The 1,150,316-nt window shown below is 48.6% G+C and overlaps 3 protein-coding genes across 15 annotated transcripts in view; all 3 read right to left on the bottom strand.

The window, feature by feature from the left end:
- Positions 1-386,464: 386,464 nt before the first annotated feature.
- On the bottom strand, positions 386,465-878,257 carry tulp4a (TUB like protein 4a). Its single transcript, XM_041217482.1, has 14 exons — positions 877,400-878,257; positions 785,527-785,655; positions 775,172-775,333; positions 768,924-769,104; positions 757,354-757,488; positions 594,321-594,487; positions 533,293-533,517; positions 493,052-493,286; positions 478,291-478,435; positions 476,635-476,779; positions 476,089-476,182; positions 439,193-439,336; positions 408,154-410,633; positions 386,465-387,393 (listed from the first exon to the last, which is right to left on the bottom strand). The coding sequence occupies exons 1-14, from the start codon at positions 877,649-877,651 to the stop codon at positions 387,277-387,279; spliced, it is 4,611 nt and encodes a 1,536-aa protein (XP_041073416.1). The 5' UTR covers positions 877,652-878,257; the 3' UTR covers positions 386,465-387,276.
- A 101,513-nt stretch (positions 878,258-979,770) lies between these two features.
- On the bottom strand, positions 979,771-998,004 carry gtf2h5 (general transcription factor IIH, polypeptide 5). 6 transcript variants are annotated; one of them, XM_041182824.1, is made up of 6 exons: positions 997,862-998,004; positions 997,687-997,770; positions 996,587-996,665; positions 992,745-992,861; positions 989,960-990,078; positions 979,771-979,973 (listed from the first exon to the last, which is right to left on the bottom strand). In XM_041182824.1, exons 5-6 carry the CDS (start codon positions 989,995-989,997, stop codon positions 979,793-979,795), a joined length of 219 nt encoding a protein of 72 aa, XP_041038758.1. In that variant the 5' UTR covers positions 989,998-990,078; positions 992,745-992,861; positions 996,587-996,665; positions 997,687-997,770; positions 997,862-998,004; the 3' UTR covers positions 979,771-979,792. The 6 variants fall into 6 exon arrangements, with proteins under 6 accessions (XP_041038758.1, XP_041038754.1, XP_041038756.1 ...); XM_041182820.1 differs by lacking the exon at positions 989,960-990,078; XM_041182822.1 differs by lacking the exon at positions 996,587-996,665.
- Positions 998,005-1,002,371: 4,367 nt separating this feature from the next.
- The window catches only part of serac1 (serine active site containing 1), a 435,627-nt gene continuing 287,682 nt past the window's right edge, over positions 1,002,372-1,150,316 (bottom strand). For 4 of the 8 annotated variants that reach the window (XM_041182869.1, XM_041182872.1, XM_041182873.1 and 1 more), the window contains 10 exons: positions 1,123,317-1,123,430; positions 1,108,984-1,109,146; positions 1,108,544-1,108,694; positions 1,085,015-1,085,141; positions 1,084,379-1,084,479; positions 1,057,635-1,057,732; positions 1,046,630-1,046,812; positions 1,043,940-1,044,083; positions 1,021,033-1,021,165; positions 1,014,632-1,014,743 (listed from right to left, as the gene is read on the bottom strand). In XM_041182869.1, the coding sequence (XP_041038803.1) occupies positions 1,014,677-1,014,743; positions 1,021,033-1,021,165; positions 1,043,940-1,044,083; positions 1,046,630-1,046,812; positions 1,057,635-1,057,732; positions 1,084,379-1,084,479; positions 1,085,015-1,085,141; positions 1,108,544-1,108,694; positions 1,108,984-1,109,146; positions 1,123,317-1,123,430 (1,281 nt within the window). In that variant the 3' untranslated portion in view covers positions 1,014,632-1,014,676. Of the gene's footprint in view, positions 1,002,894-1,014,631; positions 1,014,744-1,020,270; positions 1,021,166-1,043,939; positions 1,044,084-1,045,720; positions 1,045,824-1,046,629; positions 1,046,813-1,057,634; positions 1,057,733-1,084,378; positions 1,084,480-1,085,014; positions 1,085,142-1,108,543; positions 1,108,695-1,108,983; positions 1,109,147-1,123,316; positions 1,123,431-1,129,306; positions 1,129,454-1,129,581; positions 1,129,885-1,150,316 lie in introns of those variants that run through there. The other 4 variants (XM_041182876.1, XM_041182871.1, XR_005942391.1 and 1 more) reach the window with 4 other exon arrangements.

Here is a 1,150,316-nt window from a genome sequence, read left to right as displayed (position 1 = left end):
GGAGCGAGAAGACAGTGCGAGAGGGAGCGATGAGACAGTGCGACAGGAAGCGAGAAGACAGTGAGACACGCAGCGAGGAGACAGTGCGAGAGGGAGTGAGGAGACGGTGCGAGAGGGAGTGAGGAGACAATGCGACAGGGAGGGAGGAGACAGTGTGACAGGGAGCGACGAGACAGTGCGACAGGGAGCGAGGAGACAGTGCGACAGGGAGCGAGGAGACAGTGCGAGAGGGTGCGAGGAGACAGTGCGAGAGGGAGCGAGAAGACTGTGCGACAGGGAGCAAGGAGACAGTGCGACATGGAGCGAGGAGACAGTGCGAGATGGTGCGAGGAGACAATGCGAGAGGGAGCGAGAAGACAGTGAGACAGGAAGCAAGGAGACAGTGCGACAGGAAACAAGGAGACAGTGCGACAGTAAGCGAGAAGACAGTGTGAGAGGGAACGAAGAGAAATTGCGAGAGGGAGTGAGGTGACAGTGAGACACACAGCGAGGAGACAGAGTGAGAGGGAGCGAGGAGACAGTATGACAGGCAGTGAGGAGACCGCATGCGAGGGAGGGTTTGACACAGCGCGAGGTGGAGACAGCAGACAGTGCGAGAGGGAGCGTGGAGACAATGAGACAGGGAGCGAGGAGACAGTGCGACAGCGAGCAAGGAGACATTGCGACAGGGAGCGAGAAGACAGTGCAAGAGGGAGCGAGGAGACATTGCGTCAGGGAGCCAAGAGACAGTATGACAGGTAGTGAAGAGACAGCATGGGAGGGAGGGAGGACACAGCGCGAGATGGAGACAGCAGACAGTGCAAGAGGGAGCGAGGAGACAGTGCGAGAGGGAGCGAGGTGAAAGTGCGAGATGGAGCGAGGAGACAGTGCGAGAGGGAACGAGGAGACAGTAGCAGAAAGAGCGAGGAGACAGTGTGAGACGCAGGAAGGAGACAGTGGGAGAGGGAGCGAGGAGACAGTCCGAGATTGTGCGAGGAGACAGTGCGACAGGGTGCGAGGAGACTGTGCGAGAGGGAGCGATGAGACAGTGCAACAGGGAGCGAGAAGACAGTGCGAGAGGGTGCAAGGAGACAGTGCGACAGGAAGCGAGGAGACAGTGAGACACGCAGTGAGGAGACAGTGCGAGAGGGAGCGAGGAGACAGTGCGACAGGGAGCAAGGAGACAGTGCGACAGGGAGCGAGGAGACAGTGCGAGAGGGTGCGAGGAGACAGTCCGAGAGGGAGCGAGAAGACAGTGCGACAGGGAGCTAGGAGACAGTGCGACAGGGAGCGAGGAGACAGTGCGACAGGAAGCGAGAAGACAGGGTGAGAGGGAACGAAGAGACATTGTGATGGGGAGTGAGGTGACAGTGAGACACACAGCGAGGAGACAGAGTGAGAGGGAGCGAGGAGACAGTGCGACAGGGAGCGAGGAGACAGTGCGAGAGGGAGCGAGGAGACAGTAGGAGAGAGAGCGAGGAGACAATGTGAGACGGAGGAAGGAGACAGTGCGAGAGGGAGCGAGGAGACATTGCGAGAGGGTACGAGGAGACAGTGCGAAAGGGTGCGAGGAGACTGTGTGAGAGCGAGCGAGGAGACTGTGCGACAGCGAGCAAGAAGACAGTGCGAGAGGGAGTGAGGAGACAGTGCGAGAGGGAGAAAGGAGACAGTGCGACAGGGAGCAAGGATTCAGTACGACAGGCAGTGAAGAGACGGCATGCGAGGGAGGGAGGACAAAGTGCGAGATGGAGACAGGAGAAAGTGAGAGACGGAGCGAGGAGACAGTGCGACAGGGAGCGAGGAGACAGTGCGACAGGGAGCGATGAGACAGTGCGACAGAGAGCGAGGAGACATTGTGACAGGGAGCGAGGAGACACTGTGACAGGCAGCGAGAAGACAGTTCGAGAGGCACCGATGAGACAGTGCGACACGGAACGAGCAGACAGTGCGACAGGGAGCGAGCAGACAGTATGACTGGCAGTGAAGAGACAGCATGCGAGGGAGTAATGACACAACGCGAGGTGGAGACAGCAGACAGTGCGAGAGGGAATGAGGAGACAATGCGACAGGGAGCGAGGAGACCATGCGACAGGGAGCGAGGAGACAGTGCGACAGGGAGCGAGGAGATAGTGCGAGATGGAGCGAGGAGATAGTGCGAGAAGGAGCGAGGAGACAGTGCGAGAGGGAACGAGGAGACAGTAGGAGAGAGAGCGAGGGGACAGTGCGACAGGGTGCGAGGAGACAGTGCGAGAGGGAGCGAGGAGACAGTGCGACAGGAAGCGAGAAGACAGTGAGACACGCAGTGAGGAGACAGTGCGAGAGGGAGTGAGGAGACAGTGCGAGAGGGAGTGAGGAGACAATGCGACAGGGAGGGAGGAGACAGTGCGACAGGGAGCGGGGAGACAGTGCGACAGGGAGCGAGGAGACAGTGCGACAGGGAGCGAGGAGACAGTGCGAGAGGGTGCGAGGAGACAGTGCGAGAGGGAGCGAGAAGACAGTGCGACAGGGAGCAAGGAGACAGTGCGACAGGGAGCGAGGAGATAGTGCGAGATGGAGCGAAGAGACAGTGCGAGAGGGAACGAGGAGACAGTAGGAGAGAAAGCGAGGGGACAGTGCGAGACGGAGCAAGGAGACAGTGGGAGAGGGAGCGAGGAGACAGTGCAACAGGGTGCGAGGAGACAGTGCAACAGGGTGCGAGGAGACTGTGCGAGAGGGAGCAAGGAGACAGTGCGACAGGGAGCGAGAAGACAGTGCGAGAGGGAGCGATGAGACAGTGCGACAGGAAGCGAGAAGACAGTGAGACACGCAGCGAGGAGACAGTGCGAGAGGGAGTGAGGAGACGGTGCGAGAGGGAGTGAGGAGACAATGCGACAGGGAGGGAGGAGACAGTGTGACAGGGAGCGACGAGACAGTGCGACAGGGAGCGAGGAGACAGTGCGACAGGGAGCGAGGAGACAGTGCGAGAGGGTGCGAGGAGACAGTGCGAGAGGGAGCGAGAAGACTGTGCGACAGGGAGCAAGGAGACAGTGCGACATGGAGCGAGGAGACAGTGCGAGATGGTGCGAGGAGACAATGCGAGAGGGAGCGAGAAGACAGTGAGACAGGAAGCAAGGAGACAGTGCGACAGGAAACAAGGAGACAGTGCGACAGTAAGCGAGAAGACAGTGTGAGAGGGAACGAAGAGAAATTGCGAGAGGGAGTGAGGTGACAGTGAGACACACAGCGAGGAGACAGAGTGAGAGGGAGCGAGGAGACAGTATGACAGGCAGTGAGGAGACCGCATGCGAGGGAGGGTTTGACACAGCGCGAGGTGGAGACAGCAGACAGTGCGAGAGGGAGCGTGGAGACAATGAGACAGGGAGCGAGGAGACAGTGCGACAGCGAGCAAGGAGACATTGCGACAGGGAGCGAGAAGACAGTGCAAGAGGGAGCGAGGAGACATTGCGTCAGGGAGCCAAGAGACAGTATGACAGGTAGTGAAGAGACAGCATGGGAGGGAGGGAGGACACAGCGCGAGATGGAGACAGCAGACAGTGCAAGAGGGAGCGAGGAGACAGTGCGAGAGGGAGCGAGGAGAAAGTGCGAGATGGAGCGAGGAGACAGTGCGAGAGGGAACGAGGAGACAGTAGCAGAAAGAGCGAGGAGACAGTGTGAGACGCAGGAAGGAGACAGTGGGAGAGGGAGCGAGGAGACAGTCCGAGATTGTGCGAGGAGACAGTGCGACAGGGTGCGAGGAGACTGTGCGAGAGGGAGCGATGAGACAGTGCAACAGGGAGCGAGAAGACAGTGCGAGAGGGTGCAAGGAGACAGTGCGACAGGAAGCGAGGAGACAGTGAGACACGCAGTGAGGAGACAGTGCGAGAGGGAGCGAGGAGACAGTGCGACAGGGAGCAAGGAGACAGTGCGACAGGGAGCGAGGAGACAGTGCGAGAGGGTGCGAGGAGACAGTCCGAGAGGGAGCGAGAAGACAGTGCGACAGGGAGCAAGGAGACAGTGCGACAGGGAGCGAGGAGACAGTGCGACAGGAAGCGAGAAGACAGGGTGAGAGGGAACGAAGAGACATTGTGATGGGGAGTGAGGTGACAGTGAGACACACAGCGAGGAGACAGAGTGAGAGGGAGCGAGGAGACAGTGCGACAGGGAGCGAGGAGACAGTGCGAGAGGGAGCGAGGAGACAGTAGGAGAGAGAGCGAGGAGACAATGTGAGACGGAGGAAGGAGACAGTGCGAGAGGGAGCGAGGAGACATTGCGAGAGGGTACGAGGAGACAGTGCGAAAGGGTGCGAGGAGACTGTGTGAGAGCGAGCGAGGAGACTGTGCGACAGCGAGCAAGAAGACAGTGCGAGAGGGAGTGAGGAGACAGTGCGAGAGGGAGAAAGGAGACAGTGCGACAGGGAGCAAGGATTCAGTACGACAGGCAGTGAAGAGACGGCATGCGAGGGAGGGAGGACAAAGTGCGAGATGGAGACAGGAGAAAGTGAGAGACGGAGCGAGGAGACAGTGCGACAGGGAGCGAGGAGACAGTGCGACAGGGAGCGATGAGACAGTGCGACAGAGAGCGAGGAGACATTGTGACAGGCAGCGAGGAGACACTGTGACAGGCAGCGAGAAGACAGTTCGAGAGGCACCGATGAGACAGTGCGACACGGAACGAGCAGACAGTGCGACAGGGAGCGAGCAGACAGTATGACTGGCAGTGAAGAGACAGCATGCGAGGGAGTAATGACACAACGCGAGGTGGAGACAGCAGACAGTGCGAGAGGGAATGAGGAGACAATGCGACAGGGAGCGAGGAGACCATGCGACAGGGAGCGAGGAGACAGTGCGACAGGGAGCGAGGAGACGCTGCGAGATGGAGCGAGGAGAGAGTGCGAGATGGAGCGAGGAGACAGTGCGAGAGGGAACGAGGAGACAGTAGGAGAGAGAGCGAGGGGACAGTGCGACAGGGTGCGAGGAGACAGTGCGAGAGGGAGCGAGGAGACAGTGCGACAGGAAGCGAGAAGACAGTGAGACACGCAGTGAGGAGACAGTGCGAGAGGGAGTGAGGAGACAGTGCGAGAGGGAGTGAGGAGACAATGCGACAGGGAGGGAGGAGACAGTGCGACAGGGAGCGGGGAGACAGTGCGACAGGGAGCGAGGAGACAGTGCGACAGGGAGCGAGGAGACAGTGCGAGAGGGTGCGAGGAGACAGTGCGAGAGGGAGCGAGAAGACAGTGCGACAGGGAGCAAGGAGACAGTGCGACAGGGAGCGAGGAGACAGTGCGACAGTAAGCGAGAAGACAGGGTGAGAGGGAACGAAGAGACATTGCGATGGGGAGTGAGGTGACAGTGTGACACACAGCGAGGAGACAGAGTGAGAGGGAGCGAGGAGACAGTGCGACACGGAGCGAGAAGACAGTGCGACAGGGAGCGAAGAGACAGAATGACAGGCCGTGAAGAGACAGCATGGGTGGGAGGGAGGACACAGCGCGAGATGGAGACAGCAGACAGTGCAAGAGGGAGTGAGGAGACAGTGTGACAGGTAGCGAGTAGACAGTGCGACAGTGAGCGAGGAGAAATTGCGAGATGGAGCGAGGAGACAGTGCGAGAGGGAGAGAGGAGACAGTAGGAGAGAGAGCGAGGAGACAATGTGAGACGGAGGAAGGAGACAGTGCGAGAGGGAGCGAGGAGACAATGCGACAGGGAGCGATGAGACAGTGCGACAGGGAGCGAGGGGACAGTGCGAGACGGAGCAAGGAGACAGTGGGAGAGGGAGCGAGGAGACAGTGCAACAGGGTGCGAGAAGACAGTGCAACAGGGTGCGAGGAGACTGTGCGAGAGGGAGCAAGGAGACAGTGCGACAGGGAGCGAGAAGACAGTGCGAGAGGGAGCGATGAGACAGTGCGACAGGAAGCGAGAAGACAATGAGACACGCAGCGAGGAGACAGTGCGAGAGAGAGTGAGGAGACAGTGCAAGAGGGAGTGAGGAGACAGTGTGACAGGTAGCGAGTAGACAGTGCGACAGTGAGCGAGGAGAAATTGCGAGATGGAGCGAGGAGACAGTGCGAGAGGGAGAGAGGAGACAGTAGGAGAGAGAGCGAGGAGACAATGTGAGACGGAGGAAGGAGACAGTGCGAGATGGAGCGAGGAGACAGTGCGAGAGGGAACGAGAAGACAGTAGGAGAGAGAGCGAGGGGACAGTGCGAGACGGAGCAAGGAGACAGTGGGAGAGGGAGCGAGGAGACAGTGCAACAGGGTGCGAGAAGACAGTGCAACAGGGTGCGAGGAGACTGTGCGAGAGGGAGCAAGGAGACAGTGCGACAGGGAGCGAGAAGACAGTGCGAGAGGGAGCGATGAGACAGTGCGACAGGAAGCGAGAAGACAATGAGACACGCAGCGAGGAGACAGTGCGAGAGAGAGTGAGGAGACAGTGCGAGAGGGAGTGAGGAGACAATGCGACAGGGAGGGAGGAGACAGTGCGACAGGGTGCGAGGAGACAGTGCGACAGGGTGCGAGGAGACAGTGCGACAGGGAGCGAGGAGACAGTGCGACAGGGAGCGAGGAGAAAGTGCGAGATGGACCGAGGAGACAGTGCGAGAGGGAACGAGGAGACAGTAGCAGAAAGAGCGAGGAGACAGTGTGAGACGCAGGAAGGAGACAGTACGAGAGGGTGCGAGGAGACAGTGCGAGAGGGAGCGAGAAGACAGTGCGACAGGGAGCAAGGAGACAGTGCGACAGGGAGTGAGGAGACAGTGCGAGAGGGTGCGAGGAGACAGTCCGAGAGGGAGCGAGAAGACAGTGCGACAGGGAGCGAGGAGACAGTGCGACAGGGAGCGAGGAGACAGTGCGACAGTAAGCGAGAAGACAGGGTGAGAGGGAACGAAGAGACATTGCGATGGGGAGTGAGGTGACAGTGAGACACACAGCGAGGAGACAGAGTGAGAGGGAGCGAGGAGACAGTGCGACAGGGAGCGAGAAGACAGTGCGAGAGGGAGCGAGGAGACAATGCGACAGGGAACGAGGAGACAGTGCGACAGGGAGCGAAGAGACAGAATGACAGGCCGTGAAGAGACAGCATGGGTGGGAGGGAGGACACAGCGCGAGATGGAGACAGCAGACAGTGCAAGAGGGAGTGAGGAGACAGTGTGACAGGTAGCGAGTAGACAGTGCGACAGTGAGCGAGGAGAAATTGCGAGATGGAGCGAGGAGACAGTGCGAGAGGGAGCGAGGAGACAGTAGGAGAGAGAGCGAGGAGACAATGTGAGACGGAGGAAGGAGACAGTGCGAGAGGGAGCGAGGAGACATTGCGAGAGGGTACGAGGAGACAGTGCGACAGGGTGTGAGGAGACAGTGTGAGAAGGAGTGAGGAGAATGTGCGAGAGGGAGCAAGTAGACAGTGCGAGAGGGAGTGAAGAGACAGTGCGAGAGGGAGCAAGGAGACAGTGCGACAGGGAGCAAGGATTCAGTACGACAGGCAGTGAAGAGACAGCATGCGAGGGAGGGAGGACAAAGTGCGAGATGGAGACAGGAGAAAGTGAGAGACGCAGCGAGGAGACAGTGCGACAGGGAGCGAGGAGACAGTGCGACAGGGAGCGAGGAGACAGTGCGACAGGGAGCGAGGAGACATTGTGACAGGGAGCGAGGAGACACTGTGACAGGCAGCGAGAAGACAGTTCGAGAGGCACCGATGAGACAGTGCGACACGGAACGAGCAGACAGTGCGACAGGGAGCGAGCAGACAGTATGACTGGCAGTGAAGAGACAGCATGCGAGGGAGTAATGACACAACGCGAGGTGGAGACAGCAGACAGTGCGAGAGGGAACGAGGAGACAATGCAACAGGGAGCGAGGAGACCATGCGACAGGGAGCGAGGAGACAGTGCGACAGGGAGCGAGGAGATAGTGCGAGATGGAGCGAGGAGACAGTGCGAGAGGGAACGAGGAGACAGTAGGAGAGAGAGCGAGGGGAGAGTGCGAGACGGAGCAAGGAGACAGTGCGAGAGGGAGCGAGGAGACAGTGCAACAGGGTGCGAGGAGACAGTGCGAGAGGGAGCGAGGAGACAGTGCGACAGGAAGCGAGAAGACAGTGAGACATGCAACGAGGAGACAGTGCGAGAGGGAGTGTGGAGACAGTGCGAGAGGGAGTGAGGAGACAATGCGACAGGGAGGGAGGAGACAGTGCGACAGGGAGCGAGGAGGCAGTGCGACAGGGAGCGAGGAGACAGTGCGACAGGGAGCGAGGAGACAGTGCGAGAGGGTGCGAGGAGACAGTGCGACAGGGAGCAAGGAGACAGTGCGACAGGGAGCGAGGAGACAGTGCGACAGTAAGCGAGAAGACAGGGTGAGAGGGAACGAAGAGACATTGCGACGGGGAGTGAGGTGACAGTGAGACACACAGCGAGGAGACAGAGTGAGAGGGAGCGAGGAGACAGTGCGACAGGGAGCGAGAAGACAGTGCGAGAGGGAGCGAGGAGACAATGCGACAGGGAACGAGGAGACAGTGCGAGAGGGAGCGACGAGACAGTAGGAGAGAGAGCGAGGAGACAATGTGAGACGGAGGAAGGAGACAGTGCGAGAGGGAGCGAGGAGACATTGCGAGAGGGTACGAGGAGACAGTGCGACAGGGTGCGAGGAGACTGTGAGAGGGAGCGAGGAGACTGTGCGACAGCGAGCAAGAAGACAGTGCGAGAGGGATTGAGGAGACAGTGCGAGAGGGAGCAAGGAGACAGTGCGACAGGGAGCAAGGATTCAGTACGACAGGCAGTGAAGAGACAGCATGCGAGGGAGGGAGGACAAAGTGCGAGATGGAGACAGGAGAAAGTGAGAGACGGAACGAGGAGACAGTGCGACAGGGAGCGAGGAGACAGTGCGACAGGGAGCGAGGAGACAGTGCGACAGGGAGCGAGGAGACATTGTGACAGGGAGCGAGGAGACACTGTGACAGGCAGCGAGAAGACAGTTCGATAGGCACCGATGAGACAGTGCGACACGGAACGAGCAGACAGTGCGACAGGGTGCGAACAGACAGTATGACTGGCAGTGAAGAGACAGCATGCGAGGGAGTAATGACACAACGCGAGATGGAGACAGCAGACATTGCGAGAGGGAACGAGGAGACAATGCGACAGGGAGCGAGGAGACAATGCGACAGGGAGCGAGGAGACAGTGCGACAGGGAGCGAGGAGATAGTGCGAGATGGAGTGAGGAGACAGTGCGAGAGGGAACGAGGAGTCAGTAGGAGAGAGAGCGAGGGGACAGTGCGAGACGGAGCAAGGAGACAGTGGGAGAGGGAGCGAGGAGACAGTGCAACAGGGTGCGAGAAGACAGTGCAACAGGGTGCGAGGAGACTGTGCGAGAGGGAGCGATGAGACAGTGCGACAGGAAGCGAGAAGACAATGAGACACGCAGCGAGGAGACAGTGCGAGAGGGAGTGAGGAGACAGTGAGAGAGGGAGTGAGGAGACAATGCGACAGGGAGGGAGGAGACAGTGCGACAGGGTGCGAGGAGACAGTGCGACAGGGAGCGAGGAGACAGTGCGACAGGGAGCGAGGAGACAGTGCGACAGGGAGCGAGGAGACATTGTGACAGGGAGCGAGGAGACACTGTGACAGGCAGCGAGAAGACAGTTCGATCGGCACCGATGAGACAGTGCGACACGGAACGAGCAGACAGTGCGACAGGGTGCGAGCAGACAGTATGACTGGCAGTGAAGAGACAGCATGCGAGGGAGTAATGACACAAAGCGAGATGGAGACAGCAGACATTGCGAGAGGGAACGAGGAGACAATGCGACAGGGAGCGAGGAGACAATGCGACAGGGAGCGAGGAGACAGTGCGACAGGGAGCGAGGAGACAATGCGACAGGGAGCGAGGAGACAGTGCGACAGGGAGCGAGGAGATAGTGCGAGATGGAGCGAAGAGACAGTGCGAGAGGGAACGAGGAGACAGTAGGAGAGAGAGCGAGGGGACAGTGCGAGACGGAGCAAGGAGACAGTGGGAGAGGGAGCGAGGAGACAGTGCAACAGGGTGCGAGGAGACAGTGCAACAGGGTGCGAGGAGACTGTGCGAGAGGGAGCAAGGAGACAGTGCGACAGGGAGCGAGAAGACAGTGCGAGAGGGAGCGATGAGACAGTGCGACAGGAAGCGAGAAGACAATGAGACACGCAGCGAGGAGACAGTGCGAGAGGGAGTGAGGAGACAGTGCGAGAGGGAGTGAGGAGACAATGCGACAGGGAGGGAGGAGACAGTGCGACAGGGTGCGAGGAGACAGTGCGACAGGGTGCGAGGAGACAGTGCGACAGGGAGCGAGGAGACAGTGCGACTGGGAGCGAGGAGACAGTGCGACAGGGAGCGAGGAGACAGTGCGAGAGGGTGCGAGGAGACAGTGCGAGAGGGAGCGAGAAGACAGTGCGACAGGGAGCAAGGAGACAGTGCGACAGGGAGCGAGGAGACAGTGCGAGATGGTGCGAGGAGACAATGCGAGAGGGAGCGAGAAGACAGTGCGACAGGAAGCAAGGAGACAGTGCGACAGGAAGCAAGGAGACAGTGCGACAGTAAGCGAGAAGACAGTGTGAGAGGGAACGAAGAGACATTGCGAGAGGGATTGAGGTGACAGTGAGACACACAGCGAGGAGACAGAGTGAGAGGGAGCGAGGAGACAGTATGACAGGCAGTGAGGAGACAGCATGCGAGGGAGCGTTTGACACAGCGCGAGGTGGAGACAGCAGACAGTGCGAGAGGGAGCGAGGAGACAATGCGACAGGGAGCGAGGAGACAGTGCGACAGCGAGCAAGGAGACATTGCGACAGGGAGCGAGAAGACAGTGCGAGAGGGAGCGAGGTGACAGTGCGTCAGGGAGCCAAGAGACAGTATGACAGGTAGTGAAGAGACAGCATGGGAGGGAGGGAGGACACAGCGCGAGATGGAGACAGCAGACAGTGCAAGAGGGAGCGAGGAGACAGTGCGAGAGGGAGCGAGGAGACAATGCGACATGGAGCGAGAAGACAGTGCGACAGGGAGCGAGGAGAAAGTGCGAGATGGAGCGAGGAGACAGTGCGAGAGGGAACGAGGAGACAGTAGCAGAAAGAGCGAGGAGACAGTGTGAGACGCAGGAAGGAGACAGTACGAGAGGGTGCGAGGAGACAGTGCGAGAGGGAGCGAGAAGACAGTGCGACAGGGTGCAAGGAGACAGTGCGACAGGGAGTGAGGAGACAGTGCGAGAGGGTGCGAGGAGACAGTCCGAGAGGGAGCGAGAAGACAGTGCGACAGTAAGCGAGAAGACAGGGTGAGAGGGAACGAAGAGACATTGCGATGGGGAGTGAGGTGACAGTGAGACACACAGCGAGGAGACAGAGTGAGAGGGAGCGAGGAGACAGTGCGACAGGGAGTGAGAAGACAGTGCGAGAGGGAGCGAGGAGACAATGCGACAGGGAACGAGGAGACAGTGCGACAGGGAGCGAAGAGACAGAATGACAGGCCGTGAAGAGACAGCATGGGTGGGAGGGAGGACACAGCGCGAGATGGAGACAGCAGACAGTGCAAGAGGGAGTGAGGAGACAGTGTGACAGGTAGCGAGTAGACAGTGCGACAGTGAGCGAGGAGAAATTGCGAGATGGAGCGAGGAGACAGTGCGAGAGGGAGCGAGGAGACAGTAGGAGAGAGAGCGAGGAGACAATGTGAGACGGAGGAAGGAGACAGTGCGAGAGGGAGCGAGGAGACATTGCGAGAGGGTACGAGGAGACAGTGCAACAGGGTGTGAGGAGAGTGTGTGAGAGGGAGCGAGGAGACTGTGCGACAGCGAGCAAGAAGACAGTGCGAGAGGGAGTGAGGAGACAGTGCGAGAGGGGGCAAGGAGACAGTGCGACAGGGAGCAAGGATTCAGTACGACAGGCAGTGAAGAGACAGCATGCGAGGGAGGGAGGACAAAGTGCGAGATGGAGACAGGAGAAAGTGAGAGACGGAGCGAGGAGACAGTGCGACAGGGAGCGAGGAGACATTGTGACAGGGAGCGAGGAGACACTGTGACAGGCAGCGAGAGGACAGTTCGAGAGGCACCGATGAGACAGTGCGACACGGAACGAGCAGACAGTGTGACAGGGAGCGAGCAGACAGTATGACTGGCAGTGAAGAGACAGCATGCGAGGGAGTAATGACACAACGCGAGGTGGAGACAGCAGACAGTGCGAGAGGGCACGAGAAGACAATGCAACAGGGAGCGAGGAGACCATGCGACAGGGAGCGAGGAGACAGTGCAACAGGGAGCGAGGAGATAGTGCGAGATGGAGCGAGGAGACAGTGCGAGAGGGAACGAGGAGACAGTAGGAGAGAGAGCGAGGGGACAGTGCGAGACGGAGCAAGGAGACAGTGCGAGAGGGAGCGAGGAGACAGTGCAACAGGGTGCGAGGAGACAGTGCGAGAGGGAGCGAGGAGACAGTGCGACAGGAAGCGAGAAGACAGTGAGACACGCAGCGAGGAGACAGTGCGAGAGGGAGTGTGGAGACAGTGCGAGAGGGAGTGAGGAGACAATGCGACAGGGAGGGTGGAGACAGTGCGACAGGGAGCGAGGAGGCAGTGCGACAGGGAGCGAGGAGACAGTGCGACAGGGAGCGAGGAGACAGTGCGAGAGGGTGCGAGGAGACAGTGCGAGAGGGAGCGAGAAGACAGGGTGAGAGGGAACGAAGAGACATTGCGACGGGGAGTGAGGTGACAGTGAGACACACAGCGAGGAGACAGAGTGAAAGGGAGCGAGGAGACAGTGCGACAGGGAGCGAGAAGACAGTGCGAGAGGGAGCGAGGAGACAATGCGACAGGGAACGAGGAGACAGTGCGAGAGGGAGCGAGGAGACAGTAGGAGAGAGAGCGAGGTGAGAATGTGAGACGGAGGAAGGAGACAGTGCGAGAGGGAGCGAGGAGACATTGCGAGAGGGTACGAGGAGACAGTGCGACAGGGTGCGAGGAGACTGTGTGAGAGGGAGCGAGGAGACATTGTGACAGGGAGCGAGGAGACACTGTGACAGGCAGCGAGAAGACAGTTCGATAGGCACCGATGAGACAGTGCTACACGGAACGAGCAGACAGTGCGACAGGGAGCGAGCAGACAGTATGACTGGCAGTGAAGAGACAGCATGCGAGGGAGTAATGACACAACGCGAGATGGAGACAGCAGACATTGCGAGAGGGAACGAGGAGACAATGCGACAGGGAGCGAGGAGACAATGCGACAGGGAGCGAGGAGACAGTGCGACAGGGAGCGAGGAGATAGTGCGAGATGGAGCGAGGAGACAGTGCGAGAGGGAACGAGGAGTCAGTAGGAGAGAGAGCGAGGGGACAGTGCGAGACGGAGCAAGGAGACAGTGGGAGAGAGAGCGAGGAGACAGTGCAACAGGGTGCGAGAAGACAGTGCAACAGGGTGCGAGGAGACTGTGCGAGAGGGAGCGATGAGACAGTGCGACAGGAAGCGAGAAGACAATGAGACACGCAGCGAGGAGACAGTGCGAGAGGGAGTGAGGAGACAGTGCGAGAGGGAGTGAGGAGACAATGCGACAGGGAGGGAGGAGACAGTGCGACAGGGTGCGAGGAGACAATGCGACAGGGAGCGAGGAGACAGTGCGACAGGGAGCGAGGAGACAGTGCGACAGGGAGCGAGGAGACAGTGCGAGAGGGTGCGAGGAGACAGTGCGAGAGGGAGCGAGAAGACAGTGCGACAGGGAGCAAGGAGACAGTGCGACAGGGAGCGAGGAGACAGTGCGAGATGGTGCGAGGAGACAATGCGAGAGGGAGCGAGAAGACAGTGCGACAGGAAGCAAGGAGACAGTGCGACAGGAAGCAAGGAGACAGTGCGACAGTAAGCGAGAAGACAGTGTGAGAGGGAACGAAGAGACATTGCGAGAGGGAGTGAGGTGACAGTGAGACACACAGCGAGGAGACAGAGTGAGAGGGAGCGAGGAGACAGTATGACAGGCAGTGAGGAGACAGCATGCGAGGGAGGGTTTGACACAGCGCGAGGTGGAGACAGCAGACAGTGCGAGAGGGAGCGAGGAGACAATGCGACAGGGAGCGAGGAGACAGTGCGACAGTGAGCAAGGAGACATTGCGACAGGGAGCGAGAAGACAGTGCGAGAGGGAGCGAGGAGACAGTGCGTCAGGGAGCCAAGAGACAGTATGACAGGTAGTGAAGAGACAGCATGGGAGGGAGGGAGGACACAGCGCGAGATGGAGACAGCAGACAGTGCAAGAGGGAGCGAGGAGACAGTGCGAGAGGGAGCGAGGAGACAATGCGACATGGAGCGAGAAGACAGTGCGACAGGGAGCGAGGAGAAAGTGCGAGATGGAGCGAGGAGACAGTGCGAGAGGGAACGAGGAGACAGTAGCAGAAAGAGCGAGGAGACAGTGTGAGACGCAGGAAGGAGACAGTACGAGAGGGAGCGAGGAGACAGTCCGAGATGGTGCGAGGAGACAGTGCGACAGGGTGCGAGGAGACAGTGCGAGAGGGTGCGAGGAGACAGTGCGACAGGAAGCGAGGAGACATTGAGACACGCAGTGAGGAGACAGTGCGAGAGGGAGCGAGGAAACAGAGCGAGAGCAAGGGAGGAGACAATGCAACAAGGAGCGAGGAGACAGGGCGACAGGGACCGAGGAAACAGTGCGAGAGGGAACGAGGAGACAGTGCGACAGGCAGCGAGGAGACAGTGCGACAGGGAGCGAGGAGACAGTGCGACAGGGAGCAAGGAGACAGTGCGACAGGGAGCGAGGAGAGAGTGCGAGAGGGTGCGAGGAGACAGTCCGAGAGGGAGCAAGAAGACAGTGCGACAGGGAGCAAGGAGACAGTGCGACAGGGAGCGAGGAGACAGTGCGACAGTAAGCGAGAAGACAGGGTGAGAGGGAACGAAGAGACATTGCGAGGGGGAGTGAGGTGACAGTGAGACACACAGCGAGGAGACAGAGTGAGAGGGAGCGAGGAGACAGTGCGACAGGGAGCGAGAAGACAGTGCGAGAGGGAGCGAGGAGAAATTGCGAGATGGAGCGAGAAGACAGTGCGAGAGGGAGCGAGGAGACAGTAGGAGAGAGAGCGAGGAGACAATGTGAGACGGAGGAAGGAGACAGTGCGAGAGGGAGCGAGGAGACATTGCGAGAGGGTACGAGGAGACAGTGTGACAGGGTGCGAGGAGACTGTGTGAGAGGGAGCGAGGAGACAGTGCAACAGGGAGCGAGAAGACAGTGCGAGAGGGTGCGAGGAGACAGTGCGACAGGAAGCGAGGAGACAGTGAGACACGGAGTGAGGAGACAGTGCGAGAGGGAGCGAGGACACAGAGCGATAGCAAGGGAGGAGACAATGGAACAAGGAGCGAGGAGACAGGGCGACAGGGACCGAGGAAACAGTGCGAGAGGGAACGAGGAGACAGTGCGACAGGCAGCGAGGAGACAGTGCGATAGGGAGCGAGGAGACAGTGCAACAGGGTGCGAGGAGACAGTGCAACAGGGTGCGCGGAGACTGTGCGAGAGGGAGCAAGGAGACAGTGCGACAGGGAGCGAGAAGACAGTGCGAGAGGGAGCGAGGTGACAGTGCGACAGGAAGCGAGAAGACAGTGAGACACGCAGCGAGGAGACAGTGCGAGAGGGTGTGAGGAGACAGTGCGAGAGGGAGTGAGGAGACAATGCGACAGGGAGTGAGGAGACAGTGCGACAGGGAGCGAGGAGACAGTGCGACAGGGAGCGAGGAGACAGTGCGACAGGGAGCAAGGAGACAGTGCGAGATGGTGCGAGGAGACAGTGCGAGAGGGAGCGAGAAGACAGTGCGACAGGAAGCAAGGAGACAGTGCGACAGGAAGCAAGGAGACAGTGCGACAGGAAGCGAGAAGACAGTGTGAGAGGGAACGAAGAGACATTGCGACAGGGAGTGAGGTTACAGTGAGACACACAGCGAGGAGAGAGAGCGAGAGGGAGCGAGGAGACAGTGCGAGATGGTGCGAGGAGACAGTGCGTGAGGGAGCGAGAAGACAGTGCGACAGGAAGCAAGGAGACAGTGCGACAGGAAGCAAGGAGACAGTGCGACAGGAAGCGAGAAGACAGTGTGAGAGGGAACGAAGAGACATTGCAACAGGGAGTGAGGTGACAGTGAGACACACAGCGAGGAGACAGAGCGAGAGGGAGCGAGGAGACAGTGCGACAGGGAGCGAGAAGTCAGTGCGAGAGGGTCCGATGAGACAGTGCGACAGGGAGCGAGCAGACAGTGCGACAGGGAGCGAGGAGACAATATGACAGGCAGTGAGGAGACAGCATGCGAGGGAGGGATGACACAGTGCGAGGTGAAGACAGCAGACAGTGCGAGAGGGAGCGAGGAGACAATGCGACAGGGAGCGAGAAGACAGTGCGAGAGGGAGCGATGAGACAGTGCGACAGGGAGCGAGGAGACAGTGCGTAGGGGAGCGAAGAGACAGTATGACAGGTAGTGAAGAGACAGCATCGCAGGGAGGGAGGACACAGCGCGAGATGGAGACAGCAGACAGTGCAAGAGGGAGCGAGGAGACAGTGCGAGACGGAGCGAGGAGAAAGTGCGAGATGGAGTGAGGAGACAGTGCGAGAGGGAGCGAGGAGACAATGCGACATGGAGCGAGAAGACAGTGCGACAGGGAGCGAGGAGAAAGTGCGAGATGGAGCGAGGAGACAGTGCGAGAGGGAACGAGGAGACAGTAGCAGAAAGAGCGAGGAGACAGTGTGAGACGCAGGAAGGAGACAGTACGAGAGGGAGCGAGGAGACAGTCCGAGATGGTGCGAGGAGACAGTGCGACAGGGTGCGAGGAGACAGTGCGAGAGGGTGCGAGGAGACAGTGCGACAGGAAGCGAGGAGACATTGAGACACGCAGTGAGGAGACAGTGCGAGAGGGAGCGAGGAAACAGAGCGAGAGCAAGGGAGGAGACAATGCAACAAGGAGCGAGGAGACAGGGCGACAGGGACCGAGGAAACAGTGCGAGAGGGAACGAGGAGACAGTGCGACAGGCAGCGAGGAGACAGTGCGACAGGGAGCGAGGAGACAGTGCGACAGGGAGCAAGGAGACAGTGCGACAGGGAGCGAGGAGAGAGTGCGAGAGGGTGCGAGGAGACAGTCCGAGAGGGAGCAAGAAGACAGTGCGACAGGGAGCAAGGAGACAGTGCGACAGGGAGCGAGGAGACAGTGCGACAGTAAGCGAGAAGACAGGGTGAGAGGGAACGAAGAGACATTGCGAGGGGGAGTGAGGTGACAGTGAGACACACAGCGAGGAGACAGAGTGAGAGGGAGCGAAGAGACAGTGCGACAGGGAGCGAGAAGACAGTGCGAGAGGGAGCGAGGAGAAATTGCGAGATGGAGCGAGGAGACAGTAGGAGAGAGAGCGAGGAGACAATGTGAGACGGAGGAAGGAGACAGTGCGAGAGGGAGCGATGAGACATTGCGAGAGGGTACGAGGAGACAGTGTGACAGGGTGCGAGGAGACTGTGTGAGAGGGAGCGAGGAGACAGTGCAACAGGGAGCGAGAAGACAGTGCGAGAGGGTGCGAGGAGACAGTGCGACAGGAAGCGAGGAGACAGTGAGACACGGAGTGAGGAGACAGTGCGAGAGGGAGCGAGGACACAGAGCGATAGCAAGGGAGGAGACAATGGAACAAGGAGCGAGGAGACAGGGCGACAGGGAGCGAGGACACAGTGCGAGAGGGAACGAGGAGACAGTGCGACAGGCAGCGAGGAGACAGTGCGATAGGGAGCGAGGAGACAGTGCAACAGGGTGCGAGGAGACAGTGCAACAGGGTGCGCGGAGACTGTGCGAGAGGGAGCAAGGAGACAGTGCGACAGGGAGCGAGAAGACAGTGCGAGAGGGAGCGAGGTGACAGTGCGACAGGAAGCGAGAAGACAGTGAGACACGCAGCGAGGAGACAGTGCGAGAGGGTGTGAGGAGACAGTGCGAGAGGGACTGAGGAGACAGTGTGAGAGGGAGTGAGGAGACAGTGCGACAGGGAGCGAGGAGAGAATGCGAGAGGGACTGAGTAAACATTGCGAGAGCGAACTAGGAGACAGTGCGAGATGAAGCGAGGAGACAGTGCGAGAGGGAGCGAGCAGAGAGTGCGACAGGAAGCAAGGAGACAGTGCGACAGGAAGCAAGGAGACAGTGCGACAGGAAGCGAGAAGACAGTGTGAGAGGGAACGAAGAGACATTGCGACAGGGAGTGAGGTTACAGTGAGACACACAGCGAGGAGAGAGAGCGAGAGGGAGCGAGGAGACAGTGCGAGATGGAGCGAGGAGACAGTGCGTGAGGGAGCGAGAAGACAGTGCGACAGGAAGCAAGGAGACAGTGCGACAGGAAGCAAGGAGACAGTGCGACAGGAAGCGAGAAGACAGTGTGAGAGGGAACGAAGAGACATTGCAACAGGGAGTGAGGTGACAGTGAGACACACAGCGAGGAGACAGAGCGAGAGGGAGCGAGGAGACAGTGCGACAGGGAGCGAGAAGTCAGTGCGAGAGGGTCCGATGAGACAGTGCGACAGGGAGCGAGCAGACAGTGCGACAGGGAGCGAGGAGACAATATGACAGGCAGTGAGGAGACAGCATGCGAGGGAGGGATGACACAGTGCGAGGTGGAGACAGCAGACAGTGCGAGAGGGAGCGAGGAGACAATGCGACCGGGAGCGAGGAGACAGTGCGACAGCGATCAAGGAGACATTGCGACAGGGAGCGAGAAGACAGTGCGAGAGGGAGCGATGAGACAGTGCGACAGGGAGCGAGGAGACAGTGCGTAAGGGAGCGAAGAGACAGTATGACAGGTAGTGAAGAGACAGCATCGCAGGGAGGGAGGACACAGCGCGAGATGGAGACAGCAGACAGTGCAAGAGGGAGCGAGGAGACAGTGCGAGACGGAGCGAGGAGAAAGTGCGAGATGGAGTGAGGAGACAGTGCGAGAGGGAACGAGGAGACAGTAGCAGAAAGAGCGAGGAGACAGTGTGAGACGCAGGAAGGAGACAGTACGAGAGGGAGTGAGGAGACAGTCCGAGATGGTGCGAGGAGACAGTGCGACAGGGTGCGAGGAGACAGTGCGAGAGGGTGCGAGGAGACAGTGCGACAGGAAGCGAGGAGACAGTGAGACACGCAGTGAGGAGACAGTGCGAGAGGGAGCGAGGAAACAGAGCGAGAGCAAGGGAGGAGACAATGCAACAAGGAGCGAGGAGACAGGGCGACAGGGACCGAGGAAACAGTGCGAGAGGGAACGAGGAGACAGTGCGACAGGCAGCGAGGAGACAGTGCGAGAGGGAGCGAGGAGACAGTGCGACAGGGAGCAAGGAGACAGTGCGACAGGGAGCGAGGAGACAGTGCGAGAGGGTGCGAGGAGACAGTCCGAGAGGGAGCGAGGAAACAGAGCGAGAGCAAGGGAGGAGACAATGCAACAAGGAGCGAGGAGACAGGGCGACAGGGACCGAGGAAACAGTGCGAGAGGGAACAAGGAGACAGTGCGACAGGCAGCGAGGAGACAGTGCGAGAGGGAGCGAGGAGACAGTGCGACAGGGAGCAAGGAGACAGTGCGACAGGGAGCGAGGAGACAGTGCGACAGTAAGCGAGAAGACAGGGTGAGAGGGAACGAAGAGACATTGCGACGGGGAGTGAGGTGACAGTGAGACACACAGCGAGGAGACAGAGTGAGAGGGAGCGAGGAGACAGTGCGACAGGGAGCGAGAAGACAGTGCGAGAGGGAGCGCGGAGAAATTGCGAGATGGAGCGAGAAGACAGTGCGAGAGGGAGCGAGGAGACAGTAGGAGAGAGAGCGAGGAGACAATGTGAGACGGAGGAAGGAGACAGTGCGAGAGGGAGCGAGGAGACATTGCGAGAGGGTACGAGGAGACAGTGTGACAGGGTGCGAGGAGACTGTGTGAGAGGGAGCGAGGAGACAGTCCGAGATGGTGCGAGGAGGCAGTGCGACAGGGTGCGAGGAGACTGTGAGAGAGGGAGCGAGGAGACAGTGCAACAGGGAGCGAGAAGACAGTGCGAGAGGGTCCGAGGAGACAGTGCGACAGGAAGCGAGGAGACAGTGAGACACGCAGTGAGGAGACAGTGCGAGAGGGAGCGAGGACACAGAGCGATAGCAAGGGAGGAGACAATGGAACAAGGAGCGAGGAGACAGGGCAACAGGGACCGAGGAAACAGTGCGAGAGGGAACGAGGAGACAGTGCGACAGGCAGCGAGGAGACAGTGCGATAGGGAGCGAGGAGACAGTGCGACAGGGAGCAAGGAGACAGTGCGAGAGGGAGCGAGGAGACAGTGCAACAGGGTGCGAGGAGACAGTGCAACAGGGTGCGCGGAGACTGTGCGAGAGGGAGCAAGCAGACAATGCGACAGGGAGCGAGAAGACAGTGCGAGAGGGAGCGAGGTGACAGTGCGACAGGCAGCGAGGAGACAGTGCGAGAGGGAGCGAGGAGACAGTGCGACAGGGAGCAAGGAGACAGTGCGAGAGGGAGCGAGGAGACAGTGCGACAGGGAGCAAGGAGACAGTGCGACAGGGAGCGAGGAGACAGTGCGAGAGGGTGCGAGGAGACAGTCCGAGAGGGAACGAGGAAACAGAGCGAGAGCAAGGGAGGAGACAATGCAACAAGGAGCGAGGAGACAGGGCGACAGGGACCGAGGAAACAGTGTGAGAGGGAACGAGGAGACAGTGCGACAGGCAGCGAGGAGACAGTGCGAGAGGGAGCGAGGAGACAGTGCGACAGGGAGCAAGGAGACAGTGCGACAGGGAGCGAGGAGACAGTGCGACAGTAAGCGAGAAGACAGGGTGAGAGGGAACGAAGAGACATTGTGACGGGGAGTGAGGTGACAGTGAGACACACAGCGAGGAGACAGAGTGAGAGGGAGCGAGGAGACAGTGCGACAGGGAGCGAGAAGACAGTGCGAGAGGGAGCGCGGAGAAATTGCGAGATGGAGCGAGAAGACAGTGCGAGAGGGAGCGAGGAGACAGTAGGAGAGAGAGCGAGGAGACAATGTGAGACGGAGGAAGGAGACAGTGCGAGAGGGAGCGAGGAGACATTGCGAGAGGGTACGAGGAGACAGTGTGACAGGGTGCGAGGAGACTGTGTGAGAGGGAGCGAGGAGACAGTCCGAGATGGTGCGAGGAGACAGTGCGACAGGGTGCGAGGAGACTGTGAGAGAGGGAGCGAGGAGACAGTGCAACAGGGAGCGAGAAGACAGTGCGAGAGGGTCCGAGGAGACAGTGCGACAGGAAGCGAGGAGACAGTGAGACACGCAGTGAGGAGACAGTGCGAGAGGGAGCGAGGACACAGTGCGATAGCAAGGGAGGAGACAATGGAACAAGGAGCGAGGAGACAGGGCAACAGGGACCGAGGAAACAGTGCGAGAGGGAACGAGGAGACAGTGCGACAGGCAGCGAGGAGACAGTGCGATAGGGAGCGAGGAGACAGTGCGACAGGGAGCAAGGAGACAGTGCGAGAGGGAGCGAGGAGACAGTGCAACAGGGTGCGAGGAGACAGTGCAACAGGGTGCGCGGAGACTGTGCGAGAGGGAGCAAGCAGACAGTGCGACAGGAAGCGAGAAGACAGTGAGACACGCAGCGAGGAGACAATGCGACAGGGAGTGAGGAGACAGTGCGTCAGGGAGCGAGGAGACAGTGCGACAGGGAGCGAGGAGACAGTGCGACAGGGAGCAAGGAGACAGCGCGAGATGGTGCGAGGAGACAGTGCGAGAGGGAGCGAGAAGACAGTGCGACAGGAAGCAAGGAGACAGTGCGACAGGAAGCAAGGAGACAGTGCGACAGGAAGCGAGAAGACAGTGTGAGAGGGAACGAAGAGACATTGCGACAGGGAGTGAGGTTACAGTGAGACACACAGCGAGGAGACAGAGCGAGATGGAGCGAGGAGACAGTGCGAGATGGTGCGAGGAGACAGTGCGAGAGGGAGCGAGAAGACAGTGCGACAGGAAGCAAGGAGACAATGCGACAGGAAGCAAGGAGACAGTGCGACAGGAAGCGAGAAGACAGTGTGAGAGGGAACGAAGAGACATTGCGACAGGGAGTGAGGTGACAGTGAGACACACAGCGAGGAGACAGAGCGAGAGGGAGCGAGGAGAGAGTGCGACAGGGAGCGAGAAGACAGTGCGAGAGGGAGCGAGGAGACAGTGCGACAGGGAGCGAGAAGTCAGTGCGAGAGTGTCCGATGAGACAGTGCGACAGGGAGTGAGCAGACAGTGCGACAGGGAGCGAGGAGACAGTATGACAGGCAGTGAGGAGACAGCATGCGAGGGAGGGATGACACAGCGCGAGGTGGAGACAGCAGACAGTGCGAGAGGGAGCGAGGAGACAATGCGACCGGGAGCGAGGAGACAGTGCGACAGCGAGCAAGGAGACATTGCGACAGGGAGCGAGAAGACAGTGCGAGAGGGAGCGATGAGACAGTGCGACAGGGAGCGAGGAGACACTGCGTAAGGTAGCGAAGAGACAGTATGACAGGTAGTGAAGAGACAGCATCGCAGGGAGGGAGGACACAGCGCGAGATGGAGACAGCAGACAGTGCAAGAGGGAGCGAGGAGACAGTGCGAGACGGAGCGAGGAGAAAGTGCGAGATGGAGTGAGGAGACAGTGCGAGAGGGAACGAGGAGACAGTAGCAGAAAGAGCGAGGAGACAGTGCGAGATGCAGGAAGGAGACAGTGCGAGAGGGAGCGAGGAGACAGTCCGAGATGGTGCGAGGAGACAGTGCGACAGGGTGCGAGGAGACTGTGCGAGAGGAAGCGAGGAGACAGTGCGACAGGGAGCGAGAAGACAGTGCGAGTGGGTGCGAGGAGACAGTGCGACAGGAAGCGAGGAGACAGTGAGACACGCAGTGAGGAGACAGAGCGAAAGGGAGCGAGGAGACAGTGCGAGAGGGAGCGAGGAGACAGTGCGACAGGGAGCGAGGAGACAGGGCGACAGGGAGCGAGGAAACAGTGCGAGTGGGAGCGAGAAGACAGTGCCACTTGGAGCGAGGAGACAGTGCGACAGGGAGCGAGGAGACAGTACGACAGGCAGTAAAGAGACAGCATACGAGGGAGGGTGGACACAGACGCGAGATGGAGACTGGAGACAGTTCGAGAGGGAGAAAGGAGACAGTGCGCCAGGGAGCGAGAAGACAGTGCGAGATGGAGCGAGGAGACAGAGGGAGAGGGAGCGAGGAGACAATGCGACAGGGAGCGAGGAGACAGTGCGACAGGGAGCGAGGAGACAGTGCGACAGGGAGCGAGGAGACAGTGCGAGAGGGAGCGAGAAGACAGTGCGACAGGGAGCAAGGAGACAGTGCGACAGGGAGCGAGGAGACAGTGCGACAGGAAGCGAGAAGTCAGGGTGAGAGGGAACGAAGAGACATTGCGACGGGGAGTGAGGTGACAGTGAGACTCACAGCGAGGAGACAGAGCGAGAGGGAGCGAGGAGACAGTGCGACAGGGAGCGAGAAGACAGTGCGAGAGGGAGCGATGAGACAATGCGACAGGGAGCGAGGAGACAATGCGACAGGGAGCGAGGAGACAGTGCGACAGGGAGCGAAGAGACTGTATGACAGGCAGTGAAGAGACAGCTTGGGAGGGAGGGAGGACACAGCGCGAGATGGAGACAGCAGACAGTGCAAGAGGGAGTGAGGAGACAGTGTGAGAAGTACCGAGCAGACATTGTGAGAGGGAGCGAGGAGACAGTGCGAGAGGGAGCGAGGAGACAATGTGACAGGGAGCGAGGAGACAGTGCGACAGTGAGCGAGGAGAAAGTGTGAAATGGAGTGAGGAGACAGTGCAAGAGGGAGCGAGGAGATAGTAGGAGAGAGAGCGAGGAGACAATGTGAGACGGAGGAAGGAGACATGCGAGAGGGAGCGAGGAGACAGTGCGAGAGGGTACGAGGAGACAGTGCGACAGAGTGCGAGGAGACTGTGTGAGAGGGAGCGAGGAGACAGTGCGACAGCAAGCGAGAAGACAGTGCGAGAGGGAGTGAGGAGACAGTGCGACAGGGAGCGAGGATTCAGTTCGACAGGCAGTGAAGAGACAGCATGCGAGGGAGGACGGACAAAGTGTGAGATGGAGACAGGAGAAAGTGAGAGACGGAGCGAGGAGACAGTGCGACAGGGAGTGAGAAGACAATGCGAGTGGGATCGAGGAGACAGTGCGACAGGGAGCGAGGAGACAGTGAGACACGCAGTGAGGAGACAGTGCGAGTGGGAGCGAGGACACACAGCGAGAGCAAGGGAGGAGACAATGCAACAAGGAGCGAGGAGACAGGGCGACAGGGAGCGAGGAAACAGTGCGAGAGGGAACAAGGAGACAGAGCGGCATGGAGCGAGCAGACAGTGCGACAGGGTGCGAGGAGGCGGTGTGACAGCGAGAGAGGAGACAGTGCGACAGGGAGCGAGGAGACAGTGCGACAGGGAGCGAGGAGACAGTGCGACAGGGAGCGAGGAGACAGTGCGACTGGGAGCGCGGAGACTGTGCGAGAGGGAGCGAGGAGACAGTGCGACAGGAAGCGAGAAGACAGTGAGACACGCAGCGAGGAGACAGTGCGAGAAGGAGTGAGGAGAGAGTGAGAGAGGGAGTGATGAGACAATGCGACAGGGGGCTAGGAGACAGTGCGACAGGGAGCGAGGAGACAGTGCGACAGCGAGCGAGGAGACAGTGCGACAGCGAGCGAGGAGACAGTGCGACAGCGAGCGAGGAGACAGTGCGAGAGGGAGCGAGAAGACAGTGCGACAGGGAGCAAGTAGACCGTGTGACACGGAGCTAGGAGACAGTGCGAGGTGGTGCGAGGAGACAGTGCGAGAGGGAGCAAGAAGACAGTGCGACAGGAAGCAAGGAGACAGTGCGACAGGAAGCAAGGAGACAGTGCGACAGTAAGCGAGAAGACAGTGTGAGAGGGAACAAAGAGACATTGCAACAGGGAGTGAGGTGACAGTGAGACACACAGCGAGGAGACAGAGCGAGAGGGAGCGAGGAGACAGTGCGACAGGGAGCGAGAAGACAGTGCGAGAGGGAGCGATGAGACAGTGCGACAGGGAGCGAGGAGACACTGCGTAAGGTAGCGAAGAGACAGTATGACAGGTAGTGAAGAGACAGCATCGCAGGGAGGGAGGACACAGCGCGAGATGGAGACAGCAGACAGTGCAAGAGGGAGCGAGGAGACAGTGCGAGATGGAGCGAGGAGAAAGTGCGAGATGGAGTGAGGAGACAGTGCGAGAGGGAACGAGGAGACAGTAGCAGAAAGAGCGAGGAGACAGTGCGAGACGCAGGAAGGAGACAGTGCGAGAGGGAGCGAGGAGACAGTCCGAGATGGTGCGAGGAGACAGTGCGACAGGGTGCGAGGAGACAGTGCGACAGGAAGCGAGGAGACAGTGAGACACGCAGTGAGGAGACAGAGCGAAAGGGAGCGAGGAGACAGTGCGAGAGGGAGCGAGGAGACAGTGCGACAGGGAGCGAGGAGACAGGGCGACAGGGAGCGAGGAAACAGTGCGAGCGGGAGCGAGAAGACAGTGCCACTATGAGCGAGGAGACAGTGCGACAGGGAGCGAGGAGACAGTACGACAGGCAGTAAAGAGACAGCATACGAGGGAGGGTGGACACAGACGCGAGATGGAGACTGGAGACAGTTCGAGTGGGAGAAAGGAGACAGTGGGCCAGGGAGCGAGAAGACAGTGCGAGATGGACCGAGGAGACAGAGGGAGAGGGAGCGAGGAGACAATGCGACAGGGAGCGAGGAGACAGTGCGACAGGGAGCGAGGAGACAGTGCGACAGGGAGCGAGGAGACAGTGCGAGAGGGAGCGAGAAGACAGTGCGACAGGGAGCAAGGAGACAGTGCGACAGGGAGCGAGGAGACAGTGCGACAGGAAGCGAGAAGTCAGGGTGAGAGGGAACGAAGAGACATTGCGACGGGGAGTGAGGTGACAGTGAGACTCACAGCGAGGAGACAGAGCGAGAGGGAGCGAGGAGACAATGCGACAGGGAGCGAGGAGACAATGCGACAGGGAGCGAGGAGACAGTGCGAGAGGGAGCGAGGAGACAGTGCGACAGGAAGCGAGAAGACATTGAGACACGCAGCGAGGAGACAGTGCGAGAGGGAGTGAGGAGACAGTGCGACAGGGAGCGAGAAGACAGTGCGAGTGGGTGCGAGGAGACAGTGCGACAGGAAGCGAGGAGACAGTGAGACACGCAGTGAGGAGACAGAGCGAAAGGGAGCGAGGAGACAGTGCGAGAGGGAGCGAGGAGACAGTGCGACAGGGAGCGAGGAGACAGGGCGACAGGGAGCGAGGAAACAGTGCGAGTGGGAGCGAGAAGACAGTGCCACTTGGAGCGAGGAGACAGTGCGACAGGGAGCGAGGAGACAGTACGACAGGCAGTAAAGAGACAGCATACGAGGGAGGGTGGACACAGACGCGAGATGGAGACTGGAGACAGTTCGAGAGGGAGAAAGGAGACAGTGCGCCAGGGAGCGAGAAGACAGTGCGAGATGGAGCGAGGAGACAGAGGGAGAGGGAGCGAGGAGACAATGCGACAGGGAGCGAGGAGACAGTGCGACAGGGAGCGAGGAGACAGTGCGACAGGGAGCGAGGAGACAGTGCGAGAGGGAGCGAGAAGACAGTGCGACAGGGAGCAAGGAGACAGTGCGACAGGGAGCGAGGAGACAGTGCGACAGGAAGCGAGAAGTCAGGGTGAGAGGGAACGAAGAGACATTGCGACGGGGAGTGAGGTGACAGTGAGACTCACAGCGAGGAGACAGAGCGAGAGGGAGCGAGGAGACAGTGCGACAGGGAGCGAGAAGACAGTGCGAGAGGGAGCGAGGAGACAATGCGACAGGGAGCGAGGAGACAATGCGACAGGGAGCGAGGAGACAGTGCGACAGGGAGCGAAGAGACTGTATGACAGGCAGTGAAGAGACAGCTTGGGAGGGAGGGAGGACACAGCGCGAGATGGAGACAGCAGACAGTGCAAGAGGGAGTGAGGAGACAGTGTGAGAAGTACCGAGCAGACATTGTGAGAGGGAGCGAGGAGACAGTGCGAGAGGGAGCGAGGAGACAATGTGACAGGGAGCGAGGAGACAGTGCGACAGTGAGCGAGGAGAAAGTGTGAAATGGAGTGAGGAGACAGTGCAAGAGGGAGCGAGGAGATAGTAGGAGAGAGAGCGAGGAGACAATGTGAGACGGAGGAAGGAGACAGTGCGAGAGGGAGCGAGGAGACAGTGCGAGAGGGTACGAGGAGACAGTGCGACAGAGTGCGAGGAGACTGTGTGAGAGGGAGCGAGGAGACAGTGCGACAGCGAGCGAGAAGACAGTGCGAGAGGGAGTGAGGAGACAGTGCGACAGGGAGCGAGGATTCAGTTCGACAGGCAGTGAAGAGACAGCATGCGAGGGAGGACGGACAAAGTGTGAGATGGAGACAGGAGAAAGTGAGAGACGGAGCGAGGAGACAGTGCGACAGGGAGTGAGAAGACAATGCGAGTGGGATCGAGGAGACAGTGCGACAGGGAGCGAGGAGACAGTGAGACACGCAGTGAGGAGACAGTGCGAGTGGGAGCGAGGACACACAGCGAGAGCAAGGGAGGAGACAATGCAACAAGGAGCGAGGAGACAGGGCGACAGGGAGCGAGGAAACAGTGCGAGAGGGAACAAGGAGACAGAGCGGCATGGAGCGAGCAGACAGTGCGACAGGGTGCGAGGAGGCGGTGTGACAGCGAGCGAGGAGACAGTGCGACAGGGAGCGAGGAGACAGTGCGACAGGGAGCGAGGAGACAGTGCGACAGGGAGCGAGGAGACAGTGCGACTGGGAGCGCGGAGACTGTGCGAGAGGGAGCGAGGAGACAGTGCGACAGGAAGCGAGAAGACAGTGAGACACGCAGCGAGGAGACAGTGCGAGAAGGAGTGAGGAGAGAGTGAGAGAGGGAGTGATGAGACAATGCGACAGGGGGCTAGGAGACAGTGCGACAGGGAGCGAGGAGACAGTGCGAGAGTGAGCGAGGAGACAGTGTGAGAGCTGGCGAGGAGACAGTGCGAGATGAAGCGAGGAGACAGTGCGAGAGGGAGCGAGCAGACAGTGCGACAGGGAGCAAGTAGACCGTGTGACACGGAGCTAGGAGACAGTGCGAGGTGGTGCGAGGAGACAGTGCGAGAGGGAGCAAGAAGACAGTGCGACAGGAAGCAAGGAGACAGTGCGACAGGAAGCAAGGAGACAGTGCGACAGTAAGCGAGAAGACAGTGTGAGAGGGAACAAAGAGACATTGCAACAGGGAGTGAGGTGACAGTGAGACACACAGCGAGGAGACAGAGCGAGAGGGAGCGAGGAGACAGTGCGACAGGGAGCGAGAAGACAGTGCGAGAGGGAGCGATGAGACAGTGTGAGAGGGAGCGAGTGGAGAGTGCGAGAGGGAGCGAGGAGACAGTGCGACAGGGAGCAAGGAGACAGTGCGAGAGGGAGCGAGGAGACAGTGCGACAGTAAGCGAGAAGACAGGGTGAGAGGGAACGAAGAGACATTGCGACGGGGAGTGAGGTGACAGTGAGACACACAGCGAGGAGACAGAGTGAGAGGGAGCGAGGAGACAGTGCGACAGGGAGCGAGAAGACAGTGCGAGAGGGAGCGCGGAGAAATTGCGAGATGGAGCGAGAAGACAGTGCGAGAGGGAGCGAGGAGACAGTAGGAGAGAGAGCGAGGAGACAATGTGAGACGGAGGAAGGAGACAGTGCGAGAGGGAGCGAGGAGACATTGCGAGAGGGTACGAGGAGACAGTGTGAGAGGGTGCGAGGAGACTGTGTGAGAGGGAGCGAGGAGACAGTCCGAGATGGTGCGAGGAGGCAGTGCGACAGGGTGCGAGGAGACTGTGAGAGAGGGAGCGAGGAGACAGTGCAACAGGGAGCGAGAAGACAGTGCGAGAGGGTCCGAGGAGACAGTGCGACAGGAAGCGAGGAGACAGTGAGACACGCAGTGAGGAGACAGTGCGAGAGGGAGCGAGGACACAGAGCGATAGCAAGGGAGGAGACAATGGAACAAGGAGCGAGGAGACAGGGCAACAGGGACCGAGGAAACAGTGCGAGAGGGAACGAGGAGACAGTGCGACAGGCAGCGAGGAGACAGTGCGATAGGGAGCGAGGAGACAGTGCGACAGGGAGCAAGGAGACAGTGCGAGAGGGAGCGAGGAGACAGTGCAACAGGGTGCGAGGAGACAGTGCAACAGGGTGCGCGGAGACTGTGCGAGAGGGAGCAAGCAGACAATGCGACAGGGAGCGAGAAGACAGTGCGAGAGGGAGCGAGGTGACAGTGCGACAGGCAGCGAGGAGACAGTGCGAGAGGGAGCGAGGAGACAGTGCGACAGGGAGCAAGGAGACAGTGCGAGAGGGAGCGAGGAGACAGTGCGACAGGGAGCAAGGAGACAGTGCGACAGGGAGCGAGGAGACAGTGCGAGAGGGTGCGAGGAGACAGTCCGAGAGGGAACGAGGAAACAGAGCGAGAGCAAGGGAGGAGACAATGCAACAAGGAGCGAGGAGACAGGGCGACAGGGACCGAGGAAACAGTGTGAGAGGGAACGAGGAGACAGTGCGACAGGCAGCGAGGAGACAGTGCGAGAGGGAGCGAGGAGACAGTGCGACAGGGAGCAAGGAGACAGTGCGACAGGGAGCGAGGAGACAGTGCGACAGTAAGCGAGAAGACAGGGTGAGAGGGAACGAAGAGACATTGTGACGGGGAGTGAGGTGACAGTGAGACACACAGCGAGGAGACAGAGTGAGAGGGAGCGAGGAGACAGTGCGACAGGGAGCGAGAAGACAGTGCGAGAGGGAGCGCGGAGAAATTGCGAGATGGAGCGAGAAGACAGTGCGAGAGGGAGCGAGGAGACAGTAGGAGAGAGAGCGAGGAGACAATGTGAGACGGAGGAAGGAGACAGTGCGAGAGGGAGCGAGGAGACATTGCGAGAGGGTACGAGGAGACAGTGTGACAGGGTGCGAGGAGACTGTGTGAGAGGGAGCGAGGAGACAGTCCGAGATGGTGCGAGGAGACAGTGCGACAGGGTGCGAGGAGACTGTGAGAGAGGGAGCGAGGAGACAGTGCAACAGGGAGCGAGAAGACAGTGCGAGAGGGTCCGAGGAGACAGTGCGACAGGAAGCGAGGAGACAGTGAGACACGCAGTGAGGAGACAGTGCGAGAGGGAGCGAGGACACAGTGCGATAGCAAGGGAGGAGACAATGGAACAAGGAGCGAGGAGACAGGGCAACAGGGACCGAGGAAACAGTGCGAGAGGGAACGAGGAGACAGTGCGACAGGCAGCGAGGAGACAGTGCGATAGGGAGCGAGGAGACAGTGCGACAGGGAGCAAGGAGACAGTGCGAGAGGGAGCGAGGAGACAGTGCAACAGGGTGCGAGGAGACAGTGCAACAGGGTGCGCGGAGACTGTGCGAGAGGGAGCAAGCAGACAGTGCGACAGGAAGCGAGAAGACAGTGAGACACGCAGCGAGGAGACAATGCGACAGGGAGTGAGGAGACAGTGCGTCAGGGAGCGAGGAGACAGTGCGACAGGGAGCGAGGAGACAGTGCGACAGGGAGCAAGGAGACAGCGCGAGATGGTGCGAGGAGACAGTGCGAGAGGGAGCGAGAAGACAGTGCGACAGGAAGCAAGGAGACAGTGCGACAGGAAGCAAGGAGACAGTGCGACAGGAAGCGAGAAGACAGTGTGAGAGGGAACGAAGAGACATTGCGACAGGGAGTGAGGTTACAGTGAGACACACAGCGAGGAGACAGAGCGAGATGGAGCGAGGAGACAGTGCGAGATGGTGCGAGGAGACAGTGCGAGAGGGAGCGAGAAGACAGTGCGACAGGAAGCAAGGAGACAATGCGACAGGAAGCAAGGAGACAGTGCGACAGGAAGCGAGAAGACAGTGTGAGAGGGAACGAAGAGACATTGCGACAGGGAGTGAGGTGACAGTGAGACACACAGCGAGGAGACAGAGCGAGAGGGAGCGAGGAGAGAGTGCGACAGGGAGCGAGAAGACAGTGCGAGAGGGAGCGAGGAGACAGTGCGACAGGGAGCGAGAAGTCAGTGCGAGAGTGTCCGATGAGACAGTGCGACAGGGAGTGAGCAGACAGTGCGACAGGGAGCGAGGAGACAGTATGACAGGCAGTGAGGAGACAGCATGCGAGGGAGGGATGACACAGCGCGAGGTGGAGACAGCAGACAGTGCGAGAGGGAGCGAGGAGACAATGCGACCGGGAGCGAGGAGACAGTGCGACAGCGAGCAAGGAGACATTGCGACAGGGAGCGAGAAGACAGTGCGAGAGGGAGCGATGAGACAGTGCGACAGGGAGCGAGGAGACACTGCGTAAGGTAGCGAAGAGACAGTATGACAGGTAGTGAAGAGACAGCATCGCAGGGAGGGAGGACACAGCGCGAGATGGAGACAGCAGACAGTGCAAGAGGGAGCGAGGAGACAGTGCGAGACGGAGCGAGGAGAAAGTGCGAGATGGAGTGAGGAGACAGTGCGAGAGGGAACGAGGAGACAGTAGCAGAAAGAGCGAGGAGACAGTGCGAGATGCAGGAAGGAGACAGTGCGAGAGGGAGCGAGGAGACAGTCCGAGATGGTGCGAGGAGACAGTGCGACAGGGTGCGAGGAGACTGTGCGAGAGGAAGCGAGGAGACAGTGCGACAGGGAGCGAGAAGACAGTGCGAGTGGGTGCGAGGAGACAGTGCGACAGGAAGCGAGGAGACAGTGAGACACGCAGTGAGGAGACAGAGCGAAAGGGAGCGAGGAGACAGTGCGAGAGGGAGCGAGGAGACAGTGCGACAGGGAGCGAGGAGACAGGGCGACAGGGAGCGAGGAAACAGTGCGAGTGGGAGCGAGAAGACAGTGCCACTTGGAGCGAGGAGACAGTGCGACAGGGAGCGAGGAGACAGTACGACAGGCAGTAAAGAGACAGCATACGAGGGAGGGTGGACACAGACGCGAGATGGAGACTGGAGACAGTTCGAGAGGGAGAAAGGAGACAGTGCGCCAGGGAGCGAGAAGACAGTGCGAGATGGAGCGAGGAGACAGAGGGAGAGGGAGCGAGGAGACAATGCGACAGGGAGCGAGGAGACAGTGCGACAGGGAGCGAGGAGACAGTGCGACAGGGAGCGAGGAGACAGTGCGAGAGGGAGCGAGAAGACAGTGCGACAGGGAGCAAGGAGACAGTGCGACAGGGAGCGAGGAGACAGTGCGACAGGAAGCGAGAAGTCAGGGTGAGAGGGAACGAAGAGACATTGCGACGGGGAGTGAGGTGACAGTGAGACTCACAGCGAGGAGACAGAGCGAGAGGGAGCGAGGAGACAGTGCGACAGGGAGCGAGAAGACAGTGCGAGAGGGAGCGATGAGACAATGCGACAGGGAGCGAGGAGACAATGCGACAGGGAGCGAGGAGACAGTGCGACAGGGAGCGAAGAGACTGTATGACAGGCAGTGAAGAGACAGCTTGGGAGGGAGGGAGGACACAGCGCGAGATGGAGACAGCAGACAGTGCAAGAGGGAGTGAGGAGACAGTGTGAGAAGTACCGAGCAGACATTGTGAGAGGGAGCGAGGAGACAGTGCGAGAGGGAGCGAGGAGACAATGTGACAGGGAGCGAGGAGACAGTGCGACAGTGAGCGAGGAGAAAGTGTGAAATGGAGTGAGGAGACAGTGCAAGAGGGAGCGAGGAGATAGTAGGAGAGAGAGCGAGGAGACAATGTGAGACGGAGGAAGGAGACATGCGAGAGGGAGCGAGGAGACAGTGCGAGAGGGTACGAGGAGACAGTGCGACAGAGTGCGAGGAGACTGTGTGAGAGGGAGCGAGGAGACAGTGCGACAGCAAGCGAGAAGACAGTGCGAGAGGGAGTGAGGAGACAGTGCGACAGGGAGCGAGGATTCAGTTCGACAGGCAGTGAAGAGACAGCATGCGAGGGAGGACGGACAAAGTGTGAGATGGAGACAGGAGAAAGTGAGAGACGGAGCGAGGAGACAGTGCGACAGGGAGTGAGAAGACAATGCGAGTGGGATCGAGGAGACAGTGCGACAGGGAGCGAGGAGACAGTGAGACACGCAGTGAGGAGACAGTGCGAGTGGGAGCGAGGACACACAGCGAGAGCAAGGGAGGAGACAATGCAACAAGGAGCGAGGAGACAGGGCGACAGGGAGCGAGGAAACAGTGCGAGAGGGAACAAGGAGACAGAGCGGCATGGAGCGAGCAGACAGTGCGACAGGGTGCGAGGAGGCGGTGTGACAGCGAGAGAGGAGACAGTGCGACAGGGAGCGAGGAGACAGTGCGACAGGGAGCGAGGAGACAGTGCGACAGGGAGCGAGGAGACAGTGCGACTGGGAGCGCGGAGACTGTGCGAGAGGGAGCGAGGAGACAGTGCGACAGGAAGCGAGAAGACAGTGAGACACGCAGCGAGGAGACAGTGCGAGAAGGAGTGAGGAGAGAGTGAGAGAGGGAGTGATGAGACAATGCGACAGGGGGCTAGGAGACAGTGCGACAGGGAGCGAGGAGACAGTGCGACAGCGAGCGAGGAGACAGTGCGACAGCGAGCGAGGAGACAGTGCGACAGCGAGCGAGGAGACAGTGCGAGAGGGAGCGAGAAGACAGTGCGACAGGGAGCAAGTAGACCGTGTGACACGGAGCTAGGAGACAGTGCGAGGTGGTGCGAGGAGACAGTGCGAGAGGGAGCAAGAAGACAGTGCGACAGGAAGCAAGGAGACAGTGCGACAGGAAGCAAGGAGACAGTGCGACAGTAAGCGAGAAGACAGTGTGAGAGGGAACAAAGAGACATTGCAACAGGGAGTGAGGTGACAGTGAGACACACAGCGAGGAGACAGAGCGAGAGGGAGCGAGGAGACAGTGCGACAGGGAGCGAGAAGACAGTGCGAGAGGGAGCGATGAGACAGTGCGACAGGGAGCGAGGAGACACTGCGTAAGGTAGCGAAGAGACAGTATGACAGGTAGTGAAGAGACAGCATCGCAGGGAGGGAGGACACAGCGCGAGATGGAGACAGCAGACAGTGCAAGAGGGAGCGAGGAGACAGTGCGAGATGGAGCGAGGAGAAAGTGCGAGATGGAGTGAGGAGACAGTGCGAGAGGGAACGAGGAGACAGTAGCAGAAAGAGCGAGGAGACAGTGCGAGACGCAGGAAGGAGACAGTGCGAGAGGGAGCGAGGAGACAGTCCGAGATGGTGCGAGGAGACAGTGCGACAGGGTGCGAGGAGACAGTGCGACAGGAAGCGAGGAGACAGTGAGACACGCAGTGAGGAGACAGAGCGAAAGGGAGCGAGGAGACAGTGCGAGAGGGAGCGAGGAGACAGTGCGACAGGGAGCGAGGAGACAGGGCGACAGGGAGCGAGGAAACAGTGCGAGCGGGAGCGAGAAGACAGTGCCACTATGAGCGAGGAGACAGTGCGACAGGGAGCGAGGAGACAGTACGACAGGCAGTAAAGAGACAGCATACGAGGGAGGGTGGACACAGACGCGAGATGGAGACTGGAGACAGTTCGAGTGGGAGAAAGGAGACAGTGGGCCAGGGAGCGAGAAGACAGTGCGAGATGGACCGAGGAGACAGAGGGAGAGGGAGCGAGGAGACAATGCGACAGGGAGCGAGGAGACAGTGCGACAGGGAGCGAGGAGACAGTGCGACAGGGAGCGAGGAGACAGTGCGAGAGGGAGCGAGAAGACAGTGCGACAGGGAGCAAGGAGACAGTGCGACAGGGAGCGAGGAGACAGTGCGACAGGAAGCGAGAAGTCAGGGTGAGAGGGAACGAAGAGACATTGCGACGGGGAGTGAGGTGACAGTGAGACTCACAGCGAGGAGACAGAGCGAGAGGGAGCGAGGAGACAATGCGACAGGGAGCGAGGAGACAATGCGACAGGGAGCGAGGAGACAGTGCGAGAGGGAGCGAGGAGACAGTGCGACAGGAAGCGAGAAGACATTGAGACACGCAGCGAGGAGACAGTGCGAGAGGGAGTGAGGAGACAGTGCGACAGGGAGCGAGAAGACAGTGCGAGTGGGTGCGAGGAGACAGTGCGACAGGAAGCGAGGAGACAGTGAGACACGCAGTGAGGAGACAGAGCGAAAGGGAGCGAGGAGACAGTGCGAGAGGGAGCGAGGAGACAGTGCGACAGGGAGCGAGGAGACAGGGCGACAGGGAGCGAGGAAACAGTGCGAGTGGGAGCGAGAAGACAGTGCCACTTGGAGCGAGGAGACAGTGCGACAGGGAGCGAGGAGACAGTACGACAGGCAGTAAAGAGACAGCATACGAGGGAGGGTGGACACAGACGCGAGATGGAGACTGGAGACAGTTCGAGAGGGAGAAAGGAGACAGTGCGCCAGGGAGCGAGAAGACAGTGCGAGATGGAGCGAGGAGACAGAGGGAGAGGGAGCGAGGAGACAATGCGACAGGGAGCGAGGAGACAGTGCGACAGGGAGCGAGGAGACAGTGCGACAGGGAGCGAGGAGACAGTGCGAGAGGGAGCGAGAAGACAGTGCGACAGGGAGCAAGGAGACAGTGCGACAGGGAGCGAGGAGACAGTGCGACAGGAAGCGAGAAGTCAGGGTGAGAGGGAACGAAGAGACATTGCGACGGGGAGTGAGGTGACAGTGAGACTCACAGCGAGGAGACAGAGCGAGAGGGAGCGAGGAGACAGTGCGACAGGGAGCGAGAAGACAGTGCGAGAGGGAGCGAGGAGACAATGCGACAGGGAGCGAGGAGACAATGCGACAGGGAGCGAGGAGACAGTGCGACAGGGAGCGAAGAGACTGTATGACAGGCAGTGAAGAGACAGCTTGGGAGGGAGGGAGGACACAGCGCGAGATGGAGACAGCAGACAGTGCAAGAGGGAGTGAGGAGACAGTGTGAGAAGTACCGAGCAGACATTGTGAGAGGGAGCGAGGAGACAGTGCGAGAGGGAGCGAGGAGACAATGTGACAGGGAGCGAGGAGACAGTGCGACAGTGAGCGAGGAGAAAGTGTGAAATGGAGTGAGGAGACAGTGCAAGAGGGAGCGAGGAGATAGTAGGAGAGAGAGCGAGGAGACAATGTGAGACGGAGGAAGGAGACAGTGCGAGAGGGAGCGAGGAGACAGTGCGAGAGGGTACGAGGAGACAGTGCGACAGAGTGCGAGGAGACTGTGTGAGAGGGAGCGAGGAGACAGTGCGACAGCGAGCGAGAAGACAGTGCGAGAGGGAGTGAGGAGACAGTGCGACAGGGAGCGAGGATTCAGTTCGACAGGCAGTGAAGAGACAGCATGCGAGGGAGGACGGACAAAGTGTGAGATGGAGACAGGAGAAAGTGAGAGACGGAGCGAGGAGACAGTGCGACAGGGAGTGAGAAGACAATGCGAGTGGGATCGAGGAGACAGTGCGACAGGGAGCGAGGAGACAGTGAGACACGCAGTGAGGAGACAGTGCGAGTGGGAGCGAGGACACACAGCGAGAGCAAGGGAGGAGACAATGCAACAAGGAGCGAGGAGACAGGGCGACAGGGATCGAGGAAACAGTGCGAGAGGGAACAAGGAGACAGAGCGGCATGGAGCGAGCAGACAGTGCGACAGGGTGCGAGGAGGCGGTGTGACAGCGAGAGAGGAGACAGTGCGACAGGGAGCGAGGAGACAGTGCGACAGGGAGCGAGGAGACAGTGCGACTGGGAGCGCGGAGACTGTGCGAGAGGGAGCGAGGAGACAGTGTGACAGGAAGCGAGAAGACAGTGAGACACGCAGCGAGGAGACAGTGCGAGAAGGAGTGAGGAGAGAGTGCGAGAGGGAGTGATGAGACAATGCGACAGGGAGCTAGGAGACAGTGCGACAGGGAGCGAGGAGACAGTGCGACAGCGAGCGAGGAGACAGTGCGACAGCGAGCGAGGAGACAGTGCGACAGCGAGCGAGGAGACAGTGCGACAGCGAGCGAGGAGACAGTGCGAGAGGGAGCGAGAAGACAGTGCGACAGGGAGCAAGTAGACCGTGTGACACGGAGCTAGGAGACAGTCCGAGGTGGTGCGAGGAGACAGTGCGAGAGGGAGCAAGAAGACAGTGCGACAGGAAGCAAGGAGACAGTGCGACAGGAAGCAAGGAGACAGTGCGACAGTAAGCGAGAAGACAGTGTGAGAGGGAACAAAGAGACATTGCAACAGGGAGTGAGGTGACAGTGAGACACACAGCGAGGAGACAGAGCGAGAGGGAGCGAGGAGACAGTGCGACAGGGAGCGAGAAGACAGTGCGAGAGGGAGCGATGAGACAGTGCGACAGGGAGCGAGGAGACACTGCGTAAGGTAGCGAAGAGACAGTATGACAGGTAGTGAAGAGACAGCATCGCAGGGAGGGAGGACACAGCGCGAGATGGAGACAGCAGACAGTGCAAGAGGGAGCGGGGAGACAGTGCGAGACGGAGCGAGGAGAAAGTGCGAGATGGAGTGAGGAGACAGTGCGAGAGGGAACGAGGAGACAGTAGCAGAAAGAGCGAGGAGACAGTGCGAGACGCAGGAAGGAGACAGTGCGAGAGGGAGCGAGGAGACAGTCCGAGATGGTGCGAGGAGACAGTGCGACAGGGTGCGAGGAGACAGTGCGACAGGAAGCGAGGAGACAGTGAGACACGCAGTGAGGAGACAGAGCGAAAGGGAGCGAGGAGACAGTGCGAGAGGGAGCGAGGAGACAGTGCGACAGGGAGCGAGGAGACAGGGCGACAGGGAGCGAGGAAACAGTGCGAGTGGGAGCGAGAAGACAGTGCCACTATGAGCGAGGAGACAGTGCGACAGGGAGCGAGGAGACAGTACGACAGGCAGTAAAGAGACAGCATACGAGGGAGGGTGGACACAGACGCGAGATGGAGACTGGAGACAGTTCGAGAGGGAGAAAGGAGACAGTGCGCCAGGGAGCGAGAAGACAGTGCGAGATGGAGCGAGGAGACAGAGGGAGAGGGAGCGAGGAGACAATGCGACAGGGAGCGAGGAGACAGTGCGACAGGGAGCGAGGAGACAGTGCGACAGGGAGCGAGGAGACAGTGTGAGAGGGAGCGAGAAGACAGTGCGACAGGGAGCAAGGAGACAGTGCGACAGGGAGCGAGGAGACAGTGCGACAGGAAGCGAGAAGTCAGGGTGAGAGGGAACGAAGAGACATTGCGACGGGGAGTGAGGTGACAGTGAGACTCACAGCGAGGAGACAGAGCGTGAGGGAGCGAGGAGACAATGCGACAGGGAGCGAGGAGACAATGCGACAGGGAGCGAGGAGACAGTGCGAGAGGGAGCGAGGAGACAGTGCGACAGGAAGCGAGAAGACAGTGAGACACGCAGCGAGGAGACAGTGCGAGAGGGAGTGAGGAGACAGTGCGACAGGGAGCGAGAAGACAGTGCGAGTGGGTGCGAGGAGACAGTGCGACAGGAAGCGAGGAGACAGTGAGACACGCAGTGAGGAGACAGAGCGAAAGGGAGCGAGGAGACAGTGCGAGAGGGAGCGAGGAGACAGTGCGACAGGGAGCGAGGAGACAGGGCGACAGGGAGCGAGGAAACAGTGCGAGTGGGAGCGAGAAGACAGTGCCACTTGGAGCGAGGAGACAGTGCGACAGGGAGCGAGGAGACAGTACGAGATGGTGCGAGGAGACAGTGCGCGAGGGAGCAAGAAGACAGTGCGACAGGAAGCAAGGAGACAGTGCGACAGGAAGCAAGGAGACAGTGCGACAGGAAGCAAGGAGACAGTGCGACAGTAAGCGAGAAGACAGTGTGAGAGGGAACAAAGAGACAGGGAGTGAGGTAACAGTGAGACACACAACGAGGAGACAGAGCGAGAGGGAGCGAGGAGACAGTGCGACACGGAGGGAGAAGACAGTGCGAGAGGGAGCGAGGAGACAATGCGACCGGGAGCGAGGAGACAGTGCGACAGCGAGCAAGGAGACATTGCGACAGGGAGCGAGAAGACAGTGCGAGAGGAAGCGATGAGACAGTGCGACAGGCAGCGAGGAGACAGTTCTTCAGGGAGCGAAGAGACAGTATGACAGGTAGTGAAGAGACAGCATCGCAGGGAGGGAGGACACAGCGCGAGATGGAGACAGCAGACAGTGCAAGAGGGAGCGAGGAGACAGTGCGAGAGGGAGCGAGGAGACAATACGACATGGAGCGAGAAGACAGCGCGACAGGGAGCGAGGAGAAAGTGCGAGATGGAGTGAGGAGACAGTGCGAGAGGGAACGAGGAGACAGTGCGACAGGGAGCGAGGAGAAAGGGCGACAGGGAGCGAGGAAACAGTGCGAGTGGGAGTGAGAAGACAGTGCCACTATGAGCGAGGAGACAGTGCGACAGGGAGCGAGGAGACAGTACGACAGGCAGTAAAGAGACAGCATACGAGGGAGGGTGGACACAGACGCGAGATGGAGACTGGAGACAGTTCGAGAGGGAGAAAGGAGACAGTGCGCCAGGGAGCGAGAAGACAGTGCGAGATGGAGCGAGGAGACAGAGGGAGAGGGAGCGAGGAGACAGCGCGACAGGGAGCGAGGAGACACTGTGAGAGGGAGCGAGGAGACAGTGCGACAGGGAGCGAGGAGACAGAGCGAGAGGGAGCGAGGAGACAATGCGACAGGGAGCGAGGAGACAATGCGACAGGGAGCGAGGAGACAGTGCGAGAGGGAGCGAGGAGACAGTGCGACAGGAAGCGAGAAGACAGTGAGACACGCAGCGAGGAGACAGTGCGAGAGGGAGTGAGGAGACAGTGCGAGAGGGAGTGAGGAGACAATGCGACAGGGAGCGAGGAGACAGTGCGACAGGGAGCGAGGAGACAGTGAGACAGGCAGCGAGGAGACAGTGCGAGAGGGAGTGAGGAGACTGTGCGAGAGGGAGTGAGGAGACAGTGCGACAGGGAGCGAGGAGACAGGGCGACAGGGAGCGAGGAGACAGTGCGACAGGTAGCGAGGAGACAGCGCGACAGGGAGCGAGGAGACAGTGCGACAGGGAGCGAGGAGACCGTGTGACACGGAGCTAGGAGACAGTGCGAGATGGTGCGAGGAGACAGTGCGCGAGGGAGCAAGGAGACAGTGCGACAGGAAGCAAGGAGACAGTGCGACAGGAAGCAAGGAGACAGTGCGACAGGAAGCAAGGAGACAGTGCGACAGTAAGCGAGAAGACAGTGTGAGAGGGAACAAAGAGACAGGGAGTGAGGTGACAGTGAGACACACAACGAGGAGACAGAGCGAGAGGGAGCGAGGAGACAGTGCGACACGGAGGGAGAAGACAGTGCGAGAGGGAGCGAGGAGACAATGCGACCGGGAGCGAGGAGACAGTGCGACAGCGAGCAAGGAGACATTGCGACAGGGAGCGAGAAGACAGTGCGAGAGGAAGCGATGAGACAGTGCGACAGGCAGCGAGGAGACAGTTCTTCAGGGAGCGAAGAGACAGTATGACAGGTAGTGAAGAGACAGCATCGCAGGGAGGGAGGACACAGCGCGAGATGGAGACAGCAGACAGTGCAAGAGGGAGCGAGGAGACAGTGCGAGAGGGAGCGAGGAGACAGTGCGAGAGGGAACGAGGAGACAGTAGCAGAAAGAGCGAGGAGACAGTGCGAGACGCAGGAAGGAGACAGTGCGACAGGGTGCGAGGAGACGGTGCGAGAGGGAGCGAGGAGACAGTGTGACAAGGAGCGAGAAGACAGTGTGAGAGGGTGCGAGGAGACAGTGCGACAGGAAGCGAGGAGACAGTGAGACACGCAGTGAGGAGACAGAGCGAAAGGGAGCGAGGAGACAGGGCGACAGGGAGCGAGGAAACAGTGCGAGTGGGAGCGAGAAGACAGTGCCACTTGGAGCGAGGAGACAGTACGACAGGCAGTAAAGAGACAGCATACGAGGGTGGGAGGACACAGCACGAGATGGAGACTGGAAACAGTTCGAGAGGGAGAAAGGAGACAGTGCGCCAGGGAGCGAGAAGACAGTGCGAGAGGGAGCGAGGAGACAGTGCGAGAGGGTGCGAGGAGACAGTGCGAGAGGGAGCGAGAAGACAGTGAGACAGGGAGCAAGGAGACAGTGCGACAGGGAGCGAGGAGACAGTGCGAGAGGGTGCGAGGAGACAGTGCGACAGGGAGCGAGAAGACAGTGCGACAGGGAGCAAGGAGACAGTGCGACAGGGAGCGAGGAGACAGTGCGAGAGGGTGCGAGGACAAGTGCGAGAGGGAGCGAGAAGACAGTGCGACAGGGAGCAAGGAGACAGTGCGACAGGGAGCGAGGAGACAGTGCGACAGGAAGCGAGAAGTCAGGGTAAGAGGGAACAAAGAGACATTGCGACGGGGAGTGAGGTGACAGTGAGACACACAGCGAGGAGACAGAGCGAGATGGAGCGAGGAGACAGTGCGACAGGGAGCGAGGAGACAGTGCGACAGGGAGCGAAGAGACTGTATGACAGGCAGTGAAGAGACAGCATGGGAGGGAGGGAGGACACAGCGCGAGAGGGAGACAGCAGACAGTGCAAGAGTGAGTGAGGAGACAGTGTGAGAGGTACCGAGCAGACATTATGAGAGGGAGCGAGGAGACAGTGCGAGAGGGAGCAAGGAGAAAGTGCGAGATGGAGTGAGGAGACAGTGCGAGAGGGAACGAGGAGACAGTAGCAGAAAGAGCGAGGAGACAGTGCGAGACGCAGGAAGGAGACAGTGCGAGAGGGAGCGAGGAGACAGTCCGAGATGGTGCGAGGAGACAGTGCGACAGGGTGCGAGGAGACTGTACGAGAGGGAGCGAGAAGACAGTGTGACTTGGAGCGAGGAGACAGTGCGACAGGGAGCGAGGAGACAGTACGACAGACAGTAAAGAGACAGCATACGAGGGAGGGAGGACACAGCGCGAGATGGAGCCTGGAGACAGTTCGAGAGGGAGAAAGGAGACAGTGCGCCAGGGAGCGAGAAGACAGTGGGAGAGGGAGCGAGGAGACAATGCGACAGGGAGTGAGGAGACAGTGCGACAGGGAGCGAGGAGACAGTGCGACAGGGAGCGAGGAGACAGTGCGACAGGGAGCGAGGAGACAGTGCGACAGGGAGCGAGGAGACAGTGCGAGAGGGTGCGAGGAGACAGTGCGAGAGGGAGCGAGAAGACAGTGCGACAGGGAGCAAGGAGACAGTGCGACAGGGAGCGAGGAGACAGTGCGACAGGAAGCGAGAAGTCAGGGTGAGAGGGAACGAAGAGACATTGCGACGGGGAGTGAGGTGACAGTGAGACACACAGCGAGGAGACAGAGCGAGACGGAGTGAGGAGACAGTACGACACGGAGCGAGAAGACAGTGCGAGAGGGAGCGAGGAGACAATGCGACAGGGAGCGAGGAGACAGTGCGACAGGGAGCGAAGAGACTGTATGACAGGCAGTGAAGAGACAGCATCGGTGGGAGGGAGGACACAGCGCGAGATGGAGACAGCAGACAGTGCAAGAGGGAGTGAGGAGGCAGTGTGAGAGGTACCGAGCAGACATTGTGAGAGGGAGCGAGGAGACAGTGCGAGATGGAGCGAGGAGACAGTGCGAGAGGGAGCGAGGAGACAATGCGACAGGGAGCGAGTAGACAGTGCGACAGTGAGCGAGGAGAAAGTGTGAAATGGAGCAAGGAGACAGTGCGAGAGGGTGCGAGGAGACAGTCTGAGAGAGCGAGGAGACAATTTGAGACGGAGGAAGGAGACAGTGCGAGAGGGAGCGAGGAGACTGTGTGAGAGGGAGCGAGGAGACAGTGCGACAGCGAGCGAGAAGACAGTGCGAGAGGGAATGAGGAGACAGTGCGACAGGGAGCGAGGATTCAGTACGACAGGCAGTGAAGAGACAGCATGCAAGGGAGGATGGACAAAGTGTGAGATGGAGACAGGAGAAAGTGAGAGACGGAGCGAGGAGACAGTGCGACAGGGAGTGAGAAGACAATACGAGTGGGATCGAGGAGACAGTGCAGCAGGGAGCGAGGAGACAGTGAGACACGCAGTGAGGAGACAGTGCGAGAGGGAGCGAGGACACAGAGCGAGAGCAAGGGAGGAGACAATGCAACAAGGAGCGAGGAGAGAGGGCGACAGGGAGCGAAGAAACATTGCGAGAGGGAACAAGGAGACAGAGCAGCATGGAGCAAGCAGACAGTGCGACAGGGTGCGAGGAGGCGGTGTGACAGTGAGGGAGGAGACAGTGCGACAGGGAGCGAGAAGACAGTGCGAGAGGGAGCGAGGAGACAGTGCGACAGGAAGCGAGAAGACAGTGAGACACGCAGCGAGGAGACAGTGCGAGAGGGAGTGAGGAGACAGTGCGAGAGGGAGTGAGGAGACAGTGCGACAGGGAGCGAGGAGACAGTGCGACAGGGAGCGAGGAGACAGTGCGAGAGGGAGCGAGGAGACAGTGCGAGAGGGAGCGAGAAGACAGTGCGACAGGGAGCAAGGAGACCGTCTGACACGGAGTTAGGAGACAGTGCGAGATGGTGCGAGGAGACAGTGCGAGAGGGAGCAAGAAGACAGTGCGACAGGAAGCAAGGAGACAGTGCGACAGGAAGCAAGGAGGCAGTGCGACAGGAAGCAAGGAGACAGTGCGACAGTAAGCGAGAAGACAGTGTGAGAGGGAACAAAGAGACATTGCAACAGGGAGTGAGGTGACAGTGAGACACAAAGCGAGGAGACAGAGCGAGAGGGAGCGAGGAGAAAGTGCGACAGGGAGCGAGAAGACAGTGCGAGAGGGAGCGAGGAGACAATGCGACAGGGAGCGAGAAGACAGTGTGACAGGGAGCGAGAAGTCAGTGCGAGAGGGACCGATGAGACAGTGCGACAGGGAGCGAGCAGACAGTGCGACAGGGAGCGAGGAGACAGTATGACAGGCAGAGAGGAGACAGCATGCGAGGGAGGGATGACACAGCGCGAGGTGGAGACAGCAGACAGTGCGAGAGGGAGCGAGGAGACAATGCGACAGGGAGCGAGGAGACAGTGCGACAGCGAGCAAGGAGACATTGCGACAGGGAGCGAGAAGACAGTGCAACAGGGAGCGAGGAGACAGTGCGACAGGGAGCGCGGAGACTGTGCGAGAGGGAGCAAGGAGACAGTGCGACAGGGAGCGAGAAGACAGTGAGACACGCAGCGAGGAGACAGTGTGAGAGGGAGTGAGGAGACAGTGCGACAGGAAGCGAGAAGTCAGGGTGAGAGGGAACGAAGAGACATTGCGACGGAGTGAGGTGACAGTGAGACACACAGCGAGGAGACAGAGCGAGAGGGAGCGAGGAGAAAGTGTGACAGGGAGCGAGAAGACATTGCGAGAGGGAGCGAGGAGACAATGCGACCGGGAGCGAGGAGACAGTGCGACAGGGAGCGAAGAGACTGTATGACAGGCAGTGAAGAGACAGCATGGGAGGGAGGGAGACACAGCGCGAGATGGAGACAGCAGACAGTGCAAGAGGGAGTGAGGAGACAGTGTGAGAGGAACCGAGCAGACATTGTGAGAGGGAGCGAGGAGACAGTGCAACAGGGAGCGAGGAGACAGTGCGACAGGGAGCGAGGAGACAGTGAGACAGGGAGCGAGGAGACAGTGAGACAGGGAGCGAGGAGACAGTGCGACAGGGAGCGAGGAGACAGTGCGACAGGGAGCGAGGAGACTGTACGAGAGGGAGCGAGAAGACAGTGTGACTTGGAGCGAGGAGACAGTGCGACAGGGAGCGAGGAGACAGTACGACAGGCAGTAAAGAGACAGCATACGAGGGAGGGAGGACACAGCGCGAGATGGAGCCTGGAGACAGTTCGAGAGGGAGAAAGGAGACAGTGCGCCAGGGAGCGAGAAGACAGTGGGAGAGGGAGCGAGGAGACAATGCGACAGGGAGCGAGGAGACAGTGCGACAGGGAGCGAGGAGACAGTGCGACAGGGAGCGAGGAGACAGTGCGACAGGGAGCGAGGAGACAGTGCGACAGGGAGCGAGGAGACAGTGCGAGAGGGTGCGAGGAGACAGTGCGACAGGGAGCAAGGAGACAGTGCGACAGGGAGCGAGGTGACAGTGCGACAGGAAGCGAGAAGTCAGGGTGAGAGGGAACGAAGAGACATTGCGACGGGGAGTGAGGTGACAGTGAGACACACAGCGAGGAGACAGAGCGAGACGGAGTGAGGAGACAGTACGACACGGAGCGAGAAGACAGTGCGAGAGGGAGCGAGGAGACAATGCGACAGGGAGCGAGGAGACAGTGCGACAGGGAGCGAAGAGACTGTATGACAGGCAGTGAAGAGACAGCATCGGTGGGAGGGAGGACACAGCGCGAGATGGAGACAGCAGACAGTGCAAGAGGGAGTGAGGAGGCAGTGTGAGAGGTACCGAGCAGACATTGTGAGAGGGAGTGAGGAGACAGTGCGAGAGGGAGCGAGGAGACAGTGCGAGAGGGAGCGAGGAGACAATGTGACAGGGAGCGAGTAGACAGTGCGACAGTGAGCGAGGAGAAAGTGTGAAATGGAGCAAGAAGACAGTGCGAGAGGGTGCGAGGAGACAGTCTGAGAGAGAGCGAGGAGACAATTTGAGACGGAGGAAGGAGACAGTGCGAGAGGGAGCGAGGAGACTGTGTGAGAGGGAGCGAGGAGACAGTGCGACAGCGAGCGAGAAGACAGTGCGAGAGGGAGTGAGGAGACAGTGCGACAGGGAGCGAGGATTCAGTACGACAGGCAGTGAAGAGACAGCATGCAAGGGAGGATGGACAAAGTGTGAGATGGAGACAGGAGAAAGTGAGAGACGGAGCGAGGAGACAGTGCGACAGGGAGTGAGAAGACAATACGAGTGGGATCGAGGAGACAGTGCAACAGGGAGCGAGGAGAGAGTGAGACACGCAGTGAGGAGACAGTGCGAGAGGGAGCGAGGACACAGAGCGAGAGCAAGGGAGGAGACAATGCAACAAGGAGCGAGGAGAGAGGGCGACAGGGAGCGAAGAAACATTGCGAGAGGGAACAAGGAGACAGATCAGCATGGAGCAAGCAGACAGTGCGACAGGGTGCGAGGAGGCGGTGTGGCAGTGAGGGAGGAGACAGTGCGACAGGGAGCGAGGAGACAGTGCGACAGGGAGCGAGGAGACAGTGCGACAGGGAGCGAGAAGACAGTGCGAGAGGGAGCGAGGAGACAGTGCGACAGGAAGCGAGAAGACAGTGAGACACGCAGCGAGGAGACAGTGCGAGAGGGAGTGAGGAGACAGTGCGAGAGGGAGTGAGGAGAGAGTGCGACAGGGAGCGAGGAGACAGTGCGACAGGGAGCGAGGAGACAGTGCGACAGGGAGCGAGGAGACAGTGCGAGAGTGAGCGAGAAGACAGTGCGACAGGGAGCAAGGAGACCGTCTGACACGGATTTAGGAGACAGTGCGAGATGGTGCGAGGAGACAGTGCGAGAGGGAGCAAGAAGACAGTGCGACAGGAAGCAAGGAGACAGTGCGACAGGAAGCAAGGAGGCAGTGCGACAGGAAGCAAGGAGACAGTGCGACAGTAAGCGAGAAGACAGTGTGAGAGGGAACAAAGAGACATTGCAACAGGGAGTGAGGTGACAGTGAGACACAAAGCGAGGAGACAGAGCGAGAGGGAGCGAGGAGACAGTGCGACAGGGAGCGAGAAGACAGTGCGAGAGGGAGCGAGGAGACAATGCGACAGGGAGCGAGAAGACAGTGTGACAGGGAGCGAGAAGTCAGTGCGAGAGGGACCGATGAGACAGTGCGACAGGGAGCGAGCAGACAGTGCGACAGGGAGCGAGGAGACAGTATGACAGGCAGAGAGGAGACAGCATGCGAGGGAGGGATGACACAGCGCGAGGTGGAGACAGCAGACAGTGCGAGAGGGAGCGAGGAGACAATGCGACAGGGAACGAGGAGACAGTGCGACAGCGAGCAAGGAGACATTGCGACAGGGAGCGAGAAGACAGTGCAACAGGGAGCGAGGAGACAGTGCGACAGGGAGCGCGGAGACTGTGCGAGAGGGAGCAAGGAGACAGTGCGACAGGGAGCGAGAAGACAGTGAGACACGCAGCGAGGAGACAGTGCGAGAGGGAGTGAGGAGACAGTGCGACAGGAAGCGAGAAGTCAGGGTGAGAGGGAATGAAGAGACATTGCGACGGAGTGAGGTGACAGTGAGACACACAGCGAGGAGACAGAGCGAGAGGGAGCGAGGAGACAGTGTGACAGGGAGCGAGAAGACATTGCGACAGGGAGCGAGGAGACAATGCGACAGGGAGCGAGGAGACAGTGCGACAGGGAGCGAAGAGACTTTATGACAGGCAGTGAAGAGACAGCATGGGAGGGAGGGAGGACACAGCGCGAGATGGAGACAGCAGACAGTGCAAGAGGGAGTGAGGAGACAGTGTGAGAGGAACCGAGCAGACATTGTGAGAGGGAGCGAGTAGACAGTGCGAGAGGGAGCGAGGAGACAGTGCAACAGGGAGCGAGGAGACAGTGAGACACGCAGTGAGGAGACAGTGCGAGAGGGAGCGAGGACACAGAGCGAGAGCAAGGGAGGAGACAATGCAACAAGGAGCGAGGAGACAGGGCGACAGGGAGCGAAGAAACATTTCGAGAGGGAACAAGGAGACAGAGCAGCATGGAGCGAGCAGACAGTGCGACAGGGTGGAGGAGGCGGTGTGACAGCGAGGGAGGAGACAGTGCGACAGGGAGCGAGGAGACAGTGCGACAGGGAGCGAGGAGACAGTGCGACAGGGAGCGCGGAGACTGTGCGAGAGGGAGCAAGGAGACAGTGCGACAGGGAGCGAGAAGACAGTGAGACACGCAGCGAGGAGACAGTGCGAGAGGGAGTGAGGAGACAGTGCGAGAGGGAGTGAGGAGACAGTGCGACAGGGAGCGAGGAGACAGTGCAACAGGGAGCGAGGAGACAGTGCAACAGGGAGCGAGGAGACAGTGCAAGAGGGAGCGAGGAGACAGTGCGACAGGGAGCGTGGAGACAGTGCGAGAGGGAGCGAGGAGACAGTGCGAGAATGAGCGAGGAGACATTGCGAGAGGGAGCGAGAAGACAGTGCGACAGGGAGCGAGAAGTCAGTGCGAGAGGGACCGATGAGACAGTGCGACAGGGAGCGAGCAGACAGTGCGACAGGGAGCGAGGAGACAATGCGACCGGGAGCGAGGAGACAGTGCGACAGCGAGCAAGGAGACATTGCGACAGGGAGCGAGAAGACAGTGCGAGAGGAAGCGATGAGACAGTGCGACAGGCAGCGAGGAGACAGTGCGTCAGGGAGCGAAGAGACAGTATGACAGGTAGTGAAGAGACAGCATTGCAGGGAGGGAGGACACAGCGCGAGATGGAGACAGCAGACAGTGCAAGAGGGAGCGAGGAGACAGTGAGAGAGGGAGCGAGGAGACAATACGACATGGAGCGAGAAGACAGCGCGACAGGGAGCGAGGAGAAAGTGCGAGATGGAGTGAGGAGACAGTGCGAGAGGGAACGAGGAGACAGTAGCAGAAAGGGCGAGGAGACAGTGCGAGTCGCAGGAAGGAGACAGTGCGAGAGGGAGCAAGGAGACAGTCCGAGATGGTGCGAGGAGACAGTGCGACAGGGTGCGAGAAGACTGTGCGAGAGGGAGCGAGGAGACAGTGCGACAGGGTGCGAGAAGACAGTGTGAGAGGGTGCGAGGAGACAGTGCGACAGGAAGCGAGGAGACAGTGAGACATGCAGTGAGGAGACAGAGCAAAAGGGAGCGAGGAGACAGTGCGAGAGGGAGCGAGGAGACAGTGCGACAGGGAGCGAGGAGACAGGGCGACAGGGAGCGAGGAAACAGTGCGAGTGGGAGCGAGAAGACAGTGCCACTTGGAGCGAGGAGACAGTGCGATTGGGAGCGAGGAGACAGTACGACAGGCAGTAAAGAGACAGCATCAGAGGGAGGGAGGACACAGCACGAGATGGAGACTGGAAACACTTCGAGAGGGAGAAAGGAGACAGTGCGCCAGGGAGCGAGAAGACAGTGCGAGAGGGAGCGAGGAGACAGTGCGAGAGGGTGCGAGGAGACAGTGCGAGAGGGAGCGAGAAGACAGTGAGACAGGGAGCAAGGAGACAGTGCGACAGGGAGCGAGGAGACAGTGCGAGAGGGTGCGAGGAGACAGTGCGAGAGGGAGCGAGAAGACAGTGCGACAGGGAGCAAGGAGACAGTGCGACAGGGAGCGAGGAGACAGTGCGAGAGGGTGCGAGGAGACAGTGCGAGAGGGAGCGAGAAGACAGTGCGACAGGGAGCAAGGAGACAGTGCGACAGGGAGCGAGGAGACAGTGCGACAGGAAGCGAGAAGTCAGGGTGAGAGGGAACAAAGAGACAGTGCGACAGGGAGCGAGGAGACAGTGCGACAGGGAGCGAGGAGACAGTGCGACAGGGAGCGAGAAGACAGTGCGACAGGGAGCGAGGAGACAATGCGACAGGGAGCGAGGAGACAATGCGACAGGGAGCGAGGAGACAGTGCGACAGGGAGCGAAGAGACAGTATGACAGGCAGTGAAGAGACAGCATGGGAGGGAGGGAGGACACAGCGCGAGATGGAGACAGCAGACAGTGCAAGAGGGAGTGAGGAGACAGTGTGAGAGGAACCGAGCAGACATTGTGAGAGGGAGCGAGGAGACAGTGCGAGAGGGAGCGAGGAGACAGTGCAACAGGGAGCGAGGAGACAGTGAGACACGCAGTGAGGAGACAGTGCGAGAGGGAGCGAGGACACAGAGCGAGAGCAAGGGAGGAGACAATGCAACAAGGAGCGAGGAGACAGGGCGACAGGGAGCGAAGAAACAGTGCGAGAGGGAACAAGGAGACAGAGCAGCATGGAGCGAGCAGACAGTGCGACAGGGTGCGAGGAGGCGGTGTGACCACGAGGGAGGAGACAGTGCGACAGGGAGCGAGGAGACAGTGCGACAGGGAGCGAGGAGACAGTGCGACAGGGAGCGAGGAGACAGTGCGACAGGGAGCGAGGAGACAGTGCGAGAGGGAGCGAGGAGACAGTGAGACACGCAGCGAGGAGACAGTGCGAGAGGGAGTGAGGAAACAGTGCGAGAGGGAGTGAGGAGAAATTGCGACAGGGAGCGAGGAGACAGTGCGACAGGGAGCGAGGAGACAGTGCGTCAGGGAGCGAAGAGACAGTATGACAGGTAGTGAAGAGACAGCATCGCAGGGAGGGAGGACACAGCGCGAGATGGAGACAGCAGACAGTGCAAGATGGAGCGAGGAGACAGTGCGAGAGGGAGCGAGGAGACAATACGACATGGAGCGAGAAGACAGCGCGACAGGGAGCGAGGAGAAAGTGCGAGATGGAGTGAGGAGACAGTGCGAGAGGGAACGAGGAGACAGTAGCAGAAAGAGCGAGGAGACAGTGCGAGACGCAGGAAGGAGACAGTGCGAGAGGGAGCGAGGAGACAATGCGACAGGGTACGAGGAGACAGTGCGAGAGGGATCAAGGAAACAGTACAACAGGGAGTAAAGAGACAGCATGCGAGGGAGGGAGGACACAGCACGAGATGGAGACAGGAGACAGTGCGAGAGGGAGCGAGGAGACAGTGCGAGAGGTAGCGAGAAGACAGTGCGAGAGGGAGCGAGGAGACAGTGCGACAGGGAGCGAGGAGACAGTGAGACACGCAGCGAGGAGACAGTGCGAGAGGGAGCGAGGACACAGAGCTAGAGCAAGGGAGGAGACAATGCGACAAGGAGCGAGGAGACAGGGCGACAGGGAGCGAGGAATCAGTGCGAGAGGGAACGAGGAGACAGAGCGACATAGAGCGAGCAGACAGTGCGACAGGGTGCGAGGAGGTGGTGTGACAGCGAGAGAGGAGACAGTACGACAGGGTGCGAGGAGACAGTGCGACAGGGAGCGAGGAGACATTGCAAAAGGGAGCGAGGAGACAGTGCGACAGCGAGAGAGGAGACAGGTTGACAGGGAGCGAGGAGACATTGCGACAGGCAGCGAGAAGACAGTTCGAGAGGGACCGATGAGACAGTGCGACAGGGAGCGAGCAGACTGTGCGACAGGGAGCGAGGAGACAGTATGACAGGCAGTGAAGGGACAGCAAGTGAGGGAGGGATGACTCAGCACGAGGTGGAGACAGCAGACAGTGCGAGAGGGAACGAGGAGACAGTGCGAGAGGTAGCGAGCAGACATTGTGAGAGGGAGCGAGGAGACAGTGCGAGAGGGAGCGAGGAGACAATGCGACAGGGAGCGATGGGAAAATGTGCGACAGCGAGCGAGGAGACAGTGCGACAGGGAGCGAGGAGACAGTGCGACAGGGAGCGAGGAGACAGTGCGACAGGGAGCGAGGAGACAGTGCGACAGGGAGCGAGGAGACAGTGCGACAGGGAGCGAGGAGAGGAGCGAGACAGTGCGACAGGGAGCGAGAAGACAGTGCAACAGGGAGCGAAGAGACAGTATGACAGGCAGTAAAGAGAGAGCATGGGAGGGAGGCAGGAAACAGCGCAAGATGGAGAAAGCAGACAGTGCAAGAGGGAGTGAGGAGACAGTGCAAGAGGTAGCGAGCAGACATTTTGAGAGGGAGCGAGGAGACAGTGCGAGAGGGAGCGAGGAGACTGTGCGACAGGGTGCGAGGAGACAGTGCGACAGGGTGCGAGGAGAGAGTGCGACAGGGTGCGAGGAGACTGTGCGAGCGGGAGCGAGAAGACAGTGCGAGAGGGAGCTAGGAGACAGTGCGACTGGGTGCAAGGAGATGGTGTGACAGGGAGCGAGGAGACAGTATGACAGGCAGTGAAGAGACAGCATGCGAGGGAGGGATGACACAGCGCGAGATGGAGACAGCAGACAGTGCGAGAGGGAACAAGGAGACAGTGCGACAGGGAGCGATGGGAAAATGTGCGACAGCGAGCGAGGAGACATTGCGACTGGGCGCGAGCAGACATTGTGAGAGGGAGCGAGGAGACAGTGCGAGAGGGAGCGAGGAGACAATGCGACAGGGAGCGATGGGAAAATGTGCGACAGCGAGCGAGGAGACATTGCGACTGGGAGCGAGAAGACAATGCGACAGGGAGCGAAGTGACAGTATGACAGGCAGTGAAGAGACAGCATGGGAGGGAGGGAGGACACAGCGCGAGATGGAGAAAGCAGACAGTGCAAGAGGGAGCGAGGAGACAGTGCAAGAGATAGCGAGCAGACATTGTGAGAGGGTGCGAGGGGACAGTGCGAGAGGGAGCAAGGAGACAGTCCGACAGGGTGCGAGGAGACTGAGCGAGAGGGAGCGAGGAGACAGTGCGACAGGGAGCGAGACGACAGTGCGAGAGGGAGCGAGGAGACAGTGCGAGTGGGAGCTAGGAGACAGTGCGACAGGGTGCGAGGAGATTTTGTGAGAGGGAGCGAGGAGACAGTGCGACAGCGAGCGAGAAGACAGTGCGAGAGGGAGTGAGGAGACAGTGCGAGAGGGAGCGAGGAGACAGTACGACAGGGAGGCGAGGAGACAGTACGACAGGCAGTGAAGAGACAGCATGCGAGGGAGGGAGGACAAAGCGCGAGATGGAGACTGGAGACAGATCGAGAGGGAGCGAGGCGACAGTGCGACAGGGAGCGAGAAGACAGTGCGACAGGGAGTGAGGAGACAGTGCGAGAGGTAGCGAGGATACATTGTGAGAGGGAGCGAGGAGATGGTGCGAGAGGGTGCGAGAAGACAGTGCGAGAGGGAGCGAGGAGACAAGGCGACAGCGCGCGAGGAGACAGGGCGATAGGGAGCTAGGAGAAAGTGCAATAGGGAGCGAGGAGAAAGTGCGACAGGGAGCGACGAGTCAGTGAAACAGGGAGCGAGGAGTCAGTGAGACACGCAGCGAGGAGACAGTGCGAGAGGGAGCGAGGACACAGAGCGAGAGCAAGGGAGGAGACAATGCGACAGGGAGCGAGGAGCCAGGGCGACAGGGAGCGAGGAATCCGTGCAAGAGGGAACGAGGAGACAGAGCGACAAGGAGCGAGCAGAAAGTGCGACAGGGTGCGAGGAGGCGGTGTGTCAGCGAGAGAGGAGACAGTGCGACAGCGAGAGAGGAGACAGTGTGACAGGGAGCGAGGAGACATTGCGACTGGCAGCGAGAAGACAGTTCGAGAGGGACCGATAAGACATTGCGACAGGGAGCGAGGAGACAGTATGACAGGCAGTGAAGAGACAGCATGCGAGGGAGGGATGACACAGCGCGAGGAGGAGACTGCAGACAGTGCGAGAGGGAACAAGGAGACAGTGCGAGAGGTAGCGAGCAGACATTGTGAGAGGGAGCGAGGAGACAGTGCGAGAGGGAGCGAGGAGACAATGCGACAGGGTGAGAGGAGACAGTGCGACAGGGAGCGAGGAGATAGTGCGAGATGGAGCGAGGAGACAGTGCGAGAGGGAGCGAGGAGACAGTGCAACAGGGAGCGAGGATACATTGTGAGAGGGAGCGAGGAGACATTGCGACAGGGAGCAAGGAGAGAGTGCGACAGGGAGCAAGGAGATAGTGCGACAGGGAGCGAGAAGACAGTGTGAGAGGGAACGAGGAGACATTGCGACAGGGAGCGAGGTGAAAGTGAGACACACAGCGAGGAGACAGTGCGAGAGGGAGCGAGGAGACAGTGCGAGAGGGAGTGAGGAGACAATGCGACAGGGTACGAGGAGACAGTGCGAGAGGGATCAAGGAAACAGTACAACAGGGAGTAAAGAGACAGCATGCGAGGGAGGGAGGACACAGCACGAGATGGAGACAGGAGACAGTGCGAGAGGGAGCGAGGAGACAGTGCGAGAGGTAGCGAGAAGACAGTGCGAGAGGGAGCGAGGAGACAGTGCGACAGGGAGCGAGGAGACAGTGAGACACGCAGCGAGGAGACAGTGCGAGAGGGAGCGAGGACACAGAGCTAGAGCAAGGGAGGAGACAATGCGACAAGGAGCGAGGAGACAGGGCGACAGGGAGCGAGGAATCAGTGCGAGAGGGAACGAGGAGACAGAGCGACATAGAGCGAGCAGACAGTGCGACAGGGTGCGAGGAGGTGGTGTGACAGCGAGAGAGGAGACAGTACGACAGGGTGCGAGGAGACAGTGCGACAGGGAGCGAGGAGACATTGCAAAAGGGAGCGAGGAGACAGTGCGACAGCGAGAGAGGAGACAGGTTGACAGGGAGCGAGGAGACATTGCGACAGGCAGCGAGAAGACAGTTCGAGAGGGACCGATGAGACAGTGCGACAGGGAGCGAGCAGACTGTGCGACAGGGAGCGAGGAGACAGTATGACAGGCAGTGAAGAGACAGCAAGTGAGGGAGGGATGACTCAGCACGAGGTGGAGACAGCAGACAGTGCGAGAGGGAACGAGGAGACAGTGTGAGAGGTAGCGAGCAGACATTGTGAGAGGGAGCGAGGAGACAGTGCGAGAGGGAGCGAGGAGACAATGCGACAGGGAGCGATGGGAAAATGTGCGACAGCGAGCGAGGAGACAGTGCGACAGGGAGCGAGGAGACAGTGCGACAGGGAGCGAGGAGACAGTGCGACAGGGAGCGAGGAGACAGTGCGACAGGGAGCGAGGAGACAGTGCGACAGGGAGCGAGGAGACAGTGCGACAGGGAGCGAGGAGACAGTGCGACAGGGAGCGAGGAGACAGTGCAACAGGGAGCGAAGAGACAGTATGACAGGCAGTAAAGAGAGAGCATGGGAGGGAGGCAGGAAACAGCGCAAGATGGAGAAAGCAGACAGTGCAAGAGGGAGTGAGGAGACAGTGCAAGAGGTAGCGAGCAGACATTTTGAGAGGGAGCGAGGAGACAGTGCGAGAGGGAGCGAGGAGACTGTGCGACAGGGTGCGAGGAGACAGTGCGACAGGGTGCGAGGAGAGAGTGCGACAGGGTGCGAGGAGACTGTGCGAGCGGGAGCGAGAAGACAGTGCGAGAGGGAGCTAGGAGACAGTGCGACTGGGTGCAAGGAGACGGTGTGACAGGGAGCGAGGAGACAGTATGACAGGCAGTGAAGAGACAGCATGCGAGGGAGGGATGACACAGCGCGAGATGGAGACAGCAGACAGTGCGAGAGGGAACAAGGAGACAGTGCGACAGGGAGCGATGGGAAAATGTGCGACAGCGAGCGAGGAGACATTGCGACTGGGCGCGAGCAGACATTGTGAGAGGGAGCGAGGAGACAGTGCGAGAGGGAGCGAGGAGACAATGCGACAGGGAGCGATGGGAAAATGTGCGACAGCGAGCGAGGAGACATTGCGACTGGGAGCGAGAAGACAATGCGACAGGGAGCGAAGTGACAGTATGACAGGCAGTGAAGAGACAGCATGGGAGGGAGGGAGGACACAGCGCGAGATGGAGAAAGCAGACAGTGCAAGAGGGAGCGAGGAGACAGTGCAAGAGATAGCGAGCAGACATTGTGAGAGGGTGCGAGGGGACAGTGCGAGAGGGAGCAAGGAGACAGTCCGACAGGGTGCGAGGAGACTGAGCGAGAGGGAGCGAGGAGACAGTGCGACAGGGAGCGAGACGACAGTGCGAGAGGGAGCGAGGAGACAGTGCGAGTGGGAGCTAGGAGACAGTGCGACAGGGTGCGAGGAGATTTTGTGAGAGGGAGCGAGGAGACAGTGCGACAGCGAGCGAGAAGACAGTGCGAGAGGGAGTGAGGAGACAGTGCGAGAGGGAGCGAGGAGACAGTACGACAGGGAGGCGAGGAGACAGTACGACAGGCAGTGAAGAGACAGCATGCGAGGGAGGGAGGACAAAGCGCGAGATGGAGACAGGAGACAGATCGAGAGGGAGCGAGGCGACAGTGCGACAGGGAGTGAGAAGACAGTGCGACAGGGAGTGAGGAGACAGTGCGAGAGGTAGCGAGGATACATTGTGAGAGGGAGTGAGGAGATGGTGCGAGAGGGTGCGAGAAGACAGTGCGAGAGGGAGCGAGGAGACAGTACAACAGGGAGCGAGGAGAAAGTGCGAGAGGTAGCGAGGATACATTGTGAGAGGGAGCGAGGAGACAGTGAGACAGGGAGCAAGGAGAGAGTATAACAGTGAGTGAAGAGACAGCATGCGAGGGAGGGATGACACAGCGCGAGGTGGAGACAGCAGACAGTGCGAGAGGGAGAGAGGAATTAGCGCGTGAGATAGCTAGGTGACAGTGTGAGAGGGACCGAGGATTCAGTGCGAGAGGGAATGAGGAGACAGAGCGAGAGGGTGTGAGTAGACAATGCCAGAAGGAGCGAGGAGACAGAGGAAGAGGGAGCGAGGAGACAATGCAAGAGGGAGAGAGGAGTCAGCGCGATAGGGAGCTAGGAGACTGTGCAATAGGGAACGAGGAGAAAGTGCGAGAGGGAGCAAGGAGACAATACGAGCGGGAGCGAGGAGACAGTGCGATAGGGAGAGAGGAATCAGTGCGAGAGGGAGCGAGGTGACAGTGCGAGAAGGAGTGAGGAGAGAGTGCAAGAGGGAGCTAGGAGACAGTCCAAGAGGGAGCGAGGAGACAGAGTGAGAGGGAGCGAGGAGACAGTGCAAGAGGGAGAGAGGAATCAGTGCGAGAGGGAATGAGGAGACAGAGCGAGTGAGAGCGAGGAGACAGTGCGAGAATGCTAGGAGCCAGTGCGAGAGGGAGCGAGGAGACAGTGCGAGAGGGAGAGAGGAATCAATGCGTGATGGACCGAGGAGACATTGCAAGAGGGTGCGAGTAGACAGAGCCAGTGGGAGCGAAGAGAACAGAGCGAGAGGAAGGGAGGAGACAGTGCGAGAGGGAGCAAGGTGTAAATGCGAGAGGGAACGAGTAGACAGTGGGAGACGGTGCAAGGTGACAGTGTTAGAGGGAGCGATGAGACATTGCAAGAGGGAGCGAGGAGAAAGTGCGAGAGGGAGGGAGGAGACAGTGCCAGAGGGAGAGAGGAATCAATGCGAGAGGGAGCTAGTACACAATGCGAGTGGGTGCAATTAGACAGTGCCAGAGGGAGCGAGGAGACAGATCTGGAGGGAGGGTGGAGACATTGCGACACGGAGAGAGGATTCAGTGCGAGCGGGAGCTATGAGACAGTCGAGAGGGTGCAATTAGACAGTGCCAGAGGGAGCGAGGAGAAAGAGCGAGAGGAAGCGAGTAGACAATGCCAGAGGGAGCGAGGAGACAGATCAAGAGGGAATGAGGAGAAAGTGCAAGAGGGAGAGAGGAATCAGCACGAGAGGTAGCTAGGTGACAGTGCGAGAGGGACCGAGGAGACACAGCGAGTGGGAATGAGGAGACAGAGCGAGAGGTTGCAAGTAGACAACGCCAAAGGGAGCGAGGAGACAGAGGAAAAGGGAGCGAGGAGACAGTGCGAGAAGGAGTGAGGAGAGAGTGCAAGAGGAAGCTAGGAGACAGTCCGAGAGAGTGCGAGTAGACAGTGCCAGAAGGAGCGAGGAGACAGAGTGAGAGGGAGCGAGGAGACAGTGCGAGAGGGAGTGACGAATCAGTGTGAGAGGGAGCTAGGAGACAGTGCAAGAAAGAGAGAGGAATCAATGCCAGAGGGAGAGAGGAGACAATGTGAGAGGGAGTGAGGAGAGAGGGCGAGATTGAGCTCTGAGACAGTGCGAAAGGGTGCGAGTAGACAGAGCCAGAGGAAGCTAGGTGACAGTATGAGAAGGAGCGAGGAGACAATGCCAGAGGGAGCGAGGAGACAGACTGAGAGGGAGCGAGGAGACAGTGCGAGAGGGAGAGACGAATCAGTGCGAGAGGGTGCAATTAGACAGTGCCACTGGGAGCGAGGAGACAGAGCGAGAGGGAGGGAGGAGACAGTGCGAGACGGAGAGAGGATTCAGTGCGAGCGGGAGCTATGAGACAGTCGAGAGGGAGCAATTATACAGTGCCAGAGGGTGCGAGGAGACAGAGTGAGAGGGAGAGACGAATCAGTGTGAGAGGGAGCTAGGAGACAGTGCGAGAGGGTGCAATTAGACAGTGCCACTGGGAGCGAGAAGACAGACCGAGAGGGAGGGAGGAGGCCGTGCGAGACGGAGAGAGGATTCAGTGCGAGCGGGAGCTATGAGACAGTCGAGAGGGTGCAATTATACAGTGCCAGAGGGTGCGAGGAGACAGAGCGAGAGGGTGCAAGTAGACAATGCCAGAGGGAGGGAGCAGACAGTGCGAGAGGGAGAGAGGAATCAATGCGAGAGGGAGCTAGTACACAGTTCGAGAGGTTGCAATTAGACAGAGCGAGAGGGAGCGAGGAGACAATGCCAGAGGGAGCGAGAAGACAGAGGAAGAGGGAGCGAGGAGACAGTGCGAGAGGGAGAGAGGAGTCAGCACGATAGGGAGCTAGGAGACTGTGCAATAGGGAACGAGGAGACTGTGCGAGAGGGAGAAAGGAGACAATACGAGCGTGAGCGAGGAGACAGTGCGATAGGGAGAGAGGAATCAGTGCGAGAGGGAGCGAGGTGACAGTGCGAGAAGGAGTGAGGAGAGAGTGCAAGAGGGAGCTAGGAGACAGTCCAAGAGGGAGCGAGGAGACAGAGTGAGAGGGAGAGAGGAGACAGTGCAAGAGGGAGAGAGGAATCAGTGCGAGAGGGAATGAGGAGACAGAGCGAGTGAGAGCGAGGAGACAGTGCGAGAATGCTAGGAGCCAGTGCGAGAGGGAGCGAGGAGACAGTGCGAGAGGGAGCGAGAAGACAGTGCGAGAGGTAGCAAGGATACATTGTGAGAGGGAGCGATGAGACAGTGCGAGATGGTGTGAGGAGAGAGTGCAAGAGGGAGCTAGAGACAGTCTGAGAGGGTGCGAGTAGACAGTGCCAGAGGGAGCGAGGAGACAGAGTAAGAGGGAGTGAGGAGACAGTGCAAGAGGGAGAGAGGAGAGAGTTTGAGTGGGAGCAAGGAGACAGTGTGAGAGGGTGCGAGTAGAAAATGCCAGAGGGAGCGAGGAGACAGTGCGAGAGGGAGAGAGGAAGCAGTCCGAGAGGGTGCGAGTAGACAGTGCCAGAGGGAGCGAGGAGACAGAGTAAGAGGGAGAGAGGAGACAGTGCGAGAGGGAGAGACAAATCAGTGCCAGAGGGAGCTAGGAGACAGTGCGAGAGGGAGGGAGGAGACAGTGCCAGAGGGAGAGAGAAAACAATGCGAGAGGGAGCTAGTACACATTGTGAGAGGGTGCAATTAGACATTGCCAGAGGGAGCGAGGAGACAGACTGAGAGCGAGCGAGGAGACATTGCGAAAGGGAGAGACGATTCAGTGCGCTCGGGAGCTATGAGACAGTCGAGAGGGTGCAATTAGACAGTGCCAGAGGGAGCGAGGAGAAAGAGCGAGAGGGTGCGAGTAGACAATGCCAGAGGGAGCGAGGAGACAGAGCAAGAGGGAGCAAGGAGACAGTGCGAGAGGGAGAGAGGAGAGAGTGCAAGAGGGAGCTAGGAGACAGTCCGAGAGACCGCCAGTAGACAGTGCCAGAAGGAGCGAGGAGACAGAGTGAGAGGGAGCAAGGAGACAGTGTGAGAGGGAGAGACGATTCAGTGTGAGAGGGAGCGAGGAGACAGTGCAAGAGGGTGCAATTAGTCAGTGCCAGAGGAAGAGAGGAGACAGTGCGAGAGGGTGGGAGGAGACAGTGCGAGAGGGAGAGAGGTATCAATGCCAGAGGGAGAGAGGAGACAGTGTGAGAGGGAGCGAGGAGAGAGTGCGAGATTGAGCTCTGAGACAGTGCGAAAAAGTGCGAGTAGACAGAGCAAGAGGGAGCGAGGTGACAGTATGAGAGGGAGCGAGGAGACAGTGCCAGAAGAAGCGAGGAGACAGAGCGAGAGGGAGGGTGGAGACAGTGCCAGACGGAGAGAGGCTTCACTGCGAGCGGGAGCTATGAGACAGTCGAGAGGGTGCAATTAGACAGTGCCAGAGGGTGCGAGGAGACAGAGCGAGAGGGTGCGAGTACACAATGCCAGAGGGAGGGAGGAGACAGTGCGAGAGGGAGAGAGGAATCAATGCAAGAGGGAGCTAGTACACAGTGCAAGAGGGTGCAATTAGACAGTGCCAGAGGGAGCGAGGAGACAGTGCGAGAGGGATGGAGGAGACAGTGCGAGAGGGAGAGAGGAATCAATGCCAGAGAAGAAGAGGAGACAGTGTGACAGGGAGAGAGGAGACAGTGCGAGAGGGAGCGGGGAGACAGAGTGAGAGCGAGCGAGGAGACAATGCGAGAGGGAGAGAGGAATCAGTGCGAGAGGGATTAAGGAGACAGAGAGAGAGGGAATGAGGAGACAGAGCGATAGGGAGCGAGGAGAGAGTTTGAGAGGGAGCAAGGAGACAGTGCGAGAGGGTGCGAGTAGACAGTGCCAGACGGAGCGAGGAGACAGTGCGAGAGGGAGTGAGGAGACAGTGCGAGAGCGTGAGAAAAATTAGTGCGAGAGGGAGGGAGGAGACAGTGCTAGAGGGAGAGAGGAATCAATGCCAGAGGGAGAGAGGAGACAGTGTGAGAGGGAGCGAGGAGAGAGTGCGAGATTGAGCTCTGAGACAGTGCGAAAGGGTGCAAGTAGACAGAGCCAGAGGGAGCGAGGTGACAGTATGAGAGGGAGCGAGGAGACAGTGCCAGAGGGTGCGAGGAGACAGAGTGAGAGGGAGCGAGGAGACAGTGCGAGAGGGAGAGACGAATCAGTGTGAGAGGGAGCTAGGACACAGTGCGAGAGGGTGATTGGAATCAGTGCGAGAGGGAGCGAGGAGACAGTGCGAGAAGGAGTGAGGAGAGAGTGCAAGCGGGAGCTAGGAGACAGTCCGAGAGGGTGCGAGTAGACAGTGCCAGAGGAAGCGAGGAGACAGAGTGAGAGCGAGCGAGTAGACAGTGCAAGAGGGAGAGACGAATCAGTGTGAGAAAGAGCTAGGAGACAGTGCAAGTGAGTGCAATTAGACAGTGCCAGAGGGAGTGAGGATACAGAGCGAGAGGGTGGGTGGAGACAGTGCGAGAAGGAGAGAGGATTCAGTGCGAGCGGGAGCTATGAGACAGTCGAGAAGGTGCAATTACAAGGTGCCAGAGGGTGCGAGGAGACAGTGCGATAGGGAGAGAGGAATCATTGCGAGAGGGAGCGAGGAGACAGTGCGAGAGGGAATGAGGAGAGAGTGCAAGAGGGAGCTAGAGACAGTCTGAGAGGGTGCGAGTAGACAGTGCCAGAGGGAGCGAGGAGACAGAGTGAGAGGGAGTGAGGAGACAGTGCAAGAGGGAGAGAGGAATCAGTGCGAGAGGGAATGAGGAGACAGAGTGAGAGGGAGCGAGGAGAGAGTGCAAGAGGGAGGATGGAAACAGTACGAGACGGAGAGAGGATTCAGTGCGAGCGGGAGCTATGAGACAGTCGAGAGGGTGCAATTAGACAGTGCCAGAGGGTGCGAGGAGACAGAGCGAGAGGGTGCGAGTAGACAATGCCAGAGGGAGGGAGGAGACAGTGCGAGAGGGAGAGAGGAATCAATGCGAGAGGGAACTAGTACACAGTGCGAGAAGGTTCAATTAGACAGTGCCAGAGGGAACGAGGAGACAGTGCGAGAGGGAGGGAGGAGACAGTGCGAGAGGGAGAGAGGAATCAATGCCAGAGGGAGAGTGGAGACAGTGTGAGAGGGAGTGAGGAGAGAGTGCGATATTGAGCTCTGAGACATTGCGAGAGGGAGAGGGGAGACAGAGTGAGACCGAGCGAAGAGACAGTGCGAGAGGCAGAGATGAATCACTGCGAGATGGAATAAGGAGACAGAGAGAGAGGGAATGAGGAGACAGAGCGAGAGGGAGCGAGGAGAGAGTTTGAGAGGGAGCAAGGAGACAGTGCGAGAGGGTGCTAGTAGACAGTGCCAGAGGGAGCGAGGAGAGAGTGCGAGAGGGAGCGAGGAGGCAGTGCGAGAGGGTGAGAGGAATCAGTGCGAGAGGGAGCGAGGAGACAGTGCGAGAAGGAGTCAGGAGATAGTGCAAGAGGGAGCTAGGAGATAGCCCGAGAGGGTGCGAGTAGACAGTGCCAGAGGAAGCGAGGAGACAGAGTGAGAAGGAGCGAGGAGACAGTGCGAGAGGGAGAGATGAATCAGTGTGAGAAGGAGCTAGGAGACAGTGCTAGAGAGTGCAATTAGACATTGCCAGTGGGAGTGAGGAGACAGTGCGAGAAGGAGAGAGGATTCAGTGTGAGCGGGAGCTATGAGACAGTCGAGAGGGTGCAATTACACAGTGCCAGAGGGTGCGAGGGGACAGATCAAGAGGGTGCGAGTAGACAATGCCAGAGGGGGCGAGGAGACAGAGCAAGATGGAGCGACGAGACAGTGCGAGAGGGAGCTTGGAGACAGTGAGAGAGGGTGCAATTAGGCAGTGCGAGAGGGAGCGAGGAGACAGTGCGAGAGAGTGAGAGGAATCATTGCGAGAGGGAGCTAGGAGACAGTGCGAGAAGGTCCAATTAAACAGTGCCAGAGGGAGCTAGGAGACAGTGCGAGAGGGAGGGAGGAGACAGTGCCAGAGGGAGAGAGAAAACAATGCGAGAGGGAGCTAGTACACAATGTGAGAGGGTGCAATTAGACAGTGCCAGAGGGAGCGAGGAGACAGAGTGAGAGCGAGCGAGGAGACAGTGCGAGAGGGAGAGACGATTCAGTGCGCTCGGGAGCTATGAGACAGTCGAGAGGGTGCAATTAGACAGTGCCAGAGGGAGCGAGGAGACAGAGCAAGAGGGAGCAAGGAGACAGTGCGAGAGGGAGAGAGGAATCAGCGCGAGAGGTAGTTAGGTGAAAGTGCAAGAGGGAATGAGGAGACAGAGCGAGAGGGTGCGAGTAGACAATGCCAAAGGGAGCGAGGAGACAGAGGAAGAGGGAGCGAGGAGGCAGTGCGAGAAGGAGTGAGGAGAGAGTGCAAGAGGGAGCTAGGAGACAGTCCGAGAGACCGCCAGTAGACAGTGCCAGAAGGAGCGAGGAGACAGAGTAAGAGGGAGCAAGGAGACAGTACGAGAGGGAGAGACGAATCAGTGTGAGAGGGGGCTAGGAGACAGTGCAAGAGTGTGCATTTAGTCAGTGCCAGAGGAAGAGAGGAGACAGTGCGAGAGGGAGGGAGGAGACAGTGTGAGAGGGAGAGAGGTATCAATGCCAGAGGGAGAGAGGAGACAGTGTGAGAGGGAGCGAGGAGAGAGTGCGAGATTGAGCTCTGAGACAGTGCGAAAGGGTGCGAGTAGACAGAGCCAGAGGGAGCGAGGTGACAGTATGAGAGGGAGCGAGGAGACAGTGCCAGAAGGAGCGAGGAGAAAGAGCGAGAGGGAGGGTGGAGACAGTGCGAGACGGAGAGAGGCTTCACTGCGAGCGGGAGCTATGAGACAGTCGAGAGGGTGCAATTAGACAGTGCCAGAGGGTGCGAGGAGACAGAGCGAGAGGTTGCGAGTAGACATTGCCAGAGGGAGGGAGGAGACAGTGCGAGAGGGAGAGAGGAATCAATGCGAGAGGGAGCTAGTACACAGTGCAAGAGGGTGCAATTAGACAGTGCCAGATGGAGCGAGGAGACAGTGCGAGAGGGAGGGAGGAGACAGTCCGAGAGGGAGAGAGGAATCAATGCCAGAGAGGAAGAGGAGACAGTGTGACAGGGAGAGAGGAGACAGTGCGAGAGGGAGCGGGGAGACAGAGTGAAAGCGAGCGAGGAGACAGTGCAAGAGGGAGAGAGGAATCAGTGCGAGAGGGATTAAGGAGACAGAGAGAGAGGGAATGAGGAGACAGAGCGATAGGGAGCGAGGAGAGAGTTTGAGAGGGAGCAAGGAGACAGTGCGAGAGGGTTCGAGTAGACAGTGCCAGAGGGAGCGAGGAGAGAGTGCGAGAGGGAGTGAGGAGACAGTGCGAGAGCGTGAGAAAAATCAGTGCGAGAGGGAGGGAGGAGACAGTGCTAGAGGGAGAGAGGAATCAATGCCAGAGGGAGAGAGGAGACAGTGTGAGAGGAAGCGAGGAGAGAGTGCGAGATTGAGCTCTGAGAAAGGGTGCGAGTAGACAGAGCCAGAGGGAGCGAGGTGACAGTATGAGAGGGAGCGAGGAGACAGTGCCAGAGGGTGCGAGGAGACAGAGTGAGAGGGAGCGAGGAGACAGTGCGAGAGGGAGAGACGAATCAGTGTGAGAGGGAGCGAGGAGACAGTGCGAGAGGGTGAGAGGAATCAGTGCGAGAGGGAACGAGGAGACAGTGCGAGAAGGAGTGAGGAGAGGGTGCAAGAGGGAGCTAGGAGACAGCCCGAGAAGGTGCGAGTAGACAGTGCCAGAGGAAGCGATGAGACAGAGTGAGAAGGAGCGAGGAGACAGTGCAAGAGGGAGAGACGAATCATTGTGAGAAGGAGCTAGGAGACAGTGCGAGAGAGTGCAATTAGACAGTGCCAGAGGGAGTGAGGAGACAGAGCGAAAGGGTGGGTGGAGACAGTGCGAGAAGGAGAGAGTATTCAGTGAGAGCGGGAGCTATGAGACAGTCGAGAGGGTGCAATTACACAGTGCCAGAGGGTGCGAGGAGACAGTGCGATAGGGAGAGAGGAATCAGTGCAAGAGGGAGCGAGGAGACAGTGCGAGATGGAGTGAGGAGAGAGTGCAAGAGGGAGCTAGAGACAGTCTGAGAGGGTGCGAGTAGACAGTGCCAGAGGGAGCGAGGAGACAGAGTGAGAGGGAGTGAGGAGACAGTGCAAGAGGGACAGAGGAATCAGTGCGAGAGGGAATGAGGAGACAGAGTGAGAGGGAGCGAGGAGAGAGTGCAAGAGGGAGGGTGGAAACAGTACGAGACGGAGAGAGGATTCAGTGCGAGCGGGAGCTATGAGACAGTTGAGAGGGTTCAATTAGACAGTGCCAGAGGGAACGAGGAGACAGTGCAAGAGGGAGGGAGGAGACAGTGCGAGAGGGAGAGAGGAATCAATGCGAGAGGGAGAGTGGAGACAGTGTGAGAGGGAGTGAGGAGAGAGTGCGATATTGAGCTCTGAGACATTGCGAGAGGGAGTGGGGAGACAGTGAGACCGAGCGAAGAGAAAGTGCGAGAGGCAGATAGGAATCAGTGTGAGATGGAATAAGGAGACAGAGAGAGAGGGAATGAGGAGACAGAGCGAGAGGGAGCGAGGAGAGAGTTTGAGAGGGAGCAAGGAGACAGTGCGAGAGTGTGCTAGTAGACAGTGCCAGAGGGAGCGAGGAGAGAGTGCGAGAGGGAGCAAGGAGACAGTGCGAGAGGGTGAGAGGAATCAGTGCGAGAGGGAGCGAGGAGACAATGTGAGAGAGTGCAATTAGACAGTGCCAGAAGGAATGAGGACACAGAGCGAGAGGGTGGGTGGAGACAGTGCGAGAAGGAGAGAGGATCCAGTACAAGCGGGAGCTATGAGACAGTCGAGAGGGTGCAATTACACAGGGCCAGAGGGTGCGAGGACACACTGCGATAGGGAGAGAGGAATCAGTGCAAGAGGGAGCGAGGAGACAGTGTGAGATGGAGTGAGGAGAGAGTGCAAGAGGGAGCTAGAGACAGTCTGAGAGGGTGCGAGTAGACAGTGCCAGAGGGAGCGAGGAGACAGAGTGAGAGGGAGCGAGGAGACAGTGCAAGAGGGAGAGAGGAATCAGTGCGAGAGGGAATGAGGAGACAGAGCGAGAGGGAGCGAGGAGACAGTTTGAGAGGGAGCAAGGAGACAGTGCGAGAGGGTGCGAGTAGACAATGCCAGAGGGAGCGAGGAGACAGAGCAAGAGGGAGCGATGTGACAGTGCGAGAGGGAGAGAGGAATCAGTGCGAGAGGGAGCGAGGAGACAGAGCAAGAGGGAGCGAGGAGACAGTGCGAGAGGGAGAGAGGAATCAGTCTGAGAGTGTGCGAGTAGACAGTGCCAGAGGGAGCGAGGAGACAGAGTGAGAGGGAGCGAGGAGTCAGTGCGAGAGGGAGAGACGAATCAGTGTGAGAGGGAGCTAGGAGTCAGTGCGAGAGGGTGCAATTAGACAGTGCCAGAGCGAGCTAGGAGACAGTTGAGAGGGAGGGAGGAGACAGTGCCAGAGGGAGAGAGGAATCAATGCGAGAGGGAGCTAGTACACTGAGCGAGAGGGTGCAATTAGACAGTGCCAGAGGGAGCGAGGAGACAGATCGAGAGGGAGGGTGGAGACATTGCGGCACGGAGAGAGGATTCAGTGCGAGCGGGCGCTATGAGACAGTCGAGAGGGTGCAATTAGACAGTGCCAGAGGGAGCGAGGAGAAAGGGTGAGAGGGTGCGAGTAGACAATGCCAGAGGGAGCGAGGAGTCAGAGCAAGAAGGAGCAAGGAGCCAGTGCGAGAGGGAGAGAGGAATCAGCGGGAGAGGTAGCTAGGTGACAGTGCGAAAGGGACCGAGGAGACAGAGCGAGAGGGAATGAGGAGACAGAGCGAGAGGGTGCGAGTAGACAATGCCAAAGGGAGCGAGGTGACAGAGGAAGAGGGAGCGAGGAGACAGTGGGAGAAGGAGTGAGGAGAGAGTGCAAGAGGGAGCTAGGAGACAGTCAGAGAGAGTGCGAGTAGACAGTGACAGAAGGAGCGAGGAGACAGTGCGAGAGGGAGAGACGAATCAGTGTGAGAGGGAGCTAGGAGAAAGTGCAAGAGGGTGCAATTAGACAGAGTCAGAGGAAGAGAGGAGACAGTGCGAGAGGGAGGGAGGAGACAGTGCGAGAGGGAGAGAGGAATCAATGCCAGAGGGAGAGAGGAGACAGTGTGAGAGGAAGCGAGGAGAGACGAGCGAGATTGAGCTCTGAGACAGTGCGAAAGGGTGCGAGTAGACAGAGCCAGTGGGAGCGAGGAGACAGTGTGAGAGGGAGAGACGAATCAGTGTGAGAGGGAGCTAGGAGACAGTGCGAGAGGGTGCAATTAGACAGTGCCAGAGGGAGGGAGGAGACAGAGTGAGAGGGTGGGTGGAGACAGTGCGAGACCGAGAGAGGATTCAGTGCGAGCGGGAGCTATGAGACAGTCGAGAGGGTGCAATTAGACAGTGCCAGAGGGTGCGAGGAGACAGAGCGAGAGGGTGCGAGTAGACAATGCCAGAGGGAGGGAGGAGACAGTGCGAGAGGGAGAGAGGAATCAATGCGAGAGGGAACTAGTACACAGTGCGAGAAGGTTCAATTAGACAGTGCCAGAGGGAACGAGGAGACAGTGCGAGAGGGAGGGAGGAGACAGTGCGAGAGGGAGAGAGGAATCAATGCCAGAGGGAGAGTGGAGACAGTGTGAGAGGGAGTGAGGAGAGAGTGCGATATTGAGCTCTGAGACATTGCGAGAGGGAGAGGGGAGACAGAGTGAGACCGAGCGAAGAGACAGTGCGAGAGGCAGAGATGAATCACTGCGAGATGGAATAAGGAGACAGAGAGAGAGGGAATGAGGAGACAGAGCGAGAGGGAGCGAGGAGAGAGTTTGAGAGGGAGCAAGGAGACAGTGCGAGAGGGTGCTAGTAGACAGTGCCAGAGGGAGCGAGGAGAGAGTGCGAGAGGGAGCGAGGAGGCAGTGCGAGAGGGTGAGAGGAATCAGTGCGAGAGGGAGCGAGGAGACAGTGCGAGAAGGAGTCAGGAGATAGTGCAAGAGGGAGCTAGGAGATAGCCCGAGAGGGTGCGAGTAGACAGTGCCAGAGGAAGCGAGGAGACAGAGTGAGAAGGAGCGAGGAGACAGTGCGAGAGGGAGAGATGAATCAGTGTGAGAAGGAGCTAGGAGACAGTGCTAGAGAGTGCAATTAGACATTGCCAGTGGGAGTGAGGAGACAGTGCGAGAAGGAGAGAGGATTCAGTGTGAGCGGGAGCTATGAGACAGTCGAGAGGGTGCAATTACACAGTGCCAGAGGGTGCGAGGGGACAGATCAAGAGGGTGCGAGTAGACAATGCCAGAGGGGGCGAGGAGACAGAGCAAGATGGAGCGACGAGACAGTGCGAGAGGGAGCTTGGAGACAGTGAGAGAGGGTGCAATTAGGCAGTGCGAGAGGGAGCGAGGAGACAGTGCGAGAGAGTGAGAGGAATCATTGCGAGAGGGAGCTAGGAGACAGTGCGAGAAGGTCCAATTAAACAGTGCCAGAGGGAGCTAGGAGACAGTGCGAGAGGGAGGGAGGAGACAGTGCCAGAGGGAGAGAGAAAACAATGCGAGAGGGAGCTAGTACACAATGTGAGAGGGTGCAATTAGACAGTGCCAGAGGGAGCGAGGAGACAGAGTGAGAGCGAGCGAGGAGACAGTGCGAGAGGGAGAGACGATTCAGTGCGCTCGGGAGCTATGAGACAGTCGAGAGGGTGCAATTAGACAGTGCCAGAGGGAGCGAGGAGACAGAGCAAGAGGGAGCAAGGAGACAGTGCGAGAGGGAGAGAGGAATCAGCGCGAGAGGTAGTTAGGTGAAAGTGCAAGAGGGAATGAGGAGACAGAGCGAGAGGGTGCGAGTAGACAATGCCAAAGGGAGCGAGGAGACAGAGGAAGAGGGAGCGAGGAGGCAGTGCGAGAAGGAGTGAGGAGAGAGTGCAAGAGGGAGCTAGGAGACAGTCCGAGAGACCGCCAGTAGACAGTGCCAGAAGGAGCGAGGAGAAAGAGTAAGAGGGAGCAAGGAGACAGTACGAGAGGGAGAGACGAATCAGTGTGAGAGGGGGCTAGGAGACAGTGCAAGAGTGTGCATTTAGTCAGTGCCAGAGGAAGAGAGGAGACAGTGCGAGAGGGAGGGAGGAGACAGTGTGAGAGGGAGAGAGGTATCAATGCCAGAGGGAGAGAGGAGACAGTGTGAGAGGGAGCGAGGAGAGAGTGCGAGATTGAGCTCTGAGACAGTGCGAAAGGGTGCGAGTAGACAGAGCCAGAGGGAGCGAGGTGACAGTATGAGAGGGAGCGAGGAGACAGTGCCAGAAGGAGCGAGGAGAAAGAGCGAGAGGGAGGGTGGAGACAGTGCGAGACGGAGAGAGGCTTCACTGCGAGCGGGAGCTATGAGACAGTCGAGAGGGTGCAATTAGACAGTGCCAGAGGGTGCGAGGAGACAGAGCGAGAGGTTGCGAGTAGACAATGCCAGAGGGAGGGAGGAGACAGTGCGAGAGGGAGAGAGGAATCAATGCGAGAGGGAGCTAGTACACAGTGCAAGAGGGTGCAATTAGACAGTGCCAGATGGAGCGAGGAGACAGTGCGAGAGGGAGGGAGGAGACAGTCCGAGAGGGAGAGAGGAATCAATGCCAGAGAGGAAGAGGAGACAGTGTGACAGGGAGAGAGGAGACAGTGCGAGAGGGAGCGGGGAGACAGAGTGAAAGCGAGCGAGGAGACAGTGCAAGAGGGAGAGAGGAATCAGTGCGAGAGGGATTAAGGAGACAGAGAGAGAGGGAATGAGGAGACAGAGCGATAGGGAGCGAGGAGAGAGTTTGAGAGGGAGCAAGGAGACAGTGCGAGAGGGTTCGAGTAGACAGTGCCAGAGGGAGCGAGGAGAGAGTGCGAGAGGGAGTGAGGAGACAGTGCGAGAGCGTGAGAAAAATCAGTGCGAGAGGGAGGGAGGAGACAGTGCTAGAGGGAGAGAGGAATCAATGCCAGAGGGAGAGAGGAGACAGTGTGAGAGGAAGCGAGGAGAGAGTGCGAGATTGAGCTCTGAGAAAGGGTGCGAGTAGACAGAGCCAGAGGGAGCGAGGTGACAGTATGAGAGGGAGCGAGGAGACAGTGCCAGAGGGTGCGAGGAGACAGAGTGAGAGGGAGCGAGGAGACAGTGCGAGAGGGAGAGACGAATCAGTGTGAGAGGGAGCGAGGAGACAGTGCGAGAGGGTGAGAGGAATCAGTGCGAGAGGGAACGAGGAGACAGTGCGAGAAGGAGTGAGGAGAGGGTGCAAGAGGGAGCTAGGAGACAGCCCGAGAAGGTGCGAGTAGACAGTGCCAGAGGAAGCGATGAGACAGAGTGAGAAGGAGCGAGGAGACAGTGCAAGAGGGAGAGACGAATCATTGTGAGAAGGAGCTAGGAGACAGTGCGAGAGAGTGCAATTAGACAGTGCCAGAGGGAGTGAGGAGACAGAGCGAAAGGGTGGGTGGAGACAGTGCGAGAAGGAGAGAGTATTCAGTGAGAGCGGGAGCTATGAGACAGTCGAGAGGGTGCAATTACACAGTGCCAGAGGGTGCGAGGAGACAGTGCGATAGGGAGAGAGGAATCAGTGCAAGAGGGAGCGAGGAGACAGTGCGAGATGGAGTGAGGAGAGAGTGCAAGAGGGAGCTAGAGACAGTCTGAGAGGGTGCGAGTAGACAGTGCCAGAGGGAGCGAGGAGACAGAGTGAGAGGGAGTGAGGAGACAGTGCAAGAGGGACAGAGGAATCAGTGCGAGAGGGAATGAGGAGACAGAGTGAGAGGGAGCGAGGAGAGAGTGCAAGAGGGAGGGTGGAAACAGTACGAGACGGAGAGAGGATTCAGTGCGAGCGGGAGCTATGAGACAGTTGAGAGGGTTCAATTAGACAGTGCCAGAGGGAACGAGGAGACAGTGCAAGAGGGAGGGAGGAGACAGTGCGAGAGGGAGAGAGGAATCAATGCCAGAGGGAGAGTGGAGACAGTGTGAGAGGGAGTGAGGAGAGAGTGCGATATTGAGCTCTGAGACATTGCGAGAGGGAGTGGGGAGACAGTGAGACCGAGCGAAGAGAAAGTGCGAGAGGCAGATAGGAATCAGTGTGAGATGGAATAAGGAGACAGAGAGAGAGGGAATGAGGAGACAGAGCGAGAGGGAGCGAGGAGAGAGTTTGAGAGGGAGCAAGGAGACAGTGCGAGAGTGTGCTAGTAGACAGTGCCAGAGGGAGCGAGGAGAGAGTGCGAGAGGGAGCAAGGAGACAGTGCGAGAGGGTGAGAGGAATCAGTGCGAGAGGGAGCGAGGAGACAATGTGAGCGAGTGCAATTAGACAGTGCCAGAAGGAATGAGGACACAGAGCGAGAGGGTGGGTGGAGACAGTGCGAGAAGGAGAGAGGATCCAGTACAAGCGGGAGCTATGAGACAGTCGAGAGGGTGCAATTACACAGGGCCAGAGGGTGCGAGGACACACTGCGATAGGGAGAGAGGAATCAGTGCAAGAGGGAGCGAGGAGACAGTGTGAGATGGAGTGAGGAGAGAGTGCAAGAGGGAGCTAGAGACAGTCTGAGAGGGTGCGAGTAGACAGTGCCAGAGGGAGCGAGGAGACAGAGTGAGAGGGAGCGAGGAGACAGTGCAAGAGGGAGAGAGGAATCAGTGCGAGAGGGAATGAGGAGACAGAGCGAGAGGGAGCGAGGAGAGAGTGCGAGAGGGAGCAAGGAGACAGTGCGAGAGGATTGGAGTAGACAGTGCCCGAGGGAGCGAGGAGACAGAGTGAGAGGGAGCGATGAGACAGTGCGAGAGGGAGAGAGGAATCAGTGCGAGAGGGATCTAGGAGACAGTGCGAGAGGGAGCGAGGAGACAGTGCGAGAGGGAGAGAGGAATCAGTCTGAGAGTGTGCGAGTAGACAGTGCCAGAGGGAGCGAGGAGACAGAGTGAGAGGGAGCGAGGAGTCAGTGCGAGAGGGAGAGACGAATCAGTGTGAGAGGGAGCTAGGAGTCAGTGCGAGAGGGTGCAATTAGACAGTGCCAGAGCGAGCTAGGAGACAGTTGAGAGGGAGGGAGGAGACAGTGCCAGAGGGAGAGAGGAATCAATGCGAGAGGGAGCTAGTACACTGAGCGAGAGGGTGCAATTAGACAGTGCCAGAGGGAGCGAGGAGACAGATCGAGAGGGAGGGTGGAGACATTGCGGCACGGAGAGAGGATTCAGTGCGAGCGGGAGCTATGAGACAGTCGAGAGGGTGCAATTAGACAGTGCCAGAGGGAGCGAGGAGAAAGGGTGAGAGGGTGCGAGTAGACAATGCCAGAGGGAGCGAGGAGTCAGAGCAAGAAGGAGCAAGGAGCCAGTGCGAGAGGGAGAGAGGAATCAGCGGGAGAGGTAGCTAGGTGACAGTGCGAAAGGGACCGAGGAGACAGAGCGAGAGGGAATGAGGAGACAGAGCGAGAGGGTGCGAGTAGACAATGCCAAAGGGAGCGAGGTGACAGAGGAAGAGGGAGCGAGGAGACAGTGGGAGAAGGAGTGAGGAGAGAGTGCAAGAGGGAGCTAGGAGACAGTCAGAGAGAGTGCGAGTAGACAGTGACAGAAGGAGCGAGGAGACAGTGCGAGAGGGAGAGACGAATCAGTGTGAGAGGGAGCTAGGAGAAAGTGCAAGAGGGTGCAATTAGACAGAGTCAGAGGAAGAGAGGAGACAGTGCGAGAGGGAGGGAGGAGACAGTGCGAGAGGGAGAGAGGAATCAATGCCAGAGGGAGAGAGGAGACAGTGTGAGAGGAAGCGAGGAGAGACGAGCGAGATTGAGCTCTGAGACAGTGCGAAAGGGTGCGAGTAGACAGAGCCAGTGGGAGCGAGGAGACAGTGTGAGAGGGAGAGACGAATCAGTGTGAGAGGGAGCTAGGAGACAGTGCGAGAGGGTGCAATTAGACAGTGCCAGAGGGAGGGAGGAGACAGAGTGAGAGGGTGGGTGGAGACAGTGCGAGACGGTGAGAGGATTCAGTGCAAGTGGGAGCTATGAGACAATCGAGGGGGTGCAATTAGGCAGTGCCAACGGGAGCGAGGAGACAGAGCGAGAGGGTGTGAGTAGACAATGCCAGAGGGAGGGAGGAGACAGTGCGAGAGGGAGAGAGGAATCAATGCGAGAGGGAGCTAGTACACAGTGCGAGAGGGTGCAATTAGACAGTGCCAGAGGGTGCGAGGAGACAGTGCGAGATGGAGGGAGGAGAGAGTGCGAGAGGGAGAGATTAATCAATGCCAGAGGGAGAGAGGAGAGAGTGTGAGAGGGATTGAGGAGAGAGTGCAAGATTGAGCTCTGAGACAATGCGAGAGGGAACGGGGAGACAGAGTGAGAGCGAGCGAGGAGACAGTGCGAGAGGGAGAGACAAATCAGTGCGAGAGGGAATAAGGAGACAGAGAGAGAGGGAATGAGGAGACAGAGCGAGAGGGAGCAAGGAGAGAGTTTGAGAGGGAGCAAGGAGACAGTGCGAGAGGGTGCGAGTAGACAGTGCCAGAGGGAGCGAGGAGAGAGTGCGAGAGGGAGCGAGGAGACAGCGCGAGAGAGTGAGAGGAATCAGTGCGAGAGGGAGCGAGGAGACAGTGCGAGAGGGTGAGAGGAATCAGTGCGAGAGGGAGCGAGGAGACAGTGCGAGAAGGAGTGAGGAGAGAGTGCAAGAGGGAGCTAGGAGACAGCCCCAGAGGGTGCGAGTAGACAGTGCCAGAGGGAGCGAGGAGACATTGCAAGAGGGAGAGACGAATCAGTGTGAGAAAGAGCTAGGAGACAGTGCGAGAGAGTGCAATTAGACAATGCCAGAGGGAGTGAGGAGACAGAGCGAGAGGGTGGGTGGAGACAGTGTGAGAAGGAGAGAGGATTCAGTGCGAGCAGGAGCTATGAGACAGTCGAGAGGGTGCAATTACACAGGGCCAGAGGGTGCGAGGAGACAGATCGAGAGGTTGCGAGTAGACAATGCCAGAGGGGGCGAGGAGACAGAGCAAGATGGAGCGACGAGAAAGTGCGAGAGGGAGCGAGGAGACAGTGCGAGAGGGTGCAATTAGACAGTGTGAGAGAGAGCAAGGAGACAGAGCGAAAGGGAGGGTGGAGACAGTGGGAGAGGGAGGGTGGAGACACTGCGAGACCGAGAGAGGATTCAGTGCGAGCGGGAGCTATGAGACAGTCGAGAGGGTGCAATTAGACAGTGCCAGAGGGTGCGAAAAGAAGAGCGAGAGGGTGCGAGGAGACAGAGTCAGAGGGAGCTAGGAGACAGTGCAAGAGGGTGCAATTAGACAGTGCCAGAGGGTGCGAGGAGACAGTGCGAGATGGAGGGAGGAGAGAGTGCGATACTGAGCTCTGAGACAGTGCGAGAGGGAGCGGGGAGACAGAGTGAGAGCGAGCGAGGAGACAGTGCGAGAGGCAGAGAGGAATCAGTGCGAGAGGGAATAAGGAGACAGAGAGAGAGGGAATGAGGAGACAGAGCGAGAGGGAGCGAGGAGAGACTTTGAGAGGGAGCAAGGAGAAAGTGCGAGAGGGTGCGAGTAGACAGTGCCAGAGGGAGCGAGGAGAGAGTGCGAGAGGGAGCGAGGAGACAGCGCGAGAGAGTGAGAGGAATCAGTGCGAGAGGGAGCTAGGAGACAGTGCGAGAGGGTGCAATTAGACAGTGCCAGAGAGAGCTAGGAGACAGTGCAAGAGGGAGGGAGGAGACAGTGCCAGAGGGAGAGAGAAAACAATTCGAGAGGGAGCTAGTACACAGTGTGAGAGGGTGCAATTAGACAGTGGCAGAGGGAGCGAAGAGACAGAGTGAGAGCGAGCGAGGAGACAGTAAGAGAGGGAGAGACGATTCAGTGCGATCGGGAGTTATGAGACAGTCGAGAGGGTGCAATTAGACAGTGCCAGAGGGAGCGAGGAGAAAGAGCGAGAGGGTGCGAGTAGACAATGCGAGAGGGAGAGAGGAGACAGAGCAAGAGGGAGCAAGGAGACAGTGCGTGACCGAGAGAGGAATCAGCGCGAGAGGTAGCTAGTTGACAGAGCGAGAGGGAGCGAGTAGACAATGCCAAAGGGAGCGAGGAGACAGAGGAACAGGGAGCGAGGACACAGTGCGAGAAGGAGTGAGGAGAGAGTGCAAGAGGGAGCTAGGAGACAGTCCGAGAGAGTGCGAGTAGACAGTGCCAGAAGGAGCGAGGAGACAGAGTGAGCGGGAGCAAGGAGACAGTGCAAGAGGGTGCAATTAGACAGTGCCAGAGGGAGAGAGGAGACAGTGCGAGAGGGAGGGAGGAGACAGTGCGAGAGGGAGAGAGGAATCAATGCCAGAGGGAGAGAGGAGACTGTGTGAGCGGGAGCGAGGAGAGAGTGCGAGATTGAGCTCTGAGACAGTGCTAAAGGGTGCGAGTAGACAGAGCAAGAGGGAGCGAGGAGACAGTCCCAGAGGGAGGGAGGACACAGTGCGAGAGGGAGAGAGGAAACAATGCAAGAGGTAGCTAGTACACAGTGCGAGAGGGTGCAATTAGACAGTGCAAGAGGGAGTGAGGAGACAGTGCGAGAGGGAGGAAGGAGACAGTGCGAGAGGGAGAGAGGCTTCACGGCGAGCGGGAGCTATGAGACAGTCGAGAGGGTGCAATTAGACAGTGCCAGAGGGTGCGAGGAGACAGAGCGAGAGGGTGCGAGTACACAATGCCAGAGGGAGGGAGGACACAGTGCGAGAGGGAGAGAGGAATCAATGCAAGAGGGAGCTATTACACAGTGCGAGAGGGTGCAATTAGACAGTGCAAGAGGGAGTGAGGAGACAGTGCGAGAGGGAGGGAGGAGACAGTGCGAGAGGGAGAGAGGTATCAATGCCAGAGGGAGAGAGGAGACAATGTGACAGGGAGAGAGGAGACAGTGCGAGAGGGAGCAGGGAGACAGAGTGAGAGGGAGAGAGGAATCAGCGCGAGAGGTAGCTAGTTGACAGTGCGAGAGGGAATGAGGAGACAGAGCGAGAGGGAGCGAGTAGACAATGCCAAAGGGAGCGAGGAGACAGAGGAACAGGGAGTGAGGACACAGTGCGAGAAGGAGTGAAGAGAGAGTGCAAGAGGGAGCTAGGAGACAGTCCGAGAGAGTGCGAGTAGACAGTGCCAGAAGGAGCGAGGAGACAGAGTGAGCGGGAGCAAGGAGACAGTGCAAGAGGGTGCAATTAGACAGTGCCAGAGGGAGAGAGGAGACAGTGCGAGAGGGAGGGTGGAGACACTGCGAGACCGAGAGAGGATTCAGTGCGAGCGGGAGCTATGAGACAGTCGAGAGGGTGCAATTAGACAGTGCCAGAGGGTGCGAAAAGAATAGCGAGAGGGTGCGAGGAGACAGAGTCAGAGGGAGCTAGGAGACAGTGCAAGAGGGTGCAATTAGACAGTGCCAGAGGGTGCGAGGAGACAGTGCGAGATGGAGGGAGGAGAGAGTGCGATACTGAGCTCTGAGACAGTGCGAGAGGGAGCGGGGAGACAGAGTGAGAGCGAGCGAGGAGACAGTGCGAGAGGCAGAGAGGAATCAGTGCGAGAGGGAATAAGGAGACAGAGAGAGAGAGAATGAGGAGACAGAGCGAGAGGGAGCGAGGAGAGACTTTGAGAGGGAGCAAGGAGAAAGTGCGAGAGGGTGCGAGTAGACAGTGCCAGAGGGAGCGAGGAGAGAGTGCGAGAGAGTGAGAGGAATCAGTGCGAGAGGGAGCTAGGAGACAGTGCGAGAGGGTGCAATTAGACAGTGCCAGAGAGAGCTAGGAGACAGTGCAAGAGGGAGGGAGGAGACAGTGCCAGAGGGAGAGAGAAAACAATTCGAGAGGGAGCTAGTACACAGTGTGAGAGGGTGCAATTAGACAGTGCCAGAGGGAGCGAAGAGACAGAGTGAGAGCGAGCGAGGAGACAGTGCGAGAGGGAGAGACGATTCAGTGCGATCGGGAGCTATGAGACAGTCGAGAGGGTGCAATTAGACAGTGCCAGAGGGAGCGAGGAGAAAGAGCGAGAGGGTGCGAGTAGACAATGCGAGAGGGAGAGAGGAGACAGAGCAAGAGGGAGCAAGGAGACAGTGCGAGAGGGAGAGAGGAATCAGCGCGAGAGGTAGCTAGTTGACAGAGCGAGAGGGAGCGAGTAGACAATGCCAAAGGGAGCGAGGAGACAGAGGAACAGGGAGCGAGGACACAGTGCGAGAAGGAGTGAGGAGAGAGTGCAAGAGGGAGCTAGGAGACAGTCCGAGAGAGTGCGAGTAGACAGTGCCAGAAGGAGCGAGGAGACAGAGTGAGCGGGAGCAAGGAGACAGTGCAAGAGGGTGCAATTAGACAGTGCCAGAGGGAGAGAGGAGACAGTGCGAGAGGGAGGGAGGAGACAGTGCGAGAGGGAGAGAGGAATCAATGCCAGAGGGAGAGAGGAGACTGTGTGAGCGGGAGCGAGGAGAGAGTGCGAGATTGAGCTCTGAGACAGTGCTAAAGGGTGCGAGTAGACAGAGCAAGAGGGAGCGAGGAGACAGTCCCAGAGGGAGGGAGGACACAGTGCGAGAGGGAGAGAGGAAACAATGCAAGAGGTAGCTAGTACACAGTGCGAGAGGGTGCAATTAGACAGTGCAAGAGGGAGTGAGGAGACAGTGCGAGAGGGAGGAAGGAGACAGTGCGAGAGGGAGAGAGGCTTCACGGCGAGCGGGAGCTATGAGACAGTCGAGAGGGTGCAATTAGACAGTGCCAGAGGGTGCGAGGAGACAGAGCGAGAGGGTGCGAGTACACAATGCCAGAGGGAGGGAGGACACAGTGCGAGAGGGAGAGAGGAATCAATGCAAGAGGGAGCTATTACACAGTGCGAGAGGGTGCAATTAGACAGTGCAAGAGGGAGTGAGGAGACAGTGCGAGAGGGAGGGAGGAGACAGTGCGAGAGGGAGAGAGGTATCAATGCCAGAGGGAGAGAGGAGACAATGTGACAGGGAGAGAGGAGACAGTGCGAGAGGGAGCAGGGAGACAGAGTGAGAGCGAGCGAGGAGACAATGCGAGAGGAAGAGAGGAATCAGTGCGAGAGGGATTAAGGAGACAGAGAGAGAGGGAATGAGGAGACAGAATGATAGGGAGCGAGGAGAGAGTTTGAGAGGGAGCAAGGAGACAGTGTGAGAGGGTGCGAGTAGACAGTGCCAGAGGGAGCGAGGAGAGAGTGCGAGAGGGAGTGAGGAGACAGAGCAAGAGGGAGAGAGGAATCAATGCCAGAGGGAGAGAGGAGACAGTGTGAGAGGGAGCGAGGAGAGAGTGCGAGATTGAGCTCTGAGACAGTGCGAAAGGGTGGAGTAGACAGAGCCAGAGGGAGCGAGGTGACAGTATGAGAGGGAGCGAGGAGACAGTGCCAGAGGGTGCGAGGAGACAGAGTCAGAGGGAGCAAGGAGACAGTGCGAGAGGGAGAGAGGAATCAATGCGAGAGGGAGCTAGTACACAGTGCGAGAGGGTGCAATTAGACAGTGCCAGATGGTGCGAGGAGACAGTGCGAGATGGAGGGAGGAGAGAGTGCGATACTGAGCTCTGAGACAGTGCGAGAGGGAGCGGGGAGACAGAGTGAGTGCGAGCGAGGAGACAGTGCGAGAGGCAGAGAGGAATCAGTGCGAGAGGGAATAAGGAGACAGAGAGAGAGGGAATGAGGAGACAGAGCGAGAGGGAGTGAGGAGAGACTTTGAGAGGGAGCAAGGAGAAAGTGCGAGAGGGTGCGAGTAGACAGTGCCAGAGGGAGCGAGGAGAGAGTGCGAGAGGGAGCGAGGAGACAGCGCGAGAGAGTGAGAGGAATCAGTGCGAGAGGGAGCTAGGAGACAGTGCGAGAGGGTGCAATTAGACAGTGCCAGAGGGAGCTAGGAGACAGTGCAAGAGGGAGGGAGGAGACAGTGCCAGAGGGAGAGAGAAAACAATTCGAGAGGGAGCTAGTACACAGTGTGAGAGGGTGCAATTAGACAGTGCCAGAGGGAGCGAAGAGACAGAGTGAGAGCGAGCGAGGAGACAGTGCGAGAGGGAGAGACGATTCAGTGTGATCGGGAGCTATGAGACAGTCGAGAGGGTGCAATTAGACAGTGCCAGAGGGAGCGAGGAGAAAGAGCGAGAGGGTGCGAGTAGACAATGCGAGAGGGAGAGAGGAGACAGAGCAAGAGGGAGCAAGGAGACAGTGCGAGAGGGAGAGAGGAATCAGCGCGAGAGGTAGCTAGGTGACAGTGCGAGAGGGAAAGAGGAGACAGAGCGAGAGGGAGCAAGTAGACAATGCCAAAGGGAGCGAGGAGACAGAGGAACAGGGAGCGAGGACACAGTGCGAGAAGGAGTGAGGAGAGAGTGCAAGAGGGAGCTAGGAGACAGTCCGAGAGAGTGCGAGTAGACAGTGCCAGAAGGAGCGAGGAGACAGAGTGAGCGGGAGCAAGGAGACAGTGCAAGAGGGTGCAATTAGACAGTGCCAGAGGGAGAGAGGAGACAGTGCGAGAGGGAGGGAGGAGACAGTGCAAGAGGGAGAGAGGAATCAATGCCAGAGGGAGAGAGGAGACTGTGTGAGCGGGAGCGAGGAGAGAGTGCGAGATTGAGCTCTGAGTCAGTGCTAAAGGGTGCGAGTAGACAGAGCAAGAGGGAGCGAGGAGACAGTCCCAGAGGGAGGGAGGACACAGTGCGAGAGGGAGAGAGGAAACAATGCAAGAGGGAGCTAGTACACAGTGCGAGAGGGTGCAATTAGACAGTGCAAGAGGGAGTGAGGAGACAGTGCGAGAGGGAGGAAGGAGACAGTGCGAGAGGGAGAGAGGCTTCACGGCGAGCGGGAGCTATGAGACAGTCGAGAGGGTGCAATTAGACAGTGCCAGAGGGTGCGAGGAGACAGAGCGAGAGGGTGCGAGTACACAATGCCAGAGGGGGCGAGGAGACAGAGCAAGATGGAGCGACGAGACTTTGCGAGAGGGAGCTAGGAGACAGTGAGAGAGGGTGCAATTAGACAGCACGAGAGAGAACGAGGAGACAGAGCGAGAGGGAGGGTGGAGACAGTGCGAGACCGAGAGAGGATTCAGTGCGAGCGGGATTTATGAGACAGTCGAGAGGGTGCAATTAGACAGTGCCAGCGGGTGTGACTAGACAGAGCGAGAGGGTGCGAGTAGACAATGTCAGAGGGAGGGAGTAGACAGTGCGAGAGGGAGAGAGGAATCAATGCGAGAGGGAACTAGTACACAGTGCGAGAGTGTGCAATTAGACAGTGCCAGAGGGAACGAGGATACAGTGCGAGAGGGAGGGAGGAGACAGTGCGAGAGGGAGAGAGGAATCAATGCCAGAAGGAGAGAGCAGACAGTGTGAGAGGGAGTGAGGAGAGATTTTGAGAGGGAGCAAGGAGACAGTGCGAGAGGGTGCGAGTAGACAGTGCCAGAGGGAGCGAGGAGAGAGTGCGAGAGGGAGCGAGGAGACAGTGCGAGAGGGTGAGAGGAATCAGTGCGAGTGGAAGCGAGGAGACAGTGCGAGAAGGAGTGAGGAGAGAGTGCAAGAGGGAGCTAGGAGACAGCCCCAGAGGGTGAGAGTTGACAGTGCCAGAGGAAGTGAGGAGACATTGTGAGAGGGAGCGAGGAGACAGTGCGAGAGGGAGAGACGAATCAGTGTGAGAAGAAGCTAGGAGACAGTGCGAGAGAGTGCAATTAGACAGTGCAAGAGGGAGAGAGGAGACAGACCAAGAGGGTGGGTGGAGACAGTGCGAGAAGGAGAGAGGATTCAGTGCGAGCGGGAGCTATGAGACAGTGCGAGAGGGTGCAATTAGACAGTGCCAGAGGGTGCGAGGAGACATATCGATAGGGTGCGAGTAGACAATGCCAGAGGGGGCGAGGAGACAGAGCAAGATGCAGCGACGAGACAGTGCGAGAGGGAGCGAGGAGACAGTGCTAGAGGGTGCAATTAGACAGTTCGAGAGATTACGAGGAGACAGAGCGAGAGGGAGGGGGTAGAAAGTGCGAGACGGAGAGAGGATTCAGTGCGAGAGGGAGCTAGGAGACAGTGCGAGAGGGTGCAATTAGACAGTGCCACAGGGAGCTAGTAGACAGTATGAGAGGGAGGGAGGAGAGAGAGGGAGAGCGAGCAAGGAGAGTGTGCGAGAGGGAGGGAGGAGACAGAGCGAGAGGGAGAGAGGAATCAATGCCAGAGGGAGAGAGGAGACAGTGTGAGAGGGAGCAAAGAGAGATTGCAAGATTGAGCGCTGAGACAGTGCGACAGGGTGCGAGTAGACAGAGCCAGAGGGAGCGAGGTGACAGTATGAGAGGGAGCGAGGAGACAGTGCCAGAAGGAGCGAGGAGACAGAGCAAGAGGGAGTGTGGAGGCAGTGCGAGATGGAGAGAGGATTCACTGCGAGCGGGAGCTATGAGACAGTCGAGAGGGTGCAATTAGACAGTGCCAGAGGGTGCGAGGAGACAGAGCGAGAGGGTGCGAATAGACAATGCCAGAGGGAGGGAGGACACAGTGCGAGAGGGAGAGAGGAATCAATGCGAGAGGGAGCTAGTACACAGAGCGAGAGGGTGCAATTAGACAGTGCCAGAGTGAGCGAGGAGACAGTGCGAGAGGGTGGGAGGAGACAGTGCGAGAGGGAGAGAGGAATCAATGCCAGAGGGAGAGAGGAGACAGTGTGACAGGGAGAGAGGAGACAGTGCGAGAGGGAGTGGGGAGACAGAGTGAGAGCGAGCGAGGAGACAGTGCGAGAGGGAGAGAGGAATCAGTGCAAGAGGGATTAAGGAGACAGAGAGAGAGGGAATGAGGAGACAGAGTGAGAGGGAGCGAGGAGAGAGTTTGAGAGGGAGCAAGGAGACAGTGCGAGAGGGTGCGAGTAGACAGTGCCAGAGGGAGCAAGGAGAGAGTGCGAGAGGGAGTGAGGAGACAGTGCCAGAGGGAGCGAGGAGAGAGTGCGAGAGGGAGCGAGGAGACAGCGCGAGAGTGTAAGAGGAATCAGTGCGAGAGGAAGCTAGGCGACAGTGCGAGAGGGTGCAATTAAACCGTGCCAGAGGGTGCGAGGAGACAGAGCGAGAGGGTGCGAGTACACAATGCCAGAGGGAGGGAGGACACAGTGCGAGAGGGAGAGAGGAATCAATGCAAGAGGGAGCTATTACACAGTGCGAGAGGGTGCAATTAGACAGTGCAAGAGGGAGTGAGGAGACAGTGCGAGAGGGAGGGAGGAGACAGTGCGAGAGGGAGAGAGGTATCAATGCCAGAGGGAGAGAGGAGACAATGTGACAGGGAGAGAGGAGACAGTGCGAGAGGGAGCAGGGAGACAGAGTGAGAGCGAGCGAGGAGACAATGCGAGAGGAAGAGAGGAATCAGTGCGAGAGGGATTAAGGAGACAGAGAGAGAGGGAATGAGGAGACAGAGTGATAGGGAGCGAGGAGAGAGTTTGAGAGGGAGCAAGGAGACAGTGTGAGAGGGTGCGAGTAGACAGTGCCAGAGGGAGCGAGGAGAGAGTGCGAGAGGGAGTGAGGAGACAGAGCAAGAGGGAGAGAGGAATCAATGCCAGAGGGAGAGAGGAGACAGTGTGAGAGGGAGTGAGGAGAGAGTGCGAGATTGAGCTCTGAGACATTGCGAAAGGGTGCCAGCAGACAGAGCCAGAGGGAGCGAGGTGACAGTATGAGAGGGAGCGAGGAGACAGTGCCAGAGGGTGCGAGGAGACAGAGTCAGAGGGAGCGAGGAGACAGTGCGAGAGGGAGAGACGAATCAGTGTGAGAGGGAGCTAGGAGACAGTGCAAGAGGGTGCAATTAGACAGTGCCAGAGGGAGCGAGGAGACAGAGCGAGAGGGTGCGAGTAGACAATGCCAGAGGGGGCGAGGAGACAGAGCAAGATGGAGCGACGAGACTTTGCGAGAGGGAGCTAGGAGACAGTGAGAGAGGGTGCAATTAGACAGCACGAGAGAGAGCGAGGAGACAGAGCGAGAGGGAGGGTGGAGACAGTGCGAGACCGAGAGAGGATTCAGTGCGAGCGGGAGCTATGAGACAGTCGAGAGGGTGCAATTAGACAGTGCCAGAGGGTGTGACTAGACAGAGCGAGAGGGTGCGAGTAGACAATGTCAGAGGGAGGGAGGAGACAGTGCGAGAGGGAGAGAGGAATCATTGCGAGAGGGAACTAGTACACAGTGCGAGAGGGTGCAATTAGACAGTGCCAGAGGGAACGAGGATACAGTGCGAGAGGGAGGGAGGAGACAGTGCGAGAGGGAGAGAGGAATCAATGCCAGAAGGAGAGAGCAGACAGTGTGAGAGGGAGTGAGGAGAGAGTTTGAGAGGGAGCAAGAAGACAGTGCGAGAGGGTGCAAGTAGACAGTGCCAGAGGGAGCGAGGAGAGAGTGCGAGAGGGAGCGTGGAGACAGTGCGAGAGGGTGAGAGGAATCAGTGCGAATGGGAGCGAGGAGACAGTGCGAGAAGGAGTGAGGAGAGAGTGCAAGAGGGAGCTAGGAGACAGCCCCAGAGGGTGAGAGTAGACAGTGCCAGAGGAAGCGAGGAGACATTGTGAGAGGGAGCGAGGAGACAGTGCGAGAGGGAGAGACGAATCAGTGTGAGAAGAAGCTAGGAGACAGTGAGAGAGAGTGCAATTAGACAGTGCAAGAGGGAGAGAGGAGACAGACCGAGAGGGTGGGTGGAGACAGTGCAAGGAGAGAGGATTCAGTGCGAGCGGGAGCTATGAGACAGTCGAGAGGGTGCAATTAGACAGTGCCAGAGGGTGCGAGGAGACATATCGATAGGGTGCGAGTAGACAATGCCAGAGGGGGCGAGGAGACAGAGCAAGATGCAGCGACGAGACAGTGCGAGATGGAGCGAGGAGACAGTGCTAGAGGGTGCAATTAGACAGTTCGAGAGATTACGAGGAGACAGAGCGAGAGGGAGGGGGGAGAAAGTGCGAGACGCAGAGAGGATTCAGTGCGAGAGGGAGCTAGGAGACAGTGCGAGAGGGTGCAATTAGACAGTGTGAGAGAGAGCAAGGAGACAGAGCGAGAGGGAGGGTGGAGACAGTGCGAGAGGGAGGGTGGAGACACTGCAAGACCGAGAGAGGATTCAGTGCGAGCGGGAGCTATGAGACAGTCGAGAGGGTGCAATTAGACAGTGCCAGAGGGTGCGAAAAGAAGAGCGAGAGGGTGCGAGTAGACAATGCCAGAGGGAGGGAGGAGACAGTGCGAGAGGGAGAGAGGAATCAATGCCAGAGGGAGCTAGTACACAGTGCGAGAGGGTGCAATTAGACAGTGCCAGAGGGAGCGAGGAGACCGTGCGAGAGGGAGTGAGGAAAGAGTGCGATACTGAGCTCTGAGACAGTGCGAGAGGGAGCGGGGAGACAGAGTGAGAGCGAGCGAGGAGACAGTGCGAGAGGCAGAGAGGAATCAGTGCGAGTGGGAATAAGGAGACAGAGAGAGAGGGAATGAGGAGACAGAGCGAGAGGGAGGGAGGAGAGACTTTGAGAGGGAGCAAGGAGAAAGTGCGAGAGGGTGCGAGTAGACAGTGCCAGAGGGAGCGAGGAGAGAGTGCGAGAGGGAGCGAGGAGACAGCGCGAGAGAGTGAGAGGAATCAGTGTGAGAGGGAGCTAGGAGACAGTGCGAGAGGGTGCAATTAGACAGTGCCAGAGGGAGCTAGGAGACAGTGCAAGAGGGAGGGAGGAGACAGTGCCAGAGGGAGAGAGAAAACAATTCGAGAGGGAGCTAGTACACAGTGTGAGAGGGTGCAATTAGACAGTGCCAGAGGGAGCGAAGAGACAGAGTGAGAGCGAGCGAGGAGACAGTGCGAGAGGGAGAGATGAATCAGTGTGAGAGGGAGCTAGGAGACAGTGCGAGAGGGTGCAATTAGACAGTGCTAGAGCGAGCTAGGAGACGGTTGAGAGGGAGGGAGGAGACAGTGCCAGAGGGAGAGAGGAATCAATGCGAGAGGGAGCTAGTACACAGTGCGAGAGGGTGCAATTAGACAGTGCCAGAGGGAGCGAGGAGACAGATCGAGAGGGAGGGTGGAGACATTGCGACACGGAGAGAGGATTCAGTGCGAGCGGGAGCTATGAGACAGTCGAGAGGGTGCAATTAGACAGTGCCAGAGGGAGCGAGGAGAAAGGGCGAGAGGGTGCGAGTAGACAATGCCAGAGGGAGCGAGGAGACAGAGCAAGAAGGAGCAAGGAGCCAGTGCGAGAGGGAGAGAGGAATCAGCGGGAGAGGTAGCTAGGTGACAGTGCGAAAGGGACCGAGGAGACAGAGCGAGAGGGAATGAGGAGACAGAGCGAGAGGGTGCGAGTAGACAATGCCAAAGGGAGCGAGGTGACAGAGGAAGAGGGAGCGAGGAGACAGTGGGAGAAGGAGTGAGGAGAGAGTGCAAGAGGGAGCTAGGAGACAGTCAGAGAGAGTGCGAGTAGACAGTGACAGAAGGAGCGAGGAGACAGAGTGACAGGGAGCGAGGAGACAGTGCGAGAGGGAGAGACGAATCAGTGTGAGAGGGAGCTAGGAGAAAGTGCAAGAGGGTGCAATTAGACAGAGTCAGAGGAAGAGAGGAGACAGTGCGAGAGGGAGGGAGGAGACAGTGCGAGAGGGAGAGAGGAATCAATGCCAGAGGGAGAGAGGAGACAGTGTGAGAGGAAGCGAGGAGAGACGAGCGAGATTGAGCTCTGAGACAGTGCGAAAGGGTGCGAGTAGACAGAGCCAGTGGGAGCGAGGAGACAGTGTGAGAGGGAGAGACGAATCAGTGTGAGAGGGAGCTAGGAGACAGTGCGAGAGGGTGCAATTAGACAGTGCCAGAGGGAGGGAGGAGACAGAGTGAGAGGGTGGGTGGAGACAGTGCGAGACGGTGAGAGGATTCAGTGCGAGTGGGAGCTATGAGACAGTCGAGGGGGTGCAATTAGGCAGTGCCAATGGGAGCGAGGAGACAGAGCGAGAGGGTGTGAGTAGACAATGCCAGAGGGAGGGAGGAGACAGTGCGAGAGGGAGAGAGGAATCAATGCGAGAGGGAGCTAGTACACAGTGCGAGAGGGTGCAATTAGACAGTGCCAGAGGGTGCGAGGAGACAGTGCGAGATGGAGGGAGGAGAGAGTGCGAGAGGGAGAGATTAATCAATGCCAGAGGGAGAGAGGAGAGAGTGTGAGAGGGATTGAGGAGAGAGTGCAAGATTGAGCTCTGAGACAATGCGAGAGGGAGCGGGGAGACAGAGTGAGAGCGAGCGAGGAGACAGTGCGAGAGGGAGAGACAAATCAGTGCGAGAGGGAATAAGGAGACAGAGAGAGAGGGAATGAGGAGACAGAGCGAGAGGGAGCGAGGAGAGAGTTTGAGAGGGAGCAAGGAGACAGTGCGAGAGGGTGCGAGTAGACAGTGCCAGAGGGAGCGATGTGAGAGTGCGAGAGGGAGCGAGGAGACTTTGCGAGAGGGTGAGAGGAATCAGTGCGAGAGGGAGCGAGGAGACAGTGCGAGAGGGTGAGAGGAATCAGTGCGAGAGGGAGCGAGGAGACAGTGCGAGAAGGAGTGAGGAGAGAGTGCAAGAGGGAGCTAGGAGACAGCCCCAGAGGGTGCGAGTAGACAGTGCCAGAGGAAGCGAGGAGACAGAGTGAGAGGGAGCGAGGAGACATTGCAAGAGGGAGAGACGAATCAGTGTGAGAAAGAGCTAGGAGACAGTGCGAGAGAGTGCAATTAGACAATGCCAGAGGGAGTGAGGAGACAGAGCGAGAGGGTGGGTGGAGACAGTGCGAGAAGGAGAGAGGATTCAGTGCGAGCAGGAGCTATGAGACAGTCGAGAGGGTGCAATTACACAGGGCCAGAGGGTGCGAGGAGACAGATCGAGAGGTTGCGAGTAGACAATGCCAGAGGGGGCGAGGAGACAGAGCAAGATGGAGCGACGAGAAAGTGCGAGAGGGAGCGAGGAGACAGTGCGAGAGGGAGCAATTAGACAGTGTGAGAGAGAGCAAGGAGAGAGAGTGAGAGGGAGGGTGGAGACAGTGCGAGAGGGAGGGTGGAGACACTGCGAGACCGAGAGAGGATTCAGTGCGAGCGGGAGCTATGAGACAGTCGAGAGGGTGCAATTAGACAGTGCCAGAGGGTGCGAAAAGAAGAACGAGAGGGTGCGAGTAGACAATGCCAGAGGGAGGGAGGAGACAGTGCGAGAGGGAGAGAGGAATCAATGTGAGAGGGAGCTAGTACACAGTGCGAGAGGGTGCAATTAGACAGTGCCAGAGGGAGCGAGGAGACCGTGCGAGAGGGAGTGAGGAGAGAGTGCGATACTGAGCTCTGAGACAGTGCGAGAGGGAGCGGGGAGACAGAGTGAGAGCGAGCGAGGAGACAGTGCGAGAGGCAGAGAGGAATCAGTGCGAGAGGGAATAAGGAGACAGAGAGAGAGGGAATGAGGAGACAGAGCGAGAGGGAGCGAGGAGAGACTTTGAGAGGGAGCAAGGAGAAAGTGCGAGAGGGTGCGAGTAGACAGTGCCAGAGGAAGCGAGGAGAGAGTGCGAGACGGATCAAGGAGACAGCGCGAGAGACTGAGAGGAATCAGTGCGAGAGGGAGTTAGGAGACAGTGCGAGAGGGTGAGAGGAATTAGTGCGAGTGGGAGCGAGGAGAAAGTGCGAGACGGAGTGAGGATTCAGTGCGAGAGGGAGCTAGGAGACAGTGCGAGAGGGTGCAATTAGACAGTGCCACAGGGAGCTAGTAGACAGTATGAGAGGGAGGGAGGAGAGAGAGGGAGAGCGAGCAAGGAGAGTGTGCGAGAGGGAGGGAGGAGACAGAGCGAGAGGGAGAGAGGAATCAATGCCAGAGGGAGAGAGGAGACAGTGTGAGAGGGAGCGAGGAGAGATGGCAAGATTGAGCGCTGAGACAGTGCGACAGGGTGCGAGTAGACAGAGCCAGAGGGAGCGAGGTGACAGTATGAGAGGGAGTGAGGAGACAGTGCCAGAAGGAGCGAGGAGACAGTGCCAGAAGGAGCGAGGAGACAGTGCGAGAGGGAGTGTGGAGGCAGTGCGAGATGGAGAGAGGATTCACTGCGAGCGGGAGCTATGAGACAGTCGAGAGGGTGCAATTAGACAGTGCCAGAGGCTGCGAGGAGACAGAGCGAGAGGGTGCGAATAGACAATGCCAGAGGGAGGGAGGACACAGTGCGAGAGGGAGAGAGGAATCAATGCGAGAGGGAGCTAGTACACAGAGCGAGAGGGTGCAATTAGACAGTGCCAGAGTGAGCGAGCAGACAGTGCGAGAGGGAGGGAGGAGAGAGTGCGATACTGAGCTCTGAGACAGTGCGAGAGGGAGCGGGGAGACAGAGTGAGAGCAAGCGAGGAGACAGTGCGAGAGGCAGAGAGGAATCAGTGTGAGAGGGAATAAGGAGACAGAGAGAGAGGGAATGAGGAGACAGAGCGAGAGGGAGCGAGGAGAGACTTTGAGAGGGAGCAAGGAGAAAGTGCGAGAGAGTGCGAGTAGACAGTGCCAGAGGGAGCGAGGAGAGATTGCGAGAGGGAGCGAGGAGACAGCGCGAGAGAGTGAGAGGAATCAGTGTGAGAGGGAGCTAGGAGACAGTGCGAGAGGGTGCAATTAGACAGTGCCAGAGGGAGCTAGGAGACAGTGCAAGAGGGAGGGAGGAGACAGTGCCAGAGGGCGAGAGAAAACAATTCGAGAGGGAGCTAGTACACAGTGTGAGAGGGTGCAATTACACAGTGCCAGAGGGAGCGAGGAGAGAGTGCGAGAGGGAGCGAGGAGACAGCGCGAGAGACTGAGAGGAATCAGTGCGAGAGTGAGCTAGGAGACAGTGCGAGAGGGTGAGAGGAATCAGTGCGAGTGGGAGCGAGGAGACAGTGCGAGAAGGAGTGAGGAGAGAGTGCAAGAGGGAGCTAGGAGACAGCCCCAGAGGGTGAGAGTAGACAGTGCCAGAGGAAGCGAGGAGACATTGTGAGAGGGAGCGAGGAGACAGTGCGAGAGGGAGAGACGAATCAGTGTGAGAAGAAGCTAGGAGACAGTGCGAGAGATTGCAATTAGACAGCGCAAGAGGGAGAGAGGAGACAGACCAAGAGGGTGGGTGGAGACAGTGCGAGAAGGAGAGAGGATTCAGTGCGAGAGGGAGCTATGAGACAGTCGAGAGGGTGCAATTAGACAGTGCCAGAGGGTGCGAGGAGACATATCGATAGGGTGCGAGTAGACAATGCCAGAGGGGGCGAGGAGACAGAGCAAGATGCAGCGACGAGACAGTGCGAGAGGGAGCGAGGAGACAGTGCTAGAGGGTGCAATTAGACAGTTCGAGAGATTACGAGGAGACAGAGCGAGAGGGAGGGGGGTGAAAGTGCGAGACGGAGAGAGGATTCAGTGCGAGAGGGAGCTAGGAGACAGTGCGAGAGGGTGCAATTAGACAGTGCCACAGGGAGCTAGTAGACAGTATGAGAGGGAGGGAGGAGAGAGAGGGAGAGCGAGCAAGGAGAGTGTGCGAGAGGGAGGGAGGAGACAGAGCGAGAGGGAGAGAGGAATCAATGCCAGAGGGAGAGAGGAGACAGTGTGAGAGGGAGCGAAGAGAGATTGCAAGATTGAGCGCTGAGACAGTGCGACAGGGTGCGAGTAGACAGAGCCAGAGGGAGCGAGGTGACAGTATGAGAGGGAGCGAGGAGACAGTGCCAGAAGGAGCGAGGAGACAGAGCGAGAGGGAGTGTGGAGGCAGTGCGAGATGGAGAGAGGATTCACTGCGAGCGGGAGCTATGAGACAGTCGAGAGAGTGCAATTAGACAGTGCCAGAGGGTGCGAGGAGAGAGTGCGAGAGGGAGCGAGGAGACAGAGCGAGAGGGTGCGAGTAGACAATGCCAGAGGGAGGGAGGACACAGTGCGAGAGGGAGAGAGGAATCAATGCGAGAGGGAGCTAGTACACAGAGCAAGAGGGTGCAATTAGAGAGTGCCAGAGTGAGCGAGGAGACAGTGCGAGAGGGAGGGAGGAGACAGTGCGAGAGGGAGAGAGGAATCAATGCCAGAGGGAGAGAGGAGACAGTGTGACAGGGAGAGAGGAGACAGTGCGAGAGGGAGTGGGGAGACAGAGTGAGAGCGAGCGAGGAGACAGTGCGAGAGGGAGAGAGGAATCAGTGCAAGAGGGTTTAAGGAGACAGAGAGAGAGGGAATGAGGAGACAGAGTGAGAGGGAGCGAGGAGAGAGTTTGAGAGGGAGCAAGGAGACAGTGTGAGAGGGTGCGAGTAGACAGTGCCAGAGGGAGCAAGGAGAGAGTGCGAGAGGGAGTGAGGAGACAGTGCCAGAGGGAGCGAGGAGAGAGTGCGAGAGGGAGTGAGGAGACAGCGCGAGAGAGTGAGAGGAATCAGTGCGAGAGGAAGCTAGGAGACAGTGCGAGAGGGTGCAATTAAACCGTGCCAGAGGGTGCGAGGAGACAGAGCGAGAGGCTGCGAGTACACAATGCCAGAGGGAGGGAGGACACAGTGCGAGAGGGAGAGAGGAATCAATGCAAGAGGGAGCTATTACACAGTGCGAGAGGGTGCAATTAGACAGTGCAAGAGGGAGTGAGGAGACAGTGCGAGAGGGAGAGAGGTATCAATGCCGGAGGGAGAGAGGAGACAATGTGACAGGGAGAGAGGAGACAGTGCGAGAGGGAGCAGGGAGACAGAGTGAGAGCGAGCGAGGAGACAATGCGAGAGGAAGAGAGGAATCAGTGCGAGAGGGATTAAGGAGACAGAGAGAGAGGGAATGAGGAGACAGAGTGATAGGGAGCGAGGATAGAGTTTGAGAGGGAGCAAGAAGACAGTGTGAGAGGGTGCGAGTAGACAGTGCCAGAGGGAGCGAGGAGAGAGTGCGAGAGGGAGTGAGGAGACAGAGCAAGAGGGAGAGAGGAATCAATGCCAGAGGGAGAGAGGAGACATGTAAGAGGGAGCGAGGAGAGAGTGCGAGATTGAGCTCTGAGACAGTGCGAAAGGGTGCGAGTAGACAGAGCCAGAGGGAGCGAGGTGACAGTATGAGAGGGAGCGAGGAGACAGTGCCAGAGGGTGCGAGGAGACAGAATCAGAGGGAGCGAGGAGACAGTGCGAGAGGGAGAGACGAATCAGTGTGAGAGGGAGCTAGGAGACAGTGCGAGAGGGTGCAATTAAACCGTGCCAGAGGGTGCGAGGAGACAGAGCGAGAGGGTGCGAGTACACAATGCCAGAGGGAGGGAGGACACAGTGCGAGAGGGAGAGAGGAATCAATGCAAGAGGGAGCTATTACACAGTGCGAGAGGGTGCAATTAGACAGTGCAAGAGGGAGTGAGGAGACAGTGCGAGAGGGAGGGAGGAGACAGTGCGAGAGGGAGAGAGGTATCAATGCCGGAGGGAGAGAGGAGACAATGTGACAGGGAGAGAGGAGACAGTGCGAGAGGGAGCAGGGAGACAGAGTGAGAGCGAGCGAGGAGATAATGCGAGAGGAAGAGAGGAATCAGTGCGAGAGGGATTAAGGAGGCAGAGAGAGAGGGAATGAGGAGACAGAGTGATAGGGAGCGAGGATAGAGTTTGAGAGGTAGCAAGAAGACAGTGTGAGAGGGTGCGAGTAGACAGTGCCAGAGGGAGCGAGGAGAGAGTGCGAGAGGGAGTGAGGAGACAGAGCAAGAGGGAGAGAGGAATCAATGCCAGAGGGAGAGAGGAGACATGTGAGAGGGAGCGAGGAGAGAGTGCGAGATTGAGCTCTGAGACAGTGCGAAAGGGTGCGAGTAGACAGAGCCAGAGGGAGCGAGGTGACAGTATGAGAGGGAGCGAGGAGACAGTGCCAGAGGGTGCGAGGAGACAGAATCAGAGGGAGCGAGGAGACAGTGCGAGAGGGAGAGACGAATCAGTGTGAGAGGGAGCTAGGAGACAGTGCAAGAGGGTGCAATTAGACATTGCCAGAGGGAGCGAGGAGACAGAGCGAGAGGGTGCGAGTAGACAATGACAGAGGGGGCGAGGAGACAGAGCAAGATGGAGCGACGAGACTTTGCGAGAGGGAGCTAGGAGACAGTGAGAGAGGATGCAATTAGACAGCACGAGAGAGAGCGAGGAGACAGAGCGAGAGGGAGGGTGGAGACAGTGCGAGACCGAGAGAGGATTCAGTGCGAGCGGGAGCTATGAGACAGTCGAGAGGGTGCAATTAGACAGTGCCAGAGGGTGTGACTAGACAGAGCGAGAGGGTGCTAGTAGACAATGTCAGAGGGAGGGAGGAGACAGTGCGAGAGGGAGAGAGGAATCATTGCGAGAGGGAACTAGTACACAGTGCGAGAGGGTGCAATTAGACAGTGCCAGAGGGAACGAGGATACAGTGCGAGAGGGAGGGAGGAGACAGTGCGAGAGGGAGAGAGGAATCAATGCCAGAAGGATAGAGCAGACAGTGTGAGAGGGAGTGAGGAGAGAGTTTGAGAGGGAGCAAGGAGACAGTGCGAGAGGGTGCGAGTAGACAGTGCCAGAGGGAGCAAGGAGAGAGTGCGAGAGGGAGTGAGGAGACAGTGCCAGAGGGAGCGAGGAGAGAGTGCGAGAGGGAGCGAGGAGACAGCGCGAGAGAGTGAGAGGAATCAGTGCGAGAGGAAGCTAGGAGACAGTGCGAGAGGGTGCAATTAAACCGTGCCAGAGGGTGCGAGGAGACAGAGCGAGAGGGTGCGAGTACACAATGCCAGAGGGAGGGAGGACACAGTGCGAGAGGGAGAGAGGAATCAATGCAAGAGGGAGCTATTACACAGTGCGAGAGGGTGCAATTAGACAGTGCAAGAGGGAGTGAGGAGACAGTGCGAGAGGGAGGGAGGAGACAGTGCGAGAGGGAGAGAGGTATCAATGCCGGAGGGAGAGAGGAGACAATGTGACAGGGAGAGAGGAGACAGTGCGAGAGGGAGCAGGGAGACAGAGTGAGAGCGAGCGAGGAGATAATGCGAGAGGAAGAGAGGAATCAGTGCGAGAGGGATTAAGGAGACAGAGAGAGAGGGAATGAGGAGACAGAGTGATAGGGAGCGAGGATAGAGTTTGAGAGGTAGCAAGAAGACAGTGTGAGAGGGTGCGAGTAGACAGTGCCAGAGGGAGCGAGGAGAGAGTGCGAGAGGGAGTGAGGAGACAGAGCAAGAGGGAGAGAGGAATCAATGCCAGAGGGAGAGAGGAGACATGTGAGAGGGAGCGAGGAGAGAGTGCGAGATTGAGCTCTGAGACAGTGCGAAAGGGTGCGAGTAGACAGAGCCAGAGGGAGCGAGGTGACAGTATGAGAGGGAGCGAGGAGACAGTGCCAGAGGGTGCGAGGAGACAGAGTCAGAGGGAGCGAGGAGACAGTGCGAGAGGGAGAGACGAATCAGTGTGAGAGGGAGCTAGGAGACAGTGCAAGAGGGTGCAATTAGACAGTGCCAGAGGGAGCGAGGAGACAGAGCGAGAGGGTGCAATTAGACAATGCCAGAGGGGGCGAGGAGACAGAGCAAGATGGAGCGATGAGACTTTGCGAGAGGGAGCTAGGAGACAGTGAGAGAGGGTGCAATTAGACAGCACGAGAGAGAGCGAGGAGACAGAGCGAGAGGGAGGGTGGAGACAGTGCGAGACCGAGAGAGGATTCAGTGCGAGCGGGAGCTATGAGACAGTCGAGAGGGTGCAATTAGACAGTGCCAGAGGGTGTGACTAGACAGAGCGAGAGGGTGCGAGTAGACAATGTCAGAGGGAGGGAGGAGACATTGCGAGAGGGAGAGAGGAATCATTGCGAGAGGAAACTAGTACACAGTGCGAGAGGGTGCAATTAGACAGTGCCAGAGGGAACGAGGATACAGTGCGAGAGGGAGGGAGGAGACAGTGCGAGAGGGAGAGAGGAATCAATGCCAGAAGGATAGAGCAGACAGTGTGAGAGGGAGTGAGGAGAGAGTTTGAGAGGGAGCAAGGAGACAGTGCGAGAGGGTGCGAGTAGACAGTGCCAGACGGAGCAAGGAGAGAGTGCGAGAGGGAGTGAGGAGACAGTGCCAGAGGGAGCGAGGAGAGAGTGCGAGAGGGAGCGAGGAGACAGCGCGAGAGAGTGAGAGGAATCAGTGCGAGAGGAAGCTAGGAGACAGTGCGAGAGGGTGCAATTAAACCGTGCCAGAGGGTGCGAGGAGACAGAGCGAGAGGGTGCGAGTACACAATGCCAGAGGGAGGGAGGACACAGTGCGAGAGGGAGAGAGGAATCAATGCAAGAGGGAGCTATTACACAGTGCGAGAGAGTGCAATTAGACAGTGCAAGAGGGAGTGAGGAGACAGTGCGAGAGGGAGGGAGGAGACAGTGCGAGAGGGAGAGAGGTATCAATGCCGGAGGGAGAGAGGAGACAATGTGACAGGGAGAGAGGAGACAGTGCGAGAGGGAGCAGGGAGACAGAGTGAGAGCGAGCGAGGAGATAATGCGAGAGGAAGAGAGGAATCAGTGCGAGAGGGATTAAGGAGACAGAGAGAGAGGGAATGGGGAGACAGAGTGATAGGGAGCGAGGATAGAGTTTGAGAGGTAGCAAGAAGACAGTGTGAGAGGGTGCGAGTAGACAGTGCCAGAGGGAGCGAGGAGAGAGTGCGAGAGGGAGTGAGGAGACAGAGCAAGAGGGAGAGAGGAATCAATGCCAGAGGGAGAGAGGAGACATGTGAGAGGGAGCGAGGAGAGAGTGCGAGATTGAGCTCTGAGACAGTGCGATAGGGTGCGAGTAGACAGAGCCAGAGGGAGCGAGGTGACAGTATGAGAGGGAGTGAGGAGACAGTGCCAGAGGGTGCGAGGAGACAGAGTCAGAGGGAGCGAGGAGACAGTGCGAGAGGGAGAGACGAATCAGTGTGAGAGGGAGCTAGGAGACAGTGCAAGAGGGTGCAATTAGACAGTGCCAGAGGGAGCGAGGAGACAGAGCGAGAGGGTGCGAGTAGACAATGCCAGAGGGGGCGAGGAGACAGAGCAAGATGGAGCGACGAGACTTTGCGAGAGGGAGCTAGGAGACAGTGAGAGAGGGTGCAATTAGACAGCACGAGAGAGAGCGAGGAGACAGAGCGAGAGGGAGGGTGGAGACAGTGCGAGACCGAGAGAGGATTCAGTGCGAGCGGGAGCTATGAGACAGTCGAGAGGGTGCAATTAGACAGTGCCAGAGGGTGTGACTAGACAGAGCGAGAGGGTGCGAGTAGACAATGTCAGAGGGAGGGAGGAGACAGTGCGAGAGGGAGAGAGGAATCATTGCGAGAGGGAACTAGTACACAGTGCGAGAGGGTGCAATTAGACAGTGCCAGAGGGAACGAGGATACAGTGCGAGAGGGAGGGAGGAGACAGTGCGAGAGGGAGAGAGGAATCAATGCCAGAAGGATAGAGCAGACAGTGTGAGAGGGAGTGAGGAGAGAGTTTGAGAGGGAGCAAGGAGACAGTGCGAGAGGGTGCGAGTAGACAGTGCCAGAGGGAGCAAGGAGAGAGTGCGAGAGGGAGTGAGGAGACAGTGCCAGAGGGAGCGAGGAGAGAGTGCGAGAGGGAGCGAGGAGACAGCGCGAGAGAGTGAGAGGAATCAGTGCGAGAGGAAGCTAGGAGACAGTGCGAGAGGGTGCAATTAAACCGTGCCAGAGGGTGCGAGGAGACAGAGCGAGAGGGTGCGAGTACACAATGCCAGAGGGAGGGAGGACACAGTGCGAGAGGGAGAGAGGAATCAATGCAAGAGGGAGCTATTACACAGTGCGAGAGGGTGCAATTAGACAGTGCAAGAGGGAGTGAGGAGACAGTGCGAGAGGGAGGGAGGAGACAGTGCGAGAGGGAGAGAGGTATCAATGCCGGAGGGAGAGAGGAGACAATGTGACAGGGAGAGAGGAGACAGTGCGAGAGGGAGAGAGGAATCATTGCGAGAGGGAACTAGTACACAGTGCGAGAGGGTGCAATTAGACAGTGCCAGAGGGAACGAGGATACAGTGCGAGAGGGAGGGAGGAGACAGTGCGAGAGGGAGAGAGGAATCAATGCCAGAAGGATAGAGCAGACAGTGTGAGAGGGAGTGAGGAGAGAGTTTGAGAGGGAGCAAGGAGACAGTGCGAGAGGGTGCGAGGAGAGAATGCGAGAGGGAGCGAGGAGACAGTGCGAGAGAGTGAGAGGAATCAGTGCGAGTGGGAGCGAGGAGACAGTGCGAGAAGGAGTGAGGAGAGAGTGCAAGAGGGAGCTAGGAGACAGCCCCAGAGGGTGAGAGTAGACAGTGCCAGAGGAAGCGAGGAGACATTGTGAGAGGGAGCGAGGAGACAGTGCGAGAGGGAGAGACGCATCAGTCTGAGAAGAAGCTAGGAGACAGTGAGAGAGTGTGCAATTAGACAGTGCAAGAGGGAGAGAGGAGACAGACCAAGATGGTGGGTGGAGACAGTGCGAGAAGGAGAGAGGATTCAGTGCGAGCGGGAGCTATGAGACAGTCGAGAGGGTGCAATTAGACAGTGCCTGAGGGTGCGAGGAGACATATCGATAGGGTGCGAGTAGACAATGCCAGAGGGGGCGAGGAGACAGAGCAAGATGCAGCGACGAGACAGTGCGAGATGGAGCGAGGAGACAGTGCTAGAGGGTGCAATTAGACAGTTCGAGAGATTACGAGGAGACAGAGCGAGAGGGAGGGGGGAGAAAGTGCGAGACGCAGAGAGGATTCAGTGCGAGAGGGAGCTAGGAGACAGTGCGAGAGGGTGCAATTAGACAGTGTGAGAGAGAGCAAGGAGACAGAGCGAGAGGGAGGGTGGAGACAGTGCGAGAGGGAGGGTGGAGACACTGCAAGACCGAGAGAGGATTCAGTGCGAGCGGGAGCTATGAGACAGTCGAGAGGGTGCAATTAGACAGTGCCAGAGGGTGCGAAAAGAAGAGCGAGAGGGTGCGAGTAGACAATGCCAGAGGGAGGGAGGAGACAGTGCGAGAGGGAGAGAGGAATCAATGCCAGAGGGAGCTAGTACACAGTGCGAGAGGGTGCAATTAGACAGTGCCAGAGGGAGCGAGGAGACCGTGCGAGAGGGAGTGAGGAAAGAGTGCGATACTGAGCTCTGAGACAGTGCGAGAGGGAGCGGGGAGACAGAGTGAGAGCGAGCGAGGAGACAGTGCGAGAGGCAGAGAGGAATCAGTGCGAGTGGGAATAAGGAGACAGAGAGAGAGGGAATGAGGAGACAGAGCGAGAGGGAGGGAGGAGAGACTTTGAGAGGGAGCAAGGAGAAAGTGCGAGAGGGTGCGAGTAGACAGTGCCAGAGGGAGCGAGGAGAGAGTGCGAGAGGGAGCGAGGAGACAGCGCGAGAGAGTGAGAGGAATCAGTGTGAGAGGGAGCTAGGAGACAGTGCGAGAGGGTGCAATTAGACAGTGCCAGAGGGAGCTAGGAGACAGTGCAAGAGGGAGGGAGGAGACAGTGCCAGAGGGAGAGAGAAAACAATTCGAGAGGGAGCTAGTACACAGTGTGAGAGGGTGCAATTAGACAGTGCCAGAGGGAGCGAAGAGACAGAGTGAGAGCGAGCGAGGAGACAGTGCGAGAGGGAGAGATGAATCAGTGTGAGAGGGAGCTAGGAGACAGTGCGAGAGGGTGCAATTAGACAGTGCTAGAGCGAGCTAGGAGACGGTTGAGAGGGAGGGAGGAGACAGTGCCAGAGGGAGAGAGGAATCAATGCGAGAGGGAGCTAGTACACAGTGCGAGAGGGTGCAATTAGACAGTGCCAGAGGGAGCGAGGAGACAGATCGAGAGGGAGGGTGGAGACATTGCGACACGGAGAGAGGATTCAGTGCGAGCGGGAGCTATGAGACAGTCGAGAGGGTGCAATTAGACAGTGCCAGAGGGAGCGAGGAGAAAGGGCGAGAGGGTGCGAGTAGACAATGCCAGAGGGAGCGAGGAGACAGAGCAAGAAGGAGCAAGGAGCCAGTGCGAGAGGGAGAGAGGAATCAGCGGGAGAGGTAGCTAGGTGACAGTGCGAAAGGGACCGAGGAGACAGAGCGAGAGGGAATGAGGAGACAGAGCGAGAGGGTGCGAGTAGACAATGCCAAAGGGAGCGAGGTGACAGAGGAAGAGGGAGCGAGGAGACAGTGGGAGAAGGAGTGAGGAGAGAGTGCAAGAGGGAGCTAGGAGACAGTCAGAGAGAGTGCGAGTAGACAGTGACAGAAGGAGCGAGGAGACAGAGTGACAGGGAGCGAGGAGACAGTGCGAGAGGGAGAGACGAATCAGTGTGAGAGGGAGCTAGGAGAAAGTGCAAGAGGGTGCAATTAGACAGAGTCAGAGGAAGAGAGGAGACAGTGCGAGAGGGAGGGAGGAGACAGTGCGAGAGGGAGAGAGGAATCAATGCCAGAGGGAGAGAGGAGACAGTGTGAGAGGAAGCGAGGAGAGACGAGCGAGATTGAGCTCTGAGACAGTGCGAAAGGGTGCGAGTAGACAGAGCCAGTGGGAGCGAGGAGACAGTGTGAGAGGGAGAGACGAATCAGTGTGAGAGGGAGCTAGGAGACAGTGCGAGAGGGTGCAATTAGACAGTGCCAGAGGGAGGGAGGAGACAGAGTGAGAGGGTGGGTGGAGACAGTGCGAGACGGTGAGAGGATTCAGTGCGAGTGGGAGCTATGAGACAGTCGAGGGGGTGCAATTAGGCAGTGCCAATGGGAGCGAGGAGACAGAGCGAGAGGGTGTGAGTAGACAATGCCAGAGGGAGGGAGGAGACAGTGCGAGAGGGAGAGAGGAATCAATGCGAGAGGGAGCTAGTACACAGTGCGAGAGGGTGCAATTAGACAGTGCCAGAGGGTGCGAGGAGACAGTGCGAGATGGAGGGAGGAGAGAGTGCGAGAGGGAGAGATTAATCAATGCCAGAGGGAGAGAGGAGAGAGTGTGAGAGGGATTGAGGAGAGAGTGCAAGATTGAGCTCTGAGACAATGCGAGAGGGAGCGGGGAGACAGAGTGAGAGCGAGCGAGGAGACAGTGCGAGAGGGAGAGACAAATCAGTGCGAGAGGGAATAAGGAGACAGAGAGAGAGGGAATGAGGAGACAGAGCGAGAGGGAGCGAGGAGAGAGTTTGAGAGGGAGCAAGGAGACAGTGCGAGAGGGTGCGAGTAGACAGTGCCAGAGGGAGCGATGTGAGAGTGCGAGAGGGAGCGAGGAGACTTTGCGAGAGGGTGAGAGGAATCAGTGCGAGAGGGAGCGAGGAGACAGTGCGAGAGGGTGAGAGGAATCAGTGCGAGAGGGAGCGAGGAGACAGTGCGAGAAGGAGTGAGGAGAGAGTGCAAGAGGGAGCTAGGAGACAGCCCCAGAGGGTGCGAGTAGACAGTGCCAGAGGAAGCGAGGAGACAGAGTGAGAGGGAGCGAGGAGACATTGCAAGAGGGAGAGACGAATCAGTGTGAGAAAGAGCTAGGAGACAGTGCGAGAGAGTGCAATTAGACAATGCCAGAGGGAGTGAGGAGACAGAGCGAGAGGGTGGGTGGAGACAGTGCGAGAAGGAGAGAGGATTCAGTGCGAGCAGGAGCTATGAGACAGTCGAGAGGGTGCAATTACACAGGGCCAGAGGGTGCGAGGAGACAGATCGAGAGGTTGCGAGTAGACAATGCCAGAGGGGGCGAGGAGACAGAGCAAGATGGAGCGACGAGAAAGTGCGAGAGGGAGCGAGGAGACAGTGCGAGAGGGAGCAATTAGACAGTGTGAGAGAGAGCAAGGAGAGAGAGTGAGAGGGAGGGTGGAGACAGTGCGAGAGGGAGGGTGGAGACACTGCGAGACCGAGAGAGGATTCAGTGCGAGCGGGAGCTATGAGACAGTCGAGAGGGTGCAATTAGACAGTGCCAGAGGGTGCGAAAAGAAGAACGAGAGGGTGCGAGTAGACAATGCCAGAGGGAGGGAGGAGACAGTGCGAGAGGGAGAGAGGAATCAATGTGAGAGGGAGCTAGTACACAGTGCGAGAGGGTGCAATTAGACAGTGCCAGAGGGAGCGAGGAGACCGTGCGAGAGGGAGTGAGGAGAGAGTGCGATACTGAGCTCTGAGACAGTGCGAGAGGGAGCGGGGAGACAGAGTGAGAGCGAGCGAGGAGACAGTGCGAGAGGCAGAGAGGAATCAGTGCGAGAGGGAATAAGGAGACAGAGAGAGAGGGAATGAGGAGACAGAGCGAGAGGGAGCGAGGAGAGACTTTGAGAGGGAGCAAGGAGAAAGTGCGAGAGGGTGCGAGTAGACAGTGCCAGAGGAAGCGAGGAGAGAGTGCGAGACGGATCAAGGAGACAGCGCGAGAGACTGAGAGGAATCAGTGCGAGAGGGAGTTAGGAGACAGTGCGAGAGGGTGAGAGGAATTAGTGCGAGTGGGAGCGAGGAGAAAGTGCGAGACGGAGTGAGGATTCAGTGCGAGAGGGAGCTAGGAGACAGTGCGAGAGGGTGCAATTAGACAGTGCCACAGGGAGCTAGTAGACAGTATGAGAGGGAGGGAGGAGAGAGAGGGAGAGCGAGCAAGGAGAGTGTGCGAGAGGGAGGGAGGAGACAGAGCGAGAGGGAGAGAGGAATCAATGCCAGAGGGAGAGAGGAGACAGTGTGAGAGGGAGCGAGGAGAGATGGCAAGATTGAGCGCTGAGACAGTGCGACAGGGTGCGAGTAGACAGAGCCAGAGGGAGCGAGGTGACAGTATGAGAGGGAGTGAGGAGACAGTGCCAGAAGGAGCGAGGAGACAGTGCCAGAAGGAGCGAGGAGACAGTGCGAGAGGGAGTGTGGAGGCAGTGCGAGATGGAGAGAGGATTCACTGCGAGCGGGAGCTATGAGACAGTCGAGAGGGTGCAATTAGACAGTGCCAGAGGCTGCGAGGAGACAGAGCGAGAGGGTGCGAATAGACAATGCCAGAGGGAGGGAGGACACAGTGCGAGAGGGAGAGAGGAATCAATGCGAGAGGGAGCTAGTACACAGAGCGAGAGGGTGCAATTAGACAGTGCCAGAGTGAGCGAGCAGACAGTGCGAGAGGGAGGGAGGAGAGAGTGCGATACTGAGCTCTGAGACAGTGCGAGAGGGAGCGGGGAGACAGAGTGAGAGCAAGCGAGGAGACAGTGCGAGAGGCAGAGAGGAATCAGTGTGAGAGGGAATAAGGAGACAGAGAGAGAGGGAATGAGGAGACAGAGCGAGAGGGAGCGAGGAGAGACTTTGAGAGGGAGCAAGGAGAAAGTGCGAGAGAGTGCGAGTAGACAGTGCCAGAGGGAGCGAGGAGAGATTGCGAGAGGGAGCGAGGAGACAGCGCGAGAGAGTGAGAGGAATCAGTGTGAGAGGGAGCTAGGAGACAGTGCGAGAGGGTGCAATTAGACAGTGCCAGAGGGAGCTAGGAGACAGTGCAAGAGGGAGGGAGGAGACAGTGCCAGAGGGCGAGAGAAAACAATTCGAGAGGGAGCTAGTACACAGTGTGAGAGGGTGCAATTAGACAGTGCCAGAGGGAGCGAGGAGAGAGTGCGAGAGGGAGCGAGGAGACAGCGCGAGAGACTGAGAGGAATCAGTGCGAGAGTGAGCTAGGAGACAGTGCGAGAGGGTGAGAGGAATCAGTGCGAGTGGGAGCGAGGAGACAGTGCGAGAAGGAGTGAGGAGAGAGTGCAAGAGGGAGCTAGGAGACAGCCCCAGAGGGTGAGAGTAGACAGTGCCAGAGGAAGCGAGGAGACATTGTGAGAGGGAGCGAGGAGACAGTGCGAGAGGGAGAGACGAATCAGTGTGAGAAGAAGCTAGGAGACAGTGCGAGAGATTGCAATTAGACAGCGCAAGAGGGAGAGAGGAGACAGACCAAGAGGGTGGGTGGAGACAGTGCGAGAAGGAGAGAGGATTCAGTGCGAGAGGGAGCTATGAGACAGTCGAGAGGGTGCAATTAGACAGTGCCAGAGGGTGCGAGGAGACATATCGATAGGGTGCGAGTAGACAATGCCAGAGGGGGCGAGGAGACAGAGCAAGATGCAGCGACGAGACAGTGCGAGAGGGAGCGAGGAGACAGTGCTAGAGGGTGCAATTAGACAGTTCGAGAGATTACGAGGAGACAGAGCGAGAGGGAGGGGGGTGAAAGTGCGAGACGGAGAGAGGATTCAGTGCGAGAGGGAGCTAGGAGACAGTGCGAGAGGGTGCAATTAGACAGTGCCACAGGGAGCTAGTAGACAGTATGAGAGGGAGGGAGGAGAGAGAGGGAGAGCGAGCAAGGAGAGTGTGCGAGAGGGAGGGAGGAGACAGAGCGAGAGGGAGAGAGGAATCAATGCCAGAGGGAGAGAGGAGACAGTGTGAGAGGGAGCGAAGAGAGATTGCAAGATTGAGCGCTGAGACAGTGCGACAGGGTGCGAGTAGACAGAGCCAGAGGGAGCGAGGTGACAGTATGAGAGGGAGCGAGGAGACAGTGCCAGAAGGAGCGAGGAGACAGAGCGAGAGGGAGTGTGGAGGCAGTGCGAGATGGAGAGAGGATTCACTGCGAGCGGGAGCTATGAGACAGTCGAGAGAGTGCAATTAGACAGTGCCAGAGGGTGCGAGGAGAGAGTGCGAGAGGGAGCGAGGAGACAGAGCGAGAGGGTGCGAGTAGACAATGCCAGAGGGAGGGAGGACACAGTGCGAGAGGGAGAGAGGAATCAATGCGAGAGGGAGCTAGTACACAGAGCAAGAGGGTGCAATTAGAGAGTGCCAGAGTGAGCGAGGAGACAGTGCGAGAGGGAGTGAGGAGACAGTGCGAGAGGGAGAGAGGAATCAGTGCCAGAGGGAGAGAGGAGACAGTGTGAGAGGGAGCGAGGAGACAGTGCGAGAGGGAGTGGGGAGACAGAGTGAGAGGGAGTGAGGAGACAGTGCGAGAATGAGTGAGGAATCAGTGCAAGAGGGTTTAAGGAGACAGAGAGAGAGGGAATGAGGAGACAGAGTGAGAGGGAGCGAGGAGAGAGTTTGAGAGGGAGCAAGGAGACAGTGTGAGAGGGTGCGAGTAGACAGTGCCAGAGGGAGCAAGGAGAGAGTGCGAGAGGGAGTGAGGAGACAGTGCCAGAGGGAGCGAGGAGAGAGTGCGAGAGGGAGTGAGGAGACAGCGCGAGAGAGTGAGAGGAATCAGTGCGAGAGGAAGCTAGGAGACAGTGCGAGAGGGTGCAATTAAACCGTGCCAGAGGGTGCGAGGAGACAGAGCGAGAGGGTGCGAGTACACAATGCCAGAGGGAGGGAGGACACAGTGCGAGAGGGAGAGAGGAATCAATGCAAGAGGGAGCTATTACACAGTGCGAGAGGGTGCAATTAGACAGTGCAAGAGGGAGTGAGGAGACAGTGCGAGAGGGAGAGAGGTATCAATGCCGGAGGGAGAGAGGAGACAATGTGACAGGGAGAGAGGAGACAGTGCGAGAGGGAGCAGGGAGACAGAGTGAGAGCGAGCGAGGAGACAATGCGAGAGGAAGAGAGGAATCAGTGCGAGAGGGATTAAGGAGACAGAGAGAGAGGGAATGAGGAGACAGAGTGATAGGGAGCGAGGATAGAGTTTGAGAGGGAGCAAGAAGACAGTGTGAGAGGGTGCGAGTAGACAGTGCCAGAGGGAGCGAGGAGAGAGTGCGAGAGGGAGTGAGGAGACAGAGCAAGAGGGAGAGAGGAATCAATGCCAGAGGGAGAGAGGAGACATGTAAGAGGGAGCGAGGAGAGAGTGCGAGATTGAGCTCTGAGACAGTGCGAAAGGGTGCGAGTAGACAGAGCCAGAGGGAGCGAGGTGACAGTATGAGAGGGAGCGAGGAGACAGTGCCAGAGGGTGCGAGGAGACAGAATCAGAGGGAGCGAGGAGACAGTGCGAGAGGGAGAGACGAATCAGTGTGAGAGGGAGCTAGGAGACAGTGCGAGAGGGTGCAATTAAACCGTGCCAGAGGGTGCGAGGAGACAGAGCGAGAGGGTGCGAGTACACAATGCCAGAGGGAGGGAGGACACAGTGCGAGAGGGAGAGAGGAATCAATGCAAGAGGGAGCTATTACACAGTGCGAGAGGGTGCAATTAGACAGTGCAAGAGGGAGTGAGGAGACAGTGCGAGAGGGAGGGAGGAGACAGTGCGAGAGGGAGAGAGGTATCAATGCCGGAGGGAGAGAGGAGACAATGTGACAGGGAGAGAGGAGACAGTGCGAGAGGGAGCAGGGAGACAGAGTGAGAGCGAGCGAGGAGATAATGCGAGAGGAAGAGAGGAATCAGTGCGAGAGGGATTAAGGAGGCAGAGAGAGAGGGAATGAGGAGACAGAGTGATAGGGAGCGAGGATAGAGTTTGAGAGGTAGCAAGAAGACAGTGTGAGAGGGTGCGAGTAGACAGTGCCAGAGGGAGCGAGGAGAGAGTGCGAGAGGGAGTGAGGAGACAGAGCAAGAGGGAGAGAGGAATCAATGCCAGAGGGAGAGAGGAGACATGTGAGAGGGAGCGAGGAGAGAGTGCGAGATTGAGCTCTGAGACAGTGCGAAAGGGTGCGAGTAGACAGAGCCAGAGGGAGCGAGGTGACAGTATGAGAGGGAGCGAGGAGACAGTGCCAGAGGGTGCGAGGAGACAGAATCAGAGGGAGCGAGGAGACAGTGCGAGAGGGAGAGACGAATCAGTGTGAGAGGGAGCTAGGAGACAGTGCAAGAGGGTGCAATTAGACATTGCCAGAGGGAGCGAGGAGACAGAGCGAGAGGGTGCGAGTAGACAATGACAGAGGGGGCGAGGAGACAGAGCAAGATGGAGCGACGAGACTTTGCGAGAGGGAGCTAGGAGACAGTGAGAGAGGATGCAATTAGACAGCACGAGAGAGAGCGAGGAGACAGAGCGAGAGGGAGGGTGGAGACAGTGCGAGACCGAGAGAGGATTCAGTGCGAGCGGGAGCTATGAGACAGTCGAGAGGGTGCAATTAGACAGTGCCAGAGGGTGTGACTAGACAGAGCGAGAGGGTGCTAGTAGACAATGTCAGAGGGAGGGAGGAGACAGTGCGAGAGGGAGAGAGGAATCATTGCGAGAGGGAACTAGTACACAGTGCGAGAGGGTGCAATTAGACAGTGCCAGAGGGAACGAGGATACAGTGCGAGAGGGAGGGAGGAGACAGTGCGAGAGGGAGAGAGGAATCAATGCCAGAAGGATAGAGCAGACAGTGTGAGAGGGAGTGAGGAGAGAGTTTGAGAGGGAGCAAGGAGACAGTGCGAGAGGGTGCGAGTAGACAGTGCCAGAGGGAGCAAGGAGAGAGTGCGAGAGGGAGTGAGGAGACAGTGCCAGAGGGAGCGAGGAGAGAGTGCGAGAGGGAGCGAGGAGACAGCGCGAGAGAGTGAGAGGAATCAGTGCGAGAGGAAGCTAGGAGACAGTGCGAGAGGGTGCAATTAAACCGTGCCAGAGGGTGCGAGGAGACAGAGCGAGAGGGTGCGAGTACACAATGCCAGAGGGAGGGAGGACACAGTGCGAGAGGGAGAGAGGAATCAATGCAAGAGGGAGCTATTACACAGTGCGAGAGGGTGCAATTAGACAGTGCAAGAGGGAGTGAGGAGACAGTGCGAGAGGGAGGGAGGAGACAGTGCGAGAGGGAGAGAGGTATCAATGCCGGAGGGAGAGAGGAGACAATGTGACAGGGAGAGAGGAGACAGTGCGAGAGGGAGCAGGGAGACAGAGTGAGAGCGAGCGAGGAGATAATGCGAGAGGAAGAGAGGAATCAGTGCGAGAGGGATTAAGGAGACAGAGAGAGAGGGAATGAGGAGACAGAGTGATAGGGAGCGAGGATAGAGTTTGAGAGGTAGCAAGAAGACAGTGTGAGAGGGTGCGAGTAGACAGTGCCAGAGGGAGCGAGGAGAGAGTGCGAGAGGGAGTGAGGAGACAGAGCAAGAGGGAGAGAGGAATCAATGCCAGAGGGAGAGAGGAGACATGTGAGAGGGAGCGAGGAGAGAGTGCGAGATTGAGCTCTGAGACAGTGCGAAAGGGTGCGAGTAGACAGAGCCAGAGGGAGCGAGGTGACAGTATGAGAGGGAGCGAGGAGACAGTGCCAGAGGGTGCGAGGAGACAGAGTCAGAGGGAGCGAGGAGACAGTGCGAGAGGGAGAGACGAATCAGTGTGAGAGGGAGCTAGGAGACAGTGCAAGAGGGTGCAATTAGACAGTGCCAGAGGGAGCGAGGAGACAGAGCGAGAGGGTGCAATTAGACAATGCCAGAGGGGGCGAGGAGACAGAGCAAGATGGAGCGATGAGACTTTGCGAGAGGGAGCTAGGAGACAGTGAGAGAGGGTGCAATTAGACAGCACGAGAGAGAGCGAGGAGACAGAGCGAGAGGGAGGGTGGAGACAGTGCGAGACCGAGAGAGGATTCAGTGCGAGCGGGAGCTATGAGACAGTCGAGAGGGTGCAATTAGACAGTGCCAGAGGGTGTGACTAGACAGAGCGAGAGGGTGCGAGTAGACAATGTCAGAGGGAGGGAGGAGACATTGCGAGAGGGAGAGAGGAATCATTGCGAGAGGAAACTAGTACACAGTGCGAGAGGGTGCAATTAGACAGTGCCAGAGGGAACGAGGATACAGTGCGAGAGGGAGGGAGGAGACAGTGCGAGAGGGAGAGAGGAATCAATGCCAGAAGGATAGAGCAGACAGTGTGAGAGGGAGTGAGGAGAGAGTTTGAGAGGGAGCAAGGAGACAGTGCGAGAGGGTGCGAGTAGACAGTGCCAGACGGAGCAAGGAGAGAGTGCGAGAGGGAGTGAGGAGACAGTGCCAGAGGGAGCGAGGAGAGAGTGCGAGAGGGAGCGAGGAGACAGCGCGAGAGAGTGAGAGGAATCAGTGCGAGAGGAAGCTAGGAGACAGTGCGAGAGGGTGCAATTAAACCGTGCCAGAGGGTGCGAGGAGACAGAGCGAGAGGGTGCGAGTACACAATGCCAGAGGGAGGGAGGACACAGTGCGAGAGGGAGAGAGGAATCAATGCAAGAGGGAGCTATTACACAGTGCGAGAGAGTGCAATTAGACAGTGCAAGAGGGAGTGAGGAGACAGTGCGAGAGGGAGGGAGGAGACAGTGCGAGAGGGAGAGAGGTATCAATGCCGGAGGGAGAGAGGAGACAATGTGACAGGGAGAGAGGAGACAGTGCGAGAGGGAGCAGGGAGACAGAGTGAGAGCGAGCGAGGAGATAATGCGAGAGGAAGAGAGGAATCAGTGCGAGAGGGATTAAGGAGACAGAGAGAGAGGGAATGGGGAGACAGAGTGATAGGGAGCGAGGATAGAGTTTGAGAGGTAGCAAGAAGACAGTGTGAGAGGGTGCGAGTAGACAGTGCCAGAGGGAGCGAGGAGAGAGTGCGAGAGGGAGTGAGGAGACAGAGCAAGAGGGAGAGAGGAATCAATGCCAGAGGGAGAGAGGAGACATGTGAGAGGGAGCGAGGAGAGAGTGCGAGATTGAGCTCTGAGACAGTGCGATAGGGTGCGAGTAGACAGAGCCAGAGGGAGCGAGGTGACAGTATGAGAGGGAGTGAGGAGACAGTGCCAGAGGGTGCGAGGAGACAGAGTCAGAGGGAGCGAGGAGACAGTGCGAGAGGGAGAGACGAATCAGTGTGAGAGGGAGCTAGGAGACAGTGCAAGAGGGTGCAATTAGACAGTGCCAGAGGGAGCGAGGAGACAGAGCGAGAGGGTGCGAGTAGACAATGCCAGAGGGGGCGAGGAGACAGAGCAAGATGGAGCGACGAGACTTTGCGAGAGGGAGCTAGGAGACAGTGAGAGAGGGTGCAATTAGACAGCACGAGAGAGAGCGAGGAGACAGAGCGAGAGGGAGGGTGGAGACAGTGCGAGACCGAGAGAGGATTCAGTGCGAGCGGGAGCTATGAGACAGTCGAGAGGGTGCAATTAGACAGTGCCAGAGGGTGTGACTAGACAGAGCGAGAGGGTGCGAGTAGACAATGTCAGAGGGAGGGAGGAGACAGTGCGAGAGGGAGAGAGGAATCATTGCGAGAGGGAACTAGTACACAGTGCGAGAGGGTGCAATTAGACAGTGCCAGAGGGAACGAGGATACAGTGCGAGAGGGAGGGAGGAGACAGTGCGAGAGGGAGAGAGGAATCAATGCCAGAAGGATAGAGCAGACAGTGTGAGAGGGAGTGAGGAGAGAGTTTGAGAGGGAGCAAGGAGACAGTGCGAGAGGGTGCGAGTAGACAGTGCCAGAGGGAGCAAGGAGAGAGTGCGAGAGGGAGTGAGGAGACAGTGCCAGAGGGAGCGAGGAGAGAGTGCGAGAGGGAGCGAGGAGACAGCGCGAGAGAGTGAGAGGAATCAGTGCGAGAGGAAGCTAGGAGACAGTGCGAGAGGGTGCAATTAAACCGTGCCAGAGGGTGCGAGGAGACAGAGCGAGAGGGTGCGAGTACACAATGCCAGAGGGAGGGAGGACACAGTGCGAGAGGGAGAGAGGAATCAATGCAAGAGGGAGCTATTACACAGTGCGAGAGGGTGCAATTAGACAGTGCAAGAGGGAGTGAGGAGACAGTGCGAGAGGGAGGGAGGAGACAGTGCGAGAGGGAGAGAGGTATCAATGCCGGAGGGAGAGAGGAGACAATGTGACAGGGAGAGAGGAGACAGTGCGAGAGGGAGAGAGGAATCATTGCGAGAGGGAACTAGTACACAGTGCGAGAGGGTGCAATTAGACAGTGCCAGAGGGAACGAGGATACAGTGCGAGAGGGAGGGAGGAGACAGTGCGAGAGGGAGAGAGGAATCAATGCCAGAAGGATAGAGCAGACAGTGTGAGAGGGAGTGAGGAGAGAGTTTGAGAGGGAGCAAGGAGACAGTGCGAGAGGGTGCGAGGAGAGAATGCGAGAGGGAGCGAGGAGACAGTGCGAGAGAGTGAGAGGAATCAGTGCGAGTGGGAGCGAGGAGACAGTGCGAGAAGGAGTGAGGAGAGAGTGCAAGAGGGAGCTAGGAGACAGCCCCAGAGGGTGAGAGTAGACAGTGCCAGAGGAAGCGAGGAGACATTGTGAGAGGGAGCGAGGAGACAGTGCGAGAGGGAGAGACGCATCAGTCTGAGAAGAAGCTAGGAGACAGTGAGAGAGTGTGCAATTAGACAGTGCAAGAGGGAGAGAGGAGACAGACCAAGATGGTGGGTGGAGACAGTGCGAGAAGGAGAGAGGATTCAGTGCGAGCGGGAGCTATGAGACAGTCGAGAGGGTGCAATTAGACAGTGCCTGAGGGTGCGAGGAGACATATCGATAGGGTGCGAGTAGACAATGCCAGAGGGGGCGAGGAGACAGAGCAAGATGCAGCGACGAGACAGTGCGAGAGGGAGCGAGGAGACAGTGCTAGAGGGTGCAATTAGACAGTTCGAGAGATTACGAGGAGAAAGAGCGAGAGGGAGGGGGGAGAAAGTGCGAGACGGAGAGAGGATTCAGTGCGAGAGGGAGCTAGGAGACAGTGCGAGAGGGTGCAATTAGACAGTGTGAGAGAGAGCAAGGAGACAGAGCGAGAGGGAGGGTGGAGACAGTGCGAGAGGGAGGGTGGAGACACGGCGAGACCGAGAGAGGATTCAGTGCGAGCGGGAGCTATGAGACAGTCGAGAGGGTGCAATTAGACAGTGCCAAAGGGTGCGAAAAGAAGAGCGAGAGGTTGCCAGTAGACAATGCCAGAGGGAGGGAGGAGACAGTGCGAGAGGGAGAGAGGAATCAATGCGAGAGGGAGCTAGTACACAGTGCGAGAGGGTGCAATTAGACAGTGCCAGAGGGAGCGAGGAGACCGTGCGAGAGGGAGTGAGGAGAGAGTGCGATACTGAGCTCTGAGACAGTGCGAGAGGGAGCGGGGAGACAGAGTGAGAGCGAGCGAGGAGACAGTGCGAGAGGCAGAGAGGAATCAGTGCGAGAGGGAATAAGGAGACAGAGAGGGAATGAGGAGACAGAGCGAGAGGGAGCGAGGAGAGACTTTGAGAGGGAGCAAGGAGAAAGTGCGAGACGGTGCGAGTAGACAGTGCCAGAGGGAGCGAGGAGAGAGTGCGAGAGGGAGCGAGGAGACAGCGCGAGAGAGTGAGAGGAATCAGTGCGAAAGGGAGCTAGGAGACAGTGCGAGAGGGTGCAATTAGACAGTGCCAGAGGTAGCTAGGAGACAGTGCAAGAGGGAGGGAGGAGACAGTGCCAGAGGGAGAGAGAAAACAATTCGAGAGGGAGCTAGTACACAGTGTGAGAGGGTGCAATTAGACAGTGCCAGATGGAGCGAAGAGACAGAGTGAGAGCGAGCGAGGAGACAGTGCGAGAGGGAGAGACGAATCAGTGTGAGAGGGAGCTAGGAGACAGTGCGAGAGGGTGCAATTAGACAGTGTTAGAGCGAGCTAGGAGACGGTTGAGAGGGAGGGAGGAAACAGTGCCAGAGGGTGAGAGGAATCAAGGCGAGAGGAAGCTAGTACACAGTGCGAGAGGGTGCAATTAGACAGTGCCAGAGGGAGCGAGGAGACAGATCGAGAGGGAGGGTGGAGACATTGCGAAACGGAGAGAGGATTCAGTGCGAGCAGGAGCTATGAGACAGTCGAGAGGGTGCAATTAGACAGTGCCAGAGGGAGCGAGGAGAAAGGGCGAGAGGGTGCGAGTAGACAATGCCAGAGGGAGCGAGGAGACAGAGCAAGAAGGAGCAAGGAGCCAGTGCGAGAGGAAGAGAGGAATCAGCGGGAGAGGTAGCTAGGTGACAGTGCGAAATTGACCGAGGAGACAGAGTGAGAGGGAATGAGGAGACAGAGCGAGAGGGTGCGAGTAGACAATGCCAAAGGGAGCGAGGTGACAGAGGAAGAGGGAGCGAGGAGACAGTGGGAGAAGGAGTGAGGAGAGAGTGCAAGAGGGAGCTAGGAGACAGTCAGAGAGAGTGCGAGTAGACAGTGACAGAAGGAGCGAGGAGACAGAGTGACAGGGAGCGAGGAGACAGTGCGAGAGGGAGAGACGAATCAGTGTGAGAGGGAGCTAGGAGAAAGTGCAAGAGGGTGCAATTAGACAGAGTCAGAGGAAGAGAGGAGACAGTGCGAGAGGGAGGGAGGAGACAGTGCGAGAGGGAGAGAGGAATCAATGCCAGAGGGAGAGAGGAGACAGTGTGAGAGGAAGCGAGGAGAGACGAGCGAGATTGAGCTCTGAGACAGTGCGAAAGGGTGCGAGTAGACAGAGCCAGTGGGAGCTAGGAGACAGTGCGAGAGGGTGCAATTAGACAGTGCCAGAGGGAGGGAGGAGACAGAGTGAGAGGGTGGGTGGAGACAGTGCGAGACGGTGAGAGGATTCAGTGCGAGTGGGAGCTATGAGACAGTCGAGGGGGTGCAATTAGACAGTGCCAACGGGACCGAGGAGACAGAGCGAGAGGGTGTGAGTAGACAATGCCAGAGGGAGGGAGGAGACAGTGCGAGAGGGAGAGAGGAATCAATGCGAGAGGGAGCTAGTACACAGTGCGAGAGGGTGCAATTAGACAGTGCCAGCGGGTGCGAGGAGACAGTGCGAGATGGAGGGAGGAGAGAGTGCGAGAGGGAGAGATTAATCAATGCCAGAGGGAGAGAGGAGAGAGTGTGAGAGGGATTGAGGAGAGAGTGCAAGATTGAGCTCTGAGACAATGCGAGAGGGAGCGGGGAGGCAGAGTGAGAGCGAGCGAGGAGACAGTGCGAGAGGGAGAGACAAATCAGTGCGAGAGGGAATAAGGAGACAGAGAGAGAGGGAATGAGGAGACAGAGCGAGAGGGAGCGAGGAGAGAGTTTGAGAGGGAGCAAGGAGACAGTGCGAGAGCGTGCGAGTAGACAGTGCCAGAGGGAGCGATGTGAGAGTGCGAGAGGGAGCGAGGAGACTTTGCGAGAGGGTGAGAGGAATCAGTGCGAGAGGGAGCGAGGAGACAGTGCGAGAGGGTGAGAGGAATCAGTGCGAGAGGGAGCGAGGAGACAGTGCGAGAAGGAGTGAGGAGAGAGTGCAAGAGGGAGCTAGGAGACAGCCCCAGAGGGTGCGAGTAGACAGTGCCAGAGGAAGCGAGGAGACAGAGTGAGAGGGAGCGAGGAGACATTGCAAGAGGGAGAGACGAATCAGTGTGAGAAAGAGCTAGGAGACAGTGCGAGAGAGTGCAATTAGACAATGCCAGAGGGAGTGAGGAGACAGAGCGAGAGGGTGGGTGGAGACAGTGCGAGAAGGAGAGAGGATTCAGTGCGAGCAGGAGCTATGAGACAGTCGAGAGGGTGCAATTACACAGGGCCAGAGGGTGCGAGGAGACAGATCGAGAGGTTGCGAGTAGACAATGCCAGAGGGGGCGAGGAGACAGAGCAAGATGGAGCGATGAGAAAGTGCGAGAGGGAGCGAGGAGACAGTGCGAGAGGGTGCAATTAGACAGTGTGAGAGAGAGCAAGGAGACAGAGCGAGAGGGAGGGTGGAGACAGTGCGAGAGGGAGGGTGGAGACACTGCGAGACCGAGAGAGGATTCAGTGCGAGCGGGAGCTATGAGACAGTCGAGAGGGTGCAATTAGACAGTGCCAGAGGGTGCGAAAAGAAGAGCGAGAGGGTGCGAGTAGACAATGCCAGAGGGAGGGAGGAGACAGTGCGAGAAGGAGTGAGGAGAGAGTGCAAGAGGGAGCTAGGAGACAGTCCGAAGAGAGTGCGAGCAGACAGTGCCAGAAGGAGCGAGGAGACAGAGTGAGCGGGAGCAAGGAGACAGTGCAAGAGGGTGCAATTAGACAGTGCCAGAGGGAGAGAGGAGACAGTGCGAGAGGGAGGGAGGAGACAGTGCGAGAGGGAGAGAGGAATCAATGCCAGAGGGAGAGAGGAGACTGTGTGAGCGGGAGCGAGGAGAGAGTGCGAGATTGAGCTCTGAGACAGTGCTAAAGGGTGCGAGTAGACAGAGCAAGAGGGAGCGAGGAGACAGTCCCAGAGGGAGGGAGGACACAGTGCCAGAGGGAGAGAGGAATCAATGCAAGAGGGAGCTAGTACACAGTGCGAGAGGGTGCAATTAGACAGTGCAAGAGGGAGTGAGGAGACAGTGCGAGAGGGAGGGAGGAGACAGTGCGAGAGGGAGAGGACTTCACGGCGAGCGGGAGCTATGAGACAGTCGAGAGGGTGCAATTAGACGGTGCCAGAGGGTGCGAGGAGACAGAGCGAGAGGGTGCGAGTACACAATGCCAGAGGGAGGGAGGACACAGTGCGAGAGGGAGAGAGGAATCAATGCAAGAGGGAGCTATTACACAGTGCGAGAGGGTGCAATTAGACAGTGCAAGAGGGAGTGAGGAGACAGTGCGAGAGGGAGAGAGGCATCAATGCCAGAGGGAGAGAGGAGACAATGTGACAGGGAGAGAGGAGACAGTGCGAGAGGGAGCAGGGAGACAGAGTGAGAGCGAGCAAGGAGACAATGCGAGAGGAAGAGAGGAATCAGTGCGAGAGGGATTAAGGAGACAGAGAGAGAGGGAATGAGGAGACAGAGTGATAGGGAGCGAGGAGAGAGTTTGAGAGGGAGCAAGAAGACAGTGTGAGAGGGTGCGAGTAGACAGTGCCAGAGGGAGCGAGGAGAGAGTGCGAGAGGGAGCGAGGAGACAGAGCAAGAGGGAGAGAGGAATCAATGCCAGAGGGAGAGAGGAGACAGTGTGAGAGGGAGCGAAGAGAGATTGCAAGATTGAGCGCTGAGACAGTGCGACAGGGTGCGAGTAGACAGAGCCAGAGGGAGCGAGGTGACAGTATGAGAGGGAGCGAGGAGACAGTGCCAGAAGGAGCGAGGAGACAGAGCGAGAGGGAGTGTGGAGGCAGTGCGAGATGGAGAGAGGATTCACTGCGAGCGGGAGCTATGAGACAGTCGAGAGGGTGCAATTAGACAGTGCCAGAGGGTGCAAGGAGACAGAGCGAGAGGGTGCGAGTAGACAATGCCAGAGGGAGGGAGGACACAGTGCGAGAGGGAGAGAGGAATCAATGCGAGAGGGAGCTAGTACACAGAGTGAGAGGGTGCAATTAGACAGTGCCAGAGTGAGCGAGGAGACAATGCGAGAGGGAGGGAGGAGACAGTGCGAGAGGGAGAGAGGAATCAATGCCAGAGGGAGAGAGGAGACAGTGTGACAGGGAGAGAGGAGACAGTGTGACAGGGAGAGAGGAGACAGTGCGAGAGGGAGTGGGGAGACAGAGTGAGAGCGAGCGAGGAGACAGTGCGAGAGGGAGAGAGGAATCATTGCAAGAGGGATTAAGGAGACAGAGAGAGAGGGAATGAGGAGACAGAGTGATAGGGAGCGAGGAGAGAGTTTGAGAGGGAGCAAGGAGAGAGTGCGAGAGGGAGTGAGGAGACAGTGCCAGAGGGAGCGAGGAGAGAGTGCGAGAGGGAGCGAGGAGACAGCGCGAGAGAGTGAGAGGAATCAGTGCGAGAGGAAGCTAGGAGACAGTGCGAGAGGGTGCAATTAAACCGTGCCAGAGGGTGCGAGGAGACAGAGCGAGAGGGTGCGAGTACACAATGCCAGAGGGAGGGAGGACACAGTGCGAGAGGGAGAGAGGAATCAATGCAAGAGGGAGCTATTACACAGTGCGAGAGGGTGCAATTAGACAGTGCAAGAGGGAGTGAGGAGACAGTGCGAGAGGGAGGGAGGAGACAGTGCGAGAGGGAGAGAGGTATCAATGCCGGAGGGAGAGAGGAGACAATGTGACAGGGAGAGAGGAGACAGTGCGAGAGGGAGCAGGGAGACAGAGTGAGAGCGAGCGAGGAGACAATGCGAGAGGAAGAGAGGAATCAGTGCGAGAGGGATTAAGGAGACAGAGAGAGAGGGAATGAGGAGACAGAGTGATAGGGAGCGAGGAGAGAGTTTGAGAGGGAGCAAGAAGACAGTGTGAGAGGGTGCGAGTAGACAGTGCCAGAGGGAGCGAGGAGAGAGTGCGAGAGGGAGTGAGGAGACAGAGCAAGAGGGAGAGAGGAATCAATGCCAGAGGGAGAGAGGAGACATGTGAGAGGGAGTGAGGAGAGAGTGCGAGATTGAGCTCTGAGACAGTGCGAAAGGGTGCGAGTAGACAGTGCCAGAGGGAGCGAGGTGACAGTATGAGAGGGTGCGAGGAGACAGAGTCAGAGGGAGCGAGGAGACAGTGCGAGAGGGAGAGACGAATCAGTGTGAGAGGGAGCTAGGAGACAGTGCAAGAGGGTGCAGTTAGACAGTGCCAGAGGGAGCGTGGAGACAGAGCGAGAGGGTGTGAGTAGACAATGCCAGAGGGGGCGAGGAGACAGAGCAAGATGGAGCGATGAGACTTTGCGAGAGGGAGCTAGGAGACAGTGAGAGAGGGTGCAATTAGACAGCACGAGAGAGAGCGAGGAGACAGAGCGAGAGGGAGGGTGGAGAAAGTGCGAGACCGAGAGAGGATTCAGTGCGAGCGGGAGCTATGAGACAGTCGATAGGGTGCAATTAGACAGTGCCAGAGGGTGTGACAAGACAGAGCGAGAGGGTGCGAGTAGACAATGTCAGAGGGAGGGAGGAGACAGTGCGAGAGGGAGAGAGGAATCATTGCGAGAGGGAACTAGTACACAGTGCGAGAGGGTGCAATTAGACAGTGCCAGAGGGAACGAGGATACAGTGCGAGAGGGAGGGAGGAGACAGTGCGAGAGGGAGAGAGGAATCAATGCCAGAAGGATAGAGCAGACAGTGTGAGAGGGAGTGAGGAGAGAGTTTGAGAGGGAGCAAGGCGACAGTGCGAGAGGGTGCGAGTAGACAGTGCCAGAGGGAGCGAGGAGAGAATGCGAGAGGGAGCGAGGAGACAGTGCGAGAGAGTGAGAGGAATCAGTGCGAGTGGGAGCGAGGAGACAGTGCGAGAAGGAGTGAGGAGAGAGTGCAAGAGGGAGCTAGGAGACAGCCCCAGAGGGTGAGAGTAGACAGTGCCAGAGGAAGCGAGGAGACACTGTGAGAGGGAGCGAGGAGACAGTGCGAGAGGGAGAGACGAATCAGTGTGAGAAGAAGCTAGGAGACAGTGAGAGAGAGTGCAATTAGACAGTGCAAGAGGGAGAGAGGAGACAGACCAAGAGGGTGGGTGGAGACAGTGCGAGAAGGAGAGAGGATTCAGTGCGAGCGGGAGCTATGAGATAGTCGAGAGGGTGCAATTAGACAGTGCCTGAGGGTGCGAGGAGACATATCGATAGGGTGCGAGTAGACAATGCCAGAGGGGGCGAGGAGACAGAGCAAGATGCAGCGACGAGACAGTGCGAGAGGGAGCGAGGAGACAGTGCTAGAGGGTGCAATTAGACAGTTCGAGAGATTACGAGGAGACAGAGCGAGAGGGAGGGGGGAGAAAGTGCGAGACGGAGAGAGGATTCAGTGCGAGAGGGAGCTAGGAGACAGTGCGAGAGGGTGCAATTAGACAGTGTGAGAGAGAGCAAGGAGACAGAGCGAGAGGGAGGGTGGAGACAGTCCGAGAGGGAGGGTGGAGACACTGCGAGACCGAGAGAGGATTCAGTGCGAGCGGGAGCTATGAGACAGTCGAGAGGGTGCAATTAGACAGTGCCAGAGGGTGCGAAAAGAAGAGCGAGAGGTTGTGAGTAGACAATGCCAGAGGGAGGGAGGAGACAGTGCGAGAGGGAGAGAGGAATCAATGCGAGAGGGAGCTAGTACACAGTGCGAGAGGGTGCAATTAGACAGTGCCAGAGGGAGCGAGGAGACCGTGCGAGAGGGAGTGAGGAGAGAGTGCGATACTGAGCTCTGAGACAGTGCGAGAGGGTGCGAGTAGACAGTGCCAGAGGGAGCGAGGAGAGAGTGCGAGAGGGAGCTAGGAGACAGCGCGAGAGAGTGAGAGGAATCAGTGCGAGAGGGAGCTAGGAGGCAGTGTGAGAGGGTGCAATTAGACAGTGCCAGAGGGAGCTAGGAGACAGTGCAAGAGGGAGGGAGGAGACAGTGCCAGAGGGAGAGAGAAAACAATTCGAGAGGGAGCTAGTACACAGTGTGAGAGGGTGCAATTAGACAGTGCCAGAGGGAGCGAAGAGACAGAGTGAGAGCGAGCGAGGAGACATTGCGAGAGGGAGAGACGAATCAGTGTGAGAGGGAGCTAGGAGACAGTGCGAGAGGGTGCAATTAGACAGTGCTAGAGCGAGCTAGGAGACGGTTGAGAGGGAGGGAGGAGACAGTGCCAGAGGGTGAGAGGAATCAATGCGAGAGGGAGCTAGTACACAGTGCGAGAGGGTGCAATTAGACAGTGCCAGAGGGAGTGAGGAGACAGATCGAGAGGGAGGGTGGAGACATTGCGACACGGAGAGAGGATTCAGTGCGAGCGGGAGCTATGAGACAGTCGAGAGGGTTCAATTAGACAGTGCCAGAGGGAGCGAGGAGAAAGGGCGAGAGGGTGCGAGTAGACAATGCCAGAGGGAGCGAGGAGACAGAGCAAGAAGGAGCAAGGAGCCAGTGCGAGAGGGAGAGAGGAATCAGCGGGAGAGGTAGCTAGGTGACAGTGCGAAAGGGACCGAGGAGACAGAGCGAGAGGGAATGAGGAGACAGAGCGAGAGGGTGCGAGTAGACAATGCCAAAGGGAGCGAGGTGACAGAGGAAGAGGGAGCGAGGAGACAGTGGGAGAAGGAGTGAGGAGAGAGTGCAAGAGGGAGCTAGGAGACAGTCAGAGAGAGTGCGAGTAGACAGTGACAGATGGAGCGAGGAGACAGAGTGACAGGGAGCGAGGAGACAGTGCGAGAGGGAGAGACGAATCAGTGTGAGAGGGAGCTAGGAGAAAGTGCAAGAGGGTGCAATTAGACAGAGTCAGAGGAAGAGAGGAGACAGTGCGAGAGGGAGGGAGGAGACAGTGCGAGAGGGAGAGAGGAATCAATGCCAGAGGGAGAGAGGAGACAGTGTGAGAGGAAGCGAGGAGAGACGAGCGAGATTGAGCTCTGAGACAGTGCGAAAGGGTGCGAGTAGACAGAGCCAGTGGGAGCGAGGAGACAGTGTGAGAGGGAGAGACGAATCAGTGTGAGAGGGAGCTAGGAGACAGTGCGAGAGGGTGCAATTAGACAGTGCCAGAGGGAGGGAGGAGACAGAGTGAGAGGGTGGGTGGAGACAGTGCGAGACGGTGAGAGGATTCAGTGCGAGTGGGAGCTATGAGACAGTCGAGGGGGTGCAATTAGGCAGTGCCAACGGGAGCGAGGAGACAGAGCGAGAGGGTGTGAGTAGACAATGCCAGAGGGAGGGAGGAGACAGTGCGAGAGGGAGAGAGGAATCAATGCGAGAGGGAGCTAGTACACAGTGCGAGAGGGTGCAATTAGACAGTGCCAGCGGGTGCGAGGAGACAGTGCGAGATGGAGGGAGGAGAGAGTGCGAGAGGGAGAGATTAATCAATGCCAGAGGGAGAGAGGAGAGAGTGTGAGAGGGATTGAGGAGAGAGTGCAAGATTGAGCTCTGAGACAATGCGAGAGGGAGCGGGGAGGCAGAGTGAGAGCGAGCGAGGAGACAGTGCGAGAGGGAGAGACAAATCAGTGCGAGAGGGAATAAGGAGACAGAGAGAGAGGGAATGAGGAGACAGAGCGAGAGGGAGCGAGGAGAGAGTTTGAGAGGGAGCAAGGAGACAGTGCGAGAGCGTGCGAGTAGACAGTGCCAGAGGGAGCGATGTGAGAGTGCGAGAGGGAGCGAGGAGACTTTGCGAGAGGGTGAGAGGAATCAGTGCGAGAGGGAGCGAGGAGACAGTGCGAGAGGGTGAGAGGAATCAGTGCGAGAGGGAGCGAGGAGACAGTGCGAGAAGGAGTGAGGAGAGAGTGCAAGAGGGAGCTAGGAGACAGCCCCAGAGGGTGCGAGTAGACAGTGCCAGAGGAAGCGAGGAGACAGAGTGAGAGGGAGCGAGGAGACATTGCAAGAGGGAGAGACGAATCAGTGTGAGAAAGAGCTAGGAGACAGTGCGAGAGAGTGCAATTAGACAATGCCAGAGGGAGTGAGGAGACAGAGCGAGAGGGTGGGTGGAGACAGTGCGAGAAGGAGAGAGGATTCAGTGCGAGCAGGAGCTATGAGACAGTCGAGAGGGTGCAATTACACAGGGCCAGAGGGTGCGAGGAGACAGATCGAGAGGTTGCGAGTAGACAATGCCAGAGGGGGCGAGGAGACAGAGCAAGATGGAGCGATGAGAAAGTGCGAGAGGGAGCGAGGAGACAGTGCGAGAGGGTGCAATTAGACAGTGTGAGAGAGAGCAAGGAGACAGAGCGAGAGGGAGGGTGGAGACAGTGCGAGAGGGAGGGTGGAGACACTGCGAGACCGAGAGAGGATTCAGTGCGAGCGGGAGCTATGAGACAGTCGAGAGGGTGCAATTAGACAGTGCCAGAGGGTGCGAAAAGAAGAGCGAGAGGGTGCGAGTAGACAATGCCAGAGGGAGGGAGGAGACAGTGCGAGAAGGAGTGAGGAGAGAGTGCAAGAGGGAGCTAGGAGACAGTCCGAAGAGAGTGCGAGCAGACAGTGCCAGAAGGAGCGAGGAGACAGAGTGAGCGGGAGCAAGGAGACAGTGCAAGAGGGTGCAATTAGACAGTGCCAGAGGGAGAGAGGAGACAGTGCGAGAGGGAGGGAGGAGACAGTGCGAGAGGGAGAGAGGAATCAATGCCAGAGGGAGAGAGGAGAATGTGTGAGCGGGAGCGAGGAGAGAGTGCGAGATTGAGCTCTGAGACAGTGCTAAAGGGTGCGAGTAGACAGAGCAAGAGGGAGCGAGGAGACAGTCCCAGAGGGAGGGAGGACACAGTGCCAGAGGGAGAGAGGAATCAATGCAAGAGGGAGCTAGTACACAGTGCGAGAGGGTGCAATTAGACAGTGCAAGAGGGAGTGAGGAGACAGTGCGAGAGGGAGGGAGGAGACAGTGCGAGAGGGAGTGGACTTCACGGCGAGCGGGAGCTATGAGACAGTCGAGAGGGTGCAATTAGACAGTGCCAGAGGGTGCGAGGAGACAGAGCGAGAGGGTGCGAGTACACAATGCCAGAGGGAGGGAGGACACAGTGCGAGAGGGAGAGAGGAATCAATGCAAGAGGGAGCTATTACACAGTGCGAGAGGGTGCAATTAGACAGTGCAAGAGGGAGTGAGGAGACAGTGCGAGAGGGAGAGAGGTATCAATGCCAGAGGGAGAGAGGAGACAATGTGACAGGGAGAGAGGAGACAGTGCGAGAGGGAGCAGGGAGACAGAGTGAGAGCGAGCAAGGAGACAATGCGAGAGGAAGAGAGGAATCAGTGCGAGAGGGATTAAGGAGACAGAGAGAGAGGGAATGAGGAGACAGAGTGATAGGGAGCGAGGAGAGAGTTTGAGAGGGAGCAAGAAGACAGTGTGAGAGGGTGCGAGTAGACAGTGCCAGAGGGAGCGAGGAGAGAGTGCGAGAGGGAGCGAGGAGACAGAGCAAGAGGGAGAGAGGAATCAATGCCAGAGGGAGAGAGGAGACAGTGTGAGAGGGAGCGAAGAGAGATTGCAAGATTGAGCGCTGAGACAGTGCACAGGGTGCGAGTAGACAGAGCCAGAGGGAGCGAGGTGACAGTATGAGAGGGAGCGAGGAGACAGTGCCAGAAGGAGCGAGGAGACAGAGCGAGAGGGAGTGTGGAGGCAGTGCGAGATGGAGAGAGGATTCAGTGCGAGAGGGAGAGAGGAATCAATGCGAGAGGGAGCTAGTACACAGAGTGAGAGGGTGCAATTAGACAGTGCCAGAGTGAGCGAGGAGACAGTGCGAGAGGGAGGGAGGAGACAGTGCGAGAGGGAGAGAGGAATCAATGCCAGAGGGAGAGAGGAGACAGTGTGACAGGGAGAGAGGAGACAGTGCGAGAGGGAGTGGGGAGACAGAGTGAGAGCGAGCGAGGAGACAGTGCGAGAGGGAGAGAGGAATCATTGCAAGAGGGATTAAGGAGACAGAGAGAGAGGGAATGAGGAGACAGAGTGATAGGGAGCGAGGAGAGAGTTTGAGAGGGAGCAAGGAGACAGTGTGAGAGGGTGCGAGTAGACAGTGCCAGAGGGAGCAAGGAGAGAGTGCGAGAGGGAGTGAGGAGACAGTGCCAGAGGGAGCGAGGAGAGAGTGCGAGAGGGAGCGAGGAGACAGCGCGAGAGAGTGAGAGGAATCAGTGCGAGAGGAAGCTAGGAGACAGTGCGAGAGGGTGCAATTAAACCGTGCCAGAGGGTGCGAGGAGACAGAGCGAGAGGGTGCGAGTACACAATGCCAGAGGGAGGGAGGACACAGTGCGAGAGGGAGAGAGGAATCAATGCAAGAGGGAGCTATTACACAGTGCGAGAGGGTGCAATTAGACAGTGCAAGAGGGAGTGAGGAGACAGTGCGAGAGGGAGGGAGGAGACAGTGCGAGAGGGAGAGAGGTATCAATGCCGGAGGGAGAGAGGAGACAATGTGACAGGGAGAGAGGAGACAGTGCGAGAGGGAGCAGGGAGACAGAGTGAGAGCGAGCGAGGAGACAATGCGAGAGGAAGAGAGGAATCAGTGCGAGAGGGATTAAGGAGACAGAGAGAGAGGGAATGAGGAGACAGAGTGATAGGGAGCGAGGAGAGAGTTTGAGAGGGAGCAAGAAGACAGTGTGAGAGGGTGCGAGTAGACAGTGCCAGAGGGAGCGAGGAGAGAGTGCGAGAGGGAGTGAGGAGACAGAGCAAGAGGGAGAGAGGAATCAATGCCAGAGGGAGAGAGGAGACATGTGAGAGGGAGTGAGGAGAGAGTGCGAGATTGAGCTCTGAGACAGTGCGAAAGGGTGCGAGTAGACAGAGCCAGAGGGAGCGAGGTGACAGAATGAGAGGGAGCGAGGAGACAGTGCCAGAGGGTGCGAGGAGACAGAGTCAGAGGGAGCGAGGAGACAGTGCGAGAGGGAGAGACGAATCAGTGTGAGAGGGAGCTAGGAGACAGTGCAAGAGGGTGCAGTTAGACAGTGCCAGAGGGAGCGTGGAGACAGAGCGAGAGGGTGCGAGTAGACAATGCCAGAGGGGGCGAGGAGACAGAGCAAGATGGAGCGATGAGACTTTGCGAGAGGGAGCTAGGAGACAGTGAGAGAGAGTGCAATTAGACAGCACGAGAGAGAGCGAGGAGACAGAGCGAGAGGGAGGGTGGAGAAAGTGCGAGACCGAGAGAGGATTCAGTGCGAGCGGGAGCTATGAGACAGTCGATAGGGTGCAATTAGACAGTGCCAGAGGGTGTGACAAGACAGAGCGAGAGGGTGCGAGTAGACAATGTCAGAGGGAGGGAGGAGACAGTGCGAGAGGGAGAGAGGAATCATTGCGAGAGGGAACTAGTACACAGTGCGAGAGGGTGCAATTAGACAGTGCCAGAGGGAACGAGGATACAGTGCGAGAGGGAGGGAGGAGACAGTGCGAGAGGGAGAGAGGAATCAATGCCAGAAGGATAGAGCAGACAGTGTGAGAGGGAGTGAGGAGAGAGTTTGAGAGGGAGCAAGGCGACAGTGCGAGAGGGTGCGAGTAGACAGTGCCAGAGGGAGCGAGGAGAGAATGCGAGAGGGAGCGAGGAGACAGTGCGAGAGAGTGAGAGGAATCAGTGCGAGTGGGAGCGAGGAGACAGTGCGAGAAGGAGTGAGGAGAGAGTGCAAGAGGGAGCTAGGAGACAGCCCCAGAGGGTGAGAGTAGACAGTGCCAGAGGAAGCGAGGAGACACTGTGAGAGGGAGCGAGGAGACAGTGCGAGAGGGTGAGAGGAATCAGTGCGAGAGGGAGCGAGGAGACAGTGCGAGAAGGAGTGAGGAGAGAGTGCAAGAGGGAGCTAGGAGACAGCCCCAGAGGGTGCGAGTAGACAGTGCCAGAGGAAGCGAGGAGACAGAGTGAGAGGGAGCGAGGAGACATTGCAAGAGGGAGAGACGAATCAGTGTGAGAAAGAGCTAGGAGACAGTGCGAGAGAGTGCAATTAGACAATGCCAGAGGGAGTGAGGAGACAGAGCGAGAGGGTGGGTGGAGACAGTGCGAGAAGGAGAGAGGATTCAGTGCGAGCAGGAGCTATGAGACAGTCGAGAGGGTGCAATTACACAGGGCCAGAGGGTGCGAGGAGACAGATCGAGAGGTTGCGAGTAGACAATGCCAGAGGGGGCGAGGAGACAGAGCAAGATGGAGCGATGAGAAAGTGCGAGAGGGAGCGAGGAGACAGTGCGAGAGGGTGCAATTAGACAGTGTGAGAGAGAGCAAGGAGACAGAGCGAGAGGGAGGGTGGAGACAGTGCGAGAGGGAGGGTGGAGACACTGCGAGACCGAGAGAGGATTCAGTGCGAGCGGGAGCTATGAGACAGTCGAGAGGGTGCAATTAGACAGTGCCAGAGGGTGCGAAAAGAAGAGCGAGAGGGTGCGAGTAGACAATGCCAGAGGGAGGGAGGAGACAGTGCGAGAAGGAGTGAGGAGAGAGTGCAAGAGGGAGCTAGGAGACAGTCCGAAGAGAGTGCGAGCAGACAGTGCCAGAAGGAGCGAGGAGACAGAGTGAGCGGGAGCAAGGAGACAGTGCAAGAGGGTGCAATTAGACAGTGCCAGAGGGAGAGAGGAGACAGTGCGAGAGGGAGGGAGGAGACAGTGCGAGAGGGAGAGAGGAATCAATGCCAGAGGGAGAGAGGAGACTGTGTGAGCGGGAGCGAGGAGAGAGTGCGAGATTGAGCTCTGAGACAGTGCTAAAGGGTGCGAGTAGACAGAGCAAGAGGGAGCGAGGAGACAGTCCCAGAGGGAGGGAGGACACAGTGCCAGAGGGAGAGAGGAATCAATGCAAGAGGGAGCTAGTACACAGTGCGAGAGGGTGCAATTAGACAGTGCAAGAGGGAGTGAGGAGACAGTGCGAGAGGGAGGGAGGAGACAGTGCGAGAGGGAGTGGACTTCACGGCGAGCGGGAGCTATGAGACAGTCGAGAGGGTGCAATTAGACGGTGCCAGAGGGTGCGAGGAGACAGAGCGAGAGGGTGCGAGTACACAATGCCAGAGGGAGGGAGGACACAGTGCGAGAGGGAGAGAGGAATCAATGCAAGAGGGAGCTATTACACAGTGCGAGAGGGTGCAATTAGACAGTGCAAGAGGGAGTGAGGAGACAGTGCGAGAGGGAGAGAGGTATCAATGCCAGAGGGAGAGAGGAGACAATGTGACAGGGAGAGAGGAGACAGTGCGAGAGGGAGCAGGGAGACAGAGTGAGAGCGAGCAAGGAGACAATGCGAGAGGAAGAGAGGAATCAGTGCGAGAGGGATTAAGGAGACAGAGAGAGAGGGAATGAGGAGACAGAGTGATAGGGAGCGAGGAGAGAGTTTGAGAGGGAGCAAGAAGACAGTGTGAGAGGGTGCGAGTAGACAGTGCCAGAGGGAGCGAGGAGAGAGTGCGAGAGGGAGCGAGGAGACAGAGCAAGAGGGAGAGAGGAATCAATGCCAGAGGGAGAGAGGAGACAGTGTGAGAGGGAGCGAAGAGAGATTGCAAGATTGAGCGCTGAGACAGTGCGACAGGGTGCGAGTAGACAGAGCCAGAGGGAGCGAGGTGACAGTATGAGAGGGAGCGAGGAGACAGTGCCAGAAGGAGCGAGGAGACAGAGCGAGAGGGAGTGTGGAGGCAGTGCGAGATGGAGAGAGGATTCACTGCGAGCGGGAGCTATGAGACAGTCGAGAGGGTGCAATTAGACAGTGCCAGAGGGTGCAAGGAGACAGAGCGAGAGGGTGCGAGTAGACAATGCCAGAGGGAGGGAGGACACAGTGCGAGAGGGAGAGAGGAATCAATGCGAGAGGGAGCTAGTACACAGAGTGAGAGGGTGCAATTAGACAGTGCCAGAGTGAGCGAGGAGACAGGGCGAGAGGGAGGGAGGAGACAGTGCGAGAGGGAGAGAGGAATCAATGCCAGAGGGAGAGAGGAGACAGTGTGACAGGGAGAGAGGAGACAGTGCGAGAGGGAGTGGGGAGACAGAGTGAGAGCGAGCGAGGAGACAGTGCGAGAGGGAGAGAGGAATCAGTGCAAGAGGGATTAAGGAGACAGAGAGAGAGGGAATGAGGAGACAGAGTGAGAGGGAGCGAGGAGAGAGTTTGAGAGGGAGCAAGGAGACAGTGCGAGAGGGTGCGAGTAGACAGTGCCAGAGGGAGCAAGGAGAGAGTGCGAGAGGGAGTGAGGAGACAGTGCCAGAGGGAGCGAGGAGAGAGTGCGAGAGGGAGCGAGGAGACAGCGCGAGAGAGTGAGAGGAATCAGTGCGAGAGGAAGCTAGGAGACAGTGCGAGAGGGTGCAATTAAACCGTGCCAGAGGGTGCGAGGAGACAGAGCGAGAGGGTGCGAGTACACAATGCCAGAGGGAGGGAGGACACAGTGCGAGAGGGAGAGAGGAATCAATGCAAGAGGGAGCTATTACACAGTGCGAGAGGGTGCAATTAGACAGTGCAAGAGGGAGTGAGGAGACAGTGCGAGAGGGAGGGAGGAGACAGTGCGATAGGGAGAGAGGTATCAATGCCGGAGGGAGAGAGGAGACAATGTGACAGGGAGAGAGGAGACAGTGCGAGAGGGAGCAGGGAGACAGAGTGAGAGCGAGCGAGGAGACAATGCGAGAGGAAGAGAGGAATCAGTGCGAGAGGGATTAAGGAGACAGAGAGAGAGGGAATGAGGAGACAGAGTGATAGGGAGCGAGGAGAGAGTTTGAGAGGGAGCAAGAAGACAGTGTGAGAGGGTGCGAGTAGACAGTGCCAGAGGGAGCGAGGAGAGAGTGCGAGAGGGAGTGAGGAGACAGAGCAAGAGGGAGAGAGGAATCAATGCCAGAGGGAGAGAGGAGACATGTGAGAGGGAGTGAGGAGAGAGTGCGAGATTGAGCTCTGAGACAGTGCGAAAGGGTGCGAGTAGACAGAGCCAGAGGGAGCGAGGTGACAGTATGAGAGGGTGCGAGGAGACAGAGTCAGAGGGAGCGAGGAGACAGTGCGAGAGGGAGAGACGAATCAGTGTGAGAGGGAGCTAGGAGACAGTGCAAGAGGGTGCAGTTAGACAGTGCCAGAGGGAGCGTGGAGACAGAGCGAGAGGGTGTGAGTAGACAATGCCAGAGGGGGCGAGGAGACAGAGCAAGATGGAGCGATGAGACTTTGCGAGAGGGAGCTAGGAGACAGTGAGAGAGGGTGCAATTAGACAGCACGAGAGAGAGCGAGGAGACAGAGCGAGAGGGAGGGTGGAGAAAGTGCGAGACCGAGAGAGGATTCAGTGCGAGCGGGAGCTATGAGACAGTCGATAGGGTGCAATTAGACAGTGCCAGAGGGTGTGACAAGACAGAGCGAGAGGGTGCGAGTAGACAATGTCAGAGGGAGGGAGGAGACAGTGCGAGAGGGAGAGAGGAATCATTGCGAGAGGGAACTAGTACACAGTGCGAGAGGGTGCAATTAGACAGTGCCAGAGGGAACGAGGATACAGTGCGAGAGGGAGGGAGGAGACAGTGCGAGAGGGAGAGAGGAATCAATGCCAGAAGGATAGAGCAGACAGTGTGAGAGGGAGTGAGGAGAGAGTTTGAGAGGGAGCAAGGCGACAGTGCGAGAGGGTGCGAGTAGACAGTGCCAGAGGGAGCGAGGAGAGAATGCGAGAGAGTGAGAGGAATCAGTGCGAGTGGGAGCGAGGAGACAGTGCGAGAAGGAGTGAGGAGAGAGTGCAAGAGGGAGCTAGGAGACAGCCCCAGAGGGTGAGAGTAGACAGTGCCAGAGGAAGCGAGGAGACACTGTGAGAGGGAGCGAGGAGACAGTGCGAGAGGGAGAGACGAATCAGTGTGAGAAGAAGCTAGGAGACAGTGAGAGAGAGTGCAATTAGACAGTGCAAGAGGGAGAGAGGAGACAGACCAAGAGGGTGGGTGGAGACAGTGCGAGAAGGAGAGAGGATTCAGTGCGAGCGGGAGCTATGAGATAGTCGAGAGGGTGCAATTAGACAGTGCCTGAGGGTGCGAGGAGACATATCGATAGGGTGCGAGTAGACAATGCCAGAGGGGGCGAGGAGACAGAGCAAGATGCAGCGACGAGACAGTGCGAGAGGGAGCGAGGAGACAGTGCTAGAGGGTGCAATTAGACAGTTCGAGAGATTACGAGGAGACAGAGCGAGAGGGAGGGGGGAGAAAGTGCGAGACGGAGAGAGGATTCAGTGCGAGAGGGAGCTAGGAGACAGTGCGAGAGGGTGCAATTAGACAGTGTGAGAGAGAGCAAGGAGACAGAGCGAGAGGGAGGGTGGAGACAGTCCGAGAGGGAGGGTGGAGACACTGCGAGACCGAGAGAGGATTCAGTGCGAGCGGGAGCTATGAGACAGTCGAGAGGGTGCAATTAGACAGTGCCAGAGGGTGCGAAAAGAAGAGCGAGAGGTTGTGAGTAGACAATGCCAGAGGGAGGGAGGAGACAGTGCGAGAGGGAGAGAGGAATCAATGCGAGAGGGAGCTAGTACACAGTGCGAGAGGGTGCAATTAGACAGTGCCAGAGGGAGCGAGGAGACCGTGCGAGAGGGAGTGAGGAGAGAGTGCGATACTGAGCTCTGAGACAGTGCGAGAGGGTGCGAGTAGACAGTGCCAGAGGGAGCGAGGAGAGAGTGCGAGAGGGAGCTAGGAGACAACGCGAGAGAGTGAGAGGAATCAGTGCGAGAGGGAGCTAGGAGACAGTGTGAGAGGGTGCAATTAGACAGTGCCAGAGGGAGCTAGGAGACAGTGCAAGAGGGAGGGAGGAGACAGTGCCAGAGGGAGAGAGAAAACAATTCGAGAGGGAGCTAGTACAAAGTGTGAGAGGGTGCAATTAGACAGTGCCAGAGGGAGCGAAGAGACAGAGTGAGAGCGAGCGAGGAGACATTGCGAGAGGGAGAGACGAATCAGTGTGAGAGGGAGCTAGGAGACAGTGCGAGAGGGTGCAATTAGACAGTGCTAGAGCGAGCTAGGAGACGGTTGAGAGGGAGGGAGGAGACAGTGCCAGAGGGTGAGAGGAATCAATGCGAGAGGGAGCTAGTACACAGTGCGAGAGGGTGCAATTAGACAGTGCCAGAGGGAGTGAGGAGACAGATCGAGAGGGAGGGTGGAGACATTGCGACACGGAGAGAGGATTCAGTGCGAGCGGGAGCTATGAGACAGTCGAGAGGGTTCAATTAGACAGTGCCAGAGGGAGCGAGGAGAAAGGGCGAGAGGGTGCGTGTAGACAATGCCAGAGGGAGCGAGGAGACAGAGCAAGAAGGAGCAAGGAGCCAGTGCGAGAGGGAGAGAGGAATCAGCGGGAGAGGTAGCTAGGTGACAGTGCGAAAGGGACCGAGGAGACAGAGCGAGAGGGAATGAGGAGACAGAGCGAGAGGGTGCGAGTAGACAATGCCAAAGGGAGCGAGGTGACAGAGGAAGAGGGAGCGAGGAGACAGTGGGAGAAGGAGTGAGGAGAGAGTGCAAGAGGGAGCTAGGAGACAGTCAGAGAGAGTGCGAGTAGACAGTGACAGAAGGAGCGAGGAGACAGAGTGACAGGGAGCGAGGAGACAGTGCGAGAGGGAGAGATGAATCAGTGTGAGAGGGAGCTAGGAGAAAGTGCAAGAGGGTGCAATTAGACAGAGTCAGAGGAAGAGAGGAGACAGTGCGAGAGGGAGGGAGGAGACAGTGCGAGAGGGAGAGAGGAATCAATGCCAGAGGGAGAGAGGAGACAGTGTGAGAGGAAGCGAGGAGAGACGAGCGAGATTGAGCTCTGAGACAGTGCGAAAGGGTGCGAGTAGACAGAGCCAGTGGGAGCGAGGAGACAGTGTGAGAGGGAGAGACGAATCAGTGTGAGAGGGAGCTAGGAGACAGTGCGAGAGGGTGCAATTAGACAGTGCCAGAGGGAGGGAGGAGACAGAGTGAGAGGGTGGGTGGAGACAGTGCGAGACGGTGAGAGGATTCAGTGCGAGTGGGAGCTATGAGACAGTCGAGGGGGTGCAATTAGGCAGTGCCAACGGGAGCGAGGAGACAGAGCGAGAGGGTGTGAGTAGACAATGCCAGAGGGAGGGAGGAGACAGTGCGAGAGGGAGAGAGGAATCAATGCGAGAGGGAGCTAGTACACAGTGCGAGAGGGTGCAATTAGACAGTGCCAGCGGGTGCGAGGAGACAGTGCGAGATGGAGGGAGGAGAGAGTGCGAGAGGGAGAGATTAATCAATGCCAGAGGGAGAGAGGAGAGAGTGTGAGAGGGATTGAGGAGAGAGTGCAAGATTGAGCTCTGAGACAATGCGAGAGGGAGCGGGGAGGCAGAGTGAGAGCGAGCGAGGAGACAGTGCGAGAGGGAGAGACAAATCAGTGCGAGAGGGAATAAGGAGACAGAGAGAGAGGGAATGAGGAGACAGAGAGAGAGGGAGCGAGGAGACAGTGCGAGAGCGTGCGAGTAGACAGTGCCAGAGGGAGCGATGTGAGAGTGCGAGAGGGAGCGAGGAGACTTTGCGAGAGGGTGAGAGGAATCAGTGCGAGAGGGAGCGAGGAGACAGTGCGAGAGGGTGAGAGGAATCAGTGCGAGAGGGAGCGAGGAGACAGTGCGAGAAGGAGTGAGGAGAGAGTGCAAGAGGGAGCTAGGAGACAGCCCCAGAGGGTGCGAGTAGACAGTGCCAGAGGAAGCGAGGAGACAGAGTGAGAGGGAGCGAGGAGACATTGCAAGAGGGAGAGACGAATCAGTGTGAGAAAGAGCTAGGAGACAGTGCGAGAGAGTGCAATTAGACAATGCCAGAGGGAGTGAGGAGACAGAGCGAGAGGGTGGGTGGAGACAGTGCGAGAAGGAGAGAGGATTCAGTGCGAGCAGGAGCTATGAGACAGTCGAGAGGGTGCAATTACACAGGGCCAGAGGGTGCGAGGAGACAGATCGAGAGGTTGCGAGTAGACAATGCCAGAGGGGGCGAGGAGACAGAGCAAGATGGAGCGATGAGAAAGTGCGAGAGGGAGCGAGGAGACAGTGCGAGAGGGTGCAATTAGACAGTGTGAGAGAGAGCAAGGAGACAGAGCGAGAGGGAGGGTGGAGACAGTGCGAGAGGGAGGGTGGAGACACTGCGAGACCGAGAGAGGATTCAGTGCGAGCGGGAGCTATGAGACAGTCGAGAGGGTGCAATTAGACAGTGCCAGAGGGTGCGAAAAGAAGAGCGAGAGGGTGCGAGTAGACAATGCCAGAGGGAGGGAGGAGACAGTGCGAGAAGGAGTGAGGAGAGAGTGCAAGAGGGAGCTAGGAGACAGTCCGAAGAGAGTGCGAGTAGACAGTGCCAGAAGGAGCGAGGAGACAGAGTGAGCGGGAGCAAGGAGACAGTGCAAGAGGGTGCAATTAGACAGTGCCAGAGGGAGAGCGGAGACAGTGCGAGAGGGAGGGAGGAGACAGAGGGAGAGAGGAATCAATGCCAGAGGGAGAGAGGAGAATGTGTGAGCGGGAGCGAGGAGAGAGTGCGAGATTGAGCTCTGAGACAGTGCTAAAGGGTGCGAGTAGACAGAGCAAGAGGGAGCGAGGAGACAGTCCCAGAGGGAGGGAGGACACAGTGCCAGAGGGAGAGAGGAATCAATGCAAGAGGGAGCTAGTACACAGTGCGAGAGGGTGCAATTAGACAGTGCAAGAGGGAGTGAGGAGACAGTGCGAGAGGGAGGGAGGAGACAGTGCGAGAGGGAGTGGACTTCACGGCGAGCGGGAGCTATGAGACAGTCGAGAGGGTGCAATTAGACAGTGCCAGAGGGTGCGAGGAGACAGAGCGAGAGGGTGCGAGTACGCAATGCCAGAGGGAGGGAGGACACAGTGCGAGAGGGAGAGAGGAATCAATGCAAGAGGGAGCTATTACACAGTGCGAGAGGGTGCAATTAGACAGTGCAAGAGGGAGTGAGGAGACAGTGCGAGAGGGAGAGAGGTATCAATGCCAGAGGGAGAGAGGAGACAATGTGACAGGGAGAGAGGAGACAGTGCGAGAGGGAGCAGGGAGACAGAGTGAGAGCGAGCAAGGAGACAATGCGAGAGGAAGAGAGGAATCAGTGCGAGAGGGATTAAGGAGACAGAGAGAGAGGGAATGAGGAGACAGAGTGATAGGGAGCGAGGAGAGAGTTTGAGAGGGAGCAAGAAGACAGTGTGAGAGGGTGCGAGTAGACAGTGCCAGAGGGAGCGAGGAGAGAGTGCGAGAGGGAGCGAGGAGACAGAGCAAGAGGGAGAGAGGAATCAATGCCAGAGGGAGAGAGGAGACAGTGTGAGAGGGAGCGAAGAGAGATTGCAAGATTGAGCGCTGAGACAGTGCGACAGGGTGCGAGTAGACAGAGCCAGAGGGAGCGAGGTGACAGTATGAGAGGGAGCGAGGAGACAGTGCCAGAAGGAGCGAGGCGACAGAGCGAGAGGGAGTGTGGAGGCAGTGCGAGATGGAGAGAGGATTCACTGCGAACGGGAGCTATGAGACAGTCGAGAGGGTGCAATTAGACAGTGCCAGAGGGTGCAAGGAGACAGAGCGAGAGGGTGCGAGTAGACAATGCCAGAGGGAGGGAGGACACAGTGCGAGAGGGAGAGAGGAATCAATGCGAGAGGGAGCTAGTACACAGAGTGAGAGGGTGCAATTAGACAGTGCCAGAGTGAGCGAGGAGACAGTGCGAGAGGGAGGGAGGAGACAGTGCGAGAGGGAGAGAGGAATCAATGCCAGAGGGAGAGAGGAGACAGTGTGACAGGGAGAGAGGAGACAGTGTGAGAGGAAGCGAGGAGAGACGAGCGAGATTGAGCTCTGAGACAGTGCGAAAGGGTGCGAGTAGACAGAGCCAGAGGGAGCGAGGTGACAGTATGAGAGGGAGCGAGGAGACAGTGCCAGAGGGTGCGAGGAGACAGAGTCAGAGGGAGCGAGGAGACAGTGCGAGAGGGAGAGACGAATCAGTGTGAGAGGGAGCTAGGAGACAGTGCAAGAGGGTGCAGTTAGACAGTGCCAGAGGGAGCGTGGAGACAGAGCGAGAGGGTGCGAGTAGACAATGCCAGAGGGGGCGAGGAGACAGAGCAAGATGGAGCGATGAGACTTTGCGAGAGGGAGCTAGGAGACAGTGAGAGAGGGTGCAATTAGACAGCACGAGAGAGAGCGAGGAGACAGAGCGAGAGGGAGGGTGGAGAAAGTGCGAGACCGAGAGAGGATTCAGTGCGAGCGGGAGCTATGAGACAGTCGATAGGGTGCAATTAGACAGTGCCAGAGGGTGTGACAAGACAGAGCGAGAGGGTGCGAGTAGACAATGTCAGAGGGAGGGAGGAGACAGTGCGAGAGGGAGAGAGGAATCATTGCGAGAGGGAACTTGTACACAGTGCGAGAGGGTGCAATTAGACAGTGCCAGAGGGAACGAGGATACAGTGCGAGAGGGAGGGAGGAGACAGTGCGAGAGGGAGAGAGGAATCAATGCCAGAAGGATAGAGCAGACAGTGTGAGAGGGAGTGAGGAGAGAGTTTGAGAGGGAGCAAGGCGACAGTGCGAGAGGGTGCGAGTAGACAGTGCCAGAGGGAGCGAGGAGAGAATGCGAGAGGGAGCGAGGAGACAGTGCGAGAGAGTGAGAGGAATCAGTGCGAGTGGGAGCGAGGAGACAGTGCGAGAAGGAGTGAGGAGAGAGTGCAAGAGGGAGCTAGGAGACAGCCCCAGAGGGTGAGAGTAGACAGTGCCAGAGGAAGCGAGGAGACACTGTGAGAGGGAGCGAGGAGACAGTGCGAGAGGGAGAGAGGAATCAAAGCCAGAGGCAGAGAGGAGACAGTGTGAGAGGGATTGAGGAGAGAGTGCGAGATTGAGCTCTGAGACAGTGCGAGAGGGAGCGGGGAGACAGAGTGAGAGCGAGCGAGGAGACAGTGCGAGAGGCAGAGAGGAATCAGTGCGAGAGGGAATAAGGAGACAGAGAGAGAGGGAATGAGGAGACAGAGCAAGAGGGAGCGAGGAGAGAGTTTGAGAGGGAGCGAGGAGACAGTGCGAGAGGGTGAGAGGAATCAGTGCGAGAGGGTGCGAGGAGACAGTGCGAGGAGGAGTGAGGAGAGAGTGCAAGAGGGAGCTAGGAGACAGCCCGAGAGGGTGCGAGTAGACAGTGCCAGAGGGAGCGAGGTGAGAGTGCGAGAGGGAGCGAGGAGACAGTGCGAGAGGGTGAGAGGAATCAGTGCGAGAGGGAGCTAGGAGGCAGTGCGAGAGGGTGCAATTAGACAGTGCCAGAGGGATCTAGAGACAGTGCGAGATGGAGGGAGGAGACAGTGCCAGAGGGAGCGAGGAGACAGAGTGAGACCGAGCGAGGTGACAGTGCCAGAGGGAGAGAGAAAACAATGCGAGAGGGAGCCAGTACACAGTGCGAGTGGGTGCAATTAGACAGTGCCAGAGGGAGCGAGGAGAGAGTTTGAGAGGGAGCAAGTAGACAGTGCAAAAGGGTGCGAGCAGACAGTGCCAGAGGGAGCGAGGAGAGAGTGCGAGAGGGAGTGAGGAGACATTGTGAGAGGGAGGGTGGAGACAGCGCGAGACGGTGAGAGGATTCAGTGCGAGCAGGAGCTATGAGACAGTTGAGAGGGTGCAATTTTACAGTGCCAAAGGGAGCTAGGAGACAGAGTGAGAGGGTGCGAGCAGACAATGCCAGAGGGAGGGAGGAGACAGTGCGAGAGGGAGGGAGGAATCAATGCCAGAGGCAGAGAGGAGACAGTGTGAGAGGGAGTGAGGAGAGAGTGCGAGATTGAGCTCTGAGACAGTGCGAGAGGGAGCAGGGAGACAGAGTGAGAGCGAGCGAGGAGACAGTGCGAGAGGCAGAGAGGAATCAGTGTGAGAGGGAATAAGGAGACAGAGAGAGAGGGAATGAGGAGACAGAGCAAGAGGGAGCGAGGAGAGAGTTTGAGACGGAGCAAGGAGACAGTGCGAGCGGGTGCGAGTAGACAGTGCCAGTGGGAGAGAGGTGAGAGTGCGAGAGGGAGCGAGGAGACAGTGCGAGAGGGAGAGTGGAATCAGTGCGAGAGGGAACGAGGAGACAGTGCGAGAGGGAGTGAGGAGAGAGTGCAAGAGGGAGCTAGGAGACAGCCCGAGAGGGTGCGAGTAGACTGTGCCAGAGGAAGCGAGGAGGCAGAGTGAGAGGGAGCGAGGAGACAGTGCGAGAGGGAGAGACGAATCAGTGTGAGAAGGAGCTAGGAGACAGTGCGAGTGAGTGCAATTAGACAGTGCCAGAGGGAGTGAAGAGACAGAGCGAGAGGGTGGGTGGAGACAGTGCGAGAAGGAGAGAGGATTCAGTGCGAGCGGGAGCTATGAGGCTGTCGAGAGGGTGCAATTACACAGGGCCAGAAGGAGCGAGGAGACAGATCCAGAGAGTGCGAGTAGACAATGCCAGAGGGGGCGAGGAGACAGAGCAAGATGGAGCGACGAGACAGTGCGAGCGGGAGCTATGAGACAGTCGAGAGGGTGCAATTAGACAGTGCCAGAGGATGCGAGGAGACAGAGCGAGAGGGTGCGAGTAGACAATGCCAGAGGGAGGGAAGACACAGTGCGAGAGGGAGAGAGGAATCAGTGCGAAAGGGAGCTAGTACACAGTGCGAGAGCGTGCAATTAGACAGTGCCAGAGGGAGCAAGGAGACAGTGAGAGAGGGAGGGAGGAGACAGTGCAAGAGGGAGAGAGGAATCAATGACAGAGGGAGAGAGGAGACAGTGTAAGAAGGAGTGAGGAGAGAGTGCGAGATTGAGCTCTGAGACATTGCGAGAGGGAGCGGGGAGACAGAGTGAGAGCAAGCGAAGAGACAGTGCGAGAGGCAGTGAGGAATCAGTGCGAGAGGGAATAAGGAGGCAGAGAGAGAGGGAGCGAGGAGAGACTTTGAGAGGGAGCAAGGAGATAGTGCGAGAGGGTGCGAGTAGACAGTGCCAGAGCGAGCGAGGAGAGAGTGCGAGAGGGAGAGAGGAGACAGTTCGAGAGGGTGAGAGAAAACAATGCGAGAGGGAGCTAGTACACAGTGCGAGAGGGTGCAATTAGACTTTTCCAGAGGGAGCGAGGAGACAGAGAGCGAGCGAGGAGACAGTGCCAGAGGGAGAGAGAAAACAATGCGAGAGGGAGCAAGTACACAGTGCGAGAGGGTGCAATTAGACAGTGCCAGAGGGAGCGAGGAGACAGAGTGAGAGCGAGCGAGGAGACAGTGCGAGAGGGTGAGATGATTCAGTGCGATCGGGAGCTATGAGACAGTCGAGAGGGTGCAATTAGACAGTGCCAGAGGGAGCGAGGAGAAAGAGCGTGAGGGAGCAAGGAGACAGTGCGAGAGGGAGAGAGGAATCAGCGCGAGAGGTGGCTAGGTGACAGTGCGAGAGGGAATGAGGAGACAGAGCGAGAGGGTGCAAGTAGAAAATGCCAAAGGGAGCGAGGAGACAGTGCGAGAAGGAGTGAGGAGAGAGTGCAAGAGGGAGCTAGGAGACAGTCCGAGAGAGTGCGAGTATACAGTGCCAGAAGGAGCGAGGAGACAGAGTGAGAGGGAGCAAGGAGACAGTGCGAGAGGGTGAGAAGAATCATTCTGAGAGGGAGCTAGGAGACAGTGCAAGAGTGTGCAATTAGACAGTGCCAGAGGAAGAGAGGAGACAGTGCGAGAGGGAGAGAGGAATCAATGCCACAGGGAGAGAGGTGACAGTGTGAGAGGGAGCGAGGAGACAGTATCAGAAGGAGCGAGGAGACAGAGCGAGAGGGAGGGTGGAGACAGTGTGAGACGGAGAGAGGATTCAGTGCGAGCGGGAGCTATGAGACAGTCGAGAGGGTGCAATTAGACAGTGCCAGAAGGAGCGAGGAGACAGTGCAAGAGGGTGCAAGTAGACAGTGCCAGAGGAAGAGAGGAGACAGTGCGAGAGGGAGAGAGGAATCAATGCCACAGGGAGAGAGGAGACAGTGTGAGAGGTAGCGAGGAGAGAGTGCGAGATTGAGCTCTGAGACAGTGCGAAATGGTGGGAGTAGACAGAGGCAGAGGGAGCTAGGTGACAGTATGAGAGGGAGCAAGGAGACAGTGCCAGAAGGAGCGAGGAGATAGAGCGAGAGGGTGCGAGTAGACAATGCCAAAGGGAGCGAGGAGACAGAGGAAGAGGGACCGAGGAGACAGTGCGAGAAGGAGTGAGGAGAGAGTGCAAGAGGGAGCTAGCAGACAGTCCGAGAGAGTGTGAGTATACAGTGCCAGAAGGAGCGAGGAGACAGAGTGAGAGGGAGCAAGGAGACAGTGCGAGAGGGTGAGAAGAATCATTCTGAGAGGGAGCTAGGAGACAGTGCAAGAGTGTGCAATTAGACAGTGCCAGAGGAAGAGAGGAGACAGTGCGAGAGGGAGAGAGGAATCAATGCCACAGGGAGAGAGGAGACAGTGTGAGAGGGAGCGAGGAGACAGTATCAGAAGGAGCGAGGAGACAGAGCGAGAGGGAGCTATGAGACAGTCGAGAGGGTGCAATTAGACAGAGCCAGAAGGAGCGAGGAGACAGTGCAAGAGGGTGCAAGTAGACAGTGCCAGAGGAAGAGAGGAGACAGTGCGAGAGGGAGAGAGGAATCAATGCCACAGGGAGAGAGGAGACAGTGTGAGAGGGAGCGAGGAGAGAGTGCGAGATTGAGCTCTGAGACAGTGCGAAATGGTAGGAGTAGACAGAGGCAGAGGGAGCGAGGTGACACTATGAGAGGGAGCAAGGAGACAGTGCCAGAAGGAGCGAGGAGACAGAGCGAGAGGGAGGGTGGAGACAGTGCGAGACGGAGAGAGCATTCAGTGCGAGCGGGAGCTATGAGACAGTCGAGAGGGTGCAATTAGACAGTGCCAGAGGGTGCGAGGAGACAGAGCGAGAGGGTGAGAGTAGACAATGCCAGAGGGAGGGAGGACACAGTGTGAGAGGGCGAGAGGAATCAGTGCGAGAGGGATTAAGGAGACAGAGAGAGAGGGAATGAGGAGACAGAGTGAGAGGGAGCAAGGAGAGAGTTTGAGAGGGAGCAAGGAGACAGTGCGAGAGGGTGCGAGTAGACAGTGACAGAGGGAGCGAGGAGAGAGTGCGAGAGGGATTTAGGAGACGGTGTGATAGGGTGAGAAAAATCAGTGCGAGCGGGAGGGTGGAGACAGTGCGAGAGGGAGAGAGGAATCAATGCCAGAGGGGAAGAGGAGACAGGTTGAGAGGGAGCGAGGAGAGAGTGCGAGATTGAGCTCTGAGACAGTGCGAAAGGGTGCGAGTAGACAGAGGCAGAGAGAGCGAGGTGTCAGTATGAGAGGGAGCGAGGAGACAGTGCCAGAGTGTGCGAGGAGACAGAGTGAGTGGGAGATAGGAGACAGTGCGAGAGGGTGCAATTAGACAGTGCCAGATGGAGCGAGGAGACAGAGTGAGAGGGAGGGTGGTGACAGTGCGAGATGGTGAGATGATTCAGTGCGAACGGGAGCTATGAGACAGTCGAGAGGGTGCAATTAGACAGTTTCAAAGGGAGTGAGGAGACAGAGCGAGAGGGTGCGAGTAGACAATGCCAGATGGAGGGAGGAGACAGTGCGAGAGGGAGAGAGGAAATCAATGCGAGAGGGAGCTAGTACACAGTGCGAGAGGGTGCAATTAGACAGTGCCAGAGGGAACGAGGAGACAGTGCGAGAGGGAGGTTGGAGACAGTGCGAGAGGGAGAGAGGTATCAATTCCAGAGGGAGAGAGGAGACAGTGTGAGAGGGAGTGAGGAGAGAGTGCGATATTGAGCTCGGAGACAGTGCGAGAGGGAAAGAGGCGACAGATTGAGAGCGGGCGAGGAGACAGTGCCAGAGGGAGTGAGGAATCAGTGCGAGAGGGAGTAAGGAGACAGAGAGAGAGGGAATGAGGAGACAGAGCAAGAGGGAGCGAGGAGAGGGTTTGAGAGGGAGCAAGGAGACAGTGCGAGAGGGTGCGACTAGACAGTGCCAGAGGGAGCGAGGAGAGAGTGCGAGAGGGAGCGAGGAGACAGTGCGAGAAGGAGTGAGGAGAGAGTGCAAGAGGGAGCTAGGAGACAGCACCAGAGGGTGCGAGTAGACAGTGCCAGAGGAAGCGAGGAGACAGAGTGAGAGGGAGCGAGGAGACAGAGTGAGAGGGAGCTAGGAGACAGTGCGAGAGGGTGCAATTAGACAGTGCCAGAGGGAGCGAGGAGACTGAGCGAGAGGGAGGGTGGTGACAGTGCGAGAAGGAGAGAGGATTCAGTGCGAGCGGGAGCTATGAGACAGTAGAGAGTGTGCAATTACACATTGCCAGAGGGTGCGAAGAGACAGATCAAGAGGGTGCGAGTAGACAATGCCAGAGGGGGCGAGGAGACAGAGCAAGATGGAGCGACGAGACAGTGCGAGAGGGAGCGAGGAGACAGTGCGAGAGGGTGCAATTAGACAGTGCAAGAGAGAGTGAGGAGACAGAGCGAGAGGGAGGGTGGAGACATTGCGAGACGAAGAGAGGATTCAGACAAAGCGGGAGCTATGAGACAGTCGAGAGGGTGCAAATAGACAGTGCCAGAGGGTGCGAGGAGACAGAGCGAGAGGGTGCGAGTAGACAATGCCAGAGGGAGGGAGGAGACAGTGGGAGAGGGTGAGAGGAATCAATGCGAGAGGGAGCTAGTACACAGTGCGAGAGGGTGCAATTAGACAATGCAAGAGGGAGCAAGGAGACAGAGCGAGAGGGAGTGTGGAAACAGTGCGAGACGGAGAGAGGATTCAGTGCGAGCGGGAGCTATGAGACAGTCGAGAGGGCGCAATTAGACAGTGCCAGAGGGTGCGAGGAGACAGAGCGAGAGGGTGCGAGTAGACAATGTCAGAGGGAGGGAGGACACAGTGCGAGAGGGAGAGAGGAATCAGTGCGAGAGGGATTAAGGAGACAGAGAGAGAGGGAATGAGGAGACAGAGCGAGAGGGAGCGAGGAGAGAGTTTGAGAGGGAGCAAGGAGACAGTGCGAGAGGGTGCGAGTAGACAGTGCCAGAGGGAGCGAGGAGAGAATGAGAGAGGGAGTGAGGAGATGGTGCGAGAGGGTGAGAAAAATCAGTGCGAGCGGGAGGGAGGAGACAGTGCGAGAGGGAGAGAGGAATCAATGCCAAAGGGGGAGAGGAGACAGGTTGAGAGGGAGCGAGGAGAGAGTGCGAGATTGAGCTCTGAGACAGTGCGAAAGGGTGCGAGTAGACAGAGCCAGAGGGAGCAAGGTGACAGTATGAGAGGGAGCGAGGAGACAGTGCCAGAGGGTGCGAGGAGACAGACTGAGAGGAAGCGAGGAGACAGAGTGAGAGGGTGCGAGTAGACAATGCCAGATGGAGGGAGGAGACAGTGCTAGAGGGAGAGAGGAATCAATGCGAGAGGGAGCTAGTACACAGTGCGAGAGGGTGCAATTAGACAGTGCCAGAGGGAGCGAGGAGACAGTGCGAGAGGGAGGGAGGAGACAGTGCGAGAGGGAGAGAGGTATCAATGCCAGAGGGGGAGAGGAGACAGTGCGAGAGGGAGCGGGGAGACAGAGTGAGAGCGAGCGAGGAGACAGTGCGAGAGGGAGAGATGAATCAGTGCGAGAGGGAATAAGGAGACAGAGAGAGAGGGAATGAGGAGACAGAGCAAGAGGGAGCGAGGAGAGAGATTGAGAGGGAGCAAGGAGACAGTGCGAGAGGGTGGGAGTAGACAGTGCCAGAGGGAGCGAGGAGAGAGTGCGAGAGGGAGCAATGAGACAGCGTGAGAGGGTGCGAGGAGACAGTGCCAGAAGGAGTGAGGAGAGAGTGCAAGAGGGAGCTAGGAGACAGCCCCAGAGGGTGCGAGTAGACAGTGCCAGAGGAAGCGAGGAGACAGAGAGAGAGGGAGCGAGGAGACAGTGTGAGAGGGAGAGACGAATCAGTGTGACAAGGAGCTAGGAGACTGTGCGGGAGAGTGCAACAAGACATTGCCAGAGGGAGTGAGGAGACAGAGCGAGAGGGTGGGTGGAGACAGTGCGATAAGGAGAGAGGATTCAGTGCGAGCGGGAGCTATGAGACAGTCGAGACGGTGCAATTACACAGTGCCAGAGGGTGCGAGGAGACAGATCAAGAGGGTGAAAGTAGACAATGCCAGAGGGGGCGAGGAGACAGAGCAAGATGGAGAGACGAGACCGTGCGAGAGGGAACGAGTAGACAGTGCGAGGGGGTGCAATTAGACAGTGCGAGAGAGAGCAAGGAGACAGGACGAGAGGGAGCGAGGAGACAGTGCCAGAGGGAGCTAGGAGACAGTGCGAGAGGGAGAGAGGAATCAATGCGAGAGGGAGCTAGTACACGGTGTGAGAGGGTGCAATTAGACAGTGCGAGAGAGAACGAGGAGACAGAGCGAGAGGGAGGGTTGAGACAGTACGAGACGTAGAGAGGATTCAGTGCGAGCGGCAGCTATGAGACAGTTGAGAGGGTGCAATTAGACAGTGCCAGAGGGTGCGAGGAGACAGAGCAAGAGGGTGCGAGTAGACAATGCCAGAGGGGGCGAAGAGACAGAGCAAGATGGAGCGACGAGAAGTGCAAGAGGGTGCGAGGAGACAGTGTGAGAGGGTGCAATTAGACAGTGCGAGAGAGAGCGAGGAGACAGAGCGAGAGGGAGGGTGGAGACAGTACTAGATGGAGAGAGGATTAATTGTGAGCGGGAGCTATGAGACAGTCGAGAGGGTGCAATTAGACAGTGCCAGAGGGTGCGAGGAGACAGATCGAGAGGGTGCGAGTAGACAATGCCAGAGGGAGGGAGGAGACAGTGCGAGAGGGTGCAATTACACAGTGCCAGAGGGAGCGAGGAGACAGTGCGAGAGAGAGGGAGGAGACAGTTCGAGAGGGAGAGAGGAATCAATGCCAGAGGGAGAGAGGAGACAGTGAGAGATGGAGTGAGGAGAGAGTGCGAGATTGAGCTCTGAGACATTGCGAGAGGGAGCAGGGAGACAAAGTGAGAGCGAGCGAAGAGACAGTGCGAGAGGCAGAGAGGAATCAGTGCGAGAGGGAGCAAGGAAACAGTGCGAGAGGGTGCGAGTAGACAATGCCAGAGGGAGGGAGGAGACAGTGCGAGAGGGAGAGAGGAATCAATGCGAGAGGGAGCTAGTACACAGTGCGAGAGGGTGCAATTACACAGTGCCAGAGGGAGCGAGGAGACAGTGCGAGAGAGAGGGAGAAGACAGTTCGAGAGGGAGAGAGGAATCAATGCCAGAGGGAGAGAGGAGACAGTGAGAGAGGGAGTGAGGAGAGAGTGCGAGATTGAGCTCTGAGACATTGCGAGAGGGAGCAGGGAGACAAAGTGAGAGTGAGCGAAGAGACAGTGCGAGAGGCAGAGAGGAATCAGTGCGAGAGGGAGCCAGGAAACAGTGCGAGAGGGTGCGAGTAGACAGTGCCAGAGGGAGGGAGGAGAGAGTGCGAAAGGGAGCGAGGAGACAGTGCGAGAGGGTGAGAGAAATCAGTGCGAGAGGGAGCTAAGAGACAGTGCGAGAGGGTGCAATTAGACAGTGCCAGAGGGTGCGAGGAGACAGAGCAAGAGGGTGCGAGTAGACAATGCCAGAGGGAGGGAGGAGACAGTGCGAGAGGGAGAGAGGAAGCAATGCGAGAGGGAGCTATTACACAGTGCGAGAGGGTGCAATTATACAGTGCCAGAGGGAGTGAGGAGACAGAGCGAGAGGGTGGGTGGAGACAGTGCGAGAAGGAGAGCGGATTCAGTGTGAGCGGAAGCTATGAGACATTCGAGAGGGTGCAATTACACAGTGCCAGAGGGTGCGAGGAGACAGATCGAGAGGGTGCGAGTAGACAATGCCAGAGGGGGCGAAGAGACAGAGCAAGATGGAGCGACGAGAAGTGCAAGAGGGTGCGAGGAGACAGTGTGAGAGGGTGCAATTAGACAGTGCGAGAGAGAGCGAGGAGACAGAGCGAGAGGGAGGGTGGAGACAGTACTAGATGGAGAGAGGATTAATTGTGAGCGGGAGCTATGAGACAGTCGAGAGGGTGCAATTAGACAGTGCCAGAGGGTGCGAGGAGACAGATCGAGAGGGTGCGAGTAGACAATGCCAGAGGGAGGGAGGAGACAGTGCGAGAGGGTGCAATTACACAGTGCCAGAGGGAGCGAGGAGACAGTGCGAGAGAGAGGGAGGAGACAGTTCGAGAGGGAGAGAGGAATCAATGCCAGAGGGAGAGAGGAGACAGTGAGAGATGGAGTGAGGAGAGAGTGCGAGATTGAGCTCTGAGACATTGCGAGAGGGAGCAGGGAGACAAAGTGAGAGCGAGCGAAGAGACAGTGCGAGAGGCAGAGAGGAATCAGTGCGAGAGGGAGCAAGGAAACAGTGCGAGAGGGTGCGAGTAGACAATGCCAGAGGGAGGGAGGAGACAGTGCGAGAGGGAGAGAGGAATCAATGCGAGAGGGAGCTAGTACACAGTGCGAGAGGGTGCAATTACACAGTGCCAGAGGGAGCGAGGAGACAGTGCGAGAGAGAGGGAGAAGACAGTTCGAGAGGGAGAGAGGAATCAATGCCAGAGGGAGAGAGGAGACAGTGAGAGAGGGAGTGAGGAGAGAGTGCGAGATTGAGCTCTGAGACATTGCGAGAGGGAGCAGGGAGACAAAGTGAGAGTGAGCGAAGAGACAGTGCGAGAGGCAGAGAGGAATCAGTGCGAGAGGGAGCCAGGAAACAGTGCGAGAGGGTGCGAGTAGACAGTGCCAGAGGGAGGGAGGAGAGAGTGCGAAAGGGAGCGAGGAGACAGTGCGAGAGGGTGAGAGAAATCAGTGCGAGAGGGAGCTAAGAGACAGTGCGAGAGGGTGCAATTAGACAGTGCCAGAGGGAGCTAGGAGACAGTGCGAGAGGGAGGGAGGAGACAATGCCAGAGGGAGAGAGAAAACAATGCGAGAGGGAGCTAGTACACAGTGCGAGAGGGTGCAATTAGACAGTGCCAGAGGGAGCGAGGAGAAAGAGCGAGAGGGGGTGTGGAGACAGTGTGAGATGGAGAGAGGATTCAGTGCGAGCGGGAGCTATGAGACAGTCGAGAGGGTGCAATTAGACAGTGCCAAAGGGAGCGAGGAGACAGTGTGAGAGGGTGCAATTAGACAGTGCCAATGGGAGCGAGGAGACAGAGCGAGTGGGAGGGTGGAGACAGTGCGAGATGGAGTAAGGATTCATGTGAGAGGGAGCGAGGTTACAATGCCAGAAGGAGCAAGGAGACAGAGCAAGAGGGAGCGAGGAGACAGTGCGAGAGGGACAGAGGAATCAGCGCGAGAGATAGCAAGGTGACATTGCGAGAGGGACCGAGGAGACAGTGCGAGAAGGAATGAGGTGACTGAGCGAGAGGGTGCGACTAGACAATGCCAGAGGGAGCGAGGAGACAGAGGAAGAGGGAGCGAGGAGACAGTGCGAGAGCAAGAGAGGAGTCAGCGCGAGAGTGAGCTAGGAGACTGTGCGATAGGGAACGAGGAGACAGTGCGAGAGGGAGCAAGGAGACAGTGCGAGAGGGAGTGAGGAGAGACTGCAAGAGGGAGCTAGGAGACAGTCCAAGAGGGTGCGAGGAGACAGTGCCAGAGGGAGCGAGGAGACAGAGTGAGAGGGAGCGAGGAGACAGAGTGAGAGGGAGCGAGGAGACAGAGTGAGAGGGAGCGAGGAGACAGTGCAAGAGGGAGAGAGAAATCAGTGCAAGAGGGAATGAGGAGACAGAGCGAGTGAGACCGAGGAGACAGTGCGAGAATGCTAGGAGCCAGTGTGAGAGGGAGCGAGGAGAAATGCAAGAGGGTGCGAGTAGACAGAGCCAGTGGGAGCGAAGAGACAGAGCGAGAGGGAGCGAAGAGACAGTGTGAGAGAGAGCAAGGAGACAGGACGAGAGGGAGCGATGAGACAGTGCAAGAGGGAGTGAGGAGACAGTGAGAGAGGGAGCAAGGAGAAAATGCGAGAGGGAACGAGTAGACAGTGTGAGACGGTGCAAGGTGACAGTGTTAGAGGGAGCGATGAGACATTGCAAGAGGGAGCGAGGAAACAGTGCGAGAGGGAGCGATGAGACAGAGAAAGTTGGTGCGAGGAGACAGTGTGAGAGGGAGTGAGGAGACAGTGCAACAGTGAGGGAGGAGACAGTGCAAGAGGGAGCGAGGAGACATATTGAGAGGGAGGGAGGAATCAGTACGAGGTGGAGCGAGGAGACAGTGCGAGAGGGAGAGACGAATCAATGTGAGAGGGAGCTAGGAGACAGTGTGAGAGGGTGCAATTAGACAGTGCCAGAGGGAGCTAGGAGACAGTGAGAGAGGGAGGGACGAGACAGTGCGAGAGGGAGAGAAGAATCAATGTGAGAGGGAGCTAGTACACAGTGCGAGAGGGTGCAATTAGACAGTGCCAGAGGGAGCGAGGAGACAGTGCGAGAGGGAGGGAGGAGTCAGTACGAGAGGGAGAGAGGAATCAATGCCAGAGGGAGAGAGGAGACAGTGTGAGAGGGAGCGAGGAGAGAGTGCGAGATTGAGCTCCGAGACAGTGCGAGAGGGTGCGGGTAGACAGAGCCAGAGGGAGCGAGGAGACAGAGTGAGAGGGAGCGAGGAATCAGTGTTAGAGGGAGAGAGGTGACAGTGCGAGAGGGTGCAATTAGACAGTGCCAGAGGGAGCTAAGAAACAGTGCAAGAGGGAGGGAGGAGACAGTGCGAGAGGGAGAGAGGATTCAATGCCAGAGGGAGCTAGTACACATTGCGAGAGGGTGCAATTAGACAGTGCCAGATAAGTGAGGAAACAGTGCGAGACGGAACGAGGAGACAGTGCGAGAGGGTGCAATTAGACAGTGCCAGAGGGAGCGAGGAGACAGAGCGACAGGGATGGTGGAGACAGTGCGAGACGGAGAGAGGATTCAGTGCGAGCGGGAGCTATGAGAAAGTCGAGAGGGTGCAATAAGACAGTGCCCGAGTTTGCGAAGATACAGAGCGAGAGGGTACGAGTAGACAATGCCAGAGGGAGCAAGGAGACAGAGCAAGATGGAGCGACGAGACAGTGTGAGAGGGTGCAATTAGACAGTGCCAGAGGGAGCGAGGAGACAGAGCAAGAGGGAGGGTGGAGACAGTGCGAGACGGAGAGAGGATTCAGTGCGAGCGGGAGCTATGAGACAGTCGAGAGAGTGCAATTAGACATTGCCAAAAGGAGCGAGGAGACAGTGTGAGAAGGTGCAATTAGACGGTGCCTGAGGGAGCGAGAAGACAGAGCGAGAGGGAGGGTGGAGAGAGTGCGAGAGGAAGGCTGGAGACAGTGAAAAACGGAGGGAGGATTCAGTGCGAGCGGGAACTATGAGAGTCGACAGAGTACAATTAGACAGTGCGAGAGGGAGGGAGGAGACAGAGCGAGAGGGTGCGAGTAAACAATGCCAGAGGGAGCGAGGAGACAGAGCAAGAGGGAGCGAGGAGACAGTGCGAGAGGGTGCAATTAGACAGTGCCAGAGGGAGCGAGGAGACAGAGCAAGAGGGAGGGTGGAGACAGTGCGAGACGGAGAGAGGATTCAGTGCGAGCGGGAGCTTTGAGACAGTCGAGAGAGTGCAATTAGACTTTGACAAAGGGAGCGAGGAGACAGTGTGAGAGGGTGCAATGAGACAGTGCCTGAGGGAGCGAGAAGACAGAACGAGAGGGAGGGTGGAGACAGTGCCAGAGGGAGAGTAGAATCAATGCCAGAGGGAGCCAGTACACAGTGAGAGAGGGTGCAATTAGAGAGTGCCAGAGGGAGCGAGGAGACAGAGCGACAGGGCTGGTGGAGACAGTGCGAGACGGAGAGAGGATTCAGTGCGAGAGGGAGCTATGAGAAAGTCGAGAGGGTGCAATTAGACAGTGCCCGAGTTTGCAAAGAGACAGAGCGAGAGGGTGCGAGTAGACAATGCCAGATGGAGGGAGGAGACAGTGCGAGAGGGAGAGAGGAAATCAATGCGAGAGGGAGCTAGTACACAGTGCGAGAGGGTGCAATTAGACAGTGCCAGAGGGAACGAGGAGACAGTGCGAGAGGGAGGTTGGAGACAGTGCGAGAGGGAGTGAGGAGAGAGTGCGATATTGAGCTCTGAGACAGTGCGAGAGGGAAAGGGGAGACAGAGTGAGAGCGAGCGAGGAGACAGTGCGAGAGGGAGAGAGGAATCAGTGCGAGAGGGAATAAGGAGACAGAGAGAGAGGGAATGAGGAGACAGAGCAAGAGGGAGCGAGGAGAGGGTTTGAGAGGGAGCAAGGAGACAGTGCGAGAGGGTGCGACTAGACAGTGCCAGAGGGAGCGAGGAGAGAGTGCGAGAGGGAGCGAGGAGACAGTGCGAGAAGGAGTGAGGAGAGAGTGCAAGAGGGAGCTAGGAGACAGCACCAGAGGGTGCGAGTAGACAGTGCCAGAGGAAGCGAGGAGACAGAGTGAGAGGGAGCGAGGAGACAGAGTGAGAGGGAGCTAGGAGACAGTGCGAGAGGGTGCAATTAGACAGTGCCAGAGGGAGCGAGGAGACTGAGCGAGAGGGAGGGTGGTGACAGTGCGAGAAGGAGAGAGGATTCAGTGCGAGCGGGAGCTATGAGACAGTAGAGAGTGTGCAATTACACATTGCCAGAGGGTGCGAAGAGACAGATCAAGAGGGTGCGAGTAGACAATGCCAGAGGGGGCGAGGAGACAGAGCAAGATGGAGCGACGAGACAGTGCGAGAGGGAGCGAGGAGACAGTGCGAGAGGGTGCAATTAGACAGTGCAAGAGAGAGTGAGGAGACAGAGCGAGAGGGAGGGTGGAGACATTGCGAGACGAAGAGAGGATTCAGACAAAGCGGGAGCTATGAGACAGTCGAGAGGGTGCAAATAGACAGTGCCAGAGGGTGCGAGGAGACAGAGCGAGAGGGTGCGAGTAGACAATGCCAGAGGGAGGGAGGAGACAGTGGGAGAGGGTGAGAGGAATCAATGCGAGAGGGAGCTAGTACACAGTGCGAGAGGGTGCAATTAGACAATGCAAGAGGGAGCAAGGAGACAGAGCGAGAGGGAGTGTGGAAACAGTGCGAGACGGAGAGAGGATTCAGTGCGAGCGGGAGCTATGAGACAGTCGAGAGGGCGCAATTAGACAGTGCCAGAGGGTGCGAGGAGACAGAGCGAGAGGGTGCGAGTAGACAATGTCAGAGGGAGGGAGGACACAGTGCGAGAAGGAGAGAGGAATCAGTGCGAGAGGGATGAAGGAGACAGAGAGAGAGGGAATGAGGAGACAGAGCGAGAGGGAGCGAGGAGAGAGTTTGAGAGGGAGCAAGGAGACAGTGCGAGAGGGTGCGAGTAGACAGTGCCAGAGGGAGCGAGGAGAGAATGAGAGAGGGAGTGAGGAGATGGTGCGAGAGGGTGAGAAAAATCAGTGCGAGCGGGAGGGAGGAGACAGTGCGAGAGGGAGAGAGGAATCAATGCCAAAGGGGGAGAGGAGACAGGTTGAGAGGGAGCGAGGAGAGAGTGCGAGATTGAGCTCTGAGACAGTGCGAAAGGGTGCGAGTAGACAGAGCCAGAGGGAGCAAGGTGACAGTATGAGAGGGAGCGAGGAGACAGTGCCAGAGGGTGCGAGGAGACAGACTGAGAGGTAGCGAGGAGACAGAGTGAGAGGGTGCGAGTAGACAATGCCAGATGGAGGGAGGAGACAGTGCTAGAGGGAGAGAGGAATCAATGCGAGAGGGAGCTAGTACACAGTGCGAGAGGGTGCAATTAGACAGTGCCAGAGGGAGCGAGGAGACAGTGCGAGAGGGAGGGAGGAGACAGTGCGAGAGGGAGAGAGGTATCAATGCCAGAGGGGGAGAGGAGACAGTGCGAGAGGGAGCGGGGAGACAGAGTGAGAGCGAGCGAGGAGACAGTGCGAGAGGGAGAGATGAATCAGTGCGAGAGGGAATAAGGAGACAGAGAGAGAGGGAATGAGGAGACAGAGCAAGAGGGAGCGAGGAGAGAGATTGAGAGGGAGCAAGGAGACAGTGCGAGAGGGTGGGAGTAGACAGTGCCAGAGGGAGCGAGGAGAGAGTGCGAGAGGGAGCAATGAGACAGCGTGAGAGGGTGCGAGGAGACAGTGCCAGAAGGAGTGAGGAGAGAGTGCAAGAGGGAGCTAGGAGACAGCCCCAGAGGGTGCGAGTAGACAGTGCCAGAGGAAGCGAGGAGACAAAGAGAGAGGGAGCGAGGAGACAGTGTGAGAGGGAGAGACGAAATGGTGTGACAAGGAGCTAAGAGACTGTGCGGGAGAGTGCAACAAGACATTGCCAGAGGGAGTGAGGAGACAGAGCGAGAGGGTGGGTGGAGACAGTGCGATAAGGAGAGAGGATTCAGTGCGAGCGGGAGCTATGAGACAGTCGAGACGGTGCAATTACACAGTGCCAGATGGTGCGAGGAGACAGATCAAGAGGGTGAAAGTAGACAATGCCAGAGGGGGCGAGGAGACAGAGCAAGATGGAGAGACGAGACCGTGCGAGAGGGAACGAGTAGACAGTGCGAGGGGGTGCAATTAGACAGTGCGAGAGAGAGCAAGAAGACAGGACGAGAGGGAGCGAGGAGACAGTGCCAGAGGGAGCTAGGAGACAGTGCGAGAGGGAGAGAGGAATCAATGCGAGAGGGAGCTAGTACACGGTGTGAGAGGGTGCAATTAGACAGTGCGAGAGAGAACGAGGAGACAGAGCGAGAGGGAGGGTTGAGACAGTACGAGACGTAGAGAGGATTCAGTGCGAGCGGCAGCTATGAGACAGTTGAGAGGGTGCAATTAGACAGTGCCAGAGGGTGCGAGGAGACAGAGCAAGAGGGTGCGAGTAGACAATGCCAGAGGGAGGGAGGAGACAGTGCGAGAGGGAGAGAGGAAGCAATGCGAGAGGGAGCTATTACACAGTGCGAGAGGGTGCAATTATACAGTGCCAGAGGGAGTGAGGAGACAGAGCGAGAGGGTGGGTGGAGACAGTGCGAGAAGGAGAGCGGATTCAGTGTGAGCGGAAGCTATGAGACATTCGAGAGGGTGCAATTACACAGTGCCAGAGGGTGCGAGGAGACAGATCGAGAGGGTGCGAGTAGACAATGCCAGAGGGGGCGAAGAGACAGAGCAAGATGGAGCGACGAGAAGTGCAAGAGGGTGCGAGGAGACAGTGTGAGAGGGTGCAATTAGACAGTGCGAGAGAGAGCGAGGAGACAGAGCGAGAGGGAGGGTGGAGACAGTACTAGATGGAGAGAGGATTAATTGTGAGCGGGAGCTATGAGACAGTCGAGAGGGTGCAATTAGACAGTGCCAGAGGGTGCGAGGAGACAGATCGAGAGGGTGCGAGTAGACAATGCCAGAGGGAGGGAGGAGACAGTGCGAGGGGGTGCAATTACACAGTGCCAGAGGGAGCGAGGAGACAGTGCGAGAGAGAGGGAGGAGACAGTTCGAGAGGGAGAGAGGAATCAATGCCAGAGGGAGAGAGGAGACAGTGAGAGATGGAGTGAGGAGAGAGTGCGAGATTGAGCTCTGAGACATTGCGAGAGGGAGCAGGGAGACAAAGTGAGAGCGAGCGAAGAGACAGTGTGAGAGGCAGAGAGGAATCAGTGCGAGAGGGAGCAAGGACACAGTGCGAGAGGGTGCGAGTAGACAATGCCAGAGGGAGGGAGGAGACAGTGCGAGAGGGAGAGAGGAATCAATGCGAGAGGGAGCTAGTACACAGTGCGAGAGGGTGCAATTACACAGTGCCAGAGGGAGCGAGGAGACAGTGCGAGAGGGTGCAATTAGACAGTGCAAGAGAGAGTGAGGAGACAGAGCGAGAGGGAGGGTGGAGACATTGCGAGACGAAGAGAGGATTCAGACAAAGCGGGAGCTATGAGACAGTCGAGAGGGTGCAAATAGACAGTGCCAGAGGGTGCGAGGAGACAGAGCGAGAGGGTGCGAGTAGACAATGCCAGAGGGAGGGAGGAGACAGTGGGAGAGGGTGAGAGGAATCAATGCGAGAGGGAGCTAGTACACAGTGCGAGAGGGTGCAATTAGACAATGCAAGAGGGAGCAAGGAGACAGAGCGAGAGGGAGTGTGGAAACAGTGCGAGACGGAGAGAGGATTCAGTGCGAGCGGGAGCTATGAGACAGTCGAGAGGGCGCAATTAGACAGTGCCAGAGGGTGCGAGGAGACAGAGCGAGAGGGTGCGAGTAGACAATGTCAGAGGGAGGGAGGACACAGTGCGAGAAGGAGAGAGGAATCAGTGCGAGAGGGATTAAGGAGACAGAGAGAGAGGGAATGAGGAGACAGAGCGAGAGGGAGCGAGGAGAGAGTTTGAGAGGGAGCAAGGAGACAGTGCGAGAGGGTGCGAGTAGACAGTGCCAGAGGGAGCGAGGAGAGAATGAGAGAGGGAGTGAGGAGATGGTGCGAGAGGGTGAGAAAAATCAGTGCGAGCGGGAGGGAGGAGACAGTGCGAGAGGGAGAGAGGAATCAATGCCAAAGGGGGAGAGGAGACAGGTTGAGAGGGAGCGAGGAGAGAGTGCGAGATTGAGCTCTGAGACAGTGCGAAAGGGTGCGAGTAGACAGAGCCAGAGGGAGCAAGGTGACAGTATGAGAGGGAGCGAGGAGACAGTGCCAGAGGGTGCGAGGAGACAGACTGAGAGGAAGCGAGGAGACAGAGTGAGAGGGTGCGAGTAGACAATGCCAGATGGAGGGAGGAGACAGTGCTAGAGGGAGAGAGGAATCAATGCGAGAGGGAGCTAGTACACAGTGCGAGAGGGTGCAATTAGACAGTGCCAGAGGGAGCGAGGAGACAGTGCGAGAGGGAGGGAGGAGACAGTGCGAGAGGGAGAGAGGTATCAATGCCAGAGGGGGAGAGGAGACAGTGCGAGAGGGAGCGGGGAGACAGAGTGAGAGCGAGCGAGGAGACAGTGCGAGAGGGAGAGATGAATCAGTGCGAGAGGGAATAAGGAGACAGAGAGAGAGGGAATGAGGAGACAGAGCAAGAGGGAGCGAGGAGAGAGATTGAGAGGGAGCAAGGAGACAGTGCGAGAGGGTGGGAGTAGACAGTGCCAGAGGGAGCGAGGAGAGAGTGCGAGAGGGAGCAATGAGACAGCGTGAGAGGGTGCGAGGAGACAGTGCCAGAAGGAGTGAGGAGAGAGTGCAAGAGGGAGCTAGGAGACAGCCCCAGAGGGTGCGAGTAGACAGTGCCAGAGGAAGCGAGGAGACAGAGAGAGAGGGAGCGAGGAGACAGTGTGAGAGGGAGAGACGAATCAGTGTGACAAGGAGCTAAGAGACTGTGCGGGAGAGTGCAACAAGACATTGCCAGAGGGAGTGAGGAGACAGAGCGAGAGGGTGGGTGGAGACAGTGCGATAAGGAGAGAGGATTCAGTGCGAGCGGGAGCTATGAGACAGTCGAGACGGTGCAATTACACAGTGCCAGATGGTGCGAGGAGACAGATCAAGAGGGTGAAAGTAGACAATGCCAGAGGGGGCGAGGAGACAGAGCAAGATGGAGAGACGAGACCGTGCGAGAGGGAACGAGTAGACAGTGCGAGGGGGTGCAATTAGACAGTGCGAGAGAGAGCAAGGAGACAGGACGAGAGGGAGCGAGGAGACAGTGCCAGAGGGAGCTAGGAGACAGTGCGAGAGGGTGAGAGGAATCAATGCGAGAGGGAGCTAGTACACGGTGTGAGAGGGTGCAATTAGACAGTGCGAGAGAGAACGAGGAGACAGAGCGAGAGGGAGGGTTGAGACAGTACGAGACGTAGAGAGGATTCAGTGCGAGCGGCAGCTATGAGACAGTTGAGAGGGTGCAATTAGACAGTGCCAGAGGGTGCGAGGAGACAGAGCAAGAGGGTGCGAGTAGACAATGCCAGAGGGAGGGAGGAGACAGTGCGAGAGGGAGAGAGGAAGCAATGCGAGAGGGAGCTATTACACAGTGCGAGAGGGTGCAATTATACAGTGCCAGAGGGAGTGAGGAGACAGAGCGAGAGGGTGGGTGGAGACAGTGCGAGAAGGAGAGCGGATTCAGTGTGAGCGGAAGCTATGAGACATTCGAGAGGGTGCAATTACACAGTGCCAGAGGGTGCGAGGAGACAGATCGAGAGGGTGCGAGTAGACAATGCCAGAGGGGGCGAAGAGACAGAGCAAGATGGAGCGACGAGAAGTGCAAGAGGGTGCGAGGAGACAGTGTGAGAGGGTGCAATTAGACAGTGCGAGAGAGAGCGAGGAGACAGAGCGAGAGGGAGGGTGGAGACAGTACTAGATGGAGAGAGGATTAATTGTGAGCGGGAGCTATGAGACAGTCGAGAGGGTGCAATTAGACAGTGCCAGAGGGTGCGAGGAGACAGATCGAGAGGGTGCGAGTAGACAATGCCAGAGGGAGGGAGGAGACAGTGCGAGAGGGTGCAATTACACAGTGCCAGAGGGAGCGAGGAGACAGTGCGAGAGAGAGGGAGGAGACAGTTCGAGAGGGAGAGAGGAATCAATGCCAGAGGGAGAGAGGAGACAGTGAGAGATGGAGTGAGGAGAGAGTGCGAGATTGAGCTCTGAGACATTGCGAGAGGGAGCAGGGAGACAAAGTGAGAGCGAGCGAAGAGACAGTGCGAGAGGCAGAGAGGAATCAGTGCGAGAGGGAGCAAGGAAACAGTGCGAGAGGGTGCGAGTAGACAATGCCAGAGGGAGGGAGGAGACAGTGCGAGAGGGAGAGAGGAATCAATGCGAGAGGGAGCTAGTACACAGTGCGAGAGGGTGCAATTACACAGTGCCAGAGGGAGCGAGGAGACAGTGCGAGAGAGAGGGAGAAGACAGTTCGAGAGGGAGAGAGGAATCAATGCCAGAGGGAGAGAGGAGACAGTGAGAGAGGGAGTGAGGAGAGAGTGCGAGATTGAGCTCTGAGACATTGCGAGAGGGAGCAGGGAGACAAAGTGAGAGTGAGCGAAGAGACAGTGCGAGAGGCAGAGAGGAATCAGTGCGAGAGGGAGCCAGGAAACAGTGCGAGAGGGTGCGAGTAGACAGTGCCAGAGGGAGGGAGGAGAGAGTGCGAAAGGGAGCGAGGAGACAGTGCGAGAGGGTGAGAGAAATCAGTGCGAGAGGGAGCTAAGAGACAGTGCGAGAGGGTGCAATTAGACAGTGCCAGAGGGAGCTAGGAGACAGTGCGAGAGGGAGGGAGGAGACAATGCCAGAGGGAGAGAGAAAACAATACGAGAGGGAGCTAGTACACAGTGCGAGAGGGTGCAATTAGACAGTGCCAGAGGGAGCGAGGAGAAAGAGCGAGAGGGGGTGTGGAGACAGTGTGAGATGGAGAGAGGATTCAGTGCGAGCGGGAGCTATGAGACAGTCGAGAGGGTGCAATTAGACAGTGCCAAAGGGAGCGAGGAGACAGTGTGAGAGGGTGCAATTAGACAGTGCCAATGGGAGCGAGGAGACAGAGCGAGTGGGAGGGTGGAGACAGTGCGAGATGGAGAAAGGATTCATGTGAGAGGGAGCGAGGTTACAATGCCAGAAGGAGCAAGGAGACAGAGCAAGAGGGAGCGAGGAGACAGTGCGAGAGGGAGAGAGGAATCAGCGCGAGAGATAGCAAGGTGACATTGCGAGAGGGACCGAGGAGACAGTGCGAGAAGGAATGAGGTGACTGAGCGAGAGGGTGCGACTAGACAATGCCAGAGGGAGCGAGGAGATAGAGGGAGAGGGAGCGAGGAGACAGCGCGAGAGGGAGAGAGGAGTCAGCGCGAGAGTGAGCTAGGAGACTGTGCGATAGGGAACGAGGAGACAGTGCGAGAGGGAGCAAGGAGACAGTGCGAGAGGGAGTGAGGAGACACTGCAAGAGGGAGCTAGGAGACAGTCCAAGAGGGTGCGAGGAGACAGTGCCCGAGGGAGCGAGGCGACAGAGTGAGAGGGAGCGAGGAGACAGAGTGAGAGGGAGCGAGGAGACAGTGCAAGAGGGAGAGAGAAATCAGTGCAAGAGGGAATGAGGAGACAGAGCGAGTGAGACCGAGGAGACAGTGCGAGAATGCTAGGAGCCAGTGTGAGAGGGAGCGAGGAGAAATGCAAGAGGGTGCGAGTAGACAGAGCCAGTGGGAGCGAAGAGACAGAGCGAGAGGGAGCGAAGAGACAGTGTGAGAGAGAGCAAGGAGACAGGACGAGAGGGAGCGATGAGACAGTGCAAGAGGGAGCGAGGAGACAGTGAGAGAGGGAGCAAGGAGAAAATGCGAGAGGGAACGAGTAGACAGTGTGAGACGGTGCAAGGTGACAGTGTTAGAGGGAGCGATGAGACATTGCAAGAGGGAGCGAGGAAACAGTGCGAGAGGGAGCGATGAGACAGAGAAAGTTGGTGCGAGGAGACAGTGTGAGAGGGAGTGAGGAGACAGTGCAACAGTGAGGGAGGAGACAGTGCAAGAGGGAGCGAGGAGACATATTGAGAGGGAGGGAGGAATCAGTACGAGGTGGAGCGAGGAGACAGTGCGAGAGGGAGAGACGAATCAATGTGAGAGGGAGCTAGGAGACAGTGTGAGAGGATGCAATTAGACAGTGCCAGAGGGAGCTAGGAGACAGTGAGAGAGGGAGGGACGAGACAGTGCGAGAGGGAGAGAAGAATCAATGTGAGAGGGAGCTAGTACACAGTGCGAGAGGGTGCAATTAGACAGTGCCAGAGGGAGCGAGGAGACAGTGCGAGAGGGAGGGAGGAGTCAGTACGAGAGGGAGAGAGGAATCAATGCCAGAGGGAGAGAGGAGACAGTGTGAGAGGGAGCGAGGAGAGAGTGCGAGATTGAGCTCCGAGACAGTGCGAGAGGGTGCGGGTAGACAGAGCCAGAGGGAGCGAGGAGACAGAGTGAGAGGGAGCGAGGAATCAGTGTTAGAGGGAGAGAGGTGACAGTGCGAGAGGGTGCAATTAGACAGTGCCAGAGGGAGCTAAGAAACAGTGCAAGAGGGAGGGAGGAGACAGTGCGAGAGGGAGAGAGGATTCAATGCCAGAGGGAGCTAGTACACATTGCGAGAGGGTGCAATTAGACAGTGCCAGATAAGTGAGGAAACAGTGCGAGACGGAACGAGGAGACAGTGCGAGAGGGTGCAATTAGACAGTGCCAGAGGGAGCGAGGAGACAGAGCGACAGGGATGGTGGAGACAGTGCGAGACGGAGAGAGGATTCAGTGCGAGCGGGAGCTATGAGAAAGTCGAGAGGGTGCAATAAGACAGTGCCCGAGTTTGCGAAGATACAGAGCGAGAGGGTACGAGTAGACAATGCCAGAGGGAGCAAGGAGACAGAGCAAGATGGAGCGACGAGACAGTGTGAGAGGGTGCAATTAGACAGTGCCAGAGGGAGCGAGGAGACAGAGCAAGAGGGAGGGTGGAGACAGTGCGAGACGGAGAGAGGATTCAGTGCGAGCGGGAGCTATGAGACAGTCGAGAGAGTGCAATTAGACATTGCCAAAAGGAGCGAGGAGACAGTGTGAGAGGGTGCAATTAGACGGTGCCTGAGGGAGCGAGAAGACAGAGCGAGAGGGAGGGTGGAGAGAGTGCGAGAGGAAGGATGGAGACAGTGAAAAACGGAGGGAGGATTCAGTGCGAGCGGGAACTATGAGAGTCGACAGAGTACAATTAGACAGTGCGAGAGGGAGGGAGGAGACAGAGCGAGAGGGTGCGAGTAAACAATGCCAGAGGGAGCGAGGAGACAGAGCAAGAGGGAGCGAGGAGACAGTGCGAGAGGGTGCAATTAGACAGTGCCAGAGGGAGCGAGGAGACAGAGCAAGAGGGAGGGTGGAGACAGTGCGAGACGGAGAGAGGATTCAGTGCGAGCGGGAGCTTTGAGACAGTCGAGAGAGTGCAATTAGACTTTGACAAAGGGAGCGAGGAGACAGTGTGAGAGGGTGCAATGAGACAGTGCCTGAGGGAGCGAGAAGACAGAATGAGAGGGAGGGTGGAGACAGTGCCAGAGGGAGAGTAGAATCAATGCCAGAGGGAGCCAGTACACAGTGAGAGAGGGTGCAATTAGAGAGTGCCAGAGGGAGCGAGGAGACAGAGCGACAGGGCTGGTGGAGACAGTGCGAGACGGAGAGAGGATTCAGTGCGAGAGGGAGCTATGAGAAAGTCGAGAGGGTGCAATTAGACAGTGCCCGAGTTTGCAAAGAGACAGAGCGAGAGGGTGCGAGTAGACAATGCCAGAGGTAGCGAAGAGACAGAGCAAGATGGAGCGACGATACAGTGCGAGATGGAGCGAGGAGACAGTGTGAGAGGGTGCAAATAGACAGTGCCAGAGGGAGCGAGGAGACAGAGCGAGAGGGTGCGAGTAGACCATGCCAGAGGGAGCGAGGAGACAGAGCAAGAGGGAGTAAGGAGACAGTGCAAAGGGAAGAGAGGAATCAGTGCTAGAGGGAATGAGGAGACAGAGCGAGTGAGAGCGAGGAGACAGTGCGAGAATGCTAGGAGCCAGTGTGAGATGGAGCGAGGAGACAGTGCGAGAGGGAGAGAGGAATCAATGCGTGATAGACCGAGGAGATATTGCAAGAGGGTGCGAGTAGACAGAGCCAGTGGGAGTGAAGAGACAGAGCGAGAGGGAGCGAGGAGACAGTGTGAGACAGAGCAAGGAGACAGGATGAGAGGGAGCGAGGAGACACTGCGAGAGGGAGCAAGGAGAAAATGCGAGATTGAACGAGTAGACATGGTGAGACGGTGCAAGGTGAGAGTGTTAGAGGGAGCGATGAGACATTGCAAGAGGGAGCGAGGAAACAGTGTGAGAGGGAGCGATGAGACAGAGAAAGGTGGTGTGAGGAGACAGTGTGAGAGGGAGCGAGGAGACAGCACGACAGTGAGGGAGTAGACAGTGCAAGAGGGAGCGAGGAGACAGTGCTAGAGGGAGAGACGAATCAGTGTGTGAGGGAGCTAGGAGACAGTGCGAGAGGGTGCAATTCGACAGTGCCAGAGGGAGCTATGAGACAGTGCGAGAGGGAGGGAGGAGACAGTGCGAGAGGGAGAAAGGAATCAATGCGAGAGGGATCTAGTACACAGTGCGAGAGGGTGCAATTAGACAGAGCCAGAGGGAGCGAGGAGACAGAGCAAGAGGGAGGGTGGAGACAGTGCGAGACGGAGAGAGGATTCAGTGCGAGCGGGAGCTTTGAGACAGTCGAGAGAGTGCAATTAGACATTGACAAATGGAGCGAGGAGACAGTGTGAGAGGGTGCAATTAGACAGTGCCTGAGGGAGCGAGAAGACAGAGCGAGAGGGAGGGTGGAGACAGTGCCAGAGGGAGAGAGGAATCAATGCAGATGGAGCCAGTACACAGTGAGAGAGGGTGCAATTAGAGAGTGCCAGAGGGAGCGAGGAGACAGAGCGAAAGGGCTGGTGGAGACAGTGCGAGACGGAGAGAGGATTCAGTGCGAGAGGGAGCTATGAGAAAGTCGAGAGGGTGCAATTAGACAGTGCCCGAGTTTGCAAAGAGACAGAGCGAGAGGGTGCGAGTAGACAATGCCAGAGGTAGCGAGGAGACAGAGCAAGATGGAGCGACGAGACAGTGCGAGAGGGAACGAGGAGAAAGTGCGAGAGGGTGCAAATAGAGAGTGCCAGAGGGAGCGAAGAGACAGAGCAAGAGGGCGCGAGGAGACAGTGCAAGCGGAAGAGAGGAATCATTGTGAGAGGGAATGAGGAGACAGAACGAGTGAGAGCGAGGAGACAGAGCGAGAATGCTAGGAGCAAGTGCCAGAGGGAGCGAGGAGACAGTGCGAGAGGGAGGGAGGGGACAGTGTGAGAGGGAGAGAGGAATCAATGCCAGTAGGAGCTAGTACACGGTGCGAGAGGGTGCAATTAGACAGTGCCAGAGGGATCGAGGAGACTTTGCGAGGGGGAGCGAGGAGATAGTGCAAGAGGGTGCAATTAGACAGTGCGAGAGGGAGCGAGGAGACAAAGCGACAGGGATGGGGGAGACAGTGAGAGACGGAGAGAGGATTCAGTGCGAGCGAGAGCTATGAGACAGTCGAGAGGGTGCAATTAGACAGTGCCCGAGTTTGCGAAGAGACAGAGCGAGAGGGTGCGAGTAGACAATGCCAGAGGGGACGAGGAGACAGAGCAAGATGGAGCGACGAGACAATGCGAGAGGGACTGAGGAGACAGTGCGAGAGGGTGCAATTAAACAGTGCGAGAGAGAGCGAGGAGACAGAGTGAGAGGGAGGGTGGAGACAGTGCGAGACGGAGAGAGGATTCAGTGCGAGCGGGAGCTATGAGACAGCCTAGAGTGTGCAATTAGACAGTGCCAGAGGGGCGAGGAGAAAGAGCAAGATGGACCGACGAGGGAGTGCGAGAGGGAGCGAGGAGACAGTGCGAGAGGGAGGGTGGAGACAGTGAGAAACGGAGAGGATTCAGTGCGAGCCAGAACGATGAGACAGTCGAGAGAGTACAATTAGACAGAGCAGGAGGGAGCGAGGAGACAGTGCGAGAGGGTGCAATTAGACAGTGCCAGAGGGAGCGAGGAGACAGAGCAAGAGGGAGCGAGGAGACAGTGCGAGAGGGTGAGAGGAGTCAGCGCGAGAGGAAACAAGGAGACAGTGCGAGAGGGAGCAAGGAGACAGTGTGAGAGGGAGCGAGGAGACAGTGCGATAGGGAGAGAGGAAGCAGTACGAGAGGGAGCGAGGAGACAGTGTGAGAGGGTGCAATTAGACAGTGCCAGAGGGAGCTAGGAGACAGTGCGAGAGGGAGGGAGGAGACAGTGCGAGAAGAAGAGAGGAATCAATGCGAGAGGGAGCTAGTACACAGTGCGAGAGGGTGCAATTAGACTGTGCCAGAGGGAGCGAGGAGACAGTGCCAAAGGGAGCGAGGAGACAGTACGAGAGGGAGAGAGGAATCAATGCCAGAGGGAGAGAGGAGACAGTGTGAGAGGGAGCGAGGAGAGAGTGCGAGACTGAGATCCGAGACAGTATGAGAGGGAGCGAGGAGACAATGCCAGAGGGAGTGAGGAGACAGAGTGAGAGGGAGCGAGGAGACAGTGCGAGAGGGTGCAATTAGACAGTGCCAGAGGGAGCTAAGAGACAGTGCGAGAGGGAGGGAAGAAAAAGTGCGAGAGGGAAAGAGGATTCAATGCCAGAGGGAGCTAGTACACAGTGTGAGAGGGTGCAATTAGACAGTGCCAGGGGGAGCGAGGAGACAGTGCGAGAATGCTAGGAGCCAGTGCGAGAGGGAGCGAGGAGACAGTGCGAGAGGGAGAGAGGAATCAATGCGTGATGGACCGAGGAGACATTGCAAGAGGGTGCGAGTAGACAGAGCCAGTGGGAGCGAAGAGACAGAGCTAGAGGGAGCGAGGAGACAGTGTGAGAGAGAGCAAGGAGACAGGACGAGAGGGAGCGATGAGACAGTGCAAGAGGGAACAAGGAGACACTGCGAGAGGGAGCATGGAGAAAATGCGAGAGGGAACGAGTAGACAGTGTGAGACGGTGCAAGGTGACAGTGTTAAAGGGAGCGATGAGACATTGCAAGAGGGAGCGAGGAGGTGCGAGGAGACAGTGTGAGAGGGAGTGAGGAGGCAGTGCGACAGTGAGGGAAGAAACAGTGCAAGAGGGAGCGAGGAGACATACAGAGAGGGAGGGAGGAATCAGTACGAGAGGGAGTGAGGAGACAGTGCGAGAGGGTGCAATTAGACATTGCCAGAGGGAGCTAGGAGACAGTGCGAGAGGGAGAGAGGAATCAAGGCGAGAGGACGCTAGTACACAGTGTGAGAGGGTGCAATTAGACAGTGCCAGAGGGAGCGAGGAAACAGTGCGAGAGGGAGGGAGGAGACAGTGCCAGAGGGAGAGAGGAATCATTGCCAGAGGGAGAGAGGAGACAGTGTGAGAGGGAGCGAGGAGAGAGTGCGAGATTGATCTCCGAGACAGTGCGAGAGTGTGCGAGTAGACAGAGCCAGAGGGAGCGAGGTGACAGTATGAGAGGGAGCGAGGAGACATTGCCAGAGGGAGCGAGGAGACAGAGTGAGAGGGAGCGAGGAGACATTGCGAAAGGGAGTGACGAATCAATGTTTGAGGGAGCGAGGAGTCAGTGCGAGAGGGTGCAATTAGACAGTGCCAGAGGGGGCAAAGAGACAGTGCGAGAGGGAGTGAGGAGACAGTGCGAGAGGGAGAGAGGAATCAATGCCAGAGGGAGCTAGTACACAGTGCAAGAGGGTGCAGTTAGACAGTGCCAGAGGGAGCGAGTAGACAGTGCGAGAGGGAGTGAAGAGAGAGTGCGAGAGGGTGCCATTAGACAGTGCCAGAGGGACCGAGGAGACAGAGCAAGAGGGTGCGAGTAGACAATGCCAGAGGGAGCGAGGAGACAGAGCAAGAGGGAGCGAGGAGACAGTGCAAGAGGGAGAGAGGAATCAGTGCGAGAGGGAATGAGGAGACAGAGCGAGTGAGAGCGAGGAGACAGTGCGAGAATGCTAGGAGCCAGTGCCAGAGGGAGCGAGGAGGCAGTGCGAGAGGGAGAGAGGAGACATTGCGAGAGGGTGAGATGAATCAGTGTGAGAGGGAGCGAGGAGAAAGAGTGAGAGGGTGCAATTAGACAGTGCCAGAGGGAGCAAAGAGACAGTGCGAGAGTGAGGGAGGAGACAGTGAGAGAGGGAGAGAGGAATCAATGCCAGAGGGAGCTAATTCACAGTGCGAGAGGGTGCAATTAGACAGTGCCAGAGGGAGCGAGGAGAAGTGCGAGAGGGTGCCATTAGACAGTGCCAGAGGGAGCGAGGAGACAGAGCGACAGGGATGGTGAAGACAGTGCGAGATGGTGAGAGGATTCAGTGCGAGCGGGAGCTATGAGAAAGACGAGAGGGTGCAATTAGACAGTGCCCGAGTTTGCGAAGAGACAGAGTGAGAGGGTGCGAGTAGAAAATGCCAGAGGGAGCGAGGAGACAGAGAAAGATGGAGCAATGAGACAGTGCAAGAGGGAGCGAGGAGACAGTGCGAGAGGGTGCAATTAGACAGTGCCAGAGTGTGCGAGGAGACAGAGCGAGCGGGTGCGAGTAGACAATGCCAGAGGGAGCGAGGAGACAGAGCAAGATGGAGCGACGAGACTGTGCGAGAGGGAGCGAGGAGACAGTGAGAAACGGAGAGAGGATTCAGTGCGAGCGGGAACTATGAGACAGTCGAGAGAGTGCAATTAGACAGTGCCAGAGGGAGAGAGGAGACGGAGCGAGAGGGTGCGAGTAGACAGTGTGAGAGAGAGCAAGGAGACAGGACGAGAGGGAGCGATGAGACAGTGCAAGAGGGAGCGAGGAGACACTGCGAGAGGGAGCAAGGAGACATATTGAGAGGGAGGGAGGAATCAGTACGAGAGGGAGCGAGGAGACAGTGCGAGAGCGAGAGACGAATCAGTGTGAGAGGGAGCTAGGAGACAGTGCGAGAGGGTGCAATTAGACAGAGCCAGAGGGAGCTAGGAGACAGTGCAAGAGGGAGGGAGGAGACAGTGCGAGAGGGAGAGAGGAATCAATGCGAGAGGGAGCTAGTACACAGTGCGAGAGGGTGCAATTAGACAGTGCCAGAGGGAGCGAGGACACAGTGCGAGAGGGAGGGAGGAGACAGTGCGAGAGAGAGAGAGGAATCAATGCCAGAGGGAGAGAGGAGACAGTGTGAGAGGGAGCGAGGAGAGAGTGCGAGATTGAACTCCGAGACTGTGAGAGAGGGTGCCAGTAGACAGAGCCAGAGGGAGCGAGGAGACAGTATGAGAGGGAGCGAGGAGACAGTGCCAGAGGGAGCGAGGAGACAGAGTGAGAGGGAGCGAGGAGACAGTGCGAGAGGGAGAGACGAATCAGTGTGAGAGGGAGCGAGGAGACAGTGCGAGAGGCTGCTATTAGACAGTGCCGGGGGAGCTAAGAGACAGTGCGAGAGGGAGGGAGGAGACAGTGCGAGAGGGAGAGAGGAATCGATGCCAGAGGGAGCTAGTACACAGTGCGAGCGGGTGCAATTAGACAGTGCCAGAGGGAGCGAGGAGACAGTGCAAGAGGGAGCAAGGAGACAGTGCGAGAGGGTGCAATTAGGCAGTGCCAGAGGGAGCGAGGAGGCAGAGCGACAGGGATGGTGGAGACAGTGCGAGACGGAGAGAGGATTCAGTGCGAGTGGGAGCTATGAGAAAGTCGAGAGGGTGCAATTAGACAGTGCCCGAGTTTGCGAAGAGACAGAGCAAGAGGGTGCGAGTAGACAATGCCAGAGGGAGCGAGGAGACAGAGCAAGATGGAGCGACGAGACAGTGCGAGAGGGAGCGAGGAGACAGTGCGAGAGGGTGCAATTAGACAGTGCGAGAGGGAGCGAGGAGACAGAGCGAGAGTGAGGATGGAGACAGTGCGAGACGGAGATTGGATTCAGTGTGAGCGGGAGCTATCAGACAGTCGAGTGTGTGCAATTAGACAGTGCCGGGGGAGCGAGGAGACAGAGAAAGAGGGAGAGTGGAGACAGTGCGAGACGGAGAGAGGATTCAGTGCGAGCGGGAGCTATGAGATAGTCGAGAGGGTGCAATTAGGCAGTGCCAAAGGGACCGAGGATACAGTGTGAGAAGGTGGAAGTAGACAGTGCCAAAGGGAGCGAGGAGACAGAGCGAGAGGGAGGGTGAAGACAGTGCGAGATGGAGAGAAGATTCATGCGAGAGGGAGTGAGGAGACAATGCCAGAGGGAGCAAGGAGACAGAGCAAGAGGGAGCGAGGAGACAGTGCCAGAGGGAGAGAGGAATCAGCGCGCGAGATAGCAAGGTGACAGTGCGAGAGGGACCGAGGAGACAGTGCGAGAGGGAATGAGGAGACAGAGCGAGAGGGTGCGAGTAGACAATGCCAGAGCGAGGAGACAGAGGAAGAGGGAGCGAGGAGACAGTGCGAAAGGGAGAGAGGAGTCAGCGCGAGAGTGAGCTAGGAGACTGTGCGATAGGGAATGAGGAGACAGTGCGAGAGGGAGCAAGCAGACAGTGCAAGAGGGAGCGAGGAGACAGTGTGATAGGGAGAGATGAATCAGAGCAAGAGGGAGCGAGGAGACAGTGCAAGAGGGAGAGAGGAATCAGTGCGAGAGGGAATGAGGAGACAGAGCGAGTGAGAGTGAGGAGACAGTGCGAGAATGCTAGGAGCCAGTGCCAGAGGGAGCGAGGAGACAGTGCGAGAGGGAGAGAGGAATCAATGCGTGATGGACCGAGGAGACATTGCAAGAGGGTGCGAGTAGACAGAGCCAGTGGGAGTGAAGAGACAGAGCGAGAGGGAGCGAGGAGACAGTTTGAGAGAGAGCAAGGAGACAGGACGAGAGGGAGCGATGAGACAGTGCAAGAGGGAGCGAGGAGACACTGCGAGAGGGAGCAAGGAGAAAATGCGAGAGGGAACGAGTAGACATGGTGAGACGGTGCAAGGTGACAGTGTTAGAGGGAGCGATGAGAAATTGCAAGAGGGAGCGAGGAAACAGTGCGAGAGGGAACGATGAGACAAAGAAAGGTGGTGCGAGGAGACAGTGTGAGAGGGAGTGAGGAGACAGTGTGACAGTGAGGGAGGAGACAGTGAAAGAGGGAGCGAGGAGACATATTGAGAGGGAGGGAGGAATCAGTACGAGAGGGAGTGAGGAGACAGTGCGAGAGCGAGAGACGAATCAGTGTGAGAGGGAGCTAGGAGACAGTGCGAGAGGGTGCAATTAGACAGAGCCAGAGGGAGCTAGGAGACAGTGCAAGAGGGAGGGAGGAGACAGTGCGAGAGGGAGAGAGGAATCAATGCGAGAGGGAGCTAGTACACAGTGCGAGAGGGTGCAATTAGACAGTGCCAGAGGGAGCAAGGAGACAGTGCGAGAGGGAGGGAGTAGACAGTGCGAGAGGGAGAGAGGAATCAATGCCAGAGGGAGAGAGGAGACAGTGTGAGAGGGAGCGAGGAGAGAGTGCGAGATTGAGCTCCGAGACAGTGCGAGAGGGTGCGAGTAGAAAGAGCCAGAGGGAGCGAGGTGACAGTATGAGAGGAAGCGAGGAGACAGTGCCAGAGGGAGCAGGGAGACAGAGTGAGAGGGAGCGAGGAGACAGTGCGAGAGGGAGAGACGAATCAGTGTGAGAGGGAGTGAGGAGACAGTGCGAGAGGCTGCTATTAGACAGTGCCAGGGGGAGCTAAGAGACAGTGCGAGAGGGAGGGAGGAGACAGTGCGAGAGGGAGAGAGGAATCAAAGCCAGAGGGAGCTAGTACACAGTGCGAGAGGGTGCAGTTAGACAGTGCCAGAGGGAGTGAGGAGACAGTGTGAGAGGGAGCGAGGAGACAGTGCGAGAGGGAGAGAGGAGACAGTGCGAGAGGGAGAGAGGAGACAGTGCGAGAGGGAGCGAGGAGACAGTGCGAGAGGGTGCAGTTAGACAGTGCCAGAGGGAGTGAGGAGACAGAGCGACAGGGATGGTGGTGACAGTGCGAGACGGAGAGAGGATTCAGTGCGAGCGGGAGCTATGAGACAGTCGAGAGGGTGCAATTAGACAGTGCCTGAGTGTGCGAAGAGACAGAGCGAGAGGGTGCGAGTAGACAATGCCAGAGGGAGCGAGGAGACAGGGTAAGTTGGAGCGACGAGAGAGTGCGAGAGGCAGCGAGGAGACAGTGCGAGATGGTGCAATTAGACAGTGTGAGAGAGAGCGAGGAGACAGAGCGAGAGGGAGGGTGGAGACAGTGCGAGACCGAGAGAGGATTCAGTGCGAGCGGGAGCTATGAGACATTCGAGAGTGTGCAATTAGACAGTGCCAGAAGGTGCGAGGTGACAGAGCGAGAGGGTGCGGGTAGACAATGCCAGAGGGAGCGAGGAGACATAGCAAGATGGAGCGACGAGACAGTGCGAGAGGGAGTGAGGAGACAGTGCGAGAGGGAGGGTGGAGACAGTGAGAAACGGAGAGAGGATTCAGTGCGAGCGGGAACTATGAGACAATCGAGAGAGTGCAATTAGACAGTGCCAGAGGGAACGAGGAGACAGAGCAAGATGGAGCGACGAGACTGTGCGAGAGGGAGCGAGGAGACAGTGAGAAACGGAGAGAGGATTCAGTGCGAGCGGGAACTATGAGACAGTCGAGAGAGTGCAATTAGACAGTGCCAGAGGGAGCGAGGAGAAAGAGCGAGAGGGTGCGAGTAGACAGTGTGAGAGAGGCAAGGAGACAGGACGAGAGGGAGCGATGAGGCAGTGCAAGAGGGAGCGAGGAGACAGTGCGACAGTGAGGGAGGAGACAGTGCAAGAGGGAGCGAGGAGACATATTGAGAGGGAGGGAGGAATCAGTACAAGAGGGAGCGAGGAGACGGTGCGAGAGCGAGAGACGAATCAGTGTGAGAGGGAGCTAGGAGACAGTGCGAGAGGGTGCAATTAGACAGTGCCAGAGGGAGCTAGGAGACAGAGCAAGAGGGAGGGAGGAGACAGTGCCAGAGGGAGAGAGGAATCAATGCGAGAGGGAGCGAGGAAACAGTGCGAGAGGGTGCAAGGAGACAGTGCCAGAGGGAGCGAGGAGACAGTGCGAGAGCGGGTGAGGAGACAGTGCGAGAGAGAGAGGAATCAATGCCAGAGGGAGAGAGGAGATAGTGTGAGAGGGAGCGAGGAGAGAGTGCGAGATTGAACTCCGAGACTGTGAGAGAGGGTGCCAGAAGACAGAGCCAGAGGGAGCCAGGAGACAGTATGAGAGGGTGTGAGGAGACAGTGCCAGAGGGAGCGAGGAGAAAGTGCGAGAGGGAGCGAGGAGACAGTGCGAGAGGGAGCGAGGAATCAGTGTGAGAGGGAGCGAGGAGACAGTGCGAGAGGCTGCTATTAGACAGTGCCAGGGGGAGCTAAGAGACAGTGCGAGAGGGAGGGAGGAGACAGTGCGAGAGGGAGAGAGGAATCAATGCCAGAGGGAGCTAGTACACAGTGCGAGCGGGTGCAATTAGACAGTGCCAGAGGGAGTGAGGAGACAGTGTGAGAGGGAGCGAGGAGACAGTGCGAGAGGGAGAGAGGAGACAGTGCGAGAGGGAGAGAGGAGACAGTGCGAGAGGGAGCGAGGAGACAGTGCGAGAGGGTGCAGTTAGACAGTGCCAGAGGGAGTGAGGAGACAGAGCGACAGGGATGGTGGTGACAGTGCGAGACGGAGAGAGGATTCAGTGCGAGCGGGAGCTATGAGACAGTCGAGAGGGTGCAATTAGACAGTGCCTGAGTGTGCGAAGAGACAGAGCGAGAGGGTGCGAGTAGACAATGCCAGAGGGAGCGAGGAGACAGGGTAAGTTGGAGCGACGAGAGAGTGCGAGAGGCAGCGAGGAGACAGTGCGAGATGGTGCAATTAGACAGTGTGAGAGAGAGCGAGGAGACAGTGCGAGAGGGAGGGTGGAGACAGTGCGAGACCGAGAGAGGATTCAGTGCGAGCGGGAGCTATGAGACATTCGAGAGTGTGCAATTAGACAGTGCCAGAAGGTGCGAGGTGACAGAGCGAGAGGGTGCGGGTAGACAATGCCAGAGGGAGCGAGGAGACATAGCAAGATGGAGCGACGAGACAGTGCGAGAGGGAGTGAGGAGACAGTGCGAGAGGGAGGGTGGAGACAGTGAGAAACGGAGAGAGGATTCAGTGCGAGCGGGAACTATGAGACAATCGAGAGAGTGCAATTAGACAGTGCCAGAGGGAACGAGGAGACAGAGCAAGATGGAGCGACGAGACTGTGCGAGAGGGAGCGAGGAGACAGTGAGAAACGGAGAGAGGATTCAGTGCGAGCGGGAACTATGAGACAGTCGAGAGAGTGCAATTAGACAGTGCCAGAGGGAGCGAGGAGACAGAGCGAGAGGGTGCGAGTAGACAGTGTGAGAGAGGCAAGGAGACAGGACGAGAGGGAGCGATGAGACAGTGCAAGAGGGAGCGAGGAGACAGTGCGACAGTGAGGGAGGAGACAGTGCAAGAGGGAGCGAGGAGACATATTGAGAGGGAGGGAGGAATCAGTACAAGAGGGAGCGAGGAGACGGTGCGAGAGCGAGAGACGAATCAGTGTGAGAGGGAGCTAGGAGACAGTGCGAGAGGGTGCAATTAGACAGTGCCAGAGGGAGCTAGGAGACAGTGCAAGAGGGAGGGAGGAGACAGTGCGAGAGGGAGAGAGGAATCAATGCGAGAGGGAGCTAGTACACAGTGCGAGAGGGTGCAATTAGACAGTGCCAGAGGGAGCGAGGACACAGTGCGAGAGGGAGGGAGGAGACAGTGCGAGAGAGAGAGGAATCAATGCCAGAGGGAGAGAGGAGATAGTGTGAGAGGGAGCGAGGAGAGAGTGCGAGATTGAACTCCGAGACTGTGAGAGAGGGTGCCAGAAGACAGAGCCAGAGGGAGCCAGGAGACAGTATGAGAGGGTGTGAGGAGACAGTGCCAGAGGGAGCGAGGAGAAAGAGTGAGAGGGAGCGAGGAGACAGTGCGAGAGGGAGAGACGAATCAGTGTGAGAGGGAGCGAGGAGACAGTGCGAGAGGCTGCTATTAGACAGTGCCAGGGGGAGCTAAGAGACAGTGCGAGAGGGAGGGAGGAGACAGTGCGAGAGGGAGAGAGGAATCAATGCCAGAGGGAGCTAGTACACAGTGCGAGCGGGTGCAATTAGACAGTGCCAGAGGGAGCGAGGAGACAGTGCAAGAGGGAGCAAGGAGACAGTGCGAGAGGGTGCAATTAGGCAGTGCCAGAGGGAGCGAGGAGGCAGAGCGACAGGGATGGTTGAGACAGGGCGAGACGGAGAGAGGATTCAGTGCGAGTTGGAGCTATGAGAAAGTCGAGAGGGTGCAATTAGACAGTGCCCGAGTTTGCGAAGAGACAGAGCAAGAGGGTGCGAGTAGACAATGCCAGAGGGAGCGAGGAGACAGAGCAAGATGGAGCGACGAGACAGTGCGAGAGGGAGCGAGGAGACAGTGCGAGAGGGTGCAATTAGACAGTGCGAGAGGGAGCGAGGAGACAGAGCGAGAGTGAGGATGGAGACAGTGCGAGACGGAGATTGGATTCAGTGCGAGCGGGAGCTATCAGACAGTCGAGTGTGTGCAATTAGACAGTGCCGGGGGAGCGAGGAGACAGAGAAAGAGGGAGAGTGGAGACAGTGCGAGACAGAGAGAGGATTCAGTGCGAGCGGGAGCTATGAGACAGTCGAGAGGGTGCAATTAGGCAGTGCCAAAGGGACCGAGGATACAGTGTGAGAAGGTGGAAGTAGACAGTGCCAAAGGGAGCGAGGAGACAGAGCGAGAGGGAGGGTGAAGACAGTGCGAGACGGAGAGAAGATTCATGCGAGAGGGAGTGAGGGGACAATGCCAGAGGGAGCAAGGAGACAGAGCAAGAGGGAGCGAGGAGACAGTGCCAGAGGGAGAGAGGAATCAGCACGAGAGATAGCTAGGTGACAGTGCGAGAGGGACCGAGGAGACAGTGCGAGAGGGAATGAGGAGACAGAGCAAGAGGGTGCGAGTAGACAATGCCAGAGGGAGCGAGGAGACAGAGGAAGAGGGAGCGAGGAGACAGTGCGAAAGGGAGAGAGGAGTCAGCGCGAGAGTGAGCTAGGAGACTGTGCGATAGGGAATGAGGAGACAGTGCGAGAGGGAGCAAGCAGACAGTGCAAGAGGGAGCGAGGAGACAGTGTGATAGGGAGAGATGAATCAGAGCAAGAGGGAGCGAGGAGACAGTGCAAGAGGGAGAGAGGAATCAGTGCGAGAGGGAATGAGGAGATAGAGCGAGTGAGAGTGAGGAGACAGTGCGAGAATGCTAGGAGCCAGTGCCAGAGGGAGCGAGGAGACAGTGCGAGAGGGAGAGAGGAATCAATGCGTGATGGACCGAGGAGACATTGCAAGAGGGTGCGAGTAGACAGAGCCAGTGGGAGCGAAGAGACAGAGCGAGAGGGAGCGAGGAGACAGTGTGAGAGAGAGCAAGGAGACAGGACGAGAGGGAGCGATGAGACAGTGCAAGAGGGAGCGAGGAGACACTGCGAGAGGGAGCAAGGAGAAAATGCGAGAGGGAACGAGTAGACATGGTGAGACGGTGCAAGGTGACAGTGTTAGAGGGAGCGATGAGAAATTGCAAGAGGGAGCGAGGAAACAGTGCGAGAGGGAACGATGAGACAAAGAAAGGTGGTGCGAGGAGACAGTGTGAGAGGGAGTGAGGAGACAGTGTGACAGTGAGGGAGGAGACAGTGTGACAGTGAGGGAGGAGACAGTGCAAGAGGGAGCGAGGAGACATATTGAGAGGGAGGGAGGAATCAGTACGAGAGGGAGTGAGGAGACAGTGCGAGAGCGAGAGACGAATCAGTGTGAGAGGGAGCGAGGAGACAGTGCGAAAGGGTGCAATTAGACAGAGCCAGAGGGAGCTAGGAGACAGTGCAAGAGGGAGGGAGGAGACAGTGCGAGAGGGAGAGAGGAATCAATGCGAGAGGGAGCTAGTACACAGTGCGAGAGGGTGCAATTAGACAGTGCCAGAGGGAGCAAGGAGACAGTGCGAGAGGGAGGGAGTAGACAGTGCGAGAGGGATGGAGTAGACAGTGCGAGAGGGAGAGAGGAATCAATGCCAGAGGGAGAGAGGAGACAGTGTGAGAGGGAGCGAGGAGAGAGTGCGAGATTGAGCTCCGAGACAGTGCGAGAGGGTGCAAGTAGACAGAGCCAGAGGGAGCGAGGTGACAGTATGAGAGGGAGCGAGGAGACATTGCCAGAGGGAGCGAGGAGACAGAGTGAGAGGAAGCGAGGAGACATTGTGAAAGGGAGTGACGAATCAATGTTTGAGGGAGCGAGGAGACAGTGCGAGAGGGTGCAATTAGACAGTGCCAGAGGGGGCAAAGAGACAGTGCGAGAGGGCGTGAGGAGGCAGTGCGAGAGGGAGAGAGGAATCAGTGCGAGAGGGATCTAGGAGACATTGCGAGAGGGAACAAGTAGACAGAGCAAGAGGGAGCGAATAGACAGTGCCAGAGGGAGCGAAGAGAGAGTGCGAGAGGGTGCCATTAGACAGTGCCAGAGGGACCGAGGAGACAGAGCAAGAGGGTGCGAGTAGACAATGCCAGAGGGAGCGAGGAGACAGAGCAAGAGGGAGCGAGGAGACAGTGCAAGAGGGAGAGAGGAATCAGTGCGAGAAGGAATGAGGAGACAGAGCGAGTGAGAGCGAGGAGACAGTGCGAGAATGCTAGGAGCCAGTGCCAGAGGGAGCGAGGAGGCAGTGCGAGAGGGAGAGAGGAGACATTGCGAGAGGGTGAGATGAATCAGTGTGAGAGGGAGCGAGGAGAAAGAGTGAGAGGGTGCAATTAGACAGTGCCAGAGGGAGCAAAGAGACAGTGCGAGAGTGAGGGAGGAGACAGTGAGAGAGGGAGAGAGGAATCAATGCCAGAGGGAGCTAATTCACAGTGCGAGAGGGTGCAATTAGACAGTGCCAGAGGGAGCGAGGAGAAGTGCGAGAGGGTGCCATTAGACAGTGCCAGAGGGAGCGAGGAGACAGAGCGACAGGGATGGTGAAGACAGTGCGAGATGGTGAGAGGATTCAGTGCGAGCGGGAGCTATGAGAAAGACGAGAGGGTGCAATTAGACAGTGCCCGAGTTTGCGAAGAGACAGAGCGAGAGGGTGCGAGTAGAAAATGCCAGAGGGAGCGAGGAGACAGAGAAAGATGGAGCAATGAGACAGTGCAAGAGGGAGCGAGGAGACAGTGCGAGAGGGTGCAATTAGACAGTGCCAGAGTGTGCGAGGAGACAGAGCGAGCGGGTGCGAGTAGACAATGCCAGAGGGAGCGAGGAGACAGAGCAAGATGGAGCGACGAGACTGTGCGAGAGGGAGCGAGGAGACAGTGAGAAACGGAGAGAGGATTCAGTGCGAGCGGGAACTATGAGACAGTCGAGAGAGTGCAATTAGACAGTGCCAGAGGGAGAGAGGAGACGGAGCGAGAGGGTGCGAGTAGACAGTGTGAGAGAGAGCAAGGAGACAGGACGAGAGGGAGCGATGAGACAGTGCAAGAGGGAGCGAGGAGACACTGCGAGAGGGAGCAAGGAGACATATTGAGAGGGAGGGAGGAATCAGTACGAGAGGGAGCGAGGAGACAGTGCGAGAGCGAGAGACGAATCAGTGTGAGAGGGAGCTAGGAGACAGTGCGAGAGGGTGCAATTAGACAGAGCCAGAGGGAGCTAGGAGACAGTGCAAGAGGGAGGGAGGAGACAGTGCGAGAGGGAGAGAGGAATCAATGCGAGAGGGAGCTAGTACACAGTGCGAGAGGGTGCAATTAGACAGTGCCAGAGGGAGCGAGGACACAGTGCGAGAGGGAGGGAGGAGACAGTGCGAGAGAGAGAGAGGAATCAATGCCAGAGGGAGAGAGGAGACAGTGTGAGAGGGAGCGAGGAGAGAGTGCGAGATTGAACTCCGAGACTGTGAGAGAGGGTGCCAGTAGACAGAGCCAGGGGGAGCGAGGAGACAGTATGAGAGGGAGCGAGGAGACAGTGCCAGAGGGAGCGAGGAGACAGAGTGAGAGGGAGCGAGGAGACAGTGCGAGAGGGAGAGACGAATCAGTGTGAGAGGGAGCGAGGAGACAGTGCGAGAGGCTGCTATTAGACAGTGCCGGGGGAGCTAAGAGACAGTGCGAGAGGGAGGGAGGAGACAGTGCGAGAGGGAGAGAGGAATCGATGCCAGAGGGAGCTAGTACACAGTGCGAGCGGGTGCAATTAGACAGTGCCAGAGGGAGCGAGGAGACAGTGCAAGAGGGAGCAAGGAGACAGTGCGAGAGGGTGCAATTAGGCAGTGCCAGAGGGAGCGAGGAGGCAGAGCGACAGGGATGGTGGAGACAGTGCGAGACGGAGAGAGGATTCAGTGCGAGTGGGAGCTATGAGAAAGTCGAGAGGGTGCAATTAGACAGTGCCCGAGTTTGCGAAGAGACAGAGCAAGAGGGTGCGAGTAGACAATGCCAGAGGGAGCGAGGAGACAGAGCAAGATGGAGCGACGAGACAGTGCGAGAGGGAGCGAGGAGACAGTGCGAGAGGGTGCAATTAGACAGTGCGAGAGGGAGCGAGGAGACAGAGCGAGAGTGAGGATGGAGACAGTGCGAGACGGAGATTGGATTCAGTGTGAGCGGGAGCTATCAGACAGTCGAGTGTGTGCAATTAGACAGTGCCGGGGGAGCGAGGAGACAGAGAAAGAGGGAGAGTGGAGACAGTGCGAGACGGAGAGAGGATTCAGTGCGAGCGGGAGCTATGAGATAGTCGAGAGGGTGCAATTAGGCAGTGCCAAAGGGACCGAGGATACAGTGTGAGAAGGTGGAAGTAGACAGTGCCAAAGGGAGCGAGGAGACAGAGCGAGAGGGAGGGTGAAGACAGTGCGAGATGGAGAGAAGATTCATGCGAGAGGGAGTGAGGAGACAATGCCAGAGGGAGCAAGGAGACAGAGCAAGAGGGAGCGAGGAGACAGTGCCAGAGGGAGAGAGGAATCAGCGCGCGAGATAGCAAGGTGACAGTGCGAGAGGGACCGAGGAGACAGTGCGAGAGGGAATGAGGAGACAGAGCGAGAGGGTGCGAGTAGACAATGCCAGAGCGAGGAGACAGAGGAAGAGGGAGCGAGGAGACAGTGCGAAAGGGAGAGAGGAGTCAGCGCGAGAGTGAGCTAGGAGACTGTGCGATAGGGAATGAGGAGACAGTGCGAGAGGGAGCAAGCAGACAGTGCAAGAGGGAGCGAGGAGACAGTGTGATAGGGAGAGATGAATCAGAGCAAGAGGGAGCGAGGAGACAGTGCAAGAGGGAGAGAGGAATCAGTGCGAGAGGGAATGAGGAGACAGAGCGAGTGAGAGTGAGGAGACAGTGCGAGAATGCTAGGAGCCAGTGCCAGAGGGAGCGAGGAGACAGTGCGAGAGGGAGAGAGGAATCAATGCGTGATGGACCGAGGAGACATTGCAAGAGGGTGCGAGTAGACAGAGCCAGTGGGAGTGAAGAGACAGAGCGAGAGGGAGCGAGGAGACAGTTTGAGAGAGAGCAAGGAGACAGGACGAGAGGGAGCGATGAGACAGTGCAAGAGGGAGCGAGGAGACACTGCGAGAGGGAGCAAGGAGAAAATGCGAGAGGGAACGAGTAGACATGGTGAGACGGTGCAAGGTGACAGTGTTAGAGGGAGCGATGAGAAATTGCAAGAGGGAGCGAGGAAACAGTGCGAGAGGGAACGATGAGACAAAGAAAGGTGGTGCGAGGAGACAGTGTGAGAGGGAGTGAGGAGACAGTGTGACAGTGAGGGAGGAGACAGTGAAAGAGGGAGCGAGGAGACATATTGAGAGGGAGGGAGGAATCAGTACGAGAGGGAGTGAGGAGACAGTGCGAGAGCGAGAGACGAATCAGTGTGAGAGGGAGCTAGGAGACAGTGCGAGAGGGTGCAATTAGACAGAGCCAGAGGGAGCTAGGAGACAGTGCAAGAGGGAGGGAGGAGACAGTGCGAGAGGGAGAGAGGAATCAATGCGAGAGGGAGCTAGTACACAGTGCGAGAGGGTGCAATTAGACAGTGCCAGAGGGAGCAAGGAGACAGTGCGAGAGGGAGGGAGTAGACAGTGCGAGAGGGAGAGAGGAATCAATGCCAGAGGGAGAGAGGAGACAGTGTGAGAGGGAGCGAGGAGAGAGTGCGAGATTGAGCTCCGAGACAGTGCGAGAGGGTGCGAGTAGAAAGAGCCAGAGGGAGCGAGGTGACAGTATGAGAGGGAGCGAGGAGACAGTGCCAGAGGGAGCAGGGAGACAGAGTGAGAGGGAGCGAGGAGACAGTGCGAGAGGGAGAGACGAATCAGTGTGAGAGGGAGTGAGGAGACAGTGCGAGAGGCTGCTATTAGACAGTGCCAGGGGGAGCTAAGAGACAGTGCGAGAGGGAGGGAGGAGACAGTGCGAGAGGGAGAGAGGAATCAAAGCCAGAGGGAGCTAGTACACAGTGCGAGAGGGTGCAGTTAGACAGTGCCAGAGGGAGTGAGGAGACAGTGTGAGAGGGAGCGAGGAGACAGTGCGAGAGGGAGAGAGGAGACAGTGCGAGAGGGAGCGAGGAGACAGTGCGAGAGGGTGCAGTTAGACAGTGCCAGAGGGAGTGAGGAGACAGAGCGACAGGGATGGTGGTGACAGTGCGAGACGGAGAGAGGATTCAGTGCGAGCGGGAGCTATGAGACAGTCGAGAGGGTGCAATTAGACAGTGCCTGAGTGTGCGAAGAGACAGAGCGAGAGGGTGCGAGTAGACAATGCCAGAGGGAGCGAGGAGACAGGGTAAGTTGGAGCGACGAGAGAGTGCGAGAGGCAGCGAGGAGACAGTGCGAGATGGTGCAATTAGACAGTGTGAGAGAGAGCGAGGAGACAGAGCGAGAGGGAGGGTGGAGACAGTGCGAGACCGAGAGAGGATTCAGTGCGAGCGGGAGCTATGAGACATTCGAGAGTGTGCAATTAGACAGTGCCAGAAGGTGCGAGGTGACAGAGCGAGAGGGTGCGGGTAGACAATGCCAGAGGGAGCGAGGAGACATAGCAAGATGGAGCGACGAGACAGTGCGAGAGGGAGTGAGGAGACAGTGCGAGAGGGAGGGTGGAGACAGTGAGAAACGGAGAGAGGATTCAGTGCGAGCGGGAACTATGAGACAATCGAGAGAGTGCAATTAGACAGTGCCAGAGGGAACGAGGAGACAGAGCAAGATGGAGCGACGAGACTGTGCGAGAGGGAGCGAGGAGACAGTGAGAAACGGAGAGAGGATTCAGTGCGAGCGGGAACTATGAGACAGTCGAGAGAGTGCAATTAGACAGTGCCAGAGGGAGCGAGGAGACAGAGCGAGAGGGTGCGAGTAGACAGTGTGAGAGAGGCAAGGAGACAGGACGAGAGGGAGCGATGAGACAGTGCAAGAGGGAGCGAGGAGACAGTGCGACAGTGAGGGAGGAGACAGTGCAAGAGGGAGCGAGGAGACATATTGAGAGGGAGGGAGGAATCAGTACAAGAGGGAGTGAGGAGACGGTGCGAGAGCGAGAGACGAATCAGTGTGAGAGGGAGCTAGGAGACAGTGCGAGAGGGTGCAATTAGACAGTGCCAGAGGGAGCTAGGAGACAGTGCAAGAGGGAGGGAGGAGACAGTGCGAGAGGGAGAGAGGAATCAATGCGAGAGGGAGCTAGTACACAGTGCGAGAGGGTGCAATTAGACAGTGCCAGAGGGAGCGAGGACACAGTGCGAGAGGGAGGGAGGAGACAGTGCGAGAGAGAGAGGAATCAATGCCAGAGGGAGAGAGGAGATAGTGTGAGAGGGAGCGAGGAGAGAGTGCGAGATTGAACTCCGAGACTGTGAGAGAGGGTGCCAGAAGACAGAGCCAGAGGGAGCGAGGAGACAGTATGAGAGGGTGTGAGGAGACAGTGCCAGAGGGAGCGAGGAGAAAGAGTGAGAGGGAGCGAGGAGACAGTGCGAGAGGGAGAGACGAATCAGTGTGAGAGGGAGCGAGGAGACAGTGCGAGAGGCTGCTATTAGACAGTGCCAGGGGGAGCTAAGAGACAGTGCGAGAGGGAGGGAGGAGACAGTGCGAGAGGGAGAGAGGAATCAATGCCAGAGGGAGCTAGTACACAGTGCGAGCAGGTGCAATTAGACAGTGCCAGAGAGAGCGAGGAGACAGTGCAAGAGGGAGCAAGGAGACAGTGCGAGAGGGTGCAATTAGGCAGTGCCAGAGGGAGCGAGGAGGCAGAGCGACAGGGATGGTTGAGACAGGGCGAGACGGAGAGAGGATTCAGTGCGAGTTGGAGCTATGAGAAAGTCGAGAGGGTGCAATTAGACAGTGCCCGAGTTTGCGAAGAGACAGAGCAAGAGGGTGCGAGTAGACAATGCCAGAGGGAGCGAGGAGACAGAGCAAGATGGAGCGACGAGACAGTGCGAGAGGGAGCGAGGAGACAGTGCGAGAGGGTGCAATTAGACAGTGCGAGAGGGAGCGAGGAGACAGAGCGAGAGTGAGGATGGAGACAGTGCGAGACGGAGATTGGATTCAGTGCGAGCGGGAGCTATCAGACAGTCGAGTGTGTGCAATTAGACAGTGCCGGGGGAGCGAGGAGACAGAGAAAGAGGGAGAGTGGAGACAGTGCGAGACAGAGAGAGGATTCAGTGCGAGCGGGAGCTATGAGACAGTCGAGAGGGTGCAATTAGGCAGTGCCAAAGGGACCGAGGATACAGTGTGAGAAGGTGGAAGTAGACAGTGCCAAAGGGAGCGAGGAGACAGAGCGAGAGGGAGGGTGAAGACAGTGCGAGACGGAGAGAAGATTCATGCGAGAGGGAGTGAGGGGACAATGCCAGAGGGAGCAAGGAGACAGAGCAAGAGGGAGCGAGGAGACAGTGCCAGAGGGAGAGAGGAATCAGCACGAGAGATAGCTAGGTGACAGTGCGAGAGGGACCGAGGAGACAGTGCGAGAGGGAATGAGGAGACAGAGCGAGAGGGTGCGAGTAGACAATGCCAGAGGGAGCGAGGAGACAGAGGAAGAGGGAGCGAGGAGACAGTGCGAAAGGGAGAGAGGAGTCAGCGCGAGAGTGAGCTAGGAGACTGTGCGATAGGGAATGAGGAGACAGTGCGAGAGGGAGCAAGCAGACAGTGCAAGAGGGAGCGAGGAGACAGTGTGATAGGGAGAGATGAATCAGAGCAAGAGGGAGCGAGGAGACAGTGCAAGAGGGAGAGAGGAATCAGTGCGAGAGGGAATGAGGAGATAGAGCGAGTGAGAGTGAGGAGACAGTGCGAGAATGCTAGGAGCCAGTGCCAGAGGGAGCGAGGAGACAGTGCGAGAGGGAGAGAGGAATCAATGCGTGATGGACCGAGGAGACATTGCAAGAGGGTGCGAGTAGACAGAGCCAGTGGGAGCGAAGAGACAGAGCGAGAGGGAGCGAGGAGACAGTGTGAGAGAGAGCAAGGAGACAGGACGAGAGGGAGCGATGAGACAGTGCTAGAGGGAGCGAGGAGACACTGCGAGAGGGAGCAAGGAGAAAATGCGAGAGGGAACGAGTAGACATGGTGAGACGGTGCAAGGTGACAGTGTTAGAGGGAGCGATGAGAAATTGCAAGAGGGAGCGAGGAAACAGTGCGAGAGGGAACGATGAGACAAAGAAAGGTGGTGCGAGGAGACAGTGTGAGAGGGAGTGAGGAGACAGTGTGACAGTGAGGGAGGAGACAGTGTGACAGTGAGGGAGGAGACAGTGCAAGAGGGAGCGAGGAGACATATTGAGAGGGAGGGAGGAATCAGTACGAGAGGGAGTGAGGAGACAGTGCGAGAGCGAGAGACGAATCAGTGTGAGAGGGAGCGAGGAGACAGTGCGAAAGGGTGCAATTAGACAGAGCCAGAGGGAGCTAGGAGACAGTGCGAGAGGGAGAGAGGAGACAGTGCGAGAGGGAGAGAGGAATCAATGCGAGAGGGAGCTAGTACACAGTGCGAGAGGGTGCAATTAGACAGTGCCAGAGGGAGCAAGGAGACAGTGCGAGAGGGAGGGAGTAGACAGTGCGAGAGGGATGGAGTAGACAGTGCGAGAGGGAGAGAGGAATCAATGCCAGAGGGAGAGAGGAGACAGTGTGAGAGGGAGCGAGGAGAGAGTGCGAGATTGAGCTCCGAGACAGTGCGAGAGGGTGCAAGTAGACAGAGCCAGAGGGAGCGAGGTGACAGTATGAGAGGGAGCGAGGAGACATTGCCAGAGGGAGCGAGGAGACAGAGTGAGAGGAAGCGAGGAGACATTGTGAAAGGGAGTGACGAATCAATGTTTGAGGGAGCGAGGAGACAGTGCGAGAGGGTGCAATTAGACAGTGCCAGAGGGGGCAAAGAGACAGTGCGAGAGGGAGTGAGGAGACAGTGCGAGAGGGAGAGAGGAATCAATGCCAGAGGGAGCTAGTACACAGTGCAAGAGGGTGCAGTTAGACAGTGCCAGAGGGAGCGAGTAGACAGTGCGAGAGGGAGCGAAGAGAGAGTGCGAGAGGGTGCCATTAGACAGTGCCAGAGGGACCGAGGAGACAGAAAAAGAGGGTGCGAGTAGACAATGCCAGAGGGAGCGAGGAGACAGAGCAAGAGGGAGCGAGGAGACAGTGCAAGAGGGAGAGAGGAATCAGTGCGAGAAGGAATGAGGAGACAGAGCGAGTGAGAGCGAGGAGACAGTGCGAGAATGCTAGGAGCCAGTGCCAGAGGGAGCGAGGAGGCAGTGCGAGAGGGAGAGAGGAGACATTGCGAGAGGGTGAGATGAATCAGTGTGAGAGGGAGCGAGGAGAAAGAGTGAGAGGGTGCAATTAGACAGTGCCAGAGGGAGCAAAGAGACAGTGCGAGAGTGAGGGAGGAGACAGTGAGAGAGGGAGAGAGGAATCAATGCCAGAGGGAGCTAATTCACAGTGCGAGAGGGTGCAATTAGACAGTGCCAGAGGGAGCGAGGAGAAGTGCGAGAGGGTGCCATTAGACAGTGCCAGAGGGAGCGAGGAGACAGAGCGACAGGGATGGTGAAGACAGTGCGAGATGGTGAGAGGATTCAGTGCGAGCGGGAGCTATGAGAAAGACGAGAGGGTGCAATTAGACAGTGCCCGAGTTTGCGAAGAGACAGAGCGAGAGGGTGCGAGTAGAAAATGCCAGAGGGAGCGAGGAGACAGAGAAAGATGGAGCAATGAGACAGTGCAAGAGGGAGCGAGGAGACAGTGCGAGAGGGTGCAATTAGACAGTGCCAGAGTGTGCGAGGAGACAGAGCGAGCGGGTGCGAGTAGACAATGCCAGAGGGAGCGAGGAGACAGAGCAAGATGGAGCGACGAGACTGTGCGAGAGGGAGCGAGGAGACAGTGAGAAACGGAGAGAGGATTCAGTGCGAGCGGGAACTATGAGACAGTCGAGAGAGTGCAATTAGACAGTGCCAGAGGGAGAGAGGAGACGGAGCGAGAGGGTGCGAGTAGACAGTGTGAGAGAGAGCAAGGAGACAGGACGAGAGGGAGCGATGAGACAGTGCAAGAGGGAGCGAGGAGACACTGCGAGAGGGAGCAAGGAGACATATTGAGAGGGAGGGAGGAATCAGTACGAGAGGGAGCGAGGAGACAGTGCGAGAGCGAGAGACGAATCAGTGTGAGAGGGAGCTAGGAGACAGTGCGAGAGGGTGCAATTAGACTTTGCCAGAGGGAGCTAGGAGACAGTGCAAGAGGGAGGGAGGAGACAGTGCGAGAGGGAGAGAGGAATCAATGCGAGAGGGAGCTAGTACACAGTGCGAGAGGGTGCAATTAGACAGTGCCAGAGGGAGCGAGGACACAGTGCGAGAGGGAGGGAGGAGACAGTGCGAGAGAGAGAGAGGAATCAATGCCAGAGGGAGAGAGGAGACAGTGTGAGAGGGAGCGAGGAGAGAGTGCGAGATTGAACTCCGAGACTGTGAGAGAGGGTGCCAGTAGACAGAGCCAGAGGGAGCGAGGAGACAGTATGAGAGGGAGCGAGGAGACAGTGCCAGAGGGAGCGAGGAGACAGAGTGAGAGGGAGCGAGGAGACAGTGCGAGAGGGAGAGACGAATCAGTGTGAGAGGGAGCGAGGAGACAGTGCGAGAGGCTGCTATTAGACAGTGCCAGGGGGAGCTAAGAGACAGTGCGAGAGGGAGGGAGGAGACAGTGCGAGAGGGAGAGAGGAATCGATGCCAGAGGGAGCTAGTACACAGTGCGAGCGGGTGCAATTAGACAGTGCCAGAGGGAGCGAGGAGACAGTGCAAGAGGGAGCAAGGAGACAGTGCGAGAGGGTGCAATTAGGCAGTGCCAGAGGGAGCGAGGAGGCAGAGCGACAGGGATGGTGGAGACAGTGCGAGACGGAGAGAGGATTCAGTGCGAGTGGGAGCTATGAGAAAGTCGAGAGGGTGCAATTAGACAGTGCCCGAGTTTGCGAAGAGACAGAGCAAGAGGGTGCGAGTAGACAATGCCAGAGGGAGCGAGGAGACAGAGCAAGATGGAGCGACGAGACAGTGCGAGAGGGAGCGAGGAGACAGTGCGAGAGGGTGCAATTAGACAGTGCGAGAGGGAGCGAGGAGACAGAGCGAGAGTGAGGATGGAGACAGTGCGAGACGGAGATTGGATTCAGTGTGAGCGGGAGCTATCAGACAGTCGAGTGTGTGCAATTAGACAGTGCCGGGGGAGCGAGGAGACAGAGAAAGAGGGAGAGTGGAGACAGTGCGAGACAGAGAGAGGATTCAGTGCGAGCGGGAGCTATGAGATAGTCGAGAGGGTGCAATTAGGCAGTGCCAAAGGGACCGAGGATACAGTGTGAGAAGGTGGAAGTAGACAGTGCCAAAGGGAGCGAGGAGACAGAGCGAGAGGGAGGGTGAAGACAGTGCGAGATGGAGAGAAGATTCATGCGAGAGGGAGTGAGGAGACAATGCCAGAGGGAGCAAGGAGACAGAGCAAGAGGGATAGAGGAGACAGTGCCAGAGGGAGAGAGGAATCAGCGCGCGAGATAGCAAGGTGACAGTGCGAGAGGGACCGAGGAGACAGTGCGAGAGGGAATGAGGAGACAGAGCGAGAGGGTGCGAGTAGACAATGCCAGAGCGAGGAGACAGAGGAAGAGGGAGCGAGGAGACAGTGCGAAAGGGAGAGAGGAGTCAGCGCGAGAGTGAGCTAGGAGACTGTGCGATAGGGAATGAGGAGACAGTGCGAGAGGGAGCAAGCAGACAGTGCAAGAGGGAGCGAGGAGACAGTGTGAGAGGGAGAGATGAATCAGAGCAAGAGGGAGCGAGGAGACAGTGCAAGAGGGAGAGAGGAATCAGTGCGAGAGGGAATGAGGAGACAGAGCGAGTGAGAGTGAGGAGACAGTGCGAGAATGCTAGGAGACAGTGCCAGAGGGAGCGAGGAGACAGTGCGAGAGGGAGAGAGGAATCAATGCGTGATGGACCGAGGAGACATTGCAAGAGGGTGCGAGTAGACAGAGCCAGTGGGAGTGAAGAGACAGAGCGAGAGGGAGCGAGGAGACAGTTTGAGAGAGAGCAAGGAGACAGGACGAGAGGGAGCGATGAGACAGTGCAAGAGGGAGCGAGGAGACACTGCGAGAGGGAGCAAGGAGAAAATGCGAGAGGGAACGAGTAGACATGGTGAGACGGTGCAAGGTGACAGTGTTAGAGGGAGCGATGAGAAATTGCAAGAGGGAGCGAGGAAACAGTGCGAGAGGGAACGATGAGACAAAGAAAGGTGGTGCGAGGAGACAGTGTGAGAGGGAGTGAGGAGACAGTGTGACAGTGAGGGAGGAGACAGTGAAAGAGGGAGCGAGGAGACATATTGAGAGGGAGGGAGGAATCAGTACGAGAGGGAGTGAGGAGACAGTGCGAGAGCGAGAGACGAATCAGTGTGAGAGGGAGCTAGGAGACAGTGCGAGAGGGTGCAATTAGACAGAGCCAGAGGGAGCTAGGAGACAGTGCAAGAGGGAGGGAGGAGACAGTGCGAGAGGGAGAGAGGAATCAATGCGAGAGGGAGCTAGTACACAGTGCGAGAGGGTGCAATTAGACAGTGCCAGAGGGAGCAAGGAGACAGTGCGAGAGGGAGGGAGTAGACAGTGCGAGAGGGAGAGAGGAATCAATGCCAGAGGGAGAGAGGAGACAGTGTGAGAGGGAGCGAGGAGAGAGTGCGAGATTGAGCTCCGAGACAGTGCGAGAGGGTGCGAGTAGAAAGAGCCAGAGGGAGCGAGGTGACAGTATGAGAGGGAGCGAGGAGACAGTGCCAGAGGGAGCAGGGAGACAGAGTGAGAGGGAGCGAGGAGACAGTGCGAGAGGGAGAGACGAATCAGTGTGAGAGGGAGTGAGGAGACAGTGCGAGAGGCTGCTATTAGACAGTGCCAGGGGGAGCTAAGAGACAGTGCGAGAGGGAGGGAGGAGACAGTGCGAGAGGGAGAGAGGAATCAAAGCCAGAGGGAGCTAGTACACAGTGCGAGAGGGTGCAGTTAGACAGTGCCAGAGGGAGTGAGGAGACAGTGTGAGAGGGAGCGAGGAGACAGTGCGAGAGGGTGCAGTTAGACAGTGCCAGAGGGAGTGAGGAGACAGAGCGACAGGGATGGTGGTGACAGTGCGAGACGGAGAGAGGATTCAGTGCGAGCGGGAGCTATGAGACAGTCGAGAGGGTGCAATTAGACAGTGCCTGAGTGTGCGAAGAGACAGAGCGAGAGGGTGCGAGTAGACAATGCCAGAGGGAGCGAGGAGACAGGGTAAGTTGGAGCGACGAGAGAGTGCGAGAGGCAGCGAGGAGACAGTGCGAGATGGTGCAATTAGACAGTGTGAGAGAGAGCGAGGAGACAGAGCGAGAGGGAGGGTGGAGACAGTGCGAGACCGAGAGAGGATTCAGTGCGAGCGGGAGCTATGAGACATTCGAGAGTGTGCAATTAGACAGTGCCAGAAGGTGCGAGGTGACAGAGCGAGAGGGTGCGGGTAGACAATGCCAGAGGGAGCGAGGAGACATAGCAAGATGGAGCGACGAGACAGTGCGAGAGGGAGTGAGGAGACAGTGCGAGAGGGAGGGTGGAGACAGTGAGAAACGGAGAGAGGATTCAGTGCGAGCGGGAACTATGAGACAATCGAGAGAGTGCAATTAGACAGTGCCAGAGGGAACGAGGAGACAGAGCAAGATGGAGCGACGAGACTGTGCGAGAGGGAGCGAGGAGACAGTGAGAAACGGAAAGAGGATTCAGTGCGAGCGGGAACTATGAGACAGTCGAGAGAGTGCAATTAGACAGTGCCAGAGGGAGCGAGGAGACAGAGCGAGAGGGTGCGAGTAGACAGTGTGAGAGAGAGCAAGGAGACAGGACGAGAGGGAGCGATGAGACAGTGCAAGAGGGAGCGAGGAGACAGTGCGACAGTGAGGGAGGAGACAGTGCAAGAGGGAGCGAGGAGACATATTGAGAGGGAGGGAGGAATCAGTACAAGAGGGAGCGAGGAGACAGTGCGAGAGCGAGAGACGAATCAGTGTGAGAGGGAGCTAGGAGACAGTGCGAGAGGGTGCAATTAGACAGTGCCAGAGGGAGCTAGGAGACAGTGCAAGAGGGAGGGAGGAGACAGTGCGAGAGGGAGAGAGGAATCAATGCGAGAGGGAGCTAGTACACAGTGCGAGAGGGTGCAATTAGACAGTGCCAGAGGGAGCGAGGACACAGTGCGAGAGGGAGGGAGGAGACAGTGCGAGAGAGAGAGAGGAATCAGTGCCAGAGGGAGAGAGGAGATAGTGTGAGAGGGAGCGAGGAGAGAGTGCGAGATTGAACTCCGAGACTGTGAGAGAGGGTGCCAGAAGACAGAGCCAGAGGGAGCCAGGAGACAGTATGAGAGGGTGTGAGGAGACAGTGCCAGAGGGAGCGAGGAGAAAGAGTGAGAGGGAGCGAGGAGACAGTGCGAGAGGGAGAGATGAATCAGTGTGAGAGGGAGCGAGGAGACAGTGCGAGAGGCTGCTATTAGACAGTGCCAGGGGGAGCTAAGAGACAGTGCGAGAGGGAGGGAGGAGACAGTGCGAGAGGGAGAGAGGAATCAATGCCAGAGGGAGCTAGTACACAGTGCGAGCGGGTGCAATTAGACAGTGCCAGAGGGAGCGAGGAGACAGTGCAAGAGGGAGCAAGGAGACAGTGCGAGAGGGTGCATTTAGGCAGTGCCAGAGGGAGCGAGGAGGCAGAGCGACAGGGATGGTTGAGACAGTGCGAGACGGAGAGAGGATTCAGTGCGAGTTGGAGCTATGAGAAAGTCGAGAGGGTGCAATTAGACAGTGCCCGAGTTTGCGAAGAGACAGAGCAAGAGGGTGCGAGTAGACAATGCCAGAGGGAGCGAGGAGACAGAGCAAGATGGAGCGACGAGACAGAGCGAGAGGGAGCGAGGAGACAGTGCAAGAGGGAGCGAGGAGACACTGCGAGAGGGAGCAAGGAGAAAATGCGAGAGGGAACGAGTAGACATGGTGAGACGGTGCAAGGTGACAGTGCGAGAGGGAACGATGAGACAAAGAAAGGTGGTGCGAGGAGACAGTGTGAGAGGGAGTGAGGAGACAGTGTGACAGTGAGGGAGGAGACAGTGCAAGAGGGAGCGAGGAGACATATTGAGAGGGAGGGAGGAATCAGTACGAGAGGGAGTGAGGAGACAGTGCGAGAGCGAGAGACGAATCAGTGTGAGAGGGAGCGAGGAGACAGTGCGAAAGGGTGCAATTAGACAGAGCCAGAGGGAGCTAGGAGACAGTGCGAGAGGGAGAGAGGAGACAGTGCGAGAGGGAGAAAGGAATCAATGCGAGAGGGAGCTAGTACACAGTGCGAGAGGGTGCAATTAGACAGTGCCAGAGGGAGCAAGGAGACAGTGCGAGAGGGAGGGAGTAGACAGTGCGAGAGGGATGGAGTAGACAGTGCGAGAGGGAGAGAGGAATCAATGCCAGAGGGAGAGAGGAGACAGTGTGAGAGGGAGCGAGGAGAGAGTGCGAGATTGAGCTCCGAGACAGTGCGAGAGGGTGCAAGTAGTCAGAGCCAGAGGGAGCGAGGTGACAGTATGAGAGGGAGCGAGGAGACATTGCCAGAGGGAGCGAGGAGACAGAGTGAGAGGGAGCGAGGAGACATTGCGAAAGGGAGTGACGAATCAATGTTTGAGGGAGCGAGGAGACAGTGCGAGAGGGTGCAATTAGACAGTGCCAGAGGGGGCAAAGAGACAGTGCGAGAGGGAGTGAGGAGACAGTGCGAGAGGGAGAGAGGAATCAATGCCAGAGGGAGCTAGTACACAGTGCAAGAGGGTGCAGTTAGACAGTGCCAGAGGGAGCGAGTAGACAGTGCGAGAGGGAGCGAAGAGAGAGTGCGAGAGGGTGCCATTAGACAGTGCCAGAGGGACCGAGGAGACAGAGCAAGAGGGTGCGAGTAGACAATGCCAGAGGGAGCGAAGAGACAGAGCAAGAGGGAGCGAGGAGACAGTGCAAGAGGGAGAGAGGAATCAGTGCGAGAAGGAATGAGGAGACAGAGCGAGTGAGAGCGAGGAGACAGTGCGAGAATGCTAGGAGCCAGTGCCAGAGGGAGCGAGGAGGCAGTGCGAGAGGGAGAGAGGAGACATTGTGAGAGGGTGAGATGAATCAGTGTGAGAGGGAGCGAGGAGAAAGAGTGAGAGGGTGCAATTAGACAGTGCCAGAGGGAGCAAAGAGACAGTGCGAGAGTGAGGGAGGAGACAGTGAGAGAGGGAGAGAGGAATCAATGCCAGAGGGAGCTAATTCACAGTGCGAGAGGGTGCAATTAGACAGTGCCAGAGGGAGCGAGGAGAAGTGCGAGAGGGTGCCATTAGCCAGTGCCAGAGGGAGCGAGGAGACAGAGTGACAGGGATGGTGAAGACAGTGCGAGATGGTGAGAGGATTCAGTGCGAGCGGGAGCTATGAGAAAGACGAGAGGGTGCAATTAGACAGTGCCCGAGTTTGCGAAGAGACAGAGCGAGAGGGTGCGAGTAGAAAATGCCAGAGGGAGCGAGGAGACAGAGAAAGATGGAGCAATGAGACAGTGCAAGAGGGAGCGAGGAGACAGTGCGAGAGGGTGCAATTAGACAGTGCCAGAGTGTGCGAGGAGACAGAGCGAGCGGGTGCGAGTAGACAATGCCAGAGGGAGCGAGGAGACAGAGCAAGATGGAGCGACGAGACTGTGCGAGAGGGAGCGAGGAGACAGTGAGAAACGGAGAGAGGATTCAGTGCGAGCGGGAACTATGAGACAGTCGAGAGAGTGCAATTAGACAGTGCCAGAGGGAGAGAGGAGACGGAGCGAGAGGGTGCGAGTAGACAGTGTGAGAGAGAGCAAGGAGACAGGACGAGAGGGAGCGATGAGACAGTGCAAGAGGGAGCGAGGAGACACTGCGAGAGGGAGCAAGGAGACATATTGAGAGGGAGGGAGGAATCAGTACGAGAGGGAGCGAGGAGACAGTGCGAGAGCGAGAGACGAATCAGTGTGAGAGGGAGCTAGGAGACAGTGCGAGAGGGTGCAATTAGACTTTGCCAGAGGGAGCTAGGAGACAGTGCAAGAGGGAGGGAGGAGACAGTGCGAGAGGGAGAGAGGAATCAATGCGAGAGGGAGCTAGTACACAGTGCGAGAGGGTGCAATTAGACAGTGCCAGAGGGAGCGAGGACACAGTGCGAGAGGGAGGGAGGAGACAGTGCGAGAGAGAGAGAGGAATCAATGCCAGAGGGAGAGAGGAGACAGTGTGAGAGGGAGCGAGGAGAGAGTGCGAGATTGAACTCCGAGACTGTGAGAGAGGGTGCCAGTAGACAGAGCCAGAGGGAGCGAGGAGACAGTATGAGAGGGAGCGAGGAGACAGTGCCAGAGGGAGCGAGGAGACAGAGTGAGAGGGAGCGAGGAGACAGTGCGAGAGGGAGAGACGAATCAGTGTGAGAGGGAGCGAGGAGACAGTGCGAGACGCTGCTATTAGACAGTGCCAGGGGGAGCTAAGAGACAGTGCGAGAGGGAGGGAGGAGACAGTGCGAGAGGGAGAGAGGAATCGATGCCAGAGGGAGCTAGTACACAGTGCGAGCGGGTGCAATTAGACAGTGCCAGAGGGAGCGAGGAGACAGTGCAAGAGGGAGCAAGGAGACAGTGCGAGAGGGTGCAATTAGGCAGTGCCAGAGGGAGCGAGGAGGCAGAGCGACAGGGATGGTGGAGACAGTGCGAGACGGAGAGAGGATTCAGTGCGAGTGGGAGCTATGAGAAAGTCGAGAGGGTGCAATTAGACAGTGCCCGAGTTTGCGAAGAGACAGAGCAAGAGGGTGCGAGTAGACAATGCCAGAGGGAGCGAGGAGACAGAGCAAGATGGAGCGACGAGACAGTGCGAGAGGGAGCGAGGAGACAGTGCGAGAGGGTGCAATTAGACAGTGCGAGAGGGAGCGAGGAGACAGAGCGAGAGTGAGGATGGAGACAGTGCGAGACGGAGATTGGATTCAGTGTGAGCGGGAGCTATCAGACAGTCGAGTGTGTGCAATTAGACAGTGCCGGGGGAGCGAGGAGACAGAGAAAGAGGGAGAGTGGAGACAGTGCGAGACGGAGAGAGGATTCAGTGCGAGCGGGAGCTATGAGATAGTCGAGAGGGTGCAATTAGGCAGTGCCAAAGGGACCGAGGATACAGTGTGAGAAGGTGGAAGTAGACAGTGCCAAAGGGAGCGAGGAGACAGAGCGAGAGGGAGGGTGAAGACAGTGCGAGATGGAGAGAAGATTCATGCGAGAGGGAGTGAGGAGACAATGCCAGAGGGAGCAAGGAGACAGAGCAAGAGGGAGCGAGGAGACAGTGCCAGAGGGAGAGAGGAATCAGCGCGCGAGATAGCAAGGTGACAGTGCGAGAGGGACCGAGGAGACAGTGCGAGAGGGAATGAGGAGACAGAGCGAGAGGGTGCGAGTAGACAATGCCAGAGGGAGCGAGGAGACAGAGGAAGAGGGAGCGAGGAGACAGTGCAAAAGGGAGAGAGGAGTCAGCGCGAGAGTGAGCTAGGAGACTGTGCGATAGGGAATGAGGAGACAGTGCGAGAGGGAGCAAGCAGACAGTGCAAGAGGGAGCGAGGAGACAGTGTGATAGGGAGAGATGAATCAGAGCAAGAGGGAGCGAGGAGACAGTGCAAGAGGGAGAGAGGAATCAGTGCGAGAGGGAATGAGGAGACAGAGCGAGTGAGAGTGAGGAGACAGTGCGAGAATGCTAGGAGCCAGTGCCAGAGGGAGCGAGGAGACAGTGCGAGAGGGAGAGAGGAATCAATGCGTGATGGACCGAGGAGACATTGCAAGAGGGTGCGAGTAGACAGAGCCAGTGGGAGTGAAGAGACAGAGCGAGAGGGAGCGAGGAGACAGTTTGAGAGAGAGCAAGGAGACAGGACGAGAGGGAGCGATGAGACAGTGCAAGAGGGAGCGAGGAGACACTGCGAGAGGGAGCAAGGAGAAAATGCGAGAGGGAACGAGTAGACATGGTGAGACGGTGCAAGGTGACAGTGTTAGAGGGAGCGATGAGAAATTGCAAGAGGGAGCGAGGAAACAGTGCGAGAGGGAACGATGAGACAAAGAAAGGTGGTGCGAGGAGACAGTGTGAGAGGGAGTGAGGAGACAGTGTGACAGTGAGGGAGGAGACAGTGAAAGAGGGAGCGAGGAGACATATTGAGAGGGAGGGAGGAATCAGTACGAGAGGGAGTGAGGAGACAGTGCGAGAGCGAGAGACGAATCAGTGTGAGAGGGAGCTAGGAGACAGTGCGAGAGGGTGCAATTAGACAGAGCCAGAGGGAGCTAGGAGACAGTGCAAGAGGGAGGGAGGAGACAGTGCGAGAGGGAGAGAGGAATCAATGCGAGAGGGAGCTAGTACACAGTGCGAGAGGGTGCAATTAGACAGTGCCAGAGTGAGCAAGGAGACAGTGCGAGAGGGAGGGAGTAGACAGTGCGAGAGGGAGAGAGGAATCAATGCCAGAGGGAGAGAGGAGACAGTGTGAGAGGGAGCGAGGAGAGAGTGCGAGATTGAGCTCCGAGACAGTGCGAGAGGGTGCGAGTAGAAAGAGCCAGAGGGAGCGAGGTGACAGTATGAGAGGGAGCGAGGAGACAGTGCCAGAGGGAGCAGGGAGACAGAGTGAGAGGGAGCGAGGAGACAGTGCGAGAGGGAGAGACGAATCAGTGTGAGAGGGAGTGAGGAGACAGTGCGAGAGGCTGCTATTAGACAGTGCCAGGGGGAGCTAAGAGACAGTGCGAGAGGGAGGGAGGAGACAGTGCGAGAGGGAGAGAGGAATCAAAGCCAGAGGGAGCTAGTACACAGTGCGAGAGGGTGCAGTTAGACAGTGCCAGAGGGAGTGAGGAGACAGTGCGAGAGGGTGCAATTAGACAGTGCGAGAGGGAGCGAGGAGACAGAGCGAGAGTGAGGATGGAGACAGTGCGAGACGGAGATTGGATTCAGTGTGAGCGGGAGCTATCAGACAGTCGAGTGTGTGCAATTAGACAGTGCCGGGGGAGCGAGGAGACAGAGAAAGAGGGAGAGTGGAGACAGTGCGAGACGGAGAGAGGATTCAGTGCGAGCGGGAGCTATGAGATAGTCGAGAGGGTGCAATTAGGCAGTGCCAAAGGGACCGAGGATACAGTGTGAGAAGGTGGAAGTAGACAGTGCCAAAGGGAGCGAGGAGACAGAGCGAGAGGGAGGGTGAAGACAGTGCGAGATGGAGAGAAGATTCATGCGAGAGGGAGTGAGGAGACAATGCCAGAGGGAGCAAGGAGACAGAGCAAGAGGGAGCGAGGAGACAGTGCCAGAGGGAGAGAGGAATCAGCGCGCGAGATAGCAAGGTGACAGTGCGAGAGGGACCGAGGAGACAGTGCGAGAGGGAATGAGGAGACAGAGTGAGAGGGTGCGAGTAGACAATGCCAGAGGGAGCGAGGAGACAGAGGAAGAGGGAGCGAGGAGACAGTGCAAAAGGGAGAGAGGAGTCAGCGCGAGAGTGAGCTAGGAGACTGTGCGATAGGGAATGAGGAGACAGTGCGAGAGGGAGCAAGCAGACAGTGCAAGAGGGAGCGAGGAGACAGTGTGATAGGGAGAGATGAATCAGAGCAAGAGGGAGCGAGGCGATAATGCCAGAGGGAGAGAGGAATCAGTGCGAGAGGGAGTGAGGGGACAGTGCGAGTGAGAGTGAGGAGACAGTGCGAGAATGCTAGGAGCCAGTGCCAGAGGGAGCGAGGAGACAGTGCGAGAGGGAGAGAGGAATCAATGCGTGATGGACCGAGGAGACATTGCAAGAGGGTGCGAGTAGACAGAGCCAGTGGGAGTGAAGAGACAGTGCGAGAGGGAGCGAGGAGACAGTTTGAGAGAGAGCAAGGAGACAGGACGAGAGGGAGCGATGAGACAGTGCAAGAGGGAGCGAGGAGACACTGCGAGAGGGAGCAAGGAGAAAATGCGAGAGGGAACGAGTAGACATGGTGAGACGGTGCAAGGTGACAGTGTTAGAGGGAGCGATGAGAAATTGCAAGAGGGAGCGAGGAAACAGTGCGAGAGGGAACGATGAGACAAAGAAAGGTGGTGCGAGGAGACAGTGTGAGAGGGAGTGAGGAGACAGTTTGAGAGCGGGCGAGGAGACAGTGACAGAGGTAGTGAGGAGACATATTGAGAGGGAGGGAGGAATCAGTACGAGAGGGAGTGAGGGGACAGTGCGAGAGCGAGAGACGAATCAGTGTGAGAGGGAGCTAGGAGACAGTGCGAGAGGGTGCAATTAGACAGAGCGAGAGGGAGCAATGAGAAAGTGCAAGAGGGAGTGAGGAGATAATGCCAGAGGGAGAGAGGATTCAATGCGAGAGGGAGCTAGTACACAGTGCGAGAGGGTGCAATTAGACAGTGCCAGAGGGAGCAAGGAGACAGTGCGAGAGGGAGGGAGTAGACAGTGCGAGAGGGAGAGAGGAATCAATGCCAGAGGGAGAGAGGAGACAGTGTGAGAGGGAGCGAGGAGAGAGTGCGAGATTGAGCTCCGAGACAGTGCGAGAGGGTGCGAGTAGAAAGAGCCAGAGGGAGCGAGGTGACAGTATGAGAGGGAGCGAGGAGACAGTGCCAGAGGGAGCAGGGAGACAGAGTGAGAGGGAGCGAGGAGACAGTGCGAGAGGGAGAGACGAATCAGTGTGAGAGGGAGTGAGGAGACAGTGCGAGAGGCTGCTATTAGACAGTGCCAGGGGGAGCTAAGAGACAGTGCGAGAGGGAGGGAGGAGACAGTGCGAGAGGGAGAGAGGAATCAAAGCCAGAGGGAGCTAGTACACAGTGCGAGAGGGTGCAGTTAGACAGTGCCAGAGGGAGTGAGGAGACAGTGTGAGAGGGAGCGAGGAGACAGTGCGAGAGGGTGCAGTTAGACAGTGCCAGAGGGAGTGAGGAGACAGAGCGACAGGGATGGTGGTGACAGTGCGAGACGGAGAGAGGATTCAGTGCGAGCGGGAGCTATGAGACAGTCGAGAGGGTGCAATTAGACAGTGCCTGAGTGTGCGAAGAGACAGAGCGAGAGGGTGCGAGTACACAATGCCAGAGGGAGCGAGGAGACAGGGTAAGTTGGAGCGACGAGAGAGTGCGAGAGGCAGCGAGGAGACAGTGCGAGATGGTGCAATTAGACAGTGTGAGAGAGAGCGAGGAGACAGAGCGAGAGGGAGGGTGGAGACAGTGCGAGACCGAGAGAGGATTCAGTGCGAGCGGGAGCTATGAGACATGAGAAAGTGTGCAATTAGACAGTGCCAGAAGGTGCGAGGTGACAGAGCGAGAGGGTGCGGGTAGACAATGCCAGAGGGAGCGAGGAGACATAGCAAGATGGAGCGACGAGACAGTGCGAGAGGGAGTGAGGAGACAGTGCGAGAGGGAGGGTGGAGACAGTGAGAAACGGAGAGAGGATTCAGTGCGAGCGGGAACTATGAGACAATCGAGAGAGTGCAATTAGACAGTGCCAGAGGGAACGAGGAGACAGAGCAAGATGGAGCGACGAGACTGTGCGAGAGGGAGCGAGGAGACAGTGAGAAACGGAGAGAGGATTCAGTGCGAGCGGGAACTATGAGACAGTCAAGAGAGTGCAATTAGACAGTGCCAGAGGGAGCGAGGAGACAGAGCGAGAGGGTGCGAGTAGACAGTGTGAGAGAGAGCAAGGAGACAGGACGAGAGGGAGCGATGAGACAGTGCAAGAGGGAGCGAGGAGACAGTGCGACAGTGAGGGAGGAGACAGTGCAAGAGGGAGCGAGGAGACATATTGAGAGGGAGGGAGGAATCAGTACAAGAGGGAGCGAGGAGACGGTGCGAGAGCGAGAGACGAATCAGTGTGAGAGGGAGCTAGGAGACAGTGCGAGAGGGTGCAATTAGACAGTGCCAGAGGGAGCTAGGAGACAGTGCAAGAGGGAGGGAGGAGACAGTGCGAGAGGGAGAGAGGAATCAATGCGAGAGGGAGCTAGTACACAGTGCGAGAGGGTGCAATTAGACAGTGCCAGAGGGAGCGAGGACACAGTGCGAGAGGGAGGGAGGAGACAGTGCGAGAGAGAGAGAGGAATCAATGCCAGAGGGAGAGAGGAGATAGTGTGAGAGGGAGCGAGGAGAGAGTGCGAGATTGAACTCCGAGACTGTGAGAGAGGGTGCCAGAAGACAGAGCCAGAGGGAGCCAGGAGACAGTATGAGAGGGTGTGAGGAGACAGTGCCAGAGGGAGCGAGGAGAAAGAGTGAGAGGGAGCGAGGAGACAGTGCGAGAGGGAGAGACGAATCAGTGTGAGAGGGAGCGAGGAGACAGTGCGAGAGGCTGCTATTAGACAGTGCCAGGGGGAGCTAAGAGACAGTGCGAGAGGGAGGGAGGAGACAGTGCGAGAGGGAGAGAGGAATCAATGCCAGAGGGAGCTAGTACACAGTGCGAGCGGGTGCAATTAGACAGTGCCAGAGGGAGCGAGGAGACAGTGCAAGAGGGAGCAAGGAGACAGTGCGAGAGGGTGCATTTAGGCAGTGCCAGAGGGAGCGAGGAGGCAGAGCGACAGGGATGGTTGAGACAGTGCGAGACGGAGAGAGGATTCAGTGCGAGTTGGAGCTATGAGAAAGTCGAGAGGGTGCAATTAGACAGTGCCCGAGTTTGCGAAGAGACAGAGCAAGAGGGTGCGAGTAGACAATGCCAGAGGGAGCGAGGAGACAGAGCAAGATGGAGCGACGAGACAGTGCGAGAGGGAGCGAGGAGACAGTGCAAGAGGGAGCGAGGAGACACTGCGAGAGGGAGCAAGGAGAAAATGCGAGAGGGAACGAGTAGACATGGTGAGACGGTGCAAGGTGACAGTGCGAGAGGGAACGATGAGACAAAGAAAGGTGGTGCGAGGAGACAGTGTGAGAGGGAGTGAGGAGACAGTGTGACAGTGAGGGAGGAGACAGTGCAAGAGGGAGCAAGGAGACATATTGAGAGGGAGGGAGGAATCAGTACGAGAGGGAGTGAGGAGACAGTGCGAGAGCGAGAGACGAATCAGTGTGAGAGGGAGCGAGGAGACAGTGCGAAAGGGTGCAATTAGACAGAGCCAGAGGGAGCTAGGAGACAGTGCGAGAGGGAGAGAGGAGACAGTGCGAGAGGGAGAAAGGAATCAATGCGAGAGGGAGCTAGTACACAGTGCGAGAGGGTGCAATTAGACAGTGCCAGAGGGAGCAAGGAGACAGTGCGAGAGGGAGGGAGTAGACAGTGCGAGAGGGATGGAGTAGACAGTGCGAGAGGGAGAGAGGAATCAATGCCAGAGGGAGAGAGGAGACAGTGTGAGAGGGAGCGAGGAGAGAGTGCGAGATTGAGCTCCGAGACAGTGCGAGAGGGTGCAAGTAGACAGAGCCAGAGGGAGCGAGGTGACAGTATGAGAGGGAGCGAGGAGACATTGCCAGAGGGAGCGAGGAGACAGAGTGAGAGGGAGCGAGGAGACATTGCGAAAGGGAGTGACGAATCAATGTTTGAGGGAGCGAGGAGACAGTGCGAGAGGGTGCAATTAGACAGTGCCAGAGGGGGCAAAGAGACAGTGCGAGAGGGAGTGAGGAGACAGTGCGAGAGGGAGAGAGGAATCAATGCCAGAGGGAGGGAAGTATGAGGAAGAATGAGGAAGTAGTACACAGTGCAAGAGGGTGCAGTTAGACAGTGCCAGAGGGAGCGAGTAGACAGTGCGAGAGGGAGCGAAGAGAGAGTGCGAGAGGGTGCCATTAGACAGTGCCAGAGGGACCGAGGAGACAGAGCAAGAGGGTGCGAGTAGACAATGCCAGAGGGAGCGAAGAGACAGAGCAAGAGGGAGCGAGGAGACAGTGCAAGAGGGAGAGAGGAATCAGTGCGAGAAGGAATGAGGAGACAGAGCGAGTGAGAGCGAGGAGACAGTGCGAGAATGCTAGGAGCCAGTGCCAGAGGGAGCGAGGAGGCAGTGCGAGAGGGAGAGAGGAGACATTGCGAGAGGGTGAGATGAATCAGTGTGAGAGGGAGCGAGGAGAAAGAGTGAGAGGGTGCAATTAGACAGTGCCAGAGGGAGCAAAGAGACAGTGCGAGAGTGAGGGAGGAGACAGTGAGAGAGGGAGAGAGGAATCAATGCCAGAGGGAGCTAATTCACAGTGCGAGAGGGTGCAATTAGACAGTGCCAGAGGGAGCGAGGAGAAGTGCGAGAGGGTGCCATTAGACAGTGCCAGAGGGAGCGAGGAGACAGAGCGACAGGGATGGTGAAGACAGTGCGAGATGGTGAGAGGATTCAGTGCGAGCGGGAGCTATGAGAAAGACGAGAGGGTGCAATTAGACAGTGCCCGAGTTTGCGAAGAGACAGAGCGAGAGGGTGCGAGTAGAAAATGCCAGAGGGAGCGAGGAGACAGAGAAAGATGGAGCAATGAGACAGTGCAAGAGGGAGCGAGGAGACAGTGCGAGAGGGTGCAATTAGACAGTGCCAGAGTGTGCGAGGAGACAGAGCGAGCGGGTGCGAGTAGACAATGCCAGAGGGAGCAAGGAGACAGAGCAAGATGGAGCGACGAGACTGTGCGAGAGGGAGCGAGGAGACAGTGAGAAACGGAGAGAGGATTCAGTGCGAGCGGGAACTATGAGATAGTCGAGAGAGTGCAATTAGACAGTGCCAGAGGGAGAGAGGAGACGGAGCGAGAGGGTGCGAGTAGACAGTGTGAGAGAGAGCAAGGAGACAGGACGAGAGGGAGCGATGAGACAGTGCAAGAGGGAGCGAGGAGACACTGCGAGAGGGAGCAAGGAGACATATTGAGAGGGAGGGAGGAATCAGTACGAGAGGGAGCGAGGAGACAGTGCGAGAGCGAGAGACGAATCAGTGTGAGAGGGAGCTAGGAGACAGTGCGAGAGGGTGCAATTAGACTTTGCCAGAGGGAGCTAGGAGACAGTGCAAGAGGGAGGGAGGAGACAGTGCGAGAGGGAGAGAGGAATCAATGCGAGAGGGAGCTAGTACACAGTGCGAGAGGGTGCAATTAGACAGTGCCAGAGGGAGCGAGGACACAGTGCGAGAGGGAGGGAGGAGACAGTGCGAGAGAGAGAGAGGAATCAATGCCAGAGGGAGAGAGGAGACAGTGTGAGAGGGAGCGAGGAGAGAGTGCGAGATTGAACTCCGAGACTGTGAGAGAGGGTGCCAGTAGACAGAGCCAGAGGGAGCGAGGAGACAGTATGAGAGGGAGCGAGGAGACAGAGTGAGAGGGAGCGAGGAGACAGTGCGAGAGGGAGAGACAAATCAGTGTGAGAGGGAGCGAGGAGACAGTGCGAGAGGCTGCTATTAGACAGTGCCAGGGGGAGCTAAGAGACAGTGCGAGAGGGAGGGAGGAGACAGTGCGAGAGGGAGAGAGGAATCGATGCCAGAGGGAGCTAGTACACAGTGCGAGCGGGTGCAATTAGACAGTGCCAGAGGGAGCGAGGAGACAGTGCAAGAGGGAGCAAGGAGACAGTGCGAGAGGGTGCAATTAGGCAGTGCCAGAGGGAGCGAGGAGGCAGAGCGACAGGGATGGTGGAGACAGTGCGAGACGGAGAGAGGATTCAGTGCGAGTGGGAGCTATGAGAAAGTCGAGAGGGTGCAATTAGACAGTGCCCGAGTTTGCGAAGAGACAGAGCAAGAGGGTGCGAGTAGACACTGCCAGAGGGAGCGAGGAGACAGAGCAAGATGGAGCGACGAGACAGTGCGAGAGGGAGCGAGGAGACAGTGCGAGAGGGTGCAATTAGACAGTGCGAGAGGGAGCGAGGAGACAGAGCGAGAGTGAGGATGGAGACAGTGCGAGACGGAGATTGGATTCAGTGAGAGCGGGAGCTATCAGACAGTCGAGTGTGTGCAATTAGACAGTGCCGGGGGAGCGAGGAGACAGAGAAAGAGGGAGAGTGGAGACAGTGCGAGACGGAGAGAGGATTCAGTGCGAGCGGGAGCTATGAGATAGTCGAGAGGGTGCAATTAGGCAGTGCCAAAGGGACCGAGGATACAGTGTGAGAAGGTGGAAGTAGACAGTGCCAAAGGGAGCGAGGAGACAGAGCGAGAGGGAGGGTGAAGACAGTGCGAGATGGAGAGAAGATTCATGCGAGAGGGAGTGAGGAGACAATGCCAGAGGGAGCAAGGAGACAGAGCAAGAGGGAGCGAGGAGACAGTGCCAGAGGGAGAGAGGAATCAGCGCGCGAGATAGCAAGGTGACAGTGCGAGAGGGACCGAGGAGACAGTGCAAGAGGGAATGAGGAGACAGAGCGAGAGGGTGCGAGTAGACAATGCCAGAGGGAGCGAGGAGACAGTGCAAGAGGGAGCGAGGAGACAGTGTGATAGGGAGAGATGAATCAGAGCAAGAGGGAGCGAGGAGACAGTGCAAGAGGGAGAGAGGAATCAGTGCGAGAGGGAATGAGGAGACAGAGCGAGTGAGAGTGAGGAGACAGTGCGAGAATGCTAGGAGCCAGTGCCAGAGGGAGCGAGGAGACAGTGCGAGAGGGAGAGAGGAATCAATGCGTGATGGACCGAGGAGACATTGCAAGAGGGTGCGAGTAGACAGAGCCAGTGGGAGTGAAGAGACAGAGCGAGAGGGAGCGAGGAGACAGTGTGAGAGAGAGCAAGGAGACAGGACGAGAGGGAGCGATGAGACAGTGCAAGAGGGAGCGAGGAGACACTGCGAGAGGGAGCAAGGAGAAAATGCGAGAGGGAACGAGTAGACATGGTGAGACGGTGCAAGGTGACAGTGTTAGAGGGAGCGATGAGAAATTGCAAGAGGGAGCGAGGAAACAGTGCGAGAGGGAACGATGAGACAAAGAAAGGTGGTGCGAGGAGACAGTGTGAGAGGGAGTGAGGAGACAGTGTGACAGTGAGGGAGGAGACAGTGAAAGAGGGAGCGAGGAGACATATTGAGAGGGAGGGAGGAATCAGTACGAGAGGGAGTGAGGAGACAGTGCGAGAGCGAGAGACGAATCAGTGTGAGAGGGAGCTAGGAGACAGTGCGAGAGGGTGCAATTAGACAGAGCCAGAGGGAGCTAGGAGACAGTGCAAGAGGGAGGGAGGAGACAGTGCGAGAGGGAGAGAGGAATCAATGCGAGAGGGAGCTAGGACACAGTGCGAGAGGGTGCAATTAGACAGTGCCAGAGGGAGCAAGGAGACAGTGCGAGAGGGAGGGAGTAGACAGTGCGAGAGGGAGAGAGGAATCAATGCCAGAGGGAGAGAGGAGACAGTGTGAGAGGGAGCGAGGAGAGAGTGCGAGATTGAGCTCCGAGACAGTGCGAGAGGGTGCGAGTAGAAAGAGCCAGAGGGAGCGAGGTGACAGTATGAGAGGGAGCGAGGAGACAGTGCCAGAGGGAGCAGGGAGACAGAGTGAGAGGGAGCGAGGAGACAGTGCGAGAGGGAGAGACGAATCAGTGTGAGAGGGAGCGAGGAGACAGTGCGAGAGGCTGCTATTAGACAGTGCCAGGGGGAGCTAAGAGACAGTGCGAGAGGGAGGGAGGAGACAGTGCGAGAGGGAGAGAGGAATCAAAGCCAGAGGGAGCTAGTACACAGTGCGAGAGGGTGCAGTTAGACAGTGCCAGAGGGAGTGAGGAGACAGTGTGAGAGGGAGCGAGGAGACAGTGCGAGAGGGTGCAGTTAGACAGTGCCAGAGGGAGTGAGGAGACAGAGCGACAGGGATGGTGGTGACAGTGCGAGACGGAGAGAGAATTCAGTGCGAGCGGGAGCTATGAGACAGTCGAGAGGGTGCAATTAGACAGTGCCTGAGTGTGCGAAGAGACAGAGCGAGAGGGTGCGAGTAGACAATGCCAGAGGGAGCGAGGAGACAGGGTAAGTTGGAGCGACGAGAGAGTGCGAGAGGCAGCGAGGAGACAGTGCGAGATGGTGCAATAAGACAGTGCGAGACCGAGAGAGGATTCAGTGCGAGCGGGAGCTATGAGACATTCGAGAGTGTGCAATTAGACAGTGCCAGAAGGTGCGAGGTGACAGAGCGAGAGGGTGCGGGTAGACAATGCCAGAGGGAGCGAGGAGACATAGCAAGATGGAGCGACGAGACAGTGCGAGAGGGAGTGAGGAGACAGTGCGAGAGGGAGGGTGGAGACAGTGAGAAACGGAGAGAGGATTCAGTGCGAGCGGGAACTATGAGACAATCGAGAGAGTGCAATTAGGCAGTGCCAGAGGGAGCGAGGAGACAGAGCAAGATGGAGCGACGAGACTGTGCGAGAGGGAGCGAGGAGACAGTGAGAAACGGAGAGAGGATTCAGTGCGAGCGGGAACTATGAGACAGTCGAGAGAGTGCAATTAGACAGTGCCAGAGGGAGCGAGGAGACAGAGCGAGAGGGTGCGAGTAGACAGTGTGAGAGAGAGCAAAGAGAGAGGATGAGAGGGAGCGATGAGACAGTGCAAGACGGAGCGAGGAGACAGTGCGACAGTGAGGGAGGAGACAGTGCAAGAGGGAGCGAGGAGACATATTGAGAGGGAGGGAGGAATCAGTACAAGAGGGAGCGAGGAGACGGTGCGAGAGGGTGCAATTAGACAGTGCCAGAGGGAGCTAGGAGACAGTGCAAGTGGGAGGGAGGAGACAGTGCGAGAGGGTGCAGTTAGACAGTGCCAGAGGGAGTGAGGAGACAGAGCGACAGGGATGGTGGTGACAGTGCGAGACGGAGAGAGGATTCAGTGCGAGCGGGAGCTATGAGACAGTCGAGAGGGTGCAATTAGACAGTGCCTGAGTGTGCGAAGAGACAGAGCGAGAGGGTGCGAGTAGACAATGCCAGAGGGAGCGAGGAGACAGGGTAAGTTGGAGCGACGAGAGAGTGCGAGAGGCAGCGAGGAGACAGTGCGAGATGGTGCAATTAGACAGAGTGAGAGAGAGCGAGGCGACAGAGCGAGAGGGAGGGTGGAGACAGTGCGAGACCGAGAGAGGATTCAGTGCGAGCGCGAGCTATGAGACATTCGAGAGTGTGCAATTAGACAGTGCCAGAAGGTGCGAGGTGACAGAGCGAGAGGGTGCGGGTAGACAATGCCAGAGGGAGCGAGGAGACATAGCAAGATGGAGCGACGAGACAGTGCGAGAGGGAGTGAGGAGACAGTGCGAGAGGGAGGGTGGAGACAGTGAGAAACGGAGAGAGGATTCAGTGCGAGCGGGAACTATGAGACAATCGAGAGAGTGCAATTAGACAGTGCCAGAGGGAACGAGGAGACAGAGCAAGATGGAGCGACGAGACTGTGCGAGAGGGAGCGAGGAGACAGTGAGAAACGGAGAGAGGATTCAGTGCGAGCGGGAACTATGAGACAGTCGAGAGTGTGCAATTAGACAGTGCCAGAGGGAGCGAGGAGACAGAGCGAGAGGGTGCGAGTAGACAGTGTGAGAGAGAGCAAGGAGACAGGACGAGAGGGAGCGATGAGACAGTGCAAGAGGGAGCGAGGAGACAGTGCGACAGTGAGGGAGGAGACAGTGCAAGAGGGAGCGAGGAGACATATTGAGAGGGAGGGAGGAATCAGTACAAGAGGGAGCGAGGAGACGGTGCGAGAGCGAGAGACGAATCAGTGTGAGAGGGAGCTAGGAGACAGTGCGAGAGGGTGCAATTAGACAGTGCCAGAGGGAGCTAGGAGACAGTGCAAGAGGGAGGGAGGAGACAGTGCGAGAGGGAGAGAGGAATCAATGCGAGAGGGAGCTAGTACACAGTGCGAGAGGGTGCAATTAGACAGTGCCAGAGGGAGCGAGGACACAGTGCGAGAGGGAGGGAGGAGACAGTGCGAGAGAGAGAGAGGAATCAATGCCAGAGGGAGAGAGGAGATAGTGTGAGAGGGAGCGAGGAGAGAGTGCGAGATTGAACTCCGAGACTGTGAGAGAGGGTGCCAGAAGACAGAGCCAGAGGGAGCCAGGAGACAGTATGAGAGGGTGTGAGGAGACAGTGCCAGAGGGAGCGAGGAGAAAGAGTGAGAGGGAGCGAGGAGACAGTGCGAGAGGGAGAGACGAATCAGTGTGAGAGGGAGCGAGGAGACAGTGCGAGAGGCTGCTATTAGACAGTGCCAGGGGGAGCTAAGAGACAGTGCGAGAGGGAGGGAGGAGACAGTGCGAGAGGGAGAGAGGAATCAATGCCAGAGGGAGCTAGTACACAGTGCGAGCGGGTGCAATTAGACAGTGCCAGAGGGAGCGAGGAGACAGTGCAAGAGGGAGCAAGGAGACAGTGCGAGAGGGTGCATTTAGGCAGTGCCAGAGGGAGCGAGGAGGCAGAGCGACAGGGATGGTTGAGACAGTGCGAGACGGAGAGAGGATTCAGTGCGAGTTGGAGCTATGAGAAAGTCGAGAGGGTGCAATTAGACAGTGCCCGAGTTTGCGAAGAGACAGAGCAAGAGGGTGCGAGTAGACAATGCCAGAGGGAGCGAGGAGACAGAGCAAGATGGAGCGACGAGACAGTGCGAGAGGGAGCGAGGAGACAGTGCAAGAGGGAGCGAGGAGACACTGCGAGAGGGAGCAAGGAGAAAATGCGAGAGGGAACGAGTAGACATGGTGAGACGGTGCAAGGTGACAGTGCGAGAGGGAACGATGAGACAAAGAAAGGTGGTGCGAGGAGACAGTGTGAGAGGGAGTGAGGAGACAGTGTGACAGTGAGGGAGGAGACAGTGCAAGAGGGAGCGAGGAGACATATTGAGAGGGAGGGAGGAATCAGTACGAGAGGGAGTGAGGAGACAGTGCGAGAGCGAGAGACGAATCAGTGTGAGAGGGAGCGAGGAGACAGTGCGAAAGGGTGCAATTAGACAGAGCCAGAGGGAGCTAGGAGACAGTGCGAGAGGGAGAGAGGAGACAGTGCGAGAGGGAGAAAGGAATCAATGCGAGAGGGAGCTAGTACACAGTGCGAGAGGGTGCAATTAGACAGTGCCAGAGGGAGCAAGGAGACAGTGCGAGAGGGAGGGAGTAGACAGTGCGAGAGGGATGGAGTAGACAGTGCGAGAGGGAGAGAGGAATCAATGCCAGAGGGAGAGAGGAGACAGTGTGAGAGGGAGCGAGGAGAGAGTGCGAGATTGAGCTCCGAGACAGTGCGAGAGGGTGCAAGTAGACAGAGCCAGAGGGAGCGAGGTGACAGTATGAGAGGGAGCGAGGAGACATTGCCAGAGGGAGCGAGGAGACAGAGTGAGAGGGAGCGAGGAGACATTGCGAAAGGGAGTGACGAATCAATGATTGAGGGAGCGAGGAGACAGTGCGAGAGGGTGCAATTAGACAGTGCCAGAGGGGGCAAAGAGACAGTGCGAGAGGGAGTGAGGAGACAGTGCGAGAGGGAGAGAGGAATCAATGCCAGAGGGAGCTAGTACACAGTGCAAGAGGGTGCAGTTAGACAGTGCCAGAGGGAGCGAGTAGACAGTGCGAGAGGGAGCGAAGAGAGAGTGCGAGAGGGTGCCATTAGACAGTGCCAGAGGGACCGAGGAGACAGAGCAAGAGGGTGCGAGTAGACAATGCCAGAGGGAGCGAAGAGACAGAGCAAGAGGGAGCGAGGAGACAGTGCAAGAGGGAGAGAGGAATCAGTGCGAGAAGGAATGAGGAGACAGAGCGAGTGAGAGCGAGGAGACAGTGCGAGAATGCTAGGAGCCAGTGCCAGAGGGAGCGAGGAGGCAGTGCGAGAGGGAGAGAGGAGACATTGCGAGAGGGTGAGATGAATCAGTGTGAGAGGGAGCGAGGAGAAAGAGTGAGAGGGTGCAATTAGACAGTGCCAGAGGGAGCAAAGAGACAGTGCGAGAGTGAGGGAGGAGACAGTGAGAGAGGGAGAGAGGAATCAATGCCAGAGGGAGCTAATTCACTGTGCGAGAGGGTGCAATTAGACAGTGCCAGAGGGAGCGAGGAGAAGTGCGAGAGGGTGCCATTAGACAGTGCCAGAGGGAGCGAGGAGACAGAGCGACAGGGATGGTGAAGACAGTGCGAGATGGTGAGAGGATTCAGTGCGAGCGGGAGCTATGAGAAAGACGAGAGGGTGCAATTAGACAGTGCCCGAGTTTGCGAAGAGACAGAGCGAGAGGGTGCGAGTAGAAAATGCCAGAGGGAGCGAGGAGACAGAGAAAGATGGAGCAATGAGACAGTGCAAGAGGGAGCGAGGAGACAGTGCGAGAGGGTGCAATTAGACAGTGCCAGAGTGTGCGAGGAGACAGAGCGAGCGGGTGCGAGTAGACAATGCCAGAGGGAGCGAGGAGACAGAGCAAGATGGAGCGACGAGACTGTGCGAGAGGGAGCGAGGAGACAGTGAGAAACGGAGAGAGGATTCAGTGCGAGCGGGAACTATGAGACAGTCGAGAGAGTGCAATTAGAAGGTGCCAGAGGGAGAGAGGAGACGGAGCGAGAGGGTGCGAGTAGACAGTGTGAGAGAGAGCAAGGAGACAGGACGAGAGGGAGCGATGAGACAGTGCAAGAGGGAGCGAGGAGACACTGCGAGAGGGAGCAAGGAGACATATTGAGAGGGAGGGAGGAATCAGTACGAGAGGGAGCGAGGAGACAGTGCGAGAGCGAGAGACGAATCAGTGTGAGAGGGAGCTAGGAGACAGTGCGAGAGGGTGCAATTAGACAGTGCCAGAGGGAGCTAGGAGACAGTGCAAGAGGGAGGGAGGAGACAGTGCGAGAGGGAGAGAGGAATCAATGCGAGAGGGAGCTAGTACACAGTGCGAGAGGGTGCAATTAGACAGTGCCAGAGGGAGCGAGGACACAGTGCGAGAGGGAGGGAGGAGACAGTGCGAGAGAGAGAGAGGAATCAATGCCAGAGGGAGAGAGGAGACAGTGTGAGAGGGAGCGAGGAGAGAGTGCGAGATTGAACTCCGAGACTGTGAGAGAGGGTGCCAGTAGACAGAGCCAGAGGGAGCGAGGAGACAGTATGAGAGGGAGCGAGGAGACAGTGCCAGAGGGAGCGAGGAGACAGAGTGAGAGGGAGCGAGGAGACAGTGCGAGATGGAGAGACGAATCAGTGTGAGAGGGAGCGAGGAGACAGTGCGAGAGGCTGCTATTAGACAGTGCCAGGGGGAGCTAAGAGACAGTGCGAGAGGGAGGGAGGAGACAGTGCGAGAGGGAGAGAGGAATCGATGCCAGAGGGAGCTAGTACACAGTGCGAGCGGGTGCAATTAGACAGTGCCAGAGGGAGCGAGGAGACAGTGCAAGAGGGAGCAAGGAGACAGTGCGAGAGGGTGCAATTAGGCAGTGCCAGAGGGAGCGAGGAGGCAGAGCGACAGGGATGGTGGAGACAGTGCGAGACGGAGAGAGGATTCAGTGCGAGTGGGAGCTATGAGAAAGTCGAGAGGGTGCAATTAGACAGTGCCCGAGTTTGCGAAGAGACAGAGCAAGAGGGTGCGAGTAGACAATGCCAGAGGGAGCGAGGAGACAGAGCAAGATGGAGCGACGAGACAGTGCGAGAGGGAGCGAGGAGACAGTGCGAGAGGGTGCAATTAGACAGTGCCAGAGGGAGCGAGGAGGCAGAGCGACAGGGATGGTGGAGACAGTGTGAGATGGAGAGAGGATTCAGTGCGAGTTGGAGCTATGAGAAAGTCGAGAGGGTGCAATTAGACAGTGCCCGAGTTTGCGAAGAGACAGAGCAAGAGGGTGCGAGTAGACAATGCCAGAGGGAGCGAGGAGACAGAGCAAGATGGAGCGACGAGACAGTGCGAGAGGGAGCGAGGAGACAGTGCGAGAGGGAGCGAGGAGACAGTGCGAGAGGGTGCAATTAGACAGTGCGAGAGGGAGCGAGGATACAGAGCGAGAGGGAGGATGGAGACAGTGCGAGACGGAGATTGGATTCAGTGCGAGCGGGAGCTATCAGACAGTCGAGTGTGTGCAATTAGACAGTGCCGGGGGAGCGAGGAGACAGAGAAAGAGGGAGAGTGGAGACAGTGCGAGACAGAGAGAGGATTCAGTGCGAGCGGGAGCTATGAGACAGTCGAGAGGGTGCAATTAGACAGTGCCAAAGGGACCGAGGATACAGTGTGAGAAGGTGGATGTAGACAGTGCCAAAGGGAGCGAGGAGACAGAGCGAGAGGGAGGGTGAAGACAGTGCGAGACGGAGAGAAGATTCATGCGAGAGGGAGTGAGGAGACAATGCCAGAGGGAGCAAGGAGACAGAGCAAGAGGGAGCGAGGAGACAGTGCCAGAGGGAGAGAGGAATCAGCGCGAGAGATAGCTAGGTGACAGTGCGAGAGGGACCGAGGAGACAGTGCGAGAGGGAATGAGGAGACAGAGCGAGAGGGTGCTAGTAGACAATGCCAGAGGGAGCGAGGAGACAGAGGAAGAGGGAACGAGGAGACAGTGCGAAAGGGAGAGAGGAGTCAGCGCGAGAGTGAGCTAGGAGACTGTGCGATAGGGAATGAGGAGACAGTGCGAGAGGGAGCAAGCAGACAGTGCAAGAGGGAGCGAGGAGACAGTGTGATAGGGAGAGATGAATCAGAGCAAGAGGGAGCGAGGAGACAGTGCAAGAGGGAGAGAGGAATCAGTGCGAGAGGGAATGAGGAGACAGAGCGAGTGAGAGTGAGGAGACAGTGCGAGAATGCTAGGAGCCAGTGCCAGAGGGAGCGAGGAGACAGTGCGAGAGGGAGAGAGGAATCAATGCGTGATGGACCGAGGAGACATTGCAAGAGGGTGCGAGTAGACAGAGCCAGTGGGAGTGAAGAGACAGAGCGAGAGGGAGCGAGGAGACAGTGTGAGAGAGAGCAAGGAGACAGGACGAGAGGGAGCGATGAGACAGTGCAAGAGGGAGCGAGGAGACACTGCGAGAGGGAGCAAGGAGAAAATGCGAGAGGGAACGAGTAGACATGGTGAGACGGTGCAAGGTGACAGTGTTAGAGGGAGCGATGAGAAATTGCAAGAGGGAGCGAGGAAACAGTGCGAGAGGGAACGATGAGACAAAGAAAGGTGGTGCGAGGAGACAGTGTGAGAGGGAGTGAGGAGACAGTGTGACAGTGAGGGAGGAGACAGTGAAAGAGGGAGCGAGGAGACATATTGAGAGGGAGGGAGGAATCAGTACGAGAGGGAGTGAGGAGACAGTGCGAGAGCGAGAGACGAATCAGTGTGAGAGGGCGCTAGGAGACAGTGCGAGAGGGTGCAATTAGACAGAGCCAGAGGGAGCTAGGAGACAGTGCAAGAGGGAGGGAGGAGACAGTGCGAGAGGGAGAGAGGAATCAATGCGAGAGGGAGCTAGTACACAGTGCGAGAGGGTGCAATTAGACAGTGCCAGAGGGAGCAAGGAGACAGTGCGAGAGGGAGGGAGTAGACAGTGCGAGAGGGAGAGAGGAATCAATGCCAGAGGGAGAGAGGAGACAGTGTGAGAGGGAGCGAGGAGAGAGTGCGAGATTGAGCTCCGAGACAGTGCGAGAGGGTGCGAGTAGAAAGAGCCAGAGGGAGCGAGGTGACAGTATGAGAGGGAGCGAGGAGACAGTGCCAGAGGGAGCAGGGAGACAGAGTGAGAGGGAGCGAGGAGACAGTGCGAGAGGGAGAGACGAATCAGTGTGAGAGGGAGCGAGGAGACAGTGCGAGAGGCTGCTATTAGACAGTGCCAGGGGGAGCTAAGAGACAGTGCGAGAGGGAGGGAGGAGACAGTGCGAGAGGGAGAGAGGAATCAAAGCCAGAGGGAGCTAGTACACAGTGCGAGAGGGTGCAGTTAGACAGTGCCAGAGGGAGTGAGGAGACAGTGTGAGAGGGAGCGAGGAGACAGTGCGAGACGGTGCAGTTAGACAGTGCCAGAGGGAGCGAGGAGACAGAGCGACAGGGATGGTGGTGACAGTGCGAGACGGAGAGAGGATTCAGTGCGAGCGGGAGCTATGAGACAGTCGAGAGGGTGCAATTAGACAGTGCCTGAGTGTGCGAAGAGACAGAGCGAGAGGGTGCGAGTAGACAATGCCAGAGGGAGCGAGGAGACAGAGCACGATGGAGCGACGAGACTGTGCGAGAGGCAGCGAGGAGACAGTGCGAGATGGTGCAATTAGACAGTGTGAGAGAGAGCGAGGAGACAGAGCGAGAGGGAGGGTGGAGACAGTGCGAGACCGAGAGAGGATTCAGTGCGAGCGGGAGCTATGAGACATTCGAGAGTGTGCAATTAGACAGTGCCAGAAGGTGCGAGGTGACAGAGCGAGAGGGTGCGGGTAGACAATGCCAGAGGGAGCGAGGAGACATAGCAAGATGGAGCGACGAGACAGTGCAAGAGGGAGTGAGGAGACAGTGCGAGAGGGAGGGTGGAGACAGTGAGAAACGGAGAGAGGATTCAGTGCGAGCGGGAACTATGAGACAATCGAGAGAGTGCAATTAGACAGTGCCAGAGGGAGCGAGGAGACAGAGCAAGATGGAGCGACGAGACTGTGCGAGAGGGAGCGAGGAGACAGTGAGAAACGGAGAGAGGATTCAGTGCGAGCGGGAACTATGAGACAGTCGAGAGAGTGCAATTAGACAGTGCCAGAGGGAGCGAGGAGACAGAGCGAGAGGGTGCGAAAAGACAGTGTGAGAGAGAGCAAGGAGACAGGACGAGAGGGAGCGATGAGACAGTGCAAGAGGGAGCTAGTACACAGTGCAAGAGGGTGCAGTTAGACAGTGCCAGAGGGAGCGAGTAGACAGTGCGAGAGGGAGCGAAGAGAGAGTGCGAGAGGGTGCCATTAGACAGTGCCAGAGGGACCGAGGAGACAGAGCAAGAGGGTGCGAGTAGACAATGCCAGAGGGAGCGAAGAGACAGAGCAAGAGGGAGCGAGGAGACAGTGCAAGAGGGAGAGAGGAATCAGTGCGAGAAGGAATGAGGAGACAGAGCGAGTGAGAGCGAGGAGACAGTGCGAGAATGCTAGGAGCCAGTGCCAGAGGGAGCGAGGAGGCAGTGCGAGAGGGAGAGAGGAGACATTGCGAGAGGGTGAGATGAATCAGTGTGAGAGGGAGCGAGGAGAAAGAGTGAGAGGGTGCAATTAGACAGTGCCAGAGGGAGCAAAGAGACAGTGCGAGAGTGAGGGAGGAGACAGTGAGAGAGGGAGAGAGGAATCAATGCCAGAGGGAGCTAATTCACAGTGCGAGAGGGTGCAATTAGACAGTGCCAGAGGGAGCGAGGAGAAGTGCGAGAGGGTGCCATTAGACAGTGCCAGAGGGAGCGAGGAGACAGAGCGACAGGGATGGTGAAGACAGTGCGAGATGGTGAGAGGATTCAGTGCGAGCGGGAGCTATGAGAAAGACGAGAGGGTGCAATTAGACAGTGCCCGAGTTTGCGAAGAGACAGAGCGAGAGGGTGCGAGTAGAAAATGCCAGAGGGAGCGAGGAGACAGAGAAAGATGGAGCAATGAGACAGTGCAAGAGGGAGCGAGGAGACAGTGCGAGAGGGTGCAATTAGACAGTGCCAGAGTGTGCGAGGAGACAGAGCGAGCGGGTGCGAGTAGACAATGCCAGAGGGAGCGAGGAGACAGAGCAAGATGGAGCGACGAGACTGTGCGAGAGGGAGCGAGGAGACAGTGAGAAACGGAGAGAGGATTCAGTGCGAGCGGGAACTATGAGACAGTCGAGAGAGTGCAATTAGAAGGTGCCAGAGGGAGAGAGGAGACGGAGCGAGAGGGTGCGAGTAGACAGTGTGAGAGAGAGCAAGGAGACAGGACGAGAGGGAGCGATGAGACAGTGCAAGAGGGAGCGAGGAGACACTGCGAGAGGGAGCAAGGAGACATATTGAGAGGGAGGGAGGAATCAGTACGAGAGGGAGCGAGGAGACAGTGCGAGAGCGAGAGACGAATCAGTGTGAGAGGGAGCTAGGAGACAGTGCGAGAGGGTGCAATTAGACAGTGCCAGAGGGAGCTAGGAGACAGTGCAAGAGGGAGGGAGGAGACAGTGCGAGAGGGAGAGAGGAATCAATGCGAGAGGGAGCTAGTACACAGTGCGAGAGGGTGCAATTAGACAGTGCCAGAGGGAGCGAGGACACAGTGCGAGAGGGAGGGAGGAGACAGTGCGAGAGAGAGAGAGGAATCAATGCCAGAGGGAGAGAGGAGACAGTGTGAGAGGGAGCGAGGAGAGAGTGCGAGATTGAACTCCGAGACTGTGAGAGAGGGTGCCAGTAGACAGAGCCAGAGGGAGCGAGGAGACAGTATGAGAGGGAGCGAGGAGACAGTGCCAGAGGGAGCGAGGAGACAGAGTGAGAGGGAGCGAGGAGACAGTGCGAGATGGAGAGACGAATCAGTGTGAGAGGGAGCGAGGAGACAGTGCGAGAGGCTGCTATTAGACAGTGCCAGGGGGAGCTAAGAGACAGTGCGAGAGGGAGGGAGGAGACAGTGCGAGAGGGAGAGAGGAATCGATGCCAGAGGGAGCTAGTACACAGTGCGAGCGGGTGCAATTAGACAGTGCCAGAGGGAGCGAGGAGACAGTGCAAGAGGGAGCAAGGAGACAGTGCGAGAGGGTGCAATTAGGCAGTGCCAGAGGGAGCGAGGAGGCTGAGCGACAGGGATGGTGGAGACAGTGCGAGACGGAGAGAGGATTCAGTGCGAGTGGGAGCTATGAGAAAGTCGAGAGGGTGCAATTAGACAGTGCCCGAGTTTGCGAAGAGACAGAGCAAGAGGGTGCGAGTAGACAATGCCAGAGGGAGCGAGGAGACAGAGCAAGATGGAGCGACGAGACAGTGCGAGAGGGAGCGAGGAGACAGTGCGAGAGGGTGCAATTAGACAGTGCCAGAGGGAGCGAGGAGGCAGAGCGACAGGGATGGTGGAGACAGTGTGAGATGGAGAGAGGATTCAGTGCGAGTTGGAGCTATGAGAAAGTCGAGAGGGTGCAATTAGACAGTGCCCGAGTTTGCGAAGAGACAGAGCAAGAGGGTGCGAGTAGACAATGCCAGAGGGAGCGAGGAGACAGAGCAAGATGGAGCGACGAGACAGTGCGAGAGGGAGCGAGGAGACAGTGCGAGAGGGAGCGAGGAGACAGTGCGAGAGGGAGCGAGGAGACAGTGCGAGAGGGTGCAATTAGACAGTGCGAGAGGGAGCGAGGATACAGAGCGAGAGGGAGGATGGAGACAGTGCGAGACGGAGATTGGATTCAGTGCGAGCGGGAGCTATCAGACAGTCGAGTGTGTGCAATTAGACAGTGCCGGGGGAGCGAGGAGACAGAGAAAGAGGGAGAGTGGAGACAGTGCGAGACAGAGAGAGGATTCAGTGCGAGCGGGAGCTATGAGACAGTCGAGAGGGTGCAATTAGACAGTGCCAAAGGGACCGAGGATACAGTGTGAGAAGGTGGAAGTAGACAGTGCCAAAGGGAGCGAGGAGACAGAGCGAGAGGGAGGGTGAAGACAGTGCGAGATGGAGAGAAGATTCATGCGAGAGGGAGTGAGGAGACAATGCCAGAGGGAGCAAGGAGACAGAGCAAGAGGGAGCGAGGAGACAGTGCCAGAGGGAGAGAGGAATCAGCGCGCGAGATAGCAAGGTGACAGTGCGAGAGGGACCGAGGAGACAGTGCGAGAGGGAATGAGGAGACAGAGCGAGAGGGTGCGAGTAGACAATGCCAGAGGGAGCGAGGAGACAGAGGAAGAGGGAACGAGGAGACAGTGCGAAAGGGAGAGAGGAGTCAGCGCGAGAGTGAGCTAGGAGACTGTGCGATAGGGAATGAGGAGACAGTGCAAGAGGGAGCAAGCAGACAGTGCAAAAGGGAGCGAGGAGACAGTGTGATAGGGAGAGATGAATCAGAGCAAGAGGGAGCGAGGAGACAGTGCAAGAGGGAGAGAGGAATCAGTGCGAGAGGGAATGAGGAGACAGAGCGAGTGAGAGTGAGGAGACAGTGCGAGAATGCTAGGAGCCAGTGCCAGAGGGAGCGAGGAGACAGTGCGAGAGGGAGAGAGGAATCAATGCGTGATGGACCGAGGAGACATTGCAAGAGGGTGCGAGTAGACAGAGCCAGTGGGAGTGAAGAGACAGAGCGAGAGGGAGCGAGGAGACAGTGTGAGAGAGAGCAAGGAGACAGGACGAGAGGGAGCGATGAGACAGTGCAAGAGGGAGCGAGGAGACACTGCGAGAGGGAGCAAGGAGAAAATGCGAGAGGGAACGAGTAGACATGGTGAGACGGTGCAAGGTGACAGTGTTAGAGGGAGCGATGAGAAATTGCAAGAGGGAGCGAGGAAACAGTGCGAGAGGGAACGATGAGACAAAGAAAGGTGGTGCGAGGAGACAGTGTGAGAGGGAGTGAGGAGACAGTGTGACAGTGAGGGAGGAGACAGTGAAAGAGGGAGCGAGGAGACATATTGAGAGGGAGGGAGGAATCAGTACGAGAGGGAGTGAGGAGACAGTGCGAGAGCGAGAGACGAATCAGTGTGAGAGGGAGCTAGGAGACAGTGCGAGAGGGTGCAATTAGACAGAGCCAGAGGGAGCTAGGAGACAGTGCAAGAGGGAGGGAGGAGACAGTGCGAGAGGGAGAGAGGAATCAATGCGAGAGGGAGCTAGTACACAGTGCGAGAGGGTGCAATTAGACAGTGCCAGAGGGAGCAAGGAGACAGTGCGAGAGGGAGGGAGTAGACAGTGCGAGAGGGAGAGAGGAATCAATGCCAGAGGGAGAGAGGAGACAGTGTGAGAGGGAGCGAGGAGAGAGTGCGAGATTGAGCTCCGAGACAGTGAGAGAGGGTGCGAGTAGAAAGAGCCAGAGGGAGCGAGGTGACAGTATGAGAGGGAGCGAGGAGACAGTGCGAGAGGGAGAGACGAATCAGTGTGAGAGGGAGCGAGGAGACAGTGCGAGAGGCTGCTATTAGACAGTGCCAGGGGGAGCTAAGAGACAGTGCGAGAGGGAGGGAGGAGACAGTGCGAGAGGGAGAGAGGAATCAAAGCCAGAGGGAGCTAGTACACAGTGCGAGAGGGTGCAGTTAGACAGTGCCAGAGGGAGTGAGGAGATAGTGTGAGAGGGAGCGAGGAGACATAGCAAGATGGAGCGACGAGACAGTGCGAGAGGGAGTGAGGAGACAGTGCGAGAGGGAGGGTGGAGACAGTGAGAAACGGAGAGAGGATTCAGTGCGAGCGGGAACTATGAGACAATCGAGTGAGTGCAATTAGACAGTGCCAGAGGGAGCGAGGAGACAGAGCAAGATGGAGCGACGAGACTGTGCGAGAGGGAGCGAGGAGACAGTGAGAAACGGAGAGAGGATTCAGTGCGAGCGGGAACTATGAGACAGTCGAGAGAGTGCAATTAGACAGTGCCAGAGGGAGCGAGGAGACAGAGCGAGAGGGTGCGATTAGACAGTGTGAGAGAGAGCAAGGAGACAGGACGAGAGGGAGCGATGAGACAGTGCAAGAGGGAGCGAGGAGACAGTGCGACAGTGAGGGAGGAGACAGTGCAAGAGGGAGCGAGGAGACATATTGAGAGGGAGGGAGGAATCAGTACAAGAGGGAGCGAGGAGACAGTGCGAGAGCGAGAGACGAATCAGTGTGAGAGGGAGCTAGGAGACAGTGCGAGAGGGTGCAATTAGACAGTGCCAGAGGGAGCTAGGAGACAGTGCAAGAGGGAGGGAGGAGACAGTGCGAGAGGGAGAGAGGAATCAATGCGAGAGGGAGCTAGTACACAGTGCGAGAGGGTGCAATTAGACAGTGCCAGAGGGAGCGAGGACACAGTGCGAGAGGGAGGGAGGAGACAGTGCGAGAGAGAGAGAGGAATCAATGCCAGAGGGAGAGAGGAGATAGTGTGAGAGGGAGCGAGGAGAGAGTGCGAGATTGAACTCCGAGACTGTGAGAGAGGGTGCCAGAAGACAGAGCCAGAGGGAGCCAGGAGACAGTATGAGAGGGTGTGAGGAGACAGTGCCAGAGGGAGCGAGGAGAAAGAGTGAGAGGGAGCGAGGAGACAGTGCGAGAGGGAGAGACGAATCAGTGTGAGAGGGAGCGAGGAGACAGTGCGAGAGGCTGCTATTAGACAGTGCCAGGGGGAGCTAAGAGACAGTGCGAGAGGGAGGGAGGAGACAGTGCGAGAGGGAGAGAGGAATCAATGCCAGAGGGAGCTAGTACACAGTGCGAGCGGGTGCAATTAGACAGTGCCAGAGGGAGCGAGGAGACAGTGCAAGAGGGAGCAAGGAGACAGTGCGAGAGGGTGCAATTAGGCAGTGCCAGAGGGAGCGAGGAGGCAGAGCGACAGGGATGGTGGAGACAGTGCGAGATGGAGAGAGGATTCAGTGCGAGTTGGAGCTATGAGAAAGTCGAGAGGGTGCAATTAGACAGTGCCCGAGTTTGCGAAGAGACAGAGCAAGAGGGTGCGAGTAGACAATGCCAGAGGGAGCGAGGAGACAGAGCAAGATGGAGCGACGAGTCAGTGCGAGAGGGAGCGAGGAGACAGTGCGAGAGGGTGCAATTAGACAGTGCGAGAGGGAGCGAGGAGACAGAGCGAGAGTGAGGATGGAGACAATGTGAGACGGAGATTGGATTCAGTGCGAGCGGGAGCTATCAGACAGTCAAGTGTGTGCAATTAGACAGTGCCGGGGGAGCGAGGAGACAGAGAAAGAGGGAGAGTGGAGACAGTGCGAGACGGAGAGAGGATTCAGTGCGAGCGGGAGCTATGAGATAGTCGAGAGGGTGCAATTAGGCAGTGCCAAAGGGACCGAGGATACAGTGTGAGAAGGTGGAAGTAGACAGTGCCAAAGGGAGCGAGGAGACAGAGCGAGAGGGAGGGTGAAGACAGTGCGAGACGGAGAGAAGATTCATGCGAGAGGGAGTGAGGAGACAATGCCAGAGGGAGCAAGGAGACAGAGCAAGAGGGAGCGAGGAGACAGTGCCAGAGGGAGAGAGGAATCAGCGCGCGAGATAGCAAGGTGACAGTGCGAGAGGGACCGAGGAGACAGTGCGAGAGGGAATGAGGAGACAGAGCGAGAGGGTGCGAGTAGACAATGCCAGAGGGAGCGAGGAGACAGAGGAAGAGGGAACGAGGAGACAGTGCGAAAGGGAGAGAGGAGTCAGCGCGAGAGTGAGCTAGGAGACTGTGCGATAGGGAATGAGGAGACAGTGCGAGAGGGAGCAAGCAGACAGTGCAAGAGGGAGCGAGGAGACAGTGTGATAGGGAGAGATGAATCAGAGCAAGAGGGAGCGAGGAGACAGTGCAAGAGGGAGAGAGGAATCAGTGCGAGAGGGAATGAGGAGACAGAGCGAGTGAGAGTGAGGAGACAGTGCGAGAATGCTAGGAGCCAGTGCCAGAGGGAGCGAGGAGACAGTGCGAGAGGGAGAGAGGAATCAATGCGTGATGGACCGAGGAGACATTGCAAGAGGGTGCGAGTAGACAGAGCCAGTGGGAGTGAAGAGACAGAGCGAGAGGGAGCGAGGAGACAGTGTGAGAGAGAGCAAGGAGACAGGACGAGAGGGAGCGATGAGACAGTGCAAGAGGGAGCGAGGAGACACTGCGAGAGGGAGCAAGGAGAAAATGCGAGAGGGAACGAGTAGACATGGTGAGACGGTGCAAGGTGACAGTGTTAGAGGGAGCGATGAGAAATTGCAAGAGGGAGCGAGGAAACAGTGCGAGAGGGAACGATGAGACAAAGAAAGGTGGTGCGAGGAGACAGTGTGAGAGGGAGTGAGGAGACAGTGTGACAGTGAGGGAGGAGACAGTGAAAGAGGGAGCGAGGAGACATATTGAGAGGGAGGGAGGAATCAGTACGAGAGGGAGTGAGGAGACAGTGCGAGAGCGAGAGACGAATCAGTGTGAGAGGGAGCTAGGAGACAGTGCGAGAGGGTGCAATTAGACAGAGCCAGAGGGAGCTAGGAGACAGTGCAAGAGGGAGGGAGGAGACAGTGCGAGAGGGAGAGAGGAATCAATGCGAGAGGGAGCTAGTACACAGTGCGAGAGGGTGCAATTAGACAGTGCCAGAGGGAGCAAGGAGACAGTGCGAGAGGGAGGGAGTAGACAGTGCGAGAGGGAGAGAGGAATCAATGCCAGAGGGAGAGAGGAGACAGTGTGAGAGGGAGCGAGGAGAGAGTGCGAGATTGAGCTCCGAGACAGTGAGAGAGGGTGCGAGTAGAAAGAGCCAGAGGGAGCGAGGTGACAGTATGAGAGGGAGCGAGGAGACAGTGCCAGAGGGAGCAGGGAGACAGAGTGAGAGGGAGCGAGGAGACAGTGCGAGAGGGAGAGACGAATCAGTGTGAGAGGGAGCGAGGAGACAGTGCGAGAGGCTGCTATTAGACAGTGCCAGGGGGAGCTAAGAGACAGTGCGAGAGGGAGGGAGGAGACAGTGCGAGAGGGAGAGAGGAATCAAAGCCAGAGGGAGCTAGTACACAGTGCGAGAGGGTGCAGTTAGACAGTGCCAGAGGGAGTGAGGAGACAGTGTGAGAGGGAGCGAGGAGACAGTGCGAGAGGGTGCAGTTAGACAGTGCCAGAGGGAGCGAGGAGACAGAGCGACAGGGATGGTGGTGACAGTGCGAGACGGAGAGAGGATTCAGTGCGAGCGGGAGCTATGAGACAGTCGAGAGGGTGCAATTAGACAGTGCCTGAGTGTGCGAAGAGACAGAGCGAGAGGGTGCGAGTACACAATGCCAGAGGGAGCGAGGAGACAGGGTAAGTTGGAGCGACGAGAGAGTGCGAGAGGCAGCGAGGAGACAGTGCGAGATGGTGCAATTAGACAGTGTGAGAGAGAGCGAGGAGACAGAGCGAGAGGGAGGGTGGAGACAGTGCGAGACCGAGAGAGGATTCAGTGCGAGCGGGAGCTATGAGACATTCGAGAGTGTGCAATTAGACAGTGCCAGAAGGTGCGAGGTGACAGAGCGAGAGGGTGCGGGTAGACAATGCCAGAGGGAGCGAGGAGACATAGCAAGATGGAGCGACGAGACAGTGCGAGAGGGAGTGAGGAGATAGTGCGAGAGGGAGGGTGGAGACAGTGAGAAACGGAGAGAGGATTCAGTGCGAACGGGAACTATGAGACAATCGAGAGAGTGCAATTAGACAGTGCCAGAGGGAGCGAGGAGACAGAGCAAGATGGAGCGACGAGACTGTGCGAGAGGGAGCGAGGAGACAGTGAGAAACGGAGAGAGGATTCAGTGCGAGCGGGAACTATGAGACAGTCGAGAGAGTGCAATTAGACAGTGCCAGAGGGAGCGAGGAGACAGAGCGAGAGGGTGCGAGTAGACAGTGTGAGAGAGAGCAAGGAGACAGGACGAGAGGGAGCGATGAGACAGTGCAAGAGGGAGCGAGGAGACAGTGCGACAGTGAGGGAGGAGACAGTGCAAGAGGGAGCGAGGAGACATATTGAGAGGGAGGAGGAATCAGTACAAGAGGGAGCGAGGAGACGGTGCGAGAGCGAGAGACGAATCTGTGTGAGAGGGAGCTAGGAGACAGTGCGAGAGGGTGCAATTAGACAGTGCCAGAGGGAGCTAGGAGACAGTGCAAGAGGGAGGGAGGAGACAGTGCGAGAGGGAGAGAGGAATCAATGCGAGAGGGAGCTAGTACACAGTGCGAGAGGGTGCAATTAGACAGTGCCAGAGGGAGCGAGGACACAGTGCGAGAGGGAGGGAGGAGACAGTGCGAGAGAGAGAGAGGAATCAATGCCAGAGGGAGAGAGGAGATAGTGTGAGAGGGAGCGAGGAGAGAGTGCGAGATTGAACTCCGAGACTGTGAGAGAGGGTGCCAGAAGACAGAGCCAGAGGGAGCCAGGAGACAGTATGAGAGGGTGTGAGGAGACAGTGCCAGAGGGAGCGAGGAGAAAGAGTGAGAGGGAGCGAGGAGACAGTGCGAGAGGGAGAGACGAATCAGTGTGAGAGGGAGCGAGGAGACAGTGCGAGAGGCTGCTATTAGACAGTGCCAGGGGGAGCTAAGAGACAGTGCGAGAGGGAGGGAGGAGACAGTGCGAGAGGGAGAGAGGAATCAATGCCAGAGGGAGCTAGTACACAGTGCGAGCGGGTGCAATTAGACAGTGCCAGAGGGAGCGAGGAGACAGTGCAAGAGGGAGCAAGGAGACAGTGCGAGAGGGTGCAATTAGGCAGTGCCAGAGGGAGCGAGGAGGCAGAGCGACAGGGATGGTGGAGACAGTGCGAGATGGAGAGAGGATTCAGTGCGAGTTGGAGCTATGAGAAAGTCGAGAGGGTGCAATTAGACAGTGCCCGAGTTTGCGAAGAGACAGAGCAAGAGGGTGCGAGTAGACAATGCCAGAGGGAGCGAGGAGACAGAGCAAGATGGAGCGACGAGACAGTGCGAGAGGGAGCGAGGAGACAGTGCGAGAGGGTGCAATTAGACAGTGCGAGAGGGAGCGAGGAGACAGAGCGAGAGTGAGGATGGAGACAGTGCGAGACGGAGATTGGATTCAGTGCGAGCGGGAGCTATCAGACAGTCGAGTGTGTGCAATTAGACAGTGCCAGAGGGTGCGAGGTGACAGAGCGAGAGGGTGCGAGTAGACAATGCCAGAGGGAGCGAGGAGACATAGCAAGATGGAGCGACGAGACAGTGCGAGAGGGAGCGAGGAGACAGTGCGAGAGGGAGGGTGGAGACAGTGAGAATCGGAGAGAGGATTCAGTGCGAGCGGGAACTATGAGACAGTCGAGAGAGTGCAATTAGACAGTGCCAGAGGGTGCGAGGAGACAGAGCGAGAGGGTGCGAGTAGACAATGCCAGAGGGAGCGAGGAGACAGAGCAATAGGGAGCGAGGAGACAATGCGAGAGGGTGCAATTAGACAGTGCCAGAGGGAGCGAGGAGACATAGCAAGAGGGAGGGTGGAGACAGTGCCAGACGGAGAGAGGATTCAGTGCGAGCGGGAGCTATGAGACAGTCGAGAGGGTGCAATTATACATTGCCAAAGGGAGCGAGGAGACAGTGTGAGAGGGTGCAATGAGACAGTGCCAGAGGGAGCGAGAAGACAGAGCGAGAGGGAGGGTGGAGACTTTGCGAGATGGAGAGAGGATTCATGCGAGAGGGAGCGAGGAGACAATGCCAGAGGGAGCAAGGAGACAGAGCAAGAGGGAGCGAGGAGACAGTGCGAGAGGGAGAGAGCAATCAGCGCGAGAGATAGCTATGTGACAGTGCGAGAGGGACCGAGGAGACAGTGCGAGAGGGAATGAGGAGACAGAGCGAGAGGCTGCGAGTAGACAATGCCAGAGGGAGCGAGGAGACAGAGGAAGAGGTAGCGAGGAGACACTGCGAGAGGGAGAGAGGAGTCAGCGCGAGAGGGAGCAAGGAGACAGTGCGAGAGGGAGCGAGGAGACAGAGCGAGTGAGAGCGAGGAGACAGTGTGAGAATGCTAGGAGCCAGTGCCAAAGGGAGCGAGGAGACAGTGCGAGAGGGAGAGAGGAATCAATGCGTGATGGACCGAGGAGACATTGCAAGAGGGTGCGAGTAGACAGAGCCAGTGGGTGCGAAGAGACAGAGCGAGACGGAGCGAGGAGACAGTTTGAGAGAGAGCAAGGAGACAGGACGAGAGGGAGCGATGACACAGTGCAAGAGGCAGCGAGGAGACACTGCGAGAGGGAGCAAGGAGAAAATGCGAGAAGGAACGAGTAGACAGTGTGAGACGGGGCAAGGTGACAGTGTTAGAGGGAGCGATGAGACATTGCAAGGGGGAGCGATGAGACAGAGAAAGGTGGTGCGAGGAGACAGTGTGAGAGGGAGTGAGGAGACAGTGCGACAGTGAGGGAGGAGACAGTGCAAGAGGGAACGAGGAGACATATTGAGAGGGAGGGAGGAATCAGTACGAGAGGGAGCGAGGAGACAGTGCGAGAGGGAGAGACGAATCAGTGGGAGAGGGAGCTAGGAGACAGTGCAAGAGGGTGCAATTGGGCAGTGCCAGAGGGAGCTAGGAGACAGTGCGAGAGGGAGGGAGGAGACAGTGCGAGAGGGAGAGAGGAATCAATGCCAGAGGGAGAGAGGAGACAGTGTGAGAGGGAGCGAGGAGAGAGTGTGAGATTGAGCTCCGAGACAGTGCGAGTGGGTGTGAGTAGACCGAGCCAGAGGGAGCGAGGTGACAGTGCCAGAGGGAGCGAGGAGACAGAGTTAGAGGGAGCGAGGAGACAGAGTTAGAGGGAGCGAGGAGACAGTGAGTGAGGGAGAGACGAATCAGTGTGAGAGGGAGAGAGGAGACAGTGCGAGAGGGTGCAATTAGACAGTGCCAGAGGGAGCTAAGAGACAGTGCGAGAGGGAGGGAGGAGACAGTGCGAGAGGGAGAGAGGAATCAATGCGAGAGGGAGCTAGTACACAGTGAGAGAAGGTGAAATTAGACAGTGCCAGAGGGAGCGAGGAGACAGTGCGAGAGGGAGAGACGAATCAATGCCAGAGGGAGAGAGGAGAAAGTGTGAGAGGGTTTGAGGAGAGAGTGTGAGATTGAGCTCTGAGACAGCGCGAGAGGGAGCGAGGAGACAATGCGAGAGGGAGAGCAGAATCAGTGCAAGAGGGAATGAGGAGACAGAGCGAGTGAGAGTGAGGAGACAGTGTGAGAATGCTAGGAGCCAGTGCCAAAGGGAGCGAGGAGACAGTGCGAGAGGGAGAGAGGAATCAATGCGTGATGGACCGAGGAGACATTGCAAGAGGGTGCGAGTAGACAGAGCCAGTGGGTGCGAAGAGACAGAGCGAGACGGAGCGAGGAGACAGTTTGAGAGAGAGCAAGGAGACAGGACGAGAGGGAGCGATGACACAGTGCAAGAGGCAGCGAGGAGACACTGCGAGAGGGAGCAAGGAGAAAATGCGAGAAGGAACGAGTAGACAGTGTGAGACGGGGCAAGGTGACAGTGTTAGAGGGAGCGATGAGATATTGCAAGGGGGAGCGATGAGACAGAGAAAGGTGGTGCGAGGAGACAGTGTGAGAGGGAGTGAGGAGACAGTGCGACAGTGAGGGAGGAGACAGTGCAAGAGGGAACGAGGAGACATATTGAGAGGGAGGGAGGAATCAGTACAAGAGGGAGCGAGGAGACAGTGCGAGAGGGAGAGACGAATCAGTGTGAGAGGTAGCTAGGAGACAGTGCAAGAGGGTGCAATTGGGCAGTGCCAGAGGGAGCTAGGAGACAGTGCGAGAGGGAGGGAGGAGACAGTGCGAGAGGGAGAGAGGAATCAATGCCAGAGGGAGAGAGGAGACAGTGTGAGAGGGAGCGAGGAGAGAGTGTGAGATTGAGCTCCGAGACAGTGCGAGAGGGTGTGAGTAGACCGAGCCAGAGGGAGCGAGGTGACAGTGCCAGAGGGAGCGAGGAGACAGAGTTAGAGGGAGCGAGGAGACAGTGAGTGAGGGAGAGACGAATCAGTGTGAGAGGGAGCGAGGAGACAGTGCGAGAGGGTGCAATTAGACAGTGCCAGAGGGAGCTAAGAGACAGTGCGAGAGGGAGGGAGGAGACAGTGCGAGAGGGAGAGAGGAATCAATGCGAGAGGGAGCTAGTACACAGTGAGAGAAGGTGAAATTAGACAGTGCCAGAGGGAGCGAGGAGACAGTGCGAGAGGGAGAGACGAATCAATGCCAGAGGGAGAGAGGAGAAAGTGTGAGAGGGTGTGAGGAGAGAGTGTGAGATTGAGCTCTGAGACAGCGCGAGAGGGAGCGAGGAGACAATGCGAGAGGGAGACCGGAATCAGTGCGAGAGGGAATGAGGAGACAGAGCGAGAGGGAATGAGGAGACAGAGCGAGAGGGAGCAAGGAGACAGTGCGAGAGGGAGAGAGGAGATAGAGCGAGTGGGAATGAAGAGGCATAGCGAGAGGGAGCGAGGAGACAGTACGAGAGGGAGAGAGGAGACAGTGCAAGAGGGAGAGAGGAATTGGTGCGAGAGGGAGCGAGGGGATAGTGTGACAGGGAATGAGGAGACAGTGCAATAGGGCGAGAGGAATCAGTGCGAGTGGGAGTCAGGAGACAATGCGAGAGGGAGCGAGGAGACAGTGCGAGATGGAGAGAGGAGATAGAGCTAGTGGGAATGAAGAGGCAGAGCGAGAGGGAGCGAGGAGATAGTACGAGAGGGAGAGAGGAATCAGTGCGAGAGGGAGTCAGGAGACAATGCGAGAGGGAGCAAGGAGACAGTGCGAGAGGGAGAGAGGAGATAGAGCGAGTGGGAATGAAGAGGCATAGCGAGAGGGAGCGAGGAGACAGTACGAGAGGGAGAGAGGAGACAGTGCAAGAGGGAGCTAGGAGATAGTGCGAGAGGGAGCGAGGAGACAATGCGAGAGGGAGTGAGGAGCGAGTGCAAGAGGGAGCTAGGAGACAGTGCGAGAGGGTGCGAGTAGACAGAGCCAGAGGGAGTGAGAAGACAGAGCGAGAGGCAGTGAGGAGATAGTGCGAGAGGGAGAGAGGAATCAGTGCTAGAGGGAGTCAGGAGACAATGCGAGAGGGAGCGAGGAGACAGTGCGAGAGGGAGAGAGGAGATAGAGCGAGTGGGAATGAAGAGGCAGAGCGAGAGGGAGCGAGGAGACAGTACGAGAGGGAGAGAGGAATCAGTGCGAGAGGGAGTCAGGAGACAATGCGAGAGGGAGCGAGGAGACAGTGCGAGAGGGAGAGAGGAGATAGAGCGAGTGGGAATGAAGAGGCAGAGCGAGAGGGAGCGAGGAGACAGTACGAGAGGGAGAGACGAATCAGTGCGAGAGGGAGCTAGGAGATAGTGCGAGAGGGAGCGAGGAGACAGTGCAACAGGGAATGAGGAGACAGTGCAACAGGGAATGAGGAGACAGTGCAACAGGGAATGAGGAGACAGTGCAATAGGGAGAGAGGAATCAGTGCGAGAGGGAGTGCGGAGACAATGCGAGAGGGAGTGAGGAGCGAGTGCAAGAGGGAGCTAGGAGACAGTGCGAGAGGGTGCGAGTAGACAGAGCCAGAGGGAGTGAGAAGACAGAGCGAGAGGCAGTGAGGAGATAGTGCAAGAGGGAGAGAGGAATCAGTGTGAGAGGGAGCTAGGAGATAGTGCGAGAGGGAGAGAGGAATCAGTGCGAGAGGGAGCTAGTAGACAGTGGGAGAGGGTGCAATTAGACATTGCCGGTGGGAGCGAGGAGACAGTGCGAGAGGGAGGGTGGAAACAGTGCGAGAGGGAGAGAGGAATCAATGCGAGAGGGAGAGAGGAGACAGAGCGAGAGGGATAGAGGATTCAGTGCGAGAGGGAGCTATGAGACAGTGCGAGAGGGAGCGAAGAGACGGTGCGAAAGGGAATGAGGAGACTGAGCGAGTGAGAGCGAGGAGACAGTGCGAGAGGGAGCGAGGAGACAGAGGTATTGGGAGCTAGGAGATAGTGGGAGAGGGAGCAAAGAGACAGTGCGACAGGGAATGAGGGGACAGTGCGATAGGGAGAGAGGAATCAGTGTGAGAGGGAGTGAGGAGACAATGCGAGAGGGAGTGAGGACAGAGTGCAAGAGGGAGCTAGGAGACTGTGCGAGAGGGTGCAATTAGACAGTGCCAGAGGGAGCGAGGAGACAGTGCTAGAGGGAGGGAGGAGACAGTGTGAGAGGGAGAGAGGAATCAGTGCGAGAGGGAGCGAGGAGACAGTGCGAGAGGGAGCGAAGAGACAGTGCGAGAGGGAGCGAGGAGACAGTGCGACAGGGAATAAGGGGACAGTGCGATAGGGAGAGAGGAATCAGTGCAAGAGGGAGTGAGGAGACAATGCGAGAGGGAGTGAGGAGACAGAGCGAGAGGGAGCGAGGAGATAGTGTGAGAGGGAGAGAGGAATCAGTGCTATTGGGAGCTAGGAGATAGTGGGAGAGGGAGCAAGGAGACAGTGCGACAGGGAATGAGGGGACAGTGCGATAGGGAGAGAGGAATCAGTGCGAGAGGGAGTGAGGACACAACGCGAGAGGAAGTGAGGACAGAGTGCAAGAGGGAGCTGGGAGACAGTGCGAGAGAGTGCAATTAGACAGTGCCAGAGGGAGCGAGGAAACAGTGCCAGAGGGAGGGAGGAGACAGAGTGACTGGGAACGAGGAGACAGAGCGAGAGGGAGCGAGGAGACAGCGTGAGAGGGAGAGAGGAATCAGTGCGAGAGGGAGCGAGGAGACAGTGCGAGAGGGAGCGAGGAGACAGAGCGAGCGGGAGCGGGGAGATAGTGTGAGAGGGAGAGAGGAATCAGTGCGAGAGGGAGATAGGAGACAGTGCGACAGGGAATGAGGGGACAGTGCGATAGGGAGAGAGGAATCAGTGCGAGATGGAGTGAGGAGTCAATGCGAGAGGGAGTGAGGAGACAGAGCGAGAGGGAGCGAGGAGATAGTGAGAGAGGGAGAGAGGAATCAGTGCTAGAGGGAGCTAGGAAATAGTGCGAGAGGGAGCAAGGAGACAGTGCGACAGGGAATGAGGGGACAGTGCGATAGGGAGAGAGGAATCAGTGTGAGAGGGAGTGAGGAGACAATGCGAGAGGGAGTGAGGAGACAGAGCAAGAGGGAGCGAGGTGACAGTGTGAGAGGGAGAGAGGAATCAGTGCGAGAGGGAGCGAAGAGACAGTGCGAAAGGGAATGAGGAGACAGTGCGAGAGGGAGCGAGGAGACAGTGCGAGAGGGAGCGAGGACACAGGGCGAGAGGGAGCGAGGAGATAGTGCGAGAGGGAGAGAGGAATCAGTGCTAGAGGGAGCTAGGAAATAGTGCGAGAGGGAGCAAGGACACAGTGCGACAGGGAATGAGGGGACAGTGCGATAGGGAGAGAGGAATCAGTGCGAGAGGGAGTCAGGAGACAATGCGAGAGGGAGTGAGGAGAGAGTGCAAGAGGGAGCTAGGAGACAGTGCGAGAGGGAGGGAGAAGACAGAGTGAGTGGGAACGAGGAGACGGAGCAAGAGGGAGCGAGGAGACAGTGTGAGAGGGAGCTAGTAGACAGTGTGAGAGGGTGCAATTAGACATTGCCAGTGGGAGCGAGGAGACAGTACGAGAGGGAGGATGTAAACAGTGCGAGAGGGAGTGAGGAGACAATGCGAGAGGGAGTGAGGAGACAGAGCGAGAGGGAGCGAGGACACAGAGCGAGAGGGAGCGAGGAGATAGTGCGAGAGGGAGAGAGGAATCAGTGCTAGAGGGAGCTAGGAAATAGTGCGAGAGGGAGCAAGGACACAGTGCGACAGGGAATGAGGGGACAGTGCGATAGGGAGAGAGGAATCAGTGCGAGAGGGATTTAGGAGACAATACGAGAGGGAGTGAGGAGAGAGTGCAAGAGGGAGCTAGGAGACATTGCGAGAGGCTGCGAGTAGACAGAGCCAGAGGGAGTGAGATGACAGACTGAGAGGGAGCAAGGAGATAGTGCGAGAGTGAGAGAGGAATCAGTGCGAGAGGGAGCTAGTAGACATTGCGAGAGGGTGCAATTAGACATTGCCGGTGGGAGCGAGGAGACAGTGAGATAGGGAGAGAGGAATCAGTGCGAGAGGGAGTGAGGAGTCAATGCGAGAGGGAGTGAGGAGACAGAGCGAGAGCGAGCGAGGAGATAGTGCGAGAGGGAGAGAGGAATCAGTGCTAGAGGGAGCTAGGAAATAGTGCGAGAGGGAGCAAGGAGACAGTGCGACAGAGAATGAGGGGACAGTGCGATAGGGAGAGAGGAATCAGTGCGAGAGGGAGTGAGGAGACAATGCGAGAGGGAGTGAGAAGACAGAGCAAGAGGGAGCGAGGAGACAGTGTGAGAGGGAGAAGGAATCAGTGCGAGAGGGAGCTATGAGACAGTGCGAGAGGGAGCCAAGAGACAGTGCGAGAGGGAGCGAGGAGACAGTGCGAGAGGGAGCGAGGAGACAGAGTGAGAGGGTGCGAGGAGACAGAGCGAGAGGGAGCGAGGAGATAGTGCGAGAGGGAGAGAGGAATCAGTGCTAGAGGGAGCTAGGAAATAGTGCGAGAGGGAGCAAGGAGACAGTGCGACAGGGAATGAGGGGACAGTGTGATAGGGAGAGAGGAATCAGTGCGAGAGGGAGTGAGGAGACAATGCAAGAGGCAGTGAGGAGAGAGTGCAAGAGGGAGCTAGGAGACAGTGCGAGAGGGAGGGAGGAGACAGAGTGAGTGGGAACGAGGAGACAGAGCAAGAGGGAGTGAGGAGACAGTGTGAGAGGGAGCTAGTAGACAGTGTGAGAGGGTGCAATTAGACATTGCCCGTGGGAGCGAGGAGACAGTGCGAGAGGGAGGGTGGAAACAGTGCGAGAGAGAGAGAGGAATCAATGCGAGAGGGAGAGAGGAGACAGAGCGAGAGGGATAGAGGATTCAGTGCGAGAGGGAGCTATGAGACAGTGCGAGAGGGAGCGAAGAGACAGTGCCAAAGGGAATGAGGAGACTGAGCGAGTGAGAGCGAGGAGACAGTGCGAGAGGGAGCGAGGAGACAGTGCGAGAGGGAGCGAGGAGACAGAGCGAGCGGGAGCGAGGAGATAGTGTGAGAGGGAGAGAGGAATCAGTGCGAGAGGGAGATAAGAGATAGTGCGAGAGGGAGCGAGGAGACAGTGCGACAGGGAATGAGGGGACAGTGCGAAAGGGAGAGAGGAATCAGTGCGAGAGGGATTTAGGAGACAATGCGAGAGGGAGTGAGGAGAGAGTGCAAGAGGGAGCTGGAGACATTGCGAGAGGCTGCAAGTAGACAGAGCCAGAGGGAGTGAGATGACAGAGCGAGAGGGAGCGAGGAGATAGTGCGAGAGTGAGAGAGGAATCAGTGCGAGAGGGAGCTAGTAGACAGTGCGAGAGGGTGCAATTAGACATTGCCAGTGGGAGCGAGGAGACAGTGCGAGAGGGAGGGTGGAAACAGTGCGAGAGGGGGAGAGGAATCAATGCGAGAGGGAGAGAGGAGACAGATCGAGAGGGATAGAGGATTCAGTGCGAGAGGGAGCTATGAGACAGTGCGAGAGGGAGCGAAGAGACGGTGCGAAAGGGAATGAGGAGACTGAGCGAGTGAGAGCAAGGAGACAGTGCGAGAAGGAGCGAGGAGACAGTGCGAGAGGGAGCGAGGAGACAGAGCGAGTGGGAGCGAGGAGGTAGTGCGAGGAGGGAGAGAGGAATCAGTGCGAGAGGGAGTGAGGACAGAGTGCAAGAGAGAGCTAGGAGACAGTGCGAGAGGGTTCAATTAGATAGTGCCAGTGGGAACGAGGAGACAGTGCTAGAGGGAGGGAGGAGACAGAGCGAGTGGGAACGAGAAGACTGAGCGAGAGGGAGCGAGGAGACAGTGTGAGAGGGAGAGAGGAGATAGAGCGAGTGGGAATGAGGAGACAGATCGAGAAGGAGCGAGGAGACAGTACGAGAGGGAGAGAGGAATCAGTGCGAGAGGGAGCTAGGAGATAGTGCCAGAGGGAGCGAGGAGACAGTGCTAGAGGGAGGGAGGAGACAGAGCGAGTGGGAGCGAGGAGACAGAGCGAGAGGGAGCAAGGAGACAGTGCGAGAGGGAGAGAGGAGAGAGAGCGAGTGGGAACGAAGAGACAGAGCGAGAGGGAGCGAGGAGACAGTACGAGAGGGAGAGAGGAATCAGTGCGAGAGGGAGCTAGGAGATAGTGCGAGAGGGAGCTAGGAGATAGTGCGAGAGGGAGCGAGGAGACAGTGCGACAGGGAATGAGGAGACAGTGCGATAGGGAGAGAGGAATCAGTGCGAGAGGGAGTGAGGAGACAATGCGAGAGGGAGTGAGGAGAGAGTGCAAGAGGGAGCTAGGAGACAGTGCGAGAGGGTGCGAGTAGACAGAGCCAGAGGGAGTGAGAAGACAGAGGGAGAGGGAGCGAGGAGATAGTGCGAGAGGGAGAGAGGAATGAGTGCGAGAGGGTGCTTGTAGAAAGTGCGAGAGGGTGCAATTAGACATTGCCAGAGGGAGCGAGGAGAGAGTGCGAGAGGGAGAATGGAGACAGTGTGAGAGGGAAAGAGGAATCAATGCGAGAGGGAGAGAGGAGACAGTGCGAGAGGGAGAGAGGATTCAGTGCGAGAGGGAACGAGGAGACAGTGCGAGAGGGAACGAGGAGACAGTGCGAAAGGGAATGAGGAGACAGAGCGAGCGGGAGCGAGGAGATAGTGCGAGGAGGGAGAGAGGAATCAGTGCGAGAGGGAGCTAGGAGATAGTGGGAGAGGGAGCAAGGAGACAGTGCGACAGGGAATGAGGGGACAGTGCGATAGGGAGAGAGGAATCAGTGCGAGAGGGAGTGAGGAGACAATGCGAGAGGGAGTGAGGACAGAGTGCAAGAGGGAGCTAGGAGACTGTGCGAGAGGGTGCAATTAGACAGTGCCAGAGGGAGCGAGGAGACAGTGCTAGAGGGAGGGAGGAGACAGAGTGAGTGGGAACGAGGAGACAGAGCAAGAGGGAGCAAGGAGACAGTGTGAGAGGGAGAGAGGAATCAGTGCGAGAGGGAGCGAGGAGACAGTGAGAGAGGGAGCGAGGAGACAGAGCGAGCGGGAGCGAGGAGATAGTGTGAGAGGGAGAGAGGAATCAGTGCGAGAGGGAGATAGGAGATAGTGCGAGAGGGAGCGAGGAGACAGTGCGACAGGGAATGAGGGGACAGTGCGATAGGGAGAGAGGAATCAGTGCGAGATGGAGTAAGGAGACAATGCGAGAGGGAGTGAGGAGAGAGTGCAAGAGGGAGCTAGGAGACAGTGCGAGAGGGAGGGAGGAGAGAGTGAGTGGGAACGAGGAGACAGAGCAAGAGGGAGCGAGGAGACAGTGTGAGAGGGAGCTAGTAGACAGTGTGAGAGGGTGCAATTAGACATTGCCCGTGGGAGCGAGGAGACAGTGCGAGAGGGAGGGTGGAAACAGTGCGAGAGAGAGAGAGGAATCAATGCGAGAGGGAGAGAGGAGACAGAACGAGAGGGATAGAGGATTCAGTGCGAGAGGGAGCTATGAGACAGTGCGAGAGGGAGCGAAGAGACACTGCGAAAGGGAATGAGGAGATTGAGCGAGAGGGAGCGAGGAGACAGTGCGAGAGGGAGCGAGGAGACAGTGCTAGAGGGAGCGAGGAGACAGAGCGAGCGGGAGCGAGGAGATAGTGTGAGAGGGAGAGAGGAATCAGTGCGAGAGGGAGATAGGAGATAGTGCGAGAGGGAGCGAGGAGACAGTGCGACAGGGAATGAGGGGACAGTGCGATAGGGAGAGAGGAATCAGTGCGAGAGGGAGTGAGGAGACAATGCGAGAGGGAGTGAGGAGACAGAGCGAGAGGGAGCGAGGAGATAGTGCGATAGGGAGAGAGGAATCAGTGCGAGAGGGAGTGAGGATACAATGCGAGAGGGAGTGAGGAGACAGAGCGAGAGGGAGCGAGGAGATAGTGCGAGAGGGAGAGTGGAATCAGTGCGAGAGGGAGCTAGTAGACAGTGCGAGAGGGTGCAATTAGACATTGCCGGTGGGAGCGAGGAGACAGTGCGAGAGGGAGGGTGGAAACAGTGCGAGAGGGAGAGAGGAATCAATGCGAGAGGGAGAGAGGAAACAGAGCGAGAGGGATAGAGGATTCAGTGTGAGAGGGAGCTATGAGACAGTGCGAGAGGGAGCGAAGAGACCGTGCGAAAGGGAATGAGGAGACTGAGCGAGTGAGAGCGAGGGGACAGTGCGAGAGGGAGCGAGGAGACAGTGCAAGAGGGAGTGAGGAGACAGAGCGAGCGGTAGCGAGGAGATAGTGTGAGAGGGAGAGAGGAATCAGTGCGAGAGGGAGATAGGAGATAGTGCGAGAGAGAGCGAGGAGACAATGCGACAGGGAATGAGGGGACAGTGCGATAGGGAGAGAGGAATCAGTGCGAGAGGGAGTGAGGAGACAATGCGAGAGGGAGTGAGGAGACAGAACGAGAGGGAGCGAGGAGATAGTGCGATAGGGAGAGGGGAATCAGTGCGAGAGGGCTTTAGGAAACAATGCGAGAGGGATTGAGGAGAGAGTGCAAGAGGGAGCTAGGAGACATTGCGAGAGGCTGCGAGTAGACAGAGCGACAGGGAATGAGGAGACAGTGCGATAGGGAGAGAGGAATCAGTGCGAGAGGGAGTGAGGACAGAGTGCAAGAGGGAGCTAGGAGACAGTGCGAGAGGGTTCAATTAGATAGTGCCAGTGGGAACGAGGAGACAGTGCTAGAGGGAGCGAGGAGACAGTGTGAGAGGGAGAGAGGAGATAGAGCGAGTGGGAATGAGGAGACAGATCGAGAGGGAGCGAGGAGACAGTACGAGAGGGAGAGAGGAATCAGTGCGAGAGGGAGCTAGGAGATAGTGCCAGAGGGAGCGAGGAGACAGTGCTAGAGGGAGGGAGGAGACAGAGCGAGTGGGAGCGAGGAGACAGAGCGAGAGGGAGCAAGGAGACAGTGCGAGAGGGAGAGAGGAGAGAGAGCGAGTGGGAACGAAGAGACAGAGCGAGAGGGAGCGAGGAGACAGTACGAGAGGGAGAGAGGAATCAGTGCGAGAGGGAGCTAGGAGATAGTGCGAGAGGGAGCGAGGAGACAGTGCGACAGGGAATGAGGAGACAGTGCGATAGGGAGAGAGGAATCAGTGCGAGAGGGAGTGAGGACAGAGTGCAAGAGGGAGCTAGGAGACAGTGCGAGAGGGTTCAATTAGATAGTGCCAGTGGGAACGAGGAGACAGTGCTAGAGGGAGGGAGGAGACAGAGCGAGTGGGAACGAGAAGACAGAGCGAGACGGAGCGAGGAGACAGTGTGAGAGGGAGAGAGGAGATAGAGCGAGTGGGAATGAGGAGACAGATCGAGAAGGAGCGAGGAGACAGTACGAGAGGGAGAGAGGAATCAGTGCGAGAGGGAGCTAGGAGATAGTGCCAGAGGGAGCGAGGAGACAGTGCTAGAGGGAGGGAGGAGACAGAGCGAGTGGGAGCGAGGAGACAGAGCGAGAGGGAGCAAGGAGACAGTGCGAGAGGGAGAGAGGAGAGAGAGCGAGTGGGAACGAAGAGACAGAGCGAGAGGGAGCGAGGAGATAGTGCGAGGAGGGAGTGAGGAATCAGTGCGAGAGAGAACGAGGAGATAGAGGGAGAGGGAGCGAGGAGACAGTGCGAGAGGGAGTGAGGAGACAGTGCGATAGGGAGAGAGGAGACATTGCGAGAGGGAGTGAGGAGACAATGCGAGAGGGAGTGAGGAGAGAGTGCAAGAGGGAGCTAGGAGACAGTGCGAGAGGGTGCGAGTAGACAGAGAAAGAGGGAGTGAGAAGACAGAGGGAGAGGGAGCGAGGAGATAGTGCGAGAGGGAGAGAGGAATGAGTGCGAGAGGGTGCTTGTAGAAAGTGCGAGAGGGTGCAATTAGACATTGCCAGAGGGAGCGAGGAGAGAGTGCGAGAGGGAGAATGGAGACAGTGCGAGAGGGAAAGAGGAATCAATGCGAGAGGGAGAGAGGAGACAGTGCGAGAGGGAGAGAGGATTCAGTGCGAGAGGGAACGAGGAGACAGTGCGAGAGGGAACGAGGAGACAGTGCGAAAGGGAATGAGGAGACAGAGCGAGCGGGAGCGAGGAGATAGTGCGAGGAGGGAGAGAGGAATCAGTGCGAGAGGGAGTGAGGAGACAATGCGAGAGGGAGTGAGGAGACAGAGCGAGAGGGAGCGAGGAGATAGTGCGATAGGGAGAGAGGAATCAGTGCGAGAGGGATTTAGGAGACAATGCGAGAGGGAGTGAGGAGAGAGTGCAAGAGGGAGCTGGAGACATTGCGAGAGGCTGCGAGTAGACAGAGCCAGAGGGAGTGAGATGACAGAGCGAGAGGGAGCGAGGAGATAGTGCGAGAGTGAGGGAGGAATCAGTGCGAGAGGGAGCTAGTAGACAGTGCGAGAGGGTGCAATTAGACATTGCCAGTGGGAGCGAGGAGACAGTGCGAGAGGGAGGGTGGAAACAGTGCGAGAGGGAGAGAGGAATCAATGCGAGAGGGAGAGAGGAGACAGATCGAGAGGGATAGAGGATTCAGTGCGAGAGGGAGCTATGAGACAGTGCGAGAGGGAGCGAAGAGACGGTGCGAAAGGGAATGAGGAGACTGAGCGAGTGAGAGCAAGGAGACAGTGCGAGAAGGAGCGAGGAGACAGTGCGAGAGGGAGCGAGGAGACAGAGCGAGTGGGAGCGAGGAGGTAGTGCGAGGAGGGAGAGAGGAATCAGTGCGAGAGGGAGCTAGGAGATAGTGCGAGAGGGAGCGAGGAGACAGTGCGACAGGGAATGAGGGGACAGTGCGATAGGGAGAGAGGAATCAGTGCGAGAGGGAGTGAGGAGACAATGCGAGAGGGAGTGAGGAGACAATGAGAGAGGGAGTGAGGAGACAGAGCGAGAGGGAGCTAGTAGACAGTGCGAGAGGGTGCAATTAGACATTGCCGGTGGGAGCGAGGAGACAGTGCGAGAGGGAGGGTGGAAAAAGTGCGAGAGGGAGAGAGGAGACAGAGCGAGAGGGATAGAGGATTCAGTGCGAGAGGGAGCTATGAGACAGTGCGAGAGGGAGCGAAGAGACAGTGCGAAAGGGAATGAGGAGACTGAGCGAGTGAGAGCGAGGAGCCAGTGCGAGAGGGAGCGAGGAGACAGTGCAAGAGGGAGTGAGGAGACAGAGCGAGCGGTAGCGAGGAGATAGTGTGAGAGGGAGAGAGGAATCAGTGCGAGAGGGAGATAGAGATAGTGGGAGAGGGAGCGAGGAGACAGTGCGACAGGGAATGAGGGGACAGTGCGATAGGGAGAGAGGAATCAGTGCGAGAGGGAGTGAGGAGACAATGCGAGAGGGAGTGAGGAGACAGAACGAGAGGGAGCGAGGAGATAGTGCGATAGGGAGAGGGGAATCAGTGCGAGAGGGCTTTAGGAGACAATGCGAGAGGGATTGAGGAGAGAGTGCAAGAGGGAGCTAGGAGACATTGCGAGAGGCTGCGAGTAGACAGAGCGACAGGGAATGAGGAGACAGTGCGATAGGGAGAGAGGAATCAGTGCGAGAGGGAGTGAGGACAGAGTGCAAGAGGGAGCTAGGAGACAGTGCGAGAGGGTTCAATTAGATAGTGCCAGTGGGAACGAGGAGACAGTGCTAGAGGGAGGGAGGAGACAGAGCGAGTGGGAACGAGAAGACTGAGCGAGAGGGAGCGAGGAGACAGTGTGAGAGGGAGAGAGGAGATAGAGCGAGTGGGAATGAGGAGACAGATCGAGAGGGAGCGAGGAGACAGTACGAGAGGGAGAGAGGAATCAGTGCGAGAGGGAGCTAGGAGATAGTGCCAGAGGGAGCGAGGAGATAGTGCTAGAGGGAGGGAGGAGACCGAGCGAGTGGGAGCGAGGAGACAGAGCGAGAGGGAGCAAGGAGACAGTGCGAGAGGGAGAGAGGAGAGAGAGCGAGTGGGAACGAAGAGACAGAGCGAGAGGGAGCGAGGAGACAGTACGAGAGGGAGAGAGGAATCAGTGCGAGAGGGAGCTAGGAGATAGTGCGAGAGGGAGCTAGGAGATAGTGCGAGAGGGAGCGAGGAGACAGTGCTAGAGGGAGCGAGGAGACAGAGCGAGCGGGAGCGAGGAGATAGTGTGAGAGGGAGAGAGGAATCAGTGCGAGAGGGAGATAGGAGATAGTGCGAGAGGGAGCGAGGAGACAGTGCGACAGGGAATGAGGGGACAGTGCGATAGGGAGAGAGGAATCAGTGCGAGATGGAGTAAGGAGACAATGCGAGAGGGAGTGAGGAGAGAGTGCAAGAGGGAGCTAGGAGACAGTGCGAGAGGGAGGGAGGAGAGAGTGAGTGGGAACGAGGAGACAGAGCAAGAGGGAGCGAGGAGACAGTGTGAGAGGGAGCTAGTAGACAGTGTGAGAGGGTGCAATTAGACATTGCCCGTGGGAGCGAGGAGACAGTGCGAGAGGGAGGGTGGAAACAGTGCGAGAGAGAGAGAGGAATCAATGCGAGAGGGAGAGAGGAGACAGAACGAGAGGGATAGAGGATTCAGTGCGAGAGGGAGCTATGAGACAGTGCGAGAGGGAGCGAAGAGACACTGCGAAAGGGAATGAGGAGACTGAGCGAGAGAGAGCGAGGAGACAGTGCGAGAGGGAGCGAGGAGACAGTGCTAGAGGGAGCGAGGAGACAGAGCGAGCGGGAGCGAGGAGATAGTGTGAGAGGGAGAGAGGAATCAGTGCGAGAGGGAGATAGGAGATAGTGCGAGAGGGAGCGAGGAGACAGTGCGACAGGGAATGAGGGGACAGTGCGATAGGGAGAGAGGAATCAGTGCGAGAGGGAGTGAGGAGACAATGCGAGAGGGAGTGAGGAGACAGAGCGAGAGGGAGCGAGGAGATAGTGCGATAGGGAGAGAGGAATCAGTGCGAGAGGGAGTGAGGATACAATGCGAGAGGGAGTGAGGAGAGAGTGCAAGAGGGAGCTAGGAGACAGTGCGAGAGGGTGCGAGTAGACAGAGCCAGAGGGAGTGAGAAGACAGAGGGAGAGGGAGCGAGGAGATAGTGCGAGAGGGAGAGAGGAATGAGTGCGAGAGGGTGCTTGTAGAAAGTGCGAGAGGGTGCAATTAGACATTGCCAGAGGGAGCGAGGAGACAGTGCGAGAGGGAGAATGGAGACAGTGCGAAAGGGAATGAGGAGACAGAGCGAGCGGGAGCGAGGAGATAATGCGAGAGGGAGCTATGAGACAGTGCGAGAGGGAGCGAGGAGACAAAGCGAGAGGGAGCGAGGAGACAGAGCGAGAGGGAGAATGGAGACAGTGCGAGAGGGAGAGAGGAATCAATGCGAGAGGGAGAGAGGAGACAGTGCGAGAGGGAGAGAGGATTCAGTGCGAGAGGGAACGAGGAGACAGTGCGAGAGGGAACGAGGAGACAGTGCGAGAGGGAACGAGGAGACAGTGCGAGAGGAAGCGTGGAGACAGTGCGAGAGGGAGAGAGGAATTAGTGCGAGAGGGAACGAGGAGACAGTGCGAGAGGGAGCGAGGTGACAGTGCAAGAGGGAGTAAGGAGACAGTGCGAGAGGGAGCGAGGAGACAGTGCGAGAGGGAGCGAGGAGACAGTGCGAGAGGGAGCGAGGAGACAGTGCGAGAGGGAGCTAGGAGACGGTACGAGAGGGAGCGAGGAGACAGTGCGAGAGGAAGCGAGGAGACAGTGCGAGAGGGAGCGAGGAGACAGTGCGAGAGGGAGCGAGGAGACGGTATGAGAGGGAGCGAGGAGACAGTGCGACAGGGAAAGTGACTTCAGCACTACTTATTTCTGTTGAGTCATTTCATTAATATGTCTATTTCGAACAACTCGAAATTTCCAGCATCTCCTCATTCACCCTCTCTTTCAGTGAATCTGGTAATCCAGATGTAATAAGTTCTCAGTTGACAGCAAGTAATCAAGTTCTGCAAATTTGCAGCTTCTCCCGCGTTCACAATAACTTCAATATTCCCATAAGCCAGCAATTTCTGCTAAAGTTGCCTCTCTGTATATACCAAACTGTCCATTTCTAGCATTTGATGAACAAGCAAATTCTCTATCGGCAGATATTTCTCATACCCCATATTCAAGAAATCTCTGATTTACATCAAAATGACTTCCACTTCTGCTGTGAATGTATCAGTTCCTCCATTACAAAAAAATTCTCTAGCTCTTTTATTTTCTACAGTTTATCTACATAAATACGACTATTACTAACAATCTGCACATTTCCAGATGCTCCTTATTCAGCAAAACCCTCCATTCCGCCATTTCTCCTTTATTTCAGGAAATCTGATTCTCTGTATCTGTCAAATTTTCAATTTCCCGCAATTTGTTAACTCTTACACATCTCCAGCTCCTTGCCATACACCGCAGCTTCTATTTCACCTTATATTTCAGTTACTGCAAAACAGACTATATTGTGTCTATCAAAATAGCAATTACAAGCATTGGATCAAATTTTTTCTATCTGAACATTTTTCTCATTGCCCATATTTATAAAGGCTCCCATTTCTTAGAAATACACTGTTTGCAGCTTCTGCACCTTCACTGGATGAATCTGTTTGTCCACTTCCTTCAATTTCTCGATCTGTGTTAGAGTCTAATGCCTATCAACTTTGATATCTCCACTTCTAATAATCTGCTCGTTTCCAATTCCACCTCATTCACTTTAAGGATCATTCTCTGATTTTTTGTCTTGAACAGCAAATCTGATTCTCCGTATCCATCAAATTCTCAATTTCCAGCAAGTTGTCAAATATTAAACATATTAAACTACTTGGTATTCACCGCAGCTTCAATTTCTGCAAAACCAGTTATCTGTATCTCTCAACATCTCAATTACGAACAATTGGTCAAAATCTAGCATTTTCTCTATCTGCAGATATATCTCATTGCCCATATTGAAGAAATCTTGTATATAGCAAACTGTCAATTTCGAGCAATTGATGAACAAGCACGGAGTCTATTGGCAGATATTTCTCATTCCCCATATTCAAGAAATCTCCGATTTACTTCAGAAATCCTGTTTACAGCTTCTGCTTCTGCTCTGAATGTATCAGTTCCTCCATTACTATCAAATTCTCTAGCTCTATTTATTTCTATTGGTTATCTATATAAATTTCGAACAATCCCCACATTTGCAGACACTCTTTTTTTCGATTCCTCCATTTTGTCCACTTTTTGAGCAAATCTAATTCTGTGTATCTATCAAGTGTTTAATTTCCAGCAATTTGTCAAATGTTTAAATTCTCCAGCTCCTTGGCATTCACTAAAGCTTCAATTTCAACTTATACTTCAATTTCTTCCCAAACGGCTCTTTGTATCTTTCAAAATATCAATTCCAAGCATTAGATCAAATTCTAGCATTTTCTCTATCTGAACAGTTTTCTCATTGCCCATATTTATCAGGTCTCTCATTTCCAAGAAATGCACTTGTTTGCAGATTCTGCAACTTCATTGGATCAATCAGTTTATCCATCTCCTTCAATTTCTCGATCTGTGCTAGATTCTATTGTCTATCAACATTGATACCTTGATGTCCAACAATCTGCTCATTTCCAAATCCATCTCATTAACCTTAAAGAAGATATGCTCAATTTTTGTCTTTAATAACAAATCTATTTCTCTGCATCAATCAAATTCATGTATCTGTTCAAGTTGAAACATTTCCTCCAGCTGCAGTTATTTCTCATTGCCCATATTTATACAATCTCCACTTTGCATTAATTTCTCTGTTTGTAGCTTTTGCTTTATCTCTGAATGTACAACTTTCTCCTTTTCTCTGCATTTCTCCCTTTCTACTGTTTTCTGCTGCCTGATTACGTTAATATGTCTATTTCTAACAATCTCTCCATTTCCAGCTGCTTTCATTCACCATTACCTTCATTTTCTCCATTTCTCTCTTAATCAGCAAATCTGGTTTTCTGTATCTATCAAATTCTCAATGTCGCGCAAATTGACACATTCTGCACATTTTAGGCTTCTCCACATTCACTGCAACTTCAATTTCCACTTATCTTTGTGTTTCTGCAATGCCAGTTATCTGATTTTATCAAAATGTAATTGATCCAATTCAAGCATGTTCTCTATCTGCAGATATTTCCCATTGCCCATATTTATAAAAGCTCTTATTTCCATGAAAGTCACTGTTTGCAACGTCTGCTCCTACGCTGAATGTATAACTTTTTCATTTTCTATTCATTTCTTCAGCTCTACTTATTTCTGTTGAGTCATTTCATTAATATGTCTATTTCTAACAACTCGACATTTCCAGCATCTGCTCATTCACCCTCTCTTTCAGTGAATCTGGTAATCCAGATGTAATAAGTTCTCAGTTGACAGCAAGTAATCAAGTTCTGCAAATTTGCAGCTTCTCCGGCATTCACAATAACTTCAATATTCCCATAAGCCAGCAATTTCAGCTAAAGTTGCCTCTCTGTATATACCAAACTGTCAATTCTAGCAATTGATGAACAAGCAAATTCTCTCTCGGCAGATATTTCTCATTCACCATATTCAAGAAATCTCCGATTTACTTCGGAAATCCTGTTTACAGCTTTTGCTTCTGTTCTGAATGTATCAGTTCCTCCATTACTATCAAATTCTCTAGCACTATTTATTTCTATTGGTTATCTATATAAATTTCGAACAATCCCCACATTTTCAGATACTCCTTATTCGATTCCTCCATTTTGTCCTCTTTTTGAGCAAATCTAATTCTGTGTATCTATCAAGTGTTTAATTTCCAGCAATATGTCAAATGTTTAAATTCTCCAGCTCCTTGGCATTCACTAAAGCTTCAATTTCAACTTATACTTCAATTTCTACCAAGCTTGCTCTTTGTATCTTTCAAAATATCAATTCCAAGCATTAGAGCAAATTCTAGCATTTTCTCTATCTGAACAGTTTTCTCATTGCCCATATTTATCAGGTCTCTCATTTCCAAGAAATGCACTTGTTTGCAGATTCTTCAACTTCATTGGATCAATCAGTTTATCCATCTCCTTCAATTTCTCGATCTGTGCTAGATTCTATTGTCTATCAACATTGATACCTTGATGTCCAACAATCTGCTCATTTCCAAATCCATCTCATTAACCTTAAAGAAGGTATGCTCAATTTTTGTCTTTTATAACAAATCTATTTCTCTGCATCAATCAAATTCATGTATCTGTTCAAGTTGAAACATTTCCTCCAGCTGCAGTTATTTCTCATTGCCCATATTTATACAATCTGCACTTTGTATTAATTTCTCTGTTTGTAGCTTTTGCTTTATCTCTGAATGTACAACTTTCTCCTTTTCTCTGCATTTCTCCCTTTCTACTGTTTTCTGCTGCCTGATTACGTTAATATGTCTATTTCTAACAATCTCTCCATTTCCAGCTGCTTTCATTCACCATTACCTTCATTTTCTCTATTTCTCTCTTAATCAGCAAATCTGGTTTTCTGTATCTATCAAATTCTCAATGTCGCGCAAATTGACACATTCTGCACCTTCAATTTCCACTTATTTTTGTGTTTCTGCAATGCCAGTTATCTGATTTTATCAAAATGTAATTGATCCAATTCAAGCATGTTCTCTATCTGCAGATATTTCCCATTGCCCATATTTATAAAAGCTCTTATTTCCATGAAAGTCACTGTTTGCAACGTCTGCTCCTACGCTGAATGTATAACTTTTTCATTTACTATTCATTTCTTCAGCTCTACTTATTTCTGTTGAGTCATTTCATTAATATGTCTATTTCTAACAACTCGACATTTCCAGCATCTGCTCATTCACCCTCTCTTTCAGTGAATCTGGTAATCCAGATGTAATAAGTTCTCAGTTGACAGCAAGTAATCAAGTTCTGCAAATTTGCAGCTTCTCCGGCATTCACAATAACTTCAATATTCCCATAAGCCAGCAATTTCAGCTAAAGTTGCCTCTCTGTATATACCAAACTGTCAATTCTAGCAATTGATGAACAAGCAAATTCTCTCTCGGCAGATATTTCTCATTCACCATATTCAAGAAATCTCCGATTTACTTCGGAAATCCTGTTTACAGCTTTTGCTTCTGTTCTGAATGTATCAGTTCCTCCATTACTATCAAATTCTCTAGCACTATTTATTTCTATTGGTTATCTATATAAATTTCGAACAATCCCCACATTTTCAGATACTCCTTATTCGATTCCTCCATTTTGTCCTCTTTTTGAGCAAATCTAATTCTGTGTATCTATCAAGTGTTTAATTTCCAGCAATATGTCAAATGTTTAAATTCTCCAGCTCCTTGGCATTCACTAAAGCTTCAATTTCAACTTATACTTCAATTTCTACCAAGCTTGCTCTTTGTATCTTTCAAAATATCAATTCCAAGCATTAGATCAAATTCTAGCATTTTCTCTATCTGAACAGTTTTCTCATTGCCCATATTATCAGGTCTCTCATTTCCAAGAAATGCACTTGTTTGCAGATTCTGCAACTTCATTGGATCAATCAGTTTATCCATCTCCTTCAATTTCTCGATCTGTGCTAGATTCTATTGTCTATCAACATTGATACCTTGATGTCCAACAATCTGCTCATTTCCAAATCCATCTCATTAACCTTAAAGAAGGTATGCTCAATTTTTGTCTTTAATAACAAATCTATTTCTCTGCATCAATCAAATTCATGTATCTGTTCAAGTTGAAACATTTCCTCCAGCTGCAGTTATTTCTCATTGCCCATATTTATACAATCTACACTTTGCATTAATTTTTCTGTTTGTAGCTTTTGCTTTATCTCTGAAAGTACGACTTTAACGATTTCTCTGCATTTCTCCATCTCTACTGTTTTCTGCTGCCTGATTACGTTAATATGTCTATTTCGAACAATCTCGACATTTCCAGCAGCTCCTCATTCACCATTACCTTCATTTTCTCCAATTCTCTCTTAATCAGCAAATCTGGTTTTCTCTATCTATCAAATTCTCAATTTGCACAAATTGACACATTCTGCACATTTTAGGCTTCTCCACATTCACTGCAACTTCAATCTCAACTTATCCTGGATAGCAATGCCAGCTATCTGATTCTATCAAAATGCCCATTGATCCAATTCAAGCATGTTCTCTATCTGCAGATATTTCCCATTGCCCATGTTTATAAAAGCTCCTATTTCCATGAAGTAACTGTTTGCAACGACTGCTCCTACGCTGAATGTATAACTTTTTCATTTTCTATTCACTTCGTCAGCTCTACTTATTTCTGTTGAGTCATTTCATTAATATGTCTATTTCTAACAACTCGACATTTCCAGCATCTGCTCATTCACCCTCTCTTTCAGTGAATCTGGTAATCCAGATGTAATAAGTTCTCAGTTGACAGCAAGTAATCAAGTTCTGCAAATTTGCAGCTTCTCCGGCATTCACAATAACTTCAATATTCCCATAAGCCAGCAATTTCAGCTAAAGTTGCCTCTCTGTATATACCAAACTGTCAATTCTAGCAATTGATGAACAAGCAAATTCTCTCTCGGCAGATATTTCTCATTCACCATATTCAAGAAATCTCCGATTTACTTCGGAAATCCTGTTTACAGCTTTTGCTTCTGTTCTGAATGTATCAGTTCCTCCATTACTATCAAATTCTCTAGCACTATTTATTTCTATTGGTTATCTATATAAATTTCGAACAATCCCCACATTTTCAGATACTCCTTATTCGATTCCTCCATTTTGTCCTCTTTTTGAGCAAATCTAATTCTGTGTATCTATCAAGTGTTTAATTTCCAGCAATTTGTCAAATGTTTAAATTCTCCAGCTCCTTGGCATTCACTAAAGCTTCAATTTCAACTTATACTTCAATTTCTACCAAGCCTGCTCTTTGCATCTTTCAAAATATCAATTCCAAGCATTAGATCAAATTCTAGCATTTTCTCTATCTGAACAGTTTTCTCATTGCCCATATTTATCAGGTCTCTCATTTCCAAGAAATGCACTTGTTTGCAGATTCTGCAACTTCATTGGATCAATCAGTTTATCCATCTCCTTCAATTTCTCGATCTGTGCTAGATTCTATTGTCTATCAACATTGATACCTTGATGTCCAACAATCTGCTCATTTCCAAATCCATCTCATTAACCTTAAAGAAGGTATGCTCAATTTTTGTCTTTAATAACAAATCTATTTCTCTGCATCAATCAAATTCATGTATCTGTTCAAGTTGAAACATTTCCTCCAGCTGCAGTTATTTCTCATTGCCCATATTTATACAATCTCCACTTTGCATTAATTTCTCTGTTTGTAGCTTTTGCTTTGTCTCTGAAAGTACAACTTTCTCGATTTCTCTGCATTTCTCCATCTCTACTGTTTTCTGCTGCCTGATTACGTTAATATATCTATTTCTATCAATCTCTACATTTCCAGCAGCTCCTCATTCACCATTACCTTCGTCTCTCCAATTGTCTCTTTATCAGCAAATCTGGTCTTCTGTATCTATCGAATTCTCAATGTTGCGCAAACTGACACATTCTGCACATTTTAGGCTTCTCCACATTCACTGCAACTTCAATTTCAACTTATCCTTGATAGCAATGCCGGCTATCTGATTCTATCAAAATGTCCATTGATCCAATTCAAGCATGTTCTCTATCTGCTGATAATTTCCCATTGCCCATGTTTATACAAGCTCCTATTTCCATGAAAGTCACTGTTTGCAATGAGTGCTCCTTCGCTGAATGTATAACTTTTTCATTTTCTAAGCATTTCTTCAGCTCTACTTATTTCTGTTGTGTCATCTCATTAATATGTCTATTTCTAACAACTCGACATTTCCAGCATCTGCTCATTCACCCTCTCTTTCAGTGAATCTGGTAATCCAGATGTAATAAGTTCTCAGTTGACAGCAAGTAATCAAGTTCTGCAAATTTGCAGCTTCTCCGGCATTCACAATAACTTCAATATTCCCATAAGCCAGCAATTTCAGCTAAAGTTGCCTCTCTGTATATACCAAACTGTCAATTCTAGCAATTGATGAACAAGCAAATTCTCTCTCGGCAGATATTTCTCATTCACCATATTCAAGAAATCTCCGATTTACTTCGGAAATCCTGTTTACAGCTTTTGCTTCTGTTCTGAATGTATCAGTTCCTCCATTACTATCAAATTCTCTAGCACTATTTATTTCTATTGGTTATCTATATAAATTTCGAACAATCCCCACATTTTCAGATACTCCTTATTCGATTCCTCCATTTTGTCCTCTTTTTGAGCAAATCTAATTCTGTGTATCTATCAAGTGTTTAATTTCCAGCAATTTGTCAAATGTTTAAATTCTCCAGCTCCTTGGCATTCACTAAAGCTTCAATTTCAACTTATACTTCAATTTCTACCAAGCTTGCTCTTTGTATCTTTCAAAATATCAATTCCAAGCATTAGATCAAATTCTAGCATTTTCTCTATCTGAACAGTTTTCTCATTGCCCATATTTATCAGGTCTCTCATTTCCAAGAAATGCACTTGTTTGCAGATTCTGCAACTTCATTGGATCAATCAGTTTATCCATCTCCTTCAATTTCTCGATCTGTGCTAGATTCTATTGTCTATCAACATTGATACCTTGATGTCCAACAATCTGCTCATTTCCAAATCCATCTCATTAACCTTAAAGAAGGTATGCTCAATTTTTGTCTTTAATAACAAATCTATTTCTCTGCATCAATCAAATTCATGTATCTGTTCAAGTTGAAACATTTCCTCCAGCTGCAGTTATTTCTCATTGCCCATATTTATACAATCTCACTTTGCATTAATTTCTCTGTTTGTAGCTTTTGCTTTATCTCTGAATGTACAACTTTCTCCTTTTCTCTGCATTTCTCCCTTTCTACTGTTTTCTGCTGCCTGATTACGTTAATATGTCTATTTCTAACAATCTCTCCATTTCCAGCTGCTTTCATTCACCATTACCTTCATTTTCTCTATTTCTCTCTTAATCAGCAAATCTGGTTTTCTGTATCTATCAAATTCTCAATGTCGCGCAAATTGACACATTCTGCACATTTTAGGCTTCTCCCCATTCACTGCAACTTCAATTTCCACTTCTCTTTGTGTTTCTGCAATGCCAGTTATCTGATTTTATCAAAATGTAATTGATCCAATTCAAGCATGTTCTCTATCTGCAGATATTTCCCATTGCCCATATTTATAAAAGCTCTTATTTCCATGAAAGTCACTGTTTGCAACGTCTGCTCCTACGCTGAATGTATAACTTTTTCATTTACTATTCATTTCTTCAGCTCTACTTATTTCTGTTGAGTCATTTCATTAATATGTCTATTTCTAACAACTCGACATTTCCAGCATCTGCTCATTCACCCTCTCTTTCAGTGAATCTGGTAATCCAGATGTAATAAGTTCTCAGTTGACAGCAAGTAATCAAGTTCTGCAAATTTGCAGCTTCTCCGGCATTCACAATAACTTCAATATTCCCATAAGCCAGCAATTTCAGCTAAAGTTGCCTCTCTGTATATACCAAACTGTCAATTCTAGCAATTGATGAACAAGCAAATTCTCTCTCGGCAGATATTTCTCATTCACCATATTCAAGAAATCTCCGATTTACTTCGGAAATCCTGTTTACAGCTTTTGCTTCTGTTCTGAATGTATCAGTTCCTCCATTACTATCAAATTCTCTAGCACTATTTATTTCTATTGGTTATCTATATAAATTTCGAACAATCCCCACATTTTCAGATACTCCTTATTCGATTCCTCCATTTTGTCCTCTTTTTGAGCAAATCTAATTCTGTGTATCTATCAAGTGTTTAATTTCCAGCAATATGTCAAATGTTTAAATTCTCCAGCTCCTTGGCATTCACTAAAGCTTCAATTTCAACTTATACTTCAATTTCTACCAAGCTTGCTCTTTGTATCTTTCAAAATATCAATTCCAAGCATTAGATCAAATTCTAGCATTTTCTCTATCTGAACAGTTTTCTCATTGCCCATATTTATCAGGTCTCTCATTTCCAAGAAATGCACTTGTTTGCAGATTCTGCAACTTCATTGGATCAATCAGTTTATCCATCTCCTTCAATTTCTCGATCTGTGCTAGATTCTATTGTCTATCAACATTGATACCTTGATGTCCAACAATCTGCTCATTTCCAAATCCATCTCATTAACCTTAAAGAAGGTATGCTCAATTTTTGTCTTTTATAACAAATCTATTTCTCTGCATCAATCAAATTCATGTATCTGTTCAAGTTGAAACATTTCCTCCAGCTGCAGTTATTTCTCATTGCCCATATTTATACAATCTCCACTTTGTATTAATTTCTCTGTTTGTAGCTTTTGCTTTATCTCTGAATGTACAACTTTCTCCTTTTCTCTGCATTTCTCCCTTTCTACTGTTTTCTGCTGCCTGATTACGTTAATATGTCTATTTCTAACAATCTCTCCATTTCCAGCTGCTTTCATTCACCATTACCTTCATTTTCTCCATTTCTCTCTTAATCAGCAAATCTGGTTTTCTGTATCTATCAAATTCTCAATGTCGCGCAAATTGACACATTCTGCACATTTTAGCCTTCAATTTCCACTTCTCTTTGTGTTTCTGCCATGCCAGTTATCTGATTTTATCAAAATGTAATTGATCCAATTCAAGCATGTTCTCTATCTGCAGATATTTCCCATTGCCCATATTTATAAAAGCTCTTATTTCCATGAAAGTCACTGTTTGCAACGTCTGCTCCTACGCTGAATGTATAACTTTTTCATTTACTATTCATTTCTTCAGCTCTACTTATTTCTGTTGAGTCATTTCATTAATATGTCTATTTCTAACAACTCGACATTTCCAGCATCTGCTCATTCACCCTCTCTTTCAGTGAATCTGGTAATCCAGATGTAATAAGTTCTCAGTTGACAGCAAGTAATCAAGTTCTGCAAATTTGCAGCTTCTCCGGCATTCACAATAACTTCAATATTCCCATAAGCCAGCAATTTCAGCTAAAGTTGCCTCTCTGTATATACCAAACTGTCAATTCTAGCAATTGATGAACAAGCAAATTCTCTCTCGGCAGATATTTCTCATTCACCATATTCAAGAAATCTCCGATTTACTTCGGAAATCCTGTTTACAGCTTTTGCTTCTGTTCTGAATGTATCAGTTCCTCCATTACTATCAAATTCTCTAGCACTATTTATTTCTATTGGTTATCTATATAAATTTCGAACAATCCCCACATTTTCAGATACTCCTTATTCGATTCCTCCATTTTGTCCTCTTTTTGAGCAAATCTAATTCTGTGTATCTATCAAGTGTTTAATTTCCAGCAATATGTCAAATGTTTAAATTCTCCAGCTCCTTGGCATTCACTAAAGCTTCAATTTCAACTTATACTTCAATTTCTACCAAGCCTGCTCTTTGCATCTTTCAAAATATCAATTCCAAGCATTAGATCAAATTCTAGCATTTTCTCTATCTGAACAGTTTTCTCATTGCCCATATTTATCAGGTCTCTCATTTCCAAGAAATGCACTTGTTTGCAGATTCTGCAACTTCATTGGATCAATCAGTTTATCCATCTCCTTCAATTTCTCGATCTGTGCTAGATTCTATTGTCTATCAACATTGATACCTTGATGTCCAACAATCTGCTCATTTCCAAATCCATCTCATTAACCTTAAAGAAGGTATGCTCAATTTTTGTCTTTAATAACAAATCTATTTCTCTGCATCAATCAAATTCATGTATCTGTTCAAGTTGAAACATTTCCTCCAGCTGCAGTTATTTCTCATTGCCCATATTTATACAATCTCCACTTTGCATTAATTTCTCTGTTTGTAGCTTTTGCTTTATCTCTGAATGTACAACTTTCTCCTTTTCTCTGCATTTCTCCATCTCTACTGTTTTCTGCTGCCTGATTACGTTAATATGTCTATTTCTAACAATCTCGACATTTCCAGCAGCTCCTCATTCACCATTACCTTCATTTCTCTATTTTGCTCTTTATCAGCAAATCTGGTTTTCTGTATCTATCGAATTCTCAATGTCGCGCAAATTGACACATTCTGCACATTTTAGGCTTCTCCACATTCACTGCAACTTCAATTTCAACTTATCCTTGATAGCAATGCCGGCTATCTGATTCTATCAAAATGTCCATTGATCCAATTCAAGCATGTTCTCTATCTGCAGATATTTCCCATTGCCCATATTTATAAAAGCTCCTATTTCCATGAAAGTCACTGTTTGCAATGACTGCTCCTTCGCTGAATGTATAACTTTTTCATTTGCTATGCATTTCTTCAGCTCTACTTATTACTGTTGAGTCATCTCATTAATATGTCTATTTCTAACAACTCGACATTTCCAGCCTCTCCTCATTCACCTCAGTCTTCAATTACCCTCTCTTTCAGTGAATCTGGTAATCCAGATGTAATAAGTTCTCAGTTGACAGCAAGTAATCAAGTTCTGCAAATTTGCAGCTTCTCCGGCATTCACAATAACTTCAATATTCCCATAAGCCAGCAATTTCAGCTAAAGTTGCCTCTCTGTATATACCAAACTGTCAATTCTAGCAATTGATGAACAAGCAAATTCTCTCTCGGCAGATATTTCTCATTCACCATATTCAAGAAATCTCCGATTTACTTCGGAAATCCTGTTTACAGCTTTTGCTTCTGTTCTGAATGTATCAGTTCCTCCATTACTATCAAATTCTCTAGCACTATTTATTTCTATTGGTTATCTATATAAATTTCGAACAATCCCCACATTTTCAGATACTCCTTATTCGATTCCTCCATTTTGTCCACTTTTTGAGCAAATCTAATTCTGTGTATCTATCAAGTGTTTAATTTCCAGCAATATGTCAAATGTTTAAATTCTCCAGCTCCTTGGCATTCACTAAAGCTTCAATTTCAACTTATACTTCAATTTCTACCAAGCCGGCTCTTTGCATCTTTCAAAATATCAATTCCAAGCATTAGATCAAATTCTAGCATTTTCTCTATCTGAACAGTTTTCTCATTGCCCATATTTATAAGGTCTCTCATTTCCAAGAAATGCACTTGTTTGCAGATTCTGCAACTTCATTGGATCAATCAGTTTATCCATCTCCTTCAATTTCTCGATCTGTGCTAGATTCTATTGTCTATCAACATTGATACCTTGATGTCCAACAATCTGCTCATTTCCAAATCCATCTCATTAACCTTAAAGAAGGTATGCTCAATTTTTGTCTTTAATAACAAATCTATTTCTCTGCATCAATCAAATTCATGTATCTGTTCAAGTTGAAACATTTCCTCCAGCTGCAGTTATTTCTCATTGCCCATATTTATACAATCTCCACTTTGCATTAATTTCTCTGTTTGTAGCTTTTGCTTTATCTCTGAATGTACAACTTTCTCGATTTCTCTGCATTTCTCCATCTCTACTGTTTTCTGCTGCCTGATTACGTTAATATGTCTATTTCTAACAATCTCTACATTTCCAGCTGCTCCTCATTCACCATTACCTTCATTTTCTCCATTTCTTTCGTTATCAGCAAATCTGGTTTTCTGTATCTATCAAATTCTCAATGTTGCGCAAATTGACACATTCTGCACATTTTAGGCTTCTCCACATTCACTGCAACTTCAATTTCAACTTATCCTTGATTCTGCAATGCCGGCAATCTCATTCTATCAAAATGTCCATTGATCCAATTCAAGCATGTTTTCTATCTGCAGATATTTCCCATTGCCCATATTTATAAAAGCTCTTTTTCCATGAAAGTCACTGTTTGCAACGTCTGCTCCTACGCTGAATGTATAACTTTTTCATTTTCTATTCATTTCTTCAGCTCTACTTATTTCTGTTGAGTCATTTCATTAATATGTCTATTTCTAACAACTCGACATTTCCAGCATCTGCTCATTCACCCTCTCTTTCAGTGAATCTGGTAATCCAGATGTAATAAGTTCTCAGTTGACAGCAAGTAATCAAGTTCTGCAAATTTGCAGCTTCTCCGGCATTCACAATAACTTCAATATTCCCATAAGCCAGCAATTTCAGCTAAAGTTGCCTCTCTGTATATACCAAACTGTCAATTCTAGCAATTGATGAACAAGCAAATTCTCTCTCGGCAGATATTTCTCATTCACCATATTCAAGAAATCTCCGATTTACTTCGGAAATCCTGTTTACAGCTTTTGCTTCTGTTCTGAATGTATCAGTTCCTCCATTACTATCAAATTCTCTAGCACTATTTATTTCTATTGGTTATCTATATAAATTTCGAACAATCCCCACATTTTCAGATACTCCCTATTCAATTCCTCCATTTTGTCCACTTTTTGAGCAAATCTAATTCTGTGTATCTATCAAGTGTTTATTTCCAGCAATATGTCAAATGTTTAAATTCTCCAGCTCCTTGGCATTCACTAAAGCTTCAATTTCAAATTGTACTTCAATTTCAACCTAGCCGGCTCTTTGCATCTTTCAAAATATCAATTCCAAGCATTAGATCAATTCTAGCATTTTCTCTATCTGAACAGTTTTTTCATTGCCCATATTTATCAGGTCTCTCATTTCCAAGAAATGCACTTGTTTGCAGATTCTGCAACTTCATTGGATCAATCAGTTTATCCATCTCCTTCAATTTCTCGATCTGTGCTACATTCTATTGTCTATCAACATTGATACCTTGATGTCCAACAATCTGCTCATTTCCAAATCCATCTCATTAACCTTAAAGAAGGTATGCTCAATTTTTGTCTTTAATAACAAATCTATTTCTCTGCATCAATCAAATTCATGTATCTGTTCAAGTTGTAACATTTCCTCCAGCTGCAGTTATTTCTCATTGCCCATATTTATATAATCTCCACTTTGCATTAATTTCTCTGCCTGATTACGTTAATATGTCTATTTCTAACAATCTCTCCATTTCCAGGCGCTTTCATTCACCATTACCTTCATTTTCTCCATTTCTCTCTTAATCAGCAAATCTGGTTTTCTGTAGTCTATCAAATTCTCAATGTCGCGCAAATTGACACATTCTGCACATTTTAGGCTTCTCCCCATTCACTGCAACTTCAATTTCCACTTCTCTTTGTGTTTCTGCCATGCCAGTTATCTGATTTTATCAAAATGTAATTGATCCAATTCAAGCATGTTCTCTATCTGCAGATATTTCCCATTGCCCATATTTATAAAAGCTCTTATTTCCATGAAAGTCACTGTTTGCAACGTCTGCTCCTACGCTGAATGTATAACTTTTTCATTTACTATTCATTTCTTCAGCTCTACTTATTTCTGTTGAGTCATTTCATTAATATGTCTATTTCTAACAACTCGACATTTCCAGCATCTGCTCATTCACCCTCTCTTTCAGTGAATCTGGTAATCCAGATGTAATAAGTTCTCAGTTGACAGCAAGTAATCAAGTTCTGCAAATTTGCAGCTTCTCCGGCATTCACAATAACTTCAATATTCCCATAAGCCAGCAATTTCAGCTAAAGTTGCCTCTCTGTATATACCAAACTGTCAATTCTAGCAATTGATGAACAAGCAAATTCTCTCTCGGCAGATATTTCTCATTCACCATATTCAAGAAATCTCCGATTTACTTCGGAAATCCTGTTTACAGCTTTTGCTTCTGTTCTGAATGTATCAGTTCCTCCATTACTATCAAATTCTCTAGCACTATTTATTTCTATTGGTTATCTATATAAATTTCGAACAATCCCCACATTTTCAGATACTCCTTATTCGATTCCTCCATTTTGTCCACTTTTTGAGCAAATCTAATTCTGTGTATCTATCAAGTGTTTAATTTCCAGCAATATGTCAAATGTTTAAATTCTCCAGCTCCTTGGCATTCACTAAAGCTTCAATTTCAACTTATACTTCAATTTCTACCAAGCTTGCTCTTTGTATCTTTCAAAATATCAATTCCAAGCATTAGATCAAATTCTAGCATTTTCTCTATCTCAACAGTTTTCTCATTGCCCATATTTATAACGTCTCTCATTTCCAAGAAATGCACTGTTTGCAGGTTCTGCAACTTCACTGGATCAATCAGTTTGTCCATCTCCTTCAATTTCTCGTTCTGTGCTAGACTCTATTATCTATCAACATTGATACCTCCATTTCTAACAATCTGCTCGTTTCCAAATCCATGTCATTAACCTTAAAGAAGATAAGCTCAATTTTTGTCTTTAAAAGCAAATCTCTTTCTCTGCATCAATTAAGTCCATGTATCTGTACAAGTTGAAACATTTCCTCCAGCTGCACTTATTTCTCATTGCCCAAATTTATACAATCTCCTCTTTGCATTAATTTCTCTGTTTGTAGCTTTTGCTTTATCTCTGAATGTGCAACTTTCTCGATTTCTCTGCATTTCTCCATCTCTGCTGTTTTCTGCTGCCTGATTACATTAATATTTCAATTCCTAACAATCTCCAGATTTCCAGCTGCTCCTCATTCACCATTACCTTCATTTTCTCCATTTCTTTCGTTATCAGCAAATCTGGTTTTCTGTATCTATCAAATTCTCAATGTCGCGCAAATTGACACATTCTGCACATTTTAGGCTTCTCCACATTCACTGCAACTTCAATTTCCACTTATACTTGTGTTTCTGCAATGCCAGTTATCTGATTTTTTCAAAACGTCCATTGATCCAATTCAAGCATGTTCTCTATCTGCAGATATTTCCCATTGCCCATATTTATAAAAGCTCCTATTTCCATGAAAGTCACTGTTTGCAACGTCTGCTCCTACGCTGAATGTATAACTTTTTCATTTTCTATTCATTTCTTCAGCTCTACTTATTTCTGTTGAGTCATTTCATTAATATGTCTATTTCTAACAACTCGACATTTCCAGCATCTGCTCATTCACCCTCTCTTTCAGTGAATCTGGTAATCCAGATGTAATAAGTTCTCAGTTGACAGCAAGTAATCAAGTTCTGCAAATTTGCAGCTTCTCCGGCATTCACAATAACTTCAATATTCCCATAAGCCAGCAATTTCTGCTAAAGTTGACTCTCTGTATATACCAAACTGTCAATATCTAGCAATTGATGAACAAGCAAATTCTCTATCGGCCAATTCTCTATTCTCTACCCCATATTCAATAAAGCTCCGATTTACATCAAAATCACTGTTTACAGCTTCCACTTCTGCTCTGAATGTATCAGTTCCTCCATTACTATCAAATTCTCTGGCTGTTTTATTTCTATTGTATACCAACATAAATACAACTATTACTAACAATCTGCACATTTCCAGCTGCTCCTTATTCAGCAAAATCCTCAATTCTTCCATTTTTCCTTTATTTCAGGAAATCTCATTCTCTGTATCTGTCAAATTTTCAAATTCTAGCAATGTCTTAACTTTTACACATCTCCAGCTCCTTGGAATACACCGCAGCTTCAATTTCACCTTATACTCCAGATATTGCAAAACAGGTTTTTTTGTGTCTATCAAAATAGCAATTACAAGCATTTGATCAAATTTTTTCTATCTGAACATTTTTCTCATTACCCATATTTATAATCTCTCCCATTTCTTAGAAATAAACTGTTTGCAACTTCTGCACCTTCACTGGATGAATCTGTTTGTCCATTTCCCTCAATTTCTCGATCTGTGTTAGATTCTATTGCCTATCAACATTGATATTTCCACTTCTAATAATCTGCTCGTTTCCAATTCCACCTCATTAACTTTAAATATCATTTTCTGAATTTCTGTCTTGAACAGCAAGTCTATTGCTCCGTATCATTCAAATTCTCAATTTCCAGCAAGTTGTCAAATTTTAAACAACAAATCAAACTACTTGGCATTCACTACAGCTTCAATTTCTGCAAAACTGGTTATCTGTATCTTTCAAAATCTCAATTACGAACAATTGGTCAAAATCTAGCATTTTCTCTATCTGCAGATATATCTCTTTGCCCATATTGAAGAAATCTTGTATATACCAAACTGTCAATTCTAGCAATTGATGAACAAGCAAATTCTCTCTCGGCAGATATTTCTCATTCACCATATTCAAGAAATCTCCGATTTACTTCGGAAATCCTGTTTACAGCTTTTGCTTCTGTTCTGAATGTATCAGTTCCTCCATTACTATCAAATTCTCTAGCACTATTTATTTCTATTGGTTATCTATATAAATTTCGAACAATCCCCACATTTTCAGATACTCCTTATTCGATTCCTCCATTTTGTCCTCTTTTTGAGCAAATCTAATTCTGTGTATCTATCAAGTGTTTAATTCCAGCAATATGTCAAATGTTTAAATTCTCCAGCTCCTTGGCATTCACTAAAGCTTCAATTTCAACTTATACTTCAATTTCTACCAAGCTTGCTCTTTGTATCTTTCAAAATATCAATTCCAAGCATTAGAGCAAATTCTAGCATTTTCTCTATCTGAACAGTTTTCTCATTGCCCATATTTATCAGGTCTCTCATTTCCAAGAAATGCACTTGTTTGCAGATTCTGCAACTTCATTGGATCAATCAGTTTGTCCATCTCCTTCAATTTCTCGTTCCGTGCTAGATTCTATTGTCTATCAACAATGATACCTCAATTTCCAACAATCTGCTCATTTCCAAATCCATCTCATTAACCTTAAAGAAGATATGCTCAATTTTTGTCTTTAATAACAAATCTATTTCTCTGCATCAATCAAATTCATGTATCTGTTCAAGTTGAAACATTTCCTCCAGCTGCAGTTATTTCTCATTGCCCATATTTATACAATCTCCACTTTGCATTAATTTCTCTGTTTGTAGCTTTTGCTTTATCTCTGAATGTACAACTTTCTCCTTTTCTCTGCATTTCTCCCTTTCTACTGTTTTCTGCTGCCTGATTACGTTAATATGTCTATTTCTAACAATCTCCATTTCCAGCAGCTCTTCATTCACCATTACCTTCATTTTCTCCATTTCTCTCTTAATCAGCAAATCTGGTTTTCTGTATCTATCAAATTCTCAATGTGCGCAAATTGACACATTCTGCACATTTTAGGCTTCTCCACATTCACTGCAACTTCAATTTCCACTTATCTTTGTGTTTCTGCAATGCCAGTTATCTGATTTTATCAAAATGTAATTGATCCAATTCAAGCATGTTCTCTATCTGCAGATATTTCCCATTGCCCATATTTATAAAAGCTCTTATTTCCATGAAAGTCACTGTTTGCAACGTCTGCTCCTACGCTGAATGTATAACTTTTTCATTTTCTATTCATTTCTTCAGCTCTACTTATTTCTGTTGAGTCATTTCATTAATATGTCTATTTCTAACAACTCGACATTTCCAGCATCTGCTCATTCACCCTCTCTTTCAGTGAATCTGGTAATCCAGATGTAATAAGTTCTCAGTTGACAGCAAGTAATCAAGTTCTGCAAATTTGCAGCTTCTCCGGCATTCACAATAACTTCAATATTCCCATAAGCCAGCAATTTCAGCTAAAGTTGCCTCTCTGTATATACCAAACTGTCCATTTCTAGCAATTGATGAACAAACAAATTCTCTATCAGCAAATTCTCTATTCTATACCCCATATTCAATAAAGCTCCGATTTACATCAAAATCACTGTTTACAGCTTCCGCTTCTGCTCTGAATGTATCAGTTCCTCCATTACTATCAAATTCTCTGGCTGTTTTATTTCTTTGTTTTCCAACATAAATTCGACTATTACTAACAATCTGCACATTTCCAGCTGTTCCTTATTCAGCAAAACCCTCAATTCTTCCATTTCTCCTTTATTTCAGGAAATCTCTTTCTCTGTATCTGTCAAATTTTCAGTTTCCAGCAATTTGTTAACTTTTGCACATCTCCAGCTCCTTGCCATACACCGCAGCTTGAATTTCACCTTATACTTCAGTTACTGCAAAACAGACTATATTGTGTCTATCAAAATAGCAATTACAAGCATTTGATCAAATTTTTTCTATCTGAAAATTTTTCTCATTGCCCATATTCATAAACTCTCCCATTTCTTAGAAATACACTGTTTGCAGCTTCTGCACCTTCACTGGATGAATCTGTCCACTTCCTTCAATTTCTCGATCTGTGTTAGATTCTATTGCCTATGAACATTGATATCTCCACTTCTAATAATCTGCTCGTTTCCAATTCGACCTCATTAACTTTAAAGTTCATTTTCTGAATTTTTGTCTTGAGCAGCAAATCTGATTCTCCGTATCCATCAAATTCGCAATTTCCAGCAAGTTGTCAATTTTTAAACATATCAAACTACTTGGCATTCACCGCAGCTTCAATTTCTGCAAAACTGGTTATTTGTATCTATCAAAATCTCAATTACGAACAATTGGTCAAAATCTAGCATTTTCTCTATCTGCAGATATATCTCATTGCCCATATTGAAGAAATCTTATATATCGCAAACTGTCAATTTCTAGCGATTGATGAACAAGTACGTTGTCTATTGTCAGGTATTTCTCATTCCGCATATTCAAGAAATCTCAGATTTACTTCAGAAATCCTCTTTACAGCTTCTGCTTCTGTTCTGAATGTATCAGTTCCTCCGTTACTATCAAAGTCTCTAGCTCTATTAATTTCTATTGGTTATCTACATAAATACGCCTATTTCGAACAATCTCCACACCTGCAGATACTCCTTATTCAGCTTATCCTTCGATTCCTCCATTTCCTCCACTTTTTGAGCAAATCTAATTCTGTGTATCTAGCAAGTGTTCAATTTCCAGCAATTTGTCAAATTTTAAAATTCTCCAGCTCCTTGGCATTCACTACACCTTCAATTTCACCTTATACTTCAATTTCTGCAAAACCGGCTCTTTGCATCTTTCAAAATATCATTTACAAGCATTTGATCAAATTCTAGCATTTTCTCTATCTGAACAGTTTTCTCATTGCCCATGTTTATAATGTCTCTCGTTTCCAAGAAATGCACTGCTGCATGTTCTGCAACTTCACTGGATCAATCAGTTTGTCCATCTCCTTCAATTTCTAATTCTATGCGACACAATATTGTCTATCAACATTGATACCTCCATTTCTAACAATCTGCTCGTTTCCAAATCCGTCTCATTAACCTTAAACAAGATATGCTCAATTTTTGTCTTTAATAACAAATCTCTTTCTCTGCATCAATCAAATTCATGTATCTGTTCAAGTTGAAACATTTCCTCCAGCTGCACTTATTTCTCATTGCCCATATTTATACAATCTCCACTTTGCATTAATTTCTCTGTAGCTTTTGCTTTATCTCTGAATGTACAACTTTCTCGATTTCTATGCATTTCTCCATTTCTACTGTTTTCTGCTGCCTGATATTTCTATTTCTAACAATCTCCATATTTCCATCTGCTTCCCATTCACCATTTCCTTCATTTTCTCCATTTCTCTTTGGGGTGGTTTTATGTCCTAGGGTCACATCTGGTAGGATCTACGGTCGATCAGCATATCTGGTTTTCTGTGTCTATCACATTCTCAATGTCATGCAAATTGACAAATTCTGCACATTTTAGGCTTCTCCACCTTCACTGCAACTTCATTTTCAACTTATCCTTGTGTTTCTGCATTACCGGCTATCTGTTTCTATCAAAATGTCCATTGATCCAATTCAAGCATGTTCTCTATCTGCAGATATTTCCCATTGCCCATATTTATATAAGTTCCTATTTCCATGAAAGTCATTGTTTGCAACATCTGCTCCTTTGGTGAAACATAACTTTCTCATTTTCTATTCATGTCTTCAGCTCTACTTGTTTCTGTTGAAACAAGGGTGAGAGGGGAGATTGAGATAAAGATAGCGACTGATTGTGCGAGAGAGGGAATGAGAGAGAGGGGCGATTGTGACAGAGGGGAGATAGTGTGAGAGGGACCAAAGGGAGATTGAGAGAGGGAGGGGAGATTGTGTGTGAGAGCAAGACAGGAGATTGTACGAGAGAGCGGGATTATTGACTGCATGAGAGAGAGGAGGGAATAAGAGAGAGGGGGATTAAGAGAGAGCAGGGAGATTATCTGAGAGTGAGAGGGGGATTTATGCAACAGTGAGAGAGAAAGGGGGAGAGATTGAGCATGAGAGATAGATGGGAGATCATGAGAGATAGGGGAGATGCAGCGTGAGGCAGATAGAGAGGGGAGATAAAGATAGAGAGGGCAGTTGTGCTCCAGTGAGAGAGTGGGAAGATATTGAGAGAGAGAGGGGAGATTGTGTGAGAGAGAGTGAGGGGGGGATTGAGAGAGAGAGTGGAGATTAACTATACGATAGAGAGGGAGGGGGTATTATGGGAGAATGGGAAAATTGTGTGACAGAGAAAAAAGCAAGAGAGGGAAAATTGAGTGAGAGAGAGAATGAGCGGAGTTTGAGAGAGAGAGGGAAAGAGGGGAGAATGCATGTGTGAGAGACAGAAGGGGATTAAGCTAGAGTGGGAAAGAGAGTGAGTGAGTGGAGATTGTAAAAGAGAGATATTGAAAAAGGGGAGATTGTGCAAGAGAGAGAGATAGAGAGAGATGATTGTGCAAGAGAGAGAGAAATTGGGGATTATGCAAGAGAGAGAGAGCAAGAGATGGAAGATTAAAGTAGAGAGAAAGTTTGTAGAATGTGTGAGAGAGGGAGAAAGAGGAAAGATTGTGTGAGAGGGAGAGAGAAAGAAGAAAGGGGTGATTGAACAAGAGAGAGAGGGGAGATTGAGAAAGAGAGGAGGAAAGAGTGGAGTGCGTGTGTGAGAGGGAGAGAGATTGAGTGAGAGGGGGAGTTTGCACAAGAGAGAGAGAGATGGGAGATTGAGATAGAGCAAAAAGAGGGGACAGTGTGTTCGAGAGCGAGGGAGAGATTGAGAGAGAGAGATAGAAGAGAGAATGTGTGAAAGAGAAGGAGAGAGTAGATGGTGTCAGAGATATAGAGAGGGGAAATTGTGCGAGAGGAAGATAGGAGATTGTACGCGGGAGAGAGTCGAGAGATTGAGGGAGAGAGGGGAAATTGTGCATGAGCAAGAGAGGAGAGATTGTGTGAGGGACAGAAAGAAGATTGTGGGAGTGAGAGAAAGAGATTGTGAGCAGGGAGATTGTGTGAGAGAGAGAGAGATAGGGGAGATTGAGCGAGAGAGGGAGAGATTGAGAGAAAGGTGAGATGAACCACACGGCAGAGAGAGAGGGGGTATTAAGAGAGAATGGGAAGATTGTGTAAGAGAGAGAGAAAAAAGCAAAGAGAGGGGAAGTTGAGTGAGAGGAAGGAGGATTGGAGTTTGAGAGATAGGGAAAGAGGTGAAATGTGTTTGAGTTGGGGATGGTGCGAGAGTGGGAAAGAGACAGAGTAGAGATAGTGCGAGAGAGAGATTGAGAGAGGGGAGAATGGGCAATAGGGAGAGAGAGTTAGAGAGAGGGGAGATTGTGTGAGAGAGAGAAAAAGAGGATACTATGCGAGAAAAAGAGAGAGAGAGATGAGAGCTTAAAGTAGAGGGGAATGTTTGTAGAATGTGTGTGAGGGTGAGGGGAGATTAGGCAAGAGAGAGAAAGAGAAAGAGAGCGGAGGGAGAGAAAGAGAAGGGTGATAGTGTGAGACAGAGGCAGTGAATGGGGTTTGGGAGAAAGAGATAGAGGGGCCATTGTGTGACAGAGAGAGATGAGATTGTGCGAGAGAAAGAGAGACCGTGGGTAGAATGTGAGAGAGAGTGAGAGATAGGGGAGTTGAGTGAGAGGGAGAGGGCAGATTGAGACAGAGGAGGAAAGAGGGGAGTGTGTGTGAAAGAGAGGAGAGATTGAGAGAGAGAGGGGAGATTGTGCGAGAGAGAGAGAGATGGGAGATTGAGATAGAGCAAAAAGAGGGGACAGTGTGCTCGAGAAGGAGAGGGAGAGATTGACAGAGAGTGGGAAAGAGGTGAGAATGTGTGAGAGAAAGGAGTGATTGAGTGAGGGAGAGCAAAGATTGAGAGAGGGAAAGAGGGGACAGTGTGTTTGAGAGAGAAGGGGAGGGGAGATTGTGCAAGATCGAGAGAGAGAGGGGAGATTGAAATAGAGAGATGGAGGAGGTAGTGTGTGACACAGAGAGGGGAGATTGTGAGATAGAAAGAAAGAGAGAGAGGAGATTGAGAGAGAGAGGGAAAGAGGGAGGGTAGAATGTGAGAGAAGGGGGGAGAGAGAGAGATGACATTACACGAGAGGGAGACGGGGATTTGAGCGAGAGATAAAGTGGAAACTGTGTTTGTGAGATAAAGAGAGGGGAGATTGGGTGAGATTGAGAGAGAGAGTGTGGAGTGCATGTGGGAGAGAGGGAGGGGGGCTTGTGCAAGAGAGAGGAAGTGAGGTCATGTGAGAGAGTGGGGAGATTGTGCGAGAGATCAAAGGGAGATTGTGCGAGAGAGGGAAGATTCAGGGAGAGAGGGGAGGTTAGGCGAGAGAGAGGGGTGATTGTTCATTGGGGAGAGAGAGAGGGGAGGTTGTGTGAGAGAAAGAGAGAGTGGGGGGATTGTGAGAAAGAGAGAGGTTGAGAGAGAGATAGAAAAAGAGGGCAGTGTGCCTGAGAGAGTGAGTACAAATTGTGTGATACAGAGAAGGGAGGGAGAGGGGGGATTGATTGAGAGAGATAGAGGGGAGAGTGTCAGTGAGAGAAGGGGGGGAGATTGCGAGAGAGAGGGAGATTGAGAGGGAGGGGAGATTGAGCGTGAGGCAGGGTGAGAGGGGAAATTGAGATAGAGATAGTGACAGAGAGGGGGTGATTGTGTGAGAGAAGGAATGAGAGAGAGGGGCGATTGAGACAGAGGGGAGATAGTGTGAGAGGGACTAAAGGGAGATTGAGAGAGGGAGGGGAGATTGTGTGTGTGAGAGAGAGAGATAGATGGGGAGATTGTGCGAAAGAGATAGGGAGAGAGATGGGAGCTTGAGGGAGAGAGAGAGTGGGGAGATTCAGAAATAGAGGGAAGATTGTATGAGAGAGAGAGTGTGGGAAGATTGAGAGAAAGGGGAGATTGTTTAAGGTTGAGAGAGATAGATGAGAGCATTTGAGAAAGAGAGGGAGGAGATATTGAGAGAGAGGGGAGGTTCTGCGAGGGACAGAGACAGAGAGAGGGAGACTGTGGAGAGAAAGAGAGAGAGTGGAGATTGTGTGAGAGATTCAGAGAGAGTGGAGATTGGGTGAAACAAAGAGAGAGAGAGATCGGAGATTGTGCGAGAGAGGGACAGACATGGGAGGTTATGCTAGAGCAAGGGGGAGAGAGGGTGTTGTGAGACAGAGAGAGAGGAGACTGTGCAAGAAAGAGGGGGAAGATTGTGCAAGAGAGAGAGGGAATATTGAGGGAGAAAGGGGAGGTTGTGTGAGGGAGCGACTGAGAGGGGTGATTGGGCGAGAGAGAGGGAGAGAGAGGGGGGAGTTTGTGCAAGAGATGGAAGATGGGAGATTGATAGAGAGAGGGGTGATTGAGCACAAGGGAGCATCGAGATTGAGAAAGAGAGTGGAGATTGTGTGAGACAGAGGGGGGTGATTATGCGAGAGAGAAAGTGAGGCATAGGAGATTGTGTGAGAGAGAGACAGAGAAAGGGAAGGCTGAGAGAGAGAAGGGAGATTGTGCGAGTGAGAGAGAATGCTGTGATTGTGCAAGAGAGAGGGAGTGGGAGAGTGGAGTTTGTGTGAAAGAGAGTGGAGTTTGACATGAGGGAGATTGAGAGGTAGAGGGGAAATTGAGCAGGTGAAAAAGAGATTGAGAGAGAGAAGGAAATTTGTGTGAGAGCGAGAGAGAAGTTGAGAGACAGAGTGGAGACTCTGCGAGAGAGAGACAGAGAGGGGGAGGTTTTGCGAGAGAGAGACAGAGTGTGAGAGAGAAGGGAGATGAGAGAGAGGGGAAATTGACTGCATGAGAGAGAGCAGGGGATTAAGAGAGAGGGGGATTAAGAGAGAGCAGGAAGATTGTGTGAGAGAGAGGGAAGTTTATGCAAGAGAACGAGAGAAAGAGAGGAAGAAGGGAGAGAGACGGGAGATGCAGCATGAGGCAGGTAGTGATGGGAGATTGAGACAGAGAGGGGAGGATGTGCTCCAGCAAGAGAGTGGGAAGATATTGAGAGAGAGCTGAGATTGTGTGAGAAAGAGCGACAGCGAGGGGGAGATTGTGCAAGAGTGAGATAGAGGTGAGATTGAGAGAGAGAGAGGAGAGATTAACAGCACAGCAGAGAGAGAGAGGGGGGATTATGAGAGAATGGGAAGATTGTGCGAGAGAGAGAAAAAAAGCAAGAGAGGGAAAACTGAGTGAGGGAGAGAAGGAGTGGAGTTTGAAAGAGAGAGGGAAAGAGGGGAGAATGTGTGTGTGAGAGAGATGGGGATTGTGCTAGAGTGGGAAATAGAGAGATTGAGTGTAGATAGATAGAGAGAGAGGAGTTTGTGCAAGAGAGAGATGGAAAGGGAGGACACTATGCAAGAGAGAGAAAGAATTGGAAGATTAAAGTAGAAAGAAAGCTTGTAGAATGTGTGACAGAGGGTGCTTTGTGGGAGAGGGAGAGGAAGGAGACTTTGCATGAAAAAGTGAGAGAGGGTAGAATGTGAGAGAGAGTGAGAGATAGGGGTGATTGAGCAAGAGAGAGGGGGGAAAGAGGGGAGTGTGAGTGTGAGAGGGAGGAGAGATTGAGAGAGAGAGGAGTTTGTGCAAGAGAGAGAGAGGGGAGATTGAGATAGAGCAAAAAGAGGGACAGTGTGTTTGAGAGAGAGGGAGAGATTGAGAGAGAGAGATAGAATGGAGAATGTGAGAGAGGGAGAGGTTAGATGGTGTAAGAGAGAGATAGAGAGGGGAAATTGTGCAAGAGAGATAGGAGATTGTGCATGGGAGAGAGAGATGAGAGATTGAGGGAGAAGGGGAGATTATGCGAGGGACAGAGAGGAGATTGTGAGAGTGAGAGAAAGAGAGTGCGAGCAGGGACATTGTGTGTGAGAGAGAGAGAGAGATAGGGAAATTGAGCGAGGGAGGGGGAGATTGAGCAAGAGAGGGGGGAGATTGAGAGAGAGGTGAGATTAACTGCATGGCAGAGAGAGAAGGGGTATTAAGAGAGAATGGGAAGAATGTGTGAGAGAGAGTGAAAAAAGCAAAGAGAGGGGAAATTGAGAGAGCGAGAGGAGGATTGGAGTTTGAGAGATAGGGGAAGAGGGGAGAATGTGTGAGTGAGAGAGATGGGGATTGTGCGAGAGTGGGAGAGAGCGTGATTGGAGATAGTGCAAGAGAGAGATTGAGAGAGGCGAGATTGTGCAAGAGAGAAGATACTATGCGAGAGAGAGAGATAAGAGCTTAGAGAAGGAAAGTTTGTAGAATGTGTGTGAGAGAGGGGAGATTAGGCAAGAGAGAGAGAGGGGAGAGAGAGAGGGGGTGATAGTGTGAGACAGAGGGAGTGAATGGGATATTGGAAGAGAGAGATAGAGGGGACATTGTGCGACCTGAGAGATGAGATTGTGTGAGAGAAAGAGAGGGTGGGTAGAATGTGAGAGAGTGAGGGATAGGGGAGTTCAGCGAGAGGGAGAGGGCAGACTGAGAGAGAGGAGGAAAGAGGGGTGTGTGTGTGAGAGAGAGGAGACATTGAGCAAGAGAGAGAGGAGAGATATTGCGAGAGAGAGAGAGAGAGGGGAGATTGAGATAGAGCAAAAAGAGGGGACATTGTGCTCGAGAAGGAGAGGGAGAGATTGAGAGAGAGTGGGAAAGAATGTGAGAAAGGAGTGATTGAGTGAGAGAACGGAGATTGAGAGAGGGAAAGAGGGGACAATTTGTTCAAGAGAGGAGAGGGGAGATTGTGTGAGATCGAGAGAGAGGGGGAGATTGAAAGAAAGAGATGGAGGAGGCAGTGTGTGTCAGAGAAAGGGGAGATTGTGAGATAGAGAGAAAGAGAGAGAGAGGAGATTGAGAGAGAGGGGGAAATAGGGAGGCTAAAATGTGAGAGAAAGGGGGAGAGAGAGAGGAGATTATGCAAGAGGGAGAGGTGGGATTTGAGCAAGAGAAAAAGGGGACAGTGTGTTCGTGAGAGAAAGAGAGTGGAGATAGTGTGAGAAAGTGAGAGAGGAGATTGAGAGAGGGATAACGTGAAGTGCATGTGTGAGAGAGGGAGGTGGCTTGTGCAAGAGAGAGAGAAAGTGAGGTCATGCGAGACAGAGGGGAGATTGTGCGAGAGATAGAAGAGAGATTGTGCGAGAGAGGTAAGATTCAGGGAGAGAGGGAAGGTTGTGTGAGAGAGAGTGAGTGAGGGGAGATTGAGAGAGAATGGTGATTTTGCGAGGTTGATAGAGATAGAGGGAATAATTTGTGAGAGAGAGAGGGAGGAGATATTGAGAGAGAGGGGAGGTTGTGAGAGAGAGAGACAGAGAGGGGGCGACTGTGTGAGAGAGAGAGAGTGGAGATTGTGTGAGAGATATAGAGAGAGCAGAGACTGTGCGAGAGGGAGATACATGGGAGGATATGCTAGACTGAGAGGGAGAGAGGATGTTGTGAGACAGAGAGAGAGGAGACTGTGTGAGAAAGAGGGGAAGAATGTGCTAGGGAGAGAGAGAGAGAGAGAGAGACAGGAGATTGCTCAAGACAAAAAGAGAGAGAAAGGGGAGTTTGAGAGAGAGAGGGAGATTTTGTGAGAGAGAGAATGAGAGAGGGGGCAATTGAGAAAGAGGGGAGATAGTGCGAGAGGGACTGAAGGGAGATTGAGAGAGGGAGGGCAGATTGTGTGTGAGAGCAAGACAGGAGATTGCTCAAGACAGAAAGAGAGAGAAAGGGGAGATAGAGAGAGAGAGAGATTGTGCGAGAGATACGGTAGATTGAGAGAGAAAGGGGAGGTTGTGTGAGGGAGCAACTGAAAGGGGAGATTGTGAGAGACAGAGAGGGAGCGTGGTGATTGTGCGAGAGAGAGGGAGAGGGAAAGGGGAGATTGTGCGAGAAATGAAAATGGGAGATTGACAGAGAGGGCAGATTGTGTGAGAGAGAGAGGGGTGATTATGCAAGAGAAAGAGTGAGGCATGGGAGATTGTGCACTGGGAGAGGGGAGTCTGAGAAAGAGCAGGGAGATTGTGCGAGTGAGAGCACTGTGATTGTGCGAGAGAGAAGGAGAAGGGAGAGTGGAGGTTGTGCGACAAAGTGGGGGAAATTTGAAAATGAGAGAGAGATGGGAGATTCAGAGGTAGAGGGGAAATTGAACATGTGAGAAGGAGACTAAGAGAGAGAGTGAAATTTGTGCTAGAGAGAGAAGGGAAGTTGAGAGACAGAGTGGAGACTGTGCGAGAGAGAGAGAAAGTGGGGGAGGTTTTGCAAAAGAAAGAAAGTGAGAAAGAGGGGAGATTGAGAGAGAGAGAGAGGAGATTGACCACATGGGAGAGAGAGAGAGAGAGGGAGAGACCAGGAAGATTGTGTGTGAGAGAGAGGGGAGATTATGCAAGAGGGAGAAGTAGAGAAAGAGGGGAGAGAGAGAGGGAGATTAAGCATGAGAGAGGTGGGAGATTGAGAGAGACAGGGGAGGTGCAGCATGAGGCAGGGAGAGAGGGGAGATTGAGACAGAGATGGGAGTTTGTGCTACAATGAGAGAGAGTGAAGATATTGATAGTGAGAGGGGAGATTGTGTGAGAAAGAGGGAGTGAGAGAGAGGCCAGGGTGAGAGAGAGAGAGGGAAGATTAACCACATGGCAGAGAGAGAGGGGGGATTATGAGAGAATGGGAAGATTGTGAGAGAGAGAGAAAAAAGCAAGAGAGGGAAAATTGAGTGAGAGAGAGGAGAGGAGTTTGAGAGAGAGGGAAAGAGAGTAGAATGTGTGTGTGAGAGAGAGAGATGGGGCTTGTGCTAGAGTGGGAAAGAGAGAGAGTGGAGATTGTGCGAGAGCTGTAGAGAGAGCAGAGATTGGGCGAAAGAGAGCGAGAGAGATAGGAGATTGTGCAAGAGAGGGAGAGACATGGGAAGTTTGTGAGGGAAATGGTAAAAGAGAGAGGGGAGACAGAGAGAGATAGGAGATTTTGCGAGACAGTGAGAGAGATGGGAGATTGAGAGAGAGGGGAAATTCTGTGAGAGAGAGGGAGGGGAGATTCAGAAAGAGGGAAGTTTGTTTAAGAGTGAGAGAGAGGGAGATTGTGTGAGAGAGTGGGAAAGATGAGAGCTTGAAAGAGAGAGATTGGGGAGATTCAGAAAGAGGGGGAAATTCATGTGAGAGCGAGAGTCGGGGAGATTGAAAGAGATGGCAGACTGAGCAAGGTTGAGAGAGATAGTGGGGAGAATTTGAGAGAGAGTGGAAGGAGATATTGAGAGAGAGAGGGGAGGTTGTGCGAGAGAGAGAGAGTGGAGATTGTGCGAGAAATGCAGAGAGAGTGGAGATTGGGTGAAACAGAGAGTGAGAGATTGGAGAATGTGTGAGAGAGGGAGAGACATTGGAGGTTATGCTAGAACATGAGGGAGAGAGGTTGTTGTGAGGCAGAGAGAGAGAGGAGACTGTGAGAAAGAGGGGGAGATTGTGTGATGGAGAGAGGGACAGGTGATTGCTCAAGACAGAAAATGAGAGAAAGGGGAGATTGAGAGAGAGAGAGAAAGGGGGAGATTGTCCGAGAGAGAGAGAGGAGAGATTGAGAAATGGGAGGTTGTGTCAGGGAGAGACTAAGGGTGATGATTATGTGAGAGAGGTAGGGAGGCATGGGAGATTGTGCGAGAGAGAGAGAGAGAGAGGGAAGCTGAGAGAGAGCAGGGAGATTGTGTGATTGAGAGAGAACACTGTGACTGTGTGAGAGAGAGGGAGGGAAGAGTGGAGGTTGTGTGAGAGAGAGAGGGGAGTTTGACCATAAGAGAGAGATGGGAGATTGAAAGGTAGAGGGGAAATTGAGCACATGAGAAAGAGATTGAAAGAGAGAGAGGGAAATTTGTGTGACAGTGAGAGGGGAAGTTGAGAAACAGAGTGGAGACTGTGCAAGAGAGAGACAGAGAGGGGAAGGTTTTGTGAGAGAGAGAGAGTGTGAGGGAGAGGGGAGATTGAGAGAGAGAGGAGAGATTGACTGCATGAGAGAGAGGGGGGGATTACGAGAGAGCAGAAAGATTGTGTGAGAGAGGGAGGGGAGTTTATGCAAGAGAGAGAAAGAGAGAAAGAGGGGAGAGAGAGCAGGGAGACTGAGCATGAGAGAGAGATGGGAGATTGAGAGAGACAGGGGAGGTGCAGCATGAGGCAGGTAGAGAGGGGAGATTGAGACAGAGAGGGGAGGTTGTGCTCCAGCAAGAGAGAGGGGAGATATTGAGAGGGGAGATTGTGTGAGAAAGAGCGACAGAGAGGGGGAGATTGTGCAAGAGAGGGGAGATTAATCACATGGCAGAGAGAGAGGGGGGATTATGAAAGAATGGGAAGATTGTGCAAGAGAGAAAAAAAGCAAGAGAGGGAAAATTGAGTGAGAGAAAGAAGGAGTGGAGTTTGGGAGAGAGAGGGAGGGAATAGATGGTGAGAGAGAGATAGAGAAGGGGAAATTCTGCGAGAGTGAGAGGGATGAGAGATTGAGGGAGAGAGGGGAGATTGTGCATGAGCAAGAGAGGGGAGATTTTGTGAGGGACAGATAGGAGATTGTGAGAGTGAGAGAAAGAGAATGCAAGCAGGGCGATTGAATGAGAGTGAGAGAGAAAGGGGAGATTGAGCAAGAGAGGGGGGTGGTTGAGAGAGAGGGGATATTAACTGCATGGCAGAGAGAGAATAAAGAGAGGTATAAAGAGAGAATGGGAAGATTTTTTGAGAGACAGACAAAAAAGCAAAGAGAGGGGAAATTGAGCGAGAGAGAGGAGGATTGGAGTTTGAGAGATGGGGAAAGGGGGGAGAATGTGTGTGAGTGAGAGAGATGAGGATTGTGTGAGAGTGGGAAAGAGAGAGTGTGATTGGAGATAGTACAAGACAGAGATTGAGAGGGGAGATTGGGCAAGAAAGAGAGGGAGATATAGAGAGGGGAGATTGTGCGAGAGAGAGATAGAAGGAGAGGATAGTATGCAAGAGAGAGAGATGAGAGCTTAAAGTAGAGAGGGAACGTTTGTAGAATGTGTGAGAGATAGAGGGGAGATTAAGCAAGAGAGAGAAAAAGAGAGAGAGGGGAGGGAGAGAGAGAGGGAGGGGTGATAGTGTGAGACAGAGGGAGTGAAAGGGGTATTGGTAGAGAGAGATAGAGGGGACATTGTGCGACAGAGAGAGATGAGATTGTGCGAGAGAAAGAGAGAGGATGGGTAGAATGTGAGAGAGAGTGAGAGATAGGGGTGGTTGAGCGATAGGGGAGATTGAGAGAGAGGAGGAAAGAGGGGGGTGTGTGTGAGAGAGAGGAGAGATTGAGTGAGAGAGGGGGAGATTGTGCGAGAGACAAAGAGATAGAGCAAAAAAAAGGAGACAGTGTGCTCGAGAAGGAGATGGGGAGATTGAGAGAGAGATATAAGGAAGAATGTGTGAGAAAGAGGGAGACAGTAGATGGTGAGAGAGAGAGAGATAGAGAGCGGAAATTGTGCGAGAGAGAAATAGGAGTTTGTGCACGTGAGAGAGAGATGGGAAATTGAGGGAGAGAGGGGTGATTCAGCGTGACAGAGTGGGTAGATTGCGAGAGTGAGGGGGGATTGTGCGAGAGGGAGAGAGAGGGATGATTTTGAGAAAGGGAGAGGAAAGATTGAGAGAGAGGGGGAAATTGATCACATGGGAGAGAGAGAGGGGGGGATTGAGAGAGGGAAGGTTGTGCGAGAGACAGAGAAAATGGGAGATAGAGGGGAAATAGAGAGAACAAGAGAAAGATTGGTGTTTGAAAGAGAGAAAGAGGGGAGAATGTGTGAGAGGGAGAGAGAAGGGGATTGTGCAAGAGAGGGAAACAGAGTGAGTGAGTGGAGATAATGCAAGAGAGAGATTGAGAGAGAAAGGGGAGATATGCAAAAGAGAGTGATATAGAGGGAGGCGATTGTGTGTGAGAGAGAGGAGATTATGCGAGAAAGAGAGAAAATGGGAGGTTAAAGTAAAGAGAGAAAGTTTGTAGAGTTTGTGAGAGAGGGAGGGGAGATTATGCAATAGAGAGATAGAGGGGAGAGTGTTTGAGAGAGAGCAAGGGGGGAGATTGCAAGAGAGAGAGGAGATTGTGTGAGGAGACAGAGAGTGAGTAGGTTGTGCATGAGAGATAGATGGGAGATTGATAGAGAGGGGAGATTCTGCGTGAGGCAGGGTGAGAGGGGAGTTTGAGACAGATATTGACAGAGAGGGGCAGATTGTGCCAGAGAGAGAATGAGAGAGGGGCAATTGAGAGAGAGGGGAGATAGTGTGAGAGGGACTGAAGGGAGATTGAGAGAAGGAGGGGAGATTGTGTGTGAGAGTGAGACAGGAGATTATATGAGAGAGAGAGGGGTGATTGAGAGAGAGGTGAGATTGAGAGAGGGAGGGGAGATTGAGAGAGGGAGGGGAGATTGTGTGAGAGAGACAGAAGATTATGTGAGAGAAAGAAAGATGGACAGGGGAGATTGTGTGAGAGAGGGAAAAAGAGAGAGGTGAGATTTTGCAAGAGAGTGAGAGAGATGGGAGATTGAGAGAGGGAGGAGAAATTTTGTGAGAGAGAGGGAGGGAAGATTTGGGAAGTGAGGGAAGTTTGTTTGAGAGGGAGAGAGAGAGAGGGAGATTGTCCAAGAGAGAGAGTGGGAGAGATGGAAGATTGAGAGAGAGAGGGGAAATTTTGTGAGAGGGAGGGAAGATTCAGAAAGAGATGGAGGTTGTGCAAGGGAGGGAGACAGATAGGGGGAAATTATGGAAAAAGGAGATAGTGAGAGAGATGGGAACTTGAGAGAGAGAGATTGGGGAGACTCAGAAAGAGAGAGAAGATTGTGTGAGAACGAAAAAGAGAGTGTGCAAGAGAGAGAAAGATGGAAAATTAATGTCAATAGAGAAAGTTTGTAGATTGTATGACAGAGGGAGAGAAAGGAGATTGTGCGGGAGAAAGAGAGAGGGTGGGTAGAATGTGAGAGAGAGTGAGAGATGGGGCGATTTAGCAAGAGAGAGGGGAGATTGGGAGAGAGGAGGAAAGAGGGGAATGTGTGTTTGAGAGGAGAGATTGAATGAGAGAGAGAGAGGAGTTTGTGCAAGCAAGAGAGATGAGAGATTGATTTAGAGCAAAAAGATGAGACAGTGTGTTCGAGAGAGGGAGATATTGAGATAGAGAGATAGAAGGGAGAATGTGTGTGAGAGGGAGAGAATAGATGTTGTGAGAGATAGAAATAGAGAGGGGAAATTGTGCAAGAGAGAGATAGGAGATTGTGCGAGGGAGAGAGGGGAGATTGTGTGAGGGAGAGAGAGGAAATTGTGAGAGTGAGAGAAAGAGATTGCGAGCAGGGAGATTTTGTGAGAGTCGGAAAGAGAGAGAGTGAGTGGAGATGGTGTGAGAGAGACATTGAGAGATGGGAGATTGGGCGAGAGAGAGATAGAGAGAGGGGAGATTGTGCGAGACAGAGAGTATGCAAGAGAAAGAGAGAGATGAGAGCTTAAGGTAGAGAGGGAAAGTTGTAGACTGTGTGAGAGAGAGAAGGGAGATTAGGCAAGAGAGAGAAAGAGAGATAGAGGGGAGGAAGAGACAGAGAGGGGTGATAGCATAAGACAGAGGGAGTGAAAGGGGTATTGGGAGAGAGAGATAGAGGGGAGCATGTGTCAGGGAGAGAGGGAGGAGATAATGTGTGAAAGAGAGAGAGATGAGATTGTGCAAGAGAAAGAGAGAGGGTGGGTAGAACATGAGAGAGAGTGAGAGATAGGAGCGATTGAGTGAGAGGGAGAGAGGAGATTGAGAGACAGGAGGAAAGAAGTGTGTGTGTGTGAGAGGAGAGATTGAGTGAGAAAGAGAGAGGGGAGATTGTGTGAGAGAGAGATAGGAGATTGTGCATGGGAGAGAGAGATGGGAAATTGAGGGAGAGAGGGGAGATTGTGTATGAGCGAGACGGGAGATTTTGCGAGGGACAGAGAGGAGAGTGTGAGAGTGACGGAAAGAGAGTGAGCAGGAAGAGTGAGTGGGGACGTTGTGTGAGAGACATTTGGGGAGATTGAGCGAGAGAGAGGAGAGATTGAGAGAGCATGGAAAAGAGGGGAGAATGTGAGAGAGAAAGGAGTGATTGAGTGAGGGAGAGCAGAGATTGAGAGAGAGAGGGAAAGAGGGGACAGTCTGTTTGAGAGAGAGGGAGAGGGGAGATTGTGTGAGATTGAGAAAGTGAGAGGAAATTGAGAGTGAGAAGGAAAGAGGGAGAGTAGAATGTGAGAGAAAGGGAGAGAGAGAGAGACAGAGGAGATTATGCGAGACAGAGAGAGGAGATTTGAGCAAGAGAAAAAGGGGACCGTGTGTTCAAGAGACAGTGAGGGGAGATTGTGTGAGAAAGAGAGAGAGAGGAGATTGAGAGAGAGATATTGTGGAGTGCATGTGAGAGAGTGAAAGAGAGGGAGGGGAGCTTGTGCAAGGGAAAGAGAGACGGTGAGGTCATGCGAGAGAGAGGGGGAATTATGCGAGGGAGAGAGAGAGAGGGGGAGATTGTGCGAGAGAGGCAAGATTCAGGGAGAGAGGGGAGATTGTGCGAGAAAGAGGGGTGATTGTGCAAGGGTGAGAGAGAGAGTGGAGGTTGTGCGACAGCAAGACAGATAGAGGGGAGATTGTGTATGTGTGAGAAAGAGAGAGAAAGACAGAGAGAGGAGACTGAGATAGAGATAGAAAAAGAGGGTAGTGTGCCCAAGAGAGAGAGTGGAGATTGTGGGAGATAGAGAGAGGCAGAGAGAGGAGATTGAGAGAAGCAGTTGGGGGTGGGGGGATGGTGGTGGAGCATGTGAGAGAAAGTTAGAGGGAAGATTGTGCAAGACATAGCGATGGGAGATTAAGAGAGAGAGGGGTGACTGAGCATGAGAGAGAGAGGGGACATTGAGAGAGGGAGGGGAGACTTTGTGAGAGAGAGAGAGGGAAGATTTTGCGAGAGAAAGAAGGGAGAGTGAGAGAGAGAGGGAGATTGTGCGAGAGAGAGAGAGGCAGAGTGGGGGAGATTGTGTGAGAGGGAGAGTGAAGCAGGGGAGATTGTGCAAGAGAGAGGTAGAGAGAGGGGAGACTGAGGGAGAGAAGGGAGATTGTGTGTGCAAGAGAGAGCGTGGTTATAGGGAAAGGTAGAGGGAGGGAGAGAGGGGAGATTACGTGAGAGAAATGAGTTTTAGCAAGATAAGACACTGTGTGAGAGAGATGGAGAAGGGGAGATTTTGCGAGAGATGGAGTGAGAGATTGACCGTTCGGGAGAGATCAAGGGGAATTGAAAGAGAGAGGGATGCGAGAGTGAGAGAAAAAGGGAGACAGAGGGGAAATTGAGAGAGAGAGAAAGATTCAATTTTGAAAGAGCGAGGGAAAGAGGCAAGAATGTGTGTGAGAGAGAGAGATAGGGATTGCGTGAGAGACGGAAAGAGAGAGAGTGAGTGGAGCAAGAGAGAGCTTCAGAGAGAGAGTGGAGATTGGAATAGAGGGGGGAGATTGTGCGAGAGAGAGAGAGAAAGGGAGGAGATTATGCGAGAGAGAGATGAGTGATTAAATAAGAGAGAGGAAGTTTGTAGAGTGTATGAGAGAGGGATGGGCGATTATGCAAGAGAAAGAAAGAGTGAGAAAGAGGGGAGGGAGAGAGAAGAGAGTGTGTGTGAGAGCAAGAGACAGAGAGTGAGGTGAGATTGAGAGAGAGAGGGGAGATCATATGAGAGAGAGAGGTGGGAACTTGAGAGAATGAGGGGAGATTGAGAGGGAGAGGGAGAAAGAGGGAGAGGGGAGATCGTGCGAGAGAGAGGGAGGGGGAGATTGAGCAATAGAGAGACATGGGAGAATGAGAGAGAGGGGAGATTGAGCACAAGAGAGAAAGTGAGAAAGGGGAGACTGTGCAAGAGAGAGAGTGAGGGGAGATTGTGTGAGAGAGGGCAGGTTGTGCATGAACAAGAGAGATAGAGAGGTGAGATTGCAAGAGAGATTGTGCCAGAGAGAGGGAGAGACAAAGGGTAGGTTGAGTGAGGGAGGGTAGATGATGTGAGAGAGTGAGAGGGAGGGGAGAGTGTGTGACAGAGAGTGTGAAGGGAGGTTGTGAAAAAGATAGATAGAGGGGAGAGTGTGCAAGAGAGCAAGTGTGAGGGGGCAGTTGAGAGAGTGGGGGGAGATTGTGTGAGAGCAAGGGAGAGAGTGAGGTGTGATTGAGAGAGAGGAGAAATTGTGCATGAGGGAGAGAGAGGGGTGGGGGATTGAGTGAGAGGGGAGATTGAGAGAAAGGGAGGGAGAGGGGGGAGATTCTGAGAGAGAGAGTAGGGGGAGATTGAGTGCTAGAGCAACAGAATGAGAGAGAGATGGGAGCTGGAGTGCAAGAGAGAAAGTGAGAGAGGTAATATTGTGCAATAGAGACAGGGAAGATGCTATGAGAAAGAAGGGAGATTGAGAGAGGGGAGATTGAGAGTTGGGAGATGTGTGAGAGTGAGAGAAGGGAGATTGAGAGAAAGTGGAGGTTGTGTGAGAGAGTGAGTGAGGGGGAAGATTGTGCTTGAAAGAGAGAGGTAGAGAGAGGGGATATTGTGTACGATAGAGGGAGGGGAGGAGGGGCTTTTGTGAGTTAGTGAGAGGGAGTGGAGAGTGTGCGAGAGAGTGAGTGGTAGAAAGGGGAGATTGAGAGAATGGGGAGAATGTGCGACAGAGTGAAAGAGAGTGGAGATTGAGATAGAGAGGGGAGAATGTGTGAGAATGAGGGAGAAGGGAAATTGAGAGGGACAGGGGAGTTTGTGCAGGGGGAGATTGGGCAAGTGCGAGAGAAAGAGGACAGGTTGTGTGGGAATATGAGAGTGAAAGAGGGGAGATTGCATGAGAGAGAGAATGAGAGTGGAAATTGAGAGTGTGGGGGAGATAGTTCAGGAGAGAGAGAGAAAGAGGGGAGGTTGTGTGAGAGAGAGAGAGAGAGAAAGTGGTAGCTGAGATTGTGCAACAGATAGAGATGGGAAATTGAGAGAGGGAGGGGTGATTGTGCGTGACAGAGAGAGAGGGAAGACTTTGCTAGAGAGAGAGTGAGATTGGGGAGATTGACTGCATGGGAGAAAGAGAGGGGAGATTGAGAGAGAGAGGAGATTGACTGCCTGGGAGACACCGAGAGTTGATGTAGAGAGAGCGGGAACATTGTGGGAGAGAGAGAAAAAGAGTGAGGAGAAATTGAGAGAGAGAGAGAGATTGGAGTTTGAGAGACAGAGGGAAAGAGGGGAGAGTGTGTGTGAGAGACAGATATGGGGAAGAGAGAGAGTGAGTGGAGATAGTGCAAGAGAGAGCTTCAGAGAGAGAGTGGAGATTGGAATAGAGAGAGAGGATATTGTGTGAGAAAGAGAGGAGATTGTATGAGAGAGAAAGATGGGAGATTAGAGAGAGACAGTTTGCAGCGTGTGTGAGATAGGGAGGGGAGCTTATGAAAGAGAGAGAAAGAGAAAGTAAGATGGGTGGGAGAGAGAGAGGGGAGACTGTGCGAGAGAGCAAGAGGGAGGGAGAGGAAGGATTGAGAGAGAGAGAGATAGAGGGGAGTGTGTGTGAGAGAGAAAGGGAGGGGAGATTTTGAGAGTGACGGTATTGTATGAGGAAGAGAGAGAGGGGGGAGATTGAGCACGAGGGAGTGAGGAGACTGAGAAAGAGAGGGGAGATTATGCAAGAGAGAGAGAGTGAGGTATGGGAGATTGTGTGAGAGAGAGACAGAGAGAGGGGAGGCTGAGAGAGAGCAGGGAGATTGTGCGAGTGAGAGAGAGGGCTGTGATTGTGCGAGAGTGAGGGAGAGGGAGAGTGGAGGTTGTGCGAGAGAGAAATGGGAGATTGAGAGGTAGAGGGGAAATTCAGCATGTGAGAAAGAGATTCAGAGAGAGAGGGAAGTTTGTGCGAGGGGGAGAGAGGGGAAGTTGAGAGACAGAGTGGAGACTGTGTGAGAGAGAGACAGAGAAGGGGAGGTTCTGTAGCAGATAGAGAGAGGGGAGAGTGAGAGAGAGAGGGGAGATTGACTGCATGGTAGAGAGGGGGGATTAAGAGAGAGGGGGGATTAAGAGAGAGCAGGAAGATTGTGTGAGAGAGAGAGGGGAGATCATGCAAGAGAGAAAAAGAGAGAAAGAGCGGAAAGAGAGAGAGAGGGGGGAGATTGAGCATGCGAGAGATATGGGAGATTGAGAGAGACAGGGGAGGTGCAGTGTGAGGCAGGGAGAGAGAGGAGATTGACACAGAGAGAGGAGGTTGTGCTATAGCGAGAGAGAGGGAAGATATTGAGAGAGAGGGGTAGATTGTGGGAGAAAGAGGACAGAGAGAGGGAGATTGTGTGTGTGAGACAGAGAGAGTGAGAGAGAGAGAGGGGAGATTGAGAGAGAGGGGAGATTGTGTGAGAGAGAAAAAAGCAAGAGAGGGAAAATTGAGTGAAGGAGAGAAGGAGTGGAGTTTGAGAGAGGGAGGGAAAGAGGGGAGAATGTGTGTGTGAGAGAGAGAAATGGGGATTGCGCTAGAGTGGGAAAGAGAGAGAGTGAGTGGAGATAGTACGAGAGAGAGATTGAAAGAGGAGAAATTGTGTGAGAGAGAGAGGAAGAGAGGAGACTGCGAGAGAGAGAAAGAGATGGAAGATTAAAGTAGAGAGAGAATGTTTGTAGAATGTGTAAGAGGGAAAGAGAGGGTGCATTGTGCGAGAGGGAAGAAAGGAGATTGTGTGAGCAAAAGAGAGAGGGAGTGTAGAATGTGAGAAAGAGTGAGAGAAAGGGGCGATTGAGCAAGAGAAAGAGAGGAGATTGAGAGAGAGGAGGAAAGAGGGGAGTGTGTGAGAGGGAGGAGAGATTGAATGAGAGAGATGGGAGATTGAGTTAGAGCAAAAAGAGGGGACAGTGTGTTCGAGAGAGAGGGAGAGATTGAGAGAGAGAGATAGAAGGGAGAATTTGTGAGAGAGAGGGAGGGAGTAGATGATGTGAGAGATAGAGTTAGAGAGGGGAAATTGTGCGAGAGAGAGATAGGAGATTTTGTGCGGGAGAGAGAGACGAGAGAGAGAGGGGAGATTGTGCGTGAGTGAGAGAGGGGAGATTGCACAAGGGACAGAGAGGAGATTGTGAGAGTGAGAGATTACGAGCAGGGAAATTGTGCGAGAGAGAGAGAGAGAGGGGAGATTAAGCGAAAGAGAGAAAGAGAGATAGAGAGATGGGAGATAGAGATAGAGCAAAAATAGGGGATAGTGTGCTCAAGAAGGAGAAGGAGAGATTGAGAGAGAGAGATAGAAGGGAGAATGTGTGAGAGAAATGTAGAGAGTAGATGGAGTGAGAGAGGGAGATAGGGAGGGGAAATTGTGCAAGAGAGAGATAGGAGATTGTGTGCAGGAGAGAGAGACAGGAAATTGAGAGAGAGAGGGGAGATTGTGTGAGAGACAGAGAGGAGATTGTGAGAGTGAGAGAAAGAGAGTGAGCAATTGAGAGATAGAGGGAAGACTGTGTGAGTGAGAGAGACAGAGGGGGGATTTTGTGAGAGAGACAGTGAGAGAGTGGGAAGATTGAGAGAGAAGGGTGATTGAGCATGAGAGAGGGGAGATTGAGAGAGGGAGGGGAGATTGTGTGCGAGAAAGAGAGTGGGAATGTTTTGCAAGAGAGAGGGTAGATTGAGAGAGAGAGGGAGATTGTGCAAGAGAGAGAGAGGCAGAGTGGGGGAGATTGTGCGAGACAGAGGGTGAGAGAAGGGGGAGATTGAGACAGGGGAGGTCATGCCAGAGGGAGGGGAGGGAGATTGAGAGATAGCATGGAGATTGTGCGAGAGAGAGAGGGGAGATTAGGCGAGAGAGAGAGAGAGTGAAGCAGGGGAGATTGCGCAAGAGAGAGTAAGAGAGGGGAGACTAAGAGAGAGAAGGGAGATTGTGTGAGAGAGACATAACGGTTATTGTACAAGAGAGAGGGGGCAGTCAGGAAATTATGCGAGAGAGAGGAGTTTGAGAAATAGGGGAGACTGCAAGAGAGAGACAGAGAGGGGGAGATTTTGCATGAGATGGAGTGAGAGATTGATGTATTGTAGTGGTCAAGGGGGAATTGAGAGGGAGAGGGATGATTGTGCTAGAGAGAAAAGAGAGAGGGAAAATTGAGAGAGAGAAAGATTCAAGTTTGAGAGAGTGAGGGAAAGAGGGAAGAAGGTGTGTGGGAGAGCGAGATAGGGATTGTGTGAGGGAGGGAAAGAGAGAGAGTGAGTGGAGATCGTGTAAGGAAGAGCTTCAGAGAGAGAGTGGAGATTGGGATAGAGGGAGAGGAGATTGTGCGAGAGTGAGAGAGAAAGAGAGGAGATTATGATTAAATAAGAGAGAAAGTTTGTAGAGTGTGTGAGAGAAGGAGAGAGAGAGAGAGAGAGGTGATTATGGAAGAGAGAGAAAGAGCAAGAAAGAGGGGAGGGAGAGAGAGAGGGGAGATTGTGCGAGAGAGAAAGAGAAGGGGGGAGATTGAGCACTAGAGAGACAGGGGAGAATGTGAGACAGAGGGGAGATTGAGCCCAAGAGAGAAAGTGAGAGAGGGGAGATTGTGCAAGAGAAAGAGAGAGGAGATTGTGCGAGAGAGGGCAGGTTGTGCATGAGCGAGAGAGATAGAGAGGTGAGATTGAGAGAGAAAGGGGGAGCGATTGTGCCGAGAGAGGGAGAGACAGAAGGTAGGTTGAGTGAGGGAGGGTAGATTATGTGAGAGAGTGAGAGGGTGGGGAGAGTGTGTGAAAGAGAGAATTAGAGAGATGGGAGATAGTGAGAGAGAGAGTGAAGGGAGGTTGTGAAAAAGAGGGGAGACTGTGTATAGAGCAAGTGAGAGGGAGCGATTGAGAGAGTGGAGGGAGTTGTGTGAGAGCGAGGGAGAGGGAAGATTTAGAGAGACAGAGGAGATTGTGCAAGAGAGAGAGGGAAGGTTGAGTGAGAGAGAGAGCCAGGAGATTGAGAGAGAGAGAGAGAAAGAGGGCAGAATGTGTGAGAGCAAGAGGGGAGACTGTGAGAAACAGAGATAGAGGGGAGATTGTGCGAGAGCAAGAAACAGGGATTGAGGCGAGATTGAGAGAGAGATAGAAGAAATTGTGTGAGAGAGGGGTGGGAGATGGAGAGAGAGGGGAGATTGAGAGGGGGAGAGATTGTGTGTGAGAGAGAGGGGGAATTGAGTGCTAGAGCAACAGGGGAGAATGTGACAGATGGGAGATTAAGCGCAAGAAAGAAAGTGAGAGAAATGATATTGTGCAAAAGGAAGGGGAGATTGAGAGAGAGGAGATTGAGAGAGGGGAGATTGTGCAGGAGAGTGAGAGAGGGGGAGATTGAGAGAGATAGAGGGGTGATTGTGGGAGAGGGAGAGAGAGGAAAAGTGGAGATTGTGCGAGGGATGAGATTGAGCTCAAGAGAAACAGGGGAGAATGAGAGTGAGAGGGGAGATTGAGCATGGGGGAGAAAGAGAGAGGGGAGTTTGTGCAAGGGAGAGGGAGGGAGAAAGGGGTGATTGTGCGAGATCGTGGGAGAGTTTGTGCGAGGGAGAGCGTAGATTTTCAGAAAGAGAGGGGAGATTGTGTGAGAGCAGGAAGGAGAGAGAGGGGAGATTGAAAGAGAGGGGGGATTGTGTCAGAGAGTGGGAGAGAGGGGAGATTGAGTAAGAGGGGGAAATTGTGCATGGGAGATGAAGAGAGGGGAGTTTGAGTGAGAGAATCACGGGGAGATTGTGTGAGAGGGAGAGGAGATTGAGAGACACAGGGAAAGATTGGAGTTTGAGAGAGAAAGAGAGGAAAATCTGAGAGGGAGAGATCGGAGATTGTGCGAGAGAGGGAGAGAGAGGGGAGATTGTGCGATAGAGATAAAGAGAGAGAGGGAGAGATTTTGCGAGAGACCGGGAGAAGAATGTGGGAGAGAGAGGGATAGAGAGAGGGGAGATTATATGAGAGAGAATAGAGAGAGACCAAATGAGGGGAAAGTGTGTGAGATAGAGGGGGGATTGTGCATGAGACAGAGAGAGGAGATTGTGTGAGAGAGGAGGTGGACCATTGAGAGAGAGAGAGAAAGAGGGGTGAATGTATGTGACAGAGAGAGGAGATTGAGAGAAGAAGGCAGATTCTGCCAGAGAGAGCAAGAGGGGAGATTGAGAGGTGGAGGGCAGCTTGTGCGAGATAGAGAGAGAGGGGGGAGTTTGAGAGAAGGAGGGAGATTGTGTGTGAGAGAGAGGGGGGAGTATGCGAGAGAGAGAGTGGAGAAAATGTGCAAGGAGAGAGAGAAAGCTGTGTGAGGGAAATGGAGAGGGCAGATCATGTGTGAGAGGGCAAATTGTGTGGAAAAGAGGGGGAGATTGTGCAGGAGAGTGAGAGAGGGGAAGATTGAGAGAGAGGGGGCGATACTGGGAGAGGGAGAGAGAGAGAAAGTGGAGATTGTATGAGGGATGAGATTGAGCGCGAGAGAGACAGGGGAGAATGAGAGTGAGAGCGGAGATGGAGTGCAAGGGAGAAGGAGAGAGGGGAGAGGTTGTGCGAGGATGAGAGAGAGGTGATTGTACAAAAGAGGGGAAGTGTGGAGATTGAAAGAGAGAGGGGTGATTTTGCAAGAGAGAGGGAGAAAGTGGGGAGATTGAGAGAGGGAGGGGAGATTGTGCGAGAGGGGAAGGGGAGATTGTTCAAGAGACAGAGAGGGCGAATTGAGTGAGAGATAGATGGTGTGAGAGAGAGAGGGGGAGATAGCGTGAGAGAGGGAGTGATAGAGAGCGGAGATTGAGAGCAAGGGGGAGATGGTGCAAGGGAGAGAGAGTGTGGAGTTTCAGAAAGAGAGGGGAGATTGTGCAAGAGGGAGAGAGGGAAGATTGTGTCAGAGAGGGAGAGGGAGAGAGAGGGGAGATTGAGTGAAAGGGGGGAGTTTGTGAGAGATAGAGGAGATTGAGAGACCTGGAAAGAGTGAAGGCTGAGAGAGAGAAAGAGGGAAAATCTGAGAGGGAGAGATGGCAGATTGTGCAATAGAGGGAATGAGAGAGAGGAGATTGTATGATAGAGATACAGAAAGAGAGGGGTAGTTTGTGCAAGAAAGGGAGAGGAGATTGTGGGAGAGAGAGATAGAGAGAGGGGAGATTATGTAAGAGAGAAGAGAGAGCAAAGAACTGCATGAGAACTTGAAAGACAGAGGAGGTTGTGCAAGAGAGGGAGAGGAAAGACTGAGAGAGAGAGAGAAAGAGGGGAGAATATATATGTGAGAGAGGGGGGTTAAGAGAGAAGGGGAGATTATGCGAGAGAGAGTGGGAAGATTGAGAGAGAGAAGGAATGTGAGAGGGGAGATTGAGAGAGAGAGAGAGAGAGAGAGAGAGAGAGAGGAGATTGAGAGACAGAGGCAGATTGTGTGAGACACAGATAGAGAGCGGAGTTTGAGAGAAGGAGGGAGATGTGTGAGAGAGACAGAAGAGAAATTATGCAAAAGAGAGAGAGGAAATTTTGTAAGAGAGAGGAGGCTGTGTGAGAGAAAGGGACAGGGGAGATTATGCATGAGAGGTGGGATTGTGTAGGAGAGAAAGAGAGAGAGAGGAGATATTCAAAAAGAGAGGGGCGATAATGCAAGAAAGAGAGTAAGAGAGGAGAGATTGAGCGAGACAAAGAGGGGGTAGCTTGTGCGAGAGAGGGGGTGAGATTGAGACAGAGGAGAGGTTTGTGCCAGAGAGAAAGACAGAGATAGGAGCTTGTGTGAGGAAGAGTGAGAGGAGAGATTGTGCAGGAGAGTGGGAGGGAGGGGAGATAGAGAGAGAGGTCAGATTTAGCTAGAGAAAGAGAGGAGAGAACTGATAGAGAGAGAGAAAGAGGGGAGAGCATGTGAGAGCAAGAGAGGGGAGAGTGGGAGACAGTGAGGTGACATCGTGCAAAAGTGGGAGAGAGAGAGGGGAAGATAGAGTGCAAGAAAGACAGGGGGCAATGAAAGTGAGAGGGGAGACTGAGAGAGAGAGGGGAGATTGAGAGATGGAGGCAGATTGTGTGTGAGAGAGAGAGGGAGGGCACAGTGTATGGAAGAGAGAGTTAGAGAGAGGGGAGACAGTGTGAGAAAGAAGTGAAGAGAGGTTATGAGTTAGAGAAGAGAGGGGAGAGTATGCAAGAGAGTGAGTGTGAGGGGGTGATTGAGAGAGAGGGGGAGATTGTGTGATAGAGAGATAGAGAGAGGGAAGATTGAGAGAGATGGGGAGATTGAGCGAGAGAGAGAAAGAGGGGAAAATCTGAGAGGGAGAGATGGGAAATTGTGTGAGAGAGAGAGAGAGAGAGAGGTGGGAGATTGTGAGAGAGGGGGAGAGAGAGAGAGGGAGGGAGAGGAGAGATTATGCGATGGAGAGAAGGGGAGATTGAGCTCCACGGAGACAGGGGACAATGAGAGAGAGAGGGGAGATTGAGGACAAGAGAGAAAGTGAGAGGGGGAGATTGTGGAGAGAGGGAAGGGAGATTGTGCGAGAGAGAAAGAAAGGGGAGATTGAGAAAGACAGAGTGCTAGACAGAAGGGAGATTGAGAGTGGGGAGATTGTGTGAGATGGAGAGAGTGAAGGGAGAATTAGACAGTGAGGAAAGATTGAGATGGAGAGGGCGATTGGGAGAGAGAGAGAGAAAGGGGAGGGTGAGAGAGGGGAGATTGACAGAGAGAGATAAAGAGGGGAGAATGTTTGAGATTGAGAGAGAGGAGATTCTGTGAGAGAGAAGGTGAAAGTGGAGATTATGCGAGAGAGAGGGAGGGGAGATTGAGAAAGAGAGGGCAGGCTGAGAGAGTGAGGGGAGAGTGAGTGAGAGAGTGACAGAGAGGAGAGAGTGAGAGAGAAAAAGAGGGGAGATGGAGAGAGAAAAAGAAAGGAGAGTGTGTGAGAGTGAGAGAGGATAGAATGTGTGAGATAGAGGGATCATTGTGTGAGAGGGAGAGAGATGGGTGGTTGTGAACGAGGGAGAGAGATTGGGAGTGGAGATTGTGTGGCAGGGAGAGAGGTGGAAGATTGGGAGGTAGGGGGAGATTGAGAGATGTGGGAAATTGAGAGAGAGAGAAAGAGGGGAGATAGTTCAAGAGAGAGAAAGAGGAGAGGTTGAGCAAGAGAGAGAGAGGGAGGGATGGGACATTGTGTGTGAGAGAGGGGGAAATTGTGCAGGAGGATTGAGTGAGAGTGGAGATTGTGAGAGAGAAAGAGGGGAGATTGGGAGAGTAAAAGAGGGGAGAGTGTATGAGAGTGAGAGAGGGTAAAGTGTGTAGAGAGAGGGGTCATTGTACAAGGGGGAGAGAGCGAGATGGTTGTGAAAGAGGGAGAGAGAGAGTGTGGAGATTGTGTGACAGGGAGGGAGAGAGTGGGGTGAGCTTGAGAGAGAGGTGGGTGATTGAGAGAGAGAGGGGAGATTGTGCGAGGCAGAGAGAGGGGAGATTGTGCCACAGCAAGAGACAAAGAGTGAGGTGAGACTGAGAGAGAGGGGAGATTGTGTGAGAGAGACAGAGAGGTGGGAGATTGAGTGAGAGAGGGGAGATTGTGTGAGGGAGAGAGAGAAAGAGTTGGGAGATTGAGAAAGTGAGGGGAGATTGAGAGAGAGTGAGAGAGGGAGAGGGGAGATTGTGTGAGAGAGAGAGAGAGACAGGGGAGGTTGAGAGAGAGAGAAGCCAGATTTAGCTAGAGGGGAGCTTATGTCAAAGTGTGAGAGGAGAGATTGCACGAGAGAGAGGGAGGGAGGGGAGATTGATAGAGGGAGAAAGGGCGAGAATGTGTGAGAGCAAGAGAGGGGAGAGTAGGAGAGAGAGAGGGGACATTGTGCAAGAGGAAGGGAGAGAGGCAGATGTGAAATGTGATGGAGAGGGAGAGTGGAGATTGTGCGAGAGGGAAAGAGATGGGGTGGAAGATTGAGCGCAAGAGAGACAGGGGACAATGAGAGTGAGAGGTGATTGATTGAGAGAGAAAAGGAGAGAGGGGAGATTGTGTGAAAGAGGGCAGATTGTGCATCAGCGAGAAAGATAGAGAGAGGGGAGATTGTGCCAGACAGAGGAAGGGAGAGAGATTAGTTTGAGTGAGAGAGGGTAGATTGTGCGAGGGAGGGGAGAGTGTGTGAAAGAGAGAGAGTTCAAGAGAGGCAAGATAGTGTGAGAGAGTGAAGCGACGTTGTGAGTTAGAGAGAGAGAGAGGGGAGAGTATGCAAGAGAGCGAGTGAGAGGGGGGAGATTGAGAGAGACGGGAGATTGTGCAAGAGTGAGCAGGAGGGGAGATTTAGAGAGACAGAGGAGATTGTGTGAGTGAGAAAGAGAAAGGAGGGATTGAGCGAGAGAAAGAGCCGGGAGATTGAGAGAGAGAGAAAGAAGGTAGTGTGTGTGAGAGCAAGAGAGGAGAGAATGTGTGAGAGGGAGAGAGAAGGGAGATTGTGTGAGGGGGAGAGAGAGGGGAGATTGTGCAAGAGCATGAGAGAGAGAGGCGAGATAGAGAGGGGGAGGGGGGATTGTGCGAGAGGGAGAGAGAGGGAGGGGGAGATTGTGCGAGGGAGAGGGGAAAAATTGATTGCTAGAGAGACAGTGGGAAAGAGAGAGGGGGAAGAGAGGGGCAAGAGAGAGAGGGGGAAGATTGAGATAGGGAGGGGAGATATTGAGAGATAGAAAGAGAGAGAGAATGTGGCTGAGGGAGAGAGGGGGATTGTGCAAGAGAGAGGGGAGATTGAGAGGGGATTGAGTGAGAGTGTGAGAGAGAGGGGAAATTGAGAGAGAGAAAGAGGGGAAATTGAGAGAGAAAAAAAGGGGAGTATGTGTGAGAGCAAGAGAGCATAGAGTGTGAGAGAGAGAGGGGTCATTGTGCAAGAAGGAGAGAGAGATGTAGTTGTGAAAGAGGGAGAGAGAGTGAGAGCAGAAACTATGCAACAGGGAGAGACAGAGAGGGAGGGGTTTGAGAGAGAGCAGGGAGATTGAGAGAGAGGGGAGATCGTGTGAGACAGAGAGAGGGAGGCAGGAGATTGAGAGAGGGGAGATTCTGCAAGATCAAGAGGCAGAGAGAGGTGGGAGATTGAGATAGTGAGGGGAGGTTGAGCAAGAGGGAGAGACAGAGGCAGAGAGAGGGAGAAGGGAGATTGTGTGAGAGAGAGAGGGAGATTGAGTGAAAGAGAGAAAGTGAGAGAGGGGAGATTGTGAAAGAAAGAGAGTGGGGGAGATTGAGTGCTAGAGAGACAGGGTAGAATGAGAGAGAGGGGCAATTGAGCACAAGAGGGAAAGTGAGAGAGGGGAGGTTATGTGTGAGAGAGAGGGGAGATTGTGTGAGAGATAGAGGAGAGATTGAGAGAGTGGGGAGATTGTGTGAGACAGAGAGAGGGGAGATTGAGCGAGAGATAGGGGAGGTTGTGTAAGAGAGAGGGAGAGATGGGGGATTGAGAGAGGGAAGATTGATAGGGAGGAGAGAGGAGGAGAGGGGAGATTGTGCGAGAGAGAGAGGGGGAGATTGAGTGCTAGAGCAACAGGTGAGAGTGAGAGAGTGAGGGGAGATTGAGCGCAAGAGAGAAAGTAAGAAAGGGGAGATTATGCAAGAGAGGGAGTGAGAGAGAGAGGGTGGATTGTGAGAGAGAAGATTGAGCGATAGAGAGAGAGGGTAGATTGTGCGAGAGAGAGTGCGAGAAAGAGGGGGGATTGAGAGAGGGGGGAATTGCGTGAGGGGGAGAGAGTGGGAGAGGGATGATTGAGAGAGTGAAGGGAGAATGTGTGAGAGTGAGCGAGAGGGGAAATTGAGAGGGACAGGGGAGTTTGTGCGGGGGGGAGATTGGGCGAGTGGGAGAGAAATAGAGAGATTGTGTGAGAAAATGAGAGTGACAGAGGGGAGAATCTGCGGGAGTGAGAGATAGAGAGAGAGGGTAGATTGCGTGAGAGTGAATAGGGAAATTGTGCGAGAGAGAGAGAGAGGGGACATTGAGAGAGAGGGGGAGATAGTTCAGGAGAGGGAGAGAAAGAGCGGATGCTATGTGAGAAAGAGAGAGAGAGGACATTGTGTGAGGCAGAGAGAGGAGATTGAGAGAAATAGGGAAGCTAATGCGAGAGAGAGAGAGACAGAGATTGGGTTTGGTGTGAGAGAGTGAGAGGGGAGATTGAGAGAGAAAGAGAGAGAGTGAAGGAGGGGAAATTATGCGAGAGAGCGAGAAGAGATAGAGAGAAGGAGGGGAGATTGTGTCAGATCGAGAGAGAGAGGGGAGATTGAGAGAAAGAAGAGAGATTGTGCCATTGAGGGAGAGAGACAGAGATGGGAGCTTGTGTGAGAGAGATAGAGAGAGGGAGAGGTGAGATTGTGCAAGAGAGAGGGAGGGAGCGGTGAATGAGAGAGAGAGAGGGCAGATTTAGTTAGAGGGAGAGAGGGGAGATTGAAAGAGAGAGAGAAAGAGGGAAAAGTGTGTGAGAGTGAAAAAGGGGAGAGTGGGAGGGAGAGAGGGGTGGGAAGAGGGGGTACTGAATTAGAGAGAGGTTTATGTGAGAGAGAGAGGAGATTGAGAGAGATAAAGAGGGGAGGTGAATAGAGAGAGAGAAAGAGGGGAAAATGTATGTTTGTGTGAGAGAGAGGGGGGAGTAAAAGAATGGGAGATTGTGTAAAAGAGTGAGAGAGAGGGGAGATTGTGTGTGTGAGAGAGAGAAGAGTTTGAGAGAGAGGGGAGATTGAGAGAAGGAGGGCAGATTGGTCGAGAGAGAGAAGATAGTGCACATGAGAGAGGAGAGAGAGAGAAGGGAAACTGAAAGAGTGGATATTGTGCGTCAGAGAGAGAAAGCAAAGGGAAATTGTGCGAGGGAGAGAGAGGCAGGTGTAGATTGTATTTGTGAGAGAGGGAAGATTGACGCTGAGAGAGAGAGAGAGGGAGGGAAAATTGTGTGAGAGACAGAGGAGGAGGGAGAGAGGGGGAGATTGAGAAAGAGACAGAAAGAAATGGAGTTTGACAGAGAGAGAAAAAGAGGGGAGAATGTGTGTGTGAGAGAGAGATGGGAGATTGTGGGAGAGAGGGAGTGAGGGAGAGAGTGGGAGATTGTGTGAGACAGAGAGGGAGACAGGAGATTGAGAGAGAGAGGGGAGATTGTGCAAGTCTGAGAGGCAGAGAGAGGTGGGAGATTGAGAGATTGAGGGGAGGTTGAGTGAGAGGAAGGGAGAGAGGCAGAGAGAGGGAGAGGGGAGATTGTGTGAGAGAGAGGGGAAATTGAGAGAGAGAGAGTGGAGGTTGTAAAAAAGTGAGGGGAGATTGAGAGCAGGGAGATTGAGAGCGGGGAAATTGAGTGAGAGAGGGAGAAGGGGATTTAGAGAGAGAGAGAGGTGAGATTGACAGAGAGAGAGAAATAGGGGAAAGTGTTTGAGATTGCGAGAGGGGACATTGTGTGAGAGGGAGAGAGGCGGTTGTGAAATAGGGAGAGAGAGAGGGAGAGTGGAGATTGTGCGAGAGAGAGAGAGTGGGGGGGACATTGAATGCAAGGGAGACAGGGGACAATGAGAGTGAGAGGAGTTATTGACCGCTAGAGAGAAAGAGAGAGATGGGAGATTGTGCAGGAGAGGGGAGATTCTGCATGACCGAGGGACATAGTGAGGTGTGATTGAGAAAGTTGGTGGAGATTGTGCCAGAGAGAGGGAGCGAGAGGGAATATTGTGCATGAAAGGGGAGATAGCGTGTGAGACAGTGAGGGGAGGCTGTGAGTTAGAGATGGAGAGAGGGGTGAGTGTGCAAGAGAGAGAGAAAGAGGAGAGATTTGGAGAGGGAGGGGGGTAGTTTGAAAGAATGAAGGCATATTGTGCAAGAGAGAGGGGAAATTGAGAGAAAGTGAGGGGGCGATAGAGATAAGTAGGGCAGATTGTGCAAGGGAGAGAGTGAATGGGATGTTGAGAGATGGAGGGGAGATTGAGAGAGAGAGGGGGTTTTTGAGAGAGGCAGAGAGAGAGGGGAGATTGTGCGAGGGAGAGTGAGGGGAATTGAGAGAGAGAATGGAGGTTGTGCAAGAGTGAGGGGAGATTGAGAGTGGGGAGCTTGAGTGAGAAAGGGAGAGAGGGATTGAGAGAGATAGGCGAGATTGACAGAGAGAAAGAGGGGAAAGTGTTTGAGATTGCAAGAGGTGAGATTGTGTGAGAGAGAGAGTGAGTGGCGAGATTGTGCAAGAGAGGGAGGGAGGGGATGAGAGAGAGCAGAGATTAAGGGAGACAGAGAGGGCAAATTAAGCGAGAGAGAGAGGGGAGATTGAAAGAGAGAAAGGGACAACATTGAGGGAAAGAGTGGAGAGTGGGTGAAAGTGAGAGAGGGTAGAGTATGAGAGGGAGAGGGGTCATTGTGCAAGATAGATATGAGGTTTTGTGACAGACAGAGAATGAGGGCAGATTGAGAGAGAAGTGATATTATGTGAGACAGAGAGAGGGGAGATTGAGAGAGAGATAGGGGAGATTGCACAAGAGAGGTAGGTGGGAGATTGAGTGCCATAGAGAAAGTGAGAGAGGGGAGATTGTGTGAGTGGGAGAGCGGAGGTTGAGACAGAGAGGGGAGATTGTGTGAGACAGAGAGAGAGGGGAGATTGAGTGAGAGATAGGGGAGGTTGTGCAAGAAAGAGAGTGAGGTGGGAGATTGAGAGAGAGGAGAGGGAAGAAGAGTGGAGATTGTGTGAGAGAGAGAGAGGGGGAGATTGAGTGCTAGAGCAGCAGGGGAGAATGAGAGAGAGAGTGAGAGAGGGGAGATTGAGTGCAAGAGAGAAAGTGAGAAAGGAAAGATTGTCTGAGAGAGAGAATGAGAGAGAGGGCAGATTGTGAGAGAGAAGATTGAGCGATAGAGTGTGAGGGTAGATTGTACAAGAGAGAGTTCGAGGGAGATGTGAGATTGTGAGATAAAGAGGGAGGGGGAGACAGAGAGAGGGGCGGATTTGCAAGAGAGAAATAAGGGAGATTGAGAGAGTGATGGGAGAGAGAGGGAGATTGTGCGAGAGAGATGGAGAGAGAGGGGTGATTCAGAAAGAGGGGGGAAATTGTGTGAAACCATCAGAGAGAGAGCAGAGATTGAGAGAGAGGAGAGAAGGAGAAGGGAGAGTGAGAGAGAGGGGGGGAGATTGAGTGCTAGAGCAACAGGGGAGAATGAGAGAAAGAGAGAGAGAGAGGGGAGATTGAGCGCAAGAGAGAAGGTGAGAAAAGGGAGATTGTGCGAGAGAGAGTGTGAGAAAGAGGGGCCATTGAGAGGGGGGGATTGCACGATAGGGAAAGAGAGGGAGAGGAATGATTGAAAGACTGAAGGGAGAATGTGCGAGAGAGAGGGTAGATTGTGTGAGGGAGAGAGACAAAGAGGGATAGATTGGGTGAGACAGTGGGAAAGAGAGAGAGTGGTGGTTGTGCCAGAGAGAGAGAGAGAGTGGAGATTGCGTGAGAGAAAGTGAGGGGGAAAGTTGTGCTTGAAAGAGAGAGGTAGAGAGAGGGGATATAGTGTGTGAGAGAAGGAAGGGTGGTTGTCCCTTAGTGAGAGGAAGAGGAGAAATTGTATGAGAGAGGGCAGATTTAGTTAGAGGGAGAGAAGGGAGATTGAAAGAGAGAGAGAAAGAGGGGAAAGTGTGTGAGAGTGAGAGAGGGGAGAGTGGGAGGGAGAGAGGGGCCATTGTGAGAGAGGGAGAGAGAGAGGCAGTTGTGAAATAGGGAGAGAGAGAGAAAGAGGGAGAGTGGAGATTGTGCAAGAGAGAGAGAAGGAGGGAGATTGATTGCAAGAGAGACAGGAGGCAATGAGAGTGAGAGGAGTTATTGACTGCTAGAGAGAAAGAGCGAGAGGGGAGATTGTGCAGGAGAGGGGAGATTCTGCATGAGCAAGAGACATAGAGAGGTGAGATTAAGAGACTGGGTGGACATTGTGCCAGAGAGAGAGAGCAAGAGGGAAGATTGTGCATGAAAGGGGAAATAGCATGAGAGAGAGTGAGGGGAGGCTGTGAGTTAGAGAGAGAGAGAGGGGTGAGTGTGCATGAGAGAGAGGAGAGATTTGGAGAGGGAGAGAGAGAGGGGGAGTTTGAGAGAAGGAGGGCAGATTATGCAAGAGAGAGAGGGGAGATTGAGAGAAAGTGAGGGGGCGATTGAGATAATTAGGGTAGATTGTGCAAGGGAGAGAGTGAAGGGGATGTTGAGAGAAGGAGGGAAGATTGAGTGTGAGAGGTGGGTTTTGCGAGAGGCAGAGAGAGTGGAGATTGTGTGAGAGAGGGAGGGAGATTGTTCAAGAAAGTGTGATAGGGAGAGGAGATTGTGTGAGAGAGGGGAGATAAAATGAGAGAGGGAAAGAGGTTAGTCTATTTCTGAGAGTGAGAGGAGATTATGCAAGAGAGAAGAGAGAAAGAGAGAATGGGGAGAGTATGCGAGAGAGAGGGGTGATTGTGTGAGAGACAGAGAGAGAGAGAGAGGAGTTTGAGGTGGAAAGAGGGGGTACTGAATGAGAGAGTGGGTTATGCAAGAGAGAGAGAGAGGAGATTGAGAGAGAGATAAAGAGGGGAGATGGATAGAGAGCGAGAAAGAGGGGAGAATATCTGTTTGTGTGAGAGAGAGTGGGGATTAAAAGAGTGGGAGATTGTGTGAAAGAGTGAGAGAGAGGGAGATTGTGTGTGAGAGAGAGAAGAGTTTGAGAGAGAGGGGAGATTGAGAGAAGGAGGGCAGATTGGCCGAGAGAGAGAAGATAGTGTACGAGAGAGGAGAGAGGGAAGGGAAGCAGAGAGAGTGGATATTGTGCATCAGAGAGAGAGAAAGTGATGGGAAATTGTGTGAGGGAGAGAGAGGCAGGGGTAGATTGTATGTGTGTGAGAGAGGGGAGATTGAGAGAGAGAGGGGAGATTGACCCCGAGAGAGAGAGAGGGAAGGAAGATTGTGCAAGAGACAGAGGAGGAGGGAGAGAGGGGGAGTTTGTGAAAGAGACAGAAAGGGTGGAGTTTGACAGAGAGAGAGAAAGAGGGGAAATGTGTGTGTGAGAGAGAGATGGGAGATTGTGTGAGAGATAGACTGAGAGGAAGAGGGGAGATTGTGTGAGACAGAGAGAGAAGGAGACAGGAGATTGAGAGAGAGGGGGGAGATTGTACAAGGCTGAGAGGCAGAGAGAGGTGGGAGATTGAGAGAGTGAGGGGAGGTTAAGAGAGAGGGAGGGAGAGAGGCAGAGAGAGGGAGAGGGGAGATTGTGTGTGTGAGAGAGAGAGGGGTAATTGAGAGAGAGTGTGGAGGTGTTCAAGAGTGAGGGGAGATTTAGAGCAGGGCGATTGAGAGCGGGGAAATTGAGTGAGAGAGGGAGAGGGGGATTTAGAGAGAGAAAGAGGGCAGATTGAGTAAGAGAGAGAGTGGGGGAGATAGAGAGAGAGAAAGAGACAACATTGAGGGAAAGAGGGGAGAGTGTGTGGGAGTGAGACAGGCTAGAGTGTGAGAGAGAGAGGGGTTATTTTGCAAGAGAGAGATGAGGTTTTGTGACAGAGAGATAGGGCAGATTGAGAGAGAAGGGAGATTATGTGAGACAGAGAGAGAGGGGAGATTGAGAGAGAGATAGGGGAGATTGTGCAAGAGAGAGAGAGGTGGGGGATTGAGAGAGAGGGGAGATTGAGAGAGAGGAGAGAGAAGGAGAGGGAAGATTGTGCGGGAGAGTGAGAGAGAGAGGCAGAGATTGAGTGCTGGAGCAACGGGGAGAATGAGAGAAAAAGGAGAGAGAGAGGGGAGATTGAGTGCAAGACAGAAAGTGAGAAAGGGGAGATTGTGCAAAAGAGAGAATGAGAGAGAAAGAGGGGGGATTGAGCGAGGGGGGATTGCATGATAGGGAAAGAGAGGGAGAGGAATGATTGAAAGACTGAAGGGAGAATGTGCAAGAGAGAGGGTAGATTGTGCGAGGGAGAGAGACAAAGAGGGGTAGATTATATGAGACGGTGGGAAAGGGGAGACTGAGAGAGAGTGGTGGCTGTGCCAGAGAGAGCGAGAGAGAGTGGAGATTGTGTGAGAGAAAGTGAGGGGGAAGGTTGTGCTTGAAAGAGAGAGGTAGGGAGAGGGGATAAAGTGTGCGAGAGAGGGAGGGGTCATTGTGAGTTTGTGAGAGGGAGAGGAGAGAGTGTGTGAGAGAGTGAGTGATAGAAAGGGGAGATTGAGAGAGTGGGCAGATTGTACGAGAGCATGAACGAGAGGGGAGATTGAGAGAGAGGGGAGAATGTGCAAGAGCGAGCGAGAGGGGAAATTGAGAGGGACAGGGGAGATTTGGTGAGTGGGAGAGAAATAGAGAGAGGAGAGATTGTGTCAGAGAATGAGAATGACAGAGGGGAGATTGTGCGAGAGCGAGAGATAGAGAGGGGAGATTGCATTAGAGTGAGAGGATAAACTGTGTGAGAGAGAGAGGGGACATTGAGAGAGAGGGGGGAGGTAGTTCAGGAGAGAGAAAGAAAGAGGGGAGGTTGTGCGAGAAAGAGAGAGAGAGGAGATTATGTGAGGGAGAGAGAGGGGTGAGATTGAGTGCTAGAGCAACAGGGGAGAATGAGAGAGAGAGAGAGAGAGAGGGAAGATTGAGCACAAGAGAGAAAGTGAGAAAGGAGTGATTGTCCGAGAGAGAGAGAGTGAGAGAGGGTGGATTGTGAGAGAGAAGATTGAGCAATAGAGTGTGAGGGTAGATGGTGTGAGAGAGAGTGCGAGGGAGAGGTGAGGTTGTGAGTGAAAGAGGAGGATTTGCTAGAAAGAGATAAGGGAGATTGAGAGAGTGATGGGAGAGAGAGGGAGATTGTGTGAGGGAGACAGGGGAGATTGTGCGAGAGAGATAGAGAGGGAGGGGAGATTCAGAAAGAGGGGGGAGATTGTGTGAGACCGTCAGAGAGAGAGTGGAGCTTGAGAGAGATGGGCAATACTGCCAGATTGAGAGAGAAAGAGAGCCGAGATTGAACGCTAGAGTCAGGGGACAATGAGTTTGAGAGGGGAGATTGAGCATGAGAGGGAAAGAGAGGTAGGGCAGATATTGTGAGGGAGAAAGTGAGACAGAGAAGGGGAGATTGAGCGCGAGAGAGTCAGGGGAGAATGAGTTTTAGATGGGAGATTGTGAGTGCAGTAGAGAAAGTGAGGGAGGGAAGATTGTGCAAGAGAGAAAGAGAGAGAGAGGGGAGATTGTGTGAGAGAGAAAAGAGAGGGAGATTGAGAGAGAAGGGAGGTTTTGTGTGTGAGAGAGAGAGGGGGGTGATTGAGAGAGAGGGGAGATTGTCCGAGAGGCGGAGAGGGCAGATTGAGGGAGGGAGAGAGAGAGGAGATTGTGCAAGAGAGAGAGGGAGATTGTGTGAGAGTGTGAGAGAGCGGGGAGATTGAGAGAGAGAGCGGAGGTTGTGCAAGAGCGGGGGGAGATTGAGAGCGGGGGGATTGAGAGTGGGAAATTTGAGCGAGAGAGGGAGAGGGGGATTGAGAGAGAGAGAGGTGAGATTGACAGCAGGAGAGAAATAGGAGATAGTGTTTGAGCTTGCAAGAGGGGAGATTGTGTGAGGGAGGGAGAGTGAGTGGGGAGATTGTGCAAGAGAGGGAAGGAGGGGGATTGAGAGAGAGAGAGGGGAGATTGAGTGAGAGAGAGAGAGAGGGAAGATAGAAAGAGAGAAAGAGGCAACAGTGAGGGAAAGAGGGGAGAGTGTGTGAGAGTGAGAGAGGGTAGAGTGTGAGAGAGAGAGGGGTCATTGTGCAAGAGAGAGAGAAGGTTTTGTGACAGAGAGAGATAGGGCAGATTGAGAGAGAAGGGAGATTGTGTGAGACAGAGAGGGAGGGGAGATTGAGAGAGAGATAGGGGAGATTGTGCAAGAGAGAGAGGTGGGAGATTGAGTGCTAGAGAGACAGGGTTGAATGAGAGAGTGGGGCGATTGAGCGCAAGTGAGAAAGTGAGAGAGGTGAGATTGTGTGTGAGAGAGAGGGCAGATTGTGTGTGAGAGAGGGGTGTTTGAGAGAGAGAGGGGAGATTGTTCGAGACAGAGAGGGAGGGTAGAGTGAGCGGGAGATAGGGGAGGTTGTGCAAGAGAGAGAGAGCTGGGAGATTGAGAGAGAGGGGGAGATTGAGAGAGAGAGGAGAGAGATGGGGAGATTGAGTGCTAGGGCAACAGGGGAGAATGAGAGAAAGGGAGAGAGAGAGGAGATTGAGAGAAGGAGGGGAGATTGTGAGAGAGAGAGGGAAGATTGAGAGAGAGAGGGGAGATTGTGCCACTGAGGGAGAGAGACAGATATGGGAGCTTGTGTGAGAGAGAGTGAGTGAGAGAAGAGATTGTGTGAGAGAGAGGGAGGGAGGGGTGATTGCAAGAGAGAGGGCAGATTTAGTTAGAGGGAGAGCGGGGACATTGTGTGAGAGGGAGAGAGAGTGGAGATTGTTTGAGAGAGAGGGGGGGGAAATTGATTGCAAGATAGACAGGGGACAATGAGAGTGAGAGGAGTTATTGACCACTAGAGAGAGAGAGATGGGAGATTGTGCAGGAAAGGGGAGATTCTGCATGACCGAGGGACATAGTGAGGTGTGATTGAGAAAGTTGGTGGAGATTGCACCAGAGAGAGAGAGCGAGAGGGAAGATTGTGCATGAAAGGGCAGATAGCATGAGAGAGTGAAGGGAGGCTGTGTGTTAGAGAGAGAGAGGGCTAAGTGTGTGAGAGAGAGAGAGGAGAGTTTGGAGAGGAAGAGAGAGGGGGGGAGTTTGAGAGAATAAGGGCAGATTGTACAAGAGAGAGAGGGGAGATTGAGAGAAAGTGAGGGGGCAATTGAGATAAGTAGGGCAGATTGTGCAAGGGAGAGAGTGAAGGGGATGTTGAGAGATGGAGGGGAGATTGAGAGAGAGAGGAGGTTGTCCGAGAGAGGGCAGGTTGTGCGAGCGAGTGCAATGGTGAATCTGCGATTGTGGGGGAGGGGGGGAATTGAGAGAGAGTGGAGTTTGTGCTACAGAGAGAAAGTCAGGAGTTTTAGAGAGAGAAGGGAGATTGTGCCAGGGTGAGAGACAGAGGGGAGACTGTGTGAGAGATGGAGGATTGTGCAAGAGAGAGAGAGGGAGATGGGAGTTTGTGTTGGGGAGAAAATCAAAGATGAGATTGCATGCACGAGAGAGAGAGGAGGTTTTGTGAAATAGAGAGTGGTGATTGAGAAACACAGGGAAAAAGTGTAGTTTGAGAGAGAGAGAGAGAGAAATAGGTGATAATGTGAGAGAGGGAGAGAGAGAGATGAGAGATTGTGCAAGAGAAGAAGAGAAAGGGGAGATTGTGCGAGAGAGATAAAGATACAGAGGGGAAGTTGCGTGAGAGGATATTGTGTGAGAGAGAGTGAGAGAAGAGGGAAAAAGTGAGAGATTGTGCAAGAGAGAGTCACGGGTCTGAGAGAGATAGGGGAGAGATTGTGCCAGAGAGTGAGATGAGATATTGAGAGAGAGAGAGAGGGTAGATTTTACCAGAGAGAGAGAGAGTGAGATAGGGGAAATTGAAAGAGAGGGGAAATTGAAAGAGAGGGGATATTGTGTGAGAGAGAGAAGGGAGTTTGTGTGAAAGGGAGAGTCAGATGGGAGATAGTACGTGAGAGAGAGAGGGAGGATAATTAGCGAGAGAGAGAGGAGGGGCTAAGAGAGATACAAAGAGGAGAGATTGTGAAGGAGAAAGCCAGAGGGGAGATTTTGCGAGAGAGGGAAAGAGTGAAGTTTGAGGGAGAAGTTTGTGCAATAGAGAGGGGAGGAAATTGTGTGTTAGAGATAGAGAGGGGGGATTTTGTGAGATAGGTGATTCAATTGGGAAGGGGAGATGTGTGAGAGGGAGAGAGGGGAGATTGTGTGAGCGAGAGAGATGGGGAGATTCTGAGAGAGTGAAAGAGCAGGCTGATTGAGAGAGAGGGGAGATTGTGCAGCAGAGGGAGAGTCATGAGTTTCAGAGAGAGAGGATAGATTGTGCAAGAGAGATGAGACATTGAAAGAGAGAGGGGAGATTGTGCGAGAGAGAGAGAGAGAGAGATGAGACATTGAGAGAGAGAGATGGGAGGTTTTCCAGAGAGAGTGAGTGAGGGAGGGGAGATTGACAGAGTGGGGGCATTGTGCAAGAATGAGCGAGAGGTGAGTTTCTGTGAAGGAGAGAGCCAGAGGGACAATTGCACCCGAGAGAGAGGTGGGAGATTTTGTGAGAGGGAGAAAGGGGAGTTTGAAAGACAATGGGAAAGAGTGGAGTTTCAGAGCATGAGGGAAGTTTGTGCGAGTCAGAGAGAGGAGGAGATTCTGTGTCAGTCAGAGAGGCAGGGAATTTAGTGAGAGAGCAGAGATTTTGTGAGGGAGTGCGAGAGAGGGGTAATTAAGATAGGGAAGGGGAGGTTGTGTGAGAGAGGGGAGGTTGTGCGAGCAAGGGCAATGTTGAATCTGCAATTTTGGGTGAGAGAGAGAGAGGGAGGGAAATTGGGAGAGAGTGGAGTTTGTGCTAGAGAGAGAGAGTCAGGAGTTTCAGAGGGAGAGGGGAGATTCTGCGAGAGGGAGAGAGACAGAGGGGAGACTGTGTGAGAGATGGAGGATTGTGTGAGCGAGAGAGAGGCAGATGGGAGTTTGTGTTGGGGAGAAAATCAAAGGCAAGATTGCACGTTCGAGAGAGAGAGGTTTTGTGAAAAAGACAGTGGTGATTGAGAAACACAAGGAAAAAGTGCAATTTGAGAGAGAGAGAAATGGGTGATAATGTGAGAGAGTGAGAGAGATGAGAAATTGTGCGAGTGAAAGAGAGAAAGGAGAGATTGTGTGAGAGAGGTAAAGATACAGAAGGGAAGTTGCACGAGAGGATATTGTGTGAGAGAGGAGTGAGAGTGTGAGAGATAGGAGATTGTGCAAGAGAGAGAGAGTCAAGGGTCTGAGAGAGATAGGGGAGAGATTGTGAGAGAGAGTGAATTGAGAAATTGAGAGAGAGAGAGGGGGGAGATTTTACCAGAGAGAGAGAGAATGAGATAGGGGAAATTGACAGAGAGGGGATATTTTGCGAGAGAGAGAAGGGAGTTTGTGTGAGAGGGAGAGTCAGAAGGGAGATTGCATGAGAGTATGAGGGAGGAGTTTTAGTGAGAGAGAGAGAGTGATTTTGTGAGAGAGGGAAAGAGTGGAGTTTGATAGAGAGGGAGAAGTTTGTGCAAGAGAAAGCGGAGGAAATTGTGCATTAGAGAGGGGGGATTTTGCGAGAGAGGAGATTCAGAGAGGGAAGGGGAGTTGTGTGTGTGAGAGAGAAGGGAGGTTGTGCGAGCGAGAGAGATGGGGAGATTGTGAGAGAGTGAAAGAGGGGGGAGAGAGAGAGAGGAGATGGTGCGTGAGAGAGAGAGTCGTGTATTTCAGAGAGGAGAGATTGCGCAAGATAGTGAGAGATGAGACATTGCGAGAATGAGGGAAGATTTCCAGAGAGCGAGAGACAGGAGGGGTGGGGGAAATTGAGAGAGAGTGGAGTTTGTGCTAGAGAGAGAGAGTCAGGAGTTTCAGAGAGAGGGGAGATTGTGCGAGAGAGAGAGAGACAGAGAACATATTGAGAGAGGGGAGGTTGTGCCAGAGACTGAGACAGAGGGGAGACTGTGTGAGAGATGGAGGATTGTGCGTGACAGAGAGAAGAAGATGGGAGTTTGTGTTGGGGAGTAAATCAAAGGCGAGATTGCACACGCAAGAGAGAGGAGGTTTTGTGAAAAAGACATTGGTGATTCAGAAACACAGGGTGTAGAAAGTATAGTTTGAGAGAGAGAGAAATAGGTGATAATGTGAGGGAGCGTGAGAGAGAGGGGAGGTTGTGCCAGCAAGTGCAATGTTGAATCTGCACTTTTGGGTGAGAGAGAGGGGGTGAGGGAAATTGGGAGAGAGTGGAGTTTGTGCTAGAGAGAGAGAGCGAGTCAGGAGTTTCAGAGAGAGAGGGGAGATTCTGCAAGAGAGAGAGAGAGGGGAGACTGTGCGAGAGATGGAGGATTGTGCAAGCGAGAGAGAGGCAGATGGGAGTTTGTGTTGGGGAGAAAATCAAAGGCGAGATTGCACGTTCGAGAGAGAGAGAAGGTTTTGTGAAAAAGACAGTGGTGATTGAGAAACACAAGGAAAAAGTGCAATTTGAGAGAGAGAGAAATAGGTGATAATGTGAGAGAGTGAGAGAGAGATGGGAGATTGTGCGAGAGAAGGAGAGAAAGGGGAGATTGTGTGAGAAACATAAAGATAAAGAAGGGAAGTTGCATGAGAGGATATTGTGCAAGAGGGAGTGAGAGAAGGGAGAATGTGAGAGATGGGAGATTGTGCAAGAGAGAGAGAGTCAGGGGTCTGAGAGAGATAGGGGAGAGATTGTGTGAGAGAGTGAGATGAGATATTGAGAGAGGGGAGATTCCACCCGAGGGATTGAGATTTGGGAAATTGACAGAGAGGGGATATTGTGCGAGAGAGAAAAGGGAGTTTGTGTGAGAGGGAGAGTCAAAAGGGAGATTGCAGGTGAGAGAGAGGGAGGAGTTTTAGTGACAGTGAGAGAGAGAGTGATTTTGCGAGAGAGGGAAAGAGTGGAGTTTGATAGAGAGGGAGAAGTTTGTGCAAGAGAGAGGGGAGGAAATTGTGCGTTAGCGAGAGAGAGGGGGGATTTTGCGAGAGAGGAAATTCAGAGAGGGAAGGGGAGTTGTGTGTGTGAGAGAGAAGGGAGGTTGTGCGAGCGAGAGAGATGGGGAGATTGTGAGAGAGTGAAAGTGGGGGAGATTGAGAGAGAGAGGAGATCGTGCAGAAGAGGGAGAGTCATGTGTTTCAGAGAGAAGGGAGAGATTGTGCAAGAGAGAGAGAGATGACACATTGCAAGAAAGAGGGAAGATTTCCAGAGAAAGAGGGGGGAGGAAATTGAGAGAGTGGAGTTTGTGCTAGAGAGATTGAGAAGTTTCAGAGAGAGAGGGGAGATTGTGTGAGAGAGAGAGACAGAGAACATATTGAAAGAGGGGATGTTGTGCCACAGAGAGAGACAGAGGAGAGACTGTGTGAGAGATGGAGGATTGTGCGAGAGAGACAGAGGGAGATGGGAGTTTGTGTTGGGGAGAAAATCAAAGGCGAGATTGCATGCACAAGAGAGAGAGGAGGTTCTGTGAAATAGACAGGGGTGATTGAGAAACACAGAGAAAAAGTGTAGTTTGAGAGAGAGAGAAATAGGTGATAATGTGAGAGAGGGAGAGAGAGAGATGGGAGGTTATGCAAATGAAGGAGAGAAACGGGAGATTGTGTGAGAGCGATAAAGATAAAGAGGGGAAGTTGCGCGAGAGGATATTGTGCGAGAGGGTGTGAGAGAGGACGGCGAGTGTGAGAGCTGGGAGATTGTGCAAGGGAGAGAGAGTGAGTCAGGGGTCTGCGAGAGATATGGGAGAGATTGTGTGAGAGAGTGAGATGAGGTATTGAGAGAGAGAGAGAGGGGAGATTTCACCAGAGAGAGAGAATGAGAAGTGGAAATTGACAGAGAGGGAGAAGGGAGTTTGTGTGAGAGGGAGAGTCAAAAGGGAGATTGCGTGTGAGAGAGAGGGAGGAGTTTTAGTGAGAGAGAGAGTGATTTTGCGAGAGAGGAAAAGAGTGGAGTTTGATAGAGAGGGAGAAGTTTGTGCAAGAGAGAGGGGAGGAAATTGTGGTTTAGTGAGAGAGAGGGGAATTTTGCAAGAGAGGGGGGATTTTGCGAGAGAGGAGATTCAGAGAGGGATGGGGAGTTGTGTGTGTGAGAGAGAAGGGAGAATGTGCGAACGAGAGAGATGGGGAGATTGTGAGAGGGTGAAAGAGGGGGGAGATTGAGAGAGAGAGAGGAGATTGTTCCGGAGAGAGAGAGTCGTGAGTTTCAGAGAGAGATGAGAGATTGTGCAAGAGAGAGCGATGAGACATTGCGAGAAAGAGGGAAGATTTCCAGAGAGAGAGAGAGAGTGAGGGAGGGGAAATTGACAGAGAGCGGGGATTGTGCGAGAGTGAGCGATAGGGGAGTTTGTGTGAAGGAGAAAGTCAGAGCGGAGATTGCACCTGAGAGAGAGGTCAGAGATTTTGTGAGAGGGAGAAAGAGGGGTTTGAAAGACAATGGGAAAGAGTGGAGTTTTACAGCATGAGGAAAGTTTGTGCGAGTCAGAGAGAGAGGAAATTCTGCGTCAGTCAGAGAGGTGGTGAATTTTGCTAGAGAAAGCAGAGATTTTGTGAGGGAGTGCAAGAGAGGAGTGATTGAGATAGGGAAGAGGTGATTGTGTGAGAGAGGGGAGGTTGTGCGAGCGAGGGCAATGGTGAATTTGCGATTGTGGGTGAGAGAGAGGGGGGTGATTGAGAGAGAGAGGAGATTGTGCGGAAGAGAGAGAGTTGTGAGTTTCAGAGACAGAGGAGAGATTGCACAAGAGAGAGAGAGATGAGACATACAGAGAAAGAGTGGAGGTTTTCCAGAGAGAGAGCGTGAAGGGGGGAAATTGACAGAGAGGGGGGATTGTGCAAGAGTGCGCGAGAGCGGCGTTTGTGTGAAGGAGAGTGTCAGAGGCGAGATTACACCCGAGAGAGAGGTGGGAGATTTTGTGAGAGGGAGAAAGGGGAGTTTGAAAGACAATGGGAAAGAGTGGAGTTTTAGAGCACGAGGGAAGCTTGTGCTAGTCAGAAAGGAGGAGATTCTGCATCAGTCAGAGAGGCAGGGAATTTTGCAAGAGAGCAGAGATTTTGTGAGGGAGTGCGAGAGAGGGGTGATTGAGATAGGAAAGGGGAGGTTGTGCAAGAGAGGGGAGGTTGTGCAAGCGAGGGCAAAGGTTAATCTCCGATTGTGGGTGGGAGGGGGGGGGCAAATTGAGAGAGTGTGGAGTTTGTGCTAGAGAGATTCAGGAGTTTCAGAGAGAGAGGGAAGATTGTGCGAGAGAGAGACAGAGAACATATTGAGAGATGGCAGGTTATGCCAGAGAGGGAGAGACTGAGGGGAGACTTTGTGAGAGATGGAGGATTGTGCGAGTGAGAGAGAGGGAGATGGAAGTTTGTGTTGGGGAAAAAAATCAAAGGCAAGATTGCACGCGCAAGAGAGAGGAGGTTTTGTGGAATAGACAGTGGTAATTGAGAAACACAGAAAATGTGTAGTTTGAGAGAGAGAGAGAAATGGGTGATAATGTGAGACAGTGAGAGAGATGGGAAATTGTGCGAGTGAAGGAGAGAAAGGGGAGGTTGTGTGAGAGAGGTAAGGATACAGAGGGGAAGTTGCGCAAGAGGATATTGTGCAAGAGGGAGTGAGAGAGGAGTGAGAGTGTGAGAGATGGGAGATTGTGCAAGAGAGAGAGAGTCAAGGGTCTGAGAGAGATAGGGAGAGATTGTGAGAGAGAGTGAATTGAGATATTGAGAGAGAGAGAGGGGAGATTTTACCAGAGAGAGAGAGAATGAGATAGGGGAAATTGACAGAGAGGGGATATTTTGCGAGAGAGAGAAGGGAGTTTGTGTGAGAGGGAGAGTCAGAAGGGAGATTGCATGAGAGAGTGAGGGAGGAGTTTTAGTGAGAGAGAGAGAGAGTGATTTTGTGAGAAAGGGAAAGAGTGGAGTTTGATAGAGAGGGAGAAATTTGTGCAAGAGAAAGCGGAGGAAATTGTGCGTTAGAGAAAGAGAGGAGGGATTTTGCGAGCGAGGAGATTCAGAGAGGGAAGGGGAGTTGTGTGTGTGAGAGAGAAGGGAGGTTGTGTGAGCGAGCGAGATGGGGAGATTGTGAGAGAGCGAAAGAGGGGGGAGAGAGAGAGAGGAGATGGTGCGTGAGAGAGAGAGTCGTGTATTTCAGAGAGAGAGGAGAGATTGTGCATGAGAGAGTGATGAGACATTGCGAGAGTGAGGGAAGATTTCCAGAGAGAGAGAGACAGGAGGGGTGGAGGAAATTGAGAGAGAGTGGAGTTTGTGCTAGAGAGAGAGAGTCAGGAGTTTCAGAGAGAGGGGAGATTGTGCGAGAGAGAGAGAGACAGAGAACATATTGAGAGAGGGGAGGTTGTGCCAGAGACCGAGACAGAGGGGAGACTGTGTGAGAGATGGAGGATTGTGCGAGACAGAGAGAAGAAGATGGGAGTTTGTGTTGGGGAGTAAATCAAAGGCGAGATTGCACACGCAAGAGGGAGGAGGTTTTGTGAAAAAGACATTGGTGATTCAGAAACACAGGGAAAAAGTGTAGTTTGAGAGAGAGAGAAATAGGTGATAATGCGAGGGAGAGTGAGAGAGATCGGAGATTGTGCGAGAGAAGGAGAGAAAGGGGAGATTGTGTGACAGAGATAAAGATATATAAAGGGGAAGTTGCATGAGAGGATATTGAGCGAGAGAGAGTGAGAAGGGGGAGAGTGTGAGAGATGGGAGATTGTGTGAGGGAGAGAGAGTCAGGTGTCTGAGAGAGATAGGGGAGTGATTGTGCTAAAGACTGAGATGAGATATTGAGAGAGAGAGAGCTGTGATTTTACCATAGCGAGAGAGTGAGAAGTGGAAATTCAAAGAGAGGGGATATTGTGCGAGAGAGAGAAGGGAGTTTGTGTGAGAGGGAGAGTCAGAGGGGAGATTGCACGTGAGAGAGAGAGAGGAGATTTAGCGAGTGACAGAGAGGAGAGGTTGAGAGAGAAATACAAAGAGGAGAGATTGTGAGAGAGAGAGCCAGAGGTGAGATTTTGCAAGAGAGAGAGAGAGAGAGAGAGAGGTGATTTTGCGAGAGAGGGAAAGAGTGGAGCTTGAAAGAGAGGGAGAAGTTTGGGCAAGAGAGAGGGGAGGAAACTGTGCGTTAGAGAGAGAGAGGGAGGATTATGCGACAGAGGAGATTCAGAGAGGGAAGGGGAGCTGTGTGTGAGAGAGAGAGTGGAGATTGTGGGAGCAAGAAAGATGGGGAGATTGTGAAAGAGTGAAAGAGGGGGTAGATTGAGAGAGAGAGGATATTGTGCGGGGGAGAGAGAGTCATGAGTTTCAGAGAGGGAGGAGAGATTGTGCAAGAGAGAGATGATGAGAAATTGAGAGAGAGATTGGAGGTTTTCCAGAGAGACTGAGTGAGGGGGGGGGGAACTGACAGAGAGGGGGTAAGAGTGAGAGTGAGTGAGAGGGGAGTTTGTGTGAAGGCGATTGCACCCGAGAGAGAGGTGGGAGATTTTGTGAGAGGGAGAAAGGGGAGTTTGAAAGCCAATGGGAAAGAGTGGAGTTTTAGAGCATGAGGGAAGTTTGTGCGAGTCAGAGAGGAGGAGATTCTGCATCAGTCAGTGAGGCAGAGAAGTTTGCGAGAGAAAGCAGAGATTTTGTGAGGGTGTGCGAGAGAGGTGTGATTGAGATAGGGAAGGGGAGGTTGTGCAAGAGAGGAGAGGTTGTGTGAGTGAGGGCAATGGTGAATCTGCGATTGTGGGTGAGAGAGAGGTGGGGGGGGTATTGAGAGAGAGTTGAGTTTGTGCTAGAGAGAGGCAGGAGTTTCGGAGCGAGAGGGGAGATTGTGAGAAAGAGAGAGACAGAGAACATATTGAGAGAGGGGAGGTGTTGCCAGAGATTGTGCGAGCGAGTGAAATGAGATGTTGAGATAGTGATTGGGGAGAGTTTACCAGAGAGAGAGAGTGAGATAGGGGAAATTGACAGAGAGGGGTTATTGTACGAGAGAGAGAAGCGAGTTTGTGTGAGAGGGGAGTCAGAGGGGAGATTGCACGTGAGAGAGGGAGGAGATTTAACGAGAGAGAGGAGAGGTTAAGAGAGAGATACAAAGAGGAGAGATAGTGATAGAGAGAGTCAGAGGTGAGATTTTGTGGAGAAAGAGAGATGATTTTGTGAGAGAGGGAAAGAGTGGAGTTTGATAGAAAGGGATCATTTGTGCTAGAGAGAGGGGAGGTAACTGTGCATTAGAGAGAGGGGGGACTTTTGGGAGAGGGGAGATTCAGACAGGGAAGTGGAGTTGTGTGTGAAAGAGAGAGGGTAATTGTGCGAGTGAGAGAAATGGGGAGATTGTGAGAGAGTGAAAGAGAGGGGAGATTGAGAGTGAGGGAAGTTTGTGCAGGAGAGAGAGAGTTGTGAGTTTCAGAGAGAGGAGAGTTTGTGCAACAGACAGAGAGATGAGTCATTTATCAGAGAGAGAGGGAAGATTTCCAGAGAGAGAGAGTGAGGTAGGGGAAATTGACAGAGAGGGGTAATTGTGCGAGAGTGAGCAAGAGTGGAGTTTGTGTGAAGGAGAGAGTCAGAGGGGCGATTGCACCTGAGAGAGAGGTGGCAGATTTTGTGAGAGGGAGAAAGGGCAGTTTGAAACACAATGGGAAAGAGTGGAGCTTGAGAGCATGAGGGAAGTTTGTGCAAGTCAGAGAGAGGAGGAGATTCTGCATCAGTCAATGAGGTGGGGAATTTTGCGATAAAGAGCATAGATTTTGGGAGGGAGTGCGAGAGAGGGGAGGTTGAGATAGGGCAGGGGAGGTTGTGTGAGAGAGGGGAGGTTGAGCGAGTGAGGAGAATGGTGAATCTGCGATTGTGGGTGAGAGGGAGGGAAATTGAGAGAGAGTGGAGTTGGTGCTAGAGAGAGAGAGAGTCAGGAGTTTAAGAGAGAGAAGAGAGATTGTGCCAGAGAGAGAGAGACAGAAGAGAGACTGTGTGAGAGATGGAGGATTGTGCAAGAGAGAGAGAGAGAGAGGTGATTTTGTGATAGAGGGAAAGAGTGGAGCTTGATAGAGAGGGAGAAGTTTGTGCAAGAGAAAGGGGTGGAAATTGTGCGTTAGAGAGAGATAGTGGGCATTTCGCAAGAGTGGAGATTCAGAGAGGGAAGGGGAGTTGTGTGAGAGAGAGTGGGGAGATTGTGCGAGTGAGAGAGATCGGGGGATTCTGAGAGAGTGAAAGAGGGGTTGATTGAGAGAGAGGGGAGATTGTGCAGGAGAGAGAGAGTCACAAGTTTCAAAGAGAGAGGAGAGTTGTGCAAGAGAGAGAGATGAGACATTGAGAGAGAGAGGGGAGGTTTTCCAGAGAGAGTGAGGGAGGGGAAATTGACAGAAATGGGGGGTTGTGCGAGAGTGAGAGAGAATTGAGTTTTTGTGAAGGAGAGAGTCAGAGGGGAGATTGCACCCGAGAGAGATGTGGGAGATTTTGTGAGAGGGAGAAAGGGTCGTTTGAAAGACAATGGGAAAGAGTGGAGTTTTAGAGCACGAGGGAAGTTTGTGCAAGTCAGCTAGAGGAGGTGATTCTGCGTCAGTCAGAGAGACGGGGAATTTTGCAAGAGAGAGCAGAGATTTTGTGAGGGAGTGTGAGAGAGAGGTTATTGAGATAGGGAAGGGGAGATTGTGTGAGCGCAGGCAATGGTGAATCTGTGATTGTGGGTTAGAGAGAGAGAGGGTGGAAATTGAGAGAAAGTCAGGAGTTTCAGAGAGAGAGGAGAGATTGTGTGTGAGAGAGAGACAGAGAACATATTGAGGGAGGGGAGGTTCTGCCAGAGAGAGAGAGAGGGGAGACTATGTGAGAGATGGAGGATTGTGCGAGAGAGAGAGAGGGAGATGGGAGTTTGTGTTGGGGAGAAAATCAAAGGTGAGATGGCACATGCGAGAGAGAGAGGAGGTTTTGTGAAAAGGACAGTGGTGATTGAGAAACACAAGGAAAAAGTGTAGTTTGAGAGAGAGAAAGAAATAAGTGATAATGTGAGGGAGGGAGAGAGAGATGGGAGATTGTGTGAGAGAAGGAGAGAAAGGGGAGATTGTGCGACAGAGATAAAGATACAGAGGGGAAGTTGCATGAGAGGATATTGCGCAAGGGAGAGTGAGAGAGGGGGGAGATTGTGAGAGATTGGAGATTGTGCGTGAGAGAGAGAGGGGAGAGATTTTGCTAGAGAGTGAGATGAGATATTGAGAGAGAGAGGGGAGATTTTACCAGAGAGAGAGAGAGAGTGAGATAGGGGAAATTGAAAGAGAGGGGATATTGTGCGAGAGAGAGAAGGAAGTTTGTGTGAGAGCGAGAGTCAGAGGGGAGATTGCACGTGAGAGAGTGGGAGGAGATTTAGCAAGGGAGAGAGAGAGGAGAGGTTAAGAGAGAGATACAAAGAGGAGAGGTTGTGATAGAGAGAGTCAGGGGGGAGATTTAGCGAGAGAGAGAGAGAGGTGATTTTGCAAGATAGGGAAAGAGTGGAGTTTGATAGAGAGGGAGAAATTTGTGCAAGAGAGAGGGGAGGAAATTGTGTGTTAGAGAGAGAGGGGGATTTTGCGAGAGAGGAGATTCAGAGAGGGAAGGGAAGCTGTGTGTGAGAGAGAGTGGAGAGATTTGCGAGCGAGAAATAGGGAGATTCTGAGAGAGTGAAATAGGGGGGAGATTGAGAGAGAGGGGAGATTGTGCTGGAGAGAGAGATTCATGAGTTTCAGAGAGAGAGGAGTGATTGTGCAGGAGAGAGAGATGAGACGTTGAGCGAGAGAGGAGAGATTGTGTGAGAGAGAGAGACAGAGAAGATATTGAGAGAGGGGAGGTTGTGCCAGAGAGAGAGACAGAGCAGAGGCTGTGTGAGTGAGGGGGGATTGTGCAAGAGAGAGTGGAGTTACTGTGGGAAAGAGAATCTGAGGCGAGAGAGAGAGGAGGTTATGTGAAAGAATCAGGGGAGATTGAGACACACAGTGATTAAGTGGAGATTGTGAGGGAGAGAGAGAGAAAGGGGGGACAATGTGATAGAAAGAGATTGGAGATTGTGAGAGAGAGGGGAGATTGTGTGAGAGGAATAAAGAGAGATGGAGGACAGATTGTGCGAGAGAGAGTGGGAGAGGGGAGATTCTAAGATTGGGGAGATTGTGCAGAGAGAGTGTGTGTAGGCTTCAGAGAGATAGATGGGAGATTTTTGAGAGGGATAGAGATGAGATATTGAGACAGAGGGGAGATTTTGCCAGAGAGTGTGATAGAGCAGAAATTGACAGAGAAGAGGAATTGTGTGAGAAAGAGAGAGGGGGGGGGGGAGTTTATCTGAGAGAGAGAGTCAGAGGGCAGATTGCATGCAAGAGAGAGATGAGATTTTGCTAGAGGGAGAGAGGGAGGGGAGGTTGAGAGAGGGAGGTTTGAGTGAGAGAGAAGTTTGTGCGAGAGAAAGAGGGGAGGAGATTGAACGAGAGAGAGGGGAGAATTTGTGAGAGAGAGCAAAAGAGGGGAGATTGAGAGAGTGAAGGTGAGGTTGTACAAGAGAGAGAGGGGAAATTAGGTGAACGAGATGAGGATATTGTGTGAGAGAGAGTGGGGCAGAGATTGAGAGAGGGGAGTTTCTGCCGGAGATGGAGAGAGATGAGATATTCAGGGAGAGAGGGGAGATTTTGCCAGAGAGAGAGTAAGAGAGGGGAAATTGATAGAGAGGGGTGATTGTGCGAGATTAAGCGAGAGAGGGGAGATTCAGAGAGGGAATGGGAGGTTATGTGAGAGAGAGATTGTACAAGTGAGAGAGATGGGGAGATTGTGAGAGAGTGAAAGAGGGGGGAGATTGAGAGAGAGGGGAGATTGTGCGGGAGACAGTGTCGCAAGATTCAGAGAGAGAGGGGAGATTGGGCGAGACAGAGAGAAAAGAGATATTGAGAGCAAGAGGGGAGATTTTGCCAGAGAGAGAGAGAGTGATAGAGGGGAAATTGACAGAGAGCGGAGATTGTGCGAGAGAGAGAGACAGAGAAGGTATTGAGAGAGTGAAGTTTGCGGCAGAGAGAGAGACAGAGGGAAGACTAAGTGTAAGAGGGAGGATTGTGCAAGAGAGAGAGGGAGAGGGGAGTTTGTGTGGGGGAGAGAGAATCAGAGGCGAGATTGCGCGTGAGAAAGAGAGATGAGATTTTGCGAGAGGGAGAGAGAGGGGAGGTTGAAATACAATGGGAAAGATTGGAGTTTGAGTGAGAGAGAAGTTTGTGAGAGAGAAAGAGGGGAGGAGATTGTGTGAGAAAGAGGAGAGAATTTGTGAGAGAGAGCAAGAGGGGGAGATTGAGAGAGGGAAGGTGATGTTGTGCGAGAGAGAGGGAGATTATGCAAGCAAGAGAGATGAGGATATTGTATGAGAGAGTTTGAGGGGGCTGAGATTGAGAGAGGGGGAGTTTGTGCGAGAGCTGGAGACCCGGGAGTTTCAAAGAGGGTGGGGAGATTGTGGAGAGAGAGAGAGAGGGGAGCAATTTCACCAGAGACAGAGAGAGAGGGGAGATTGACTGAGAGTAGGGATTGTGCGAGAGATTGAGGGAGGTGTTTGTGTCAGAGATAGAGTCAGAGAGATATTGCACATGAGAGGGAGAGAGGAGATTTTGTGAAAGAGAGAGAAGAGACACTGAGAGACAATGGGAAAAAGTTGAGTTTGAGAGTGAATTACAAAGAGGAGAGAATGTGATACATAGAATCAGAGGGGAGATGTTGCGAGACATAGAGTGAGAGGCAATTTTTGAGAGAGATAGAGAGAGTGGGGAGATTGAGAGACACAGGGAAAGAGTCGAGTTTGAGAGAGAGAAGTTTGTGTGAGAAAGAGAGAGAGGGGAGGAGATTGTGTGTTAGAGAGGGGAGATTTAGTGAGCAAATGGGAGATTTTGTGAGGGTGTGTGACAGAGGGGAGATTGAGAGAGGGAAGGGGAGGCTGTGCGAGAGAGAGAAAGGGGAGATTGTGCGAGCGCGAGAGAGGAGATTTTGTGAGAGAGGGAGTGCGTTGAGAGACAATGGCAGAGTTTACTTTGACAGAGAACTACAAAGAGGAGAGGATGTGACAGAGAGAGTCAGAAAGGAGATTATGCAAGAGAGAGGTGATTTTGTGAGAGAGAGAGGGGGAGATTTTGTGAGAAAATGTGAGAGGGGGGGAGATTGAGAGCAAGGGGAGATTATGTGGGAGAGAAAGTTGGAAGTTGCAGAGAGAGAGGGGAGATTGTGCGACAGACAGACAGATGTGATATTGAAAGAAAGAGAGAGGGGAGAATTTGCCAGAGAGAGAGAGGAGTTTGTATGAGAGACAGAGTCAGAGGGGAGATTGCAGAGAGAGATAGAGAGGAGATTTTGTGAGAGTGGGAGAGAGACAGTGGGAAAGAGTGCTGTTTGAGAGAGAGATACAAAGAGGAAAGAATGTGATAGAGTCAGAAGGGAGATTTTGCGAGAGAGGGAGAGAAGCGATTTTCCGAGAGAGAGAGGGGGGAAAGCGAGAGACACAGGGAAAGAGTGGAGTTTGAGAGAGCAAGAGAAGTTTGTTTGACTCCAAGAGAGGGGAGGAGATTGAGAGCGAGGGGAGATTGTGTGGGAGAGAGATAGTCGACGGTTTCATAGAGATAGAGGGGAGATTGTGCGAGAGAGAGAGAGAGGTGATTTTGTGAGAGAAGGAAAGTGTGGAGTTTGATAGAGAGGGAGAAGTTTGTGCAAGAGAGAGGGGAGGAAATTGTGCGTTGGGAAGAGGGAGGGGGTATTTTGTGCAAGAGCAGATTCAGATAGGGAAGAAGAGTTGTGTGTGTGTGTGAGAGAGAGGGGAGATTGTGCGAGCGAGAGAGATGGGGAGATTGTGAGAGAGTGAAAGAGGGGGGTGATTGAGAGAGAGGGAAGATTGTGCAGGAGAGAGAGAGTCACGAGTTTCAGAGAGAGGGGAGAGATTGTGCAAGAGAGAGAGATGAGACATTGAGAAAGAGACGGGAGATTGTGTGAAGGAGAGAGTCAGAGGGGAGATTGCACCTGAGAGAGAGGTGGGAGATTTTGTGAGAGGGAGAAAGGCGAGTTTGAAAGAAAATGGGAAAGAGTGGAGTTTTAGAGCACGAGGGAAGTTTGTGCGAGTCAGAGAGAGGAGGAGATTCTGCATCAGTCAGAGAGGCGGAGAATTTTGTGACAGAGAGCAGAGATTTTGGGAGGGAGTGCGAGAGAGGGATGATTGAGATAGGGAAGGGGAGGTTGTGCGAGAGAGGGGAGGTTGTGCGAGCGAGGGGAATGGTGAATCTGTGATTGTGGGTGAGAGAGAGAGAGGGGGGGAAATTGAGAGAGAGTGGAGTTTGTGCTAGAGAGAGGGTCAGGAGTTTCAGAGAGAGGGGAGATTGTCCGAGAGAGAGACACAGAGAACATATTGAGAGAGGGGGGTTGTGCCAGAGAGAGAGACAGAAGGGAGACTGTGTGAGAGATGGAGGATTGTGAGAGAGAGAGAGGGAGAGGGAAGTTTGCATGAGAGAGAGTCAAAGGGGACATTGCATGTGAGAGAGAGAACTGAGATTTTGTGATACAGAGAGAGCGAGGGGATGTTGAGAGACACAGGGAAAGAGTGGAGTTTGAGAGAGTGAGATAAGTTTGTGCAAGTCAGAGAGTGGGCAGGAGATTGTGCGTTAGAGAGAGGGGAATTTGTGTGAGAGAGTGAGAGAAGGGAGATGAGTGAGGGAAGGTGAGGTTGTGCAAGAGAGAGAGATGCGAGATTATGCAAGTGAGAGAGATGAGTGTATTGTGTGAGAGAGGGTGAGGGGGGAGATTGAGAGAGGGGAGTTTGTGTGAGAGAGAGAGAGTCAGGAGTTTCAGAGAGGGAGGGGAGGTTGTGTGAGACAGAGAGATGACATATTGAGAGAGAGAGGGGAGATTTACAGAAAGGGGAGATTTTGCCAGTGAAAAAGAGAGTTAGAGAGAGGAAATAGGCAGAGTTTGGGGATCGTGCGAGAAAGAGAGAGGAGTTTGTGTGAGAGAGGGAGGCAGAGAAGATATTGAGAGAGGGGAAGTTGTGCCATAGAGAGAGAGGGAGAGATGAGATATTGAGAGAGAGGGGTAATTTTGCCAGAGACAGAGAGCGAGAGAGGGGGGATTGACAGAGAGGAGGAATTGTGCGAGAGATAGAGGGGGGAGTTTGTGTGAGCGAGAGGCAGAGAGAGACAGCACATGAGAGAGAGGAGATTGTGTGAAAGAGAGAGAAGGGTCACTGAGAGACAGTGGGAAAGAGTGAAGTTTGAGAGAGATAAAAAGAGGAGAGAATGTGATACATAGAGTCAAAGGGGAGATATTGTGAGAGACAGAGAGAGGTGAGTTTATGAGAGAGTGGGGAGGTTGAGAGACACAGGGAAAGAGTGGAGTTTGAGAAAGTGAGAGAAGTTGGTGTGAGTCAGAGAGAGGGTAGGAGATTGTGCATTAGAGAGAGGGGAAAATTTCTGAGAGAGGTGGGAGATTGAGAGAGAGGGGAATTGGTGTGTGAGAGAGAGAGTCTGGAGTTTCAGAGAGAGGGGAGACTGTGTGAGAGATGGAGGATTGTGTGAGAGAGAGAGGGAGAAGGGAGTTTGTGTGGGTGAGAAAATCAGAGGCGAGATTGCGCGCGTGAGAGAGAGGAGGTTTTGTGAAAAAGACAGGTGAGATAGAGACACACAGGGAAAAATTGAAGTTTGAGAGAGGAAGAGGGGATAATGGGAGAGAGAGAGAGGGGGGAGATTGTGTGAGAGAGGGGATATTGTGCGATAAAAATAGAGAGTGGAAGTTGTGTGAGAGGATATTGTGCGAGGGAGTGAGAAAGGAGGGAGAGTGTGAGAGATGGGAGATTGTGCGAGAGAGAGAGTCAGGGGTCTAAGAGAGATATTGGGAGATTGAGAGAGGGGAGAATTTACCAGAGAGAGGGAGTGAGATAGGGGAAATTGACAGAGAGGGGAGATTGTGCGAGAGAGCGAGGGAGGAGATTTTGTGAGGTAGAGAGCAAGGGGAGGTTGAGAGACAATGGGAAAGAGTGCTGTTTGAGAGAGAGATACAAAGAGGAGAGAATGTGATATAATGAGTCAGAGGGGAGATTTTGCTAGAGAGAGAGAGGTGATTTTGGGAGAGAGGGAAAGAGTGGGGTTTGAGAGGTAGGGAGAAGTTTGTGCGAGAGAGAGGGGAGGAAATTGTGCGTTAGAGAGAGAGGGGGAGATTTTGTGAGAGAGAGGAGATTTAGAGAGGGAAGGGGTAGTTGTGTGACAGAGAGAGAGGGAGATTGTGCAATCAAGAGAGATAGAGAGATTGTGAGAGAATTAAAGAGGGGGGAGATTGAGAGAGAGGGGAGATTGTGCGGGAGAGAGAGTCATGAGTTTCAGAGAGAGGCCAGATTGTGCGAAAGATAGAGGGATAAGATATTGAGAGAGATGGGAGATTTTACCAGTGAGAGAGGGGAAATTGACAGAGAGGGGGGATTATGTGAGAGAGAGAAAGAGGGGAGATTCAGAGAGGGAAGGGGAGGTTGTGTGTGAGAGAGAGAGGGGAGATTGTGCGAGTGACAGAGATGGGGAGATGGGGAGATTATGAAAGAGTGCAAGGGGGGGAGATTGAGAGAGAGGAGAGATTGTGAGGGAGAGAGAGTCGTGAGTTTCAGACAGGAAGGGCAGATTGTGCGAGAGAGAGAGAGAAAAGATTTTGCCAGAGAAAGAGAGAGTGACAGAGGGGAAATTGACAGTGAAGGGGGATTGTGAGAGAAAGAGAGACAGAGGGGAGATTGCACCCGAGAGAGAGGGAGGAGATTTTGCCAGAGGGAAAGAGAGGAGGTTGACAGACACAGGGAAAGAGTTTTGAGAGCACGTGAGAATTTTGTACGAGTCAGAGAGCGGAGCAGATTCTGTGTCAGTGAGAGCTGCGGGGAATTTTGCGGAAGAGAGCAAAGATTTTGTGAGGGAGATCGAGAGAGGTTTTGTGAAAAAGACAGGTGAGATTGAGAAACACAAGGAAAAAGTGGAGTTTGAGAGGGAGAGAGAAAGAGGGGATAATGGGAGAGAGAGAGAGATGGGAGATTGTGTGAGAGAGGGAGAGAGGGGGATATTGTGTGAGGGAGATAAAGATAGAGAGGGGAAGTTGCACGAGAGGATATTGTGCAAGAGAGAGTGAGAACGAAGGGAGCGTGTGAGAGATGGGAGATTGTGCGAGAGAAAGAGAGTCATGGGTCTGAGAGAGATAGAAGGGAGATTGAGAGAAAGAGAGAGGGGAGATTTTACCAGAGAGGGAGGGAGTGAGATAGGGGAAATTGACAGGGAGGGGAGATTGTGCGAGAGAGAGAGGGGAGTTTGTGTGAGAAGGTGAGTCAGAGGGGAGATTGCACATGAGAGAGAGGGAGGAGATTTTGCGAGAGAGGGAGAGAGGGGAGGTTGAGAGACAATGAGAAAGAGTGCCATTTGAGAGAGAGATACAAAGAGGAGAGATTGTGATATAGAGAGTCAGAGGGGAGATTTTGCGAGAGAGAGGTGATTTGGGGAGAGAGGGAAAGAGTGGAGTTTGAGAGGGAGGGAGAAGTTTGTGCGAGAGAGGGGAGGAAATTGTGCGTTAGAGAGCAAGAGGGGGGATTTTGCGAGAGAGAGGAGTTTCAGCTTGTTTGAAAGAGAGAGGGATGAGAAATTGAGAGAGAGGGGAGATTTTGCCAGCAAGAGAGAGAGTGAGAGAGGGGAAATTGACAGAGAGGGGGGATTGTGCGAGAGAGTGGAGATTCAAAGAGGGAAGGGGAGATTGTGTGAGAGACAGAAAGGGGAGATTGTGCGAATGAGAGAGATGGGGAAATTGTGAGAGAGTGAAAGAGGGGGGAGATTGAGAGAGAGGGGAGATTGTGAGGGAGAGAGATAGTCATGAGTTTCAGAGAGGGAGGGCAAATTGTGCAAGAGAGAGAGAGAGAGGGGAGATTTTGCCAGAGAAAGAGAGAGTGATAGAGGGGAAATTGACAGAGAGGGGGGATTGTGAGACAGAGAGAGTGGGGAGTTTGTGTCAGAGAGTCAGAGAGGAGACTGCATCTGAGAGAGAGTGAGGAGATTTTGTGAGAGGGAGAAAGGGAAGGATGAGAGACACAGGGAAAGAGTGGAGTTTGAGAGCACATGAGACTTTGGTACAAATCAGAGAGCAGAGCAGATTCTGTGTCAGTGAGAGATGCAGGGAATTTTGCGAAAGAGAGCGAAGACTTTGTGAGGGAGAGTGAGAGAGTGGAGATTGAGGGAGGGAAGGGGAGGTTGTGCGAAAGAGGAAAGATTATGTGATCGAGGGCAATGTTGAATCTGCGATTGTGGGAAAGAGAGAGTGAGGGGGGAGATTGAGAGAAAGTGGAGTTTGTGCAAGAGAGTGAGAGTCAGGAGATTCAGACAGAGAGGGGAGGTTGTGCGATAGAGAGAGACAGAGGGGAGACTGTGTGAGAGAGGGTGGATTGTGTTAGAGGGAGAGTGGAGTTTGTGTGGGAGAGAGAATCAGAGGCAAGATTGCACGAGAGAGAGATTTTGTGAAAGACGCAAGGGAGATTGAGACACATAGGGAATAAGTGGAGTTAGAGAGAGAGAGAGAAAAAGGAAATAATGTGACAGACAGAGAGAGAGATGGGAGATTGTGCGAGAGAGGGAGAAAGAGGGGTGATTGTGCGGGAGAGATAAAGAAAGGGAATAGAGATTGCATGAGAGGATATTGTGCAAGGGATTAGTGAGAGAGATGGGAGTTTGTGAGAGATGGGAGATTGTGTGGAAGAGAGAGAGTCGGGTGTTTCAGAGAGAAAGAGGGGAGATTGTGCAAGAGAGAGAGGGAGGATATATTGAGAGAGAGGGGAGATTTGGCCAGTGAAAAAGAGAGTCAGAGAAGGGAAATAGGCAGAGTTTGGAGATGGTGCAACAAAGAGAGGGGAATTTGTATGAGAGAGAGAGAGACAGAGAAGATATTGAGAGATGGGGAGGTTGTGCCAGAGAGAGAGACAGAGGGGAGACTGTGTGAGAGGGAGAAGGGAGTTTGTGTGGGACAGAGAATCAGAGGCGAGATTGCGCATGACAGAGAGAGCAGATTTTGTGAATGAGACAGGAGAGATGGAGACACAAACAGAAAAAGTGGAGATTAAGAGAGAGAGAGAAAGGGGAGAATAATGTGAGAGAGAGAGATGGGAGATTGTGAGAGAGAGGGGAGATTGTGCGAGAGGGATAAAGAGAGATGGAGAGGAGTTTGTGCGAAAGAGAGGGAGAGATGGTGAAGATCATAGGATTGGGGAGATGGTATGAGAGAGGGAATGTAGGCTTCAGAGAGATAAAGGAGAGATTGTGCGAGAGGGAGAGAGATGAGATATTGAGAGAGATGGGAGATTTTGCCAGAGAGAGAGTGAGAGAGGGGAACTTGACAGAGAAGGGGAATTGTACAAGAAAGAGAGAGACATGGGAGTTTCTGTGAGTGAGAGAGTCAGAGGGGAGATTATATGTGAGAGGGAGAGATGTGATTTACAGAGAGGGGAGATTTTGCCAGTGAAAATGAGAGTCAGAAAGGGGAAAAAGGCAGAGTTTGGAGATCGTGCGAGTAAGAAAAGGGAGTTTGTGTGAGAGAGATTGACAGAGAAGATATTGTGAGGGGGGGGTTGTGTCAGAGAGAGAGAGAGAGAGATAGAGGGGAGACTGTGTGAGAGAGGGTGGATTGTGTTAGAGGGAGAGTGGAGTTTGCATGGGAGAGAGAATCAGAGGCAAGATTGCACGAGAGAGAGATTTTGTGAAATACACAGGGGAGATTGAGACACATAGGGAATAAATGGAGTTAGACAGAGGGAGAGCGAAAGGGAGAATGAAAGAGAGAGACAGATGGGAAATTGTCAGAGAGAGGGAGAGAGAAGGGAGATTGCATGAGAGAGATGAAGAGAGGGAGGGGAGATTGCGTGAGAGGAAATTGTGCGAGAGAGAGTGAGAGAGGCGGGAGAGGGAGAGAAGGGAGATTGTGTGTGTGAGAGAGAGAGAGTCGGGGGTTTCAGAGAGAAATTGGTAAGATTGTGCAAGAGAAAGAGAGAGGAGATATTCAGAGAGGGGGGAGAGTTTGCCAGTGAAAAAGAGAGTCGGAGAAGGGAAATAGGCAGAGTTTGGAGATCATGCAAGAAAGAGAGGGGAGTTTCTGTGTGAGAGAGAAAGACAGAGAAGACATTGAGAGAGGGATTTTTGTGCCAGAGAGAGAGACAGAGGGGAGACTATGTGAGAGAGGGAGGATTGTGTGAGAGGGAGAAGGGATTTTGTGTGGGACAGAGAATCAGAGGCAAGATTGCGCGCATGAGAGAGAGAGGCGGTTTTGTGAATGAGACAGGGGAGATTGAGACACAGACAGAAAAAGTGGAGATTAAGAGAGGGAGAGAAAGGGGAGAATAATGTGAGAGAGAGAGATGGGAGATTGTGCGATTGAGGGGTGATTGTGCAAGAGCGATAACGAGAGATGGAGGGGAAGTTGTGCGAAAGGGAGGGAAAGAGGATGGAGATCATAGGATTGGGGAGATGGTAGGAGAGAGAGAACATAGGCTTCAGAGACATAAAGGGGAGATTGTGCAAGAGGGAGAGAGATGAGATATTCAGAGAGATGGGAGATTTTGCTAGAGAGAGAGTGAGAGAGGGGAACTTGACAGAGAAAGGGAATAGTGCAAGAAAGAGAGAGACAGGGGAATTTTTGTGAGAGAGAGAGTCAGAGGGGAGATTGAATGTGAGAGAGAGATGCGATTTACAAAGAGGGGAGATTTTACCAGTGAAAAAGAGAGTCAGAAAGGGGAAAGAGGCAGAGTTTGGAGATCGTGCAAGTAAGAGAGGGGAGTTTGTGTGAGAGAGAGAGACAGAGAAGATATTGAGAGATGGGAGGTAGTGCGAGAGAGAGAGAGTCGGGGGTTTCAGGGAGAAAGAGGGGCGATTGTGCAAGAGAAAGAGAGAGGAGATATTCAGAGAGGGGGGAGATTTTGCCACTGAAAAAGAGAGTCAAGGAAGGGAAATAGGCAGAGTTTGTAGATTGTGCTAGAAAGAGAGGGGAGTTTCTCTGAGAGAGATACACAGGGAAGATGTTGAGGGAGGGGAGGTTGTGCCAGAGAGAGAGACAGACTGTGTGAGAGAGGGAGGATTATGCGAGATGGAGAAGAGAGTTTATGTGGGACAGAGAATCAGACATGAGATTGCGCGCACGAGAGAGAGGCGGTTTTGCGAATGAGACAGGGGAGATTGAGAGAGAGAGAGAAAGGGGGATAATGTGAGAGAGAGATGGGAGATTGTGAGAGAGAGGAGATTGTGCGAGAGGGATAAAGAGAGATGGAGGGGAGGTTGTGCAAAAGAGAGGGAGAGAGGGGAAGATCATAGGATTGGGGAGATGGTACGTGAGAGAGAGTGTAGGCTTCAGAGAGATAAAGGGGAGATTGTGCGAGAGGAAGAGAGATGAGATATTGAGAGAGATGGGAGATTTTGACAGAGAGAGTGAGAGAGGGGCAATTGACAGAGAAGGGGAATTGTGCATGAAAGAGAGAGAGGGGAGTTTGTGTGAGAGAGAGAGTCAGAGAGAAGATTGTACATGAGAGAGAGATATGAGATTTTGCGAGAGGGAGAAAGAGAGGAGAGTTTGAGAGGCACAGGTACAGAGTGGAGTTTGACAGAGTGAGATAAGTTTGTGTGAGCCAGAGAGAAGGGACGAGATTGTTTGTTAGAGAGAGGGGAGAATTTTTGAGAGAGAGAGAGAGAGGGGAGATTGAGAGAGAGAACGGGAGGATGTGCAAGAGAGTGAGGGGAGATTATGTGAGCAAGAGAGATGAGAATATTGTGCGATAGAGGGTGATGGGGGGAGATTGAGAGAGGGGTGTTTGTGCGAGAATGAGATGGTCGGGAGTTCCAGAGAGAGAGGGGGGAATTGTGCCAGACAGACAGATGAGATATTGATAGATAGAGAGGGGAGATTGACAGAGAGGGGGATTGTGCGAGAGATAGAGTGGGGAGCTTGTGTGAGAGAGTCAGAGAGGGATTGTAGGTGAGAGAGAGGAGATTTTGCAAAAGAAAGAGAAGGGACACTGAGAGACAATGGGATAGAGTGGAGTTTGAAAGAGAGATACAAAGATGAGAGAATGTGATACTTAGAGTCAGAGGGGAGATTTTGTGAGAGAGAGAGAGAGGTGAGTTTGTGAGCGAGAGAGAGGGGAGATTGTGAGACATGGGGAAAGAGTGGATTTTGAGTGAGCGAGAGAAGTTTGTGTGAGTCAGAGAGAGGTGAGATTGTGCGTTAGAGAGAGAGGCAGGGGATTCTGTGAGAGGGAGGGGAGATTTTGTGAGGGAGAGTGAGAGAGGGGAGGTTGAGAAAGGGAAGGGGTGGTTGTGCAGGAGAGAGATGGGGAATCTGCGATTGTGTGAGAACGAGAGAGGGGGAGATTGAGAGAGAGAGGAGATTGTGCGAGAGAGAGAGGAAGGAGTTTCAGAGAGAGAGGGGAGATTTTGTGAGGAAGAGAGAGAGAGAGGAGATATAGAGAGAGGGGAGGTTCTGCCAGAGAGAGAGAGGTGAAAAGATGACAGAGAGAGACAGAGATGGGAGATTGTGAGAAAGTGATGAAGAAAGGGAGGGGGGATTGCGAGAGTAGATATTGTGTGAGAGAGAGTGAGAGAAGTGGGAGAGTGTGAGAGATGGGAGATTGTGCGAGAGAGAGAGTCGGGGGTTTCAGAGGGAAAGGGGAGATTGTGCAAGAGAGAGAGAGATGAGATATTGAGAGGGGCAGATTTTGCCAGTGAAAAAGAGAGTCAGAGAAGGGAAGTAGGCAGCGTTTGGAGATCGTGCGAGAAAGAGAGGGGAGTTTGTATGAGAGAGAAAGACAGAGAAGATATTGAGAGAGGGGATTTTGTGCCAGAGGGAGAGACAGAGGGGAGACTGTGTGAGAGAGTGAGGATTGTGCGAGAGCGAGTCGGGAGTTTGTGTGGGACAGAGAATCAGAGGCGAGATTGCGCGCGACAGAGAGAGCAGATTTTGTGAATGAGATGGGAGAGATTGAGACACAGAAGGAAAAATTGGAGATTAAGAGAGAAAGAGAGGCGGGGATAATGTGAGAGAGAGAGATGGGAGATTGTGAGAGAGAGGGGAGATTGTGTGAGAGCAATAACGAGAGATGGAGGGGAGTTTGTGCGAAAGAGAGGGAGAGAGGGAAGATCATAAGATTGGGGAGATGGTATGAGAGAGAGAATGTAGGCTTCAGAGACATAAAGGGGAGATTGTGCGAGAGGGAGAGAGATGAGGGAGAGAAGGGACGAGATTGTCTGTTAGAGAGAGGGGAGAATTTTTGAGAGAGAGTGAGAGAGGGGAGATTGAGAGAGCGAACAGGAGGGTGTGCGAGAGAGAGAGGGGAGATTATGTGAGCGAGAGAGATGAGAATATTGTGCGCTAGAGGGTGATGGGGTGAGATTGAGAGAGGGGTGTTTGTGCCAGACAGACAGAAGAGATATTGATAGAGAGTGAGGGGAGATTGACAGAGAGGGGGATTGTGTGAGAGATAGAGTGGAGAGTTTGTGTGAGAGAGTCAGAGAGGGATTGTACGTGAGAGAGAGGAGATTTTGTGAAAGAGAGAGAAGGGACGCTGAAAGACATTGGATTGAGTGGAATTTGAGAGAGAGATACAAAGATGAGAGAATGTGATACATAGAGTCAGAGGGGAGATTTTGCGAGAGAGAGAGAGGTGAGTTTGTGAGCGAGAGAGAGGGGAGATTGTGAGACATGGGGAAAGAGTGGATTTTGAGTGAGCGAGAGAAGTTTGTGCGAGTCAGAGAGAGGTGAGGAGATTGTGCATTAGAGAGAGAGGCAGGGGATTCTGTGAGAGGGAGGGGTGATTTTGTGAGGGAGAGTGAGAGAGGGGAGGTTGAGAAAGGGAAGGGGTGGTTGTGCAGGAGAGAGATGGGGAATCTGCGATTGTGTGAGAGTGTGAGGGGGGAGATTGAGAGAGAGAAGAGTGTGTGAGAGAGAGAGAGGAAGGAGTTTCAGAGAGAGAGGGGAGATTTTGTGAGGAAGAGAGAGAGAGAGAGGAGATATAGAGAGAGGGGAGGTTCTGCCAGAGAGAGAGAGGTGAAAAGATGACAGAGAGAGACAGAGATGGGAGATTGTGAGAAAGTGATGAAGAAAGGGAGGGGGGATTGCGAGAGTAGATATTGTGTGAGAGAGTGAGAGAAGTGGGAGAGTGTGAGAGATGGGAGATTGTGCGAGAGAGAGAGTCGGGGGTTTCAGATGGAAAGGGGAGTTTGTGCAATAGAGAGAGAGATGAGATATTGAGAGGAGGAGATTTTGCCAGTGAAAAAGAGAGTCAGAGAAGGGAAGTAGGCAGCGTTTGGAGATCGTGCGAGAAAGAGAGGGGAGTTTGTATGAGAGAGAAAGACAGAGAAGATATTGAGAGAGGGGATTTTGTGCCAGAGGGAGAGACAGAGGGGAGACTGTGTGAGAGAGGGAGGATTGTGCGAGAGCGAGTCGGGAGTTTGTGTGGGACAGAGAATCAGAGGCGAGATTGCACGCGACAGAGAGAGCAGATTTTGTGAATGAGATGGGAGAGACTGAGACACAGAAGGAAAAAGTGGAGATTAAGAGAGAAAGAGAGGCGGGGATAATGTGAGAGAGAGAGATGGGAGATTGTGAGAGAGAGGGGAGATTGTGTGAGAGCAATAACGAGAGATGGAGGGGAGTTTGTGCGAAAGAGAGGGAGAGAGGGGAAGATCACAGGATTGGGGAGATGGTATGAGAGAGAGAATGTAGGCTTCAGAGACATAAAGGCGCGATTGTGCGAGAGGGAGAGTGCTGAGATATTGAGAGAGATGGGAGAGTTTGCCAGAGAGAGAGTGAGAGAGGAGAACTTCACAGAGATGGGGAATTCTGCAAGAAAGAGAAAGACAGGGGAGTTTTTGTGAGAGAGAGAGTCAGAAGGGAGATTGTATGTGAGAGGTAGAGATGTGATTGCCAGTGTAAAAGAGAGTCAGAAAGGGGAAATAGGCAGAGTTTGGAGATCGTGCGAGTAAGAGAAGGGAGTTTGTGTGAAAGAGATTGACAGAGAAGATATTGTGACAGGGGAGGTTGTGCCAGAGAGACAGATAGAGGGGAGACTATGTGAGAGAGGGGTGGTTCTGTTAGAGGGAGAGTGGAGGTTGCATGCGAGAGAGAATCAGAGGCAAGATTGCATGAGAGAGAGAGATTTTGTGAAAGTCACAGGGGAGATTGAGACACATAGAGAATAAGTCGAGTTAGAGAGAGAGAGAAAGGGGATAATATGAAAGAGAGAGGCAGATGGAAAATTGTCTGAGAGAGGGAGAGAGGGGGTAGATTGTGTGAGAGAGATAAAGAGAAAGAGGGGAGTTTGTGTGAGAGGATATTGTGCGAGAGAGAGTGAGAGAGGAGGGAGAGTGTGAGAGATGGGAGATTGTCTGTGAGAGAGAGAGAGTCGGGGGTTTCAGAGGGAAAGGGGAGATTGTGCAAGAGAGAGAGAGATGAGATATTGAGAGAAAGGGGAGATTTTGCCAGTGAGAAAGAGAGTCAGAGAGGGGAAATAGGCAGATCGCGTGAGAAAGAGAGGGGAATTTGTGTGAGAGAGAGAGACAGAGAAGATATTGAGTGACAGGAGGTTGTGCAAGAGAGAGAGAGAGTCGGGGGTTTCAGAGAGAAAGAGGGGAGATTGTGCAAGAGAAAGAGAGAGGAGATATTCAGAGAGGGGGGAGATTTTGCCAGCGAAAAAGAGAGTCAGAGAAGGGAAATAGGCAGAGTTTGGAGATCATGCAAGAAAGAGAGGGGAGTTTCTGTGTGAGAGAGACACAGAGAAGATATTGAGAGAGGGAAGGTTGTGCCAGAGAGAGAGAGACAGAGGGGAGACTGTGTGAGAGAGGGAGGATTGTGAGAGATGGAGAAGGGAGTTTGTGTGGGACAGAGAATCAGAGGCGAGATTGCGCGCATGAGAGAGAGGCGGTTTTGTGAATGAGACAGGGGAGATTAAGACACACATGGAAAAAGTGGAGATTGAGAGAGAGAGAGAGAAAGGGGGGATTAAGTGAGAGAGAGATGGGAGATTGTGAGAGAGAGGGGAGATCCTGCAAGAGGGATAAAGACAGATGGAGGGGAGGTTGTGCAAAAGAGAGGGAGAGAGGGAAAGATCATAGGATTGGGGAGATGGTACGAGAGAGAGTGTAGGCTTCAGAGAGATAAAGGGGAGATTGTGCGAGAGGGAGAGAGAGAGGCGGGAGAGGGAGAGAAGGGAGATTGTGTGTGTGAGAGAGAGAGAGTCGGGGGTTTCAGAGAGAAATTGGTAAGATTGTGCAAGAGAAAGAGAGAGGAGATATTCAGAGAGGGGGGAGAATTTGCCAGTGAAAAAGAGTCAGAGAAGGGAATTAGGCAGAGTTTGGAGATCATGCAAGAAAGAGAGGGGAGTTTGTGTGAGAGAGAAAGACAGAGAAGACATTGAGAGAGGGGATTTTCTGCCAGAGAGAGAGACAGAGGGGAGACTGTGTGAGAGAGGGAGGATTGTGTGAGAGGGAGAAGGGAGTTTGAGAAGGGACAGAGAATCAGAGGCAAGATTGCGCGCACGAGAGAGAGAGGCAGTTTTTTGAATGAGACAGGGGAGATTGAGACACACATGGAAAAAGTGGAGATTCAGAGAGAGAGAGAAAAGGGGGATAATGTGAGAGAGAGAGATGGGAGATTGTGCGATTGAGGGGTGATTGTGCAAGAGGGATAAAGAGAGATGGAGGGGACGTTGTGCGAAAGAGAGGGAGAGAGGGTGGAGATCATAGGGTTGGGGAAATGGTATGAGAGAGAGAACATAGGCTTCAGAGACATAAAGGGGAGATTGTGTGAGAGGGAGAGAGATGAGATATTCAGAGAGATGGGATATTTTGCTAGAGAGAGAGTGAGCGAAGGGAAATTGACAGAGAAGGGGAATTGTGCAAGAAAGAGAGAGGGGAGTTTGTGGGAGAGAGAGAGTCAGAGGGGAGATTGTATGTGAGAGAGAGAGATGAGATGAGATTTTGCGAGAGGGAGAAAGAGAGGAGAGTTTGAGAAGCACAGGTACAGAGTACAGTTTGTGAGAGTGAGAGAAGTTCGTGTGAGCCAGAGAGAAGGGACAAGCTTGTCTTTTAGAGAGAGGGGTGAATTTTTGAGAGGGAGCTAGAGAGGGGAGATTGAGAGAGAGAACAGGAGGGTGTGCGAGAGAGAGAGAGGGCAGATTATGCGAGCAAGAGAGATGAGAATATTATGCGATAGATGGTGATGGGGGGAGATTGAGAGAGGGTTGATTGTGCGAGAATGAGATAGCAGGGACTTTCATAGAGAAGGGGATTGTGCCAGACAGATGGGATATTGAGAGAGAGAGAGGGGAGATTGACAGAGAGGGGGATTGTGCAAGAGATAGAGTGGGGAGTTTGTGTGAGAGAGTCAGAGAGGGATTGCACGTGAGATAGAGGAGATTTTGTGAAGGAGAGAGAAGGAAAGCTGAGAGACAATGGGATAGAGTGGAGTTTGAGAGAGAGATACAAAGATGAGAGAATGTGATACATAGAGTCAGAAGGGAGATTTTGCGAGAGAGAGAGAGGGGAGTTTGTGAGCGAGAGAGACACAGATTTTGAGACACAGGGAAAGAGTGGAGTTTGAGAGAGCGAGAGAAGTTTGTGCGAGTCAGAGAGAGGTGAGGAGATTGTGCGTTAGAGAGAGAGGCAGGGGATTCCGTGAGAGAGAGGGGAGATTTTGTGAGGGAGAGTGAGAGAGGGGAGATTGAGAAAGGGAAGGGAAGGTTGTGCGGGAGAGAGATGGGGAATCTACAATTGTGCGCGAGAGAGAGAGAGAGGAAGGAGTTTCAGAGAGAGAGGGGGGAGATTTTGGGAGGAAGAGAGAGAGAAAGGAGATATTGAGAGAGGGGAGGTTCTGCCAGAGGGAGAGAGAGGTGATAATGTGACAGAGAGAGACAGAGATGGGAACGTGTGCGAGAGAGATAAAGAAAGGGAGGGGAGCTTGCGAGAGAGTATATTGTGTGAGAGAGAGTGAGAGAGGTGGGAGAGTGAGAGAGATGGGAGATTCTGCAAGAGACAGAGAGAATCGGGGTTTTCAGAGGGAAAGGGCAGATTATGCAAGAGAGAGAGAGGAGTTATTGAGAGGGGGAGATTTTGCCAGTGAAAAAGAGAGTCAGAGAAGGGAACTAGGCAGAGTTTAGAGATAGTGAGAGAAAGAGAGGGGAGTTTGTGTGAGAGACAAAGACAGAGAAGATATTGAGAGAGGGGATTTTGTGCCAGAGAGAGAGAGGCAGAGGGGAGACCGTGTGAGAGAGGGAGGATTGTGTGAGCGTGAGAAGGGAGCTTGTGTGGGACAGAGAATCAGAGGCGAGATTGTGCGCGAGAGAGAGAGCAGATTTTGTGAATGAGACGGGAGTGATTGAGACACACACTGAAAATGTGGAGATTCAGAGAGAGAGAGAAAAGGGGGATAATGTGAGAGGGTGAGTGTTGGGAGATTGTGAGAAAGAGGGTAATTGTGCGAAGGGGATAATGAGAGATGGATGGGAGGTTGTGCGAAAGAAAGGGAGAGAGGTGGAGATCATAGGATTGGGGAGATTGTGCGAGGGAGAAAGTGTGGGCTTCAGAGAGGTAAAGGGGAGATTGTGCGAGAGGGAGAGAGATGAGATATTGAGAGAGAGGGGAGATTTTACCAGAGAGTGAGAGAGGGGAAATTGACAGAGGAGGGGAATTGTGCAAGAAAGAGAGAGAGAGTGGAGTTTGTGTGAGAGAGAGATTCAGAGGGGAGATTGTACGCGAGAGAGAGAGATGAGATTTTGCAAGAGGGAGAAAGAAAGGGGAGGTTGGGAGGCACAGGAAAAGAGTGGCATTCGAGAGAGTGAAAGAAGTTTGTTCAAGTCAAAGGGAAGGGTTGAGTTTGTCCATTATAGAGGGTAGAATTTGTGAGAGAGGGGAGATTGTACGAGCAAGAGAGATGAGGATGTTCTGCGACAGAGGGTGAGGGGGGAAGATTGAGATGGGGTGTTTGTGCGAGGGAGAGAGAGTCGGGAGTTTCAGAGAGAGAAGATTGATTGTGTGAACCATAAATGAGATATTGAGAGAGAGAGATCTGATTTACAGAGAAGGGAAATTTTGCCAGTGAAAAAGAGAGTTAGAGAGGGGAAATAGGCAGAGTTTGGAGATTGTGTGAGAAAGAGAGGGGAGTTTGAGTGACAGAGAAAGAGAGAGAAGATATTGAGAGAGGGGTGGTTGTGCCAGAGAGAGAGAGACAGAGGGGAGACTGTGTGAGAGAGGGCGGATTGTGTTAGAGGGAGAGTGGAGCTTGTGTGGGAGAGAGAATCAGAGGCAAGATTGCACGAGAGAGATTTTGTGAAAGACACATGGGAGATTGAGATACATAGGGAATAAGTGGAGATAGAGAGAGAGAGAAAGGGGATAATATGACAGAGAGAGACAGAGATGGGAGATCGTGTGAGAGAAGGAGAGAGAGGGGAGATTGTGCGAGAGAGATAAAGAGATGGAGGGGAAATTGCATGAGAGGATATTTTGCAAGAGAGAGAGGAGTGAGAGTGGGAGAATGTGCGAGAGAGAGTTTCAGAGAGAAAGAGGGGAAATTGGGCAAGAGAGAGAGATGAGATATTGAGAGAGGTGGGACATTTTGCCAGAGAGAACGTGAGAGAGGGGAAATTGTCAGAGAAGGGGAATTATGCAAGAAAGAGAGAGACAGGGGAGTTTGTGTGAGACAGCAAGTCAGAGGGGAGATTGTATGCGAGAGAGAGAGATGTGATTTGCAGAGAGGGGAGGTTTTGCCAGTGAAAAAGAGAGTCAGAGAAGGGAAATAGGCACAGTTTGGAGATCAAGCAAATAAGAGAGGGGAGTTTGTGTGAGAGAGAGTACAGAGAAGATATTGTGAGAGGGGAGGTTTTGTCAGAGAGAGACAGAGGGGAGACTGTGTAAGAGAGGGTGGATTGTGTTAGAGGGAGAGTGGAGTTTGCGTGGGAGAGAGAATCTGATGCAAGATTGGAAGAGAGAGAGATTTTGTGAAAGACACAGGGGAGATTGAGACACATAGGGAATAAGTGGAGTTAGAGAAAGAGAGACAGATGGGAGATTGTTTGAGAGAGATAAAGAGAGGGAGGGAAGATTGCATGAGAGGATATTGTGTGATAGAGAGTGGGAGAGGAGGAAGAGGGTGAGAGAAGGGAGATTGTGTGTGAGAGAGAGAGAGTGGGGGGCTTCAGAGGGAAAGGGGAGATTGTGCAAGAGAGAGAGAGATGAGATATTGTGAGCGAGGGGAGATTTTGCCAGTGAGAAAGAGAGTCAGGGATGGGAAATAGGCAGATCGTGTGAGAAAAAGAGAGGAATTTGTGTAACAGGGAGACAGAGAAGATATTGAGAGATGGGCGGTTGTGCGAGTGAGAGAGAGTCGGGGGTTTCTGAGAGAAAGAGGGGAGATTGTGCAAGAGAGAGAGAGGAGATATTGAGACAGAGAGACAGACAGATGGGAGATTGTGTGAGAGAGATAAAGAGAGGGAGGGGAGATTGTGAGAGAGGATATTGTGCGAGAGAGAGTGAGAGAGGTGGGAGAGTGAGAGATGGGAGATTGTGTGAGAGAGAGAGTCAGGGGTTTCAGAGGGAAAGGGAAGATTGTGCAAGAGAGAGAGATGAGATATCGAGAGGGGGAGATTTTGCCAGTGAAAAAGAGAGCCAGAGAAGGGAACTAGGCAGAGTTTGGAGATAGTGCAAGAAAGAGAGGGGAGTTTGTGTGAGAGAGAAACACAGAGAAGATATTGAGAGAGGGGATTTTGTGCCAGAGAGAGAGACAGAGGGGAGACTGTGTGAGGGCGGGAGGATTGTGCGAGAGGGATAATGAGAGATGGAGGGGAGGTTGTGTGAAAGGGAGGGAGAGAGGGGGAGATCATAGGATTGGGGAGATTGTGAGAGAGGGTGTGGGCTTCAGAGCGATAAAGGGGAGATTGTGTGAGAGGGAGAGAGATGAGATATTGAGAGAGAGGGGAGATTTTACCAGACAGAGAGTGAGAGAGGGGAAATTGACAGGGAAGGGGAATTGTGCAAGAAAGAGAGAGAGAGGGGAGTTTGTGTGAGAGAGAGATTCAGAGGGGAGATTTTATGCAAGGGAGAGGGAGAGGGAGATTTTGCGAGAGGGAGAAAGAGAGGAGAGGTTGAGAGGCATAGGTACAGAGTGCAGTTTGAGAGAGTGAGAGAAGTTTGTGCGAGCCAGAGGGAAGGGACAAGATTGTCTGTTAGAGAGAGGGGAGAATTTTTGAAAGAGAGCGAGAGAGGGGAGATTGAGAGAGAGAACGGGAGGATGTGCGAGAGAGAGAGGGGAGATTATGCGAGCGAGAGAGATGAGAATATTGTGCGATAGACGGTGATGGGGGAGATTGAGAGAGGGGTGATTGTGCGAGAATGAGATAGTCGGGACTTTCAGAGAGAGGGGGGGATTGTGTGAGACAGACAGATGAGATATTGAGAGAGAGAGATGTGATTTACAGAGAGGGGAGATTTTGCCAGTGAAAAAGAGAGTTAGAGAGGGGAAATAGGCAGAGTTTGGAGATCATGTGAGAAAGAGAGGGGATTTTGAGTGAGAGAGAAAGAGAGAGAAGATATTACGAGAGGGGAGGTTGTGCCAGAGAGAGAGACAGAGTGGAGACTGTGTGAGAGAGGGTGGATTGTGTTAGAGGGAGAGTGGCATTTGTGTGGGAGAGAGAATCGAGACAAGATTGCACGAGATAGAGAGATTTTGTGAAAGACACATGGGAGATTGAGACACATAGGGAATAAGTGGAGATAGAGAGAGGGAGAGAAAGGGGTTAATATGGCAGAGAGAGACAGAGATGTGAGATCATGTGAGAGAGGGAGAGAGGGGGGAGATTGTGCAAGAGAGATAAAGAGAGGGAGGCGAGATTGCGTGAGAGGATATTGTGCATGAGAGAGAGAGGAGGGAGAGTGAGAGATGGGAGAATGTGCGATAGAGAGTCGGGGCTTTCAGAAAGAAAGAGGGGAAATTAGGCAAGAGAGAGAGAGATGAGATATTGAGAGAGAGGGGAGGCTTTGCCAGTGAAAAAGAGAGTCAGAGAAGGGAAATGGGCACAGTTTGGAGGCTGTGCGAGAAAGAGAGGGGAGTTTGTGTGAAAGAGAGAGACAGAGAAGATATTGAGAGAGTGGAGTTTGTGCCAGAGAGCGAGAGACAGAGGGGAGACTGTGTGAGAGAGGGCAGATTGGGCAAGATAGAGAGGGAAAGGGGAGTTTGTAAGGGACAGAGAATCAGAGGCAAGATTGTGTCTGAGAGAGAGAGGAGGTTTTGTGAATGAGACATGGGAGGTTGAATCACAAACGGAAAAAGTGGAGATTGAGAGATAGAGAAAGCGGGATAACATGAGAGATAGATGGGAGATTGTGTGAGAGGGATAAAGAGAGATGGAGGGGAGGTTGTGCGAAAGGGTGCGACAGAGGGTGGAGATCATAGGATTGGGGAGATTGTGCAAGAGAGAGAGTGTGGGCTTCAGAGAGATAGAGGGGAGATTGTGTGAGAGGGAGAGAGATGAGATATTGAGAGAGAGGGGAGATTTTGCCAGAGAGAGAGTGAGAGAGGGGAAATTGACAGAGACGGGGAATTGTGCAAGAAAGAGAAAAGTGGAGTTTGTGTGAGAGAGAGAGTCAGAGCGGAGATTGTACGTGAGAGAGAGATATGAGATTTTGTGAGAAGGAGAAAGAGAGGGGAGGTTGAGAGGCACAGGGAAAGAGTGGAGTTTGAGAGAGTGAGAGAAGTTTGTGCAAGTCAGAGAGAAGGGACAAGACTGTCTGTTAGAGGGGAGAATTTGTGAGAAAGAGCGAGAGAGGGGAGATTGAGAGAGGGAAGTGGAGGTTGTGCGAGAAAGAGAGAGGGGAGATTATGTGGGCGAGAGAGATGAAGATATTGTGCAATAGAGGGTGAGGGGGGAAGATTGAGACAGGGGTGTTTGTGCGAGAGAGAGAGTGGGGAATCTTGAGAGAGGTAGGGGTGATTGTGCGAGACAGAGAGATGAGATATTGAGAGAGAGAGGGTAGATTGACAGAGAGGGGGGATTGTGCAAGAGATAGAGGGGGGAGTTTGTGTGAGAGAGAATCCGAGAGAGTTTGCACGTGAGAGAGAGAGGAGATTTTGTGAAAGAGGGTGAAGGGACACTGAGAGACAATGGGACAAAGTGGAGTTTGAGAGAGAGATACAAAGAGGAGAGAATGTGATACATAGAGTCAGAGGGGAAATTTTGCAAGAAACAGTGAGGTGAGTTTGCGAGAGAGAAGAGAGAGTGAGAGACAAAAGGAAAGAGTGGAGTTTGAGAGAATGGGAGAAGTTTGTGCGAGTCAAACAGAGGGGAGGAGAATGTGCGTTAGAGAGAGAGACAGGGGATTTTGCAAGAGAGAGGGGAGATTTTGTGAGGGAGAGTGAGAGAGTGGACAGATTGAGAGTAGAGGAGAGTATGCGAAAGAGAGAGGAAGGAATTTCAAAGAGAGAGGGGAGATTTTGTGAGGGAGAGTGAGAGAGTGGGCAGATTGAGAGTAGAGGAGAGTATGCGAAAGAGAGAGGAAGGAATTTCAAAGAGAGAGGGGAGATTTTGTGAGGGAGAGAGAGAGGAGATATTGAGAGAGGGGAGGTTCTGCCAGAGAAAGAGAGAGGCAATAATGTGACAGAGAGAGACAGAGATGGGAGATTGTGCGAGAGAGGGAAAGAAAGGGGAGATTTTGCGAGAGTGATAAAGAGAGTGTGGGGAGATTGCGGAGGGAATATTGTGCGAGAGATAGTGAGAGATGAGGGAGATTTTGAGAGACGGGAGATTGTGCGAGACAGAGAGAGAGAGTCGGGGATTGCAGAAAGAGGGGAGATTGTGCAAGAGAGAAAGAGAGATGAGATATTGAGAGAAAGGGGAGATTTTGCCAGTGAAAAAGAGAGTCAGAGAAGGGAAATAGGCAGAATTTGGAGATTGTGTGAGAAAGAGAGGGGAGTTATTGTGAGAGAGAGAGAGACAGAGAAGATACTGAGAGAGGGGATGTTGTGCCAGAGAGACAGAGACAGAGGTTAGACTGTGTGAGAGAGAGAGGATTGTGCAAGAGGGAGAAGGGAGTTTGTGTGGGACAGAGAATCAGAGGTGAGATTGCATGCACAAGAGAGAGAGGTTTTGTGAATGAGACAGGGGAGATTGAGACACACAGGGAAAAAGTGGAGATTGAGAGAGAGAGAGAGAAAGGGGGATAATGTAAGAGAGAGAGAGATGGGAGATTGTGAGAGGGTAGATTGTGTGAGAGGGAGAGAGATGAGATATTGAGAGAGTGGGGAGATTTTGCCAGAGAGAGAGTGAGAGAAGGGAAATTGACAGAGAAGGGGAATTGTGCAAGCAAGAGAGAGAGTGGAGTTTGTGTGAGAGAGAGAGTGAGGAGAGATTAGATTTTGTGAGAGGGAGAACAAGAGGGGACATTGAGAGGCACAGGGAAAGAGTGGAGTTTGAACAAGTGAGAGAAGTTTGTATGAGTCTGAGAGAAGGGACGAGATTGTCCGTTAGAGAGAGGGGAGAATTTTTGAGAGAGTGCGAGAGAGGGGAGATTGAGAGAGGGAACGGGAGGTTGTGTGAGAGAGAGAGAGGGGAGATTATGCGAGTGAGAGAGATGAGAATATTGTGTGATTGAGGGTGAGGGGGGAGATTGAGAGAGGGGTGTTTGTGCGGGAATGAGATAGTCGGGAGTTTCAGAGAGGGAGGGGGGTTTGTGCGCGACAGACAGATGAGATATTGAGAGAGAGAGGGGAGATTGACAGAGAGGGGGGATTGTGTAAGAAATAGAGTTGGAAGTTTGTGTGGGAGGGAGAGTCAGAGGGAGATTGCATGTGAGAGAAAGGAGATTTTGTGGAAGCGAGAGAAGGGACACTGAGAGACAATGTGAAAGATTGGAGTTTGAGAGAGAGATACAAAGAGGAGAGAATGTGATAAATAGAGTCAGAGAGGAAATTTTGCAAGGGAGAGAGAGGCAAGTTTGCGAGAGAAAGAGCGAAAGGGCAGAGTGAGAGACACAGGGAAAGAGTGGAGTGCGAGACAGCGAGAGAAGTTTGTACGAGTCAGAGAGAGGGGAGGAGATAATGCGTTAGAGAGAGAGGCAGGGGATTTTGCGAGAGGGGAGATTTTGTGAGGTAGATCGAGAGTGGGCAGATTGAGAGAGGGAAGGGGAGGTTGTGCGGGAGAGAGATGGGGAATCTGCGATTGTGCAAGAGAGAGTGAGAGAGGGGGAGATTGAGAGCGAAAGGAGAGTGTGTGAGAGAGAGAGAGAGGAAGGAGTTTCAGAGAGAGATGGGAGATTTTGTGAGTGAGAGAGAGAGAGAGAGGAGATATTGAGAGAGGGGAGATTCTCCCAGAGAGAGATAGGGTGGAGACTGAGTCAGAGAGGGAGGATTGTGCCAGAGAGAGAGGTAAAGGGAAGCTTGTGTGAGAGAGAGAATCAGAGGCAAGATTGCACAAGAGAGAGGTTATTTTGTGAAAGAGGCAGGGGAGTTTGAGACACACAGAGAATAAGTGGAGCTAGAGAGAGAGAGAGAAAGGGAATAATGTGACAGAGATGGGAGACTGTGTGAGAGAGGGAGAGAGGGGCGAGATGGCACCCAAGAGAGCAAGAGAGGACATTTTGTGAGAGAGAGAGGGGACGTTGAGAGACAATGGGAAAGAGTGGAGTGTGAGAGAGATACAAAGAGGGGAGATTTTGAGGGAGAGAGTGAGGGTGGGAGATTCAGAGAGGGAAGGGGAGGTTGTGTAAGAGAGAGAAAGGGGACATTGTGCGAGCAAGAGAGATGGGGAGATTGTGAGAGATTGAAAGAGGGAGGAGTTTGAGAGAGAGGGGAGATTGTGCAGGAGAGAGAGAGTCAGGCATTTCAGAGACAGAGGGGAGATTGTGCGAGAGAGAAAGAGATGAGATATTGAGAGGGGGAGATTTTGCCAGAGAGAGTGAGAGGAGAAATTGACAGAGAGGGGGGATTGTGTGAGAGAGAGAGTGGAGTTTGTGTGAGAGAGGGAGTCAGAGAGGAGATTGCATACGAGAGAGAGAGAGGATATTTTGTGAGAGAGAGTGGAGACGTTGAGAGACAATGGGAAAGAGTGGAGTTTGAGAGAGAGATACAAAAAGGAGAGGATGTGATCAAGAGAGTCAGAAGGGAGAGAGGGGAGATTTTGTGGGAGAGATCGAGAGAGGGGAGATTGTGTGAGCGAGTGAGATAGGGAGATTGTGTGAGAGGGAGTGAGAGAGGGGGGTAGATTGAGAGAGAGGGAAGATTGTGTGGGAGAGAGAGTCGGTTTCAGAGAGAGGGGTGAGATTTTGCCAGAGAGAGTGAAGAGTGGAAATTGACAGAGAGGGGGGATTGTGCAAGAGAGAGAGGAGATTTTGAGAGTGGGGAGACAGAAAAGGTTGAGAAACAATGGGAAAGAGTGGAGTTTGAGGGAGAGATACACAGAGGAAAGAATGTGATAGAGGGAATCAGAGGGGAGATTTTGTGGGATGGATTGAGGCAATTTTGCGAGAGAGAGAATGGGGGGAGAGTGAGAGACACAAGGAAACTGGAGTTTGAGAGAGCAAGAGAACTTTATGCAAGTCAGAGAGAGGAGGAGATTGTGTGTTGGAGAGAGAGATGGAGGATGTTGCGATAGAGAGGGGAGATTTTGTGAGGGAGAGCGATAGAGGGAAGGGGAGGTCGTGCGAGAGAGAGAGGGGAGATTGTGCAAGCAAGAGAAATGGGGAATCTGCGATTGTGTGAGAGAGAGTGAGAGAGGGTGGAGATTGAGGGAGCAGGGATATTGTGTGAGAGAGAGAGAGTCAGGAGTTTCTGAGGGAGGGGAGATTTTGCGAGAGAGAGAGAGGAGATATTGAGAGAGGGGAGGTTGTGCCAGAGAGAAAGAGAGGGGAGACTAAGTGAAAGAGGGAGGAAGAGGGAAGTTTGTGTGAGAGAATCAGAGGGGAGATTGCATAAGAGAGAGAGAGAGATTTTGTGAAACAAATAGGGGAGATTGAGACACATGGAAAAAGTAGAGTTTGAGAGTGAGATAAAGAGGGGATAATGTGAGAGAGAGCGATGGGAGATTGTGTGAGAGAGGGAGAGAGAGGGGAGATTGTGCAAGAGAGAGAGAGATAGGGGAGATTGCGCAAGAGGATATTGTGCGAGAGAGAGTGAGAGAGGTGGGAGAGTGTGAGGGATGGGAGATTGTGCGAGAGAGAGAGAAGATTTTGCCAGAGAGAGAGAGAGTGAGAGAGGGTAAATTGACAAGAGGGGGGATTGTGTGAGAGAGTCAGAGGGGAGATTGCACGCAAGAGTGAGGGAGGAGATTTTGCAAGAGAGGGAGAGGGGAGATTGAGGGTCAGAGGGGAAGAGTGGAGTTTGAGGGAGCAAGAGAAGTTTGTGCGAGAAAGAGAGAGGGGAGGAGATTGTGCTTTAGAGAGAGAGACGGGGGATTTTGCGAGAGGGGGGAGATTTTGTGTGGAAGAGTGAGAGAGGGGAGATTGAGAGAGGAAAGGAGAGGCTGTGCGAGAGAGAGGGGTGTTTGTGCGAGCGAGAAAGATGGGGAATCTGTGATTGTGCGAGAGAGGAGATTTTGTGAAAGAGAGAGGGGAGTTTGAGACATACTGGAAATAAGTGGAGTTTGAAAGAGAGAGAGAAAGATGGGAGATTGTGCAAGAGAGGGCGAGAGGGGAGATTGAGTGGGAGGGATAAAGAAAGAGTTGGAGATTGCGCAAGAGAGCGAGAGGAGATTGTTCGAGAGAGAGTGAGAGAGGGGACAGATTATGAGTGGCGGGAGATTGTGCAAGAGAGAGTCGTGGATTCAAAAAGATAGAGGGGAGATTGTGCGAGAGAGAATCACAGAATCACAGTGCAGAAGAGGCCCTTCAGCCCAACTAGTCTGCACCGAGAGTGTGAGAAACACTGGACCTACCTACCTAATGCCATTTACCAGCACTTGGTCCATAGCCTTGAATGTTATGACGTGCCAAGTGCTCATCCAGGTACTTTTTAAAGGATCTGAGGCAACCTGCCTCTACCACCATCACAGGCAGTGCATTCCAGACTGTCACCACCCTCTGGTTAAAAAAGTTTTTCCTCACATGCGCCCTAAATCTCCTGCCCTTCACCTTGAACTTTTGCTCCCTTGTGACTGGCCCTTCAACTAAGGGGAACAGCTGCTCCCTATCCATGCCCCTCATAATCTTGTACACCTCGATCATATCGCCCCTCAGTCTTCTCTGCTCCAACGAAAACAACCCAAGTCTATCCAACCTCTCTTCATAACTTAAATGTTTCATCCCAAGCAACAGCCTGGTGAATCTCCTCTGCACCCCCTCCAGTGCAATCACATCCTTCCTATAATGTGGTGAGCAGAACTGCACACAGTACTCCAGCTGTGGCCTCACCAAGGTTCTATACAATTCCAACATGATCTTCCTGCTTTTGTAATTTATGCCTCGACTGATCAAGGCAAGTGTTCCATGTGCCTTTTCCACCACCCCACTAACATTCCCCTCCACCTTCAGAGATCTATGGACACACACACCAAGGTCCCTTTGTTCGTCAGAACTTCCTAGCGCCAAGCCGTTCATTGAATACTTCTTTGTCAAATTACTCCTTCCAAAGTGTATCACTTCACACTTTTCAGGGTTAAATTCCATCTGCCACTTATCTGCCCTTTTGACCATCCCGTCTATATTTAAAATGTCCTTAGCCACGGGTGAGGTGCCGGAGGATTGGAGGGTAGCTCATGTTGTTCCATTGTTTAAAAAAGGCTCCAAAAGTAAACCAGGTAATTATAGGCCAGTGAGCCTGATGTCATTAGTAGGTAAATTATTGGAAGGTGTTCTGAGAGATCGGATATATAATTATTTGCATGGCCAAGGGCTGATTAAGGATAGTCAGCATGGCTTTGTGCGTGGTAGGTCATGTTTAATGAACCTTGTAGAGTTTTTCTAGGAGGTTATCAAGAAAGTAGATGAAGGAAAGACTGTGGATGTTGTCTACATGGACTTTAGTAAGGCCTTTGACAAGGTCCCACATGGGAGGTTAGTTCAGAAGGTTCAGACACTTGGTATCCATGGAGAGGTTGTAATCTGGATTCAAAATTGGCTGTGTGGGAGAAGACAGAGAGTGGTAGTGGATGATTGCTTCTCAGACTGGAGGTCTGTGACTAGTGGTGTGCCTCAGGGATCTGTGCTGGGACCATTGTTGTTTGTTGTCTATATCAATGATTTGGATAATAATGTGGTGAATTGGATCAACAAGTTTGCTGATGACACTAAGATTGGAGGAGTTGTGGACATCGAGGAAGGCTTTCAAAGCTTGCAGACAGATCTGGACCAACTGGAAAAATGTAATGCAGAAAAGTGTGAGGTGTTACGTTTTGGAAGGTCAAACCAAGGTAGGACATACACAGTAAATGGTAGGGCACTGAGGAGTGTGGAGGAACAAAGGGATCTGGGAGTTCAGATACATAGTTTCCTGAAAGTGGCGTCACAGTTAGACAAGGTTGTAAAGAAAGCTTTTGGCATACTGGCCTTCATAAATCAAAGTATTGAGTATAGGCGTTGGGATGTTATGGTGAAGTTGTATAAGACATTGGTGAGGCCAACTTTGGAGTATTGTGTGCAGTTCTGGTCACCTAACTACAGGATGGTTATCAGTAAGATTGAGAGAGTGCTGAAAAGATTTACTAGGATGTTGCCGGGTCTTAAGGAGTTGAGTTACAGGGAAAGATTAAACAGGTTAGGACTTTATTCCTTGGAGCGTAGAAGAATGAGGGGAGATATGATAGAAGTTTACAAAATTATGAGGGGTATAGAGTAAAAGCGAGTAGGCTCTTCCCACTTAGATTAAGAGAAATAAACACGAGAGGACATGCTTTAGGATGAAAGAGGAAAGGTTTAGGGGGAACATTAGGGGGAACTTCTTCACTCAGAGTTGTGAGAGTGTGGAACGAGCTACCATCTGACGTGGTAAATGCGGGCTCACTCTTAGGTTTTGAGAATAAATTAGATAGATACATGGATGGGAGAGGACTGGAGGGTTATGGACTAGGTGCAGGTCAATGGGACTAGCGGAATAATATTTCGGCACAGACTAGAATGGCCGAATGGCCTGTTTTCTGTGCTGTAGTGTTTTATGGTTCTATATCTTCCTCTAGCCCAAGACACTCAACCTCACTGTTAACCACCCAGCCAATCTTTGTGTCATCCGCAAACTTACTAATCCTACCCCCCACATATGTTGTTTATATAAATGACAAATAATAGGGGACCCAGCACAGATCCCTGTGGTACGCCACTGGACACTGGCTTCCAGTCACTAAAGCATCCTTCTGTCATCACATTCTGCCTCCTACAACTAAGCCAATTTTGAATCCACCTTATCAAATTACCCTGGATCCCATGTGCTTTATAAGTCTCCCATTTTGGACCTTGTCAAAGGCTTTGCTGAAATCCATATAAACTACATCAACTGCACTACCCTCATCTACACATCTGGCCACTTCCTCAAAAAATTCAATCAAATTTGTTAGGCATGACCTCCCTCTGACAAAGCCATGCTGATCAAACCTTGCCACTCCAAGTGGAGATAGATAACCTCTATCAGAAATGTCTCCAATAGTTTCCCTACCATGAGATATGAGACTCACTGGCCTGTAATTCCCTGGCTTATCTCTACAACTCTTCTTAAATAGCGGAACCACATTAGCTGTTCTCCAGTCTTCTGGCACCTCCCCTGTGACCAGAGAGGAATTAAAAAGTTGGATCAGAGCCCCTGCAATCTCCTCCCTTGTCCCACTCAGCAGTCTGGCACACAAATCATCTGGACCTGAATATTTGTCCACTTTTAAGCCTGCCAACACCTCCAATACCTATATCAATTTGCTAAAGAACCTCGCAAGCTCTCTTCCCAAGTTCGATATCTTCATCCTCATTCTCTTGGGTAAAGACACGTGAAGTATTCATTCAACATTCTAGCGATGTCCTCTGGCTCCACCCATAGATTGCCCCTTTGGTCCCTTATGGGACCTACTCTTTCCCTGGTTATCCTCTTCCCATTGATATACTTATAGAATATCTTGGGATTTTCCCTACTTTTACCAGCCAGAGCTTTCTCATATCCCCTCTTTGCTCTCCTAATTGCTTTCTTAAGCTCCACCCTGAACTGTCTGTACTCCACTAATGCCTCTGCTGATTTGCTTCCCTTGTACCTGCTAAAAGCCTCTCTTTTCCTTCTCATCGTAACTTGAATATCTCTGGTCATCCATGGTTCTCTGGGCTTGACACTCCTTCCTATCACCCTAGAAAGAACATGTTGAGCCTGTACCCTCCCCATTTCCTTTTTGAACATCCCCACTGTTCCTCTGTATATTTCACTACAAGTAACTGTTCTCAGTCTACCTTAACCAGATCCTGCCTTATTTTAATAAAATCCACTCTCCCCAAATCCAAAACATTTTTTTGCAACTTTTCGATTTCTTTGTCCATAACAAACTTAAACTGTACTATATTGTGGTCGCTATCACTAAAATTCTCGCCCACAACCACTTCAGTCACCTCTCCAGCTTCATTCCCCAGAATTAGGTCCAGCAATGCACCATCCCTTGTTGGACCCTCTACATATTGACCTAAAAAAATTCTCCTCGACACATTTCAAGAAATCCATTCCATCCAAGTCCTTAACACTATTTCTATCCCAATTAATGTTGGGAAAGTTGAAATCACCTAATATTGTTATTGTTTGTACACATCTCCACAAACTGTGCACATAGTTGCTCCTCAATTTCCCACTGACCATCTGGGGGTCTATAATAAACACCTAATAATGTGGTTGCCCCTTTTTTATTCCTAAGCTCTATCCACAAAGCTTCATTCGATGCCCCCTCCAAGATATCATCTCTCCTTACTGCAGTGACGGACTCCTTAACTAATAATGCAACGCCTCCTCCTCTTTTACCCCCTCCCCTATCTCGCTTGAAGATTCTATATGCTGGAATGTTGAGCTGCCAATCCTGCCCTTGCCTCAACCATGTCTCAGTGATGGCTACTATATCACAATTCCACATGTCAATCCTCACCCTTAACTCAACCGTTTTACCTGTAATTCTCCTGGCATTAAAGTAGAGGCCATCCAGCCTTGCCTTTCACCCTTGAAGCTTATTGCAGCAGTACTCCCTCTGACTTGATTGTTTTAGTGTTATATGACATGTCCCTATTCTGCTAACATTTGTGCCCCCTCCCCCTGCCAAATTAGTTAAACTCCTCCCAACAGCACTAGCAAACCCACCCACAAGGATGTTAGTCCTGCTCTGGTTCAGATGTAGACTGTCCCACTTGTACAGGTCCCACCTTCCCCAGAAATGGTCCCAGTGATCCAGGAATCCAAAACCCTCCCTCCTGCACCAACTCTTAAGCCACATTTTCATCTACACTATTCTCCTATTTCTGAGCTAGCTAGCACGTGGCACTGGGTGTAATCCAGAGATTACAACCTGAGAGGTCTTGCTTTTTAATCTACTGCCTAACTCCCTGAATTATTGATGTAAGACCTCATCCCTCTTTCTACCTATATCATTGGTACCAACATGTACCATGACCTCTGCCTTATCACCCTCCCCCTTCAGGATGCTCTGCAGCCGTTCAGTGATATCCCGGACCCTGGCACCAGGGAGGCAACATACCATCCTGGAGTCATGTTGATGCCTATCTGTTCTCCTGACTATAGAATCCCCTATTACTATTGCTCTTCCTCCCTTCCTCCCCTTCTGTACAGACAGGCTGCTTGTGGTGCCAGAAGCTTGGCTCTGTCCGCACTGCCTGGAGGAATCAGCGCCCTCATCAGCCTCCAAAATGGAATACCGATTTGTGAGCGGGGACATTTCCAGTGCCCGGGACCAGCATGTGTGCAGGAAGTGTGCCCAGCTGCAGCTCCTGGAAGCTCGGGTTTCAGAGCTGGAAAGGCAGCTGGCGACACTCTGGAGCATCCACGAGTCTGAGAGCAGGGGACTCCTGAACTACCTGCCTGTTTCTCTTGGACTGCCTGGTGGTCACCCAGTCACTTCCTTCCTCAAGTCCCTTCAGCTACGGTGTGACCACCTCTCTAAACGTGCTATCCACGATGCTCTCAGACTCACAGATGCTCCAGAGTGTTGCCAGCTACCTTTCCAGCTCTGATACCCAAGCTTCCAGGAGCTGCAGCTGGACACACTTCCTGCACACATGCTGGTCCTGGGCACTGGAAATATCCTCGGCTTCCCACATGGAGCACACCACGGCTTTGCGTGCTCCTGCCATGACTTATTCCATTAAATTGAACCTTTCAGGTCAATTACTCTAGGGTCCTTCTTTCCTGATCCTCGTTACTCCAGAGTATACAAACTGTAAACCACAAAAACACTTTAAACTATAAGCGATTAAAGTAATAAATACCTTACCCACTACTTACCAGTGATTCCTTTCCCTTGCAGCTTCTACTGCTGCAGCACGATCTGAAGGTTTAAGAAGTTGGATAGCAAGGAAAAAATGCAAGAGCACCTCGTCCCCTATGCACCGAATTCCTGCTTTGCACCAAATTCCGAATACCCACTTTGGCAATGCCACACTCTGAATGTGCTCACTCTCCTGTTTGTGTGCAAGCAGAGAGAGGGAGATGAGTGATTGAGAGAGAGGGGAGATTGAGAGATAATGGGAAAGTGTGGAGTTTGACAGAGAGATACAAAGAGGAGAGAATGTGTTAGAGAGAGTCAGAGGGGACATTTTGCGAGAGAGAGAGAGAGAGGTGATTTTGCGAGAGAGAGAGAGGAGAGTGAGAGGTGTAGGGAAAGAGTGGAGTTTGAGAAAGTGAGAGAAGTTTGTACGAGAGAGAGAGAGATGGGAGATTATGCGAGATAGATACAGAGCGAGAGGGAGGTTGTGCAAGAGAGCGACAGGGGGAGATTGTGAGAGACTATAGATTGTGCGAAAGAGAGATGGTTGGGGGTTTCAGAGAGAAAGAAGGGGGACATTGTGCGAGAGAGATAGAGAGAGGGGGGAAATTGACAGAGAGGGGGGATTATCCGAGAGAGAAAGAAAGAGAGAGAGAGGAGTTTGTGGAGAGAGAGAGTCAGAGGGGAGATTGCACATGAGAGAAAGGAGATTTGGCGAGAGAGAGAATAGGGATGCTGAGAGATAATGGGAAAGAGTGGAGTTTGAGAGAGAGATACAAAGAGGAGAGAATGTGATAGAGAGAGTCAGAGGGGAGATTTTGCGAGAGAGAGAGGCGACCTTGCAAAAGAGAGAGAGTGGGGGAGGACATTTAGAGAAAAAGAAAAAGACTGGAGTTTGAGAGAGAGAAGTTTGTGCCAGAGAGAGAGGGGAGGAGATTGTGCGTTAGAAAGAGAGACAGGAGATTTTGTGAGAAAGGGGGGAGATTTTATGAGAGAGAGCGAGAAAGGGGAGATTGAGAGAGGGAAGGGGAGGTTGTGTGAGAGAGAGGGGAGATTGTGCAAGTGAGAGAGATGGGAAATCTGTGATTGTGCAAGAGAGAGTGAGATAGGGGGAGATTGAGAGAGAGGGGAGACTGCCTGCGAGAGAGAGAGGAGATTTTGTGAGAGAGAAAATGGGAAACAGTGGAGTTTGAGAGAAAGATACAAAGAGCAGAGAATGTGACAGAGAGAGTCAGAGGGGAGATTTTGCGTGAGAGAGAGGGGTGATTGAGAGAAAGAAGGAAAGTGTGGCATTTGAGAGAGAGAGAAGTTTGTGTGAGAGAGGGGAGGAGATTGTGCGTTAGAGAGAGAGGAGATTTTGCAAGAGAAAGGGGAGATTTTGTGAGACAGAGCGAGAGAGGGGAGATTGAGAGAGGGAAGGGGAGGTTGTGCGAGAGAGAGTGATGGGGAGATTGTGGAAGAGAGAGAGATTTGGGAGTTTCAGAGAGACGGGAGTTTGTGCGAGAGAGACATGAGATATTGAGAGAGGGGGGAGATTTTGCCAGAGAGAGTGAGAGAGGCGAAATTGACAGAAAGGGTGGATTGTGCGAGAAAGATTGAGAGGGAGGAGTTTGTGTGAGAGAGAGAGTCAGAAGGGAGATTGTATCCGAGAGAGAGTGGAGATTTTGTGAGAGGGTGAGAGAGACAATGGGAAAGTTTGGAGTTTGCGAGAGGGAGGAAAGTTTGTGCGTTAGATAGAGAGATGGGAGATTTTCAGAGAGAGAGGGGAGATTTTGTGAGAGCAAGAGAGGGGAGACTGAGAGAGGGAAGGGGAGGTTGTGTGAGAGAGAGAGAGGTGAAATTGTGCAAGCAAGAGAGAGTTGGAAGTTTCAGAAAGAGAGGGGAGATATTGAGAGAGGGGAGATTGTGCCAGAGAGACAGAGAGAGAGAGAGAGAGAGAGGGGAGATTGGGTGAGAGAAGGAGGATTGTGTGAGAGAGAGATAGGGAGGGGAGTATGTGTGAGAGAGAGTGTCAGAGGCAAGATTGCACATGCGACAGAGAGGAGATTTTGTGAGAGAGAGGGGAGATTGAGAGAGACAGGGAAAAAGTAGAGTTTGAGAGAGTGAAAGAGGGGATAATGTGATACAGAGAGAGAGGTGGGAGATTGTGCGAGAGAGGGAGAGAGAGGAGAGATTGCACGAGAGATAGAGAGAGAGAGAGAGAGGAGATTGTGCAAGACAGCGAGAGGAGATTGTGCGAGAGACAGAGAGTGTGGAGTTTCAGAAAGAGAGGGGCGATTGTGCGAGAGAGAGAGAGAGAGGAGATATTGAGGGAGAGGGGAGATTGTGCCAGACAGAGAGAGTGGAAATTGGCAGAAAGGGGGTATTGCGCATACAAGAGAGAGAGGAGATTTTGCGTGAGAGAGAATGTGGGGAGATTGAGAGACAATGTGGAAGAGTGGAATGTGAGAGAGAGATAGAAAGATGGGAGAATGTGAGAGTGAAAGAGAGAGATGGGAGATTGTGCGAGAGATGGAGAGAGAGAGAGAAGAAAATTTGCAAGAGAGAGGGGAGAGATAGAGCAAGAGATGGGAGATTGTGCAAGAGATAGAGAGGCAAGATTGTGTGTGAAAGACAGAGGGGAAGATTGTGTGAGAGAGAAAGGAGATTGTGCAAGAGAGAGAGAGAGAATGGAGATTGTGTGAGAGAGTAGATTGTGAAATAGAGAGAGACAGGAGAGATTGCGCAAGAGAGAGGCCGAGATGTGCGAGACCGAGAGAGAAGGAAAATTGTGCAAGAGAAGGGGAGATTGCTTAAGTGAGAGGGGAGATTGTGCAAGAGAGAGAATAGAGATTGTGTGAGAGAGAGAGAGAGGGAAAGAGATGGTAGATTGTGTGAGAGAAAGGGAGGAGGTTGTGCAAGAGAGAGAGGGTGTGAGAGGAAGATTGTGTGAAAGAGAGGGGACAGAGCAAGAGACAGAGAAGGCAGTGTGTGTGTGAGGGGGTGAGTGTGAGTGAGAGAGAGGGCAGTTTGTGTGTGTGGGAGAGAGGGGAGGGATTGTGTGAGAGATAAAGGGGAGAATGTGTGAGAGGGAGAGGGAGATTGTATGGGGGAGAAAGGGCTCTGTGTATGAGAGAGAAGAAAATGTGTGAGAGAGGGGAGGGTGTGTGAGAGAGAGAGGAGAGAGTGTGTGTGAGAGAGAGGGTTGTGCGTGTGACGGAGAGAGAGGAGAGAGAGGGGAGAGTATGTGTGTGAGAGAGAGAGGAGAATATATACACGAGAGGGAGCAGAAAGCAAACAGTGACTACAAGGCCGAAAGGGAGATGGAAAGATGGTGGATAACAGAGGCCGGGGACAGTCTGTGTGAGAGGCATGGAGATGGGTGAGAGAGACCGAGGGTTGCTTGTGAGGGAGAATGGTGACAGTGTGTGAGTAAGAGAGGGGAAGTGTCTGATTCTGTGAAAGGAAATTGGGTGAGGGAGGGGTGAGGGTGTGTTGTGAGAAAGAGAGCGAGAGGGGAGGGTGTGTGAGAGAGAGAGGAGAGAGTGTGTGTGAGAGAGAGAGTTGTCGTTTGAGGGAGAGAGAGATAGAGGGGAGTGTGTGACAGAGAGGAGAGAGAGTGTGAGAGAGGGAGAGGGGTAGTGTGCATGTGAGAGAGAGAGGAGAGAGAGGTGAGAGTATGTGTGTGAGAGAGAGAGGAGAATATATACACGAGAGGGAGCAGAAAGCAGACAGTGACTACAAGGCCGAAAGGGAGATGGGAAGATGGTGGATAACAGAGGCCGGGGACAGTCTGTGTGAGAGGCATGGAGATGGGTGAGAGAGACCAAGGGTTGCTTGTGAGGGAGAATGGCCACAGTGTGTGAGTAAGAGAGGGGAAGTGTCTGATTCTGTGAAAGGAAATTGGGTGAGGGAGGGATGAGGGTGTGTTGTTAGAGAGAGAGAGAGAGGGGAGGGTGTGTGAGAGAGAGGAGAGAGAGTGTGTGTGAGAGAGAGGGTTGTGTGTGTGAAGGAGAGAGAGATAGAGGGGAGTGTGTGACAGAGAGGAGAGAGAGTGTAAGAGAGGGAGAGGGGTAGTGTGCATGTGAGAGAGAGAGAGAGGAGAGAGAAGGGAGAGTATGCTTGTGAGAGAAAGAGGAGAATATATACAAGAGAGGGAGCAGGGAGCAACCAGTAACTACAAGGCCGAAAGGGAGATGGAAAGATGGTGGATGACAGAGGCCGGGGACATTCTGTGAGAGAGGCATGGAGATGGGTGAAAGAGACCGAGGGTTGCTTGTGAGGGAGAATGGCGACAGCTTGTGAGTAGGGGAGGGGAAGTGTCTGATTCTGTGAAAGGAAATTGGGTGAGGGAGGGGTGAGGGTGTGTTGTGAGAGAGAGAGGGGAGGAGTGTGTGAGAGGGGGGAAACAGTGTGTGCGAGACAGAGAGGTATGAGTGATTCAAAGAGAGAGGGTACTGCGTGTGCGAGAGGGAGAAGAATGTGTGAGATAGTGTACTAATTATAGTTTTGATAAATGTAGGATTTAAATGTAAATTTAAGAATAAGCCTGTTTATAAGATCACATGATCCATGTAAACCAATCAGTTTGTAGCATGGGAACCTCTTGGGGGGAGCTCTTCGTCAGTTATAGAGCTTGATGGAAGCATATCATTGCTGCTGCTACCTAATCAATAAAGTTCAATGTTTCCACCAAAAAAAGTTGCCTGGAAAAGCAACTCTATAACAAACTGGCGATAAGGGTAGACCAGATCGACCCTTACCCTGTCCCTCACCCAGCAATTGTGAGCATCTTATATAATTAAACACAGAAGAAAATATACTCTCCGGGTGCTGCACAGTTCAAACAGCAGAAACTGAAGTGCTATTGTTCAAGTTAAAAAGAAAGTACCCATTCCAAATGGCTGCGAAATCTCCAGGAGCACTCCGAACATTTTTTTAAAAAGGCAAAAATAAAAGAGAATCTATACTGAAATTGTAAAATAGTTGGCAGCCCCACAGGCTCAGTTGGTTCGAGAAACTGGCACACAAGTAAGAAAAAAAATGACTGCAGAGTTAAAAATAAAAAAATGCTTGCTGTAGAGTTGACAGCTTGCAAGTTTAAAAAATGGGCAATCAGAGCAGAAAGTAGTGCTGCAGCTTTAAATTTAAACAAAAACAGTCCCAATTGGACCATGAGGCCACTGGGTCACCCGAGGTCCAACATCAAAAGAACCTGCAGAGTTAAAAATAAGAGAAAAAACCCTGTAGAATCGCCTGGAAAAGGGAGAAGAAATTGATGTTGTTTTTCCCAAACAGGAACAAAGTTTTACAAAATTAGTAGAAAAGGCCCACGATCACACAGATCCCGCCAAAACTCAAAAAGTTCTGGAAACACAGCAGAGAAAAGCTGACAGCTGTAGAGACAGCCTAAGGGGAAAAAGGTGACTGTTCTTAAAGTGGCAATACAGTTAAAGTGGTAAATACAGGGAAAATGGCTATGGATGGAAAATTAGAAGAGACCCCAGAGAGAGGGCAGCTATGCAGAAGGCAACAAGAGATCCCAGAGGGAGAGCAAGTCCACCAAGGGCAATGGGAGAACCCAGAGGGAGGGCAACAAAAAATTAAACAGTTGAAAGAACAGCTGATTATCCCTCAAGAGCAAATGCAAAAGGAATGTGTAACCATTCAGCAACATGAAGAAATTAAAAATTGTCTTAAACAGTAGAATGGAAGCACAGCAGAGGAAACTTTATGAGGGCTCAGGGAAAGCCTTGGTCATCAGAGAGGGCTCAGAGGAAGCCTTGGCAATTGGAAAGGGCTCAGGGGAAGCCATGCTGTTCGGAGAGGGCTTGGGAGATGCCCTCCTGATTGAAGCGGACTCAGGGGAAGCCCTGTTGCTTGGAGGGGCTCGGGAGAAGCCCTGGTGATTGGGCAGAGCTCAGGGGAAGCCCTGATAATTGGAGAGGGCTCACAGGAAGCTGTGGGAGTTGTATTAGCTGGATACAGTCAGGAGGCAGGTGTTCAGAGAAACTCCAAGGCAGTGCCAGTTCAGTGAAGAACTGAAGAGTCAGCTGAATTAAACTAAAGAGGCACTGGTAGAAAAAGTTGTAGAATTTTCCAAGGTGTGAGCGGATAATGAAGTTATGGGTAGCTCAACTACCTAACTAAAACAAGTTGAGATTTCACCTGAGAGAAGTCTGGGCAACTGTGAACTCAAAATGAAGGACAGGACTAAACTCTGTGGTTGAAGGAAGAAAACAAGGAGGGAGGATGTCCTGAAAAGACAACAAAAAAATCAACAGGTGAATCATTGGAAGGGGTGAGCAGGATGTCTTTTATAAAGAGCAAGGTCAGTGTGTGGACTTCATTTCAAGCAAAGAAGGTGAGCATGCAGACTTCATTTCAAACAAAGAGCCAGGAGACTTCATTTAAAAAAAGCACGGAGAGCAGTTGATTGGTGAGTGTTTCTAGTCTTTAAAGTAAATGTAAGGTCTTTAGTTTGTGTTTAGGTCTCTAGTCTTTACTTTCTCTTTCTTAAAAATAGCTTGTTAAGTACGAGATTGATACTGGTGTAAAATATTAATTACAATAAAGCGTAAAGAGCAGGGATACTAAAGTAATTAATTAATAAATAAAATAAAATGCCATAGCAATGCTAGGATGGGTGATGTGTTGTTGCTGCTGCAGCATGTGGGCGCTGCTGGACACCAAAGTGATCCTGAGTGAACACATCTGTACTGATTGTTTCCAGCTCGAGGAACTTTGAATCCTGGTTAAGGAGCTGGAGTCCGAGCTGCAGACACTGTGTCACATTAACGAGGGAGAAAGTTAACTGGAGAATTTGCTCCAGGAGATGGTCACAACTCACAGATTAGGTAATTAGGTCTGTGATCAGGGAGAGGAAGGTGTGAATACTGGTGAGGCAGATATGGGGACCCAGGGGGTAGCATTCAAGGAGCCTCAGACCCTGCAATTGTCCAACAGTTATGAGGTTCTTGCAAGCTGTGTGGAAAAGAGCAGGAACTGCAGGGAGGAGGAACAAACTGACCACGGCACCATGGTACAGGCAGCCATTCAAATTGGGGAAGGAAATAGGAATGTAGTAGTGGTAGGGAACAGTATAATTTGGGGGATAGATACCGTTCTCTACAGTCATAAGTGTGAGTCCTAAAGGCTGTGTTGCCTGCCTGGTGACAGGGTTAGGAACATCTCCTCAGGGCTGGAGAGGAACTTGGATGGGAGGGGAAGGATCTAGTTGTCGTCATCCACGTTGGTACCAATAACTTTGATAGGACTACAAAGGAGGTCCTGCTGAAAGAATTTGAACAGTTGGGAGCTACATTTAAAAACAGAACCAAGGTAATAATCTCAGGATTATTATCTGAGGCATGGGAAAACTGGCATGGTAAATAAAGTCAAGGAACTAAATGCATGGCTCAAAGGTTGGTGTGGGACAAATGGGTTTCAGTTCATGGGGCACTGGCACCAGTATTGGGGTAAAAGGGAGCTGTTCCAGTGGGACGGGTTTCACTTGAACCATGTGGGACCAGTGTCCTGGAAAATCAAATAACTAGGGCTGTAGAGAAGGCTTTAAACTAAATAGAGGAGTGGAGAGTTCTGGAGAGGGTGTACATAGGCTTAGAAAGCAAAAGGATATGGCAGCATTGCAGCTATTTAGGTAATGATACCCAGAGCATGACAGGAAGGGACAGAGTGTACAAACATAAAAAGACAGCAGCAAATAGGTTCAAAGGGGGAAAATATGATAAAAAGGCAAAATTAATGGCTCTTAAATACACATAGTATTCAGGAAAAAGTAAATGAATTAATGGCACAAATAGTGGTTAATGGGTATGATCTTGTAGTGATTACAGAGATGTGGTTACAAGGAGACCAAAGCTGGGAAGTAAATATTCAGGGGTATGAGACTTTCCGAAAGGACAGGGAGGAAGGAAAGGGTGGTGGGGTAGCTTTGTTAGTATGAGATGGAATAAATACGATAGCAAGAAATGATCTTGGATCAGAAGATGTAGAATCCATATGGGTGGAGGTAAGAAATAACAAGGGGAAGAAGACACTGGTGCGAGTGGTTTATAGGATCCCTAAGAGTAGATATGCTGTGGGACAGAGAGTAAAGCAGAGACAATTAGGGCATGTCAAAAAGGCAGTAAATTAATCATGGGTGACTTTAATCTTCATGTAGATTGGGAAAATTAAATTGGCAGAGGTAGCCATGAGCAAGAATTCAAGAAGTGTATTTGGGACAGTTTCCTAGGACAATATGTTGTGGATCCAACCAGGGATCAGGCTATTTTGGATCTGGTAATGTATAATGAGGCAGGTTTAATAAAAGATCCCCTAGTGACCATAATATGGTGGAATTTAGCATTTAGTTTGAGAATGAGAAACTTAGGTCAGAAACAACTGTGCTAAACTTAAATATGGGTATTTGCAAAGAAATGAGGGCACAGTTGGCTGGAGTGGACTGGGAAAGGAGTTCAGCAGAAAAGACGGTGATGAACAATGGCAGACATTTAAGAAAATAGTTCATGACTCACAACAAAGATATATCCCCGTCTGGAAGAAGGATTGGAGCAAGGGCTACATCAGCCATGGTTAACCAAGAAAGTTAAGAATAGTATCAAAGTGAAAGAAAAAACTTACAATGTGGCAAAGATTAGTGGTAAGCCAGACGATTGGAAAAGTTTTAAAAACCAACAGAAGATGACCAAAAAAAATAAAGAGGGAGAAAATATACTTTGAGGGTAAACTATCAAGTAATATAAAAACAGACAGTAAGAGCTTCTTTAAATATATAAAAAGGGAGAGGCAAAGTCAATATAGGCCACTTAGAGAATGAGGCTGGGGAAATAATAACAGGAACCAGGAAATGGCAGAGGAGTTGAATAAATACTTTGTATCAGTCTTCACAGTAGAAGACACTAATAGCATACCAAAAATACTAAACAATCAAGGGGGCAAAAAGGGGGAAGGACCGAAATAAATACAATAACTATTACTAGAGAAAAAGTACTAAGGAAACTAATGGGGCTAAGGCCAATAAGTCAGCTGAACCTGATGGGTTGGTTGCACTGGTAGTAATCTTGCAAGAATTCTTAGATTCTGGAAAAGTCCCAGAGGATGGGAAAACTGCCCTCCGTTGGCTGTTAATTACCTGATTTTTGTCTCCCTTCCTTATTCAAAAAAGGCCGGTTAGCTTAACATCCATCATTGAGAAAATCACAGAATCACACAGTGCAGAAGAGGCCCTTCAGTCCATCGAGTCTGCACCAACACGTGAAAAACACCTGACTACCTAAATAATACCATTTACCAGCACTTGGCCCATAGCCTTGAATATTATGATATGCCAAGTGCTCATCCAAGTACTTTTTAAGGGATTTGAAGCAACCCGCCTCTACCACCCTCCCAGGCAGCGTATTCCACACCATCACCACCCTCTAGGTAAGAAGTTTTCCCTCACAACCCCCCTAAACCTCCTACCCCTCACCTTGAACTTGTGTCCCCTCGTGACTGACCCTTCAACTAAGGGAAACTTAGCGACAGGATTTACTACCATTTGGACGCAAATGGGCATATTAGTGAGAGGCAGCATGGTTTTGTGAAGGGAGATCGTGTCTCACTAACTTGATCGAGTTTTTCAAGGAAGTGACAAAGATGATCGACAATGGAAGGGCAGTGGATGATATCTACGTGGATTTCAGTAAGGCCTTTGACAAGGTTCCTCATGGCAGACTGGTACAGAAGGTAAAGTCGCACGGGATCAGAGGTGAGCTGGCAAGATGGATACAAAATTGGCTTGGTCATAGAAGACAGAGGGTAGCAGTGGAAAGGTGCTTTTCTGAATGGAGTGTGACTAGTGGTGTTCTGCAGGGTTCAGTGCTGGGACCTTTGCTATTTGTAGTATACGTAAATGATTTGGAGGAAAATGTAACTAGGCTAATTAGTAAGTTTGCAGACGACACTAAGGTTGGAAGAATTGCAGATAGTTAAGAGGATTGTCAAAGGATACAACAGGATATAGGTCAGTTGGAGACTTGGGCAGAGAAATGGCAGATGGAGTTTAATCTGGACAAATGCGAAGTAATGCATTTTGGAAGGTCTAATACAGGTAGGAATTATAAGGTAAAAGGCAGAACCCTTAAGTAAGGTAGTCAGGAAGGCATATGGCATGCTTGCCTTCATTGGCAGGGGTATTGAGTATAAAAGCTGGGAAGTCATGCTGCAGCTGTATAGAACTTTGATTAGGCCACACTTGGAATATTGCGTGCAATTCTGGTCACCATTTACCAGAAGGATATGGAGGCTTCAGGGAGGGTGCAGAGGAGGTTTACCAGGATGCTGCCTGGTCTGGAGGTTATTAGCTATGAGGAGAGCTTAGAGAAGCTCAGATTATTCTCACTAGAGCAACGGAGATTGAGGGGCAACTTGATAGAAGTTTACAAAATATGAGTGGCATGGACAGAGTAGATTGTCAGAAGCTTTTTCCCAGGGTGGAAGAGTCAATTACTATGGGACATAGATTTAAGGTGAGAGAGAAAACTTTAGAGGAGATGTGCGGGGGCAAGTTTTTTACGCAGAGGGTAGTGAGTGTCTGGAATTCAGAGGAGATGGTGGAAACAGGTATGAGAGTGGTGTTTAAGAGGCAGCTTGATAAATACATGAACAGGATGGGAAAGTGCAAAATGTTTTAGTTTGACAGGCAATATGATCGGCACAGGCTTGGAGGATGGAAGGGCCTGTTCCTGTGCTGTACTTTTCTTTGTTCTTGTTCTTTGAAATAGTTGCTGCCTATCCACCCTGTCCATGCCCCTCATTATACTGTATACCTCGATCAGGTCGTTCCTCAGTCTTCTCTGCTCCAACAAAAACAACCCAAGTCTATCCAACCTCTCTTCATAACTTAAATGTTTCATCCCAGGCAACATCCGGGTGAATCTCCTCTCCACCCCATCCAGTGCAATCACATCCTTCCTATAATGTGGTGACCAGAATTGCACACAGTACTCCAGCTGTGACCTCACTAAAGTTCTATACAACTCCAACATGACCTCCCTACTTTTGTGATCTATGCCTCGATTGATCAGGCAAGTGTCCCATATACCTTTGTCACCAGCCCACTAACATGCCCCTCCACATTCAGAGATCTATGGACACACACACCAAGGTCCCTTTGTTCCTCAGATCTTCCTAGTGTCATGCCTTGTCAAATTACTCCTTGCAAAGTGTATCACCCCACACTTTTCAGAGTTAAATTCCATCTGCCACTTATCTGCCCATTTGACCATCCCATCTATATCTTCCTGTAGCCCAAGACACTCAACCTCACTGTTAACCACCAGGCCAATCTTTGTGTCATCCGCAAACTTATTAATCCTACCCCCCACATAGTCATCTATGTTGTTTATATAAATGACAAATAATAGGGGACCCAGCACAGATCCCTGTGGTTGGACACTGGCTTCCAGTGTCATCACCCTCTGCCTCCTACAACTAAGCCAATTTTGAATCCACCTTATCAAATTACCCTGTATCCCATGTGTATTTGTCTTCTTATAAGTCTCCCATGTGGGACCTTGTCAAAGGCTTTGCTGAAATCCAACTAACTACATCAACTGCACTACCCTCATCTACACACCTGGTCACCACCTCAAAAAATTCAATCAAAGACAAAGCCATGCTGACTATCCCTGATCAAACCTTGCCTCTCCAAGTGGAGATAGATTCTCTCCTTCAGAATTTTCTCCAATAGTTTCCCTACCACTGACATGAGACTCACTGGTCTGTAGTTCCCGAGCTTACCTCTACAACCCTTCTTAAATTGCGGAACCACATTAGCTGTTCTCCAGTCCTCTGGCACCTCCCCCGTGGCCAGAGAGGAATTAAAGATTTGGGTCAGAGCCCCTGCGATCTCCTCCCTTGCCTCCCTCAGCAGTCTGGGACACAAATCATCCGGACCTGGAGATTTGTCCACTTTTAAGCCTGCCAACACTTCCAATACCTTGTCACTCCCTATTTCAATTTGCTCAAGAACCTCACAGTCTCTCTCCCCAAGTTCCATACCTTCATCCTCGTTCTCTTGGGTGAAGATGGATATGAAATATTCATTCAACACTCTACTAATGTCCTCTGGCTCCACCCATAGATTGGTCCCTTGATCCCTAATGGGCCCTACTCTTTCCCTGGTTATCCTCTTCCCATTGATATACTTACAGAATTTCTTGGGATTTTCCCTACTTATACCAGCCAAAATGTTAGAGTCTATTTTAAAGGGAGTAATAGCAGAGCATTTAGAAATGCATAATAAGACCAAGCAGAGTCAGCATGTCTCCATGAAGGGGAAATCATGCCTGAAAACTTTATTAGAATTCTTTGAGAAGGTAAAGGGGAACCAGTATATGTAATATATTTGGATTTACAAAATGCATTTGAAAAGGTACAGCACATAAGGCTACTTAATAGGATAAGGGCCCATGCTATTGGGGACAGTACATTAGCATGGATAGAGGCTTGGTTAACTAATCGAAGACAGAGAGTTGGGATATAGTACTGGATGGCAACCTGTAACTAGTGGAGTGCCAAGGGATCAGTGCTGGGGTCACAATTATTTACAATATACTTTAATGATTTTGATGAGGGAAATGAATGTGCTATCACCAAGTTTGCAGATGACACAAAAATAAGTGGGAAGGCAAGTGATGAGGATGACACCAAGAGTCTACAGAGGGATATAGACAGGCAAAAAACTTGGCAGATGGAATATAATGTGGGAAAATGTGAGGTTGCACTTTGGCAGGAAGAAGAGGGGCTGAATATTATTTAAATGGAGAAAGACTGAAAGCTGCAGCACAGAGGGATTTGGGGGTCCTCGTGCATGAATTTCAGAAAGCTAGCAAACACGTTCAGCAGATAATAGGGAAGGCAAGTGGAACATTGGCCTTTAATTCAAAGGGGATGGAGTATAAAAATAGAGAAGTCTTGTTGAAACAATACAAGGCACTAATTTGACCACACCTAGAATACTGACCAGTTTTGGTCCCCTTATAAAAGGAAAGGTATACTGGCATTGGAGGCAGTCTAGAGAAGGTTCCCTAGGTTGATCCTGGGTATGGAGGGATTTTCTTATGAGGAGAGATTAAGTAGGTTGGGCCTGTACTCATTGGAGATTATAGGAATGAAAGGTGACCTTATTGAAACATAAGATTCTTCGGGGGCTTGACAGAGTAGATGTTGAGAGGTTATTTCCCCCTTGTGGGAGAGTCAGAGACCAGAGGGAATAATCTCAGAGTGAGGGATCACCCATTTAGAACAGAGATGAGGAGGAATTCCTTCTCTCAGAGGGTTGTTAATCTGTGGAATTCTTTCCAACAGAGTTAAGTAGAGGCTGGGTCATTAATTTATTCAAGACTGGGATAGGCTAAATTTTAATCCATAGGGGGATCAAAGGTTATGGAGAAAAGGCAGGAAAGTGGAATTGAGGATTAGCAGATCAGCCATGATCTCATTGAATGGTGGAGCAAACTCGATAGGCCGATTGACCTATTTCTTTTCCTGCATCTTATGGTCTTATAAACTAAATTTGCTCATTTCCTATTTCACTACAGAACAACATCCATATTACCACAGGTACAACACCTGCAGACTTACTGATGAGGCATTGTCTTCAAACAAGACTAAGGCTGATACTTCCCTATTTGGGGAAAAGTCAAAAGAACCAAAAAGCGACTCATAGTTTGCTTTGTCGTGAGCAGGAATTTACTGTTGTTGAAGCAGTATATCTAAAGAATTTCAATGGAGGACCAAAATGGTTATCTGGTAAAGTAAGCTCTGTGAGTGGACCCTTGTCATACTACATAGAAGTGGAGGGCAAGCAAGTGGATCATTTAAGAGGAAGGGAGAAACTCCAGCAAAATGATGTTCCACTTGAAAATGTTGTTGAACCTGTGGTTCCTGTTGAAGTTCTTCAACCTAGAAGATATGACAGATGTCTCTGTCAGAGTGGATGACACTGAACTGCCTGTGTGTAATGAGGTATCTGCTGTTGCTGTGGTTCCAGATAATGTGGATCCTGTAAGAGATTCGAAAGTTGTGGAGCTACCACATTCCACCCGGTTCAGAAAACCACCTGAGAGACTCAAACTCGTGGCCAGTGACATGATCAAGGCCTGTGGAAAAAAGAACCAGAGTTGCATTTGAAGTCAAGTTACAAAAAAAAAATGAGCAAGTCAACAGATTTGCTTCTATCCTCTTCTGTCTGTACAATAATTAATGTACTTGTGGATGTCAAGAAATAATCTATAAAACCATGCATTTTCGAAGCTGCACAAGAACTTAGTAAGCAATGGCAGATGTATCACTCAAAGATCGATGATTTCATCGAAGAAACCTTCAAATAAATGATTTCCCTCCTGGTTTCAAAGTTTGTGTTCATACTGGAAGGTGTACAATACAAATTGTCAAGCTTTGATAAAGGAACCTTCTTCTCCTCAATCCTGTTGTCACTGCGAAAGCTGCTGCAAAGTACGTTGGAGTACTTTTACTCGGAATGGACCTAGCAGACACCTACATCACATTTGTATGGCAGAACCAGGACATACTTTGGGACAAGGTCAATGAGGAAATGTATACAGAAAATCTGTTTGATGTAAGAATCTACCCTTGCAAGGCATGTTTGAGGAAGAGCACAAGAAATATTTTCTTAAGAGGGATAAGTAGCATTTGGAGACCTGGTGTCCTGCATGGTGTTAAATGTTGACCTGGATTTCCATACTGACCCCTTCTGTTATATGTGGGGAGATGCTCTCCAGTGACCTGCTTCCAGAACTGAGACTGTGTTACCTGAGTTAATATTTTGGGTTTTGTAGTTTGTCATGGTGGCTCTCTGCAGAGAGTGAGCAGCCAGGAGCAAACTTGGGTGTAGCTCTCCTTATGAGACACCACAACAAACTGTACAGAAAAGTTAAAGAGGGAGGGATGTAGTAATTATGGTTTTGCTAAATGTAGGACTGCAGCGTTAAGAATAATCCTGCATTGTACGATCTGTGTAAACCAATCAGTTTGTAGCTCAAGGAGGGAGTTCTTCTTTAGTTACAGAGCTTGATGCAGGCATGTAGTTGCTGCTGCTACCTTGTAAATAAAGATCAATATTGCCACCAAGAAAAGTTGCCTGGTAAATCAACTCTATAACAGACAGAGGGATGGCAGAGGGTATGCTAGAGTGAGAGGGAGTAAGATGAGAGTGTGTGTGAGAGGGAGAGAGAGGAGACTGTTTGCGAGATGAGAGGGAGTGAGTGTGAGAGACGGAGTGAAACTGGAGAGTGTCTGCGAGACAGGGATGGGAGAGTGTGTGCGAGAGAGGTGAATGTGCATCTGTGTGTATGTAGGAGGGACAGTGTGTCTGTGTATATGAGAGAGGGGACAGCATGTATGTGTCTGTGTGAGGAAGGGTCATTGTGTGTGTGTGTGTGTGTGTGTGTGTGTTTGCTTGTGTGTGTATTAGAACCAGGGAGTGGAGAGAATGCGAGACAGGGACATGGGAGAGTGGGTGCAAGCGAGAAGGGGGGGGGGGGGTGTGTGAGAGAGAAGGCAGAGTGTATAAGACAGAGAGCAGAGTGTGTGTGAGAGAGGGGTGACAGTGTGTGTAAGAGACTGAAGGGGCAGAGTGTGTGAGGGATAGAGAGGGGAAAGTGCCTGTGTGAGTGAGATAGGGGAGTGTGTGTGAGAGTGTGTGTTTGAGATATTACAGAGTGTATGTGAGAAATGCAGGAGTGTATATGAATGAGAGAAGAGGCAATGTGGGAGAGAGAGAGAGGGTTGAGTGTGTGCGAAAGAGGGGAGAGCATGTGCATGAGAGAGGGAGGGGAGAGTTTGTGTGCAGGAGAGGGAGGGGAGAGCATATGTGCGAGAGATGGAGTGGAGGGTGTGTGCGACAGAGAGGGTAGACTGTGTCCCAGTGAGAGTGAGGGGGAAGTGTATGCACATGAGAGAGCGGAGAGAGAGCACAAGAGAGAAAGGGAGATGGGAAAGTGTGCCTGACAGGCGGAGAGAACAGTGTGTGCAAGAGGGGCATGGAGATGGGAGACTGTGTGAGAGAGAAGGGGGACGTGAGAGAGAGAAGAGAATTTGAAAGGGGAGAGTGAGAGAGAAAGGGGAGTGTGTGTGAGAGAGAGGGGAGGATGCGTATGTGAGAGAGGGGAGGGTGTATATGTGAGAGAGACATGGAGAGAGTTTGTGATAGAAATGGTTGAGTGTATGAGTGAGATAGGGGAGTGTGCGTGAGGCAGTGTGTTTCAGATAGTGGGGAGTGTATGTGAGAAAGGTAAGATTGTGTATGAATGATAGAAGAGGCAATGTGGGTGAGAGAGAGAGGAGTGAGTGTGTGTGAGAGGGAGGGGGGAGAGTATGTGCGAGAGAGATAGAGAGGGGCGAGTGTGTCTGAGAGAGATAACGAGGGAAGAGTAAGTGCAAGAGAGGAGAGAGCACATGAACAAGAGGAGGGGAGAGTATGTGCACAAGAGAGGCAGTGAAGAGTGTGCACGACAGAGAGAGGGGAGACTGTGTCCAAGGGAGAGTGAGGGGAGGGTGCTTGTGAGAGAGAGTGGACAGGGAGTGCGAGAGAGAAAGGGAGATGAGAGAGTGTGCCTGATAAGGGAGGGGAGAGTGTGTGTGAAAGAGGCATGGAGATGAGAGAGTGTATGAGAGAGAGAAAGGAAAGATTGTGAGAGTGGACAGTGAGAGGCAGTGTATGTGAGAGGGAGGAAAGAGTAAGAGAGAGAAGGGAAGTGTGTATGAGAGGGAGGGGAGAGCGTGCAAGAGAGAGGGGAGAATGTGTATGTAAGATAGAAAAGGGAGAGTGTACATGGGAGACATGGGATGGTGTGCGTGGGAGAGGGGACATTATGTATCTGACAGATGCATGGAGAGAGTTTGTGATAGAAAGGGCTGAATTTGTGTGAGAGAGAGGGAGAGTGTGTCGGAGAGAGAGAAAGGGAGAGAGTGTGTGACAGAGAGGAGAGAGTATGTGAGAGGCAGAGAGAGGTGGAGATTGTGTGTAACAGACAGAGGGAGAATATGTGTGTGAGACTGAGAGGGTAGAGTGTGTGGGGAGAGAGAGGGGTGTGTGTGTTCGAGAAAGAGTGGAGTGTGCAAGAGAGGGTAGAGTCTGTGTGAGAGGGAGGGAGGGACAAGAGTGTGAGAGAGAGGGGGGGAAAGTAAGTGAGACAGAAAGGTGAGATGGTGTATGAGAGAGATAGAGGGGAGAATGTGTGTGAGAGAAAGGAAGAGGAGAGTGCATGTGAGATGGAGGGGAGAGTGTGGGAGTGAGAGGGAGGGGAGTGTGTGTGAGAGTCAGAGGGGAGACTGTGTGATGGAGAGTGTGGACACTGTGTGATGAAGATAGAAGGGAAAATATGCATGCAGGTGAGAGGTGTGAGCAAGAGAAAGGTGAGATTGTGTGCGTGAGAGAGAGGAGGGGGTGTGTGCGACACAGATGGGGAGTGAGTGTAAGACCAATTGAGACTGAAGACTTCTGCAAGAGAGGGATAGGAGAGTTTGCGAGAGGGGAATTGAGACAGGGAGACTGTGTGCCAGACATGGAGAGAGATGAGAGTGTGCGTATGAGAGGGGGGTGTTTGGATCTATGTCTGTGTATTTGAGAGATGGACAGTGTGTGTGTGTCTATTTGAGAAAGGGGGCATTGTGTGTTTGTGTCAGTGCATGTATAAGAGAGGGAGAGGAGGGCAAGTATGTGTGTGTGAGAGAGTGGAGTGTGCATGAGAGGAATAGAGAGATGGGAGAGTGGGTGTGAATGAAGGGGGAATATGTGCAAGAGAGTGCAGAGATAGTGTATGTGGGGAACAGAGGGTCTGTGAGAGCAAGTAGAGTGTGAGTGAGAAAGAGGGGGGAGTGTGTCAGAGAGAGAGAGAGAGGGGTGTGTGAGAAAGGGTAAGTGCAAGAGAGGGGAGAGATAGTGCGTGAGGGGGGAATGTGTGTGTGAGAGAGGGAGGACTGTGCATGAAAAAGTGGGGAAAGTGTGCGTGAGAGGCGGGGAGTGTGTGTACGAGAGAGGGGGGAGAGTGTGTGCGAGGGGGGTAGAGTGTGTGTGAGAGAGAGGGGAGAGTGTGTGCAAGAGAGGGGGGGAGAGTGTGTGCAAGAGAGGGGGGGAGAGTATGTGCAAGATAGGGGGAGTATATGTGTGAGAGACTGTGCACGAGAGAGGGAAGATAGTGTGTGCGAGAAAGAGGAGGGAGTGTCTGTGTGTGAGCGAGATGGGACAATGTTTGAGAGAAAGTTTTGAGTGCTCACCTTCTGGGAGTGGAGGCAATGAGGTACACCTCTTCTCAGGCAGTGGATAAATACAGGGCAAGGCCTGGGGCCTTCAGACACCTTCTGGGAGCAGAGACAGCCGAACCTGTGAGGGATACCTCTACTCGGGCTGACTTTGACAAAATACATCCAGGAGTGGCATCACAGGAAAATTGTAACTTCACTGGGTGGTGAGAACTGGTTTTAGGTAGTGTGTTTAAATAGCTTGAAACTAGAAAAGCACATCATTTATAAAGAAGTAGCTACTTGGATTTCAGTAAGGAACACTAGCAATAGGGAAGTAAAGTTAAATCAAGTCAAAGTGAAATAAAGTAATAAAGTAAACCAAGTAAGATAAAGTTAGCTTAAGCGTAGGAAAGTTAAGTTATTAGTAATTTATTCTACTCATTCTAATTACTCTAAGTGTAATAAAGTAGTTACAGGCTGGCAGGTCAGCTCAGCCTGGTGGAGTGTACATCCTGTATCTGGGAAGTTGTGGATGCGCCATGTGTCCCTGACAAACACATCTGTAGGAAATGTCATCAGCTGCACAAGCTTGAGCTCCAGGTTTCGGAACTTGAGCAGCAGCTGGAGTCACTTGTGCATCCACGAGGCAGAGGTCTACGTGGTCACACTGCAGGTCAGAAGCATACAGCCAGAGAGGGAATGGGTGACCACCAAGCAGCCTAGGAGAGCCAAGCAGGTAGTGCAGGAGTCCCCTGAATCTATCCGGCTTACTAATCAGTTTTCCATTTTGGATGCTGATTAGGGCAATGCTTCCTCAGAGGAGCATAGCCGCCTGGGGCACTACAGCCGGCTCAGCTGTATCGGGGAGAGGAAGAAGAATGGAAGGTCAGTAATGATAGTGGATTCCATAGTCAGGGGATCAGACAGGTGTTTCTGTGGCAGTAAAGGTGACTCCAGGATGCTGAGTTGCCTCCCTGGTGCCAGGGTCAAGGATGTCTTGGAGCGGCTGCAGAGCATCCTATTTGAGGAGGGGGATCAGCCAGAAGACGTGGTCCACATTGGTACCAATGACATAGGTAGGAAGAGGGATGAGGTCCTGAAGGTAGATTTCAGGGAGTTAGGAATGAAATTAAAAAGTAGGACCTCAAAGGCAGTAATCTCAAAATGACTCCCAGTGCCACGTGCTAGTAAGCATAGGAATAGGAGGAAAGATCAATTAAATATGTGGCTGGAGAACTGGTGTAGAAGGGAGGGCATCAGATTTATGAGGCATTAGGATCAGTTCTGGGGCAAGTGGGACCTGTACAAGTTGTAACAGGACATTCAGGGAGATTTGCTAGTGCTGTTGGCGTGGCTTTAAACTAGCTCATCAGGGGGGTGGGAACCTGAGGGGTGCCCCAAATTGGAAGAAAGTAAAGTTGGTAACAGGAAGTAGTAGTGAGACTAGAAGGCAGAAGAAACAAAGCAGAGCATTGAGTATGCTTCAGATGCGAAATGATATAAAAAAAGACCAAGTTAGGGTCTCTCTACCAAAATGCATGCAGCATTTGCAATAAGGTAGACGATCTAAAGGCACAAACAGAGGTAAATGGGTATGATATAATTGCCATTACAGAAACATGGCTGCATGGTGACTAAGGCAGGGAACTAAATATTCAAGGATATTTGATGTTTAGGAAGGACAGGCAAAAACAAAAAGGAGGTGGAGTTGCACTGAAAATAGTGGATGGGATCAGTGCATTAGTAAAGGAGGATCTCAGATCAGAAGAACAATGTGTGGAATTTGTTTGGGTCGAGCTAAGAAATAGCAAAGGGCAGCAAACATTGGTCGGAGTTGTTTTTGGCCACCAAACGATAGTGGTAAAGTGGGGCATAGTATCAATCAGGAGGTGAGAGAAGCATGTAGTATGAGCAAAACAGTGATCATGGGTGACTTCAATCTGCATATCGACTGGGTAAACCAACTGAGCACTAATGCTGTGGAAGATGAGTTTCTGGAGCGTGTTCAGGATGGTTTACTAGAGCAGTATGTTGCGGAGCCGTCCAGAGGACAGGCTATTTTAAATCTAGTATTATGCAATTAAAAAGGGATAATTAATAATCTTGTTGTAAAAGAACCTTTAGGGGTGAGTGACCCAATATGATTGAATTTTACATTTTGTTTGAAAGTGAGATGGTTCACTCTGAACCAAGGGTATTAAGGTTGAATAAAGGAAATTATGAAAGCATGAGGGACAAATTGGCTGGGGTGGATTGGGAAAATACATGAAAAGGTATGACTGTACATCGGCAATGGATAGTCTTCAAAGAACTATTACATAGCTTACAGCATCTATACATTCCTTTAAGATGCAGCCTATACTAATTCATTAGTTAGAATCAACTTCTCAAAAGCTGTCATACCATACTGTTTTGATGGCATGTGGGCTCTCATTCACCCACCATGCCGTCGCCTTGCTGCTTCCTCATGCCATGCGCCATATTTAAAATGCAGCCATATGCACATCTCTTAGTGCTTCCAGTCCAAGGACTGCAGTACAGAAAACCTGCCCTGAAAGACCAAAAGACCGCAGCCCCTGATTTACTGGCAGGTCCCTGGAATGCCTTTTTGACGCAGTGGAGGCCTGTTGTGACTGTTCTGTTTTTGTTTCTGTTGTACTTTTTTATTCTGTTCTTCTTTATTGTGCTTTTCTTTTTTTAATTATCTTTGTTATATTTTTCTATCCTTTCGGCTGCCTGTTTCCTGTTGTCTCTGTATATTTTTTTTTTACCTTTTCTGTATATTATCCTCTTTTTGCTGTCTTCTAATTCTTTCTTTTTCTGTCTTTATTGTCTTTCTTTCTATTCTGTACTTTGTCTTTTTACTGCCTTTCCTTCTATTTTTTTGTTTTTTTTAATTTTACTACTGGTCTCTGCCTTTTTTTCTGTGTTTTATTCTGTGCTTTTTATCTCTCAATCTTCTGTTTTCTGTCTCTTTTGTTCTTTTAAAATAATTTTTCTGTCCTCTTTCTGTTTTTTTCTGTCTTTTTTCTGTATACCTTTTTCCTTTTCACTGTCTGTTTTTTAAGTTGGGTCTTTTTTCTCTCTTTTCTGCCTTCTCTTCTTTCTTCTGACTATTTCTGTATATTTTCTGTTTTTTCCATCTTTTTATCTGTATTTTTGGCTCATTCTTTTCATCTGTCTTTTTACTTTTTTTCTTCTTGTCTTGGTTTCGTCCTTTTATTTCTTCTTTTCAGTGTTCTTTTCAGTTTTTTAACCTTTCTTTTTACTGTGTCTTTTATGCTGAATGTTTTTCTGTCTGTGTTATTTTTCAGTTTTTATATCTGCATTAGGGTCTAATTTCTGTCTTTGTCTTTTTCCTCATTCTTTTGTGTCCTTTTAGTCCTTCTTTGTCTTATTTTGCTTTTATCTTGTCTTATTATATCCTTTTCCTGCCTTTTTTTCTGTCCTTTTCTTTCTTTTCCTTTATATATTACTTTTCCGTCTTTTTGATTGTCTTTTTCTGTCTTTTATTCCTTCTTTGTTTTTTTCCTGACTTATTGTAAATTTTTCCTTTTTCTTTTTTTTCGTATTGTTCCCTTCTTCTGTATTTTTCTCTTTTTTTGTATCATCATTTTTCCTGTCTTTCAGCTCTGTTGTCCTGTCGCTTCTGTTTATTATTTTATGTCACCATTTCCGTACATTATCCTCTTTTCACTGTCTTTTAATTCTTTCTTTCTCTCTTTTTATTGTCTTTCCTTCTATTCTGTTTTGCTGCCTTTTTCATGTCTTTTCTTTTTATGTTTTTTCTGTATTTTGCCTGCTTTTTCTTTCCATACTTCTTTTGTTCTGTTTCTTTCTAATTTTTTTGTCCTGTTTTCTCATCTTTATTATTTTTCTGTCTTTTTTCTGTTTTATTTTATTGCATTTTTCTGTCTTTTTTCTTCCCTTTTTGTATCGTTTTTAACTTTTTTCTGTTTTACTTTCTATCTTGCTTGTTTGATATATTTGCTTTTTTTTACTCTTGTATTTCTGTCTATGTCTATTTTTACTTTGTCTTTTTATTGTCATTTTTTTGTTTCTGGTGTCTTTTGTTCTTTTAAAATAATGTTTCTGCCCTCTTTCTGTTTTTTTCTGTCTTTTTTCTGTATACCTTTTTCCTTTTTGCTGTCTGTTTTTTAAGTTGGGTCTTTTTTCTCTCTTTTCTGCCTTCTCTTCTGTTTTTATTCACTATTATTTTGCTTTCTTATTTTCTGATTCATTTATGGGATGTGGGCGTCGCTCGCTAGGCCAGTAGCCCTAATTGCCCTCGAGAAGCTGGTGGCGAGCTGCCTCCTTGAATCAATGCAGCCCCTGTGGTGTAGGGAGGGAGTTCCAGGATTTTGACCCAGTGACAGTGAAGGGACTGCGATATACTTCCAAGTCAGGAGGGTGAGTGGAGGCGAACTTCCAGGTGGTGGTGTTCCCATGAATCTGGTGCCCTTGTCCTTCTAGATGATAGTAGTCGTGGGTTTGGAAGGTGCTACCTAAGGAACCTTGGTGAGTTACTGTGGTGCACCTTGTAAATGCTACATACTGCTGCCACTGGGCACTGGTATCGAGGAGCGATAGTTAGATTCTCTCTTGTTGGAGATGGTCATTGTCTGGCACTTGTGTGGCGCGAATGTTACTTACCACTTGTCAGTCCAAGCTTAGATATTGTCCAGGTCTTACTGCATTTGGACATGGGCTGCTTCAGTATCCGAGGAGTTGCGAATAGTGCTGAACATTGTACAGTCATCAGCGAACATCCCCACTTCTGACCTGATGATGGAAGGAAGATCATTGAAGAAGCAGCTGAACATACTTGGGCCTACGACACTACCATGAGGAACTCCTGCAGTGGTGTCCTGGAACTGAGATGATTGACTTCCAACAACAACAATCTTCCTTTGTGCTAGGTATGACTCCAAACAGCTAAGAATTTCCTCCCCGATTCACATTGACTCCAGTTCTGGTAGGGCTCCTTAATGCCACACTCAGTCAAATTCTGCCTTGATGTCAAGGGCAGTCACTCTCAGTCACACTCTGGAGTTCAGCTGTTTTGTCCATGTTTGAACCAAGGCTGTAATGAGGTCAGAAGCTGAGTGACTCTGGTGGAACCCAAACTGAGCATCAGTGAGGGTGTTATTGCTAAACAAGTGCCGTTTGATATCCATCACTTTACTGATGATTGAGAGGAGGCTGATGGGGTGGTAATTGACTGGGTTGGATTTGTCCTACTTTTTGTGTACAGGACATACCTGGGCAATTTTCCACATTGCTGGGTAGATGCCAGTGTTGTAGCTGTACTGGAACAGCTTGGCTAGGGGCACGGCAAGTTCTGGAGCACAAGTCTTCAGTACTATTGCCAGACTATTGTCCGGACCTTTACTATGCCTTCAGCTGTTTCTTGATATCACATGGAGTGAATCAAATTGGCTGAAGACTGGCGTCTGTGATGCTGGGGACTTTCAGAGGAGGCCAAGATGGATCATCCATTCTGCACTTCTGGCTGAAGATTTTTGCAAATGTTTCAGCCTTATCTTTTGTACTGATGTGCTGGGCTCCTCCATCATTGAGGATGGGGATATTTGTGGAGCCTCCTCCTCCAGTGAGTTGTTTTATTGTCCACCACCATTCATGAATGGATGTGGCAGGACTGCAGAGCTTCTATCTGATCCGTTTGTTGCGGGATCGCTTAGCTCTATCACTTGCTGCTTACGCTGTTTGGCATGCAAGTAGTCCTGTGTTGTAGCTTCACCAGGTTGAATCCTCATTTTTAGGTATGCCTGGTGCTGTTCCTAGCATGCCTTCCTGCGCTCCTTACTGAACCAGGGTTGATTTCCTGGCTTGGTGGTAATGGTACAGTAGGGGTTATGCCAGGCCTTGAGGTTACAGATTGTGGTTGAGTATAATTCTGCTGCTGCTGATGGCCCACAGTGCCTCATGGATGTCAAGTCTTGAGTTGTTAGATCTGCTTGAAATCTATCCCATTTAGCAAGGTGGTAGTGCCACACAACACGATGGAGAGCGTCCTCAATTTGACAACAGACTTATCTCCAAAAGAGCTGTGCAGTTGTCATTCATACTGATACTGTCATGGACAGCATCTTGCTTTTAATCATTCAAGGGATGTGGGCATCGCAGGCTAGGCCAGCCTTTCTTGCTTGTCTCTAATTGCCCTTGTTCAGAGGGCATTTGAGAGTCAACCACAGTGCTGTGGGTCTGGAGTCAGATGTGAGCCAGCCCAGGTAAGGACGGCAGATTTCCTTCCCTACAGGACATGAATGAACCAGATGAGTTTTTACAGTAATTGACAATGACTTCATGGTCCCCCATACTGAGATTAGTTTTTCAGTCAATTCTGGTTAATTGCTTGAATTCAAACAACACCAGTTTCCATGGTGAGATTTGAACTCTTGTCGCCAGAACATTAGCCTGGGCTTCTGGATTATTAGTTCAGTGATATTACCACCATATCTATTATTTTTCTGCCTGTTTTCCTGTTTTTTTTCTGATTTTTTCTTTCTTTCTTTTGTTGTGTCTTTTTTTGTCTCATTTGGCTGTCTTGTTTCAGTTTGTGTTTTGTGGTATTTTAATCCTCTTATTTTTCTGCCTTTTTTATTTCAGTTTTTGTCTTTTTTCTGTGTTAATTTTTGCTTTTGGCCTTTTGTCTGTCTTTTTGGTTCTTTTTCTGTCTTCTTTCTGTCTTTTTACTGTCTATTTTATATTATTCATCTATCTTTTTTCTATTTTTCTTTTACTGTCTTCTATTTCTGCAATATATTTCTGTCCTTTCACTGACTTTTTTGCCTTTATTTTAAATCATGATTTGTCTTTTCTGTTTTATTTTTCTGCCTTTTTTTCTTTTTTCTTCTGTCTTGTCTTCAGTCTCTTATTTGTTTATGTTTCTGCTTTTCTGTGCTTTTTTAAACTCTTCCTTTCACTGTCTTTTTGTCCTGGATTTTTTCTGCCTTTTTCTGCATTAAGACCATTAGACCATTGGCAGAATTTTACGCTGATCATATGGGCAGCACTGGACCTGTTCAGACATGAAATCACGCAAGAGAATGTTGGGTGAGCATCCCGATGTCATCCCGTATGTGCGTAATATTTTAGTCGCCGTGCACGCACGGGTGTTGGAGGCATGCCCTACCATGAATTAAGAGGCCATTAAAAAGGCAATTGATAACGCTGTTTCATTGCCCGTGCAATTTCACGCTCGCCACATGGGCTAAATGCAGGAGTGAGTCAGAAGAGAAGCACGGTGAGGAGAACGCTGAGGGCATGGAAGCAGACCTCTGTAACCTCCAGGGAGGCAGGGACACTAGGGATGCCTTGATCCAACCCTCCTTCAGCTAGGCTGCCAAATAACCATTCCTACCTCATGCCAGGGCTGCCAGCTCCATCCCAGATGTCTGAAATGACCTATTCCTTTGAACCCAAAGCCCATTCAGTGCACATCCAGCATTACATACTGGCATACCCGACAACAAATAAGTAATAAAGGGGAAGCATTACGACAAAAAAAATCTCAGGTCTGCTCCTATCACTGCTTGTTTGTCCCTACAACCACACCCCCCCTCCACTTCTCTCTCTCTCTCTCTGCCCCTCCCACACACCTTAAACCAGCTTATATTTCAACTCTTTCTTGGACTCGGACTCAAGTTCTGTCGAAGGGTCATGAGGACTCGAAACGTCAACTCTTTTCTTCTCTGCCAATGCTGCCAGACCTGCTGAGTTTTTCCAGGTAATTCTGTTTTTGTTATGGATACAAAATTGTCTGGAGGAAGGTTTGTAGTAGAGTTCCCCAGCAGTCAGGACTGGGACCCTTGCTTTTCCAGATATATTTTAATGATCTAGAACTTGGTTTGCAGGGGGCAATTTCAAAGTTTGCAGATGATATGAAGCTTGGAAGTGTTGCAAACTGCAAGGATGGTGGTGTGGAATTTCAAGAGGACATAGTTGGAGTGGGCAGATAGGTGGCAGATGAAGTTCAATGTGGAGAAGTGTGAAGTATGCATTTTGGTAGGAAGAACATGGACAGACAATATAAGAGGTGAAATTTTGAAGGGCGTGCAGGAGCAGAAGGACCTGGGTGCATATGTACAAAGATCATTAAAGGTGGTAGGACAGATGGAGAGAGTAGTTAATAAAGCATATAGTATCCTTAGCTTTATTAATAGGGGCATATAGTACAAGAGCAGGGAGGTTAAGTTGAATTTATTTGTTAAACCTCAACTGGAGTATTGTGTACAGTTCTAGCTGGACGCCACACAATAGGAAGGATGAGAACACATTGGAGAAAGTGCAGAAGAGGTGTACAAGAATGGTTCTAGGGATGAGAAACTTCAGCTTTGAGGATAGATTGGAGATTATTCTCCTTGGAGAGAAGTTGGCTAAGAGGAGATTTGATAGAGATATTCAAAATCATGAGGGAGCTGGACAGAGTAGATGGGGAGAAGCTGTTCCTGCTCATAAAAGGATCAAGAATGAGAGGGCACAGATTTGAAGTGATTTGCAAAAGAAGCAAATGTGACATGAGAAAAAACTTTTTCACACAACGAGTGGTTCAAGTCTGCAATACACTGCCTGGAAGCGTGGTGGAGGCAGGTTCAATCAAGACATTGAAGAGTGCATTAGATGATTATTTGAATAGAAAGAATGTACAGGGGTACAGGGAAAAGCCAGGGCAATGGCACTAGGTCATAATGCTCATTTGGAGAGCTGGTGCAGACATGAGGCCGAATGGCCTCCTTCTGTGTCGTTAAAATTCTGTGATTCTATGAAGCAAATAGTAAGGCAAAGACTCATAATTTTGTAGATGGGGAAAAAAAGTGATAGTTTTGCTGCCTGTAACAGGCAAACCATTAAGAGCCAGGTTTAGTGGGCCTTAACAAATTGAAAAGAAATTTACCATCCACCATGCCATATCATCTGGTTTTCATTGTCTTTTTTCTGTCTTTTTTCTCCCCTTTTTGCTTTTTTTATTCCTTTTTTTTTAAACTTTATTTTCTGTCTTTCTATTACTCTGTTCGTTTCCAGTCTTTTTTCTGTCTTTTAAGATTCATTTTCATTTCTTGTTTTGTTTCCTTTTTCTGTCCTTTTTCCTGTCTACTTTCTCCATTTTGAACTTTTTTTTCTGTTTATCTTTATTTCTGCCTTTGTTTATTATCATTTGTCGCTTTTTTCCCTCTCGTACTTATGTCCTTTCTCTGTCTTCTTATTCTACTGTTTTTCTGTCTTTTTTGTTCCAAAAAAGCTCCTCCTGCCATATTGAAGGATGAGCATACGCGACCTATGCTGTAATACTACCAGGAAGAATTATTAAACACCCTTCCTAGTATGCCCCCTAACAGCTCTCAGAGTAACTTCTAATCAAACAGTAAATATTTGGTCCAATAGTGCCATGTTAGCTTTCCCTATAATGCAAAAATTAATATTGTACTCCAGATGGTAAACCCTTGATTCATGGTCATTTGTGGAGAAAGATCGGACAGCACGTAAAAATTGTAGTCAACATTGTCACAGGGACATCTGCACAGTGAAAGTAATGCAGAAGCTGACAAAGCAGTGAAAGAAGCTGCAGTGTCAGGAGAGTTAGATACTGAAACTTCAAATGATGTAGCCACAATTACAGTAAATTATCCCATAGGAACTTTACAAAAACAGTATGATCATCAGAAGTAATAAATGAAGACTAACTGTTAATGCACAAGGCACTGGGAAAAGTGTGAGTTCACCCTGAGGTGGAACAAGAATTCTTATTCCACTCACATCCAATGGCCATTATTCAGTTGACATCACTTATCGGAAAAGTTCTGAAATAGCATGGTGGCCAGGCATGCGAGACGCAGTGAATCCATATGTTGCCTACCATGCCTTCAACAGTATCCTCCTGCTCATTGCAATAGAGCACTATTAAAGAGTGCACCACCCCCAGAAGGATTATGGATACATCCACAAATTGGTTTTATTGGTCCATTGCCAAAAACTCAAAACAATTATGAAAATGCACTAATTTTGAAAGATCAATTTACCACATGGATTGAAGCATTCCCTGCAGAAATAACACTGCACCCATGGCCGCAAAGCTTTTACTGAGTGAGGTTATCTGTAGATGGGGGACTACCGTTGCAGGTAGATTGTGACCAAGGTTCACATTTTACAGGAAATATTTTCACCAAAATGCAAGTGCTATTAGGAATCAAACATAATTTTCATGTTTGTCATTTTCCAGTCTTCTGGAGTAGTGGAAAGAGGGAACAGAACTTTAAAAATAATGCTAAAGAAGTTGTGCACTCAATGGGCTAATATGTGATGACCATGTCTCATGGCTACAAAGAGCAACACCGCATAGAACAACAGGGATTTCCCCTTATCAAGCAATGACAGGAAGGCTAATGAGAATTTAACATCAACAGCAAATCAGCATGTAGAAACAAATTTGAGAATTTCAAAAGAAAGAATGAAAAAATATTTTGATAAAAATGTAAGGTCTTATGAATAACAAATTGGAGATTTAGTTATGACACAACTACAGCAAGAAAGAAAATGCGTTTGATCCAAAATGGAAACGTCCATTCCCTATCATAGATAAGTTAAATCAAGCTTGGTATAGATTGAGAAAGGAAACAAAAATAAAGACAGAAAGTGGTACCATATTAACCAGCTTAAAACCATGAGAGTAAATACTACACTTATCTCACAGATCAGCGAAGAAGAGGAAAGATGTGAATCCTGACACTACTTTTTCGCCTGACCTTGGCAATCATTTATATTAAACAAGGTGGAACTCAAATATTTAAATAACCATTTGTAAATCAACCACTTGATCCCAGTTCAAAAGGTACCTACTTCAAATGAACAAAACCAACTGGTCATGATATAACAAGTTCCTAGTTTAGAAGACAAAAATACATTTATGAATATGGAGTACTCGTCGGAGACCCTTGAAATACACATACCAATGCAGTACAGTGTAAAGACATTGATCCCTTTCATTTTATGACATTATGTTAGCCTAGGTGGTGGAGCGAACGCCATGCGTGTCCACAGAGATGATATCAGTCTAGGTAGGAACATGTTTTACATAAGATCATGAGCCAATGAACATCAGAGTCAAGATAATTTAAAGGATCAACTAGATCACTATATTAGTGGATTTGGATACGATATCTTTCCAGGACCTGAATATCTGACAGATTTAATGAAAAGGGTTGAGACACCTAATCAACACTTTTATGTTCTACAGCAACAAAACAAGAAACTTAAAGAAGAAATACCTGCCATTGAGTTAAGAGACATTGGTGTAATTTTGGACAAACTATTGGGATCCATCATGGGATAAGACGATTTACATGTATTTGATGCAACCTTATTAATTGTTTTAAGCGCAGTAATTATAACCTTTCTCTTTACACTGATCAAGTTTAACAATTTGGAACAATGTCTATGTTATTACATGCAAAATGAAGGTAGAGGTTTGAAAGGGTGGTGAGGGATCAATGTATTGCTGATATTTCACCCACAATCCAGGGAATATAAGGAAGTTTAGATGATTTTTAGTAAAAGTCAATCATTCTCAGACTAAACTTACTGAATAAACTAACACGGCCAAAGGAAGCCATCTTAGAAGTAACATGTGATTCCTTGGCAGTAATTACTTTATATATTGTTATACTGACAGTGAATTAGGCAAGCCGCAAACAGATAATTTTATTGTAGTGAACCTCAATTTTGAAGGCATTCGAATGAATTAATAGTTATTTTAAAAAGCCTTGATTAGGCTCCACACCCTTTTAAAAGATGTCTTTTAAACATTTACATGACACTGCAACATTAAACTTTTGTACCCTGCAATGTGTAGAAACTTGTGCCAGTAATATCAAAATTGCAAGCAGTTCGTCTTTTAATAACAATCAAAGTTTTAACCCTGGATCATTAAGAGAACTAGCATTAGTTCATCTTTTATAGGTATATAACTTTAGCTATGTTACGTCTCTTTTTTAGTCTTTACATTTTTTAATTAAGATGAACTCACTAGAATTACTTTTGTAATTTTAACACAAACAAGACAGATCTGCACAATGGGAACAAGGGATAAGGACAGCTGAGAGACCTTGATGCATCAACTCATATGAATGGTTGGATCCCGGCGCAGAAACTAAGATTGAATCTGATAACAATTAATTAATTGTTTTATCTTTAAACTTACACAGGTTAATAGTATGCTCCTAAAGGGATTTTATCTTTGAAATAAAGTCTTAGCACAAACCTTCAGTTAAAATGTAGGCCCAAAATGACTACAAAAGAATATCCTTAAATCAGATGAGAAGGAAGCTTAGAAACCAAAGTTTTACAAACTATAAAGTCACAATTAAGTCAAATTAAATAATATATCAGCCAATCAACGGATCACAAGATCCCATGAAGGAGAGGAAGAGTCTTGAACCTTCTCGGAGGATTAAAAATCCCATCTTCACAGACACTGTCAGCTAGTTGTATTCCGACTGAAGGTAAGATGCTAGCCATATTCTGACTGAAGATACATATCCAAAAGAAGGAAGAAGATGCATGCTTTCATGGAACTGATCACCCATTGAAAATTGCAGCAGTCTTAGTTAAGATGAGTATATGGTTTAAATCTCTTTGAAACCTGAGAGTTAAAATGAATTACCGATGAACTGGGTTGATTTCAATTGGAATGCATCCAAAAATCCAGCTTGATGTTCCTTTGCCTTTTGCTTACTCTCCACCATCAGTTGATAGGCTGACACCAGAGGCCCGTCATCAGACTCAGACCCGGCAGATACCTCTTCCCCAGCACTCCTCCAAGTGCTGGGTGAGCTCGGCTGACCCTGCCTCCTCCTGTTGCGAAGACATGTCCATGTGGTGACCACCTTCCTACACTAGTGAGACCCTTCCTACACTAGAGCTAAAACCCTTTGAGGTGTGTGTCTCTGGTGTGTGTCTCTGGACTGGTGGAGGGTGCAGGAGTCTGCTGTGATGCTTCTATAGTTGCACTTTGCTCTTCTGTGATGTTCTCTCTCCTCTCTAGGCCTGGGCTTGAATTGGAGCAGTACAGGGCTTCTTGCGGCTCAGGTGACACCTGTAAGGGAGAGAGCGAGTGACAGCCTGAGCTACCTCCAACATGGAGGCACCCTTGGCCCTGAGGTTTCTATGACACGCATGGATCCTTACTGGTCGGAGGCCCAATTCCAGTCTCCCCATCTCCAATGGTCTGGTCCTGCTCCCCAAATTCTGTCACTTCCTTCAGGTGTGTCTTCTCCCACCCTCGCCGGTTATGGCTTAACTTCCCGTTCAAAGAGGACAGAGAAGTTGGAGTTGAGAGGAATTGTATTTAGCACCCATTTGTACATAGCTATTTTACATTTCTTTCTCCTGCTTCCAATCACAGAGGTAAACCAACTGAATCATGCAGTAAGTGAATGATGCAATGCAGGTTGTCCAGAAGGGCCATCACCCTCCAGAGTGGTGAACCCATCCACATACAACGAGATGGCTCAGAGAGGCAGGTCATTTGCAGACCTTGCTGGTGACTTCAATGTCTGAGCCTCCCTGTCGCCCCACCCACCATCCTCACCCTCCAAGACAACATGAGCCCTCTGCGTGGAAGGGTGAGGGAGGCACAGCGGCCTCTACACCTGTAGATTGGACGGACTGCATTGGGGCCATGAGGAATAAGCTTATGGCATTGCCAGAGGCCTATGTATTCATTGTGGTTAGTGTGAGCAGCCGAGAGTTCACTTACCCTAGCGGCGTGGATGAGGTCATACATCCTCTTCCAACATGGAGGACTTGATATCTGCTGGAGGCCCTGAGCACTGACGCTGACGGCAACCTGTTCCCATGCAGGGTTTGACTCCCTGCTCGGCCTCCTCCTCCCATCAGTTGGGTACAGGACATCGCTCCTGTCCTCCATCTGGTCGATGATGCCCAGGGATGAGTCGCTAAACTTTGGCACTGGAGGTCCCTGTCCCATTCTTGCCAACTCTATTGGCTTTGTTAGTAAGTTACTGTCCAGGCACCTTTTAAAAATAGCACCCAGAAAGGATGGTGGGGCACAAGCCATCCAGCCATGCAAAATGTCAAGAAATCCCTGATTCCATAATGAACGAGACCGGGATCACACGATACCCTGGCAGCCTGGAGAAATTTGGTTGCCCTGAGAAATTAATCACAATAGTTTGACAGTTCCATGAAGCCATTTCACATGCGTCTGGGTAATGGTGAGTCTTCTGGCTCAGTCACTGATGGAGTTAAAACAGAACTGCATGCTGGCACAACCTTCTTCAGCATGTTTTTCTCTACTATGCCCTCTGATGCTTTACATGTTGGTGGTCCTAGCATTGAGATCAGATATCACATGGATGGGAAACGGTTCGATCTGAGATGGCTTTGGGCAAAAATCAAGGTCTCCAAGGTCATACTTAGCATGTTCCTGTTTGCCGATGACTGTGCACTAGCTGCTGGTTCTGGATTGGACATTTTCTCCACTGCATGTGACAACTTAGGCCTTATGATCAGCACAAAGAAACCTGAAGTAATGTACAAATCTGTTCCAGGAAAGCCCTTTCTTCAGTCCAAAGTCCCAATCCGAGACCAGAACCTGACAGCAGTGGATCATTTCACTTATCTCAGCAGCTCACTCTCTCAAGATGTCTACATTAACAAAGCAAGTGTAGCCTTTGACAGCCTTCAAACATCAATCTAGGAGCGAGGAGGGGTAAATCTGCCTACCAAACCAAAAATCTGTAGATCAATAGTATGTTCTGCTCTGCATACAAGGCTGGGCAATCAGAACAAGAAACTCTACCACTTTCACTTCAGCTGCCTTCAGAAGCTTCAGAAGTAACAATAGCAGGAGAAAATGCAGACACTGAGATGCTCACCTGAGCTGGCATGCCATATTGAGACAGTTACAACTGAGTTGGAACAAAAACAGAAAATGCTGGAAAAATTCAGCAGGTCTGGCAGCATTTGTGGGAAGAGAAACAGAGCTAACATTTCAAGTCCGTATGACTCTTTTTCAGAACTAAAGAGAAGTAGAAACATGATGAGTTTTGTACCGTTTAAGAGGGGGTGAAACAAAATATAAGATCAGGGATAGGTGGGGGCTAAGGGGATTGACAGAGATGTCATGGACACAAGACAAAGGGAGTGTTAATAGTAGTGGTAAGGGCCAAAGAACCTGCTGATAGTGGCAGAATATGATAGTGACAGAACAAGGGTAGTGCTCTGTGAAAGCAAGTGACAGATGGTCCTGTTGTTGGCAGGGGGTGGGGGGTGGGGGGTGGGGGGGGGGGGGGGGGGGGGGGGGTGCGGTGGTGGTGGTGGGGGGCGGTGCCGCGGTGCCGCGGTGGGCAAGGTTTGGTGGTTTGGTGAAAAGGGATTTTAAAAAAATAAATAAATAAAAAATGAAAATGAATAAGGATAAAAATAAAAGTTAAAATTGAATATATTTTTTTTAAATTGGATTAAAAACAGGAGTAGAGATGGAGGAGTGAGCTGATGGTCTGAAGTGTTGAACTCAATGTTAAGTCCGGAAGGCTGTAAAGTGCCTAATTGGAAGATGAGGTGTTGTTCCTCCAATTTGCATTGTGCTTCACTGGAACACTGCAGCAGACCAAGGGCAGGCATGTGAGCTGAGAGCAGGATGGCGTGTTGAAATGGCAAGCGACAGGAAGGTTTAGGTCATGCTTGCGGACTGAAGATGTTCTGCAAAGTAGTGACTCAGTCTGCATTTAATCTCCCCAGTGGGAGGAGTCCATATTGGGAGCAGCAAATACATAGACCAAATTTAAGGAGGTGCAAATGAAGCACTGCTTCATCTGAAAGGAGTGCTTGGGGCCTTGGGCAGTGAAGAAGGAGGAAGTAAAGGGACAGGTGTTGTACCTTCTTCGATTACATGGGAAGGTACCGTGGGAAGGGGATGAGGAGTTTGGGATGATGAAGTGGACCAGGATGTCACGGAGGGAATGGTCTCTTTAGAATGCTGATGGGCTGGGGTGAGCGGAAGATGTGTTTGGTGGTGGCATCATGCTAGAGTTGGTGGAAATGGCGAAAGATGATCCTTTGAATGCGGAGGCTGGTGGGGTGAAAAGGGGGACCCAATCATGGTTCTGCGAGGGAGGGGAAGGGGTGGCATGTCAGAAGCACAGTTTTGGAAGTTGGTATCATTTGAACAGATGCGCCAGAGGCGCATTCCTGCTCAGGCCCCCTCCCACAACTCTTTTCTTAATACATCGATGACTGTATCGGTGCTGCTTCATGCTCTTGTCTGGACCCTTCGACCCCTCTCTTATCTTCACATGGTCCATCTCCAATACTTTCCTTCCCTTCCTTGACCTCTCTGTCTCCATTTCTGGTGATAGGCTTTCTACCAATGTTCATTATAAGCCCACTGGCTTCCACAGCTGCCTCTTCTATGACTTTTCACACCCTAACTCCTGTAAAGACTCTAACACATTCTCTCAATTCCTCCACCTATGTTACATCTGTTCGGATGATGCTACCTTCCAAAGCGGCGCATCTGACATGTCTCCCATTTTCCTTAACCGAGGGCTCCCCCCCAACTGTGGTTGTCATGGCCCTCAACCGTGCAAAGCCCATCTCCTGCACCTCTGCCCTCACCCCTTCCCCTCCCTCCCAGGACCAGGATAGTCCACTGGAGTCAGGGAGGGTCCCAGAGGACAGGAAAATCGCTAATGTAACCCCCCTGTTTAAGAAGGGAGTGAGGCAAAAGACGGGAAATTACAGGCCAATTAGCCTGACCTCGGTCGTTGGTAAGATTTTAGAGTCCATTATTAAGGATGAGATTTCAGAATACTTGGAAGTGCATGGTAAAATCGAGCAAAGTCAGCATGGTTTCATCAAGGGGAGGTCATGCCTGACAAATCTGTTAGAATTCTTTGAGGAGGTAACGAGTAGGTTAGATAAAGGAGAGCCAATGGATGTTACCTGCTTGGACTTCCAGAAGGCCTTTGACAAGGTGCTGTACAGGCTGCTGCTCTGTAAGATAAGAGCCCATGGTGTTAGAGGCAAGGTATTAGCATGGATAGAAGATTGGCAGTCTAGCAGGAGGCAGAGAGTGGGGGTCCTTCTCAGGATGGCGGCCGGTGACTAGTGGAGTTCCGCAGGGGTCAGTGTTGGGATCACAACTTTTCACTTTATACATTAATGATCTAGATGAAGGAACTGAGGGCATCCTGGCTAAGTTTGCAGATGATACAAAGATAGGTGGAGGGACAGGTAGTATTGAGGAGGTGGGGAGGCTGCATAAGGATTTGGACAGGTTAGGAGAATGGGCAAAGAAGTGGCAGATGAAATACAACGTGGGGAAGTGTGACGTCATGCACTTTGGTAGGAAGAATAGAGGCATAGACTATTTTCTAAATGGGGAGAGAATTCAGAAATCTGGAGTGCAAAGGGGTTTGGGAGTCCTGGTCCAGGATTCTCTTAAGGTGAACTTGCAGGTTGAGTCGGTAGTTAGGAAGGCAAATGCAATGCTGGCATTTATTTCAAGAGGACTAGAATATAAAAGCAGGGATGTGCTGCTGAGGCTTTACAAGGCTCTGGTCAGACCACATTTAGAATATTGTGAGCAATTTTGGGCCCCGTATCTCAGGAATGATGTACTGGCCCGGGAGAAGGTCCAGAGGAGGTTCACGAGAACGATCCCAGGAATGAAAGGCTTAATATATGAGGAACGTTTGAGGACTCTGGGTCTATATTTGATGGAGTTTAGAAGGATGAGGGGGGATCTGATTGAAACTTACAGAATACGGAAAGGCCTGAATAGAGTGGATGTGGGAAAGATGTTTCCATTAGTAGGAGAGACTAGGACGTGAGGGCACAGCCTCAGAGTAAAGGGAAGACCTTTTAGAAGAGATGAGGAAAAACTTCTTTAGCCAGAGAGTGGTGAATCTATGGATTTCATTGCCACAGAAGGCTGTGGAGGCCAGGTCATTGAGTGTATTTAAGACCGAGATAGATAGGTTCTTGATTGGTAAGGGGATCAAAGGTTACGGGGAGAAGGCGGGAGAATGGGGTGGAGAAACGTATCAGCCATGACTGAATGGCGGAGCAGACTCAATGGGCCGATTGGCCTAATTTCTGCTCCTATGTCTTATGGATAGGGTCCCTTTGTCCTCACTTTTCACTCCACCAGCCTCCACATTCAAAGGATCATCCTCTGCCGTTTTCTTCCAACTCCAGCCTGATGCCACTACCAAACACATATTCCCCTCACCCCCCTTTCAGCATTCCATAGGGACAGTTCCCTCCGTGACACTCTGGTCCATTCCTCCATCACCCCCAACTCCTCATCCCTTTCCCACAGCACCACTCCATGCTATTGCAACACCTGCCCCTTTACCTCTTCCCTCCTCACCATCTGAGGCCCCAAACACTCCTTTCAGGTGAAGCAGTGCTTCACTTGCACCTCCTTTAATTTGGTCTGCTGCATTTGCTGCTCCCAATGTGGTCTCCTCTACAGTGGGGAGACTAAATGCAGACTGGGTGACCACTTTGCAAAACATCTTCAATCAGTCTGCAAGGCCCTTCTTGTCACTTGCCATTTCAGCGCACCATCCTGCTCTCATGCCCACGTCTGTCCTTGGCCTGCTGCAATGTTCCAGTGAAGCCCAACATAAATTGGAGGAACAGCACCTCATCTTCTGATTAGGCACTTCACAGCCTCTGGAGTTAACATTGAGTTCAACAACTTCAGACCATAAACTCTCTCCTCCATTGCTACTGCTTTTTTAATCCAATTAAAAAAAATTTAATTTTACTCCTTATTTATTTTCATTTTTATTTATTTATTTTCATTGATTTATTTACTTTTTAAAAGCCTTTTTCCCCAACCTCCCACCCACAGTGTTCTTCCAAGTACAGATCTGTACTGCAATTAAGTGGACAGGGACTAGAAGGCATTGTGGCATTAAGTCATAAAAAGTTGTGGAATTTTGGTGCAGTGTTGGATTTTTCTTAAAATAAAATAAATATAAGATAATGGAGGTTGCTTTGCACTGGATATTGAGCTAGCATATCTACCAACTATCTTGGGTTTACTTTGAAAATAGGAGCAGCTCTCATTATTGCATGATGCAATATCTAATGCCACAACCATATTTAGCAATTACACATGTATCTAGAGCACAGCAACTTGCAAATGGCATTGGTTCTCAGATGTTAGCCAAACTCTGTGATTCAGCTTATATTAACAAGGGGATAGTGTGGGAAAATGGTATTGAGGTAGAAGATCAGCCATGGTTGAATAGCAGAGCAGGCTTGAGAGTCCAAATGGCCTACCCCTGCTCCTACATTCCAAGCCGTGGTTTGCCTGCCTCATTGGTTATTGTGGGTTAAGAAAACTAGTCCAAAGCAAAGTTGGGATATAAATGGGTATTATTTAACCAGGTTTAAAAAAGGCTGGTAGAAACACATAATTTATTCATCTGTTGGATCCTTACAGAGGGTCTTTTGAGAATATTATATGTGCACAGAAAAAAAGGTTATGAAATACATTTAGTCTTTACAAAACCAGTAAAGAAAAAAATTACATCCAAAGACTGCAAATTAGTAAGCAACAATCATTTAGTGTACATTGCTTACACAATTTAATTTTTTAAAGAAAAAATAAGGGCAGTTTATTGTATATGCTAATACAGTATTTTTAAAAACTGATACAAGGAAAGTCCACTTCAGGGGCAGGATTCTCTACAGGACATATTTCAAACATCTGCATTATAATATGGTTTAATGCATCATTTGTAGGGATTGAGCTTTATAACTTCTCAATAACTGGGCAACATTCCAACACGATTTCAGTATCAACACGAGTGCAGTTTTTATAATAAAGGTAAAATATTAGCACACTTTAAGTACCAGATCATTCTGTTTTTAATTTTAATTTCCATCATACACTTCTAATTATAAAGTTGTCTCTGGGGCAAACTGCATTGCGAAAGCTAACTCTCAAAAGCCTTTAAAATCAATGCCCAATAATGAACTGTAATTATCAAAAATATTGATATAAAAAAATCACAAATTAAGAAACCGATAGGATGCAAAAGTTAAAGATAAAAAAATTCTACACTTAACAATAAAGTGAAGAAAGACTGGGAAAACAGAAAGGAGAAAGAAAAACAAGTAGAAATGTTATGACCCATATAAATATTACAGTTAATCTGTACAATTCTAACAAACTACATAATCAGTAATAACCTGCTTCGGAATGCAAATGCATTCTGCATCTTTGAAGCACATAACCTTTCACCTTATAATAAACAAAGCATCAACAATAAAAAATCTAAAGAATACCCCAAAATCTCTAACAAACATTAGTTACATAAACATTTTTTTATAAATAAAATACTGAAACTGTGTATAAAACTACCAATATTATAATGTAAAAAAATCCCTTAACCACCTACTGTAAGCAAACTACAGTTTATATTTTTGACAATTTACACTTGAATGATAAAATAAAGTAGGTTTAAAAATATTGCAAACCTAAATAAAAGGAAACATGCAATTAATGCAGTGCACAGAAATCTGTGTAACAACATAGAAACCAACATTTCTTTAGTTAGGCCTTAACTTATTTAATACAATCAAAATTTTTAGAAAACTGGCTTCAAATGTATTTTTAAAAATTTTTATTTTGGACGTTCCTGAAATATTCATTTCAAATTTATAATGTTATTTTAAGATATGTCCAAAGAGAAGTACTCTTAAAACGTTTTTTACTTACATCAGAGTTTAATGCCAAGCAACTTCTAATAACAGTTTTAAAAATTAGATTAACAGGAGCAAAACAGGTTTTTTTTATTACAAAGAACAAAGGTTACACAGCTTGTAACTCACCTTCGCACATATGGCTGAGAAAAAGTAATCTTCTATAGCATATAGAAATCTTCTGGGCAATTTAACTGTTGTAAGCAACTAATGGAAAACATTACAAAATGATCTTCATATATCACCTGAAAGCAAACCCAGTAACTTCTATTTTACTCTTCAGTTGTTTTGATAGCTATAATAATTTATTTTAAAGCTCATGGCCTGGCCTTTTTATTCATATCCTCACTTGCCACAGCATACAGAGTTTAGCTTGAAGAGAGGGGCGCACTTTATTTAAACAGTGTAAGAATATGGATTATTTGACCTATAGCATCCAAATCACCATGTTATCCAAGAACACTGAGGTGCATGGTGTTTAAATGTGCGCTTGTTAAACTGTGGGGTAGATATAAAAGTCCAGCAGCCTGGAATTCAATTTTAGTGCATAATCAGAAATTGTTGTGTGACTCCTGAATTATGCGCCATCAGTTCAAACCACAGACACCCAATCATCCACCAATTAAGCCTATTCTTGCAAGCTATGTTTTCCAATTTCCTTAGGTTATAAAACATTTGATCTCCTGAACCTGAAAATGTTTAAATAATCATGTTAAAATTTCTCTTGTTCTACTTCTGGTTTCAATATATAAAACTTAGATGATCTTTGTACTAAACATTAAACCTCTGATTTTAGATATGCATGTAACCCTTATTTAAAAAGAATGCTTCATCAATTTGAGCTTTACCAATTTCACTAGATGAAATATAACTAATGAGCAGCAAATGTAAAATGCTTGTTAAATTAAATGAAAAATATTGCAAATGCTAGAAATCTGATGTGCAAGCAGCAAGTGCCAGAAATACTCAACATGTCTGGCAGTCTCTGTGGAGAGAGAAGCAGAGCTAACAGTTCAAATCAAATATGACTTCTGGAATTGGATAAGAGGCAGGACCGATTAAGTCACAAAGATGTCCCTGGAACGAAAAGCAAAGGGAGTGGTAGCGGTTGTTGTAAAGAAATTAAGCATTTGCCCAGAGAAGATTCTGAATAAGAGAATGTCAGAAAACCATGAGGCTGTGTTTATTTGTGCCGCAACGGGAGGGGAATCTTTTGGCAGTGTGTCTCAAGTGTCAGCTGCTGTGTTAAAACAGCAAATTGGTGTGACAGAGACAAATAATGCTGTGTAATCCAGGCTGGCCCTATACTGTGTAATCCAGGTAGGCCACAGTCCAGCCCATCAAAGGTTTCTGTCCAAACTGTCAACCACTGCGGTGATCCATTTAAAAAACGGAAAGGTTACATGCTGTTACCTTAAAATTTGAACTTCTCTGAGGATTCATGGATTTCTGCAACACTTATAACTTAAAGCGGAGAGTGGGCATGGGGGCTGAGTCTGTGCTGCTGCTGGGACGGGGTAAGTGATGGGGCAGGGATCGGGAACTGGGGGTGGAATTTTCCGTAAAATGGCTGCCACCATGAGGGGAGCGGGGAGAGGAGGGGAGTGGAGGAAGGGAGGGAGGGGGATAGGAGGGGAAAGGGGGGGAGTGGGGAGGGGCGGGGCAGGGGAAGGGGAGGGGAGAGGGGAGGAGAGGGCTGAGGGGGAGAGAGGGGGGAGGGGACAGGAGAGGGAGGGGAGGAGATGGGAGGGAGGGAGTAGAGTGAGGAGAGGGAGAAGAGCATGAAAGGGAGAAGAGCCGGAGGAGAGGGAAGGGGCAGGGGAAGGGGAGAAGGAGAGGGGAGGGGGAGAGGGATAGGTGGGGAGGGGCAGGAGAGAGGGAGAGTGGAGCGAGGGAGGAAAAGTGGGAAGAGCAGAGGAAGGGAAGAAGAGTGGAGGGAGGAGAGGAGAGTGGGTCGAGGGAGGGAGGGAGGCAGAGGAGGGACGTAGAAGGAGGGGGAGGGGAGAGGGAGGGGGAGGGAGCGTAGTAGGGGGAGGGAGAGGGGGAGAGGGAGGGAGAGCGGGGAGAGCGGAAGGAGAGCGGAGGGAGGGAGGAGAGCAGAGGGAGGGGAGAGCGGGAGAGAGGGAGGGGGAGATGGAGGGGAGGGTGAGGGAGGGGATGGAAGGGTGAAGGGGGATGGGGGTGAAAGAGGAAGGGGGAGGGGGAGAGGGAGGGGGAGAAGGAGGGGAGAGGGAGGGAAGGAGAGGAGGGGAGCAGGGAGGGGAGGAAGAGTTCGGGAGGGAGGGGAGGAGGAGATCGGGAGGGAGGGGAGGAGGAGATCCGGAGGGAGGGGGGAGAGAGCGGCAGGGAGTGAGGCAGTGGAATGGGGAGGGAGCAGAAAGGGAAGAGGGATAAGAGCGGAAAGAGGGAGTGAGGGAGGAGAGCGGGGAGAGGGACTAGGGGAGGGAGGGGGAGATGGAGAGGGAGGGGGAGAGGGATGGAGAGGGAGGGAGATGGAGAGGCAGGGAGAGGGAGAGGAGGAAAGAGGGAGTGGGAGAGGGAAGGGGAGACAGAGGGGGAGAGGGAGGGACAGGGGGTGAGGGAGAGGGATAAGGAGTGGGAGAGGGAGGGAGAGGGAGTAAGGGAGGGGGATAGGGAGTGAGATAGGGAAGGGGAGAGTGAGATAGGGAAGGGGAGAGTGAGAGAGGGAAGGGGAGAGTGGGGAAGGGGGAGAGGGATGGAGAGAGAGAGTGGAGGGAGGGAGAAGAGCGGAGAGGGAGTGGGGAGGGGGAGAGGGATGAGGGGGAGCGAGAGGCAGCGAGGGAGAGGGGAGGGAAGGAGGAAAGCAGGAAGATGGAGGGGAGAGGGGGAGGGTGAGTGTGAGGGAGGAGAGGGGGAGGGGAGGAGAGGGGGAGGGGAGGAGCAGAGTGGGAGGGAGGGGGAAGAAAGCAGGAGGGAGGGGGATGGGCAGGAAGGGGTAGAGGGAGGGAGGAGGGGGAGAGAGGGAGAGGGAGGGAGGGCCAGAGGGAGGGAGGAGAGGGAAGGAGGTAGGCAGGGAGGGAGAGGGGGCAGAAGGAGGAGAAGAGGGAGGTAAGGGGAGAGGGAGAGTGGAGGGAAGGAGGAGAGCAGAGAGGGGGAGCGTGAGAGGGGGAAGGGGGAGGGAGGTGGGAGAGAGGAAGGGGGGCGGAGAGAGGGAGGGGAGAGGGAGGGAGGAAAACAGAGAGGGGGAGGGTGAGGGGGAGGGAGGTGGGGGGGAGAGAGAAGGGGGAATGGAGAGAGGGAGGGGAGAGGGAGGGAGTGGGAGAGGGAGGGAGGGGGAGAGGGAAGGTTGGAGAGGGAGAGTGAGGGAGCAGAGGGAGGGAGGTGGCATGGGAGGGAGCGAGGGAGGGAGTGGGGAGAGCGGAGGAAGGGAGGAGAGCAGGGAGAGGGAAGGGAGGGGGGAAAGGGAGGGGAGGGTAAGGAAGGGTGGAGTGAGATGGGCGGGAGAGAGGAAAGGCGTAGGGGGGAGAGAGGGAGGGGAGAGGGGGAGGGGAGAGGCAAGGAGGGGAGCAGAGGGAGGGAGAGAGGAGGGGAGAAAGCAGGGAGATGGAGGGGGAGAGCAGGGAGAGGAGCAGATGGGTGGAGAGGAGGTGGAGAGAGGGAGAGTGGGGAAGGAGGAGAGCAGGGACAGGGAGTGGGGAGGGGTACGGTGAGGGAGGGGAGGGGAGAGGAGGGAGGGGGAGAGCGGCAGGGAGTGAGGGTGGGGAGGGAGCATAACGGGAAGAGGGATAAGAGCGGGAAGAGGGAGGGAGGGAGAGGGGAGGGAGGGAGGAGAGGGGGCAGAGGGAGGAGAGGGAGGGAGGGGAAGAGCGGAGGGAAGGAGGAGAGTGGTGAGGGGGTGGGACTGGGAGGGGGAGAGAGAGCAAGGGGGAGGTGGAAAGGGAGTGGAGGGAGGGAGGGAGGGGGAGAGGTAGGAGTAGAGACAGGAAGGTGGGGGAGCATGAGGGAGAGCGGGGGAGGGGAGGGTGGGAGATGGCGTGGGAGGGAACGAAGAAGGGAGGGGGCGGGAGAGGAGGGAGTGGGGAGAGTGGAGGGAGGGAGGAGAGCAGAAAGAGGGAGGGTACAGCGGGTGGGGAGAGTGGGTGGGGGAGGGGAGAGGGAGATGGGGGGGAGAGAGGAAAGGAGGTGGAGGACAGAGGGAGGGGAGGGGGGGACAGAGGGAGGGGATAGGCAGGGAGAGAGGGAGGGGAGGCAGGGAGAGAGGGCAGAGGGAGGGAGGGAGAGGAGCGGGGAGAGGGTGGGGGAAGGAGGGGAGTGGAGAGGGAGGGGGAAGTGGGGGAGGGAGGGAGGAGAGTGGGGAGAGGGACGGGGAGGGTGGGGGAGAGGGAGAGGATGGGGAAGGAGTGGGATTGGGAAGGGAAGAGGTAGGGAGGAGGAGATGGAGAGGGGGGAGGGAGGGGCAAAAGGAGAAAGGAAGGGAGGGGGAGAAGGTGGGAGGGAGGTAGGGAGGGGGAGATGGAGGGCGGAGGGAGGAGGAGAAGGAGAGCGGTGGGAGGGAGAAGAGCGGAGAGGGAGCAGGGAGGGTGGGGTGGGAGCGGGGGGAGAGGGTGTAGGGAGTGGAGCAGAGGGAGAGAGGGATGGGAGCAGGGTCAGGGAGAGAGGGAGTGAGGGGTGCGGGGAGAGGGAGGGAGGGGAGTGGGGAGAGGGATAGAGGGGAACGGGGAAAGGGAGGGAGGGGAGGGGGAGAGGGAGTGGAGTGAGGGGAGGGAGTGGAGTGGGGGAGGGAGGGAAGTAGGGAGAGAGAGGGAGGGGAACAGGGAGAGAGAGGGGAGCAGTGGGAGGGGGAGAGAAGGAATGAGGGAGAGAAGGAGGGAGTGGAGGGAGCGAAGAAGGGAGGGGAGGGAGCAAAGAAAGGAGGGGGCAGGAGAGAAGGAGGGAGGGGAAGGGAGAGAATAAGGGAGTGGAGGGTGAGGAGGGAGGGGAGGGAGAGAATGAAGGATGGGAGGGAGGGAGGAAGGGAGCGGAAGGCAGTGGAGGGAGAGAAGGGGGGAGGGAGAGAAGAAGGGAGGCGGAGGGAGAGAGGAGGGGAAGGGGAGGGAGTGATGGGAAGTACGGGAGGGTGGAGTAGAGGGGAGAGGGGGAGAGGATGAGGGGTCGGAGTGGAGGGGAGAGGGTAGGAGAGGACAGAGGAGGGGAGGAGGGGAGGGGAAGGGGGAAGGAGAGGGGAGAGGAGGTGCGTGGGGAGAGGAGAGGAGGGGAGAGGGAGTGGAGGAGATGGGAGGGAGTAGAGTGGGGAGGGGGAGTAGAGTGAGGAGAGGGAAAAGAGCAGGAGGAGAGGGAGACGAAATGAGGGAGGGGGAGAGGGAAGGAGGGAGTGGGAGGAGGTGGAGAGGGGAATAGGTAGGGAGGGGCAGGGGAGGGGGAGAGCAGAGGGAGGGAGGAAGAGCAGAGAGAGGAAGGAGAGCAGGGAGAGGGAAAGGGGAGAGGGAGGGTGAGAGGGAGGGAGAGAGGGAGGGAGCGAGGGAGAGTGGGGAAAGCGGAGGTAGGGAGGAGAGCAGGGAGAGGGGGAGAGAGGAGGAGAGGGGAGGGAAGGGTGGAGGGAGATGGGGAGAGAGGAAAGGGGAGGGGGAGAGGGGAGGGAAGCGTGGAGAGATATGGGTGAGAGAGGAAAGGGGAGGGTGGAAAGGGAAGGGGAGAGGAGAGGAGGGAGGGGAGGGGGGAGAGGAGTGGGGAGGAGGGGGAGAGGAAGGTGGGGAGGGGAGGAGGGGAGGGAAAGAGGGAGGGGAGAAGGGGAAGGGAAGGAGAGGGGAAAGGAGGTGGGAGTGGAGAGGAGAGGAGGGGGTGGGGAAGGGAGAGGGCGGGAGGGGAGAGGAGAGGGACAGGAGGAGATGGGATGGACGGAGAAGAGCAGGAGGAGAGGGAGAGAGGGAAGGGGTAGAGGGCAGAGGGGGGAAGAGGAGGTGGAGAGGGGGATAGGTGGGGAGGGGCAGGGGAGAGGGAGGGAGAGCGGAGGGAGGGAGGAGAGTGGGGAGAGGGAGGGGAGATGGAGAGGGAGGGTGGCAGGGTGAGGGGGAGGGAGGGAGGTGGGGGAGAGGGAGGGGCAGCAGGGGAGAGGGAGAGCGGGTAGAGCAGAGGGTGGGTGAGTGGGAGGTTGGGTGAGCGGGAGAGAGGTTGGGAGAACGGAGGGAGCAAGGGAGAGCGGGGAGATCGGAGGTGGGGGGAGAGCAGGGAGATGGAGGGGAGAGGGGGAGAGAGGGAGGCAGAGAAGGAGAGGAGGATGAGGGAGTGGAGGGGAGGGTGGAGCGAGATGGGGAGAGAGCAAAAGGGAGGGGGAGAGAGGGAGGGGGGGTGGAGGGGTAGAAGAAGGGGGTGGGGGAGAGAGGGAGGGGAGGGGGAGTGGGAGAGGGAGGGGGAGGGGAGAGGAACGGGGAGGGCGAGGGGAGAGGAGCGGGGAGGGGGGAGGGAGAGAAGGGGGAAGTGGAGTGGGGAGAGGAGGGAGGGGAGGAGGAAAGCGGGAGTGACGGGGAGAGGGAGGGGCAGCGGGGGAGAGGGAAAGCGGGGTGAGCGGTGGGTGGTAAAGCGGGAGGGAGAACAGGTGGGAAGGGGAGCAAGGGAGGTGGAGAGGGAGGGAGCGAGGGAGAGCTTGGGGAGCAGAGGGAGGGAGGAAAGCAGGGAGAGGGAGGGGAGAGGGGGAGGGAAGGGTGGAGGGAGATGGGGGGAGAGAGGAAGGGGAGGGGCAAGATAGGGAGGGGGAGGCAGGGAGAGAAGGGGATGGAGGGAGGCAGGGGAGCGGGATGAGGGAGAGGGGAGGTGGGAGAGCAGTGGAAGAGTAGGGGGAGAGCGGGGAGAGGGAGAGAGAGGTAGGGGAGAGGTAAGGGAGAGGGAGGGAGGGGGAGAAGGAGTGAAAGGGGCAGAGGAAGGCGGAGAGGAGAGGGAGGGAGAGGAGGGGGAGATGGAGGGAGTGGGAGGGAGAGGGAGTGGCAGGGAGATGGAGAGGAGGGACAAGGGAGGGAGGGGGAGAGGGTGGGGAAGGGAGTGGGATAGGGAAGAGGAGAGAGAGGGAGCAGGACAGGGAGGGTGGGGAGAAGGAGGGGCAGCGGGGGAGAGGGAGAGCGGGGAGAGCGGTGGGTGGGGGGACGGAAGGGAGTGGAGAGAGCGGAGGTAGGGAGGACAGGGAGAGGGTGGAGGGGAAAGGGAGGGGAGGGAAGGGTGGAGGGAGATGGGGGGGGCGGAGAGAGGAAAGGGGGAGGGGTGAATTAAGGAGGGGAGAGGCAGGGAGAGAGGGGTGATGGAGGGAGGGGGGAGCGGGCTGAGGGAGGGTGAGAGCGGTGAAAGAGCAGGGGCAGAGGGAGGGAGATGGAGAGAGATGGAGGGGGAGAGGGAGGGAGGGGGCAGAGGGAGCAAGAGGAGGTGTAGATAGAGGGAGTGGGAGGAAGGGAAGAGGGAAGGGGAGAGAGGGAGGGGAAGGTGTAGAACGGGGAGAGAGAGGGAGGAGAGTGGGCAGAGGGATGGGGGCGGGAGGGGGAGAGGGAGGAGCAAGGGAGGGAGGGAGGGGAAGAGCGTGAGGAAGGGAGTGGGATAGGGAAGGGGAGAGGGAGGGTGGGGAGAAGGGGAGAACGAGGGAGGGGGGAGCACGGAGGGAGGGAGGAGAGTGGCGTGAGAGTGGGGAGGGGGAGAGGGGAAGAGGGAGGGAGGGGGAGAGCGGAGGGAGGGAGGAGAGTGGCGTGAAAGCGGGAAGGGGGAAGGTTGAGAGGGGGGAGGTTGAGGGGGGAGAGTGAGGGAGGTGAGGGGGAGAGAGGAAGTGGCAGCAGGGGAGAGGAAGAGTGGGGAGACCGGAGGGTGGGGGAGCAGGAGGGAGGGTGGGGGAGCTGGAGGGGGGAGGGAGAGCAGGGAGAGGGAGGGAGCGAGAGAGAGCGAAGGGAGGGAGGAGAGCAGGGAGAGGGAGGGGGAGGGGGCGAGGGAAGGGTGGAGTGAGATGGGGAAAAGGGTGATGTTGGCAAGCTGGATGTCCATAGTGAAGAGGCAGTAAGGGCCGGGAGACAAAATTGTTGAAATGATATAGGGTGTCAGAAGAGCCATGCATAAAGGTGGGAAGAGGGCAAGGGGTGGAAAAATAGAGTCAAGCGAGGAAGAAATAAGTTATGGGGCAGGAATAGGCTGAAACGATGGGTCTACCAGATCAATCCTGTTTGTGGATTTTGGGAAGGAGGTAGAAGCAGGCTGTTTGGGTTGGGAGAGTCCAAGGTGGAGGGAATGTCCCAGAGGAGATGAAGTCAGTGACAGTCTTGGAAACAATGGTTTGATGTTCAGTGGTGGATGTGACTCTTCTGACACCCAACATTATTTCAACCATTTTGTTCCCTGACCTTGGCCTATGGACTATGGACGTCCAATCTCTCTACGCCTCCAACTCCCACGAGGATGGTCTGAGGGTTATCAACTTCTTGCTTGAACAGAGGCCCAATTTGTCCCACCCACCACCACCATCCTCTTCTGCCAGGCTGAACTTGTTCCATCATTGAACAATTTCACCTTTAACTTGTCTCACTTCCTCCAAATAAAAGGTGCTGCTATGGGTACCTCCATGGGTCCTAGTTATGCCTGTCTGTTTGTAGGGTATGTGGAACATTCTTTGTCCCAGTCCTACTCAGGCCCCCTCCTCCAACTCTTTTTCCAGTTCACTTATGACTGTATTGGTACCATTTCCTGCCCTCACCCAGAACTGGAAAACTTAAACAACTTTACTTTCAAGTCACTTCTTTCACCTTGACATAGTCCATCTCCAACACTTCCCTTCCATTCCTCAATATCTTTGTCTCCCATTCTGGGGATAGGCTGTATACTACAGTGGGCTCATAATACACACCCTGCCTCCTATGGGGACTCCATTCCATTGTGTTCCTCTGTCTCCATTGCATCTGTTCTAATGATGCAACCTTGCACAACAGCATTTCTGATTTGTCTTCCCTTTTGCTCAAATGAGGATATCCCCCCGTGTAGTAGACAGAACCTTCAATTATATCCAACCCATTTCCCGCACTTCTTTTCTCACCCCTTCACCTTGTCCTCACTTTCCACCCCACCAGCTTCCACATTCAAAGGATCATCCTCTGCCATTTCCGACATCTCCAGCATGATGACACCACCAAACATATCTACCCCTCCCCCCAACTTTCAGCATTCGAACGGACTGCTCCCTCTGCAACACCATGGTCAACTCTTCAAACAACCCCAATACCATCCCCCTTCCCATGGTACTGTTCCATGCAATCGCAGAAGGTATAACACCTGCCTTTTTACCTCCTCTCTTCTGATTGCTCAACACTCCTTCCAGGTGGAGCGGAGCGATTTACTTGTACACCATTCAATTTAGTATATTGTATATGCGGCTCACAATGTGATCTCTTCTACACTGGGGAGATCAAACACAGATTGGGTGACTGCTTTACAGAACACCTCCACTCAGTTCACAAGCATGACTGCAAGCTTTTGATTGTTTGTCATTTTAATTCACCACCTTGCTCTCTCCCGCTCACATTTCTGTCCTCGGCCTGCTACAATGTTCCCGTGAAGCTCAAGCACAGAACCTCATCTTCCCATTTACTTTACAGACTTCTGGACTCAACATTGAGTTCAACAATTTCAGACCATGAACTCAGTTTCCTATTTTGATTCTGTTTTCTTTTGCTCTGACGGGCTGAATCTTGTTCTTCAGGTTTTTGCTTTCAGACAGAGTTGTTCATTTTCTGCCATTCACACTCACTCTGGACAAATGTTTTGTTTCCTTATTACAAATTACAAAGGCAAAGGCTTTTTGTTCTTCATTGCACCATCTTTAAGGTAACAAATCTCCCATAGCTTAAATGAACATATCTAACTGGAAAAAACAGGATTGAAGAACCTGCCATGAACTCACTGTAACACAGGCTTGCTTATCATTATAGCAAATCTGTTCAAATGCTCTGTAGTTTTACAGAGAAGCAGGCCTGCAAAGCTTATCTTAAATTTTGATAAAAAATCTATTTTGCTAGAATCTTTAAAAAAAAAAGCTCTAATTTTCTTAGTTTGTGCAGTAATTATTCTGAATTTTGCTTTGTTGCGGCGCTTAATTTAAGCTTCACTATAACCTTAAGTATTTTTGTTTAAAAATATTTTCAATGAATTCAGGAAATTCCATATTTTCATGGGTAAAGACTTTCACAATTGCCCAGTTAAATAGAATAATAATGTAAAATTTCCTATCAATATAGAAAATTTATATATTGACACAAAGAAAAGCAGCAGTAAATGGAAAGAATATGTTTTATCTTAGGAAAGACTCTTTAAGAACTAGGAACATATTTTAGTGTCTGTGCCTTTTGGTGTAGGCTGAACGTCGAGATTTAAGCCAAAAATATAGCATCTCCACATTAAACTACAAACAGCAGATTTATATTCCTGTAATCCTGATATGAAAGGTTGTTAAAAAAAAAATATATATATATATATTTACATTTTTGCTGAACAATGAAGACGTGGATAACTTTGCAGTAAATATGAATTATAAAGTTTGGTAAGGAGGTATCTTCAATAAGTAGGCATTTTCAGACAGGAATAATCTCTTATAATAACTAATATTTCACCCTCCATGCCCCAGACCTTTTAACATTGGCCACTTGCATCCAGACTCAACTACTCTGATGAAAAAAGGGATCCATTTCAATATTTTTACAGTAAAGAAAAATTCAACAAAAAATATTGGAGTTACTAATCGGTATAAATGTCAAGTCCCTCTGCTTGTTACTCTACACTTCTAGAACTTACATTTATCACAGTAGAAACACTGATGGATAGAAAATAGTGGATACACATGCCCACAAGTAATAATCTCCATGGAATAAGCTGGAGCATAACGACATAACACTGCCTCTCAAATCACTCCATGCATCCATTACTTTTCATAATGCACAATGCTGGTGGGATAGTTTTGGTTATTGCTCCACTTTACTGCCAATGGAAAACCTGGCCTCTAAGATATAACAGCAACTTTGTCATTGATGTGTTATGAGGTTTTCGCTAAAAGATTGTGGAAGAATCACTGTAAGTTCATCAAGTCATAATCTGCATTCATTAGCAAAAAAATAGCAGTCATATATGTCAAATCATTCTCTCCACAGGCTAAAGCTACTGGATAGGCAAAAGAGGCTCCACTGCTAATACATGTAAGGATTATACCTGTACCAATAGCGAAGCTCCTTGTCAATAGTGCAACCTCATGAAATTATCTGTTACCTCTTGCTTATGTGAATCAACAGTCCCCAATTTGCTGTTATGATGCACCAACTTAGTTTATCTCTTTTATCTGACAATGGATAATGCCCCTCCTCTCAAGCAAAGGAACTTTAGCTCAGAGAGCAAACCATTTAAGTTCATTGGGTCTGTGAGATTAAGGGCTGTTGAAAGGAGAAGAGGTGGGGAAATGTAATGAGGATTCAATAATTAGATGGATTGCATCCGTGGTAAGCAGATCGAGAGCCCCACACAGTGTGTTGCCCATCTGGTTTCAAAGTAAGGGCCACCTTGAATTGGCTTGAAAGGGTATTGGAGAGAAAGAGAAAGGATCCAGTCATTGTAATCTATGTTAGAACCAACATCATAGGAAAGAGTCAAGAGGTTCTGTTTGATCAGCACCAAGAACTAAGTGTCAAAGAATAGAACCTCAAGGTTAATAATCTCTTGCCAATTGCCATTTGCAAATTGCAGTAGGGATAAATAGGTTAGGGAGGTGAACATGTGGTTGAAGGAGTGTTGGGGGAAAAAAGGGTTCCATTTTCATGAGACATGGCACCACTATTGCAGCAGGAAGGAGCTGGACCATTAGTACAGGCTTCACTTGAACTGGGCTGGGTCCAGGGTCATAGTGCAAAGGATAAATAGGTCACAAGGACATTAAACTAGTATATTATGGAGGGGAAGGGGGTGTGCATGGAGGTCTCAGGTGGAAAAGGTGGTAGTTCAAATATATAGAGAGAAATAAGAAATATGAAAATAAAATATTAATGCAAAAGGACAGGTTAGGGTGTGCATACAAATTCAAGGCGCGTAAAGAACAAATTGTGTGAATTGCAAATTCAACTTGGAGAGTATGACATGGTAGCCAGTACTAAGACATGGCTGCAAAGTATTCAGATTTGGGGACTAAATATAATAGGTTATAAATTTTACAGGAAAGATGGGGAAAATAGTAGAGGAGTAACCTTGGGGGAGGAGTAACCTCGGTGATTAAGGATGAAATTGCTTCAACAATAAAAGAGGATGTAATGAGAAGTATGCGGTAAGAAGACTTTATGGTTAGAATTAAGAAATGGAAAATGATTTAAGATTGTAGCTGGAGATGTGTGCCTCTTGGTAACAGTTGAGATGTGGTATTATGAATACATGCAGAGATTAGTGGAGCACAGTGGTTTTAATAGGAAATTTTAACTTTCACATAGATGGGGATAAGCAGAATAGCACATGTTAGAAAGTGCTTGAGTGTGTTTATGGAAGTTTTCTGCAACAACATGTCCTAGAACCAACAAGGGGGCATACCATATTGTATTGACTATTAAGCAATGAGTTAGATTTGATCATAATATAAGTTTAACATAGTTTTTGAAAGGGAGAACTACAAAACAGCGACTAGGATTCTAGATTTATGTAAGGCTGATTTCAATACAATAAGAGAAAGTAAACTGGGCAAATGTATTAATAGCAGAAGATCAGTAAGGGGTGTTCAAAAAATAAATTGAGATACTTAATCAGTTTACGCTTCTAAGCAACAAGAACTATACTTGCCAATAAAAAGCAGTAATGGACAACTAAAGAGGTTAAAAGACAACTTAAAACTAAAAGAAAAAATGAGCGAGAAACAAAGAACAGTAAAGGGTGGAAAACAGAGCTACAAAAAGGGAATATGAAAAGCAACTTCTGAGGGATATCAAAATCAACACAATTTTTTCTTTAGAATTATATTTGGAAACAGAGGGCGGTCAGGACCAAAGTGGGCCCCTTGAGAACTGATAACGGTGATTTTGTCAGGGAAAATAAGGAACTGGCAGACAGTGTTGACGGTAGAGGAAACGTGGACATTTCAAGAGTTAAAATTTTACACTGAGTGGGTGATGTGGGCGGAAGCGGAAGGCACGCCCGCTCCTACCCAGCCTCATAGCAATCGTGCGCCAACTGGCCAATTAACAGCTGACCAGTGGACTCAGACGAATGGAAGGCAGTGACAGGGGCTGGCGCATGTGTAGAAGCAGGGTTTAAAGGGATGCTGGTAGTGTTTCTAAGTAAAAGGGAGGGCCTGGAGCAGAAAGACAGAATGCAGTCCAGAGGCAGATATTGAAGTTCAGCAGCAGTCAGAGGGGGAAACCACAATCCCATCAGCTCCAGTGCTCCTGAAACACTCAAAAGCACTGGTCACTGAGGACTGATCGTTACACACCACAAGGGCTTCAGGAAAGACAACCAAATCATCCAATCATCAGCAATGGCAAAGGAATGCACATTGACGGCGTCACTGTTTAATGATGACTCCTTGTGTGTTCTCCTGAGGGCTGTCACTGAACAACGAGACGTTCATCTCCCCATCAGACCACGAAAGACTGGATGGAGGTGGCAGAGGAAGCCAATTGCCATGTGGTCAACCATAGAACATGGCTACAGTGCAGAAAAAGGGTGAAGGACCTTCTACATTCTGCAAGGGTGAGTGAAGTAGGTATAATGTGGTGTGCATAACAGTTTTTTGTCAGGAGTATGGATTTAATGGGTCCCTGTATGCCCATAATGCTAACTGGAGTCTTGCACTCTGCAAGGCTTTGTGGGCTGTCGTGTGATGACTAGGAAGGTTCCCTGCAAGGGGAATAATGTTATAATCTGCAGTACATAAGTACCAGAGATTGTGGGGTTGATCCATCCAGATATAGAACTCATCATGCTCACACTATCTTCCCAGGAAAAGAGTGTCCACAACGTCCGTGGAAGATTGAGGACAGGTGGAGAAGTGCCAAACTTGGCAGTGCTGTTGAAGATGGAGGAGGACATCCTGGATCAACAGGGAGCAGATTGGTTGGAAGAAGAGACATCAGAATTATTGCTGGGGGGGTGGTGTGTTTTCTAGGGACCTTCTCTAGCTGATGGCGGTGAAGGAGTGATGAGATGGGGAATGGGATGAGTATGTATGTTGAAATGGGCGTAGATAGTCACCTCTGTGACAAGCATAACATGTTGCATGTCTCTGTTGGAGACTTTATGGAGACTTTCTCCTCATTGCTCATTAATGCTCATGTATGTTATTCCTTCAGAAGGTTAGTCACGTGCCCCAATATATGTCATTCCCAAGGGACCGGTATTAAAAACTGAGGGAGAGGAGAGGTGCTGCATCCCATCCATAGTGCCAGCTCGGATACTAGCACCTCGGTGGGTCTACATGTGTCGGCTGGACTGCTAGCACCAACTGGGTGGAGCACTGCACAATCGCCAGACTGGCTGCCAGAGAATGTGGCAGTCCAAGCCTCTGACTCTCGGAGGACTGTGGGAAACAGGAAAATGCTGAGCCCCAGGCAGGTGATGAGACTCTGGAGTTGTCAGTGAAGCATCCGATGGTACAAGGGCTAGGGAGCAGAGATGTAAGGTTTTGGGCAAGAGATGCAGGGGGTTGTGAGGAAGAACCTTTTACACACCGAGTAGTAATGACCTGGAACTGGCTGCCTGGGTCACCACCTAGACAGCAACACCCACATCCTGTGAACGAACAAATAAAAAATGTGAAGACAATGAATAATTTCAAAAGTAAATTGGTTGGGCACCTGAAGAAAATAAATTTGACAGGCTATGAGGCTAGAGGTGAGAAATGAGACTGATTGGATTCCTCCAGACAGAACCGGCATAGATTTGGTGGGCCAGATAGCCTCCTTTTGTGTTGGCATGACTAGTGGGGAATCAAAAGCCAGAGGCCATGAATACAGGATAATCACTAATATATACCAATCAGGAATTCAGGAGAAACCTCTTTAATCAGAGAATACTGAGAATCTAGAATTCACTGCAACGTGAAGTTGTTCAGCAAATATCATAGATGCATTTAAGGGGAACCTAGATAAGCACATGAGGGAGAAAAATGGATATTGTTAATTGGGTCTGATAAAGTAAGGGAGACAAGGCTCATGTTGGTCTTAAACATTGACATTTGCTTGGCCAAGTGGCCTGTTTCTATGCTATAAAGTTCTATGTAATTCTACGAACTGTTGCCTCTGCATAAAAATTCCTATTGTTAATGGGAAATATAAAAGCAAATAATAAACAAGTTGAATAAGGATAATAAAATATTTGATTCTAAATTTCTATAAAAGCTAATTTTATTCTGTCTTCTCAAGCATGTGAATCCAACTCAAGATGTTGGCTGGAAGTTATTTTTCAAAATTAAATTTAAAGTTTTCATGACTTTGCAATGCAATAAACATTAACTATCTTCAAGTGTTTGCATAACCCCTGTGACAGCAAACACTACAGCTTGTAATGGTAAACAGCATTTTTCCCACTGCCTCATACTTGCACCACTGTCTAAACCAACAGACAAGCTATGCTACAAAAACATTTATTGAAAAATGTAGCACATTTCTGTAACAGTACAAGTTTAGGTGCATTCAGTCCCCAGCTTCACAAATAAACCGAAAGTTGGTGGTTCACTTAATATTTGGGAAGGCAATCCGCTATTAGGGATACATGTGCAATCAGCCTGTCATTAAAAATAAGAAAAATTTTGAAAGTAATAAAAGTTGCTAGCACTAAAATAGCTCAACAAAAACACAAAATGTTAATTTCAAAGCAATGACTATTAAAACACACTGTCTCAAAAACGATATTTTGAAGACTTGTAGTTTTAACTCAGAAGCTCCTTAAGTTGTTCTTTCCAGTGCTTAACAGTATTGACACAATCTAACTATCTACTAATACCATATCTAAAAGTCAACATTTCATTCTGGTTCCCAGGAATCCTTTGTATTATTCAAGTATTATTAGTGTTATTAAAAACCGCCGAGAAAGCAAGTTTCTGTAACAGTTGCAGGAAAAAAATCGCACCAATATAAGGCCATCTAGTTAACAGGTAAACTTATTCTACTGGGCTATTCAGACAAGCAAGGGGCAGCATGTAATCAGCTGCAAGAGTCTACAAAGCAGCAAGGTCTCTGAACTGTAATCCTCCTAGCATGCATCTAAGAAGTATGCTCTTCTCCTTTCCTGTTACTTCAAGACTAAATAGGTGAACTGTGATCCTCTAAAGTGAAAAGCAGCATTGTAGCTACCCAGATCAATTCAGTCACAGTGCACTCAATGTGCATTCCTGGCATCTTTAGACGCTGAGCTCCAGAAAGCACTTTGGTTCTTCCCATTCATTTCAGCCGCTGTGTAACATTTGCTAGTGCAACAGCAAAAGCTTGCACTGCAGAAAATGGATATTGAAAATCCAGGATGTATGCATTACCATCAATCCTTCCAAACTGCATCACCTGCAAAAGAAAACAAATTAAAGGGTATGAAAATAAGTACTTTTTTTTTATTTTAACAGAAATGGAGGTGAATGAGCCATATGTCTGTGATCCACTTCAAGTTCTGACATACTGTCTGTATCAAGAGTTTTCAAGGGCAATGCTTAGATACATAGTTTTGGAACATGCTATTGTTATTTTGGCTATCATTTAATTGGTCTGATTTTTAAAATTCATTAGCCTGCTCAACAAGAAGCTTTGATTACCTGTGACCCAATGTACAATGGCAACCCATGTGGTGTGCATCATTTCAAGATCAGGATTCATGTATTATTGAGAATTAGATGATAGTACTGATAGATTACCTGTCAATAATCTCTTTCATGAAAACTCCAGTAGGTTATTTGTTCCTGATTGTTTGGTTCCCTTAATCAAGAACTTGGTTTTTAGTCTCTACCAATAGTAATTTTTGCCTAGGTTAATTTGCTTCCATTTATTTTCCTTTCAGTGAGGAAATAAATGCTCTACGTTTAGAACTTCTCTGAGGCAGCAGTACCAAGATCTGAAAAGAGTTCTAGAAATTTGTATTGGGAAGTTCGTATTCTATTGCCTCAAGCATAATGTGAATGATTAAGACATAAGATTAACCATGAATGTTGATTTTCTTTTTTTATATATAAAAGCTGAATGTGTTTACATATTATTAATTTAAATATGTAACACTTAATCACCAGAATAATAGGTTGGCACAGCCCACTTTATTTCTAATAGTTCCAATGTAATGCCCCAGGCAGGGTACCTTTTAATTAAGTTAATTTAAAACACCTGGATTGTGCAGGAGGAGCTTCCATGCCCCTTTACAATATAAGCAGACAGATGGGATGAAAATAAAATTGAAACAATAATGTAATCCATTATCAGTGAACCATGCAGCCACAACCAACTAAATTAAAAACATTGGATTTTGGCACTACAACATGGAAGTGGCACTGTTGACAATACACTTTGAAATATACTTTATGATCTTCAGTTTAGCAGTGGGGTAACTATAGGCCAGTTAGCTTAACACCTGTCATTGGGAAAATGTTGGAGTCTGTTATAAAGGATGTAATAGCAGAGCATTTAGAAATACATAATATAATCAAGCAGACTCAGGATGGCTTCATGATGGGGAAATCATGCCTAACAAATTTATTAGAATTCTTTGAGGAGATAATAAGCAGGATAGATAAAGGGGAACCAGTAGATGTGATATATTTGGATTTCCAAAAGGTGTTCAATAAGGTACCACACATAAGGCTACTTAATAAGATAAGGGCCCATGGTGTTGGGGGTAGTATATTAGCATAGAGGATTGGCTAACTAAAAAAAGACAGATAGTTGGGATAAGGGGGGCATTTTCGGGATGGCAACCTGTAGCTAATGGAGTGCCACAGGTATCAGTGCTGGGGCCACAATTATTTACAACAAATATTAATAACTTCGATAAGGGAAGTGAATGTACTATCACCAATTTTGCGGTGACACGAAAATAGGTGGGAAGGCAAGTGGTGAGGATGACACAAGGAGTTTACAGAGGGATATAGACAAGTGAGTGGGCAAAAACTTGGCAGGTGAAATATAATGTGGGAAAATGTGAGGTTATGCACTTTGACAGGAAGAATAGAGGAGCTGAATATTATTTAAATGGAGAAAGACTGCAGAAGGCTGCAGCACAGAGGGATTCGGCAGTGCTTGTGCATGAATCCCAAAAAGCTAACATACAAATTCAATAGGTAGTAGGAAAGGCAAATGGAATGCTGGCCTTTATTTCAAACTATACAAGGCACTTGTTGGACCACACCTAGGATATTGTGAACAATTTTGGTCCCCTTATCGAAGGAAAGATGTACTGACATTGGAGGCAGTCCAGAGAAGGTTCACTAGGTTGATCCTGGGTATGGAGGGATTTTCTTATGAGGAGAGGTTAAATAGGTTGGACCTGTACTCATTGGAGTTTAGAAGAAGAGAGGCGACCTTATTGAAACATATAAGATTCTTAGGGGGCTTGACAGGGTAGATACTGAGAGGTTGTTTCCCCTTGTGGGACAGCCTAGGGCCAGAGGGCATAATCTCAGAGTAAGGGGACGCCCATTTTAAACAGAGATGAGGAGGAATTTATTCTCTCAGAGGGTGGTCAATCTGTAGATTTCTTTACCGTAGAGGACTGTAGAGGTCAGATAGTTATGTATATTCAATGCTGAGATAGACAGATTTTTAAGCAGTAAGGGAATCAAAGATTATGGGGACAAGGCAGGAAAGTGGAGTTGAGGATTAGCAGATCAGCCATGATCTCATTGAATGGCAGAGCAGACTGGATGGGCCGAATGGCCTACTTCTGCTCCTTTGTTTTATGGTCTTATGGGTAACTACTGTATTGGTTTCCCCCTGCAAAAATGACTTTAGGTCCTAAAATTATCAAGCTATTTTAAAATACTGCAAAATTGATCACATTTATTCTATTGTGAGGATTTAGATTTGACACAAATATGCAAATTGCAGAGAGGATATCCTAGATTGATCAAGGACAGAATCTATTTGGTTAGAGCTAAGAAACAATAGAAGCACTATTACATTACTGAGCGTATTCTATAGCCAACCAACCAGTGGGAAAGATATAGAGGAACAAATTTGCAAGGAATTATCAGAGAGGTTTAAGAATTATAGAGTAGCCAGGATGGGGGACTTTAATTATCCTAATATAGACCATGATAGTAATAGTGCAAAGGGCAGAAAGGGGTTAGCGTTTCTATAGTGTGTTAAGGAGAATTTTCTGCAGCAGTATGTTTTCAGTCCAACATGAAGGGAGGCTTACTCTATCTGATGCTGGGGAATGAGGTGGATCAAGTGAATCAACTATCAATAAGGGAACACTTAGAGGGCAGTGATCATGTTATCATAAGGCTTAGCTTGGCTATGGAACAATCCAGCACGAGAAAGCCAACTACAGTACAGTAAGAGTGGGTCTGAACCAGAAAAATTGGAATCTAAGGTTGGCAGGCAAAACTATAACTGAACAATTGTCTGCCTTTAAAGAAGAAATATTTCAGGCACAGTCAAGGTATATTCCCATAAAGGGAAAGGTAGGACAAACAAATCCAGAGCTCCCTGGATGAAAAAAGATATAGGCCTAGATCTTCCGGCCAGCAGCGTTAGACATGTTGCCACTGCCCACAGTTTTCTCCAACCCAACGATGCTACCCATTTTCAGCCATATCTTCCAATCCCAGCTGAAGCAGAAATGGGCGGTGCACCCTCTCCAGGATAAGTCCAGTGAGTGTAGGAGAATCAGAGGAAGGAGAGGATATGTCTCCTTTTTATGACAGTAACTGCCATATTTTTGAAGATTTTTAAAGATCTCAAATCTTTTAATAAATGAGTGGTTTTTTTTATTGATCATGGGATGTGGGTGTCGCTGGCTGGGCCAGTATTGATTGCCCACCCTAACTGCCCTTGAGAAGGTGGTGGTGAGCTGCCTTCTTGAACTGCTGCAGTCTCTGTGGTGTAGGTACACCCACAGTGCTGTTAGGGAGGGCATTCCAGGATTTTGGTCCAGCGACAGCGATATATTTCCAAGTTAGGATGGTGAGTGGCTTTGAGGGGAACTTCCAGGTGGTAGTGTTCCCATCTATCTGCTGCCCTAGTCCTTCTAGATAGTAGTGATCATGGATTTGGAAGGTGCTGTCTGGAAGGCTTGGTCCTGCAGTACATCTTGTAGATGGTACACATTCTTGCCAATGTGCTTTGGTGGTGGAGGGAGTGAATGTTTGTGGATGTGGTGCCAATCAAGCAGGCTGCTTTGCCCTGGATGGTGTCAAACTTTTTGAGTGTTGTTGAAGCTGCACTCGTCTAGGCAAATAGAGAGTTTCCACATCACACTGCTGACTTGTGCCTTTTAGATGGTAGACAGGCTTTGGGGAGTCAGGTGGTGAGTTAGTCGCCACAGGATTCCAACCTTCTGACCTGCTCTTGTAGCCACACTATTTATATGGCTAGTCAATTTCAGTTTTTGGATAATAGTAACCCCCAGATGTTCATAGTGGGGAATTCAGCGATGGTAATGCCATTGAGTGTCAAGGGGCAATGGTTAGATTCTCTCTTGTTGGAGATGGTCATTGCCTGGCACTTGCATGGTGCGTATGTTACTTGCCACCTGTCAGCCCAAGCCTTGATATCGTCCAAGTTTTGCTGCATTTGGGCATGGACTGTTCCAGTAACTGAGGAGTCACAAATGTTGTTGAACATAGCGCAATCTTAAGTGAACATCCCCACTTCTGATCTTATGATGGAAGGAAGGTCATTGATGCAGCAGCTGAAGTTGGTTGGTCAGTACCATGAGGAACTCCTGCAGTGATGTCCTGGAACTGAGATGATTGACCACCAACAACCATAATCATCTTCCTTTGTGCTAGGTATAACTCTAACCAGCAGAAAGTTTACCCCCACAATTCCCATTGACTCCAGTTTTACTAGGTAGCACACACTTGGTCAAATGCTACCTTGACGTCAAGGGCTTTCACCTCACCTCTGAAATTCAGCTTTTTTGTCGATGTTTGAATCAAGGCTGTAATGAGGTCAGGAGCTGAGTGACCCTGGCGGAATCCAAACTGAACATCAGTGAGCCGGTTATTGCTAAGCAAGTACCGCTTGATAGCATTTTACCTTCTATCACTTTACTGATGATCAAGAGTAGGCTGATGGGGCAGAAATTGGCAGGGTTGGATTTGTCCTGATTTTTAAGTGCAGGACATACCTGGGCTATTTTCCACATTGCCGGGTAGATGCTAGTGTAGATTAGTGGATGGGTTAGTGAAAGGGTAGCTGGGTGAGTTGGAGAAGTGGGTAGGTGGGTGAGGCGGGTAGTCAGGTTGGGTGGTAGTTAGGTGGTCAGAGGGGTAGTCAGGGTGTTGGGGGGTAGTCTGGAGATTGGGGGGGAGATAGTGGGGTGGTTGGGGGCTGGTCAGTTGTGTTACCCTGGCTAACCACTGAGTTAGACCAGATACTAAACTAACATTTCTTAGGTAAGTGTGCAGGTAAGTCCAGCAGATCTGGCCCAAGTCTCTGCCCTGAGGTCAGGGTTGGAGTCATTAGCAGTGGGTCCCAGGCAGCAAAGTCTAAACTTCCTGGGCAATTTCTGCATTTGTCTGTACGTCAGAACCTCTGCAGCATCTTGGCATACAACTCCCACCTCCGATGATCTGGAGACCAGAAGATTTAGGCCATAGGGATTAAGATGAAGAAGAAAAAGTGTGCTTATGACAGATGTCAGGTGGATAATACAACTGAGAAGCAGGCAGATGGTTCAGAGGAGAAGTGAAAAAGCAAATAAGAGAAGCAAAGAGACAGTATGAAAAGCAGCTAAAGTAAAAGGGAATCCAAAAATCCTCTATTGGCATTTAATGGTAAAAGGATGGTAAAAGGAGTGGGGTCGATTAGGGGCTAAAAAGGGGATTTACTCATAGAGGCAGTGATATGGCTGAGGGATTAAATGAATACTTTGCATCTGTCTTTAGCAAGGAAGATGCTGCTGCGCAAATCTTGGTGAAAAGGCTTTAAAATCGATAAAGAGGAGATATTAGATAGGCCATCTATACTTAAAGTTGATAAGGCACCAGGACTGGATGAGATACAACCAAAAATACTGAGGGAGTGAGAATGGAAGTTGCAGAGCCATTGGCCAGAATTTTCCAATGTTCCTTGGACTTAGACCAGGAGACTGGAGAATTACAAATGTTACACATTTTTTTTGAACAAGTGTGTAAATATAAGTCCAAAAATAATAGGCCAGTCAGTTTAATTTGGGTGATGGAGAAGCTTCTGGAAACTATAATTTGGGTCAAAATTAATAGTCACTTGGGCAAATGCGGGTTAATTAAGGAAAGATTAGTTTGTTAAGATTTGTTAAGGTTTCACTAACAATGTTTAACTAACTTGCGTTTTTTGATGAAGTAACAGAGTTGATGAAGGTCATGCTGTTGATATGATGTCCATGGACTTTCAGAAGGCATTTGATGAACCGCAGCACAACAGACTTGTGACTAAAGTTAGAGTTCATGGAATAAAAGGCTCAGTAGCAACATAGGTACAAAATTGCCTGAGTGACACGAAACAGAGAGTGGTGTTTAATGAAAAACAAAAACAGAATTACCTGGAAAAACCCAGCAGGTCTGGCAGCATCGACGGAGAAGAAAAGAGTTGACGCTTCGAGTCTTCATGACCCTTCGACAAAACTTGAGTTCGAGTCCAAGAAAGAGTTGAAATATAAGCTGGTTTAAGGTGTGTGTCTGTGTGTGTGTGTGTGTGTGTGTGGGGGGGGGGGGGGGTGGGGGGGTGGGAAGGGCGGGGAGAGAGAGAGAGAGAGAGAGAGAAGCGGAGGGGGTTGGTGTGGTTGTAGGGACAAACAAGCAGTGATACAAGCAGATCATCAAAAGATGTCACAAACAACAGAACAAAAGAACACATAGGTGTTAAAGTTGGTGATATTATTTAAACGAATGTGCTAATTAAGAATGGATGGTAGGGCACTCAAGGTATAGCTCTAGTGGGGGTGGGGAGAGCATAAAAGATTTAAAAATATTTAAAAATAATGGAAATAGGTGGGAAAAGAAAAATCTATATAATTTATTGGAAAAAAACAAAAGGAAGGGGGAAACAGAAAGGGGGTGGGGATGGAGCTCAAGACCTAAAGTTGTTGAATTCAATATTCAGTCCGGAAGTCTGTAAAGTGCCTAGTCGGAAGATGAGGTGTTGTTCCTCCAGTTTGCGTTGGGCTTCACTGGAACAATGCAGCAAGCCAAGGACAGACATGTGGGCAAGAGAGCAGGGTGGAGTGTTAAAATGGCAAGCGGCTGGGAGGTTTGGGTCATTCTTGCGGTCAGACCGCAGGTGTTCTGCAAAGCAGTCGCCCAGTTTACGTTTGGTCTTTCCAATGTAGAGGAGACCACATTGGGAGCAACGAATGCAGTAGACTAAGTTGGGGGAAATGCAAGTGAAATGCTGCTTCACTTGAAAGGAGTGTTTGGGCCCTTGGACGGTAAGGAGAGAGGAAGTGAAGGGGCAGGTGTTGCATCTTTTGCGTGGGCATGGGGTGGTGCCATAGGAGGGGGTTGAGGAGTAGGGGGTGATGGAGGAGTGGACCAGGGTGTCTCGGAGGGAGCGATCCCTACGGAATGCCGATAGGGGGGGTGAAGGGAAGATGTGTTTGGTGGTGGCATCATGCTGGAGTTGGCGGAAATGGTGGAAGATGATCCTTTGAATGCGGAGGCTGGTGGGGTGATAAGTGAGGACAAGGAGGACCCTATCATGTTTCTGGGAGGGAGGAGAAGGTGTGAGGGCGGATGCGCGGGAGATGGGCCAGACACGATTGAGGGCCCTGTCAATGACCGTGGGTGGAAAGCCTCGGTTAAGGAAGAAGGAGGACATGTCAGAGGAACTGTTTTTGAAGGTAGCATCATCGGAACAGATGCGACGGAGGCGAAGGAACTGAGAGAATGGGATGGAGTCCTTACAGGAAGCGGGGTGTGAGGAGCTGTAGTCGAGGTAGCTGTGGGAGTCGGTGGGTTTGTAATGGATATTGGTGGACAGTCAGAGATTGAGACAGAGATGTCAAGGAAGGGAAGGGAAGTGTCAGAGATGGACCACGTGAAAACGATGGAGGGGTGGAGATTGGAAGCAAAATTAATAAATTTTTCCAAGTCCCAACGAGAGCATGAAGCAGCACTGAAGTAATCATCGATGTACCAGAGAAAGAGTTGTAGAAGGGGGCTGGAGTAGAACCGGAACAAGGAATGTTCCACATACCCCATAAAGAGACAGGCATAGCTGGGGCCCATGCGGGTATTTGGAGGAAGTGAGAGGAGTTGAAGGAGAAATTGTTCAGTGTGAGAACAAGTTCAGACAGATGGAGGAGAGTAGTAGTGGATGGGGATTGTTCGGGCCTCTGTTCGAGGAAGAAGCTAAGGGCCCTCAGACCATCCTGGTGGGGGATGGAGGTGTAGAGGGATTGGACGTCCATGGTAAAGAGGAAGCGCTTGGGGCCAGGGAACTGGGAATTGTTGATGTGACGTAAGGTGTCAGAGGAATCACGGATGTAGGTGGGAAGGGACTGGACAAGGGGAGAGAGAAGGGAGTCAAGGTAACGAGAAATTAGTTCTGTGGGGCAGGAGCAAGCTGAGACGATCGGTCTACCGGGACAGTTCTGTTTGTGGATTTTGGGTAGGAGATAGAAGCGGGCCGTCCGAGGTTGGGCGACTATCAGATTGGAAGCTGTGGGAGGAAGATCCCCAGAGGAGATGAGGTCAGTGACAGTCCTGGAAACAATGGCTTGATGTTCAGTGTTGGGGTCATGGTCCAGGGAGAGGTAGGAGGAAGTGTCTGCGAGTTGACGCTCAGCCTCCGCGAGGTAGAGCTCAGTGCGCCAGACAACAACAGCAGCACCCTTGTCAGCAGGTTTGATGACAATGTCAGGGTTGGACCTGAGAGAATGGAGTGCAGTAAGTTCAGAGAGAGAGAGATTAGAATGGGTGAGAGGAGCAGAGAAATTGAGACGACTAATGTCGCGCCGACAGTTCTCAGTGAAAAGATCAAGAGAAGGTAAGAATCCAGAGGGAGGGGTCCAGGTGGAGGGAGAATATTGGAGATGGGTGAAAGGATCTGTTGAATGGGGAGAGGACTTCTGCCCAAAGAAGTGAGCCCGGAGACGAAGACGGCGGAAGAAGAGTTCAGCATCATGCCGAGCCCGAAATTCATTGAGGTGGGGGTGTAAGGGTATGAAACTAAGTCCTTTGCTGAGCACTGAACGTTCAGCATCGGAGAGGGGAAGGTCAGGGGGTATAGTGAATACACGGCTGGGGCTGGGATTGGAAGATGGGGTGGGGACGGAGGGACAGGCAAGGGTGGAGGGTCCTAGATGGGTGTTGGTGTCGATGAGTTGTTGGAGCTTGCGTTCCTTAGCACTTGAGAGAAAGAGAAAAAGTTTCTTGTTGAGGCGTCGGATGAGCCGAAGAATAAAATGAAACTGGGGGCACGCGCAGCTTTGAAAAAGGGTACGGCGGTACTGCTGGAGGGAGAGGTCGAGTGTGTTCATATGGCGGCGCATGGCACTGAGTGTGGATTTCAGAATGTGATGGGAACAGCAGTCCGAGAAACGTTTTATGTCCCGGAGATACCTATAATCCTGGGTGGGTTCAAAACATGAGGGGTGGAATTTCAGTTGAAATCCACGTGGGGTAAGTCGGAGACGGAGACAGTCACTGAGAAAGGAGATATGGCTGTGAAAGCGGGTTTTAGTAAACACCTTGTCAAACACCAGGAGGGAAATGGAAAGCAATGAAGGTGAGCAAGGCAAAAGAGAGGTACGGAAATCTTGTCGCAGAGAAGAACAGAACTTATTCAAGGAGGTAGGCATTTCTTGAAGAGCAGTGGCAGTCAGTTAAACACAGAGATAAAAACAAAAAAACTGCGGATGCTGGAAATCCAAAACAAAAACAGAATTACCTGGAAAAACTCAGCAGGTCTGGCAGCATCAGCGGAGAAGAAAAGAGTTGACATTTCGAGTCCTCATGACCCTTCGATAGAACTTGAGCTCGAGTCCAAGAAAAAGTTGAAATATAAGCTGGTTTAAGGTGTGTGTGGGGTGGTGGGGGGGGTAGAGAGAGAGAGAGAGAGAAGTTGAGGGGGTTGGTGTAGTTGTAGGGACAAACAAGCAGTGATATTTCAGACCTATTTCCATTATTTTTAAATATTTTTCAATCTTTTATGCTCTCCCCACCCCCACTAGAGCTATACCTTGAGTGCCCTACCATCAATTCTTAATTAGCACATTCGTTTAGATAATATCACAAACTTTAACACCTATGTGTTCTTTTGTTCTGTTGTTTGTGACATCTTTTGATGATCTGCTTCTATCACTGCTTGTTTGTCCCTACAACCACACCAACCCCCTCCACTTCTCTCTCTCTCTCTCTCCCCCCCACCACACACCTTAAACCAGCTTATATTTCAACTCTTTCTTGGACTCGAACTCAAGTTCTGTCGAAGGGTCATGAGGACTCGAAACGTCAACTCTTTTCTTCTCCGCCGATGCTGCCAGACCTGCTGAGTTTTTCCAGGTAATTCTGTTTTTGTTTTGGATTTCCAGCATCCGCAGTTTTTTTGTTTTTGTCATAGTGGTGTTTAATGGATGGTTTTCAGACTGGAGGGAGGTAGTGGAAAACCCCAGGGCTCAGTGTTAGAACCCTAGCCTTTCCTGACATACTAATAACCTAGACCTTGGTGTGCAGGGCATAATTTCAAAATCTGCGAACATAACAGAGCATGGAGGCATTGTGAATTTTGATGAAGATAGTGTAGACAGATTGGTGGAATGGACGAACAAGTGACAGATGTAATTTAATGCAGGGCAGTGAGAAGTGATTCATTTTGATAGGAAGAACATGGAGAGACAATATAAAATAAAGGGTACAATTCTAAAAGTGCGCAGGAGCAGAGGGACCTGGTGTATATGTGCATAATGCATTGAAGGTGCCAGGGCAGTTGAGAGAGCAGTTACTAAAGCATACAGCATCCTGGGGCTTTATTAATAAGGACATAAGAGTACAAAAGCAAGGAAGTTATGTTAAACCTGCATAGAACACTGATTTGGCCTCAACAGCAGTACTGCGTCCAGTTAAGGGCGCCACACTTTAGAAAGGATGTGAAGGCATGAGGGAGTGTAGAAAAGATTCACAAGAATGGTTCCTGGGATGAGGAACTTCAGTTATGGAGATAGATTGGGGAGTTGGGACTGTTGGAGAAGAGAAGGTTGAGAGGAGATTTAATTAAGGCTTTCAAAATCATGAGGGATCTGATCAGAGTAGATAGGGAAAAACTTTTGGTAGAAGGATCAGGGTCAAGAGGGCACAGATTTAAGGTAATTGGAAAACGAACAATGGTGACATGAGGGAAAACTTTTTCATGCAGCACTGCCTGACTGTGTGGTGGAGGCAGTTTCACTTGAGGCATTCAAGAGGGAATTGAATTGTTATCTGAGAAGGAAGAATATACAGGACTACAGGGAGGAGGCGAGTGGCAATAGGTGGATTGCTCCTTTGAAGAGCTGGCACAGATATGATGGGCTGAATGGCTTCCTGTGCTGAACCATTCTATGATCTTAAAAAGGTCAACTAGGGAAGACTTGCTATTGGATCTAGCAATGGTGAATGAAGTGGGGAGGTCTTGTGGTGCAGTGGTAGTGCACCCTACCTCTAAGCCAGGAGCTCCTAGTTCAAGCCTAACTTCAGGGCTTGATGGCCATGCAAGATACGTTCATAATGTGGCCAAACAGGTTGATTATCAGTCTGTAAATCCTTCCAATACGCCCAATGGCAGGCAGTAAGAGTAGGAGAGTTTCCTGGTCAGCCGTACTGCAGAAGGCAATGGCAAACCACTGCAGTACTTTGCCAAGCACAATCATAGACCAATCCAATGGAAGTGCATGGTCACCCATGCTCTCTGGGCATGGTGCCCAAAGGAAGAAGAGGAATGGTGAATGAACCAGAGCAAACAAGAGAAGTAAAAATATGGGAAAATCTAGGCAAGAGTGACTACAATATAATATACTTTAAGATGATAATAGAAAGGGGATAATAATGTTGAAAATCAGGTTAATGGATTGGAGAAAAGCTTATTTTGAGGAGCTGAGAATAGAACTTGCATGTAAAATATATTCCACTAAAAGGAATGAATAAACTAAACAATAGTGAGACTCCATCAATAAATATGAAAGGGAGATAGAAGAACAAATATGTAGGCAAATTTCTGCTTGTAAGAACAAGAGGGCAATAATAGTAGGAGACTTCAACTATCCTAATATCAACTGGGATTCAAACAATATAAGGGGCACTGAGGGAGAAAAATTCTTGCAGTGTGTCCAGGAAAACTTTTTCAACCAGTCTTGGGGAACGAAGAAGGGCAAGTGGGTAAAGTGACAGATGGCCTTCATTTCGGGGACAGTGATCACAATTCAGTCAGATTTAGCATTACCATGGAAAAGGACAGAGATAAGGTCGGAGTAAAAGTCTTGAACTGGGGGAAGGCAAATTTTGCAGAAGTGAGAAGGTACTTGACTGAGGTGGACTGGATAGCACTGCTGGAAGATAAAACATTGGAAAGCCAGTGGAAAGCACTAAAAAGCAAGATCCTAATTGTACAAAGTAGACATGTCCTCTACAAAAATAAGAGTGGTACTGTCAAATCTAGACCACCCTGGTTGTCTAGACGAATACAGGGGAAGATCAAACAGAAAAAGAAAGCATATGATAGGCACAATGAACTAATCACTGCAGATAGCCTAGACGAATAAAGGAAGTGCAGGGACAAAGTAAAAAAGGAAATAAGGAAATCAAAGAGACGGCATGAAAAAAGATTAGCAAGTAAAGTTAAAGATAACCCAAAGATGTTTTACCAATACATTTAATGCTAAAAGATTAGTTCAGGAAAAAGTGGGACCTATCAGAGATGAAGATGGAAACTTGTGTGTAGATGCAGAGGCTGTGGGAAGGGTTTCGAATGAATATTTTGATTCTGTGTTTACAAAGAAAAGGGAGAATATAGATATAGCAGTCCAGGAGGAACACTGTGAGATATTGGAGGGGATAGTCATTAAGAGAGAGTAAGTACTCGAAGGGTTGAAGTCCCTTGACAAGTTGATAAGTCGCCAGGGCCAGATGGATTGTTTCCGAGGCTGCTGAATGAAGTCAGGGAGGAGATAACAGATGCTCTGAGGATGATTTTCCAATCTTCACTAGATACAGGGGAGATACCGGAGGACTGGAGAAATGCAAATCTAGTTCCATTGTTTAAAAAGGGATCAAAGGAAATGCCAAACAATTATAAATCAGTTAGTCTTACATCGGTGATGGTCCAGGACAGCCCCAGAAGCTGAGAAGGTCAAGGAGTCAAGGAAATACCTGAAGACACCCTTCCTATTTGGAGATGAGTATGAGACAGTGCCGCACACATAACACTTGTCCAAAGATATGGTGGCTCCTATCTGCCACATATGCAAGAGGATCTGATGTTCATGGACCAGGAGGGCATCTCCTTAAAGTGCCCCTGAAGGTCACTGCCACACTCAATTTTTTAGCAAGCAGCTTGTTCTAGGGATCCACAGGGGACCAATGTGGCATCTCTTGGTCCTCAACACATAAATGTAAAAGGAGATGACAGATGCCCTCAAAAATAAGGCTGTTAGTTATATAAAGTTTACACTGGATGAAGCTAGCCATGCTGCTAGATTTCTGGGATTTCTATAGCGCACGGTGCAATCAATTGCACACGTGGCGTTTTAAGAGCTACCTGGCAGCAGGCCCTGATCTTAATTAACAGGAAAGTGATGACAGTTCATCTCAATAAGCAAGAAATATATTTACAAAGGTGCATGATATATACAATGAGTGAACACCCATGCCTCCATAGTGATCTCAGAATTTCTTAGTCTTTCTAACCCTACCACTAGGTCTAGGTGCATCCCTGACATCTGCAGCAGAGTTGCAGGCAGCCTGCTGACTGCTACACCCTGTTGCTTGAGATTAGTGGGTGTTCCCTGCAGCCCCAAGGCCTGGAGGGGCCCAGCCTGCTTTGGTCTCCTGCTGTGGGGCAGGTGTACCCTCCTTGGCCTGTGGAGATGGAGACAATGGGGTAATAGGGCAAGGGGGATTGAGATCGACTGCACACTCTTGGAGTCACCTGAGTAGATGGCCATGGGGTGTCCAGCTGATGGTCCTCCACCTTTGGGTGCCCACGGGCCCCTGCCTGATTTCTTGAGGAGAAGGGGCACCTGGAGGAAGATTGAGGTTCTCATCCTCCTCTCACCTAGCCATTGACAGATCTCACCTATGCCTAGAGCGGTGGTATGCAGGTCCGAGTGCAAATTCAGCCGAACCTGCTGGAGCAAGGTCTCCAAGGCGGTTGTCGCTGTTCCCACTGTGACCTCGAGGCACTTGGATGTCGGAGCCATGACGTCAGACAGAACACAGACGGCCTCCTCCATCCTTTGTTCTAGTCTGTTGACTGCCTCTCACAACTCTGATTGATGTTCCTCCACCTGTCTTTGCATCTCTAGCATGTTAGAGACAGTCATTTCCAGAGGATCATCATCTGACTCTAAGCGGATGCCTGTTCTCTAGCAGTCCTCCAAAAGGCAGAGACCTGGGCTATCACTGCCTCCAACTGCTGTGGAGAACTGTCTGTGAAGTATTCTCTAGAAAGTGACCCCGAGTCTAATCTCGATCCCTGACCTACTGAGGTGTGTGTCTCTCTGCTGGTGGAGTGTGCAGGTGAATGCAGTGGCGGTCTTCATCTGAAGCGTCCTCAGCATCCTCCTCTCAGGTGGCCTGGGGGCTGGGGCTTGTGGTTTGTCTGCAGCTCTGTCTGGGCCCGCTGGTGTCTGTAAGAAAGAGGAGATAGATTTAGTTCATGAGCAGGCAGAATAAAACATTCCATGTCACTCACTGTGAATGTCAGAATGTGATCAACTCATGGAGGGCTCATCCGTACTGGGTTGCTGGGAGAGGCTGATCTCGCCTTCACCACAGAGCGATCCCTGTCCTCCCCTGCCACCTTGGTGACATCCTCCTCAAATCAAGTGATCCTGGATATCGGCTATCCCTCCTCCAGCCTGGGAGCTCTCCCTCCTGTAGTGGGCAAGCTTGGCCTGCATGAAGACAAATGGATGGAATGTGATGAGAAGGGATGAAGCAGAGATTGGGAAGCATGCATGTGTGCTGTGTGTGCTCAGCTCTCCCGAGTAAGAATCTGTTTGTGTAGCATTTTGGATAAGATACTGGTGATGTTAATGTGTCTGCGAGACAATCAGTGCTGATGTCTCCCCTGCTAATATTGTGTGAGATCCCTGAGCAGTCTAACCCTTTGAGTACATTATGAGAGTGTGAGATTGGAGTGAGCAGACAGTTGACTTACCCTGGCGGAGTGGATGAGATCATTCATCCTCTTCCTGCATTGCAGGGCATTTCACTGGCGGTTGCCCATGGAGAAGACCCCCTCTGTGACTGCCTCCCAGGTCAGCGAGGTGAGGTTGCTGGACCTCCTGGATCCATCCCTTGGGCGTTGGCGAACACCTCAGCCAAGAGCCTCAAGGGAGTCATGGTTGAACTTCAGGGCAACCGTCTTCTTTGTCCTGGGGCCCTCTCAGGATCTAGCAATGACACAGCTGGGCTACACATAGTGAACGTGTGTATTCAACTGGCATTTAAGTATGGCGGAAGGACCTTCGAAACCATTAGGTGATGGCAGGGCGGAAGAATCAGTGCCCGCCATGTGGTTTGGAGAGCTGCTCAGCAGTGCATAACTAATGAGCTTCCAAACCCCACCACCCAGTGGGAAACACGCTGCTTATCCCGCCCGCCAGCACACTTAATCTCCGGGTGAAAAATTCCACGAGTCATGGTAAATGGATTGAATTTCAGACTGAAGGATGTAGATTTTGGTATTTCCCAAGGGTCAGTTCAAGGACCATTGTTATTTATGTATACATAAATGACTTGGATATTGGAATACAGCATAAAATTTCAAAATTCCCAATGATGCTAAACTTGCAGGTCTGCCAAACAGTGAGGATGATGCCAATCAACTGCAAAATGACATAGATTGGCTAGCAGCATGGGCAGACAGAACTTAAAGCATAGAGGTGATAAATTTTGGCAGAAGGGATAACGAAAGCCAATATATATCTAATGGCAGAGCTCTAAAGACGGTACAGGGTCAAGAGGACCTGGGCTTTCATGTGCATAGGTCTTTGAAGGCAGCAAAACACACTGACAGTTAACAAAGTCTCTGGAATCTTCAGCTTCATAAGTAGAGGTATTGAATACAAAAGCAGGCAAGTTATATTGAACGTTCATAAAGTTATGATTAGGACACAACTGCGGTACTGTGTCTAGTTCTAATCACCACATTTTGGGAAGGATGTGAGGGTGCTTTAGAAGGAACATAGGAGCAGGGATAGGCCATTTGGCCCTTTGAGCCTGCTCCACCATTCAATAAGATTATGGCTGATCTGGTTGTGCCCTTGGTTCCACTTTCCTCTCTGCCCCCCATAACCTTTGACTCCCCTGCTTATCAAAAATCTGTCTAACTCTGCATTAAATAAATTCAGAGACCCAGCCTCCACCACTTTCTGAGGAAGAGAATTCCACACACCAATGACCCTTTGGGAGAGAAAGTTTCTCATGTCTGTCTTAAAAGGGAGAGGTCTTATTTTTAAACTATGTCCCCTAGTTTTAGTCTCCCCCACAAGAAGAAACATCCTCATCCACCCTATCAAGAGCCCTCAGGATCTTATATGTTTCAATAAGATCATCTCTCATTCTTCTAAACACCAATGGGTATAGGTCTAACCTGTTCAACCTGTCTTCACAAAACAATCCCTTCATCCCAAGGATGAATCCAATCAACCTTCTCTGAACTACTTCTAAAGCAGGTACATCTTTTTTAAATAAGGAGACCAAAACTGTACACAGTACTCCAGATGTGATCTCACCAAGGCCCTGTACAGTTGTACTAAAACTTCCCTACTTTTATATTTCCTTCCTCTTGCAATAAACACCAACATTCTATTTGCCTTCCTAATTACTTGTTCTACCTGCATATTAACTTTATGTGATACATGTGCCAGGACACCTAGATCCCTCTGTATCACCAGGTTCTGCAATCTTTCTTCATTTAAATAGTACGCTGCTTTTCTATTCTTCCTGCCAAAGTGAACATGCTCACATTTGGCCAATTTTTTGTTCACTCACTTAACTTGTCTATATCCCTTTGCAGACTCACTCTCTCCTATTGACAACTTACTTTCCTACTTATTTTGGTGTCATTGGTAAATGTAGCTCCCATTCATTTACTCCCTTCATCCACCTCATTGATATAGATTGTGAATAATTGAGGACCCACAACTGATCCCTCTGGCACTCCGCTAGTTACAGTTTGCCAATCTGGAAAAAGACCCATTTATCCCTATTTTGCTTCTTGTAAGCCAACCAATCCTTTATCCATGCTAATATGTTACCTCTACACCATGTGCTCTTATCCTGCTTTGATGTGGTACTATAACAAATGCCTTTTGGAAATTCATTCACCACATCTACTGGTTCCCCTTTATCTACCTTGAATGTTACCTCATCAAAGAACTCTAACAGATTATTTAAAGATGATTTCCCTTTCACAAGGAGCAGAGCACATTTACCAGAATAGTTTCAGGGATGATGGAATTTAGGTTGAAGGGAGAAGCTGGAGTTGCTCTTGCTGGAGCAAAGGAAGTTGAGGGAAGATTTGAGATAGTTGTACAAGATTAAGACATATTTATATAAGGTAGACAAAGAAAAACTAGCTGATGGTACAAGGATACAGGTTTAAATGGTTCAGGGGTAGCTGACATTGACGGGGACGTATTCCCCACGGCTCTTTGGGTGATGGGGTGGGAAACCCCACCACCTGTTAAATTCTGCCCTTGATCCACTTGGCACACCTCATTCTCCAGCAGCAGGCCTGCAAATGCCTCCTTCTTAGTTGGACTGAGAATATACTTGAACACATTTCATAAATTTTTCCCCCTCCTTACCCTTTACTTCAACATTATCCCAATTGATATTTGGGCAATCAAAGTCTCCCAAGTAACATTACTCTATAGTTTGAACACGTTTCTCTGATTTCCCTGCAGATTTGCTCCTCTATTTCTCTCTCACTATTTGGAGGCTTATAGAATATCTCCAAAAGCACGATCATACTTCTCTACTCTAACAAATTCAATTCTGTCCTTGCTCCCCATGGACATTCTCTCTTTGTAACACCACAATGTTTTCTCTAATTAGTAGTGTTAACCTGATCTCCCATGTCCTTGAACTTGGATTGTCTGTTCACAATTTAGCTCTAATTATCCCAATCGATCTCCCTCAGCTCTCTTGCGCCTGGTCTCAGGCCTCCTCTGTTACTGCTCTATTTATCCCCCCTGGTATCGGTTAGGTCTCGCTCTTGGTCTCAGGCCTCCGCTTTAGCCTTGGCTTTTATACTGGTTTCCTGGATTCAATCCAATATTGGCTTAGAAATAGAGACAGGGTGGCAGATTTCCTTCCCTGAAGGACATTAATGAATCAGATGGGTTTTTATGACAATCTGTTAGTCTCATGATCATCATTACTGAGACTAGATTTTTATTCCAGATTCATTAATCAATTGAACATACATTCCCCTAGCTGCCATGGCAGTGCGTCCAGAGTTTTAATCCGAGCCTAGTCCAGTAACATTACCACTATGCTACTATCTCCACTGTCATACCAAGCACAACGGAAGATGGCTGTGGTTGTTGGAAGTCAATCATCTCAGCCACAAGATATTACTGCAGGATAGATCCAACCATCTTTTGCTGCTCATTAATGACCTTCCCTCCAATTTAAGGTCAGAAGTGGCTGTGTTCACTGATGACTGCAGTGTTCAGTACCATTCGCAACACCTGATTTCCTCAAGCAGTCCGCACCAGCACACGGCAAACCTTGTGATAGAATTTTACAGGCCCTCGCTGGCAACTTTGTAGGTGTTGGGGATGGGGGTTGGTGGGCCAGTAAAATTCCCTGGGTAGCCTTCCTGTTGCCCTTCAGCCCGCCCCCTGACCTGTCTGAAACTCTGGAAGGCTCTTTAGAAAGCACCTTCCAAATCCATGGCCTCCAGCATTTAGAATGTGCAGAAGGCACATGGGAACACCATCACCTGCAAGTTCCCCTCCAAGTCACACACCATTCTAGCTTGGAACTGTGTCACCTTTCCTTCACTGTTGCTGAGTCAGAATTCTGGAACTCCCTCACTAACAGCACTGTGGGTGTAGCTATACCACATGGACTGCAGTGGTTCAAGAAAGCAGCTCACCACCACAAAGGTCAATTAGTAATGGGTAATAAATGTTGGCCTAGCCAGCAATACTCAAATCCCATGAATGACAAAAAAAAAGAAAATTTACAAGGCCAGTAACATTACCCCTATGTTACCATTCCCTTATGGTATGAAGGAGGAGAGAGAAGGCGAATTGGGTGTGCCAAAATCCTCATCATCGATCCCTCCAGCCTCCTCAGTGATGCCCTGTACACGATTAACCTGCATCCATTCATTGGTATGCATGATGTGATTGTCATGGTTGGATAGGTACTGGGTTGTGCAAGACTTAAAACAGTGCTAAGCGTGTGAGGGTAAGGTAAAGCTTATGAACTGAAGTGTTGCATACTGATTGATAGAGATTGTTGATAGGTTTCTGCTGGGGTCTTGGGGGTAGTGAAGTCAGTGATGCAGTTGATATGCCATTTGAAGATGAAGTTACTTAGCTTGACAACTCGTGTCAGGTTGTTCAATGTTTTCCTGCACTGCATCCATGTTCTTGGAGCAACCTGTCAGGCATTGACCTCCACTGCCACTTATTTCCACTGTCTGCTGAGCATTTGTCTGAACTGCCTCCTGCCACCCTTCAGGTTGTCTCTTTATGCCTCCATGCCTTGCATCAAGACCTCCAGTGTACTTTCTGAAAACCTTGGTGCCTGCTCTCTATTGCAATATTCAGCCATTCCTGAAAGCACTTCTCAAAATACTTCCACTACATTTTACAGCCATCACGCAGTTTCACTTTGAGACATGCAGGCTGTCTTTAAGGAGCACTAGCCACTTACTTGCAATATCAGCACCCCCTCCCTGGCAATTGATATCTGCAGCCAGTGAAAAGCGAGGGTAATGCTGATTGAAAATAGCAACCTGCAAAGCAGCAGGTTGTTTGCATACCAATGAATAGACGCAGGTTAATCGCATACTGGGATCCCCATACACATTTTGGGGGGTTATACAAATTAAATTCCATTATTTATCCAGTTTAAAAAATGCAAGTGATACACTTCGTAATTTTCTAAACTTAGCTCTTTACAAGTGACTTTACTATTTTAGTTGACAGAAATTACCATAGAAGATGGAGGTTAAATAACAAACAGCATCCAAATATGATCAGCAGTTAAATGATTTGTAGAACCACATAGGCCCTTGACATCTATTTCATCCTTGCAACCCTTAAATGATTTCACCTGAGGTAAAGATTTATTTCTGAAAATGTCCATTTTAACTTGCCTACTGAAACTGGAGTGATTGAAAGAATATCTAGAAAAAAAACCAAAGGGTTGCAAATAGCATTAGAAAGCATTTTGGAATTTTCAATCTCTTACCCATCTAAAGGAGCTGCATAAATTTGTAACACTTATCTATAGTCAATTATTTTTAGAAGAAAGGATTCTATCTAAAAATTAAGAATTATGATTACCATCTTTTCATTTTAACTGTCTGTGTTTTTGCAAATGCCAAAAAATTGGAAGCTATTGAGTCTGGCTATGCATGAAAACACAATTGTTAAATACAGTTCATTTTGAAGCACCCTCACACTAAGGAATACATCTCCACGAGTATTCCTTACAGTAATAACTTTCAGTACCTTGTCCAAACCAGAACCCTCTTGTATGTTTCATGAGCTCCAAACCAGCACCCTCTTATGGGTATCATTAGCACAAGCCAGAACCCTCCCATGGATATTATGAGCACCAAACCAGCACACTCTCATGGTTCCATGAGCACTAATAATTTTAAAATAAAAGTCAACAAATTAATAGATTACAGTGAATGTTGATTGCGATGTGTTGCAACAATTGATTTTTTACACACTATTTTACATACCTGTCGCCCTTCCAACTCGATTTGGAAGTTTTTTGCTGACTCTTGTGTCACTCTTCCTCCAAAGTCCAACTGATATACTTGTGTTGCCTCATTCCAAAGTGGTTGCTTGTTAGCCATTACATACACAAAACCTTGATTTCCCAACTTCCCGTCCTCTTTTTCATTTGCTCTTCGACATTTCAGCTCATCAGTTTCATTTGTTGTCCTTAGATTCCTCTTAGTTTTCCAAACTTTTTTGCTGCTCTGGCTCTGATTCATCAATTCATCTCCACTAATGAATAACTCTGGCTCACTTTCTGAACTGTCTTGAAACTCACTTATTTTATTCAACTTTTTGGATTTTATCTGATCCTTTTGGCTTTTGATTTTTTTCTTTTCTCTTCCTAGTCTAGGGCTAGAAATGAGTGAATTGAAGTCTGTAAGTGCCTTTGCCTCTTTTTTTATTTTCCCTTCAGTTACTGCTTGCATATTTGCCTCCTCTGGTCTGCTGTCTAACCGTTTACGGCTTTTCTTGTCGTATTTATCAGTTCGCTGGGGCACAGGAGATTCTGTCAGAGAGAGAACCTCCCGGAAGTTGTTAGCTGTTTCCACAATGACCTCAGTTCCTGTGTGATCTTGCTGGTCTGCTGGAAACTGAGGCATTCCAGATTTCTCAACAAGTAAGTCTGGCTTTGAGCTTAAAGTTCCCTGTGAACTATGCATCGGAGAACAAGCACCATAGGCATTCCATTGGTGTAATGTAATCTGAGGAAGCTGTAAACTAGAAAATGTGTTGCTGGTTGGATACATTGGTGGTAATGGGCAACAGCCAATGTTAGCTGGATAACCAGATTGGATAACTACAGAAGGGTCTTGCTGTGGGTATGGTGGTGGGCCTATAGCTTCTGAAGAAGGAAATGAGGCCTGAAATGCTGCAATAGGAGATGCACTGTAACTTACTGGATATGGTAAAGTGAATCCAAAGTTTGATTGGAAAGTGACTGTTGGGCTGGTAGGAGATTTAATAGGAATGAATGGTAAGTGAGATATTTCCACATGTGATTGCTCCAGCAAGGGACTTGGTGGTTTATGGCTTCCTGTTGCAGAAATCTGAGTTGGCCGTTCTTGTGGGATCCAAATCTCCTCGCTTCCTGTTGGGTCCCACTGATATGGAGGTGGCCGCTTCATACTCATTTCACTAGTGAGTGCAATATGCCTAATGGACTTTTCAATTTGGCAATGCTGCAAAATGGTTTCATCCTCACTGAAAGCATTATTAACATATTCAGGTCTATCATGACAGCTGTCTGGAGGACTCAGGAGATTATAAGATGACTGAGAAGAGAGGGGTGATGTACTAGTTGAGTGGACAATTACAGTGCTATGCTGAGAACCAGTCCCAGTAGGTATTTCTGATCTAGTATTAATGTTACCATTGTTGCTTCCATTGCTGATGCACTGACTGCAGGTATAGAGAGCAGGAGATCTAAGAGAAGTTTGTTGGTACTGTGCAGACACAGAGCTGCTTTTTGATTTGTGACCATGTTGAATAACCCTATGAGAGTCTAACAGTTGAGACACCTTTGCTATGGCATCTTTGCTATCACTGCGCAATGGCACTTGTATAGTATTACTGTCAACACGTTGACTTCTATTAGTTGTATCAGGATAAGGTGGTGGATCCCCACTAGGAATAACACAGTGAGCAACACTTAGCCTATTCAGTGTACCATATACCTGTTGTATCTTCTTAGCATCTGCTGAAGGCAAGCGTAATGATGACTGTCCTGGGCCTGGGAGCGTACACATATTTTGATTGCTCAATATTCTCATGCGAGGCCTACACACTTCTTCAACATTTCCACTGCTATCAAATGTTGTGATTCTTTCATAACCTAGAGGGGTTTGAAGATGTCCAGTAGGAAAGAGAGAGAAATCTGTTTTTTTCAGACAAATATCCACTGGTGGAGCAGTGGCAGAGGTGGCTGCTGATACTGTTGTAGTTCCTGGATATGGAGGAGGTGGATGTGCATTTATTTTAGCTAACTGCATTTCAGGGGTTGTACAGAATGCCACCGTGTTGCCTTCAACCAACTGTGGCATTGTTCGCATCGGTTTGATTTTTTGACAGTGCTCAGGTTCTCGTTCGACATGCTCCACAGCAGGAATCTGCACCATCCCCGAGATCTGTGATGACGGCTGTTGTGAGACACCAGTCATTCGGCCTGTTTCCATGCTTCCAAACATTGTCTGTCCTGGATTAGAAAACCTATTGGAAATTGCATACTGGCTGGAACTGTCCAAAGTGCGCTCCACTGCTCCTGCAACAACTGTTTGATTAGTTAAAACATCAAGTTGCACATTCTGATTGGCTAGTAAAGACTGGACAAGTCCAATACTCTGAGTAGGGGACATTGCTTGAGCAGAACTATGGATTGGTGCAATAGGAATGTTAACAGTGCAAGAAGGGTTGTTTTCTGGAGCTCCAGAAGTTCCATTCACTATGGAGAGAAAGGGAAAAAAAGAAAAAAAAGTAAAAAAAATAGAAAATATTTGGCATACTCCCCCAAAACAACCACACAATAGCATTTTTATAACGACCTTCAATTGCATTGTACGCAACAGCCACTTTGTACAGTTTTGAGAAGAGGAAACTTTTTTGTTTACCTAGGTAACAGTGTCTACACTTTAAAATAAATTAACATGTGAAGAGGTGGTATAATGAGCAGTATTATACAGTGAAGCCCTGGTTTGATGCAATATTTAAACAGGGGAGAATTGAAAAAGGTAATTTAGAAGGTAAAGTGAGGCTATGAGAAAATTAGGAGGCAACATGACACTGAACCCTGAAACAATCTATAATCATATAAAATGCAAGCTCTAGCTCTGGAAATTTGTTAGGTCTATTAATGATCCAAAGGGAGATCTTCATGTAGAAGCAGAGGACATGGTTACACTACTAAATGAGTACGTTGCATTTATCTTCATAAAGGCAGTGGATGAAGGTTACACTAAAATAGCAGAGGAAAGTTATGGACAGGATCAGGGAAGGTGCACTAAAAAGATTAGCATTACTCAAAGTTAGTAAAGTCACCTGCTCCAGATGGAACACATTCTAGGTTCCTGAAAGAAGAAACGATAGAAAAAGCAGAGGCATCGGTCACAATCTTTCAATCCTCATTGGATACAGGAATAGTGTTGGAGAACTGGAGGCTTGTGAATGTCAAATCACTAGCTAAGAAAGGGAAGAGGTATAAACCAAGAAACTACAGCCATCCAGCCTCACATCGGTGGTGGGGAAGTTAGTGGAAACCATTCTCAAGGACAAAATAAACTTTTATTCATAAAGTCACGGGTTAATGGGAAATCATGACTGGCTAACTTGATTCAATTATTTGATGAGGCAACAGAGGTTGATCAAGTAGTGAAGTAGACGAATAAAAGGACTTTTGGAAGGCTTTAGGCAAAAGAGGCTTATTAAGAAGATACATGCTCATGGAATTAAGGGAAAAGTAGCAGTTTAGATAAGGCATTGGCTCAGTGACAGGAAGCACAGAGTGACAATAGATGGGTGTTTGACAGATAGTCAACAGACAGAACATTGAGTTCTGTAAGCATCAGTTTTGGGTCCACTACTCTTCAGTTTTTAGAAGTAGCTTATCTGAAAAGGAAGAAAATGCAGGGGTACAGGGAGAAGGCGGGAGAGTGGCACGAGGTAAACTGCTCCTCTGGAGAGCTGGTGCAGACATGATAGGCCGAATAACTTCCTTCTGTGTTGTGACAATTCAGTGATTCTGTGTCTTAGGCTTGGTAAGAGCTTAGTAGAGATGAGTTGTCGACTTCAGGACAACATAGACAGAATGATGAAATGGGTAAAGCAATAGCAGATGCAGTTCAATGAAGTGATGCACTTTGGGAAGACTAATATGGAAAGACAGTGTACTATAAATGTCATCATTTTGAAAAATGTAGATTTGCAAGGACCTTCCATACATGCAAGTCCTTAAAAGGCAGTGGGACAAGGAAATTAAGGGCTGAATTTTCATCAAGCCGGGATGATTCAGCAGCCTTTAAAAATGGCAGGCATGTCCTGATTCTGGAATTCCGGACCCCATTCTTGGACTGTCTGATTTTTGGGAATGCCTTTAAAGGGTGCAGGCTGGATCCTGTCTAAAGTTTGCATCTGGCACTCCTGATCTGGCCGGTTCAATTGCTGGGATAGGCATGTCCTACTCCTCTGTAGTTTTCATGGAGTCTGGCCAGGTTTTTAAAGAGTCGTGGTTCACAGCACCTCAGATGATTTGTGAACCCTAGTATGCATCAGGGAACTTTTTAAAAGTGAGTTCCAAAGGCCCTCCCCATGCCCCCATGCCAAGCTATGGCACTTTCATTGACTCACTATACACAGTATAGAACCAATGTATAGAACCCTATAGTGATAGTGTATAAAAAAGCTTTAAAGAAGTAATTCATTCATTCATTACTTTCTTCTATGTTAAAAAAAGTCATTTCACTATAAGGCAATTAAAGTGTCAATCATCCAGACCTTTAAAGTATCAAAAGCAGAAACCACAAAAAACCATTAAGTTTGTGTAAATAAATATTGTTAAATTGTCAGCAGAGATGAGAAAGCCAGAGCTGTCAATCAAGCAATGTTTTCTCTGGAGTTGTTTCAATAACAGTAATGGATATCTGGGCTGTCAGTCAATCTTCATTATGTAAGCTTGGCTGAGAACCCAGACATCCATTAGTCTTGTTGAGAGGCTGCATGTCCTCACCTGCAAGGGTCACCATAACTGGAGCAGCAGTTGCTGAGGCTGTGGCCAGCAGTGAGGCTGAGGCCACAGAAGATAATGATATGGTCCCTACCTAATCCATCTTCTCACATCCAACTTCTCCCTCATAATCTCAGGATGAGGGGAAGGCTGATTAGGACTGAGATGAGAAGGAATTTCTTCATTCAGAGGGTGGTGAATCTTTGGAATTTTCTACCCCACTGGGCTGTGGAAGGTCAATCATTGAGCATGTTCAAACATAAATCGATAGATTTCTGGAGACTAATGACATCAAGGGATATGGAGGTAGTGCAGGAAAAGTGGCATTGAGGTAGATATAGAAATGTGGCCTTGATCAGCCATGATTTAATTGAATAGCAAAGCAGACTCAACTGACTGAATGGCCTACTCCTATTTTTATGTTCTTCGCCCCACAATCTCTTCTCATATAAAAGATGCACCTGGTTTAAGCATATACCTTTTGCTTTTCCCCAACCACTCCTTACCCTTGTGTCTTTCTTCCTTCAGATCCCCAAGAACTGCCAACTGGTGCAGCAGCCTGAAGGTCAAGAAGTGCAAGAAACTGATGAGGAAGGAACACCACCATTCGATCACATACTCTCCAACAAGAAAGGAGGCACTGCTAGACCTGGTTCTTGGGAATGAGGTGGGCCAAGTAGATCAAGTGACAGTGGGGAACATTTAGGAGACAGCGATCATTGTATCATAAGGTTTAGGATGACAGTGGAAAAGGACAAAATCATGAGGAGTCTGGACAGAATAGATAGGGAGAAACTGTTCCTGCTTGTAAACAGATCAAGAACCAGAGGGCACAGTTTTAAAATGTTTTCCAAAAGGAGCAAGTGTCAGGTGAGAAAAAACTTTCACACAGCGAGTAGTTAGGGTTTGGAATGTGCTGCCTGGAAGTGTGGTGGAAGCAGGTTCAATTGAGTCATTCAAGAGGGCATTGGATGATTATTTAAAAAGAAACAATGTTCAGGGTTATGGGTAAAGGCAGGAGATTGACACTAAGTTAAAATGCTCAGAGAGCCAGTGCAGACACGATGGACCGAATAGCCGCCTTCTACATCGTAATAGTTCTGTGCTTCTGTAATTCTTAGACAGATACTGGTACCATGCATTCTTCAGAGAATAGAGAGATGATCTGCGCATCACTCATTACAACCAGGGAAAGGGTCATGCAGGTGCCAGTTCGCCAGAGGGTGAGGCTGTATAAGAGCTCTGTTACACATGACTCACATATGAACTTCAATGTGGTGGTACAGAAACAGGCTGATGGGTAAGCATAATAAAATGCTTGGTGCATTAGCTGACCTGCTATAAAGCCTGTGGTCTCCCCTCAGATCATGGAGAAGTCTGTCTCCAACTTGGCACAGAATTTTATGCAGTGCTTGGAGACTATCCTTTCCAACACAGTAATGGTGGCCAACTTCATGAGAACACTTGTGGATCTGGCTACGATACTACCCCTGATGGCTGATGTCTCAGCTTCCACTGCAATGTCTGACAATTGCAGTGGAAGTTCACACTGAACACGAAAACTCAGCTTGCTTCCAAGTAGGCTCAGATTACTGCCATAATGGTTGCAGTGCTCAAAGGAGCTTTCAGGATTCCACAGCAGTCCAACAATCTGTGCTCCAGCATATTATTCCTAATGCTGAGGCACCACCCTGGGGAAATAGCAGTGGCTCTGTGGAGCAGCTCAGGATGATAGCATTGGTGCTCCACCATTGCCCTTGCCGTTGCCTGCCAGCCAGCCACTGCAGGCTAATGCTGAGGTTGTGCAGTGTGAAGCTGGGCCTTCCAGACCTAAAGCAACTCAAGGGTATATTGCAAGGCCATCTACAATCTTCCCTAATGAAAGTCAACAGCCTTCCACCAGCCAGGCTTCAGTCACTGGAATAGCACTGCATAGGAGCACCAGGCCAGGAAATTTTTGTATGGAATAATAGTTATGTTGGATAAAGTTGGTATGGAATGGTTTTGTGGTGGCTTTTCTTTCAGCGTTGTGGTCAAAAGGCTGTTGGGGCTATTGTACAATTGGGATTTAGGGTTTTGTTTATGGAAACCGTAGTTGAATGAGGTGATCATGGACAGCCCTGTCAACATGATCATGGATGTGCCAGTCATCTACTCCTTTCCTCCTCCTCTTCCCTGCCCCTCTTGAGGTACTTGCCATATCCATGGTAGCAAGGGCCACCCTTATGATGGCCAGGTTGTGGAGAATACAGCAGAAAGCCATGAATCACGATACCTGCTCTGGTGAGTACTGAAGGGCTAATCTACAGCAGTTGAGCCATTGGTCCAATGTCCCAGTGGTCTTCTCCAAGATGTTTCTTATGGTACTTGGCTCTCATCCTATGCATGCTCACCAGAGTGTTGCAGAGTGCAGCTGCCCAGCTGTGATCATTTTGTCTGATGTGGTGACAAAAAGATTGAGGGTACAACGGACTGGCAGAAAATCATAAATGAAAGCATCATGACTGCTTCAAGGATAACAGAGATTCACTAACATGATATGCTCAATGCACAAGTGTACATTCAGCAAGTAGTAACTCGTGCACATCAGCATTGAGATGCAGCAGCTGCAGAGCCATGTGTGTAGAAAATGGTGCCCCGCACCATGGGGAAGCCCGCTATCGAGGCAAAGCCACACATATACACCTCCTGCATTTCAGTGGTCAGGGAGAACACAAAGAACACCCCTCTCCTGACATAAAAGGTGTCTGTCACTTTTCTGATGCAGTAATGAGTGGCAAACTAGTAGATGTCATATGTTTCAGCCTGGAAGGATCCAGTTGCTGATGAACTGAGGGTTAGAATCACCTTCAGCCACTGTCAACATCATCTTTGCCCTGCTCTGTGGCAGCTGTTCTGATTGCAAGATATGGCTAAGATCTGTGTCATGAAGGGATAGTCTATAATGTTATTGGAAATTATTTTTAAATTGGAATTGTAGTAGGGTCTGTGTCTATATTTGTGTGTGTGTGTGTGTTTGTGTGTGGGTGGCTCAATTGAATTAAAGCCAGCTAGTCTGGGTACTTTGATGTATAGTATAGTTTTGAGAAGTTAATTAGATAAACGTAAGGAAGTTAAAAAGTGCAATTTGCATTTGTTGAATAAACCATTCAAAAGAATGGGTAAAATTTTGCACCTAGCTGGATATGCCAAGCAATGTGTTTATATTACTAATAAAATTGGTGGAATGAAAGGATTATTGTTAGGAGAGGTAAAATTAAAAACCTAGTAATACAATGGAAAATTTAAATTCAAAGGGGAAGCTAGGTATAAACAGAAAGGAATTTGCGTGTGTAACAGAGGTATTTAAGATCTAACCAGCCTGAAAGCCTTCAACTGTGTCTGCAAAGAAACCAAACTGCAAGAAACCTCATTTTGAATTTGTAAGGTCAAATTTGCCTGGTCTATGGGTTACTGTTGCCTTGGCGAAGATTTACCTGGGAGTGATTAATTTGGAGATTTGTTTAAACATTATAATGATAGTAATTTGTAGACATGTGTATGTGTTTAATTTTTTGTTAAATGAATAAACATTTAATTTAGTTTTATCGAAAAAACTCTTTGGAGGCTCGGTGGTCATATTCCTGAATTCAAAGCTGCATCTCAAACATACTAATTGAAAATATAGGTTATGAAGTTGTTCAAGTTTCCCTCTGGGATTTGAACAACTCAATCTTTACCAACTGCTGTGTCATAACATTTGTGAAAAACTTCTTCATTAAACAAAGACAGTGCACATGCTGCTCCTAGGTGAGTGAGGTGGAGGTAAGAGATGTGGTTCTGAAGGACCTTATCTAACAACACCACCTTCTGAGAGCCCTCCTCCTTCCTCTATGAGCAGCTTGTTCTCTTCTTTGCTCATTTCTCTCTTATGAAGCTGCCAAGGGGAATTGTAAATACACCAACCATGACTGGGAGCAAGTGGTGTATTCAGGACCATTAAAGTCACAACCAAGGACATGCAGCACCACTTCCTCCTTCAAAGACTTCAATAAATTTAATCAACTCTTCAAAACATTAAGCATTTCTAAAAATCAAACAGAGCCAGTAACTAGAGATCACCAACTCAGTTACAAGTTGCTGATGACCCCTGTATATAGCGCTAGTTGAGGGTCTTTCCTGCTGCTGAATGCACGTTCAGATCTATGAAGTTAATTATGAGATTAAGAGAGAGCTTTAGCTAGAGTGATGAGGTTGCAAATGTTAGATCAGCATTATACATTGACTGATGTTACAATTCACCTACTCTACACACTCATAGGTCATGCTTCACATGCCTCCAGTATGCTTTCAGTAACGTGGCTCCCTTAGCGCCAAAGTTGCTGTGGAGCTCAATTTTGTAACCTATACTTATGGATCAATGGCAGCTCTGAAAAATTGATCACATCCGTGCTATGTCATACTTGTCATACTTGTCATACATCAGAGTCAGAGACATCACTCCACAGAAGGAGGCTATTTGGCCTATTGAGTCCATATGCTGGCTTTCTGTGGAGGAATTCTGTGAAGGTATCGAACTCAGGGAGAGAGGCTGCGAGGTTCTTAAGCAAAGTGATATAAGGAGTGACAAGGTATTGGAGGTTTTGGCAGGCTTAAAAGTGGACAAATCTCCAGGTCCGGATGATTTGTGTCCCAGTCTGCTGAGGGAGGCAAGGGAGAGATCACAGGGGCTCTGACCCAAATTTTTAATTCCTCTCTGATCATGGGGGAGGTGCCAAAGGACTGGAGAACAGCTAATGTGGTTCCGCTATTGAAGAAGGGTTGTAAAGAGAAGCCAGGAAACTACAGGCCAGTGAGTCTCACGTCAGTGGTAAGGAAACTATTGGAGAAAATTCTGAAGGAGCGAATCTATCTCTACTTGGAGAGGCAAGGTTTGACCAAGGATAGTCAGCATGGCTTTGTTCGGAGGAGGTCATGCCGAACAAATTTGATTGAATTTTTTGAGGAGGTGGCCAGGTGTGTAGATGAGAGTAGTGCAGTTGATGTAGTTTCTATGGATTTCAACAAAGCCTTTGACAAGGTCCCACATGGGAGACTTATAAAGAAGACAAATGCACATGGGATACAGGGCAATTTGATAAGGTGCATTCAAAATTGGCTTAATTGTAGGAGACAGAGGGTGATGACAGAAGGATGTTTCAGTGACTGGAAGCCAATGTCCAGTGGTGTACCACAGGGATCTGTGCTGGGTCCCCTATTATTTGTCATTTATAGAAATGATATAGATGACTATGTGGGGAGCAGGATTAGTAAGTTTGTGGATGACACAAAAATTGGCCTGGTGGTTAACAGTGAGGTTAAGTATCTTGGGAAGATATAGACAGGATGGGCAAATGGGCAGCTAAGTGGCAGATGGAATTTAACTCTGAAAAGTGTGAGGTGATACACTTTGGAAGAAGTAATTTGACAAGGAAGTATTCAATGAATGGCATCACACTAGGAAGTTCCGAGGAACAAAGGGACCTTGGTGTGTGTGTCAATAGATCTCTAAAGGCGGAGGGGCTTGTTAGTGGGGTGGTGAAAAAGGCATATGGAACACTATCAATCAAGGCATAGACTACAAATGTAGGGAGGTTATGTTGGAGTTGTAAAGAACCTTGGTGAGGCCACAGCTGGAGTACTGTGTACAGTTCTGGTCGCCACATTATGGGAAGGATGTGATTTCACTGGAGGGGATACAGAGGAGATTCACCAGGATGTTGCCTGGGATGAAACATTTAAGTTATGAAGAGAGGTTGGATAGACTTGGGTTGTTTTCATTGGAGCAGAGAAGACTGAGGGGTGACTTGATTGAGGTGTACAAGATTATGAGGAGCATGGACAGGATGGATAGGGAGCAAAACAAAAACAGAATTACCTGGAAAAACTCAGCAGGTCTGGCAGCATCGGCGGAGAAGAAAAGAGTTGACGTTTCGAGTCCTCATGACCCTTCGACAGAACTTGAGTTCGAGTCCAGGAAAGAGCTGAAATATAAGCTGGTTTAAGGTGTGTGTGTGGGGGGCGGAGAGATAGAGAGACAGAGAGGTGGAGGGGGTTGGTGTGGTTGTAGCGACAAACAAGCAGTGATAGAAGCAGAATATCAAAAGATGTCAACAACAATAGTACAATAGAACACATAGGTGTTAAAGATAAAGTTGGTGATATTATCTAAACGAATGTGCTAATTAAGAATGGATGGTAGGGCACTCAAGGTATAGCTCTAGTGGGTTTTTTTTTTTATTTTATATAATGGAAATAGGTGGGAAAAGGAAAATCTTTATAATTTATTGGGAAAAAAAAAAGAGAAGGGGGAAACAGAAAGGGGGTGAGGATGGGGGAGGGGACTCACGACCTAAAGTTGTTGAATTCAATATTCAGTCCGGAAGGCTGTAAAGTCCGCGGTCTGTCCGCAAGAATGACCCAAACCTCCCTGTCGCTTGCCATTTTAACACTCCACCCTGCTCTCTTGCCCACATATCTGTCCTTGGCTTGCTGCATTGTTCTAGTGAAGCCCAACGCAAACTGGAGGAACAACACCTCATCTTCCGACTAGGGACTTTACAGCCTTCCGGACTGAATATTGAATTCAACAACTTTAGGTCGTGAGTCCCCTCCCCCATCCTCACCCCCTTTCTGTTTCCCCCTTCTCTTTTTTTTTCCCAATAAATTATAAAGATTTTCCTTTTCCCACCTATTTCCATTATATAAAATAAAAAAAAAACCCACTAGAGCTATACCTTGAGTGCCCTACCATCCATTCTTAATTAGCACATTCGTTTAGATAATATCACCAACTTTATCTTTAACACCTATGTGTTCTATTGTACTATTGTTGTTGACATCTTTTGATATTCTGCTTCTATCACTGCTTGTTTGTCGCTACAACCACACCAACCCCCTCCACCTCTCTGTCTCTCTATCTCTCCGCCCCCCACACACACACCTTAAACCAGCTTATATTTCAGCTCTTTCCTGGACTCGAACTCAAGTTCTGTCGAAGGGTCATGAGGACTCGAAACGTCAACTCTTTTCTTCTCCGCCGATGCTGCCAGACCTGCTGAGTTTTTCCAGGTAATTCTGTTTTTGTTTTGGATTTCCAGCATCCGCAGTTTTTTTGTTTTTATCTCTTATTTATGGATAGGGAGCAGCTATTCCCCTTAGTTGAAGGGTCAGTCACGAGGGAACACAAGTTCAAGGTGAGGGGCAGGAGGTTTAGGGGGATGTGAGAAAAAACATTTTTATTCAGAGGGTGGTGCGGGTCTGGAATGCGCTGCCTGGGATGGTGGTGGTGGCGGGTTGCCTCACATCCTTTAAAAAGTACCTGGATGAGCACTTGGCACATCATAACATTCAAGGCTTTGGGCCAAGTGCTGGTAAATGGGATTAGGTAGGTAGGTCAGGTGTTTCTCACGTGTCGGTGCATCTTTGATGGGCCGAAGGGCATCTTCTGCACAGTGTGATTCTGTGAATTCACTCAGTCCCATTAACCTATTCTATCCCTGTAACCCTGCTTTATTTCCCCTAATGCGTCTATCCAATTTCTTTTTGAAATTGTTGATCATCTCTAATTCCATTACTCTTTAGGTAGGGAGCTCCAGTTCATTACCATTCACTGCATAAAAATCTTCTTCCTCACATGTATCTCTTACTCAAAATCTTAAATCCAAATCCTATAGGCCTGGTACCATCTGATAATTGAAACAGCTTTTCTTTGTCTACTTTAACTAAACCTGTCATAATCTGGTACATCTCTCAGATCACCCCTCAACTTCCTTTGCTCCCACCATAAAAACCCCAGTTTCTCCAATGTAGCTAAATTCCTTCATCCCTAGAAGTATTCTGGTAAATCTCATCTGCATACTCTCAAGGGCCCTCACATCCTTCCTAAAGTGTGATCACCAGAACTAGATGCAATACTCTAGTTGTGGCCTAACCTGAAGTTCAGCATAACTTCCCTGTTTTTGTACTCAATATCTCTATTTATGAAACTCAAGATCCTATATCTGTTGCTAACAACTCTCTCAATATGTCTTGCCAACTTCAAAAATCCATGCACATGAACTCCGACATCTCTTTATCCCTGTGCACTCATTTCAACTGCTATTAATTATATATGGTCTCTCTCTATCTCTTCTGCCAAAATGTATCATCTCTCACTTCTCTGTATTAAATTCCATCTCCCACATGTCTGCCCATTCTGCTAAACTCTGTCCTGTTGCAGTCAATTGTTTTTTTTTATTCATTTATGGGATGTGGGCATCACTGGCTAGGTCAGTATTTATTGACCATCCCTAATTGCCCTTGAGAAGGTGGTGGTGAGCTGCTGCCTTGAACTGCTGCTGTCCACTGTCGCCACATCTTCAAGTTTGGTGTCACTGACAAATTTTGAAATTTCACTCTGCATTCTAAGTCATTTATGTATATATCAAAAAAACAATGCTCCCAGCACTGTCCCTTAGGAAACACCACTGTCTATCATCCACCAGGCTGATAAACAACCATTTATCATGGCTCGCATTTTTCTGTTGTCATTTTTTTTTAATAGGCAAGCTGACACTGACCCCCCAATTCCATGAGGCTCAATTTTGTTAATCAGCATCTGGCCAACGATGTTTTTAAAACTCCATATAGACAATATCCACTGCACCCCCCTCATTTCATTAAAAAATTCAATTAGGTTAGTTAACCATGATCTGCCTATTACAAAATTGTGCTGGTTCTCTTTAATTAACTCAAACCTCTCTCCAACAATTGCTTGTTGATTTATTTTCTCTCATTATTGTTCATAAAACCTTACCTACCACTGATGTTACATCATTAGGAATATCTTGAACAAGAGTTTCATATTTGCTACTCTCCAGTGCTCTGGTACTTCCTCTGTAGCGATGGAGGTTTGAAAAATTATGACCAGATCTTACACCCCCAGCCCTCAAATTCCCTTAGAAACCTAGGATGCAAGCCATCCCAACCAGGATCTATCAATTTCCACCCCAACCATTACCTCTACCATGGCTGCTCCTATCGTTATTTTGTAAGCATACTCTTCCTGTTAAACACTGATACTAGGTACTCATTAAGTATTGTAGTCTTATCTGCACTTCTAAGCATATTCAACCTCCCTAATAAGCTCTACCCCACCTCTTACTGACTGCTTACTATTTAAAGACCTGTCAAAGATTTTTGGGTTCTTTTTTATGTTCATTGCCATTCTACTCTCATATTCTCCCTTTGCCAGCCTTATTTTCCTCTTTTGTTTCCCCGTTCAACTTATTGTACTTGGCCTGGTTCTCACTTGAATAATGTACTTGACATGATTTGCGTGCTCTCTTTTTAGTTTCAACAAATTCTTTATTTCCCTCATCATCCCAGGAACACTTGCTTTAGTTTCCCTGCTCTTTCCTATTGTTTGAATTTAACTGGCTTGTAGCTGAAACATCTCGTCCTTAAAGATCACTTTTTAAAAATTACCCGTTCATGGGGTGTGGGCATCGCTGGCTATGCCAGAATTTATTGCCCATTCCTAATTGCCCTTGAGAAGATAGTTTGGTGTGTTGCCTTCTTGAACTGCTGCAATCTATGCAGGTTATAGGAAACCTACAGTGCTGTTAGGAAGGGCGTTCCAGGATTTTGACCCAGCAAAAGTGAAGGAACGGCGATATAGTTCCAAGGCAGGATAGTGTGTGACTTGGGGGAAACTTGCAGGTGGTGGCATTCCCATGCATCTGCTGTCCTTGTCCTTCTAGCTGGTAGAGGCCGCAGGTTTAGAAGGTACTGTTGAAGGAGTCTTAATGCGTTGCTGTACTGTATCTTGCAGATGGTACACATTGATACCTCTGTGCGTTAGTGGTGGTGCAAGTGAATGTTGAAGGTGGTGGATGGGGGCTAATCAAGTAGGCTGCTTTGCCCTGGATGATGTTGAGTTTCTTGAGTGCTGTTGGAGCTGCAAGTCCAGGCAAGTGGATAGTATTCCATCACACTCCTGACTTGTGCCTTGTAGATGATGGACAAGCTTTGGGGAGTCAAGTGGTGAGTTACTCTCTGCAGAATTCCCAGTCTCTGACCTGCTCTTGTTGCCACAATATTTATATGGCTGGCCAAGGTCAGTTTCTGGTCAATGGTAATCCCCAGGATGATAGTGGGGGATTCAGCAATGATAATGCCACTGAATGTTAACGGGAGATGATTAGATTTGCTCTTGTTAGAGATGGTCAACACTTGGCACTTATGTAAAGTGAATGTTACTTGCCACTTAACAGCCCAAGCCGTGCTGAACATTGTGCAATCATTCGCGGACATCCTCACTTCTGGCCTTAGGATGGAGGGAAGGTCAATGATAAAAACAGTTGAAGATAGTTGGGTCTAGGCCATCACCTTGACGAACTCCAGTTATCCTAATTGATATTTGGGTAATTAAAGACCCCAATATCATCACTCAATCATTCTTGCACATGTCTGTGATTTCCCTGCAGATTTGCTCTTCTATTTAATTATTTGGAGAATAATCCCCAGTAAAATGATCATTCCCTGTTTGTTTCTCAAATCTGATCAAATTGATTCTACCTTTGCTCCCTCAAGGACAATCCTCTCTTTCCTATTCTACAATAGTACTGCCAAAAACAGAATTACCTGGAAAAACTCAGCAGGTCTGGCAGCATCGGCGGAGAAGAAAAGAGTTGACGTTTTGAGTCCTCATAACCCTTCAACAGAACTAGATGAATCCAAGGAGAGGGGTGAAATATAAGCTGGTTTAAGATGGGGGTGGTTTAAGCTTAGCACTCGAGTGCTGAGGAATGCAAGCTCCAACAACTCATCGACACCAACACCCATCTAGGACCCTCCACCCCTGCCTGTCCCTCCGTCCCCACCGCATCTTCCAATCCCAGCCCCAGCCATGTATTCACTATACCCACTGACCTTCCCCTCTCCGACGCTGAATGTTCAGTGCTTAGCAAAGGACTTAGTTTCATACCCTTACACCCTCATCTCAATGAATTTCGGGCTCGGCACGATGCTGAACTCTTCTTCCGCCGTGTTCGTCTCCGGGCTCACTTCTTTGGGCAGGAGTCCTCTCCCCGTTCAACGGATCCTTTTACCCACCTCCAATATTCTCCCTCCACCTGGACCCCTCCCTCTGGATTCTTACCTTCTCTTGATCTTTTCACTGAGAACTGTCGGCGTGACATTAGTCGTCTCAATTTCTCTGCTACTCTCACCCATTCTAATTTCTCTCTGAACTTACTGCACTCCGTTCTCTCAGGTCCAACCCTGACATTGTCATCAAACCTGCTGACAAGGGTGCTGCTGTTGTTGTCTGGCGCACTGACCTCTACCTCGCGGAGGCTGAGCGTCAACTCGCAGACACTTCCTCCTACTTCTCCCTGGACCATGACCCCACCACTGAACATCAAGCCATTGTTTCCAGGACTGTCACTGACCTCATCTCCTCTGGGGATCTTCCTCCCACAGCTTCCAACCTGATAGTCGCCCAACCTCGGACGGCCCGCTTCTACCTCCTACCCAAAATCCACAAACAGAACTGTCCCGGTAGACCGACCGTGTCAGCTTGCTCCTGCCCCATGGAACTCATTTCTTGTTATCTCCCTTCTCTCTCCCCTTGTCCAGTCCCTTCCCACCTACATCCGTGATTCCTCTGACACCTTACGTCACATCAACAATTTCCAGTTCCCTGGCCCCAAGCGCTTCCTCTTCACCATGGACGTCCAATCCCTCTACACCTCCATCCCCCACCAGGATGGTCTGAGGGCCCTTAGCTTTTTCCTCGAACAGAGGCCCGAACAATCCCCATCCACCACTACTCTCCTCCGTCTGTCTGAACTTGTTCTCACACTGAACAATTTCTCCTTCAACTCCTCTCACTTCCTCCAAATAAAAGGTGTGGCTATGGGTACCCGCATGGGTCCCAGCTATGCCTGTCTCTTTATGGGGTACGTGGAACATTCCTTGTTCCAGTCCTACTCCGGCCCCCTTCCACAACTCTTTCTCCGGTACATCGATGATTACTTCGGTGCTGCTTCATGCTCTCGTCGGGACTTGGAAAAATTTATTAATTTTGCTTCCAATCTCCACCCCTCCATCATTTTCACTTGGTCCATCTCTGACACTTCCCTTCCCTTCCTTGACTTCTCTGTCTCAATCTCTGGTGATAGACTGTCCACCAATATCCACTACAAGCGTACCGACTCCCACAGCTACCTTGACTACAGCTCCTCACACCCCGCTTCCTGTAAGGACTCCATCCCATTCTCTCAGTTCCTTCGCCTCCGTCGCATCTGTTCTGATGATGCTACCTTCAAAAACAGTTCCTCTGACATGTCCTCCTTCTTCCTTAACCGAGGTTTTCCACCCACGGTCGTTGACAGGGCCCTCAACCGTGTCCGGCCCATCTCCTGCGCATCCGCCCTCACGCCTTCTCCTCCCTCCCAGAAACATGATAGGGTCCCCCTTGTCCTCACTTATCACCCCACCAGCCTCCGCATTCAAAGGATCATCCTCCACCATTTCTGCCAACTCCAGCATGATGCCACCACCAAACACATCTTCCCTTCACCCCCCCGGCGGCATTCCGTAGGGATCGTTCCCTCTGGGACACCCTGGTCCACTCCTCCATCACCCCCTACTCCTCAACCCCCACCTATGGCACCTCCCCATGCCCACGCAAAAGATGTAACACCTGCCCCTTCACTTCCTCTCTCCTCACCATCCAAGGGCCCAAACACTCCTTTCAAGTGAAGCAGCATTTCACTTGCATTTCCCCCAACTTAGTCTACTGCATTCGTTGCTCCCAATGCGGTCTCCTCTACCTTGGAGAGACCAAACGTAAACTGGGCGACCGCGTTGCAGAACACCTGCGGTCTGTCCGCAAGAATGACCCAAACCTCCCTGTCGCTTGCCATTTTAACACTCCACCCTGCTCTCTTGCCCACATGTCTGTCCTTGGCTTGCTGCATTGTTCCAGTGAAGCCCAATGCAAACTGGAGGAACAACACCTCATCTTCCGACTAGGCACTTACAGCCTTCCGGACTGAATATTGAATTCAACAACTTTAGGTCTTGAGCTCCCTCCTTCATCCCCACCCCCTTTCTGTTTCTTCCCCCTTCCTTTGTTTTTTCCAATAATTTATATAAATTTTTCTTTTCCCACCTATTTTCATTATTTTTAAATCTTTTATGCTCCCCCCACCCCCACTAGAGCTATACCTTGAGTGCCCTACCATCCATTCTTAATTAGCACATTCGTTTAGATAATATAACCAACCTGAACACCTCTGTGTTCTTTTGTTCTTTTGTCTGACAGCTTTTGATTATCTGCTCCTATCACTGCTTGCTTGTCCCTACAACCACATCCCCCCCACTTCTCTCCCCCAACCCAACCCCAACCCCGCCGCCGCCGCCCCCCCCCCGCCCCCGCCTTTAGCTTAAACCAGCTCATATTTCACCCCTCTCCTTGGATTCACTTAGTTCTGTTGAAGGGTCATGAGGACTCGAAATGTCAACTCCTTTCTTCTCCGCCGATGCTGCCAGACCTGCTGAGTTTTTCTAGGTAATTCTGTTTTTGTTTTGGATTTCCAGCATCTGCAGTTTTAAGGACATTATGGACAATAGATTTACTTCGTTTGTCTCTGTGTTAAATTTCACCTACCACTTGTCTGACCCCTGAGGAACTCCACTATAAACCTTGCTCCAGTCCAAAAAACATCCTTTAACCTCTACTCTCTGTTTCCTATCACTTAGCCAATTTTGTGTCCATGATATTACTTTACCTTTTATTCCATGAGCTTTAACATTGTTCACAAATCTATTGTGCAGCACTTTATCACATGGCTTTTAGAAGTCCATGCATACCACATCAACAGCATCACCTTCATCAATTCTCTCTGTTACCTCATTAAAAAAATTCAAGCAGATTAGTTAAACACAATTTGCCCATAACAAATCTATGCTGGTTTTCTGTAATTAGTTCGTATTTGCCCAAGTGGCTATTAATTTAGTCTTGAATTATAGTTTCAAGAAGCTTCCCAACCACTGAGATTGAACAGATTGGCCTATAGTTGCTGGGCTTAGCTTTACACTATTGTTTAAAAAAAGGTATAACATTTGCAATTCCCCAGTCCTCTGACACTACTGAGTCTAAAGAAAGACACTACTGGAAAACTATGACGAGTGACTCTGCGATTTCCATTCTCAATTCCCTGATTATCCTTGGAAACATCTCATCCAGTCCTGATGCCTTACCAACTTTAAGTACAGACAGTCTAAACAGTGCCACCTCCTTATTAATGTTAAACCCTTCAATTGCCTGAATTACCTCCTTTTTCAGCATGACCTGGGCAGCATGTTCTTGCTTGATATAGACAGATGCAAAATAGTAATTGAATATCTCGGCCATACCTCTTGCCGGCATGCATAAATCCCCTTTTTCAACCCTAAGTGGCCCCACTCCTTTTACCACCCTTAAACTATGCTTATGCCTACAGAAGACATTGGATTCCCTTTTATGTTAGCTGTCATTCTCTTTTCATACTCTCTCTTTGTTTCTCTTATTTGCATTTTCAGTTCCCCTCTGAACCTATATTTAGCCTAGTTCTCAGTTGTATTATCTGTCAGAAGCACATTTTTCTTATTCATCTTAATCCCTATATATTTTGTCATCCAGAAGCTCTAGATTTGTTTGCCCTATCTTTCACGGATGCATTGCAGTGATGGCAGCTGCTGCGCAAGCTCCAAAACAAGAAGTTCGAGCTGTTGCAACTGACAACACTTTCTGCACATATGGTTATCCAGGAGATGGGGAGCATCTTGGGAGTTCCCATACAGCACATGATGTGCACCCTAGAGGTCAGAATAGCCCTGCATTCCTCAATTAGATGATGAACCTTGCTACTACTAATAAGCCTTACTACTACTGAGTATCTGCACATAAAAACATTGAAGTTTCAGTCATACAACTCAAAGTAAGGAAATGGCAGAGACTTTGAACATGTATTTTGTATTTGTCTTCATGATAGGAGACACAAAAAGCATCCCAAGAATAGTAGAAAATCAATGGGCAAAAAGGATGGAGGAACTTAAAACATGAAAGTAAAGATAGCAGTGACCACCTTGAGGAGTTGAAGACCCATCTCCACATTGAGGATACCATCCATTGTGCTGTAAAACCACTTTGCTATATGGGATAAACTGGAACAGATTTAGCAGCTGAAAACTAGGCACTCATGAGGTGCTGTGGGCCATCGGCAGTAACAGAATTGTATTCAATCATAATCTGTAACCTCTTGGCCTGGCATATCCCTCACTCTACCATTATAATCAGACCAGGTGATCAACATTGGTTCAACGTGCAGAGCAGGAGAACATGCCAGGAGGAGCACCAGGCAGACCTAAAAACGAGGTGCCAACCCAGTGAAGCTACCAGACAAGGCTAAGATAGGAACATAAGTTTTAAGATAAATAGGCCACTCAGCCCAGTGAACCTGTTCTACCATTCAATAACATCGTGGCTGATCTGATTTTGGCCTTAACTCTACTTTCGTGCCTGCACCCCAACACCCCCCAATAACCCTCGACTCGCTTGTCAATCAAAGGTCCATTTAACTCAGCCTTCAATATATTCAATGACCCAGCCTCCACTGCTCGAATAGAATTCCAAACACTAATGAACCTCTGAGAGAATCGTAGAATCATAGGAATGAGGCCATTTAGCCTATCGTGTCTATGAAAGTAACTCAGCTAGTCCCGCTCTACTGTGCGAAGAAATTACTCCTCATCTGTCTTAAATGGGAGACCCCTTATTTTGAAACTGTTCTAGATTCCCCATAAGGAATCTCTTCGCATCTACCCTGTCAAACCCCCTCAGAATCTTATATGCTTCAATAAGATAACTCTCATTCTTCTAACCTCCAATGAGTAAAGGCTCAACCTGCTCAACCTCTGCTCATAAGACATACCATTTATCCCATGAATCATCCAAGTGAACATCCTCTGAACTGCTTCCAATGCAAGTACATCCGTCCTTAAGTAAGATGACCAAGACTGTACACAGTGCTCCAGGTCTGGTTTCATCAATGTCCCAAACAGTTGTAGCAAGACTTCCTACTGTTATACTCCATTGCCCTTGCAATAAAGAACATTCCGTCTGCCTTCCTAATTACTTGCTGTGCCTACAATGCTGACTTCTTGTGATTCATGGACAAGGACACCTGGGTCCCTCTGTATCACAGCATTCTGCAGTATTTCTCCATTTAAATATTCTGCTTTTCTATTCTTCCTGCCAAAGTGGACAACCTCACATTTTCCCACATTATACTTCATCTGCCAATTTTTTGCCCACTCACTTAACCTATCTATATCCCTTTGCAGACTCTTTGTAACCTCCTCACAACTTGTCACTGGATTAGTACTCCAGTGACTGAGGTAATGCTGTGAGGGCACAGGTTCAAATCCCACAATGGCAGTTGGAGGAAGTTTTAAATAAAATTAATAAAATCTGAAATTGAAAGTTAATCTCAGCAATGGTGACCATGAAACTGTCTTCAACTGTCATAAAAATGCATCTGGTTCATCTTTAGAGAAGGAAATCTGCCATCCTTACTTGGTCTGAACTACATTTGACTCTAGATCCACAGTAATGTGGTTGACTCTTAATTGCCTCCTGACATAGCTTAGCAAGCCATTCAATTCAACGGCAATTAGGGATGGGCAACAAATGCTGGCCTCAGCAGCAACACTCACATCCTGTTAAGGAATATTTTAAAAATTACTTTTTCTCTGATGATAGTGATTGCTTTAAGTTCATCTATTTTGCTCTTGCATTTCCACTATTTTTCGGATGCTTTTAGTGTCTGCTACTGTGAAGACAGATATAAATGGTGAAATTTTCCCATCTTGCCTACGGTGGATTTCGTGGTGGGCGGGAGTGGAAAGTCTAGAGGGAGCCAAAGAATTGGAATCCTGCCAGCGTGAAAACAGTTTGCTTATTCTCCTGATGGCCGGTTAATGGCGGGTCAGGTATCCCGCTGACTTGTAATGTTGACGCCATTTGCATTCATTACCATCTCATGAATGCTCGTTAAACTTACTGGTAGCTGGAATCAATTGCCTTCCAATCTTGCGGCACACTAGCAGGGAACTACACTGGTCTGAATCACGTTGAAAAAGAGTGGCATGCAGCGGTCAGACCTCGCTTCCCTCACGACACTGAAGTGAGTGCAACATTCATTGCCTACCTGCCACAGCGCTGCTCTGGCCTCAGTGTGATCTTGGAACGCCACTCTGCTGGGGGTGTAGGGCTGGTCTGTGCCTGGTGGGTGCCTCCGTAGTCTAGACAGTGCAGGTGGTACTCAGGCAGTGATGAACATTCAGACAGAGACCAGCATTTCGACTGGTGGGCAGGTTGGGGGGGTGGCAGTGGGAAGGATAACAGACACATAGGGGCAGGAAGGCATTGCAAGGGGTTGGGATGAGAGAGGGAATACAGGGGGACAAAGGAGCAGAAAGGCATTGCAAGGGACTATGGCGGAAGGGGAGCGATGGAAGGCCGAGAGACAGGAAAGCTTGTCAAGGGGGTGGAGGAGGAGGGAGAACGATGACAGGCAGAGGGAAGACAGAGTAGGAAGCTGGAGCCTAACAAGGGAAACTGAAACACTGACAAACAAAGGGGTGGTTGGAATACCACACGTATGAATGGGAGTGGAGGCATGCAGATTCCAAAATAGGAAAGGGACGGTGTGTGTGTTAGTCTAGCACAAGAGGGATGGATCACACTGAGACTCATGCAGGGTGGTGATTGGCGGGGGTGGGTGGGGAAATGGTAGGAAGGGAGACAGTGTAGTGTTCAGTCATGAGGGTAATGGGGAACTCGTTGAAAGTCAAAGTCCTTGGTCTGAGGCCAGCATGTCAGAGTCAGAGAGTAGAGACAGTCCTGGGCTCTGCGGAGCTCACAGTTAAGAGTGAGACAGTAGAAACAACCCTGGGATGCAGCGGGCCATGCTACAGGGCAAGAGTTAAAAGCAAGGAGGGGCAAGAGTTAAAAGCTCAATTGGGACACAGCTTGGTGTGCAGGGCATTTTTACAGTCCCTGTCCTTTGGCTTGTCTGGCTCTGTACTGGTCTGCAGATGGGATGTTATGGTGGACATCAGCAGCCTATATTTAGGGAAAACCAAATAAAGGGGGGAGGTGTGGTATGTGTGAAGGTTTCTTGGGTGGGGAGGTGTCTCCTCTGTCAGTGACCATGCACAAAGCCTCCAGATGGTGAAGCCTGAGGTCTGCTTGGGGCATGGGCATGTCAACAGTGATGGGCTCAGGGGGGAGGGTAGGAATGTTGACTACAACAACAATGGGATCCAGTATTTCTAGGGAAGTCTGCAGAACAACAGGACAGAGCTGTACCTTCACATCGTGAGGCTCGAGGTAAATTTCTAGGATGTGGACAGAGAGAGAGGGAGTGTTGAAGCTGGTCCCAAAGTAACAGCGCATAGCCACCATTTTGCACTCTAGAACTAATGGCACAGTTTTAAATTAAAAGTAGAAGAAAATCTGCTTAGGTGGGTTCTGAGGAAGTCTGGGAAGAGCACACTGCTGGTGCCACCAGATTAAAATAGAGTCAGAGTTGAGAGAATGGAGGGAGACCTGCTTGTGAAGCTAGCTATTGGAACCCATGCATTTTGCCATGCTCTTACAGGGAAATATAGGAGTCACTGGCTTAATATCACAGTCGCTGCATTTCAACATTAACATAAAGGAAATGTGAAATTTGGGAATGCAGACAACCGCTAAGCAGGCACAGGTGCTACATGTATGGCATCCCATTAATGAAGACTTTCATGTAGTTTCCAGATTTGGCATTCACATGGTCCAAGGGGCATATAGTCACTAATCATGACCAACTTACTGCTAATTAGATAAAAGCAAAATACTGTGGAAATCTGAAATAAAAACAGAAAATGCTGGAAAAACTCAGCCGACCTGACAGCATCTATGAAGAGAGAAACAGAGTTAATGTTTCAAGTCCGTATGACCCTTCTTCTGAGATTTTCCAGCATTTTCTGTTTTTATTATTATTGTTGTTAATTATTATGCCAGATCTGAGGTTGGAGGACTGAACTAGGTCAGGTCACACATGTCATTCAAACCTTTTCCAACCTCTGTGGGATTCAAATGTTAAGTCTCAGGGATGGCATCTTGGTCACCTCGATATGTCTGTTAGCGCCTCAGATGAATCAGTGACAAGGCTAGTAGGGTGGAAGCAACCATAGACCATTACAGTTGCTTTTGGTTCAAGATTGTGAGCTTCACTATTTTCACCTGTTATTCTTTAATCTATTCAATCTAGCATTTCAGAGAGAAGGGCAAAACAGTTATGGATCCAGGGCTAAACGCTGACTTTTTGAGGGTTCTAATTGAATGGAGGAAGACAAGAAGGGACAGGCAATGCCGAGCACAGCTTCAGGAGGAAGCCCCACCTGAGGTCCAGGGTGCAAGGAAGCCACAGCAAGAGCATGAGACCCAGACCGCGGAGACAACCCGCTAGACCAAGGGTCCACCGAAGACTCCTATTTGTAGATGAGTGAGAGACAATGCCACGAATGTCTGCACTTGTCCTGAGTTCTGGTGGATCACATCTGCCATATTTTTCAGGAGGACCCAACGCCCTGTGGAGTTAGAAGCTATCCCTTGCCTGTGGCCTTGAATATCACCACCGCACTCAATTTCTTTGCCTGCAGATCATTCCAGGGATCCACAGGGGACCTGTGCGGCAACTCAGTCCGCCACACACAGATGCATCAAGGAGGATAAGATGCCCTCTACAGCAAGGAACTTCAATGTGTGAGGCTTACATTTGATGAAGATAGCCAGCCTGCGAGATTCAATGGGTTTGCAGCTATCTAAGGCTTCCCACGAGTGCAGGGTGCAATCGACTGCACCCAAGTGGCTTTAAAGCCTTCATGGCAGCACCCCCTAAATGCTTATCAACAGTAAAGGCTTTCATTCCATTAATGTTCAACTTATGTGCAATCATTGGAAGCACATAATGCACGTTTGTGCCAGGTAACCTAGGAGTTGCCATGACTCATACATCCTGAGTCACCCCGAGGTGCTTTGGATATTCAAAAGGCCTGTGCGTCTACAGGGACGGCTGAAACGCTGGCCCATGACACCTGTGTGTCAACCTCAGAGTGCTTCGGAGAACAGGTAAAATGCAGGTCACAGCTCTGCACAGTCCCTAACTGACCAGACCACTGGTGTTCTGAAGATGCACTTCCAATATGTGGACCGCTCAGGTGGGGCACTCCAAATAGGGTATCCCACATCATTGTGTGTTGTGCCCTTCACAACCTGGTGCCTCAAAGGGGTGCTCCCTTGCCAGCGGGGGAAATGGAGGAAGATGAGAGTTTCTTGGAAGTTAAGAGCAGGAGGTCCAGGAACCTGAAGAGGGTGAGCTTTCATAAGGTGATTCCATCATGGAAGCACGATGTGGAAGACGTGCCTGTGCCAATTTAAATGCTACCAGATTCCAGGAGGAGTAAAGTGAAGGCAATGGGCGACGGCCACATTTCTCCTGTCCCTTAATGCCATTCCATTGCATTGAAAGGGATGTCCAGTTAGTCACATCGACAGCAAGTTCAGCATTCAGACTTGCACCTTTCAGCTTCATGATCTCTAGGAAGGACAGCAGCATGCGCTTGCTCTAGGAAGTGAAAGTCAACATAGCAGCGAGAATGCTGCATTAACTTACTTGATGCAGTTGTTGCCACATTAATGAGGAACTGCAGCGGCCAGTGAGATGAGGACATAGTTGGGGATATCACCTTCCGTCCAGTTCTTGTCCTTTGGTACTACCACTCAAGAGTCGCTAATCCTTCATGGTCGCTGAGCTGCGCTCACACAATGGTGTGTCATGAGGAAAAAGTGTTACAAGCGCATTAAGCACACACTTCCGATAAAAGTTTTAACACAGCTCCATGAGATCACACAAGGGTGCAGAAACTATCTTCAGTGAGGTTGACATCACATGAATATGAATCTCACAAAGGGAGACTATGACTGAGCAGCAAAATGTCTAAACCTTGTAATAAGAGGATTCATATGTACATAAACACACTTGTTCAGTTCACCAAGCCATTTATACAAACATCAAATGCATTAACAAAAGTGCAATACTTTTAATGGTTGTACACCTGTGATCCAAAAGTGATTTCATTATTTTTTAATTTTCCTAACCCTACCACTATGCCTGGACAACATCTGCAGCAGAGGTGAGGGCAACCTGCTGACTGCTACGTCCTGATGTCTGTGATTACCTTGACAGGTGTCCTGTGGTGTCCCAAGGCCTGGAGGACCCTGGCCTGAAAAGGGTCTCCTGCTCAGGGGCAGAGGCACCCTCCTTGGCCTGAACAGCTGGAGTGGATGGGGTCACCGACAAAGGGGATTTTGAGTAGCTGTACACCCTTGGAGTGGCCTGAGTGGAGGCCCCGTGGGTGTCTGGCTGATGAACATCCTCCCTGTGGGTGCCTGAGGACTTTTCCCTGACTCCTTGAAGAGAAAGGGCATCTGGAGGAGGCTCAAGCTGCCTCGCATCGCGCCCCCCTTTGCCTAGACACTTTCACATCACCACCAGCGTGTGCGACCACAGATACCAGGGCCGATCACAAATCTGGCAAAACCTGCTGGACCAAGGTCCCCATAGTGGTTGCCATGGTGACCTCGATGCACTCGCATGTCGGAACAAAGACATCAGACAGAATGCTGACAGACTCCTCCATCCTTCGCCTCAGTCTGGTGAGTGACTACCACATCACATCACCACATCAAAGCCTGATGCTTTGCCATGTGTTGTTGCATCTCAAGCATTGTGTTGGTGGCTGCTTGCAGAGGCTCATCATCCGACTCAGACTCAGCAGATGGCTGGTCTCCAGCAGCCTTCCAAGAGCAGGAGACCTAGGCTGTCCCTGCCTCTGACTGCTGTGGTGATGTGTCAGTGGGGTGTTCTCTAATAGATGACCATGAGCCTAATCTAGAGCTATGAGCCACTGAGGTATGTGTCTCTGCGCTGGTGGAGGGTGCAAGTGAGTGCAGTGACAGTTCTTCCTTGGTGGCTTCCTCAGCTTCCTCATCCGAAGTGGTGTGGGCAGTGGCCCTCCTTGTGTGCCTAGGTCTGCTGGTGCCTATGAGAGAGAAGAGAGTTTTAGTTCTTGAGCAGGCAGATTACAAAATTCTACGTCACTCACTGTGAATGTCAGGTTCTGATGAACTCATGGAGGTGTCATTGATACTAGGTTCCTGGGACAAGCTGATCTCCCCTTCCCCACAGGAGTGATCCCTGTCCTCCCCAGCCAGCTCGGCGGCATCCTCCTTGAACTGGATGAAGGTTACGATGTTGGCTTTTGATCTGTTTTCGACCAGCTTGGACAAAAGAATGTGATGAGAAGAGATGGAGCAAAGATTAGGAACATGCACGCCCCCTGTGTATGGTAAGCCCTCCCCAGAAAGGGCTGAGGATGCTGTGTGAGCAGTACGACAGATGAGATGGTGGTGATGTGAAAGTTCCCATGAGACAGTGGTGATATGTGACCCGCTAATGGTTGGTTGAGATCCCCAAAGAGAGTAGCCTTTGAGTACATGATGCCATGATAAGAGTTCGATATTGGAGGGAGTTGAAGGATGACTCACCCTTGCAGAGCGGATAAGATAATTGATCCTCCTCTTGCACTGATGGCATTGCAGGTATGGTGGCCAGCCACACTGACCTCCTCTGCTATGGCCTCCCGGGCCAGAGAGGTGAGGTTGCTATGTTTCTTGGAGCTGTCCCTGGGATAAAGCACATCCCTATGCTGTCATACTCCTCTGATCAAGGCCTTGAGGGCATCAGTGGGATGTAGCCTTCTTCTGGTTGCCGGACATTTCTAAAGGTCTCCTGGAGATAGCTGGAGAGAGTGAAATGTTTATCGGGCGGTTGCCTGATGTGCTTGACTGCTCTTGCAATGGCCACCCAGGTTGGCAAGGTGAGGTCGGTGGGTTTCCTTGAGCCATCCCTGGGGTAGAGGACATTCCACACCATTGATGAGGGCCTCCGGGAAGTCATTGCTAAACCGCAGGGCAGCTTTCTTCTTTGCCGCAGCCATTTCCAAATTTCGTCTTCACAAAGCTGAGATGCAGACAGAGGGTGGCGTTTAAATATAGTGCCCGGACCTTCGACCCCATTAGATGACGGCGGGGTAGGCGAATCAGTTCCTGACTGGCCTCGTGACTCGGAGGGAAACTTGCCTATGCATAATTAACGAACTTCCATGTGCGCAATCAGGTGCGAATTTCCACCACGCGCCTAGCGAGAAACCAGCAGAACTCACCCACCTAGGGAATATGTGGAACCCACTTAGTCTTAAAAATGGAAAATTCTATCCATATTTCTCTAATTAATCTCCTAGACGAAGATCCTTTTTCACTTTTGTGCTGATCTCGTCCTTTGCTAGCAGAGGTACCTCACCTCCTTTTCTTTTCCTCCTGTCCTACTGAAATGTCAAATACACTAAACTACAGATCCCAGCCTCCATCAACTTGCAATCACATCTCTGCAATAGCTATCATATCATACTCATTTATTTCTATTTGTGCTTTCAATTTATCCATCTTGTTACAAAAACTGGACTAGCCATATAAATACTGTGGCTACAAGAGCTGGTCAGAGGCTAGGAATCCTGCGACGAGTAACTCACCTCCTGACTCCCTAAATCCGTACGCCATCTACAAGGCACAAGTCAGGAGTGTGCTGGAATACTCCCCACTTGCCTAGATGAGTGCAGCTCCAACAACAGCTTGACACCATCCAGGAAAAAGCAGCCTGTTTGATTGGCACCACATCCACAAACATTCACTCCCTCCACCAGTGACGCACAGTAGCAACAGTGTGTACCATGTACAAGATGCACTGAAGGGATTAGACAGCACCTTCCAAACCCACGACCACTACCATCTGTAAGGGCAAGGGCAGCAGGTGGATGGGAACACCACCACCGGGAAGTTCCCCTCCAAGTCACTCACCCTCCTGACTTGGAAATATATCGCTGTTCCTTCACTGTCACTGGATCAAAATCCTGGAACTTCCTTCCTAACGGCATTGTGGGTATACCTACACCACATGGACTGCAGTGGTTCAAGAAGGCAGCTCACCACCATCTTCTCAAGGGCAACTAGGGATGGGCAATAAACACTGGCCCAGTCAGCAAAGCCCACATTCCGTGAATGAATAAAAAAAACTGATCCCACAACCAAGATCAGATCAACGCTCTGCAATCCTGTCGCATCCAACCATGAATGGTGGTGGACAAGTAAACAACTAACAGGAGGAGGAGGCTCCACAAATATCCCCATTCTCAATGATGGGGGAGCCCAGCACATCAGTGCAAAAGACAAGGCTGAAGCATTTGCTACCATCTTCAGCCAGAAGTGCCAAGTGCATGATCCATCTTGGCCTCCTCCTGAGGTCCTCAGCATCACAGATACCAGTCCTCAGCCAATTTAATTCACTCAACGTGATATCAAGAAACAGTTGAAGGTGCCGGATACAGAAAATACAACATTCCAGCAATTGTACTCAAAACTTGTGCTCCAGAACTAGTTGCGCCCCTACCCAAGCTGCTTCATTACAGCCAAAACACTGGCATTTATCCGGCAATGTGGAAAACTGCCCAGGTACATCCTATCCATGAAAAGCAGGACAAATCCAACCAGGCCCCATCAGTCTACTCTTGATCATAGTAAAGTGATGGATAGTGTCGATGACAATTCTATCAAACGACACTTACTCAGCAATAACCTGCTCACTGAAGCTCATTTTGGGTTCTGCCAGGGCTACTCAGCTCCTGACCTCATTACAGCCTTGGTCCAAACATGGACAAAAGAGCTGAACTCAAGAGGTGAGGTGAGAATGGCTGCCCCTGATATCAATGCAGCATTTCACTGAATATGGCATCAAGGAGCCCTGGCTCCACTGGTTGGAGTCATACCTAGCACAGAGAAAGATGTTTGTGTTTGATAAGGTCAATCACCTCAGTCAGAGAACAACACTGCAAGGGTTCCTCGGGGTAGTGTCCTAGGCCTAACCATTTTCAACTGCTTCATCAATGACTTTCCCGCCATCATAAGGTCAGAAGTTGGGATGTTAGCTGAATACACAATGTTCAGCGCCATTCACGACTCCTCTGATACTGAAGCAGTCCATGCCCATATGCAGCAAGACCTGGAAACATTCAGGCTTGGGCTCATAAGTGGCAAGTAACACTTCCCCACACAAGTGCAAGGCAATGATCATTTCCAACAAGTTGAATCCAATCATTTCCCTTTCACCATTGCTTAATCCCCCACTATCAAAATCCTGGAGGTTACCATTGACCAGAAACTGAACTGACCAGCCATATAAATACTGTGCCTACAAGGCCAGGTCAGAGGCTGGGAATTCTGCTGCAAGTAACTCACCTCCTGACTCCCCAAAGCCTCTCCACCATCTATAAAGCTACAAATCAGGATTGCAGTGTATATAATCTACAAGTTGCACTGCAGCAACTCATCAAGGCTCCTTCAATAGCGCCTTCCAAACCTGCAACTCCTACCACTTATAAGGAGAAGGGCAGCAGGTGCATGGGAACATGATCACCTGCAAGTTGCTCTCCAGGCCATACACCATCCTGACTTGAAACTATATTGCCATTCCTTCACTGTTGCTGAGTCAAAATCATGGAACTCCTTTCCCACAAAACTGTGGGTGTACCTACGCTACATGGGCTGCAGCAGTTCAAGAAGGCGGCTCACCACCACTTTCTCAAGGGCAATTAGGGATGGGCAATAAATGCTGGCCTGGCCAGAGACATCCATATCCTGTGAAAGAATAAAAAAAAAATCATCCCAAAACCTAGTTGCATTTTGCTAAATTCTGACCCATTGCCATAATAAAGCTGGATGCTGCTAAAACAAAATATTGCCCTTGACTTGGAGAAAGTTTCAAGATGTGTCTATGTGTCAAGTGCTATTGGAATTATTTCTAGAAATTCTGCAAGAGTAATGAAAAAAAATTATCTAAGTCAGTATTCTGTATGGCGGGCAGAAGGACGTGTACAATTTCTTGTACTCTGTTCAACATTTAAGAAGCTCAACTCGAGATCACCAGTAGACATTTTGATCTGTGCAATCAAGGGATAAAATGGGTTGAGTTTCATCTTAGTTTAAGCATATTTATATGAATATAGATAAGGCTTACCTGCAAGATCGTCTTCATCTTCACTGAAAACACTGGGATTGAATATAGACATATTTATGTAGTCCATTGTTAACTTGCGTACTTCTGGTAGGTAAATAGTCATTTGTCTGGGCTGAAGATGGAGCAAGCTGGTTTTGTAGATTACTAAGAATGACAAGATGATTTTTGTTAATTACATGCACTTCTAAATACACTAAAACATAGAATAAATTACATTAAAGCTGAAAACAAATAGGAAAATATTCACCCCTTACCCGAAGCTACCAAAATCAATTCACCTCACTTGCTGCTTTGGTGACTTTTATGTTGGTGACTTTTATGTTGGTGAGTTTGCCTACCCAACAATAGAAATTCCACTTCAAAAGTGCTTGAGGGTATCTTAAGCATGAGAAAGGTGCCATATAAATAGAAATGCATCTCTCTTGTCTTTCCTGCTTTTAAATGGTTGCAAAAAAAAGGTAACAAACACGTGCCCATGAAGTAGAACCTTAATGTATACTTGAGCTATCTGTCAGGTCGTTAGGGTTAATTGCAGTAATTAGCTTCATTTTTTTCATTCATAAGGTAGATTAGCTCAGATAAAAGCAAAAAACTGCGGATGCTGGAAATCTAAAACAAAAATAAAAATACCTGGAAAAACTCAGCAGGTCTAGCAGCATCTGCGGAGAGGAACACAGTTAATGTTTCGAGTCCGTATGACTCTTCAACAGAACTAAGTAAAAACAGAAAAGAGGTGAAATATAAACTGGTTTAAGGGGGGAGGGTAGAGCTGGATAGAGGGCCAGTGATAGGTGGAGATAGCCAAAAGATGTCATGGACAAAAGGACAAAGAGGTGTTGAAGGTGGTGATAAGAAATGTGCTAATTAAGGGTAGAAAGCAGGACAAGCAAGGTACAGATTAGCTCAGTATTTTTTGTGGCAAATTGGCCCTGTTATGTCAAAATGCTCGGAGTAATGTATGGCGCAGAAGGAAGCCATTTGGCCATTATATCAACTGTACATGAAGCAGCTCTGTGAATCCCACCCGTGCCCCCCACCCCCTTAAGCCAGCATATATGTCACCTCTTTTCTATTTTTACTTAGTTCTGTTGAAGAGTCATACGGACTTGAAACGTTAACTGTGTTCCTCTCCGCAGATGCTGCCAGACCTGCTGAGTTTTTCCAGGTATTTTTATTTTAGCTGTGAATCCCACTCCTTTGCTCAATCCCTGTGGCTCTGCAAGTTTATTTCCTTCAAGAGTCCATACAATTTCCTTTTCAAGTCATTGATTGTTTCCACTTCCACCACCTTCGTGGGCAGCAAGTTAAAGCAACTGTTGCTGGGGGCATTGATCTATTGTGAAATTGGTCATGGGAGTTAAGAAGAATGAATGAGAGATGATTTTATAAGATCTTGAGGGGATTTGATAAGATGGATACCAGGAGGATGTTTCCTCTTGAGGGGGAGACAAGAATTAGGGGACATAGCTTAAGAACTCTCCATTTTAAGATTGAAATGAGGAGCATTTGTTTCTCTCAGAGGGTTGTTAGTCTGTGGAATTCTCTTCCCCAGAAAGCAGTGGAGGCTGGGTTATTAAATTTATTCAAGGCTGAGTGAGATAGATTTTTGATGGATGAGGGAGTAGGGGGTTATGAGGGTGGGGTGGGGGGGTGCAGGCTGCAAAGTAGAGTTGAGACCACAACCAGATCAGCCATGGAGCAGGCTTGAAGGGCCAAATGGCCTATTCCTGCTCCTAATTCTTATTTGCTGATGGCTAAGTGGTGGCAGATGTGGTTCAAACCAACTATAACCTTTAATTGCATTAAGTTACACAAGAAATGCAAAGCTGATTTGACAGCTGATACTTGCTTGCTCTCACTTCCTAGTTAAAATAGCACATTCTTCCTTGTCACCATGTAATAGCTGCAAGGATTGTTCACCTCGATTTAACGTATTAATTTTCTAGTGTATTTTTAATATTAAGAGATTTTGTAACACTCAATCATTGCTTGACTTATTTTTTCCTTAACCTGGATGTCATTAAATATATTCACGTGGAGCATTAATACATTGTTGCCTCAGTCCTACCATTAGTTGCCAAATAGACATTCATGTCTGATATAGATCTTTAAGGTTTTAAATTCAGAATTGTTAAAATAATTGACTTAAGCCAAAGGTCAATTCACAATTTTAACAGAATATAGCAAAAAACTAGGAAAGGCCTACCAGGTTTCCCATGAAAGGCCAATAGGTTTTCCATAGATTTAGGAGAAAGAATAATCTATAGGTGGTACTGAAGTAAACAGGGAATGAACTGGATCTTAATTGCCATTGAGGAACAAAAAGAAACACAGATTCGTACAATGACCAACATGCCAATTTGGTTATTCTCAAGTGGGTGATGCAGAGTGGCAGCAAAAAAATAATCTGCACATTTTGCTCATTCTTATGTATGAATATGCTTTGCATTGAAAGCAAATCTTTTGTATAATCGAAGACAGCAGCTCATCACTGAGTACAGTTAGTCACAGAGTATGAACTTGGGAATTTGGTGAGGAAGGGAGTACTGAGGAAAGCAAGGGAGGAGATTGTTGGGGTCTTGACAGAAATCTTTGTATCCTCACTGGCTACGGATGAGGTCCCAGAGGACTGGAGAATGGCCAATGTTGTTCCATTGTTTAAGAACGGTAGCAGGGATAATCCAGGAAATTACAGGCCGGTGAGCCTTACATCAGTGGCAGGGAAATTATTGCAGAAGATTCTTCGTGACAGGATTTACTACCATTTGGAAGTAAATGGGCGTATTAGTGAGAGGCAGCATGGTTTTGTGAAGGGGAGGTCGTGTCTCACTAACTTGATCGAGGTTTTCGAGGAAGTGACAAAGATGATCGACGATGGGAGGGCAGTGGATGTTATATACATGGATTTCAGTAAGGCCTTTGACAAGGTCCCTCATGGCAGACTGGTATAGAAGGTAAAGTCGCACGGGATCAGAGGTGAGCTGGCAAGACGGATACAGATTGGTCATAGAAGACAGAGGGTAGAAGTGGAAGGGTGCTTTTCTGAATGGAGAGCTGTGACTAGTGGTGTTCCACAGGGATTGGTGCTGGGACCTTTGCTGTTTGTAGCATACGTAAATGATTCGGAGGTAAATGTAACTGGACTAATTAGTAAGTTTGCAGACGACACTAAGGTTGGAGGAGTTTCAGATAGTGAAGAGGATTGTCAAAGGATACAATGGGATATGGATCGGTTGGAGACTTGGGCGGAGAAATGGCAGATGGAGTTTAATCCAGACAAATGCGAGGTAATGCATTTTGGAAGGTCTAATACAGGTAGGAATTATACAGTAAATGGCAGAACCCTTAAGTGCATCAACGGGCAGAGGGACCTGGGTGTACAGGTCCACAGGACCCTGATAAGGTGGATAACGTTGTCAGGAAGGCATATGGCAAGCTTGCCTTTATCGGTAGGGATACTGAGTATAAAAGCTGGGAAGTCAGGCTGCAGCTCTATAGAACCTTGGTTAGGCCACACTTGGAATATTGCATGCAATTCTGGTCGCCACATTACCAGAAGGAGGTGTTGGAGAGGATGGAGAGGAGGTTTACCAGGATGTTGCCTGGTCTGGAGGTTATTAGCTATGAGGAGAGGTTGGAGAAACTCGGATTGTTCTCACTAGAGTGACACAGATTGAGGGGCGACTTGATAGAAGTTTACAGAATTATGTGTGGCATGGACAGAGTAGATAGTCAGAAGCTTTTTCCCAGGGTGGAAGAGTCAATTACTAGGGGACATAGATTTAAGGTGAGAGGAGAAAACTTTAGAGGAGATGTGCGGGGCAAGTTTTTTATGCAAAGGGTAGTGAGTGTCTGGAATTTGCTGCCAGAGGAGGTGGTAGAAGCAGGTACGGTAGTGGTGTTTAAGAGGCAGCTAGACAAATACATGAGTAAGATGGGAATAGAGGGATACGGACCCCGGAAATGCAAAATGTTTTAGTTTGACAGGCAAAATGATTGGCGCAGGCTTGGAGGGTCGAAGGGCCTGTTCCTGTGCTGTACTTTTCTTTGTTCTTTGTTCTCTTTGGAACAGTGCATTGAGGGAGTGGGTAACAGTTAAGTGATTGGTTGGTAAGTATTTTACTCATTTATCTTCCAAAACTTGGTTATTTGTGATTGCAAGGTTTTATTTATATTAGTAAGGTTTACTAGGAGTAGCAAACCTCATTTGGGAGTAGTACGGTTCATTGATTATAAATTAAGAAAACAATAATAGATTAATTAAAACATAATAAAGATGGCAGCCAGATAATCTGCTGTGACTGCAAAATGTAGGGATTCCTGGACACCAGTGTGATGCAGGCCAAACATGTCTATAGTAATTGTCAGCGACTTAGTGAGCTTTGGCTTGGAGTCATTTAGCTAGAGGCTGAGCTGTAGACACTGCAATGCATCAGGGAAGGGGAAATTTACCTGGACACTTTGTTCCAGGAGGTGGTCACACCCCTTTGGTTAAGGTCTTCTGATCTGCTCAGTGGTCAGGGGCAGGAGGGTGTGACTGTGAGTGAGGCAGGTGAGGTGATCAAGAAGTTAGAAGTGAAGGAGCCTCAGCCATTGTAATTGTCCAATAGGTTTGAGGTTCTTACAACTTGGGGGGACGAAAACAGGGGCTACAGGGTAGATGGACAAGCTGACCATAGCACCATGGTAAATAGGAATGTACAGTAGGGACAGTATAGTCAGGGAGATTGCACAGTCCTCTGCAGTCGAGAGTGTGAGTCCATACAATTGTGTTACTTGCCCGGTGCCAGGATTCAGGACACCTGCTCGGGACTGGACAGAAACCTGCAGTGGGAGAGGATCCAGTTGTTGTGGCACTGGTACCAATGACATAGACAGGAATAGGAAAGAGATTCCTGCTTAGGGATTATGAGCAGTCAGGGGCTAAATTAAAAAAGCAGAACCTCAAAGCTAATAATCTCTGGATTATTAAAGGAGCCACAAGCAAATTAGCATAGGTTAATTAAGATTAGAGAGATGAATGCATGGTTCAAAATCTAGTGTGGGAGAAATGGGTTTCAATTCACGGAGCACTGGCACCGGTACTGGCAAAAACGGGAGCTATACTGTGAGGATGAACCGTGCTGGGATCAGTGTTCTGGCAAGTCATCTAACTAGGGCAGAAGAGAGGGCTTTAAACTAACCAGTGAGGAGAAAGAATCATGTGAGAGGAGATATAGTCAATCAAAGGGTAACAACGAGGTACTAAGGCAGGGTAGCGATTTGGGTAAAGATAACTAGAGGGTGGCAGGAAGTAAAGGCTTTGCATCTGAATGCTTGTACCATGCAAAACAAAATGGATTGTTGGCACAGATAGAAATAAATAATGTATGATCTGATAGCCAACACAGAGATATGTTTGTAGAGTGACCAAGGCTAAGACCTGAATATTGGTGGTTATTTGACATTTTGTAAAGAGAGGAAGGTAGAAAAAGGTGATGGTATAGGTCTGTTAGTTAAGCATATCATTAATATAGTAGCGGGAAATGACCTTAGCTTGAAAGAGCAAGGTGTAGAATCAGTTTGTGAGAGATAAGAAATAGAAAAGGTCACTTGTGGGAGTAACTTATAGGCCCCCCTAACAATACTTATATTCTAGGACAGGCTATACAGGAAGAAACAAACGGGGCATGTAAGAAAGGTGCCGCAATAATCATGGGTGACTTTAATCTACGTGTAGATTGAATGAATCAGATTGGCAAAGGTAGCCTGGAAAATGAGTTCATAGAGTGTATGTGAGATATTTTCTTAGAGCAATAGATTCTGGAGCTAACCAGGGAGCAGGCTATTTTAGAGCTGGTAATGTGCTATGAGTTAGGATTAATCAACAACCCCATAGTTAAAGAGCCTATCGATTACAGCGATCATAGCATGATAGAATTACATGTTCAGTTTGAAGGCATGAAATATAGGTCTAAGACTAATGTTTTAAACCCGAATAAAGGTAACAATAAGAATATGAAAGCTGAACTAGCTAAAGAGAACCAGGAAACTAGATTGAAAGGTAGGACAGTAGGAATGTAGAGGCAGACTTTTAAGGGGATATATAATACCTATCAGCAAAGATTTATCCGGGTAAGAAAGGAAGACTCTTTGTGAAGAATGCATTATCCATGGCTGAATAAAGAAATTAAGGATTGTATCAAATTGAAAGAAAAAGTGTACAAATCAAAGGTTAGTGGTAGGTCAGAAGATTGGTCAGATTTTAAGAACCAGCAAAGAATGACTAAAAAGAAATAAAGAGGGAGGAAGTTGAGTATGAGAAAAAGCTAGTTAGCAATATAAAAACATACTAAGAGTTTCTACAAGTATTTAAACAGGAAAAGAATAAATAAAGCTAGCGTTGGTCCCCTAGAGAGTGAGTGTGGGAAATTGATAATGGAAAACAAGAAAACCGAACAGGTATTTTGTGCCTGCCTTCACTGTGGAAGACTTCGAAAACTTCTCAAAGATACTAGAAAATCAAAAGTAAAACAGGAGGGAGGAACGTAAAACAATCACCAACACTAAGAAAAAGGTGCTGGGGAAACTATTAGATTTAAAGATGGCCTGCATCTTTGTTAAAAGAAGTGGTTGCAGAGATAGTAAATTCATTGGTTATAATCTTCCAAAATTCCTTAGATTCTGGAAGGGTCCCAGTGGATTGGAAAATAGCTAATGTAACATTCTTATTCAAGAAATGAAGGAGACAGAAAACAGGAAACGACAGACCAATTAGCCTAACATCTATCATAGGAAAATTGTTAGAATCCATTATTAAGAAGGTTATAGCAGGATACTTAGAAAATCATAATGTAATCAGGCAAGCCAATATGGCTTTCTGAAAGGGAAATAAGGATATAATTTAAAAAAGGAAATAATTTATTAGAGTTTTTTGAAGAAGTAACAAGTAAGGTAGATAAAGAGGAACCTGTGGATATGGTGTTCTTGGATTTTCAAAAGACATTTGATAAGGTGCCACATTAAAGATAAGAGAACATGGTGCAGGGGGTAACATATTAGCATGGTTAAAAGATTGGTTAGCTAACAGGCAGCAGAGAGTAGGAATAAATGGATCTTTTTCAGGTTGACAAACTAACTAGTCTCCACAGGGATCAATGCTGGGCCTCAACTACTAACAAGATTAATGATTTGGATGAAAGAGCCAAATGTATGGTAGATAAATTTGCTGATGACACAAAAATACCTAGGAAAGTAAGTTGTCAAGAGGAGGTAGAGAGTCTGCAAAGAGATATAATTAAGTGAGTGGGCAAAAATTTGGCAGATGGAGTATAATGTGGGACAATGTGAACTTTGGTAAGAAGAATGGAAAAGCAGTATGCTACTTAAATGGAGAAAGGTTGCAGAACTTGGTGCTGAAAAGGGATCTGGGTGTCCTGGTACATGAACCAGAAAAAGTTACTATACAGGTACAGCAAATGATTAGGAAGACAAATGGAATGTTGGTGTTTATTGCAGGGGGAATAGAATATAAAAGTAGGAAAGATTTACTACAGCAATACAGGGCATGGTGAGACCATATCTGGAATGCTGTGGACAGTTTTGGTTTCCTTATTTGAAAAAATATATAATTGTGTAAAAAACAGAACAGAGAATGTTCACTCAACTCATTCCTGGGAGTAGGAAATATCCCATTTGGAAGGTTGAACAGGTTGGGCCTATGCCATTAGAGTTTAGAAGAATGAGAAGTGATCTTATTGAAACATATAAGATCATGAGGGGACTTGACAGGGTAGATACAGGGAGGATGTTTCCACTTGTCGGGAAGCTTAGAACTAGGGGACGCAGTTTAAGATACCTTTTTAAGACTGAGATGATGAGGATTTTTTTCTCTCAGAGGGTCATTAGTATCTGGAATTCTCTCCCCCAGAGAGTAGTGGAGGCTGGGTCATTGAATTTATTCAAGGCTGAGTTGATGGACAAGGGAGTCAAGGGTTATCAGGGGCAGATAGAAAAGTGGAGTTGAGGCCATAACCAGATCAGTCATGGTCTTATTGAATGGCAGAGCATGACCTACTCCTGCTCCTATGTTCCTATATCCTTCCTTGATCCTCTACTATTAAAAGAGGAGCTTCATAAACCAGAAATTGAGAGCATATTCTTAATAACACCTCCCTCTACATTATTATTTTACCTTAACCTATCTCCATATTTCATGGAAAACTAAACAGGTCGAGGATGATGAGGAGCAAGGCCATAAAGGGATTTAAACATGAGGATGAAAATTTTAAGTTTGAGCCTTTGAGAGATGAAGACCCAATCTAGGTAGCTGAGGATAGGGCTGATGGACAAGCAGGATTTGATGTAGGACTGGATACAGGCAGCACAGTTGTGGATGAGCTGAAGTTTACAGAGGGTGGCAGATAGTAGGCCAGCCAGGGAGGCATTGAAAGCCTGCAAGAGGCAATGGTATAGTTGAGAATTTCAGCAGCAGACGCACTGAGATAGGGCTGAAGGAGTGCAGAACCTGAAAGAACTGAGATAAATATCAAGGATAAGTAATGAGGTAAGGATCTACGATAAAGAGCCTGAATAACTGAACTATTTTAAAAAAGCATGAGATTTCCAGTAGCATCCATTCAGTTGGAGTAAACATCTCAGATTTGGTGATGTCACAGGATGGCAGGTTGGTAATTGTTTGGTGAACAGTAAATTCTTTTGTTCTCTAAACTAGGGGAGTCGTGGAAACTAGAAACTTACAACGAATGCTTTATTAATCATTTAAATCAGCTAAATTAATTAGTTTAAAAATACTAAAAATAAACCATGTGAAAACTTTAATTAATTAAATGCATAAAACAAAGTTAGAAGATAAAAAATAGAACCAGATGAGTTTTTACAACAATCGACAATAGTTTTCATGGTCGTCATTAGACTTTTGATTCCAGATTTAATATTGAATTCAAATTCCACTATCTGCCATGGTGGGATTGGAACCCAGGTCCCCAGAGCATTATGCTGGGTCTCTGGAATACCAGTCCAGCGACAATACTACTGTGCCACCACCTCAAACTTGACCAAAGAAGGCCATTCACATATAGGGAGAGAAAATAAATATGGCAATGGTAGGGGTACAATAGTCAGGGGGGTTGATACTGTTCTCTGCAGCCACCATCCTGAGTTCCAAAGGCTTTGCTACCTGCCAGGATTAAAGACATCTCCTTGCAGCTGGAGGGGGAAGATCCAGTTGTCCATTGTCCACTAAGGAACCAAACCAGAAGTAGAATTGAGGTTTGAGGTTCAGGCTATTTTAGACAACATTGTGTAATGAGACAGGACTAATTAATAATCTTATAGTAAAGGATCCTCTGGGGAAGAGTGATCACAGTACGATGGAATCTCATGTTGAATCTGAGAGTATCATGCTTAAGTCTAAAATTAGCGTCTTTAACTCCAACAAAGCTAATTCAAGCGGTATCAGAATGAAAAAAAAAACAGAATTACCTGGAAAAACTCAGCAGGTCTGGCAGCATCGGCGGAGAAGAAAAGAGTTGACGTTTCGAGTCCTCATGACCCTTCGGCAGAACTTGAGTTCGAGTCCCAAGCTCAAATTCTGTCGAAGGGTCATGAGGACTCGAAACGTCAACTCTTTTCTTCTCCGCCGATGCTGCCAGACCTGCTGAGTTTTTCCAGGTAATTCTGTTTTTGTTTTGGATTTCCAGCATCCGCAGATTTTTTGTTTTTATCTCTGTTGGTATCAGAATGAGTTGGTTAAGGCAGATTGGTTTATTAGAAAACATGACATTTAAGGAATTAATCACAATTCTCAACAAATAAATTCCCTACTGGAATAAAAACACAACTGGTAAAGTGGAACCCAAGCTGAAGTTCACTAGAGAAGTATTAGATTCAAAGAAGAGGCTGACAATGGTGCCAAAAGGGTAGTCTGCTAGAGGTTTAGGAGAGTTTTAAAAGCCAGCAAAGGATGACGAAAAGATTGAAAGAGAAAATAGAATGAGTAAACTAGCAAGAAATATAAAAACAGATTGAACATGCAAAAAGGAAGAAATTGGCGAAAGTAAACTAAAATAATAAAAACAAAAAATGCTGGAGAAACTCAGCAGGTCTGGCAGCATCTGCAGAGACAGAAACAGAGTTAATGTTTTCAGTCCTTATTACTCTTCTTCAGAGCATTTTCTAAGAGGGAAACACTGGCGAAATTATAATAGAGAATTAGGAAATGGCAAAGGCATCAAGCAAATATTTTGGCTGTGAGTGGCGAGGTGACATATCATGTGGGAAACTCAGAAGTATGTTTAACGAGTCTGTCTGCAGTTTGTTAATGTAATCACATCAGTACCATTTTACTTCCAGATTTTCCGTCCAATCAGCAATATTGGGTGTGATGAGAACCTGTGTGACAGGATCTTAACTCCAGTATTTAAAGGACCAATGCAAAGATGCAAGTTGCAGGAGCTTGGAGTGGAAAGCAAGAGAAAGAACTATCATTATAGAATCAAGACGCTTAAAAGATTGCACCCTGCTTTAATGGACCTCCCTTGATTTACTGTTGGGCATGGTCATAGAGTCATTGAGATCTGCAGAACAGAAAAAGGCCCTTTGGCCCATCGAGTCTGCCGGTCAAACAAGTACCTAACTATTCTAACCCCATTTTCCAGCACTAGGCCCATAGCCTTGTATGCCATGGCATCACAAGTGCATATCTGAATACTTCTTAAATGTTATGAGGGTTTCTGCCTCTACCACTCTTTCAGGCAGCGAGTTCCAGATATCCACCACCCTCTGGGTGAAAGAATTCTTCCTCACATCCCCTCTAAACCTCCTGCCCCTTACCTTAAATCTCTGCCCCCCTGGTTATTGATCTCTCCACCAAGGGGAAAAGTTCCTTCCTGTCTACCCTATCTATGCCCCTCATAATTTTATACACCTCAATCTCCTCTGATCCAGGGAAAATAACCCCAGTCTATCCAATCTCTACTCATAACTAAAACTCTCCAGCCTAGGCAACGTCCTGATAAATCTCCTCTGCACTCTCTCTAGTGCAATCGTATCCTTCCTATAATGCGGATTCCAGGACTGCACGCAATACTCTAGCTGTGGCCTAAACAGCATTTTATACAGTTCCAGCATAACCTCCCTGCTCTTATATTCTATGCCTCAGCTAATAAAGGCAAACATTCCATATGCCTTCGTAACTATCTGTCCCGCTACCTTAAGAGACCGGTGGATATGCACACCAAGGTCCCTCTGATCCTCGGTACTTCCCAGGGTCCTACCATTCATCGTGTATCCCCGTGCCTTGTTTGTCCTGCCCCAGTGCATCACCTCCCCACACTTATCCGGATTAAATTCCATTTGCCACTGATCAGCCCATCTGACCAGCCTGTCTATATCCTCCTGTAATCTAAGGCTATCCTCCTCACTATTTACCACCCCACCAATTTTCGTGTCATCCATGAACTTACTGATCAACCCTCCTACATTCAAATCTAAATCGTTTATATATACCACAAACGGCAAGGGACCCAACACCGGTCCCTGTGGAACCCCACTGGACACAGGCATCCAGTCACAATGGTGTGGAGTTGGAAAAAGATTTTATTCTCAAGCAATTGGAGGAAGACATCAGCTGGTACCAAGAAGGCATGACTGGAGGTGGTATAGGAGGTTAGCAGCAAGACTGTAGCATTAGCTTGTGGATTCAGTGCAGGAAGTGCTTTAATGACCTAACCAGACAGGAAAAGTGAGTACAATTGCACATTCACCTACAATCTGCTGTGCACATCACCCAACCTCTCACTCTGCCATCTCAAGCTAATCCATGAGATCACTCTTCTCACACTTGGATGCTCAACCAACCTTCCCTTACTCTGCATTTCATTACATTCCAACCTATACATCCACCATTCCTAGCACCCTTATCTTACGCAATTTCATTCCCCTCATTCATAGGCACCCTCCCCAAATATGCTCCATTCATTGGCTTAATATATGCATTACACAATAGCATAGGGAAAGGCAGAGCTAAGATGGCCCTCTGTGTATTAATCAACATGCAAGTGGTGGTGCTGGAAAGGAGTAGTCTTGGCATGTCTGGCTGTTGGTGATAGGGGCCTTCAAGCTCCCTGGTGCTGCAGTTGAATATCAGCCATGCACAGTCATCTGGCACTCAGTCATGTTGATTTGATTTCAACAATGACCATTTTGATCATCTTCATAATGATGAATTGCTTGAGACACACATTCATGTGATTTATCTCTAACAGATCTGTTGAGACACCTGAAGTACATCTTTAGAATGCTGATGGGTTTGGTCAATGGCACACCTCGTAGTGATCTAGCATTGATTTTAGTGTTAAAAACAAAAAACTGCGGATGCTGGAAATCCAAAACAAAAACAGAATTACCTGGAAAAACTCAGCAGGTCTGGCAGCATCGGCGGAGAAGAAAAGAGTTGATGTTTCGAGTCGTCATGACCCTTCAACAGAACTAGGTGAATCCAAGGAAGGGGTGAAATATAAGCTGGTTTATGGTGTGTGTGTGTGTGTGTGTGTGGGGGGGTGGGGGGGGGGGGTGGTGGTTGGGTGGGGGGAGAGAAGTGGAGGGGGTTGTTGTGGTTGTAGGGACAAGCAAGCAGTGATAGGAGCAGATCATCAAAAGATGTCACAGACAAAAGAACAAAAGAACACATAGGTGTTGAAGTGCTAATTAAGAATGGATGGTAGGGCACTTAAAGTATAGCTCTAGTGGGGGTGGGGGGAGCATAAAAGATTTAAAAATATTTAAAAATAATGGAAATATGTGGGAAAAGAAAAATCTATATAATTTATTGGAAAAAACAAAGGAAGGGGGAAGAAACAGAAAGGGGGTGGGGATTAAGGAGGGAGCTCAAGACCTAAAGTTGTTGAATTCAATATTCAGTCTGGAAGACTGTAAAGTGCCTAGTCGGAAGATGAGGTGTTGTTCCTCCAGTTTGCGTTGGGCTTCACTGGAACAATGCAGCAAGCCAAGGACAGACATGTGGGCAAGAGAGCAGGGTGGAGTGTTAAAATGGCAAGCGACAGGGAGGTTTGGGTCATTCTTGCGGACAGACCGCAGGTGTTCTGCAAAGCGGTCGCCCAGTTTACGTTTGGTCTCTCCAATGTAGAGGAGACCACAATGGGAGCAACGAATACAGTAGACTAAGTTGGGGGAAATGCAAGTGAAATGCTGCTTCACTTGAAAGGAGTGTTTGGGCCCTTGGACGGTGAAGAGAGAGGAAATGAAGGGGCCGGTGTTACATCTTTTGCGTGGGCATAGGGTGGTGCCATAGGTGGGGGTTGAGGAGTAGGGGGTGATGGAGGAGTGGACCAGGGTGTCCCGGAGGGAACGATCCCTATGGAATGCCGACAGGGGGGGTGAAGGGAAGATGTGTTTGGTGGTGGCATCATGCTGGAGTTGACGGAAATGGCGGTGACCCCACCACTGAACATCAAGCCATTGTTTCCAGGACTGTCACTGACCTCATCTCCTCTGGGGATCTTCTTCCCACAGCTTCCAACCTGATAGTCGCCCAACCTCGGACGGCCCGCTTCTACCTCCTACCCAAAATCCACAAACAGAACTGTCCCGGTAGACCGATCGTGTCAGCTTGCTCCTGCCCCACAGAACTCATTTCTCGTTATCTTGACTCCCTTCTCTCTCCCCTTGTCCAGTCCCTTCCCACCTACATCCGTGATTCCTCTGACACCTTACGTCACATCAACAATTTCCAGTTCCCTGGCCCCAACCGCTTCCTCTTCACCATGGACGTCCAATCCCTCTACACCTCCATCCCCCACCAGGATGGTCTGAGGGCCCTTAGCTTTTTCCTCGAACAGAGGCCCGAACAATCCCCATCCACCACTACTCTCCTCCGTCTGGCTGAACTTGTTCTCACACTGAACAATTTCTCCTTCAACTCCTCTCACTTCCTCCAAATAAAAGGTGTGGCTATGGGTACCCGCATGGGTCCCAGCTATGTCTGTCTCCTTATGGGGTATGTGGAACATTCCTTGTTCCAGTCCTACTCCGGCCCCCTTCCACAACTCTCTCTGCGGTACATCAATGATTACTTCGGTGCTGCTTCATGCTCTCGTCAGGACTTGGAAAAACTTATTAATTTTGCTTCCAATCTCCACCCCTCCATCATTTTCATGGGGACCATCTCTGACACTTCCCTTCCCTTCCTTGACCTCTGTCTCAATCTCTGGTGATAGACTGTCCACCAATATCCATTACAAGCCTACCGACTCCCACAGCTACCTCGACTACAGCTCCTCACACCCCGCTTCCTGTAAGGACTCCATCCCATCCTCTCAGTTCCTTCGCCTCCGTCACATCTGTTCCAATGATGCTACCTTCAAAAACAGTTCCTCTGACATGTCCTCCTTCTTCCTTAACCGAGGTTTTCCACCCACGGTCGTTGACAGGGCCCTCAACCGTGTCCGGCCCATCTCCCGCACATCCACCCTCACGCCTTCTCCTCCCTCCCAGAAACATGATAGGGTCCCCCTTGTCCTCACTTATCACCCCACCAGCCTCCGCATTCAAAGGATCATCCTCCGCCATATCCGTCAACTCCAGCATGATGCCACCACCAAACACATCTTCCCTTCACCCCCCCCCCCCGTCGGCATTCCGTAGGGCTCGTTCCCTCCGGGACACCCTGGTCCACTCCTCCATCACCCCCTACTCCTCAACCCCCACCTATGGCACCACCCCATGCCCACGCAAAAGATGTAACACCTGCCCCTTCACTTCCTCTCTCCTCACCATCCAAGTGCCCAAACACTCCTTTCAAGCGAAGCAGTATTTCACTTGCATTTCCCCCAACTTAGTCTACTGTATTCGTTGTTCCCAATGTGGTCTCCTCTAATTTGGAGAGACCAAACGTAAACTGGGCGACCACTTTGCAGAACACCTGCGGTCTGTCCGCAAGAATGACCCAAACCTCCCTGTCGCTTGCCATTTTAACACTCCACCCTGCTCTCTTGCCCACATGTCTGTCCTTGGCTTGCTACATTGTTCCAGTGAAGCCCAACGCAAACTGGAGGAACAACACCTCATCTTCCGACTAGGCACTTTACAGTCTTCCAGACTGAATATTGAATTCAACAACTTTAGGTCTTGAACTCCCTCCTCCATCCCCACCACCTTTCTGTTTCTTCCCCCTTCCTTTTGTTTTTTCCAATAAATTATATAAATTTTTCTTTTCCCACCTATTTCCATTATTTTTAAATATTTTTAAACCTTTTATGCTCCCCCACCCCCACTAGAGCTATACCTTGAGTGCCCTACCACCCATTCTTAATTAGCACATTCGTTTAGATTTTATATCACCAACTTCAACACCTATGTGTTCTTTTGTTCTGTTGTCTGTGACATCTTTTGATGATCTGCTTCTATCACTGCTTGCTTGTCCCTACAACCACACCACCCCCCTCCACTTCTCTCCCCCCACCCAACCACCACCCCCCAACACCCCCCCCCCCCACCTTATATTTCACTCCTTCCTTGGATTCACCTAGTTCTGTTGAAGGGTCATGAGGACTCAAAACATCAACTCTTTTCTTATCCGCCAATGCTGCCTGACCTACTGAGTTTTTCCATTGATTTTAGTGTTCCTGGGTATCATTTCTCAGGATTTTGAGAGGTGTCATCAGTCCCATTTTAAGCGGGTATCCCTTGTCTCTGAACAGTCCCTCCATTCCCTTTGCCTTGTGTTCCATGACATCTTTGTCTTTTAATCACCCCTGCCCCCTATTCCCAACCTTGTATTTTGCTCACTTGCTCCTCCCTCCTTTTTCAACAGCATGACACCCATTACATTTTTACCTTCCTCAAATTCCGAAGAAGTTATATGGACTTGAAATGTTAACTCTGTTTCTCACATCATAAATGATTCAGGCCTGCTGAGTTTTACCAGTTTTTCCAACTTGTACTTCAGATTTCAAGCCAGAGTAATTTGCTTTTAATACCCATTAACTCTGCTTCTGTTGCACAGAAGTCAGGAAGATGATTCTGTTTGAATCATACCAAAGCATCCCACAGCACAAAAACTCATGGTAATTGTCTGGAAACCTTGCACGTACTTTCATAAAGATCTTTTTGTGGTTGCACTTCAGTAGCACAATTATGGAGTGAATGTTGAGTCCTGCTGAGATTGTCATGTATGTGTGGTCAACAACACTCTTCCCTCAACACTCTGGAAGCCAGCCAGAGGTGTAAATCCACTCATTCCAACTAAGGTTGCAAAAATCTAGCTCATAACGCACATGTTTTGGAATGTAACTTCTAGTTTTAGGAATTAAAGTTTTAATTTAGAAAATGGGGGCATCTGGTTGAGAAACTGAGGAAAACAACTCTGATGTAAATGCAACTCAAACAAACCTGGAGCTATTAAATTTAAACAGTAGCCTGTGTCTGTCCCCCAAGATCAGATTTGATAGTCAAAACTTGAATAATAGATGACTCATTTCTGGACTTCTTGGCAGAGCCACAGTGTCCATCATTATCTCCATAAAAGAAACTAAAAGCTAGCAATTCTGTGAAAAAGGATTGTAAAACTCCATTTGAGAAAGACATTATTCATATGGATTACAGAATCAATGAATTGTATTGAAGATAAAATAATTCTTTTACATTTCTGTTTGAAACATCCCAAAGCATGCCATTGTCATCATGGGGACAGGGTGCGGGGTTAGGTGCTTCTTTCATTTAATTTATATGCAAGTGTTTGCTGTGTATGAAGCAGTTCAGTTTGGGTTTTGTGAGGGAAAAGCAACTGGAAGATTTGCTCTACCTTGCAGCTAGTGGAAGAAATCTACTGTGGCCCTCACAGAGCCTTGTTGTAGAAAGCAGTCAGCTTGGAAAGAGCTATACAGAAGCCGTGGGAGCAGACTGGGAAAAACAGTCTAAATAGGCCCAAAGTCAGGACAAGGAGTCCAGAGTCCTGGGGTTTTTAAAGAAAATTAGAGGATCACTTAGGCAAAAGCTAATGGAAGGATCCCCATGTAATTGGCACCTCGAGGAATAGCTGGAATAGTAAGGAGAATTAAAGCAAATTCCAGAGGGCTGTGGCATCTCTTTTGGGTTGGTCTCAGGAAAAGTGAATGAATCTTCAAGATTTCATAAGATAGGGGAAGTCTTGGGGACAAAGTAAAAAGTAGACCAGAGTTTATAGCATAAATGTTTATAAGCTATGGTGTTAAGTTAGTGGTGCTTGCTTTGTTTAATTTCTCTTTATATGTGAAATAATGTTCGTTTTGGTTAAAAAAAAGTGAAATCTTGAGGCATAGTTCTGTAATGAATTGCTATGTGTTTGGTTTTCTTCTTTAAACGTTGATGCCCCTAATAGGATCGTAACACTGGCATCATCATGGGCAAACAAGCCAACAGTCTTATGAATTTGTGGACTGCCGACTGGGAGATCCTATAAATATTGCCAGTAGATACCCTTTGACATTGACAGTGGTTAAACATAGCCACCAGGTCCAGCTGGCAGCAAGTCTTCTTCCAACAGATTGCAGATGTCTGCCACTACTTGGAAGTGACAATCTGAATTTCCTGAGACAACACTGCTGTTCCAATAAGCCAATGAATCTGAAATTCTGCCTGCTGCAAACTGCAGCTCTCTGTTGCTGTCTCTCTCGCCTCCACAGCTACAGGCCTGTGACCAGCAGGTTACTGCTGTTGCTGGTCATCTGAGGACCAGTCTAAGGCAGCATATGTGATCTGATACATCTAACCTCCTATTTCTTATGTTCTTCTTGGTTAGTGTGGGGAGGTGGAGTTGAGGTAGATCATCAGCGATAATCATGCTAAATGGCAAAGCAGGCTCAAAGGGCCAAATGGACTACTCCAGTTCCTATTTCTTGCATTCTTAATTCAAGTGTTGACAAAACCTCTGAAGTGTAGATAATGAACACTCATCACTAGCAGATAAGAGTGCCATTTTTCCAAGATCTATTGATCTTCTCAAATGTCACTATGTTCTCACCTTGCTTTCATTGATGAAATTCAGGAATCCTGAGAAACCTGTAGATCACACAGGGTCAACACCATTCTAATTGAATGATGAACGAACATTAATTGCCAACCCATCCCTCTGGAGGGAAATACACAATTGCAGCTTAATGCAGTGGAGTGAAACCTAGAAATTAGCAGGTTCTGGAGCACTACCGATTTCATGGCTTTAAGCTCACATCCACTCTCAAATCCACAACCTCCCACTCGTTATAATTCCTCCTACTGTACCTGTTTTCACAGAAATTTTAATCGTAATTATTTGATAGTACAGAACTTGAGTATTACTGAAAAAAGAGAGATGCTGTTGAAGCTTTTTATCTCGCACATCTCAGGACAGTTCACAAGAATACTAATAGTTAAAGGTATAACAATTTATGCTGCATGAAAAAAGAGTGATGATTGGTTGGCAAGAGGACTCTGATTGGTAGAGGTGTTGTAATGGAAAATACACTAGAGAACAGTAAACTGCCAAGCTTTAGTTCAAATTCAAACCAGGCAGGCTGACTCTGATTGGTTACGGCAAATTCCAAGGGGAATGAACCAGAGAACGGCTGTCCCACAATCTTTTATTTAGTTGAAAAAGGTGCTATACGTGGACATGCTCCTTCTGTCTGCAAAGTACAGGGCAATGTATATGAAAAAATGTAGCTTTTGGCATGCGTAAGCGAGCCACACTGCAAACCCAACTGATAATCTTGAATTGGTTTTCAGTGTAATTCTTAGCACAATCAGGATTGTTTAGCAAGCGTTGTCCAATCACAGAATCGCATCGAACATTGGACATGTTATGAGTTTTGCAAACACAGGCTCGTTGGGTACAGTCAGTACTTTGCCTGTTGCAAACAGCTGAATGGACATGGCCTTTGATATAATCCACTTTCAGTCCTGAAAAGTGCCTAGTCCACCTCAGATTACCCAGAAAGTGTAAGGCGAGTCAAAAATCTGAGCAACAGGTGAAGAGATCCATCTTATGCTGTTACTCAATTGCACCATGGCAATGCCTTGACCAATCAGAATCGATTTGCTTGGTGTGAATTTGAAATGAAAGCGTGGGAGTTAAAAGTTAACTGTTCTCTTCAGCATTCCCCATGGCAATTCCTCTGCCAATCAGAGTCCACTTGCCAACCAATCAGTGCTCTCTTCTCATGCAGGATAGTTTCAAATTCAAACCAGGCAGTCAACTCTGATTGGTCATGGGATTGCCATGGGACAATTAACCAATGGTACTGACCATTATCTCAAAAATTTGAGCAACAGATGAAGCTAGCCATTGTACATTGTTACTATGCAGTAGCAACATGAGTGATATTCTCCACTAACTGTATGCGGCCATCAGGCCAAAAAGATGTTCGCCTAACACATAAATGAGTCATGTCATTTATTAATCTCAGTGTTTGTGTGATGCTGACTGGTGGATCATATCAAACAGCATGTCCCTTCAGTTGTTTGCAACAGGCAAAGTACTGACCGTACCCAACTAGCCCGTGCTTGCAAAACTCTAATAGTGTCTGCGATTAGATGTGATTCCATGATTGGACAACACTTGCTAAACCATCCTAATTGGGTTAACAACTACACTGAAAACCAATTTAAGATTATCCACCGGGCTTGCACACTGTGGCTCACTTATGCATGCTAAAAGCCACATATACAGGTGAGTTATTTTATATTATATTATACCACACTGTAGTAAACACTTAATATATAGTTTAAGGTATGTCAGTGCAGCTCAGCCATGTGGAATGTGCATCTTGCTGGATGTGGGAAGTTGTGCAAGCACAAAGTGCCCCAGGAAGTATCACCAGCTGCAGAAACTTGAGCTCCGGGTTGTGTAACTCAAGCGGCGGCTAGGGTCACTGCAGTGCATCTGCAAGGCTAAGGATTACATGGATAGCACGCGTAAAGAGATGGTCACACCGCAGCTAAGAAGTACACAGGCAGAGAGGGAATGGGTGACCACTAGAGTATCTAAGAGAAACAGGCAAGTAGTGCAGGAGTCCCTGAGGCTATCTCGTTCTCAAACTGCTTTTCCATTTTGAAAGCTGGTGAGTGAGATGGTTCCTCAGAGGAGTGCAGCAACATCCAAGTTTTCGTGGCATCATGGTGACTTAGCTGCACAGGAGGGGAGGAAGATTAGAGGTGCTATATGGTAGGGGATTCCATAGGTGGGTGAGCAGACAGGTGTTTCTCCAGCCGTAGATGTGACTCCAGGATGGTATGTTGCTTCCCTGGTGGCAGGGTCATGGGTGTCACAGAGCAGCTGCAGGACATTCTTTTGGGGGAGGGTGAACAGCCAGAGGTCATGGTCCACACTGGGACCAATGACATAGGTAGGAAAAGGGATGAGGTCCTGAAAGTAGATTATAGGGAGTTAGGAAGGGAATTAAACAGCAGGACCTCAAGAGAAGTAATGTCAGGATTACACCCAGTACCACGTGCTAGTGTGCATAAGGATTGGAAGATCGAGCAGTTCAACACATGGCTGGAGAAATGGAGTAGGAGGGAGGGCCTCAGGTTTCTGAGGCATTGGGAAGGATTCTGGGGCAGTTGGGACCAGTACAAGAATACTGGGTTACACCTTAGCAGGACTGGGGCTAATGTCCTCGTGGGGAAGTTTACTAGTGGAGGGTTTAAACTAGATTGGCAAGAGGATGGGAACCTGAAGGGAAATCCAGAGTGGAGAGGAGAAAAACTGGCAGTGGGAAGTATTAACTGATACATCAGAGAGTAGTATCAAGGTAAATAGAATATTTGGTGAGTTTGATAGAACTAGAGTCCGCAATAGTAAGTCATTAGATGGGGTCAGAGTAAGGGGGAAAGTAAAAGTGCCTAAATCAGTGTTCATGTATGTGAATGCACAGAGTGTGGTTAATAAGATTGGCGGACTACTGGCACAGGTTGACCAATGGAATTATGATATTATTGCTATAACAGAGATCTGGCTCAAAGGAGGGCAGGGCTGGGTGTTAAATATGCCTGGGTACAAGGTGTTTAAGAAAGACAGGAAAGGAAGAAAAAAGGGACATGGGGGTGGTTTCATGGTCATCTTCAGACTTTTAATACCAGATTTTTCATTGAATTCAAATTCCACTATCTGCCGTGGTGGGATTTGAGCCTGGGTCCCCAGAGCATTTCCCTGGGTCTCTGGATTACTAGTCCAGTGACAGAACCACTTTTCATTCAAGATTGTTGGTATGACATTGGCCGCCTTAATTTCTCTGCTGCTCTCATCCACTGCAACCTGTCTCCTTCTGAACACTCCATTCTCTCACGTCCAATCCTGACTTTGTTATCAAGCCTGCCATCAAGGGTAGTGCTGTTGCTGTCTGTTGTACTGACCTCTGCCTTGCAGAGGCTGAATACCAACTCTTAGACACTTTTTCCTACCTCCCCCTGGACCATGGCCCCACCACCGAATATCAAGCCATTGTTTCCAGGACTATCACTGAAGTCATTTCCTCTGGAAATCTTCCCTCCACGGCTTCCAACTTAATGGTCTCCAAACTCTGCGCAGCCCACTTCTACCTCCTTCCCAAATTACAAACAGGACTGTCCTGGCAAATCCATCGTATCAGCCTGTTCCTGCCCCATGGAACTCATTTCTTCCTATCTTGACTGTATTCTCTCTCCCCTTGTTCAGTCTCTTCCTACTACATTCGTGATTCCTCTGATGCCCTACGTCATATCAACAATTTCCAGTTTCCTGACCCTAATCGCCTCCTCTTCACTATGGACGTCCAATCCCACTACACCTCTGTCCCTCACCAGGATGGTCTGAGGGCTCTCTGGTTCTTCCTTGAACAGAGGCCTGAACAATCCCCATCCACCACCACTCTCCTCCGTCTGGCTGAACTAGTTCTCTCATTGAACAATTTCTCCTTTAACTTGTCTCACTTCTCCAAATAAAAGGTGTGGCTATGGATACCACATGGCCTGCATTTTTGTGGGGTATGTGAAACATTCCTTGTTCCAGTCCTATTCAGGTCCCCTCCCATAACTCTTTTCCGTTACCTTGATGACCGTATCGGTGCCACTTCATTCTCTCGTCTGGACCTGGAAAAATTTATTGATTTTGCTTCCAATTTCCACCCCTCTCTCACCTACACATTGCCCATCACCGACACTTCTCTTCCCCAACCCCTCTGTCTCAATTTCTGATGATAGACTGTCTGCCAGTATTCATTACAAGCCCACTGACTCCCACAGCTACCTTGACTACAGCTCCTCAAGCCTTGCTTCCTATAAGGACTCCAACCCATTCTCCCAGTTCCTCCGCTTCCATTGCATCTGTTCCAATGATGCAACCTTCCAAAACAGCGCTTCTAACGTGTCTTCTTTTTCCCTTAACTGAGGGTTCCCCCCCCACCTCCAATGTGGTTGTCAGGACCATGTCCATTCCATATCTCGCATCTCTGCCCTCACCCTTTCCCCTCCCTCCCAGAACAATGATAGGGTCCCCCTTGTCCACTGTTTTCATTCCACCCGTCCCTGCATTCATAGAATCATCCTCCGCCAATGTTACCAACTCCAGCATGATGCCACCTCCAAATACATCTTCCCCTTCAGCCCCCTTTCAACCTTCCGTAAAAACCATTCCCTCCATGACACCCTGGTCCATTCCTCCATCACCCCCAACTCCTCATCTCCTTGCCACAGCACCTTCCCATGCAATCGCAGAAGGTGCAACACCTGCCCCTTTACCTCCTCCCTCGTCACCGTCCAAGGCTCCAAAAACTCCTTTCAGGTGAAGCTTCACTTGCACCTCCTTCAATTTGGTCTACTGTATTCGCTGCTCTCAATGCGGTTTCCTCTACATTGGGGAGACTAAACGCAGACTGGGTAACTGCTTTGCGCAACACCTTTGCTTAGTCCACACGCATGACCCAGAACTTCTTGTAGCTTGCCATTTCAACGCGCCATCCTGCTCTCATGCCCACATGTCCGTCCTTGGCTTGCTGCAATATTCCAGTGAAGCCCAATGCAAACTGGAGGAACAGCACCTTATCTTGCGATTAGGCATTTTACAGCCTTCCGGACTTAACATTGAGTTCAAAAACTTCAGAGCATGAACTTCCTTCCTCCATCTTTACCCCTTTTTAAAACCAATTTAAAAAATGTTTACATTTGTTTTTATTTGTTTATTCTTTTTTATATTTTTAAATCCCTTTTATTTATCCATTTTCCCTAACACCCACCACCCTGACAGAGCACTGATCCTTCTGCTATAAACACATTGCTATCTTACCTTTATGTCACTATCAGCAACTTTTTTAGTCTTTAACACTACCCTTCCTTTGTCTTGTGTCCATATCTTGGTCAATCTATCCTGAGCTCCCTTCTATCCCTGTTCTTCTATTTTGCTTCACCTGCTCCACCCCCTCTTAAACAGCATAAAATCCATCACATTTCTACTTCCTTTCAGTTCTGAAGTCATACAGACGCGAAACGTTAACTTTGTTTCTCTCTCCACAGATGCTCCAGACCTGAGTTTTTCTAGCATTTTCTGTTTTTGTTTCAGATTTCCAGCATCCAAAGTATTTTGTTTTTATTTAGTGAAAAAAATTAAATACTTAATGCCCCAACCTTAGACAAAACACAACCACCTTTAATGACAAAAAGTACTTCCCTCTCCCACTATGCCAAATTATGACCAAATTCTCAACTTCACACTTCCCACTTTTTTAGGACTAATATTTTGGTATCTCATACTAACCACACTTATGAATAGCTTAAGTTCTTGCCTGCCTAGAGAGAGATAATTAAACAGTTAAATTGATCAGGCTGCTAGCAGTTACAGCTGTGAGGCTCAAAGCTGTCAATATTGAGAGAACTGACTTACTGATAAGAGTTATCTTGCCTGCTTGTTTGGAGCGATCACAGCACCTTAAAGCCATACTCAAAGCCGAACAGAAGTGACAGCATGAATCTCTCTCTGTGCTGATAAAGGATAGTACCTTTTGATTAGAATAGTTTTCTAACATATTGCCAACTGTGCTGACAGCACTCGGAGGAGTTGTGGCCTTTGAGGATTAGTCCATGCTGTCTTTACTGCCTTTTGTGAAGTATATTTACCATTCTTACTTAATAAATTCTACTTTGATTCAGCACACCTGATTGTCTCTCTCATTTGATTGTATCTTGTAGGTCAGTTCAGCGAGACCCATTAAATTGTGGATTTGGGATACAAACTAAAATTGACTAAAGCAGCCCCAAATATTAATCAGGTCCAAATTCTTACACACTTCCAAATTATCAGCTTATCACCTGTCCATGATTCGAGCTACTTATTAAATTCTCGATTTCCCACTCTGTTCACAATTCACTTAGGCTAGGATTTTCCGCTCCCGCCTGTGGCGGGCACTATGGTGGGCAAAAAGGGAAAATATTGTGCGAGCCAAAAAGTCAATTTCCTGTCTGCAGGAAAATAGGTAGCGATCGTCTTCTCTAGCCTTCAATGGCGGGTCGCATTTGAATAAATTAGAATGTCATGATTACTCATTACCAAGGCAGCTCACCGGAATCGCATCCCAATGCCAGATCAAAAGGACACGTTGGCATCTAATCAGACTGATGTGCATCACGACCAGATGTAAGTGACGTGCACCTGGCGAATGGCATTTCGCTCACAGCTTTGAGGCAAGTTCGCCTACCTTGCATTGCACTACGCTCGCACTTCTGCAGACTCCAAACCAGGCTTCAGCAAATTGACTTCAGGGGCTATCTCAGGCAAGGCTCTATATACCAGACGGGAAGGTGGGGATGGGTTCTAATGTGCTTCAGATTAAAGGTTTGACTAGGTGGGGAGAGACAAGACAAAGGCAAGGGAAGGAGCTGGAGGGAAAATGCTTGACTGTGGTGGGGAGAGAGGGAAAATTGGGGAAGGATGCACATGGACACATGACTGGGGTGGGTAGGGGGAAGAATGGTGACAATTGCACACAGACACATAACTGGGGGGCGGGATGCATGGGGAAGGAGAAGAGGAAAACCCTCAATGACAGAATGGCGAGAGAGCCTAGTAATAAATCTTCAGTTTAGACCATTGAGCTTGCAAAGAGTGTCCTTGTCTCAGTCCAGGGAGGGGGAGGGCATGTCAGTCCAGTGTCAGTCATGCCCAGCATAGTGAACTCAGGGAGTGGTCATCACCTTAAGCATGTCATCCGGGGGTTTCGGGCATAATACTGGGACGCAGATGGCATCTGCAGCCTACAGATCGGGAAAAAGTGGTTTGGGTCAGGCACTCGATAGCTTCATGGGGGCGGTCTCTGTATTTCACAGTACAAAAGGCCTCAAGATAGGGAGGGGTAAGGTCAACATGCGGCATAGGAACATCCACCTCTAATGATTTGGGGGTAACACATGGATATCAAACAATGGCAATGGGATCAAGGATTATAGGGGGAGAAACTTAAAGAGTTATTGGAGGGAGGGAAACCTGAACCTTATGCTCCTCCAGGAGGATGGGAGGGATTTGGGCAGTAACACAAGGCAGGTTGAAGCTGGTCTGGTCATAAAACCTGAGGACCACCATCTGAGAGCCACTATCTTGGTCTCCTCTGGAGGTCCCCAGCATCACAGATGCCAGTCTTCAGCCAATTCAATTCACTCCATGTGATATCAAGAAATGGCTGAAGGCACTGGATAGTGTAAAGGCAATGGGCCCTGAAAATATTCCAGCAATAGTGCCGAAGACTTGTGCTCCAGAACTTGCCACGCCCCTAGCCAAGCTGTTCCAGTACTGCTACAACACTGGCATCTACCCAGCTTTGTGGAAAATTGCCCAGGTATGTCCTGTGCACAAAAAGCAGGACAAGTCCAACCCAACCAATTACTGCCCCATCAATCTACTCTCAATCAACAGTAAAGTAATGGAAAGGGTCATCAACAGTGCTATCAAGCGGCACTTCCTTAGCAATAACCTGCTCACTCATGCACAGTTTGGGTTTCGCCAGCACCACTCAGTTCCTGATTTCATTACAGCCTTGGTTCAAGCATGGACAAAAGAGCTGAATTCCCAAGATGAGGTGAGAGTGACTGCACTTGACATCAAGGCCATATTTGATCTGAGTGTGGCGTCAAGGAGCCCTAGCAAAACTGGAGTCAATGGGGATCAAGCAGAAAATTCTCCGCTGGTTGGAGTCATACCTAGCACAAAGGAAGATGGTTGTGGTTGTTGGAAGTCAGTCATCTCAACTCCAGGATATCAGAGTGTCCTCAGCCCAACTATCTTCAGCTGCTTCATCAATGACCTTCTTTCCATCATAAGGTCAGAAGTGGGGATGTTCACTGATGATTGCACAATGTTCAGCACCATTTGCAACTCCTCAGATACTAAAGCAGTCCATGTCCAAGTGCAGCAAGTCCTATACAATATCCAGGCTTGGGCTGACAAATGGCAAGTAACATTCGCGTCACTCATTCCCGATGGTGGGGGAGTCCAGAAAGAGGGGTCACAGTCTGAGGATACGGGGTAGACCATTTAGGACTGAGATGAGGAGAAATTTCTTCACCCGGAGAGTGGTGAGCCTGTGGAATTCGCTACCACAGAAAGTAGTTGAAGCCAAAACATTGTATGTTTTCAAGAAGGAGTTAGATATAGCTTTTGGGGTGAAAGGGATCAAAGGATATGGGGAGAAAGTGGGAGCAGGCTATTGAGTTGGATGATCAGCCATGATCATAATGAATGGCAGAGCAGGCTCGAATGGCCAAATGGCCTACTCCAGCACCTAGTTTCTACGTTTCTATGTCTCACACAAATGCCAGGCAATGACCAACTCCAATAAGAGAAAATCTAACCATCGCCCCATGACTTTCAATGGCATTACCACCACTGAATATCCCACTATCAACATTCTGGGGGTTACCATTGACCAAAAACTGAATTGGGCTAGCCATTATAAATACTGTGGCTACAAGAGCAGGTCAGCTGCGAGGAATTCTGCAGCAAGTAACTCATCTCCTGGCTCCCCAGACCCAACTACAAGTCAGGAGTGTGATTGAATACTCCCCATGTGCCTGGGTGAGAGCAGCTCCCACAACACTCAAGAAGCTTGACATTACAAGCTACAGGTATGTCACAGTAGAAAATGAAACCAAGAAAGCACATTGATGGGGAGAGTTCTGAGGGCTTCTGGGAGGAGTGGTAAATTAAAGGGGCATCCATCGGAAATCTGTATTTCCAAATGAGGAGGAATGCACAGCTGAGCAATGTCAGGAGCATTTCAATAATTGTAGAGGCAATCTGGAGTCTTAAATCTTATGCAGCGTTAATTCCGATTAGTTCCAATCATCGATCTGCTTGCATTAACCCCTTGTCCCAATTGTGTTAACTCTCCAGTGTGAAGTGGGCACCTGGACAAACTGCGAATGCCCATTTGAAACATCACCTCCGAACCTTGCAGCTTGTAGGTTCAGAGATGGAAGCCCCCAGCCCCCATTAAAGTTATCTCAACACTGAACATTAGCCCTCAAGTGTTTTCTAAAGCAGGTACTCAGAGTGCACCAAATGAAGATCTAGTGCATGGAATAAATGCAGGACATCCGAGTGACTGGCCAGTATTTCTAGTTGTGGGGGCAGGGGATGAAGGACACTGTGATACTGCGTGAGTTCATTGCATTGCCCAGGATTGTAGTGATGAATACGTGCCTTGATTCTAACCAAGCCTTGAAACCACAGTGACTCAATAGTCAGTGGCAGAAAAAGCGCGTTTGGAGGCTGATACTCATTGATGTTTTCTTGCAATGATCCTACAGAGAGGAGAACTTGAGGAAGATGGAAGGTCCATTTAATGTTGCCTGCATCATCGCATGCAGGCAGGAGCAAAGGCACAGGAGAGTGCTGCAGCAGCGCCAGGATCACCAAAGAGAGGAGTTTCACCCTGATGAGCAAGGAGCAGCAGGGCCCTTTCCGGACCCAGAGTATGTGAGTCAAGGAAACACTCCATGTAGGCGCTTCTCAAGACCGAGCATGTACAGAAGACGCTTGTCTTTTCACCAGATGAGCGAGAATCACTGTCATCAACACCCCTGCACCTGCCACATTCTCCAGAAGTTGATGCCAATTGGCCTAGGACGACATCCATTGGCAGTGGCTGTCAAAGTGACCGCCGCTCTTAACTTCTACGTGGGTGGCTCATTCAAAGGCTCCACTGAGAACTTCTGTGGGATCTTTCAGGCATCCACTCAAGTGCATACAGGAGGTAATGGAAGCACTTTTTGCCATGGCCCACAATTACGTGCACTTTGCCAGACTTCTAGCCTGGCAGCCTTAGCACTGGGCTTTGATGCTATCTTGGGATTCCCACTGGTTCAGGGTGCCATTGGCTGAACTCATGTGGCTATAAGAGCTCCCTGGCAACAGGCAGTGCAATACATCAACAGGAAAGGGTTCCACTCGCTCAACGTACAGCTGGTCTGTGACCACTAGAAACGCATCATGCAGGTTTGTGCCAGATCTCCAGGAAGCTGCCAGGACTTCTTGAGTGCATCTTGAGTAAATTGCAGATCCTGGACATCTTCGAGGGACCAGAAGATCCAGGGTTAGCTCCTCAGTGACAAAGGCTACTTGCAAAGGATGTGGCTGATGATGCCCATGCGGCAGCCACAATTCCATCTGAGGGAAGGTACAACAATGTTCATTCCGCCACACAAGCATTGAACGAGCAAACCACTGGCATCTTGAAGATGCAATTCCGATGCTTCAACAGATCTGGCAGGTGCAAGCCAATGTATCACTTACCTTTTTAATGTGCAATCACTTTTTAACTAATGTAGACCGGTTGCGGTGTAATCCTGTGTGCTCATGGTGGTAACATCACGGTATAAGAAGGTCTCAGAAAGAGGACATTCAAAGAACTGCACTGGGGGCTCAAAAGGTAAAGCATGATGGTTAATTTAGTCAAGCGAAAGTCTTGCTAGGATCTTTGCAAGTTCTGTAAAATGACGAACTGCAGGAAGGCTCATACCAGGGAAGGTAACCAGACTGAAATTCGTTAAGGGGCAATAAATGTGCTGCCTTCTCCCAGGTCTGGTGATTGATAATGGTGTTGGAGATAACAAAGCAGAGTCAAGCTGGCTATGGTACCTCAAGTTTGACCTTCAAAAGGGGCCTAACCAGGGTACATCTGGAGAAAGCATGGAGATGTACAATGATGTAACTGAAAACCAATTAAGTGGACTGAAAGCAGGCTTTACCGTATATAGCACAGGGCCTTTACAAAGATAAGGTGTAAGGAAAGAGTCCACAGAACCAACAAGGCTTCAGTGTTTACAGCAATTTGGCCAGTTGCTCAGAAGATGTGCATGGACAATTCATCATCAGAATAACCACCGAGATGGACTCTGGCTCGCAGGGAAGCTAAGCAACTGCTATTATCCTGAGTAAGTACCATAGCTTAGTGGTTTAATAAAGGTGTATCACCTTTAGTGATATTTCAACCAAGTTGTTGTGTGCTGTTGATATCCAAGAAAAGAACCTCTAGACCAGGAGTAGGGTCTTACACAGGGCACTCCAGTACACTCCCCAGTGGGTCTCACAAATCACTGTGGCTTGCCGTGCCCTGCCTAACCTTGCTCTGCAAAGGAGGGGGAGGACTTGCCAGATGCCAAGATGGAGGATCTGCACATCTCCTCCAATGAGGAAGACATTGCGAGGGCTGAGCCTAATGAGGTCGATGATGCCAAGGCTGCATGCAAATAGGCCATAGCAAGAGCCAGATAATGCAAGCATGCACATGAGCCACCAGATTCCAGGAGGATGATGATGAGTAGCAATGATTATCCTCTCCGACAAGTGCCCTTCATGATAGGCTCCCATCACCATTAGCATTGCTAGACTTCAAATCACAACAATCCTCTTCAATTTTAGAGTGAGCAGTTACACATTGGGCTCACCATGCCCTCATTCTTTGAAGGATGAAGACGACTTGGAAGCATGTGTCCTTGCTGAGATGAGGTCCTAACTGCAGAGGGGCATTCCGGCAGCACACATCAGAAGGGGCTGTCTCTCCAGCATCCCAGTCACCATGGCAATCTACAAGAGGCGCAGGAGTTGCACTGCTGTCCTCAGCACATTCGTGCCAGTGTGCCTTACGTCTGACAAAGGAGATCCGTATCAAGATCATACTCAACGGGTCCACTGACCGTAGCGCATCACCATATGGATGTTGCATCACTGAGCTCGGTGAGTGTTTAGGTAGGGGAACACTAAGTACAATGTATGATCCCTTTTTTGACATTAGCCTTGTGGGCTACAAACCTTCGAGGGACGGGGCACCAGCACATTGAGGAGGGAAACTGCACAGATTTAGAGGTGAGCTTAGCAGATATACACTCGTAGAGTCCACATGAAAGGCAGACAGGGGTGCACACGAGAACTGAATATGGGCTTTTAGGTTGCAAAACCTCATGGATGACAAAGAGTACATGGAGTTCAAGGAAAGATTACCCTTCTCTATGCACATTTACATCTCTCCTTCTTCACTACATCTTCACGTTCCCACAATGCAGATCAGACGAGGGACTAGATGAGCCTCTGTCTTACACAGCCAATAATGAACATCACTTGAACCTACAAAAGATGTGAACAAGACGCCTTGCACGAGCACATTTTATATTGAGGGTGATGCATCACTGATGTTGGGAATGAACTGAGAAGGGAGACACGCTGATGAGATAGCTGCACGCAACAATGACTAGAGGCAATACGAAATCAATAATAAGTGGGAAGAGGGAACATGTTATGACATGTGACTGACCAAAACACAAATCAGCATACAGAGGTGGAATGGGTGCATTTCTATTTACAGTGGTGGAATGTATATACATGTGGTAACACCCATGCCACCCATTGTGCTCCTGGTATTCCTTGATCCTCCTAGTCCTACTGCTGCATCTTGGTGCATCCCCGGAGGTGGAGGCAGCCTGTGTCTGTGCTAATTTTGGCAAGTGTCCCCTGGTGGGCCGAGACTTGGAGGACCCCTGTCTGCTTTGGGTCTCTTGCAGCGGGGCAGGTGCACCTTCCTCAGCCAGTGGAGCTGGAGGTAATAGGGTCACAGGAAGGGAATAGTGGGATCAGCTAGACACTCCCAGGGTCACCTGGGCAGATGGCCCCAGGGTGCCCCGCAGCTGGTCCTCGAACTTATGGGTGCTCTAGGGCCCCTGATTGATTCCTTGAGAAAGGGCAGCTGGATTGAGATCAAGGTGCCTTGACCCCCCTCTCAAGTAGCCACTGATAGATTCCACCAACGCCTACAGCGGTGGAGTATAGCTCCTGGTGCAGCTCAGGGCCTAAGTCCTAGGCCAAGGTCTCCATGGCAGCCACCATCCTACCAGTGTTGACCTTGGTTTGCTGACATGTCAGTGTTATTTTCTCAGACTGAACACGGGTGGGATCCTCCATCGTACGATGCAATCTGTTGGATGCATCTGACAACCTTGCCTGATATTCCAGTGTCTGTCACTGCAGCTCCAACATCTGTATTAAGACCGAATCCACAGGCTCATCATTGCCTCCAGCAATCAGGGTGCCGGTGACTTCGGATATCCCTGCCTCCATCTGCTGTGGAGAAGAATCTGTGCTGAGCTCACCAGATTGTGACCCCGAGTCTGCTCCAGATCTAGGTTCCGCTGAGGTGTGTGTGTCTGCGCTGGTGAAGGGGGTGGGTGAGTGCTGTGTCAGGTCTTCCATTGTTGTTTCCTCAGGATCCTCATCCGAGGAGATGAGGGTGCTGGAGAGGAGGGACTGGCTGTCAGTGTCCCTGTGTTGTCTGGCGGAGGTGCCTATGAAAGAGATCTTTATTGCGTGGCAGCCAAGTAAAATACATCACATTGCACTAACAGTCTCCCTGTCTGAAGGATCAGTAGGTGCAGGGTCCTCACTTGGGTGTACGCCGCCGATCTCACCATCGCAACAGGAACAGTCTCAGTCCTCTCCGGCCAGGTGTACTGTTCGCTCCTCAAACTGTGTGAGAGTCCTGATCTTTGGCATGCCCCCACTGGTCCAGAACCTCTCCCTTTTATTATGAGTGAGCTTGGCTTGCATAAAGACAAATGGAGAGAGTGTGAGCAGGAAGCATGCCAAGGCAGAGGATAAGGATGCCTGCCATGTCTGTACTGAGTGGAGCCATGTATCGTATGAGGACACAAGCTGCACTGGATGTGAGCCCAGATGGAGATGTCAAGGTGTGTGAGCAGGAGAATGAGTGGTAATGTCCCTTGTGCTGGTAGTTTGTGAGTTCCCTGTGGAGTGTCATGCTGCAAAGCTCTGAGGAGCTTGTGAGAGTGATGAGAAGGTTGACTTACCTTGGCTGTACGGGTGACATCATTGACCAGTTTGCGGCATAGGATCCCTGATCTCCTCTGGGCAGAATGGCACTGATCACCACAGACACCTCCTCCCAGGCTGGGTTGGTGACCTTGGTAGACCTCCACCAGCCATCATTAGGGTAGAGAAGGGCACGGCGGTCCTCGATGTCCAGAAGGTGACTCAGCAACCTGTCACTAAACTTGGGGACTGCATGCTTCTTTGGTTTGGGGGCCATCTCTCGCCTGGAGCAGTCCTGGGCTGCAGACATTGAAAAAGCTGTGCGTGGGTGCACCTGGAGTGAGGTTCCAGTGTGGTCACAGTGGGGAGGGTGAATCAGAGGCCGCCTGCCGGTGATATGACGTGTTTCCTGCTGATGCATATATAATGAGGTGGGAAATGGACAATCGGGCGCGAAAACTTGCTATTGAGGCCGGCGGAAAAAACACCACTTTTCCTGCCTGCCACTACACTTAGTCCGTGGAGGGGAAAATTCCACCCTTAGTTAATGTAGAGGCACAGAATGGTTATAACACAGGAAGCTATTCAGCCTTTCATGTCCGTGCTGGCTCTCTGCAACAAGCAACTCAGCTAATCTCACTTCCTTGCCTTTTCCCTGCAGTCCTACAATTTTTTTCTCTTCAGCTGCTTATCCAATCCCTTTTTGAAAGCCTTGATTGTTTTTTTTTATTCTTCCACAGGACGTGGACATTGCTGGTAAAGCCAGCATTTTTATTGCCATCCCTAAATGTGCTTGAGAAGGCGGTAGTGAGCTGCCTTCTTCGACTGCTGCAGTCCAAGATTGTATCTGCCTCCGCCACACTCTCAGGGTATGCATTATAGATCCTAACCATTTGCTGCCTGGAAAAGTTTCTCCTTATGGCACCATTGGCTTTGTGAAAACTTAAGTCAACGTCCTTTGGATCATGAACCTTCCAATGGGAACAGTTTCTCCCTATCTATTCAGTCCAGACCCTTCATAATTTTGGATACTTCTATTAAATTTTCTCTTAACCTACTCTTCTCTAAGGAGAACAACTCCAGCTTTTCCAATCTACCCAGTTAACATGCTGCAGCCACTGAGGTAGCATTAAGCCAGGTGAATGCACTCACAAGACAGTTACTAAGGGGGTGCACAAGGGTGATAAGATCATTTTTCTATTATTGATATATTGCTGGCTAAAACTGTTGAGCGAAGACTTTTGCTGTTGGCTTTTATCAAGTGATGTAGGCCAAGGGCTTTGTTATGGGGAGTTTGAAATGGAAGTTCTGCAAGTAAGGTGGGACTGTGTTGGAGACAAGGGAGCTCCTTTGAACTGAGACAAAGCCTATGTGGTCCATCTCACTCTGTTAAATTATATGTGGTCTCATCTCTTCCTGTTCCTCACTAGATAGCCTCTAGACAATGGGAGGTAGTGACTGGGGCCCTTATTACTGCAAAGTTATGAAGATTATTTAAAGAACGTATGCATGAATTACAACAATTATTCATTCCTGTCTGCCGCAAAAATAAAACAGGAAAATTGGCTCAACCATGGCTTCCAAAAGAAACTGAGATGGCATTAGATCCAAAGAGGGGACATAAAATTGCCAGAAAAAGCAGCAAGCCTGTGGATTGGAAGCAGTTTAGAATTCAGCAAAAGTGAACAAAAAGATTGATCAAGAAAGGGAAAATAGAGTATGAGAGTAAACTTGCAGGGAACATAAAAACTGACTGCAAAAGCTTCTATAAATATATGAAGAGAAAAAGATTAGCGAAGACAAGTGTAGGTCCCTTACAGTCAGAAACAGGGGAATTATAATGGGGAACAAAGAAATGGCAGAAGAATTGACCACATATTTTGGTTCTGTCTTTGCGAAACAGGACACAAATAATTTCCCAGAAATGTTAGGGAACCAAGGGTCTAGTGAGAGGGAGGAATTGAAGAAAATCAATATTAGTAAAATAATAGTGCTAAAGAAATTAATGGGGTTAAAGGCTGAAAAATCCCTTCAGCCTGATAATCTATATCCGGGAGTACTAAAGGAAATGGTCCTGGAAATATTGGATGCATTGGTGGTCATCTTCCAAAATTCTATAGGCTCTGGAGCAGTTTCTACAGATTGAAGGGTGGCAAATGTAACCCCACTATTTAAAAAAGGAGGGAGAGAAAAAACAGAGAATTACAGACCAGTTAGCCTAATATCGGTAGTGGGGAAAATGCTGGAGTCTATTATAAAAGACGTGGTAACAGAAAACTTGGAAGGCATTAACGGGATTAAACAAAGTCAGCATGGGTTTATGAAAGGGAAATCATGCTTAACTAATCAGCTGGAGTTTTTTGAGGATGTAACTAATGGAATAGAAAAGGGAGAACCAGTGGATGTGGTGTATTTGGATTTCAAGAAGGCTTTTGATAAGGTCCCACATAAGAGGCTAGTGGGCAAAATTAAAGCACATGGGATTGGGGGTAATATACTGGCATGGATTGAGAATTGGTTGACAGACCAGAAACAGAGAGTGGGAATAAGCGGGTCTCTTTCTGGATGGCAGGCGGTGACTAGTGGTGTACTTCAGGGATCAGTGCTTGGGCCCCAGCTATTCACGATATATATAAATGACTTGAATGAGGGAACCAAATGCAACATTTCCAAGTTTGCTGACAACACAAAACTGGGTGGGGTTGTGGGTTGAGAGGAGGATGCAAGGAGGCTTCAGGGAGATTTAGACAAGTTGTGTGTGTGGGCAAACACATGACAGATGCAGCATAACGTGGATAACTGTGAAGTTATGTGCTTCAGTGTGAAAAACAGGAAGGCAGAGTATTATTTAAGTGGTGATATATTGGGAAATGTGGATGTACAAATGGATCTGGGTGTCCTTGTACACCAATCAATGAAAGTAAATAGACAGGTGCAGCAAGCAATTAGGAAGGCAAATGGTTTGTTGGTCTTCATTGCAAGAGGATTTGAGTTCAGAAGTAGGGATGTCTTACTGCAGTGATACAGGGCCTTGGTGAGACCACACTTGGTGTATTGCATGCAGTTTTGGTCTCCTTACCAAAGAAGGGATATACTTGCCATAGAGGGAGGGCAGTTCACTAGGTTGATACTGGGGATGGCAGGACTGTCATATGAGGAGAGATTGGTTTGACTGGGCCTGTATTCACTAGAGTTTAGAAGAATGAGGGGGGATCTGATTGAAACAGGGCTAGACAGGTTGGATGCAGGTAGGATGTTTCCCCTGGTTGGGAAGTCTAGAACCAGGGGCCACAGTCTCAGAATACAGGGCAGGCCATTTTTGACTAAGATGAGGAAAGATTTCTTCACTCAGAGGGTGGTCAACCTGTGGATTTCTCTCCTTCAGGAGGCTGTGAAGACTGGGTCACTGAGTATATTCAATAAAGAAATTGATAAATTTTTGAATATTAGGGGCATCAAGGGGTATGTAAAGAAAGTGGCAATATGGCGTTGAGATAGCCAAGCAGCCATCCTGTTGTAAGCTTTGGAGGGCTGAAGATGGTCAAATTTGCTGACTGTTGCAGGATAAAAGCATCTTGGGTGCTGTCAGAATAGCAGGCATTCACTAAGATGAACTTCTTGCTGTGGGTTGCACACCAACAGTACACGGAGTGGCAGCCATTCTTGCTTCCTGTTGATGTGGGGAGCCTGCAGAACCACATGTACACAGTCAATGGTGTTCTGCACAGTCTGGAAGCCCTTTCATTCTGGATTTCCCTCATGGCAGGGGGCAGGGTGGTGGAGAAAGGGGTTGGTGGGGTGGAGTGGTTTAGAGTGCCCATCGCCCCCCAGATACTTCTGAGGTCTGTGGATTGTGGCATGTTGTTAACATCACAAACTGCTGGCTGGAAGGAAACAGTTGCAAACTATGACAGAATGACTGTAATTTTCACAGCTGTGAGGGCAGCCCTCATTCTGATTTGAGGATCCACATTTTTGTGAAGGAGATGACCTAACTCAGTCACAATCTCCTTGGTAAAGCAAAGTCACCCGAGGCACATCCACCCGTCTCATCCCAACTTAAAATTGGTGCTCCCTTTTTGGGGTAAGGCTTTGTAAAGATAGCCCTCATGTTTCTCCCTCTTCACACAGGTTCCTGTCTCTACCTCTTGCCTGTTCTGCACATGTTGCAGAGCAATCAGTACTGCAACTGCTGCCCCCACACTTATTCAAGACAATGTATTCATGCAACAGCCCACTGATGTCTATAATGTCATAATTCTGCTCCTGTGACTTCTGCTGACACCTATATGCTCCATTCCAGTCACTTCCTCACAGGAAGGGAAATTGCCAGTGGCGCTTTAACTCTGCCGGTATGTCTGCACAGCATCTTTGAAGCAGCATTATGAGAATGAGTGTCATAGCCACTAGATCATAATTTTGTTTTTCTAAGGCATGCAATATAGAGTAATATATTATTCATACCATTAACAGATGGCCCATGGGCAATAAATGCTGGCCTAGCCAGTGATGCCCACATCCCATGAAAGAACAAAAAAAATTCCAAACCTGCTCTTAGACAGCATGTTAATGTTTGAATTCCTACCTGCACCCAAATTACTTGGTAGAAATGAAGCCAGTCCCACAATCTTGAATTTAGTCCCCCAGATGTTAGATGTGACCTGAGCAAGATAGTTGTGCTGAGAAAAAAGACAAGTACATTTCTTTCAAAACGCTGCTTTACTGTATCATGAACTGATTATCAAGCAGATGCAGAAAAAGGTGCTAATTTGAACTTGACATTAAGGTATATTATTGGGACAAGGTAGGAGCTTTACTTAGCTCACGCTTGTAGCTAATCTGGAATGATTACCATACTGGATTTAAAGAGGATAAATTTCACTCTCCAACACAAACAGCCATTATCTTAACACGCATCCCAAAATTTAAAACTAGACAAATCTTCAATATGTAGTTAATATTTTAAATGCAATTTGTTCTTTAAACCCTCATTTTTTTTTCTATTCTTCTGGACATGACATGAATAATTACTAAAAATAATACTTTAAAAGCCAATTTGCACAAAATACTTAACTTTAGTAAAGTAACAAGAACTCCAGTAAAAAATCAAACAAACCATCCAGCTTCATACCTGTGTGATATCTTCTAAAGGAAATTCTTTACGAGTTAAGCTTGGGGAACCAATAGAAGGTTTCCTAATTGGCAATCGTGGAGACTTTGATACCTCCTGGCTAGCCCTTGAAAGTTTGGGTGATTTTCTTGCATCGAGATTAATTCTGGTGAGAAATGAGCATGAATTAGCATGATGTTTGGGCAAATGTGACAATTCGCTTAAGTTACAATATCCATCACTTGCTAGGAATAATTTTAGCAGCTGTCCTGGTTGAAATGAAATAATTAATAATCACACTTGGGACATGGTTTGATGGTCAAATATTGAACAGGGCAAAGGCTTTTCAGATTGTCAGGAGGTGTATGAAATATTTTCCGAAACATTAGGTGCATTTTCTATTCATTTTTATGATGTAATCAATTTACCGAAAAGTGGCACTGAATTTCATTAGCTATAAAGGTACAATCTGCTGTGATAAAACAAGGATGGATATCCAACTGGGGCCAAGGACGCATAATGCTCCAAACTCTGGAGTACACAAAGCGTCTATACCTTTAGTTCTCTCCTAATTGTCATTCACATGCTGCCTCTTGGTGTCAGTACTTTGATATGCCTAGCTCTACCTCACCACAACCACTATCGATTCCTCCACTATCCTGATGTCAGCCTACATGTCTGACATCCATTCTGCACAAGCAGAAATTTCCTCCAACTAAATACTCAGAAGACTGTTTTCGATCAAAAATTCTGTTCCCTGGCCACTGGATCCACCCTTTTATTGGCCAGTGTCTGAGGCTGAACTAGACTGTCAGCAACCTTGGCATCCCATTTGACCAGGATAAACTGACAAATACATAACCTTGCCATCACTAAGATCACCCACCTTCACATTTGTAATCTGCTTGGCCTCAGATCATGCTGCTGAAACCATCATCCTTCATTACCTTGCCTTTCCAAGCTCATCCAAAATGAAGGTGCTCACACCCTAACTCACATTAAATTCCATTCACCCATTACCCTGCTCATTGACATAAACTGGCTGGCAATGCCTTGATTATAAAATTCTCATCCTTTAGTTTCAAATCCCTTCATGGCCTAGCCTCTCCCTGTATCTGTAACCTCCTCCAGTCCTACAAACCTCCATTCTCTCTGCTTGTCTCATGTGCTCCCCCAATTGTAATTTTCACCATTGCCAGCCATGCCTCCAGCTGCTGTAGTTCTGAAATTCCCTCCTAAATCTCCCTTTATTTCCACCCCTCTCTCCTCCTTTAAGATACTGCTTAAAACTGATCTCTGACTAACACTTTCGTTACCAATCCTATTATCTTCTTATGTGGTTTGGTGTTAAATTTTATGAGTGCTTCTGTCTTGGGACGTGTTTTTATATTAAAGGCACTATAGAACTGTACTTACACATATCCAAGTAGTAAATTCTGCAAATGGAGTTGAAATAGAAGCTCACCATGATCTTATTAAATGGCAGAGCAGGTTCAAAGGGCTGAATAGCCTACTCTTGCTCAAATTCCTTATGCTCTTAAAATTCTTCAGTTACCAGCAACAATAATGCCAATAAAGCATAAGCAAGTAGAAGGGTTTATGGGAAATTTTTTTGAACTTTTTTATTTTAAAAGAACTCATATCATCAAATTTGTTAGTCCTGATTAGTTTGTGTACCTGGGTAGTTTGGGGGATTTGCTAGCTCGAGAGATCTTTGGAGATTTCTTGCCAATCCAGTCATCACTTAGTTCTATATCGCTGGAGTCAGAACAGTTACAACTATCAATCACTGCTGACATCAAGTTGCTTCCATAGATTTCATCTAGTAAAAGCATACAAGAAAAGAAAATTAAAACCTGGCCCAAAAGCACATCCTATATACTTTTAAATAGCATGCTTTTGTAAGTATTAGTCATAGAAACTCTTGTCTTCCACGAATAATAGAATTCAAGCTATGAAATATAACTTGAGAAAATTAATCAATTAGAAGAGTTGGAAATTTAATTCAGAGATGCATACAATGTTCCAACGCACTTGACTGCACCATTTTGAGAATTAAAATGCACCAATTAAAAACTGCATTTCCCCCCCAATTTAAGAATACAGGAACTTTTCACATGAAGGAAAATAAAATATGGTCACAATCCTAGGTGTGGCCAGCTATCATGTCAAAGGACACATGCATGTCAAAAGCCACTTTCTTCATCTAGCTACTATTGGTGACAGGAGGTTTTCTTTAGAAAAAGCACACAACCTCCTGCTGGGGCTGCAACAAAAAAATCAAGATTGTCACTTCTGTTACATTAGCATAACACTCTGTCATCTAACTATGATTTGATTTGAAACAGGAGAAAAAGAAGCCAAGACCAAAAACAGATTGAATACAAAAAACAGGAGCCTAGAAATTACTGTTGTCAAATGAGTTTAAAGCATTTGTGAAAGATAGTTCCACTGTTATAAAACACATAAATACATTTTGTTTTATACATGTTTGTTTGCTTTTTTCAGAATCACAGAATCTTAACAGCACAGAAGGAGGCCATTCAGCCCATCATATGACTTAGTGCCACTGCTCTGCCTTTTTCCCATAACGTTGCACATTGTTTCTATTCAAATAATCATCTAATGCCCTCTTGAATGCCTCGATTGAATGTGCTAAGCCACACATTTAAAGGCACACCTCTAGACTATAGTTGTAGCCATTTTTTTATACTCATTCATGGGATGTGGGTGTCACTGGCTAGGCCAGCATTTATTGCCCATCCCTAATTGCCCTTGTTCAGAGGGCATTTAAAAGTCAACCAAATTGCTGTGGGTCTGGAGTGACATGTAGGCTAGACCAGGTAAGGACATTAGTGAACCAGATGGATTTTACAACAATCAGCAATGGTTTTGTGGTCATCATCAGTTTTTTAATTCCAGGTTTTTGTTTTGAATTCATCACCTACCTTGGTGAGATTCAAACCTGGGTCCCCAGAGCATTATCCTGGGTCTCAGGAATACTAGCCCAGTGACAATACCACTATGCTAACATCTCCCCATTCAAGTATGAATGTGAGTCTGTGGAAGTGTGAGTAAGTGAGTGAAAGTGAGGACCCTGAGACTGGGAGTGAGCTGAACACATGCATCCAGCTGTTGTCCTCCTCCTCCCTCCCCAAAAATCTATCCACAAAGCAGGCCAGGTGAGGCAGGCCACTATGCCACTGCCTCCCTGTACGTGTACGTGCAAACAAAGACTTATTTTGTCTGCATTGTTTCAGTAAAGAGCATTGCCTGGAATTGCACCAAATGAAAATGAAAACTCAGACAAGGAGATTGCAAACCCTTAACAAATCCCACCTGATTTTCCTAATTGTAATGACTGTAATGATCCCACCTGCTCTCTATCCTAGTGGCAATTCATGCTCAGAAAGTATAACTAAAAACCTACACAAGTTCAGACTGGCATATGGGGATTGTTAATTTTAGTATAATGAAGCACTTGTGATAAATAATAAATAATTAAGTATATTACAGCATTTCCTTAAATTAAATGGCCCAGATCTTCCAGCCTTTGGATAGTTGGAAACCAGATGTATCCCGAAGGATGTGTTACTGGACTTCTCGGAAGTCCCAACACAGGACTCCGTCGGAATTGACTGGGAAGTTTCAACTACTGATGGGCAACTGCCCACATCCGGAACCCTCCAAAACTGTCTACAACTCTGATTTAGAGTCAGAGACTTTGGAAGTTTCTGACTCTCTTACTTTGATTGTTACCCTGGAAATGTTGGACAAACAAAAAAAAAGAACAGGTCTAATTCCTGGGTAACTATACAACTGAGCCCCTTGACATCACACTGACCCCAGCCCCCCTAAACTTCCACCCTTGATCCTCTGACTCCCCAGACCACCTGACTCCCCTCCCACTCCCACCGACTCTCCGACTTTCCCTTCCGACCCTCTAACTCTCCCTCCGACCCTCCAACTTTCCCCCGACCCGCCAATTCCCATACCTGATCCGACTCCCCCGACTTGACCTGACCACCCTACCAACCCTGCCACCTACCACCTCACCCATCCTGCCACCAACCGTCTTGCCATCTGACTGTGATTGCCTCAGAAGGTTCGGCCCAATATATCTTATATGTTTACAAATGACAATATGAAAAAAAGCAATCTTTATATTTTGTCAAAATTGATGTCACACAATAATGCAAAGTAGAAGTCTGGTCAGGACACAGGAGCAGTAGTGGTGGAAAATGGGAAACAGTAAAGAATTTTGCAGTTATAATCCTATTTATTTAACACCAGAGTTTTATTGCATTTTGGCATCTACCACACAGAGGTTTGTGGGTTTATATAAACCAGCTGAGAACACCATCCACTGGTCAAAGATTGTATTGTTTGAAACTGACAATACAACTAACCAATTCATCTGATTAAAGGGCATTAATTCCATAGAATGGTTACAGCACAGGAGGAGGCCATGCCAGCTCTTTGCAAGAGCAATTTATCTAGTGCATTCCCTTGCCTTTTCCCCATAGCCCTCCTCAGAAAGAGATCTAATTCTATTTTGAAAGCCACAATGTAAACACCTCAAATCTCCCATCAACCTTTCCTTCCACTTGAAGTTGAACCAGTTTTTTATACAGGTTTATCATAATTTCCTCTCTTTTATGGTTTAAGCCCCTACATATAAAACCCAGGATCCTTGTATGCTTTAGTAATAGCTCTCTCAACCTGCCCTGCCAACTTAATTTGTGCATAAACCACAATGTCTCCCTCTGCTCCTGCACCCGCTTTAGAATTGTACCCTGTATTTTTTTTATTGCCTCACCTCCTTCCTTCTACCAAAATGAATCACTTCACACTTCTCTGCAATTTATCCACCCACACCACCAGCCTATGTCCCTTTGAAGTTTAATACAAGCCATCTCACAGTTCAAAGCACTTCCAAATTTTGTCATCTGTAACTTTTTTAATTGTGCCTGTACACCAAGGTGTACTTCTAAATGGGATGCAGGAGCAAATGGATCTGGGTGTATATGTTCATAAATCATTGAACATGAAAGGACAGGTTGAGAGAGGAGTTAATGAACGTTACAGATAGGAGAGATTGTCTATTTTTTCTCACCAACTATCTGTAAACAAAAAGCGTTTTGATTTTTTTTAAGGATGCTGTGGTGTGTCTTCCCAAACCCTTAGTTTCTTTCAATTCACTAATAACTCGCAGAAAACTCACATTATGATTAACTCACAAGATTAGTTTATTTCGGATTCAAAACCCAGGAGTTTAGAACTTCTCACTCCATTACAAACATACACAGTAAGGGGGAGGAAGGAAATAGAAAGAGGGAATTACAACTATGAATATTAACAGTACAAGCACCACAGAAATGAATATTAGTTCACATGAATTCCAAATTCCAATGAGGAGTTCTCTCATGTAGGAGCTCGAGTTTAGCTGGCTGAAGACTAGAAAGTTCTTTTTACAGTTCTGATACTGCAAGATGAAATTGGTGCATAGAAACTGGGTCAGTTCTGAAGGTGATGGTAGGAAATCTTCCAGCAGAGACAGGTTGCGAGGAGAAGTTTGTTGTTCAACTGGGAGTTTTTCTTCTTGGTGTTCCCCAGTTAGATGTTAAAGAGCAAACTGACTGTGAGGCCAAAGATGTAGTTATAACTGTCCAACTGTCCAAAAAGCCAGAGGCTTGGTCATGTGTCATGGCCAATTAATGGGTTAACAATCAATTTCTGTGCTTCTAGCCAGAATCCAATTTTCCTCCTTAGGTGAGAGATGAGGTGGCTATTAACATCTCTTCTGGTATAGTGCGTTTCAATCTCTCTCTTTTCTGATAGTTCAGGTTAGGGAGCCAGTTCATCTGCACTTTCTCTGCTTTTGGGTATGTACAATGAGGTGTGAGATTCCACAGGCTGAGGAACTCTTTGTTCTTGTAACTTCTCTTGGTAGCCTCCAGAACAAAGGGCCAATCCTATGGTCATGTGACTTGTTGCAGCCATTTGCTTTTGGTTCAGCAGAAAGTCCATTTTTTAAAAACGGTAAAAGAATAAGTTTTGGATTTCTTTTCATGTCACATTGACCTAACATAAAGCATACGGGATCCTGGATTTATCAATAGGGGCATAAAGTGCAAAATGCTAAAATTGTTTTAAACTCTGGTTCGGCCTTAACTGCAGTATTGTGCCCAGTTCTGGGCACCACATTTTAGGAAGGATGTGAAGGCAGAAAAGATTCACAAGAATGGATCAAGGGTGAGGAACTTCAGTTACATAGATAGATTGGAGAAGCTGGGACTGTTTTCCTTGGAGAAGAGAAGATTAAGGAGATTTGGTAGAGGTACTCAAAATCATAAAGGGTCTGAGTAGAGTAGAAAGGGAAAAACTGTTCCCATTGGCGGAAGGGTCCAAAATGAGGTGGCACAGCTTTAAGGTAATTGGCAAAAGAAGCAATGGCGACATGAGGAAAAACTTTTTCACACAGAGTGTGGTTAGGATTTAAATGCACTGCCTGAAAATGTGGTGGAAGCAGGTTCAACTGAGGTATTCAAGTGGGAATTGGATAATTATCTGAAAAGGAAGAATGCGCAGGGCTACGGGGAGAAGGCAATAAGCGGAATAGTTGAATTGCTCCTTCAGAGAGCCAGCATAGATACAACAGACCAAATGACCACCTTCTACGCTGTAACCATACTATGATTCTATGATTAATTTATATTATGCAAAGTGGGTGGGGGATAACACTGACCTCTGTGGAACCCCACTACAAGCCTTGCTTCAAGTTCCCTGAAAAAGAACTGATCACCGCTACTCTGTTTCCTGTTATTCAGCCAATTTTGTAACCATGTTACTACTGTCCCTTTTATTCTATGAGTTTAAACTTTGCTCACAAACCTGCTATGTGACACTTTATCAAATGCCTTTCGGAAGTCCACATCAACTGCATATCCTCATACACCTTCTGTGACCTCGTCAAAAATCTCAGGCAAGTTAAATAAACATAGTTTGCCTTTAACAAATCTGTGCTGGCTTTCCTTAATTACGTAATCTGTATATGTAACGTGTATTTGCCCCAGCGACTCTCAATTTTGTTCTGAATTATCGATTCTAAAAGTTCCCCACCGCCGAGGTTAAACAGACTGGCCTATAGTTGCTGGGCTTATCCTTACACCTTTTTTCAACAAGGGTGCAATATTTCCAATTCTTCAGTCCTCTGGTGCCACCCTTGTATCTAAACAGGATTTGAAAATTATGGTCAGTGCTTCTGCAATTTCCACTCTTACTTCCCTTAGTCTCCTTGGATGCATCTCACCCAGTTCCAGTGACTTATCAACTTCAAGTAGCCTATCTAACATCTTTTTTAATATATTTTTTTTTCATCAAGGGTCTCAATGACAAGCTCTTTCAGTAAACCTGGGCAGCATATTTTTGCTTGGCAAAGACAGATACAAATTCACTTAGTCTATGTTTTAGAAGAATTTTGGGATTCCCTTTTATGTTAGCTGCCAGTCTGTTCTCATAACCTCCCTTTGCTTCTCTTATTTGCTTTCCCTCTGAACCTTCTATATTGAGCCTGTTAGAAATTAGAAATATTTAGAAATTAGAATATACACACACATAAAATTAGCTTGAAATAGGTAAGGGAATGGGTTCATTTTAAAGTTCATTTTTACTGGAAATTGCTTAAGGTTTCACTATCATGGAAACCAGCTACGGATAATCATTATTCTTAGATAAGGTTGGCTAGTTTGAGGTCATAGTTGGTAGAGATAACAAGTAGTATGAAGTTGTGCCAGGCTTTAATTTAACTTTCCTTCATTAAGAAGCATGCTGAGGCATATAAATTCAGTGGTGGGTGGAGCATTAGGCTTGTCTGCAGTGCACAATAGTCTAGTTCACCAGCTTGATAAGGGGTAAGAACAGCTGCACAGAATGGTCATTGTGAATGCATGTTCACAGGCCTAATGGACAGGCCTAGTCATAAATAACTGATAACAAAATTAATAAAACATTTTGGAAGTTAGTATGTTGTCAGAGGTGGAATGAAGGCTAGGATAGGACTGACAGCTGAGAGATGGTAAGGAAAAGATGAGGTAAGAATATGGCCAGAACACATGCCAAGGTCCAAAAGAGTAATGGAATGGCAAATGATTTACACCAATAGGCAGGACAGTTAACCCAAAATTTCAACAAAAAACTCAACATCTCATGGGGTATTTTGCAAGAAAGTAAATCTTCAGAGGTTCAAAGGGCCTTGCAAATAATCAATCCATACATTTATTCTGAAAAAGGGTAGAAAGTATTAACAACTTTTGGGAGAGTTGTTTGCAGTAGGTAGAAGGCAAAGAATCTGAAGGAAGTCTCTGGTCAAACACTCCTGAGGGGTTCCAGAGGTCGAGAACTGCTTGAACACTGAGAAGAGAAGGGAACAGGCAAAGGGTTTTTTTTGCATGCCAGACGTCCTGCCCGATCCAGACCGATACTTGCTACTTCTCACGGTCATATGTTTTTTTCAGTTTAACTACTAATGTTATATCCCATCTTGAACTCACTAATACTCTCAAGCCCACCATACTGATTGAATGCATAGTGATAACTCTCAACTAACATTCTACATTTAATTCAAACTCTCCTTCAAAGAGTAAAATTCTCACAAATTGGCACCCCAGATGTGCAAACCAGTTGTTGTAAGACAATAAGGGTTGAAGGTGGACCCTAATCAATGCATGCTTGAAGCCGCCAGGCACTGTGATCATATTGGAATCCTTGTTTTATACAGCAGGAACATTTTGTCACTGAAATCAAAAATGAAATGACAGGTGTAGTGTTTTTTAAGGGAGAAGTCGTGAACAGGGAGAGGATAGGGGTCCCTGGGACCCAAGGGGTAATTGGATTCATACAGAGCGGCAGTGTAAGTTACTCTGAGGTCTGGAGTACATGCGAAAAACCTTAAACTGAAAGATGCCACTTAAGTACTCATTTAAGTACTCTTCTGTCTGAAACTGATCTCGAGCTTTTGAGAGGACAACATGTGTAGCTTAAAATATACTTACAGGATTGGCAAGACTGACAAGCCACAGTCTGTTTCCTTTAATGCTAAAAACAAGCTCTGGTAGATTAACTTTATGTCATGTAGAGATTAATGTTTATCTTGTTATTGGAAATTATTTTTTGAAATGGAGTTGAGTGGTGTCTGTCTATGTGTGTGTGTCTTAATTGAATTAAAGCCAGCTAATCTGGATGCTTTGATGTATAGAAAGAAGTAGGTTTGAAATGGTAATTAGCTAGACATGGGGAAGCTTAGAAACATAGGTGTCAAAGGGGCAATTTGCATTTTCAAATAAAGCATTCAAAAGAATGGGTGAAATCTTGCACCTAGCTGGGAGACACCAAGCAATGTGTTTATATTACTGATAAAATTAGTGGGATGAAAATGTTATTGTTAGATGTGATGTTAAAAGCTTAGGATACCATGGAAAATTTACGTTCAAAGGAGAAGCTAGGTATAAACAGGAAGGAGTTTGTGTGCGTAAGGCAGAGACATTTAAGGTCTGACCAGCCTGTATGCTCCAACTGTGTCTGCAGGGAACCCAATTGTAAGGAACCTCATTTTGAATTCATAAGGTCAAATGTGCTTTGCCTGGGGTCTTTTTAAATCTACGAGTTTTACTGTTGCCTTAACAGGGGTGTAACTGAGAGTCAAGTTAATTAGAGGATTTTTATATTTATTATAGCAGTAATTTTGTAGACATATGTATGTGCTTACAATTTTTCTTATATTAATAAATGTTTAATTTAGTTTTACAAAAACCTGTTGAGACTCAGTGGTCTTATTACTACTGAATTCAAAGCCTGCATCTTGAAACATACAAATTGTAAAAATGGATTATGACAGTTGTTTCAAGTTTCCCTCTGGGATTTGAACAACTCAGCCCAATTATAGCTGTGTCATAATACTCAATCATGATTCGCCTCACCACACAATATCAAATTTATTAAAACAACAGTTAAAAATTAAAAATGAATCTCTGAGCTCCTAGCTGGGAGAGTTATATGAGCAGCCCCCTCTAGTGCCACCTCCCTAACCAGAATCTATTTCACCAATGGAAACTAAGCAAATTAATATAATTACAACCACTACTACCAGCCCAATGGATAACAATTATCCCCCTTGTCCATAACTAGGAGCTTAACCCCAGCTAAGTGTAAGCCACTGTCTGCGGTGATGGGGTCCATAACTTAGGGTACAAGCCCAGCCAGTTTAGCAAGCGATTGGGGCACGTTCTGCTGCAGCCAAGCTGAATTAGAATCAATGGATCTTAAGTGCAAGCCAAGAACTTAAGTCCTTACTCCTCCACAGCATCTATGGCAAAGGTAAACCATGTCAGTCTGTTATCGCCTGGGGATGGAATCGATTTGCAGCTGTGGTGACCCAATAAAAAATTTGCATGCCAGTTCATAGGAACACAGGAGCAGGAATAGGCCATTTGGCCCTTCGAGCCTGCTCCACCATTAAATAAGACCATGGTTGATCTGGTTGTGGTCTTAGCTCCACTTTCCTGTCTGCCTGCTATAGCCCCTGTCTCTCTTGCCTAACAAAAATCAGTCTGACTCTGCCTTGAATAAATTCAAAGACCCAGCATCCAATACTTTCTGGGGAAGAGAATTCCACACAGCTACAACCCTTTGGGAGAAAAAGTTTCTCCTCATCTAAATCTTAAAAGGAAGACCTCTTATTTTTAAACTATATCCCCTAGTTTTAGTCCCCTCCACAAGAGGAAGCATCCTCCAGGTAACCACCCTATCAAGCACCTCAGGATCTTATGAGTGGAATTTTCCATGCCTGCTGGTGTCAGCTGTGTTAGGCGGCATGTCGAGAAGAATCGGTTTCAGGATGTCGTGAAACCAGTTTGCAATCGTTTGCTCTGCCCGCCAATGGTGGGCTGCGTTTTCTACATTGAGAACCAAATTGCAATACATCTGCATATCATTGAAAGCCCAGCCTGCTGTAACCATTGCGCTGGATCAACTGCCCACGTCAGCAGGAAAACACACCAGTGCAGAATACATCTTGACAAGTGTGATGTGTAGAGGTCAGGATTTATCATCAGGGCCTTGCTCACATTGTGGGACACCCAAGGAGCAGGTGATGCTGGGAGCCAACAGCAACAGGACCCTGGAGGAATGTCCATCACATGTTGGGTGGATACTGATGGACATGGCTCCGCCGTGAAGCCACTCATGGAAAGTGCAAGGTCACCCTTGAGAGTCTGCTTACAACGGATGATCATCAAGGGGGTGTAGAGAAAGGTCCAGCTGTGCTTGGGAGAGGAAGATGTGCTGATGCATGGGAGAGGAAGGTCTAAGACTGACTGGGAGAGGGTGGTGTGTGTCGGGGGGAGTTGGGTTGGGAGGAAGTGAACAAAGGTGTTGTGGGGGGGTGGGGGTGTCGAGGTTGGGGTAGGCGGGGGTAACAGGGGAAGATGGCAACTGGGGAGGAAGGTGAGAGGTATGGGGTTCGGATGAAGGGTTTGTCTTATGAGGAAAGGTTAAGCAGGTTGGGCCTCTTTGAAAGAATGAGAGGTGAACTTATTTAAACATATAAAACTCCAAGGGAGTTTGACAGGGTAGATGCTGAGAGGCTGTTTCCCCTCATAGGGGAATTAGAACTCAGGGGCATAGTTTCAAAATAAGGGATCTCTCATTTAAAACAGAAATTAGGAGGAATTTCTACTCTCAGAGTCAGTAATCTTTGGAATTCTCTACCCCAAAGAGCAGTGGAGGCTCAGTCACTGAACATGTTCAAGGCTGGGCAGGTCTTTGATATTCAAGAAAGTCAAGGATTATGTGGGCCATGCAGGAAAGTAGAATTAAGACCACAATCAGTTCATCCTTACTGAGTGGCAGAGCAGGCTTGAGGGGCCAAGTGGCCTATTCATGTTCCTATTTCTTATTGACTATCCTCCTAATTTGGTGTCATCAACAAATTTAGAAACTCTGTTTTTGATTTCAAAATCCAAATCGTTAAGTAAATTGTGAACAGTAAATGGTCGCAACGCCATTTTCCACTCTAAATAATTAATCTCTATTCTCACTCTTTGCTTTCTGTCTTGAAGCCAGCTAGCTAGGATCAACCCTTAAAATTCCCTCACTTACCAAATTCCCCTAGTTATATAAGCATCCTGTATATGGTGGGGACTGAAGACAATGACTTCGGTTTTCCCAATATTTTAATTGGATGAAACTTCTATTCACTCAGTACTGGATGTTGGACAAGCAGTCAAACCATTTAGATAATGGAGGAGTCAAGAGAGGTGGTCGTGAGATACAGCTGTGAGTTATCACCATATATGTGGAATCTGACACTGTTTTCAGATCATGTCCACAAGAAGCAGCATGCAGATGAGAATAGGAGGGGGGCAGGTTGTGGGAAGAGATGCCATTGTAGGTGATTCTCTGGCTATATAAGAATAGAAGCAGGTGAGTGCAGTCCCACCCAAACTGGACGATAGTGGAGAGGAGCTAGAGAAGAATGATTTGGTCAACCATATCAAAAGCTGCAGACAAGATAAGGAGAAATAGTTCACCATGGTCACAGTCACATAAGATGTTGTTTATAACTTTGACAAGAACCCTTTTGGTGCTAAGGCAGGATGGAAATCTGATTGGAGGATTCAAACAAGAGTTCCTGAAAAGATGGGCCTAGATTTGAGAGGTGGCAGCCCGTCCAAAGGCTTTGGAGTAGAAAGGGAGGTTCGAAATGGGACATTTGCAAGGGTTGATGAGTCAAGGGTTGGTCTTTTGAGAAGAGGGGTGAATAAGGAGGTGTACCAGAAGAGAGAGAATCATTAACCTTTCATGACCACAGGATGTCCTAGAGCACTTTATAGCCAATGAAGTGCTTTTGAAGTGTAGTCATTGTTGTAACGTAGGAAACAGTAGCTAGTCTGCACACACCAAACTCCAACAAACAGGAAAGTGATAATATCGAGATAACCTTTTTTTCTGTAATGTTGCTTGAGGGATACATATTGACCAGGACACCAGGATAACTCTCTTGCTCTTCTTCAAAATGGTATCATGGGATCTTTTAAAGACAAGGCAGAAGGGGCTTTGGTTTATCGTTTCACCCGAAAGACAGCGCAGCACTCCGAACAGCAGTGGAATGTCAGCCTAGATTGAGGGAGCAGGGGACGAATCTCAGGGATGAGATAAGGTCAGAGAGCGCATAACACGAGACAGGAGAGAAACTACAGAAAGATGTGAGTTGGAGGCATGGGAAGGTAGAACCCAGGAACGGTTTTGGCCCACTGGACTGGGGAAGGGAGGGAAGTGCTGAGATAGCTGAATAGATAGTCTCAACCTTAATGCTCTGGAAGTCCATGAGTTCCTGGCACTCACTGGAGTGACGAGCAGAGAGGGCAGAAGGGTTTAAGAAAAAAATTTGCAATAGGGAATAGAAGCTAAGTTCAAACAATGGAGCATAATTCAAGCCCCAGACACTTGAGAGGCCTGACAGGCAAGAATATTTCATGGTTAATTTATACATAATCTCTGTTTGGTTGTACATAGTATTGGAGAATCTCAGGATCAAATAAGGCCCCTGAAAGTCATTGTACAAATTGAGGAAATTGATTGGTTGGTTTGTCCTGTCTGACTTTCTTGTTTTTGGTTGGCAGCAAAAGCATTTCTCTCTTGCCTGGTAACAATCATATATTTGAGATAACAATGGTTACAAAGAACAAAGAAAAGTACAGCACGGGAACAGGCCCTTCGGCCCTCCAAGCCTGCACCGATCATATTGCCTGTCAACTAAAACATTTTGCACTTCCGGGGTCCGTATCCCTCTATTCCCATCCTATTCATGTATTTGTCAAACTGCCTCTTAAACACCACTATCGTACCTGCTTCCACCACCTCTTCTGGCAGCAAATTCCAGACACTCACTACCCTCAGCGTAAAAAACTTGCCCCACACATCTCCTTTATAGTTTCCTCCTTTCACCTTAAATCTATGTCCCCTAGTAATTGACTCTTCCACCCTGGGAAAAAGCTTCTATCTACTCTGTCCATGCCACTCGTAATTTTGTAAACTTCTCTCAAGTAGCCCCTCAATCTCCGTTGCTCTAGTGAGAACAATCCGAGTTTCTCCAACCTCTCCTCATAGCTAATAACCTCCAGACCAGGCAGCATCCTGGTAAACCTCCTCTGCACCTTCTCCAATGCCTCCATATCCTTCTGGTAATGTGGTGACCAGAATAGCACGCAATATTCCAAGTGTGGCCTAACTAACGTTCTATACAGCTGCAGCATGACTTCCCAGCTTTTATACTCAATATCCCTGCCAACGAAGGCAAGCATGCCATATGCCTTCCTGACTACCTTATCCACCTGCGTTGCCACTTTCAGTGACCTGTGGACCTGTACACCCAGATCCCTCTGCTCGTTGATGCACTTAAGTGTCCTGCCATTTACTGTATAATTCCTGCCTGTATTAAACCTTCCAAAATGCATTACCTCGCATTTGTCCAGATTAAACTCCATCTGCCATTTCTCCGCCCAAGTCTCCAACTGATCTATATCCCACTGTTGTATCCTTTGACAATCCTCTTCACTATCTGCAAATCCTCCAACCTTAGTGTCGTCTGCAAACTTACTAATTAGCCCAGTTACATTTTCCTCCAAATCATTTATGTATACTACAAACAGCAAAGGTCCCAGCACTGAGCCCTGCGGAACTCCACTAGTCACAGCTCTCCATTCAGAAAAGCACCCTTCTACTGCTACCCTCTGTCTTCTATGACCAAGCCAATTCTGTATCCATCCTGTCAGCTCACCTCTGATCCCGTGCGACTTCACCTTCTATACCAGTCTGCCATGAGGGACCTTGTCAAAGACCTTACTGAAATCCATGTATATAACATCCATTGCCCTTCCATCATCGATCATCTTTGTCATTTCCTCGAAAAACTTGATCATGTTAGTGAGACACGACCTCTCCTTCACAAAACCATGCTGCCTCTCACTAATACGCCCATTTGCTTCCAAATGGTAGTAAGTCCTGTCACGAAGAATCTTCTCCAATAATTTCCCTACCACTGACCATCACTGGCCTGTAATTTCCTGGATTATCCCTGCTACCGTTCTTAAACAATGGAACAACATTGGCCATTCTCCAGTCCTCTGGGACCTCACCTGTAGCCAGTGAGGATACAAAGATTTCTGTCAAGGCCCCAGCAATCTCCTCCCTTGCCTCCCTCACTACTCTGGGGTAGATCCCATCTGGCTCTGGGGACTTATCCACCTTCATATTCTTCAAGACGCCTAACACCACCTCTTTTTTGATCTCAACATGATTCAGGCTATCTACACACTCTTCCCTAGACAAATCGACCGCTACGTCCTTCTCTTTGGTGAATACTGATGAGAAGTACTCATTTAGTATCTCTCCCATTTCTTCTGGCTCAACACACAGATTCCCACCTCTGTCCCTGAGGGAGCTTACCCTTTCCCTGGCTACCCTCATGCTTCAATTAAATTTTATATGAGCTATATTTTGCAAATTTGTTGACAACCAGTTTTAAAACTCACATGAGCATTAAAACAGAAATCTGCTTCTGAATCATTGTTCATTCTCATTTGGTTTGCAGGTCCGGTTATAAATTTTGGATTCCAAGTGTATGCATTAAACAAAGAATAAATGTTTATTATAGCATGCAACTTATAATAACTTAATCAATAAAATAATTTCTGCTCTGAGCACCATATTATAATTAGTCATAGAGTCATTATGGCACAGAAGACCATTCAATCCATCAAGTCCATGCTTGCTCTTTATAGAACAATCCAATCCAGTCTGATTCCTATGCTCTGTCCCCATAGACCCACACATTTATTTCCCTTGCATGTCCATCTAATTTCCTTTTTGAAATCATTCATTGGCTTTCACCACTCACATAGGCAGCGAGTTCCGGATCACTACCGTTAAAAAAGTCTTTCCTCACATCCCCCCTACATCTCTTACCCATAACCTTAAATGTGTCCTCTTGTACTATAAGCTAAAGGGAACAGCTTTTCTTTGCCTTACCTAAACCTGTCATAATCTTGTAACCCTATATCAGAGCTCCTCTCAACCTCCTTTGCTCCAAGAAGAACAACTTCTCCAATCTAACCTTATCTAAAATCCCTCATCCCAAGAACCACTCTGGTAAATATCCTTCATAACCTCTCAAGGTTTCCTCATATCCTTCCTGTGGTGACCAGCACTGGACGCAATATTCTAGTTGTGGTCTAACCAGAGCTTTACAAAAGTCCCTGCTTTTGCACTTAATAGCTTGATTTATGAAGTCCAGGATCCCAAATTCTTTGCATGTGAAGCCTACTGTAGATAAATTATTCCATGCTAAATTTTCATGTTACAATTTTAAATCCATGCATACCTGCTTTACCATCAGTTTTGGGGTCCATTATGACAAATTCCGGTCGAAGCTTGCTTATTCGCCTTCCTTTTAAAATTGGCACTAGTCCACCCAAGTATTCCAGGTACAGGGTGTAGCATGGTCCCCCTACCTCTGGGTCATCTTCTGTACGCTTCATGGTGCAGTGCAGTCTTTCATTTCCTGCTGTCGGGTAACTGACAAAATCCCGCATATTATTTGGGTCTGGAATGGGAGGCTAAACAAAGATACAAGCAGTAATTACTTAAATAATCAACTTAATTAATAAACATCATATTTCTATGATAGAAATAAACTTTCCATACAACAAAGCCAAACAGAGCTGATGCATTTTCTTATTTGGTGTATGTCACTCCACATCTGAAACCCAATGCCAATATCCAATAGTTCCCATGCTGTATCTATTTGTAAAGCACACTTCCCTTCAATCTCATAGACTCATAGACGTCTACAGTACAGAAGGAGGCCATTCAGCCCATGGTCTGCACCAGTCGTGTCTCCATTGGTCAACAAAGATCTGACTACACTAATCCCATTTTCCAACGCTTGGCCCATAGCCTTGGAGGCTATGGCAATGTTAAGTGAATATATAAATACTTCTTAAATGTTACAAGAGTTTCTGACTCAACCACCCTTTCAATTAGTGAGTTCCAGACTGCCACCAACCTCTGGGTGAAAACATTTCTCCTCAACTCCCCTCTTAGCCTGCTACCTCTTACCTTAAATCTATGCCCCTTGGTTATTGACCCCTCTACAAATGGAAATGGTGCCTTCCTATCCACCCTATATATACCCCTCATAATCTTATACACCTCTATCAGGTGCCCTCTCAACCTTCGTTGCTCCAAGGAAAACAACCCCAGCCTATCCAATCTTTCCTCATACTCTGACCCTCCAACCTAGGCAGCATCCTGTTAAATCTCCTTTGCACCCTCTTCAATGCAATTGCATCCTTCCTATAATGCTTTCTCATGCAACCTCTTAGCTTTCCTAATTTCCTTTTTAAGTTAAAGGAAGGATGCAATTGAAAAGGGTGCAACGGAGATTTAACAGGATGCTGCCTAGGTTGGAGGGTCAGAGTATGAGGAAAGGTTGGATAGGCTGGGGTTGTTTTCCTTGCACGCAGTACTCCAGTTGTGGCCTAACCAGCATTTTATATAATTCCAGCATAACCTCCCTGCTCTTGTATTCTATGCCTCGGCTAATAAAGGCAAGTATCCCAAATACCTTAACCACTTTATCTACACACCCTTCAGGGATCTACAGATATGCACATCAAGGTCCCTTTGATCTTCAATACTTTCCAGGGTCCTACCATTCATAGTGTAATCCCTTGCCTCATTAGTCCTCCCCAAGTACATTACCTCACACTTTTCCGGGTTGAATTCCATTTGCCACTGCTCTGCCTAATTGACCAGTCCATTGATATCCTGCTGCAGTTTGCAGCCATCCTCCTCACTATTTACCACCCTAACAATTTTTGTGTCATCCACCCTGATGTCTATATCTGCATTGTTCTTTTCCATTGTGAAGACCGATGTAAAGTATTCTTTGCGGACTGTACCCACGTCTTCTGGGTCCACACACAGATTACCTCTATCGTCTCTAATTGGCCCTACTCTTTCCCGAGTTATTCTCTTGCTCTTTATATATTTAAAAAGCACCTTTGGGTTTCCCTTTATTCTACCCACCAATGCTTTCTCATGCAACCTCTTAGCTTTCCCAATTTCCTTTTTAAGTTCCCCCTGCACTTTTTATACTCCTCTAGGGACTCTGCCATACTGAGCCCTCGGTATCTGCCATAAGCTGCTCTTTTTTTCTTAATCCTAAGCTTTATGTCCCTTGACATCCAGGGTTCTCTAGACTTTGTCCCCCCCTTTGTCTTTACGGGAACATATTTGCCCTGTACTCTTGCTATTTCCTTCTTGAATGCCTCCCACTGCTCTGACACAGTTTTTTCTGCAAGTAGCTGCTCCCAGTCCACTTGGGCCAAATCATATCTCATCTTAGTAAAATTAGCCTTTCCCCAGTTTAGAACTTTTATTCCTGGCCCAACCTTATCCTTTTCCATAACTATCCTAAATCCTACTGAGTTACCTCCAAAATACTCCCCTACTGATACACCTTCCACCTGCCTGGGCTCATTTCCAAATATTAGGTCCAGAACTGGCCCCTCCCTTGTTGGGCTTTCTACGTCCTGGCTAAAAAAATTCTCCTGGATGCAACTTAAGAATTTTGCTCCCTCCCTTGCACACTAAAACTATCCCAGTTAACATCTGGGTAGTTAAAATTCCCTACTATTACTGCCCTATTATTCTTACACTTCTCTGAAATTTGATTACATATTTGATCCTCTATCTCTCCCTGACTGTTTGGGGCCTATAGTACATACCAAACAATGTGTTTGCACCTTTTGTGTTTTTTACTCTACCCATATGGCTTCATTTGATGATCCTTCCAAGATAGGCAAATGCAGTATAATGTGGATAAATGTGAGGTTATCCACTTTGGTAGCTAAAACAGGAAGGCAGATTATAATCTGAATGGCTATAAATTGAGAGAGGGGAATGTGCAATAAGACCTGGGTGTCCTCATACACCAATCGCTAAAGGTAAGCATGCAGGTGCAGCAGGTGGTAAAGAAGGCCTTCTAAAAGAAGTTGGCCTTCATAGCGAGAGGATTCGAGTACAGGAGCAGGGATGTCTTGCTGCAATTATACAGGGCCTTGGTGAGACCACACTTGGAATATTGTGTGCAGTTTTGGTCTCCTTATCTGAGGAAGGATGTTCTTGCTATAGAGGGAGTGCAGCAAAGGTTTACCATACTGATTCCTGGGATGGTGGGACTGGCATATGAGGAGAGAGTGAGTCGGTTAGGATTATATTCGCTGGGGTTCAGAAGAATGAGGGGGGATCTCATAGAAACCTTTAAAATTCTAACAGGACTATACAGGGTAGATGCAGGAAGGATGTTCCCGATGGTGGGGGAGTCCAGAACCAAGGGTCACAGTCTGAGGATATGGGGTAGACCATTTAGGACTGAGATGAGGAGAAATTTCTTCACCCAGAGAGTGGTGAGCCTGTGGAATTTGCTACCACAGAAAGTAGTTAAGGCAAAAACATCGTATGTTTTCAAGGAGTTAGGTATAGCTCTTGGGACAAAAGGGATCAAAGGATATGGGGAGAAAGCGGAAGCCGACTATTGATTTGGATGATCAGCCATGATCATAATGAATGATGGAGCAGGCTCGAAGGGCCGAATGGCCTACCCCTGCTCCTATTTTCTATGTTTCTATATATTCCCTCCTCATTGCTATAATTGATTCCTTGATCAATATTGCAACCCCCCTCTCTATCTCGTCTGAATACCCTATAACCAGGAATATTGAACTGTCAATCCTGCCCTTCTTTTAGCCAAGTCTGTGTCATAGCTATGATATCATACTCCCACGTGCCTATCTGTGCCCTCAGGTTTGTCTATCTTATTCCTCAGCCGCCTTGCATTAAAATATATTCCATTTAGCCTTGCTAAACTCATTTCTTTCTTATCTAGCCTATGTTTCATCTGCCTTCCAGACTCACTTACTAGCTTTTTAACATCTAATTCCATCTCAGCTTCTCTCCCCTCTGAACTACTTTTCAGGATCCCATCCTCCTGCTAATTTAGTTTAAATCCGCCCCAACAGCAGTGGCAAACCTCCGCGCGAGGATGTTGGTCCCATTCCTGTTCAGATGTAACCACCTCCCCCAGAAATGTCCCAATACCCCAGGAATCTAAAGCTCTCCCTCCTGCACCATCTCTCCAGCCACGCATTCATCTGCTCTACCCTTCTGTTCTGGTACTCACTACTTGCTACGTGGCACCAGGAATTATCCAAAGATTACTACCTTTTAAGTCCTGCTTTTCAATTTCCTACTTATCTCCCTAAAGTCTGCTTGCAGGACCTCATTTCTCTTTCTCCCTCTGTCGTTGTCCCAAAATGGACCACGACCTTTGGCTGTTCACCCTCCCCCTTTGGAAAGTCCTGCAGCCGTTCCATAACAGCCTTGACCCTGGCACCCAGGAGGCAATATACCATCCTGGAGTCACGTCAATGGCCGCAGAAGCGTCTGTCTTCTCCCCCCCACTATTGAATCACCTACCATTATTGCCCTTCCACATATCTTTCTCCTGCCCTGAGCAGCTGGACCACCCACAATGCCATGGCCTTTGCTCTGGTTGGCCTGCGCAGAGGAACCGCCACTCTCACCATTTTCCAAGGCCGAAAAGCAGTTTGCGAGGGAGATGCACTCGGGGGATTTCCTCACTACCTGCCTGGTTCCCTTCTTCTATCTGGCGGTCACCCATTGCCTATCTGCTTGCACTTCCTTAAGCTGGGATGACCACGTCCTGAAACGTGTTATCCATGAACCTCTCAGCCTCGTAAATGCATGTAGTGCCCCCAGCTGCCGCTCAAGCTCCAAAACCCGGAGTGCAAGTTGCTCCAGTTGGAGGCACTTCCTGCACACATGGTCATCCAGACTGCCAGGAGCGTCCAGGGTTTTCCACATAGCGCAGGATGTGCAAATCACAGGACTGAGCTCCCCAGACATTTCTTAGCTAAATAGAACAAAGACCCTTGCTTTTGTTTTACCCTTACTCCTACTTGAGTATAGACTAGGTTCTAAATCCTCTAGATAGACTAGATCCTCTAGATGCTGCTGACTGCCTATCCCAGGGTCCTCCTCTCGCACTCTCCTCTAGGAGAGTATTTCAATAATATGCTTAACCAGACCTAAGCACCTGAAGAACATTCTTTAAAAATTATTTTTAGTAGTTAACAAACATGCAAGTTTCAAAAGATATTCAGTTCTTATTTCAGTGAATTATACAAGAAAAACAGTAGACTGATCTAACTGAAGTTTTCAACATGTCTTACTATTTCAAATTATGAAGCCCGGCAAACATCATCCTTGTTTTGAGGGAGTGATGACAATGATTACAGCAATTGAAGGGTTTCAGAATGACATTAATTTTACTAAATTGTTGACAGATTTAAATGTAACTCCATGCCCACCAGGAAGTCAGTTAAGATTGCCAAAATGCATTTCATACAAAAAAGAGATAAGAAGATGAAATTCTTTCTTTCACCTTATCAAGCTAAGCTGCATTCAAAACCAGGTTCTGGTGGTGAAAGGACAGCTTAGTAATCATTCCAATTTCCCCTATATTCACTTCTGGTAGGGATCAGAGGAGAATAATCTCTTTAACTACTTGTTCTCATTTGAAGTGAGATTTCTAAGGCTATTTTTTGCATCATCTAGATTAGTGACTGGGTACCAGATGTGACTTATTCTGCACACCATTTGACATGTGGTACATAACACAAAAAATACCAACTTAACCAGCACTGTGATACAGGCTTCTTTCATTGTGCTACAATCAAATTGATATGTGGCTCATATAAGAGCAAACAAATTGGGACTTAGACAACAGACACCATCTTGTGTGCTCATGCCCTTTCTGTTTCATCTGCTTCAAACATAGCATTGTTATCTTAATTTATTGTAAATTTTGCCAGATTTAACGTAAAAATGGTCCAAGTATTTGGGAAAACATTCAAATCAGCCTTCAAATACTTGAATCAGGGTGCAATGGATCAAAATGCAAATTCCAGTTCCAAAAGCATTATTCACTTAGATCCAGTTTGAACATAGACAGCCTACAGCCACAAGAGATGTCAAAATAATTAGCCTTACAAATGCAGTAAATAAAAACTGAACACATCAGAAAATCAGAGATGCCCAAATCTTAACCATATACAAGTACAAAGGTGACAAGTCAGATTGCAGCAACAAACTCGACTGTTGTGTGTTGCTGGAAAGATCTTTGCCCAGATAGTGCTCAATCCCCTACAAAAACTTGCTAATGATGTTTGTATAGAAGCCAAAGTACCATTTAAGAGTGCAGGCTGGTTCAAGTCAAAAGCCCACCCTGTACTCCTAACGTGGCATGGCCCAGGCCTCCACAATTTTCATCAAGTCAGATCAGCTTTTCAAAGAGTCATGGTTCATCGCATCTCAGAGGTATAATGAACCAACCCCCTCAGCCCCTCAAATCTTCCATGCCAAGCTCTGTACCCCTCCATCCACCCACCCCCCATACCCTCTCATACCTTTGATGCCCAGCTATGCCTCTCCATCCACCACTCATGGCCCCTTATAGCCCCCATGCCAAGATATGGCAATTCCATGCCCATTCATAAGAACACAGGAAATAGGAGCAGCAGCAGGCCATCCAGAACCTCGAACCTGCTCCTACATTCAACTAGATCATGGCTGATCTTCTGTCTCAAAGCCATTTTCCTGCGCCATCCCCATATTCCTTGATATCTTTAATATCTAGAAATCTATCGATCTCTGTCTTGAACATACACAATGACTGAGCCTCCATGGCCTTCTGGGGTAGAGAATTCCTAAGATTCATCACCCTCTGAATGAATAAATTCCTCCTCATCTCAGTTCTAAATGGGCTACCTCTTATTCTGAAACTGTGTTCCCTCACCCAGTGAGGGGATACATCCTTCTTACATCTACCCCATCAAGACCTGTAAAAATTTTGTATGCACCCACGATAAACTTGTTACGATCCCAGCTGAGGTTAGCCCTGGACAAGCCTGATCCCAGAGTGGAACCCAGCTTGTTTGATCTTAACTTTTATTTGTTTGTTTAGATATTTGGAGTCACGTCAGCTGAACTTCTAACAAAAGAATAAAATATTAATTAAACAAAAGATGAACTACATTATAACACTTTACAGATATATACAGATTTGAAAGGATAACACAAGTTACAAACACTATCTTATACTTTAATGCTCACAGTAAGTACACAGTCTATGTACACCTATGGTCAGACATGCCATACTCTGAAACCAAGTGACAGATGTCACCTCGACCAGATGCTATGGATTCCCCCATCAACTCCCCCTAGTCTTGTCACATTATGAGCCAACCAGTCTCACTGAACTCTGTCTTTCACACATGGGTTTCCAATCTCCACTCTCCAAGACGTTGCCTTTGAATCTTCTCCCAAATCGACGCTCTCTTGAAGATGCCTTCTGCCAGGGTTCACCTCCAGGGTTTTAAACTCTCCTTCCAATGTTCCTCTCCCCGGGTCACAACATGCATTCAAGCTGTTTTCCATGCACTTTCTCACAGACTCAGCCATCAAAAATACCACTTCTTCACATGCCCATAGCAAACAGCTACAGACATTCAGTTGTCTCTTTGGGCCTTCTTGCCTCTTGCAAGCTGTCCTTGCTTTAAATCGGCTTTCTGTAGCTTTAGTTTCTTTAAATCTGAAGCTTGGAGCCTTTTTCTCTGTCCCTCACTTAACTTCATTAACAGGAACCTTTTCCAGTTGCTGTGCATCCTTTGACTAGAAGGTCTGCTTGGGACTTACCCTTGTTTCCATCTCACTCCTTTGGCTTTGGGACCTTATGGGAAATCTGCAGCTCCCACTGTCCAGTCTCTCTGGGGTCTTAGCTTCAAATTGAACTTAAAACTGCTATTTCTCTTCTTGTGTGGGTGTCTGTGGGAGGGACCTGCCTCTCTGGACCCCTGTTGCTAGGCAACATCCCAATTCTTCCACCTTTGTTTGTTTACCTTAACTGCAACAGTTGTAAAAAACCTCATTAGAAATGCTGGCACCTTTTTAAAGTAAAACTAAAACTCAATTTGACCTTTTCTTAACACACAAATCCAGAAATACAAATCAAACTTTAACATTAAAGCTAAAACTCATTCATAACGCTCAAAAATACCAATCTCTATTTCTTAACACACTCTGTATAGAAACATAGAAAATAGGAGCAGGAGTAGGTAATTCGGCACTCCAAGAATTCATTTGCCACAGCATTATTGCTAATTTTGTTTACCTAGTTGACATGTAGATTAAAGTCACCCATGTAGCACCCTTCTTACATGCATCTCTAATTTCCACCTCCTACCTTATCACTACTGTTTGGAGGCCTATATACAACTCCTACTAATATTTTCCGCCCCTTGTTACTTCTTAGCTCCACCCAGGCTGATTCTACATCTAGATTTCTGAGCCAATATCCTCTCTCACTGTCGCATTGATTTCATCCTTAACTAATAACGCCATGCCACCTCCTTTTTCTTTTTGGCTGTCTGTCCTAAATATTGAGTACCCTTGGATATTCAGTTCCCAGCCTTGGTAACCCTGCAGCCATGTCTCCATAATAGCAATTATATCATACCCATTCACATCAATGGCATTCTTAATTTGTCTACCTTATTGAGAATGCTCTGTGCATTCAGAAACCGTGCCTTTAGATTTGTCTTTTTAACATTTTTACACTTTTTTTTGTACTATGACCCTATTTGCTGCTTTGTTTCCTCTGCCTTTCACTTTCGGTTTCTACTTTTCTGTCTTTCATTCTCTCTCTTCTTGTCTCCCTGCTCAGATTCCCATTACCCTGTCATTCTAGTTTAAACCCTCCCCCACAGCATTAGCAAATGCCTCTGCGAGGATATTCATTTCGGTACTGGTGCGGTGCAACCTGTCCAGCTTGTACAGGTTCCATCTTCCCAACTGGTCCCAATGCCTTAGGAACCTAAATTCATCCCTCCTACACCACATCTCCAACAACGCGTTCATCTGGTCTGTTCTCCTATTCCTGATCTCAGTAGCACGTGGCACTGGGAGTAATCCTGAAATAACTACCTTTGAGATTCTACTTTTTAATTTATTTCCTAGCACTCTATATTCAGCTTTCAGGACTTGATCTCTCTTTATACCTATGCAGTTGGTACCAATATGAACCATGACCTCTGGATGTTCACCCTCCTCCTTCAGTTCAGTGACATCCTTGACCCTGGCACCAGGGAGGCAACATACCATCCTGGTGTCACATCTGCGGCTGCAGGAATGTCTATCTGTTCCCCTTACAATAGAACCTTTTATCACTATCGATCTCCTACTCTTTTGTCCTGTGCCTTTGTCCAGCTGAGCCACTTGTCGTGCCACAGATTTGGCACTTGCTGCATTCCCCTGGGAAACCATCTCCCCTGGGAAACCATCTCCCCCAGCAGTATTCAAAACAGAAAATCTGTTGGAGCAGGAGATGGACCCTGGGACCTAAAACACTGTCTGGTGATCAACCATTCCCTTTCTGCCTGTGCACTCTTTACCTATGGTGTGACTACCTCACTGTACACGCTATCCACAAAGATCTCATCCTTGTGGATGCTTCACAGTGACTCCAGCTGCAGCTGGAGACACTTCCTGCACACATGGTGCACTTCTGGACACTGGAAGCGTCCCTGACTTCCTATATTGCACATGAGGAGCATTCCACTTCGCCAAGCTGCCCTGCCAAGACTTACCTTTAAATTACTCATCTTTATTTTTACATCCTCTAGTTTAGAGGATATTAAGGACAGAAGAAATATTTACCAAGTCCAACTTACCAAGGCCACCACTCTTCTTACTGAAGAAACGTAGGAAATGAAAGGATCCCTCCTTCCCTCTTCAGCGAACTCTCTCTCTCACCAAACTCCAATTGAAGTGCTCTAATGCAGCCCAAAGCAGCACTCCAGTGCAGACAAAAGCAGCACTGTAGTGGCTTGCTTTTATGTTGTCTGAATCTAGCTTCTGAAAACTTGTTTAAGTCAGTTAACTAATTAACTAGCGGCAGCTACAAGCAGAGCCTGTATAAGCCCTGTTTTAAAGCTGGACTAAAACTCACCTTCTCCTAACCCAAAGATCAACTTTTAGTTAGTTGCTTAATTAAAGATTAGACTTTAGATAGAAATTCACTCTAAAAGTCCCTCTCTCACCAAACTTCAACTGAAACACTACAATGCAGCCCAATGCTGCACTCCAATACAGTATAGAAAAAAATGAATCCTATTGTGGCAGTAAGGTGTGTTTAGAAATTTTTTAAAAAAGTCATTCAGCTTGGCATTGAAACACCTGTGCCTCAGGGAAAACATTGCTTGACTGACAGTTCTGGCTCAGATATCTTCCGTCAATATCACAATGTTTATTTACACTGTATAAAGAGATTTCAAGTGCTTACAGTTTCTGCATTGATATTTGAAAGGGTCTGGATGATTGACACTTCTATTGGCTTGTAGTAAAAGCAATTTTTATGAATGAGTGTTTTTGAACTCTTCCCAGTGGCAGCGGGCCCAACTCCAGCACACACCTGCACACCACCCTCCCCAGAATGAAAATCCTGCCTTTGCAGGCACTTTCTCCCAAGGCGTGCATGCCAAGCCAGGAAATTTCCAACTCTCACTTCCTGCCTCTGGATGAAAATTCAGCATATGATCTTTACCCTGAGGCAACAGAATCACAGTATGGCTACTTGCTGTAGGAGGCCATTTGGTCCATTGTGCCTGTGCTGGCTCTCTGAAATTCACCTAGGGCCATTGCTGCCAGTAGCCCTGCATCTTCTTCCATTTTCTCTTGAATGGCTCAACTGAAACACTCTCAGGCAGTGCTTTCCAGATCCCAATGCGTCAAAAAAGTTTATCCTCATGTTGCCATTGCTTCTTTTGGCAAGTACCTTAAATCTGTGCCTTCCTTTTCCTGATCCTTCTACCAATAGGAATAATTTTCCCTATCTACTCTGTTCTGAACCCACATGCTTTTGAATAGCTGTGTTTGCCTCCACACCATAGTACTTGTGATGTCACTGCCGGTGATGCCTACATCAAAGAAAATTAAATTGAACTAATGTAAGTAGAGAGAACAGTAATACTTGCAACTTTGGTTAAAACATTATTTTAGTAAACTGATAATTCCTGGAATTGTCTGTAAGCAGAGTCTTTGGTTCATGTTGTTTACCTAATTTATAAATTAAAACAGCAAAATAACAGGTGAAATCTATATTTGTTCCATATTTGTCTAAAAGGCAAGGATTTTACATTGACTTTTGCAGTGGGACAGCGAATGAAGTGGCGAGTAGGACAGCGAGGGGGCAGCAAGGGGGGCAATGAATGATGCGGTCAGCTGGTCAGTGAGGGGGTGGTGAGCAGAGCAGCTAAGGGGCGGCAAGTGAGGTGACGAATGGTGCAGCAAGCAAAGGGCGAGGTGGCAGCAAGGGGGGCAGAGAGCAAAGTGGTGAGCAAAACAGCCAGCAAGGCAGCGAGTAGGGCAGCAAGTAGAGCAGCAAGTGAATTGGTGAGCGGGGTAGTGAGGGGTCAGCGAGCAAAATGACCAGCATGGCGATGAGCAAAGCAGCAAGAGGATGGCAAGTGGGACAACGAGCAAAGTAGCGAGTTGGTCAGTGAGGGGTCTGCAAGCAAAGCTGTGAGGGGGCGGCAAATGAAGCTGTGAGAAGGCGATGAGCGAAGAAGCAGCGAGCAGGACAGGGAACAAGTGGTTAGCATTCAATGGATGTGCAACAATTTCATCAGAGGCACCGCGCATGCGCCTACAGAAGGAGTACTAACTTCCTGTTCAAGGCGCATAGTGATGTTGACAGCAGCACTGACTTCCTGTTCCAGTACAATGCCAAGAGATACAGTGATTTTGAATACCTCTATCAAATCGCCTCTCAACTTGCACTTCTCCAAGAAAAGAAGCTATCACATCCTTCCTAAAGTGTGGCACCCAGAACTAGATGTAATACTCCAGTTGCAGCCAAACCAGTATTCTATAGAAGTTAAACATAGCTTCCTTGCTATTGTACTCTATGCCTCTATTAGTAAAGCCTAGGATGTTGTATGCTTTATCCACTGCTCTCTCAACCTGTTCTGCCAACTTCAATGATTTATGCACATACACCCAAGTCCCTGTTCTCTTGCACCCCTTTGGAATTGTACCCTTTGTTTTATATTGTCTCTTCAAGGAAAGCTTGGATTGGGAGCAGCCACAGAAGGGCTGGGAACAACACAGAAAACTCTTCCTTTCACAGTTCAGGGTGGGCACCATGTGCCTGTGGGAACCAGGCCTAAAGCCTTTATTTAACTCACCAGTTCGAATTGCATCCTTCACCTCCAGATGTTTCCAACAAACAGACCTCTCCTCACATGAGGTCAGTGAGAAAGGAGGAAATGGGGAATCTGGCGAATAGATTACCCCTGACTGACAATCTGCTTGGTCAATCACTGCTTTGGATCTGTCAGCACCATCTCCAAAGCAGCCAATCAACGGTGGCAATGGGCGGGGTCAGGCAAAAGGAGAAAAAAAACATATGCTGGAATATATATACCATGCATTGCACTGAAACGTCGATCAACTGTATTGCGGCGGGATTTTTAAAAGATACCTTTTTTTAACTTAGGAGTGTCAACAAGTCATTTTTCCCTCCCCAAGTCAAATCAAGTCAGAAGTTAAAAAAATGTGACTTGACTCCAAGTCACTTTATGGAAGTTTACACTCAGTAGTCTTAAGTGTGGTGGTGGGCACAAAAGACCAGCTGGAGTGGAGGGTTTCTGTGCCAGATCATCTACTTTTCACTCCATTTTTTATGCATGAACGTGAAGCACATCAAAAAACGTGGAGGGGTGGACTGGGATTTCTCCTTCGTGCTATTACTACATCGGCTCATCTTTCCAGGCATCATATTTAAACCACACCTGCATACACCTTCATTCTCTGCAACCCAGCAGTGGCCATGATGAGTGATGGCCCCGAAAAGAAAAAATCTGACTGCACCCAAGTTCAGTGACAATGCACTGGGGGCACTACTAGACGCAGTGGGGGAACACTGGGATATACTTTTCCCCTGGGAGATGGAGGACCATCAACTCCCACACTAGCTTGGCAGCAAGTTGCCAGGGTGGTCAGCACCAATGTTGTGCAGAAGAGGACCGCCATCCAGTGCAGGAAGAGGATGAATGATCCCACCAGGGTAAGTTAACCTTCTCCTCACTCTTAGGCATTCAAGACACATCACCAATGACTCTATCACACACAATTTGACATTCATCTCTTCTCACATCCTGTGCAGTTTGCGTCCTCAGCTCTTACACAGGTCTACTCAACACCCACAGAAGGCAGGCATTCTTATCATTTGAGTTGGCATCTGTAATGCTCACAGGATGCAGGACAAAATCACCCAAAACAAGAGGGAGAGATCCAGACTGGGAGGGATGTCTGAGTTCAGACCTCTCACTATACATGAAGAGCGGGCAGCAGAGCTGGCCAGCGAGGATCTGGACTGTGCCTGCACCAAGGATGAGATTGGCGTTTCCCAAGCCAGTGAGGACCCATTAGCAGCTTCTCGGACACCTGACAAAATTGTGAGTGCTTTGTAAAGTTGGTGACTGCAGCCGATCACTGATCATCTCATGTCTATTTAACAATCACCGACAACCAGCCCATCAGCCTCAGGTGAGGACCTTGCACGTCTAGGCATAGGTGGGGTCCATCAGTTGCTAGGCAAGAGTGGGAGGAGCTCAACCCCACTCCAGGTGTCCCTTCTCTTCAAGGAGTCAGGCTGGGGCCATCGGGCACCCATATGGAGGCAAAGCATCAGCTGCATGCCCTGGGGCCATCCACCCAGGTGACTCCAACAGTGTCCAGCCACTCCTAATCCTCTCTGCCTGTGACCTCATCACCTCCAGCTCCACATGCCGAGGAGGGTGGACCTGCCCCACAGCAGGAGACCCAAAGCAGGCTGAAGCCTCCAGGCCTTAGTCCTCCAGAGAACCTGCCAAGGTCATCATGGACAACAAGGCGTAGCAGTCAGCAGGCTTCCCCCATCGCTGCTGTGGATGTTGGGAATGCATCAAGACGTAGGTAGGACAAGAAAAATTAAGAAATGCTAGGAGCACCAAGGTAGCACATCTATATATGCTTTGCACAAATGTTAATAGATTTTCTTTCATTCAACTTTTCATCTACTGTATATCTCTTCTATCTGACGATGTGTTCCGTGGTCAGTCAAGTGTCACAGCTGCCACTTAGCACCCCTCATCCACCCCTCCCAGACTTTTAATCATCTGCTTCAGGTCTATGATGTCTCGGACCATCTCATCACAGTGTCTGACCGTTCTCTGTGCAGTATCAACATGAGTACAGCCTCTGGCTCTAAGAACTAGGTGGTTGGGCAAAGCATCTTTGCCAACTGCTTCAGAGGTTAATATAAAGTTGCCTCATGAGTTTAGAACCTGGGAGCCTGCTTTAGTCTCCTGATGCTTCTACAATGAAGAGTGCTCAATGTGAATCTTAGAGGATTGAATGTAGAGGTGCATTGGAGTGAATCTTGCATTGGCCTCCATGTAATTTCCATCGGCGTTCAGTGTGCTTTACATTTACATATGCACTAAAACTCAGGGCTCTTATGCACCCCTTGCGGCCTGCAGTGTTATCTCATGTCCACGTGTACATCTAAACATCACCCCAATATGAGACCCCATCTTCCCACCTCCATGATGCAGAGCTATGGACCTTGCTGACACACGTTGAACCTTGCAATTTCTGCCAGATGGTTAAACCAATGCGAGATAGGTATGTGTAAAGGCTCCAGATGCTGCACTTTGACATGGGAGGATGCTGTGCTGGGCCACAAGGTTTGGCTAACATCTCTTGGCATTAAACCTGTGTCAGCTCTCAGATGGTCAGTCAACATGGTTGTGTGTTAGTTACAATGCCTGGTGGGGCTGGTTTCCATGTGCATGTGTCAGACTGTTGGAATGAAAAAGTGGAGGCCTCAAATGGGATCACAGCAAAGCTCCAATACATCTCATGTATGCTCTTTATCAAGGATCAGAGTATTTAATGCCTAGATGGAGTGTCAGCTTCTTCGGCCCTACAGATGCTAAGGCTAGGCTGTGTGGAACTTGGGAGACTCCAAACGGAGGCATGTTCATGAATGCTTGACAGAGATCAGACTATGCTGCTGCTGAAATGTTCATGCTCCACTGATAGGTGAGTTGAAGTACAGGCTTGCATTCATTACTGAAAGTTATAAATGACTGAGTCTTGAAGATAGATCTCATGCTGGGGACTTGAGATAAGGCCTGGATGCCTGTCTTGCATGAACAATTGCATCTGTAGAGATGCTGTAGTGCAGATTCAGATTAGACCTCAGACATGAGACCCACTGAGTGATGATTGTCCTCCTTGAGGTGCCTTGCTACACTGCTGGTATACTGCCACAAGTGCACTGAGGATTACAGTTCTGCTCCTGCCTCCTGAAGGCTGCCACAGGCAGTAGAATCTTGGTGAGAAGCTTTAAGAGGCCACACCATCTCTGCTCACCAAACACGCTGTTCCAGTTATTATCCCATAACAGAAAGGCCACATGCTCCAGAGGCTGTCTTGCCTTCCAAGGATGAGGACATCTCAACTACTCATTCAGAGATTGATAAACTGCCTTGAGATGATGAGGATTGCAACAAATTTGTTAAGGTGGACCCAGCACGGAGGGCACTGGTGAAAGCAGCTCATATGAGCTGGTAATCACCCCGCTGGAACTTGGCGGTTATAAGCATGTCACGTGCACACCTGCCTCGTCTGGCCCATGGTATGGTTTCTTCCTCTAGAGCCTCCGTTTCTTCACCCTCATTGAGCTCAGACCTCTCGGCATTCTCATCATCAGAGGAGACATGCAGCTCCTCCAGCTCTCATTCTGCCAAGTCATCCTTTACTTTGGAGTGCAAGGTTGTGTAGAGCGCAGCAAACCACAATGATGCAGGAAACCCTCCAGACATCAAAAACGCATCTTCAAAATGCCAATCATCTGCTCAATTAATGAGCATGTTGCAGAATGAGCAGCATTGTACCGCTCCTCCAATGCACTTTCTGGCCATCAAACAGGCATCTTCAGTCATGTCTTTTGTGGGTAGCCTCTGTCACCAAGGAGCCAACCAAGGTGTTGAGGGCCCTCAAAGTGGCACCTGCAAGTTACTTAAGATGTACTAAAGAGCTTCATGGCTATCTCGCACATACCTGCATAATCTGCTTCTGGTGGTTGCAAACCAGCTGCACATTTAAGAATGGTAGCCTTTCTGGTTGACGAATTTAAGAGGCTGCTGCCAGGGAGCTCTTAAAGTCACGTGTGTGCAATTAATGGCACCTTGCACTTAGGGGAATCCAAAGATTGCTGCAAATCCCACTGCTCTGGCGGACTGGCTGGCTTCATCTAGGGAGAACGGGACGCAATTGTGCACTTGCTAAATAGGGTGTCAGTAACCTCTTGAATGCATTTGTGAGCAGATGCTTGAGAAATCCTGCAGAGGTCCCCACTGGAGCCCCAGAACGAGCCACTCAAGAGGAAGTTCAGAGCAGCGGTCACTTTGAGAGCCACTGGCAATAGGTGACCTCCCAGTTTCTGCACCATGAACTCCTCCCAAAGAATGTGGCAGATGTGAGCCACCACATCCCTTCACATGCGCAGGCATCTATGGCACTCTCTCTCGCTCATCTGGAGTCTTGAGAAGCGACTTCTGTATGCCCTTGGTTGTGCTCAATGGGTCTGTCAGCTTCTGTTTCAGGGTCTTGAAGGGGCCCTGCTGGTGCTTGTTCATTAGGGTGAGGCTTTTTCCTTTGGCCAGCCTGGCAGTGACTTTGTGGGCCCTTCTTCACCTCCTTCTTAGTTGCCTGATTGTCAGGATGAACTGCTCTATCCATGATGGACTCCTGCTCGACTCTACGAAAACACTGAACAGAAACATGAATGAACAAAAGCCTGCAACAGTCACCTTTCACTTGTGAAATAGGCAGTCATTGTGAAGCCCATGGGTTGCTTGCATTCCAGCCATTACATCCCCACACATTCCCTTGGAGTGCAAGTACTGCCTTATGGATAACTGGTAGGGCATCCACCACCACTCCCCCCAAAGGCCACAGGCATGACAGGGATTTCACACAGAGGCTTGGATCTGACTGAGTTCTGCCAGGCGACAGATGTCTCAGTCAGGACACTGTCAGACTGAATCCTTTGGATTACAGAGTAGCCCCAAATTGCTGTAATGTAATGAAAGTATTTGGCTGGGGGGTGGGGTGCTTCAGCCAGTTGCAGGGTTTAGAGGTCTTTGGGTCATTAGGCATATGCCTTTGGCCCCTTCTCCCCTTTCAGTTGAATCCCTCTGACACTCGAGATTTCCTACGAGAAGGACAAAGGGTTTTTGGAAGCCAAACCAAAAATGGCCCCATTCAGGAATAGTCTCACGCAAGAATGCAGAACATGAGTCAAGGCACCCTAAATTGGCATTTGACTGTTCCTAACATTTCTCAGCTGTGCCTTCCTCTCCATTTGGAAAGGCGGACATTAGTAGGGTATCCCTTCAATCGGCCCACAAGTGCAGTAGTCAACTCCTCCCACAAGCCCTTATAGCCCTCCCCTAACAATTATTTTCATAGCTTGTTTTTCAATTGTGTCACTGGATCAGCTTGAAAAATGGTGATGGCTTTTATGATGAGTCCAACTTCCAGTCCTCCCATGACCATTGAAGTCCCTCCCATTGTGCTGAAAGAGCATGTGCAGATTTCACTCCTTCAAATCAGTCCCCTTCCCCAACCTCTAATCCTTGATCCCAACATTATAATTGTTGACATGCCTGTTCTGCTCCACCAGCAACCCCCCCCCGCCGCCCCGAGCCATTTGATGTTGATGTCCTGATGCCCCATGTAGACCTGATCCTCTCCATTGTACTATGATTTACAGAGACATGAGGCCATCAAGTGTTCTCTCTACCCCTCCCCCCACCCCACACACACACACACACACACACACACACACACACACACACACACACAACTCCAAAATTATCTGCTCCCCATATACAGGCTGCAGATGCCTCCCCTGACTGTGAATGAACTATCTGTGGCCCAGTATCAAGCCACCAACGAACTGGTGTCTGTGAGGGACTGACCATGCTCTGCGGACCATGCTGGGCACGACTAGCACAGGACTAATAGGCCTTCCCCCTCCCTGGACTGGGACTGGGACCAGGACAGGTATGCCAAGCATAGCCCTCTAAATTGTGACGCAGATCCACAGGACTGTCTCTACTTTGTGCTCCCTACTACCTGTTACGCTATAACATAGGACTCTCTTTGCTTTCTGGCCCCAACTACCTGTTGCGCTATTGCCCAAGGGCTCTCTCTATTTTCTGGCCCCGACTAATTCCCTCTCCGCAGCCCCCTCCCCCAACCACCACCACCAGCCACCACCGGCCATGTGACTCTGTGCTCTCTTCCCCAATGTCATGAAGCCATTAATGTAAATATTATTGGAAAATATTTTTCATTTAAAATAGAGGTTTAGTCTGTGGGTGTGCTTTAATTGGAGTAATGCCAGCTAGTCTGGGTGCTTTGATGTGTAGTAGTTTTGAGATGTAAGAGAGGTAGAGTGCATTTGCATTTTTTGAATACAGCATTCAAGAAGGTGAGTGAAATCCCGCACCTAGCAAGCAGAGACCAAGCAATATGTTTATATTACTGATAAAATTGGTGCTATGAAAGGGGTTTTATTGTTAGAAGAGGTGGAGTTCAAAGAGGCTGGTGATACAATGAGAATTTACATTCAGTGAAATGTGCTGGATATAACCGATTGCAGTTTTCATGTATGCAGGGCAGAGGCAATGTAAGATCAAAGTAGCTGTAAGCCGACAATTTTCTCCACAGAACCAAAGTGAGATGAACCTCATTTTGAATTCATAAGGTGAAAATGCTTTGCCTGGTGCCTGGTTAAGTCAATGGATTGCTGGTTGCCTTAATGGAGATTAGTTTGGGAATTTGTTAAAAGTTATTATAGTAGTAATTTGAAGCCAACTGTATATATATTTTAACCTGTGTAAATTAATGAAATGCTTCATTTAGTTTAATATAAAACTTCTCAAGAACTGGTGGTCTGATTCCTGAATTCAGAGTTGCATCTCAAACCAACCACTTAAAAATATAGACAAAAACAAAAATAGCTGGAAAAACTCAGCAGATCTAGGTGGAGGCAAAGAAGAGATTGCCAAGGATGTCATAGACAAAAGGATAAAGGGGTGTTGATGCCAGTGATATTGGTTAAGGAATGTGCTAATGGTGACACTTAAAAATATAGGCGATGACAGTTGTTTTAAGTTGCCCTCTGGGATTTTTAAATAACTCAGCTTTATCAACTGCAGGGTCATAACAATTGGGGGCTCTTGCCAGGATAAAAGTATTTCTAATTTGGTTTGGAATTGGTGAATCTTAAGGTTAAGAGTACAAGAAGCACTTTGAATTCAGGAGTTGGTGAGGTATTTTAGAAGTGGTGTGACTGCAAGATGGCTTTGGCAATTGCTAAGACTTGTCTAGGAGTAGAAGAGATAACTTTGATTGGGTTGGAGAAAATAACCAAAAGTAAGTTAACAAAGTTGGCAGATAAGTTAAAATTGGGGTTACCTGAGGGTGTTAGGAAATCAGCCATAATTAAAAGTATAGCACAGCATCTACAATTGGAAGTGAAACCTGATTCCAGTGAGTCACAGCTGGAGATACTGAGACTTCAGTTGCAAATGAAAATGCTTGAATTAGAAGGAATAGACAGTGAAATGGCTTTTAAAAGGGAAGTAGAAATTGTGAAGATAGAGAAGGAGGAAAGAGAAAGAGAAAGAATTCCAACTCAAAATGTTAGCAGTTAAAAAACAGACGCCAGTAGGTGAGGAAAGATTTATCTTTTGTGTGGAACCCAGTGGGGAGATGTTTACATTTGTACTAGCTCTTCCAGTGTTTGAGGAAAAAGATATTGAAGCATTCTTTATTTCCTTTTAGAAGCTAGCTAAACAGGTAAAATGGCCACAGGGAAACTGGACGTTATTATTACAATCTAAGTTGCGAGGTAGGGCGTAAGAGGTATGGGCTTCACTAGCAGAAGAAATGTTGGTGAACTACGATGTGGTGAAGAAGCTAATTTTGAGCGCATATGAGTTGGTTCTTGAAGCATACAGGCAGAAATTTAGGAATACTGGAAAACAGCCTGGCAAACTAATATTGAATTTGAAGGAGTAATTTTGACCAATGGATACAGTGTTAAAAATAGAAACAATGTATGCAGCTAAGGAAGTAATTCTTTTGGAATGATTTAAAGATTCAATCCCTTTAGTAGTGAGAACTCACGTGGAGGAACAGGGGGTTGATTCTGTAAGGCAAACAGCAGAGATAGCTGATGATTATGAGTTAGTTCATAGAGCTAAACCTTCATCGCCCTTTCAAATTGGAAAAGGATAAAAAAAGTGGGTTGGTGAAAAGAAGGTAGGTAGTCAGGGAAGAGAAGGAGTAGCTGGAAGATCGCAGAAAGTTTTTTTCTCAGAATAAAAAGGGAGGTGCTGAAGGTAGAAGTGACATTTGAAAATTGAGGTGTTTTCATTCTAATAAAGTGGGGCACACAAAGTCAACGTGTTGGAGATTGCAGGAAAAATCTGTTGGCATTGTTGAAGTATAGAAAAGCTCTGGAAGTTAAAGTACTGTGGGTTCTGAGGTTCAGGCACAGGAGAAACCAGTGGTTTGTGTACAGGTGAAAGAGGGAGAATCAATGATAGGGGAAGAAGTGGGAATGTGTTCACAGTTTACTCAGAAGAATTCTGAGGAGCAGGTTGCAGAAATGTTTAAAGACTTTGTATGTGAAGGGAAAGTCTTTCCATATGTACAGGGTGGAGTAGGTAAAGATGTTAAAATTTTAAGAGGCACAGGGACTAGTCAATCCTTAATGTTGTGGGAGAGTGATATTTGTTGTTCAAAGGGGGTATTGCAGGAGAAGGTAACAATGTGTGGGGTTAATGGAGATGCTAAATCAATTCCATTATGGAAGGTAAATTTAAAAAGCAAATGTAAGAATGGTGAAGTTATAGTTGGAGTGTTGGAAAAGTTGCCCATTGCAGGGGTTCAATTTATTCTGGGTAATGGTGTAGCCGGATTGCAAATGTGGGTAATGCCTATGGTAATTGAGCAGCCTGTAGAAGTACTTTCAACAGAGGTATTAAAGAAGGAACATCCTGGATTATTTCTTGATTGTGTTGTAACGAAATCAAAGGCTCATAGGGAAGAACAAGACAAACGAGGTAAGCAAGCAGTTCAAAGGCAAGAAGAAGTTGTCAAAATCAAATTAGCTGGCACTGTATTTGAAAGCATTGTTCAAGAGGAAGGAATACAGGACAATTCAGCTGAAATGTTTAACTCAAAGAGGTTAATGGAATTGCAGGAAAATGATTTTCAATTAAAACAGTTACATCAGAAAGCTTATTCAGAAACAGAGGCAAAATGTATTCCAGCATGTTATTATCTTCGGGAAGGTATTTTGATGAGAAAGTGTTGGTTGGATCATGTCTCAGCAAATGAAAGCTGGAGGGAGATGCATCAGATTGTTATCCCATGAAATTCTGAGGATTGCTCATGAAATTCCAGGAAAACACAGGAAAAGATGCAGAGGTATTTTTTGTTGGCCAAGATTGCATAGGGATGTAGTCAAATTCTGTAGAACTTGTTATACATGTTAAATAACAGGAAAACCATAAGTAGTGATTAAGCCGGTACCTTTAATCCCAATACCAACACTTGAAGAACCTTTTACCAGGGTCATGATTGATTGTGTAGGACCCCTCCCTAAGACTAAAAGTGGAAATCAGTATTTATTGACAATAATGGATCTGTCCACCAGGTTTCCTGAAGCGATACCTTTAAGAAATATTACAACTAAGAAGATTGTAGAGGAGTTAATTAAATTTTGTTTACAACATATGGTTTATCTAAAGAACTACAATCAGATCAGGGGTCAAATTTCATGTCACAGCTGTTTAAAGAAGTAATGAACAGTTTGGGGATAAAACGGTTTAAGGCAACAGCTTATCCTCTGGAGTCACAAGGAGTTTTGGAAAGATGGCATCAAACTTTAAAAACTATGATAAGAGCATACTGTCTTGATCATGCACAGGATTGGGATACAGGGATTCCATTTTTGTTATTTGCTGTTAGAGATGCTCCTAAAGCATCAACTGATTTTAGCACTTTCAAACTAGTTTATGGTCATGAGGTAAGAGGGACCACAGGAATTAATTCATGAGAAATTGGTGGGTCAAAATTCAGAAATTATTCTCCTGGATTATGTATCAAATTTCTGGAAAAGGTTGAACAGAGCATGTGAGTTGGCTAGGGAACATTTAAAGATATCACAACAAGTGATAAAAGTGAAAGCAGATAAGAAAGCTAAAATTCACAGTTTTGTTTCTGAAGGGAAAGTGTTAGTTTTGCTACCAGTACTTGGTGATTCATTAAATGCAAGATTTAGTGGGCCTTACAGGATTGAAAAGAAATTGAGCAAAGAAAATTATTTAATAAATAATCCAGATAGAATAAAGAAACAGAGGGTATGTCATGTAAATAGGCTTAAAAAGTAATTTGACAGGGAAGAGGAACAAAAAGAGGTATTAGTAATGATGGATAATGAGAAAGAGATAGAAGTACAGGACTCTGAAATTGATTTGCCTCTAATCAAATTGGATAATGAGGGGGTGCTTAAAAATTTAAATGAAATATTGAGTTACCTTATAAGCAAGTGTCAAAGTGATTTGGAAAAGCTATTGCAGTCACACAGACTTAATTGTGGAAATAAGTTGAGAAAGACGCATTTAGCTTTACATGATGTATGTATAGAAATACCATCTTCAATAAAGCAACAACCTTTTAGATTAAATCTGGCCAAGTTATCACAAGTACAAAAAGAAATTGATTTCATGCTTTAGAATGATATCTTTGAGTCTCCTTGCAGTAACTGGAGTTTGCCTATTATACTGGTACCGAAACCGGATGGAACACAAAGACTGTGTGCGAACTATCGAAAGGTGAAAACGGTGACAAAAGCAGGTTCATATCCCATACCACAGTTGGAAGATTGCATTGAGAAAGTGGAATGATCAAAATTTATCACAAAGATTGACTTGCTAGAAGGTTTATGGCAGGTACCATTGTCAGAGAGAGCAAAAGAGCTTTTGTAATGCCAAGTGGACTATATCAGTTTAAAGTCATGCCATTTGGTATGAAGAATATACTACGACATTTCAAAGACTGACAAACAAAGTAGGTAAAAACAAAAACAAAAAACTGCGGATGCTGGAAATCCAAAACAAAAACAGAATTACCTGGAAAAACTCAGCAGGTCTGGCAGCATCGGCGGAGAAGAAAAAAGTTGACGTTTCGAGTTCTCATGACCCTTCAACAGAACTGAGTAAAGTTAGGAGAGGGGTGAAATATAAGTTGGTTTAAGGTGGGGGGGTGTGGTTGTAGGGACAAGCAAGCATGATAGGAGCAGATAATCAAAACATGTCACAGACAAAAGAACAAAGAGGTTTTGAAGGTGGTGATATTATCTAAACGAATGTGCTAATTAAGAATGGATGGCAGGACACACAAGGTATAGCTCTAGTGGGGGTGGGGTGGAATAAGACTAACAGGGCATAAGAGGTATAGATTTTAAAAACAATGGAAATAGGTGGGAAAAGAAAAATCTATATAAATTATTGGAAAAAACAAAAGGGAGGGGAAAGAAACGGAAAGGGGGTGGGGATGGAGGAGGGAGTTCAAGACCTAAAGTTGTTGAATTCAATATTCAGTAAAGTGCCTAGTCGGAAGATGAGGTGCTGTTTCTCCAGTTTGCGTTGAGCTTCACTGGAACAATGCAGCAAGCCAAGGACAGACATGTGGGCAAGAGAGTAGGGTGGAGTGTTAAAATGGCGAGCGACAGGGAGGTTTGGGTCATTCTTGCAGACAGACTGCAGGCGTTCTGCAAAGCGGTCGCCCAGTTTGCGTTTGGTCTCTCCAGTGTAGAGGAGACCGCACTGGGAGCAACAAATGCTGTAGACTAAGTTGGGGGAAATGCAAGTGAAATGCTTCTTCACTTGAAAGGAGTGATTGGGCCCTTGGACGATGAGGATAGAGGAAGTGAAGGGGCAGGTGTTGCATCTTTTGCGTATGCATGTGGAGTTGCCGTAGGTGGGGGTTGAGGAGTAGGGGGTGATGGAGGAGTGGACCAGGGTGTCCCGGAGGGAACGATCCCTAAAGAATGCCGCCGGGGGGGGGTGAAGGGAAGATATGTTTGGTGGTGGCATCATGATGGAGTTGGCGGAAATGGTGGAGGATGATCCTTTGAATGCGGAGGCTGGTGGGGTGATAAGTGAGGACAAGGGGGACCCTATCATGTTTCTGGGAGGGAGGAGAAGGCGTGAGGGCGGATGTGCGGGAGATGGGCCGGACATGGTTGAGGGCCCTGTCAATGACCGTGGGTGGAAAATCTCGGTTAAGGAAGAAGGAGGACATGTCAGAGGAACTGTTTTTGAAGGTAGCATCATCCGAACAGATGCGACGGAGGCGAAGGAACTGAGAGAATGGGATGGAGTCCTTACAGGAAGCAGGGTGTGAGGAGCTGTAGTCGAGGTAGCTGTAGGACTCGGTAGGCTTGTAATGGATATTGATGAACAGTCTGTCACCAGAAATTGAGACAGAAAGGTCAAGGAAGGGAAGTGAAGTGTCAGAGATGGACCATGTGAAAATGATGGAGGGGTGGAGATTAGAAGCAAAATTAATAAATTTTTACAGGTCCCGACAAAGTAGGTGTAGGTTTAAGCAATTGTGTGGTTTATATTGATGATCTAATCGTTTTCAGTCAGACCTGGGAGGAGCATTTGCAGCAACTGGAAGAATTATTCACTTGGCCACAAGAAGCTAATTTGGTGATGAACTTGGCTGAAAGTGAATTTGCAGAAGTGCAATTAAGTATCTAGGCCATACTATTGGACATGGTAATGTGGCTCTGAGCGATGCAAAAGTCAAGGCTATCGTGAATTTCCCAGTGCCTACAACAAAACAAGAAGTTTTGAGATTTCTGGGCATGAGTGGATTTACCAGAAATTTGTGCCAAATTTTAGCCGTGTGGTTGCTCCACTGACTGAACTATTAAAAAAGAACAAAAAATGTCAATAGCAGAAGTAATTCAATAGTTTGAAAACTATATTAACCACGACACCAGTTTTGGCAGTACCCAATTATGCCAAGCAATTCAAGTTGGCCATTGGCGCAAGTGATATAGGCATTGGGTCTGTATTGTTACAAGATGACGACACTGGAATTGAAAAACCGATAGGGTATTTTTCACAGAAGCTGAATGTACAACATACAAGATATTCAGTGATCAAAAAAGAGACTTTGAGTTTGGTGTAAGCATTGCAGCATTTTGAAATTTATGTTGCGAACAATTATCAGAAACAATTGAAGTTTTTGGACCAATTTTGAGACAAAAGTGCAAGGCTTTTCAGATAGAGTCTATTATTACAACCATTTAGTCAATGGATTATATATATTGCTGGAAGAGAAAATCTGTTAGCAGATGCGTTATCGAGAGTTAATGCATGCATCTGGTAATGTAATAGTGTAATAAGTATAGGAGATAGTGCAAGATGGGTTATTAAAATGAATCCGTCTTTTAGAATTATGGCAGTTCATTTTTCCATCGGGAGGGGGATGTCATGAAGCTATTAATGTATATAATATTATTGGAAAATATTTTTCTTTTAAAATAGAGGTTTAGTCTGTGGATGTGTCTTAATTGGATTAAAGCCAGCTAGTCTGGGTGCTTTGATGTGTACTACGTTTTGTAAGAGATGTAGAGTACGTTTGCATTTTTTGAATACAGCATTCACGAAGGAGAGTGAAATCTGGCACCTAGCTAGCACAGACGAAGCAATATTACTAATAAAATTGATAAAATGAAAGGGGTTTTATTGTTAGAAGAGGGGCTAGTGATACAGTTAGAATTTACATTCAATGAGATGTGCTGGATATAACCGATAGCAGTTTCCATGTGTGCAGGGTAGAGGCAATGTAAGATCAAAGTAGCTGTAAGCCGACAACTGTCTCCATAGGAACCAAAGTGAGAGGAACCTCATTTTGAATTTGTAAAGTGAAGATGCTTTGCCTGGTGTCTGGTTAAGTTTATAGGTTGCTGTTCACAGAATCACAGTGCAGAAGAGACCCTTCGGCCCATCGAGTCTGCACCGACACATGAGAAACACCTGACCTACCTACCTAATCCCATTTACCAGCACTTGGCCCATAGCCTTCAATGTTATGACGTGCCAAGTGCTCATCCAGGTACCTTTTAAATGATGTGAGGCAACCCGCCTCCACCACCCTCCCAGGCAGTGCATTCCAGACTGTGACCACCCTCTGGGTAAAAAAGTTTTTCCTCACATCCCCTTAAACCTCCTGCCCTCACCTTGAACGTATGCCCCCTTGTGACTGACCCTTCAACTAAGGGGAACAGCTGCACCCTATCCATCCTGTCCATGCCCCTCATAATCTTGTACACCTCGATCAAGTCACCCCTCAGTCTTCTCTGCTCCAATGAAAACAACCCAAGTCTATCCAACCTCTCTTCATAACTTAAATGTTTCATCCCACGCAACATCCTGGTGAATCTGCTCTGCAACCCCTCCAGTGCAACCACATCCTTCCTATAAAGCAGTGACCAGAACAGCACACAGTACTCCAGCTGTGGCCTCACCAAGGTTCTATACAACTCCAACATGACCTCCCTACTTTTGTAATCTATGCCTCGATTGATAAAGGCAAGTGTCCCATATGCCTTTTTCACCACCCCACTAACATGCCCCTCCGCCTTCAGAGATCTATGGACACACATGCCAAGGTCCCTTTGTTCCTCAGAACTCCCTAGTGCCATGCCGTTCATTGAATACTTGCTTGTCAAATTACTCCTTCCAAAGTGTATCACCTCACACTTTTCAGGGTTAAATTCCATCTGCCACTTATCTGCCCATTTGACCATCCCATCTATTATATCTTCCTGTAGCCCAAGACACTCAATCTCACTGTTAACCACCCGGCCAATCTCTGCATCATCTGCAAACTTACAAATCCTACCCCCCCCCACATATGATCTATGTTGTTTATATAAATGACAAATAATAGGGGACCGAGCACAGATCCCTGTGGTACACCACTGGATACTGGCTTCCAATCACTAAAGCATCCTTCTGTCATCACCCTCTGCCTCCTACAACTAAGCCAATTTTGAATCCACCTGATAAATTACCATATATCCCATGAGCATTTGCCTTCTTCATAAGTCTCCCATATGGGACCTTGTCAAAGGCTTTGCTGAAATCCATATAAACTGCCTTAATGGAGATTAGTTTGGGAATTCGTTAAAAGTTATGATAGTAGAAATTTGTAGCCATGTATATATATTTAACTTGTGTAAATTAATAAAATGTTTCATTTATTTTAATATAAAACCTTTCAAAAGCTGGTGGTCTGATTCCTGAATTCAGAGTTGCATCTCAAACATGCCACTTAAAAATATAAGTTATGACAGTTGTTTAAAGTTTCTGTCTGGGAGCTTTAAATAACTCAGCTTTACCAACTGCTGGGTCATAACACCCAGTCATTCCACCACCACACCCCCCCCCCCCACCGTCATGTGTCAAGTGCTCTCTTCTCAAATGGTTCCCCCCACAAGCAGTATGTCTCTGTGTACCCTTTCCCCTGGGTTCCATTCCCATTGAATGGCCCCACCCCATCAAACCTTTGCCTTCCAGACCCTTCCCTTGCCTATGTCTTGTCTCACCAACCCCCACCCCCAATCAATCCTTTGCTCTTCAACCACCACCCACGTCCCCTGCCTTCCCACTGCTCTTGCATGTGAAACGTTGGCTTTGACCCCCACCCTCGAGTTCCTGCTAATTTGGCCTGATCAGCCGTGGCACAGAGTCAGAGCAGCCATGCGCGCAATGCAGTGAAAGGTAGGCGAACACTGCGCATACATACCTCGAGGTGACGAGTGACATGGTGCTTCACGCCACTTATATGTGGTCATGAATCACCCCGGTCTAATAAGCCACCAGCGTGCTCATTTGATCTGGGGCCGCGATTCCAACAAGCTGGGTTTTTAATGAGTATTCATGAGATTCAAATGTCTTCAAATGCAGCTCCTGACTTGGCGCAGCGGAAAGTCGGGAGTGGAAAATTCATTTTTACGTCAACTGGAAATTGACTTTTGGGTACTCGCCAAATTTTTCCATCCTGCCTGCCACGATACCCGCCACTGCCGGGACCAGAAAATCCCACCCACTGACTCGAATCAACAATTCTTAGCAAAAATTGTCTACATTTTTTTAAATCTGGGCTCAATGGTCTCAAATGAAATGACTAATGAGGAGATATCAGCTTGTATATGCTGTAGCATTTGGAAAACTTCAGGCAAGAGCCTGGAAAAATCCCAAACTCATAACAGCCACACGGCTTAAGATTCTATAAAGCCTGAGTACTAAGCAGGACTGCTGAATGGTATTGTAACTTGCACAACATGTTAAAAGCAGGAACGCAGATTGAATTCATTTCATATGCATTGCCTGAGAAATACCCTTAGGAACCACTGACAACACAGAGTCCCCAACACAGAAATACTGCAGCTTTCTAACTCAAAATATCATGGTCATGTCATTAGAATAGATGATAATCATCAACACAAGATGCACTGTATAGTGTCAGTAGACCCATTGGGTGGCCAAAAATAAGATACAAAGATTCATGCAAGAGAGAAATCGTTTCATTCCGGATTGATATCAAACAATCTTTGGATTGGATTGGATTCAATCAGGATTGACTTCAAACAATCAAGCAGCACCTGGCGCCGAACCTAGAGCACAGAAATTTGAAGAACCAAGTCTTCAAATTGTCACAGGAACAAATATGCAGCCGTAGCTCCTGCATCACTAAATTACAACCTATGATGTCCCCACTGCAATCAGCAACCTCGTGTTGGACCGTACTCCCATTTAAAGACTTACATCAGACGAACAATAGACGCAAATCACTGGCAACAATGCAAAGTCAAAGAACTACACCATGATGATACACTATTATCCATGGAAGAAATTGCAACTTCTGATGATTTCTAACATTTGCACTGAAGTCAGATTTGCCAGAGTTCTTGTTTTAGAGTCTAAACAATGCTGTTACATAAAAGGAAGATTGTAATATTTGATGGTCCAACATTTTGAATTTAACTCAAGAAATGGCAATGGAAAGAACAGAATTACCAAGAGACGCATGGTATTTTGTAAGAAATAAATAGTTTTCCAGTTTTACATAAGTTCTTGGGGACCAAGATGAGGGAACCACCTCTTGAATTTGGACATTGGAGGGTTGGGGATGTAGGGAAGGGAGAGGAGAGGCAAATTCCAGTGTCTGAGGTTAAGTTGCAGGATGTCACAGAAAAGGATGGAAAACCACATGTCATCCCTCAGATCCACAAAGTATTAATAAATCTGATCTTAAAAATGATAGAATGAAGCAAATTGCTCACAAATTCAGTCAGTTTTTCAAGTTGACTGCTTTGCAAATTCCATGATGTATGTCCAGCCATCTAGATTGTGTGCCCCAGTGATATCTGGTAAGATGTGAATTGTTACTGTGATATAGAGAATACAATCTGAGCCCCAACAGAATATTGCTCTCTAAATAAGCTTGAACAGAGAAATTTGGTTGAAAGGTACCAAAGGACCAGTGCAAAATGAAAGTCAGCTGAAGATAGTTCTGCACTAAAACAAATAAAACAGTTACAAGACTGAAAACTTGTCGAATTTATTCTTTAGGCACTACCTGAAAGATGCACAAGATTCTCTCCTAACAGCTGGGAGGCTCTGCAGCACAGAGAATGTTTATATGGTCATTTGGAAAGGTAACATTATATTTGTTCCTGTGAAGGCTTCAACAATTTACAGGAAAATGGGTTCCTGAAAAGGACAGAATGAACTCACTCTTGAAATGAAGTAGTGATACTGGATGGGCTAACAATTGATAGACAGGGTATTAGAAGCACTGACTGTACTTACAGTAGATAAGTCACCAGGACCAGATGGAATACGTGTAAGGATGCTGGGGGAAGTAAGGTTAGGAATTGTGGAGGTCCTGGCCATAATCTTTCAATCCTCCCTACATACTGGAGGGGGGGGGTGGGGGGTGATGCCAAAGGACTGGAGAATTGCAAATGTTACACCCATTTTAAAAATCATGCATAAGGATAAATCAAGCAACTATAGGCCAATCACTTTAATCTCAGTGATGGGAAAGCTTTTAGGAATGGTAATTTAGAATGCAATTAACAGTCACTCAACAAGTGTGGATTAATTAATGATTGCCCGTATCTATTTGATAAAGGTAAATCATGATTAACTAAGTAAGTTATGTTTTATTTGTGGGATAAAAGGGTGAAACCTGGATCTAGCTTCACTTTAAAGAATGCTGCCTGCAAGTCTATGGGTTTGTTTGCATACCTGCATTCTCACGAGGTTTTTTGACTCTTGAAGGAGAAAAACTGGACTGTTGCCGAGCAACAGGGGCCCCGCAGACACAGAGAAACAGAAAACAGTTTGAGCTCAGTTGGTGGTAATGCTCTAAGGTGGAGGAAGCAGTTTAAGTCTCTCTAGCTAGGCATACGAACAGATTGCTGAGGAAAATAAGTCTAAGAATCTCAGATGAGTTGCTCTAAAGTTGAAGTAACAGTGAATGTCGAGTGAGTTCTGGATCTCAAGGGGGATACACCAAGTTTTCAGCAGTCTGCTGGGAGAAGGAACTGCAGGGAGCAGGTCCTAAAGGGAAAAGAGAAATGTCCCAAGAAGACCTTTAAGTTAAGTCAAATGACAAGGGCAGGAATCTGGAGCAAGATCCTGGAGGAAGTGAAAGCAAGGAGCAGAGGGAAAGGCTCTGATTTAAAGAGAAAAAGCTGCAGGGAGCAGACTCAAAGCAAAATAGGCTTGCAAGAAGCCAGGAGATCCAAGGAGACAGCCAAAGGTCGGTGACTCCTTATTATGGCCTGTGAAGCAGTGCTGTTTTGTTGGCACAGCTGAATACCTAAGAGTATGTGAAAGGCAAAGCTTGAATGCACTTGGCGACCCAGGGAAGAGAAACAGCAGAAGGAGAGGTTAAAACCCTGGGGGAGGTAGACCCTTGTGGAAGACGTCTGAGAGAAAGCTTCATTTGGCAGAAGATTCTAAAGCGAGTTCTTGGAGAGTGGAGACCCTCATGTGAAAGACAGAGGCCAGAATTTTACGTTCGTCTGTTGGGCGGGCCCAACCGACTCGGCAGCTGGCGAAACGGGCTGCGCCGCATTTTCTGCGGGTGGGCCAATTAAGGCACACACCGTGGCTTTGCGACTCCCGTGGAGAACGGGAAAATAGTCACAGGGGCGGGCGGCCTCAGACTGCCGGTTCCAATGGGCAGCCGGGAGCCTGTTTAAAGAGTGGCCAGGTAGCCTGCTTGAAGCAGTGCACAATGGCCACTCAGAAATCAAGAAATGTTGCATGGAGGGCAAAGGAGGAAGAGGTGGAGGAAGAGGGGGGCAGGCTGCAGGAGAAGCCAGATTTCCCCCCAGATTTTCGGATGCATGCCTTGCTGTCCTCCTGCAAGAGGTGAGAGACTGGCATCAGATTCTGTATCCTGAGGATGGAAGGAGTAGGGCCCCCATGTCACCAGCCAGGTGTGGGAGAATTGGGAGCAGGTAGGTGAGGCTGTAAGTGCCCATGATGACATCTGGCACACTGGCACACAGTGCAGAAAACGATTCAATGATTTGCTGCACTCAGGACGGGTGAGTACCATTTGACCCAGAAGGCAGCCTTAGCCTTTGACCCCCCAAACAAACCAAGTATTGCTGTCATTATTGCATAGGGCATCTGTCGCACGCTGGGTGGGCAAATGGGTACTGACAATGCTTACATCAGCCTTAGTAGTTGAGGAGAAGAAGGGATTTCCCTGCAGCATATGTTGGTTTCTGTGGTATTTGAGCAGTTTAGGGACAAGCTGCAGGGGAGGCCGGTAGACACATACTCAGAACTGCAACACGTCATTTTGATGGTAATGAGATGGTCCAGGGGGTGCCTCACGGTCTTTTGGGCAAGTCCCATCTGTTGGCAACGGCGCCGCACCTATTTGCTCCTCCTTGCCATGGGCGCTAGGACCCGTGTGCTATTCAAAGTGATGGACGCCGAATGTGTCCAAGGGGAGGGGGTTGGGACCAGCCGCACTATCTTCTGGGGTCTCATCACTAGTTGTGTGGACAGGAGCCACTAGAGGCCTCAGATGGGCCACTGTGGTTGGAGTACGGCGTGCACGTGGAGAGTACATGAGCGAGCTGCCCCAATAAATCCTCTTCTCTGTTTTGCAGGCAATAAGTAACTACAATGCCTAGGAGCGCCTGAGGACTGGAGGTGAGCGCACCCTCCGCCAGCGCCTCACATCCTTCGAGGAGCAGGCCATGAAGCTGGGCAGGAGGCCAGGGCGGCGAGGCTGGGGTCCAGCAGGCAGGTAGTTGAGGTCCACAGTCCCATCCACTCTGTCTGCCCACCATCTAAACCACTGATGGTTGCTGCAATCGTTAATGCTGCAACAATGCTCATTCACAGACTGAGACATTCTGACGTTTGAGTCATACAGGAAGAACCCTCGACCCCTTGAGGAATAGCATCTCCACCACCTTCCAAAGTTACCTTATCCCATTTGTGACCACTATCCCTACGCTCTAACATACCATTGGATCGCGGCTGCACAGCTAAAGACTTATTCCATTCTAGGGGGCTTGGGACCTCCTGCACCCTTTCAGCCAGTGCGCCCCACATTACTTTGTCCAAAAGATCCTCAGCACCTCAGCGGTGAACCTCATGGCACTCAACTTAGATGAATGCCACCACGTTACTCATTCCTGCGCCAAGGGGAAACGTTGCCTCCTGGCCACCGGGTCTATGCCCCTCCTTACGGAATGAAGGGCAATAATATGACTTCTCAATCTCCTGCATTCGGCAGAAAATGTCACAACTGTTTGAGATGTTTCCTCAGCCCTGCAACTATCCAGGCAACAATGCATCCACATCAGGTACCCCTGCACTCTCCCCACTTCTATGGTCCATGTGGCATTCATGAGGCCATCTGTCCAGCCTGTCTGCATGTGCGTTTAATGGTAGGGGCCCGTCTTGACTCATTTCCACTTCACCAATGTGCTTCTCCTTAGGGTCTTTGAGGGTGAGCGACTTATGAGGCTCCATCACAGGCTCCACGGGCCAGAGGACACCCGCCAAGGTCATCTAGGCCAATAGGACAGCGGAGTCAGCAGGCTGTCTCACAAGCCACTCCGAGCAATGGGGCGGCACCTGGACATAGCACCCGCAAATGTAAGCACATTCGGCACTCAACGGGTATGTCACTGGTGATTTTTTGTTGGCCTTAGAATAGGGACCCATTTTTATATCATTGTGAATTAATCATGTGTGCTTTAATTTTGGACACAATAAAGTCCACCTTTGTTACCATGGCTGAGGGTCTTTTCATTGTGGTGCTTTTTTCTTTTTCACATAATTATCATGAGAGCTTGAGTGGACATCGATGTTTCTGTACTAAGGCCTTATTTGCAGCTGATAAGGTGGAAGATGAAGCACCTAAGTGCCACGTGTGGAAGTTCCAGGCAATGCTGTTCCTGCTGACCCATGTGTGTGGAGCTAGCTGAAGGTTTTTTGGATTAAATTGTCCTGGGTGTCCCTGCCTCCTTGGTGTAAACGGGTGTCGTCGTTGTGCCCCTCATCATTGCCCTGTGCTTCCTCATCCTCTGAGGCACTGCTGGATTCATCATGTGCAGCCTCATCCAGGGCGTCAAGGTCTTCATCGTCAATTCCATCTCCCCTTTCCAGCGCAAGATTGTGCAGGGTGCAGCAGACTACCATGATCAGAGAGACGCAATCTGGGGGGTACTGGAGTGCGCCCCGTGAGCGGTCAAGGCAACAGAAGCGCATCTTGAGAAGACCGATGGCTCTCTCCACCACAGCCCTTGAAGTGCCCTGGCTCCTATTGAACTGCTGCTCAGCTTCTGTTCTTGGACGGCGTAGTGGCGTCATGAGCCACCTTGTCACCCAGCAGCCAACCATCCAGCCAAGCCGGAGCACTGAAGAGCCCCGGCACCTGGGAATGTCTGAGGAAGCAGGTGTCATGGGAGCTGCCTGGGAACCTTGCACAGACTTGTAGAAACAGCATCCTGTGATCACACACTATCTGCACGTTCATGGAGTGGAAGCCCTTCTTGTTGACGAAGGCACCGGGCTCACCTGCTGGCGCCCTGATGGCCACATGTGTGCAGTCTATTGCACCCTGGATGCAGGGGAAGTCAGCAATGGCTGCGAAGCCTCTGGTTTGCTGTGCCTGACTTGCCTGGTCGAGAGTAAGTGGACGAAGGTGGATACCCGTCTGAACAGAGCATCTGTAACCTGCTTGACACAAGTGTGGACAGCTGATTGGGAGAAACCGCAAAGATCACCCACCGAGCCCTGGAAGGAGCCAGAGGCATAGAAGTGGAGAACAAAAACAAAAATACCTGGAAAAACTCAGCAGGTCTGACAGCATCTGCGCAGAGGAACACAGTTAACGTTTCGAGTCCGTATGACTTTAGCATAGAAGTGGAGGGCAGCTGTGAGCTTCAGAGCTGCTGGCATGGGATGTCCTCCCAGTTAGGGGAGATCTCAGCACCAATCATCCAACAGATATAGTTGACTGTCTCCCTTGAGAGTCAGAGCCTCCTTCGGCACTGCACCTCAGTCATATTGAGGTAGCTGCTTCGCCGCCTGTATACCCTGGCAGCAGGATAGTGGCGTCATCTGTGGCCCCTGGCACCTTGGACAACATCTTGGCCTTGCGCCCCTTGTGCCTGCGCCTGGACACCCAAAGGTGGCTCCCCTGGAGGCTGATTGTTCAGTCCTGGCCTCCTCCTTATTCTATCCCTCCCTTCCTCCTCAGGAGAGCTAAATGGAGGCCTCCGGAAAGCTGCAAGTTCGAAAAAGAATGCTGTCTGCAGACTGGTTTCAAATTACACAAAAATCTCTTTGACATCGATGAGAACCAGTAACAATCACACAGGCAAGTTTTAAACACTTTCATCAATTATAACTTCATGTAAAACATGAACAACCCCTCTGAGTCAACATATCCTGACATTTTGTCAAAAGTTTTCTTAAATAATCTCCTACCCGCCTGCCGGTAGGCCCGTGCGCCGACCCGAAGTTCAAAATCCTGGACAATTGGCACGTTAAGGGCCTTAACGAGCCCTTCAATTAATGAGCCCGCCCACCAAAATATCGCGATGCCGCATGCTGACATCAGCGTGCAGTATTTTACGCGCTGATGTGCGGGCTACACCATTTCAGAGTGTGGTGTGTCTGACCACAGGCCGCCTATTGGTTTAAATGGACTGTGTACTTATAGTGAACATTAGAGTAAAAGATAGCTTTTGTAACTTGTGTTATCCTTATGAATCTGTATATATCTGTAAAGGTATAGTTGCAGGTGAAGGAGTATTGTGATATAGTTCATCTTTTCTTGCTAAATAAATGTTTTATTCTTTTGTTAAAAGTACATCAGCTGATTCCTGTAAATCTGTTCAGTAGCTGCCCTCCACATTTCTAAACAAAAATTAGGATCTATCAAGCTGGGTTCTACCCTGGGATCTGAGTTGTCCTTTAGTAACATTAGCTGGGGTCAAAACAGTGTACATGATCTTTCAAAAGGTGTAGTGCCACAAAATAGGCTACCAAAAAGCTTGAAGGTCATGGATTAAAAGGGACAGTGGCAGGATGGGTATGATGTTGGCTGAGTGACAGGAAAAAGGATAGTGGTTAACAGTTGTTTTCAGACTAGAGAAAGACATACAGTGGGGTTCCTCAAGGGCTGGCAATAGGACCATCGCTTTTCTTGATACATAATGATGATTAAGATGTGCAGAGCAGAATTTCAAAATGTACAGATGACACAGAACTAGGAAATATTGTGCACTGTGAGAAAGATAGCAAGAGACTTCAGCAGGCTGGTGGAATGGGTGGGGGGGGAGCACATGGCAGATGAAGTTTAATGGAGAGAAGTGTGAGCTCATGCATTTTGGTAGGAAGAACAAGGAGAGGCAATACAAAATAAAGGGTACAATTCTAAATAGAGTGCAGACACCTGTGGATATATGTGCAGAAACCATTGAAGGTAACTGGACAAGTTGAGAATGTGCATACAGGCTTTAAATAGAGGCAGGGAGTACAAAAATAAGGAAGTTATGACAAATCTGAATAAAACACTGGTTCTGCCTCAACTGGAGTGTTGTGCCCACTGGGCATCATACTTTAGGAAGGATGACTTTAGCGGAATGGTTCCAGGGATGAATTTTCTTTTTCAGTTACATGGAAAGATTGGAGAAGGTGGAGTTGTTCTCCTTAGAGAAGATTAAGAGGAGATTTGATAGAGGCATTCAAAATCATGAGGTGTCTAGACCGAGTAGACAGAAAGAAACTGCTCTCACTGCCAGATGGATCAAGAGCCAGATACACTGACTAAAGGTGATTGGGAAAAGAAGTAATGGTGATATAAAGAAGAATTATTTTACATAGCAAATGATTAGGATCTGGAATGCACTGCCTGAGAATGTGGTGGAGGCAGATTCCATCATAAGTAGCACAAAGTCTAGCTCAACAGAGCACTTAACTCATGGAATTTGATGTTTTAAAAAATTCTTTCACGGTATGTGGGCATCACTGGCGAGGCCAGCATTTTTACTGCCCATCCTTAATTGCCCTTGAGAAGGTGGTGGTGAGCTGCCTTCTTGAATCACTGCAGTTCACGTGGTGTAGATACCCCTAAAGTGCTGTTTGGGAGGGAATTTCAGGATTTTGACTCAGCAATTGTGAAGGAATAGCAATATAGTCCAAGGTAGGATGGTGTATGGCTATAATTCCAAGGCAGGATTGTGTGTGGCTTGGAGGGGAACTTGCAGATGGTGGTGCTCCCATGAACCTGCTGCCCTTGGCCTTCTAGGTGGTAGAGGTCACGGGATTGGAAGGTGCAGTCAAAGGAGCCTTATGAGTTGCTGCAGTGCATCTTGTAGATGGTATACACTGACACCAATGTACGTTAGTGGTGTAGGAAGTGGATATTGGAGGTGGTGGATGGGATGCCAATCAAGTGAACTCCTTTGCCCTGAAGTACTTCTTGAGTGTTGACGGCATTGCACTCATCCAGGCAAGTGAAAAGTATTCCATCACACCCCTGACTTGTGCCTTGAGATGGTGGACAGGAAGGAAGCGAGTTACTCTCCGCAAATTCCCAGCCTCTGACCTGCTCTTGTAGCCAGAGTATTTATATGGCTGTTTAAGTTCAGTTTCTGGTCAAAGGTAACCCCCAGCATGTTGATAGTGGGGGATTCGACAATGGCAATGTCACTGAATGTCAAAGGGAGATGGTTGTATTCTTTCTTTTTGGAGATGGCACTTATGTGGCATGAGTGTTATTACTTGCCACTTATCAACTCAAGCCTGAATGTTGTCCAGGTCTCAGTGCATATGGGCACAGACTGCTTCAGTATCTGAGGCATCGCGAATGGTGCTAAACATTGTGCAATCATCAATGAACATCCCCACTTCTGACCTTGTGATGGAAGGAAGGTCATTGATGAAACAGCTGAAGATGGTTGGGCCTAGATACTACCCTGAGGGACTCCTGCAGTGATAGCCTTGGACTGAGATGATTGACCTCCAACAATTACAACCATCTTCCTTTGTGCTAGGTATCACTCCAGCCAGTGGAGAGTTTTCCCCCTGATTCCCATTGACTCCAGTTTTGCTAGGGCTCCTTGATGCCCCATTTGATCAAACGTGGTCACTATCACCTCACCTCTTGAGTTCAGCTCTTTTGTCCATATCTGGACTAAGGCTGTAATGAGGTCAGAAGCTGGATGGCCCTTGCGGAACCCAAACTGAGCGTCACCCAGCAGGTTTTTTCTGAGTAAGTGCTGCTTGATAGCACTGTTAATGACTCCTTCCATCACTTTGCTGAGTGAGGGAATTCAGTTCAGCGAGGGAAGAGGTGCTGTTCTGATATTTTACAAAACGAGGAGTGGTCTGAGGAGGGAGCTGGAGCAAACAAGACCTGACAGCTGCAATCTAGAGGCACTAATTAGGTGAGTAGATACGCGATTGGTGAGTTTTAAGTTTTTTTTCTCTAAACTAGGACAGTAGATTAAATAGGACTAGAAAATACAAGTACTGTATCAAAGTTATAGCTTAACTAGTTAAACAACTTAATATAACTATTAATATCTGTTAAAAATACTTCATTTAAATAAATGAAGACTAATCCAAGATATGGCAGAGCAGGTTATATGTTTGCACTGCATAATGTGGGGGTTTGTGGGTGGCGAGATCAAACATATTTCCATCTTGAACTTCTCTAGCTCAAGAGTCATAGAGCTGGAGCATGAGTTTGAGAGACTCTGACACATAAGGGAAGGGAAGGAATTTCTGGACAGTCTTAAATAGTATATAGTCAATTCCCAGAGGAAAAAACAGATTCAGAAAAGGAAGGTGTTAGGGAGGGTATAGGAGAGGTTGAGGAGGAAGTCCCACAAACACTGGTCCAGTCCAGCAGTAAGATGTATGCTTTGCAGGTGGGACACCACAATATAGACCAAGGCACCATGGTTCAGAAGGCAGGAAGAGCAGAAAATAAATATGGTAGCAATGGGCAACTTGATAGTTAGGTGGATAGGTCTGCAGCCAACAACAATAATCTCAAAGAATGGCCTGTGTAAAAAGCAGGACCTCGAGGGCAATATTGCCTGAGCCACATGCACACTGGTACAACATCAGACAAGTCAGGAGAATTAACATTAAAGGGCTGATGTGAGAATGAGGGGTTCCTTTTCATGGAACATTGACACCAGTTTTGGGACAGGAAAGAACTGTACCGATAGAACAAGAAACACCTGAACAGGGCTGAAACTGGTGTTCTAGAGGAAAGAGGTAGCAAAGGCTTCACACTAGTAAGACACATCCACAAGAAACATAAGCTTCTAAGTGCAATCAAAATGGAAGGAAAGCATAGACTCAAATAAAGTAAGGGAGAACATCATTGGCAAGGGAATAAATAGTTATAGAATCGGAGTCTGAAAAGATGGTTAAACATAAAGTGAGAGAAAATCCTATTAAAAATGACTTAAAATGTCTGAACAGCAATATACACAATGTCTAATAAAATAGGAGAGTTGGAGGCAATCATGCATTAGGACAAACTAGACATAGTAGGATTACTGAGACATGGCTGTCAAATCAAGACTGGCAATTAAACTTTGCAGGGCATAACATATTTAGAAAAGATAGGAAAATAGAGGTGGTGGATTAACTGTACTTATTTGGAATAACACAATTGCAGTATAAAAAAAGGACGCAAGACAAAAACGGAATCCACACAGATAGAGATGAAAGATAATAAAGGATTAATCACACTAATAGGTGCTGTCAACAGATGAGTTAACAGTGGAAGGGAGATAGAAAAAGAAATATGCAGACAAATTAGGGAACATTAGGGACACTGGATGCATGTGGGGGCATAGGTTGACATGAGATGGCATGAACAGGGATGAGGCTAGAAGGCCTGATTCAACAAGAGAACAGAGGCAGGCCTTTTTACCAGCCTGCCTCGGCACTTGGCAGCCACTGATTTGCAACTGGGGAGTGCTGGATCTGATTCTATTCTGCACCCACCTCCCCCCTCAACGAGAAAAGCATCATTGGGAACACGTTTGCCCGAGACGGTTGTGCTGAACCAGTAAATTTCCCGACTTGAGCTATCCACCTCTAAGATGAAAATTCAGCCATTCTCAGAACCGAAGAACAGGTTTTTAACTGCTGAGGTTCCAACACCCTCAAAACAGGTAAGACAAAAATAAGCCTAGGTAATTTTATATTCCTTGCAATTATCCTGAACAGCAGATTTTGTCAGGATGACTTCCCACATTATAAAATAGCTCTGGATTAGATATGTAGAAACATAGAAAGATTTTCAGCACAGGTGGCGGCCATAATATTCATGCAAGACAAAAGTCTAATCGCACCTTCCAACTCTTGGTCTGAGTCAGAGGGAGGTAACTGAAAGCAACCACAATGTTAAATATTAACCATTAAGTAAGGAACCACAACCATTCAATTATTTGATGAGACATCAGTATTGAAAAATGCTGAGTTATGATCTGAGCAAACAAGGGGAAATTGAAATAATAACACTTGAAGGGTGTTCTTGCACTAATTGTATTTCAAGTGAACATGATACTGAGTATTAATCTTACGCCATGTGTTGCCCGAATTAACTTTTTAAAATATCTCGTTTGATCTCATAAAATTTTTGATGTTTTAAAGTAAAAATAGTAAATACCTTAATTGTTGATACAAATGCAGCAGTGAGGTATGAGCAAAGACGAGGTGGCAGTGTTAATTTACTGAAGTCTTTCTCATCACGCAGAGAAATAGCTATAGACTGTTGACATAATAATTGCAAGTTGGCAATCTTGTGCTCCACTCGAACAACATACAATGCAGGTCCAGAAGCAAGGAACAAACGTGAGTCACGGTGACCCCAGCAGATGGCTGTAATGGGACGCTGAGAAAAAAAAGGGTACAATGTTGCTGTTTTGCACAATTCAAGGCATTTAAATAACTTTATCTCGTCTTTTTCCATATGTAGGATACACAGCAAATGATAGACAAAATGTACAAGACTGGAGGCTGACTAAAGAGCATGGGCAGTTCTGTGGTTGGGCAACACTGAGTAGACTGACAAATTTTGGTAGCATGCTATGTGGGGGTAGGTGAAGAGAAGGTGCTGAAGTTTGCATCAAACTCTATTTTGCAAATTAAATATTGCCAATGCAGGTTTGTAAGTTAAGTTTCTGAAGTTTGTGATGTTTGAAATGTGGGTTTTCAGCTTTCGCAGCATTTGATATTTTGCAGTAAGGAGGGAAGATTTGGGACTATTATTATTAAGAAGGGGTTTCTGGTGTTTGTAGGAGAATCTGGGGTTCAGCAATACTCTAGAGGCAGAAAAGGGAGTCGTTGAATCTGAGTGAGAGAGAAATGAACCAGATTTTTCCCTGGTTTATGCCATTCCTGTAGTCAGGATAATGCCCCATGGCCTTCCCAACATTTTTTTTAGCAAGCCCAGGAATCCAACAAAAAAACCCGTTTTGATTTTGGTCTACTTCAGAAGGAGCTAGAATGATTTCCCACAGCTTTGACTACAAACTCCAAATGGATTTATAAAACACAGCCAGTTCTGATGAAATCAAAAATAAAAGCAAAAAACTGCGGATGCTGGAAATCCAAAACAAAAACAAAGATAAAAATACCTGGAAAAACTCAGCAGGTCTGACAGCATCTGCGGAGAGGAACACAGTTAACATTTCGAGTCCGTATGACTCTTCAACAGAACTAAATAAAAATAGAAGAGGGGTGAAATATAAGCTGGTTTAAGGGGCGGTGGGAGGGCCAGTGATAGGTGGACATTGCCAAAAGATGTCATAGGCAAAAGGACAAAGAGATGTTGACGGTGGTGATATTAGCTAAGAAATGTGCTAATAGGTGACATTAAGGGTAGAAAGCAGGACGACCAAGGTACAGATAGCCCTAGTGGGGGTGGGGTGGGGTGGGGGGAAGGGATCGAAATAGGCTAAAAGGTAGAGATAAAACAATGGATGGAAATACATTTAAAAATCATGGAAATAGGTGGAAAAATAAAAATCTATATAAATTATTGGAAAAAAGGGGGATCAGAAAGGGGGTGGGGATGGAGGAGAGAGTTCATTATCTAAAATTGTTGAACTCAATATTCAGTCCGGAATGTTGTAAAGTGCCTAGTTGGAAGATGAGGTGCTGTTCCTCCAGTTTACATTGAGCTTCACTGGAACATTGCAGCAGGCCAAGGACGGACATGTGGACATGAGAGCAGGGTGGAGTGTTGAAATGGCAAGGTCTGGGTCATGCTTGCAACAGACCGAAGGTCTGAAAGTTCATCGAACTTAAATGTTTACCCTAACTTTCTCATTGCATGGATCTGGCTTAACCTGCTGGATGCTTCCATCATTTTCTGTTTATATCCCTGAATATTAACTTTTACATGGAACTTTGTTGCTGGCCAGCTGCAGAGTTTCTCTATGGCTAATGCATTGCTCTGATGGCTTCAAAGTTCCCAACATGGCAGGTGAAGAAAACTGTTTCTTAAAAAAAAAATGACCAGTCTAACGGAAATGTCAAAATATGTCACCTAAACTCTGAATGAGCTTGTTAATCAAACATTTCAGAAAGGAGGAAGAGAGGAAACAGGGAACTACAGACCTGTAAGTTTGACATCAATAGTAGGGAAAAATGCTAGAATCTATTATAAAAGATGCGATAACTGGACACTTAGAAATTAATGGTAGGATTGGGCAGAGTCATCATGGATTTATGAAAGGGAATTATCTTTGACAAACCTGCCAAGAGTGTTTTGAGAATGTAACTGGCAGAATAGATAAGGGGAAACCAGTGGATGTGATGTATTTGGATTTTCAGAAGGCTTTCCAGATGGTCTCACACAGGAGATCAGTAAGCAAAATTACAACACATGAATTGGGAAGTAACATACAGTTCCTCATAATAAGTTTTTGTCCTGAAAGAACAAGTCCAAAGCAAGTCTTTTTCCACAAGTTGGCTTATTCATCACACAGCTCTTCAGTGGAACAGACTCCCTAGTACCTCCCACACCAGAGTGTTCCAGATGTATCTAATTATACTGTTTTAATTACTCTTTTATTACTGTTTTGATAAGAGAATCAATTCCCATCACCTGTTTTAACTAGTAATTGTCTTTAATAATGTAATTGCTATGCAAAGTAATTATTGATACATTGACAGATTCCCCTCTTCTTTTTAAATTCAAGCTTTTGAAAAATTAAAGAACATTATTTTCAAAACAAACAGAAGGAAATAAAGTCACGTTTTTTCACATTTATAGATCCCACATTTCCTTTTCCAAATATAAACAATTATAAAGCAAAAATATTTATGGGTTTCTTCATTTTGTCAAATTATAACATAAGATGCACCTCTTCCAATACATTTAGTATTTCTTGGAGCAGGCATTTCTTTTCGTAAAACAGTCTGATAGTTGGTGGCTTGTGTCAACATATCGTATCTTAGACAGCTCTCTTCTCTAACATTTCTTTTATGCTGGCCAGGTCTATCCTTAGCCTCTTTTCAGCAACACTTTTCATCGAATGAACATTATCCTAAAAAGATTGGTTGTCAACATAACATTCTATGGGCAAACTTTTCTTACATTGCCCCTTATATTTCTGTCAGTATATTAGATAAGTAAACCCCAATCTATCGCTTCTACTAATAGAAACATAGAAACTGGGAGCAGGAATAGGCCATTCGGCCCTTCGAGCCTGCTCCACCATTCATTATGATCATGGCTGATCATCCAACTCAATTGCCTGCTCCCGCTTTCTCCCCATACCCTTTGATCCCTTTCGCCCCAAGAGCTACATTTAACTCCTTCTTGAAAACATACAATGTTCTGGTCTCAACTACTTTCTGTGGTAATGAATTCCACAGGCTTACCGCTCTCTGGGTGAAGAAATTTCTCCTCATCTCAGTCCTAAATGGTCTACCCCATATTCTCAGACTGTGACCCCTGGTTCTGGACTCCCCCACCATCGGGAACATCCTTCCTGCATCTACCCTGTCTAGTCCTGTTAGAATTTTAAAGGCTTCTATGAGATCCCCCCTCATTCTTCTGAACTCCAGCGAAATAATCCTAATTGACTCAATCTCTCCTCATATGTTTGTCCCGCCATCCCAGGAATCAGTCGAGTAAACCTTCGCTGCACTCCCTCTATAGCAAGTACATCCTTCCTCAGATAAGGAGACCAAAACTGCACACAATATTCCAGGTGTGGTCTCACCAAGGCCCTGTACAATTGCAGCAAGACATCCCTGTTCCTGTACTCAAATCCTCTGGCCTTCTTTACCGCCTGCTGCACCTGCATGCTTACCTTCAGCGACTGGTGTATAAGGACACCCAGGTCTCATTGCACATACCCCTCTCTCAATTTATAGCCATTCAAATAATAATCTGCCTTCCTGTTTTTGCTACCAAAATGGATAACCTCACATTTATCCACATTATACTGCATCTGCCATGCATTTGCCCACTCACTCAGCTTGTCCAAATCACACTGAAGCATCTCTGCATCCTCCTCACAGCTCACCCTCCCACCCAGCTTTGTATCATCTGCAAATTTGGAGATACTGCACTTAATTCCCTCATCTAAATCATGAATATATATTGTGAATAACTGCGGTACCCCACTAGTCACTGCCTGCCATTCAGAAAAAGACCCATTTATTCCTACTCTTTGTTCCTGTCTGCCAACCAGTTTTCTATCCATCTCAATACACTACCCCCAATCCCATGCGCTTTAATTTTACACGCCAATCTCTTATGTGGGACTTCGTCGAAAGCCTTCTGAAAGTCCAAATAAACCACATCCACTGGCTCCCCCTCAATCAACTCTACTAGTTACATCCTCAAAAAATTCTAGTAGATTTGTCAAGCATGATTTTCCTTTTGCAAATCCATGCTGACTCTGTCCGATTCTGCCACTGTTTTCCACGTGCTCAGCTATTAAATCTTTTATAATGGACTCTACAATTTTCCCCACTACCGACGTCAGGCTGCCCAGTCTATAATTCCCTGTTTTCCCTCTGCCTCCCTTTTTAAATAGTGGGGTTAACTTAGTTTCCCTCCAATCAGTAGAAACTGTTCCAGAGTCTGTAGGATCTCAGAAGATGACCACCAATGCATCCACTATTTCTCGGGCCACATCCTTAAGTACTCTGGGATGTAGATTATCAGGCCTTGGGGATTTATCGGCTTTCAATCCCCTCAATTTCCTCAACACCATTTCCCTGCTAATACTGATTTCTTTCAGTTCCTCCCTCTCACTAACCCTGTGTTCCCCAACATTTTTGGTGTGTTATTTGTGTCCTCCTTCGTGAAGACAGAACCAAAGTATGTATTTAGTTGGTCAGCCATTTCTTTGGTCCCCATTATAAATTCCCCTGTTTCTGACTGTAAGGGACCTACTTTTGTCTTCACCAATCTTTTTCTCTTCACACACCTATAGAAACTTTCACAGTCAGTTTTTATGTTCCCTGCAAGCTTACTTTCATACTCTATTTTCCCCTTCTTAATCAATCCCTTGGTCGTCCTTTGCTGAATTCTAAACTGCTCCCAATCCTCAGGTCTGTTGTTTTTTCTGGCCAATTTGTATGCCTCTTCCTTGGATCTAATACTATTTCTAATTCCCCTTGTAAGCCATAGTTTAGCCAACTTTCCTGTTTTACTTTTGCGCCAGACAGGAATAAACAATTGTTGCAGTTAACCCATGCGCTCTTTGAATGTTTGCCATTGCCTATCCACCGTCATCCCTTTAAGTAATGTTTCCCAATCCATCATACCATTGTAGTTTCCTTTATTTAAGATTCAGGGCCCAAGTCTCAGAATCAACTACGTCATTCTCCATCTTGCCTGAATTTCAGCAGCTAAGGTGCTTGCTTTTAACTACCCTTTTTAATTTTCTTGGTCTCCCAAGCCAGCAGGCAATATTTATCATTCTTTTCTACCAAGAATATGATAAACCCTGCTGTGCAAGAATACCCATCTGGAAGATTAGCATGTGAAGCATCACTAAAAATCACCAACCTCATATCTTATAGTCCACCAAAGGCTGGAAACTTGAGTGTACATTCTTTCTGAATTTAATTTCTTTAATGTTTTGTTTGCTGTCAGAACTTGCCCAATCATAGTATGTTTCATCATAGTCCTCAACTCCAACACATCATAATGAGCATCAGGTCTAGTCTGAGTATACAGCCAGTTCAACCACCGATCAAACTTCTCAATTGTTCTGTTTCTTCCTTAGAAGCAGGATCCTCTTCTTGTGAGGATCTAACCTGATTTATAGGGATGCGATTAACATTTTCTAGATAAGATTGTTGATTCAGTGTCACTCCTGACATGCTCTGCTTAATGTTTAAACCTAATGTTTAAAGGCCCTTGAAGCCTAATTGCCAACCTGAATTCCTTCTTTATCTTCTCGATTACCCATTGCTCAAATTCTACAGAACCTCCCCACAGGAAATCAACAACATGCATGAGAAACAATCCTGCTAGTTTCTCCTTATGGTACCAGTAGGACATTGCAGGGTCTGCCTTTAACTGAGTGCAACCCATTTTCAACAGAAAATACCATACACTTGACACATCATTCAATCCATAAACACGCTTGTTCAATTTCCACAGATTTCCTTCTACGTTGCCAGCTTCTTTAGGCAGTTTCAAAAAACTTCTCTTTGAAACTTCTCCTGCAAAAATAAAGCCTTTATATCAATAGATTTGCACTCCCAGGAATATGATGCTAAAATATCTGAAGAATAAATCTTTAAACTCACTTCCCCTGTAATAGGCGAGTCCACCCTGACATCCTGATCCCAGGGTCTTTCTTGAAAACCTTGGGCTACTAATCTCACTTAACCTTGTACAGATCCACCTGTGAGATAGGGCCGGCTGTCCCCATCAGGTATTTCAGTATATACCCCAAATTCCTTCCAGCTTTCCAACTCTTTCTCTTTGGTTTCCTTTATCAGCTTACTTTCCAACATATCAACAGCTACTAAAACCTCTCAGTCATAAGGACTTCTACTTCTATTGACATTCCTAGCTTGTTCTATAGTCCTCTTTCTTGTCAAGCTACAACCTCTACTCACATTCCTTTCTCTTTCTGGACTACTACTATATGATCTTTCTCCCATGCAAGCAGAATCCTGTTCATCAGTTTGTGATTTTTTTTTCTGAGGTCATGACTATTTTCTGGTTCACTTTCAGAACTCATACTGTGCTTTCTGGGCTTCCACATCTTTGGTTTGCCAATCCATGGGTCTTATCTCCTGCCCTTCATCCTGCACATTTAGCCAGTGTTTATATTTGCCTTTCCTGCTCTCCCTATGACAGTGGCATCCCTCCACACACTAGCCCCTTCTGGCATGTATGTTATCTTTGTTCCTACTTTGGGTAGTTGCCCTTTTGGACAAATAGCTTTATCCTGTATCTCAGTGTTACTTTGCTCATTGTCAGTCGACCCTCTATCTGTCATAGTCTGCTCCTCATAGTTGCCCAGTGTGCATGTATGTGAAGTGCACGGTGCCTCTTCACTTTCTATGTCCAGTTCAGAACCTGTAAAGTGCCAATTGTCGGTGCCATTTAACCTCAAAGAATATACCCTAACAGTTTGATTGCTGCGTTGCACAATTACTACTTTTCCATCACTCCAGATCAACTTGCCAGATTCTTTCCACTCTTTCCAGCCTTTCCCATTTGTAATATATCATGTTTCCTTATCTAAGCTGTATTCCTGATGGCCTTATGTAATGTCATAGAGCTCAATGAATTTTCCCCGAAGCCTCAGCTTTAAGGGAAATCTTTCTGCCTGCATGCAAAGCATTCAGATGAGCAGAAAAAGTGGAGCTAATGCTAGTCCCTTCTAGAACAGGGGGAGCATCTGATAACACCGAAGGCAACTTCGGATTTCTTCCGTACACCAACTGGTACGGACCATACCCCCCAACCATTTGCAAAGAGTTCTTTGCATGCATGGCCCATGCCAGCGCCATTTGCAATTTGCAATCTGGTTAATTAGTCAATATTTGATGTACCACGTCATCTATCACCTCATGGTTTCTCTCACAAAGACAATTACTAAATGGGCTCTCAGCTGCAGTGCGCATAACTATGATGTTCAAATTTTCACACGTCTCAGAATTCCCCCTTGGCTAATTATCTGTCAGGAATTTTGTTGGTGTTCCTAATCCTGTTCCCACCCATTTCTCCATGACCTTATCGACAATAGTATGTTTGTCCTTACTTTGTATTACAGTGGGTAGGCTAAATCTGGTTGCCATATCCATGAAGGGTAGTCAAAAAAAATCCTATCCTTGTCCCAAACTTTTAATTCCATTGCCACTGTGTTGTTAAATTCACTGACTAGTGGCAAGCTCATAACAGGATGCAGTATTTAATACAAATTTTACACTGTACAGTGATTTGCTCAATAAAGTCATTGTATCAACCACTCCAGCAACTCGCAATAAAGTTTTCAGTTTCTGTGGCACCAGATGTGCAAAATGTCTATGTAACTTCCAAATGATCTTCTTTATGTCCACCAAGTTCTTATTCTCAGAAGTTAGCAAAACTTCATGAACTTCTTGATAAGAAATATCAGCCTTCCTTAGTGGTAGGCAGTAATGGCCTGACCAAGTAAAATATAGATCCGTATTTTTCCAAACATAACCGTTCTATCATTCTTCATGTCTAGCGTCATCTGAGCCTTTTTCATCGCAGATCACATTAACAATAGCGGTAACTCACTAGAAACCATATCAGTACCAATGAACAGGCTGATCCCTAATATCTTACAAGGGAGGACTACCCTTTTGGAGGATGTTAATGTGTTATCATCTCCAAACTTGAAACATGTAGAGCTTTCATTCTCCTTGACCTTGCGCCAGTCTGCCTCATGAAAAGCCAATCCATCCCACACACCGTAGACATGCAACCACTGTCCAGAACTGCACAGTTGAAGGAATTGACCACCAAGATACACATCACTAGATTTAAACTTTCAGTGACCAACACAATTCCATCATGGCAGCATCATCACTTTGAGCCTCAGAAGAATCCATCTTGTGATGGACTTCAAAAATATGATTTTTTCGATGTGGGCAATTCATTGTGTAATAAAACTGAGATTCATACCAATCAAGCATTCCCCTTGCATTTTTCAGGTTCAAACGCCTACGATCACGGTTCCAAACCTGCCTTTTGGTTCTACTCTCAAATTGACTTAAGTTACAACCATTTTCAGACTGCCTGTCAGAGCCCCAGTCCTTGTACTGGAATCTTTGTCCAATATTTGGTTGATCTTGAAACTTGGCCACCAGAGAATCTTCCAGCCTTTGTTTCATGGCATAGTTGTTCATATTTGCTAAGAAAGTGACTGAGAACAACGTTTTGCAACAAATATTTTTCAACTCCACTTTCCTGCCTTTTCCCCATAACCTTTGATTCCCTTACTGATCTTTCTCAGCCATGAATATACTTAATGACCCAGCCTCTACAGACTCTCCTACCGGGAAAACAACCTCTCAGCATCTACCCTGTCAAGCCCACTAAGAATCTTATATGTTTCAATACGGTCGCCTCTCATTCTTCTATACTCCAAAGAGTACAGGTCCAATCTACTCAATGCTATTCATTTTCAATTTTTCTCCATTTAAATAATATTCAGCTCTTCTTTTCTTCCTGCTGAAGTGCATAGCTTCGCATTTTCCAACATTATGTTCCAACTGCCAGAATCTGAGGATTCTTGGGAGATTACTACCAGTGCAACCACTATCTCTGCAGCTACTTCCTTTATATAGACAGGTTAAGTGAGTGGGCAAAAACTTGGCATGGAATATAATATGGGAAAATGTGAGGTTGTGCACTTTAGCAGGAAGAAAGGAAGAGCCGAATATTATTTAAGTAGAGAAAGACTGCTAGGAAGCTGCAGCGCAAAGGGATTTGGGGGTCCTCGTGCATGAATCCCAAAAAGCTAGCATACAAGTTCAACAGGTAATAGGGGAGACAAATGGAACATTGGCCTTTATTTCAAAGGGAATAGAGTATAAAAATAGGGAAGTCTTGCTAAAACTATAGAAGGCACTAGTTAGACCACGCCAAGAATACTGTGAATAGTTTTGGTCCCCTTATCTAAGGAAAGATGTGCTGGCATTGAAGGCAGTCCAGAGAAGGTTCACCAAGTTGATCCCAGGTATGGAGGGATTTTCTTATGAAGAGAGGTTCAGTAGGTTGGGCTTGTACTCGTTGGCTTATAGAAGAATGAGAGGCAACCGTGTTGAAACATATAAGATTCTTAAGGGGCTTGACGAGGTAGATGCTGAGAGGTTGTTTTCCCTTGTGGAAGAGTCTAGGACCAGAGGGCATAATCTCAGAGTAAGGGGTCACCCATTTAAGACAGAGATAAGGAGGAATTTCTTCTCTCAGAGGGTAGTTAATTTATGGAATTCTTTACCACAGAGGGCTGTAGAGGTTGGGGCATTAAGTATATTCAGAGCTGAGATAGACAGATTTTTAATCAGTAAGGGAATCAAAGGTTATGGGGAAAAGGCAGGAAGGTGGAGCTGAGGATTATTAGGTCAGCCATGGTCTCACTGAATGGCGGAGCACACTCAATGGGCCTAATGGCCTACTTCGCTTCTATATCTTATGGTCTTACCAAAGCTTAAAGATCATCCTCTGCTACCAAGTTACTCACGATAAGTGCTTGACATGGAAGGACAAGTCCAACACTAGTCTTTTTCCAGAAGCTGGTTTATTCATAAGACAGCTCTTCAATTTAACTGACTTCCTAGTTTCTCCCACACCAGAATGTTCCAGTTGTATCTATTTATACTGTTTTGATGGGAGAACCAATTCCCATCACCCGTTTTAACTAGCAATGTAATTACTGATGCATTGGCATATACCGGCAAGCTGTGACTAGCAGGGCATCGCAAGGATTAGTACTTGGGCCCCAGCTATTCACAATATATATCAATAATTTGGATTTGGGCCCAAGTGTAATATTTCCAAGTTTGCTGATAACACAAAATAGATGGAAATGTGAGCTGTAAGGCTTCAAGGGCATTTAGACAGGCTAAGTGAATGGATAAGAACATGGCAGATGGAACATAATGTGGAAAAACGTAAAGTTATCCACTTTGGTCGGAAAAACAGAAATGCAGTGTATTTCTTAAATGGTGAGAGATTTGGGAGTGTTGATGTCCCAGGGGACCAAGTGTCCATATTCTTAAGTCACTGAAAGCTAACATGCAGATGTAGCAGCAATTAGGAAGGCAAATGGTATGTTGAGCTTTATTGAAAGAGGATTTGAGTACAGGAGTAAAGAAATATTTCTGCAATTGTGTAGAGCCTTAGTGAGACCACATCTAGAATGTATAGTTTTGGTTTCCTTACCTAAGGAAGATATAATTGCCATAGAGTGATTGCAAGGTTCACCAGACTGATCCGTGGGATGATGGGATTGTCCTATAAGGAGAAATTGAGGGCTCTGGGCCTATGTCCTCTAGAGTTTAGAAGTATGAAAGGTGATCTCAATGAAGCATACAAAGTTCCTATGGGCTCAACAGGATAGATCCAAGAAGGACTTTTCCCCTGGCTGGGGTGTCTAGAACAAGGGGACACAGTCTCAGAATAAGAGGTAGGCCATTTAGGACTGATATAAGTCTTCACTCAGAGGGTGGTAGATTTTTGGGAATTCTCTACACCTGAGGGCTTTGAAGGCTCAGTCATTGAGTAAATTCAAGACAGGTTTGATCGATTTCGAGATATTACAGGGATATTTGGATAGCATGGGAAAATAATGTTGAGGTAGAAGATCAACAATGATCTAGTCGAATGGCGGAAAAAGCACAAGGGGTCGAATGGCCTACTCCTGCTCCTATTTCCTATGTTCCTAAGTATACAGGTAAAATTAAAAGAATATTTGCATTTCAAAAGATTGGCTTGGCTAACACAGCATATATATTGTGGAACTATTGTATCAAGACAAGATGCACCATTTTGTAAGAGAGCACCCAGTTTTAATTCCATATGTACAAGGGTATATTACGTTAAAAAAGGAATTAGGATGGGATGGATTTAGGTTTGTGATAATAAAAGCAACAAATCTAAATCCATCCCATTCTAAGCCCTTCATATTATATCTATTCTGCCTCCCTTTCACTTTGTCCAGTCCTTTTCACCCAACCAGGTGTAACATAACGGTTTAGTTACTGGGATAGTAGCACAGAAGACAGGACTAATGATCCAGTGAACCATAGAACACTACAGCACAGACAACAAGCCATTCGGCCCTTCTAGTCTGTGACAAAATATTATTCCGCTAGTCCCATTGACCTGCACCCAGTCCATATCCCTCCAGACCTCTCCCATCCATGTATCTATCCAATTTATTCTTAAAACTTAAGAGTGAGCCCGCATTTACCATGTCAGATGGTAGCTCGTTCCACACTCTCACCACTCTCTGAGTGAAGAAGTTCCCCCTAAACCTTTCCCCTTTCATCCTAAAGCGATGTCCTCTCGTGTTTCTTTCTCCTAATCTAAGTGGAAAGAGCCTACTCGCATTTACTCTATCTATACCCCTCATAATTTTGTAAACTTCTATCATATCTCCCCTCATTCTTCTACGCTCCAAGGAATAAAGTCCTAACCTGTTTAATCTTACCATGTAACCCAACTCCTTAAGACCAGGCAACATCCTAGTAAATCTTCTCGGCACTCTTTCAATCTTACTGATATCCTTCCTGTGGTTAGGCACACAATACTCCAAAGTTGGCCTCACCAATGTCTTATACAACCTCACCATAACATCCCAACTCCTATACTCAATACTTTGATTTATGAAGGCCAGTATGCCAAAAGCTTTCTTTATAACCTTGTCTACCTGTGACGCCACTTTCAGGGAACTACGTATCTGAACTCCCAGATCCCTTTGTTCCTCCGCACACCTCAGTGCCCTACCATTTACTGTGTATGTCCTACCTTGGTTTGACCTTCTAAGATGTAACACCTCACACTTTTCTGCATTAAACTCCATCTGCCATTTTCTGGCCCATTTTTCCAGTTGGTCCAGATCTCTCTGCAAGCTTTGAAAGCCTTCCTCACTGTCCACAATGCCTCCAATCTCAGTGTCATCAGCAAACTTGTTGATCCAATTCACCACATTATTATCCAAATCATTGATATAGACAACAAACAACAATGGTCCCAGCACAGATCCCTGAGGCACACCACTAGTCACAGACCTCCAGAGAAGCAATCATCCACTACCACTCTCTGTCTTCTCCCACACAGCCAATTTCGAATCCAGTTTACAACCTCTCCATGGATACCAAGTGTCTGAACCTTCTGAAGTAACCTCCCATGTGGGACCTTGTCAAAGGCCTTACTAAAGTCCATGTAGATAACATCCACAGCCTATCCTTCATCTACCTTCTTGGTAACCTCCTCAAAAAACTCTACAAGGTTCGTTAAACACGACCTACCACACACAAAGCCATGCTGACTATCCTTAATCAGCCCTTGGCTGTCCAAATAATTATATATCCGATCTCTCAGAACACCGTCCAATAATTTACCTACTGACAGTGACATGAGTTCAAATCCCATCATGGGAGCAGGGAACCTCAAATTCAATTAAGTGAATAAAATCTGGAATAAAAAGCTAACATCAGAATCACAGAGTGCAGAAGAGGCCCTTCGGCCCATCTAGTCTGCACTGACATGTGAGAAACACCAGATTTACCTATCGAATCTCATTTACCAGCACTTGGCCCATAGCCTTGAATGTTATGATGTGCCAAGTGCTCATCCAGGTACTTTGTAAATGATGTGAGGCAACCCACCTCCACCACCATCCCAGACAGCGCGTTCCAGGCCATCACCACCCTCTGGATAAAAAAGTTTTTCCTCACATCCGCCCTAAACCTTCTGCCTCTCACCTTGAACTTGTGTCCCCTCGTGACTGACCCTTCAACTAAGGGGAACAGCTGCTCCCTATCCACCCTGTCCATGCCCCTCATAATCTTGTGCACCTCAATCAGGTCGCCCCCTCAGTCTTCGCTGCTCCAACGAAAACAACCCAAGTCTATCCATAACTTAAATGTTTCATCCTAGGTAACATCCTGGTGAATCTCCTCTGCACCCCATCCAATACAATCACATCCTTCCTATAATGTGGCGACCAGAACTGCACACAGTACTCCACCAAGGTTCTATACAACTCCAACATGATCTCCCTACTTTTGTAATTTATGCCTTGATTGATAAAGGCAAGTGTTCCATGTGCATTTTTCACCACCCCACTAACATGCCCCTCCGCCTTCAGAGATCTATGGACACACACGCCAAGGTCCCTTTGTTCCTCAGAACTCCCTAATGCCATGCCGTTCATTGAATACTTCCTTGTCAAATTACTCCTTCCAAAGTGTATCACCTCACACTTTTCAAGGTTAAATTCCATCTGCCACTTATCTGCCCATTTGACCATCCCATCTATATCTTCCTGTAGCCCAAGACACTCAACCTCACTGTTAACCACCCGGCCAATCTTTGTGTCATCTGCAAACTTACTAATCCTACATAGTCATCTATGTTGTTTATATTAATGACGAATAATAGGGGACCCATACCAGATCCTGTGGTACACCACTGGACATGGGTTTCCAGTCAATAAAGTAGCCTTCTGTCTCCTGCAACGAAGCCAACTTTGAATCCACCTTATCAAATTACCCTGTATCCCATGTGCATTTGCCTTCTTTATAAGTCTCCCATGTGGGACCTTGTCAAAGGCTTTGCTGAAATCCAGATAAACTACATCAACTGCACCACCCTCATCTACACACCTGGTCACTTCCTCAAAAAATTCAATCAAATTTGTTAGGCATAACCTCCCTCTGACAAAGCCATGCTGACTATCCCTGATCAAACCTTGCCTGTCAGTAATGGTGACCATGAAACTACCGGATTGTCCGAGAAGCAAATCTGTCAGCCTTACCAGGTCAAGCTTATATGTGACTCCAGAATCATACCAATGTGGTAGACTTTTAACTGCTCTCTGAAATGATCTAGCAAGCCACTCAGTTATATCAAACTGTTACAAAAGCACCTAAGAAGAATAAAACCAGGCTACCAGACATCAACTTAGGCACAGCAAACGACAAAAGCCCGCTCTGCCCCAGTCATCTCTGCAAAGTCCTACACATGAACATCTGGAGCCTTGTACTAAAATTGACATTAGCTGCCCCACAGACCAGTCAAGCCAAAGCCTGACATAGTCATACTCTCAGATGTATATCTTTCAGACAAATCCTTGAACTCCTTTCCTAACAGCATTGTAGGTGTACTTACACAAGATAGAGTGCAGTGGTTCAAGAAAGCAGCTCACCTCCACTTTCTCAAGAAGAATTAGGGATGGGCAATAAATGCTAGCATTGCTAGTGATGCCCAATTACCATGAATGAATGAAAAACTACTCAGTCATTTCCTTTCTACAGAAAAGAGTTCCAGCCTGTTCAATCTTTCCTGATTTAACCAGTATAACCGCTCAATTCTAGTATCATTCCAGTAAAACTTTTTTGCACCTTCTCCAGTACTTCTGTATCTGTTGTTATAATACGGAGGCCAAAACAGTTCAGTTCACCAAGCGTGGTATACCCATGGTCCTATACAAGTCTAACATAATTTCTCTGCTTTTCAGTTCGGTGCCATGTGCTAGTGAGTATAGAAATAGGAGGTTAGTCCAGATGAATGCATGGCTGGAGAGATGATGCAGGAGGGGGGGCTTTAGATTTCTGAGACATTGGGACCATATCTGGGGGCAGTGGGACCTGTACAAGGTGGATGGGTTGCACCTGAACCGGAATGGGACCAACATCCTTGAGGGGAGGTTTGCTACTGCTGTGAACCCCAGTGCTTTGTTTGCTTTTCTTTTTAGTGTCGCTATGACCTATATTGCTGCTTAAATGATTTCTCTACATATACCTCCAGATCCCTCTGCTCCTTAATCCCATGTACACATTTTTCCTACCAAAATGTACTACTGCACACTTATATTGAAATTAATTTGCCAATTACATGCCCAATCTGCATTGTTATGCCTGCCTGAATTTTGTTGCAGATCTCCTCAGTATTAACTACAACCTCCAATTTGTTGTAGTTTGCAAATTTTTAAAACAGAACTTTTAATTCTTGAGTCCAAATCATTGATGTAATTCATGAACAACAGCACCAATCCCTGAGTAACAAAAGGTCCCCCCTTTTACCAGTCTAAATATCTTCCTTTAAATTTCAGCTTTGCAGCTAATTTGCTACCTTTTATGCTATTTAGCCCCTGACTCCACATGTTGGGCGGAATTTTCCCATCCAGCTCATGGCGGGTTTTATGGCGGGAAGAGACGGAAATTCAGAGTGAGGCTAAAAATCAAAAACCCCCCGGCAGGAAAACAGTTTTGAATTTTCCCCTTACCACTTTCATGGTGAGCGGATGGCGGTTTCCCGCTGATCCATGGCGGGAGCCCTATTTGCATATATTACCATGTCATGAATGGCTTCCTTCCTTGTCAAGGAGGGTGTCATCTGGGGGCTCAGGCAGGGCAGCAACTCAGACAGAGACACGCATTGCAGCTGGGGTGGGGTTGGGTGAAAAGAGTTGGGGGGATGGAAGAGACATGGGTGAAAATGGGCAAAGGAGAGGTTGGAGGGATGGGGGACAGAAACGATGACAGGCAGAGGGGAGATCGAGGAAGAGGAAGCTGGAAGCCAACATGAAAGACAGGAATGCATGACACAGTAGGGGGCGGAATGTATTGGAGGGGAAGCACGCAATTTCAGGAATACAAGAGGGAGTTGTGTTAGTTTGACAACAAGGCTTGCACAAGGTCTTGTCTGTCTTGGTACTGGGCTGCAGATGGGATGGTAGGCAATGCAGAGGGGGGTATGCGAAACTTTCCTGGGGGGATCTCCTCTGTACATGACCATGCACATAGCCATGAGATGGGGAGGGACAAGGTCCACAATGGGCATCAACATTTATGGGTTCAGGTGGGAGGGTTGCAGCATTGAGCACAATGACTATGGGATCCAGGATTATTGGGGGAGGCTGGAGAATGACAGGAGGCATCTCTACCCGCTCACCTTGGGATTCCAGGAAGATTGGAAGGACAGTAACAGTCACGGAATAAGGGTCAAAGCTGGTCTCAAAGTAAAATCTGAGCACCGCCATCTTGTCAAGTCAAAGCTATGGCGCAGTCAGAAATTAAAACTATTAAAGAATCTGGAGAGGTGGGGTCAGAGTCAGAGTGGGAAGAGCCCAGGGCTGCATTGGGGCCCCATTTCATGGGGCAGTCTCAACTTGCTTGCACGCAAAACATTGAAATGAATTCAGAAATTAGAGAAAATTGGAAGATTTCCTTGAGAAGGTTCCATTGGAGCCATTGCCATTTTTAGCACTTTAACAAGAAACTGCGAGTGTCATGGGCTTCACAACACAGTTACTCCATTTCAGCATTAACACACAGGAATGTGAAAAGTGGGAATGCAGGCAACCGTAAAGGAGCCACAGCTGCCGCATATATGCCAGATCATCAAGAAAGCCTCTAACCGTGCTTATCCCAATTGGCATGGATAACGGGTTAAAAGCCATGCAATCATAACTCATGTGCAAGTTAACTTTAATCAATATGCCAATTCTGAGATTGGAGGAGTGATTTTGGCAAGATGGCACATGTCATTAATGCGTCCAAACCTTTTCCGACATCTGTGAGATTGAGATGTTAAGTATTGAGGTTTGCATCTTGGTCACCTTGCTCTGTGAGTTTGCGCTTCATCTACAAGTCTGTATCAGCAAAAAGGCTAGTAGCGAAGATGCAGCTTGAGACCAAGACAGCGGCTTTATGCTTGCATGTGGGAACTTAATTTTTCCCCATTATTCATTAAGCTGTTACATCTGTCAGTCTACAGAGAGGAAGGTACAATAATGGAGCCTGGGCTCAGTGCTGCCTTCTTGAGGGTACTCATCGAACAAGAGAGAAGGATGAACTGACACCGCCGAACACGGCTTCGGGAGGAAGCCCACCTGAGGTCCAGAGTCCAGAGCCTGCAGATCATTGCGTGTGCAGCATCTCGCAGGCTGCCATACATATATGCATCAAGGAGGTGACAGATTCCCTCTACAAAAAGGCTCATCAATATGTGAGGTTCACATTGGATGAAGATAGACAGGCTGCTGGATTTAATGAGTTTTCAGCTATCTTAGTCTTCCCTGGAATTCAGGGTGCCACTGACTGCACACATGGGGCTATCGGGACTCTATGGCATCAGCGCCTGATACTCAACCACTCCATCAACATTCAACTGGTGCGATCATTGGAAGGACATAATGCACGTTTGTGCTAGGTACCCTGGGAGTTCCCATGGCTCATACATCCTGAGTCACTCCCAGGTGCCTCACATATTCAAAGAGTCTCAGCTTGGGGATAAGGGGTGGCCGCTCAATTGATAGCTCATGACACCCGTCGTCCTTAAGAGTGCCTCAGAGAAAAGGTCTAATGAAGTGCATAGCTCCGCATGATCCGTAATCGAGCAGACAATTGGCATCCTGAAGATACGCTCCTGATATTTGGACCGCTCAGGTTGAGCTCTACAGTACACTCCATGGAAGGGTCTCACACATTGTAGTGGTCTGTTGCACCCTTCACAAACTGGCGTTTTAAAGGAGGCATGCCTTGCCAGAGGGAGAAACGAACGAGGCTGAGAACTCCTTGGACGATGAAGGACAGGAGGATCAGGAACCTGTAGAGAGAGATGAGGGTCCGCGCTTCTATGTGACGAAGAAACATGACGTGGAAGTGCGCCCATGCCACTTTGATAGCCAGAAGATTCCAGGAAGAGTAAGGTGCTGGCAACGGGAGACGGCCACATTCCTCCTGTCCCTTAATGTCATTGCACTGAAAGGGGTTTACAACAAGTCACATTGACAGCAAATTCTGACTTGCACCTTCAACTCTCATGATTCACCAGGCCATGATCTCTGGAAAGGACAGCAGTGAACCCTGCATGCGTGTTCTTTGGAAAGTGTAAATTGACACAACAGCGTAGCCGCTGCGTCAAAGGACTTGGCGTTTGTCACCACCTTAATGAGAAACTGCAGCAGACACTGAGATGAGCGCAGGTCTGAAGATATCATCATGGCATAAGGTCGTCTTCTGGCACTACTGCTGAGGTGACACAACTACAGCTATCCCTTCAAGGCTGCTGAGCAGCTCTCACACAATGTTATCTCAAGCATTAAAGATTACCAATGCATTTAACACACACACCTGACAAAGATTCTGACACATCTCCCTGACATCACACAAGGTTCCGGTAACTACCTTCAGTGAGGCTGACATCACATGAATGTGAGGCTCATAAAGGGAGACGATGGCTGAGGGGGAGGATGGCTCACCCTCACAATAAGAGGGCACATATATGTATATGCACAATGCCTTCAAATGACCAAACCATTCTCATTGACATCAAATGTTTTTTTTACAAAAGTCCAAGATATATACCCGTGAGTCAGAAGTGATGTTAATATTTCTTAATTTTCCGAACCTTACCGTTATACCTGGGTGCAGCCCCAACATCCGCAGGAGAGAAGGAGAGACTGCTATGCCCTGTCTATGATGACCTTGGTGGACATCTTCTAGTGATCTGGAGGACCCCGGCCTGATAAGGATTTCCTGCTCAGGGGTAGAAGCACCCTCCACGGCCTAACCAGCTGGGGTTGACCGGGTCACAGGCAAAGGGGATTCAGAGTGGCCAGAGGCCTTTGGAGTGCCCTGTGTGGAGGCCCCAGGGTATCTGGCTGACACTTCTCCTCCCTCTGGGTGACTGAGGGCCTCTCCCAGACTCTTTTGACGAGAAGGGGGACCTGGAGGGAAGTCAAGATGCCCGAACTCCTCTCGCTTAGCCACTGATGAATCCCACCAATGCATAGTGTGCAGGTCCGAGCCCAAATCCTGCAAATCCTGCTGGACCAAGGTCTTCAAGGCGGTCGCCACCCTTCCCATGGTGACCTCGAGGCGCTCGCATGTCAGAGCCACGATATCAGACAGAATGCGGATGGACTCCTCCATCCTTCACTCTAGTCTTCTGAGTGACTCTCGCGTCTCTGCCTGATGTTTCGCCACCTGTCATTACATCTCCAGCAATGTGTCGGCGGCCACTCACAGGAACTCATCATCTGACTTGGGTGTCTGACCTCTAGCAGTCCTCCGAATTCCAGAGACCTGGGCTGTCACTGGCTCTGACTGCTGTGGAGACATGTCAGTGAGGCGTTCTCCAGAAGGTCATCCTGGGCTTAATATAGGACTATGACTCACCAAGGTGTCTGTCTCTGTGCTGGTGGAAGGTGCAGGTGAACTCAGTGACACAACTTCTTGGCTTTACTCCTCAGCATCCTCCTCTGAGGTGGGCTGGGGCTTATGTTAGCCCTCCTGGTGTAACTAGACCAGCTGGCGTCTCTAAGAGAAAACAGATTTATTCATAAGCAGGCAGAATACAAGATTGCATGTCGTCACTGTGAACGGAGATTTCATCTATACTAGGCTGCTAGGAGAAGTAATCTTGCCTTTCCCACAGGTGTGATTCATGTCCTCCCCAGCCAGCCCGGCTGCAATCTCGTCGAATCTGGTGAGCTTTGTGGTGCTAGACGTCCCTCCCCCCATCTGGAATCTCTCCCTCCTGTTGTGGGCAAGCTCGCCCTGCATGAAGACAAAGGTATGGAATGTGATGAGGTAGGATGGAGCAGAGGTTGGGAAGCATGTATGCCTCCTGTGTGTGGTGAGCCCTCCCCAGAAAGGGCTGAGGATGGAGTTTGTGCAGCCTGATATATGAGATAGTGGTCGTGTGAAAGTATCCGTGAAATAATGATATGTGTCCCCAACTAATATTGTGAGAGGTCACGGAGCAGTGTAGCCCTTTGAGTGCATGGTGCCATGATGAGAGTTTGATATTGGATGGAGCTGAAGATCAACTTACCCTGGCGGAGCAGATGAGGTCATTCGTCCTCCTCCTGCACTGGACTGCCTTGTAGGGGTGGTTGCCAGCCACACTGACCCACCCTGTTATCGCCTCCAAAGCCAGAGAGGCGAGGCCGGTGTGCTTCCTGGAGTCATCCCTTGGGTACAGCACGTCCTGATGTTCGCGCACATCGCTGATTAAAGCCTAGAGGAAGTCGTGGCTAAACCTGGGTGCAGCCTTTTTCTTGTGTGCAGCCATCTCGGTATATCTCCTGAAGACAGCTGGGCTGGAGAGAATGAAATGTGTGCTCAGGTGCCAATTAAATATGGCACCCAGGCTTCCGATGCCTTTTGGTAACAGCAGGGTGGCTGAATCTGTTCCCAACCAGTCATGTGATTCAGAAAGATACACGCCTATGCATAATGAATGAGCTTCTGAGCATGAAATTGGGCGCGATTTCCCACCTCTCCAATCTGCAGGAAACACACCACAGAACCCACCCGTCATGGCACTCGGTTTCAAAGCTGGAAAATTCCACCCGTTCTGTTTGATAAGTTACTACAAAGTAGACTCATGACTAAAGATCTTTTGGAAATACAATTATACTGTCTACTGCACTACTGTTATCAACCCTTTCTATCCCTTTTCCAAAGAATTTTTCTTTCGATTTCTCATGTCTCCAGTTGGCTGGCAACTCAGGCCCCCATGAGTGAACCCAAGGGAAAACAGTACCAGAAATCAATATGTAAAAGCAGCAGTGGGAGTTAAAGTGGGGGACAGGGAGTGCAGGCCTGAGGGAAACCAGTGCCAGAGCCCAACAGGTAAAGGTGGGAACCCTGAAAGAGTTCAGAGGTTAAGCAGCTGAGCAAAAGGGTTAACATGAAAAAAAAACTGCAAGTGATGTCAGCACAAGAGAAGGTGCACAGAAAAGGTGCTGATTGATGAGTAGCTGCTGATTTTTAAATAATTCTTATTTCTATTAAGTTTATTACTCTAAATAATAGACATGGCAGGACACCTCAGTTCCTCAGAATGTGCATTCTGTTTCATGTGGGAACTCCAGCACAATTCTTGTATTCTGGACAATGTGTACCAGAACTGTCATCAGTTGTAGCAGCTTGAGTTGCAGCTAGCATCATTGTGGTACATCCGTGAGGCTGAGAGCTACATGGATAGTGTGTTTCTGAATGTGGTCACCCTGCAAGAGTCGACATTGACATGATAGATCAAATGGCCTCCTTCTGTCTTTAATCATTCCATGATCCTAAGTATTTAATACAAGTGATGAAGCACGACCTTCCCTTTGGAAAATGTGCCATTCTATTTTCAGTTTCCAGATGTTTTTTATTACACCTTCAAATAAGAATTCCATTATCTTTCCTACTGCCAATTTTAAGCTAATTGGTATGTCTTTATTGAACCACGCAATATTACCAGTACAGCCAATTTCGTGGTGAGATTGGAGAAGCTGGGGTTGTTCTTCTTCGAACAGAGAAAGTAAAGGTGAGACCTAATTGAGGTACTCAAACACATAGAGAGCTCAGCATCACCCAGGATAATAGAGCACGCTTGATCAGCACATCATCCACTTACTTAAACACCTTCATCTCCTTCCATTACCCGCAGATAATGGCAAAAGTGTGTATCATTTGTAAGATGGCATAGAATGTTGATATTCCAATGTAATGTGCCACTAGGCCAGCAGGCCAGTGCTAAGCCTTTCGGCTGGCCTCCATTCGACATGGCATCCCCACCCCATCTCTTCCAGGTGAAGGACATCCTGGAGGACCGGAGATGGGTGTTCCTCCCTATCATATATGACTGTTCATGGAGACTTTGCTCTTTGACCAGGGTGATAGAGCCATGTGCAAGCAGCCTCCCTCTGTACTATTCCGCTTGTCTCTGCTACCCTCCATACTGCCTTAGGCAGCATAGAAAGACTAACCACTTGAGCCCTTGTCAGCCATGACCATTCATCTGGGAGAATGAAGACTTGGAGTCATGAATTGGCTGCCATCCACAGGCCATGCCCCTTGGAGGCATCTAGCTCAATCCCTCCCTTCATTCCTGCATCTGCAGCAGATGGCAAATGCCACAGAATGAATGGCAGCTTCCCACCTTGCTGGCATCTCAATGTTATGAGACCCATGAGTCAGGAACCTGCTTTGCCTCAATTATTATGTTGTCCCTTTAGTCAGCTACTTGTGCTGACCTTGAACTTCACTTGCCCAAAAAGATGCTCCTCTCACTTCCAGGGATCTCACTTACTGACTACGTGGTCAAGGTCAGATTTGAAAAATGGTGTGGGTCACATTCCAGACTCATTTCAACAGCTTCTACCCTACCCTTGTGACCCACCAATTAGCCCCATCACCTTTGATCCACCCAATATCACCATTCCTCTCCCCTCTGTCACCCTTGAAACTTGCCCCATTATCCTGAACCCTATTACAGTCCACCTCCGCATACCTTCAGTCCTCTCAGAGCCAACACCCGTTACTGTCCCTATGCCCTCCCTGACCCTGCCCTTCCCATTATCCAAGCTACCTGTCTAGACCTCCTCCATGACACACACCCCAACCCGCATGAGACCTTTACACCTACCAAACTTTCACCCTGGACCTGCCACTCTACTGAATCCCATTACCCCTTCTGACTGTGACTGTTCACCCCTATTACCAGTACCCCAGGTTCGACCTCCAGGACCCCATTGTCAAAACCACTGACCCCACCCTCTAAGACAATCTCTCCCCTCCCTTCCCCAGACACTCTACTCCCCCACCCCCTCTGCCTTCCCTGGACAAACCCTCCCCCTTTCCCGGCTTAGCCTCCCTCCCATGCCCAGCCTTGGCACAGCTTCTGATACTGGCATTCGCTACGAGTGAGCTTATGCGAGCTCCCCAAGGTGGCAAAATCAGAATCTACTGACCTCAAAGTCATGGAAGAGATGAAGTTTGCCAGGTGCACTTAAGAATGAATGTTCTAAGTTCTCACTGGCGGGAAACTTAATTTGGATGGCGAAATTAATTGCAGTAAGGTGGCCTTTTAATGAGCAAGCATAATAATAACTTTCAACATTGTTCATCGGGAAGCTCGACTGACCTTTAAACCACCTTAAAAGTCGGGAGAACAAAATTCTAAATTTATCTCGCTGTTAGGAAACAGATATTTTGCCTCCTACCAAATAAGTGCCATCGTCTGCCACAATTACCACTGCTGGCGAGACCGGAAGATTCTGCCCATAAACTCATATTGAAAGAGGGAGTAGTGTTTGTTAGGCTGAAATCCTTTCCTGGATACTTCTCATTGAGTCACAAAATATCACCAGCACACAATCTAAACCTCAGATTCTGGCAACTCTAAAAGGGGAGCTGACAGACAGAAGTCATTACTGAGACAGGACACAAAGTGATCACCATAGGTTTCTTGTCCTAGGTCTACCAGCTGTTCTCTACTTGGGTCTGATAGTTTATGATCATAAAAGGAACAGGACTGAGATGTTAAGGACTCTAACTCATCCTGTAGATTAAGTAAACTAATCAACAATGTTAGGTTTGTCTAGCTTTGCAGGTCAAGAATGAATTTAAGTTCAACTGGGGTTTTGTAAACCTGGATTGTGGAGCCACCAACACACTATGTGGGGCATAATACCATTGTTTCTTAAAATAACTTATCCTGAACAAACACATAAGAGCCTATACATATAATACCATTGTTGTGATGTCCGAATGCAAACTAGGAAAAATGTATTTCTAGTTTCTTTGCTTGAACATCAGATGTGTCAGAACCTTCCATTCTGGAGTCTAAGTTGAGTGGCGGGCACAGAGGTGGGAGTGATTTCCGTTGGAGGACGAGAGCTGGTCTCCCAGTTTCTCCACTCGCATTACATCTGTTTTGCTGATGCCACCTTCCAGACCGATGCTTCTGATATGCGTTTCTTTTTCCTCAATTGAGGATTCCCCTCCACTGTGGTTGACAGGGCCCTCAACTGTGTCCATCCCATTTACTGCATTTTTGCTCTCATCCTTGACCTTGCCCCCAAAACCACAATAGCATTCCTCTGGTCTTCACCTTCCACTCCACCAGCCTCCACATTCAACAGGATGAAATCTGCCATTTTTAAAAACTCCAGATGGTAGCATCACCTAATGCATCTTCCCCTCTCCTCTCCTTTCAACATTCTGAAGGAACAATTCTCTCTGTGGTATCCTGATCCACTCTCCGCGGCACTTTGAGCAACTCTTCTATCAACCCAAACACCCTTCCTCTGTAAAAGCAAAAGATGCAACACCTACCCTTTTTCCAGTCCCTTCCCACTCTTCAAGTCTGAGACAGGTGAAACAGTGATTTAAAATAAAAATAAAAATACCTGGAAAAACTCAGCAGGTCTGGCAGCATCTGCGGAGAGGAACACAGTTAACATTTCGAGTCCGTATGACTCTTCAACAGAACCAAGTAAAAATAGAAGAGAGGTGAAATATAAGCTGGTTTAAGGAGGGGTGGGACAAGTAGGAAACAGCGATTTATCTATACTTCTTTCAATATAGCATACTGTATTCCCTGTTCATTATGCAGTCTCTTTTACATTATATAGACCAAATGTAGATTGGGTTTTGGCCTTGTGGGACACGTCCATCCAGCCCACAAGCATGACCCTGAGCTTCTGGCCACCGGTCATTTTAACCATGGGAGTGTGGGGGCACAGGCTGCAACAAGGCCTGAGTGCTAACTTGAGAGTTTGGTGAAGAGAGAGGGAAGGAGCTGCTACTTCTCACATTTTTTTCAGAAGCTGGTGAGTGTTCAATGCTTAAATTAGGTGAGCAGATAGGTGATTATTTGTTGAGTTGTTTAGATTTCATCCCTCTAAACACAAGCAGTTGTTTAAACTGTCACTGGGAAGATACTACTTGATATAATTACAGATAACAGTTGAGTGATATTTCTAAACGAAACCTAATTAGTTAAATTAAACATAATAAAGATAGCAGGGCAGTTGATGTGTTGCAGCTGTAGCATGTAAGGACTGGTGGACACCAGTGTGATCCACAGTAGCCACGTCTGAACTAAGTGTCTGCAGCTTGAGGAACTTTAGCTCAGAGATGATGAGCTGGAGTCCAAGCTTCATACACTACAATGCTTCAGGGAGGGGGAAAGTTACCTGGACACTTTGTTCCAGGAGGTAGTCACACCCCTTAGGCTAGATACTTCAGATTTGGTAAGTCATCAGGGACAGTAGGGTGTAACTACGGTGGGGATTCAAAGAGAGCCTCAGCCCTTGCAATTATCCAACAGATTTGAGATTCTTGCAACTTGTGTGGATGAGAGAAAAGACTGCATGGAGGATGATCAAGCTAACTACAGCACCATGGTGCAGGGAGCCAGTCAAGTGGAGGGAGCAAAAATGATATAGACACTGTTCTGTACAGCCAAAAGTGAGAGTCCCAAAGGCTGTGTTGCTTTTCACTGACAGTGCAGGACTAAGAAAAATATTCTGTTAAGTATGAGCAGCTAGAGACTACATTAAAAAGCAGAACAACATAGGTAAAAAAATCTCTGGATTATTAGCTGAGCCATGAGCAAACTGAGGTGAGTAAATAAGATCAAAGTTGAATGCATGGCTCAAAGATTGGCATGGGAGAAATGGGTTTTCGATTCACGGGGCACTGCCACCAGTACTGGGGAAGGATGGAGCTGTGTCGTTAGGATAGTCTTCACCTGAACCACACTGGGACCAGCATACTGGTGAATTAACTGGGGCCATAGAGAGCTTTCAAGTAAATATTGGGGGGGAGGGGAGAAAGAGTTCTTGCAAGGGGAGATTTGGAAAGTTAAAGAAAAAGGACAAGACAACTTTTACTGAGGCAGTTCTTATGGAGGCTTTTGGCAAGGAGACTTGTGATTCACTGCCAGTTGTGGATCGAAGCCATCACTCTTTGGCATCGCAGCCACAGTATGGCGAGCCCCCAAGGCCGTCAATACTAAGACTGCATCACCATAGACTGAAGGAGCAAATTATGTGTCTGTCTAGAGAAAATGATCAACTATGTACTTTTGTGGAAGTTAGATATTCATCCACCCTGACATCAGCATGGATCTAGCTTGGTGTCATGGAGAATATAAATTTGTTCAAGCCCAACTTCGTGAAGCTTTCTCCATCCTGCTCGCCTGTGTGTAACTTTTAATGGAGTGAATAAGGTTTTCAACACGCTGCAAGAAGCTTCAGCCTTTATCAAGAACACAATTGTACCTTCTCTTAATAAGACTTCACCGAGGACAAAATGGTACTCAATGATTAATTAGGTAATTATGCATGTGTTGGATCCAGTACCCTTTGGTTTGTTGGGGCTAAAGGATCCACGTTGCACACTTGCTTCGGGGTGACGGAGTTGGAAGAGAGACGGAAAACATCAGGAGATTGTTGTTAGAATAAACACATGCTGTTTATTTACAAACTAAACTCAGTAGCTTGTGTGCTCAACTCATAACTTGTTTGCACTCTTCAGCTCTTCTGTGTCTAACTCGAGAGTCTCTCACAGAGATAGCTCGCACTATTCTGCTATTGGGTATTAAGATCATGTGATCTTACATTACAACACTTGTCTTAAAGGTATATTACATATCAGATTACTACATCCCTCCTCATTTAGTGAAAAATACATTTTAAAATTTTTTCAATGTATCAGGTTATTTACACAGGCCAATTATTTACAAAGTCAGTCTCTCTGGGGGCTTTCCTTATGCATGTGGAACGTCTCAGCTCTACAGCTTCTGAAGTTTGATTCGGTACCTCATTTATTGGAGTCTTCTGAACATCTGGTTCTTCAGTAGGTACCTGTAAATCTGTTTCTTCGACTCTTTCAGGTACAGTCAGCCCTTCAAACACATTTGTACTCGGTTGAGTTCTTTCAACAGGAGATGTTGATTCAGTCTCGAACACTTGTGGAGCCATTTCTGGGTATTTGGTTTCTCCTCTTATGTGATCCACATGTCTCCTAATTACTCAAACTTCGACTTTCACATGGTAGGAAAGAGGTCTGGTTACTGCACTTATCTCACTGAACAACCATGCTGGTCCTTCTCCAAACATTTTCATACATACTTTCTCTCCTATATTAAATGTTCTGTCGCGATTGTGACAATCATGATCCATTTTTTGACTTTGTTTTCTTCCTTCTATCTAACCCCACCCCCCAATCAGCCCCCCAGGTTTGGCATAATTAGGCTCAGTCTCGATCGGAGACGGCGCTTCATTAACAATTCCGCAGGTGTGACACCTGTTATCGAATGAGAGGTGTTTCTACAATGGAAAAGAAATTGTGCTAATTTAGTTGCTATCAAATCTCCAGTCAATTTCCTCATACCAGATTTGAACGTCTGAGCTGCTCTCTCGGTGAGTCCATTTGAAGAAGGGTGGAATGGAGATGTTTTCATATGAACAATACTGTTGAGGCTTGTAAATCGGTTAAGTTCAGCACTTGTGCATACTGTCCCATTATCTGATACTAGCACTTCAGGTAGTCCATTAATTACGAAACTTTAATAACAAAACGAATTCCTGAGGAACCTCATCTTTTACTACAAAGGTAAACGACTGAGTGCACCTGCATTTGCAATTTGACTTCTGGGCCTATAAACAAAAGTATACTCATATGCTGCCAATATCAACGCCCATCTTTGTGCTTTTGCTGATGCTATAGGGGGTATAATCTTGTCTTCCCCGAATAGTCCTAATAATGGCTTGTGGTCCGTTATGATAGTAAAATGACAACCCTGTACATATTGATGAAACTTCTTAACACTGAAAATAATTGCCAGGCCATCTTTTTCAATTTGAGATTACTTTTCTCAGCAGTACTGAGTGTTCTCGACACATATGCTTTAGGTCATTCTGATCCATCATCCATTCAGTGGGAAAGCACTGCTCCCATTCTATAAGGTGATGTATCAACTCTCTTCTTGGGTCAAAATGTACTGGAAGAGTAAATGATTGTAACAACTGTTTCATTTTTGTGAAAATTTCTTTGTGTGGTGTTTGCTGTGACCATCTCTGGTTTTTCTTGAGCAAGCAATACAATGGTGCCAGTTCTGTTGACAAATTAGGCAAGCGTTCATCATAATTGATCATCCCCGAGAATGGTTTCAGTTCGGATGTGTTCTTTGGCTCTGGGGCTTCATTAATGGCTTTCACTTTTTCTTCAACTGGACGTAGGCCTTGTGAATCTATCTAGTGACCTAGGTAACTCATAACTCTGTCTTCACTTTTCACTGTCTAACTCAAGACTCTCTCACAGAGGTTGCCTGCGCTACTCAGCTATTGGGTATAAAGATCATGTGATCTTACACTTGTCTTAAAAGTATATTACATATCAGATTACTATAGCGTGATGGTTCTGTTATACAATAAGATGTGTTGGATATACCAATCCCTTTGTATCTTACGTCCAAACTGCACAAATCACGGAAAGTTTTATATAAACCCTATGGGTGTTTATTTTTTACCTTTTACCACAAGTGCAATTGAATTCTTTGAGAGTTGAATCTCTCTTTATATTTTCCCTCTCTTATTGTGTACTGCATTACAAAACTGTTGCTTCAGGTAGCACATGCATGTTTAGCACATGCTGAGCTTTACAATACTTTTGTTTGGGATATTTGATTGTATATTGCTTTAATGTGGGTTGTCTTTCACACTGGTAAGATAGATGTGAACAGAACACTAGCTGTGAGGGGTAGCATTCATCTTGTTTGGGGAGGTGATGTAAGCTTTTCTTTCCTTCCGCCCCTTCTTTCTCCCTTTTCTTCTCTCTTTTTTCTCTATTTCTTGTTCTTTTCCAAATATTTATATATACTTGCCTTTTGGTCAATTTTTAACATTCTTTAGGTGGATAAGCTCTGGCTCAAAAATATTTAATCCTTTATTTGCAATGGTTAACCTATGGGGGCAAATGCTTTGAGACGCTTTTATTATTATAACGTCCACTAATATTATGGCCTCACAGGGTGGTTGCCCAATCTATTTTATCACCTGGAATGTGATAAAGTTAAAAGAAATAAAGTTCTCTTTCATTTACATCATTTGAAAGCAGGCATTACCTTCCTGCAGGAAACTCACTTAAGTACATCTCACCACTCTTGAATGAGGAAGATTTGTGTAATGCAGATGTTTCATTCTAATTTTAATAGTAAAGCAATCAGTGTGGCAATTTTGGTCCATAAAGGATTATCTCTTTGTTCACTCTCAGGTGAAAGCTGACCCTAATGGCTGCAATGTTATAGTATAAGTCAGACTTTTTAAATGTCCATCGATCCTAGCCAATGTATATACACCAAACTGGGACGATCACTGTTTCATTTCAAATTTTTCATTTTCCATACCTGATTTAGACTCATATCACTTACTTCTTGGAGGAGATTTTAACTGTGTCTTGCCCAAATTTAGATCACTCATCCACAAAATATGTTCCAATATCAAAATCAGCCTCAGCCATCAGTTCTTTTCTAGCTACACATGGATTGGTAGACTCATGACGTTTTCTATACCCAACAGCAAGACAATACTCCTTTTTCTCCTGTTCACCACATCTATTCACTAATTTTTCCTTGACAAGAGGCTGCTCACGTTAATTCAATGGTACTGGCCAACCTGTATCTCATCTTGATTCTCTTCTTCTGGCGGACCCGGATTTTACCAAATTCATTTCCTCGCAAATAGATACTTTTATAGAACTCAAACTACTCCAGATATTTCCTTTGCTACTGTCTAGGAGAGTATGAAGGTTTACCTATGTACACAAACGTCATATACGGCTCAACTTAACAAACACAGTACCTCAAAATTGTTCCCAGTTGATTGACCAAATTCTCTTAGTGGACCAACAGTATGCTGATGCACCTACCCCAGTATTATATAAACAGCGTCTGGCTCTACAGACTAAATTTGATCTTCTTTCCACTAAACAAACAGAAAAGCTTATACTTAGATCACGTGGCACATTTTATGAGCATGGTCAAAGAACCAGTAGGCTCCTGGCTCATCAGCTTTGCCAGTCTGCCTCCTCTCAACTTATAACTGAAACTACCACTCTAACAGGGTCAGCCACCACCAATCATCAGATGATCAATTCAAACTCTTTTATTCCATGCTTCATACCTGAGACTCCTTTTCAGATCCTGGTTTATTTCACAATGTTTTTGATAATATGGGCATCCCATCTCTAAAGCCTGACTCTATGAATGCATTAGAAGTACCCTTTCCCAAGATAAAATACTAAAGGCAATTAAATCCACGCAAAGTAATAAGGCACCAGAGCCTGATGGGTTTCCAATAGAATTTTATAAAAAAAATTTTCACAACTTTCTCCATCATTATTGTCTCTGTTTTTGGAATGCTCTTTCTCTAAAATGCTCCCTCCTACAAGGCATCTTTGTCTATTCTTTTAAAGAGGGATAAGGATCCTCTGCATTGCAGTTTATATCGGCCTATGTCCTTTTTAAATACGGATGTATAAAAAAGGATACTAGCTAAAGCCTTAGCCCAACATCTTGAACCTGTTCTTCCATCGATTATCTCTCCTGAGCAGGCAGGTCAGGCAATCTTTCTCTACTTTAAGATGTGTTTTCAATATTATTTATACACATGCAACTACTCCTCATAACTATGGATGCAGAAAAGGCTTTTGATAGCCCCATTCCACTCTAGCTTTTCTTCGCTTTTCAAAAATTTGGACTTGGACTCATTTTTATAAAATGGAAAAAACTATTGTATTCCTCACCAGTTACTTCAGTACGTACAAATAATATCCACTCTAAACTCCTTGACTTCTATCGAGGTACAAGAGAGTGCTGTCCCCTTTCCCCTCCTACTTTTCGTTACTGCTATTGAGCCCCTGGCAATTTCACTGCGGACCTTTGGAGATATGCAGGGTGTTATATGGGTTGGAGTCGAGCAGAAACTCTCCCTATATGCTGATGACCTGCTTCTTTACATTTCTGATCTGGCCTCATCTCTCCCAAATATTTGCTCTATTCTTGAGTAATTTGGTCATATTTCAGGTTTTAAAATTAATTTGCAAGAGAGTGTAATTTTTCCTATTAACTCGATTGCAAAGAGTTACCTTCTTTCTTCCCTCCACTTCTAAGTCTCAGTAAACAGTTTTAAATATTTAGGAATTTTAGTTACTGGATTCCTTGGTGATCTTTTTAAGCTCAACTCTGACCCTTTGTTGGAACGTACAAAGTAGGACTAAGCACATTGGTCTAGCTTACCCCTTTCATTGGTCATATAAATTTTGTAAAGATATATATTCTGCGAAATATTTCTATACTTGCTTCAGTGCATTCCATTGCTTATTCCCAAGCTTTTTTGTGTTGCAATTGATCAATTAATTTCTGCCTTTATTTGGAATAAGAAAACACTCAGAATTCATGAAGTTTTTCTACAAAGACCCAAGCATTCAGGTGGTTTGGCACTGCCAAATTTTCAGTTTTATTATTGGTCTGTTAGGGCTGAATTTTCTGTTCATCAGGTGGGCGGGGCTGACCCAATCGCGGGCAGGCACGGAGCCAAAGGCCACCTCGCCATTTTGCGCGGGTGGGCCAATTAAGGCCCGCCCAGCGCATTTCACCCTCCCACGGATAGCGGGATTTTTAAAATTGCGGCAGGCATGTACAGACTGCCAGTTCCAATGGGGAATCAGCTGTCTGTATAAAGAAAGGCCAGGCATCTTCCTTTAGGCTGATCACCATGGCCAGCTACAGCTGCAGGGGGTCTGCACAGCAGGCGCCGGAGGAGGGCAGACCAGAGGAGGGGGACAGGCTTTAGGGTAGGCCAAAGTGCCCCTCGCTTCTCTGATGCCTGCCTTGCTGCCCTTCTTGAGGAGGTGGCAGTACGGCGAGAGGTCCTGTTTCCCAAGGATGGGAGGAGAAGGGCCCCATGTCACAAAGCGGGCCCGGCAGGAGGTGGCGGAGGCGGTCGAACAGGGATCTAGTGCCACAAGCACTTCAATGATTTGTTGCATTCTGGAAGGGTGAGCACCATGTTAGCCTTGGCCATTTAACCCAGCAGGTGGCCTTAGCCTTTGAGGTCCCCCCACCCCCACGTCTTAGTATCGTTACTGCATTGGGCATTTGGCGCACACTGGGTGGGCAAACAGATAGTGACCATGCTTACATCAGCCTTAGCGGTTGATGAGAAGATGGGTTCTCCCCACAGCATTTGTTGGTGTTTGTCGCATTTGAGTAGTCTGGAGCAACTTGCAGAAGCAGCTAGCATATACTCAGAACTCCAACACATCTTATTGATGGTGACGAGATGGTGGAAGGGGAGCCTCAAGGTGTCGTGGCCAAGAGCCATCTGCTGGCCCCAGCGCCGTACCTTAGTTGTGCCTCCTTGCCATGGGCGCTAAGACCCATGTGTTATTTAAAGTGATGTACGCCGAATGTGTCCAAAGCGGCCGTTCGGGGAGGGGTTTGGGAGCAGCCATACTATCTTCTGGCGACTGATCACCAGTAGTGTGGACAGAAGCCGCTGGAGGCCTCAGATGGGCCACTGTGGTTGGGGTGCGGCGTGCACATGCAGAGTACATGAGCGATCAGCCCCAATAAATAGCGTTCTCTGTTCTGCAGGCGAAAACTGAACACAACACCCAAGAGCGTTTGCGGACTGGTGGTGGCCAGGCCATGCTGCACACACTGACCCACTTCGAAGAACAGGCCACAGAGCTAGAAAGAAGTCAAGCGGCCAGGTCGGCAGGTGTTAGTGAGGCTGGGGTGCAGCGGCCAGATATTTGAGGCCCACAGTCCCATCCACTCTGTCTTCCCACCATCCAAAGCACTGATGATTGCTGCAATCGTTAATGCAGCAACACTGCTCATTCACAGACTGATACAGTCAGACGTGTGGGTCATACACAAAGGTTCCTCGGCCCCTTGAGGATGCGCGTCTCCAGCACCTTCCAAAATCGCCTTATCCCACTTCTGACCACTATCCCCATGGCCTAACATGCCATGGCATCGCTGCTGCACATCCAAATACTCATTGCATCTTAGGAGGGTTTGTAACTCCACCACCCTTTCAGCCAGCGCGTCCCACATTACTCTGTCCAAAAGGTCCTCAGCACCTCACCTGTCAACCTCATGGCACTCAACTTAAATAAATGCCACCACATTAGTCATCCCTCTGTCAAGGGGAAATGTTGCCTTCTGTCCACCTGGTCTATGCCCCTTACAATGGTATGAAGGTCAATAATGTGACCAGTCAATCTCCTGTGCTCCACGGCAAATGTCACAAGTGTATGCAATGTTTCCTCACAACTCCAACCCTCCAGGCCAGTATGCATCCTGGTCAGGAACCTCTGCACTTTCTCCACTCCAATGCCATCCCTCCCATAAAGCGCAGGTCACAACTGAACACAGAAATGTAGCTGTGGCCTCGACAGCGTTTTCTGCACTTGCAACATGACCTCCCTTTTCCTACATTCTATTCCTCGGCTAATAAAGGTAAGTCTGGCTTTTACCTTGTTAAACACCTTATGTTCCTGTTCTGCTACCTTAACGAGTCTGCCCAGCAAGGTCCCTGTAATCATTGTTACTTTCCACAGTCCTACCATTTGTCCTGTAGTCCCGTACCTTGTTTGTCTTGCCCAAGTGCTTAACTGAACATTTATCCACATAACATTCCATGTGGCATTCCTTAGGCCATCTGACCAGCCTGTCTGTATGCGCGTGTAATGTTTCGGCCTCCTCTTGACTATTTACCATCCCATCAATGTTTGTCTCCTTAGGTTCTTGAAGATTGAACGCATTATGAGCCTGGGGGGGAAAGGGATGAATTGTGTTACTGACTGAACGCTGAATGATGCTCTGTCCTTGTTGTTAATTTTAGCATCACCACTGCATGGCCGCCAGGAGGACGTCCAGAGTCCCCTTTCCACTCCTGAGGGGTGTCAATTGGCACGAGCGTCACATCATTTCAGCAAGCCAGGCACCAGCGCAGCGACTATCACATCGGTGGGGAACATAACATCAGCTAGTGTCCTGGGGCACAGTGGAGGGGAGGACACTTCACAATCGCTGGAGAAGATGGCACGAAACGAGAGTACCGATGGTGCCAGCAGCCGGAGGACTGCAGGGGACCAGGCACATGCTGAGTCGGGCCGTGATGATGTGCCTCTGGAGATGTCCGCCATGCAGCAGCTGCAGGACAAGCCACTGGGTACACAGAAGCATCTGGCAGTGTTGCATGAGAGTGTGCTTCACTTGGTCTCTGTGGTGGAGGAATCCAGGCAGATTGTCAGTGATGGCATGAACCTCATGTCAGAGCATCAGGTTTCTTCCATTGAGAGACTGGCGACTCTCATGGAGAGGGGCTTCCAACAGATTGATCAGCATCTGATTGGGTTATGCTCAGATCTGCAAGCCCTCACAGCTCTAATGGCCACAGGTGGTAATTGGCAATGTGGGAGATGTTCTGGGCACCAAGTGTCCCAGCTCAGTGCCCATCCATCTGCGGTGAGCAGGGAAGTCCTAAGTGATCTCACTTTGGTGCAGCAGCTGCCTGTCGTCTATGGGAGCTCCTCTCAGGGCACTCTGGATGAGGGCAGCAGCTCCTCCGCACCTCTGCCAGTGACCATTGCATCCGTTGAGGCTGCGACAACTGGGGAGGTGCCAGTTCTGGAACTGGCCACTCCCTCCCAGGCAGGGCCATCACAGGCTCCACGGGCCAGAGGATGTCCGCCAAAGTGACTAAGGCCAACAGGACAACAGAGTCAGCAGGCTGTCTCACAAGCCACTCCGAGCGATGGGGCGGCACCAAGATGAGGCACCCGCAAACATAAGCATAAGGCATGTTAGGTACTCCATGGGTTTCTCACTGGTGCTTTTCTGTTGCCCCTAGATTAGGGAATTTATTTTTGCCAACGTCAGAGCAACATTTTGTTATATTTTTTGTGGCACCATCTGATGGATGGGAATAAAGTCCACATTTGTTACCATGGCTGAGGGTGTCACCTCTGTGCTGCAGTTGTCTGTTTCACAGACAAATCATGAGTGTTTGAATGGACATTGATGTTTATGTACTAAGCCCTTAGTTGCAGCTGATGAAAAGGAAGATGTAGCACTTAAGTGCTGCATATGGATGCGCCAGGCAATGGTGGTCCTGCAGATCCATTTGTGTGGAGCTAGCTGAAGGTTCGTTGGATTAAAGTGTCCCGGATGTCCCTGCCTCCTTGGTGTAGTTGTGGGTCGGCGTGCTGCCCCTCATCATTGCCCTGTGCTTGTTCATCCTCTGAGCCACTGCTGGATTCATTATGTGCAGCCTCATCCGCTGCGTCAATAGCTTCATCGTCAACTGTGTTCCCCCCTTCCAGCGCAAGATTGTGCAGAGCGCAGCATGCTACCACTATCACAGAGACGCGAACTGGGGGGTACTGGAGTGTGCCCCCTGAGCGGTCCAGGCATTGGTAACGCATCTTGAGAACACCGATGGCTCTCTCCAACACAGCCCTTGTGGAGCCGTGGTTCCTATTGTAGCACTCCTCAGCTTCTGTTCTTGGATAGCGGAGAGGCATCATGAGCCATCTTCTGAGGGGATAGCCCTCGTCACCCACCAGCCATCCATCCAGCCGAGTCGGAGCACTGAAGAGTCCCTGCACCTGGGAATGTCTGAGGATGTAGCCATCATGGAAGCTGCCTGGGTACCTTGCACAAACTTGCAGAATCTGCATCCTCTGACCACACACACTATCTGAACGTTCATGGAGTGGAACGCCTTCCTGTTGACAAAGGCACCGGGCTCACCTGCTGGCGCCTTGATGGCCACGTGTGCAGTCTATAGCACCCTGGACACAGGGAAAGCCAGCAATGGCCGTGAAGCCTCTGGCTTGCTGTGCCTGACTTGCCTGGTCGCAGCGGAAGTGGATGAAGGTCAATGCACATCTGAACAGAGTGTCTGTAACCTGCTTAACACAAGTGTGGACAGCTGATTGAGAGACACCACAAAGGTCATCCACCGAGGCCTGGAAGGAGCCAGATGCATAGAAGTGGAGGGCAACTGTGAGCTTCAGAGCTGCTGGCATGGGGTGTCCACCCACACAGTTAGGAGATATCTCAGGGCCAATCATCTGACAGATGTAGTTGTCTGTTTCCCCTGAGAGTCGGAGCCTCCTTTGGCACTGCACCTCAGTCATATTGAGGTAGTTGCTTCGCCGCCTGTATACCCTGGCAGCAGGATAGCGGGGTCTTCTGCGGCCCCTTCCACCTTGGACTACCTCTTGGCCCTGCGCCCCTTGTGCCTGCGCCTGGCCTCCAAAAGGTGGCTCCCCCGGAGGCTGATTGTCCACTCCTGGCCTCCTCCTTATTCTAGCCCTCCTTTCCTCCTCAGAGGAGCTGCCTCCAGTAGATATGTCAGAACCCAATACTCAGGCTAAATGGAGGCCTCCGGAAAGCTCGGCAGGCCCGATAAAGTTTCCTGACTGCAGAATGCTGAGCTGAAGCTTCAAAGTACAGAAAAAGCTGCTGGAAATTGATCTGAACTGCTGCCGATCACACAGGCAAGTTTATAACACTTGCTGCAATAAATACTTCACATAAAACATTGACAACCCCACCGAGCCCACATATCCCACCCGTGGATGAGTTTTGTTAAAAAGTCACTTACCTGCCTGCCCGTTGCGTTCGTGCAGGCGCCTCAAGATCAGCGTCGATTGCGAAGTTAAGGGCCTTAACAAGCCCTTTAATTAACAGCAGGCACTTCATCGCGTACCTGTCCAGCTAAATATCGTGATGCCACGTGGTGATGTAGGGACACTTGCCGGACAGTCACTTAAGATTTGGACCCAGATCAGAACACACTTTGGGCTGCAATCTCTCTCTTTATATAGCCCTATTAATGCAAACCATTTATTTCCGCTTTCATTAGGAGATTCTGCCTTTCAAGTCTGGCACGTGAGAGGCATCAAAACCCTTGCCAACTTATACATTCATAATATTTTTGCTTCTTTTGACTCACTCTCTCGGAAATATGATCTGCCCCACACACACTTCTTTAGCTACTTATAAATCAGGGATTTTGCCCTCCAAAAAAAATCGCCCAGTGTCCTTTATTGCCCCCTAAATTATGTTAGAATTAAATCCTTTTGTCAGGGGGTTCATTTCCAAATTGTATTCTCTAATTTTCTCACTACACAGCCTTTTGATTTCTATCTTAAAAACTCTTTGGGAGCAAGATTTTGACTCAAACTTATCAGAAGATAACTGGAAGTCTATTCTCTCTCGTGTACATTCATCATCTGTATGTGCAAGACTTCGGTTGCTACAATTTAAAATCTTACATCGTATCCATCTATCCAAGGTGAACCTATCTAAAATTTATCCAAATTTTGACTGAACCTGTGATAAATGCCATAATGCCCCAGCCCCTCTAATTCCTGTGTATTGGTCGTGTCCTAAATTGGCTTTGTTTTGGACAAAAATTTTAAGATCATACGCTCATATTTTCAGTAGCAACCACTGAACTGTCTCCTATTACAGCACCCTTTGGAATGGAACCAAATAACTGATCCTAATTAGGTTGCATGCATTATATTAGGTGAAACTATATCTGAGCTATGATTGTGGTTAATTTTCTTATCATCTTTTTTTGGGATTTGGGGGAGGGTCTTATTTTTCTTTCCTTTTTCTTCTTCCTCATACTTCTCTTTTCCTTTCTTTCTCTTCCAAATGTAAGTGTATTGAATTATTGCTGTATTGTAAGCTTTTTTGGTACGGTTACTCATTATGACTGTTAATTTCTTTTTAAAAAGAATTAATTAAAAAAATGGGGAAAAAAAAATTCTCTCTTGTTGGAGATGGTCATTGCTTGGCACTTGTGTGACGCGAATGTTACTTGCCACTTGTCAGCCCAAGCCTGGATATTGTCCAGATCTTGCTGCATTTGTACATGGACTGCTTCAGTATCTGAGGAGTGATTACAGAGACATGGTTGTAAAGTTATCACAGCTGGGACCTGAATAATCAAGGGTATTCGACATTTCGGAAGGACAGGAAGAATGGAAAAGGGTGGCTCTTAATAAAGGATGAGATCAGTACAGTGAGACATTTTATTGGTTTGGAGGAAATTAAGGATAGTATCAAATTTAAAGAAAAGACGTACAATGCTGCAGGGATTAGTGGTAGGCCAGAAGATGAGGGAAAATTTAGAAACCAGCAAAGGAAGTCTAAAAAATAATAAAGGGAAAAATTGGGGCATGAGAGAAAAATAGCAAGAAATATAAAAGCTAAAGTAAGCCTTAATCCCTTAGAGGATGTAACTGGGAAATTAATAAAGGGAAACAAGGAAATGACAGAAACTTTGAATTTGTATTTTGTATCTGTCTTCACAGTAGAAGACAGAGGAAGCATCCGAAGAACAGTAGAAAATCAAAAGGCAAAAGGGAGGGAGGAACTTAGAACAATCACCATCACTAGATAAAAAGTACTAGGGAAACTAGTGGGATTAAAGGCCCACAAGTTTCCTGGACCTGATGGCCTGTATCCAAGGGTCTTAAAGGAGTGGATGCATTGGTTGTAACTTTCCAAAAATTCAATGGATTCTGGAAAAGTCCCAGCAACTGGAAAAACACAAATGTAACATCACTATTTAAGAAAGGAGGGAGGTACAAGGCAGGAACTTCTAACATCTGCTATTGAGAAACTGCTAGAATCCATTATTAAGTAGGTAGTAGCAGGACATTTAGAAAATCATAATATGATCAGGCAGAATCAACAAGATTTTGTGAAATGGAAATGGTGTTTGACAACTGTATTAAGAGTTCTTTAAGGAGGTAACAAACAGAGTGGATAAAGAGGAACCAGTATTTGGATTTTCAAAAGGCATTTGACACAATGAGCCACATAAAAGATATACACAAGATATGAGCAGATGGTATTGAGGGTGATATATTAGCATGAATAGAGGGCAGGCTAACAAACTGGTAATAGAGAGTCAGCACAATTTGGTCATCTTCAGGTTGGCAAACTCTAACTATTGGAGTGCCACAGAAATCAGAGCTGGGGCCTTAACTATTTACCATTTACATTAATGACTTGGATGAAAGGACCGACTGTATTGTAGCCAAATTTGCTGATGATGTGAAGATAGGTAGGAAAGCAAATTGTGAGGAAGATACAAAGAATCTGCAAAAGGATATAGACAGGTTAAATGAGTGGGCAAAAATGGAGCATTCTGTGGGAAAATATAAGATTGTCCACTTCAGCAGAAGAATAAGAAAAGCAGTGTATTATTTAAATGGAGACTGCTAGAATGCTGTGGTATACAGGGACCTGGGTGTCCTTGTACATGAATTACAAAAAGTCAACATGCAGGTACATCAAATAATTAGGAAGGCAAATGGAATGTCGGCCTTTATTGCAAGGTGGGGGGGGGGGGGGGTTAATGTATAAAAGTAGGGGGTCTTAATACAATTATGCAGACCACACCTATTTAGAAATTTATAATATAATCAGACAGATTCAACATGGTTTTGTGACAGGGAATTGTGTATGATAAATTTATTAGAGTTCATTAAGGTTACAACAAGCAGGGTGGATAAAGGAGAACAAGTAAATATTTCCAAAGACTTTCGATAAGGTGCCGCATAAAAGGTTACAGTGCAAGGTAACAGCTCCTGGTGTTGGGGTGATATATTAGCATCGATAAGAGGATTGGTTAACTAACAGGAAACAGAGGTCAGGATAAATGGGTGATTTTCAAGTTGGCAAACTGTAACTAGTGGAGTGCTGTAGGGATCAATGCTGAGGCCTCAACTATTTATGAACTATATGAATGACTTAGATGAAGGGACAGACTGTATTGTAGCCAAATCTGTTGATACAAAGATAGTTAGGAAAACAAAGAGGATACAAAGAGGTTAAGTGAGTGGGCAAGAAATTGTCAGATGAGTACATAATGTGGGAAAATGTGAGGTTGTCCATATTGGCAGGAAGAATAGAAAAGCAGAATATTATTTGAATGGAGAGAGACTGCAGAATTCTGCACTATAGAGGGATCTGTGTGTCCTTGTACATGATTTACAAAAAATTAGCATGTAGGTGCAGCAAGTCAAAGTAGGGAAATTTTGCTACAGCTGGATGGGTGAAGCCATGAGGTGCATTGTTTTGGTCTCTTTATTTAAGGAGGGGTGTACTAGTATTAGAGGCAGTTCAGGGAAGATTCACTAGGTTGATTCCTGGGATGAAGGGGTTATTTTAAGAGGAAAGATTGAAATAATTGGATCTATACACTGGGATTTAGAAGAATTAGATATGATTTAATTGAAACATAAGGGGTGAGATTTTCTCACCCCAATGCCGGTGGGCATGATCATGGATGGGACAGGAAACTTGAGAGAGCCATTAAAAGTCCAAATCTTTCCATCCCGCCTGCACCAATGCCTGCTAGTGTTCTGGCCAGAAAATCCCACCCAAGATTCTGACTGGCATTAACAGGGTAGGTGCTGTGAGGATGTTTCTTCCTGTCGGGGAACCTAGAACTAGGGGGGCACAGATTCAAAATATGGGGGTTCCCAATTAAGACAGCGATAAGGAGGAATTTCTTTTCTCAAAGGATGGTTTGTTTTTGGAATTCTCTTACAAGGAGCAGTGGATGCTGGGTTATTAAAGGCTGAATTAGACAGATTTCTGATCGACAAGAGAGATTAATGGTTACGGGGACAGGCAGGAAAGTGTAGTTAAGGCCATAATCAGATCAGCCATGATCTTATCGAATGACAGGGCAGGCTTGATGGGTCGAATGATCTACTCCTGCTCCTATTTCTTATGATTTTATGATATAATTCTCCCTTCTAGTCTCACTTTGGCCTCTCTGTTCTAGCCCACCTATAATGTTTTAATGGAAGCTTGAGGAACAGCACCTAATGTTTCGATAAGGGACTTTACAACCTTCCAGAAAGAACATTAAGTTCATTATTTCAGATCAAAAGCAGTGCTTTCAGGTAGTTGATAATGCTGCTGGTATTGGCATTTACAGCTCCTCTAGGCCCACTTTTTGTTTCTTTACTTACCATTTCATTTTAGTTGCACAACTTTCTTTTTGTCATTTAATCTCTCCTGCATTCTACACTACCACAGGCCTTCCTTTCTGTTCTTTCCTCTCTTCCCTGCTGCTATTCTTGCTTAAATTCTGTTACATCGCTAACTTTTTCTAGTTCTGTTAAAAGGTCACTGATCTGAAACATTAACTCTGTTTGTTTCTCTACAGATGGTGCCTGATCTGCTGAGCATTTCCAGCATTTTCTGTATTTATTTCAATGGTGGTTAAACTTCATAAGTAAATAGATTCAAGTTCTTTCTTTTGTTCCTGTTGTTCTGATTGAACAATACCTCTGAACTGCAGTCTTATCCATCTGTGGTCCAACACACTAAACCAAATGCAGTTATTCCTTCCCCATGATCTTATCTCACCCAACTCTATATGCTTTCCCAAGAATATAACCTATTGTCTATGTATTCTTCACAGAGCGTTTTAAATTAATTCTAATTTTATTTATAATTTACTAGTTCCGAAGTTATAATACCTTTTTTCTCATCAGCTTAAAAGCACACAACCCAAATTACCCTTCTATCGTTCCTACAATTTTAACAATTATTTTTCTATTTCCTCTGCAGCTCTATTTTCTATTTACACTACAGTACATAGGTCATTCTTTGAACCCTCCAAAAGTCCTCCCAAAAATGGGAGTCAATTTATACGCCGTGTGGATGGGTGCTATTTTGAAATGTGAATAAAAACACCAGTAATTTATATTAAATTAACGTGGCAGGGTTTATTAAATGAATTATTTCTACAAAGATAAAATCTGTCAAATTCATTATTTTTGGCCTTTGATGCATTTATTCAGAGTCACTTTGGCTATGGCATCATCGTAAGGATCCTACTCTGGATCAGATGTTTCATAATAATCCCTCCACAACAAATCAGCTTCCTCTCCAACCAGTGAATTGGATATTCTGCATTTTTTGAACGATCTGATAACACTTTGTGCACTAACAGCATCCCCTGATTTGATGATGAAACCGCACAAAGCATCAAGTGAGACAGCACACATAAGTCCAGTCTTTGTGAAGGTTTTTGCTCTGTTCACCATCCATGTTCATTTGGCAGGAACATGATCCTTGAATGGCTTGCTGAGGCACACATCCAAAGGTTGAACTATGGATGGTAGAGCCCCTGCCCCCAGCTATAACTGCAATTTTGAGTGTTATTTCATCCGGTTATATTGGATGTCCCACGGTAATAAGCTGCATTCTTTACATATGCCTATTCTACAGATTATGGATCCACAACTTCACTCCATCCTCATCCATCCACCTATTGTCATGGACATGCACAAAATCTCCTGCAGGGAACTTGAATTTTAACATGGTTTTGTGTTTGAAAAGCCATAGGCTTTAATTTCATTCCGTTGGCCATGCAGGTTAAGACCACTGTGAATCATGTCTCCTCATGTCCTGTGGTTTTGACCAGAAATATTTTTGAACCTTTCTATTCCACAGTTCAGTTGCTGGGCATATGAAAATTCATGGGTGTTTCATCCATGTTGCCACTGTGGCAAAATGGATACTCCTGTTCTTATGTGGCCTGATCACGAATTGCTGGAAAATAGTAATTTTTGGAACTACTGCAACACAAAACGGCTGCACCAACTAGTTATTGCTCTCAATCTTTGCTGGACTCTTCTCGGTTGGTCCCGTTTAAGTGCATACATATGTATTGCATTTCTGGTGATGATGTAACCAATCTGACAATTTTCGAGGACCCATTCCGACTCATGCTTCTCAAGGGCAGGCCACTGGTTGGTCCATCTTCTCATGGCACATTTAGCCTTAGGATGGATTCCTTCTTCACAGAATTTTTACAGAGCAGAAGGAGGCTATTTGACCCATTGTATCAGCACTGGATTTCCGAATGCGCATTTCACTTAGTGCCATTTTCCTACCTTCATCCCATAGCCCTGCACTTTCTTCCTTTTCAGATAACAGTCTTAAATCCCTTTTGAATGCTTTGATTGAACCTGCCTCCGCCACACACTCTGGCAATGCATTCCAGATCTTAACCACATTCTTTTCTCATATCACGTTTGCTTCTTTTGCCAATTACCTTAAATCTGCACCCTCTTATTCTTGATCATTTCAGGAATGGGAACAGTTTCTCCATATCTACTCTGCCCAGACCCTTCAAAATTTTGAATACATCTTATCAGATCTCTTTTCCAAGGAAATCAGTCCTAACTTCTCCAATCTATCTTCATAACTCATCTCTGGAACCATTTTCATGAATCTTTTCTGCATTCTCTCCAATGCCTTCACATCCTTCCTCAGTGCAGCACTCAGAGCCAGACACAATACTCAAGCTGAAGCCGAACTAGTGTTCAATATAAGTTCGACATAACCTCTTGTACTTGATGCCCCTATTAATAAAGCCTAGGATACTGTATGCTTTATTAACTGCTCTCTCAACCTGTCCTGCCACCTTCAAAGACCAATGCCCAGGTCCTTCTGCTCCTGCATCCTCTTTAGAAATGTACCTTTTATTTTATATTGTGTCTCCATGTTCTTCCTACCAAAATGAATCACCTCACTATTTTTGAGTATTGTGTATAAAAGCTGGGAAGTCATGCTGCAGCTCTGTAGAACCTTGGTTAGGCCACACTTGGAATATTGCGTGCAATTCTGGTCGCCACATTACCAGAAGGATGTGGAGGCATTGGAGAAGGTGCAGAGGAGGTTTACCAGGATGCTGCCTGGTCTGAAGGTTATTAGCTATGAGGAGAGGTTGGAGAAACTCGGATTGTTCTCACTAGAGCGACGGAGATTGAGGGGCGACTTGAAAGAAGTTTACAGAATTATGAGTAGCATGGACAGAGTAGATAATCAGAAGCTTTTTCCCAGGGTGGAAGAGTCAATTACTAGGGGACATAGATTTAAGGTGAGAGGAGAAAACTTTAGAGGAGATGTGCAGGGCAAGTTTTTTACGCTGAGGGTAGTGAGTGTCTGGAATTCGCTGCCAGAGGAGGTGGTGAAAGCAGGTACGATAGTGGTGTTTAAGAGGCAGTTTGACAAATACATGAATAGGAGGGGAATAGAGAGATACGGACCCCGGAAGTGCAAAATGTTTTAGTTTCACAGGCAATATGATCTTGGAGGGCCGAAGGGCCTGTTCCTGTGCTGTACTTTTCTTTGTTCTTTGTTCTCACATTTCTTCACATTGAACTTCATCTGCCACCTGTCCGTCTATTCTACCAACTTGTCTATGTCCCTTTGAAGTTCTACACTATCCTCCTCAGTTTGCAATGCATCCAAGTTTCATATTATCTGCAAGTTTTGAAATTGTGCCCTATAAACTGAGGTCTAGGTCATTAACATGTATCAGGAAAAGCAAGGGTGCCGACACTGACCCCCTTACAAACCTTCCTCTAGTCCAAAAAATATTCTTTAACCACTACTCCGTTTCCTGTTTCTCAGCCAAATTTGTATCCTGCCCTTTTATTCCATGAGCTATAACTTTGCTCACCAGCCTGTGGTGCAGCACTGTATCAAATGCCTTTTAGTAATCCATGTACACTGTATTGCCCTCATTAACCATCCTTCTTCAAAACACTCCAGCAAGTTAATTAAACATGTTTTTTCATTAAGAAATCCATGTTGGCTTTCCTCAATTAATCCATATTTGCCCATGTGACTGTTTATTTTGTCCAGAATTTTGATTCTATAAGTTTCCCCACCATCAAATAAAACTGACTGGCATGTAGTTGCACGGCTTATCTTTACACCGTTTTTTGAACAAGTTGCAATTCTCCAGACCTCTAGCACCACTTCGGAGTCTAAGGAAGACCAAAAATTATGGCCAGTGGCTCTGCAATTTATACTCTTCACTTCCCTCAATAGCCTTGGGTGCATTTCATCCAGTCCCTGGTGCCTTATCAACTTCAAGTACAGATAGCCTATTCAATACCTCCTCCTTATCAATTGTAAACCCTTCTGGCGCCTGAAAGACCTCCTCTTTCACCATGGCCTACTGAGCATCTTCCCCCTTGGTAACAACAGATGCAAAGTATTCCTTTAGTACCTAAGCTATGCTCTCTGCCTCCAGGTCTAAATCCCTGTTTGGTTCCTAATTGGTCCTACTCCTCCGCTTACCGCCCTTTTACTAGTTATATGCCAATAGAAGACTTCGGGATTTCCTTTTATGTTGGCTGCCTGTCTCTTTTCATACTCTCTTTTCTTCTCTTATTTTCTTTCTCTTCTTCCATTCTCGCACCAGTTTTTCCACTGACACCAAATTCCCTCACTGTAGCATAGTTAGTTGACAAGTGACCAAATGTTCCGACTGTTAATTGGAAACCAGCTTCATACTTCATTCATTTCTCTTTGTTGTTCGCCATGTGCGGTTTGTTCTGTGCAGGTGCGACTTAAAGTCCCTTTGTAACACAACCCATATTGCCTCCAGTTGTAAGCTACTGGTAAGTAAAAAATGTTTTAGTGGGGCGAAAACTTGAGGCTGACTACTAAAGTGAGTACAGCACATCGTGGCATTGACTTATATGCCGAGTAAATGCAAAAACAATTTTTGGGGCTATAAAAATGGGGTTGTCTTAAATTGCCGGGACAATTTATATGGCATTATCAATGGTATAAAAATGCATGGTGTTGCAGTAACACCTGCAATATTTGTGCATTACTTGTCTGCCTCCCGCAATTTTTTTTATTGTTACCGATGTTAATTTGAAAAACTGACCTTAGCATCTGAGAGTTAGAACCATAGAAAAGTTACAGCACAGAAGGAGGCCATTCAGCCCATCTTGTCTATGCCAGCCCGAGGACACCCAGATGCCCTTTCTAATCCCGCCTTCCTGCATCCGACCCATAGCCCTGCAGCTTACAGCACTTTAGGCGCAGATCCACATACTTTTTAAAGAGTTTAAAGTTTCTGCCTCTGCCACCAACTTGGGCAGTGAATTCCAGACACCCACTACCCTCTGTGTAAAAAAGTTCTTCCTCATGTACCCCCTACACCTTCTGCCACTTATCTTGAATCTATGTCCCTTGGTTCTAGAATTCAAGGGAAACAATTTTATCCTGTCCACTCTATCTATTCCCCTCATAATTTTGTACACCTCAATCAAGTCACCTCTCAATCTTCTTTGTTCCAAGGAAAATAACCCCAACCTATCCAATCTCTCCTTGTAGCTACACTTTTCTAACCCTGGCAACATTCTTATAAACCTCCTCTGCACTCTCTCCAGAGCTATTCCGTCCTTCCTGTAATGTGGTGACCAGAACAGTTGTGGCCTCACCAGTGTTTTATACAATTCCAACATTTTATATTCTATACCTCTGCCAATGAAGGAGAGCATTCCACATGCCTTCTTAACAACATTGTCCCCTTCAGGGACCTGTGTACTTGTATGCCAAGATCTCTCACTTCATCTACCCCTCTTAGTATATTCCCATTTATTTTGTAATCCCTGTAACTGTTTGACCTCCTTAAATGTTTGACCTCACACTTCTCTATGTTAAAATCCATCTGCCACTTTACCACTCACTCCACCAACCCATCTATATCATTTTGGAGATTATGACTATCCACACACTATCCACTACTCAGCCAATCTTTGTGTCATCTGCAAATTTCCCAATCGTGCCCCCCCACGTTCATGTCCAAATCGTTAATAAATAACACAAACAGCAAGGGTCCCAACACCGAGCCCTATGAAACACTATTTGAGACAACTTTCCATTCACAAAGGCATCCATCGACCATTACCATTTGTTTCCTGTTACAAAGCCAACCTTTTGTCCAGTTTGCCACATTACCCTGAATCCCATGGGCTTTTACTTTCCTGACCAAGTTGCCATATGTGGGACCTTGTCAAATGCCTTGCTAAAATCAATGTACACAACATCCACTGCACTACCTTCATCAACCCTTCTTGTCACTTCCTCAAAGAATTCAATGAAATTTGTGAGGCAAGACCTTCCTTTAACAAATCCATGCTGACCATCCCTGACTACTCCATGCCTTTCCACATGACAGTTAATCCTATCTCTCAGGATTGATTCTACTCATTTGCTCATCACTGATGTAAGACTAACTGGCCTATAACTGTTTGGCATTTCCTTTGATCCCTTTTTAAACAATGGAACTACGTTTGCATTTCACCAGTCCTCCGGTACCTCCCCTGTATCTAGTGAAGATTGGAAAATCATCCTCAGAGCATCTGCTATCTCCTCCCTAAGTTCATTCAGCAGCCTCGGAAACAATCCATCTGGACCTGGTGACTTATCAACTTCAAGGATTTCAACCCTTCGAGTACTTCCTCTCTCTTTATGACTATCCCCTCCAATATCTCACAGTGTTCCTCCTGGACTATTATATCTACAACCTCCCTTTCCTTTGTAAACACAGACACAAAATATTCATTCAAAACCCTTCCCACAGCCTCTGCATCTACACACAAGTTTCCATCTTCATCTCTGATAGGTCCCACTTTTTCCTTAACTAACCTTTTAGCATTAATGTATTGGTAAAACATCTTTGGGTTATCTTTAACTTTGCTTGATAATCTTTTTTCATGCCCTCACTTTGTTTTCCTTATTTCCTTTTTTTATTTTGTCCCTGCACTTCTTATATTCGTCTAGGTTATCTGCAGTGCTTAGTTCTTTGCGCCTATTGTACGCTTTCTTTTTCTGTTTGATCTTCCCCTGTGTTCCTCTAGACAACCAGGGAGGTCTAGATTTGGCAGTACCACTCTTATTTTTGTAGGGGACATGTCTACCTCAGCCAAGTCCCTTCTCATTTCTGCAAAATTTGCCTTCCCCCAATTCAAGACTTTTAATCCGGCCTTATCTCTGTCCTTTTCCATGGTAATGCTAAATCTGACTGAATTGTGAAGACTGTCCGGATACGGTGGCCAACTGTCACTTCACCCACTTGCCCTTCTTCGTTCCCCAAGACTAGGTCTAGAATTGCATCTCCTCTCGTTGGGTTTGTCACTAATTGGTTGAAAAAAATTTCCTGGACACATTGCATGAATTTTTCCCCCTCAGTGCTCCTTATATTGTTTGAATCCCAGTTGATATTAGGATAGTTGAAGTCTCCTACTATTATTGCCCTCTTGTTCTTACAAGCAGAAATTTTCCTACATATTTGTTCTTCTATCTCCCTTTCACTATTTGGGGATCTGTAGTATACTCCCAGTAGTGTGACTGCCCCTTTTTTATTTCTAAGCTCAATCCATAAAGCCTCATTTGTTGACCCATTTAGTATATCATCCCTTCTCACAAGTGGAATTGATTCTTTAACCATTAGTGCTACCCACCCCCCCCCACTCCTTTTTTATCTCCTGCTCTATCGTGTCTGAAGACTCTATAGCCAGGGATATTTAGCTGCCAGTTTTGTCCCTCCTTTAGCCAGGTCTCCGTTATAGCAATGACATCCTGCTGCCATGTGTCTACCTGTGCCCTTAACTCATCTACCTTGTTATCTGTGAATATTTTACAATGTTCTTCCTAGAATTAAAAACACACTGAAAACTCTGCAAGATAAAAAGGGCACACATGGATTTGGTTCAGCAATGGGTCCTTCGTCATTTTGCCAAGACTAAATATGCAGTTACCTTTAACCTATTTATGGTTTTCAACCACATGTGGAAGAAGTTAAAGCCATACTGGATACAAACTTCTTGAGTTACTTATGCACTTAAGTATTCAAAAATGATCTACTTTTCTACTAATAAGTTGTCAAATATTTTGTGCCCTTGTGTCAACATAGAAACATAGAAAATAGGAGCATGAATGGGTCATTCGGCCCTTGGAGCCTGCTCCGCGATTCAATATGATCATGGCTGATTCTCTATCTCAACGCTGTACTCTTGTGCTCTCCCCATACCCAATGACAACTTCAGAGTCTAGAAATCTATCTATTTTCTTCTGAAATATATTCAGTGACTTGGCCTCCACAGTGGTAGAGGATTCCATAGGTTCACCATCCTCTGAGTGAAGAAGTTTCTCCTCATCTCAGTCCTAAACGGCCTTCCCCGTATCCTGAGACTGTGACCCCTTGTCCTATACCCCAATGCTGGAGGAAATATCATCCCTGCATCCTTGCCCACCCCTGTCAGAATTTTATATGTTTCAATGAGATCCCCTTTCATTCTTCTAAACTCCAGTCAATACAGGCCTAGTCGGCCCAATCTCTCCTTATATGACAATCCTGCCATCCCAGGAACCAATCTTGTCAACCTTTGCTGAATTCCCTCTATGGAAAATGTATCCTTTCTTAGGTAAGGAGGCTAAAACTGTGCACAATACCCCAGATGCGGTCTCATCAAGGCCGTGTGCAGCTGCAGTAAGACATCCTTGCTCCTGTACTCATTTCCTCTCGCAATGAAGGCCAACATACCATTTGTCTTTTTAACTGCTTGCTGCACCTGCATGCTTGCTTTCAGTGATTGGTGTACAAGGATGCCCAGGTCCCTTTGTACATCAACATTTCCTAATCTATCACCATTTAAATGATACTCTGCCATTCTGTTTTTCCTACCAAAGTGCATAACTTCACATTTATCAACGTTATATTGTATCTGTATTTGTCCACTCAACTTGTCTGAATCGCCCTGAAGCCTCTTAACAACCTCATCGTTCACATTCCCACCAAGTTTTGTGTAGTCAGCAAACTTGGAAATATTACATTTGGTTCTCTCATCCAAAATCATTGATATATATTATGAATAGCTGGGGCCCAAGCACTGATCCCTGAGGTCATCTAGTCATCACCTGCCACTCCGAAAAAGACCCATTTATTTACTCTCTGTTTGCTGTCTGCTAACCAATTCTCAATCCATGCCAATATATTACTCCAATCCCATGTGCTTTAATTTTACACACTAACCTCTTATGTAGTATTTTATCCAAAGCTTTCTGAAAATCCCAAATACACCACAACCACTAGTTCTCCCTCATCTATTCTGCTAGTTACATCCTTAAAGAACTCCAGTACATTTGACAAGCATGATTTCCCTTTCATAAATCCATGTTGACTTTGTCTAATCCTGTTGATATTTTCTAAGTATCCTATTATCACATCCTAGCTTCTAATCCATTTTGTGTACCTTGTTTGTAAGTAGCATTAAAATTCCTTCACTTCATCTGTTCTTTTTGCAGCCAGCATAATTTTTTTCCACATCCACTTATGTTAGAGTGCCAATGATTACAAGTAAAAGCCAGTTATCAAAATTTAAGCATTCATCTTTCTTCAGCAGTTAGATTTCTTATACTTCCATTTTTGAATTAACCATCACTAGCTACAGCAACTTGCATTAATATAGCACCTTTATGGCACAAAAATATCCGAAAGCACTTCAGAAGCATAATAAAAAATTAACACAAAGATTCACTTTGGATTCTAAGACAACCCAACAAATATCTTTAAATACCTTATAAAATAAAAAGTAATGTCTGCTTACAAAACTGTCTTTTCATGCCTCAAAAGACGTGGATGGAGTCAGTGTCAAGAACACAGAGCAGTGAATTCACATTTCTTTGCTTCACAAACATAAATATCCTGCTTTTGTCGATTTGACATTACAGGCAGCACAGAAAAAGATTCATGAGAATGGTTCTAAGGATTGAGGAACTTCAGTTAAATAGATAGATTGGAGGTGTTGGGATTATTTTCCTTGGAGGAGAGAAGGTTGAGAGGAGACATGATAGAGCTTTTCAAAACCATGAGGAGTCTGGACAGGTTAGTTAGGGAAAATCTGTTCCCACCGATGGAAGAATCGAAAACTAGAAGGCGCACATTTAAGGTAATTGGCAAAAGAAGCAATGGAGACATGAGAATTTTTTTCACGTTAAGCAATTAAGTTCTGGAATGCACTGCCTGAAAATGTGGTGCAGGCAGGTTCAGTTGAGGGAATTGGATTATCGTCTGAAAAGGAAGCGTGTGAAGGGTTACAGGGAGAAGGCAGGGGAATAACACTAGGTGCATGGAGAGGTGGTGCAGACACGGCAGGCCAAACGGCCTCCTTCTGTGATGTAACAATTCTGTGATTCTCTTGGATTTATTACTAACTACCTTGCATTTGTGATCTCTAATTTGGACGTTCCAACATGTAATAATATGCTCTTCATATCTACCCTGTCCAACCCATATATAACGTCAAAGGCCTCTATCAAGCCATCTCTAAGATCTCTCTTTTCCTAAGATAAAAGCCTCAAATTGTTCGATCTTTCCTGACATCAGTTATCTCTCAGTTCTGGTGCCATATTTGTAATTTTTTTTGCACTTTCTTCTCCAGTGCTTCTAAATCTGAGACACCAAAATGTTGCACTGTACTCTAAGTGTGGCCTAACCAGGCCCAAGACCAGCTTAACATAACTTAGCACTTTATTCACAAAGTGAAGTATTTTTGTTTAGCTGACTTGTGGTGCTGCTTTTAATGATTTTTCTACAGTATCCCCAAATCCCTTTGTTCTTCTACCCTATACATTGTTAACTTCTAAGGTGTAAGTGATGTTTCTATTTTTTCTACCAAAGTGCATCATCTTAGATTTATCTATGTTGAAGTTCATCTGTCATTTAACTGCCAGTCTATAAGTTTTCATGACGTTGCATTCTTCCCGAGTGTTAGCTATACCTCCAGTTCAGTATCATCTTCAAGTTCTTATACTGAGTTTCTTGTTCCCAAGTCCAAATTATTAGTAACAACAACTTAAATTATTAGGTGCCTTTATCAAATGTCCCATGCACTTCACAAAGTATCATAAAACAAATGACATGTCTTATGAGAAGATGTTAGGTCAGATGATCAAAAGCTTGGTCAAAGAAGTAGGTTTTAAGAAGAGTCTTAAAGGAGGAAACTGAGCTAAAGAGGGATAGGTAAGGATTCTAGAGCTTAGGAGTTAGAGATGAAGCAGTCTGATGGTTCAGCAACTGTGGGGGATCCAGGGTGGTGGTGGTTAGCTGGAGTTGGGTGTCATCAGGGTAAATGTGAAACTAATGACAGAACATTATGAGTAATTACAAGCACTGCTTTGTACCTCCCTCAGTGCAACTTTTATCCCTACTCTCCGATTTCAATATTTTTTGCCAATTTACTATCAATTCAGTAATTTTCCTGGCTACACGGGGGGTGGGGGAGGCGCTCCTCATATGGTGACAGAATACTAGCGCCAGAGGGATAAGTGGCCATTAATTGTTCACTTAAGGACCTCAATTGGAGGCAGGGCAGGAAGTCCAACCATGGGCCTTCCCGCCCAGGACTTAATTTTGGCACAGGCAGGAAGGCAGCTTGATGTTCACACACCACCCTCTTGCCTGATTAAGTGCCATCCCTGCGTCCAAAAACCAAAAGAGGGCATAAACTTCTGCCACACATGCAGTAGTTTTGTCATGTATACAGTCAGCCACACACACTCTAACAACTTATATTTATATATCACCTTGAACATAATAAAATGTTCCAGGAGCATTATAAAGCAAGGTATGACAAGACAATGTCTGACATCGAGCCACACTGGGCAATATTGGTTCAGATGACGAAAAGCTTAGTCATGGAGGTAGGTAAAGGCAACTCTAGGTAGCAGTGATCACAATATAATTGAATTTCACATCCTGTATGAATGGGAGAAGAGTGGGTCTAAATTTAGACTAAAATAAGGGCAACTCTGTGGGCATGAAAATTCAGTTAGCTAACTGGGATACTAGGCTAAGGGATAGATCAATAGAGGAGCAGCAGCAGACATTTAAAGGGATATTTCAGAATAAGTATATTTCTAATATAAAGTAAAATTCTAAAGGGAGGACCCGCCATCCATAACTAAACAAGTTAGGGAAAACATCAAACTTAAGGACAAAGCCTATAACTGCGCAAAGATGAGTGGCAGATCAGATGATTGGTAAGAATATAAAGAATGGCAGAGAATTAAGGTTAATCAGGAGAAATAAATTAGAGTACGAGAGGAAGATAGCTAGAAATGTAAAAACGGATCTTGCAATCTTCACTAGATACGGAAGAGGTACCGGAGGACTGGAGAAATGAAAATGTAGTTCCATTGTTTAAAAAGGGATCAAAGGAAATGCCAAACAATTATAGGCCAGTTAGTCCTACATCGGTGATGGGCAAATTAGTAGAATCAATCCTGAGAGATAGGAGTAACTGTCATGTGGAAAGGCATGGACTAGTCAGGGATGGTCAACATGGATTCTTTGAGGAAGTGACAAGAAGGGTTGATGAAGGTAGCGCAGTGGATGTTGTGTACAAGGCATTTGACAAGGTCCCACATGGCAGATTTGTCAGGAAAGTAAAAGCCCATGGGATTCAGGGTAACGTGGCAAACCGGACAAAAGGTTGGCTTTCTAACGGGAAACAAAGGGTAATGGTCGATGGATGCCCTTGTGAATGGAAAGTTGTCTCAAGTGGTGTTCCACAGGGCTCGGTGTTGGGACCCTTGCTGTTTGTGTTATTTATTAATGATTTGGATGTGAATGTGGGGGGCACAATTGGGAAATTTGCAGATTGGCCGAGTAGTGGATAGTGTAGAGATAGCCATAATCTCCAAAACGATATAGATGGGTTGATGGAGTGGGCAGTAAAGTGGCAGATGGATTTTAACATAGAGAAGTGTGAGGTCATACATTTAGGGAGGTCAAACAGTTACAGGGATTACAAAATAAATGGGAATATACTAAGAGGGGTAGATGAAGTGAGAGATCTTGGCGTACAAGTACATAGGTCCCTGAAGGCAGCAGTTCAAGTAGACAAGGTTGTAAAGAAGGCATATGGAATGCTCTCCTTCATTGGCAGAGGTATAGAATATAAAAGTAAGGATATAATGTTGGAATTGTATAAAACACTGGTGAGGCCACAATTGTGTGCAGTTCTGGTCACCACATTACAGAAAAGACATAATAGCTCTGGAGAAAGTGCAGAGGAGGTTTACAAGAATGTTGCCAGGGTTAGAAAAATGTAGCTACGAGGAGAGATTGGATAGGTTGGGATTATTTTCTTTAGAACAAAGAAGGTTGAGAGGTGACTTGGATTGAGGTGTACAAAATTATGAGGGGAATAGATAGAGTGGACAGGATAAAATTGCTTCCCTTGATGGAGAATTCTAGAACCAAGGGACATAGATTCAAGATAAGTGGCAGAAGGTGTAGGGGGTACATGAGGAAGAACTTTTTTATGCAGAGGGTAGTGGGTGTCTGGAATTAGCTGCCCAAGCTGGTGGCAGAGGCAGAAACTTTAAACTCTTTAAAAAGTACCTGGATCTGCACCTAAAGTGCTGTAAGATGCAGGGCTATGGGTTGAATGCAGGAAGGTGGGATTAGAAAAGGCACCTGGGTGTCCTCAGGCTGGCATGGACAAGATGGGCCGAATGGCCTCCTTCTGTGCTGTAAGTTTTCTATGGTTCTATGGATAGCAAGATTTTCTACAGGTATTTAAACAGGAAAAGAGTAGGTGAAGTGAGCGTTGGTCCTCCAGAGAGTGAGAATGGGCAGTTAATAGTAGATAATAAGGAAATGTTGGATAAAATTAACAATATTTTGCTTCTGTCTTCACTACAGAGGATGCAAAAAACTCAGATTCAAAGACATTTAGAGCACAGGAGGCCATTTGACCCATCGTGTCTACACTGGTCAACAAGGATCTGACAACGCTATTCCCGTTTTCCAGTGCTTCGCCCATAGCCCTGGAGGCTATGGCAACGTAAAGTGAATATCTAAATACTTCTTAAAAGTTACGAGAGTTTGTGACTCAACCACCCATTCAGACAGTGAGCTCCAGACTCCCACCACCTTATGGGTGAAAAAATTTATCCTCACCTCCTCTCTTATCCTTCTACCTCTTACCTTAAATCTATGACCCCTACTTATTGACCATCTACTAATGGAAAAAGTAACTTCCTATCCACCCTAGTTATGCCCCTCATAGATACACCTTTATCAGGTACCATCTCAACCTTTGCTGCTCCAAGGAAAACAGCCCAAGCCTATTCAATCTTTCCTCATAAATCAGACCCTCCAGCCCAGGCAGCAGCCTGGTAAATCTCCTCTGCACCCTCTCCAGTGCAATCACATCCTTCCTATAAGGTGATAACCAGAACTGCACACAGTACTCCAGTTGTGGCCTAACCAGCATTTTAGGTAGTTCCAGTGTAACTTCCCTGCTCTTGTATTCTCTGCCTCAGCTAATAAAGGCAAGAATACCATATGCCTTCTTAACCACCTTATCTACTTGCCCTGCTACCTTTAGGGATCTACGGATATGCACACCAAGGTCCCTCTGATCTTCAGTACTTTCCAGGGTGCTACCATTCATAGTGTAATCCTGTGCCTTGTTAGCCCTCCCCAAGTGCATTACCTCACACTTTTCCAGGTTGAATTCCATTTGCCACTGCTCTGCCCACCTGACCAGTCCATTGATATCCTCCTGTAGTTTAGGAGAATATCACAGCTGTACAACAGGAGGACACCTCGGAGGGCTCATGCAGCGAGGCAATATGGGTAGAGCTCCGGAATAGGAAGGGTACAGGCACAATGTTGGGGGTTTACTATAGGCCTCCCAATTGCCGGCGGGAGATTGAGGTACTGTTTTGTAGGCAGATTTCGGAAATATGTAAAAGCAATAGGATTAATGTGGTGGGTGATTTTAACTTTCCCTATATTGACTGGGAATCACTTAGTGCTAGGGGTTTGGATCCACAGGTCACTGAAAGTGGCAGCGCAGGTGGATAAGTTGGTCAGGAAGGCATATGGCATACTTGCCTTCGTCGGCAGGGGTATTGAGTATAAGAGCTGGGAAGTCATGCTGCAGCTGTATAGAACCTTGGTTAGGCCACACTTGGAATATTGCGTGCAATTCTGGTCGCCACATTACCAGAAGGATGTGGAGGCTTTGGAGAGGGTGCAGAGGAGGTTTACCAGGATGCTGCCTGGTCTGGAGATTATTAGCTATAAGGAGAGGTTGGAGAAGCTCGGATTGTTCTCACTAAAGCGACAGAGATTGAGGGGCAACTTGATAGAAGTTTACAAAATTATGAGTGGCATGGACAGAGTAGATGGTCAGAAGCTTTTTCCCAGGGTGGAAGAGTCAATTACTAGGGGACATAGATTTAAGGTGAGAGGAGAAAACTTTAGAGGAGATGTGCGGGGCAAGTTTTTTACGCAGAAGGTCGTGGGTGCCTGGAATTCGCTGCCAGAGGAAGTGGTGGAAGCAGGTACAAAGGTGGTGTTTAAGACGCAGCTTGACAAATACATGAATAAGATGGGAATAGAGGGATACGGACCCCAGAAGTGCAAAATGTTTTATTTTGACAGGCAATATGATCGGCGCAGGCTTGGAGGGCCAAAGGGCCTACTCCTGTGCTGTATTTTTCTTTGTTCTTTGTTCTTATGGCTATCGTCCTCACTATTTACCACACTAACAACATCTTGATCATACCCCCTACATTTAAGTCCAAATCACTAATGTACACCACAAACAGCAAGGGCCCCAGCACTGAGCCCTGCAGAACCCCACTGGAAACAGACTTCCAGTCACAGAAACATCCCTCTGCTTCCTGTCTCTCAGCCAATTTTGGATTCAACATGCCACTCTGCCTTGGATCCCATGGGCTCTTACTTTCTTGACCAGTCTGTCAAGAGGGACCTTAACAAAAGCCTTGCTAAAGTCCTTGCAGATCACATCAAATATCAAAAATCCTGGTTACCTCCTCAAAAAATTTGATCAAGTTTGTCAAACACGACCTTCCCTTAACAAATCCATGCTGACTATCCCTGATTAATCCGTATCTCTCCAAGTGCAGATATATTCTGTCCCTCAGAATTATTTCTAGTAACTTGCCCACCACCGACGTTAGACTGACTGACCTGAAATTTCCTGGTCTATCCCTTCCTCCCTTTTTTAATAATGGGACAATGTTAGCAGTCTTTCAGTCCTCTGGGACCTCACCTGTGGCTAAAGAGTGTTTGAAAATTACTGCCAGTGTCCCTGGTATATTCCCTTGCTTCCCTCAACAGCCTGGGATGCATCTCATTCAGTTCTGTGGATTAATCCACTTTTAAGGCCGCTAAGCCCGCTAGTACCTCTTTATGTTAATTTCCTCTAATATTTCACAGTCCTCCACCCTGATATCTATAACTGAGTTGTCCTTTTCCATTGTGAAGACCAACGTGAAATATCCATTGAGGACTGTACCCACATCTTCCAGGTAGACACACAGATTACCTCTATGGTCCCTAATTGGCCCTACTCTTTTCCTAGTTTTTCTCTTGCTCTTTATATATTTAAACAACCCCTTTAGGTTTTCCTTCATTCCACCCACCCACCATCTCATGCACTCTCTTAGCTTTCCTAATTTCCTTTTTAAGTTCCCCTCTGCACTTTTTATATTTCTCTAGGGACTCTGCCGTATTGAGCCATCAGTATCTGCCGTAAGCTTCTCTTTTTTTCTTAATCCTAACTTTTATGTCCCTTGACATCCAGGGTTCTCCATACCTGGTTCCCCTCCCACTCCTTTGTCTTTACGGGAACACATTTGCCCTGTACTCTCGCTATTTCTTCCTTGAATGCCTCCCACTGCTTTGACACAGTTTTATCTGCAAGTAGCTGCTCCCAGTCCACTTGGGCCAAATCATACCCCACCTTGGTAAAATTGGCCTTTCCCCCGTTTAGAACTTTTATTCCTGGCCCAACCTTATCCTTTTCCATAACTATCCTAAATCTAACAGAGTTATGGTTACTATCTCCAAAATGCTCCCCTACAGATATGCCTTCCACCTTCCCATGCTCATTTCCAAATATTAGGTCCAGAACTGCCCCCTCCCTTGTTGGACTTTCGAAGTAATGGCTAAAAAGGTTCTCCTGGATGCAGCTCAAGAATGTTGCTCCTTCCCTACATTGCACACTAAAACTAACCCAGTTAATATTTGGGTAGTTAAAGTCCCCTGTATTACTGCATTATTCTCACACTTCTCTGAAATTTGATTGCATATTTGATCCTCTATCTCTCCCTGAATGTTTGGGGCCTATAGTACAGTGTGTTTGCCCCTTCTGTGTTTTTTTACTTCTACCCATTTAGCTTCATTTGATGATCCTTCCAAGATATCATCCCTCCTCACTGCTATAATTGAATCCTTGATCAATAATGCGAAACCCCCTCCTCTCTTACCCACCTCTCTATCTCGTCTGAATACCCTATAACAAGGAATGTTGAGCTGTCAATCCTGCCCTTCTTTTAGCCAAGTCTTGGTCATAGCTATGATATCATACCTCCTTATGCCCTCAGTTATCCTATCTTATTCCTCAGGCTCCTTGCATTAAAAAATATTCCATTTAGCCTTGCACTTCTTTCTTATCTAGACTATGCTTCTTCTGCCTTCCAGACTTACTTACTAGCATTTTAACTTCTAATTCCATCTCAGCTTTTCTCCCCTCTGAGCCACTTTTCAGAGTCCCATCCCCCTGACAATTTAGTTTAAATCTGCCCCAACAGCTTTAGCAAACCTCCCCATGAGGATGTTGGTCCCGTTCCTGTTCAGATGCAACCCATCTGAACTATTATTGTAAAACATTCCAGTAATTGCTATAAATCAGTAAGTGGAGGGGAGAGAGGAGCTTGGTGAAATTACAATCACTAGGGAAGCGGTACTAAGCAAACTGATGGGTCCAGATAGATTTCATCCTAAGGTCTTAAAAGAGGTGGCTAATTGTTGTTGTTAATTGTTGTTGTTGCTAATTTTCCAAAATTCCTTAGATTCTGAAACCTTTTTGTTTGTTGGAAAGTAGCAAACATAACCCTTCTATACAAGAAGTGAGGGAGGCAGAAAACAGTAAACTGGAGGCCAGTTAGCTTGACTTCTTTCGTGGGGAAGGTGTTAGAGTTGATCATTAAAGAGGTTATAGCTGGGCACTTAGAAAAACACAAGATAATTGGGAAGAGCCAGCATGGCTTTGTGAAAGGGAAATCATGTTTAACCAATTTATTAGCGTTCTTTGAAGGAATAACATGTGCTGTGGATAAAGGGGAGCCTGTAGAAGTAATGTAGCTGGATTTCCAGAAGGCATTTGATAAGGTGCCACATCAAAGGTTATTGCAGAAAATAAAAGCTCATGGCGTAGAGAGTAACAGTTGATTGAGTGGGCAAAAATCTGGTAGATGAGGATAATAGAACCATAGAACATCACAGCACAGAAAAAAGGGCATTCAGCCCTTCTAGTCTGTGCCAATAATAATAATAATGTGGGAAAATGTGTTCACTTTGGTAGAAAGAATATAAGAGCAGAGAATTACTTTAATGGAGAACAGCAGTAGAATTCCAAGGTGCAAAGCGATCTAGGTGTCCTCGTGTATGGTTCAAAAGTTAGTATGAAGGTACAGCATTTAACCAAGGTGGCTAATGGAATGCTATTCATTATTACGAGAGGAATTGAACATAAATGTAAGGACGTTATACTTCTGTTATACAGGGCATTTGTGAGACTGCATCTCAAATACTGTGTGCAGTTTTGGTCTCCTTATTTAAGGAAGGATGTAAATGCATTAAAGGCGGTTCAGAGGAGGTTTACTAGATTGATACCTAGAATGAATCTTATGAAGATAGGTTGGACAGGCTGCGCTTGTTTCCACTGGAGTTTAGACGAGTGAGGGGTGGCTCGATTGGAGTGTATAAGATCCTGAATGGTCTTGACAAGGTGGACATGAAAAGGATGTTTCCTCTGTGGGTGAGACCAGAACTGGGGGCACTAGTTTAAAATTAGGGGTCGCTGGAGTTGAGAAGAACTTTTTCCTCAGAGGCTTGTGCGACTTTGGAACTCTTTGCCTCAGAAGGCAGTGGAAGTGGGTCACTGAATATTTTTAAGGTACAGGTAAATTGATTCCCTTGCCTAACAAGAATCTAAGGTTATCGGGGGTAGATGGGAATGTAGAACCTGAAACAGAAACAGATCATACTGAATGGTGGGGCAGGCTCAAGGGGGCAAACAGCCTACTTCTGCTTCCACTTTGTGTTCCTATGTTAAGGAGTGTCTTAAAGGAGGAAAGCAAGGTACAGGTGGAAGTATAGGGAGGATATTCCAGAGCTTAGGCCCTAAGCAACTGAAGGTACATCCACCAATGGTGGAGTGATTAAAATCGGGGATGCACAAATGGCCAGAAATACCGCGGATGTACCCAGCCACATATATGGCACATGTATGCATCCACTCCTACACACACATATACACACCCACACAAACGCAAACATACACACACAAACTTACAAGCCCACATTTCTATATATATGCAAAATATATATACACGTATTATACATACACATACACAATTACAAATACAGACTCAAATATATGCATACCAAAAGAGCAGTGAATTCATATTTCTTTGCTTCACAGAAGTAAATGCCCTGCTTTTGTCTATTTGATCACATTTTTTTAAATAACAAAACTATATGGAATTACATTACTCTTAACAGTTCAGATCATACTGGCTTTGATAAAAGTATATCTCCGCATGCAATATTTTTATTTTGAATCAATTTTCTGTGAAATTGACATAGAACTGTCATGATGGAGATGTTTTTTGAAGCAGTTTTATTAAAGTCAAAATTACTGACCCAACTTCTATACCTGGGTGGGACTTTCCAGTGTGTAAATATGTTCTCCATGATTATTATAGAATTTAACAGCGGTATTTTTCACTACAGGAAGACCTCCTGACTCGTAAGGTTGATTCTGCTTTCCCATGCCTGCTACTGCAAGTAAGTCCCCCTGGGTGCTCCACTGTACAACCGCATCTAGAATAATGAGGCAGACAAAAAAATAACTAGTTAACAGAGACGATACATCAGTAATCTTTTAAGTTTTCAAAAATAGACAATTCTCAAAAGAATTGTTTAAAGGTTAGGCTTCTTATTAATAATTTAGCTTCCTTTGTATTGAAAATAGAGCTGAAACCTAGGTGTGCATTATAAACTGGAGTAAGTTACACACACAAAGCATTCTGAAAGCAAACATTCAAGCAATTACATACAAAATTCACTAGTTATTTTGGAAACCAGTCCTCAAAGTAAGATCTAGTGTGTAAAAAATGTTTTGAGCTTCAAGAAAAATCTCTAATTGTTCGAGCAAGAAGAGCATGCAACAATGGTGTTCATGTATCCTTGCTTCTGGTTCATCCATGAATTCTTCCATTTTGTGAGGCTGTTGAAATACATGGTTAGCAGAGACCTGTAATCTTCATCAGGTTCCCACCTCCAGCTTAGACCCAGCAATACAGATGGTTGAGGGGGTTGGTTCCAAAAGAGACATCTCGGAAATCAGATCATGTGACAAGTGGGAGATGGGGAAAAAGAAGGGGGAAGAACCACTCCCAGCTACTTCATGCAATGATACATAATCACAACAGATATTCTACAACTACAAAGGAGTGCGTGAATCAATATGTTGTAGCACCAGTCAGAATATCTTGAACCCATTCAGCACTTCATATTGATGTGACTTAGTTATATCGGGCCAAATTTCCAGTCTCTGGATCGTCAGAGACTGGATGTATGACTGAAGATATACATTAGTACCTTGCAGAAGTCCTGACATACAGACCTTTGTGGGAATTACCCAGAATGTTTCAACTCCAATGGATAATTCCCCTGGGACTCTCTGCAGAAATCTCTGAATCTACTTCAGACAGTTTTGTGGTACTTACCTGAATAGTTACCCAGGAAATGTTAGACAGATTAAAACCTAGTCCATCACCTAGGTAACTACAAATCTGATCACCCACCTGACCATCCCCCCCCGACTACACCTCCAATACAAATACTCCCCCAACTTGACCCAACTACCCTGGCCACATGACTAACTCCTGATTTGAACCAACTACCCACCAACCAATTATCCCCGACCCATTTATCCCCCAACACATCTACCCAATCACCCACCTACTCTAACACACGTACCTGCTTATCCACCTCACCCAACTACTACCTCATCCACCCATTCATCTACTCATCTATTCACTATCATTCAAACTAGACATTTAAACTTATCATATGGCAGCTAGAGCCATAAAAAGGTGGCATGTCCTAGCCTGCCAACTCTACTCTGCTCCGGGTTACCCAAGGGATGCTGCACCACAGAAGATCCCAGAAAAAATGCACTGCAGAGGGATTTTCCAAACACAGCAGCAATCCAACTATCAATGCTACTGCTCGGAAAATCTGTGCCATCCTTTTTCACTCTTTAAATTAAGGCTTTAACTTGTTGCATGGCTGCATGTCTTCTGAGTTTGCAGTTTTAAATTTGTGGATCATCTTTAGGCCTTCTATGTCTATCAGAATTTTTGCCTTGCACAGTTTCCCATGGTGTCCAATCCTATTGTATTGGAAGCATTGCGCTGCACTTGCAGGATACCGATCTTGCCTGTTAGGGTGCTTTGCTCCACAGCGTTGGCATGTTCTGGTATTGCTTTTCCTGGCGAAGGATGTCTCCCATCTGTGTGGCATAACTAGCTGGACTGAAGGTTGGCCTCTGCACCATGTTTGATTCTCTCCTCTTAAAATTGTCCTATGCTGCTCATGGAATTCTGACTATTTTAACTATCTGGAATGCCTTTTCCAGGGTTAGATCTTCCTTTGCTTGCAGGTCTTCTGACTTTTTTCTCAGGTTTAAGAATCTTTTCCTCTGAAGTCCCCAATTTTGGATTGGTCTGGGACTTGGATGGTCCAAATTGATTTGGAAGAGTGGACTTGTGGTCTATGTTAAAAACTTTTAAAAGTGTATGTTCAGCTTTAAGGGCTTTTTGAATTTCAAGATAGCATCACCATTCACTCGGGGTACAAAGGGATTTCCGGCGCATGCCCGTTCCGCATAATGGCGATGGCGCTCTTTTTGAAAATAAAAAATTTAATAATGGTTGCCCATATTAGCTGTCTGCAGACCTCTTTTGTTCAGCATTTTACTTTTTAGACTGTTAGCTCCTGCTTGCGTTTTACTAAGCTGCGCAGTCACGACATTCCCAAAATATTTAATTAATTTATCTTGAATGAGCCCGGATGCCACACGTTCAGGCTCTCACTTGAGGATTGGGATTTAGCAACGGCTTTCTTTAAAATGGCACTTCTGACACCGAATTACTTTGAAGATGTTGCTGCAGCCTGGAATTTTAAAAGATTTACCTCACCCTTGCTAGGCCTGCTGAAGCTGTGCTTGGATTAGAAGATGGACTTCCAAAGGAAGTTCAATGAACTCTTACGCTGTTGTAGTCTTCCAGCTTCCAAGTCTTTCTTAAAAGCTTCTACGTGGTGATTTTTCCTCTGTGCCTGTGTTTCTGGAACTTCCTTACAGGTCAGAATGCTTTTTTGAATTTTTCCTCAGGCTTCCAGCATGTTGGTTTGTCTCTGCATTTTAGCAAGGATTTGGGTTTTTTCCAAGAGTTGCCACAATGTCATGGGTGTTGGTTACTGACCGGTATGTCTCAAAAAAGTCACCATAGTCTTCTGTAGGTTAACTGTAAGTCTTTAATAACTGTACATCTGTAAAAGCTCTAGTAAAGAGTACAAGCTAGGAGCTGCATCCATGCTTAGGGTTACACATGTCGCTGTACACTGACCCCTGAGCCTGGATGATGTACCTTCTTACATCACTTGTACCTTACAAGGTATGGCCTGTACTCAGTCCCACATTAACTCTATTTGTGCCAGACCCTTATACTACATAGCTTCTGCTCAGTCTCAGCACCAGGCCAAGTCTCTCGACATTTCCCAGGTGTAGTCCTACTGTAATTCTGCAAAACACTTGTCAGACTTCACCTCACTGACACATCTATGCAACCAATAAGGTTTAAGTTATCTAATTGTACTGTCCATAAGCTTAGTGATGAAAAGCCTAAATTTGTATGTAATATTGGAAAGTTAAAAAGTCTAAGTTGAAATCTCTAAGTGCCAAAATACTGTAATGTATTAAGAACATGTGGCTTTATACTTGGGGCACTTTTAGGCTCCAGTGAGTCTAACATTAGCAGCAAACAAAAGCCAAAACTGGGATACTGATTGGCCTGAAGGGTGGCCTGACAGCTAGAACTGTAAATAAAGGTTAGATTGCTATAGGGAAGCCAGAAGCTTCCCATTGGTCAAGAATTGCAAACATTTGGGTAGAAGTTATTAGTTGTGTTGACATGGGTGCACAACTTGGGCTAAATGTTGCAAAAGCAAAGAAGGTAATAGGACACTTGCCAGGGTCTGTGTATTAGTCTCTTCTTAATTATATTGCAAAGGTTTGTAAATGTCACCGTTAAGGTTAGGATAAACAGGCAATGGTTACGATTTGTTTTTGAGCATGAATAAATAGGGGATAAACAACATTCAGTTAAATTTATTAAGTTTCCTTTTTAAGTTTTGTTGTTGTTGTTACTGTTTCCCTTGAAGGAGTTTTCAATTAATTAATTAGTTTGTTAATTACTTTATTTTGTGGGTATTAAAAGAGCATATAAATAGGGGATAGCTGGGACACTGGATGGGATCAGGGAAGAGCTCTGAAACTGAACAAGTCAATAAACTCTCTTGATAAGGCAAACCTCTGTGTCCTGGATTCAGCTTCATCAATCGACTTGGATCCTATTAACAATAGTAGCAGAGGATGATGGCCTAAAGGTGAAGATTGGAAACTAAGACTTCTTTTGAGACAGAAGATTGTAATCAGAGTTACTTTGAAGAATGGCTAAAACCAAGTGTAGAGTATCATGATTTCCCACTATTGTTCTGTGAAGCTGAACCTTATGACCAATGGAAGAATGAAGTGGATTAATGGACACAGGTTGTGTACTTAGCAAAGAAAAAGTGGATATATGGACATAGTTTACATCCTTACCAAAGAAAAGGCAAGGTATAGCCTTGGCACTTTTGCTTCCCAACAGCAGCAGATCAGGTGCAAAGTATTTTCGGAGCTAGAGGCCCATCAATTGGACATTGAGGAACAATTGGGTAATCGCTTAAAATTTATGGACATAATTTATAAGAAAGAAAATCTATTAAATGCATACACGGTATAGTCAGCCTTCAATAAATTTAGAAAGATGACAGTTATTCCATAGAAAAATATATCATGGAATTGAACAGCATATAAGATTGCAGAGAGCCCATTTGGAGATTCCTAATTCAGTTAGGAATTCAGTTCTTCCTTTCAAACTGTTGCACTGTGCTAAAATATCAAACATGGATAGGATCCTGGTCTTAGCTGGGGTTAGATTTGCAGAAGGAGATATGCTTTTGGGACAGATGTCTGAAACTTTAAAAATTCCTGGGGAAACATTCATTTCCAGCCACTTTCATAGCACAAATGCACCCTTAGCAGTAACACAAAATATAGAGGATTCAATCCTTACGGCATTTCAAGACTGTTCAGATATGGGACACAAACGTTAATAAAAAAGAAAAATGACAAACAAAAGGTACGAGCTTAGAGAACCTTTTGGCAGCTTTAACAGATGAAAGGAATTGGGTAACTACAGCAGAAGAATGAACCCCAGGAGTAACCAAGGAATGGTCAAAAAGTGTTTCTGACGTGACTCGAAATATCATTATGCGATGAATTGTCCAAAACAGAAAACAGGGTTTTTGAAATGACACATGACACAGAAGGTTCAGAAGGGGAAGATGACAATACTGATCAGTTAGAGAGAATTGTCCTGGTCACAAGAACCCAGTACTGGGTGTTCTAGTTGCGGATTCATTCAATTGTGCTGTTAGACAGTAGGTGCACATCCACACTATGTGGAGTGGATTGGTTGACGTGTTAGTTGGATTCTCTAAATAGTAAAGGCTGAAATAAGGTTAAGAAATACAAAAATTTTACTTAATTCAGGTTTGGGGGCGACAACATGTTAAAGTCACTGAAAAGAATGGCAATTCTATGTAAAGTAGCTGGGGTAAGCCACTCTATTAAGTAAGCCATCCACAAACTTGGTAAAGCACAAAATGCTTTAAAAATGGGGATAAAGATTGTATCCATTGACATGCGTAGCATTAAATCTACGACGTGATGTGTTGCGACAAGTTGTTGCTACAAGTAGAAAGGTGAAAGGGAGGAAATTAGAAATTGGTGACCCATCTCACTGTTGAATGTGGACTATAAGATTCTGTCCAAGGTCATCGCCAATCGGGTCAGGTCTTCTCTGGAGCTGGTGATCCATCCTGACCAGACCTGCGCTGTACCCGGCAGGAAGATCTCTGACAGTCTCGTGCTACTCAGGGATACGATAGCCTACGTGCAGGACAGGGGTGTGGACACCTGCCTCATCAGCCTGGACCAGGAGAAGGCGTTGACAGAGTATCATACACCGACATGGTGGAAGTGCTCTCCAAAATGGGGTTTGGGGACGGAATCCGCAACTGGGTCAAACTGCTCTACACAAACATCTGTAATACAGTTTCAATCAATGGGTGGGAATCAGAAAGCTTTCCAATTAATTCTGGAGTCAAGCAGGGCTGCCCTCTCTCTCGTCCAGTGTGTGTGTTGCCTAGAACCTTTTGCTGAGTCCATCAGGAAAGATCCAGGCACAAGAGGAGTGACGATCCCAGACAGTGGAGGCACTCAGGTAAAAGCCTCTCTGTACATGGACGATATCGCTGTTTTCTGATCAATATCTGCGGCCAGTTTGAATTGGCCTTAAGCGCCAAGGTAAATCATGACAAAAGTGAGGCCATCTTCTTTGGGAACTGGGCTGACCAGCCCTTTGTACCCTTCACCATCAGGTCTGACGGCCTGAAGGTGCTGGGGATATGGTTTGGAGGGACTAGAGCATGCGTTAGAAACTGGAAGGAGTGGCTATGGTGAAAAGAAAACTGAGCATGTGGACACTCCCTCTCCACTGTGGGTAAGAACCTGGTCATCGGGTGTGAGGCACTCTCAGCATTGCTGTACATGGCGCAGGTCTGGCCTATTCCTCACTCTTGCACGATGGCGATCACCTGAGCCATCTTTCACTTTATCTGGAGGCCAAAAATGGATCATGTTTTCAGGGACACGGTGTACAAGCCTCTGGATGAAGGCCGAAAAAGTGTGCCCAACATCACCCTCATCCTGATGGCCATCTTTGTGTGTGACTGCATCAAGCTGTGCGTAGACTCATCGGTATGCAAACACTACGTGCTGAGGTTCTACCTGTCCCCGGTGTTGCGGAAGATGGGTCGAGCCACACTGCCACATAACTCTCCAAGTAGTTGGACCACTTGTCCCTCATGGAAAAATTTATGCAGAGAAACATCTTTGACTACAAGTCCATCCGGCAGTGGTGGGCAGGTAATGTCCTAGAGGCCCTGCAGGAAAAGGAGATGGTGGATCCTGTCGGATGGTTCCCCGAGCAGACTGTCAAAGTCATTTGGCAGAATGCCTCATCGCCAGAAGTTTCCAACAAGCACCAAGATGTAGCTTGGCCGGTTGTGGGAAAGGCCCTCCCCTACACTCCAGGAGTCACACCCCCTCCACACATTGCCCTCGAGATGGCTGAGATGGGGAAGAGACCGTTGTTCACCTCCTTGTGGAATGAACCTTTGCAAAGAATGTTTGGAGAGAGATGCAATGGTTTTTGTATCCCCTTAAGAAGATACCTCTAAGCAAAATGTAAAGAAGTGTTAATGGCATTGGAGGTTAGAGTTTAAAGACATTAAAGCAAACTGTTGTAAAACTACATTGACAGTTTGCCCATCCATCTTGCCATAGGTGAAAGATTCTACTAAAGAACGTAGGGGTAACGGATGATGAACATATAAACTTATAGAAGAGATCAGTGAGAAATGTGATATGTGTAAAAAATATAGGAGGACACCATCACAGCTGTAGCGAGTCTGGAGCAGGACAGTAAAGAGTGAGACTTCAGTGAGCAGAGCGGGGCTGTAAAGAGCGAGAATTCAGTGAGCAGAGCAGGGCTTAAATTTAATGAAATGGTCTTTTAATTAAAAACAAACAAAAAGTATGGCAAGGGAGCTCAGTCCCGTGTGTTGTATGTCCTGCAGCATATGGGAGTTCTTAGACATTCCTTGCAGTCGGGATGACCACATGTGCAGGAAGCTTCACCAGCTTGAGCAACGGGTTTTGGAGCTCGAGCGTAAGTTGGAGACACAGCTGTGCATCCGTGAACCTGAGGGTTATGTGGATTGCACATTTTTAGATGTGGTCACTCTGCAACTTAAGGAAATGCAGTCAGAGAAGAAATGGGTGACCACCAGTCAGAAGAAGGGAGGCAGGCAGGTAGTCAGGAAAACCCCAGAGTGCATCTCACTCAAGAACCGTTCCTCTGTGTTGGAAAGCGGTAAGGGCGAAGGTTCCTCTGGGGATTGCAACCAGAGCCAAGTTCACAGCACTGTGGATGGCTCAGCTGCACAAGGGGGGAGGAATAAGAGCGCAAGAGCAATAGTGGTAGGAGACTCAGTACTGAGGGGTGCAGACAGGCACTTCTGTGACCCTAGACGTGGCTCCAGAGTGGTGCGTTGCCTCCCTGGTTCAAGGATGTCACAGAACAGCTGCAGGGCATTCTAAAGGGGGAGGGCGAACAGTCAGAGGCTGTGGTTCACAATGGTACCAACGACATAGGTAGAAAGAGGGATGAGGTCCTGCGACAAGAGCTTACGGAGCTAGGTGGAAGATTAAAAAGCAGGACCTCAAAGGTTGTAATCTCTGGATTACTTCCGGTGCCTACAGTGAGTATAGGAATAGGAGGATAAGAGAGGATGAATGCATGGCTGAAGAGACGGTGCAGGAGGGAGGGCTTTAGCTTCCTGGATGACTGGGTCTGTTTCTGGCGAAGGTGGGGCCTGTACAAGTTGGATGGGGTGCACCTGAACCGGAACGACCAACATCTTCGCGGGGAGGTTTGCTGGTGTTGTTGGGTGGGGGTGGGGGGGGGCGCCGGGGTGTGTAGTTTAAACTAATTTGGCAGTGGGGTGGGATACAGAGTGGAGGTACAGTAGAGAGTGATGCACTGCCAAATATAGAAGAGAAACTAAGTTAGTTTGGAAGGCAGATCAAAAATATAGACCTGTTAAGGCATAAAGGAATAATTCAAGGCTGGATTGCATCTATTTTAAAGCAAGGAGTCTTACAAGTAAGGTAGATGAATTGAGGGCATTGATTAACACATGGGAATATGATATTATTGCTATCAGAGACAAAGTTGAGGGAAGGACAGGACTGGCAGCTCAATATTCCAGGGTGTAGAATCTTCAGGCACAACAGGGGAAAGGGTGTAAAAGAAGGTGGTATTGCACTATTGATCAAGGAGTCAATTACTGCAGTAAGGAGGCATTGCATCTTAGAGGTTCCTCAAATGAAGCCATATGGGTAGAACCTAAATACAAAAAGGAGGCAATCACTTTGCTGGAAGTGTACTATAGGCCTCCAAACAGTCAGGGAGAGATAGAGGAGCAGATATGTAGGGAAATCTCAGAGCAGCATAACAAAAGTAGGGGGATTTCATCTTCTCCAATATTAACTGGAATAGCCTTAGTATGAAAGGCTTAGAGAGGGCACAGTTCTTAAAGTGCATCCAGGAGAGCTTTTTGAGCCAGCACGTAGAAAGTCCTACAAGAGAATGGATGGTACTGGGCCTAATCTTAGGGAATAAAACCGGGCAAGTGGTAGACATGTCAGTGGGGGAGCATTTCGGGGATAGTGACCATAACTTTGTAAGATTTAAGGTAGTTATGGAAAAGACAAAGATGGACCGGAAAAAAAGGTCCTGAATTGGGGGAAGGCCAATTTCTATATGATATATCAGGATCCAGCCAAAGTGGACAAAGCAGCCAAAGCGGACAAAGCAGCCAAAGCGCTACTTGTGGGAAAGTCCACATCAGACCAGTGGGAGTCATTCAAAAAGGAAATAGTGAGAGTTCAGGGCCGACAAGTTCCCGTCAAGGTGAAAGAAAGGACAAACAAGTCCAAGGAACACTGGATGTCAAGGGATATAGAGGATTGGATAAGGGAAAAAAAAGGAGGCTTATTGCAGTTACAGAGGGCTGAAAACAGCGGAAGCCCTAGAGGAGTATAGAAAGTGTAAGAGGGGGTACTTAAAAAGGTAATTAGGAGAGCGAAGAGGGGGCATGAAGAAACACTGGTGGGCAGGATAAAGGAAAATCCCAAGGCATTTTATAAATATATTAGGGCAAGAGGATAACCAGGGAGAGTAGGGCCCATTAGGGACTAAAATGGCAATGTGTTTGGAGCTGGAGGATATAGGCGAGGCTTTGAATGATTGCTTTTCATTTGTGTTCACTATGGAGAAGGACAATGTAGGTGTAGAAATCAGGAAGGGGGACTGTGATATACTTAAATAAATTAGCATAGAAAGGGAGGAGGTATTAGCAGTTTTAGCGGGCTTAAAATTTGATAAATCCCCAGGCCCAGATCTCAGGCTGCTATGTGAGACAAGGGAGGAGATTGCAGGGGCTCTGACTCTAATTTTCAAATCCTCTGTGGCCACAAGAAAGGTGCCAGAGGACTGGAGGACAGCACATGTGGTACCATTATTCAAGGAGGGTAGTAGGGATAAACCAGGTAATTATAGGCCAGTGAGTCTAACATCAGTGGTAGGGAAACTATTAGAAAAAATTCTGAGGGACAGGATTAATCTCCGTTTGGAGAGACAGGGATTAATCAGGGATAGTCAGCATGGCTTTTTCAGGGGGAGATCATGTCTAACAAATTTGATTGAATTTTTCGAGGAGGTGACTAGTTGTGTAGATGGGGATAGTGCAGTTGATGTAGCCTACATGGACTTCAGTAAGGCTTCTGACAAGGTCCCGTATGGGAAGATGGTCAAGAAGGAAAGAGCCCATGGGATCTAAGACAATTTGGCAAATTGGATCCAAAATTGGCTTAATGGCAGGAGGCAGAGGGTGACGGTCGAGGGTTGTTTTTGTGATTGGAAGCCTGTGACGAGTGGTGTACCGTAGGAATCGTTGCTGGGACCCTTGCTGTTTGTCGTGTACATTAATGATTTAGACATGAATATAGGAGGTATGATTAGTAAGTTCACAGATGACACGAAAATTGGTGGTGTCATAAATAGTGAGGAAGAAAGTCTTAGATTACAGGACGAAATAGATGGGCTGATATGATGGGCAGAGCAGTGGCAAATGGAGTTTAAGCCTGAGAAGTGTGAGCTGATGCAGTTTGGGAGTATTAACATGGCAAGGGAATACACAATGAATGGTAGGACCCTAGGAAGTACAGAGAATCAGGGGGACCTTGGTGTACATGTCATTAGATCCCTGAAGACAGCAGCACAAGTGGATAAGGTGGTTAAGTATGGGATACTTGCCTTTATTAGCCGTGGCATAGACTATAGGAGCAGGGAGGTTATGTTGAAGCTAGTTAGGCCACAGCTGGAGTACTGTGTGCAATTCTGGTCACCGCACTATAGAAAGGATGTATTTGTACTGGAGAGAGTGCAGAAGAGACTCACAAGGATGTTGCTCGGGCTGGAGCGTTTCAGCTATGACGAGAGACTCAATAGGCTACGGTTGTTTTCCTTAGAGCAGAGAAGGCTGAGCAGGGGGTGGTGGGGGATAGAGGTTTACAAAATTATGAGGGGCATAGTTAGGGTAGATAGGATGAAACCTTTCCCCTTAGCGGAGGTGTCAATAACCAAGGGGTATAGATTTAAGGTAGAAGGGATTTGAGGAAAATGTTTTTCACCCACATGGTGGCTGGAATCTGGAACACACTGCCTGAGGGGGTGGCAGAGGCAAGAACCTTCACACCATTTAAGAAGTATTTAGATGAGCACTTTGAAATGCCATTGTATACAGGATACAATAGGCCGAAGGACCTGGTTCTGTTCTGTATAACTATGACTTAATGAAATTGTAGCAATGGACTTGAAAGAATGGGATAAGGGCAAAAACATTTTCTCTTATACTTCATAGACATAGCAACTAAATTCAGTTTATCAATAGTAGTACACAGTAAAGACCAAAAGGTAATTATGCATGAGATAATGGAAAATAGATAAGAACTGGACTGGGAGCACCAGCTAAATTCCTAACTGACAAATGGTGGGCGGCAGGAATTTGCCAATGACATATTTAAAAGAATGTGTGAAAATATGAACTTCGTGGTAAATAAGAGCGCAGCGGAAAGTCCCTTCAGTAATGGGGTTGTGAAAGAAATCACGAGTAATTGATGAGATGCTTCACAAAATCTTAGCTAACTAAATGAGTTTGTAAACTGACATCTGCCCTGGTGTGCGCGGTCCATGTAAAGAATTCAATACAAATGGTTGGGGGTTATAGTGCCTATAAATTGGTTTATGGAAGACATCAAAAAATACCTTCAGTGATTTAGGATCATTCCCCAGCCTTGGAAAGGACAGCAATTAATTCAATTTTCTTCTGAGCACTTGAATGTCCTGCATTTATCAAGGCTGTTTCACAGAAAACTCGGCGAGCCTTATATTACAAAAGTGAAGTGCAGAAAGTGTGGAAAGGCCAGGGTAAGGTTATCGGCAGTGATAGAAAAACAGTAATTTTACAACATGGCAATCAAACTGTTAGGGTACATTCCTCAAGTTAATTAGCAGTATTTACAGAATCTGAACAAGTAAAAGAAAGTGATGAAGCACCATGCACTTCACACAGGCATCCGTTGGACAATTACGAGGAGCAGATTATGGCAGATAAAGGGCTGACTTAATATGGACAAAGTGTTACTGAAGCACAGGATAAGATTATTTATCCAGAGAACAATTACCAAAAGTCGGCACAAGAGTAACATATATGCCAGAACGGGCTAGTGAGTACAGGGATGCCACTACTGTAGGCAGAGCAGGAAAAACCACTGGCAAATACAAATATTGGCTGAATGTGCAAGTTGAGGGACAAAAGGTAAGATCCATGTATTGGCAAAATGAGGTGAAGGCCAGAAAATGTGTTGATAGTTCTGAAAATGGACCTGGATGTGATCATGGCCCTAGAAAAAAATCATAGACTTGCGAAAAGTACTGTGATCATAGGTAGTGGTAGCCCAGAAAGAGATAGGAGGGTGAGTAGAAGTGATAGAACAAGGACCACAGAACAGGCTAGGAATGCAACGAGAAGTAGAAGTCCTTATAATTGACAAGCATTAATGGTTATTAACAAATTAGAAGATCAGTTGATAAAGGATGCCAAACAAAAAGAATTTGATGTATACACTGAAACACCAGACAAGGGACAGACAGCCTTATCATACAGGTGAATATTGCACAGAAAGGGAACTTACTAATGGCATGTATAAGGCTAAAGCCAGACTAGTGGCTCGGGTTTTGAAGAAAGACTTGGTGATCAAGATGTCAGAGTGAATTCGGACTCACCCTCACTCCCCTCCCCGCCCCGCCCCAACCCCAACCCCACCACCACCACCACCACCACTGCAGAAAAAGTGAGCTTGAAGATTTTCTTAGTTCTTTTAGCAACGTATTCCTGTGTGTTTATGGGTTGAATGATACATCAAGGGTGTGGTATTTCTCAGTTAGATCTGTCCTGCTGAAAACGGGTTGTATTCAGCTAAAAGCAGACCCAGTAATATTCTATTGGTATCAGAAGGAGAAACTAGCAGGCATCTTTATGATGCAGGTTAATGATTTTCTGTGGGGAGGTTTTGCAGAAATTGAGCAATGGGTGATAAATAAAATAAAGAAAGGGTTTAAGGTTATAAGTAAGGCTTCGGGGGCCTTTAAATATATGGGGTCAGACATTAAGCTGAATAAGTCGGGAGTGACCTTGACTTAACAACCTGTCTTAGAAAATGTCAATCACATCGCATTAAATCAGACCATGTCCTCACAAAGAGAGGATCTGGTGACCAGAGTAGAAGCAAATCAGTTAAGAACTTTGATTGTACAGCTGAACTGGTTATACACTCAGGCAAGACCTTACACCAGTTATGATGTATTGGAACTGAGTACGATGATGAAACATGCTATAGATGAGGAGGTTCTAAGAGCAAATAACAGTCAAGAAATTAAATTCAGAGAAATATGCACACAAGTTTAAAGTTTTGGGTGATTTAGAAGATATTAAGTTCGTCATTTTTAGCGATGTTTCACGTGCCAATCTTCCAGATGGATATTCTAGTAGAGTAGGGTGTATCATATTGTTACTGGGAACGAATAATAAATGGTGCCCATTGGCCTGGGAAACAAAGAAACCAAAAATGATAGTTAAAAGGACCTTAGCTGTTGAAACACTGCGCAAGTAGAAGCAACTGATATTGGGGCGTGCATATCTAATAATCTTAAGAAAATTTTACAGAATGGGAAAACAGAAAAAAGTTTGCCCGTAGAATGCTGTGTGTCAAGAAAAACATCTTGCCAATAAAAAGGAACTGTGGGAAAGGAGAGAGTGCTTGGTCCACTATATCATTAGATGTTTTGGAAAACCAATATTTTTTTTGATTGTGTTGTAGTATTTATGCATATTTTAAAAAGCTAAGTTTAACGGGGAAAATGGGATATGTTAATGGTTGGTTGTACTATGATGTGAGACACTGAAGATGAAGAAAAGTATAATTTATTTTCAATTAGTTATTTTTAAGAATTTTTCATGTGTTTTGAAAAGTTTTCATTTGAAGAGGAGAGAGAGGGTTGTGAGTAGGGGAGTTGCGAGAGACCATGTTGAGAGAGAGTGTGTGTGTTGAGAGAGAGAGCACGCATGCTGAAAGAGAGTGCGCTTTGAGAGGGAGAGAGGGAGAGCGTTGAGAGAGAGGGAGAGCGTTGAGAGAGAGTGTGTTGAAAGAGAGGGCGTTGAGAGATAGAGAGAGAGTGTGAGTTGATAGCTTTGAGAGTGAGAGTGTGCATTGAGAGAGAGTGCGTTGATAGAGAGAGCTGAAAGTGAAAGTGTGAGTTGAGAGAGCTAGCGCAGGCATTGAGAGGGGGAGAGCACGCGCATTGAGAGAGCTCACGCATTGAAAGTGTGCGTTGAGAAAGAGAGAGTGTGCATTGAGAGAGAGAAACAGAGTGTGTGTTGAAAAAGAGAGTGCGTTGAGAGAAAGAGAGAGAATGTGTTGAGAGAGAGTGTGCATTGAGAGGGACAGAGTGTGCATTGAGGGAGAGTGCGTTGAGAGAGAAGGCGTTGAGAGAGAGTGTGCATTGAGAGAGAGTGCTTTGAGAGTGTGCATTGAGTGTTGAGAGTGCGCGTGCATTGAGAGAGAACGCGCGTTGAGAGAGAGCGTGTGTTGAGAGAGAGCGCGCGTTGAGAGAGAGCGCGCGTTGAAAGAGCGCGCGCGTTGAGAGAGCGCGCGCGTTGAGAGAGAGAGCATGTGCATTGAGAGAGAGAGTGTGTGCACTGGAGAGAGAGAGTGCGCGTTGAGAGAGAGTGAGAGAATGCATTGAGAGAGGGTGCATTGAGCGATAGGGAGAAGGCGTTGAGAGCGAGAGAGTGTGCGTTAAGAGAGAGTGTATGTTGAGAGAGAAGGCATTGAGTGTGCGTTGAGAGAGAGTGTGCATTGAGAGATAGAGAGAGCATTGAGAGAGGGTGTGTGTTGATAGAGAGCTTTGAGAGTGAAACTGTGCATTGATAGAGAGCGCGTTGAGAGGGAGAGAGAGAGTGTGCGTTGATAGAGAGCATTGTGAGTGAGAATGTGTTAAGACAGAGTGCGCATGTTGAGAGAGTGTGCATTGAGAGAGCTAGCGCACGTGTTGAGAGAGGGAGAGCACATGCATTGAGAGAGAGTGTACGTTGAGAGAGAGTGTGCATTGAGAGACAGAGAGTATGCGTTGAGAGAGAGAATGTGTTGAGAGAGAGTGTGCATTGAGAGAGAGAGTGTGCGTTGAGAGAGAGTGCGTTGAGAGAGAGTAGGCGTTGAGAGAGAGTGGGCGTTGAGAGAGAGTGGGCGTTGAGAGAGAGTGGGCGTTGAGAGAGAGTGGGCGTTGAGAGAGAGCTCACATTGAGAGAGAGAGAGCATGTGTTGAGAGAGCACGTTGAGAGAGAGAGAGAGCACACACATTGAGAGAGAGAGAGACTATGCGTCGAGAGAGAGTATGCATTGAGTGAGAGAGAGAGATTGTGCATTGAGAGAGAGAGAGAGGGTGTGCACTGAGTGAGAGAGAGGGTGTGGTCTGAGAGAGAGAGAGAGAGAGTGTGCCTTGAGAAAGAGAGGGAGTGTGCGTTGAGAGACAGAGCGGTGAGAGTGTGCGTTGAGAGAGTGTGCCTTGAGAGAGTACATTGAGAGTGAGTGTGCATTGAGAGAAAGAGAGCACGGGCATTGAGAGAGAGTGTGCACTGAGAGAGAGAGCGTTCAAAAAGAGTGTGTGTTGAGAGAGAGACAGCGTGCACTTTGAGCACACATATTGAAAGAGAGAGCGCGCGTTGAGAGTGTGTGTGTTGATAGAGAGCGTTGAGAGTGAGAGTGTGCGTTGAGAGAGGGTGTGCATCGAGAGCTAGCGCGCGCATTGAGAGAGGGAGAGCACGCGCATTGAGAGAGTGTGCATCGAGAGAGAGAGAGAATGCATTGAGAGAGGGTGCATTGAGAGATAGAGAGAAGGCGATGAAAGCGAGAGAGTGTGCGTTAAGAGAAAGAGCGTATGTTGAGAGAGAAGGCGTTGAGAGAGTGTGCATTAAGAGAGACAGAGTGCTTTGAGAGAGAGTATGCATTGAGATAGAGAGCGCATTGAGAGTGGGTGTGTGTTGATAGAGAGCTTTGAGAGTGAAACTATGCCTTGAGAGCGCATTGAGAGGGAGAGAGTGTGCGTTGATAGAGAGCGTTGAGAGTGAGAATGTGAGTTAAGACAGAGTGCGTGTGTTGAGAGAGTGTGCGTTGAGACAGCTAGCTAGAGAGGGAGAGCACATGCATTGAGAGAGAGAGAGAGAGTGTGCATTGAGAGAGAGTGTGCACTGAGAGACGGAGAGTATGCTTTGAGAGAGAGTGTGCATTGAGAGAGAGAGAGGGTGCATTGAGAGAGAGAGAGGGGGTGCGTTGAGAAAGAGTGTGCGTTGAGAGAGAGTGTGCGTTGAGAGAGAGTGTGCGTTGAGAAAGAGTGTGCGTTGAGAAAGAGTGTGCGTTGAGAAAGAGTGTGCGTTGAGAAAGTGTGTGTTGAGAAAGTGTGTGTTGAGAAAGTGTGTGTTGAGAGTGCTTTGAGAGAGTGTTGAGAAAGGGAGCGCCGTTGAGAGAGAACGCGCATCAAGAGAGACCACGCATTGAGAGTGTGCGTTGAGAGACAACTCGTTGAGAGAGAGCACGTTGAGAGAGAGAGCACGCACATTGAGAGAGACTGCGTCGAGAGAGTGTGCATTGAGAGAGATTGTGCATTGAGAGAGACAGAGTCTGCATTGAGAGAGAGAGACAGAGTCTGCATTGAGAGAGAGAGACAGGGTTTGCATTGAGAGAGAGAGACAGAGTCTGCATTGAGAGAGAGAGAGAGACAGAGTCTGCATTGAGAGAGAGAGACAGGGTATGCGTTGAGAGAGAGAGTGTGTGGTTTGAGAGAGAGAGAGTGTGTGTGGTTTGAGAGAGAGAGAGTGTGCCTTGAGAAAGAGAGGGCGTGTGCGTTGAGAGAGAGAGAGATTGTACATTGAGAGGGACAGAGTCTGTGTTGAGAGAGACAGGGTGTGCGTTGAGAGAGAGAGTGTGGTTTGTGAGAGAGTGTGTGCCTTGAGAAAGAGAGGGAGTGTGTGTTGAGAGAGAGAGCGGTGAGAGTGTGCGTTGAGAGAGAGAGTGTGCATTGAGAGAGAGCGCGCTGAGAGAGAGTGTGCATTGATAGAGGGCGTTGAGAGTGAGAGTGTGCATTGATAGAGGGTGTGCATTGAGAGCTAGCGCGCGCGTTGAGAGAGGGAGAGCATGCGCATTGAGAGAGAGTGTGTGCATTGAGAGACAGAGTGTGCGTTGAGGGAGAGAGAGAGTGTACGTTGAGAGTGAGAGAATGCATTGAAAGGGGGTGCATTGAGAGAGAGAAGGCGTTGACAACGAGACAGTGTGCGATGAGAGACAGAGTGTATGTTGAGAGAGAAGGCATTGAGAGTGTGCGTTGAGAGAGACAGAGTGCGTTGAGACAGAATGTGCATTGAGAGATAGAGAGCGCGTTGAGAGAGGGTGTGTGTTAATAGAGAGCTTTGAGAGTGAAACTGTGCATTGAGAGAGAGCGCGTTGAGAGGGAGAGAGTGTGCGTTGATAGAGAGCATTGAGAGTGAAAATGTGCATTAAGACAGAGTGCGTGTGTTGAGAGAGAGTTCGTTGTGAGAGAGAGTGCGTTGTGAGAGAGTGTGCGTTGAGAGCGCGCGTTGAGAGAGAGTGCGTGTTGAGAGAGAGTGCGTGTTGAGAGTGTGCGTTGAGAGAGTGTGCGTTGAGAGAGTGTGCGTTGAGAGAGTGTGCGTTGAGAGAGTGTGCGTTGAGAGAGAGTGTGCGTTGAGAGAGTGTGCGTTGAGAGAGTGTGCGTTGAGAGAGAGTGTGCGTTGAGAGAGAGTGTGCGTTGAGAGAGAGTGTATGTTGAGAGTGCTTTGAGTGTTGAGAAAGGCAGCGCGCGTTGAGAGAGAACACGTGTCAAGAGAGAGCGCAATGAGAGAGAGAGAGCACGCACATTGACAGAGAAAGCCTGTGCGTCGAGAGAGAGTGTGCATTGAGTGAGAGAGACAGAGTCTGCGTTGAGAGAGAGAGACAGGGTGTGCGTTGAGAGAGTGTGTGGTTTGAGAGAGTGTGCCTTGAGAGAGTGCATTGAGAATGAGTGTGCGTTGAGAGAAAGAGAGCACATGCATTGAGAGAGAGAGCGTTCAAAAAGCGTGTGTGCTGAGAGAGCGACAGCACGCGCTTTGAGCACACATGTTGAAAGAGAGAGCGCGCATTGAGAGAGAGAGTGTGTGTTGATAGAGAGCTTTGAGAGTGAGAGTGTGCGGTGAGAGAGAGCGCGCTGAGAGGGAGAGAGTGTTCATTGATAGAGAGCGTTGAGAGTGAGAGTGTGCGTTGAGAGAGGGTGTGCATTGAGAGCTAGCATGCGCGTTGAGAGAGGGAGAGCATGCGCATTGAGAGAGAGAGCATGCATTGAGAGAGAGAGGTGTTGAAAGCGAGAGAGTGTGCGTTAAGAGAGAGAGTGTATGTTGAGAGAGTGTGCGTTAAGAGAGACAGACTGCATTGAGAGAGACTATACATTGAGAGATAGAGAGCACGTTGAGAGAGGGTGTGTGTTGATAGAGAGCTTTGAGAGTGAAACTGTGCATTGAGAAAGAGCGCATTGAGAGGGAGAGAGAGAGTGTGCGTTGATAGAGCGTTGAGAGTGAGAATGGGCGTTAAGACAGAGTGCGTGTGTTGAGAGAGTGTGCATTGAGAGAGTAGCACACGCGTTGAGAGAGGGAGAGCACATGCATTGAGAGAGAGTGTGCGTTGAGAGAGAGGGTGTGCATTGAGAGACAGAGAGTATGGGTTGAGAGAGAGTGTGCATTGAGAGAGAAAGAGAGAGAATGTGTTGAGAGAGAGTGTGCATTGAGAGAGAGAGAGACAGAGAGTGTGCGCTGAGAGAGTGCATTGAGAGAGAGTGTGTGTTGAGAGAGTGCGTTGAGAGAGAGAGAATGCGCTGAGAGAGAGAATGCGTTGAGAGAGTGTGCGTTGAGAGAGAGTAGGCATTGAGAGAGTGTGTGTTGAGAGTGCTTTGAGTGTTGAGAAAGGGAGTGTGCGTTAAGAGAGAACGCGCGTCGAGAGAGACCACGCTTTGAGAGAGAGCGTGCGGTGAGAGAGAGCGCGTTGAGAGAGAGAGAGAGCATGTTGAGAGAGAGTGTTGAGAGTGTGCATTGAGAGAGAGATTGTGCATTGAGAGAGAGAGAGACAGAGTCTGCGTTGAGAGAGAGAGACAGGGTATGCGTTGAGAGAGAGAGAGAGAGTGTGTGGTTTGAGAGAGTGTGCCTTGAGAAAGAGAGGGAGTGTGCGTTGAGAGAGAGAGATTGTGCATTGAGAGAGAGAGACAGGGTGTGCGTTGAGAGAGTGTGTGTGGTTTGAGAGAGAGAGTGTGCATTGAGAGAGCGCGGTGAGAGTGTGCGTTGAGAGAGAGTGTACATTGAAAGAGTGTGCCTTGAGAGAGTGCATTGAGAGAGAGTGCATTGAGAGAAAGAGAGCACATGCATTGAGAGAGAGTGTGCATTGAGAGAGAGAGCGTTCAAAAAGAGTGTGTGTTGAGAGACGGCGTGCACTTTGAGCACACATGTTGAAAGAGAGAACGCGCATTGAGAGAGAGTGTGTTGATAGAGAGCTTTGAGAGTGAGTGTGTGCGGTGAGAGAGAGCGCGCTGAGAGGGAGAGAGTGTGCACTGATAGAGAGCGTTGAGAGTGAGAGTGTGCGTTGAGAGAGGGTGTGCATTGAGAGCTAATGAGCGCGTTGAGAGAGGGAGAGCACGCGCATTGAGTGTGTATTGAGAGAGAGAGACGGAGTGTGCGTTGAGAGAAAGTGAGAGAATGCATTGAGAGAGAGTGCATTGAGAGATAGAGAGAAGGCATTGACAGCGAGACAGTGTGCGTTGAGAGAGAGAGTGTATGTTGAGAGAGAGTGTGCATTGAGAGGGAGCGCGTTGAGAGAGAGACGGTGTGCGTTCATAGAGGGCTTTGAGAGTGAAAGTGTGTGTTGAGACAGAGCGGGTTGAGAGGGAGAGAGAGAGAGAGAGAGAGAGTGTGCGTTGAGAGAGTGCGTTGAGACAGTGTTGAGAGAGAGACCGAGCGCGCATTGAGAGAAAGAACGCGTGTTGAGAGCGAGCGTGCGTTGAGGGAGAGAGCCCACGTTGAGAGAGACAGCGCGCGTTGAGAAAGAGAGCGCGCGTTGAGAAAGAGAGCGCGCGTTGAGAAAGAGAGCGCGCGTTGAGAAAGAGAGCGCGCGTTGAGAAAGAGAGCACGCGTTGAGAAAGAGAGCGCGCGTTGAGAGAGCGTGTTGAGAGAGAGCACACACATTGAGAGCGAGAGACTGTGCGTCGAGAGAGTGTGTGCACTGAGAGAGAGAGACAGAGTCTGCATTGAGAGAGAGACAGGGTGTGCATTGACAGAGAGAGTGAGTGTGTGGTTTTAGAGAGAGTGCGTGTTGATAGAGAGCGTTGAGAGTGAGAGTATGCATTGAAAGAGGGTGCGTTGAGACCTAGTGTGCGCATTGAGAGAGGGAGAGTGTGCATTGAGAGAGAGAGAGTGTGCATTGAGAGAGAGACAGGGTGTGCGTTGACAGAGAGAGTGAGTGTGTGGTTTTAGAGAGAGTGTGCCTTGAGAAAGAGAGGGAGTGTGCGTGGAGACAGAGCGGTGAGAGTGTGCATTGAGAGAGAGAGAATGTGCATTGAGAGAGAGAAAGAGAGCACATGCATTGAGAGTGTGCATTGAGAGAGAGCATTCAAAAAGAGTGTGTGTTGAGAGACAGTGCGCACTTTGAGCACACACATTGAGAGAGCGCGGGTTGAGTGAGAGTGTGCATTGAAAGAGGGTGCGTTGAGAGCTAGTGTGCGCATTGAGAGAGGGAGAGTACGCGCAATGAGAGAGAGTGTGCATTGAGAGAGAGACAGGGTGTGCGTTGACAGAGAGAGTGAGTGTGTGGTTTTAGAGAGAGAGTGTGCCTTGAGAAAGATAGGGAGCGTGTGTGGAGAGAGAGAGCGGTGAGAGTGTGCATTGAGAGAGAGAGAATGTGCATTGAGAGAGAGAGCATTCAAAAAGAGTGTGTGTTGAGAGAGTGCGCACTTTGAGCACCCACGTTGAAAGAGAGAGCGCGCGTTGAGAGAGAGTGTGTTGATAGAGAGCGTTGAGAGTGAGAGTGTGCATTGAAAGAGGGTGCGTTGAGAGCTAGTGTGTGCATTGAGAGAGGGAGAGTGTGCATTGAGAGAGAGAGAGACAGAGTGTGCGTTGAGGGAGAGAAAGAGTGTGCATTCAGAGAGAGAGTGAGAGAATGCATTGAGAGAGGGTGCATTGAGAGATAGAGAGAGAATGCATTGATAGCAAGAGAGTGTGCGATGAGAGAGAGTGTATGTTGAGAGAGAGAGGCGTTGAGAGAGAGACTGCATTGAGAGAGTGTGCATTGAGAGGGAGCGTGTTGAGAGAGGGTGTGTGTTGATAGAGAGCTTTGAGAGTGAAAGAGTGCGTGAGAGAGAACGCGTTGAGAGGGGGAGAAAGAGTGTGCGTTGATAGAGAGCGTTGAGAGTGAGAGTGTGCTTTGAGACAGAGAGCGCGTGCGCATTGAGAGAGTGTGCATTAGAGAGCTAGCGCACACGTGAGTTGAGAGCGCACTCGCATTGAGAGCGCGCGCGTTGAGAGAGAGCACGTTGAGAAAGATAGAACGCGCGCTGAGAAAGATAGAACGCGCGTTGAGAAAGATAGAACGCGCGTTGAGAAAGATAGAACGCGCGTTGAGCAAGATAGAACGCGCGTTGAGAAAGAACGCGCGTTGAGAGAGAGCGCGTGTTGAGTGTGAGATCGCGCGTTGAGAGAGGGAGCACGCATTGAGAGAGGGAGCGGCATTGAGAGAGGGAGCGGCGTTGAGAGAGATAGAGTGCGCGTCAAGAGAGATAGAGCACGCGTCGAGAGAGAGACCGTGCGTTGAGTGAAAAAGCATGCTCACTGAGAGAGGGAGCGCACACGTTGAGAGAGAGAGCGGGCACATTGAGAGAGAGACAGTGGGCGCATTGAGAGAGAGACAGCGGGCGCATTGAGAGAGAGAGCACGCATGTTGAGAGAGACTGTGCGTTGAGAGAGAGTGAGTGTGCATTGGGAGAGAGAGAGAGAGATTGTGCATTGAGAGAGAGGAACAGAGTGTGCACTGAGAGACAGGGTGTGTGTTGAGAGAGAGAGAGACAGGGTGTGCGTTGAAAGAGAGTGCATTGAGAGACAGTGTGCATTGAGCGAGAGAGAATGTGCGTCGAGAGAGAGCGCGCACATTGAGAGAGCACACGCGTGTTCAGAGAGAGAAAGAGCACGCGTGTTGAGAGGGCACGCGTGTTGAGAGAGGGTACGCGTTGAGAGAGTGCATGCATTGAGAGAGAGCGCGCGAGTGCGTTGAGAGAGAGAGGGAGTGTGCGTTGAGAGTGAGAGTTGGGAGAGAGGGTGTTGAGAGTGTGTGCGTTGAGAGAGAGTGAGCGGGCGCTTTGAGAGAGAGAGAGAGCATGTGTTGAGAGAGAGTGTGCATTGAGAGAGAGATGTGCATTGAGAGAAAGCACACACATTGAGAGAGAGAATGTGGGTTGAGGGAGTGAAAGACAGAGTGTGTGTTGAGAGACAGAGAGTGTGCGTTGAGAGAGAGCGAGCGTTGAGAGAGAATGTGCGTTGAGAGAGAGATGTGGGTGGAGACAGAGAATGTGGGTGGAGAGAGGGAGTGTGTGTTGAGAGAGCTGTGAGAGTGAGAGTGTGCGTTGAGAAAGAGAGTGTGTGCATTGAGAGAATGCATTGAGAGAGAAAGTGTGCATTGAGACAGAGAGACCGCGTGAACTGAGAGAGAAAGTGTGCGTTGAGAGAGCTAGCGCACACATTGAGAGAAAGAGAGCACGCGCATTGAGAGTGTGCGTTGAGAGGGAGAAGAGTGTGCATTGAGAGAGAGACAGAGAGTGTGCGTTGAGAGAGTGCTTTGAGAGAGAGTGTTGAGACGGAGCGCGTGCGCGTTGGGAGAGAGTGCGTTGAGAGAGAGAGAGACAGAGTGAGCACTGTGAGAGAGAGACAGGGTGTGCATTGAGAGAGAGAGAGAGAGAGACAGGGTGTGCGTTGAGATAGTGTGTGCGTTGAGAGAGTGTATTGAGAGAGAGAGTGTGTGCATTGAGAGAGAGAGACAGCGAGTGTGCCTTGAGGGAGAGAGTGTGCGTTGAGAGAGAGTGCGTTGAGATAGTATGCGTTGAGAGTGTGCATTGAGAGAAAGTGCACGTTGAGAGAGTGTACGCGCACATTGAGAGAGTGCATGCGCGCGCTGAGAGTGCATGCGCGCGTTGAGAGTGTGCGTGCGCGTTGAGAGTGCGTGCACGCACGTTGAGAGAGTGCGCGCACGTTGAGATAGAGAGAGCGCGTGTTGAGAGAGATAGAATGCGTGTTGAGAGAGAAAACGTGCGTTGAGAGAGATAGAACGCGTGTTGAGAGTGAGATCGCGCATTGAGAGAGGGAGCAAGCATTGAGAGAGGGAGCGCGCATTGAGAGAGGAAGCGGCGTTGAGAGAGGAAGCGCACGTTGAGAGAGGGAGCGCACGTTGAGAGAAAGCGCGTGTTGAGAGAGAGCGCGCGTTGAGAGAGATAGAGCGCGCGTTGAGAGAGATAGAGCACGTGCTGAGAGAGATAGAGCACGCGCTGAGAGAGATAGAGCACGCGCTGAGAGAGCGCAAATTGAGTGAGAAAGCGCGCGCATTGAGAGACAGGGAGCGCACACGTTGAGAGAGTGAGGGCACATTGAGAGAGCGCGCGCGCATGTTGAGAGAGACTGTGCGTTGAGAGAGAGTGAGTGTGCATGGGAGAGAGAGAGAGATTGTGCAATGAGAGGAACAGAGTGTACACTGAGAGAGACAGGGTGTGCGTTGAGAGAGAGAGACAGGGTGTGCAATGAGAGAGAGAAATTGTACGCGTTGAGAGAGAGTGCGTTGAGAGAGAGAGTGCGTTGAAAGACAGTGTGCGTTGAGAGAGGGCACATTTTGAGAGAGGGAGCGTGCATTGAGAGAGAGTGTGTGTGCGTTGAGAGAGCGCGTTGAGAGACAGTGTGCGTTGAGCAAGAGAGAATGTGCATCGAGAGAGAGCTCACGCGTTGAGAGCACGCACGTTGAGAGAGAGAGAGCGCGCGTGTTGAGAGAGGGCACGCGTTGAGAGAGCGCACGCGTTGAGAGAGAGAGGGAGTGTGCATTGAGAGAGAGGGAGTATGCATTGGGAAAGAGAGAGAGTGCGTGCGCATTGAGAGAGAGAGCCCGCGTTGAGAGAGAGAGCCCGCGTTGAGAGAGAGCACGTGCATTGAGAGAGACCACGCATGTTGAGAGAGAGCGCAGGCACATTGAGAGAGAGCGGGCACATTGAGAGAGAGAGCGGGAGCATTGAGAGAGAGCGCGCACATGTTGAGAGAGAGAGGGAGAGTGTGCGTTGAGAGAGGGAGTATGTATTGAGAAAGAGAGAGATTGTGCATTGAGAGAGAGAGAGACAGAGTGAGCACTGAGAGAGAGAGACAGGGTGTGCGTTGAGAGAGAGAGACAGGGTATGCGTTGAGAGAGAGAGACAGGGTGTGCGTTGAGAGAGAGAGACAGGGTGTGCGTTGAGAGAGTGTGTGCGTTGGGAGAGTGCGTTGAGAGAGAGGGAGTGTGTGCATTGAGAGAGAGAGAGACAGAGTGTGCCTTGAGGGAGAAAGTGTGCGTTGAGAAAGAGAGAGAATGCGTTGAGAGAATGTGCATTGAGAGAGTGCGTTGAGACAGTATGCGTTGAGAGTGTGCACTGAGAGAAAGTGCACGTTGAGAGAGTGCTTTGAGAGAGAGTGCTTTGAGAGCGCACGCGTGCTTTGAGAGAGCGCACTCGCGTTGAGAGAGCGCGCGCGCTTTGAGAGAGCGAACGTGCACGTGTTGGGAGAGAGTGCATGCGTGCGTTGAGAGTGCACGCGCACGTTGAGAGAGTGCGCACGTGTTGAGATAGAGAGAGCTCGTGTGGAGAGAGATAGAACGCGCGTTGAGAGAGATAGAACGCGCGTTGAGAGAGATAGAACGCGCGTTGAGAGAGATAGAACGCGTGTTGAGAGTGAGATCGCGCGTTGAGAGGGAGCGCGCATTGAGAGAGGAAGCGGCGTTGAGAGGGGAAGCGGCGTTGAGAGAGGGAGCGCACGTTGAGAGAGGGAGCGCACGTTGAGAGAGGGAGCGCGCATTGAGAGAGATAGAGCACGCGCTGAGAGAGAGAGCGCGCGTTGAGTGAGAAAGCGCGCATTGAGAGACAGCGGGCGCATTGAGAGACAGCGGGCACATTGAGAGAGAGCGCGCGCATGTTGAGAGAGACTGTGCGTTGAGAGAGACTGTGCGTTGAGAGAGACTGTGCATTGAGAGAGAGTGAGTATGCATGGGAGAGAGAGAGAGAGGGATTGTGCATTGAGAGGAACAGAGTGTACACAGAGAGACAGGGTGTGCGTTGAGAGAGAGAGACAGCGTGTGCATTGAGAAAGAGAAAGTTTATGCGTTGAGAGAGAGTGCGTTGAGAGAGAGAGTGCGTTGAAAGACAGTGTGCGTTGAGAGAGGGCACGCGTTGAGAGAGCGCGAGCGTGTTGAGAGAGAGCACGCGAGCGCGTTGAGAGGGAGTGTGCATTGAGAGTGAGAGTTGGGAGAGAGGGTGTTGAGAGTGAGTGTGTGCATTGAGAGAGAGTGAGCGGGCACAGAGAGAGAGAGCATGCATTGAGAGAGAGATGTGCGTTGAGAGAAAGAATGTGGGTTGAGGGAGTGAAAGAGAGAGTGTGTGTTGAGAGACAGAGAGTGTGCGTTGAGAGAGAGTGTGCGTTGAGAGAGAATGTGTGTTGAGAGAGAGATGTGGGTGGAGAGGGAGTGTGCGTTGAGAGAGCAGTGAGAGTGAGAGTGTGCGTTGAGAAAGAGAGAGTGTGCATTGAGGGAGAGGGAGTGTGCATTGAGGGAGAGCACGTGCATTGAGAGAGAGAGAATGCGCGTTGACAGAGTGAGTTGAGAGAGTGTGTGCGTGCAGAGAGAGTGTTGAAAGAGAGAGAGAGAGCGGGCACATTGAGAGAGAGTGCACATGTTGAGAGAGGAGGAGTGTGCATTGAGAGAGAGTGTGTGCGTTGAGTGAGTGCGTTGAGAGACAGTGTGTGTTGAGTGAGAGAGAATGTGCTTCGAGAGCTCACGCGTTGAGAGTGTGCACGTTGAGAGAGAGAGAGCACGCGTGTTGAGAGAGCGCACGCGTTGAGAGAAAGAGGGAGTGTGCGTTGAGAGAGAGAGAGAGTATGCATTGAGAGAGTGCGTTGAGAGACAGAGTGCGTTGAGCGAGAGAGAATGTGCGTCGAGAGAGAGCTCACGCATTGAGAGCGCGCACGTTGAGAGAGAGCACGTGCATTCAGAGAGAGAGCACGCGTGTTGAGAGGGCACACGTTGAGAGAGTGCACGCGTTGAGAGAGAGAGAGCGAGCGCGTTGAGAGAGAGAGGTAGTGTGTGTTGAAAGAGAGGGAGTATGCATTGAGAAAGAGAGAGATTGTGCATTGGGAGAGAGAGACAGAGTGAGCACTGAGAGAGAGAGAGACAGGGTGTGCGTTGAGAGAGAGACAGGGTGTGCGTTGAGAGAGAGAGACAGGGTGTGCGTTGAGAGAGTGTGTGCGTTGAGAGAGTGTGTGCGTTGAGAGAGTGTGTGTGTTGAGAGAGAGAGTGTGCATTGAGAGAGAGAGACAGAGTGTGCGTTGAGGGAGCGAGTGTGAGTTGAAAGAGAAAGAGAGAGATTGTGCATTGAGAGAGAGACAGAGTGTGCACTGAGAGAGAGAGAGACAGAGTGTGCGTTGAGAGAGAGACAGGGTGTGCGTTGAGAGAGTGCGTGCGTTGAGAGAGTGCGTTGAGAGAGAGAGTGTGCATTGAGAGAGAGAGACAGAGAGTGTGCGTTGAGGGAGCGAGTGTGCGTTGAAAGAGAAAGAGAGAGATTGTGCATTGAGAGAGAGACAGAGTGTGCGTTGAGAGAGAGAGACAGGGTGTGCGTTGAGAGAGAGAGAGAGAGAGAATGTGTTGAGAGACAGAGTGTGCGTTGAGAGAATGTGTTGAGAGAGCATGTGCGTTGAGAGCGTGCGCATTGAAAGAGAGAGGGCACGTGTTCAGAGAGGGAGCGTATGCGTTGAGAGAGAGCACACGTGTTGAGAGAGCGCACGCGTTGAGGGAGAGAAAGCACGCGCGTTGAGAGCAAATGCGTTGAGAGAGAGATGGAATGTGTGTTGACAGTGAGTGTGCGTTGAGAGAGACTGTGTGCATTGAGAGGGAGAGAGAGAGTGTGCGTTGGGAGAGAGAGCGTTGACAGTGAGTGTGTGCACTGAGAGAGAGAGAGTGTGTGCTTTGGTGTAGAGAGCTTGTGTTGAGAGTGTGCATTGAGAGAGAGACAGCGTGCGTTGAGAGAGCACACATTGAGAGACGGAGCGCGCAATGAGAGTGGGGGCGCGCGTTGAGAGAGGGGGCGCGCGTTGAGAGAGGGGGCGCGCGTTGAGAGAGGGGGCGCGCGTTGAGAGAGGGGGCGCGCGTTGAGAGAGGGGGCGCGCGTTGAGAGAGGGGGCGCGCGTTGAGAGAGGGGGCGCGCGTTGAGAGAGGGGGCGCGCGTTGAGAGAGGGGGCGCGCGTTGAGAGAGGGGGCGCGCGTTGAGAGAGAGAGAGGGAGTGTGCATTGGGGGAAGAGAGCGTTGAGAGTGAGTGTGTGTGTTGAGAGAAAGTGAGCGGCGCTTTGAGATAGAGAGCATGTGTTGAGAGAAAGTGTGTTGAGAGAGAGATGTGCGTTGAGAAAGAGCGGGTTGAGAGAGAATGTGCATTGAGAGAGAGTGTGTGTGTTCAGAGAGAGTGTGGGTGGAGAGAGGGAGTGTGGGTTGACAGAGAGAGAGTGTGTGCGTTGAGAGAGAGTGTGTGCGTTGAGAGAGAGTGTGTGCGTTGAGAGAGAGTGTGTGCGTTGAGAGAGAGTGTGTGCGTTGAGAGAGAGTGTGTGCGTTGAGAGAGAGTGTGTGCGTTGAGAGAGAGAGTGTGCGTTGAGAGAGAGAGTGTGCGTTGAGAGAGAGAGTGTGCATTGAGGGAGAGCGCATGCATTGAGAGTGCGCGTTGAGAAAGAGAGTGCATTGAGAGAGTGAGCATGGAGAGAGAGTGTTTGTTGAGAGAGTGTGTTGAGAGAGAGCACGCACGTTGAGAGTGCGATTTGAGAGAGAGAGGGAAAGCGTTGAAAGATTGTGTTGAGAGAGAGTGTGCATTGAGAGAGCTAGCACACACGTTGAGAGAAGGATAGCACGCGTATTGAGAGGAGAGTACGCACATTGAGAGAGCATGCGCACTGAGAGAGCATGCGCACTGAGAGAGAGAGCATGCGCACTGAGAGAGCACGCGCATAGCGAGAGAGCACGCGCACAGAGAGAAGCACGCGCACAGAGAGAGCATGCGCACAGAGAGAGCATGCGCACAGAGAGAGCATGCGCAGAGAGAGCACGCACATTGAGAGAGAGAGAGTGTGCATTGAGAGAGAAAGAGAGAGAATGCGTTGAGAGAGAGTGTGTGCATTGAGAGAGACAGAGTGTGCGTTGAGAGAGAAGGCGCGGAGAGTGTACGTTGAGGGAGAGGGTGCGCTGAGAAAGAGAGAAGGCGTTGAGAGAGAGTGTGCATTAAGAGAGAGTGTGCATTGAGAGTGTGCTTTGAGAGAGTGTTGAGAGAGAGAGTGCGCGCGTGTTGAGAGAGAGCGCGCACGCATTGAGAGAACATGCGCAGAGAGTGCACGTTGAAAGGAAACGCGCATTGAGAGAGAGAGCGCTCGTTAAGAGTGAGATCGTGCGTTGAGAGGGAGCACACGTTGAGAGAGAGCCCGTGTTGAGAGAGAGCGTGCGCACGTTGAGAGAGAGAGCGGGAACATTGAGAGAGAGAGCGCACATGTTGAGAGAGAGGGAGCGTGCATTGAGAGAGAGAGAGAGAGAGATTGTGCATTGAGAGAGACAGAGTGTGCACTGAGAGAGAGAGACAGGGTGTGTGTTGAGAGAGAGAGAGAGAGAGTGTGCGCGCTGAGAGAGAGTGCGTTGAGAGACTGTGCGCGTTGAGAGAGAGAGAGAATGCATTGAGAGAGACCGCACATGTTGAGAGCGCGTGAGCATTGAGAGTGCGTGCCAGCGTTGAGAAAGAGCGCGTGCCAGCGTTGAGAAAGAGCGCGTGCGAGCGTTGAGAAAGAGCGCGCGCGAGCGTTGAGAAAGAACGCGCGCGAGCGTTGAGAAAGAGCGCGCGCGAGCGTTGAGAAAGAGCGCGCGCGAGCGTTGACAAAGAGCGCGCGCGAGCGTTGACAAAGAGCGCGCGCGAGCGTTGACAAAGAGCGCGCGCGAGCGTTGACAAAGAGCGCGCGCGAGCGTTGACAAAGAGCGCGCGCGAGCGTTGACAAGAGCGCGCGCGAGCGTTGACAGAGCGCGCGCGAGCGTTGACAGAGCGCACGAGCATTGAGAGAGCGCACGAGCATTGAGAGAGCGCACGAGCATTGAGAGAGAGAGCGTGTTGAGAGAGCGCGCACGTTGAGAGTGAGGAAGTGTCCGTTGAGAGAGAGCGCGCACATTGAGAGGGAGAGACAAAGTGTGCATTAGGAGAGAGAGCGTTGAGAGTGAGTGCGTGCGTTGAGAGTGAGCGGCGCTTTGAGAGAGAGAGAGAGATGTGCTTTTGGAGTTTTTTGAGAGAATGTGCGTTGAGAGAGATTATGCGTTGAGAGAGAGTGTGCATCGACAGAGAGTGAGCATTGAGAGAGAATGTGCGTTGAGAGAGAGAGAGAGAGTGTGCGTTCAGAGAGAGAGTGTGGATGGAGAGAGGGAGTGTGTGTTGAGAGAGAGAGTACGGTGAGAGTGAGAATGTACATTGAGAGAGAGTGTGCATTGAGGGACAGCACGTGCGTTGAGTGCTCGTTGAGAGAGAGAAAATGCGCATTGAGAGAGTGCGTGGAGAGAGAGTGCGCGTGGAGAGAGTGGGTTTGATGAGAGAGTGTGTGTTGAGAGAGGGGGCACGTGTGCTGAAACAGAGTGTGCATTGAGAGACAGCATTCAGATAGAGTGTGTGTTGAGAGATAGCGCGCGCTTTGAGCACACACTTTGAAAGAGAGAGAGCACGTGTTGAGAGTGAGCGCGTTGAGAGAAAGAGTTTGTGTTAATAGAGAGCTTTGAGAGTGAGAGTGCGTTGAGAGAGAGCGCGTTGAGAGGGAGAGAGTGTGTGCATTGATAGAGAGGGAGAGCGTTGAGAGAGTATGTTGAGAGAGAGCATTGAGAGAGAGAGAGAAAGAGCGCACGTGTTGAGAGGGAGTGCGATGAGAGTGCGCATGTTGAGAGAGAGAGACTGTGCATTGAGAGAGGGAGTGTGCATTGGGAGAGAGAGACAGAGAGTGCGTTGAGAGAGTGTGCGTTGAGAGAGATTGTGCATTGAGAGTGTTGAGAGAGAGAGGGAGCGCACACGCGTTGAGAGAGCACGCGTGAGGGTTGAGAGAGCATGGGAGCGTTGAGAGAGCGCGGGAGCGTTGAGAGAGCGCGGGAGCGTTGAGAGAGCGCGGGAGCGTTGAGAGAGCGCGGGAGCGTTGAGAGAGCGCGGGAGCGTTGAGAGAGCGCGGGAGCATTGAGAGAGCGCGGGAGCATTGAGAGAGCGCGGGAGCATTGAGAGACAGTGCGCGAGTGTTGAGAGCGAGCGTTGAGAGAGTATATTGAGAGAGGCGCACGGTGAGAGAGAGAACGCACACATTGAGAGAGAGCGCGCGTGCGTTAAGAGAGACAGCGCGCACGTTGAGAGAAAGAGAGTGGGCACGTTGAGAGCGAGCGCGTTGAGAGAAAACGAACACGCGCGTTGAGAGAAAACGAACACGTGCGTTCAGAGACCGAGCGCACGTGTTCAGAGACCGAGCGCGGGCGTTGAGAGGGAGAGCGCGCGCGTTGAGAGAGGGCAAGCACGTTGCGATAGCGTTGAGAGAGAGCGTGCGAGCATTGAGACACAGCTCACGAGCTTTGAGAGAGAGAGTGTGGTTTGAGAGAGAGAGCGTGCATTGAGAGAGAGTGAGAAGGTGTTGAGAGAGGGAGTGTGCGTTGAGAGCGAATGCACGTTGAGAGTGAGATCGCGCATTGAGAGTGAGATCGCGCATTGAGAGTGAGATCGCGCGCTGAGGGAGCGCACATTGAGAGAGAGAGCGGGCGCATTGAGAGAGAGAACGGATACATTGAGAGTGCGTGTTGAGAGTGCTAGCGTACACATTGAGGGGGGGAGCACACGCGTTGAGAGAGGGAGACCACACATGTTGAAAGAGGGAGAGCACACGCATTGAGAGAGGGAGAGCACACGCGTTGAGAGAGGGAGAGCACACGCGTTGAGAGAGGGAGAGCACACGCGTTGAGAGAGGGAGAGCACACGCGATGAGAGAGGGAGAGCACGCGCGTTGAGAGAGGGAGAGCACGCGCGTTGAGACAGAGCACGCGCGTTGAGACAGAGAGCACGCGCGTTGAGACAGAGAGCACGCACGTTGAGACAGAGCATGTGCGTTGAGAGCACGTGCGTTGAGAGTGAGATCGTGCATTGAGAGAGAGAGTGCGTTGAGAGTGAGAGCGCACATTGAGAGTGAGCTCGCGCGTTGAGAGTGAGATCGCATGTTGAGAGGGAACGTGCATCGAGAGAGTGTGCGTCGAAAGAGAGCACACATTGAGAGAGAGCGAGCGCACATTGAGAGAGCGCGCACACGTTGAGAGAGAGAGCGGACATAAGAGAGAGAGCGGGCACATTGAGAGAAAGAGCGGGCACATTGAGACAGAGAGCGTGCATGTTGAGAGAGAGAAGGCGCACGTTGAGAGAGAGAAGGCGTTGAGAGGGAGTGTGCATTGGGAGAGACAGCGAGAAGGCGTTGACAGAGGGAGTCTACGTTGAAAGAGTGTGCGTTAAGAGAGATTGTGCGTTGAGAGAGTGTTGAGAGAGAGAGCACGCACGTGTTGAGAGAGAACATGCACATTGAGAGAGCACGCACGTTGAGGGAGAGAGAGTGTGGTTTGAGAGAGTGTGCGTTGAAAGAGAGAGAAGGCATTGAGAGAGGGAGTGTGCGTTGAGAGAGAGTGTGCGTTGAGAGACAGAGTGTCCATTGAGAGAGAGAGTGTGCTTTGAGAGTGAGATCGTGCGTTGAGAGGGAGCGCGCATTGAGAAAGAGCGCCCATTGAAAGAGCGTGCATTGAGGGAGAGAGTGCGTGTGTTGAGAGAGAGAGAGAGCGGGCATATTGAGAGAGAGAGAGCGGGCGCATTGAGAGAGAGTGCGCATGTTGAAGAGAGAGATTGCGACGAGAGAGAGGGAATATGCATTGAGAGAGAGAGATTGTGCATTGAGAGAGAGAAACAGAGTGTGCACTGAGAGAGAGAGAGGCAGGTTGTGCATTGAGAGAGGGAGAGAGTGCGTTGAGAGACAGAGTATGCATTGAGAGAGAATGCATTGAGAGAGGCAGCGCGCGAGCGTCGAGAGGCAGCACATGAGCATTGACAGGGAGAAAGTGAGTGTTGAGAAGGAGAGCGAGCGTTGAGAGAGCATTTTGAGAGTGCGCGCACGGTGAGTGAGAGAACGCGGGCGTTGTGAGAGAGACAGCGCGTGCGTTGAGATAGAGTGCATGCGCTTTGAGAGAAAGCGTGTGTGTTGAGAAAGAGAGCACGCGCATTGAGAGAGAGCGAGCGCACACGAGAGAGCATGCACGTTGAGAGAGAGTGTGCATTGAGATAGTGTGCATTGAGAGTCAGAGAGTGTGCGGTGAGAGACAGTGCGTAGAGAGAAAGCGTCCAGATTGTGTGCGTAGAGAGAAAGTGTCCAGAGTGTGTGCGTTGATAGAGAGTGTGCATTGAGAGAGAGCATGTGTTGAGAGTGCGTGCGCGTTGAGAGTGCAAGCGCGTGCGTTGACAGCAAGCGCGCACGTTGAGAGTGAGATCGCGCGTTGAGAGTGAGATCGCGCGTTGAGAGACAGTGCGCGTGTTGAGAGTGAGAACACGCGTTGAGAGTGAGATCGCGCGTTGAGAGTGAGATCGCGCGTTGAGAGTGAGATCGCGCGTTGAGAGTGAGATCGCGCGTTGAGAGAGAGAGCACGCGTTGAGAGAGAGAGCACGCGTTGAGAGAGAGAGCACGCGTTGAGAGTGAGAACGCGCATTGAGAGTTAGATCGCACGTTGAGAGTGAGATCGCACGTTGAGAGTGAGATCGCACGTTGAGTGAGATCGCACGTTGAGTGAGATCGCACGTTGAGTGAGATCGCACGTTGAGTGAGATCGCACGTTGAGAGGGAGGGCACGTTGAGAGAGCGCGCGCACATTGAGAGAGCGCGCACACGTTGAGAGGGACAGCGGACACATTGAGAGAGAGAGCAGGTACGTTGAGAGAGAGAGCGCGCATGTTGAGAGAGACTGTGCGTTGAGAGTGAAATCGCGCGTTGAGTGCGATCACACGTTGAAAGTGAGATTGCATGTTCAGAGGGAGCGCACATTGAGAGGGAGCGCACGTTGAGAGAGCGCATACATTGAGAGAGAGAGAGCGGGTGCATTGAGAGAGAGTGTGCGTTGAGAGAGCTAGCATACGAGTTTAGTGGGGAGCACGCGCATTGAGAGAGCAAGAGCACGTGCGTTGAGAGAGGGAGAGCACGTGCGTTGAGAGAGGGAGAGCACGCGCGTTGAGAGAGGGAGAGCACGTGCGTTGAGAGAGAGTGCACGTGCGTTGAGAGAGTGCACGCGCGTTGAGAGTGCACGCGCGTTGAGAGTGCACGCGCGTTGAGAAAGAATGCACGCGCGTTGAGAAAGAATGCACGTGTTGAGAGTGCACGCGCGTTGAGAGTGCACGCGCGTTGAGAGTGCACGCGCGTTGAGAGTGCACGCGCGTTGAGAGTGCACGCGCGTTGAGAGTGCACGCGCGTTGAGAGAGTGCATGCGCATTGAAAGTGCACGTGCGTTGAGTGCACGCGCATTGAGAGTGCACATGCGTTGAGAGTGCACGCGCGTTGAGACAGCGCGTGCGTTGAGAGACAGAGCACGCGCATTGAGAGAGAGCGAGCGCACACGTTGAGAGTGGGAGAACGCGCGTTGAGAGAGGGCGAGCACGTTGCGATAGTGTGTTGAGAGAGAGCGCGCAAGCGTTGAGAGACAGCGCATGAGTGTTGAGAGAGAGCAAATGTTGAGAGAGAGAGTGTGGTTTGAGAGAGAGAGAGGGCGTGCACTGAGAGGGAGAGTGAGAAGGTGTTGAGAGAGGGAGTGTGCATTGAGAGAGAGTGCGCATTGAGAGTGAGATCGCGCGTTGAGAGTTCGTGTGTTGAGAGTGAGATCGCGCGTTGAGTGTGAGATTGAGCATTGAAATGGAGCGCACATTGAGAGGGAGCACGCGTTGAGAGAGCGCACACATTGAGAGAGAGCGGGCACATTGAGAGAGAGAGCCGGTGCGTTGAGAGAGCTAGTGTATGCGTTGGGGGGGGAGCACGCGCGTTGAGAGAGGGCGAGCACGCGCGTTGAGAGAGGGAGAGCACGCGCGTTGAGAGAGGGAGAGCACGCGCGTTGAGAGAGGGAGAGCACGCGCGTTGAGAGAGGGAGAGCACGCGCGTTGAGAGAGGGAGAGCACGCGCGTTGAGAGGGAGAGCACGCGCGTTGAGAGGGAGAGCACGCGCGTTGAGAGAGGGCGAGCACGCGTGTTGAGAGAGGGCGAGCACGCGCGTTGAGAGGGAGAGCACGCGCGTTGAGAGGGAGAGCACGCGCGTTGAGAGAGGGAGAGCACGCGCGTTGAGAGGGAGATCATGCGCGTTGAGAGAGTGAGCACGTGCGTTGAGAGAGAGATCACGCGCGTTGAGAGAGAGCACGTGCATTGAGAGAGAGCACGCGCGTTGAGAGAGCACGCGCGTTGAGAGAGAGAGCATGCATGTTGAGAGAGAGTGTGCATGTTGAGATAGTGTGCGTTGAGAGACAGTGCATAGAGAGAAAGTGTCCAGAGTGTGTGCGTTGAGAGAGAGTGTGCATTGAGAGAGCATGTGTTGAGAGTGCGAGCGCGTTGAGAGTGCGAGCGCGTTGAGAGTGCGAGCGCGTTGAGAGCAAGCACGTGCGTTGAGAGCAAGCGCATGCGTTGAGAGTGAGCGTTCACATTGAGAGCGAGCGCGCGCGTTGAGAGCGAGATCGCGCGTTGAGAGACAGTGCGTGTGTTGAGAGTGAGATCGCTCGTTGAGAGTGAGATCGCGCGTTGAGAGTGAGATCGCGCATTGAGAGTGAGATTGCGCATTGAGAGTGAGAGCGCACGTTGAGAGAGAGAGCACGCGTTGAGAGAGAGAGCACGCGTTGAGAGTCAGATCGCATGTTCAGAGTCAGATCGCACGTTGAGAGGGAGCGCGCGTTAAGAGAGCACATATTGAGCGAGAGCACATGTTGAGAGAGAGAGAGTGCGCACATTGAGAGAGCTGGCAGACGTTGAGAGGTACAGCGGACACATTGAGAGAGAGAGCGGGCACATTGAGAGAGAGAGCACGCATGTTGAGAGAGCGTGCGTGCATGTTGAGAGAGAGAGCACGCATGTTGAGAGAGAGAGCATGCATGTTGAGAGAGACTGTGCGTTGAGAGTGAGAGCGCGCGTTGAGAGTGAAAGCGCGCGTTGAGAGTGAGAGCGCGCGTTGAGAGTGAGAGCGCGCGTTGAGAGTGAGAGCGCGCGTTGAGAGTGAGAGCGCGCGTTGAGAGTGAGAGCGCGCGTTGAGAGTGAGAGCGCGCGTTGAGAGTGAGAGCGCGCGTTGAGAGTGAGATCGCACGTTTTGCGAGGGAGCACGCGTTGAGAGAGAGCACACGTTGAGAGAGCTGGCACACGTTGAGAGGGACAGCGGACACATTGAGAGACAGAGTGGGCACTTTGAGAGAGACAGCACGCATGTTGAGAGAGCACGCATGTTGAGAGAGAGAGCACGCATGTTGAGAGAGAGAGCACGCATGTTGAGAGAGACTGCGTTGAGAGGGAGATCGCGCGTTGTGAGTGAGATCGCATGTTGAGAGGGAGCGCACATTGAGAGGGGGCGCACATTGAGAGAGCGCATCCATTGAGAGAGAGAGCGGGTGCATTGAGAGAGAGTGTGCATTGAGAGAGCTAGCATATGCGTTGAATGGGGAGCACGCGCATTGAGAGAGGGAGAGCACACGTGTTGAGAGACGGAGAGCACGCGTGTTGAGAGGGAGAGCACGCGCGTTGAGAGGGAGAGCACGCGCGTTGAGAGGGAGAGCACGCGCATTGAGAGAGGGAGAGCACGCACATTGAGACAGAGAGCACGCGCGTTGAGACAGAGAGCACGTGCATTGACACAGAGCACGCGCATTGAGAGCGAGATCGCGCATTGAGAGCGAGATCGCGTGTTGAGTGAGATTGTGCATTGAGAGAGTGCGTTGAGAGTGAGAACGCGCGTTGAGAGTGAGAACGCGCGTTGAGAGTGAGAACGCGCATTGAGAGTGAGAACGCGCATTGAGAGTGAGAATGCGCGTTGAAAGTGAGAACGCGCGTTGAAAGTGAGATCGCACGTTGAGGGGGAGCGTGCGTCGAGAGAGCGTGCATCAAGAGAGGGCACACGTTGAGAGAGAGAGGGCGCACATTGAGAGAGCGCGCGCACATTGAGAGAGCGGACATAGAGAGAGCGGGCACATTGAGAGAGAGAGCGGGCACATTGAGAGAAAGAGCGGGCACATTGAGAGAAAGAGCGGGCACATTGAGAGAAAGAGCGGGCACATTGAGAGAAAGAGCGGGCACATTGAGAGAAAGAGCGGGCACATTGAGACAGAGAGCGTGCATGTTGAGAGAGAGAGTGCGTTGAGAGACAGAGTGCGTTGAGAGGGAGTGTGCATTGGGAGACAGAGCGAGAAGGCGTTGAGAGAGGGAGTCTGCGTTGAGAGAGTGTTGAGAGAGAGAGCACGCGCGTTGAGGGAGAGACAGTGTGGTTTGAGAGAGTTTGCGTTGAGAGAGAGTGAGAAGGCATTGAGAGAGGGAGTGTGCGTTGAGAGGCAGAGTGTCGGTTGAGAGAGAGAGTGTGCTTTGAGAGTGAGATAGTGCGTTGAGAGGGAGCGCGCGTTGAGAAAGAGCGCCCGTTGAAAGAGCGTGCATTGAGGGAGAGACTGCGTGTGTTGAGAGAGAGAGAGAGAGAGCAGGCGCATTGAGAGAGAGTGTGCATGTTGAAGAGAGAGACTGCATCGAGAGAGAGGGAATATGCATTGAGAGAGAGAGATTGTGCATTGAGAGAGAGAAACAGAGTGTGCACTGAGAGAGAGAGAGGCAGGATGTGCATTGAGAGGGAGAGAGTGCGTTGAGAGACAGAGTATGCATTGAGAGAGAATGCATTGAGAGAGAGCACATGTTGAGAGCGCACACGAGCGTTGAGAGGCAGCGCGCGAGCGTCGAGAGGCAGCGCACGAGCGTCGAGAGGGAGAGAGCGAGCATGTTGAGAGTGCATGCACGGTGAGCGAGAGAACGCGCACGTTGAGAGAGAGCATGGGCGTTGCGAGAGAGACAGCGCGTGCGTTGAGAGTGCACGCGCGTTGAGAGAAAGAGAGCGGGCGCACACGTTGAGAGAGAGAGAACGCGCGTTGAGAGAGGGCAAGCACGTCGCGATAGAGTGTTGAGAGAGAGCGCGCAAGTGTTGAGAGACAGCGCATGAGTGTTGAGAGAGAGCGAACGTTGAGTGAGAGAGTGTGGTTTGAGAGAGAGAGAGAGCGTGCACTGAGAGGGAGAGTGAGAAGGTGTTGAGAGAGGGAGTGTGCATTGAGAGAGAGTGCGCGTTGAGAGTGAGATCGCGCGTTGAGAGTGAGTTCGTGTGTTGAGAGTGAGATCGTGCGTTGAGTGTGAGATTGCGCATTGAGAGAGCGCACACAATGAGAGAGAGATCGCACATTGAGAGAGAGAGCGGGCGCATTGAGAGAGCTAGTGTATGCGTTGAGGGGGGGAGCACGCGTGTTGAGAGGGCAAGCACGCGCGTTGAGAGAGGGAGAGCACGCGCCTTGAGAGAGGGAGAGCACGCGCCTTGAGAGAGGGAGAGCACGCGCCTTGAGAGAGGGAGAGCACGCGCCTTGAGAGAGGGAGAGCACGCGCCTTGAGAGAGGGAGAGCACGCGCCTTGAGAGAGGGAGAGCACGCGCCTTGAGAGAGGGAGAGCACGCGCCTTGAGAGAGGGAGAGCACGCGCCTTGAGAGAGGGAGAGCACGCGCCTTGAGAGAGGGAGAGCACGCGCCTTGAGAGAGGGAGAGCACGCGCCTTGAGAGAGGGAGAGCACGCGCCTTGAGAGAGGGAGAGCACGCGCCTTGAGAGAGGGAGAGCACGCGCCTTGAGAGAGGGAGAGCACGCGTGTTGAGAGACGGAGAGCACGCGCGTTGAGAGACGGAGAGCACGCGCGTTGAGAGAGGGAGAGCACGCGCGTTGGTAGACGGAGAGCACGCGCGTTGGGAGACGGAGAGCACGCGCGTTGGGAGACGGAGAGCACGCGCGTTGGGAGACGGAGAGCACGCGCGTTGGGAGACGGAGAGCACGCGCGTTGGGAGACGGAGAGCACGCGCGTTGAGAGAGGGAGATCACGCGCGTTGAGAGAGGGAGATCACGCACGTTGAGTGAGCACGCATGTTGAGACAGAGAGCACGCGCGTTGAGACAGAGAGCACGCGTGTTGAGAGAGAGCACGCACGTTGAGAGAGAGCACGCACGTTGAGAGAGAGCACGCACGTTGAGAGAGCACGCACGTTGAGAGAGAGAGCATGCACGTTGAGAGAGAGAGCATGCACGTTGAGAGAGAGAGTGTGCATTGAGATAGTGTGTATTGGGAGACAGAGTGTGCGTTGAGAGACAGTGCGTAGAGAGAAAGCGTCCAGATTGTGTGCGTAGAAAGTGTCCAGAGTGTGTGCGTTGAGAGAGAGTGTGCATTGAGAGAGAGCATGTGTTGAGAGAGAGCGTGTATTGAGAGTGCACGCGTTGAGAGTGTGTGCGCGTTGAGAGTGCGAGCGCGTTGAGAGCGAGATCGCGCGTTGAGAGCGAGATCGCGCGTTGAGAGCGAGATCGCGCGTTGAGAGCGAGAACGCGCGTTTAGAGTGAGAACGCGTGTTTAGAGTGAGAACGCACGTTGAGAGGGAGCGCGCGTTGAGAGAGCGGCGTTGAGAGAGAGCATACTTTGAGAGAGAGCGAGCGCGCACATTGAGAGAGCGCGCACACGTTGAGAGAAAGAGAGCGGGCATGTTGAGAGAGAGAGCGCACATGTTGAGAGAGAGAGCACACATGTTGAGAGAGAGAGAGCGCACATGTTGAGAGAGAGAGCGCACATGTTGAGAGAGAGAGCGCACATGTTGAGAGAGACTGCGCGTTGAGAGTGAGATCGCGCGTTGAGAGTGAGATCGCACATTGAAAGTGAGATCGCATGTTGAGAGGGAGCGCACATTGAGAGGGAGCGCGCGTTGAGAGAGCGCATACATTGAGAGAGAGAGCGGGTGCATTGAGAGAGAGTGTGCGTTGAGAGAGCTAGCATACGCGTTGAGTGGGGAGCACGCGCATTGAGAGAGGGAGAGCACGCATGTTTAGAGAGGGAGAGCTGGCGCGTTGAGAGACGGAGAGCAGGCACATTGAGAGACGGAGAGCAGGCGCTTTGAGAGACGGAGAGCAGGCGCTTTGAGAGACGGAGAGCAGGCGCGTTGAGAGAGAGTGCACGCGCGTTGAGAGCGAGATTGAGAGACGGAGAGCAGGCGCGTTGAGAGACGGAGAGCACGCGCGTTGAGAGAGAGTGCACGCGCGTTGAGAGAGAGTGCACGCGCGTTGAGAGAGAGTGCACGCGCGTTGAGAGAGAGTGCACGCGCGTTGAGAGTGTACGCGCGTTGAGAGAGAGTGCACGAGCATTGAGAGAGAGTGCACGAGCGTTGAGAGAGAGTGCACGCGCGTTGAGAGAGAGTGCACGCGCGTTGAGAGTGCACGCGCGTTGAGAGTGCACGCGCGTTGAGAGTGCACGCGCGTTGAGAGTGCACGCGCGTTGAGAGTGCACGCGCGTTGAGAGTGCACGCACGTTGAGAGTGCACGAGAGTTGAGAGAGGAGAGAGTACACGCGAGTTGAGAGTGCACACGAGTTGAGAGAGAGTGCACGCGAGTTGAAAGAGAGTGCACGTGCATTGAGAGAGCGTGCGCGCACGTTGAAAGAAAGAGAGCGGGCACGTTGAGAGAGAGAACGCACATTGAGAGAGGGCGAGCACGTTGCGATGGAGTGTTGAGAGAGAGCGCGCGAGCGTTGAGAGACAGCGCATGAGTGTTGAGAGAGAGCGAACGTTGAGAGAGAGTGTGGTTTGAGAGAGAGAGAGTGTGCACTGAGAGGGAGAGTGAGAAGGTGTTGAGAGAGGGAGTGTGCATTGAGAGTGCGCGTTGAGAGTGAGATCGCGCGTTGAGAGTAAGTTCATGTGTTGAGAGTGAGATCGCGCATTGAGTGTGAGTTTGCACGTTGAGAGGGAGATCACGCGCGTTGAGAGAGTGAGCACGTGCGTTGAGACAGAGAGCAAGTGCATTGAGAGAGAGAGCACGCGCGTTGAGAGAGATAGTGTGCATTGAGAGACAGAGAGTGTGCGTTGAGAGACAGTGCGTAGAGAGAAAGCGTCCAGATTGTGTGCATTGAGAGTGTGTAGAGAGAAAGTGTCCAGAGTGTGTGCGTTGAGAGACAGCATGTGTTGAGTGCGAGCGCGTTGAGAGAGCGCGCGCGTTGAGAGCAAGCACATGCGTTAAGAGCGAGCACGCACGTTGAGAGCGAGATCGCATGTTGAGAGACAGTGCGCGTGTTGAGAGTGAGAACACGCATTGAGAGTGAGATCGCGCGTTTAAAGGGAGATCGCGCGTTGAGAGGGAGATCGCGCGTTGAGAGTGAGATCGTGCATTGAGAGTGAGATCGCGCGTTGAGTGTGAGATCGCGCGTTGAGTGTGAGATCGCGCGTTGAGAGGGAGCGCACATTGAGAGGGAGCGCACATTGAGAGGGAGCGCACATTGAGAGGGAGCGCACATTGAGAGGGAGCGCACATTGAGAAAGCAAACACATTGAGAACGGGCACATTGAGTGAGAGCAGGTGCATTGAGAGAGAGTGTGCATTGAGAGAGCTAGCGTACGCGTTGAGGTGTGGAGCATGCGCTTTGAGAGAGGGAGAGCACGTGCGTTGAGAGAGGGAGAGCACGCGCGTTGAGACACGGAGAGCACGCGCGTTGAGACACGGAGAGCACGCGCGTTGAGACACGGAGAGCACGCGTGTTGAGACACGGAGAACACGCGCGTTGAGACACGGAGAGCACGCGCGTTGAGACAGAGAGCACGCGTGTTGAGATAGAGAGCACGTGCATTGAGAGAGCACGCGCGTTGAGAGAGCGTGCGCATTAAGAGAGCACGCGCTTTGAGAGAGAGGGCATGCACGTTGAGAGAGAGTGTGTGCCTTGACATAGTGTGCGTTGAGAGACAGTGCATAGAGAGAATGCGTCCAGAGTGTGTGCGTTGAGACTGTACAGTGAGAGAGAGCATGTGTTGAGAGAGCGCGAGCGTGTTGAGAGAGCACGCGCACTGAATTCGAGAACGCGCGTTGAGAGTAAGTGCACGTTGAGAGTGAGATCAAATGTTGAGAGAGAGCGCACATTGAGAGAGAGAGCGCACGTTGAGAGAGCGCACGTTGAGAGAGAGAGCGCACGTTGAGAGAGAGAGCGCACGTTGAGAGGGAGAGCGGGCACATTGAGAGAGAGAGCAGGCACATTGAGAGACCGCACGCACGTTGAGAGGGAGAGCGGACACATTGAGAGAGCGGACACATTGAGAGAGAGCAGGCACATTGAGAGAAAGAGCGAGCACATTGAGAGAAAGAGCGGGCACGTTGAGAGAAAAAGCAGGCACACAGAGAAAAAGCAGGCACATTGAGAGAGAGCGCGCATGTTGAGAGAGAGAGTGCGCATGTTGAGAGAGAGAGAGCACGCATGTTGAGAGAGAGAGAGCATGCATGTTGAGAGAGCACGCATGTTGAGAGAGAGAGCGCGCATGTTGAGACTGTGCATTGAGAGGGAGTGTGCATTGAGAGAGAGCAAGAAGGCGTTGAGAGAGGGAGTGTGCGTTGAGAGAGAGTGTGTGTTGAGAGAGATTGTGCGTTGAGAGAGATTGTGCGTTGAGAGAGATTGTGCGTTGAGAGAGATTGTGCGTTGAGAGAGATTGTGCGTTGAGAGAGATTGTGCGTTGACAGTGTTGAGAGAGAGCACGCAGGCTTTGAGAGCATGCATATTGAGAGAGCACGCGCGTTGAGGGAGAGTGTGGTTTGAGAGTGTGCATCGAGAGAGAGAGTGAGAAGGCGTTGAGAGAGGGAGTTTGCGTTGAGAGAGAGAGAGAGAGTGTGCTTTGAGAGTGAGATCGTGCGTTGAGAAGGTGCGCGCGTTGAGAGAGAGCGCCCGTTGAGAGAGCGCGCATTGTGGGAGAGAGTGCGTGTGCTGAGAGAGAGAGAGCGGGCACATTGAGGGAGAGAGCGGGTGCATTGAGAGAGAGAGTGCGCATGTTGAGAGAGACAGAGACTGCGTCGAGAGAGAGAGAATATGCATTGAGAGAGAGATTGTGCATTGAGAGAGAGAAACAGAGTGTGCATTGAGAGAGGGAGAGGCAGGATGTGCATTGAGAGAGGGAGAGAGTGTGTTGAGAGAGAATGCATTGAGAGAGAGCGCACATGTTGAGAGCGCACACGAGCATCAAGAGACAGCACGCACGAGCGTCGAGAGGGAGAGAGCGAGCATCGAGAGGGAGAGAGCGAGCGTTGAGAGAGCATTTTGAGTGCGCGCACGGTGAGCGAGAGAACGCGCACGTTGAGAGAGAGCACGCGCGTTGAAAGAGAGAGCACTCGCGTTGAGAGAGAGCACGCGCGTTGAGAGAGAGCACGCACGTTGAGAGAGAGCACGCGCGTTGAGAGAGCACGCGCGTTGAGAGAGCACGCGCGTTGAGAGAGAGCACGCGCATTGAGAAAGAGCACGCGCATTGAGAAAGAGCACGCACGTTGAGAAAGAGCACGCACGTTGAGAAAGAGCACGCACGTTGAGAGAGCACGCGCGTTGAGAGAGAGAGCACGCACGTTGAGAGAGAGAGCACGCACGTTGAGAGAGAGAGCATGCACGTTGAGAGAGTGTGCGTTGAGATAGTGTTCATTGAGAGACAGAGTGTGCGTTGAGAGTGTGTAGACAGAAAGCGTCCAGAGTGTGTGCGTTGAGAGTGTGCATTGAGAGCGAGCGCGTGCGTTGAGAGCGAGATCGCACGTTGAGAGAGCACACACGTTGAGAGAGAGCACACGTTGAGAGAGAGCACACGTTGAGAGAGAGCACACGCGTTGAGAGTGTGCGCGTTGAGATAGTGTGCATTGAGAGAGACAGAGTGTGTGCGTTGAGAGAGAGTGCGTAGAAAGCATCCAGATTGTGTGCATTGAGAGAGTGTGCATTGAGAGAGAGCATGCGTTGAGAAAGAGCACACGCGTTGAAAGCGAGCATGTGCGTTGAGAGCGAGCGCGTGCGTTGAGAGCGAGCGCGTGCGTTGAGAGCGAGCGCGTGCGTTGAGAGCGAGCGCGCGCGTTGAGAGCGAGATCGCGCGTTGAGCGAGATCGCGCGTTGAGAGCGAGATCGCGCATTGAGTGAGATCGCGCGTTGAGAGCGAGATCGCGCATTGAGAGCGAGATCGCGCATTGAGAGGGAGCGTGAGTTGAGAGAGAGCGCACGTTGAGAGAGAACGCGCACATTCAGAGAGCGCGCGCACGTTGAGAGAGAGAGCGAACACATTGAGAGCGCGGGCACATTGAGAGAGAGAGCGGGCACGTTGAGAGAGAGAGCGTGCACGTTGAGAGAGAGAGCGTGCACGTTGAGAGAGAGAGCGTGCACGTTGAGAGAGCGCGCATGTGGAGAGAGAGAGCGCGCATGTTGAGAGAAACTGTGCGTTGAGAGGGAGTGTGCATTGGGAGAGAGACAGAGAGCGTGCGTTGAGAGTTTGCATTGAGAGAGAGAGAGCAAGAAGGCATTGAGAGAGGGAGTGTGTGTTGAGAGAGAGAGTGTGCGTTGAAAGAGTGTTGAGAGAGAGAGCGCACACGCGTTGAGAGAGCATGCACATTGAGAGAGCACGCGCGTTGAGGGAGAGAGTGGTTTGAGAGTGTGCATTGAGAGTGTGCAAAGGCGTTGAGAGAGGGAATGTGCTTTGAGAGAGAGTGTGCGTTGAGAGACAGAGTGTCCGTTGAGAGAGTGTGCTTTGAGAGTGAAATCGGGCATTGAGAGTGAAATCGGGCATTGAGAGGGAGCGTACGTTGAGAGAGAGCGCCCATTGAGAGAGCGTGCATTGAGGGAGAGAGTGCGTGCGTGGAGAGAGAGAGCGGGCACATTGAGAGAGAGAGCGGGTGCATTGAGAGAGAGAGAGCGGGCACATTGAGAGAGAGAGAGAGCACGTTGAGAGAGAGAATGGGCACATTCAGAGAGCGCGCGCACGTTGAGAGAGAGAGCGGACACATTGAGAGAGCGGGCACATTGAGAGAAAGAGCGGGCACGTTGAGAAAGAGCGCGCACGTTGAGAGAGAGTACGCGCGCGTTGAGAGCGCACGCGTTGAGAGAGAGCACGCGCGTGGAGACAGAGAGCGCGTGCGTTGAGAGAGAGAGCATGCACATTGAGAGAGAGAGTGTGCGTTGAGATAGTGTGCATTGAGAGACAGAGTGTGCGTTGAGAGACAGTGCGTAGAGAGAAAGCGTCCAGATTGTGTGCGTTGAGAGTGAGTGCGTAGAGAGAAAGTGTCCAGAGTGTGGGCGTTGAGAGAGAGTGTGCATTGAGAGAGAGCATGTGTTGAGAGCGCGAGCGCGTTGAGCGAGCACGCGCGTTGAGATCGAGAACGCGCGTTGAGAGTGAAATCGCACGTTGAGTGAAATCGCACGTTGAGAGTGAGATCGCACGTTGAGAGTGAGATCGCACGTTGAGAGTGAGATCGCACGTAGAGAGTGAGATCGCACGTTGAGAGTGAGATCGCACGTTGAGAGAGCGCGCATTGAGAGTGAGAACGCGCGTTGAGAGTGAGAACGCGTTGAGAGGGAGCGCGCGTTGAGAGGGAGCGCGCGTTGAGAGGGAGCGCGCGTTGAGAGGGAGCGCGCGTTGAGAGGGAGCGCGCGTTGAGAGGGAGCGCACATTGAGAGAGCGTGCGTTGAGAGAGCGCGCGCACGTTGAGAGGAAGAGCGGGCACATTGAGAGAGAGAGCGGGCACATTGAAAGAGCGGGCACATTGAGAGCGCGCGCACGTTGAGAGGGAGAGTGGACACATTGAGAGAGAGAGCGGGCACACAGAGAAAGAGCAAGCACATTGAGAGAAAGATCGGGCATGTTGAGAGAGAGAGCGCGCATGTTGAGAGAGAGAGCGCGCATGTTGAGAGAGAGAGCGCGCATGTTGAGAGAGAGAGCGCGCATGTTGAGAGAGAGAGCGCGCATGTTGAGAGAGCGCGCATGTTGAGAGAACACGCATGTTGAGAGAGAGCACGCATGTTGAGAGAGAGCACGCATGTTGAGAGAGAGCACGCATATTGAGAGAGAGAGCGCGCATGTTGAGAGAGGAAGCACGGATGTTGAGAGAGAGAGAGCACGCATGTTGAGAGAGACTGCGTTGAGAGGGAGTGTGCATTGAGAGTGAGCGAGAAGGCATTGAGAGACGGAGTGTGCGTTGAGAGAGACTGTGCGTTGAGAGTGTTGAGAGAGCGCGCAGGCGTTGAGAGAGAGCATGCACATTGAGAGAGCATGCGCGTTGAGGGAGAGTGTGGTTTGAGAGAGTGTGCATCGAGAGAGTGAGAAGGCGTTGAGAGAGGGAGTGTGCATTGAGAGAGAGAGTGTCAGTTGAGAGAGTGTGCTTTGAGAGTGAGATTGTGCGTTGAGAGGGTGCACGCGTTGAGAGCGCCTGCTGAGAGAGCACGCACTGTGGGAGAGCGTGCATGTGTTGAGAGAGAGAGAGCGGGTACATTGAGGGAGAGAGTGGGCGCATTGAGAGAGTGCGCATGTTGAGAGAGAGACTGCGTCGAGAGAGGGAATATGCATTGAGAGAGAGATTGTGCATTGAGAGAGAGAAACAGAGTGTGCACTGAGAGAGAGAGAGGCAGGATATGCATTGAGAGAGGGAGAGAGTGCGTTGAGAGACAGAGTGTGCGTTGAGAGAGAATGTGTCAAGAGACAGCGTGCGAGCGTCGGGAGACAGCGCGCGAGCGTCGGGAGACAGCGCGCGAGCGTCGGGAGACAGCGCGCGAGCGTCGGGAGACAGCGCGCGAGCGTCGGGAGACAGCGCGCGAGCGTCGAGAGGGAGAGAGCAAGCGTCGAGAGAAAGAGCGGGCGTCAAGAGAAAGAGAGCGGGCGTCGAGAGAAAGAGAGCGGGCGCGTTGAGAGAGCGAGCGCGTGCGTTGAGAGCGAGCGCGTGCGTTGAGAGCGAGCGCGTGCGTGTGCGTTCTCAGAGAGCGAGTGCGCGCGTTGCCAGAGAGCGAGCACGCGCGTTGCCAGAGAGCGAGCGCGCGCGTTGCCAGAGAGCGAGCGCGCGCGTTGAGAGAACAAGCGGCACATTGAGAGCGAGCGCGCACGTTGAGAGAGCGAGCGCGCACGTTGAGAGAGAGCGCACACGTTGAGAGAGAGCGCACACGTTGAGAGAGAGCGCACACGTTGAGAGAGAGCGCACACGTTGAAAGAGGGCAAGCACGTTGCGATAGAGTGTTGAGAGTGTGGTTTGAGAGAGAGAGCAGGAATTGAGAGAGAGTGAGAAGGTGTTGAGAGAGGGAGTGTGCGTTGAGAGTGAGATCGCGCGTTGAGTGTGAGATCGCGCGTAGAGAGCGAGCGCGCGTTGAGAGAGCACACACATTGAGAGAGAGTGGGCACATTGAGTGAGAGAGCGGGTGCATTGAGAGAGAGAGTGCGTTGAGAGAGCTAGCATACGCGTTGAGGTGGGGAGCACGCGCGATGAGAGAGGGAGAGCACGTGCGTTGAAAGAGGGAGAGCACGCGCATTGAGACAGAGAGCACGCGCGTTGAGACAGAGAGCACGCGCGTTGAGAGAGAGAGAGCACACATTGAAAGAGAGAGCGCGCATTGACAGAGAGAGCACGCGCGTTGAGAGCGAGAGCACGCACGTTGAGAGTGTGTGTTGAGATAGTGTGCATTGAGAGACAGAGTGTGCGTTGAGAGACAGTGCGTAGAGAGAAAGCGTCCAGATTGTGTGCGTTGAGAGTGAGTGCGTAGAGAAAGCGTCCAGAGTGTGTGAGTTGAGAGTGTGCATTGAGAGAGAACATGTGTTGAGAGAGCGCGAGCGCATTGAGAGAGCATGCGCGTTGAGTTCGAGAACGCACGTTGAGAGTGAGATCGCGTGTTGAGAGTGAGATCGCACGTTGAGAGTGAGATCGCAAGTTGAGAGAGAGAGTGCGCATTGAGAGTGAGATCGTACGTTGAGAATGAAATCACACGTTGAGAGAGAGAGTGCGCGTTGAGAGTGAGAACGCGCGTTGAGAGTGAGATCGCACGTCGAGAGGGAACGCGCGTTGAGACGGAGCGCGCGTTGTGAGAGCGTGCGTTGAGAGAGAGCACACATTGAGAGAGCGCACGCACGTTGAGAGGGAGAGCAGACACATTGAGAGAGAGAGCGGGCACATTGAGAGAAAGAGCGGGCACATTGAGAGAGAGAGCGGGCACATTGAGAGAGAGAGCGCGCATGTTGAGAGAGAGCGTGCATGTTGAGAGAGAGAGAGTGCGCATGTTGAGAGAGGGAGCGCGCATGTTGAGAGAGGGAGCGCGCATGTTCGAGAGAGAGAACGCGCATGTTGAGAGAGACTGCATTGAGAGGGAGTGTGCATTGAGAGAGAGCGAGAAGGCGTTGAGAGAGGGAGTGTGCGTTGAGATTTGCGTTGAGAGAGATGGTGCGTTGAGAGAGTTGAGAGAGAGAGCGCGCAGGCGTTGAGAGAAAGCATGCACATTGAGAGAACACGCGCGTTGAGGGAGAGTGTGGTTTGAGAGAGTGTGCATCGAGAGAGTGAGAAGGCGTTGAGAGAGGGAGTGTGCATTGAGAGAGAGAGAGAGAGAGAGAGTGTCTGTTGAGAGAGTGTGCTTTGAGAGTGAGATCGTGCGTTGAGAGGGTGCGCGCGTTGAGAGAGATCGCCCATTGAGAGAACGCGCATTGTGGAAGAGAGTGCGTGTGCTGAGAGAGAGAGAGCGGGTACATTGAGGGAGAGAGCGGGCGCATTGAGAGAGAGAGTGCACATGTTGAGAGAGACTGCGTCGAGAGAGAGGGAATATGCATTGAGAGAGAGATTGTGCATTGTGAGAGAGAAACAGTGTGCACTGAGAGAGAGAGAGGCAGGATGTGCATTGAGAGAGGGAGAGAGAGTGTTGAGAGACAGAGCATGCGTTGAGAGAGAATGTGTTGAGAGATAGCACATATGTTGAGAGCGCACACGAGCGTCGAGGGACAGCACCCGGGCGTCGAGGAACAGCGCGCGAGCGTCGAGACAGCGCGTGAGCGTCGAGAGCGCGCGATCGTCGAGAGGGAGAGAGCGAGCGTCGAGAGGGAGAGAGCGAGCGTCGAGAGGGAGAGAGCAAGTGTCGAGACGGAGAGAGTGAGCGTTGAGAGAGCATTTTGAGAGTACGAGCATGGTGAGTGAGAGAACGCGTACGTTGAGAGAGCGCGTGCGTTGAGAGAGAGAGCGCGCGCGTTGAGAGCGTGCGCGTTGAGAGAGCGCGCGCGTTGAGAGAGAGCGTGCTCGTTGAGAGAGAGAGCACGCGTGTTGAGACAGAGAGCACGCACGTTGAGAGACAGCGCGCGCATTGAGAGAGCGCACACATTGACAGAGAGAGCGCGCGCTTTGAGAGAGAGCACGCGCGTGGAGACAGAGAGCGCGTGCGTTGAGAGAGAGAGCATGCACATTGAGAGAGTGTGCGTTGAGATAGTGTGCGTTGAGAGACAGTGCGTAGAGAGAAAGCATCCAGATTGTGTGCGTTGAGAGTGAATGCGTAGAGAGAAAGCATCCAGAGTGTGTGCGTTGAGAGAGAGTGTGCATTGAGAGAGAGCATGTGTTGAGAGAGCGCGAGCGCGTTGAGAGAGCACGCGCGTTGAGATCGAGAACGCGCGTTGAGAGTGAGATTGTGTGTTGAGAGTGAAATCGCACGTTGAGAGTGAGATCGCACGTTGAGAGAGAGAGCGCGCGTTGAGAGTGAGAACGCGTTGAGAGGGAGCGCGCGTTGAGAGAGCATTCGTTGAGAGAGCGCGCGCACGTTGAGAGGGGGAGCGGGCACTTTGAGAGAAAGAGCCGGCACATTGAGAGAAAGAGCCGGCACATTGAGAGCGCGCGCGCACGTTGAGAGGGAAAGCAGACACATTGACAGAGAGAGCGGGCACACAGAGAAGGAGCGGGCACGTTGAGAGAAAGAGCGGGCACGTTGAGAGAAAGAGCGGGCATGTTGAGAGAGAGAGCGGGCATGTTGAGAGAGAGCGCGCATGTTGAGAGAGAGCGCGCATGTTGAGAGAGAGCGCGCATGTTGAGAGAGAGAGCACGCATGTTGAGAGAGAGCGCGCATGTTGAAAGAGAGCGCGCATGTTGAGAGAGGGAGCGCGCATGTTGAGAGAGACTGTGCGTTGAGAGGGAGTGTGCATTGAGAGTGAGCGAGAAGGCATTGAGAGAGGGAGTGTGCGTTGAGAGAGATTGTGCGTTGAGAGTGTTGAGAGAGAGCGCGCAGGCGTTGAGAGAGAGGGCGCATTGAGAGAGAGAGAGCGCACGTTGAGAGAGAGAATGCGCACATTCAGAGAGCGCGCGCACGTTGAGAGAGAGAGCGGACACATTGAGAGAGCGGGCACATTGAGAGAAAGAGCGGGCACGTTGAGAAAGAGCGCGCGCGCGTTGAGAGAGAGAGCACGCACGTTGAGAGAGAGTACGCGCGCGTTGAGAGAGAGCGCACGCGTTGAGAGAGAGCACGCGCGTGGAGACAGAGAGCGCGTGCGTTGAGAGAGAGAGCATGCACATTGAGAGAGTGTGCGTTGAGGTAGTGTGCATTGAGAGACAGAGTGTGCGTTGAGAGACAGTGCGTAGAGAGAAAGCGTCCAGATTGTGTGCGTTGAGAGTGAGTGCGTACAGAGAAAGCGTCCAGAGTGTGTGCGTTGAGAGAGAGCATGTGTTGAGAGAGCGCGAGCGCGTTGAGCGAGCACGCGCGTTGAGAGTGAAATCGCACGTTGAGAGTGAAATTGCACGTTGAGAGTGAGATCGCACGTTGAGAGTGAGATCGCACGTTGAGAGTGAGATCGCACGTTGAGAGAGCGCGCGTTGAGAGTGAGAACGCGCGTTGAGAGTGAGAACGCGTTGAGAGGGAGCGCGCGTTGAGAGGGAGCGCACATTGAGAGAGCGTGCGTTGAGAGAGCGTGCGCACGTTGAGAGGAAGAGCGGGCACATTGAGAGAGAGAGCGGGCACATTGAGAGAAAGAGCGGGCACATTGAGAGAAAGAGCAGGCACATTGAGAGCGCGCGCACACGTTGAGAGGGAGAGTGGACACATTGAGAGAGAGAGCGGGCACACTGAGAGAAAGAGCAAGCACATTGAGAGAAAGAGCGGGCATGTTGAGAGAGACAGCGCATGTTGAGAGAGAGAGCGCGCATGTTGAGAGAGAGCACGCATGTTGAGAGAGAGCACGCATGTTGAGAGAGAGCGCGCATGTTGAGAGAGAGTGCGCATGTTGAGAGAGAGAGCACGCATATTGAGAGAGAGAGTGCGCATGTTGAGAGAGGAAGCACGGATGTTGAGAGAGAGAGAGCACGCATGTTGAGAGAGACTGTGCGTTGAGAGAGACTGTGCGTTGAGAGTGTTGAGAGAGCGCGCAGGCGTTGAGAGAGAGCATGCACATTGAGAGAGCATGCGCGTTGAGGGAGAGTGTGGTTTGAGAGAGTGTGCATCGAGAGAGTGAGAAGGCGTTGAGAGAGGGAGTGTGCATTGAGAGAGAGAGTGTCAGTTGAGAGAGTGTGCTTTGAGAGTGAGATTGTGCGTTGAGAGGGTGCACGCGTTGAGAGCGCCCGCTGAGAGAGCACGCACTGTGGGAGAGCGTGCATGTGTTGAGAGAGAGAGAGCGGGTACATTGAGGGAGAGAGTGGGCGCATTGAGAGAGTGCGCATGTTGAGAGAGAGAGAGAGACTGCGTCGAGAGAGGGAATATGCATTGAGAGAGAGATTGTGCATTGAGAGAGAGAAACAGAGTGTGCACTGAGAGAGAGAGAGGCAGGATATGCATTGAGAGAGGGAGAGAGTGCGTTGAGAGACAGAGTGTGCGTTGAGAGAGAATGTGTCAAGAGACAGCGCGCGAGCGTCGGGAGACAGCGCGCGAGCGTCGGGAGACAGCGCGCGAGCGTAGGGAGACAGCGCGCGAGCGTAGGGAGACAGCGCGCGAGCGTAGGGAGACAGCGCGCGAGCGTCGGGAGACAGCGTGCGAGCATCGGGAGACAGCGCGCGAGCGTCGAGAGGGAGAGAGCAAGCGTCGAGAGAAAGAGAGCGGGCGTCGAGAGAAAGAGAGCGGGCGTCGAGAGAAAGAGAGCGGGCGCGTTGAGAGAGCAGGCGCGTGCGTTGAGAGCGAGCGCGTGCGTTCTCAGAGAGCGAGTGCGCGCGTTGCAAGAGAGCGAGCGCGCGCGTTGCCAGAGAGCGAGCGCGCGCGTTGCCAGAGAGCGAGCGCGCGCGTTGCCAGAGAGCGAGCGCGCGCGTTGCCAGAGAGCGAGCGCGCGCGTTGCCAGAGAGCGAGCGCGCGCGTTGCCAGAGAGCGAGCGCGCGCGTTGAGAGAGAACAAGCGGCACGTTGAGAGAGCGAGCGCGCACGTTGAGAGAGCGAGCGCGCACGTTGAGAGAGAGCGCACACGTTGAGAGAGAGCGCACACGTTGAAAGAGGGCAAGCACGTTGCGATAGAGTGTTGAGAGTGTGGTTTGAGAGAGAGAGCAGGAATTGAGAGAGAGTGAGTAGGTGTTGAGAGAGGGAGTGTGCGTTGAGAGTGAGATCGCGGGTTGAGTGTGAGATCGCGCGTAGAGAGCGAGCGCGCGTTGAGAGAGCACACACATTGAGAGAGAGTGGGCACATTGAGTGAGAGAGCGGGTGCATTGAGAGAGAGAGTGCGTTGAGAGAGCTAGCATACGCGTTGAGGTGGGGAGCACGCGCGATGAGAGAGGGAGAGCACGTGCGTTGAAAGAGGGAGAGCACGCGCATTGAGACAGAGAGCACGCGCGTTGAGACAGAGAGCACGCGCGTTGAGAGAGAGAGAGCACACATTGAAAGAGAGAGCGCGCATTGACAGAGAGAGCACGCGCGTTGAGAGCGAGAGCACGCACGTTGAGAGTGTGTGTTGAGATAGTGTGCATTGAGAGACAGAGTGTGCGTTGAGAGACAGTGCATAGAGAGAAAGCGTCCAGATTGTGTGCGTTGAGAGTGAGTGCGTAGAGAAAGCGTCCAGAGTGTGTGAGTTGAGAGTGTGCATTGAGAGAGAACATGTGTTGAGAGAGCGCGAGCGCATTGAGAGAGCATGCGCGTTGAGTTCGAGAACGCACGTTGAGAGTGAGATCGCGTGTTGAGAGTGAGATCGCACGTTGAGAGTGAGATCGCAAGTTGAGAGAGAGAGTGCGCATTGAGAGTGAGATCGCACGTTGAGAATGAAATCACACGTTGAGAGAGAGAGTGCGCGTTGAGAGTGAGAACGCGCGTTGAGAGTGAGATCGCACGTCGAGAGGGAACGCGCGTTGAGACGGAGCGCGCGTTGTGAGAGCGTGCGTTGAGAGAGAGCACACATTGAGAGAGCGCACGCACGTTGAGAGGGAGAGCAGACACATTGAGAGAGAGAGCGGGCACATTGAGAGAGAGAGCGGGCACATTGAGAGAGAGAGCGCGCATGTTGAGAGTGAGAGAGTGCGCATGTTGAGAGAGGGAGCGCGCATGTTGAGAGAGAGAACGCGCATGTTGAGAGAGACTGCATTGAGAGGGAGTGTGCATTGAGAGAGAGCGAGAAGGCGTTGAGAGAGGGAGTGTGCGTTGAGATTTGCGTTGAGAGAGATGGTGCGTTGAGAGAGTTGAGAGAGAGAGCGCGCAGGCGTTGAGAGAGAGCATGCACATTGAGAGAACACGCGCGTTGAGGGAGAGTGTGGTTTGAGAGAGTGTGCATCGAGAGAGAGTGAGAAGGCGTTGAGGGAGGGAGTGTGCATTGAGAGAGAGAGAGAGAGTGTCTGTTGAGAGAGTGTGCTTTGAGAGTGAGATCGTGCGTTGAGAGGGTGCGCGCGTTGAGAGAGATCGCCCATTGAGAGAACGCGCATTGTGGGAGAGAGTGCGTGTGCTGAGAGAGAGAGAGCGGGTACATTGAGGGAGAGAGCGGGCGCATTGAGAGAGAGAGTGCACATGTTGAGAGAGAGACTGCGTCGAGAGAGAGGGAATATGCATTGAGAGAGAGATTGTGCATTGTGAGAGAGAAACAGTGTGCACTGAGAGAGAGAGAGGCAGGATGTGCATTGAGAGAGGGAGAGAGAGTGTTGAGAGACAGAGCATGCGTTGAGAGAGAATGTGTTGAGAGATAGCACATATGTTGAGAGCGCACACGAGCGTCGAGGGACAGCACCCGGGCGTCGAGGAACAGCGCGCGAGCGTCGAGACAGCGCGTGAGCGTCGAGAGCGCGCGATCGTCGAGAGGGAGAGAGCGAGCGTCGAGAGGGAGAGAGCGAGCGTCGAGAGGGAGAGAGCAAGTGTCGAGAGGGAGAGAGTGAGCGTTGAGAGAGCATTTTGAGAGTGCGAGCATGGTGAGTGAGAGAACGCGTACGTTGAGAGAGCGCGCGCGTTGAGAGAGAGAGCGCGCGCGTTAAGAGCGTGCGCGTTGAGAGAGCGCGCGCGTTGAGAGAGAGCGTGCTCGTTGAGAGAGAGAGCACGCGTGTTGAGACAGAGAGCACGCACGTTGAGAGACAGCGCGCGCGTTGAGAGAGAGCGCACACATTGACAGAGAGAGCGCGCGCTTTGAGAGAGAGCACGCGTGTGGAGACAGAGAGCGCGTGCGTTGAGAGAGAGAGCATGCACATTGAGAGAGTGTGCGTTGAGATAGTGTGCGTTGAGATAGTGTGCGTTGAGAGACAGAGTGTGCGTTGAGAGACAGTGCGTAGAGAGAAAGCATCCAGATTGTGTGCGTTGAGAGTGAGTGCGTAGAGAGAAAGCGTCCAGAGTGTGTGCGTTGAGAGAGAGTGTGCATTGAGAGAGAGCATGTGTTGAGAGAGCGCGAGCACGTTGAGAGAGCACGCGCGTTGAGATCGAGAACGCGCGTTGAGAGTGAGATTGTGTGTTGAGAGTGAAATCGCACGTTGAGAGTGAGATCGCACGCTGAGAGAGAGAGCGCGCGTTGAGAGTGAGAACGCGTTGAGAGGGAGCGCGCGTTGAGAGAGCATTCGTTAAGAGAGCGTGCGCACGTTGAGAGGGGGAGCGGGCACTTTGGGAGAGAGAGCTGGCACATTGAGAGAAAGAGCAGGCACATTGAGAGAAAGAGCCGGCACATTGAGAGCACGCGCGCACGTTGAGAGGGAAAGCAGACACATTGACAGAGAGAGCGGGCACACAGAGAAGGAGCGGGCACGTTGAGAGAAAGAGCGGGCACGTTGAGAGAAAGAGCGGGCATGTTGAGAGAGAGAGCGCGCATGTTGAGAGAGAGCGCGCATGTTGAGAGAGAGAGCGCGCATGTTGAGAGAGAGCGCGCATGTTGAGAGAGAGCGCGCATGTTGAGAGAGGGAGCGCGCATGTTGAGAGAGAGAGCGCGCATGTTGAGAGAGACTGTGCGTTGAGAGGGAGTGTGCATTGAGAGTGAGCGAGAAGGCGTTGAGAGAGGGAGTGTGCGTTGAGAGAGATTGTGCGTTGAGAGTGTTGAGAGAGAGCACGCAGGCGTTGAGAGAGAGGGCGCATTGAGAGAGAGAGAGCGCACGTTGAGAGAGAGAATGCGCACATTCAGAGAGCGCACGCACGTTGAGAGAGAGAGTGGACACATTGAGAGAGCGGGCACATTGAGAGAAAGAGCGGGCACATTGAGAAAGAGCGCGCGCACGTTGAGAGAGAGAGCACGCACGTTGAGAGAGAGTACGCGCGCATTGAGAGAGAGCGCACGCGTTGAGAGAGAGCACGCGCGTGGAGACAGAGAGCGTGTGCGTTGAGAGAGAGAGCATGCACATTGAGAGAGTGTGCGTTGAGATAGTGTGCATTGAGATAGTGTGCATTGAGAGACAGAGTGTGCGTTGAGAGACAGTGCGTAGAGAGAAAGCGTCCAGATTGTGTGCGTTGAGAGTGAGTGCGTACAGAGAAAGCGTCCAGAGTGTGTGCGTTGAGAGAGAGCATGTGTTGAGAGAGCGCGAGCGCGTTGAGCAAGCACGCGCGTTGAGATCGAGAACGCGCGTTGAGAGTGAAATCGCACGTTGAGAGTGAGATCGCACGTTGAGAGTGAGATCGCACGTTGAGAGTGAGATCGCACGTTGAGAGAGCGCGCATTGTGAGAACGCGCGTTGAGAGTGAGAACGCGTTGAGAGGGAGCGCGCGTTGAGAGGGAGCGCGCGTTGAGAGGGAGCGCGCGTTGAGAGGGAGCGCGCGTTGAGAGGGAGCGCGCGTTGAGAGGGAGCGCGCGTTGAGAGGGAGCGCACATTGAGAGAGCGTGCGTTGAGAGAGCGCGCGCACGTTGAGAGGAAGAGCGGGCACATTGAGAGAGAGAGCGGGCACATTGAGAGAAAGAGCGGGCACATTGAGAGAAAGAGCAGGCACATTGAGAGCGCGCGCGCACGTTGAGAGGGAGAGTGGACACATTGAGAGAGAGAGCGGGCACACAGAGAAAGAGCAAGCACATTGAGAGAAAGAGCGGGCATGTTGAGAGAGAGAGCGCGCATGTTGAGAGAGAGAGCGCGCATGTTGAGAGAGAGAGCGCGCATGTTGAGAGAGAGCACGCATGTTGAGAGAGAGCGCGCATGTTGAGAGAGAGCGCGCATGTTGAGAGAGCACGCATATTGAGAGAGAGAGCGCGCATGTTGAGAGAGGAAGCACGGATGTTGAGAGAGAGAGAGCATGCATGTTGAGAGAGACTGTGCGTTGAGAGGGAGTGTGCATTGAGAGTGAGTGAGATGGCGTTGAGAGAGGGAGTGTGCGTTGAGAGAGACTGTGCGTTGAGAGTGTTGAGAGAGCGCGCAGGCGTTGAGAGAGAGCATGCACATTGAGAGAGCATGCGCGTTGAGGGAGAGTGTGGTTTGAGAGAGTGTGCATCGAGAGAGTGAGAAGGCGTTGAGAGAGGGAGTGTGCATTGAGAGAGAGAGTGTCAGTTGAGAGAGTGTGCTTTGAGAGTGAGATTGTGCGTTGAGAGGGTGCACGCGTTGAGAGCGCCCGCTGAGAGAGCACGCACTGTGGGAGAGCGTGCATGTGTTGAGAGAGAGAGAGCGGGTACATTGAGGGAGAGAGTGGGCGCATTGAGAGTGCGCATGTTGAGAGAGAGAGAGACTGCGTCGAGAGAGGGAATATGCATTGAGAGATTGTGCATTGAGAGAGAGAAACAGAGTGTGCACTGAGAGAGAGAGAGGCAGGATATGCATTGAGAGAGGGAGAGAGTGCGTTGAGAGACAGAGTGTGCGTTGAGAGAGAATGTGTCAAGAGACAGCGCGCGAGCGTCGGGAGACAGCGCGCGAGCGTCGGGAGACAGCGCACGAGCGTCGGGAGACAGCGCACGAGCGTCGGGAGACAGCGCACGAGCGTCGGGAGACAGCGCATGAGCATCGGGAGACAGCGCGCAAGCGTCGAAAGGGAGAGAGCAAGCGTCGAGAGAAAGAGAGCGGGCGTCGAGAGAAAGAGAGCGGGCGCGTTGAGAGAGCGAGCGCGTGCGTTGAGAGCGAGCGCGTGCGTTGAGAGCGAGCGCGTGCGTTGAGAGCGAGCGCGTGCGTGTGCGTTCTCAGAGAGCGAGTGCGCGCGTTGTAAGAGAGCGAGCGCGCGCGTTGCCAGAGAGCGAGCGCGCGCGTTGCCAGAGAGCGAGCGCGCGCGTTGCCAGAGAGCGAGCGCGCGCGTTGCCAGAGAGCGAGCGCGCGCGTTGAGAGAGAACAAGCGGCACGTTGAGAGCGAGCGCGCACGTTGAGAGAGCGAGTGCGCACGTTGAGAGAGAGCGCACACGTTGAGAGAGAGCGCACACGTTGAGAGAGAGCGCACACGTTGAAAGAGGGCAAGCACGTTGCGATAGAGTGTTGAGAGTGTGGTTTGAGAGAGAGAGAGAGAGCAGGAATTGAGAGAGAGTGAGAAGGTGTTGAGAGAGGGAGTGTGCGTTGAGAGTGAGATCGCGCGTTGAGTGTGAGATCGCGCGTAGAGAGCGAGCGCGCGTTGAGAGAGCACACACATTGAGAGAGAGTGGGCACATTGAGTGAGAGAGCGGGTGCATTGAGAGAGAGAGTGCGTTGAGAGAACTAGCATACGCGTTGAGGTGGGGAGCACGCGCGATGAGAGAGGGAGAGCACGTGCGTTGAAAGAGGGAGAGCACGTGCGTTGAGACAGAGAGCACGCGCGTTGAGAGAGAGAGAGCACACATTGAAAGAGAGAGCGCGCATTGACAGAGAGAGCACGCGCGTTGAGAGCGAGAGCACGCACGTTGAGAGTGTGTGTTGAGATAGTGTGCGTTGAGAGACAGTGCGTAGAGAGAAAGCGTCCAGATTGTGTGCGTTGAGAGTGAGTGCGTAGAGAAAGCGTCCAGAGTGTGTGAGTTGAGAGTGTGCATTGAGAGAGAACATGTGTTGAGAGAGCGCGAGCGCATTGAGAGAGCATGCGCGTTGAGTTCGAGAACGCACGTTGAGAGTGAGATCGCGTGTTGAGTGAGATCGCACGTTGAGAGTGAGATCGCACGTTGAGAGTGAGATCGCAAGTTGAGAGAGAGAGTGCGCATTGAGAGTGAGATCGCACGTTGAGAATGAAATCACACGTTGAGAGAGAGAGTGCGCGTTGAGAGTGAGAACGCGCGTTGAGAGTGAGATCGCACGTCGAGAGGGAACGCGCATTGAGACGGAGTGCGCGTTGTGAGAGCGTGCGTTGAGAGAGAGTGCACATTGAGAGAGCGCACGCACGTTGAGAGGGAGAGCAGACACATTGAGAGAGAGAGCGGGCACATTGAGAGAAAGAGAGGGCACATTGAGAGAAAGAGCGGGCACATTGAGAGAAAGAGCGGGCACATTGAGAGAGACAGCGGGCACATTGAGAGAGAGAGCGGGCACATTGAGAGAGAGAGCGGGCACATTGAGAGAGAGAGCGCGCATGTTGAGAGAGAGCGTGCATGTTGAGAGAGAGAGTGCGCATGTTGAGAGAGGGAGCGCGCATGTTGAGAGAGAGCATGCACATTGAGAGAACACGCGCGTTGAGGGAGAGTGTGGTTTGAGAGAGTGTGCATCGAGAGAGAGTGAGAAGGCGTTGAGAGAGGGAGTGTGCATTGAGAGAGAGAGAGAGAGAGAGAGAGTGTCTGTTGAGAGTGTGCTTTGAGAGTGAGATCGTGCGTTGAGAGGGTGCGCGCGTTGAGAGAGAGCGCCCATTGAGAGAACGCGCATTGTGGGAGAGAGTGCGTGTGCTGAGAGAGAGAGCGGGTACATTGAGGGAGAGAGCGGGCGCATTGAGAGAGAGAGTGCACATGTTGAGAGAGAGAGAGACTGCATCGAGAGAGAGGGAATATGCATTGAGAGAGAGATTGTGCATTGTGAGAGAGAAACAGAGTGTGCACTGAGAGAGAGAGAGGCAGGATGTGCATTGAGAGAGGGAGAGAGAGTGTTGAGAGACAGAGCATGCGTTGAGAGAGAATGTGTTGAGAGATAGCACATATGTTGAGAGCGCACACGAGCGTCGAGGGACAACACCCGGGCGTCGAGGAACAGCGCGCGAGCGCCGAGAGGGAGAGAGCGAGCGTCGAGAGGGAGAGAGCAAGTGTCGAGAGGGAGAGAGTGAGCGTTGAGAGAGCATTTTGAGAGTGCGAGCATGGTGAGTGAGAGAACGCGTACGTTGAGAGAGCGCGCGCGTTGAGAGAGAGAGCGCGCGTTGAGAGAGCGTGCGCGTTGAGAGAGCGCGCGCGTTGAGAGAGAGCGTGCTCGTTGAGAGAGAGAGCACGCGTGTTGAGACAGAGAGCACGCACGTTGAGAGACAGCGCGCGCGTTGAGAGAGAACGCACACATTGAGAGAGAGAGCGCGCGCTTTGAGAGAGAGCACGCGCGTGGAGACAGAGAGCGCGTGCGTTGAGAGAGAGAGCATGCACATTGAGAGAGTGTGCGTTGAGATAGTGTGCGTTGAGAGACAGAATGTGCGTTGAGAGACAGTGCGTAGAGAGAAAGCATCCAGATTGTGTGCGTTGAGAGTGAGTGCGTAGAGAGAAAGCGTCCAGAGTGTGTGCGTTGAGAGAGAGTGTGCATTGAGAGAGAGCATGTGTTGAGAGAGCGCGAGCGCGTTGAGAGAGCACGCGCGTTGAGATCGAGAACGCGCGTTGAGAGTGAGATTGTGTGTTGAGAGTGAAATCGCACGTTGAGAGTGAGATCGCACGTTGAGAGAGAGAGCGCGCGTTGAGAGGGAGCGCGCGTTGAGAGAGCATTCGTTGAGAGAGCGCGCGCACGTTGAGAGGGGGAGCGGGCACTTTGAGAGAGAGAGCGGGCACATTGAGAGAAAGAGCAGGCACATTGAGAGAAAGAGCCGGCACATTGAGAGCGCGCGCGCACGTTGAGAGGGAAAGTAGACACATTGACAGAGAGAGCGGGCACACAGAGAAGGAGCGGGCACGTTGAGAGAAAGAGCGGGCACGTTGAGAGAAAGAGCAGGCACGTTGAGAGAAAGAGCGTGCATGTTGAGAGAGAGAGCGCGCATGTTGAGAGCGCGCATGTTGAGAGAGAGAGCGCACACGTTGAGAGAGAGCGCGCATGTTGAGAGAGGGAGCGCGCATGTTGAGAGAGAGCGCACATGTTGAGAGAAACTGTGCGTTGAGAGGGAGTGTGCATTGAGAGTGAGCGAGAAGGCGTTGAGAGAGGGAGTGTGCGTTGAGAGAGATTGTGCGTTGAGAGTGTTGAGAGAGAGCGCGCAGGCGTTGAGAGAGCATGCACATTGAAAGAGCACGTGCGTTGAAGGAGAGTGTGGTTTGAGAGAGTGTGCATCGAGAGAGAGAGTGAGAAGGCGTTGAGAGAGGGAGTGTGCATTGAGAGAGAGTGTCTGTTGAGAGAGTGTGCTTTGAGAGTGAGATCGTGCGTTGAGAGGGTGCACGCGTTCAGAGCGCCCGCTGAGAGAGTGCGCACTGTGGGAGAGAGTGCGTGTGTTGAGAGAGAGCAGGTACATTGAGGGAGAGAGTGGGCGCATTGAGAGAGAGAGTGCGTATGTTGAGAGAGAGACTGCGTCGAGAGAGGGAATATGCATTGAGAGAGAGATTGTGCATTGAGAGAGAGAAACAGAGTGTTCACTGAGAGAGAGAGAGGCAGGATGTGCATTGAGGGAGAGAGTGCGTTGAAAGACAGAGTGTGCGTTGAGAGAGAATGTGTTGAGAGAGAGCGCACATGTTGAGAGTGCGCGCAAGCGTCAAGAGACAGGGCGCGAGCGTCGAGACAGCGCGTGAGCGTCGAGTGACAGCGCGCGAGCGGCGAGACAGCGCACGAGCGTCGAAAGGGAGAGAGCGAGCGTTGAGAGAGCATTTTGAGAGTGCGCACATGGTAAGCGAGAGAACGCGCACATTGAGATAGAGCACACGCGTTGAGAGAGAGAAAGCGCGCGTGTTCAGAGAGAGTGCACACGTATTGAGAGATAGCACGCTGTTGAGAGAGAGACAGCACGCCCATTGAGAGAGCGGGCGTGTTGAGAGAAAGAAAGCAGGCGCGTTGAGAGAGCGAGCGCGTGCGTTGAGAGCGAGCACACTCGTTGCCAGAGAGCGAGCACGTGCGTTGACAGAGAACGAGCGCGCACGTTGAAAGAGGGCAAGCACATTGCGATAGAGTGTTGAGAGAGTGTGGTTTGAGAGAGAGAGGGCATGAATTGAGAGAGAGAGTGAGAAGGTGTTGAGGGAGTGTGCGTTGAGAGTGAGATCGCGCGTTGAGAGTGAGGTCGCGCGTTGAGAGTGAGGTCGCGCGTTGAGAGTGAGGTCGCGCGTTGAGAGTGAGGTCGCGCGTTGAGAGTGAGGTCGCGCGTTGAGAGTGAGGTCACGCGTTGAGTGTGAGGTCGCGCGTAGAGAGCGAGCGCGCGTTGAGAGAGCACACACATTGAGAGAGAGTGGGCACATTGAGTGAGAGAGCGGGTGCATTGAGAGAGAGAGTGCGCTGAGAGAGCTAGCGTACGCGTGGAGGTGGGGAGCACCCACGATGAGAGAGGGAGAGCACGTACGCTGAAAGAGGGAGAGCACGTGCGTTGAAAGAGGGAGAGCACGCGCGTTGAGACAGAGCACGCGCGTTGAGACAGAGAGCACGCGCGTTGAGACAGAGAGCACGCGCGTTGAGACAGAGAGCACGCGCGTTGAGAGAGAGCGCGTATTGAGAGAGCTCACACGTTGAGAGCGAGAGCACACGCACGTTGAGAGAGAGTGCGTTGAGATAGTGTGCATTGAGAGACAGAGTGTGCGTTGAGAGACAGTGCGTAGAGAGAAAGCGTCCAGATTGTGTGCGTTGATAGAGTGCGTAGAGAGAAAGCGTCCAGAGTGTGTGTTGAGTGTGCATTGAGAGAGAGCATGTGTTGAGAGAGCGCGAGCGCATTGAGAGAGCACGGGCGTTGAGTTCGAGAACGTGCGTTGAGAGGGAGATCGCACATTGAGAGTGAAATCGCACGTTGAGAGTGAGAACGCGTGTTGAGAGTGAGATCGCACGTCGAGAGGGAGCACGCGTTGAGAGGGAGCGCGCGTTGTGAGAGCGTGCGTTGAGAGAGAGCGCACATTGAGAGAGCGCACGCACGTTGAGAGGGAGAGCAGACACATTGAGAGAGAGAGCGGGCACATTGAGAGAGAGAGCGCGCATGTTGAGAGAGGGAGCGCGCATGTTGAGAGAGGGAGCGCGCATGTTGAGAGAGAGAGAGCGTGCATGTTGAGAGGGAGTGTGCATTGAGAGTGAGCGAGAAGGCGTTGAGAGAGGGAGCGTGTGTTGAGATTTGCGTTGAGAGAGATTGTGCGTTGAGAAAGTGTTGAGAGAGAGCGCGCAGGCGTTGAGAGAGAGCATGCACATTGAGAACACGCGCGTTGAGGGAGAGTGTGGTTTGAGAGAGTGTGCATCGAGAGAGTGAGAAGGTGTTGAGAGAGGGAGTGTGCATTGAGAGAGAGTGTCTGTTGAGAGAGTGTGCTTTGAGAGCGAGATCGTGCGTTGAGAGGGTGCGCGCGTTGAGAGAGAGCGCCCATTGAGAGAACGCGCATTGTGGGAGAGAGTGCGTGTGCTGAGAGAGAGAGAGCGGGTACATTGAGGGAGAGAGCAGGCGCATTGAGAGAGTGCGCATGCTGAGAGAGAGACTGCGTCGAGAGAGAGGGAATATGCTTGAGAGAGAGATTGTGCACTGAGAGAGAGAAACAGAGTGTGCACTGAGAGAGAGAGAGGCAGGATGTGCATTGAGAGAGGGAGAGAGAGCGTTGAGAGACAGAGTGTGCATTGAGAGAGAGCGCACATGTTGAGAGCGCACACGAGCGTCGAGGGAGAGCGCGGGGGCGTCGAGGGAGAGCGCGGGGGCGTCGAGGGACAGCGCCCGAGCGTCGAGACAGCGCGCGAGCGTCGAGAGGGAGAGAGCGAGCGTCGAGAGGGAGAGAGCGAGCGTCGAGAGGGAGAGAGCGAGCGTCGAGAGGGAGAGAGCGAGCGTTGAGAGAGCATTTTGAGAGTGCGAACATGGTGAGTGAGAGAACGCGCACGTTGAGAGAGAGCACGCGCGTTGAGAGAGAGCGTGCACGTTGAGAGAGAGAGCGCACGTTGAGAGAGAGAGCGCACGTTGAGAGAGAGAGCACGCGCATTGAGAGAGAGCGCGCGCGTTCAGAGAGTGCGTTGAGATAGTGCGCATTGAGAGACAGAGTGTGCGTTGAGACAGAGAGCACGCGCGTTGAGACAGAGAGCACGCGCGTTGAGACAGAGAGCACGTGCGTTGAGACAGAGAGCAAGCGCATTGAGACAGAGAGCGCGCATTGAAAGAGAGAGCGCGCATTGAGAGAGAGAGCACGCACGTTGAGAGTGTGCGTTGAGATAGTGTGCATTGAGAGACAGTGTGCGCATTGAGAGACAGAGTGTGCGTTGAGAGACAGTGCGTAGAGAGAAAGCGTCCAGATTGTGTGCGTTGATAGAGTGCGTAGAAAGCGTCCAGAGTGTGCGTTGAGAGTGTGCATTGAGAGAGAGCATGTGTTGAGAGATCGCGAGCGTTGAGAGTGAGATCGCGTGTTGAGAGTGAGATTGCACGTTGAGAGTGAGATCGCACGTTGAGAAAGAGTGCGCATTGAGAAACAGATCGCACGTTGAGAGAGAGAGTGCGCGTTGAGAGTGAGAACGCGCATTGAGAGTGAGATCGCACGTCGAGAGGGAGCGCGCATTGAGACGGAGCGCGCGTTGTGAGAGCGCGCGTTGAGAGAGAGTGCACATTGAGAGAGCGCACGCACGTTGAGAGGGAGAGCAGACACATTGAGAGAGAGAGCGGGCACATTGAGAGAAAGAGCGGGCACATTGAGAGACAGAGCGCGCATGTTGAGAGAGAGCGTGCATGTTGAGAGAGAGCGCGCATGTTGAGAGAGAGAGAGCGCGCATGTTGAGAGAGAGAGAGCGCGCATGTTGAGAGAGACTGTGCGTTGAGAGGGAGTGTGCATTGAGAGAGAGCGAGAAGGCGTTGAGAGAGGGAGTGTGCGTTGAGAGAGATTGTGCGTTGAGAAAGTGTTGAGAGAGAGCGCGCAGTCGTTGAGAGAGAGCATGCACATTGAGAGAACACGTGCGTTGAGGGAGAGTGTGGTTTGAGAGAGTGTGCATCGAGAGAGAGTGAGAAGGGGTTGAGAGAGGGAGTGTGCATTGAGAGAGAGAGAGTGTCTGTTGAGAGAGTGTGCTTTGAGAGCGAGATCGTGCATTGAGAGGGTGCGCGCGTTGAGAGAGCGCGCCCATTGAGAGAACGCGCATTGTGGGAGAGAGTGCATGTGCTGAGAGAGAGAGAGAGCGGGTACATTGAGGGAGAGAGCGGGCGCATTGAGAGAGAGAGTGCGCATGCTGAGAGAGAGACTGCGTCGAGAGAGAGGGAACATGCATTGAGAGAGAGATTGTGCATTGAGAGAGAGAAACAGAGTGTGCACTGAGAGAGAGAGAGGCAGGATGAGCATTGAGAGAGGGAGAGAGTGCGTTGAAAGACAGAGCGTGCGTTGAGAGAGAGCGCACGTTGAGAGCGCACACGAGCGTCAAGGGAGAGCGCGCAGGTGTCGAAGGAGAGCGCGCGGGCGTCGAGGGACAACGCCTGAGCATCGGGGGACAGCGCCCGAGCGTCGAGGGACAGCGCCCGAGCGTCGAGGGACAGCGCCCGAGCGTCGAGGGACAGCACGCGAGCGTCGAGGGACAGCACGCGAGCGTCGAGGGACAGCACGCGAGCGTCGAGGGACAGCACGCGAGCGTCGAGGGACAGCACGCGAGCGTCGGGACAGCACGCGAGCATCGAGAGGGAGAGCGCGAGCGTCGAGAGGGAGAGAGCGAGCGTCGAGAGGGAGAGAGCGAGCGTCGAGAGGGAGCATGCGCGTTGAGAGCGCGCGCGTTGAGAGCGTGCGCGTTGAGAGAGAGCGCACGCGTTGAGAGGGAGAACACGCGTTGAGAGGGAGAACGTGTGCGTTGAGAGGGAGAGCGCGCGTTGAGAGAGAGAGCGCGCGCATTCAGAGAGAGAGCGCGTGCGTTCAGAGAGAGTGCGTTGAGATAGTGTGCATTGAGAGACAGAGTGTGCGTTGAGACAGAGAGCACGCGCGTTGAGACAGAGAGCACGCGCGTTGAGACAGAGAGCACGCGCGTTGAGACAGAGAGCACGCGCGTTGAGACAGAGAGCACGCGCGTTGAGACAGAGAGCACGCGCGTTGAGACAGAGAGCATGCGCATTGAGAGAGAGAGCGCGCATTGAGAGAGAGCACGCACGTTGAGAGAGAGTGTGCGTTGAGATAGTGTGCATTGAGAGAGTGTGAGCATTGAGAGACAGAGTGTGCGTTGAGAGACAGTGCGTAGAGAGAAAGCGTCCAGATTGTGTGCGTTGATAGAATGCATAGAAAGCGTCCAGAGTGTGTGCGTTGAGAGTGTGCATTGCGAGAGAGCATGTGTTGAGAGAGCGCGAGCGCATTGAGAGAGCACGCGCGTTGAGAGTGAGATCGCGTGTTGAGAGTGAGATTGCACGTTGAGAGTGAGATCGCACGCTGAGAGTGTAATTGCACGTTGAGAGAGAGAGTGCGCGTTGAGAGTGAGAACGCGCGTTGAGAGTGAGATCGCACGTCGAGAGGGAGCGCGCGTTGAGAGGGAGCGTGCGTTGTGAGAGCGCACGTTGAGAGAGAGTGCACATTGAGAGAGCGCGCGCACGTTGAGAGGGAGAGCAGACACATTGAGAGAGAGAGAGCGGGCACATTGAGAGAAAGAGCGGGCACATTGAGAGAAAGAGCGGGCACATTGAGAGAGCGCGCATGTTGAGAGAGAGCGTGCATGTTGAGAGAGAGATTGCGCGCATGTTGAGAGAGGGAGCGCGCATGTTGAGAGAGAGAGAGCGCGCATGTTGAGAGAGACTGTGCGTTGAGAGGGTGTGTGCATTGAGAGAAAGCGAGAAGGCGTTGAGAGAGGGAGTGTGTGTTGAGATTTGCGTTGAGAGAGATTGTGCGTTGAGAGAGTGTTGAGAGAGAGCGCACAGGCGTTGAGAGAGAGCATGCACATTGAGAGAACACGTGCGTTGAGGGAGAGTGTGGTTTGAGAGAGTGTGCATCGAGAGAGAGTGAGAAGGCGTTGAGAGAGGGAGTGTGCATTGAGAGAGAGTGTCTGTTGAGAGAGTGTGCTTTGAGAGTGAGATCGTGCGTTGAGAGGGTGCGCGCGTTGAGAGAGAGCGCCCATTGAGAGAACACGCATTGTGGGAGAGAGTGCGTGTGTTGAGAGAGAGAGCGGGTACATTGAGGGAGAGAGCGGGCGCATTGAGAGAGAGAGTGTGCATGTTGAGGGAGAGAGAGACTGCGTCGAGAGAGAGGGAATATGCATTGAGAGAGATATTGTGCATTGAGAGAGAGAAACAGAGTGTGCACTGAGAGAGAGAGAGGCAGGATGTGCATTGAGAGAGGGAGAGAGTGCGTTGAGAGACAGAGCGTGCGTTGAGAGAGAGCACACATGTTGAGAGTGCACACGAGCGTCGAGAGACAGCGCGCGGGCGTCGAGGGACAGCGCGCGGGCGTCGAGGGACAGCGCGCGGGCGTCGGGGACAGCGCGCGGGCGTCGGGGACAGCAGCGGGCGTCGGGGACAGCGCGCGGGTGTCACGGGACAGCGCGCGGGCGTCGAGGGACAGCGCGCGAGCGTCGAGACAGCGCGCGAGCGTCGAGAGACGGCACGCGAGCGTCGAGAGACAGCACGCGAGCGTCGAGAGGGAGAGAGCGAGCGTTGAGAGAGCATTTTGAGAGTGCGAGCATGATGAGTGAGAGAACGCGCACGTTGAGAGAGAGCACACGCATTGAGAGAGAGAGCGCGCGCGTTGAGAGAGAGCGCGCGCGTTGAGAAAGAGAGCGCGCGTTGAGAAAGAGAGCGCGCGTTGAGAAAGAGAGCGCGCGTTGAGAAAGAGAGCGCGCGTTGAGAAAGAGAGCGCGCGTGTTGAGAAAAAGAGAGAGAGCGCGCGCGTTGAGAGAGTCAAGGGACAGCGCGCGAGCGTCGAGAGACAGCACGCGAGCGTCGAGAGGGAGAGAGCGAGCGTTGAGAGAGCATTTTGAGAGTGCGAGCATGATGAGTGAGAGAACGCGCACGTTGAGAGAGAGCACATGCATTGAGAGAGAGAGCGCGCGCGTTGAGAGAGAGCGCGCGCGTTGAGAAAGAGAGCGCGCGCGTTGAGAAAGAGAGCGCGCGCGTTGAGAAAGAGAGCGCGCGTTGAGAAAGAAAGCGCGCGTTGAGAAAGAGAGCGCGCGTGTTGAGAAAAAGAGAGAAAGCGCGCGCGTTGAGAGCGCGCGCGTTGAGAGAGTCAAGGGACAGCGCGCAAGCGTCGAGACAGCGCGCGAGCGTCGAGAGACAACGCGCGAGCGTCGAGAGACAGCACGTTGAGAGAGCACGCGCATTCAGAAAGTGCGCGCGTTCAGAGAGACAGCGCGCGTTCGGAGAGAGAGCGCGCGTTCAGAGAGAGAGCGCGCGTTCAGAGAGAGAGCGCGCGTTCAGAGAGAGAGCGCGCGTTCAGAGAGAGAGCGCGCGTTCAGAGAGAGAGCGTGCACGTTCAGAGAGAGTGTACGCGCGTTGAGATAGCACGCCATTGAGAGAATGCACGCGCAGAGAGAGTGCGCGCGTTGAGAGAGCGAGCGCGCGCGTTGAGAGCGAGCGAGCGCGCGCGTTGAGAGCGAGCGAGCGCACACGTTGAAAGAGGGTGAGCACGTTGCGATAGAGTGTTGAGAGAGTGTGGTTTGAGAGAGAGTGAGAAGGTGTTGAGAGAGGGAGTGTGCGTTGAGAGAGAGTGCAAGTTGAGAGAGCACACACATTGAGAGAGAGCGGGCACATTGAGTGAGAGAGCGGGTGCGTTGAGAGAGTGTGCGTTGACAGAGCTAGCGTACGCGTTCAGGTGGAGAGCACGCGCGTTGAGAGGGAGAGCATGCGGGTTGAGACATGGAGAGCACGCACGTTGAAAGAGGGAGAGCATGCGGGTTGAGACATGGAGAGCACGCACGTTGAAAGAGGGAGAGCACGCGCGTTGAGACAGAGAGCACGAGCGTTGAGACAGACAGCACGCGCGTTGAGACAGAGTGCACGCGCGTTGAGACAGAGAGCACGCGCGTTGAGACAGAGAGCACGCCCGTTGAGACAGAGAGCACGCCCGTTGAGACAGAGAGCACGCCCGTTGAGACAGAGAGCACGCGCCTTGAGACAGAGAGCACACGCCTTGAGACAGAGAGCACACGCCTTGAGACAGAGAGCACGCGCCTTGAGACAGAGAGCACGCACCTTGAGACAGAGAGCACGCGCATTGAGACAGAGAGCACGCACATTGAGAGCGGGCGCGATGAGAGAGCACGCGCGTTGAGAGAGAGAGCACGCACGTTGAGAGAGATAGCGCGTGCGTTGAGAGAGCGCGCGCATTGAGAGAGCGCGCGCGTTGAGAGAGAGCGCACGTGTTCACAGAGAGAGCGCACGCGTTCAGAGAGTGCATTGAGATAGTGTGCATTGAGAGACAGAGTGTGCGTTGAGACAGAGAGCACACTCGTTGAGACAAAGAGCACGCGCATTGAGACAGAGAGCATGCGCATTGAGCACGCGCATTGAAAGAGAGTGCGCATTGAGAGACCGCGCGCGTTGAGAGCGAGAGCACGCACGTTGAGAGTGTGCGTTGAGATAGTGTGCATTGAGAGACAGAGTGTGCGTTGAGACAGTGCGTAGAGAGAAAGCATCCAGATTGTGTGCGTTGATAGAGTGCGTAGAGAGAAAGCGTCCAGAGTGTGTGCGTTGAGAGTGTGTATTGAGAGAGAGCATGTGTTGAGAGAGCGCGAGCGCATTGAGAGAGCACGCACGTTGAGAGTGAGATTGCACGTTGAGAGAGAGAGTGCGTGTTGAGTGAGATCGCACGTTGAGAGTGAAATCGCACGTTGAGAGAGAGAGTGCGCGTTGTGAGTGAGAACCCGCGTTGAGAGTGAGATCGCACGTCGAGAGGGAGCGCGCATTGAAAGGGAGCACGCGTTGTGAGAGCGTGCGTTGAGAGAGAGTGCACATTGAGAGAGCGCACGCACGTTGAGAGGGAGAGCAGACACATTGAGAGAGAGAGCGGGCACATTGAGACAAAGAGCGGGCACATTGAGAAAGAGCGGGCACATTGAGAGAAAGAGCGGGCACATTGAGAGAGAGAGGGGCACATTGAGAGAGAGAGGGGCACATTGAGAGAGAGAGCGGGCACATTGAGAGAGAGAGCGGGCACATTGAGAGAGAGAGCGGGCACATTGAGAGAGAGAGCGGGCACATTGAGAGAGAGAGCGGGCACGTTGAGAGAGCGGGCATGTTGAGAAAGAGAGCGGGCATGTTGAGAGCGCGTGCATGTTGAGAGAGAGAGCGCGCATGTTGAGAGAGGGAGCGCGCATGTTGAGAGAGGGAGCGCGCATGTTGAGAGAGAGAGAGCGCGCATGTTGAGAGAGAGCGCGCATGTTGAGAGAGAGAGAGCGCGCATGTTGAGAGAGACTGTGCGTTGAGAGGGAGTGTGCATTGAGAGAGAGCGAGAAGGCGTGGAGAGAGGGAGTGCGCGTTGAGATTTGCGTTGAGAGATTGTGCGTTGAGTGTTGAGAGAGAGCGCGCAGGCGTTGAGAGAGAGCATGCACATTGAGAGAACACGTGCGTTGAGGGAGAGTGTGGTTTGAGAGAGTGTGCATCGAGAGAGAGTGAGAAGGGGTTGAGAGAGGGAGTGTGCATTGAGAGAGAGAGAGTGTCTGTTGAGAGAGTGTGCTTTGAGAGGGAGATCGTGCGTTGAGAGGGAGATCGTGCGTTGAGAGGGTGCACGCGTTGAGAGGGTGCGCACGTTGAGAGAGAGCGCCCATTGAGAGAACGCGCATTGTAGGTGAGAGTGCGTGTGTTGAGAGAGAGAGAGCGGGTACATTGAGGGAGAGAGCGGGCGCACTGAGAGAGAGAGTGCGCATGTTGGGAGAGAGAGAGACTGCGTCGAGAGAGAGGGAATATGCATTGAGAGAGAGATTGTGCATTGAGAGAGAGAAACAGAGTGTGCACTGAGAGAGAGAGAGGCAGGATGTGCATTGAGAGAGGGAGAGAGTGCGTTGAGAGACAGAGCGTGCATTGAGAGAGAGCACACATGTTGAGAGCGCACACGGGCGTCGAGGGACAGCGCGCGGGCGTCGAGGGACAGCGCGCGGGCGTCGAGGGACAGCGCGCGGGCGTCGAGGGACAGCGCGCGGGCGTCGAGGGACAGCGCGCGAGCGTCGAGACAGCGCGCGAGCATCGAGAGACAGCACGCGAGCGTCGAGAGGGAGAGAGCGAGCGTTGAGAGAGCATTTTGAGAGTGCGAGCATGATGAGTGAGATAACGCGCACGTTGAGAGAGAGCACGCGCATTGAGAGAGTGCACGCGCATTGAGAGAGAGCACGCGCGTTGAGAGAGAGTGCGCGTGTTGAGAAAGAGAGCGCGCGTTGAGAAAGAGAGCGCGCGCGTTGAGAGAGAGCGCGCGTTGAGAGAGAGCGCGCGTTGAGAGAGAGCGCGCGCGTTGAGAGAGCGCGCGTGTTGAGAGAGTCGAGGCATAGCGCGCGAGCGTCGAGACAGTGCACGAGCGTCGAGAGACAGCGCGCAAGCGTCGAGAGACAGCACGTTGAGAGAGCGCGCACGTTCAGAGAGAGTGCGCGGGTTCAGAGAGAGAGCGCGCGTCCGGAGAGAGAGCGCATGCGTTCTGAGAGAGAGCGCGCATTCAGAGAGAGAGCGCGCATTCAGAGAGAGAGCGCGCGTTAAGATAGCGTGCACGCGCGTTGAGATAGCACGCCGTTGAGAGAGACAGCATGCGCATTGACAGAGCGCGCGCGTTGAGAGCGAGCGCCCGCGTTGAGAGAGCGAGCGCGCGCGTTGAGAGCGAGCGAGCGCACACGTTGAAAGAGGGCGAGCACGTTGCGATAGAGTGTTGAGAGAGTGTGGTTTGAGAGAGAGAGAGTATGCATTGAGAGAGAGAGTGAGAAGGTGTTGAGAGAGGGAGTGTGCGTTGAGAGAGAGTGCAAGTTGAGAGAGCACACACATTGAGAGAGAGCACACACATTGAGAGAGAGTGGGCACATTGAGTGAGAGAGCGGGTGCATTGAGAGTGTGCGTTGAGAGAGCTAGCATACGCGTTCAGGTGGAGAGCACGCGCGTTGAGAGAGGGAGAGCATGCGGGTTGAGACATGGAGAGCACGCACGTTGAAAGAGGGAGAGCACACGCGTTGAGACAGAGAGCACGCGCCTTGAGACAGAGAGCACGCGCCTTGAGACAGAGAGCACGTGCCTTGAGACAGAGAGCACGCGCCTTGAGACAGAGAGCACGCGCCTTGAGACAGAGAGCACGCGCCTTGAGACAGAGAGCACGTGCATTGAGAGCAGGCACGTTGAGAGAGCACGCGCGTTGAGAGAGAGCACGCACGTTGAGAGAGAGTGTGCGTTGAGATAGTGTGCGTTAAGATAGTGTGCATTGAGATAGTGTGCATTGAGATAGTGTGCATTGAGAGACAGTGCGTAGAGAGTAAGCGTTCAGATTGTGTGCATTGAGAGTGCGTACAGAGAAAATGTCCAGAGTGTGCGCGTTGAGAGTGTGCATTGAGAGAGAGCATGTGTTGAGAGAGCGCAAGCGCATTGAGAGAGCACGCGCGTTGAGATCGAGAATGCATGTTGAGAGTGAGATGGCGCGTTGAGAGTGAGATCGCGCGTTGAGAGAGCGCGCATTGAGAGAGAGCGCGCGTTGAGAGTAAGATCGCACGTTGAGAGTAAGATCGCAAGTTGAGAGAGCGCGCGTTGAGAGTGAGATCGCACGTTGAGAGTGAGATCGCACGTTGAGAGTGAGATCGCACGTTGAGAGTGAGATCGCACATTGAGAGGGAGCGTGCGTTGAGAGGGAGCGTGCGTTGAGAGGGAGCGTGCGTTGAGAGAGAGCGCACATTGAGAGAGCGCACGCACGTTGAGAGGGAGAGCGGACACATTGAGAGAAAGAGCGGGCACATTGAGAGAAAGAGCAGGCACATTGAGAGAGCGTGCGCACGTTGAGAGGGAGTCCAGACACATTGAGAGAAAGAGCGGGCACATTGAGAGAAAGAGCGGGCACACAGAGAGAGAGCGCGCATGTTGAGAGAGAGCGCGCATGTTGAGAGAGAGCGCGCATGTTGAGAGAGAGCGCGCATGTTGAGAGAGAGCGCGCATGTTGAGAGAGGGAGAGCGCGCATGTTGAGAAAGACTGCATTGAGAGGGAGTGTGCATTGAGAGCGAGTGTGCATTGAGAGAGAGCGAGAAGGCGTTGAGAGAGGGAGTGTGCGTTGAGAGATTGTGCGTTGAGAGTATTGCGAGAGAGAGAGCGCGCAGGCATTGAGAGAATGCACATTGAGAGCACGCGCGTTGAGGGAGAGTGTGGTTTGAGAGAGTGTGCATCGAGAGAGTGAGAAGCTGTTGAGGGATTGGGCATTGACAGAGAGAGAGAGAGTGTCTGTTGAGAGAGTGTGCTTTGAGAGTGAGATCGTGTGTTGAGAGGGTGCGCGCGTTGAGAGACAGTGCCCTTGAGAGAGCGCGCATTGTGGGAGAGAGTGCGTGTGCTGAGAGAGAGAGAGCGGGTACATTAAGGGAGAGAGCGGGCGCATTGAGAGAGAGACTGCATTGAGAGAGGGGGAATATGCATTGAGAGAGAGAGAGAGGCAGGATGTGCATTGAGAGAGGGAGAGAGTGCATTGAGACAGAGTGTGTGTTGAGAGAGAATGCGTTGAGAGAGAGCGCACATGTTGAGAGCGCGCGCGAGCGTCGAGAGACAGCGCGCGAGCGTCGAGAGACCGCGCGAGCGTCGAGAGACAGCGCGCGAGCGTCGAGACAGCGAGCGAGCGTCGAGAGACAGCGCACGAGCGTCGAGAGACAGCGCACGAGCGTCGAGAGACAGCGCGCGAGCGTCGAGAGACAGCGCGCGAGCGTCGAGAGGGAGAGAGCGAGCGTCGCGAGGGAGAGAGCGAACGTCGCGAGGGAGAGAGCGAGCATTGAGAGCGCATTTTGAGTGTGCACACGGTGAGCGAGAGAACGCGCATGTTGAGAGAGAGAGCGCACGTTGAGAGAGAGTGTGCATTGAGAGAGAGTGTGCATTGAGAGACAGAGTGTCCGTTGAAAGAGAGAGTGTGCTTTGAGAGTGAGATCGTGCGTTGAGAGGGAGCGCGCGTTGAGAGAGTCGTGCATTGAGGGAGAGAGTGCGTGTGTTGAGAGAGAGAGAGAGTGGGCGCATTGAGAGAGAGAGAGAAAGAGCGGGCACATTGAGAGAGAGAGAGAGCGGGTGCATTGAGGGAGAGAGAGAGAGTGGGCGCATTGAGAGAGAGAGAGCGGGCGCATTGAGAGAGAGAGAGCGGGCGCATTGAGAGAGAGAGCGTGCGCATTGAGAGAGTGCGCATGTTGAGAGAGACTGCGTCGAGAGAGAGGGAATATGCATTGAGAGAGAGAGAGAGATTGTGCATTGAGAGGCAGGATGTGTATTGAGAGAGGGAGAGGCAGGAAGTGCGTTGAGAGACAGAGTGTGCGTTGAGAGAGAATGCGTTGAGAGAGCACAGACATGTTGAGAGCGCGCACAGGCGTCGAGTGAGCGCGCGGGCGTCGAGAGACAGCGCGCGAGCGTCGAGAGACAGCGCGCGAGCGTCGAGAGACAGCGCGCGAGCGTCGAGAGACAGCGCGCGAGCGTCGAGAGACAGCGCGCGAGCGTCGAGAGACAGCGCGCGAGCGTCGAGAGACAGCGCGCGAGCGTCGAGGAGAGAGCGAGCGTTGAGAGAGCATTTTGAGAGTGCGCGCACGGTGTGAGAGAACACACACGTTGAGAGAGAGCAAGCACTTTGAGAGAGAGCGCGCGTGTTGAGAGAGTGCACGCGCTTTGAGATAGCGCGTGCGTTGAGAGAGACAGCACGCGCGTTGAGAGACACAGCGGACGCGTTGAGAGAAAGAACGCGCACATTGAGACATCGAGCGAGCACGTTGAGAGAATGCGCATTGAGAGAGGGTGAGCATGTTGCGATAGTGTTGAGAGAGCGCGCGCGAGCATTGAGAGAGAGCGAATGTTGAGAGAGAGAGAGAGAGAGTGTGGTTTGAAAGAGAGTGAAAAAGTGTTGAGAGAGGGAGCGTGTGTTGAGAGAGGGAGTGTGCGTTGAGAGAGAGTGCGCATTGAGATCGAGAATGCGCGTTGAGATCGAAATCGCACGTTGAGATCGAAATCGCACGTTGAGATCGAAATCACACGTTGAGATCGAAATCACACGTTGAGATCGAAATCGCACGTTGAGAGGGAGCGCGCATTGAGAGAGAGTGCATTGAGAGAGAGCGCGCACATTGAGAGCGCGCGCGCACGTTGAGAGGGAGAGCGGACACATTGAAAGAAAGAGCGGGCACATTGAGAGAAAGAGCGGGCACATTGAGAGAAAGAGCGGGCACATTGAGAGAAAGAGCGAGCACATTGAGAGAAAGAGCGGGCACATTGAGAGAAAGAGCGGGCACATTGAGAGAAAGAGCGGGCACATTGAGAGAAAGAGCGCACATGTTGAGAGAGAGAGCGCTCATGTTGAGAGAGACTGTGCGTTGAGAGGGAGTGTGCGTTGAGAGCAAGAAGGCATTGAGAGGGAGTGTGCGTTGAGAGAGTGTGCATTGCGAGAGATTGTGCATTGAGAGAGATTGTGCGTTGAGAGATTGTGCGTTGAGAGAGTGTTGAGAGAGAGCGCGTGCGCAGGCGTTGAGAGAGAGCATGCACATTGAGGGAGCACGCGCGTTGAGAGTGTGGTTTGAGAGAGTGTGCATCAAGAGAGAGAGTGAGAAGGCGTTGAGAGAGGGAGTGTGCATTGAGAGAGAGTGTCTGTTGAGTGTGCTTTGAGAGTGAGATCATGCAGGGAGAGGATGCGCACATTGAGAGGGAGCGCCCGTTGAGAGAGTGCGCATTGTGGGAGAAAGTGCCTGTGTTGAGAGAGAGAGAGCGGGCACTTTGAGGGAGAGAGCAGGCGCATTGAGAGAGAGAGTGCGCATGTTGAGAGTGCGCGTGTTGAGAGAGAGACAGAGTGCGCATGTTGAGAGAGAGAGAGTGCGCATGTTGAGAGAGAGAGAGTGCGCATGTTGAGAGAGAGGGTGCACATGTTGAGAGAGAGAGAGTGCGCATGTTGAGAGAGAGAGAGTGCGCATATTGAGAGAGAGAGAGTGCGCATGTTGAAAGAGAGTGCGCATGTTGAGAGAAAGAGAGTGCGCATGTTGAGAGAGAGAGAGTGCGCATGTTGAGAGAGAGAGAGTGCGCATGTTGAGAGAGAGAGAGTGCGCATGTTGAGAGAGAGTGCGCATGTTGAGAGAGAGAGAGTGCGCATGTTGAGAGAGAGTGCGCATGTTGAGAGAGAGTGCGCATGTTGAGAGAGAGAGGGCGCATGTTGAGAGAGTGTGCATGTTGAGAGAGAGAGAGACTGCGTCGAGAGAGAGAGGGAATATGCATTGAGAGAGATTGTGCATTGAGAGACAGAAACAGAGTGTGCACTGAGAGAGAGAGGCAGGATGTGCATTGGGAGAGGGAGAGAGTGCGTTGAGATACAGAGTGTGCGCTGAGAGAGAATGCATTGAGAGCGCGCGAGCGTCGAGAGCGCGCGAGCATCGGGAGACAGCGCGCGAGCGTCGGGAGACCGCGCGAGCGTCAGGAGACAGCGCGCGAGCGTCAGGAGACAGCGCGCGAGCGTCGAGAGACAGCGCGCGAGCATTGAGAGAGCATTTTGAGAGTGTGCACACGGTGAGCGAGAGAACGCACATGTTGAGAGAGAGCACGCGCATGTTGAGAGAGTGCGCGTTGAGAGAGAGCGCACGTTGAGAGAGAGACAGCACGCACATTGAGAGAGCGAGCGCTTGAGAGAGCGAGCCAGTGGGCGCGTTGAGAGAGAGCGAGCGGGTGCGTTGAGAGAGAGCGAGCGGGCGCGTTGAGAGAGAGCGAACGGGTGCGTTGAGAGAGAGCGAACGGGTGCGTTGAGAGAGAGCGAGCGGGCGCGTTGAGAGAGAGCGAGCGGGCGCGTTGAGAGAGAGCGAGCGGGCGCGTTGAGAGAGAGCGAGCGGGCGCGTTGAGAGAGAGCGAGCGAGCGCGTTGAGAGAGAGCGAGCGGGCGCGTTCAGAGCGAGCGGGCGCGTTGAGAGAGAGCGAGCGGGCGCTTTGGGAGAGAGCGTGCGGGCGCTTTGGGAGTGAGCGTGCGGGCGCTTTGAGAGAGAGCGAGCGGCGCGTTGAGAGAGAGCGAGCACGCGCGTTGAGAGAGAATGAGCGCGCGCGTTGAGAGCGAACGCGCACGTTGAAAGAGGGCGAGCACGTTGCGATAGAGTGTTGAGAGAGTGTGGTTTGAGAGAGAGCATGCATTGGGAGAGAAAGTGAGAAGGTGTTGAGAGAGAGAGTGCGCGTTGAGATCGAGAACGTGCGTTGAGATCGAAATCGCACATTGAGAGGGAGCGTGCGTTGAGAGGGAGCGCGCGTTGAGAGAGCGTGCGTTGAGAGAGCGTGCGTTGAGAGAGCGTGCGTTGAGAGAGAGCAGGCACATTGAGAGAAAGAGCGGGCACATTGAGAGTGCACGCGCACGTTGAGAGGGAGAGCGGACATATTGAGAGAAAGAGCGGGCACGTTGAGAGAAAGAGCGGGCACATTGAGAGAAAGAGCGGGCACATTGAGAGAAAGAGCGGGCACATTGAGAGAAAGAGCGGGCACATTGAGAGTGCACGCGCACGTTGAGAGGGAGAGCGGACACATTGAGAGAGAGAGCGGACGCATTGAGAGAGAGCGCGGACGCATTGAGAGAAAGCGCGGGCACATTGAGAGAAAGAGCGGGCACATTGAGAGAGAGAGCGCGCACGTTGAGAGAGGCAGCGCGCATGTTGAGAGAGAGAGCGCGCATGTTGAGAGAGACTGTGCGTTGAGAGGGAGTGTGCATTGAGAGCAAGAAGGCGTTGAGAGAGGGAGTGTGCGTTGAGAGAGTGTGCATTGCGAGAGATTGTGCGTTGAGAGAGATTGTGCGTTGAGAGATTGTGCATTGAGAGATTGTGCGTTGAGAGATTGTGCGTTGAGAGAGTGTTGAGAGAGAGCGTGCGCACAGGCGTTGAGAGAGAGCATGCACATTGAGAGAGCACCCGCGTTGAGAGAGAGTGTGGTTTGAGTGTGCATCAAGAGAGAGAGTGAGAAGGCGTTGAGAGAGGGAGTGTGCGTTGAGAGAGAGTGTCTGTTGAGTGTGCTTTGAGAGTGAGATCGTGCGGTGAGAGGATGCGTGCATTGAGAAGGAGCGCCCGTTGAGAGAGCACGCATTGTGGGAGAGAGTGCGTGTGTTCAGAGAGAGAGAGCGGGCACACTGAGGGAGAGAGCAGGCGCATTGAGAGAGAGAGTGCGCATGTTGAGAGAGAGTGCACATGTTGAGAGAGAGAGTGCGCATGTTGAGAGAGAGAGAGTGCACATGTTGAGAGAGAGAGTGCGCATGTTGAGAGAGAGTGCGCATGTTGAGAGAGAGTGCGCATGTTAAGAGAGAGAGAGTGCGCATGTTGAGAGTGCGCATGTTGAGAGAGAGAGAGTGCGCATGTTGAGAGAGAGTGCGCATGTTGAGAGAGAGAGAGTGCGCATGTTGAGAGAGAGAGAGTGCGCATGTTGAGAGAGCGAAAGTGCGCATGTTGAGAGAGAGTGCGCATGTTGAGAGAGAGAGTTCGCATGTTGAGAGAGAGAGAGACTGCGTCGAGAGAGAGGGAATATGCATTGAGAGAGAGAGATTGTGCATTGAGAGACAGAAACAGAGTGTGCACTGAGAGAGAGAGGCAGGATGTGCACTGAGAGAGGCAGGATGTGCATTGAGAGAGGCAGGATGTGCATTGAGAGAGGGAGAGAGTGCGCTGAGAGACAGAGTGTGCGTTGAGAGAGAATGCATTGAGAGCACATGAGCGCCGAAAGAGAGCGCGCGAACGTCGGGAGACCGCGCGAGTGTCGGGAGACTGCGCGAGCGTCGGGAGACCGCGCGAGCGTTGAGAGACAGCGAGCGGGCTCGTTGAGAGACAGCGAGCGGGCGCTTTGAGAGAGAGCGAGCGGGCGCTTTGAGAGAGTGCGAGCGCGCGCGTTGAGAGACAGCGAGCGGGCTCGTTGAGAGACAGCGAGCGGGCTCGTTGAGAGACAGCGAGCGGGCTCGTTGAGAGACAGCGAGCGGGCTCGTTGAGAGACAGCGAGCGGGCTCGTTGAGAGACAGCGAGCGGGCGCTTTGAGAGAGAGCGAGCGGGCGCTTTGAGAGAGAGCGAGCGGGCGCTTTGAGAGAGTGCGAGCGCGCGCGTTGAGAGAGAGCGAGGGCGCGCGTTGAGAGAGAGCGCGCACGTTGAAAGAGGGCGAGCACGTTGCGATAGATTGTTGAGAGAGTGTGGTTTGAGAGAGAGCATGCATTGAGAGAGAAAGTGAGAAGGTGTTGAGAGAAAGAGTGCGCGTTGAGATCGAGAACGCGCGTTGAGATCGAAATTGCACATTGAGAGGGAGCGCACGTTGAGAGGGAGCGCGCGTTGAGAGAGCGTGCATTGAGAGAGCGTGCGTTGAGAGAGAGCGGGCACATTGAGAGAAAGAGCGGGCACATTGAGAGAAAGAGCGGGCACATTGAGAGAAAGAGCGGGCACATTGAGAGAAAGAGCGGGCACATTGAGAGTGCACGCGCACGTTGAGAGGGAGAGCGGACACATTGAGAGAAAGAGCGGGCACGTTGAGAGAAAGAGCGGGCACATTGAGAGAAAGAGCGGGCACATTGAGAGAAAGAGCGGGCACATTGAGAGAAAGAGCGGGCACATTGAGAGAAAGAGCGGGCACATTGAGAGAAAGAGCGGGCACATTGAGAGAAAGAGCGGGTACATTGAGAGAGAGAGTGCACATGTTGAGAGAGAGAGTGCGTTGAGAGGGAGCGTGCATTGAGAGAGAGCAAGAAGGCGTTGAGAGAGGGAATGGGCGTTGAGAGAGGGAATGTGCGTTGAGAGTGTGCGTTGCGAGAGATTGTACGTTGAGAGAGATTGTGCGTTGAGAGAGATTGTGCTTTGAGAGAGTGTTGAGAGAGAGAGCGCGCGCAGGCATTGAGAGAGAGCATGCACATTGAGAGAGCACGCGCGTTGAGAGAGTGTGGTTTGAGATAGTGTGCATCGAGAGAGTGAGAAGGCGTTGAGAGAGGGAGTGTGCGTTGAGAGTGTCTGTTGAGAGTGTGCTTTGAGAGTGAGATCGTGCGGTGAGAGGGTGCGCGCGTTGAGAGAAAGCGCCCGTTGAGAGATCGCGCATTGTGGGAGAGAGTGCGTGTGTTGAGAGAGCGGGCATATTGAGGGCGAGAGCAGGCGCATTGAGAGAGAGAGTGCGCATGTTGAGAGAGAGACTGCGTCGAGAGAGAGAGGGAATATGCATTGAGAGAGAGAGAGATTGTGCATGGAGAGAGAGAAACAGTGTGTGCACTGAGAGAGAGAGGCAGGATGTGCATTGAGACAGGGAGAGAGTGCGTTGAGAGACAGAGTGTGCATTGAAAGGGAATGCGTTGAGAGCGCGCGAGCGCCAAGATACAGCGCGCGAGCGTCGAGAGACAGCGCGCGAGCGTCGAGAGACAGCGCGCGAGCGTCGAGAGACAGCGCGCAAGCATTGAGAGAGCATTTTGAGAGTGTGCACACGGTGAGCGAGAGAACGCGCATGTTGAGAGAGAGCACGCGCATGAGAGAACGCGCGTTGAGAGAGAGCGTGCATTGAGAGAGAGCGCGCGTTGAGAGAGAGCACGCGCATTGAGAGATAGCATGCCGTTGAGAGAGACAGCACGCACATTGAGAGAGCGAGCGGGCGCGTTCAGAGAGAGCGAGCGGGCGCGTTGAGAGAGAGCGAGCGGGGGCGTTGAGAGAGAGCTAGCAGGCGCGTTGAGAGAGAGCTAGCAGGCGCGTTGAGAGAGAGCTAGCAGGCGCGTTGAGAGAGAGCTAGCGGGCGCATTGAGAGAGCGCGAGCGGGCGCGTTGAGAGAGAGCGAGCGGGCGCGTAGAGAGAGAGCGAGCGGGCGCGTTGAGCGAGAGCGAGCGGGCGCGTTGAGCGAGAGTGAGCGAGCGCGTTGAGCGAGAGCGAGCGAGCGCGTTGAGAGAGAGCGAGCGGGCGCGTTGAGAGATAGCGAGCGGGCGCGTTGAGAGTGTGAGCGAGCGGGCGCGTTGAGAGTGTGAGCGAGCGGGCGCGTCGAGAGTGCGGGCGAGCGGGCGCGTTGAGAGAGAGCGAGCGGGCGCGTTGAGAGAGAGCGAGCGGGCGCGTTGAGAGAGAGCGAGCGCGCGCGTTGAGAGAGAGCGAGCGCGCGCGTTGAGAGAGAGCGAGCGCGCGCGTTGAGAGAATGAGCGCGTGCGTTGAGCGACAGCGAGCGCACACGTTGAAAGAGAACGAGCACGCGCATTGAGGGAGATCGAGCGTGCACGTTGAAAGAGGGCGAGCACGTTGCAATAGAGTGTTGAGAGAGTGTGGTTTGAGAGACAGCATGCATTGAGAGAGAGAGTGAGAAGGTGTTGAGAGAGGGAGTGTGCGTTGAGATAGAATGCGCGTTGAGAGTGAGATCGCGCATTGAGAGTGAGATCGCGCATTGAGAGTGAGATTGCGCATTGAGAGTGAGATCGCGCATTGAGAGTGAGATCGCGCATTGAGAGTGAGATCGCGCATTGAGAGTGAGATTGTGCATTGAGAGTGAGATCGCGTGTTGTGTTAGATCGCGCGTTGAGGGGAGCGCGCGTTGAGAGAGCACACACGTTGAGGGAGAGAGCGGGTGCACTGAGAGAGAGTGTGCGTTGTGAGAGCTAGCATACGCATTGAGGGGGGGAGCACGCGCGTTGAAAGAGGGAGATCATGCGTGTTGAGAGTGAGAGCACGCACGTTGAGAGAGAGAGCACGCGTGTTGAGAGAGAGAGCAGGCGCTTTGAAAGAGAGCACGCGCTTTGGGAGAGAGAGCACGCGCGTTAAGAGAGAGAGCACGCACGTTGAGAGAGAGAGCACGCGCGTTGAGAGAGAGAGCACGCGCGTTGAGAGAGAAAGCACGCGCGTTGAGAGAGAAAGCACGCGCGTTGAGAGAGAGAGCACGTGCGTTGAGAGAGAGCACGTGCGTTGAGAGAGAGAGTGTGCGTTGAGACAGTGTTCATTGAGAGACAGCACGCGTTGAGAGAGAGTGCGCGGGTTGAAAGTGAACGCGTGCGTTGAGAGAGAGAACGCGCGTTGAGAGAGAGAACGTGCGTTGAGGGAGAGAACGCGCGTTGAGGGAGAGAACGCGCGTTGAGAGATAGAACGCGCGTTGAGAGAGAGAACACGCGTTGAGAGAACGCGCGTTGAGAGAAAGAACGTGCATTGAGAGAGCGTGAGCACGTTGCGATAGAGTGTTGAGAGCGCGAGCGAGCATTGAGAGAGAGCGAACGTTGAGAGAGAGTGAAAAAGTGTTGAGAGGGAGTGTGTGTTGAGAGAAAGTGCGCGTTGAGATCGGGAGCGTGCGTCGAGAAGGAGCATGCGTTGAGAGGGAGCCCGCGTTGAGAGAGCGTGTGTTAAGAGAGAGCGCGCACATTGAGAGAGTACGCGCATACTGAGCGGGAGAGCGGACACATTGAGAGAGAGAGCGGACACATTGAGAGAAAACGCAGGCGCATTGAGAGATAAGAGCGGGCACATTGAGAGAGAGGGCACATTGAGAGAGAGAGCGCGCATGTTGAGAGAGGGAGCGCGCATGTTGAGAGAGAGAGTGCGCATGTTGAGAGAGACTGTGCGTTGAGAGGGAGTGTGCATTGAGAGAGAGCAAGAAGGCGTTGAGAGAGGGAGTGTGCGTTGAGAGAGTGTGCGTTGAGAGAGATTGTGCGTTGAGAGAGATTGTGTGTTGAGAGAGTGTTGAGAGAGAGAGCGTGCGCAGGCGTTGAGAGAGAGCATGCACATTGAGAGAGCACGCGCGTTGAGAGAGAGTGTTGGTTGAGAAAGCGTGCATCGAGAGAGTGAGAAGGCGTTGAGAGAGGGTATGTGCATTGAGAGAGTGTCTGTTGAGAGTGTGCTTTGAGTGAGATCATGCGTTGAGAGGGTGCGCGCATTGAGAGAGAGCGCATTGTGGGAGAGACTGCGTGTATTGACAGAGAGAGCGGGCGCATTGAGAGAGAGAGTGCGCATGTTGAGAGAGAGAGAACCTGCGTCGAGAGAGAGAGGGAATATGCATTGAGAGAGAAACAGAGTGTGCACTGAGAGAGAGAGAGGCAGGATAAGCATTGAGAGAGGGAGAGAGTGCGTTGAGAGACAGAGTGTGCGTTGAGAGACAAAGCGTTGAGAGAGCTCACATGTTGAGAACGCGCGCGAGCGTCGGGAGACAGCACGCGAGCGTCGGGAGACAGCGCGTCGGGATGGAGAGAGCGAGCGTCGAGAGGGCGCGTTGAGAGAGAGCGAGCGGGCGCGTCGAGAGGGAGCGAGCGGGCGCGTCGAGAAGGAGCAAGCGGGCGCGTCGAGAAGGAGCGAGCGGGCGCGTCGAGAAGGAGCGAGCGGGCGCGTCGAGAGGGAGCGAGCGGGCGCGTCGAGAGGGAGCGAGCGGGCGCGTCGAGAGAGAGCGAGCGGGCGCGTCGAGAGAGAGCGAGCGGGCGCGTCGAGAGGGAACGAGCGGGCGCGTCGAGAGGGAACGAGCGGGCGCGTCAAGAGGGAGGGAGCGGGCGCGTCAAGAGGGAGCGAGCGAGCGTCGAGAGACAGCGCGCGAGCGTCGAGAGGCAGCGCGCGAGCGTCGAGAGGCAGCCCGCGAGCTTCGAGAGGCAGCGCGCGAGCGTCGAGGCAGCGCGCGAGCGTCGAGAGGCAGCCCGCGAGCTTCGAGAGGCAGCGCGCGAGCGTCGAGGCAGCGCGCGAGCGTCGAGAGGCAGCGCGCGAGCGTCGAGAGGCAGCGCGCGAGCGTCGAGAGGCAGCGCGCGAGCATTGAGAGAGCATTTTGAGAGTGTGCACATGGTGAGCGAGAGAACGCACATGTTGAGAGAGAGCACGCGCATGTTGAGAGAGAGCACGCGTTGAGAGAGAGAGCGCGTGTTGAGAGATAGCATGCCATTGAGAGACAGCACTCACATTGAGAGAGCGAGCGGGCGCGTCGAGAGAGAGCGAGCGGGCGCGTCGAGAGAGAGCGAGCGGGCGCGTCGAGAGAGAGCGAGCGGGCGCGTCGAGAGAGAGCGAGCGGGCGCGTCGAGAGAGAGCGAGCGGGCGCGTCGAGAGAGAGCGAGCGGGCGCGTCGAGAGAGAGCGAGCGGGCGCGTCGAGAGAGAGCGAGCGGGCGCGTCGAGAGAGAGCGAGCGGGCGCGTCGAGAGAGAGCGAGCGGGCGCGTCGAGAGAGAACGAGCGGGCGCGTCGAGAGAGAACGAGCGGGCGCGTCGAGAGGGAGCGAGCGGGCGCGTCGAGAGGGAGCGAGCGGGCGCGTCGAGAGGGAGCGAGCGGGCGCGTCGAGAGGGAGCGAGCGGGCGCGTCGAGAGGGAGAGAGCGGGCGCGTCAAGAGGGAGCGAGCGAGCGTCGAGAGACAGCGCGCGAGCGTCGAGAGGCAGCGCGCGAGCGTCGAGAGGCAGCCCGCGAGCGTCGAGAGGCAGCCCGCGAGCGTCGAGAGGCAGCGCGCGAGCGTCGAGGCAGCGCGCGAGCGTCGAGAGGCAGCGCGCGAGCGTCGAGAGACAGCGCGCGAGCGTCGAGAGGCAGCGCGCGAGCATTGAGAGAGCATTTTGAGAGTGTGCACATGGTGAGCGAGAGAACGCACATGTTGAGAGAGAGCACGCGCATGTTGAGAGAGAGCACGCGTTGAGAGAGAGAGCGCGCGTTGAGAGATAGCATGCCAGTGAGAGACAGCACTCACATTGAGAGAGCGAGCAGGCGCGTTGAGAGAGAGCGAGCGGGCGCGTTGAGAGAGAGCGAGCGGGCGCGTTGAGAGAGAGCGAGCGGGCGCGTTGAGAGAGAGCGAGCGGGCGCGTTGAGAGAGAGCGAGCGGGCGCGTTGAGAGAGAGCGAGCGGGCGCATTGAGAGCGAGCGGGCGCGTTGAGAGAGAGCGAGCGGGCGCGTTGAGAGAGAGCGAGCGCGCACGTTGAAAGAGGGCGAACACGTTGCGATAGAGTGTTGAGAGAGTGTGGTTTGAGAGAGCATGCATTGAGAGAGTGAGAATGTGTTGAGAAAGGGTGTGTGCGTTGAGAGTGCACGTTGAGAGTGAGATCGCGCGTTGAGAGTGAGATCGCGCATTGAGAGTGAGATCGCGCATTGAGAGTGAGATCGCGCATTGAGAGTGAGATCGCGCATTGAGAGTGAGATCGCGCATTGAGAGTGAGATCGCGTATTGTGTGAGATCGCGCGTTGAGAGGGAGCGCACATTGAGAGGGAGCGCGTGTTGAGACAGCGCACACGCTGAGGGAGAGAGCGGGTGCACTGAGAGAGAGTGTGCGTTGTGAGAGCTAGCATACGTGTTGAGGGGGGAGCACGCGCGTTGAGAGAGAGCACGCGCGTTGAGAGAGAGAGAGCACGCGCGTTGAGAGAGAGAGAGCACGGGCGTTGAGAGAGAGAGCACGGGCGTTGAGAGAGAACGCGCGTTGAGAGAGAACGCGCGTTGAGAGAGAACGCGCGTTGAGAGAGAACGCGCGTTGAGAGAGAACGCACGTTGAGTGTGAACGCGCGTTGAGAGTGAGCACGCACGTTGAGAGAGAACGCGCATTGAGAGAGCGCGAGCACGTTGCGATAGAGTGTTGAGAGAGCGCGCGCGAGCATTGAGAGAGAGCAAACATTGAGAGAGTGAAAAAGTGTTGAGAGGGAGTGTGTGTTGAGAGAGAGTGCGCGTTGAGATCGGAAGCGCGCGTTGAGAAGGAGCATGCGTTGAGTGGGAGCGTGAGTTGAGAGAGAGCGCGCACATTGAGAGAGCACGCGCACATTGAGCGGGAGAGCGGATACATTGAGAGAGAGAGCGCGCATGTTGAGAGAGGGAGCGCGCCTGTTGAGAGAGAGAGTGCGCATGTTGAGAGAGACTGTGCGTTGAGAGGGAGTGTGCATTGAGAGAGCAAGAAGGCATTGAGAGAGGGAGTGTGCGTTGAGAGAGTGTGCGTTGAGAGATTGTGCGTTGAGAGAGATTGTGTGTTGAGAAAGTGTTGAGAGAGAGAGCGCGCGCAGGCGTTGAGAGAGAGCATGCACATTGAGAGAGCACGCGCGTTGAGAGAGAGTGTTGGTTGAGAAAGTGTGCATCGAGAGAGTGAGAAGGCGTTGAGAGAGGGTATGTGCGTTGAGAGAGTATCTGTTGAGAGTGTGCTTTGAGTGAGATCATGCGTTGAGAGGGTGCGCGCATTGAGAGAGAGCGCATTGTGGGAGAGAGTGCGTGTATTGAGAGAGAGAGCGGGCGCATTGAGAGAGAAACAGAGTGTGCACTGAGAGAGAGAGAGGCAGGATGAGCATTGCGAGAGGGAGAGAGTGCGTTGAGAGAGAATGCGTTGAGTGAGCACACATGTTGAGAGCGCGCGCGAGCGTCGGGAGACAGCGCGCGAGCGTCGGGAGACAGCGCGCGAGCGTCGGGAGACAGCGCGTCGAGAGGGAGAGAGCGAGCGTCGAGCGGGCGCGTTGAGAGGGAGCGAGCGGGCGCGTCGAGAGGGAGCGAGCGGGCGCGTCGAGAGGGAGCGAGCGGGCGCGTCGAGAGGGAGCGAGCGGGCGCGTCGAGAGGGAGCGAGCGGGCGCGTCGAGAGGGAGCGAGCGGGCGCGTCGAGAGGGAGCGAGCGGGCGCGTCGAGAGGGAGCGAGCGGGCGCGTCGAGAGGGAGCGAGCGGGCGCGTCGAAAGACAGCGCGCGAGCGTCGAAGAACAGCGCGCGAGCGTCGAGAGAGCGCGCGAGCGTCGAGAGAGCGCGCGAGCGTCGAGAGACAGCGCGCGAGAGTCGAGAGACAGCACGCGAGCGTCGAGAGACAGCACGCGAGCGTCGAGAGACAGCGCGCGAGCGTCGAGAGACAGCGCGCGAGCGTCGAGAGAGCATTTCGAGAGTGTGCACACGGTGAGCGAGAGAACGCACATGTTGAGAGAGAGCACGCGCATGTTGAGAGAGAGTACGCGCATGTTGAGAGAGCACCGCATGTTGAGAGAGCGCGCGCGTTGAGAGAGCGCGCGTTGAGAGAGAGCGCGCGTTGAGAGAGAGCGCACGTTGAGAGAGAGCGCGCGTTGAGAGCGCGTTGAGAAAGAGCGCGTTGAGAGAGAGAGCGCGCGTTGAGAGACAGCATGCACATTGAGAGAGCGAGCGGGCGCGTTGAGAGAGAGCGAGCGGGCGCGTTGAGAGAGCGCGAGCGGGCGCGTTGAGAGAGAGCGAGCGGGCGCGTTGAGAGAGAGCGAGCGGGCGCGTTGAGAGAGAGCGAGCGGGCGCGTTGAGAGAGAGCGAGCGGGCGCGTTGAGAGAGAGCGAGCGGGCCCGTTGAGAGAGAGCGAGCGGGCCCGTTGAGAGAGAGCGAGCGGGCCCGTTGAGAGAGAGCGAGCGGGCGCGTTGAGAGAGAGCGAGCGGGCGCGTTGAGAGAGAGCGAGCGGGCGCGTTGAGAGAGAGCGAGCGGGCGCGTTGAGAGAGAGCGAGCGGGCGCGTTGAGAGAGAGCGAGCGCGCACGTTGAAAGAGGGCGAGCACGTTGCGATAGAGTGTTGAGACAGTGTGGTTTGAGAGAGCATGCATTGAGAGAGTGAGAATGTGTTGAGAAAGGGTGTGTGCGTTGAGAGTGCACGTTGAGAGTGAGATCGCGCGTTGAGAGTGAGATCGCGCATTGAGAGTGAGATCACGCATTGAGAGTGAGATCGCGCATTGAGAGTGAGATCGCGCATTGAGAATGAGATCGCGCATTGAGAATGAGATCGCGCATTGAGAGTGAGATCGCGTATTGTGTTAGATCGCGCGTTGAGAGGGAGCGCACATTGAGAGGGAGCGCGTGTTGAGACAGCGCACACGTTGAGGGAGAGAGCGGGTGCACTGAGAGAGAGTGTGCGTTGTGAGAGCTAGCATACGCGTTGGGGGGGGAGCACGCGCGTTGAGAGAGAGCACGCGCGTTGAGAGAGAGAGAGCACGCGCGTTGAGAGAGAGAGAGCACAGGCGTTGAGAGAGAGAGCACGGGCGTTGAGAGAGAGAGAGCACGGGCGTTGAGAGAGAACGCGCGTTGAGAGAGAACGCGCGTTGAGAGAGAACGCGCGTTGAGAGAGAACGCGCGTTGAGAGAGAACGCGCGTTGAGAGAGAACGCGCCTTGAGAGAGAACGCGCCTTGAGAGAGAACGCGCGTTGAGAGAGAACGCGCGTTGAGAGAGAACGCGCGTTGAGAGAGAGAACGCGCGTTGAGTGTGAACGCGCGTTGAGAATGAGCACGCACGTTGAGAGAGAACGCGCATTGAGAGAGCGTGAGCACGTTGTGATAGTGTTGAGAGAGCGCGCGCGAGCATTGAGAGAGAGCAAACGTTGAGAGAGAGAGTGAAAAAGTGTTGAGAGGGAGTGTGTGTTGAGAGAGAGTGCGCGTTGAGATCGGAAGCGCGCGTTGAGAAGGAGCATGCGTTGAGTGGGAGCGTGAGTTGAGAGAGAGCGCGCACATTGAGAGAGCACGCGCACATTGAGCGGGAGAGCGGATACATTGAGAGAGAGAGCGCGCATGTTGAGAGAGGGAGCACGCCTGTTGAGAGAGAGTGCGCATGTTGAGAGAGAGTGCGCATGTTGAGAGAGACTGTGCGTTGAGAGAGCAAGAAGGCATTGAGAGAGGGAGTGTGCGTTGAGAGATTGTGCGTTGAGAGAGATTGTGTGTTGAGAAAGTGTTGAGAGAGAGAGCGCGCGCAGGCGTTGAGAGAGAGCATGCACATTGAGAGAGCACGCGCGTTGAGAGAGAGTGTTGGTTGAGAAAGTGTGCATCGAGAGAGTGAGAAGGCGTTGAGAGAGGGTATGTGCGTTGAGAGAGTATCTGTTGAGAGTGTGCTTTGAGTGAGATCATGCGTTGAGAGGGTGCGCGCATTGAGAGAGAGCGCATTGTGGGAGAGAGTGCGTGTATTGAGAGAAAGAGCGGGCGCATTGAGAGAGAAACAGAGTGTGCACTGAGAGAGAGAGAGGCACAATGAGCATTGAGAGAGGGAGAGAGTGCGTTGAGAGAGAATGCGTTGAGAGAGCACACATGTTGAGAGCGCGCGCGAGCGTCGGGAGACAGCGCGCGAGCGTCGGGAGACAGCGCGCGAGCGTCGGGAGACAGCGCGTCGAGAGGGAGAGAGCGAGCGTCGAGCGGGCGCGTGAGAGGGATCGAGCGGGCGCGTCGAGAGGGATCGAGCGGGCGCGTCGAGAGGGAGCGAGCGGGCGCGTCGAGAGGGAGCGAGCGGGCGCGTCGAGAGGGAGCGAGCGGGCGCGTCGAGAGGGAGCGAGCGGGCGCGTCGAGAGGGAGCGAGCGGGCGCGTCGAGAGGGAGCGAGCGGGTGCGTCGAGAGACAGCGCGCGAGCGTCGTGAGACAGCGCGCGAGCGTCGAGAGACAGCGCGCGAGCGTCGAGAGACAGCGCGCGAGCGTCGAGAGACAGCGCGCGAGCGTCGAGAGGGAGACAGCGAGCACTGAGAGAGCATTTTGAGAGTGTGCACACGGTGAGTGAGAGAACGCACATGTTGAGAGAGAGCACGCGCATGTTGAGAGAGAGCACGCGCATGTTGAGAGAGAGCACCGCATGTTGAGAGAGAGCACCGCATGTTGAGAGAGAGCACCGCATGTTGAGAGAGAGCACCGCATGTTGAGAGAGCGCGCGCGTTGAGAGAGAGCGCGCGTTGAGAGAGAGCGCGCGTTGAGAGCGCGCGTTGAGAAAGAGCGCGTTGAGAAAGAGCGCGTTGAGAGAGAGAGCGCGCGTTGAGAGACAGCATGCACATTGAGAGAGCGAGCGGGCGCGTTGAGAGAGAGCGAGCAGGCGCGTTGAGAGAGAGCGAGCGGGCGCGTTGAGAGAGATCAAGCGGGCGCGTTGAGAGATCGAGCGGGCGCGTTGAGAGAGAGCGAGCGGGCGCGTTGAGAGCGAGAGCACGCACGTTGAGAGAGAGAGCACGCGTGTTGAGAGAGAGAGCAGGCGCTTTGAAAGAGAGCACGCGCTTTGGGAGAGAGAGCACGCGCGTTAAGAGAGCGAGCACGCGCGTTGAGAGAGAGAGCACGCGCGTTGAGAGAGAGAGCACGTGCGTTGAGAGAGAGCACGTGCGTTGAGAGAGTGTGCGTTGAGACAGTGTTCATTGAGAGACAGCACGCGTTGAGAGAGAGTGCGGGGGTTGAAAGTGAACGCGTGCATTGAGAGCGAGATCGCGCGTTGAGAGAGAGAACGCGCGTTGAGAGACAGAACGCGCGTTGAGAGAGAGAACGCGCGTTGATAGATAGAACGCGCGTTGAGAGAGAGAACACGTGTTGAGAGAACGCGCGTTGAGAGAGAGAACGTGCATTGAGAGAGCGTGAGCACGTTGCGATAGAGTGTTGAGAACGCGCGCGAGCATTGAGAGAGAGCGAACGTTGAGAGAGTGAAAAAGTGTTGAGAGGGAGTGTGTGTTGAGAGAGAGTGCGCGTTGAGATCGGGAGCGTGCGTCGAGAAGGAGTATGCGTTGAGAGGGAGCCCGCGTTGAGAGAGCGTGCGTTAAGAGAGAGCGCGCACAGTGAGAGAGCACACGCATATTGAGCGGGAGAGCGGACACATTGAGAGAGAGAGCGGACACATTGAGAGAAAGCGCAGGCGCATTGAGAGATAAGAGCGGGCACATTGAGAGAGAGGGCACATTGAGAGAGAGAGCGCGCATGTTGAGAGAGGGAGCGCGCATGTTGAGAGAGAGAGTGCGTATGTTGAGAGAGAGAGTGCGCATGTTGAGAGAGACTGTGCGTTGAGAGGGAGTGTGCATTGAGAGAGAGCAAGAAGGCGTTGAGAGAGGGAGTGTGCGTTGAGAGAGATTGTGCGTTGAGAGAGATTGCGTGTTGAGAGAGATTGTGTGTTGAGAGTGTTGAGAGAGCGCGCGCAGGCGTTGAGAGAGAGCATGCACATTGAGAGAGCACGCGCGTTGAGAGAGAGTGTTGGTTGAGAAAGCGTGCATCGAGAGAGTGAGAAGGCGTTGACAGAGGGTATGTGCATTGAGAGAGTGTCTGTTGAGAGTGTGCTTTGAGTGAGATCATGCGTTGAGAGGGTGCGCGCATTGAGAGAGAGCACATTGTGGGAGAGACTGCGTGTATTGACAGAGAGAGCGGGCGCATTGAGAGAGAGTGTGCGCATGTTGAGAGAGAGAGAACCTGCGTCGAGAGAGAGAGGGAATATGCATTGAGAGAGAAACAGAGTGTGCACTGAGAGAGAGAGAGGCAGGATAAGCATTGAGAGAGGGAGAGTGTGCATTGAGAGACAAAGCGTTGAGAGAGCTCACATGTTGAGAGCGCGCGCGAGCGTCGGGAGACAGCACGCGAGCGTCAGGAGACAGCGCGTCGAGAGGGAGAGAGCGAGCGTCGAGAGGGAGAGAGCGAGCGTCGAGAGGGCGCGTTGAGAGAGAGCGAGCGGGCGCGTCGAGGGAGCGAGCGGGCGCATCGAGAGGGAGCGAGCGGGCGCATCGAGAGGGAGCGAGCGGGCGCGTCGAGAAGGAGCGAGCGGGCGCGTCGGGAAGGAGCGAGCGGGCGCGTCGAGAGGGAGCGAGCGGGCGCGTCGAGAGGGAGCGAGCGGGCGCGTCAAGAGGGAGAGAGCGGGCGCGTCAAGAGGGAGAGAGCGGGCGCGTCAAGAGGGAGAGAGCGAGCGTCGAGAGACAGCGCGCGAGCGTCGAGAGGCAGCGCGCGAGCGTCGAGAGGCAGCGCGCGAGCGTCGAGAGGCAGCGCGCGAGCGTCGAGAGGCAGCGCGCGAGCGTCGAGAGGCAGCCCGCGAGCGTCGAGAGGCAGCGCGCGAGCGTCGAGAGGCAGCGCGCGAGCGTCGGGGCAGCACGCGAGCATTGAGAGAGCATTTTGAGAGTGTGCACATGGTGAGCGAGAGAACGCACATGTTGAGAGAGAGCACGCGCATGTTGAGAGAGAACGCGTTGAGAGAGAGAGCGCGCATTGAGAGATAGCATGCCATTGAGAGACAGCACTCACATTGAGAGAGCGAGCAGGCGCGTTGAGAGAGAGCGAGCAGGCGCGTTGAGAGAGAGCGAGCGGGCGCGTTGAGAGAGAGCGAGCACGTTGCGATAGAGCGTTGAGAGAGTGTGGTTTGAGAGACAGCATGCATTGAGAGAGAGAGTGAGAAGTTGTTGAGAGAGGGAGTGTACGTTGAGATAGAGCTGCTCGTTGAGAGTGAGATCGCGCATTGAGAGTGAGATCACGCATTGAGAGTGAGATCGCGCATTGAGAATGAGACCGCGCATTGAGAGTGAGACCGCGCATTGAGAGTGAGACCGCGCATTGAGAGTGAGACCGCGCATTGAGAGTGAGACCGCGCATTGAGAGTGAGATTGCGCATTGACAGTGAGATCGCGCATTGAGAGTGAGATCGCGCATTGAGAGTGAGATCGCGCATTGAGAGTGAGATCGCGCATTGAGAGTGAAATCGCGCACTGAGAGTGAGATCGCGTGTTGTGTTAGATCGCGCGTTGAGGGGGAGCGCACATTGAGAGGGAGCGCGCGTTGAGAGGGAGCGCGCGTTGAGAGGGAGCGCGCGTTGAGAGAGCGCACACGTTGAGGGAGAGAGCGGGTGCATTGAGAGAGAGTGTGCGTTGTGAGAGCTAGCATACGCATTGATGGGGGGAGCACGCGCGTTGAGAGAGGGAGATCATGCACGTTGAGAGAGAGAGAACGCGCGTTGAGAGAGAGAGCACGCGTGTTGAGAGAGAGAGCAGGCGCTTTGAAAGAGAGCACGCGCTTTGGGAGAGAGCACGCGGGTTGGGAGAGAGAGCACGCGCGTTGAGAGAGAGAGCACGCGCGTTGAGAGTGTGTTGAGACAGTGTTCATTGAGAGACAGAGAGTGTGCTTTGAGAAACAGTGCGTAGAGAGAAAGCATCCAGAGTGTGTGCGTTGAGAAAGAGTGCGTAGAGAGAGTGTCCAGAGTGTGTGCATTGAGAGTGTGCGCGTTGAGAGAGTGTGCATTGAGAGAGTGTGCATTGAGAGAGTGTGCATTGAGAGGGAGCACGCGTTGAGAGAGAGCGCGCGGGTTGAAAGTGAACACGTGCGTTGAGAGCGAGATCGCGCGTTGAGAACGAGATGGCGCGTTGAGAGCGAGATCGCGCGTTGAGAGAGAACGCGCGTTGCGAGAGAACGCGCGTTGAGAGAGAACGCGCGTTGAGAGAGAACGCGCGTTGAGAGAGAACGCGCGTTGAGAGAGAACGCGCGTTGAGAGAGAACGCGCGTTGAGAGAGAACGCGCGTTGAGAGAGAACGCGCGTTGAGAGAGAGAACGCGTTGAGAGAGAGAACGCGCATTGAGAGAGCGCGAACACGTTGCGATAGTGTTGAGAGAGCGCGTGCGAGCATTGAGAGAGAGCGAACGTTGAGAGAGAGAGAGTGAAAAAGTATTGAGAGGGAGTGTGTGTTGAGAGAGAGTGCGCGTTGAGATCGGGAGCGCGCATTGAGAAGGAGCATGCGTTGAGAGGGAGCGCGCGTTGAGAGAGCGTGCGTTGAGAGAGAGCGCTCACATTGAGAGAGCACGCGCACATTGAGCGGGAGAGCGGACACATTGAGAGAGACAGCGGACACATTGAGAGAGAGAGCGGACACATTGAGAGAAAGCGTGGGCGCATTGAGATAAGAACGCGAACATTGAGAGAGCACGTGCACATTGAGCGGGAGAGCGGACACATTGAGAGAAAGCGCGGGCGCATTGAGAGATAAGAGCGGGCACATTGAGAGAAAGAGCGGGCACATTGAGAGAAAGAGCGGGCACATTGAGAGAAAGAGCGGGCACATTGAGAGAAAGAGCGGGCACATTGAGGGAGAGAGCGCGCATGTTGAGAGAGGGAGCGCGCCTGTTGAGAGAGAGTGCGCATGTTGAGAGAGACTGTGCGTTGAGAGGGAGTGTGCATTGAGAGAGAGCAAGAAGGCGAGAGAGGGAGTGTGCGTTGCGAGAGTGTGCGTTGAGAGAGATTGTGCGTTGAGAGAGATTGTGTGTTGAGAGAGTGTTGAGAGAGAGAGCGTGCGCAGGCGTTGAGAGAGAGCATGCACATTGAGAGAGCACGCGCGTTGAGAGAGAGTGTTGGTTGAGAAAGTGTGCATCGAGAGAGTGAGAAGGCGTTGAGAGAGGGTATGTGCGTTGAGAGAGTGTCTGTTGAGAGTGTGCTTTAAGTGAGATCATGCGTTGAGAGGGTGCGCGCATTGAGAGAGAGCGCATTGTGGGAGAGACTGCGTGTATTGAGAGAGAGAGAGCGGGTGCATTGAGAGAGAGAGTGCGCATGTTGAGAGACTGCGTCGAGAGAGAGAGGGAATATGCATTGAGAGAGAAACAGAGTGTGCACTGAGAGAGAGAGGCAGGATGAGCATTGAGAGAGGGAGAGAGTGCGTTGAGAGACGGAGTGTGCGTTGAGAGAGAATGCGTTGAGAGAGCGTGCGAGCGTCGGGAGACCGCGCGAGCGTCGGGAGACAGCGCGTCGAGAGGGAGAGAGCGAGCGTCGAGAGGGCGTGTTGAAGGAGAGCGAGCGGGCGCGTTGAAGGAGAGCGAGCGGGAGCGTCGAGGGGGAGCGAGCGGGCGCGTCGAGAGGGAGCGAACGGGCGCGTCGAGAGGGAGCGAGCGGGCGCGTCGAGAGGGAGCGAGCGGGCGCGTCGAGAGGGAGCGAGCGGGCGCGTCGAGAGGGAGAGAGCGAGCGTCGAGAGGGAGAGAGCGAGCGTCGAGAGGGAGAGAGCGAGCGTCGAGAGGGAGAGAGCGAGCGTCGAGAGACAGCGCGCGAGCGTCGAGAGACAGCGCGCGAGCGTCGAGAGACAGCGCGCGAGCGTCGAGAGACAGCGCGCGAGCGTCGAGAGAGCGCGCGAGCGTCGAGAGACAGCGCGCGAGCGTCGAGAGACAGCGCGCGAGCGTCGAAAGACAGCGCGCGAGCGTCGAGTGGGAGAGAGCGAGCATTGAGAGAGCATTTTGAGAGTGTGCACACGGTGAGCGAGAGAACGCACATGTTGAGAGAGAGCACGCGAATGTTGAGAGAGAGCACGCGCATGTTGAGAGAGAGAGCGCGTTGAGAGAGGGAGCGCGTTGAGAGAGGGAGCGCATTGAGAGAGGGATCGCGTTGGGAGAGAGAGCACGTTGAGAGAGAGAGAGCGCGCGTTGAGAGAGAGAGAGCGCGCGTTGAGAGATAGCATGCCCATTGAGAGACAGCACGCACATTGAGAGCGAGCGGGCGCGTTGAGAGAGAGCGAGCGGGCGCGTTGAGAGAGAGCGAGCGGGCGCGTTGAGAGAGAGCGAGCGGGCGCGTTGAGAGAGAGCGAGCGGGCGCGTTGAGAGAGAGCGAGCGGGCGCGTTGAGAGAGAGCGAGCGGGCGCGTTGAGAGAGAGCGAGCGGGCGCGTTGAGAGAGCGAGCAGGCGCGTTGAGAGAGCGAGCAGGCGCGTTGAGAGAGAGCGAGCGGACGCGTTGAGAGAGAGCGAGCGGGCGCGTTGAGAGAGCGCGAGCTGGCGCATTGCGTGAGAACGAGCGGGCGCGATGAGAGAGTGCGAGCGGGCGCGTTGAGAGAGAGCGAGCGGGCGCGTTGAGAGAGCGAGCGGGCGCGTTGAGAGAGAGCGAGCGGGCGCGTTGAGAGAGAGCGAGCGGGCGCGTTGAGAGAGAGCGAGCGGGCGCGTTGAGAGAGAGCGAACGGGCGCGTTGAGAGAGAGCGAGCGGGCGCGTTGAGAGAGCGAGCGGGCGCGTTGAGAGAGAGCGAGCGGGCGCGTTGAAAGAGAGCGAGCGGGCGCATTGAGAGAGCGAGCGGGCACGTTGAGAGACAGCGAGCGGGCGCGTTGAGAGAGCGAGCGGGCACGTTGAGAGAGCGAGCGGGCGCGTTGAGAGAGAGCGGGCGCGCTGAGAGAGAGCAAGCGGGCGCGCTGAGAGAGAGCGAGCGGGCGCGCTGAGAGAGAGCGAGCGGGCGCGCTGAGAGAGAGCGAGCGGGCGCGTTGAGAGAGAGCGAGCGGGCGCGTTGAGAGAGAGCGAGCGGGCACGTTGATAGAGAGCGAGCGCGTGCGTTGAGAGAGAGCGAACGCGCACGTTGAAAGAGGGCGAGCACGTTGCGATAGAGTGTTGAGAGAGTGGTTTGAGAGAGAGCATACATTGAGAGAGAGAGTGAGAAGTTGTTGAGAAAGGGAGTGTGCGTTGAGAGAGAGTGCACGTTGAGAGTGAGATCGCGCGTTGAGAGTGAGATCGCGCATTGAGAGTGAGATCGCGCATTGAGAGTGAGATCGCGCATTGAGAGTGAGATCGCGCATTGAGAGTGAGATCACGCATTGAGAGTGAGATCGCGTATTGTGTTAGATCGCGCGTTGAGAGGGAGCGCACATTGAGAGGGAGCGCACATTGAGAGGGAGCGCACATTGAGAGGGAGCGCACATTGAGAGGGAGCGCGTGTTGAGAGTGCACACGTTGAGGGAGAGAGCGGGTGCATTGAGAGTGTGCGTTGTGAGAGCTAGCATACGCGTTGAGGGGGGGAGCACGCGCGTTGAAAGAGGGAGATCATGCGCATTGAGAGAGAGAGCACGCGCGTTGAGAGAGAGATAGCACACGCGTTGAGAGAGAACGCGCGTTGAGAGACAACGCGCGTTGAGAGAGAGAACGCGCGTTGAGAGTGAGCGCGCACGTTGAGAGAGAACGCGCATTGAGAGAGCGCGAGCACGTTGCGATAGAGTTGAGAGAGCGCGCGCGAGCATTGAGAGAACAAACGTTGAGAGAAAGTGAAAAAGTGTTGAGAGGGAGTGTGTGTTGAGAGAGAGTGCGCGTTGAGATCGGGAGCGTGCGTTGAGGAGGAGCATGCGTTGAGAGGGAGCGCGCGTTGAGAGAGCGTGCGTTGAGAGAGAGCGCGCACATTGAGAGAGCACGCGCACATTGAGCGGGAGAGCGGACACAGAGAGAGAGCGGACACATTGAGAGAAAGCGCGGGCGCATTGAGAGATAAGAGCGGGCACATTGAGAGAGAGCGCGCATGTTGAGAGAGGGAGCGCGCCTGTTGAGAGAGTGCGCATGTTGAGAGAGACTGTGCGTTGAGAGGGAGTGTGCATTGAGAGAGAGCAAGAAGGCGTTGAGAGAGGGAGTGTGCGTTGAGAGAGTGTGCGTTGAAAGATTGTGCGTTGAGAGAGATTGTGTGTTGAGAGAGTGTTGAGAGAGAGAGCGCGCAGGCGTTGAGAGAGAGCATGCACATTGAGAGAGCACGCGCGTTGAGAGAGTGTTGGTTGAGAAAGTGTGCATCGAGAGAGTGAGAAGGCATTGAGAGAGGGTATGTGCATTGAGAAAGTGTCTGTTGAGAGTGTGCTTTGAGTGAGATCATGCGTTGAGAGGGTGCGCGCATTGAGAGAGAGCGCATTGTGGGAGAGAGTGCGTGTATTGAGAGAGAGAGCGGGCGCACTGAGAGAGAGAGTGCGCATGTTGAGAGAGAGAGAGACTGCGTCGAGAGAGAGGGAATATGCCTTGAGAGAGAAACAGAGTACACTGAGAGAGAGAGAGGCAGGATGAGCATTGAGAGAGGGAGAGAGTGCGCTGAGAGACAGAGAGTGCGTTGAGAGAGAATGCGTTGAGAGAGCGCACGTGTTGAGAGCGTGCGCGAGCGTCGGGAGACAGCGCGCGAGCGTCAGGAGACAGCGCGCGAGCGTCAGGAGACAGCGCGCGAGCGTCAGGAGACAGCGCGCGAGCGTCAGGAGACAGCGCGCGAGCGTCAGAAGACAGCGCGCGAGCGTCAGGAGACAGCGCGTCGAGAGGGAGAGAGCGAGCGTCGAGAGGGAGAGAGCGAGCGTCGAGAGGGAGAGAGCGAGCGTCGAGAGGGAGAGAGCGAGCGTCGAGAGGGAGAGAACGAGCGTCGAGAGGGAGAGAACGAGCGTCGAGAGGGAGAGAACGAGCGTCGAGAGGGCGCGTTGAGAGAAAGCGAGCGGGCGCGTTGAGAGGGAGCGAGCGGGCGCGTCGAGAGGGAGCGAGCGGGCGCGTCGAGAGGGAGCGAGCGGGCGCGTCGAGAGGGAGCGAGCGGGCGCGTCGAGAGGGAGAGAGCGGGCGCGTCGAGAGGGAGAGAGCGAGCGTCGAGGGACAGCGCACGGGCGCGTTGAGAGAGAGCGAGCGGGCGTGCTGAGAGAGAGCGAGCGGGCGCGCTGAGAGAGAGCACGCGCATGTGGAGAGAGAGCACGCAAATGTTGAGAGAGAACGCGCGTTGAGAGAGCGCGTTGAGAGAGAGAGCACGTTGAGAGAGAGAGCGCGTTGAGAGAGAGCATGCCATTGAGAGAAAGCACGCACATTGAGAGAGCGAGCGGGCGCGTTGAGAGAGAGCGAGCGGGCGCGTTGAGAGAGAGCGAGCGGGCGCGTTGAGAGAGAGCGAGCGGGCGCGTTGAGAGAGAGCGAGCGGGCGCGTTGAGAGAGAGCGAGCGGGCGCGTTGAGAGAGAGCGAGCGGGCGCGTTGAGAGAGAGCGAGCGGGCGCGTTGAGAGAGAGCGAGCGGGCGCGTTGAGAGAGAGCGAGCGGGCGCGTTGAGAGAGAGCGAGCGGGCGCGTTGAGAGAGCGAGCGGGCGCGTTGAGAGAGAGCGAGCGGGCGCGTTGAGAGAGAGCGAGCGGGCGCGTTGAGAGAGAGCGAGCGGGCGCGTTGAGAGAGAGCGAGCGGGCGCGTTGAGAGAGAGCGAGCGGGCGCGTTGAGAGTGAGCGAGCGGGCGCGTTGAGAGTGAGCGAGCGGGCGCATTGAGAGAGCGAGCGGGCGCATTGAGAGAGCGAGCGGGCGCGCTGAGAGAGAGCGAGCGGGCGTGCTGTGAGAGAGCGAGCGGGCGCGCTGAGAGAGAGCGAGCGGGCGCGCTGAGAGAGAGCGAGCGGGCGCGTTGAGAGAGAGCAAGCGCGCACTTTGAAAGAGGGCGAGCACGTTGCGATAGTGTTGACAGAGTGTGGTTTGAGAGAGAGCATGCATTGAGAGAGTGAGAATGTGTTGAGAAAGGGAGTGTGCGTTGAGAGAATGCATGTTGAGAGTGAGATCGCGCGTTGAGAGTGAGATCGCGCATTGAGAGTGAGATCATGCATTGAGAGTGAGATCGCGCATTGAGAGTGAGATCGCGCATTGAGTGAGATCGCGCATTGAGAGTGAGATCGCGCATTGAGAGTGAGATCGCGTATTGTGTTAGATCGCGCGTTGAGAGGGAGCACACATTGAGAGGGAGCGCGTGTTGAGAGAGCGCACACGTTGAGGGAGAGAGCGGGTGCATTGAGAGTGTGCGTTGTGAGAGCTAGCATACGCGTTGGGGGGAGCACGCGCGTTGAGAGAGAGAGCATGCGCGTTGAGAGAACGTGCGTTGAGAGAGAACGTGCGTTGAGAGAGAACGCACGTTGAGAGAGAACACGCGTTGAAAGAGAACGCGCGTTGAGAGAGAGAACGCGTTGAGAGAGAGAACGCGTTGAGAGAGAGAACGCGTTGAGAGAGAGAACGCGTTGAGAGAGAGAACGCGCGTTGAGTGAGAACGTGCGTTGAGAGTGAGCGTGCACGTTGAGAGAGAACGCGCATTGAGAGAGCGCGAGCACGTTGCGATAGTGTTGAGAGAGCGCGCGCGAGCATTGAGAGAGAGCGAACGTTGAGAGAGAGAGAGTGAAAAAGTGTTGAGAGGGAGTGTGTGTTGAGAGAGAGTGCGTGTTGAGATCGGGAGCGCGCGTTGAGAAGGAGCATGCGTTGAGAGGGAGCGCGCGTTGAGAGAGCATGCGTTGAGAGAGAGCGCGCACATTGAGAGAGCACGCGCACATTGAGTGGGAGAGCGGACACATTGAGATAAGAACGGGCACATTGAGAGAATGAGCGGGCACATTGAGAGAGAGAGCGCGCATGTTGAGGGAGCGCGCATGTTGAGAGAGGGAGCGCACCTGTTGAGAGAGAGAGTGCACATGTTGAGAGAAACTGTGCGTTGAGAGGGAGTGTGCATTGAGAGAGAGCAAGAAGGCGTTGAGAGAGGGAGTGTGCGTTGAGAGAGTGTGCGTTGAGAGAGATTGTGCGTTGAGAGAGATTGTGTGTTGAGAGAGTGTTGAGAGAGAGAGCGCGCGCAGGCGGAGAGAGAGAGCATGCACATTGAGAGAGCACGCGCGTTGAGAGAGAGTGTTGGTTGAGAAAGTGTGCATCGAGAGAGTGAGAAGGCGTTGAGAGAGGGTATGTGCATTGCGAGAGTGTCTGTTGAGAGTGTGCTTTGAGTGAGATCATGCGTTGAGAGGGTGCGCGCATTGAGAGAGAGCGCATTGTGGAAGAGACTGCGTGTATTGAGAGACAGAGAGAGCGGGAGCATTGAGAGAGAGAGTGCGCATGTTGAGAGAGAGAGAGACTGCGTCGAGAGACAGAGGGAATATGCATTGAGAGAGAAACAGAGTGTGCACTGAGAGAGAGAGAGGCAGGATGAGCATTGAGAGAGGGAGAGAGTGCGTTGAGAGACAGAGTGCGCGTTGAGAGAGCGCACATGTTGAGAGCGCGCGCGTCAGGAGACAGCGCGCGAGCGTCGGGAGACAGCGCGCGAGCGTCGGGAGACAGCGCGCGAGCGTCGGGAGACTGCGCGCGAGGGTCAGGAGAGAGCGAGCGTCAAGAGGGAGAGAGCGAGCGTCAAGAGGACGTGTTGAAGGAGAGCGAGCGGGCGCGTCGAGAGGGAGCGAGCGGGCGCGTCGAGAGGGAGCGAGCGGGCGCGTCGAGAGGGAGCGAGCGGGCGCGTCGAGAGGGAGTGAGCGGGCGCGTCGAGAGGGAGCTAGCGGGCGCGTCGAGAGGGAGAGAGCGAGCGTCGAGAGGGAGAGAGCGAGCGTCGAGAGGGAGAGAGCGAGCGTCGAGAGACAGCGCGCGAGCGTCGAGTGGGAGAGAGCGAGCATTGAGAGAGCATTTTGAGAGTGCACACGGTGTGCGAGAGAACGCACATGTTGAGAGAGAGCACGCGCACGTTGAGAGAGAGCACGCGCACGTTGAGAGAGAGCACACGCACGTTGAGAGAGAGAGCGTGTTGAGAGAGAGCGCGTTGAGAGAGAGCGCGTTGAGAGAGAGCGCGCGGGCGCGTTGAGAGTGAGCGAGCGGGCGCGTTGAGAGTGAGCGAGCGGGCGCGTTGGGAGAGAGCGAGCGGGCGCGTTGAGAGCGAGCGGGCGCGCTGAGAGAGAGCGAGCGGGCGCGCTGAGAGCGAGCGGGCGCGCTGAGAGAGAGCGAGCGGGCGCGCTGAGAGAGCGAGCGTGCGCGCTGAGAGAGAGCGAGAGGGCACGTTGAAAGAGGGCGAGCACGTTGCGATAGTGTTGAGAGAGTGTGGTTTGAGAGAGAGCATGCATTGAGAGAGTGAGAAGTTGTTGAGAAAGGGAGTGTGCGTTGAGAGAGAGTGCACGTTGAGAGTGAGATCGCGCGTTGAGAGTGAGATCGCGCATTGAGAGTGAGATCGCGTATTGTGTTAGATCGCGCGTTGAGAAGGAGCGCACATTGAGAGGGAGCGCACATTGAGAGGGAGCGCGTGTTGAGAGAGCGCACACGTTGAGGGAGAGAGCGGGTGCATTGAGAGTGTGCGTTGTGAGAGCTAGCATACGCGTTGAGGGGGGGAGCACGCGCGTTGAGAGAGGGAGATCATGCGCGTTGAGAGAGAGCACGCGCATTGAGAGAGAGCACGCGCGTTGAGAGAGAGCACGCGCGTTGAGAGAGCACGCGCGTTGAGAGAACGCGCGTTGAGAGAGAACGCGCGTTGAGAGAGAACGCGCGTTGAGAGAGAACGCGCGTTGAGAGAGAACGCGCGTTGAGAGAGAACGCGCGTTGAGAGAGAACGCGCGTTGAGAGAGAACGCGCGTTGAGAGAGAACGCGCGTTGAGAGAGAGAACGCGCGTTGAGAGTGAGCGCGCACGTTGAGAGAGAGAACGCGCATTGTGAGAGCGCGAGCAAGTTGCGATGGAGTTGAGAGAGCGACCGCAAGCATTGAGAGAGCGAACGTTGAGAGAGAGAGAGTGAAAAAGTGTTGAGAGGGAGTCTGTGTTGAGAGAGAGTGCGCGTTGAGATCGGGAGCGTGCGTTGAGAAGGAGCATGCGTTGAGAGGGAGCGCGCGTTGAGAGAACGTGCGTTGAGAGAGCGCGCACATTGAGAGAGCGCGCACATTGAGAGAGCGCGCGCACATTGAGCGGGTGAGCGGACACATTGAGAGAGAGCGGACACATTGAGAGAAAGCGCGGGCGCATTGAGAGATAAGAGCGGGCGCATTGAGAGAAAGAGCAGGCACATTGAGAGAGAGCGCGCATGTTGAGAGAGGGAGCGCGCCTGTTGAGAGAGAGAGTGCGCATGTTGAGAGAGAGAGACTGCGTCGAGAGAGAGAGGGAATATGCATTGAGAGAGAAACAGAGTGCACTGAGAGAGAGAGAGGCAGGATGAGCATTGAGAGAGGGAGAGAGTGCGTTGAGAGACAGAGTGTGCGTTGACAGAGAATGCGTTGAGAGAGCGTACGTGTTGAGAGCGCGCGCGAGCGTCGGGAGAAAGCGAGCGAGCGTCGGGAGACAGCGAGCGAGCGTCGGGAGACAGCGAGCGAGCGTCGGGAGACAGCGAGCGAACGTCGGGAGACAGCGCGCGAGCGTCGGGAGACAGCGCGCGAGCGTCGGGAGACAGCGCGCGAGCGTCGGGAGACAGCGCGTTGAGAGGGAGAGAGCAAGCGTCGAGAGGGCGCGTTGAGAGAGAGCGAGCGGGCGCGTTGAGAGGAAGTGAGCGGGCGCGTCGAGAGGGAGCGAGCGTCGAGAGACAGCGCGCGAGCGTCGAGAGACAGCGCGCGAGCGTCGAGAGACAGCGCGCGAGCGTCGAGAGACAGCGCGCGAGCGTCGAGAGACAGCGCGCGAGCGTCGAGAGGGAGAGAGCGAGCAGTGAGAGAGCATTTTGAGAGTGTGCACACGGTGAGCGAGAGAACGCACATGTTGAGAGAGAGCACGCGCATGTTGAGAGAGCACGCGCATGTTGAGAGAGAGCACGCGCATGTTGAGAGAGCACGCGCATGTTGAGAGAGAGCACGCGCATGTTGAGAGAGAGCACGCGCATGTGGAGAGAGAGCACGCGCATGTGGAGAGAGAGCACGCGCATGTGGAGAGAGCACGCGCATGTGGAGAGAGAGCACGCGCATGTGGAGAGAGAGCACGCGCATGTGGAGAGAGAGCACGCGCATGTGGAGAGAGAGCACGCGCATGTGGAGAGAGAGCACGCAATGTGGAGAGAGAGCACGCGCATGTTGAGAGAGCGCGTTGAGAGAGAGAGCATGCCATTGAGAGACAGCACGCACATTGAGAGAGCGAGCGGGCGCGTTGAGAGAGAGCGAGCGGGCGCGTTGAGAGAGAGCGAGCGGGCGCGTTGAGAGAGAGCGAGCGGGCGCGTTGAGAGAGAGCGAGCGGGCGCGTTGAGAGAGAGCGAGCGGGCGCGTTGAGAGAGGGCGAGCGGGCGCGTTGAGAGAGGGCGAGCGGGCGCGTTGAGAGAGAGCGAGCGGGCGCGTTGAGAGAGAGCGAGCGGGCGCGTTGAGAGAGAGCGAGCGGGCGCGTTGAGAGAGAGCGAGCGGGCGCGTTGAGAGAGAGCGAGCGGGCGCGTTGAGAGAGCGAGCGGGCGCGTTGAGAGAGAGCGAGCGGGGCGCGTTGAGAGAGAGCGAGCGGGCGCGCTGAGAGCGAGCGGGCGCGCTGAGAGCGAGCGGGCGCGCTGAGAGCGAGCGGGCGCGCTGAGAGAGAGCGGGCGCGCTGAGAGAGAGCGGGCGCGCTGAGAGAGAGCGGGCGCGCTGAGAGAGAGCGGGCGCGCTGAGAGAGAGCGGGCGCGCTGAGAGAGAGCGGGCGCGCTGATAGAGAGCGAGCGGGCCGCTGATAGAGAGCGAGCGGGCGCGCTGAGAGAGAGCGAGCGCACGCGTTGAGAGAGAGCGCGCGCGTTGAGTGAGCACGCACGTTGAAAGGGGGCGGGCACGTTGCGTTAGTGTTGACAGAGTGTGGTTTGAGAGAGAGCATGCATTGAGAGAGAGAGTGAGAATGTGTTGAGAAAGGGAGTGTGCGTTGAGAGAGAGTGCACGTTGAGAGTGAGATCGCGCGTTGAGTGAGATCGAGCATTGAGTGAGATCGCGCAGAGAGTGAGATCGCGCAGAGAGTGAGATCGCGCATTGAGAGTGAGATCGCGCATTGAGAGTGAGATCGCGCATTGAGAGTGAGATCGCGCATTGAGAGTGAGATCGCGCGTTGAGAGGGAGCACATATTGAGAGGGAGCGCGTGTTGAGAGAGCGCACACGTTGAGGGAGAGAGCGGGTGCATTGAGAGTGTGCGTTGTGAGAGCTAGCATACGCGTTGGGGGGAGCACGCGCGTTGAGAGAGAGCATGAGCGTTGAGAGAGAACGCGCGTTGAGAGAGCGCGAGCACGTTGCGATAGAGAGAGCGAACCTTGAGAGAGAGAGAGTGAAAAACTGTTGAGAGGGAGTGTGTGTTGAGAGAGAGTGCGCGTTGAGATCGGAAGGTGCGTCGAGAAGGAGCATGCGTTGAGAGGGAGCGCGCGTTGAGAGAGCGTGCGTTGAGAGAGAGCGCGCACATTGAGAGAGCACGCGCACATTGAGCGGGAGAGCGGACACATTGAGAGAAAGCGCGGACGTATTGAGAGATAAGAGCGGGCACATTGAGAGAAAGAGCGGGCACATTGAGAGAGAGAGCGCGCATGTTGAGAGAGGGAGCGCGCCTGTTGAGAGAGAGCGCGCATGTTGAGAGAGACTGTGCGTTGAGAGGGAGTGTGCATTGAGAGAGAGCAAGAAGGCGTTGAGAGAGGGAGTGTGCGTTGAGAGAGTGTGCATTGAGAGATTGTGCGTTGAGAGAGATTGTGTGTTGAGAGAGTGTTGAGAGAAAGAGCGCGAGCAGGCGCTGAGAGAGAGCATGCACATTGAGAGAGCATGCGCGTTGAGAGAGAGTGTTGGTTGAGAAAGTGTGCATCGAGAGAGTGAGAAGGCATTGAGAGAGGGTATGTGCGTTGAGAGAGTGTCTGTTGAGAGTGTGCTTTGAGTGAGATCATGCGTTGAGAGGGTGCGCGCATTGAGAGAGAGCGCATTGTGGGAGAGAGTGCATGTATTGAGAGACAGAGAGAGCGGGCGCATTGAGAGAGAGAGAGCGCATGTTGAGAGAGAGTGAGACGGCGTCAAGAGAGAGAGGGAATATGCATTGAGCGAGAAACAGAGTGTGCACTGAGAGAGAGAGAGGCAGGATGAGCATTGAGAGAGGGAGAGAGTGCGTTGAGAGAGAGTGTGCGTTGACAGAGAATGCGTTGAGAGAGCGCACATGTTGAGAGCGCGCGCGAGCGTCGGGAGACAGTGCGCGAGCGTCGGGAGACAGCGCGCGAGCGTCGGGAGACAGCGCGCGTCGAGAGGGAGAGCGAGCGTCGAGAGGGCGCGTTGAGAGAGAGCGCGCGGGCGCGTCGAGAGGGAGCGAGCGGGCGCGTCGAGAGGGAGCGAGCGGGCGCGTCGAGAGGGAGCGAGCGGCGCGTCGAGAGGGAGCGAGCGGGCGCGTCGAGAGGGAGAGAGCGAGCGTCGAGAGACAGCGCACGAGCGTCGAGAGACAGCGCGCGAGCATCGAGAGGGAGAGAGCGAGCGTCGTGAGGGAGAGAGCGAGCATTGAGAGAGCATTTTGAGAGTGTGCACACGGTGAGCGAGAGAACGCACATGTTGAGAGAGAGCACGCGCATGTTGAGAGAGAGCACGCGTTGAGAGTGAGAGCGCGTTGAGAGAGAGAGCGCGTTGAGAGAGAGAGCGCGTTGAGAGAGAGAGCGCGCATTGAGAGAGAGCGCGCATTGAGAGAGAGCGCGCATTGAGAGAGAGCGCGTTGAGAGAGCGCGCATTGAGAGAGAGCGAGCGGGCGCGTTGAGAGAGAGCGAGCGGGCGCGTTGAGAGAGAGCGAGCGGGCGCGTTGAGAGAGAGCGAGCGGGCGCGCTGAGAGAGAGCGAGCGGGCGCGCTGAGAGAGAGCGAGCGGGCGCGCTGAGAGAGAGCGAGCGGGCGCGCTGAGAGAGAGCGAGCGGGCGCGCTGAGAGAGAGCGAGCGGGCGCGCTGAGAGAGAGCGAGCGGGCGCGCTGAGAGAGAGCGAGCGGGCGCGCTGAGAGAGAGCGAGCGGGCGCGCTGAGAGAGAGCGAGCGGGCGCGCTGAGAGAGAGCGAGCACGCACGTTGAGAGAGCGAGCGCGCGCGTTGAGAGAGCGAGCGCGCACGTTGAAAGAGGGCGAGCACGTTGCGATAGTGTTGGGAGAGTGTGGTTTGAGAGAGAGCATGCATTGAGAGAGAGAGCGAGAATGTGTTGAGAAAGGGAGTGTGCGTTGAGAGAGAGTGCACGTTGAGAGTGAGATCGCGCGTTGAGAGTGAGATCGCGCATTGAGTGAGATCGCGCATTGAGAGTGAGATTGCGCATTGAGAGTGAGATCGCACATTGAGAGTGAGATCGCGTATTGCGTTGAGGGGGAGCACACATTGAGAGGGAGCACGTGTTGAGAGAGCGCACACGTTGAGGGAGAGAGCGGGTGCATTGAGAGTGTGCGTTGTGAGAGCTAGCATACGCGTTGAGGGGGGGAGCACACACGTTGAGAGAGAGAGAGCATGCGCGTTGAGAGAGAACGCGCGTTGAGAGAGAACGCGCGTTGAGAGAGAACGCGCGTTGAGAGAGAGAACGCGTTGAGAGAGAGAACGCGTTGAGAGAGAGAACGCGTTGAGAGAGAGAACGCGCGTTGAGAGAGAGAACGCGCGTTGAGTGAGAACGCGCATTGAGAGTGAGCGTGCACGTTGAGAGAGAGAACGCGCATTGTGAGCACGAGCATGTTGCGATAGTGTTGAGAGAGCGCGCGCGAGCATTGAGAGAGAGCGAACGTTGAGAGAGAGAGTGAAAGAGTGTTGAGAGGGAGTGTGTGTTGAGAGAGAGTGCGTGTTGAGATCGGGAGCGCGCGTTGAGAAGGAGCATGCGTTGAGAGAGAGAGCGCACATTGAGAGAGCACGCGCACATTGAGCGGGAGAGCGGACACATTGAGATAAGAACGGGCACATTGAGAGAATGAGCGGGCACATTGAGAGAGAGAGCGCGCATGTTGAGAGAGGGAGCGCGCATGTTGAGAGAGGGAGCGCGCATGTTGAGAGAGGGAGCGCGCATGTTGAGAGAGGGAGCGCACCTGTTGAGAGAGGGAGCGCACCTTTTGAGGGAGAGAGTGCACATGTTGAGAGAGACTGTGCGTTGAGAGGGAGTGTGCATTGAGAGCAAGAAGGCGTTGAGAGAGGGAGTGTGCGTTGAGAGAGTGTGCGTTGAGAGAGATTGTGCGTTGAGAGAGATTGTGTTGAGAGAGTGTTGAGAGAGAGAGTGCGCGCAGGCGTTGAGAGAGAGCATGCACATTGAGAGAGCACGCGCGTTGAGAGAGAGTGTTGGTTGAGAAAGTGTGCATCGAGAGAGTGAGAAGGCATTGAGAGAGGGTATGTGCGTTGAGGGAGTGTCTGTTGAGAGTGTGCTTTGAGTGAGATCAAGCGTTGAGAGGGTGCGTGCATTGAGAGAGAGCGCATTGTGGGAGAGACTGCGTGTATTGAGAGAGAGAGAGTGGGCGCATTGAGAGAGAGAGTGCGCATGTTGAGAGAGAGAGAGAGACTGCGTCGAGAGAGAGAGGGAATATGCATTGAGAGAGAAACAGAGTGTGCACTGAGAAAGAGAGGCAGGATGAGCATTGAGAGAGGGAGAGAGTGCGTTGAGAGACAGTGTGCGTTGAGAGAGAATGCGTTGAGAGAGCGCACATGTTGAGAGCGCGAGCAAGCATCAGGAGAAAGCGCGCGAGCGTCGGGAGACAGCACGCGAGCGTCGAGAGACAGCGCGCGAGCGTCGAGAGACAGCGCGCGAGCGTCGAGAGACAGCGCGCGAGCGTCGAGAGAGCGCGCGAGCGTCGAGAGACAGCGCGCGAGCGTCGAGTGGGAGAGAACGAGCATTGAGAGAGCATTTTGAGAGTGCACACGGTGAGCGAGAGAACGCACATGTTGAGAGAGAGCACGCGCATGTTGAGAGAGAGCACGCGCACGTTGAGAGCACGCACACGTTGAGAGAGAACACGCACACGTTGAGAGAGAACACGCGCACGTTGAGAGAGAGCGCGCGTTGAGAGAGAGAGCGCGTTGAGAGAGAGAGCGCGTTGAGAGAGAGAGCGCGTTGAGAGAGAGCGCGCGCGTTGAGAGATAGCATGCCATTGAGAGACAGCACGCACATTGAGAGAGCGAGCGGGCGCGTTGAGAGAGAGCGAGCGGGCGCGTTGAGAGAGAGCGAGCGGGCGCGTTGAGAGAGCGAGCGGGCGCGTTGAGAGAGAGCGAGCGGGCGCGTTGAGAGAGAGCGAGCGGGCGCGTTGAGAGAGAGCGAGCGGGCGCGTCGAGAGAGCGAGCGGGCGCGTCGAGAGAGCGAGCGGGCGCGTCGAGAGAGCGAGCGGGCGCGTCGAGAGAGCGAGCGGGCGCGTCGAGAGAGCGAGCGGGCGCGTCGAGAGAGCGAGCGGGCGCGTCGAGAGAGCGAGCGGGCGCGTCGAGAGAGCGAGCGGGCGCGTCGAGAGAGCGAGCGGGCGCGTCGAGAGAGCGAGCGGGCGCGTCGAGAGAGAGCGAGCGGGCGCGTCGAGAGAGAGCGAGCGGGCGCGTCGAGAGAGAGCGAGCGGGCGCGTCGAGAGAGAGCGAGCGGGCGCGTCGAGAGAGAGCGAGCGGGCGCGTCGAGAGAGAGCGAGCGGGCGCGTCGAGAGAGAGCGAGCGGGCGCGTCGAGAGAGAGCGAGCGGGCGCGTCGAGAGAGAGCGAGCGGGCGCGTCGAGAGAGAGCGAGCGGGCGCGTCGAGAGAGAGCGAGCGGGCGCGTCGAGAGAGAGCGAGCGGGCGCGTCGAGAGAGAGCGAGCGGGCCCGCTGAGAGAGAGCGAGCGGGCGCGTTGAGAGAGAGCGAGCGGGCGCGCTGAGAGAGAGCGGGCGCGCTGAGAGAGAGCGAGCGGGCGCGCTGAGAGAGAGCGAGCGGGCGCGCTGAGAGAGAGCGAGCGGGCGCGCTGAGAGAGAGCGAGCGGGCGCGCTGAGAGAGAGCGAGCGCGCACGTTGAAAGAGGGTGAGCACGTTGCGATAGAGTGTTGAGAGAGTGTGGTTTGAGAGACAGCATGCATTGAGAGAGAGAGTGAGAAGTTGTTGAGAAAGGGAGTGTGCGTTGAGAGAGAGTGCACGTTGAGAGTGAGATCGCGCGTTGAGAGTGAGATCGCGCATTGAGAGTGAGATTGCGTATTGTGTTAGATCGCGCGTTGAGAGGGAGCACATATTGAGAGGGAGCGCGTGTTGAGAGAGCGCACACGTTGAGGGAGAGAGCGGGTGCATTGAGAGTGTGCGTTGTGAGAGCAAGCATACGCGTTGGGGGGGAGCACGCGCGTTGAAAGAGGGAGATAATGCGCATTGAGAGAGAGAGCACGCGCGTTGAGAGAGAGATAGCACGCGTTGAGAGAGAACGCGCGTTGAGAGAGAACGCGCGTTGAGAGAGAGAACGCGTGTTGAGAGTGAGCGCGCACGTCGAGAGAGAACGCGCATTGAGAGAGCGCGAGCACGTTGCGATAGAGTTGAGAGAGCGCGCGCGAGCACTGAGAGAGCGAACGTTGAGAGAGAGTGAAAAAGTGTTGAGAGGGAGTGCGTGTTGAGAGAGAGTGCGCGTTGAGATCGGGAGCGTGCGTTGAGAAGGAGCATGCGTTGAGAGGGAGCGCGCGTTGAGAGAGCGTGCGTTGAGAGAGAGCGCGCACATTGAGAGAGAGCGCGCACATTGAGAGAGCACGCGCACATTGAGCGGGAGAGCGGACACACTGAGAGAGAGCGGACTCATTGAGAGAAAGCGCGGGCACATTGAGATAAGAGCGGGCACATTGAGAGAGAGCGCGCATGTTGAGAGAGGGAGCGCGCCTGTTGAGAGAGAGAGTGCGCATGTTGAGAGAGACTGTGCGTTGAGAGGGAGTGTGCATTGAGAGAGAGCAAGAAGGCGTTGAGAGAGGGAGTGTGCGTTGAGAGAGTATGCGCTGAGAGATTGTGCGTTGAGAGAGATTGTGTGTTGAGAGAGTGTTGAGAGAGAGAGCGCGCAGGCGTTGAGAGAGAGCATGCACATTGAGAGAGCACGCGCATTGAGAGAGTGTTGGTTGAGAAAGTGTGCATCGAGAGAGTGAGAAGGCATTGAGAGAGGGTATGTGCATTGAGAGAGTGTCTGTTGAGAGTGTGCTTTGAGTGAGATCGTGCGTTGAGAGGGTGCGTGCATTGAGAGAGAGCGCATTGTGGGAGAGAGTGCGTGTATTGAGAGAGAGAGCGGGCGCATTGAGAGAGAGAGTGCGCATGTTGAGAGAGAGAGAGACTGCGTCGAGAGAGAGGGAATATGCCTTGAGAGAGAAACAGAGTGCACTGAGAGAGAGAGAGGCAGGACGAGCATTGAGAGAGAGAGAGAGTGCGCTGAGAGACAGAGAGTGCGTTGAGAGAGAATGCGTTGAGAGAGCGCGCGCGAGGGTCGGGAGACAGCGCGCGAGCGTCAGGAGACAGCGCGCGAGCGTCAGGAGACAGCGCGCGAGCGTCAGGAGACAGCGCGCGAGCGTCAGGAGACAGCGCGCGAGCGTCAGGAGACAGCGCGCGAGCGTCAGGAGACAGCGCGCGAGCGTCAGGAGACAGCGCGCGAGCGTCAGGAGACAGCGCGCGAGCGTCAGGAGGCAGCGCGCGAGCGTCAGGAGACAGCGCGCGAGCGTCAGGAGGCAGCGCGCGAGCGTCAGGAGACAGCGCGCGAGCGTCAGGAGACAGTGCGTCGAGAGGGAGAGAGCGAGCGTCGAGAGGGAGAGAGCGAGCGTCGAGAGGGAGAGAGCGAGCGTCGAGAGGGAGAGAACGAGCGTCGAGAGGGCAAGAGTGAGCGTTGAGAGGGAGAGAGCGAGCGTCGAGAGGGAGAGAGCGAGCGTCGAGAGGGAGAGAGCGAGCGTCGAGAGGGAGAGAGCGAGCGTCGAGAGGGAGAGAGCGAGCGTCGAGAGGGAGAGAGCGAGCGTCGAGAGGGCGCGTTGAGAGAGAGCGAGCGGGCGCGTCGAGAGGGAGCGAGCGGGCGCGTCGAGAGGGAGCGAGCGGGCGCGTCGAGAGGGAGCGAGCGGGCGCGTCGAGAGGGAGCGAGCGGGCGCGTCGAGAGGGAGCGAGCGGGCGCGTCGAGAGGGAGAGAGCGGGCGCGTCGAGAGGGAGAGAGCGAGCGTCGAGAGACAGCGCACAGGCGCGTTGAGAGAGAGCGAGCGGGCGTGCTGAGAGAGAGCACGCGCATGTGGAGAGCGAGCACGCGCATGTTGAGAAAGCGCGCGTTGAGAGAGCGCGTTGAGAGAGAGAGCACGTTGAGAGAGCGCGTTGAGAGAGAGAGCGCGTTGAGAGAGAGCATGCCATTGAGAGAGCGAGCGGGCGCGTTGAGAGAGAGCGAGCGGGCGCGCTGAGAGAGAGCGAGCGGGCGCGTTGAGAGAGAGCGAGCGGGCGCGTTGAGAGAGAGCGAGCGGGCGCGTTGAGAGAGAGCGAGCGGGCGCGTTGAGAGAGAGCGAGCGGGCGCGTTGAGAGAGAGCGAGCGGGCGCGTTGAGAGAGAGCGAGCGGGCGCGTTGAGAGAGAGCGAGCGGGCGCGTTGAGAGAGAGCGAGCGGGCGCGTTGAGAGAGAGCGAGCGGGCGCGTTGAGAGAGAGCGAGCGGGCGCGCTGAGAGAGAGCGAGCGGGCGCGCTGAGAGAGAGCGAGCGGGCGTGCTGAGAGAGAGCGAGCGGGCGCGCTGAGAGAGAGCGAGCGGGCGCGCTGAGAGAGAGCGAGCGGGCGCGTTTAGAGAGAGCGAGCGCGCACTTTGAAAGAGGGCGAGCACGTTGCGATAGTGTTGACAGAGTGTGGTTTGAGAGAGAGCATGCATTGAGAGAGAGTGAGAATGTGTTGAGAAAGGGAGTGTGCGTTGAGAGAGAGTGCATGTTGAGAGTGAGATCGCGCGTTGAGTGAGATTGCGCATTGAGAGTGAGATTGCGCATTGAGAGTGAGATCGCGTATTGTGTTAGATCGCGCGTTGAGAGGGAGCACACGTTGAGGGAGAGAGCGGGTGCATTGAGAGTGTGAGTTGTGAGAGCTAGCATACGCGTTGAGGGGGGGAGCACGCGTGTTGAGAGAGAACGTGCGTTGAGAGAGAACGCGCGTTGAGAGAGAACGCGCGTTGAGAGAGAACGCGCGTTGAGAGAGAACGCGCGTTGAGAGAGAACGCGCGTTGAGAGAGAGAACGCGCGTTGAGAGAGAGAACGCGTTGAGAGACAACGCGCGCGTTGAGAGTAAGCGTGCACGTTGAGAGAGAGAACGCGCATTGAGAGAGCGCAAGCATGTTGCGATAGTGTTGAGAGAGCGCGCGCGAGCATTGAGAGAAAGCGAACGTTGAGACAGAGAGTGAAAAAGTGTTGAGAGGGAGTGTGTGTTGAGAGAGAGTGCGTGTTGAGATCGGGAGCGCGCGTTGAGAAGGAGCATGCGTTGAGAGGGAGCACGCGTTGAGAGAGCATGCGTTGAGAGAGAGCACGCACATTGAAGAGCACGCGCACATTGAGCGGGAGAGCGGACACATTGAGATAAGAACGGGCACATTGAGAGAATGAGCGGGCACATTGAGAGAGAGAGCGCGCATGTTGAGGGAGCGCGCATGTTGAGAGAGGGAGCGAACCTGTTGAGAGAGAGAGTGCGCATGTTGAGAGAGACTGTGCGTTGAGAGGGAGTGTGCATTGAGAGAGAGCAAGAAGGCGTTGAGAGAGGGAGTGTGCGTTGAGAGAGTGTGCGTTGAGAGAGATTGTGCGTTGAGAGAGATTGTGTGTTGAGAGAGTGTTGAGAGAGAGAGCGCGCGCAGGCGTTGAGAGAGAGCATGCACATTGAGAGAGCACGCGCGTTGAGAGAGAGTGTTGGTTGAGAAAGTGTGCATCGAGAGAGTGAGAAAGCATTGAGAGAGGGTATGTGCGTTGAGAGAGTGTCTGTTGAGAGTGTGCTTTGAGTGAGATCATGCGTTGAGAGGGTGCGCGCATTGAGAGAGAGCGCATTGTGGGAGAGACTGCGTGTATTGAGAGAGAGACAGTGGGCGCATCGAGAGAGAGAGTGGGCATGTTGAGAGAGAGAGAGACTGCGTCGAGAGAGAGAGGGAATATGCATTGAGAGAGAAACAGAGTGTGCACTGATAGAGAGAGAGGCAGGATGAGCATTGAGAGAGGGAGAGAGTGCGTTGAGAGACAGAGTGTGCGTTGAGAGAGAATGCGTTGAGAGAGCGCACATGTTGAGAGCGCGCGCGAGCGTCGGGAGACAGCGCGCGAGCGTCGGGAGACAGCGCGCGAGCGTCGGGAGACAGCGCGCGAGCGTCGGGAGACAGCGCGCGAGCGTCGGGAAACCGCGCGAGCGTCGGGATACCGCGCGAGCGTCGGGAGACAATGCGTCGAGAGGGAGAGAGCGAGCGTCGAGAGGGAGAGAGCGAGCGTCGAGAGGGAGAGAGCGAGCGTCGAGAGGGAGAGAGCGAGCGTCGAGTGGGAGAGAGCGAGCATTGAGAGAGCATTTTGAGAGTGCACACGGTGAGCGAGAGAACGCACATGTTGAGAGAGAGCACGCGCATGTTGAGAGAGAGCGCGCGCACGTTGAGAGAGAGCGCGCGCACGTTGAGAGAGAGCGCGCGCACGTTGAGAGAGAGCGCGCGCACGTTGAGAGAGAGCGCCCGTTGAGAGAGAGAGCGCGTTGAGAGAGAGCGCGCGCGTTGAGAGATAGCATGCCATTGAGAGACAGCAAGCACATTGAGAGAGCGAGCGGGCGCGTTGAGAGAGAGCGAGCGGGCGCGTTGAGAGAGAGCGAGCGGGCGCGTTGAGAGAGAGCGAGCGGGCACGTTGAGAGAGAGCGAGCGGGCACGTTGAGAGAGAGCGAGCGGGCGCGTTGAGAGAGAGCGAGCGGGCGCGTTGAGAGAGAGCGAGCGGGCGCGTTGAGAGAGAGCGAGCGGGCGCGTTGAGAGAGAGCGAGCGGGCGCGTTGAGAGAGCGCGAGCGGGCGCGTTGAGAGAGAGCGAGCGGGCGCGTTGAGAGAGAGCGAGCGGGCGCGTTGAGAGAGAGCGAGCGGGCGCGTTGAGAGAGAGCGAGCGGGCCCGCTGAGAGAGAGCGAGCGGGCGCGCTGAGAGAGAGCGAGCGGGCGCGCTGAGAACGAGCGAGCGGGCGCGCTGAGAGAGAGCGAGCGGGCGCGTTGAGAGAGAGCGAGCGGGCGCGTTGAGAGAGAGCGAGCGGGCGCGTTGAGAGAGAGCGAGCGGGCGCGTTGAGAGAGAGCGAGCGGGCGCGTTGAGAGAGCGAGCGGGCGCGTTGAGAGAGAGCGAGCGGGCGCGCTGAGAGAGAGCGAGCGGGCGCGCTGAGAGAGAGCGAGCGGGCGCGCTGAGAGAGAGCGAGCGGGCGCGTTGAGAGAGAGCGAGCGCGCACGTTGAAAGAGGGTGAGCACGTTGCGATAGAGTGTTGAGTGTGGTTTGAGAGAGAGCATGCATTGAGAGAGAGAGTGAGAAGTTGTTGAGAAAGGGAGTGTGCGTTGAGAGAGAGTGCACGTTGAGAGTGAGATCGCGCGTTGAGAGTGAGATCGCGCATTGAGAGTGAGATTGCGTATTGTGTTAGATCGCGCGTTGAGAGGGAGCGCACATTGAGAGGGAGCGCACATTGAGAGGGAGCGCGTGTTGAGAGAGCGCACACGTTGAGGGAGAGAGCGGGTGCATTGAGAGTGTGCGTTGTGAGAGCTAGCATACGCGTTGGGGGGGAGCACGCGCGTTGAGAGAGGGAGATCATGCGCGTTGAGAGAGCACGCGCATTGAGAGAGAGCACGCGCGTTGAGAGAGAACGCGCGTTGAGAGAGAACGCGCGTTGAGAGTGAGCGCGCACGTTGAGAGAGAGAACGCGCATTGTGAGAGCGCGAGCAAGTTGCGATGGAGTTGAGAGAGCGACCGCAAGCATTGAGAGAGCGAACGTTGAGAGAGAGAGAGTGAAAAAGTGTTGAGAGGGAGTCTGTGTTGAGAGAGAGTGCGCGTTGAGATCGGGAGCGTGCGTTGAGAAGGAGCATGCGTTGAGAGGGAGCGCGCGTTGAGAGGGAGCGCGCGTTGAGAGAGCGTGCGTTGAGAGAGAGCGCGCACATTGAGAGAGCACGCGTACATTGAGCGGGTGAGCGGACACATTGAGAGAGAGCGGACACATTGAGAGAAAGCGCGGGCGCATTGAGAGATAAGAGCGGGCGCATTGAGAGAAAGAGCGGGCGCATTGAGAGAAAGAGCGGGCACATTGAGAGAGAGCGCGCATGTTGAGAGAGGGAGCGCACCTGTTGAGAGAGAGAGTGCGCATGTTGAGAGAGAGAGTGCGCATGTTGAGAGAGACTGTGCGTTGAGAGGGAGTGTGCATTAAGAGAGAGCAAGAAGGCGTTGAGAGAGGGAGTGTGCGTTGAGAGAGTGTGCGTTGAGAGATTGTGCGTTGAGAGATTGTGCGTTGAGAGAAATTGTGTTGAGAGTGTTGAGAGAGAGAGCGCGCGCAGGCGTTGAGAGAGAGCATGCACATTGAGAGAGCACGCGCGTTGAGAGAGTGTTGGTTGAGAAAGTGTGCATCGAGAGAGTGAGAAGGCATTGAGAGAGGGTATGTGCGTTGAGAGAGTGTCTGTTGAGAGTGTGCTTTGAGTGAGATCATGCGTTGAGAGGGTGCGCGCATTGAGAGAGAGCGCATTGTGGGAGAGAGTGCGTGTATTGAGAGAGAGAGAGAGGGCGCATTGAGAGAGAGAGTGCGCATGTTGAGAGAGAGAGAGACTGCGTCGAGAGAGAGAGGGAATATGCATTGAGAGAGAAACAGAGTGCACTGAGAGAGAGAGAGGCAGGATGAGCATTGAGAGAGGGAGAGAGTGCGTTGAGAGACAGAGTGTGCGTTGAGAGAGAATGCGTTGAGAGAGCGTACGTGTTGAGAGCACGCGCGAGCGTCGGGAGACAGCGCGCGAGCGTCGGGAGACAGCGCGCGAGCGTCGGGAGACAGCGCGCGAGCGTCGGGAGACAGCGCGCGAGCGTCGGGAGACAGCGCGCGAGCGTCGGGAGACAGCGCGCGAGCGTCGGGAGACAGCGCGCGAGCGTCGGGAGACAGCGCGCGAGCGTCGGGAGACAGCGCGCGAGCGTCAGGAGACAGCGCCTCGAGAGGGAGAGAGCAAGCGTCGAGAGGGCGCGTTGAGAGCGAGCGAGCGGGCGCGTTGAGAAGGAGCGAGCGTTGAGAGACAGCGCGCGAGCGTCAAGAGACAGCGCGCGAGCGTCGAGAGGGAGAGAGCAAGCATTGAGAGAGCATTTTGAGAGTGTGCACATGTTGAGAGAGAGCACGCGCATGTTGAGAGAGAGCACGCGCATGTTGAGAGAGCACGCGCATGTTGAGAGAGCACGCGCATGTTGAGAGAGAGCACGCGCATGTTGAGAGAGAGCACGCGCATGTTGAGAGAGAGCACGCGCATGTTGAGAGAGAGCACGCGCATGTGGAGAGAGAGCACGCGCATGTGGAGAGCGAGCACGCGCATGTGGAGAGAGAGCACGCGCATGTTGAGAGAGAGCGCGCATGTTGAGAGAGAGCGCGTTGAGAGAGAGAGCATGCCATTGAGAGACAGCACGCACATTGAGAGAGCGAGCGGGCGCGTTGAGAGAGCGCGAGCGGGCGCGCTGAGAGAGAGCGAGCGGGCGCGCTGAGAGAGAGCGAGCGGGCGCGCTGAGAGAGAGCGAGCGGGCGCGCTGAGAGAGAGCGAGCGGGCGCGCTGAGAGAGAGCGAGAGGGCGCGCTGAGAGAGAGCGAGCGGGCGCGCTGAGAGAGAGCGAGCGGGCGCGCTGAGAGAGCGAGCGGGCGCGCTGAGAGAGAGCGAGCGGGCGCGCTGAGAGAGAGCGAGCGGGCGCGCTGAGAGAGAGCGAGCGGGCGCGCTGAGAGAGAGCGAGCGGGCGCGCTGAGAGAGAGCGAGCGGGCGCGCTGAGAGAGAGCGAGCGCGCGCGCTGAGAGCGAGCGCGCGCGCTGAGAGCGAGCGCGCGCGCTGAGAGCGCGCGCGCGCGTTGAGAGAGAGCGAGCGCGCGCGTTGAGAGAGAGCGAGTGCGCGCGTTGAGAGAGAGCGAGCGCGCGCGTTGAGAGAGCGAGCGCGCACGTTGAAAGAGGGCGAGCACGTTGCGATAGTGTTGACAGAGTGTGGTTTGAGAGAGAGCAAGCATTGAGAGAGAGAGTGAGAATGTGTTGAGAAAGGGAGTGTGCGTTGAGAGAGAGTGCACGTTGAGAGTGAGATCGCGCATTGAGTGAGATCGCGCATTGAGAGTGAGATCGCGCATTGAGAGTGAGGTCGCGCATTGAGAGTGAGGTCGCGCATTGAGATTGAGATCGCGTATTGTGTTAGATCGCGCGTTGAGAGGGAGCACACATTGAGAGGGAGCGCGTGTTGAGAGAGCGCACACGTTGAGGGAGAGAGCGGGTGCATTGAGAGTGTGCGTTGTGAGAGCTAGCATACGCGTTGGGGGGAGCACGCGCGTTGAGAGAGAGAGAGCATGCGCGTTGAGAGAGAACGCGCGTTGAATGAGAACGCGCGTTGAGAGAGAACGCGTTGAGAGAGAGAACGCGCGTTGAGAGAGAACGCGCGTTGAGAGAGAACGCGCGTTGAGAGAGAGAACGCGCGTTGAGAGAGAGAACGCGCGTTGAGTGAGAATGCACGTTGAGAGTGAGCGCACACGTTGAGAGAGAACACGCATTGAGAGAGCGCGAGCACGTTGCGATAGAGAGAGCGAACGTTGAGAGAGAGAGAGAGAGAGTGAAAAAGTGTTGAGAGGGAGTGTGTGTTGAGAGAGAGTGCGCGTTGAGATCGGGAGGTGCATGGAGAAGGAGCATGCGTTGAGAGGGAGCGCGCGTTGAGAGAGCGTGCGTTGAGAGAGCGCGCGCACATTGAGAGAGCACGCACACATTGAGCGGGAGAGCGGACACATTGAGAGAAAGCGCGGACACATTGAGAGATAAGAGCGGGCACATTGAGAGAAAGAGCGGGCACATTGAGAGAGAGAGCGCGCACGTTGAGAGAGGGAGCGCGCATGTTGAGAGGGAGCGCGCCTGTTGATAGAGAGCACGCATGTTGAGAGAGACTGTGCGTTGAGAGGGAGTGTGCATTGAGAGAGAGCAAGAAGGCGTTGAGAGAGGGAGTGTGCGTTGAGAGAGTGTGCGTTGAGAGAGATTGTGCGTTGAGAGAGATTGTGCGTTGAGAGAGATTGTGCGTTGAGAGAGATTGTGCGTTGAGAGAGATTGTGTGTTGAGTGTTGAGAGAAAGAGCGCGCGCAGGCGTTGAGAGAGAGCATGCACATTGAGAGAGCACGCGCGTTGAGAGAGAGTGTTGGTTGAGAAAGTGTGCATCGTGAGAGTGAGAAGGCATTGAGAGAGGGTATGTGCGTTGAGAGAGTGTCTGTTGAGAGTGTGCTTTGAGTGAGATCATGCGTTGAGAGGGTGCGCGCATTGAGAGAGAGCGCATTGTGGGAGAGAGTGCATGTATTGAGAGAGAGAGAGCGGGCGCATTGAGAGAGAGAGCGCATGTTGAGAGAGAGTGAGACGGCGTCAAGAGAGAGAGGGAATATGCATTGAGAGAGAAACAGAGTGTGCACTGAGAGAGAGAGAGGCAGGATGAGCATTGAGAGAGGGAGAGAGTGCGTTGAGAGAAAGAGTGTGCGTTGACAGAGAATGCGTTGAGAGAGCGCACATGTTGAGAGCGCGTGCGAGCGTCAGGAGATAGCGCGCGAGCGTCGAGAGACAGCGCGCGTCGAGAGGGAGAGAGAGCGTCGAGAGGGCGCGTTGAGAGGGAGCGAGTGGGCGCGTCGAGAGGGAGCGAGCGGGCGCGTCGAGAGGGAGCGAGCGGGCGCGTCGAGATGGAGCGAGCGGGCGCGTCGAGATGGAGCGAGCGGGCGCGTCGAGAGGGAGCGAGCGAGCGCGTCGAGAGGGAGCGAGCGGGCGCGTCGAGAGGGAGCGAGCGGGCGCGTCGAGAGACAGCGCGCGAGCGTCGAGAGACAGCGCGCGAGCGTCGAGAGGGAGAGAGCGAGCATTGAGAGAGCATTTTGAGAGTGTGCACACGGTGAGCGAGAACGCACATGTTGAGAGAGAGCACGCGCATGTTGAGAGAGAGCACGCGCATGTTGACAGAGAGCACGCGTTGAGAGAGAGAGCGCGTTGAGAGAGAGAGCGCGTTGAGAGAGAGCGAGCGGGCGCGTTGAGAGAGAGCGAGCGGGCGCGTTGAGAGAGAGCGAGCGGGCGCGTTGAGAGAGAGCGAGCGGGCGCGTTGAGAGAGAGCGAGCGGGCGCGTTGAGAGAGAGCGAGCGGGCGCGCTGAGAGCGAGCGGGTGCGCTGAGAGAGAGCGAGCAGGCGCGCTGAGAGAGAGCAAGCGGGCGCGCTGAGTGAGAGCGAGCGGGCGCGCTGAGTGAGAGCTAGCGGGCGCGCTGAGAGAGAGCAAGCGGGCGCGCTGAGAGCGAGCGCGCGCGTTGAGAGAGCGAGCGCGCACGTTGAAAGAGGGCGAGCACGTTGCGATAGTGTTGAATGTGTTTTGAGAGAGAGCATGCATTGAGAGAGTGAGAATGTGTTGAGAAAGGGAGTGTGCGTTGAGAGAGTGCACGTTGAGAGTGAGATCGCGTGTTGAGTGTGAGATCGCGCATTGAGTGAGATCGCGCATTGAGAGTGAGATCGCGCATTGAGAGTGAGATCGCGTATTGTGTTAGATCGCGCGTTGAGAGGGAGCGCGTGTTGAGAGGGAGCGCGTGTTGAGAAAGCGCACACGTTGAGTGAGAGAACGGGTGCATTGAGAGTGTGCGTTGTGAGAGCTAGCATACGCGTTGAGGGGGGGAGCACGCGCGTTGAGAGAGAGAGAGCATGCGCGTTGAGAGAGAACGCGCGTTGAGAGAGAACGCGCGTTGAGAGAGAACGCGCGTTGAGAGAGAACGCGCGTTGAGAGAGAACGCGCGTTGAGAGAGAACGCACGTTGAGAGAGAACGCACGTTGAGAGAGAGAGCACGCGTTGAGTGAGAACGCGCGTTGAGTGAGCGCACACGTTGAGAGAGAGAACGCACATTGGGAGAGCGTGAGCACGTTGCGATAGAGTGTTGAGAGAGCGCGCGCGAGCATTGAGAGAGAGCGAACGTTGAGAGAGAGAGAGAGTGAAAAAGTGTTGAGAGGGAGTGTGTGTTGAGAGAGAGTGCGCGTTGAGATCGGGAGGTGCGTCGAGAAGGAGCATGCGTTGAGAGGGAGCGCGCGTTGAGAGAGCGCGCGCACATTGAGAGAGCACGCGCACATTGAGCGGGAGAGCGGACACATTGAGAGAAAGCGCGGACGCATTGAGAGATAAGAGCGGGCACATTGAGAGAAAGAGCGGGCACATTGAGAGAAAGAGCGGGCACATTGAGAGAGAGAGCGCGCCTGTTGAGAGAGGGAGCGCGCCTGTTGAGAGAGGGAGCGCGCCTGTTGAGAGAGGGCGTGCATGTTGAGAGAGAGTGTGCATGTTGAGAGAGACTGTGCGTTGAGAGGGAGTATGCATTGAGAGAGAGCAAGAAGGCGTTGAGAGAGGGAGTTTGCGTTGAGAGAGTGTGCATTGAGAGACTGTGCGTTGAGAGGGAGTGTGCATTGAGAGAGAGCAAGAAGGCGTTGAGAGAGGGAGTGTGCATTGAGAGAGAGCAAGAAGGCGTTGAGAGAGGGAGTGTGCGTTGAGAGAGTGTGCGTTGAGAGATTGTGCGTTGAGAGTGTTGAGAGAGCGCGCGAGCGTCGAGAGGCAGCGCGCGAGCGTCGAGGCAGCGCGCGAGCGTCGAGAGGCAGCGCGCGAGCGTCGAGAGGCAGCGCGCGAGCATTGAGAGAGCATTTTGAGAGTGTGCACATGGTGAGCGAGAGAACGCACATGTTGAGAGAGAGCACGCGCATGTTGAGAGAGAGCACGCGTTGAGAGAGAGCGCGCGTTGAGAGAGAGAGCGCGCGTTGAGAGAGAGAGCGCGCGTTGAGAGACAGCACTCACATTGAGAGAACGAGCGGGCGCGTTGAGAGAGAGCGAGCGGGCGCGTTGAGAGAGAGCGAGCGGGCGCGTTGAGAGAGAGCGAGCGGGCGCGTTGAGAGAGAGCGAGCGGGCGCGTTGAGAGAGAGCGAGCGGGCGCGTTGAGAGAGAGCGAGCGGGCGCGTTGAGAGAGAGCGAGCGGGCGCGTTGAGAGAGAGCGAGCGGGCGGGTTGAGAGAGAGCGAGCGGGCGCGTTGAGAGAGAGCGAGCGGGCGCGTTGAGAAAGAGCGAGCGGGCGCGTTGAGAGAGAGCGAGCGGGCGCGTTGAGAGAGAGCGAGTGGGTGCGTTGAGAGAGCGAGCGGGCGCGTTGAGAGAGAGCGAGCGGGCGCGTTGAGAGAGAGCGAGCGGGCGCGTTGAGAGAGAGCGAGCGGGCGCGTTGAGAGAGAGCGAGCGGGCGCGTTGAGAGAGAGCGAGCGGGCGCGCTGAGTGAGAGCGAGCGGGCGCGCTGAGTGAGAGCGAGCGGGCGCGTTGAGAGAGAGCGAGCGGGCGCGTTGAGAGAGAGCGAGCGGGCGCGTTGAGAGACAGCGAGCGGGCGCGTTGAGAGAGAGCGAGCGGGCGCGCTGAGTGAGAGCGAGCGGGCGCGCTGAGTGAGAGCGAGCGGGCGCGTTGAGAGAGAGTGAGCGGGCGCGTTGAGAGAGAGCGAGCGGGCACGTTGAGAGATTGCGAGCGCGCGCATTGAGAGAGAGCGAGCGCGCACGTTGAAAGAGGGCGAGCACGTTGCGATAGTGTTGAGAGTGTGTGGTTTGAGAGAGAGCATGCATTGAGAGAGAGAGTGAGAATGTGTTGAAAAAGGGAGTGTGCGTTGAGAGAGAGTGCACGTTGAGAGTGAGATTGCGCGTTGAGAGTGAGATCACGCATTGAGAGTGAGATCGCGCATTGAGAGTGAGATCGCGCATTGAGAGTGAGATTGCGTATTGTGTTAGATCGTGCGTTGAGAGGGAGCACACATTGAGAGGGAGCGCGTGTTGAAAGAGCGCACACGTTGAGGGAGAGAGCGGGTGCATTGAGAGTGTGCATTGTGAGAGCTAGCATACGCGTTGAGAGAGGGAGATCATGCGCATTGAGAGAGAGAGCACACGCGTTGAGAGAGAGAGAACACACACTTTGAAAGAGAGAGCACGCGCGTTGAGAGAGAGCACACGCGCTGAGAGAGTGTGCGTTGAGATAGTGTTCATTGAGAGACAGAGAGTGTGCTTTGACAGTGTGTAGAGAGAAAGCGTCCAGATTGTGTGCGTTGAGAGAGTGTGTAGAGAGAAAGCGTCCAGAGTGTGTGCGTTGAGTGTGTGCATGGAGAGAGAGCATATGTTGAGAGAGAGCGCGCGTTGAGAGCGAGCACGCACATTGAGAGCGAGATCCCGCGTTGAGAGCGAGATCCCGCGTTGAGAGCGAGATCCCGCCTTGAGTGAGATCGCGTGTTGAGTGAGATCGCGCGTTGAGAGACCACACACGTTGAGAGAGAGAGCACGCGCGTTGAGAGAGAGAGTGTGCGTTGAAATAATGTGCCATGAGAGAGACAGTGTGCGTTGAGAAAGAATGTGTAGAGAGAAAGCATCCGGAGTGTGTGCGTTGAGAAAGAGTGCGTAGAGAGAATGTGTCCAGAGTGTATGCGTGGAGAGTGTGCATTGAGAGCACGTGTTGAGAGAGCGCGCGCGGGTTGAAAGTGAACGCGTGCGTTGAGAGCGAGATCGCGCGTTGAGAGCGAGAACGCGCGTTGAGAGCGAGAACGCGCGTTGAGAGAGAACGCGCGTTGAGAGAGAACGCGCGTTGAGAGAGAACGCGCGTTGAGAGAGAACGCGCGTTGAGAGAGAGAACGCGCGTTGAGAGAACGCGCGTTGAGAGAGAGAACGCGCATTGACAGTGAGAACGCGCGTTGACAGTGATGTCACACGTTGAGAGGGAGCGCGCGCTCAGAGAGCGTGCATTGAGAGAGCGCACGTTGAGAGAGAGAGCAGACACATTGAGAGAGTGGGCACGTTGAGAGAGAAAGCGTGCATGTTAGAGAGAGCGCGCATGTTGAGAGAGCACACATGTTGAGAGAGAGAGCACACATGTTGAGAGACTGCGTTGAGAGGGAGTGTGCATTGGGAGAGAGACAGAGAGTGTGCGTTGAGAGAGAGTTGCATTGAGAGAGTGAGAGCGAGAAGGCATTGGAAGAGGGAGTGTGCGTTGAGATAGAGAGTGTGCCTTGAGAGAGATTGTGCGTTGAGAGAGTGTTGAGAGAGAGAGAGCGCACACGCGCTGAGAGAGAGCATGCACATTGAGAGAGCACGCGCGTTGAGGGAGAGGGTGGTTTGGGAGAGTGTGAATTGAGAGAGAGAGTGCGAAGGTGTTGAGAGAGGGAGTGCGCGTTGAGAGAGTGTGCGCGTTGAGAGACAGAGTGTCCGTTGAAAGAGAGTGTGCTTTGAGAGTGAGATCGTGCGTTGAGAGGGAGCGCCCGTTGAGAGAGCATGCATTGAGGGAGAGAGTGCGTGTGTTGAGAGAGAGAGAGAGCGGGCACATAGAGAGAGAGAGAGCGGGCACATAGAGAGAGAGAGAGCGGGCACATTGAGAGAGAGAGAGCGGGCACATTGAGAGAGAGAGAGCGGGCACATTGAGAGAGAGAGAGCGGGCACATTGAGAGAGAGAGAGAGAGCGGGCACATTGAGAGAGAGAGAGCGGGCACATTGAGAGAGAGAGAGCGGGCACATTGAGAGAGAGAGAGCGGGCACATTGAGAGAGAGAGAGCGAGTGCAATGAGAGAGAGAGCGGGCGCAATGAGAGAGAGAGAGAGCGGGCGCATTGAGAGAGAGAGTGGGTGCATTGAGAGAGAGAGAGCGGGTGCATTGAGAGAGAGAGCTAGCGCACTGAGAGAGAGAGTGCACATGTTGAGAGAGAGAGACTGCGTCGAGAGAGAGGAAATATGCATTGAGAGAGAGGGAATATGCATTGAGAGAGAGAGAGATTGTGCACTGAGAGAGAGGCAGGATGTGCATTGAGAGAGGGAGAGGCAGGAAGTGCACTGAGAGACAGAGTGCGCGTTGAGAGAGAATGCGTTGAGAGAGCGGAGACATGTTGAGGGCGTGCGCGAGCGTCGAGAAACAGCGCGCGAGCGTCGAGAGACTGCGCGAGCGTCGAGAGGGAGAGAGCGAGGGTCGAGAGGGAGAGAGCGAGGGTCGAGAAGGAGAGAGCGAGCGTTGAGAGCATTTTGAGAGTGCGCACACGGTGAGCAAGAGAACAGGCACGTTGAGAGAGAGTGCGCGCGCGTCGAGAGAGACAGCGGCGAGCGTCGAGAGAGACAGCGGCGAGAGTTGAGAGAGACAGCGGCGAGCGTCGAGAGAGACAGCGCGCGAGCGTCGAGAGAGACAGCGCGCGAGCGTCGAGAGACAGCGCGCGAGCGTCGAAAGAGACAGCGCGCGCGCGTCGAAAGACAACGCGCGCGTCGAGACAGCACGCGAGCGTCAAGAGAGACAGCGCGCGAGCGTCGAGAGACAGCGCGCGAGCATCGAGAGGGAGAGAGCGAGCGTTGAGAGAGCATTTTGAGAGTGCGCGCATGATGAGTGAGAGAACAGGCACGTTGAGAGAGTGCACGCGCGTTGAGAGAGACAGCGCGCGCGTTGAGAGAGAGAGCGCGCGCGGCGAGAGAGAGCGCGCGCGGCGAGAGAGAGCGCGCGCGGCGAGAGAGACAGCGCGCGCGGCGAGAGAGACAGCGCGCGCGGCGAGAGAGACAGCGCGCGCGGCGAGAGAGACAGCGCGCGCGGCGAGAGAGACAGCGCGCGCGGCGAGAGAGACAGCGCGCGCGGCGAGAGAGACAGCGCGCGCGGCGAGAGAGACAGCGCGCGCGGCGAGAGGGAGAGAGCGAGCGTTGAGAGAGCATTTTGAGAGTGCGCACATGGTGAGCGAGAGAACACGCATGTTGGGAGAGAGCATGCACTTTGAGAGAGAGAGCGCGCGAGTTGAGAGTGCACGCGCTTTGAGATAGCGTGTGCGTTGAGAGAGACAGTGCGCGCCTTGAGAGAGACAGTTGAGAAAAAGAGCGCGCGCGTTGAGACATCAACGCGTTGAGAGGGCAAGCACGTTGCGACAGTGTTGAGAGACCGCGCGCGAGCATTGAGAGAAAGCGAACGTTGAGAGAGAGTGTGGTTTGAGAGAGAGTGAAAAAGTGTTGAGAGAGGGAGAGCACACGCGTTGAGAGAGGGAGAGCACGCGCGTTGAGAGACGGAGCGCACGCGCGTTGAGAGACGGAGAGAGGCGCGTTGAGAGACGGAGAGCACGCGCGTTGAGAGAGGGAGAGCACGCGCGTTGAGAGACGGAGAGCACGCGCGTTGCGAGAGGGAGAGCACGCGCGTTGCGAGAGGGAGAGCACACGTGTTGCGAGGGAGAGCACGCGCGTTGAAAGAGGGAGAGCACGCGCGTTGAGAGAGGGAGAGCACGCGCGTTGAGAGAGGGAGAGCACGCGCGTTGAGAGAGGGAGAGCACGCGCATTGAGAGACGGAGAGCACGCGCGTTGAGAGACGGAGAGCACGCGCGTTGAGAGACGGAGAGCATGCGCGTTGAGAGACGGAGAGCACGCGCGTTGAGAGACGGAGAGCACGCGCGTTGAGAGAGGGACAGCACGCGCGTTGAGAGAGGGACAGCACGCGCATTGAGAGAGTGAGAGCACGCGCGTTGAGAGCACGCGCGTTTTGAGAGAGCACGCGCGTTGAGAGAGAACGCGTGTTGAGACAGAGAGCACGCGCATTGAGATAGAGAGCACGCGCATTGAGACAGAGAGCACGCGCATTGAGAGAGAACACGCGCATTGAGCCAGAGAGCACGCGCGTTGAGATAGAGAGCACGCGCGTTGAGATAGAGAGCACGCGCATTGAGAGAGAGAGCACGAGCGCTGAGAGAGCACATGCGTTGAGCACACGCGTTGAGAGAGAGTGTGCGTTGAGCTAGTGTGCGTAGAGAGAAAGCATCCAGAGTGTGTGCGTTGAGAAAGAGTGCGTAGAGACAAAGCGTCCAGAGTGTGTGTTGAGAGAGTGCACGCGCGTTGAGAGAGCGAGCCCGCGCGTTGAGACTGCGAGCGTGCGCGTTAAGAGCGAGCGCGCACATTGAGAGAGAGAGAACGCGCATTGAGAGAGGGCGAGCACGTTGCGATAGAGTGCTGAGAGAGAGCGCGCGAGCGTTGGGAGACAGGGCACGAGCGCTGAGAGAGAGCAAACGTTGAGAGAGAGATAAAAACAAAAAAACTGCGGATGCTGGAAATCCAAAACAAAAACAAAAACAGAATTACCTGGAAAAACTCAGCAGGTCTGGCAGCATCGGCGGAGAAGAAAAGAGTTGACGTTTCGAGTCCTCATGACCCTTCGACAGAACTTGAGTTCTGTTGTTGAGAGAGAGAGTGTGGTTTGAGAGAGAGAGAGAACGTGCATTGAGAGAGTGAGAAGGTGTTGAGAGAGGGAGTGTGCGTTGAGAGAGAGTGCGCGTTGAGAGTGAGTTCGTGTGTTCAGAGTGAGTTCATGTGTTCAGAGTAAGATCGCGCATTGAGAGTGAGATCGCGCGTTGAGAGTGAGATCGCGCGTTGAGAGTGAGATCGCGCGTTGAGAGTGAGATCGCGCGTTGAGAGTGAGATCGCGCGTTGAGAGTGAGATCGCACGGTGAGTGTGAGATCGCACGTTGAGAGGGAGCGCACGTTGAGAGGGAGCGCACGTTGAGAGGGAGCGCGCGTTGAGAGAGCGCACACATTGAGAGAGAGCGGGCACATTGAGAGAGAGCGGGCACATTGAGAGAGAGAGCAGGTGCATTGAGAGAGTGTGCTTTGAGAGAGCTAACGTACGCGTTGAGGGGGGCAGCACGCGCGTTGAGAGAGGGAGATCACGCGCGTTGAGAGAGAGAGCACGCGTGTTGACAGAGAGCACGCGCGTTGAGACAGAGAGCACGCGCGTTGAGACAGAGAGCACGCGCGTTGAGACAGAGAGCACGCGCGTTGAGACAGAGCACGCGCGTTGAGACAGAGAGCACGCGCGTTGAGACAGAGAGCACGCGCGTTGAGACAGAGAGCACGCGCGTTGAGGGGGAGAGCACGCGCGTTGAGGGGGAGAGCACGCGCGTTGAGGGGGAGAGCATGCGCATTGAGAGAGCACGCACGTTGAGAAAGTGTGTGTGTTAAGATAGTGTGCATTGAGACACAGAGTGTGCGTTGAGAGACAGTGCGTAGAGAGAAAGCGTCCAGAGGGTGTGCGTTGAGAGAGTGTGCATTGCGAGAGAGTATGTGTTGAGAGGGCACGCGCGTTGAGAGCGAGCGCGTGCGTTGAGAGCGCATGCGCTCTTTGAGAGCAAGATCGCACGTTGAGTGAGATCGTGCAATGAGAGTGAGATTGCCCGTTAAGAGAGGGAGCGCGCGTTGAGAGTGAGAACGCCCGTTGAGAGTGAGATCGCACGTTGAGAGGGAGCGCGCGATGAGAGAGCGTGCGTTGAGAGAGAGCACACATTGAGAGAGAGCGCGCACATTGAGAGCGCGCATGCATGTTGAGAGGGAGAGCGGGCACATTGAGAGAAAGTGCGGGCACGTTGAGAGAGCGCGCACGTTGAGAGAGCGCGCACGTTGAGAGAGCGCGCACCTTGAGAGAGCGCGCACGTTGAGAGAGCGCGCACGTTGAGAGCGCGCACGTTGAGAGAGCGCACGTTGAGAGAGCGCACGTTGAGAGAGAGCACACCATGAGAGAGCGCGCACCATGAGAGAGTGCGCACCATGAGATAGCGCGCACCATGAGAGAGCGCGCACCATGAGAGAGCGCGCACGTTGAGACAGAGAGAGCGCATGTTGAGACAGAGCACGCGCGTTGAGACAGAGCACGCGCGTTGAGACAGGGAGAGCACGCGCATTGAGACAGGGAGAGCACGCGCGTTGAGACAGGGAGAGCACGCGCGTTGAGACAGGGAGAGCACGCGCGTTGAGACAGGGAGAGCACACGCGTTGAGACAGGGAGAGCACGCGCGTTGAGACAGGGAGAGCACGCGCGTTGAGACAGGGAGAGCACGCGCGTTGAGAGAGAGAGAGTGTGCGTTCAGATAGTGTGCATTGAGATAGTGTGCATTGAGACACAGAGTCTGCGCGTTGACAGTGCGTAGAGAGAAAGCGTGCAGAGTGTGTGCGTTGAGAGAGAGTGCGCATTGCGAGAGAGTATGTGTTGAGAGAGCACGTGCGTTGAGAGCGAGCGCGCACGTTGAGAGAGAGAGAACGCGCATTGAGAGGGCGAGCACATTGCGATAGAGTGCTGAGAGAGAGAGCGTGCGAGCGTTGAGAGACGGCACGAGCATTGAAAGCAAACGTTGAGAGAGAGAGTGGTTTGAGAGAGAGAGAGAGAGAGAACGTGCATTGAGAGAGTGAGAAAGTGTTGAGAGAGGGAGTGTGCTTTGAGAGAGTGCGCGTTGAGAGTGAGTTCGTGTGTTCAGAGTGGGTTCGTGTGTTCAGAGTGAGATCGCGGATTGAGAGTGAGATCGCGCAGAGTGAGATCGCGCACTGAGTGTGAGATCACGCGTTGAGAGTGAGATCGCATGTTGAGAGGGAGCGCACATTGAGAGGGAGCACCCGTTGAGAGAGCGGGCACATTGAGAGAGAGTGGGCACGTTGAGAGAGAGTGGGCACATTGAGAGAGAGCGGGCACATTGAGAGAGAGCGGGCACATTGAGAGAGAGCGGGTGCGTTGAGAGAGAGTGTGCATTGAGAGAGCTAGCGTACGCATTGAGGGGGGCAGCACGCACGTTGAGAGAGGGACAGCACGCGCGTTGAGAGAGGGAGAGCACGCGCGTTGAGAGAGGGAGAGCACGCGCGTTGAGAGAGGGAGAGCACGCGCGTCGAGAGAGGGAGAGCACGCGCGTCGAGAGAGGGAGAGCACGCGCGTTGAGACAGAGAGCACGCGCGTTGAGACAGAGAGCACGCGCGTTGAGACAGAGAGCACGCGCGTTGAGACAGAGAGCACGCGCGTTGAGACAGAGAGCACGCGCATTGAGAGAGGGAGAGCACGCACGTTGAGAGGGGGAGAGCACGCGCGTTGAGAGGGGAGAGCACGCGCGTTGAGAGGGAGAGCACGTGCGTTGAGAGAGGGAGAGCACGTGCGTTGAGAGAGCACACGCGTTGAGAGAGGGAGAACACGCGCATTGAGAGAGCGAGTGCGCGCGTTGAGAGAGAGAGTGCGTTGAGATAGTGTGCATTGAGACACAGAGTGTGCGTGTTGAGAGAGAGCGCGCACATTGAGAGAGCGCGCGCACGTTGAGAGGGAGAGCGGACACGTTGAGAGGGAGAGCGGACACGTTGAGAGGGAGAGCGGACACGTTGAGAGAGCGGGCACGTTGAGAGAGCGCGCGCATTGAGAGCGAATGGGTGCATTGAGAGCGAGCACGTGCGTTGAAAGCGAGCACGCACGTTGAGAGCAAGCACGCACGTTGAGAGCTAGATCGCGCGTTGAGTGAGATCATGCGTTGAGAGTGAGATCGCGGCTTGAGAGTGAGATTGCACGGTGGGAGAGAGAGCGTGCGTTGAGAGCGAGATCGCACGTTGAGAGTGAGATCGCACATTGAGAGAGCGCGCACATTGAGAGAGCTGGCACATTGAGAGAGCGGGCACATTGAGAGAGCGGGCACATTGAGAGAGAGCGGGCACATTGAGAGAGAGCGGGCACATTGAGAGAGAGCGGGCACACAGAGACAGCAGGCACACTGAGAGAGAGCGGGCACACTGAGAGACAGCAGGCACACTGAGAGAGAGCAGGCACACAGAGAAAGAGCAGGCACGTTGAGAGAAAGAGCGGGCACGTTGAGATAAAGAGCGGGCACATTGAGAGAGCGCGCGCACGTTGAGAGGGAGAGCGGACACGTTGAGAGGGAGAGCGGACACGTTGAGAGGGAGAGCGGACACGTTGAGAGGGAGAGCGGACACGTTGAGAGAGCGGGCACGTTGAGAGAGCGCGCGCATTGAGAGCGAATGGGTGCATTGAGAGCGAGCACGTGCGTTGAAAGCGAGCACGCACGTTGAGAGCTAGATCGCACGTTGAGTGAGATCATGCGTTGAGAGTGAGATCGCGGCTTGAGAGTGAGATTGCACGGTGGGAGAGAGAGCGTGCGTTGAGAGCGAGATCGCACGTTGAGAATGAGATCGCACATTGAGAGAGCGCGCACATTGAGAGAGCGCGCACATTGAGAGAGCGGGCACATTGAGAGAGCGGGCACATTGAGAGAGCGGGCACATTGAGAGAGCGGGCACATTGAGAGAGCGGGCACATTGAGAGAGCGGGCACATTGAGAGAGAGCGGGCACATTGAGAGAGAGCGGGCACATTGAGAGCGGGCACATTGAGAGAGAGCGGGCACACAGAGACAGCGGGCACACTGAGAGAGCGGGCACACAGAGAGAGCAGGCACACTGAGAGAAAGAGCAGGCACGTTGAGAGAAAGAGCGGGCACGTTGAGAGAAAGAGCGGGCACGTTGAGATAAAGAGCGGGCACGTTAAGAGAGCACGCGCGTTGAGACAGAGAGCACGCGCGTTGAGAGAAAGAGCACGCGCGTTGAGAGAAAGAGCACGCGCGTTGAGAGAAAGAGCACGCGCGTTGAAAGAGCACGCACGTTGAGAGAAAGAGCACGCATTTTGAGAGAAAGAGCACGCATTTTGAGAGAAAGAGCACGCGCGTTGAGAGAGCACGCGCGTTGAGAGAGAGCACGCGCGTTGAGAGAGCACGCACGTTGAGAGAGAGCACGCACGTTGAGAGAGAGCACGCACGTTGAGAGAGAGTGTGTGCTGAGATAGTGTGCATTGAGAGACAGAGTGTGCATTCAGAGAGACTGCGTAGAAAGAAAGCGTCCAGAGTGTGTGCGTTGAGAGAGTGTGCATTGAGAGAGCATGTGTTGAGAGAGCGCGAGCGCGCTGAGAGAGCGCGAATTGAGAGCGAGCGCGTGCGTTGAGAGCGAGCGCGTGAGTTGAGAGCGAGCGCGTGCGTTGAGAGCGAGATCGCGCGTTGAGAGCGAGATCGCGCGTTGAGAGCGAGATCGCGCGTTGAGAGCGAAATCGCACGTTGAGAGCGAGATCGCACGTTGAGAGTGAAATAGCACGTTGAGGGGGAGTATGCGTTGAGAGAGAGAGAGAGAGTCTGTTGAGAGAAAGAGTGTGCTTTGAGAGTGAGATCGTGCGTTGAGATGGAACGCGCATTGAGAGAGAGCGCCCGGTGAGAGAGCGTGCATTGAAGGAGCGAGTGCGTGTGTTGAGAGAGAGAGAGTGGGCACATTGAGAGAGTGGGCGCATTGAGAGAGAGTGGGCGCATTGAGAGAGAGTGGGCGCATTGAGAGAAAGAGTGGGCGCATTGAGAGAAAGAGTGGGCGCATTGAGAGAGAGAGTGCGCATGTTGAGAGAGAAAGACTGCGTCGTGAGAGAGCGAATATGCATTGAGAGAGAGAGATTGTGCACTGAGAGGGGCAGGGTGTGCATTGAGAGGAGGAGAGAATGCGTTGAGAAACAGAGTGTGTGTTGAAGAGAATGCGTTGAGAGAGAGCACACATGTTGAGAGCGTACGCGAGCATTGAGAGACAGTGCAGGAGCGTCAAGAGGGAGAGCAAGAGAGCGAGTGTCGAGAGGGAGAGAGCGAGCGTCGAGAGGGAGAGAGCGAGCGTCGAGAGGGAGTGAGCGAGCGTCGAGAGGGAGAGAGCGAGCGTCGAGAGGGAGAGAGCGAGCATTGAGAGAGCATTTTGAGAGAGCGCGCACGTAGAGCAAGAGAATGCGCACGTTGAAAGAGAGCACGCGCGTTGAGAGACAGCACGCGCGTTGAGAGACAGCACGCGCGTTGAAAGACAGCACGCGCGTTGAGAGACAGCACGCGCGTTGAGAGACAGCACGCGCGTTGAGAGACAGCACGCGCGTTGAGAGAGCGCGAGAGCGCGCGTTGAGAGAGCGCGAGAGCGCGCGTTGAGAGAGAGCGAGAGCGCGCGTTGAGAGAGAGCGAGAGCGCGCGTTGAGAGAGAGCGAGAGCGCGCGTTGAGAGAGAGCGAGAGCGCGCGTTGAGAGAGAGCGAGAGCGCGCGTTGAGAGAGAGCGAGAGCGCGCGTTGAGAGCGAGAGCGCGCGTTGAGAGACAGCGAGAGCGCGCGTTGAGACAGCGAGAGCGCGCGTTGAGAGCGAGAGCGCGCGTTGAGAGAGCGAGAGCGCCGTTGAGAGAGCGAGAGCGCCGTTGAGAGAGCGAGAGCGCGCGTTGAGAGAGCGAGAGCGCGCGTTGAGAGAGAATGTGCTTTGAGAGAGAGGGAGTGTGCGCTGAGAGTGAGTGTGGGTGGAGAGAGGGATTGTGCGTTGAGAGAGAGCGCGGTGAGGGTGAGTGTGTGCATTGAGAGAGTGTGCATTGAGGGAGAGCGCATTGAGAGAGACTGCTCGTTGAGAGAGAATGCACGTTGAGAGAGAGTGCATTGAGAGTGTGTGTTGAGAGGGAGAGAGCACACACACTGAAAGAGAGTGCGCTTTGAGAGAGAGGGAGCGTTGAGTGCGTTGAGAGAGAGCACGCACGTTGAGAGAGAGAGCACGCGCGTTGAGAGAGACAGCACGCGCGTTTTGAGAGACAGCACGCGCGTTTTGAGAGACAGCACGCGCGTTTTGAGAGACAGCACGCGCGTTTTGAAAGACAGCACGCGCGTTTTGAGAGACAGCACGCGCGTTGAGAGAGAGAGAGTGTGCATTGAGAGAGCGTGCATTAAGAGAGACAGAGTGTGCGCGTTGAGAGAGAGTGCACTGAGAGAGGGAAGGCGTTCACAGAGTGTGCGATGAGAGAGCGAGCATGCGCGTTGAGAGATCGCGCCTTGAGAGTGAGATCGCATCTTGAGAGTGAGATCGCGCCTTGAGAGTGAGATCGCGCCTTGAGTGAGCGCGTGTTGAGAGTGAGATCGCGCATTGAGAGTGAGATCGCACATTGAGAGAGAGCGCAATTTGAGACAGAGAACACACACATTGAGAGAGAGCAGGCACATTGAGAGAGGGATGCATTGAGAGGGAGTGTGCATTGAGAGAGCTAGCGTACGCATTGAGGGGGGAGCATGCGCGTTGAGAGAGGAAGAGCACGTGTGTTGAGAGAGTGAGAGCACAGGCGTTGAAAAAGGGAGAGCATGCACGTTGAGAGAGGGTGAGCACGCGCGTTGAGAGAGGTAGCGCACGCGAGTTGAGAGAGGGATAGCACTCAAGTTGAGAAAGGGAGAGCACGCGCGTTGAGAAAGGGAGCGCACGCGAGTTGAGAGAGGGAGCGCACGCGAGTTGAGAGAGGGAGAGCACGCGCGTTGAGAAAGGGAGAGCATGCATGTTGAGAAAGGGAGAGCACGCGCGTTGAGAGAGAGCATGCACGCTGAGAGAGAGCACGCGCGTTGAGAGAGAGCACGCACGTTGAGAGAGAGCCCGCACGTTGAGAGCACGCACGTTGAGAGAGAGCACGCACGTTGAGAGAGAGCACGCACGTTGAGATAGTGTGCATTGAGAGTGACAGAGAGTGTGCGTTGAGAGAGTAGAGAGAAAGCGTCCAAAATGTGTGCGTTGAGAGAGTGTGTGCATTGAGAGCATGCGTTGAGAGAGCGCAAGCACATTGAGAGCGAGCGCGCACATTGAGAGCCAGATCACGCGTTGAGAGTGAGATCGCACATTGAGAGGGAGCTCAATTTGAGTGAAAGCGCAATCTTAGAGAGAGCGCGCTCACATTGAGAGAGAGCAGGCACATTGAGAGAGAGCAGGCACATTGAGAGAGGTGATGCATTGAGAGGGAATGTGTGTTGAGAGAGCTAGCGTATGCGTTGAGGGGGGGGAGCACACGCGTTCAGAGAGGAAGAGCACGCGTGTTGAGAAAGGGAGAGCACGCGCATTGAGAGAGGGAGAGCACGCGCATTGAGAGAGGGAAAGCACGTGCGTTGAGAGAGGGAGAGCACGCGCGTTGAGAGAGGGAGAGCACGCGCGTTGAGAGAGGGAGAGCACGCGCGTTGAGAGAGGGAGAGCACGCGCGTTGAGAGGGAGAGCACGCGCGTTGAGAGGGAGAGCACGCGCGTTGAGAGAGGGAGAGCATGCGCGTTGAGAAAGGGAGAGCACGTGCGTTGAGAAAGGGAGAGCACGCGTGTTGAGAAAGAGAGAACACGCGCATTGAGAGAGGGAGAGCACGCGCATTGAGAGAGGGAGAGCACGCGCGTTGAGAGGGAGAGCACGCGCGTTGAGAAAGGGAGAGCACGCGCGTCGAGAAAGGGAGAGCACGCGCGTCGAGAAAGGGAGAGCACGCGCGTCGAGAGAGGGAGAGCACGCGCGTTGAGAGAGGGAGAGCACGCGCGTTGAGAGAGGGAGAGCACGCGCGTTGAGAGAGGGAGAGCACGCGCGTTGAGAGGGAGAGCACGCGCGTTGAGAGGGAGAGCACGCGCGTTGAGAGAGGGAGAGCACGCGCGTTGAGAAAGGGAGAGCACGCGCGTTGAGAAAGGGAGAGCACGTGTGTTGAGAAAGAGAGAACACGCGCATTGAGAGAGGGAGAGCACGCGCATTGAGAGAGGGAGCACGCGCATTGAGAGAGGGAGCACGCGCATTGAGAGAGGGGGATGCATTGAGAGGGAGTGTGCATTGAGAGAGCTAGCATATGCATTGAGGGGGGAGCATGCGCGTTGAGAGAGGAAGAGCACACGTGTTGAGAGAGGGAGAGCACAGGCGTTGAGAAAGGGAGAGCACAGGCGTTGAGAAAGGGAGAGCACAGGCGTTGAGAGAGGGTGAGCACGCGCGTTGAGAGGGAGCGCACGCGAGTTGAGAGAGGGTAGCACGCGCGTTGAGAAAGGGAGAGCACGCGCGTTGAGAAAGGGAGAGCACGCGCGTTGAGAAAGGGAGCGCACGCGTGTTGAGAAAGGGAGCGCACGCGTGTTGAGAAAGGGAGCGCACGCGCGTTGAGAAAGGGAGCGCACGCGCGTTGAGAAAGGGAGAGCACGCGCGTTGAGAAAGGGAGAGCATGCATGTTGAGAAAGGGAGAGCACGCGCGTTGAGAAAGAGAGAGCACGCGCGTTGAGAAAGAGAGAGCACGCGCGTTGAGAGAGGGAGAGCACGCGCGTTAAGAGAGAGCACGTGTGTTCAGAAAGAGAGAGCACGCGCGTTGAGATAGTGTGCATTGAGAGTGACAGAGAGTGCTCGTTGAGAGAGTAGAGAGAAAGCGTCCAGTGTGTCCGTTGAGAGAGTGTGCATTGAGAGAGAGCATGTGTTGAGAGAGCGCAAGCGCATTGAGAGCGAGCGCGCACATTGAGAGCGAGATCGCGCGTTGAGAGTGAGAGCGCGCGTTGAGAGAGAGCGCGCGTTGAAAGAGAGAGCGCGCGTTGAAAGACAGCGCGCATTGAAAGAGAGCGCGCATTGAAAGAGAGCGCGCGTTGAGAGAGAGAACAGCGCTGAGAGAGAGCGTGTGTTGAGAGCGAGATCGCGCGTTGAGAGCGAGATCGCGCGTTGAGAGCGAGATCGCGCGTTGAGAGCAAGATCGCGCGTTGAGAGCGAGATCGCGCATTGAGGGGGAGTGTGCGTTGAGAGAGAGAGTGTCTGTTGAAAGGGTGTGCTTTGAGAGTGAGATCGTGCGTTGAGACTGAACGCGCGTTGAGAGAGAGCGCCCGTTGAGAGAGAGCGCCCGTTGAGAGAGCGCGCATTGAGGGAGAGAGTGCGTGTGTTGAGAGAGAGAGAGCGGGCACATTGAGAGAGAGAGTGGGCGCATTGAGAGAGAGAGTGGGCGCATTGAGAGAGAGAGTGGGCGCATTGAGAGTGGGCGCATTAAGAGAGAGAGTGCGCATGTTGAGAGAGAAAGACTGCGTCGTGAGAGAGCGAGTATGCATTGAGAGAGAGAGATTGTGCACTGAGAGGGGCAGGGTGTGCATTGAGAGAAGGACAGAATGCGTTGAGAAACAGAGTGTGTGTTGAAGAGAATGCGTTGAGAGAGAGCGCACATGTTGAGAGCATACGCGAGCATTGAGAGACAGTGCGGGAGCGTCAAGAGGGAGAGCGAGTGTCGAGAGCGAATGTCGAGAGGGAGAGAGGGAGTGTCGAGAGGGAGAGAGCGAGCGTCGAGAGGGAGAGAGCGAGCGTCGAGAGGGAGAGAGCGAACGTCGAGAGGGAGAGAGCGAGCGTCGATAGGGAGAGAGCGAGCGTCGAGAGGGAGAGAGCAAGCGTTGAGAGAGCATTTTGAGAGAGCACGCACCTAGAGCAAGAGAATGCGCACGTTGAAAGAGAGCACGCGCGTTGAGAGACAGCACGCGCGTTGAGAGACAGCACGCGCGTTGAGAGACAGCACGCGCGTTGAGAGACAGCACGCGCGTTGAGAGACAGCACGCGCGTTGAGAGACAGCACTCGCGTTGAGAGACAGCACGCGCGTTGAGAGAGCGCGAGAGCGCGCGTTGAGAGAGAGCGAGAGCGCGCGTTGAGAGAGAGCGAGAGCGCGCGTTGAGAGAGAGCGAGAGCGCGCGTTGAGAGAGCGAGAGCGCGCGTTGAGCGAGAGCGCGCGTTGAGAGAGAGTGTGTATTGACAGAGAGTGAGCGTTGAGAGAGAACGTGCATTGAGAGAGAGGGAGTGTGCGCTGAGAGTGAGTGTGGGTGGAGAGAGGGATTGTGCTTTGAGAGAGAGCGCGGTGAGAGTAAGTGTGTGTATTGAGAGAGTGTGCATTGAGGGAGAGCGCGTTGAGAGAGAGTGCTTGTTGAGAGAGAAGCGCGTTGAGAGAGAGAGCACGCGAGTTGAGAGAGAGAGCAAGCGAGTTGAGAGAGAGCACGCGCGTTTTGAGAGCACGCGCATTTTGAGAGAGAGCACGCGCATTTTGAGAGAGAGCACGCGCGTTGAGAGAGAGCACGCGCGTTGAGAGAGTGCATTGAGAGAGCGTGCATTACGAGAGAGAGACAGAGTGTGCACGTTGAGAGAGAGTGCACTGAGAGAGGGAAGTCGTTCACAGAGTGTGCGTTGAGAGAGAGCGCACGTGCATTGAGAGAGAGCACATGCGCGTTGAGAGATCGCGCCTTGAAAGTGAGATTGCGCGTTGAGTGAGATCGCGCGTTGAGAGTGAGATCGCGCGTTGAGAGTGAGATCGCGCGTTGAGAGTGAGATCGCGCGTTGAGAGTGAGATCGCGCGTTGAGAGTGAGATCGCGCGTTGAGAGAGAGCGCAATTTGAGAGAGAACACACATTGAGAGAGAGCAGGCACATTGAGAGAGGGGGATGCATTGAGAGGGAGTGTGCATTGAGAGAGCTAGCGTACGCGTTGAGAGAGGGTGAGCACGCGCGTTGAGAGGGAGCGCACGCGAGTTGAGAGAGGGATAGCACGCGCGTTGAGAAAGGGAGAGCACACGCGTTGAGAAAGGGAGTGCACGCGAGTTGAGAGAGGGAGAGCGCGCGCGTTGAGAAAGAGAGCACGCGCGTTGAGAAAGAGAGAGCACGCGCATTGAGAAAGAGAGAGCATGCGCGTTGAGAAAGAGAGAGCACGCGCGTTGAGAAAGAGAGAGCACGCGCGTTGAGAAAGAGAGAGCACGCGCGTTGAGAAAGAGAGAGCACGCGCGTTGAGAAAGAGAGAGCACGCGCGTTGAGATAGTGTGCATTGAGAGTGACAGAGAGTGTGCGTTGAGAGAGTAGAGAGAAAGCGTCCAAAGTGTGTGCGTTGAGACAGTGTGTGCATTGAGAGCATGCGTTGAGAGAGCGCAAGCACATTGAGAGCGAGCGCGCACATTGAGAGCGAGATCGCGCGTTGAGAGTGAGATCGCACATTGAGAGGGAGCTCAATTTGAGAGAAAGCGCAATTTTAGAGAGAACGCGCTCACATTGAGAGAGAGCAGGCACATTGAGAAAGAGCAGGCACACTGAGAGAGGTGATGCATTGAGAGGGAATGTGTGTTGAGAGAGCTAGCGTATGCGTTGAGGGGGGGAGCACACGCGTTGAGAGAGGAAGAGCACGCGTGTTGAGAAAGGGAGAGCACGCGCATTGAGAGAGGGAGAGCACGAGCGTTGAGAAAGGGAGAGCACGCGCATTGAGAGAGGGAGAGCACGCGCATTGAGAAAGGGAGAGCACGCGCATTGAGAAAGGGAGAGCACGCGCATTGAGAAAGGGAGAGCACGCGCATTGAGAAAGGGAGAGCACGCGCATTGAGAAAGGGAGAGCACGCGCATTGAGAAAGGGAGAGCACGCGCGTTGAGAAAGAGAGAGCACGTGTGCTGAGAAAGAGAGAGCACGCGCGTTGAGATAGTGTGCATTGAGACTGACAGAGTGCGCGTTGAGAGAGTAGAGAGAAAGCGTCCACAGTGTATCCGTTGAGAGAGAGCATGCGTTGAGAGAGCGCAAGCGCATTGAGAGCGAGCGCGCACATTGAGAGCGAGCGCGCACATAGAGAGCGAGCGCGCACATAGAGAGCGAGCGCGCACATAGAGAGCGAGCGCGCACATAGAGAGCGAGCGCGCACATAGAGAGCGAGCGCGCACATAGAGAGCGAGCGCGCACATAGAGAGCGAGCGCGCGCATTGAGAGCGAGAGCGCGCATTGAGAGCGAGATCGCGCGTTGAAAGTGAGAGCGCGCATTGAGAGAGAGCGCGCGTTGAGAGAGCACGCGTTGAGAGAGAGAGCGCGCATTGAGAGCGAGAGCGCGCATTGAGAGAGAGCGCGCGTTGAAAGAGAGAGCACGCGTTGAGAAAGAGAGCGCGCGTTGAGAGAGCGTGCGTTGAGAGAGAGCGCGCGTTGAGAGAGCGCGCGTTGAGAGAGAGAGCATGTTGAGAGAGAGAGCACGTTGAGAGAGAGAGCACGTTGAGAGAGAGCGCGTGTTGAGAGAGAGAGTGCGTGTTGAGAGAGAGAGCGTCGTTGAGAGAGAGCGGCGTTGAGAGAGAGAGCGGCGTTGAGAGAAAGCGCACGTTGAGAGAGAGAGCTCACACATTGAGAGAGCGCGGCACGTTGAGAGAGCGCGGGCACGTTGAGAGAGACAGCGGGCACATTGAGAGAGCAGGCACATTGAGAGAGAGAGCAGGCACATCGAGAGAGAGTGCGCGCATGTTGACAGAGTGTGCATTGAGAGGGAGTGTGCATTGGGAGAGAGAGACAGAGAGTATGCATTAAGAGAGTGTGCGTTGAGAGAGAGAGAGAGCGAGAAGGCATTGAGAGAGGGAGTGTGCGTTGACAGGGGGAGTGTGCATTGAGAGAGCGTGTGCGTTGAGTGTTGAGAGAGCGCGCATGCGTTGAGAGAGCGTGCGCATGCATTGAGAGAGCATGCACATTGAGAGAAGCGCGCGCGTTGAGGGAGAGAGAGTGTGGTTTGAAAGAATGTGCATTGAGAGAGTGAGAAGGCGTCGAGAGAGGGAGTGTGCGCTGAGAGAGAGTGTGTGTTGCGAGAGAGAGTGTCCGTTGAGAGTGTGCTTTGAGAGTGAGATCGTGCATTGAGAGGAAGCGAGCGTAGAGAGAGAGCGTGCGATGAGAGAGAGAGTGCGTGTGTTGAGAGAGAGCGGGTGCATTGAGAGAGAGAGTGTGCATGCTGAGAGAGAGAGACTGCGTCGAGAGAGGGAGTATGCATTGAGAGAGGGTGTGCATTGAGAGAGGGAGAGAGTGCATTGAGAGACAGAGTGTGCATTGAGAGAGAGAATGCATTGAGAGGGTGCATTGAGAGACAGAGAGAGAGAAGGCGTTGAGAGAGTGTGCGTTGAGAGAGAGTGTGCGTTGAGAGTGTGCATTGAGTGAGCGTGTGCGTTGAGAGAGAGAGTTCGCATTGAGTGAGAGTGTGCGTTGAGTGAGAGTGTGCGTTGAGTGAGAGTGTGCGTTGAGAGTGTGCATTAAGAGAGAGAGCGCGTTGAGTGTGTGTGTTGATAGAGAGCTTTCGGAGTGAGTGTGTGCGATGGGAGACAGAGTGTGTGCCTTGAGAGAGAGTGCATTGAGAGAGCTAGCGCACGCGTTAAGAGAGGGAGAGCACGCGCGTTGAGAGAGGGAGAGCATGCGCTTTGAGAGAGGGAGAGCGCGCATTGAGAAATAGAGCGTGCATTGAGATATAGAGCGCGCATTGAGAGAGAGACAGAGAGTGTGTGTTGAGAGAGTGTGCATTGAGTGTGCCCTGAGAGATTGTATTGAGAGTAAGAGTGTGCGTTGAGAGAGAGCGCGTTGAGAGGGAGAGAGAGAGTGCGTTGATAGAGAGCATCGAGAGTGAGAGTACATTGAAAGAGAAAGTGTGCGTTGAGAGAGGTTTTGCATTGAGAGCTAGCACGCGCATTGAGAGAGTGTGCACGTTGAGTGTGCATTGAGGGAGAGGGACAGAGTGTGTGCGTTGAGAGAGAGAGAATGCGTTGAGAGGAAGGGTGCATTGAGAGAGAGAAGGCGTTGAGAGAGTGTGCGTTGAGAGTGTGCATTGAGTGAGAGTGTGCGTTGAGAGTGTGCATTAAGACAGAGTGTGCGTTGAGAGAGAGTGTGCGTTGAGAGAGAGTGTGCGTTGAGAGAGAGTGTGCGTTGAGAGAGAGTGTGCGTTGAGAGTGTGCGTTGAGAGAGAGTGTGCGTTGAGAGTGTGCATTTAGAGAGAGAGCGCGTTGAGTGTGTTGATAGAGAGCTTTGAGAGTGTGTGTGTGCGTTGAGACAGAGAGAGCGCGCGCACCTTGAGAGAGAGAGTGCATTGAGAGAGGGAGAGCATGCGCATTGAGGGAGAGCACGCGCATTGAGAGAGGGAGAGCACGCGCATTGAGAGAGGGAGAGCACGCGCTTTGAGAGAGAGCACGCGCTTTGAGAGACAGCACTCGCTTTGAGAGAGAGCACGCGCTTTGAGAGAGCATGCGCTTTGAGATAGCACGCGCTTCAAGAGAGACAGAGTGTGCGTTGAGAGATAGAGTGTGCATTGAGAAAGAGACAGAGTGTGCGTTGTGAGAGAAAGAGAGAGAATGCGTTGAGACAGGGATTGTGCATTGAGAGAGAGAGAGGCAGAGTGTGCGTTGACAGACAGTGTGTTGAAAAAGAGAGAAGGCGTTCCCAGAGTGTGCACTGAGAGAGTATGCGTTGAGAGAGAGTGCTTGCACCACTGAGAGAGACAGCGTGCGAACGTTGAGAGAGATAACAAGCGTTGAGAGAGAGAGCTCGTGCTGAGAGTCAGATCGCGCGTTGAGAGAGGGCACGCGTTGAGAGAGAGAGCACGCTTTGAGAGAGAGAGCACGCTTTGAGAGAGCACGCTTTGAGAGAGAGAGCACGCTTTGAGAGAGAGAGCACGCTTTGAGAGCACATGTTGAAAGAGAGAGAGCACACGTTGAGAGAGAGCGCACACGTTGAGAGAGAGGGCACACGTTGAGAGAGAGGGCACATTGAGAGAGAGAGAGCGGGCACACAGAGAGAGAGCGGGCACACAGAGAGAGAGCGGGCACACAGAGAGAGAGCGGGCACACACAGAGAGCGGGCACACACAGAGAGCGGGCACACACAGAGAGCGGGCACACACAGAGAGCGGGCACACACAGAGAGCGGGCACACACAGAGAGCGGGCACACACAGAGAGCGGGCACACAGAGAGCGGGCACAGAGAGCGGGCACACAGAGAGCGGGCACACAGAGAGCGGGCACACAGAGAGCGGGCACACAGAGAGCGGGCACACAGAGAGCGGGCACACAGAGAGCGGGCACACACAGAGAGCGGGCACACACAGAGAGCGGGCACACACAGAGAGCGGGCACACACAGAGAGCGGGCACACACAGAGAGCGGGCACACACAGAGAGCGGGCACACACTGAGAGCAGGCACACACTGAGAGCGGGCACACACAGAGAGTGGGCACATTGAGAGAGCGGGCACATTGAGAGAGCGGGCACATTGAGAGAGAGCGGGCACATTGAGAGAGAGAGCGGGCACATTGAGAGAGAGACTGCGTTGAGAGAGAGGGAGTGTGCATTGGGAGAGAGAGACAGAGAGTGTGCGTTGAGAGAGAGCGAGAAGGCGTTGAGAGAGGGTGTGTGTGGAGAGAGTGAAGAGAGAGTGTGTTGAGAGAGTGATGAGACACGCTGAAAGAGAATGTGCTTTGAGAGACGGAGAGTGTTGAGAGTGTGTGCATTGAGAGGGAGAAAGAGGGCTTGTGTGTTGAGAGAGTGCCTTGAGAGAGAGCAAGCATGTTGAGAGGGAGGGAGGCAGTGTGCATTGAGAGAGAGCGCACACTTTGAGAGGGAGAGAGGGGGTGTGCGTTGCTACAGAGAGCATTGAGATTGAGTGTGTGCATTGTGAGAGTGAGCGGGCACTTTGAGAAGAGAGTGTGCTTTGGGAGAGAGAGCGTGTGTTGAGAGTGCGTTGAGAGAGAGTGTGCGTGGAGTGTGTGTGTTGAGAGAGAGAGAGCACGCTGAAAGAGAGTGCGCATTGAGAGAGGGAGAGCGTTGAGAGTGTGTTGAGAGCTAAAGCGCATTGAGAGAGGGAGAGAGAAAGAGCACGTGTGTAGAGAGAGAATGCGTTCAGAGAAAGAGTGTGCATTGGGAGAGCTGGCGCACACGTTGAGGGAGGGAGAGCACACGCATTGAGAGACAGCACACGTTGAGAGAGGGAATGTGCATTGAGAAAGGGACGGTGTGTTGAGAGAGAGCAGTGAGAGTGTACGTTGAGAGAGAATGACCATTGAGTGTGCCCTTAGAGATTGCATTGAGACTGAGAGTGTGCGTTGAGAGAGATCGCGTTGAGAGGGAGAGAGAGTGTGTGCGTTGATAGAGAGCATTGAGAGTGAGAGTACATTGAAAGAGAAAGTGTGCATTGAGAGAGGGTGTGCGTTGAGAACTAGCACGCGCATTGAGAGAGGGAGAACATGCGCATTGAGAGAATGTGCACGTTGAGAGTGTGCATTGAGAGAGAGGGACAGAGAGTGTGCATTGAGAGAGAATGCGCTGAAAGAGAGGGTGCATTGAGAGAGAGAAGGCGTTGAGAGAGAGTGTGCGTTGAGTGAGAGTGTGCATTGAGTGAGAGTGTGCATTGAGTGAGAGTGTGCGCTGAGAGAGTGTCCGTTGAGGGAGTGTGCGTTGAGAGTGTGCGTTGAGAGAGAGGGTGCGTTGAGAGAGAGTGTGCGTTGAGAGAGAGTGTGCGTTGAGAGAGAGTGTGCGTTGAGAGAGAGTGTGCGTTGAGAGAGTGTGCACTGAGTGTGCGTTGAGAGAGTGTGCGTTGAGAGAGTGTGCGTTGAGAGAGAGTGTGCGTTGAGAGAGAGTGTGCGTTGAGAGAGAGTGTGCGTTGAGAGAGAGTGTGCGTTGAGAGAGAGTGTGCGTTGAGAGAGAGTGTGCGTTGAGAGTGTGCGTTGAGAGACAGTGTGCGTTGAGAGACAGTGTGCGTTGAGAGACAGTGTGCGTTGAGAGAGAGTGTGCGTTGAGAGAGAGTGTGCGTTGAGAGAGAGTGTGCGTTGAGAGAGAGTGTGCGTTGAGAGTGCGTTGAGAGAGAGTGTGCATTGAGAGAAAGTGTGCGTTGAGAGTGCATTAAAAGAGAGCGTGTTGAGAGTGTGTGTTGATAGAGAGCTTTGAGAGTGTGTGCGCGCGTTGAGACAGAGAGCGCGCGCCTTGAGAGAGAGTGCATTGAGAGAGCTAGCGCACGCGTTGAGAGGGAGAGCACGTGCATTGAGAGATGGAGAGCGCGCATTGAGAGAGAGCACGCGCTTTGAGAGAGAGCACGCGCTTTGAGAGAGCACGCGCTTTGAGAGAGCACGCGCTTTGAGAGAGCACTCTGCTTTGAGAGAGCACACGCTTTGAGAGAGCACACGCTTTGAGAGAGAGCACGCGCTTTGAGATAGACAGAGTGCGTTGAGAAATAGAGTGTGCATTGAGAAATAGAGTGTGCATTGAGAGTCAGAGAGTGTGTGTTGAGAGAGAGAGAGAGAGAGAGAGAGTGTGCATTGAGAGAGTGTGCCCTGAGAGATTGCATTGAGAGTGAGAGTGTGCATTGAGAGAGATCGCGTTGAGAGGGAGAGAGAGAGTGTGCGTCGAGAGAGAGCATTGAGAGTGAGAGTACACTGAAAGAGAAAGTGTGCATTGAGAGAGGGTGTGCGTTGAGAGCTAGCACGCACATTGAGAGAGGGAGAGCATGCACATTGAGAGTGTGCATTGAGAGAGGACAGAGAGTGTGCGTCGACAGAGAGAGAATGCGTTGAGAGGGTGCGTTGAGAGAGAGTATACGTTGAGAGGGAGTGTGCGTTGAGTGAGAGGGAGTGTGCATTGGGAGAGAGAGACAGAGTGTGCGTTGAGAGAGAGAGCGAGAAGGCGTTGAGAGAGGGTCTGCATGGAGAGAGTGTTGAGAGAGAGTGTGTGTTGAGAGAGAGAGAGAGCAGGCACGCTGAAAGAGAATGTGCTTTGAAAGAGAGAGGGAGAGCGTTGAGAGTGTGTTGAGAGAGCGCTTTGAGAGAGAGGGAGAGAGAAAGAGCGCGTGTGTGTTGAGAGAGAGTGCGTTGAGATAGAGCGAGCACATTGAGAGAGAGGCGGTGTGCGGTGAGAGTGAGAGTGTGCGTTGAGAGAGAGCGCGTGTGTGTTGAGAGAGAGCGCGCGCTTTGAGAGGGAGAGAGGGGGTGTGCGTTGGTAGAGAGAGCATTGAGAGTGAGTGTGTGCGTTGTGAAAGTGAGCTCTGAGAGAGAGAGAGAGTGTGCTTTGGGAGAGAGCGTGTTTTGAGAGAGAGTGTACGTTGAGAGAATGTGCGTTGAGAGAGAGTGTGCGTTGAGAGAGAGAAAGACAGAATGTGTGTTGAGACAGAGAGAATGTGTATTGACAGAGAATAAGCATTGAGAGAGAATGTGCATTGAGAGAGAGGGACTGTGTGTTGAGAGAGAGAGATTGTGCGTTGAGAGAGAAAGATTGTGCGTTGAGAGAGAGCGCGGTGAGAGTGAGAGTGTGCGTTGAGAGAGTGCATTGAGGGAGAGCGCGTGCATTGAGTGTGCTCGTTGAGAGAGAATGCGTGTTGAGAGTGCGTTGAGAGAGAGTGTGCGTGCAGTGTGTATTCAGAGAAAGAGAGCACGCACGCTAAAAGAGTGCGCATTGAGAGAGAGAGAGAGGGAGAGCGTTGAGAGAGTGTGTTGAGAGCGAGAACGCATTGAGAGAGGGAGAAAGAGCGTGTATGTTGAGAGACAATGCATTCAGAGAGAGAGTGTGCGTTGGGAGAGCTGGCGCGCACACTGAGAGAGGGAGAGCACACGCATTGAGAGACAGCGCGTGTTGAGAGAGAGAGAATGTGCGTTGAGAAAGGGACTGTGCATTGAGAGAGAGCAGTGAGAGTGTGCGTTGAGAGAGAGTGTGCACTGAGAGTGTGTCCTGAGAGATTGCATTGAGAGTGAGAGTGTGCGTTGAGAGAGCGAGAGACTGTGCGTTGATAGAGAGCATTGAGAGTACGAGTACATTGAAAGAGAAAGTGTGCTTTGAGAGAGGGTGTGCATTGAGAGCTAGCACATGCATTGAGAGAGACATAGTGTGCGTTGAGAGTGTGCATTAAGAGAGAGAGCGCGTTGAGAGTGTGTGTTGATAGAGCGCGCGCCTTGAGAGAGAGTGCATTGAGAGAGCTAGTGCACGCGTTAAGAGAGGTAGAGCACGCGTATTGAGAGAGGGAGAGCACGCACATTGAGAGAGGGAGAGCACGCACATTGAGAGAGGGAGAGCACGCACTTTAAGAGAGAGCATGCGCTTTGAGACAGAGCACGCTCTTTGAGAGAGAGCACACGCTTTGAGAGAGACAGTGTGCATTGAGAGAGATGCAGAGAGTGTGTGTTGAGAGAGAGAGAGTGTGCATTGAGAGAGAGAGAGAGTGTGCATTGAGAGAGTGTGCCCTGAGAGATTGCATTGAGAGTGAGAGTGTGCGTTGAGAGCACGTTGAGAGCAAGAGAGTGTGCGTTGATAGAGAGCATTGAGAGTAAGAGTACATTGAAAGAGAGTGTGTGTTGAGAGAGGGTGTGCGTTGAGAGCTAGCACACGCATTGACAGAGGGAGAGCATGCGCATTGAGAGAGACAGAGTGTGCGTTGAGAGTGCATTAAAAGAGAGAGCGCGTTGAGTGTGTGTTGATAGATCGCGCGCCTTGAGAGAGAGTGCATTGAGAGAGCTAGTGCACGCATTGAGAGAGGGAGAGCACGCGCACTGAGAGAGTGAGAGCACGCACATTGAGAGAGAGCGTGCGCTTTGTGAGGGAGCACGCGCTTTGTGAGGGAGCACGCGCTTTGAGAGGGAGCACGCGCTTTGAGAGGGAGCACGCGCTTTGAGAGGGAGCACGCGCTTTGAGAGGGAGCACGCGCTTTGAGAGGGAGCACGCACTTTGAGAGAGACAGAGTGTGCGTTGAGAAATAGAGTGTGCATTGAGAGAAAGAGAGTGTGGGTTGAAAGAGAGAGAGAGAGAGAGTGTGCATTGAGAGTGTGCCCTGAGAGATTGTATTGAGAGTGAGTGTGCGTTGAGAGAGCGCGTTGAGAGGGAGAGACTGTGCATTGATACAGAGCATTGAGAGTGAGAGTACATGGAAAGAGAAAGTGTGCGTTGAGAGAGGCTGTGTGTTGAGAGCTAGCACGTGCATTGAGAGGGAGAGCATGCGCATTGAGTGAGTGTGCATGTTGAGAGTGTGCATTGAGAGAGAGGGACAGAGTGTGCGTTGAGAGAGAAAGAATGCGTTGAGAGAGAGGGTGCATTGAGAGAGAGAAGGCGTTGAGAGAGAGTGCGTTGAGTGAGAGTGTGCGTTGAGTGAGTGTGCGTTGAGAGAGTGTGCGTTGAGAGTGTGCGTTGAGAGAGAGTGTGCGTTGAGAGAGAGTGTGCATTTAGAGAGAGAGCGCGTTGAGAGATGTGTTGATAGAGAGCTTTGAGAGTGAGTGTGTGCGTTGAGACAGAGAGAGCGCACGCGCCTTGAAAGAAAAAGAGTGCATTGAGAGAGCTAGCGCACGCATTGAGAGAGGGAGAGCCCGCACATTAAGAGAGGGAGAGCATGTGCATTGAGAGAGAGCACGCGCATTGAGAGAGAGCACGCGCTTTGAGAGCACGCGCTTTGAGAGAGCACACGCTTTGAGAGAGAGCACGCGCTTTGAGAGAGCACGCGCTTTGAGAGAGCACGCGCTTTGAGAGAGCACGCGCTTTGAGAGAGCACGCGCTTTGAGAGAGCACGCGCTTTGAGAGAGCACGCGCTTTGAGAGAGCACGCGCTTTGAGAGAGAGCACGCGCTTTGAGAGAGAGCACGCGCTTTGAGAGAGAGCACGCGCTTTGAGAGAGAGCACGCGCTTTGAGAGAGAGCACGCGCTTTGAGAGAGAGCACGCGCTTTGAGAGAGAGCACGCGCTTTGAGAGAGACAGTGTGCGTTGAGAAATAGAGCGTGCCTTGAGAGAGAGACAGAGAGTGTGCGTTGTGAGAGAGAGAGAATGCGTTGAGAGAGGGATTGTGCATTGAGAGAGAGAGACAGCGCGCGAACGTTGAGAGATAATAAGCGTTTAGAGAGAGAGCTCGTGCTGAGAGTCAGATTGCGCATTGAGAGAGAGGGCGCGCGTTGAGAAAGAGAGCACGCTTTGAGAGAGAGAGAGCACACGTTGAGAGAGAGACCACGCTTGAGAGAGAGAGCATGTTGAGAGAGAGCAGGCACATTGAGAGAGAGAGCGGGCACATTGAGAGAGAGAGCGGGCACATTGAGAGAGAGAGCACGCATGTTGAGAGAGAGAGACTGTGCGTTGAGAGAGAGGGAGTGTGCATTGGGAGTGAGAGACAGAGAGTGTGCGTTGAGAGAGAGAGCGAGAAGGCGTTGAGAGAGGGTGTGTGTGGAGAGAGTGATGAGAGAGAGTGTGTGTTGAGAGAGAGAGATGAGGCACGCTGAAAGGGAATGTGCTTTGAGAGAGAGACGGAGAGCGTTGAGAGAGTGTGTTGAGAGAGGGCATTGAGAGGGAGAAAGAGCATGTGTGTGTTGAGAGAAAGTGCCTTGAGAGAGAGCAAGCACTTTGAGAGAGAGGGAGGCAGTGTGCATTGAGAGTGAGAGGGTGCGTTGAGAGAGAGCGCACACTTTGAGAGGGAGAGAGGGGGTGTGCGTTGGTACAGAGAGCATTGAGATTGAGTGTGTGCGTTGTGAGAGTGAGCGGGTGCTTTGAGAAGAGAGTGTGCTTTGGGAGAGAGAGCGTGTGTTGAGAGAGAGTGCGTTGAGAGAGAGTGTGCGTGGAGTGTGTGTGTTGAGAGAGAGAGAGCACGCACACTGAAAGAGAGTGCACGTTGAGAGAGGGAGAGCGTTGGGAAAGTGTGTTGAGAGCGAAATCGCATTGAGAGAGAGGGAGAGAGAAAGAGCGTGTGTGTAGAGAGAGAATGCGTTCAGAGAGAGTGTGCATTGGGAGAGCTGGCATGCACGTTGAGAGAGGGAGAGCACATGCATTGAGAGAGAGCACGCGTTGAGAGAGGGAATGTGCGTTGAGAAAGGGACTGTGCGTTGAGAGAGAGAGCAGTGAGAGTGTGCGTTGAGAGATAGTGACCATTGAGTGTGCCCTGAGAGATTGCATTGAGAGTGAGAGTGTGCGTTGAGAGAGATCACGTTGAGAGGGAGAGAGTGTGCGTTGATAGAGAGCATTGAGAGTGAGAGTACATTGAAAGAGAAAGTGTGCGTTGAGAGAGGGTGTGCGTTGAGAACTAGCACGCGCATTGAGAGAGGTAGAGCATGCGCATTGAGAGAATGTGCACGTTGAGAGTGTGCATTGAGAGAGGGACAGAGAGTGTGCATTGAGAGAGAGAATGCATTGAAAGAGAGGTGCATTGAAAGAGAGAGAGCGAAGGCGTTGAGAGAGAGTGTGCAATGAGAGAGAGTGTGCGTTGAGTGAGAGTGTGCGTTGAGTGAGAATGTGCGCTGAGAGAGTTTGCGTTGACTGAGACTGTGCGTTGAGTGAGAGTGTGCATTGAGAGAGACAGTGTGCATTGAGAGAGCGTGCGTTGAGAGAGAGATCGTTGAGAGAGAGATCGTGCGTTGAGAGTGTGCATTAAAAGAGAGAGCGTGTTGAGCATGTGTGTGTTGATAGAGAGCTTTGAGAGTGTGTGCGCACGTTGAGACAGAGAGAGCACGCGCCTTGAGAGAGCTAGCACACGTGCTGAGAGAGGGAGAGCACGCGCATTGAGAGATGGAGAGCACGCGCATTGAGAGAGCGAGAGCACGCGCATTGAGAGAGCGAGAGCACGCGCATTGAGAGAGCGAGAGCACGCGCATTGAGAGAGCGAGAGCACGCGCATTGAGAGAGCGAGAGCACGCGCATTGAGAGAGCGAGAGCACGCGCATTGAGAGAGCGAGAGCACGCGCATTGAGAGAGCGAGAGCACGCGCATTGAGAGAGCGAGAGCACGCGCATTGAGAGAGCGAGAGCACGCGTATTGAGAGAGCGAGAGCACGCGCATTGAGAGAGCGAGAGCACGCGCATTGAGAGAGCGAGAGCACGCGCATTGAGAGAGCGAGAGCACGCGCATTGAGAGAGCGAGAGCACGCGCATTGAGAGAGAGAGAGCACGCGCATTGAGAGAGAGAGAGCACGCGCTTTGAGAGAGAGCACGCGCTTTGAGAGAGAGCACGCGCTTTGAGAGCACGCGCTTTGAGAGAGAGCACGCGCTTTGAGATAGACAGTGTGCATTTAGAAACAGAGTGTGCATTGAGCGAGACAGAGAGTGTGTGTTGAGAGAGAGAGAGTCTGCATTGAGAGAGTGTGCCCTGAGATTGCATTGAGAGTGAGAGTGTGCATTGAGAGAGATCGCGTTGAGAGGGAGAGAGTGTGTGTTGATAGAGAGCATTGAGAGTGAGAGTACATTGAAAGAGAAAGTGTGCGTTGAGAGAGAGAGTGTGTGTTGAGAGAAAGAGCTTTGAGAGAGAGTGAGCAGGCGCTTTGAGAGCGAGAGTGTGCTTTGGGAGAGAGAGCGTGTTGAGAGAGTGTGCGTGCATTGAGAGGCAGAGAACGCGCATTGAGAGAGTGTGCATGTCGAGAGCGTGCATTGAGAGAGCGTGCGTTGAGAGAGAGCGTGTGTTGAGAGAGAGCACGCGAGCGTTGAGAGAGAGCGCGCGAGCGTTGAGAGAGAGCGCGCGAGCGTTGAGAGAGAGCGCGCGAGCGTTGAGAGAGAGCGCGCGAGCGTTGAGAGAGAGCGCGCGAGCGTTGAGAGAGAGCGCGCGAGCGTTGAGAGAGAGCGCGCGAGCGTTGAGAGAGAGCGCGCGAGCGTTGAGAACGCGCGAGCATTGAGAGAGCAGGCGAGCATTGGGAGCGTGCGAGCGTTGAGTGGGAGCGAGCGAGAATGTGCGTTGAAAGAGAGAATATGGTTTGAGAGAAAGCAAGAATGTGCGCTGAGATAGAAAGCGTTAAGAGAGAGAGTGTGCATTGAGAGAGAGTGTTGAGACAGAGAATGTACGTTGAGAGAGAGCATGCACACTTTGAGAGAGAGAGCATGCACACTTTGAGAGAGAGAGCATGCACACTTTGAGAGAGAGAGCATGCACACTTTGAGAGAGAGAGCATGCACACTTTGAGAGAGAGAGCATGCACACTTTGAGAGAGAGAGCGGGCGCGTCGAGAGAGAGAGCGGGCGCGTCGAGAGAGAGAGCGGGCGCGTCGAGAGAGAGAGCGGGCGCGTCGAGAGAGAGAGCGGGCGCGTCGAGAGAGAGAGCGGGCGCGTCGAGAGAGAGAGCGGGCGCGTCGAGAGAGAGAGCGGGCGCGTCGAGAGAGAGAGCGGGCGCGTCGAGAGAGAGAGCGGGCGCGTCGAGAGAGAGAGCGGGCGCGTCGAGAGAGAGAGCGGGCGCGTCGAGAGAGAGAGCGGGCGCGTCGAGAGAGAGCGCGGGCGCGTCGAGAGAGAGCGCGGGCGCGTCGAGAGAGAGCGCGGGCGCGTCGAGAGAGAGAGCGGGCGCGTCGAGAGAGAGAGCGGGCGCGTCGAGAGAGAGCGGGCGCGTCGAGAGAGAGAGCGGGCGCGTCGAGAGAGAGCGGGCGCGTCGAGAGAGAGCGGGCGCGTCGAGAGAGAGAGCGGGCGCGTCGAGAGAGAGTGCGGGCGCGTCGAGAGAGAGTGCGGGCGCGTCGAGAGAGAGAGCGGGCGCGTCGAGAGAGAGAGCGGGCGCGTCGAGAGAGAGCGGGCGCGTCGAGAGAGAGTGCGGGCGCGTCGAGAGAGAGTGCGGGCGCGTCGAGAGAGCGGGCGCGTCGAGAGAGAGCGGGCGCGTCGAGAGAGAGCGGGCGCGTCGAGAGAGAGAGCGGGCGCGTCGAGAGAGCGGTCGCGTCGAGAGAGAGCGGGCGCGTCGAGAGAGAGAGCGGGCGCGTCGAGAGAGAGCGGGCGAGTCGGGAGAGAGAGCGGGCGAGTCGGGAGAGAGAGTGCGCGTTGACAGACTGTGCGTTGAAAGAGAGAGAGTGTGCGTTGAAAGAGAAAGAGTGTGCGTTGAAAGAGAAAGAGTGTGCGTTGAAAGAGAAAGAGTGTGCGTTGAAAGAGAAAGAGTGTGCGTTGAAAGAGAGTGCGCGTTGAGAGAGTATGTGCGTTGAAAGAGTGTGTGCATTGAGAGTGTGTGCATTGAAAGAGAGAGTGTTTGCATTGAAAGAGAGAGTGTGTGCGTTGAAAGAGTGTGTGCGTTGAAAGAGAGTGTGTGCGTTGAAAGAGAGTGTGTGCGTTGAAAGAGAGAGTGTGTGCGTTGAAAGAGAGAGTGTGTGCGTTGAAAGAGAGTGTGTGCGTTGAAAGAGAGAGTGTGTGCGTTGAAAGAGAGAGTGTGTGCGTTGAAAGAGAGAGTGTGTGCGTTGAAAGAGAGAGTGTGTGCGTTGAAAGAGTGTGTGCGTTGAGAATGTGCATTGAGAGAGAGAATGTGCTTTGAGAAGAAGTGAGAATGTGCGCTGAGATAGAGAGCATTGAGAATGAGAGTGTGCACTGAGAGAGTGTATGTGCGTTGAGAATGAGAGTGTGCGTTGAGAGAGAGAGTGTGCTTTGAGAGTGTTGAGACAGAGTGTGCGTTAAGAGAGTGTTGAGAGAGAGAGTGTGGGTTGAGAGAGAGCACGCACACGAGAGAGTGGGCGCGTTGAGAGAGAGAGAGCGGGCACGTTGAGAGAATGGGTGCGTTGAGAAAGAATGAGCATGCTGAGAGAGTGGGCGTGTTGAGAGAGAGCACGCGCATGAAAGCGTGTGCGTTGAGAAAGAGTGTGCGTTGAGAGAGAGAGTGTGCATTGAAAGAGAGGGTGTGTGCGTTGAGAGAGAGTGTGCATTGAGAGCAAAAATGTGCGTTGAAAGAGAGAATGTGTCTGAGATAGAACGTTGAGAGTGAGAGTGTGCGTTGAGTGTGTGTGTGCGTTGAGAGACTGTGCATTGAGAAAGAGTGCGTTGACAGTGTGCGTTGAGACAGTGTGCGTTGTGAGAGCATGCGTTGAGAGAGAGATCGTGCGTTGAGAGTGTGCATTAAGAGAGAGCGTGTTGAGCGTGTGTGTGTTGATAGAGAGCTTTGAGAGTGTGTGCGCACGATGAGAGAGGGAGAGCACACGCACTGAGAGATGGAGAGCGCGCATTGAGAGAGCGAGAGCACGTGCTTTGAGAGAGCACGTGCTTTGAGAGAGCGAGCAAGCGCTTTGAGAGAGAGCACGCGCTTTGAGAGAGAGCACGCGCTTTGAGAGAGAGCACGCGCTTTGAGAGAGAGCACGCGCTTTGAGAGAGAGCACGCGCTTTGAGAGAGAGCACGCGCTTTGAGAGAGAGCACGCGCTTTGAGAGAGAGCACGCGCTTTGAGAGAGCACGCGCTTTGAGAGAGAGCACGCGCTTTGAGAGAGAGCACGCGCTTTGAGAGAGAGCACGCGCTTTGAGAGAGCACGCGCTTTAAGAGAGAGCACGCGCTTTGAGAGAGACAGAGTGTGTGTTGAGAAATAGAGTGTGCATTGAGAGAGAGACAGAGAGTGTGCGTTGTGAGAGAGAGAGAGAATGCGTCTGAGATAGAACGTTGAGAGTGAGAGTGTGCGTTGAGTGTGTGTGTGCGTTGGGAGACTGTGCGTTGAGAAAGAGTGCGTTGAGAGGGAGAGTGTGCGTTGAGACAGAGTGTGCATTAAGAGATAGAGGGCACGTTGAGAGAGAGGGCGCGTGCGTTGAGAGAGAGGGCGCGCACGTTGAGAGAGGGCGCGCGCGTTGAGAGAGAGGGCACGCACGTTGAGAGAGAGGGCACGCGCGTTGAGAGAGAGGGCACGCGCGTTGAGAGAGAGGGCACGCGCGTTGAGAGAGAGGGCACGCGCGTTGAGAGAGAGGGCACGCGCGTTGAGAGAGAGGGCACGCGCGTTGAGAGAGAGGGCGCGCGCGTTGAGAGAGAGGGCGCGCGCGTTGAGAGGGTTCGCACATTGAGAGGGTTCACACGTTGAGAGAGGGCGCACGCGTTGAGAGAGTACACACGCGTTGAGAAAGCACGTGCGTTGAGAGAGCGCCTGAGTTGAGAGACCATGCACGTTGAGAGAGCACACACATTGAGAGAGAGAATGAACGCGTTGAGAGAGAGGGCATTGAGAGAGAGAGCACGCGCGTTGAGAGAGCGCGCATTGCGAGAGAGCGAGCACATTGAGAAAGACAGAGGGAGTGTGCGTTAAGAGTGATAGTGCGCGTTGAGAGAGAGCGAGCAAGTTGAGAGAGAGGGAGGGAGTGTGCGTTGAGAGTGAGAGTGTGCGTTGAGAGAAAGCACGTGCGTTGAGAGGGAGTGTGCATTGAGAGAGTGAGCATTGAGAGTGAGAGTGTGCATTGAGAGAGAGTGAGCTTGGCGCTTTGAGAGAGAGAGGGTGCTTTGAGAGAGAGAGAGAGTGCGTTGAGAGCACACGCGTTGAGAGAGAGCGCGCGTTGAGAAAGTGTGCATTGTGGGTGAGTGTGCATTGAGAGAATGCGTGCGTGTTGAGAGCGTGCACGTGCGTTGACAGCACTTGCGTTGAGAGCGAGCACGCAAGTTGAGAGAGGAAGAGTGTGCGTTGAGAAAGAGAGTATGCATTGAGAGAGAGAGCGAGCGAGCATGTATGTTGAGAGAGAGAGAATATGCTTTGAGAGAAAGCGAGAATGTACGCAGAGATACAGAGCATTGAGAGCGAGAATATGCATTGAGAAAGTGTCTGTGCGTTAAGAGAGAGAGTGTGCGTTGAGAGAGAACAGGCATGCTGAGAGAGAGTGGGCGCATTGAGAGCGTGCGCATGTTAAGCGAGAAAGAGTGTGCGTTCAGAGAGTGTGCATTGAGAGAGCGCGTGCCTTGTGAGTGTGCAATGAGAGAGCCAGCGCACGCATTGAGAGAGAGAGCACGTGCATTGAGAGAGGGAGAGCATGCGCATTGAGAGGGAGAGCACGCGCATTGAGAGGGAGAGCACGCGCATTGAGAGGGAGAGCACGCGCATTGAGAGGGAGAGCACGCGCATTGAGAGGGAGAGCACGCGCATTGAGAGGGAGAGCACGCGCATTGAGAGGGAGAGCACGCGCATTGAGGGAGAGCACGCGCATTGCGAGAGAGAGCACGCGCATTGAGAGAGCCAGCACGCGCATTGAGAGAGAGAGCACGCGCATTGAGAGAGAGAGCACGCGCATTGAGAGAGAGCACGCGCATTGAGAGAGAGAGCACGCGCATTGAGAGAGCACACGCATTGAGAGAGAGCACACGCATAGAGAGAGCACACGCATTGAGAGTGTGCGTTGAGAGAGTGTGCATTGAGAGAGACAGTGTGCATTGAGAGTGCGTTGAGAGAGAGAAGGCGTTCTGAGAGTGTGCGTAGAGAGAGAGCGTGCATTGAGAGGGTGTTGAGAGAGCGCGCGGCGTTGAGAAAGAGCGCGCAAGTGTTGAGAGAGATAACATGCATTGAGAGAGATCGCGCGTTGAGAGTCCACATTGAGAGAGAGAGCTCGCGTTGAGAGTGAGATCACGCGTTGAGATGGAGAGCACATTCAAAGGGAGCACATGTTGAGAGAAAACGCGCACATTGAGAGAGAGAGCCGGCACATTGAGAGAGAGAGAGCGGGCACATTGAGAGAGAGAGAGCGGGCACATTGAGAGAGAGAGAGCGGGCACATTGAGAGAGAGAGAGCGGGCACATTGAGAGAGAGAGAGCGGGCACATTGAGAGAGAGAGAGCGGGCACATTGAGAGAGAGAGAGCGGGCACATTGAGAGAGAGAGAGAGCGGGCACATTGAGAGAGAGAGAGAGCGGGCACATTGAGAGAGAGAGAGAGAGCGGGCACATTGAGAGAGAGAGAGAGCGGGCACATTGAGAGAGAGAGAGAGCGGGCACATTGAGAGAGAGAGCGGGCACATTGAGAGAGAGAGCAGGCACATTGAGAGAGAGAGCAGGCACATTGAGAGAGAGAGCGGGCACATTGAGAGAGAGCGGGCACATTGAGAGAGAGCGGGCACATTGAGAGAGAGAGCGGGCACATTGAGAGAGAGAGCGGGCACATTGAGAGAGAGAGCGGGCACATTGAGAGAGAGAGCGGGCACATTGAGAGAGAGTGCGAGCATGTTGAGAGAGAGACTGTGCGTTGAGAGAGGAGTGTGCATTGGGAGTGAGAGACAGAGTGTGTGCGTTAAGAGAGCGAGAAGGCATTGAGAGAGGGAGTGTGCATTGAGAGTGTGCGTTGAGATAGAGAGAGTGTGCATTGAGAGAGTATGCTTTGGGAGCATTGGGAGACAGTGTTGAGAGAGAGCGCGCGCACGTTGAGAGCACGCGCATTGAGAGAGAGTGTGCGTTGAGAGAGTGTTGAGACAGAGAGTGTACGTTGAGAGAGAGCACGCACACTTTGAGAGAGAGCGGGCACGTCGAGAGAGAGGGCATGCTAAGAGAGAGAATGGGTGCATTGAGAGTGGGCGCATTGAGAGAGAGCGCGCGCATGTTGAGAGAGAAAGAGTGTGCGTTGACAGAGTGTGCGTTGACAGAGTGTGCGTTGACAGAGTGTGCGTTGACAGAGTGTGCGTTGACAGAGTGTGCGTTGACAGAGTGTGCGTGCGTTGAAAGAGAGAGTGTGCGTTGACAGAGTGTGCGTGCGTTGAAAGAGAGAGTGTGCACTGAAAGAGAGAGTGTGCACTGAAAGAGAGAGTGTGCACTGAGAGAGAGAGTGTGCACTGAGAGAGTGTGTGCGTTGAAAGAGAGAGTGTGTGCGTTGAAAGAGAGAGTGTGTGCGTTGAAAGAGAGAGTGTGTGCGTTGAAAGAGAGAGTGTGTGCGTTGAAAGAGAGAGTGTGTGCGTTGAAAGAGAGAGTGTGTGCGTTGAAAGAGAGAGTGTGTGCGTTGAAAGAGAGAGTGTGTGCGTTGAAAGAGAGAGTGTGTGCGTTGAAAGAGAGAGTGTGTGCGTTGAAAGAGAGAGTGTGTGCGTTGAAAGAGAGAGTGTGTGCGTTGAAAGAGAGAGTGTGTGCGTTGAAAGAGAGAGTGTGTGCATTGAAAGAGAGAGTGTGTGCGTTGAAAGAGAGAGTGTGTGCGTTGAAAGAGAGAGTGTGTGCGTTGAAAGAGAGAGTGTGTGCGTTGAAAGTGTGTGCGCGTTGAAAGAGAGTGTGTGTGCGTTGAAAGAGAGTGTGTGCGCGTTGAAAGAGAGTGTGTGCGCGTTGAAAGAGAGTGTGTGCGCGTTGAAAGAGTGTGTGCGTTGAAAGAGAGTGTGTGCGTTGAAAGAGATTGTGCGTTGAAAGAGAGTGTGCATTGAAAGAGAGTGTGTGCGTTGAGAGAGTGCGTGTGCGTTGAAAGAGAGTGTGTGTGCGTTGAGAGAGTGTGTGCGTTGAGAGAGTGTGTGCGTTGAAAGAGAGAGTGTGCGTTGAGTGTGCGTTGAGAGAGCAAAAATGTGCATTGAGAGAGAGAGAGAACGTGCTTTGAGAGAAAGCGAGAATGTGCACTGAGATAGAGAGCGTTGAGAGTGAGAGTGTGCATTGAGAGAATGTGCGTTGAGAGAGAGTGTTGAGACAGAGAGTGTGCGTTGAGAGCGCGCGCGCACAGGTTGAGAGAGTGGGCGCGTTGAGAGAGCGGGCACGTTGAGAGATAGCGCGCGCATGAAAGAGTGTGCGTTGAGAGAGAGAGTGTGCGTTGAGAGGGAGAGTGTGCGTTGAGAGGGAGAGTGTGCGTTGAGAGGGAGAGTGTGCGTTGAGAGGGAGAGTGTGCGTTGAGAGGGACAGTGTGCGTTGAGAGGGACAGTGTGCGTTGAGAGGGACAGTGTGCGTTGAGAGGGACAGTGTACCTTGAAAGAGAGAGAGTGTGCATTGAGTGTGTGCGTTGAGAGAGAGTGTGCATTGAGAAACAGTGTGCGTTGAGAGTGAGTGTGCGCGTTGAGAGTGAGAGTGTGCGTTGAGAGAGCGAAAATGTGCATTGAGAGAGCGCGAGAATGTGCGCTGTTATAGAGCATTGAGAGTGTGCGTTTAGTGTATGTGAGCATTGAATGTGTGTGCATTGAGAGAGAGAGAGTGTGCGTTGAGAGAGTGTGCATGGAGAGAGAGTGTGTTGAGAGTGTGCGTTGAAAGAGAGTGTGCGTTGAGAGTGTGCATTGAGAGAGCGAGAATATGCGCTGAGATAGAGAGTATTGAGAGAGAATGTGCATTGAGAGTGTGCGTTGAGAGAGAGAATGCGTTGAGAGAGTGTGTGTTGAGGGAGAGAATGAATTGAGAGACAGTGTGTGTTGAGAGAGGGAGAGAATGCATTGAGAGACAGTGTGCGTTGGGAGAGAGGGAGAGAGAGTGCAAGCGTGTTGAGAGAGAACGAGCGCGTGGAGAGAGAGCGCATGCGTTGAAAGAGTGTGTGGAGAGTGCACGTTGAGAGAGTGAGTGCGCATTGTGAGAAAGCGTTGAGAGTGCATTGAGAGAGCATTGAGAATGCGCGTTGAGAGAGCATTGAGAGTGCGCGTTGAGAGAGCATTGAGAGTGCGCGTTGAGAGAGCATTGAGAGTGCGCGTTGAGAGAGCATTGAGAGTGCGCGTTGAGAGAGCATTGAGAGTGCGCGTTGAGAGAGCATTGAGAGTGCGCGTTGAGAGAGCATTGAGAGTGCGCGTTGAGAGAGCATTGAGAGTAAGTGTGCGTTGAGAGAGAGCGTTGAGAGTGAATGTGCGTTGACAGAGAGCATTGAGTGTGAGAATATGCATTGAGAAAGAGCGTTGAGAGTGAGAGTGTGCGTTGAGAGAATGTTGAGAGTGAGAGAGCGTTGAGTGTGTGCATTGAGAGCATTAAGAGTGAGCAGTGAGAGTGACTGTGTACGTTGAGAGAGCAAACGCGCGTTGAAAGCTAGCAAGTGCACGCATTGAGAGAGCGAGCACCCGCATTGAGAGTGAACGTGCACGTTGAGAGAGCGAGCGTGCACGTTGAGAGAGCGAGCGTGCACGTTGAGAGAGCGAGCGTGCACGTTGAGAGAGAGCGAGCGTGCACGTTGAGAGAGAGCGAGCGTGCACGTTGAGAGAGAGCGAGCGTGCACGTTGAGAGAGAGCGAGCGCGCACGTTGAGAGAGAGCGAGTGCGCACGTTGAGAGAGTGCGAGCGCCTGCGTTGAGAGAGAGCAAGCACGCGCGTTGAGAGAGAGCAAGCACACGCGTTGAGAGTGAGAGTGTGTTGAGAGACAGCAAGCGGGCACTTTGAGAGAAAGAGGGTGCTTTGAGAGAAAGAGAGAGTGTGCGTTGAGAGAGTGTGTTGAGAGAGAATGTTGAGACAGAGCGTGTGTTGAGAGAGCGCGCACGCGTGCTGAGAGAGCGTTAAGAGAGCTTGCGCACAGAGAGCGCGCGCGCGTACGTTGAGAGCACGCACGTACGTTGGGAGAGCACGCACGTACGTTGAGAGAGCATGCATGTACGTTGAGAAAGCACGCGCATTGAGAGACAGCGCGCGCGTTGAGAGCATGGCATTGAGAGAGCCCGCGTTGAGAGACAACGCTTTGAGAGAGAGCTTTGAGAGACAGCGCACACGCACGCGTGCGTTTAATTAAATTAAATTCAAGGATGACTTCACATCAGAGTTTCAAACTAGGGAATGATTTGATAAGAGTTCACAGAATCACAGAATTACACAGCGTAGAATAGGCCCATCCGCCCATCAAGTCGCACCGACACGTGAGAAACACCTGAACTACCTACCTAATCCCGTTTACCAGCACTTGGCCCATAGCCTTGAATGTTATGACGTGCCAAGTACTCATCCAGGTACTTTTTAAAGGATGTGAGGCAACCCGCCTCCACCACCCTCCCAGGCAGCGTATTCCAGACTGCCACCACCCTCTGGGTAAAAAAGGTTTTCCTCACATCTCTCCTAAACCTCCTGCCCTTCACCTTGAACTTGTGTCCCCTCGTGACCGACCCTTCAACTAAGGGAAACAGCTGCTCCCTAACCACCTTGTCCTTGTCTCTCATAATCTTGTATACCTCGATCAGATCGTTCCTCAGTCTTCTCTGCTCCAACGAAAACAACCAAGTCTATCCAACCTCTCTTCATAACTTAAATGTTTCATCCCAGGCAACATCCTGGTGAATCTCCTCTGCACCCCCTCCAGTGCAATCACATCCTTCCTATAATGTGGCAGCCAGAACTCTCCAGCTATGGCCTCACCAAGGTTCTATATAACTCATAGAATTACACAATGATGGGTCAGAGAAGATGGAAACAGGCTTTTTCTGTGTTATACTTCAGAGGTTTATAAACAGGGGCACAAATGTAAGATGCATGTTTTTTAGGACTGCAAACAGGAAATAATTATTTTTACACTGACAGCTATAGTTGTAGAATGCACTATCCTGTTAGTGATTGAAGCAGAGACCATGTCAACATTTATAAGTAATGGGAAGTGATCGCAGAACTGATTACATCATTAACAGGAATCTGGTACAGGTGGGAATTCTATGCAGAGGGGAGTTGCCACTTTTTTATTATTTTTGATTCCTGTCAGTAGCTTGTGAGCATTTTTCTTTAACATTTAAGTTTATTTCTGTTGAGTTAGTTAATAGGTTAATAAAGAGGCAAGGCAGCGTACCTCAGTGCAGTGGAATGCAGTTCAAGGTCCATGTGGGAGCTCTGATGTGCAGGCAGAGCAGGTGATGTGCAGCAGCTGCAACAATTGAGAGCTGGTGGACACCACTGTGTTCCACAGCAACTACGTGTGCAGTGTGCTTGGCCTAAATAGCCAAGTGGTTATGGTACTGGGTTTGTAACCCCCAGATCAAGAGTTCAAATCTCACAATGGCAAACTATGAAACAATGTAACTTCATCTGAAACAGAGGGAAACGGGTTTGTACTCGAAAGAGTTACATGTGCAGTACAAGGAACTTCAACAGAGTTAATGAGCTGGAATACTGTGATGCACCAGGAGGAAGAAAGTTAGCTTGATTTCAGGAGGCTGTCAGACCCCTTAGGTTAGGTGCATCAGGCTTACATACATAAGAATCAGGATCAGGAGTAGGCCACTCGACCCCTTGAACCTGCTCTGCCATTCGCTAAGTTCATGACTGATCTGATTGTAAAACTCAACTCCACATTCCCACCCACCCCAATAACCTTTGAACACCTTGATTATCAAGAATCTATCTACCTCTGTCTTAAAAATATTCAAAGACTCTGCTTCCACCACCATACTTATGGTCCTCAGCGAAAGAATTTCTCGTCCTCTCTGATTTAAATGGGTAACCCCTAATTTTTAAACAGTGACCTCTACTTCTAGATTCTCCGCCAGGAAACATCCTTTCCACATCCGCTCTGTTAAGACCCCTCAGTATCCTATATGTTTCAATCAAGTCGCCTCTTCCTCTTCCAAACTCCAGGGAATACAAGCCTAATCTGTCCAACCTTTCCTCATAAGACAACCCTCCCACTCCAGGTATTAGTCTAGTAAACCTTCTCCAAACTGCTTCCAACGCATTTACATCCTTCCTTAAATAAGGAGACCAATACTGTAGACAGTGCTCCAGATGTGGTCTCACGAATGTCCTATATAACTGAAGAATAACCTCCCTACTTTTGTATTTAATTCTGCTCACAATAAACAATAGCATTGTTAGCTTTACTAATTACTTGCTCTAACTGCATATTAACCTTTGGTGATTCATGCACTAGGACACCCAGATCCCTCTACATCTCAGATCTCTGCAATCTCTCAGCATTTAGATAACATGCTTCTTTTCCACTTTTCCTGCCAAATTCACATTTCCCACATTATACTCCATTTGCCAGATCTTTGTCCACTCACCCCTTTGTAGTCTCCTTGTGTAACTTCGCAACTTACTTTCCTACTTACCTTTGTATCAAGTTTAGCAACCATACTTTCATCCAAGACATTTATATAAATAGTAAAAAGTTGAGACCCCAGCACTGACCCCTGTCACACACCACTCATTACATATTGCCAAACAGAAAATGACCCATTTATGGCCCAGGTATGTCCTGTACACAAAAAGCAGGACAAATCCAATCCAGCCAATTACCGCCCCATCAGTCTACTCTCGACCTTCAGTAAAGTGATGGAAGGGGTCATCAACAATGCCTTCAAGCGGCACTTGCTTAGCAATAAACTGCTCACTGACGTTCTGTTTGGGTTCCAGCAGGGTCACTCAGCTCCTGACCTCATTATAGCCTTGGTTCAACCATGGACAAAAGAGCTAAACTCTAGAGGTGAGGTGAGAGTAACTGCCCCTGAAGACAGCATCTGGCTGGGTGTGGCATCAAGGAGCCCTAGCAAAACTGGAGTCAATGGGAACCAGGGGGAAAAACTCTCTGCTGGTTGGAGTCATACCTATATTATGACCCAGCAGGTGGTAAAGTTGAGATATTTAGAAGTCCCAGAGGCAAACTTTAAACAACTGTCATAACCTATATTTTAAGTGGTACGTTTGAGATGCAGCTCTAAATTCAGAAATCAGACCATCAGTTCTTGGAATATTTTATTAAGTTACAACACATTAAACACATACACATGGCTACAAATTACAAATTAATTCCCAAATTAATCTCCATTAAGGAAACAGCACCCAGAGACTTAACCAGACACCAGGCAAAGCATTTTCATCTTACAAATTCAAAATGAGGTTCTTTTCACTTTGGTTCCTGTACAAACAATGGTAGGCTTATAGCTGCTTTGATGTTACTTGCCTCTAACCAGCAAACGCAAAACTGCTGTCTGTTATACCCAACATAGCTCAGCGAATGTAAATTCTCATTATATCACCAGCCTCTTTGATCTCCACCTTTTCTAACAATAAAACCCCTTTCATAGTACCAATGTTATTAGTAATATAAACATATTACTTGATCTCTGCTAGCTAGGTGCCAGAATTCACTCCCCTTCTTGAATGTTCTATGCAACAAAATGCAAATGCATTCTAACTCTCTTACATCTCAAAACTAGTTAGGAACATATGGTATTTATTGTAAAGTAGAGCAATAATGGGGTCTGTGTGTGTGGGACTTAATTGAATTGAAGGCAGATGGCCTGAAGGTTTTGATGTATGAAATGTTAAGTAGATAAACACAGCGGAAGTTTTAGAACGTAAGATGTAAAGGAAACATGTGCGTTTTTAAATAAACCAGACGAGCTTGAATTCAAAAGAGGGAGTAAAATGTTACATCTAGACAGGAGAAGTTAAGAAACAGTGTGTTTATTTTTTCCAAAGATTACTGGTAAAATTGGTACTATGATAGATTTTATTGTTAGAGAGGTAAAGTCTAAAGGCATAGTGAAACAATGGGAATTTGCATTCAAAGAGGAAAATATATCTAAAGAGGTGAAGGTTGTGTGTAAGGGCAGGCATTCTAAGATCTAACACAATGTGAAAAGCCTCCAGCAACTAAGCCTCAAGCCGTTGTCTATAAGGAAGTGAAGCAGAGAAAAACTCACTTTCAATTGAACTTTTCAGGGTATTGTGTGCTACTTTGCCTGGGTCTTTTAAAATCTATACATCTCACTGTTGACTTAATGGAGATGTAACAGGGGTTTAGATTAATTAGGGGATTTAGAAGTTATGATAGTAGTAATTTGTAGATCTATGGGGTATTTTAAATTGGGAGACTGTGACTAGTCGAGTGCCGCAAGGATCAGTGTTGGGGCCTCAGTTGTTTACAATCTATACTAATGACTTAGATGAAGAGACAGAGTAAAGTACCTAAGTTTGCTGACAATACAAAGTGAGGTGGAAAGGTAAGCTGTGGGGAAGAAACTGAGAGGCTGCAAAGAAAGAAAGACAGGTTGAAGTGAGTGAGCAACAAATGGCAGATGGAGTATAATATGGGCAAGTGTGAAGTTATTCGCTTTGGTCACAAGAATAGAAAAGCAAAATACTTTTCTAAAAGGTGTGAAACTTGTAAATGCTGATATTCAGAGAGACTTGGATGTATTCATACAAAAAACGCAGAATGCTGGCATGCATGTACAGTAAGCAAAAAGGAAGGCAAATGGCATGTTTGCCCTTATTGCAAGGGGTTTGGAGTACAGGAATAAAGTCTTGCTACAATTGTACAGGGCTTTGGTGAGACCACATCAGGAATACTGTGAACAGTTTTGGTTTCGATATTTAAACAAGGATATACTTGCATTGCAGGCAGTACAGCAAAGGTTCACTAAATTGGTCTCTGGGATGAGGGGGTTGCCCTGTGATGAGAGATTATGTAAATTGGGTTTATAGTCTCTGAAGTTTAGAAGAATGAGAGGCAATCTCATTGAAACACATAAGATTCTGAAGGGCCTTGACAGGGTAGATGCTGAGAGATCGTTTCTGCTGGTCAGGGAATCTAAACATAGAGGCACAATCCCAGGATAAGGGGACTGAGATGAGGAGGAATTACTTCACTCAAAGGGTTCTGAATCTTTGGAACACTCTGCCCCAGAGGATTCTAGATGCTCCACAGTTGAATACATTTAAGGGTGGGATAGACATTCTCTTAGGAAATAAACAGACATAGGAAGTGGGCGGGAGAGTGGAGTTGAAATCCAAGGTCAGCCATGATCATACTGAATGGCGGAGCAGGCCTGGCAGTACTTATGGTTTACTCCTGCTCCTTTTTCTTGTTTTCTTGTACTTGCACTCGGTAGGAACATCTTTTACACCACAGAGTCCGCACCACAGTCGTTCCAAAGATTTTCCCCACACCCTTTTTCTTTATTCATCACGCTGGTGTGATTTGGTCCTAACTTCAAATGATGTCTAAACTAGATTTAAGAAAGCACACTAGAATGGTTTGGAGAATTCACTTTGATCTTCTAGTCTCCCCTTAATCTCAGTTCGGAATATTGCCCCTTTCTGAAAACTCATTATGCCTATATATTATATATAGATTTGAAAGTCGGAAAGGGTAATATCTCATGAATGTACCTTTGAAGCCTATTTATTTGGTGAGGGAGAACAGTGCTGCATCATCTTAATTACAAAGGAATTAAATGAAATCTCTGTCATGTTATTGTGCAAGTGAAAAAAAGCTTAAATACTTTTTGATGAACATACTAAGCTACCATCTCACATTTTAAAAATATTGGAAACTGTATTTCTCACCTTTTAAACCTGAGTGGATAATAGTGGGTGATAAATCATCATAGTTGTTCATCATGCTAATATCCCCAGAAGTGAAGCTAACAGTCAGCAGCGGCTTGCTGTTCTGAATTGGTAAAGGGTATACTGGTGGGCCATCTGTAACAAAAATACACAGCCATAACTTACATTTTCAAGGCCTAGTTAAATGCAGATTAGTTTCTGAACGCAAGAGCCATTTTTGTAGCAATCACTCAAAATGCCAGTTGTTGAGACTATTTTATGTTAGTTGACCACCTTAATAGATTTAAATAGGAATTGGAATTTAAAACAAAGTACTTAGTTTAAAAATAACCACAAATATAGGTGCATAAAATTATTTTTGATCATTACGCTCTGTAAACAATGAAGAAATTAACTGAAAGGGGTCAGATACTGTTGATTGTAAACCGGGAAAATCTGTTAATGGTTAAAATTGCAGGTGAGCGGGGGATGCTCAAAAATAATTTAATGTGATATAAAATCAGTTTATACCCAATAAGAGGCCATAGTTCTACAAAATAAACTAAAAGATTACAAATATGCAAAAATCAGCATAGATCCTGGCAAATGGGAAAGAAACAGCAAAAAGTGACAAAGAGCTACAAAAAGAAAACATAATATCCCTTGCACTTTTCTTCTCAAGATCAACACAAAAAGATGTACAATTACATTAGGAAGAGTAGCCAGGAGTTAAGTGGGCCCTTTGAAAACTGATAATAGTGATGTTGTCAATGAAAATAAGCAAATGACAGACTTGCTGAATAATTACTTTGCATCAAATATTTACAGTGGAGAAAAAGGTCAGCATGTCAAAATTTCTAAAGGAACTAATACTAAAATTAATGAAAACAAAAGAGCAGTAATGAAAAAAAAATGGCTATCAACAGAGTAACAAATTTCCAGGAGCTTCCATTCCAGAGTTCTAAAGGAAATAGATTAAAACACTGCAGGTGCCATAACTATAATTTTCCGAACTTCTCTCAATTCAGGAAACATTTCTTTAGATTGGAAAATTGCTCTAATCACTCTAATGTTTAAGAAAGGCGAGGGGGACAAACCGAGGAATTATTGAGCAGCTAGCTTAATGCCTGTTACCAGGAAATTGCTAGAGTCTATAACTAAGGATAGAATGACTGAATACCTTGAAAGAAGCAGACAAAAAGAGAGCCAACATGGATTTGTAAAGGTAGATCATACCTGACAAAACTGATTGAATTTTTTGAAGAGATGACTAAAGGAGTGGACAGGGGGAAGTTATTTATTTGCACTCCCGAAGATATGTGATAAAGAGACTGGTAGCTGAAGTTACAGCTCACGAAATCGGAGGCAAATTATTGACCTGGTTAGAAAATTGGCTGAGTGGCAACAGAGGGTAGGGATAATGGGCAGTTGGCATAATTGGCATTGTGTGCCAAGCAGTGTCCTGTGTGGAACTGTGTTAGGGCCTCAAATATTCACTGCACGCATTAACAATTTAGATGATGGGCTAGAACACACACAAATACAATCAGCAAAACCAGCAAATGATAATCAATCCTTTTGTTGCGTGGAATAGGCCTCAAATTACACAGGGCTATGCCTTTGCTCAGTGGGCCAGACAAAACTTTCCGAAAAGCTAACCATACTTTGGTAAAAGACAAGGTGAATCTTTAATTTTATAGCTTAGGAAATGTGAGCAGGATATGTTAAATTTATACAAAATAGACCAACCACAGTACTGTGTGCAGTCCAGGTCTCCATAGTACAAAGTGGTGAAAAGAATTACAGGGATGTTACCAGAATTGAGGGGATGGAATCCTAAGGACAGATTGAGCAGGCCATGTCTCATTAAGACGACCTGAGCGGGTTCTAAAAGGGTAGATGCAGAGAAACAATTTCTGCTTATGGGTGAGTCCAAAGAGGGTATAAATACAAAATGGCCAATTATAGATTGATCAGTGTAACTGCCATTACAGATATGTATGCATGCAAGATGACAACAGCAAAACAAAAGAACAAGTTTAAATCTTCTAGCATAAACTCTCAATTTTGCAAGACAGCACAACTGTAGTTATTTGGCCTATTCGAATCAACTTTGAGCCTAAGTCTCAGAACATGAAGGAACAAGATACCCCAATTTGAGGCAAAGCAGAGGGATGACTAGGATTTAAAGTAGTCAGCTAGCCAGAGTTGCATTTAGCCATCTGAAATACATTCTGTTGGTTAACTTATTTCTTTAGACTATACAAACATAGGAAGCCGTTTAATATCGCCATCAATGTACCATCTAAATTATCATGACCATGCCCCTCAAGCAATAACTAACTGCCACATAACTGAAAATTCGTGCAGAGACTAAAGATTGAAGAAGTAACATTTCACGAAAAGCTGTTCACAGACAAATAAAATTTTGCCACACATGTTGAAATGACAACCGTAACAAAAGTCATGCTGTGTCACTTTTAAATGTCATTACAATGAAAATGATACATGCCTCTTTGGCTTACTTCAAAGAAAAGGTTTCCCAAGCACATTTCAATGAAGAAGGTGCCCCCTTTATTTTGGCTCCAAACACTAATTGTGCTTATTAGAATTCTTAGCATTATGACAAGACACCAAACCCTCAAAAAAAGTTGTCTTTTTCCAGATTTGCCACTGTTCATTATTTGACAAGACCTTTTACTCTTTTAGGATCAAAAATGTTTTCTATTCATTCTTGCATTGTAAGCTGGCAAGACCAGTATTTCAAAAATTGCCACTGAAAAGGTGGTGGTGAGCTGCTTTCTTATACTGCTGCAGTCTCTGGTATAGGTACACCTACAATGCTGTTAGGGGAGAGAGTTCCAGGATATTGACCCAGTAACAGTGAAGGAACAGCAATATAGTTCCAAGTTAGGATGATATGTGACTTGGAGGGGAACTTTCAGGTGTTGATATCCTCATTCCTCTGCTGCCCTTGTTCTTCTAGCTGGTCGAGATTCCAGATTTGCAAGATGCTGTCGAAGTTCCTGCTAATTGGTACACACGAGCAAGTTCCTGCAGTGCATCTTGTTGGTATGCACTGTTGTCACTGTGCATCAGTGATAGAGGAAATGATTGTTTAAGGTGGTGGATAGGGTGCAATCAAACGGGCTGCTTTGTTTTGGGTGGTATCGAGCATCTTGATATTAGTTGGCGCTGCACTCACTTGGCAAGTGGGAAGTATTCCATCACAATCCTGGCTTGTGCCTTCTAGATGGATGACAGGCTTTGGAGAGCCAGGAGGCGATTTACTCACGGCAGAATTCCAAGCCTCTAATCTGCACTTGTAGACACAGTATTTATATGGCTGATCCTGCTGTTACTAGTCAATGATGACCACCAGGATGTTGCTGGTGGGGGATTCAGTGCTGGTAATGCTATCAACTGCGGATGGGAACCTGAGAGGGAATTCAGAGAGGAGAAAAACAAAGCTGGTAATGGAAAGTGAAAAGTAATAGTACTGAAGACTTGTGCTTCAGAACTTGCCACACCCCTAGCCAAGCTGTTCCAGTACAGCTACAACACTGGCATCTACTCAGCCATGTGGAAAGTTGCCTGTACACAAAAAGCAAGTCAAATCCAATCCGGCCACTCTCTATCATCAGTAAAGGGATGGAAGGGGTCATAAACAGTGCCATCAAGCGGCACTTGCTTAGCAATAATCTGCTCACTGACGCTCAGTTTGGGTTCCGCCATGGTCACTCAGCTTCTGACCTCATTACAGCCTTGGTTCAAACATGGACAAAGGAGCTGAACTCCACAGGTGAGGTGAGAGTGACTGCACTTGATATCAAGGCAGCATTTGACCAAGTATGGCACCAAGAAAACCTAGCAAAGCTGGAGTCAATGGGAATCGGCGGAAAGCTCTTCACTGGTTGGAGTCATACCTAGGACAAAGGAAGATGGTTGCGCTTGTTGGAGGCAAATCATCTCAGTTGCAGGACATTACTGCAGGTGTTCCTCAGGGTAGCGTCCTAGGCCACTGCTTCATCAATGGCCTTCCTTCCATCATAAGGTCAGAAGTGGAAATGTTTGCTGATGGTTGCACAATGTTCAGCACCATTCACAACTCAGATACTGAAGCAGACCATGTCCAAACGTAGCAAGACCTAGGCAATTTCCAGGCTTGGGCTAACAAGTGGCAAGTAACATTCACGCTACACAAGTGCCAGACAATGATCATCTCCAACAAGAGAGAATCTAGCCATTGCCCCTTGACAATGGCATTACCATCGCTGAATCCCCCACTATCAACATCCTGAGGGTTACCATTGTCAAGAAACTAAATTGGAATAGCCACATCAATACTGTGGCTACAAGAGCAGGTCAGAGGCTAGGAATCCTGCGACAAGTGACTCATCTCCTGACTCCTCAAAGCCTGTCCACCACCTACAAGGCACAAGTCCCGAGTGTGATGGAATACTTGCCTGGATGAGTGCAGCTCCAACAGCACACAAGAAGCTTGATACCATCCAGGGCAAAGCAGCCTGCTTGACTGGCACCCTTACACAAACATTCACTCCCTCCACCACCGATGAACAGTGGCAGCAGTGTGTACCATCTACAAGATGTACTGCAAAAACTCACCAAGGCTCCTTAGGCAGCACCTTCCAAACCAACGACCGCTACCATCGAGAAGGGCAAGGGCAGCAGTTACACGGGAACACCACCAACTGGAAGTTCCCCTCCAAGCCACTCACTATCCTGACTTGGACAGAGATCACCGTTCCTTCACTGTCACTGGGTCAAAATCCTGGAACTCCCTCCCGAACAGCACTGTGGGTGTACCTACACCACATGGACTGCAGCAGTTCAAGAAGTCAGCTCACCACCATCTTCTCAAGGGCAATTAGGGATGGGCAATAAATGCTGGCCCAGCCAGTGATGCCCACATCCTATAAATGAATTTTTAAAAATGTAGAAGGCAGAAACAAATACCAGCATCAAATAGAGTCAAGCTATGGAATAATGTTAAAAAGGCAGAATTAAAAGCATCCTATCTAAATGCAATTCACATTGACAACAAGGTAGATCAATTGATGGCACAAATAGACAGGTATAATCTGATTGCCATTAAGGGGACATGACTACAGGGTGACCAATGCTGGGAACTAAATATTCAAGGGTATTCGACATTTAGGAATGATGGGCAAAAAGGAAAAGAAGGTGGAGTCACGCAGATAATAAGGGATGATATTGATATATTAGTGAGGTAGGACCTAAGGTCGGAAGAACAAGATGTAGAATCTATCTGGGTGGAGCTAAGAAACAGCAAGGGACAGCAAACATTGGTAAGGGTTGTTTATAGGCCATCAAACAGTAGTGGCTAGTCAGGACATGGTATAAATCAGGAAATTAAAGGTACATATAACACGTGCAATACAGTAATTATGGACGACTTCGATCTACATATAGATTGTGTAAATCTACTGAGTACTAATGCTGTGGAGAGCAAATTCCTCAAATGTGTACAAGATAGTTTACTCAAGCAGTATGTTGAGAAACTAACTCGAGAATAGGCTACTTTAGATTTACTATTATGCAACTAGAAAGGACGAACTAATAATCTTGTTGCAAGAGAACTTTTAAGGAAGAGTGACCTTAATATGAAAGAATTTTAGATTAGGTTTGAAAACAATGTAGTTCAATCCAAAACTAGGGTCTTAAATCTAAACAAAGGAAACTATGAAGGTGAGATGACCAAGTTGTCTGTGGTGGATTGCAACAAGGTTTGCAACGAATATACATTCCTTTAAGGCCCAAAACCCAAAAGGAAAAGTGAGTCAACCATGGCTAACAAAAGAAGTTAAAGATTGTATTAGATCAAAGGAGGAAGCTTTTAAAGTTGCCAAAAAGGGTAGTAAACCTGAGGATTGGGAGCATTTTAGAATTCAGCAAGGAGGATCAAGAAACTGATAAGGGAGAATAGAATTTGAATATTAACTAGCAAGAACATATAAACAGGCTGTAAATCTTCAAACAGTATGTAAAAAGGAAAAGATTAACAAAGGCAAATGTTACAGGCAGAGACAGGGGAATTTAAATGTCAGGGGGAGGTCATACCTAACAAATTTGATGAATTTTTTGAAGAGGTGACCAGGCATGTAGATGAGGGTAGTGCAGTTGATGTAGTTTATATGGATTTCACAAAGCCCTTGACAAGGTCCCACATGGGAGGCTTATAAAGAAGGCAAATGCACATGGGATACAGGGCAATTTGATAAGGTGGATTCAAAATTGGCTTAGTTGTAGGAGACAGAGGGTGATGACAGAAGGCTGCTTTAGTGACAGGAAGCTCATGTCCAGTGCTGGGTCCCCTATTATTTGTCATTTATATAAACAACATATATGACCATGTGAGGGGTAGGATTAGTAAGTTTGCGGATGACACAATGATTGGCCGGGTGGTTAACAGTAAGGTTGAGTGTCTTGGGCTACAGGACGATATAGACGGGATGGTCAAATGGGCAGATAAGTGGCAAATGGGATTTAACCCTAGAAAGTGTGAGGTGATACAAGGAAGTATTCAATGAAAGGCATGACACTAGGAAGTTCTGAGGAACAAAGGGACCTTGGCGTGTGGTGTCCTTAGATCTCTGAAGGCTATGGGGCATGTTAGTGGGGTGGTGAAAAAGGCATATGGGACAAATGCCTTTATCAATTGAGGCACAGATTACAAAAGTAGGGAGGTCATGTTGGAGTTGTATAGAACCTTGGTGAGGCCACAGCTGGAGTACTGTGTGCAATTCTGGTCATCACATTATAGGAAGGATGTGATTGCACTGGAGGGGGTGCAGAGGAGATTCACAAGGTTGTTGCCTGGGGTGAAACATTTAAGTTATGAAGAGAGGTTGGATCGACTTGGGTAGTTTCCGTTGGAGCAGAGAAGACTGAGGAACGACCTGATCGAGGTGTACAAGATTATGAGAGGCATGGACAGGGTGGATAGGAAGCAGCTGTTCCCCTTAGTTGAATGGTCGGTCACGAGGAGACACAAGTTCAAGGTGAGGGGCAAGAGGTTTAGGGGGGGATGTGAGGAAAAACTTTTTTACCCAGACAGTGGTGACGGTCTGGAATGCACTGCCTGGGAGGGAGGTGGAGGCAGGTTGCCTCGCATCCTTTAAAAAGTACCTGGATGAGTACTTGGCACGTCATAACATTCAAGGCTATGGGCCAAGTGCTGGTAAATGGGATTAGGTAGATCAGGCGTTTCTCATGTGCTGGTGCGACTCGATGGGCCGAAGCACCTCTTCTGCACTGAGAGATTCTGTGATTCTGGAACAGGGAAATGGCAGAGAAGCTAAGTAATTACTATATTGTCTGCCTTCATGGAGGAAGATACAAAAAATATTCTCAGAAATAATATGGAACCAAGGGACTAGTGGGAATGAGGAAGTGAAAGAAATTAATGTTTGTGAAAAAGTAGCACTGGATAAATTAATGGGACTGAAAGTTGATCAATCCCAGTGACCCAATGATGAACATCCCAGGGTGCTGAAGGAGGTTGGCTCTGGAGATAGTGGATGCATTGCTGGTCATCTTTCAAAATTCTATAGATTCTGGAATGGTGCCTGCAGTTTGGAAAGTTGCAGTTGTAACCCTGCTATTTAAGAAAGGAGGGAGAGAGAATCGGGAACTATAGACCAGGGTAATCCTCTTGGGACTTGGGTTCAAATCCCACCACTGCAGATGATTAAATTTGAATCCAATAAAAATCTGAAAATAAAAGTCTGATGACAGCCATGAAACTCTCATCATTTAAGAAATATTCTGAATCTCTGTTCCACTTACTGCTCAGTTATCCACACTTATTCCATCTACTACGTTCTTGTCCACTCATTAGGCATGTCCAAATCTCCTTGAAGCATTTTTGCATCATCCTCGGAACACACATTCCCATCTAGTTTAGTGTATTCCGCAAACTTAGAAATATTACATTTGGTTCCCATATCCAAATCATTGATATAGATTGTGAACAACTTGGCCCCAAATATTGATCGATATGGGGCCTTAATAGTCACAGCCTGCCAACCTGAGAATTACCTGTTTATTCTCTGTTTTCTATCCATTAACCAATCCTCAATCCATGCCAGTATATTACCCCCATCGCATGCACTCTAATTTTGTTTACTAACTCATGTAGATCCTTATTGAAAGCTTTCTGAAAATCCAAATACACCGCATCCACTGGATCCCCTTATCTATTCTGCTAGTAACATCTTCAAAAAACTCTTAACAAGTTTGTCAAACATGATTTCCTTCTCAACTCATGTCAACTCTGCCCAATCAGATCATTATTTTCTAAATGCCCAGTTATTGCATCCTTAATAATGGATTCCAGTATTTTCCCTACTGCTGTCATCAGGCTAATAGGTCTACATGGGAGGCGTTGATGTCCAAAGGAACCTGGGTGTCCTTGTTCATAAGTCACTGAAAGCTAACATGCAGGTGCAGCAAGCAACTTGGAAGGCAGGTGGTTGGCCTATATCATAAGAGGATTTGAGTATAGGAGTAAAGGTGTCTTGCTTCATTTGTATAGAAGCTTGGTTAGACTGCATCTGGAGTATTGTGCAGTTTGGTTCCCCAAGGAAGGATTTACTTGTCATAGAGGGAATGCAGCGGAGTTTCACCAGACTAATTCCTGGGATGGCGGGACTGTCTTATGAAGAGATATTGAGGAGGCTGGGCCTGTATTCTCTAGAGTTTAGAAGAATAAGAGGTGATCTTATTGAAACTTACAAAATTCTTAAGGAGCTAGATAGGTTAGATTCATAAAGGCTGTTTCCTCGGGGTTGGGTGGGTGGTGGCCTAGAACTAAGGGACATAGTCTCAGAATAAGGGGCAAGCCGCTTAGGACTGAGATGAGGAGGAATCTCTTCACTCAAGAGTAGTGAATCTTTTAAATGCTCTACCCCAGAAGGCTGTGGAAGCTCAGTCATTGAGAATGTTCAAGACTGAGATCCATAGATTTCTAGAGACTAATGACATCAAGTGATATGGGGATAGTGGTGTTGAGGTAGACGATCAGCTATGATCTAACTGAATGGCAGAGGAGGCGGTGGCAAAGTGGTATTCTCACTGGGCCAGTATTCCAGAGGCCCAGGGTAATCCTCTGGGGACCCGGGTTTGAATCCTACCACTGCAGATGATTAAATGTGAATCCAATAAAAATCTGAAATTAAAAGTCTTATGAAAACTATTGCCAATTGTCGTAAAAATCTGGTTCACTTATGTCCCTTTAGGGAAGAAAATCTGCTGACCTTGCATGTCTGGCCTACATCTGACTTCAGACCCACAGCAATGTGGTTGACACTTAAGCGCCCTCTGAAATGGCCTAGCAAGCCACTCAGTTCTAACAGCTCTGAACGAGGGCAATTAGGGATGGGCAATAAATGCTGGTCTATTCAGCGATGCCCACATCCCATGAACACTAAAAAAAGCAGGTTCAAGGAGCTGAATGGCCTACTCCTACTGAATGTCATGGGAAGATGATTAGATTCTCTCCTGTTAGAGATGGTCATTATCACTGTGTGTTATTAGCCTTTTATCAGCCGAAGCCTGAATGCTGTCCAGGTCTTGCTGCATGCAGGCACTGGCTGCTTCAATGTCTGAAGAATTGCGAAAGGTATAATTGGTGGCCAACTTCCCCACTTCTGACCTTGCGATGGAGCAGATGACAACAGTTGAGCCTCAGACACTATGCCTGAGTATCCCTTTAGGGAAGAAAATCTGCCGTCCTTACATGGTCTGGTCTACATGTGGTCTTAAACAACCACAATCATCTTCCTTTCTACTAGATAAGACTCCAACCATTTGAGAGTTATTCTGCTGATTCCCTCTGTCTTCAATTTTGCTAGGGCTTCGTGATGCTACATTCAGTCAAATGCTGCCTTGATGACCAGTGGCTATCACTCTCACATCATCTCTGGAATTCAGTTCTTTTGTCCATGTTTGGGCCAAGGCTATAATGAGGTCTGGAGTTGAACAGCCCTGGAAAAACCTCATTTCAGCACAGGCAAGCAGGCTGTTGCTGAATAAGTGATACTCGATAGCAATGTCGAACACACCTTCCATTACTTTGCTGAAGATTTGGATGGCTGGGGGGTGGTAATTAGCTGGCTTGGATTTATCCTGCTTTTTGTGGGCAGGGCAATTTTCTGCATTGTGGTAAATACCAGTGGTGTAGCTGTATTGGAGCTTGGCTAAGGGCACATCTAGTTTTGAAGCCCAAAACTTCAGTACTACAGCCTGGGTGCTGTCTGAGCCCATAGCCTTTGCTATATTCATTGCCTTCAGCCATTTCTTGATATTTCATGCAGTGAAATGAATTGCTTGAAGACTAGCATCTATGATGATGGGGGACTTCAAGAGAAGCCTGAGATGGGTCCACAGCACTTCTGGCTGAACATGATTGTAAATGCTTCAGACTTGTCTTTTGCAATGATGTGATGGGCACCTACATCATTGAGGATCTAGATATTTTTGGAGTCTCCTCCATTTAGTTGTTTAATTGTTCACCACCATTCATGACTGGATGTGGCAGGATGCAGAGTTTTGATCCGATCCATAAGCTGTGGGATCACTTAGCTCTATCTACTACATATTGCTGTTTAGCGAGTAGTTCCCTCTGCTGTAGCTTCACCAGGTTAACATCCCATTTTTAATTATGCCTGGTGCTGTTCCTGGCATACTCTCCTAAACTCCTTACTGAACTAGAGTTGGTCCTCTAGATAGGTGGTTAATATTAATGAGAGTGATATGTTGGACTATGGGGTTACACACTGTGGTTGAATATAATTCTGCTGTTGCTAATGGCCCAGTGTCTCATGGATGCCCAGTTTTGACTTGCCAGATCTATCCTGAGTCTATCCCATTTAACATGGTGGTAGTGGCACACAACACAATGGAGGTTGCCCTCAGAGTGAAGATGAGCCTTGATCTCACAAGGACTGTGCAGTGCTCACTCTTACCAATATTGTCTTGAATCTACAACAGGTAAATGATGAGAATGAAGTCAAGTAGGTGTTTCCCTCACTTTGGCTCTCTCACCACCTGCTGCAGTTCCAATCTGGCAGGTATGCCCTTCAGGACTTGGCCAGCTCAGTCAATAGGTGCTATGAGTCACTCTTGGTGATAGGTATTGAAGGTCACTTAGCAGAGTAGATTCTGTGCCCTTGCTACTCAGTGCTTCTTCCAAGTGGTGATAAACAAGGAGAAAAACTGATTTGTCAGCTGAGGGAGGGTGGAAGACAGTAATAGCAGGAGTTTTCCTTGCCCAGGTTTGACCAGATGCCATGAAACCTCATGGAGTCCGGAATGTACGCTGAGGAATCCCAGGACCACTCTCCCTTGACAGTATATCACTGTTCCTGCCAGTGCGACAGGATATACCCAGAGATGAAAATGGAGAAGGCTGGGACAAATACAGTGCAAATACTGGGCCAAAGCAATTACATACTTACAATGCTAGTACAATATTTAGTAACCACAAAGGTTTTATTTCTATAATTTCGCAATCAGAAGCATTATAACATAGATACATGAATAGATACCTTGTGGTGGTGAGTAATCATCAGAGTCTGTGTCACTCTCGCTACTGTCCTCCACAAGAAAACTAGGATAATTCCAAGACATTCCCAGGATACCATCAGATTCATGAAGTAATACATGAGCCAGCATACGTCCATGGCAGTCCATCACTATCACTTGTCCATCAGCTGTACCAAATAGCACCTACAAAAAGATACAAAAAATGGACAGCAAAATACCAAAGGGCCAGAGGGTTTTGTCGTCACAGTATAACAGAATTGTTACAGTGCAGGAGGTGGCCATTTGGCCCATCGTGTCTACAGTGGCTCTCCAAATGAGTACTATGACTCAGTGCCATTCTCCTGTCTTTTCTCCATAACCCTGTGCACTGTTTCTATTCAAATAATCATCCAATGCCCTCTTGAATGCCTCGACTGAACCTGCCTCCACCACACTTCCATGCAGTGCATTCCAGACCCGAACCACTCATTGTGTGAAAAAGATATTTCTCAATCATATTTGCTTCTTTTGCAAATCACTGTCTGATCTCACTGGCTCCACCCCAGAATATCCTGTGTTCTTTCCTGAAGCTATTAACTACAAATATCCTTCAGTTAAAATGACATTAAATAGATTTTAAAACAAAAATAATTGCCAACTTTGTGTCACAAATGAAATCCACTTGATCTTTGGTCATTTCTTTTCACAAATAACATTTAAAAAATTAAACTAATTGCCTGCTGCCAGCCACAAGTTTACTGCTACTCTCCTCTCTACTAAGCTTAATTTTTAAATCTCATACAATGAGAATCAGTAACTAAGTTAACTCATTTACACAGCGATGAGCATTCATTGTTCTATGCAAAAGAAATGTTGAAAATGAGGGAGAGAGGGAGAGAGAGATATATATAAGATATATATATATAGATATATACTGATATAGATATATATATAATATAGATATATCTCAATTATAAAGTCTCATTTTAATCTAGCTATACATCAGGGGCAGAATTTAGCCCTCAATGGGCGGGTGGGCACCACCAGCTCAGTGGTGGGCGGGCAGCCAAACTCTGCCACCAAAACAGGCACTGCCGCTATTTTGAGTGGGCGGGCCAATTAAGGCCCACCCAATGGGCTGTGCTTCCTTTGCAGGGGGGAGGGTGGAATTCTCCAACTGTCAAAGTGCGCTCTTTCACACGTGCGCACTGCTCCCTGAAACTAAGTGCTGTGTCAGGGAGATTGGTGACAGTTTAAAAAACCTCAGAATTAGAAAAATAAAAAATTATTAACATGTCCCCCTCAAGTGACAATGTCACACGAGATGGGACATGTTAATAAATATGACAAAGTTTATTAAAGATTTTTAAAATGGACATGAACCAGTGGATGAGGTTTCATGTTTCATGTTTTTTCTACTGCCCAGGGCTCTTAAGGTTGGACAGGCAGGGCCTTTAATTGGGTTAATTATCCTGGGTTAATTGGCCATGACAGGTCGGTGGGCGGACAGCTGATGTCGCTGTCCGCCTGCCTTCCTGAATATTTAAATGGGACGGGATGACATCAAGGGTTCCTCCCGACCTCATCCCACGTCATTTTCCCATCGTGGAGCGGGCCCCGCCCCCAAATCGGCGACGGGAAAATTCTGGCCCAGATATTGGATGCAATACATTCTCATTACTGGGGCTACAATCATGGTGGTGCAACAAGAGGGCATTTCAGGCTTCATAATAAACAAATTGTAAATGAAAGCCAAAATCTTTTCTCATCTTCAAACATCTAACATTTGATACAAACTCAGGTTTAGTTGCATTCGGCCATTCGCATTACTCAATCACAAAAACAAAGGGGCCTTAAAAGTAGAATTCATGATCTTCTATTTCAATACTTAACACTTCAAAATATATTAAAAAGGAACACTGCATCTACACCTATGTAAGCAATGTTTGCCATGTCATCACAGAGTGGGGTGTCCTCACAAACCTGTTACATTTGAAATTGCCTATGATATTTGTAAGTGGCACTATAACATGGCCTTCCAAGCTTTGTGCACATGAATAAATTTTTAGATAATATTTTGCCTGTCTTATTCCCCATAACTATGCAATTCCTCTGCAAAAAAACAAAAAAGCTCATAAATAATCTTTATCTGAAAGGTAGATCTGGGGTATCTGCCATCCTATCATGCATCCTCGATCTTAAAATGACAAGACAAAACAAACTGAATGTACTATTAAAGGGACATGTGTGACTTATAGACTGGAAAAGGTACAGAAGAGAAAGAACACAAGTGAAGGCCATATACATCTTCCACCTTGTAGGTAGATTCTTAATGCACTTGTTTTATGGGCAGGCAATTTTAGAGAAAATTGAAAGGCCACACGACTGGTCTGTGCAAACCAAATTACCTATGTTAATAATGTAAATTAGACCATTCACCAAGTTTTCCTAAATCAGGTGACATTTCATCCTCAGCTTGCAGCTAGCTCATGTAAAATGGGCATAAAACAGAGAAACAGGCCTAGTCACATCCAGTTTGCAGTAATTTGATTGAATACTATTTTTTTGACAGTGTGCATTTCTCTGCTTGTACATTTTTTCTGAGACCTTTATTTTGATAAGATATACTTTCTGAGTGCAGGTTGCTGGTAACCAAGTTGGGAGGATGGAAATTCCTTTGGATTATTTCCGTATCTTTGCATGAATTGGACGCCAATTCACAAATACTCAAAATCTTCAAGCACAAGGAGGAATGTTTGATTGTTCAACAACCTGGTGTTTATAGGTCAGGACACTCCTGCTTGGTTATGTCACACGAAACTGGCGTTTGGAATCTTTCCTTCATGGAATCCTAAATCATTTGGTGCAGGCTGATCTACAGACAATAATATTTCCTGTATTGGTGAAGCCTACTACTGCACCCCATACAATCCACAGTATTCTTCCAGGCCACTTCAAGGGAAATGACAGATAAGCCAGCCCATTCTTCATTTCTACATAAAGCAAGTGGTTGACACCAAGGGCTGGATTTTATGTGCCCCCAAAGAGCATGTTTTCAGTCAGCGGGGGGCACATAAAATAGTTCGGGTGGCTAGTCCATCACCTGCCTCCAAGCTGATCCCCATAATACGCTGGATGGGCGAAAGTCAAAATCAACAGCCCACCTGCCATATTTAAGTGAATAATTAAAGGTCAATTAGGCTTGCTAACTTGAATAATACACTGACCATGCCATAATACGGTTGGCGTGGACAGGCAGGCAGGAGTGGGCAGGCTGCTTTTAAGGCCTACATGAATAAAAGGCACCAAAGAAGGGGGTACCTCAAACAGAGGGAGTTGGGGGGGGGGGGGCAGCCTCTGTGCATTGAGGGCACACCCCCCGAGATGTCAACCCCCTCTTTCCTTCCGCACCACCGCCCTACAATACCAACCCCCCCACCCCACTCTCTGGGGTCTAGGATCCCTCCCGCATTAAAACCTCGGGACTTACCTTTCTGCAGCAGCCATGGTCTTCTTTGTCCTCTTTCCTGCAGTCTCAGCGCTCACCACTGAGTTCTGGCTCTGCTGGGATTGGTGGAGCTGCCACCAACCATTAACCAATTTAGCCTGGCTGCAGGGAGGGCTTCCTCGAAGCGTTTCAGTTTCAGGACGGCTTTTCTTCTGGCGCGACGAATCTGGAGTAGTCTTTTCCATAACACAGTTTTATTCACCAAACCACAGAGCACAGTCACAGACTCCCCTTTCCATCCTTCCTACAGCTGTGTACACCAGTTCTTATATATTTAAGAATAATTCCTTAATCTTTCCCCAGTTAGCAACGGCTGCTCTCACTTACAAACTAAAACATGCACTTCATGTAACGCGATTCCAACATTAACAGATTCCCTTCTTTAAAAAAAAGTGTATTTTAATTTTCGGACAAATAAAACTGATGATAGGGAAAAAAGTCACACATTTTCAAGACTCCGGTGTTAATTAATGGTGGAAATTGCATCCTTTCAATAGCAGGCAGAACCATCTTGGGAATCAGTCCACAGGGGAAACGCTTTCAAATGATTTCACTTGCCTGCAGATGTGCTGCTTTAAACATAAATCTGGAAACTTAATAATAGCACTGCAACCTGCCACTGTGTTCATGTCTCCTGTGAGCAGAGGAGCTGCAAGCACAGCAGGGGTCCCATTCGATTCCAATAAACTTCCATCCGACCATGAAATCACTGGCTATTTGGTCCCTCAATGGCCTTAACTGGAATCCCGCCACTGCTGGGCAGGATGCCATCCACACACCCAGCCCACCCTTGGGAAGAGTGGCCGGAGGCTAGACCTCATTGGAGAGCCCCACAGGACCCTCAGCCACATCCAAACCTGTCGCCAATGGGCTCCGAAAATTCCAAATATGATTTTATAAGTCCTGTAAGTAATTGCAAATATTATTACAGCCATATCTGAGGACTCAATTTTCTCCATAATGGGTAATATGTGCAATATTTTTTACTCAACAGCTACCTGATACATTGATTCAGTAATTTTGCTATATGGAAGCAAATGATAAATGGCTCTCATGGTTACATTATGGAAGGACCATAGTAATCATCAGAAATTGCATGCAGGGTTCCAGACCGTCCATGAGCAATGGGAGACCTACTGGTAACCATATATGCATACATGTAGATAAATACAAGAAAAGTACTTTTTTTAAAATCTGTTTTGCAGCTAGACTTTACAGTAGATAAAATCTAATTCTACTTATTTAGTATAAAGATAAGTATCAAAGTTCATGGTTGTATTTTTCACTTAATGAAACTAAAAATCTTGAAACCAAAATAACATTCAGTTGATAGGCCAACTATCTGAAAAGTTTATTCTGTTTCTCTCTTCACAGATGCTGCCTGACGATCAGTATATTTCCATCATTTTCAGGTTTTGTATTAAAATGGTTCCTAAGGCCCCCCCACCCCCACACCACTACATTTTCACCTTCAGATTTAACCAGACTTGAACAGACATTTCCAGTTTGCTTATATGTTTGGGCTACAAAGCTAAATAGATTCCTAAAATCTTTTCCAATGATTGGACTGAGTAATAAATGATGTTAAAGGAGGAAAAACTGGAGTTAATCAACCTGCAATTATACAGCATTTTTTTTGTATAAAACCTCCCAAGGCACTTCATGGAACGATTATCAGTCAAAAGTTTGATACCAAGCTACGGAACATGTTGGGACAGATAATCAAAAGCTTGGACAAAGCGATATGTTTTAAAGAGCACCTTAAAAGAGGAGGCGGGTTTAGGGAAAGCACTGCAGAACAAGAGTCTAGGCAAGTGAAGGCATGCCATCAATAGTGGAGTGGTTAAAATAGGGGGTACACGTGAAGCCACACTGAAGACCACTGAGATCTTGAAGGCTTGTCGGGCTGGAGGAGGTTCCAGAGGTATAGATGGGCAAGGCCACAGAGGGATTTGAAAACAAAAAGTGAAAATTTTACGAGTGTGGTGCTGCCAGACCTGAAGCTGATGTAGGTCGTTGAGCATGGGGGTGACGAGCAAACAGAACTCAATGCAAGTTGGGATAGAGGGATCAGAGTTTTAGAAAAGCTTAAGACTATGTAGAGTGGAAGATAGGAGACCAACTGAAAGAGAATTGGAATAGTCACATCTAGAGTTAATAAAGGTATGGTTGTGTATTTCAAAAGCAGTTGAGCTGAGATGAGATGGAGCGGAGTCAGACGGTATTACAGGTCAAAGTAGGTGACCTTGATGATGGAGTGGATATGTGGTCCAAAGCTTATTCGGTGTCAAATATGACACCAAAGTTGCAAACAGTCTGGTTCCACCTCGGGGAGAGGGGTTGAGTTGGAAACAGTTTGTGGCAGGTACTGAAAATGATGGTTTCAGTCTTCCCATTATTTAGCTGGAGGAAATTTTTGTTCATCCAGGACTGATGAGCAATGTGACAAGTCACAGACAGGTGGTAGGCTGGAGCTGGGGGTCGTCAGCATATATGTGGAACTCGATGGATGATGTCGCCAAGGAACAGCACATAGATGAGGGATGTACAGAAATTTCACATTTATACCATTTATTGACAAACCCATAGAACTCAGTAAAGCACTAAAATTAAGTGCAATTCTCACTATAATAATTTTCAGTTTTCCTTCTTTCAGAGAAAAACTGCTGAGAGCACTCCATCCAAGTAGTAGCTTATAATGATGTTGTTCGACTGAAACATTGCATTGCTTAGATAGCTAAAATTCAAGCACAGTACTGATACCTGTTGATCATCAGGTGTCCATATTCCACACGTAATCTGGCTGTCCAAATTAATCTCAGAAGACCAATGTCGCTGCCCACTGACAGATCCAACTAGCACAAAGCCATCTCGGTAAGAGATGAGTGCTTGAGTACCATCATGGCTCCAGGTAAAGTCACTCACCTGAAAAGCAGAATGAGGGGAAAAAAGTCGTTTGCTGGAATTAAACAATTCATGAATTTATTTTATTCCCTTTTTCCTGTTTATTTCTCCTTGTTGGGCTATAGATTTACTAGCAGACCCTCCTCTGCTTCACCTAATTGTCACAAGAGTCTTCGCAGCTGTGCCAGATTTTCTCAAACATATAATAATCATTTATAACAGAGGCTGCTGGATAGCAGCTAGGAACAAGGGCCCTGGTTAATACTCCCCTTCCTACTTTATGAGGCTAATTGCAGTGCTCCAACCACCACCCTGGTTAAAAACTGTTAACTCAGCACAACAAACATTTCAAAGGTAACCTAAATATTTTAATTGCAAAAATGAAAATAAATTTAACAAATCATTCAGTGAATCAGGAATTGCTAGTTCATGATTATCCTGTCAGTGTTCAACCTGACATACCCAACATTGTTTCACTGGCTGTCCTCCCCTTCTAGAGGCATCTAATAGGACTCTCAGCAGGAAACCAGTTATGATGGTAAACAAATCATCATTTGCATCAATTGGCACAAAGGCTTATGAGAACTTAAGTGCCTGGATACAAAAATTAAGAAAAATAGATAAATAATAATGGTTCCAGGAATGAGGGACTTCAGTTCTGTGGATAAACGGGGAAGGCTGAGGTTGTGCTCATTTGAGAAGGTTGAGAGGAGATTTGGTAGAGGTGTTCAAAATCATGAGGGGTATAAACAGAGTAGATGGAAATTGTTCTCTTTGACGGAAGGGTCGAGAACCAGAGAATACAGATTTAAAATGATTGGGAATAGGATCAAAGGTGGCACGATGAAAACTTTTTAGACAGAGAATGACTACAATCTGGAAAGCCTGCCTGAAAGAGTGGTAGACACATATTCGATTGTGGCTTGCAAAGGGAACTAGATAAACACTTGTAAGGAAACTGCAGGGCCACAGGGTTAGCGGCAAGGAGTGAGACTAGCTAAAATGCTCTTGCAGAGTGATGGCATTGGCTCAATGAGCCAAATGGTCTACGCTATAACAATTCCATGATTCTAAGAAAACCAAAACTACAATTAGCTTTACACATCACTGTGCCCTGCCATTGGTTATACTCACCTAGCAACAATGAACATAATGATCATTCTTCATATCGGACACTTTGCATGGAGGAAGTGGATAGCCAGACCCTTCATTTGAATGTAAGCCAGTTTCAGATTTTGTCTCATGCAAAGCATCTGGTCAAATGAAGGGCTTGGCTATTTGCTTCCAATTTACCGGATAATGCATCAGGATGCAAACCAGATACACTCCTGGCACCATAAAACTGTACAGTAGATGAGAAAACTGGCAGCTCAATTAACAAAATGTGAACAAGATGGCCCAGGACAACTGTCTTTCTATTTTCTTTTGTGGGGAGCAAATGTCCTGCGTTCACAGCTCCATTACATAGCTAAGAGAAAATTAATAGCAATGCTCCACACACACTGATACTGCACTCTAGAGTCTCAAAGCATTGTATCAGAATATTATCTACATCAGATGCATTTTGTCTATAAACCTTATATGTTCGTATTATTACATTGCCAGAATTCAGGTTCTTCTCTCTTTTTCCACAAACTTCTTCAATGCACTTGCATCAAAGATTCACATAAAGAGAGGCAGAAACAACTTGACATAATCAGCAAATTATTTTTCATCTATCCCCAAAACTATCAGTGTGTAATGATCAGTGTGTAAATAATTCTTCCAATCCTGAAACATTCATTACTTTTAACCTATATCCTCATATTCTATTGTTAATCACTTACCTTGGACTAGTTCTCATGTATTACCTTCCCAGTACTATATAAAATCTTAGATACCTTTCTTAATATGGTTCTACCTCCTTTTGAAATTGAAGAGCCCCTATATCTCCAGTCTTTAATGTAAATTCTAGGCATCAACTTCATGGCTTTCCCATCTCCAGGTTGTGAATTATTTCCTTTGTGCCTTGATAACAAAGCAGTCTGGCAAGAATACCTTACAGCTCTGGTGTTAATTCCTTTGATTTACCACTGATCCACTGATTTACCAATACATTCCATTCACTTTGTTGTCACTCTCTAAAGTGAGTTGGAAAGTTAAGTGCCTAATCTATCTTTTTTTTCTTTCGTTCATGGGCATCACTGGCTAGGCCAGCATTTATTGCCCATACCTAATTGCTCTTGTTCAGAGGGCATTTTTTTTAAAGAAGTCAACCACATTGCTGTGGGTCTGCAGTCACGTGTAGGTTTCCATTAGGGAAGGTTTCCTTCCCTAAAGGACATTAGTGAAACACATGGGTTTTTATGACAATTGATAATGGTATCATGGTCACCATCAGCCTTTTAATTCCAGATTTTTTTAACAATCAAATTCAAGTTCCACGATCTGCCGTGGTAAGATTTGAACATGCGTCCCCAGAGCATTACCCTGGGTCTTTGGATTACTAGTCCAGTGACAATACCACTATGCCACCACCTCCCCATCTAACACATTAGGTACCTTTCAATTACAAATTCAGCTTAAAAAGGCAACCAATTTTTCCTATCAATGTGCAGTATTTTACACGTGCATCTAATAAATTTTATTTAATTCGCTTCTTTACACTCCCCTCTTTGTAAGTCATTGGTTATTTTCTTCAACTCAGCAGCAAACTCCCCAATCCATTTTTACAATTTCTATGAATTTACCATTCTGCATTGACAGCTTGGATTCAGAAAGTCAGAAAAGGCCACAATAGTCTAGCAGTGGCCTAACCAGTGTATTATAAACGTTTAGCATAGCTTCCTTGCATTTACGCTCTATGCTCCTTTTCACAAAGCGAAGGATCCTGTTGGCTTTTTTTTTTAGAACAGTCTTATTGAATCACTCAGCTCCTGACCTCAATACAGCCTTGATTCAAACATGGACAAAAGAGCTGAACTCCCGAGGTGAGGTGAGAGTAACTGCCCTTGACATCAAAACAGCACTTGACCGAGTGTGGCATCAAGGAGCCCCAGCAAAACTGGAGTCAAAGGGAATCAGGGAGGAAACTCTCTGCTGGTTAGAGTCATACCTAGCACAAAGGTAGATGGTTGCAGTTGTTGGAGGTCAGTCATCTCAGCTCCAGGACAACACTGCAGGAGCTCCTCAGGGTAGTGCACTAGGGTCAACCATCTTCAGTTGCTTCATCAATGACCTTCCTTCCATCATAAGGTCAGAAGTGGGCATGTTCGCTGACGATTGCGCAATGCTCAGCACCATTCACGACTCCTCAGACACTGAAGCGGTCCATGTCCAAACGCAGCAAGACCTGGACAATATCCAGGCTTGGACTGACAAGTGGCAAGTAACAACCGCGCCAGACAAATGTCAGGCAATGACTATCTCCAACAAGAAAGAATCCAACCATCTTTGACCTTCAATGGCATTACCATCACTGAATACCCCACAATCAACATCCTGGGGGTTACCATTGATCAGAAACTTCAGTTTCTGAACTGGACTAGCCATATAAACTCACCTCCTGACTCCCCAAAGCCTGTCTACTATCTACAAGGCACAAGTCAGGAGTGTGATGGAATACTTCCCACTTGCCTGGATGAGTGCAGTTCCCACTTCACTGAAGAAGCTGGACACCGTCCAGGACAAAGCAGTCCGCTTGATTGGCACCACATCCACAAACATTCACTCCCTCCACCATCAACATACAGTAGCAGCAGTAGTACCATCTACAAGATGCACTGCAGGAACTCACCAAGGCTCCTTAAACAGCACCTTCCAAACACATGACCACTACAACCTAGAAGGACAAGATAGACGGGAACACCACCACCTGGAAGCTCCCTTCCAAGCCACTCACCATCCTGACTTGGAAATATATCGCCGTTCCTCCACTGTCACTGGGTCAAACTCCTGGAACTCCTTTCCTAACAGCATTGTGGGTGAACCTACACCACATGGACTGCAGCGGTTCAAGAAGGCAGCTCAACACCACCACCTTCTCAAGGGCAACTAGGGATAGGCAATAAATGCTGGCCCTGCCAGCAAAGCCCACATCCTGTGAATGAATTAAAAAAGAGGCCATTCAGCATGTGCTGACTCTAAGGTAGAGCTTCTTTCCCATGGCCCTATAATCTTTTTTCCTTTCCAAGTATTTATCCAATTCCCCTTTGAACATTAATATTGAATCTGCTTCCATCAATAGGTTGGGCCTGTACTCAATGGAGTTTAGAAGAATGAGTGGTGATCTTGCTGAAACATAAAAGATTCCGAGGGGGATTGACATGCTGCTAAGATGATGTTTCCAGTCATGGTGGAATCTAGAACGGGGGGCAGAGTTTCAGAATAAGGGGGACTCCCATTTAAGGTGGAGACAAAAGGAATTTCTTCTCTCAAAGGATCATTAATCTTTGGAATTCTCCAACCCTAAGAGCAGTGGAGGCTGGATCATTGAATGTACTTAAGGCAAATTTCTGATCTACAAGGGAGTCAAGGATTCTTATGAATCAGGCACTATTCTTCTATAACAAATCCGTGCTAGCTAACCCATATTAACGGATGCCTTGTTCTCTAAAAAATTTTTAATTTTGTCCTTGAAAATGGTCGTTAGTACTTTTCCCTTCAATTATGTTACATTGACTGGATACCAGGTTTATCCCTCTCTCCTTTTTGAACTGAGGTATAACATTTGCAATCCTCCAATGCTCTGGCGCCACTGTCATATCCAAGGAGAAATGAAAGACTGTGGTGAGAGCTTCTCTATCTCCATCCTAGCCTCCCTTAGCAACCCAAGATGTGTTTCATCTGGATCTCCCTCTCTCCTTGCTGCCATGCCCCAAGCCCCATGCCCCAACATGCCCTGGTCTGTTGACTAGGATCCATACTCAACAGTCATCAGCTGCAGCATTCCGCCACTGGCTTTTCCACCTGGCAGCCAGCAAAACCTGTCAAGCCAGCCAGTAGAAAACAGAATGAAAAAATTGCCATCTGATTTCATTTTAAAATAATTTATTGTACCTGCTTCTACCACTCTCGTAGGCAGCAAGTTCCAGGTTATTATCACTCACTGGTGTTTTATACAGTTCCAGCATAACCTCCCAGCTCTTAAATTCTATTCCTCAATTACGTTTTCTTGACCACCTCATCTACCTTACCTGCCACTTTCAGGGATCTGTGGGCATGCACTCCAAGGTCCCTTTGTTCCTCCACACTTCTCAGTATCCTACCATTTATTGTGTATTCCCTTGCCTTATCATTCCTCAAACGCATTATCTCATATTTCTCCAGACTGAACTCAACTTGCCATTTTTCTACCCACCTGATTAGTCCATTGATATCTTCCTGCAGTCTACTCCTTTCTTCTTCATTATTACCTTACAGGGTCATTTTTTTGCATCATCTGCATGCTTCTTAATCATATTCTCTGCATGCAAGTCCAAATTATTGATATATACCATAAAAAATAACAGACCTAGTCCTGAGCCCTGCAGAACTCCACTGGAAACAGCCTTCCAGTCACAATAACATCACTCTTTGCTTTCTGTGTCTGATCCGATTTGGGATCCATCTTGCTACTTTGCCTTGGCTCCCATGGGCTTTTACTTTTACAATTAGCTTGCCATGAGGGACCTCATCAAAAACATTCTAAAATCCATATGGACTACACCAAATGCATTACCCTCATCAACCTTCCTTGTTACTACCTCAAAAAGTAACTCACACTAGTCAGACAAGACCATTCCTTAACAAATCCATGCTAATTGCCTTTGATTAATTTTCTAAATGAAGATTCCTGTCCCTCAGAATTTTTCCAATAACTTTCCCACCACCAAGGTTAGGCTGACCAGCCTATAATTATTCAGCTTATCCCTTTCTCCAGTTTTAAACAAAGGTGCAAAATTGGCTGTCCTCCAGTCCTCTAGCACCACAGAGAGAATTGGAAAATGATCAGGGCCTCTGCTTTTTGTTTTCTTTCTTCTTTTAACATTGTGTTCAAGCCTGGGGATCTGATCCACGTTCAGATGTTCAACCTCTTAATACTTCTTCTCTTACCATGTTAATTTAATCTGACGTTTCACACTTCCCCTCCCTGATCGCAATGTCTGGCTGTCCCTCTCTTTTGTGAAAACACGCATTAAGAACCACAGCAATGTCATCCAGCTCCAACAACGCCCAAGAAGTTTAACAACTTCCAAGGCAAAACATCCCACTTAAACATTCACTCCCTCCAAGATCAACACACAGTGTGTAGCACATAAAAGATGCATCGCAGCATTCAGCAAACCTCCTTCAACAGTATCTTCCAAACCCAGGAACTTTACCACCTAGATTGACAAGGGCAGCAGATGCATGGGAACATCACCACCTGCAAGTTCCCCTCCAAGTTACACACCATCCTGACTTGGAACAATGTCGCTATTCCTTCACTGACACTGGGGCAAAATCCTGGCACTCCTTTCCTAACAGCATTATGGGTGTACCTACACCACATAGGCTGCAGCAGTTCAAGAATGCAGCTCACATGGGCAACTAAGGATGGGCAACAAATGCTGGCCTAGCCAGTGATGCCCAAATCCCCTGAAAGAATAAAGTAAAAAAAAAAACAGGTATTGCTGAAAAAAAGACATGTTGTCAAAATTTTTTGTCTTGCACTCATCAGGACAATTCACATGAATACCAAATGTAAAGGGAACAACAATTTATCCTGCATCAAAAGAAAGTGCTGATTGGTTGACAAGTGAACTCTGATTTGTAGAGGTGTTGCCATGGAGAATGTACCAGTTAACTGATGACTGACAGTTAACTGTCAAGCTTTGTTTAAATTCAAACCAGGCAGGTTGACTCTGATTGGGCTAGGTATTGCCTTGGGGGATGAACCAGAGAATGGCTGTTGCCTATTTTGTTTCGTTGAAAAAGGCGCAGTGTGTGGATATGTTCTTTCTGTCTGCAAAAGACAGGGCTCTGCGTATTAAGATATGTAGCTTCTTGAACATGTACGTGAGCCACACTATGAGCCACTATAGATAATCTAAATTGGTTGACAGTATAATTCTTACCACACTCAGGATTGTTTAGCAAATGTTGTCCAATCGCAGAATCCCATCTAATGCTGGGCACTATATTTTGCGTTTTTCAAGAATGGGCTGGTTGGGTGCAGTCAGTACCTTGCCTCTTGCGAACAGCTGAAGGGACATGCTGTTTGTTATGATCAGCCAGTGTTTGGGACATACAGCCTAGCATCACATCAGCACTGAAATTCATATGCTTCATTACTCATTTGTGTGATCGGCAGAACATCTTTTTGGCTTGACAGCAGCATCCTGCTTCAGGTCAACACAACTCATGCTGCTACTGCATAGTAGCAGCAACAGCTAGCTTCATCTGTTGTTCAAATTTTTGAGATACCTTACCCTTCCAGGGTAACCTGAGGTTGCCTGGGCACTTTTCAGGAAAGGAAGTGCCAGCCTTAGGCCCAGTCATAAGTTTGCATGATATGCAGCTAGCAATGATCAGATCAGGGTAGCCATTATCTCGCAGGATGGCTTTAATGTGCCTTATTTCATCATCAAGCTTGCATGATGAGCAAATGGCTCAGGCCTTGTTTATGAGGTTGCCAATAAAGCCAATCTTACAGCATGTGGAACTGTATAAATCCCAACATGTATATTTACGATTGAAGATAAGCTTCCAGTAGATGGTAGAACTTCTTTGTAAATTTCTCAACCAGCACCCCAAAAAACTTGACACAAAGGTTACCCTTATGAGCCCTAATAGTTCAAGCTCTTTATTTGGTTATCCTCTTACTCTTTATGCACTTATAAAAAATCTTTGGGTTTTGACTTTTACTTGTCAATATGTCCTTTTTTAATATGTCCTCTTTTTGCTTTCCTAATTTTCTTTTTAATGCACTTTACATACTCCTGTACGTTTCCCACTGAGCTCACCGTTTCTGTCATAAGCTTCCCTTTTTCTCTTTAACCTTTCCCTTAAGCCTTTTGACATCCAGCAGTTCTAGATTTGTCGGTTCTAGGTTTGTTAGTCGACCCTTTTTAAGGAACGTACTTGCTCTGAACCTTCATTAACTCTTTCCTGAATGTCTCCCACTGATCTGATTTACTGATCAGGGTCAAATTATTGATTTACCTTTAAGTAGCTGTTTCCAGTCTATTTTAGCTAAATCATCTCTCATCTTAGTAAAATTAGCATTTCACCCAATTGAGAACATTTATTCCTGATCTATTTTTGTCTTTTTCTATAACTACCCTAAATCGAGTTGAACTATTATCACTTCCTCTACCTGACTTCGATTCTTATTTTCCAAGCAGTTTGTGGCCTCCTTATTCTTCCTGTCAAAATGCACCACCTTACACTTACAATAAATTGAAATTTATTTGAAAATTGCACACCCATTCTGAAAGTTCATTTCTGAATATTAACTATACCACCATCCTGAAGTGCTGAAAACGTACTTTGACTCAATCATGGAATACCATTTCCCACCTTTTGCCAGTCTGAGTAGCTAGTTTTAAGTCCTACTTTGTTTTTTGTTTTGTAGCCATTTTGCTAGCCACTGAGTAACTAGTCCCCTAACTTCAGATGCTTTGACCTTAGTCAAGGCCAAGGCCAAACTTTGCAAAATAATTTAAAAATTCAAATCTATTGCATTTATATTGCCCTTGCCTACTGTTAGTTTTTTAAAGAATTCAATAAATTGACTGGAGAGAAGGGAAGCATTTAATAAAGGTATAAAACATTCTTTGTTAAATAATGTAGATGAGTATTATGGATTAAGGATGAATGTATATTAATAACTGGTTAAAAGGGAAAAACTATGTGAATAGACCTGATCAGCTAAAAAAAAACGCCTCATGGGATTTTTTAAGAGGTTGTAAATATACTTTTCAAAAACACCAAGGCAGCAGGACAAGAGGACAACGGTTCAACAGCTTTAAAGGTGAATTTAGAACAGATGATGGCACATTTCAAAAAGGGTGATTGATAATTTGAATAAGTTTTGAACAAGTTTTGAAGAGGAGCGGTTGAGGTTTGGGCAATGACTCACTAAGCAACAATTAAATGTTACAATGAGCAAGTTTGGAATTCTGGAACTGAGAGATCAAATGGGCAGAAGGGTCTACCAAACCTATTTTCTGACTACTAACTGCATGATTTCAATTAACTCAAATTGCTTAGCCACCCAAAATAACTGTGTTTTCAAAAGTGAAAAACTTGATATTTACCTGTTAGAGAACGAATATAACAAAGATGATTCAGGTTTTTTGAGGTACCAAATCAGATCAGAGATCAATAAAAAGGAATACGTCATTTTTCAGAAGAGGGCATCCACCCAATCAAATTATGAGCAGCGATTATGCAGGTTAGGTATGTTCTCAATGCAGGTTAGGTATGTTCTCACTGAAGGCTGAGGGGTGATGGGATTACTGCTTTTAAAACTCTAAACTCATAATCTAGATCATGACAAGCTGTTTCACCCAACCCATAACAGCAGAATGAGAAGATGGCCCTGTGTTTAAAGTGCATGTAAAGTGTCAGTAGTGAATTGCTGAACCACCAGATTGGATGGATTTCTTTCCAAAAATATTATTTTGGAAAACAGTAAATGAGTAATCTGAGACATGAAATATGGTACATATATATGTTTGAAACAAAAAATTGACTTTAGACATTTCCACCACTGGGGTTTCCCTTGAATCTTGGGTCTGTTCTAAACTAATTGAGAGCAATTGATTGCCTTTGTTGAGTCATGTAGTTACCAGATGGTGAATTAGGTGGATGTTGACATTTTTAAATCTAGCTATTTCTATGTTCCTATTTATAAATGGACAAAGTAACTTTTGTAGATGAATAATCATCAGATGATTTAAACAAAACAACCATTGGCCTCAAGGTTATGCGGAGGAATAACAGATGCAAGTCTGAAATGAATCTCTGCGCTACTTTGGCAAAGGCATTGACTGGTTCAAAATAAATGGATTAATACCACTAATGAAAAAGGAAGTTCAAATTAATACATTAAACATACATGCCTATTATTCCATTGCATAATTTAAAAATTATGAAACCAATCAACGGAATCTGAACCTTCTGAGAAAAGTTTGATGTTTTTCAAATGTAAATGTGATCAATTAAAAAAAACAATAGTTTCAAATTTTTCATTTGAAGAAAATGTTTACCTGTGCTCCACGATCATTGACTAGCTCAACTGACCACCTCCCTTCGTACTGAATCCACACAAAAATTCCTCCATCAGCATCGCATGTCGCAAGTTTCTGAAATGGTTCATTCCACCGCACAAGTACCACCTAAATATAATCAGCTAAAGTTTAGTACATGAATTAGAGTAATGGGGAAAACAATTAACTACGCTCGAGTTGCAAAATCAGAACCATAAAAGGTTAAAAAATACATTAAGGGATATGATTAAAGGAATTGAAATGCTGACATCTCAGCAATGTACTTTATTAAAAGTTATATCTCCATATCAAGATATCATATTTTGTAAACAGATGCAAAATAACAAAATAATTTAAATTTCTAAAACAAGTTCAGGAGAACTTCCTTGACGAGGAAGGAGGCAATGTTGGATTTGGTTCTCGGGGAATAAGGTAGGCCAAGTGGAGCAGAAACACTTGGGTAAGCTATATTATTGTCGCAGGAGGTTTTGATTAGCAATGGAAAAGAACACGGAACAATCTAAAGTAGAATTTGTAAACTGGAAGAAGGCCTACTTTGATGGGATGAAAAGGGATCTAGCAGGGTATAATGGAACCAAAGGTTGATAGGAAAAACTGTATTTGAACAATGGGTGATCTTTAAGGAGATATTTCAGGTACAGGCTAGGTGCATTCCTAGGTAAGGGAACCAAAGCCAGGGCTCCTTTAATGATGTGGGAGATTATAAAAATTAACAGGCACTTGGAGAGGTTTCAATTAATTGAGGAGAGCCAGCATGGATTTGTAAAAGGCAGATCATGTTTGAATAACTTAGCTGAATTTTTTGAAGCAACATGGAAGGTTGGTGAAGGGAATGCAATAAATGTGGTCTTTATGATTTTTAGAAAACATTTGAAAAAATACCACATTAAAGGCTGGCTAACAAAATTGAGAATCAAGGAATAGAAGGGTCAGTGTCAACTTGAAGAAAAAAATTAGCTTAAGGACAGAAAACAGTGAGTTTTGGTAAATAATTGTTTTACAGCAGGAGGATGATAGACACTGTCACTCCCCAAGGGTCAGTGCTGCTGCTTTTTAATTTATATAATGACTTGGATATTACAATACAAAAAGTCACAAAATTTCTTAAAGATACCAAACTTGGAGGCGTGGGAAACAGTGAGGATGATACTGATCAACTGCATAACAGGCTAGCAGAGAAGCGGCAAATGAAATTTAACACAGAGGGGTGTTAGATGATGCATTTTGGCAGAAGGGACGGGGAGAGGCAATATAGACTTAATGACACAGTTCTAGAATGTGCAGGGGCAGATGGACCAAGGAATCCATGTGCATAGATCTTTGGTTGCAGGACATACTGAGACAGTAGTTGGCAAAACATATAGGATCTTAGGCTTGATAGAGACATTAAGCACAAAAGCAGTGAAGTATTGCATCCTATTCTGATCGCCACACTTTAGGAAGGATGTGGAGGTCTTTGAGAGATGCAGACAATTACCATAATCGTCCTAGGATGAGGGATTTCAGCTACAATGTGCAAAAAAAGGTACAATTACATTGCTCAGTAGGGGCCACCAACTAGTGAGAAAGATGTCGAGCAGGCTTATCCAACCTTTTTGCATGGGGTCCACATTTCAATTTTTCTCACACTTGTGGGGGGCCGTTAGGCAAATTTTGGTAAGATAACGTTTGGCACATTAAGCATGAATTTCAAAAAAAAAGTCTGACATACGAAAAGAAACAAATTGCTAAGCAGAAAAAAAGCACAACAATGAATTGATTATTTCTCATCTTTTTTTAAAATTAAGACAACCATTTGAGTGTGAAAGGGTGTGTGTGTTCAGCTGACTCTCAGTCTCAGGGTCAATTACTCACCCTCACCACAGAGTGGGTGAAAGTACCTTTTGATGTGTGAGAGTAAGGGTAAATGAGAATGCTGGGTTTGGAAGTGAGCCAGGCACACACTCCCCTCCTTCTTGCCATCCCCCTTTCTTGCACCCATGCAAGCTCTCTCCCTCCTTCCCCCCTTCACCTGCCCTCACTTCCCCCTCCCACGTGCCCTCCCTCACCCACCCACCCTCACTTCCCCCTCTCACGTGCCTTCCCTCGCCCACCCACCCACCCTCAAACACCAAATCAGCTGCGGGGGCAAGGAAGGTATCATGAGTGGAAGAGAATCCTGAAGTGAGGCCTGAGGCCTAACAGCGCCCGAACGCGGGTGGCCACCCAGGAAAATGCTAAGAGTCGGCTAAACGAGGGGAGGAACTGGGAGAACTGGGGGAATAACTGGAGGAATCGTGGGGAACACAGGGAGGAATCGGGGAGAATGTGGGGAGGAAGCAGGGGAACACAGCCGGTGGTGCCAAAGCATTATAATCCAGGGGTGTGGGGGCAGTGGGGAAGCATGCCTAGTTGCCTCCAGAATTGCCAGTGTTCGCTGTTCCTCCAATCACAGCCTGTTCTCTTCCATGTTTGCTGCTGATAGGCTCAGTATCGAACCTATCAGCAGCAAATGCGGGATTGACGCATTGGAGGAGCAGTCCCATGCAGAAATCTTCAAACTCACTGACACATTCTACCGGCATTTTCAATAAACGCACCGAGGGCCATATGGAGGGGCTGCGGATTGGACAAACCTAATGTAGAAGAACAAATGGACCAGAAAATTACAGAGAGGTGCAAAAATTATAGAGTAGTTATAATGGGGGACTTTAATTATCTGAATATAGACAGGGATAGTAGTAGTGTAAAGGACAGAGAGGGGCAAGAGTTAATGGAGTGTGTTGAGGAGAATTTTCTACAGCAGTATGTTTCTAGTCCAAAGAGAAAGGAAGCAGTGCTAGAAGATCTAGTTCTTGGGATTGAGGTGGGCCAAGTGTATCAGGTGGCAACAGGTGAACATTTAGGTGTAGTCAGCATTGTATCATATGGTTTAGGTTGCCCATGATAAAGGACAAGAAACAATCCAGAGTACGAATAACTAACTGGGGAAAAGCCAACCTCAATAGGATAAGAGTGATATGGCCCCGATGAATTGGAATCAAAGGTTGGCAGGCAAAACTGCAACAGAAAATGGACTGCTTTTAAAGAGATGGTTTGGGCATAGTCAAGATATACTCCCGCAAAAGGGAAAGGTAGGGCAAACAAATCCAGAGTTCCCTGGATGGCAAAGAAATAGAGATTGAAAAGAAGAAGAAAAAGTGCACTTATGACAGATGCCAAGTGGATAATACAACAGAGAACCAGGCTGAATACTGAGGTTCAGAGGGTAATTGAAAAAGCAAATAAAAGAAGCAAAGAGGCTGTGTGAAAAGAGACTGGCTGCCATGAGGCTATGCCCCTTTATTTTTGAAAATATGATTTTTCAACTTTCAACTGACTGGTAATTTTGCAATTTGAAACGAAACAGAACAAACTACCTAAAAATGCAAGGCCACCTTCCAAACTGAAGTTGAAAAACAATCAAACCTTCAGAGACCCATCCAAACTCATCACTGTCTAAGGAAGACACATTTAAATGCAAAGCGCTGGATATTGAAACAATGGCTGTCACAGACAAACCCACCCAAAAAACCCCTGGAAATACACAGTGGGTGAAGGCCAGGCTGTAGCCACCGCAGAGAGACAGAAGAAAGGCTTTAGCAGAAGAGACAAGCTGAAAACTCTCTCTCCCTCTTTCTCTTCTAAAAAAAGTATATTCTCCGGTTCAGAAGACAACCTAACTAGAAATCTACCAGCGAACTGAGATTGTGTAATAATTGCAACATCTGCTGCATCTGACCGCATCCACAAAACCAACTAATCCAAATCAACTGCATTGTTTAAAAATCTACACCTCTGGGGCAATCAAAGCACAAATAACTATGTTATTTTCACTTTTTTTAAAATTGGACTCGAACCTTCCTCATTTCTGATATCTGTATGTATGTTTTTCTTTTCCTCAGGTTTAGTAGTTAATAAATTTGCTCTTTCTTAAACTCAATAAAACCTTATTTTGTTGGTTCCTTGTTGCTCACTGCATAAACAGTGAAATACATTTTGATTTGAAAAAGGCACATTATCGTGTAAAATAGTTCAGTTCTTTTTGACTGCCTCCCGACTGCCATAACCCAAGAGTTCCCTTCAAGTAATCTTGAATGCATTCATTGTTCATGGGACCAACTCAAAAAGTTAATTCAACTTCCTATTCCAGTTGTTCTTCCAAATATTAGATTCTTTGGGGGATTCTTCCATTAGCTTTGGCAATGCGACTTGCCACTTTTTCCTTTACTGACTTCACAACTGTGGATGCCTCAGCTCCTTGTTCAGTTTCTCAAGCTAACTCTGCTGACTGCTTTCTGCCACAAGGCTCTGTGAGGACCGCTGTAGATTTTTACCACCAGCCTCAGGCTAGAAGAAATCTTCCAGCTGTCTTTTCCCTCATGAAATACAAACTGAAATACAGCCCTATCCGCATTCCATGCGGTGAACAATGAAGATAGTATTTTCTATGTTTGAAATACAGGCGTAACAGGCTAACAACCCACCTAAGATCCTTGGATCTCAGTCTGGAGAGATGCTGTTTCAAAAAGAGAGGCGACAGGGGCGGGGGCCAGGAAGTGGCGAGGGCTGGGAGTGGCGGAGCCAGGAGTGATGGGGCCAGAGAGGCGGGAGGCATGGGGAAAGGATGTGTGAATAAATGGCCCTTTTTCAGAGGCAGGTCGTGACTAGTGGGGTACATCAAGGATCAGTGCTGGAGTCCCAGTTATTCACAATATATATCAATGTTTTGGATGAGGGAACCAAATGCAATATTTCCAAGTTTGCTGACGACACAAAAAGGTGGGAAGGTGAGTGTGAGTGGGATGTTAAGAGGCTTCAAAATGATTTAGACAAGTGGTGTGAGTGGGTGGAGACAGCGAACGAGAGAGGTGGATGGAAAGCAAGCAAGAGAGGCAAATGGAGGGAGAGCAAGCGAGAGAGGCGAATAGAGGGAGAGCGAGCGAGAGGGGCGGATGGAGGGGGAGCGAGCAAGAGGGGCGGATGGAGAAGGAGCGAGCAAGAGGGGCGGATGAAGGGGGAGCGAGCAAGAGGGGCGGATGGAGGGGGAGCGAGCAAGAGGGGCGGATGGAGGGGGAGCGAGCAAGAGGGGCGGATGGAGGGGGAGCGAGCAAGAAGGGCGGATGGAGGGGGAGCGAGCAAGAGGGGCGGATGGAGGGGGAGCGAGCAAGAGGGGCGGATGGAGGAGGAGCGAGCAAGAGGGGCGGATGGAGGGGGAGCGAGCAAGAGGGGCGGATGGAGGGGGAGCGAGCAAGAGGGGCGGATGGAGGGGGAGCGAGCAAGAGGGGCGGATGGAGGGGGAGCGAGCAAGAGGGGCGGATGGAGGGGGAGCGATCGAGGGAGGCGGACGGAGAGCAAGAGAGAGAGGGCCAGATGGAGAGCGAAAAAGAGAGGTCCAGATGAAGGGAGAGAGTGAGACGAATAGAGAGATCGAGAGAGGCAGATGGAGAGAGAGGTGGATAGTAGGAGAGAGAGAGGCGGATGGAGGGAGAGAGACAGAGAGAGAGAGAGAAAGGCGGACGGAGAGAGAGAGAGGCAGATGGAAAGCAAGAGAGGGAGAGGCTGATGTAGAGCAAGAGAGAGAGGGATGGCGAGAAAGAGGGATGGCAAGAAAGAGGGATGGCGAGAAAGAGGGATGGCGAGAAAGAGGGATGGCGAGAAAGAGGGATGGCGAGAAAGAGGGATGGCGAGAAAGAGGGATGGCGAGAAAGAGGGATGGCGAGAAAGAGGGATGGCGAGAAAGAGGGATGGCGAGAAAGAGATCGACATAGATGCCGAGAGAGAGATAGAGTTAGATGGCAAGAGAGAAAGAGAGCTGAATGGCGAGAGAGAGAGAGGGCGGAATGGCGAGAGAGGGCGGAATGGCGAGAGAGAGAGAGAGAGAGAGAGCGGAATTGCGAGAGAGAGAGAACGGAATGGCGAGAGAGAGCGGAATGGCGAGAGAAAGAGAGAGCGGAATGGCGAGAGAGAGAGAGAGAGCGGAATGGCGAGAGAGAGAGAGAGCGGTATGGCGAGAGAGAGAGAGCGGTATGGCGAGAGAGAGAGAGCGGTATGGCGAGAGAGAGAGAGCGGTATGGCGAGAGAGAGAGAGAACGGAATGGCAAGAGAGAGATAGCGGAATGGCGAGAGAGAGCGGAATGGCGAGAGAGAGAGAGAGAGCGAGAGGGACGGCGAGAGAGAGGGAGAGGGTCGGCGAGAGAGAGAAAGAAAGGGACGGCGAGAGCGAGAGGGACGGCGAGAGCGAGAGGGACGGCGAGAGCGAGAGGGACGGCGAGAGCGAGAGGGACGGCGAGAGAGAGGGAGGGGGTGACGGCTAGAGAGGGGGAGACGGCGAGCGAGGGGGACGGCGAGAGAGAGGGACGGCGAGAGAGAGGGACGGCGAGCGAGGAGGAGACGTCGGGGGCGGCGGGCGAGCGAGGAGGAGACGTCGGGGCGGCGGGCGAGCGAGGAGGAGACGGGGGCGGCGGGCGAGCGAGGAGGAGACGTCGGGGGCGGCGGGCGAGCGAGGAGGAGACGTCGGGCGAGCGAGGAGGAGACGTCGGGCGAGCGAGGAGGAGACGTCGGGCGAGCGAGGAGGAGACGTCGGGCGAGCGAGGAGGAGACGTCGGGCGAGCGAGGAGGAGACGTCGGGCGAGCGAGGAGGAGACGTCGGGCGAGCGAGGAGGAGACGTCGGGCGAGCGAGGAGGAGACGTCGGGCGAGCGAGGAGGAGACGTCGGGCGAGCGAGGAGGAGACGTCGGGGGCGGCGGGCGAGAGGAGGAGACGGGGCGGCGGGCGAGAGGAGGAGACGGGGCGGCGGGCGAGAGGAGGAGACGGGGCGGCGGGCGAGAGGAGGAGACGGGGCGGCGGGCGAGAGGAGGAGACGGGGCGGCGGGCGAGAGGAGGAGACGGGGCGGCGGGCGAGAGGAGGAGACGGGGCGGCGGGCGAGAGGAGGAGACGGGGCGGCGGGCGAGAGGAGGAGACGGGGCGGCGGGCGAGAGGAGGAGACGGGGCGGCGGGCGAGAGGAGGAGACGGGGCGGCGGGCGAGAGGAGGAGACGGGGCGGCGGGCGAGAGGAGGAGACGGGGCGGCGGGCGAGAGGAGGAGACGGGGCGGCGGGCGAGAGGAGGAGACGGGGCGGCGGGCGAGAGGAGGAGACGGGGCGGCGGGCGAGAGGAGGAGACGGGGCGGCGGGCGAGAGGAGGAGACGGGGCGGCGGGCGAGAGGAGGAGACGGGGCGGCGGGCGAGAGGAGGAGACGGGGCGGCGGGCGAGAGGAGGAGACGGGGCGGCGGGCGAGAGGAGGAGACGGGGCGGCGGGCGAGAGGAGGAGACGGGGCGGCGGGCGAGAGGAGGAGACGGGGCGGCGGGCGAGAGGAGGAGACGGGGCGGCGGGCGAGAGGAGGAGACGGGGCGGCGGGCGAGAGGAGGAGACGGGGCGGCGGGCGAGAGGAGGAGACGGGGCGGCGGGCGAGAGGAGGAGACGGGGCGGCGGGCGAGAGGAGGAGACGGGGCGGCGGGCGAGAGGAGGAGACGGGGCGGCGGGCGAGAGGAGTAGACGGGGCGGCGGGCGAGAGGAGGAGACGGGGCGGCGGGCGAGAGGAGGAGACGGGGCGGCGGGCGAGAGGAGGAGACGGGGCGGCGGGCGAGAGGAGGAGACGGGGCGGCGGGCGAGAGGAGGAGACGGGGCGGCGGGCGAGAGGAGGAGACGGGGCGGCGGGCGAGAGGAGGAGACGGGGCGGCGGGCGAGAGGAGGAGACGGGGCGGCGGGCGAGAGGAGGAGACGGGGCGGCGGGCAAGAGGAGGAGACGGGCGGAGGGAGAGGAGGAGACGGGCGGAGGGAGAGGAGGAAACGGGCGGAGGGAGAGGAGGAAACGGGCGGAGGGAGAGAACGAGACGGGCGGAGGGAGAGAACGAGACGGGCGGAGGGAGAGAACGAGACGGGCGGAGGGAGAGAACGAGACGGGCGGAGGGAGAGAACGAGACGGGCGGAGGGAGAGAACGAGACGGGCGGAGGGAGAGAACGAGACGGGCGGAGGGAGAGAACGAGACGGGCGGAGGGAGAGAACGAGACGGGCGGAGGGAGAGAACGAGACGGGCGGAGGGAGAGAACGAGACGGGCGGAGGGAGAGAACGAGACGGGCGGAGGGAGAGAACGAGACGGGCGGAGGGAGAGAACGAGACGGGCGGAGGGAGAGAACGAGACGGGCGGAGGGAGAGAACGAGACGGGCGGAGGGAGAGAACGAGACGGGCGGAGGGAGAGAACGAGACGGGCGGAGGGAGAGAACGAGACGGGCGGAGGGAGAGAACGAGACGGGCGGAGGGAGAGAACGAGACGGACGGAGGGAGAGAACGAGACGGACGGAGGGAGAGAACGAGACGGATGGAGAATGAGGCAGATGGAGGGAGAACGAGACGGACAGAGAGAGAAAGAGGCAGACGGACATAGAAAGACAGATGGAGAGAGTAAGAGACAGATGGAGCAAAAGGTTGACAGAAATATTATAAATGAAATAAATATTCTACATTATATAACATCTTGAGTGAGATTGCAGAGATCTTAAGCTTGCATTTACTGCCTCCTGTGTCACTAAGGTAAAAAGCTGCCAGGTCTGAAGGCACTGTTAAATTTTATAGAGTTCATTTGTCAAAATGCAGAACTTTAATTTCAGTTTTATAAAGTTGTAAAGGTTTTGCACAAAGTTAAAGCGTGAAAAACTCAGATACTTCAATTTTTGGTGTGGGGTCCTCAATTTGCGACTTGCCCTCACCAGCCCAGACACAAAATTTGTCATTCACCTTATCCGAATGACATTGGTGCTAGTTCCTGCACCTCCAATATTGCTTTCTCCTTCGCAATGCTGCCAGCGAGCTCTGCACACACAGGAGATGCAGGCAGTGATGCTACAGACTATGTGAAACATGCAGTCTGTTCTTTATTAAAGGCAAGGCTACTTAAAGGGAAGCTACACAAAACAATTGCTGCAGTGGAAATTCTTTCAATGGAATCATAACATCATAAGAAACAGAAGCAGGAAAGATCCAACTGCACCTCGTGCCTGCTCTGCCATGCAATAAGCTCATCACTGGTTTTAACTCCACTATGCTGCCAGACCCCATGAACGGTCAAGTTGGCCCTTGCACCTGGATGAACTCATTGGCCTGCTGTCTGATACGCTCTGTATCAGTTACTGTGGATTGTTCTGTTTCTTGGGACACAGTGAATGGCCCAATGAGTCTTATCAAGTCTCCCAATCTAACATTATGATACATCCACCATCTTGTTGCCCATTCACTTAACCTGTCAAATCTCTTTGCAGCCTCTCTGTGCCCTCCCTACAGTTACCTTTCCACTCAGGAAAGGCTAAGGATAGAAAGGTAAAGGATAGGACAGTATCGATGCAATGGCAGACATTTCACAGTATCACAGAATCACAGTATCTTTACAGCACAGAAGGCCCTTCAGCCCATCCAGTCTGCACTGGTTTGCTGAGAGAGCATTCTACCTAATCCCACTCCCCTGCCTTATCCCCATAACCTTGCACATTCTTTCTTTTCAGATTGCAATCCAATTCCCTTTTCAATATCTCGATCGAACCTTCTTCCACCACCCTTTCAGGGAGTTAATTCCATACACCAGCCACCATTCTCACATCACTTCCAGTCCTTTTGTTCATTATTTGAAACCTGTGCTCTCTTGTTCTTGATATTCTCTTGAATGGGAATAGTTTCTCACTACTTACCCTGTCCATACCCCTCAGGGTCTTGAATAACTCTATCAAGTCTCCTCTCAGCCTTCTTTTCTCAAAAAAATACAGACCCAACCTCTCCAACCTATCCTCATAGCTACAGTTGTTTATCCCTGGAATCATTCTTGTGAATCTCCTCTGTACTCTCACCAATGTCTTCACATCCTTCCTCAAGTATGGCACCCAGAACTGGACACAGTTCTCCAAATGAGGCCTAACAAGTGTCTTACACAAGCTTAACATGATCTCCTTACTATTGTACTTGATGCCTTTATTAATAAAACCTAGGACAACTTTATTAACTGCTCTCTCAACATGCCCTACCATCTTCAATGTCTTATGTACATAGACACCAAGGTCCCTCTGTTCTTGCACATCCTTTCGAGTTCTTCCCTCTATTTTATACTGCCTCTCCACATTCCTCCTGCCAAAATGAATCACCTCACACTTCCCTGCATTGAAATTCATCTGCCATTTGGCTGCCCAATCCACCAATATGTTTATGTACTTTTGAAGATCAAGACTATCCTCATCATAGTTGACAGTGCTTCGAATCTTCGTACCATCCGCAAATTTTGAAATCATGCCCTGCATGCCACAGTCTAGGTCTTTAATATGTATCAAGATGAGCAAGGGTCCCATATTGACCCCTGGGGAACTCCACTACAGAACTTCCTCCAATCTGGAAAACAACTATTTATCACAACTGTTTCCTGTCATGCAGCCAATTTCTTATCTAAGTGCCTACTTTCCCTTTTATTTCATGAGCTAGAGTTTTGCTCACAAGTCTACTGTGTGGAAATGTATCAAATGCCTTTTGAATATCCATATACAGCACATCAACAGCATTGTCCTTGTCAACCTTCTCTGTTACCGCCTCAAAATACTCCAGCAAGTTGGTGAAACATGATTTTCCCTTAATGAATCCAAGCTGGCTTTCCTTCATTATACCACACCTGTCTAAGTGGCTATTGATTTTATCCCAAACTATAGTTTCCAGAAGTTTCCCTACCACTGAAGTCAAAATGACTGGTCTGTAGTTGCCGGCATTATCCTTGCACCCCTTTCTGAACAAGAGTGCAATATTCGCTATTCTCCAGTCCTCCAGCACCATCCCTATGTTGAAGGAAGACTGGAAGATTATAACCAATGCCTCTGAAATTTCCACTCTCACCTCCCTCAGTATCCTCGGATGCATCTAATTCAGTCCTAAGAAGATATTTCATGAGACTCAGCAAAGATACATTCTCGTGAGAAAGAAAGACTCTATGAGATGGATGGACCATTCGTGGCTAACTAAGGCAGTTAAAGATGGTATCAAATTGAAAGAAAGAGCATTAAATTCTGTGAATATTAATGGTACACCAGAAGATTGGGCAGAATTTTGAAAACTGGCAGAGAACGACTAAAAAATTAGGAGGGAGAAATTAGAGTATGACAGAAAACCAGCTACAAATATAAAAACAGATAGTAAGAGTTTCAACAAGTACTTAGAAAGGAAAAGAGTAATTCAAGTGAGCATTGGTCCCCCGCAGAGTGAGTTTGAGGAATTAATAATTGGAAATAAGGAAATGTTGGAAGCTTTAAACAGGTATTTTATGTCTATCTTCACTGTAGAAGACACAACACCTCAGAAATAGTTGTAAATCAAGAGGTGAAAGGGAGTGAGGAACTACAATCACCAGGGAAAGTGTACTGAGAAAACTATTTTACAATTAATGGCTGACAAGTCCCAAGACCTGATAGGCTGCATTGGAGGGTCTTAAAAGCTGCTGAGATAGTAGATGCATTGGTTGTAATTTTCCAAACTTCCCTAGATTCTGGAAAGGTCCCATCAGATTGGAAACTACCAAATGTGCCTCCTCTATTCAAGAAAGGAGGAAGGCAAAAAGCAGGAAGCTACAGGACAGTTAGCCTCAAATCTAGCATAGAGAAAATGCTAGAGTCAATGAAGAGTTCATAGCAGTCTCCCTCCAATTCAGTAACATCCTGCTATTCTATTCTTCGAGCCAAAGAGAACAACCTCACATTTTCCCAGATTATATGGCACCTGTCAAATGTATGTTCTTTTTCTCAATTCTTTCACGAGACATGGACGTGGCCGGCTATGGACGTGGCCGGCTAGGCCAGCATTTTTATTGCCTGTCCCTAATTGCCCTCGAGAAGGTGGTGGTGAGCCGCCTTCTTCAACCGCTGCAGTCTTTACAATCTCGCAAAGTAATCAAGCAGAGTCAATGTGGTTTTGTGAAAGGGAAATTGTGTTTGACCATTTATTAAGAGTTCTTTGAGGGAGTAACAAACAACAGGAAACTACTGGATTTCCAAAAGAAATTTGATAAGGTGCCACATCAAAGGTTAACACACAAAACAAGAGCTCATGGTGTAAGGGGTAACATACTAGCATGGATAGAGGATTGGTTAGCTAACAGAAAGCAGAGTAGGGGTAAATTGGGCCAATTTGGTTCACAAGCTATAACCGACGGAGTGCCACAGGGATCAGTGCTGGGGCATCAACTATTTATAATCTATAACAATGACTTGGACAAAGGGACTGCATGTATGGTTGCTAAATTTGTGGAAGACATAAAGATAGATAGAAAATTAAATTGTGAAATGGATCTAAAGAGTCTGCAAACGGATATCAATTAGGTTAAATAAGTGGGCAAAAAATTGCCAGCTGGAGAATAAAATAGAAAATGCGAACTTGTCCACTTTGGCAGGAAGAATAGAAAAGCAGTATAATTATTTAAATTGAGAAAGCCTGCAGAACTCTGCGGTACAGAGGGATATGGCTGTCCTGGGACATGAATCACAAAAAATTATACACAGATGCAACAAGCTTTTTTTTAATCCATTCACGGGATATGGGCTTAAAAGGGTAAATTCTGAGCGGACTTTTACGCTGGTGTGGGACTCTAGAAGTAGAGATCATTATTTCAGAATAAGGCATTACCTATTTAAAAGGAAGATTTAAGAACATTTTTTTCTTTCAGGCTTGTTAGACTGTGGCATTCTCTTCCCCAGAAAGCAGAGGAGGTAGGGTCATTGAATATTTTTAAGGCTGCATTTGACAGACTTTTAATTGACAAGGGAGTCAAAGGTTATAGGGGACAGGCAAGAAACTAGAGTTGAGGCCGCAATCAGATCAGCCATGATCTTGTTAAATGGCAGAGCTGGTCTGAATGGCCTACTCCGGCTCCTCATTCGTATCTTCATTTGTTTGTCTTAACTGAACTGCTTCCAATGTAAGTACATCCCTCAAGTACAGAGACCAAACCTGTACACAGTACTCCAGGTGCAGTCTCATCAGCATCCTGTACCATTTTAAAGAGGTTTCCCTACTTGTACACTGTATCCATCTTGCAATAGAGGCTAGCATTTTACTTGTGTTCCTAATTACTTGTACCTGCATGTTTTGTGATTCATGTACAATGACACCCAAATTCCTCTGTACTGCACAATTCTGCAGGCTCCCTCCATTGAGGTAACATTCCACTATTCTATTCTTCACGCCAAAGTGAACAGCCTCACTTTTTCCCATATTATAAGTCACCTGCCAAATCTATGCCCACTCACTTAACATATCTACATCTATTTGGAGACTCATTGTGTGTTCCTCACAATTTGCCTTCTTGTTATCTTTGTACTATCAGCAAATTTGACACAATGCACTTAGTCCCTTTGTCCAAGTCATTAATATAGATCGTAAATAATTGAGGTCCTTGCACTGATCCCTGTGGCACTCCAAGAGTTACAGTTTGCCAAGCTGAAAATAGCCCATTTATCCTGATTCTGTCCCTTTTTTAAAAAAAATTCTTTCACGAGATGTGGTCGCTGGCTAGGCCAGCATTTTTGTTGTCTGACCCTAATTGCCCTTGAGAAGGTGATGAAGAGCCACCTTCTGGAACTGCTCTAGTCCATGTGGTACACCCGGAGTGATGTTTGGGAAGGAGATCTAGGATTTTGACCCTGCGACAGTGAAGGAACTGCGATATGGTTCCAAGTCAGGATGGTGTTTGGCTTGGAGGGGAGCTTGCAGTTGGTAGGGTTCCAATGCATCTGCTCCCCTTATCTCTCCAGGTAGTATGGGTCGCAGGTTTGGAAGGTGCTGTCGAAGGAGCATTGGTGAGTTGATGCAGTGCATCTTGTAGATGATGCACACAGCTGCCACTGTGCATTAGTGGTGCAGGAAGTGGATGTTGGAAATGTGGATGGCGTGCCAGTCAAATGGGCTGCTGTGTCCTGGATGGTGTTGAGATTCTTGAGTGTTGATGGTGCTGCACTCATCCAGGCAAGTGGAAGGTATTCCATCACACTCCTGACTCCTGCATTTCAGGTGGTGGACAGGTTCTGGGAAGTCAGGAGGTGAGTTGTAGCCACAGTATTTATATGCCTGGTCCAGTTCCGTTTCTGGTCAATGGTATCCCCCAGTATGTTGATAGTGGAGGATTCAGCGATGGTAATGTCATTGACTGTCAAGGGGAGATGGTTGGATTCTCTCTTATTACTTGCCACTTATCAGTCGAAGCCAAAATGTTGCCCAGGTCTTGTTGCTTATGGGTATGGACTGCTTCAGTATTTGAGGCACAAATGGTGCTGAACATAGTTCAAATATCAGCGAACATCCCCACTTCTGACTTTATGATGGGGGGGAAGGTCAGTGATGGAGCAGCTGAAGATGGTTAGGCCTGAGGGACTCCTGCAGTGATGCCCTGGAACTGAGATGACTGACCTCCAACAATCACAACCATCTTCCTTTGTGCTTGGTATGGCTAACTGCTGGAAAAATTCCCCTCTGATTCCCAATGACTCAATTTTTGCTAGGACTCCTTGATGCCACTATCAGTCAAATGTTGCCTTGACATCAAGGGCAGTCACTCTCACCTCACCTCTTGAGTTCAGCTCTTTTGTCCATGTTTGGACTAGGACTCTAATGAGGTCAGGAGCTCAGTGGCCTTGGTGGAACCCAAACTGAGCGTTAGCAAGCAGGCCATTTCTGAGTAAGTGCCACTTGATAGCACTGCCATCACTTTGCTAATGATCGAGAGTAGACTGATGTAAGACTGGCAGTGATTGGCCGGGTTGGATTTGTCCTGCTTTTTATGGATAGGATATTCCTGGGCAGTTTTCCGCATTCAGGATATCTAGTGTTGTAGCTGCACTTGAATAGCTTGGCTAAGGGCGTAGCTAGTTCTTGAGCACAAGTCTTCAGTACTTTTGCTGGAACATTGTCAGGACCCATAGTTTTTGCCGCCTCCAGTGCTTTCAGCTGTGTTTTGATATCACGTGGAGTGAATCAAGTTGGCAGAAGACTGGCATCTGTGATGCTGAGGACCTCAGGAGGAGGCCGAGATGGGCACCCACTCAGCACTTCTAGCTTAAGATTGTTGCAAGTGCTTCAGCCTCGTCTTTTGCAACAATGTACTGGGCTCCCCCACCATTGAGGATGGGGATATTTGTGGAGCCTCCGCCTCCAGTTAGTCAAACTAATCCTCCATTCATACTAATATTATCTCCAACATTATGAACTCTGAAATTGTGGAGTAACCTTTTATGCGGCACCTTATCGAATGCCTTTTGGAAATTCAAATAAGCTACATCTATTGATTCCCCTTTATCCACCCTGCTTGTTACATCTGCAAAGAACTCTAACAAATTTGTAAACACAATTTCTCTTTCATAAAACCACGATGACTCTGCTTGATGGTATTATGATTTTCCAAATGTCCTGCTATCACTTACTTAATAATGAATTCCAAATTTTAGGCTAACTGACCTATAGTTTCCTATTTTCTGTCTCCCTCCATTCTTGAACAGAGGTATTAAATTTGCAGTTGTCCAATCCTCTTGGACTGTTCCAGAATCTAGGAAATTTTGAAAGATTACAAACAATGCACCTGCTATGTCAGCAGCCACTGCCTCTAAGGCACTCAGATGCAGGCAATCACGTCCGGGGGACTTGTCAGCCTTTAGTCGCATTAGTTTTGCCAGTGCATTTTCTTTCCAGTGATAGTTTTAAGTTCCTCCATCCCTTTTGCCTCTTGATTTTCTACTAGATTTGGAAAGCCTTTTGTGTCTTCTACTCTGAAGGCAGGTACAAAACAGTTGTTCAAAGTCTCTGCCACTTCTTGTTTCCCAGTAATTCACCAGACTCATCTTCTAAGGGGCCAACATTCACTTTAGCTACTTATTTACTTTTTTACATAATTGTAAAAGCTCCTTTTTTTTTAATATTCCTCCTAGTTTACTCCAATTTCTCCCTCTATTATTCTTTCTGTTACCCTTTGCTGGTTTCTAAAAATTTCCAAATCTTCCAGCCTACCATTAATCTTGGCAGCATCATACACCTTTTCTTTCAATTTGATACCATCCTTAACTTCCTTAGTTAGGCATAGATGGTTCATCCTTCTCATAGAGCCTTTCTTTCTCAAGGAATGGACTACATTTTTGTTATGAGTTATGAAATATCATCCTGAATGTCTACCACTGCTTCTCTACCGTTTTAGCTTTTAACTTATTTCCCCATTCCATATTAGCTAATTTTCTTCATGCCCTTGTAATTGTCTAAACTAAAGATAATAGTTTCAGACCCAAATTGCTCAGTCTTAAACCAAAGGTGAAATTTTATCACGTTATGATCACTCCTTTACCATGAGATTATTAATTAATCATGTCTCATTACAGATTACCAGGTGTAAAACAGCCTGCTCTCTGGTTGGTTCCAGGAAGTACTGTTCTCAGGAACTGTCCCGAATGCACTACCTTTGCCAACTTTATTTGTCCAATTGATCTGAAGGTAAAAAAATCAAAAATTACTGCAACAAAAACAAAAAATTGTTGGAAAAACTCAGCAGGTCTGACAGCATCTGTGGAGAGAAAGACAGAGTTAACATTTCGAGTCCATACAACTCTTCTTCAGAACAAAAATGACTGCAATTCCCTTCTTATAAGCTCCCATTATTTCTTGATTTATACTCTGCCCTACAGTATAGCTAGAATAAACTATTCCCACCAGTGATTTCTTTCCTTTACTATTTCCCATCTCCACCCAAGCTGATTCTACATCTTGATTTCCCAAGCCAAAATCATTTCTCACTGATCTCATCGGTTATCAACAGAGCTAACCCACCTCCTTTTCCTTTCTTCCTATCCTTCGAAATATTAAATCACTTGACTATTCAGTTCCCAGCATTGGTCACATTGTAACCACATCTCTGTAATCGCTATCATTATCATACTTAATTCTATTTGTACTATCAATTTTGTTACGAATCAGTTTTGTTCAGAAAAAGAGCCTTTAATTCTGTCTTTTTACCGTGTTTCCCTATTCTGATTTTATTCGCTGGTGCGTTCTTATGTTTCTATGTTCTGACCTTTCCTATCACACTCTGGTTATCGTTACTCTTATCACTACTGTAAAGAACATATCTTTTTATTTCTGTTGCACTGTGGACTAAAATTGCAATGGTTACAGTTTGAAAGACATGTCTACTGGAACAGTGTGAGGGATATATTCAATGTTACTGTCCTGGAATAGAGTGTGCCAAGAAAGACAGGATGGTGCCGAGGAGGAGTCTGGTCTAATGGAGAACTGCCTGGCAACAACATTTTAATTGGTTCCTGACCAGGTGACCAGGGTTTGTGAGAAAGCAGTGCAGCAGAATAGCTCCTAGCCTGAAAGGAAAAACACCTACAACCTCTCTCTCCTGTGTATGTAAGATTCCAGTAATTCTACAATAGCAGCTAGCTAGCTTTTTCACCTCATATCTCTATAACCTGCTCTCTCTGTGAAAACCCCTGGCAAGAGGCAAGGTGGAAAATCACCATTAGAGACATTGAAAAGCAAGTGCTCAGCCAGTGAACTAAATACTGAAAGTGCCTTGTGTCATCAACAAAGGAATGAAAGGAATTTGGAAGACATCGGTCAAAATCAACCCATCAAATCCTGTACTCTGGAATTGGTGCTATGGAACTGTTCTAGCCCACCCTTAAAATCCATGTTCTTGTGTGTCTTATGTGTCTTGTATGTGTTTGTATAGGGATTTAAGAAGGGGTGGAGTTTAGGTTATAGAGTTAGAAGTTAGCAGTTCATACTTCTTTCTTTTGCCTACAGTTAAAGACAATTTGTTCAATAAACAGTTATTTACATAAGTTTATAAACCTGGTGCTCATATTCTATTAACATAAATTAAACAATTAGATGGGATGATCAAATTCTTTCACAGTTGTCATGGCTCGGGGAGCAGTGGGGCTTGATATTGCAGCGCACTATCCCCAGTGAGTTGTGACACTGCACTGTAAGATGTCCCTTTTTCTTTTTTCCAAATCTCCCCTCAAGTGAACCTACCCCACCACATTAGTTTAAAGCTAATTTCTCCCTCCCCAATCTTTGAGCCACACATTCAATTCTCTGATCTTATTTACTCTTTACCAATTTGCTTATGACTCAGGTAGTAATCCAGAGATCATCATCTTGTGCTTTTTAATTTATCCCCTAACTGCTCATACTCCCTGAACAGCAGCTCTTTCTTAATCCTACTCATATCATTGGCACCCACATGGACCATGACACCCGGACATTTCCCCTCCCACTTCAAGTTTCTCCCAGCTCCCAGGAGATGTCCTCAACCCTGGAGGTAAGCAGGCAACACGCCCTTTTGGACTGATGCTCTCGGCTGCAGAGAACAGTATCTATCCCGGAAACTATACTGCCCCCTATTACTATTATATTTCTTTTTACTCCCCCTACATTAATGGCTCCTGTGCCATGGAGCTGTAGTCAGTTTGCTTATCACCACTGTAGTCCCTGTTCTCATCCACACAAGTTGCAAGAGCGTCAAATCTGCTGGATAACAGCAAAGGCTGAGGCCCCTCCATTGCTACCTCTCTGGATCCCCATACCTGTCTCACTCGTAGTCACACTCTCCTGCCTCTGACCACAGATCAAATCTGAAGTACCTAGCCTAAGGGGTGTGACTGCCTCCTGGAACAAGTGTCCTTCCTAATTCTGCTCAAGTGTATAGTAGGAGGTTCATCTCGAGGGCTGAGGAGGAGGCTCCTCCTGATTGTATCTTCCGGTGTATGGATGAAGTATGGCCTTGGTTGGTCCCTGCCTCTCCAGGCAATGTTGCCCTCTCTTTCAAGGTCCCTGATCCACACCCTGTCACCTTTTTGTAACTGTAGCAGGTTCTTGGTGTGGTACCTTCAATTGTAGGTGGAGGCTTGCCACTGCCTGTAGGACTGTTCTCAGTCCTGAATGTTTTGGCAGTCCTTGGCTGTCAACTCTGGGATTAGTTTCTTTGGCAGCACTGGGAGTTAATTTAATGGTACAGACACTCCTTTCCACCTCACCATTCAATTACGGATAACTTGGGGATATTTCACCTGGTTGGGGAGTCCAGGACCAGGGGCCACAGTCTCAGGGTATGGGGCAGGTCATTTAGGACTAAGATAAGGAAATATTTCTTCAGTCAGAGGGTGGTGAACCAGTGGAATTCTGTACCACAGAAGGCTATGGAGGCCAGGTCACTGAGTATATTCAAGAAAGAAACTGATCTATTTTTGGATATTAGGGGCATCAAGGGGTATGGAGAGAAAGCAAGAATATGGCATTGAGATAGAGGATCAGCCATGATCATATTGAATGGCAGAGCAGGCTCAAAGGGCCGAATGGCCTACTCCTGCTCCTAGTTTCTACGTTTCTAGAGTTTTAACCCTCTGACCTGGTAGCAGTGCCACACAAAGTTTAATGGCCTCACACAGGTGGTCAACCTCAGTGGGTAGGGCATCTCCTACCCACCATACCATCAACCATGCTACTTGCATTACATCCCCATTGTTCTCCCAACAGCACTTCCTGGGATGCAGGACTTGTGTAACATTCAAAAGCTCCACTTCATTCTTATACACCCACCAATGCTGCCAGCCTCACACCCACCTCTCGCTGCTTCGACATACCTGCAATTATTCAGCTATGGTAGACACATTACCCAAATACAGTGCTACACCAACCACTGGCACACTGCCTTCTCTCTTACAGGGCAAGGTGACACACAACACAATGAGGCAGAGCAGAGTCAGCAGGGGAAAAGGAGACCTGCATCGCCTAAGCCCTACAAAGGAAATGGTGCTCAACATGGTGGGGTCAGCTGCGACAAGAGTTGATAGCATTCAATGTTCATGAGGACATTGGAGCTGATGACATCTTCATGCCTAATACCTCTTCTCAACTCTCAACCTTCCCAACCCCAATCCCAACTCTCATCCAGCTATCTGGCATGATGAGCAAGCTGCTGATAATGTGATCTTGGACATATTGTTTGCGCACTACACCCCCACCCCCAAATCCCCCACAGGTCTACTTTCCTCACAACAAGCTTCTCATTCTGCTACTTTCAGGCACTATTGTTCCCTGCCCAGCCACAGGAGGAGAACTACAACACAGCCACTTGATCTGACACTTGCAGCCACCGGCGTTACACTTACCTCGGAGGGTAGAATAGAGTTACGATTGCTCATGGTAAATCACTGGGCAGGAATCAGCTACAACCAGCCACGGTGAAAGCATGGTTTATTTGCCAGCTCACCGAAGGGTAAGATGGCAGACAAGCACTGCTTCAGGGGGCTCAAGTAATGATCTTGATTAGGCAGCATACAGGAGTGTAAATGACATGCACACCAAACTACTGGATGCATTGCTGACATGACAGTCACTGTCAATGAGCATAAAGGAGTGCAGTTCCAATTTGGAAGAGGGCATGGTGCAAAGTCTGTCCTCTCCACACCTCTGTTTATTCACCTATTGTGCTGCAGACCCAAAGGCACTGAAACTTTGTGCAGCCTTTGTGTACACAGTTCACTTACTCCTTTGCTATTTCAATGAGGATGCTGCAACACTGTGGCAGAACTCACCAAAATACCTCAAAAAAAAACCAGTAATTTTTGACATTTTCCAATAAAAAGTGTCCCAAAAATTTAACTTATAATGAAACTGAAAGGCCCATCCTATGATTTAATGCTCTGACTTTCAAAAGGATAGAACACAGGTATTGCCAGGAGCTGCACTAAATTTGGGCTCCTGGCATCACGCCAGTTCAGCTGTCATGATACTTATTTGGGTGCAAGCAGAGGATGCAGCTATATATGCCAATATCAATAGACACCAGTGCACCATAAAGCAGCCTACCTCCAGGGAAATATGATTCAATTTCTTACCCTAAATGTTTGGGCTCAGTTGTAAAATCATATAAAATATTTTCACTTGCTTATATTTTTGCTCTTTAAAACTTTTTAAAACAGTATTGCATATAAACATTTGTTATTTAAAATGTTTATGGTTTAAGACTTAAAAAATCTTTGAACACTGCATCAGATATTTAACTTTCTAAATGTTCTATTTTTTATTAACAATACTTTGTTTTACTTAGCTGTTCGTGGTATGTGGGTGCCACTAGCAAGGCCAGCATTTATTGCCCTTAAGATGATAACGGTGAGCCACCTCTGAACTGCTGCAGTACATGTGGTGTAGATACATCCACAGAACTGTTACGGAGGGTGTTCCAAGATTTAGGCCCAATGACCATGAAGAAACATGGTATACTTCCAAGTCAGGATAGTATGTGCTTTGCAGGTTGTGTAGTTTCCATATGCATGCTTCCCTTCTTTCAGGTGATAGAGGTTGTGGGTTTGGAAGGTGCTTTCGAAGCAGCTTTGACAAGTTGCTCCAGTGCATTTTGCAGATGGTACATATTGCTGCCATGGTGTGTCAGTGTTGGAGTGAATGAATGTTTAGGGCAGTGGATAGGGTGTCAATTAAGTAATCTGCTATGTCCTGCAGTTGAGCTTCTTGAGTTTTATTGGAGTTTCACAGATCCAGACAAGTGCAGAGATTTCCATCACACATCTGACTCGTGCCATAAATGTGGTGGAAAGTCAGGTGGTGAGTTGCTGGCTGCAGAATTTCTGACGTCTGACCCACTCTTATACCCACACTATTTATGTGGCTGGTCTAGAAATGTGGAGTGACAGATTTTGGAAGGTATAGGGAGTGGCAATATATACTTAATGGCACAGTTCTAAAGAATGTACACGGACATAGGGACCTAAGGGTTCATGTACTTACAGCATGGAGTGCTAGAATCATCTTTGAAGGTGGCAGAGCATCTTGAGAGACTAGTCAGCAAATCAAATGGGAGCTTGGGCTTCATAAATAAAGGTACTGATTACAAAAACAGGAAGTTAGGCCTTTAGAAAGTGCTGGTTAGGCTGCAATTAGAGTATCCAGTTCTGGTCACTGTGCTTTAGGAAGGAAGTGAACTTCATTGAGAAGAGTACAGAAGAAATTTACCAGAAAGGTCCCAGGGATGAGGGAATTTAGTTAGAAGATTAGATCGGAGTTGGGATTATTCTCTTTTCAGTGCAGGTGGTTGAGGGGAGGTTTGATAGAGTGTAGAAGATTATGGCAGGTTTAGATAAGGTAGACAAAGGAAAACTGATTAAAAAGGTACAGGGGGAACGCGAGAAAGATCTTCTTTATTTTACACAACAAGTGGTAATGTCTTGGAGCTTGCTGCCTACAAAAGGCGATGAAAGCAGAGACAACCAATGATTTCAAAAGGAAACTGGATAGGCACTTGAGGGAAATAAACTTGCAGGCCCAAGGGGATAAAGTGGGGAATGGCTTGCTCAAGCGTGAGCAGCGTAGGTTTGATGAGGCGAATGGCCTTCTTCCATGACGCTAATTAGATTCTGTTCAATGGTGAGCGCCCCAGGATGTTGATGATGGAGATTCTGATGTGGTAATGTCGTTGCATGTTTGGGCGGGGGGGGCATGGTTAGACACATTCTTGTTGGAGTTGGTCATTGCTTGGCACTTGTATGATATGAATGTTACTAGCCACTTATCAGTCTAGGCCTGAATGTTGTCCAGGTCCTGCTACAAGCAAGCAAGACTGTCTCATTATCTGAGGAGTTGTGAATGGAATTGAGAACAGTGCAATCATCAGTGAGGTCCCTACTTCTGAGCTTATGATCGAGGCAATGTCATTGATGAAGTAAGTGAAGATATTTAAGACTAGATCATGCCCCTGCAGCTATGATTTCGGGTCCAGATGATTGGCCTTCAACAACCTTTGCGCTAGCTATGACTTCAGTTAGTGAAGAGTATCGTCCTCAAACTCAATGACTTGAAGGGCTCATCAATGCCACATTTGGTCAAATGCTGCCCTGAATTCAAGGGTGCCACTCTAGAATTTAGCTCTGTTGTCCATGTTTGAACAAAGGCTACCTTGTGGTCCGGTGGAAAGTACTGCAGGCAGAACCCAAACTGAGCAGTTTATTGGCAAGTAAGCGCCGCTTGATGGCAACATCGATGGCAGCTTCCATTAGTTTGCTGATGATTGAGGATATACTGTTGGGTGATAAATGCAGAATTGAATCTGTCCTTTCATTTTGCAGACAGGACACACTTGGGCAGTTTCTCAGCTTGTTAGACAGATGCCAGTGCTGTTGCCATACTGGAAACGTTTGGCTAGAGGCGCAGCTAATTCAGGTGCATAAATATTCAAGTACTACAGCCGAGATGTTGTCAGAATCCATATCATTTGCTGGATCAGTGCACTCATCCTTATTTGAGTGAATTGAAGTAGCTGAAGACTGCTGTCTGTGACGCTAGACAGCGCAGGTGGAGGTTGGGATCAAGCATCTACTTGGTACTTCTTGCGGAAGATGGTTGCAAGTGCTTCAACTTTGTTTGCTGTTAATGACACAGGCACATTCCAGCTGACAGAATGTGGGGGAATACAATTCTGCTGAAGTTGATGAGCCACAGCACCTCATGGATGCCCCAGCTTTTAGCTGCCAGATCTGTTCTGAAATTCTCATTTAACATATGATAACACCATACAACACAATAGAGGGTGCCCTAAATGAGAAGAAGGATTTCATCTTGACCAGGACTGTGCGGTGGTCATTCATTCAATTACATAGGTTATACAGGACAGAAACACACTATTCAAATCAACCAGTGCCTGCTAGGATTAATGTTCCACTCAAGCCCCCTCTCTCATCTTTCCTCAACCAAATCTATCATAAACCTCTATTTCCTTCTCTCTCAAATGCTTGCCTGCCTCCCCGTAAATGCATCTATAGTATTCACCAACCACTCCCTGAGGTAGCAAGTTGTACACGGTGTTATGGCACAGCAAACGACAAATGCTGAGCGGTTCAAATCCCAGAGGGAAACTTGAAACAACTGCCACAACTATTGTACAATTTGTATTTATTGCGAGATGCATGCCTCAAATTCAGTAGCAACAGGACCACTATGTCTTATAGGTTTCTTACAAAACTAAATGAAACCTTTATTAAATTAAAAAATGATTTTAAGCACATACACAGGTTTACAAATTACTACTATAATAACTTCTAGCTCCCCGGATTAATCTAACTCCCAGTTACACCTCTGTTAAGGCAACAGTAAAAACACACAGACTTTAAAAGACCCAGGCAAAGTAACACAATATCCTGAACAGTTGAATTCAAAGAGTTTCCTTAACTTGTTACTTTTGACAGCAGCTTAGGCTCAGAGGCTGGAGGCTTTTCACACTTGATAGATCTTAGAATGCCTTCCTTTGCACACAATCTTCTCTCCTTTATACATATTTTCCCCTTTGAATGCAAATTCCCATTATCACACTATGTCTAATAATAAAAATCTATCAAAGTACCAATTTTACCAGTAATCTTTGGGAAAAATAAACACACAGTTTCTTAATTTCTCCTGGCTGGATGAAACCTTTCAACCCTTTTTTTGAATTCAAGCTACTCTGGTTTATTTAAAAATGCAAATTCTCCCTTTACACCTCACATTCTAAAATTTCCCCACATTTACCTACTTAACATTTCAAACCTAGCCACGCACGCACACATGCACACACACACACCAATATTACTCTACAATAAATTCCAATTAACATTATGAAAATTATATCTTCTTGACATTCCCTTCTTTATTAAAAAATGAATCGCCATCATTTAAAAAGACAGCTTCATTTTTTGAAGCCATCTTACATTCCCTCCTATACTTATGACATGATTACATTACCAGATGCATGCATGAACATAACATACATTAACATACATAAGTCCTTGGTATCAACATTCCAGTCCAATGTTCAGGTTTTAAAAGTCCAATTTTCCCTTTCAGCTTCAAACTCTTGACAATGCATCTGCAATCAGATTTTCGCATCCAGCCACATGTCAAATCTGCAGATTAAATGGTTGCAGTAACAAACTCCATCTGAATAGCCTTGCACTTCTGTCTCGAAATTTGTTCAGAAACTTTAAAGGATTGTGTTCTCTATAAACAGTTGGTTCTGGCGAATTGTTTGCAACGTAAATTTCAATATGCTGCAATGCTAACACCAGACCCAAAGTGTCCCTTTCAATCATTGAATGTCTTCTCTGATGTACATTCAGTTTCCATAAAAAATACCCTATTGGCTTTTCAATTTAAGTGTCACCTTCTTGTATATGTACAGCCTCAATACCTACATTGCTTGCGTCAATGGCCAACTTAAATTGCTTGGCACAATTGGATACTGCCAAATCTGGTGTTGTAGTTAATCCAGTTTTCAAACCAACAAATGCTTTCTGACACTCCTGTATCCATTGAAACTTCTTGTTCTTTTTTAATAGTTCAGTCAATGGAGCAACCACACTGCTACAACTTGGTACAAATTTCTGATAAAACACTCATGCCCAGAAATCTCAAAACATCTGGTTTTGTTGTAGGCACAGGGAAATCCATGCTAACCCTGACTTTCACATCTCTCGAAGCCACCTTACCATGGCCAATGGTATGGCCTAGATATGTAACTTGTGCTTTTGCAAATTTACTTCTGGCCAAGTTCATCACCAAATTAGCTTCTTGTAATCGAGTAAATAATTCTTCCAGATGTGTAAATGCTCCTCCCACATATAACTGAAAACGATTATGTCATCAATATAAACAGCACAATTGCTCAGGCCTGAAATTACTTTGTTCGTCAGTCTTTGAAATGCTGCAGGTGCATTTTTCATACCAAGTGGCGTGACTTTAAACTGATATAGTCCACCTGGCAGCACAAAAGCCGATATCTCCTTTGCTCTCTCCGATACCAATACTTGCATATATCCTTTTTAACAAGTCAATCTTTGTAATAATTTATGATTGTCCCACTTTCTCAACTGTGGAATAGGATAGGAATCACTTTTTGTCACCACATTCACGTTTCAATAGTCCACACACAGTTTGTGGTCCATCCAGTTTCGGTAGCAGCACAATAGGCGAACTCCAGTTATTGCAATTAGACTCAATGATATCATTTTGGCAGCCCAAGAGAAACAGGCAGGTAGTTCAGGAGTCCCCTGGGGTCCTGCTCACAAATCGGTATTCCATTTTGGAGGCTGATGAGGGCGCTGATTCCTCCAGGGAGTGCAGACAGAGCCAACCTTCTGGCACCACAGGCAGCCTGTCTGTACAGGAGGGGAGGAAGAGAAATAATAACGGGGGATTCTATAGTCAGGGGAACAGATAGGCACTACTGTGGCCGTCAACGTGACTCCAGCACAGTATGTTGCCTCCCTGGTGCCAGGGTCTGGGATGCCACTGAATGGCTGCAAGGCATCCTGAAGGGGGAGGGTGATAAGGCAGAGGTCATGGTATACATTGGTATCAATGACATAGGTAGAAAGAGGGATGAGGTCTTGCATCAACAATTCAGGAAATTAGGCAGTAGACCTCTCGGGTTGTAATCTCTGGATTACTCCCAGTGCTACATGCTAGCGAGCTCAGGAATAGGAGAATAGCACAGATGAATACGTGGCTTAAAAGTTGGTACAGGAGGGAGGGTTTTAGATTCCTGGATAACTGGGACCGTTTCTGGGGAAGGTGGGACCTGTATAAGTGGGACGGTCTACATCTGAGCCAAAGCGGATCTAGCATCCTTGCGGGCGGGTTTACTAGTGCTGTTGGGAGGAGTTTAAACTAATTCAGCAGGAGGGGGGGGACGCAGAATAGGGACACATCATAATACAGTAAAACAATCAATTCAGAGGGAGTACAGCTGCATTAAGTTTCGAGGGAGTAAGCCAAGGCTGCATGGCCTCTACTTTAATGCCAGGAGTATTACAGGTAAAACGGATGAGTTAAGCCTGAGAATTGACATGTGGAATTGTGATATAGTAGCCATCACAGAGACATGGTTGACGAAGGGGCAGAATTGGCAGTTCAACATTCCGGGACATTGAATCTTCAGGCGAGACAGGGGAGGCCGTAAAAGAGGAGGAGGCATTGCATTATTACTTAAGGAGTCAGTTACTGGAGCAAAGAGAGATGATATCTTGGAGGGTGCATCAAATGAAGCTGTGTGGGTAGAGCTTAGGAATAAAAAAGGGGCAGCCACATTGTTGGGAGTATATTATAGACCCCCAGATAGTCAGCAGGAAATTGAGCAGCATATACATGCACAATTTGCGGAGATGTGTAAAAACAATAACAATGTTAGGTGATTTCAACTTTCCCAACATTAATTAGGATAGACATAGTTAACAGCTAGGATGGAGTGGATTTCTTGAAATGTGTACAGGAGAACTTTTTACACCAATATGTGGAGGGTCCAACAAGGGACGGCGCAGTGCTGGACCTAATTCAGGAGAATGAAGCCAGACAGCTGGCTGAGGTGATGGTGGGGGAGCACTTTAGTGATAGCGACCACAACATGGTACAGTTTACTCTGGATTCTTACCTTCTCTTGATCTTTTCATTGAGAACTGTCGGCGCAACATTAGTCGTCTCAATTTCTCTGCTCTTCTCACCCATTCTAATCTCTCTCACGCTGAACTTACTGCACTCTGTTCTCTCCAACCCTGACATTGTCATCAAACCCGCTGACAAGGGTGGTGCTGTTGTTGTCTGGCGCACTGACCTCTACCTCGCGGAGGCTGAGCGTCAACTCGCAGACACTTCCTCCTACCTCTCTCTGGACCATGACCCCACCACTGAACATCAAGCCATTGTTTCCAGGACTGTCACTGACCTCATCTCCTCTGGGGATCTTCCTCCCACAGCTTCCAACCTGATAGTTGCCCAACCTCGGACGGCCCGCTTCTACCTCCTACCCAAAATCCACAAACAGATCTGTCCCAATAGACCGATCGTGTCAGCTTGCTCCTGCCCCACAGAACTCATTTCTCGTTAACTTGACTCCCTTCTCTCTCCCCTCGTCCAGTCCCTTCCCACCTACATCCATGATTCCTCTGACACCTTACACCACATCAACAATTTCCAGTTCTCTGGAACCAACCGCTTCCTCTTCACCATGGACGTCCAATCCCTCTACACCTCCATCCCCCACCAGGATGGTCTGAGGGCCCTTAGCTTCTTCCTCGAACAGAAGCCCAAACAATCCCCATCCACCATTACTCTCCTCCGTCTGGCTGAACTTGTTCTCACACTGAACAATTTCTCCTTCAACTCCTCCCACTTCCTCCAAATAAAAGGTGTGGCTATGGGTACCCGCATGGGCCCCAGCTATGCCTGTCTCTTTATGGGGTATGTGCAGCATTCCTTGTTCCAGTCCTACTCCGGCCCCCTTCCACAACTCTTTCTCCGGTACATCGATGATTACTTCGGTGCTGCTTCATGCTCTCGTCGGGATTTGGAAAAATTTATTAATTTTGCTTCCAATCTCCACCCCTCCATCATTTTCACACGGTCCATCTCTGACACTTCCCTTCCCTTCCTTGACCTCTCTGTCTCAATTTCTGGTGATAGACTGTCCACCAATATCCATTGCAAGACTACCGACTCCCACAGCTACCTTGACTACAGCTCCTCACACCCCGCTTCCTGTAAGGACTCCATCCCATTCTCTCAGTTCCTTCGCCTCCGTCGCATCTGTTCCGATGATGCTACCTTCAAAAACAGTTCCTCTGACATGTCCTCCTTCTTCCTTAACCAAGGTTTTCCACCCACGGTCGTTGACAGGGCCCTCAAACGTGTCCGGCCCATCTCCCACGCATCCGCCCTCACGCCTTCTCCTCCCTCCCAGAAACATGATAGGGTCCCCCTTGTCCTCACTTATCACCCCACCAGCCTCCGCATTCAAAGGATCATCCTCCGCCATTTCCGCCAACTCAAGCATGATGCCACCACCAAACACATCTTCCCTTCACCACCCCCCCCCCCCCGTCGGCATTCCGTAGGGATCGTTCCCTCCGCGACACCCTGGTCCTCTCCTCCATCACCCCCTACTCCTCAACCCCCACCTACGGCACCTCCCCAACTTAGTCTACTGTATTCGTTGCTCCCAATGCGGTTTCCTCTACATTGAAGAGACCAAACGTAAACTGGGCGACCGCTTTGCAGAACACCTGAGGTCTGTCCACAAGAATGACCCAAACCTCCCTGTCGCTTGCCATTTTAACACTCCACCCTGCTCTCTTGCCCACATGTCTGTCCTTGGCCTGCTGCATTGTTCCAGTGAAATCCAACGCAAACTGGAGGAACAGCACCTCATCTTCCGACTAGGCACTTTACAGCCTTCCGGACTGAATATTGAATTCAACAACTTTCGGTCTTAAGCTCCCTCCTCCATCCCCACCCCCTTTCTGTTTCTTCCCCCTTCCTTTTGTTTGTTTTTCCAATAATTTATAGAGATTTTTCTCTTCCCACCTATTTCCATTATTTTTAAATCTTTTATGCCCCCCACCCCCACTAGAGCTATACCTTGAGTACCCACCATCCATTCTTAATTAGCACATTCGTTTAGATAATATCACCAACTTCAACACCTGTGTTCTTTTGTTCCTTTGTCTGTGACATACTTTGATGATCTGCTCCTATCACTGCTTGCTTGTCCCTACAACAACACCCCCCCTTCCACTTCTCCGCCCTCCCCTCTCCCCCTTAAACCAGCTTATATTTTACCCCTCTCATTGTAAAGAAAAATCAGTTCTGTTGAAGGGTCATGAGGACTCGAAACATCAACTCTTTTCTTCTCCGCCGATGCTGCCAGACCTGCTGAGTTTTTCCAGGTAATTCTGTTTTTGTTATGGTACAGTTTAACTTCGATACGGACAAAGTAATAGGCAAGTTGCAAAAAAATGTTTTGGATTGGGGGAAGAGTGGATGTTAGTAAAATAAGGCAGGATCTGGCCAACGTAGACTGGGAACAGCTACTTGTAGGGAAATCTACAGAGAAGCAGTGGGGGTCATTCAAAAAGGAAATGGGGAGGGTACAGGCTCAACATGTTCCCTCTAGGATGATAGGAAGGAGTGTCCAGCCCAGAGAACCATGGATGACAAGAGATATTCAGGTTACGATGAGAAGGAAAAGAGAGGATTTTAGCAGGTACAAGGGAAGCAAATCAGCGGAGGGATTAGTGGAGTACTGAAAGTGCAGGGTGGAGCTTAAGAAAGCAAAGAGGGGGTATGAGAAAGCTCTGGCTGAAAGAAGTAGGGAAAATCCCAAGATATTCTATGAGTATATCAATGGGAAGAGGATAACCAGGGAAAGAGTAGGGACCAAGGGGGCAATCTATGGGTGGAGCCAGATGACATCGCTGGAGTGTTGAACGAATACTTCACATCCATCTTCACCCAAGAGAATGTAGATGAAGGTATCGAACTCTGGGAGAGACTGTGAGGTTCTTAAGCAAATTGACATAGGGAGTGACAAGGTTTTAGAGGTGTTGGCAGGCTTAAAGGTGGACTGATCTCCAGGTCCAGATATGTGTCCCAAATTGCTGAGGGAGGCAAGGGAGGAGATCGCAGGGGCTCTGACCCAAATCTTTAATTCCTCTCTGGCCACGGGGGAGGTGCCAGAGGACTGGAAAACATCTAATGCAATTCCGCTATTTAAGGGTTGTAGAGATAAGCCAGGGAACTACAGACCAGTGAGTCTCACGTCAGTGCTAAGGAAACTATTGGAGAAAATTCTGAAGGAGAGAATCTATCTCCACTTGGAGTGGTAAGGTTTGATCAGGGATAGTCAGCATGGCTTTTTCAGAGGGAGGTCATGCCGAACAAATTTGATTGCATTTTGTGAGGTGACCAGGTGTGTAAATGAGGGTAGTGCAGCTGATGTCGTTTATTTGGATTTCAGCTAAGCCCTTGACAAGGTCCCACATGGGAGACTTATAAAGAAGGCAAATGCACATGGGATACAGGGTAATTTGATAAGGTGGATTCAAAATTGGCTTAATTGCAGGAAACAGAGGGTGATGACAGAAGGATGCTCTCGTGACTGGAAGCCAGTGTCCAGTGGCATACCACAGGGATCTGTGCTGGGTCCACTATTATTTGCCATTTATATAAATGACATAGACGGATTAGTAAGTTTGCAGATGACACAAAGATTGGCCGGGTGGTGAGGTTGAGTGTCTTGGGCTACAGGAAGATATAGACGGGATGGTCAAATGGGCAGATAAGTGGCAGATGGAATTTGACCCTGAAAAGTTTGAGGTGATGCACTTTGGAAGGAGTAATTTGACAAGGAAGTATTCAACGAACGGCATGACACTAGGAAGTTCTGAGGAACAAAGGGACCTTGAAGTGTGTGTCCATAGATCTCTGAAGGCGGAGGGGCATGTTAGTGGGGTGGTGAAAAAGGCATATGGGACACTTGCCTTTATCAATCGAGGCATAGATTACAAAATTAGGGAGGTCATGTTGGAGTTGTATAGAACCTTGGTGAGGCCACAGCTGTAGTACTGTGTGCAGTTCTGGTCGCCACATTATAGGAAGGATGTGATTGCACTGGAGGGGGTGCAGAGGAGATTCACCAGGATGTTGTCTGGGATGAAACATTTAAGTTATGAAGAGAGGTTGGATAGACTTGGGTTGTTTTCGTTGGAGCGGAGAAGACTGAGGGGCAACCTGATCGAGGTGTACAAGATTATGAGGGGCATAGGCAGGGAGCAGCTCTTCCCCTTAGTTGCAGGGTCAGTCACAAGGGGACATAAGTTCAAGATGAGGGGCAGGAGGTTTGGGGTGGATGAGAGGAAGAACTTTTTTACCTAGAGGGTGGTGATGGTCTGGAATGCGCTGCCTGGGAGGATGGTGGGTGTGGGTTGCCTCACATCCTTTAAAAAGTTCCTGGATGAGCACTTGGCACATCATAACATTCAAGGCTATGGGCTAAGTGCTTGTATATGGGATTTGGTAGGTAGGTCAGGTGTTTCTCACGTGTCGGTGCAGACCCAGTGGGTCGAAGGGCCTCTTCTGCATTTTGTGATTCTGTGATGACACACCCTCTGCTTCTTTCTTCTATCTGGAGTATTTATTAAATAATTTACTTCATTCAGTTTCCTTTCAATCCTGTAAGGCCCACTAAACCTTGCCTTTAACGAGTCACCCAGTACTGGTTACAGAACTAGCACTTTCATCCAAGCAGCACAACTACAAGCTGTAGCTTTCCTATCTGCCTTCACTTTAATCACTTGCTGTGATATCTTTAAATGCTCCCTAGCCAACTCACATGCTCTGTCCAATCTCTCTCTGAAGCTTGCTACATAATCCAGCAGAGTAGTTTCTGAATTTTGACCCACCAATTTCTCATGAATCAAGTTCAGTGATCCCCTTACCTGATGACCATAAACTAGTTCAAAAGGACCAAAACCAGTCGATACTTTAGGAGCGTCCCCAATAGCAAATAACAGGAATGGAATTTCCCAATCCTGTGGATAATCCTGACTATAAGTCTTCATCATAGTTTTTATAGTTGGGTGTCATCTTTCCAAAGCCTCTTATGACTCAAGATGATAAGCTGTTTACTTCAATTGTTTTATCCCCAAACTGTTCATTATTTCTTTAAAAAGCTGTGACATGAAATTTGAACCCTGATCTGATAGTCAAAAATTTAGTTAGCTCTTCCACAATTTTCATTCTAATAATATTTCTCAAAGGTATTGCTTCAGGAAACCTTGTACATACATCCATTATTGTCAGTAAGTACTGATTTCTGCTTTTAGTCTTGGGGGGGGAGGGGGGGTCCTACACAATCAATCAATCATGACCCTAGTAAAAGGTTATTCACATGCTGAAATTGGAATTAAAGGTGCCGGCTCAATCAATGCTTGCTACTTGTGGTTTACCTATCACCTGACATGCACGGCATGTTCTACAGAATTTGACTACATCCCTACGCAATTCAGGCTAACAAAAATGTTTCTGTATTTTTGTCTGTGTCTTTCTAATTCCTTAATGTCCCCCCATTGGAATTTCATAAGCTTTCCTCAGAATCTCATTTTTATATCCAAATGACATTACAATATGATGCACCTCCCTCCAGCTTTCATCTGCTAAAACATGATAAGGTGTCCAGCTTCTCATTAAAACATTACCCTTAAGGTAATAACATTCTGGAATATATTTGCCTCTGTTTCTGAGTAAGCTGTCTGATATAACTGTCTTATTTGCGTATGTTTTTTTCTGTAACTCCGCTAACTGTCTTGAGTTTAACACTTCAGCTGCATTTTCTTCCAGTCTTTCCTCTTGAACAACCTTATGAAACACAGTGACAGCTAATTGGATTTCCACAACTTCTCCTTTGAGCTTCCTGTTCTTGTTTCAACCTATGAGCTTGTGATCTTATCACACAATCTGGAAACAATTCAGGATGCTCTCTCGGCAACACTTCTGTTGAAATCACTTCTACAGGCTGCTCAACTACCATAAACATTGCCACATCAGGGACCCAGCTATATCATTACCCAAAATAAATTGAACGTCTGCACCGGGCAGTTTTTCCACTACTCCAACAATCACCTCACCTGTTTTCCACTTACTCTTTAAATTCACCTTCCACAAGGGAATAGGTTTAGCATCTCCATGAACCCTACTTATTATCACCTGTGCCTGCAATACTCCCTCTGAACAACAAATGTCATTATCCCACAACATTAAGATTTGACTAGCCCCTATGTCTCTTAAAATTTTAACATCTTTACCTACTCCACCTTGTACACATGGAAAGACTTTCCCTTCACATTCAAAACCTTTAAACATTTCTGCAACCTGCTCCTCAGAATTCTCTTGGATAAATTGTGAACACACTCCCACTTCTTTACCTATCACTTATTCTTCCTGTTTTACCTGTACAAAAACTACTAGTTTTTCTTGTGTATGGACCTCTGAACCCACAGTACTTTTATTCCAGTGCTTTTCTGCACCTCTACAATTTCAACAGATTTTCCCTGTAATTTCCAACACACTGACTTAGTGTGCCCAACCTTATTACAATAAAACACCAATTTTTGGTGTCACCTCTACCCTCAGCACCTTTTTTTGTTGTGAGAAAAAACCTCTTGGGAATTTTCATCTCTTTCTCTTCCCTGAATACCCATCTTCCTTTCACATTCCCACTTTCTATGCTTCCCTAATTTAAAAGGGTGACAAAAATGGGTTTAGCTGAATGAACTAACTCAATCATCAGCTATCTCTGCTGCTTGTCTTACCACTTGAATCCTCTGTCCCTCCATGTGAGTTCTCACTACCGAAGGAATTGAATCTTTAAATTCTTCCAAAAGAATTACCTAAGAGCTGCATATGTTATCTCTATCTTTAAGGTCTGTGTATCCACCTGTCAAAATTACTTTGTTTTATTCTTTCAAACTCAATATAAGTTTGCCCAGGCTATTTTCTCATATTCCTAATTTTCTGCCTGTATGCCTCAGGAACCAACTCATATGCACTCAAAATAGCCCTTTTTACCACATCATAGTTCACAGACATTTCTTCTGACAATGAAACATAAACCTCATGTGCTCTGCCCACCAATCTGGATTGTAATAACAATGTCCAGTTTTTCTGTGGCCATTGCATCTGTTCAGCTATCTTCGCAAATGAAATAAAGAATGCTTCAGCATCCTTTTCTTCAAACTTTGGAAGAGCTTGTACAAATTTAAACATCTCCCCGCTGGGTTCTGATCTGGACATAAGTACTTCCGCACTTTCTGTTGTTTCTTTAACTGCCAGCAGTTTCAGCTGGAAGTCTCTCTCTCTCTCTTTTTTTCTCTTTCCTCCTATTCTAACCTCACCATTTCTAATCCCCTTTCCTGTTTTCTCTCTCTCTCTCTCTCTTGCCTTTCTGCCTGTTCCCTTTGGAATGCCCGTTCTCTTTTCTTTCTCTGCCCTTTCTTTTTCTGCTGCCTCTGGTTCCAATTCTTTTCATTTGCAACTGAATTTGAGCCAATTCCAATAAACCACCCTTTGGAGAACTCGGTCTCTCAAGTATTCCTTTCAATTTCAAATGCTGTACTATACCGCCAATTATGTATGATTTCCTTACCCCTGCAGATAACCCTAATTGTAACTTATCTGCCAATTCCATTAACTTAACTTTATGTACCTTATGTAAACCAGCCAAAGGTAAAACTTCAACTCCCAGACAAGTCTTAGCAACTGCCAAAGCCATATTGCAGTCTCACATCTTTAAAAAAACCTCACACCAACTCCTGAGTTCAAAGTGCTTCTCATACACGTAACCTTAAGATTCACCAACTCCAACCCAATCAAGGAATATCAAAGATAATCCCACAAAGAGCCCCCAACTCTGTTATGGCACAGCAGATGGTAAATGCTGAGCTGTTCAAATCACAGAGGGAAACTTGAAACAATTGCCACAGCTATTTCACAATTTGTATTTATTTTGAGATGCTTGCATTGAATTCAGTAGTAATAAGACCACCATATCTTATAGATTTCTTACAAAACTAAATTAAACCTTTATTAAATAGGAAAATGATTTTGAGCACAAAGATAGGTTTATAAATAAGACTATAACTTCTAGCTCCCCTGATTAATCTAACTCCCAGTTACACCTCTGTTAAAACGCAGACTTTAAAAGGCCCAGGCAAAGTAACACGATACCCTAAACAGTTGAATTGAAAGAGGGTTTTCTTAACTTCAGTTTCTTTAGACAGCAGCTTGGGCTCAGAGGCTGGAGGCTTTTCACACTTGATAGATCCTTAGAATGCCTTCCTTTGCATACATTCTTCTCTCCTTTATACACATTTTCCCCTTTGAATACAAATTCCCATTGTTACACTATGGCTAGAATTTTTCCGTCGGCGAGTTGAGGGTAGGGCCTGCTCGCCGACAAGAAAATGACATGGGATGACATCGGGCCAACGTCATCCCGCCTCATTTAAATATTCAGGAAAGCGGGCGGACAGCGAAATCAGCTGTCCGCCCGCCAACTTGTCAATGGCCAATCGAGGCCATTGGCAGGGGAGTTAACCCAATTAAAGGCTCTGTCCGTCCAACTGGTGGGATGAGGTTTCAAGCCTGTTTTTAAAAAGTTTAATAAAGGTTCTGTGCTTTTTATTAACATGTCCCATCTCGTGTGACATTGTCACATGAGGAGGGCATATTAATTTTTTTTTTCTATTTTTGAGGTTTATAAAGCTTTCACCGATCTCCCTGTGACAGCACTTAGTCTCAGGGAGATGTGTGCTCTTTCACACGCATGCGTAAAAGAGAGCACTTGGACAGTTGGGGAATGCCTCCCCCCCACAGGAAGCACATAGCGCTTCCCGTCAGGCAGCCAGCCCGCCCACTCAAAATGGCGGCAGGGCCCGCTTCAGTGGTGGCAAGCAGCTGGCTGCCCACCACCGAGCCAGTCGGGCTCGCCCACCCATCAAGGGCAAAATTCTGCCCTATGTCTTTGGACTTTGCCTCTCTAATAATAAAATCTATCAAAGTACCAATTTTACTTTGGGAAAAATAAACACACTGTTTCTTAGCTTCTCCTGGCTGGGTGAAACATTTCACCCACCCCCGCCCCCCCCCCCCCCCACCCCTTTTGAATTCAAGTTACTCTGGGTTTATTCAGAAATGCAAATGCTCCCTTTACACCTCACATTCTAGAACTTCCTGCATGTTTGCCTATTTAACATTTCAAACATAGCTTATCTTCTGATACATCAAAGCCAGCTGCCTTTAATTAAATTAAGTCACACATACATTGACACAGACCCCACTATTACCCTACTCTATAGTAAATTCCAAATAATATTATGAAAATTCTGTCTTCCTGACAGCTGTTACCACTCTTTGGGTCAGGAAGTGTCTTCCAAATTCCCTTTTGGATTTCTTAATGACTATTTTATATTGATGGCCTCTAGTTATGCTCTTCCCCTCAAGTGAAAACATTGTCTGGTATCTTCTGCCCTCCCACATGGTGAGTTTGGTGGGGAGGAGCATTTAATCAGGCAGGAGGGTGGTTGGTGGATATCTAGCTTCCTTCCCATTTCCACTTTCTGGGCCTTCCTTTCCCACCACCAACTGAAGTCCTTAAATGGCCAACTGATGCCCACTTAAGACCCTCATTCCACCATTGCTAGTATTAATCCAGCGGCAGGTGCAGGGCTCACCATGCAGGGAGCATGGCAACCCGTGTGGGGTTGTTTGTGGGGGGACCCACATTCAAAAGCATCTCGTGCCTAATCAAAGAACCTGGCCTCTGGAAGGAGAGGGGTTGCCGCTGAGAGCCACCCCCTGCCCTTGCTGCCGACCCAACCCTGCATAGGCCCCTCCTGTAGTGGTAGCCACTCACCTGTGGCCTGAGATCCAACACTAATCCTAAGCCTTGGGTGGGTGCCATACCAGCAGCAGCCACCATCTCCAGAGGAGCTGCCATTCAATAGAGCTACCAGCATCTGAGTAGCCAGCAGCTCTCGTCAGGCAGGACTTCCACCCCTGGGGTTTATGATCCCAAGGAAAGGCCCTTTGCTGACCTGTCAAATGCCTGAGTGACACATGATGTGGCAGGCCTCCTGAGAAATAGGCGACGTGAGGTTCCTGCAGGTTCTTCAGACTGCAACCCAGAACTCCATAAAATTCCAGCCATTCTCTCTGTGTGCATTCTTACCAAAACGCTTCATAATTTTAAAGAACTCTATTAGGTCACCTCTCAACTTTCTTTGTTCAAGAGAAAAGAGGCCCAACCTGTCAATCCTTTCCTGTTAAGTGTGCCAAGCATTTCTGGTACCATCCTTTTAAATCCTCTCTGCGTCTTCTCCAGTGCATCTATGTCCTTTTAATAATATGACAGCCAGAACTGCACACATACTCTATGTATAGTCTAACGAAGGTTCGATACAAGTCAAGTATAACTTCCCTACTTTTCATTTGTCTCTTCAACAGGTTTGTGTTTTTAGTCTTGCTAACTTGTGGCGTAGCTTTCCATGATTGATGTATTTGTATTCAGAGATCCTTGTTTTTCTACCCCTCTTGGATTTGCACCTTCCAAGTATTAACTGACCTCCGCATTCTTCCTATCAAAATATACTACCGCACATTTATCTATGTTGAACTTCATTTGCATTCCTACTGATATTGTCAAGGATAAACACATCTGCAACATGTAGGTTAGCAAGAATGAAGTTAAAAGTAGGTGCTTCGCTTATGTTGGGTCTTTTACCTCCTGCCACAAGCCTCGTCTTTTGAAGATACGTGTTTCAGGAGTTGGCCAGTTCTGTCAGTAGTGATGCCACCGAGCCACTCTGCGTGATAGCCACTGAAGTTGCTTCATCCAATGTTCACTCTGTGCCCTTATTACCCTCAGTGCTTCTTCCAAATAGCATTCAAGGTGGGGGATTTACTCATTCATTAGTTGAAAGAGGGCGGTAGGTGGGAATGTGGTTCACATTACCCATGTACCTTAATATCATGGGCTGTTTGTGGAATTTGCACATAAGGAGTTAGAACAGTTTTCAGTTTCACTGAACAAGGATGCTTTTTGAAGCAGGTCTAGCTAAAGGAAGCTCTATGTCTTTAGGGTCTGGGACATGTTGGTTTAATACTGTTTATGGTAATAAAGTGATTAAGTGGGCAATATAACCATGGTAACTGGATCATTGGGCGAGTTTGAGCTGAACATAATTGTATCTTCTTGGCTCCATGTTATATGATGTCAGACTGTGTATCTTTTAATATATTGCAATTTAGTGTAAGCATGCATGGAATATAGAGATCAAAAGGTAGAATTAGTTTAAGTGTTTTAAGTAAACCACTGTTTGCTATAATCATGCTGGAATGGTGAAGCTAGTACTGGAGTTCTTATAGCAAGTTGTGAACTTAGTAATATCATATGGTCATATATAGAATTGTATTGTATGCTTGGACTACGTAACATGAGTTTGTTAAACATAAAGATCTGATTCTTTGGTTGTTACAACTTGTGTCTGAGTTTAAAGTAACAAAAAATAATAGAAAAGGAAAGCAGTCACCAACAGTAATATGCAGCAGATTTCCTTCCCTACCCATCTTTCACCTGATGTGATAAGATTTCATGGATTTGGAGTCAATGTTCTAAAGCCCCTCCCTCCTGACTGTGCCCCCAATTCTGGTGGGTCTGTCCTGCCAGTAGGACATGATATACCTCGGGCTGGTGATGGAGGAGTGGCCATTGGCTGTAGGGTATGGCATTTGGTGAGTATGACATCATCAGATTGTTGCTTGTCTTATTGTGGGGAAATTTTAACACAAGTCCCCAGCTGATAGTGAGAAGGGGCAACTGGGCAGGGTATGCCTTTATGTCCAGTGGCTAGGTCAATAACAGATGGTCTGTTCAGCTTTATTCTTAAATCAACTTTATCACAGCAGTTTGATACAATTACGTGTATTTGTATCACGTTAAGAATCAAGGACATTGATGTAGGTCTGGAGTTACATTGGGCCAAACCAGGTAAGGACAGCAGATTTCCTCCCCTAGAAGATAAATGAATCAGACGGATTTTCACAACAATCCAGTAGTTTCAGTCACCGTTAATGAGAACTAGCTTTCTACTTCAGATTTAATTAATTGAATTTCAATGCCATAGTGGGATTTGAATGCATGTCTCCAAAGCCTCTAGATCACTGGTCCCGTAATATAAATACTATACTACCACTCCCACTGGTGTTTTGCAATAAAATGTCATATGAATTTGAAGAGATCAGTGTCCTACTTACAATTTGTGTGGTTGGGGGCCTCATGAAGAATAGCCCCGCCACAGGCCTTACAGCTCTGCATTCTTGTCTTTTTGTTCCAATTCCTGCAGTGCAGGGTCTTATACCCAAATGTCAAAGTCCACACCTTTAGTCATTGCAAAGCTATGCAGAGCACAACATATTACAACAATCCTCACTGCTTTCTCTTTGAAGAACACCAAAGAATGCCCAAATTCATGCAGGCTCCTGAAACCACTCCTCAGAACAGTGACAATTCTCAGATTGACCTGCCTGGTAGACATATGCACCTGTTGTAACTCCCCTAAACGTTAGTTTGTAGAGTGCGAAAGCGTGTCCAAAGCATTGCAGCAGAGGGTAAAGCCTTGTCGCCAATTATCTATCCTTGCGTCAGTCCCATCCTCAAGCTTGCCATTACTGAGCTACACACGATGAGAGCATTATGACAGCAGCCTGTGCACTACATCTAAAGGATATGCAAGCCGGGTACACTACCTGCACATTGAGAGACCGGAAACCCTTCCTGTACATGTAGCTATGTGGTTCTGAAGGGAAGCTTTTAGTGTCAATTGTGTTCATCACTCGAGCATTCTGGGAAAACCAACAATTCTACTAAAGTCAGGGTCATCCTCCTTTGCTCCACTGCTCACATTCCAAATTTAATGTATTGGCAAGCTCAGCGGAATAAGGTGTCCATCATCAGTCAAATATTGTCCCTCACTTCACCATGATTCATGTGGAACAGGACGTCGTGGCTGGCTAGAAGGATTGATATTCATAAAAGTTGAGGGCCTTGGTCATCTTTATTTACACCAAGAGGATTCTGCAGCATGCGGCCCAAAGTTTCCCAAGACACTTCAGAGCAAGTTGCACAGCTAGCCGATTGAATCCTTTATTAGTACTCAGACATCTTCTGGGATGTCAGTTGAAGCCTGCACACTCTCTGAGAAGGGTACCTGTCGAGGTGGTGCAGTTCTTTCTTGTGATGCTTTGTTCTCTGGGGTTCATGTCTGTGGTTCTCTCCCTTGTCTTCCTTCTCCTCCTGCAACATTACAAAAAATCAAGGATGCAGCTATAAAATGAGCCATCTTCGTTAATTTACAGAATCGGCTGTAAAATGCCTGCCTACAGCAGCAACAGATGACGATGGCATCAACCTTTTTCCAGGTCAGCATTTGCTTTGGGCGACCAAGGTGTCCATGCACCTGAAAATTTGAATGCAATGTTAAAAGCATGGGCAATTGGAGGAGATGCATATTTCAGAGTTGGGTTGTTGCCAATTTTGTGGACAGACTCATTCCAACACAGAGCTTGATGGAGTCATACAAAACATGGCAGGGATACTTGGGAGTCTGAATTTTTTCAGGATCACATGTGCTTAAAATTGTGGTCTTTTCAGCCATATACTTGGTTGTGGCAGAACAGCATGTTTTCCTGTGCTCAAAGGCCTAAATGTGCAAATCAAAGGGTTTAAGTTGCTGGAAAACAATTACTGGAACTTCAGGGAAACATCAATTGCACACAGTAACACCTGAAGCTGTGTGAAGCATTATCCAAATTGGTACAGTAAAACACAGAAGCTAGTGTGCACGAAGATCACAAACTGGCCCTGCTCAAAGAATTCAAGGTGGGTATGATGCAATTTTGGTGTACCCACCTCATTTCCCTAATTGTGATGCTGGGCCAAGCAGCAGCCCGGCCACTCCTCTAACCTCCAAGGCACCAGTGGCCTCTGTACAAGAAAAGACTCAGCAGCATTTTTTGCTAATCAGTGCTCCAGGCAGTTTGGTCCTCAAAGACTCACTGTCAACTAAAGGGTGCTGCATTCCTGAAATCATGCCTGGCAGTAAATTATTTCTGAACAGTTCAGGGATGACTCAACAGGCACTGATGGGGGTTCCCCAGTTCAGTCACACCACTCTGGAGTCTCTAGTCACCATAATGGAATCCAGAAGAGGGGAAATTATTTCTCTGGGGTGGAAGGAAGCCCTCAATGCACAGCCAAAGGAATAAATCAGAGCACGTCACCCAGGAGGGAAATGCCCATGATTTGGTTCCATGAACAATGTCAAAAAATACACTGACCTCAAGGTGAATGAATGCATTCTCACAGTACATCTCATTCCCACAACACTGATGCCCTCTCACTCAGTTCCATGCATCACACCCCATCACTCAAAGCCACCCCTCTTGGCACTCGACTTATGCCTAACATTATTCAGAACCTAAGAAATAGGAGTAGCAGTAGATGAGCTGTCCCCTTGAGTCAGCTTCATCATTAAGATCATGGCTCATAACACTTCATTTCCTTGTAGATTAAAAATCTGTCTAATTCAACTTTGAACATATTCAATCACTCAGGCGACTGCTATCTGTGGGACAGGCTTCCAAGGATTAACGGCCAGAGATGAAATTCCTCCTCATCCCCATAAATTAAATCATATGAATTAGGAGCAGGAGGAAGAGAGCACCCTCGAGCTTGCTATGCCATTTGATAAAGATCATGGCTGATCTGACTGTGGCCTCAACTCTACTTTGCTGCCTACCCCCAATATCAACTCCATTGTTAGTCAAAAATCTACCTATCCCTTGCTTAAAGATATTCAATGACCATGTCTCTACTGTTCTCTAAGGAAGACAGTTACACAGGCTCATGGACCACATGGAAAAATTCTCTCATCACCATCTTAAATGGGAGGCCCTTTATTTTTAAACTGTGTCCCCTCGTTCTAGTCTCTCCCACAAGGGGAATCATCTTTTCAACATCCATCCTGCCAGGTCCCCTCAGGACCTTTTACGTTTAAAAAAGATCACCTCTTATTCTTCTAAACTCCAGTGGATACAGGTCCAACCTGTCCAACCTTTCCTCATAAGATAAACTCCTCATCCCAGAGTTCAGTCAGCTAAACGTTCTCTGAACTACTTCTAATACAGGTAAGTCCTTTCTTAAATAAGGAGACCAAAACTGTACACAGTGCAACAGAAGCAAAAAAAGAAAATGCTTGAAAAACTCAGCAGGTTGAACAGCATCTGTGGAGAGAAAAAACAGAGTTAACGTTTCAAGTCCGTATGGCTCTTCTTCAGAGCTAGAGAAGTAGAAAGGGGATGAAATTTATACTGTTTAAAGGGGGTGGAGTAGGTGAAGCTGGGTAGAAGGCAAGCGACAGGCAGGGGCAAAGGGCAGATTGCCAAAGATGTCATGAACAAAAGAACAAATGCTAGTGGTACTGGCTAAAGGAGGTGCTGATGGTGGCATTAAGGTCAGAAAGCAGAATGTGATAATAGCAGGACAAGGATAAGCACTGTGGAAAGAACAACATGAACAAGTGACAGATGGTCCTTGTAGGGGTGGGGTGGAGGGAGGGGACGGTGGTGGGGAAAAAAAAGTCAAAAATAGGATAAAAAGTGGGGATAAAACAATGAATAAAAATGAAAATAAATAAATAAAAATAAGTGGATAAAAAAAATGAAAATGAATAATGAAAAAAGGGGTGAGGATAGAGGAGAGAGCTCATGGTCTGAAGTTGTTGAACTCAATGTTAAGTCCGGAAGGCTGTAAAGTGCCCAATCGAAAGATGAGGTGCTGTTCTCCTCCAGATTGCGTTGGGCTTCACTGGAACATCGCAGCAGGCCAAGGATGAACATGTGGGCATGAGAGCAGGGTGGTGTGTTGAAATGGCAAGCAACAGGAAGGTCTGGGTCATGCTTGCGGCAGTACACCAGATGTGGTCTCACCAATGCCCTGTGGAACTGGAGCAAAATATCCTTACTTTTATATTCCATTCCCCTTGTAATAAATGACTACATTCAATTTGTCTTCCTAATCACTTGCTGTACCTGCATACCAACTATTTGGAATTCATGCACCAGGACCCAGATCCCTCCGCACCACCAAGTTCTGCAATCTCTCTCCATTTAAATAATATGCTGCTTTTTATTCTTCCTGCCAAAGTGGACAAGTTCACACTTTCCCACATTATACTGCATCTGCTCATTTTTACCCAATCACTTGAGTCTGCAAAGAGATATAGATAGGTTATGTCCTCTTCAAAACATTCTTTCCTTTTTTGTTTGTGGCATCAGCAAACTTAGCAACCATGCATTCTGTCCCTTCATCCAAGTCATTGATACAGATTGTAAATAGTTGAGGCCCCAGCACTGATCCTTGTAGCGTTACAATTTGCCAACCTGAAAATGATCCATTTATGCCTAATCTCTGTTTCCTGTTAGCTAACCAATCCTCTATCCAAGTTCATGTGTCACCCCTGACATCATGAGCCCTTTCTTTGTAACAGCATTTATCAAGGTGCCATGTCAAAGGTTTTCTTCAAAAATAAGTACATTGCATCCGCAGGTTCACATTTATCCACGTTGCTTATTACTTCCTCAAAAGAACTCTAATAAATTAGTCAAACACAAAACCATGCTGATTCTGCCTGATAGCACTGACATTTTCTAAATAACCACCTTAATAATAGATTCTAGCATTTTCCTTGTGACAGGTGTTAAGCTAACTGGCTTGTGGTTTCCAGCTTTCTGTCACCCTTTGAATAGAGGAGCTATATTTGCCATTTTCCAATCTGATGGTACCTTACCAGAATCTTAGGAATTTTGGAAAATTAACACCAATGCATCCAGTCCAACCTGGGGACTTGTCAGCTTTGAGTTCAAATAACTTTCTCAATACACTTCAGTGATTATAATTGTTCCTTCCCTTTCACCGCTTGATTCATTTCTGGGATGTTATTTGTATCCTCCACTTAAGACAGATGCAAAGTATCTGTTCAACTCATCCACCATTTCCTTATTTCCCATTACTAATTACCCAGACTCGCCCTCCAGAGGATCAACACCTTGACTTACTCCTTTTGTTTTTAAATACCTATGGAAATTCTTACTTTTTAAAAATATTCTTAACTAGATTTCTCTCATGCTCTAATTTCTCGCTCATCATTCTTTGTCTTTTTTTTACACTCTATCCAATATTCTGACCTGCTACCATCGCTGGATTGAATGCCTTTTCTTTCAATTTGATACTGATATTATCTTTAACTTCCTTAGTTAGCCATGAATGGTACATCTTTTCCCAATGGAATGCATCTTTGTTGAGTGTTATGAAATAACTTAAATACCTGCCACTGCATCTCTACTGGCCTCTCTCTTAGCCTTATTTCCCAGTTCAATTTAGCCAGCTGTCTTCATACCCTCATAAGTGTCTTTATTTAAATTTAAAATGCTAGTCTTAGACACACTCTTCTCTCCCTCAAACGGAATACAAAATTCAATCACCGCTACCAGGCCACCTTCACTGAGGTTATTAATCCATCCTGCCTCATTGCACACAACCACAAATGTGGTGCTGCTCTAAGAAACTCAGTGTGCTCAGCATTTTTAGTGATGTGCTTCTGTTTTAATGAAGATCCAACAATATTTCATTCTTTTGTGAAAAATTTTCATTTTCTGGCAAAAAGTGGCAGTGAGTTAACCAATGTTTTGTGATGTACTACTGTTGTGACAAAGGTCAGCAGCTTTTGAGTCACTTGTGAAACGTTTGGATTTTCTGGCAATGCTTGCTTGAGTTCATCATTTTCTGGTGGTCTACTATTTTTTTTCTGAAGGCCCAACAACCTTCAAGTCATGTGAAAAGTTTTGATTTTCCAGTAAAAAGTACTTTTCTCAGTGAGTTAAGCATTTCTTTATCGTGTGTTAAATATTTCTATGAAGTTTCAACTTTCTGACAAAAAGTGCTTTTCCGACAGAGTTAAACAATTCTTGTGATGTCTGACTGCTTTTATGAAGGTCCAAGAATTTTTTGAGTCATTTGTGAAAACGTTTTGATTTTCTGGCAGAGAAGTGTTTTTCTCACTGAGCTAAACAATTTTCGTGATGGACTGCCATTTTAATAAAAGTCCAACAATATTGGAGTCCATTTTGGTGTTCATGAGTTCATAGTGCGAAACTGAGCAAAGGACTAAGGCAGTGCTTAAACAATTCTCCAATCTGACCCCATTTTACCTCACTACCATTTAGGGATGGGAAATAACAAGCAGCCTTGTCAACCATATCCAATGTACAAATATGTATTAAAACAACTCTTGAAAAATGAACATGATCCCAGGCGCCAGCAAAAACAAAACAGCAATAAAGGGGCATAACAACATTCGGTATATAATTACTTCAGACAGTATTATAGATCAACATCCATCATATAAAAATGAAAATGGGTTTTTTAAAGTACTTTGTAAAAATGTAATTATTTTATGCACTCACATAGGTTTCAGTCAAGCTCTCCATATTCCATGGTGTCTGAAGACTCAGCTGAGCCCTTCAAAGCACCACGCACACACACCCCTAATCCCAATCCCCACACTTACTAGTCCCTCCTTCCAAACCACCTCCCCGCTCAAGCCTGTCCCCTCCACACATACCCCTCCTGCACCCCACCCCATTCATTGCCTCCTCCCCAACAACTCATGGCCTCCTCTACCTTCTCTTCCCACTCCCACTGACTCATGGCCTCCTTCCTCACTCTGCCTGACCCCCTCACCTCAGGGCTCAGTGCTGGGACCCTTGCTGTTTGTGGTGTACATAAATGATTTGGACTTAAATGTAGGGGATATGGTCAAGAAATTTGCTGATGACACAAAAATTGGTAGGGTGGTAAATAGTGAGGAGGCTGGCCGTAAACTGCAGGAGGATATCAATGGACTGGTCAGGTGGGCAGAGCAGTAGCAAATGGAATTCAACGCAGGAAAGTGTGAGGTAATGAACATGGGTAGGGCTAACAAGGCAAGGGATTACACTATGAATGGTTGGACCCTGGAACGTACTGAAGATCAGAGGGACCTTAGTGTGCATATCTACAGATCCCCGAGGGTAGCAGGGCAGGTAGATAATGTGGTTAAGGCGGCATATGGGATACTTGCCTTTATTAGCCGAGGCATAGAATACAAGAGCAGGGAGGTTATGCTGGAACTGTATAAAATGCTGGTTAGGCCACAACTGGAGTACTGCATGCAGTTCAGGTCACCACATTATAGGTCCGATGCTGCCGGACCTGCTGAGTTTTTCCAGGTAATTCTGTTTTTGTTTTTGTTTTTGTTTTGGATTTCCAGCATCGGCAGTTTTTTTGTTTTTATTACATTATAGGAAGGATGTGATTGCACTGGGGAGGGTGCAGAGGAGATTTACCAGGATGCTGCCTGGGCTGGAGGGTCTGTGCTATGAGGAAAGATTGGATAGGCTGAGGTTGCTTTCCTTGAAGCAGCAAAGGTTGAGGGGGGAGCTGATAGAGGTGTATAAGATTATGAGAGGTATAGATAGGGCGGATAGGAAGGCACTTTTCCATTAGTAGAGGGGTCAATAACCAGGGGGCATAGACTTAAGTTAAGAGGTAGAAGGCTAAGAGGAGAGTTGAGGAGAAATTTCTTCACCCAGAGGGTGATGGGAGTCTGGAACTCTCTGCCTGAAAGGGTGGTTGGTTGAGACGAAAACTCACGTAACAGTTAAGTAGTATTTAGGTATTCACTTGCGTTGCTATAGTCTCCAGCGCTGGAAAAAGGGATTAATGTAGTCAGATAGAATCATAGAAAAGTTACAGCACAGAAGGAGGTCATTCGGCCCATCTTGTCCATGCCAGCCTGAGGATACCCAGGTGTACTTTCTAATCCCACCTTCCTGCACTCAGCCCATAACCCTGCAGCTTACAGAACTTTAGGTGCAGATCCAGGTACTTTTTAAACGAGTTTAAAGTTTCTGCCTCTATCACCAACTTGGGCAGCGAATTCCAGACACCCACTACCCTCTACGTAAAAAAGTTCTTCCTCATGTCCCCCCTACACCTTCTGCCACTTATCTTGAATCTATGTCCCCTGGTTCTAGAATTCTCCATCAAGGGAAACAATTTTAATCTGTCCACTCTATCTATTCCCCTCATAATTTTGTACACCTCAATCAAGTCACTTCTCAGCCTTCTTTGTTCTAAGGAAAATAATCTCAACTTATCCAATCACTCCTCATAGCTACAATCTTTGAGAGATCCCCCTGAACCCAGAGATCCCCTAGAACAGAGATACCCCTGAACAGAGAGATCCCACTGAACAGTGGGATGCCCCTGGACCCACAGATCCGTGAAGAGAGAGATCCCCCTGAACCGAGAGATACCCCTGAACGGAGACATCCCCAAGAACAGAGATCCCTACTGAAGCGAGAGATCCTCCTGAACAGAGAAATCCCCTTGAAGAGAGAAATCCCCTAGAACAAAAAGACCTCCCTAAACCCAGAGATCTGCCTGAACTGAGAGATTCCCCCTGAACCCAGAGATCCCCCTGAACCCAGAGATCCCCCTGAACCCAGAGATCCCCCTGGAACCCAGAGATCCCCCTGGAACCCAGAGATCCCCCTGGAACCCAGAGATCCCCCTGGAACCCAGAGATCCCCATGAACAGAGAGACCCCCTGAACCCAGACATCCCTCTCAGAGATCCTCCTGAACCCAGAGATCCCCTTGAACAGAGATCCCCCTAAACCGAGAGATCCCACCGAAGAGAGAGATCTCCTAGAACAGAGATAACCCCTAGATCAGAGATCCCTCTGTACAGAGAGATACCCTGAACCGAGAGATTCCCATGAAGAGAGAGATAACCCTGGTGTGGATGCGATGGGCCAAATGGCCTCCTTGTGTGCTGTAAATGTCAATGAATCTATGGCTCATGGCCCTCTCTTCCCACTCTGCCTGATCCCTGTCACTCACTCATGGCCCTCCCTTCCCCATTCTGCCTGATCCCCCTCACTCATGCCCTCCCTCCCCACGCAGGCCCCCACCACCCCCACTCATGCCCTTCCTTCTCACCCAGATGCACTCATTCATACTCTCTTCCTTCTCCACCTTTCCTAGACTAGGCTCCTCATCACTGCCACGTGTCTGGCGCCACTTGGATCCACACTGCCAAGGCTGCCAAATGATTCAGAGTCCACCTAGGACAAGGTGGAAGTGCATGAAGAAGCCAGGCCAACGGATTACCACAGCGCTCAAATACTAGCTGTTCAACATGATTTGCCAACAACCATGCCCTACAAATTCATCTATGCTGATGACATCTGTTGTGCTCCCCAAGCTCCATTCTTCTGCACTCTGTATCAAATCTTTAGCAAAAACAGAAAACATTACAAAGTTGATGGAATACTGCAGCACATGGCATCTCACATTAAATCCATCTAAAGCCATATCCAGTGTATTCTACCTCCAACCATGCTTGTGTCAAAAAGGAATTGCATATCTACTTGGATGGCCAAAGACTAAAGCACGATTCCAACCCAACATACTTGGGAGTGACTCTGGGTAGGAGTCTGCCCTTCTGGGAATGTTTGAAGCAGCAAAGGTCAAAGCCAGAAACAACCTACTAACCAAACTTGGTGGGTCTATATGCTGTTGCTACAATACTCTGGACATCAACACTTGCCCTATCATACACTGCAACAGAGTACTGTGCACTTGTCCAGCAAAGGTCATCACATTACACATCTTGTTGACACTCAACTGAACGCAACATTGCGCATCATAACTGGAACTCTCCGCTCAACATCCCTCCCCTGGCTTCCTGTCCTCGCAAACATCACATTGCCACATATTGCCAACTTAAAAACCTACAAGCTGGTTGAAACATCCTCACTTACCACTCCCTGATGACCCATTCAACCCACCTATTGCTCACCTTCCATCTCAGCGCCCTATTTGAGCACCATTCCTGAGCAGGATCTACAAGCAGACATCCTTTGGGTCAAGGAATAGGAAAAAGAGAAATCACCAATAAGTTCCTCGTGACAAACGTCATCTTTCAAATGGTAAGCTCTGAACTGCCATGACGACAGTGGTCCTTAAGTTCAAGATAGGCCAGGGTCCCTGTGCAGCCAACCTCCACCACAGGGGCCTCAGTACAAACCTCTTAGGCACTTGTGGAAAGACACAAGCAATGCTGCACATTACTGAGGAATGTCCCTGCTACAGGCTAAGTGGCTCAGTAAACTCAGCAAATGAGGCAGCTTTGCTTGGCTTCAGGGATTTACATTCGCTAAATAAATGAAGGTCTGAGCGAGCCACCTCCCCAAGGCATAGGATCTCTGGCTCCATGGGCGCAGATCCCAGTGCGCCAGAGAGCTCTGCCTCTTCCATTAATGGGTGTTTGGGTAGTGCTGGGGACCCGAGAAGACTGTCAGAGGAAGCACAAAGCAGAGACTGCTACTGAAGGCAGGAGACCACAGCTGGAATCTCCCACCGGGGCTAGAGCCTGAAGTTGAGCAGCGTGCTACGGTTAGGTCAGGGCCATGTGGCTCCATCGGTAACAAGGCCTTGGATTAGACAAGATCATCCATTCATCCTCCATCAACAGAAGTGACTCCTGCAGCAGAAGCAGCAGCAGGAAGATGACCCAGTGCAGGAAGGGGCTCTGCACGCTGCATATGGGAGCAGTGCTATTGGGGTCTGTTGCAATACCACTTTAAAGACGTATGCAAATGATGTACACCTGTCACCGCAGTGCCAGGATATAAAGCAGCATATGACCAACAGGCTGTTGCTGTTAGTATTGGTGGTGGTTGCTGTTGTGTGTGCTGGATCCCTAGAACACCTCTGCTGAGCTCTAACATGTATATACATCCTACTCTTCAAATAAATAGAACCTACTTAGTTTACCAATCCTGTATGACATTGGCGAGTTTGTATAAAGAAGCTAGAAATGCAATATGGTGGCAGAGCTGGGAGCTTGACAACCAGTGGAGGAGCCACAGACTCAATCTGGTGCGATATAGACGGCCTGAAGCAAAGACGGAGGCTGTATATGCACCGAAATTCTAGAAGGCAGAGCGCCTCTATAGACCGCGCTTTGCAGAACACCAAGCACCTGTTTTGTGGCAACTGGGGGAAATGATGGTTCAGGATCGCACTGTGCAGTTGGTTTTGAGTCAGGCAGAAAAGCTGCAGGGCCAATGAGGCATCCTTGGGTGACATTCCTGTGCAAAGGACTGTGCACTGGGAAGAGTGTGGCGAAAACCTGAACCAAAAATAACCTGAGCCAAACAAAGAGGGAATGGGAATTTTAAAAAAACAGAAGCTGCATTGCTGAATCTCTCCACAGAGTGGACAGGTTACAAATCCTCTATAAGTTGGGAACGTCTATAAAAGGCAAGGAACAACAGGAAGATAACCACTGAATTACCAGCATAAATTGGGAGGCTACAGATGGCCGATCCAAATTTAGGGTTTTAAAAACCCAAAGCATCCTTTTTTTCAACCAAAGGATGCTTTTTAGATTTATGCTTTCTGGATTTAACAATCACAGAACCAATTAAACAAGTGGTGAAAATAAAGATAGCCACTGGAAACGAGGGACTACATTGAGTCAACACTTTGTAATGCTGTGGATTATGCTGGACCATCAGCTTTGAGTAAGGGTGAATTTCAGGATACACCAATTGGAACTGATGCCCTACAGAAAACAGTCACAAGAATCAATTGATCAGTTCATCAGCAGGTGCCTTGATATGGGAGTCAGGAGTATGATGGAATACTCTTCAATTGCCTGGATGAGTGCAGCTCCAACAGCACCCAAGAGGCCTGACACCATTCAGGGTAAAGCAGCCAGCTTGATTGGCACCCCATCACAAACATTCACTTCCTGTACCACAAATGCACAGTGCAGTAGTGTGCAATTTTTCAGAAGCCAAGCTTGTCTGAACAGATAATGGAGCTAGTCACAACTTCACAACGCCCATTGAGCCTTTCAAAAAAGACTGAGAAAAAGATCACGATTTTGACACACTGGTAGAAGACAGTGAAAATTTGAAATCATTGCAGCCGGATGACTACAGCTGCAAGCATTGGGTGTGACCAACAGTATTGGGACAGTAGCCAAAATGGAGAAAGCAAGCAAGCCATGAGAAGTGCTGTCTACTGAATAACAGGTGAATTTAGAGTGACTGCCCTTGACATCAATGCAGCATTTAACTGAGGGTGGCATCAAAGTGCTCTAGCAGAACTGGAGTCAATGGGAATCAGGGGGAAAACTCTGCTGATTGGAATCATACCTAGCACAAAGGAAGATTTGGAGTCATACCTAGCACAAAGGAAGATGGTTGTGTTTTTGGAGGTCAATCATCTCAGTTCCAGGACATCACTGCAGGAGTTCCCCACGGTAGTGCCCTAGGCCCAGCCACTTTCAGCTTCTTTAATAATGCTCCTTCCATCATAAGGTCAGAAATGGGGATGTTCGTTGATGATTGTACAATGCTCAGCACCATTCGTGACTCCTCAGATACTGAAGCAATCCATATCCAAATGCAACAAGACCTGGACAATATCCAGACTTAGGCGGACAAATGGCAAGTAACATTTGCGCTACACAAATGCCAAGCAATGACCATCTCCAACAAGAGAGAATCTAACCATTGCCTCTTGACATTCAATGGCATTACCATCACGGAATCCCCCACTATCAACATCCTGGGGATTACCATTGACCAGAAAATGTACTGGACCAGCCACATAAACAGCAGGTCAGAGGCTAGGAATCCTGCGGTAAGTATCACACCTCCTGACTCCCCAAAGCCTGTCCACCTTGTACAAGGCACAAGTCAGGAGTATGATGGAATACTCTTCAATTGCCTGGATGAGTGCAGCTCCAACAGCACCCAAGAGGCCTGACACCATTCAGGGTAAAGCAGCCGGCTTGATTGGCACCCCATCACAAACATTCACTTCCTGTACCACCAATGCACAGTGCAGTACTGTGTACCATCTACAAGATGCAATGCAGGAACTCACCAAGGTTCCCTTGCACAGCACCTTCCAAAACCCCAACCACTACCATCTAGACGGACAAGAGCAGCAGACACATGGGAACACCACCACCTGGAAGTTCCCCTCCAAGCCACACACCATCCTGACTTGGAAATATATCACTGTACATTCACTGTCACTGGGTCACAATCCTGGAACTCCCTCGCTAAGAGCACTATGGGTGTACCTACACCACATGGATTGCAGCAATTCAAGAAGGCAGCTCACCACCACCTTCTCAAGGGCAATTAAGAGATAGGCAATAAATGTTGACTTCACCAGCGACGCCTACATCCCATGAATGAATACAAAAACCCACCATAAAGCTGTCCTGCGTTCCAAGACTTTGCAAGGCATGCAGTGCACGAGGGCATTAGGCTTGCCAACATAGGAAATCTGGATCTTGAGGTGCGACTAGAGGTTAGAATAGGATATAACCAAAGAAAAAGTGTGTGCAGCATATTGACAGCAACAGGGAGTATGCCAGACACCAACATAAATACAAGCACATACACAAGGTTAGCAGCAAGACAGATCAGGGTGAAAATTCATAGTGGAAAAATCTCCAACTAGAAAGTAAACAGGCTTTCTACATTGTGAATGTGACATGATGTGTGGACGAAGTCAAGAGTTAGAGGCTTTAGCTACGATCAGTATCATATGACCGAAAAAAAGTGGCAAACACACATTCACCGTCAAAGTCAACAAGGGGCGAGTGTGAACATCTTACCAGTGACATGGGCAGAATTTATATTTTTTCTTACTGCCCATGATCAGTGTTTTGTATGTGAGAGATGTGTGTTTTCTGACCGTCAGAGCGGTTGCCCAAGTTAAATACTTCTGGCACCAAGCTTTTAGTGAATTTAAAAATAAGGAAGTTTATTCATTATCTCACACTTGCCCCAGAGTAGATACTGAGAGATTCTCACTTGACTCATCTACACTACCACTCACAGGAAGATTAGATACAGACGGGGGGAACAAATGCAATTACAATTTATAATTTGTCAGTCTCTTTTGTGACAGGCTTGTAGTTTCATCTCTGAAGAAGGGTCATATGGATTCAAAACACTAACATTGTTTCACTCTCCACAGATGCTGCTAGCCCTGCTCAGTTTTCCCAACATTTTCTGTTTTTATTTCAGATTTCCAGGATCTGCAGTATTTTATTTTTATATTACTGTAGTTTCTTAGATGAGTTGATGCTTGGTTAAAAGTCTTGTAAAGCAGAGGATTTTCAGTAAGATGCAAAGTTTCTTGTTGTCAAATTTCCAGGTTGATTCTCAGGTGAAATTGAAACATGTTGGGAAGAGCCCTTCCCCTACTTTCAAGGGTTGGCTGTTTATTACTTGGCTGCTTGATTGACTTGCAGCTGGTTCGATGGCTGTCTGATGGATCTCTCTCTCAAAGCATCTTATTAATTTTTAAAGTAGGCCACAAAATGGCTTCTTCACCATGCGACTTCTACAACTTCAAAGTCTCTTTTTCAAAAAGCGGTGGTGTGCTGATTACACATCCTGAGTTGTCATTTGACGCTTTAAAATTCGTCCAGTCTAGTTTGGTTGAGAGATCATCATTATACAATGGAAGACCAATGGGAATCCATTTACATTCATCTAACACACGCTGAGGTTTCATGTTTCTTTTGTCCATGGTGAAACAGAAAGATGGTCTGACTTGAATGCTCTGGTTCGTTTGTTGACAGTTCATCCTTAGACAGAGATCTGTGAATTGTCCACAAGGCTGTGATTGCCCATATTTAATTAGGTATTTGCTAGAGACTCAGGACTCTCTGGAGCTCAGGAGCCAAAAGATCATAGATCACAGAAATTGCAGCAGCCATTTTTAACAGTCTGTTCCTGCTCAAAATTTTAAAGCATTCTCTGAAAGTTCATAATATACTGGGACAAGATATCTGACATGATCTCTTTGCCTTCACATTGTATGCTCCTAGTTCCAAAAGTAAGTAAGCCATGTACATCTTATCAACTTTCCCAGCTGACTAGTGGAACGTCACTAGGGTCAGTGCTGGGGCCTCAGCTAATTACCATCTATATTCATGACTTAGATGAATAGATAAAGAATAATGTATCTAGGTTTGTTGATGATACAAAACTAGGTAGAAATGGGAGCTGTGGGGAGGACACAGAGGCTGCAAAGAGATAAAGACAGGTTAAGTGAATGGGCAACAAGTGGCAAATGGAGTAAAATGAGGGGAAATGTGAAGTTATTCACTTTGATAAGAATAGAAAAGCAGAATATTTGTTAGAAAGTCTTAACTTATAAACGCTGAAGCTCAGAGAGAATTTTTTTTTTATTCCTTCACGGGATGTCGGCCTCGCTGGCTAAACCACCATTTATTGCCCATCCCCAATTGCCCTCGACAAGGTGCTGGGTAGCTGCCTTCTTGAACTGTTACAAGTCATGTCAGGTAGATACACCCTCAGTGCTGTTAGGAAGGGAGCTCCAGACCCAGCAACAGTGAAAGAGCTGCGATGTAGTACCAAGTCAATGTAGTGTGTGGCTTGGAGGGAAACTTGCAGATGGAGGTGTTCCCATGCATCTGCCACCATTATCTTTCGACGTGGTAGAGGTCATGGGCTTGGGAGGTGCTGCCAAAGGAGCCTTACATAAGAAATTAAGAAATAGGAGGAGTAGGTCATTTAGCCCTTCAAGCTTGCTCTGCCATTCAATGAGACTGTGGTTGATCAACTTCTGCACCACCATTTTCCTGCACTATCCCCATACCCTTGATGTTTTTAACATGATGGATTCATTTTGATCGCCAGGATACCCCTTTGGAGGGATAAGGAACCCTTTGAGATTGATAAAAGTAAACATGGTTATCCACTTTTTATGCACAAGCCCATTATAAATGTTAAAGCTACTAAGGAACTGTCAAAGAATTGTCAAAGCTGCCAAAGAATTGTCAAAGGATACTAGCTGAGAAGGCATAGAGAGTGTAAGGAAAAAGTGTTTTGAGTGGGGGTATTGGTTGACAAGAGATGACACTACGTTGACATAAGGTCTATAAAGAGCATTGAGGATGTGGGGGCATTGGGGTTTGAGGGGCCCTGGGGGTGCATAGGGCAACATGAGATGGTATAGGTTGACATGGAGCATGAGGATTTGTGGGGGAGGTGAGGGCTGCTCGGTTTTTAAATAACTTAAGCAAACTGCTGGGTCACAGAGGCAGGCCTCTCACCCAGCCAGACCTCTGCACCTGTCAGGTTCTGGGCTTTTTTGGGGGTGTGTTAAACCCGACTTCCAATCCAGCTTGCCGGGCCCACTCCACCTCCCTCCACTCCACCTCCCCCCCAACCCTATAATGAAAATTTGACCTGTAGGTGACCATTTTTAAAGGTTGGGCTCGCTAAACTGGGAATCTGACAACTCTGCACACCTGACCCAGGAGCAAAACTCTGGGCCTAAGTCAAGACTCAGGTAAAATGAATTTGAGTAGAATTGTGAAATATAAAGGTAAAAGATGGCTAAATGGGTAAGAGGAAATGCTAGTAAAGTGTGTTAAACTGCCTGAACATCAATGTGCAAAGTGTCCTTAATAATACAGGCAAACTGGAGACAATGTTATATTGCAAGGAAATAGACATAACAGGGATTACTGAGACATGGCTACTGAAAATTAGGGCTCGGAATTGAACATTGTTATGTACGTTATACTCTGCAATGTGCAAGTATCAAAAGGGAAAAGGGGGAGATTGAGTAGCCAGACTAATTATGGAAGAAAGCAAACAATCACAGTACGAAAAGGTGACAATGACATCAGCAAGTAGAAACAGAATCATATGGGGAGAGATAAAACAAAGGATCAGCCACTCTTATAGGGGTAATCTTCACCTAATAGTGGAAGAAAGGTAGAGGAAGAAATATACATTGGGAAATGAGTTTGTAGAACAGACCCATTGCAAGCAAGCCAAAAGTTGATTAGGCAAGGAAACAAGCCAAATCTGATACAAAAGGAACCAATTGGAAGCTGAGACAAATACATAGAGAGGCTGGAGCGATTTTTAAAACACAAGAAAAAAGCAGCAGCAAATTCCTTTCCCCTAACACTAGGAAAATGGCAGCTTTTGACGGTCAGGTGTGGGTAAAGCAACGGGGCTTAAAAGGCAAAACATTAGCATCCCTACGAACAGGACAACTGAGGGGTGGGGGGGGGTGGGCAAGAGAGAGAGAGGGAGAGGAGAGGGAGAGAGAGAGAGAGAGAGAGAGAAAAAGAGAGAGAGAGAGAGAGAGAGAGAGAGAGGGGAAGAGAGAGAGAAGAGGAAGAGAAGGAGAAGCTCAGGGCATGGGAGAAAGGAAGTGATGCTCCGGAAAGGGGACAGAGAGAGCGAGTAAGTAAAACACAAACTCAGGAAAGGAGTAAGGGAGAGGGAGGGAGAGAGAGAGAGAGAGAGAGAGAGAGGGAGAAAGAGAAGCTCAGGAAAGGGATAAGTGAGAGCAAGAGAGCTCATGAAAGGACAGAGGAGAGAGAATGCGCGAGAGAGAAAGAGAAACTCAGGAAAGGAGAGAGAGAAAGAGCGCACAAGAGCAAGAGCAAGAAAGAGAATCTGAGGAAAGGGGAGACAGCGAGAAAGAGCAGCTCAGGAAAAGGGGAGAGCCTGAGAGAGGGAGAGAGAGAGAGAAAAAGAGCTCAGGAAAGGAGAGAGAAAGCGAAAAAGCTCAGGAAAGGAGAGCACGAGAGAGAGCGAAAAAGCTCAGGAAAGGAGAGAGAGAGCAAAAAAACTCAGGAGAGAGAGCAAAAAAACTCAGGAGAGAGAGAGCAAAAAAACTCAGGAGAGAGAGAGCAAAAAAACTCAGGAGAGAGAGAGCAAAAAAACTCAGGAGAGAGAGAGCAAAAAAACTCAGGAGAGAGAGAGCAAAAAAACTCAGGAGAGAGAGAGTGAGCAAAAAAGCTCAGGAAAGGAGAGAGCAAGAGTGCGAAAGAGAGCGAAAAAGCTAAGGAAAGTAGAGCGAGAGCACTAGAGAGAGAGCAAAAAAGCTCGGGAAAGGAGAGAGAGCATGTGAGAGAGAACAAAAAAATTCAGGAAAGGAGAGACACCGCATGAGAGAGAGCAAAAAAGATAAGGAAAGGAGAGAGAGCAAAAAAGCTCGGGAAAGGAGAGAGAGCATGTGAGAGAGAACAAAAAAGCTCAGGAATAGAGAGAGAGGGCATGAGAGAGCGAAAAAGTTCAGGAAAGGAGAGACAGCGAAAAAGCTCAGGAAAGGAGAGAGAGCGCACATGAGAGAGAGAGCAAAAAAAAATCAGGAAAGGAGAGAGCAAGAGTGCAAAAGAGAGCGAATAAGAAACTCAGGAAAGGAGAGCAAGAGCATGAGAGAGAGCAAAAAAGCTCAGGAAAGGAGATAGAGAGCGGGAGAGAGAGCGAAAAAGCTCAGGAAAGGAGAGAGAGAGAGAGCATGGGAGAGAGTGAAAAAGAAGCTCAGGTAAAGAGAGACAGTGGGTGCGAAATAGAGCAAAAAAGCTCAGGAAAGGAGAGCGAAAGCTTCAAAAATTGGAAATGGTGTTAGAAGCTCAAAGGGAGAGAGAGAGACCAGGCAGCTGTAAGCCACGAGAGAAAACCCCTCTCCACAACTGATAATAGCCTACATCTCCAAGGCCCTTAAGTAGGCTAGATTCCCAAATTTGAAGACAGTGACATGGAAGCCTTTTTTGATACTTTTGTGAAAAAGTTGCAGGACAGATAAAATGGCCGGATGTGTGAACTTTTTCAAAGGCAGCTATCAGGGAGAGCTCAAGAGGTCTATGCCATGCTGACTCCTGAAGTGTCCAATAATTATGAACAGACCAAGGTCACCATCCGTAATACCTATGAGCTGGTCCCAGAGGCATATCGCCAGCAATTCTGGATGACCCATAAGAAACCTATATAGATCGACATTTAGTTTGAACAGCTGAAGCAAATCACAATCAACCAGTGGGTCCGGTCTTTGAAAATACAGTTCACTTATAAGGGGCTTGATATTGCTGGAGGAATTTAAAAATGCTTACCCTACAGCCTAAGGATGCACTTGGAGCAGCAGAGAATCCTCAAAACCAGGGATGCGGCCGTCACAGCAAACAGCTATGACCTCACCAAAAGGCCTAGAAACTCAGGCAGATCCTTTCCATACCATCCCGTGACTTTCAGAAAGATAAGCGGGGCAACATAGATAGGAAAGCCACTACCCACTCCCCCTCCACCCCATAGTGGAAATTCTAAATGAGGGTGTGAGAAGTCCTCAAGCCTGAAAAAAGAACACCTGGTAACCTGTTCTCATTGTAATAAATCAGGGCACTCCAGACCTGAAATGCAGTAAGGAACTGACATTGCCCATGTGTTTGACTTTCCAGTGTGATTGAGAATGACTTACAGACCTTTTCTTTGCAAGACCACTTGAAAAAAAATGAAATTGAATTCTTTTCCCCCATATAGTTGGGGGGCGGGGGGGCTGGAAGAGAGAGAGAGAGAGAGAGACTGTTGGGTCCCTAAAACATGAAAAGAAATCCCAAACATCCCAAACTTTATTCTTCTGCCCTTTTTTGCAAAATGGATTTTCTGCTAAGCCAAAGAAATTGGCTGCTACAAGTCACATGACCACAGGTTTAGCCCTTTGTTCTACAAGCTACTAACAGGAGTTACAAGAACAAGTCTCACACCTCATTGTACAGACCCCTGTAATCAGCAAAAGTAGAGCAAGTGCATGCGACCTGGTTTCCAAAACCTGAACTATCACAAAAGAGAGAAATTGAAACTCATTGTACTAAAAAGGATGCTAATAGATGCCTCATCTCTCTCTTAAGGGGGAATAATTCTGACTAGAAGCACAGAGCATGATTGTTAAGCTGCAATTAACCCATTAATGGGCCTTGTCTGGCCTTTTGGATAGCTTTAGCATTTCATCTTTGACCTCACAGGCAGTCTGCTGTTTAGCATCCAACCAGTGAACACCATCAACAACAACTCCAGGCTGAACAACAGCCTGCTCCTTGAAGCCTGTATCTGCTGGAAGATTTCCGACCATCGCCTGCAGAACTGACCCAGTCTCTGTCCACGAACTTCATCCTGCAATATCAGCACCAACTGTAAAGAGAACTCTACAACTCAGGTCTTCAGCCAGCTGCACTCAAGCTCCTATGTGAAGCAACTCTTCATTGTCTCTGGAATTCACATGAACTAATATTCATTTGAGTATCGCTGAAAAGGGACATGTCAAAGCTTTTTGTCTTGCACTGTAATGAGAAGAGAGTGCTGATTGGTTGGCGAGTGGACTGTGACTGGGAGAGATGTTGCCATGGAGAATGCACCAATTGGCGGTGACTGACAGTTAATTGCCAAGCATTGTTTGAAATTTAAACCAGGCAGCTTGACCAATTGGCCAAGGTATTGCCCTGAGGAATGAGTCTGCAAAAGGCTGTCACTCATTTTGTTTAGCTGAAACAGGCATGTACATGTTCTGTCTGCAAAGAACAGAGCCCTGGTATTAATATATGTAGCTTCCAGTACATGCAAATGCACCACACTGCAAGTCCGACTGACAAACTTAAATTGGTTGTCAGCGTAATTCTGAGCGCTTTGAGAATTATTTAACAAATGTTGTCCAATCATGGAATCACATCTAATGTTTTAAGTTTTGCAAGCATGGGCTGGTTGGGTAGTACGTACCTTGTCCATTGTGAACTGCAGCTATCTTTGGAACGTACAGCCTACATACCTAGCATCACACTGGCACTGGTATGGTATGTAGACACTGCTAAGGGAGGGTGCCACTCTCAAGCCAGAATGCAGTCCAAACCATGGCACCAATGGGCAGGGGTTTGCAAAGGATGGAACAGCAAAGCGTATAAATGCAGTCATTAAGGGAGTTCCATACTGGGATATAAAGGCATTTCTGGAACCATCACTGTTTCCTGCATGGTGTGTTGCCTTTCCAGGGTAATGGGAGAGGGTACAGAATATTTTGCAAAGGGAAGAGAGTGGCCAAGAAGTTGACAGAGGGCAGGTATTGAGGTCCTGCTTTCAGGAACTAGGGAGCAAGTTAAAAAGGAGGATCTCAGTGCCATGTGCTAGCGAGAGGGAGATTGAGAATCAATGCATGGCTTGAGGCATGGTGCAGGATGGAGAGCTTTAGATTATTGAGGCATTGGGACCATTCTGGGGCAGGAGACATCTATTCAAAAGGGGCAAATGTCCTCACATGGAGGTTCACCAGTGTAGGGAGGGTTAAAACTAAACTGGCAGCAGGATGTGCACCAACATATAGAAGAGGTAGAAAAAGTGTATGTTGGAGAGCACCGGAGAAGGAAGTGGTACCATATTAGATAGAAGCCCAAGAAGGACAAGGAATACATTCTAAACATGCAAAATGTGGTGAATGAGGTTGGTGAACCACAAGTGCAAATAGCCATATGTTGTAGCAACAATAATGGAAACATGGCTTAAAACAGCATGGTCTAAGTGCTTATTATTCAAGGATACAAAATCCTCAAAAAAGATAAGGGGAAAAGGGAGGTGGGTGGTAGTACTTATGAGGGAAGATACTGTAATATTAGAAAGAGAGGGTGTCCTTGAGGGTGCGAGGACTGAATCTGTTTTCCGTTCTGTCAAAAATTAGCTTTAACGCAATGACTGAATCTCAGCAGCTGATACAGATAACGCCAAAATGGAATTGCATCTTCCAGAGTCAGCCTTCCAACCATCAGAAGCTGCTCTCCAGGGCCAGATTTCAAATCACTGGCTATGTTTTACCCTGACTCACCAAGTTAAGAATAATTAACATTAATATAAAAGTAAAGAAGCAAGAAAGGTAAGATCACACTGCTGGGAATATTTTGTAGGCTTCTAATAGTGAGAGAAGTAGAGCAGCAAATCTGCAGGGAAGTCATAGATGTGTAGGAACTATAGAGGGGTGATATTGTGGGACTTTAATTATTGAATATTCATTGAATGTTAGAATAAAGGATAAAAAGCGGGAAGAATTTCTGAAATGCATTCAGGAGAACTTCCTTGACCAGTATGTTCCCTGTCCAATTAGGAAGGAAGCATTTTAAGGTTCTGGCGCTGGGGATGGAGTTGGACCAAGTGTCCGCAGGGGAACATCTGGGAAAGAATGATCATATAATTAGGCTCAGATTAGTGATGGAGAAGCACAATGAATATTCGAAAGTAGAACTTCTAAATTGGAAGAGGGCTAATCAATGGGATGGGGGGGCTTCTCATCAAGGTAAAACTGAACCAAAGAATGACAGGAAAAGCTGTAACTGAACAATGGGTGACCTTTAAATGTTACACATTGGGTAGTACAGATTGGGTAGTTATTTAAGCTCCTGGTGCACATGAACAAGAGCTGTCTGTGGACTGACTACTTGTATTACAGTCACAGTTGAACACATCACACTGCAAAACACCTTGTGAAGAAGTTTAAGAGCAGCATTCATTTATGAAGTCACTCCAAGTTGGTAAGTTACCTGTTAAAGCTACAATGCACAGTGAAAAAATCTTAAGTTTGTCAATGCTTACTACATTATAGTGCTTTCTGTCACTAAGTCTTCAATTGCCATGGGGCTGAGTGTCTCCCATCCTAGGCAGCTAAATTGCAGTTAGTGGCACTTTCAAAATCATCTCCTTTTAAAATCCAAGTTTTTGATGAATCAGATCGGGAACTTGGTGGTAAATTTCTATATGGTATGTATCGCTGTCAGATAATGGCATGTTATCAACAAAACGTTTACATTGACAAACACAATGGAAGTCAGCTTGAACATTCTCTACACCACAGCTCACAGATATAGATTAAATCATCTCTTTACTGCGCTCTTGATTTGTACAATCACATCAGTCTTCCTCTGAGGGTTTTGTTCCAACAGCTAAGCATAAAAAAAGTAACTTATTTCTCTCAGAAATAAATTAATGCTTTGTTCTTCTGCTTATTTCCAACGACCTTTTTTCTAATCTGAAATTCTGAGTCAAACAAAGTAAAGAAAGTTAGTGACTGGAATCAACATTTGCACTTTTTGCCAGCTGGGGTCTGATTTTAACACTGCATACATCAATGGGTTCGAGCAAGTTAAATCCAGCCTGTGCGAGATTTTTTGTTCTCAAGGCAAGTGCGGCAAGCCGAGAGATCTCCCAGCTCGCTTCACCCACTGCAGAAAAAAGTTCCCCACATGGCAGGATCTTCACTCCAGGGTGTGGAATCGAGTCAGGCCCACCAGCCCTGGATGCCACTTGGTGGCAGCCATAGTGTCTGGCAATACAGCTGGTTAAACGGCCCGCCTTGATTCTCTGTGACTTTGTCCCAGTTGATTTGTTAAATATTACCTTCACTCCCAATGCCAACTCATGCCAAACCATGCACCTTTCTAGCCTCTATGCCAACTTGGTGCCAACTCATGACCCCCACCCATGGCCCCTATGCCAACTCACCTAGTATCCACCATGGGTTGACCACAGGAGCCATGAGAAGATTAAATAAAATTAAGTTCTAAATACCTATCACATACATAACTATACAAAAAAACTTCTCCATTCATGAATTCAGTACATTTAAATCTAATCAAGCATTTAGTCCCTTATAAAAACAAACATTTGTTTTCATAACTACTGTGTGACTACAAGAGTAGATCAGAGGCTGGGAATTCTGTGGCAAATAATTCACCTCGTGACTCCTCAAAGCATGTTCACCATCAACAAACCACATGTCGGGAGTGTGATGGAACACCCTACACTTGCTTGAATGAGTGCAGCTCCAACAACACTGAAGAAGCTTCACACCATCCAGGACAAATCAGTCTGCTTGATTGGCATCCCAGCCACTACCTTAAATATCCACCTAAAAGGGCAAGGGCAGCACATGCGTGGGAACACCACCAGCTCTAGTTCCCTTCCAAGTGACACATTATCCTGACTTGAATAGTAATTAGGAATCCTGTGGTGGGTAATTCACCTCCTGACTCCTCAAAGCCTGTCCACCATCTACAAGGCACAAGTCAGCAGTGTGACAGAATATTCTCCACTTCCCTGGGTGAGTGTAGCTCCAAAAAACACTCAAGCAGCTTGGACCATCCAGGACAAAGCAGCCTACTTGATTGGCACTCCTTGCACAAACATTCACTTTCCCCACCACCGATGAACAGTGGCAGCAGTGTGGACCATCTACAAGATGCACTGAAGAAACTCACTGAGGCTCCTTAGCTAACACTTTCCAAACCCATGACTGCTATCATCTTGAAGGACAAGGGCAGCAGATACACACGAACACTACCACCTGGAAATTCCCCTCCAAGCCACTCACCATTCTGGCTTGGAAATATATCAACATTCCTTCACTTGTCACTGGGTCAAAATCCTGGTGTTCCCTCCCGAACAGTACTGTGGGTGTACCTACACGACAGGGACTGCAGTGGTTCAAGGCAGCAGCTCACCATCTTCTCAAGGGCAATTAGGAATGGGCAAATAAATGCTGGCCTGGTCAGCAACGCCCACTTCCCGTAAATGAATAAAAACTAGATATACGTTCCTTCACTGCTTTACTATACAATACTGGATCTAAGATAGTTTCTAGCATGTAGGGATAAAACTGGCACAAAAACATTCTACAAACTCAACTTCTATACCATTCTATGCCAATTTGATTGTCCCAGTCTATATGAAGATTAAAGTCCCCCACAATTATTACACTTCCTTTGTTACAGGCTCCAATTATATCTTGTTTAATGCTCTGGGGCCTTTAAACTATTCCCACTGTGTTTTCTGACTCTTGCTATTCCTAATTTCTACCCATAATGATTCAAATTCAAGACCTTCAGAGACCAGATCCTTTCCCACTAATACCCACATGTCATCCTTTATTATAAAGGGCTACACCACCTCATTCGCCATTCTGTCTGTCTTTATGAAACATCGTGCTTCTAGGAATTTCCTAACCTAGATCACCTTGAAACCATGTTTCTCTAATGGCCATTAGATCTAAATTATTTGCCTCTATTTTTGTCACTAGTTCATCTATCTTGTTGCAGATGCTTTGTGCATTCAGATAAAGAACCTTTAATTTCATGTTTTTTTAAACTTCTATTCCCTGCAATGACCTTATTCACAGATGTACAATTTTTGTTAAACACTCTGTTCCACTCCACTTGTCTTTACCCACATCACTATACAGTTCCAATACCCTGACCTTTCTTTTTAGATTTCTAAGTCTCCCTTCACCTGAGTCCCCACCCCACCCCTGTTACTTTAAGGCGCTAGATATACAAATGACCATGACACTGGCCCCAGCCTGGTTCAAGTGGAAACCATCCCAACAGAATTGCTCACTCTTCCCCAAGTACTGATGCCAGCGCCCCATGAATCAAAATCCCTTCTTCCCTCACCACTCTGAGCCACACATTTAATTCTCTGATCTGTTTTAACCCTATGCTAATTTGCACGTGGCTCAGGTGGCTTATCCAGACATGATTACCTTTGATGCTCCAGATTTTAATTTGGACCCTAACTCAACTTCGCTTAGGAGAACATCATTCCTTGTTCTGCCTAAGTCATTAGTTGCCACATGGACAACAACAACAGGATTCCTCCCCTCCCACTCCAAATTTCTCGCGAGCCACGAGAAGATGTCCTTAACCCTGGGACCAGGCAGGGAACACAACCTTCGGAGATCCCTGCTGCAGCTGCATAGAACCATATCTATCCCCTTGACCATAAAGTCTCCTACCTCTACCGCATTTCCCTTTGCTCCAGCCACTTAAATGGCAACCCTCACCATGGCACCATGGTCAATCCACTCACTCACCTTGCAGTCCTTCTCCTCAGCCACACTGGTAGCAAACACCTCGTACCTGTTGGACAAAGGCAGGGACTGAGGCTCCTCCGTCACTATATGCTGGGTCCCTGTACCTACATGACCTGCAGTCACACCCTCCTGTCCCTGACCATTGACCAACCCTATCCTAAGGGGTGTGAAAAGCTCCTGGAATAAAGTATCCAGGTAACTTTCCCCTCGCTGAACATCGCAGAGTCCACAGCTCAATGAATGAGCCAAAGTTCCTCAAGCCACAGACACTTACGGCAGACGTGTCTGCCCTTGATCACACTGGTGTCCAGGAGCTTTCACCTTCTGCAGTCACAGCAGATCACCTGCCATCTTTATTCTGATAGTTAATTAATTACTTTTCCTTAATTAAAGTATAATTAATAAACCTCACTACTCTCAATAACCTTTACTGCTGCTAGTAGACCTTACTATTACCAATAAAACGTTATTAATAAATTACACACTTTTGAAAGTTAGAGAAGCAAAATACTCAGCAGTCTGGGAAGAGCATCCTGCAGTCCACATCTTGGTGGAGCAGTCTGGGAAGAGCGTCCTGCAGTCAGTATCACGGTGAAGCAGTCTGGGAAGAGCGTCCTGCAGTCAGCATCGCGGTGGAGCAGTCTGGGAAGAGCGTCCTGCAGTCAGCATCGTGGTGGAGCAGTTTGGGAAGAGCGTCCTGCAGTCAGCATCGCAGTGGAACAGTCTGGGAAGAGCGTCCTGCAGTCAGCATCGCGGTGGAACAGTCTGGGAAGAGCGTCCTGCAGTCAGCATCACAGTGGAACAGTCTGAGAAGAGTGTCCTGCAGTCAGCATCGCAGTGGAACAGTCTGAGAAGAGTGTCCTGCAGTCAGCATCGCAGTGGAGCAGTCTGGGAAGAGCGTCCTGCAGTCAGCATCGCGGTGAAGCAGTCTGGGAAGAGCATCCTGCAGTCAGTTCTTGTTGAAAATAACAAGAGTGACGGCTATAACCAGTCGAGCCCCAAACCATGGGGTACGTAATACCATTAGGATGGCAGTGAAGGACAGTGAAGGAGGAACACCCATGGATCGTGCCTTCTTCATCAAGTGGATCCTGTTGAAGTTGTGTGGGTTTGAAGCTGCGGAGATCTACTGCCTGCAGGACTTCCCCAGCGCTGGATACGTCGACGTGACCTTCAGGAATGTTGCTGTCTGCATCAAGTTCCTGAAGGTGTTCGAGGAGGAGAGGCCAGCCACAGATAAAGATCCTGACGGTGGAGTCGCTCTTTGCTCTGCCGTTGCATCGGGACTGTGTTGTGACTGTGCATCTCTACAACCTCCACATCCCTGTCGCCGATGTGCCAGGTATGTCGACAAGGTTGGGAGCTGCACTGAGGTTAAAGACGCCTTCAGGATTTGGACAAGCAAACTCCAGGTCAAGGTTACGCGCAAGGCCGTTAGTAAGGGAGCCATCCTCCACCCTGCCCCCAGCCTCGCTATCAGGACAAGCCGTGGCTACCTTGTCTACGCTGGACAGCCCAAACTTTGTTGCTCATGCGGCGGCCAACTGCAGCGCTGTCCTCCGCAAGAACTGCAAGCAGGAAGGGCACCAGACAAAAGGATTGCAAACAGACCAAGTGCTGCAACTTGTGTGGCAGGGCAGGCCACCTCTACAAGACCTGCCCCAAACGCTGCCTCACTTATGCACAGGAAGCCAAAGCCTGTGAGGGGGAAGCAGATGAAAAACTTTGTGTCACTACTACCAAGGACACTTGCAACCCTCCAACCACCAAGGCCCCCATTGAGAACAATGAGACAAAGGAGGACATGGATAGACAAGGTGGAGGAAAGGATTGAGGTAGCAGACAATCAACTGCACTGCCCCCTGAACCTCCCACTCCTCAGGAGAGCAAATCAATGGAGGAGGAGGCAGCAGAAAATCATCAGGGGGAGTGGCAGCTAGTAAAGAGAGCCAAAAAGAAGGGGCTAAGAAGGGACCAAGCCACTTCCCAGACAAGAGGCATCTCCCATCCGATACGGATGACAATGGCAGCTGCTCTTCAGACGAAGAAGGGTGGCACCAACAGAAGCAACAAGTTCTAGGGAGTTGGAAGACAAGACACCTGAGCTCCAGAACATTGGATACAATGAGGAGAGCAGCACACCCCAACTTTGCCCACAACTCGAAGAGGCCAGCGCAGCCCAGCCCCAGGAATCTGGGAACAATGAAGCGCTCAGCGCACACCAGCTCCGGGAAGCCGGGAGCAGCAACGCCCCAGAGGGGGTGTGATCGGCGAGACTTCTCCAACAGAGAACAATTTAAAACTCGTTCCTTGCACGAACCCCCAATTGCCACCTGAGCGGAACATCTCCAATGGGGTGGTTCAGGACAGTTTCCTCAGTCCATCCAAAGTGAGACAATTTGTGAACACTATGGGTATGGAGAAGCAGACCAAAGGTCTGGAACTCTCAAAGACAGCAGGTTTGGTAAGCAACTAAATGCTTTAAAAATGGGTTTAAAGATTGTATCCATAAATGTGCATAGCATTAAATCTACTACCCAACCTTGGACTACGATGCCAAGGTCAAAGCTGACCTGCTGTTTCTGCAGGAGTGTGCAATACCAGACCTCAGCTCCTACAGGCAATGGTCATGGTGGTGGTCCCATGGACCATTGATCTGGTCGGGAGGAAACGACTCACGTTCCTCCGGCCTGGGTATTCCGCTGTGGGGAGGCAACTTCACCATCTCCGAGGTTAAGGAGGTGGTGGGAGGGCGCCTCCTCGTAACAGATGTAACGTACAAGAATGCTCCACTCCGGTTAATAAATGTGCGCGCCCCGGCACAAAGAGCGAGCAGCTGGCAACCAGCAGCTGGTTGGTCATTCTGGGCGGTGACTTCAACTGCATTATTGATGCAGCTGGACGATCCAGCAGGGTCAACAGCACATTGGACGCTACGTCCAGATCCCTGATGGAAACAGTAAAGGACGCCAAGCTGCACGGTGTCTTCAGCAACCCTGCAGATGGAGCACAGCATAGATACACCTGGTCACAGCCAGACCGGTCCATCCATTTCAGGATAGACTTCCTGTTTATATCCCGTACGTTCGCAGTCAGATCCACCGACGTCAAGCCAGTGTTCTTCTCTGACCACTGCCTGCTGCTGGCTGACTGTCAGTTAGAGGAAAACCAGAGGGTTGGCAGAGGGGCATGAAAGCTGAATGTGCAACTGCTGACCCCAGAGAACACTGAGGAGCTCAAAGAGGGATTACAAAGGTTGGAGAACCATGAAACCCCTCTTTGAGTCCCTGACACACTGGTGGGAAGCGATCAAGGAAAACATCAAGAGATTTTTCATCCTCAAAGGCATCCAAGAAAGTTAGAAAGGAACAGAGAGAAATGTCCCGACTCCAGAAAAACATGCAGAACCTGCTCCGGCTGCAGTCGATGAGGGTTGATGTCAAGGAGGAACTCCAAGAGCTGAAGAGCCAGCAAGCCATGCTTTTTGCCTCGGAGGCCTCCAAGGTCTTCCGTTCCAGAGTCTGCTCCGTGGAGCAGGATGAGACATGCTCACGTTTCTTCTTCCAAAAGGTACACAGAGAGAGCTCTGTGATCAGCAGCCTGAAGGAAGAAGACGGCTCAGTAAAGCCATCGCCATCTGACATTTTGAGGGTCAGCAAATCCTTTTATGCCAGATTGTATGGCGTGAAGCGCACAGACAGCACAGCCTCCAGTCCTTCCTGTCCTCTATCACAACAGGACACAGGAGAGCTTGGACAAACCGCTAACTCCTGACGAACTGACTAAGGCCCTTGAGTGCTTCAAGAAGAGTAAAACTCCCGGAAGCAACGGCTTGCCGGTTGAGTTGTGTTCGGCTCTATGGGACTGGATCGGGCCAGTCCTGCTAGAAATGTATGAGAGTATGCTTCTGGCCGGCGGCATGTCAGAATCCATGAGGAAAGGCATCATCACCCTCATCTACAAGCGGAAGGGGGAAAGGGAGGAAATTAGAAATTGGCAACCCATTTCACAGTTGAATGTGGACTATAAGATTCTGTCCAAGGTCATTGCCACTCGAGTCAAGTCCACTCTGGAATTGGTGATCCACCCTGATCAGACCTGCACTGTGCCCGGCAGGAAGATCTCTGACAGTCTTGCGCTATTCAGGGATACGATTACCTATGTGCAGGACAAGGGTGTGGACACCTGCCTCCTTAGCCTGGATCAGGAGAAGGCCTTTGAGAGAATATCGCACCCCTACATGGTAGATGTGCTCTCCAAAATGGGGTTTGGGGAGGGAACTCACAACTGGATCCAACTGCTCTACACTAACATCAGTAGAGCAGTTTCAATCAATGGGTGGGAATCAGAAAGCTTCCCAATTAAATCTGGCAGGGCTGCCCTCTCTCCCCTGTCCTGTTTGTGTGTTGCATAGAACCCTTTGCTGAGTCCATCAGGAAGGATCCGGGCATAAGAGGAGTGACGATCCCAGGCAGTGGAGGGACACAGGTCAAAGCCTCCCTTTGTACATGGACGATGTCGCCGTCTTCTGCTCGGATCCACTGTCGGTGCACAGACTGATCCACGTCTGCAACCAGTTCAAACTGGCCTCAGGATCCAAGGTAAATCGTGGGAAGAGCGAGGCCATGTTCTTTGAGAACTGGGCTGACCAATCCTTTGTCCCCTTCACCATCAGGGCTGACGGCCTGAAGGTGCTGGGGATATGGTTCAGAGGGACCGGGGCATGTGTTAGAAACTGGAAGGAGCAAGTGTCTATGGTGCAAAAATAACTGGGCATATGGCAGCGATACTCCCTCTCCATTGCGTGTAAGAACCTGGTCAGCAGGTGTGAGGCACTCTCGCTGTTGCCGTACGTGGCGCAGGTCTGGCCCATTCCAGACTCCTGCGCTATGGCAATTACCCAAGCTATCTTTCACTTTATCTGGAGGTTGAAAATGGATCGTGTCTACAGGGACGTGATGTACAAGCCTCTAGATAAGGGGGGGAGAAAATGTGACCAACATCGCCCTCATACTAATGGCCACCTTTGTGTGTGGCTGCATCAAACTGTGCATAGATCCTCTGTACACAAACACCAAATGTCACTGTGTGCTGAGGTTCTACCTGTCGTCAGTGTTGCGAAGGATGGGTCTGGCCATGCTGCTGTGGAATACTCCAAGTGGAAAGATTTATGCAGAGGAACACCTTTGACCACTAGTCCATCAGGAAGTGGTCAGCAGGTAACGTCTTAGAGGCCCTGCGGGAAAAGGAGAGGGTGGTTCCTGTGGGATGGTTCCCCGAGCAGACTGCCAAAGTCATTTGGCAGAATGCCTCATCACCAGAACTTTCCAACAAGCACCAAGATGTAGCTTGGCTGGTGGTGAGAAAGGCCCTCCCCATCAGATCCTTTCAACATGCCTGGGGTCTTACCCCCTCTGCACGTTGCCCTCGAGGTGGCTGTGGTGGGGACGAGACCGTTGTTCACCTCCTTGTGGATTGTGCCTTTGCAAAGAAGGTCTGGAGAGAGATGCAGTGGTTTCTGTCAAGGTTCATCCCAAACAGTTCTGTGACACAGGACTCTGTGCTCTACGGGCTGTTCCCAGGGTCACACACCGAGACAAACATCAACTGCAGCTGGAGGATCATCAACTCAGTGAAAGACGCTCTTTGGTCTGCCCGAAACTTGCTGGTCTTCCAGTGCAAAGAGTTGTCCCCGACCGAGTGTTGCAGACTGGCACATTCCGAAATCCAGGACTACATGCTGAGGGATGCACTAAAGCTTGGGGCGGCCGCTGCAAAGGTGCGATGGGGAAAGGTCACTATCTAAGACCTTTCTACCATAGTGCACTGAGGGGCTGGGAATTGTTTAGAGCCCCTCTTGCTGTACAGCTCACAATGTATGCATTGAATACTAATTGTATTATAATTGTATTGAAGCACCTCAGAGTGCAACATGATGTATGCTGATAACTCCAATACCAATGTCTGATTATCTGTAATGACCATATTGAAATGATTGTAATATTCATTGATTGTATTGAAGCACCTCGTGATCCATGTGTAAAAGTTGAATCTGATTGTACTTTTTGTGATGGCAATTTTGAAATGTTTTGTAATGTTCTTCCAGATGTTTTATAAATAAAGTATATTTTTCAAAAAAAAGTGACATCACAAGACAGCACGAGAGATCAGAACCAGCGCGAGTGCGGGCAGGCTTCAAAGAGTGACGTCAGCACAAAGGTGACAGCTGATTGGTGAGTAGTGGGGAAGTGTTCTTCTCCAGTTTAAAATAGATTAAGCTAAGGAAAGGTAAGGGTTCTAGTTTTTATTTAAAGTACATAAATAATTTAACTTTATTTAAACTGTATTTAACCTAAAGGGTTTTTTTCCCAACTAGAGGCATGGCAGGGCAGCTCAGTCCCGTGTTACATATTGCCTGCAACATGTGGGAAATCCTAAATGCTCCTTGCGCTCTGACCGACCATGTGTGCAGGAAGTGCCACCAGCTGCAGCTACTTGAGCTCTGAGTTTCAGTGCTTGAGTGGCAGCTGGAGGCACTGAGGTGCATCTGCGAGGCTGAGAGTTTCGTGGATAGCACGTTTTTAGACATGGTCACCACACAGCTTACGGAAGTGCAAACAGAGAGGGAATGGGTGACCATCAGTCAGAAGAAAGGTGTTAGGCAGGTAGTGAGGAAATCCCAAGAGTGCATCTCACTTGAGAAGCATTTTCTGTGTTGGAAAATGGTGAGAGTGACGGTTCTTCTGGGGAGTGCAGCCACGCTCATGGCACTGAGTGGCTTAGCTGCACGGGGCGGGGGGGGTGGAGTGCAGGGGAAGAGCAATAGCGGTAGGAAGTTCAATAGTAAGGGGAACAGGCAGGCGTTTCTGCAGCCGTAGACTTGACTCCAGGATGGTATGTTGCCTCCCCGGTGCCAGGGTCAAGGATGTCACTGAACTGCTGCAGGGCATTCTAAAAGGGGAGGGCAAACATATGGTACATATTGGTGCCAACGACATAGGCAGAAAGAGGAATGAGGTCCTGCAAGCAGAATCTAGGGAGCTAGGAAGCAGATTTAAAAACAGGACCTCAAAAAGTGGTAATTTCTGGATTACTTCCGGTGCCAAGCGCTAGTGAGTATAGAAATAGGAGGTCATTCCAGATGAATGCGTGGCTGGAGAGATGGTGCAGGAGGGAGGGCTTTAGATTTCTGGGACATTCGGACCGTTTCTGGGGGTGGTAGGACCTGTACAAGGCCGACAGGTTGCACCTGAACCGGAATGGGACCAACATCCTTGCAGGGAGGTTTGCGAGTGCTGTTGGGGAGGGTTTAATCGAACTTGGCAGGGGGATGGGATCCTGCACGGGGTGGGGGGGGTGGAGTGCAGGGGAAGAGCAATAGCGGTAGGATACTCAATTGTAAGGGGAACAGGCAGGCGTTTCTGCAGCCGTAGACTTGACTCCAGGATGGTATGTTGCCTCCCTGGTGCCAGGGTCAAGGATGTCACTGAACTGCTGCAGGGCATTCTAAAAGGGGAGAGCAAACATATGGTACATATTGGTGCCAACGACATAGGTAGAAAGAGGAATGAGGTCCTGCAAGCAGAATTTAGGGAGCTAGGAAGCAGATTTAAAAACAGGACCTCAAAAAGTGGTAATCTCTGGATTACTTCCGGTGCCAAGCGCTAGTGAGTATAGAAATAGGAGGTTAGTCCAGACGAATGCGTGGCTGGAGAGGTGGTGCAGGAGGGAGAGCTTTAGATTTCTGGGACATTCGGACCGTTTCTGGGGGTGGTAGGACCTGTACAAGTCCCAGAATGGGACCAACATCCTTGCGGGGAGGTTTGCGAGTGCTGTTGGGGAGGGTTTAATCGAACTTGGCAGGGGGATGGGATCCTGAGAGGACGTTCAGCAGAGGGACATGCACAGCCAAAATTAGAAGAGTGAGCAAGAGAGTCTGGAAGGCATCAGCATTTAGTTATGAGCAGAGATTGGATAGACTGGGGTTATTTTCCCTGGAGCAGAGGAGATTGAGGAGGGACATGATTGAGGGTTATAAAATTATGGGGGGCATAGATAGGGTAGACAGGAAGGAACTTTTCCCCTTGGTGGAGGGATCAATAACCAAGGGGCATAGATTTAAGGTAAGGGGCAGGATGTTTAGAGGGGATGTGAGGAAGAATTTTTTCAACCAGAGGATGGTGGGAATCTGGAACTCACTGCCTGAAAGGGTAATAAAAGCAGAAACCCTCATTTAAGTATTTGGATGTACACTTACGATGCCATGGGATACAAGGCTATGGGCCTAGTGCTGGAAAATGGGATTAGAATAGTTAGGTACTTGTTTGACTGATGCAGACTTGATGGGCCGAAGGGCCTTTTTTTGTGTTGTAGACCTCTATGACTTACCTGTTTCTCTGTGACCTTACACTTTGATCATTACTCTCTCCTATGCGCTGCTAACATCCCCACTCCTCTCGCACTCTCTTGCTGTTGATGGCCCCGCTGCTCTTCTCACACTCTCTCGCTATTACTGTCCCCTTCAGAGGACCATAAGGAAAGGTTTTCTGAACTTCAGTTGGGAAATCTCATCTGTACAGCTAATTTACCAAACGTACATGAATGAACATTAGAAATAGGAATATTGGGAACCAATATATTGGATCAGTACGGAGCGAGTACACTGACTATAACCATAACTGTATGTGGTTTGGAGCAGAGAAAGAAAAGACTCCAGTAATCTCAGAGGTGTTTGCAATTGCATAGTTTACATTGTGCTTTCAATTAAAAAGGTTTGTTTGTACAATCCTGCTAAACACAAAAATGGCCAGGTAGAACAGTTAATTCAGAAACACCTTGTTGTCTTAGCCACTAGTGAACATGAGTGTGGGCAAATGAAAGGAGAGGAGACCATTAACTGAAATTCTCACGCATTTGTTAAACAGAATCAGGTTCCTAAGGAAAGCTACCTCTTTATCCCTTTATTAGAGAAACAATCCAGCCTCTTATTAAACAGGGTGTTGTAAGGCAAGGCACGTTTACAACCAACTCACCTATCTGGCCCGTAAAGAAACCGGATAGTAATTGGAGGTTGATGATCTGTCATCAAAACTTCAATTCTGAAATTGAGGTTCTCCTGTTGTGCAAGTAGCACCCATTCTTCTGTCAAAAATCCCAACTGGTTCCAAATATTTTTCCACCACAGATATTTCCAATGGATTTTGGAGCACTTGTTAGGAAAGAGTATAAATTTGTTTTCACATTTGAGAAATCAAAGTTATACTTGGACTTGCTGGCCACAGGGATTCCATAATGTTTCAACAGTATTTCCAAAATGCAGCCATTTTGAAAGATTTTCTCAACCCAAATACCCTTTGCAAATATAAATGACATACTTTTAGCAACCGGGATGGTGAAGAAACATTTGTTTCAATTAGATAAACTGCTAATGATTTTGGCAGGTTTGAAAGTTAATCCACAAAAAGCTCAATCATTCAAAGAACAAGTGACCTATATGGGAGCTGTAATTTCCCCAGACGAAATCAGTCTTGGTCTCTCTCAAATTAGAGAGTATTCAGAGCCTGCTGTTCTTATATCTAGTTAGTTACTATAAAAATTTTATTTCGAATTTTGCTGAAATAGCAAAGCCACTGTACAAACTTGTAAAAGTCCCAGAGGATAGTACTCAGCCTAACTGGAAAGAATGCCACGCTGAAGTTGTGACAAACCTTAAAATGACAGTTATGCAAGCTGCTAGATTGATGCCTAATTCTGCTCAACCTTTCCACTTAGATGTCCCTTCTATAGAATTAAGTCTAACTGCTGTACTTTATGAGGTCCAGACGAGACGACTACAAACGTTTGCTTACATGTCATTCATCCCTCAAGGGGCGGAGTCAACATACTTTGCATACGATCATCATGTACTGGCTATGTTTTGGGCAGTAAAGCACTTTACATACAGGTTTGCAGCATGTCATTTTACACTCACCACACACAATACCAAATTTATTGATGAAGTTTGGAGATTCTTTAGTCTCAATGATTGAGTAAGTGGACGTTGGAGTTGTTGCACAGACATTGACATTACAACAAAAAAGACAAGTTTACTACCCACTTATTGGCTTATGAGAGAGATCCTCCTAAATGTCCACTTCCTCTAATTGACTTAGAATCATATCCAATCACAAAAGAACCAAAGGAGCTCTTGATGTGTGTGTGGATGGCTCCTACCACATTCAACGATCGCCACACACAAGCTAAGCCGTAACACTATTAAGATAAGTTATTAAAAGAGGATGTACTAAACACTCTTCCCAGTATGCAGGGATACTTACTCTCTTGACTGCCAGAGAAACTTCTAACCAAATGGTAAACATTTGGTCTGACAGTGCCTGTGCCAATGTCATGTTAGCTCTTCCCCTGCATCACAAAAATTCGTACTGCACCACAGAAGGCAAACCTTTAACTTACGGCCCCTGATAGAAAAAGATATGGTACCATTTAACACCACTTAACTATGTCTACAGGTTGTAGTCAATCCTATTACATTGGTAAGGTAGCTGTTCATAAACAAGGGCAGCCTCACAGTGAAAGTGATGCAAAAGTCGACAGCAGCCAAAGAAGCTGTAGCATCAGGGGAATTAGACACAGAACATCAGTACATTTATCTGAAAAAGCAGCAATTACAGTGAGTGATCCCACAGATTTTAGGAATTTTACAACGATAGTATGACATTTTTTGCCATAGTCACTGAATGGCATAAACAAGATAAACCACTCCCTCAACTGACTCCTTGGGCTGCAGAAATTATTTTGTCCCAAGTATTAAATGCAGAATAACTGTGAATGCACAAGTTGAAAGACAAAACCCTTAAATTGGAGTGTTTCCCTTGAGCTGGGACAAGAACTGTTGTATCTGTCCACTCACATCCAATAAGTGCTATCTGCTCAATAGTGGCCACTTACAAGAAAACTACTGAAACAAGGTGGTGGCCAGGCATACAAGATGCAGTAAATCTGTCACGTTGCCTGTCATGCCTCCAACAGAAGCCTCCTGCTTATTCCAACAGAGCTTTTTTAAAAACTGCACCACCCCCTGAAGGACCATGGGCACATTTACAAAGTGATTGCATTGATCTTTGCCAAACATCAAGGCAATTATGAGTATGCACTGGTTGTGATAGATCAGTTTACCAAATGGATTAAAGCCTTCCCCTGCAGAAATAACACTGCACTCATTACCTCACTCAATAAAAATTTAACAGCAATCTGTAGGTGGGGACTCCCACTGCAGGTAGACAGTGACCAAGGCTCACATTTTACAGGAGAAATTTTTACTCAAATAAAAAAGCAATTGGGAGTCATGCATTAATTACACATTCATCATCCACAGTCTTCTGGAGTGGTGGAAAGAATAGAACAGAACACAAAAAACAATGTTGAAAAAGTTGTGTACAAATCACCCAACTCAATGGGCTAATATATGTTATCACTGTTTCTCATGGCTTTAAGATTAACACATCATAGGACAGCAGGAATTCTCTATTAGACTCATGAAAACTCATTTCAGGGTGGTGTGTGTATTCCAAGAATTTCCAACATGTTCCCATGTGACCTTATCTGTTCTTTGCCTTGTCAACCAGATTTTGTTAGTGTAGAGAGATCGCTTCCAACGGTATTCACACACTAAACATACCCCGTGTCCTTCCTTTACGTCCCATGTTTCTTGTCATTTAACACTGACAGCCGGTCCTGTGACACAGGAACCTTGCAGTTCTAAATAGTTGAAGCAAATGATAGAACGAACATCCCTAGTAAACCAGTATGTAGCAAAGAATTTGGGGTTTCGAAAAACAGAGTCAAAAAGTATTCCAAAGCAAAGTTAAGACCTCATGATCACCATGTTGGAGATTCGGTTATGACACTCAACTACAGTGGAAAAGAAAACATGCTTGATCCCAAATGAAAAGAGCCATTTCCTATCATAGACAAGTTAAACCCAGATGTATTCCTGGCACAGATTGAAAAAGGAAGTTAAAAAAGATACAGACAGTAGTAGTACAATATTAATCAGTTAACAACTGTGAAAGAGTAAATACTGCACTTGTCTTACAGGCCAGCGAAGGAGGTGAAGATGTGGATCCTGACGCCACTATTCCAATTAACTCTGACATCATTTATAAGGAAAGGGATGGACATCACAAATCTTCAATACCATCTTCTGTCTCATCACCCTGGTCTCAGCTCAAAGGACATCCACTTCGATTGGACTGAACGTAATATTGCTTTTGGTTCACCAGACATGATGCCAGGCAATGCAAGAAAGATCGAATCTTGGGAGTTATACAGTTAAAATTAAGGGTGATTGGACGATTGATTGTCCCTTGAAGAGGGAGACAACAAACCTGGGAAGTAAAGGAAAGACACGGCGTATGTTTGGTGTGCGAATACCGTTGGAAGCAGTCTCCTTACACTAACACAATCTGGTTGACGAGGCAAAGAACAGATGAGGTCATACGGGAACAGGTCAGAAACCCTTGGAATACACACGCTGAAATGGTTTAGGGCAGGAACACTCAAATATAATGAAGAATTATATTAGCCTAGATGGTGGGGGGGCCATACCTTTCTGGTAATTACATGTGCATCAGGGGAGATGATCTCGATCCCAACATGTCTAATTTTAATTTAATTTAGAAGGTGATGCCAGAGGCAGCCTGTGAAATGGACCCCGAGTTTCCCAGGCTAACAGCACATGGGGATTACACGCCTATTGTCTGGTTGAGGCTTACTCAATGTGTTCACCAGATGATATCTATTATCCAGGAGGCCCACAAATGGTCTTACAACAATCTGCCCCAAAACGCACTTCAGGGAATTGGAGCAAAAACATTGCAACTCTGGAAATGAAGATAAAACTACTACCTCCAGTTAATAAATCAAGGAAAGCCACCAAGAAGATAGAGTGCACCAAACACAGACAGGGAGCAGGCAACAGTTTAAACGTCATTCTCACCCCACTGTACACCATGAGACAATACCATTATGACCGATACGGGAATTACCAACATGGTGCAAAAATAAGATCCCAGCCTTAAAAGACAAAATGTTACACCAGATCCTTAGGGAATTTTGGGAAAAAACAGGTACCAAAGCAGATGAAAAGGAAGTTACTTAGCTGTATAGATCACCAGGAAATAGCCCAGATCCTAAGCCTCGTAAGTACAAAGGGGCGTAATTAATGATGCAGCACCCTTATTCAACACAGGGACATCAGTTGTGAATGGCCTGGACCTGATCCCCAGACTAGATTATTCTATAATGGCTGTCTGAAATAGGTAAAAGGAGGTATTGTCCAAGATGAATAATAAAAAAATGGTTTGGATTGCGGGAGAGCAAATTTTAGTAAAATAAGGCTGGATCTGGCTAACGTAGACTGGGTACAGCTACTTGTGGGGAAATCTACAGAACAGCAGAGTTCACAAAGGAAATTGGGAGGGTACAACATGTTCCCTCTAGGGTGATAGGAAGGAGTAAAAAGGCCAGGGAACGATGGATGACCAAAGATATTCAGGATACAATGAGAAGGAAAAGAGAGGCTTTTAGCAAGTACAAGGGAAGCAAATCAGCGGAGGCATTAATGAAGTACAGAAAGTGCAGGGTGGAGCTTAAGAAAGCAATTCGGAGAGCAAAGAGGGGATATTAGAGTGCTCTGGCTGGTAAAAGTAGGGAAAATCCCAAGATATTCTATAAGAATATCAATGGGAAGAGGATAACCAGGGAAAGAGTAGGGCCCATTAGGGACCAAGGGGGCAATTTATGGGTGGAGCCAGAAGACATCAGTAGAGTGTTGAATGAATACTTCACATCCATCTTCACCCAAAAGAATGAGGATGAAGGTATGGAATTCTGGGAGATAGACTGTGAGGTTCTTGAGCAAATTGACATATGGAGTGACAAGGTATTAGAGGTGTTGGCAGGCTTAAAAGTGGACTAATTTCCAGGTCCAGATGATATATGTCCCAGACTGCTGAGGGAGGCAAGGGAGGAGATCGTAGGGGCTCTGACCCTAATTTTTAATACCTCTCTGGCCACGGGGGAAGTGCCAGAGGACTGGAGAACAGCTAATGTGGTTCCGCTATTTAAAAAGGGTTGTAGAGATAAGCCAGGGAACTACAGACCAGTGAGTTTCACATCAGTGGTAAGGAAACTTGTGGAGAAAATTCTGAAGGAGAGTATCTATGTCCACTTGGAGACGCAAGGTTTGATCAGGGATAGTCAGCATGGCTTTGTCAGAGGGAGGTCATGCCTAATAAGTTTGATGGAATTTTTTGAGGTGGTGACCAGGTGTATAGATGAAGGTAGTGCAGTTGATGTAGTTTATATGGATTTCAGCAAAGCCCTTGACAAGGTCCCACATGAGAGACTTATTAAAAAAGGCAAATGCACATGGGATACAGAGGTAATTTAATAAGGTGGATTCAAAATTGGCTTAGTTGTCTGAGACAGAGGGTGATGACATAAGGATGCTTTAGTGGCTGGAAGCCAGTGGCATACCACGGGGATCTATGCTGGGTCCCCTACTATTCGTCATTGATATAAATGACATAGATGACTATGTGGGAGGTAGGATTAGTAAGTTTGCAGATGACACAAAGATTGGCCGGGTGGTTAACAGTGAGGCTGAGTGTCTTGGGCTACAGGAAGATATAGATGGGATGGTCAAATGGGCAGATAAGTGGCAGATAACCCTGAAAAGTGAGAGATGATACACTCTGGAAGGAGTAATTTGACAAGGAAGTATTCAATGAGCGGCATGACACTAGGAAGTTCTGAGGAACAAAGGGACCTTGATGTGTATGTCCATAGATCTCTGAAAGCAGAGGTACATGTTAGTGGGGTTGTGAAAAATGCATATGGGACACTTGCCTTTATCAATCGAGGCATAGATTACAAAAGTAGGGAGGTCATGTTGGAGTTGTATAGAACCTTGGTGAGGCCACAGCTGGAGTACTGTGTGCAGTTCTGGTCGCCACATTATAGGAAGGATGTGATTGCACTGGAAGGGATGCAGAGGAGATTCACCAGGATGTTGTCTGGGTGAAACATTTAAGTTATGAAGAGAGGTTTGATAGACTTGGGTTGTTTTCGTTGTAACAGAGAAGACTGAGGGGCGACCCGATTGAGGTGTACAAGATTATGAGGCGCATGGACAGGGTGGATAGGGAGCAGCTGTTCCCCTTAGTTGAAGGGTCAGTCACAAGAGGACACAAGTTCAAAGTGAGGGGCAGGAGGTTTAGGGAGGTATGTGAGGAATAACCTTTTTACCCAGAGGGTGGTGACAGTCTGGAATGTGCTGCCTGGGAGGGTGGTGGAGGCAGGTTGCCTCACATCCTTTAAAAAGTACCTGGATGAGCACTTGGCAAGTCATAACATTCAAGGCTATGGGCCAAGTGCTGGTAAATGGGATTATGTAGATAGGCCAGGTGTTTCTCACGTGTCGGTGCAGACTCGATGGGCCGAAGGACCTCTTCTGCATTGTGAGATTCTGTGAGAAGGGCAGAGCTTACAGAGGATCAGATTATGACCATCCATTTGCAAGACATTAGACAATTCACATGCCCATCACATGAATAAGATCTTTAAAAAGAGAAGAATGCTTCAGAGGCTGCAAAGTGGTGTCTGTGCAACATATGGCTCTTGGGTATTAGAAAAAACTAGGGGGAACCTGCAGAGGATTGCAGGGAGTTATCCCTCGTAGATGACAAATGCTTACCTTGAGGCCATGTCCATTTATCAGCTAACGACTAACATTTGTAAAACTAGGGGCCTAGTACAGGTACACCCAGTAAAACAGGAACGCCATCTGGGAAACAATGGGACAAATATAATTGGACTGATACTAATAATAATGATACAAATATTAGTAAGTTTTTACGCCGCGTTAAAAGGCAATGAAAAGCCCAGCCGCCTTGTTTAGGGTCAAGAGAATTGGGCTAAGGAGTCAAGGGCACAGCACCAATACTATCAGTACCCAAAGTACCTAGTCCAGGTAGATGGAGTTATCTGGGTGGCCTGACTTGAAAGGTTGTACCCGAAGAGGCAATGCCTTTCATCTGCCCTTATGATGTTGCTGCACACACTACTGTAGGTTCATTTGGGATCAAGAGGGATCTAATAGCACCACGAGGGGCAGAATTCCCTGTACATTTGGCCTGCAGAGGGAAAGGTGAATATTGTTATCATTACCATACAATCAAGAATACAAATATGGAGATTTAACTGGCCTCATTTAATCAGGGACCTTTGGCCTCACCCAGCCTTACCACTCCAGGTGTATAACCACCAACAGTTGAACATCAGTGTTAGGGATGACTTAAGTGAACAATTTCATGAATATATGTTAGTAGATTTGGATATCATATCTCTCCAATGCATTAAGTTCATCAGATAGACATTCAGGCAAAGATTTGTCTCTTCCAATTGACACCTTTATATTCTGCAACAAAATGCATAAGTCAAAGAAGAAATATCTGCTGCTGGAGACAATAGACATTGGTGCAACTGTGGGCTGATTATTGAAATACCATCATGGATCAGGATAATATCACATATTAGCTGTAATTCAATTGATGTGAAGGAAATAAAGGCGTCACATAAGTGGTGAGAGATCAATATATTGCAGATATATTTCACCTTAAATCTGTTGGTGGGTTTGGATAGCGATTTTTAGTAGAAGATGACCATTTTTAGGCTATAAAATAAAACTTTTAACTTTAAGCTAACGAGGTCAGGGAAGCATTTTAACTCTTAGCTTTCTGCAGCCATTTCCTATTGTACGTTTTTGTTAACCGCTTTAACAAAGTCAATGGGTAGAAGTGAAATTATCTGCTTGAACTCATTGTACATTTGCCATGGTATACACTAATTTGCATAAAATAATGAATGTGACATGGAAAGTGACACTGTATCAAAAGGCTGGCAGTAAAGCCAGAGAAGGAAAGGAAGTCATGTTGATTTTGTATTTAGACATCAACCAGAAAGATGATTTAAAAAGTGAATTATAATTGAAGATTTAATCATTTTAAAAGACGGAGTTATCCTTAAAACTCCAAGTTGTTTTTAAATTCCATATTGCAGATTCTGTGAGAAAGAATGCAACATCAGGATAAAATGGTTAGCAGCAAATTCACCATGGCCTTTGTCAAACATTATTTGGAACTGAACAATGAATAGAAAACTTGTACAGAATCCAATAGGAGCTCTTGTGGCATGGCGGGTAGCAACCCTGCCTCTGAGCCAGAAGCTCCAGCTTCAAACCTCACTCCAGGACTTGATGGCCTAGGGAGGTTTGCGCATAATGCGGCGAAACAGGTTGACTATCAAATTGTAAATCCACCAATATACCAATGACAAGCTCTAGGAATGGAAAGAAATTGGAGCCTCTACCATCACTATCTATAGCTCCAGGCTACAACATGCAGGTAAAAAGGTGCAGGTTGCCACAGCAACTCTGGGGGACCGGATGGCTCAGTTGGCCAGACAGCCGTTGTGAATCAGACTGGTGCCAACAGCACAGGGTTCGATATCCATTCTGGTTGGTGTGGATTCAGCAACTGCCTCCTTCCTCTACCCTTGGGGAGATCACGGTGCTATGCCCAGAGGCACAACCCAGAGAACTCACTAAGGCAATGACAACAGAGCCAGATGGGAGTGGTAAAATGAACAGTTCCAATGTATCCTAGATCATTTGTGCAAAAGTTTAAAACCAATCGAATCAATTCAGTAATAAAATTGACCAATTATCAAGTTTTTACCAAACTCATTCGAGAATACCGTTAGGGTGTAAAAACCCTTAGCAAAGAAAGGCCCGTTGCTAGCCATGAACTAGATCTCCCCTGGGCAAGATTTTCATGGATTGTAGGGTTACACTTCTTCGGCCTGATCACCTGATCGAAGTCGTAAAAGTCCGTTTTGGACTGAAAAGTATATATTTTTCCTCTATATTGAATTATTTGTAACTAGAATTTTGTCTGGCTTGGAAAGGAAGTAATTAATTGATCAAAATATCAGGTTTGTGTTCTGGATATATTCAATTAAGAGGGCTTAACTGTAGTATCCCCTCCCCATATGTTTGGGCTTAAGTAATTCCATATTTTAACACTATGTCAATAAGTAATCATCGTTGAAATGAGCTTTTTTTTAAATTTTCCATGAGTCCTGTCTTATCTTGTAGGTTAGAAGTCTTGTTCAAACTTGAGGTAAAACAAATTAATGGCGATTGAATTAATTGCAATTGGGTTTAATTCCTACAAGATAGTCTTTGACTAATCTAAGTGAACTTCCAGTAACAGAGAGGTTGATGAAGGGAATCAGGGTGACTTTATCTACATGGATTTTAAGAGAGCACCTGTGACAGTACCACATAAAAAGGTCAACAAATTGTGACTCATGGAATAGAAATTTGAGTTTATAAAAATTTGGCTTAAAAACAGAAAACCATGATAGTAGAGTGGCTGATATGCCGGGCCAAGAGGTTGCAGGTTGTGGTTGAATACAATTTTGTTGCTGCTGATGGCCCATAGCGCCTCATGGATGCCCGGTTTTGAGCTACTAGATCAATTTGAAATCTATTCTATTTAGCACCCTGGTAGTGCACAGAACACGAGAGAGGGTATCCTCAATGAGAAGACAAGACTTCATCTCATCTCCACCCATGCCAATATTGTCATGGACAGGTGCATCTTGCAACAGGTAGTTTGGTGACGACAAGTAGGTTCTTCTCTCAGGTTGATTCCCTCACCACCTAAAGCAGACCTAACATAGCAGCTATGTCCTTTTGGACTCAGCCAGAAGTGGTGCTACTGAGCCACTCTTGGTGATGGGCATTGAAGTCCCCCCCATCCACAGTTGGGTTCTGTGCCCTTGCCACCCTCAGTACTTCTTTCAAGTGGTGTTCAACATGAAGGAGCACTGATTCATCAGCTGAAAGGAGTGGGAGGTGGGGTGGCAGTAGGTAGAAATCAACCTTTCCTTGTCGATATCTGGCCTGATGCCATGAAACTTCATGGGGTCCAGAGTCAATGATGAGGACTCCCAAAGCAACTTTCTGCCGACTGTATACCACGGTGCCACCACTTCTGGTGGGTCTGTCCTGCTGGTGGGACAGGACAAACCCAGGGATAGTGATTGGTGGTGTCTGGGACATAGTCATACGCATCAAATCATACTTTACAGACAATGTCAGGCTGTTGCTTATTAATCTGTGGGATAACTCTCCCAATTTTGTCACAAGCCCACAGAGGTTACCAAGGACGACTTTGCACGGTTGACAGGGCTGGGTATGCCATTGTCATTTGCTGGCTGGTTTGTCTGGTTTAATTTCAACTTTTCTATAGTGGCTTGGTACAACTGGGTGACTTGGTAGGCCATTTAAAAGTTAGCCATATTGCTGAGGGTCTTGAGTCACATGTAGGCCAGAGCAGGTAAGGACAGCACTATTCCTTCCCTAAATGACATTAGTGATAAATATAAATGACTTAGATACTGGAATACAAATTAAAATTTCAAAATTTCCCAAGAATACCAAACTTGGAGGTGTTGTGAATAGTCAGAATGATGCCAATCGACTGCAACAGGACACAGATACACTAGGAGAATGGGCAGACAAGCAGCAGATGGAATTTAATGCGAAAAATTAAGGGCATTTTGGCATAAGTGTTGGTATAGGCAATTTAGACTTAACGGCACAGATCTGAGGGGTTATACTGAGACTGTAATTAGTAAAGCATATGAAGTCCAAGGTCCCATAAATAGAGGTATGAGTACAAAAACAGGGAAGTTATGCTGAACCTTTATGAAGCTCTAGTTAGACCACAATTAGAATACTGCGTCTAGTTCTGGTCACCACACTTTAGGAAGGATGTTAGTGTCCTTGAGAAGGTACAGAGGAGATTTACCAGAATGGTTCCAGGGATGAGGGAATTTAGCTACAAGGTTAATTTCGAGAAATTGGGGCTGCTCTTCTTGGAGCAAAGGTGATTGAGGAGAAATTTGATAGAGATGTACATAATTATGATAGGTTTAGGTAAGAGAGACAAAGAAAAGCTGTTCCCGTTAGCAGATGGTACAAGGTACAAGAACTACGGGAACACAGTTTTAATGTTTTGGACAAGAGATGTGGGGTGATGTGAGGAAGACCTTTTCTACACAGAGTGGTAATAACCTGGAACTTGCTGCCTACGAGGACGGCGAGAGCAGAGATGATCAATGTTTTCAGAAAGAAAATGGGTGGGCACTTGAGGCAAACAAACTTGCAGAGCTATAGAGGTAGAGCAAGCGGATGGGTCTGGCTAGATTTCTCTACAGAAAAATCGGCATGGACTCAATGAGTCAAACTGTCTTCTTCTGTGCCTCTACAACTTTGTACAGAGGCATTTCCAACTGTGTAGAGGCGTTTCCTAATTTCATCTGCATATTCTCCCTCTAACTTTACTGTGTGATGTGACTGACTGTGCTGTTGACAGTGCTATCAAGCAGCACTTACTCGCAATAACCTGCTCAATGATACTCAGTTTGGGTGCTGCCAGGGGCACAGGGCTCCAGATCTTATTGTAGCCTTGCTTCAAACATGGACAAAGGAGCTGAATTTCAGAGGCAAAGTGAAAGTGACCGCCCGTGACGTCAAGGTAGCATTTCACCGGGTGTGGCATCAAGGAATCAAGCAAAATTGAAGTCAACAGAAATCAGGAGGAACACTCAACCAGTAAGTGTCATAAAAACAAAAAAACTGCGGATGCTGGAAATCCAAAACATAAACAGAATTACCTGGAAAAACTCAGCAGGTCTGGCAGCAACGGCGGAGAAGAAAAGAGTTGAGGTTTCGAGTCCTCATGACCCTTCAACAGTTCTGTTGAAGGGTCATGAGGACTCGAAACCTCAACTCTTTTCTTCTCCGCCGATGCTGCCAGACCTGCTGAGTTTTTCCAGGTAATTCTGTTTTTGTTTCAGTAAGTGTCATACCTAGCACAAAAATGGGCCCCAAGTATCTTCAGTCATTTAGCAGTTCCAGAGAAAGTGCAACACAGAGTTTTCTATAATGATAGCAAAAGTGAGAAAGCATAAGTTTTAGGGTAAGGTTATAGCAATTTGGGCTGCTGATTTTGAACCAAGATGGCTGAGGTGTACTGACAAAGGCATTTAAAATGATACAGGTAACAGACAAGGTAAAAATACTCTGGTAGATAAAATGAATACAGAAGATCGCTCAAGATAAATATATGAAGGTGGAAATTAGAAGAAACTTTCTCATGCAAAAAAATGAAATGGGGTATATTTGCCACAAGTGGTATTAATATTTTATTCATGTATTCATTATAATATTCATTGTACCAGAAAAATTAATGATTTAATGGTATGATTTAGCATAACAAGCACTGAAAGCAATGTAAAATGATATGAATATGAATTACTCATGCAAAAGTTTTTTGAACAGATTTGCTGTGGCTAAATTTATTATAATAAGAATAAACTATGCAGCATAGGGACATGAGTAGGCCATTCAGCCCCTCAAGCCTGTTCCATCATTCAATTGATCTGTAACTAATTCCTTTTATCCATTTTTGATTCATATTTTGATACTGTTACCTTACAAAAAATAATGATCCATCTTGAAAATGTTTATTGACTCATTTAGTGGGAGTTTCAGATTTTCATTATACATTGTATGAAAAATAGCTTCCTGATTTCACTTCTAAGAAGTTTATTTCTGATTTTAAGATTGTGCCAACCCTGCCTTCAATTCTCCACCTGAGGAAAATAGTTCTATCTATATTAACCCTATCAAATCCCTCTACCATTTTAAATACTTCAATTAGATCATCCCTCAACATTTAAATCTGAAGGATATACAAACCAAGCTTATGCAACCAGGCCCCATAAATTAATCATTTAAACACTAATACAATTCTGCTGAATCTGTATCATACTCCTTTCCAAGGCCAACATACAAACAAACATCGAGGTGCCTAAAATTGAACGCAATATGCCAGATGGAGCCTGATCAGAGTTCTGTACACACTGGAAGCATAACGTCACAGTTGTATTCCAAACTCAAGATATTGACCAATATTCGATGACCATTCTTATTACTTTTTGGACCTGGGAACAAGGATATCTAAATCCCTGCACAGCTACTAATCTCTTTCTCGAACCCCAAGTGAATGAGGTCACATTTCCCAACATTTAAATTTCATCTTCCGACTAGGCACTTTACAGCCTTCCGGACTGAATGTTGAGTTCAACAATTTTAGATCATGAACTCTCTCCTCCATCCCCACCCACTTTCCGATCCCTGCCTTTGTTTTCCAATAATTTATATAGATTTTTCTTTTCCCACCTATTTCCATTATTTTTAAATGTATTTCCATCCATTGTTTTATCTCTACCTTTTAGCCTATTTCAATTCCTTCACCCCACCCCACCCCTACTAGGGCTTTCTGTACCTTGCTTGTCCAGCTTTCTACCCTTAATTAGCACATTCCTTAGATAATATCACCACTTTCAACACCTCTCTGTGCTTTTGTCTATGACATCTTTTGGGTATCTCCACCTATCGCTGGCCCTCTATCCAGCTCTACTTGTCCCACCCCCCTTAAACCAGCTTATATTTCACTTCTCTTCTATTTTTACTTAGTTCTGTTGAAGACTGCGTCCCTCTCTACAGATGCTGCCAGACCTGCTGAGTTTTTCCAGGTATTTTTATTTTTGATTTAAATTTCATCTTCTGCAGTTTGTCTGTTCACTTAATCAGTCTCCTTATAACTTCTTACTCCCATCTTCACAATTTACTGTGCCTCCTAACTTAGTGGCATCTGAAAACTTGAGACCCTACTACAAATCAGTAGGGAACATTAACTGTCACCTCATGCACGTACTATGTGAAATATCAAAGAATATAAATTTGTGGTCATCTATTAGATGACCAACAGTGCAACAGCCACATCATAAAATCAAAACAACCCCCTTAACGTTCAGAAAGGTAAAATCAGAGCAACACATCACTGAAATGCTTTTAATTTCATACCAATGTTTTCCAAAACACAGTCTCTGCACACTACTTAGCAAGAGATCACTGATCATTATCACAATACAAATTGTCATTACTTATCAAATTTAAACCTTTTAATGAAAAAAAATAATGACCAGGGTTTTTCAGATGGCAGTTTACCTTCCCACCATCCGAGGAGACGGTGGCAAAACACTGCTTCCAATACTGGCTGCCCTGCAGCATTTCACGCTCCAACAAGTGTTAATTGGCTGGAGGGGGCACTACCGCCCCTCAGTCAGGAAGAAGTTCTGCCCCTCAGTCAGGAAGAAGTTCCGCCTTGGAGAACTGCCGGCCAAACTGATTTGCTGGCAGCTCTAGTCCTGGCAGTGCCAGAAGCTGCAATGGCCAGGACTGGGAATCCCCAGAGCCTAAGTCCCAGGTGTTGAGGACCAGTTAAGTTCTGGGAGTCTGATGGCAGGGAAGGTAGGCAAGGCTAGGGGGCTGGGCAGAGCGGGGGTGGGGGTGTTGATGGAGAGTCTGGACCTGGGGTGGTCAGAAAGGAGCCCCTGCAGGGGCCAAATCTTTTTTTTGGGGGGGAGGGGGCATTCAATGTTCAAAGGAGGTTGCTGGTGGAGGCAGATGCACCCAAGCAAGTGGCACTTTGCGGGCATCCCCCTGCCCCTGAACACCTCCCTGAAGCCTCGGTCTCGCCCAACCCAGCATAAAATTGCAGAGAGGTCACGGCCAGCACGAACCTGATGGGAAGGCCATTCAAAAAATTTTACAGCCACACGGACCTACAAACCTGCCAGTGGTGGGGGGACATAAAATTCTGCCCCATTTTTTTTCAAATGTATCACTAACTGTCAAAATCACAGCCATAAAAACATTTGCCTTCCAATCAAAATATAAATTTAATTTTACAAGTGGAGATTTCACTGCGCTATCCAGCCACAATTACAAGCAAGAAATGAGGTGCAGGCCTCTCTCATTTGAAATAGCAGGGGGATATTTAACGGTTACTTTAGAATGTGTATCGATTTCTTCCTAGGATGTTCATATGTTCATATGACCTTAATCAAAGTTGGCATTTTCATCAATAAGGATTTATCATGTTGACAAACATTAAAATATTGATGTAAACTTCAAGAAATTTATCTACTATATAGCAAATTCTTCCGGTCTGCAAATTTCCTCAACAATTACCTAACCTCAGATTCCTGACGTGTTGAGCCAAAGTTCAGAAAATGAGTAGGATAGCACTGACACTTTCAGACAAGGCTGACTGGACTATAGTCAGTAGAGGATCACATACAGCAAAATCTTGATGAATCCTAGTGGGGCCACCTCCAAATGTGAGTTAAGCTGGGCTTCGCAATAGCCAATGGGACCTTAATCCCCCTTGAACGTGTCTCTATGTAACTCAATATGCCTATAAACGTGGTCCATGTGAAAACCAACAGATTCAAATGCCAAATGAAAAGAGTAAGCAGTAAATGCATGAAAAAGTCTTTATTCAATTTGTTAACACCTTACAAAGACCTGACCTTGCAAAAGACTGGGGCTTTGCATTGAAAAAGGCCAGATCTCATCCAGGCAGTTTTGTTAGCCTTGTACCACATAGATAGTGTAGATTCGCGAAGCAACATGGTTTCTCAGACTTGCCCATCACAAGCAGCAGCAGCTTTTCGGTGCCATCCATGTTGGTGCAGGCTACAGAATTGACACTTTCCTTGCTCTGCCTTCCACCGTTAAATGTTTTATTTTTAAACATCAGAGGTCTGCCAAAAGACGGTAAAAGAGTCTGGTTTCATCCACGTTAAAAATGTCTCTTGGTGCATTCTCGTGAAAGACGTGGGTGAGATCATTTTGAAGCCAATCACCCATCATTACTGTCATAACCACATGGAAGACAATGCTATGCCTTGTCTTGAATCAGCCATCCATCACTGCAGTGAACTCCAGGTGGCCCAGTTTCTTTGTCAGGGTAACTCCCCTTTCCTGCAGGATTGGATCGGAGATGGTCATATCCTCTGCTCAGACTATGTTGAACCACATTAGCAGAGCTGCTCCAATGTTGGGATATGCAGCCATTCTCATCCACTTCCTCGCTGGAGAGAATACCTGTTTATCAAACTGTTCCAAGGTGGTCAACTGGTGTTTCATAATGGTGGACAAACTTGATGGCAGAATCTCCCACTTCTTTGCAACATCCACTTTACGCTTCATGCCATGGTTTTCCACTTGCTGTATCAACTTCACCTTCTCTCTGAGAGCACTTAACCTTCGCACAGTTTTAGCATGTCCTGTCACAGGAAGATCTATGTCAAACAATAGCTTGCTCAGCGGTCCATGATTTCACGCTCGTGTGGTCTAACTCTGCTCTGATTGTTTGGCGCAGTCATATGAAAAGCTTAGAAAAGTTCAGCTAATCCAGAGTAACAAGTGCAGAATTTCATCTCATCACAGGCATCATTCTATGGGATTTGCTATTCTGCTGGCAGGAATGATTGATCGCACAACCGGAATTGTCTGTCATCCGAGTTGGACTCATCACAATTTCACGGTTATTTGGTCATATTGCAGCTAATTTTTAAATATTGTGCCCATGGTAGACATCCTATGACTTCCCTATTTTCTGCCACACAGTTACATTAAACAGAAAAGTGAAAGACAACAACCCAATAGGCCAACGTGAAAATTGCTGCAGTTTGAGTTGTTGTATGACCAAACTCAAGATTGAAACAGGATTTTAAATTCACTTTGAACTATTTTAATGATATTTAATTAAATTACTCTTGAACCACTAAGACAGTCAATAATAGATAGTGCAATGTGACTAAAAAATGTTAAAGACACCACCAAATAGAAGATCACAGCCAAAGGTTCTCCTGTAGCTACTAATATATTAAAATAGTCCTTTGGGATATTTTTCCGTCAGAACAAAACTGGTCCCTCCGTAAATTTAGTCATTTCTTAGTATGGTCTGGGGCGGATATTTTGCAATAATGGTTGGAAACACACAGGAGTTCTGCTCCCCATGAGCATCAACCTTCTCATTTACATGATCATGTCCTCCAGAGGATCTTGTACCACTTACCTCCCAGAGACAGGCGAGGTGGAATCCGGCAAAAAACGGTTCTTTTTTGCCAAAGCCCTAATGCAAAGCGAAGTTACAGTACACATTAATCTTTAAGTGAATTCAAGTTGTGTTCCTGAAGATAAAAGAAAAAGAGCGTGCATCTAAAATGGGTAAAGGCACCTAAAAACACTCTAGCATTAGAAATAACAGACCAGCGGTCAGGATCGCACCCGCTCTTCCATCAACTGAGTCCATGTATGGTACTGCACCATGATGGCGGTTTAGAGAAGATCTGAAAGCGGCTGCCATTATTTTAACCAAATACTGGTTCAATAGCAGTCGCGCAACGAGCTGCGAATACAGTTCTTTAAAGTCTCACCTCGTTGTTGTGGCCTCGCAAGTTAAAGTTGATCCTCTGCGGGGTATTGCGCTCCTTCTTGCAGTGACTAGCAGTGAAAGTCACGCCGACCACCCCTCTGCCGTTGCCAGTCGCCAGCCAGCCTTCTTCGTAGCAGCGTCGCCGACAAACGGGCTTCTCCTTCTCACTCTTGGGCACACGGCCCTTCCAGGACATGCAGAGGATGTTGGAATCGCTGCACAGCACCGAGCCCTGCTCCACCGCTGCGAACATCCCGCTGGGGCCGCAGCTGTAAATCAAACACACGCCAAACGAGCGCGTTCCTAGGCGACCTCAAGTGACAGCATCGGAAGCCTGAGGCGGGGCGGGAAGGAGGCACTCCTACACTTTCGGCAACAGACACACTGACAGGGCCCGTGGGCGGGGGGTGAGGGTGAGAAAATTAGAAGTGGCCGAAGAGGAGGATGGGCGCGTGTTTTTCACGAACTGAACCTCCTGATCATAGGCCCCTTAAGGAACGCAGCGCAAGGCTTTGCGACACGGAGACCACCAGTCAGGTCTGCTGTCGCGCGCCTCAGCCGCAAGTACCACCGTTAGCCCGCACCACCCTCTTGGCTCGAGTTTCGGTTAAAAAGTGCGAGAGCCTTAGGAGACTGCGCGCGCCTCTGCTCGCCCTTATTGTATAAAAAGCCTGCTTTTGAGTGAGGAGGAACAGCGTCACCTGTTAGCACCATCAGTTTACTCCTTCGATCCCGCGCGGGCGGTATGAAGACGTGAAAACCCTACCAGCCCCCTCCCCACCCGGTCGCCGATACTTCACTAACAACTCGTTCTAGTTAACTCCCTCGCACACGTAGAATGCCGTTTAGCGTCATGCTGCACGGAGCATCTGGATGACGCTTCGTAGAGTTATACAGCACTGAAACAGGTCCTTCGGCCCATCTGGTCATCTGTTCTAATCCCATTTTCTAGCACTTGGCCCGTAGGCGTTTCAAGTGTTGCGTACGCGTTCCGTTGCAGCTACCTGCAGCATTTTTTGCAGTTATTTCGGGTGATTTGCTATGAAAAAACTGAGCGTGAGCAGGTGAAGATATTCAAATAAAAAATTTATTATCCACTGCAAGTTTAGCCGGTATTATTAGGCATTACGTAAAATTTAAAAAAGCAAAAATTGCTGGAAACACTCAGTAGGTCTGGCGGCATCAAAAATGTTTCTCTCCACTCATGCTGTCAGACTTGCTTAGACCTGAAGCGTTAATTGTGTTTCTCTTCTACACTGATGCTGTCAGAGCTTAGAATTTTCAGCATTTTCTGTTATTTCAGATTACCAACTTGCTTTTATATTATGATTTACTTAACGGTTCCAAATAAATCTGGTGCCAAGTTTTTGAAGTATGATTAGAATTTGCATATTAAATCAAAAATACTGAAGCCTTTAAATTGTTCAGATATTTAAAGAAGTACTACTCATTGTTAATTCAAACTGGTAAAGTGCTATGCTGCTGGGAATAACCACCAAACGGCAACATTACTCCATGAGGAAACCTGGAGAAGTAATATTATTCAAACATTGTATTGAAGAATATACATTCCATGTAATTCTTATTGTTCTGCCAAAGAAATATTGGTACTACATCAAAGCATCCATTTGTTACATCCAAAGTATACCAGACAAGGATGGGTTAGGATTATGATGTTGATTTCTGATGTTTGATGGTGATGAGAAGTCATTGAAAATTTTTGTGACACCAAAAGGTCCCCTAAGGTGTTATTCACAGTGAGTTGGAGACTGTAACGAAGTTGAGTGATAATGAAGCGAGCTTTATTTTGGAGTTCCAAATGATGGAACTCCTGCAGCCAGAAGGTGTGGACCTTTGACAAACAGGCAAATATTCTGCGAGGAAATTTCACACAAATAACATGTCATAGTACATGGTGACCTCCCACATAATGGTCTGAAAATTTGGAATACAGAAATAACTTCAGCCTTTAGGGTGGATATTAAATGAGGGCATTTGATTACCCTGTGGAATCAAGCATGCAGCAGTATAGATGGTACTGTCCTTGCTTCTAGAATCTGGAACCATCTACATGGACGCTCCTGGAACTCAGTAGAGGTATAGTTTTAATAGGTACACTAGCAATAGTCTTTTCCACTTTTCAGGTATGTGCAGCTCCCTTTTACTGTAACATAAAAACCAATTGGTAGGTATGGAAGTATTGGACTATAATATCTTTACTGTCCAATTCATGAGCAATTCCTCATTGCTCTGAGGACGCTCCTTCCACTTGGCCATTCACTAATAGCAGCACTGTGGTGCAAGGGGTGTTCTCCTTGGATTGCTCTTGAATCCAGGCTCTTCTAAGATATCTTGTATGATCCTCATGGAGATCAGCAAATCAAAAGAACTGAATTTGCCGAGCAACCCCAATGTACATTTTTTAACCTCTTGAGTGTGTGGACAATTTGAATAACAGGCAGTAGGTTTTTTGTGAGCTTAAACAAAGAAAGAGGATTGTTTATTTAAGCATTAGGCCCAAAATTGAACACTTACGGAACCCAATCACAGACAAACAAATCAAGGAAAGTGCTGTTGGAGGGATACAGTGCTTTACAAATTATTTAAAAAAGGAATAGTTTGCTGTTTTAGTGGACCCAAAATGGAACAGGCTCAGAAATCTTACGATGTTACAGCCTTGAGATCTTTCTCAGGCACAGATATTACTGTCTTTTCTGTGTTCCCTTTCTGCAGACAGCATTTCTTATTTAAATATTTCTTTTTGGAAAAAATATACTTTACTCATAAAATATCTGAAAGAACATTACAAAACATTTCTAAATGTCCATCACAAAAGGGGCAATCATATTCAACTTTTACACATGGATCACAAGGTGCTGCAATACAATCAATGAATATTACAGTCATTTCAATATGGTCATTACAGACAGTCAGACAGTGCAATGGTATTGGGGTTATCGACATACATCATGTTGCATTCTGAAGCACTTCAATATAATTATGATACATTTAGTATTCACTACATACATTAATTGTGAGTCATACAACCTGAGGGGTCTATACAATTCCAAGCCCCTCGGTGCGCAATGACAGAAAGGTCTTAGACAGCAACCTTTCCCCATTGCACCTTTGCGGCAGCTGCCCCAAGCTTTAGTGCGTCCCTCAGCACATACTCCTGGACCTTGGAATGTGCCAGTCTGCAACACTCAGTCGAGGACAACTCTTTGCACTGGAAGACCAACAAGTTTCGGGCAAACCAAAGAATGCCTTTCACTGAATTGATGATCCTCCAGCTGCAGTTGATGTTTGTCTCGGTGTGTGTCCCTGAGAACAGCCCGTAGAGCACAGAGTCCTGTGTCACAGTACTGCTCGGGAGGAACCTCAACAAAAACCATTGCATCTCACTCCAGATCTTCTTCGCAAAGGCACATTCCACAATGAGGTGAACAATGGTCTCTTCCTCATCACAGCCACCTTGAGGGCAATGTGCAGAGGGGGTGAGACCCCTGGCATGTAGGAAGGATCTGATGGGGAGGGCCTTTCTCACCACCAGCCAAGCTACATCTTGGTGTTTTTTGGAAAGTTCTGGCGATGAGGCATTCTGCCAAATGACTTTGGCAGTCTGCTTGGGGAAGCATCTGACAGGATCCACCATCTCCTTTTCCCGCAGAGCCTCTAGCATGTTACGTGCCAACCACTGCCTGATGGACTTGTGGTCAAAGGTGTTTCTCTGCATAAATTTTTCCACGAGGGACAGGTGGAATGGCATGATCCAACTGCTTGGAGTGTTCCATGGCAGCATGGTCAGACCCATCCTTCGCAACACTGGGGACAGGTAGAACCTCAGCACACAGTGACACTTGGTGTTTGTGTACCGAGGGTCCAAGCACAGCTTGATGCAGCCGCACACAAAGGTGGTCATCAGGATGAGGGCAATGTTGGGCCCTTTTTTCCCCCTTTATCTAGAGGCTTGCACATCGTGTCCCTGTGAACACTTTTCGAATCCCTTTTCGACCTCCAGATAAAGCGAAAGATGGCTCAGGTGATTGCCACCGCACAGGAGTGAGGAATGGGCCAGACCTGCGCCACGTACAGCAACAGCGAGAGTGCCTCACACCTGATGGCCAGGTTCTTACCCACAATGGAGAGGGAACGTCACTCCCACATGCCCAGTTTTTTTTCCACCATAGCCATTCACTCCTTCGAGTTTCCAACACATGCCCTGGTCCCTCAGAACCATATCCACAGCATCTTCAGGCCATCTGACATGATGGTGAAGGGGACAAAGGATCGGTCACCCCAGTTCCCAAAGAACATGGCCTCACTGTTGCCACGATTTAACTTGGCTCCCGAGGCCAGTTCAAACTGGTCGCAGACGTTGATCAGTCTGTGCACCGACAGCGGATCTGAGCAGAAGACAGTGACATCATCCATGTACAGGGAGGCTTTGACCTGAGTGCCTCCACTGCCTGGGATTGTCACTCCTCTCATTCCCAGATACTTCCTGATGGACTCAGCAAAGGGTTCTATGCAATAAACAAACAGGACAGGGGAGAGAGGGCAGCCCTGCCAGATTTAATTGGGAAGCTTTCTGATTCCCACCCATTGATTGAAACTGCTCTACTGATGTTAGTGTAGAGCAGTTGGATCTAGTTGTGAATTCGCTCCCCAAACCCCATTTTGGAGAGCACATCCACCATGTAAGTGTGTGATATTCTGTCAAAGGTCTTCTCCCGATCCAGGCTGATGAGGCAGGTGTCCACACCCCTGTCCTGCATATGGGCAATCGTATCCCTGAGTCGCGCAAGACTGTCAGAGATCTTCCTGCTGGGCACAGTGCAGGTCTGATCAGGGTGGATCACCAATTCCAGAGTGGACTTGACTTGATTGGCGATGACCTTGGACAGAATCTTATAGTCCACATTCAACAGTGAAATGAGTCGCCAATTTCTAATTTCCTCCCTTTCCCCCTTCCGCTTGTAGATGAGGGTGATGATGCCTTTTCTCATGGATTCTGACCTGTTGCCAGCCAGAAGCATACCCTCGTACACTTCTAGCAGGTCTAGGCTGATCCAGTCCCATAGAACCGAATACAACTCAGCCGGTAAGCTGTCGCTTCCGGGAGTCTTAATCTTCTTGAAGGACTCAAGGGCCTTAGTCAGTTCATCAGGAGTTAGTGGTTTGTCCAGACTCTCCCGTGTACTGTTGTCTAAGACCTCCGTGAAAGAAGACAGGAGCGACTGGCGCTGTCTGCGGGCTTCATGTCACACAATCTGGCATAAAAGGATTTGCTGATCCTCAAAATGTCAGACTGCAATGATTTTACTGAGCCATCTTCTTCCTTCAGGCTGCTTTTCACAGAGCTCTCCCTGTATACCTGTTGGAAGAAGAAACGTGAATACTTCTCACCCTGCACCATGGAGCGGAAGATGATCTTGGAGGCCTCCAAGACAAAGAGCGAGGCTTGCTGGCTCTTCACCTCTTGGAGTTCCTCCTTGACATCGATCCACATTGACACGAGGAATTGTGATGTAGTAGCCATCACTGAGACGTGGTTGAGGGAGGGGCAGGATTAGCAGCTCAGCATTCTAGGATATAGAATCTTCAGACGAGACAGGGGAGGGGGTAAAAGAGGAGGAGGCGTTGCATTATTAGTTAAGGAGTCAGCTACTGCAGTAAGGAGAGATGATATCTTGGAGGGGGCATCGAATGAAGCTTTGTGGGTAGAGCTTAGGAATAAAAAAGGGCAGCCACATTGTTAGGTGTTTACTAAAGTCCCCCAGATAGTCAGTGGGAAATTGAGGAGCAAATATGTGCACAATTTGCGGAGGTGTGTAAAATCAATAACAATAGGATAATTTTATTAGGTGATTTCAACTTTCCCAACATTAATTGGCATAGACATAGTGTTAAGGACTTGGATGGAGTGGATTTCTTGAAATGTGTGCAGGAGAACCTTTTAGGCAAATATGTAGAGGGTCCAACAAGGGACGGCGCAGTGCTGGATTTAATTCTGGGGAATGAAGACGGACAGGTGGCTGAGGTGGTGGTGGGGGGGCATTTTAGTGATAGCGAAACTATAGGGAAACTATTGGAGAAAATTGTGAAGGAGAGAATCTATCTCCACTTGGAGACGCAAGATTTGATCAGGGATAGTCAGCATGGATTTGTCAAAGAGAGGTCATGCCTAACAAATTTGATTGAATTTTTTGAGGAGGTGACCAGGTGTGTAGATGAGGGTAGTGTAGTTGATGTAGTTTATATGGATTTCAGCAAAGCCTTTGTCAAGGCCCCACATGGGAGACTTATAAAGAAGACAAAAGCACATGGGATCCAGGGTAATTTGATAAGGTGGATTCAAAATTGGCTTACTTATAGGAGCCAGGGTGAAAACAGAAAGCTGCTTTCGTGACTGGAAGCCCGTGTCCAGTGGCATACCACAGGGATCTGTACTGGGTCCCCTATTATTTGTCATTCATATAAATGACATAGACAACTATGTGGAGGGTGGGATTAGTAAGTTTGTGGATGACACAAAGATTAGCCGGGTGGTTAATAGTGAGGTTGAGTGACTTGAGCTACAGGAAGATATAGACGGGATGGTCAAATGGGCAGATAAGTGGCAGATTGAATTTAACCCTGAAAAGTGTGAGGTGATACACTTTGTAAGGAGTAATTTGACAAGGAAGTATTCAATGAATGGCATGACACTAGGAAGTTCTGAGGAACAAAGGAACGTTGGCGTGTGTGTCCATAGATCTCAGAAGGCGGAGGGGCATGTTAGGGGTGGTGAAAAAGGCATATGGGACATTTGCCTTTATAGATCAAGGCATAGATTACAAAAGTAGGGAGGTCATGTTGGAGTTGTATAGAACCTTGGTGAGGCTACAGCTGGAGTACTGTGTGCAGTTCTGGTCGCCACATTATAGGAAGCATGTGATTGCACTGGAGGGGGTGCAGAGGAGATTCACCAGGATGTTGCCTGGGATGAAACATTTAAGCTATGAAGAGAGGTTGGATAGACTTGAGTTATTTTTGTTGAAGCAGAGAGGACTGAGGGGCGACCTGATTGAGGTGTACAAGATTTTGGGGGGATAGGGAGCAGCTGTTCCCCTTCGTCAAAGGGTCAGTCAGAAGGGGACATAAGTTTAAGGTGAGGGCCAGGAGGTTTAGGGGGAATATGAGGAAAAACCTTTTTACCCAGAAGGTGGTGACAATCTGAAATGCGCTGCCTGGGAGGGTGGTGGAGGCGGGTTGCCTCACATCCTTTAAAAAGTACCTTGGCACATCATAACATTCAAGGCTATGGACCAAATGCTGGTAAATGGGATTAGGTAGATAGGTCAGGTGTTTCTCACGTGTCGGTGCAGACTTGATGGGCTGAAGGGCCTCCTCTGCACCATGTGATTCTGTGACTGCAGTGGAGCAGGTTCTGCATGTTTTTCTGGAGTCGAGACATTTCCCTCTGTTCCTTTCTAGCTTTCTGGATGCCTCTGAGGATGAAAAACCTCTTGATGTTTTCCTTGATCTCTTCCCACCAGTGTATCAGAGACTCAAAGAGGAGTTTCACAGTTCTCCAACCTTTGTAATCCCTATTGAGTTCCTCGATGTTCTCTGGGGTCAGCAGTTACATGTTCAACTTCCATGTCCCTCTGCCAACCGTCCAGTCTTCCTGTAAGTGACAGTCAGCCAGTAGGTCAGAGAAGAACACTGGCTTGACATCAGTGGATTTGACTGTGAACACATGGGACACAAACAGCAAGTCTATCCTGGAATGGATGGATCCGTCTGGCCACAACCAGGTGTATCTACGCTGTTCTCCATCTGCTGGGTTGCTGAAGACATCGTGCAGCTTAGCATTCTTTACTGTTTCCATCAGGGATCTGGATGTGGCGTCCAATCTGCTGTTGGCCTTGCCAGATCGTCCAGCTGCAGTTGAAGTCACCGCCCAGAATGACTGGCCAGGAGGTCGCCAGCAGGAGTGGGAGCTGCTGAAAGACCGTCAGCCACTCATTCTTTTGAGCCGGGGGATACACGTTAATTAACCAGAGTGGAGCATTCTTGTACATTACGTCTGCTACGAGGAGGCGCCCGCCCACCATCTCCTTAACTTCGGTGACAGTAAAGTTGCCTCCCCGCAGCAGAATACCCAAGCCGGAGGAACATGAGTCGTTTCCTCCCGACCAGATCGATGGCCATGGGACCATCACCGTGACCATTGCCCTCGCACACTCCTGCAGAAACAGCAGGTCAGCTTTGACCTTAGCAAAGTAATCCAAGGTCGCAACACATCACGCAGTAGATTTAATGCTATGCACGTTTATGGATACAATCTTTATCCCCATTTTTAAAGCATTTTGTTGCATACAAAACCTGTTGTCTTTGAAAGTTCCAGACTTTTGGTCTGCTCCTCCATACCCATAGTATTAACAAATTGTCTCACTTTGAATGGGCTGAGGAAACTGTCCTGAACCACCCCATTGGAGATGTTCCACTCAGGTGGCATCTGGGGGTTCGTGCAAAGAACGAGCTTTGAATTGTTCTCTGTTGGAGCTGTCCCTCCGATCCAGTCCCCCTTGGGGGCATTGCTGCTCCCGGCTTCCCGGAGCTGGGGTGCGCCGAGTGCTTCACTGCTCCCAGATTCCTGGGGCTGGGGTGTGCTGGCCTCTTCAAGTTGTGGGCAAAGTTGGGGTGCGCTGGTCTGTTTATTGTCTCCAATGTTCTGGAGCTCAGGTGTCTCGTCCTCCAACTCTCTAGAGCTTTGCCGCTTCTTCTGTTGGTGCCACCCTTGCCCTTCTTTGTCCAAAGAGCAGCAGCCCTCGTCATCCGTGTCAGATGGGTGACTCCTCTTGCCACTTGTCTGGGAAGTGGCTTGGTCCTTTCTTAGTCCCTTCTTCTTTTTGGCCCTTTTCACCAGCTGCCACTCCACCTGATGATTTTCTGCTGGTTCCTCCTCCATTGATTCACTGTGCTGAGGAGTGGGAGGTTCAGGGGGCAGTGCAGTTGTTTGGCTTTCCGCTGCCTCAATCTTTTCCTTCATCTTGTCTCTCTCAGTGTCCCCTTTTGCCCCATTGTGCTCGTTGGTGGCCTTGGTGGCTGGAGGGTTGCAAGTGTCCTTGGTAGTAGTGACAGTAAGCATTTCATCTGCTTCCTCCTCATTGGTTTTGGCCGCCTGTGCATAAGTGAGGCAGCATTTAGGGCAGGTCATGTTGCGGTGGCCTGCCTCGCCACACAGGTTGCAGCACTTAGTCTGTTTGCAGTCCTTTGTCTGGTGCCCTTCCTATTTGCAATTCTTGCAGAGGACAGCGCTGCAGTTGGCCGCCACATGACCAGACTTGCCGGCAAATATGGCTACTCCACCATGCAACTCCACACAACTGAAGTTTATTTGCCAAATCTGGTGGTGTTCTCCTTTGATGAGCCACATCCTGCTTTATTGTTTTTGGATTACTGTATTGATTGAAGACAAGCGATTTGATGGGCTAAAATAATTACTTTCTTTCTTTTCAAAAAGACTCACTCAATGTCTTCTGATGGTCTTTCAGGATATGTGTAATTTCCACCTTTTTTCTTTGTGAGATAGTGAGTCGGTTCTTCGAATACAAAGACTAGGCCATCATCTGACCCCTGGTGGCCATTTTGTTGTAGCATATTGTCAATTTTGAAAGAAAAAGTCAATTCAAAAGATTCCACATTGCATAAAGTTTATATTTTAATAGTTATGAATATTACATGCCATTACTGGACCAGAAACCTTTTTATGACTAACTTTAACAATCAAACCAAAATCAACATAAATTAAACATGAATTAATGGGCAAATCATGATTAATATAAATTATAAATTGCATGTTAAATAAATCATGTAATCCACTATAAAAAATGGCACCAATTTTATCTACAAAGCCATTCAAAGCTCAAAAGTAGAATTCCAACTGCTTTCTTTCACAGATTTAGCCATCGATTCTCATCAGACAGCAGCTCCCCTACAACCCAAGTTCTATATGTGCAGTCTTCAACAAAATGATGCATTTCTCCAGAATTTCCTCAGCTCTATTCGACAGCATGGATTCACCAGTATTACCTTTATCCGAACCTTCAGTGACAACCCTATAGGGCCAGTTCTGGTCAATAAGTCAATAAGTTAAAATAACTGAAGCAAAGATAGCAGACTTAATTTTTCCTTATCTTTGCTCCTGAATCCAGCTTTCATGTTCACTTTTTTCAAGTGCCCCACCAAGCTCTCCTCCAGAAAACCTCTTCACATGAGCCATTGGCCCTATTTTTTAAAAAAAATTATAACAATTATTGAAATATTAAAGTTCCAGATGTTTGTGTTGTAACAGTTTTTCATCATACCCCCCTCCTGTTGGAAAAAAAGCTTTACCATAGTGAAGTTTTCTTTATATTTTTTGCATATTCCACAATTATACATATCTTATTCACAAAATCATAAAGGCTTAACCAATAACAAATCCACAATTAGCAGAATCCAAACATCATAGAATTATTACAATTCAGAGCCTTTTTTCCCCGTACACACCATATTTAAGCTATGGACAGAGCATCAGCAATTACACTTCTTTTTTCCTGCAACATGCATCATTTCAGTGTAAATGGCTGTACCATCAAACTCCAATGAACAGCCTATGGTTCTTTGTTCTGAACTTTTCATGTTTACATGTGTGAAAGGTTTGTCATGCTTTCTCAATTTGTAACAGGAGTTTCTAAAACTTTGGCCATTGCAAACAACTTGCTAACAGCTTTCAAAATCCTCTTTTCAGCACTATCATTCTTCCCACTGCCTTCTTGGAGTTGGTGGAGGCAGGTCAAGAAATATTTTCAGAATTTTTGTGCAGTTTGTTGATGTTCCCTCAGTACTTCTGTACAAGTCATTTCAGCTGCTCACTCTCTTGAATGAAATGCATTATGTCTTCTTTAATTTTGTCCACAGCTCTGAAATACTGATGCTGATTTTTCTCTAATCCGTTTTTGGAGATTAACTTGCTTGGATTCTTGGAGTTCCAATTTTCCCGTAAATCAGAATTTGTTTTACTGCTGGTTGATTCACTTTCTTTCAGTTCTCCTACAAGATACTCCTTTTCATTTTGCATTATCTTTTGGTTTTTAAATATTGTAAGTCAGTTTTGGTTTCATGAACAGTGCTGCTGACCTTACTGTTGAAATTTGTGTGCTGCTGCTTGCATTGTTCCTCATTTAGCTAGTTTCAGGACTTTAGATTTCCTTCCCGGAAACCAAGTCATATTTAGTTTAGTTTTGTAAATGTGTAAATGTAGATGTGTAAATTTTTTCATCTTACGCTGTAAATGTTCCAATTATTGTTTGAGCTGAAGTTCAGACAATTTAAGTTTCCTAAGTTTCCTTTTCAGTTTTGTATTCCTGATGTTGCCTTTTAGATTCTTTTAATAAATTCTTGGACTTCTTCAGCTGGATACCATCATTTGTAATCATTTTCCTTGGTTCTATCATTTTCCCCTGCTATGACCTCCTTGGTCCAACATTTAGGACTGCTCCCGCTCATTCACTTTGTGGCTGGCTTCCAAAATCTGCAAAGAAGAGTGTGACGTCTGGGCCCCAGGACAGCATTCATGAGGGTCTGAAGGTCTTACAATTTTTCTGATCGGTTCATCTTGTCAAGAACAGCATTGCTGATTGATGGCAATTCATCTCACTTCCCTGTATGAGCTGCTGTGGACTAGAACCCAAGGAGAGCTTCCCAGCCTTATTGCTTCATGCCCTCTGGATTCAGAAATTCCCACTGCTCCACTTTGAAGCCAGGCTGGCATCAGGGATTTGAAACAAAAACAGAAAACCCTGGAAAATCTCAGCAGGTCTGACAGCATCTGTGGAGACAGAAACAGCGTTGATGTTTCGAGCCCATATGGCCCATCTTCAGGGCTACAGAGAAGTAGGAATGTGATGAAATTTATACTGTTTAAGAGGGTTGGAGCAGGTGAAGCTGGATAGAAGGCAAGCGATAGATGGGGGGCAAAGGAGAGATTGACAAAGATGTTTTTAGCATCCGCAGTATTTTGCTTTTGTCATCAGGGATTTCTTTGATGTTGGTCTCAGTGCTTTTACTTTCAGAAACAGATCCTGAACCATTCTGTTTAGGTTCCAACTCCTGAACCCCATTTTCTTCCACATCTGCATGCTTTTTAATGTCCAAGTCTTTATCCAGATTTGCATCGGGAACTGACCTATCTTTTTCAGGTTCAGGAGTATTTTCAGCTGTAAGTTCTTCATCATAAGCTGACCATTCCTTTTGACATTCCAGGAGACCCAGGTTTAATTCTGTCTCCTTTGTGTAAGCAGCTCATTTCTCTACCAGGTGCTGCTTTAAGAACTTCATTGAGTTTATTTTGATGGTCAGCTAAGCTTGATAATCCTTTTAATTTATGAATCATTTAGTTCATGAATTCTATTTATCTCCTCTTGTTCTTTATTGCATTGAGCTTGAACTTGCTAATTCAGCTTGAGCCACTACTGCTGCTTTCTGAAGCTCTAATTTGTATTCAAGAACAAGGGGCAGAACTTTATAGCCCTGTCGTGGTGGGGGTAGGGCCTTAAAATGCGGTGAGCTGTTCAAAAGTCCATTGACTTCGGCAGGACCATAACATCCTGCGGGCGTAAAATTCCACCCAAGTATTTTTTTCTTGCAGCTCTGCAGTTTTAACCCTGCTTTCTCAATTTCTTTCAAAACATGTTTCTTCCATTTTTCATCATTTCTTTTGAGTACTGTTGCTGTATACTTTGCCATATCTTGTTCATGCTCTCTCTTCCATTTCTTCTCCTCAATTTGTAAATTGGCTCTGTATTCAGGAAAGTTAGTTAATTCTTTCAATCAACAAACGTGCTTCTGTTAATACCATTTCCACCAGTTTAGCTACACTACCTTAATGTTTTTTCTACAGTTCTAGTTCAAGTTTAATTTATTTAAATTTAAGGAGGAGATAGACAGATTTTGTAATTAGTAACGGGTTGAAAGGTTATGGGGAGAGGGCAGAAAATTGGAATGGCGGGGCAGGCTTGAGGGGCTGAATTGCCTACACCTGCTCCTAGTTCTTATGTTCTTATATGTTAAGTTGTTTTAAGGCCTCTCTTCTGACATATCTTTAGTAAAAACATCAATCTTAGCAGCAGATTCATAAAGAGTAATTTGTTCCTTCAAGTCAGCCAGTTCTTCTTGTTAAGGCTTTGTTTCAGAGTTCAGTGGGCTTTCCCAAAATCACTGGAGATGACAATGCTTTACTCCAGTCATCATTTCCTAGCCAAAAACCCACACCTTCAATTAGCAAACTAGAAATAGCACCAACAGTAACAGGACCAGTGACTAAGTCACATTTTAAATCAACCTATACATGGGAACAGGTAAATAATTTCCATCAATTATCAGTGAATTAACACCTTAGAATCCAGTGAACTACCTGGAGGGAAATTCATGTTATCTGCCAACATCATTGACTGTGTTGCCCCTGTACCTCTAAGGATAACAATTGATTTTCCTTGTTCACCAGACAAACACCGGGATAGGTTACCCTCAAATAGAAAACTTCTATAGTTTGCTGCACTGATTCACTCCATCAGTAAATGTGGGGGAAAATACCTGCTAATCGTGATCTTTACCTGCTAGGACTATTATGACACAGCCAATGGTAAAGGCTGAGTTGTTCAAATCCCAGAGGCAAACTTGAAACAACTGTCATAAACAATTTTTGCAATTTGTATATTTCGAGATGCAGGTTTTGAATTCAGTAGTAACAAGACCACTGAGTCTCGGGAGGTTTTTTATAAAACTAAATTAAACATTTATTAATACAAGAAAAATTGTAAGCAAATACATACTTCTACAAAATTACTACTATAGCTACAAAACTCCCATAATTAATCTGACTCTCTTACACCCCTGTTAAAGCAACAGTAAAACTGATAGATTTAAAAGACCCCAGGCAAAGCACATTTGACCTTATGAATTCAAAATGAGGTTCCTTGCAGACACAAGTTGCAGGCGTACAGGCTGGTTAGATCTTAAATGCCTCTGCCTTACACGCACAAACACCTTTCTGTTTATACCTAGCTTTTCCTTTGAATGTAAATTTTCCATTCTATTACTAGATTTTTAATTTTACCTCTTCTAACAATAACACCCTTTGAATCCACCAATTTTATTAGTAAACTGAAAAAAAATCAACATATTGCTTGTCGTCTTCTAGCTAGGTGCAAGATTGTACTCCCACTTTTGAATGTTTTATTCAACAAATGCAAATTTACACTTAAACTTCTGTCCTTAGTGTTTACCCAATTAACATCTCAAACTATTATACATCAAAGCACCAGATTAGCTGGCTTTAATCCAATTAAGACACACACAGTCAAACACATAGACACAGATCCCACTAGAATTCCATCTTAAAAATAATTTCCAATAACATTATAGACATTAATATTTCTTCATGGCAAGTACAGTATTTTCTGGAGGGATACCACGTGACCATACAAATGCTACAGTCTTGTTTTTCCACTTCCAATACTCAGCCTACACATGTCCTTTTTAATGACAAAAATAGCACATTGGTCTCTTCAAACCAAACTTGCCCCCTGGACTTTCAACTTTACTTCCCCAAGGAGTGCTCATGTCTTCACCCCTGCCATCTTCTTCAACTGAGCCAGACTTCTCTTCATTACGTTAGCAAATAGAGATAGTTAAAGTAAGTTGTTTTGGCATTTGTAGGTGTTAGGAATGAGTTTTAGCTTTAAAGTTAAAGTTTGATTTGTATTCCTGTGTCTCTGTGTTAAGGAAGGTCAAATGGAGTTTTAGTTTCACTTTAAAAGGGTGCTTACATTTCTAATGAGGTTTTCTATGACTGTTGCAGCTAAGTTAAACAACTAGCAACAGGGGGGGCCAGAGAGGCAGGTCCCTCCCACAAACACATGCACGGAAGAAGAGAAACAGCAGTTTTGATTTGGAAGCTGTGGAGTTCAGTTGTTTTTTTTTAAAGTTGCTGCCAGGAGAGATTGGAGCAAAGGGGACAGATAGCCAGTCCCAAGCTAAGGACAACCCCAAAATCCCAGGGGTGTGGAAGAGGGGAAAGTACAAAGAAGAAAGGAAGGACAGAAACCTGGAAAAAGTCCTGTTAAGTTAAAAGTGAGGGGAAGAGAAAAAGGCTCCAAGCTTCAGATCTAAAGAGACAAAAGCTGCAGAGAGTAGATTTAAAGTGAGAACAATTTGCTAGAGGCAGGAAAGTCCAAAGAGATGGCTGAAGTTCTGTAACTCTTTGCTATGGGCATGTTAAACAGTGGTGTACTGTTGATGGCTGAGTTGGTGAGAGAGAGTGCATGGAAGACAGCTTGAATGCATGTGATGACCCAGGGAAGAGGAACATCGAACAGAGAGTTCAAAACTCTGGAGGTGAGCCCTTGCGGAAGGCATCTGAGAGAAAGCATTGGTTTGGGAGAAGATTCCAAAGCAAGTTCTTGGAGAGTGGAGACTGGAAATCCTCATGTGAAAGATGGAGTTCAGTGAAATTGGTTGGCTCATCGTGTGACAAGAGCCTGGGGGAGGGGGTGGTGGGGAGTGATCCATAGCAACTGGTTGGGGTGACATCAGTCACTTGGTTTCAGAGTGTGGTGTGTCTGAACACAGGTGTTTACATTGACTTCGTATTTACTGTGAACATTAAAGTATAAGATAGCTTTTATAACTTGTGTTACCCTCACAAATCTGTATATATCTGTAAAGGCAGTCTGATGAAGAGTCATACGGACTCGAAACATTAACTGTATTCCTCCCCGCAGATGCTGTCAGACCTGCTGAGTTTTTCCAGCTATTTTTGTTTTTGATTCTGTAAAGGTATAGTTGTGGGTGAAGGAGTATTGTAATATAGTTCATCTTGTCTTGTTGAATAACTGTATTTTTTTTGGTAAAAGTTCTTCGGCTGACTTCAGTGACTCTGTTCAGTAGCCACTCTCCATGTATCTAAACAAACAAATAAAAGTTAGGATCTATCAAGCTAGGTTCCACCCTGGGATCAGGCTTGTCCAGTGGTAACCTCAGCTGGGGATCGTAACAATGATCAAATCTCCCATCACTCCAATTTCCCGAGAGTGTCTGAATTGGAGCCTGCTCTTATGAGTCAATTCATAATCATCTGCCACATGCAGCTTTCTTTATTTCATGAACTTTATGTTCTTCCGGACCTTTTTCCCAAAGGAAGACTGTTTTTGAATTCTTCCATCAGAATCACTTCCTTAAGGCATTCAACCTCCCACAATCTATACCACATATCGAACATCATTTCCTTTTCCCAAGCAAATTCCACTGTTTCCTTTTCAAAGTTCTGTTTGTAAACCTCTCGCACCAACTCATAGGCATTAAGAACAGCAGTCTTTACCTTGTCATGGTCACCTGAGTGCTGTTCTGAAAGAAATGAGTCCAATTCCAAAGCTTTAGCTACAAAAACACTCTGTAGAAGCATAGTTCAATATTTAGGCCATTTCAGATTCATGGTGTTTTTCTCAAATGACACAAGTACATGTCTACTCCCTCCTCACTAAATCTAGATAACAAGCATACACTCTTCACCAAATCAAATCTATGATGAGTTTGCTTTAGATCAACCTCATTTTTCACCATCAATTCACATTCATGTACTCTGAACCTTTTTCTTTCCAATTCGCTTTCTTTTTCTTTATTCCTTTCCTCTCTTGTGAACTTTTCTCTTTCTAAATTTTCTCTTTTTCTTTCTCTTTTGAATTCAAACTGTTTCATGTCTTTTTCTGTTTCCCATTTCACCCTCTCTATTTCGTATTGTTTAATTTCCCTTTCATTCTCTAATTGAAGTCTAGCTAATTCTATTTCAGCATGAATAGCAGCATCCTTTTCTTACTCAAGCTTCAAGTGACAAGACAATTCTTCAACAATCCTGCTTTCCTTGCTCATGATTTTAAGCTGACCCCCTCTCCCACTTGCTCTGCTACAGCCTTCAAATTATCTTTTGTCAACTTTTCAACACAGTCAAACAAATGCATGCAAAAGTTACTACAAGTCATAAGTTTGGCCAGTGTCCTTCCAGTCAGAGAGTGTGGAGTGGATTGATATGCACAAAGTAGGAGGTGAATTGATTAGTCAAATGTTTTATCCTCCAACGTATTAGCTCTTAGACTGTCCTATATCACTCTGTTAAATCGTTCGATGCTACCATTAGATTGCGGGTGTATCACAATGTCAGATGGTGGTGAATTCATAGCTTGCTATGAACTCTGAACTGACTGGAAACAAAATGTAGACATTACCTGTTGTGAAAGACTCCAGCAAATACCATTTGTAAGTAACTTTTCCAGAATGTCAATGACCGAAGTGGAGGTTATGGAATTTGTTGTAGTAATTTCCAACCATTTGCTACATAGATCATGAACAACAAGCAAAAATACGTTGATTGCTAGGGGCTGTTTGCACTTCTTCAGTAGAGTCTGTATTCAGTTTCCAACAACGGGAGTGACGCATAAGTGATTGGACAGTAAGCGGCACACGAGACAGAAAATTATGCCTGAGTGTGACCTAGATAGAGTGTGGAGTTGGGAATTTGGTTCACGTGGGAATTTGGTGCACAGGGTAGCTTGGCTTGTGGCATGTAGGGAGTTGTAGACACTTCACCTGGCCTAGATGAGCACATGCGCAGGAGCTGCAGAAACTTGTGCTCTGAGTTTTGGAACTCAAGCAGTGGCTGGAGTTACTGGGGCACACCCATGATGCTGAGGACTGCTTGGAAAGCACATTTAAGGAGGTGGTCATGCCTCCAATTAGATGCATGCAGGCAGAGAGGGAACGGGTGTCCACCAGAAAGTCTAGGAGGACGAGGCAGGTAGTGCAGGAGTCCACTGATTCTATCTTGCTCATCAACCAGTTTTCCATTTTGGACACCAGTGATGGTTCCTCACAGGAGTACAGCAAGATCCAAATTCGGATCACCATGAGTGCATGGGCAAGCAGGAAGAAGAGTGGAAGAGGAATAGTGGTAATGGATTAGATAGTTAGGAGAACAGATAGGCATTTCTGCAGTAGACGTGACTCCAGGATGGTATGTTGTCTCCCTGGTGCCAAGGTCAAGGACATCACAGAGTGTCTGCAGGATATTCTTAAGGGGGACGATGGGCATTAGTATCGCTGAATCCCCCACTGTCAACATCTTGGGGGTTCACCATTGTCCAGGAACTGAACTGGACTGACCATATAAATACTGTGCCTACAAGAGCAGGTCAGAGGCTAGGAAGCCTGCAATAAATAACTCACCTACTGACTCCCCAAAGCCTGTCCACAATCTATAAGGTACAAGTCAGGAGTGTGATGGAATACATTCCACTTGCCTGGATGAGTACAGCTCCAACAACACTCAAGAAGCTTGACACCATCCAGGACAATGTAGCCCACTTGATTGGCAACCCATTTACAAACACTCACTCCCTCCACCACTGACACATAGTAGCAGCATCAAGTAGTGCCATTTAAAAGATGCACGTCAGAAACTCATTAAGGCTCCTTAGACAGTACCTTCCAAACAAACAACCTCTACCTTCTAGAAAGCCAAGGGGAACAGATAGATGGGAACACCACCACTTGAAAGTTCCCACTCCAAGCCACTTATCATCCTACTTGGAAATAAATCGCCGTTCCTTCACTGTCACTGGGTCAAAATCCTGGAACTCCCTCCCTACTAACACTGTGGATGTACCTACACCACAAGGACTGCAGCAGTTCAAGAAGGCAGCTCACCACCACCTTCTCAAGGGGAATTAGGAATGGGCAATAAATGCTGCCCAGCCAATGAAGCCCTTGAATGAATTTTTAAAAAGGTCATAATTCACATTGGTGCCAATGACATAGATAGAAAGAGGGATGAGGACCTGAAAGCAGATTTTAGGGAGATAGGTAATACATTAAAATGCAGGACCTCAGAGGTAGTAATCTCCAGATTACTATCAGTGTCACATGCTAGTCAGAATAGAAGTAGGAAGTTAGAGCTGATTAATGCATGCTGAAGAAATGGTGTAGGAGGGAGGGATTCAGATTCCTGGGGCATTAAGACCGGTTCTGAAGGAGGTGAGACCTGTACAAGTTGCTTGGCTTGTACCTCATTGGGGCTGGGACCAATATCCTTCCTGGGAGGTTTGCTAGTGTTGTTGGGGAGGTTTAAATGAGGTTTGGAAACCTGAGGATAGACTCAGATGGGGCAAAATCAGAAATGGTAATGAAAGGCAGAAAATCACTGAATGAGTCTGGAAGACAGAGGAAACAAAAGATAGAAAATAAAAAAGAGAGTTTGGTAGTGCTCAAGGGCAATGCAAGGAGTATAGCAAATAAAGCAGGTGAGCTGAGGGCACAGATAGAAACATGGCAGTATGATTTAGCTATTACAGAAACATGTCTTAAAGAGGGACAGGAATGGCAGCTCAACATTCCTGGTTACAAAGTTTTCAGGTGGTATAGAGAGGGAGATAAAAAGGGAGGGGGTGGCAATTTTGGTTAGAGAAGCAATTACAGCTGTGAGGAGGGATGATATGTTAGAAGAATCATCAATTGAGGTTATAAATCTGAGCCTAGGAAGAAAAAGGGGCACAAGTGCACTATAGACCGCCAATTAGTCCCAGGAGATAGAAGAATATATAGCAAAATCTCTGAGAAGTGCAAAAACAGTAGGGCAGTAATTGTAGGGGATTTTAACTACCCCAATTTATCTGGGTTAGTCTTAGTGTGAAAGGAATGGTGGGAATAGAATTCTTAAGGTGCATTCAGAAGACCTTTTTGTGGCCAGTATGTACCAAGTCCAACAAGAGAGGATGCAGTTCTGACTTAGTTTTAGGAAATGAAGCTGGGCAGGTGGAAGGAGTGACATTGGGAGAGCATTTTGATGGTACTGATCATAATTCACTTAGTTATTTTTATGGAAATAACATAATTATGAAAAAGGACAAAGATAAAACAGGAGTTCTAATTTGGGGAAAGGCCAGTTTTACTAAGCTGAGGAGTGATTTAGCAAAAGTGGACTGCAAACAGCTGTTGAAGTTAAATCAGTCCCAGAGCAGTGGGAGACATTCAAAGAGGAGATTCAAGGGGTTCAGAGTAAGTATGTTCCCACAAAGAGAAAGGGATGGCCAAATCTAGAGCACCCTGGATGTCAAGGCGCCAACGGGGTAAGATAAGATAGAAAAAGAAAATTTATGTCAGACACCGAGAACTCAATACTAAAGAAAGCCAAGAGGGGTATAGAAAGAGTAGGCATGAAAACATAAAGGAAATTATGAAAGTAAAGATAGAGCATGAAAGCTTATTGGCAAACAAAGTCAAGGAGAATCCAAAGATATTTCATCAATACATTAAGAGTAAGAGGATGGAGTAGGGGCCAGAGTGTTTATACTAGTAGGATTAATATTAAAATACTTCATTAATCTTAAAATAAGCATTGTCATTATGGGGTTTCCTTTCCTAGTCATGATGGGATACTTGACCAAAGGTGGCTCTGGGGATGCTGACTCAGCAGCTAGCAATAACAGCCTGTGTAAATATACTATTCACTGTTATAGAGAGGAAAGAGCTAAAGGCAACTGAAGTCCAGACAAGACAGTTGCGTCACCATGGAAACTAGCAGACTCAAGGCAGAATGTTGAGATAGCAGGAGACTTCAGCTTGGCCTGCATGATTCAGTTCACTGATCAGGTTGGGGAACTCGTCATGTTGTGGTATATGTGCTGGGGTAATATGATTAGTGATGAATGACTTTCGCGAAGCACTAGTGAAAATAAGATATTTTTCCCATCTATCTTCTGCCCTTGTCCTTCTAGACGGTAGTGGTTGTGAGTTTGGAAGGTACTGTCTAAGAAGCCTTAGTAAGTTTCTGAAGTACATCTTGTAGATGGTACACACTGCTGCTACTGTGCGTCAGTGGTGGAGGGAGTGAATGTTTGTGAATGGAGTGTCAATCAAGTGAGCTGCTTTGTCCTGGATGGTGTCAAGCTTCTTGAGTGTTGTTGGAGCTGCACTCATCAGGCAAGTGGAACGTATTCCATCACACTCCTGACTTGTGCCTTATAGATTGTGGGCAGGGTTTGGGGAGTAAGGAAGATAAGAACTATAAATATGTGCTGCAAACTTTGCATTATTGAGAAGTTCCTTGGGTGACCGAGATCTTCTCCCTTGCATATGCTTGAATAAAATCTTTGTTTGCTTGAATTTCTCAGACTTAAGAGGGGCTTACTTTTCCCACAACAAGGATAACTGAAGAAAGAGTAGGGTTCACAAAAGACCAAAAAGGTAACCTGTGTGTGGAGGTGAATGATGTGGATACGGTTCTGAATGAATACTTTTGTGTTTGACTTCACAAAGGAGGGGGCATTATAGTTAAGGAGAAGTATGAAGTATTGAATGTGATAAACATAGAGAGGGAGGAAGTATTAAGGGGATTAGTGTCCTTGAAAGTGGATAAATCACCATGGCCGGATGAAATGTACCCCAGGCTGTTAAAAGAAGCGCAGAGAAAGGAAATTGCATTGCGCCTGACCATAATTTTTCAATCCTCACTGGATACGGGTGTGGTGTTGGAGGTTTGTAGGTGTGCTAACATTGCACCTTTGTTTAAAAAGGGAGCAAGGAACAGGCCAGTCAGCCTCATTTTGGTAATGGGCAAATTATTGGAATCATTCCTAAGGTACAGAATAAACTGTCATTTAGAAAGGCATGGGTTATTCAAGCACAGTCAGCATGGGTTTGTTAAGGGAAGGTTGTGTCTGACTAATTTGATTGAATTTTTTGAGGAAGTAACAAGAAGGATTGATGAGGGTAGTGCAATTGATATGGTCTACATGGATTTTAGCAAGGCTTTTGACAAGACTGGTTTAAAAAATAAAAGCACATGGGATCCAGCGGAATGTTAAAAGCTGGATACAAAATTGGCTCGGTGGCAGGAAATAAAAGGTAATTGATGATGGATGTTTTTATGACTGAAAGGCTGTTTCCAGTGGCATTCCACAGGACACAGTACTAGGTCCCTTGCTTTTTGTGGTATATATTAATGATTTGGACATAAATGTCAGAGAATGATCAAAAGGTTTGCAGACAACACAAAAATTGGCTGTACGGTTGATTGTGAGGAGGATAGTTGTAGACTGCAGGAAGATATCAATGGATCGGTCAGGTGAGCAAAAAAGTGGCAAATGGAATTCAACCTAGAAAAGTGAGAGGTGATGCATTTGGGGATGTCAAACAAGGCAAAGGATTCCATCACCCCCAAAAACTCAACCCCTTCCCCCGGTACCTTCCCACCAATTGCATAAGGTACAACGCCTGCCCCTTTACCTCCTCCCTCCTCACCATCCTAGGGCCCAAACACTTCTTTCAGGTAAAGCAGCATTTCACTTGCACCTCCTTCAATTTTGTCTACTGTATTCACTGCTCCCAATGCAGTCTCCTCTACATTGAGGAGACCAAATGCAGACTGGGTGACCACTTTGCGTAACACCTTCAGTCTGTCTGTAAGCATGACCCAGACCTTCCTGTCACTTGCCATTTCAACACACCATCCTGCTGTCATGCCCACATGTCCGTCCTTGGCCTGCTGCAATGTTCCAGTGAAGCCCAATGCAAACTGGAGGAACAGCACCTGATTTTCCAATTAGCCTTCCAGGCTTAACTTTGAGTTCAACAACTTCAGACCATGAACTCTTTCCTCCAGCTTCACCCCTTTTTTAAATCCCTTTTCAAAAATTTATTTTAATTTTTTATTCACTTATTTTTATTCATTTATTTGTTGTTTTATCGCCTTTTTGCTCCCCTTTTCCTATCCGTTTTCCCCAACCACTCCCCCTTCCAACATCCCACCCCCAAAAGGGCCATCTGTTACTTGTTCCAAGTTTCCCCTCTGAAGTAAGTTCCCTACTAGTCAGAAATTAGACTGTTCAGATTCATGGCTGCATCTAAATAGCCTGTGTACCTGGCGAGCTTGACTTCCACAACTTCAAGGTAAGTAGACGCTGCTTTGGCCATGTTGTGGATTGCTCACAAATCTCAGTTTCTTTCACAGATTGCTGACTCCTGTTCTGCTATTCAAATATTCTGCCTTCTTACCTTTATGCCACTATCAGCATCTTCTTTAGCCCTTACCACTACCATTAGCATTCTCTTTGTCTTGTGTCCTTGACATCTTTGTCAATCTCTCCTTAGACCCCATCTATTGCTGACCTCTATCCAGCTTTACCTGCTTCACCCCTCTTAAACAGTATAAATTTCATAACAAAAACAGAATTACCTGGAAAAACTCAGCAGGTCTGGCAGCATCGGAGGAGAAGAAAAGAGTTGACGTTTCGAGTCCTCATGACCCTTCGACAGAACTAGGTGAATCCCAGGGAGGGTTGAAATATGAGCTGGTTTAAGGTTGGGGGAGGGGGGGGGGAGAGAAGTGGAGGGGGTGGTGTGGTTGTAGGCAAAAGCAGTGATAAAAGCAGCAAAGGACTTAGTTTCATAACCTTACGCCCTCACCTTAATGAATTTCGGGCTCGGCACGATGCTGAACTCTTCTTCCGCTGTCTTCGTCTCCGGGCTCATTTCTTTGGGCAGGAGTCCTCTCCCCGTTCAACGGATCCTTTCACCCACCTCCGATATTCTCCCTCCGCTTGGAACCCTCCCTCTGGATTCTTACCTTCTCTTGATCTTTTCATTGAGAACTGTCGGCGCGACATTAGTCGTCTCAATTTCTCTGCTCCTCTCACCCATTCTAATCTCTCTCACGCTGAACTTACTGCACTCCATTCTCTCGGGTCCAACCCTGACATCGTCATCAAACCCGTTGACAAGGGTGGTGCTGTTGTTGTCTGGCGCACTGACCTCTACCTCGCGGAGGCTGAGCGTCAACTCACAGACACTTTCTCCTACCTCTCCCTGGACCATGACCCCACCACTGAACATCAAGCCATTGTTTCCAGGACTGTCACTGACCTCATCTCCTCTGGGGATCTTCCTCCCACAGCTTCCAACCTGAGAGTCGCCCAACCTCGGACGGCCCGCTTCTACCTCCTACCCAAAATCCACAAACAGGACTGTCCCGGTAGACCAATCATGTCAGCCTGTTCCTGCCCCACGGAACTCATTTCTCGTTATCTTGACTCCCTTCTCTCTCCCCTTGTTCAGTCCCTTCCCACCTACGTCCATGATTCCTCTGACACCTTACGTCACATCAACAATTTCCAGTTCCCTGGCCCCAACCGCTTCCTCTTCACCATGGACGTCCAATCCCTCTACACCTCCATCCCCCACCAGGATGGTCTGAGGGCCCTTAGCTTCTTCCTCGAACAGAGGCCCGAACAATCCCCATCCACCACTACTCTCCTCTGTCTGGCTGAACTTGTTCTCACACTGAACAATTTCTCCTTCAACTCCTCTCACTTCCTCCAAATAAAAGGTGTGGCTATGGGTACCCGCATAGGCCCCAGCTATGCCTGTCTCTTTATGGGGTATGTGGAACATTCCTTGTTCTAGTCCTACTCCGGCCCCCTTCCACAACTCTTTCTCCGGTACATCGATGATTACTTCGGTGCTGCTTCGTGCTCTCGTCGGGACTTGGAAAAATTTATTAATTTTGCTTCCAATCTCCACCCCTCCATCATTTTCACGTGGTCCATCTCTGACACTTCCCTTCCCTTCCTTGACCTCGCTGTCTCAATCTCTGGTGATAGACTGTGCACCAATATCCATTACAAGCCTACCAACTCCCACAGCTACCTTGACTACAGCTCCTCACACCCCGCTTCCTGTAAGGACTCCATCCTATTCTCTCAGTTCCTTCGCCTCCGTCGCATCTGTTCCGATGATGCCACCTTCAAAAACAGTTCCTCTGACATGTCCTCCTTTTTCCTTAACCGAGGTTTTCCACCCACGGTCGTTGACAGGGCCCTCGACCGTGTCCGGCCCATCTCCCACGCATCCGCCCTCAGGCCTTCTCCTCCCTCCCAGAAACATGATAGGGTCCCCCTTGTCCTCACTTATCACCCCACCAGCCTCTGCATTCAAAGGATCATCCTCCGCCACTTCCACCAACTCCAGCATGATGCCACCACCAAACACATCTTCCCTTCACCCCCACTGTCGGCATTCCATAGGGATCGTTCCCTCCGGGACACCCTGGTCCACTCCTCCATCACCCCCTACTCCCCAACCCCCACCTATGGCACCACCCCATGCCCACGCAAAAGATGTAACACCTGCCCCTTCACTTCCTCTCTCCTCACCGTCCAAGGGCCCAAACACTCCTTTCAAATGAAGCAACATTTCACTTGCATTTCCCCCAACTTAGTCTACTGCATTCGTTGCTCCCAATGCGGTCTCCTCTACATTGGAGCGACCAAACGTAAACTGGGCGACTGCTTTGCAGAACACCTGCGGTCTGTCCGCAAGAGTGACCCAAACCTCCCTGTCGCTTGCCATTTCAACACTCCACCCTGCTCTCTTGCCCACATTTCTGTCCTTGGCTTGCTGCATTGTTCCAGTGAAGCCCAACGCAAACTGGAGGGACAACACCTCATCTTCCGACTAGGCACTTTACAGCCTTCCGGACTGAATATTGAATTCAACAACTTTAGGTCTTGACCTCCCTCCTCCATCCCCACCCCCCTTCTGTTTCTTCCCCCTTCCTTTTGTTTTTTTCCAATAAATTATATAGATTTTTCTTTTTCCCTCCTATTTCCATTATTTTTAAATATTTTTAAATCTTTTATGCTCCCCCCACCCCCAATAAAGCTATACCTTGAGTGCCCTACCATCCATTCTTAATTAGCACATTCGTTTAGATAATGTCACCAACTTCGACACCTATGTGTTCTTTTGTTCTGCCGTCTGTGACATCTTTTGATGATCTGCTTCTATCACTGCTTTTTCCTACAACCAGTATAAATTCTATTACATTTCTACTTCTCTTTAGTCCTAAAGAAGAGTCATACAGACTTGAAACGTTAATTCTGTATCTCTCTCCACAGACGCTGTCAGACCTGCAGAGTTTTTCCAGCATTTTCTGTTTTTAATTCAGATTTCCAGCATCTGCAGTATTTTGCTTTTATATGGGGTCTTAAGTTCCATAAATGGAGCATTGAGTACAAAAGCAGGAAAGTTATGCTGAACATTTATAAAGCTCTGGTTAGGCCTCAACAAGAATATTGCATCTAGTTCTGGTCACCATACTTTCGGAAAGATTGGCGGAATCTTCCAGTCCCACCAATAGCAAGAAGCTTGGTGGCAGGGGAACTTAATTTGGTGGGAGTCCAAAAATCAGTTTCCCGACGGTAGGACGAACTTTTGGAATTTGTTCTCAGGACTTTAAAGGCAGATTAAAGGCAGGTCAAGCTTCCCAACGAACAATGTCAGGAAGCCATTTTGCATGTCATGCATGCTCATTAGAAGGCCACCTCACCGAAATTAAGTTTCCCCTCTGAAGTGAGTTCCCCACTAGTCAAAATTAGACCATTTACATACATGGCTGAATCTAAGTGGCCTGAGTACCTGGCGAGCTTGACTTCTTCCACAACTTCGAGGTAAGTAGATGCTGCTTTGGCCATCTTGTGGATCACTCACAAATCTCAGCCTCTTGACTCAGATCAGGTGCTGTTAGGACAAGCTATGCAAAGGCTGGACATGGGGGGTGCAGGTGAAGGATGGAAAGGGGATATGGTGGGGGCGGGGGGTGGGTGCGGGCCTTGTAGCTGGAGGAAAGCTAAATAGTGTCTGAGGGAGGTTCTCGCTCATGGATCTCATCACCCTGATCAATGAGCAATGACCCCATGTGTAGTCATGTATGAATGGGAGGAACACCCATTTCTGGTCCTCCAGAATGTCCTTCATTTGGAAGGGGTGAGGATGCTATGTCTAAATGGAAGCCAGGCACAGGGCTTAGTAGTGGTTCTGAGACGGAGGCAAACATGTGAAGAATATGCTCACTGGATTTATTACTGCAGTTGGTTCACAGATCCACTGAGGCCTAGATGATGCAGGCTCCAAACAACCCTGAGTTTCAACTGGCTCTCATTCTGATGAGGAGGAGGAAGGCACATCGCAGGTTGGCACAGGGCCAGCAGGAGCAATGGCCTGAGTAGCAAGAGGAAGCAGGACCTCAAGAAGGTCAGGATGCTGGTGATTAGGGTCTACTGCAACAGCGAGCATTGACTGACCACGGGTATATCGCAGGCAATACAGCTATCTACAAAAAGCAATAGACAATGCTGGAGGCACCTCAGAATGTCCCAGAATCTGCTGGCTCACATCTGCAAACTTCTACATAACAACCTGCAGACTTAGAAGCAATCTCATGCTGATGGCATTAAAGGACACCGTCGCCTTAAACCTCTTTGCCAGTTGTTCCTTCCAGGGCTCTGCTGGGGACCTATAGGAATCTACCAGTCAGAGACAATCAAGTGCACCCGGGAGGTGACAAATGCCCTGTTCAGCAGAACACACTGATTTGTCTAATTCCACCTGGATCTCGAAAGCAATAATGAGTGACATCCATGGAGTGAGCAAGGGATACCCACACAGTGAGTGGGCAAAAGGTACGATGTCAGCGGGTGAAACCTGTGGGGTCAGCATCCGACACTAGCGTGGTCAGAGGGTGACACCCACAGGCTGAGCGGGTGATACTAGCAGGGTCAGGGATTGTCACACTCGGGGTCAGGCACCGACGCCCACAAGGACAGCGGGCAGCAACAGTGGGGTGAGTGTCTGACATCCGTGGCATTAATGGATGACACCGCAGGGTGAGCAGGAAACACCTACAGGGTCAGGGAGGAGACCGAGGGGTCAGCAGGGATGACACCTGTAGTGATAACGGGTGACACCCGCAAAGTCAGCTGGCGAAACCCATGGACTCAGCGGGAGACACCTGCAGTGTCAGTGAACAACAGCCACAGGGAGAGCAGGCGACATATGTGGGGTGGGTGGGTGACACTAGAGTTATGTGGGCAACACCCACGTGGTGAGCAGTTGACACTCGCGGGGTGAGTGGACAATATCCATGGGATCAGCGAGTGACACCTGCAGGGTGAGGTTCAACATCCATGGGGTTAGCGGGTGAAACCCACAGGGTGAGCAGGTGATACCTGTTTTGTCAGCGGACAATACCCACGGGGTCAGCAGACGAAACTCCTGAGGTGAGCAGGTGACACCTATTGTGTGAGAGGGCGACAACCGCAGGGTGAATGGATGATACTCACAAGCTGAGAAGGTGACACCCACTGTAAATGGGTGACAATCACAGGGTCAGTGGGCAATACCCATGGTGTCAATGCAGGGTGAGCAGGTGACACCTGCTGGATGAGCATGCGACACTTGCGGGGTCAACCAGAGACTCCTGCAGGGTCAGGTTGGGCATCCATGGGGTTGGCAGGTGACACCCACTGTCAACAGATGACACTCATGGAGCCAGCAAGTGGCATCAATGACATCAGGGGTTGCCATCCTCAGGGTTAGCAGGCAACACCCGTGGGGTCAGAGGGCAGCACCCATGGGGTCAGGGGACAACACCCACAGGGTCAGTGGGTGCCAACTGTTGGTTCGAGGCTGGCACCCACAGGGTTGGCAGGTAAAACCCATGGTGTCAGCAGGTGATACATTTGGAGTGATCGGGCGACATTCGAGGCATCAATGGGCAATACCCGGAGGGTAAGTGGATAACACCCATGGGATGAGCAGGTGACAACTGCAGCATGAGCGGGCGATGCTTATGAGGTGAGCAGGTGACACCCGTTGTTTGCGTGGGTACACCTATAGTGTCAGCGGGTGTTACCGGCCACTTGTGGCTTCAACAGTCGACACCTGAGTGGTGATGGGGCGTCATCCGTGGGGTCACCGGGTGGCAGCACGGTGTCAGCAGGCGGCACAAGTGGGGTCAGCAGACATCACTCGCAAGGTCAGCAGTGACATTCACAAGTGAGTGGGTGAAACCCGCGGGGTCAGTGAGCAACACTCGTGCTGTCAACGGACAACCCCCATGAGATGAGCGGGTGACACCCTGTGGTCAGTTGTAGGCACATGTGGGTGAGAGGGCGACGCCCTTGGGGCCAGTGGGTGACACCCATGTGGTCAGTGGTAGAATCCCACCGGCACAGGGTGCAATACCCGTGGGGTCAGCAGGTGACAACACGCGCTCAGGGTGCGATAACTGCAAGGTCAGTGGGTGACACTCATGGGGTCAAGCGGGGGCACACATGGCATGAGCAGGCAACAACCACCAGTTCAACGGGCAACACTCGCATTGTCAACATGCGACACCCAATGGGTGACACCTGAAGGGTGAGTGGCCAAAACACGTGGAGTCAGTAGAAGATGCATGCGGAGTCAGATGGCAGCATCCAAGGGGTGAGAGGGCGACACTCTCGTGGTCCAAGAGTCCATGAGCGATATCAGCAGTATTATTGGGTAATACCCTCAGTGCCAGCGGGCAACACCCGTGGGGGTCGGTGGATGACACCGGTGGTGTCAGAAGGCAGTCAGTCAGCAGTGGGGTAAGTGGTGCCTGTTGACTCTGCGGGTATCACCCGCTGACACTGCAAGTGTCGCTCACTGATCCCAAAGGTGTCTCCCACTGACCCCACGGTTGTCACCTGTCAACCACGCAGGTGTCTCCTGCTGACACTGCAGGTATCTCCTGCTGACCCCATGTGTGATGCTCGCTTTCCTTACTAGTGTTGCCTGCTAACCCTGCGGGTGTATCCCATTGACTCTGCAGGTTAAAGGCGGGCTGAGTTTCATGGCAAACAGTGTCAGGAAGCCTTTTTTGCATGCATATTTAACTGTTATGCGTGCTCATTTAAAGGCCAGATTGCCAGAATTAAATGCTCCCTCAAAATTTAATTCATTGCTAGCAAGAAATTCTTGTGTTCAGATCCCCACTATGTGGCGAGATAGACCTCTTCCTGGACTTTGGAGCGAGTAGCCACTGCTTTGTCCTCCTTAGGATCCGCTGTCAGCCTCTTGATTGAGATTGGGTGCCTGTATTTCAAGCTGCAAGGAGGCTGGGCAGGGTCAGCGGAGAAGGGTGGAGCGGTGGCTGGACATGGGAGGGAGGATCAATGGGGAAGTGTGGAGTGGAGGCTGGACAAAGGAGGCAGGGTCAGTGGGGAAGTGTGGGAGTGTGTCCAGAGAAGCAGGCCAGACTGTCTGGGGATGTTTAGGTTAGTAATTCAAGAAGGAAGCCAAACTGTCTAGGCTGTTTAGGAGGGTAATTCGAGAAGGAAGCCAGACAATCCAAGGCATATTAGGAGGGTAACTATGCCACACATTGATAACAATAGTGTCTAGGGCAACTGGGGGAGGTTGAAGGGTTACAGGAGGGAGAGGAATGACAAAATGCTGATTGTGTAGGATAATGGGGGGAGCTTGATTGGGAATAGGAGGAGGGTGGATGCTTGATACGCTGGCAAACCTCACATGCACCATGCTGAGGCTGTCAAAGTTATTGCTCAATTCTAAAACCTCCCAAGCATTCGATATGGGAGGGGTCTCCTTTCAGGTGGGAGGAGTTAATGCTTCATCTTTTGGGCCGAATGAATGGGCATCCTATTAATTATTAGTCCATTCCATGGAGAACGAGGCTCAGCTGAGTTCCCCTCTCAAGTTTCCAGTGCTCAATAAACCAGCATTGCTCCAAGATTAATGGATTGCATTCCAGTGAGAGCCCATCAAGGTCTGGAACTGCCATACATTGTGCGCTGATTGGCATCTGACGTGTCAGAGGCAGTAGTGAAAGGACAGTGGGAGGTGGAGGCCTCCAATGCTGGATCTGACTCCAAGCCTTCATTCTGCTGGTAAATGGTCATGGCCGACAAGAGTTTATGTGGTCTAAGATGCCAAGGCAATGGTCTCTCTATGGAGTCTCAATGATAATGGAAGCAACCTAAAAGGTGTCTGAGGGAGGATATTACACATGACTGTCATTACTCAAGTCAATGTGCAAAGTCTCCATGCGCATTCAGGTATGGAACTCATCTGCGGTCCTCCAGAACGTCCTTCACCATAAAGGACTGGGGATGGGTGGCCATGTCTAGCCAGGCATAGGGATTAGCATAGGTTTAAACAAAGGCTCAGCAATGGAGGCAAATCTACAAAGAATAAGCTGACTAGATGGGTCACTATAATTTGTTCACAGATTCACTCAGGCAAAGACGGTGCAGGCTGCAGGAAGCCTTGCCTTTCTACTGGCTCTAGTCCTTATAAGGAGGAACCAGTTCAGGTTAGCCCAGGACCAGGAGCAGCAATGGCCGGAGCAGCAAGAGGCAGTGGAGCCTCAATAATGTTAGGAGGCTAGCAACCAGGGGCCGGTGCAATGGCAAGCATTGGCTTGAACTTGGGTAAGTCACAGGTGGTGCAGCTACCTGCAAGTGAGCGAAAGGCAATGCCAGAGGTGCCTTAGGTTGTCCCAGAATGTTCTTGATCACATATGCCAGCTGCTCCATGGAGACCTGCATCCACAAAGACTTGGAGGCAATCCCATGCCGGTGGCATTAAAGGTTACCGGAGCTCTAAACCTTTTTGCTAGTGACTCCTTCCTGGGCTCCACCAGGGACCTGTTTGGTATTTCCCAGTCAGTGATGCACAAATTTATCCAGAAGATGCCAGATGCCCTCTTCAGGAGAGCACACCAATTTGTCAATTTCCACTTGGATCCTGAGAGCCATGCAGCCAGAGCGTTGGGTTTTGCAGCAATCACAGGATTCCTTTTCACATGGGCCATTTGATGCACTCATGTGGCATTGAGAGCTCCCTGGCATTAGCTAGTCACATTCATCAACAGGAAATGTTTTCATTCTTTGAACATACAGCTGATATGTGATCACACCAAACAAACCATATGGACATATGAATCACAGAATCTTTACAGTGCAGGAGGCTATTCAGCCCATTGAGTCTGCACTAGCTCGCTGAAAGAGCATTCTACCTAATCTCACTCCCCTGCCTTATCCCCAGAACCTTGCACATTCTTTCTTTTCAGATAGCAATCCAATTCCCTATTGGATGCCTCAATTGAACTTGCCTCCACCACCCTTTCAAAAAGTTTGTTCCGGACTCCAAACACCCTCTGAGTGAAAAAATGTTTCCTCACATCACTTCTACTCCTTTTGCCCATTATTTTGAATCTGTGCCCTTTAGTTCTTGATGTACTCTTGAGTGGGAACCGTTTCTCACCATTTACCCTGTCCATACCCCTCAGGATCTTAAATACCTCTGTCAGGTCTCCTCTCAGTCTTCTTTTCTCCAAGGAAAACAGACCCAACCTCTCCAGTCTATCCTCATAGCTACAGTTGTTTATCCCTGGAATCATTCTTGTGAATCTCCTCTGTACTCTCTCCAATGCCTTCACATCCTTCCTCACGTATGGCACCCAGAACTGGATGCAGTACTCCTGATAAGGTCTAACTAGTGCCTTATACAGGTTTAACATGATCTCTTTACTCTTGTACTCGATGCCGCTATTAATAAAACCTAGGATACCATATGCTTTATTAACTGCTTTCTCAACATGCCCTGCCACCTTCAATGACTTATGTACATATACACTGAGGTCCTTTTTTCCTGCACCTCCTTTAGAGTCTCTCCCTTTATTTTATATTGTCTCTCTACATTCTTCCTGCTAAAATAAATCACCTCACACTTCTCTGCATTGAACTTCATCTGCCACTTGTCTGCCCAATCCATCAATATGTCTATGTCCTTTTGAAGTTCAAGACTATCTTCATCCCAGATGATAATCCTTCCAATCTTTGTTTCATCCACAAATTTTGAAATCATGCCCTGCACACCACAGTCTAGGTCATTAATATATATCAAGAAGGGCAAGGGTCCCAACATTGACCCCTGGGGAACTCCACTACAGGTCTTCCTCCAAACTGAAAAACAACCATTTATCATAGAATCACAGAATTTTAACTGCACAGAAGGAGGCCATTCAGCCCATTGTGTCTGCACCGACTCTCCAAATGAACATTATGATCTAGTGCCATTGCCCTGTCTTTTCCTCATACCCCTGAAAATTGTTTCTAGTCAAATAATCATCAAATGCCCTCTTGAATGCCTCGATTGAACCTGCCTCGGCCACACTTCCAGGCAGTGCATTCCAGACCTGAACCACTCGTTACATGAAAAAGTTTCTTCTCACATTACATTTGCTTCTTTTGAAAATCACTTTAAATCTATGCCCTCTCGTTTTTGATCCTTTTATGAGTGGGAGCAGCTTCTCCATATTTACTCTGTCTAGCCCCTTCATGATTTTGAACATCTCTATCGAATCTCCTCTTAGCTTTCTTTTCTCCAAGGAGAATAATCCCAACCTCTCCAGTCTATCCATATAGCTGAAGTTTCTCATCCATGGAACCACTCTTGTAAACCTCTTCTGCACTTTCTCCAATATGTTCACATCCTTCCTATTGTATGGCACCCAGAACTGTACACAATACTCCAGCATGATTTCCCCTTTAGAAATCCATGCTGGCTCTCCCTTATCAACCCATATTTTTCTATGGGACGACTAATTCTATCCTGAAAAATTGTTTCCACAATCTTGCACACCACTGAAATTAAACTGACTGGTCTGTAATTGCTGGGCTTATCCTTACAACCTTTTTTGAACAAGGGAGTAATGTTTGCAATTCTCCAGTCCTCTGGCACCTCCCCTGAGGCTAGGGAAGACTGGAAGATTATGACCAATGCCCCTGCAATTTCTACTCTCACTTCCTTCAATATCCTTGGATGCATCTCACCTGGTCCTAGTGCCTTGTCAGCTTTAAGTAACGACAGTCTATTCACACTCCTTTTCAACTCCCGGCTCCTCTCACGACCTTTTCAAATCCTGGCTCCTCTCCCAACCTTTTCAACTCCCAGCTCCCCTCGCACTCCTTTTTGACTCACGGCTCCTCTCCCAGCTCCTTTCAGCTCCCGACACCCCTCGCGCTCCTTTTCAACCCCCTGCTCCTCTCCCAGCTCCTTTCCAACTCCCAGCTCCTCTCCCAGCTCCTTTTCAACTCACAATTCCTCTCCCAGCTCCTTTTCAACTCCTGGCTCCTCTCCCAGCTCCTTTCCAACTCCCAGCTCCTCTGCCAGCTCCTTTTCAACTCCTGGCTCCTCTCCCAGCTCCTTTTCAACTCCTGGCTCCTCTCCCAGTTCCTTTTCAACTCACAACTCCTCTCCCAGTTCCTTTTCAACTCCCAGCACCTCTCATGCTTCTTTTCAACTCTCTGTTTCCTGTCACTCAGCCAATTTCTTATCCCTGGTGCCTACCTTCACTTTTATTCCATGAGCTAGAATATTGCTCATAAATCTGTTGTGTGGCATTGTATCAAATGCCTTTTGAAAATCCATATACACCACATCAACAGTGTTGCCCTTATCAACCTTCTCTGTTACCTGCTCAAAAAACTGCAGCAAGTTAGTTAAAGATGGTTTTCCCTTAATGAATCCATGCTGGTTTTGCTTAATTATCCAGCAACTGTATAAGTGACTATTAATTTTGTCCCAAACTATAGTTTCCAGAAGTTTCTCTACCACTGGGGTCAAACTGACTGGTCTGTAGTTGCTGGCATTATCCTTGCACCCACTTTGAACAAGGGTGTAACATTCACAATTCTCCAGTCCTCCAGCACCACCCGTGTCTAAGGAAGACTGGAAGATTATCACTAGTGCCTCTGAAATTTCCACTCTTACCTCCCTCAGTATTCTCGGATGCATCTCATCTGGCCCTGGTACCTCATCAATTTTAAGTAAAGATAGCCCTTCTCAATTGTAAATTCCTCGAGTGACCAACCACCTTCTCTCTCACCTCAGCCTGGCTAGCATCCTCTTCCTTTGTAAAGACAGATGAAAAGTATTCATTTAATACCTCCGCTACTTCTCCTGCCTCCACAATCAAATTTATTTAATCCCTAATTGACCCTACCCATTCTATTACCACCCTTTCATTATGGAAGACCTTGGGATTCCCTTTTATGTTAAGCTGCTAGTCTCTTTTCATGCTCCTCTCTTGCTTTTCCGATCAGTTTTTTCACTTCCCCACTTGTCCTTCTATATTCAGCCTGATTCTCCATTATATTTTCTACCTGACATCTATCATGTGTACTTTTTCCTTTTCAGCTTCACCTCTATTTCTCTCATCAACCAGGGTGTCCCAGATTTACTTGTCCTACCTTTCCCCTTCATGGGAATATACCTTGAATCTTAGGGCAGAATGCCCCGCTGACCTGCCCTCCTGCCTGGCCTGGTCCCTAACAGCGTTCGCGGGAACTCTTCTGTGCACCATCATTGACAGCCTTTGGAAGGCTGCCTGCATTGTTTATAAATTGGCGAGCGGGTTGCCATTGGACCCGGCAGTCATTCGAGTCCTGCCGTCACCCGCCCCCTCCCACTGTTCTCGGGAGCCGCGATTCATGCTGGGTGAGCCTTGGTTGGCCTGCCCGCGTAAAATGGCAGTGTGGAGCCAATCGCAGATGGCAATCAGCTCCATGCCCATCCACGCCCATTCCCGCACATGCTGAAAATTCTCCTCTATGTGTTTATGAGACATTGAAAGGAAAGTGCTCAACTAGTGAACTAAATACTGAAAGTGCTGGAAGGTTACCTCATGTCATCAACAAGAACTGAAAGGAATTTGGAAAACTTCAATCAAAATCAACCCATTGAATCCTGTACTCCAGAATTGGTGCTATTGAACTGTTTTATCCCACCCTTAAATCCATGTTTTTGTGTGTCTTATGTGTCTTGTATATGTGTGTATAGGGATTTAAGAATGGGTAGAGTTTAGATTATAGATTAGAAATTAGCAGTTTATATTTATTTCTTTTGCCACTGGTTAATGACAGTTTGTTCAATAAACAGGTATTTACTTATTAAGTTTACAAACCTGGTGCTCATATTCTGTTAACCTAAATTAAACAGGTAGAATTGGGGCAATCTGGTGGTTTGGTCAAATTTTTCACATTTGTCATGGCTCGGGGGACAGGGGGGCTTGATATTACAGTGCACTATCCCCAGTGAGTCGTGACGAAGTTTGGGGGCTCGGGTCTAGGATATTTTGAAACAAAAGGCAACAACGATTTGGGTGTAGATTTAGTAAGTAGTAAAAGCTAAAAGGAAACACTAAGTTTGTACTGTCAAAAATAAGATGGCACTAGAAACTTTCCTGCAAGTAGAAGAGATATCCCTGACAATTTTACAAGGGATCCCAAAAGCCAGGTTAATTGAATTGGCAAGTAAATTAAAAGTAGTTAGAAAAGCAGAGATAATTGAAGAGATGGCACAGCATTTGAAACTGGGAGGAATACCTAAGAGACCAAGTCCTTCAAAGGTGGTTCATTGGAATGGGCTCAAATTCAGTTGCAAATAAAATAAATTGGAACTAGTGGCAGCAGAAAAGGAAAGATAAAGGACATTTCAAAGGGAGGTAGAAACAGCAAAGTTTGAAAAGGAGAAAGCAGAAAAAGAGAGTTCCAGCTTAAAATACTGACAGTTAAAAAGGAGACACCATTAAGTGAGGGAGGATTTATTTCCAGATCAGAAGCTAGTAAGATGGATACAGAATTGGCTTGGTCATAGAAGACAGAGGGTAGCAGTGGAACGGTGCTTTTCTGAATAGAGAGCTGTGACTAGTGGAGTTCCATAGGGATCAGTGCTGGGACCTTTGCTGTTTGTAGTATATGTAAATGATTTGGAGGAAAATGTAACTGAGCTAATTAGTAAGTTTGCAGACGACACCAAGGTTGGAGGAGTTGCAGATAGTGAAGAGGATTGTCGAAGGATACAATGGAATATAGATCGGTTGGAGACTTGGGCGAAGAAATGGCAGATGGAGTTTAATCCAGACAAATGCAAGGTAATGCATTTTGGAAGGTCTAATACAGGCAGGAATTATACAGTAAATGGCAGAACCCTTAAGTGCATTGACGGGCAGAGGGATCTGGATGTACAGGCCCACAGGTCACTGAAAGTGGCAACGCAGGTAGATAAGGTAGTCAGGAAGGCATATGGCATGCTTGCCTTCATTGGCAGGGGTATTGAATATAAAAGCTGGGAAGTCATGCTGCAGCTATATAGAACCTTGGTTAAGCCACACTTGGAATATTGCGTGCAATTCTCGTCACCACATTATCAGAAGGATATGGAGGCGTTGACGAGGGTGCAGAGGAGGTTTACCAGGATGCTGCCTGGTCTGAAGGTTATTAGCTATGAGGAGAGGTTGCAGAAACTCGGATTGATCTCACTAGAGCGACGGAGATTGAGGGGCGACTTGATAGAAGTTTACAAAATTACGAGTGGCACGGACAGAGTAGATAGTCAGAAGTTTTTCCCAGGGTGGAAGAGTCAATTACTAGGGCACATAGATTTAAGGTGAGAGGAGAGAACTATAGAGGAGATGTGTGGGGCAAGTTTTTTACGCAGAGGGTAGTGAGTGTCTGGAATTCGCTGCCAGAGGAGGTGGTGGAAGCAGGTACGATAGTGGTGTTTAAGAGGCAGCTTGACAAATACATGAGTAGGATGGGAATAGAGGAATATAGACCCTGGAAGTGCAAAATGTTTTAGTTGACGGGCAATATGATCAGCGCAGGCTTGGAGGGCCGAAGGACCTGATTCTGTGCTGTACTTTCTTTGTTCTTTGTTCTAGTAGGGAGATGTTTAAATTTGTACAAGCTCTTCCAAAATTTGAGGGAAGAGATGTTGGAGCATTCTTTATTTCATTTGAGAAGATAGCTAAACAGGTGAACTGGCTAAAGGAAAACTGGACACAGCTCATACAGACCAGATTGACAGGTAGAGCACAGGAAATTTATGCTTCACTGTCAGAGTAGGTTTCTAGGGATTATGATGTGGTGAAAAAGGCCATTTTGAGTGCACATGAGCTGGTCCCTGAGGCATACAGACAAAATGTTCAAAATTTAAGGAAACAGCCTCAGCAACTTACATTGAATTTGAAAAGATTAAGCAAAATAGTTTTGACAGGTGGATATCAGCATTAGGAGTTGAAACTACCTATGAAATTCTCAAAAAGACCATTCTCTTGGAAGAATTTAAAAACTCCCTACCTTCTGCAATAAGAACCTATATTGAGGACCAAAGGGTTGCAATTGCTAGACAGGCAGCAATAATGGCTGACGATTATGAGCTGATCCATAAAACTAAACCTTTTTTCCATCACCCCATAAATTTGAAAAGGATAGAAAGTGGGAGAGTGAAAGGAAGGACAAGTAGCCAGGGTAAAGAATGGATAGCTAGGAATACCTTGAGATCTCCTCCCCAGATCAAGAAGGAAGATGCTGAGGGTAGAGGTGAAACTCAAAGGCCTAAGTGTTTCATAAGAACATAAGAGTAGACCATTCGGCCCCTCATCCTGCTGTGCAATTAGATAAGATCATGGCTGATCTTCTTGTGTTTTGATTTCCACATTCCCATCTACCCCCGATAACCTTTGATTCCCTTGCCTAACAAGAAACTATCTACCTCTGCCTTAAAAATATTCAATGACCGCCCGCCTCCACCATCTCCTGAGGCAGAGAGTTCCAAAGTTGCAAAACCCTCTGAGAGAAAAAAATTCTCCTCATCTCTGTCCTAAAAGGGCGACCCCTAATTTTAGTGCCCCCTAGTTCTGGACTCTCCCACAACAGGAAACATCCTTTCAACGTCCACCTTGTCAAGGCTGTTCAGGATCTTGTATACTTCAAGCAAATCACTCCTCACTTTTCTAAACTCTAATGGAAACAAGCCCAGTCTGTCCAACCTTTCCTCATAAGACAACATCCATTCCAGCTATCAATCTAGTAAACCTCCTCTGAACCACCTCCAATGCATTTACATCCCTCCTTAAATAAGGAGAGCAAAACTGCACAGACTTCAAGGTGCGGTCTCACCAATGCCCTGTATAACTGAAGCATAACATCCTTACTTTCATGTTCAATTCCTCTCATAATAAAGGATAGCATTCCATTAGCCTTCTTAATTACTTGCTGTACCTGCACACAAATTTTTTTGTGACTCATATACTAGAACGCCTAGATCCCTCTGCATCTCAAATAATGCAGCCGCTCTGCATTTAAGTAATATTCTGCTTTTTTGTTCTTCCTGCCAAAGTGAACAACTTCATATTTTCCCACATTAAACTCCATTTGCCAGATCTTTGCCCACTCACTCAACCTATCCATATCCATCTGCAACCTCTTCACAACATTCTTTTTTCCTCTTCATAACGTACTTTCCTACCTATCTTTGTGTCATCTGCAAAGTTAGCTACCATTCTTCGCTCTCCTCATCCAAGTCATTGATATAAGTCATAAAAAGTTGAGGCCCCAGCACAGACCCCTGCAGGACCCCACTAGTCACATCCTGCCAATCAGACAAAGACCCATTTATGAATACTCTCTGCTTTCTGCCAGTCAGCCAATCCTCTATCCAGGCTAATATGCAAACTCCTACACCATGTGCTTTTATTTTCTGTAATAACCTTTGATGTGGCACCTTATCAAATGCCTTTTGGAAATCCAAGTACAGTATGTCTACAGGCTACCCTTTATCCACAGCTCATGCTACTCCTTCAAAAAACTCCAATAAATTGGTTAAACATGATTTTCCTTTCACAAAACCATGCTGACTCTTCCCAATTGCCTTGAGCTCTTCTAAGGGCCCAGCTATAACTTCCTTAATGATCGATTCTGGCAACTTCCCCACAACAGACTGGCTTATAGTTTTCTGCCTCCCTCCCTTCTTGAAGAGAGGGGTTATATTTGCTACTTTCCAGTCTGATGTAAGCTTTCTAGAATCTAGCAAATTTTGGAAAATTAATACCTGTGTATCAACTCCCTCATTGGCCATCTCTTTTAAGACCCTAGGATGTAGTCCATCAGGACCCGGAGACTTGCCAACCCGCAGCTCCATCAATTTGCTCAGTACCATTTCCCCAGTGATTTCAATTTCACCAACTTCCTTTCACCTCCTGATTTGCAGTTATTGCTGGAATGTTCTTTGTATCCTCTATAGTGAACACAGAAACAAAATATTTATTCATTTCTTCCACCTTTTCCTTATTTTCTATTAACTCCCTGCTGTCACTCTCTAGAGGACCAACACTCACTTAACTTACTCTTTTCCTTTTTAAATACCTGTAGAAACTCTTGCTATCCATTTTTACATTTCTAGCTAGCTTCCTCTCATACTCTAATTTCTTTCTCCTGGTTAACTTTTTAGTCATTCTTGGCGTTCTTTATATTGTGATCAATTATCTGTCCTGCCACTCATCTTTGCGGAGTTGTATGCTTTATCCTTAAGTTTGATGCTTTCCTTAACTTCTTTAGTTAACCATGGATGGTGGGTCCTCCCATTAGAATTTTTTTTTATAATAGGAATGTATTTATTCTGAATACTCTGAAATATCCCCTTAAATGGCTGCCACTGCTTCTCTATTGATCTATCCTCTAGCCTAGTATCCCAGTTCACTTCAGCTAGCTCAGCTTTCATTCTCACATAGTTGCCCTTAGACTCACTCTTCTCCCTTTCCAACTGGATGTAAAATTCAATCACATTGTGGTTGCTGCTACTTAGGGTGCCTTTACTCTGAGGTCATTAATTAATCCTGTCACATTACATAATGCCAAGTCTAATATAACCTGTTCTCTGGTTGGTTTCAGAACATGCTGCTCTAAGAAACAGTCTTGAAAGCATTTTAAGAACTCCTCATCCAAACTACTACTGACAATCTGATTTTTCTAGTTTATATGTGGATTAAAATCACCCATGATCATTGCCATCCCTTTATCACAAGCACACAATATTTTCTCTTAAATATTTTGTCCTACACTATGGCTACTGTTAGGGGGCCTGTAGACCACTCCCACTAATGACTTTTACACCCTGCTATTCCTCATCTCCACCCAAACCGATTCTACATCCTGATCTCCTGAACCAAGGTCATCTCTAAATATTGCATCAATGCCCTCTTCGATTAACAATGCTTCCCCTCCACCTTTACCTAGCTTCCTATTCTTCTTGAATGTCATGTACCCCTCAATATCCAGGACCCAATCTTTGGCATCCTGCAGCCACATCTCCATAATTGCTATCAGATCATATTTATTTACTTCAATGTGGGCCATCAATTAATTTACTTTGTTATGAATGTTACGCACATTCAGATAGAGAGCCTTCAGTTTTGTCTTTTTGCTACCTTTGTAACATCTAGCCTTGACTGTTGATGTATTCTTAGGTTTTTTACTCTGTCCCTTCCTGCCAATCTCTGACCCTCATTTCTCATATTAGTATTTTGCTCTCCTGTCTTGACTCTACACCTTGAATTGCTACCTCTACCCAATTTTGATCCTTCACCCACCTTGTTTAGTTTAAGGCCCTCTCTACTTCCCTAGTTATGCAATTTGCAAGGACACTCATCCCAGCACGGTTCAGGTGTAAACCATCCCAATGGTAGAGCCCCCACTTTCCCAGTACTGATGCCAATGCCCCACAAACCGGAACCCACTTTTCCCACACCAGTCTTTGAGCCATGCATTTATCTGTCTAATCTTATTTGCCCTATGCCAATTTGCACGTGGATCAGGTAACAATCCAGAGATTATTACTATTTGAGATTTTACTTCTTAATTTGGTACCTAACTCCTCATACTGACTTTGCAGAACCTCTTTCCCAGTTCTACCTATGTCATTGGTACCTACATGGACCATGACAACTGGATCTTCCCCCTCCCACTGCAAGTTCCTCTCCAGCCCTGAGCAGATGTCTCGATCCCTGGCACCGGGCAGGCAACATCGCTCTCTTTGTTGCAGAGAACAGTGTCAATCCCCCTCACTATACTATCCCCTACTACCACTACATTCCTTTTCACTACCCCCTTGCTTGAATGGCTTCCTGTACCACAGTGCCATGGCCAGTCAGCTCATTCGCCTTGCAGACCTCGCTTTCATCCACAGAAGTTGTGAGCACCTCAAACCTATTTGACAATTGCAAAGTCTGAAGCTCCTCCACTACTGTCTGCTCGGTCCCATTACCTGCCTCACTGATAGTCACATCCTCCTGTCCCTCACTGCTGCCCAAAACAGATGACCCTCTTCTAAGAGACTGTCTTTTGGAACAAAGTATCCAGGTATTTCTCCCCCTCCCTTATCTTGAGCAGTGTCTGCATTTCAGCTTCCAGATCAATAATCCTGATCTAGAATTCCTCAATCTGCTTACACTTCCTGAAGACATGTTTGTCATGGATCGCTGTGGCATCCAAAAGCACCCACATCCCACAGCTGCAACATAACACCTGTCCCGCTATTCTAACTTACGTTATTTAGATAATTTACTTTGATTACTTTCTTCCTATGTATGCTACAATTTACTGTGTCTATTGAATGCTAGTACCACTGACAACTAAAGGTTATATGCTTCTTAATTACAAAGGTATTTGTTTTAGATGTTTGTTTAAATAACTTTATTTTTATTGCTTTTTTATCTTCATTGTTTTATTTCAATTTTAAAGTTTTCAAATTTTGGTTTATTATTTTCAAGTTTTAGTTCTTTTTATTTCTAGATCTACCTGAACTCACCTGTCCTAAACTGGTTTCTCCACACTGTACCTTAGACTGAGCACTTACCAGCCAATCAACTTACTAGTTCCCGTTCCAGTGATTTCACAGTTGCTTTCTTCTTTTGCCCTGACTGCTGCCTCACAACAGCTGAAATGGCGCACTCCTCAGCCCCCGACTGTCTCAGCAGGTCCGCTCCAACTCCCAGAAAGGTAGGCCGCTCTGCAATCCCAGGTCTGTATTCATAGGCACTCCTCAGCTACTGACTGTCTCCAGCAGGTCCACTCCACTCCGATTCTCAGTAAGGTATACCGCTCTGTAATCCCCGGTCTGTATTTATAGGCGCTCCTCAGCTCATGACTATTTCTGTTATAACAAAGTGGGACACATTCATTCAGAATGCTGGGGTGGCGAGGGAAGCCCATAGGACTTCTTGGAATTTGTAAGAATGAGTCCAAAAAGGGAACTCAAAAAGAAAATGCCACGGATCAAACTGTAGCTTTAACTACTAATAAGGGTCTGGAGGTAAACACTGCTGTGAATGCAGGTGAAGTGAATAAGGTAGATGAGAGATATAAAGGGTTTTTGTCTAAAGGAAAGATAACCCCTTTTTCATCAAATAGCGCAGCTAAACCCATAACTATATTAAAGGACACAGGAGCTACTAAAAACTCTTTTGCTGGAGAATGACCTAGTTTTCCCTCTAGAGAGTTCACTAAAAGCTAAAGTATTGGTAAACGGGATAAGTGGAGAGTATATCGCTGTTCCATTGTACAAAGTGCAATTGGAGTGTGATTTGTTGTCTGGATCGGTTGTTGTAGGAGTGGTGTAGAAATTACCTGTGGATGGAGTTGATTTACTCCTGGGGAATGGTTTGGCAGGAGTGAAGGTTATAGCTTTGCCCATAATTACGGAAAGTCTGAGAGGGGCTAAAGAGATGGAGCAGTTACAAAAACAAATTCCTGGTATTTTTCCATCACATTTAGTGACCAGAGCAATGGCTAAACAAAGTCCATCACCAGAGATCAAAGTAATACCATGATCAGATGTTAGAGCAGCTGAAACTTTCTTTAAGGATGAGGATAATTCAAAGGAAGTGTTTGGCAGGTCTTCATTAATTGAGGCTCAGAAAGCAGATCCAGAGTTAAACAAGTTAGCACAGTCAGCTCACACTGAAGCTGAGGCTGAAGTAGTTCTGGAGTGCTATTACATTAAAGATGGAGTTCTGATGAGGAAGCAGAGACATCCTCACAGACCTGCGGATGAGGAATGGACAGTTGTTCATCAGATAGTGATACCACCCAAATATCGTAGGCAGGTATTGCGAGTAGCACGAGATCCCTATGGCAGGACATACAGAAAACCCAAGCATCGATAAACAGGCATTTTACCTGGCCAAGACGTAGTGCAACTTTGTAAAATGTGTCATACATATCAGGTAGTAGGTAAACCTCAACATGCAATCAAAACAGCACCTTTAATACCCATACCAGTTTTTGAACAACCATTCAGTCAGGTATTAATAGATTGTGTAGGACCATTACCCAAAACAAAAGCAGCACTTCAGTATATCCTTATAATCATGGATATAACAACCCGATTTCAAGAAGCTATTCCTTCATGGACAATTACAGCTAAGGTGGTAGCGGAAAAGTTAACTCAGCTTTTCACTCATTATGTCCTACCAAAAGAAATACAATCTGACTGAGGTTCTAACTCCATGTCTAAAATTTTCCAGGACATAATCAGCAATTTGGGTATCAAACAACTAAAATCTACTCCAACAAAAACAAAAAATGCTGGAAAAACTCAACAGGCCTGACAGCATCTGTGGAGAGAAAGACAGAGTTAACGTTTCAAGTCCATATGACTCTTCTTCAGAGCTAAAGGGAAGTAGAAATGTGGTGAAAGGGGGGTGGAACAGGTGAAGCTGGGTAGAAGGCCAGTGGTAGGTGGAGGCAAAGAAGGCTGCTTCTGCCTGTTTTCTTAACAAATTGGCGAGAGATACAGGTATTGTGCTGAAGTTAGGCACAAAACTCCTATAAAACCTACACATTCCCGAAAAATCTAAAATCTACTGCCTATCACCCACAGACACAGAGAGCTTTAGAGAGATACCATCAGACTCTCAAAACCATGATTAAGACATATTGTCATGAATACCCAAAGGATTGGGACAAAGGATTAGATTTCTTACTATTTGCTACCAGAGATTCTCCAAATTAATCTACTGGATTTAGTCCATTCGAATTGATCTATGGTCTTGAAATAAGAGGTCCATTAAAAATGATTAAGTAACAGTTCCTAAAGCAGAAAGATGAATCCTCTACGTTGGATTACTCAAGTCAGAGGGAATACAGCTGCAATAAGCTTCAAGGGAGTAAGGCAAGGCTGGATGGCCTCTACTTTAATGCCAGGAGTATTACAGGTAAAACGGATGAGTTAAGGGTGAGGATTGACATGTGGAATTGTGATATAGTAGCCATCACTGAGACGTGGTTGAGGGAAGGGCAGGATTGGCAGCTCAACGTTCCAGAATATAGAATCTTCATGCAAGACAGGGGAGGGGGTAAAAGAGGAGGAGGCGTTGCATTATTAGTTAAGGAGTCCGTTACTGCAGTAAGGAGAGATGATATCTTGGAGAAGGCATCAAATGAAGCTTTATGGGTAGAGCTTAGGAATAAAAAAGGGGCAACCACATTGTTAGGTATTTATTATAGATCCGCAGCTAGTCAGTGGGAAATTGAGGAGCAAATATGTACACAATTTGTGGAGGTATGTAAAAACAAGAACAACAGGGTAATTATATTAGGTGATTTCAACCTTCCCAACATTAATTGGGATTGACATAGTGTTAAGGGCTTGGATGGAGTGGATTTCTTGAAATGTGTACAGGAGAACTTTTTAGGTCAATATGTACAGGGTCCAACGGTGCATTGCTGGACCTAATTCTGGGGAATAAAGCTGGACAGGTGACTGAGGTGGTAGTGGGCGAGCATTTTAGTGATAGTGACCACAACATTGTACAGTTTAAGTTTGTTATGGACAAAGAAGTCAACAAGTTGCAAAAAAAATGGTTTGGATAAGGGGAGAGTGGATTTTAGTAAAATAAGGCAGGATCTGGCCAAGGTAGACTGGGAACAATTACTTGTGGGGAAATCTACAGAGGAACAGTAGAGGCTGTTCAGAAAGGAAATGGGGAGGGTACAGGCTCAACATGTTCCCTCTAGGATGATAGGAAGGAGTAACAACCCCAAAGAACTATGGATGACCAGAGATATTCAGGATACGATGAGAAGGAAAAGAGAGGCTTTTGGCAGGTACAAGGGAAGCAAATCAGCGAAGGCATTAGTAGAGTACAGAAAGGGCAGGGTGGAACTTAAGAAAGCAGTTCGGAAAGGAAAGAGGGGATATGAGAGAGCTCTGGCTGGTAAAAGTAGGGAAAATCCCAAGATATTCTATAAGTATATCAATGGGAAGAGGATAACCAAGGAAAGAGTAGGGCCCACAAGGGAGCAAAGGGGCAATCTATGGGTGGAGCCAGAGGACATCGGTAGAGTGTTGAATGAATACTTCACATCTGTCTTCACCCAAGAGAATGAGGATGAAGGTATGGAACTCAGGGAGAGAGACTGTGAGGTTCTTGAGCAAATTGATATCGGGAGTGACAAGGAGGTGTTGGCAGGCTTAAAAGTGGACAAATATCCAGGTCTGGATGATTTGTGTCCCAGACTGGTGAGGAAGGCAAGGGAGGAGATCGTAGGGGCTCTGACCCAAATTTTTAATTCCTCTCTGGCCATGGGGGAGGTGCCAGAGGACTGGAGAACAGCTAATGTGGTTCTGTTATTTCAGAAGGGTTGTAGAGATAAGCCAGGGAACTATAGACCAGTGAGTCTCACGTCAGTAGTAGGGAAACTTTTGGAGAAAATTCTGAAGGAGAAAATCTATCTCCACTTGGAGAGGCAAAGTTTGATCAGGGATAGTCAGCATGGCTTTGTCAGAGGGAGGTCATGTCTAACAAATTTGATGGAATTTTTTGAGGAGGTGACCAGGTGTGTAGATGAGGGTAGTGCAGTTGATGTAGTTTATATGGGTTTCAGCAAAGCCCTTGACAATGTCCCACATGGCAGACTTATAAAGAAGGCAAATGCACATAGGATACAGGATAATTTGATAACATGGATTCAAAATTGGCTTAAATGTAGGAGACAGAGGGTGATGACAGAAAGCTGCTCTAGTGACTGGAAGCCCGTGTTCAGTGGTGTACCACAGGGATCTGTGCTGGGTCCCCTATTATTCGTCATTGATATAAACGACATAGATGACTATGTGGGGGGGTTGGATTAGTAATTTTGTGGATGACACAAAGATTGGCCGGGTGGTTAACGGTGAGGTTGAGTGACTTGGGCTATAGGAAGATATAGGCAGGATGGTCAAATGGGCAGATAAGTGGCAGATGGAATTTAACCCTGAAAAGTGTGAAGTGATACACTTTGGAAGGAGTAGTTTGACAAGGAAGTATTCAATGAAGGGCATGACACTAGGAAGTTCTGAGGAACAAAGGCACCTTGGTGTGTGTGTCCATAGATCTCTGAAGGCGGAGGGGAACGTTAGTGGGGTGGTGAAAAAGGCATATGGGACACTTGCCTTTATCAATTGAGGCAGAGATTACAAAAGTAGGGAGGTCATGTTGGAGTTGTATAGAACCTTGGTGAGGCGACAGCTGGAGTACTGTGTGCAGTTCTGGTCGCCACATTATAGGAAGGATGTGATTGCACTGGAGGGGATGCAGAGAAGATTCACCAGGCTGTTGCCTGGGATTAAACGTTTAAGTTATGAGAGAGGTTGGATAGACTTGGGTTGTTTTCGTTGGAGCAGAAAAGGCTGATGCGGCGACCTGATCGAGGTGTACAAGATAATGAGGGGCATGGACAGGATGGATAGGGAGCAGCTGTTCCCCTTAGTTGAAGGGTCAATCACGAGGGGGCATAAGTTCAAGGTGAGTGGTAGGAGGCCTAGGGGGGATGTGAGGAAAAACATTTTTACCCAGAAGGTGGTGACGGTCTGGAATGCTCTGCCTGGGAGGGTGGTCGAGGCGGGTTGCTCACATCCTTTAAAAAGAACCTGGATAAGCACTTGGCAGGGCATAAGATTCAAGGCTATGGGCCAAGTGCTGGTAAATGGGATTAGGTAGGTAGGTCAGTTGTTTCTCATGTGTCGGTGCAGACTCAATGGGCCAAAGGGCCTCTTCTGCACTGTGTGATTTTGTGATTCTGTGATTTTGTGACTGTGGATTAAAATTACAACTACTGCAATTTGAAAGACATGTCTACTGGAACAGGACTTTTTTTTTATTTGTCCATCAGATGTGGGCATTGCTGGCTTGCAAACACTTACTGCCCATCCCAAATTGCCCTTGTTCAGATGGCATTTAAGAGTTAACCACATTGCTGTGGGTCTGGAGTCACATGTAGGCCAGACCAGGTAAGGACAGCAGATTTCCTTCCCTAAAGGGCATGAGTAAACCAGATGCATTTTACAACAATGGTTTCATGCATATGATTAGACTTTTAATTCCAGACTTTTTATTGAACTCAAATTCCACTATGTGCCGTGGTAGGATTTGAACCCAGGTCCCTAGAGCATTACCCTGGGTCTCTGGATTACTAGTCCAGTGACAATATCACTAAGCCATTGCCTCCCCAGAAAAAATGAGAGATATATACAATGGGTGGGTAATATAGAGTCCTACCCGCTGATGAAAATGGCGGGTTTTCATGCCATATCGTCCTGAACACACTTCATTATTTACTCACTCCTGTGAAACATGCCGTTTCCATGGTGAGCGGGCTCTCATTCGGCCACCCGCCATTGCCCCACTGTTGTATCACGCCTGCTGCTATCTTTAAAAGGCAGCCGCCAGCAAAGTGCTCATCGCCACCAGCTCACCATCGCTGCCAGGAGACATGGTCAGCAAAGGAAAAAAGACTTCAGCCCCTTGCTTCAACGACGGGTCCTTCAAGTGACTGCTGGATGCCCTTGTGGCCTGCCAGGATGTGGTCTACTCTGGCCACAGGATGGGCAGCAAAGTCACCAACCCAGCTTGGGAGGCGGTGGCAGCAGTGGTCAGCGCAAACGCCCTGCAGAGGAGGACAGCCACCCAGTGACGTAAAAGGATGAATGATCTCCTCCCTTCTGCCAGGGTAAGTCACTCTTTTCATCACTCCCAACTCACACACTCACAAACCCATCCACAGGTCCCTCACTCACTGCCAGAGCAAGGGACATCACCATTCACTCTTTCACACGCACCGTCATTGTCCTCATCCTGTCCATGGGACTACTCACCACCCACACTGGCCAGGCATACTTATCATCTGGCCCAGCAGGAGTTCTGATACACTCTCCCCATCTCTATCCATGCAGGACCAACTGGCAAACAGGAGGGAAAGGTGGAGGGATGCCAGCAATCAAAGTTCTGACAGAATTCGAAAACAGAGCCATCCAGCTGGCCAGCGATGACCAGGACCGGTCCTGTGCTGACGGTGAGGTCGGCGCTGTTCTATTAAGTGAGGATCCAGCAATGCAACATCCATCAGACAACCATGCCATGAGTGACGTGTCCTCTTTCACAGGCCACTGCCATGCACTAATTATCTTCCCTTGCTGACGCAGACACATCTGCTAAACAGCCGACAGAGTCCGTGACCCAGGGCCTCCAATCAAGCCCTGAAGAAATTCTGAAGATGAATCTGAAGGCACCTTCCCTGAAGACCCATCACAGTGCTCACCCACACACTCCAGCAGCACAGAGACACACGCTTCGGTGGGACCGAGCTTTAGAGTAGCCTTGGGGTCACAATCTGGTGAGCACATCGCACTTTCTGATCTACAGCAGGCAAAGGTAGGGACTTCCCAGGTCCCTGGCACTTGGAGTACTGCTGGAGGTCAGAATGTTGCTGAGTCCGAATCAGATGATGAGCCTCTGGACTCTGTCATGTTACAGTTGCTGGAGCTGCAAAGGCAAGCTAGGGAACATCAGGAAGGGATGTCCGCTGCACTCCTCAGATTGCAAGGCACGATGGAGTCCATCCATCTTCAGGCTGAGGTGATAGCGCTGGCATTGCAATGCACTGAGATTAACACTGGCAGGATGGTGGCTCTTTTGGAGACCTTGGTCCAGGACACTACTCCTGCACTGCTGCGCGGGCTTAACTCCATCACTGATGTCATAGTTGGCCTCCAATAGTGTGTATGTGAGAGGGGTGCTGGGCAACTCGATCACTCCAGCTGCCCCTTCCACTCATGGAGTCAGCCAGGGGTCCTTGGGCACCCATAGGGAGGAGGATCAGCAGGTGCACACCCTGGGCCATCCACCCAGGTGACCCTGGGAGTGACTGACCCATCTGAATCCCCTCTTCCTGTGACCTCCGCAGCTCCAGATTTACAGGCCGAGGAAGGTCCCACTGCCACACAGCAGGACCCTGAAAGCAGGCCGGGGCCCTCCAGGTCTCGGTGCTCCAGAGAATACCCACCAAAAGTTATCATAGACAGGGTGTCACAGTCAGCAGGCTGCCTCCACCTCTGCTGTGGATGTCTGGGGAGCACCACGACATTGCGGCAGGGTAGGGAAGTTAAGTAAAAATAGTTGCATAGCATGGCCATGGGTGTTGATCACTTGTAGATACTGTTCACTATTGTCACTAAACTCCTAAGAATGTCTCCCTGCCTATGGCTCCTTGTTCTAATGAGTAGTGGGGTTCTTGTTACTCAGATGTGAAACCTTTCTGCACAAGATAAAAGGCAGGTGTCTCAGTCCAGGGCCTATTCCTTGTGCTCTGTGCAACCTTCAGACCACAGTGATGGTCCAGCCTAACATTCCCTGCACCTCGGTGATGTTTGTCATTGCTGCCTGAATGTAGTGGGCAGGGCCACAGAGTTCTTTCATTGTGTGTCTTTAAGGTGATGCTGTGCACCAGCTCCTGAAGGGCTGAGGTGCTGAAGGCAGACACAGCATCAGATGCGTCTAAAGTTTCACGGCTGCATCTCTGACATGGCCCTGATCATGGAGCACAAGTGAGCTGCCCTCGGCCAGACAGGAGTCAGACATTCTCAGAGGCTATGTGAAGATCTATGGATTGTCCTCACTGTAGGTCAACATCATCCTCCTGCGATTGAATTACTATTAGAACCACCACTACACCTCCATGACAGCAGCATTCTCACAGAGGGTATTGATGCTGCCATAAGCCAGACTGGAGGCAAACGTTCACAACTGCGATGTGAGGATCTACGCGGATGCCTCACTGCATGTCGTCATCATCCTGCACAAATCTGGCAGCTGTGGAGGGCCTCCCGAGCATACCTGCCTCATCTAGCCAGTGCGAGAGCTGTCATCATCACCACCGAGGACCCCTTTACCCTCAAGCCCATCAACGTCCTTCTCATCAGAGGAGACATGCAGCTCCTCCAACTCCTCCTCAGCCAGCTCCTCTCCCTGTTACAACCTGGTGCGGCAAAGGGCGCAGCAGACAATGACGATGCATGGCACCCTCTGCGGACTGTATTGAAGGGCTCCACCAGACCGGTCCAGGCACCAGAACCACAGCTTCAGCATCCGGATGGTCTGCTCCATCAAGTTGCGAGCTGCAGAATAATGACGCTCATTATAGTGTCACTTTGCTGCAGTCTGAGGCTGACGCATGGGTGAGTAGCCCTCGTCCCCAAGGAGCCAACTCTGCTGCATCTGTGGACCCTGGAAGACTGCAGGGATCTGTGAGCGACTCAGAAGGTAGATATCGTGCAACTCCCTGGAAATCGTGCGCACACCTGCAGGATATATTTCTGGTGGTCTTATACCTGCTGCACGTTCAGTGAGTGGAAGCCGTTATGTTTGATGAAGTCCACCGAGGGAGGGGTTAAACTAGTATGGCGGGGGGGTGGGAACCAGAGCAATAGGTCAGCATGTGAAATAAATGACTGGGAACTTGTGAATATGGCCAGTAGGACTAAGAGGAAGAGCAGGCAGGGAGAAATTATTGAACACAGTGGGACTGGGGGTCTGAAATGCATTTGTTTCAATGCAAGAAGTATAACAGGCAAGGCAGATGAGTTTAGAGCTTGGATTAGTACTTGGGACTATGATGTTATTGCTATTACAGAGACTTGGTTGAAGGATGGACAGGATCGGCAGATAAACGTTCCAGGATTTAGATGTTTCAGGCAGGATAGAGAGGGATATAGAAGAAGTGGGGGAGTTGCACTGCTGGGTAAGGAGAATATCACAGCTGTACGACAGGAAGACATCTCGGAGGGCTCATGCAGTGAGGCAATATGGGTAGAGCTCCAGAATAGGAAGGGTGCAGTCACAATGTTGGGGGTTTACTCTAGGCCTCCCAATTGCCAGCAGAAGATTGAGGAACAGTTATGTAGGCAAATTTTGGAAAGATGTAAAAGCAATAGGGTGTTGTGGTGGGTGATTTTAACTTTCCCTATATTGACTGGGAGTCACGTAGTGCTAGGGGTTTGTAAGGTGCATCCAGGAGGGCTTCCTGAGACAATATGTAGATATTCCAACTAGGGAAGGGGCAATACTGGACCTGGTATTAGGGAATGAACCCGGCCAGGTGGTCGAAGTTTCCGTGGGGGAGCATTTCAGGAAAAGTGACCATAATTCAGTAAGTTTCAAGGTACCGGTGGATAAGAATAACAGGAGTCCTCAGGAGGGGTTAAGGTGCTTAATTGGGGGAAGGCTAATTATAACAATATTAGGCAGGAACTGAGGAATCTAAACTGGAGGCGAATGTTTGAGGGCAAATCAGTAACTGACATGTGGGGGGCTTTCAAACGTCAGTTGATAAGAATTCAGGACCGGCATGTCCCTGCTAGGATGAAGGATAAGTATGGCAAGTTTCAGGAACCTTGGATAACCAAGTATATTGTGAGATTAGTCAAAAAGTAAAGGGAAGCATTCGTAAGGGCTAGAAGGCTGGGTACAGATGAAGCCCGTGGAGAATAGAAAGTAGGAAGAAACTTGAGCAAGGAGTCAGGAGGGCTAAAAGGGGTCATGAAAAGTCATTGGCAACCAGGATTAAGGAAAATTTCAAGGCCTTTTATACATATGTAAAAAGCAAGAGGGTAGCCAGGGAAAGGGTAGGCCCACTCAGGGACAGAGGTGGGAATCTGTGCGTGGAGCCAGAATAAATGGGAGAGATACTAAATGAGTACTTCTCATCAGTATTCACCAAAGAGAAGGACTTAGCAGTCGATTTGTCTAGGGAAGAGTGTGTAGATAGCCTGGATCATGTTGAGATCAAAAAAGAGGTGTTAGGTTTCTTGAAGAATATTAAGGGGGATAAGACCCCAGGGCCAGATGGGATCTACTCCAGAGTACTGAGGGAGGCAAGGGAGGAGATTGCTGGGGCCTTGACAGAAATCTTTGTATCCTCACTGGCTACGGGTGAGGTCCCAGAGGTCTGGAGAATGGCCAATGTTGTTCCATTGTTTAAGAAGGGTAACAGGGATAATCCAGGAAATTACAGGCCAGTGAGCCTTATGTCAGTGATAGGGAAATTATTGGAGAAGATTCTTCGTGACAGGATTTACTACCATTTGGAAGCAAATGGATGTATAAGTAAGAGGCAGCATGGTTTTGAGAAGGGGAGGTCGTGTCTCATTAACTTGATCGACTTTTTCGAGCAAGTGACAAAGATGATCGATGATGGAAGGGCAGTGGATGTTATCTACACGGATTTCAGTAAGGCCTTTGAGAAGGTCCCTCATGGCAGACTGGTACAGAAGGTATAGTCGCAGGGGATCAGAGGTGAGCTGGCAAGATGGATACAGAATTGTCTTAGTCATAGAAGACAGAGGGAAGCAGTGGATGAGTGCTTTTCTGAATGGAGAGTTGTGACTAGTGGAGTTCCGCAGGGATCAGTGCTGGGACCTTTGCTGTTTGTAGTATATGTAAATGATTCAGAGGTAAATGTAACTGGACTAATTAGTAAGTTTTCAGATGACACTAAGGTTGGAGGAGTTGCAGATAGTGAAGAGGATTGTCAAAGGATACAACGGAATATAGATCGGTTGGAGACTTGGACGGAGAAATGGCAGATGGAGTTTAATCCGAACAAATGCGAGGTGATGCATTTTGGAAGGTCTAATACAGGTAGGAATTATACAGTAAATGGCAGAACCCTTAAATGCATCGACAGGCAGAGGGATCTGGGTATACAGGCCCACAGGTCACTGAAAGTGGCAACGCAGGTGGATAAGATAGTCAGGAAGGCATTTGGCATGCTTGCCTTCATTGGCAGGGGTATTGCATATAAAAGCTGGGAAGTCATGCTGCAGCTGTATAGAACCTTGGTTGGGCCACACTTGGAATATTGCATGCTATTCTGGTCTCCACATTACCAGAAGGATATGGAGACATTGGAGAGGGTGCAGAGGAGGTTTACCAGGATGCTGCTTGGTCTGGAGGTTATTAGCTATGAAGAGAGGTTGGAGAAACTCGGATTGTTCTCACTAGAGCGACGGAGATTGAGGGGCGACTTGATAGAAGTTTACAAAATTATGAGTGGCATGGACAGAGTAAATAGTCAGAAGCTTTTTCCCAGGGTGGAAGAGTCAATTACTAGGGGACATAGATTTAAGGTGATAGGAGAAAATTTTAGAGGAGATGTGCGGGGCAAGTTTTTTACTCAGAGGGTAGAGAGTGTCTAGAATTCGCTAACGGGGACGTGATGGAAGCAGGTATGATAGTGGTGTTTAAGAGGCAGCTTGACAAATACATGAATAGGATGGGAATAGAGGGATACGGACCCTGGAAGTGCAAAATGTTTTAGTTTGACAGGCAATATGATCGATGCAGGCTTGGAGGGCCGAAGGGCCTGTTCCTGTGCTGTACTCATCTTTTCTTTGTTCTTTGTAGCGATGGAGACCTGAGCACCAATCCCGAGATCAGGGCGAATCCAATGGCGAAATGCACAAATTTGCGTGCCATGGAGAAGATGGCACCCGTGACCTCATGGATGCATTTGTGGGTGGCGGATTGTGAAATCCCACAGAAGTCACCTGTGAAGCCCTGAAAGGATCTACTGGCATAGAAATTGAGCGCCACGGTCACTTTCACAGCTACTGGCAGTGGATACCCTCCATATCCTCGAGCACCAAGTACTGCAGTAAGTGGCAGATGTGAGCCAGAAGGTCCCTAGACATGCGCAGTTGTCTGCGACACTGGTTCTCAGCCATCTGCAGGAATGGCAGGTGGCATCTATAGACCCCGGGTGTCGCTAGGCACCGACCAGCCATGGCTCACTGTCACTCCTGGCAGCATGTGCGGGTGCCCCTGCTGCCTCTTCTTCATGAGGTTGCTGCTTCTGCTTTTGCACAGCCAGGAGCCTCAGTCGCTCTCTCCTCAGTCTTCTATGGTCTCTGTAGGCCATCAGGCATACAGCTAGGTCACCAGGATCCATGATCCTGATGTGTTCCTCCTGCAGTTTGAAAGAGAGAGACGTGGGTATCATGGCTGTACTTAGCACCTTTCCTAGCCCTGTGTGAATGCCCCTTAATGCTTCCCGGAGTGTCCTGGTCACTCCTCGGATGGCCAGAAATGAGTGCGCTGCGCGACTGCCCTGTCAACCTGCAACACGGACACTGGTCCAAACCGAGATGCTGAGTTTGCAAGGGGCTGTGAGCACCTCCAGCAGTGACTGCTACATGTTCAGTGTTGGCGAGGAGATTGGACAGCATATGCAGTCCAACTGCTCTGTGGTCCAATAAAGTGGTGGCGGACTTGAAGTCTGCGCAGGAGGATGGGAGGGGCGGCGCGGGGGTAAGGTATGGAGCATTTGGTGACCCTTTGGTGCCTCCCGGTTGCTTGCATGGGTGGGCAGGCTAGGAGTGCAACCCCAATCATATCACCATGGCTGCGCCTGATCTATCTCAGTAGCAGAGGGATGGTCTATTTATACAGGTGTCCATAATGCGTGGCCACTTCCCTCGCTTAACCTGCCACCCACCTCAATTGGTTGTGCGCTGGATGTAGCGCCAGGGCAGCACTTAACCCTCCCGCCCACCACCAACAACGGTCGCCCCCAAGGCAGGCCAGCACTTGAGCCCGGACACCCCCTGTCCTCAGCAGTCGCATCCGGGGCCAGGCATCAGTTGCCCCCTGTCCCCGGTGCCCCTGAGGCCTGCAAACAATAGATGAGCTATGGAAAACGCTGCTTTCCCAAAGTGAAGGCAGCCAAGTGCACGTAGTCTGCATGCTGTTGTGAAACACGCCTTGGCGTGCTTTCCAGCCGACGTGGGCGGATGATATGACAGGGTTCCAAGAGCTTGGCAGGATGGCCTTTTAATTATATGCTGATGTATTACGATTAGCTCCCCGCTGATTGATGGATGGAAACACGGCCTGCCGGTGGCAGGCTGAGTGGACAATCACGACGTGCCTTCACGCTGTTGTGAAGCAAGTCACACCAAATTTTCCACGCATATCACCTATCACACCCGCTGCTAGCGGGCTTGGAAAATTCTGCCCAATGCACTGTGTGATTCTGTGAATTTTACAGTCCTGGAACAGAATAGAGTCATAGAGTCATAGAGGTCAACAGCACAGAAAAAGGCTCTTCGGCTCATCAAGCCTGCGCCGGTCAAACAAGTACCTAACTATTCTAATCCCATTTTCCAGCACTAGGCCCATAGCCTTGTATGCCATGGCATCGCAAGTGCACATCCAAATACTTCTTAAATGTTATGAGGGTATCTGCCTCTACCACCCTTTCAGACAGTGAGTTCCAGATTCCCACCACCCTCTGGGTGAAAAAATTCTTCCTCACATCCCCTCTAAACCTCCTGCCCCCTTACCTTAAATCTATGCCCCCTGGTTATTGATCCCTTCACCAAGGGGCAAAGCTCCTTCCTATCTACCCTATCTATGCCCCTCATAATTTTATACATCTCAATCATATTCCCCCCTCAATCTCCTCTGCTCCAGGGAAAATAACCCCAGTCTATCCAATCTCTCCTCATAATTAAAACTCTCCAGCCCAGGCAACGTCCTGGTAAATCTCCTCTGCACTCTCTCTAGTGCAAGCACATCCTTCCTATAATGCGGATTCCAGAACTGCACGCAATACTCTAGCTGTGGCCTAACCAGCATTTTATACAGTTCCAGCATAACTTCCCTGCTCTTATATTCTATGCCTCGGTTAATAAAGGCAAGTATCCCATATGCCTTCTTAACCACCTTATCTACCTGTCCTGCTACCTTAAGGGACCGGTGGACATGCACACCAAGGTCGCTCTGATCCTCGGTACTTCCCAGGGTCCTACCATTCATTGTGTATTCCCGTGCCTTGTTTGTCCTGCCCAAGTACATCACCTCACCCTTATCCAGATTAAATTCTATTTGCCACTGATCAGCCCATCTGACCAGCCTGTCTAAATCCTCCTGTAATCTAAGGCTATCCTCCTCACTATTTACCACCCCACCAATTTTCATGTCTCTGCGAATTTACTGATCAACCCTCCAACATTCAAGCCTAAATCATTCATATATACCACAAACAGCAAGGGACACAACACTGATCCCTGTGGAACCCCACTGGACACAGGCATCCAGTCGCAAAAACACCCCTCGACCAACACCCTCTGCTTCCTGCCACTCAAATTGTCTTGGATTCCATGTGCTCTTACCTTCGTTATCAGTCTCCCGTGTGGGACCTTATCAAAAGCCTTGCTGAAGTCCAAGTAGACTACGTCAAATGCATTGCCCTCATCTACACACCTGGTCACCTGTTTTGAAAAATTCAATCAGATTGGTCAGACATGACCTCCCTTTAACAAAACCATGCTGATTGTCCTTGATTAATCCCTGCCTCTCCAAATGCAGATTAATTCTGTCCCTCAGAATTGCTTCCAATAGTTTCCCCAGCACTGAAGTTAAACTGACTGGCCTGTGGTTCCCTGGTTTATCCCTTCCTCCCTTCTAGAATAACGATATCTATGAATGTGCCATGAAAGACAGGATGGTGCCGCAACGGAGTCCTGGACCAAGGAAGCTGCCTGGCAACAAAGTTTTAATTCACTCCTGACCAGGTGATCAGATTTTTTGTGAGGGCAGTGCAGCAGAATAGCTCCTAGCATGAAATGAAAAAGACCCAAAACCTCTCTCTCCTGTGTGTGTAATATTCTAGTAATTCCACAATAATAACTAGCTGGCTTTTTCTCCTCATATCCCTATAACCTGTTCTCTCTCTCTGAAAACCCCTGTCAAGAGGCAAAGAGGAAAATCACTGATAGAGACATTGAGAGACAAGTGTTCAACCAGTGAACTAAATACTGAAAGCGCTGGAAGGTTACCTCATGTCATCAACAAGAACTGAAAGGAATTTGGAAGACATCAATTAAAATCAACCCATTGAATCCTGTACTCCAGAATTGGTGCTATTGAACTGTTTTATCCCACCCTTAAATCCATGTTTTTGTGTGTCATATGTGTCTTGTATCTGTGTGTAAAGGCATTTAAGAAGGGATAGAGTTTAGGTTATGAAGTTAGAAATTAGCAGTTCATATTTATTTCTTTTGCAACTGGTTAATGACAGTTTGTTCAATAAACTGTTATTTACTTATTGAGTTTACAAACTGGTGCTTGTATTCCGTTAACCTAAATTAAACAGTTGGGTAGAATTGGGGCAATCTGGTGGTTTGGTCAAACTTTTCACATTTGTTCTGGCTCAGGGAACAGTGGGGCTTGATATTACAGCGCACTATCCCCAGTGAGTCGTGACATTATGAGGAAGGGTTGGACAGGTCAGGCTTGTATACACTGGAATTTGGAAGAGTAAGAATGAGAGTAACTTGACTGACAGAGGTGATATGGAGAAAATGTTTCCTCTTGTGGGAGAATCTAGAACCAGGGGTCACAGTTTAAAAATAAGGGGTCGCTCATTTAAGACAGAGATGAGGAAAATTTTTTCTCTCAGAGGGTCAGAGTCTTTGGAACTCTCTTCCTCAAAAGGCAGTGGAAGCAGGGTGTATTTTTAAGGCAGAGCTAGATAGATCCTTGATTAACAAGGGGGTGGAATGTTAATGGGGCTGGGCAGGAGGTTACAATCAGATCAGCTGTGATTTTATTGAATGGCAGAGCAGGCTTGAAGGACCTGGTGGCCTACTCCTGCTCCTAGTTCATATGGGCTACTATAGTACTGATCGCCCCCAATGGAACCCCCAACTACCCCCCACCTCAACCCCTGGCCACCTGACTACCCTCCCAAACCCTCAACTACCCCTCCCAGCTTCCAACTAAGCCCACACTTCCCAACTACTCCCCAGATCTCCTGACTACCCACTCCACCCCTGACTACCTTCCCAACACCCCCAACTACCCCCACCACTGACTATCCTCCCGACCCTCCAGCTATCATCCCAAAACCCCCTGATTGCCCCCTCAGACCACATGACCCCCACTCCAGGCCACTTGACACCTCTCGACCAACCGCACCAACCCCAACCCATCCCACCCGCTTACCTTACACACTTCTCTCCTGTCAAAGTGTCTGGGACATTTAAAATTACCGCTTTATGGTAGCTAGTGCGTAAAAAGGGGGCATGGCTTGACTTCCCCCAACACTGCTGCCTTATGCTTGAAAGGACTCCAGAACTGGTATGCTGCACATTTCTCAGGAGGTCTGTGTCAGAAGTCTGAAGCTCCAGATTAGCATTAAGTAAAAAGGAGCGGAGTGGCAATCTGATGGAAGATTCCGGCCCAATAGAATTTAGTGTTTCTTCTATTATTGATACACTTACTGGGCTATAGTTCCTGATTTTTCTCTTCCTCTTTTCTTAAACATTTTGTTGTATTTCCTACCTTCCAATCCTTTGAAATTATTCTAAAATCTAAAGAATTCTGGAAGATCAAAACCAATACATCCACTATCTCTACAGCCATCTGTTCTAAAATTGATGCAACTCATCAAGTCCAAGGGATTAATCACCCCTTAGTCCAACTCATTATTTACTTACATCGATACCCTTAAGTTCCTCATTCTCACTAGACTCTTGGTTCACCATTGTTTCTGGAATATGTTTTGTCTTCTATTGTGAAGGCAGATAGAAAATATTTGTTTAATATCTCTGCTATTTCCTTATTCCCCTTTTAATTTCACCTGTCTCTACCTCAAATGGACCCATATTTACTTTCAGTAATCTCCTTCGACTTGCATATCTATAGAAATGTTTACAACCTGTTTTTATGTCTCTTGCTAGTCTACTCATATCCTCTTTCCTTATCAATGTCTTAGTCTTCCTTTGCTGAATTCAAAAATCCTCCAATCCTCAGGCTTACTGTTCTTTTTGGTAACACTATAAGCCTCTTCCTCTGATCTAAAGCTGTCTTTAACTCCTCTTGTTAGTCACAGTTGTACCAGTTTTTCTGTGGTATTTCTGTGCCTTCAGGGCCTCATCCCATCCCTGCTGTTATTTTACCCATGGCAGAGGAAGGACCAAGCCATGCAGGAAGCTCAGCAGCTTTAGGTTTGTGGCAGGTGTCAGTTCAGGGGGTAGGGGCTTCCTTTGCCTGAACCCATTGGAGTCACCACTCCAAAGGTCATCCTTCCCTTTAATCCTCCCCCAGCCTCTTGAACCCATTCCTCAACCCCCATCCCCCTTCACCCCACTTCACCAATAACCCCAAGCCCGGATTTAAATGGTGGGACTGCTTGTAGTTCCAGCTGTGGCTGGCGCTCCCACTGGCACTGGTGGGACTACAGCCATTTGATTGATTGGCAGCTCTCTAAGGTAGGACTTCCTCCCGAGATCGGGATGGAAGTCTTGCCTTACAGCAATTAACACTGCTCCTGGCATTAAATTGCTGTGGGGCAGCCATTGTGATCGTGGTCGGGCTCCTCTCCTGACTTTTTAGTCAGAGGGACGGGGACCGCATTGCCCCATTAAATCCAGCCCAATGGTTGTGTTTGAATGAAGAAACAAGTTGGACAATCAGATTGGTCTCCTTTCAGAGACAAATTAGGTAAAAATAGCAGTGGATTTAATGAAGCAATTGCCCAACAGCCTGGTGTTGGCAGGGAGCCTCAACTGCCTATATTTGTCATGTTTGTTATGCTATATGTTTTTAGCTGTAGAAACTCACTGGGTAAGGCAAATAGGTAATGTGAAAGTTTTTGTAGTGTTTAATCCATGCTGATCAAAGCTTTTGTTGTAGTATATCTTTAAGTGGGTGTGGTTATGTTTTCTGTATACACCACTAGAGGGGGAATGATGCAATGTTTAATGTGATTCAGACTTAGTCTCAGTTTATTCTGAAGAAGCTACCAACTCGTCTATATGTACAAGTTCTCCAACTGTGTAATACTGCTATCAACTTCTCAGATCCTTCACAAAGGAACCTATGGCCAGAATTTTCTGCTTGATGTGTCAGCGCGTAAAATGACGTGCGGTGACGTCGGGCGAGCGTCCCGACATCACCACGCGCCATGGTGATATATTGCTGGTTGGGCGCACGATGAAGTTCGACGCGCACCTGCCATTAATTAACGGGATAGCTAAGACCCTTAAGTCGTCAATCGACAGCAACTTTCAGCCACCCATGCAATCTTCGGGTCAGCGCACAGGCGCAACTGGCAGGTGGGTAACAGACTTTTTCTGCAGAGATTATCAAAAATTGCCATTGCCGACTATATTTCAAGTCGTCATAGCTGGGTATTGGGAAAAGTTTTCAATAAGCAATAATCGTGCCTCGGTTAAACCTCATCCACAGGCGGGATAAGTGGGGTTGTCAATCTGGTCTGTGAGTATTGCAGAATTAGATTAGGGCCTTATTATTTGTTTCTGCTTGAATAAAGTTTTGTTTTGACTTCTGATGGTGAAAATTAAAACCAGATGTGTTACTATGGCTGAGGGTGGCTCCTTTGTTCTGCATTTGTATGTTTTACATACATGTCATGAGTGTTTGAGTGGACATTGAAGTTTATGTCCAAAGCCCTTGGTTGCAGCTGATGACCTGGCAGATTTAGCACTTAGGTACCGTGTATGGAAGCGCCAGGCCTTACCTACAACAGTTGACCTGGGGGCATGGCGCCTCTCAAGCTCCAAGGCCTCCTGCTTGAAACGGCTTAACATCAGGAGCTGGGCCTGGCTGCCTCCAGTCCTCGAACGCTCACATGCATTGTGAGCATTCTTCTCCTGAAATACAGAGAAGACCATTCATTGCGGCAATTTGCACATGGACTCTGCACATGCATGCCGCATCCCTACCACAGTAGCCCATACCAGGCCTCCAGTGCCTCCTCTCCCCGCCTCTGCTGATCAGTCACACAAAGATAGTACACCTGCTCCCAACCCCCCCCCAACGGCCACCTTGGACACATTCTGCGTCCATCACTTTAGGAAACACACAGTCTTAGCTCCCATAGCAAGAAGGCGCAGCTAATTGCAGTGTCGAGGGCAGCAGATGGCTCTTGGCCACGGGACCTTGAGGCTCCCCTTCCACAATCTCATCACCATGAACAGGACATGTGTTTGAGTTCTGAGCATGCGCCTAGCTGCATCTCCTGCAGGTTGCCCCCAGACTAGTCATGTGCGACTAAAAGCAACACATGGCGCGGGGAGAACTCATTTCCTCATGAACCACTCAGGCTGATGTAAGCATCCAGCGTATGAGAAATGCCCAACATGATTCAATGCAGTCATGACAGTAAGACTTGGGTGGCGGGGGTGGGGGGGGGGGGGGGGTGGTGTTGTTGAGGTGGGGAGGCCTCAAAGGCTAAGGCTACCTGCTGGGTTAAATACCCAATGCCAACATGGTACTCACCCTTCCAGAACGCAACAAATCATTGAAGCGCTTACGGCACTGGATCCAGGTGCGCCGCACCATGTTACGGGAGCTCGCCACCTCCTCCCAGGCACATTTGGTAATGTGAGGGGTCCTCCTCCCAACACCTCCCACTGTGCTGCCACCTCCTCAAGGAGGGCAGCAAGGCAGTCATCAGAAAAGCAAGGGGCGCATTGGCCTACCCAGCAGCCTGCCCTGTTCCTGTGGCAGACTCTGCAGCCTGCCCTGCTCCTCTGCCCTTCCCTCCAGAGTGCCCTGTTCAGCCAACCCCCTGAGGTGTGACCTGGAAGTGGCCATTGTGAACAGCCTACAGGAGGCTGCCTGGCCTTCCTTTCAATAGACTGCCAGGTCTCCATTGGACCTGGCAGTCTGTGCATGCAGCCCGCACACTCCTGTTATTCACGGGAGACAGAAATGCGCTGGGCGGGCCTTAATTGGCGGCATGGTCCCGATCGCAGACGCCAATCGGGTCCGCGCCTGTCGTGGCTGCTCCTGCTCCGCCCGCCCAATAGGCAGAAAATTCTGCCCTATGTATTTTTGTGATCACCAATTTCTTATGCGTGGTTGGTGACTTGGGGTAGGGGGCAGTGCCCGCTCGCCAACACGTAAAACGACACGGGATGATTTCGGGCGGAATCCCCGACGTCATCCCACCTCATTTAAATTTTCAGGAAGGCGGGGGCACAGCGAAATCAGCTGCGGGCCCACCAACCTGTCAATGGCCGATTGAGGCCATTGACAGGATCAATTATACAATTAAAGGACCTGCACGTCCAAGCTTAGGGTTGGCGGGTAGGCTAGGAGCCCTGGCGGGGAATAGAAAAAACATGAAATCTCATCCACCGGCGGGATGAGGTTTCATGTAGGGTTTTAAAAAGTTTAATAAACTTATTATGTAAATTATGAACATGTCCCACCTCATGACCTTAATTGGTCCGCCGACGTAAAATGGTAGCGGGGTCCGCTTCTCCAGCGGGGATCAGCTCCCCGCCCACCGGAGATTGGGTCAGGCCCGCCTGCCCGACAGGCAGAAAATTCTGCCCTTGATGTTTATCTACTGTAAGCAAAAGGGGAAGAAAAACACAGGAGCTTTCCATTCTGTCTAGTGACTGGAAGTAGCTTTTGAGTGTTTTACAAACATTTTATCAAGGGATATTTCAACCCATCAGAATAACTGATAACTGTTACTTGGGACAGAATTTTTCAGACGGTGGGGTCTCCCAGTCTGCCACTCAAGGATTCGGCAGGGAACACATCTCCACCAATTATGGCAGCCCTGCAGCCATTCAACACTTCGAGGAGCATTAATTGGCTGAAGATGGGACTTCCGCCCTTCACTTGGACAGAAGACCCGCTTCAGAGAGCTGCCAACTAATTAGATTAGCCGGCAGCTCTATAGTCCCAGCAGCAGCAGTGTCAACATGACCAGAACTGGGGCTTCAAGCATTCCCCAGATTCTAATAGAGGAATCTTGTGCTCACCCCTGTGGCAAGTTTGGTGGCAGGGGGCATTTAATTAAGCAGGAGGGTGGGAAGTGGGGACCCTGCCACCTTTCAGCAACTACCCCAATTATGTCTGTGGTGGAAAGGCCCATTAACGGTCTTTCCGCCCTGTGCAAATTGAGGCCCTTAAGTGGGAAATTAATGCTCACCCAAGGGCCTAATCCCACCACTACTGGTATTAATCTACTGGTGAGTGGGAGCTCGACATGTGGTGTGCATGACAAGCAAACCCTGGCATGTTTGCTTGCCAGTGCCCTCATTCAAAGGCATTCAGTGCCTGATTGAGGGACCTGGCATCAGAAAGAGTGAGGTGATGCTAAGAGTCACACCCCTTCCCTTCCTGTTGACTCCTCTACACCCCATGTCCCACAACCCCTACCCCACAAATCTCCTCCAGCCATCACACACCTATTGCCTGAGTCCCTCCTCGAATTTGAGTCTAGATGGTTGTAGTGCTGGTGATGACGCTGCAGTTCAATAGAGCTGTTTGCCTTCAACTGGCTGGCAACTCTCAGTAGACAGGACTTCTACCCCTGGAGTCCTGATCTCGGGAAAGGCCCACAATTGGCTTGTCAATTGCCTGATTAGCGCAAGCTACCGGCTGGCCTACCCAGAAAGGGGCAATGTGGGGGTCTCTCTGGCTCTGTAGCCAATGGCCAGGCCCCCTACACTGGTACAAAACTCCATCCTAAGTGTCAGAATCAAGGACCAAGTAAGTTTTTTGTGTTCCTTCACGAGATGTGGGTTTCACTGACTGGGCCAGCATTTATTGCAGCATCCCTAGTTTCCCTTGAGAAGGGGGTGGTGAGCTGCCTTCTTGAACTGCTGTAGTCCATGTGGTGTGGGTACTGTTAGGAAGTGAGTTCCAGGATTTTGACCCAGCGACAGTGAAGGAACGACGATATATTTCCAAGTCAGAATGGTGAGTGACTTGGAGGGGAGCTTCCAGCTGGTGGTGTTCCCATCTATCTGCTGCTCTTGTCATTCTAGATGGTAGTGCTCATGGATTTGGAAGATGCTGTCGAAGGAACCTTGGTGAATTCCTGCAGTGCATCTTGTAGATGGTACACACTGCTGCTATCGTGCGTCGGCGGTGGAGGGAGTGAATTTTTGTGGATGCGGTGCCAATCAAGCAGGCTGCTTTGTCCTGGACAGTTCAAGCTTCTTGAGTGTTGTGGGAGCTACACTCATCCAGGCAAGTGGGGAGTATTCCATCAACTCCTGACTTGAGCCTTGTAGATGGTGGACAGGCTTTGGGGAGTGAGGAGGTGAGTTACTCATCACACAATTCCTAGCCTCTGAAATGCTCTTGTAGCCACAGTATTTATATGGCTAGCCCAGTTCAGTTTCTGGTCAATAGTAGCCCCCAGGATGTTGATAGTGGGAGATTCAGTGATAGTAATGCCATTGAACATCAAGGGGCGATGGTTGGATTCTCTCTTGTTGGAGATGGTCATTGCCTGACACTTTTGTGGCGCGAATGTTACTTGCCACTTGTCAGTCCAAGCCTGGATATTGTCCAGGTCTTGCTGCATTTGGACATGGACTATGTCAGGTGTCTCATGGCGTGGAAGGAAGGTTAGGTTAGGGAGAGGGGATGAAGGTCTTGATGGAAAGGCCAGGGAGGCAGGGAGCTCCTGGGGGTGGCGGGGGGGAGCAGATCTTTGGGAGTGCACCTGATATGGAAGGTGGGCCCTTGAGAGAGGCCTACGCCCAAGCAGTGTCCTTGCATCCTACCGCCAGCCTCAAAATTGAGGCCAAGTGGGAAGCGACCCTTAACTGGCCAATGGCCTCAAAAGGTGTGAGGGTAGGCCATAGGTCATGCTTGCCCTACATAAAATTGTGGGCAGGTCAGGGGCAGCAAGGAAGGTGGCAGGAAAGCCACCCAGGAAGGATTTGGTTCCCCACTCCCAGCTAAAATGTCAGTAGGGAATCGGCCCATGGGAAAATGGCTGTCCTGCTATTATTTAATGGCGAAATGGCCATGAATAGCCTGGAGGTGGGATTTCCATCCTTCAGGGACAGCAAATTCCACTTCAAGGAGCCAATCAGATGGATAGTAGCTTTGTAGTCCTAAAGGCACCAGGTGGGAGCGGGTCCACTTTTGGGACTACAGTCAGCCCCCAGTGGCCATTAATTGGCCACTTAAGGGCCTCAATTGGCCCAAGGATGGGCAGGCCACCAATGCCTCCACCACTCCCAGTAAAATTTCATACTGGTTGGTACGTAGTGGGAAGGCCACATGCAGGATTTTAAGAGCCCCTGCCTTCAAACCCACAGTAAATGTCTGCCCTTGGAGAAATCAGTTTTTTTGCCTGTGGGCATGATGCTCAAGAGTTGTGATAACTGGGCAAATGTTCAACATGAAAATCTTTAAGCTGTTGTCCTGTGGCGACGCTTACAGCAAGGTGCGAGTTTTATAACCATTAGATTATTAAGTGAAATTATCATACAAAAGACACTGATTTATTTAAATTCAGTGCAACCCTGGAAATTTAGAGCACTGGACAGGGTTGGAGGCCATAAGCATGGGATCTCAGAATAAACATATATTATGGAGATGTGTTCTGGCAGCATTAGAGTCAATTCTGGATTTGATATCATTGAGCACATTCCCCTCTCTCAATTTGTAGCCATTCAATCTGCTTTCCTGTTTTTGCTACCAAAGTGGATGACCTCACATTTATCCACATTATACTGCATCTGCCATGCATTTGCCCACTCACTCAGCTTGTCCAAATCATACTGAAGCATCTCTGCATCCTCCTCACAGCTCACCCTCCCACCCAGCTTTGTGTCATCTGCAAATTTGGAGATATTATATTTAGTTCCCTCATCTAAATCATTAATATATATTGTGAATAGCTGGGGTCCCAGCACCGATCCCTGAGTACCCCACTAGCCACTGCATGCCATTCGGAAAAAGAACCGTTTATTCCTACTCTTTGTTTCCTGTCTGCCAACCAAGTTTCTATCCATCTTAATAAACTACCCCCAATCCCATGCACTTTAATTTTATACGCTAATCTCTTATGTGGGACTTTGTCGAAAGCCTTCTGAAAGTCCAAATAAACTACATCCACTGGCTCCCCCTTATCAACTCTACTAGTTACATCCTTGAAAAATTCCAGTAGATTTGTGAAGCATGATTTCCCTTTCATAAATCCATGCTGACTCTGTCCGATTCTGCCACTGTTTTCCAAGTGCTCAGCTATTAAATCTTTTATAATGGACTCTAGAATTTTCGCACTACCAACGTCAGGCTGACTGGCCTATAATTCCCTGTCTTCTCTCCACCTCCCTTTTTAAATGTGGGGTTACATTAGCTACCCTCCAATCTGTAGGAACTGTTCCAGAGTCTATAGAATCTCAGAAGATGACCACAAATGCATCCACTATTTCTAGGGCCACTTCCTTAAGTACTCTGAGATGTAGATTATCAGGCCCTGGGGAGACCTGGTTGTCCTTGTAAGCATGCAGGTGCAGCAGGCGGTAAAGAAGGCAAATGGTGGCCAGAATTTTGCCCTTGATGGGCGGGCTGGCCCGACTGACTCAACGGCGGGCAGGCAGACAAATGCTATCGCCGAAACGGACCACGCCGCTATTTTCCGCAGGCCGGCTGACTAAGGCCCGCCCAGGGGGTTAGCAACTCCAGTGGAGAATGGGAAATTAGTCATGGAGGCGGGTGTGCTCAGACCGCCGGTTCCAATGGGGAACCGGCAGTCTGTATAAAGAGTGTCCAGGCAGCCTGATTGAGGCAGTGCACCATGGCCACTCGGGGAGAGAGAGAGAGACAACTGTCATTGGACAGGAGAATGAGCAGAAGGAGCGGGGCAGGCTGCAGTAGAGGCCAGCAGGGGTCAGTGTGCCCCTCGCTTCTCCGATGCATGCCTTGCTGTCCTACTCCATGAGGTGTCCAGCCGTCAGGATATATTGTATCCGGATGATGGGAGAAGGAGGGCACCCCCCAAGTCACCAGGCAGGTGTGGGAGGAGGTTGGTGATGCTGTAAGCGCCCATGATAATGTGCGGTGCACAAGCATGCAGTGCCGCAAGAGATTCAATGATTTGCTGCACTCTGGAGGGGTGAGAACCATGTCGGCCTTGGCCTTTTGACCCAGAAGGTAGCCTTAGCCTTTGAGCCCCCCCACCCCTCCCCCACCTCCCCTCCCCCATCTTGCTGTCATTACTGCATTGGGCATCTGGCACACGCTGGGTGGGCAAACGGGTACTGACCATGCTTACATCAGTCTTAGTGGTTGAGGAGAAGATGGGTTCTCCCTGCAGCATATGTTGGTGTTTGTCGCATTTGAGTAGTCTGGGGGCAACCTGCAGGGGAGGCAGCTAGACACATACTCAGAACTCCAACACACGTCTTATTGATGGTGATGAGATGGTGGAAGGGGAGCCATTTGCTGGCCTCGGAGCTGCACCTGGTTGCGCCTCCTTGCCATGGGCACTAAGACCTGTGTGCCATTCAAAGTGATGGACGCCGAATATGTCCAAGGTGGCCATTGGGGGAGGGGGTTGGGACCAGCTGTACTATCTTCTGAAAACTGATCACCAGTAGTGTGGACAGGAGCTGCTGGAGGCCTTAGATGGGCCACTGTGGTTGGGGTGCAGCATGCGCGTGCAGAGTACATGAGCGATCAGCCCCAATAAATTCTCTTTTCTGTTCTGCAGGCAAAAACTGAACACAATCAGAGGGAGCGCCAGAGGACTGTAGGTGGGCACGCCCTGCTCCAGCGCCTCACCAACCTTTGAGGAGCAGGCCATGGTGCTGGGGAGGAGGCAGGCAGCCAGGTCGGCAGGTGTTGGCAAGGCTGGGGTCCAGCGGGCAGGTATTTGATGTCCACAGTCCCATCCACTCTGTCTGCCCACTATCCAAAGCACTGATGCTGCTGCAATCAGTAATGCAGCAACACTGCTCATTCACAGACTGAGACAGTCAGACGTGTGGGTCATACACAAAGATCCCTCGTCCCCTTGAGGAATTGCGTCTCCAAAGTCACCTTATCCCATTTGTGACCACTATCCCCATGGTCTAACATGCCATGGCATCGCTGCTGCACAGCCAAAGACTTATTGCATCTTAGGGGGTTGGAACCTCCACCACCCTTTCAGCCAGTGCGCCCCACATTACTCTGTCCAAAAGGTCCTCAGCACCTCAGCTGTGAACCTCATGGCACTCAACTTAAATAAATGCCACTACTCATCCCTGCGCCAAGGGGAAATGTTGCCTTCTGCCCACCCAGTCTATGCCTAAAGGTATGAAAGTCAATAATGTGACCTGTCAAGCTCCTGTGATCCACGGCAAATGTCGCAAATGTTTGCGATGTTTCCTCAGCCCTGCATGCATGCACCCTGGTCAGGTACCTCTGCACTCTCCCCACTCCAATGGCACGTAACAAGCCATGTGGCATTCCTGAGGCCATCTGACCAGCCTGTCTGTATGTATGTCTAATGTTTGGGCCTCCTCTTGACTCTTTTCCACCCCACCAATGTTCATCTCCTTAGGGTCTTGAAGGGTGAGTGACTTATGAGGCTTGGGGGGGAAAGGGATGAAAGGTTTAACTGACTGTACGCTAACTGATGCACTCTCCTTGTTGTTAATTTCAGCATCACTACCAGATCGTGGTGCCCAAAGACACTGCAGCCCCCCCTCCACACCTGAGGCACAAGACGTGCAACTTGCGGCACATCATTTCAGCCAGCCAGGCACCAGCACAGACACAAACACCTTGGTGAGAAATTTACCATTGGCTAGTGTCCCAGGTCACAGTGGAGAGGGCACTTCACAATTGCTGGAGGAGATGGTAGGGGCAGAGAGTGCCAATGGTGCCAGCAACTGGAGGGCTGCAGGGGACCAGACACTTGCTGAGTCTGGTACTGATGACGTACCTCTGGAGTTATCACCAATGCAGCAGCTGCAGGACATGCGGTAGGAATGGCATTTGCATCTGGCAGGGTTGCTTGAGGGTTTGCTTCAGTTGGTCTCTGCGACGGAGGAGTCCAGGCAGAGTGCACGTGAAGGCATGAACCTCAGGGCAGAGCTTCACGCTTCCTCCACTAAGAGATTGACAACTCTCATGGAGAGTGGGTTCAATCGGATGGAGAATCTTCTGATTGGGTTACACTCTGACCTGCAAGCCCTCACAGCGGTAATGGCCGATGCGGTGCCCCTGCATCTGTGGTGAGCAGGGAGGTCGAATGGGACCTCACATCTGCACAGCAGCTCTCTGTTGTCGCTGCGAGCTCCTCTCAGGGGCCCCGGATGAGGGCAACAGCTCCTCTGCCCCACTGCCAGTGACTGTTGCATCCGTTGAGGCTGTGACAACTGGGGAGGTGCCAGTTCAGGAATTAGCCACTCCCTCACAGGCTCCACAGGCCAAAGGACGCCTACCAAGGTCATTGAGGCCAACAGGACAGCAGAGTCAGCAGGCTGTCTCACAAGACACTCTGAGCGATGGGGCGGCACCTGGATGTAACACCCGCAAACGTAAGCATAAGGCACATTAGGCACTCAACGGGTATGTCACTGGTGATTTTGTGTTGGCCTTAGAATAGGGAAAAATATACTTATGTTTGCAACAGAGACAATTCTGTTATATGTTGGACATAATAAAGTCCACTTTTCTGACCATGGCTGAGGGTGTTTCCTTTGTGCCGCATTTGTCTTTTTCACAGACATATCATGAGTGTTTGAGTGGACATTGATGTTTCTGTACTAAGCCGTTAGTTGCAGCTGATAAGGTGGAAGATGTAGCAGCTAACTGCCACATGTGGAAGTTCCAGGCAATGCTGCTCCTGCTGATCCATGTGTGTGGAGCTAGCTGAAGGTTCATTGGATTAAAGTGTGCTGGGTGTCCCTGCCTCCTTGCTGTAATAGCGGGTTGGCGTACTGCCCCTCATCATCATCCTGTGCTTCCTCATCCTCTGAGCCACTGCTGGATTCATCATGTGCAGCCTCATCCAGGGCGTCAAGGTCTTCATCGTCAACTGCATCCCCCCTTTCCAGTGCAAGATTGTGCAGGGCGCAGCAGACTACCACGATCAGAGAGAAGTGATCTGGGGGGTACTGGAGTGCACCCCCTGAGCGGCCAAGGCAACGGAAGCGCATCTTGAGAAGACCGATGGCTCTCTCCACCACAGCCCTTGTGGTGTCATGGCTCCTATTGTACCGCTGCTCAGCTTCTGTTCTTGGATGGTGGAGAGGCGTCATGAACCACCTTCGCAGACGATAGCCCTTGTCACCCAGCAGCCAACCATCCAGCCAAGCTGCAGCACTGAAGAGCCCTGGCACCTGGGAGTGTCTGAGGATGTAGGCATCATGGGAGCTGCCTGGGTACCTTGCACAGACTTGTAGAATCAGCATCCTATGATCACACACTATCTGCATGTTCATGGAGTGGAAGCCCTTCCTGTTGACAAAGGCACCAGGCTCACCTGCTGGCGCCTTGATGGCCATTGCCAAGGGTCTATTGCACCCTGGACGCGGGGGAAGCCAGCAATGGCCGTGAAGCCTCTGGCTCGCTGTGCCTGACTTGCCAGGTCACAGCGGAAGTGGATGAAGGTCAATGTATGCCTGAACAGAGCATCTGTAACCTGCTTGACACAGGTGTGGACAGATGATTGGGAGATACCGCAAAGATCACCCACCGACCCCTGGAAGGAGTCAGAGGCATAGAAGTGGAGGGCAGCTGTGAGCTTCAGAGCTGCTGGCATGGGATGTCCACCCACATTATCTCAGGAGATATCTCAGGGCCAATCATCTGACAGATATAGTTGACTGTCTCCCTTGAGAGTCGGAGCCTCCTTCGGCACTGCACCTCAGTCATATTGAGGTAGCTGCTTCGCCGCCTGTATACCCTGGCAGCAGAATAGTGGCATCTTCTGCGGCCCCTTCCGCCTTGGACAACCTCTTGGCCCTGCGTCCTTTGTGCCTGCGCCTGGCCTCCCAAAGGTGGCTCCCCTGGAGGCTGATTGTCCAGTCCTGGCCTCCTCCTTATGCTATCCCTCCCTTCCTCCTCAGAGGAGCTGCCTCCAGTGGAAATGTCAGAACCCATATCCCCAGCTAAATGGAGGCCTCCAGAAAGCTGCAGGTCCAAGAAAGATTATTGTCTGTAGACTGGTTTCAAAGTACACAAGAAGCTCTGGGAAATTGATGTGAACTGCTAATGATCAAACAGGCAACTTTAAAACACTTTCTGCAATTAAAACTTCGTGGAAAACATGAACAACCCCTCTGAGCCCACATATCCCGTCAGTGCATGAGTTTGATTAAAAAATCTCCTACCCGCCTGCCTGCTGGGCCCGTGCGCTGACCCGAAGTCCACACGGGCCCCTCAAAATCCTCAACAATTGGCAATTTAAGGACCTTAATGAGGCCTTTAATTAATGGCGGGCGCGCGTCACACTGCTGTGCGCGCCCACCAACCAAAATAGCGTGATGCCATGCACTGACATCAGGACGCTCACATGACATTTTAAGCGGTGACGTGCGGGCTCCACCACCTGCACATCAGCCAGAAAATTCTGCCCGGTATGTTGGCCTTCATAGCCAGTGGATTCGAGTACAGGAACAGGGATGTCTTGCTACAATTATACAGGGTCTTGGTGAGACCACACCTGGAACACTGTGTGCAGTTTTGGCCTCCTTATCTGAGGAAGGATGTTCTTGCTATAGAGAGAGTGCAGCGAAGGTTTACCCGATTGATTCCTGGGATGGTGGGACTGGCATATGAGGAGAGATTGAGTCGGTTAGGATTATATTTGCTGGAGTTCAGAAGAATCAGGGGGTATCTCATAGAAACCTATAAATTCTAACAGGGCTAGACAGGGTAGATGCAGGAAGGATGTTCCCGATGGTGGGGGAGTCCAGAACCAGGAGTCACAGTCTAAAGATATGGGATAGACCATTTAGGACTGAGATGAGGAGAAATTTCTTCACCCAGAGAGTGGTGAGCCTGTGGAATTTGCTACCACAGAAAGTAGTTGAGGCCAAAACATTGTATGTTTTCAAGAAGGAGTTAGATATAGCCCTTGGGGCAAAAGGGATCAAAGGATATGGAGAGAAAGCAGGAGCAGGCTATGGAGTTGGATGATCAGTCATGATCATAATGAATGGCAGAGCAGGCTCAAAGGGCCGAATGGCCTGCTCCTGCTCCTATTTTTTATGTTTCTATGTTTCTTTGAGCAACAGATCATAAAATCTGCAGGCGGAATCGTCCTAGATTTGCACAAAGTGTGGTAGCGGGTGGGTAAAATGATGTTTTACCCGCTGGCTGCAATGGCAGGTTTTCACGCCGTTTTGTTCCAAACCCACTGCAACTGCTGCAGGGAAGATGTCCACGAAAGACAAAAAGACTGCAGCCCCTCAGGTTTAGCGATGTCCTCTACTCCCTCTGGCCGCAGGGCAGCAGCGTGACCAACCAGGCTTGGGAGGCAGTGGCAGCAGTGGTCAGTGCCAATGCCCTTCAAAAGAGGGCTGCTACCCAGTGTCGCAAGAGGTCGAATGATCTCTGCCGTTCCACCAGGGTAAGTCACTCTTCTCATCACTATCAATTCTCACACTCACAAACCCATCCACACATCCACAGGGATCTCACTCACTGCCAGCTCAAGGGACATCAATGAATATTCACTCTCTCACACACACCGTCATTGCCCTCATCCTGTACATGGGACCACTCACCATCAACATATGCCAAGCATGCTTATCATCTGGCCTGGCAGGCATCTTACTTACACTTTCCCCATCTCTATTCATGCAAGACAAGCTGGCACACAACAACAACAGGGAGAGGTCGCAGACTGGTGGAGGAATGCCTGAAATCAAGGTCCTCGTGAACTTTGAAAACAGAGCTAACTACCTGGCCGGCGACAAACTGGCCGGTCCTGTGCTGACCATGAGGTCAGCAGTACTGTACCAAGTGAGGGTCCATTAGACAACCACGCTGTGAGTGATGTTTCACAGGCCACTGCCATGTGCTAATTATCTCCCCTTGGTTCTGCAGGCAGATCTGGGAAATAGCCTATGGAGTCCATGACCCAGGGCATTCAATCAAGCCCCAAAGAAACCTATGAAGGGGAATCTGGAGGCAACTTCTTTGAAGTCTCGCACCCACGCCTTCCACCAGCACAGACACATACCACAGTGGCGCCTAGCTTTGGACTAGCCTCAGGATCACAATCTGGTGAACACATCGCACTTTCTGATCCATAGCAGGCGGCGGCAGGGACTTCCCTGGTGTCTGGCACTCGGAGGTCTGCTGGAGGATGGAAATTTGCAGAATCCGAGTCAGATGATGAGCCTCTGGACTCAGTCATGTCACAGTTGCTGGAGCTGCAAAGGCAAGCTTGGGAACATCAGGTAGGGATGTCCACTGCACTTCTCAGATTGCAAGGCATGATGGAGGAATCCGTCCACTTTCACTCTAAGGTGATAGTGCCAGCATTGTAATGCACCGAAGTCAATACTGGTAGGATGGTGGCCGCCATGGAGACCTTGGTCCAGGATGTCGCTCCTGCACTGTTGTGTGGGCTCAACACCATCTCTGATGTCATTGTTGGCCTCCAACAGTGTGTATGCAAGAATTGTGCCAAGCAGATTGATCTCACTCCAGCTACCCCTTCTCCTCAAGGAGTCAGTCGGGGTCCATCGAGCACTCATAGGGAAGAGGATCAGCAGGTGCACACACCGGGGCCATCTATCCAGGTGACTCCTAGAGTGTCCGGCCCATCTCAATCCCCTCTTCCTGTGACCTCAGCATCTCCAGGTCCACAGGCCAAGGAGGGTGCTACTGCCACACAGCAGGATGATGAAAGTGGGCTGCGGCCCTCCAGGGCTCAGCCCTCCAGAGGACACCCGCCAAGGTCATCACAGACAAGACGTTGCAGTCAGCAGCCTGCCTCCATCTCCCCTGTGGATGTCCAGGGAGCACCAAGTCGTAACAGCAGGGTTAGAAAGTTAAGAATTAACTCTTTTGAGCCCAACCAATTAAACTAAAATAACAAAGTCAGGGACAAAGTAAAATGCAGCCCCTTAAAGGGAAACTGCAAAGACAAAGACAAAATTTAAAGGAAACTTACCAACATTAAACCAAAATGTGATTAAGAGGGTCAATAAAGCACCCCATCCCTGTGACGTCCACCAAGCACGGAAGGCCTCGACAGTGCCAGCAGACACCACGTGCTCCCTCTTCAGGGAAACCTGGCTGCGAATGTAGCCGTGGAAGAGGGACAGCGAGTCGGGTTGGGCGACCCCCTCGATTGCCCGCTGCCTGGACCTGTTAATGGCCAACTTGGCCAGGCCCAGGAGCAGGTTCACGAGGAGGTCCTCCTCCCTCCCAGCCTCCCTCCGCACTGGGTGCCCATAGATCAGGAGCATGGGACTGAAGTGCAAACAAAACATCAATATAAGATTACCTAAATAATTGAAAACAAGGTGCAGCCTACAACAATTAACATAGGCATGGTCCACTGACTCCACACGGCTGCAAAAGGCCCGATCCTGGTCACCCCAACAGCCACAGCCCTCCTCTCTGCCAGCCACTGAAAAGAATGGAGGGGTGGATTCCTGAGCAGCGGCTCTCTGATGATAGCTGCTATTCCTGACGGCAGAGAGATGCGTTGCGAGGCAACCATGTTCCAGACTTTTATCAGGTCCTGGTAAAAGACGGGCAATGCCTGCAAGGAGCCACAAAGCCCCCTCAGGTCTACAAACAGCAGCTGCACGTCATAATTCAGGCTATGTACCTGGTGGAAGAGATACGTAACTAGGGCACACCATCTTGGACGGAGCTTGACGTGAAGGTATCGCTGCAGGGACTGAAGGCGGAAAGTATTCTGGGAGTCCATGAACCGACACAACTTTGAGTTGTAGGGGACTGCTGTGTGCAACACCCTCCACTCCAGGTCCCCGATGGAAAGTGGGAGGACACCCCCGTAGAGGGCCCCCCCACTGGGGACATCCATCGCTGGACAGCAACAAGGTACGCCAGGGCATGTCTGAGCAGCGGGCGAGGGCAAGGAAGTGAAGGGTGAGCAGCAGACCATATAGAAAACCCCTCCATGCCGTGCTAAAAGACAAGGAGGGCATTTCTACGAGGTGACTCAGGTTTCTGGGCACTGGCTCCCCAGGGACGGTGCGGGGCTTGGGGCCAATGTGGAATTCCATCCGAACACGGGTACACTCAGACGGAAGACGACCGTGCACCTGTGCCACCTTGAGTCCCAGTATGATGTCCGGGCCGAGCACAATCGTCCTAAGGTCATGAATAGCATTGGCCGCGAGCCGGATGTCCACAGACATGCAAAGCGCCAACTCCTGTAGAAGCATCCAGCCTACTCCTCCGCCACCCAGCACGTCCCCGATCCTGGTCACCCCTGCGGCCACAGCCCTCCTCTCTGCCAGCCATTGAAAAGGATGGAGGGGTGGATTCCTGAGCAGCGGCTCTCTGATGATAGCTGCTACTCCTGACGGCAGAGAGATGCGTTGCGAGGCAACCATGTTCCAGACTTTTATCAGGTCCTGGTAAAAGACGGGCAATACCTGCAAGGAGCCACAAAGGCCCCTCAGGTCTACAAACAGCAGCTGCATGTCATAATTCAGGCTATGTACCTGGTGGAAGAGATACGTAACTAGGGCACACCATCTTGGATGGAGCTTGACATGAAGGTATCGCTGCAGGGACTGAAGGCGGAAAGTCACCACCTGGGTGCGTAGCACACCAGCACCTGACCGCCCTCCCTAAGCAGGAGACTCAGAACCTCAGCAGCGACCCAGTGCAGCCGTTTGTCCCAGAAGAAGTCGACGAGCGTTCTCTAGATTTTTGTAACAAAGTCAGGGGGAGGGGTCAAAGTGACCAGCCAGTACTACAATATGGCGGCAATCAGCTGGTTTATGACCAGAACTCGACCCCGGTAAGACAGCACTCAGAGCAGTACTTTCCAGCGCCACAGGCGAGTGGTGACTTTGGTCTCCAGCTCCTGCCAGTTTGCCGGCCAGGATTCCTCAGCAGGGCAGCGGTGGACCCCCAGGTAGAGGAGGCTGGTCCTGCTCCAGGTGAAAGGCCTGAGCTCCTCGGGTAGGGGATCCATCTGCCACTGATCAACCAGGAGTCCAGAACATTTACCCCAGTAGATCCTGGCAGAGGACACAGCAGAGCAGACCTCCTGGCACTCGCACATTCTCCGCAGGTCAGCCGGGTTGGTGAACATGAGGAGCACGTCATCAGCGTAAGCTGAGAGGACCACCCCGATGCCCGGCTCGCGCAGAACCAATCCCGACAACCTTCTCTGCAAGAGGTGCAGGAAAGGCTCCACGCAGATCGAATACAATTGGCTAGACAGGGGGCAGCCCTGACTCACCCCTCTCCCAAAGTGAAGGGGCGCCGTCAGGGACCCGTTAGCCTTCACTAGACACTCTGCAGCAGTGTACAGAAGTCAGATATGGGCGACAAAATGCATCCCGAACCCGAACGCTCACAGAGTCGCAAATAAATATTCGGGATCCACCCTGTTGGGCGCCTTCTCCTGGTCAAGAGACAGGAAAAGTGGGAAAAGTGGTTGGTCCTGGACCAGATCAATCAAAGATTGTACAGCCGGGTCAGGGTAGATCATGTGGTCCAGCACGGTGCCAAGGCGAGAAGACATGGCCCTGCAATCTGTGCTGAGGAGGGAGACTGGGCGCCAGTTTTTAAGAGGGCAGAGATCCCTCTTCTTAGGCAGCAGGGCAATAACCACCCTACGCCACAAAAGGGGCATCTCCCTGGTTGCAGTACTCTCCCCCAGGACCCCCAGGTAGTCGTTCCCCAGGACGTCCCAGAACTCCCTGAAGAACTCCATGGTCAGCCGATCCAGCCCCGGAGATTTGACCCTGGAGAGGCTGTCGAAGGTGCCATTCAGCTCCCCCAGACTTACAGGGGAGTCAAGCTTTCCGGCACCCTCTGGGCCGACCTGCGGCAGGTCCTCCCACAAAACTCTGTGAGCATCCTCGCTGGACGGATCCAGAAAGAACAGGGCAGTGTAATAGTCTCGGGTGATGGTCCTGATGCCCTCCAGATCTACTACACCTGGTATTCCCAGGCAGTCTCCTATCCAGACCAGACCTGAGTCTGCTTAGCTTCCCAGATCAGACAAGGTCAGGCGCTTTCAGACTAGTATAGCTACTCGGGCATGGGTGTTAATCACTTGTACACACAGTTCACTACTGTCAATAAACTCCTAAGAATGTCTCCCTGCCTATGGCTCCTTGTTCTGATCAGCAGTGTTCGTGTCACTCAGATGTGAAACCTTTCTGCACAAGATAAAGGAATGTGTCTCAGTCCAGGGCCTCTTCCGTGTGCTTTGTGCAGCCTTCAGGTCAAGGTGATGGTCCGGCTTCACACTCCCTGGACAGTTTATTGATGCCTGCACTCCGATGGTGCTTGTCATTGCTGCCAGAATGCAGTGGGCAGGCGTCACAAAATTCCATCATCCTCTCTGTGCTCTCAGAGCCTTTAAGATGGCGCTGGCCCCGATCTCTTCAGCATCTGTGTCCAGTGATGCTATGCTCCTGGAGGGCTCAGGTGCTGAAGGCAGACAAAAGATCAGATGCTTCTACAGTTTCACAGTTGTGTCTCTGTGAAATGACCCTGATCACAGAAAGCAAGCGAGCTGCCCTCAGCCAGAGAGGAGTCAGACATTCTCAAAGGCTGGATGAAGATCTCACTGCATGTTGTAATTATCCTCTTGCAATCAAGCGACGATTAGGGCCTCTACTGCATCGCCATGACAGCAGCATTCTCACAGAGGTAACGCTGTCATAAGCCAGACTGGAGTCAAATGTTTACATATGCAATATGAGGATCTATGGGGTCTCCTTACTGCATGTCGTCATCATCCTCCACAAATCTAACAGCTATGAGGGCCTCCCGAGCACACATATGCCTTATCTAGCTCATATCTGTCATTGTCACGTTCGAGAACCTCCTCACCCTCATCCCCATTGACGTTCTCCTCATCGGAAGAGACCTCCAGCTCCTCCATCTCCTCCTCAGCCAAATCCTTTTCCCGTTGCAACGCCAGGTTGTAAAATGAGCAGCAGACAACGAAGATGTGTGACACCCTCTGTGGGCCATATTGCAGGGCTCCACCAGACTGGTCCAAGCACCGGAACCTCATTTCCAGTATCCCAATGGTTTGCTCCACCAAGTTGCTCATTCCAACATGAGCCTCGTTATGCCTTCACTCTGTTGCAGTCTGAGGCCACCGCAGGGATGTCATCAACCACGGCCCCTTACTTCTGAGGAGACATCCGTGCAGCTTGTGTGGACCCTGGCAGACTTCAGGGATCTGTGGCCGACTAAGGATGTAGGAGTGGTGCCCACTGCCTGGAAATCGTGCGTACACTTGCAGGATGTGTTTCTGGTAGTTGCACACCAGCTGCACACTCAGCGAATGCAATCCCTTGCGGTTGATGTAACTGACCGTGTGTTATGACGGAGATTTGAGCACCATGTGAGCACCCTGCACCTGTGGGAAATCCGAGATCTGGGCGAATCCAATCACGCTTGCATCCTCGCTGTCCTGGTCCCGGGCAAAATGCACAAAGTTGTGTGCCCTTGCAAAGATGGCATCTGTGACTTCATGGATACAGTTGTGGGTACAGGCTTATGAAATCTCACAGGAGTCACCTGTGGAGCTCCGAAAGGAGCCACTGGCGTTGAAACTGGGCACCGTGGTTACTTTCAAGGCCACTGGCACTGGATGCCCTCCATGTCCCCGTGGCATCAAATCCTGCTGCAGGTGGCGGGTGTGACCGACCAGTTCCCTAGGCATGTGCAGGCTTTGGTGACACTGGTCATCTGGAGGAATGAAAGGTGGTGTCTATAGACCCTGGGTGTCACTAGGCACCGACTTGAGATGGCTCGCTGTGGCTCTTTAGCGGCATGTGTGGGAGGGAGCCCCAGTTTCCCTTTCTTCTGTGCAGCCAGGAGCCTCAGTCGCTCTCTCCTCCATTGTAGGCCATCAGGCATACAGCTAATTCACCAAGCTCGGTGATTCTGATGTGCTTGTCCTGCAGGATGAAAGAGAGAGACATGTGGTTCACATGGGTGTACTAAGAACCTGCTCTGGTTAAGTCTGAAGGCCTCTTAATGCTTCCTGGAGAGTGCTGGCCATCACTTGGATGGCCAGAAATTAGTGCGCTGCATGGCTGCATCCACCTACGCCCCACTGCACCCGACCAATTGGCTGCAGCTTTGCCCATTGGGCTGCATGCTGATATAGGCATTAATTTAATTTACTCTTTCATGGGAAGTGGATGTTGCTGGCAGGGCTAGTATTTGTTGCCCATCCCTACTTGCCCTTGAACTGAGTGGCTTGCCACACCTCTTCAGAGGACAGTTAAGAATCAACCACATTGCTGTGGGTCTGGAGCCATATGTAAGCCAGGGCAGGTAAGGATGGCAAATTTCATTCCCTAAAGGACATTAGTGAACTAGATGGGTTTTTTCAGACAATTAACAATGGTTTCATGGTCATCATTACTGAGACTAGTTTTTCAATTCCAGATTATTACTTGATTTTAAATTCCACCAGCTGCCATGGAGAGATTTGAACTCTTGGCCCCAGAACATAAACCTGGGGTTCTAGATTACTGGTCCAGTGACATTACCACTCAGCCACTATCTCCCCCTAAACACCCCTTATCTCCCCCTTCTCTTAACCCGCACTGCAAGACTGTTAGTTTGAACCATTGGGGAGACTGGTACAACTAGAATACTGACATTGCAAGGGGTTGTGAGCGCCTCCACCGGTGACTGCTTCATGGCCAGTTTTAGCATGAAGATTGTACAACGTGTGCAAATCATACAATTGTTCTGCAATCCACTAAAATGCTCATGACTTTGCAGTCTATGCTGGATGGTGGGGGGGGGGGGGGGGCAGTGAAAAGCTCTGGAGCACTTGGTGGCACTTTGATGCCTCTGCGTTGCTTGAGTGGACAGATAAGCCTGACTCCAATCATATCAATGACTGCGTTCAGTTGCTGAGGAATGGTCACTTTATATAAGGTGTCCCTAATGCGTGGCCACTTCCCTTGCCTACCCTATCACCCCCCCGAATGCTTGTGCGCTATATTCAACCACAAGGCAGTCCTGGCCCCCACAAGAAGTCATCATAACTGCGAGGCATATTGCATACTGTGCACCACCACCACGCCTCAAGTTTGAAGTCCAACAGGCAACCCTGGCAAACACTGCACATCATTGCTGTGTACTCACCTTTGAGTTCCCCTCAAAGTGCAGCCTGCCAAGTGTATGCCTTTTATATGCTGTTGTGGAACACGTCAGCGTACTTTCCCGCTGATGTGGACGGATGATCCCACAATGATTTGGACAGCCAAGGGCTGATTAAGGATAGTCAGCATGGCTTTGTGCATGGTAGGTCATGTTTAATGAACCTTGTAGAGTTTTTCGAGGAAGTTACCAAGAAAGTCGATGAAGGAAAGGCTGTGGATGTTGTCTACATGGACTTTAGTAAGGCCTTTGACAAGGTCCCGTGGGAGGTTAGTTCAGAAAGTTCAGACACTTGGTATCCATGGAGAGGTTATAAACTGGATTCGAAATTGGCTGTGTGGGAGAAGACTGAGAGTGGTAGTGGATGATTGCTTCTCAGACTGGAGGTCTGTGACTAGTGGTGTGCCTCAGGAATTTGTGTTGGGACCATTGTTGTTTATTGTTTATATCAATGATTTGGATGATAATCTGGTAAATTGGATCAGCAAGTTTGCTGATGACACTAAGATTGGAGGCGTTGTGGACAGTGAGGAAGGCTTTCAAAGCTTGCAGAAAGATCTGGACCAACTGGAAAAATGAGCCAGAAAATGGCAGATGGAATTTAATGCAGAAAGTGTGAGGTGTTGCATTTTGGAAGGACAAACCAAGGTAGGACATACAAAGTAAATGACAGGGCACTGAGGAGTGCAGAGGAACAAAGGGATCTGGGAGTTCAGATACATAATTCCCTGAAAGTGGCATCACAGGTAGACAGGGTTGTAAAGAAAGCTTTTGGCATACTGGCCTTCATAAATCAAAGTATTGAATATAGGAGTTGGGATGTTATGGTGAGGTTGTATAAGACATTGGTGAGGCCAACTTTGAAGTATAGTGTGCAGTTCTGGCCACCTAACTACAGGAAGGATATCAGTAAGATTGAGAGAATGCAGAGAAGATTTACTAGGATGTTGCCGGGTCTTAAGGAGTTGAGTTACAGGCAAAGATTAAACAGGTCAGGACTTTATTCTTTGGAGCGTAGAAGAATGAGGGGAGACTTGATAGAAGTTTACAAAATTATGAGGGGTATAGACAGAGTAAATGCGAGTAGGCTCTTTCCACTTAGATTAGGAGAGATAAACACGAGAGGACATGGCTTTAGGGTGAAAGAGGAAAGGTTCAGGGGGAACATTAGGGGGAACTTCTTCACTCAGAGAGTGGTGAGAGTGTGGAACGAGCTGCCATCTGATGTGGTAAATGTGGGCTCACTCTTAAGTTTTAAGAATAAATTGGATAGATACATGGATGGGAGAGGTCTGGAGGGTTATAGACTGGGCGCAGGTCAATGGGATTAGCGGAATAATATTTCAGCACAGACTAGAAGGGCTAAATGGCCTGTTTTCTGTGCTGTACCGTTCTATGGTTCTAATGGGGGGGGATGATTCCAGCAGCTGGCCTAATAATATGCATGTATTACAATGAGGTTCCTGACGTCCAATGGTAGGAAATGTGGCCTGCCATCGGCGGGCTGAGAGGATAATCATGCCATCGTGAAACCATATTGTTCGCTCACACCATCAAACACACTCAACACTGGCAGGCACGGAAAATCCCAGCCTGCAAGTTCTGGGGAGGGAAAAACCAGGTTCTACTGCATTGGTGGTATTTCTGGCATCTCCCCATAGGCAAGAACTCAGGAAAAAATGTAAATGTCAACAACAAAAAAAACCTTCAGGTTAGACCAGCTGTTTGTCTGAAATTAACTTTTGGAAATTCAATCTCCAGTTTATTCCAACATTATTCAGTGAAACTGCTTTTCAGGAAGCTGACAGAAGTTTACAAACTACATGCTCATGGAAGTTACCAATGATTGGAAGGATTCTTGGTGGTCTGATCTTAATGATGTCCAATAATGTGGCATCGATCACAATGCCTGACCATAACATTTGTAAATGATCAGTTGATCTGGTTTTTTGATGGTACTTGAGGGATAAACATTATTAAGGACACCAGGTGAGTTCCCTGTTCTTCGAATAACACCATGAATATTTTAAATCCAATCAGGCAAATGGGGCCTTTAATACTTTTTCTGAAATACAGCACCTCTCACAGTGCAGTATTCCCTCAATGCAACACAGATATATTCTCTGGATTATACATTCAAGACTCTTGAGTGGGGCTTGTATCGACCACTTTGAAGAGTGAGGCAAGATTCACACTGTGTGCAACTATACAGTGGACAAGATACATGAGCTGTCAAATGAGTCATACTGCATAAGGTGATATTGCAACTGTCAAGTTAGGGGAATTAGCAGAGGAGCCACCATATCAGAGGCACAACACAAGATGTAAGAACTGTCAAGATGCAGTGTGAAAATAGTACATGACCCTATCAATTAGGGTGCACAATGTGAAAAATGAGTCATCCTGGGAGACCAAGAAGAGTAGAGGGGATAGATGATAACCTGCTGTATAGCATAGGTGTTTACCCATTCTTCTCCCAGCACTCATTCATCAGATTAGTTTGGTGCCATTTTCAGAGCTTGTGTAGCATGACCATGCCCTCGTTAATTAGAGTGGGTTGAGGTGAGGGGTGGAACTTTGTTATCTCTCTCCAGTCAGTGGATCGCCCAGGTCTCACTCCCAATATTCTGCTTTCTCATATTGTGGAAACTGAATGTGCTTGATGAGGAGGTCAGCATTATGAAGATTTGCATGGAACACTAGGAAGAATCGGAGATAGTGTTAGATTTGGAAAGTAACTGGATGTGGCAAAGTGTAGTTGCTTTGTTTAGATTGTGTAAACGTAGGCCTCCTAGAGCTTTATTATCTTTGTTACAGACAGGATGGGGGTTAGTTTAAACAACACTAATTTCTCCTCTCTATACCTATCCGTAAACAGAGTGGTGTTTTTGATTTGTTATCCCCTTTATAAATGGTGGTGTATTTCCTGACCCCTCAGTTTTGGTGTGATCCAATTTTCTATTAATAACTCCACAGCAAACTCGAGATAGGATGAACTCAGAGGGTTAGTTTATTTGCACACACTCAAAATGGAGGAGGGTAGCAACGTTGCCTCATTTGCACTCATACAGTAAAAAAGGATAGAGAAAAGAAAGATTTACAATGCAGAGACCACAGAGAAAAGAAAAATAATTTCACGTGGGTTCCAGAGCCCAGAATCAAAATCCAATGAGGTATTCCTTCATAGATGTTAGCGAGCTGAAAACCAATGCTGTATAATTCGCTTTTCCAGTGGTGTTGACTTCACATTATGAGATGGCATGCAAAGATGAATTAGTCTAGAATTGGTATAGAATTTCTAGCAGAAGCAATGCATTTGGGGCCAAGTGTCTAACTTGGGCCAGAGCTCATTGTCTGTGAGACTGGTAGTCGGATGGTAAAAAGACAAGCTAAGACTTTGCAGTTCAGCAAAGAAATAATACTGGTTCCACATGCCAGAGGTCCATGTCACATGTCTCTCACCTCTCCATACTATGTTTGACAAGGGATGTGTATCCCTTGTCTGGGTCCCCAAGATTGTTAATTGTCTCAACCATTAAAAATTGAAAGACCCCTTTGTCTTAGCAGGTGAGCAGATTTCTGTTGGCCAGCCTGGTTATGAAATGGAGATGGCTTTTGCATAGCTCTCTTTGAATTTGATCTGTGCAGCCCACAGGTGGGTCGTTAGTGGCTCTTCAGGGATAACAAGGTGTAAGTTTCTCTGATTCTGCCAGCTAGCTTCTTTTGTTTGGGGTCACAAGACAGGTATAGATTCAGCCATTTTAGGCTTTGTCCAGTTTGAATTGTTTAAAGATAGCAATGAGCATATTTCTATATGTTTTATAAAAAATATACAGTCTTAGTCCCTTACACCTTGCAGATTCAAGAATTTCCAAGGCTTCTACTTTTTGTCTTTTTCTTTGCCTCTCGCAGGATGGCTGAAAGCTCTGTAGTCCCAGCAGGCCAGGATCAAATGTTGGCCACTGCTGTGCCTACGGGGAATCCCTAAAGGAGGCTGAATTGAGAAAAGTACCAGGTATCAGCAGGGCCCAGTTGGCAGGCCCCAGTGAGGGAAGGGAAGGGGTTGGGGGCCAGGTTTGAAAGGCCAGGGGTAGGGTTAAAAGGGAATATGACCTTGGGGTGGTTGCTTTCGATAAGCACAGGGGACCCCTAAAGGAGATACCGGCCCTTGCCCGACACCAGCCTGTGCAGCTAAAGCTGCCAGGTTACTACTTGGTGTGGGCCTCCTCTGACGTAGGTAAAATAGTGGCGGGGCAGAATGAGGCACTTAAGGGCCTCAAAAGCCCAAGGGTGAGGCCTCCAATGCTGCCATAAAATGGGAGACATTTCGGGATAGGTGGGAGGACGTGCCATACGCTGCATTTTATGAGATTTGGACTTCAAAGTCGCCGGCAAATTAATTTACTTACAGGTGTAATTGGTACTATTGATGGCAGGCCCAAGATTTGCAACAGTACAGCAATCAATATCAGAGCTTTGATAATGTTAAAATCTCTCATTGATTTAAAAAGGTATTGTTGCAGACAGCAAGTTGTTCTGCAGCAGCAAATCTAGTTCTGACTTGGCTTTTACTCACAAATTGGGGCCTTTATGCTGGGATTCCATTATTTTCATTCTTATGCTTGCTGTATGAAGATGGAGCATATTGAAATTTCATGGCATAATGTTACATTTTCCTTGGCAACACGATAGAGAGAAATGTTCTTGGAGATGATCTAGGATAATTAGCAGAATGTGCAGATTAAAAGTACAGCGTTGCTTGGGAGGAAAGTGCCAGGTTGGTTGTCCAAGCTTAGTTGCCAACTAGGACTATTTTTTAAAAATTAATTTGTGGAATGTGAACATTGCTGGCAAAAACAGCATTTGTTGCTCATCCCTAGTGGTCCTTGCAGTCCATTTGGTGCAGGTACTGGTGCAGTGCTGTTTGAGAATTCCAGGATTTTGACCCAGTGACAGTGAAGGAACAGTGATATACTTCCAAGTCAGGCTAGACTGTGGCTTACAGGGGAACTTGAAGATCGTGGCATTCCCATGTATCTGCTCCCACAGAGAGAAATCATGGGCCTGGTGCTTCTCCTGTTTCCGGGCCCCTTATTCCACACACCAGCCTGCCCCCCTCCCCCTTTAACCTGTTAGGAGAGTGTTGGTTACAGAATGATGTATCTTAAAGAAGTCATTGTAATCCTTTTTAGGTTAACAGCAAATATTTATTAACTACTGGTAACTATATATAAAAAGTAAGGTAAGGAACTATCTCTGTATCGCTTTACATGTCTCTGCTCAACACCACACTAACCCTAGATCTGGGTCATGTGCCTTCTTACATCACTGTGTGGGCAGAACTATACTCAGTCACACATTAACCTTGTATGAGCCAGACCCTTAGATTACAAACCCTCCCCCTCAATCATGCATCATATTTTTCCCCTTTCAAGGTTCACCAGTCAATTCACCAAACAATCACAGAAACATTCTAGTAAAATGATAAACGTCCATTGATGGCACCTGGCTACAATATATATGGAGCATGAGGTCATTAATATTAAGAGCAGCAACGATATAATGCAGTGTGCACCCTATTTGTGATCCCACCATGACTCTTTAACAAACCAGACAGTACAAATTTTACTTTGAAATCATTGTGTGATATTGTTAATTTGACAGGAAAATATCCCATTAGTTATTTAAAACACTGTGCAGACATTGATTTCAGTGACTACCTCAACACTCATTAACATGTTCTGCACATTGCACCATATGAACACGGTGACCGTAAATTCATATTTGGAGAATATGAGAAACCCAGAGAAACTTCGCAAGATCTTTTTTCATTCTGTAGAAGAAGCAGAAAACTTCCTCCTGTCTGGGTGCATTATGGTATTCAATATAATTATTTCATACAAGGGGTGTAATTGGTTTCTATTTTATCAGTAATCTCACAGGACAGAAAGATCAAATGACTCCTGAGCAACAAAGTGGAATGATTGAATAACACAGGTCTTCACTGTCAGTGAGAAGCGATGGAGCCCTCAGATGTCTCAGTTTGACACAAGTTTTAAGGGGCCAGAGAATGACTGAATGGTTCACAATTGTATCTGTGTTTTCTTGATCAGCAAGTCTAAAGACTGCTGATTGTTTCTTCTCACAATATATTTTTAATATCTACTATGCATCATAACTTTATCATGATATTTCAATACCTCAAAAAACTCATAGGAACATGGGAGCAGGAGTAGGCCATTTAGCGCATTGAGTCTGCTCTGCCACTCAATATATTCATGGATGAATATCCACTTAAATGTCTTTTTCCCACACTATCCCCATATCCCTTTATGTCATTGGTATTTAGAAATCTGTCAATCTCTGCTTTAAATATGCTCAATGACTGAGCACTCTGGGGTACAGAATTCCAAAGATTCACAAAGCTCTGAGTAAAAACAATTCTCAGTCCTAAGTGGCTTCCCCCTTATTTTGAAGCTGTGTCCCCTCGTTCTAGGCTCCCCAAACAGGAGAAATATCTCATCTGCATATCCTGTCTATCCCTTTAAGTATTTTGTAAATTTCAGTGAGATCACCTTTCATTCTTCAAAGCTCTAGAGGATACAGGCCCAGTTTCCCTGATCTCTCTTCATAGGTCAGTCCTGCCATCCGGTAACAAGTTTGGTGAACTTTCACTGCATTCCCTCTATGGCAATAATATCCTTCCTGAGGTAAGGGGACCAAAATTGCACAGAGTACTCCAGGTGCGGTCTCACCAAGGTTCTATACAATTGAAGCAAACCTTCGCTACTCCTGTACTCAAATCTTCTTGTGATAAAGGCTAACATGCCTTCCAAATTGTTTGCTGCACCAGCACATTGGCTTTTAGTAACTTATTGACGAGGACACCCAGGTCCTTTTGAACATCTGTACTTCCTAATCTTTCACCAATTAAGAAATATTCTGCATATCTGTTCCTCTTATCAAAGTGGGTAACCTTACATTTTTCCACATTATATTTTATCATTGATGGAATATAATTACAAATAGATTACAAAAGTAGGGAGGTAATGTTGGAGTTGTATAGAACCTTAGTGAGGCCACAGCTGGAGTACTGTGTGCAGTTCTGGTCACCACATTACAGGAAGGATGTGATTGCACTGGAGGGGGTGCAGAGGAGATTCACCAGGATGTTGCCTGGGATGAAACATTTCAGTTATGAAGAGAGATTGGATAGACTTGGGTTGTTTTTGTTGGAGCAGAGAAGACTGAGGGGCGACCTGATCAAGATGTACAAGCTTATGAGGGGCATGGACAGGGTGGATAGGAAGCAGCTGTTCCCCTTAGTTGAAGGGTCAGTCACGAGGGGGCATAAGTTCAAGGTGAGGGGCTGGAGGTTTAGGGGGGATGTGAGGAAAAACTATTTTACCCAGAGGGTGGTGACGGTCTGGAATGTGCTGCCTGGGAGGGTGGTGGAGGCAGGTTGCCTCACATCCTTTAAAAAGTACCTGGATGAGCACTTGGCACGTCATAACATTCAAGGCTATGGGCCAGGTACTGGTAAATGGCATTAGGTAGGTCAGGTGTTTCTCATGTGTTGGTGCAGACTCGTGGGCCGAAGGGCCTCTTCTGCACTGTGATTCTGTGATCTGCCATGACCTTGCCACTCACTAAGTCTGTCCAAATCCCCTTGAAACCACTTTGCATCTTCCTCACAACTTACATTCCCATCCAGCTTTGTGTCTTCATGAACTTGGAAATATTACATTTGATCCTCACATCCAAATCATTGATGTATATTGTGGACATCTGGGACCCAAGTACTGATCCTTGCCGTACCCCACTAGTCACAGCCTGCCAATGCAAGAATGACCCCTTTATTCTTACTCTCTATTTGCTGCCTGTTAGTCGATCCTTAATAAGGCCAGTGTACATACCAGCTCCTATTCCATGTGCTTTAATTTTGCTAACTAACCTCCTGTGAGGGACTTTATCAAAAGCCTTCTGAAAATCCAAGTGCACTATATCCACCGATTCCCCTTTATCAATTCTGTTGGTAACATCCTCAAAAATCTTCAACTGGTTCGTTAAACCAATATCCCATTCATAAATCCATGTTGACTATGCCCAATCAGATCATTATTATGTAAGTGTTCATTTATCACATCCTTTATAACAGGTTCCAGCATTTTCCCTACTACTGATGGAAGGTTAACAGGACTGTCATTTCCCATTTTCTCTCTCCCTCCCTTCCTAAATAGTGGGGTGATATTTGGTACCTTCCAATCTGCAGGAACCATTCTAGAACCTATAGAATTTTGGAAGATGATCACCAATGCGCCCACTATCACCATAGCTGCCTCTTTCAACACTCTGGGATGTAGAATATCAGGTTCTGGGGATCTTTCAATCTTCTTCAGTGCAACTTTCTTACTAATAAAAGCAAAAAGATTGAATGGGGTAATAGGTAAGTAGACAAAATGGCAAGATTGAAGTCAATGGAAAAGACTTTGGAGAATCATGTGCAGTGTAAAACAGGTTATTGATTCACTACGAGCCCATTGCACACTCCTGTCCTAGCAACTTCACCCACAAAGTGTGCTCCATTAGCAGAATAAGCAGAAGCTCAGGCATCCTCTGTTCACAAGATAATTATGGATGGCAAAGGCCATCTAGCCTAGCTCATCTCATCTACCCAGAATGACATGTGAACATTTGTATTTAGGAGCAGGAGTGGGCCATTTGGACCCTCAAGCCTGCTCCACAATTTGATAACATTGTCTACAAATACCAGTGACTATAACTCAAAAGTACTTATTGGCTGTAAAATTATCTGGGACATCATGAAAGATGTTGTATAAATGTACCTTTTGTCTTTCTTTTATTTCACCTGCATGCAGTAGCTGTATGTATTGACTGTACCAATGGTGAAATTGGAGACCCAATGATTTTTTAAGGATAATTAATCACAGAGGAATGAACTGATGTTAGGAAAGTGGCTATAAAGAAATCACTACATTTACAAAACAATTCTATTCTGTAGCTAATACCACACCATTCTGACTTCTCTGGCACCAACCCACAATATACCATAAATAGCATCTGCCCCTTTTACGCTAATGACACTACCCACAGGATTTGTCAATCAGGCATCTACCAACAGCAAAGGAAAAATGTAGAATAATTGTTGATCTGAATTTTTCAGAAGAAGAATGATACATAATACAAAAATTCAGTGTGACCTTAGCTCAAGAACTGGATTGTTGCCCCAGCCTCAAAAGCTGTCATACAAATTGTATTGTACATTGTGAATTTACAGCCTATCACCTCCAGATTCCATATGATGTTGCATTACATTTGTACTAAATAAATGTGTAAACAGTATTTTTTTAAAATCCTAATTGTTGTTTGAGGTGTGAGAGAAACAGGCAAATCAAGTGGAAAAAGGTAACAAATAAGAAATTCCAGCAGCAAAAAAAAGAGTATGACAGCAATATCCTGAGAGAAATAATTTCTAGAAACATTTTTATGTCATGGGATTGGGTTTCTCTAAAGGTTCTTTATGGTAAAAGCCCCTTATGCTGTTTCTCTTAGGTTTCAATGGATTTTTTTGCCTAAGTTACAACGGATAATTGGAAGAACACTCCACCCAGAGAAATTTTAGTCCTGCAATGTGACCACCTTCTGCTAGATTTTAAACAGGATGTTGCAGAGTGGATGTTGCATCTAGGATGGAGTGGAGATCTGTAAAAACCTTCCTTAAGTAATCTCTTAGTGACAAATAGGATTTTGCAAGAGTAATAAAATGGACAATAGTGAGTAGTGAGTCAACAATCTGTTTTGGATCACTCCAGGTTTTTAGTTTCTTATATTTATCTTTATGAGGCCAAAGATTCTCAAGTCTCTGGTACATCAACACAGCATGTCATCAGCATTAGGCCACAGTAAAAATTTAGACTACTATTTATAAAGAGAATTTTGGGAAATTTAACAGTATTTAATTTTGTGGCACTAAACCTTAAAAATTACCTCCCCCACACCATCCCACCCACCCCGCCTCCCCCCCCCCCCCCCCAACCCCCGTTTCTCCCCTCCCTCCTCATCCAACATTCAATTGGCTCTAAAATGAGTTCAGGGATTTCACTTACCAGTTTTCAACCAGATATTCAACCAAAGCAGTTGATGTGAATAGGAACTACTGCTGCTGACCTTCGGGCAGCTTCGGTGATTTTCTGGTGGGCTTAAAAGAAAATCAGAATCACAAAGATGCCTGAAGGTCAGAAGCAGCAGCACGCAGCTGTAAATGAAACTGACTTGAAAGGCTTAAAAAAAGTCAGAATCAACAGTTCAGTTTGTTTTAAGCTGGTCTTTCAGGTCTGCAGCTCTGGCCGTTCAGCCTGGATGACGAGAACTCATCATCAACAATGCTAAGCCCGCACCCCCCACCACCTCCCACAGCAGCCACCAGTGTTTGGCACCATGAGTGCCCTGCTCTCCTGGGCCCTGCTGCTAGAACTTGTTGCTGAAGGGGCCATGCCAAACTGCTGCAGTGCATCTTGTGCATTGGTTATGGAAGGAGTGAATGTTTAAGGTGATGCATAGAGCACCAATCAAGCGGACTGCTTTAACCTGGATTGATTCAAGCTTTTTAGATATTGTGAGAGGTGCACTCATCCTGACATGTGAAAGTATTCTATCACACTCCAGGTTTGTAGATGGTCAGGGGGTGAGTTACTCGCTGCTAAGTAGTACAGAGGCTTGCTCAACCAAGTGCTGCTGGAAAGTGTATTGAACTTAGGATTTGGTGAGAGAAATTGAATACAAAAGTAGAGATGTTATGCTTCAATATTACAGGGCTTTGGCAAGACCACATCTGAAGCACTGTGTACAGTATTATTTAAGGAAGGATGTAAATGCATTGGAAGAAGTTCAGAGGTTTACTAGACTAATACCTGGAATGGGAGGGTTGTCTTATGAGGAAAGGCTGGATAGGCTAGGCTTGTATCTGCTGGAGTTTAGAAGAGTTAATTGAAACATATAAGATCCAGAGGGAAAACAGAAACAGAAATACCTAGAAAAACTTAGCAGGTCTGGCAGCATTGGTGGAGAAGAGCACAGTTGACATTTAGAGTACTCATGACCCTTCAACAGAACTAAGTAAAAATAGGAAAGGGGTTAAATATGAGCTGGTTTAAGGGGAGGGGGGGTTGTTGGGACAAACAGCCAGTGACAGGAGGAGATAACCAAAAGATGTCACAGATAAAAGAACAAAGAGGTGTTGAAGGTGGTGATATTATCTGAAGGAATGTGCTAATTAAGAATGGAGAGCAGGACAAGCAAGGTACAGATAGTTCTAGTGGGGGTGGGGTGAAATAAGACTAAAAGAGCATAAAAGGTATAGATAAACGATGGGTGGAAATACATTTAAAAATAATGGAAATAGGTGGGAAAAGAAAAATCTATATAAACTATTGAAAAAAACAAAAAGTAGGGGGAAGAAACGGAAAGGGGGTGGGGATGGAGGAGATAGTTCAAGATCTAAAATTGTTGAACTCAATATTCAGTCCAGAAGGCTGTAAAGTGCCTAGTCGGAAGATGAGGTGCTGTTCCTCCAGTTTGCGTTGAGCTTCACTGGAACAATGCAGCAAGCCAAGGACAGACATGAGGGCAAGAGAGCAGGGTGGAGTGTTGAAATGGCAAGCGACAGGGAGGTCTGGGTAACGTTTGAGGACAGACCAAAGGTGTTCTGCAAAGCGGTCACCCAGTCTGCGTTTGGTCTCTCCAATGTAGAGGAAACCGCATTGGGAGCAACGAATGCAGTAGACTAAGTTGGGGGAAGTGCAAGTAAAATGCTGCTTCACTTGAAAGGAGTGTTTGGGTCCTTGGACGGTAAGGAGAGAGGAAGTGAAAGGGCAGGTGTTGCATCTTCTGCATTTGCAGGGGGTGATGGAGGAGTGGACTCGGGTGTCATGGAGGGAACGATCCCTACGGAACGACGCCGGGGGGAGGGCGGGGGTGTTGGTGAAGGGAAGATGTGTTTGGTGGTGGCATCATGCTGGAGTTAGCGGAAATGGCAGAGGATGATCCTTTGAATGTGGAGGCTGGTGGGGTGATAAATGAGGACAAGGGGGACCCTATCATGTTTCTGGGAGGGAGGAGAATGTGTGAGGGCGGATGTGCGGGAGATGAGCCGGACATGGTTGAGGGCCCTGTCAATTACCGTGGGTGGAAACCCTTGGTTAAGGAAGAAGGAGGACATGTCAGAGGAACTGTTTTTGAAAGTAGCATCATCAGAACAGGTGCAACGGAGACGAAGGAACTGAGTGAATGGGATGGAATCCTTACAGGAAGCGGGGTGTGAGGAGCTGTAGTCGAGGTAGCTGTGGGAGTCGGATATTGGTGGATCAGTCTATCACTAGAAATTGAGACAGAGAGATCAAGGAAGGGAAATGTCAGAGATGGACCATGTGAAAATGATGGAGGGGTGGAGATTGGAAGAAAAATTAATAAATTTTTCTAGGTCCCGACGAGAGCATGAAGCAGCACCGAAGTAATCGTCGATGTACCGGAGAAAGAGTTGTGGGAGAGGGCTGGAGTAGGACTGGAACGAGGAATGTTCCACATACCCCATAAAGAGACAGGCATAGCTGGGGCCCATGCGGGTACCCATAGACACATCTTTTATTTGGAGGAAGTGAGAGGAGTTAAAGGAGAAATTGTTCAGTGTGAGAACAAGTTCTTCCAGACGGAGGAGAGTAGTGGTGGATGGAGATTGTTTGGGCCTCTGTTCTAAGAAGAAGCAGACAGCCCTCAGACCATCCCGGTGGGGGATGGAGGTGTAGAGCGATATCACCCCACCAGCCTCCGCATTCAAAGTTATCACCCCACCAGCCTCCGCATTCAAAGGATCATCCTCCGCCATTTCTGCCAACTCCAGCATGATGCCACCACCATACACATCTTCCCTTCACCCCCCTATCGGCATTCCGTAGGGATCGCTCCCTCCGGGACACCCTGGTCCACTCCTCCATCACCCCCTACTCCTCAAACCCCTCCTGTGGCACCACCCCATGCCCATGCAAAAGATGCAACACCTGCCCCTTCACTTCCTCTCTCCTCACCGTCCAAGGGCCCAAACACTCCTTTCAAGTGAAGCAGCATTTCACTTGCATTTCCCCCAACTTAGTCTACTGCATTCGTTGCTCCCAATGTGGTCTCCTCTACATTGGAGAGACCAAATGTAAACTGGGCGACCGCTTTGCAGAACACCTGCGGTCTGTCCGCAAGAATGACCCAAACCTCCCTGTCACTTGCCATTTTAACACTCCATCCTGCTCTTTTGCCCACATGTCTGTCCTTGGCTTGCTGCATTGTTCCAGTGAAGCCCAACGCAAACTGGAGGAACAACACCTCATCTTCCGACTGGGCACTTTACAACCTTCCGGACTGAATATTGAATTCAACAACTTTAGGTCTTGAGCTCCCTCCTCCATCCCCACCACCTTTCTGTTTCCCCCTTCCTTTTTTTTTTCCAATAAATTATATAGATTTTTCTTTTCCCACCTATTTCCATTATTTTTAAATATTTTAAAATCTTTTATGCTCCCTCCACCCCCACTAGAGTTATACCTTGAGTGCCCTACCATCCATTCTTAATTAGCACATTCGTTTAGATAATATCACCAACTTTAACACCTATGTGTTCTTTTGTTCTATTGTTGTTGACATCTTTTGATGATCTGCTTCGATCACTGCTTGTTTGTCCCTACAACCACACCCACCCCCCCCCTCCACTTCTCTCTCCGCCCCCCACACACACACCTTAAACCAGCTTATATTTCAACTCTTTCTTGGACCCGAACTCAAGTTCTGTCGAAGGGTCATGAGGACTCGAAACATCAACTCTTTTCTTCTCCGCCGATGCTGCCAGACCTGCTGAGTTTTTCCAGGTAATTGTTTTTGTTCTAGAACTATCTGTACCTTGCTTGTCCGGCTCTCCACTCTTAATTAGCACATTCCTTTAGATAATATCACCACCTTCAACACCTCTTTGTTCTTTTATCTGTGACATCTTTTGGTTATCTCCTCCTATCACTGGCTGTTTGTCCAAAAAACCCCATTTCCCCACACCGCACCACCCCCCCCCCCCCCCCCCACCCAACCAGCTTATATTTAACCCCTTTCCTAGTTTTACTTAGTTCTATTGAAGGGTCATGAGAATTCGAAATGTCAGTTATGCTCTTCTCCGCTGATGCTGACAGACCTGCTGAGTTTTTCCAGGTATTTCTGTTTCTGTTTTTCTTTTGGATTTCCAGCATCCGCAGTTTTTTGTCTTCATTATTAATATCCTGAGGGGTCTTGACAGGGTGGATGTGGAAAGAATGTTTCCTCTTGTGGGAGAGTTTACAACACGAGAATCTAGGGTTCACAGTTTAAAAATAAGGGGTCACCCATTTAACACAGAGATGAGGAGAAGTTTTTTCTCTCAAGAGTCTTGCCTCAAAAGGCAGTGGAAGTAGTCTTTGAATATTTTTAAGGCAGAGGTAGATAGATTCTTGATTAACAAGGGGGTGAAATGTTATTAGGGGTAGGTGGGAATGTGGACTTGAGGCTACAGATTAGCCATGATTGTATTGAATGGCAGACCAGGTTCCAGGGGCCGGGTGGCTTACTCCTACTCCTAATTCGTATGTTCCACGTGTTTTAAGAGTTGATGTCTTTAAAACATAGTCAAGTGTTGCATTTAGCATTTAATTTAAGTTTAATATTAACTTGTAGTTTCTTCCAGTCTTAGGGCAAAATTTTCTATGACCGTTGACGGTGGGTGTATTTGGTGGCGTGAATGGACAATATGTTAAGGCCAAAAATTGGTTTCACGATGTCATGAAACCAGTTTGCAATTGTCTGTTCTGCCCATCAATGGCGGGCCACGTTTCCTGCCATCGGACGTTGGGAATTTCATTGTAAAACATCTGCACATCATTATAAGCCCAGCTCACCTGAATTGTCAGCCCACGCTGGATCATCTGAGCACGTCGGCGTGAGCACCTGGCAAACTGCACTTCGCTCTTGACTTCAAGGTTTGTTTGCCTTCCTTGCTTCAGGCAGCACTTGCGGTCATCAGTGCCAGGCTTCTCAGACAGCAGCACATCACTTTTAGGGGGTCTCACCGGCTTTTCAAGTAAAAAGGCTTTTCAACAGCTGCAAGACTAGGGCTTGCTTGGGGAAGGGGGGTATTCCAGGATGCATGTGTCTGTGCAGCATTGGCACAGATCACCACTGCCATCTGGACTGGTGAGGTTGCTGCCCCTCCTGAAGTCAGAGCAGGGGTAGAAGACATCACGGTGGGCCTCCATAGTGTCCAAAAGGCATTGCAGGGATGCGCCACTGAATTGGGGGAGCTGCAATCTTCTTGCCTTTCAGGGCTATGCCCACTGTGTGGCCATCCTGGGCTGGAAGCACTGAGAGGTGTGCTTGTGTCAGCACTTTAAATATGGCACCTGGCGTGAGGAAGCGACAAGGTGGCGGGTGTGGCAGGCAAATGAGAACTGCTCGCCATCAGAATGGTGTGTTTCCCAGGACTGCATGATTAATGACACAGGGTTAGGACGATTCGGCCAGCAGGTAAAATGTTCTTTTTCTCACCCATTACCACAATTAGTGCAAATCTGGGACAATTTTGCCTGTAGTTTGTGATAAACAAGCTGTCTGCTGCTGGAAACTGTAGTTAGTTAATTGGGTGGCTAGTTAGAACTGATTCCCTAGCCAGCAGAGCCTGATTTAGATTTTTGGAATTCCAGGTAATATAAATACAGGAGGATTTTGCTCACAAATGATATGCAGTGAAAACATGGACATTTGCTCTGGAATTAATTCTACTTCCATGGAATTTTTTTCCCCTTTAAGCTCACCTAAAAGTATCACCCATGGTTAACTATGCATTGAGAGCAGCTTTGTGTCTTAAATGCAGTTCAACTAAGGCCATTCAGAGATAAAATGGCCCTGGAATCCACATATTCTGTATTTTTAGCAACACACTGTTTTTCCATAACTTTATAAATAATTTTTAAAAATAGTGAATATGTATATCGTACAGTATACTGAATAACCAAACCTAAAGATTAAGATCTCTTTCTAGCAAGATTAAAAGAAGAAATCGGGTCAAATTAAAAAAAAGGTTCATAAAATCATAGAAAAGATACAGTACAGAAAGAGCCCATTCAGTCCATTGTGTCTACCCCAGATGAAAAATAAAAAAACTAGCTGCCCATTTTAATCTCATCTTCCAGCACCTGGTCTGTAGCCTTGCAGGTTTCAGCACTTGCAGATTCAGGTGCCTTTTAAATGAGTTGCAGGTTTCTGCCTCCACCACCAAACCAGGCAGTGAATTCCAGACACCCACCACCCTCTGGGTGAAGAAGTTTTTCCTTATGTCCCCTTTAATCCTTCTACCAATCACCTTAATTCTGTACTCCCAGGTAACTGGCCTCTCTGCTTGGGGAAACAGGGCATCTGTCTAGGCCCCTCATAATCTTGTACACCACTCAGCCTCCTCAATTCCAAGAAAAACAACCCTAGCCCATCCAATCTTTCTTCATAGCTGCAATTTTCAAGCCCTGCACATTCTTGTAAATCTCCTCTGTACTACTCTCTCCAGGGCAATTATGTCCTTCCTGTAACGTGGTGACCAGAACTGTACACAAAATTCTAGTTATGGCCTAAACAGCATTTTATACTGTTCCTTTATTATGTCCCTGCTTTTGTATTCTATACCTTGTCCAATAAGGAAAAGCATTCTATATGCTTTCTTCACCACCTTCCCCATCTGTCCTCCCACATTCAGGGACCTGTGGACATACACTCCAAGGGTTCTCACTTCCTCTACCCCTTCCAAAATCCTCCCACTTATTGTGTATTCCCTTGCTTTGTTTACCTTCCCCAAATGCATTACCTCACACATCGCTGGATTGAATTCCATCTGCCACTTTTTCACCCACTCAACCAAACCATTCATATCATTCTGGAGACAACAGCTATCCTTTTCACTATCAACTACATGGCAAATTTTTGTGTCATCTGCAAATGTCCCAAACATGGCACCCACATTTAAGTCCAAATCATTAATATATTCATCCTTGCTTTGTGGTGTTTAATATGCTTCGCAAAAAACCTCCATGTCATTGCTTGCATGTATAGTGATGATATTGACAGAAAAGTAGCAATTACTATTCTCTTTCTTCAATAAAAACACCTCTTCAATTATGTATTTGTACATAAACACACTCTAAACAGAAATTAGGTCCTGCAGATTAAATACTTGAAATTTATATTTATGCAATATAAGCACTGACAACATTTTTGTGTGCCAATCAAATCTTGGCTGCTCAGACTAAATTATTTTTAAAATGTGTCAATCCCAGTTTTAAATTATCCTCCATTTCTTAAGGTTGTCTCCTACTCCCAATTTTTCAGTTAAACAGTTGTGGACTGATTGAGGAAGTAGGCTATACCTGGCCTTCTGCCAAAACTGCTTGGGAGGTGCACAAAAGCTATACAGCTTGAAATGCAACATGACAGCTCCTGACAACCCATTCTGCTTACAAACTCATTGCATGAGAACATGTGCACAAAAACTATTTCACAACAAACTTATAATTTTTTTTTAATATTCTGGAACACATTGCTTTTCTTATAAGTGAATTCATACCATAGATTGCAGCATATATGCTGACCTTTGAAGCTTCAAAAAAATCATTCCAAAAACAGGGGTTGACTTAAATGCTGAGTATGTTCAAGCCAAGCAGCAAATATGTAAAGACTCAGACTTGCCTTCACTGGAGGCAAAAACTGTACAAGCTTACATGGGAAGATGATAAAGCCGAACTTTACTCTTTTTGGGGATGAGGAATATTTGTATTATTCTGATAAACCTAGTTTGCTCTATTGGCTAGTAAATAGTGATTTCCGCCCTCTTACTGCAACCAGCAAAGTAAACAAGACGTACTAAACGTTTATTTTGATGGCAAAATTCAAACATTCCCTTCCCCTCTATCACAATCCACCAATGGAAAACATGGGGTATTGTCGATCTTAATTTGACTAACTGCATGTGTCACTCCATAAAAATTCACATCAATTGAAATTGTGCATGTTCAGTTGAATTAATGAAACTCGGGCTCTTTTTAAACATACACCCAATTCCAAACGCTTTCAAGGTGCTTTTACTGTCCACCAATGTTCTTGCCTCGAATTACAGCAAATAACAAGACACCGCGAAACTAGTACACCATTTCCCAGAGCCGATATGATAAAATGTCACCCACAGAGCTTTAGCCACTAGATATTTTTACAGTTCATGTAAAAAATGTTAATAGCCAGGATAAAAATTTAACATACTTTTTATTGCAAATTCTCATCAGGGTTTCAATAAACTATTTCTCAAAGTTGTAAATTGTCTTTTTCACGTAACTATGAATTTTAATGACATGTCCTCATGATATGATTGAATTCATACAGTCATACTGCATTTCAACATCTTTAAAAAATTATGCTTTTCAAACTGGTTTAATCCAGGTGCACTGAGGAAATTTATTTGCAGAAATGGGGAAGGGTGGGGGGGGGGGGAAAAGAGGTGGAGGGGGAAAGTTGACTTGTAGTCAAGCTTAATCTTGAAGTGGTAGCTGGTGAAGCTCAGGAGGGTCTGGGTTCCCAGCTATTTATATTAATCTAACATGACTTGGCAAAGAGTACATTTTGTGATATGAAATTTGCTGATGATGCCATGTAAGGGGTACAAACACCCTTTAAAAATGGGCAGACTGATTTTCATATAAGTACAAATTAATATGTATTTGAGAACATGAACAAGATGAGAGGGTGTCCTCAGCAAAGGTACAAGGAAACAGGATGGGTGTGATTAGTGATCATTCGCTGAAAGCATACAGTGGTGGTGGGATACAGAAATTAATTAATACCCTGGAGTTTTGTTTCATTGCTTTAGGAATCCAATATCATGAATAAAGATGGTTCAATGGGCACAACAGCATCTATGGCAAAGTCAAGCATGCATGGTCTTCGGAAGGAGCAATTTAAGTGTGCCAAATGGCCTTTCTATTAATTCTATTCATATGTAAGCATCACTGGACCCACCTGGAGTAAATGCACATCAGCAAACCAAATATGAACATATAAAATGGGAGCAGAAGTAGGCCATTCGGCCCCTTGATGCTGCTCCACCATTCAATTCAATGACCCCACTTCCGCCACCTTCTGAGGCAGAGTGTTCCAAAGTTGCACAACCCTTAAAGAAAAAAATTCTCCTCATCTCCATCTTATAAGGGCAACAACTATTTTTAAAACTGCCCTCCAGTTCTGGACTCACCCACAAGAGGAAACATCCTTTCCACATCCACCTTGTTAATACCATTCAGGATCTGAAATACTTCAATCAAGTCTCCCCTCACTTTTCTAAACTCCAGTGGCACAAGCCCAGCCTATCCAACCTATCCTCATAAGACAACCCACTCATTGCAGGTGTCAATCTAGTAAACCTCCTCTGAACCACCTCCAACGCATTTACACCCTTCCTTAAATAAGGAGACCAAAACTACATACAGTATTCGAGATGTGGACCCTCCAATGTCCTGTATAATGGAAGCATAACATCCTTATTTTTATATTCAATTTTTCTCATAATAAAGGATAGCATTCTATTAGTCTTCTTGTTTAAGTGCTGTACCTGCATAGTAATGTTTTGCACTAGAACACCTGTACCTCGGAATCCTGCAGTAATACGCTTTTTTAATTCTTCCTGTCAAAGTGAACAACTTCACCTTTTCCCACATTATACTCCATCTGCTAGGTTTTTGCCTACTCACTCAACCTATCTATATCTATCTTCAACCTCACGTCCTCTTCACAGCATACTTTCCTACCTATCTTTTGTTGTCAGCAAATTTAGCTACCATGTCTTCACTGCCTTCATCTAAGTCATTGATGTAAATTGTAAAAAGTTGAGGCCCCAGCACAGATCCCCGAGGGATTCCCCTCGTCACGTCCTGCCAATCAGAAAAAGGACCATTTAATCATATTCTGTTTTCTGGCAGACGGCCAATCTTCTATCCAGGCTAATATGTTATCCCTTACACCATGAGCTTTTATTTTCCGCAATAACCTTTTGCTATAGCACCCTATCAAATGCCTTCTGGAAATCCAAGTACAGTATTTCTAGACTCCCCTTTATCCACAACACATCTTACTCCTCCAAAGAACTCCAATAAATTGGTTAAATATGATTTTCCTTTCACAAAACCATGCTGACTCTTCCCAATTACCTTGTGTTTTTCTAAGTGCCCAGCTATAACCTCCTTAATGATCAATTTTAATACCTTCCCCACGACAGATGTCAAGCTAGCTGGCCTATTTTGTTCTCTATCCTGTTTTCTACCTCCCTCCCTTCTTGAATAGAGGGGTTATATTTGCTACTTTCCAGTCTGATAGAACCTTTCTAGAATACAGCGAATTTTAGAAATTTAACACCAATGCATCTGCTATCGCATTAGCCACCTCTTTTGAGGCCCTAGGATGAAGTCCATCTGGACCCAGACACTTGTCAGCCCGCAGCTCCATCAATTTGCTCAGTACTGGTTCCCTAGTGATTGTAATTTCACCAAATTCCTCTCTTGCTTCCACCTCCTGTTTTATAGTTATTATTGGAATGTTTTTGTATCCCCCATCGTGAAGACACAAGCAAAATTTGTTCAATTCAACCATTTCCTTATTATCTACTGTTCTTACTCTCTAGAGGACTAAAGCTCACGTTACTCCTTTTCCTTTTTAAGTACCTGTAGAAACTCTTACTATCCGTTTTTACATTTCTAGCTAGCTTCCTCTCATACTCAAATTTCATTCTCCTGATTAACCTTTTAGTCATTCTCTGCCATTCCAGTCTACTTTTTTGCTAATATCTTCTGGTAAAAGTCATCCAGTCAGTAAAAATCCATTGTGTTATGGAAATGCTTTTGTGTACCAAAACATTTTTAAAATCAGAAAATAAAATTCTTAACCATCAGTTGCTCTGTTAATTTCTTGTTCATTTCTTTCTAGGCTCCTTGTACCAGCTGGTCATTAATCTATCTCTGAAATGACAAGAAGGGAGTCTGCCATTTAAACCACTCCTGACATTTATTACTTCTGCATTATTGGAAATGAGTTTTGATCCATTAAGTCTCCAACTTTTTCTTGTAAGATATGGACCACCTCAGCCAGGACAAATAGATGAGTTTCATCCAGGTCTTGAATTATGAATTTTTTCCCCAAAGCATTTGTCTCATCTAAGTACAGCAAGAATTGTTTCATGGCTGGGTCACTATGAAGACAAAAATTGAAAGAAAGTGCAACAATATTAAAATCAGTCAATTCAGTTTGCAATCACCCACCTTTGATGCAGAAAAGATGTTGCAACCCTGGAACAAATATCATGGTATTTTTCTGGAAATTAATTATGCAAATTTACAACACATACAATGTGAATCTTTCCAAACAGCTTTCCTGAAGGTCATCAGTGAGTACCATCGCTTCACCACCGCAAAATCTGGGCCACAGTGTTTTTCCTTTCATCCCCTCCATGAATACAGACATATAAGGGCACAATATTCAAGTCTTAAATGCCCTTGCATACATATAAAATGTCTAAGTTAAAACAGTTTGACACTAGTAGAAAGCAAAAGTGCTAGGCTAATTAAAGCGAATCCAAGGTCAGCCTAGTAATCACTGAAATACAGAATGCAGATGACAATTTCTTAAGCTTCAATTTATACAAGATACTGAAAGGCTGGCAGCAGCAGAGGCATGTGTGCTCTGTAACCTGATCGTGTTACCATTTCTTGCTCAAAGACTGAGAGCTTAGAATTTCAGGTCTGGTTTACTCAAAGATTTCGTTGCATTTAAGCAACAAGTGGCACTATTTAGTTTTGTATTGGCTGAATGTGTGAAAAGATTTTTAAATTGAGAAAAGCACGACAAAGAGGCTAATAATGAAGACTGTAAAGAGTAAAATAGAAGGCAAATTAATTCATAGTAGTAATTAGGTAAGAAGCTTGAGTTTCAAATATGTGTATAAGAGTGAAGCAAAACTGTAAAGTTAAGAAATTCTCAGTTTTGAAATTCTGAGAAAGAACGAGCTCAGAAGGGGTCTGAGATATATCTCAATTTCAATACAATCAGCGAACATAGGAGAAAACAACAGCCTGGGTATTTGCAGCTCAAGAGGAACCAAGCAAGTATTGGCCATTAATAGCTTTGGTTAAACAAAGATGCAACAAAAAAAATGAGGCCCAAAAGATGGAATGAGAAAGGAATTTTCTACACAAACATCACGTTTCTTGTGTCCTGTCCTGGAATGAGTCACAAATAAGAGAGCAACAATCAATTCTTCAATAGACATGGGTATGTTAGAAAGTTCATGCAAAATACATTTGGAATGAAGGGAAACTAAGTTTCTTAGAACCATAGAGTCATTTACAGCATAGCAGACCATTCAGCCCATCACTCCAAGTCAGCTCTCGGTAGAGCAATCCAGTTGGTTCCATTCCCCTGACCTATCCCCTTACCCGTGCAAGTTTATTTCCTTCAAGTGCCCGTCCAATTTCCTTTTGATATCACTGCTAAAACTATCTCCAAGAGCAATGGTGGAAATGTGGAGTTCAGAGGTTAGGGCAGATATTGAGGACAATAATCTCCCTGTCAACACCTTTTACATATCATTGTGTGACTGGGCAGCACTTGCTGAACAATTCCGAGTGTGATATAGCTACACTAACCAATATAAGATAATAATGTGGCTCATTTATGCTTGCTAGAAGTGACATATTTATACACCGGGATCTGTTCTCTGCAAACAGAAGGAATATGTTCAAGTCCTGCACCTTTTTTGAATTACCAGGGCATGACCTCAGCCAGAGTAGACTTCCCAACCAATCAGCACCCTTTTCTCTTGTACTATAAATTGTTGTGATAATTTGAAATTTGACATTCTTGTATTTGTCCTGATGGGTACAAGACAAAAAGCTTTGGCAACATTTCTCTCTTTTCAGCAATATAAAAGTTCTGTAGTACCAAGTGAATGCAGTAGATGTAATTTATCTGGATTTTCAAAAAGTGTTCAACATGGTGCTCTGTAATAGACTAACGAATAGGGTCAGAGAATGTGAAGTCAGAGGACAAGTAGCAGAACACATTGCTACCTGGCTTCAAGACAGAAAGCAGAGGGTGTGAGTAAAAGGTGACAGATAGTTGGAACTCATTTTCCACAAGCATCGGTGCTGGAACCATTGCTGTCCACAAGTTACATTAACAGTTTTGACTTTGGAATCAGGTTCACAATTTCTAAATTTGTACTGCTGAAAAAAGAGACACGTCGAAGCTTGCGTTCATCAGGACACTTCGCAATACCACCAAGACAGGGGGAAAACGACAATTTATACTGTATGAAAAGAGAGTGCTGATTGGTTGGCAAGTAGACACTGATTGGTAGAGGCATTGCCATGGAGAATGCACCAATGATGGCGACTGACAGTCAAATGCCAAAAATTGTTTGAAATTTAAACCAGGCAGTTTGATGCTGATTGGTCAAGGCATTATCCTGAGGAATGAGTCAGCAAATGGCTGTCACTTATTTTGTTTAGCTGAAACAGGTGCAATGTGTGTACATGTTCTTATGTCTACAAAGAACAGGCTCCTTATATTGGTAATCTTGCAAATTGTCCTGATGAGTGCAATATGAAAAGCTTCAACATGTCTCTTTTTTCAGCAATGCTCAAGTTCTACACTAGCAAATGACTATTCGAAATTTGTGTATGACACCAAATTGGGGTGAGATAGTCAATACAAAGGAGTTCTTCAACAAATTAAGGAGAATATCACAGCTGTACGACAGGAGGACACCTTGGAGGTATATGGGTAGAGCTCCGGAATACGAAGAGTGCAGTCACAATGTTGGGGGTTTACTATAGGCCTCCCAATTGCCGGCAGGAGATTGAGGAACATTTACATAGGCAGCTTTTGAAAAGATGTAAAAGCAATAGGGTGTTGTGGTGGGTGATTTTAATTTTCCCTATATTGACTGGGAATCACTTGGTGCTAGGGGTTTGGATGGTGCAGAATTTGTAAGGTGCATCCAGGAGGGCTTCCTGAGACAATATGTAGATAGTCCAACTAGGGAAGGGGCAATACTGGACCTGGTATTAGGGAATGAATCCGGCCAGGTGGTCGAAGTTTCCGTGGGGGAGCATTTCAGGAAAAGTGACCATAATTCAGTAAGTTTCAAGGTACCGGTGGATAAGAATAAAAGGAGTCCTCAGGAGGGGTTAATTGGGGGAAGGCTAGTTATAACAATATTAGGCAGGAACTGAGGAATCTAAACTGGAGGCGAATGTTTGAGGGCAAATCAATAACTGACATGTGGGGGGCTTTCAAACGTCAGTTGATAAGAATTCAGGACTGGCATGTTCCTGCTAGGATGAAGGATAAGTATGGCAAGTTTCAGGAACCTTGGATAACCAAGTATATTGTGAGATTAGTCAAAAAGTAAAGGGAAGCATTCGTAAGGGCTAGAAGGCTGGGTACAGATGAAGCCCGTGGAGAATAGAAATTAGGAAGAAACTTAAGCAAGGAGTCAGGAGGGCTAAAAGGGGTCATGAAAAGTCATTGGCAACCAGGATTAAGGAAAATTTCAAAGCCTTTTATACATATGTAAAAAGCAAGAGGGTAGCCAGGGAAAGGGTAGGCCCACTCAGGGACAGAGGTGGGAATCTGTGCGTGGAGCCAGAAGAAATGGGAGAGATACTAAATGAGTACTTCTCATCAGTATTCACCAAAGAGAAGGACTTAGCAGTCGATTTGTCTGGGGAAGAGTGTGTAGATAGCCTGGATCATGTTGAGATCGAAAAATAGGTGTTAGGCGTCTTGAAGAATATTAAGGTGGATAAGTCCCCTGGACCAAATGGGATCTACCCCAGAGTACTGAGGGAGGCAAGGGAGGAGATTGCTGGGGTCTTGACAAAAATCTTTGTATCCTCACTGGCTACGGGTGAGGTCCCAGAGGGCTGGAGAATGGCCAATGTCGTTCCATTGTTTAAGAAGGGTAGCAGGGATAATCCAGGAAATTACAGGCCGGTGAGCCTTACGTCAGTGGTAGGGAAATTATTGGAGAAGATTCTTCGTGATAGGATTTACTACCATTTGGAAGCAAATGGGTGTATTAGTGAGAGGCAGCATGGTTTTGTGAAGGGGAGGTCGTGTCTCACTAACTTGATCGAGTTTTTCGAGGAAGTGACAAAGATGATCGACGATGGAAGGGCAGTGGATGTTATCTACATGGATTTCAGTAAGACCTTTGACAAAGTCCCTCATGGCAGACTGGTACAGAAGATGAAGTCGCATGGGATCAGAAGTGAGCTGGCAAGACGGATACAGAATTAGCTTGGTCATAGAAGACAGAGGGTAGCAGTGGAAGGGTGCTTTTCTGAATGGAGAGCTGTGACTAGTGGTGTTCCGCAGGGATCAGTGCTGGGATCTTTGCTGTTTGTAGGATACGTAAATGATTTGGAGGAAAATGTAACTGGGCTAATTAGTAAGTTTGCAGACAACACTAAGGTTGGAGGAGTTGCAGATAGTGAAGAGGATTGTCAAAGTATACAACGGGATATAGATCGGCTGGAGACTTGGGCAGAGAAATGATAGATGGAGTTTAATCCGGACAAATGTGAGGTATTGCATTTTGGAAGGTCTAATACAGGTAGGATTATACAGTAAATGGCAGAACCCTTAAGTGCATCTACGGCCAGAGGGATCTGGGTGTACACGTCCACAGGTCACTGAAAGTGGCAACGCAGGTGGATAAGGTAGTCAGGAAGGCATATGGCATGCTTGCCTTCATCGGCACGGGTATTGAATATAAAAGCTGGGAAGTCATGCTGTAGCTGTACAGACCCTTGGTTAGGCCACACTTGGAATATTGCGTGCAATTCTGGTCACATTACCAGAAGGATATGGAGGCGTTGGAGAGGGTGCAGAGGAGGTTTACCAGGATGCTGGTCTGGAGGTTATTAGCTATGAGGAGAGGTTGGAGAAACTCGGATTATTTTCACTAGAGCAACAGAGGTTGTGGGGCGACTTGATAGAAGGTTACAAAATTATGAGTGGCATGGACAGAGTAGATAGTCAGAAGCTTTTTCCCAGGGTGGAAGAGTCAATTACTAGGGGACATAGATTTAAGGTGAGAGAAGAGAACTATAGAGGAGATGTGGGGGGGCAAGTTTTTTTACGCAGAATGTAGTGAGTGTCTGGAATTCGCTGCCAGAGGAGGTGGTGGAAGCAGGTATGATAGTGGTGTTTAAGAGGCAGCTTGACAAATACATGAATAGGATGGGAATAGAGGAATACGGATCCCAGAAGTGCAAAATGTTTTAGTTTGACGGGCAATATGATCAGCGCAGGCTTGGAGGGCCGAAGGGCCTGTTCCTGTGCTGTACTTTTCTTTGCTGTTTGTTCTATTACAAGAAGGACTTTAATAACCTTGCAGAATGTGCAGATAATTGGCAAATTAAGTTCAACAGAGATAAATGTAAGATAGTACATTTTGATAGCAAGAATAGGGAGGTCACTTATTACTTGGAAGATGCAGGTCTAGGTAGGGTCGAGGAACAAAGGGATCTCTGAGTACAAATACACCAATCACTAAAAGCTATGCCCCACCTTAGCAAGGGCATAAAAATAGCTTTATTTCTAGAGGGATAGAATTGAAACTGTATCTTCAACTGTATCAAACCTTAATTAGACCACACTCAAGAGTACTCTGTGTAATTCTGATCACCATATTATGAAATGAAAATATGTGTAGATGCACAGGCTGTGGGAAGGGTTTTGAAAAGGGATCAAAAGAAATGCCAAACAATTATAGGCCAGTTAGTCTTACATCAGTGGTGAGCAAATTAGTAGAATCATTCCTGAGAGATAGGATTAACTGTCATGTGGAAAGGCATGGACTAGTCAGGGATGGTCAGCACGGATTTGTTAAAGGAAGGCCGTGCCTCACAAATTTGATTGAATTCTTTGAGGAAGGAGGGTTGATGAATAGTGCAGTGGATATTGTGTACATGGATTTTAGCAAGGCATTTGACAAGGTCTCACATGGCAGATTGGTCAGGAAAGTAAAGGCCCATAGGATTCAGGGTAATGTGGCAAACTGGATAAAAGCTTGGCTTTGTAACAGGAAACAAAGGGTAATGGTCAATGGAAGCCCCTGCGAATGGAAAGTTGTCTCAAGTGGTCTTCCCCATGGCTGGGTGTTGGGACCCTTGCTGTTTGTGTTATATATTAACGATTTGAACGTGAACATGGGGGGCACGATTGGGAAATTTGCAGATGACACAAAGATTGGCCAGGTAGTGGATAGTGTAGAGGATAGCCATAATCTCCAAAACAATATAGATGGGTTGGTGGAGTGGGCGGTAAAGTGGCACATGGATTTTAACATAGAGAAATGTGAGGTCATACAGTTACAGGGATTACAAAATAAATGGGAATATACTAAGAGGGATAGATGAAGTGAGATACCTTGACGTACAAATACACAGGTCCATGAAGGCAGCAGTTCAAGTAGACAAGGTTGTAAAGAAGGCACGTGGAATGCTCTCCTTCACTGGCAGAGGTATAGAATATAAAAGTAAGGATATAATGTTGGAATTGTATTGGCACTGGTGAGGCCACAACTGAAGTATTGTGCAGTTCTGGTCACCACATTACAGAAAAGACATAATAGCTCTGGAGAGAGTGCAGAGGAGGTTTACAAGAATGTTGCCAGGGTTAGAAAAGTGTAGCTACGAGGAGAGATTGGATAGGTTAGGGTTATTTTCCTTGGAACAAAGAAGGTTGAAAGGTGACTTGATTGAGGTGTACAAAATTATGAGGGGAATAGATAGAGTGGACAGGATAAAATTGTTTCCCTTGATGGAGAGTTCTAGAACCATGGGACATAGATTCAAGATAAGTGGCAGAAGGTGTAGGGGGGACATGAAGAACTTTTTTACGCAGACGGTAGTGGGTGTCTGGAATTCACTGCCCAAATTGGTGGTAGAGGCAGAAACTTTAAACTCTTTTAAAAAGTACCTGGATCTGGACCTAAAGTGCTATAAGATGCAGGGCTATGGGCTGGGTGCAGGAAGGTGGGATTAGAAAGGGCACCTAGGTGTTCTCGGGCTGGCATGGACAAGATGGGCTGAATGGCCTTCTTCTGTGCTGTAACTTGTCTATGCTTCTACGGCATTGGAAAGGGTGCAGAGAAGTTTTACAGGATGATACTGGAAATGTTTGGGCATACATATCAGTAATGGATTGAAAGACTGGGTATATTTGCTCTCATAATGCCTGAGCAGTGACATAGAGGTCTTTAAATTTATGAAAGGTGTTGATCTGAACTCCACATTTCCACCATTGATCTTGGAGACGATTTTAGCAATGATACCAAAAGGAAATTGGACGGGCAGAATAATATCTAACAGTAGACATTTCATTTTGGGTTTTGCAAGTGCAAAAGGCTGAGTGCAGTCTGTCCTCTGCCTATTGCGAACAGCCAAAGAAACATGCTCTTTGATTCCATCAATCAATCGTTTGATGTAGAAATGGAACAATTGCAATCCTGATCAGATCATTGTTTACTGTGTGTCACGTAAACTTGCAAGCGCTGGCACATGGCCCATTTTTGGACTTAAAGTGCCCAGTCTACCTCGAATTACCCTGGAAAGGCAAAGTATCTAAAAAATTTGAACAGGTTCAGGAAGCTGCTCCACACTGCTACAATGCAGTGGCTACGCACGTGATATTTTCGACTAACAGGATGCTGCCGACCGTCTGCCTACCACACAGTTGAGCGATGTAGTGTTTGAATTTCAGTGCCGGAGCAATGGCAGGTACATAGGCTGAAACAGCCCAACGATTGGCTGATCAATTCAAACAGCATCTTCCTTCCGTTGTTTATAATAGGAAGGGTACAGGCTGTAAACTAGCCTGCACTTGCAAACCCAAAACATCTACTATTGGATGTGATTCCCCAATTGCGCAGCACTTGCTGAACAACCTTGAACGTGCTAACCGCTACACTAACCAATTTAAGATAATCAGTCAAGGTCGTAAAATGGCTCATTTACACTTGCTGAAAACAACAAGCATTCATACGCAGGGACCTGTTCTCTACAAAAAAAGGAATATGTTTATGTTTTGCACCTTTTTTGAAATACCAGGGAGTTTGGGCAGCCTATAGTTCCCCATTGCTTTCCCCACGGCAACGCTTTGACCAAACAAAGTCAACTTGCCAACCAAGAAGCACCCTTTTCTCCTATGCTTGTCCTGATGACTGAAAAGCTTTGCCAACATGTCTTTCTTTTCAGCAATACCTACTGTATTACCATTGTCTACTCTCTCTGTTACCTCAAAATTTAAAAAGGTTGGTCAAGCAAGATTTTCCCTTTTGAAATCCATGCTGAATATTCAATAAAAAATACTGAATAATATTTTTCCTTTCCAGGTGTTCTTTTATTTACTCCTTTAGTAGTGGTCCATTATTTTTCCTACCATCGACGTCAAGCTGATTGATCTATAATTCTGCTGGGCACATTCTGACCTCTTCTTAAATATAGGAATTACATTAGTTTGCTACCACTCCTTTGGCACTACAACTTTTCGGTAACTAATTATTAAATGTGTTGTAAAGGATTTGCTATCTCTTCCTTAGATTCTTTTAAAATGAATGGATTGCATCCATCCAGACCAGGGGCTTTATCATCTAAGTTTGATTAGTTTATTCAATCGCTCCACTTTTCTTATATTTTAAATACACTTATCTCATTTTTCAATGTCGTGACTAACTGTTCTATCTCTGGTAAATACTGAAGCAAAATAATTATCTTTCTGCCATCTCTCTCTTACCTGTGATGTTGTGTCTTAATGGTTCTATTCCAATTTAAAAAAAATTGATATGGCAGATCGTGCTTGACTAATCTAATTTAATTTTTTGATCAAGTAACAGAGAAAGGTGATAAGGGAATGCAATGGGTGTTGTCTATATGGATTTTAAGAGTGTTTAACAAAGTACCACGTAGAACACTGGTTTTATTATTTTATTCTTTCATGGGGTGTGAGCTACACTTGCAAAGCCAGCATTTATTGCCATCACTAAGTGCCCTTGAAGGTGGTGGTGGCTTGTATGTGGTGTAGGCATACCCACAGTGCTGTTAGAGAGTTCTAGACTTCTGAACCAGGAACAAAATTGTGGCTTATGGAATAACAGGGTCAGTGTCAGTTTGGATAAAAAAATTGGCTTAAGGACAGAATACAGTGAGTTTGTAATAAATGGTAATGTTTCACACCAACAGACACTAGACCATGTTCCCCAAGAGTCAGTGTTAGGATCATTACTTTTTTGGATGTATTTCTCCAAGGCATTAAGATACAAAGAAAAATATCAAAATTTGACAATACCAAACTTGGAGTTGATGCAAACAGTGAGGATGACACAAATCAACTGAAACAGGGCATAGGCTAGGAGAGTGGGCAGATAAGTGACAAATGGAGCTTAATACAAACTGTGAGGTGATGCATTTTAGCAGAAGGGGTAGGGAAAGACAATATAAACTTAACAACACAGTTCTAAATGTGCAGAGGCAGAGGGATTTGAGAGTGCATGTGCATAGATCTTTGAAGGTGGTAGGACATATTGAGAGAATGGTTAGCAAAGCACATGGAATCTTGGACCTCTTAGATGTATTGAGTACAAAAGCAGGGAAATTAGGCTGAACCTTTAAAAAGCTCTGATTCAGCCTCAACTGGAGTATTGTATCCATTTCAGGTCACCTCACTTTAGGAAGGATGTGAGGGTCTTTGAGAGGGTGCAGAGGAGATTTACCAAAATGGCTCAAGGAATGAGCAATTTTAGCTCCAACTCATTGCCCATGAGAGTGGCAGAAGAAGAGACTGATTTCAAATGGAAACTGAATGGGCACTTGAAGGAGAAACCAGCAGGGGTACGAGGATAGAGTGGAGAAACAGGACTGACTGGATTGTTCTGATTGGGAGGAGGCACAGTGGAGGGCAGCATGAGGTGAGGTGCACTAAACAGTGGCATATAAGGATGGGGAGGCTGGCAAGCTGGTGGGCACTAGGAGGAGGCTAAAATATAGTATAGTCTCTTATGTTGGAACTCCTATCTTGTGGTTACTCACCTGCATCATCTTGTGCAGTAATGAGTGTTATTTTTGTTTACTGTGCGGTTTCTTTAGGAAATCCAGAAAAAGTGCTTACCATTCAATAAGAACTCCTTTTAAGACATTAACCATCATTAATGAAGCTCTATGATGATTGTCAAGAGTCACTGTTGATCATCAAACTGCATATGAACTAGACCGCACAGAAAATTAAGCCTACAGAGTTAAAGAACATCAGAAACAAAATTTACAGACGTTATAAAACACATTTAATTCCCAATAGAAAACTTAAAACACAGCAGTTAATTTCTACCGAGAATATGCATTTACAAAACTATTTGAAAAAGATCACGGGTTCACTAGGCCCTCTCCATTCACATTCTGTACAACTACATACTTCATGTACCCATCCCTCATACACAAATCTCCCTAGAGAAGCCAAATGTGTAAATATACTTTTTGGGTAATACTGTCAACTTGACACCACAAATTATCTTCAGCACTACACAGTACAGACCTGCAACAACCAAACTCCAAAAAAGTGGTATAGTGCAAAATACTCTTGACATACTGTACAACTATAATTTAAGAGGCCATCTACACTGCTAGGTGCTTTTCATAGCAGTATGAAAATTTCACAGTTTACATTTTTTTGAAACTACTATAAGTGGCACAACATTATACATTTCTCACATGCAAACTTGTTTCAATAACTTTGTTCATTTTGCTCATTTTATTTGCAATGAGCAGACATTAATCAATGAGAAATATAGATGTGGCAGATGGGAAGGGAGATGGGGAGGAGGCACAGTGGAGGGCAGCATGAGGTGAGGTGCACTAAACAGTGGCATATAAGGATGGGGAGGCTGGCAAGCTGGTGGGCACTAGGAGGAGGCTGGCAGCATCATTGAGGGTCATGGGGAAGAACCCCTGGTAATCCTGGTCCTCAAGGAGTGTTGATAGAACCATCTACTTTGGTAAATCAGCTGCCACAAATCCCACAGTAAGTGAGCGGAAGGCCCAATCTATTAAATTTAAGTTGTGGCACTGATTATATGATAAGGCCATGACTTGGTATGTTTATTAAGTCCTCTATTGCCTTTTGCAGGAACCATGTCCATGGCCTGATTGCTGCACTAAAAACTGAACGGAGTTGTATTAAGTTCACCCATGACCCCCTCCTGTCTGTCTGGGGTGGGGGCTGGTAAAATTGAGGCCAAAGTATCTCAAAGGCAAACAATTCATATTTTTCTCTTATTGATACTAAGATGCTCATGCTAATTGGACTACCAGTATAATAATTCATTTAATGCATTAAATGAACATTATATTTGCAGGTTACTTCTTTAAAAATAAACATCTGTTTTGAAAACTAATCCTGAACATACAAAGCCAAAAATTGTCCAAGAAACCAAAGTCACACCAATGCTTGCTATATTATAGAATAAAATGGGATTTGCGTGGAAGTGTTTTATGGCAACAGAGTATAGTAGGATAGTGCTATACTATTGGATCAGTAAATCTAGAGAATGCAAGTTCAAAATTCTACCATGACAGTGTAAGAAGTTCAATTTGGTTTGAAAATAAAATCTAGAAATAAAAAGCAGGTATTAGTAAAAAGGGTCATGAAGCTATTGGCTTGTCATAAAGCATCCAATTGATGTCCTGCAGGGAAAGAATCCTACCGTCTTTACCCAAACTGACCTACATATGTCTCTAGAACAAAATCGATGTGAACAACTCTGAAGAAACCCAGCAAATCACTCTGTATCAAATCTTTACAGATTAATCAGAAAAATCAACATAGGGATGGGAAATAAATGCTGGCCTTGCTAGCAACACCCACACCCCAAGGATGAATAGGAAAGAAAACTTATTTTCTCAGCTACCTACTGGCACCAGAACAGAAACATAGATCTGGATGATTCTGATTCAGCAAAACAATTAATAAAAATGGCATTAAGTAACTTGTATTGAAGATTTTACGTTGAACTCTGCAGCAGTACTCAATCTGTAAAACATATCTTGTATTTTCATGAAAGATACTGTATATCAATACAAATTTGTCTTCCTTCTTCATGAGCCTTGCAGCAAGAAGTATGAGTTCCAATTTTCCCCCTACTTTGGCACTCAGAACAAATATGGTCTAACAGCTACCCAGTTCAATAAGGCCACTTATTAAGCGGACTGAAAAAGAGATGCTGCACTCCATTCCAGACTGCCAAGGTTCAGCATCCAGTGACAATCACTGAGTTGCAATTACTTGCAAACCACATTACTGTATTATTTAAAAGGCAAATCATGTTTGACTAGTCATATTCAGTGTCATAAAGCACAGAAGCAGGCCATTCACCCCACTGAGTCCATGCTAACTCTGTAGAGCAATCCAATCAGTCCCATTTCCATGCTCTATCCCCAGAACCCTGCAAGTTTATTTCCCCAAATGCCCATTTAATTTATTTTTGAAATCATTCATCAACTCTGCAACTTCGTAGGCAGAGTCCTGAGTCATTACCACACCCTGAGTAATAAGTTCTCATCCCTTTATATCTCTTGCCCAAAACTTTAAATGTGTCCCCTGGTTCTTGTATCATTAGCTAGTGGGAATAGCTTTTTTTTGTCTACTTGATCTAAAGCTGTCATAATCTAAAGCTATCATAATCATGTCACCTCTATCAAATATCCCCTCAATCTAATTCACTGCAAGGAGAACAATCCATAGCTTCTACGATCCAACCTTGTACCTAAGCACGCCCCCCAATCCTTGGAAGTAGATGGACGAAGGTGGCTGTAAGAAATGAAATCAAGGAAGTGTGGAATTTGAGACCAGGGAGGCTACATCAAGGAAAAATTGGCTCACCTGGGGCATGTTTGAATCTCACCTTGTCAAAGATGTAGTCCAACGAGGCCAGCCAACACTGATGTGGCAGTTATTCCCAGTGGTCATATGAGTGTTCAGCTCTTGGACGTGTGTATGAATAAACTCTCAAGGACAGTTTCTGAAAGATATGGAACAACTGAATACTGGAAGGCAAAAAAGCATTGACCAAAGGTGATAATGTGCAAGAACCCTCGCTAGCAACATTGTGACAATGGGTAATAGGCGTATGGAATAAACTTGAAGCCCAATACTGTCAAAAATCATTTCTAAAATATGGAATATCAAATGCACTTGACAGTATCAAGGATAACATGTTGAATGATGATGTCAAAGTTACTGGTACTATCAACGATGATAATGAAGACATTGAAGGTCCATATGGCGATGTTATACAATCAGGCTATCGAGACGAGTTGTTCAATGATTCAAATAACAATCAGTGGTTTCCAAGGATTTTAATGTGAAGTGTTGTAGTTAATTTGTTATGATATATATTCATATTGTGTTGGATGAAATGTATATAGTTTGTAATGTTATGAGTTCTCTGACACTTATTTATTTTATATGAATCCTTTAGTCTTGTTGGTTTTTACTTTATTCCATTGTGATGGTCTTTTTTGGGCCTAAATCAAACACAAATGTCAATCCCTCAAAAATATTACCTGTGTAACAGTCGACCCCATGATTTTTGGCCTAAAAAATTGGTCTCAAAACTTTGACTTTTACGTGAGCGTATACAGTAGTCCCAAGTCAGGATGGTGGGTGGATTGGAGGGGAATTTGCTTGTGTTACAAATATGTCGGCTGGTGCCCTTGTCATTCTCGGTGGTAGAGTTTGCAGATTTGGAAGGTGCTGTTGAAGGAGATTGGTATGTTGCTGTAATGCATCTTGATTGTGCTACACACTGCTGCCACTGTGCATCAGTGGTGGATGGAGCGAATGTTTAAGTTGGTGGATGGGGTGTTGATCTGCTTTGTCTTGAAATATATCGAGCTTCTTGAATGTTGTTGGAACCGCACTCATCCAGACAAATATGTCTGCCACACCAAGTTTGTTGTCATAACATAAGAGTTCTTCATTAGGGCGGAAAGTGAAGTAGTCCGATCTGAAACGAGGGTCCTAAATCTTAAGAAAGGAAACTCCGAAGGTATGAGGCATGAGTTGGCCAAGATAGGTTGGGGAACTTCATTAAAAGGCATGATAGGTGGATTAAAAGGTGGATAGACAATGGCTAATATTTAAGGAACAAATATATGCATTGTAACAGTTAAACATTCCTTTCTGATGCAAAAACACAAGAGGAAAAGCGGCCCAACCATAACCAACAAAAGAAATTAAGGATAGTATTGGAGCCAAAGAGGAGTTATATAAATTGCTAGAAAAAGTACCAAGAATGAGAATTGGGAGCAGTTCAAAATTCAGCAAAGGAGGGCCAAGAGGTTGAATAAGAGGGGAAAAATAGAATATGAGTGTAAACTTGCAAGGAAGATAAAAGTGGACTGTAAAAGCTTCTACAAATATATAAGAAAAAAATTAATGAAAACAAATGTAGGTCCCTTACAGTCCGAAACAGGAGAATTTATAATAGAGAACAAGGAAATGGCACAGCAATTAAACAACTACTTTTGTTCTGTCTTCATGCAAAAATCACAAGTAACTTCCCAGAAATACTAGGTAATCAAGGGTCTAGTGAGAAGGAATAATTGAAGGAAATTAGTATTACTAAAATAATACTGCTGGAGAAATTATTGGGACTGAAAGCCAATTAATCCCCAGTGCTCGATAATCTACATCCCAGGGTTCTGCAGTGGGTGGCCATGGAAATAACGGATGCGTTAGTTGTCATGTTCCAAAATTCCGTAGATTCTGGAACAGTCCCAGCAGATTGGAGGATGACAAATGTAACCCCCACTATTTAAAAAAGGAGGAAGTAGTGAATTACAAACCAGTTAGCTCAACATTAGTTGTAGAGAAAATGCGAGAGTCTATTATAAACAATGTGATAACAGGACACTTAGAAAATATCAATGGGATTAGACAAAATCAACATGGATTTATGAAAAGGAAATCATGTTTGACAAACCTACTGGAGTTTTTGAGGATGTAACTAGCAGAATAGATAAGGGAAAACTGGTGGATGTGGTGTATTTGGATTTTCAGAAAGCTTTTGATAAAATCGTGTATAAAGTTAAAGCACATGAGATTGGGGGTAATATATCAGCAAGGACTGAGAATTAGTTAGCACACAGGAAACAGAGAATAGAAATAAATGGGTCTTTTTCAGAGTGGCAGGGGGGTCTAGTGGGATACTGCAGGGATAGTACTTGGGCCCCAGCTATTCACAATATATATCAATGATCTGGACGAGGAACCAAATATCATGTTTCCCACACAAAACCTGGAGGGAATGCCAGTGGTGAGGAGGGTATTAAGAGGCTTCAAGGTGATTTAGAGAAGTCGAGTGAGTGGGCAAATACATGGCAGATGCAGTATAACATGGATAAGTGTGAAGTTATCCACTTCGGTAGGAAAAACAGAATGGCACAGTATTATTTAAATAACGATAGATTGGAAAATGTTGATGTACAAAGGGACCTAGGTGTCCTTGGACACCAATCACTGAAAGCAAGCATGCAGGTGCAGCAAGCAGTTAACAAGGCAAATGGTATGCTGGCCTTCATTTCAAGAGGACTTTAGTACAGGAGCAAGAATATCTTACTGCAGCTGTGCAGGGCCTTGGTAAGACCACACCTGGAGCAGTGTGTGCAGTTTAGGTCTTCTTACCTAAGAAAGGATAGGCTTGCCATAAAGGGAGTGCAGCAAAGGTTCACCAGACTGATTCCTGGGATAGCAGGATTGTCGTATGAGGAGAATTTGGGCGGACTAGGCCTATATTTACTGGAGTTTAGAAGAATGAGAGGGGATCTCATTGAGAAGCATAAAGTTCTGACAGGGCTGGTCAGACTGGATGCAGGATGATCTCGCCTCTGGATTGGGTGGCTAGAACAAGGGGTCACAGTCTCAGGATATGGGATAGACCATTTAGGACTGAGACGAGGACAAACTTCTTCACTCAGAGGGTGGTGAACCAATGGAATTCTCTACCACAGACGGCCGTGGAGGCCAAATCACCGAATATATTTAAGAAGGAAATAGGTAGATTTCTGGGTTCTAAATGTATCAAGGGGTACGGGGAGAGTGTGGGAGTATGGCATTGAGATATAGGTTCAGCCATGATCATATTGAATGGCAGAGCAGGCTCAAAGGGCCAAATGACCTACTCCTGCTCCTATTTTCTATGTCATTGGCAAAATTTGAAATTTTGAATAGACTGAACAGGTTGGGGTTGTGATCTTTGCAATAAAGGAGTCTGAGGGGAGATTTACCTGTGGTAAAGTTGTGGGGGATCAGTTAGACTGGATAGGGAGGACCTTTTTCTGTTAGCAGAGAGATCAATAACCAGGGGTAGATTTTAAATAATTGGTGGAAGGATTAAAAGAGTGTTGAGAGTTTTTTGTCTGGAACCCACTGCCGAAAAGGGCACTTTTAGATTATGGCACCTCAGGTGCAATTCCACAGCTACAGCTGGAAGATGGAATTAGAGTGTACAGCTTTTACACCCAGCACGCACATGATGGACCAAATGGCCTGCTTCTGTGCCGTAAATCTTTCCAGGCTTCTATGCAAAACCACTCAGATCCGAATCACATGGAGGTTATTGTTGCCGGATTTCTCTTATTGAGAACATAGCTACATAACATAATCCGCTATATTTACACGCTGCCCCTCAGTGACATTGTCTAAAAACAAAATATTAGGTTCCAAATGTAAAAAATCACTTGCATTCATACAGTGTTCTTCAGAACTTCGATGTCCCAAAGCCCTTTACAGCCAATGAAGCACTTTTGAAGAAGTGTAGTCCCTGTTGTAATGTAGGAAATGCAGCAGTCAATTTGTATACAGCAAGCCCCCATAAACAGAATATGAAAATGTATATATAACCTGTTCGAGTAATGTTGTGCACTAACTTTACCCAACTCTACTTCACCACCATCTCACACAACTTCTCCACTATCTGTTATCGGGCTGCTTGTCAAATATCCAGTCCTGATTGAGCAGAAATTTCCTCCATTAAACATTGGGAAGATTAAGCTATTGTGCCCTGCCACAACGGTGTTCTGACCTACTTCCTTTCTCAGTCTGAGAGACTGTTTACAACTTTAGGTCTTTAGCTGAGGTTCAGACCAAGTATCCTCTCAATCACATCTTTTTCTGTAATATTACCCATCTTTGCCCCAATGCTGCTGAAACACCCATCTCTGCCTGATCTCCTGGTCAGCCTGGACTTTTTACTATGTTAAAAGTGCTATTTAAATGAAAATTGATGCAGTCCTTTCATAATTTCTTGTATCAGCACTTTTGCTTGTGGCCTATTCGACAGTTTTAGCATCCTTTTACAAAAGGCCTAACTCTAATTTTATTTTGTTAAAACTGTCTGTATTTGGATGAATTTAAATAATTCTTCATATAGAACTATGTGAATCAGTAATATAAGGGATGAAATCAGACAACAGCACTTCGTCCAGTCTGTCTGCTCCACAGAATTAGACATGCCACTTTACATAAAGTAGAAACTATATATATATATATATATATATATATAAAATCTCGGCAGACACTCCAGTACAGTGCTTAAAGTAATGTTGATTGCCAGTTGCCTATTCTGGTGAACATTTTCTTCATCTCCTGGTGAACATTCCTCCTTCAACCAGGATCAGTAAAACCAATTAATCAGTCATTCACCCATCTGCTGTTTTGTGGGGCCTTGCGCAAACTGGCTTCAACTTTTGCACACAAACAGTTAACGATACTTCAAAACAGATTCACGGCAAAGCACATTGGATCGCCCTGATAAAATGTTGTACAGGTTCCAAATCACAAACCAGCAGCAGCTTCCACACGAGTCCCTTCCTTCTTCAGAGCCTCTGGATGCTGTCAGACCTGAGTGTTCCCAGCATTTTCTGTTTCTATTGAAGTAAAGATTAGTTTATTGCAGAGCATCACCGAAAAACACTCACAAAACTTTCATCATTTACAAAAAAAGGGCCTCAATCAAACCTGTTCAAAACAAAACGGCCATTCTTACGTCCCGACGGTCATCAACCTGGAATATAACACACAATGCAAACAAATCGGAACCTGGATTGGTCAAACCGACTGTGAGGCAGGTTGGCCCTGGATTGGGCAGACCGACCGGACCGTCAGAGGCAGGTTGGCCCTGGATTGGGCAGACCGACCGGACCGTCAGAGGCAGGTTGGCCCTGGATTGGGCAGACCGACCGGACCGTCAGAGGCAGGTTGGCCCTGGATTGGGCAGACCGACCGGACCGTCAGAGGCAGGTTGGCCCTGGATTGGGCAGATTGATCGGATTGCCAGTGTTACGGCCCAATCAATCTCCACCAAATCACTAACAATAAAATTCGGGATTAAAAACAGAAAATACTGGAAAACTTCAGCAGGTTTGACAGTATCTGTGGAGAGAGAGAATTAACTTTTTTTTTAAATTTCAGACTTCCAGCATATACAGTTTATTTATGTACCCTTCCTGTACCGCCCCCTGGAGTCAAGATGACTTTTACTAACAACTAATGTTCTGTTGAAGGGTCATGAGGACTCGAAACGTCAACTCTCTTCTCCGCCGATGCTGCCAGACCTGCTGAGTTTTTCTAGGTAATTCTGTTTTTGTGTCGCTAACTCTGGCTGGACATATACCCGGGGATGTTGGCGGGAGTGACGTCTGGAAATCTGGCAAAGTGGCGCAAGCGGATTCTCAAGGAGGAAGACAAACCAATTTTAATTAGGCGAACGGGATGAATTTGCAGTGACAGTGAATAACGATTAAAGTTTTGAGTAAAAAAGTTTTAACTCACTCTTAAGTAGGTCGGTGCCAGATCGGACACCATAGTTTCAAACGGGAATATTACAAGCTGAAAACTGAGGAGAAAATAAATGTTTTTTTCTTTTTGTATCTCTGTTTTTAATGGAAAGATCTGAGGGGAAGTGATCCAAATCCCTGTTTAAGCAAATCACAGTCGGTCTAATGCTCGGTCTTTGAAGTCAAACCCTATTCCACCCCATCGTGTCAAAACCGTAGCCCTCATGTTTTCCTTTCCAGTTTAAGGTTTGAATTTAAAAGCAAAATACTGCGGATGCTGGCAATCTGAAATAAAAACAGAAAATGCTGGAAAAACTCAGCAGATCTGACAGCATCTGTGGAGAGAGAAACAGAATAAACGTTTTGAGTCCGTATGACTTCGTCAGAGCTAAAGAGAAGTCGAAATGTGATGAAATTGATAGCAGGTGAAGCTGGATAGAAGTTTAGCGATAGGTGGGGACTAAGGAGAGATTGACAAAGATGTCATGGACACGAGAAAAGAAGTGCTAATGGTAGTGGTGAAGACTAAAGATGGTGCTGATAGTGGCATAAAGGTAAGAAAGCAGAATGTGTTAATAGCAGAACAAGGGTCAGCACTTTGGTTGAATTTGATTGAATTTGAATTTGAGGTTCGAATTTGATTGGGTGGTGCTACGCCAGATGTGATTCATAATGGTCTCATAATTTTAGGTTTTGTCTATTTTGTTGGCTCCCTGAGACACCATTTGTCAGGTATTTTCTTGTGCAGCAACTTGGAGACTTTTGGGGTGTCTCCTCTTTCCACAATCCTTGTATCTTTGGTGCATGCACATACACGCAGCATTCCCGCACATGCGCTGCTGTCAGCCCACAAGTCTGGAGGAGGAGGGTTCACTAAAGGCCAGTACTCTGGAGGAAAGTTACGTTGCCAAAGCTTGGTAGAGCTGCAGGTTTAGGCAGTTGTGGGTGGGAGGGGAGCAGGGAGAGTGACAGAGCTTAAGTCACGGCAGGCCCAGGGGGTGGGGGCCAGGAGGAGTGGCAGCACAGCTCAAGTCTCATGGGCTTTGGGTCCAGCAGGACTGCACCCTTCCTGTTCCATTCCTGACTTGGATGGTGTCGAGCTTCTTGAGTGCTGTTGGAGCCACACTCATTCAGGCAAGTATTCCATTGCACTTTGTACTCGTGCCTTGAAGATGGTGGACAGAGTTTGGGGAGTCCAGAGATGAGTTACTTGCCACAGAATTGCCGGCCTCTACCCTGCTCTTGTAGCCACAGTATTTATGTGGAATATACAGTTACATTTCTGGTCAATGGTAACCCCCAGGATGTTGATAGTGGGGGATTCAGCGATGGTAATGCTATTGAATGTCAAAGAGAGATGGTTAGATTCTACCTTGGAGATGGTCATTGCTGGCACTTGTGTATTCATGTGGTGGGGAGCAGTGCAGAGCGTTTGAGGAGCGGCACAGCGCATCAAAGGAGCAACACAGCATTGAAGGACCAGCTCAAAGCATCAAGGGAGGAGTGCAGAGCATCGAGGGAACAGCACAGTGTTGAGGAGGCATCTTAGAGCATCGAGAGAACAGCGCAGAGTGTCGAAGTACAAGTTAGAGCATCGGGGAAGCAGCTTAGAGTGTCGAGGGATCAGCTTAGAGCATCATCAGAGCAGCACAGGGTGTTGAGGGAGCAGCACAGTTTCGAGGGAGCAGCACAGAGCATTAAAGGGGTAGCTCAGAGTGTTGAGGGAGCAGTGTAGAACATCAGAGCAGCATGCAGAGGATCAAAGAGACAGACTAAGTATATTATATGTGGAATATTATGATGGGCCCAATTTTGGAGTTGGCAATTTCCAATTTCCTCAGACTTTCTGTTCTTCAAGCGTGGTATTTTTGTTCCCTCAATCTTAGACCATGAAAATAAAGTATATTATTATTTGTGACACAACCTCTACAGCTGCAGTAAACAAATCCCGGGGCTGCAATTATTGGTTAAGTGATAGCACGTGCATAGAAATTTTTTTATGCCCCCCCCCCCCCCCGCCCTTCCCAGTTGAAGTATGCCTTATTTTATTTCCTGAGAGTTAGTCACCCTTCCTATAAAAATGGTACCTGCACATGCTCCATGCTGCACATTACCCCCTATAAAAATTGTGGCTGCACCTGCTCCCTGCTGCACATTTCACCCTATAAATATGCAGCTATGCATATGCCCTACTACACACATTGTCCCCTATAAAGATGGTGATCGTGCATGTTTCTCCGGAGGCTGGAATCCAATGCCACATTGTGGCTGATGGTGGGGGGAGTGTAGTTGCACAAATAACTTTAGAAATATGGGACAAACATAGTCTTGGGAAGAAACAATAAGGTACATAGGACAAAATTACAGAGAAATCTAATAAAAAATGGGACAGTTGTTCAGGATCTTCTACTATTCATCTTTTTACAATTAAACTACCTTGGGCTACGCATACAGATCTCTGTCTTTATCTCTCAGTCATTAATCCCACCCCGATGCCAACTTTGTGTCAGCTAACTTCATAGGTTCCATGTTTTGTCAAAACTCATCCCTTATCTTAGCTAAACACAACGTCCTTCTCAGGGATGTGTAAGTCCTTTATCAGAATACCTACTATTTGCTGGCTTTGTATCATGTCTTCAACACTCAGTCTGTTTTGGTATAAGTGCTTAGTATGTGGGTCTCTTAGCAACCAAACCTGAAGTCAATGCAGAGCACCAAGTGAGGAGGCCAGCAGAGAGAGAGAGAGAGTAACAGTGAGAGAGTGTTATATCTTGTTGTTCCCAAAATTCAAAATAATCACACTTCTAGAGACAAAAATTGGAGCTTTTCCAGATCTCTGTGTGCTGCTGAAGGATACGTTGAGCCTAAACATCCTCAGAATGGCAATCAGCATTGGATTGCCATTCCAACCACAGTGACTTACCCGAAATCCTGTCTTGCCCAACTTCCGACTCAGTCGAGATCTGGGTAGTGCAGCTCATTCCTGCAGCCCACTGTTGAGTGCAGCTCTGTCGAAAGGAAGAAAGCCATGCCCCTCATATTTTATGGCAACGGGTGGGTGGGGGCTGTTGGGCCCCAGGAAGGGGGTTGGGTCGGGCCTCAGTGGGGTGGGGTTGGCCGTTGGTGGGGGGTGGGGGGGTCAGGCCTCAGGGGTGTGGAGATCAGGCCTCGGTAGGGTCAGGCCTTGGGGGGAGTGGGGTCACCCTCAGCAGGGTCGGGCCTCAGCCCTTGGGGGTGGGGGTGTGTCAGGCCTTCAAAGGTCGGGCCTTGGGGGTGAGATGGGTGGGGCTCGGGTCTCTGTGGGGTGTCTGGTCATGGAGGATTGGGCCTCTGAGATTTCTGGTCTTGGATGGGCCGGGAGGGTGTGCGGTACATTACACTAGTTGGAACTCAATAAAGACTTTGACCATTGCTAAGACTTTTCTGGGAGAAGAAAAGGTAAGTGGATTATTTGAAATTCTTGAATAAGCCTACACGAAGAGAGTTAGCAAATAAATTGAAAGTAGAAATAAAGGCAGGATCTCATAAGGGGGATATGATTAAAGTTGAAGGAATGAAGGCCCATTCCTTCAGCTCCTCAGCCTTATGATTTTGCACTGTGCATTTGGGTGCAAAATGATGGAAAGCCAAATGAAGCAGCGGGGCTGATTAATGATAAGATTTTATTGGAATGTTTCTGAAAGGGTATAGGGTTGCAAGAAATGGCTCAATAATAGGGTGTTTCAAGCCTCGTTTGTGATTATCTCATTGTGCCTTGCCTGTGGTCCAAAGGGTTCCTCATCTTGCATCACCTGGTCAGTAGGCTTTTCCACATCCTCATTGTCAGAGGAGACATTATCAATGATATCCTTATTGTTTAACGCCTCCCCCCTCTGCAGTGCTTGTGCAATGTACAGCAGACCACCATGATATGCAAGACCCTTGCTGAAACATACTGAAGGGATCAAGGTGCCCGAATCATATTTTCAAAAGGCCAAAGGACCTGCCCGATGGTCACTTTATTTGACCCACTGCAGGTGTTGTTCCTCTTCTCTCCAGCCATGCTTGGGTTCCTCACAGGCATGAGTAGCCATGTCTTAGTGGTGTTATGATCCCAGCTGATGTTACTAAAGGACAAGTCAGATCTCAGGATGGAATCCAGCTTGATAGATACAAAGCTTAGATATGTGCAGAGTGGCTACTAAGCAGAGTCACAGGAGTCAGCTGATGAAATTCTAACAAAAGAATAAAACATTTATTAAACAAGAAAAAATGACCAAGAAAAAAATTACAATACTCCTTCGCCCACAACTATCCTTTCACAGATGCCTTCTGCAAGGTTCCACCTCCAGGGTTTCGAACTCTCCTGATATTCCTGTCCCCTGGATCATCACGTGCATTCAAAGTTTCTTCCATGCACACACTCTCATATCCTTAGTTGTGCCAACAGAACACCACTGCTTCAGATGCTCATAGTAAAGAGTTACAGCCCTTCGGCTGTCCCCTTGGATCTCATGGCTTCTCACAAGCCATGTTTGCTCCCTGCAGCTTTCTTCTCTTTAAACCTAGAGCTTGGAGCCTTCCTCTCTGCCCCTTAATTTCACTTCCACAGAAGATCTTTTCCAGACTCCTGTTCTTCCTTTGGCTCACTTTCTGTCTCACTCTTTGGCTTTGGGACCTTTCAATTCTTTTGGGAAACCTGCTCTCTCTGCTGTTCCCTCTCCCGTTACCCAGCCTCTCTGGAGTCCTGGCTTCAATTTCAGTTTGGGACTTGCTATCTGCCCCTCTGCTATGCTGCTTTTGTTGGCAATACCTTTCAACCTTGGAGCACACACTGACAAACTGCCATCAAACTGAACTGAAACTACTTTTCTGTCCCTGTGGGGCCTCCAGTTGCTAGACAACAGCACAATTTTTTCTACCTTCCCTTCAAGAGTCATAAAATCTCATTACAATGCAGCTATCTTTTAAAGTGGAACTAAAACTCAATTTGCCCTTTTTCTTAAAACACAAAACAGAAATACAAATCAAACCTGATTCCTAACACACACACACATACAAATATAACTTACTTAACCTACTTCCCAACACCTTTCTCTTGAAAGAAAACTTCACAACAGTGAAAGTTTCTTAACAGTGGCCTTACATCTGGTACACAAAAATTACAATAATCTTCATTAATCTCTAACAGCCGATACAAATAAATATCCATGTCGTTTCGCAACTACACATCATACTGTACAATTATAAAAATATACTTAAAGTACATTTAAATGTAACAAGATTAGCAGAATTTGTACATCATAGCATCATCATAATGCAATTCTTATCTCTCTTTTTCCTTTTATTCTCAGCAAACTCAGCAAAGAATGTTTCATTTAAGTCTACAGCCCAATTATCCTTTTCATTAGCCGTAGGCGTTAATTCCATCTTCAAGCTCATTTTCCGAACCCAAATGTGGTAAATTTTCATTTCAACTTAGCAAAGGCAAAATGGCTTTTTGTGAGTTAACATCTCATTTCTTCTTTGATCAAAATCTCTTCTCACCATTTCAAGGATGTTGTTGAGATGCTTTTCACATTCACAGAAAAGTGTTTTGTACTCCTGCTTGTTTTAATCTTTAAGCTTTTTGTGGTCTTCTTGTTTCTCACAATCCCATTTCGAACGGGTCTTTTCCACTTCTTTTTGAGCACTGTCAATTACTTTTTCCCTGTGGAGTTTCATAGTTCGCTCTAACCCTTCAACTCTTTTACATGATCCACAAACTTTCTCATGCCTCTCCTCTACAGGTTTGGAATGTTCTTTTGCAAACTATCCACTTGCCTGGATTCCAACTGCTGTATCATGTTTATTAGCTTTGGCAAACACTTGTAAATCAGTGTCTGTTCATTGACCTGGAAGAGCCATTTTGCACTTTCAGTCCTTTTTGTGGACAATTCTAGATTTCCAATTCTGCAGGCCTGCTTGGTTTAATCTTGAAGCTTTTTGTGATCTTGTTGCTTCTCAAAATCCCATTTTGAATAGGTCTTTTCCACTTCTTTTTGAGCACTGTCAATTCTGCAGGTATTGCAGTTGTTTTCATAATGTCCATTACGGAGGTTGATGCACCAGCAATGTTACTTGGATCAGTTCTTTGCTCAACTGGACACGATTTAGCAAGAAATTTTTATTCACAGGAACAATTTTACAACTGTGACACTCCATACCATGCATCCACTCTTTCATCTTCTCCAGATTGCACTGAAGTTTGAGAATCTCATTACTCTTTCCCCAATGAAGTTCTAGCACTTCATTAGTTTTGGTTTTTAATTCTGCATTCAACCAATTGGTTTGATTTACCAACAATTTATTTTCTTGTGTAAGTTATTTTCCATGATATTTCATAACGGTTTTTGATGCTTGAAGTTTATCAAGTTTTAACTGAAAATTAACTTCTGTTAAGTTTGCTTCTACAAGTTTATCGTTTAGACATTTCAAGTCCTCAGTCAAGCGTTTTACTTTTTGTGACTGCTTCTCAATTGTTCTCACCAATTCTCTTTTTTCATTAGCAAACTCCTCTTTTACGCATGAAAATTGGTTTTCTACATCAGTTGGGTTTTTCTTCAATTGTTTGTTATCAGCAGTAAGTGTTTCCTTTTGGCCACAATAGTTTTCAGGATTTGGTTAAGGTCAGCATGATCACCCGTCTGCTGCAATATAGTCATTGCAACATTATTGGCTCCACTAGCCAAACCAGAATAAAATCTACCCCTTCAATAGGTGATTTAGGAATAATTCCCACTGTAACAATTCTGTTTACAAAGTGACTTTGTAAGTTGACTTCGCACAAAGAAACAGATTCACAAATTCCATTAATACCCCTTGTTAATAGTTTTATGAAGGAAAAAGTATCTGGAACACAAATTATATCATCAGCCACCATCTGCTCCAGTATCCCTCAAAATTTTAATCTGTTTACTTATTTTGTTGGAGGAGTAAGGGAACACTTCTCCCTTTGAAACAAAACATTCAAAACCTCTCATAGTCTGACTTCCTTTACCAGTAATCAAAGAACAACCCTCTGGATTATCCTGAACCAGATCCCCCTTTCCTGTAGGTTCTGAGGGAACAGGTACCACTGCTACAGTTTTAACAACCATTACCTTTTCTGATGCTACATTTCTTGTGGATTCCTTAGGCGATCCTACTACTGTAATAGGTCGACCATTTAGTTTCCAGCAAACTGCCTGAATGGGTCCCACCATGTTATAATGGAAACAGTTAGACCGTTGAATCTCATTCCGCCCTCAGCACCTTTTTTTCTGGCCTGAGGAGGAATTTTCTAGGAATTCCTAACTGTCTTTTCTCTTCCCTGGCTACTTGCCTTCCTTTCACCTTCCCACCTTCTATCCTTCTCGGGTGTGTGGGAATGACAGAAAAAGGGTTTGGTTCTATAGACCAATTCATAATTGTCAGTCATCTCTGCTGCCTGTCGAGCTGTTTTAACCTTCTGGTCTTCAACACCGATTCTACCTATAGTAGGAAGTGAATCTTTAAATTCTTCCAAGAGAATTAGTTCTCTAAGAGATTCATGTATTGTCTCTATCTTTAACACCCATATCCATTGGTCAAAATTACTTTGCTTTACCCTTTCAAACTCAATATAGATCTGCCCAGGCTGTTTCCTTATATTCAGAAATTTCTGCCTGTATGCCTCAGGGACCAATTTACATGCACTAAGAATAGCCTTTTTTACTTTTTACTGCACCATACTCCACCAATTCCTCTTCTGACAGTGATGCATATACCTCATGAACTCTACCACCAACTTATTCTGTAAGAGCAATGTCTAGATCTTTTTTGGACACTTAATTTGCTTAGCCACATTTTCAAATGAAATAAAGAATGCCTCTACATTTCATTTCCTCAAACTTTGAAAGGCATTTAAACACTGGGCTTCACCATCAGAACTTTCCTCAACATTTGAGGCCTCTTTTTTTAAAGTCCAGCCATTTAAACCAGTATACCCTTTCTTGTTTCTTCTTTCTTTCCTCCGTTGCTAACTTCTCTCTCTGGAGGTCAATTTTTTGCACTTCCATTTCTCTTTGAAATGCTCTTTTTCCTTTTCTGCCATTTCTCTTTCCTTTTCCTCCAATTCAAGTTTCTTTCATTTACCACTGACTCTTAGCCAATTCAATTGACTCACACCCTGGAGAATGTGGTCTCTCTGGTATCCCTTCCAGGTTCAAATGCTGTGTTATTACCTCAACTATGTCTACTTTCCTCGCCCCTACAGGTAATTGTAACTCCAGCTTATCTGCCAATTCCGTTAGATTACTCTTGATTACTTTTTGTAAACCAGTCAGGCTTACATCTTCCATCTGTTAAAAAAAAGTCTGAGCAACCTCCAAAGCCATTTTGAATTCCAATCTGAATAATATACCTCTCTGCAAAAAAGACCCATTTATTCCTACTGTTTCCTGTCTGCTAACCAATTCTCAATGCATGTCAATATATTACCCACAATCCCATAAGCTTTAAGTTTAAACACTAATCTGTTATGTGAGACTTCATCAAAAGCTTTCTGAAAATCCAAATACACCACATCCACTCGTTCTCCTTTATTCTGCTAATTACGTCCTCAAAAAACTACAGTAGGTTTGTCGAACGTGATTTCCTTTCATAAATCCATGTAGGCTTTAACCCCATTGATATTTTCTAGGTTTCCTGTTATCACAACCTTTGTAATAGAATCTAGCATTTTCCCTACTACAGACATTAGGGTAACTGGTCTGTAAGTCCCCATTTCTCCCTCCCTCCTTTTTTAAATAGTGGGGTTATATTTGCTACCCTACAACCTGTTGGGACTGTTCCAGAATCTACAGAATTTTGGAAGATGACCACCACTGCATCCATTATTTCCATGGCCACCTCCTTTAGTACCCTGGAATGTAGATTATCAGGGCCTGGGGATTTATTGGCTTTCAGTCCCATGAATTTCTCCAGCACTATTTTTTTAGTAATACTAATTTCCTTCAATTACTCCTTCTCACTAGACCCTTGGTTCCCTAGCATTTCTGGGAAGTTATTTTGGTCTTTGTCCATGAAGACAGAACTAAAGCAGTTGTTTAATTGCTCTGGCATTTCCTTGTTCTCTATTATAAATTCTCCTGTTTCGGACTGTAAGGGACCTACACTAATCTTTTTCTTTTTACGTACTTATGGAAGATTTTACAGTCTGCATTTATCTCCCTTGCAAGTTTACTCTCATATTCTATTTTTCCCCTCTTAATCAATCTCTTTGTCCTCATTTGCTGAATTCTAAACTGCTGCCAATCCTCAGGCTTGCTACTTTTTCTAGAAACTTTATATGACTCCTCTTTGGATCTAATCCTATCCTTAATTTATTTTGTTGGCCATGATTGGGCTGCTTTTCCTGTTGTGTTTTTGTGCCAGAAAGGAATGTATACATTTGTTCCTTAAATATTAGCCATTGCCTATCCACTGACATGCCTTTTAATGAAGTTCCCCAATCTATCTTCGCCATCTCATGCCTCTTACCTTCATAGTTTCCTTTGTTTAGATTTAAGACCCTTTTGGGATCGGAATAATTCACTTTCCATCCTAATGAACAATTCTATCATGTTATGGTCACTGTTCCTTAAAGGACCCTACACAACAAGATTATTAATTAACCCCTTCTCATTGCACAATACCAATTGTAGAGTCTGTTCCCTAATTGGTTCCATGATGTGCTGGTTTAAAAAACCATTTTGCACACACTCTCGGAATTCATCTACCACAGTATTATTGCTAATTTGGTTTGCCCAGTCTATATGTAGATTAAAGTCACCCATGATTATTGTAGCACCCTCATTACAAGCCTCTCTAATTTCCTGTTTAATGCCATCCCCTACCTTACCACTACTGTTTGGAGGCCTATAGGAAAACTAACGTTTTCGGCCCCTTGTTGCTTCTTAGTTTCACCCAGACTGATTCTACATCTAGATTTTCTGAACCAATATCCTTTCTCACTATTGCACTGATTTCATCCTTAACTGATGTCACCCACCTTCTTGTCCTTTTGCCTGTCCTTCCTAAATATTGAGTACACTTGGATATTCAGTTCACAGTCTTGGTCACCCTGTAACCATGTCTCCGTAAATGCAATCATATCGTACCCATTTACACTTATGTGCACTGTTAATTCTTCTACCTTAATGCGAATGTTCCATCCATTCAGTTTGTAGTGGAGTACCCCAGGGGTTAGTGTTGGGACACTTGTTCTTCCTGATGTATATTCATGACTTTGAACTTGTGCCCTGTACACCAAGGTCTAAGTTTGCCAACATACATAACTTGGAAGCATTGTGAGCTGCGAGGACAATGGTATATAACTTCAAGAGGACATAGAAAAATTGGTGGAATGGGCGGGCAAGTGGCAGATGAAGTACAATGCAGAGAAATGTGAAGTGATTCATTTTGATATGAAGATCATGGAGATACAATACAAAATGAAGCGTACAGCTCTGAAGTGGGTGCAGGAGCTTAGAGACTTGCATAAGTTATTGAAAGTGACAGGAAAGGCTGAGAGCAGTTAATAAAACATACAGTATCCTAGGCTTTATTAGTAGGACATAGAGTACAAGAACAAGGAGATTACATTAAATTTGTATGAGACACTAGTTCAGCCTCAACTGGAGTATTGCATCCAGTTCTGGATGCTGCACGTTAGGCAAGATGTGAAGACATTAGAGAGAGTGCAGAAAAGATTCACGAGAATGGTTCCTGAGATGAGGAATTTCAGCTACGAAGACAGATTGGTGAAGTTGGGAATGTTTTCCCTGCAGAAGAGAAGGCTGAGAGGGGATTTGATAGAGGTTTTCAAAATCATGAGGGGTCAGGGCTGAGTAGATAGAAACTGTTCCCATTCGTGAAAGGATTGAAAACAAGAAACCACAGATTTAAAGTAGGACCATAAAACCATAAGACGTGGGAGCAGAAGTCGGCCATTTGGCCCATAGAGTCTGCTCCACCATTCAATGAGATCATGGATGGTCTGATAATCCTTAACTCCACTTTCCTGCCTTTTCCCCATAACCCTTGATTCTCTTACTAATTAAAAATCTGTCTATCTCAGCCCTGAATATACTTAATGACCCAGCCTCTACAGCCCTCTTCAGTAAAGAATTCCACAGATTGATTACACTCTAAGAGAAGAAATTCCTCATCTCTGTTTTAAATTGGCGCCCCCTTACTCTGAGATTATGCCCTCTGGTCCTAGACTCTCCCACAAGGGGAAACAACCTCTCAGCATCTACCCTGTCAAGCCCCCTAAGAATCTTATATGTTTCAGTAAGGTCACAGAATCGCACAGTGCAGATGAGGCCTTTCGGCCCATCGAGTCAGCACTGACACGTGAGAAACACCTGACCTATATACCATTTACCAGCACTTGGCCCATAGCCTTGAATGTTATGACGTGCCAAATGTTCATCCAGGTACTTTTTAAAGGATGTGCCTCCACCACCCTCCCAGGCAGCACATTCCAGACCATCACCACCCTCTGGGTAAAAACATTTTTCCTCACATCCCCCCTAAACCTCCTGCCCCTCACCTTGAACTTGTGTACCCTCGTGACTGACCCTTCAACTAAGGGGAACAGCTACTCCCTATCCACACCCCTCATAATCTTGTACACCTCGATCAGGTTGCCTCTCATTCTTCTAAACTCCAATTGGTACAGGCCCAACCTACTCAACCTCACCTCATAAGAAAATCCTTCCATCCCCAGGATCAACCTAGTGAACCTTCTCTGGACTGCCTCCAATGCCAATATATCTTTCCTTAGATAAGGGGACCAGAATTGTTCACAGTATTCTAGGTGTGGTCTAACTAGTATCTTGTATAGTTTTAGCAAGACTTCCCTATTTTTAAATTCCATTCTCTTTGAAATAAAGCTTCCATATGCCTTCCCTATTACCTGCTGAACTTGTATGCTGGCGTTTTGGGATTCATTCACGAGGACCCCCAAATCCCTCTGTGCTGCAGCTTTCTTCAGTCTTTCTCCATTTAAGTAATATTCAGCTCCTCTATTCTTCCTGCCAACGTGCTTAACCTCATAATTTCCCACATTATATTCCATCTGCCACATTTTTGCCCACTCATTTAACCTGTCTATATCCTTCTGTAGACTCTTTGTGTCATCCTCACCACTTGCCTTCCCACTTATTTTTGTATCATCTGCAAACTTGGTGATAGTACATTCATTTCCCTCATCCAAGTAATTGGTAAAAGAAGCAAAAGCGATATGAGGAAAAACTTCTTCATGCAGTGAGAATTTGGGATCTGGAATGCATTGCCAGAGAGTGAAGGGAAGGCAGATTTAATCGAGGCAGTCAATAGGGAATCAGGCTGTTATTTCAAAAGGAAGAATGTGCAGGGTTACAGAGAGAAGGCAGCACTAGGTGAATTGCTCATTCGACGAGCCTTATATAGTGCCTTTAATGTAATGAGATGTCCCAAGGCATTTCACAGGAGCTTTATTAAACAAGGTATGACACCAAGCCACATAGAGATATTAAGTCAGGTGACCAAAAGCTTGGTTTTAAGAAATATCTTAAAGGAGCAAAATGAGGTAGAGAGGCAGACAATTTTATGGAAGGATTTCCAGAGCTTGGGGCCGAGGCAACTGAAGCCATGGCCACCAATAGTGGAGCAATTAAAATAGGGAATGCACAGAGCCCAGAATTAGATGAGTGCAGGTATCTTGGAGGATTGCAGAGTTGGAGGAGATTACAGATATATGGAGTGGATTAGGCCAGTTGGAGGCAATGGAGTGTGCACCAGTTAGGAGGAGAAGGACCACAAGTTCTTACACTGATATAAGAGTATACAGACTCCGAAGCCATATCTGGGCATGACAGAAAACCAGTGCTGAAGAAGGCTGGGATTAACCCAAGAAATGGTTACGGAGGTATGTGCTATGGTGCAACAGGATCTGGCACACAAACTGCAAATTCGTATGCCCTGCTAGTGGCACTGGCTCTAAATTTTTATGCTGCCAGCTCGTTCCAGGGCTCTGCTGTAGACTTCTGCTGCATTTTACAATCTGCCACACAGAGGTGCATCAAGGCAGCTACAGATGTCCTCTTTGCTCAGGTGGAGGAGCACATAAACATCCCATGGATGTGATGGCGCAGATGCAGAGGGCCAGGTTCTTTGCGGAACTTCCCTCAAGTTCAGAGAGCTACCAACTATATACCCATCACCATAAGGGTACCAAGTAATTAATCGGAGATCTTCATTAACAGGAAATCCTTAAAGTGGGAGCTGTACTGTTGGAATGTCTTTACCTGAACCGTACTGGTGAGTCTTTAAACTAAATATTGGGGGCAAGGGAGAGAGAAGACAGGACAAGAGAGCAAGATTGCAGTAAGGGAATTTTAATCTGAGTGTAGCAGCAAGGGACAGAGCATTCAAACTTAGGAGTGCGCCAGCAGATATGGCTAGAGATTGTGAAAGTAATAAAAAGACAGACTTAAAGGCACTCTATTTGAATGCATACAGCATTCGCAACAAGGTAGATGAATTGACAGCACAGATGGAAGTGAACAGTTATGATCTAATTGCCATTACGGAGATGTGACCAAGACTAGCAACTGAATGTTCAAGGATATTCAACTTTTAGGAAGGATAGGCAAAAAGGTAAATGAGATGGGGTAGGGATATTAATAAAGGGCATATTATATATCAGTATATTAGTTTGAGAGGAACTTAAATTGGAAGATCATGATGTAGAATCAGTTTGGGTGGAGCTAATAAACAGGAAGAGTTTCAGAAACAGCAAACAATGGTAAGAGTTGTTTATAGGCCGCCAAACTGAAGTGGTAAGGTAGGGCACGGTATAAATCAGAAAATTAGATATGCATGTAACAAAGGTAATACAGTATAGACAGGGTAAACCTATTCAGCATTAATGCTTGGAAGATGAATTCCTGGAGCGTATATGAGATGATTTTCCGGAACAGAAGTTGAGGAACCTACTACAGGATGGGCTATTTTAGATCAAATATTGTACAATGTGAAATTGTAAAGGAGCTCTCTAGGGGAGAGTGACCATAATATAATGGATTATTACATTAAGTTTGCAAGTGATGTAGTGCAATCTGAAACTAGGGTCTAAACAAAGAAACTATGAAAGTATGAGGGGCAATTTGACTGTGGTAGTTTGGGAAACTTTATTAAAAAGGTATGATGGTAGACAGACAATAGACATTTAAAGAATTAATAAATGGTTTACAATAAATTCCTTTGAGGCACAAAAACCCAGCAGGATAGTTGATCCAACCATGGTGAACAAGAGAAGTTAAAGATTGTATTAGATCAAAGGAAGGGGCTTATAAAATTGCCAAAAAAAGTAATAAGCCTGAGGATTGGGAGCATTTTAGAATTCAGCAAAGGAAGACTATATATATATATATATATGAATGATGAGCTCCCACATGATATATATGACAGGGTTCATCCTCATGGCTTGCTGAGTCCACTGAAGACACACAAAAGTGATGCTCCTTTATGCCCTATCTTATCTATGACCAGTTCTATACAGCATGAACTGGCCATATGGTTGGGCTAATTGTTACAATCAGTTTTAACCAAGTTTTCCACATACACGGTGAAGGACTCCTTCACATTTGTGAAGACCATAAGGGACTTGTATGTTGATAGCAATGCTATGTCCATGTGCTCATTTGACATTGCTAGCTTATTCACCAATGTTCCACTTAAGGAACCCATAGATATTTGTGCTGCAGCATTATATCATGGCAATCTAGATCCACCACCATTACATTAATCAATATTCATTGAACTTATGAACTTGGCAACTTACGCAGTTGAGTTCAGCTTTAAATGACACCATGTATGCCCAGATAGATGGTGTTGCCTTCTAGGCCCAGCTCTTGCAAACATCTTTGTTAGGTTCCATGAGAAATGTGTCTTCAATGGAATGACACCTAAACCTCTCACTACTTGCATATTTCCGATATGTGGATGATATGTTTGCTATATTTATTTACATTTGCTATATATTAGCACCATGTAATAATTTTCTTGCATGTATTAATGGGCTCCATCCTGCACACAAATTCACCTTTGAAATGGAGCAGTCAAATGAATTCCCTTTTCTTGACGTACCATGTCCAGAAATCTGCCAAGGGGTTCTCTAGCACAAGCCTACCTTCACTGGTCAACATACGCATAGGGATTTTTGCAGTTCCACTCATGATAAGATTGGCCTGATCAGCAACCTCGTAAATATGGCCCAAGCCATTTGTTCATCATGCAAGCTTGGTGCTGAAATACTGCGCATCAAAGACATCCCTAAGGCCATCACTTTCGGCCCTGAGAAGTGCCCAGTCTACCTCAGATTACCCTGGAAGGGCAAGGTATCTCAAAAATTTGAGCAACAGATGGAGCTACTTGTTTCATGCTGCTACTATGCAGTGTATGCAGTAGCAACACAAGTGGTGTTAGCCACTAACAGGATGCTGCCGTTAAGCCAAAAAGACATTCTGCCTATCTCACAAATGAGTAATGTAATTTATGAATTTCAGTGTCAGTGTGATGCTAGGTTTGTAGGCTGTATGTCCCAAGGACTGGCGGATTGTATCAAACTGCATGTCCCTTCCGCTGTTCACAACAGGCAAGGTACAGACCGTAAGACCAGCCCATACTTACAAAACTCAAAAGTGTTCAATTAGATGTGATTCCACGGTTGAACAACATTTGCTAAATAATCCTCCGTATGCTAAGAATTATGCTGACAACCAATTTAAGATTGTCAGTTGGGCTCGTAGTGTGGCACATTTGCATGTACTGGAAGCTACATATAGTACACAGGGCCCTGTTCCTTGCAGACAGAAAAAACATGTACATACGTTGCACTTGTTTCAGCCAAACAAAATTAGTGACAGCCATTTGCTGGTTCATTCCTCAGGACAATGCCTTGACCAATCAGAGTCCACTTGCCAACGAATCAGCACTCTCTTCTTATACAGTACAAAGTGGTTGCTTCCTCTGACATTGGTATTCTTGGGATTGTCCTGATGAGTGCAAGATGAAAAGCTTTGACAAAATGTCTTTTTTCAGCAATACTCAAGTCACTGAAAGCTGAGTGGGATTGTCCTATGAGGAAAGATTGAGCAGTCTAGGCTTATATTAGAAGAATGAGAGGTGATCTCATTGAAGCATACAAATTTCTACAGGGCTCAACAGTGTAGATGCAGGAAGGATGTTTCTCCTGACTTGTGGGGCAGTGGTGGCAGGTGGGAAGATGTCTTCAGTCAGGGGACACAGTCTCAGAATAAAAGGTAGGCCATTTAGGACTGAGATGAGGAATAATTTCTTCGCTCAGATGATCGACATCCCAAAGTGTTGAAAGATAGTGGATACATTGGTGGTCATCTTCCAAAATTCTATAGGTTCTGGAATGATTCCTGCAGATTGGAAGGTAGCAAATGTAACCTCACTATTTCAGAGAGGGAGAGAGATGATGATGAACGACAGATCTTTTAGCCTGACATCAGTAATAGGGAAAGTGCTAGAATCTATTATAAAGGATATGATAACTGGACTCTTAGAAATAACAGTTGGATTGGGCAGATTCAACATGAATTTTTGGAAGGGAAATCATATTTAATAAACTTGTTAGAGATTTTTGAGGGTGTTACTACCAGAATAGATAAGGGGGAACCAGTAGATATGGTGTGTTTGGATTTTCAAAAGGCTTCTGATGAGGTCCCACACGGGATTAGTAAGCAAAATTAGAGCACGTGGGATAATATACTGGCAGGCTGTGACTAGTGGGGTACTGCGAGGATAAGTGCTGGGGTCCTAGCTATTCACAATCTATATCAATGATTTGTATGTGGTGACTAAATGTAATATGTCCAAGTTTGGTATGACACAAAACTAGATGGGAAGAAGAGTTGTGAGGAGGATGCAAAAAGGCTTCAAGGAGATTTAGACAGATTAAGTGAGTGGGCAGATGGAAAATAATGTGGAAAAATGTGAAGTTATTCACTTTGGTAGGAAGACCAGAAATGCAGAGTATTTTTTAAATGTTGAGAGATTGGAAAGTATTAATGTTCAAAGGGATTGGGTGTCCTTATTCATAAGTTGCTGAAAGCTAACATACATGTGTAACAAGCAATTAGGAAGGCACATTTGAGTACAGGAGTAAATAAGTCTTGCTGCAATTGGAGCCCTTAGTGAGCCTGCACTGGAGTATTGTGTACAATTTTATTCTCCAACCTAAGGAAGGATATACTTGTTGTACAGGAGTGCAACAAAGGTTCACCAGACTGATCCCTGGGGTGGTGGCTTTGTCCTATGAGGAGATATTGAAGAGTCTAGGCCTATATTCTCTGGAGTTTAGAAGAATGAAAAGTGATCTCACTCAAACATACAAAAGTCTTACAGGGCTCAACAAGGCAGATGCAGATGGTTTGTGAGGATGAGGGGATTGGGGGAGGGGGGTGTCTAGAATCAGGGGACATGGTCTCAAAATAAAAGGTAGACCATTTGGGACTGAGATGAGGAGGAATTTCTTCACTCAGAGGGTGTTGAATCTTTGGAATTCTTTATCCCAGAGGGCTGTGGGGACTCAGTCATTGAGTATGTTCAATACAGAGATCAATAGATTTCTAGATATTAAAGATGTCAAGGGATATGGGGACAATGCATGAAAATGGCATGAGGTAGAAGATCAGCAATGATCTAATTGAATGGCAGAGCAGGCTCAAGGGGCTGAATAGTCTACTCCTGCTCTTATTTCCTACAAGCCTGTGAATAGGCAGCAGTATACATTTTCCTATTGAAGGCCCATGATTGGCCTTTTCTTCCAGTGTCAGCAACCAGTTGGATGACTACTACAGTTTGGGCTCACCTAACTCAGGATCATCAATACTTCCATCCACTTCCTGCCTCACAGCAGGAACTCCTTACAGGTTGGCCTTTTATACCATGCCTAAGATGCATTCACCTTGCAGGGTTTTGCATCTCTACTGGTTCCAAAGTTGGTGGGCCCCACTCCATTCCAACCCTAACCCTGTGGGGCAAAAATCCAGCCGTTGGGCCTGTTTCTTCCGAGGCATGTTTGATGCGCTAGAAAAATTTCCTGACTCTGTGTACCCAACTCGGGAGAAAAATCCAAGGTTGCGAACAGACTGGTTTAATCTCTGTTACTAGGAAGAGTTTATTTAAGTGCCTATCCAATTTCCTTTTGAAATCACTGATTATCTCTGCTCCTACCACCTCTCATAGACAATGAATTCCTTGATCTAACAACCCACCAGCTTCCACATCGAACAGTTCATCCTTTACCATCACAAGAATAAATGCCACCAGAAAACCCATTTGCCCTGTGCTCCCAAAGGGTTTCTGAAGGGATTTTTCCTTGGTCCTTTCTTTAATCCACCTCAACACCCCCTCCCATTCCCATGGCACCTTCCCAAGCAGGCACAAGAGATTCAACACCTCTCTTCCCACCATCCAAATGCTCCTTCTAGATAAAACTATTCACTTATACTTCTTTCAATTTAGCATATGGTATTCGCTTGCCCAATCCTGAAGTCTTCTTCAGACTGACAAGACCAAATGCAGATTGAAGTACTTTGCAGAACACCTCCATTTAGCCTACAAGCATGACCCTGAGCTTCTAGTCGCCTGTTATTTTAATTCTCCTTCTCACTCTTACTTTGCGTCTGTCTTTGTCTCCTACAATTGTTCCAATGAAGTTCAAGGTAAACTATCCCATCTTTTGATGAGGCACTTTACAGCCTTCAGGACTCAATGGTGACCTTAGAAGTTTCAGACCATAACCTCATCCCCCATATTTATAACAAAAACAGAATTACCTGGAAAAACTCAGCAGGTCTGGCAGCATCGGCGAAGAAAAGAGTTGACGTTTCGAGTCCTCATGACCTTTCGACAGAACTCAAGAACTTTTTAGTTCTGACCAAAGGTCAAGGACCTGAAACGTTAACGCTAATTTTTTCTCTCTCTACAGATGCTGCCTGACCTGAGTAATTTCAGCAATTACAGTTTTTAACCTATTTATAGTTGATTGATTGTTAACTGGTACTAACTTGCCCCTTTTGATTGTGGTCAATGGGATGACATGTTGTCATCAGTCTGATTCAATTTACTGAGGAGAAAAATGTGCACAATTACGCCAAGTGGTTAGCTTGGCCTAAATAGCCAAGTGGTTAGCTTGGCCTAAATAGCCAAGTGGTTATGGTACTGGGTTTGTAACTCCAAGATCAAGAGTTCAAATCTCACAATGGCAAACTATGAAACAATGTAACTTCATCTGAATAGGAACAGATGGAAACGTGTTTGTACTCGAAAGAGTTACGCCAAGAGGTACTGGGCTTATAACCCCAAGATCAAGAGTTCAAATCTCACAATGGCAAACTATGAAACAATGTAACTTCATTTGAAACAGATGGAAAGGTGTTTGTACTCGAAAGAGTTACAAGTTTTTAATCTAGAAAATCTGGTTAGCGGTGATGTTGGAGATATCGCCAATGACTGTGAAGATAATTATGACCCTGCTTTTCTCCGTCCTGTCCCAGCTACAGCAGCGATCCCTCGGCTCAGCCATCTAAATGAGTAATGGCCAAGAAGAACAGAGAGGCTACGTCCCCATTTTACCGCAGCAGCTGCCGTGCTGTTTTTACAAGAGCTGGATTCTTGATGGGGTGAGGGAGACAGAACGAAAACTTCTCATTTTGTTCAATCAAGCGTCGGATGGTCAATTAGCGGCCGTTCAGTGGTAGGGACACCAATTAGAGGTGCAGAGGGAGGTTCCGCATCCAATCAAAACTGTAGGCAGGCTCGTCACGGGCAGAGGGCAATGCCGCGAATGGGAATTCGGCCATGTTTAGAGGCTCCCTGCATGTCTCTATTTTTTATCGTCGTATCGCTGACCTGATGGCATATGACCCTGTTTTACATGTTCGTGTGGGGGTGGCCTGCCAGATTTATGGACGTAAAATCCAACCCTAAAGGTTTTAGTATGATGTTAATAAGTGGGTGGGTGAGGGGATTAGTGAGTGAGGGGTGCATGGATGATTGCAGATGAGTGAATGAATGGGGGTGAGTGAGTGGCAGGGGTCTGAGAGGATAGTTAGTTGGGTCAAGGGGGTCGGTATCCGGAAGCAGATAGTTGGATTGGGGCAGTGGGTAGTTAGGTTAAGGGGGTTGGGCAGTCGCATAAAGTGGGTGGGCAGTTAGATGGGGGTGTGTGGGGAACGGGGTGGTAAGATTGGGGTCCACTGTTAATCACTGACCGACGCAGAAATTAACAGCGGGACAGTACTAGGGTAAGTGTCATGCAACAGGGCCAAGTCTCCAACACACACTCAGAGGGACTTGAGTAGAACACAACTACCCACTGGAAGTTTAAACTTCCAGGGCAAATACCACACATGTGCATGGGGCAAGACCTCCAAAGAGTCCCAATGCAGAACAGTGGTAAATGTCTTAACATTTGCTGCTGTTGGCATTGGAAGATATAGCCCAATATTTTGTTTACTCCAAGACCCTCCAGTACCCACTAAATAAAGTTTTGCATGTTTTAAAATAAAACATTTAATTAAGAAACGGAAATTAAATTTCAGCTAAATAAAAGCACACTATTTACCCACTCTTTAACACTTTCACAAAATTCCTGTTACCATTCTGTTTACAAGACACTCTATTGAGTAGGTACTCTTTATCATTTATAATCTTACTAGTTGTATGTCTGGTCATACAGCTTAACATAGGCTTTAAGGGGTATTCTTAAAGCTTTTAATTTTCTTGAGGTGTGTTACTTCTTGACAGGATGGCATCCAAGAGAAAATTTGCTAACTTCTGTTTAGTCATGGGCACTGAGTCTTGTTTCCAAACAGGATTTAGTGTAGAATTGATCTGGAGTTTTACCCTTATTATCGATACGTTTGCTATCTTCCCATCTACTTTGACACCCACCCTTATTTGCCAATATGTATTATATAATTTTTAATTAACAAAGTCAGTTCTCCACCTAGCTGCAGAGACCGTCTTTGTAAAAAAAAAATTCCTACTCCCTAGCTGCACCTCACCCTTGTCTTTCACTCACATCTATGATGCCACTGTCAATATTTCCACTGATGATATCCACTTCTATTTCAAAAGCTTCTCTCCAATGGTACTTACATTACTATAAACTGTTTTGTTTCATCTTTCAGCACCTTTAATCCCTAAGATTTGCATTTCTTTTTGGACCTTATTCCACCTCCTGATCACCTAGTGTCCTCTGCTCTTTATATTCAACAAAGCAGTAGCAACTTCCCAAAATCTAGGATAAATGAATCCCTGATACCGTTTTAGTATTTTGCTTTCTCACCAACTAAATTAGATGCCCAATTTCTGATGTTCCAAAAGTGATTACACTTCCAAAGTATTTAATTGGTTATAAAAGACTGCAGGGAATTCTGAGGTTGTGAAAGTTGAAAATACTTGCATCTCACAAACTTGCAAATATAACATTAGTTCCATTTCATCTCACTTTGTATTTCTCTTTTAAAGGATCAGAAACGTGACTGAGTTTTCAAATTTCTTTAATATTTGTTTTGAAAGCAAATGTTGTCTAGGTGTTGTCCACAGAGAACGAAAACATCAGCAATGCTTCTTGTGCTCAAATGTTTGCTCAAGACAATGACCAAGTGGACCTTTTTTGCCTTCTCTAGTACTAGGCAGAATAAAATCATTCCAAATGCAGGAAGATTGGTTTTACAACCCAACATACACACCTGGCAAATATTTCCATAAAGATGTTAGCATCTTCAACTTTGTACCATTTGTTGAATAATTGTGATGTACCATGTCCCATCATTAGGCACAACAAAAGGCATGAACAGTGAAAAATAGTGGAAGTTATTGTGTAAATTTGGTTAATCCAGTTTTGACATTACTGTAAAACAGGAGTGTTGCCTTTCTTGTAAACCCAAAGAGCAAAGTCAAATTAATAGAAAGATTGCAAATAAATAAAAAAAACATCAGTTCCATTAAACATGTAGATTTTGAAGCATACCTTTTTTTTTAACAATCATAATCATTAAAAAAAATTATATCCTTTTAAAAGTTATTTAAGCACTAGCAGATTGTCTTCTGTGGATCTACAATATTATAAATGTATATACATTGTTTCACTTATATGCAATTTTTAATATCCTAAAATGTACTAAGCACTAGCTTTTTCAAAGTTTTGTTTACATGAGGAACACATTACTATAAAGTAGTCTATAAAGTAGGATTCGCTCACTAAAGTTGAAACTATGGCTGCTTTGTGAGACCATGATTCACCTTTTGAGTTCTTTTGCCAGAGCATCTTTTATAAATTTCAGACTCCGCTGGTAAAGGAAGGAGTCTCTGCTCCCAGGTTTGCAAATGTTTAGATGGTTTACATCCAAGGGAATAAAATCTCCAATTCCCAAATCTGAAAAATAATTAAAAACAAAATGAATAATGTGCAATAATGTGTAACCATGCAGATTTCATTAAATTAACTGAACCGTTACAGGTGAACTTGGTGACAAATAGGATGACCTTATCCCTAGTTTCAGCATGTAGGCGAGCCAGATACTCTAATACTGAGTCAACCAGACCAGGAAGCTTCAAAGTGGCCTCCTCCCAATGCCAATTTCAAGCTAGGTTCAAGGAGGTGCACACAAGTACTTCAGAATGACAGTTTCTAATTATCTTTTCCCTTTCCAATGAAAAAGCACTTGATATCGGTTTGACAGGTCCCCATAGTGCTATGGCTCAGGCTGAGAATTAAACATGTGAACTCACACCCCAATAATCCGGAGTTGCAACAGACGAAGTCTTTTCCTACAATCTAACAAAGTGGCTGAAAATATAACTATAGTACAGGAACAAATGTTCCTCACTTTTCTCAATAGTAAATTTACATTTCTGATGGCACGATGAATGGAACTAATGAACAATAGCAACTCAGGTTTTAAAATAACAATATTTTTAGCTTACATTTATAGTACTTAATTTTAATTCATTGCACTCTTTCTATTCAGTTCCATGATTGATTTGCACGCATTAAATACCAGGAATTCCCCCTTACATTCAAAAATAAGTTTGTGCTTGGAAGAAAATAAATATATCAAAACTCCAACAAACTACACAAGATTTTATACTAATCAGAAATAAAGGTGATGGAATGGTTGTGTGGGAGAGGAGTATTTGAGTTTAAGAGTTCCTACATTACATCACTGATAACACTTCAAAAGTATTCAATTGGCTACAACACAATTTGGAACAACTTGAGGTCATGAAATGCGGTATATAGAAACATAGAAAATAGGAGCAGAAGTAGGCCATTCAGCCCTTCGAGCCTGCTCCGCCATTCATTATGATCATGGCTGATCATCCAACTCAATAGCCTGCTCCTGCTTTCTCCCCATATCCCTTGATCCCCTTCGCCCCAGGAGCTATATCTAACTCCTTGAAAACAAACAATGTTTTGGCCTCAACTACTTTCCGTGGTAGCGAATTCCACTGGCTCACCACTCTCTGAGTGAAGAAATTTCTCCTCATCTCAATCCTAAATGGTCTACCCATATCCTCAGACTGTGACCCCTGGTTCTGCACTCCCTCACCATCGGGAACATCCTTCCTGCATCTATCCTGTTAGAATTTTATAGGTTTCTATGAGATCCCCTTCATTCTTCTGAACTCCAACAAATATAATCCTAACCGACTCAATCTCTCCTCATATGTCAGTCCTGCCATCCCAGAAATCAGTCTGGTAAACCTTCGCTGCACTCCCTCTATAGTGAGAAGATCCTGCCTCAGATAAGGGGACCAAAACTGCACACAATATTCCAAGTCTGGTCTCACCAAGGCCCTGTATAATTGCAGCAAGACATCCCTGCTCCTGTACTTGAATCCTCTCGCTATGAAGGCCAACATACCATTTGCCTTTTTTACCGCCTGCTGCACCTGCATGCTTACCTTCAGTGACTGGTGTATGAGGACACCCAGGTCTCATTGCACATTCCCCTCTCTCAATTTATAGCCATTCAGATAATAACCTGCATTCCTGTTTTTGCTATCAAAGTGGATAACCTCACATTTATCCACATTATACTGCATCTGCCATGCATTTGCCCACTCAGCTTGTTCAAATCATACTGAAGCATCTCTGCATCCTCTTCGCAGCTCACCCTCCCACCCAGCTTTGTGTCATCTGCAAATCTGGTGATATTACATTTAGTTCCCTCATCTAAATCATTAATATATATTGTGAATAGCTGGGGTCCCAGCACCGATCCCTGCGGTACCCCAATAGTCATCGCCTGCCATTCGGAAATAGACCCGTTTATTCCTACTCTTTGTTTCCTGTCTGCCAACCAGTTTTCTATCCATCTCAATACACTACCCCCAATCTCATGCACTTTAATTTTATACGCTAATCTCTTATTTGGGACTTTGTCGAAAGCCTTCTGAAAGTCCAAATAAACCACATCCACTGGCTCCCTCTCAACTCTACTAATTACATCCTCGAAAAATTCCAGAAGATTTGTCAAGCATGATTTCCCTTCTGTAAATCCATGCTGACTCTGTCCGATTCTGCCATTGTTTTCCAAGTGCTCAGCTATTAAATCTTTTATAATGGACTCTAGAATTTTCCCCACTACTGATGTCAGGCTGACTGGTCTATAATCCCCTGTTTTCTCTCTACCTTCCTTTTTAAATAGTGGGGTTACATTAGCTACCCTCCAATCTGTAGGAACTGTTCCAGAGTCCATAGAATCTCAGATGACCACCAATGCATCCACTATTTCTAGGGCCACTTCCTTAAGTACTTTGGGATGTAGATTATCAGGCCCTGGGCATTTATCGGCCTTCAATCCCATCAATTTCTCCAACACCATTGCCCTACTAATACTGATTTCTTTCAGTTCCTCCCTCTCACTAAACCCTGCATTCCCAAACATTTCTGGTATGTTATTTGTGTCCTCCTTTGTGAAGACAGAACCAAAGTATGTATTTAGTTGATCAGCCATTTCTTTATTCCCCATTATAAATTCCCGTTTCTGAGTGTAAGGGATATACATTTGTCTTCACCAATCTTTTTCTCTTCACATACCTATAGAAACTTTTAAAGTCAGTTTTTATGTTCCCTGCGAGCTTATTCTCAAACTCTATTTTCCCCTTCTTAATCAATCCCTTGGTCCTCCTTTGCTGAATTCTAAAGTGCTCCCAATCCTCAGCTCTGTTGTTTTTTCTGGCCAATTTGTATGCCTCTTCCTTGGATCTAATAATATCTCTAATTTCCCTTGTAAACCAGGCCACCTTTCCTGTTTTACTTTTGCACCAGGCAGGAAGAAACAATTGTTGCAGTTCACCCATGCGCTCTTTGAACGTTTGCCAATCCATCATTGCCCACTCGCATTTCATACCATCATAATTTCCTTTATTAAGATTCAGGACCCTAGTCTCAGAATCAACTATGTCACTCTCCATCTTGATGAAGAATTCTATCATATTATAGTCACTCATCCCCAAGGGGCCTCACACAACTAGATTGCCAATTATTCCTTTCTCATTATACAATACCTAGTCTAGGATGGCCTGTTCGCTAGTTGGTTCCTCACCGTATTGGTCCAGAAAACCATCCCACGTACACTCCAGCAATTCCTCCTCTAAGGTATTGTTATTAATTTGATTTGTCCAATCTATATGCAGTTTAAAGTCACCCATAATTACAGATGTTCCTTTATTGCATTCATCTCTAATTTCCTGTTTAATGCCATTCCCAACATCACCACTACAGTTTGGGGGCCTATATACAACCCCCACTAATGTTTTTTTGCTCCTTGGTGTTTCTCAGCTCTACCCATACAGATTCCACATTGTTGGAGCTAATATCTTTCCTCACTATTGCGTTAATTTCCTCATTAACCAGCAATGCAACTCCACCACCTTTTCCTTTTTGTATGTCCTTCCTAAATACTGAATACCCCTGGATGTTCAGTTCCCATCCTTGGTCACCCTGCAGCCATGTTTCCGTAATCCTGACTATATCATACCTGTTTACATCTATTTATGCGGTTCATTCACTTTATTGTGAATGCTCCTTGCGTTAAGGCACAAAGCTTGTCCTTTTAATGTTACTTGTCCCATTCCCACTATTTTTCACTGATTCTTGCCCTTGATTTCTCTGCCTATCATCTTTCTTATTCCCCTTTCTGTCTTTTGTTCTTGTCCTTGATTCCTCTTCCTCTGATTCCTTGCATAGGTTCCCATCCCCTTGCTATTTTAGTTTAAACCCTCCCCAACCACTCTAGCAAATATTCCCCCGAGGACATCAGTCCTGGTCCTGCCCAGGTGTAACCCGTCCAGTTTGTACTGGTCCCACCTCCCCCAGAATTGGTCCCAATGTCCCAGGAATCTGAAACCCTCCCCCCCACACCATCTCTTCAGCCACGTATTCATCTGATGTATCCTATTTCTACTCTAACTAGCATGTGGCACTGGTAGTAATCCTGAGATCACTACCTTTGAGGTTCTACTTTTCAACTTACTTCCTAACTCCCTATATTCTGCTTTTGGGACCTCATCCCTTTTTTTTTTACCTATGTCGTTTGTACCAATATGTACCACGATCACTGGCTGTTCACCCTCCCCCTTCAGAATGTTCTGTAGCCGCTCTGAGACATCCTTGACCCTAGCACCAGGAAGGCAACATACCATCCTGGAGTCTCATTTGCGGCCACAGAAACGTCTATCTATTCCCCTTACAATTGAATCCCCTATAACTATTGCATTCCCACACTTTTTACTCCTCCCCTGTACAGCAGAGCCAACCGCAGTGCAACGAATTTGGCTGTTGCTGCTTTCCCCTGAGAGGCCATTCCCCCAACAGTATCCAAAGTGGATATGAATCCAAGTCTTTCTTTCAAATGATATGCTGACTGCTGCCTCTCTATTATCAGTGACCCTCTGTTGTAAATATTTCAAGCTGAATTTTCCTATTGCTATCAGTACAAACACTGCAATTACACTACTTGTACCAGAACAGAAATTAGCAATCTTTTCTCTGATTTACCACTAGAATGACTATCCCTGTCCTAGAAGGAACAAGGTGAGTGGGTGTGCAAGGGGATGGCAGGTTCAAAGACCAGAAATCTTCAGCTGAATGTGATCTTCAGCATGTGGGAAACCCCCGTGGAACAAGAAGGTCAGTTATTTAAATATGTGAAATGCTGCTTACCCACTGCTTTAACCCGGGATTCTGACTTTAACTGTATGTGCATGGGTTTCCTAGACTTCCTGGAAGTCGCAAGGGAAAACAAGGTGGGAGAACAGTGGATATTGAGAGGGCTAAGTGATTGGCAGGCAAAAAAGGCTTCAAATACTTTATGTGAAATTGTAAAGGAGCTCTCTAGGGGAGAGTGACCATAATATAATGGATTATTACATTAAGTTTGCAAGTGATGTAGTGCAATCTGAAACTAGGGTCTAAACAAAGAAACTATGAAAGTATGAGGGGCAATTTGACTGTGGTAGTTTGGGAAACTTTATTAAAAAGGTATGACGGTAGACAGACAATAGACATTTAAAGAATTAATAAATGGTTTACAATAAATTCCTTTGAGGCACAAAAACCCAGCAGGATAGTTGATCCAACCATGGTGAACAAGAGAAGTTAAAGATTGTATTAGATCAAAGGAAGGGGCTTATAAAATTGCCAAAAAAAAGTAATAAGCCTGAGGATTGGGAGCATTTTAGAATTCAGCAAAGGAAGACTATATATATATATATATATATATATATATGAATGATGAGCTCCCACATGATATATATGACAGGGTTCATCCTCATGGCTTGCTGAGTCCACTGAAGACACACAAAAGTGATGCTCCTTTATGCCCTATCTTATCTATGACCAGTTCTATACAGCATGAACTGGCCATATGGTTGGGCTAATTGTTACAATCAGTTTTAACCAAGTTTTCCACATACACGGTGAAGGACTCCTTCACATTTGTGAAGACCATAAGGGACTTGTATATTGATAGCAATGCTATGTCCATGTGCTCATTTGACATTGCTAGCTTATTCACCAATGTTCCACTTAAGGAAACCATAGATATTTGTGCTGCAGCATTATATCATGGCAATCTAGATCCACCACCATTACATTAATCAATATTCATTGAACTTATGAACTTGGCAACTTACGCAGTTGAGTTCAGCTTTAAATGACACCATGTATGCCCAGATAGATGGTGTTGCCTTCTAGGCCCAGCTCTTGCAAACATCTTTGTTAGGTTCCATGAGAAATGTGTCTTCAATGGAATGACACCTAAACCTCTCACTACTTGCATATTTCCGATATGTGGATGATATGTTTGCTATATTTATTTACATTTGCTATATATTAGCACCATGTAATAATTTTCTTGCATGTATTAATGGGCTCCATCCTGCACACAAATTCACCTTTGAAATGGAGCAGTCAAATGAATTCCCTTTTCTTGACGTACCATGTCCAGAAATCTGCCAAGGGGTTCTCTAGCACAAGCCTACCTTCACTGGTCAACATACACATAGGGATTTTTGCAGTTCCACTCATGATAAGATTGGCCTGATCAGCAACCTCGTAAATATGGCCCAAGCCATTTGTTCATCATGCAAGCTTGGTGCTGAAATACTGCGCATCAAAGACATCCCTAAGGCCATCACTTTCGGCCCTGAGAAGTGCCCAGTCTACCTCAGATTACCCTGGAAGGGCAAGGTATCTCAAAAATTTGAGCAACAGATGGAGCTACTTGTTTCATGCTGCTACTATGCAGTGTATGCAGTAGCAACACAAGTGGTGTTAGCCACTAACAGGATGCTGCCGTTAAGCCAAAAAGACATTCTGCCTATCTCACAAATGAGTAATGTAATTTATGAATTTCAGTGTCAGTGTGATGCTAGGTTTGTAGGCTGTATGTCCCAAGGACTGGCGGATTGTATCAAACTGCATGTCCCTTCCGCTGTTCACAACAGGCAAGGTACAGACCGTAAGACCAGCCCATACTTACAAAACTCAAAAGTGTTCAATTAGATGTGATTCCACGGTTGAACAACATTTGCTAAATAATCCTCCGTATGCTAAGAATTATGCTGACAACCAATTTAAGATTGTCAGTTGGGCTCGTAGTGTGGCACATTTGCATGTACTGGAAGCTACATATAGTACACAGGGCCCTGTTCCTTGCAGACAGAAAAAACATGTACATACGTTGCACTTGTTTCAGCCAAACAAAATTAGTGACAGCCATTTGCTGGTTCATTCCTCAGGGCAATGCCTTGACCAATCAGAGTCCACTTGCCAACGAATCAGCACTCTCTTCTCATACAGTACAAAGTGGTTGCTTCCTCTGACATTGGTATTCTTGGGATTGTCCTGATGAGTGCAAGATGAAAAGCTTTGACAAAATGTCTTTTTTCAGCAATACTCAAGTCACTGAAAGCTGAGTGGGATTGTCCTATGAGGAAAGATTGAGCAGTCTAGGCTTATATTAGAAGAATGAGAGGTGATCTCATTGAAGCATACAAATTTCTACAGGGCTCAACAGTGTAGATGCAGGAAGGATGTTTCTCCTGACTTGTGGGGCAGTGGTGGCAGGTGGGAAGAGGTCTTCAGCCAGGGGACACAGTCTCAGAATAAAAGGTAGGCCATTTAGGACTGAGATGAGGAATAATTTCTTCGCTCAGATGATCGACATCCCAAAGTGTTGAAAGATAGTGGATACATTGGTGCATGGGTTTCCTAGACTTCCTGGAAGTCGCAAGGGAAAACAAGGTGGGAGAACAGTGGATATTGAGAGGGCTAAGTGATTGGCAGGCAAAAAGGCTTCAAATACTGAAATTTCGCACCTGCTTCCTTTCATAAGTTAAAGATTTTTGCTCACAGGACTCATTCTTCACTGCTTTAGTTCCACTGCTGTAGTTTCCAGGTCATTTCTACCACATTGGAGTTTATTGCCTTTGATCTACATCTCCCAGTTGTCAATCTTCAGATTAGCATTGGAGGCACTTATGCTGCTCTACCTTGGATTTTAGATGTGGAACAAGATGAGCAGCAACACCAACAATTGCAGGAGCAGGAGCAGCAGCAGTCTTCTCAACAATTCGCCATGCCACATGTGATAGGAGATGAATAGAGAGCTCCAACAAGCAAGAGGTGATACTTCCAATACAGGGTTTACACACAGAGGAAAAGCTCTTGTACATGACTGAGTACCAGTGCCTTAGGAGGTTAAGAGTTCCCCATCAGATGGCTGCTGAAATTTGCAACCTCCTGGAAAAGACCTCCTGCCAAGTGGACCAGGTGGGCATGCATTGCCAGTGGCTGTCAGAATCACCAGAGTCTTTAATTTCTTTGACTCAGGCTTCTTCCAGGGATCAGCAGATGATATTTGCAGGATTGTGCAACCTGCTGCCAATAAATGCATTCTACAGGTGACTAAGCCATATTGCCAGGGCTGGCATGTATACATACTTCTCAACTGATGAATCCAGTTAGAGTGAGTGTGCACTTGGTTCTATCACCCCGGCTGGTCCTGTAGGTAAAGGGAGTCATAAACTATGCACATATGGAAATCATGGTGTCCCCAGATCTCTCTGTAGTCTTCATCAACTATACGGGATTCCACTGCATCAATGTTCAGTTCATCTGTAACCACAAAAAGATCATAATGCTTGTCTGTGTAAGCTTTCCAGGGAGCTGCCATGATGCTTTCAATGCCAATCAAGCTACTCTGAGATATTTACACCTCAAAGAAGAGTTAAGCATTTGGCATCTTGGCAAAAAGGGCTACCCTCTGAAGACATGGGTAATGATACCTGTGAGGGAAAGGATGTCAAACAGTGACCCCAAAGAAGGGTACAACCTGATCACCAGACTAGTAATAGAGCAAGCAGTTGGGATGCTGAAGATGCATGTACAGTGCCTGGACAGATCTGGGGGCATCCATCAGTCTGCACCAGCAAGTCCAGAATGATAGTGGTCTTCTGTGCCTTGCTCAACATTGCACAGTGGTGAGGACTGAAGCTCCAGGAGAAAGAAGGTGTTAAGTACTCTTCCTGTTTGAAGGAAGAGAGGAGGGCGAGTGTGATGTGGCGAGGGTACCAGCAGCTGCACATATAGCTTCCAGGAATGCCCAGGACAGCCTGATGCAGGCACACTTCACTTCAACTGAGGCAATGTAGCTACCCAGCATACATATTATGAATCCATTGGGTTCCTCCAGGCCCCAGCAAAAAGTAGTGCCACAATCAACAATTCATGCCTTTCACAGACACCCACTAGTCAAAGAATTCTTCAGGAGGCAGAAAACAACTCGGCAGGGGTCAATCAAAAATGGGCAAGACTGACAATGCAGCATCAAAATAAATTTTATGGTGCACAAACATGAAACTGAAATGTGATCCTAACTGTGTGTTAAACACCCAAATACCTCTGTGGTGCTTCAGCAGAGCTGATTATTACCCTGCTGTAGTTACTCAGATACTCTTGATTAATGTCTTCAGGTTTTGGAGGCCATGAAGGCCTTGCTAAAGGCTGCAGGGGCAGTAGTGTAGGCTATGGAATCTGTCAAAAGAAGAAACGTGGCTTATGATTAAGACTTGGGTATCCAACCATAAGGGTGTATACGTATATCTACGAAATGCTAAAGCTTGACCAACATAGTTCATCGTGCTTTGTGACATTGGGAGCAGGACTGATAGGTGCCCAACTTGTTTTTCTCAAAACTGCTGAACTATGAGAAGTAATTTCTTCTCAGACAGTCATTTTGGGAAAAGACAACAAAGGGTTATTAAAAAGGCTTCAAAACAGGCCTCGAGAGTCTGGAAAAATAGATATATGTCAGTCAGTGTCCCTGAGACTTGATAGGCACAACTGATTACAGGCCAACAACCGAAGCACTCGGGCTTCATTTCTGGACAATTGCCCACTTAGTCAATCTGAACCGAGTTCTACTGAGAACATCGAAAAGTGAGATCCACCTCCAACTTAGCACATGCTTATTTTAACTGTATAAAATACAGTAATTTTTGAATTTTGGTACTGCAATTGAGAGTGAGAGAGGGGTGATCAGGTCAATCAACATAGAGCTGGCCAGTCTTGGAAAATCTGTAGATATAAGACTTTTGTAACTCCATTGGTGTGGGGGTGAGAAACAGGGGCATATGGCTAGGTCGCAGGCATGGCATCCATGACATTTTATGGTAATTAATGGCGAGTTTACAGATGGGGAGAATGTAAAATGTCTTGGGCCCACAATCTCCCTGTCTGCTGCTGCTGCGATTTTACCAGCCACCCAGAAGGGTGTCCAGCAGCCCACCAGCTCAAGGGTCAATTGAGGCCCTTAAGTGGCCAATTAAGGGGATTTAGCCAGCAGCAGGAGAGGCCCAAGTCAAGCGTCCAGCCTGGCAGCTTTCATTCCTGTGCATTACAGATCATAACAACTTGTTATGCAACTCTTTTTTTCCTCATGCTGTGTCTGGTTCTTTAGCCAATTACGTTGAACCAATCACCAGGCCTTCCATAACTGGTAATATTCATGGGTGATTTTAATCTAAATATAGATTGGATGAATCAGATTGGCAAAGGTAGTCTGGAAGTTCATAAAGTGTTTTCGGGACAACTCCTTAAAGCAGCACATTCTAGAATCAAACAGAGAGCAGGCTATTCTAGACCTGGTAGTGTGTAATTAAAAAAATTCATTCATGAAATGTGGGCTTTGCTGGCTGGGCCAGCATTTATTGCCGGTCCCTAGTTTCCCTTGAGAAGGTGGTGGTGAGCTGCCTTCTTGAACTGCTGCAGTCCATGTGATGTAGGTATACCCACAGTGCTGTTAGGAAGGGAGTTCCAGGATTTTGACCCAGCGACAGTGAAGGAACAGCAATATATTTCTAAGTCAGGATGGTGAGTGACTTGAAGGGGAACTTCCAGGTGGTGGTGTTCCCATCTATCTGCTGCCCTTGTCTTTCTAGATGGTAGTGCTCGTGGGTTTGGAAGGTGCTGTCGAAGGAACCTTGGTGAATTCCTGCAGTGCATCTTGTACATGGTACACACTGCTGCTACTGTGCCGGGTGGTGGAGGGAATGAATGTTTGTGGATGTGGCGCCAATCTTGTGGGCTGCTCTGTCCTGGACGGTTTCAAGCTTCTTGAGTGTTGTGGGAGCTGGACTCATCCAGGCAAGTGGCGAGTATTCCATCACACTCCTGACTTGTGCCTTGTAGATGGTGGACAGGCTTTGGGGAGTCAGAAGGTGGGTTACTCGTTGCACAATTCCTAGCCTCCAACCTGCTCTTGTAGCCACAGTATTTATATGGCTATTCTAGTTCAGTTTCTGGTCAATGGTAACCCCCAGGATGTTGATAGTGGGGGATTCAGCGATGGTAATGCCAGTGAACATCAAGGGGCGGTGGATGGATTCTCTCTTGTTGGAGGTGGTCATTGCCTGACATTTGTGTGGCGCGAATGTTACTTGCCACTTGTCAGCCCAAGCCTTGATATTGTCCAGGTCTTGCTGCATTTGGACATAGACTGCGTCATTATCTGAGGAGTCACGAATGGTGCTGAACATTGTGCAATCAGCGAACATACCCATTTCTGACCTTATGATGGAAAGGAGGTCTTTGGTGAAGCAGCTGAAGATGGTTGGGCCGAGGACACTAACCTGAGGAACTCCTGCGGTGATGTCCTGGAGCTGAAATCACTGACCTCCAACAACCACAACCATCTTCCTTTGTGCTAGGTATGACCCCAACCAGTGGAGAGTTTCCCCCTGATTCCCGTTGACTCCAATTTTGCTAGGGCTCCTTGGTGCCATACTCGGTCAAATGCTGCCTTGATGTCAAGGGCAGTCACTCTCACTGCACCTGACAGGCAGGATTAATTAATGACCTCATAGTGAAGGGGCCTTTAGGTAACAGTGATCATAACATATTTGAATTTCACATTCAGTTTGAGGGAAAGAAGAGTGCAAACATAAGAACATACAAATTAGGAGCAGGAATAACCCACTTGGCCCCTTGAGCCTGTTCCCCATTCAATAAGATCATGGTTGATCTGATGGTAACCTCAACTCCACACTCCTGCCTACCCCCCAATAACTGTTCACCCCCTTGCTCAACAAGAATTTATCTACCTTTGCCATAAAAATATTCAAAGACATGCTTCCTCAAAAGGTGGTGGAAGCAGAATTCCAAAGATTCATGACCCTCACAGAAAAACTTTCTCCTCATTTCTGTCTTAAATGGGTGACCCCTTATTTTTAAACACTGATCCCTAGTTCCAGATTCTCCCACAACAGGAAGCAGCCTCTCCACATCCACCTTGTCAAGATCCCTCAGGATCTTATATGTTTCAATCAAGTCACCTCTTACTCTTCTAAACACCAGTGGATACAAGCCTAGTCTGTCTAGCCCTTCCTCATAAGGCAACCTACCCATTTCAGGTATTAGTCTAGTAAATTGAAATTGAGGAATATGTCCGTCAGACTTGGTGAGACTTCAGATGACTGAGGAGCCCAATTCTGGATCCACATCTTTTTCCGCAGTGGGGGCATGTTGTTGCACAGGGGAGTGGAAATTGCAGTCTTGATTTGGCTTCCTTCTCCTTCCTCTGGGGTTGCTGTTCTGCCTTGCTGTCGAGTCACTGAGCCTCAAAGTGGCTTGCGCCTTGATGGATGAGGTGGTGCCATGCCAATCGGCAGCATTCTCCTCCCTGTCAGTGGTGTTAATGCCTCCATGCTTTAGGGCGACCTTGAGCGTATCCTCGTACCTTTTCTTTTGGTGGCCTTTTGAGCATTGGCCAACAGAGAGCTGCGAGAAGAGAACCTGCTGAGGGAGGCGGTTTTCAGGCATCCAGACGCAATGGCCTGTCCATTGGCGTTGGTTCCGCAGAAGCAGGGACTCAATATTGCACACAGTACTCTAGACGTGGTCTCACTGTATAACTGGAGTATAACCTCCCTGCTTTTGTATTCAACTCCCCTCGCAATAAATGACAACATTCTATTAGCTTTCTGCTGTACTTGCATACTAACCTTTTGCAATTCGTGCATTAGGACACTCAGAACCCTCTGCATCTGAGCTCTGCAATTTCTCATCCTTTAAGATAATATGCTTTTTTATTCTTCCTGCCAAAATAAACAATTTCACATTTTCCCCCATTATACTCCATTTGCCAGATCTTTGTCCACTCACTTAACCTAACTCTTTGTCGTCTCCTTAAGTCCTCTTCACAACTATTTCCCTACCTATCTTTGTCTCATCAGAAAATTCAGCAACAATACCTTTTGTCCCTTCATCCAAGACATTTATATGAATTGTAAAAAGTTGAGACCCCAGCACTGTTCCTTGTGCACACCATTTGTAACATCCTGCCAACCAGAAAATGACCCATTTATGCCTACTTTCTGTTTTCCTGTTAGCTAGCCAATCTTCTATCCATGCTAATATGTTACTCCCCTATACCATGAATTTTTATTTTCTGCAATAATCTTTGACGTGACACCTTATCAAATGCCAAGTGGGTCCAAAACTAGTGTTTTAAACTTAAATAAAGGCAATTACAAGGGTATGAAGACAGAGCTGGCTAAAGTGAACTGGGAAATCATGTTAAAGTGCACAACAGTAGAGATGAGTGGCAGACATTTATGGAGACACTAAGCAAAGATACATTCCAGTGAGAAAGAAAGACTCTAGGAGAAGGATGCATCATCCATGACTAACTAAAGGAATTAAAAAGTGTATCAAATTGAAAGAAAAAGTGTACAATTCTGCAAAGATTGGTGGTAGGTCAGAAAATGGGGCAGAATTCAAAACAGGTAGAGTTACGAGACGCAGTTAGCAGACTAGAGTGAAGGATGGAGGAGTATGTCCATCTGGCTGATGTCATGACTCGACATGTGAGTGTCTTAAGGTTTCCATGGGAAGGGAGGCGACCAACTTGGAGACCTCTGTTCAGCAGATCCTACTGGAATTGTGCTCGAACCTGCACGCCATCGCTATAGGCATTGGTGAGATCCATCAGTGACTAGGTGAGGGGGGTGGGGCACCTTGACTTCCCTCCAGGCACTCCTTCTTCTCAGGGAGTCAAGCAGGGCACTTGAGCATCCACAGGAAGGAGGACCAGCAGATGGACAGCCTGGGGCCATCCACCCAGGTGACTCTAGGAGAGTCCAGCAGATCCTAATCCCCTCTTGCCTATGACCCCATCACCTCCAGCTGTACAGGCCAAGGATGGTGCACCAGTCCCACAGCATGGTTGGAGAGAGCATCATGGCTACAGGTCTAGTGTTAGCACTACCAATGATTGGTAGTGCCAAAACTAGACCTGTAGCCATGATGCAATCTCCAACCATGCACACAACTCAGTGTCTGCAAAAAACTTCTCAAAGGCGGTGACCACTGCATCAAGTCTTGATGCAGCACCTATGCTGTTGTGGTGACTATCACTTCCTAGAGCAAACCAATGAAGGGTTAGCTGCTGACCTTTCCAGTGAACAGAGCCAGTGAATCATGACGTTTGAAGGAGCAAGGCCCAATGCTGACATTGCTGTCAATATCACTGGTTGTGAAAGCCTTTCAGTCCACTGGCATGACAGTAAGGGACACAAGAATTGCCAAATTTCAAAGAAACTACGAGAAAAAGGTGCTGATTGGTTGGTAAGTCAACTCTGGTTGAGGCATTGCCTTGGAGAATGCACCAGAGAACTATTGTCCCCACGTTTTGGTTTAATTTGAGGAACAGGCAAAGCTAACTGCTTCACACTGCTACTATGCTGTAGCAACAGCAGCGATATTTTCCACTAACAGAATACTACTGCCAAACGAGTAATGTGGTACATGAATTTCAGTGCCAGTGCAATGCCAGGTATGTGGGTTGTACATCCCAACGACTAGCAGATTGCATCAAACAGCATGTCCCTTTGGCTGTTTACAATAGGCAGAGTACTGAGCATACTCAACCAATCCGTGCTTGTAAATCTCAGAATATCTAACATTAGATGTGATTTGGCGATTGAATAGCCTTGCTGGACAATCCTGAGTGTTCCAAGAATTACACTATCAATTTAAGATTATCAGTCAGGCTTGCAACTTGGCTCACTTATGCTTGCTAGAAGTTACATATATTCATATGCAGGGACCTATCCTCTGGAGGCAAAAGGAACATGTCCAGGCATTGCGCCTTTTTTAATTAAACAAAAGCATGGGGAGCAATAGTTCCTTGGTAGATTCTCCAAGACAATGCCTTGGCCAGTGCCAACTTGCCAACGAATCAGCACCTGTTTCTCATGCAGTATTGACTGTTGCTCCCTTTGAACATTTGGCATTCTTGCATCTGTCCTTACAAGTGCAAGATGAAAACCTTTGACAGCATGTCTCATTTTTCAGTAATACTCAAGTTCAGTACTTTCAAGTGACTATTTACATCTTTATTCATCCAGGGAGCTCTAACTTTGGATGGCCTTTCTTGCCACCTTGGAAAGGAGTAAAGTCTATACCCATAATGTCTCTGCTTGGAACACCTTCCATTACTTATTTTAGTCTTTTACCTGACAATCTTCAATTCCAATTCTTCTGGCCCAAATTTCTTTCCAACTAACTAAAATTAACAGTCTTCCAGTCGCTTATTTTCACACTTGAATTTTCCTTGTCCTTTTTCATAACTATTCTAAACGAAATGATATTGTGATAAGTATTTCCCAAATGCTCTTTCACTAAAACATGCTCCAATTGTCCATTTCATTTTCCAGAACTAGATCCAGCATTGCTTTCTGCCTTGTTGGGTCAGAATCATCCTGATCAAGAAAGTCCTCATGATAGACTTCACAAATTCCTTCTTTTCTTTGCCCTTTACATTGTTATTTTCTCAGTCTGTATAATTATATTAGGATAATAGAAGTCCCCAATTATCACAACTCAAGTTCTTGTATCTTTCTGTAAATTTCCTGCAAATTTACTCTTCTATTGTGGTCAAAAATGGGTTTTAGAGATAGGAGGAACTTGAAAACAAGGATGAGAATTTTAAAATTGAGACATTGCTTAATCAGGAGGCAATATAGGTCAGCGCGTTTAGGAGTGATGGGTGAATAAGACTTGGTGCGAGTAACTGATGGTGCAAGATGGGAGTCCAGCCAAGAGTAGTTTGGAATTGTCAGGTCCAGAGGTAAAAAAGGCATGGGATGGGGGTTTCAACACTAGATGGGCTAAGGCAGGATCAGAGTTGGGTGATGGGCAGGATGTTATCAAATCAGCCGAAGTCCCGACATCGGATGGAAATGCATGTCAGCAGGATGCATGGGTGGCCAGCAGGACTTGCCCCTCAATTAACGAATGGCAGCTAATTAAGTAGCTCCCCTGGGATTGCCATCCTATTCAGGAGAGTCACCTGGCCCCAAGAGCTGCTGGTCCAATCAGGGGCTGGCAGCTCAGGAGCCTCAGTGGTGGTCAATGCTGAGGAAGACAGGGGTTCTGAAGCTTACAGTATATATGCCAAAGAAAATTAAAAGACAAAAAATTTCTGTTGACTGAGGGGAAACACATTCAAGGAAATTGCTTGGGCTGCAGTCTATCCTTTGTTTAAAAAAGTCTGCCCAAGCTGCCAGCTGGCATCCCCAAGCAGTGGGTGTTGAACTGCCATCAGCAAAATGTTGACAGTCTGGTAAAATGGCCATAAATAGGGCAAATCTGCAAATTGTCTGTCTGCTGTCTTGGGGTGGGCAACCCGCCCGATCCTGTTCCCACCATCGGTAAAATTCCTGGATGGCAGGACATGGTCAGGGAGCCAATCCATACGGTTCTCTGTGGTTTCGTCAGCCCCTGGACAGAATCCTCCCAGATTTGCACTAAGTGCGGTAGTGGACGGGAAAAAGGACGGGGGTGTTCGTTTTACCCGCCGTCCGCAATGGTGACTTTTCACGCCCTATCGTCCCAATCCTGCCTCATTAATAATGCATTCCTGGAAAACACGCCATTTAGGTGGGCTTTCATTTGCCTGCCATGCCATCACCTCGCCACTTCATCACGCCAGGCGCCATATTTTAAGTGTAGCCATGTGAACACACACAGTGCTTCCAGACAAGGACTGCAGCAAAGAAGACACGGCCCCGAAAGGCAAGAAGACTGCAGACCTCGGTTTAATAATGCCTCGAGCGCCTTTTACACAGTGGAGGTCCACCGTGATGTCCTCTACCCCCACTCTGGCCGCAGAAAGGGCAGCAACATCACCAATCTAGCATGGGAGATGGTGGCAATGATAGTCAGTGCCAACACCCTGCAAAAGAGGACAGCCACCCACTGCAGAAAGAGATGAATGATCTCCCCGTTCTGCGAGGGCAAGTTACTCTCATCACTCTCAACTCACATACTCACAAACCCATCAAGCATCCACAGGGATCTCACTCATTGTCTGTTCAAGGGACATCACCATTCACTCCCTCAGATACACCTTCATTGTCCTCAGCCCGTCCATGGGACCACTCAACACCCACACATGCCAGGCATACTTATAATCTGGCCTGCCAGGCATCCTGCTTACACTCTCTCCATCTGTATTCATGCAGGACAAGCTGTACACAATAAAAGGGAGAGGTTGCAGACTGGTGAAGGAATGCTTGAAACCAAGGTCCTCACAGGCTTTGAAAACGGAGCCATCCAGCTGGCCGGCGAGCATCTGGAAAGTTCCTGTGCTGACGGTGAGGTTGGCGGTGCTCTACTAAGTGAGGATCCTGCAGTACAACATCAGTCAGACAACTGTGCTATGAGTGATGTGTCCTGTTTCACAGGCCACTGCCATGTACTTATTATCTCTCCTTGCCTTTGCAGGCACATCTGGGAAACAGCTGACAAAGTCTATGACCCAGGGCCTCCAATCAAGCCCCAAAGAAACCTCTGAAGAGGAATCTGAAGGCACATTCATTGAAGACCCGTCACAGTGCTCACCCACACCCTCCACCAGCACAGAGACACATACCTTTGGTGGAACCTAGTTTTACAGTAGGATGGCGTCTGCACTGTTGCGTGGGTTGAACTCCATCGCTGACGCCACAGTTGACCTCCAACAGTGTGTATGCAAGAGGGGTGTCAGGTAGCTTGATCTCACTCCAGCTTCCCCTTCTCCTAAGGGAGTCAGCCAGGGGCCCTCAGGCACCCATAGGGAGGAGAACCAGCAGGTGCCCACCCCAGGGCCATCCACCCAGGTGACTCTGGGAATGTCCAGCCCATCCAAATCCCCTCTTCCTGTGACCCCAGCAGCTCCAGCTACACAGGCTGAGGAGGGTGGCACTGCCACATAGCAGGACCCTGAAAACAGGCTGGGGCCCTGCAGGTCTCGGCCCCCCAGAGGATGCCCACCAAGGTCATCACAGACAACAGGGTGTAGCTGTCAGCAGGCCTCCACCTCTGTTGTGGATGTTGGGGGAGCACCAAGACGTAGCAGCAAGAAGGTAACTCTTTTGTTACAAATCAATTAAACTAAAATTAACAAAATCAAGGGACAAAGCAAAAGGCAGCCCCTTAAAGGGAAACTGCAAAAACAAAAGACAAAATTTAAAGGAAACTTACCAACATTAAATCAAAATGTGATTAAGGGGTCAATAAAACACCCCAGTCCTCGCAGTGCCCACTGAGCACGGAAGGCCTTGACGGTGTCAGCAGACACCGTATGCTCCCTCTCCAGGGACACCGAGCTGCGAGCGTAGCCACGGAAGATTGGCAGACAGTTGGGTCGGATGACTCCCTCAATTGCCCGTAAGATGCAACTCTTTTGAGTCAAAAGCAAATAACCTAAATTAACAAGTCAAAGGTCAAATTAAAAGGCAGCCCCTTAAAGGGGAACTGCAAAAACAAAAGACAACTTTTAAAGGAATCTTACTAACATTAAATCAAAATGTGATGAAAGGGGTCAATAAAACACCCCAATCACCGTGGTGCCCACTGAACACTGAAGGCCTCAATGGTGATGGCACACACCGTGTGCTCCCTTCCAGAGACATCTGGCCACAAATGTGGCCGTGGAAGAGGGGCAGACAGTCAGGCCGGACCAACCCTGCGATCGCCCGCTGCCTGAACCTGTTAGTGGCCAACTTGGCCAGGCCCAGGTCCTCCTCCTCCCTCCTGTCCCCCTCTGCAAAGTAAAGAAGATATAGTTGCACAGCTTGGGCACGGGTGTCAATCACTTGTAAATACTGTTCACTATTGTAAATAAACTCCCGAGAATGTCTCCCTGCGTATGGCTCCTTGTTCTGATGAGCAATGCTCACATCACTCAGGAAACTTTGGTTCCTACACATGATAAAGGCAAATACATCAGTCCAGGGCCTCTTCCCTGTGCTTTGTGCAGCCTTCAGACCAAAGTGATGGCCCAGCCTCACACTCCCTGGACACATTACTGATGCCTGTGCCTCAATACTGCCAGTATGTCATGGGCAGGCATCACAAAGTTCCATCCTTCTCTCTGTGTGCTCTCAGCACCTTGGTGGTGGGGCTGGCCTCCCATCTTTTCAGCATCTGTGACCGGTTACGCTGTGCTCCTGAAGGGGTCAGGTGCTGAAGGTGGACAAAGGATCAGGTGCATTTAAAGTTTCCCGGCTGCACTCCATGATATGACCCTGATCACAGAGCGCAAGCAAGCTGCCCTCAGCCAGACAGGAGTCAGACATTCACGAAAGCTATGTGGATGACCTCCATGTCCCCGTGGTGCAAAATCCTGCAGCAGCTGGCAGATGTGACCGACCAGTTCCCTACTCATGTGCATTCTTCGGTGACACGGTTCTTGGTAATCTGCTGGATTGAAAGGCGGCGTCTATAGATCCAGGGTCTAGCTAGGTGCCGAACAGTGATGGCTCGTTGTGGCTCTTCAGCAGCGTGTGCGGGAGCCCCAGCCACCCCTACTTCCTGAAGGTGCTGCTCCTCCCTCTGCCCAACCAGGCACTTCTGTCACTCTCTTCTCCTTCGTCTCTGCTCGCTGTACACCATGAGGCATACAGCTAGGTCACCAGGCTCCATGTTCCTTCTGCAGGATGAAAGAGAGAGATGCATGGGTTAGCTTGGTTCTAAGAACCTCTCTTGGTTAAGTCTGAAGGCCCCTTAATGCATCCCAGAGAGAGTGCTAGCCACCACCTGGATGGTCAGAGTTCATGGCTGCCGAAACCCCACCCACCTCTGCCCACTCCACCTGGCCAATTGACAGCAGCTTCACCCACTAGACTGCATGCTGTGCTCTCAGTTCAAGCATTCTCCTAACATGCACTGCAAAGCTGCACTGGTGGCTTGAACCATGGGGGAGATTGGTCTAAACCTTAATAATGACATTGCAAGGGGCTGTGAGCCCCTACACCAGTGACTGCTCCATGGTCAGCTTTAGCAAGGAGATTGTACAATGTGCCTGTTGTCCAACCATTTTGCAGTCTACTATAATGCTCATTAGTTTGCAGTCTGTGCCCAAGGGGTGAAAAGTTCAGGAGTCTTTGGTGGCAACTTTATGCCTCTGCGTTGCTTCAGTGGGCATATAAGCTAGAGGCCCAACTCCAAGTATGTCAATATGACTGCCTCTGAATTGTCTCAGCTGTGGAGGAATGGTTACTTTATACAAGGTTTCCCTAATGCATGGCCACTTCCCTACCTCTCTTCCCACACCTGCTTATGCACTACCATCAAACACAGTGCAGCCCTTGCTCCCCCCCACCCCCCCAAGTCACCTCAACCACAGGGTCCAATAGATGACCCTGGCAAGCGCTGCATAATGTTACTGTGCACTCACCTCTGAGTTCCCCTTGAAGTGCAGCCCGCCAAGTGCACGCCTTATATATGCTATTGAGAAACACATCGGCATGCACGGATGCATGGAGGGATGATTCCGATGAGCTGGGCTTATAATGACATGCAGATGTACCACAATGAGGTTCCAGATGTCTGATGGCAGGAAATGCAGCCCGCCATTGATGGGCAGAGCGAACAATTGCAAACTGGTTTCACAACGTCGCGAAACCAATTTTTGGTCTTCTTACCATATTGTCCGCTCATGTCGCCAAACATGCCTGATGCCTGTGGGCATGGGAAATCCCACCTCCCTGTCTTGTTCCTGTCTCGTGTAGGCCAGTAAAATTCTACTTATTGTTATGGAAATGGAAATAAGCAATCTTAGCAAAATTGCAGATATGTGGTCATAAGTTCATCACGGTCAAATACAACACCCAGGTTATAAACAATTTGATTTAGCCTCAGACAGTTGCCAAGGAAGTCAGTAGCTAAGGAACAGAGTTTGTGGCAGGAACCAAAGACAATTACTTTTGTCTTCCCAATATTTAGTTGTAGATAATATCTGCTGATCCAGTATTGGAGGTCAAAGTTTGACAATTTAGAGACTGTGGAAGGGTCCAGAGAGGTGGCAGTGAGGTAGACTGAGGTGTCATTATTGTACACGTGAACAATACAGTGCCTTCAAATGATATTTTCAAGGAGCAGCATCTAGATGATAAATAGGAGGGGGTCAAGGATAGATACTTGGACCAGAGGTAACTGCATGGAAGTGGGAAGAGAAGCCATTGCAGGTGATTCTCTGGCTATATCTGGATAGATAAGAATGGAACCAGGTGAGTACAGTCCCACGTAGCTGGATAATGGTGGAGATTCGCTGAAGAGGATGATGTGGTCAACATGCCAAAGGCTGAAGGCAAGTCGAGGAATGACAAGAAGAGTTAGTTTACCATGGTCACAGTCACATAGGATGGCATTTGTGACTCTGACAAATCATTGTGCAGAATTTTACAGCTGTCCGTCGGCGGATTCGCAGGCTGGGGGACCTGTAAAATTCCCGGATGGCCTTCCCACCCTGTCCGTAATTTTTGGGAGACGGTGAGCCTTGCCTCAACTGAGGCTGGCAAGAGGAATTCAGGGGTGCGGGGAAGCCCCTGTGACAAGATATGACCCCTTGGGTATACCCTCTCTCCTTAGCCTCTTCATCAAGGCCCCCACCCTTCTCTCCCCACCTCCCTGGGTCTCATCTTCCCACCCCATCATCAGACCACCTGCACTTATCTGGTCCTGAACTCCGACAATTTGATTTTTGGGCCTGCTTGTAATCCTAGTCTTGGCCACTTCTACTGGCACTGTTAGGACTTTAGAGCTGCCGACCAATCAGATCAGGCCCGCCCAAGTGAGGGGCAACAGTTCCGTCTCCAGCTAACTAATGGCTGGAGGGCATCAGTGGGGATGTGCTCCCCGCTGATTTTTTTGGGTGATGGGGTGTGAAATCCTGCCCTTAGATTTATAGGGCCGGATTTTTCGATGGTGGGGTTTCCCACCCACTCTCTGGGGATTCAGTGGGGAAAGCATCCCCACTGATACAGGCTGACCCATAGCCATTTAACACTCCAAGGAACATTAATTAGCTGGAGATGGAACTGCTGTTCTTTACTCCGGTGACAGCAGTGGCAAGACCGGGACTATAAACAATCCCTAGATTCTAAATCCCAGAGTTCAGGACTAGGTAAGTGCGGGGAGTTTCACGGCGGTGAGGGGTGGTGAGGTCCGGGGATGGCGGGTAGGAAGAGGGGTTGGGGGTTCTAATGTAGAGGCCAGGTTGAGTGTTGGGGGGGGGTCCTGATGTAGAAAGTGGGGCCCTTGAGAGTGGCCCGAGCAGGGGGCCTGCCGGACTTCTCCCCTGCCCCTGAACCCCTCCAACTAGCCTCAAAATTGAGGCCAGGCAGGAAGCGGCCCTTAAGTGGCCTCGATTGGGGGCCACCCCGGCCCGATATAAAATTGTGGAAATGTCAGGGGTGGGCGGCAGAGTTTTATGGGCCCCTCAACCTGTAAAACCACCAACGGGGGATCGTAAAATTCTGACCTTGGAGTCATTATGGCACAGAAGAGAGCTATTAAGCTCATTGGGACCCATTTCAGTACTGTAGCATGGAGTTTGAGAAAGATGGACACTAATTTGGCAGGTGTCTTCTGGAGAGGACAGGGAGACTGAGGTCGTTTGCAAGGACAGTGGGATCTAAGAGTTGTGTTGATAACAGAAGATTTGAATGAGGACAGTTCCAGAGGAGAGAGTAACATTCACAATATCAACTAACGTGAGGGTGAAGGGAAGTTGGATGGTCAGTTGGATTTAATGGGAATGTGGTCGAGGGAGCAGGCAGTGGGTCTCATAGATAGTCTCACTATACTATACCTGCTGAATTTAGAGGTACCACATGCAGTTTGATCATACTGCCAATGTAAGTTGGCAACATTTCTCCAAAGCTCAGAATGTTGACTTCGTGTTCCCGTATAAACTTGGTGAAATTATTGTTCAGTTCTCTCAAAGCAGGTGAATCTATAAGAAAATATTTGTGAACAAAGATAAATAAATATTTGACAATTAATCCTCATGAAATCCTAGTTTTAAGTGTCAAGTATAATTGGCTTGTTGTTACAGTTCAACATCTGTTACAAAAGAAAACCCTGGAGTTGTGGGGTTTCTGTGTCCTTTAGGTTTACCACGTTTTTGAGTTAAGTAATCAATTAGAATTTTAGGAATTATGCTGCTCAGCTGTCAGAAACAGCTTCATTATTAAAATATGAATATAAATCTACAAAAAAAAATTAATAGAAGTAAAATAATATTTTTAAAACTTTACTTCAGGTTTGCACATTTCCCCCTATTCTTTCTTCCATATTCTGTATTTCGGCTATTAATATTCTGCAAGTCATTATATGTTTGAGTCTAATGCTGTTTAAGGTGTTAGAGAGTCATAGACTGGAATGTAATGCACCCCCCCTCCCAGCGCAGATGAACTAAGGGGTGGTTGCTGGGAAGGGTGGGGGGGGGGGTGGTGCGGGGTGTGCAAAATGGGATGGGAAGGCACAGGGTAGAGAGACTGTCACCTTCCTGACATGCCCAATTAAGTCCAGAGTGGTAAGGGTTGTGGACATCTTCCCTGCCCTTAAGGAGCCACTTATGGGCCTATTAAGGGCTTCATCCCACTGCCTCTGGTGTTCAAACAGCAATGTGGGTAAACCACCAAGCAACCCGGGCAAGTTAGGGCGGGACCCTCCTCCTTGTGCACCCCGTGATTTTTTTCCCCCTGATTATCATTTCTAAACATCCACCACTGATGTGAAACTAACTGGCCTAAAGTTACTCAAACCATCCTTACATCCTTTCTTGAATAAGCGTACCACATTTGTCACTTGCTAATCCTCTGGCATCTCTCCCATATCTAGGGAAGATCAGAAGGTTATGGCAAGGTCTCCCATCGTCTGGACCCCCAGTTCCTTCAGTAACCTGGGATGCAAGCCATCCGGACCAGATGACTTATCCACTTTAAACATAGCCAGCCTTTCCAGGACGTCCTGCCTTTCAATTTTCACCCGATGCATTACCTCTACCATTTCCACTTCTACAGATATTTTGTCATATTTCTCTTCCTTTGTAAATGCCGATAATAAATATTCTAGTCTTATCCTGCAACTCTAAGCATATAGCACCCTCTTTGTTGCTAATAGGACCCATTCCACCTTTTGCTATCTGCATACTACTTACATGCCTGTAGAAATTATTTAGGTTCCCTTTTATGTTGACTGCCATTCTATTCTTTTATTCTCTCTTTGCCAGTCTAATTTTCCTCTTAACTTCCCCTTTAAACAATGGTTTGTGACCTGCTTCGTGCTTGAAGAATTCACCTAGAATGCATCATACACCATTTTCTTTGGTTTCATCATATCTGCTATCTCCCTTGTCATCTAAGAAGCCCTACCTACCTTTCCCTCTTGTTGGAATTACCTAGCTTGTACCTGAAGCATTGTTCTGTTACAGCTTTTCTTGCCAGTCTTTGGTTCCATTTTACCCTGGCTGGATCACTTTTCTTGCCAATGAAATCAGCTCTCTTCCAATTTAGACCTTCTACTTTAGATTTTTCTTGATCTTCTGCATTACTAGATTAAAGCTTATGATATGATGATCATTCTTACCCAAGTGTTCTCCCACAAACACTTGTTTTCTGTTTTCAGATTTTATGTACAGAAAGTAAGGACAAACTGACAGCTAATCTTCTTTCCCAGATCACTAATATATCTATAAGGGGGACAAACAAATGTAGATGTCAGAATTGGATGTGGTTCCTTTCACCAAGAGATGTTTAAAATGAATGATACTCCATGTTGAAATTATTGCAGGGGGAGTACTTTCAAAGCTAAACATTTTGCATTGTATTATTAGTAGGATCAGAATACACATGCAAACCAAACTCTGTTCATCCTGATCAACTTCCATGATCAGATGTGATCCAAAAGCTCAGGAGCATTTCATTGCGATAAGCTGCAGGCTATCAAAAGCGAGACCCACAACCTTTCTGGTCCTGGATGCTGATTTCAAAATGTTTGTAATATAGGACTCAGTGCTCAGCTAATGCTTCCTTTTTGGCAACCACAGTCTCTTTTCATTTGCACCAATGGCATTCTGCCTCAGTTTACTTTTGTTGATTTTTCTATAGGTTCATTTGCTGTTGCTCTACTCTCTGTTACTAAATTTTATCTCAATTTCCCTTATTTTCTGTACCTGAATTCTGAAAGTTCTGAGACTCTCAACCCAGATATTTTAGATTATGACAAGGGATTAATAACAACATTGGCTTTTTAGGAGAACAAATTTGGAAAAAACGTCAGATCTGTTATTTTGCAAAGTTATCATAGCTCCTTAATCCCCACTGAAAATGTTTTGAACTCAGAACTACAGGAGAGGCTTGACCATTGCATACTTTTAAAATACATAGAGAGAAACATAAAAAGTAAAGTCCTATATAAAAATTCAAATGTAAAATCATCTACAGAATGAATGACAAAGAAACAAAAGATTGAGTTGACCGGATAAGCCAATCTTACCCTTACTAAGTTCCTTGACTTCAACAGAAGGAAACAGCAGGAAACGAGCACTGACAGAGTACTCGGCTAATCGAGATCCAGAATGAGGTACACTGTAAAATACAATCCCTTGGGTATTCTGAACCACTGACCTCATTTCGGGATCCTCTGAAGCATCTAAAAGCATCTTTTTGACTAGCAAGCCTGTAATGGAAAGATCATATTAGCTAAACACAAGGACATCAGACTTGACAAGAGAGTTTAATATTATAGCAATAATAGTCAAACTCAAATGTATCCAGCCAGCTCACTGATATAAGTAAATGTAACGGTTGCACTAACTATGCATTACAATGAAGCTGGGATTTAGCAATTACAAAGTTAATTCTTCACCAATAGAGCTAGACTGAGGCATCAGGGAGTATACCCAATCTCCAGGATTCTGCTTCGAAACTACAGGGCAATATCTTTATTGCTGCCAAAGCCCTTGACACTCTCAGCATTGCTGCTAAAGCTCAATATTCTCAGTCCTCCAAAACCCTAGAGTCCCTAACAAATTGTTGTCAAATGGCAGGACCACTCATCTTAGTGCCATTAATTTTTAAAATTGTATTACATTGAAGAAGTTCAGCACCTCCATCTATATATTGTTAAATCCCATGACTCACAACCTAATTTGGCTAAACTGCAGCTCCACAACCCTTATCAACCCCCCCACGCAAACCGTCCCTCCCCCACTAAAGGTTCGGGCATTTTAGAGTATTTATAACTTTATTCCTCTAAATGTGGGCAGTAGTTTAAACTGACAAAGGGGAAATATAAGTATTTTATTACATTTAGTTAACCTTGACAGAAATCTTTGTATCCTCATTGGCTACGGGTGAGGTCCCAGAGGACTGGAGAATGGCCAATGTTGTTCCATTGTTTAAGAAGGGTAGCAGGGATAATCCAGGAAATTACAGGCCGGTGAGTCTTACATCAATGGTAGGGAAATTATTGGAGAAGATTGTTCGTGACAGGATTTACTACTGTTTGGAAGCAAATGGGCGTATTAGTGAGAGGCAGCATGGTTTTGTGAAGGGGAGGTCATGTCTCACTAACTTGATCAAGTTTTTCGAGGAAGTGACAAAGATGATCGACGATGGAAGGGCAGTGGATGTTATCTACACGGATTTCAGTAAGGCCTTTGACAAGGTCCCTCATGGCAGACTGGTACAGAAGGTAAAGTCGCATGGGATCAGAGGTGAGCTGGCAAGATGGATACAGAATTGGCTTGGTCATAGAAGACAGTGGAAGCAGTGGAAGGGTGCTTTTCTGAATGGAGAGCTGTGACTAGTGGAGTTCCGCAGGGATCAGTGCTGGGATCTTTGCTGTTTGTAATATACAGAAATGATTTGGAGGAAAATGTAACTAGGCTAATTAGTAAGTTTGCAGATGACACTAAGGTTGGAGGAGTGGCAAATAGTGAAGAGGATTGTCAGAGGATACAACAGGATATAGATTGGCTGGAGACTTGGGCGGAGAAATGGCAGATGGAGTTTAATCCGGACAAATGCGAGGTAATGCATTTTGGAAGGTCTAATACAGGCAGGAATTACACAGTAAATGGCAGAACACTTAAGTGCATTGGCGGGCAGAGGGATCTGGATGTACAGGTCCACAGGTCACAAAGTGGCAACGCAGGTGGATAAGGTAGTCAGGAAGGCATATGGCATGCTTGCCTTCATTGGGAGGGGTATTGAGTATAAAATCTGGGAAGTCATGCTGCAGCTGTATAGACCCTTGGTTAGGTCACACTTGGAATATTGCGTGCAATTCTGGTCGCCACATTACCAGAAGGATATGGAGACGTTGGAGAGGGTGCAGAGGAGGTTTACCAGGATGCTGTCTGGTCTGGAGGTTATTAGCTATGAGGTGAGGTTGGAGAAACTCGGATTGTTCTCACTAGAGCAACAGAGATTGAGGGGCGACTTGATAGAAGTTCACAAAATTATGAGTGGCATGGACAGAGTAGATAGTCAGAAGCTTTTTCCCAGGGTGGAAGAGTCAATTACTAGGGGACATAGATTTAAGATGAGAGGAGAAAACTATAGAGGAGTTGTGAGGGGCAAGTTTTTTTTTATGCAGAGGGTAGTGAGTATCTGGAATTCCTTCATGAGGACTCGAAATGTCAACTGTGCTGTCCTCCGCTGATGCTGCCAGATCTGCTGAGTTTTTCCAGGTATTTCTGTTTCTGTTTTTGTTTTGGGTCGCCTATGAGTTGATGATAATGTTTGACCTCTTCAGTAGTGCTTTAAGGACATTTCTAAAGCGTTTTCACTGTTTCCCTGCGTGTCTCCTGCCGCAACCAAGTTTGAAATAGAGCAGTTGCTTCAGAGTCTGGCGTCAGGTACAACGACATGCCCTGTCAGGGGAGCTGGTTTTGAGTGAATAATTCCTCGATGCTGGGCAAGTTGGCTTGTGAGAAAAGGCTGCTGTTGGACCACCTTTCTTGCCATCAGATTTGGAAGATCTTGAGTAGGCACTGGTGGTGGTACTTCTCCAGTGCTTTGAAGTGCTTGCTGTAGGTTGTCTAAAGTCTCCAAAATGGACCACCTGGCATCAACCTAGGCACCGGAAATGATAATGGCAGTCTCAGCCCTGTTGACCCTGCAAAGTCCTTCTTACTAACATCTGGGGGCTAGTGCCAAAATTGGGAGAGCTGTCTCACAGGCTAGTCAAGCAACAGCCTTATATAGTCATACTCATGGAATCATACCCTACAGATAATGTCTCAGACACCACCATCACCATCCCTGGGTATGTCCTGTCTCACCTGCAGGGCAGACCCAGCAGAGGTAGTGGCACAGTGGTACACAGTCGGGAGGGAGTTGCCCTGGGAGTCCTTAACATCGACTCCGGACCCCATGAAGTCTCGTGGCATCAGGTCAAACATGGGGAAGGATACTTTCTGAATACCACGTACCGCCCTCCCTCAGCTGATGAATCAATATTTCTCCATGTTGAACATCGCTTGCAGGAAGCACTGAGGGTGGCAAAGGATCACAATGTACTCTGCTCGGGGACTCCAATGTCCATCACCAAGAGTGGCTCGGTAGTACCACTACAAACTGAGCTGGCCAAGTCCTGAAGGACATAGCTGCTAGACTGGGTCTGCGACAAGTAGTGAGGGAACCAACAAAAGGGAAAAACATACTTGACCTCATCCTCACCAACCTGCCTGTTGCAGATGCATCTGTCCATGACAGTATCGATAGGAATGACCATCGCACCTTCACATTGAGGATACCCTCCACATTGTGTGGCACGATCACCGTGCTAAATGGGATGGATTTTGAACAGATCTTGCAGCTCAAGACTGGGCATCTATGAGGTACTGTGGGCCATCAACATCAGCAGAATTGTACTCCAACACAATCTATAACCTTATGGCCCGGCACATCCCCCACTCTACCATTACCATCAAGCCAGGGGGCATGCCAGGAGCAGCACCAGGCATACCTTAAAATGAGGTGTCAACCTGGTGAAGCTATAACACAGGACTACTTGCATACCAAACAGCATAAACAGCAAGTGACAGACAGGGCCCACAACTAACGGATCAGATCTAACCTCTGCAGTGCTGCCACATCCAGTCGTGAATGGTGGTGGACAATTAAACAATTCACTGGAGGTGGAGGCTCTACAAATATCCCCATCCTCAATAATGGAGGAGCCCAGCACATCAGTGTAAAAGATAAGGCTGATGCATTTGCTACAATCTTCAACCAGAAATGCCAAATGGATGATCCTCTGCCTCCGCCGGAGGTTCCCAGCATCACAGATACCAGTCTTCAGCCAATTCGATTCACTCCACATGATATCAAGAAACAGCTGAAGGCATTGGATGCTGCAAAGGCTATGGGGCCTGACAATATTCTGGCAATAGTACTGAAGACACGAGCTCCAGAACTTGCTATGTCCCTAGCCAAGCCGTTCCAGTACAGCTACAACACTGGCATCTACCCACTATGTGGGAAAATTGCCCAGGTATGTCCTGTGCGCAAAAAGCAGGACAAATCCAACCTGGCCAATTACCGCCCCATCAGTCTACTCTCGAACATCAGTAAAGGAATGGTAGCTATGTCCTTCAGGACTGGGCCAGCTCAGTTTGTAGTGGTACTACCGGGCCACTCTTGGTGATGGACATTGAAGTCCCCATGCAGAGTACATTGTGATCCCTTGCCACCCTCAGTGCTTCCTGCAAGCGATGTTCAACATGGAGGAATACTGATTCATCAGCTGAGGGAGGGCGGTATGTGGTAATCAGCAAGTATCTTTCCCCATGTTTGACCTGATGCCATAAGACTTCATGGGGTCCAGAGTCAATGTTGAGGACTCTCAGGGCAACTCCCTCCTGACTGTATACCGCTATCAAGCAGCACTTACTTTGCAATAACCTGCTCACTGACGTCCAGTTTGGGTTCCGCCACTTAACTCCTGACCTCATTACAGCCTTAGTTCAAACATGGACAAAAGAACTGAACTCCCGAGGTGAGCTGAGAGTGACTGCCCTTGACATCAAGGCCGCATTTGACTGAGTGTGGTATCAAGGAGCCCTAGCAAAACTGGAGTAAATGGGAATCAGCGGGGAAACTCTCCGCTGGTTGGAGTCATACCTAGCACAAAGGAAGATGGTTGTGGATGTTGAAGGTCAGCTCCAGGACATCACTGCAAGAGCTCCTCAGGGTAGTGTCCTCAGCTCAACCATCTTCAGCTGCTTCATCAATGACCTTCCTTCCAAAATAAGGTCAGAAGTGGGGATGTTCCTTTACATCCTTCCCACTAGTTGGTGGCCTATAGACTGTTTATGTTTATTTTATTTATATTTTAACAGGAAGTGGATGTCAATGGCTAGGCCAGCATTTATTGCCTATCCCTAATTGTCCTTGATAAGGTGGTGGTGACCTTCTTGAACCACTGCAGTCCATGTGGTGTAGGGACGCCCACAGTGCTGTTTGGAAGGGAGTTCCAAGGTTTTGACCCAGCGGCAGTGAAGGGCAATATATATCCAGTAGTTAAGATATTGTTCCAAGTCAGGATCATGTATGACCTGAATGGGAACTTGTAGGTAGTGGTGTTCCCATTTATCTGTTGGCCTTGTCCTTTGAGGTAATATGTAATTGCACCTTTTTTTTTCCTTAGCTCTAGCCAAATAGATTCTGTCCCTGACCCCTCTAGGACATCCTCTCTTTCCAGTACTGCAATTCTCCCCTTAATCAATACCACCATACCTCCTCCTTTTCTTTCTTTCTCATTTTTCCTGAACACTTTGTATCCAGGAATATTTAACATCCAGTCCTGCCCTCTTTGAGCCAGGTCACGATATCATATGGCAATGTGTGCCTGTAACTCACCAATCTTATTTATTCAGCTCCATACACAATAATCCTGATTTAGATTTTATTACTTTCTCCCTTACTTTGATACCATCTATTAAATTACTATTCCCTACTTTAATGCTATTGATCACTCCCATTATTCTGTGCATTTCGGTATTTCTCTCGAGTGTTATCTCCTGGTTCCCACACTCTGATAAATTAGTTTAAACGCTCCCCAATATCACTAGCAAGGAACTCAGTCCTGGCTCTGTTTAGGTCAACTCATCTAGCCTGCACAGATCCCATCTCCCCCAGAGCCAGTGTCCCAATGCCCCAAGAACCTAAAGCCCTCCCTTCCACATCATCTTTCCAGTCATGCATTCATTTGCTTTATCCTCCTGTTTCTATACTCTCTTGCACGTGGCATTGGGAGTAATCTGGGGATTACTACTTTTGAGGTTCTGCTTGCTAATTTCCTAGCTAGCTTTCTAAATTCTGACTGCAGGACCACATCCTTCTTTCTGCCTAAGCCATTCTTACTAATTCTTACAGATCATGACTGCAGGCTGTTCATTCTCCCCCAGCTGGGTGCTCTGCAGCCATTTAGTGACATCCTTGACTTTGGTGCCACAGAGGCAACACACCATTCTGATTCACACCTGTGGCTGCTGAAATGCTCATCTATTCCCCAAACTATCGAATCACCTATCACTATTGCTCTTCCAGTCTTCCATCTACCCTAGTGTACAGCTGACCACCCGTGATGCTATGGGCTTGATTCTGGCTGCACTCTCCAGATACCCCATCATTCATCAGTATTCAGTTCTCAATACTGGTTGCAGAATGGGATGCACGCAGGGCACTTTTTTAAAATTCATTTATGGGATGAGGTGGTGATGAGCTGCCTTCTTGAACCACTGTAGTCCATGTAGTGTAGGTCCACCCACAGCAATGTTACGGAAAGAGTTCCAGGAATTTAACCCAGCTACAGTGAAGGAACAGTGATTTATTTCCAAGTCAGGATGTTAAGTGGCTTGAGGGGAATTTCCAGGTGATGGTGTTCCCATGTGTCTGCTGCCCTTGCCCTTCTAGATGGTAGTGGTCGTGGGTTTGGAAGGTGCTGTATAAGGGAGCCTTGGTGAGTTCCTGCAGTGCATCTTGTAGATGGTGCACACTGCTGCCAATGTGTGTCGGTGGTGGAGGGAGTGAATGTTTGTGGAAGGGGTGCCAGTCAAGCAGGCTGCTTTTTCCTGGATGGTGTCAAGCTTCTTGAACGTTGTTGGAGCTGCGCTCATCCAGGCAAGTGGAGAATATTCCATCACACTCCTGACCTGTGCCTTGTACAAGGTGGACAGGCTTTGGCAATGAGGTGAGTTGCTCGCCGCAGGATTCCTAGCCTCTGACCTGCTTTTGTAGTCACTGCATTTATGTGTGAGGTCCAGTTCAGTTTCTGGTCAATGGTAACACCCAGGATGTTGATAGTGGGGGATGTATCATTGTTAATGCCATTGAATATCAAGGGGTGATGCTTAGATTCTCTCTTGTTGGAGATGGCCATTGCCTGGAGCTTGTGTGGCACGAATGTTACTTGTCAGCCCAAGCCTGGATATTGTCCAGGTCTTGCTGCATTTGAACATGGACTGCTTCAGTATCTGAGGAGTCACGAATGGTGCTGAACATTGTGCAATCATCAGCGAACAACCCCATTTCTGACCTTATGATGGAAGGAAAGTCACTGATGAAGCAGCTGAAGATGGTTGGGCCTAGGACACTACCCTGAGGAACTCCTGCAATGATGTCCTGGAGCTGAGATGACCGACCTCCAACAGCCACAACCATCTTAAAAAACTTAACAGGTCTGGCAGCATCGGCGGAGAAGAACAAAGTTGACGTTTCGAGTCCTGCCAGACCTGCTGAGTTTTTCCAGGTATTTCAGTTTTTGTTTTGGATTTCCAGCATCCGCAGTTTTTTGTTTTTACCACATCCATCTTCCTGTGTGTTCGGTATAACTCCAACCAGCAAAGAGTTTTCCCCCTGATTCCCATTGACTCCAGTTTTGCTGGGGTTCCTTGATGCCGCACTCAGTCAAATGCTGCCTTGATGTCAAAGCCAGTTATTCTCACCTCACCTCTGGAGTTCAGCTCCTTCCGTCTATGTTTGAACCAAGGTTGTGATCAGGTCAGGAGCTCAGTCACCCTGCCAGGATCCAAACTGAGTGTCAGTGATCAAGCTATTGCTAAATATGTGCCTCTTGATAGCAATGTTGGTGACTCCTTTCGTCACTTTACTGATGATCGAGAGTAGACTGATGGGGTGGTAATTGGCTGGATTGGATTTGTCCTGCTTTTTATGTACAGGACATATGTGGGCAATTTTCCACATTACCGGGTAGATGCCAGTGTTGTAGCCATACTGGAACAGCTTGGCTAGGGGCGCAGCAAGTTCTGGAGCAAGAGTCTTCAGTCGTATTGGCGGGATATTGTCATGGCCCATAGCCTTTGCAGTATGCACCGCCTTCAGCCGTTTCTTGATGTCATGTGGATTGAATCAAATTGGCTGAAGACTGGCATCTGTGATGCTGGGGACCTCCGGAGGAGGCTGAGATGGATCATCCACTTCGCACTTCTAGCTGAAGATGGTTGCAAATGCTTTATCTTTTGCACTGATGTGCTGGGCTCCCCCATCATTGAGGATGGAGATATTTGTGGAGCCTCCTACAGAGAGTTGTTTAATTATCCACCAGTATTCACGACTGGATGTGGTAGGACTGCAGAGCTTAGATCTAGTCCATCGGTAAAAACAAAATAATGTGGGTGCTGGAAGTCTGAAACAAAAACAGAAAATGCTGGAGAAACTCAGCAGGTCTGACAGCACCTGTGGAAAGAGAAACTGAGTTGATGTTTTGAGTCTGTATGGCCCTTCTTCTGAAGAAGCTTTGAAGAAAGGTCATACGGACTCGAAACTTCAACTCTCTCCACAGAGGCTGTCAGACCTGCTGAGCTTTTCCAGCATTTTCTGTTTTTGTTTCTGATCCGTTTGTTGTGGAATTGCTTAGCTCTGTTTATCGCTTGCTGCTTACGTTGTCTGACATGCAAGTAGTCCTGTATTGTAGCTTCACCAGGTTGACCCCTCATTTTTAGGTATGCTTGGTGCTGCTCCTGGCATACCATTCTGCGCTCTTCATTGAACTAGGGTTGATCCCCGGGCTTGGTGGTAACGGTAGAGCAGGGGATATGCCGGGCCATGAAGTTACAGATCATGGTTGAGCACATCTCTGCTGCGAATGATGGCCTACAGCACCTCATGCTTGCCCAGTCTGTTCGAAATCTATCCCATTTAGCACAGTGGTAGTACCACACAACACAATGGAGGGTATCCTCAATGTGAAGACGGGACTTCGTTTTCACAACAACTGTGTGGTGGTCACTCCTACTGATACTGTCATGGACATCTGCGGCAGGCAGGTTGGTGAGGAGGAGGTCAACTATGTGTTTCCCTCTTGTTGGTTCCCTCACCACCTGCCACAGAACCAGTCTAGCAGTTATGTCCTTTAGGACTCGGTCAACTCGATCTGTAGTGGTGTTACCAAACCACTCTTGGTGATGGGCATTCAAGTCCCCACACAGAGTACATTGTGATCCCTTGCCACCCTTAGTGCTTCCTCCAAGTGATGTTCAACATGGAGAAATACTGATTCATCAGCTGAGGGAGGGCGGTACATGGTAATCAGCAGGAGGTTTCCTCGCCCATGTTTGACCTGGTGCCATGAGACTTCATGGGGTCCAGAGGTGATGTTGTGGACTCCCAGGGCAACTCCTCCCAACTGCATGCCACTGTGCCACCACCAGGGTCGACAGGACTGAGTTTGCTGTTGTCGTTTCCGGTGCCTAAGACGATGCTGGATAGTCCAACTGGTTTTATTCCTTACTGACTTGTTTTTAGTAGTTTGATGCAACTGAGTGGCTTGCTAGGCTATCTCAGAGAGCATTTTAAGAGTCAACCACATTGCTTTGGGTCTGGAGTCACATGTAGGTCAGACCAGGTAACGACAGCAGATTTGCTTCCCCGAAGAACACTAGTGAACTAGATGGGTTTTTACAACAATCAACGTGGTTTCCTGGTCATCAGAAAACTCTTAATTCTAGATATTTTATTGAATTCAAATTCCACCATCTGCTGTGGCAGTTTGAACCTTGGTCAAGGGGACCAAAACTGTGCACAGTAGTCCAGGTGCGGTCTCACCAATGCTTTATACAGTTGCAACATCATTTCCCTATTTTTATACTCTATTCTTTTAGCATTTGCCTTCCTTATTACCTGCATACTAGCTTTCAGTGATTCATGCACAAGGACACCCAGATCCCTCTGCACTGAAGCATTCTGAAGTTTCTCTCCATTTAAATAATAAGTCGCCTTTTTATTCATCCAACCAAAATGGATAACCACACTTATCCACGTTAAAGTCCATCTGCCAAATTTTGGCCCATTCACCTAACCAGTCCATATCCATTTGTAAATTTCTGATTTCTTCAATGCAACGTACTTTCCCACCTATTTTGGTGTCATCTGCAAATTTAGCTATTTATCTCCTGAATTCAAGTCATTAATATAGATTGTAAATAGTTGGGGCCCAAGGACCGAACCCTGTGGCACCCCAGTAGTTACAGCTTGCCATCCAGAGAAAGACCCATTTATCCTGACTTTCTGCTTTCTGTTGGTTAGCCAATCCTCTATCCAAGCTAACATATTACCCCTAACTCTGTGTGATCTTATCTTGTGTATTAACCTTCTGGAAGCCCAGATATACTACATCTACAGGATCCCTATTATCCACTTCGCTTGTCACATCTTCAAAGAACTCTAGCAAATTAGTCAAACACGATTTACCCTTCATAAAACCATGCTGACTCTGATGGATTGCATTTTGACTTTCCAAATGCCCCATTACTAGTTCCTTAATAATGGATTCCAACAATTTCCCAGTGACAAACATTAAACTAATTGGTCCATAGTTTCCTACTTTCTGCCTCCCCCACTTTTTGAATAAGAGTGTTATATTAGCATTTTTCCAATCCACTGGAATCTTTCCAGAATCCAGGGAATTTTGGAATATTATAACCAATGCATCCACCAACTCCGCTGCCACTTCCTTTAAGATCCTGGGATGTAGGTCATCAGGTCCTGGGGACTTGTCACCCTTTAATCTCAATAGTTTGCTCAGCACTTTAGACAATAAATAAGGAAAAACTGTGTCCAGTGGCAAAAGAATCAGTAACCAGAGGGCATAGATTTCTGATGATTGGCAAACTAATCAAAAGTGACATGAGAAAACATTTCTACACAGCAAAATATTGTGATCTGGAATGCACTGCCTGAAAGTGTGGTAGAAGCATGTTCAATAGTAACATTAGGAATAGAACTGGGTAAATATTTGAATGAAAAAAATACGAACCAATGGGGAAAGAGGAGGGGAATGGAATTAATTGAAAAGCTTCACCAAAGAATTAGCACAGGTGCGATGTGCCGAATGACCTCCTTGTGTGGTATATTCCTCCAGATAATATGATTGAGAGGGTTTTAGTACAGGTACAGAAATATTTTTCATGAAGTTGCAACCAAAATAACAAGGACGGAGAGGAGACTGTCTGCTTTTGTAAAGTTCTTACCTCCCATACTATGTGCTACCCACACCACTGGCCTATCCCCAACACCTGCAGCTTTCAGTTTAGTCAGCAGTTCCCGACCCCTGTAAGCCAAGGATTTCCTGGATAAAAAAAAAGTGAGACAAGTTCAGTTTCATTACAGCTGTAAATTCATGCTATTTTCAAACCTAAGAGTGCTTCTAATTTTTAAGAAATTGCACAAAAACTGAACGGGAAAATGTATAATATAGAAACTTCAACAAATCAACACTAAAACTTATTTCTGTTAAATTAAATAATAAATGAAGGAATCTTATAAAGTAAACAACTAACATTTTGAAGGATCAGTAAACCTAGAGCTACAACAGCAATAGCAACAGGTTGTAGTTAAATAACGCCTTCAGCATAATAAAATATCTCAGGTCTTCACCGAGGCATTATAAAACACTTATAGTTGAAGGTCTTTTTGTGGTTTATAGTTTGTATATTCTGTAGTAATCAGGATCAGGAAAGAAGGGCCCTAGAGTAATTGATTTAAAAGGTTTAATTTAAAGGGATAAGTCATGGCAGGAGAGCTCAAAGCCGTGGTGTGCTCCTCGTGCTCCATGTGGGAAGCTGGGAACATTTCCAGTGCCTGGGACCAGCATGTGTGCAGGAAGTGTGTCCAGCTGCAGCTCCTGAAAGTTCAGGTTTCAGAGCTGGAATGGTGGCTGGTTCACTGTGCAGCATCTGCGAGGCTGAGAGCATTGTGGATAGCACGTTTAGAGAGTTGCTCACACCGCAGCTGAAGGGACTTGAGGAAGGAAGGGAATGGGTGACCACCAGGCAGTCCAAGAGAAACAAGCAGGTAGTTCAGCAGTCCCCTGGGGTCCCACTTGCAAATCAGTATTCCATTTTGGAGGCTGGTTCCTCCAGGGAGTGCAGGCAAAGTCAAGCTTCTGGCACCCAAGCAGCCTGTCTGTACAGGAGGGGAGGCAGAGAGGAAGACCATTAGTAATAGGGGATTCTATAGTCAGGGGAACAGATAGGCGCTACTGTGGCCATCAACTTGACTCTAGGATGGTGTGTTGCCTCCCTGGTGCCAGGGTCCGGGATGTCACTGAACGATGGAAGTGCATCCTGAAGGGGGAGGGTGATAAGGCAGAGGTCATGGTACATGTTGGTACCAATGACATATGTAAAAAGAGGGAGTTATGCAGTAGCCTAAAAAGCAGGACCTCTCGGGTTGTAATCTCCGGATTACTTCCAGTGCCATGTACTAGCGAGCTCAGAAATAGGAGAATAGTGTGGATGAATACGTGGCTTAAGAGTTGGTGCAGGAGGGAGGATTTTACATTCCTGGATCACTGGGACCGTTTCTGGGGAAGGTGAGACCTGTACAAGTGGGACGATCTACATCTGAACCAGAGCGGGACTAACATTCTTGCGGGCGGGTCTTGCGGGTGGGTTTGCTAGTGCTGTTGAGAGGAGTTTAAACTAATTTGGCAGGGGGAGGGGACACAGAATGTTAGCAGAATAAGGACACATCATAATTCAGTCAAACAATCAAGTCAGATGCAGTACAGCTGCATTAAGTTTCAAGGGAGTAAGGCAAGGCTGGATTGCCTCTACTTTAATGCCAGGAGTATGACAGGTAAAACAGATGAGTTAAGGATGAAGATTGACACGTGGAATTGTTATGCAGTAGCCATCACAGAGACGTGGTTGAGGGAAGGGCAGGATTGGCAGCTCAACATTCCAGGATACAGAATCTTCAGGCGAGACAGGGGAGGGGGTAAAAGAGGAGGAGGCATTGCATTGTTAGTTAAGGTGTCAGTTACTGCAGTAAGGAGAGATGATATCTTGGAGGGGGCATTGAATGAAGCTTTATGGGTAGAGTTTAGGAATAAAAAAAGGGCAGCGACATTGTTAGGTGTTTATTATAGACCCCCAGATAGTCAGCAGGAAATTGAGGAGCAAATATGTGCATAATTTGCAGAGATGTGTAAAAACAATAACAATAGGGTGATATTATGGTTATTTCAACTTTCCCGACATTAATTGGGATAGACATAAGGTTAAGTGTTAAGGGTTTGGATGGAGTGGATTTCTTTAAATGTGTACAGGAGAACTTTTTTGGTCAATATGTAGAGGTTCCAACAAGGGACGCGTAGTGCTGGATGAAATTCTGGGGAATGAAGCCGAACAGGTGTCTGAGGTGGTGGTGGGAGAGCATTTTAGTGAAAGCAACCAAAACATGGTACAATTTAAGTTTGTTATGGACAAAGAAATCGACAAGTTGCAAAAAAATGTTTTGGATTGGGGGAGAGCTGATTTTTGTAAAATAAGGCAGGATCTGGCCAAGATATTCTGGGAACAGCTACTTATGGGGAAATCTACAGAGGAACAGTGGGGGGGCATTTAAAAAGGAAATGGGGAGGGAGGGTACAGGCTCAACATGTTCTCTCTAGCATGATAGGAGGGAGTAACAAGTCCAGAGAACCATGGATGACCAGAGATATTCAGGGTACGATGAGAAGGAAAAGAGAGGCTTTTAGCAGGTACAAGGGGAACAAATCAGCAGAGGCATTAGAGGAGCACAGAAAGTTCAAGGTGGAGCTTAAGAAAGCAATTAGGAGAGCAAAGAGGGGATATGAGAAAGCTTTGGCTGTAACAGTAGGGAAAATCCCAAGATATTCTATAAGCATATCAATGGGAAGAGGATAACCAGGGAAAGAGTAGGGCTGTGTCCGGCCCATCTCCCGCTCATTCGCCCTCACGCCTTCTCCTCCCTCCCAGAAACATGATAGGGTCCCCCTTGTCCTCACTTATCACCCCACCAGCCTCCGCATTCAAAGGATCACCCTCCGCCATTTCCACCAACTCCAGCATGATGCCACCACCAAACACGTCTTCCCTTCACCCCCCCGGTGGCATTCCGTAGGGATCGTTCCCTCCGGGACACCCTGGTCCACTCCTCCATCACCCCATACTCCTCAACCCCCAGCTATGGCACCTCCCCATGCCCATGCAAAAGATGCAACACCTGCCCCTTCACCTCCTCTCTCCTCACCGTCCAAGGGCCCAAACACTCCTTTCAAGTGAAGCAGCATTTCACTTGTATTTCCCCCAACTTAGTCTACCGCATTCGTTGCTCCCAATGCGGTCTCCTCTACATTGGAGAGACCAAACGTAAACTGGGCGACCGCTTTGCAGAACACCTGCAGTCTGTCCGCAAGAATGACCCAAACCTCCCTGTTGCTTGCCATTTTAACACTCCACCCTGCTCTCTTGCCCACATGTCTGTCCTTGGCTTGCTGCATTGTTCCAGTGAAGCCCAACAAACTGGAGGAACAGCACCTCATCTTTCGACTAGGCACTTTACAGCCTTCTGGACTGAATATTGAATTCAACAACTTTAGATCTTGAAATCCCTCCTCCATCCCCACCCACTTTCTGATTCTTCCCCCTTCCTTTTGTTTTTTCCAATAATTTATATAGATTTTTCTTTTCCCACCTCTTTCCATTATTTTTAAATCTTTTATGCCCCGCTAGTCTTTCCACCCCACCCCCACTAGAGCTGTACCTTGAGTGCCCTACCATCCATTCTTAATTAGCACATTCATTTAGATAATATCACTTCCTTCAACACCTCTGTGTTCTTTTGTTCTTTTGTCTGTGAAATCTTTTGATTATCCGCTCCTATCACTGCTTGCTTATCCCTACAATCACAACGCCACCCCCCCCAACAACTTCTCTCCCCCCCCCCACACCCCCCACCTTAAACCAGCTTATATTTCACCCCTCTCCTTATATTCGCTCAGTTCTGTGGAAGGGTCATGAGGACTCGAAATGTCAACTCTTTTCTTCTCCACCGATGTTGCCAGACCTGCTGAGTTTTTCCAGGTAATTCTGTTTTTGTTTTGGATTTCCAGCATCCGCAGTTTTTTGTTTTTATAAAGAGTAGGGCCCATTAGGGACCAAGGGGGCAATCTATGGGAGGAGCCAGGGGACATCGCTAGAGTGTTGAATGAATACTTCACATCTGTCTTCACCAAAGAGAATGAGGATGAAGGTATGGAACTCGGGGAGAGAGACTGCGAGGTTCTTGAGCAAATTGATATAGGGAGTGACAACGCATTAGAGGTCTTGGCAGGCTTAAAAATGGATTAATCTCCAGGTCTGGATGATGTGTGTTCCAGACAGCTCAGGGAGGCAAGGGAGAAGATCGCAGGGGTCTGACCCAAATTTTTAATTCCTCTCTAGCCACGGGGGAGGTGCCAGAGGACTGGAGAACAGCTAATGTGGTTCCGCTATTTAAGAAGGGTTGGAGAGATAAGCCAGGGAACTACAGGCCAGTGAGTCTCACGTCAGTGGTAGAGAAACTATTGGAGAAAATTTTGAAGGAGAGAATCTATCTCCACTTGGAGAGGCAAGGTTTGATCAGGGAAAGTCAGCATGGCTTTGTCAGAGGGAGGTCATGCCTAACAAATTTGGTTGAATTTTTTGAGGAGGTGACCAGGTGTGTAGATGAGGGTAGTGCAGTTATGTAACTTACATGGATTTCAGCAAAGCACTTGACAATGTCCAACATGGGAGACTTATAAAGAAGGATACAGGGTAATTTGATAAGGTGGATTCAAAGTTGGCTTAGTTGTAGGAGACAGAGGGTGATGACAGAAGGATGTCCAGTGGCATACCACAGGGATCTGTGCTGGGTCCCCTATTATTCGTCATTGATATAAACGACATAGATGACTATGTGGGGGGTAGGATTAGTAATTTTGCGGATGACACAAAGATTGGCCGGGTGGTTAACAGTGACATGTCTTGGGTACAGGAGGATATAGACGGGATGGTCAAATGGGCAGATAAGTGGCAAATGAAATTTAACCCTGAAAAGTGAGAGGTGATACACTTCTGAAGGAGTAATTTGACAAGGAAGTATTCAATGAGTGGCATGACATTAAGAAGTTCTGAGGAACAAAGGGACCTTGGCGTGTGTGTCCATAGATCTCTGAAGGCGGAGGGACTTGTAAGTGGGGTGGTGAAAAAGGCATATGGGACACTTGCCTTTATCAATCGAGGCATAGATTACAAAAATAGGGAGGTCACGTTGGAGTTGTATAGAACCTTGGTGAGGTCATAGCTGGAGTACTGTGTGTAGTTCTGGTCGCCACATTATAGGAAGGATGTGGTTGCACTGGAGGGGGTGCAGAGGAGATTCATCAGGATGTTGCGTGGGATGAAACGTTTAAGTTATGAAGAGAGGTTGGATAGATTGGGTTGTTTTCATTGGAATAGAGAAGACTAAGGGGCGACCTGATCGAGGTGTACAAGATTATGAGGGGCATGGACAAGGTAGATAGGGAGCAGCTGTTCCCCTTAGTTGAATGGTCAGTCATGAGGGGACACAAGTTCAAGGTGAGGGGCAGGAGGTTTAGGGGGGATGTGAGGAAAAACCATTTTACCCAGAGGGTGGTGACGGTCTGGAATGCAGTGCCTGGGAGGGTGGTGGAGGCGGGTTGCCTCACATCCTTTGAAAAGTACCTGGATGAGCACTTGGCACGTCATAACATTCAAGGCTATGGGCCAAGCGCTGGTAAATGGGATTAGGTAAGTAGGTCAAGTGTTTCTCACAAGTCAGTGCAGACTCAATGGGCCAAAGCACCTCTTCTGCACTGAGATTCTGTGAAAACATGACATTGAACTGCATAAGGAACTGTTAAAGCAGAAGACCAAAAGCTTAGTCAAAGAGGTACATTTTCAGGAGGTTTATTCTTTCATGGGATGTGATGTTGGTGGCAAGGCCAGTGTTTGTTGCCCATCCCTAAGTGCCCTTAAACTGAGAGACTTGTGAGGCCATTTCAAAGCATATTGAGAGCACAAGAGTCAAACACGTTGCATTGAGTCTGGAGTTACATGTAGGTCACACCAGGTAAAGATGGCAGATTTCCTTCCCTAAAGGACATTAGTGAACCAAATGGGTTTTTACAACAATCAATGATAGTTCCATGGTCATCATTACTGACGCTAGCTTTGCATTCCAGGTTTTTATGAACTGAATTTAAATTCCACCAACTGCCATGGTGGGATTTGAACCCGTGTCCCCAAGAATAAATCCTTTGGAGACACCAGAGACAACTGCGAGAATGAGAAGAGAAGCCATTGATGATGATTCTCTGGCTATGATTAGATAGATAAGAATGGAACCAGACAAGTACAGCACCACCTAGTTGGATAGCTAAGAGGAGGTGATGGCAGATGGTGTGATCAACCGTGCCAAAGGCTGCAGACAGGTGGAAAAGAATGAGGAGGGAAAGTTCATCTTTATCAAAGTCAGGTAAGATTTTGTTTTTGACTTAGTTAAGGGCTGTTTTCGTACTGTGACAGGGGTGTAAACCTGATTGGAGGGATTCAAACCTAGAGCTCTGGGAAAGATGGGCACCAATTTAGGAGGCAACATGTTCAAAGGCTTTGGAGAGGAAAGGGAGGATGGTCTGCCAGGATGGAGGAAGTCAAAGATTGGTTTTATGAGCAGCGGGTGGTGATGGCACCTTTGAAGGAGAGAAGGCTGATTGACAATGTCAGCTAACATGGGAGCCAAAAAGAGAAGTTGGGTGTCAATAGTTTAATGGAATTAGAGCTGAGAGAGTAAGAGGTGGATCTCACAGGCAAAATGAGCTTGGAGCGGGCAAGAGGGAAGTTAGAAGAGTAACTAATGGAGGAAACATGTTCAGGGCTAAGGCAGGAGAGAGTTTTGGAGGAAGTTTAACCTGATGGGCTAGGAGAAGGGGGAAGTAGCAGCAGCTGGTTCGATGATATTTGTCTTGGTGACAAAGAAATCCCTCAGCACCTCACACTTGGAGGGGAGAGTGGTGGAGATCGGGGAAAAAGGGTTAAGAAGATGTCTTGCAGTATGGAAAGTCATTAATATAGATTGTAAATAGCTGAGGCCCCAGCACTAATCCCTGCAGCACTCTACTAGTCATGGCCTCTCAACTTGAAAATGCCCCATTTATCCCTCTGCTCTGCTTCTTGTCTATTTACCAATACTCTATCCATCCTAATATATTACCCCTAACTCCATAAGCCCCCATCTTGTGTATTAATCTTTTGTATTTCACCTTATCGAATGCCTTTTGGAAGTCCCAAGTATACTTCAGCTACTGGTTCCTTTATCTACCCTATTAGTTACAAACTAGCCGGGATTTTCCACTCTCGTTTCCCATGTCACGGCAGGCGGGAGTAGAAAATATCCCGAGAAGGCCAAAAATCAGTTTTACGTCATTGTAAAACCAGTTCACGATTATGCCCTGCAACCTTCAATGACGGGGCATGTTGCCAGCCTTTTCAATACATTTGCACCTCACCAAGATCATTCCCCCACGCTGGATCATCAGGGCACGCTGGTGTGCAATTAGAATGAAGTGTTTCACAACGATATATACGCGACATGCACCTAGCGACCTGTACTTTGCTCGTGACTTCGAGGTTCATTCGACCTGCACTTCACTCGTGGTAATCGGGGTATGCCACAGGCAAGTCTCTACCTACCAGACCAGCAGTAAGGCGGGCCTGCAGTTTTAGGGCTGCATTGGCAAAGGGGTGAAACTGGCCTGAGGCGTGGGAAGGTGCTGCAAGGCTAGGGTTGTACTGAGAGGTACGAGTGGGCAAGGTTGCACTCAGCCACATGACGGGGGGAGGGTGCAGGGGGGGAATTAGCATCCTCAGCGACAGGATGGGGAGAGAGTATGTCACAGAATGACATAAACCAGGGGCAGAATGGGAGGAGCACTGAGTGAAGAAGCACTTCAGTTTAAATTTTTGAGCTTGCAAAAGACTGTCCGTGTCCCAGTCTGGGTGGTGGGGCCGTGAGGGGCCGCATGTCAGTGCAGTCTGACTTGTGCCCAATTAGGGATAAATGCTGACCTAGCCAGTGACACCCACAGTCCCACACATGAATTTTTTAAAAAAATCATGGTCCTCAGTCCATGGGGTTTCTGGCATCATACTGTACCATAGATGGCCATAGAGTCGGGGGTGGGGGGGGGCATCTGGAGCCGACAAGTGGGGAAAAGGTACTGAGGAGGTATCCAAGTGTGTGTGTGTGTGGGGGAGGTTGGTGGTGTGCTGTATGTCTCTACCTACCAGACCAGTGCAACCGTGCAACTGGCCTCAAGATGCAGAGGGGTGAGGTCCACATAGGCACATCACCTCAAAAGGCTCAGGGACTAACAAACAGATATCCATGATGGGATCAAGGAATACAGCGAGATGATTGAGAGGTCTGTGAGGGATGGAAACCTAAACATTAAGCTGATGGGAGGTTTCCATACTCACACAGGAAGGATCCAAGCTGGTCTGGCAGTGAGAGCTCAGCACCACCATCTTCTAATTTACAGCGATGGCACAGTACAAAATTAAAATGAGGAGAAACTTTGCTGGTGAGTGTACTGCGGGCCAAATGGAGGGCAGGTGCATGCATTCGTTTGGTGGGGGGGGGTGGGATTAGAGGGGCAACCAACTGAACTGTGCATTCCCAAATGAGGAGAGGGGCACAACTGAGGTGCCTTTCAATGACAATTCAGTGAATCAGGAAAGTGAAGCAATGATGCGCATTCATGCGAGACCAATCCAGCAAAGTGGCACTAATCGATTTCCTTATTTTAACCCCTTGAAGAACAAAGAACAAAGAAAAGTACAGCACATGAACAGGCCCTTCGGCCCTCCAAGCCTGTGCCGATCATATTGCCTGTCAAACTAAAACATTTTGCATTTCCAGGGTCTGTAACCCTCTATTCCCATCCTATTCATGTATTTGTCAAGCTGCCTCTTAAACATCACTATCGTCTTCCACTACCTCCTCTGGCAGTGAATTCCAGAGACTCACTACCCTCTGCATTATTATGCTTATTAACTTGCCACACACATCTCCTCTAAAGTTTTCTCCTCTCACCCTAAATCTATGTCCCCTAGTAATTGACTCTTCCACCCTGGCAAAAATCTACTCTGTCCATGCCACTCATAATTTTGTAAACTTCTATCAGGTCACCCCTCAATTTCCGTCGCTCTAGTGAGAACAATCCGAGTTTCTCCAGCCTCTCCTCATAGCTAATAACCTCCAGACCAGGCAGCATCCTGGTAAACCTCCTCTGCACCCTCTCCAACGCCTCCATATCCTTTTGGTAATGTGGTGACCAGAACTGCACGCAATATTTCAAGTGTGGCCTAACCAAGGTTCTATACAGCTGCAGCATGACTTCCCAGCTTTTATACTCAATGCCCCTGCCGATGAAGACAAGCATGCCATATGCCTTCCTGACTACCTTATCCATCTGCGTTGCCACTTTCAGTGACCTATGGACCTGTACACCCAGATCCCTCTGCACGTCGATACACTTAAGGGTTCTGCCATTTACTGTGTAATTCCTGCCTGTATTAGACCTTCCAAAATGCATTACCTCGCATTTCTCCGGATTAAACTCCATCTTCCATTTCTCCACCCAAGTCTCCAACTGATCTATATCCTGTTGGATCCTTTGAGAATCCTCTTCAATATCTGCAACTCCTCCAACCTTAGCAAAAACAGAATTACCTGGAAAAACGCAGCAGGTCTGGCAGCATCGGCGGAGAAGAAAAGAGTTGGCATTTCGAGTCCTCATGACCCTTCAACAGAACTGAGTGAATATTAGGAGAGGGATGAAATATAAGCTGGTTTAAGGTGGGGAGTGGGGGGGAGAAGTGGAGGGGGTGTGGTTGTAGGGACAAGCAAGCAGTGATAGGAGCAGATAATCAAAAGATGTCACAGACAAAGGAACAAAGAGGTGTTGAAGGTGGTGATATTATCTAAATGAATGTGCTAATTAAGAATGGATGGCAGGGCACTCAAGGTACAGCTCTAGTGGGGGTGGGGTGGAAAGACTAGCAGGGCATACAAGATTTAAAAATAATGGAAATAGGTGGGAAAAGAAAAATCTATATAAATTATTGGAAAAAAACAAAAGGAAGGGGGAAGAAACGGAAAGGGGGTGGGGATGGAGGAGGGAGTTCAAGATCTAAAGTTATTGAATTCAATATTCAGTCCGGAAGGCTGTAAAATGCCTAGTTGGAAGATGAGGTACTGTAGGAAGAAACTTAAGCAAGGAGTCAGGAGGGCTAAAAGGGGTCATGAAAAGTCATTGGCAACCAGGATTAAGGAAAATCCCAATCCTCCAACCTTAGTGTCGTCTGCAAACTTACTAATTAGCCCAGTTAAATTTTCCTTCAAATCATTTGCATATACTACAAACAGCAAAGGTCCCAGCACTGATCCCTGTGGAACACAGCTCTCCATTCAGAAAATAGCACCCTTCCACTGCTACTCTCTGTTTTCTACGACCAAGCCAATTCTGCATCCATCTTGTCAGCTCACCTCTGATCCCGTGCGATTTTACCTTCTGTACCAGTCTGCCATGAAGGACCTTGTCAAAGGCCTTACTGAAATCCATGTAGATAACATTCACTGCCCTTCCATCATCGATCATCGTTGTCACTTCCTCGAAAAACTCGATCAAGTTAATGAGACATGACCTCCCCTTCACAAAACCATGCTGCCTCTCACTAATACGCCCATTTGCTTCCAAATGGTAGTAAATCCTGTCACGAACAATCTTCTCCAATAATTTCCCTACCACTGACGTAATGCTCACCGGCCTAATTTCCTGGATTATCCCTGCTACCCTTCTTAAACGATGGAACAACATTGGCCATTCTCCGGTCCTCTGGGACCTCACCCGTAGCCAGTGAGGATACAAAGATTTTTGTCAAGGCCCCAGCAATCTCCTCCCTTGCCTCCCTCTGTACTCTGGGGTAGATCCCATCTGGCCCTGGGGACTTAACCACCTTAATATTCTTCAAGAAGCCTAACACCTCCTCTTTTTTGATCTTAACATGATCCAGGCTATCCACACACTGTTCCCTAGACAAATTGACCACTAAATCCTTCTCTTTGGTGAATACTGATGAGAAGTATTCATTTAGTGTCTCTCCCATTTCTTCGGGCTCCACACACAGATTCCCACCTCTGTCCCTGAGTGGGCCTACCCTTTCCCTGGCTACCCTCTTGCTTTTTACATATGTATAAAAGGCCTTGGAATTTTCTTTAATCCTGGTTGCCAATGACTCTTCATGACCCCTTTTAGCCCTCCTGACTCCTTGCTTAAGTTTCTTCCTACTTTCTTCATATTCTCCACGGGCTTCACCTGTTCTCAGCCTTCTAGCCCTTACGAATGCTTCCCTTTCCTTTTTGACTAATCTCACAATATCCTTCGTTATCCAAGGTTCCTGAAACTTGCCATATGTATCCTTCATCCTAGCAGGAAGATGCCGGTCCTGAATTCTTATCAACTGACGTTTGAAAGCCCCCCCCAACATGTCAGTTGTTGATTTGCCCTCAAACATCCGCCTCCAGTCTAGATTCCTCAGTTCCTGCCTAATATTGTTTTAATTAGCCTTCCCCCAATTAAGCACCTTAACCTGAGGACTCCTGTTATCCTTATCCACCGGTACCTTGAAACTTACTGAATTATGGTCACTTTTCCTGAAATGCTCCCCTACTGAAACTTCGGGTTACTGGCCGGGTTCATTCCCTAATACCAGGTCCAGTATTGCCCCTTCCCTAGTTGGACTATTTACATATTGTCTCAGGAAGCCCTCCTGGATGCACCTTACAAATTCTGCACCATCAAAACCCCAAGTACTAAGTGATTCCCAGTCAATATAGGGAAAGTTAAAATCATGCACCACAACAACCCTATTGCTTTTACGTCTTTCCAAAATCTGCCTACACAAATGTTCCTCAATCTCCAGCCGGCAATTGGGAGGCCTAGAGTAAACCCCCAACATTGTGACTGCACCCTTCCTCTTCTGGAGCTCTACCCATATTGCCTCGCTGCGTGAGCCCTCTGAGGTGTCCTCCTTTCGTACAGCTGTGATATTCTCCTTAGCCAGTAGTGCAACTGCCCCACCTCTTCTACATCCCTCTCTATTTTGCCTGAAACATCTAAATCCTGTAACGTTCATCTGCCAATCCTGTCCATCCTTCAACCAAGTCGCTGTAATAGCAATAACGTCATAGTCCCAAGTACTAATCCAAGCTCTAAGCTCATCTGCCTTGCCTGTTATACTTCTTGCATTGAAACAAATGCATTTCAGACCCCCAGTCCCACTGTGATCAGTAATTTCTCCCTGCCTGCTCTTCCTCTTAGTCCTATTGGCTATATTCACTAGTTCCCAGTCATTTATTTCACCTCCTGACCTATTGCTCTGGTTCCCACTCCTCTGCCATACTAGTTTAAACCCTCCCGAGTGACACTAGCAAACCTCGCAGCCAGGATATTGGTGCCCCTCCAGTTTAGATGCAACCCGTCCTTCTTGTACAGGTCCCACCTGTCTCCGAAGAGATCCCACTGATCCAGATATCGGAAACCCTCCCTCCTATACCATCTGTTCAGCCACGTGTTTAGCTGCACTATCTTCTTATTTCTAGCCTCACTGGCACGTGGCACAGGGAGTAATCCTGAGATTACAACCCTAGAGGTACTGTTTTTTAACTTTCTGCCTAACTCCCTGAACACCCGCTGCAGGACCTCGTCACTCTTCCTGCCTATGTCGTTAGTACCAGTGTGTACCACGACCTTTGGCTGTTTTCCCTCCCCCTTCAGAATGTCCCGTACCCAATCAGAGACATCCTGGACCCTGGCACCAGGGAGGCAACATACCATCCTGGTGTCTCTTTCACAACCACAGAAGCGCCTATCTGAGCCTCTGACTATACAGTCCCCTATGACAATTGCTGTTCTGTGCTTTGACCACCCTGCTGAACAACAGAGCCAGCCGCGGTGCCACTGCTGTGGCTACTGTTGTTGTTTTCTCCTGATAGGCCATCCCCCCTAACAGTATCCAAAGCGGTATACCTGTTATAGAGGGGGACTGCCACAGGGGATTTCTGCATTGACTGCCTGCCCCTTCTAGCGGTCACCCATCTATCTGTCTGTACCTTGGGTGTGACTACGTCTGCAAAACTCCTATCTATGACGCTTTCCACCACCAGAATGCTCCCAAGTGCATCCAACTGCTGGTCCAACTGATCCATGCAGTCTGTGAGGAGCTGCAGTTGGGTACACTTCCTGCAGATGTAGTTGTCCAAGACACTTGAAGCATCACAGATTTCCCACATCCCACAGGTGAAGCACTTTACCCCAGCAACTACCATTTCTAGAACTATTTAATAAATTAATTTAAATCTAATAACTGCTTATTGACTCCTTATTAACTATATGTTCCCTAGGGCTAGATTTCTACTATAAATGCTAAATTCTAAGAACAGAAATCCCTTGCTTCTGGTTTAGATACCCTCTAGTTATTAATTAAGTGATTAAGTTATTTGGTTTAATTAGTTTAACAACGTTTTAGTTTCAAATTCAGTGTAGATTCCCAACCAGCCAATCAGGTCACAGGTTTACTGTGGCGCCATTTTTAATTTTTTTTTAGGACCCGAGGTCCGCCCTCCGACTCTGCTCCCTGGAACTAGGCCGCGAATCCCCGAGGTAAGGTTTTTATACTCACCGCTCTGGAACTCCGCCCTCTGACTCTGCTCCCTGGAATTAGCTTCAAACTAACTTCCTCAAAGAATTGAATCAAATTTGTGAGGCAAGACCTTTCTTTAACAAATCCATGCTGATCATCCCTGACTAGTCCATGCCTTTCCACATGACAGTTAATCCTACCTCTCAGGACTGATTCTACTAAGTTGCTCACCACCGATGTAAGACTAACTGGTCTTTAATTGTTTGGCATTTCCTTTGATCCCTTTTTAAACAATGGATCTACGTTTGCATTTCTCCAGTCCTCCACTACCTCCCCTGTATCTAGTGAAGATTGGAAAATCATCCTCAGAGCATCTGCTATCTCCTCCCTGACTTCCTTCAGCAGCCTCGGCAACAATCCATCTGGCCCTGGTGACTTATCAAATTTCAAGGATTTCAACCTTTCGAGTACTTCCTCTCTCTTTATGACTATCCCGTCCAGTAGCTAGCAGTGTTCCTCTTGGACTACTATATCTACATCCTTCCTTTCCTTTGTAAACATGGAGACAAAATATTCATTCAAAACCCTTCGCACAGCCTCTGCATCTACACACAAGTTTCCATCTTCATCTCTGATAGGTCCCACTTTTTCCTTAACTAACCTTAAGGTTAAGAGATATTTTGTCTCATTTGAGAAAGTGACTATAAAACTACGGTAGCCAAAGGGCACAAGTACTCTTATTTTGAAAAGTATCTCGGCAAAGAAAGCAATGAATGTTTACTCAAGTCTTTTGGAAGAACAATTCTCAGTTTATGAGAGAGTAAAAGGTGCGGTATTTAATGCTTATGAGCTTGTCTCTGAAGCGTATCAAACAGAATTTCAGATTGTGATGAAAAGATAAAATAATACATTTGTAGAATATGCTAGGGAAAAAGAAGTTTGACTGGTGGTTTGGGCCAATTAAATTAAAGGAGACTTTTGAGAATGTGAGGGAAGTAATAATAATGGAAGAGTATAGAAGCATCATCCCAATAGCTATTAGGTCATATCTGGAAGAGCGTAGGATTTCTAAAATGAGGGAAGCTGCGGTTCTGGCTGTGTACAATATATCTTATAGGCAGCTAGGATGACGTGGGATCAATTGAATGGGAGGATAATTCAGATGTTCTGTTAGATCGGACTTTTTGGGGGATACTGAATGAGGTTAAAGATCCTGAAAATAAGAGAGGCTGAATTATTTAACTGGGCCACCTTGACTGAAGCCAAGCAGGCAGACTCTGGCTTGTGGGAATTGTTTCAGATGGCATATTCTGAGGAAGAATCAGAACGGTTCACTGAATGTTATTAACAGTCGTTTGGGGTACAAAACTTGAGTGTTGCTGAGAAAAGACATGTTGTCAAAGCTTTTGGTCTTGCACTTGATAAGTCACCAGGGCCAGATGGATTGTTTCCGAGGCTGCTGAGGGAGGAGATAGCAGATGCTCTGAGGATGATTTTCCAATCTTCACTAGATACAGAGAAGGTACTGGAGGACTGGAGATATGCAAATGTAGTTCCAGACAATTTGCAAGAATACCAAATTGTAATGGGAACAACAGCATTAAAAGAGTGCGCTGATTGGTTGGCAAGTAGACTTTAATTGGTAGAAGCATTGCTATGGATCTCGCAAACTCATGAACAGGCCTAAGGCTGCCACTTTTGGAAAAATTATCCTGGAAGGGTAAGGTGTTTCAAAAATTTGAACAGCAGGTAAAGCTAGCTGTTTCATGCTGCTATTATGCAGTAGCAACACAAGTGGAATTCTCCACTAACAGGATGCTGTAGTCAAGCCTAAAAGATGTTCTGCCTATCACACAAATGAATAATGCGGTATAAGAATTTCAGTGTGGTGTGATGCCAGGTATGTAGGCTGTGCCCCCCAATGACTCAGATAATATCAAATGGCATGTCCCTTCTGCTGTTCACAAAGTACTGACCATACCCAATTAGCCCATGCTTGAAAAACTCAAAACAGTGTCCAACATTAAATGTGACTCCGCAATTGGACAACACTTGTTAAACAACCATGATTGTGCTAAGAATTACACTGAAAACCATTTTAATATTATCAGTTGGGCTTGCAGCATGGCTCCCATATATGTGCTAGAAGCTACATATATGCAGACAAAAAGAGCATGTAAACACATTGCACCTTTTCAACTAAACAAAAGCTTAGGTGACAGCCATTCCCTGGTTCATTCCCCTTGACCAATAAGAGTTGACCTACCTGGTTTGAATTTGAACAAAGCTTGGCAGTTAATTCAGTAATTGGTGCATTCTCTATGGCAACGCTTCTACCAATCAGAGTCTACCTGTCAACCAATCAACACGCTCTTCTTATGCAGTATAAATTATTGTTCCCTTTACAACTTTATAGTCTTGTGAGCTGTCCTGCTGAATGCAAGATGAAAAGCTTCGCCAGCACATCTCTTTTTTCAGCAATACTGAATATTAGTAACTGTCATGAAATTATCATATTTTTCATAATATTATTGCAGGGTATTATAAAGTAGGCTTACGTTTGTGTATGTATGGATGGTTCTGTCTGTGTGGTTGATTTAACTAAATTAGAGACAGACTGCAAGGTTGAAGGTATCAAAAGAATTAGGTGTAAAAGGGTATGTGAAATGCTAATGAATGAACTAGGGTAACTAACAAGATAAATAAGGCAGGTTATTATGTTGATTTTTCCCAAAAGTGCTGGCCATACTGACAACATAGAAGATTTCTATATTTTGGGGAAAGTAAATTCCGAAGACACGTGATAAGAATGGGATTTACAGATTAAAGAGGAAGAAATATATTTAAATAAGGACAGAAGGCTGTGGGCAGGGTGGTCATGTAATATCTGAACGGTACACCATGTGAAACAGACTTAGGTAAAAGCCTCTAGCCATCTTGCAAAAGTCTGCTGTTCCAGTAACCAAAGTTGTGTTAAAAGCCTTTGGAATTCCACTGTCGAGTGGGTGCTTGTGGTAACCTTGTTGGATTGTCGCTATAAATTTAAAATCAATTTTGGACTGTTGCCTTAAAGGGGGAGTGCTGTTGGGAGTCTGGTTAACTAGGAATTTTGGGAATTATAATATTAAGTAACCTTGTAATTGTAATCTTGGATATGTGTTTTATTCTTTTTTGCTAATAAATGTTTTAATTTAATTTTTTAAATCTCTAAAGGTGTTAGTGGACTCATTACTTCTGAATTCTGTGTACAAACCTTCTTATAATAAATACAAATTGCAAAACTGTTGTGATAGTGTAACCAAATTTCCCTTTTGGTTTTGGTCAGCCTGGCAAATACCACCTGCTATATCATACAATATCTAAAATAATGACATATTAATGAAGAAGTGGAAACCTCCTCAGAGACTAGCATATGAGGAGTGGAGAGTAGTCCATCAAATTGTTGACCCTACCACAGCGAAACTTTTAGAATTTCTCATGAGATTCCGATGATGGGTCATTGAGGAATAAGACGCAGGCAATGAAGCAATTTTATTGGCTAGGATTGCATGGAGATGTGACTGAATTCTGCAAGGCATGTCACACATGTCAATTGTTGGGAAGCTCCAGCTGTCAATTAAACCAGTTGATTGATCCCAATATCCGCTTTCGATTAACCATTTAGCAGGGTTTAATAGATTGTGTGTGACTCTTACTCAAAATGAGTATCAAACCATTATGGATTTGTCTACCAAATTCCAAGAGGCAATACCCTTAAGAAAAATCACTGCAAATGTGGTAATCGAAGGGTTAATTCAGTTTTTCACCAGGTATGAATTATCCATAAAGGTTCAGTCTGATCAAGGATCAAATTTTATGTCACAAGTATCCCCTGTGTAGCTTAGGAGTAAAGCCAATTAAATCAGCTGCATACCACTAGTAGTCTCAGAGGCCTTTGAAAAGACGCCCATCAAACCTTAAGAACCATGAATAGAGCTTATTGTTTGGAATATCCTGAGGACAGGGAAAAGGGAATTTCATTTTCATTATTTGTTATTAGAGATACACTTAATAAGTCAACTGGTTTCAAACCCTTTGAGTTAGTCCATAAACATAAAGTAAGGGATCACTTAAATTCATTAAAGAGAAAGTTATGGCCCAGGAAAAAGAAATTACTCTCTTAGATTACATGTCTATTTTCAAGAAAGACTGTCAAAAACATGCACAATACATCAAGAACATTTTAAGATTTTCCAACAAGTAATGAAAAACCAAACGGATAAGACAGCTGAAACATGAATTTTTAAAGCCTGGGATGAAGTACTGGATCTTTGCCAGGTAAACCACGGAAGGTGAGATTTCGTGGACCTTATTATGTAAAGAACTCAGAGAGGTAAACTATGTAATCAGTACCCCAGGCAGAAGGAAACATCAACAGGTATGTCATATAAATATGCCGAAATGGTGTTATGATAGGGAGGCTGGTCAACCAACATGTACTCCAGGTAGTAAAGAAGGAAAATGGTGTCATGAATATACTTGAGGGCTCAAACAATGAGTAAAAGATTGGACATTCTCAGATCCAAACCCCAGTAATAAAATTAGCCAATCAGAGGTGTTAAAAAACTTTGGATAGAATATTACACCATCTTGCATTGAGGTCTTAGTGTGACATAGCCAAGCTGCTCAAAAAAAACATCAGTCACCGTGTATATTTATGGGAAATGCTACACCCATTAAACAAAACTCTTACTGACTCAACCCTGGAAAACTGGCTCAAGTCAGAGGGGAAATTAAGTTTTTGCTGGACAAGGTAATTCTGAACCAAGTCAAAGTAGCTGGAGTTCTCCAGTCATGCTGGAACCAAAACCTGATGGATCACCAAGATTCTGCATTGATTACAGGAAAGTTCATACTGTAACAAAAAGTGATTCTTATCCAAATTCTCAACTTGAAGATTGGATTGATAGAGTTGGAAATTCAGGTTATTGGCAAGTTCCACTAACAGGATCAAGGCAAAGAAGTCTCTGCTTTCCTAACCTAAGACGGCCTGCACCAATGTAAAGTTATGCCATTTGGAATGAAGAATGCACCAGCTACCTTTCAAAGACTGACAAACCGAGTAATTGCCAAACTGTGTTGTGTATATCAATGATCTGTTGGTCTACTTGGGAGGAGCATGTGGAACTCTGAAGTGCACTATTTGATAGAAGTTTGATATTTGATACAAAAGGCTGATTTTGTGATAAATTTGGCAAAGAGTGAATTTGCTAAGACCAAAGTCACTGATTTTGGATATGTCTTGGGGCAAGCTCCAGTGTTGCCTAGAGAAGCTAAAGTTCAAGCGATGATGGACTTTCCTGTACCTAAAACAAAATGAGGAATACTATGGTTCCTCGGAATATGTGGGGTTTACAGGAAGTTTGTCCCACATTGCAATGCGGTAGTCACTTGATTAACGAACTTGCTGAAGAAAAATATAAAAGCTAACTGGGCAGAGTCTTGTCAGACGGCCTTTAAGAGGTTAAAGGCCATATTAATAAGTGAACCCATTCTGGCAGCCCCAAATAAAGCATTCAAAACATCCATTGATGCTAGCGATATAGACGTAGGAGTGGCTAGATGATACGTATGAACATACATACGAAATAGGAGAAGTAGGCCATTCGGCCCCTTGAGCCTGCTCCGCCATTCAATAAGATCATGGATGGTCTGTTTGTATTTCGAGTTCTACATTCCCTTCTATCCCCAATAACCTTTGATTCCCTTGCCTAACAAGAATCTATCTACCTCTGCCTTAAAAATATTCAGTGACCCCGCTTCCACTGCCTTCTGAGGCAGAGAGTTCCAAAGTCGCACAATCCTCAGAGAAAAGATTTCTCCTCATCTCTGTTCTATAAGGGCAACGTCTAATTTTAAAACAGTGCCCCCTAGTTCTGAACTCACTCAAAGAAGAAACCTTTGCCCTGTCAAGACCATTCAGGATCTTATATACTTCAAAACAAAAACAGAAATGGAAATACCTGGAAAAACTCAGCAGGTCTGGCAGCATCGGCGGAGGAGAGTACTGTTGACGTTTTGAGTCCTCATGACCCTTCAACAGAACTAAGTAAAATAGGAAAGGGGTGAAATATAAGCTGGTTTAAGTGGTGGTTGCGGGGGGTGGGGGGGGGGGGGGGGTGGGGTTGTTGAGACAAGCAGCCAGTAATAGGTCACAGACAAAAGAACAAAGAGCTGTTGAAGATGGTGATATTATCTAAAGGAATGTGCTAATTAAGAGTAGAGAGCAGGACAGCCAAGGTACAGATAGCTCTAGTGGGGGTGGGGGAATACTAAAAGGTAGAGATAAATAATGGGTGGAAATACATGGAAATAGGTGGGAAAAGAAAAAGCTATATAAATTATGGAAAAAACAAAGAGGGGGAAGAAACAGAAAGGGGATGGGGATGGAGGAGGGAGTTCAAGATCTAAAGTTGTTGAATTCAATATTCAATCCGGAAGGCTGTAAAATGCCTAATCGGAAGATTAGGTGTTTTTCCTCCAGTTTGCGTTGGGCTTCACTGGAACAATGCAGCAAGCCAAGGACAGACATGTGGGCAAGAGAGCAGGGTGGAGTGTTGAAATGGCAAGCGACAGGGTGGTCTGGGTAATGCTTGCGGGCAGACCGAAGGTGTTCTGCAAAGCAGTCGCCCCAACAGCCTCCGCATTCCAAGGATCATCCTCCCCCATTTCCGCCAACTCCATCATGATGCCACCACCAAACACATCTTCCCTTCACCCCCCGGCGGCATTCCGTAGGGATCGTTCCCTCCGTGACACCCTGGTCCACTCCTCCATCACCCCCTACTCCTCAACCCCTTCCCATGGCACCTTCCCATATGACCGCAGAAGATGCAACACTTGCCCCTTCACTTCCTCTCTCCTCACCGTCCAAGGGCCCAAACACTCCTTTCAAGTGAAGCAGCTTTTCGCTTGCACTTCCCTCAACTTAGTCTACTGCATTCATTGCTCCCAATGCGGTTTCCTCTACATTGGAGAGACCAAACGCAGACTGGGTGACCGCTTTGCAGAACACCTTCGGTCTGTCCGCAAACATTACCCAGACCTCCCTGTCGCTTGCCATTTCAACACTCCACCCTGCTCTCTTGCCCACATGTCTGTCCTTGGCTTGCTGCATTGTTCCAGTGAAGCTCAACGCAAACTGGAGGAACAGCACCGCATCTTCCGACTCGGTATTTTACAGCCTTCCGGACTGAATATTGAGTTCAACAATTTTAGATCTTGAACTCTCTCCTCCATCCCCACCCCCTTTCTGTTTCTTCCCCCCATTTTTGTTTTTTCCAATAATTTATATAGATTTTTTTTCCCACCTATTTCCATTATTTTTAAATGTATTTCCACCCATCATTTATCTCTATCTTTTAGTATTCCCCCACCCCCACTAGAGCTATCTGTACCTTGGCTGTCCTGCTCTCTACCCTTAATTAGCACATTCCTTTAGATAATATCACCACCTTCAACACCTCTTTGTTCTTTTGTCTGTGACATCTTTTGGTTATCTCCACCTATTACTGGCTGCTTGTCCCAACAAACACCGCCCCCCCCCACCCCCTTAAACCTGCTTATATTTCACCCCTTTCCTATTTTTACTAAGTTCTGTTGAAGGGTCATGAGGACTTGAAACGTCAACTGTGCTCTCCTCCGCCGATGCTGCCAGACCTGCTGAGCTTTTCCAGGTATTTCTGTTTCTGTTTTTCTTTTGGATTTCCAGCATCCGCAGTTTTTTTGTTTTTATCTTATATACTTCAATCAAGTCACCCCTAACTCTTCTAAACTCTAGTGGAAACAAGCCCAGCCTGTCCAACTTATCCTCATAAGACAACCTGATGATTCCAGGTTCAATCTAGTAAACCCCCTCTCAACCGCCTCCAATGCATTTACACCCTGCCTTAAATAAGGAGACCAAAAATGCACACAGTATTCGAGATGCGGTCTCACTAATGTCTTATATAACTGAAGCATAACATCCTTACTTTTATGTTCAATTCCTCTCATAATAAAGGATAGCATTCCATTAGCCTTCTTGATGACATGCTGCACCTGCATACTAACTTTTTGTGACTCATGCATGAGAAATCTAGATCCCTCTGCACTCAGAATTCTGCAGTCGCTCTCCATTTAAGTAATACTCTGCTTTTTTGTCCTTCCCACCAAAGTGGACAACTTCACATTTTCTCACATCATACTCTTTCTGCCAGATTTTTGCCCACTCATTCAACTTATCTATATCCATCTGCAAACTCCTTATCTCTTCTTCACAACATACTGTGCTACCTATCTTTGTATTGTCTGCAAGTTTTGCTACCAGGCCTTCATTCCCCTCATTTAATGTTAATTGTAAAAAGTTGAGGCCCCAGCATAGACCCCTGCAGGACCCCACTAGTCACATCCTGTCAATAAGACAAAGATCCATTCATGGATACTCTGTTTTCTGCCAGCCAGCTAATCCTCTATCCCTATACCATGAGCTTTTATTTTCTGCAATAACCTTTGATGTGGCACCTAATGAAATGTCTTCTGGAAATCCAAGTACAGAAAGTCTACAGGTTCCCCTTAATCCTCAGCACATCCTTCAAAGTGCTCTAATAAACTGGTTAAACATAATTTCCCTTTCACAAACCCATGCTAACTGTTCCCGATTCCCTTGTGTTTTCAAAGTGCCCAGCTATACCTCTTTAATGATTGACTCTAACACCTTCCCCATGACAGAGGACAAGCTAACTGGCCTCCAGTTACTTGTTTTCTGCCTCCCTCCCTTCTTGAACAGAGGGTTAATATTTGCTACTTTCCAGAACCTTTCCAGAATCTAGGGAATTTTGGAAAACTAACATCAAAGCATCTACTAATTTATTAGTCACTTCTTTCAAGACCATAGGATGAAGTCCATCTGGACCCAGAGGCTTGTCAGCCTGCAGCTCCATCAGTTTGTTCAGTACTGCTTCCCTAGTGATTGTAATTTCACTAAGCCCCTCTCTCCCCTCCACCTCCTGATTTATAGTTATTACTGGAATGTTTTTTTACATCCTCTATAGTGAAGACAGAAGCAAAATATTTGTTCATTTCATCCGCCATTTCCTTATTGTCTACTATTAACTCCCCATTCTCACTCTCTTGAGGACCACTTTACCTACTCTTTCCCTGTTTAAATACCTGTAGAAATTCTTGCCATCCATTTTTACATTTCTAGCTAGCTTCCTCTCATACTCAAATTTCTTTCTCCTGATTAACCTTATAGTCATTCTCTGCCATTCTTTATATTCTGACTAATCATCTAACCTGCCACTCATCTCTGCGCAGCTATATGCTTTTTCATTAAATTTGATGCTTTCCCTAACTTCTTTATAGTTAACTACGGATGGTCGGTCCTCCCTTTAGAATGTTTCTTTAGAATATACTTATTCTGCATATTCTGATATATCTCCTTAAATGACTGCCATGTTTCTCTATTGACCTACCCTGAGCCTAGTATCCCAGTTAACTTCAGCTAGCTCAGCTTTCATGGCCACATAGTTGCCCTTATTTAAGTTTAAAATATCAATCTTAGACCCACTTTTCCCTCTTTCATACTGGACATAAAATTCAATCATATTGTGGTCGCTGCTACCTAGGGGTGACTTTACCCTGAAGTCTTTAATTATTCCTGTCACATCATACAAAACCAAGTCTAATACAAGCTGCTCTCTGGCTGGTTCCAGAACGTGCTGCTCTAAGAAACCAACTCAAAAGCATTCTATGAACTCCTCATCTGGGTTACCACTGCCAATCTGATTTTCTAGTTTATATGCAAACTAAAGTCATCATGATTATTGCTGTCTCTTTATCACAAACACCTAATACTTCCTTTTGTATACTTTGTCCTACTGTGGTTACTGTTAGGGGGCCTGTAGACCCCACTAGTGACTGATTTCCCTTACTATTCCTCATCACCCAAACCGGTTCTACATCTTGATGTCCTGCACCAAGGTCATTGCTAACTATTGCACAAATGCCATCTTTGATTAACAATGCACATTTACCTAGCTTCCTATTCCTCTTGAAGATCATATACCCCTCAATATTCAGTACCCAGTTCTTGTCATCCTGCAGCCATGTCTCCATAATGACTTTCAGATCATATTTATTTACTTCAATGTGCACTATCAATTCGTTTACTTTGTTATGAATGCTACATGCATTCAGACTCAGAGCCTTTAGTTTTGACTTTTTGTTATCTTTGTGACATCTAGTCTTGATCTTTGGTGCATTCTTAGATTTTTTCTCTCTGTCCCTTCCCATTATTCTCTGACCCTCATTTTCCATATTATTATTCTCCTCTCTTACCTTGCCTCTATTCATTGACATACCACATCTTTCCACATTTGATCCTTTGCCCCCACTATTTAGTTTAAAACTCTGTCTACTTCTCTGGTTATGCAGTTTGCAAGAATACTGGTCCCAGCACAGTTCAGTTGTAGACCCCCACTTTCTCCAGTCCTGGTGCCAGTGTCCCACAAACCATAATCCATTTCTTCCACACCAGTCTTTGAGCCACATGTTCATCTCTCTAATTTTTGCAATTTGCACGGCACTCAGGTAATAATCCAGAGATTATAACCTTTGATGTTCTGCTTTTCAATTTAGTACCTAGCACTTCGTACTCTCTATGCAGAACCTCTTTCCTAGTTCTACCTATGTCATTGGTACCTGCATGGACCACAACAACCAAATGCTCCTTCCTTACTGCAAGTTCCTTTCCAGCCCTGAGGAAATGTTCCAAACCCTGGAAAGGGGCAGGCAACAAAATCATCGGGACTCTTGCTCTTCGCTACAGAGAACAGTGTCAATCCCCATCAGTATACTGTCCCTTACCAACAATACATTCCTTTGTGTTCCCCTCACTTGGATGGCTTCCTGTACAACGGTGCCATGGTCAGTTTGCTCATCCACCCTGCAGCTCCTGCTCTCATCCAAACATACTGAGAGAACCTCAAACATTTTGGACAATTGCAGAGGCTCACATACCTGCACTCCTGCCCTCTGGGTCCCCTTAACTGCCTCACTCGCAGTTACACCCTTCTGCCCCTGACCAAAGCAGAAGACCCTATCCTAAGTGGTGCGGCTGCCTCCTGTTACTAAGCATCCAGGTAACTTTCCTGATGTGCCACAGAGTCTGCAGTTCAGCCTCCAGCTCAATGACTCTGAATCAAAGTTCTTCAAGCCACAAACATTTACTGCGGACGTGTTTGCCCTAGATCACAATGTTATCCAGGAGCTCCCATGTGCTGCAGCCTTGACACATCACCTGTCCTGCCATCCTTAATGTGTTTTAAATAATTATGTGATTATATTGTTCACTTATTTATGTTGCACCTTTATGTATTTTATTAACTTTATCACCAACTTGTATACGATTTTAAACCTCAGTTATGACTGTCTCAATATGGTATGGATGCTAGGCATCAGGTAAGCACCTCAATATTTTGTATTTCCATCTGATCTTCAGAAGCTTCCGAAGGCAGCTGAAGTGAAAGTGGCTGAACTTCTTGGCATGACACTTATACACAGACCAAGTCTTGCATGCATAGAATGGGCAAGACTATTGCTCTATTGACTTTCAGTTTGATAGGCAGACTTACTCCTCTTCATTCCCAGACTGATGTTAGAAGGCTACAGTTGCTTTGGCAATTCTTGCATGTGTCTCATTGTCAATTTAGGCAGTTCGAGAGAGTATGCTGCCAAGATAAGTAAAGTTATCTACTGTTGACAGATTCTGGTCATGCAGCTTGGGCTCAATATAGGGCTTTCCTGGAGCAGGCTGCCTACCTCAGTTTTCTCTGTGCTGACATAAGGCTGAAGTTGTCGCATGCATTGGAGAACAAATCCATGCTGCATTGCACGTCCAGTTAGTGCACAGTCATCGGCAAACAATAAATCACAAATGACATCCTTGGGGACCTTGGTCTTTGCCTGGAGTCGTCTCAGATTAAGCTGCTTCCCATTCACGTGATATCTGATTTCGATGCCAGGATCACCATTATAGATGGCACCGGAGATCATGGTGGAGAAAAACATGCTGAAGAGGGTTGTTGCTATCACGCAGCTTTGTTCAACTCCATTGGTGACTGGAAATGGGTCAGAAGACTCATCATCATCCAGGACACATGCTGTCATTGAACTGTCGAACCACTGCGATGAATTTCTCAGGGCAGTGAAATTTCTCTTATTACCTTTAAATAGCGCTAATGGGCTGAATGCATGTTCAGCTGGGAGTAACTGAGAGGGAGCATTAACTGGACCTGCATGACCAAAAATGGCAGATTGTGTGCCAATCTGCGTTGGATGCTGTTTGACGCCACAATCCACCAACTCTGCATGTTTCCGGCACCTGGACAGCATTCTTACTCCAATGCCCTGCTAGCTGCTAGCTGTGTGAGCTATGCTGGCATGGCTGATAATTTTTTGAGTTCGGAATTTCTGTCTTGCTGGCACTATTGAATCAAATTTCACAACTGTATTTTTTATCGTTAACATTTATCTATTTATACGTTTACTCACTATGACACACTGTAATGAAATACTGATTTGAATATTGTAAATTGCTTACATTTTCTCTGCAGAAATAACAGAAAGCACACTCCCTATAACATGATCTGTTCTGCTGTGCTTTCCCAAAGAAAATCTTTGCTTTCCACATAGAATTTTTAAAACAAGTTTCCACAATAATTTAAACATATAAATATTAGGTAACATAATTGATTACAGATTTCAAGACACCAACTTGGAGAAACTCTTGCCTCAAAGCCAGAAGGTCATGAACTTGAGCAGACAATCCAGGCTAACATTTTAGTGCTGTTCTGAAGGCATACTGCATTGTCAGAGATGCTGTCTTTTACATGAGATGTTCAGGTGAATATAAATGATCCTATGGCACTCTACAAAGAAATATAGAGAGCTTTCCCAGTTTCCTTCCTTAACCACACTGCTAAAAGATCATTCATTCACTTTCTCTTGTGTAAATCAATCGCTATAATTAGTTACATCAAGAGTGATGGCACTTCAAAGATAACCATTAGTGTATAGTGCTTAGCGGTGTCCTCAGAACATGATATTGCTCTATATACATGCAACTTTTTCTTAATGAATTGTTTGTACTGTAGCTAAATATAATAAAATATGTACTTGGACAATGACCAAGTGTGTACCTTTCATTCTCCATGGGGCACTTCGATCTCCAGTCGCTAAGATGACTGTCATACTCCACTGATAATATCCTTAGACTTGGACAGTCCGCAGCCAACCAGGTCTGAATGCAAATCAGCAATACAGAAACATTAAGGCAAAGGGAAGGACTGTCACAAAAAACATTTAAAGTGATTTCTAAACTTACAGCTATTATAGATTGCATTTGGCATTGCTCCAATTACAGGTTTTAAGGAAACGATGGATCAATACTGTTTTCAAAGTCAACATTTTCCATGAAAGACTGAAAAGTACACAATTACATAAGAACTAGGAGCAGGAGTAGGCAATTCAGCCCCTCGAGCCTGCCCCGCCATTTATTACGATCATGGCTGATCTCATTTCGGCCTCAACTCCGATTTCCCGCCCTCTCCTCATAACCTTTCAACCCATTATTAATTAAAAATCTGTCTATCTCCTCCTTAAATGTATTCAGCATCCTGGCATCCACTGCACTCTGAGGTACTGAATTCCACAGATTCACGACCCTTTGAGAGAAATAATTCCTCCTCATCTCAGATTTAAATCCAAGTATAATAAAAAACTGATCATAACAAAAGGGCATCAAATCCAAACAGTTCAGATAGATTTTACAATACCTTTGGCCAACACTCTGTGTAATTGGTATCTTTATTCTCCATATCACTATGGTCCTTCTGTCGCCACGTTTTAAAAGCTGCTCCCAGCAGACCATGGATAAAAAGAACATCTGCTTTGATTGGCTGACTGAAGACAAAAAAAAAGGTCTGTATTCTTCTGTAATATGCAGAAAGGCTGCAGAATATTTGGCAGTTACTATATAAATTGAGACTAATTGAAGGAAATAATCCCAAATTGTTACTATGAGGCGGTTTGATTATTAAACTAAATATATTGTATTTGTCAAATTTGAACAAGTTATTAGAAACCCAACAACAAAGCAGACTCTGCCACTCTATATAAGAGAAGTACATTTGAAGCTCAGGAAAAGAAATAAGCTAGGGAGGTACCACATCAAAATTAGAAGCAGAGAAAAAGGGTAAAATCTAATTTTTATTTTACATGCTTAGATTGGATAACTCGCCCGGTCCGGATGGCTTGCATTTGAGGATGTTAGAGGAAGTGGGAATGGAGATAGTGGAAGAGATTTCCATAGTCTTCCAACCTTCCCTAGAGGGTGAGGAAGCACAGAACGATCCGAGGGCACAGTGCTTTATAAACCGAGTGTTAAGTCAAGAATTTGGTGCAGATGGGAATTCGGTGCAGAGTAGGAAGTAGCTGTAAACATTCTTCTTTTGTTAGTAATCTGGCAGATCATAACTTACTATTACTTTAGCTAACTAAATTAATAACTCATTAAATAAATGAGACAGACATGGCAGGGATCGTGATGTGCCATGACTGCAACATATGGGAAGTAGTGGAATGCATTGCAGTCCTCGACAACCATATCTTCAGTAAGTGTCTGCAGTGTGAATAGCTTTGGCTCAGAACTGATACAAGTCTCAGCTACAGACATTAGGGGGCATCAGGAGGGGGAAAGTTACCTGGACACTTTGTTCCAAGAGGCAATCACACCTCCTTAGGTTAAGTAAAACTTTACATTTGATCAATCAGACAGGAGATTGGGACTGAGAATCAAGCAGGTATGGGAAACCAGCTTACCGTGATGGAAGAGCTTCAGCCCCTGAATTTGACAGTACCTGTGTGAACAAGGGCTGCAGTGTGGATGAGCAAACTGACATGGCACCGTTGTGCAGGATGCCATTCAAGCGGGGGGAATGAAGAAGAATGTGATAGTGATAGGGGACAGTATAGTCAAGGCAAATAGATACTGTTCTCTATATCCGTGGCTGGAAGCTCCAAAGATTGCATTGCTTGCCCAGTGCCAGGTTTAAGGGCATCCCCTCATGGCTGGATATGAATCTGGAGTGGGAGGGTGCCCAGGTCTCATGGCCCACCTAGGAATCAATGACAAAGGTAGAACTAGGAACCATGTTCTGCTGAGATAATTTGAGGAGTTAATGTCCAAATTAAAATGCTGAACCTCAATCTATGGGTTGTTATCTGAGCCACGTGTCAAGTGCCAGAGGATTAAGGAGATTAGAGGAGTGAGTGGTTTTGATTCTCAGGGCACTGGCACCAGTATTCTGGAAAGAGCAGTTCCGTTGGGATGAGCTTCTTAAATCGGGCAGGGATCAGAGTCCTGGCAAATCATATATTGAGGGCTGTAGAGAAGGCTAACAGGGGTTGTGAGGAGGGGACGGGTGTTGTTTGGATGAAGAGGGCTTTAGAAATCCAACGAGAAAAGTCGAGGCCACAGAATAATGTGGCAATGTGGGGTAAAGACAAGCAGAATGGGACAGGAAGGAACAGAGTGTTTAATGGCAATATTGCATCAGCAAGTTAAGGTGCTTGCAGGGAATAGTAAGAAATAAAATTAAAGAATCTTTATCCAAATGAGCAAAGCATCCATAATAAGATAGATGAACTAGTCAAATCTCATGGCGGGGCGGGCAGGGATTTGGCCACCTCATGGGATTGAAGGTCCTGGCGCTATATTTAAATGGCACGCGCAGATATTCACTCACTGCAGGCCAGGTATGGTGTAAAGTTCTGCTTAACCATGGCGCCCAAATGGACAAAACCCTCGGCTCCACGATTCAGTGAGGCCACCCTGGGGATTCTCCTCCAGGTCGAACATGAAAGGCGGGAGGTCCTCTTTCTGAGGGGTGGGAGCGGGAGGTCCTCCCACCTGACTACACTGGCCTGGGAGGAGGTCACCAGGAGGGTCAGTGTCCATGGTCAACAGAAAAGGACCGCCGTGTACTGCAGGAAACGAATGAATGATTTGATGTGCTCTGCCAGGGTAAGTGAAACTTCTACTTAATCCAAGTGCATTTTCATAAGGGCATTAGGCAATTTAAGGGTTAAGTCCAGAGGGATGTCACACATGACCAGCAGCTGGGACATCAGCACCTAATATCTGCCAGCCACTTTAAGCTCGCCATCTCATGTAAGATCCTGCATAAACAGCATCTTGATCCCTTACTGGGGAGGATTCAACAGACACAACAGATATGCATGCTTCTAAAATGCTTTCATCCAAAGAGCTCACAGTCAATCCATCTGTTTTTATGCAGAGCAACATCTCCCACAACAGACGGGACAGAGTGGAGGCTGGCGGTGGGACCCCTGAGCTGAGGACACTCTCCTCCCACAAGGAGCAGGCGGCGGAGCCTGCTGGAGAGGACAAAGGTCATTCCTGCATGGAAGGTAAGATCAGCTTCCCCCAACAAATCAATGAGGGTCCATCCACATGCATTGGCTCCATACAGACAATGACAGTGAAAGACCTATAATGTTGGAGCCTGCCTGGTCACTCACTAATGATTTTTTCTCTTTATTTCAGCTGCCAGCAAGAAAAGGTGGACGCAGACTAACAGCAAGCGCCTCAACCCAAGCCTCCAGAGCACCTCATATGAGGAAGCACCCCCAATTATCACCCATCTGGTTCCTCACTCAATTTCATCACAGTCAATTGCCTTTAGTACCACATCTGCGACATGAACTAAGGCACTTCCTGGTTGGACAATACACATGTTACCCTTGCATTTCAGGCAGACATTACTTGGCCTCATGAAAATTGGTCGTCAAGGTTAGTGATTATCCTGATACTGTTGCACTGAAGTCTATAGTTGTGGATGTTCACAAGAATTTGTCACGACCAACATTAAAGACTTTTCTCCCAAGTGCACTTTGCAACAGTGTTTATTTTATAACTGAGTGTTTTAGGGAAAAGTAGTATTCATCATTGCGCATAACCTTTCATGCCTCACTGTAAAGTGTTTCATTTCCGCCTTTAAGGCTGAACATTATTCCTTTCTTGGTTCCCACTCTCCCCATGAACGATGGAAGTTGGCTCCACTCCGTGACATTGGAAATGTCTGCTAGAGGGAATGTGTATGTGATGTCAGGGGTGCTCAGTCGTTTTCTTAACTGGGAAGATCTTACTTTGCTCCTGAACGGATGCCTGGTGGTGCTTAACAGAATCCTTCTGTAAGGTCACAGTACACAAATTGATATGGAATTCACGCATGACTGTGCACGCATTGACTTAGGGTAGATAGAAAGGAGTGGCCTTTGTGGGATGGACATTGTTGAGGACTGTAATGCTATGAAAGCAAAGTTCTGGAACCTGTCCTGAGTGTTCAGCAGGATCTAAGAGGGGAAGAAGTTGTCACTGTGTCAATACTGACTGGGCTGCATCTCTCCCAAATGCCAACGCAATGCAGGATGTATACTTGGCAGCCTTCTGATGAATGCAGGGTAATGAGTGTTTGTCATTAATCAAACAATAGTCTTGCTGAACCACTTTCTGTGAGGTCAATGCTAAAGTAACTTGCAGCTTTTGAGTAACAGGTTACTGTATCCTATTGTCCGATGGCATCTTGGGGCTCAGCAGCAAGATGAGGCTTCTGCATTATTCACGCATTACAGCTGATGTCTGGAGAGGTGGTGCTGCCGGATATTCCTCCCTCTTGAGACGGTCAAGCACAAAACATTGACAAATGTTTTTCTGGTTAGCGCCGTCTTGTTAAGCTGCTGTCATACTGGCATGAGTATGTCCATATGGGCAAAGGCATTTCAGCCGCTTGAAGGATGCCACTGACTTATTGATGCCATGGTTGAAAGGGCTGCACTATGCACAGTTGCTTAAGGAGGTGCAGTAGTAGAGCGCTAAGCACATTCCACAGTGGCCACATGTTCTCTAGGCTATTGCACTTTCCAAGGACGACCCCATCATTAGGGCTAAAGGTGACTTATGCTTCCTCCGTGATCATTGAGAGATTGATGGCCTTTTCTGATATGTTGAAAATGACAATGAAGGTTTTGCTGTGTCCCCTGCATTGAAGCAAGAAGATAATTTCAATTGTGAAAACTTGTCCTCACCTTATTCCTCCTTAAATCTTGTAGCTATAAGGTTGTCACGGGCATGTCTGCCACGTTGTGCCTGTGCAATAGCATCCTTGTGGCTTGTCCGAATCTCTCCAGATTCATCCCCTTTCAACTCCTCATCTGAGGAGACATCTAGCTCGTCCACAACGCCCTGTGGCAACACAACCCCACTTTGCAGTGCAAGGTTGTGCAGGGCGCAGCAAACAACAATGACGCGTGGTGAATATTGGAGAGCCTGATCAGTCCAAACATTGGACCGATTGAAAATCGATTGAAAATATTGAAGTATTACTATCTCTGGTTAACAAAAAGCAAAAAATTAAGGTAAATGGAGCAAAGGTAGATAAATATAGATGGTCACAGATATACCACAACCACATTGAAGTGGGACTTCAAGGGACTAAATGGCATACTCCTGTTCCTTTATTCCTCAATAGATCATTGCTGATCTGTATCTCAACTCCATCTAACCTCCTTGGCTCCATAAACCATAAAACGCCTACTTAACGCAAAACTATCAATGTCAGTTTTGAAATTTTCAATTGACTCTTGCCTCAATAGCATTTTGGGGAATACTTCCAGATTTTCAATGGGTCCAAAAGCGCATCTTTTTTGAGTCCAATAATCTGCTCTATTAAGAACCTTGTGGCTGTCAGTGCAGCATGGTATCTCTCTTCAGATGCACTCTGTGGCTGATGAATGGGGGCCATAAGACATAGGAGCAGAAATTAGGCCATTCGGCCCATTGAGTCTGCTCCGCCATTCAATCATAGCTGATAAGTTTCTCAACCCCATTCTCCTGCCTTCTCCCCATAACCTTTGATCCCCTTACCAATCAAGAACCTATCTATCTCAGTCTTAAATACACTCAATGACCTGGCCTCCACAGCCTTCTGTGGCAATGAATTCCATAGATTCACCACTCTCTGGCTAAAGAAGTTTCTCCTCATCTCTGTTCTAAAAGGTCTTCCCTTTACTCTGAGGCTGTGCCCTCGGGTCCTAGTCTCTCCTACTAATGGAAACATCTTCCCCACGTCCACTCTATCCAGGCCTTTCAATATTCTGTAAGTTTCAATCAGATCTCCCCTCATCCTTCTAAACTCCATCGAGTATAAACCCAAACGTTCCTCATACGTTAAGCCTTTCATTCCTGGGATTGTTCTCGTGAACCTCCTCTGGACCCTCTCCAGGGCAGCACATCCTTCCTGAGATATGGGGACCAAAATTGCTCACAATATTCTAAATGTGGTCTGACCAGAGCCTTGTAAAGCCTCAGCAGCACATCCCTGCTTTTATATTCTAGTCCTCTCGAAATAAATGTCAACATTGCATTTGCCTTCCTAACTACCGACTCAACCTGCAAGTTAACTTTAAGAGAATCCTGGACTAGGGCTCCCAAGTCCCTTTGCGCTCCAGATTTCTGAATTCTCTCCCCATTTAGAAAATAGTCTATGCTTCTATTCTTCCTACCAAAGTGCTTGATCTCACACTTCCCCACGTTGTATTCGATCTGCCACTTCTTTGCCCATTCTCCTAACCTGTCCAAATCCTTCTGCAGCCTCCCCGCCTCCTCAACCCTACCTGTCCCTCCACCTATCTTAGTATCATCTGCAAACTTAGCCAGGATGCCCTCAGTTCCTTCATCTAGATCATTAATGTATAAAGTGAAAAGTTGTGGTCCCAACACTGACCCCTGCGGAACTCCACTAGTCATCGGCCGCCATCCTGAGAAGGACCCCATTATCCCCACTCTCTGCTCCTGCCAGACAGCCAATCTTCTATCCATGCTGATACCTTATCTCTAACACCATGGGCTCTTAACTTACCGAGCAGCCTCCTGTGTGGCACCTTGTCAAAGGCCTTCTGGAAGTCCGAGTAGATAACATCCATTGGCTCTCCTTTGTCTAACCTACTCGTTACCTCCTCAAAGAATTCTAACAGATTTGTCAGGCATGACCTCCCCTTGATGAAACCATGCTGACTTTGCCCGATTTTACCATGCACTTCCAAGTATTCTGAAATCTCAACCTTAATAATGGACTCTAAAATCTTACCAACGACTGAGGTCAGGCTAATCAACCTGTAATTTCCCATCTTTTGCCTCACTCCCTTCTTAAACAAGGGGGTTACATTAGCGATTTTCCAGTCCTCTGGGACCCTCCCTGACTCCAGTGATTCCTGAAAGATCGCTACTAATGCCTCCACTATCTCTTCAGCTATCTCCTTCAGAACTCTGGGGTGTAATCCATCTGGTCCAGATGATTTATCCACCTTCAGACCTTTCAGTTTTCCTAGCACCTTCTCCTTGGTAATGGCCACCATACTCACCTCTGCCCCCCGACTCTCTTGAACTTTGGGGATGTCACTCATGTCTTCCACTGTAAAGACTGACGCAAAGAACCTATTCAGTTCCTCCGCCATTTCTTTGTTCCCCATTACTACTTCTCCAGCATCATTTTCCAGCGGCCCAATGTCCACTTTTGCCTCTCTCTTACCCTTTATATATCTAAAAAAAAACTCTTGCAATCTTCTTTTATATTACTGGCTAGTTTACCCTCATATTTAATCTTCTCCCTCCTTACTTCTTTTTTAGTTGTCCTCTGTTGGCCTTTGTAGGCTTCCCAATCCCCTGGTTTCCCACTGCTCTTTGCCTCATTGTATGCTTTCTCTTTAGCTTTTATGCTGTCCCTGACTTCCATTGTCAGCCTTGGTTGCCTCGTCCTCCGTTTAGTATGCTTCTTCTTCCTAGGGATGAATTTTTGCTGTGTCTCCCAAATTACTCCCAGAAACTCCTGCCATTGCTGTTCCTCTGTCTTTCCTGCTAGGCTCATCTCCCAGTCAATTCTTCTCCGTCTCTGTAGTTGCTTTTATTCAACTGTAATACCGTTACATCTGATTCCAGCTTTTTCCTCTCAAATTGCAGGGTAAATTCTATCATATTATGGTCACTTCCTCCTAAGGGTTCCTTCACCTTAAGCTCCCTTATCAAATGTGCCTCATTACACATCACTAAATCTAGAATTGCCTGTTCCCTAGTGGGCTCCACCACAAGCTGCTCCAAAAAGCCATCTTGTTGACATTCCACAAATTCCTTTTCTTGGGATCCACTACCAACCTGATTTTCCCAGTCTACCTGCATATTGAAATCCCCCATGATCACTGTAAACTTGCCTTTCTTACACACATTTTCTAACTCCTGGTGTATCTCGTGCCCCACATCTTGAATACTGTTCGGAGGCCTGTACATAACTCCCATTATGGTTTTTTTAACCTTGCGGTTCCTCAACTCTACCCACACAGATTCTACATCATCTGACCCTACATCATTTTTTGCTATCGATTTAATTTCATTTCTTACTAACAAAGCAACCCACCCCCTCTGCCAACCTGCCAATCTTTTCGATAGCCTTGGATATTTAGCTCCCAGTCCTGATCCCCTTGCAACCATGTCTCTGTAATGCCCACCACATTATACCTGCCAATTTCAATCTGCGTCACAAGCTCATTTACCTTATTTCGTATACTGCGTGCATTCAGATACAACACCTTCAGTTCTGTATTTCCCATTCCCTTTCTCATTGTTGTCGCTTTATCTGATGTGCTTGAAGTTAGATTCCTAGCCCTTTCCAAACACTCTGTCCTATTTTGTGTTCTGGAGACTTTAATAGCCTCTCCTGGGCTCTCCTTTCTTTTCAGTTTTTTCATAATTTTCCATGAAGTTGAATCCACCCCCCCACACGGTAACCTGCTGCTTTGTCTCCCATTAGTCATACTTTTGGAGTTTTACCCTTCCCTCCCCCCCACTTTCTAGTTTAAATAGCCATTAGCCATGTCTTCTGCAGGGGCACCCTTTATCAGCGAGCAGCTTTAAGTGCTGAGCTCCCTCAAATATCTCTGGCACCTGGGAGTGACTCAAAATGTACGAGGTGTCTGAGCTCCCTGTGTCTCCCTAGCAGAAACATGCTGATTCTGCTTTTGTGATCACAAATTAGTTGAATGCTCAGAGTGTGAAATCCTTTTCTATTAATGATTCTCACAGGCTGTTGCCAGGGAGCTTTCTAGGCCACACGTTATTTACAATAACTGCTTGTCATGGAAGATGCCCAAAGCTAGTCTTTTTCCACAAGTTGGTTTATTCATAAGGCAGCTCTTCAGCGTAACAGACTTCCAAGTATCTCCTATGCCAGGGTGTTCTAGCTATATCTTTTTATACTGTTTTGATGGGAGAACCAATATCTATCACCTGTTTTAACTAGCAATTGTCTTTTAACAACTTAACTGCTATTCAATGTAAATACTGATACATTGACAGATTCCCTCTTTTCTTTTTAAATTATACCTTTTGAAAAACTAAAGAACATTCTTTTCAAAACCAACAGAAGGAAATAGTGTCACGTATTTTCACATTTCCCACATTTCCTTTACCAAATATATATATACAAACAATTATAAAGCAAAAAAGAATATATATAGGTTTTTTAATTTTGTCATTATAATAGAAAGTGCCTCTCTTCCAACACATTCAGTAATTTCTTGAAGCAGGCATTTCTTTTCGTGAAATAGTCCGATAGTTGGTGACTTGTGTCAACTCATCATATCTTAGAGATCTCTATTCTCTCTAACATTTCTTTTTTGCTGGCTAGATCTACTCTTAGCCTTTATTCAGTGGCACTTTTCGTCAAATGCTCATTATCCCAAAGAGACCAGTTGTCAACGTAACATTCTACAGGAAAACATTTCTCACATTACCCCTTTATATACTATTTCTGTCAGCATATTGGATAAGTAAACCCCGATATCTATCTAATATAATCCCCACTAATGCCAGTGTTTCAGCAGCTAAGGTGCTTTTCATCACCCTTTTTATTTTCTTGACCTCCCAAGCCAGCAGACAACATTTATCATTCTTTCCCACGAAGTATACGATAAACTCTGCTGTGCTCGAATACCTCCTTCAAAGATTAGTATGTGAAGCATTGCTAAAAGTGACCAACCTCATATCCACCCAAGGCTGAAAGCTTGAGTGTGCATCTTGCTGAATTAATTTCTTTAATGTTTTATTTGCTGTCAGAACTTCCCCAACTGTAGCATGTTTCATCATAGTACTCAGCTCCAATACATCATAACTAACATCAGGATGGTCTGAGTGCACAACCAGTTCAACTGCCCAATCAATCTTCTCAATTGCTCTGTTTCTTCCTTAGAAGCAGGATCCTCTTTCTGTGAGGGATACAATTAACATTTTCTAGATAAGATTATTAATTCAATGTCACTCCTGACTTGTTCTGCTTAATGTTTAAACCTAAGTATTTAAAGGCCCCTGAAGCCTGACTGCCAACCTGGAATTCCTTCTTTATCTTCTCAATTACCCATTGCTCAAATTCTACAGAACCTCCCCACAGGAAATCATGGACTTGAATGATATACATTCCTGCTAGTTTCTCTTTATGGTACCAGTAGGACATCGCAGGATCTGCCTTTAACTGAATGCAATCTGTTTTCAACAGGACAGGCTTCACGGAAAAAATTCAACAGTTTTCCGTCTACATGCCAGCTTCTTTAGGCGGTTTCAAAAAAACTTCTCTTTGAAACTTCTCCCCCTGCAAAAACGCAGCCTTTATATCAACAGATTTGCAATTCTAGGAATATGATACTAAAACAGCTTAAAAAAAATCTTCAAACTCACTTTCCCTGCAGTAGGCGAGTCACCCTGACATCCGGATTCCAGTCTTTCTTCCAGACAAGGCTAAAGCGAGATTAGTAGCCCGAGTCTTTTGAAGTACCTTTTCTGTACAGAACCACCTGTGAGATAGGGCTGGCTGTCCCCTGTCAGGTATTTCAGTATATACTCCAAATTCCTTCCAACTCTTTCTGTTTGGCTTCCTTTATCAGCTTATTTTCCAATTTATTAGCAATCTTTTTATTCCTTCATGAGATTTGGGCATCGCTGGCCGGGCCAGCATTTATTGCCCATCCCTAGTTGCCCTTCAGAAGATGGTGGTGAGCTGCATTCTTGAACTGCTGCAGTCCATGTGGTGTAGGTATACCCATCGTGCTGTTAGGAAGAGAGTTCCAGGATTTTGAGCCAGTGACAGTGAAGGAATGGCAATATATTTCCAAGTCAGGAGGGTGAGTGACTTGGAGGGGAACTTCCAGGTGGTGGTGTTGTTCCGATCGATCTGCTGCCCTTATCCTTCTAAATGGTAGTGGTCGTGGGTTTGGAAGGTGCTGTCTAAGGAGCTTTGTTGAATTCCTGCAGTGCATCTTGTAGATGGTACACACTGTTGCTAATGTGCTTTGGGGATGGAGGGAATGAAAGTTTGTGGATGTGGTGCCAATCAAGCGGACTGCTTTGTCCTGGAAGGTGTCCAGCTTCTTCAGTGTTCTAGGAGCTGCACTCATCCAGGCAAGTGGGGAGTATTTCATCACACTCTTGACTTGTGCCTTGTAGATGCTGGACAGGCTTTGGAGAGTCAGGAGGCGAGTCACTCGTTGCATGATTCCTAGCCTCTGACCTGCTCTTATAGCCACAGTATTTATATGGGTAGTCCAGTTCAGTTTCTGGTCAATGGAAACCTCCAGGATGTTGATGGTGGGGGATTCAGTGATGGTAATGTCATTGAACATCAAGGGGCGATAGTTGGATTCTCTCTTGTTGGGGATGGTCATTGCCTAACACTTGTGTGGCGCAAATATTACTTGCCACTTGTCAGCACAAGCCTGGATATTGTCCAGGTCTTGCTGCATTAGGACATGGATTGCTTCACTATCTCAGAAGTCGCAAATGGTGCTGAACATTGTGCAATCATCAGTCAACATGCCCACTTCTGACCTTATGATGGAAGGAAGGTCATTGATGAAGCAGCTGAAGATGGTTGGGCCTAGGACACTACCCTGAGGAACTTCTGTAGTGATGTCTTGGAGCCGAGATGCCTGATCTCCAACAACACAACCATCTTCTTTTGTGTTAGGCATGACTCCAACCAATGGAGAGTTTTCCCCCTGATTCCCACTGACTCCAATTTTGCTTGGGCTCCTTGATGCCACACTTGGTCAAACGCTGCTTGATGTCAAGGGCAGTCACTCTCACCTCACCTCGTGAGTTCAGCTCTTTTGTCCATGTTTGAACAAAGGCTGCAACGAGATCAGGAGCTGAGTGGCCCTAGCAGAACCTAAACTGGGCATCAGAGCAGGTTATTGCTAAGCAAGTGCCACTTGATTGCACTGTTGATGACCCCTTCCATTACTTTACTGATGATGGAGTGGACTGATGGGGCAGTAATTGGCTGGGTTGGATTTGTCCTGCTTTTTGTTTACAGGACATACCTGGGCAATTTTCCACATAGCTGGGTAGATGTCAGTGTTGTAGCTGTACTGGAACAGCTTGGCTAGGGGCGCAGCAAGTTCTGGAACACAAGCCTTCAGTACTATTGCTGGAATGTTGTCAGGGCCCATAGCCTTTGCACTATCCAGTGCCTTCAGCCGTTTCTTGGTGTCATGTGGAGTGAATCGAATTGGCTGATGACTGGCATCTGTGATGCTGGGGACCTCCGGAGGAGGATGAGATAGATCATCCACTCTTCAATTCCGTCCGAAGACTCTTTTGAATGCTTCAGCGTTATCTTTTGCACTGCTGCGCTGAGCTCCTCCATCATTGAGGATGGGGATATTTGTGGAGCCTCCATTTCCAGTGACTTGTTTAATTGTCCACCACAATTCACGACTGGGTGTGGCAGGACTGCAGAGCTTAGATCTGATCCATTGGATGTGAGATCACTAAGCTCGGTCTATCACTTGTTGCTCATGCTGTTTGGCAAGCAAGTCGTCCTGTTTTATAGCTTCACCAGGTTGACATCTCATTTTTAGGTATGCCTGGTGCTGCTCCTGGCATGCCCTCCTGCAATCTTCATTGAACCAGGGTTGATCCACTGGTTTGATGGTAATGGTAGGGTGAGGGATATGCTGGGCCTTGAGGTTACAGATTGTGTCCGAGTACAATTCTGCTGCTGCTGATGGCCCACAGCATCTTATGGATGCCCAGTGTTGAGTTGTTAGATCTGTTCGAAATCTATTCCATTTAGCACGGTGGTAGTGCCACACAACACGATGAAGGGTATCCTCAATGTGAGGACAGGACTTCGTCTCCACAATGACTGTGCAATGGTCACTCCTACCAATACTGACATGGACAGATGCATCTGCGGCAGGTAGGTTGGTGAGGATGAGTCAAGTATGTTTTTCCCTCACCACCTGCTGCAGACCCAGTCTAGCAGCTATGTCATTTGGGTTTCGCTGCAGCGGGCGGGTTGGTGAGGATAAGGGCAAGTATGTTTTTCCTTCTTGTTGGTTCTCTCACCACCTGCCTGGTAGCTATGTCATTTAGGACTCGGACATTGAAGTCCCCCATCCAGAAAACATTCTGCGTCTTTGCACCCTCAGTGCTTCCTCCAAGTGATGTTCAACATGGAGGAGCACTGATTTATCAGCTGAGGGAGGGAGGAATGTGGAAATCAGCAGGAGGTTTCATTGCCCATGTTTGACCTGAAGCCATGAGACTTCTGGTCTACTGTGCCACCACCTCTGCTGGGTCTGTCCTGCCGGTGGGACATCCCCAGGGATGGTGATGGTGGAATCTGGGACATGATCTGTAAGGTATAATTCCGTGAGGATGTCAGGCTGTTGCTCTAACAATTTTGGCATGAGCCTTACCAGATGTTGGTAAGGAGGACTTCGCAGGGTCAACAGGGCTGCGATTACTGTTGTGGCTTCCGGTGCTTAGGTCAATGCCAGGCGGTCCGTCTGGTTTCATTCCTTTTTTGTGTCTTTGTAGTGGCTTGCTAGGCCATTTCAGAGGGCATTGCCGTGGGTCTGGAGTCACATGTAGGTCAGACCAGGTAAGGATGACAGATTTCCTTCTCTAAATCCCCCCAACAATCGACAATGGTTTTATTTCCAGATTTTTATTGAATTCAAATTCCACCATCTGCCGTGGTGGGATTCGAATCCGGAGCATTACTCTGGGTCTCTGGATTACTAGTCCAGTGACAATACCAATACACCATCACCTCCCTCTTGGTCATAAGGACTTCTACTTCTACTAACATTCCTAGCTTGTCCTATAGTCCTCGTTCTTGCCAAGCTATGACCTCTACTCACATTCCTCTCTCTTTCTGGACGACTACTGATCTGTCTCCCAGGCCAGCAGCATCCTGTTCGCAAGTCTGTGATTTTTTTCTGCGGTCATGACCACTTTCTGATCAACTGTCAGAGCTCATACGGTGCTTTCTGGGCTTCTGCATCTTTACCTCGGTTTGCCAATCCATGGGTCTTGTCTCCTGTCCTTCATCCTGCACCTTGAGCCAATATTTGTATTTACCAGTGGCCTTTCCTGCTCTCCCTATGACGTTGGCATCCCTCCACACACTGGCCCCATCTGGCATGTATGTTACCTTTGTTACATTCTTGGGTAGTTGCCCTTTTGGGCAAATAGCCTTATCCTGTACCTTAGTGTACTTTGCTCATTGTCAGTCAACCCTCTATCTGCTGTATTCTGCTCCTGTGTGTGTGTATGTGAAGTGCACGGTTCCTCTTTGCTTTCTATGTCCTGTTCAGAACCCGTAAAGGTATAGGCAATGCCAATTAACCTCAAAGAATGTACCCTAACAGTTTGATTGTCGTGTTGCACAATTTCTGCTTTTCCATCACTCTCATCACTTTGCCAGGTCCTTTCTACTCTTTCCGGCCTTCCCTTTTGTAATATACCAGGTTTCCTTGTCTAAACTGTTCTCCTGATGGTCTTATGCGGTGCCATAGGGCTTGCCAAATTTTCTTCGACACCTCAGCTTTAATGAAAGCTTTTCTGTCCGCATGCAAAGCATTCAGATGAGCAGAAAAAGTGGAGCTAATGCCAGTCTCTTCTAGAGCAGGAGGAGCATCTAACAATACCGAAGGCAACTTTGGATTTCTTCTGTGCATCAACTGATACAGACTTTATCCCCCAACCATTTGCAATGTGTTCTTTGCATACACTGTCCATGCCAGTGCCATTGGCAATTTGCAATCTGGTTAATCAGCCAATATTTTATGTACCATGTCATGTATCATCTCATAGTTTCTCTCACAAAGACCATCACTAAACAGGCTCTCAGCTGCAGTGTGCATAACTATGATGTTCAAATTTACACACGCCTCAAAATTCCTCTTGGTGAATTCCCCACCATTATCTGTCAGGAATTTCGTTGGTATTCCCAATCCTGTTCCCACCCATTTCTCCATGACCTTATTGACAATGGTCCGTTTGTCCTTACTATGTATTATTGCGGATAGGCTAAATCTGGTTGCCATATCCATGAAGGACAGTAAAAAAAAAACCCTAATCTTGTCCCAAACTTTTAAGTTCATTGCCACTGCATCGTTAAATTCCCAGGCTCATGGCAAACTCATCAAAGGATGCAGCGGTGTCTTGCAATGTTCTACACAAATTTCACTGAGCTGTGATTTGCTCAATAAAGTCATCGTGTCCTTTGTCATGATTGAGGTGTATAAAATTATGAGGGGCATAGATAGGGTAGACAGGAGGGAACTTTTCCCCTTGGTGGAGGGATCAAAAACAAGGGGCCATAGATTTAAGGTAAGGGGCAGGATGTTTAGAGGGGAGGTGAGGAAGAATTTTTTCACCCAGAGGGTGGTGGGAATCTGGAACTCACTGCCTGAAAGGGTGGTAGTGGCAGAAACCCTCATAACATTTAAGAAGTAAATCCAGTAAACTGGATTTGAAATTGGCTGTGTGGGAGAAAACAGAGAATGGTAGTGGATGATTGCTTCTCAGATTGGAGGTCTGTGATTAGTGGTGTGCCTCAGGGATCTGTGCTGGGACCATTGTTGTTTGTTGTCTATATCAATGATTTGGATGATAATGTGGTGAATTGGATCAGCAAGTTTGCTAAGGACACTAACTTTGGAGGCATTGTGGACAGCGAGGAAGGCTTTCAAAGCTTGCAGAGAGATCTGGACCAACTGGAAAAATGGGCCAGAAAATGGCAGATGGAATTTGCGGAAAAATGTGAGGTGTTACATTTTGGTAGGTCAAACCAAGGTAGGACATACACAGTAAATGGTAGGGCACTGAGGAGTGCGGAGGAACAAAGGGATCTAGGAGTTCAGATACTAAGTTCCCTGAAAGTGGCGTCACAGGTAGACAAGGTTGTAAAGAAAGCTTCTGGCATACTGGCCTTCATAAATCTGTCCCTCCGTCCCCACCCTATCTTCCAATCCCAGCCCCAGCAGTGTATTCACTATACCCCTTGAACTTCCCCTCTCCGATGCTAAACATTCAGTGCTCAGCAAAGGACTTAGTTTCATACCCTTACGCCCTCACCTCAATGAATTTCGGGCTCGGCACGATGCTGAACTCTTCCGCCGTCTTCGTCTCCGGGCTCACTTCTTTGGGCAGGAGTCCTCTCTCCGTTCAATGGATCCTTTCACCCACCTCCAATATTTTCCCTCCACCTGGACCCCTCCCTCTGGATTCTTACCTTCTCTTGATCTTTTCATTGAGAACTGTCGGGGCGACATTAGTCGTCTCAATTTCTCTGCTCCTCTCACCCATACTAATCTCTCTCTCTCTGAACTTACTGCACTCCATTCTCTCGGGTCCAACCCTGACATCGTCATCAAACCCGCTGACAAGGGTGGTGCTGTTGTTGTCTGGCGCACTGACCTCTACCTCGCGGAGGCTGAGCGTCAACTCGCAGACACTTCCTCCTACCTCTCCCTGGACCATGACCCCACCACTGAACATCAAGCCATTGTTTCCAGGACTGTCACTGACCTCATCTCCTCTGGGGATCTTCCTCCCACAGCTTCCAACCTGACAGTCGCCCAACCTCAGACGGCCCACTTCTACCTCCTACCCAAAATCCACAAACAGAACTGTCCCGGTAGACTGATCGTGTCAGCTTGCTCCTGCCCCACAGAACTCATTTCGCGTTATCTTGACTCCCTTCTCTCTTCCCTTGTCCAGTCCCTTCCCACCTACATCCGTAATTCCTCTGACACCTTATGTCACTTCAACAATTTCCAGTTCCCTGGCCCCAATCGCTTCCTCTTCACCATGGACGTCCAATCCCTCTACACCTCCATCCCCCACCAGGATGGTCTGAGGGCCCTTAGCTTCTTCCTCGAACAGAGGCCCAAACAATCTGCATCCACCACTACTCTCCTCTGTCTGGCTGAACTTGTTCTCACACTGAACAATTTCTCTTTCAACTCCTCTCACTTCCTCCAAATAAAAGGTGTGGCTATGGGTACCCGCATGGGCCCCAGCTATGCCTGTCTCTTTATGGGGTATGTGGAACATTTCTTGTTCCAGTCCTACTCCGGCTCCCTTCCACAACTCTTTCTCCGGTACATCGATGATTACTTCGGTGCTGCTTCATGCTCTCGTCGGGAGTTGGAAAAAATTATTAATTTTGCTTCCAATCTCCACCCCTCCATCATTTTCACTTGGTCCATCTCTGACACTTCCCTTCCCTTCCTTGACCTCTCTGTCTCAATCTCTGGTGATAGACTGTCCACCAATATCCATTACAAGCCTACCGACTCCCACAGCTACCTCAACTACAGCTCCTCACACCCCGCTTCCTATAAGGACTCCATCTCCAACTCACCTCCTGACTCCCCAAAGCCTGTCCACCATCTACAAGGTACAAGCCAGGAGTGTGATGGAATATTCCCCGCTTGCCTGGATGAGCGTAGCTCCCAAAACACTGAAGAAGCTAGACATCGTCCAGGACAAAGCAGTCCGCTTGATTGGCACCACATTCACAAAAAATCATTCCCTCCACAACTGACGCACAGTAGCAGCAGTGTGTACCATCTACAAGATGCACTGCAGGGATTCACCAAGGCTCCTTAGATGGCACCTTCCAAACTCACGACCACTACCATCTAGAAGGACAAGGGCAGCAGATACATGGAAAGGCCATCACCTGGAAGTTACCCTCCAAGTCACTCACCATCCTGACTTGGAAATATATTGCCGTTCCTTCACTGTCGCTGGGTCAAAATCCTGGAACTCCCTTCCTAACAGCACTGTAAGTGTACCTACACCAAATGGACTGTGCGGTTCAAGAAGGTAGCTCACCACCACCTTCTCAAGGGCAACTAGGGGTGGGCAATAAATGCTGGCCCAGCCAGTGAAGCACACATTCCATGAATGAATTAAAAAAAACAAGTGGAAACATTCTCTCCACATCCACTTGTCATGACCCCTCAAAATCTTAAAGGTTTCAATTAAGTTGTTTCTTACTCTTCTAAATTCCAGTGGATACAAGTCTTACCCGTCCAGCCTTTCCTCATAAGACAACCCACCCACTCCTGGTATTAGTCCAGTAAACCTTGTCTGAACGCATTCACATCTTCCTTTAAATAAGGAGACCAGGACTGTACACAATTCTCCAGATGTGGTTTCACCAATGCCCTGTACAACTGAACCTCCCTACTTTTGTAATCAATTCCCCTCATAATAAATGATAACATTTCATTAGCTTTCCTAATTACCTGTGTAATTACTAACACACTAACATTTTGTAATTCCTGCACTAGGACACCCAGATCCCTCTGAATCTCAGAACTCTGTAATCTCTCACCATCTAGGTAATAAGCTTTTTTATTCTTCCTGCCAAAATGAATGGCTTCACATATGCCCACATAATAGTCCATTTGCCAGATCTTGGCCCACTCACTTAACCCATCTATGTCACTTTGTAGTCTCCTTACATCCTCTTCAAAATTTACTTTCCTACCTATCTTTGTGTCATCAGCAAATTTAGCCACCATTCCTTTGGTTCCTTCATCCAAGTCATTTGTATAAATTGTAAAAAGTTGAGGCCCCAGCACTGATCCCTGTGGCACACCACCCATCACATCCTGCCAACCAGAAAAAGACCCCCTTACGCCAACTCCTCTTAGCTATCCATGCCAATATGTTACAGCCCACACCATGAGCTTTTATTTTCTGCAATAACCTTTGATGTGGCACTTTATCACATGCCTTCTGGAAATCTAAGTACAGTACATCCACTGGTTCCCCTTTATCCACAGCACATGTGACTCCTTCAAAGAACTCTAATAAATTGGCTAAACATGATTTCCCTTTTACAAACCATGTTGACTCTGCCTCATTGCCTTGATTTTTCTAACTGCCCTGCTATAACATCTTTAATAATAGCTTCTAACATTTTCCCTTTGACAGATGTTAGGCTAACTGGCCTATAGGTTCCTGCTTTCTGTCTCCCTCCCTTTTTGAATAAAGGAGTCATATTTGCAATTTTCTAATCTAATGGAATCTTCTCTTAATCTAGGGAACTTTGGAAAATTAAAATCAGTGCATCAACTATCTCACTAGCCACTTCTTTCAAGACCTTAGGGTGAAGTCCATCCGGACCTAGGGGATTTGTCAGCTCGCAGCCCCAACAATTTGCTCAATACCACTTACCCTGTGATTGTAATTTTCCCCAAGTTCCTCCCTCCTTTCCATTTCCTGATTTACAGCTATTTTCAGATGTTACTTGTGTCCTCTACAGTGAAGACCGAAGCAAAATAGTTGTTTAATCCATCCGACATCTCCCTACTTTCCATTATCAGTTACCCAGATCCACTCTCCATAGGACCAATGCTCAATTTGTTAACTCTTTTCTTATCTAAATATCTATAGAAACTCATACTATCCGTCTTTATATTACTGGCTAGATTTCTCTCGTACTCTAATTTTTCCCTCCTTATTAATCTTTTTATCATTCTTTGTTGCTCTTTATTTTCTTTCAAATCTTCTGACCTGCTACCTGCCTTTGCGCAATTATATGCTTTTTCCATGCCCTCATAATTGCCCTTATTTAAGTTTAAACTACTAGTCTTGGATGCACTCTTTTTTCCCTCAAAATTAATGTAAAATTCAATCATATTATGATCACTGCTATCTAGGGGTGCCTTCACTAGGAGATTATCAATGAATCCTATCTCGTTGCTCAATACCAGGTCAAGTATAGCCTGCTCTCTGGTTGGCTCCAAAGCGTGCTGTTCCAAGAAACCATCCCAAAAACATTCTATGAACTCCTCATTTAGGTTACCTTTCCTCATCTGATTTTTCCAGTCTTTACGTGGAATAAAATCCCCGTGACTATTGCTGTACCTTTCTGGCAAGCTCCCATCATCTCTTCTTTTATACTCTGTCCTACTGTGTTACAATTAGGAGGCCCACTCCTACAAGTGACTTCTTGCCTTTATCAATCCGCATCTCAAACTAAACCACTTCTACATCCTGGCTTCTTGAACTTGGGTCATCCCTCTCGAATGTGCTGATATCATCATTAATTAACAGAGCCAACCCGTCACCTTTTCCTAACTTTCTGTCCTTCCTAAATGTCACGTACCCATCAATATTCAGGTCCCAATCTATGTCATCCTGTAGCCATGTCTCTATAATGGCTATCAGATTGTACTTATTTATTTCTATTTGCGCTATCAGTTTATCTGTTTTGTTTTGAATGCTACATGCGTTTAGATACAGAGCCTTGAGTTTTTGTGGCGCCTAGCCTCATCTGCTGATTTACTCTTGGAATTGTACTCTCTGTCCCTTCCTGTCACAGTCTATCATTTCCCATATTAATATCTGTCCCTCTTGCCTCGTCTCTACTCTTTGGTTTACCACATCTTCCCAAATCTGATCCCTTGCCAACACTATTCAGTTTAAAACCCTCTCTACTTCCCTAGTTAGGCAGCTCGCGAGGACACTAGCTCCAGCATGGTTCAGGTGTAGACCGGCCCAATGGTACAGATCTCACTTTCCTGAATACTGGTGCGTCTCCCACACCAGTCTTTGACCACACATTCATTTCTCTAATCTTATTTGTCCCATGCCAATTTGCACGTGGCTTAGGTAATTATCCAGAAATTATTACCTTTGAGGTTCTGCTTCTTATTTTGGTGCCTAGCTCGTCATACTGACTGTGCAGAGCCGCCTTCCTCATCCTGCCTATGTCATTGGTATGAAATCTGGATCCTCCCCCTCCCACTGCAAGTTCCACTCCAGCCATGAGCAGACATCCCAAACTCTGGCACCAGGCAGGCAACAAAGCCGCTGGGACTCTCGCTCTTTGCTACAGGGAAGAGCGTCTACTGTCCCCTACTACCACTACATTCCTTTTTGCTATCCCCACTTGGATGGCTTTCTGTCCCATGGTGCCTTGGTCAGTTTGCTCATCCACCCTGCGGTCCCCTCTCTCATCCAAACAAGCTGAGAGAGCCTCAAACCTGTTAGACAGTTGCAGAGGCTCACAATCCTGCACTCCCACACTCTGGGTCCTCTTATCTGCCTTACTCGCAGTTACACCCTCCTGTCCCTGGCCACTGACCAAATCAGAAGACCCTATCCCAAGTGGTGTGACTACCTCCTGGTATAAAGCATCCAGGTAACTTTATCCTTCCTGATATGTCGCAGAGTCTGCAGCTCAGCCTCCAGCTCAATGACTCTGGGCCAAAGTTCCTTAAGCTGCAAACAATTTCTGTAGACGTGTTTGCCCTGGATCACAATGCTAGCCAGGAGCTCCCCCAAGCTGCTGTCTTGCTAGAGGCTTGCTAGAAAGGTACAACAATATATGTGGGTGACTTTAATCTTCACCTCAATTGCACAATTTAAATTGACAAAAGTAATTGGAGGATGAGTTCATAGAATGTATTCTGGACAGTTTCTTAGGACAATACATTCTGGAACCTACCAGGGACCAGACAAATGCGCTGCCTGGGAGGGTGGTGGAGGTGGGTTGCCTCACATCCTTTAAAAAGTACCTGGATGAGCACTTGGCACATCATAACATTCAAAGCTATGGGCCAAGTGCTAGTAAATGCGATTAGGCAGGTAGGTCAGGTGTTTCTCATGCGTCGGTGAAGACCCGCTGGGCCGAAGGGCCTCTTCTGCACTGTGATTCTGGCTACTTTAAACCTGACAACGTGTAATGGGAAAGGAATAATTAAAAACCTCATGGCAAAGGGTCCTCTAGGCAAGTGTGATCATAATTCTCAACGAGACACATTCCATTCAGGAAGAAGGATGCATCATCTGTAGCTACTGATGGAAGTTAAGGCTGGTATCAAATTGAAAGGAAAGGCGTACAATGCTGTGAAGATTGGGAAAGTTTTAGAAACCAGTAAAAGATGACTTAAAGAACAATAAAGAGGGACAAATTGGAGTATGAGAGAAAACTAGTAAGAAATATAAAAACAGAAAAAGTTTCTAATATGTATAAAAAGAAAAAGAATAGCTAAAGTGAGCATTGGTTGCTTAAGAGGGAGAGACTGGGGAATTAATAATCGGAAATGAGAAATAGCAGAGATTTTAAACTGTATGTTGTATTCACCTTCACTGTAGAAGACACAAAAAGCAACACAAGTGTATTAGAAAATCAAGAAGCGAAAGGAAGAGAGGAACTTTAAAAATTCACTTGGAAAAAAGCAATTTGAATATTAACACTAATACTAAGCTATTGGCCAATCTGTCATTGGAAGAATGCTAGAATCCATTATTAAAGAGGATATTTAGAAAATTATAATACAATCAGGTACAGTCAAGGGTTTCATGTAAGGGAAATCATGTTTGATAAACTTATTAGAGCTCTTTGAGGATGTAACAAGCCGGGTGGATAAAGTAGAAGCAGGAGATGGATTTCCAAGAAGCATTTGATAAGTTGCTGTATAAAAGGCTACTACACAAGATAAGAACTTATTGTGCTGGGGTGATACATATTAGCATGGATAGAGGACTGGCTGTCTAACAGGCAACAGAGAGTCAGGGGAAATGGGTCATTTTCAGCATTACTGCGTTACTGGAGTGCCACAGGGATCAGAGCTGGGCCCTCAAATATTTCTGAACCATATTAATGACTTGGATGAAGTACTGTATTGTAGTCAAATTTGCCAATGATACGAAGAAAGTAGGAAAGCAAATTGTGAGGCAGATACAAAGAGCTTGCAAAGGGGTATAGATAGGTTAAGTGATTGAGCCAAAATGTGGGAAAATGTGAGGTTGTCCACTTTAGCAGGAAGAATAGAAAAGTATATTATTTAATTGGAGAGAGATTGCAGAATACTGCAGTACAGAGGGCCTAGGTGGCCTTGTACAAATTCACAAAAAGTCAGCATTCAGATACAGCAAATAATTAGGAAGGCAAACAGATTGTTGAACTTTATTGCAAGGGGGATGGAGTATAAAAATAGGGAAGTCTTGCGACAACTGTACAGGACATTGGTGAGACCACACCTAGAGTACTGTGAACAGTTTTGGTCACCTTAGGACGGGCATACTTGCATTGGAAGCAGTTCAGTGAAGGCTCCCTCAGCTGATTCATGGGATGAAGGGTTATGTCCTAGGAAGAAAGGCTGAGCAGACTGGGCCTATATTTTTATTGGAGTTTAGAAGCATGAGAGGTGATCTTATTGAAACATATAAGATTCTGAGGGGCCTTAAAAGGGTCGGTGCTGAGAGGATGTGTTCCCTCGTGCGGGAATCTACAACAGTTTAAATAAGGGGTCTCCCATTTAAGATGAAAAGGGGACGAATTTCTTCTCAGACAGTTTGTAGAATTCTCTTCCCCAATGAACGTTAAAGTCAGGTCATTGAATATATTCAAGGCTGAGTTAGACCGGTTTTTTATTGACAAGGAAGTCAAGGGTAATGGGAGTGCAGGCAGAAAAATGGAGTTAAGGCCGCAATCAGATCAGCCACCATCTTATTGAATGGCAGAGCAGGCTCAAGAGGCTGAATGGCCTACTCCTGTTCTTATTTCTTACATTCTTCTGTTCATATGTTGAGACAGATACAGCGATGATATTACCAAGGGATAACACAAATAAACAAGGAAACAAAGGAACCAAGGGTCATTTTCCCTATTGTAATACCAAAAGGGATAAAATTAATTCACTGATCCCATGCACTGAGAGGTGAGCTGCACTCGAAGGGAGTATGTCAGTATATTGAGCCAAATAGGTTAACTGACAAAGCAATCAGTTACTCGCTGAATGCAGAATGGCAAGCATCATGTTCTTGAAAGGTCAGCTTCTTAAATACCTTTCCCTTTGTGAACATGCCAAAGGTTAATTATTTTCAAAGAACAAACAGCATTTCAATATCCATTTACCTGGTCCTAAACTGAGGATGAAGAATATATACTCCGTCCTCATACTTCTCCTCCACGGTTTCCCTATCAAGGTTAGCCAAGGCTCTTGCCGCATGTGAAGCCTGGATAACATGTGGTGATTTCATCACTTCAGCTAGTATACCAATCCATCCTATAATTAAAGAATCCTGTACCTTAGATTACACATTCCACAACCTGTCACTCCTTCAGTAAGAATAACATATTCAACAACAGTGATGCCTTCACAATATTTTGAAGTCAGTGGATAAACAATAACTTGAATATGCTAAAAACCATTAGAGAAAATTGAATATAAACAGCTATAATAAAATAAAATATACATCTTTCTCATGATTACGTAAACTGTATAAAGCACTGGATTAATCTTCCATTATTTTCATAATAATTGGAAGATTTGACACATGATGCTTTTACTGCACCTGACTGAGCAATGGCAGAGTGAAGATGTTCATGTAAAGCTAGATTTCCAATTGTCCGTATGATATTTCTTTGAATTTTCTGAGAATCATGTCGTAGCTGGTATATTTTCTGAAGCAACTGCAGACCTCCATTCATTACGATCTTGTCACAGTGGCTAGGAACCTGGTATTAGTGCCAGTTAAAAGAGAGAGTCATTTCAGCTTAAAGAAACCAGTACAAATACAGTAGAGGCAGCATCACACAGCAAAATGACACAATGCTATAGAAAAAAAATCTCCTATTTCAAAAATAACTATTAATTACACTTGCATTTGATAGTAGAAATTTATCTCTCTATTTCATGACGGGAGTAATGGGGATGAGTGGGGAGCTACTCCAACACAAATCTCATATGTTCTCTAAGATGCACTGCACTGCAGATGCTGGAAATCTGAAATTTCAGAAGAAGAGTATTACAGACTCAAAACGTTAACTCTGTTTCTCTCTCCACAGATGCTGCCAGACCTGCTGAGTTTTTCCAGCATTTTTGTCTTTATCTCACATGTCTCTCTTGGTCTCCTTCTTGGTGCAGCAATTTCCAAGACAACAGTAAGCCCCCAAAAAAGCATCACAGCAGTACATTCCCATTACCTGTTCTGTCATGCTCTTTCAACACTGCAACACTGAAATGGCAACATTTCCTTGTGAAAGCTACTGCTGCCAATTTAAAATTAGAAACAGCAACAAGAAAAGGTGCTAGAAGAGTGATTTTAAAGCAACAGCTAGGAGAAAGAGATGCCACATAAATATCACAGAGCTGCAGGAACAAAGCAGTGGCCCTTACAATTCTGTTGCTATAATGAGGAAAAAACACAAAGATGCATTTGTGGATAACTCTAAAGGGCGGAATTTGGTCGGAATCAACTTTTCAACATTTTGGGGTGTGCCTGCCCCCAATTCATATGTTTGTATATTCTTGATTAACAAGGGGGTGAAAGGATGTCAGGGGTAGGAAGGAATGTGGGATTTAGGTTACAATCAGATCAGCCATGATCTTATTGAATGGTGAAGCAGGCTCGAAGGCTGAGTGGCCTAATCCTGCTCCTAATTCATACGTTCGTATGTTGGTGGAACTTCAGGGGAATTTGTCCTTTACATGAGTTACTTGATATTTGAGTACATGAAGCATATGATGTTGGGCTAAAAGCTTTTTTGATTGTTAAGTTTTTGAGATGACAAGATACCATTCATAAACAGACAGATTGGGTGGCATAAAACCCACCCTCTGTTGAAATGAGCAGGCAAACAAAGAAAAATGGCAAGATATGAATATGAGCATACCAAAATAAAAATGTAACAGTCTTTTCGATTCAAGTTTCTATATTAACATTTAAAGCCTATGCCTTTAAACTTCCCTCCTGTGACAGATTGAATTGTTTGCCTCACTGACTTTAAAATTTAAATAGTATTTTAATCTTGGATCAGTTAGAGTGATAGTGATGAATTTGGCCAGAAGACAGGAAATCCCAAAGGCAGGGCACAAATTAAATTGGGTCTCGTGGTCGTTCAGGCAGGCAACGGCGGGACATGAGAGCAGATTTCGTTGCTTGCATCCAATGAATGGCTTGTGCATGTCCATCAAATCTAAACCCTTTGCTCCAAAGAGAACAATCCCAGATTCTTCAGCCTAACCTTGTAGCTAAATTCCATCTTTCCTGGAACCAGTGTGGTAAAGTTCCTTTCGGTCCTCCAAAGCAACCTCACATCCTTCCTAACGTGTGGTGACCACGATGTTGCCTAAGCAGAACTTTATAAAGGTTCAGCATACCTTCCTGCATTTATACTCAATACCTCTATTTATGTAGCCAAGATCTGAGATGGTTTGCTAATTACTCACTCAAATGTCCTGTCCCTATCAAAAATCAATGCACATGAGCCCTCCACACCCTGTATTCCTTCACAATCTTTAGACCTGTGCCATCAAATAGATAGTCTGTCCCTACTTCTTCTGCCAAAATACCTCGATTGAACTTGCCTCCACCTTCACATTTTCAGGCACTGCATTTCAGATCCTAACCACCTCCTGCATAAAAAAAGCTTTTCATATTGCCATTGCTTCTTTTACCAATTACCTTAAATTTGTGTCCTCCGGTTCTCGATCCTTCCAACAAAGGGAACAGTTTCTCCTTATCCATCCAGACCCTTCATGATTTTGAATGCCTCTAGCTAATTGCCTCTCAACCTTCTCTTCTCCAAGGAAAACAGTCCCAACTTCTCCAATCTATCTGCATAACTGAAGTTCCTCATACCTGGAATCATTCTTTGAATCTTTTCTGTGACATCTCTAAATGCCTTCACATCCTTCCTGAAGTATGGTGCCCAGAACTGGGCACAATATTCCAGTTGAGGTCCAACCAGGTTTAACATAATTTCTTTGCTTTTGTACTGTATGCCCCTATTGATAGAGCCCAGGTTCCCATATGCTTTATTATGCACTCTCAACCTGTCCTGCCACCTTCAATGATATGTATGTATACATATATATATATATATATATATATATATATACACACACACACACCCAGGTCCCTTTGCTCCTGTACGCCCTTTAGAATTATACCCTTTATTTTATATTGTCTCTTACATTTTTCCACCAAAATCAATCAATTCATGCTTCTCTGTGTTAAATGTCATTTGCCACTTGACTCCAGCAACATTTTTGTGTTCTTATAAAGTTCTACATTATCCACCTCACAGTTCACAATACTTCTAAGCTCTGTATCATCCAAAAATGTTGAAATTGTGCCCTGGACTCCAAGGTCCAGGTCTTTAATATATAACAGAAAGAGCAAGGATCCCAACATCAACCTGAGGAACTCCACTACAAACCTTCCTTCAGTCCAAAAAACAACAACCACTACTACTTTGTTTCCTGTGACTTAGCCAGTTTCGTATCCATACTGCTACTGTCCTTTTTATTCCACAAGCTATAACTTTGCTCATGAGTCTGTTGTGAGGCACTATATCAAATGCTTTTTGTTGGAAGTCCATGTACAGCGCATCAACATCATTATCCTTATCAACCCTGTGTTGCCTCATCAAACAACTCACGCAAGTTAGTTAAACACAATTTGCCCTCATCAAATCCATGCTGGCTTCCTTTATTTATCCACAATTGCCCAAGAGACTATAATTTTGTCCCAAGTTATAATTTCTAGATGATTCCTCACCACCAAGGTTAAACTGACACACCTGCAGTTGCTGGCTTATCTTTTTATCCTCTTTTGAACAAGGTGTAATATTTGCAATTCTCCAGTCCTCTGACGCCACCCCCAAGTCTAGAGAAGATTGAAATATTATGGCCAGTGCCTCCACAATTTCGACTCTCACTTCCCTTAGCATACTTGGATGCATCTCATCTAGTCCTGATGTCTTATCAACTTTAAGTACAGGCCACCTGTCCAATAACTCCCCCTTATCAATTTTAAACAGTTCAAGTGTCTGAACTACCTCCTCTTTCACCCTGATTCCTTTTCCTTGGTAAAGATAGAAGCAAAATATTAATTTAATACCTCAGCCATGCCCTCTGCCTCGATGCATAAATCTATTTTTGGGTCCATAATCAGTCCCACTCCTCCTTTTACCACCCTTTTAGGATACCTATAGAAGGCTTTTGAGTTCCCTTTTATGTTATTTGCCAGTATTCTCTCGTTGCTTCTCTAATTTGCTTTTTCACTTCCTGTCTCAACCTTCCATATTCAGCCTGGTTCTCGATTGTATTATCCACCTGACATCTATCATAAGCACACTTTTTCCTCTTCATCTTAATCTTTATCTGATTCATCATACAAGGGCCCTGGATTTGTTTTGCCTTACCTTTCTCCTTCGTGGGAATATGCCTCGACTGTGCCCAAACTCTCTCTTCTTGAAAGGTAACCCATTATTCAGCTACTATTTTTCCTGCCAACCTTTGATTCCAACTTATCTGGCCCAGATCCGTTCTGGGAAGACTTTTCAATAAAAGACTGATCCAAGAGAGAACACTGAAGAGCATCACCCACTGGACTCTCTGGGACCAGAAGAAGAGAACTCAGGACAATTTGAAGAACTTGTTGCTCCCTCGAAGCACACAGGGAAGGATCTTCAGAAGGTGATTGATCTTCAACTCCAGGGAAGGCTGTCACAGCTGCATCACTGACCATTGCATTGAAGACTGAGAAGGCACTGAAGATCAAAGATTTCAATGAACTAAGGCAATGATGGAAAAATCGACCAAATTCCTGCAAGACTGTCAGGAAAAGAGGAGATGATTTTCCAATTGCATTTCGGGAGGACTGTCTACTTTCTGTAGGCAGTAGTAAGAGAGGTAAGGTTGTTTTACTATGGGCAATGGGAAGAATTGCTGAGGATATGGAAGCAAGACAGCCTCATCATTTGTAATGAGACAAATTTCCTGTAGGCAACTGACTCAGGGACAAGACTTCCATATAGGATTCTGCAGCTTCAGAAGTGCTAAGGATTCTGCCATAGCTTCTGTGTCACACTCCAGCTCTGGAGATAAGAAGACCTTCAGTTGGGACTGAAGAATGGGTGTCAATTGACTTTCATGCCTGGAAGGTACCAACTCTTTAGCAGTGTGATCCTCTATGGACTCTGACATGGACTCAGGCAAGATCCACTGCTTCTAAATAAAAGGCTGAAGTTTGTAGTATGAAAGACAAGTGACTTGTTCAAAGGGGGAGCATCATCTGGTTTTTCTAGAATTCCTAGAAGTATGCCAACATCATTACTCCACAAGGATATATGTTAATTGTGAAGAACATAGAGAATCAACAATCTCCCACCCCTTGTAGTGAAAAGAAGCAATATCTTGCCTTTAATTGGACAGTCTATGCCAACTGGACCTTATAATTTGATGATGATGAAGGATCATTGGCTAAAGCGGAATGCTCAAGGTAATTTACAGCAGCTCAAGTATCAATTTAAAATTTTTATCGAAGCCTTGAACTTGGACTGTAACTGGCCAATAGTCTGGACTTCCCGTTGGAACTCTGTAATTTTGTCTTTTTCTTGACATTCCATTTAATGAAGCTGGACAGTGGCTGAGGTGGTGCTGAGAAAGCATTTTAGAGACAGCGACCACAACATGATACAATTTAAGCTTGTTATGGACAAAGAAATAGACAAGTTGCAAAAAAATGTTTTGGATTGGGGGAGAGTGGATTTTAGTAAAATAAAGCAGGATCTGGCCAAGGTAGACTGGGAACAGCTGCTTGTGGGGAAATCTACAGAAGAGCAGTGGGGGGAGTTCAAAAAGGAAATGGGGAGGGTACAGGCTCAACATGTTCCCTCTAGGGTGATAGGAAGGAGTAACAAGCCCAGATAACCATGGATGACCAGAGATACTCAGGATATGATGAAAAGGAAAAGAGAGGCTTTTAGCAGGTACATGGGAAGCAAATCAGCAGAGGCATTAGTGGAGTACAGAAAGTTCAGGGTGGAGCTTAAGAAAGCAGTTAGGAGAGCAAAGAGGGGATATGAGAAAGCTCTGGCTGGTAAAAGTAGGGAAAATCCCAAGATATTCTATAAGTATATCAATGGGAAGAGAATAACCAGGGAAATGGCAGGGCCCATAAGGGAGCAAGGGGGCAATCGACATCAGTAGAGTGTTGAACAAATCCTTCACATCTGTCTTCACCCAAGAGAACGAGGATGAAGGTATGGAACTCGGGGAGACTGTGAGGTTCTTGAGCAAATTGATATAGGGAGTGACAAGCTATTGGAGGTGTTGGCAGGCTTAAAAGTGGACAACTCTCCAAGTCCGGATAATTTGTGTCCCAGACTGCTGTGGGATGCAAGGGAAGAGATCGCAGGGGCTCTGACCCAAATTTTTAATTCCTCTCTGGCCATGGGGGAGGTGCCAGAGGACTGGAGAACAGCTAATATAACCACCGCTATTTAAGAAGGGTTGTAGAGGTAAGCCAGGGAACTGCAGGCCAGTAAGTCTCACGTCAGTGATAGGGAAGCTATTGGAGAAAATTCTGAGAATCTTGGAGAGGCAAGGTTTGATCAGGGATAGTCAGCATGGCTTTGTCAGAGGGAGGTCATGCCTAACAAATTTGATTGAATTTTTTGAGGAGGTGACCAGGTGTGTAGATGAGGGAAGTGCAGTTCACAGATTCACAGAATCTCACAGTGCAGAAGTGGCTCTTTGGCCCATCGAGTCTGCATCGATACGTGAGAAAACACCTGACCTACCCACCGAATCCCATTTACGAGCACTTAGCCCATAGCCTTGAACATTATGAAGTGCCAAGTGCTCATCCAGGTCCTTTTTAAAGGATGTGAGGCAACCTGCCTCCACCACCCTCCCAGGCAGTGCATTTCAGACCGTCGCCACCCTCTGGGTAAAAAAGGTTTTTCCTCACATCCCCCCTAAACCTCCTACCCCTCACCTAGAACTGATGTCCCCTTGTGACTGACCCTTCAACTAAGGGGAACATAAATTTGCCTTTATCAATTGAGGCATAGATTACAAAAGTTGATGCAGTTCATATGGATTTCAGCAAAGCCTTTGAAAAGGTTGCACGTGGGAGACTTATAAAGAAGAAGGCAAATGCACATGGGATACAGGGTAATTTGAGAAGGTGGATTCAACATTGGCTTAGTTGTAGGAGACAGAGGGTGATGATAGAAGGATGCTTTTGTGACTGGAAGCCAGTGTCCAGTGGCGTACCACAGCGATCTGAGCTGGGTCCCCTATTATTTGTCATTTATATAAACGACATAGATGACTATGTGGGGGGTAGGATATGTAAGTTTGCGGATGACACAAAGATTGGCCGGGTGGTTAACAGTGATGTTGAGTGTCTTGGGCTACAGGAAGATATAGACAGGATGGGCAAATGGGCAGATAAGTGGCAGATGGAATTTAACCCTGAAAAGTGTGAGGTGCTACACTTTGGAAGGAGTAATTTGACAAGGAAGTAATCAATGAATGGCATGACACTAGGAAGTTCTGAGGAACAAAGGGACCTTGGTGTGTGTGTCCATAGATCTCTGAAGGCGGAGAGGCATGCTAGTGGGGTGGTGAAAAAGGCATATGGGACACTTGTCATTATCAATTGAGGCATAGATTACAAACGTAGGGGGATCATGTTGGATTTGGATAGAACCTTGATGAGGCCACAGCTGGAGTACTGTGTGCAGTTCTGGTCGCTACATTTTAGGAAGGATGTGATTGCACTGGAGGGGGTGCAGAGGAGATTCACCAGGATGTTGCCTAGGATGAAACATTTCAGTTATGAAGAGAGGTTGGATAGACTTGGGTTGTTTTCGTTGGAGCAGAGAAGACTGAGGGGCGACCTGATCGAGGTGTGCAAGGTTATGAGGGGCATGGACAAGTTGGATAGGGAGCAGCTGTTCCCCTTAATTGAAGGGTCAGTCATGAGGGGACACAAGTTTAAGGTAAGGGGCAGGAGGTTTAGGGGGGAATGTGAGGGAAAACCTTTTTTACCCAGAGGTTTGGAATGCGCTGCCTGGAAGGGTGGTGGAGGCGGGTTGCCTTAAATCTTTTAAAAAGTACCTGGATGAGCACTTGGCACGTCATAACATTCAAGGCTATGGGCCAGGTGCTGGTAAATGGGATAAGCTAGGTAGGTCAGGTGTTTTTCACGTCGGTGCAGACTCGATGGGCCGAAGGGCCTTGTCTACACTCTGTGATATGCATCGCTTGCCTGCTTCATCTTTCTCTCTTTCATCACCCAGATTGCTCTGGATTTGTTTGTCCTCCTTGTCCCCCTCGTGGGAATATACCTTGACTGTACCCGCCCTATCTCTCCTTAAAAAAGTCCCATTAATCTGGTATAATTTTACCTGCCAATCTTAGATTCCAATTTATCTGTGCATGATCCCTTCTCACCCCACTGAAGTGCGCCATCCCCCAATTAATTATTCTAACTCGGCATTACTCATTGTCCTTTTCCATAGCCAACATAAAACTTATGATACAATGAACACTGTCCCTTAAATGTTCCCCTTGCCCCTCTGCTCTTTACACTATTACTATTCCCCTGCAGACACTTAATTCCCTTGGCCTACCTAAGCTAAGTGCCACAACGTTCTCTTTCTTGTTGGATTAGAAATAATAGAAAATTCTCCTGCGTGTACCCTGGGAATTCTTGCCCTACTGCTCTTTACACTATTACTATTCCAGTGTATATTAGAATCACAGAATTACAGAGTGCAGAAGAGGCCCTTCGGCCCATCGAGACTGCACCAACATGTGAGAAACACCTGACCTACCTACCTAATCCCATTTACCAGCACCTGGCCCATAGCCTTGAATGTTATGGCGTGCCAAGTGCTCATCCAGGTATTTTTTAAGGGATTTGAGGCAACCCGCCTCCACCACCCTCCCAGGCAGCGCATTCCAGACCATCGCCACCCTCTGGGTGAAAAGGTTTTTCCTCACATCCACCCTAAACCTCCAGCCCCTCACCTCGAACTTGTGTCCCCTCGTGACTGACCCTTCAACTAAGGGGAACAGCTGCTCCCTATCCACTCTGTCCATGCCGCTCATAATCTTGTGCACCTCGATCAGGTCGCCCCTCTATGCTCCAATGAAAACAATCCAAGTCTACCTAACCTCTCTTCAAAACTTAAATGTTTCAACCCATGCAACATCCTGGTGAATCTCCTCTGCACACCCTCCAGTGCAATCACATCCTTCCGATAATATGGCCACCAGAACTGCACACAGTACTCCAGCTGTGGCCTCACCAAGGTTCGATACAACTCAAACACCTCCCTACTTTTGTAATCTATGCCTCGACTGATATAGGCAAGTGTCCCATATGCCTTTTTAACAGCCCCTCTAACATGCCCCTCTGCCTTCAGAGATCTATGGACACACACGCCAAGGGTCCTTTGTTCCTCAGAACTTCCTAGTGTCATGCCGTTCATCGAATACTTTCTTGTCAAATTACTCCTTCCAAAGTGTGTGACCTCACACTTTTCAGGGTTAAATTCCATCTGCCACTTATCTGCCCATTTGCCCATCCCGTCTATATCTTCCTGTAGCCCAAGACACTCAACCTCACTGTTAACCACTTGGCCAATCTTTGTGTCATCCGCAAACTTACTAACCCTACACCCCACATAGTCATCTATGTCGTTTATATAAAAGACGAATAATAGGGGACGCATACCAGATCCTGTGGTACACCACTGGACACTGGTTTCCAGTCACTAAAGCAACCTTCTGTCATCACCCTCTGTCTCCAGCAACGAAGCCAATTTTGAATCCACCTTATCAAATTACCCTGTATCCCATGTGCATTTACCTTCTTTATAAGTCTCCCATATGGGACCTTGTCAAAGGCTTTGCTGAAATCCATGTAAACTACCTTGGCTGCCCTACCCCATACCAGATCCTGTGGTACACCACTGGACACTGGTTTCCAGTCACTAAAGCAGCCTTCTGTCATCACCCTCTGTCTCCAGCAAAGAAGCCAATTTTGAATCCACCTTATCAAATTACCCTGTATCCCATGTGCATTTACCTTCTTTATAAGTCTCCCATATGGGACCTTGTCAAAGGCTTTGCTGAAATCCATGTAAACTACCTTGGCTGCCCTACCCCATCTACACACCTGGTCACTTTCTCAAAAAATTCAATCAAATTTGTTAGGTATGACCTCACTCTGACAAAGCCATGCTGACTATCCCTGATCAAACCTTGCCTCTCCAAGTGGAGATAGATTCTCTCCTTCAGAATTTTCTCCAATAGTTTCCCTACCATTGACGTGAGACACACTGGTAATTCCCTGGCTTATCTCGACAACCCATCTTAAATAGCAGAACCACATTATCTGTTTTCCAGTCCTCAGGCACCTCCTCCGTGGCCAGAGAGGAATTAAAAATTTGGGTCAGAGCCCCTGCGATCTCCTCCCTTGCCTTCCTCAGCAGTCTGGGTCACAAATCATCCTAACCAGGAGATTTGTCCACTTTTAAGCCTGCCAATACCTCCAATACCTTGTCACTCCCTATGTCAATTTGCTCAAGAACCTCACAGTCTCTCTCCCCGAGTTCCATACCTTCATTCTCATTCTCTTGGGTGAAGACGGATATGAAGTATTTGTTCAACACTCTACCGATGTCCTCTGCCTCCACCCATAGATTGCCTTCTTGGAACCTAATGGGCCATACTCTTTCCCTGGTTATTCTCTTCCCATTGATATACTTATAGAATATCTTGGGATTTTCCCTACTTTTACCAGCCAGAGCTTTCTCATATCCCCTCTTTGCTCTCCCAAATTGCTTTCTTAAGCTCCACATTGAACTTTCTGTCCTCCACCAATGCCTCTGCTGATTTGCTTCCCTTGTACCTGCTAAAAGCCTCTCTTTTCCTTTTCATCATATCCTGAATATCTCTGGTTATCCATGGTTCTCTGGGCTTGTTACTCCTTCCTATCACCCTAGAGGGAACATGTTGAGCCTGTACCCTCCCCATTTCCTTTTTGAACACCCCCCACTGCTCCTCTGTAGATTTCCCCACAAATAGCTGTTCCCAGTCTACCTTGGCCAGATCCTCCTTTATTTTACTGAAATCCACTCTCCCCCAATCCAAAACATTTTTTTGTAACTTGTCTATTTCTTTGTCCATAACAAGCTTAAATTGTACTATGTTATGGTCGCTATCACTAAAATGCTCCCCCACCACCACCTCAGCCACCTGTCCAGCTTCATTCCCCAGAATTAGGTCCAGCACTGCGCCGTGCCTTGTTGGACACTTTCCATGTTGATCTAAAAAGTTCTCCTGTACACATTTCAAGAAATCCGCTCCATCCACGCCCTTAACACTATGTCTATCCCAATTAATGTTGGGAAAATTGAAGTCACCTAATATCACCCTGTTGTTATTGTTTTTACACACCTCCACAAATTGTGCACATATTTGCTCCTCAATTTCCCGCTGACTATCTGGGGGTCTATAATAAACACCTAACAATGTGGTTGCCCCTTTTTTATTCCTAAGTTCTACCCAAAAAGCTTAATTCAATGCCCCCTCCAAGATATCATCTCTCCTTACTGCAGTAACTGACTCCTTAACTAATAATGCAATGACTCCTCCCCTTTTACCCCCTCCCCTGTCTCGCCTGAAGATTCTGTATCCTGGAATGTTGAGCTGCCAATCCTGCCCCTCCCTTAACCACGTCTTTGTGACGGCTACTGTATAACAATTCCACGTGTCAATCCTCACCCTTAACTCATCTGTTTTACCTGTAATACTCCTGGCATTAACGTAGAGGCCATTCAGCCTTGCCTTACTCCCTTGAGACTTAATGCAGCTGTACTCCCTCTGACTTGATTGTTTTACTGTATTATGACGTGTCCCTATTCTGCTAACATTCTGTGTCCCCTCCCCCTGCTGAATTAGTTTAAACTCCTCCCAACAGCACTAGCAAACCCGCCTGCAAGGATGTTAGTCCCGCTCTGGTTCAGATGTAGACCGTCCCACTTGTACGGGTCCTACCTTCCCCAGAAATGGTCCCAGTGATCCAGGAATCTAAAACCCTCCCTCCTGCACCAACTCTTAAGCCACGTATTCACCTGCGCTATTCTCCTATTTCTGTGCTCGGTAGCACATGGCACTAGGAGTATTCCAGAGATTACATCCCAAGAGATCCTGCTTTTCAGTCTACTGTCTAACTCCATGAATTCTTGATGTAAGACCTCATCCCTCTTTCTACCAATGTCATTGGTACCAACATGTACCATGACCTCTGCCTTATCACTACTAGGATAAGTAAAGTCCCTCATTATAACAACTCTATAATTCTTGGACTTCTCTCTAATTTCCTTGTTTCTCTACATCTTTTCCGCAGCAATGTAATGGTACCTTTTCTGTTTCTTACCTCTAGCTAAATAGATTCTGTTCTTCACCCCTATATGATATGCTCCCTCTCCAGTACTACAATGTCCTCCTTAATCAATGCTGCCACCCTTTCTCATTTCATTCTCTATCTTTCCTGAACACTTTGTATCAGGAATATTTAGTTCCTAGACCTGCCCTTATTTGAGCCAGATCCCCATTATCATCACAAAATCTTGGGCTGGATTTTATGGGCAGGGCAGGGGAGTGTTGTAGGTCGTGTATTGCTCGCCACTCCACTCCCTCAGTAGAAAAATCTTACAAGAGGTTGTCCTGCAGCGATAATACGCTGGGGGCAGCCTTAACAAGCTGAGAGTGGGACTTCTGCCCCTCATGGAACGGAAGTCCTGTCCTTGAGAGCTGCCGGCGAATCTGACTGGTTGGCAGCTGAGTAGTCCCAGCAGCGCCAGAACTCAGTAGCGGCTGTTGCTGGGACTGCAAAGGTCCTGAGGAGAAGGAAAATGGATGCCGGACTAAAGGTGAGTTTGGAGTTTTTGGTCCCGAAAGGACTGGGGATGCTGGGGAAAGTTGGGGAGCGGGGGAGGATTCTGAGGCTTATGGGGGAGGCACAACAGAGGGGTACCAAGGGTACCATCTTGGGATTGGGGTTGCGGTGAGCAGGAGGGAGAGTGTCCCTGATGGTCACAGGGCACCCCCCAAACGTGGAATTCCCCCTTCTTTCTTTGCCCCTTTAAGCCAAAGTTGATGAAAAAGTGGGCTAGCCTCCTTTGTTCCACCTTCCTCAACTGCACATATCATTGTGACAGTGGCTGAAACAGGTCCTTATCTGACCATTAATTGGGCTTAGGGCCTTAATAGGTCTAAGGGTGGGTGGGCTGGCAGATGCCTTACCCGCCCACTGTATTATGGGGGACAGCTGGGCTGTGGGTGGGAAGGTGGGCTAACCACCTGTTCTATTTTACGTGCTGCCCCTGCCTGCAAATATGCCTGCTGTAAAATCCTTCCATATTTCCACGTGGTTATCCAGCCTGCAGCTCACCAGCCTTACATACCATGCTCTGCGCATTTACGCTTTATTTAGGCTTTATTAAGTTCCGTCTTATTCTGACCCCACCTTACTATTTCCTACTCAAGTGATATTTGTCTCTTCCAAAATCTCTGTGAACCTTGGTGTTCCTCCCTAATATTACCTCTTGATTCCCACATCCCTGCCAGCTAGGTTAAACCTTTCCTAAATAGCAATTGGCCCTGTCTCTGTTCAGATGCAACCCATCTGGTCCCATCTCTCCCAGGATTAGTCCCAATGTTCCAGGCATCTAAAGCCCTCCCTTTTTGCAGACTGTCTCCGGCCACACATTCATCCACATTTCAATCAGTGACAAAATAAGGTGTGTCTAAGAAAAATTGAAGAATCTGTTTAGAGCAGATTATAAACAGGATGCAAGTGTGCATTATCCAAATCTATTTTCTATCAATCAAACAGAAATACTCTTTACTAGTTCTCCTGATGGTTTAGTGAGTGTATCTGATGAGGAGGTAAGCCTTACAGACCAGGAAGTCCCAGGTGCAATCTCCAGACTTGGCTAAATTAGTTAAATGCAGCCAGGATCATGGTTAGGTTTTTATAATTATCCTAAAACTTGCTTCGATTGACTATCCAGTGACATTTGCTGGAGGTGTGATTGTGTGAACGTCAGATGACAGGTGCAGGCTTCGTTGTGCTGATCCCATGACACAATAGCTTGCTGACATCCACTGTCAAGGCTCGCATGTGAATAATGGTCACTTTGATAAAGTACCAAAGGACAACTGTCAAACAAGGACTGTATCCCAGCCTTCAGGGCAGATGGAGGGAAAGGGAAAAAAAGTAACCACTATATTTTTAAAATGATAATCATTCATTGGAAAAAGGAGTAATAATGATTTGAGGAAAAAATTTATCAAACTTCCTGAGAGGGTGGTGAAGGCAGCTTTGATCAAGGTATTCAAAAGGAAATTGGATTGCTATCTGAAAAAAAGGTGCAAGGATACAGGGATGAAGCAGAGGAGCGGGACTAGGTAAAATGCTCTTTTAGAGAGCCAGTGCAGTCTCAATAGGCCAAATTGCCTCCTTCTGCACTGTAAAGATTCTGTGATTAACATTAACTTAAATGAAGCCCACTGCACTTGTTCAATTGTACTTGTGAACTATTCAGCATTAGTATGAAATCAATCCAGGCTCTCAAAAGAGATTCAAATGATAGAACAAATTGCGTGGCTAGATAGCTTTTCTTGTTCTTCCATTCTTATTTATTAATCATCAAAATATTGCTTGATAACACATAATTTAGTAAGTGGAATGTTCACTCGTTACTTACCAAGATCATAAAACATAGAAAGAGAAGTTTTTATTTTTACCTCCTTGAGAGAAAACAGAATAATTGGGTTCAGAGCTTTCAGGAAAAAATAAAATTTTACCTTAGAATGTTTAGCAAGGGCTTGCAGACAAAATGATTCAACCTTCTCAGATGGAACAGAGCTTAGACTCTGAGCGTAAGGAAGACCATTTCCCCCAAAACACCACAAGCCTCCCTGCAACACAAAAGGTTTGATAACAGGATTCAGATCCTCTACACATTCTTAAATGCCATAGCATTCTTCTTCTAATACAATGTAGTTTTTTAAAATTAATCCTGTATCTTTGTACATACTTAAGAATTGCTCTTGTACCATGAAGCATTTTGTATCACTTAAATAAGAAAATAAAGGTGATCTTCTACGCGAGTACATTTTGTCATGCATCTCAAGAAGCTGGACTGCTGACCTTCTCACCAAATTTCCTTTGTTCCTGCTTGGCATTACCCTTGTATGGCATAGGTAAGATCAGAAACTGAGTGGAGACTATGTCCCCTTTGGGTTCCCCACAAATGGTAAAATTTTCAGTTTCTGTAAAAGGTTTGCAGCAGTTAGATGTACCAGCAGGAAAACAAAGTAAAGCTACACTTGCCAATGCCACAGGCAACATAAGTGTGCATAGCCTTGACATGGAGGAACACACCCACTTCACATCACATTTCTAAAAGCCCAGTTGTACCTCAACAGGACAGGTAAATATGTAAAAAACACTTTCATTATTACAGTTAAACACAATAATGGAAAAACTTTATCAAGTGGTTTTGGAGGTGCAGAACACAGCACTGTGAGCAGAAAATGTGCAAAAGTATGTGTATTGCTGAAAAAAATAGACATTTTTGTCAAAGCTTTTCTTCTTGCACTCTCAGAATCGCACAGTGCAGAAGAGGCCCTTCGGCCCAATAAGTCTGCACTGACACGTGAGAAACACCTGACCTACCAATTACCAGCACCTGGCCCATAGACTTGAATGTTATGACGTGCCAAGTGCTCATCCAGGTACTTTTCAAAGAATGTGAGGCAAACCACCTCCACCACCCTCCCAGGCAGCGCATTCCAGACTGTCACCACCCTCTGGGTAAAAAAGTTTTTCCTCACATCCACCCTAAACCTCCAGCCCCTCACCTCGAACTTGTGTCCCCTCGTGACTGACCCTTCAACTAAGGGGAACAGCTGCTCGCTATCCACCCTATCCATACACCTCATAATCTTGTACACCTCGATCAGGTCGTTCCTCAGTCTTCTCTGCTCCAATGAAAACAACCCAAGTCTATCCAACCTCTCTTCATAACTTAAATGTTTCATCCCACGCAACATCCTGGTGAATCTCCTCTGCACCCCCTCCAGTGCAATCACATCCTTCCAATAATGTGGCAACCAGAACTGCACACAGTACTCCAGCTGTGGCCTCACCAAGGTTTTATACAACTCCAACATGACCTCCCTACTTTTGTAATCTATGCCTCAATTGACAAAGGCAAGTGTCCCATATGCCTTTTACACCACCCCACTAACATGCCTCTCCGACTTCAGAGATCTATGGACACACATGCCAAGGTCCGTTTGTTCCTCAGAACTTCCTAATGTCATGCCGTTCATCGAATACTTCCTTGTAAAATTACTCCTTCCAAACTGTATCACCTCATACTTTTCAGGGTTAAATTCCATCTGCCACTTATCTGCCCATTTGACCATCCTGTAGCCCAAGACACTCAACCTCACTGTTAACCACCCGGACAATCTTTGTGTCATCCGCAAACTTACTAATCCTACCTCCTACATAGTCATCTATTTCGCTTATATAAATGACGAGTAACGGGAACCAGCACAGATCGCTGTGGTACACTGGCTTCCAGTCACTAAAGCATCCTTCTGTCATCACCCTCTGTCTCCTACAACTAAGCTCATTTTGAATCTACCTTATCAAATTACCCTGTATCCCAATATGCATTTGCCTTCTTTATAAGTCTCCCATGTGGGACCTTGTCAAAGGCTTAGCTTAAATCCATATAAACTACATCAACTGCACCACCCCCATCTACACACCTGATCACCTCCTCAAAAAATTCAATCAAATTTGTTAGGCATGACCTCCCTCTGACAAAGCCATGCTAACTATCCCTGATCAAACCTTGCCTCTCCAAGTGGAGATAGATTCTCTCCTTCAGAATTTTCTCCAATAGTTTCCCTACCACTGACGTATGACTTACTGGCCTGCAATTCCCTGGCTTATCGCTACAACCCATCTTAAATAGCGGTGGTTACATTAGCTGTTCGCCAGTCCTCTGGCACCTCCCCCATGGCCAGAGAGGAATTAAAAATTTGGGTCAGAGCCCCTGCGATCTCCTCCCTTGACTTCCTCAGCAGTCTGGGACACAAATCATTCTAACCTGAAGATTGGTCCACTTTTAAGCCTGCCAACACCTTGTCACTCCCTATGTCAATTTGCTCAAGAACCTCGCAGTCTATCTCCCCGAGTTCCATACCTTCATCCTCATTCTCTTGGGTGAAGACAGATGTGAAGTATTCGTTCAACACTCTACTGATGTCCTCTGGCTCCACCCATAGATTGCCCACTTGCTCCCTTATGGGCCCTACTCTTTCCCTGGTTATTCTCTTCCCAATGATATACTTATAGAATATCTTGGGATTTTCCCTACTTTTACCAGCCAGAGCTTTCTCATATTCTCTCTTTACTCTCCTAATTGCTTTCTTAAGCTCCACCCTGCACTTTCTGTACTTCACTAATGCCTCCGCTGATTTGCTTCCCTTGTACCTGCTAAAAGCCTCTCTTTTCCTTTTCATCATATCCTGAATATCTCTGGTCATCCATGGTTATCTGGGCTTGTTACTCCTTCTTATCACCCTAGAAGGAACATGTTGAGCTTGTACCCTCCCCATTTCCTTTTTGAATGCCCCCCGCACTGCTCTTCTGTAGATTTCCCCACAAGTAGCTGTTCCCATCCACCACTACTCTCCTCCGTCTGGCTGAACTTGTTCTCTCACTGAACAATTTCTCCTTAAACTCCTCTCATTTCCTCTAAATAAAAGGTGGCTATGGGTACCCGCATGGGCTCCAGTTATGCCTGTCTCTTTATGAGGTATGTGGAACATTCCTTGTTCCAGTCCTACTCCCGCCTCCTCCCACAACTCTTTCTTCGGTACATCGATGACTGCTTCGGTGCTGCTTCATACTCTCGTCTGGAACTGGAAAAATGTATTAATTTTGCTTCCAATTTCCACTCCTCCATCATTTTCACATGGTTCATCTCTGACACTTCCCTTCCTTGACCTCTCTGTCTGAATTTCTGGTGATAGACTGTCCACCAATATTCATTACAAGCTTACCGACTCCCACAGCTACCTTGACTACAGCTCCTCACACCCTGCTTCCTGTAAGGACTCCATCCCATTCTCTCAGTTCCTTCGCCTCCGTTGCATCTGTTCTGATGATGCCACTTTCAAAACAGTTCCTCTGATATGTCTTCCTTCTTCCTTAACCGAGATTTTCCACCCACGGTGGTTGACAGGGCCCTCAACCATGTCCGACCCATCTCCCATGCATCCACCCTCACACCTTCCTCTTCCTCCCAGAAAGATGGTAGGGTCCCCCTTGTCCTCACTTATTACCCCACCAGCCTCCGTATTCAAAGGATTATCCTCCGCCATTTCCGCCAACTCCAGCATGATGCCCCACCAAACACATCTTCCCTTCACCCCCCTTGGCGGCATTCCGCAGGGTTCGTTCCCTCCGAGACACCCTGGTCCACTCCTCCATCACCCCCTACACCTCAACCCCCTCCCATGGCACCTTCCCATGCAACCACAGAAGGTGCAACACCTGCCCCTCTACATTGGAGAGACCAAACGCAGACTGGGTGACCGCTTTGCGGAACACCTTCGGTCTGTCTGCAAGCATGACTCAGACCTCCCTGTCACTTGCCATTTCAATACACCACCCTGCTCTCATGCCCACATGTCCTTCCTTGGCTTGCTGCAATGTTCCAGTGAAGCTCAACGCAAACTAGAGGAACAGCACCTCATCTTCCGACTAGGCACTTTACAGCCTTCCGGACTGAATATTGAGTTCAACAACTTTAGATCATGAACTCTCTCCTCCATCCCCACTCCCTTTCTGATCCCTCCTTTTCCAATAATTTATATATATTTTTCTTTTCCCACCTATTTCCATTATTTTTAAATGTATTTCCATCCATTGTTTTATCTCTACCTTTTAGCCTATTTCGATTCCTTCACCCCACCCCACCCCCACTAGAGCTATCTGTACCTTGCTCATGCTGCTTTCTACCCTTAATGTCACCTATTAGCACATTTCTTAGCTAATATCACCACCATCAACACCTCTTTGTCCTTTTGTCTATGTCCTTTGTTCTTTTGGCAATCTCCACCTATCACTGGCCCTCTACCCAGCTCTACCTGTCCTAACCCCCCTTAAACCAGCTTATATTTCACCTCTTTTCTATTTTTCCTTAGTTCTGTTGAAGAGTCATATGGACTCAAAACATTAACTGTATTCCTCTCCGCAGATGCTGTCAGACCTGCTGAGTTTTTCCAGGTACTTTTGTTTTTGTTCCCTGTCTACCTTGGCCAGATCCTGCCTTATTTTACTATAATCCGCTCTCTCCCAATCCAAAATAATTTTTTGCAACTTGTCTATTTCTTTGTCTATAACAAGCTTATCAGGACAATTTGGAAGCATACCAATTGTAAAGGGAACAACAGCTTACACTGTATGAGAAGACAGTGTTGATTGGTTGGCAAGTAGACTGTGACTGGTAAAGATTGGCCTTATCAGCAACTTTGTAAATAGGGCCTGAGCCATTTGCTCACCATGTAAGCTTGATGCTGAAATAAGGCGCATCAAAGGCACCCTGCAGGATAATGGCTACCCTGATCAGATCATTTCGCGCTGCATATCACACAAACTCATAAACGGGCCTAAGGCCTTCACTTTTGGCCCTGAAATGTGCCCAATCTTCCTCAGGTTACCCTGGAAGGGCATGATATCTCAAAAATTTGAGCAATAGATGAAGCCTGTTCCCCGCAAAACACTACAAGGCTCCCTGAAACACAAAAGATTAGAGTGTTATTCGTCACTATCAGGATGCTGCCATCAAGCCAAAAAGGCATTCTGCCTATCACACAAATGAGTAAAGTGATGTATGAATTTCAGTGCCATTGTGATGCTAGGTTTGTAAGCCATGCATCCCAAAGACTGGCGGATTCAATCAAACAGCATGTCCCTTCTGCTGTTTGCAACGGGCAAGGTACGGACCATATCTAACCAGCTCGTGCTTGTACAACTCAAAACAGTGTCCAACATTAGATGTGATTCCATGATTTGACAATGTTTGCTAAATAATCCTCAGTGAGCTAAGAATTACACTGACAACCAATTTAAGTTGTTAGTTGAGCTCGCAGTGTGGTACATTTCCGTGCACTGGAAGCTACATACATTAATACACAGGGTCCTGTTCTTTGCAGACAGAAAGAATGTGTACGCACATTGCACCTGTTTCAGCCATACGAAATAAGTGACAGCCATTCGCTGATTCATTCCTTGCAGCAATGCCTTGACCAATCAGAGTCAAGCTGCCGGGTTCAACTTTCAAGCAATGCTTGGCATTTAACTGTCAGTCACCATCAACTTGTGCATATTCCATGGCAACACCTCTACCAATCACCATACACTTGCCAACCAATCAGCATTCTCTTCTCATACAGTATAAATTGTAGTTGGTTACATTTAGTATTTTTGTGAACTGCCTTGGTGAGTGCAAGACAAAAAGTTTCAACACAAATGTTCTTTTTTCAGCAATACTCAAGTTCTATACTACCAAATGACAAAAAGTATGTGCACGTGTAAAAGAATGCTCCCCATCTGTCTCCAAAATAAATGAAGATTAAATAAAAAATATTTTGATAAAGCAAGTTAAAGATTAAGGAATTTGGGAATATGATTTTGTAATAACTTGTATTTATCTAGCTACTATTGACAAAGTTTTTCCATCTCTCCTTCTACACAATGCCTTCACCTTTCCAGAATGCAGATGAGCTACATGACCCTTCATCTTACACAGCCAAGAATGAACATCATTTGAACCTGCAATGGATGTCGATGAGATGTTTGGTACAAGCACTTTTGACATTGAGGGTGAGACATCACTGATGTCAGCAATGAACTGAGAAGAGACAAACACTTTGATCAGCACAAGCAACTCAGCATACAGAGAAGTCATCCACAAGAGGAGATGTGGAATGGATGTAGTTTTAATAACATTGATGCAAAGTATATACATGTGGTGAACACCTGTGCTACCATTGTGCTCCTAGTCTTTCTTGATCTTCCTATCCCTACCACCATGTCTTGGTGCATCCCTGACATCCACATTGGAGGTGGAGGCAGCCTGCTGACTTCTACACCCTGTTGTCTGTGATGAATTTGGTGGGCCAAGTCCAACAGGGTCTCTTCGGTTCTCCTGCTGTGAGGCAGGTGCATCCTCCTTGATCTGTGGAGCTGGAAACGATGGGGTCACAGGCAGAGGGGATTGGGATTGGATGGACACTCCTGGAATTACTGCTGGATGGCCCCGTGGTGTCTAGCTGCTGGTCTTCCTCCCTATGGGTGCCCGAGGCCCCCAGGCTAACTCCTAGAGGAGAAGGGGCAGCTGGAGTGAGATCAAGGTGCCCTGGCCCCTCTCACGTAGCCACTGATGAATGCCACCAATGCCTACAGCAATGGAGTGCAGCTCCTGGCGCAATGCAGAAGCTACGTCCTGGGCCAAAGTCTCCATGACAGCTGCCATCCTACCAGTGTTCACCTCTGTGTGCTGGCATTTTGGCGCTATTACCTCAGACTGAATGCAAATGGACTCCTCCATCATACGTTGCAATCTGTGGAATGCAGCTGGTAACTCTGCTTGAAATTCCCATGTCTGTTGCTGCTGCTCCAACATCTGACTTATGACCGAGTCTACAGGCTAGTCATCTGACTGGGACTCAGCAGAATCCTGGCCTCCAGCAGTCCTCTGAGTGTCGGTGACGTTGGATGTCCCTGCCTCTGCCTGCTGTGGACCAGATTCTGTGCTGTGCTTAACAGATTGTGACACTGAGCCTGCTCTAGATCTAGGTCCCACTGAGGTGCATGTCTCTGCACTGGTGGAGGGTGTGTGTGAGCGCTGTGATGGGTCTTCAATAGTGGTGTTCTTAGGATCCTCATCCGAGGTGTTGAGGGGGCTGCAGAAGAGGGGCTGGCTCCTGGTGTCCCTGGGATGCTTGGTGGAGGTGTCTATGAAAGAGAATAGACATAATTAGTGCATGGCAACCAACTCAAAAAATGACAATACAATCTCAGTATCGGTGTCTGAAGGATCAGCTGGTGCAGGGTCCTCACTTGAGTCTGTGCCGCCGAACTCACCGTTGCCACAGGCATGGCCCCAGTCCTCGCCAGCTAGCTCAACAGCATGCTCCTCATAGGGAGTGAGAATCTTCAGCTCAGGCATCCACCCAACAGTCTGGGAACTCTCCCTTTTATTGTGCACGAGCTTGTCCTACATAAAGACAGATGGAGAGACTGTGAGTGGAACTCTTGCCAAGGAAAATGATAAGGATGTTTTCCTTGTGTGGGTGCTGAGTGGGGCCATGCACAGGTTGAGGACTCGACGTACATAGGATATGTGCCTAGATGGAGAGGTGAAGATGTGTGTGAGGTAGTGAGGTCCCTTGAGCTAGCAGTATGAGAGATCCCTATGGAGTGTCATCCTGTGAATGTGTGAGGAGCTTATGAGAATGAGTTGTGAGTGATGAGATGATTGACTTAACCTGACAGAATGGATGAGATCATTCATTCTCTTCCTGCATTGGATGGCTGATCTCTGTGCGGAGTTGGCACTCATTGCTGTGGCCACCTTCTCCCAAGCCACAGTTATGATGTTGTGGACTTCTTTCTACCATCACGGGGGAGGAGCACCTCCTGTCGATCCTTGATGGCATCTAGAAGGTGACCCAGCGAGGAGTCACTAAACTTGGGCATTACGGATTTTTTTTGGTTTGGGGGTCATCTTTTGCTCGAAGCAGTCCTGGGATGCAGACACTGAGAAAGCTGTATGTGGGTGCGGTTTAAATATGGTGTGATGATCTGCTGAGGTCACGGCAGGGTGGCTGAATCAGAGGCTGCTTGCCAATAGGTGAGTTTCCTGTTGATACATATTTAATGAGGCAAGTAGCAGACAATTGGGCGCCCTTGCGGCCAGTGGGGAAAATGCCGCTTTTCCTGCCTGCCACCGCACTAAGTCTGGATGGGAAAATCCCGCCCCAGGAATGTGGAACCCAGCATGTGCAGATTAGGCCAGATAAGGCCTAGTCTGAACTTGGTGGATTTGTTTGGATAGTCAGGACCTTTGGAGCGGTAAAGTATCCCTCTGTATCTTGTCCCAGGACATCTTTGGGAAAGGTAAGGCACTCTTTGGGTGAGGTAGGGCACCTTCAGGATTGTTGAAAGTAAACACGATTGTGCATATAAAAGCATAAACTGATTGAAACTGTATAAGCTGTCAAAGAATTGTCAAGTTGTCAAATAATCACCAAAACACATTGGAACTTCCAAAGCTGTCAATGAACTGTCAAAGCTTGTTAAATAACTGTCAAAGGATACTAGGTGAGTTAACATGGAGGGGGTAAGGAGAAAGGGCGGTGGGTAGGAGGCATGGGATGGCATGAGTTGGCACTAAATTGGCACCGGAGCTATAAAAAGCTATGGAGATGTGGGGGGAAAAGGGGGTGCGAAAAGCCATGGAGGGTGGGTAGAGGGGCATGGGTTGGCATAGGGGGATTGTGCAGCTAAGGGGGAGTGGGTGGGGGGTGTGGTGGGGTGAGGGCTGTATTTTTCTTTTAACCACTTTTTAAATTAAATTCAACAAAGTGCTGCAGCGCAGAGACAGGTTTTCCACTCAGCCCACTTCCACACCCAGCAGTCTCTGCCCTCATTCCAGGGCAGCAGGTCCGACTTCTAGTCCAACCTCCTCACCAGAACAAAAGACTGAGCTGTGGGTCGCCATTTTTAAAGGTCAGGTTTGCAGAATCGGGAATTCCCCCAACTCTGTGTACCTGACCCGGAAGCAAAACTCTGGACCACTTTTTTTTCATTCCTTCGTGGGATGTGAGCATCACTGGATAGGTCAGCATTTATTGCCCATCTTGATTTACCCTTGAGAAGATGGTGGTGAGCTGCCTTTTTGAAACGCAGCAGTCCAGGTGGTGTAGCTCTACCCACAGAGCTGTTAAGGAGGGAGTTCCAGGGTTTTGACCCAGCGACAGTGAAGGAACAGCAATATATTTCCAAGTCAGGATGGTGTGGGGCTTAGAGGGGAACATGCAGGCAGTGGTGTTCCCATGCATCTGCTACCCTTGTCCTTTTAGATAGTATAGGTTGCGGGTTTGGAAGATGCTGTCGAAGGAGCCTTGGTGGATTGCTGAAGTGCATCTGGTAAATGGTGCACACTGCTGCCACTTGTGGTGGAAGGAGTGGAAAATGAAGGTGGTGGATAGATGCCAATCAAGCGGGCTGCTTTGTCCTTGAAGGTGTCAAGCTGCTTGAGTGTTGTTGGAGCTCCACTCATCCAGGCAAATTGAGAATATACCATCAGACTCATGACTTATGCCTTGTAGATGATGTTCAGGCTTTGGGTAGTCAGGAGGTGATTTAGTCACCACATAATGCCCAGCCTCTGACCTGCTCTTGGAGCCACAGTATTTTATTTGGCTGGTCCAGTTCAGTTTCTAGTCAATGGTAACCCTCAGAATGTTGATTGTGGGGTGATTCAGCAATGATATTGCCATTGAATGTCAAGGGGATTCTCTCGTTTGAGATGGTAATTGCCATTTTTCAGCCCAAGCCTGAATGTTGTCCAGATCCTGCTGCATATGGCACGGACTGCTTCAGTCGCTGAGGAGATAGGAATGGTGCTGAACATTGCGCAATCATCAGCGAACACCCAACTTCTGACCTTCTGGCGAAAGGAAGGTCATTGATGAAGCAGCTGAAGATGGTTGGGCCTAGGACACCACCTTGAGAAACTCTTGCAATGATGTCCTGGGACTAAGATGATTGACTTCCAACAACCATAACCACAAGCATCAGCTCTGTAAAAGTGTCATGCGGACTCAAAATGTTAACTCTGCTTCCCTCTTCATAGATGCTGTCAGGCCTGCTGAGTTTTTTCGGCATTTTCTGTTTTTATTTCAGATTTCCAGCATCCACAGTATTTTGCTTTTAACCACAACATCTTCCTTTGTGCTAGATATGACTCTAAACAGTGGAGAGTTTTTTTCACCCGATTCGCTTTGACTCCAGTTTTGCTTGGGCTCCTTGATGCCACACTCGGTCAAATGCTGCCTTGATGTCAAGGGCAATCACTCTCACCTCACCTCTTGAATTTTGCTCTTTTGTCCATGTTTAGACTGTAAGGCTGTAATGGATGGAACCCAAACTGAGTGTCAGTAAATAGGTTATGGGAGTAAGTACCGCTTGATAATACTATTGATGACCCCTTCCATCACTTTGCTGATAATCGACAGTAGATTGATAAGGCAGTAATTAGCTGGGTTGGATTTGTCTTGCTTCTGTGGACAGGACATATCTGGGCAGCTTTCCACATAGTCAGCTGGATGCCAGTGTTGCAGCAGTACCAGAACAGCTTGGCTAAGGCCACAGCTAGTTCTGGAGCACAAGTCTTCAGTGCTATTGCTGGAATGTTGTCAGGGCCCATAGCCTTTACAGTATCCAGTGTCTTCAGCCATTTCTTGATATCATGCGGAGTGAATTGAATTGACTGAAGACTGGCATCTGTAATACTGGGGACCTCAGATGGAGGTCAAGATGGATCATCCACTCAGCACTCTAGCTGAAGATTGATGCAAATGCTTCAGCCTTATCTTTTGCACTGATGTGCTGGGGTCCCCCATCATTGAGGGTGGGGGTATTTGTGGATCCTGCTCCTCCAAATAGTTGTTTAATTATTCACCACTATTCATGACTGGATGTGGCAGGACTGCAGAGCTTAGATCTGATCTTTTGATTGTGGGGTTGCTTAGCTCTGTCTATTGGATGCTGCTTTCGCTGCTTGGCATGCAAGTAGTCCTGTATTGTAGCTTCACCAGGTTGACAGCTCATTTTTAGGCATTTCTGGTGCTGTTCCTGGCATGCCCTCCAGTACTCTGCTTTGAACCAGGGTTCATCCCCTGGCTTGGGTGTAATGGTAGAATAGGGAATACGCCAGGCCATGAGGTTACAGATTGTGGTTGTATACAATTCAGCTGCTGCTAATGGCTCGCAGAACCTCATGGATGTGCAGGTTTGAGTTGCTAGATATGTTTGAAATGTATCCCATTTAGCATGGTGATAGTGCCATACAATACGATGGATCCTTAATGTATCCTTAATGTGAAGATGGGACTTTGTTTCCACAAACTCTGTATACAGTTGAGAGAAAAAACAAATTAGCAGTACTTCCTCAAGCTAAAGACAAGATAAATGACACAGTCAGGCACTAAAGATCAGCCATCTTGCCTGGGAATCACAGTAAAGATAAATAAATTTCTGTGAGGTGATTATGTAGCTAGTCGAATGGCACCTTAAAAGGTGCGTCAACCTCTGCTTTCTCTGCCACTATATCTACCATAGAACTCCATCAATGGTCCTCTGCTTTTAACATTACATTAACTGCATCAAATATCAGCCACACATCATCAGTGAAGAAATAATTTTTAAAAATCCAATTGTAGAATAGTTACAGCACAGAAGTAGGTAATTCACCCCGTCACGTCCATGCCAACTCTCTGGAAGATCAACTCAGCTGGTCCCACTCCGCTGCCTTTTTCCCATAGCCCTGCAAACTCTCTCTCTTCAGGTGTTTATCCAATTCCCTCTTCAAAGCCATGATTGTATCTGTCTCCACCACACTCTCAGACAGCGCATTCACCACTCACTATGTAAAGAAGTTTTTCCTCATATCGCCATTAGGCATTTTGCCAATCAGCTTAAATCGGGGTCCTCTGGTTTCAACATTTCTACCAATGGAACAGTTTCTAAACTCTGTCTATTCTGTCCAGCCCCCCCTTGGTCTGAATTTCTCTTCTCTGAGGGGAACAACATCAGCTTCTTCAATATATTCAAGTAACTTTAAGTCGCTCATCCCTGGAACCATTCTTGTGAGTCTCTTCTGCATCCTTGCTGAACCCTTTAAATCCTTCCTAAAATGCGATGCCCAGAATTGGATACAATACTCAGTCGAGGCTAAATCAGTGTCTTATAAAGGTGGATCATAACCACCTTGGTCTTGTACTCTAAACCTGTTTTTAAAGCCCAGGATCCTGTATCCCTTTTTATCTTTTCACTTTCTCAACCTACTCTGCCAGGTTCAATGATTGCTGCACATATTTCTCTGTTCCCTTACCCCTTTTAGAATTTCACCCTTTATTTTATGTTGTCTGTCTCATTCTTTCTACGAAAATGTATCAGCTCACACTTTTCTGCACTAAATTGCATCTGTCATGTATCGGACTATTCCAGCAACCTATTCATATCCTCTATCACTATCCTCACAGTTCACAATACTTCCAAGTTTTGTGTCATTTGCAAATTTTGAAATTGTTTCAGTTGTATGCCCAAGTCTAGGTTATTAACATATATCAAGAGAAAAAGTGGTCCTTGTACTCACTCCTGAGGAACTCCACTATATACCTTCCTCCACTCAAAAAAAAACAAGCATTTACCACTACTCTGTTTCCTGTCTCTCAGCCAATTTTCATCTTTACTGATAAGTCTGTTATGTGGTACTGTATCAAAATCCTTTTGGAAGTCCATGGACAGCACATCAACTGCGTTGCCTTCATCAATCATCTCTATTACATCATCAAAAAAAAAATCAATCTATTTAGTACATTTATTAAGGTACATCTATCTATGTACCTTAATAAATCCATGCTGGCTTTCCTCAATTATTCCACATTTGAGACTTAATTTCATCCCTTAAGATTGTTTCTGAAAACTTTCCCACCATGCGATTAAACTAACTGCCTGTAGTTGCTGTGTTTATCCTTACATCCTTTTTTGAACAAGAGTGTAATATATGCAATGTTCAGGTCCTCATGGATTGAAAGATTATGGCTGGTGCCTCCACAATTTCCACCATTCTTTCAGCATCCTCAGATGCATCCTACCCAGACCAACTTTAAGTTCAGCCAGCCTTTCTAAAACCTTCTCTTCATTTTTTTAAACACTTTCATGGGATGTGGGTGTCATTGGCAAGGCCAGCATTTGTTGCTTGCTAAGCTATTTCAGAGGGCAGCTAAGAGTCAGCAGATTGCTGTGGGTCTGGAATTACATGTAGGCCAGTCCAGGTATAAATGTAGCTTTCCTTCCCTAAATGACATTGGTGAACCAGATGGGTTTTTATGACAATCAATGATGGTTTCATGATCATCATTATCTAGATTAGATTTATTTATGAATTCAAATTCCACCAGCTGCCGTGGTGGAGTTTGAACCCGTGTCCCCAGAGAATTTGCCTGGGCCTCTGGATTACTAGTCCAGTGACATTACCATCACATCACCATCTTCCCTCCCTTTAATTTTTAGCCCATTAATCACCTCAACTACCTCACCTTTCACTATGACTTGGGCAACGTCTTCCTTCGTAAAAATAAATGCAATGTATTGATTTAGTACAAATGCCCTATGCCTTCATGCCTAGATCCCCTTTTTGGTCCCTAATTGGCTCCAACTCTCCTCGTACATCATAATCCTTTGTAGCTATCTACATCTACAGCTCAACAACCTGATTTACCATGCTTCGTGTACTTACAAACATGCACGCCAAACCTAATTTAGGTCTTACTGCATTCCTTCTTAGTTTGACCCTAACTAATATGTTACTTTTTCTTAGTCTATTACTGTCTGCCTTGTCCAATCTTCATGAATCTTATTTCTCTTTTCTAATATTACACCATGCTTACCCTGCAAAGTTAGTTTAAACTCTCCCAATTGCACTAGCAAGCTGTCCTGTAAGGAAACTGGTTCGGACTCTGTTGCGGTTCTGACTCAAACATCTGGTTTGTACAGGTCCCATTTGCCCCAGAACAAGTCCCAATGTTCCAGGAATCTAAAGCTGCACCTCCTGCACCATCCCTCCAGTCAGCATTCCTCTACTCTGTCTTCCTATTTCTACACACATTTGCACGTGGCACTGGTAGTCCATATTGGTACCAATCAAATAGGTAGAAAAAGGATTGAGGTTCTGCTTGATAGTCACCTTCCTAACTAAAATCTGTCCCAATCATTTTTTTTACTAATGTGACAAGTACAAATATCGACATGATCCATACTGGTACCAGCTGTGTGGTAACATCTGTCATTAGGGAGGCATTGTACCATCCTGGTATCACGTCTAGTGCCAAAGAAATACCTGCCTATTCCCCTAAATATATAAAGCTCTATCGCCATTGCTTTTCCGATCTTCCTTCTGCTTTCCTGTATAGCCTAGCCAACCGTGTTGCTGTGGACTAGGCACTGGCTGTACTCCTTAGCGTAGGCTTGTCCAACCTTTTCGTGTGGAGGGCCACATTACAATTCTTTTCTCACTCAAGGGGCCAATGAGCAAATTTTGGCAAGATAAGGTTTGGCACAACATTAAACACAAATTTTAAAAATAAAGCAATGCCAAAGCAATAAATTAATACTTTTAAAAAGAGAGCAACTAATAAAAACACCATTAAAATGCCAAGTAACTGAGCTAACCAATAAAATCTTTTTTGCCTTTTTGCTTAAGAAGCAGAGCCAGAGAGACAGACAAGACCCTAAGACCTGGTCAGCGGGGAAGGGGTGAGGGCCGGGGCTGAGCTAAGGAGTTGGGTTCACCTAACACTGACCTTGCGTTCACCTGTGGTGGCACACATTCTGAGCTGGCTTCGGTGGAACTCACACGAAAGCCATGGTCAGAAGCAGGTTGACATTCAGTCTGGGTTTTTCTCCTCTCCTGGCCTGTTTTGTGGATAGGTTTTTTGGGGAGGGAGGAGGAGGAGGGGAACAGCAGGGTATGTGTGTGTCCAGCTCACTTCCATTCTCAGGGTCCTTGCTTTCACTCATTCACTCGGTCACTTACACAGACTTGAATGGGGGAGCTGGTAGCGTAGTCGTATTGTCACTGGTCTAGTAATCCAGAGACCCAAGATAATGCTCCGGGTTCGAATCCCACTACAGCAGACAATGGAGTTTGAATTCAATCAATAAAACTCGGGAATTAAAAGTCTAATGATCACCATAAAACCATTGTCGACTATTGTAAAAACTCTTCCAGTTCACTAATGTCCTTTAGCCACTCCACATCTTTTCATTTACCTTAGTATGGAGCTGCACATTTCTCGCCTGGACTTCCAACCCGCACCTGGTGAGGAAGGTGCAGCCCGGCAGGTCTAGAATCCTTCCAGTGTAGAGTATATCCTTCCTTTAGAGAAGAAAATCTGCCATCCGTACCCAAGCATGGCCTACATGTGATTCCAGACTCCAGACCCATTGCTCTCCAAAATGGCCTAGCAATCCACTCAGTTGTATCAAAATTGCTAAAAAGTCTATAAGGAATGAATCCGGACGGACCACCCAGCATCAACTTCGGCACTGGAAAAGACAACAGCAAACTCAGCCCTGCTGACCCTGCTAAGTCCTTCTTACTAACATCTGGGGCCTTGTGCAAAAATTGGGAGAGCTGTCCCACAGGTTGGTCAAGCAACATCCTGATGCAGTCATACTCATGGAATCATACCACACAGATAATGTCCCAGACACGACCATCACCATCCCTGGGTATGACCTGTCCATCTGGACATCAGAATCAGCAGAGGTCCCAGCACAGTGGTATGCAGTCGGGAGGGAGTTGCCCTGGGAGTCTTCAGCATCAACTCCAGACCCCATGAAGTCTCATGGTATCAGGTCAAACATGGGCAAGGAAAATTCTTGCTGATTGCTATGTTCCGTATACCATCTGCACCACCTCCCCGCCTCAGCTGATGAATCCATGTTGAACACCATTTGAAGGAGGAGCTGATGGTGACAAGGGTGCAGAATGTACTCTGGGTGGAGGATTTCAACGTCCATCACCAACAATGGCTCGCTACTACTACCGACTGAGCTGGCCAAGTCCTGAGGGACATAGCTGCTGGACTGGTCTGCAGCAGGTAGTGAAGGAACCAATAAGAGGGAAAAACCTACTTGGCATCATCCTCACCAGTCTGCCTGCTGCAGATGCATCTGTCCATAACAGTATCATTCGGAGTGATCACAGCACAGCCCTTGTGGCGACAAAGTTCAACCTTCACATAGCGGATATCCTCCATTGTGTTGTGTGGCTCTACCACTGTGCTATAAGGATAAATTTCAAACAGACCTAGCAACTCATGACTGGGCATCCATGAGGCACTGTGGGCCTTCAGTAGCAACAGAATTGTATACAACCACAATCTGTAACCTCATCCCCCAATCTACCATTACCACCAAGCCAGGGGATCGACTCTGGTTCAATGAAGGGGGGAATGCCAGGCATACCTAAAAATGAGATGTCAACCTGGTGAAGCTACAACAAAGGCCTACTTGTGTGCCAAACAGCAAAAGCAGCGTGCGATAGACAGAGCTAAGCGACCCCACAACCAATTGGCCACATCTGGCTGTGAATGGTGGTGGACAATTAAACAACTGACTGAAGCAGAAGCCTCCACAAATATCCCCACCCTCAATGATGGGGGTGTGCAAAGAAACAAGGCTGAAGCTTTTGCAACAACCTTCAGCCACAAAGATACCAAAGGAATGGTTGCTAAACTTGCTGACAACACAAAGATAGGTAGGAAAATAAATTGTGAAGAGGACTACAAATTGTAAGGAGATTACAAAGTGACATAGATGGGCTAAGTGAATGGGCAAAGATCTGGAAAATGGACTATAAAGTGGGCAGATGTAAAATCATTCATTTTGGCAGGAAGAATTAAAAAAAAGCTTATTACCTAAATGGTGAGAGATTGCAGAGCTCTGAGGTTCAGAGGTATCTGGGTGTCCTAGTACATGAATCACAAAAGGGTAGAATGCAGGTACAGCAGGTAGTAAGGAAAGCTAATAGAATGTTATCATTTATTGTGAGAGGAATTGAGTACAAAAGTAGTGGTTATGGTTCAGTTGTACAGGGCATTGGTGAGACCACATCAGGAGTATTGTGTACAGTACTGGTCTCCTTACTTAAAGGAAGATGTAAATGCGTTAGCAGTTCAGAGAACGTTTACTAGACTAATGCCAGGAATGGGTGGGATCCCTTATGAGGAAAGGATGGACAGGTTAGACTTGTATCCATTGGAATTTAGAAGACTAAGAGGCAACTTGTTGAAACCTTTAAGATCCTGGAGGGGTCTTGACAGGGTGGATGCGGAGAGAATGTTTCCTCTTGTGGGAGAATCTAGAACTAGGGGCCACTGTTTAAAAATAAGGGGCATTTAAGACAGAGATAAGGAGAAATTTTTTTCTAGGAACTAGAAAACTTATCTAGAAAATCTAGGAAATTTTGGAACTCTTCCTGAGAAGGCGATGGAAGCAGAGTCTTTGAATATTTTTAAGGCAGTGCTAGATAAGTTCTTGATTAACAAGAAGGTGAAAGGTTATCGGGGGGTTGAGGTTACATTCAGATCAACCATGATCTTATTGAATGGTGGAGGGGAGAAGTGGCCTACTCTTGCTCCTAATTCGTATGTTCATTTAAGTGCCGAGTGGGTGATCCATCTCAGCCTCCACAGATCCCCAGCATCACAGATGCCAATCTTCAGCCAATTTGATCCACTCCACGTGATATGAAGAAATGTCTGAAGGCATTATATACTGCAAAAGCTACAGGCCCTGACAATACCCCAGCAATAGTACTAAAGATTTGTGGTCCAGAGCGTGCCACACGCAAAGCTATTCCACTATAGCTACAACACTGGTATTTACTGGCAATGTGGAAAACTGCCCAGGTATGTCCTGTACACAAAAAGCAGGAGAAATCCAACCAAGTTAACTACCGCCCCATCAGCCTACTCTCGATCATCAGGAAGGTGATGGAAGAGGTTATCAACAGTGCTATCAAGCGGTGCTTTTTTTATTCAGCATTGATTTCCCATCCCTAATTGCCCTTGTTTAAGAGGGCATTTATGAGTCAACCATGTTGCTGATGGGTCTGGGGTCACATGTAGGCCAGGCCAGATAAGGACAGCAGACTTCCCTCCCTACACAACATTAGTGAACAAGATAGGTTTTTACGACAATTGGATATGGTTTCCTGGTCATCATCAGACATTTAATTCCAGGTATTTCAAACTTCACCATCTGCCGTGGTGGGAATCAAACCCAGGTCCCCAGAGCATTGTTCTGGGTCTCTGCAACATTAGTCGATGCCACTATGCCACCATCTCCCCTGCTCAATGATACTCAGTTTGGGCTCTGCCAGGGTCACTCAGCTGCTGACCTCACTAGAGCCTGGGTTCTACAAAATGGACAAAAGAGCTGAACTCTTGAAGTGAGGTGAGAGGACTGCCCTTGACATCAAGGCAACATTTGACTGAGTATGGCATCAAGGAGCCCAAGGACCACTGGAGCTAATGGGAATCAGAGGAAAATTATCCGTTGGTTAGAGTCATAATTAACATAAAAGAAGATGGTTGTAGTTATTGGAGATCAATCATCTCAGTTCCAGGGCATCAATGCAGGAGTTCCTCAAGGTGGTGTCCTAGGCCTAACCATCTTCAGCTGCTTCGTTAATGGCCTTCCTTCCATCATAAGGTCAGAAGTGGGGATGTTCACTGATGATTGCACAATGTCCAGCACCATTCGAAACTCCTCGGATACTGATGCAATTCATGTTCAAATGCAGCAAGGCCTGGACAATATCTAGGTTTGGGCTTACAAGTGGTAAGTAACATTCAAGCCACACACATGCCATGCAATGACTATCTCCAACAAGAGAGAATCCAACCATCGTCCCTGGACATTGCTGAATGCACCGTTATCAACTTCCTCGGGGTTATCACTGACCAGAAACAGAATTGGACTAGTCATAAAAATAGTGTGGCTACCAGAGCAGGACAAAGGCTAGGGATTCTGCACCTCCTGACTCCTCAAATCGTGTTTACCATCTACAAGGCTCAAGTCAGGAGTGTGATGGAATACTCTCCTCTTGCCTGGATGAATGCAGCTTCAACAATATTCGAGAAGCTTGACACCATCCAGGACAAAGCAGCTTACTTGATTGGCACCTCATCCACAAACATTCACTCCCTCCACCACCAACGCATAGTGGCAGCAGTGTGGTACCATCTACAACATGCACTGCAGGAACTCACCAAGCCTCCTTAGCAGCATCTTCCAAACCCACGACCATCTAAAAGGACAAGGGCAGCAGACACATGGGAACATCACCACCTGGAAGTGACCCTGCAAGCTGCTCACCATCCTGACTTGGAAATATATCACCGTTCTTTCACTGTTGCTGGGTCAAAATCCTGGAAATTCCTCCTAACAGCAATGTGGGGGTGTACCTACACCACATGGACTGTAGTGGTGCAAGAAGGCAGCTCATCACCACCTTCTCAAGGGCAATCAGGGTTGGGCAATAAATTTTGGCCTAGTCAGCAACACCCACATTGCATGAATGAATTAAAGAAAATACAGCCTCACTCTATCAAACACAGGCTCACTCACCCACACACACAGGCTTGCCATCTTGAGCCGTGGGCTCCTTTTGGGGGGCCGGTGCCTGAGTGGTAGGGCAAGAGGGAGAGAATGCGCAGAGAATGAAGAGAAGCCACTCACCTTCACACTGCCACCTGCTCCTCCAATCAGAGACTGCTTCTCTCCCTCATTTTCTGCTGATTGGCTCACTAGGGAGAGAAAAGGCCTGTGATTGGAGGAGCAGCTTCTTGCAGGATCTTTTACTGAACTTAGTCATAGTTTGAACAGTGTGTCCATGGGCCGGATAGAAAGGCTTGAGGGTCGGATAGTGGCTTGTGTGCCATGGGTTGGGCAAGCCTGCAGTAGAGGAACCATCACCAACATTCAGAGCTAAAAAATGGTTAGAGAGCAAGATGCATTCGGGGGCAGCTGCTTTACATTCCTGGTCTTCCTTGAATGTCTAGCAGTCACCCATTCCCTCTTTGCCACCATATCCTTTCTCTCTCTGTCTCCAAATCCTTAAGCTGCGAGGTGACCACCTCTAGAAATGAGCTATCAACAAAGCTCTCAGCCTCGGAGATGCACTGCTTCTCAACTCCAAATAAAGAGCTAAAGCTCATCTAGCTGATGACACTTCTTGTATACATGGCTATATAGAGTACAAGGCGCATCCTGGAATTCCCAAATGGAACTGGGTGCATATTCTATTATTATCTAAATTACGAGAAATAAACTTAAGATTTAAATAAGCATTCACCAACTTCTTACCAATCAGCTCCTTCCCTTGTGCTGATGTAATTTTATTTCATTAGGAAGTTAACTTATATGTTTTACTTAACTCTTATTATTGCTGAAAAAAGAGACATGCTGTCGAAGCTTTTCATCTTGCACTCATCAGGACAGACACAAAAATGTCAAATTTCAAACGGAGCAACGCTTGTCTCACTGTATGAGAAAAAGATTCTGATTGGTTGTCAAGTCATCTCTGGTCGAGGCATTGCCATGGAAAACGCACAAGGGAACTACTGTTCCCCATGCTATTAATTCATAAAAGGTGCAATGCCTGACATGTTCCTTTTGCCTCAGGAGGGCGTGTCTTTGCATATGAATACAGGTAGCTTCTTGCAAGCATAAGTGAGCCTAATTGCAAGCCCAACTGAATCTTACGTCGGTTGTTAGTGTAATTCTTCACACACTTGGGATTATTCAGCAAGTGCTACCCATCGCAGAACCACATCTAACAACAGACATTTATGCTCTCAGTTTTGCAAGCACGGGCTAGTTGAGTACAGTCAGTACTCTATCTATTGCGAACAGCTGAAGGGATGTGCTGTTTGGTAGGATTTTCCAGTCATTGGGATGTATGGCCTACGTACCTGGCATCGCAATGGCACTGAAATATCTATGCCACAATTTGTGTGGCTGGTACAACATCTTTTTGGCTTGGAGGCAGCGTCCTCTTAGTGGAAAATACCACTCATGTTACTACTGCAGAGTAGCAGTGTTTGCTCATCTGTTGCTCAAATTTTTGTGATACCTTACCCTCAGGGTACATTCAAGTAGACCGAGGGCACTTTTCAGGTTCGAAAATTCATGAATCTGTGTGATACACAGCAAATAATGAGCGTTTGTGAGCTTGAGTGACACATAGCAAGCAATGATCTGATTCGGGTAGCTTTTAACCCGAAGGATAGCTTTGATGCACCCTATTTCCACATCAAACTTGCATGGTGAGAAAATGGCTCAGGTCCTATTTATAAGATTGCCGATAAGGCCAATCTTATGGCATGTGGAGCTGTAGGAATCCCAACGCATATACTGACTAGTTAAGATAGCCTCGCAGCAGACAGTTGTGGAGAATCCATTGGTGGATTTCTCAACTAGCACACTGAGAACAGGGAGCTCATTGGACTGCTCAGTTTCAAAGGGGAATTTGACCGTGGCATTAAGGTGTGTAAAAAAATTCTTACATGCAGCTGCAAATCCCTTTTGAATTAAACAAAAGCATGGGGGACAATAGTTCATAACATGGCCAAATAGGTTGATTAGCAACCTGCAAACCTTTCCAACACACCTATGGCAGGCAGTAAGAGCCATGGTCAGCCATGCTTGATGTGGAGTTGTGCCTCTGAAGCTATAGCCTCCGGCTTCAGGCCTGTTTCAGGAAAAATAGCTTTGGAAAACAGACAGAATTACAGAATCATAGAATTGTTACAGCGCAGGAAGAGACTATTTGGCCCAATGTGGCTGCACCAGCTCTCCGAATTTTCCTGTCTTCTCCCCGTAACCATGCAGATCAGTCTAACTCCCTTTTGAATGTCTCAATTGAATCTGACTCCACCACGGTCTCAGAGAGTGCATTCCAGACCTTAACCACTTGTTACGTGAAAAAATGTTATCACTTTTGTTTCTTTTGTCAATTTATTTAAATCCATGCCCTCTCGTTTCACAAGAATCGTTGAACGAGTGGGAACAGATTCTCCAAATCTACTCCGTCTATACCTTTTACGATTTTGAATAATTCTATCAGATCTCATCTTAGCCTTAAATCTCGTCGTCAAGAAAATCAGTCCTAACTTCTCCCATCTATCTTCATAATTGAAGTTCCTCATCGCCGGAACCATTCTCATGAATCTTTTCTGCACTCTCTCCAATGCCTTCACATCCTCCCTAAAGTGCTGTGCCAGAACTAGATGCAATACTCCAGCTGAGAACGAACTAATGTCTTAAACAACTTCAACCTACATGCTCTTGTATTTTACATCCCTATTATTAAAGCCTAGGATACTGTATGCTTTATTAACCACCCTCTCAACCTGTCTTGTCACAACTTCAAAGACTCATGCATATATGCATTATACACCCAGTTCCCTCTGCTCCTGTGCTCTCTTTAGAGTTGTACCTTTTATTTTGTATTATCTCTCACATTTCCCCACATCAACTTCATTTGCCACCTGTCCGTCCATTCCACCAACTTTGTATCATCTGCAAATTTTGAAATTGTGCCCTGTAAATCAAGGTCTAGGACATTAATATATATCAGGAAAAGTAAGGGTACCAACACCGGCCCCTGGGGAACTCCACCACAAACCTTCCTGCAGCTTAAAAAACATCCATTAACCACTACTCTCTGCTTCCTGTCACTCAGCCAATTCTGTATCACGTACCTTTTATTCCATGAGCTATAATTTTCCTCACAAGTCTGTGGTGCAATATAGTATCAAATGCCTTTTGGAAGTCCACGTACATCATATCAACAGCATTGCACTCAACGACCTTCACTGTTACCTCCTCAAAAAACTCCAGCAAGTTAGTTAAACCCTTAACAAATCAGTGCTGGCTTTCCTTAATTAACCCTTGTTTGTCCATGTGACTATTAACTTTGTCCCAAATTATTGTTTCGGGAAGTTTCCCCACCACTGAAGTTAAACTGACTGGCTTGTAGTTGTTGGGTTTATCTTTATACCTTTTTTGGACAAAACAGTAACATTTGCAATTCTCCAGTCCTCTGGCACTACCCGAGTCTGAGGAAGATGGAAAAATTATGGCCAGTGCCTCCGCAATTTCCACTCTCACTTCCTTCATCCAGTGGGTGCATCTCATCCAGTCCTAGTGCCTTATGAACTTTTAAGTACAGATAGCATATCCAATACCTCCTCCTAATCAATTGCTTCTACTGTCTGAATTACCTCCTCTTTCATCATGGCCTGGGTAGCATCCTTTGCCTTGGTAAGGACAGTTGCAAAGTATTCATTTAATATCTCCGCTATGCCCTCTGTCTCCATGTGAAAATCCCCTTTTTGGTTCCAATTTGGCTCTTCTCCTCCTTTTACCACCTTTCTACAATTTATTTGCCTACAGAAGACTTTGGGATTCGCCTTTTGGAGTACAGAACTTGAGTATTGCTGAAAAAAGACATTTTGTAGAAGGTTTTCACCTTGCACTCATCAGGACAATCGCAAGAATACAATGTCAGGGGAAGCAACAACTTTATACTGTATGAGAAAGGAGTGCTGATTGGTTGACAAGTGGACTCTGATTGGTAGAGACATTGCCTTGAAGAATGCACCAGTGACTGACAGTTAACTGCCAAGGTTGTTTTAAATTTTAACCAGGCAGCTTGACTCTGATTGGTCAGGGTATTGTCCTAAGGAATGAACCAGCGAATGGCTAAAATTACACTGACAACTAATTTAAGATGATCAGTCAGGCTTGCAGTGTGGGCACATTTCTGTGTACTGGAAGCTCCATATATTAATACACAGGGCTCTGCTCTTTGCAGACAGAAAGAACATGTATGCACATTGCGTCTGTTTCAGCTAAACAAAATGTGATAGACACGCATTGGTTCATTCTTCAGAGCAATGCCTTGATCAATCAGAGTCAAGCTGCCTGGTTTAAATTTCAAACAACTGTCGGTCACCATTAACTGCTGCATGCTCCATGGCAACACTTCTACCAATCAGAGTCCACTTGCCAACCAATCAGCAATCTCTTTTCATACAGTATAAAGTTGCTGCTTCCCCTGACGTTAGTATTCCATCAAGCCATTGTTTCCAGGACTGTCACTGACCTCATCTCCTCTGGGAATCTTCCTCCCACAGCTTCCAACCTGACAGTCGCCCAACCTTGGACGGCCCGCTTCTGCCTCCTACCCAAAATCCACAAACAGAACTGTCCCGGTAGACCGATCGTGTCAGCTTGCTCCTGCCCCACAGAACTCATTTCTCGTTATCTTGACTCCCTTATCTCTCCCCTTGTCCAGTCCCTTCCCACCTAAGTCCGTGATTCCTCTGACACCTTACGTCACATCAACAATTTCCAGTTCCCTGGCCCCAACCGCTTCCTCTTCACCATGGACGTCCAATCCCTCTACACCTCCATCCCCCACCAGGATGGTCTGAGGGCCCTTAGCTTCTTCCTCGAACAGAGGCCCAAACAATCCCCACCCACCACTACTCTCCTCCGTCTGGCTGAACTTGTTCTCACACTGAACAATTTCTCCTTCAACTCCTCTCACTTCCTCCAAATAAAAGGTGTGGCTATGGGTACCTGCATGGGCCCCAGCTATGCCTGTCTCTTTATGGGGTATGTGGAACATTCCTTGTTCCAGTCCTACTCCGGCCCCCTTCCACAACTCTTTCTCCGGTACATCGATGATTACTTCGGTGCTGCTTCATGCTCTCGTCGGGACTTGGAAAAATTTATTAATTTTGCTTCCAATCTCCACCCCTCCATCATTTTCACGTGGTCCATCTCTGACACTTCCCTTCCCTTCCTTGACTTCTCTGTCTCAATCTCTGGTGATAGACTGTCCACCAATATCTATTACAAGCCTACTGACTCCAACAGCTACCTCGACTACAGTTCCTCACACCCCGCTTCCTGTAAGGACTCCATCCCATTCTCTCAGTTCCTTCGCCTCCGTCGCATCTGTTCCGATGATGCTACCTTCAAAAACAGTTCCTCTAACATGTCCTCCTTCTTCCTTAACCAAGGTTTTCCACCTACGGTCATTGACAGGGCCCTCAACCGTGTCCGGCCCATCTCCCGCGCATCCGCCCTCACGCCTTCTCCTCCCTCCCAGAAACATGATAGGGTCCCCCTTGTCCTCACTTATCACCCCACCAGCCTCCGCATTCAAAGGATCATCCTCCGCCATTTCCGTCAACTCTAGCATGATGCCACCACCAAACACATCTTCCCTTCACCCACCCCCCGTCGGCATTCTGTAGGGATCGTTCCCTCCGGGACACCCTGATCCACTCCTCCATCACCCCCTACTCCTCAACAACCACCTATGGCACCACCCCATCCCCATGCAAAAGATGTAACACCTGCCCCTTCACTTCCTCTCTCCTCACCGTCCAAGGGCCCAAACACTCATTTCACGTGAAGCAGCATTTCACTTGCATTTCCCCCAACTTAGTCTACTGTATCCGTTGCTCCCAATGTGGTCTCCTCTACATTGGAGAGACCAAACGTAAACTGGGCGACCGCTTTGCAGAACACCTGCAATCTGTCCGCAAGAATGACCCAAACCACCCTGTTGCTTGCCATTTTAACACTCCACCCTGCTCTCTTGCCCACATGTCTGTCCTTGGCTTGCTGCATTGTTCCAGTGAAGCCCAACGCAAACTGGAGAGCAACACCTCATCTTCCGACTAGGCACTTTACAGCCTTCTGGACTGAATATTGAATTCAACAACTTTAGGTCTTGAACTCCCTCCTCCATCCCCACCCCCTTTCTGTTTCGTCCCCCTTCCTTTTGTTTTTTCCAATGATATAGATTTTTCTTTTCCCACCTATTTCCATTATTTCTAAATATTTTTAAATCTTTTATGCTCCCCCCACCCCCACTAGAGCTATACCTTGAGTGCCCTACCATCCATTCTTAATTAGCACATGCGTTTAGATAATATCACCAACTTCAACACCTACGTGTTCTTTTGTTCTGTTGTCTGTGACATCTTTTGATGATCTACTTCTATCACTGCTTGCTTGTCCCTACAACCACACCCCCCCCTCCACTTCTCTCCCCCTACCCAAACCCACCCCCCACACACACACCTTAAACCAGCTTATATTTCACCCCTTCCTTGGATTCACCTAGTTCTGTTGAAGGGTCATGAGGACTCGAAACATCAACTCTTTTCTTCTCCGCCGATGCTGCCAGACCTGCTGAGTTTTTCCAGGTAATTCTGTTTTTGTGTTAGTATTCTTGTGATTGTCCTAATGAGTGCAAGACAAAAACCTTCAACAAAATGTCTTTTTTCAGCAATACTTTTGGGATTCCATTTTATATTGGCTGCCTGTCTCTTTTCACTCTCCCTCTTTGCTTCTCTTATTTGCTCTTTAGTGTTCGTGGATAAACTGGTGTGAGAATGGAAGAAGAAATTCCTCTGCTCAGGTTGATGAGTATGCAAATGTAACGACTTTTCGTTTGAAACCAGCTTCATGCTTCATTTTTTTTGGAAGACTCATTTCTCTTTGTCGTTCGCTATGTGTGGATTGTTCTGTCTGGGCATTCCTTGAACTTCCATGCATCTTTGCAACACAGCCCATATTGCCTGTTTGATCCCTTGACCCTAGTTATAATTAAAACATGCGTTTGTAGGGTGAAAATCTGAGGCTGACTATTAATGTGAGTATAGCATGTCGTGGCTGAAAAGGGATCAGCTTATATGCTGAGTACATGCAAAAACAATTTTTGGGGCCATAAGAATGGGACTGCTGATGTCAGGTTGATTTGTATGTTGCAATATATACACATTTATATGTATGCATAATGTTGCAATAATATCTACAATACT

Source organism: Carcharodon carcharias, chromosome 2 (assembly GCF_017639515.1).
Source record: "Carcharodon carcharias isolate sCarCar2 chromosome 2, sCarCar2.pri, whole genome shotgun sequence".
NCBI classification, from domain to species: domain Eukaryota; kingdom Metazoa; phylum Chordata; class Chondrichthyes; order Lamniformes; family Lamnidae; genus Carcharodon; species Carcharodon carcharias.
Note: the sequence above shows the minus strand (reverse complement) of the source record. Positions and strands in the feature narration are given on the sequence as shown.

Coding starts and splice junctions, on each gene's coding strand:
- tulp4a (XM_041217482.1), bottom strand. CDS start 877,651: ATGTTCGCAGCGGTGGAGCAGGGCTCGGTGCTGTGCAGCGATTCCAAC. Junction 785,656..877,399: donor TGCGAGGCCACAACAACGAG/GTGAGACTTTAA, acceptor GATTATATTTAG/GTGGTACTTGTGCGGTGGAA. Junction 769,105..775,171: donor GGACACCTGATGATCAACAG/GTATCAGTACTG, acceptor ATCTTTTTGTAG/GTGCTATTTGGTACAGCTGA.
- gtf2h5 (XM_041182820.1), bottom strand. CDS start 992,809: ATGACCACTGGGAATAACTGCCACATCAGTGTTGGCTGGCCTCGTTGG. Junction 979,974..992,744: donor TGGACTACATCTTTGACAAG/GTGAGATTCAAA, acceptor TTGTCTTCATAG/TGACCCAGCCATGAAACAAT.